Consider the following 1,153,433-nt stretch of genomic DNA (forward strand, 5'->3'; position numbering starts at 1 on the left):
TTTGTGGTACTTCATTACAGCAACCCCAACAAAGTAATTTCACTGTGGCTTAGATGGTAAAGAATCTGCCTGCCATGCAGGAGACCTGGGTTCCAGAAGATCCCCTGGAGAAGGAAATGGCAACCCACTCCAGTTGTCTTGCCTGAAAAATCCCATGGACAGAGGACCCTGGTGGTCTACAGTCCATGGGGTTGCAAAAGAGTTGGACACGACTAACACTTTCACCTTATACATGTATATTCAATGTTATAGCATTCACATTACATTCTAAAATTTGAAGTATACCTTATGTTCTATTGCCCTCAGATGTCTGCTGATTCATTCACATTTATTTATTTTATTTTTTTGGCCACATGGCACATAGGATCTTAGTTGCCCAATCAGGGGTTGAACCTGTGACCCCTGCACTGGAAGTGTGGAGTCTTAACCACTGGACCATTAGGGATGTCTCTATTCATATTTAAAATGAGGCAATAGACTTCTGCTTCCACTCATGATGGGGTTACTGGTATGGGATTTGCCATCTGCTATAAATAACTAGAAAACTGGACAAAACATTTGAAATAAATATCGAAAGCCATTTATTTTCAGCCTTTCTTTCAGAAAGAAAACCAATAAGGTATACCTTTTGATTGTGGCAGCATTCTCTTTGGGGGCAACTCCTGGACAATAATATCAGGAGGAGAAATCGATACATCACTGGGAGATTTCACTGTGTTGATGAGCCAGGAATCCAGAAATAAGGACTTGGAAGACTGAGGTGGCTGCCATCTGGGGTGAAACACAAAAGAGAAGGGAGATATGTAAAGAAGGAGATCAGAAACTCTGCCTAGGGATTTCCTTGATTATTTGGCAGAATAATCATCTAAACGTATGTAAAATGAAACTATACGAGGCTGGGTAAAGAACAAAAACTAGGAGCTGTGAGCTAAACAAATCTTAGAGTTCACACAGCGCTAAGAGACAATTGATCTCCTACTAACTAGAGTGAAGAAAACATATTAAAAAAAAAAAACCTGGGGCATTCAATAGAGAACCAAAAGTGTTATGCCTTATTACTTGGGTTTAAATAAGCATTACAATAAAAGTTACTTTAAATCTACCTTAACAAAGCTTACAAGTAGGTCTTGACATGATCAAGCTGATTCCCAAGTAACTTAATTGCCTGACAAGCAAATTTAATACTCATTAAATGAGACAAAAATTCCAAATATTCAAGGGACTTCCCTGGTGGTCTTGCGGCTAAGACTCTGTGCTCCCAATGCAATGAGCCCCAGCTTGATACCTGGCCAGGGAACTAGATCCCCCATGCTGCAACTAAGATCCAGTATAGCCACATAAATAAATAAATTAAAAAAATAATAACATTCAAAAACTCAACTTCTAGTCAAAATTACTAGACAAGAGAAGGTGAAAATACAACCTCACTAGCCAGGAGAAAAACTCAGTATGACAAAAAAGAGTGGGGGTTAAACTCATCAGGAAGATATAATTTCTCAGTGTGTATGCAATTAAAAACAGCATTTCAAAATACATGAAGCAAAAGTTGGTAGAATTAAAAAAGAAATGAAAAACCCACAATTGCAGTAGATTTCACTCAGCTCAGTAACTGATAGATTAAGTAGCAGATATGTAAGAATGTAGAACTATAAGAAAATTTAACTGACCTGTTGTCACTCATAGAACACTTTTTTCTTATTAAAGAACACTATCCTCAACAACAGAAGAATACATATTTTTTAAGCTTAGGCTGTGGTTTTTCCAGTAGTCATGTATTGATGTGAAAGTTGGACTGTGAAGAAAGCTGAGCGCTGAAGAATTGATGCTTTTGAACTGTGGTGTTGGAGAAGACTCTTGAGAGTCCCTTGGACTGCAAGGAGATCCAACCAGTCCATTCTGAAGGAGATCAGCCCTGGGATTTCTTTGGAAGGAATGATGCTAAAGCTGAAACTCCAGTCCTTTGGCCACCTCATGCGAAGAGTTGACTCATTGGAAAAGACTGATGCCGGGAGGGATTGGGGGCAGGAGGAGAAGGGGGTGACAGAGGATGAGATGGCTGGAAGGCATCACCGACTCGATGTACGTGAGTTTGAGTGAACTCTGGGAGTTGGTGATGGACAGGGAGGCCTGGCGTGCTGCAATTCATGGGGTTGCAGAGAGTCGGACACAACTGAGCAACTGAACTGAACTCAACAGAAGCTGACTAATCAGTAGAATAGGCCATATATTGAACCACAAGATAAGATTGGATAAATTTATATGGAAATCATAGTGAGCATGTTATTTGACCACAATGGAATTAAATCAGAAGCTAGTAATCAAAACATACATATTGTTGTTTAGTCGCTAAGTCATGTCTGACCTTTTGCGACTCCATGGACTGTAGACCTGCCAGGCTCCTCGGTCCATGGGATTTCCCAGGCAAGAATACTAAAGTGGGTTGCTGTTTCCTTCTCCAGGGGATCTTCCCAACCCAGGGATCAAACCCAGGTCTCCTGCTTCTCAAGTGGATTCTTTACCCCTGCACCAGCTGGGAAGCCCAAAAGATATATGATCAGAGCCTAATTACCTGCATAATCTGTACATTTTTTTAAAAAAAGATAGTGAATAACTGAACCGCTTTGTTGTACACCTGAAACTAACACAACATTGTATACCAACTATTCTTCAATTTTTAAAATTCTGTGAAGAAAAAAAATAAGATCTAAAATCAATAATCTTGCTTTGTCTTTAAGAAGCTAGTAAAGAGTAAATTAAACTCAAAGTAAGCTGGAGGAAAGACCTAGTAAAGATAAAAGTAGAAGTCAGTGAAATAGAAAGTGGAGAAACATAAATGAAAAGCTAAAAGTTAACTCTGTAAAAGATGAAAAAAAAATGACAAGCTACTAGCTAAACAGATACAAAAGTGAAAAGAGATAGCATAAATTTAAAATAACAGGAACAGATATAAAAAGAAGACATCAAAGAAGATACACACATATCAAATAAGCATATGAAAAATGCTCCATAGCATTTGTCATTAGGGAACTTCAAATTAAAACCTCAATGAGGGCTTCCTTAGTGGCTCAGCAGTAAAGAATCTGTCAGTGCAGGAGACATGGGTTTGAAAATCCCTGATCCGGGAAGATCCCACATGCCACAGAACAGCTAGGCCCGTGCGCCACAACTATTGAGCCTGAACTCTGGAGCCCTGGAGCCATAACTCCTGAGCCCCTGTGCTGCTGAGCACCTGGAACCCATGCTGTACAACAAGGTATCCACTGCAACGTGAAGCCTGAGCACCGCAACTAGAGAGTAAGCCCCTGCTTGTCACGACAAGAGAAAAGCCCGCACAGCAATGAAGACCCAGCATAGCCAAAGATAAATAGATACATAAATAAAACAATGAGATACCACTACATATCTATTGTCGGATGTGTTGCTGGAGAGGATGCAGAGAATAGGAACTCTCATTTATTACCAATGGGAATGGAAGATGGTACACTGTGGCAGTTTCTTACAAAGTTAAAAATAGTCTAAACATAATCTTAGCATATGATTCAGCAGTTGCACTCCCAAGTATTTACCCAACTGAACTGAAATTTTATGTCTACATAGAAACCTGCACACAAATGACTGTATCATCAGCTTTGTTCATAATCAACCCAAACTGGGAACAACCAAGATATCCTTCAATAGGTGAAAGGACAACGAAACTGTGGTACATCTGTGCAGTGGGATACTTTTCAGTGAAAAACAGAAAAGAGCTATTGAGCCATGAAAAGACGCAGATCAATTTTAAATACACATTGCTAAGTGAGAAATGCCTGTCTGAAAAGACTAAATACTGTATAATTTCAATTATAATCTGGAAAAGTAAAACTGTAGCAGTTGCCAGAAGTTTAAGGGGAGCAAGAAATTGTTGAATAGAGTGAAGCAGAGGGGATCTTTTTAGGACAGCAACACTATTTTGTATGATACTTTAGTGGTGGCCACATGAACCTTATATGTGTGTGTGTTAGTTGCTCAGTCATGTCCGACTCTTTGAGACACCATGGACTGTAGCTTGCCAGGCTCCTCCGTCCATGGAATTCTCCAGGCAACAATACTGGAGTGGGTTGCTGTTTCCTTCTCCAGGGGATCTTCCCAACCCAGGGGTTGAACCCAGATCTCCCACACTGCAGGCAGACTATTTACAGTTTGAGTCACCAGGAAAGACTTGTTCAAGAGCCTTATAGCAGTCTTATTCATCAAGTGAGTGAAGTTGCTCAATTGTGTCCGACTCTTTGTGACCCCCTGGACTGTAGCCCACCAGGCCCCTCTGTCCATGGGATTCTCCAGACAAGAATACTGGAGTGGGTTGCCATTTCCTTCTCCAAGGGATCTTCCCAATCCAGAGATCAAACCCAGGTCTCCTGCATTTCAGGCAGACGCTTTAACCTCTGAGCCATCAAGGAAGCCCAAGTCTTATTCACAGTAGTCCCAAACTGCAAACAACTGGAATGTCCAACCACAGGTGGCATGTTGTATATCCATACAATGGAGTACTGCTCAGCAAGAAAAGGAAATGAATTACTGATACGAGCTACAACTTGATGAATCTCAAAAACATTATGCTAAGCAAGAGAAAACCACATACCCTAAGTATGATTCAATTCATCAGAAATTCTACAACATGAAAATTAATTTATAGCTAGTTGCCTGGGCTGGTGAAGGTAGAGACTGATTTCAAAGAGGTAGGAGGTAACTTGTGTTTTTGCAAAAAAGTTGTTTTTGTTTTATTTTGTATGGTGCTTAATATATGTTATACATTTGTTACTATATGTAATATAAATATACGATATACTATTTTTTACAATATACTATTATATAATATACTTATATATTATATGTAGTATAATATATAATATACTATATATGTGTTATATATATATATATATATTACACACCACCACCCACCCAGCTAGCTGCCAACATTTATGTGTTTTGTGTTTCAGGGAGTGGGCAGGAGTGGTTGATTCCCTATAGACCTTGAAATCATTACAGAACGATTCCTCCCTTCTGTAAACTTCCTATACCTAAGTCAAAACCTCTCCAAAGTCCTGTAAATCCAAAGTTGTTCATTTATCCTCAAGACTTTTACTTCTTGATGTGCATCCATTGATTGAATCCTCATTGAAAGTCAGTGTATCCATTGTCTATTACTGCATAAAGAATACTACGAAATTTACGGGCTTAAAACAACAATAAAAGGAGATGAAGATCATTGGGGATCATCTTGGAGGCTGGCTAATGTATAGTCAGTGAATAGTTACTTGTGTATTTATGTCCATCTACTTCATTTTATTCCTTAGTGAGTATTTCACCTACCACTTGTGAAGAAAATACCAGTCTTTATTAATTTGGTAGATACTATGATAAATGCCCTCTTGTAACACCTATCGTCTTACTTGGGTTTCTCTTACCTTGGGCGTGGGGTATCTCTCCACGGCTGCTCCAGCAAAGCGCAGCCGCTGCTCCTTACCTTGGACGAGGGGTATCTTCTCACCGCCGCCCTTCCTGACCTTCAATGTGGGATAGCTCCTCTAGGCCCTCCTGTGCCCGCGAAGCCACCGCTCCTTGGACGTAGGCTATGGTTTTTCCTGTGGTCATGTATGGATGTGAGAGTTGGACTGTGAAGAAGGCTGAGCGCCGAAGAATTGATGTTTTTGAACTGTGGTGTTGGAGAAGACTCTTGAGAGTACCTTGGACTGCAAGGAGATCCAACCAGTCCATCCTAAAGGAGATCAGCCCTGGGTGTTCATTGGAAGGACTGATGCTAAAGCTGAAACTCTAGTACTTTGGCCACCTCATGTGAAGAGTTGACTTATTGGAAAAGACTGATGCTGGGAGGGATTGGGGGCAGGAGGAGAAGGGGATGACAGAGGATGAGATGGCTGGATGGCATCACTGACTTGATGGACGTGAGTCTGAGTGAACTCCGGGAGTTGGTGATGGACAGGGAGACCTGGCATGCTGCGAATCGTGGGGTCGCAAAGAGTCGGACACGACTGAGCAACTGAACTGAACTGAATTGATGATAAATCCAGCTAAGAAGTTTATAGTATTTCAAAATTATAATTGTACATGCATCAGTCTTGAAAAAATTAATATACTTTTAAAAAATAAATAAAAAGCAGTTGTAGGAAACTTGAGCTTAAAGTTCTCATATATACCTCATGCCCAGTTTCTTCTATTAACATCTTATATTAGTGCAGTACATGTTACAATTAATGAGCCAATATGGATACATTTTTATGAACTAAAATCCAACTAAAGTTTATATTAGGGTTTACTCTTCTTGTTATACATATATATTATATATACATATATATATATATATTATATGGATTTTGACCAATGTATAATGATAGGTATCTACCTTTACAATATCATATAAAACAAATTTCACTGCCTTAAAAATATCTTTTTGCTCCACTTATGAATCCCTCCCTTGCTCTGAACCCCTAATCTTTTTACTCTTTCTGGTTTTGCCTTTTCCAGAATGTCATACAGTTGAAATAAGTATTGTGAGCCTTTTCAAATTGACTTATTTCACTTTGCAATACATACCTAAGTTTCCTCCATGTTTGTGTGTGTGTGTGACTTGGTAATTCAATTCCTTTTTATTGCTGAGTAATAGTCCATTGTCAGTATGTATCACTGTTAATCCACTTACTTACTGAAAAGCATCTTGGTTGCTTCCAAATTTTGAGAATTATGAATAAAGCTGTATAAACATTGATGTGCAGGATTTTCTGTGGATGCATATTTCTTTTTCACTCCTGTTTTTTGAGGTTTTACACTGGACATTTTTTTTCTTCGATGGTTTATTTCTTCTGTATCTGAGAAAAACCCTTCATCTTGTCTCTATGACCCAGAATTCCTGTTGCATTCTTGACAAACATTAATTACCACAAGGTTTCCCCAAGACTCCTACAGACATTTAAAAATTTATTGATTGATTTTCAAAGCCTTTTGGATTTCTAGGTCGATTGCTATTTTCACAGAAAGGCAGAATTCTGTGCTGTAATTGAGATGGGAGCCCTGTATAACTTTTGCCTGGTGCAACTGAAAGTACTTTAAGTGCTTTTCAGTTGATGTTTTAAATGTTTATTTTGTAATTTCTTTTTCTATCCTTAACTGAGCACTTCATTAAGTAAAACTTCTCACATAACCATATCTGAATTACTGAATATTCCACTTGACTACAGGATAAAGATTATGTTTCTCTAAAAACATCACACTCAATTCATGTGTTTTTATTACTTTCTAAGCCACTCTAGAGGCCCTAAATACACACATGGCACCAAAACAAACTATTCTGTGTGGAAACACATATTTTGCTTTAGTTCTAGACAGCTGTAGCAGACAGCTGTACTTTCTTGGCTTCACTGTATCCAACCCTTCTTCCTGTGTGAGGGAATTCCCTACTGTCCTAGTGAAAGGCATGCCCTCATTCCCTCTCTGGACGTGTGACAGGCCCTGACCTGATATTCCTCATCTTCAGCAGCCAGGGCATGGCACATGATCATTAGCCAATGATCGCTTTTCCAGAAATGTAAATATTGATCAAGTGACACAGAGATGAAGGGCCAATTCCCAGCAGTGGGGAAATTATCTCCAAGAGAATTTGAGATGGAATCCTAAAGAGGCAGCAACAGGGTCGTATTAAATAAGGTGACTCTGTCCCTTTCAGTTACTGGGCTATTCATTGCTAACATTTTCCACCTTCTTGGCTGCTGGAGTTACCCAGCTCTTTACCCATTTTTCAAGACTGGTATTACAACTTCTTGTCAATTCATGAGCCCTTTTTACCCTTCCAATAAATTCCTTTAAGATTGTTATAGTAGCTGTTACTTTCAACAGAAGTATTTTAATTGATGAATCAGCAAAATCAATCCATTCTTTAGGGATTTCTGTGGTGGTCCAGGGGTTAAGACTTCATCTTCCAATGACAGGAGGTGTGGGTGTGATCCCTGATCCAGGGAGCTAAGATCCTACATGCCTCAGGGGCCAAAAAAAAAAAAAACCAAAAACCAACAAACAAACATAAAAGAGAAGCAATGTTGTAACAAATTCAATAAAGAGTTTAAAATGGTCCACATCAAAAGATCTTTAAAAAAAAAAATCTATTCATTAATTTTCCCACTATCCATTAAGAAATTTGCAGGTACCAAATATTGTGGGAGGCTTGATATGATGATGAGACATTGTTTCTATTGTGCTCCAACCTACAGTCTATTGAAGGATACAGGCCAAGAAAGAGAAGACTGTAGTACATGCTTGATGAAGAAGGACATTATTCATTGGGAATATAAAAAAGGAAAATTTATTCCAACTTTAGTGATGGTAGTGGTGGGGGGTGTCAGAGGAAAGTTCAAATGATATTTGACTATGTAAATTTAGGTTTGAAAATGTAAAAATTAGACCTAGTTGAGAGGTAGGAATTGGGGGGGCGGGGGTAAGTGCTTCATATAGTGCGACCAGCCCGTGTGAAGGCCCAGCATTGAGAGATGAACAGGACTTTCAAAGAACTGAAAAGAAGCTCCAGATGACTAAAGTGCAGAGTCTGAGCGGATAAGTCTGGAACTATAAGTGGGACTCGAATCATTCAGAGTAATGTGAACCTCTGATGGTGTTAGCACTTTTTCCTAGACGCAGTTGGGATGCAGTTGCAAGCAACTGAAGAGTTTTAAGCAGAAGTCTCAGTATATTGCAGTCTGGTGCTGTTTTCCAAAACTTGTCTATTGATTATAGCCACCCTGTTTTGTTTTCTTCATAGTATATTTTCCATTTTATTGTCTTTTCAGAGAACAGTATTTCTTCAGTCTTTAAGGACTTGCCTCTTTACAAGGGTTTTGGTGGAGGGCATGGGGCAGCACCCGCAGGTCTAAATTGAGGTGGAGGTGTGCAGTCCTTTCTGGCTTCCCCAGAAGGATTCCTAACTACCTTACTGTGAATGGCACAACTCACACAGTAATGTAGTTTCACATACAACTTGGAAAGCACATAGGCATTGAAAACACTCGCTTCAGAAGTGTCCCTGACAGTAGTGGCCTCTAAGATGTTCTGAATGGCTAACTTCTTACTGGCCTATCTTCAGGCACACATCGGGCACAGTTAGTGCAGTGAAAGGCTGCTTGTAGCCTCGGCCCTTTCTGGCACGACCATTGTTCCTTCTTTTCTTGGAAGCAGGGAGGAAAGAGTGCCCATCCTGGTGTTTTAAAGCGGTATCTCATTGTGTTTTTTAATATAAATTTCCTTAATTTTTGTTGTTGTTGTTTAGATGCTAAGTTGTGTCCAACTCTTTGTGACCCCACAAACTGTAGCCCGCCAGTCTTCTCTGTTCATGGGATTTCCCAGGCAAGAATACTGGATTGGGTTGCCATGTTCTTCTCCGGGGGATCTTCCTGACCCAGGGATAGAACCCTCATCGCCTTCCTAGCAGGCAGATTCTTTACCACTGAGCCACCTGGAAAAGCCCAAATCTCCTTAATGGCTAAATGTTATTGAGCATTATTTCAACTTTCTTTTGTGGCCATTTGTATGTCTTCTTTTGAGAAATATCTATTCAGATCCTTTAACCATTTTAAAATTGGGCTATTTATCTTTCCATTATTGAGTTGCAGAAGTTCTTTATATATCCTACATACAAATCCCTTACTGTATAAATAATTTGTGAAGATATATGTGCTGTCTTTTTTATTTTCTTGATGGTGCCATTCGAAACAACACAAGCTTTTTAATTTTGATGAGTCCAATTCATCTATTTTTCCTTTTGTCAATTGTGCTTTTGATGTCTCATCTGAGGTTTTGTGTAACCCAAGGTTGCAAATATTTATTCCTATGTTTACTTCCCTGGTGGCTCAGACGGTAAAGCGTCTGCCTACAGTGCGGGAGACCCGGGTTCAATTCCTGGGTTGGAAAGATCTCCTGGAGAAGGGAATGGCAACCCACTCCAGTAGTCTTGCCCCCCTCCAAAAAAAGGGGCTCAAAGAAATATAGGGGCGTCCCTTGTAGCTCACTCGGTAAAGAATCTGCCTGCAGTGCAGGTGACCTGGGTTCGATCCCCGGGTTGGGAAGATCCCCTGGAGAAGGAAATGGAAACCCACTCCAGTATCCTTGCCTGGAAAATCTCATGGACAGAGGAGCCTGGTGGGCTGCAGTCCATGAGGTCGCAAAGAGTCTGGCATGACTGAGTGACTAACACTATGACTAACACTATGTTTACTTCTCAGAGTTTTTTATTTTAGCTCTTATATTAGGCCCCTGATCCATTCTGAGCTAATTTCTGTACATTGCATGAGGTTGGGGTCAGCTTCATTCTTTTGCATGTGGCTATCAAGTTGTTCAAGCACCATTTTTTTTCTTTGCTATTATTTATATTCTGATAATGGGGAAAAGGGAAATGGGGAGGGGGCTGAACGGTTGTTTTCATCAATCAACAATAATCTCCTTCATCATAACCATTTGTTGAATGGACTATTCTTCCCCATCAAATTGTCTTGGCACCCTTGTTGAAAATCATCTGATCATAAATAAAAGGATGAATCAATTGATCCTAATAATTTTACTAGATTCTAATAATTTTATTGCAGTAGTATGAACACAAAATAAGATTCATGTGGTCAGTTAAAAAGTTCTAGTAGAAGTTATTTCCTTTGATCTGTATCACCAATAGCGTATTTTAAGGCTATAATGACCTTACTAATGAGAACTTTGAACACTACATAAATGGTTTACTTGTTTATGCTTTCTCTGTCAAGTCTTAGTAGATGTAATTAGAAATTTAAAGTATTGTTCTGTAGTCATACTTCCAATTATTCCTGAATATCTATCTCCTAAAGAAAGGCAATGCCAAAGAATGCTCAAACTACTGCACAATTGCACTCATCTCACACGCTAGTAAAGTAATGCTCAAAATTCTCTAAGCCAGACTTCAGCAATACGTGAACTGTGAACTTTCAGATGTTCAAGCTGGTTTTAGAAAAGGCAGAGGAACCAGAGACCAAATTGCCAACATCCACTGGATCATCGAAAAAGCAAGAGAGTTCCAGAAAAACCTCTATTTCTGCTTTATTGACTATGCCAAAGCTTTTGACTGTGTGGATCACAATAAACTGTGGAAAATTCTGAAAGAGATGGGAATACCAGACCACCTCACCTGCCTCTTGAGAAACCTATATGCAGGTCAGGAAGCAACAGTTAGAGCTGGACATGGAACAACAGACAGGTTCCAAATAGGAAAAGGAGTATGTCAAGGCTGTATATTGTCACCCTGCTTATTTAACTTCTATGCAGAGTACATCATGAGAAACGCCGGGCTGGAAGCACAAGCTGGAATCAAGATTGCCGGGAGAAATATCAATAACCTCAGATATGCAGATGACACCACCCTTATGGCAGAAAGTGAAGAGGAACTAAAAAGCTTCTTGATGAAAGTGAAAGTGGAGAGTGAAAAAGTTGGCTTCAAGTTCAGCATTCAGAAAACGAAGATCATGGCATCTGGTCCCATCACTTTATGGGAAATAGATGGGGAAACCGTGGAAACAGTGTCAGACAGGCTCCAAAATCACTGCAGACGGTGACTGCAGCCATGAAATTAAAAGACGCTTACTCCTTGGAAGGAAAGTTATGACCAACCTAGATAGCATATTCAAAAGCAGAGACATTACTTTGCCAAAAAGGTCCATCTAGTCAAGGCTATGGTTTTTCCTGTGGTCATGTATGGATGTGAGAGTTGGACTATAAAGAAAGCTGAGCGCTGAAGAATTGATGCTTTTGAACTGTGGTGTTGGAGAAGACTCTTGAGAGTCCCTTGGACTGCAAGGAGATGCAACCAGTCCATTCTAAAGAAGATCAGTCCTGGGTGTTCTTTGGAAGGACTGATGCTGAAGTTGAAACTCCAATACTTTGGCCACCTCATGCAAAGAGTTGACTCACTGGAAAAGACTCTGATGCTTGGAGGGATTGGGGGCAGGAGGAGAAGGGGACGACAGAGGATGAGATGGTTGGATGGGATCACCGACTCGATGGACGGGAGTTTGAGTGAACTCCGGGAGTTGGTGATGGACAGGGAGGCCTGGAGTGCTGCAATTCATGGGGTCACAAAGAGTTGGACATGACTTAGCAACTGAACTGAACTGAACTGAAGAGTACATAAGTATTCTTGTGAAATTAAACATTAACAAAATATTGATTTCAGTAAATTATATATACTCTAAATCTCGACATAATTCAACGTATTCATCTGTCTCTATAACTAAGGCATAACTAATACACCATAACTAACATGTGTAGTTTTGTGTCAGGTTGTGAATCCTGAATTTTTTGACCAAGCAATGCTACAAATAGGAAAAATTGCCTCAGAACAAGCATGAAAAATAATTTCATTACTGGTATCATTTCTGATTCAGAGGTTATAGGCTTCCGAAACTGTCAGAAAGATGAGCTCAGGAGTGACACATTGCATCAGTTTCACTAGTGAAATTGACCTTAAGTTTTATTGCAAATTTCGTGTTGTATTTTCTTTTCTTTCTTTTGTAGAATTTTTTTGGCTTTGCCACACAGCATGCAGCAGGATCTTAGTTCCCGACCATGGATGAAACCTGTGCCCCCTGCAGTAGAAGCAGGAGGTCTTAACCACTGGACCACAAGGGAAGTCCTGTGGTTAAGGACTAATATTTTCATTTATTCTGGTATATATTGCTTTGTGTATGTCTATGTCCCATGCTTTATTTAAAAACAAAGTGATGAATGATGTGGGGATTATAATCAGGAGCATCACTGACCTTCACCTTCCCTCCAGTTCCCCCAAACTCCCTGTCCCCACACCCTCTGTGTTGCCAGTTCCTTTCAGAGTGAATGAGAACTTAATCCCCAAAACCCTGGTAGAGACTCCAAAGTGTCCCCCTAACTCTTTCTTTTCCTTTGACTTCCATTCCTGGGAAGGCACCTCAATTTGAAGGTATGGGAAAGCCCAGAATGGTGATAGACATGAAGGAAAAGCTTTACCCTCACAGAAAGAGACTGAAGGGTTCAGCATAGTCAAGTGAGGGTCCCCATAGTCTGGGGTGCCAAAAATCTGGCACTGGGACCAGAGAAAAGGATGCTGGCCTCTCAAAGAAAGGAGACACGGTAGCCTCAAAATCCTCTCATTTGGAATAAGCAGTGCATGATTATTTGGCTTTCTGGTGAACCACACTTGGTTGCAGAAGCACACTTGGCCCATATGTTTCTCAAGCCTGAGCTGCTGGTGATGTGGGTTTTAGACACTTATGTTGAGATGGATTCTGAGGCTATGTTTAGGATTAGCAGGAAAGAATGCTGTCATTAATGATACTCATCATTGAAGTGGAATGGGAGCATGGGGTACATTGTAATATTTATGTGTGTGTGCTCAGTTGTGTCTGACTCTGTGTGACCCCATGGACTGTAGCCTACCAGGCTCCTCTGTCCATGGAATTCTCCAGGCAAGAATACTGGAGTGGCTTGCCATTACCTTCTCAAGGGCATCGTTGTGACCCAGGGATCAAACTGGGGTCTCCTGCACTGCAGCCAGATTCCTTATGATCTGAGCCACCAGAGAAGCCCTTGTAATATTTAGGAATTTAGTTTATCTGTAATGAAACTGGAAAAAATAGTGGCATAATCATAATACCAGTTTTATGTCTTTATTGGTCCAGGGTTTACTTGGCAGATCCAAAAGTAGGAAGTCAAGAGATACCTGGAGAACAGGCAACTTTGGCCTTGCAGTACAAAATGAAGCAGGTGAAAGGCTAATAGAATTTTGCCAAGAGAATGCACTGGTCATAGTAAACACTCTCTTTCAACAACACAGGAGAAGACTCTACACATGGACATCACCAGATGGTCAATACCAAAATCAGATTGATTATATTCTTTGCATCCAAAGATGGAGAAACTATACACAGTCAGCAAAAACAAGACCAGGAGCTGATGGTGACTCAGATCATGAACTCCTTATTGCCAAATTCAGACTTAAATTGAATAAAGTAGGGAAAACCACTAGACCATTCAGTATGACCTAAATCAAATCTCTTACGATTATACAGTGGAAGTGACAAACAGATTCAAGGGATTAGATCTGATAGAGTGCCTGAAGAACTATGGATGGAGGTTCATGACATTGTACTGTAGGCAGTGATCAAGACCATCCCCAAGAAAAAGAAATGCAAAAGGGCAAAATGGTTGTCTGCGGAGGCCTTAAAAATACCTGAGAAAAGAAGAGACACTAAAGGCAAAGGAAAAAAAGATATACCCATTTGAACGCAGAGTTCCAAAGACTAGCAAGGAGAGATAAGAAAGTCTTCCTCAGTGACCAATGCAAAGAAATAAGGAAAACAATAGAATGGGAAAGACCAGAGATCTCTTCAAGAAAATTAGAGATACCAAGGAACATTTCATGCAAAGACAGGCTCAGTTAAAGACAGAAATGGTATGGACCTAAGAGAAGCAGAAGATACTAAGAGGTGGCAAAAATACACAGAATTATACAAAAAAGATCTTCCTGATCCAGATAAGCACCATGGTGTGATCATTCACTTAGAGCCAGACATCCTGGAATGTGAACTCAAGTGGGTCTTAGGAAGCATCACTATGAAGAAAGTTAGTGTAGGTGATGGAATTCCAGTGGAGCTATTTCAAATCCTAAAAGATGATGCTGTGAAAGTGCCGCACTCACTATGTCAGCAAATTTGGAAAACTCAGCAGTGGCCACAGGACTGGAAAAGGTCAGTTTTCATTCCAATCCCAAAGAAAGGCAAAGACAAAGAATGCTCAAACTACTGCACAATTGCACTCATCTCAGACGCTAGCAAAATAATGCTCAAAATTCTCTAAGCCAGGTTTCAACAGTATGTGAACTGTGAATTTCCAGATGTTCAAGCTGGATTTAGAAAAGGCAGAGGAACCAGAGATCAAATTGCCAACATCTGTTGGATCATTGAAAAAGCAAGAGAGTTCCATAAAAACCATCTACTTCTGCTTTATTGACTATGCCAAAGCCTTTGACTGTGTGGATCACAACAAACTACGCCAAATTTTTCGAGATGGGAATACCAGACCACCTGACCTGCCTCCTGAGAAATCTGTATGCAGGTCAAGAAGCAACAGTTAGAACTGGACATGGAACAACAGACTGGTTCCAAATAGGAAAAGGAATACGTCAAGGCTGAATATTGTCACCCTGCTTATTTAACTTATATGCAGAGTACATCATGTGAAATGCCAGGCTGGATGAAGCACAACCTGGAATCAAGATTGCCAGGACAAATATCAATAACCTCAGATATGCAGATGACACCACCCTTATGGCAGAAAGCAAAGAGGAACAAGAGCCTCTTGACGAAAGTGAAAGAGGAGAGTGAAAAAGTTGGCTTAAAACTCAACATTCCGAAAACTAAGATCACGGCATCCAGTCCCATCACTTCACGGCAAATAGATGGGGAAACAGTGGAAACGGTGAGACTTTATTTTCTTGGGCTCCAAAATCACTGCAGATGGTGACTGCAGCCATAAAATTAAAAGACACTTGCTCCTTGGAAGAAAAGCTATGACAAACCTAGACAGCATATTAAAAAGCAGAGATATTACTTTGCCAACAAAGGTCCATTTAGTCAAAGCTATGTTTTTCCAGTAGTCATGTATGGATGTAAGAATTGGACCATAAGGAAAAATGAGCACCAAAGAAGTGATGCTTTTGAATTGTGGTGTTGGAGACTCTTGAGAGTCCCTGGACTGCAAGGAGATCAAACCAGTCAATCATAAGGAAATCAATTCTCAATATTCATTGGAAGGACTGATGCTGAAGCTGCAATATTGTGGCCACCTCATGCAAAGAACTAACTCATTGAAAAAAACCCTGATGCTGGCAAAAATTGAGGGCAGGAGGAGAAGGGGACGACAGAGGATGAGATGGTTGGATGGCATCACCGACTCAATGGACGTGAGTTAGAGTAAGCTCTGAGAGCTGGTGATGGACAGGGAAGCCTGTTGTATTGTAGTCCATAGGGTTGCAATGAGTTGGACACAATTGAGCAACTGAACTGAAATGACAATGTCCTCAGAGAGGCAGGTCTTTCTCTCTTTCCTTAGCCCAGCCATCCTTAACATGTGCTTGTTCCTTTGTAGTTACAAGATGGTTGCTCAAGCTCTAGAATTGCATTTGAGATCCAGTTGTAAAGCAAAATAAAAGGCAAGATCAGCTAAATCGGCTTTCCATTTTAAGAAAGTATTCTCAGAAATCTCATCCAACAACTTCCACTTAGATTTCATCGGCCAAGACTGTATAGTATGGTCACGTCCTTCATCTGCAAGAAGTGCTGGGAGATGTAGTTTTAAGCCAGGCACACTTATACAGCCATCAAAACTAGTGTTCTTTCCTTATGATCAGGGAGAATCCCTATCAGGAAGGCCTCTTAGTTTCACCCACCATTCCTGTTTTATAAATAGGTATCCTTCAGCTTTATTGAATCAGCAAGAACTGCTCCCCTACCACCTCCAACACACACGCGCACACACACACACACAAAAGCAGCACTGCTTTTCTGCAAAGTGTGGGCCTGTGAACTGTGTAAAAGATGAGGGTGGGAAGAACACATGTATCACATTAGTGTTTTACTACTGAAACTGAACTTAAAATTTTATCATAAGATTTTATGTGTTATTTTCTTTTATTCTCGAATATATTACTATAGTTGGGATCAACAAAAATCTCAGGAGCACTGATACCATTGTGGAACAGCTCATTATTCTTTAGGATCCCAGATCCACATTAACTAGCAGTATACTTTGGGCAAGACACTCAATCTCTCTATGCCTTGTTTTCCTAATTTGTAAACTGTTGATAGTACTTTTTATGGGAAAGGTGATCAGATAATTTATGTTCAAACTTGAAAAATTTATATTCTGGAGTGAGTGAAGTTGACTGTAGCCTACCAGGCTCCTCCATCCATGGAATTTTCCAGACAAGAGTACTGGAGTGGGTTGCCATTTCCTTCTCCAGAGGATCTTCCTGACCCAGGGACTGAACCCTGTTCTCCCACATTGCAGGCAGACGCTTTACCATCTGAGCCACCAGGGCAGCCCCATAATGGAAGGGCGATAGTATTAATAATTATGCTTGTACAAGTGGCACAAACAAGGACCACACCAGGCGGGCTGAGGACTATGGTCATCCTATTTTTAAATGCAGGTGTGAGCGTGCATGCTCAGTTGCTTAGTTGTGTCGGATTCTTTGAGACCCCATGGACTGTAGCCTGCCAATCTTCTCTGTCCACGCAATTTTCCAGGCAAGAATACTGGAGCTGACTGCCATTTCCTACTGCATGGGATCTTCCCTGCCAAGGGACTGAACCCAAGTCTCTTGCATTGGCAGGTGGATTCTTTACCACTTTGCCACTTGGGAAGCCCTTTAGACGCAGTTGAGAGAATTAAATGAGAAAATAAACATAAAGCACTTAGCACAAAGCCTGACACACAGTAAGTATTCAGGAGATACTAGCCAATATTTGATTTTACTATTGAATTGAAAAGTTTTATTGTTTTGGCTTTGCTTTTCTCTAACAATACTAAGCTTGATATTCTTCTTTTATGATAAAGGATAGTGGGCTGAAATAAAGAGAGGTTAAGTTTTCAAGACTTAGAAAAACCCAATTGAAAATTAAACATCCAACCTCTCTAAAGGAGGAGCAATGTTGAAAGACACTGCAGAAATTCTTAGTTATAAGGAAGATTCTGGAATTACAGTGCATGACCTGTCTGTGAACTGTTTGTACCACAGAAGCATGAATGGAAGAACTGGAATTTTAATGATTTTGTGTAACATTTCTCAAAGGTTTTGATCTGAAGATCCCTTTACACTTAAAAAATTTTTTGAGCACCACAAAAAAGCTTTGATTCATATGAGTTATATCTATTGATATTAGAAATAAAAATGGAGGCAATTTAAAAATATTCATTTAGGGAATTCCCTGGCAGTACAGTGCTTAGGACTCCACACTTTCACTGTCAAGGGCCTGGACTGGATCCTTGATCAAAGAACTAGAATCCCTCAAGCCACTCCACGTGGCCAAAAATTATTTTTTTCATTTAAGATAATTTCATCATATATTAAAACAACTAACATATTTAAATGAAAGAAACTATCTTTATAAAAGAAAAACTGGTAGAGGGTTCATGTTTTACCTTTCTACAGATCTCTTTTTTGACTGGTTTAATAGAGTTGAATTTGTTGCATTATGTTATGGTAGACCATTCCCATAGAAAAGAAATGCAAAAAAGCAAAATGGCTGTCTGGGGAGGCCTTACAAATAGCTGTGAAAAGAAGAGAAGCGAAAAGCAAAGGAGAAAAGGAAAGATATAAACATCTGAATGCAGAGTTCCAAAGATTAGCAAGAAGAGATAAGAAAGCCTTCTTCAGCGATCAATGCAAAGAAATAGAGGAAAACAACAGAATGGGAAAGACTAGGGATCTTTTCAAGAAAATCAGAGATACGAAAGGAACATTTCATGCAAAGATGAGCTCGATAAAGGACAGAAATGGTATGGACCTAACAGAAGCAGAAGATATTAAGAAGAGATGGCAAGAATACACAGAAGAATTGTACAAAAAAGATCTTCACGACCCAGATAATCACGATGGTGTGATCACTGACCTAGAGCCAGACATCCTGGAATGTGAAGTCAAGCGGGCCTTAGAAAGCATCACTAAGAACAAAGCTAGTGGAGGTGATGGAATTCCAGTTGAGCTATTTCAAATCCTAAAAGATGATGCTGTGAAAGTGCTGCACTCAATATGCCAGCAAATTTGGAAAAGTCAGCAGTGGCCACAGGACTGGAAGAGGTCAGTTTTCATTCCAATCCCAAAGAAAGGCAATGCCAAAGAATGCTCAAACTACCCCACAATTGCACTCATCTCACACGCTAGTAATGCTCAAAATTCTCCAAGCCAGGCTTCAGCAATACGTGAACCGTGAACTTCCTGATGTTCAAGCTGGTTTTAGAAAAGGCAGAGGAACCAGAGATCAAATTGCCAACATCTGCTGGATCATGGAAAAAGCAAGAGAGTTCCAGAAAAACATCTATTTCTGCTTTATTGACTATGCCAAAGCCTTTGACTGTGTGGATCACAATAAACTGTGGAAAATTCTGAAAGAGATAGGAATATCAGACCACCTGATCTGCCTCTTGAGAAATTTGTATGCAGGTCAGGAAGCAACACTTAGAACTGGACATGGAACAACAGACTGGTTCCAAATTGGAAAAGGAGTTTGTCAAGGCTGTATATTGTCACCCTGTTTATTTAACTTCTATGCAGAGTACATCATGAGAAACGCTGGGCTGGAAGAAACACAAGCTGGAATCAAGATTGCTGGGAGAAATATCAATAACCTCAGATATGCAGATGACACCACCCTTATGGCAGAAAGTGAAGAGGAACTAAAAAGCCTCTTGATGAAAGTGAAAGTGGAGAGTGAAAAAGTTGGCTTCAAGCTCAACATTCAGAAAACGAAGATCATGGCATCCGGTCCCATCACTTCATGGGAAATAGATGGGGAAACAGTGGAAACAGTGTCAGACTTTATTTTTCTGGGCTCCAAAATTACTACAGATGGTGACTGCAGCCATGAAATTAAAAGACGCTTACTCCTTGGAAGGAAAGTTATGACCAACCTAGATAGCACATTCAAAAGCAGAGACATTACTTTGCCAACAAAGGTTCATCCAGTCAAAGCTATGGTTTTTCCTGTGGTCATGTATGGATGTGAGAGTTGGACTGTGAAGAAGGCTGAGCGCCGAAGAATTGATGCTTTTGAACTGTGGTGTTGGAGAAGACTCTTGAGAGTCCCTTGGACTGCAAGGAGATGCAACGAGCCCATTCTGAAGGAGATCAGCCCTGGGATTTCTTTGGAAGGAATGATGCTAAAGCTGAAACTCCAGTACTTTGGCCACCTCATGCGAGGAGTTGACTCATTGGAAAAGACTCTGATGCTGGGGGGTAGGAGGAGAAGGGGACGACAGAGGATGGGATGGCTGGATGGCATCACTGACTCGATGGACGTGAGTCTGAGTGAACTCCGGGAGTTGGTGATGGACAGGGAGGCCTGGCGTGCTGCACTTCATGGGGTTGCAAAGAGTCGGACACAACTGAGCGACTGATCTGATCTGATGGTAGAAGAGTATGAATAAGATACACTGTTGGAAAAGTGAGGGCGTATTTTAATAGTTTTTCTAGATAATTATGGTTATTCTTTGATACTACACCAAAACTCCACAGTAGTTCCTTAAAGGTTTATTATAAATTGAGATCTGAAATCATATCAATTAACTTTTTATACCTTTACATTAAAGCTCATCAGTCTGTTCTGCACTTTGAATGAATCTTTAACTCGTGATTTTGTAACATCATCCATTATTCATTTGGAAAATATTGTTTCACTGAGTTGGGCAGATATTTCAAATGTTCACACCTTTCAGAAACCTAATACTTAAGGACATTCTAGAAAATATATGACACACATTCCATTAGCCATCAGAATGATGGTATCATCACATGTCACGTTGCCTCTGGAAAACTCCATGGTGGATTTGTGAAAAAACGAGAATAATAAAGACAAACCATGTCTTATTATGAACATAGTTTTGATTGCATGATTCACTGAAAAAGTTTTAGCTTCAGGCCACACTTTAAGAACAGTTGATATGGTATGATATGAGCTATTAGGTAAACAAAGAAAACACACAAAAAAACTTACCACCTCCTTTTCTCTTTTAAAAACCATAACATAACTGACATAACACACAAACAGTAAAAGGCTAAAATATAGTCTCAGGTGGCAATTGCAAGTCTCTTCACAATGAAGGTCATTAGAAAAGACTGTAGAAACATATGACTTGTAATTTAAAGGTCTTTCTCATTTTTTGGGAGTTTGAACCCTGTTAATCATTAGCATTTCAAAGCATGAGAGTAACTCTCTTTGGGGAGCCCAAAGTGCTTCACTTCTTAGTCTTCTCCCCATTTCCCCTCACCCCCACCCCTGCCCAAGATGGAATCTTCGCAGAAACATACAGGGTGGCAGAATACTACTAAAAATATTTTAGTACATGTTTTCTGTTTGCAACCTAGATTGGAAGCTAGTCATTTTCTATGGAACAAGTTTTCTTTGCAAGTATAGAATAGAAGATGATATTCTTACATGAAATTTGTTGCATATGAGGAACTGCTAGATAAACCTGTTTTGCTCTCCTATTTCTATTATTCCAGGGTTTTCAAAGTAGGATGATAGTGCAGGCTGGTCCTAGTTTTTGGAAAAAGCTGCTTGCTAACTAGTTTAGGCTTCAGGAAATTCATTCAGCAATACTGCCACAGAGAAATGTTTTTAGGCGCCTTGCTCCTTACTATTCAGTTGCCCAATGTACTTACCACATCCTTCTGGCTGCATGGTAGGTCCTACTGTGTGGTCTCTTGGGAAATGAACCGATTTCAAGATTACCTACCCTTCAGCAAACACCTTTTGTACTTTCTTTTAGGTTAAGTCTGATTTTATCTTAGATCAGTCTAGACTCAGATACAGTGTTGCTGCTTCTGCTGCTGCTGCTGCTGCTAAGTCGATTCAGTCGTGTCCGACTCTGTGCGACCCCATAGACGGCAGCCCACCAGGCTCCACCGTCCCTGGGATTCTCCAGGCAAGAACACTGGAGTGGGTTGCCATTTCCTTCTCCAATGCATCAAAGTGAAAAGTGAAAGTGAAGTCGCTCAGTCGTGTCTGACTCTTAGCGATCCCATGGACTGCAGCCCACCAGGTTCCTCCGTCCACGGGATTTTCCAGGCAAGAGTACTGGAGTGGGGTGCCATTGCCTTCTCCGCAGATACAGTGTTAGGAGATGTCAAATCAATTAAAATTATTTACACTAAAGCATGAATGAAAGCCGGATATCAAGTGTTCAAGAACCAAGAACAAACTGAAGGACTGAACAAATAAACTTGAGAAGGGGTGACTACATGTGGCCACAACGCAGTACTCAGCTTTTCTTTGCAACCATAATAAAAGCCAGTAAGATACAGCACAGGGAACTCTACTCAATACTCTGTAAACACCTGTGAGGAAAAAGAATTCTTAAAAATGGATATATGTATACAGGATTCACTTTGCTATACACCAGAAACTATCACAACAGTGTGAATCAACTGTATACTCCAATTAAAAAAAAACCCCAAACAGTAAGTCATTTAAGTTTTAATCTCATTATCTTAAGTGCCCAGGCCGTAACTGAAGAACAAGGCTGGTAATGCAATGAGACCTGAGATCACTAAATAGTTATGTTTTGCAGACCCACAGATTTAGATAGTTAAGATGAAACAGGGTGTAGAGACAAGATGACAACTCTCATTTGAGCAGTTGAGTGTTTTGACTTCAAGGCCGTTGGTAATAATTCTGAGACCCTCTTGACATTTCGTTATTCCTCGTATTTGTTTTTTTATCTTCAGCACTATTAAAATTCCACACTCTGATTTACAACTGTTTTTAGGTTAAGACGGGGCCTGGAACTTGGGCGTACATGACATAGTTTAAGCTAATGCCACCTCCACCCTCTTTTGCAGGGCGCCCTCTCTTCCCTTGTCGCAGCGTTCCAACTCCCGAGCTTGTCTGAGGGTAGACTACGGGGTGACTACCCTGCCCAAAAAGCCATTAAAGGCGTATTCCTGAATCTTCAGATTCTCGCTCTCGCCATGACCTTTCAACAAGCAGGCGGTACGGCGCCTGCGGTGATCCGGAGCCGGCAGTACGCGCTGGATGCAAGCAACAGGCACGACCGACGTGCCATTACTGCGCTTCTCCAGCGACAGCAGTAGGCGGCACAGGAATCTTCTTTCTTTAACCCTTCTCCACACACACTCCCACCCTCACCGGAAGTGAAGCTGTCTCTCTACGTTACGCCACTTCCGGCCCGGAGCCAGCCTCTTGGCGGAAGCGAGCACGTCCGTGCGCGGTAACTTTGTTCCCGCCTCCTTTGCCCCTGACACCACTCACCTTCGGCTTTCTCGAGCGCGACGTACGTGCGCGCTCCCGGCCTTGCGTCAGGGCCGAGGGGAAAGGCCGAAAGAGCGAGGCTAGAAGGAGGGGTTGCGGAGGTTAGGGCCCAACCAGCAAGTCCCGTCGTCCTCCCTCCTCCTGACGAAGAGCGGAGAGGGAAGGGGAGGAGCGAGCCGGGCCGGCCGCGCACTCCAGGAGCCTCCTCGTGGAGGGGGGGAGCGGAGGAAAAGGGCAGCACCGCCACCTCTGCTCGCGGCGGCGGAGGAAGAAGAAAGTCAGGGCCCCTACCCACCGGCACAGACTCAGAAACGCCCCCCCCCGCCCCCATCTCCCCGGAAACAGCCCCCCGCCCAACCCCGCACACTCGCTGCCCCAACCGTGAGCCGCAGCCGGGTCGCCCCCGCCTCGCCCCGCCCCGCCCCGCCGCCCGTCCCTGCGGGCAGCAGAGTGCGCGAGGCCTTAGGCCGGGAGTTGTTGTCAGGCCCAGGCCACTTCCGAGGCGCCCGCCGTGTGTCGCCGCCACTACAGGAGGACGACGTCGACGCTGAGAAGGAGGAGGAGGCGGCGGAGGCGTGTTGTTGTCTCGCCCACTCCCCTCCCCTGAACTCGCACCCAACGTCAGGGCGCGATGAAGTGAAGCGGCGACGAAGGTGGTACTTCCGCGTTGCGCTGCCGGAGCCGAGAGCGCAGCCGAGGCCGCTCCCCCACCCCTGGGGGGCACTTGGAGGACTCCGGACTCCCCCGCAGGTCAGCGCCCGGCGCATCTGGTGTTTTTGCGGCTGAAGCTAGGACGACGAGAGCGATCGGGAGCTCCTCCGCCCGGATTCCTGCTGCCCTCGGGCCCGGAGGCCGCTACGTACCCCACTGTGACCTGGAACCCAGGGACCCAAGTCCCGATCCGGATTATCGTGGCGCTTCTCCCGGACGGCCCTGGTGCTCGGTGTCCCTCCGCCGCCGCCGCTGCAGCCGTTCCCGTTTCCGGCGGGGGAGATGGCCAGGATCTGACCCGGAGGAGGCCGCACCCGCGCCGCGCTCTGCGGCGGGCTCTAGGCGATGCCGAGCAGCTCGGACACGGCGCTGGGGGGAGGCGGGGGCTTGAGCTGGGCGGAGAAGAAGTTGGAGGAACGCCGCAAACGGAGGCGATTCCTGTCCCCTCAGCAGCCGCCGCTGCTGTTGCCGCTCCTGCAGCCGCAGCTCCTGCAACCGCCGCCGCCCCCGCCGCCTCTGCTCTTCCTGGCTGCTCCCGGCACGGCCGCCGCCGCAGCCGCCGCCGCCGCGGCCTCCTCCTCTTGCTTCAGCCCGGGTCCCCCTCTGGAGGTCAAGCGGCTGGCGAGAGGCAAGAGGCGCGCAGGAGGGCGGCAGAAGCGGCGCCGCGGGCCCCGCGCCGGGCAGGAGGCGGAGAAGCGTCGGGTCTTCTCGCTGCCCCAGCCGCAGCAGGACGGCGGTGGCGGTGCTAGTAGCGGCGGGGGTGTGACCCCGCTGGTGGAGTACGAGGATGTAAGCTCCCAGTCCGAGCAGGGGCTGCTGCTGGGGGGGGCCAGCGCGGCAACGGCGGCGACGGCTGCCGGGGGAACGGGGGGCAGCGGCGGGAGTCCGGCCTCCTCCTCCGGCACCCAGCGTCGCGGGGAAGGGTCGGAGCGCAGGCCCCGCCGGGACCGCCGCAGCAGCAGCGGCCGCAGCAAGGATCGCCACCGCGAGCACCGGCGGCGGGACGGGCAGCGCGGTGGCGGCGAGGCCTCCAAGTCCCGCAGCCGCCACGGCCACGGCGGCGAGGAGCGGGCCGAGGCCGGCAAGAGCGGTAGCAGCAGCAGCAGCGGCGGCCGGCGGAAAAGCGCCTCGGCCACGTCCAGCAGCAGCAGCAGCCGCAAGGACCGAGACCCGAAGGCCCATCGAAGCCGGACTAAATCGTCCAAAGAACCGCCTTCGGCCTATAAGGAGCCGCCCAAGGCCTACCGGGAGGACAAGACCGAGCCCAAGGCCTACAGGCGGCGGCAGCGGTCCCTGAGTCCGCTGGGAGGCCGGGACGACAGCCCGGTGTCTCACCGGGCCTCGCAGAGCCTGCGGAACCGCAAGTCTCCCAGTCCGGCGGGAGGTGGCAGCAGCCCCTACTCGCGGCGGCTGGCCCGCTCCCCGAGCCCCTACAGCCGCCGCCGCTCCCCCAGCTACAGCCGCCACAGCTCCTACGAGCGCGGCGGCGACGTGTCCCCTAGCCCCTACAGCAGCAGCAGCTGGCGCCGCTCCCGGAGCCCCTACAGCCCCGTAATCAGGTGAGTTCCGCGTCCCGAGCGTCCGTCATGGGCTGGGCCGGCCGGAGCCTGGAGGCTGGGCTGGAGGTGATGAGACTCCGCAAAATTCGGGTCCGCGGGCGGGGCGAAAAACCCCACCTCGATCGGGGCTTCCGGTGGGGAGGGGCGCTTTCGCGCGCCCGGGACCCCTGGTGGGGGGATTTGGAGGGGACAAAGCGACAGGTCCAGCAGACTCTCTCCTCGCTCTGGAAAGGAAGGGTGGGGAAGAGTTCAAAGTTTTAAACTTGTTGCATTAATATATTAACAGATTTCTCTAAACTGCTCTTAGGTTTTTCCAGCCCAATTGCTTTGGGTAAACTGAAAGGTGGTTGGATTTGTCATAATTTGAAAGCTCTCAGAAGAGGTTTCATTGCTGGAGACGTAGGACTGGGTCACGGCTTAGGGAGTAAATATTGTAAAGGAGAGTCGGCACCAGGTGCTGATGTCAAAGTTAGGTGTGGATTGCATATGTTGCATATGAGGAGTACAGCGATGGGAGAAGCAGCCTTTCTGTAAAGATCGTTGTTTCAGTATGTGAAACAGCTGAAGTGAAAGCTCATGGTTATAAATTCGAAGATACTTATTTTATATTCTTGTGTGGAATAGTTTTTTCACCTGACCTTCCAGTCCTGGTTTTAGAAAAAAATGGCGAGATTGTGGTTTCATTGTTTGTGTGACACTCAGTTGCTGATAACGTCATTTAAATACAGTGTAGTTGCTGTGGTCCAGTATAGCGACCGAGTGAATGACTTAGTACTGAACGTTTCTTACACTATTACGCTATCTGCTATTTAAATTATTTACGTTACAGTTAACTGGACCTTTAAGTATCAGGATTTTTGTTTAAGTATCTTTGAAAAGTATAATTTGATCTAGTGAAATTGAAGTAATTTTTTTATGCAGCTGTTATGCCTTACCTGTTATATAATACTATTCTCCAAAAAAAGTGTGTGCCTTGATATAAATTTATATCTGTTAAGCAAAATAAATTGGAAGTAACTTTTGAGGATATTTCATGTTCTTAAATACCCTTTAGATGTGTAGGAATTCTAGGCTTTATAGTTTAGGGTATCGGAAAATGTCGGTTTTTTTTTTTTTTCTATTGGTCTTTTCAGTAATGCCAAGCAGCTGCTGAGCGTGGTTATGTTGACTACAATATGTGTACCTGTAAAATTAGATCTTCTTGAAGCGTCAGCCTAGTGTTTGTAAAGATGTGATTCCAGTAGAGATGTGTTTGCCTTTAAACCAAAACAGCTGTATAAATCTCTTCATTCTTGCAGGGTTGCGGCACACTTATAGTGCTAGTTGATGTGTTAAGCAGAGAATATCAAGATTGAACACTCAATTTCACCATATCTAGCTTCTATATCTTGTAAGAGTTTATATTTTACTTTAAATGAAATATGTTAGGTTTGCCAAAATGTTTATATTTTTTGCAGGTAAATTTGTTTTTGACTGATTAGGTCTAAGTTTCAGTGCTTTAGATAGATATTAAGTGTATGATGCAGGTTTAAGAATGAATTTTGTGTTTATCAGACTTTTTAGTTGCTAGGTACTTCAGTAAGGTTCTTTATTATCTAATAGTGCTGTGTATTTTGTATTTATTACAGAGCAGCGTTATGTGTGGTTAGGGGTGTTATTTTATATTTAGCAAGTATTTATTGAGCATGTATTATATGCCAGATAACTGTTTTAGGGACTGAAATATAGCAGTGAAGAAAGACAAGGTCCTTCCCCTTATGAGCCTGGCATTCTAGAGGATCATTCATACAGAATCTTTGCATGGTGTCTGTACTGATCACCCATGTTTATAAATGGTTGGATTTGGAAGAAGCTTTAGAATATATTGGCCAACATTCCTGACAGCCAGCCTTTTGACTGTGTGCATGTATACATCTAGAGGTGGGAAGATGTTATATTACTTTGCGATAGCCTGGAGCTTCTACTCCTGGTTTGCCCAGTTTCTTAGCAAGTCCCTGGGAGATTCCATTTCCTAAACTTTAACAGGGAAATACTTGTTTTTTTGGGTTATTTCAAGGATTAAATGAAAAATTTGTGTTTTGTGTATGTGTATTTAAAATTGGTAAATTTTACTGTATTTAAATTACATCTCAATAAAACTGATATTTTTAAATGGAAAAAATTTGTAAAGTATAGAAATATTATAGACTATTACAGAAATATAACATTGTAGAATATTTATAGAATAGCTTGAATTGCTGGAATTTTTCATATTGAAACCAGAAATCTGCCTCCACAAAACTTCTGCTCACTGCTTTGAGTTTAGCTTTTTGGAATGGTTCAGAGCAAACATGTATGCTGCCTCTTCAAAATATAGACATTTGTGTTTTCTGAGTCTTTTTTTTTCTGGGTCAAAAACCTAATTTTTCATACAGTTTTTAGATTTCACGTTGTATTATGCCTAGTTTGTCAAATGTCCTACTTGAAAATAGGACTCAATATATAGTTAAAATAGTTAATTGAAAAGCTTGATTTTTAAATATAGCAAATGTGTTATTACTGTTTTGGAACAACTAATTGATCTCTCTTGTCCACGTTAATGCAGAAAGTTTTAAGTAATTATGGTAGATGGCCCACATTGTTTAATGAATAGACTGTTGGATTGTGAGCTCCATGAAGGCGATTAGCCCGTCTTGCCTACCGTTGTGTTCCTAGTGCTCAGCGTAATATCTGGCACCAGTAGACTTATTAATTGTTGAATGGGGACAGGAAGGGATGATGGAGTTTACTGAGCATATGAAATGCTGTGGGCCTGGGTACTTAAGAGAGTTTAATAGCAACTGTGTATTTTGCTATAGGAAATAGCAGAGTGATATTTTGTAGCACTCTTGGAGCTTATGTATTAATGAATTCTCAGTGTAGATATTTTAAGGAAATGCATGCGCCTTTAAAATGATATGGAAACCATGGAATGAAAGTTTTTCTCTGTATTCCTAGAATAAATCCTCTATTCCATTGACTTCTACTTTATGACTTCTACTTCCATCGACAACCTGCTCTTTGCCTCCGTCTGAATCTTTAGCCCCCTGCTGCTCATGCTTTTCATAAAGTCCTTTCTTTTTCTCCTTTATAACCAGGTTACCATATTTTCTTTGCTAGTTGACTCTTGGGGTGTGAGAAGTCACATAATTCTGCTGATTGGCCTTACAATAAATGTGCAAGTGAACTGAAGAGAGGGGCTGTGTAGAATGAGAGAGTGGTACTGATATTTAGGTTTTACTGAGTGCCAGGCATTGACAGATATTTAACATACATTTACCTCCAAAACCCATGCTGTGGTTGGAACATTCTTGTTGATAGACTGGGAAATGGAACCTCTAAAAAGTTAAGTGATTTGTTCCAAGGTCAGCTTGGATTCAAATGCTGAGCTGATCCTTAAGTATAAACTCTTAACAGTTTATACGGGGCTCAGGGGAGCTGACCATCTACCTCACTTGGTGATCTGTTTTGCTAAAATTTACCCTGTTTGGTTACTTGTGTGTTAATTTCTGTTTTCTGACCATCTCCGCAGCATTTTGAGGATTTAAAAAAAAATTTCAAAAAAACCCAGATTCTTCTAAAGGTCCTTTCAGGTCATTTTGTCTTTTAAATTGTAGGTTTTATGAATAGGAGGCTAAAAACATTTCTTGGAGGCACTAGTAATACTTAGTTATTGACGGTTGTTTTGCAATGGCATGTCTTGGTCTGAAGTCACTCAAGTCAGACCAGTTTGAATCAGTACAATAAATTGCTATATGTAATTGATACCTTTTCTGAACCTGTGGAAGTTCTCTTCCACCAAGCAGCAGCAGAAGCCCCGATTGTGGAATAATGAGACCCTGAGGATCTAAAGACAGGCATACATTTAAATGAATTTACTGGTATTCACTTGCATATGTTGTAGGGTACCTCTGTTGTGGATTATTTAGTGTTTTGTCCTAAAAACTAGTGCTCAAAAATAAATGAAGACATTCCAGAATTTTTAAAACACTATTACTCATAAAATACTGATTTGATATGTACTTATTAGAAATGTCATGAATATCCATAGATGAATTGAGTTCTTAAAATGCTTTTCAAAAGTGTTAAAAAGATAGGCTAGTTGAATAAATACAGAAACACTCAGAAGGGATGGAAATTTAGGTGAACTGTCTTAAATCTCTAAACCTGTAATCACTCCTTTCATTCCCAAGATGGCCTTGTGTTTTGCTACTTCTCTGGCCAGACCTTACCTGACATTTCTGTCTACTCATTCTGTATCACATTTTTGTTTTAACACTGATATTATTGCCTTAGTTCAGGCCTTCATTTGTGATCAGACTTCCTTTTATTCTTTTCTTCCCTGTTCATCCATTCTTTTCTTCCCAGTTCATTCTTTATCCAGGAGAGTTTTCTGAAAATTTTCGTTAGGTTGTGTCACTTCCATTAATTTAAGTCCACATTTTCTAGTGCATTGTCAGTTAAGGCCTTTTATTATCTAGCCCTGTTCTATCAGAGTTCTACTTTTAGAGGCATTTCTATTTCTCTACATTTTTACTTTTGCTGTTCCTTTAGCTTGAAATCCCTTTCTCTTCTCTGCCTCCACTTCTGCAGCTCAAAATCCAGCTCAAATTCCACCATCCTGAGACCTTTCTCCATTCATCCAGAAAAAGTTAATTCCTTTTTTTAATATCCTTATAGCACTTTGCTGTAGCTTTAATGTAGAGCTCTTAAAAATTTAATTGTTTGTCTGACTACATTTCCCTACTAGATTGCAAGCTCTTAGAAGACAAATTCCAAAGTGTATTTATTAGTGGTTGAATTAATTTAAATATTTTTCTCCACAGATTAATGCAAATCAACTTTTGCACAGATGCCATTTGTATCTCTAAACTTACCTACTGTTTTGGTTCACATATACTCCAGGATGGGGGAAGTAATTGTTTTGATTTTCAAGTGAAGAATATAAGAACCTCCCTCTTTTAGCTTCTACTTTATTGGAATGAGTCAAGGATACTGGGAGTCACTTTTAATGTGAATAGAATGAATTCAGGGACTTCCCTGGCAGTTCAGTGTATAGGATTCTGTGCTTGGGGCCAGTGTTCAGATCCCTGGTTGGGGAACTAAGATTTTACATGCCAGGGTGTATGTGGGCCCTCCCCTAACCATCGCCCCCCCCACCCCCCCCGCCCGACCCCGACAAAAGAATAAGTTCAGACTTAGTGTTTATATTTGCACTCTGTTGTGTGATCCAATAATGATCTGTTTTTCTTGGTGAACATTTTCTAAATAGACTTGATGTCAAATTTTCATTACCTAACTCTGAAAAATTAATAGCTATTTCTGAAAAACAGTTGAAAATTAATGTTGCTAAATATTAATATTTAAGGTCATTTACATTTTTTATTCTGTATGCTTTCTATGAATATCACTTAAGTTTTTGCTGTGATTTTTGTTTTTGGTTGACTTTGTTTCATATGTAGATATTTGTAAACTTTAAACTGGATGTTGGAAGCAAAAGTATTTGCTAGAAAAATCAGCTCTTGTTTAGTTGCTCAGTCATGTCCATTTCTTTGCTACCTCCCATGGACTGCAGCACACCATGCTTACCTGTCCTTCACCATGTACTGGAGTTTGCTCAAACTCATATCCATTGAATCTGTGATGTCATCCAGCCATCTCATCCTCTGTCGTTCCCGTCTCCACCTGCCTTCAATCTTTCCCAGCAACAGGGTCTTTTCCAATGCGTTGGCTCTTCACATCAGGTGGTCAAGTATTGGAGCTTCAGCATCAGTCCTTCCAATGAATATTCAGGACTGATTTCCTTTAGGATTGACTGGTTTGATCTCCTTGCAGTCCAAAGGACTCTCAATAGTCTTCTCCAGCATCACAGTTCAAAGGCATCAGTTCTTCAGCATTCAGTCTTTTTTATTGTCCATCTCTCACATCTGTACATGATTACTGGACAAACCATAGCTTTGACTAGATGGACCTTTGTTGGCAAAGTAATGTCTCTGCTTTTTAATATGCTGTCTAGGTTTGTCACTATTCTTCTTTTAAGGAGCAAGTGTCTTAATTTCATGGCTGCAGTCACTGTCCATAGTGATTTTGGAGCCCAAGAAAATAAAGTCTGTCACTGTTTCCATTGTTTCCCCTATCTGTTTGCCACGAAGTGATGGGACCAGATGCCATGATCTTCATTTTTTGAATGTTGAGTTTTAAGCCAGCTTTATCACTCTCTTCTTTCACCTTCATCCAGAAGCTCTTTAATATAACCTCTTCTGGAAAAGGTCAGTTTTCATTCCAGTCCGAAAGAAGGCAGTGCCAAAGAATGTTCAAACTAGTGCACAGTTGCACTCATGTCACACGCTAGCAAAGTATTGCTCAAAATCCTTCAAGGTAGGCTTCAACAGTATATGAACTGAGCAAGAACTTCCAGATGTAGAAGCTGGATTTAGAAAAGGCAGAGGAATCAGAAATCAAATTGCCAACATCTGTTGGATCATAGAAAAAGCTAGAAAAATCAGAGGTATTATTCACAGTGATTTTTGTTCCATGAATTTCCACACATGCAAATTATGGAATCTAGTGTTCTTAATGTATTTGGAAAATAAATGTAAGTTAGAGGATCAAAGTCTAGGCTAAAAATTGGAATTTACATAAATGGAAATGAAAAAGGTAGTGAGAGGAACTGAAAACTGAAAGTAGTTAACGGGCCACATGCCTCCCCTTTTCTGTTTCTGCATTTTCATTGCATAGGGAAACTTTCACTGAGGTATTTTATTTGACACTTCAAACTTTGTCCACCTTTTAATTAATTATTTCACTTCTCTTGGAGTCATTTCTTTTTCTGATATTGCTCTTCATTATTTTTTATGTATCCTCAAAGAATAATAGAGGCTTATGTAGACATTTTGGTAGTACAGAGAAGTATAAGAGATTAAAAGTCCCTTTGAATCCACTTACCTGAGATCACCCTATGACATTTTGATGAACATGCTACTAGACTTCTGTGCATATATTTGCAAGGACATAAGATTTTACATAACATACTATAATTCTATTTTGTAACCTGTACTCCATATGTATTTTTTATATTGACTTCTAGTATTGTTATATGAATATATTGTAACTTGTTTGTCCAAGTCCATTTTGCTAGATTCTTAGTTTTTTGTTTTTTTCCCTATGATCATGGATGCATCACAAAATTTTTGTGTACATTTGTTCATAATCTCTCCTAGATTGGATTTCCTAGAATAAAATTGCTGGGGTCAATTTATAGGCTTATAAGCTTGATACACTATCATATTGACCTTTAGAAGACTTATCAATTTATATTTCCCAATGATGTGAGAGTGCCTGTTTCTTTGGTATCACCATCACTTGGAATTGTCAGATGTCCCACTATTTTTTTTTTTTTTTTATTTGTGTTTCTTTAATATCTAGTAAGGATGCCTTTATTTTCATTCATATATTGAATGTTCTAATTTCTTGATTCATTATTTTGTTGTTCTTCTAATTTATAAGAGCTCTTTGTATTAGATTCTAAGTGTTTTTTATGGTACTAATATTTTTGTGAGTCTTTTAACCTTCTTTATATAGCTTTTAGTTTTAACAAGTTTTGGATTTGTGTGTGCATACATGTTTTAAGTGGCATTAGTTTCTCTCAAACATCCAGTGGGAAAACCTTAATAATACTTAACTCCTCTCCTTCCCGAGTTCTGATGAATTGCTTGTTCTAATTGGTTCTTCTGTAATGGTCTTTGTGTCGTGTGCTCAGTCACCTCAGTTGTGTCTACCTCTTTGACCCTATGGGCTGTCCCCTGCCAGTCTCCTCTGTCCATGGGATTCTCTAGGCAACAATACTGGAGTGGGTTGCTATGTCCTTCTCCAGGGGATCTTACCGACCTGGGGATTGAACCTGAATCTGCCCGTGTCTCCTGCATTGCAGATGAATTCTTTACCCATTGAGCTACCTGGGAAGCCACTTGAGAAGTAATGATCTTTAGTGTGCTCTTACTTAGTTTGGAACTCTTTAGCTCATGTCCCTATTGTTGATTCTGCTTGCTTTTGGGCTTTACATTTTTGAGTCCCTCCTGTTTTCTGCATTCAAATTAATCTTAAAATGCTACTTTGAATCTGTCATTTATCTGTAAAACATGTTTACAGAGTCAAATCCTTGAATTGGGTATTTAAGATTCTCCATTGTAGACAGATCCAAAATAGCCTTATTTCTCACTGTATATGCTGATGACAATACAAACTGGACTCCTTACTATTTTAAAAATATGGAGTTGTAAGCTCCTATACCTTGGTTTATGTCATAACTTTCATTGGCCAGTCCTGCTTGTCCATTCTTTCAACCACAGTTTGGGTGTCATCTTCTCTATGAAGCCTTCGTTAATCTCATCCCAAAGTGCTTTGTCTTAATGCTTTTTTCTCTGAGATCACTTTTATGTGTACAACCAGGCTTACATTAAATAGAATTCTCCCACCTAACCCCAGGTATATTGGACATGTTTTATTTATTCATTTTTTAAAATTCAGTTTTATTGAAGTATAACTTTACATGTAGTATAATTCACCAGTTTTAAGTGTATAGTTAAATGGATTTTGGCAAATATATATATATACACACACCTGTGTAACAGTCATCACAATCATGATAACTGGAACATTCCTGTTGCCTCAGAAAATTCCCTATGCCTCTTTGCGGTCCATTGTCTGCTTCTACCTGTGGTCCTTGGCAACCACTAATTTACTTTCTGTCACATCAGTTTTACCTTTCTTGATGTCATATAAATGGAATTATATGGTATGTAATTTTTGATGTCTGTCTTTTACTTAGCATGCTTTTGAGATTCACTGATGTTATTGTATATTCTAGTGGTCTGTTCCTTTTTATTGCTGAGTAATATTCCACTTAGGAATATACCATAGTTTGCTTATCCTGCTACCCAGTTGATAAACCATTGAATTGTTTCCAGTTTGGGGCTGTTGTGAACAAAGCTGCTGTGAACATTTGAATATACTTTTTTTTTTTTTTTTTGGATGAACAAATTAGGGGTGGGATTGTTGTGTTGTATGGTTAAATGAATGTTTGACTTTATAAGAAAATGCCAGTCTGTTTTCCAGAATGGCTGTACCATTTTGCATTCTAGTTGGCCATGTTTGAGCATTCCAGGTACTTTGCATTCTTACTGAGACTTCAGCTTTTGTCTTTGATTTTAGCTGTTCTAGTTGATACATAGTGGTATATCATTGTGGTTTTATTTACAGTTTCCATAATGACTAGTAATGTTGAGCTTCTTTCTAGTTGCTCTTCCTGTCTTCTGTGAAGTATCTTAAAATGTTTTGTCCATATTCTTTGTGAATTGAATTGCTTATCTTATTGAGTTCTATGAGTTCTGTGCATATCCTGGGTACAAACTCTTTATCAGATAACGTATCTTGTAAAGATGAGCCAGTCTGTGGCTCACCTTTTCTTAACAGTAATTTCAAAGAGCAGAAGTTCTTAATTTTCATGGAATCCCACTTGACAGTTTTTTTCTTTTATGATTTCTGTTCTTTGTCTTCCTATCCTGCACTCAAACTGCCTAACTCATGTTCACAGGTTTTCTCCTCGAGTTTTTCTTTTTTAATTGAAATATAGTTGATTTACCGTGTTGTGTTAGTTTCTAGTGTATAGCAAAGTGATTCAGTTATTTATATATATATATATATATAAATCCTTTTTCATTATAGATCATTATGAGATTGAATATATATACCCTTGGCTTTGTAATATATATTTTTAATTTGTCACAGTCTACTTTCATGTATAGTATAACATTACAGGAGCATATCTCCATTTTCTTCTTGTCTTTTGCACTGTTCTTGTCATGTTTTATTTCTACATGTGTATAACTTATGTTATAAGTAGACATGAAATGTAAAATGAGAAAAGATACTTAGCTACTTTATATATACCTTTCTTTTTAAAAAATTTCTCGTTTATTTTATCTTTGGCTGTGCTACGTCTTCATTGCTGTGTAGGTTTTTCTCTAGTTGAGATGAACAGGGGCTTCTCTCTAGTTGTGGTGTGTGGGCTTCTCATTGCGGTGGCCTCTCTTCTTGTGGCTCCCAGGCTCTAGAGCATAGGCTCAGTAGTTGTAGCACATGGGCTTATTAGCTGCTCTGTGGCATGTGGGATCCTCCCAGATTAGAGATTGGACCTGTGTTCAATGCATTCTCATGCCTTGGCAGGCAGAGTCTTTACCACTGAGCCACCAGAGAAGCCCTTATATAGACCTTTTCAAACATTTCTCTTTCCTTTGTATAGACCCAAATTTTAATATGATATTTTTCTGTAGCCAGAGAGATGGTTTTGAACATTTCTTTTAATGTAGGTCTGCTGTTTTATCTGTTTGAAAAAGTCTCCATTGCAAAAGGTATTTTTGCTAGGTATAGAATTCCGTATATACTTTTCTCCCCCCAGGTACCTATTTCATTTCTAGCTCATGTAGTTTGATGAGAATTTTCATAATTGTTTTTACTTCAGCCACTGGATTTTAAGTTCCATGAACTTCTTTTTTAATCTTAGTGTCTCTTAAGCATTTGTCACCTGTGTGTATCTATAGGTGATAGATACTTGACAAATAATTTTAGATTGATTTGAATTATAAAATATCTAGCATTTCAGAATTGAATAAAATTTCATAGGGATTGCATTGAATCCAGAGATTAATTTGGGAGTATTCCTGTCTTTATCCATTGCTTGTATTGTTGGTGTTCAGTTGCTCAGTTGTGTCTGACTTTGAGACCCCATGGGCTGCAGCATGCCAGACTTGCCTGTCCTTCACCTTCTCACAGAGTTTGCTGAAACTCATCACCAAACTTGAGTTGATGATGCCATCCAACCATCTCATCCTCATTGAGACCTGATGCTGGGAAAAACTGAGGGCAGAAGGAGAAGGGGTTGACAAGAGGATGAAATTGCTTGTATATAAAACTGTTAATACATTTTGCTATTAACAGGGTCTAATATTGGCCTTGAAATAAATTCTTCATGACTAGAGCTAGACTTGGAGAAGGCAATGGCACCCCACTCCAGTACTTTTGCTTGGAAAATCCCATGGATGGAGGAGCCTGGTGGGCGGCAGTCCATGGGGTCGCTAGAGTCGGAGACGACTGAGCAACTTCACTTTCACTTTTCACTTTCCTGCATTGGAGAAGGAAATGGCAACCCACTCCAGTGTTCTTGCCTGGAGAATCCCAGGGATGGTGGAGCCTGGTGGGCTGCCGTCTATGGGGTCGCAAAGAGTCGGACACGACTGAAGCGACTTAGCAGCAGCAGCAGCAGCAGCAGCAGAGCTAGACTAATCAAAATTATGTGCCTTTGTGCAAGTCAAGTATCAAGCCTGTTGTATGCTGTTCTCCTGTCTTTCTTTTTTCTTTCTTCAAAAATATATTTGAAGACATGATTCAGTGAAACATGAAGACAGGGTTATGCTCAGTGGATGAGAACTTGTTTGCCTGAACAAATCAGCAAGTCAGCCATGTGTTTTCTACCTTTTTTTTTTTTTTTTAAACTTTTAGTATTGTGTTAGGAACATAAGGAAAGAAGATATACTTTTAAAATATGAAGCATTTCAGTATTACTTATTTTTTCTAATTTTTCTAGTTTTAAAGTAATTGTACAGTTTATGCTGGTTTTAAATGGTGCAGTCAGTGGTCTTTAGTATATTCACAAAACAAATAATTCCTGCATAATAAAAACTGGAACAACCTAAGTACTCTGAGTAGGGGAGCAGTTAAATAATTTATGGCACAGATATGTGATTTGCAAATATTTTCTCCCTTTGTATCACTTTGCTGATGTCTATTTGTATCACTTTGCTGATGTCTGTTAAACACAAAAAGTTTTAAATTTTGATGAAGTCTAGTTAATTTTTCCTTTTGTTGCTTGTGCTTTGGTGTCATATCTAAGAAGGCATTTCCTAATTGAAAGTCACAAAATTTTCTCCTATATTTTCTTCAAAGGGTTTTTATACTTTCAGTTCTTATATGTTGGTCTTTGATCTAATTTGAGTTACTTTTCTGGAATCTCAGTTCCATTCCATTGATTTACATGTCCATCCTTGTGCCAGTACAGCACACTCTGGATTATTCTGCTACTGCTGCTAAGTCGCCTCAGTCATGTCCGACTCTGTGCAGCCCCATAGACGGCAGCCCACCAGGCTCCCCCGTCCCTGGGATTCTCCAGGCAAGAACACTGGAGTGGGTTGCCATTTCCTTCTCCAATGCAGGACAGTGAAAAGTGAAAGTGAAGTTGCTCAGTCGTGTCTGACTCTTAATGACCCCATGGACCGCAGCCCACCAGGCTCCTCCATCCATGGGATTTTCCAGGCAAGAGTACTGGAGCGGGGTGCTATTGCCTTCTCTGGATTATCCTAACTTTGCAGTAATTTTTGAAATCAGAAAGTATGATTGTGTTTTTTGGGGAGTGGGGGAGGGTGGTGGAGAGATCCTTTGCATTTCCACATGGATTTTAGAATCGATCAGCTTGTCAATCTGTACAAAAAAGAAAGTTAAGGATTTTCATAGGAATTGCATTGAATTTGAAGATTAGTTTGGGAATATTACCAATATTCTTAATAATGTTAAGTCAGCTAATAATGTTAAGTCAGCTAATAATGTTAAGTCAACTAATACCTGAACATGGAATGTCCTTCCATTTATTTAGATTTTCCTTAATATTTTCAATGGTGTTTTAAGTTTTTAGGTACAATCCTTGCACCTTTTTTTTGCCAAATTTATTCCTAGATTTTTCTTTTAAAGCTGTTGTAATGGGAATTGATTTTGTAAGTTAATTTTTTTTGTAAATGTAAATAACTTTTACTGAAGTATAGTTGATTTGCAATGCCATGTTAATTTTTGCTGTACAGCAGAGTGACTTGATTTATATGTATATATGCTTTTTCATATTTTCATTATGATTTATCATAGAGTATTGAGTGTAGTTCCCTTTGCTATACATTCAGTTCAGTTCAATTCAGTCGCTCAGTCATGTCCGACTCTTTGTGACCCCATGAATCGCAGCACGCCAGGTCTCCCTGTCCATCACAAACTCCCGGAGTCTACCCAAACCCATGTCCATCGAGTCGGTGATGTCATCCAGCCATCTCATCCTCTGTCGTCCCTTTCTCCTCCTGCCCCCAATCCCTCCCAGCATCAGAGTCTTTTCCAATGAGTCAACCCTTCGCATGAGGTGGCCAAAGGACTGGAGTTTCAGCTTTAGCATCATTCCTTCCCAAGAAATCCCAGGGCTGATCTCCTTCAGAATGGACTGATTGGATCTCCTTGCAGTCCAAGGGACTCTCGAGAGTCTTCTCCAACACCACAGTTCAAAAGCATCAATTCTTCAGCGCTCAGCTTTCTTTATAGTCCAACTCTCACATCCATACATGACCACTGGAAAAACCATAGCCTTGACTAGATGGACCTTTGTTGGCAAAGTAATGTCTCTGCTTTTGAATGTGCTATCTAGGTTGGTCATAACTTTCCTTCCAAGGAGTAAGTGTCTTTTAATTTCATGGCTGCAATCACCATCTACAGTGATTTTGGAGTGCCGCCCCCGCCCCCCCCCCCCCCAAAAAAAAAAAAAACTCAGCCACTATTTCCACTGTTCCTCCATCTATTTCCCATGAAGTGATGGGACCAGATACTATGATCTTAGTTTTCTGAATGTTGAGCTTTAAGCCAACTTTTTCACTCTTCTCTTTCACTTTCATCAAGAGGCTTTTTAAGTTCCTCTTCACTTTCTGCCATAATGGTGGTGTCATCTGCATATCTGAGGTTATTGATATTTCTCCCGGCAATCTTGATTCCAGCTTGTGCTTCTTCCAGCCCAGCATTTCTCATGATGTACTGTGCATATAAGTTAAATAAGCAGGGTGACAATATACAGCCTTGATGTACTCCTTTTCCTGTTTGGAGCCAGTCTGTTGTTCCATGTCCAGTTCTAACTGTTGCTTAAGCACACATAATTTTCTGAATTTCAGTCTGTAAAGTTAAGCAGTTGGTGTACTGGAGTAAATGGTACAGCTTCTTTCGTTTTTATTGAGGAAAGTGACAATGTAAAAAACAATGTAAAACACATTTTGGTTGGTAGTAATTACTGGTAGTGTTCATCTTTAAACTTTTCTGTTGGTGTTTATCCTTAAATTTTTCTGTAATTTTCAGTTTTCTACAGTGAAGTGGTGTGACTTTTTTTAACCTACACTCTTTTTGGTATTTGCATATGTAATACTTGAAAATTGTACGGAGGTATAGCAAGATGTGAAAGCTACCCTTTATGTCCTTTTCATTTCCATTTCCTTCCAAATATATAACAATGTAAATAGATTGGTGTACATCCTTTCTTTGCATATATGCTTCCATATAAACATAAGTATTCATAAACATTGAAGATGTTTTTAAGCCATAAATGTTCTTTACTGGTTTTTAAACAGTATTATGTGAAGATGTTTCCAAAACTACATAGAATTCTACAATGAAATTTATCAGCTTTATTTAACCATCAACTGTTGGACACTAAGCTATTTTTTTCGTTATTTTTGATTTATGAATAATCCTTTAAAGTATATGCTAGGGATAACTTTTGACACATTTGGAAATGTTTTTGTAGCATATGTTCTTAAAAGTGGAATTACACTTCCAAAGCATTTGATAGATACTACCAAATTGCCTTTAAAAAAAAGTTTTAGTTAGCAATTTTGTATTTTCTCTGATAATTTATGTGAGTGACTGTTTCTTTGTATTCTTGTGACTACTTGATATTTTCAGAATTTCTCTTTTTGCCATCCTGATGGATGTAAATTTATTACCAACGTTTTATTTTGCTTTTTTCTGGTTACCAGAGAGGAGAGAGCATTTAAATTTTTTAAGGGACCATTTGTATTTCTTCTGTGACTGAATTAATTTTCTAATTAAGAAGACCATCTAGTTATTAAAAAGAAGGAACAAACAGTTTTTACATTAAAAAAAGTAGTTTTGTTCACTAAATCCCCATGGGGTAATTAATGCAAAATATTTGGTTGTTAATAAAGAATAAATTCATCTGAGTGTTTACCTGAATAAAGTAAGTAACTAAATGTGATTCTGTCTCCTAAATCTTAAAGTAGAATTTTATCAGTGGACCAATGCCCATTAGTTGACTAGCTGGATATCTGTTAACCAAAGCATTCTTTAGTATTAATATTTGCAGACAGAGAAGTAGATGACTTGTTCTTAACTTTTATTCATTAATTCAGTAAATATCTTTTGATCTCTTACTATATGCCAGACATAGATTTGGGCATTGGGGCTATAGTAGTAAACGAGACATTGGTTGAGGAGAGGGCTGTATATGTACTAATTTATCTTTCTGATGAGGGAAAGCCTCACTATGAAGTTGACAGTTAAATGGAGACCTAAGCAATGGCACCCCACTCCAGTACTCTTGCCTGGAACATCCTGTGGATGGAGGAGCCTGGTGGGCTGCAGTCCATGGGGTCTCGAAGAGTCAGACACGACTGAGCAACTTCACTTTTCATTTTCATGCATCGGAGAAGGAAATGGCAGCCCACTCCAGTGTTCTTACCAGGAGAATCCCAGGGACGGAGGAGCCTTGAAGGCTGCCGTCTATGGGGTTGCACAGAGTCGGACACGACTGAAGTGGCTTAGCAGCAGCAGCAGATGACAAGAGTCAGTTATGTGATGATCTAAGCATCCAAGGAAGATAAAAAATAATATTTTAAGGTATCAAGTCAAGAAGCATGGCCTTTCTTTCTTCATATTAGAAAAAAATTAAGTACAGTTTATTTACCATATGTTAATTTCAGGTGTGCAGTAAAATGACTCATACATCTGTATCACATATAACTATTCTTTTTCAGATTCTTTTCCATTATAGCTTATTATAAGATATTGAAGATAGTTCCCTGTGATATGCACTAGGTCCCTACTGTTTATCTGTTTTAAATATAGTAGTGTGTATCTGTTAATCCTGAACTCCCAATTTATCCCCTCCCCTCCTTTTTTCCTTTGGTAATCATAAGTTTGTTTTTAGTGTCTGTGGGTCTGTTTTGTAAATAAGTTAATTTGTATCGTTTCTTTTTAGATTCCACATATAAGTGATATCATATGGTATTTGTCTTTCTCTTTCTGACTTATTAGTATGATCATCTCTAGGTCCATCCATGTTGCTGCAGATGACATTTCATTCTTTTTTATGGCTGAGTAATCTGTTGTAGATATCTTATCTACTTCATCAGTTCATCTGTTGATGGACATTAGGTTGCAAAGTGTGACCTTTTGAAGGCTTGGGAAAGAGGCTTGTGTGGCTGGACCCATAAAGACATATACACAATAAATGGAGGAGAAAGATGTAGTATGGTGTCGTAGCAGTAAATAATGCCTGCCTTTGAACTGGAAGACTTACTCTTGAGTATTGACTCTACCTTTTTATAGATCCTGGCCTCTAAACTTCTGAACCCTCTTCATCTTCCATCTGCTTTCTCTGTGCCTTGGTTAATATAAAGAGCAAGTCAAACGAAAAATGCCTATAAAGGTATGGTGTGCTTGTTTATTTAATAAAAGGCCACTACCTGTGTGTTTTGCTGAGGGCTATGGAGGGACACTGAAATGAATTACATTTGGTGTTTGCTCCTTAAAAGAGGATGTAGTCTAGTAGTAATATAGTAATATCTGAAATACAATGTTGAGAATGATGGAGATCTTAAGGATGCAAATAAGGTGGTATAGGGACTCAAAGAAGGGAGAGCTTTCTGTTTTCTTGGAGTTGGCTTTATGATGAACAAAGGACTCTTGAACTAGCCCTGGAAAGATGGGTATGGTTTCAGTAGAAGATGGAGGGGAAGAGAATAATCTCAGTAGGTCAACCTGTGGGAGTAAAGGCATGGAGCCTTAGGCAAATTCAGAAGGAAAGGTTAGGACCAGACAGATTATGCAACATTTTAATACTAGGTTAAGGAAAGTGAATTCCATTCAGTAGGAACACTACCAGTAAATATTTATTGAGCATCTGCCTTTGCCAGGTCTGTGCTGGTTAGGGCTATGAAAATTCAGTGATCTCAGTTTAGTTGGAGAAGACAGATTAATTATTATAATTTTAATGAAATGTGAATAAAGTGTTGCAGAATCATATTTCAAGGAACTATGCCAACTTCCTGGCATAATAAGGGAAGGCTTCATAGAGGTAGATATTAGTGCTTGGACATAAAGTATCCCTTTTTGTAGCAGATAAAATTGATAGAGAGGTATATGAAGAAACATTCTAGACCTGGCACTTTATGTGTTTTGGGATGGCTGGATGAGGTTTTGTGTGCAGTACAAGGCTGTGAAGAGTTTTGTCAGAGAGAAACTGAAAGATTCAGGTGGCAGCGTGAACAGTACATTAGAAAAGGTAGAGATGTGAGGTAGGGAACCTGTAAGACTATTATGCTGGACCAAGTAAAAGATGATGTAGGACCTCTTCATGTGAAATAGTAGCTAAGGGAATAGACAGCCTGGAAAATTGGAGACCTGCTTAAGATGTAGAATTGGCAGGACTTGAAAATCAGTTGGCTGTGGGAGAAGGGAGGAAAGGATCAGGTGGAATATGGAATGACTTCCAGATTTCTGCTACTTCAGTGGAAAGCATTGCATGAGGATAGAGTATATTTAAGGGGAAAGGGGGTGGATTTGGAGAGGTAGGCTAATAGTTTCAGCTGTATTGTGTCAGAGGTGCATATAGGATAATTGGGAGGGGCAAAGGATGACTTGGGGAGTGATCAACATTTAGATGATGATATAAGCCTTACATAGTGAATAGGGAAAATCATGCAGTTTGTCCGACTCTTTGCAACCCCATGGACTAAATTCTCCAGGCCAGAATACTGGAGTGGGTAGCCGTTCCCTTCTCCCGGGGATCTTCTCAATCCAGGGATCAAACCCAGGTCTCCCACATTGCAGGTGGATTCTTTATCAGCTAAGCCACAAGGGAAGCCATATATAAATATAAATTAAATAATCATCGGAGAATAGGTAACTGAAGAGGAACCTTAAGGAGCATCGAGAGACAACCATAGAAGCCAAAAAACAATCAGGAAAAAAAAAAGTTATTAAAAGTGGTTGGAAGTTTTTTTTAAAGGGTGTAGTCAGTGTTGTCATCATAGATGTTGACATTTTTCTTTCTTTTTCCCTTTATTTTTCCTCCAGAAGTAGGTCATTGGTCACCTCAGTAGTTTCAATGAGGATATATAGGTCAGATTATAGTGACTTGAGTATATGGGGCAGATTAGAATTTGGCTATAATTGGAAGGAGAGATAAAGATACAATATCAAGGTACTATTGTTTGGTTATTTTTTCTTGTCTGTTTTTAAAGATCAGAGAGTCATGAGTTTTTTATTTCCTGAGAGGAGATAGTGAATAGACAGCAAAGGGTTGAAGTCACAAGTAATGGAGGAGCCTAGCGTAGTGCATCTCAAACTGTAATGGGAATTTTGTTGAAATGTAGATTCTGAATTGGAAGGTCTGGGTTGGAGTCTGAGATACAGCATTTCTGATAAGCTCCCCGGATCAGGATGCTGCTGCTTTTGGTTATGGGCCATACTCTTTGAAGTAATATTTAGAGAATATGGGATTGGTAGTATTATAGTGAGTTAGCCTTAATAGATGGAGAAGGCAATGGCACCCCACTCCAGTCCTCTTGCCTGGAAAATCCCCTGGGCGGAGGAGCCTGGTAGGCTGCATGCAGTCCATGGGGTCACTAAGAGTCGGACACGACTGAGCGACTTCACTTTCACTTTTCACTTTCCTGCATTGGAGAAGGAAATGGCAACCCACTCCAGTGTTCTTGCCTGGAGAATCCCAGGGACGGGGGAGCCTGGTGGGCTGCCGTCTATGGGGTCGCACAGAGTCGGACACAACTGAAGCGACTTAGCAGCAGCAGCAGCAGCCTTAATAGAAAGAGGAACACCTGCTCTGAAATCAGGTGGAATATAAGGTGGATGGGATTCAAATTAGGTTTACAGGTAGGAAACATGCTTGGTAACCTTAATTTGTTTTTTCTGTGCAATAGAAGTAAAGTAGCTTAAAAAAAAAGAGTTCGAGAATGGTTGTGAGCTTAAAAAAGGTGTGAAGGTTTGGAATAGTTACTAAAAAGAGAAGGGAAGTGAGTGAGTCTGAGACCTGTTATAATCACTGAAAAGTGAATATTATTAATAGTTTGGTTATGGTATCTGTACAAATAGTTGGGACAAGGAGAGACTAGATTTGAGGAAGTCAGGAGAGGTAATGAGTTCTGAAATAGAACAGTGGCTTTCAGAGTAGAAAAGGAAGATGTCCTGGGAGCTCAGACTTCCCTGGTGGCTCAGATGGTAAAGAATCTGCCTGCAATGCAGGAGACCCAGGTTCCATCCCTGGGTTGGGAAGATCCCCTGGAGAAGGGGATGGCAACCCACTCCAGTATTGCCTGGGGAATTCCATGGACAGAGGAGACTGGTGAGCTACAGTCCATGGGGTCACAAAGAGTCGGACACGACTGAGCAACTAACACAAACACAGACAAAAGATGTCCATGTGAATTTGTGGTACATTACTTTATGTGACAAAAGGAATTTTGTAGATTAAAGTAGGAATTTTGAGATAGATTATTCTGGTAATAGATCCTGGGTAAACACAAGGATCTTTGTAAAAGGAAGCAGGAAAGTCAGAGTCAGAAAAGACCATGTGATGATAGAAACAGAAAGAGAGAGGAAATGTGATGATGAAAGCAGAGGTCAGGTGATGTGGGACCATGAACCAAGGAATGGGCGGCCGTTAGAAGCTGGAAAAGGCAAGGAAACAGATATTCCGAAGAGACTGTAGAAAGAGCAAAGCCCTGGTGACATGTTGATTTTAGCCCAATGAGACATTTTGGACTTCCGGAAACTGTAAGATAAATCATTTGTGTTGTTTAAGCCACTAAATTTGTGGATTAATTTGTTACAGCAGCAGTAGGCAACATGCAGGGAATTGTGAATGTGTGGGAATGTTGAGTTAGAATCATAAAATCAGGCAACTAATGGCATGTGAAATGGGCAACAGAAAACTGGGAAGGCTTTTAAGCTGGGTAAGTGGGTGGAGGAGTGTGGTGAAATTAAAAATAGAGAACGACAGCAGATTTTATAGAATGGTGTTCATTTTGCATGTAAGTATGGGTTAGATATGGATTAGTTTTGAAACAAGGAGATAAATTTAAGCAGCTGCTATTTTATAGTACTATTTAATGGTACTATTAAAGTTAATAGCGCTGTTACAATAAAATGCATGGCAAATTTTATAGGAATATTTAGAGTTTAGAGTTTTGACTGAGTGACCAAAGGGGTGAGTGAGAGAGACTGGTTTTTTAAAAAATAATGCCACATTATGTTTATATAGTGCTTTTCTTCATTTTGGGAAGTGTCCTCCCCCACCCCCGCCCCGTTTTATTGAGGTATAATTGACAAATAAACATAAAATTATATTCAAGGTATCAACAGTGATGGTTTTGATATATGTATGCGTAGTGAGAGGCTTTCCACACATTCATGACTTCGCATATTTACCTTTTTTTACCTTTTTAATTTTTACTTGTTGTTTAGTCGCTAAGTCATGTCCAACTCCTTGTGATAAGTAATATCATGCAGTATTTGTCTTTCTCTGGCTTACTTCCTCCAGAAGTAGCATAACATCCTCCAGATTCATCAGTGTTGTCACAAATGGCAGAATTTATGTCTTTTTTTTTTTTAAGGCTACATCATATTAAACACATGCCCCCATTTTCCTTATCTGTTCATTTGCTCATGAACACTTAGGTTGTTTCACTTAGTATCTTGGCTGCTATGAATAGCACTGCAGTGAACCCGGGCGTATAGGAGTATTTTGTTTTATTGTGCTTTGTAGGCTCTTTGTGTTTTTTTTGTATACAAACTGAACTGAAAGTTTGTGGCACCCCTGTATTGAGTAAGTCTATTGGTGCCGTTTTCCCAGCAGCATTCTTTTTAAAAATATTATTTATTTTTAACTGGAGGATAATTGCCATCTTTTCCCTCTTGAACTTTACCTCTGCCCCCGTCCCACCCCGCTAGGTCATCACGGAGCTGTGGGCTGAGCTCCCTGTGTTACGCAGCAGCTTCCCACCAGCTGTCTGTTTCGTGTGTGGTAGTGCATATATGTCAGTGCTTCAGTGCCTTTCTCTCAGTTCATCTCCCCCTCTCCTTCCCTTGCTGTGTCCACACGTCTATTTTCTATGTCTGTGTCTCTATTCCTACCCTGCGAATAGGTTCATCAATACCATTTTTCCAGATTCCATATGTATCTGTTAATATACAATATTTGTTTTTCTCTTTCTGTCTTAACTTCACTCTGTATAACAGGCTTTAGGTTCATCCACCTCAGTTCAGCTGACTCACAGTTGTTCCTTGTCATGGCCCAGTAACATTCCATTGTAGATATGTACCACAGCTTTGTCCATTTACCCGTCAGCGGACATCTAGGTTGCTTCCGTGTCCTGGCTCTTGTAAGTAGTGCTGCAGTAAACATTGGGGGTGCATGTGTCTTTTTGAATTGTGTTTTTTTCAGGGTACATGCCCAGTAGTGGGATTGCTGGGTCACATAGTAGTTTCATAATTTTAAGGAATCTCCATGCTCTTCTCCATGGTGGCTGTATCATTTTACTTTTCCACCAGCAGTGCAGGAGGGTTCCCTTTTCTCCACATCCTCTCCAGAATATATTGTTTGTAGATTTGTGAGGTGACTCCTCATTGTAGTTTTGATTTACATTTCTCTAATAATTAGCAATGTTGAGGATTTTTTCTTGTGTTTATTGGCCACTTGTATGTTGTCTTGGAGAAATGTCTGTTGAGGTCTTCTCCTCGTTTCTTCATTGGGTTGTTTTCCTGATACTGAGTTGCATGAGTCACATGCATAATTTGGAGATTAATCCTTTGTTAATTGTTTCATTTGCAGTTTTTCTCCCATTCTGAGAGTTGTCTTTTCATCGTGTTTAGTTTCCTTTGCTGTGCAAAAAGCTCCGAAGTTTAGTTAGGCCTTGTTTGTTTTTGTTTCTGTTTCCATTTCTATAGAAGGTGGGTCAGAGGACCTTGCTGTGATTTATGCCAAAGAGTGTTCTGCCTATGTTTTCCTCTTCGAGTTTTATAGTTTCTGGCCTTACATTTAGGTCTTTAATCCATTTTGAATTTATTTTTGTGTATGGTGTTAGGAAGTGTTCTAATTTCATGTTTTTACACATAGCTGTCCAGTTTTCCTAGCACCACTTACTGAAGAGCTCCATTGTTTTTTTCTCCATTGTATATTCCTGCCTCCTTTGTCAAGGATAAGGTGCCCATAGATATGTTGGTTTATCTCTGGGCTTGCTTTCTTGTTACATTGATCTGTATTTCTGTTTTTGTGCCAGTACCATACTGTCTTGATGACTGTAGCTTTGTAGTATGGTGTGAAGTCAGGACGGTTGTTTTTCTTTGTCAAAACTGCTTTGGCTATTCAGGGTCTTTTGTGTTTCCATACAAATTGTAAAAATCTTTTGTTCTATTTCTATGGAAATGCCATTGGTAATTTTATAGGGATTGCATTGAATTTGTAGATTGGTTTGGGTAGTCATTTTCACAATGTTGATTCTTCCAATTCAAGAACATGGTATGTCCCTCCGTTTGTTTTTGTCATCTTTGATTTCTTTTATCATCAGTGTCTTACCGTTTTTTGCATACAGGTCTTTTGTCTCCTTACATAGGTTTATTCTTAGGTATTTTATCCTTTTTGTTTGCAGTAGTGAATGGGATTGTTTCCTTAATTTCTCTTTTTGCTTTTTCGTTGTTAGCATATAGGAATGCAAGGGATTTCTGTGTATTAGTTTTGTGTCCTCTACCTTTACTAAATTCATTGATTAGCTCTTAGTAATTTTCTGGTGGTATCTTTAGGGCTTTCTATGTATAGTATCGTGTTATCTGCAGACAGTGAGAGTTTTACTTCTTTTCCAACCTGGATGCCTTTTATTTCTTTTTCTCCTGTAATTGCTTGGGTAGTCCTTCCAAAACTGTTGAATAATAGTGGAGAGAGTGGCCACCCTTGTGTTGTTCCTCATCTTAGAGGGAATGGTTTCAGTTTTTCACCATTGAGAAGAATGTTTGCTTGGGTTTGTTGTACGTGGCCTTTATTATGTTGAGGTACCAACAACAGTAGTTTTTAAAATTGAGGTATGTATTTGTTTTAGAAATAATGCTATTGCACACTTAATAGACAACAGTATAGTATAACATAGCTTTTATATGCACTGGGAAACCAAAACATTTGTGTGACTTGCTTTATTGTAAATTTGCTTTTTGTGGTGCTTTGGGTATGTCTGTACAGATACCTCTTGAGGTAGTAATTTCATTTCCTTTGAATATACACAGAAGTGGATTGCTGGTAGTTGTATTTTTGACTTCTAGATGTGCTTCCATATGATTTCTGTGGTGGTTGTATCAGTTTGCATTCCTACCGTCAGTGTACTGAGGTTCCCTTTTCTCTACATTCTCACCAGCATTCAGTGTTTTGCACCTTTCTGATTGTAGACATTCAAGCAGATGTGTGATACCTTCTCATTGTGGTTTTGAATTGTGTTTTCTTGATGATTAGTGATACTAAGCACCTTTTCAGGTACCTGTTAGCCATTTGGATGTGTTGCAAAATCTCTTCAAGTCCTTTGCCCACATTTTTTTAAATAAATGCTTTTTATAATTAATTATTCGGCTGCACAGAGTGGCATGTGGGATCTTAGTTCCCTGACCAGGGATCAAGTCTGCACTCCCTGCTATGGAAGCATGGAGACTTAACCACTGGACTGCCAGGAAGTCTGTTTTGCCCACTTTTAAATTGGGTTATTTGATTTTTTTTGCTCTCTGAGTTGTATGAGTTCCTTATGTATTTTGTATATAAACCCCTTATCAAGAACATTTTTTCCCATGCTGTATAGGTTGACTTTTTGTTTTTTGGTGGTTTCCTTTGCTATGCATAACTTTTGTTGTGCATAAGAAATGTAAGATTGTTATACATAAGTTACGCTATGCATAATTTTGATGTAGTCCCATGTGTTTGTTTTTGCTTTTGATAAACCATTGCCAAGACCAATATCAAGGAGTTTACCCTCTATTTTTCTTCTAGGAATTTTATGGTTTCAGATCTTATCTTCAAGTCTCTATCCGTTTTGAGTTGATTTTTGTGTGTGGTATAAAATAAAGGTCCAGTGTTATTTTTTTGCATATGGTCATTTAGTTTTCCCACACCATTTATTGAAGAGATCATTCTTTCTTTGTTGTGTATTCTTGACTCCTTTGTAGAAAATCAATTGGCCATATATATGCAAGGGTTTATTTCTGGACTCTCCATTTTGTACTGTTAGTCTGAATCTCTGTTCTTATGTCAATACAATTACCAATACAGTAATCAATTATTTTGATTACTGTAACTTTGTAATATAGTTTGAAATCAGAAAGTTGATGTCTCCAGCTCTGTTCTTCTTTTTCAAGAATGTTTGTGCTATTCAGGGTCTTTTGTGGTTCCATATGAATTTTAGTATTTTTTTCCCAATTTTTGTGAAAAATGCCATTGGAATTTTAATGGGGGTTGCATTGAATTTGTAGACTACTTTGAGGAGTATGGATGATTTAATAATTCTTCCAGTCCATGAGCACAGATGTTTCCATTTATTTCTTTTTCAATTTCTTTCATCTCCTTGGTTAAATTTATTCCTGATTGGTTCATTCTTTTTGATGCTATTTAAAAGGGATTGTTTTCTTACTTAGTTTTTCTAATAGTTCATTGTTAGTGTGTAGAAGGACAACTGATTTTTTTTTTTTAATACTGATTTTGTATCCTGCAACTTCGTTGTTGCTGTTTAGTCACTAAGTCGTGTCCAACTCTTTGCAACCCCATGGACTGCAGCACATTAGGGCTCCCTGTCCCTCACTATTTCCTGGAGTTTGCCCAAGTTCATCTCCATTGAATTGGTGATGGTATATCAGTGTTTATTCTCGCCATTTCCTGCTTGACCACGTCCAATTTATCTTGATTCATCGACCTAACCTTCAAGGTTCCTATGCAGTATTGTTCTTTACAGCATCGGATTTTACTTTCACCACCAGACACATTCACAACTGAGGATCATTTGTACTTTCACCCAGCCGCTTCATTCTTTCTGGAGCAATTAGTAATTGTCCTCCACTCTTCCCCAGTAGCATGTTGGACACCTTCCAACCTGGGTGGGGGGCATGGTTCATCTTTTGGTGTCATACCTTTGTGCCTTTTTATACTGTTTATGGAGTTCTCATGGCAAGAATACTGGAGTGGTTTGCCATTCCCTTCTACAGTGGATCAAGTTTTGTTAGGTCTCTCACTGTGACCTGTCTACCTTGCATGGCATGGCTCATTGCTTCATTGAGTTATGCAAGCCCCTTCACCACCACAAGGCAGTGATCCATGATGGGATCCTGCACCTTTCCTGAACTGAATATTCTGACAGGTTTTTGGTGGGGTCTTTAAAGGTTTTTCTGTCTATAAGATCACGTTTTCTGCAAACAAGACAGTTTTTCCTTTCTTATTTTGATGCCTTTTATTTCTTTTTCTTGCCCAGTTGCTCGGACTAGGACTTCCAATACTATGTTGGTTGAAAGTGGTACGAATGGGTATCTTTATTTTGTTCCTGATCTTAGAGGAAAAGTTTTCAGCTTTTCACTGTTGAGTATAATGTTATTTGTGGGTTGTCATGTATGGCCTTTATTGTGTTGAGGTATGTCCCTCTGTGTCCAGTCTGTTTAGTTTTTATTTTTAAAAGTTTTTACTGGAGTATAGTTGATTTACACTGCTGTGTTACTCTCTGCTGTACAACAAAATCAGTTAGTTATACATATATGTGTATCTACTCTTTTTCCATTCTTTTCTCATGTAGGTTATTGTAGAATATTAAGTAGAGTTTTCTGTGCTATATAGTCCTTATTTGTTATGTATTTTATATATAATAGCATGTATGTGTGAATCCCAGTCTCCCAATTTATCTGTCTCTCCTCCCTTTCACCCAGTAACCATAATGTTTAATTTTTATAATAAAGGGATGTTGAGTTTTATCAAACACATGATTTTTATCCTTTATTTTATTAATGTGATGTATCACATTTATTCACGTATATGTTGAACCATTCTTGCATGGGAAGCATTTCATACCTTTTTAGGGGGCTTAGAGACAAGTTTTTGAATGGACATAGCTACTAGCATGTAAAATAAGCTACTAGCATGTAAAATTAGGCCAAAATAATATTGTGAATGGGTTCTTCCCTGGTAGCTTAGCTGGTAAAGAATCTGCCTGTAATTCAGGAGATGCCGGTTCAATTCCTGGGTCAGAAAGATCTGCTGGAGAAGGGGTGGGCTACCCACTCCAGTATTCTTGGGCTTCCCTGGTGGCTCAGCCAGCTGGGAAAGAATCCCCCTGCAATGCGGGAGACCTGGGTTTGATCCCTGGGTTGGGAAGATCCCTGGGAGAAGGGAACAACCCACTCCAGTATTCTGGCTTGGAGAAGTCCATGAACTATTCCATGGGGTCACAAAGAATCCGACACGACTGAGTGACTTTCACTTTCAATATTGTGAATAGTTACTACTCTAATAGACATCAAATGTCTAGACCATTTCCACCATCCCAGAAAGTTCTTTTGGATACTGCTGTTCTGTATTATATGTAATGAGGGATTTCATATTATTACGGTAAAAGTTTTTAAGAATCATTCTTTGCTAATTACATACAATTTCAGAAGACCTAGAGTCTTGGAAAGATTGGGTGACATAGTGAAGTGAGCAGTACACCATGCTCTTTAAGAAACTCTAATCTAGTTAACAGTGAGCACTAACCAGTTCGTTTTTTTTTTTTTAATCCTAGTTCTGCTTTGTGTTGTATGAATTTGGGAAGCCTAAAGAGATTCTGTAAGCTCTTATAAAACATTAAAAGCAAACAAGAAACAGGTAATATGTGTTCACTGTAAATTTTACAGTGCAAAAAATTAGAAAAACCATTTTTAAAAAGAAAAACCATATTTGTAAAACATGGAATTGCTATCATCCATTTAAGTTCTTTTTGTAACATGATATAATTCATTATATCATCTTACTTCTCTAATTCGATCCACTTTATATTGAGCCACTTCTCTCTCAGCCTCTTTACTTTGACTGAAGTATTAGATCATCAGTAAAAAAAAAAAAAAGACCTAAACTTGAGTTTTGTGTTTTTATTTAATTTTAGATTCCCCAAATGTGTTGTTATAAACGGTGAGGATTTCCCTCGGTGGTTCAGTGATAAAGAATTTGCCTGCAGTGCAGGAGACGAAGGTTCCATCCCTGGGTCAGGAAATCCCCTGGAGGAGGGCATGGCAACCCACTCCAGTATTCTTGTCTGGAGAATCCCATGGACAGAGGTGCCTGGTGGGCTATAGTCCATGGGATTGCAAAAGGTCAGACACAATTGAAGAGACTTAGCATGCATGCACATAAACAGTAAATACATAATTGATACTTATTACCAAATATGAAACATCTTAGAGGATACAAATTTACTAGGATAGAAAATTGCAAAAGTTAAGAAAACTTTGAAGCAATATAGAATTGGATAAGAAAGGAGAGTGTGTCTAGAAGAACTTCATTTGGTACAGAGATCCAATACCATAAAAACGTCTTTTCTGAAATACGATTTTTATAAATCAAACATTTTTTGTCTTTCCGATAATTTCATTATACAGATTCTTGGCAGAAGAGACTAATCGATATGCTAGAGGAGTTACTTGTGTTGGGGTTTTATCTTTGTTTTCTTAAGTAAAGTTTCAGTTCCGTTCATTTCAGTTCAGTTGCTCAGTCATGTCCGACTCTTTGTGACCCCATGAGTTGCAGCACGCCAGGCCTCCATGTCCATCACCAGCTCCGGAGTTCACTCAGACTCATGTCCATAGAGTCAGTGATGGCCATCCAGCCATCTCATCCTCTGTCGTCCCCTTCTCCTCCTGCCCCCAACTCCTCCCAGCATCAGGGTCTTTCCAATGAGTCAACTCTTTGCATGCGGTGGCCAAAGTATTGGAGTTTCAGCTTCAACATCAGCCCTTCCAATGAACACCCAGGACTGATCTCCTTTAGGATGGACTGGTTGGATCTCCTTGCAGTCCAAGGGACTCTCAAGAGTCTTTTCCAACACCACAGTTCAAAAGCATCAATTCTTCGGTGCTCAGCTTTCTTTATAGTCCAACTCTCACATCCATACATGACCACTGGAAAAATCTTAACCTTGACTAGACGGACCTTTGTTGACAAAGTAATGTCTCTGCTTTTTAATATGCATTCTAGGTTGGTCATAACTTTCCTTCCAAGGAGTAAGCGTCTTTTAATTTCATGGCTGCAGTCACCATCTGCAGTGATTTTGGAGCCCCCCAAAATAAAAGTCTGACACTGTTTCCACTGTTTCCCCATCTATTTCCCATGAAGTGATGGGACCGGATGCCATGATCTTCGTTTTCTGAATGTTGAGCTTTAAGCCAACTTTTTCAGTCTCCTCTTTGACTTTCATCACGAGGCTGTTTAGTTCCTCTTCACTTTCTGCCATAAGGGTGGTGTCATCTGCATATCTGAGGTTATGATATTTCTCCCGGCAGTCTTGATTCCAGCTTGTGTTTCTTCTAGTCCAGCATTTCTCATGATGTACTCTGCATATAAGTTAAATAAGCAGGGTGACAATATACAGCCTTGACATACTCCTTTTCTGATTTGGAACCAGTCTGTTGTTCCATGTCCAGTTCTAAGTGTTGCTTCCTGACCTGCATATAGGTTTCTCAAGAGGCAGGTCAGGTGGTCTGGTATTCCCATCTGTTTCAGAATTTTCAATAGTTTATTATGATCCACACAGTCAAAGGCTTTGTCATAGTCAATAAAGTAGAAATAGATGTTTTCTGGAACTCTCTTGCTTTTTCCATGATCCAGCGGATGTTGGCAATTAGATCTTTGGTTCCTCTGCCTTTTCTGAAACCAGCTTGAACATCTGGAAGTTCACAGTTCATATATTGCTGAAGCCTGGCTTGGAGAATTTTGAGCATTACTTTACTAGCCTGTGAGATGAGTGCAATTGTGTGGTAGTTTGAGGGTTCTTTGGCATTGCCTTTTTTTGGGATTGGAATGAAAAGTGATCTTTTCCAGTCCTGTGGCCACTGCTGAGTTTTCCAAATTTGCTGGCATATTGAGTGCAGCACTTTCACAGCATCATCTTTTAGGATTTGAAATAGCTCAACTGGAATTCCATCACCTCCATTAGCTTTGTTTGTAGTGATGCTTTCTAAGGCCCACCTGACTTCACATTCCAGGATGTCTGGCTCTAGGTCAGTGATCACACTATCGTGATTATCTGGGTCGTGAAGATCTGTTTTGTACAGTTCTTCTGAGTATTCTTGCCACTTCTTCTTAATATCTTCTGCTTCTGTTAGGTCCATACCATTTCTGTCCTTTATCGAGCCCATCTTTGCATGAAATGTTCCCTTGGTATCTCTAATTTTGTGAAGAGATCTCTAGTCTTTCCATTGTGTTGTTTTCCTCTATTTCTTTGCATTGATCGCTGAGGAAGGCTTTCTTATCTCTCCTTGCTGTTCTTTGGAACTCTGCATTCAGATGCATATATCTTTCCTTTTCTCCTTTGCTTTTCGCTTCTCTTCTTTTCACAGCTATTTGTGAGGCCTTCTCAGACAGCCATTTTGCTTTTTTGCATTTGTTTTCCATGGGGATGATCTTGACCTGTCCCCTGTACAATGTCACGAACCTCCGTCCTACGTATAATTTCTATCTATATGGAACTGACAACAAGTATAGGAAAGTTAATTTAAGAAAAGTTCTGTGCTATTACCTCTGATGAGATGACAGTTTCTCTGCTGTCTCCTGCTGTGTGCCTTTCTTCTTCTGCTCAGTATCTGATGAGGGCATAGAATCATGGCATAGCAGACTTACTTTGAGGTCCAAGATTCTGAAGGCAGAGGAAATTAAAAGTGTGGCTGCATGTTTCATAATATGACACTTTTGGCTCTTATATTAAAGTTATCTGAGATAGTTTATAACCAGCTTATTAGTTTATATTTAACCAAACATTTCCCTCATTTCCATAAATAGTTATAAGCTCATTTATGATTTTAATGATTGATGTATATGAGTATTTAACCATAACTGTTAAAGTGTTTTCTAAACCAATATTCCCTTTTACCTCAAAGTATAGAGTTTGAAACACTAGCTCAGCACTGAACACTAATTGGCCCTCTGTACATTTTAAAATGTTTCTGAAAGAACGAGGGAGAAGTTGAATTTGTATTGAGTTTATCCTAAATCTAACCATTATTTGTCTTCATACTAGAATTGTAAAATGTATTCATAATATATATTATATATTATATAATAACATGAATGCCAGTTATAAACAAAAATTTCCAGTTCTTCCTTTTCTCTTCCCATTTTAATTATAGGTTCTTAGGAGTTTCTTTGCCTTTTTTTACTGAATCCCAATATTTTGATTTCAGTAAGAACTGTCTCCATCAGTTCAGTTCAGTCACTCAGTCATGTCCGACTCTTTGCAACCCCATGAACTGCAGCACGCCAGGCCTCCCTGTCCATCACCAACTCCCAGAGTCCACCCAAACCCATGTCCATTGAGTCAGTGATGCCAACCAACCATCTCATCCTCTGTCGTCCCCTTCTCCTCCCGCCCTCAATCTTTCCCAGCATCAGGGTCTTTTCAAATGAGTCAGCTCTTCGCATCAGGTGGCCAAAGTATTGGAGTTTCAGCTTCAACATCAGCCCTTCCAATGAACACCCAGGACTGATCTCCTTTAGGATGGACTGGTTGGATCTCCTTGCAGTCCAAGGGACTCTCAAGAGTCTTTTCCAGCACCACAGTTCAAAAGCATCAATTCTTCGGTGCTCAGCTTTCTTTATGGTCCAACTCTCACATCCATACATGACTAGTGGAAAAAGCATAGCTTTGACTATATGGACCTTTGTTGACAAAGTAATGTCTCTGCTTTTTAATATGCATTCTAGGTTAGTCATAACTTTCCTTCCAAGGAGTAAGCGTCTTTTAATTTCATGGCTGTAATCACCATCCGCAGTGATTTTGGAGCCCCCCAAAATAAAGTCAGCCACTGTTTCCACATCTATTTGCCCTGAAGTTATGGGACCGGATGCCATGATCTTAGTTTTCTGAATGTTGAGCAGTAGTGTGTTAATGTGTTGAATGTGACTTTACCTAGTTCAGAATCAAAAGGTCTGGTTTTAATACCTGGCATGCAGTTGGGTTCTAGAAGATGACTGAATCCAGCTCAGATGGTTCAGGAGGAGAACAGGGATAGGGATGGAGTACGAAAATGACAAAGGATGTGTTTTCACTGGTTACAGAGGGAAGCTTGAAAGGGCAAGGAAGGCATAGAGTCATTAGAGCCTAGTGAGAGCTGTGAAGAAGTGGGTACCTGACAGGAGCCATGGGTGATAAAGGGACACAGCGTCTGTCAGAAAATATGACCAGTAAGAAGGAGGGAATTGGAAAGAAGTAATCCAGCTTTTCTCTGCCAGTGATGGACAGCACTGGAACTGAGGAGGTGCTGTTCAGGTCTGCTTCCTTTCGGCGCAGAGTGGGGCAGAGGAATATTGGAGGGATGGGGTAATGGCAGTAAGATAATAACCAGGACAACTACTAATCAGAGGGGGACTGACTTAAGGTAAACTTTTAGATTCAATTTCTTATCTCTAAACTGCAGATACTTTACTGGGGTTGATGTGGTCATTAAGTGAGCCGTAACAAGGTACTGCAGTAGTGCCTTGGTCTTGTATTTTTTAGAAGTTTTGATAAGGTGTGAATTTGAAAAGCTCAGCTTTATTTCTCTCGTTGCCGTGCTGCATTTGTTTCATAAGAAGTTTGATTGCCACCATACTTTTGAATACACATTAGTATTTGTGTTTCCCAGTGATTTTGGGGGCTTCCCTGTTAGCTCAGTTTTAAAGAATCCACCTGCAATGCAGGAGACCCCTGGTTCGATTCCTGGGTTGGGAAGATCTGCTGGAGAAGGGATATGCTACTCACTCCAGTTTCTTGGGCTTCCCTGTGGTTCAGTTGGTAAAGAATCCGACTGCAATGTGGAAGACCTGGGTTTGATCCCTAGGTTGGGAAGAACCCCTGGAGAAGGGAAAGGCTACCTATTCCAGTGTTGTGGCCTGCAGAATTCCATGGTCCGTATAGTCCATGGTGTCGCAAAGAGTTGGATACGATGGAGCGACTTTTTCTTTACTTCAATGATTTATGAGAAGTGAACAGTCATTGTTCAGTAGTTCCCAGGATTTAGACTTTTTTTACTTACTGTCAAATGAGAGGTTTCACTCTTTTCATTCTTGGTGTAGACAGAGCACTGCTTGCTTCTGAACTTATGGATGAACTGCTTTTGAGATGCAGAAATTATCTCCCTGGTGAAAGACTGGTCAGACTTCACTCTCCCACGTCTACCATTGATGTATCCTTAGTGACTGCTTCTATTTTCTTGAGACAGCAGTGATTGTATTTTCATATTTTTTGCTCCTAATTCTTACTGTATTTCTTCTCATCCAGCTTTCATCCAGCTTTACCTTTGAGCATTAGTAGATCAGACCAGAATCAAGCATTCACTCTGTTTTCAGGAAATGTATAGCCACTAGATGATATTTTACTTAAAAGCACTTTTTATTTTTTTAAAAATTCTCTCACAAAAACTGTATTGTGATTTTGAAATTAAATACTTTCTATTTAATTTACAGGCTCAAGTTAGCAGTTTTGTATATTGCAAATTGAACTTTTCTGAATTACTGACTAAATCTTAATTATTTTCCACCAGACGGTCTGCCAAATCACGAAGCAGAAGCCCATATTCATCTAGGCATTCAAGATCCCGTAGCAGGCATAGATTGTCTAGATCCAGAAGTCGTCATTCTAGCATTTCTCCTAGCACACTAACTCTGAAGAGTAGCCTGGCAGCTGAATTGAACAAGAATAAGAAAGCACGAGCTGCAGAGGCAGCACGCGCTGCAGAGGCCGCTAAGGCCGCAGAAGCAGCCAAGGCTGCTGAGGCTGCTGCCAAAGCTACCAAAGCTGCCAGCACTTCTACACCTACCAAGGGGAACACAGAAACTGGTGCCAGTGCATCACAAACCAACCATGTGAAGGATGTGAAGAAACTTAAAACTGAGCATGCACCTTCTCCCTCAAGCGGTGGAACTTTAAAAAATGACAAGGCAAAAACAAAGCCACCTCTTCAGGTAACAAAAGTGGATAATAATTTGATTGTAGATAAAGCCACCAAGAAAGCAGTTGTAGTTGGAAAGGAGAGTAAATCTGCTGCTACAAAGGAGGAACCAGTATCTCTTAAAGAGAAAACGAAACCACTTACACCAAGCATAGGAGCCAAGGAGAAGGAGCAACATGTGGCTTTAGTGACCTCTACCTTACCACCCTTACCTTTGCCTCCCATGCTGCCTGAAGATAAAGATGCCGATAGGTAAGTGCAAAAAAGTTTGTTGTGACTGGTTAAAGAAACAGAAATCTCAGTTTGAAATGACAGATTATTTGACCCCTCCCTCAAGAAACTTTATGAAAGACTGTTTAGTAAGTGAATTAATTTTCTTTATGGTATACAACTTAAAATGAAGCACATTGCTTATAGGATGAAAAAATTATAGCTTATGCTAAGAATTCCAGGTAAAAATTGCCATTGTCATGGGATATAATATATGTTTCAGCTTGAGTTTGGAAATTAGAAATGTCAGTATTTTCTTTGGCTGATATTCTTTGATGTTATCAGAGACAGGACATTTTATAATAGAATCTGTCCTGGGTGATAATATCATATTATCTTGTTTATTTCTAAGTGTTTTCACTGACCTTATAAAGGTCCCTTTATGAATATATGATTTTTTAGTTTTTTATTGACTTAATTTTTTGCAACTAGAGATTAATTACATGTTACAGAAATGTCATAATGTATTAATGCTTTCCTTTAAATTATTTATAAATTTCTGTTGTTGGGGGTGTAGCTAGTACTTTATTTTGAAACAGTTTAAAGAGGATGAAGGTAAGAATGACTAAATGTAAACGCAGTTCTAGGAATGTTTCTCAACTTGTGCTCGGATGGAAACTTGATGCTGCTTGTGATTTGCCTATTGACTTGACCTTTTTCATTTTTATTTTTATGAAGAAATTATAACTCCTACTCCCCTTTTTGTTAAAAAAACAACTCTATGGGCAATTTTTCTAGCTGGCATCTATAGGGAATTTGAAAACAAGTTGATAAAAATGCCATGTGGGCAGGTCTTTCAAGCACTCACTTTGGCTAGCTTTATGAAAATTTTGTAATTTAAACAAAAATAAATTATAATTTCATGCCCTTTTGTATTTTTAGTACAATCAGAAATGTTGCTGAAGGGACCCCATCCAGTTTAATCAGGTGTTATCTAGTTATACTATTTCTAACTGTGATATTTGCAGGTTTGACTGTTTTTGTTAGGAACACTGAAGGGACATAACAGTAATGATTTATAGTTTTGATGAGTCCTGGAATAAGTTGCCCAGCACAGAGGGGCATGAGTCCAGAACTGAGTCACTTCATCAGTAAGAAAATAAGCCTGTTGCTGAGAATCTAGTGATTCTGGACCAGTGAGACTAGGTATTCTCTACTTTACTCTTCATATGTGCTATAGGGGTAAATTTTACTGGTAAGAATTCAGGATATGTGCCCAGGTGGTGACTGCTTATTAAGAAGGGTATTCTTTGTGCATCTGTTTTTAATAAGATGGTGGCACATTCCATACTTGGTCATTAAAATTTTTTTTGACTCTCCTTCTTTGCTGTCTTCTTTTTTTATTGTGTCTCTGCTCTTTTTTGCTTTGAATGTTTTTGTATGTTTCAAGGATATAGAACTTTTTTAAGACTCTTGAGTACTACTACTGACATATGTGGCCAAAGATTGATTTAACACCAGTTACAGCCACTCTTCTTTTTGTTGTTCCAAATATGATTGTCTGAAATTTGGCGAGTGGGAGCTCCTTTAAGCCAACTTCTTTGTCCTTTTGATATGACCCCTTTTATTTTGGAGTGCAGTCTTGCTTCCCATCCAAAAAAAACTCACTTTGAACTTTCTCTCCCAGCCCTGGAATCTATTTCTCTCTGAAATCATAAGATGGACTGTTAACTATATGTATACATCTAATCATCTTTTTTAAAAAATGAGGATCATACCAGTTATAATAATATTCTTCCTCTCTTCTTTTGAAATTTAATGTATTGGAGATCTTTCTATGTTGGTAGAGGTAGATTCAGTATTCCAACACATGGAAGTGGATGCATGACTTTCTTATTAATTATTCTGCTGTTGATTAATGGATATTTAGATTTATAATTGTTTTCTATTAAACACTCCTTATACATTAATATTTTATGTACACATGAGTAATTTATGTGGATAGTTATGTGGTCAAATATCCACATTTAAAGATTTGATAGAAACTACCAAATTGTGTCTTAGTAGGATTGTGTGTCAATTTATGTAGCCAAATATATAAAATGTTTTCAGTATCACTAAATATTGCCAATTTTGAAATATTGAAAATCTTTAAAATATGTGATTAATTTTGCCTTTTTCTGATTATTGAGATATAGCATCTTTCTGAACATTTGTTGGCTATTTATTTTTTCCAGTGAATTGCTTGTTCAGGTCTTATGCTGACTTTTCCTTAAGATTATTATTATTTTTTTAATTGATTTATAGGTACCCCTTATGTTAGGATCTTGATCTGTGCCTGTCAGAGTGTGTTGCTTGTCTTTGAGACTTAACTTGTTTTGGCTGTGTGAATGTTTTCCATTTTGAATGTATTTGGATCTGTCGTTTTTCCATTAAAACTTACAGGTTTAAAAAGTTTTTAAAGGTTGATTCACATCTCACAGATATTTGTTTCTGTTTATTATACGTGGGAGAAAGACATGGTCTGATTGTCCACTCTCGTCCACCACCTTGTGGACTAATAGATCAGTTGTTGCTAACATCATTTATTGAATACTCTATCTCACTGATTTCTGGTGCCATATATAAAAATTAGACATGGGCAGGTAATGTAAAAGTGAAGGGATGGAGTAAATGACTGCTTAGTGAAAAACCCAACCCTTCAGCCTCAACTTCAATGCTGCTGTGAATGAATTTGGGCCCAGTGTTGGTATTTTTTCCTTTATTCTTAGATAAATTTTAAATCATTTGATTTCTCTTGCTTGATTTTTTGTTTGGGACTTGATTAAATGCAGTGATTAATTTGGAGATTGACAGCTGTACAGAATTGGAACTTCCCATATGAAAACATCATTGCTTTCTTCATTCTTGTCTAGTTTTATGTTTATCAATCATGTTTTAATTTTCTTCTCTTGATCTTATACATTTCTTGTTAAGGCATTTTATTGTTTTTTGTTACTGTAGTATATGGAAACAAAAAAAAAATCATTACATATCCTATTTGGTTATTGCAAGTATTCAGTGCTAATATATTTTAAATTATATAGTGTTATTCTTGGGAAGTAATATTTCATTTCTCTTAAGTCTTGGAGCCTTGCTGAATTTAATAGTTCATATAATGATGTATTTGAATATAGGCAGTCTTTTACATGCTAAATTGTAAGTAAAATAAGACTTCTACTCTCCTCCCTCATGTTGTTTTTGTACAAGCGAATTTTTGACTAAAGTCTAATTATGAGTTAGAGACTACAGTTCTCTAAATAAATTATTTTAAATAGATTTATTTTCAGACAGTTCAAGTGATACTTTTTCTAGAAAAAAGCTTTTACTGTCTTTCAGTCTTGAGTTGGCTACCCTTTCCTATATTACTCTGGAAATCAGTGTGTGTAGTACTGTATCCTGCTGCTTACTGATGTCTTCCAAAAGACTGAAAGCTGCTTTCTGAGAAGAACTGAATCTTAATGTTTTTGTGAATTTTTTTCTCTTGTTAAACTGTAGTGTTTTATGTAACACCTAGCACATGGACATGTACAGTGAATATTTGTTAAATGGTGGGACATTAAAATTGAAAAGTAGGTTGCATGACACCATTACTATAGAAATAAAACTGCAATCCAATTTCCTTTTGAGCTTTTTTTCCCTATTAGAGATTACCTTCTAGTAAGTAACTTGGTGTTGTGAAGAAAAGTCATAATTTTATTGATAGTTTTTATCAGATGGTATTAAAAGATCCATATACTTATTGTACAATAATATTAATGTTCAACGTAAGTAGGAGAAGTGATAATTAAGTAAAATGACAAGTTGTTAACATCAGTAGTCATTTCTGACTACAGCAGTTTAGTTTCACTAGATTTTTTAAATTCTGGGACTTATAACTGTCATGAAAGTATATGAAGTAAGGCTTCTCTACTGGCTCGGTGGTAAAGAATCCACCTGCCAGTGCAGGAGACAGTGTTCAATCGCTGATAGGGAAACTCCTGCATGCTACAGAGCCGCTGAGCCTGCGTGCCACAACATGGAGCCTGTGCTCTATGCCTGGGAGCTGCAGCTACCGAGCCTGAGCACCTTAGAGTCTGTGCTCTGCAATCAGAGAAGCCACTGCAATGAGAAGCCTGTGGACCGCAACAACAGGGTAGCCTCCGCTTGCCGCAAGTAGAGAAAACTGCATGCAGCAACAAAGACCCAGCACAACCAAAAATAAATAAATAAAATTCTATATATAAAATGGAAGTATGTGAAGTCCAAATTTTATTATCATTTTAAGATTCTATTCCAATGTGTTATATTTGTAATGTCTGGGAGGTTTAAAATAATTACCAGGTTAACATATACTTAAAAAAATCAGAGCCCTTAATATATTCATAAAAAGTATAAAACTGAGCTTAATTTTCAACTGTAATTCTGATAAACTAGAATCTTAAAAAAACTTTAAAAAAAAGAATCGTTGTCCAATTCAAGAAAAATTTATTCGGAAAAGGAATGAAGCTAAATCAGTTCTTCGTGTGCGTGCTCAGGCCTGTGTGACTCTTTGCCACCCTGTGGGCTGTAGCCCTCCAGGTTCCTTTGTGTATGGAATTTTCCAGGCAGGAATACTGGAGTGGGTTGCCATTTACTATTCCAGGGGATCTTCCTGACCCATGGATCAAACCTAGGTCTCTTGCATCTTCTGCATTGGCAGGTGGATTCTTTTCTACTGACCTACCTGGGAAGCCCTAAATTAGTTCCCTGGGGTTATTTAAATAGGCAAGATAAATAATAGCATGTGGTTTATTTCTTACAACAAAATGGCTTTTTCTCTCTCTACCAGAATCAAACCAAATGCTTTAAAACTAATGAATTTTCCTGTAAAGCATGACTGCTTGGCTTTAAGTTTTATAGTTTTATAGTAATTCTGTATCATTAAAAAAGAAACATTTTTAAAGAACAGTTTTAGTATTTACAAAAATTTACAGTGATATTACAGAGGGTTACCATATACCTTGCACTCGGTTTCATTATTAACAACTAACAGTGTTTTTAGTATGGTACATTTGTTACAATTAATGAACCAATATTCATACATTATTAGTAACTGAATTCCATATTTTTCTTAGTTTTCCATTTTTTTAAAATATAATTCTGTATCATTTTTATTCCTAAATTTTGTATTTTGCAGTTGAATATAGCTGGAAAGTAAACTAGTCTTTTGCCATTGCATATTTCATAAATGTATTTTTATTTCTCAGTGAAATAAACTCTGTGTTTATTCATGATTCCTTTTTAGCTTGCGAGGAAATATTTCAGTAAAAGCGGTTAAAAAAGAAGTAGAAAAGAAACTGCGATGTCTACTTGCTGATTTACCACTGCCCCCTGAGCTACCAGGAGGAGATGATCTCTCAAAGAGTCCAGAGGAAAAGAAAACAGCAACACAGTTACATAATAAAAGGAGGCCTAAGTATGTGCTTGCTTTCTACCTGCTCTTAAATTGGCCAGAGATGATTATCATCAGAAAAAAAATTATAAAATATAAAATTAAGACTTTAAAAAAGTGTATTTTTTCAGCTTAAGTATATGAATAAATTTTATTGGAGCTTTGGAAATTTTTTTCATAATTGCCTGAGTTCTTACTTAAAGTGACTAATAAAACCACAATTTTTTCTCAGTTTGTAATGTATTGATTTCTTGGGATATTATATGTGTTGAAGAAAACTTCTATAATTAATATATTTAAATGACAGAAATATTGAAATTGGGCAAGGTGGAAGTCAGCATTCAGTGAGCCCAAACAAAATTAGAAATGGGCGAGCTGCTATGTTTTCCTTTCCTTTTAGCTCCATTTGCTCCCATAACTAATATATTCTTCATTTTGCAAGAGGTGGAGTGGAAGAAGGTTTGAAATCTGTATCCTAAATTAGCTTCAAGTAAGTGCCTAGAGATAACTCTTTCCCTTGTAACCTGTTCATCAGTTAAGGAGAAGAGAACGATTCCTTTTTTTTTTTTTTTAACTTAACCAAAGAAAAGTGTGAGTAAGCCTTTGAGTTAGATCTGATTTTAGAATTGCTGTTTCAGGTAGTGTCTAGTATAAGAATATGAAGTGATTTTCTAGTGTAGAGTAGAAAGCTAGAAAACTTTTAAAATAGTCTGTCCTTGAGTATTGTAGCTTAATTACTTAAATACTATTACCTGCCAGAATATTAAAATACTACAGAGTTACATATCTTCTTGGTGAGCGTCAAATATTTGTTGTATACATAATGCACACTTTTTAAAAAGTGTGGATTCCTAAGGGATGATTATATTAATATTTCTATATTCTCTTGACTGAAGTCTTTCTGGTGCTTCTGTTTTTAAGATAGTTTTATTGAGCCATAAGTCTCAATATGCTTTATATGTTAATATGCTTTATAGTTAGATCTGTGGTAATTTTCGGATTTTTAAACTTGACTTTTGAAAGCAAGTACGTATAGATTTGTTGTCAGTGAAGGAAAAAGAAAACACTCTGGTGGTTGATTAGAGAGCTTTGACTCTTTGGACTGGTGTTGCTTTGGTCCACTCACTGAAAAATTACATTGTATTTCTGAAAGTCCTTCATAAACACTTTACTTCTCTTTCCTATTCTGTTAGTCTACAGAAGGAAAGTCAGTATGCAGAAATAATAACTTGACTTTCATGAAGATTTATAGTACCAACTCATAGTGTTACTTGTCTTAGATGATCACTAATATACAAAGGTGAGGGGAAATAAAAGATTTAAAATTGGGTGGAGGGTGGATACTGCGTATTAAATAGTTTATTCAGTTTGCTTGATTGTATATAAAAACTTCAGAACTATATTTGATAGAATATGTGGGCCTCGCTTTGGTGAAATCAAAGAGAAAGATATTGACTGGGGAAAACGCTGCGTGGATAAATTTGATATCATCGGAATTATTGGAGAAGGCACCTATGGACAAGTTTACAAGGCCAGGGATAAAGACACTGGTAAGAATGCCAAGTATTTTGGATCTTTGGGTCTATGGAATGTACTTAATTCATGTTTCTCTTCTAATGTATAACTTGAGGAAGTTTCAGGAAAAAGTTAAACTTGAATTTATCATGCTCTTGTTTCATCTTGTTTTTGGTTTCATTTTATATATAGACTAACGTTAAGATATGAGTTCAGGTAACAAGGTGTACACATATATATGTTAAAAAATTTTTTTTTTTAGTATTTATGTTGTGTAATATGGGGGGATTTAGATTTTTTTGTTCAGTAAAATTTTATGTTGTTAATAATCAGATGGAAAGTACCTTGACCTTAATTAGTAAATTTTGTTCTATTAAGACTTATGTGACACCTATATTTTGGCCCCCCCCCCAAGTTATTTTTCTGTAGAAATTATCCTTTATTTGGGGCCAGATTTAGCAGTGTAGTCTTTCAGATTGTAATGAGTCACCTGAGAGAAAGTTTTAAAAGTCTTGGAGCAGAGGAAAAAGTAATTATATTAGAGGTCATCATATATTTTACTAATAAATAGTGCTTAGAACCAGTATTTAATTTTTATAGTTCCTTGTTGATATAAACCAATATATAAAATAGTATAGATGTTTGAGGCCACTTAGTATAAGGGAGACTACCTTATGCATAGAAACTTTGAAGTCAGTTATAGCATGCAGCAATAAAGTAATGTTTATAAAGATGATTCTGCATTATCAAAAGAAATTGAATTATAAAGCAAGGAATCATACTGTATTTTAGAGTTCTGTTTAAAAGAATCAACTAAGTTTTAATGATTAAAAGTAAAAATGTCCTTCCTTTGGAAAATTTATAAGTACTGAATTCTTCTTTTTTCCTACAAAGAAGTGGAATGAACAAACTTGTTATAGTGAATTTTCTCTTAAAATAGGATTTCTGTGTGTGTGTTTCAGTACACACACCAGGCTTTTTTGGTAGCTCAGATAGTAAAGAATCCACTTGCAAGTGGGAGACCTGGGATTCAGTCCTTATTGGGAAGATCCCCTGGCAAAAGAAATGGCTGCCCACTCTGGTATTCTTGCCTGGAGAATCCCATGGACAGAGGAGCCTGGCGGGCTACAGTCTGTGTGGTTGCAAAGAGTCGGACATGACTGAGTGACTAACACTTCAATACTTAGATTATCTGTTACAAAACTTAGTTGTATGTAAATTATGAAATCATTTAGTGTTGAGGGAAGAGCACATAGTTTGGAGACAGCTAAACCAGATTTTGAGTCCCAGTTTCAGTACTAGATAACTGTGCATCTTTGGACAAGTTAATATATATGAGCATATCTTCTTATCTGTTTAATGTCCAGAGTTTTTGCATCTGTTTAGAGAGATTTTATATATGTATAAGCAAATTAGGTGTATATTTAGTGTTCCCTCTTCATTAAAAAAAAAAAAATGGCAGTATAATGTATCAACCCTCATTATCTTGCTTTTTTTCATTTATGCATCTTATCATAAAATAACAATACATTTGGACCTACTGTATCCTTTTTAACAGTTATATAGTATTCTGTAGTTTGATAAATACCCCATAATTTATTTAACCAGAGACTTTTTGAACCATAAATTTATAATTTGGTATATTGGAAACCAAAATATATTTTGTGGGTTGTAATTTCAAGAGGTAGGAACTGAAATTATGAATTAAAAATAGGGGGATTCCCTGGTGGTCCAGTGGTTAAGACTCCAAGCTTCCTCTGCAGGGGCATAGGTTTGATACTTGGTTGGGGAACTAAGATTCCCATGAACTGCCCGGCGCAGCCAAAAAGAAAAAAATAAAAGTTTAAAATGTTATTTGGTTTTGTTAGTTGGTAACCTGATTTTATTTACTTTTCTAATAGGAGAAATGGTAGCCTTAAAAAAAGTGCGCCTGGATAATGAAAAGGAAGGGTTTCCTATTACAGCAATTCGAGAAATTAAAATTCTCCGGCAGCTTACCCACCAGAGTATTATCAATATGAAGGAAATAGTGACCGATAAAGAAGATGCTTTGGACTTTAAGAAGGATAAAGGTATGTGTGCATATTTATATAATCAGCTCTGTATTCATGATGTTGCTAATTTATATATTTTGGTATTGATTATTTAAGTATTTATTAGGTACAGTAAAACCATTGCCTTAATATCAAACTTATTAAATTTTTTTCTAAAAATTTATTTCATTGAATTATAGTTGATTTACAGTGTTGTAATAATTTGTGCTGTATAGACAAGTGATTCAGTTTTACATTTATATATGTTCTTTTCCATATTCTGATATGAATTTCATGTGATGATAAACAGAATATTGACTATAGTTCCTTGTGATATATAGTAGGACCTTGTTGTTTATCCATTGTATTTATAATAGTTTGCATCTGATAATCCCAAATTCCCAATCTTTCTGTCCCCCATCTCCCCTCCTTCTTGGCAACCACAAGTCTGTTTTCTATGTCTGTGAGTCTGTTTTGTTCTGTAGGTAAGTTCACTGTGTCACATTTTAGATCTACATGTAAATGATAGCATATGATATTTGTCTTTGTATGACTTCACTTAGTATGATCATCTCTAGGTCCATCCATGTTGCTGTAAATGGCATTATTTCATTCTTTTCTGTGTCTGAGTGGTATGTATATATACCACATCTTCTTTTCTGTTCATCTGTCAGTGGACATTTGTGTTGTTTCCATGTCTTGGCTGTTGTAAATAGTGCTGCTGTAAACATTGGGGTGCACGTATCTTTCTGAATTGTAGTTTTGTCTGGATATATACCCAGGAATCAGATTGCTGGATCATAGGGTAACTCTATTTTACTTTTCTGAGGAACCTCCATACTATCTTCCATAGTGTCTGCACCAACTTATATTCCCACCAACAGTGCAGGACAACCTTTTCCTCCACACCCTCTCTAGCAGGTTATTTGTAGACTTTTTAATGCTGGTCAATTTGAACTGGTATGAGGTAGGTACCTCACGGTAGTTTTGGTTTGCTCTTCTCTAGTAATTAGTGATGTTGAGCATCTTTTCATGTGACTGTTGGCCACCTATATGTCTTCTTTGGAGAAATGTCTATTTATGTCTTCTGCCATTTTTCAGTTTGGTTGTCAAACTCTATTTTAAAAATAGCTGTGTTGAATTATTTTACATGTATTACCTTACTGGTTTTTGAGTCACCTAAGTAAATGTCAAAGCATACTTAGTACCAGTATTACACGTAAAGCATTCACTAGTAATATTTGCTTTGGAGGGGGCTCAATATATAATTTTTAGTTAGTTCAGTCACTTAGTCGTGTCCGACTCTTTGCGACCCCATGAATTGCAGCACGCCAGGCCTCCCTGTCCATCACCAACTCCCGGAGTTCACCCAAACTCAAGTGAATCGAGTCAGTGATGCCATCCAGCCATCTCATCCTCTGTCATCCACTTCTCCTCCTGCCCCCAATCCCTCCCGGCATCAGGGTCTTTTCCAATGAGTCAACTCTTTGCATGAGGTGGCCAAAGTACTGGAGTTTCAGCCTCAGCATCAGTCCTTCCAATGAACACCCAGGACTGATCTCCTTTAGGACGGACTGGTTGGATCTCCTTGCAGTCCAGGGGGCTCTCAAGAGTCTTCTCCAACACCATAGTTCAAAAGCATCTGTTCTTTGGCGCTCAGCTTTCTTCACAGTCCAGCTCTCACAACCATACATGACCACTGGAAAAACCATAGCCTTGACTAGATGGACCTTTGTTGGCGAAGTAATATCTCTGCTTTTTAATATGCTATCTAGCATATCTATATCTATGCTATATAATTTTTAGTCTTTATTTTTTAGTGATTGAGAAGCAGTTTATAGTAGCAGTGTTAGACTATATTTACCTTACAATTTTAATGTTAAAATGCCTCAACTTACAAGTAAAGTTTATGGCAGGCATATATATTATTTCTAAAAGTGTGGAGGCAAAAATTTTAACCTGAAATTGCTTTTTGATAAACTATAGTAGTATATGGTTGACTTTTAGCAAAAAGAGCTGAAAAGACACTAGCGTGCTTTTTGAAGTAGTTAAAAAGTAGTTATTACAGGATATATGATGGGTAAAAGAAATGCTCTCCCTCCAATAGGTTTTAGATCTTCAGAGTAAGATTTTGAAACCAAGATTGACACCCTGATAAATGGTTTTCAAAGAGTAGAATTCGTTTTCAAAAAAATAGGTTAAAGTAGGTATGTTCTGATTGAGCATGATTCTTAGCCTCCTCCCGTCCACAGCTATACACATCCACTATCTTATTCTTCTAGGGACCAAAGTATAAAAATGATTGATGTTATATATAGTAACCATTTCTTAGGAAGGAACCTATGTTTGAAAGTAGTCTGTATTTCTTATGGAGATCATCAGAATCATCTTTTTAATTGACATCACTTTCATTAGTTTTTTCCCCATAATAAAGCTAATTTCTTAGCCTGACTTTCAACCCAGATTGCCTTTTTCATGTTAGTTTTCATTATTTCTTACAGTGTAGTAGAAAGGAGACCTGTTTGACTTTGGTTGGAATGTCTGAGATTAGAGACTTAGCTTTTTAATAAGGTCTTTAGCCCTTCTGAGCCTGTTATTTCTTCACCCTTTAAAGGGAAATATTTCTCTTACTATGTAGTGAGAATTAAGATTTTATGAGTGAGGGTGTTGACAAATTTTGTTTTTTATTAATCTTGTACTATAGCCAAGTTAATATAGTACTTTTCCTGTAACGTATCCTGGACTTCATATTTTTTCTGATCTGTGGATCACATCCTTGTTTATTTTCCCAAACCCAGCCCAAATCAGTTTTTCTGATTGCTCACCAAACTCAAGTCACATTGCTTGTTTGGTCAGATAGGCCAGTGTACTTCTTTGCCCTGCAGCCTTTCTTTACACTGGCAAATACCTCTCCGACCCCAACACACACACACGGTTTGAAGGCTAGTTTCTCATTCTCTAGGTCTCTACCTGAGTGTTGTTTAGTGAGGCCTTACCTGGCCTTATGATAGAAAGCAAAGAGTAGCTAAAGAGCCTCTTGATGAAAATGAAAGGGGAGCATGAAAAAGCTGGCTTAAAGCTCAACATTCAAAAAATTAAAGATTCTGACATCCAGTCCCATCACTTCATGGCAGATACTTGGGGAAACAATGGAAACAGCGACATTTTCTTGGGCTCCAAAATCATTGCAGATGGTGACTGCAGCCATGAAATTAAAAGATGCTGGTTCCTTGGAAGAAAAGCTATGACCAACCTAGACGTCATATTTAAAAGCAGAGACATTATTTTGCAGACAAAGGTCCATTTAGTCAAAGCTATGATTTTTCCAGTAGCCATGTATGGATGTTGAGAGTTGGACCATAAAGAAAGCTGAGTGCGGAAGAATTGATGCTTTTAAACTGTGATATTGAACTCTTGAGAGTCCTTTGGACTGCAAGAAGATCAAACCAGTGCATCCTAAAGGAAATCAGTCCAGGTATTCTTTGGAAGGACTGATGTTGAAACTGAAGCTCTAGTGCTTTGGCCACCTGATGCAAAGAGCTGACTCATTAGAAAAGACCCTGATGCTGGGAAAGATTGAAGGCGGGAGGAGAAGGGGATGACAGAGGATGAGATGGTTGGATGGCATCACCGACTCAATGGACATGAGTTTGAGAAGGCTCCAGGAGTTGGTGATGGACAGGGAAGCCTGGCGTGCTACAATCCATTGGGTTGCAAAATGTTGGACACAGCTGAACGACTGAACTATACATGGCTGGTCTTCCCACTTTCCACCACAGTGTCCTTAAGAAAACAACATTAAGTGGTTTCACTGTATATTTTTGTGCAGGATCACAGAGAGGCTAAAGGAGCTTTTTCTGAATTAACTGAAGGAATGCAGGAGAGACTAATTCTGAATTTTTTTCCTAATTCTTTTTTCATCTTTAAGCAATTCCGTTTCTTTTTAATTATTTTTGAGGGAATCTTTGAACTTTTTGTCCTTTATAGTCTTTTTATTTTTAATGTGAGGTATAAGAAAACATTTCCTGTACCTCTAGATCTTTAGTTTCTGTGGTGGGATGCAATTACTTGTTTCAATTTTAGTACTCTTGTGTGCATGCTTCCCTGTTCATAACGTCAACTAAGCTATGAATTATGTTGCAGCAAAAGCTTTGCTTTGTTATTTTCTTCTTTCAACTGAGGATTATGAATTTACAGAATACTTTCTGAATGAATTTAATAATGTTCAATTAAAATTTTTAATGCAGTTTATAATTCTCTGATTAGAGGAGACTTTTTGTTTTACAGTTATATGAAGTATAAAGTAAAAACTTCAGTTATTGATCTCCACGTGCTGTGCTTGGTCGTTCAGTTGTGTCTGATTCTCTGCGACCCATGGACTGTAGCCCGACAGGCTACTCTGTCCATGGAGATTCTCCAGGCAAGAATACTGGTTTGGGTTGCCATGCCTTCCTCCTGGGGATCGTCCCAACCCAGGGGTCGAACCCAGGTCTCCCACATTGCAGGCAGATTCTTTACCGTCTGAGCCACCGAAGGGAAGCCCAAGATTTGCTCTCCATATCAAAATGTAAATATTTAGTATTCAGGTTAAAAACAAAGACTGAAATAATAGTATCAATATAGCAAAATAGTATTTTCATGTTTAAAATTAACATAATATCCTGGATAAACAAACCAGTATTAAAATTACTTTGTGTAAATTGTTAGCTATATTACAGTTAATACTAGTATTTGTTTAATGAGAGAATTGAGTAATTTTTTAATTTGGAGTTTTCCTGAAGATCAAGAAAACAGTTTAGTAATGCTTATGGCAAAATGTCACCTGGAGTGTGAAGTCAAGTGGGCCTTAGGAAGCATTGCTATGAACAAAGCTAGTGGAGGTGATGGAATTCCAGCTGAGCTGTTTCAAATCCTAAAAGATGATACTGTCAAAGTCCTGCACTCAATATGCCAGCAAATTTGGAAGATTCAGCAATGGCCACAGGACTGGAGAGATCATTGTCATTCAAGTACCAAAGAATGGTAATGCCAAAGAACATTCAAATTACCGACTGTGCAGTTACACTCATTTCACATGTCAGTAAGGTAATGCTCAAAATCCTTCAAGTTAGGCTTTAATAGTACATGAATGGAGAACTTAACATATTTACAAGCTCCATTTAGAAAAGGCAGAGGAACCAGAGATCAAATTGCGAATGTCCTTTGGATCACAGGAAAAGCAAGAGAATTCCAGAAAAACATCTGTTTCTACTTCATTGACTACACTAAAACCTTTGACTGTGTGGATCATAATCTATGGACAGAGGAGCCTGCTGGGTTACAGTCCATAGGGTCACAAAGAGTCAGACAGAACTGAAATGACTGAGCATGCACACATGCTGATATTTCATTGGTTTTGTGATGAGAGAATTATTGATTATTGATTGATTTGGTCATTTTTTTCATTCCACACACTGTGCCAGTTCAAGACTTGGGCTGACCAATACAGGATCCATTAGGCAATGTGGTTATTTGAATTTAAACTAATTAAAGTTAAATAAAATTAAAAGTTGAGTTCCTTGGTTACATTAGCGACATTTCAAGTGCTCTATAGTTGTATGTGACTACTGGCTGCAATTTGGATGGTGAAGCTATAGGTTGAAAGAAAGTGAAAGTCACTCAGTCGTGTCTGACTCTTTGTGACCCCATGGACTCACAGTCCATGGAATTCTCCAGGCCAGAATATTGGAGTGGGTAGCCTTTCCCTTCTCCAGGGGATCTTCCCAACCCAGGGATCGAACTGAGGTCTCCCACATTGCAGGCAGATTATTTACCAGCTGAGCCACAAGGGAAGCCCAAGAATACTGGAGTGGATAGCCTATCCCTTCTCCAGTGCATCTTCCTGACTATAGAATATTTCCATCAAATCAGTAAGTTCTAATGAACAGTGCTTGAGATATACAAGGGAAAGAAAAACATCTGGTCTGTGAATCAACTGAGCTTCTGGGAACCAGACAGATCAGTGCTTGCTAGAACTAGATCAAACTGATACATGAATGACAAGCTTATTTCTGCCTAGAAATTTTCCTCTGTTAATTTGTAATCGTTAAAATTTCAGTTGTAGGTGGTGAGTTTTCAAGAGAAGTGAAAGAATTTAAATACAGGCTGTGGAATCTTATCTAATAAGCAGGAGAAACTTTGTTAAAGAGTCTGCACGTACCATCTCTATACTATGTCTTCTTTTTTCCCAACTTAAAAAAGTAATAAACTGGTTGTTGTATTAAAAATACAATTTTCATGTGATGGTGCAGTGTCTAGCAGGTTATTGATGCAGGATTGAAAGTCATTTGTAAGTTTAAATTTTTTATATGCTGCTGTGTATGTGCTCAGTAGTGTCTGACTCTTTGTGACCCTGTAGAGTTTAGCGCACCAGGCCATTCTGTCCATGGGATTTTCCAGGCAAGCATACTGGAGTGGGTTGCTATTTCCTACTCCAGGCAATCTTTGCAACCCAAGAGATTGAACCTGCATCTCCTGTGTCTCTTACATTGGAGGACTGCCTGTAGTATGGTATTAATTTTGTCATATAAAAGATAAAACTTGTCTCAGATGTTTATCTGTATCTGATATTTTATGTGAAATTTCCAATTAAGGTATCTAGACCAGGGATGCAGAGTTTTAAGATCTTATACCCTCTTTTTGTGTAGCACTACTACTGTTTAGAATTAGTAACTTTTTTTGAGTGAGGCAGAGTATATCATGAGAAATGCTGAGCTGGATAACTCAAGCTGGAATCAAGATTGTCAGAAGAAATAACAATCTCAGATATGCAGATGATGCCACTCTAATGACAGAAAGTAAAGAGGAACTAAAGAGTTTCTGGATGAAGGTGAAAGAGGAGAGTGAACAAGCTGGCTTAAAACTCAGCATTCAAAAAACTAAGATCATGGCATCTAGCCCCATCACTTCATGGCAAATAGATGTGGAAAAAATGGAAACTGTGACAGACTTTATTTTTTGGGTTCCCAAAATCACTATGGAGGGTGACTGCAGCCACGAAATTAAAAGATTCTTGCTACTTAGAAGAAAAGCTATGACAAACCTAAATAGCATATTAAAAAGCAGAGATAACAGTTTGCTGACAAAGGTCTGTATAGTGAAAGCTATGGTTTTTCCAGTAGCTGTGTATGGATGTGAGTTGGACCATAAAGAAGGCTGGGTGCTGAAGAATTGATGCTTTTGAACTGTGATGCTGGAGTATACTTTTGAGAATCCCTTGGACTGCAAGGAGATCAAACCAGTCAGTCCTAAAGGAAATCAACCTTGAATACTCATTGGAAGGCCTGATGCTGCAGCTCTAATACTTTGGCCACCTCATGCAAAGGGTTGACTCATTGGAGAAGACCCTGATGCTGGGAGAGGTTGAAGGCACAAGGAAAAGGGGACGACAGAGGATGAGAAGATTGGATGGCATCATCGACTTAATGGGCATGAGTTTGAGCAAACTCCAGGAGTAGTGGACAGGGAAGAATGGGGTGCTGCATGCAATCCATGGTGTTGCAAAGTTGGACACAACTTAGGGACTGAACAACAACAGCAACTTTTTAAAGTGAGGCAGAGGAGGAGAAAGAAAAATACTAGACTTTATTTGATTAAAAAAGTGGTGTTTACTGGTTTAAATTTGGGAAATAACACATAAAGAATAAAATGACCCAGATATTATCACTAATGAAATTTTCTGTAATTTTCTTAATATCTCTTTTCTCTATACATGTGATTATTTATTCCCAAACTGAAGTTCTGCTTCTGTCATTAATAACTTGCTTTTTTATTGGAATAGTGTCACTTGGATAGACCATATTTCATTCCTCCATTGTTCCACATTTTATTTCTTGCAGGCATTTCAACTACAGTTTCCTATACTGAAGAGTTATATTGGATAATTCTAGTAGTTATTGTAGCTTTTCATATACCTTTAACCAAACAGAAATTTATCTGCTAGAAAAAGTCCTAACAAGTTCTGAATTATAGATTTGATGAGAAATGAAGTAATGAGTGATAAAAGATTCTGTATAATAAGCACGTATAATTCTAGCAGTCAGTGAGTCCATATGCCTTTTTGAATAAAACTTATTTGCATCTGATTATTCCCTTAACTTCATTATAGAAATGGGATTACTAGGTCAAAGGATTTGAACTTTTGAAATTTCTTGACACATAACCACATTGTTTTCCAGACAGTTTGTGTCCATATACGCTGTGAAAAGTAGGGCAGCAATAGAACAGAATAGGAAAAAAAGGGAACTGCCTCCACTTGTTAAAGGGCATCTGTGAAAGATAAGGAGGTCTGCTCTTGCCACTTCTATTCAACATTACCAAGGCAATTAGGTAAAAAAATGAAACACAAAGTAACCATTTGGAAAGGAGGAAGTAAAACCAACTCTAATCAGTTTGTGTGTGTGTGTGTGTTTGCATGTATACACAGTACAGAATATTCTGTGTAATCCACTAAAAATCTGTTAGAACTAATAAATGCAGTCAGCAAGGTGGCAGAAGATCAATATACAGAAATCTGTTTTTCTTTACACTAGTAGTGAACTGTCTAAAGTGAAATTAAGAAAACTTACATTAGCATTAAAAAGAATGAAATATCTAGGAGTAAATTGACTAAAAAATTGTAAGCCTTTGTACCCTGAAACTTTCTGCCATAAGGGTGGTGTCATCTGCATATCTGAGGTTATTGGTATTTCTCCTGGCAATCTTGATTCCGGCTTGTGCTTCTTCCAGTCCAGCGTTTCTCATGATGTACTCTGCATAGAAGTTAAATAGGCAGGGTGACGATATACAGCCTTGATGTACTCCTTTTCCTATTTGGAACCAGTCTGTTGTTCCATGTCCAGTTCTAACTGTTGCTTCCTGACCTGCATACAGATTTCTCAAGAGACAGGTCAGGTGGTCTGGTATTCCCATCTCTTTCAGAATTTTCCACAGTTTATTGTGATCCACACAGTCAAAGACTTTGGCATAGTCAATAAAGCAGAAATAGATGTTTTTCTGGAACTCTCTTGCTTTTTCCATGATCCAGTGGATGTTGGCAATTTGGTCTCTGGTTCCTCTGCCTTTTCTAAAACCAGCTTGAACATCTGGAAGTTCACAGTTCACGTATTGCTGAAGCCTGCCTTGGAGAATTTTGAGCATTACTTTACTAGCGTGTGAGATGAGTGCAATTGTGCGGTAGTTTGAGCATTCTTTGGCATTGCCTTTCTTTGGGATTGGAATGAAAACTGACCTTTTCCAGTCCTGTGGCCACTGCTGAGTTTTCCAAATTTGCTGGCATATTGAGTGTAGCACTTTCACAGCATCATCTTTTAGGATTTGAAATAGCTCAACTGGAATTCCATCACCTCCACTAGCTTTGTTCGTAGTGATGCTTTCTAAGACCCGCTTGACTTCACATTCCAGGATGTCTGGCTCTAGGTGAGTGATCACAAGAGGAGAGTGAAAAAGTTGGCTTAAAACTCAGCATTCAGAAAATGAAGATCATGGCATCTGGTCCCATCACTTCATGGGAAATAGATGGGGAAACAGTGGAAATAGTGTCAGACTATTTTTTTGGGCTCCAGAATCACTGCAGATGGTGACTGCAGCCATGAAATTAAAAGACGCTTACTCCTTGGAAGAAAAGTTATGACCAACCTAGACAGCATATTGAAAAGCAGAGACATTACTTTGCCAACAAAGCTTCGTCTAGTCAAGGCTATGGTTTTTCCAGTGGTCATGTATGGATGTGAGAGTTGGACTGTGAAGAAGGTTGAGTGCCGAAGAATTGATGCTTTTGAACTGTGGTGTTGGAAAAGACTCTTGAGAGTCCTTTGGACTGCAGGGAGATCCAACCAGTCCATTCTGAAGGAGATCAGCCCTGGGTGTTCTTTGGAAGGAGTGATGCTAAAGCTGAAACTCCAGTACTTTGGCCACCTCATGAGAAGAGTTGACTCATTGGAAAAGACTCTGATGCTGGGAGGGATTGGGGTAGCCGGAGAAAGGGACGACAGAGGATGAGATGGCTGGATGGCATCACTGACTCTATGGACATGAGTCTGAGTGAACTCCAGGAGTTGGTGATGGACAGGGAGGCCTGGCGTGCTGCGATTCATGGGTCGCAAAGAGTCGGACACGACTGAGTGACTGAACTGAACCCTGAAACGGATAAGGCAATGGCACCCCACTCCAGTACTCTTGCCTGGAAAATCCCATGGATGGAGGAGCCTGGTAGGCTGCAGTCCATGCGGTTGCTAAGAGTCAGATATGGCTGAGCAACTTCACTTTCACTTTTCACTTTCATGCATTGGAGAAGGAAATGGCAACCCACTCCAGTGTTCTTGCCTGGAGAATCCCAGGCTCAGGGGAGCCTGGTGGGCTGCCATCTATGGGGTTGCACAGAGTCGGATACGACTGAAGTGACTTAGCAGCAGCAGCAGTACCCTGAAAACTGCAAAATATCATTGAAAAAATATTAAGACCTAAATCAATGCAAGACATTGGATCAGATTCATAATACTCCCCAGTTTGATGTACGTATTCTATTCAGTCTCTTTCAGAATCCCAGCTGGCTTCCTTACAGAAACTGACATGTTGATCATAAGATTCATATGAAAATTCAAAATGTGAACTAGTAAAGCAAAAAAAAAAATTAGAAAAACAAAATTGGAGGGCTCCTACAAAGTGATCTCAAATATTACTACAAAACTAGAATGATCAGGACTGTGTGGTACTGGCTTTAAGATAAATATAGAGATCAGTGAAATACAATTGAGAGTCTAGAAACAGACCCTCTTAGTTATGGTCAGTTGATTTTTTTTATGAAGATACCAGGACAAGTCTATGGAAAAAAATAAGTTTTTTTAGCAATTAGTGCTGGGTCAAGTGGGTGTCTATCCACATGTAAAAGAATGAAATTGGACCCCTTTCTCACAGTATACACAGTAATTAACGGAAAATGGATCAGGAACCTAAATATAAGAACTAAAACCATATAAAACTGTTCGAAGGAAATCTAGGAGTAAACTTCATGGCCTTGGATTGGCCAAAGCCACCTTAGTTCCGGCACTAAAAGGAGAAACCAAAGGAAAAAAATAATTTATTGGACTCGATGAAAATTTAAAACTTTTTTCCTTTGGTGGACCCATTGGAAAAGTGAAAAGAGAACTCACAATGGGAGAAATATATAAATCATATATCTGATAAGAGGCTTGTATCTAGACTATATAAAGAACTCTTAGAACTAAATGCAAAGGATTTCGGTGGACATTTCTCTGAAGAAGATATGCAAATAGCCTATAAGCACATGAAGAGATGTTCCAGATCATAGTCATTAGGGAAATACTGATCAGAACCACAATGAGATACCACCTTATTCACACTATCAGTTGACCATAATTAAAAGGATAAGTAATAACAAGTGTAGGGGGAGATGTGGAAAAATCAGAAGACTCGTACATTATTGGTGGACTCTAAATAGTACAGTGGACTCCTTTGAGAAGCAGCCTGGAATTTCCTCAGATTATTATATGTGACCCAGAACAGCTTCTACTCCTAAGGATATATCCAGTAGAAATAAAAACAGGGTCTACACAAAAACTTGTATACCGATGTTCATAGCAGGATAATTCACAGTAGCTCCGAAGTGTAAAGAACCCAAATGTGAATCAGTTGATGATAAGCAAAGTCTGTTATATTTATACAGTTGAGTATTACTCTGCCATTAAAAGGATTGAAGTACTTACACTAACAAATTGGGTAACTTAGATGAAATGCACTCATTCATAAAAGCTCAGAACCTACCAAGAATCATGAGGAAATAGAAAATCTAAATAGACATATAACTATTAAAGAGATGCATCTGTACTAAAAAAAAAATCTCTAGACTTCCGGTTCAGTGACAACTAGGTGTTGAACAGCCATCAACAGGAGGACACTGGAACCCAGCAAGAAAAGATACCCCGGGTCCAGAGACAAAGAAGAAGCTACAATAAGATGGTAGGAGGGGCACAATAATGATAAAATCAAATCCCATACCTGCTGGATGAGCAAGCTACAAACTGGAGAACAGTAATACCAAAGAACTTATCTCATTGTTGTGAAGGTTCAGAGCCCCATGTCAAGCTTCCCAGCCTGGGGATCCAGCTGGGAATCTGAGCTTGAAGACCAGTGGGATTTGATTACAGATAGATCTTCCACAGGATGGGGGAAACAGAAGCTCCACTCTTGGAAGGCACAGACAAAATCTTGTGTACACCAAGACCCAGGGGAAAGGAGCAGTGACCCTTCAGGAGACTGAACCCAGACCTACCTGCTAGTGTTGGAGGGTCTCATGTAGAGGTGTGGTTCAGCAGTGGCTTGCTGTGGGGATGGGGGCACTGGAAGCAGCAGTCCTGGAAGGTGCCCTGTGAAGTAATTCCTCTTGGAGTTTGCCATTAACCCTACCATAGAGCCCAGGGCTGGGTCACCTCAGGCCAAACAACTAACAGAGAAGGAGGGAAACCCCACCCATATGCAGATAATTGGATTAAAGCTTTATTGATCAAGGCTCTGCCGACCAGAGCAAGACCCAGTTTTTCCCATTTAGTCTCTCCTATCAGGAAGCTTACACAAGCCTGTTAGCCTCATCTCCTGTTAAACAGAAGCAAGAGGAACCACGTTCCCATAACTGCTAGTACGAAAACCACATTACAGAAAGTTAATTAGGATGAAAAAGCAGAGAGTTATGTCCCAGATGAAGGGACAAGGTAAAACTCCAGAAAAACAACTAAATGAAGTGGAGATAGGCAGCATTGTAGAAAAAGAATTCAGAATAATGGTAGTGAAGATGACCCAGAATGGAGAACATGCAAGATATGTTTACCAAAGACCTAGAAGAACTAAAGAACAAACAAACAGAGATGAACGTTACACTAGAAGGAATCAATAGCCGAATAACTGAGGCAGAAGAACACATAAGCAACCTGGAAGAAGAATGATGGAAATCACTACCACAGAACAGAATTTAGAAAAAATGAAAAAAAATGAAGATAGCTTAAGAGACCTTTGGGACAACATTTGCATTATTGGGGTGCCAGAAGGAGAAGAGAGAGAGAGGACCCAAGAAAATATTTTAAGAGATAATAGCTGAAAACTACCCTATCATGGGAAAGGAAATAGACAATCATGTCCAGGAAGTGCTGAGTGTCCCAGGCAGGATAAATCCAAGGAGGAGCACAATGAGACAGATTGTAATCAAACTGACAAAAATTAAAGACAAAGATAAAATATTAAAACCAACAAGGGAAAAACAAAAAGTAACATACAAGGGACCTTCCATACTGTTACCAACTGATTTCTCACCGGAAACTCTACAGACCAGAAGGGAATGGCATGATGTGTTTAAGGTGATGAAAGGGAAGAACCTACAACAAGAATACTCTACCTAGCAAGGCTGTAGTTCAGATTTGATGGAGAAATCAAAAGCTTTCCAGACAAGCAAAAGTTAGGAGAGCAACACTACCGAACCAGCTATATACAACAAATGCTAAAGGAACTCCTCTAGCCAAGAAACACAAGAGAAGGAGAAGACCTACAGAAAATAACCCCAAAACAATTAAGAAAATGGTAATAGGATGATAAATATTGATCATTACCTTAAATGTAAATGGATTCAGTGTACCAATCAAAAGACCTAGATTGGCTGTGTGGATGAAAACGTGCATGTATGCACTTCCACTTACCACATCACTCTACATAACCCCTTAAATTGTATGTAATTATTTTCTCTTGTTAGGTTAGTCATGTTTCCATTATGGCTTGCAATTATAATTATCTTTTGATTTTTGCCTGGCTATTGATTGTGAAAATTGATAAAATCTTTTCTTTGATTATGTAACTATTCGCTTAGTACCATTGTGTTATGATTGGTCAACAGAAAATCATTGAATTCTTTATCACTGAAACTAGCATTTAATAGAAAAACCTGTAATCACTTCTAAAAATCCAGATGCATATCAGGATTATCTTGGAAAATTTTGGAAAATACAAATGCCCAAGTATTGCTTCTTTCTCCAAGGTTCCAGATGTGTTTCTAATGAGCAGCCATGTTTAAGAAGAATTGGACTGTATGACTTTACTTTTATCTAGTTTGTTTCACTTTTTGTATTTCATATTCAGTGTTCCCATTTCATTTAGTTTTTGTTTTCCAGGTTCTCTGTCTCTCTTTTTTTTGATGTTCTTTCTCAACCCTTTATCAAGAAAGTATAAAAGATTTTGCATAAATATATATGTATATAAATAGTATGTATAATATATGTTTCAGAAAACTGAGGAATTTTTGCCTAGCCAAAATATTTATGACATTTTGATACCACTTGTTTGAGTTAGTATGAATAGTTTGCTAGATTTATAATTTATATTCACTCGAACTTTGATACAATTCCATATATTTCGGCATTTAATATTGCTGTTAAAAATCTAGGAAGTTTATTATGTTAGTTATCTTTAAATAAAAAATTTGAATAAGGCTTGAAACTTCTAACCCAATTCTGAGAATATAAAGAGATACCATGTTGCTGAAAAAAAAAAAAAAAAAACCCAGGAAATTAACATGTGATACAGTATTATTAACTAAGTACAGATTTTGTTCATATTTCACAACACATAAAAAAATTTTCAACAAAAAATGCCCAGGTCCAGATGGTCTTGCTGATGATTTCTGTCAAAAATTTAATGACAAATTAACACTAATCCTATCCAGACTCTTCCAAAAAATTTAACAGGAGAAATACTTCAAACTCATTCTCTAAGCCTAGCATTACTCTATTACCAAAGCTCGGCAAAGACTACAAGAAAACTGTAGAATAATACTTCTGATGAATATTCAACAGACTAAATTCAGCAATGTTTTGGAAGGATTATACACTATGATCAAGTGAGATTTATTCTTGGGTTGCAAAAATGATTCAGTGTATTAAAATCAATGTAATATATTATTACAATAAAGGGGAAAAAAAATCATCATAATCGAGACTAAAAATTTGTCTTAGTCTCTTAGTCTCTATTTCTCAAAAAGAGAAAAAACATTTGGCCATTTAATGCACTTTTATATAATAGAAACAGTCAACAAACTAGGAATAGAAGGAAACTGTGTCAACATATTAAAGAGCATATATGAAAATTCCACAGCTAACATGATGCTTAGTGATGAAAGACTGAAAGCTTTTCTAAAATCACGTAGAAGACAAGACTATAGTTTCCCCATGCTATCTGAAAACTGAGGGATCTTGTGAAGCCTTCTGTAAGTGAATGGTGTAAAGGGAAGAAACAATTACTTTAGGACACATCTTGCTAATAAAATCAAAAAATAAATTGAGATAAAGTACAGCTATGGCAGCCTGATGCTAAGACTGTGAGTATAGTTGCGAGGGAAGGAGCTTGGTAGTGCCACTCTCATTGCTCAGAGTGCATTCTGCCTCTGTAATGGATCAGTGTAAAATCAATACTGAATGCTATTTTTGCTTTTTACCTTTTTTGGTAACAGTAAAACTCCTCTTACAGTTAGTGAAAACAGATACTAATGTAGGTCTTCTATAAAAAGCAAAGTGGTGTAAAATGAACTTTCTAAAAATGGGATATACCTGTACCTGCTTTTGATGCTTCTGTTCAGCATGGTGATAGAATTTCCAGAGCAAGAAAAAGAATAGATGCCCAAATAGGAAAATAAGAAATAAAATTATGTCTTTTTATAGATAACATGATTTTATGTGTAGAAAACTCTGTTTCACACACACATGCACACAGTTAGAATTAATGAATGCAGCAAAGTAGCAGGGAACAAAATCAACATCCAAAAATCAGTTGCATTTCTATACTCTTAACAGTGAAAAATATGAATTAAAAAATGTAGAAAACAATTCTATTTACAATAGCATCATAAAGAATAACAGGAATAAATTAGTCAAGGAAATGAAAATGTTTTACACTCAAAATTACAAGGCAGGAGGTTAAGGACACCAATAAATTACAGATATTTGTGTTTATGGATTAGAAGACTTAATAGTTGTAAGGTAGTAATACTACCCAAGGTAGTCTGCAAATTCAGGGCAACTCTAATGAAAATTCCAACATTGATTTTTTTTCAGAAAAAGGTTTATTTGTTTTATTTAAAAAGTATAATGTAAAATATCAAATCTATGCATAAATTTAAAAATAGTATAATGAAATAACACTCCATGTACCCATGGCCCACCTTTACCAATTATCAACTCATGGCCAGTCTTGTTTGTATATGATCCATATCACAGTGATCTAAACTGCAATCTTAGGAATCTAGAAAAAGAACAAATTAATCTCCAAGTAAATAAAAACAAGAAAATCAAGAGTGGAAATCAGTGAAATAGAAAACAAATATGGTAATAGATTGAAAGTGAAAGTGAAAGTGAAAGTGAAGTCGCTCAGTCGTGCCTGACTCTTTGTGACCCCATGGATAGTAGCCTGGACCAAGCTCCTCCGTCCATGGGATTTTCAAGGCAAGAGTACTGGAATGGGTTGCCATTTCCTTCTCCAGGGAATCTTCCCAACCCAGGGATTGAACCCAGGTCTCTCACATTGTAGAATAAAACCAATATGTGATTGTTCGAAAGTGGGAATATCACTTCAAAAGTGGGAATATCACTTCCAACCCTACAGATGTTAAAATGATACAGGAATTATGACAACTTTATATTCATAATTTCAACAACTTAGAGGAAATGGACACATTCCTCAAAGGGGAGAAAAAAGCAGGGCAGTGATAAATCTGAGTAACCTTTGTGAAAGGGTTGTGGGACCCAGTGTGTGTGTGTGTGTGTGTGTGTGTGTGTGTGTGTGTGTGTAGGGTCTTAAAGCACCCTGCTGGTGTGGTGTCTCAATTCTGACACTGTCTACTAGAAGTTAGAAGCAGATTCCAAAGGTGTAGGGCTCAGTCCCGCAAAACTGCACTCTACTTCAGATGCTGGTCACAATCCCAGGTTGTTACCAGCACTTCTGACCAACCAGCTATAAATCAGAAGTTTCCACAACCCCCTCCTTGGGTTCATTTAACTTGGTATAACAGCTCAAAGAACTCAGGAAACTTCATTTATTCATTGGATTACAAATTTATTACAACTTGACAGTAAGCGATACGAATCAACAATCAGATGAACAGATACATATGGTGAGGGTCCAAAAGGGGGAGTTTCTGTCTTTGTGAAGCTTAGGGTCTGGCATGGTACACAGGGAGGCATATTGCTTCCCTAAAGGGGAAAACTCTTGAAAACCCTTGGCCCCCGTTTTTTTGGTTGTTGTTGTTGTTTTGTTTTTATGCAGGCTTCATTACATAGCCAAAATTGATTATTAACTTACTGGCCATTGATGATCAATACTACCTCTGGCCCCTTCCTCCAGAGTGGTTGCATCAGTTTCATTCCCAGCAACAGTGGAGAAGGGTTTGCTTTTCTCCGCACCTTCTCCAGCATTTATTATTTGTAAACTTTTTAATGATGGCCATCTTGACTGTTCATCTTTTTAGTGATTTATACGGAAAGTATCCTGCGATCTGGTTTTGTTGTTCACGGTGTTTTTCTTATGTTATTGCTTAGTATTTGTTGAGTTGAATTGAGAAAAATATTTATGAAACAAATACTGTATTGTTTTCTGTTTCAGAATAACTAAATGAACCTTTCAGGATTGTGAATTTTGCATGATCAGTAAAAGTTATAGGAAGATGCTTTTAGTTATTACATCAATAAAACACAAATAGTGCTTTTAAAGGAAAGAAATCGAAATCTTAACTAGTAATGACTTCCTTCTTTGAGTTACAGGAAATAAAGAGTTAGCCTCATGTGTTGAAATTTAGAGGTAACGTACATAGATTAGAATGTGTAGGTGCCCATTAGGAGGTGATGTATGGCAAGAGGATTGTCAGTAGTTTAAAAGGAATCTGTAGGAAAGTAGGTAAAGGGTAAGGTGGACGTGGAAGGGGTGTGGGGATTCCGTTTCCCTGCTGGTATTTCCTGAATAGCTGAACAAGAAATAGGTTATTTTGATGCAGATGTTATAAGGTAATAGTAATGGGAACTATGTGTAATGGTTGAGAGCATAGTTGGAATCTGTGCTTCTTGCACTATTATGTCCTCTCTGTTTTCCTCACCTGGAAAATGATATAACAATACCTAACTCATAGGTTTGTTGTATCAAATGAGACAAACTGTGTGAAGGGCTAAACCTAGACATTTGCACATAGTAAGCACACAGTAAAGTTTGCTGTTATCATAGCTTGGTGGTTGATTGTGAGGGCAGAAATAGATTAATAATACAATAATTGTTTATAACCAAGCACAGAGGGTAGGTGTTTGGGAGAAATGAATATTTTAGTGTTAGTCTTTAGTGAAATTTGACTATGTGGAGATCAGATATCAGGAATGGTGCTGACCCAGAAGTTGAAGTAAAGAAACTTTCCTGAAAGCTTAAAAACAGTCTCTATTAACAGCAAAAGTTGTTAAGAAGAGTAAAAAATTTGTCACATCTGATCAGCTGTGATTGACTGGTTAACCACCAGAAGTTAAAAAATGAATTTTTTGTGCGAAGTCACTTCATTCGTGTCTGACTTTTTGCGATTCCATGGACGGTAGCTCACCAGGCTCCTCTGCCCATGAGATTCTCCAGGCAAGATTACTGAAGTGGGTTACCATTTCCTTTTCCAGGGAATCTTCCTGACCCAGGGATCGAACCTGTGTCTCTTAAGTCTCCTGCACTGGCAAATGGGTTCTTTACCACTAGCACCACCTGGGAAGCGAGCCCCAGAGTTCTTTGGTTGGATCAAACCCAAGCAGCCAAAAGGAAGTCGAAAGGGTAAAACTCAGTAGCAGGCAGTAGGACAGATGCCAGTTGCAGAAGCCATAGACTGCTATGGGTGTCAGTAAGCTGAAAGAAGTCTGCAGTTAAATTCTGTGGTGGGGAAAGGGAAAGGGAGTGAACTAAAAGACAGCTGTTAGATTGCTCTGTGGTTTTTGAGCCCTCTCTGAGAAAGCAAATAACCCATTTTGCTTCATGATGAAAAGGGGATGGGACACTCAGGCTGAGGGATTGTTTTACTCTTGCCATTAGTAGGTGTGTGATAATGGGCAAATTATTTAGTGTCTCTTGAGCCTCTGTGTTACAAGGAGATAATACTTGTTGAGTAATTGTGAAGCTTAAATGAGATAATATGTGAAGTATTTTCACCTCTGTAGTAGTTTACCATTTTTTATGCTTACTGTAGTGTCATCCTCCATACTAGTATGTCACTCTTAAAGTGAATGTTATAGAAGAGACTTAATATAATAGTTGCTAATCATGCAATTACTACTTAAGACTTTCAGATTTCTTATTTCTTTTCATTTGTGTGCAGAATTTTGTTGAAAGTCATTTGTTAGAATTTGGAAGGTACTATGCCGTATGTCATATCTTTAGAGATGTATCTTGTGTTTAAAAGAAATATCTGCAGCATCAATGTTCTTTTTAACATATAGGCAGTTTTCCTTTATAACTCAAAAAAAGGTTTACTAGAAGAAGACATAAACCAGGAACAAAACCCCAATAATTTCTAGTAAGTATTAGCAAAAATATTTAGCTGCCAATGTAGGAGACATGGGTTTGATCCCAGGGTTGGGAAGATCCCCTGGAATAGGAAATGGCAACTCTCTCCAGTATTGTTGCCTGTAAAAGCCCATGGACAGAGAGTCTTGGCAGACTACACTCCATGGGGTTGACGAGTCAGATATGACTGAGCCACTGAGCACACACATACATAAAGGAAACATAATTTAAGTACAACATATTTTTTACCTGTCAAAAACTGGTGAACTTCTCTCACCTGATTCTATATAGAATTATAAAAAAATAACATATCTGGTGAATTAAAGCCCTGGAAATGTAGAAATAAAGAACATAAATGAGTAGAATAGAGACATAGACATAGATGCTCTGACATCTGGCCAACAATAAAGGCTTTCCTGGTGGCTCAGACGGTAAAGAATCCACCTGCGATACGTGGGAAACCTGGGTTTGATCGCCTGGTTGGGAAAATACCATGGAGGAGGGCATGGCAACCCACTACAGTGTTCTTGCTTGGAGAATCCCATGGACAGAGGAGCCTGGTGGGCTACAGTCCGTGGAGTTAGAGTCAGACATAATTGAGTGGCTAGCACAGGACAGCACAGCAAAGAGACGCCAACTGGCTCCCTCATTTTAGTTTCTTGGCAGGCATTTTTGTCTGTGTGAATAAGTATACACCTTATTTAATCATTAAGTTGACATAATCAATATTCTGTGAAATAGACATTTTTTTCTATATCATAAGCCATTTTTTCCCTGTAGTTTTGTAATTTGGATATATTTTATTAGACTTTCCTCTGTAAATAGGCATTGAGACTATTGGTTTTTAGCTTCTTTTAGTAATGCTTTATCAAACACCGTTAAATGTAAATCTATGTATAATTCTTGAGTCTTTTTATAGATACATTCTTAAAAGTGGAATTGTTAGGTTAAATGATACAGCTTTTTAATGTTACTAATTACAGCCAAATTAACATATAAGAAAGCTTATACCAATTTACATATTCATTATAATTTTGTGTGAATGCCTTGTTTAATGAGTCACAGTTCATTATTGATTTTACATTTTTTGTCCAACTCACAAGAGAAAATAATAGTTTTTTGTTACTCGTGAGGTTAAATATTTTTTTCATGTTTTTTTTGCCATTTCTTCTGTGAATTGCTTGTTCCTTTGACATTTTCTTACCATCTGGGGAGATTTATTAAAATATAGATGTTGATGCTTCACATGTTTCATATATCATAGTTAATTTTTCCCATTCTGTTGTTTGCCTTTAACTTTTTCTATATTCTTTGTTAATTTATATTTTATATATGGTCATTCTGTCAGTTTGGGGCTTTTTGAGGGAAAGTGATTTGTCTTATGCATAGTCTTCTAGAAAATTATGAGAATGTTTTTCTGAAGTTTTTTTCAACTTCTGTTTTAGTTTCAAATTTTTAGATATTTAAATCATTTTTATTTTATTTTGTTCTGCTATCTTTAACCAAGTTCCCTTATGTTCTGTGCTCTCCTTATTTATTGACCCTTTTGCATGTTCTGCTACCATACCACATTGTTGCAATTATTGCAACCTTATATTACCTTTTAATTTCTGTAAATAAAGGTTTCTTCTCCTTTCCCCCTTACAAGAAGGTCTTATGTATTTTTATGCATTTAGGTGGAGATGAGGTGTGAAAACTTACCAGTATAGAGATTTGACTGGAATTACATTGGGCTTCATTTGGGGAAGGGCAGGGATTTTTAAAAACTTATTGATAGAATCATAGATGGGTATGTTTATGTGATGCTTGAGAGTGAAAATTGGTATAACTTTCAGAGCGTAGTTAAGGGTAGAGTGTATGACACATACTAAATGATGTGTAAATATTGGATGTTGATATTATAATAATTATTTCTTAAAAGATAATGTGTCCTATAAATCAGCTATTCTAGTTTTAGAACCATATAAGGGGACTTGCCTGGTGGTACAGTGGATAGGAATCTGCCTACCAGTGCAGGGGCCCCAGGTTCAGTCCCTGGTCTGTGAGGATTCCACACGCCTCGGAACAACTAGGCCCCTGTGCCACAACTACCAAGCCAGCCCTCTTGCGCCTATGAGCCACAACTACTTTAGTCCATGTGCTGCACCTACTGAAGTCCGTGTGCATTAGAGCCTGTGCTCCGCAACAAGAGAAGCCACCACAATGAGAAGCCCATGCAACGCACGAAGAGTAGACCCCGCTCAGTGCAGCTAGAGAAAGCCTGTGTACAGCAAGGAAGACCCAGTGTAACCAATAAATGAATTATTTTTTCAAAAGAAGCATATAAGGAAGTAATCATGACTTTATATAGATAAAGCTGTGAAACTGTTCTTCGTGGCATTGCTTATAGTAGCAAAATGTTAGAAACAGTTATCTAACAATGAAGGATTCTTAAACAGAACTAGGGTGTATTATTACTGTGAAATACCGTATAGCTCTTTAAATTATGTAAAAATTAAATGATAATGAGGAAAATTGTTTGCCCTCTATATTATGAACTGGAGAAAGTTCACAAAGGAAGTTTAATCCAATTTTTGTTTTAAAAATGTATTCTGGGAGTACTGGGAAACCTGTGGGAGTGATAGATATATTCATTATCTTAATTGTAGCCAAAGTTTCACAAGTGTATAATACCTGTGTGAAAACTACTTAAATTTTACCTTCTGAATATATGCAGTTTATTATTATTAACTAATAATATCAAATCTATTTAAAAAAACAACTTTGTTCTTTAAATGTAATAAATATAAGGAAAACTGTTGAGCTTATTGCTTCAAGAAATAAAACCTTTAGTACATATATATAGAGAGAGAGAGAGAGAGAGAAAGAAAGATTGATTTTAAGGAATTGGGTCACATGATTGTAGAGGCCAGCAGGTCTGTCATTTGTAAGGCCTTTTGGCAAGCTGGAAATTCTGGCAGGAGTTGTTGTTGCAGTCTTGAGTTCAAAGGTGGTCTGGAACAGAATTCTTTCTTCTTTAAGGGACTGCAGTCCGTTCTCTTAAGATTTCATATGAAGTCTGTCCTCAAAGTCTACTGATAGAAAAGTTAATTAAATCTAAAATACCTGTACACAATGACATCTAAACTGGTTTTGAGCAAGCATACTGGGTATGGGTCTGGGTACTATAGTATAGCTGAGTTTACACGTAGAATTAGCCATCTCACTTGTGTTAGAGTGATTTCAGCAGAGTAACAGAAAATGCAGTTGGAATGCCTTAAACTGTGTGGAAATCTCTTAACTTTCATAAGAAGAGGTCCAGAGGTTGAGCAGGGTTTAGGGTAAGTTGATTCAGTGGCTTCAGGATGTCATCAAAGACCCTGGTTTCACTACCCATACTGTCTGTTTCATTTTCACTGTAGTGTGGCTTGGAGAGGCAGTTGTTCGTAGCTGGAGAGGCATCCTGGTTTCCCATGGCTCTTTGGAGATGTACTTGTGCCTGCACATCTGTAAACCAGTCACCAGCAGGAGGTTTGCCAAGAAACTACTTAACATAAAATATGCCCAAACTTAGAATATCATAAAAAGGAAAGAAACTAAGAAAAGTACCACTTTCAGAACTCAGGAGCTTACTTGGAGAGGAGATAGCGAAGTTATACAGAGTCAGTTCATTGGCTTTATGTGAAATCCAAAGATACACACTAGAGTGTAACATAAGAAGATTGAGAAATAATCTGTTCTGGTAAGCAATGTAAAGGTTACGCACTGGTTTTGTCCTTTTGTCCTTTTTTTCCATTTAAATTAGTAGTCTGTCTAGGACAGGTGGGAACTGGCAGCCAAACATACTGAGTAATAAAGATAATGGAGTTATAGACCATTTTTAATATAGAATGTGGCAAGTTGCATTGATATCCTTTTTTTTTAAAATTTTTTGATTGTGCTGAGTCTGCTGCGTGCAGGCTTTTTATAGTTGTAGTGAGAGGGCTCTGTTGTGCGCGGGCTTCTCATTGCAGTGTCTTCTCTTATTGCATAGCACAGGCTCTAGGCACGTGGGCTCCAGTGGTTGTGGTGTACAGGCTTAGTTGCCCTGTGCCTTGTGAAATCTTCTCAGACCAGGGATTGAACCCATGTCCCCCTGTATTGGTGGGCGGATTCTTATCCAACGGGCAGAACTTACCACTAGGAAATTCCAGTATCCTCTTTTTTTAATGCTGTGACTTTAATGTTTTATTTTAGTGAATGTAATAATTGTTTACTGACTCATCTTCCGTCACTGGGCTTGTTTATAAGGCTTAAGTTCATTTCACTCTGGGGTTCTCAGTTACCAAATTTCCGATTTGGGGATTTTAGGTCATTTTAGTGTATAATGGGATTTTCTAACAACTGTTATATACTCATAAGATTTGTCTATTTTTACAGATAACTTGGGGTAACAGGAATTGAATAAATTTTGTACTTTACAAATTTTTTTTGTTATTTGTTTATGGCTTTACATGAGTTTCTTGAAAGTGAATTGGATTTGTACATTATTTTCTAGATTTAATATAGGTTGATAAGCTCTCAACTTTCATGAATGTAGCTTGATACTGGCCCTTCTTTGGAGTAGGTTATTACTGTATTGGACATATTTTGGCATCTCCTACCAATTTACCCTCAGATCAGATCAGTCGCTCAGTTGTGTCCGACTCTTTGCGACCCCATGAATCACAGCATGCCAGGCCTCCCTGTCCATCACCAACCCCCGGAGTTCACTGAGACTCACGTCCATCGAGTCAGCGATGCCATCCAGCCATCTCATCCTTTGTCGTCCCCTTTTCCTCCTGCCTCCAATCCCAACCAATTTACCCTACTTCCTACTTAATTTACTTCCTATAGTAGCCTTGAGCTTTTTTGTTTGTTTTTGAGGTTCCAGCTTTTATCTCTTCTTTGTCCATGAAACTGTGGAGCTGACTTCACTTCTGGCTCCCTAGATACATGTCACTCAGGTTTGGCTAGCTTTGGGCCTTACAGTCTTTCTGTCCATGGATTTGAGACTTTTCCTAAGGTTCCATGTTGTAAAGAATCCGCCTGCAATGCAGGACACCCTGGTTCGATTCCTGGGTTGGGAAGATCCACTGGAGAAGGGATAGACTATTCACTGCAGTATTCTTGGGCTTCCCTTGTGGCTCAGCTGGTAAAGAATCTGCCTGCAATGTGGGAGACCAGGGTTTGATCCCTGGGTTGGGAAGATCTCCTGGAGAAAGGAACAGCTACCCTCTCCAGTCTCCTGGCCTAGAGAATGCCCTGGACTGTATAATCCATAAGAGTTGGACGTGACTGAGCAACTTTCACTGCAACACCTGCATGTACGTTGAGTGAGGTCTCTTACCTGTAACCTGTGCACCTGAGAGCAGGAAGGGGCTATTACTGTAGCAATCACCTTGAGATAGTATGTGGTCTGAGGATAGAGCCAGCACAGAGAAGTGGAGAGGGGGAACCTTGCCATAGGATTTTGAAAGCCGTTTTGCTCCATACCCAAAACAAAATAGAATGTTTAGGAGATTGACAAATTACCTTTTTTGATCAAATCATTGTACTTTGAATTGTAGAAGTAGTCCAAGTTTGACTGAAACTTGGATGAGAGGTTTGGATTAAGGAGGTCCCTCTTCAATAACTTGTGGTCCTAGAATGCCCCAGTAGCACAGGGCTGTTCTGAGGTTGATGGAGGTTGATGGGAGGGCTTCCACTGGTTTTCCAGTTGTGATTCCCAGGCCTCACATGCTTGAGTTGTCTTCTGTCAAGTGTTGTTCTGGACCTTTTGGAGAAGTAGACATTTAAGGGATTCAATCTAATTACAGTGAAAAATGATGACTCTACTTTTTACTCAATGAAGGTGATCAGAACTGCAAGTAACACTATAATTTATTCCCCCTAGGGTGCTTTCATTGCATTTTATTGCTTTAACTATAATTGTAGAATGCCATCAACTTTTACTAAATTTAGAAATTTTGTATTTTAAGGACTGTTAACTGTAAATTCTTTAATATTTTTCTTTTGAAAATGAAGTTCTTCTGTAAGAAGTAGAAACATGAGTTTTTTTACAATCATTGAAATAATATATATAAAGAAAAAACTAATTTCCCTTCTCTTGCTACTTTGCCCAGCTCAGAGTTAATAGCCTGTTATATATCTTCAAGACCTCTGTCTATGCATAGAAATGGAAATAGAAATAATAAGAAAAACTATATTTAAATAATAAAAAACTATATTTAAGTATATAAACTGAAAGAGAGCCAGGCAGACAGTCAAGCAGAGACACAGAATTCAACAAAAACAGTTTGATAGAGCCACAGAAAGGGACACAAAGAGGTAAAGACAAAGGCATAGAAAGCCCCACAGAGAATCTAACAGGCGCACATGCGCGCGCGCGCACACACACACACACACACACACACACACACAATACTTTCACTGTCTTAAAAATCCCAGTGCCCACCTTTCATTGCCCACCTCCACCACTATCCCTAGCAAACACTTGGTTTTTATTTTTTTTAATGTCTGCATTTTTTTTTTTACCTCTTTCAGAATATCATCAAGGTTGGAAATACATAGTATGTAGCCTTTACAGATTAGCTTCTTTCACTTAGTAATAGAGATTTAAGTTTGCTGCATGAATTTTCATAGCTTTATACCTCATTTGTTTTTAGTGCTGATCAGTGTTCTGTTGTGTGGATGTATTTATTTACCCATTCACCTACTAAGAGACATCTTGGTTGCTTCCAAGTTTTTACAATTAGGAATAAAGCAGCTATAAACATTCATGTGAAAGTTTCTATGTAAATAACAATTTTAAACCTCTTTGGGTGGATATCACGGAGTGAAGTTACTGGATTGTATGTAAGAGTATGTTTGCTTTTGTAAGAAATTTCCAAATTGTCTTCAAAAATGGATGTGTTTGCATTTCCACAAGCAGTGAGTGAGTTTGTTGCTCCATGTCCTCACCAGCATTTGGCATTGTCAGTGTTACAGATTTTTGTCATTCTAAGTATGTATGACATTGTTGTTTTAATTTGCCTTTCTCTGTTGAAACATGATGATATTCGTGTACTTATTTGCAATCTGTGTCTTTTCTTTGGTGAAGTATCTTCAGATCTTTCACTCATTTTTAAATTAGGCTTTTTGTTTTCTTGTTGTTCAGTCCCTAAGTTGTGTCTGATTTTTTGTGATGCCATGAACTTCAGCACCCCAGGCTTCCCTGTCTTTCATTGTCTCCTGGAGTTTGTTAAAATTCATGTCCATTGAATTGGTGATGCTATCTAACCATCTCATCCTCGGTCATCCTCTTCTCCTGCGCTCAGTCTTTCCCAGCATCAGGGTCTTTTCCAGTGAGTCAGCTCTTTACATCAGGTGGCCAAATTATTGGAGCTTCAGCATCACTCCTTCCAATGAATATTCAGGATTGAATTCCTTTAGGATCAACTGGTTTGATTTCCTTGCTGTCCAAGGGACTCTCAAGGGTCTTCTCTAGCACCACAGTTGTAAAGCATCAGTTCTTCGGCGCTCAGCCTTCTTTATGATCCAACTCTCACATCCATACGTGACTACTAGAAAAACCATAGCTTTCACTATCCGACCTTTTTCAGCAAACTGATGTCTCTTTTTAATATACTGTTTAAGTTTGTCATAGCTTTTCTTGCAAAGAGCAAGCGTCTTTTAATTTCCTGGCTGTAGTCCCCATCCACAGTGATTGTGGAGCAAGAAAATCTAGTCTGTGACTGTTCCCGCTTTTCTCCATCTATTTGCCATGAAGTGATGGGATTGGATACCATGATCTTTGTTTTTTGAATGTTGAGTTTTAAGCCAGTTTTTTCATTCTCCTCTTTGATCCGCATCAAGAGACTTCTTTAGTTCCTCTTTGCTTTCTGCCGTTAGATTCTAACTCTTGCTTCTTGTCTTGCATACAGCTTTCTCAGGAGACAGGTAAGATGGTCTGGTATTCCCCTCTCTAAAAATTTTCCGTAGTTTGTTGTGATCCACACAGTCAAAGGCTTTTTCGTAGTTATTGAGGCATAAGTAGACGTTTTTCTGGAGTTCCCTTGCTTTCTCTGTGATCCAACTGATTATGGCAATTTGATCTTTGGTTCCTCTGGCTTTTCTAAACCCAGCTTGTACATTTAGAAGTTATTGATTCAGGTACTTCTGAAGCCTAACTTGTTGAAGCCTAACTTGAAGGATTTTGAGCATCACCTTGCTAGCATGTGAAATGAGTACAACTGTATAGTAGTTTGTACATTCTTTGGCATTGCCATTCTTTGGGAGTGAAATGAAAACTGACCTTTTCCAAACCTGTGGCTGCGCTGAGTTTTCCAAATTTGCTGACACATTGAGTGCGGCACTTTAACAGCCTCGTCTTTTAGGCTTTGAAATACTTCCGCTGGAATTCCATCACCTCCACTAGCTTTGTTTTGCTTCCTAAGGCCCATTTGACTTCACACTTCAAGATGTCTGGCTCTAGGTGAGTAACCACACCTTTGTGGTTAACTCCGGGTCATTAAGACCTTTTTTGTATAGTTCTTCTATGTATTCTTGCCACCTGTTTTTAGCATCTTCTGCTTCTGTTAGGTCTTTGCCGTTTCTGTGCTTCATTGTGTTTATCTTTGCATGAAATTTTCCCTTGTTACCTCTGATTTTCTTGAAGAGGTCTCTTTCCCATTCTGTTGTTTTCCTCTATTTCTTTGTGTTGTTCACTTAAGAAGGGCTTCTTGTCTCTCATTGCTACTGTTATTTTCTTATTATTGAGTTTTTATGCTTCTTTGTATATGTCATATGTGTTGTGCTGTGCTGTGCTTAGTCACTTGGTTGTGTCAGACTCTTTGCAACCCCATGAACTGTATAGCCCACCAGGCTCCTCTGTCCATGAGGATTCTCTAGGCAAGTGTTGCCATACCCTCCTCTAGGGGATTTTTCCTAGCCCAGGGGTGGAACCTAGGTCTCCCACATTGCAGGCAGATTCTTTACCGTTTGAGCCACCAGGAAAGCACATGTGTTGTATACCAGACCTTATCAGATACATTTTAAAAAGATCTTCCCCAGTCTGGCTTGTCTTTTTATTCTCCTGATTGTCTTTTGCAGAGCTGAAGTTTTCAATTTTAATCAAGTCCAGCTTCCTTCACAAGAACCCCATTTCTTTTTCCCTGGTTGCAATTTTGGTGTCATTGTCAGGGGTTTTCTGTTTTGTTATCTTCCAGGAGTTTTTTGTGAGAAGGAAATGGCAACCCACTCCAGTATTCTTGCCTAGAGAATCCTGTGGACAGAGGAGCCTGGTGGGCTGTTGTCTTTGGGGTTTCAGAGTCAGACACGACTGAAGTGACTTAGCAGCAGCAGGAGTTTTTTAGTTTTGCATTTTGCCCTTAGGTCTATGATGTGTCTTGAGTTAATTTTTGTGAAGTGTTTAAGGTCTGTATCTAGATTCTTTTTTTCTTTTTTGTTCTTGCCATGTCTATGTCCACTTGTTAAGCAGCCTTTGTTGAAGACTCTGTTTTTCCACCAAAATGCCTTTGCTCTGTTGTTGAAGATCACGTGTCTAGTTTTGGTATTAGAGTAATGCTGGCCTTTTGGAATAAGTTTGGAAGTAGTATTTCTTAGTTCTTCTTGTATTTTCTGGAAGAGATTTTAGAGAACTGATACAATGTCTTTCTTAAATGTTTGGTGAAATTCCCAGTCAAGCTGTTTGGGTCTATGCTTTCTGTTTTGAAAGGCTATTAATTATTGATTCATTTTCTGTAATAGATTTGAGCCTATTAAGATGATCTGTTTCTCACTGTGTAAGTTTTGGTAGGTTGTGTCTTCCTAGTTGGTTCATGTCATCTAGAATATACAATTTGTGGTCATAGAGTTGTTCATATATTCCTTTGCTATGCTTTTAATGTTTGAGGGAGCAATAGTGATGTGTCTCTTCTTTCATTTCTAATATTAATAATTTGTACTTTTTCTCTTTTTTCCCTTAGTTAACCTGGTTAGAGCCTTACCAATTATATTGTTCTTTTCAGAGGATCAGTTTTCAGTTTCACTGATTTTTCTTTTTGTATTGATTTCCTATTTTCAATATCATTGATTTCTGTTCCAATTTTTATTATTTCTCTTCTGCTTACTTAGCTCTTTTTCTAGTTCCTTGGGTGGATGCAGAGGTAATTGATTTTAGAAAAGAACATCTAAAATCAATAAAAAATATACATATATTCCATGCTATAATTTTGCCCTAAGCGATAGCTTTGCTGTATCCCAAGTGTTTTGGTAAAGTGTGTTTTATTTACTTCAAAATATTTAAAAATTAATTTTTAGATTTCTGCTTTAACCCACCTGTTATTTAGAAAAAAATTTTTTTAATGTATTTTGCAGTTTTCCAGCTATCTTTCTGTTACTGATTTCTAGTTTAATTCCATTGTGGTCTGATAGCATACTTTGTATGATTTCTGTTCTTTTAAATTTGCTTAAGTGTATTTTATGTGTGTGACTGGGTCTGTCTTGGTGAATGTTTCATGGGGAATTGAGAAGATGTATTTATTCTGCTGTTTTTGAAGTATTATACAGACATAAATTAGATCCAGCTGACTGATAGTGGTGTTCAAATATGTTCTTACTAATTTCTTTCTATTGAATTTGCCAGTTAATCTTAGAGGGGTCTTGAAGTGTCCAACTGCATTGGAGAGTTTTGACACTGTTTTAGGATTATACACATTATACACATGTTTTGGAGAATTGATTCCTTTATGTAATGAGCATTCCTTATGTAATTCTCCACTTTATTCCTCTTGACTTCTTTTGCTCTTAACTCAGCTCTATCTGAAGTTTAATATAGTTTCTCCTGCTTTCTTTTGCTTAGTATTACTCTGTCGGTCTTTATATTTAAAGTGGATTTTTTTTTGTAGACAACATACAATTGGGTTGGGCCTTTTTAAAAATTCAGTACAACATTCTGCTCTGCTAATTGGTATATTTTAGACCATTGGCATTTAAAGTACTTGTTGATGTATCTGAATTATTATCGACTGTAATTTGTTTTGTTTTCCATTAGTTACCCTTGCTTGTTTTTCTTCTTTTCTTTTTCTGCCTTCTCTTGTCTTTGTCTTTTTATATGACTCTGTTTCTTCTCTTTTCTGAGCATATAAATCCTTAAAAAATTTTTTTTTAGTTGAGCTTGTGTTTGCAATGTACATTTACAATTGGTCCAAGTTCTCTTTAAAATAACATTATACTACTTTAGGTTGTATGCATGAGTTCGTGCTTCAATTGTGTCCGACAGTCTTTGTGACCCTGTGGACCTAGTCCACTAGGTTCCTCTGTCCATGAGATGTTCCGGGCATGAATACTGGATTGGGTTGCCATGCCCTCTTCCAGAGGATCTTTAGGTACCTCCTAACAGAGGATTCCCATTTCCTCCCTCCTATCCCTTATAACATTATTGTTATTCATTTTACTTATCTACAAGCTGTAATCACTCAACTCATTTTTGCTATTATTGCTTTAAACAGAAAGACTGTTTGGTCAGTGAATAATAAGGAAAATATTTTATTCTACCTTCATTTAAGTTGGTCAGTTTTTTTCATTCAACACTTTATAAATAGTTCATTTCACTGTCTTCTTGCTTGTATAGCTTCTGAGGAGAAATCCAATATGCATTTTATCTTTCCTACTGTATAGGTAAGTTTTTTTTTTTTTTTAACCTGGCTTCTGTCAAGGTTTTCTTTTTGTCTTTGATTCTCCGCAGGTTGCATGTGATAGACCTAGGTGTAGATGTTTTGTTATCTATCCTCCTTTATATTTAAGTTTCCTGGATTTGTGGTTGGATATTTATCATTTGAGGAAATTTCAATCATTATTAGTTTTAGGTTTTTTTCTGTCCTTCCCCCATCCCCTTCCTCCTTCCTTTTTTCCTCATTCTCTTATTTGTTTCTGGCATTCCTATTTACATCTATGTTGTTATTGTTCCACGTTTTTTTGGACTTTCTTTTTCACTTTCTTGTTTTCCTTGGCATTTCAGCCTTTGGAAGTTCCTTTTGACATATCTTCAAGCTCACTGATTCTTTGCTTGTTTAAATCTGGTTTACTGATGAACCCAACAAAGCCATTCTTTGTTTCTCTTACAGTATTTTTTATTTCCATCATTTCATTTTGGTTGTTTCTTAGAAATTTCCATTTTTCTGCTTACAGTACCCATCTTGCATGTTGTTTATTTTTTCCGTAAGAGCCCTTAGAATATTAATCACTGTTACTTAAAAATTCTTGGTGTGATAATTCAATTATGCTTGGTTTTCCATATTCAGACTGTGTTTTAGCATGCCTTGTAATTTTCTGTTGAAAGGCATATATAATATATTTAGTAAAAGAAAATGAGATAAATTTACTTTCAGTGTAAGGTTTTATATTTATCTGGCTAGCAGTTAGGTTGTGTTTGGTGTTTGCTGTTTGCTGAAGCTGTATCAGAGGCTAAAATTTCCTTCCCTGTTGTCTTTTGGTTTCCTTGGAGACTTCTTCTTAAATAAGGTCTGAGATGCATAGTTATTTTGTAGTACCCTGTTCTTACATATGATGGTAAGTTATAGGGGGAAGGGAAGTGTTCTGTAGTCCTATGATTTGGCCTTAGTTTTTTAGAGAGTCTCTATCCTCAAGACATGTTTACCTGTTTTCTTGTTTCTGTTCCCTCTTAAGTGAGACAGGAATGCTAAAAGGAACTGGAGTGTAGTGTTTCTTTACCCTAAGTCAAAGACTAGAGTGTTCTGGAATTGGATATTTCCTTTTTGCTAGGCTGATGAGGCTCTTACTGAAGCCCAGTTGGTTAGACTCTGGTAAAACAGTTTCTCTTGAGGACAGACCTTGTTCAAGAACAGAATGCTTTAGGGCTATTTCATCATGACTGTTTTCCCCCTCACTTTCCTGGAAGAACAACTTGCTTTTCAGTGTGATAGATAACCTGGTAGGGTTCCTGGTGATGAAATTCACAAAAGTGGTGGGAGGCTTCCCTAAGACTGGAACCCCTGGAGTTTTAACTTAAATTTGTTCATGCTGAGTCTTCAGCAATTTTTCAATCACAATTTAGGCTTTCCTATGCTGGTAATGGTTGTTGTGGTGTTTTCTACTTCTGAGCTTTGCTGAATTGATGATTCTCTGTATCTGCCTATCTCTGTCACCAATTTTGGGGGCAGTGGTTTGCTCTGTGACCCCAATTCTCTGATAATCTAACAACTGTTCATTTTTAGTTTGTTTTTCTATTTGCTATGAGGATGGGTGTGGGAACTTCCGAACTCCTGACTGCTGGATTGGAAACCATAAGCCCCCTGTGATGATTGCTTTTATTTATTCTATATTTTACTTATCTTACTAAAGAATATAACATATCTCAAGGTGATAAAGCTTTCTTTTTCTAGCTGCATAATATGGCATGGTATACATAAACTGGGCTGATTTAACCATTCTTCTTGATGGGCACTCAGTTTACCCCTCTTTTCCCATTACTAACAGTACTGCTAGAAATGTGTTTATGCATGTATCCTTGCATGCTGTTTATGTCATTTCCTTAGTTTACTTCCAAAAGTGTGATATCCAGGTCAAATGATATTTTCTTTCGTTAGCCTACTTTGTCAAAAAATTGTAGCAGTGTATGAATTTCCTTTCATTTGGATATCACTAAATATTGTCAGCCTGATAGGTAAAAATGGTTTCTTGTTGTTTTTTTGATTAGTACTTTCCCAATTAGAGTGAGGTCTGAAGCATCTTTGTCTGCCATTTCAGATTCCTGAGTGCATCTTTATTTGTGATATTGCCATTTCTTTCATTTGGGTTATTTGCTTATTCCTTATAAATTTGTATTCTAGGCCCAGTTGTTAATAATATTTAAAACTTATTATTTGTATTCCTTATAGAAAAGTCAGAAAATGGCAGCATAAGAAGAAAGTAAAAATCACCCATCTGCTCACAGAGATAAACTGCTCTTAGAATTTTGATATTGGACATTTTTCTAAGCATATGTATGTATATAAATTCCTACCAAAATGAAATTTTACTTGGCATGCTATATAAAAATATTATTACATGCGATTTTATGTTTAAATACAAAATAAGAAAAAATATCAAGCAAGAGAAAAAAGCTTTTTGAAATGTAGGTCATGACCTACTAAATTGATTTCATGACACACAGTTTGAAAACATTGCCTAAAACTATGTAAATATGCAACCTTGATAAAAGAAAAATAAAAATATGAGAACAACAAATATATCCCTTAATTCAAGATAACTTGAATGTCTCCTATGTTTTTCATTTATTTAGTTTTTTTCAGACATTTAAAAAATTCAGTATTACTGAAATGCTCAAACATAATTAAAAGTAGACAAAGTAGTATGATGAATCCCACTGTCTCCATGCCTTACATTTAGCAGTTATCACATTTTGCTAATCTTGTTTTATTGAGCAATCCATATTTAAATTTACCTAGTTGTCTCAAAAAATATTTTTCATAATTGGCTTTCATTGAATCTGGATGCAAGCAAGAGATCTGCACACTGTGTGGTTAATATTATCATAAGTCTCTTGTGATCTATAGTATCTACTCTTGCCTTTTAAAATTTTTGCTCTACTTATTGCTTCCCTGGTGACTCAGACAGTAAAGAATCTGCCCACAATGCAGGAGATTGCAGTTCGATCCCTGGGTTGGGAAGATCCCCTGGAGGAGGAAATGATAACACACACCAGTATTCTTGCCTGGAGAATTCCATGGACAGAGGAACCTGTGGGCTATAGTCCATGGGGTCACAAAGAGTTGGACATGACTGAGCATCGAACATTGATTGAAGAATAGACCATGTTTTGGGTTTGACAGATGCTGTCTTTCATGGTAGTAAAGGACAGAAATGGTATGGACCTAACAGAAGCAGAAGAGATTAAGAAGAGGTGGTAAGAATATACAGAAGAACTATACGAAAAAGATCTACATGACCCAGATATCAACAATGGTTTGCTCACTCACCAGAGCCAGACATGCTGGAATGTGAAGTCAAGTGGGCCTTAAGAAGCATCACTACAAACAGAGCTAGTGGAGGTGATGGAATTCCAGCTGAGTCATTGAAGATCCTAAAAGATGATGCTGTGAAAGTGCTGCACGCAATATGCCAGCAAATTTGGAAAACTCAGCAGTGGCCACAGGACTGGAAAAGGTCTGTTTTTGTTCCAGTCCCAAAGAAGGGAGTGCCAAAGAATGTTCAAACTACCACACAATTGCACTCATCTCACATGCCAACAAAGTAATGCTCAAAATTCTCTAGGCCAGGCTTCAACAATAAGTGAACCAAGAACTTTCAGATGCTCAAGCTGGATTTAGAAAAGGCAGGGGAACCAGAGATCAAATTGCCAACGTCCGCTGGATCATCGAAAAAGCAAGAGAGTTCCAGAATAAAAATCTACTTTACTGACTACACCAAAGGCTTTGACTGTGGATCACAACATACTGTGGAAAATTCTTAAAGAGATGGGAACTCCAGGCCACCTTACCTACCTCCTGAGAAATCTGTATGCAGGTCAAGTAGCACCAGTTATAACCAGACATGCAACAAAAGACTGGTTGCAAATTGGGAAAGGAGTAGGTCAATGCTGTATACTGTCACAAGTTTATTTAACTTACACGTAGAGTCCATCATGCGAAATGCCTGGCTGGATGAAGCAAAAAGGTAGAATCAAGATTGCCATGAGAAACATCAGTAACCTCAGATAGGCAGATGACACCACCCTTATGGCAGAAAGCGAAGAAGAACTATAGAGCCTCTTGATGAAAATAAAAGAGGAGAGTGAAAAAGCTGGCTTAAAACTCCACATTCAAAAAACTAAGATCATGGCTTCCGGTCCCATGACTTCATGGCAAATAGATGGAGAAACAATGGAAACAATGAGAGACTTTATTTTCTTGGGCTGCAAAATCACTGCAGATGGGGACTGTAGCCATGAAATTAAAAGACGCTTGCTCCTTGGAAGAAAATATATGACCAACCTAGACAGCATATTAAAAAGCAGAGATATTACCTTGCCAACAAAGGTCTGTCTAGTCAAGGCTGTAGTTTTTCCAGTGGTCATGTGTGGATGTGAGTTGGACCATAAAGACAAGCTGAGCACTGAAGAATTGATGCCTTTGAACTGTGGTGTTGGAGAAGACTCTTGAGAGTCCCTTGGACTGCAAGGAGATCTAACCAGTTAATCATAAGGAAATCAATTCTGAATATTCATTGGAAGGACTGATGCTGAAGCTCCAATACTTGGGTCACTTGATATGAAGAACTGACTCATTGGAGAAGACCCATATGCTGGGAAAGATTGAAGGCAGAAGAAGAAGGGGATGACAGAGGTTGAGATGGTTGGATGGCATCTCCAACTCGATGGACATGAGTTTGAGCAAGCTCCAGGAGTTGGTGAGAGACAGGGAAGCCCGGCGTGCTGCAGTCCATGCAATCGCAAAGGGTTAGACATGAGTGAGTGACTGAACTGACTGAGCTTATTCTTCTAATCCTGTAAATGGAAGTTAGCTATAGATGATAGATGATTAGATGTAAGTTCACATCTTTGGCATCTGTACTTCAAAAGTGATGCTGGAAACTTTTTTTTTGCAGTTTCTGTGGGCAGGAATTTGGGAACCATAGCTAGTCAGTTTTGACTTGAATTCTTTCATAAAATTGCAGTGAAATGTTGACTGGGGCATCATCACTAGAAGGTGTAACCAAGGTTGGAGAATCTATTCCAGGTTGGCTCTCTCACGTGGCTGGCAAATTGTAATTCACTGTTGAGGGAAGGTCTCAGTTGTTAGTGTGGACCTTTCACAAGTGTTAGTTGATTATTTGACAGCCTGGAGGCTGGCTTCATAGGGCAAATGATCCAAAAAGTTTTTAATAATTTTTTTATATTGAATGTGTATGTCTTTTCAGAGAACAAAAGTTCATGTCATCTACATGTGGGGATAGTTTTAGCGCTCATGTTTCAGTTCTTACTCTAATTCAGTACGGGCTTCCCTGGTGTCTGAGACGGTAAAGAATCTGCCTGCAATGCAGGAGACCTGGGTTCAATCCCTGGGTTGGGAAGATCCCCTGGAGGAGGACATGGCAACCCACTCTAGTGTTCTTGCCTGCAGAATTCCCATGGACAGAGGAGCCTGGCAGCCAACAGTCCAGGGGGTCACAAAGAGTTGGACAAGTATAAATAGAACGCAAGACATTATGTTTTAACTTAACACAATCTGTTAGACTTATTTTTTAAAACTGTTAGTTTTAATAATATTTTTATTTAACTTAGTATATCAATAAATTATTTCATTTGGAAACAATTTAACAAATTATCAACATATTAATTTTTTTACTTGTAGTGAGTTTTTGAAATCAGTGTATGTTTTACATTTCAGGGACATTTAGAACATCCACATTTCAAGTAAGCAGTAGCCATATGTAGCTAGTAGTCACTGTATTGGGCTGTTCAACTGTGGATACTCTTTGTATAATTAACTGTGTTACTTAATACCATCAAAGATAGTGAGATAGAGGTATCAGCTGCGTAATCTTTGATAATCTACTTTAACTCAGTATCATCAGTATATTTCCATATCAGCAACATACTTCTGCAATATTTTTCAGAGTGCATGGTATGGTATAGATATACCATGTTTTTCTTTTTTGCTTAGTGTTTTTAGGTATTATTACTTTTAGTGAACATGCTTATAGAAAAATCTTTTATGTCTTTATTTCTTTGTGCTAAATATCTATAAAAGCCCTTGCTATGTTAAAGGGTACAGGATTTTTAAAGCTTTGGGTGCCTTTGTCAAGTTATATTTTGTAAATATGCCAGTTTACTACTGGCAGCATATAACAGTGTATGTTTACGTCATACCTTTGTTAATACTGTGTTGATTTCCTTTGGAAATATTTTCCTCTTAGTTAAAAGTGGTATATGATTTGTGTATTTTTATTAATAGATTAAATACATAGGCATCTGCATATTGACAGTTCATTAATTTTTCATTTTCTATTGTTGTCCTGGTCTTTTGTTGGTTCAGTTCAGTTCAGTCGCTCGTTCGTGTCTGACTCTCTGTGACCCCATGGACTGTCCATCACCAATGCCTGGAGTTTACTCATACTCATATCCATTGAGTCAGTGATGCCATCCAACCATCTCATCCTCTGTTGTCCCATTCTCCTCCCGCCTTCAATCTTTCCCAGCATCAGGGTCTTTTCAAATGAGTCAGCTCTTGGCATCAAGTGGCCAAAGTATTGTAGTTTCAGCTTCAACATCAGTCCTTCCAGTGAATATTCAGGACTGATTTCCTTGCAGTCCAAGGGACTCTCAAGAGTCTTCTCCAGCACCACAGTTCAAAAGCATCAATTCTTCTGTGCTCAGCCTTCTTCACAGTCCAACGCTCACATCCATACATGACTACTGGAAAAACCATAGGTTTGACTAGATGGACCTTTGTTGGCAAAGTAGTGTCTCTGCTTTCTAATATGCTGTCTTGGTTGGTCATAACTTTCCTTCCAAGGAGCAAGCGTCTTTTAATTTCATGGCTGCGGTCCCCATCTGCAGGAGCCCCCCAAAATAAAGCGTGTCACTGTTTCCACTGTTTCCCCATCTATTTGTCATGAAGTGATGAGACCAGATGCCATGATCTTAGTTTTCTGAATGTTGAATTTTAGGTCAACTTTTTCACTTTCCTCTTTCACTTTCATCAAGAGGCTCTTTAGTTTTTCTTCACTTTCTCCCATAAGGGTGGTGTCATCTGCATATCTGAGTTTATTGATGTTTCCCCCAGCAATCTTTTGATTCCAGCTTGTGCTTCATCCAGCCCAGCATTTCCCATGATGTACTTGGCATTAAGTTAAATAAGCAGGGTGACAGTATACAGCCTTGACGTACCCCTTTCCCTATTGGGAATCAGTCCATTTGTTGTTCCATGTCCAGTTCTAACTGTTCCTTCCTAACCTGCATACAGATTTCTCAAGAGCTCAGGCGGACTGGTATTCCCATCTCTTTAAGAATTTTCCTCAGTTTGTTGTGATCCACACAGTCAAAGGCTTTGGCATAGTCAATAAAACAGAAGTAGATGTTTTTCTGGAACTCTTTTGCTTTTTCGATGATGCAACGGATGTTGGCAATTTGATCTCTGGTTCCTCTGCCTTTTCAAAAACCAGCTTGAACATCTGGAAGTTCATGGTTCACATACTGTTAAAGCTTGGCTTGGAGAATATTGAGCATTACTTTATTAGCATGTGAGATAAGTGCAATTGTGTGGTAGTTTGAACATTCTTTGGCATTAACCTTCTTTGGGATTGGAATGAAAACTGACCTTTTCCAGTCCTGTGGCCACTGCTGAGTTTTCCAAATTTGCTGACATAGTGAGTGCAACACTTGTACAGCATCACCTTTTAGGATTTGAAATAGCTCAACTGGAATTCTATCACCTCCAGTAGCTTTGTTCGTAGTAATGCTTCCGAAGGCCCACTTGACTTCACATTCCAGGATGTCTGGCTCTAGGTGGGTGATCACACCATCATGATCATCTGTGTCATGAAGATCTTTTTTGTACAGTTCTTCTGTGTATTCTTGCCATCTAAATATCTTCTGCTTCTGTTAGGTACATACAATTTCTGTCCTTCATTGTGCCCATCTTTGCAATAAATGTTCCCTTGGTATCTCTAATTTTCTTGAAGAGATCTCTAGTCCTTCCCATTCTATTGTTTTCTTCTATTTCTTTGCATTGATTGCTGAGGATGGTTTTCTTATCTCTCCTTGCTATTCTTTGGAACTCTGCATTCAGATGCTTATATCTTTCCTTTTCTCTTTTGCTTTTTGCTTCTCTCCTTTTCACAGCTATTTGTAAGGCCTCAGACAGCCATTTTGCTTTTTTGCATTTCTTTTTCTTGGGGATGGTCTTGATTCTTGTCTCCTGTACGGTGTCATAAATCTCCATCTGTAGTTCATCAGGCACTGTGTCTATCAGATCTAGTCCCTTAAATCCATTTCTCACTTCACTGTATAGTCATAAGGGATTTGATTTATATCATACCTGAATGGTCTAGTGGTTTTCCCTGATTTCATCAATTTTAGTCTGAATTTGGCAATAAAGACTTCATGATCTGAGCCACAGCCAGCTCCTGGTCTTTCTTTTGCTGACTGTATAGAGCTTCTCCATCTTTGGCTGCAAAGAAGATAATTTTTTTTTGGTGTTGACCATCTGGTGATGTCCATGTGTCAATTTTAGTATTTGTTCTTCTGTTGTGGAGTCATTTTAATTTTATTTTCTAATTGTTTCTAATTTTAAGTTCTAATTGTTGCTGGCATGTAAGAAGTCTTTTTTTGTGTGAAAGTCATTCAGTCCTGTCCGACTCTCTGCAACCTCATAGACTATATATAGTCCATGGAATTCTCCAGGGCAGAATACTGGAGTGGGTAGGCTTTCCCTTCTCCATGGGATCTTCCCAACCCAGGGATCGCACCCAGGTCTCCTGCATTGCAGGCAGATTCTTTAGCAGGTGAGCCGCAAGGGAAGCCCCTGGCCTAACCTTTTTTGTACACTGTTTCTAATGTATCTTTTTCTTTTTTAAAAATTCTTTTGAATCTGTGGAGATTGTCATCTCTCCTACCAGTAATCTTGTTTTTTTCACTTTCAATATTTGTTTTTAATTTTACTTAGTAAGTTGTAGAACAGTTAGTAATAATGAACATTCTAGTCTTGTGTGGAACACTTGCATTTTACTGTTAAATATGACAGTAATTGTTTGTTTCAGGGAAATACCATTATAAACTTTTAAGAAAATATCCTAATGGAAGGTTACTATGAAGTCTTTGCTCTAGTTGTTTTTTTATTTTTGTTTTTTTGCCTTGCCACCTGACTTGCAGGATCCCCAGAGCACGGATTAAACCTAGGCCCTGCTGTGAAATTGCTTTGTTCTGACCACTGGACTGCCAGGCAATCCCCTTTGCTCTGTTTTTCATCAGGAACTGATTGTGAACTTTCTTCCGATGTCTTTTTGGTGTATTGATAGCTTTTTTACTTTGAAAGATAGATGTATGGAATTTTATTAGCTTTTTCAGTCTTGAATTGGTAAATTAAACTGCTTGAGTTAGATATGTATAGACAATAGCTTTGGACTCAGTTTCCGCAAGTTGCGTTTAAGAATTTTGAATTTATCATTTGTATCGTGTGTGTGTGCTATGTGCTGTTGTATGTTTTAGCAGTAGGATTAATACGTTGATTTTATAAAATTAAGCTGTAATTTGTATGCTTTCACATACTCTGGAGCTGCATAAAAGAATTAAATTTTGCATTTATTGAAGACTTACTAGAAGACATATAAAGCCCAACTGGACCCAGACTAATTTTTTAATTAAAAGTAACCCTTGTAACATCTTTAAATTTTCTTTGATGAACTATACTAATTTTTTTCAGCTTTTGCCAAGAAACGGTTTGTTCAGTAAGTAAAACAGCTAAGAATTTATTTTATATTAATCATACCCAGAAACTATGCAGTGTGAAAATTAGCCGTGTTGATTTTATATCATAGCAATTTTCTTTAGGGGAAGAAAGTTGGTTAGATATTTCCTTTGGATGTTATTGATACTAGATTCAGAGAGAAGAGAGTAAACATTATTAAATGACAAAAGTATCAGTTCTTTTAAAGGATTAGTTTTCTCCCCAGCACTTTTTTTTTTTTAAATTTTGAACCTGTAGTAAAGTTATAAGAATAAAATCTTCAATGTATTAATTATTCTTGTTCTTAGGTGCATTTTATTTGGTGTTTGAATATATGGACCATGATCTGATGGGACTGTTGGAATCAGGCTTGGTTCATTTTAATGAAAATCACATAAAGTCATTTATGAGACAGCTCATGGAAGGTCTGGATTATTGTCATAAGAAGAACTTTTTGCATCGAGATATTAAATGTTCAAATATTCTTCTAAACAATAGGTATGATAAAAGTTTGACATATATTTTTAAAATGAATCTTATATATTATCTACCTTGATGAAATTTAAAAATTAGTTTTTTATTGCTTAAAATATTTTTAACATAATCAGTATTACAGTTTGGACTACATCTGAAGTTGTGTTAAATATACTTCAATTAATTAACTTCCAGTAATAGTTTGTAATGTATGTAGGATAAACTTTGTTGACTTGTTGAAATTCCATCTCCTCAATCTAAGCAATTTAATAGAATTAAAGTGGATCAAACCTCTGAAGAACTTTAGACTCTTTTTAACCTTATAGGGATTTAGGAGTCATAAAGGCCTGAGTTTGAATCCACAGAGTAGTTTGAATCTATATACTAGTATCCATAAACGATATACTAGTTAAAGTGAACTGGGGAAAACTATTTAACCCCTCCTTTTGTTGTTGTTGCTGAAGAACAACTGTCATACCTCAGTGGAGGAGAGAAAGGGAAGGAAAGACTACTGAGCATTATAAGCACCTCCCAGCTCCCAATACTTAGTTGACCTTCTTGTGTGATAGTCTTCCAAATGATATGAATGGTTCTTCTAACAATATGATTTTAGTTCTAGATTAAAAATGGATTTTAGAATCTTTCTTAATTTGGATTTTTTTAAAAAGTCATCACAGTTTTTAAGTGAACTATTTTTGAAGTGTTTATATACATGTATGTATGTACCTACATATATAGTCAAAGTTTATGTTAAATATTTTACTGGTAGCATAAGCTGAACTCTGATAATTCTATTGTAATTGCTAATGTTTGTTAAAGTGAGGCATGCCTGATCCTGATTTTAGTTAATAGGAAGTATTCTGTAGAGCACCTAGTCACTCTTAAGAATTGGAAAATTGAACATAAATTTAAAATGATATGATTTGGTTTTGTGCATTTTTGGCTGGAATTTAACAGGTAATCTGTATTATTACTAAAGTAATACAAGTTGCTTCACTTTGTTAATTTTCATTGAAGTGTACTTTTCTAAATAGGAACTGGATAATACTGAGAAACTTCTTATATTAGTACTTTTATGTGTAATAATATATATAATAATAGTACTGATATAATAGTAGCTGAAATTATTCAAAGAAAAGTACTGATTTTTTTTGCCTTATATTGTTGTGAGCTTATCTGTTTGCTTTTTCCTATAGAGCCTTGGGTACTGCAATGTAATCAAAGTTACTAAGTAGTTTTAGAAATAGAAGAGAATGTGTACCATCAATTCAGAATAAACTAATACTTTTTGTTGATTTTATCTTACTTCCATCAGAGGACAGATAAAGCTTGCAGATTTTGGACTTGCTCGATTGTATAGCTCAGAAGAAAGGTAAGAATGTTTTCAAATGAATATTGTAGACATTAGTGAACAGTTTAGAAGCTATATTAAGAATACCTTATTGATATTTTTTTAACAAAAGGGGAATTTTCTTTTCATGGTTAAATACATAAAATAATGAAGTTTTATATCATGTTGGGTTGACTATTTATAAGAATTTGTACATTAAATCAATGTAAAAATAAAAGATTTTTAATATCTCGAGGTAAATATAATTTTCTTTTAAAAGTTTCTTAAATGAGCTTAGGAATTTTTTAAAAAGAATTAATGCTTAAATTTCTAATGTGTATCTAGACATTAAGATGTTTGTAATTTTGTGTTTAATGAAAAACCTTAGTAAATGCTGTTTATGCTACATGTTTAAGCTTATTTTTTGTTTTAGTTATTATTTTGAATTTCCTTAAACATTTTTTTAACAATAGTTATATCTCTAGTTGTGTCTGTTAAATTCCTTAGAACCTTTTACTTAAACAACCTACTTCTTTGTGTGGAGTCTCTGGCTAAGGTTGGGATTTGTATCCCATTTAGCTCCAAGGGATGATGGTACTGAAATATGACTTGTCTTACAAGGATTATTCTCAGAAGAATAATACGGAATTTCAAAATAAAATATTTTTCTGAAATAGTGCAGCTTATGTAGATAAACTATGCATTTAACTGGGTTTATTATCTCCAGTTTAGCCCATTCCTTTCTTGTCAGACAGTGTTGTTTCTTTATATTGATATATGTTATATATATGTAAATTGTTTATGACAATTCTGTAATTTACTTAGTGTAATCATAATTAGATATAGTAAAGTGTCAGTTAATTTGGAATTCCTAACAATAAGTATTTATGTTCACTGAATGTTTGCCAGTTTCTACTTACTTGAAAAACAAATTCTTTTTAAAAGTACTTTTTTAGAATTAAAAATTGGTTTATATTTTAATCTTGTAGTGCCTGTGACATAACTCTGAAAATTATTTTTAGAATTTAGAGGTTTTTAAATGGTATGTTTGGGATACATTAGAGTTCTTTTTAACCTCAGACCATGGTATGGACAGGTTGTAAAAGACAGTGTTCCAGTCCCCTATATGTACTTTAGCCCTAGCTTTTCTGCCTTTATTTGTTTTACCTAATTAATATTTAAAGGAAAGGTTGTATGCTTTTGCTTGTTTGCTTCAGTTGTTCTAGAGCTTAACAGCTTCATTTCCATTTGAGAAAACAGACCCAGAAAGGATTGAGTGACTTGAAATATTCAAAAGTATTTGTTAATATCATCTAGAGTATGTAGCTTGAAGTTTCCAACTTCCACTTATTTATTCTTTCCATCATATATAATAATGCCTCTTGATAGAATTTGAAGAAAAAAAATATATAGGTTCATAAGTGTACTTAATCCAAAACTTCACTTGCATAGCTGGTTCACTGAGATTTCATAGTAGTTTTGTTATCCTTTCTTAATAAAAGTATATGTCTCATACTTTGACTATAAATCCTATTCCTCTTGTTTTCATATTAGGTTTCAGTGGAGATGGAGAACAGCTAAATTACCATTTTCCATCTGATGATTCTTTTTATGCAGATATTTGTCTACATTGGAATAAGTATGTTTCAGAAAACCTGTAGAGCCAAATTTTATGTCTGAATCCACTCTCCCACTGAATTTTTTTTTTAATGGAATGTAGGGTTTCAGTGAAGTGTCAGGGGTTTGGCGTGTTAACTGAGGCTTGGTCCTCATTGTCTTGCTGAATTGAGAATTTAAAATCCCATAACTTTGCATTTTCAGGTAATGTATACTGAAATTTTCTGCCTATTCAAATTTGCAAGTTAAAAACTTGGTGTATCATTTTGTTTTACAAGCAGATATCCTATCCTTCAGGGTTATATAGTTTTAAAAAATTACTTTTTTCAGATTCAAATAATTCTGATTTCTTTAAAATCAGTAAAGAAGTAGGCTTAACTTAATGGGATGACTTTAAACATATTATTCTAGTAAATTTTAATAATACTGAATTTCACTGCCTTTAGCAGATTCACTGTATTATCCCAAATTCTCTAGATATTTCTTGAAATACACAGCAAATGATTTTCATCCATATTTCTTTGTTATTAGAACCAGAAAGAAACCATAATATCCCGATCTAAATATTAAGATAACTTTGAAAAACTTTCTGAGTATAATTAGCTATTACAGATAGAATGAAGTATTCAAGAAATTATCCTAGGTTTTTTTTGCTTTAAAATAGAGCAAATTTCAGCTTATCACTGTAATTTGATTTGGTATGTCTTTTTTTGAGTGAGAAAAACTGGACAGAGCTACAGCTAGTGTGTAGGAATTGAACATGAAGTAGAGGGTGACCAATATGAATCTCTAATGTCCTATGTGCTACAATAGAAAAAAGGTGAACCACTGGGGGGAAAACAATTCCTTTAAAGTTGAAGAATCATTTTCTCATTTTGAACATCAGTATTAATGCTTTGCCTTATTTGGCCTTGGGGGGGAAAAAAGAACTTGAGAATGGGAGCTTTTGCCCCATTTTCTCATATCCGTTCAGTTTTTTAGTAGCTTGTTTAGGTCCAACTTTTCCCAGGACTTTCAGCCACAATGATAAACCCTCTTTCTGAGTGTTTATTTTACTAGGTCTTGGCCCCAGTGCTTTTCTAAGTAGTGGGGTTTCTTTTTCTCTTTATGTGATTGACTCATATGAAGAAAAAAATACAGTTTGTATAGAAGTTGAAATTAATTTCACTTTTAGAGAAGAAACTATAGCTTAGAACATTTACTTCTTTAATGCTAAGAACTCAAAATCCTTAGGCCTAAATTAGGAAACTTTGGCTCTAGGCCTGGCATTGCTGTTTTACCAGTTGTGGAATATTGAACAAGTCAGTTAATCTCTCTGTATTTCATTATTCTCAACTTTTAAGATAAAGGATTTCAAATATCTAAGATATTTATAGTTTATTGAAAAACATGTATTATTTCTTGGTTCTGAAAGTTAACATGAATAAAAGATTTTTAAACATTTGAAGGCAATATTGCCATCTAGAGGCTTTTCATAAGATTGCCGTTAAAGCCAAAACTAAATTTTCCCAAACCTATGTAGGGTATGAATGGGAGAGCCACCTGTTACTGCTTGTCCAGGTTCTAGATGAAATTATGTTCAGAATTAATTGCCTCCTTAGGGCTGGTCATTTTCTGTTCTTGTCTTTTCACTAGAGCTAAAGTTGTAATTATTTAAAGATACGTATCATTATTTTAAACTTTTGTGTTTTATATGCCTTAAAACATAAAACATATTCATGGTAACTGCTTGATTAATTCTGATCCTTGAATATGTTGTATTAATTATATTAAGATTAGTTGTTGGCCCTTCAAATATTATATTTTATTTTTGCCAAATAAAATATACTCATTTAGTCTTCCAGCAAGTTGTGTGATACTTCCATTTCTGAATCTCCCTTAAATCACCTTGTCTATCTAACAATATTTTGATAGCATCAGATATTTAAAATTACCTGCAATTTACCATGAAAATTATTTATAAGTCTGATGACTTTACAATTTATTATCTAATTAGCCACATTAAAGTAGAAGCTTTGAAAAATAACTGGTGGTGGTGTCACTTCCCTAGTGGACTAAAGAAATAGTGTCTGCTTTTTTTCCCCAAAAACTGTTAATGAGACTTATTTGCAGAAGATACTCAGTAGAAGTTGAAAATCAGAATATTCAATGTTGAGACCATTATTTCTGGATTTTTACAAAGTTAGTTTCTAGCCATCTGAGAGTAACAGCTTGTTAGAGTTACTGTTCTTTGTTTTCTAATTTAATGTCTGAGGGGTTTTATGTGTGTCTGTCTGCTAGGATATGGAATTTATTGCTTGGAATTTAATTGTGGGAATAAATTGTAATGAAAAAATTCTTTTTTTTATTTTTAGGATTGTTTTAAGTATTAGTTTATTCTGTAATACTAAGAACCTCACTGTATATTTTTCAATGTTGTTTCTTTTTTAGTAGGGGTGAATTTGTTTTTTTCTGTGTGTGTGTGAAAAGACTGGGTAGACATGTCAATACCACAATTTTTTTAGTCCATGAAGCAAAAAAAAATCGTCAGATGTATGGTGTCACTTCAGTTTGTGTTTTCTCTTTGTGATCTAAACAAAACCATCTTTAGGATGTTGACTGTGAGTAGCCAAACCAGTAGACCAAGTTCTAAATGTTTAGTTTTGAGGACTCTGGATTTTCATTTATTTGTCTAACTTTGGATGATCTATTTTCATTATTACCTCAGTATTTTAGCTTTCTTGGAATTTAAATGTCCTAGTTTCAAAACAGTTTCAGTGTCTTATACTTTTGTTTTTACATTTGTAAACACAGTATCCTAATCATATAATGAAATATTCTCTTGATAACACTATAAATGATTATTACATTGGGTAATTCAAGATTGGTCTTATTCACTGCTAATTCCATCTACCTTTGAGTTTTCTTTTATATTAGAGTCCTGTCTGCATACTTTCTCTGTGTTTGCTTTTTCCTCATTAAGCACTAAGATAAAACTGAGGCATGACACAATTTTGTGAAAGTTTTGTGTAAATTATCATAAGTTTTTCTTTGACTTTAATAAAAAGTCATTTTTGTTGTCTCTGGTCAGTATTAACTTTATTTATTTTTTTTTTAATTTTATTTTATTTTTAAACTTTACAATATTGTATTAGTTTTGCCAAATATTGAAATGAATCCGCCACAGGTATACCCGCGTTCCCCATCCTGAACCCTCCTCCCTCCTCCCTCCCCTACCCATTGAAACATGTATAATATCATGTATGAAACGAGTCGCCAGTCCAGGTTTGATGCACGGATGCTTGGGGCTGGTGCACTGGGACGACCCAGAGGGAGGGAGAGTATTAACTTTAAAAATATATTTAAAAACTTACTTCAATGTTTATTAAAACATTTAAAACATAATTAAAACATCCCTGTCTTTTTTAAAGTTCTTTTGCCAGTTCTCTTCTCTCCCTGGCTCTGTCTCCTAGTTCTAGAAATAAGCATTTGCTCAGCCTTCTCAGGGAAATGATAGTCAAGTGTAGTCAGAGCAAGAACCAAGTAATTTTATAGGTCTCATGTGGATATTCTCCTGGAGACAGCAGTGGGTATTGAAGGTGTAAACATCAGCATTTTATTTTATATTATCACTTTGGCTGTACTTTGGAAAGTAAATTGACCTTGTAAGCCTGTAAGCAAGGGCAATCAGTTATAAAGCTATTGAATAAACCTCGGTAGGATAATCATAGCTAAACTAGGCAATGGGCATAGCTGTTGTAAAGATGGAGATGAATTTCATCATAAGATACAGAATTGTTAGAATTTGATGGTTGACATGTTGGTAGACATATTCCTGCCTTTACCCCTATGGTAAGATTTCTGCTTAAGGAACTGAATAAATGACTTATTAATTAGGGTAAACTAAATTTATAACAAAGAGAACCTCAGAATTCAGTGGCTTAAAGAATAAAAAGTTTGTATTTCTCACTCAATAATCTGGAATAGTTGTTACTTTACCTTGATGCAAAATTGAGAATAATTTACCATATTATTAGAGGAAATGTTGACTCTGCTTCACACAGTCATTTAAGGATCCAGATTGGAAGATTTGCTGTCTTTCTTCACATGCCTTCCAAGTCGGTCACCATGTCTGTCAGCTTGAAGCTAGAAAAGAGAAAGGAGTGGTGTTGTGAGCCAAGCTAGAAATGGTACCTGTGTTCACTTTCCTTTGGCAAGAACTTGGGCACAAGGCCATACTTAACTGCAGTGAGGATGAGAGATGTAGTGTAGGTGGGCGGCTCCCGTCAAAGAAAGGAAGAACAGATTTTAGGAAACAGCTTTGTAGTCTCTGCCATAAACTGTGATGCTGTTTGCTGAGACAGGAAATGGGAAGCAGGTTTACAAGATAATAAATTTCCTTTTATGTTAAGACATAGGTATTTATAGGACTTCTAAATTTGCATGTGTTATAATGTGCAAGTGATCCTAAGATGACAGCAATTGGAAAAAAAATTACTTATATTTTTCTGTAGCAATCTTATGATACAGAAATTTATTTTTCTAAGAAAATATCAAAAGGAGGAAAGTGGGATAAAATTAGAAGGGAATGGGAAAAGGGCATGAAGAAAAGATTGTGTTTATTGTTATATATTGATAGTTATGGCATAAGTCAGTTGATTAAGAATATTAATAAGTACTTACTATATGCCAAACACTGACCCAGGTAATACCTGTTGGCTGCGTATTAAGAGATATAAAAGATTGACCAAGTCCCTGGTCTCATTTACACGATCATGAAAGAAGGTAGACCACGAACCTATTGGGTAGAAGAAAGAATTTAAAGTACTAAATACTAAAAAGCAAATAAAATAGTTTCTGAAGGGTCATTGTGAGCATGGCGGGTGGCGGTGGGTGGGGGGTGCTAGGGTAATTTTAGCTAAAATAGTAGGATAGAAGTCTTTGTGAAGTAAAAATGAGCTAAGACCAGAGGGATGAGAAGAGAATAACGTAATGAAGATCTAGGCAGATAACATTCCAAATAGAAGGAACTCAGCACCTGCAAGGCCTGGAAACAGACTTGCAAAGTTAAGGGGCCAAGATGTTTCCCAGTGTAACAGGTACTCCAGGTTACAGTCTTATCACTGGAGATAAAGTTTAAATTTTATTTAATTACCGTGGAAAATCACTGGACAGTTTAAGCAGCTGACTGATATGACCTGGTTTTATGCTTAAAAACCATAAAAATGGGGGAAGAAGGCTAGAAATGGAGGCAGGGAAACTAGTTAAGAGACTGTTGTAGGAGTACCAGAGAAAAGATAATAGTGGCTCATACTCAAAGTGAGCAGTGACTGAGATTTCCTTGAAATTGTGGGAAATGGTTGGATTTAGGATCTATTCGGTTGTAGAGTTGACAGAGTTGTTGATACATTAGATATGAGATTTGACGGAAAAGAGAATCAAAGAGGACTCCTGGGTTTTTGACTTTAGAAGCAGGGTTAGTATTAGAAATAGGTCCCAGATTTCTTTTGTAATTTTGGTAAGTGTTTATGTAGTAGATTCTGAAGGATACATGACATTTGGTCATACAGTGAATTTACTTAGCTGAACTCTTTCCATGTTTTCCTCATATAAGTTATGCTCTAAAAGAATTAAGTGTAGACTTTATTGTTGGAAAAGTGAAGTATTTTAGAGCTTATTTAGTTATTTCCCTTTATGCGATTTCTTTTTTCATTTTTTAAGAGTATCTTTAACAAAGTTATCAACTATGGTTTGTGAAATTTACTTGGATTATCCAGGATCTCTAAACACATCAAGGGCCTAAAATCTTGCTCTGATCATCTGCCTTAGCTTTTACCTGTTTAGACCAGACAGAAGACCGAGCTGCCTGCCAGCCTGGGGATACACCGTTAGAGCAGTACTTGGCTCTGTTAGAAGTACAGTGACGCTTGTGGGGCAGTAGGGTCGGGAAGACCATAACCACATCAAAAGGCCCCTGAGGTCCCCAGTCTTAAGGGCAGTGTTGGAATCTACTACTGATAACCTTTGATCTCTGTTCTGTTGATACTTAATTGAATGTAAAGAGAAATGCGGATGGTACTTTGTTTTATAAAATGTATACATCAGTTTCAATATTTACTTCATGAAGAAAGAATTTTCACAATATAGATTATACTAGTGTTTTAAAATTGAACTTTCTATGTCAGATATTACAGTTAAATGTTTCCAGTATTTACATAGTTGTAATTTTTCTTTTGACAGCAACTAAATATTTGGATATATTTGGAAAAGCTGCTAATTAGTATACATTAAATTCTTTTGCTATGTACCTGGAAGTATATTCCACTAGTCTCTGTTAATCATTTTTGAGTATGTAAATATTTTTCAAGTGAAAATAAATATTTTCACTTCTGATTTTGATGAGTTAATAAAAAAGTGAACTACTCTAATTTTAACTGCTAAAGATGACTGTTTCTGAATGTTGCCTAGAACTTGTTATATAGTATTGTTAAAAAGCAAAATTCAACTGAGTAAATTTGAAGATCTAGTTGGCTTATTAAGCACTTGATGAATCAGGCAGCATCCCATCTAGCAAGTAGAAAGGAGCTCCAAAGATCTATACAAAATGGAAGATTTTTAAAGGCAGAGGGGGTAGGGACAAGGAAGTTATACTAGCAGAAAGCAGATTGGTTGTAGCAAGGTTGTTTTCCTTTAAGGGATGGTGGGGTTGTCTATGTGACAGATTACCTCACTAGTGCTGACCAGGAAATTCCAGACTGATTGATTAAGATGAAGTTTCTGGGATGGCTTGAACCTGCAATTAGGTTAGATATTAAGTCTTGGTTTGCTGGTGTGGGGTTTACACAAGTAACAGACCCATTTTGGATCTATTGTTTCTTTTTAAACTATGTAAAATAATCTTTCATTTAAATATGAACTTTACTAACCTTAATTTGTATAATCTTTCCACATATTTCACCCTTTTATTTTTTTAAATATAAAAACATTTCTAAACATGAAAAGATTAAAGGTTAACTATTTACTTGGCCATTTTAATTAAACATTTTTCTTGAGACTAGTTGTACCTTAATAACAAGACCACAGGTTTCATATGCTCACAGACCCTTGAAATGTTTTAGAAAACTACTTATCATATTTTTCTAATACTTTGCCTCCCCTCTGCCACCAGCTAATTCTTGTATGTCACCTAAAGTTGGGGCCATATACATTAAAAGGTCTTCCCTATGTCCAGCACCGTTCTGGGCTTAGTTTGTGGGGTTCATAATAAAGAATGCTCTCTGAGGCCTTTCGACTTTCTTGGAACATAGAGAAAACAAAATAGTTCAATACAATGGTAAGTATGGTGTAAGTTTAAGAATATGAAAATGAATCTCTCTTTAAGAATAAGTCTCTTGTTAAAACGAGATTAGACCTTATGGAGACGGATCTTTCACTGTGTTTTAAAGGAGGTATAGGTTTGAGTGCGAGTAAAATGGGAAGGCACTTCAAATTTAAAAGGAGGTAGGACATCAAGAGGTGAACATATTTTTAAATGGTTAAATCCAGCTTAATTAGAATATCTAGAGTTTAAGAGACTTCCTTATTATACGAAGTGATGCTAGTAAAAACAAGCAAAAATCACTAAGGAAGATAATTTAGTAATGTTAGAAAAATCTAATGCTTGTTGGCTGTTGAAAACAGACTATCTTCTCTGTTTTCACAAGGTCAAGTATTCTGTTTTCCTGGCTTTATAGTCCTAACTGTGGTAATGCTGTGATGTCTAGATCAATGCCTTATAGTATAAATGTTTAAATTATTTGGAGAAATTTGGCTGTGTGGAAGCAGGCTGCTTGGAACTTCAGACCTACAAGATGGCAAGAGGGAATTGCTTTGTAAATTATATGCTCCTTTTTATCCTTTCCCAAACTGGTCCAAGTTTAAGCCAACCTCAGGTGGCCTGGCTTGGAATACAGCCGTTCTGGGGAATTTCCTGATATAGCTTTTGTGTTCTTGTGATTTGGAGGCTATCTGGAAAGAAAGAGAAGTTTAGAATTGATCTAAAGATGTATATGATATATGTGTATGTGTATGAAGACACATATATATGTGTTCATTGTTAGAAGATGATAAAGTCTCTCACCTATTGCCAGTGGTTCTTTACAGAATAAACCTGATTTGGAGAGAGAACACAGCCCCGCCTATCAACAGAAAATTGGATTAAATATTTACTGAGTATGGTCCCAGGCATCAGAACAAGACTCAGTTTCCCCTGCAGTCAGTCTCTCCCATCAGGAAGCTTCCATAAGCCTCTTATCCTTATCCATCAGAGGGCAGACAATGAAAATCAAAATCACAGAAAACTGACCAAACTGATCTTATGGACCATAGCCTTGTCTAACTCAATGAAACTATGTGCCATGCTGTGTAGGGCCACCCAAGACGGATGGGTCATAGCAAGAGACTTCTCACAAAATGTGGTTCACTGGTGAAGGCAATAGCAAACCACTTCAGTATTCTTGCCTTGAGAACCCCATGAACAGTATGAAAAGGCAAAAAGATATTACACTGAAAGATGAAGAGCCCCAGGTCAGTAGGTGCCCAGTAAGCTACGGGAGAAGAGTAGAGAAATGACTCTAGAAAGAATGAAGAAGTAGAGCCAAAGCAAAAACAACACCCATTTGTGGATGTGACTGGTGATGGAAGTAAAGTCCGATGCTGTAAAGAGCAATATTGCATAGGAACCCTGGAACATTAGGTCCATGAATCAAGGTAAATTGGGAAGTGGTCAAACAGGAGATGGCAAGAGTGAACATCTACATTTTAGGAATCATGAACTAAAATGGACTGGAGTGGGCAAATTTAATTCAGATAACCATTATATCTACTACTGTGGTCAAGCATCCCTTAGAATAAATGGAGTAGCCCTCATAGTCAACAAGAGTCTGAAATGCAGTACTTGGGTGCAGTCTCAAAAATGACAGAATGATGTCTCTTCATTTCCAAAGCAAGCCATTCAGTGTCACAGTAATCCAAGTGTATGCTCCAACCACTAATGCCGAATAAGCTGAAGTTGAACAGTTTTTGAAGACCTACAAGACCTTCTAGAACTAACACCCAAAAAAGATGTTTTTTTCATCATAGGGGACTGGAATGCAAAAGTAGGAAGTCAAGAGATACCTGGAGTTAACAGGCAGGTTTAGCCTTGGAGTACAAAATGAAACAGAGCAAAGGCTAACAGAGTTTTGCCAAGAGAACACACTGGTCATAGGAGAACACCCCTTACCAACAATACAAGAGACGACTCTACACATGGACATCAGCAGATTGTCAATACTGAAATCAGATTGATTATATTCTTTGCAGCTGAAGATGGAGAAGCTCTGTACAGTCAGCAAAAACAAGACGAGGAGCTGACTGTAGCTGAGATCATGAACTCCTTATTGCCAAATTCATACATAAATTGAAGAAAGTAGGGAAAACCATTAGACCATTCAGGTATAATCTAAATCAAATCCCTTACCATTATACAGTGGAAGTGACAGATAGATTCAAGGGATTAGATTTGATAGACAGAGAGCCTGAAGAACTGGAGGTTCATGACATTGTACAGGAGAACAGTGATCAAGATCATCCCCCCAAAAAAGAAATGCAAAATGGCAAAACGGTTGTCTGAAGAGGCCTTACAAATAGCTGTGAAAAGAAGAGATGCTAAAGGCAAAAGAGAAAAGGAAAGATATACCCATCTGAATGCAGAGTTCCAAAGAATAGCAAGGACAGATAAGAAAGCCTTCCTCAGTGATCAGTGCAAAGAAATAAAGGAAAACAATAGAATGGGAAAGACTAGATATCTCTTCAAGAAAATTAGAGATCCCAAGGGAACATTTCTTGCAAAGATGAGCACAGTAGAGGACAGAAATTGTATGGACCTAACAGAAGCAGAAGAGATTAAGAACAGGTGGCAGGAATACACAGAAATGACCCAGATAACCACGATGGTGTGATCACTCACCTAGAACCAGATATCCTGGAATGTGAAGTCAAGTGGGCCTTAGGAAGCATCACTACGAACAAAGCTAGTGGGGGTGATGGAATTCCAGTTGAGCTATTTCAAATACTAAAAGATGATGCCATGAAAGTGCTGCACTCAATATGCCAGCAAATTTGGAAAACTCAGCAGTGGCTGCAGGACTGGAAAAGGTCAGTTTTCATTCCAATCCCAAAGAAGGGCAGTGCCAAAGAATGTTCAAACTACTGCACAATGACGCTCATTTCACACACTAGTGAAGTAATGCTCAAAATTCTCCAAGCCAGGCTTCAACAGTACATGAACCGTAACTTCCAGATGTTCAAACTGGATTTAGAAAAGGCAGAGGAACCAGAGATCAAATTGCCAATATCCATTGGATCATAGAAAAAGCAAGAGAGTTCCAGAAAAACATCTACTACTGCTTTATTTGACTATGCCAAAGCCTTTGACTGTGTGGATCCAACAAACTATGGAAAATTCTTAAAGAGGTGGGAATACCAGACCACCTGACCTACCTCCTGAGAAATCTGTATGCAGGTCAAGAAGCACCAGTTAGAACCGGACATGGAACAACAGACTGGTTGTGAACTGAGAAAGAATTACATCAAGGATGTATATGTCCCCTGTTTTATTTAAATTATATGCAGAGTACATCATGTGAAATGCTGGCCTGGATGAAGCAACAAGCTGGAATCAAGATTGCTGGGAGAAATATCAATAACCTCAGATACGTAGATGACACTGCTCTTATGGCAGAAAGCGAAGATGAACTAAAGAGCCTCTTGATGAAAGCGAAAGAGTGAAAAAGTTGGCTTTAAACTCCATATTCAAAAAACTAAGATCATGGTATCTGGTGCCATCACTTCATGGCAAATAGATGGGGAAACAATGGATGCAGTGAGAGACTTTGTTTTCTTGGGCTCCAAAATCACTGCAGATGGTGACTGCAGCCATGAAATTTTAAAAGACACTTGTTCCTTGGTAGAAAATCTGAGAAACCTAGACAGCATATTATAAATGCTTTGCCAATAATGGTCCACCCAGTCAAAGCTATGGTTTTTCTAGTAGTCATGTATGGATGTATGAGTTGGATCATAAACAAAGCTGAGTGCTGAAGAATTGATGCTTTTGAATTGTGGTGTTGGAGAATGGCTCTTGAGAGTCACTTGGACTGCAAGGAGATCCAACCAGTCTATCCTAAAGGAAATCAGTCCTGAATATTCATTGCAAGGACTGATGCCGAAGCTGAAACTCCAGTACTCTGGCCACTTGATGTAAAGTACTGACTTATTGGAAAAGACCCTGATGCTGGGAAAGATTGAAGGCAGGAGGAGAAGGGGACGACAGAGGATGAAATGGTTGGATGGCATCACCGACTCAATGGACATGGGTTTGAGCAAACTCCAGGAGTTGGTGATGGACAGGGAAGCTTGGTGTGCTGTAGTCGGTGTGATCATAAAGAGTTGGACACGACTGACCGACTGAACTGAACTCAACTACAGTTTACCTGTCTGTACTTTCTATTCACATACCAAAATGGGTTAAAATAAATAAAATATTGTCAATGGAAAGTATGCCCAGTTGAAAACTTTTGTTAGGTGGTTACAGTTTGAACTGTATCTTGCCACACATTAGTAATTTGCCAGATTTGATGAAGATCAATCTGCCAACAGTTATGTTGATATATAGATCTTTCTTTGACCATATTACAGTTAAAACAAGGTGCCTTTTTTTTTTAATACTTGACTGAATTTTTCAGTTAATTACATTGCTTTTGGATCTATTTTATGATCCTATGTTAGATGTCATAGCATGTATGCAGGCAGATGAAAATGGTTTTAGTTAGGATTGTAGGATGGTTTTGATTGGCCAAATAATATTTCTTAAGAGAATTTCAGGGGCTTCCCTGGTGGTCCAGTGGTAAAGAATCCACCTGTTAATGTAGGAATTGCAGGCTCGATCCTTGGGAAGAGACTGAGAAGATTCCCTGGAGAAGGAAATGGCAACTCCAGTATTCTTGCTTGGAGAATTCCATGGACAGAGGAGCCTGGCCGTCTCCAGTCCATGGGGTTGCAAGAGCTGGACACAACTTAATGAGTAAACAGCAGCACCAACAAAGAGAATTTCTCTTATTCTAACACATATTAAGTCTAAAGAGTGCTTTCTCTGTTTTTTAGTCGGCCATATACAAACAAAGTCATCACTTTGTGGTACCGTCCACCTGAACTGCTGCTGGGAGAAGAAAGGTATACACCAGCTATCGATGTGTGGAGCTGTGGGTAAGATAGATTTCCTGAATAATTAATTTGAAACTTTTGATAATTAAGTGAAATCATACCTTTTGATAATCATGGTTGTTTTTTCCTGTTAGATGTATCCTTGGTGAACTCTTCACTAAAAAACCTATATTTCAAGCAAATCAGGAGCTTGCACAACTAGAATTAATAAGGTAAGCTTGTGATTGTAATATCTGTAGGAAATTAAAAAATTTTCAGGCTTATGTTTCTAGGCAAACATCACGTTTCTATTTAAAGATAAGTGAGTGCTGAAAGGAGGAGAGACTATGTTACAGGCACTCTGATGATTGTTCTAGTAAAATTAAGGATCTTAAAGTCCATAAATGTTTTGTGATTAAATTAACATGTTCGAGGCCCTAAAAATAAGACTGGGAAGGAGGAGTAAATATGAAGGAGGAGAGAATGAATGGTAGATTCTGTTTTTCAGAGTGTGGCATATGGAAGAGTTAATGTTTGGGGATATTAGAAAGAAATACTCTTTTATATACGTATATGCATACATGTTTATATGTATCTGTATATGTATGCACACACTGAAATACATTCATGTACTCACTAGCATATGTCTTCATTATTTGAAGCCTATTGTAGGACCTTGGTCATAGGGTAGTCATCTTTCTCTTCATCTAATATTTTAAATAAATTAAAAAAAAAACAGCTTTGGTTTTCTTATTTATAGTAATATTAATTCGCAACTTGTAAGATTTGGATGAGTGTTTGAAAATATGGCTGAGAATTTTTAGGAAAGATTAGTATGAGACACAAAAATACCCATATACTATCAGTTTTCCCTTTAGCAGACTTAGTGGACTCATTAGTGCTCTCCATTCCATCTGTAAATACTACTAGCTTGATAACATAGCGCACTGAATATTTGCAGTTAGTAGCTTAACACTCTCTTCTTAAGACTATGTATTTATTCCAGCAGTTGAAGAGTACAATGATCAAGAGGGAGTTGTTTCCAGTTTTGTATACAAATATTCTATTATTGTACATATGTTGTTCAATTATGGACAGATGTGCTTTGCAAAGACTTAACAACATTGCTATTAAATTATTTAGGTATGTGCAGGGTACTGTAAGAAAGAAAAGTCTTACAAATTTAGAATAATTCAATAATCAGATGGCTTAGAATTCTTGATGATATGTTATGGCTGTGGTTTGTGCAAGAAAGCTAATGTAGAACCCCATTCAGTGAATCCTTTCTTAAAAGAGAAGGCCATGGCTCTGTGTCAGAACATTGGGAAATATACATTTATATGTTTTTAGTTAAAATAAAATCTTTAAATCATGTATCTGTGTACCTTTCTTTTTCTTTTGGTAGTGATTTCTTCTAACCCATTTTTTTCTATTAGCCAAATATTGTTCCTAATTGGATTGCATACTAGGCTTCTATCAATGATGTTGCTATTTATTTAGTTTATACATGATGCAAATATTGTTCTAAGAATTCACCTGAATTACTTCAGTTGTGTCTTGTCTTTATAATTAAGAAAACTGAACTTTATAGAGGTGAAGAATTTGTTCAAAGTCATACAACTAAACTAGCAAGTGGCAAAATTGAGATTTGAATCTAAGTAGTTTTGTCTTAGAAGCTATTCATTCTCTATACTATGTGGGAAATAAAACTTCCTGGAGCTTTTAGTTACTATGACACAAACACCAAAAATTAATGAAGAAAGTCTGAGTAATTTCTACAGGACATTAATATAAAAATTCTAAAAGAACTGATTAGCCTGTGGTATCTAATGTTTTATTAAAAATTACAGAGTCAAGTAGGGTCATCCTAAAAATACAAGAATGTTTTATCTTTAGGTATTCCTTTATTATAATTCATCATTTTAACAGACAAAAAATAGTGTGTTTATCTTAATAGCTGTTGAATAGACATTTGCTGAAATTATAAACTCCTAATTAAGTATAGAGGCATATTTCTTTACTGTGATAAAAGTATGTATCACAAATTGAATAAATCATGTTTAGTGGTAAAATACTAGAAGCAAAGATAAGATTTAGAAAAAGTTAACTTGTGGTATTATTATTTTAAGAGTGTTTTAGAGGCACTGATAAGTTAACTGGTAGTATTAGAAAAGTGAACTCAGTAGAGGTATATATACTAATACATATATTCTGAAAGAAATAGCTTAAAAGAAATAGCTTTTAAAGATTATTTACAAATATTAACCAGTTTCACCTACAATGTTAAAGAAGATTTGAGTAAGTGTTGGAGAGGGATATCTTATTTTTGGCTAGGAAGCTTTCCTTTTTTTTTTTTTAAGATGGCGGTTCATCCTCTAGTAGTCATTATAGTCCTAATGAGAATTTCAGAGGATGTTTTTTGAATACTGATTGATTTTATCTGGAGGGATGAACCTGAAAGTAACCAGGAAAATTTTTTTAAAAAGAGGGACAATTTGGCATATCATATGTTAAAACCAAATTTTAGTAACTAAAAGTATTTTGTGCTGGCACAAGATACCATAGATGAATCAGTGGAATTATATGGTAAATTCAGAAGTAAAGAAAGTTCATATGGACCTTAAAATATAATACAGAGGACATTTCAAATCAAGGAGTTAATTCAACAGTATTTATTGAGTGCTGATTATGTACCAGTTACTAGGTACTGAGGATACAGCAGAGGTGGGGATTGTATCTCCAGTGCCTAGTAACTGGCACACATCCTTTTCTGCTTTCTTGTTGGGGGAGACAGAAAGAAAACAAAGAATAAAATGTATCAGGTGGTGATAAGTGTAAGGGGGTAGAAAGCAATAGAAGGTAGTGTATATGGTACCAGAGAAAATTTCATGAGGTATCATTTGAGTAGAGATCTGAGTCAACAGAAAAGTCATGATCTTCAGACACGAGTGTGTTTGGATTATCTTGTGAACATGTTAGGTCAATTAATGGGAAACAGAAAGTTCATTCCGTTAGTGGCATACTTTACAGTTATTAAAAAGGAGGTAGTAGATCTGGAGATCCTGACATGGAGATGCAACATTGTCACATGAGAAGATAAATTTTACAGAAACTGTGATTGGTTTGATCCCATATACAGGAGACAAATTAAACATATCAGAAGAGTCTGGATCTGTTAATCTGAACATGGGCTTGTGAGGGGGTTAGGGAGGGGACTATTTTCTACTTTATGTATTTCAAAATGTCTTTAGGTTTTGGTAAGATATCAAATATTTATATTATGAAAAAGAATGCTTCAAGTTTGATTTTATAGCATTAATTATTTTTAAAACATGAAGAAAAGGGGGCATTTCTGGTAAAAGAGACATGTCTCCTTGATTTGAAGAAGGCAGCAGAATATATTGAAAGGGGTGGGCTTTGGAATGATGCAATCCTTGGTGCTAATGCCATCTCAGCTACTTCCTGCTCTTGTGACTTAGGGTAAGTTCCATAATCTGTAAGTTTCTTTCTTCACAAGTAAAACAGGACAAATATGCTTAGGATTATAAAAATTAAATAAATGTAAGTTTGCTAATACATACTCGTCCCCTTATCTTACTTGCAGTAATGTTGGAATGTTTCCCCAGTCTGAAGCCTCAGGAATGATGAGTTCTGGGGTCTGCATTGAACAAATACATATAAATGTATTAAGGATAGTAATACTAATCAGAATCTGTCTTAAAAAGCTTTACACTGTAGTGGTCAAGTTATTTGTACTTCACCTGATTCCAGAAAATGTTTTAGGCAGATTACAAAAATTCTGTGATAAGTGGCTTGAATTGAAAAGTAATGGCAAAGAGAGTGAAAAACATAGGTGGGGACAAAAAAGGGATAAACGAGGGCAAAAATGTTTCTACATGAGAGTCACACTTTTAACTCTTAGGTGTTCTGGCAGCCAGTGAAAGAACCTTATATCACACAATGTATATTGCTTAGGGAATAAAAAACTAATCATGGAAGAAAGTAGATTTGGAATGAAAAGGATCTACCCTCTCTCCTGCCCTACACATACACAAAGCCTCAGGTCACACAGGTAAAATTTTTAAAACTTTAAAGGCATAGGCTTTGGTTGTTCCAGAATATTGGAAATGAGGGAACATTTGCATATTTTAAAAAGTGAAGCATGTGTACTTTTATAAATCAGTAGCATAAAGAATTCTGTAGACTTGTACTTCTTAATCTTTTTGGTCTCAGAACTTCTTTACACTGTTAGACATTGTGAAAAATCCCAGGAGCTTGTTTATGTTGATGGAATGTATTGAAATTTAAAACTGAGAATTAAAAATATTTATTAATTCTTTTTAAAACAATATGTTAGCATAATATTTTAATTGTAAAAAGTTTATATTTTTCCAAACTAAGATAAATGGTGAAATGAATAAGATTGTTTTTACATTTTTATAAATTTTGCATGTTTGGCTTAATAAACATATGGATAAACATCTGTGATATGATGTTTTCAGTAGTCTTTTCAAATAAGTGTGCATATTCATTCTTCCTTGAAATTGCAGTGAGTGGCAGTTTTTTTTTTAAGCAGGTTATTTGCAATATTCAGTCTGTAACCACAGATTGGTGTATCTTACACTCTGAATAGGTCTTTTACCCGTGATGATTTTGTAACATTATGTGTGGGTCACTTAATCTATATTGGATCACTGAATTGAGCAGATCTTCTAAATGTAACATTTCATTTTATAGTTCTTGTTATGACACTAACCTCATTAGAAAAGCCTTTAGGTATTTATTTTGAAGCTTTTAAGTTTACAGTGCAGACGTAAGTCTTTCAGTATTCTTGACTTTTCTCCTGAAAACTTGAATTTTATAATTGACAACACTGCAGTTGTCTTCCTTGAAGTAACAAGCTGACTTCATTCCTGTATAAGAAAATGTCTGGCAGATACCCAAGTCAGTGACCATAGTTTGATAGTTCTTTTTGTAGGTAAAAATGGTGGCTCATGAGAAAAGCAGCAGGTTGCAACTCAAATTATTGTACAAGTGCTTCTTAAGAGATCGTCACTTTTTTGTGCAGCAGAAGTGCTTTATGAGTATCTTCTCTTTCATTACTAAGAATATTAATAAGATACATACTCACGTGTAAGGATTTAATAACAATAATTTTTCCTGCTTCAACAAGTGCATTCTTGAGTGACAACCCTCCCCACCCCATCAAGTGGTATTGATGAGTATGTACTTCTAATAGTCTGGCATCTCTGGCTCAAGTCATGCTAAAGTGCCAGTGTTTTATACCATTGGCTTAATACTATCAGTGCAAAGTCAGCACATTGAAAAGTGTAAATAATGTTTTAAAAGTATCTTTGATCTACCAGACACCTGAAGGGTCTAGGGAACCCCATTTTTGCAAACTGCTGGTGTAGACCAATTAAAAAGTAGAATACAGCATTACGCTAAAAACTTGTACTTTGATTGAAAGTGAAAGTGAAGTTGCTCAGTCGTGTCTGACTCTTTGCGACCCATGGACTGCAGCCTGCCAGGCTCCTCTGTCCACGGGATTTTCCAGGCGACAATACTGGAATAGGCTGCCATTTCCTTCTCCAGGGGATCTTCCCAACCCAGTGATCAAACCCAAGTCTCCCGCATTGTAGGCAGATGCTTTTACCATCTGAGCCACCAGGGAAGTTCCTTTGAATGTATGGATGACTAGGTATTAGAAGATCTCTTAATATAATTCATGGTATTAGTAACCCAAGTCAAAAAATGCAGATGATGGCTACAGTAGAGTTTCTAAAAATCAAACTGATAGAACTAAAGAAGCATTCTTTTGAAATTTGAAAGTCACAACAATTAAACCCAAAGTAAAAAGGAATAAATTAATGCTTAGCAGGAGGTATGTGTGAATTTGTATCTGTCTGTTACTATCTTTACCATGTGTTGTATTTCTCAAACCAGAAGTTCTCATTCTTCCCACTGGTAAACAATAACGTACTCTCATTAAAATTAGAAACCAAAAAATTACCAAATATTGTGTAGCATCATTAGCATTTTAACATTTTTTGGAAATTACCACATAATGTAGCATATCATAATGATAAAGAAGAATACATATTTGAAAAAATAACAGATGTATTCAGATTATAGGTGATGATAATAGACCTGGAAAGCCTCAAATAAACAACTATTTAAAAAAACTATTAGGAACCGTAGGATCTCAGATGGCATTCTAAAAAAATTTTTGCCACATTTTGACCATTTCCTTTAACAAAACTCTTCTAATTATTGCTTAGGAAATATAATAGGGATAGGAACAAATTCAAAAAATGACACTAAACCCCATAAAAAGAAACACAAGATCTAATTGAAAAACTTTATACAAGTAAACTTTGGAGCTATTGCAGGTTTGGTTATAGACTATCACGATAAAGTGAGTATCAAAATAAAGTGACTCACAGATTATTTGGTTTCCCAAGGCATATGAAGTTATATTTGCACTATAGTCTGTTAGATATGCAATAGTATTATGTATATATGCCCTAATTTTAAAATACTATATTGCTAAAAGTGCCTACCATCGTTTGAGCCTTGAGCAAGTTGTGAACTTCTTGTGAAGGAGGATTTGAGATACTGTGAGAATTACCAGAATGTGATTGCAGAGACATGAAGTGAGTAAATGCTGTTGGAAAAATGGTGTCAGTAGACTTGCTGACACAAGCTTATCACAAACTTGAAATTTGTTTAAATAAAAAAATGTAAAGTGTAATAAAATGAGATATGCATGTATAAAACCAAAGGAAATATAAAAATTGAAACATTAAGCTTTGTAAACATCACAGTTCTTTAATCCAGAGCAGCTGTGTTGAATCCCAACAGGATTCTCTTTTGAAATGTGACGGTATTGATTCTACAATTCATCTGTATGGAAATCCTGAAAAGGATAATTAGAGGAATGAGTACATAGGGGGGTTTGTCTTAAGAAAAATGTAAAGCTTTCATGTGATATTGACATCAGAATAGATAAATCAGATCAAAATAGATTCCCATAACAGATCTCAGATATTTAGGGATTTAGCATATGATGAATTTCAGAATGTCTTCAGAAATGATTTAGGGATAGCTAATTGATTATCAGACACTGATTTTGCTAAAATGCAGTTATCAGTTGCTGTCATGTCTACTTTCCTAATTTCTAAAATTTTTCCCTATCTTAGAATGTGTATTCCATCCTGTATGCTGCTCCCAGTTAGATAACTTTCCCAGTCAACTATCTTCCCAGAATATATAAAATAGAAGTCTTTAGGTATGAGATAATGAAGCTGATTTCTATTATAAGGCTATTAATGAGCCAGATACTAGATCATTTACTTTCACAGCTCTGAAATAAAATGAATCTCCATTTTACAAAAGAGCAACAGATTCTAAGCAGCACAGTTTCACCAATATCACACAGATAGCGTTTAGGTCTAAAGTTTGTTTTCAAAGTCTGTCTTCATTGTAGTTAGGCAGGCTGCCTCATAAGACTGTTGTGTGACCCCTGTCTGTGTTTCCAAATAAACCTCTGTAGCCCCAAACTCCACCTATACCACTTTCGTTGATCTGCCTCCCGAATGTTATACTTTGCTATTGTCATGACTTTGCCTGTGCATTAACCTTTGCCAGTAACATATTTCTCTTATTCCCTTTCCTGTTTATTGTTTACTTATCCTTTGAGTTGTAGGCAAAAGTCTGTATCTCTTCTCTAACTCAAGTACATTTTCTTATATTTCTGTAGTTTAAAGTATCTTTCATTTTCTTTATTCCAGTGTACTTTATAATTCTATTACGGTGCAGATCAATCTGCAAGGGATTGATTATTTATATTTATGTAATATATGAAAGTGCAAGAGTGATTCTCTTACCATAATTTAGTAAGATAAAGTCATGTAAACAACTAACATGTAAAGCAGGATGAAATAGGGTCAAAAGAAATCAGGAGCATGTAGAAAGTGACTATTCTGGACAGCGAGGATACAGAAAATAAACAGATTACTTTTAAAATAAATAGAAATAAAAAGATATCAGGAGCATGTAGAAAGTGACTATTCTGGGCAGCGAGGATACAGAAAACATTGTAAATAGATTACTTTTGATGTGCATCTTCAGGAATGAAAAGGATTCAGCTAGGTAGAATCTAGGAAGAAGGAGTATGAACAAAGACATGGAGGAGTGGTTGGCCTGTGGAGAGATGAGTTGAAAGATGAGAATGAGGAAGACAGTTTGGGACCCGATCATAGAGAACCATGCTCCTGAGTTTGGCCTTCTCTCCTTTTGAGGAGGTTGTGAGAATGAGGTTGAAAGGAAGAAGAGATAGGCATATTGACGAGTAAGATCTTAAAAGCTTGGATTTACAAAAATCATAAACTGTATTGAAACAAAATGCAGTTTCAGTGACACAGCTTTAAAAATGCTCTCATCATCTGGTATAAATGTTTCTAATGTAGTATCTTAAGGTCTGCTGAAGAATGGCAACTTTAGTTGTCACTTGCTTCTGTACCTTAGTACATGTATTTATGTGTAGAATATTTTTACTTTTAAGTCAGTGATGCATGGACCTTTTCTTTTTGTATATGAAGGTCAGCTGGTAATTTTATATAAGATACACATTTATTCTTGAGATTCAGTATACTTGAGTTAAGCACATAACTACCAAAGCATTTTAAAATGTTTACCAGCTAGAGTTATCTGTTAACAGCATTTCTTTAGTTTATGAAGGACTTACTATAAGAATAGTGAGGGATTTCAAGATACAGAGAGTAAAGCAGTTAAAAGTTCTAAATACCTTGAAATCAGAGGTGCTACTGAAATTGAAGAACATGTTTCAGGAATGTGACTTTTAGTGTTCTCTAGTTGATCAAATTCAGCAGCAGTCTATACAGTTTAGTTAGTGTCTTCAGTGTAGGAAATCTTTTCTGCGGTTATTGCAAGCTTCATTATATTAATGAGAAGTGGTAATGATAGGTACCTGCAAAACCAGAGGATACATATACTAAACTCTAGTTCCTCAGTTGGTATAAAAATTTAAAATTTTGGTTAAAAATATGCTCAACATATTTTGAATATTACCTGTGTCTTTAAGATTTGATTTTGCAAATATGAAGGTTTTCTTTCTAGAAATTGGAATGTTTATAGAGTGTTAAAAGCATTCACTGAAAAGAAATTCTTTAAACAGTTTATTTGGGATGACGAAAATATTTAATGAAACTTTTATACATTATATCAGAACTTCAGCTTTTGTATATTTAAAAAGGAGTTGTTTTGTATAGCATTTGTATGTATTATTTTCTCGATGTAGTTTATATTGATGTACTTCTTTTTATGTGTTGTTTAGCCGTATATGTGGGAGTCCATGTCCTGCAGTGTGGCCTGATGTAATCAAACTACCGTATTTCAACACCATGAAACCAAAGAAGCAATATCGTCGAAAGTTAAGAGAAGAATTTGTTTTGTAAGAAGGGGATGCTTAAACATCCATATTGCATTGATTTTTTTACAAAGTTACTTCTTTAGAATTCTAAATGTAATTCTAGCCTCTGTTGACCTAAGGTAGACCTATCACAATTCTACTATATCATTTAATTTTGAATGTCCCTTTGCTACATGCAAGTAAGCATTTCACCATCTTTATGAAATCAGTTATTTGGGTTGTGTGTTTGATTTAGTGTTTACCTGAGAGAAGTTTAACAATATCATTTAAAATTTTAATGAAACCATTTTCAAGATACTTGAATTCAGCTTTTTATTTTGTTGTAGGAAACTATTCTGTTCAGTTTTTAGTTAATGTTAAAACAGCAAATTGCCCATAGGGTAATAAATATGCTCTTGTTTGCCAGTTTTCAAATTATTTAGGATAATACTTACAAAATTATGTAAAAAATAAGCATTACTTCAAAGGAAGATTTGTAACTTATTGGAATAAACTGTTGCAAATGTGTTACAAAATGCTAGTGTTTTAAGCTCCTACAGAAACATTAAACTTGAGTCAAAAGAACTCGCATGACTTTTGTAATCCTCTCATGCCAGTATTCCTGCAGCCGCACTAGACTTATTTGATTACATGCTCGCCTTGGATCCTAGTAAGCGCTGCACTGCAGAGCAGGCTCTTCAGTGTGAGTTCCTACGGGATGTGGAACCCTCAAAAATGCCTCCACCAGAGTAAGTAACTTTTTACCATATGCAAAATGTGGACAATTTTAATAATATCTGTATGGAACTATCAAGCTATTATGTGGTTAGTTAAGTCAAAAGAAAAAGAATAAATAGGATAGCAGTAGTACATATAATTTGCACATCAAATGTTCAGGTAAACATCAGACCAGCAAAAGCAGCTTTCCTGTAGCTATTTTTATTAATATAGTTCAACTCTTAAAAAAAAGTCACTGCTGCTGCTATTGTAGTACTGCTTCTATCAATATTACTTGCTGTAGCTAAAATCCTGAGTGCTATGCTAAGCATTTCTCATGTAGTACATTAATCTTTATAATCTTAGGAAGTGGGTATTATTATCACCATTTTACAGAGATGCAAACAGGTTCAGAGAGGTTAAGAAACTTGCCCAAGAATACAAATCTAGTAAAGGGTGAAGCCAGCTATCAAATTTGAGTTAGTTCTGTAACAAAAAGAGGTTCTGAAATACTCCTTAGCGGACTATACAATAGAAAATTCTTACCACTGAGTGAAAGAATATTAGTATCAAAAGCCTGTATAGAATGAGTTCACTGTCTGTGGTGGGGTTGGGAGGCAGGAAATGCATAGAGTTTGGGAGTCAGAGTGGCTGAGTTCTTGACTCTTTCACTCCTTTGTGGTTCCTGTAATTTCTCTAGGATTGATTTGGGGAAGGGGATAAAGCAGTCCATTTCATTCTCCTTGATAGAACATGGGAAGTTTGTAGAGATTTTGTTAGTAATTTTGAAAATGATGATGAGTGTCATAAAAGCAAACCTGTTCCTATAATAACAAAGTGTGTCCATGTAATAACAGTTAGCATATTGTGAGTGAACAAACATGGGCTTTGGAGTTCAAATCCTGACTCTTCCACTTAATTAATGAAACTGGTCTTACTACAGTTCTGTGAGATCCATCATACTTGGCTTTGTTTTTTATTGAACTGTATATAAATAGCCTTTGTGAGATGTTTTGAAAGGCAGAAAGGATCCATCATCTGACACGCTGAGGAACCTGAATCACTCACTGTTGAATTGTTTCATGGATTTTTTTTTTTTTTGCTTATAGTATATGTCAGCTGTCTTGAAATTTTGGCTTTAGTACCCCTTTTAACTTCTGATTTTGAAAATTTTCAACTCTATACAGAAAAATAGAATAATACAATGAGCATTCATATATCCTTCATCTAGATTCAACACAACTGATATTTGGACATATTTATCACTATCTTTTTTCCTGAACTATTTGATTATTGTGGAAATGACATTTCACATTCACCATGTTATGTATAAGAATTAGGACTTTATTCTGTATAACTACAATATCATTATGAAACAGAGGAAATTTAACATTTAAATATCTAATAGATTTTATATTCAAATTTCTCTAGTTGGCCCAATAATTGCCTTTATACTCTGTTTTTTGTTTGTTTTGTTTTGGTTTGGTTATTTGGGTGAAGAATTTATTCCAAGCTCACACATTTCATTTAGTTGTCATGTCTCTTCAGTCTCCAGGGAAGACTTTTATGACATTGACATTTTTGATAAGCTAGCTATTTTGTAAAGCATTCTACAGTCTGGATTTAATTACTTCCTCATGATCAGAACTAGTGTAACCAGTAATTGGAGTATATTTTTGGTTTTTTTTTTAGCAAGAATACTACTTAGGGTGATGATATGTATTTCCTGCTGTATCACATCAAGAGGAATGTAATGTAATTTTTCTCCCATTATTGGTAGTACTAAATTGATATCTTGGTTTAAGTGGTCCACACAAAAAAATTCTGGTAAAACTGGATTGAGCACATTTTAAACTGCCATCTAAACTTTTAAAATCAAGGTACAAAAGATACAACTTTCAGTGTGTAATTGTAGACACTTTTAAATACAGTAGTTATCTTGTAAATGTATCTAGTGGAATCAAAATACCTTACATTTGATATTAATCAATATTCACTTAGAAATGTATGAACAGACTTTTCAACAATTGGACATCATTGGGTTTTTGTGTGTATGAACTTACATTGCTTCTGCAGGTTTTTAATGTAGCATATATTTATGCTTGAAAATATTTTATTGATGACCCTGTTGTACTTCTTTAAAACAAGTATATATATATGAGTGGGAATTTTTAAAAATTTCCTCTGACTACGAAGCACTTTCTTCTTAATCAGCAGTGCATATTTTAGTTAAAAGAAAATAAACTAACAGTACATTTTATCAGAGATGCAACCTTAATGAAATAGAGTTGAGATTTTTTTCAAGTGATTTGCGTATCTATTTATTAATGTTACATATTCTAGAATGAGATGTAGTTGCACATTAATGGTAATTTTAAAAATTTTGTAAGTACCCTTTTAAAATAAGCATTTGAGACCGGATGGAGTTTTGTCATAGTTAAATCACTGAGTTTTTTGAACTTCTTACATATTACGTCCCCAAGATCACAGTGCTCTGTCATCAACAATTATTTTAATGATCTTTCAGATGTCAATTCAAGATTCTTTCTCTAATTTTCTTGACAGCAAAGAATTAGAAACCACATGACTTGCAAAAGATTGCTTAACCAGTCATTAATCATTTATTTTTTTCAAATTTTGAAAGAATAAGCCAAAGAACTTTACCAATATTTATTACATGACTTCTTATACTTTTTACTTTTTATTTGCACTTAGGAAGTCAACATGTAATTTTAGTGCTACTTAACCAATTAATACTTTTGTTAAATTGTATTTCTTATTACATATTAAAAATATATGCTTTTGTCAGAATTGTTGAAACTGTAGGTGCATCCCATTTGATTTATGGAAAATATTTGCCACATAACCTAATAGGAAACTGTTCATACTATCAAACACATAACCTAAATTGATTTGATTTTTATCAGAACACACTGGACTATATTTTTCCATTAAAAATAAACATGTTAGTACACATTTTGGTGAACATTCTATTCAACCAGTAATAAATTATGGGATTTATCTTTGTTAGGTACATCAATCACTAAAGCAGTCAGGTTGAAATTATGATATTGATCTAATATTTAAATAAAAGGCTATATAAATAGTATAACGTATCTCTTTATTATTTTCTTATGGTAATGGTAGTTAAAATTGTAAAATGTGAAGGTGAGAACTATAAAGAAAGGCATTGGTATTCCTTTGGGAAATAGCGTATGTATTAAACTCTTGTTAACAGCTTTTTAGGAATAATCAAATGAGTATGGTATTAAAAATAAATGTCATTAATTTTACTAGATATCCTGTCAAACTTTTTTAATGTATTTAATGAAATAGTGCACTTTGCTAAAAAGTGGATTAGGCTAGCAGCTAGTCTATAATTTTATTTTTCCTTAAAAGCAAGTAAAAGGCTTTAAACAATTCATAAGATAAATATGATCAACTGTAAATGGAATAAATATTTTGTGATATAATTAAATACAAAATACTTTGAAACTACCTTTCTGAATGATGAAACATGAATATAATGCTTGCTGTGTGAAAGGCACTGTCTAGGTGCTCACATATGTTAACATACATTTACTTCTACTCCACAAGGTAGATTGTTTTGTTAACTCCGTTTTTAAAGATAAGGAAAGTGAGGCACAGAGGTCAAGTTACTTGCCTATGAGACACAGTAAGTAAGTACCTGAACCTGTATTTGAACATTCAGAAAAGAGCACATTAAAAATTAGGTTGTCCGGGAAACATTCCCAGTACATGTAATAGCATCACTAACCTATTACTATTTGTTGGGTAATGTTTATCTTTCCGAGTGTTGAGATCATCCATAACAAATCTCTTACCGTTAAATTGTGGAAGGGAACAAAATCCCTTTTTAGTGGGTTTCTTTGCTTTATTCTTATGGGACTCTCCCACAAGAGCAATGCATTCTCTGAACATCAGCATGGAAAAAATAAAATCACTCTAGCCTCCTTAGGACAGTACTGCAGTATGTCTGAATTCAGAATAACCCCAACAGTGGCTAAGGTTACATACCTTACAATACACATACATACAGACACACACACACACACACAAATACAGAAAGCAAAGTCTTTGGCAGGTTTATGATGCCTTAAAGCTTCCCAATATCAATATTTCAAATTGTCCCTTTGTTTGTTACTCCAGGAGGTTTTTACACGCTGAGGCAATGCATCATAGTAAGATGACTGAGAGGTATGCCTTTGTTTTGTTTTTGGACCTCAGGTGCATAGATTTGGTTTAATCATAATTCTTGTGTCACTCATCATTGGTCCATGCATGGCTCTCTTTTATTCTTTTAGTCACTTAGTTATTTTAAATGATGTTAATAAGCAGCCATGAACTTACTGAATAAAAGCTCGAACCTTGACAATAACTTACTTTACTCATATCGTATCCTCTCCGCCCATGACCTATCCCCCTTGCCTTCCTCCACTGGAGGTAACCATCATCCCTGTTTTCTTTTGTATATACTTTTTGTTGCCATCTAAATGTACTCATAAAAAGTTATATTTTACAATTTTAGTTGCTTTTAATTTTATGAAAGTGTCATGCTGTTTGTAATCTTTTGGGAATGACTTTTTTTTAAACAATATTATATTGCTAAGATTCGACAATATTGTTGCATATGCCTTTATTTTATAACATGAGATAAAACTGTGAAAGAGGACGTGTGAAAGAACTTTCTGAACATGCAGGCCCTTCTCAAAGATCAGTTTTAGGAAAGCGGACACATGAATATGGAACTTTTAGAACAATTTCAGGTATACTCCATCAGAAAATATTATTGTATCCCTAGAGGTTAACATATCCAGGTTGAAGACTAGGTTGGGGCTGCTTAAGGGAATTTATAGATATTCTGGGCAAGTTTATTAACCTTTCCAAGCCTCAATTTTCTTATCTTTAAAACAGATATCATAGTAACTTCCCATTGGATTTTTTATTAGGGTAAGAAGAAAATATTTATAAATCAAATATTTATGTCTTTTTTAAGCAAAAGTTATTCTTCAGTGTTGTGAATTCTGTGAAATTACACAAAAAAATTGTTTCAGAATTGTGGATAACTTTGATAATTGCTAGTTATTCAAAACTCTCAATGATAAGTATAAGTGATAAGCCTGGATTACAATCTGTTTTTGAAACTCCTCTTTAGCATCAGTTTAATTCTAGAGCATTTGATTATAGAAGCAAATAAGAGGATATCAAAAAGTAAAAAGCTTGTACTAGAAAGTTTTTCACAAACGTTATGTCCTAGCCTCTGCTACTTTTTAATTCTGTGTCTATTTTCTGCAAGTGGCATATTTTTCACCTTTTTTTCATGTCCTATTCAGTGTATGATGTACAGTGTGAGAATTGGCTTTAAAAGATTGCACCAAAGATAATAGTAACCTACTTTTATGAACATTTACTCTTCATTCATAGTTTTAATAAGTTATTATTCATTGATTGTACAGAAGCCACAGAAAAACAGTTTGTCTGTATAGGTGAAACCTATACAGACACGTGAATGATTTGTGTTGGAGGAGTTTATAAGACCTGTGTGAGAAATCTTCCAAGAAAACTTGGAGGGGAGTGGGGGTGGCAGCTTTGGTGATGTATATTGGCATTTCACTATATATTTGCTGTATATTAGCAAACGCTAAGTATTAGCATTTTGTTGTTGTTAAGAGATGCCATTGACAAACAATTTAATACTTTTTCCCCCCAGCCTTCCATTATGGCAAGACTGTCATGAGTTATGGAGTAAAAAGCGAAGACGACAGAAGCAGATGGGCATGACTGATGATGTTTCCACAGTTAAAGCCCCCAGAAAGGACTTGTCTCTGGGCATGGATGACAGCAGAACTAGCACGCCTCAGAGTGTGCTGCCGTCTTCACAGCTGAAACCTCAGGGCAACTCGAATGCAGCACCTGGTCAGTAGTACTTCATGGGTTGGTTCGCTTCACATTGTTTTGTGGTTGCCGTTAACTGTATTGCTGTAGTGTTAAAGCTCTTGTGGCTAAAAGTTGAGCACTGAATTTGACATTCCTTATTATTTGATTGTGCTAGTACAGATGTTTCACTGCTATAGCAACATAATATTAAGCACTCTCAGGGTAAGATTAATTTATAAACTGTATCAAATTACATATAATTAGTGATTGGTCAGATTTCTCTGCTTTTTCCCTTGACGCGAGAGTCAGTAGATCTTTTACTAACACTGCTTTTTGAGGCTCCGCATTCAGTGTCTGTGGATGCGTCTAAGGAGGAGGACGAAAGATACAAGAAAACAGCCAGAAATCATACTCAAAGCTCTTTCATACTATTTATAATGTTCTCAGGTCACTTTTAAAATATTTCCCACTCTATTACAGAATCTCAAACACTGGAATCTGACATTGTGTCCAAAATGATTTGAAGTATGATAAAGAAGGGTATTTTGAGGAAACTTAAATTTTTTCCTCTGATTCAATCTGTTACAAGAGTAAGCTTTTTTATGAGAAACCAATCTCTTCAGTGTTGTTAGAAGTGTTTTTTCTCTCTCTTAGTTAACAATTAAAAAAAAATAGAATCCACTCCCTCATTTTGCCTCAAGCATCCAGAAAACTTTCACTTTAACTTTTTTTATGAAGACAGATATAAGAAATAAATGTGTTGTGTGTGGTGTTTTATTAAACATGAAAAATAGCCCTAAACTTATTAAGATATGAGTAAATATTGACCTATGAGTTAGTTGATTAAAACAGATCTGTGGATCAGATTGAACTTTTGGTGGTTAAGTATAAATATAGAGTAGACTAGCTGAGAAAGCTTGAGGAAGATTACCTTTAATACTTTCTCATGTAATCCACAAGCTAGACTTGACCTTGGTCAGATTACATATAAAGTGTTGATGTTACTTTAAAAATGAAAAATAATTAGTTGTTTTTCAGAAGTATTCTTCAGAGTTTCTTGAAATAGTGAATTCCCCTTGTACATGGAAATACTTGATATTCGTAGCTTAGGAGAAAACACCTTTGTTATACAAAGTGAGGGCTATCTATATCAAGTTCAATATCATTTCTCTTCATGTTTAAAATAGTAAAACTTGGAGAAAGACAAAAGAGAAGCAACAGAAGTTTTCTTGGTTTGTGTTTGTGTCACTTGTTTTATATACCATCTACTTCTAAAAAAAGCTTTGAGATGATTATAAGTAATTTGGATGGTGGTCACTTGTCCCAGGTAACAGTTGTTATATTCCTTAAGAAAAATACCAGGTCTGTATTTCTACTTCTCTTCATGGAACTCATGTCCTTATTCCACTGGCAGCCTAGTGGAATAGAAGAGAGTTACTGCACTCTATTTTAGCTGATTAAAAATGAAATTTGGGCTCATTTTGTATTATTTCTTAGCTCTACATGTTTACAACTCTGTTAATGGTAGAATTTCATTTTTCTTTCTTCTCTATTCAAACTGTCACTGTTATTCTATTTTTTTTTGAAATATGAATGAATCTTCTTAGCTCCATTTTTTTACATCATCAGTAAGTGTCATGAACTAAAAATGTCCCTTCTGTAGATGAGACACCATAGTTAAAGGGTACTCTGAGCTCACATGGAGACTAAAATATGTAAAGAGAATATATTAAAAATAGAATTAATCATCACATTTTCATCTTAGAATTCTATTAGTCTGTCATCTGTGGTTATAGAAATTGCTTATCAGTATCTGTATTATCACTTAATGTATATAGTATTATGTACAGGGCCTTCGTGTTATTATGACTCAGGTAAGTTTGCATAAGAGCCTGTATAAACCATCACAAGTCTAAATAGAAAATTAGAAAAAGAAAGACAACCTGTTTTATAGGTGATGAATTAATGCCATGGTATATGTAAATGGGCTTCCCCGATGTCTCAGTGGGTAAAGAATCTGCCTGCAATGCAGGAGACACAGGAGATACGGGTTTGATCCCTAGGTAGGGAACATCCCCTGGAGTCAGAAGTGGCAACTCACTCCAGTATTCTTGCCTGAAAAATCCTATGGACAGAGGAACCCAGTGGGCAACAGTCCAAAGGGTTGCAAAAAGTTGGACACGACTGAGTGACTAAGCACACACATATATATGTACATGATACGCATGCTTCTGTAGAAGTTCCTAATTTACCCAGAGGGCTTAACTTTAAATAAAGGCAATTTGAATAAAAGACATTATATCAGACAGTCTATAAAATCCAGTTTGAATTTACTGCAAAGATAAGGTTAGGTTCTTAAAAAAGAAGCATTATTTTAGATGAGCAGTATAGAAAATGGTTAAAAGTTCAGACTCTGGAATCATAATATCTGGGTTCAAATCTCATTTCTGCCACTTACAGAGTTTGTGACCTTAAGCAAGTTATTCAGTCTCTCTGGATGCCAGTTTCTTCTTCAGTTTTGCTTTTTGTTTTTTTTTTTAAAAGTGGGGCCAGTAATTAAGCATGCCTTATACGGTTGTTGTGAGGAATAAAGGATATGCTCAGAGAGTAACCTGAAATTGTAGCTGTCATCATCACCAGTGCCCATCCACAGGTGCGATTTCCTGGTCATGTCTATAGTATGGGCTTCTAATGCTGGTCTTGATTTTCCGTTTGAAGTATTTACCCTTAAAGATAATTTATTCAAAATGGGCTGCAGTTCTTTTTCTTTTTTGTTTTAACTTATGTGCACTGAACATCTTAAATGTACATGAAATTGAACTAGAATAAGATTCCCTTTTCACAGTATTTCTTAAACACTGTCCCACACATGTACATTTTAAAATGGTGATACAGAGGCATTTTGTTGGGAGGGGGAGCTGTGAATTATGGCAATTCTAACCAATACAAATTTTGTTTTAGTAAAAACAGGCCCTGGACAGCAGTTAAACCACAGTGAATTGGCAATTCTGCTAAACCTACTACAGTCTAAAACAAGTGTTAATATGGCTGATTTTGTCCAAGTGTTGAACATTAAGGTAAACTCTGAGACTCAGCAGCAGCTAAATAAAATAAACCTTCCTGCTGGAATTTTGGCAACAGGTGAAAAACAGACAGATCCATCAACACCACAACAGGAGTCTTCGAAACCATTGGGAGGAATTCAGCCTTCTCAGAACATGCAGCCTAAAGTGGAGCCTGATGCGGCCCAGGCGGCTGTGCAGAGCGCATTTGCGGTTCTGTTGACTCAGTTAATAAAGGCTCAGCAGTCAAAGCAGAAAGACGTGCTGCTGGAAGAGAGGGAAAATGGGTCGGGTCATGAAGCACCATTACAGCTCCGGCCGCCTCCAGAGCCTGCCACGCCGGCGTCGGGTGAGTGTGCAGATAGCAGACCGCGGACCCGGCTGCTCTCACGCTCTTTTCTTGCTGCTGCTGATTATCTGTAATGTGTATTGTTTAGCTTTGCTAGCTGATGTCCTGAAAACACTCAGGTTACTGGTTATAGCTTGGTTTCTTAGTCTGTATACTCCTAGGAATTGATTCTTTAATTGTCTGTGGGCAGTAAGTAGAACTCATAATAATGCTGTAGATGTTTCTCATGTAATCTATGCTAAAAAAGTAATCTTTTACTCCATTTATAACTGGATGATTGACCAAAGCAGAAACTTTACATATATAGTAGCTTTTGTTTAAGCCATAGATAGGTACATTTGAGATGACTTTAAAAAATCAAATACAATAAAATTTTTCTGTCACCATAAACTCAAATGAATATTAGTACTTACATATACCTTTTAATTTTTCATTTGACTTTTGGGTGGTTTTTGTTTGAGTTTTTGGTTGGTTGGTTGTTTTTTTTGCTACGGATGGAACTTCTTATGCCATTTAGGGAACACTGAGTATTTTGAAAATTTTGTTTTCCATGGTAACTTCCAACTCTCTTTTTTGCTTTGTTTCACTTAGGGCAAGATGACCTGATTCAGCACCAAGATATGAGGCTATTGGAGCTCACACCAGAACCGGACCGGCCTCGTATTCTGCCTCCTGATCAGCGACCTCCTGAACCTCCGGAACCACCACCAGTCACTGAAGAAGATCTAGATTACCGGACAGAAAACCAGCATGTACCCACCACTAGTTCTTCGTTAACTGACCCTCATGCCGGAGTGAAAGCAGCCCTGTTACAGCTCCTTGCTCAGCATCAGCCCCAGGATGACCCCAAAAGAGAAAGTGGTATTGATTACCAAGCAGGAGATACTTATGTACCTTCTTCAGACTACAAGGACAATTTTGGATCCTCTTCTTTCTCTTCTGCTCCTTATGTTAGCAATGACGGTCTCGGAAGCGCCTCTGCTCCACCATTGGAACGACGTAGCTTCATGGGAAACTCAGATATTCAGTCCTTGGATAACTACAGTACTACTTCATCTCATTCTGGTGGTCCACCTCAGCCTTCTGCCTTTTCCGAGTCATTTCCCAGTTCGGTAGCTGGATACGGAGACATTTACCTCAATACAGGTCCCATGTTGTTTAGTGGAGACAAGGACCATAGATTTGAATATAGCCATGGCCCCATTGCAGTGCTGGCAAACAGCAGTGACCCTTCCACAGGGCCAGAGAGTACTCATCCTTTGCCAGCAAAGATGCACAACTATAACTATGGTGGTACCTTACAGGAAACCCCAGGTGGCCATGGCCTCATGCATGGACAGACCTGGACTTCTCCTGCCCAAGGACCTGGGTATTCACAAGGATACAGGGGACACATTAGCACATCAGCTGGCAGAGGTCGAGGCAGAGGGTTACCATACTGAGTATCTGTTTTTCCTCAGGCACATCATTTTTATCTGGAAAGACTTTTCTAGCTGCAATTTAAAGCAGCAATCCAAGAGACTTGAATAATATTAATTCAACAACAGCTTTATTTTTATGTGGAAAAGGGTCTTGCATACAATAGTTAAAAAAAAGACAAAAAAAAAAACCTTTGCTTAAATTCATGCTGTTCTAAAACCTAGATCTATTGATTGTACATCTTCACAAATTCTAGTTAACAATTTTATTTTGTATTCTTGCAGTTTTAAGTGGATGCTAATCTTAGGGACATAAAAGTCTTTTATGGCCCTCTTGCAGATCTTCTGAACTATGCACATTTGTGCTTTTTTGTAAGTTTGGACCAACTTTTATGTAACAACCACCCGGCCCCTCCCCCCTCCAGTTTTACAACAATCAGAAAGGGCACTGATTTATTTGGTATTTTTCTTTTTACAAAGCTACCTTTAGTCAAAGGTCACTGTCAGTCTTTGCACCTGCTTTCAGTGTTATTGTGAAAGGTGTACTTTGTGCTCATTTCAGAAAATAAAACACAACCTTTCTCTTGATGCAACAGTTTTATATAAAAAAAATGGTCAATGTTATTTTTGTTTTATTTTGCAGATTATCATAGCCTAGCAAAATGCATTCAAACGAAATAGTGGGTTTTATATGAAAAATATGGGTGGGGTGGGGAGGGTAAGTAAGTGCCTTAACAGGTAAGCTTAAGGTCTGAAAAAGTAGTTAACCTTTACACCCATTTGTCTTCTAAAGGGAATCAATGTATTGAAGAGGCAGAGGGCTCTCAAGTGTCCAGGGGCTGCCTGTTCAGTTCCTGTTAGGTCCATTCCCTCTCCCTGTCACACTTTCTCCTTTTCTTTGGGCTCTGTTACCTTCCAACACCACCTTCTCTTGACAGGGGAGTGAGAGCAGAGAATAAAAGTCCAGCTCCCATCAGCACCTTCTGTTAACTTCTGAGAAAAAGTTCTAAAAAGTTTTGTCATTTAAATGGTGGAGAGTAATAGCTAAATGAGCATTTTAGAGTATCGTTTTCTTTCAGGCTGCCACATTGTCCCTATTTCCTTTTGTCATGGGTAATTGGAGGGCAATAGCAAAGAAACAAGGCTTAATAACAGAATTTGCATAATTCAGTTAAAGTTCATGGGGGGAGGGGTGGCAAACACCACTTTTTAAATTATATAATTGCCATCTAACACAAAGTTAACTCTGTTCACTTTACCGGCTAACTAGAAACATTGCCTAGATTGAATTTATTAAAGTGAAAAGAAAAAGTAGTGCAAAAAACCCTCTTATTCTCTCTCTCACTTTCTGTAAGGTTTACTACAACATCTGCCATACCTAGAGTAACTGTATTTTAGTTCATTTTAGAATGATGGACTAACCCTTATTTAAACTGTAATGGTGTCAAGTTCTTTTGTGCACACTCAAACACATGTACCATTATAGTAATCCTAGAAAGGAACCAAAGGTAAATAACCAGTGTTTCCATTAGCACTAAATGCCAATTAACCATTTTGTTTTTTAATCATTCTCCTGGTAACTTATTTTTTGATTGGAATCTTAAATTGGAACAACTGTTATTGAATGAATATTGCTCCAGTTCTAAAGTCAGTCTTTTAATCTTGTGCCCTCTATCTGACTTGTGAACGTTCATTGCAAACAGTATATGGAAAGCATTATAGTTTGTAAAGTGAATAATTTACCATTTTACTGCTATAAAATGAGTTCATGTCAGTTGACCATTTTATCTTTTGATGGAATTTTTTTGTTGTTGAGAAAGAAATGAATGAAAGAAAATAATTATGCTTTTATTTGAATATTGAATACTAACAACTTATACTAAAACTACATTGCAGGAAGTGAAGAAATATTTTGAAATTTAGCAAAATAGCTACAGTATTCAAGTATCTGAAATTTTAATATGGTGAGTCTTAGAGCTTTAGACTTTCCTATAAGTGACAGTATCTAAGTTATTCTTAATAGTCACACTTGATAATTCTGCTGACCATAGCAGCTAACCTAAAATTGAAGATATTTATGTGACATGAATAGCCTGTGTTTTAAAAATTAAATATTTTATATAAAATTGAATTGTGTTTGGATAGTTTTTCCTAACATTTCAGTTATATATTTATATTGGGAAAGTGGCTGGGAGGACAAGGAAATTGTTGCTTGAGGTTGAAAATTTGAACTACAGCTCCTGATACTACCCTAAGACAGCACTGATTGTGAGATACACTACTTAGGAAAAATGTTGCCAATTAAACACAACTCAAGGCTAAGATACTTCCCAAGTTCAGAGATGTTGTTATATGGAAGAAGGCTTCTTAAAATTGATGAAATATGGTAGTAAAACTCTTAATGCCTTCTTCAGTATCATCTAATACTTCAGTAAATTTGGATTAATGAAAAGAACAGGGCTATGAAATCAATAATTCTGTGTGTTATAACTGCAGTAATCAGTATTCTTGAGTGAAATTGAAGGAGCATAAAATATTTTTGGGAAGAAACAGGTAAGTCAGATTGCAAATGAAATAAAAATACAAAAAATTGACCTACTAAAAGAAAATATTATTTCCCATGTGAAATTCCCTTATGTATTTCTTGATACAGCAGCTTTTTCTGCATGTAACTCAGTATGTTTCCCAAGTCTTCAATCCATTTTTTTTTTTTGGAGAGTCCCAGTCATCCATGAACTTTTAAAAGACTCATGTTTTAAGGGTTTATTGATTAATAGTTTGTGGAATGTGAATTAGGATAGGGCTTTAGCTATGATTCAGAGCTCAACTCTGGGTAATATTCAGTGCCTACCAAGTGCCAGGTACTATTCTAGTACTTGGGGTACATCAATCAACATCAAAGGCTTTAAATAATACTTCCAGTGCACTGATAGTGAGCAGGAATATTTAAAAAGCGAAGTAGTATTTGCAGCTCTTCAGCTGTATCTAAATTACACATAAGTGATAGTAAGAAAAATGTGTCTGTCAAATTTTGAAGTCAAATTTAAATAGATACAAAGTTCTGGCAAAATAGAACAATTGGAAATTCAGTGATAAAAGCAAAATTTAAATCGGATCTGACTAGTTTGCAGCTCAGTTGGTAAGAAGTATCAAGATTTCTTAAGAAAAGTAGAAGATAAATGGCCTAAATGCTTCCAAACTAATCTGGTATTTCTGAGTTAAGGTTTTTTTGTATTTGGTATGAACTTAATCCAATTTTAGATTATTTTTCTCCCTAGGCTCCCTTACCTGGCCCCTGCCTTTCTTTTTAGGTAAAGCTGAAATACGAGATTTGAATAAAGATTCAGTGATTCCCTGGGTTAATGATTTTGATATTTTAAAAGTCTGAATAGGATGTCCCCAAAGTCTAAAATCTGGTCCATCTCTTTACAGCTAAGAAAAATGAGACTTAGATGGATTACCAGGGTTGTTCTTAGCTATATCTAAATTCTGTAGTAAATGCTTCTTAATGAGAAAATTAACTGTTAAAATACTTTTGATAAAATAATTTAAAATACTGAATAACTAGTTTAACAGATGACTTTAAAAAGTCAACTTAAAAAAAGCCTCAAAAAATAGGCAAATAAAATTTTAGAAAACTTAGGAGCTTCTAGAGACAGTTTTTTTCATATATCGATAGTCTTTAGAAGGGAGGTTCCTCATTTTCTTTTTTAAGACAATAGTTACCTAACAATTAGATAGTAAGACTGAATCTTTAAACTTATTTTCTGTTTGTAGGAGGAAGATTGGTATCAGCAGGCCTGCAAACATTGCTTTTAAATTCTTTCAAGTTTGTAATTCTTAAACTGTTTCTAGTGTAATTAAAAATAAGAGCTATTAAGAAAAAAGCTGTCAGGGGATCCAGTTGAAGGTGGGGAAAACAAAATTTTGATCATATTGGAAAGAACTTGTTCTTTGAATTATGTAGAAGAACATTTTGTGGGTTTTATTCCTTTTACCATATCAAATATCCCATTAAAAAAGAATTTTCTAATTGAAAACGCCACATTGAAAATGAGGCTCTGTAGTGAATCACTTTATATTTTTTTCACAATTAATTTGTTGTCAAGGTGTGGTTTTTTTGCAAGTCTCGTAACTCCTAAATCCAATGTGTTTAATATAAGCCATTTGTTTAACAAAAGAAAAAAGACTGTATTTGATAGTCTGTAAATAAACTGCCCTAAAAATCCAGGCTACTTTTATCCTTGTTTTCTTGCCTCATATACAGAATAGACTCAGAAATAAGCTTATCTGATGTGAGGAATATACCATTTGTTATAACCGTTGTGTAATGTTTTACAGACAACACTTTAAACCTGGAACCCTTATTTTTTTTCCTTATATATTTACATATTCAAAAATGTAGGAACATATACAGAGATAACCACTATTAATATTTTGCCTTTGATGGATATCTTTTAAAACAATGGGATTATACTTTCCATAGCTTTGTAATTAGTTTTCATTTAATATTTCGTGAAAATCCATCTTTGTCAGTAATTCAAGTCTACTCTCTTTTTAGTGATTATATATTACTCCTTTATAGAATAACCATAACTTAACAATTCCTCATTGCTAGACACAAAATATTTCTAACTTTTCTGTTACAAATAACAGTGTGAGGGAAAATCTACCTAAGTAGAAGGATACAAATATACGTAATTTCCTTGGAGTTGCTGGTGTGAATTGTACACATCTGAACTTCTGCTAGGTCCACATTGCCCTCAGGAAAGGTTCGCAAGTTTTACATTCCTATTACTTTCCTTTTTCACTTAGCTATGCTGGGTACTTAAAAATTTTGAATCATTACCAGTTTGACAGGTAAGAAGTCATTTTCATTTGTATTTCTTTGATTACTAGTGAAATTCAAATTCATGCTAGCCAGGTGTCTCTTATTAACTATTTATATGTTTAGTTATTAGGCATTTCTCCCTGTAGCTTGGAAGAGCTTTTTATATAAAGAGGGTAGCCTTTTGTAAACTGTAACCTTAAAAATACTGTGTGGTGTATTTTGATAAAGAAAAATTTATTAATTATATGTAGTCAAGTCTATTCATCTTTTCCTTTTGGTTTCTTAGAAAAGTTTATCCTAGTCCAAGGTTATTTTACTTTTTACACAATTTTATTTTACTCTCTGGCTTTCTGCTTTTACACTTAATTCTAAACTGTTCTTGTTAAATTGTTATATCTTGTGAGGTAAAGGGTCCAACTTTATCTGAATGGCTGTACTAATTATGCCAACAGCATTTGTTAAACAGTTTCATCCTATCCCTAGTTTTAAAATATCATGTGTCTTATTTGGGTCTGTTTCTGAGCTTTCAGTTATGTTCCACCCCTGATCTCTCTTTTCTGGTAGAAGTACCTTTGTATTTTTTCTTCATAAACTGTGTGTAGCACCTATATAGCAGGAAATAGTACTTGTTTTGAGACAGAAGATCATTGAATTGTCCCTTTTCCCAAAGCTTTCTTGTCTATTTCTGCCGAATTTTTTCTTACTTTTGGAATCACTTGACTCCCTTTTATCAGGCATCCTTTTAGGATTTTAACTAGAAACGTATCAGTTGTTTAAACGAGGGTTTTTGTTTGTTTGCTTTTCGCATGTTCCTCAAATTTCTGAAAGTTTACTATGGTTCTGACATGTTGGTTTTCTGAGTTTCCAAAATTTGTTATTGCTTCTAGAAATGGGCTCTTCATATTGTTATGAATAATGTATTTTAAGCTAGTCTGCTTGTATGTGCTCTGCTCAGTCATGTCTGACTCTTTGCAGCCCCATGGACTGTTAGCCTGCAAGGCTTCTCCATCCATGAAATTTTCCAGGCAGGGATACTGAAGGAAGTTGCCATTTCCTGCTCCAGGAGCTCTTCCCAGCCGAGGAATCAAACCTGCATCTCTTGCGTTGGCAGGCAGATTCTTTACCATTAGCGCTACCTGGGAAGCCACCTGCTTATACAGGAAAGCTGTCATTAAAAAAAGAAAACAACTGTCCACATTAATTTTTTCTAGTTGACTGAATGTTAATGGGCATTCTTATTTCTGATTTTATGAATGTATAATTTTTAGTATTTTACTCATGTATAAACTATAGATTAGAAATAAAATGTTAATATTTATGAAACCCATTTATCAGGATCAGATGTTCATTTTTTTCCCCAATGCTTTTTCATTGTAAAGTATTTTCTCCTATGACAGGCACCACTTAGTAAAATCTAATACTGAGCCATTCATTAGAAATACTGCTGTTTTCTGTTGACTTCTGCTGCTACAGCAGAAGTCGCTTCAGTCGTGTACGACTCTGTGCGACCCCATAGACAGCAACCCACGAGGCTCCCCCGTCCCTGGGATTTTCCAGGCAAGAGTACTAGAGTGGGGTGCCGTTGCCTTCTGTTGACTAACCCTGTACTTTTGAGAGGCAGGTCTGGTTTTAATTAACAGGTTTTGATAGTGTTACAGAATAAAATAGAAACTCATGTTTTTTGATTTAGAATGGTTTATGTATCCTGAAACTGATTTTTTTTTTAAGTTGATGCTATTTTATATCCAGAAACACCTGACTTTTTTCTTGAAGGCAATTCTTTCACTGTATCTCTATTTCCTCATGTGTCCTTCATCTTTTCAGGGTTCTATTTCTTGGGTAAACGTTGGTAATTTTCTTTTTTCTGGAATTCATCATATAGTCCATCTTATATTTAAAATTCTTTTAGCATATAGTTGCACTTAATAATCTCAGTGTTTTAAAAACATTGTCTATTATTCCATTTCCTTTGTTTTTTCTCTTTCTTTTTTAGACTAGTTAGGATTTGCCCCATTCCACTTCTGTCCTCTCAGCACCAGGGAATAAAAATCTAATCATTTACCTTCTCATTTATTTTAGCATTGTGACTTTGATTCCTTTCTAATTCCCTTATTTATTACTCTCTTCAGTTGAATAATTGACCATTTGTCTTCCTTCCAATTCTCAAAAAAAAAAAAAAAACCACATTTTAATTGTACAAATTCCCTGATTATTTCTTTACTTCCATCCCATAGGTTAAGAATATTGTGTTTTCATTGTTTTCTTAATATTTGATGGCTGCAAATGTGATTGCTTTTTTGATCCAAGGATTATTCTGAATAGTGCATTTCAATTTCCAGGTCATTGGATATGTTTTTTTTTGTTAACATATTTTCTAATATTAGTCAGTATATGTAGTCTGCATTGGGGAGTTTATTAAGGATATCTTTTTAGCCTGCTAAGTAAGCAAATATTGTAAATATTTCTTTAGAAAGTATGTCATTTGGTACAGTTTGTCACATAAGAATATCATTAAACACTGGTGAGATTCTTAACATCTTATTTCTCAAAGATTGAGAAATGTAAAATAAATTCTTATACTGCTATAATGTATTTTCCTTATATGTCTAATGCTTTTTGCTTTATATGTTCAGTGCTATATTCAGCACTGTATATTCAACACATACATGTTCATAACTACTTAAACTTTATTCCATTTATTCAAGCTTTTAAAACATTTTGAATGCTACTAGGTCTAGTTAATTGGTCTGCTTGACCTTTTTTTTTTTTTTAATGCTACCTTGCTGTCATTGTTTTTAATCTTTTGCTGAAACTGTTTTTTTCCCTTTGTTAGAAATTTGTATTTTGAAGCTTCTGTTGATTTGTAGTGTATACAGACTTTTCTTCTCAGCTTAAAGCATTTAAAAGACATAAACCTATTCCTTGAATGGAGAACTTCAGGAGTTTTTAACAGTTGTTATAGACTGTCTCTTATCAAAAGATTGCTCAAAAGATGAATTACCATGACTACCTTAGACCAGGATTGAAGCAGTGTTGGAGAGTCACCTGTATTTAATTGTTTTTTAAAAAGGCTGACAAAAATAAGAATCAGTGTTCTTGGATGTTAAAAACATGATCATAAACAAAATGTATGGGCTGTAAAATAGAGTATCCACAGCTGAAGATCAAATTAGTGAGCTGGAATATCAACTGAGTGAGTTGAAAATAACCTACTTTAAAATTCTCTACCAAAGTTTAAAAGGAAAATTGAGAAATGGAGACTAAATCTAGATATCCCACTATTCATCTGGTAGCAGTTCCAAAAGTAGAGAATAGGGAAAATGGAGAGAAATAGAAAAAAATATTCCAGAGTTAAAAAAGACATGAATCTTCAATTAAAAGTCCACGGAATGCAAAGCACAGTGTATGATGAGTCATACTTGAAATACATCAAAGTAATATCTCAGAATTTTAAATTTTATTAGAACTTCACATTTACTTATATTGAGAAAATAGGTTTGCAAAAGCAGCAGAATCAGACTGGGCCCTCACCACCAACACTGGATGCTGAAAGGCAAACACCTTTGAGCCTGGAATCCCATCCTCAGTGGAGTGGGTTCCCTCAGCCTTCTTGCTTGATTGAAATCCAGCTCTTCCCTGGGGGGACTGATTGCCCTGTAGCCTTCTCAAGTGATGGCTGTTTTTTCTCCCTTGAACTACTGGGCTTCAAGTTTAATTAAGTGTCCTTTTTGATGCTCATTTTTCATTTTCACTTTGCTTCTTAAAACTATGGAGCTTTGATGCTCGTGTCATCAGACTGCTCCACTCTTGCCTCCTAGCTGCAGTTACTGACCTCTGAGTTGTTCTTCCCCTTCCACCCTCCCCACCATACCCTACCTACCCTTGTTACCTCACCCATTCTTTGAAGATTTTAATGTTTTATTGTCACTCATTTCTATCTTGATTTCGATATCCATGTGGATGATCCTTCAAATCTTAGCCTTCTCTGCCATTTCTCTGTTGATCTTAACTTCCCCCTCATCTCAGCTACTCCTGTCCTAGTCATTCTCTCGACCTTATGGCTACCAGTAATGTTACCCCTACAAGTCTCAATTCAAGCACTCTATTCATACTACTCTTCGAACGAACCCCTCCCACAAGTTTGCAGCCCACTTCCTCTACTACTCTGCCTCCAACTGCCTTTCTTACTAAAATCACTCACTCACTAATACACATCTTCAACTGCCTTGTCACCCTCTTGCTTTCCTGTATTCACATGAAAAAGCCAAAACTCTGTTCAAACTCAGTCTCCACAAACAATGTTTAAATCCATTCTATGTCTGCACCTATGCAGCTGGACACTGCTAGAAAAAGCCTCAACCATGATGAGTAGTTTCACTTTACTTCATACTAACCTCATGTGGGCCCTTAAGGCTACCCAGCAATTACACTGCAATTAAATGGTTCACCAGTTCTAAAAACATAACATTTTCATAATATCTGTGAAATGAGGATATCTTATATATGCCACTAGGGTATGTCATACTTTAATTGGTAGGTTTTCCCTTTTTTAGTGTTACTGAAAATAATGGGGTATCTTAAAATCAAGGGTATCTTTGATAAAGTACAGCATAATTCTCTAGTTCTTCTCATTCTCTTGTTTCTTCACATGATCATGTAATACTTTTTCTCTGCTCTACTCAAATTTTCAGTATTTCATTCCTTTATTTGCTAGAGCTGCCAAGATAGCATTCTTGCTTTGTTCTCACATAGTCTTTCCTCTGTGTGCCAAGGTCTGAGGAGAAATCTGTCACTGCTTTAAATTCAAGATTTGTAATACAAGCATATCCTTCTACAGGAATCTCATCCCTTATTCTATAGGCTGATGTCATGGTGTTAATAAAAAAAAAATTCACAATCACTCATTCCCAATAAACTGTTGAATTTCAAAATGGCCCTAATATGTAGAATGTTAACCAACAATGAGAATTCCTTTATATCTACATATTATGGGAATATTTATGACAGTTACTCAATTGATTATAATCCCAATTTAAAAAATAACTCTTCCCTCCCCTCCCCCCTCCCCCCACAAAGATCCCTGGTCTAACAAGTATATAAAAAGCATTACTGAAAATGTGTACATTTTCCTGTTAATCACTCAGAACGAAGGTTCGAATGAACTGGCGATCCAGGGTTGGAATTCAGCTTATAGGTAGTTTTGTTTGACTCAGTGCTTAAACATTAAAAAAATTAGTTTAAAACTGAGAGGGTTTGTGTAAAAAAGTCCAGATTTCTGCCAGTTACAAGTTGTTTAAAAAATGGGAAAATCTGGCAACACTGCACTTCTCTACTGGGCATTAAGTTAGTACACCCTTAAAAAGTGACTGATTTCTCAGCTGCTTTCACATGTAACAAGAGCTAGGAAAAAGATGGCAAGAGCAGTGTTTCCTCCTCTTGCCCCTTCTCTCTGGTAGCTGAATCTTGAGGGATTAGGGATTATGACTTTCAAAGGATTAATAACAATTTTAAAGACTAAAGGGAAAGGTAATATGCAATATTTATCTCAGTGCTGCTTCTGCATTATCAAATTACATATATGTGTAAGAGTCACCTGGTAAAACCAAAAACATGTTGATACTTTATGATGAAAGTTAACCCTAATTATAAAGTTTAAAAAAAGGAAATGAAATTTGAAGGCTGGAGTCATAAAACCCAACAAAATGCATTTATCCCAGACAATGTGCTCACCTAAAAAAAAGAAAAAAAAATAGAACTCTTAACAGTTTCCTTGAAGTCTTCTATTATTCTAGCCTCATAAGCTAGAGGCTTTGATGTTAGTTATTTTGTTATTTATTTATATTACTCTATTTCTTAAGTGTCGCAAAGTTAGTGACCTAGCAGCATTTGGTTAGTGTATGTGGCCCAAACATTCACTAATGTTGTACAGTGATGTAATGAAGTGTGTGAAAGTTGCTGAGTCGTGTCCAACTCTTTGTGACCCCAAGGACTACATAGTCCATGGAATTCTCCAGGCCACAATACTGGAGTGGGTAGCCTATCCCTTCTCCAGGGGATCTTCCTGACCCAGGATTCGAACTGGGGTCCCCTGCATTGCAGGTGGATTCTTTACCAACTGAGCTATCAAAGTCAAAGTGAAAGTCGCTCAGTCGTGTCCGACTCTTTGTGACCCCATCGACCATACAGTTCATGAAATTCTCCAGGCCAGAATACTGGAGTGGATAGCCTTTCCCTTCTCCAGCAGATCTTCCCAACCCAGGGATCAAACCCAGGTCTCACGCGTAGCAAGTAGATTCTTTACCAGCTGAGCCACAAGGGAAGCCCTAACAACCTAACAACCTCACCCTCGTAGGACATCCCTCTGTTTTTTTCTTCCTATTTCTCATTCCAAAAACAGAGGCATTTCCAGGTAACAGCTAAATTATACTTTTAAAATCTCCATGGATTATACATTTAACCAATCAGGATTAAAGGCATAAAACAAAATTCACTGTAATTATAAGTGCGAAGGGTTTAATACACTTAAGTTTTTATAAAACCATCAGGGGACTTCCCTACTGGTTCAGAAGACTGTACTTCCATTGCAGGGGGTGCAGGCTTAATCCCTGGGAAGTTCTGCATGCCCTGCAATGTGGCCAAAACAAAAACAAACCCAGGGGAAAAAAAAAAAAAAAAAAACATTGGACAACCTGAAGGAGCAGGATCTAAGTTGGGCCTCCTGGAATGCTCTCTGAAAATACAGTAAGTAGTCCACTAGGAAGGATACATTATCTAAGGCCAGGCTAGAACTCGTGAGACACCACCAACAGCAACAGCAACTAGACAACAGGAAGACAAGGGAAGCTGCACCTAGGAACCAGGGAGATTAGAACAAGGAGCTGAGGATCCTTAGGAACCTGGCAAATGAAAACTGGAATCTCAGGAAAACTGCAGCCTTCCTTAACCCCTGGTGACAACCAGAGCCAACTGAAGATGGCCTCTGATTCACTTTTGTTTCCTAAATCTTAAGCAAGTGCCTCTAACTCGCAACCCTTAATTTATATTCAGAACTCTGTGGGTGCAAGGGAGTCAGGGCATTGAAAAATTTTTTTCTAACCTTTCCAAATGGAAGGTGATGTGTAAAGTTGAGGACCAATTTATTTACTATTTTAAAATGACTTGTATTGAAGAATTTTTATAAATGTATACTTAAAAGTAAATAGAAAGGATTATAGTGACAGTTCAATTTGTGGCACTGGCATACATTGATACAAATATTTAACACAGATCATACACATAAGGAACTAGAGAAAAATAATTACATTTCCCTTTACACAGAGACAAAAGAATCTGCCTGTGATGCAGGAGACCAGGGCTCAATTCCTGGGTTGGGAAGTTCCTCTGGAGAAGGGAATGGCAATCCACTCCAGTATTCTTGCCTGGAGAATTCCATGGACAGAGAAGCCTGGCGGGCTACAGTCTGTGGAGTCACAAAGAGTCGGACATGACTGAGCGACTAACACACATTACACAGTGACAAATGGTGAGATTAATAATCTCAGTTCTTACGCCCGGAACCGTGCATTTCCATCCAGCTCTGCTATCAGGGCTATCTCTAGCCCCGACTATTTCAGGAGTTTACTAAATGCTTGTTGGGAATCATTTCAGTCTGTCAGTCTTCTAGTCTGTTTTCCACACAGAAGCCGGAGTAAAACATCTTTAAAAATCAACAGATTTTATTGAGTTTGTGTTTACAGAAAAATGAGCAGGAAATACAGAGTTCCCCCACACCCTCTCATCTCCCTCCCACTTCCAGTTTCCTCTATTATTGAAATCTTGCATTACTGGTACATTTATTACAATTGATGAACCATTACTAACTCATTATTAACTAAAATCAGAGTAGATTCTTTGCGTTATCCATTCTATGGGTCTGGGCATATGTATAACATGTAACCACCATTACAGTAACAGGATAGTTTCAGGGTAACAGGATAGTTTCAAGGGCCTAAAAATCCCATGCTCCACATGTTCATTCCTCCTTCCACTTAATCCACCTCTCCCAACTCCTGGCCATCTGTTCTTTTTACTGTCTCCCTAGTTTTGCCTTTTCCAGACTGTCACATGTTGGCATTATATAGTATGCAGCCTTTTCAGATTGGCTTCTTTCACTGTTATACTTTCAAGGGCCTTCCATGACTTTTTGTGACTTGGTAAGTTTCATTTTATTGCCAAATAACAATCCATTGTGTGGATGTACCCGTGTGTTTATCCGTTTACCTACTGAAGGACTTTGTGAATAAAGCTGTTGTAAACATTGGTGTGCTAGTTTTTGTGTGGACATGTTTTCGACTCATTGAATTGCTGGACTGTTTGCTAAGGGTATGTTTAGTTTTCTCAATTGCCAACTGTCTTCCAACTTGGCTCTACCATCTTGCATTCCCACTAGCAATGACAGTTCATGTTGCTCCACATCCAGCCAGCATTTGGTGTCGTCAGTGTTTTGGATTTTGCCATTGGATTTAATTATTTTAACAGCAGTATTTCATTGTTTTGCAAATATTTACTCCCCACTTGTGGCTTATCTTTTCATTCAACATCTTTTGGATAGCAGACATTTTCAGTTTTAATGAAGTCCAACTTTTTTTTCTTTTATGGATCATGTGTTTAGCTATGTATCTAAAAAAGTCATGGCTAAACTGAAGATCACCTAAATTTTCTATGTATCTTCTTTATAGGTTTGTGTTTTACATTTAGTTTATTATTCATTTTGAGTTTAGTTTGTGAAAGGTGTAAGGTCTATGTCCAGATTCACTTTTTTTAAATGTGGATTCCCAGTTGTCCCGTTCCAACACCATTTGTTGAAGACTATCCTTTCTCCATCGAATTGCCTTGATCCTTTGTCAAAGATCAATTGACTATATTTGTGGGGTCTATTTCTGGTCTCTGTTTTCTGTTCCATTGACTAGCTGCTTATTCCTTCACCATTACCACATCATCTTGGTTACTGAAGCTTTATAATAAGTCAAGGGCTGGCTGTGTCAGTCATGCCACTATGTTCTTCTCGATGCTATATCAGCTATTTTGGGTCTTCTGTCTTTACAATTAAACTTTAGAATAAATTTGTCAATATCCATAAAATAACTTTCTGCAGTTTTAATTGAAATTGTGTTGAATCTACAAAGCAAGTAGGGAGGAACTGATATGTTGACAATATTGAGTCTTCTATCCATGTACATGGAATATTTCCATTTATTTTTTAAAAAATTGCTTTCACCAGTTTATTAGTTGTCCTTGTATACATGTTGTGGATGTTTTAAGATTTATACCTAAGGTTTTTTTTTTTTATTGTTTTTGTTTGGTATTGGGTTTTAAGTTTCAAATTTAAATTGTTCATCACTGGCATATAAGAAAGCAATTGACTTTGTATATTAACTTTGTATACTGAAACTGCTATAACTGTAACTGCTTAATCCTGCTTCTGGGTTTTTTGTTTTGTTTTTGGTGATTTTCTATGTAGATACGCATGTCATCTGAAAATATTTCTTCCTTCTCAATCTATAATCATTATCCCTCCCCCGCTTTATATATGTGAAAGATGTCTTAAGATGTGAAAAGCAGTGCTAAGAGGGGACATCCTTGCCTTGTTCCTGATCTTGGTGGAAATGCATTTAGTTTCTCACCATTTAGTATGATATTAGCTGTAGGTTTTTGTAGATGTTACCAAGTTAAAGAAGGTCTGTTCCTAGTTTGCTGAGAGTTTTAATCATAAACGGGTGCTGGATTTTGTCAAATTCTTTTCCTACATTTATTGATAATATAATTTTTTCTTTCTTTTTTAGTCTGTTGATATGATGGACTATCTTAATTGATTTTTCAATATTGACCTAGCCTTGCACACCTGAAGTCCCACTTGTTCATGGTATATAATTCTTTTAATACATTGTTGGATTTAAGTATAAAAACGAGGTCATGGCCAGCAGGTTATTATACAAAGTTCATGAGCAAATCCAATCTACTATCACAATGCTAAGTAAATAAACATAAGTTTTATGCACAAATTAGAGTTTTCTTTTCTATACTCTAATGTTGATAGTTAACAATACTTGGAGAACAATATTAAATACAAATCTAAGAATGTTATAGGAATAGTCTTTGTCCTTCTGAGTAAACACTTAAAGTATATTTAACCTAGATTTTTTGGTAACTGCTATGTATTCTCTGACCTTAAAAAAAACAACAACTCTATAAACATATTTGCATTTCTCAAGTACTTCTGACAGTCTTACAGCGAGCTTTCTCATTATATTATCTTCTGACTTAGACAAGTTTCAGCTACATTAATTGGGGTTTGTAATTTTCATAATCACAAAAAATTGACCTATTACTACTTATTATCTGTCCTTTCCCCCACTGATTTGTGTCAACCAAGTATCAAGTTTTTATATGTGTGTGGATTTGTTTCTGAGTTCTCTATTTTTGTTTCTTTGGTTTCTTTACTCTCAGAGTACACCTATCAGTCATTAGTTTTACAAGTTTCTTTATCTGGTAGAGCAAGCCTGCTTACATTTTTCAACATTTTTATGACGAACCTCAACATTTTCCTCTTCCATTTAAACACTGGAATCATTTTGCAGGGTACAACAAAATTATTTTGAGATTCGACTGGAGGTGAATTTATAGATTAATTTAGGGAGAATGACATATGTACAATACTGTATCCTTCCATGCATGAGTATCTACCTCTCCATTTAGTCATGCTTTTAAAGGAATTCTTCCCAAATGTTTTGTAATCTTCTGTGGTCTTCTTCTCTTCCAACCTAGATTGACGGCAGCTTGCTGTATGGAGTGTGGGGCATATTATTGCATTTTCTGATTTGTAGGAATGCTGTAATTGTATATTGTTCTTGGGTCCAGAAAAATAGTTTCAAAAAATTTGCCTCCCTTGGAGTATGGCAACCCAGTCCAGTATTCTTGCCTGAAGAATCCCATGGACAGGACAGTCCATGGGGTCCCAAGAGTTGGAAGACTTACTGACTAAACCATGGAGTTATACACAGACAGTAACATTATCTGCAAATAAGATCAGTGTCATCTCTTTTGTTCTTTCATACTTGATACAAATTTTCTTGGGGGGGCTGTGCTGGATCTTAATTGCTGCGCTCTCGTGGTGAGTGGGCTTCTCATTTCGATGACTTCTCTTGTTGTAGAGCAGGGCTTTAGTAGTTGCAGCTCATGGACTCTAAAGTGTGGTCTCAGTAGTTGTGGGTGTACAGGCTTAGTTGCCCCAAGGCATGTGGAAACTTCCTGGACCAAGGATTGAACCTGTGTCCCCTGCGCTGGCAGGCAAATTCTTAACCATTGGACTACCAGGGAAGGCCTAAACAATGCATTTTCTTTTTCCACTGAGTTACTAGTATAGATTTTTTCCTTTAAGCAATTAATAAGGTATATTATAGAAACAAATTTTTAGATGTTGAGCCATCACTGCAACCCTGAGATACACCCTATTAGTTGTTTTTTGGTTTGTGAGCAACTGTTGAATTGAGCAGCAATGTCCATTAAGTGAAATGATCTATAATTTCCATTTATATTGTCCTTGGCCTGGTTTGAGATCAGTTAATACTATACGTGTATTGGATACTTTTTTTAACTAAAGTTTTTATAGTATAGGAGTTAAGTATTCTCTGAAGGCTCAGTAAGTCTGATATCATTTGTGGGGAGAATACTCATGATTATCAGCTTGGTATCTCTAATGGTTATTGGTTTATTCTGAGTTTCTATTCCTTTTCGAGTCAATATTAATGATGTATCCTTGTAAAATATACATTTCACCTATGCTTTCAAATACTTTGGTGTAAAGTTAGTCATCTTTGGGTGACTTTTAATGCCTTTATTGGTTCTGAAGAAGTATGATTTCTTCAGTTAATCATCAGTATACCAGAAAAAACTGGTCATCATTTGTTATCTGGGTCCAATGATCCTTTTCATTTTTAAAAACATTTTTAAGTTATTTGGCAAAAATGTAGAGAATAAGGAGTTACTAACAATGTTATTAGACATCTTAATAATAATGTAAACATAGGAAACCCAAAATTTTATTATTTTTGTGGTTTTGAGACTATTTAATTTTCAAGATGGGTAGCATCAATCACATGAACATAAATATGTGTTCATCCACTGTCATGAACCTAGACTATATTCATTTTATGAACCCTGACTCCAGAGTTTAAATACATCTCTAATGTATTTCACACTAGTGTTTATTAACACTTCTTGTTCTTTTCACATTTGCGTCTTCATAATGCAATACATTTAAGAACTTTAATGTCATGTTTCTGTAAAGAAAAGGATCATCTTTTTTTTTGCCTCATAATTGCAAAACACTTTCACTTTCAGATTTATAAACAGCAATTAGAATAGTGACTCCAACTGATTTTTCACTTTTACATCATTTATTGCCTTTCAATAAATTATGAATATACATCTGCCTTCAGTATTTGTCTACCTACAATTTTGAGTAATAAGCATAAAAGATGTTCTTGTCACAAAGTACAGTGATGACGACGTCTTTCCTTCTGGATAACTGAGTAAATGAGAGCATCTTATTTCTTTTGTCCTTAGAAGTATTGTTCATTCATTGATTCTTGAGCGTGAGAAAAATTTTCTAGGATATTGTCATATGAAAATTTATAGTCTGAGTTTGCTTTTAAGAGTCCAGAGTGCTGATTCATTTAATAATCATGAAAAACCAGTTTTTTTTCCCTTGCCATTATGGATGAAAAAAGAAAAATGCTAAGTTCCTGCTGCTGTGGCTAAGTCGCTTCAGTTGTGTCTGACTCTTTGTGACCCCATGGACTGTCCATGGGATTTTCCAGGCAACATTACTGGAGTGGGTTGCCATTTCCTTCTCCAGAGGATCTTCCCAACCCAGGGATCAAACCTGCATCCCTTGTGTCTCCTGCACTGGCAGGCAGGTTCGTTACCACTAGCACTACCTGGGAAGCCCTTAATTTTCTTTTCCTTACCATTATGGATGAAAAATGAAAAATGCCAAGTTCCTAATTGTCCCCAAGTAAAAGCTTAGTAAACGCTGACAGAGATTGTGTCTCTAGACCTCTTTTACCCTCTTGACAGGTGATGTAGGATTTAGTAAGGCAATGCAAAGAAATCAGAAGGATGATGCAACTGATGATTCATTTCACTATTCTTCTAGGTGATTCCATCACTATTGTTTCCCTACTGTAGTCCTTTTTCAAGCATAATTCCTGATGTTACAGCAAAGCTTAATATTTATATGTTTGCTTTTTTTCATCAATACTATTTTTTTTTTTTTTTGGTGCACAATGCAGCTTGAAGGTTCTCAGTTCCCCAACCAGGAATTGAGCCCAGGCCATGGCAGTGAAAGCCTAGAATTCTAGCCAACAGGCCACCAGGGAAATTCCTTTTCATCAATTTCTATAGACTTCAGTTAATCCAATGAATAGGTTTGTTTTTGCTGACATTCTCCATAATTTTGTCTTCTGTTTTACTAATTTTTTGAGGGAGGATATTTTTGTTTTTAAATTTACTGAACACTTTCGGTCAGGAAATATAATCCATCAAATCCTTGAAATGTGCAAAGACTCTGTGATTTGGAACATTTATAAAAAATTTGTTAAGTACTTGAAAAAACATGTATATATTACATATAATTTCTATTTTATATACCAGGTTTTTTTCTCCCTGCAAATCCTATATCTGCTTGTTATATCCATGTCCGGTGCGTGCTTAGTTGGTTCAGTTGTGTCCGACTCTCTGCAACCCTATGGACCATGTAGAGGTGTGCTAAAATCCCCTCTGTGATTTGAATCTTTTTATAGTTTTTTTAGATGTATCTTTCCTTAACCAGCAAATAGATTACATTATCTCTAATCTTATCTGAAAATATGCCTTTGAAAAGATTTTACTTTTTTAAGATTCAGTGTTATTATTGGAACAGCTGGATTTACTCTTGTCATTTACTTCTTTTCCTCCTTCCCTGACATCTCTTAGATTTATGGTTTACCATATTCCTCTTTCTCCCTCTTCTGATGATTTGAGAGCTTTAAATTTTTTAGTCATATATTTTCTAAAGTAATTTTGAGAAGTGATGTACCCTTTTATACTTTAACATAAAAACAACATTTTTAAGTTTCAAAATCTTGCAAAGAAAGTCAATTCAGTAACACTGACTTTTTAAGCTAATTGTCATAGTAATTTGCTATCTAAAAACACTCCTTAACATAGTAGGAAATTTTACACTACCTTATTCCCAATTCATGTTTCTATTTTATTTCCCCACGTAACTTTTATCTCATTGTAATGAAAGTGTAATGTTTAGAAGTCCTTTACTGATATCCTGTCATACACCTGTTTCTCAAAAATGTGTGAAAAATATATTGAAATTTAAAAAATCTATTTCAAACGGCTATAAACCTTCAAGTTTGAAGACTGTTATCTGGATTATCATTACTATTCAAACAATAAATAAAGACACCATAAATATTACTAATGCTAGAATGAGACAATTATATTACTATTTTTAAACTATAGATAAAAATGCTGAAAGTGAAAAGGGACAAAATTTTGTTATAGTGATGTCACTTTTTCAGTTATATGCCAGAAATAATAAATTGATCATCAGATTATTTTTAATTATCTTTAATTGATAATCTGATTAAGCTTTTTTCAATTTTGTTGAAAACAACTGAAGAACCACCCTCACTGAAGTCTTTTGCTGCTCAGGCCATTTTCTTTCTCAATTCCTTGGAAACTTAAGACATCAAGATGTCTTTACCAAGACATCACTTATTCACTGAGCATCATCTTGCTTATGGAGCTTAAAATTAAGACAATCTAGAGCATAAATATCCCCATAAAACTGGAAATTGCAAATATTTATTGAGGATAACTCTACATAGGTTAGAAGCATGATTTTACATTTGAAAAGTATGCCTTTTACAGAATTAGAACAGAATATAAATATCTGAGAAGAATTAATCCTAATTAAGTAAAGCTGGATTTCTAATGTTACATGAACTTTTTTTTTTTTTTTTACATGAACTTTCCTAGACTGTTTTGTAAAACATTTACACCTATACATGAATAGATGTTCTGCTTTTTAAAGTATTGTTTAAGGTGTTTTATCAAACTAAGATGCACATTTTAACATCTCTGAAATTGAGATGCAACCTATAATCAATAGCATATTATAGTTTAGTTGGCAGTATTTTTACTAAGTGGTACATAAGGGATTATATATAATCATGTAATAACAGTTTCTTAGATGAATGTTAGAATAAAAATTAAGAGCAAATCAGCAAAGATGTTGGGTCACTACTAAGTTCAGGGTTTATACAACACATACTTATGACTACAATGTTTTAGTTAGGGTAAAATCCACAATATGTTTCAGTTAATTTAAATGTAAACACAAAGTAGAAATGAAAAAAAAAAAGAGAGAAATGTCTCAAAGACAGTAAGTAGCTGGCTTGGGCCACATAAGAAATTAATATGGATTTACAGAATCTAATAATGAACTGGCAAAGGATAATAATGTTTTTTGAAAGAATCTGAAAAATGCTCTAGTAAATATAAAAACCACAAACTTACCTCTGAAACAAGATGTTTTAACTTGAAGATCTAAGGTTAATATATCAGAAATAAACATGGAAATTTTAACTTCTCCTTGAAATCATGCAAATTATATTATTAAGACAGGTCTGAGACATATTCATCAGGCTCTTTATCATTATTGAAAGTGGGGAAAAGACAGTTTGCCTGACAGCAGATTCACCAAAACACATCATGCTTTTATACCAATATTGAATAGATTAGACAGATAGATAAGGCAAGCAACTTTATCATTTGTTTCCTAAAAATAAGGTGCCTTTCTCTTCATGTTATGTTCATGCTCTCTTTGTTTTACTTTCACATGATTCACACCAAGGAAAAATCCTTTTTTGAATAGTCAGTAGACAAAAAAGGAAAGGCAAGGTCATTAAACCAAAACTGTCATAGCTCTATCTTTGTATCCCCACATCGGCCAATATAACTGATTTCTAAGACCACACTTCACCCATAATGAAAGTAAATTAACTTTCACTATATTTCCTTGGGCAGTCAGAACAGTCTGCTCAAGTTGAAAGGCCAGGGACATAACTTTACATCTTGATGAGGTACAGAAAGGTTCTAGGAGTCTCAGGGACCTGAAATATTGTTGGTATCATTTTTGAAAAACAAAAGCTGCCATAGGTATCTTTTGTCAAGTGGGAGAAGGGTAATTATGAAAAGGCAGAAGGGAAAATAGAGAACTAGCATCATCCACTGATGACAGAAATGTTTTTAAACACATCATTTTAACAAAGAGTACATTTGGGATCTGAGGATCTGGATCTGAATCCCTTAAAGGTATCTCTGTCTTTAAGACCCAGCTATAGATTATACTTCTGTTCTTCAACTATATGAATATTTAAGAAGCATGCTTAACTATAAATTTCCCTAAAAAAGTTATTTAACATTTCTACAGAGGTAAAAATGTGCATTCTGAAACGATTAAAAGTCATTTTTCATTTAAAAGAATGATCAATTTCTTCACTCAGCTAAACAAAATAGGCTAGTAACATAAACAAATCAATATCAATGTTTAAAGACCTTTGGTAACTATGTACACTAATAACCAGAGCAAAAAAGCAATTTACATTTACCGAGGACAACAATGTTTCTTTTAAAATCAGAAAGGTCAGATATCTGGAAGCAGATGTTGGTAACTTGGCAAAAAATAAATTCTACATTTAGTTGTTTAAGATCACACTTATAAGCTAGTAAAAATGTACATAAGCCATTAGAAAATTATAATTTGAATGTCTTACAAATATGCTAATATATATTAACATAAAACATCGGACTTTTTTTGGGTCAATAATCCAGTGATCTCTAAGCAATGGCCTAATAATTATTTCTAAATCCCATTTCTTAGAGATTTTCTTACCTACAAAGTTCAATAAAAGTATTCTACTTGCTCTAATTTTCATCACACATCATGACCTCAAATCATCTAGAAAGACGTTAAGAAAAGTAGGACATTCCCTTTAGAATATTGGGGGGAAAATTACTATCTTCTTTGTATACAGCAGATAAAGGCAGAGCAATATAGTAGTTGTAATCAGAATGTCAGCATCCATTCGCCAAATATTTATTAAGCAGCTACTATCTTCCAGGCATCATCCTCAGAGCTGAGGATATAGGGGTGAGTGAGAAAGTCACAGCTGCCATTTAGAGTGCTTACTATGTGCCAGGCTCTGGCCTAAGTCTTCACGCATATAAACCCACTTAATCCTCAAACACAACACCTCTATGACATGGGTACTGTTAATTTTTTCATTTTACACATAAGAAAATTGAGGCACAGAGAAGTTAAATAACTCACCTAACTAGCCTGCCTCTGAATTTCTCTATTCTTCATCTTTCAGTATAGTAATAGTATTAGAATATAGTAACAGTAGTAGTCCTGAGTCTCATGAAGCTTTTATTAATCTAAATCCTTCCCTTATTTTCTGTTTTGCCTTTGTCAAAGACCTAACATACAAATAGAACTGGTTATGGCTCAAATAACTGGTGTGACCATTTCCCTTTTAGAAGTTTCTTTCTGGGAATGTTTAAACAAAATTTTAATGAGCTATACTTTCATCTTATATTGACCCCAAAATACCTAAAAAGCTTGAATGTTCTAAGACTTAGTTTTGTTTAAATAGTTGGGGAAAATGAAAATCCCTTTATATTTTTCTCATTACCACAGGCATAGGTACACAGCATTCCGTCCTTTGGAAAACCTTTCTTTAGTCCCGGTAGGCCTAGTGGGTCTAAGATCATGGGACCCTGCCTCATTCTAGGGATGGGTCCATGTTCAAATTTATTATGCTACGCTGCCTTGATCATAGTTATTGGATCAAGACTACAAAAAAAGACCAAGCATGACCAATCTGTCTTCACTGGGATTGACGAGAGTTGGGAAATATTCTCTTCACAATGGAAGTGATTTGAGACTGCTGATAGCCATCTTCCTAGACTCAAGAGAAAATAATTCCACAATACTGGGAGATATGGAGTAGAGAAATTCAGACGCAGAATTCTTTAGCTATGCAAGAAATAGGTCCATCCTTGCCTTTTTCAGTTAAATGAGTATAAAGGCTAGAAATAGTTTTAAATTTAAGAGTAAGTGGGTTTCTCTAACTTTCTACCAAGTTTCAATGCATTTTTACAAAAGCATTTCATAAAATATGGACACAGAACAATGGTTATAATATGAATAGAAATTTTTTTTATTCTCTTCCTTTACCCCCTTTTCCCTATGAACAAATATATAGACCTGTCTACAGCACAAAGTATGGTCTATCTATTTTCAAAAGCAGTATCCAAAATATATTCTTATGAATTCTAACTATGTGATTACAAAGCATTATTTTAATAATTCTTTTTTAGCATATGACAAAAGCACAATATAGCTAGAAAGACAAACTGCTTTATTTTAAAACACTGGAAAAAACATTAAAAGGCAAATGTCCATTATATAACCAAGAATGTTAAGCATTTGGAAAATGTTAATCTTCTAAATTGTGGTAGGCACTTCCAGAGAGCTAAATATTGCAAATTATCCTACCAGATGTCTTCTGTAATACCAAAAATACTTGATATGATGAAACACACAACTAATTACCCAAAGTCACCATGTTAGGTTTCAATTTAATTACAAGTAAAAGTTTTGTCCAAGATGTTCCTGACACATGAAGCGTCCAGTTGAATTTCAGAAATGTTAACAAAAGTATCTTCCTTTTTTGCCTGCGAATGTTTGGGTATTGCTGTATTGTTGGCTTATATCCACTACAGATACTGGTTCTAGGCCAGCCCAAGGGTCTTCAAGCATTGAAGGCTTGAAATAACTCTCCAACTCATTAGACATTCTCTTTTCTCTACCACGCCCTGATCCAAATGGTGTAGATGTCCTTGGAGAACCCTTTAGGAAAAAAATCATTAGTTAAAGACATTTAGCAGAGGTAAGAGTGGAACTTTTTCTTTAGCGGCTAGTGGGGGTCACACTGCTAGTTAAAAATTATGTCTTGAACCCAGTTATGTTCAATTTCAAAGTCCATGCTTCTTTTAATCTAGTGTTTTTAAAAAGTAAACCAATTTGGTATACTTAATAATTTTATGCCCACTGTCAGTTCAAATTCTTTTGGATTTCTAATGTGTTAACTTTGCCAAATGAAAAGCTGATGATGAAATAAGAATTGTAGTTTTCTCTCAGTTATTTCTCTATTTTTTCTGGAGGCAAATTTCTGGAGGTGAAATTCTTTTACCCTACAGCTTCAAAATTTCTAAACCTTCCCATCTCATTAGCTCCACACTCAAAGAGGTGTTTTGGTTTAGCATAAAGTTGGAAAACTACTAAGCACATTTAAGTTGTAAACCACAGAATCCTAGAAACACTACAAAGACTTGGAGCAGAAGCCAGTTGTATTCGGAAAACCAAGGTAAAAAAAAGTGGAAAAAGAAAAGAAAAAGGTGCCAACAGTAGGGATATGGCACTAGCCTATAACTCAAGACAGATGAGCTCTACGCTAGGGATTCATTCGCTGTTTTTCCCCCTCGGAGAGCGGGGACTCGGCATAGTCTACTGCTACCAACAGGCCATGCCCCTGACAAAGGAGAGGGAATTAGGGAAACCTCCTGTGCACAAGCGGCACGGTACTGGTGAAAAAGCAGGAGGGATCCAGAAACAAGTCGGGCTCTGCCACTTTGTAGAGCATTCCAAAGAAAGCTACACTTCTCTGAGCCTCAGTTTATTCATCGGCAACACAGGGCTAACGACAGTATCCCACCTCATAGAGGAGTCAAAATAATCCACGTAAAGGGAGTACCATGCCTGCCATACAGTAAGAGCTCGGCAAACGCTGGCTATTATTACCTGGGGGTGGGTCTGCTGCTGCCCTGGGGAGTAGCCGAATTGCTGCTGGGACCCCGCGGGGGACTTGGAGTAGTTGCCAGGGTAGCCGCCAGGGGACGGAGACCCGAACCGGCCCCCAGGGAAGTTGCCGCCGTGTCGCGGAGAAAGGCCGCTTCCGTAGGGCCTAGATCGGGGCCCGTACGGCGGCGTGTGGTGTGGACTCCCGTACCCGTCCCGCGGGGATGGCGGCCGCGGTCCGCCTCCGCTCGGGGTACCCCGGAAGCTGCTCCCGTTCCCCCAACCTCCTACACCCGGGCCGGGGTAAGGAGGAGTCGGGGGTCGAAAATTCTGTCGCTGCATCTCAGCGGACGACGACAAGGATCTCACTGGCGCGTTCTCCTGCCGGAACTGTCGCGAGCAACCCTTCTCTTATACTTGGCGGTCCTTCACCAAAACACTCCTCCGTCCTCCAGCATTATATAGCACATTGGTTCCGGGCTCACAAAGGTTCCTCTAGGGCGGCAGGATAAGTACGTTATCGAATTGGGTACAGATTGAGTTAAGTGAAGGAAGGAGGCGGAAAATGGATAAAGGAAAGGCCAAACACCGGGGAAGCCCCAGCAATGGCCTTTGAAGTCTCGCGGGCTTTGGTTGGGACTGACCCACCGACTAGACGCCTGCCCAGAGCTGGGTGGGTGGTTAAGGGAGCTCAGCCGGGCCGAGCCCGGCCCCTCCCACCTGGTGCCGGGAGAGGGCTGAGTTGTCCGCGGGCGCCCCCAGTGGCCGCGCGAGCGCGGAGTTCTCCACTCGGGGAGCCAGGATTTGCGAGCGGCGCGCAATGCTGGCGTCGCTGGCGAGGGTCGCCGCTCTGCGGAGAACCGGCCTTTTCTCCCGCCGGAGCGGCGGGACGGGGCTGTGGACCGGCCGCCCGCAGTCAGGTACCCTCCGAAACTCGGTCCAGGTGGCGAAAGAGACCCCAGTCCCAGCCTTCCCACTCAGGCGGCAATCTGAGCAGAGCGGTGCGCTTCCTGTAGTATCCGCTGACCCGGTCGCCCGCCCTCTGACCTTTCGCGTCTCCCCAGCGCCCTGGCTCCGCGGTCGCCGGGTGGTCACCCTGCCCGACGTCCGGGTTCCGGTCCGGGCCCCGCGCGGGCCTACCGGGCGGACTCGTCTTTCTCCCTTACTCATCCCTCCTCGTCTCCCATGTTTAAATAACTTGAAAAATGTACCCCCTACCCCCCACCCCTGCAACCAGCTGCATTTCAGAAAGGATTTCAGACTGCATCTTTAAATAACTCGGGGGTGAGACTGTTCGCAGATGCCGGACTTTATTCCCTTCCTTGTTCTTGTTAAATGAAGTCGGGTAAGGGAGGTGATTAGGAAGCAGAGATCCTGATTTTCAAAACGAACGTTTGTCCAGAGCTCTTAAAATAATGGCCATTTCACAGACCTTTGGTTATAAAGAAAAATGTGATCATTCAAGAAATGACCCCTAAGGTATAAACACACCTTTGAACCGAAGACCTGGCTCGAATTTTATTTAGAAGATGAAATTTGGATTTATTGCAGTTTTCTGAAACTATCTTGACTCCCTTCGAATTTGGGGATGAAAGTCTACGGTGAGCCTTGAAATCAGCTTGTAGGAAAAAGAATCTTAGAGAATTTTAGGACTCATTTAATCATAGCCTAATGGGTAGCGTGGATCTGTGCCTTTCAGCCTATGAACATTCTTGCAGCTTCCACTCCTCACCTTCCGTTTGACATATTCTGTGGCATGTGGCAAGCTGAAGAATGTGTTGTTTTCTTAGCTTCTATCCTTGATGAATGGAGAAACACGCAGTTTTTTTGCCATTGTTTGAGAGAATTTGGTTCTTCAGATTTCTCCTTTAGACACAAGTTGTAGAATCAATCAAGGCAGGGTAATCACGTTGAGGCTTTGTGATGCAATTAAGGCCTGAGGATCCTCCCAGAGTACCCTCTTTAAACATACCTCTATTCTAGTGACTTCCCTGGTGGCTCAGATGGTAAAGCGTCTGCCTATAATGCCGAGACCCGGGTTCGATCCCTGGGTCAGGAAGACTCCGTGGAGAAGGAAATAGCAACCCATTCCAGTACTCTTGTCTGGAAAATCCCATGGACGGAGGAGCCTGGTAGGCTACAGTTCATGGGGTTGCAAAGAGTCGGACACGACTGAGCGACTTCTTTCTTTCACTGTCCTGTCCGGAAATTCACCTTCCTGGACATAGTTTAATACCTGGTAATTGGGCTCTCAGATATTTATTGAATGAATGAGTGGGTCACATCATAACCCACATGAGTGGGTTAGTGAGTCTCACTTGTAATGACCTTTAATGTCATCAAGAGGTAGGTCACCAGTCTACCTCTTGGTGGGAGGGCGCAGAGAAATGAGGGTGGCAGGGACTAAATTACCTTTGTTAATAGTTAAATAATTAGCAAATGATTTGTTGAATTGAGTGAAGTACTGTAAGTTGTCTTTTTACTTGGCTTGTACTTCTGGAATGTTCTTCCCTGTAGCGATATCTTGTTATCTTCCACACATATGAACTTGTATTAGAAACAAGAAATAAAGTGTGAAATTTTTGACGAGTAGATTATGTATGACATTGTGCTCTCCGTTATGTTTTCAGGTATTAATATATAGGAGGAGTGAGGGAGAGCACATTCTTAATTGTATGAAAACTGAAGATTCCACTTGAATCACTTCTGAGTATAGGCAATTTGCCTTTTTACAGATGAGAAAGATTGTCCAAGAGAAATTAAGTGACTGAAACGGGAATCTAACTTCTTGTTCACGGAGTCGAAGAATGGAATCCACGAACATGCAGACTCTCATGGTAGCAAGCAAATAGGATTTATCAGAAAGGAGGAAAGTACAAAGCTCTCAGCATAGACACTGGGGGTGGGGGGTATTAAAGAGTCCCTAAAAAGATGGGGATTACAGCAGTCTTATATCTTTACCAGTATTAATCTGTACATTTTTGGTTGGCTCCTGTCCTTAAAGTACATCATTTTTGACCAATCAATTTAAAGGTCAAAGTGTTTAACTTAACATCTTTATGGCTTCATAATATGTACTTCATGGCATATCTTTTTTAGACATTTAGAGATTAGTAGATATAACTTTAATTGTGAACATTTGTAAATGTAGCTAGAGTCTTCACAGGTGTTAACCTGGGGATTGCAATCTGACAGCCTGAGCTGATGGGTCTGAGGTCCCAAGACGCATATTTCAATTTGTTTATGTGGTGGTGAGTTCCGGGGAAGAGAAATGTAGGAAGTTTTATGTTGTATTACCTGGAAATAGAAAAGTGAAGTGGGATGATGTATGTGAGAGTATGGTGGCTGCTCCATGAATGAAGTCGGAATCCTGTGAGGAGAAAAGGGCACTTTAACATTTGTGTGAGTAACACGAGTATTGTTCTGACAAAAAGAGAATTGTAGAACTGTTTAGGGAGGATCACCTTTAGAAAACAGGATCCCAAATAGGATAGTGCATTTATTGAAGACACTATTAATGGCTAGGTGATGTCTTCAAGGGACATTGTACTCAGAGGACATCAACAAGCAAAGCGTTAAGGAACTTTCTCAGTACCTATGAAGTATATGGGGATCTCCAAAATAATTGGCTAACTTTCTGATGATGCATGTTTTACACGTTTTATATTAATGCAAGTAAGAGTATCACAGATTTAAGTGTAAATTTAAGTGTAAGTGAAAATGGGAACTTGTCCGTTTCTATAAGACGAGTGGGTTGCCATTGCCTTCTCCTTCTATAAGACAGAAAATCTTTATTGGGGTTACCAAAGTTTTTTTTAGTGTTTCTTTTTTTCAGTAGATTAAAAACAATTTTTTTTTGGTAGAGCCTTTTTGAGAGCATATGGCTTCGTGTTTGAAGGAGGAATTGGGATTCCCAGAGCTGCTCACTCTGTTTCCTCCTTTATCTGCCTCCTTGAAAAGACACTTCTGGCACCTCTGAGGAATTTCTAGGGCTCTCCAGAAAGGATTTGAAACCCAATATGTTTGGTAGGCATCAGGTATTAATGAGTGCTGAAAACGTAAATACTTTGGTTAGTTTTTACTACTTATTACCAAGGAGTGAATATTTTCATGTTTCTGCATGGTCAGGGCTTTCTACGCTAAGAAAACTACAACTTGGGTTAAAGGCCAAGCCTTGGAAGTTAAAAGATGACTGAAATGGTAGAGAGCTTCCAGGAAATTTATGTTTATATTTCATAGGGGTATAAAACTCAGAGCCTTGGATACTTTCCCAAGATTCAGATTGTTAACCCAGTGAAGTTTATCTTTCCCCCTGGAGACATTTATTTACATTCCAGAGAGTCAGCCCAGGGACCATCCCCCTTTCTTCCTGAGGAGAATTTGCTTACTTTAGGGCCATTAGCTGTCTCTGCTTTTTTGCGGGAAGGTGCAGTGCCAGCAGCTGTCTCATACAAACTGATTGGTTTATAATTTGGGGGACCTTTCCTTGGGTTCAGTCCTTGGACGTGCAGGTGAAGTCCACCAGCTCTCATTATGACTCCTGCAACTTATTAATTGGGGAGAAAATGGTGCATTTCTTGATGTAAGAAATAATAACTCTGATCTCTGCTTCAGAAACCACGGTTTTGAATAAGTATGGGTATTAAAGACCATGTATTTTTAATGAAAGCACTTCTTAGGACAGGAGAGTGTATTTAATAGTTTCTATGTTAGAAATGTTTGTTCCAATTTTAGTATATGTGCTCCTGAAGCTAGTCCTGGAAATGTTTGTTCTGGTATCTCTCGGGATCTGCAGAGGATTGATTCCAGGATTCCACCCCCTTGGATACCAAAATCCAAGGACGCTCAAGTTCCTTACTATATAAAATGGTTTGGTATTTGCATATAACCACATGTTCTGTGTGTACTTTATAATACCGAATACAATGTAAATAATATGTAAATAGTTATAAATACAATGTAACTGCTCTGTAAATAGTCGTGGGAGGCATATTCAAGCTTTGCTCTTGGGAATTTTTTTCTCCCCAATATTTTCAATCCACCATTGGTTGAATCTGTAGTTGAGGAACCCATGGATGGGGGGTGGAGTGGAGCTACTGTGATATACTTAGAGCATAAGCTACCATAGTATTCCCTGAGGCCTTTCAGATTATCTCTGTTTTCCTCTTCTCTTGTTAGCTGTTTAGCTGTTGCATGTTAAAGACTGTCAAGAGTAGAAAAGTAAATGCATCTCTAGGATATGATTAGCTCATTCATTAATAGGATGAGGTCTGCATTGAACACAGTAGATCACTTAACTATCACTTATGTAATGTTCTCATTGATTAAGCAGGTGTTGGAAGCAACTTGTTCTTGTCTCTGAGAGCCAAACTACTGTTAATGATCTTCTTTTCAGTTCTAAGCATGTTTCCATTGTCCATAGTAGTCAAGCACAGGTGAAATGTTTTATACATGTGTATTTCTTTTTGATTAATATTCACCCATGTGTAATACGTGTTAATGCATTAAGTCACTTATGAAAGTTTTTATTGAATATAATAAAATTGTTGACAGAATACTTTGACATGAAGAAAAATGTTAAAGAATGTAATTATTCTTTTCCAGATACAATTTTTTGTTTTAAAAGAGTGAATAAAATTTTAATGTCACTAGAATTTGTATCTTTGTGTTTTGTACTCATAAAAGGTTAATATTCTTACTACACGAAGAACCCATACAGATCAATAAGGAAAAGATAAATGTGCCCGTAGACATATGGGCCAACAAGAAGAAAACATTATTTACAGGAGAAGATAAAAAAAAAAGAGAAAGTATGAAAAGCAGTGTAATTTCTTGTCACTAAGTAAATGAAAATTAAAATGGTAGTAATGTGCAAATTTTTAACTGTTGAATTTACAACAAACAAGTAAACAAAAAGCTCCCAAAACTAAGCCGTTGTGGGTTATGGGAGCTAGTGGAGAACATTGTTTTCCACGGCTGATGCTGGTATATATTGGTGCTGCTTTTCTGGTGGACAGTTTGATAGTATGTATGAAAAGTTTGAATGAATTTACAACAAGAACATAGCTAGGCCACCTTAAGACCTGCCTCTGTCCTTGGAAACATGCTCCTCATTGTGCCTTCTTAACCCCCCCAATTTCCATTCCATGGGGATAGTCTTGATCCCTGTCTCCTGTACAATGTCACGAACCTCATTCCATAGCTCATCAGGCACTATCTATCAGATCTAGGCCCTTAAATCTATTTCTCACTTCCACTGTATAATCATAAGGGATTTGATTTAGGTCATACCTGAATGGTCTAGTGATTTTCCCTACTTTCTTCAATTTAAGTCTGAATTTGGCAATAAGGAGTTCATGGTCTGAGCCACAGTCAGCTCCTGGTCTTGTTTTTGCTGACTGTATAGAGCTTCTCCATCTTTGGCTGCAAAGAATATAATCAATATGATTTCGGTGTTGACCATCTGGTGATGTCCACGTATAGAGTCTTCTCTTGTGTTGTTGGAAGAGGGTGTTTGTTATGACCAGTGCATTTTCTTGGCAAACTCTATTAGTCTTTGCCCTGCTTCATTCCGTATTCCAAGGCCAAATTTGCCTGTTATGCCAGGTGTTTCTTGACTTCCTACTTTTGCATTCTGGTCCCCTATAATGAAAAGGACATTTTTTTGGGTGTTAGTTCTAAAAGGTCTTGTAGGTCTTCATAGAACCGTTCAACTTCAGCTTCTTCAGCGTTACTGGTTGGGGTATAGACGTGGATTCCTGTGATATTGAATGGTTTGCCTTGGAAACAAACAGAGATCATTCTGTCATTTTTGAGATTGCATCCAAGTACTGCATTTCGGACTCTTTTGTTGACCATGATTGCTACTCCATTTCTTCTGAGGGATTCCTGTCCGCAGTAGTAGATATAATGGTCATCTGAGTTAAATTCACCCATTCCAGTCCATTTCAGTTCGCTGATTCCTAGAATGTCGACATTCACTCTTGCTGTCTCTTGTTTGACCACTTCCAATTTGCCTTGATTCATGGACCTGACATTCCAGTTTCCTATGCAATATTGCTCTTTACAGCATCGGACCTTGCTTCTATCACCAGTCATATCCACAGCTGGGTATTGCTTTTGCTTTGCCTCCATCCCTTCATTCTTTCTGGAGTTATTTCTCCACTTATCTCCAGTAGCATATTGGGCACCTACTGACCTGGGGAGTTTCTCTTTCAGTATCCTATCATTTTGCCTTTTCATACTGTTTATGGGGTTCTCAAGGCAAGAATACTGAAGTGGTTTGCCATTCCCTTCTCCAGTGGACCACATTTTGTCAGATCTCTCCATCAACCCATCTTGGGTTGCCCCATGGGCATGGCTTAGTTTCATTGAGTTAGACAAGGCTGTGGACAAAGCGCCCTTACAAATAGCTGTGAAAAGAAGAGAAGCGAAAAGCAAAGGAGAAAAGGAAAGATATAAACATCTGAATGCAGAGTTCCAAAGAATAGCAAGAAGAGATAAGAAAGCCGTCTTCAGCAATCAATGCAAAGAAATAGAGGAAAACAACAGAATGGGAAAGACTAGAGATCTCTTCAAGAAAATCAGAGATACCAAAGGAACATTTCATGCAAACATGGGCTCGATAAAGGACAGAAATGGTATGGACCTAACAGAAGCAGAAGATATTAAGAAGAGGTGGCAAGAATACTCAGAAGAACTGTACAAAAAAGATCTTCATGACCCAGATAATCCCGATGGTGTGATCACTGACCTAGAGCCAGACATCCTGGAATGTGAAGTCAAGTGGGCCTTAGAAAGCATCACTACGAACAAAGCTAGTGGAGGTGATAGAATTCCAGTTGAGCTATTCCAAATCCTGAAAGATGATGCTGTGAAAGTGCTGCACTCAATATGCCAGCAAATTTGGAAAACTCATCAGTGGCCACAGGACTGGAAAAGGTCAGTTTTCATTCCAATCCCAAAGAAAGGCAATGCCAAAGAATGCTCAAACTACCGCACAATTGCACTCATCTCACACACTAGTAAAGTAATGCTCAAAATTCTCCAAGCCAGGCTTCAGCAATATGTGAATCATGAACTTCCTGATGTTCAAGCTGGTTTTAGAAAAGGCAGAGGAAACAGAGATCAAATTGCCAACATCCGCTGGATCATGGAAAAAGCAAGAGAGTTCCAGAAAAACATCTATTTCTGCTTTATTGACTATGCCAAAGCCTTTGACTGTGTGGATCACAATAAACTGTGGACAATTCTTCAAGAGATGGGAATACCAGACCACCTGATCTGCCTCTTGAGAAATCTGTATGCAGGTCAGGAAGCAACAGTTAGAACTGGACATGGAACAGCAGACTGGTTCCAAATAGAAAAGGAGTATGTCGAGGCTGTATATTGTCACCCTGTTTATTTAACTTCTACGCAGAGTACATCATGAGAAACGCTGGACTGGAAGAAACACAAGCTGGAATCAAGATTGCCGGGAGAAATATCAATAACCTCAGATATGCAGATGACACCACCCTTATGGCAGAAAGTGAAGAGGAACTAAAAAGCCTCTTGATGAAAGTGAAAGTGGAGAGTGAAAAAGTTGGCTTAAAGCTCAACATTCAGAAAACGAAGATCATGGCATCTGGTCCCATCACTTCATGGGAAATAGATGGGGAAACAGTGGAAACAGTGTCAGACTTTATTTTTCTGGGCTCCAAAATCACTGCAGATGGTGACTGCAGCCATGAAATTAAAAGATGATTACTCCTTGGAAGGAAAGTTATGACCAACCTAGATAGCATATTCAAAAGCAGAGACATTACTTTGCCAACAAAGGTTTGTCTAGTCAAGGCTATGGTTTTCCCTGTGGTCATGTATGGATGTGAGAGTTGGACTGTGAAGAAGGCTGAGCACTGAAGAATTGATGCTTTTAACTGTGGTGTTGGAGAAGACTCTTGAGAGTCCCTCGGACTGCAAGGAGATCCAACCAGTCCATTCTGAAGGAGATCAGCCCTGGGATTTCTTTGGAAGGAATGATGCTAAAGCTGAAACTCCAGTGCTTTGGCCACCTCATGCGAAGAGTTGACTCATTGGAAAAGACTTTGATGCTGGGAGGGTTTGGGGGCAAGAGGAGAAGGGGACGACAGAGGATGAGATGGCTGGATGGCATCACTGACTTGATGGACATGAGTCTGAGTGAACTCCAGGAGTTGGTGATGGACAGGGAGGCCTGGCGTGCTGCGCTTCATGGGGTTGCAAAGAGTCGGACACGACTGAGCAACTGATCTGATCTGATCTGATCTGAACCCCGCCAAACTCTAAAAGGCTTAGAGAATCATTTTTATCTTTACTACTTAAAGAGACATCCCTGGGAGGGTTCCCTAGCACTTCACAGCAAGTATCCTAAGTTCTTCTAGACATCTCCTTCTCTTCAGAATGACCTATTGGAAGCTGTTGAAAACAAATCAAATCATAAACATTTTTTTCTGACATATGTATCTGTCTACTCACTTCTCCCAGGCTGTCCCTTCCCTTTCCATCTGTTCCTCCTGTTTTATTTGCAGTTGGTCTGTAAAATAGGGTTCCGTTCCCTTTTTGTGTTTAAAATAGGCTCATCACATTCACCATCTAACACTGCCCCCGGTTCCCACCCTCCCACATCTCGCACTCGCACGTTTTCTTCTTTTCTGTGATAATTAGAATGCCCTTCAAGTACCTATGATGGTGTTTTGCTGGTTGTCCCCTGGAATGGATGACTTTCCCTGATTCGCACGAAGGGCTTCCCTTTGGTCGGTCTTCTTCTGGAAGAAAGCCTCATCACCTACATGGTGAAGTTTCAGGGGTCTCATGGGTTTGTGGGCATTCATATTCTGTAGTTTACAACTGTCATTTGCTCCATGAGTTCCTGGTTCAGCCACTTGTTATCCCTGAGTTATTCTCTTCAGGCTCATTAAAGAGGCCTCAACCCTGAAGCTTTTTTCTCTGGCTTCCTGACTTTTGGTTGTGAATCCTATAACTATAAATTGATTACTTATAAAGTCTCTAAGTTGGTACTGTTTTCTACCCTTCAATGTTCCAGTCTACACTAGTGGTCTTTCTCCTAAATGACTTTTGATTAGCAACACATTGCATATACTAAGTTCATATTAAAAAATTTGTTTATCACAAATAAATTTTATAGTAAGAACTAAGGTGAGGGTAAGATCTGTAATGTGTGAGGAATATGCTTTCCTTTTACCCAGTGTAAGAAGCCTTGTCATGAAAGAAGGCTTATTTGTAGGTCTTCTTTGATCAGTTTTGGGGAAAAATATGTATGGAAGCTTAAGATCTGGAAATTGATTTCTTTAAAATGATTCATTGATTTCTTACGAAAGTCTTAACGTATCTCCGTTTGATGACTGCTGCTAGCAGTGAAGCAACTTACCCCTGAAATGGAACTCTAACTGGTTGGCTTGGACGCTCTACATTCGCTTAGAGGAGACTACCATTTTTCTTCTGCCCATGCCTCATTTCTTCATTGGTCAGGAAAGGCTAGATGGGGCTGTGGTACAAATTAGCTCACAGTCACTGCAGTAGGACCATAGAAGCCTGGAGGACCTAATGGGATGTTTTTAAGGATTAGGGCTGGAATTAAGCTTATATTGCTTCTGTTTATGTGTGATTGGCCAGACCCCAGGCATTTGGCCCCAATCTAATTGCAAGAGAAACTGGGAAGTGAGAAGAGCAGAGGGATTAGGGATTAGCACCCATTGGTACTTTGGTTGTGTAATGCTTTACCTATCATTTGGTAGCCCTTTATTTCTAGTCTTTTTGCATTTTTTCTTCAAGTTTTCATTAAAATAGTAGCATCCAGCCATTTTAAAACCTCTTTGATTGCAAATCCCACAGTAATAGCCAAGTCCTTGCAAGGGAAGGGCAGTTCTGAAGAAACTGAGTGTCAATGAAGCATGAATTATAAACGATTATACGTTCTTACCCATCTTTCTATTGTTTTCTGTGTGCTTAGTCACTTAGTTGTGTCTGACTCTTTGTGACCCCATGGATGGTAGCCTGCCAGGCTCCTCTGTCCATAGCATTTTCCAAGCAAAAATACTGGAGTGGGTTGCCATTTCCTCCTCCAGGGAGTCTTCCCAACCCAGGAATCGAACCCATGTCTCCTGCGGCTCCTGCACTGCAGGTGTAGACTTTACCGCTGAACCGAATTGTCTCTAAATGTCTCATAACTTGAGTGTCACTTCCACACTATCTTTTTACCACTCAAAAATTTTAGTTTCCCTGGAATGTTTTCCAGTGGATTCTGATTTTCCAAGTACTCTGAACCCCTAAAATTTCCTGCCAAATTATACTATTAGGAACAGAGAATTCCTTCAAGACTCAACCTGTGCTAGAAAGAAAATATCCTGCTAACTTTTCTAAATAAAGCTTGGAAGAGATATCCATCTACTGGCTCACTCCTAAGTTCTGGTAATTAAGTTCTCTGTAAAAATATCAAATCAAGAAAGCCTTCTGATGTATATCACATGTTGTATTTGATAGTGATATTCGATCAGTTTGTTTTAGGACTTGACTTTTTTGTTTAATGTCTCAGTAGTTGGCTAGTACAGTGGGAGAGGGATGTCATGGTTGCTGCCACACAAATGAGCCACTTGTGTGGGCATCTGTCAATTATATCCACACTGGTGTTCAAATTTATTTGTGTCATGGAAACCTAGGGCCAAATACCAGAGGAGTCCTAGAAGCAACTCTGGCAAGCATAAATTTGATGGCAGCTTCACTATAATTATATTTCTTTGCATGGTTACTCAGCTATATCAACATAATAGCTTTCCATCCTAGAGGCCAAATAAGATAGAGCGATATACAAGCTGCTCACTATATCTCAACAAATTACGTTATAAAGGATGCTCTTTTCAACTGTTTTTCACCCTGAAATCAGTCTATTCTGGTCTTTCATAAGGAAACAAAATATGGCTGTAGATATCTTTTTAAAGTATAGAATATTGAGAATAATATTATTTTCTGTTCCTTAATCATGAGTCATGTGATTGCTTTCAAATCTGGATTATTTACTTAATAGGTATTGGGACTGTATATTACATTGGTGATGATGATGATAACAACAATTGTTGGTATTAGTGAGCATTTACTATATGCCAGGAGAAGGAAATGGCAACCCACTCCAGTATTCTTGCTTGGAGAATCCCAGGGACAGAGGGGCCTAGTGGGCTGCTGTCTATGGGGTCGCACAGAGTCGGACTGAAGCGACTTAGCAGCAGCAGCAGCAGCAGGAAGTGTACTTTGTGTGTGCCTGTGTGCTAAGTCGGTTCAGTCATATCTGACTCTTTGCGTCCCCATGGACTATAGCCTGCCAGGCCCTTCTGTCCATGAGATTCTCCAGGCAAGAATACCGCAAGGTTGCCATGCCCTCCTCCAGGAGATCTTCCCAACCCAGATATCAAACCCAAGTCTCTTATGTCTCCTGCATTGGCAGGCGGGTTCTTCACCACTGACACCACTGGGAAGCCCCCATATAACATTTCACTTAATCTTTGCAAACTCTATGATGTAGGTGTTTCAAATGAGGAAATTGAAACAGAGAAATGTTTACCTTGGTCAAGGTCATTAGGATAGTAAATAGTGAAGCAGAGAATTAAATTCAGTCTCTAAGGTTTATGCTCTTACCTGTTTAAAACTCATTAATTGATTATGACTTAAATATGCTTTAGGGGATTCCCTGGTGGCTCAGACGGTAAAGCGTCTGCCTGCAATGCGGGAGACCCGGGTTCAATCCCCGAGTCGGGAATATCCCCTGGAGAAGGAAATGGCAACCCATTCTAGTACTCTTGCCTAGAAAATTCCATGGATGGAGGAGCTTGGTGGGCTACAGTCCATGGGGTCGCAAAGAATCGGACATGACTGAGCGACTTCACTTTCACTTTAAATATGCTTTAGAAGTTCTTTTTGGTTATCTTCGCAGATCATAAAAGTAAAATGCTATTGGCTGATGTTAAATGAATTCATTTAAAAGTTTTTGCATCATTAAATAAAATTTTACTAATTTATTACGGTTGTGAGTTGACCTTGGTAGTGAAATATAGACTTCTCTTTATAGATTTATGATGAGAAGAGATTTATGAATTGAAGAGATCTCTAAATATATTTCCTGTATCATTTGAAGTAAAACAGGGGCTCCCAAAGAGATGAGTACAGAAGACTCATATTTTTGGAGTCTTATGGACAATAATTGCTTGTCAGTTCATTCCTAATGATATCAAAATATCTTCTCATATTTAAGATCTTTTTCTATGTTTTACTTTCTCTAAAATATCTTGTTTCTCTCTCAATTTGTTCTTCATGTTTTCACTTTTTCTTTTTTCCCCCTGATTTAAGGATTAAGCAAAATTACAGAAATAAGTAACTTAGCTAGTGAAAGTGTTCCATAAATTCTTACCCCAAGACTTAGCCAAGAGTAGAACATTATGAATGCTCCAGGTACCAACATTATTATTAATATTATTATGTATGTTTACAAACATAGGCTCATATTACACATTCTATTCTACAGCTTGAATTTTTAAAATTATTTATTTATTTGGCTGTGGCACTGGGAGTGTCTAGTTGTGGCACAGTTGCTTTGCAGCATGTAGGATCTTAGTTCCCTGATCAGGAATTGAACCTGGTTCCCCTGCATTGCAAGGTGAATTCTCAACCACTGGACCACCAGGCAAGTCCCTGATTTATTTTTTAACTTAGGAATATATCTTGGTCGACTGTATATGTCAGGGTATGTTGATCTGTCTCATTTTTTCTTAACATCGGCATGGTATTTTTTTATATGGATGTGCCAGTGCTTATTTAACATTTCACATGTTGGTGGATTTTTGCATTGTTTTGAATATTTTGCTTCAGTATTTAAAAAACAGTGAGACAATTCACAGTAGAAGATACATAAATGGCCTATTGTTACATGAAGAGATTTTGAATAGCATTAATCATCAAAGGAATGCAAATTGAAGCCTCAGAGAAACATCATATACCCATTAGAATGGGTAACATTAAAAAGATTAACAAGGGACTTCTCTGGTAGTCCAGTGGGTAAGACTCAGGTCCCAATGCAAGAGACTGGTTTGATTCCTGGTCAGGGAACTAGATCCTGCATGCTGCAAGGAAGATTGAAGAGCCTATGTGCTGCAACTGAGACCCAATGCAGCCAAATAAATAAATTTAAAAAAGGTTAACAATACTTAGTGTTTCGAGGATGTGGAGCTTCTAGAACTCACATGTACTGCTGTACAGTCACTTTGGAAATCTGGCAGTTTCTTAGAACGTTAAGCATAACCTTACCATATTACCCAGCCATTCCACTAGGTATTTCGTCAAATGAAAACATGTCCAACAAAGACTTGTACATGCATGTTCATAGCAGCTTGATCCACTGGAACCTAAAACGAGCCTACTCAGTAGGTTAGAAAGAATAAAGAAAAACGTATATCCATGAACAGGATAGTACTTATACAAATTCAACAACATGGATGAGTCTCAATATCATTATGCTGAATGGAAGAAGCCACACAAAAAAGGGTGTATGCTATATTATTTTAGTTAATATTTTAGAAAATGCTGATTAAACTGTAGTGATAGAAAGCAGATCAGTGGTTGCCTGAGGTTGGGAATGGAGGGAAAGGTAGTTTGCAAAGGGCAGGTGGAAACTTTCAGGTGATGGAAAGTTCTATTTGTGAGTTTGGAAAATGTGTAATGACATGTATCCATCATTATGGTATCATACAGAGTATTTTCAGTGTCCTAAAAATCCTGTGCTCAGCCTCTCTGACCCTCTCTCCTCCAACTTTTTATTTTTCATTAGGCAAATGATTTTACGTGTAGCTTTGGACTTTATTAAATGGGGAATAATCTGGTGTTAGAGGCTTTAAAATTTTTACAGATTCATAAATTGGATTGGTCAAGGGTTCTGTGTTATACACAGTTCCCTTTAGTAATCTGAAGGAAAATATATTTATTTATTTGGTAGTAATAGAGAGTACTTTCAGAATATGAAGAATTCTGCATTCAGTTCAGTTCAGTCGCTCAGTCGTGTCTGACCCTTTGTGACCCTGTGAGCTGGAGCACGCCAGGCCTCCCTGTCCAACACCAACACCCGGAGCCCACCCAAACTTATGTCCGTTGAATCGGTGATGCCATCCAACCATCTCATCCTCTGTCATTCCCTTCTCCTCCTGCCCTCAATCTTTCCCAGCATCAGGGTCTTTTCAAATGAGTCAGCTCTTTGCATCAGGTAGCCAAATTATGCATTATTCCTTCCTAAAATTAGTAATCAATTATCTTCAAGTATTTTCTCTGTTTTGCCAGATACTGACAATGTGAAACCACTGGAGGGTGTAAAGATTCTGGATCTAACGAGGTGTGTATTGGTTTATCTATGTTTTGGTGATTGAGTTTTCCCCTTCTCTAAAAAAGCATTTGTTTCTTGGATTATAAGAAGGTGCTTGTAAGCTTATCATTGACATTTTGGAAAGACAAATTTCCTATAATTTCATTATTCTAAGGACAATCCACATAATATTTACACATTTCTTTCTAATCTGCGTATCTATGTATACTTTAAAAAAATGAAACCATATTGAAATTATAGGTTTATTCACATTTTACGCATTATGTTATATTTTGGCTGTTTTTCCCATGTCATTCAAAATTCAACAAAAATATACGATAATATTTTATTATATAGTTGTCACATAATTACTTAGTCATCCCCCAGTGTTTTTCTAGTATAAAGTAGACTCCTTGTATGTAAATCTTGGCCTTAGAAAATCTTTCAGTTTCTTCTTTAGGGTAGAATTATGGAAGTAGAATTATTGCATCAAAGGGAATATACTTTTTAAAGCTCTTGATACATATGGCCAATTCACTTTTATAACAGTTTTAATTCTTACTAGTATATATGAGCTTGTCTGTGTTGATGGACCATTAAGAAACAAATAAATATAAAAATCTTAAAGATGGTAATGAATTTATTTATCACTGTTAACATTGTAGAGTACTGGCGGGACCTTTTGCTACTATGAATTTAGGAGATCTTGGAGCAGAAGTTATAAAAGTGGAAAGACCAGGTAAAACTGTTCTCTTTAAAACATAGAAACAAGCTAATAAACAACCTATTTTTACAGATCATACTTTATGTTGATTAGCAAAATTAGTGTCAAGTAATAACATGCTTCTTCCTGTGTTTCTTGTGAATCTTTGGAGGGCAGGTATTGATGTCTGGTATTTATGATACAGTATGTAAGTGGGTGGACAGTAACTGACAGTATTGTGGTACTTGCTGTACATGTCTGATCTTTTGAAACAGATTTTTAGTAAGCATTTTCCAGAGGTAAAACTAGGTTCATATCCTAATTTTATTTCTAGGGCAAAATAGACAGGGATGATCTCCTTGAATCTATTCCCAAATTAATATTTTTATCTTTGGTGTTTCTACACTTTAAGGCCACTTTGTGCAATTTAAAAAGTATTGGCCTCTCTTCCCCTAGTCACCTTCAAAATTAACTTCTAAAACCTCAGGAACAGTACAGAGATTGAAGCCCTCAGTATGGCAGCACAATTGGCTGTAGTATGTATTAGGGTACAACTGAATCAGGTATTCCTGGTGGTCTTATGCACTTTAATTTCTGTTATATTGAGACTTAAGAGGATGAAGAAGAGATCTACTTAATAACACTTAGGGCAGGAATATCTGCATTTTTCCGTTTGTTTTCTCACTGTTTTACCTCTGCAGACATCTTCCTGTGCAGATCACTACTTCAAAGTTGCCAAATGTTAATTAAAATATTGACTTCTGAAATTCATTATCAGCAAAGTTATGAATGTTGTTCTGTTTCTAATTAACCTTAGCAAGTGTACATAATGTCATAATCTGATAGTATTTGACAGTACTTATGTATACGATGTTTCATAAGCATTTTTAATAAGATTTGTATTTTTAAATTTAGTATATAATAAAAAGATGTGTTTGAGTGTCAAAAAAAAAAAAAAGAAACAAGCTAATAAATATTTTTAATAGTTCTTTAAATATCCATGTACCTGTATGTGGGACGAGGAAAGAATAGAAATGAAATGATTATTTTTCTTCTCCATTCTTTATTTTCCTCTGAACCTATACTAAAGTTAGATCTCTTTCTTCTCTTTACATGCCAAGGGTTGAGCCCTAAGCTAGTTTCTGTAAGCCTCTATTAGAAACACTGGGGCTTCCCTGCTGGCTCAGACGGTTAAGAATCCGTTTGCAATGTGGGAGACCTGGGTTTGATCCCTGGGTTGCAAAGATCCGCAGGAGGAGGACATGGCAACCCACCCCAGTATTCTTGCCTGGAGCATCCCCATGGACAGAGGAGCCTGGTGGGTTACAGCACATGGGGTCACAAAGAGTTGGACATGACTGAGTGACTAAGCACACTGGTAAACTGACATGCAATATGATAACAGCGATGCTAATGACATTTAGTGCCGGGCACTGTTCTAAGCACTTTGCCTATATTAATTTATTCAATCTTTCCAACAACCTGTCACCTGCTATTATTCCTAGATTATAAATAAGGACACAGAGACCCAGAGAGATGAAGGGATTTGTCCACGGTCACACAGCTAGTAAGGAGTGTTGGGACATTCATCTCTGATCCTGGTCCTCTTGAGCCCACACAAGAATTGCTGCTGACACTGAGGTTAGAGTGAGCCTGGCCACTTCCCTCACTGCGGGATGAAAGGGAGCCAGGGACCAGGGGAAGGGAAGAGGGGAGAAATAGGTTGTAGAAGAAGGAGGAAGAAAAGGAATCAAAGTCCTTCCAAAAGAAACCCAAATACCCCAACCTAAGTCATTATTTTCTATTTCTAATAAAAGAAACATTTTCCTATTTCATACTTTTAAATATTTTGAAGAAAAAACACTGAAGCTAAGATGAATTCTTTACTTTTATGTTTTTCATCTGACAACTATCCTTTCTTCTCTTCCCTTTGTCCACCAAGTAAACCTATACTGGGTGCATAATTCTCACTCTTATTTGGTGCCTTCTCAACTCTTTGATGTTTAATTCATGTTGCTGTTGATGAAGCTACTTAGAAAAGTGTCGTATCATGTTCCCTTTCTCTCTAATAAGCACTTAAACCAGGAGTCCACGTTCTCTGCATCGTCTCATAAACAGCTTGTTTTGGAAGGTTTCAAAAATCAGCATTATTATTTATCTTTCAAGATCTGATGCTGGAACTTCCCTCGTGGTCTGATAGTCAGAATTCTGTGCTTCTACTGAAGGGGGCACTGGTTTGATCCCTGATCCAGGAACTAAGATTCCACATCCCATATGCCATGTACCATGGCAAAAAAAAAAAAAAAAATAAAAAAAAAAATTCTGATGCTCATGGATTTGGAACAGAATTCCCAAATCAATGAAAATGGTCCAGCCTTCTTGAATACTGTGCATGTTTCTATCAGACCCATAAGAGACTAGATTGCAATTACGTCAACATATGAATTCACTGTAAGTGATTAAATATTATAAAGTTGAATACCTGATCTGGAAGATTCAACTTTCTGCTAAATCTTCTTAGGAGGCCCAAGCAGTTAGCAGAAGATTCTGTGATCAGCATGAGGAATATTACATATTTTATATTACATTTTTCTGACCCTGCCTTTGTCAGGCTCCAGGTGATAGAAGAGCCTGGTAAATCCTGCTTTCCAGAAATAGTGCTTCGTTTATCCAGTCCGTGATATTTATTGCTTTTGGTCATTGCTGGATACATGCTGAATAACGTTCACTTTCTAGCTGAACATGTTTTTTTCTTTCTTTGTTTAACAGTTACCACAAAACTTCTAATTACCGCATTGCTGCCCAGTTTCAATGCCACATACTTTCTAATTTCAGCCATGGGGTCTTCCATTTACAGGCAGAACAGTCAATCTAATTTCTCTTGCTATTTCCCTTGGTCTCTAGGTTAAATATTTGTACAGTTGGCCCTTTGTGTCTTGTTGGTTGAGTCTGTGGACTTGTGAACTTTAATGATCTGTGTTTGGTAGAATTGGGGGTACTGTACCTGTGGGTATAGAGGGCCAGTTGTAGGACTTGAGCATCCGCCAATTTTGGAGTCCTCGTTGGTGCTGGAACCCTCGAGGATAATGAAGGAATGACTGTATTTTTATGAATTTTAGAAATCACTCTTCCCTATTTGCTTAGACCTGTTTCTCCTTTGTTATTTTTTCCCTTTCCACCCCAGGGGACCCTTTCCTTATTTAGAACTTTATTAAGTCCCATAGCTACACACTAGGCATCAAACTTTTTTCCTAGCAGGTGTTCATTGCTCTTTTCCTAACTAATTTCTCTCTTTCCTTTAACCCTTCTGCTCAGCACATTTTAATGTTCATATATTTTGTTTTTCTGAGATAATTATTCAACAGACATGAGGGTAAAGTGATTTGGCAGTATTTTCAAATTTTAGTAGAGAGTTAGTCTTTTTTAGTGTCCACTTCTCCACTTAAATTAAATTTGGTTGGTGGCTTAGACAGTAAAGAATCTGCCTGCAGTGCAGATCTGGGTTCGATCCCTGAGTTGGGAAGATCCCCTGGATGAGGGAATGGCTACCCACTCCAGTGTTCTTGCATGGAGAATTCCATGGACAGAGGAACCAGGCAGGCTACAGTCCATGGGGTCACAAAGAGTCAGACACAACTGAGCAACTAGCATTTTCACACTTCCACTTTCTCTAGTTTCTGAATTAAATTTGGCTGTAGTTTTCTGACTTGGGACTTAGATTGTTCTTACTTGAGTAATCAAAGAACATATCAAGCTTAAGTATGTTTTTTTCTCCTTTTTTTTGAGTTTGTTGGTGAGTGTAAACTGTGTGCTGACAGGGCCAGGCAGGTAACCTAAATGAATGAAGTAGGATGATGCCCTGTGTCTGCTCTGCAGACAGTGGTGCTTGTGACCTAGTAGGCACCCAATAAATCTTTTCTGAATGAATGAATATTTTCAAATATCATTTAAAAAAAGAAGTCTGAATTTTTATATACTGCTTCTGGATTTTGAAATCATGGCAGATAGTTAAAAACTTTAAATAGTGTGTGGGTCAAATAAAACATGTTTCTCAAATTGCTAGTTTTACAAGCTTGTGACCTTTAACCTTTCATGTGCCATTAGCACTCACTTTCTGCTTCTCTTAAACCCTGGTTTGTATACTAGAGATTATATACTAGGGATGGGCTTCCCTGGTGTCTCAGTGGTAAAGAGTCTACCACATGCAGGAGATGTGGGTTTGATCCCTGGGTTGGGAAGATCCCCTGGAGAAGGAAATGGTAACTTACTTCAGTATTCTTGCCTGGGAAATCCCATGAACAGAGGATCCTGATGGGCTGGAGTCCATGGGCTTGCAAAAGAGTTGGATAAGACTTAGCAACTAAACACCACCACCACCACCACCACCAACAGCATAAACTAGGGACAGGTCCGGTAGGGAAACCATGTGTACGTGCATGCTTGATTGCTTCAGTTGTATTTGACTCTGTGCAACCCCTTGGACTATATAGACCGCCAGACTCCTCTATCCATGAGATTGTCCAGACAGAAATACTGGAGTGGGTTGCTGTGCCCTCCTACAGGGTATCTTCCTGACTTAGGGATCAAACCTGCATCTCCTCCATTGCAGGCAGATTTTTTTAACTGATGAGCCACTGGGGAAGCCCCCCAGGAAAGCCATGTGGGCCTCCAATTTAGATTTCTGACATTATCTCCACCCGAGAGATGAATGTGATCAGAGATGAATGTGATCATTTAAAATAAGCTAATTTAAACCTTATCTTGATGTTGCTTCCTTAAAAATTTTTTTTTTTAATGTATTGAGACCTTCAGAAAAATAGAAGTGGCTGGACTGTCTCCTGACTCTGGGAGGTCCTGGCTGGTCTTGGAGATTCATATTCACACATACATTTTCCATGAAGACTCTAACTGGTCTATTCCTGGGAGGTTGTTTTTGTGGATTCTTGCACTTTGTTTTTCCCCCTGATGTTTTGAACATGTGTTCAGTTTGATACTTAGCATTTATTGCTTTGTGTTGTTTCCAGTTCATCCCCCGTTAGAACTAATGCTTCTTACTTCCTCTTGTTCTCTCCCCTTCTCTTGTGAGGTTTTTTTCCTTTTTGTTTTTCTTTTTAAATCAAGGAGTCTATTGTTTAGCATCTGTTTTGTTTTCTAAAAGGCTGTGTCTGTTTTTCTTTATCAGTTTCAGTGGGTAAAGTTTAATGGCCCAATAAATTAACAATATCATTTAAATGAGATTAGAATTTAAACTTTAGCCCATACTCACAAATTATCTCTTATTGGAGGGGCTAGTAATACTTAGGTAGTGATTAGTTTCTAGTATCTATATTTAATTGAACTTATACATTTTTAAATTTAAGTGATACAATTTGTGCCTATTAATTGTTAATTCACCTTCTCTGTTCCATCTACATTGTTTGCTTTTTGTGCAAAGAAAACTTTTTTCTGTAACTCTATAGTGTTGTCTTTGAATCAAACATAAGTACTTTTCAGGTCATTTGACGTAGATGTCTCAAAGAAAATACCCTATTTTTGATGGTTTTAAACATTTTACTTTGAAGCAAGACCTTGAAATTTTATTCTAAGCTAGTATTTTAAATTATTTACATTTGCTACTCAGTTGCTTATTTTGCTTTTTCTGATTTATTACTGCAGGATTTTAAAAAATAGATTTATTTATCATTATTTTATACCTAGCCTCAAATACCACTTTATAAAGACTTACTTATCATTTTTCTGATTTAAATTATATATAACAAAAATCCTTTACAGACCTAACACTTTGTTTGCACATTTAATGCCAAAAACACTGAAAGAGCTGACTTGTTTGTTGAATCAAACAAGGAGAGTAATTTTTTCCCTTCAAACTTGCTGTTTATGTATCTTAAGGCATTTGGATATTCTGTTCTGGATTTTTACTTTCAGGGTTGGGTTTTAGTGAAAGAAATTATGGGAGTGATTTACATGAACAGGGAAAGAATTTGGGCAGTTCTAACAAGCTCCCATGGCTCCTTTAGGTTGCTAATTCCACTGAACTAAGCTGATCTTAGTAGTCATCTGTGAACGTGTGAATGAGTAAATTTGTTGGTTTGAAATGTCTCGTGATGTTCCAAGGTTAAAATAGCTCATGCTGTTATTTTCAGGAGCTGGTGATGATACACGAACTTGGGGTCCACCTTTTGTGGGGACAGAAAGTACTTATTTTCTCAGTGTTAACCGAAATAAAAAAGTAAGAATATTACCCCCTTTTTGCTTTCTTTCTATAATCGTCTTGTAGTAACAAAACTTTTGATAGCATTGTGGCTCGTTTATTTCTACCCTTTTTTTTTTGTGGATATAAGTAATATTTTCAAGAAGTGAGGTTTTATTCTATTCATTTGCCAGTTACCAAATAGAAACAGTAGACCTCTTTATTTTCCTTTTCTACTAACTTAAAACATATTGTGAGAATTTATAATGATTTTGAATGGAAATAATTTTATTAAGGAGAGAAATCACTTGATTCTTTTATGTTTGTTATTCTTTTGGAGATTGCTTATTATTTATATTTGGGATCATTATTTGAAATTATTTTACTGTAATCCTTGCTATCATTTTAACATCCAAATTGCAAATAAAATCAGTAAAAATGATTTAAATGTTTCTTTCTGAGGAAAATACATTTACTTTAAGAAGAGAATTGATGATATGAATGGCTCTCTTAGTGAACTGTCAGTAATTTTTCTTTATCATAAAGAAACATCTTTATGATATTATTTTAATATGCTTATTTTTAATTTTTAGAGTATAGCTGTTAATATCAAGGATCCAAAAGGGGTGAAAATCGTCAAAGAGGTACAGTATGCTCTGTAGAAGGCATCTTACCCCCTGGGTTGTAATTAGGGATTTGAATATCAGAGTAAAAGTGTTTAAAACATGATTTTGTTGGCAGTCTGAAATTTTGCTCTAGATGTCTTTGAAGAGTTTGTTGCTGTTCAGTCACTCAGTTGTGTTGGACTCTTTGCAAACCCATGGACAGCAGCATGCCAGGCTTCCCTGTCCTTCATCTCCTGGAGCTTGCTCAAACTCATATACATTGAGTCGGTGATGCCATCCAACCATCTCATCCTCTGTCGTCTCCTTCTCCTCCTGCCTTCTTAGCCAACTTTCTAACTAGTTGGCTTTTCCCATCAGGTAGCTAAAGTATTGAAGTTTCAGCTTCAGCCTCAGTCCTTCCAATGAATATTCAGGACTGATTTCCTTTAGGATTGATTGGTTTGATCTCCTTGCAGTTCAACAGTTTAACTGCTTTTACAGTAAGTATGACTTGCTTTATACTTTCTGGTATATTGTGTATGACATCTCCATGGTGTCAGAGTGTTTAGTTATGGTGCTGTTGTCTATTGACTGAGTGCCTCCTTTGCATCAGATTTTAGGCCTGGGCACTTTGCTAATATTATTTTCTTAAATCTTCATAATTTGCTTTGAAAATGACATATTATAGCCTCATTTTCACAAGAGGCAAAATGGGTCTCAAGGGGCTTGAATGATTGTCTAAAGATCACAGAACTGATAAAGGGAAGAGCTGAAATTTGAACCCTGGGTCTACATCACTGTAGAGCCCAGTCTTTTTCTAACATTTATTCAGATGGTTAATGTGTCCAGACCTGATCTTGGCATCTTTCCTTGAGGGGACAGGGAAGCACAGTGGTTAGGGGCATATCTTAGTGTTCTCTTCTAGAATTTAAATCCTGCCTTCTTTGATTTCTAGCCATGTGACTTCAACAGGTTACTTAACTTCTTTATGTATCAGTTGCCTTATTTGTAAAATGAGGGCAATAATAATAACTACTTTTTAAAAGGTTTTTATTTTATATATATAGGGATGAGTGCCATGTGGGGTCTTAGTTCCCTGACCATGGATCAAACCTGTGACCCAAGCAGTGGAAGCTCAGAGTCTTAATCACTGGTCCGCCAGAGAAGTCCAATAATACCCACTTCTTGCTGCTAAGTCGCTTCAGTAGTGTCCGACTCTGTGCAACCCCATAGACGGTGGCCCACCAGGCTCCCCTGTCCCTGGGATTCTCCAGGCAAGAACACTGGAGTGGGTTGCCATTTCCTTCTCCAATGCATGAAAGGAAAAAGTGAAAGTGAAGTCTCTCAGTCGTGTCCGACTCTTCGCGACCCCATGGTCTTCAGCCTACCAGGCTCCTCCGTCCATGGGATTTTCCAGGCAAGAGTACTGGAGTGGGGTGCCATTGCCTTCTCCAACCCACTTCTTAGGGTTGTTAGAATTGAATGAATATGTATAAAATGTATAGAAGGGTGCCTGCATAGTTAGCTCTCATTAAGCATTAGCTTTTCATTGCGATCACAAAAAAGGGCAATGCCAAAGAATGCTCAAACTATCTCACAATTGCACTCATCTCACACGCTAGTAAAGTAATGCTCAAAATTCTCCAAGTCAGGCTTTAACAGTACTTGAATTGTGAACTTCCGGGTGTTCAAGCTGGATTTAGAAAAGGCAGAGGAACCAGAGATCAAATTGCCAACATCCATTGGATCATCAAAAAAGCAAGAGAGTTCCAGAAAAACATCTACTTCTGTTTTATTGACTATGCCAAAGCCTTTGACTGTGTGGATTCCAATAAACTGTGGAAAATTCTTAAAGATATGGAAATATCAGCTCACCCTACCTGCCTCCTGAGATCTGTATGCAGGTCAATAAGCAACAGTTAGAACTGGACATAGAACAACAGACTGGTTACAAACTGGGAAAGGAGTCTGTTAAGGCTGTATATCGTCACCCTGCTTACTTAACTTATATTCCGAGTACATCCTGTGAAATTGCGGGCTGGATGATGCACAAGCTGGAATCAAGATTGCCGGGAGAAATATCAATAACCTCAGATACACAGATGACACCACCCTATGGCAGAGAGTGAAGGAGAACTAAAGAGCCTCTTGATGAAAGTGAAAGAGGAGAGTGAAAATATTGGGTTAAAACTCAACATTCAGAAAACTAAGATCATGGCATCTGGTCCCATCACATCTTGGCAAATAGATGGGGAAACAATGGAAACAGTGAAAGACTTTATTTTGGGGGCTCCAAAATCACTGCAGATGGTGACTGTAGCCATGAAATTAAAAGATGCTCTTTGGAAGAAAAGCTACGACCAACCTAGACAGCATATTAAAAAGCAGAGACATTACTTTGCCAACAAAGGTCCGTCTAGTCAAAGCTATGGTGTTTTGAGTAGTCATGTATGGATGTGAGAGTTGGACTATGAAGAAAGCATGGAAGAATTGATGGTTTTGAACTGAGGTGTTGGAGAAGTCTCTTGAGAGTCCCTTAGACTGCAGGGAGATCAAACCTGTCAATCCTAAAGGAAATCAGTCCTGAATATTCATTGGAAGGACTGATGCTGAAGCTGAAACTCCAAAACTTTGGGCACCTGATGCAAAGAGCAGACTCATTGGGAAAGATCCTGATGCTGAGAAAGATCGAAGGCAGGAGGGGAAGTGGACGACAGAGGATGAGATGGTTGGATGGCATCACTGTCTCAGTGGGCATGAGTTTGAGCAAACTCCAGGAGATTCTAATGGACATGGAAGCCTGGTGTGCTGCAGTCCATCAGGTTGCAAAGAGTTGGACACGACTGAGTGACTGAAGTGACTTACTGAGAGAATGTTCTGATATTTTATCCTGAATTGTGAATATTTCAGACTTGATTTAAAAAATACTTTACAAGTTCATTAAAGTTATTCATCTAAAGTGTTAGATGTGCTTTTTCCATCTAAAGTGTTAGATGGAATTCATAGCTCTTGCTCTCAAGACATCAGTGTACATTAGAGTATTTTAGGCCTACATGTATGATTCTAACCAAAAGAAAAGAATTTGCTGAGGTGTCTTTCTTACTCTCTTTGGATACTGCCTATGTCTTCCAGCATACTGTGATAGGTTTAAATTGTAACTTTATGGGCAGGGTTTCTCTTCAGATCTGATTGATAACAATGAAGTACATTTCAAGTAATTAAACTTAAATAGATTTTCTTGGGTCTTAAATCTATTGCTTTCAGCTAGTTATACCATTCATAAGTTTTATATCTGTGTTGTGAGTATGAATCATGGCCAGTAGAGCAGTGTCATGGGTCTTATTTTCCCCCAAAATCTTATCAGGAAAAATTCAAACATACAGAAAAGTTGCAGGAATAGTACAATGAATTCTTAAAATTTGTTTTCCATCGGTGAATGACAGCTTTTATTATTTTTCTCTCCTCTTTAATCCAAATTCCTTTTAAAATTATTTATTTTTAATTGGAGGATAATTGAGGAAGAGATGGTTGGATAGCATCACCAGCTCAATGGACATGAACTTGTGCAAACTCTGGGGGATAGTGAGGGACAGGGAGGCCTGGTGTGGTCTAGTCCATGGGGTTGCAAAGGGTCAGATATGTCTTATGGACTGAACAAACACCACAAGCAATTGCTTTATAATGTTGTGTTGGTTTCTGCCATGCAGCAACATGAATCAGCTGAGTATACATATGTCTCCTCCCTCTCGAACCTCCCTCCCACCTCCATCCCACCTCTCTAAGTTGTCATAGAGCACCGAGTTGAGTTCCCTGTGTTATACAGCAACTTCCCACTAGCTCTCATATGTAAAACATTACCATATGTTTTACATATGGTAATGTATATGTTTTACATATGGTAATGTATGTGTTTCAGCACTACTCTTTCAAGTCATCCCATCCTCTCCTTCTCCTTGTGGACTCTGTCCACAAGTCTACTCTCCATCTCTGTCTCTACTCCTGCCCTGCAAACAGGTTCATCAGTACCATTTTTCTAGATTCCATATATATTCATTATGGAATTTTTATTCAGTATTTGTTTTTCTCTTTCTGACTTATTTCACTCTGCATAACAGGCTTTAGGTTCATCCACCTCACTAGAACTGATATATTCATTCATCAATTCATTCCTTTTTATGGCTGAGTAATATACCATTGTATATATGTACCAAACTTCTTTTTTCATTCATCTGTTGATGGACATCTAGGTTGCTCCCAAGTCTTGTCTATGTAAATAATGCTGCAGTGAACATTGGGGTACATGTGTCTTTCTCAATTATGATTTTCTCAGGGTATATGCCCAGTAGTGGGATTGCTGGGTCATATGGTAGTTTTATTCTTAGTTTTTTAAAGGAATCTCCATACTATATCAGGTTACATTTTCACCAACAGTGTGAGAGGGTTCTCTTTTCTCCACATCCTTTCCAGCATTTATTGTTTGTAGCTTTTTTTGGTGATGGCCATTCTGACTGGTGTGAGGTGATACCTCACTGTAGTTTTGATTTACATTTCAAAGTAAGTAGAAGACATCATGAAACTTTGCCTTTAAATCCTTCAGAAGATATCTCCTGGGGGTAGAGCTCAGGGATAGAGTGTGTGTTTGTAGAATACATCTCGTATGAGTAAGAACATCCTTGGACGTACATTTAAAATTTATGGTTTTTTTAAACAGATAAATGTAGTTAAATTATTATCATTATTCCCCTTTATTCCTTGTCTTGTTCCTCCAATGTGTTCCTAAATGATATCTAATGAAAACAACTCAGAATTAAGTATCTGGTATTTCAATTGATTTTAATTTTTTTTAATGTGAGTGGAAAGAAGATTTTTTTTTTCCCAGAAGAAATGAAAAGGATGATGGCTTCTCCAACATGCAAAATTGTGCTTTTTTTTTTTTTTATTGTGGGCAAAATCTAGAATAGATTATTAGTTGATTTGTGAACACCTCAGTGAGGAAGAGGTGATCACCAGTAAAACTAGGACTAAGTTGTTTTTCCCTCTCACTTTATTTTGTAATAAATTCTTACATCAGGGAAATGTGATAAATGTTTGGTCTCCACTGAAGCAGTTGACTTGTATAAACCTTGTAGACAGTGTGGAGATCCATAAAACTCAGGGTGATTTCTGATGTGTCTAATTTCAGCACTGCACTGTTTAGAATTTTAACAAATGCCTTAGCTAATACTTTAGGGAACATACCTGTTCTTGAAATGAGTTCTCTCAAAACAGAGAGAGAAGGAGAATATGTCATATGGCAGACTCACCAAGAATCAGTATCTAGAAAATAGCTAGTATGCTGCTGCTGCTGCTAAGTCGCTTCAGTTGTGACCGACTCTGTGCGACCCCATAGACGGCAGCCCACCAGGCTCCCCCATCCCTGGGATTCTCCAGGCAAGAACACTGGAGTGGGTTGCCATTTCCTTCTCCAATGCATGAAAGTGAAAAGTGAAAGTAAAGTCGCTCAGTTGTATCCGACTCCTAGCGACCCCATGGGCTGCAGCCCACCAGGCTCCTCCATCCATGGGATTTTCCAGGCAAGAGTACTGGATTGGGGTGCCATTGCCTTCTCTGAATAGCTAGTATACATTTATTTAAAAGAAATGTTTATAAAATGGAGAAAAGAATAACTTATGTGCTATGTACTTTTCCAGGGATATTTTACCATTAAATATCAAATGCATACGTATTGAAATCTTGCGTAATAATAAAAGCTACTGGGGGACTCCCCTGGTGGCCCAGTGGCTAAGATTCTCCACTCCCAGTGCAGGGGGGCCTACTTAGGGAACGAGATCCCACATGCCACAACTAAGAGTTTGGATGCCACAACTCAAAAAGCCCACAGGTTGCAGACAGAAGTTCCCATGTGCTGTAACTAAGATCTGGCACAACCAAATAAATAAATAAACATTTTTTAAAAAGTTACTGGGCATCTTTATCAGTAGAACTCTTTAGCTCCTAAACTCAACTTTTCTGTATTTTTCTTATAACTTTATAGAGTCAGACTACTGACTCTTTTTAGAGCACAGCTCTTTTTAGCTTAATTTTTTTTTCTATTGTTACACAAGTAATGTCTGTTCATGGGCAAAAGATCACTATTTTAGCATATAATATAAAATCTCTTTATGTCCTTGTATGCTCATTTCTCCCGATAAACATAATATTATGTATATTGGTTTTTAAAATGTTTTTTGTTTACTTTATCCATTCTGAATACTTTTCTATTAGCATAGCTTATTCATTACATTTATTTTCTTGTCTTATTGAAAATTGATCAAATCAAGTTGAAAGTTGATGAATCATCTGAATTCACCAAATTCAGATGAATTTGTGATTCATCTGACTATTTTATGTGATTTGAAATATAACTTATGATCCTATAGAAATCTAAAAATACAAATACCTTACAAAACTTTAAATCTAAAAATACAAATGCCCTACAAAAATAATTTTTATTGTGGTATAACATATATAACATAAAAATGTGGTTTAACCATTTGTACCACACAATTCAGTAGCACTGATTACATTCATAATGTAGTATAACCGTCACTGTTATGTATTTCCCATATGTTTCATTACCCCAAACAAACTCTGTATCCATTAAACAATAATTTTTCACTCCCGTCTCCCTCAGCTTCTGATAACCTCTAATTTACTTTCTGTCTTTATGAACTTGCCTATTTTAGATATTTCATGTAAGTGAAATCATACAATATGTGTACTTTTGTGTCTGGTTAATTTTACTTAGCATAATGTTTTCAAGTTTCATCCATGTTGTAACATGTATTAGAACTTTGTTCCTCTGTATGACTGAAAAATATTCAACTTTATGGATGGGAACATTTGTCTATTGATAACTACTTAGGTTGTTTCCACCTTTTGGCTATTGTGAATAATGCTGCAATGGACATTTGGATATAAGTACCTGTTCAAGTCCCTGCTTTCAAATATTTGTGGTATTTACCTAGGAATGGCATCTTTGGGTCATATGGTAATTCAGTGTTTAACTTTTTGAGGAACACACAGAGTTTTTAAAATTAAAAATAATTTATCAAATGTAATTTGCATAAGGTACTGTACGGCTAAGGCTAAGTCACTTCAGTTGTGTTTGACTCTGTGTGACCCCATAGACAGCAGCCCACCAGGCTCCCCCATCCCTGGGATTCTCCAGGCAAGAACATGGAGTGGGTTGCCATTTCCTTCTCCAATGCATGAAAGTGAAAAGTCAAAGTGAAGTTGCTCAGTCGTGTCCGACTCTTAGTGACCCCATGGACTGCAGCCTACCAGGCTCCTCCATCCATGGGATTTTCCAGGCAAGAGTACTGGAGTGGGGTGCCATCGCCTACTATACTGTTAATATGTGCCATTCAAGTTCTGCAGCCAGGAGATGACTGGTATAGAAGCCTAGGTGTATTTGATGTCATTTGTTTTCTTTAGCGCCCACAGGAGAGCTTTGTAAGTAGTAGACAGAAACTCAGAACAGTATGTGGAACAAATTGAAGTGTAACTGTAGCCTTGTGTTTTATTTACACTAACACCCACTCTCCCCCCACATTTCCCAAGCAATACTTGGTAGAATTGTTAGAATCATTAACAGTAAATAAACACATCTCAACTTGGGCTGTCTCTGGAACATACTGCCCATGTGAGAAGCATCTCAAAAGTTAATTGGCACCTGAAATTTGGAAAGGATGTCTGTATGGCTTGAGATTTGGAGTGCATACCTGGAATCTGTTCTTCTCTGTCCTGTATCTTAATGTATTTATCATTCCTTTTCTGACAGGTGGTCACTTGGATCTCCAGTACCTCTGTTTCAGGAGATCTGGAGGATGACAGCTTATTTCCCTGAGATGCCTCCTAAGATCCCCTCTCCCTAAGTTTTGTTAAGTCAAATAGTTCCATGTATCCACTCCAAATTTGTTGACAACATAACAAATAGGCACTCCATTTATTTACGTTTCCATCTAAAGTTTATGTAAATTCAGTTATTTTCCATCTAGAGCAGAGGTTGGCAGACTGTGGACCAAGTCCGACTTGTTTTGCATAGCCCATGGACTAAGCATGAATTTTACATTGTTAAAGATCATTAAAGAAAAATAAATATGTGACAGGGAATGTATGTGGCCTGGAAAGGCTAAAGTATTTGTTGTTTGATATTTTATGGAAAAAAGTTTGTCTACCCTGGCCCAGACTTATTCTATTTCATTAGTTTGTGTGTGTGAGAATGTATCTATGTTACATGGCAATTAAAAAATTGTTGAATAGTTATTAGGCACTTGGATATGGTTAAGAATTATGTCATGAATTTTTCTATATGACCTCGTACAATTTTTTGTGATATTTTCAGAAGATACGTAGTCACAATTGAGATTTTGAAAAGAAGTTTAAGGTTTCAGTGGTTTGTTTTCCTCTATTTCATATATTAGTAATCTGGGATTCAAAATTGGGGTCTTGTTTCTGACAGTTATTGATTTACTGAGTTATAGTTTAGCATTTTTTTTTTTAGTCATTCATTAAATACATTTAAAACTCTTTGGGAAGGAAGCATCTGGAAAGTGTGAAAGCAATTGACAAGAGTTTACAAGTGTTAGGTGCCAATATGTACATGTTGTAATGATGTAATGTATCATGTAATATAAGGATAAGTAAGGATAAGAATAAGGATAGGGTTGTAAAGACGTGTTTAGTTTTAAAGGAGTTAAAAGATATTTTTCATGTATTTTATGTCCTTATAGTCTAATTTTTTAAATTTCTGAGAATATACTTGGACAGACCACACAGCCTAGATATTTCTTACATTTAATGTAAGCAGAATCCACTTAACACTATGGTATTAACTGAACATTTTAATAGCCATTGTTTAATTGACAGTCATACCTCAAGTAGTTGATTAGAGCCTTCACGTCTATCTAATTACACCTTGTAATTCTACTTTTCCTGTGATTTTTCTGAGCTTTTAGAAAGTGAGGATAATTGTGTTTACTGAAATCAGAATTCATGTGGGGATTTGTTGAAAGTTAGGGAGTCCCTTAAGTCTGACTTGTCTTCATTTCTTCCTTCAGCTTGCGGCTGTTTGTGATGTATTTGTAGAGAACTATGTCCCTGGCAAACTGTCTGCGATGGGGCTGGGCTATGAAGATATAGACAAGATTGCACCTCACATTGTCTACTGTTCCATCACAGGTATTTCCACCCCACACCCTTGTCAGTGAGGAGCTTTTCCAGGTTCTGTGTCTTTCTGTACATAAGAAACCTCTCACTAGCACTGGTTTTCTCAAAGTGGTTCTGCTCTCCTTCCCTGCCAAGCCATTTTAGGTTGTTGAAAATTAATCATTAAAGAACATTAATGCAAATGAACAATTTTCATATATTTACTGGCTGTTTGTATTTCTTCTGTGAATTTGTCTGCCTGTGAAAGTGTTAGTTGCTCAGTTGTGTCTGACTCTTTGCAACCCCATGGACAACCCACCAGGCCCCTCTGTCCATGGGGTTTTCTAAGCAAGAATACTGGAGTGGGTTGCCATTCCCTTCTCCAGGGAATCTTCTAGACCCAGGGATCGAACCCTGGTCTCCTGCATTGCAGGCAGATTCTTTACAGGAAATTTTTCTATAGAAATTTGGCAAATACCAACAGAGTACTATTATTAACTCATATGTAGAATTACAGGTGAAATATTCATTGGCTCTAAGATAGCATAGGAACTCAACATATCATTTCAATATATTCAAAGGTACTAAGCCAAGTAAAGGAAAAGAGTGCTATAAAGTATTCTACATTGTTCAGCTCTTGGTGGTGAACTGTGTGTGTGTGTTTATGTCTTTAGGCTAAAGGGAAAAATATTGAATTAGTTATCTTTACATAGTTTATAAGCACTTAACTATTAATTAGGGATATAGTATTAAAAATTATTCTTAAAATATAAAGTTATAGTGATAGCATTTATGAGAATAATTGATAATATTTTCAGCTTTTATTAATTCATCCACCAAATATATTTACTGCAAGTCTGTGATCCCCCAGGCAGTATTCTAAGGTTCCGAGATACAGCAGTGAGTAACACATATTCATGCTCTACAGCAGATTTACATTCTAGGTTAGGGAGATATTAAATAAGTAAACAGATTCTCTTTTGTGTTTTGTTTTTTTTGTAGTTGAGTCTAGAGACAAATAGGACAAGGGAGATGAGGGAAGGATAGTCTGTTTTATACTGGGAGGTGAGACAAGGCTTCATTGATAATGGGAACATTTAAGCAGAGACTTGAATGAAATAAAGGAGTGAATCATATAGATGTTGGCAGTGAGGGTTTCAGGCAAAGGGACCAGCAAGTGCAAAGGACCTGAGCTGAGACTGCATTGGGCATATTTGAGGGCCTGCAAGGAGGGCCGAAACAGTAAATGAAGGAAAATGTAACAGAAAGAAAATAAGAGACACGGTGGCTAGTAAAGACTTGTGGACTGCTCTTAAAGAATTAGGCTTTTACTTTGAGTGAGTTTGTAAGATAATAGAGAGTTTTAAGCAGAGGAATGGTACAATCTGATGTATTTTTAAAAGGATCACTCTAGCTACTATGTTGAGAATAGATTGTTGAGTGCAGGGTAGAAGTGGAAGAATAGTTATGAAACTATTGAAATAGTCCAGACTAAAGATGATGGGGACTTGAATTAGGAATTAGGGTGATAGCGAGCTAGTTGAAAAGTGATAGAATTCTGAAGGTTTTTGAGAAAAGTAGATAAGGTTCTCAGATGGATGGGATGCATCAGAGAAAGACTGGAGTTAAAGATGACTCTAAGGTTTTGGCCTGAGCAATCAGAAAAATTGCTGTTTACAGAGTTGAATGAGACTGCGGAAAGATGTTTTGGTGGGGAGAATGTCAAGAGTTTGGATTTGGAATGTCAAGAGTCTAGCTTGAGATCGCTATAGGTATCTAAGAGGAGATGTAGGGTAATTGCTTGGATCGAATTGTCAGGAGATGTAAAATTTTATAGTTATGAACAAATACATCGTATTTGAAACCTGTGTTTGATCATTTATAGAGTGAGTGTAGACAGAAAAAGGAGAGTGTGAGTGTGTGAGCCTGATGCATTCCAAGTAGTAGATGTTTAGGAGATAATGATGAGACAGTGAAGGAGGTTGTGAAGGAATTTTCAATGAGGTAGGAGGAGAACCTCCAGAGGTAAAGGGAGGAAAGCATTTATTTTCATAGATGGTTTAGGCAGAAAAACATAAAACATAAAGCATAAAGAATATATGAACCTGAATTACTTGCATCTTCTAGATTCACCATGCTCGCCCTCATGGCAAAACATTTACATACGATGTTTCCATTGCTTGAAACCCTGATCCTCTGCCACACCCAGTGACTCTCTCTTTGCCCTTTAGATCTCACCTTGGTTGTCCTTGCTTCTGTGCAGACATTTTTTCTTGATCCCTGAAGGTTGGGTTGACTGTTGTTGATCATATTTTGTATTTGCCACTTTTCTTGTCTGTCTCATCCACTATCCTGCAGGCTTTTGTTCTTTTCTTTTATTAAAAAAAATATTTATTTATTTGACTACACCAGGTCTTACTTGTGGCTTGCAGGGTCTTCGATCTCTGTTGTGGCATGCAGGATCATAGCTGAGATATGTGGGATCTAGTTCCATGACCAGAGATCCAGCCTGGGCCCCCTACACTGGGAGCGCAGAGTCTTAGCCATTGGACCATCAGGGAAGTCCCTGTCGGCTCTTGTTCTATTCTCAGTTCCACACACAGTGCAGAGCACATGGTGGGGAGTTTCTTAAATCAATGAATGAATAATCGTAACTTGACTGAAGAGTTTTTAATAGTTGCAATTTTTTTAGAGTACCACTTTTCAGGGTAAGTGGTAAAAGTTATGTTTACATTTTCCAAGGACACTTTCAGAGGATAGCCTGGGCTTAGGGCATTGTTGGCCTAGTCTGTTATTTCTTATATAATTTGTCCATAGCACTATATAATGATCATTAATTTAAAGTACCTAAAGAGTCTAACCCCGGAGGAGGAAATGGCAACCCACTCCAGTATTCTTGCCTGGAAAATCCCATGGACAGAGGAGCCTGGTGGGCTACAGACTGTAGTGTTGCAAAGAGTCAGACAAGACTGAGTGACTGAGCACACACATACAGGGTCTACACCATGAAGTAAATATTCAGTTGCTGTTAGGTCACTATGCCTTAGATTATTTCCTAAGACAGAAAAGTGAAAGTGAAAGTCTCTCAGTTGTGGCCGACTCTTTGTGACACTGGAGACTATACAGTCCGTGGAATTTTCCAGGCCAGAATACTGGAATGGGTAGCCTTTCCTTTCTCCAGGGGATCTTCCCAACCCAGGGATTGAACCCAGGTCTCCTGCATTGCAGGCAGATGCTTTACCAGCTGAGCCACAAGAGAAACCCCAAAATACTGAAATGGCTAGCCTATCCCGTCTCCAGCGGATCTTCCCAACCCAGGAATCGAACTGGGGTCTTCTGCATTGCAGGCGGATTTTTTACCAACTGAGCTATCAAAGGAAACTAGTATATTAAAAACATATTTAAAAAAAGAACCAAGCAAACTTTACTTCTTATATTTCAGTAAATTTATCTTAAAATTAATACCTATCTGAAAATCTTGTTTCACTGTAAAAGCTGCAAAAATGTTATTTTAAAAATATTTATTACTTGTAAAATTATAATAACCGAAATACCCCTATTTCTCTTCATTCGGTTAATTGATATAATACTTTGACTAGGACATATTACTTCAGTATGAAGTGTGCTTTTCATGGTAAATTATCTTATGTGGTGGTATTTTTATATAAAATAAACATAATTGCAACATTTGGCTGATTGTTATTTTAGATAGGATGAACAGCCCGGTGCCATTAACTTCTCTTCTGACTCAGCACTAGGGATAGGTTCTGTTCATAGCAGATCTTTGCCACTACATCTGACTCTTTTTCAGATGTACTATTATATAGATGTACTATTATATAGACGTGTAATCACACTTTTGTTTTTTGTATATCAATACTTATATGAGTGACAGGGTGAGATTTTTCCTTAGACTCTCACAATACAATGGACAGGTTGAGGTCTAAAATATTAAATAGGTGAACTATTATCCGAATTACCCTACTGCTGTAAAAATTCTGCATAACTACCAAATGCAAAATCTCACATGACAGTAAGTGTTTATTTCTCCTTCTTGTGAATGTGGGTTGGCTGGAATTCAGTTCATCTAGACTTGTTAGGTTGGGTTCCAAGTTGCAGGTCTGCTCCGCACATGTCTTAGACTCCTTACACGAGTGGCTACCAAGTGCAAGTTCTCCTCATGGGGAAAGAGCACAAGAGAACAAAATCTCACAAGCACATTTAAGGCCTCTCTCTGCTCATGTCACTCCTGCTAATATTCCTTTGATCAAGGCAAGTCATCTGGCCAAACCTAACACCAACAGGTGGTTCAGTGTACTATTCCAGTGACAGGAACTACAAAGTCACATTGAAAAGGGCCTGGAATCTGGGAAGGGTGAAGATTGAGAATAATAAAATATTTCATCACATCACCCAGCTAAATAAAATGTTAATCCCTTTGGAAAGCCTCACACCTCCCCAAAGTTTCACAGCTGTATCTAACTATGGTTAGAATCAAAAGTTCTTCTGGGCTTGGTTTTGTGACTGGGGAATTTCTCGATTTTCTTCCAGTTCTCAGATCCTGTATTAACATTTTAGTGTGGTAAAGGGCCTTGGAGATAGATGATATAATCCAGTGCGTGCTAAGTCACTTCAGTCATGTCTGACTCTTTGCGACCCCATGTGCTGTATAGCCCACCAAGTTCCTCTGTCCATGGGATTTTCCAGGCAAGAATACTGGAGTGGGTTGCCATTTCCTCCTTCAGGGGTCTTCCCAACCCAGGGATTGAACCGTGTCTCCTGTGGCTCCTGCACTACAGACGGGTTCTTTATTGTTGAGCCACTGGGAAGCCTGATACAGTTTAGTGGTTCTCAGCTAAGGGGAGAATGGGAGTATCATGCTTTTTGCTAACAGGGATGGGGTGTGAAGGGGTGGTGTGGAGAGGCAGGTGTGGTCTGAAAAAGCAGCTCTCCTGATTCTATAATCCTCTCCCCATCTCCTGACAGTCAGTAGAAAAACATTCACATAGCTCATTCTCTTTTATTTCCTGATAAGGAAACAGATCCAGAATACCTAAGGGACCTAAGGTCACACAGCTATTTAACGGAAAATGGGTTTAAAACTCAGGCTCCTTGACTTAGGGTTAAGTGCTTCTATGCTTTTTCTGTTTAGACACACATCATTGTTAAGTGATGACATGGACTTTGTGACTACAAGACACTGAGCAGCTCTACTTGAGATTATATATTTTTGTTATTCTCTTTCATGTGTTGTTGATCATATTTGCACTGGTGGAAGTCATGAACAAATCTGCTCATCAGGGAGTTGAAATTTCAACAGATTCTTTTGGAAGCAACCCTCCTTTGTGAGTCATGAGTTTGTGTGTATATAAAGCAAGGGCCATTTCTCTCTCTTTTTTTTAGAAGTTTGATATTCTTGGTAATAAATGTTTGTTTTTTATTTTTTAATAAGACTGATTAGATCAGTCTAAAGTTGCACATGTTATTATTGGGATCCTGGACTTGCCTGATGTTTCCCAGCAGTATTGATGTCTTGTCAGTGCTTTCCAAGCACAAATAATCTGTTCTCACTCACATGTTGGCCTTCTTACTGATGAGAGTAATCTTAGAATGGCCGGGAGATTTACTGTAATGCATTCTGACAGTTGTGTGGTTGAGACTGCCTCAGTCTGTGAAATCTGGTCTGCAGGACAAAAATGCTGGACTGATCACAGGGGAGGAAGGACCTGATTATTTTTATTAGCATGGTCCTCTTAACATTTCAGAAGAAGCTGCATGTGAACATTAGGGGGCAGTGTTTAAAAAGCTATAATTCAGCAGAAATCCCTTTTTGAGAAAACTGTAGTGTTGCCTGTGTACAACTGGGTAGAGAATCACTGAAAGGACATATCTGTATATTTTCAGAAGTATTTTTTTCCAAGGTGACCGTTCTCCACTTCTCTATACGTTTATAAGTATAATGATATTTTCCTTTGCAATTTATTTTTTTTTAGTATTGTGAAAATATATTTTTCTTTTAATTTTTAAATTGAAATGTAGCTGACATACAGTTTATATTACTTCCAAGTGTGCAACATAGTGGTTTTGTATTTTTACATTATGAAATTGATCACCACAATAAGTCTAGTAACCATCTGACATCATATAAAGTTATTGCAAGATTATTGCAATATTCTGATTTTATTCAATAGAACCTTCTATTCTTCTTAGTGAGTCAGCTAACAGTTTGCAAATTTTGTTTATCTTTTCAAAGAACCAGCTTTTAGTTTCACTGATCTTTTTTAATTGTCTTTTTGGTCTTTATTTCATTTATCCTCTCTGATCTTCCTTCTATGAACTTTGGGATTCATTTGTTCTTTTTCTAATTTTTTTAGGTGTAAGTTTAAATTGCTTGAGACTTTTCTGTTTCTTTTTTTTTTGAAGTGTATTTTTTTAATATAAATTTATTTATTTTAATTGGAGGCTAATTACTTTACAATATTGTATTGGTTTTGCCATACATCAACATGAATCTGCCATGTGTGTACACGTGTTCCTCATCCTGAACCCCCTCCCACCTCCCTCCCATCCCTCTGGGTCATCCCAGTGCACCAGCCCCGAGCATCCTGTATCATGCATTGAACCTGGACTGGCGATTTGTTTCACATATGATATTATACATGTTTCAATGCCATTCTCCCAAATCATCCCACCCTCGCCCTCTCCCACAGAGTCCAAAAGACTGTTCTATACATCTGTGTCTCTTTTCCTGTCTTGCATACAGGGTTATCGTTACCATCTTTCTAAATTCCATATATATGTGATAGTATACTGTATTGGTGTTTTTCTTTCTGGCTTACATCACTCTATATAATAGGCTCTAGTTTCATCCACCTCATTAGAACTGATTCAAATGTATTCTTTTTAATGGCTGACTAATACTCCATTGTGTATATGTACCACAGCTTTCTTATCCATTCATCTGCTGATGGACATCTAGGTTGCTTCCATATCCTGGCTATTATAAACAGTGCTGCGATGAACACTGGGGTACATGTGTCTCTTTCAATTCTGGTTTCCTCAGTGTGTATGCCCAGCAGTGGGATTGCTGGGTCATATGGCAGTTCTATTTCCAGTTTTTTAAGGAATCTCCACACTGTTCTCCATAGTGGGTGTACTAGTTTGCATTCTTACCAACAGTGTAAGAGGGTTCCCTTTTCTCCACACCCTCTCCATTGTTTATTGCTTGTAGACTTTTGGATCGCAGCCATTCTGACTGGCGTGAAATGGTACCTCATTGTGGTTTTGATTTGCATTTCTCTGATAATGAGTGATGTTGTGCATCTTTTCATGTGTTTGTTAGCCATCTGTATGTCTTCTTTGGAGAAATGTCTGTTTAGTTCTTTGGCCCATTTTTTGATTGGGTCGTTTATTTTTCTGGAATTGAGCCACAGGAGTTGCTTGTATATTTTTGAGATTAATTCTTTGTCAATTGCTTCATTTGCTATTATTTTCTCCCATTCTGAAGGCTGGGCAATTTAATCTTGAGTTTACCTTCTTTCCTTTGTATCTTCTGAGCATTAGTTACACAAATTTAGCAATAAGAATGCTCTCTACCACATTTTAAAGTATTTATTTTTTCTTCATGTTAACTTCACTGCTGTTTCTTTCTAAAAGGATAAACATTACATTATGTTATTGACTAGACTAATTTTGTAGTAGTAACATTGTATATACCCTTTAAATAAAATTTTCAATTTTCTTTTAAGAAAAGTTTTTTGCAAGGTACTTTTTTGATTTTTGAAAACAAGTTGCAACTCATGATATACAGAATAATGTTATTCATATACAGTTAAAATCATATAAAATATATCTTTCTTGGTACTTTACTCATATGTGATTAGAAGTATAAAGATATGCATGGTAATGAAAATTGTTTAAGAGAATGATTACCCCTGGGGGAGGGAGAGATGGGGCACAGGGAAGGGATGCGCATAGGACTTCAACCATATTTGTCAAATAAACCAACTGGCAGTGCATAAGTACTTATTATGTTATTTTATACCTTTTTATATTTGAAATAGCAATACCCAATGATTCAGAAATGCCCAAATAATTCCCTCCCTCCCTTCCTTTCTCATTCATTTCCTTTGTCTCCTCCCCACCCCCACCGCTTCATATATATTTCTTGAGTTTCCATGGATTTCTGTAGAGTGTACAGGGCAAACAATGCAGGTGTGGTTCATGCCTTTAAGGAGCTTACAGCCTCGTGTCAGAGACACTTCATAAACAAGTGAAAAAGGCAGTATATGTACCATCCAATTATGCTATTATGAAAGACTCAAACAGGGTACTGTGGTGGAAATTAATAGAGTAGGGGGTGCATAAGTAAATGAGAAGGTCAAGGAAAGCCTCTTTGGGGAGGTAACATTTAATAGACTTAAAGTATGAGAAGGAGCCAGCTATGCAAAGAGCCAGGGGATGAACGATTCAGGCAGAGAGAATACCATGTGCAGAGATAGAAAAGATCTAGCTATCTTTAAAGGCCTGAGAGAAAGCCAATGTGCCTAGAATACAAATAATGGGGAACAGCATGCTTGAGAAGGTACTGCATAGAGGTGTGCAAGTGCCAAGCAGACTGGAAGGGGTTTCCACAGTAGAGGGATATGATTCAAATTCCATCAAAAATCATCTTCAAAAGAGGTAGGAATCAAATACTGATGGACTCATGGAAGAACTTTATTATAAACATTGGTCTTGAAATAATGTTTATGTTTGAGAGAGTAACGATTAAGATAAAATTTTCTTTAGATTACTAAAGGCTCCCATGGTGTTTCAGAATCAATAACAGAGAATGATGAGCCCAAATGGATATGGCAAATCATCTAGCAACTGCATCCAACATTCATATCATGGCAACGATAATACAAAACAAAACACTGCTGCTCTTAGAGTCTTATGGAGTGAATTAGTCTGTGTGTCTATGTATATTCTCCTCTTTTTCTACATATTCACCACATAGCCATGTCTTTAAAAAAAGAATAATTAGAAGTCTGCCTGCACTCTAAACCCATAAAGGTTTTGAAGGGGAGAAAAACAAGAAGGAAAGGGAGGAAAACAGGGATGGAGGACAAAAATAGAGAAGGAGAAAAGATGAGAAGGAAGAAGGAAAGGAAGGAGGTAGGGAGGAAGAAATGAAATAAGGAAAGAAGAGACAAAATCAGAACTAAGTTTGATGGAGTAACAGTGGGCAAGTTTTTTTAACCTCTAAAAATAATAGTCCAGTTGAGTTCATGAAGCATCTTTCTAGATTGAAGAAACAATACAGAGATGACATTAAAAGGAGTCCTCATAGTCAAAGTAATTGGAAACTACTGGTCTAAATTATGAGTGTCTCTGCTGTTCCCCTTCTAACAGGACATATTTTTTCCCCCAGAATTTAGAGTGTTGTGATCATCTGTCCAACTTTATAGTCAGTGATCCCTAGCAAAAGTGTGGTTTAAGATATTTACCATTTCATACCAAACTCATTGTTTAAACAAACAATGACACCATCTCTGCAGGGGAAGAGAAACTTAGCACATAAATACAAGATTTCAAAATACAGCCTATAAAGTTAGGGACTGAGATAATATTTTGTCTGTAGACATGGACAGACTCCAGAAAGTGACTTTATGCCTTCACTGTATCCTCTAAGGGCGTAACCTTTTTATCTTTAAATACTTCTTTCTAGCCTTACACATGTAACAGATGTGTCATACAAGTTGGACTCAGTGGCATGTAAGCGGAAACTTTATTCTTTCCCTCCCTACCTCTGTAAACCTGCACTTCTAACTCATTTTCCTTGCTCATGGCCAAAATCCAGGAAAGTCCTACAGATTTTTTTCTGGTTATTTTACTTCAAGTATTAAAAGGTCCAGTCCAATCTAAAATCAAAACTTCAGACTTATGACTTTTCCCTTTCCCCAAGTTGGGCCTGACTTCCTGGAAACCTGAAGTGTGTGTGTGTGTGTGTGTATGTGTGTGTGTTGTGCATGCGCGTGTGTTTGTTGGAAGAGCATAGTCAGTTTCTTCATTCATCCATAATTCTTCTTTTCCCTGTTTCTAGCTGCTGTTTGTGATTCTTTCATTGTCAAGCTTCCGTAGGGAAGAGTAGGTTAATGGGTACGAAAGAACTGGTGCTTGGTGGGGGTAGTTGAACCCTGCATTGGGGGCCTACTGTGAACCTGAAGCTCAGTTGGTGGCTCTTTGTTCTGTGGGGAGCTTTGTAGGCTTCTCTTCAGTCCTTGACTTCTTGTGGTCTTCTGTATATAGAGTCTACCTGTTCAGGTCACTTTTTCCTATAGGCAGCCCTCATGGTAGAATTCCTTTTTTAATTTTTAAATTGAAGTATAATTGGTTTATGATGTTGTTAGTTTTAGGTGTACAGCAGAGTGATTTGATTAAATATATATGATTGGTATACATATTCAGATTCTTCTCCATTATAAGTTAGTACAAGATTTTGAGTATAGTTCCCAGTGTTGTATGGTAGGACTTTGTTGTTTATCCATTCTGTATATGAGTTTGCATCTGCTAATCCCAAACTCCCAATCCTTTTCTCCCTTACTCTCTCTGCCGTAGCAACCACAGTCTATTCTCATGTGAGTCTGTTTTTCAGATATGTGCATTTGTGTCATATTTTAGATTCCACATATAAGTGATATCATATGGTATTTGTCTCTCTCTTTCTGGCTTACTTCATTTAGTATGATAATCTCTAGGTCCACCTACTACTGCCGCTAAGTCACTTCAGTCGTGTCCGACTCTGTGCAACCCCATAGACGGAAGCCCACCAGGCTTCCCCGTTCCCTGGGATTCTCCAGGCAAGAACACTGGAGTGGGTTGCCATTTCCTTCTCCAGTGCATGAAAGTGAAAAGTGAAAGTGGAGTCGCTCAGTCATGTCCAACTCTTAGTGACCCCATGGACTGCAGCCTACCAGGCTCCTCACATGGCAATTCTATTTTTAGTTTTTTTGAGGACTCTCCATACTGTTCTCCTAATTGACTGTACCAATTTACATTTCCATCAACAGCATAGAAGGGTTCCCTTTTCTCCACACCCTTTCTAGCATTTGTTATTTGCAGGTTTTTTAGTGATGGCCATTCTGACTGGTGAGGTGATACCTCATTGTAGTTTTGATTTGCATTTTTAAAATAATTAGTGATGTTGAGCATCTTTTCATGTGCCTGTTGGTCATATGTATGACTGACAACTCTTTCTAAGGAAATTCTTGCTAAAGGTCTTATTACCTTTTCACCTTTTCCTCACATACCCTAAAGTGGATGATAAACTAAGAATGGCAAAACTGGTTTCATAGTCTTTTAGCTTGACCTGTGTTGGTGTTCTGGAACTTATGGCATTCTTTTTGGATTTGAAGCCTTAACTAAACTGAAGCAAGAGAGTTCTGTTTGAACATTCTTTAACTCAAAGTTTGTTGAATAAATATGTTTTTCAAGTAGTAAAAATAACACTAAGTAGGAAAAAACCCTAGATATCTGTCTTCAAAATTTTTAAGTATGAAAAGATACTATTCAGTAAGCTAAGAGTGTTTGGACTAATTTTATATGTATTTTAAATTATTTAGACCCAAATGAAAAAGTCAATCATTCCCATATTCGTTAGGTCTAAATAAATATCTTTTCCCAATAGCAAATACCAACTTAAAGCTGATACTGAATTGTTACTGGGTATAGGGAACATTATGATAATTTTCCTTGAGAATTCTTTGTGAAACCTTGGGATTAAGAAAATCTACTGAACTAGAACATAGATAAAATGATACCCCATTATGCTAAAGAGACAAAATCACTCTTCTTAAAAGTTTTCTGCTGGGTGTAATTAGGGATGTGCAGTGAGCACCATCTCATGACAGTTTTATATATATAAATATGTGTTTGAGCTTCTCCAGTTCTCAGACACTTCCATTTTCCTTGAACAGTTGATTGATAAAAGAGAAATCCATGATTTGAAAAGGAACTTGAACTTTTTTCTCAATGGTTTAAAATTCCAAAAGCAAAGAGATAGCCTGGACCTAGAAATATGGTATAAATCTAGGATCACTTAGTTTTACCTTTGCTCTCTGATTTCTAATGCATGGATCTATTGCTTCCCAGTTTAAAGAACCACTTGAGGCCAAAGACCAACAGAAAGAAGGGAAGACGATGACACTGTTAGTATCAAAGCAGCAGTTATTAAAAAAAAAAAACTTCATAGATCAAATGCTTCATAGATCATGCCAGATAAACATGCCAAGACTTAGCCACAATCTCGAAATCCTGTCATCAGAACTAAATTGTTTCCCTTTATGGTAATAGGTCTGGGATATAAACCCACAAATTAAACAAGCAATGCTAGATAGGAAGAAATGTTATACTTAAAAGGATGAAAAAAATGAATGTTAGATAAAATTTAGAGAGCATTTATTTCATGAATGCTAATGATTTTTTTTCATTCTTTGCACGGCCTTCTGAGCCAGCATTAGTGCAATACTACAACTTTCAGCCCTTATTTGAACCAGATTAACTTCACAAAAGTCAAAGTATATTGATTAAGTAACAGTCATGTACCCTGAAAGATAAGGGATGTTGATATTAATAGAATATCAGATTGTGGAATCAGTGAATCTGTTTTACAAATGACATAAAATTCATAAAAATACCAAAGTTTAAAAAAAAATTTGTAAATATTTGGTTATAAGAAAGACCGTCTGACAGTCTGATTAAAAAATGAGTCAAGGATGTGAATAGACATTTCTACAGAGAGAATATACACATTGCCAATGAGCACACGAAAAGATACTCAGCATTGCTAATTATTAGGGAAATACAAATCAAAACCACAATGAGACACCATCTCACACCCACTGGGAGGACTACTGTCACTACTAACACTGTTGGTAAGGATGTGGAGAAAGGGGAACCCTTGTGCACTGTTAGTGGTGATGTAAAATGGTGTAAGCCACGTTGGATGTTTCTCAAAAAATTAAACATAGAATTACTGTGTAATCTAGTGATTCCATTTTTGGTTATGTATCCAAAAGAATATAAAGCAGGTACTTGAACAGATATTTGCATCATGTTCTTAGTGGCATTATTCAAAAATAGTCAAAAGTGTCAAAAGGACACAACCTGTGTCCCTCAGTGGATGAATGGATAAATAAAATGTGGTATATATTCATTGGGATATTACTTAGCCTTAAAAAGCAAGGACATTTTGACAAATGCTACAACATAGAAGAACCTTGAAGATGTTATGCTAAGTGAAATAAGCCAGTCAGAAGAGGACAAATACTGTCCACTTACATGAGGTTCCTAGAGTAGTCAAATTCATAGAGAAAGAAAGTAGATGATGATTGTTAGGGGCTTGGCAGAAGGGAAAATGGGGACTTACTGTTTAATGGATGCAGATCATCAGTTTAGGAAGATGAAAAAGTTTTAGAAATGAATAGTAGTGATAGTTACACAACAATGTGGATGCCACTGTACCACACACTGAAAAATGGTTAAACTGGTAACTTTTATGTTATGTGTACTTTATCATGATTAAAAAACTTAAATGAAATAATGCATAGAAATAATGCATAAAATAATGCAAAGAAACAGAGGGAAAAAATTGAATGGAAAAGACTAGAGATCTTTCAAGAAAATTGGAACACCAAGGGAACATTTCATGCAAAGCTGGGCACAATAAAGGACAGAAACGATATGGACCTAACATGCTGCTGCTGCTGCTAAATCACTTTAGTCACGTCCGACTCTGTTCAGTTCAGTTCAGTTCAGTCGCTCAGTTCTGTCTGACTCTTTGCGACCCCATGAATAGCAGCATGCCAGGCCTCCCTGTCCATCACCAACTTCCGGAGTTCACTCAAACACACGTCCATCAAGTCGGTGATGCCATCCAGCCATCTCATCCTCTGTCGTCCCCTTTTCCTCCTGCCCCCAATCCCTCCCAGCATCAGCGTCTTTTCCAATGAATCAACTCTTCGCATGAGGTGGCCAAAGTACTGGAGTTTCAGCTTTAGCATCATTCTTTCGAAAGAAACCCCAGGGCTGATCTCCTTCAGAATGGACTGGTTGGATCTCCTTGAAGTCCAAGAGACTCTCAAGAATCTTCTCCAACACCACAGTTCAAAAGCATCAATTCTTCGGCGTTCAGCTTTCTTCACAGTCCAACTCTCACATCCATACATGACCACTGGAAAAACCATAGCCTGGACTAGATGGACCTTTGTTGGCAAAGTAATGTCTCTACTTTTGAATATGCTGTCTAGGTTGGTCATAACTTTCCTTCCAAGGAGTAAGCGTCTTTTAATTTCATGGCTGCAATCACCATCTGCAGTGATTTTGGAGACCCCAAAAATAAAGTCTGACACTGTTTCCACATTTCCCCATCTATTTGCTATAAAGTGATGGGACCAGATGTCTGACTCTGTGCGACCCCCTAAACGGCCGCCCACCAGGCTCCCCCATCCCTGGGATTCTCCAGGCAAGAACACTGGAGTGGGTTGCCATTTCCTTCTCCAATGCAGCAAAGTGAAAAGTGAAAGTGAAGTCACTCAGTCGTGTCCGACTCTTAGTGACCCCATGGACTGCAGCCTACCAGGCTCCTCCACCCATGGGATTTTCTAGGCAAGAGTACTGGAGTGGGTTGCCATTGCCTTCTCCAGGACCTAACATAAGCAGAAGAGATTAAGAAGAGGAGGCTAGAATACGTCTGTTGGATCATAGAGAAAGCAAGGGAATTCCAGAAAAACATCTGCTTCTGCTTCATTGACTGTGTTAAAGCTTTTCACTGTGTGGATCACAACTGACGGAAAGATTCAAGAGATGGGAGTACAGACCATCTCACCTGCCTCCTGAAAACCTGTAAGCAGGTCAAGAAGCAACAGTTAGAACTGGGCATGGAACAACACACTGGTTCAAAACTTGGAAAAACAGTACATCATGACTGTATATTATCACCCTGCTTACTTACTTATGCAGAGTACAAGGTAAATGCTGGGCTGGATGAATCCCAAGCTGGAATCAAGATTGCCAGGAGAAATATCAACAACCTCAGATAAGCAGATGATGTTACCCTAATGGCAGAAAGCGAAGAGGAAAACTAAAGAGCCTCTTGAGGAGAATGAAAAAGGAGAGCTGAAAAAACTGACTTAAACTCAGCATTCAAAAAAAGAAGATCATAGCGTCTGGTCCCATCACTTCATGGCAAATAGATGGGGAAACAATGGAAACAGTGGCAGATTTTATTTTCTTGGGCTCCAAAATCACTGTGGATAGTGACTAGCCATGAAATTAGAAGACACTTACACCTTGGAAGAAAAGCTATGACAAAACTAGTTCAGTTCAGTTCAGTTGCTCAGTCGTGTCGGACTCTTTGTGACCCCATGAACCACAGCACGCCTGGCCTCCCTGTCCATCACCAACTCCCAGAGTCCACCCAAACCCATGTCCATTGGTTGGTGATGCCATCTGACCATCTTATCCTCTGTCATCCCCTTCTCCTCCTGCCCTCAATCTCTTCCAGCATCACGGTCTTTTCCAATAAGTCAGCTCTTTGCATCAGGTGGCCAAAGTATTGGAGTTTCAGGTTCAACATCAGTCCTTCCAATGAATACCCAGGACTGATCTCCTTTACGGTGGACTGGTTGGATCTCCTTGAAGTCCAAGGGACTCTCAAGAGTCTTCTCCAACACCACAGTTCAAAAGCATCAATTCTTCGGCGCTCAGCTTTCTTTATAGTCCAACTCTCACATCTATACATGGCCACTGGAAAAACCATAGCCTTGACTAGACAGACCTTTGTTGACAAAGTAATGTCTCTGCTTTTGAATATGCTATCTGGATTGGTCATAACTTTCCTTCCAAGGAGTAAGCGTCTTTTAATTTCATGGCTACAATCACCATCTGCAGTGATTTTGGAGCCCAGAAAAATAAAGTCAGCCACTGTTTCCCCATCTATTTGCCATGAAGTGATGGGACCAGATGCCATGATCTTTGTTTTCTGAATGTTGAGGTTTAAGCCAACTTTTTCACTCTCCTTTTTCACTTTCATCAAGAGTCTCTTTAGTTCTTTTTCACTTTCTGCCATAAGGGTGGTGTCATCTGCGTATCTGAGGTTATTGATATTTCTCATGGCAATCTTGATTCCTGCTTGTGCTTACTCTAGCCTAGCATTTCTCATGATGTACTCTGCATACAAGTTAAATAAGCAGGGTGACAATATAGAGCCTTGATGTGCTCTTTTTCCTATTTGGAACCAGTCTGTTGTTCCATGTCCAGTTCCAATTGTTGCTTCCTGACCTACATACAGGTTTCTCAAGAGGCAAGTCAGGTGGTCTGGTATTCCCATCACATATGGCCTCACCAGATGGTCGACACAGATTGATTATGAAATCAGATTGATTATCTTCTTTACAGCCAAAGGTGGAGAAGCTCTATACAGTCAGCAAAAACAAGACTGGGAGCTGACTGTGGCACAGATCATGAATTCCTTATTGCCAAATTCAGACTGAAATTGAAGAAAGTGGAGAACACCACTAGGCCATTCAGATATGACCTAAGTCAAATCCCTTATGACTATACAGTGAAAGTGAGAAATAGATTTAAGGGACTAGATCTGATAGACAGAGTGCCTGATGAACTATGGATGGAGGTTAGTAACACTGTACAGGAGACAGGAATAAAGACCACCCCCAAGAAAAAGAAATGCAAAAAAGCAAAATGGCTGTCTGAGGAAGCCTTACAAATAGCTGTGAAAATAAGGGAAGTGAAAAGCAAAGGAGAAAAGGAAAGGTATACCCATTTGAATGCAGAGTTCCAAAGAATAGCAAGGAGAGATAATAAAGCCTTCCTCAGCAATTAATGCAAATAAATAGAGGAAAACAACAGAATGGGAAAGACTAGAGATCTCTTCAAGAAAATTAGAGATACCAAGGGAACATCTCATGCAAGGATGGGCTCAATAAAGGACAAAAATTGTATGGACTTAACAGAAGCCGAAGATATTAAGAAGAGGTGGCAAGAATACACAGAAGAACTGTAAAAAGATCTTCACGACCCAGATAATCATAATGGTGTGATCACTCACCTAGAGCCAGACATCCTGGAATGTGAAGTCAGGTGGGCCTTAGGAAGCATCACTATGAACAAAGCTAGTAGAGGTGATGGAATTCCAGTTGAGCTATTTCAAATCCTAAGAGATGATGCTGTGAAAGTGCTGCATTCAATATGCTAGCAAATTTGGAAAACTCGGCAGTGGCCACAGGACTGGAAAAGGTCAGTTTTCATTCCAATCCCAAAGAAAGGCAATGCCAAAAAATGTTCAAACTACCGCATAATTGCACTCATCTCTCATGCTAGTAAAGTCATTCTTAAAATTCTCCAAGCCAGGCTTCAGCGATATGTGAACTATCAACTTCCAGATGTTCAAGCTGGTTTCAGAAAAGGCAGAGGAACCAAAGGTCAAATTGCCAACATCCACTGGATCATGGAAAAAGCAAGAGAGTTCCAGAAAAACATCTATTTCTACTTTATTGACTATGCCAAAGCCTTTGACTGTGTGGATCACAATAAACTGTGGAAAATTCTGACAAACCTAGACATCATATTAAAAAGCAGAGATGTCACTTTGCTGACAAAGGTCCGTATAGGCAAAGCTATGGTTTTTCTGGTAGTCATGTACAGTTGTGAGAGTTGGAACATAAAGAAGGCTGAGCTCTGAAAAATTGATGCTTTCAAATTGTGGTCCTGGAGAAGACTCATGAGAGTCTTTTGGACAGCATGGAGATTAAACCAGTCAATCCTAAAGGAAATCAACCCTGAATATTCACTGGAAGGGCTGATGCTGAAACTGAGGCTCCAGTACTTTGGCCATGTGATGTGAAGAGCTGACTCGTTGGATAAGACACTGATTCTGGGAAAGATTGAGGGCATGAGGAGACAGGGGCCACTGAGAATGGTTAGATGGCATCACCAACTCAATAGACATAAGTCTGAACAAACTCTGGGAGATCATGAAGGACAGGAAAGCCTGGTGTGCTTCATTCCATGAGGTTGCAATGAGTGGGACACAACTTAGCGACTGAAAAATGGAATATATGGAAAAAAACAAACCCTTTTTTTCTTATACATTTGAAGTTGGCCTGTATGATTCTGGTTTAGAAGAGGGACACATATGATTTGTTATTCAGGAATGTGCTTCTAAACCCTATGCATCAATGATGCTTTTAGTGGAAATTCTCCACTAAAGAAGGTATGTGATGTTATCTTCCCTTTAAAGGTCCCCCCTTCCCATTTTTCCCTCCAGTTTTGATATTTATTTTATCTCTTCATAGGTATTTTGATGGAATATTGAGAGAAAGCATACTGCCATGGCTGTCTGCTCTCATGTTAACACAGAAGTTAGAAGAACCACTTTTGATATATTCCCTGCTATTTCATCTGGCTCTAATGATATCTCCAGAGTGTTCCAGATATTTATTTACATCTGGTGTGAAGTTAGTGTTAATTAAAAACATATAGTTGGCTTTGGAACTTGAGTATATCAGGAGGAAACTTAGTGTTGGTTCATGACTTTGTGGTAAGTCTGTTACCAAGTACTTTCAGGCTATCAGATCATCAGGCCAAGTGATAGTCCCTGAGTGATGATGGAGGAGCATGCTGCTTAATCTAAGTTGCATGTGGAGATGACAAAATCTCAGTCTTTAATCACTTCTGAGTCAAATCACTTTAAGCCCATTTAATATAGGGCTGCAACAGTTACTATTTCTGCAATAGCATCTCATGTTATTTCGTTCAGTCGCTCAGTCATGTCCTATTCTTTTCAACCCCATGGACTGCAGCATGCCAGGCTTCCCTGTCCTTCACCATCTCCTGGAGCTTGCTTAAACTCATGTCCATTGAGTCGGTGATGCCATCCAACCATCTCAACCTCTGTCATCCCCTTCCCCTCCTGCCTTCAATCTTTCCCCAAATCAGGGTATTTTCTAATGAGTCAAATCTTTACATCAGGTGGCCAAAGTATTGGAGCTTCAGCTTTAGCATCAGTCCTTCCAATGAATATTCAGGACTGATTTCTTTTAGTATTGATTGGTTGGATCTCCTTGCAGTGCCAGGGACTCTCAAGAGTCTTCTCCAACACCACAATTCAAAAGCATCAATTCTTTGGAGCTCAGTCTTCTTTATGGTCCAGCCCTCACATCCATCCATGACTACTGGAAAAACCATAGCTTTGACTAGACAGACCTTTGTTGACAAAGTAATGTCTCTGCTTTTTAATATGCTGTCTGGGTTTGTCATAGCTTTTCTTCCAAGGAGTAAGTGTCTTTTAATTTCATGGCTACAGTCACCATCTGCAGTGATTTTAGAGCCCAACAAAATAAAGTCTGTTACTGTTTCCTTTGTTTCCCTATCTATTTGCCATGAAATGATGGGACCAGATGCCATGTTCTTCGTTTTTTGAATGTTGAGCTTTATGTCAACTTTTTCACTCTCTTCTTTCACTTTCATCAAGAGGCTCTTTAGTTCCTTTTCACTTTCTGCCATAAGGGTGGTGTCATCTGCATATTTGAGGTTATTGATATTTCTCCCGGCAATCTTGATTCCGGCTTATGCTTCATCCAGCCCTGCATTTTGCGTGATGTACTCTGTATGTAAGTTAAATAAACACGGGACAATATACAGCCTTGACGTACTCCTTTCCCAATTTTGAATCAGTCCGTTGTTCCATGTCTGGTTCTAATTGTTGCTTCTTGACCTGCATACAGATTTCTCAAGAGGCAGGTAAGCTGGTCTCGTATTCCCATCTCTTTCAGAATTTTCCACAGTTTGCTGTGATCCACACAGTCAAAGGCTTTGGTGTAGTCAATAAAGTAGAAGTAGATGTTTTTCTGGAATTCTTTTGCTTTTTCTATGATCTAACGGATGTTGGCCATTTGATCTCTGGATGCTAGCAATTTGACAACATCAAGATCAGCCATAAATATATATATATCCCCTTCCTCTTGAACCTAGACCCCCACTCCCCATTCCATCCCCCACTCTAGGTTGTCACAGAGTTCTGCGTTGAGCCCCTTGTGCTAGACAGCAACTTCCAATTATCTATCCATTTTACATATGGTAATATGTATGTTTCATTGCTACTCTCTCAATTCTTCCCACCCTCACCTTTCCCTGCTGTGTCCAAAGTCTATTTTGTATATCTGCATCTCTATTCCTGACCTGCAAATAGTTTCATCAGTACCATTTTTCTAGATTCCATATATATGTGTTAATTTATGATATTTATTTTTCTCTTTTTGACTTACTTTGAATTTGTTATAATATCACTTCTGTTTTTATGTTTTGTTTTTTGGTTGCAAGGCATGTGAAATCTTAGCTCCCTGACCAGGGATCAAACCCGCACCTCCCTGCATCAGAAGGCAAACCACTGGACCACTGGGGAAGTCCTTCCATAGTCATTTTTAAATTAATAATTTTTATCAGACATTTATAGTTTCAAAAGAAATAGTTCTATACAATTTATAATCTCAAGTCAGAGAATTTGTTCCCAAGAGCTTGGTAGATAAGTGGATTTATATGTGATTCATGCCTGAGATATTTAGAGAGCCAGTGGATGTGTGGAGGACTGTAGTTTGGAAAGTCACTGCTGTCCTGTGGAACAGGGTAAGCAAGAGGAAAACAGTGTTTGGTTGTTTAAGATCCTGTCCAGGAGGCAGAAGGAAGCTGATGGTGCTGACGACACCTGGGGCAGAGGAAGGACTCACAAGTGATCACCTGGAAAAAAGATAGATTCAAATGTAAAGCAATCCCCACTGATCGGATAGGGGAGGTCTTTGAAGAACCCAGTAAAGTCCCCCATGTGACAAGAAGAGTTTCAACCTCTGCCAGGCCCAGAGAGGGACAAAAATAGCTCACCATGATGGGACCAATTAAGTGAGAGCTTTCTTGCTGAACAGACCTCTTCTCCTCACACCCCTCTAATTCTGGCCAACCATGGAGGCATTAGAAACTGTGCTGAGCAAATGGAGAAGCTACAGAGATTTGGATTCTGTTCCTATTGGACATTGATGATTTTTCCCAAGTGCTACTGATTTTCTTGAAAGTACTGTTGCCACATAGTAGATATTTATCACATCAGTATTAGTGGAATACTGTGTTATACTTCTTTACTTTTAGTTACAAAAATTATTAAAAATGAAATGACTCTCCAGGTTCCTACTTTGGATTTGAGCACAGTGGTGAGTGTTCTTTTCATTCCTCAAGTTGAATGTTAAGGCACTAGTTGGTAAGCAACTTTAATTAGCTTTCCTGACCTCTTTATAACCTTAGTCTTGTGTCTTAAGTGCTGCTGTCAGTGTGGCCAGGAACATGGTGAAGGATAATAGTGTAATCTAGTGTTCAAAGATTATCAAGCCTTTTCTTCAAATATCTTACCTAGTGGCCCAACACAGATAAAGGTGGAACTGCTGAGATTCAGACAGGGCAGAGAGGAGGAAGGAGCATTTTCCCCTATAGACCAGCTGAAATACCGGCCCTGCCATTTGCAACTTAGACGACTTTGGATAAGTTACTGAGCCTCCCAGGTGCAGCCACCTCATCTGCAAATTCCAGTGTCTATTGTAAGGATTAAATGAGATAATGTATGTGAATCGATTGGCATTTATGAAATATTGAGGAAGGGTTGGCTGTCCTTCTTTGCTGCTGCTGCTTCTTCCTCCTCCTCTTCCTCTTCTTTTCTCAAATATGGGGGCAAGCCGAATGGTTTTCAGCTTCCTCTTAGAACTTATTACTATAGTCAATTATTCTATGGTTGTGGATATACAATTTTGCTTCATCCTTCTTTCTGCCTCTGTGTATCTATCTGTGTTTCTATGTATCCATCCACCTACCTTCCTGTCATCTTTCTATAATCTGTATCATCTGTCTAATCTACTTACATTTTTTATGAACCATATAAAAATAAGACAGGCAGGTGATGTCTCTTTACCCCCGCATTTTTCAATTTGCATTTTACAAACACGTAATTCTATTATGTAACCAGAGTACAATTAACCCAAATCAGGAAATTAACATTGAAGCAATATTATTATATAATTCACAGACCTTATTGATAATTTGTCAGTTGTTTCAATAATGTCCTTAATAGCAAAAGAAAACCGAAACTACTCTGCATTGTATCTGATTGTCTTGTCACGAAAACCCAAACTACTCTGCTTTGTATCCGATTGTCATGTCACAAAAAAGGAATATGTTGTTGGTGAGGGGTGGTGGTGGTGGGGTGCTATACTTTGAGACTGTGTAAATATTCTCATTTGCCTAGCCTATCATCCACTGTTTTTATCACACATTGATGATTCTTGCCTGAGCTTACTATTGTTAGGATGTTGTTAAATAGTGATTTTCTAATTCCATCATTTCTTTATATTTATGAATTTCTTTACATTTATTATTTACATTTATGGCTTTTTACTATGAAGGTAGCTCTCCATTTCCTTTACTGATTTGTATCAATGTGGACTCTTAAATTCATATTTTATTCAATCAGTTACAGTCCTTTATTATCATGATTTATTTTTTTATGTTCAAATTACTAGACCATACAGGTATGACCTAAATCAAATCCCTTATGATTATACAGTGGAAGTGAGAAATAGATTTAAGGGCCTAGATCTGATAGATAGAGTGCCTGATGAACTGTGGAATGAGGTTCGTGACATTGTACAGGAGACAGGGATCAAGACCATCCCCATGGAAAAGAAATGCAAAAAAGCAAAATGGCTGTCTGGGGAGGCCTTACAAATAGCTGTGAAAAGAAGAGAGGCGAAAAGCAAAGGAGAAAAGGAAAGATATAAGCATCTGAATGCAGAGTTCCAAAGAATAGCAAGAAGACGTAAGAAAGCCTTCTTCAGTGATCAATGCAAGGAAATAGAGGAAAACAACAGAATGAGAAAGACTAGAGATCTCTTCAAGAAAATTAGAGCTACCAAGGGAACATTTCGTGCAAAGATAAAGGACAGAAATTGTATGGACTTAACAGAAGCCGAAGATATTTAGAAGAGATGGCAAGAATACACAGAAGAACTGTACAAAAAAGATCTTCACGACCCAGATAATCCCGATGGTGTGATCACTGACCTAGAGCCAGACATCCTGGAATGTGAAGTCAAGTGGACCTTAGAAAGCCTCACTATGAACAAAGCTAGTGGAGGTGATGAAATTCCAGTTGAGCTATTTCAAATCCTAAAAGATGATGCTGTGAAAGTGCTGCACTCAATATGCCAGCAAATTTGGAAAACTCAGCAGTGGCCACAGGACTGGAAAAGGTCAGTTTTCATTCCAATCCCAAAGAAAGGCAATGCCAAAGAATGTTCACACTACCGCACAATTGCACTCATCTCACATGCTAGTAAAGTAATGCTCAAAATTCTCCAAGCCAGGCTTCAGCAATATGTGAATCGTGAACTTCCTGATGTTCAAGCTGGTTTTAGAAAAGGCAGAGGAACCAGAGATCAAATTGCCAACATCCGCTGGATCATGGAAAAAGCAAGAGAGTTCCAGAAAAACATCTATTTCTGCTTTATTGACTATGCCAAAGCCTTTGACTGTGTGGATCACAATAAACTGTGGAAAATTCTTCAAGAGATGGGAATACCAGACCACCTGATCTGCCTCTTGAGAAATTTGTATGCAGGTCAGGAAGCAACAGTTAGAACTGGACATGGAACAACAGGCTGGTTCCAAATAGGAAAAGGAGTACGTCGAGCCTGTATATTGTCACCCTGCTTATTTAACTTATATGCAGAGTACATCATGAGAAACACTGGACTGGAAGAAACACAAACTGGAATCAAGATTGCTGGGAGAAATATCAATAACCTCAGATATGCAGATGACACCACCCTTATGGCAGAAAGTGAAGAGGAACTAAAAAGCCTCTTAATGAAAGTGAAAGTGGAGAGTGAAAAAGTTGGCTTAAAGCTCAACATTCAGAAAACAAAGATCATGGCATCCGGTCCCATCACTTCATGGGGAATAGATGGGGAAACAGTGGAAACAGTGTCAGACTTTATTTTTCTGGGCTCCAAAATCACTGCAGATGGTGACTTCAGCCATGAAATTAAAAGACGCTTACTCCTTGGAAGGAAAGTTATGACCAACCTAGATAGCATATTCAAAAGCAGAGACATTACTTTGCCAAGAAAGGTTTGTCTAGTCAAGGCTATGGTTTTTCCTGTGGTCATGTATGGATGTGAGAGTTGGACTGTGAAGAAGGCTGAGTGCCGAAGAATTGATGCTTTTGAACTGTGGTGTTGGAGAAGACTCTTGAGAGTCCCTTGGACTGCAAGGAGATCCAGCCAGTCCATTCTGAAGGAGATCGGCCCTGGGATTTCTTTGGAAGGAATGTGGCTAAAGCTGAAACTCCAGTGCTTTGGCCACCTCATGCGAAGAGTTGACTCATTGGAAAAGACTCTGATGCTGGGAGGGATTAGGGGCAGGAGGAGAAGGGGACGACAGAGGATGAGATGGCTGGATGGTATCACTGACTCGATGGACGTGAGTCTGGGTGAACTCCGGGAGTTGGTGATGGACAGGGAGGCCTGGCGTGCTGTGCTTCATGGGGTTGCAAACAGTCGGACATGACTGAGCAACTGAACTGAACTATCCATATTTGGCTGGTGGGAACAGTTTCAAAATATCTCCTGTATATTTTTTTATATGTCCTCGTCACCCTTTGAGCACTTTCTTAATTTTTAGCACAAGATAATCAACATTTGTTCACGTTCTCCCCCTGCCATCAACCCCCCCAACCCTCCTCCGCGCCCCCACGGCACCTGCACTACCCGTGCCCACAGGCCGATTTTAACTGTTTTTCCAAGGAGCCCTGGTTCCATTGAGTGGAGAATGATATTTAAGAACCAAGATCTGAGCACTGGATTTTGGTCATAATTGCAAACTTTTAAAACCCATTAGTTTATTCTGCAAGTGATTATTTTAACTAGCGTCGTTACATGTTATACTATTTTTTCCTGACTTCATGTTATTTATTTCTTTGCTTTTGGCCTTGGTGTTAACTATGTGTATTTGCTCACTCAGGAAGCATTGCTTAATCACAAGTCTGCCTTTTTGGGAAGACTTTAATTGTTCCCAACTTTGGGGAGTTCAAAGATAACTGGGTTTTGTTTGATATCTTTTTTACTTGGATTCCTTTTATTTTTTTGTTTGTTTCATTGATCTCTATGAAATAAAGATGTGGACTGTATTTAACTGAGTACTTTTCTCTTGGCAGTGGAACAAGGCTAAAGGTGATTCTTGTTAATTTGTTACTCACTTGAGTTATCCGTTTATCTGGGTTTGATTTGAGTTGATGTTTAGTCTCTGTAAAGAGGTCAGTACTGGACGTTTTTGTGTTCTTTGCCTAAAATGTCCCTTCTCAGGCTGACGTAGTGCTGCTATTTGGAGTGTGGGAATCTAGCTATAGGGAATTGGTTTATATGAGAGCCTGGCTGGGCTTTTATTTTCTTTTCTCCTCATGTTTTATATACTCATGTTTTATGTTTCAGTCATTTAAAATTTGATTTTTCTCCTAAAAATGAAAAGTATATAAAAACGATAATTCTCTTTATTCTTTAGTAATTTTATGGGGCATCTGTCAGAACGTGAGCTGCCTTCCTCTTATACAAATATTGAGTCTTGGGATATAGATATAACTCTTGGTAGTTTCTTTTGAATAGATTCCATGAAAATATATTCGAATTCTTAATCTGAGGACAGATTCTGCAATTTATTTTCATTATATCAGTGATTCTTAATAGTTTTTTCCCCTCCCTATTTGAATAAGTCTTCTGAGATTTAGGATAATCTGTGTGTGTGTGTGTGTGTGTGTGTGTGTTTATGACTTACATGATTGTGGGTGTAGTTAAAGTCACTTTTAACAGATTGTATTTGCATGATCATCAAAGCTTTTGCAGTTGTAGACTTTATTTGGATGATGAAAGTTTGAAGACCTTTTACTTCTTTTCCATTAAAAACATACTCTATATTGTAGGCAATATAGTATCTTGACACCCAGTTACCCCTAACCCTTGTCTGTCTTATAAAAAACATTGGTTTTGATGGTTTATGTGAAGAATATCATAGGCATGCATGAAATAATATAAAATACAAAAATATGTATCAGTCAAGTGAGTGTTTATTAAGTTTCTACTGTCTGCTTAGTGTTATATTAACTAGTTGGGGAAAATGAAATCTATGTATAAGAAGCAATCATCAAAATATATTTATATATATGAGTATCATCAAATTGACTATCATAAAAGTGGTAATTCTGTAGTAAAGACGGCTATCACTATCATCAGTAAAAACTTTTTTGCTTAGTGTGCTTTTTTTCCTGCATTATAGTAATGCTGCTTAATTTACAAATTTATTTGCCTTTTCTGACTAGGAACATATACTTATTAGTATTTCAGATGTTTTAGTTGCTATACAATTAATCAACCAATTTTGCTGCCTCTCAGTGGTAGACATTAAGGGATCTAAATTTCATAGGTTATCTGAAATTGAGGTAACAAACTGTATTAATCGAATTTTTGGTCTTTGAAAATGTATGAGCTGTTAATACTCATGGAAATATTTTGTAAAAGTGGTTACATAGTAACAAGTGTCAAGATTTCAATACCTATAAAATCATAGCGAGTACCTCTGTGACCTTGGGTAAGGTACTTAATCTCTCAAAACCTCATTTTTCTAGGTAGTAATTCAAATAGGATAATACAATTTACCTCATGTAATTCTTCAAAGACTTAAATCAGATGACACATACAAAGTACCAGCACAATTCCTGGAACATAGCAAGTATTCTATACATGTTAACTATTATTATTATTATTGTCACCACCCTAAATTACCACTGTTGCTTTATGGAGTCCTTGGTTAAGTATTAGTCTTGATTGGTTGGCGTATTTGCAGGGAAGTCTCTTGCTCTATTGAGATTTACAGGAATCTCAGTAGAATCCAGCTGAGGTTAGTTTTGTAATCTTGCATGTAGAAAGGTACATATCTTATAGTCAAAAATTCTGTATCATAACCTAAGGGAAAAAGAAAAAAAATCCACCAAAATGGTGTAACCGTGGAGAATCTAAATTGTTATGCATGTGACAGAAGGACAAACTCTATTAAGTGGAAGGTATAATAATGGGAAATCTTTCAAATTAATAGGAAGATTTTTTTTTTTTAAATGCCAGTAGGCATCACTGACTCGATGGACGTGAGTCTGAGTGAACTCCGGGAGTTGGTGATGGACAGGGAGGCCTGGCGTGCTTCGATTCATGGGGTTGCAAAGAGTCAGACATGACTGAGCGACTGACCTGAACTGAGAAAAGTTGAGTGAAATCCATAAGAATATAAAACTTTGGCCCATTTACTAAATGCCTCATTTAATTCTCACAGTGGAGGAAAAATGTATGACAAGGAAGATGTCCAAAAAGCAAAGCACAGAAACTAATAAACAAAAACAAAAACATTGAGACTGGCTCTGGAGTTTTTTCTGAATCAATCCTATGAAGTTGAATTTAGAAAGTGGCTAACTAGAGTCTTCAGACATCTTGTTTAGATGAAAGAAAACCCAATGGGGCAGGTGTGGAGGTGGTGCAGCTGCTTGGGTCATAGCGAGAACATGGAAACAAACTAGGTGTCCATCGACAGATGAAGGGATAAAAAAGTTGTGGTACACATGCACAATGGAATATTACTCAGTCATAAAAAGGAATGCATTTGAATCAGATCTAATGAGGGGAATGAACCTAAGGCTATTATACAGAGTGAGGTAGGTCAGAGAGAAAAGATAAATATCATATCAGTTCAGTTCAGTCAGTCGCTCTTTCGTGTCTGAATCTCTGTGACCCCATGGACTGTAGCACGCCAGGCCTCCCTGTCCATTGCCAACTCCTGGAGTTTACTTGAACTCATGTCCATTGAGTCGGTGATGCCATCCAACCATCTTATCCTTTGTCATCGCCTTTTCCTCCTGCATTCAATCTTTCCCAGCATCATGGTCTTTTCTAATGAGTCAGCTCTTTGCATCAGGTGGCCAAAGTATTGGAGTTTCAGCTTCAACATCAGTCCTTCCAATGAATACTCAGGACTGATCTCCTTTAGGATGGACTGGTTGGATATCCGTGCAGTCCAAGGGACTCTCAAGAGTCTTCAACAAACAGTTCAAAAGCATCAACTTTTTGGTGCTCAGCTTTCTTTGTAGTCCGACTCTTACATCCATACATGACTACTGGGAAAACCATAGGTTTGACTAGACGGACCTTTGTTGGCAAAGTAATGTCTCTCCTTTGTAATATGCTGTCTAGGTTGGTCATAACTTTTCTTCCAAGGAGCCAGCGTCTTTTAATTTCTTGGCTGTAGTCACCATCTGTGCTGATTTTGGAGCCCCCCCAAAATAAAGCCTGTCAATGTTTCCCCATCTATTTACCATGAAGTGATGGGACTGGATGCAATGATGTTAGTTTTCTGAATGCTGAGTTTTAAGTCAACTTTTCACTCTCCTCTTTCACTTTCATCAAGAAACTCTTCAGTTCTTCTTTGCATTCTGCCATAACGGTGGTGTCATCTGCATATCTGAGGTTATTAATATTTCTCCCAGCAATCTTGATTCCAGCTTGTGCTTCCTCCAGCCCTGCATTTCTCATGATGTACTCTGCATATAAGTTAAATAAGCGGGGTGACAATATACAGCCTTGATGTACTCCTTTCCCGATTAGGAACCAGTCTGTTGTTCCATGTCCAGTTCTAACTGTTGCTTCCTGACCTGCATACAGATTTCTCAAGTGGCAGGTCAGGTGGTCTGATATTCCCATCTCTTTAAGAATTTTCCAGAGTTTGTTGTGGTCTACACAGTGAAAGTCTTTGGCATAGTCAATAAAGCAGAAGTAGATGTTTTTCTGGAACTCTCTTCCTTTTTCGATGATCCAGCGGATGTTGGCAATTTGATCTCTAGTTCTTCTGCCTGTTCTAAATCCAGCTTGGACATCTGGAAGTTCACGGTTCAGGTACTGTTGAAGCCTGGCTTGTAGAATTTTGAGCATTACTTTACTAGGATGAAAGATGAGTGCAATTGTGCAGTACTTTGAGCATTCTTTGGCATTGCCTTTCTTTGGGATTGAAATGAAAACTGACCTTTTCCAGTCCTGTGGCCACTGCTGAGCTTTCCAAATTTTCTGGCATATTGAGTGCAGCACTTTCACAGCATCATCTTTTAGGATTTGATAGTTCAACTGGAATTCCATCACCTTTACTAGCTTTGTTCATAGTGATGCTTCCTAAGGCCCATTTGACTTCACATTCGAGGATGTCTGGCTCTAGGTGAGGATCACACCATCGTGATTATCTGGGTTGTGAAGATCTTTTTGTATAGTTCTGTGTATTCTTGCCACCTCTTCTTAATATCTTCTGCTTCTCTTAGGTCCATACCATTTCTGTCCTTTAATGTGCTCATCTTTGCATGAAATGTTCCCTTGGTATCTCTAATTTTCCTGGAGAAATCTACTCTTTCCCATTCTATTATTTCCCTCTATTACTTTGCATTAATTGCTGAGGAAGGCGTTCTTAACTCTCCTTGCTATTCTTTGGAACTCTGCATTCAAATGGATATATCTTTCCTTTTCTCCTTTGCCTTTCACTTCTCTTTTCACAGCTATTTGTAAGGCGTCCTCAGACAACCATTTTGCCTTTTTTGCATTTCTTTTTCTTGGGGTGGTCTTGATCCCTGTCTCCTGTACAATGTCAGAAACTTCTGTGCATAGTTCTTCAGACACTCTGTCTATCAGATCTTATCCCTTGAATCTATTTCTCACTTCTACTGTATAATGGTAAGGGATTTGATTTAGGTCATACCTGAATGGTCTGGTGGTTTTCCCTACTTTCTTCAAGTTAATTCTGAATTTGGCAATAGGGAGTTTATGATCTGTGTCACAGTCAGCTCCCGGTCTAGTTTTTGCTGACTGTATAGAGCTTCTCCATCTTTGGCTGCAAAGAATATAATCAATCTGATTTTGGTGTTGACCATCTGGTGATGTCCATGTGTAGAGTCTTCTCTTGTATTGTTGGAAGAGGGTGTTTGCTATGACCAGTGCGTTCTCTTGGTAAAACTGTATTAGCCTTTACCCTGCTTCATTCTGTGGTCCAAGGCCAAAGTTACCTGTTACTCCAGGTATTTCTTGACTTCCTACTCTTGCATTTCTGTCCCCTATAATGAAGAGAATATCTTTTGTTGGGTGTTAGTTCTAGAAGGTCTTGTAGGTCTTCATAGAATCGTTCAACTTCAGTTTCTTCATCATTACTGGTCGGGGCATAGACTTGGATTGCTGTGATACTGAATGGTTTGCCTTGGAAACGAACAGAGATCATTCTGTTGTTTTTGAGATTGCATCCAAGTACTGCAGTTCGGACTCTTGTTGACTATGATGGCTACTCCAGTTCTTCTAAGGTATTCTTGCCCACAGTAGTAGATATAATGGCATCTGAGTTAAATTCACCCATTCCAGTCCATTTTAGTTTGTGGATTCCTAAAATGTTGATGTTCACTCTTGCCATCTCCTGTTTGACCATTTCCTCTTTGCCTTGATTCATGGACCTAACATTCCAGGTTCCTATGCAATCTTGTTCTTTACAGTATCAGATTTGACTTCTATCACCCATCACATCCACAACTGGGTGTTTTTTTTGCTTTGGTTTCGTCTCTTCATTCTTTCTGGAGTTATTTCTCCACTAATCTCCAATAGCATATTAGGCACCTACCAACCTGGGGAGTTCATCTTTCAGTGTCATATCTTTTCACCTTTTCATACTGTTCTTGGAGTTCTTAAGGCAATAATAGTGAAGTGGTTTGCCGTTCCCTTTCCAGATAGTAAATATTGCATACTAACACATATATACGGAATCTGGAAAAATGGTACTGAAGAATTTATTTGCAGAGCAGCAATGGAGAAACAGACATAGAGAATAAACTTATGGACATGCGGAGAGGGGAGGAGAGGGTGAGATGTATGGAGAGAGTAACATGGAAACTTACATTACCATATATAAAATGGATAGGCTGTGGGAATTTGCTGTGTGGCTCAGGAAACTCAAACAGGGGCTCTATCAACCTAGAGGGGTGGGATGGGAAGGGAGATGGGACGGAGTTCAAAAGGGAGAGGATATATGTATACCTATGGCTGATTCATGTTGAGGTTTGACAGAAAGCAACAAAATTCTGTAAAGCATTTATCCTTCAATTAAAAAGTTAATAAAATTAAAAAAAAAAAACAACCTGATGGGGAAACTGAAAATCTGAGTGTTAATTCTTGTGTGCCGTTGGTTGGCTTTATGACTTTAGATAAGTCACTTAACCTCTCAGAACTTCAGTTTTCTTATCTATAAAGCAAGAGTTTTTGCCCGTTTCATTCAACTCTAATATACCTTGGTGTACTTTTATGAAATGAAATTTGCATGTAATTCTTAAACTTATTTCTTTTTGGCATTTTATTGTGGAAAATCTTAAAGTTACGTAAAAGTAGAGAAACTATTATAATGGCTCTTGAAGTGCATATTAACCGGGTTAATAGTGATCAAGTCACAGCCAATCTTATTTTGTCTACAATCCTACCTATTCTCTCTTCCCCTGATCACTTAAAAGCAAATCTCAGATGTTAAATTATTTTATTTCTAAATATTTCAAAACATGCCTAAAATAAAAGGACTGCTTTTAAAGCATAAACACCCAATGTCATCACATGTAAATTAAACCAACCCTATAATTACTTAATGGGCTTCCCTGGTGGTTCAGACAGTAAAGAATCTGCCTACAGTGTGGGAGACCTGGGTTCAATCCCTGGGTTGGAAAGATCCCCTAGAGAAAGGAATGGCAACCTACTCCAGTATACTTGCCTGGATAATCCCACAAACAGAGGGGCCTGGTGACTACAGTCCATGGGGTCACAAAGAGTCGGACATGACTGAGTGACTAATGCTAACTAACTATAATTACTTAATGACACCAAGATATTCAACTGGTGTTCAGGTTTTCCCAGTTCTGTCTCTCTGTTTTACTGTTTGTTAATTTGAATTGGGATACAAATAAAAGTCTAACCATTGCGGTTCATTGATATGTCCCCTACATCTCCTTTAATTTATAGTTCTTTCTCAGTCTCTTGTTTCTTACCGTTTGTTTGTTTTAAAAAATCCAGTTTATTTTTTTCTGTTGGTAGATTGAATTTTGCTGATTGCACTCCTATGTTGTTTAATTTTTCTTGTTATTTCCAAATTGACATATCTATAGGTTTGCTCACATTTTGGGTTTTTTTTTTTGGATTGCAATATGTCGTAGAAGGTGATGTGTAGTTCCACTCGGAGGCACATATGGGTTGGCCCTGGCTCTTTTTTGTGGTATCAGCAGCCACTGGTGATGATTGCCTAGGTCTATTGTGTGTGTGTCTGACTCTTTGTGACTCCATGGACTGTAGCCCACCAGGCTTGTCTGTCCATGGAATTTCCCAGGCAAGAATACTGGAGTAGGTTGCCATTTCCTACACCAGGGGATCTTCCCAACCCAAGGATGGAACCTGCGTCTCTTGAGTCTCCTATAGGCAGATTCTTTACCATTTTGCCACAGGGAAAGCCCCTTGGGAGTTACAAAAGGATGATATCCTAATCCTGCTGTTCCTTCTTTGTATATTGATTGGAGTACTTTCATAAAAATAATGTTCCCCTCATCAACTGTTTGATTATCCTGAGATAGAGATCACTAAGTAAAGGCAGGATGGCTGTAAATTCTATTTACCAATTATCATAATAATGAATTTATGCCTTAGAATCTTCCAAGGGTGACTGATGATTAAAAAAATATCATTATGAACTCACAGAATTTAACATATTTGATGCGTTTCAGTCCACTGCAGCTCTTATCCTTATTGATTCTCAAAATGATCTCATCTTTGGTCAGTGGGGGCCTTTTTAAGTTGGCTTGTGCATACTTTTGACATGAGTAGTAGTCTGATAACTTCTTTGATTTCTAATATAATAAGATATGGGCTTCCCTGGTGGCACAGACTGCCAGTGCAGAAGATACAGGTTCAATCCCTGGATTGGGAAGATCCCCTGAAGGAGGAAATGGTAGGCTACTCCAGTATTCTTGCCTGGGAAATCCCATGGATAGAGGAGCCAGGTGGGCTACAGTCCACGTGGTCTCAGAAGAGTTAGACATGAGTTAGTGACTAAACAACAACATAATAAGATATTATAGGTGAACTTTGTACTTTTCCTGCCCTGTCTTGGAATCAACCATTTCCCCGAGAATCTTAATTTCTTTTAGTGGAAAATGGCATTTAGAGACCACAGTCTAGATACTAGGGATGCTCTTTGCTACTGGGTTAGTCTTTGCTTCTAGGCCTTTTCAGTGTTTCAGTGCACAGATAAGAAAATAAATATTTTTTTAAAAATAAAATACATCGAGTGTATAATCTTTTAATTCAGAAATAATTTACACACCAGAAAATGGGCAAAGAAAGGAAGTCTAGACATTTGTACACATTTTAAAGGATTCCCTTATTTATTGTAGAATATTTTATTGCTTCTGTTTTTTCAAGTAAGCAACCTGTTTTTGGAGTTTTTATAGCTGCTGGAATGATACTGACTTTAAACATACTCCTATTTTGGTTAAGGAGAAGAAGGAAACAAAAAGTTAAGGCACGACTAAGAAGAAAAATGAGTATTCAGGGCAAACATTAAAAGATAGGAAGGAAATCTTTTCCCTCTAGTTCCCTTCCCTTGCAATTTTACTCATGTCTGAAAGTTCATTTTGCTTTATAGTCAGTGTTCGTAAGAGCCACAAGATGGCGCCATTGCTCCATAAAATGAAGGTAAGTGAGTAAGGGCTCTGGGGAGTAAACAGCAGAGGAAAAGATGTTCCTCTCTGATTTTTCGTAATTGCCTTAGTTTTCCTTACCTCCTGTACTTGAATATAAAATATAAGTAACATGCTTAAATTTGTCCTCTTTATTTTGGATTTGATCAGGATCGTTTTTGGAATTGTAGAGCTAAAAATAAAATTTAAAAAGAACTATCTGGATCCCATGCTTACCATTTTTTCAGCTTTGTTAAATTATTAATTAATAATTCAATCTTCACATTGCCCACAGAGTAATCTTTGCAAAATGCCATTTTGATAATATCAGTTTCCTGTGGTAAAATTTTTTATTTATTGTCATAAGTATTTGTTGATGTTACTAGTTGTCAGTATTTAAGTACTTAAGGCAAGTATAAGGTGAAAGGTAGAATAAGTTTTGACTCATTACAACAAAAATATATTTTGTTATTGTCAAGTTTCTTTTCTAAAATGGCCACGTGCTAGTTTCCAAGTACATAAACTTTCGAGTTTAATGGGTTCTTAAACAACAAAATTGCAATGCCTAGAATATTTATTCTCATCATTTCAACATACCTCAAGGCAGTTCTTGTTATTCTGAATATCTTGTGGAAAGGGAAAACTACTATATTATTACTATATTAATCAATGCATATTTATTAACTAAATACATTTAGCTATCAATGTAAAATGTACTTTGCTTCTGATGTTTTATCAAATTGAACCCTCATAATTATATCTTTGGGGGCTTCCCAGGGGCGCTAGTGGTAAAGAACCTGCCTGCCAATGCAGGAGATGTAAGAAATGTGGGTTCGATCCCTGAGTTGGGAAGATTCCCAGGAGGAGAGCATGGCAGCCCACTCTAGTATTCTTACCTGGAGAATCCCATGGACAGGGGCGCCTGGTGGGCTACAGTCCATGGGGTCACAGAGAGTCAGATATGACTGAAGCGACTTAGCATGTACACTTGCACAATATTTCTATGAGATAAGTGCGAATACTGTGGAAACTGAAACTCAGGGGGATTACATGAATTGTTGAGGATTCAGTACTTCGCAGAGCCTTGGTTGGAATCCAGACTTTTTTCAGTCCTGGAACTCATCCTCTTATTCACTATGCCATGCTGCTTCTGTGAGAGTAACTATTTATATTTCTCTTTAATAGAAATGTCTGGAAGTTGTAATTTAAAGTAATTAGGATATTTGTGCCTCCTCCTTGTTGTAAGCTGAACAAGAGAATTTGTATCACAAGGCAAGTATTATGGTGCCTTTTACTTAGCAAACTGTTTCTCTGAGCATGTTTTCCTGCAGGCCTTATTTAGAAGACTTCATTTAGAGTTGTGCTGATGATGAGAGCCTTCTTTTTGTCCCATTTGAGGCACTGGGGTTCCTGGCTGCTGATACTCCCTACCCAGAGTGGACTGAAATCAATTCCTTCTCTTGACTTCCTGCTGAGAGAACAGGTGGTTCACCAGCACAGAGTGTTCCTGCCTTACGTGGAGCTTCTCTCTGCTCCTGGAGGCCTGCTTTATGCTGGGGATGCTGGTGGTTGGAAAACCACTGTGTCCAGGTCTGGTTTAGGATGCCCTTTACAGCTGTCAACTAGCTGCCCTGGACTATCAGTTCTTTAAACGTTTGGTAGAATTCACCATTGAAACCTCTGGTCTTGGATATTTGTTTGTTGGGAGGGTTTGGTTTACTGATTTCATCTCCTTACCAGTAATTGGTCTATTCAGATTTTCTGTTTCTTCATGATTCAGTCCTGAAGTTTCTAGAAATCTATCCTTTTCTCCTAGGTTGTCCAATTTGTTGGTATACACCTTTCCATAGTAGTCTCTTATGACTCTTTGCATTTCTGTGGTGTCAGCTGTGACATCTCCTCTCTCCTTTCTGATTTTATTTATTTGAATTCTTACTCTATTTTTTTTGGTGAGTCTAAAAGTTTGTCAATTTTATTTATCTTTTCAAAGAACCAGCTCTTAGTTTTACTGATCTTTTCTATTGTCTCTTTTAGTCCCTCTTAGATTTATTTCTTCACTGTTCGTTGATATTTTCTTCCATCTTCTAACTTAGAGCTTCATTTGATACTGTTTTTCTGGTTACTTGATGTTTGAAGTTAGGTTGTTTATTTGAGATCATTCTTGTTTCTCTTTGAGACCATTCTTGTTTCTTTATGTAGGAATTTACCAGGTGAACTTTACCTTTAGAACTGTGTTTGCTGCATCCCAAAATTTTGGTAGGTTGTATTTCCATTATTTTTTTTGTCTCAGAGAATTTTTTGATTTATGTTTTGATTTATTCTTTGACACATTGTGTGGTAATAGGTTTGCTGCTGCTGCTGCTGAGTCGCTTCAGTTGTGTCCGACTCTGTGTGACCCCATAGACGGCAGCCTACCAGGCTCCCCAGTCCCTGGGATTCTCCAGGCAAGAACACTGGAGTGGGTTGCCATTTCCTTCTCCAATGCATGAAAGTGAAGTCTCTCAGTCTTGTCCGACTCTTAGCGACCCCACAGACTGCAGCCTTCCAGGCTCCTCTGTCCATGGGATTTTCCAGGCAAGAGTACTGGAGTGGGGTGCCATTGCCTTCTCCGGGTAATAGGTTTAATCTATATCTATTTGTGAATTTTCTATTTTTCTTCTTGTAATTGATTTCTAGTTTTCTGTCACTGTGGTCAGAAAATATGTTTTATATGACTTCTGTCTTCTTAAAGTTTAAGCCTTGTTTTGTTGCCTACATATGATTTATTCTGAGAAATTTCCCTGTGTGCTTGAGAAAAATGTGTATTTTACTGCTGATGGATGAAAATGATGTAAATGTCTGTAAATTCCATTAGGTTTAATATGTAGTTTAAGTTGAGTATTTTCTGTTTAGATGATTAAGCTACTGTTGAAAGTGGTGCAGTAAAGTACCCCACTGTTACTGTGGGGCTTCCCGGGTGGTGCTAGTGGCAAAGAACCTGCTTGCCAATGCAGGAGACCTGAGACACCAGTTCTCTCCCTGGGTCAGGAAGATCCCCTGGAAGAGGACATAGCAACCCATTCCAGTATTCTTGGCTTGAGAATCCCATGGACAGAGGAGCCTGGTGGGCGACAGTCCTTGGGGTTGCAAAGAGTCAGACACGACTGAAGCGACTTAGCACGCGTCACGCACTGTTACTGTTGTTGTTCAATGGCTCAGTCATGTCCAACTCTGCGATCCCAGGGATTGCAGCACATCAGGCTTCCCTGTCGTTCACCATCTCTCAGAGTTTGCTCAAACTCATGTGCACTGAGTCTGTGATGCTGTCCACCATCTTGTCCTCTGTCATCGCCTTCTCCTTCTGCCTTCAGTCTTTCCCAGCATCCGGGTCTTTTCCAACGAGTCACTCTTCACATCAGGTGGCCAAAGTATTGGAACTTCAGTTTCAGCATGAGTCCTTCCAGTGAATATTTGGGACTGATTTCCTTTTGGATTTACTTGTTTGATCTCCTTGCCGTCCAAGGGACTCTCAAGCGTCTTCTCCAGCACCACAGTTTGAAGGCATCAGTTCTTTGGCACTCAGCCTTTTTTGTTGTCCAGCTCTCACCTCCATACGTGACTACTGGAAAAACCACAGCTTTGACTAGATGGACTTTTGTAGGCAAAGTAATGTCTCTGCTTTTTAATATGCTGTCTAGGTTTGTCATTGCTTTTTTTCCAAGCAGCAAGTGTCTTTTAATTTCATGGCTGGAGTCACTGTCCACAGTGATTTTGGAGCACAAGAAAATAAAGTCTGTCCCTGTTTCCATTTTTTCCTCATCTATTTGCCATGAAGTGATGGGACCAGATATCATGATATTCGTTTTTTGAATATTGAGTTTTAAGCCAGGTTTTCACTCTCCTTTTTCACCCTCATCAAGAGGCTCTTCAGTTCCTCCTCACTTACTGTCATAAGGGTGGTATCATCCGCATGTCTGATGTTGTAGATATTTCCCCCCACAATCTTGATTCCAGCTTGTACTTCATCAGCCTGGCGTTTTTCATGATGTACTCTGCGTATAAATTAAATAAGAAGGGTGACAGTGTACAGCCTTGATGTACTTCTTTCCCAATTTGGAACCAGTCCGTTGTTCCGTGTCTGGTTCTAATTGTTGCTTCTTGACCTGCATACAGATTTCTCAAGAGGCAGGTAAGTTGGTCTGGTATTCCCATCTCTTTCAGAATTTTCCACAGTTTGTTGTGATCTACACAGTTAAAAGCTTTAGTGTAGTCAATGGAGCAGTAGATGTTTTTTGGAATTCTCTAGCTTGTTCTATGACCCAACAGATGTTGACAATTTAATTTCTGGTTTCTCTGTCTTTTCTAAATCCAGCTTGTACATCTGGAATTTCTCAGTTCATATACTATTGAAGCCTAGCTTGAAGGATTTTGAGCATCACCTTGCTAGCATGTGAAATGAATGCAATTGTGCAGTAGTTTGAACATTCTTTGGCATTGCCTTTCTTTGGGATTGAAATGAAAACTGACTTTTCAGTCCTGTGGCCACTGCTGAGTTTTCCAAATTTGCTGGCATATTGAGTGCAGTACTTTCGCAGCATCATATTTTAGGATTTTCAATAGCTCAACTGGAATTCCATCACCTCCACTAGCTTTGTTTGTAGTGATGCTTCCTAAGGCCCACTTGACTTCACATTCCAGGATGTCTGGCTCTATGTGAGTGATCATACTATCATGATTATCTGGGTCTTTAAGATCTTTTTTGTATAGTTCTGTGTATTCTTTCCACCTCTTCTTAATATCTTTTGCTTCTGTTAAGTCCATACCATTTCTGTCCTTTATTGTGCCTATCTTTGCATGAAAAGTTCCCTTGATATCTCTAATTTTCTTGAAGAGATATCTGATCTTTCCCATTGTACTGTTTTCCTCTATTTCTTTGCATTGTTCACTTAAAAAAGCTTTCTTGTCTCTTCTTGCTATTCTCTGGAACTCTGCGTTCAGATGGGTATATCTTTCCTTTTCTCCTTTGCTTTTTGCTTCTCTTCTTTTCTCAGCTATTTGTAAGGCCTCCTCAGACAACCATTTTATCTTTTTGCATTTCTTTGCTGTCTATTTCTCCCTTCAGGTCTATTAATATTTGCTTTAAATGTCTAGGTGCTTGTATGTTGGGTGCATAAATATTTACATATATTATATCCTCTTGTTGGACTGACCCTCTGTCACTATAAAATAACCTTTTTTTCTCTTGTCTTTGTCCTTTAGCCTACCTTAGCTGATAACTGTAGATACGTTACTTTCTTCTGATTTTTATTTGCATAGAGTGCCTTTTCCCATGCCTTCACTTTCAGTCTGTGTAAAGCTGTATTGTAAGCAGCATATAGTTGAGTTTTGTTCATTTTATCCATTCAGCCACTCTTGTGTTTTTTGACTGCAAAATTTATCCCATGTACATTTAAAGTAATTTTTGATAGTTATAGCTTCCATTGGGAAGCCCTGGTGGCTCAGAGGTAAAGAATCTGCCTTCAATGCAGGAAATGCAGGTTTGATCTCTGGGTTGCAAAGATTCCTTGGAGAAGGAAATGGCAATCCACTCCAGTATTCTTGCCTGGGAAATACCAGAGACAGAGGAGCCAGGCAGGCTATAGTCCATGGGGTTGCAAAAGAGTCAGACACAGTTTAGCGACTAACCAACAACAATGGCCTTACCATTACCATTTTGTTAATTGTTTTCTGGTTGTTTTATAATTTCTTTGTTCCTTTCTTTCACTCTTGTTTCCTTCCTTTGTGATTTGATGATTTTCTGTAGTTATATGCTTAGATTACTCTTTTGTGTACCTACAATGGAATTTTGCATTGTGTTACCATGAGGCTTACATAAAACATCTGAAAGCTATAATAATCTATTTTAAGCTGATAGCAACTTGACTTCAAATGTATAAAAAGGTTTTACATTTTCACTCTTCTCCAGCACTTAATGTTTTGATGTCACGATTTACATCTTTTTAAATCTTATGTATCATTAACAAATTCTTGTAGTTATAGGTGGGCTTAATACTTTTAGTTTTAATCTTTATACCAGTTATAAGTGATTTACTCACCATTATTATAATATTACAGCATTCTGAATTTAACCATATATTTACTTTTATCAGTGAGTTTTAGACTTTCATGTTTTAATGTTGCTACTTAGCATCCTTTTGTTTCAAATTGAAGAAATCCCTTTAACATACCTTGTAAGAACAGTCTAGTGGTGATAAATTCCTTCAGCTTTTATTTATCTGGAAATTCTTTATCTCTCTTCATGTCTGAAGGACTTTTATTGAGTATTCTTGTTTGGCAATCCTTTTTTTTTCTTTCAGTACTTTGAATATCTCATCCCACTGCCTTCTGACCTGCAAGGTAGAATCCACTGATAATCTTATGAGGGTTCCCTTGTAAGTACCAGGTTGCTTTTCTGTTGTTGTTTTTATGGTTCTTTGTCTTCAACTTTTGACAATTTAGTTATACTTGGTACTCCCTGGACTGCCTAGATTTGGATGTTTTGTGCCCCCCCACCCCCCGCAAAGGTTAGGGAAGTGTTCAGTCATTGTTGCTGAGTTGCTAAGTCGTGTCCGACTCTTTGTGACCCCATGAACTGCAGCACTCAGGCTTCCGTGTCCTTCACTATCTCCCACAGTTTGCTCAAACTCATGTCCATTGAGTTAGTGATGCCATCCAACCATCTCATCCTCTGTCTCCGCCTTCTCGTCTTACCCTCAATCTTTCCTATTATTTCTTTGAATAAAGCCCTCCCTTTCTACATTTTTCTTTGAATAAAGCCCTCCTCTTCTTCTAAGGGACGACAGAGGATGAGATGGTTGGATAGCATCACCGACTTGATGGACAGGAGTTTGAGCAAGCTCTGGGAGTTGGTGATGGACAGGGAGGCCTGGCGTGCTGCAGTCTGTGGGGTCAAAAAGAGTCAGACATGACTGCATGACTGAACTGACTCCCCTTCTAGGATTTTTATAATGTGTATATTGACCCATTTTCAGTGCCTTATAAATCTCTTAAGCTATCTTCACTTCTTTTTTAGTCTTTTTTTTTTTTTTCTTTTTGCTTCATTGCTTGGTTGTATTCCACTGCTCTGTCTCCTAATTCACTGATATTATCATTTGATCTGGTCTGCTGTTGGTCCTTTCTATCGAATTTTTCAGTATAGTTATTTTATTCTTTATCTCTATACTATCTGTTTGGTACTTTATAATATCATTAATCTCTGTTGAAAAATCTTTCTTTGCTTATGCACTGCTTTCCTGACCTCTGTGAGCATCCTTCTGAGCATTATGTTGAACTCTTTGTGAGATAAATGACTTTTGTCTGTTTCATTAAGATTGGTTTTTGGAGACTTTACTTGTTCTCTTGTTTGGAACATATTCCCATGTTTCTTCATTTTCCTTGAATGCTTGTATTGGTTTTCATGCATTAGCTAAAACAGCACCTCTCTCAGTCTTGGCAGATTAGTCTTGCATAGGAGATAAATCCTGTGTATTAACCCAGCCTGGATTCGTGGTTGCCTCACAAACCTTTGTGATTATCCAAGCCACTGTCTTTTTATTTCATGCCTTTTAGTAGTTTAGGGTATGTGAAGACCCGTCAATGTTCCAAAGGGAAAGACTGTTGTGAGGCCTAGATACAGGCAGATTAGAAGCCAGACCCTCAGGCAACAGCTGGGAATGTATGCTGTCAAGCAGTTTCTGGGGAGAAACTGGGAGATTGGTATATTTGTCTTCTTGCTTTGCACTGAATCTGGGTAGATAGCTGTGTGTGTGTGTTGGGGGGAGGGTATTCCTGAGCCCATTAAAAATCTGCTTATTTCTTTGCCATAATCCAGTTTGACTTATTAACTGCAGGCACTGTTGGTAGTCGGAACCAGGTGATATGGGGGCCCATCTCCCAGGCAGTATCTGCAAAAGTTGGGGCACAAGACATGTGCCCCATCTCTCTAAAAACTCCTTCTAGAGAGATGATGGTGACCTGATTTTATTGTGGGAGTGAGCTGCATAGAGAAGGTGGGCAAGTGCCCACTGATTCCTTCAGGTTTCAGTTAGATGTCAATTAGGTAGGGTCATTTAGATTTCAATTAGTGTCAGGATCCTTAGGCAGCAGCTTGTAGAGTATCCAGTTAAAGCCTTTCTGGGGGAGGACTGGGAGATGGCCATTTTTGCTGCTCCTCCAGTCTTGAGACCTGTGGGGGATAGCTGTGGTTAATGTTCATGAGCCTGTAATTAGCTTCTTTGTTTGCCATAGTCCCGTAGGACTCATGAATTCTGGCTGTCAGAGATAGGAGTTTTAGGGGACCGTTCCTCAGGGAGGAGCCTTAAAAGCCGGGACACTTGCTGTGCCGCCTGTACTGTTTGTTCCTTAGGGAGACGCTGGGAGTTTGGAGTTTCTGCCTAATCGTATGGTGCTGCGCCTGGAGCAAGGTTAATGGTGAGACTGTCTCAGCCTTTATGGATCTTTTCTGTGTTACCCAATGTGTAGGAGTCATTCTAGTCAATTTCTCTAGTTTCTCAATTCCCAAATTCCTCTCAGAGGGAAGTGCTCTGTGTGGAGCTGTACATCCACTCTGTGCACGGAAGGAGGAAAATGCCTTCTACGTCATCATTTTAGTCCAAAACAAAACAGAGGAAAAAGCCTCTTTAGTTTCTGTAGTAATTAATTTGTTTCTTTCTTAAAAGATAACTTTTTTTTGTAACCAATATTCATTCATTTATTCATTTGGTAACCATTACTGAATTCTATTCTAGATGTTGGCAATACTGCAGTGAATTAAATTGAAAAAAAAATCTCTTGAGCTTACCTTTGAGTAGGGAGGATACAGAAAATAAATAAACTTTATTATGTATCTTGTGGTGATGAGAGGTATAAAGTCAAATACATTCATGAAAGGGGGATTAAGAGTGAGAAGTAAGAGTGATCTCTCATAAAAGTTCTCCAGAGAAGACCTCTCTGGTAAGGACACATTCCAGTTTAGGGTTGGAGGATGTGAGGTATGTAGATATATAGAATGAAATAGAGGGAGAGTGTTCCAGGTTGCTGGAGGAGCAAGCAAAATATATGGAATTTGGAGACAGATTCATGTAGCTCCTCATATTATCCAACGGTAAGCCTAGGACGGAGGAGAGCAGGATAAAACATGTTTCTGTTCTTCTAATTTTTGCTGATGGCAAAGAAAAGGTGATAGCTTTCCCTTCTGTTTGTAATCCTAAAAAGCACTGTCAGGAGATATATTAATTCTCTTTTTGTTCAAATTTCAGGGCATGGAAACCCACCTCCAGGGGATCTTCCTAATCCAGGGATAGAACCCAGGTCTCCCACATTACAAGCAGTGGCTCAGACAGTAAAGAATCTGCCTGCAGTGTGAGAGACCTGGGTTCGATCCCTGTGTCGGGAAGATCCCCTGGAGAAGGGAAAGGCTACCCACTTTAGTATTCTTGCAGAAGGCGGTGGCACCCCACTCCAGTACTCCTGCCTGGAAAATCCCATGGATGGAGGAGCCTGGTAGGCTGCAGTCCATGGAATCGCTGAGGGTCGGACACGACTGAGTGACTTCACTTTCACTTTTTACTATCGTGCATCGGAGAAGGAAATGGCAACCTACTCCAGTGTTCTTGCCTGGAGAATCCCGGGGATGGGGGAGCCTAGTGGGCTGCCGTCTATGGGGTTGCACAGAGTCGGACACGACTGAAGTGACTTAGCAGCAGCAGCAGCAAATACCTATTGGTTAATGACTGAATCAGACTAAACCATAAAGGATTAAGGAGGGGTGGAAATTGGGGCAAATTGGAGAATTTATGCCCTATGCAAAGGGAAGAACGTGGCTTATTGGTTATTGCCATGTGAGGATGTGAGCCTAGGTTTGAGCGTATGTTCTGTTTTTTTTTTTTTTTCAGGTAAAGCCTATTTTATGTGCTATTTCCTGATCTTTAAACGTTGGAAACTAAGTAAAAACTTTTCAAAACACTCTTAAGTCCAGATAAAACATTCATACATGGAGAATCTGGCCCACAAGTTACAAGTTTGCAACGTTTGTGGTGTAACACCATAATTAAATTTTTACTGCCTCCTTCAAAGGAACTTCCCTGGTGGCTCAGACGGTAAAGCGTCTGTCTACAGTGCAGGAGACCCGGGTTCAATCCCTGGGTCAGGAAGATCTGGAGAAGGAAATGGCAATCCACTCCAGTATTCTTGCCTGGAAAATCCCATAGACGGAGGAGCCTGGTAGGCTATAGTCCATGGGGTTACAAAGAGTCAGACATGACTGAGTGACTTCACTTTCACTTTCAAAGGATGGTGTAGGTTTAATACAACAAAATGCTGCAGAATTTCTGGATACAAATGCTTTTAACACGCTGTTATACTATTGGACTTCCAGGTGGCGCTAGTGGTAAACAACTTGCCTGCCAATGCAGGGGACATAAGAGATGCGTGTTTGATCCCTGGTTTGGCAAGGTCCCCTGGAGGAGGGCATTGCAACCCACTCCAGTATTCTTGCCTGGAGAATCCCATGAACAGAGGACCCTGGCGGGCTACAGTCCATAGGATCGTACAGAGTTGGACACGACTGAAGTGACAGCACAGCACACATTATAGTATTGCTCTCCCTGGGTGGTGCTGAATATATATCTATTCTTGTTGTCTTAGGGTATGGTCAGACAGGTCCACTGTCTCAGCGAGCTGGTTACGATGCTGTTGCCTCTGCTGTTTCTGGTCTAATGCATATCACAGGACCTGAGGTAAGTATCTTTCTTTAGAATAGTCATAATTTCCCCCCATTTATTCCAAAGAATTTTTCCTCTTCGCTGACCCCATAGGCTTAAACATGAGTCAATTTTAGAAAGAAACCATGGAAAGTGAATGCCTTTAAAAATGGAAGTGTTGAATGTGCTTGATGCTAAATGTCAATATGGCCCCATGGGAAATAACAGTCTTATTAGCAAGAAGCAATAGATCAAGTGGTGAACACATTTTCCATATGCATTATATTACTCAAGCTTAGTAAAGGCACTTTTGTGTGACCTTGGAATATTCCTGTGTGAAATAGAATGGCTGACTAGACTAGTCTGCGGATGTCCAAGGGGACAGAGGAGCCTGGTGTGCTATACTCCCTGGGGTCACAAAGAGTTGGACATAACTGGAGAAGGCAATGGCACCCTACTCCAGTACTTTTGCCTAGAAAATTCCATGGACGGAGGAGCCTGGTAGGCTGCAGTCCATGTGGTCGCTAAAGTCTGACACGACTGAGCGACTTCACTTTCACTTTTCACTTTCATGCATTGGAGAAGGAAATGGCAACCCACTCCAGCGTTCTTGCCTGGAGAATCCCAGGGATGGCAGAGCCTGGTGGGCTGCCGTCTCTGGGGTCGCACAGAGTCGGACACGACTGAAGCGACTTAGCAGCACCAGCAGCAGAGCGACTGAAAAACAACGACTTTGCTTTGACCTATATACATAGTGGAGGGTTTCTTCTTCCCTCTGGAATATTGTAAATGGTTGTTTATTTTCAACTATGTTACTTAACGCCTTGGGTGTAGTTGTGTCTGATTGTTATATGCATTGATTCTGATGTGAAAGAATTATTTGACTGTATAACACTCTTCTCCGTGATGATGGGTTGGGAAGTTCCTCTAAAGTATATAGATGACCAAAATGTGGATAGTTCGATCAAAGAAAATGGACTCCTGGGGAAAACTAAACATGCCATTAAATAAAGTAAAAAAAAGGAAAAAGTGTGAACACACTGAGTAAAAATACTAAAGACATAGGTAGTACATGTTCCCTGGTGGCTTAGACGGTAAAGAATCCGCCTGCAGGAGACATGGGTTTGATCCCTGGGTTGGAAAGATGCCCTGGAGAAGGGAATGGCTACCCACTCCAGTATTCTGGCCTGGAGAATTCCATGGACAGAGGACCCCTGGCAGTCCATGGGGTCACAAAGAGTCGAACATGACTGAGTAACTTTCACACAATACATTTTCTAAGTAATAATTCACCTATATATTATGATACATTTAAACATCAAGAATTATATCAATCAATGAAAAAGATGTATTGACCATCTGTTTGTAGTGTTGTTTTAGATACCAGAAATAATTTAATGTTACCCTATAAGTAACAGTTTGGTTGACCAGATTAGACATATACTCATGGAAAAGTTAAAAAATGAAAGAAAATTACATAAAATTAAGCTGGGAGGATCCCCTGGAGAAGGTATGTCTACCCACTCCAGTATTGTTGCCTAGAGAATTCCATGGACAGAGGAGCCTGGCAGGCTACAGTCCATGGGGTCGCAAACAGTCGGGCATGACTGTGTTACTAACACCTTCACTTTCAAGTGGAACATTATGTAGCACTGTGACTTGTCTTTGTCACCCTGTATCTGAGTCTACAATGTAAATCTCCTTCCCTCTGTCCTTAATTCCCCTGCTTCTCCTTGGAGAGAATCAATGCTATCACTTTTCTTTTGCACGCTTTCAGAGGTGTTCCATTCAAAAACAAACACAGTAGTCTCCCATCTTTTAAAATACACAGTTGATAGTGTACTTTCTCAAATTTTCTCCCAGGTTTTGCAGATATAATTGACATACTGCTGCTACTGCTACTGCTAAGTCACTTTAGTCGTGTACGACTCTGCGTGACCCCATAGACGGCAGCCCACCAGGCTCCCCCGTCCCTGGGATTCTCCAGGCAAGAACACTGGAGTGGGTTGCCATTTCCTTCTCCAATGCATGAAAGTAAAAAGTGAAAGTGAAGTCCCTCAGTTGTGTCCGACTCTTAGTGACCCCATGGACTGCAGCCTACCAGGCTCCTCCGTCCATGGTATTCTCCAAGAAAGAGTACTGGAGTGGGGTGCCATTGCCTTCTCCGAATTAACATATAGCAGTGTTTAACTCTAAGGTGTACAGCATAATGATTTGACTTAAATATATGATGAAATGATGACCACAATAGATTTAGTGAACTATTGTCTCATACAGATACAGCATTAAAGAAATAGAAAATTTTTTTTTCCTGTGGTATGAGTACTCTTAGGATTTATTGTCTTAACAACATTCGTATATATGGTACAACAGTGTTAATTATCTCTATCATGTTGTATGTTACATCCCTAGTACATATGTATCTTATAACTGAAAGTTTCTACCTTTAGACTGCCTTCATCCAGCTCCCACTATTCACACCCGCTGTCTCTGGTGTCTACAATGTGATCTCTTTTTCTATGACTTTGTTTTTGAAGTATGATTGACTTACAACACTATGTTAGTTTCTGGGGCGCACCATAAAGAATCAGTATTTGTATACATTTCAAAATAATCCCCTTGTTAAATCTAGTTGTTATCTGTTACAAAACAGCAGTATTATATAATTATTAACTATATTCCCCACATGGTACACTTCATACCTATGACTCATTTATTTTGTAACTCGAAGTTTGTACCTCTTAATCTTCCTCATCTATTTCTCTCCTCTACCCAGCCTCCTTCTCTCTGGCAATCAACTTGTTTGTTCCTTATAACTCTTGTTTCTGTTTAACTATGTTCCTTCATTTGTTTTGTTTTTTAGTTTTCACAATTGAGTGAAGTCCTACAGTATTTGTCTTTCTCTATCTGACTTTTTTCATTTAGAATAATACTCTCTAGGTGTAAAAGCACTTGCTCAGTCGTTTAAAATTTTACCATTTTAAAAATTGAAGTATAGTTAATTTACAATGTTGTGTTAATTTCAGCTGTATAGTAAAGTGACAAATGAAAGAAAGTGTTAGTCACTCAGTCATGTCCGACTCTTTTTGACCCCATGGATTGTAGCCCACCAGGGTTCTCTGCCATGAAATTCTCCAGGCAAGACTACTGGAATGGGTTGCTATTTCCTTCTCCAGGGGATCTTCCCAACCCAGGGATTGGACCTGGGTCTCCTGCCTTGCAGGTGAATTCTTTACTGTCTGAGCTGTATATATATATATATAATTTTTTGGATTCTTTTCCATTATAGGTTATTACAAGATATTGAATATAGTTCCCTGTACTATAATAGTAACTTGTTTACCTATTATATATATATTAGTGTGTGTATGTTTATTCCAATCTCCTAATTTATCTTCCCCCAGTTATCTTCTTTCATAACCATAAGTTTGTTTTCTATGTCTTTGAGTCTATTTCTGTTTTGTAAATAAGTTCATTTGTATCATTTTTTTTAAGATTCCATATATAGGTGATATCATATGACATTTGTCTTCCTCTGTCTTAATACAATAATCTCTGGGTCCATCCATATTGCTGCAAATGGCTTTTCATTCTTTTTGTGGCCAAGTAGTAGCCCATCTTTAATGGTTTTTAAATCTCATAAAAAGTGAAGTATACCTTACATATAACAAAATGAAAAATCTTAAAGGTATGGTTCAGTGATGTTTTACAAATATATACACCAGGATAAATACCACCCAGTTCAAGATACAGCATATTTCTATCACTCCAGAGAGTTCCCTCATACCTCTTCCCAAACAATACCACCTCCTCCTAGAGGTAAACACTATTTTGACTTCTACTGGTGTAGACTAGTTTTACCTATTTTGGACTTGTGCAGATAGAATCCTGTAGTATATGCGTTTTAGTGTCTGGCTTATCTTGTCCAACACAGATTTTTTGAGGTTCGTTAGATTGTTGTGTGTATCAGTGATGGTGTAACATTCTGTTGTATGACTATACCACAGTGTATCCATTGTTCTGAAAATGAATATTTGAGCTGTTTCCAGTTTTTGTCTATTTTGAATACACACTTATTTCCCTTGGGTATATATACCTCATAGTGGAACAGATGGGTTACAGGTTAGGTGTATATTTAACTTTATTAATACTGCCTATTTTCCAAAAATGTACCAGTTTTCCAAAATGGAAAAGAAACTCAATTCCAGTGACTGATATTAATACTGCTGATAGTTATTATTGAAGCTTATTTGAATGTTCAGCTATTATTCCATAGAACTTATATCACAGTGTAATTCTACTTTGCTTTTCTCACATTTGGCCCCCAAATGGAAGGAAATCCAGAGAAAGAAATTTCTCTGTGAAATTTATATAAGAATGCAAAAATCCTCAAATTTCTCTAAAACTTTTTTTTTCTAAAGCAGTGTTCTAGTAAGAGATTTCACACACATGTCTTTCTGCCCCCATACTAACAATACCAATTTTTCAAGAAATAACCTATATTTCTTGTGAGAGGCGAAACCTCCCCTATTTAAAAAAATTTTTTTTCTTTTAGAGAAAGCATTCATTTTAGAAGTATTATATCTTATTCTGAATTATCTAGTGTTTGCTAAAAATTTCTTTATTCTGTAAGGGGTCATGTAATCTCATATTATTTAAGATGTCAGTTTTATTCTCTATCTCTGTCTGTGTTTTTGTAATTCAGATGACCTGGAAAAATTTATCTTCTCTTTTTTTCTAGAAAGTTCTTCAGAAATTTAACACATTTATGTTTAGTGATTGATGAGCTTTCATATGATAAAAATCAACTGTTACTTTAAAGTCTGAAACAGAATAGCAATAGACATGTCCTTCAGTTTGAATTCATCTACAAATTGAAAAGAACAATAGAGGGAGGATTAGGTAAGAAGCAATTTATTTTTGCTTGACTCCATGAAACAGTTAAAAAATACCAGGCTGAATTATCTGTTTACAATCTATAGGTTTGTGCATTTTTTCTTTTTTGCAGTCTCATTTTCCTCTGATGTTTTCTTTTGATCATGACAGTCTGAGAAGATTTTCTCATCTAGAAGATTTCTTGTTGGGATTACAGGGACTAAGGAATGAGGAGGCAGGTGTCTTCCCTTTATCAGGGTAAGGAAGCTCAGCACTTATGTCTGGTTGGGAGTAAGGATTCTTAATGGTCAATAGTCCTTGTTATAGAGGCTGTTATTATTCCTATCTTTTAAAACTGTCCAGTAAATGCAATCAAAATAGGAGTAAATTATTTTTGTTTAACATTTTATTTAATCAACTTGTTTCTTTCTGTCAATTCTCTTGATATTGTCAGTATCGTGTTGAACTGGGACCCTTCTTGTTTCACATGGCAGAGCAAGAAGATTATTATAGCTCATCTATATATAGCACTGGTATGCTTGGAACTATAATACTGAGTTGGTTTATAAGCACCAAAGATGCCATAGAAATGTCAACAAATTGGAAACATTCCAGAGAAATGTGAAAAAAAACTTTATTTTTAAAAAACTAGAAAGAGAAAAATAAATATAAACAGTTTATTTAAATGTTGTAGGACAAAAAGGACATTTATGTATGTGTGAATACCAACACAGAAAGGGAGTATAGATTGGGATCATTGTTTTGAAATATTGTCCATGCATATTTGCTTCTTTCAGATTTTCTCAGCTGGAAGATACTTACTCTTAGCCTCTTTCTTGATGGTCCTATGTAATTTTCATTCTGTTGCTAATTGTATATCTGTCTGTCTGTCTGACTTTAGAATGTAAGTGCCTTAATTCAGGGAGAGTGTCTTTGAGATGCTTACTTTTGTATCCCTGGAGTATAACACAGATAATACAGACTTGGTACTTATTGATTTATTCTTTTGGTTTGATTTGGTTTGGTTGCTGCTTATTGATATTTTTTTGTATTCCTAGGGTATAACACAGATCACTACAGAGTTGGTGCTTATTGATTATTTGTTATATATGAATTTGGAATCTTTAAAGATTCAACTTCAGTTTGATAGTAAGAGGTTGATACGTGTAGCAACAACCATGGCATTCTGGTTGGAGTCCTTTAAGGGATATTGTCACCCTGCTTATTTAACTTATATGCAGAGTACATCATGAGAAATGCTGGGCTGGATGAGGCACAAGCTGGAATCAAGATTGCCAGGAGAAATATCAATAACCTCAGATATGCAGATGACACCACCCTTATGGCAGAAAGTGAAGAAGAACTAAAGAGCCTCTTGATGAAAGTGAAAGTGGAGAGTGAAAAAGTTGGCTTAAAGCTCAACATTCAGAAAACTAAGATCATGGCATCATGGCATCTGGTCCCATCACTCCATGGGAAATAGATGGGGAAACCGTGGAAACAGTGTCAGACTTTATTTTTGGGGGCTCCAAAATCACTGCAGATGGTGATTGCAGCCATGAAATTAAAAGACGCTTACTCCTTGGAAGGAAACTTATGACCAAGCTAGATAGCATATTAAAAAGCAGAGACATTACTTTGTCAACAAAAGTCCATCTAGTCAAGGCTATGGTTTTTCCAGTGGCCACATATGGATGTGAGAGTTGGATTATAAAGGAAGCTGAGCACCGAAGAATTGATGCTTTTGAACTGTGGTGTTGGAGAAGACTCTTGAGAGTCCCTTGGACTGCAAGGAGATCCAACCAGTCCATCCTAAAGGAGATCAGTCCTGGGTGTTCATTGGAAGGACTGATGTTGAAGCTGAAACTCCAGTACTTTGGCCACCTGATGTAAAGAGCTGACTCATTTGAAAAGACCCTGGTGTTGGGAAAGATTAAAGGCAGGAGGAGAAGGGGACGACAGAGGATGAGATGGTTAGATGGCATTACTGACTCAACGGACATGAGTTTGGGTAAACTCTGGGAGTTGGTGATGGACAGGGAGGCCTGGTGTGCTGCGGTTCATGGGGTCACAAAGAGTCGGACACGACTGAGCGACTGAACTGAACTGAAGGGATATACTTGAATGAAAAAGGAGTCTTTTCTATCAAGTAGAGCACTTCATACAAGCCTCATACTCAAAAAATATGAATAGAGAACTTTTGGGTTGTGACTGGAAAAATGTGGTGAAAATACTTGGAAAACCCCTCTACTTGACATGATTAAAAAGCATATAAAACAAGTTTCTTCCTAATGTTTTTGCTTTCTGAATCTTAAGAAAGATTTTTAAATCTTTGTAAGTGGTTACTTTTGAGAGCATTGTGTTCATTTTGAGTCATCATGCTTTGAAAAAGTTTTATAATCAGAGAAAATCCTAAAAAGAATGGCCAAAATTATCTCAGGAGTGAAAAATAATTGTTCAGGGAGAATGTGTGGAGAGCTGGATTTGTTTGCCATAGATAAGGCAAATAAATGATTTGAGTACTGTTTTCAGCTATTGATATTTTGGAGGATGTGGAATAATTATTATTTACAGAACAAGGAATAAGAGAAAATGAGCTCATATCAGAGAAGACATTTTAGTTAGCTGAATGAAGAGCTTTATGACCATTAGGGTATTGAACATTGTCATGTGTAAGCAAACTGGTTATGCAGTTTCTATTAGCATGGTGGAATGGAAAGATCTTCTCCTGGCTTGAAATCCTAGTTCCATTTAACACTTCTGAGCCTATTTTTTTTCATTTGTAAAAATGAGAGTACTAACACACATCCTGGAAAAGGTACTCAGATTCAATGAGATAATATGTAGGCAAACACCTGGGAAATAATGCTACCTCCTTTTCCCTGTCTGGTGCATGCCTGGCATGTATCAGATACTCAACAACTGCTCTGTTTCCTCTGGAGATTTTTAAGGAGAGAGGGATAAGCATCTTCCTGGATGACTTAGTAATTTTCCTGCCTAAAGGCAGGAAGTTGGACCAAATGATCCTTTGAGAATTTTTCAGCTTTTGGGGTCTTTATGTACTGTTTACTTTGGAAACTAATACAGTAGAATTTTTTTCTTTCTTTTTCTAAAGTTCTTTTGTAGGAAAGATTGGGTAGTCAAGGATATAGTGTTTGATTCATACTGTAATATTTACATAGTAAAAAGAAAGATGCAAAGTGTCTTGAATGACTATTTGTATTATAGAGAATTTTGATGGCAAGTTATTGGGAGCTTAAATTCTGAGTTAGTATCTTTCCTAGGAGATTGGACTGCATGACAAATCACAGTGAATACTCTGCACTCAAGCATTTTTATCTAAGTAAAATTAGGGTAAAGTGACTATGAGCTGACTGTGGCTCAGATCATGAACTTCTTTTTGCCAAATTCAGACTTAAAGAAAGTAGGGAAAACCGCTAGACCATTCAGGTATGACCTAAATCAAATCCCTTACCATTATACAGTGGAAGTGAGAAATAGATTAAAGGGATTAGATCTGATAGACCGAGTGCCTGAAGAACTATGGATGGAGGTTCATGACATTGTACAGGAGGCAGGGATCAAGACCATCCCCAAGAAAAAGAAATGCAAAAAGGCAAAGTGGTTGTCTGCAGAGGCCTTACAAATAGCTGTGAAAAGAAGAGAAGTGAAAGGCAAAAGAGAAAAGGAAAGATAGAAGCATCTGAATGCAGAGTTCCAAAGAATAGCAAGGAGAGATAAGAAAGCCTTCCTCAGTGATCAATGCAAAGAAATAGAGGAAAACAATAGAATAGGAAAGACTAGAGATCTCTTCAAGAAAATTAGAGATACCAAGGAACATTTCATGCAAAGATGGGCTCGATAAAGGGCAGAGATAGTATGGACCTAACAGAAGCAGAAGATATTAAGAAGAGGTGGCAAGAATACACAGAAGAACCGTACAAAAAAGATCTTCACGACCCAGATAATCATGATGATCTGATCACTCACTTAGAGCCAGACATCATGGAATGCGAAGTCAAGTGGGCCTTAGGAAACATCACTATGAACAAAGCTAGTGGAGGTGATGGAATTCCAGTTGAGCTATTTCAAATCCTGAAAGATGATGCTGTGAAAGTGCTGCACTCAATATGCCAGCAAATTTGGAAAACTCAGCAGTGGCCACAGGACTGGAAAAGGTCAGTTTTCATTCCAATCCCAAAGAAAGGCAATGCCAAAGAATGTTCAAACTACTGCACAATTACACTCATCTCACACACTAGTAAAGTAATGCTCAAAATTCTCCAAGCCAAGCTTCAATAGTATGTGAACCGTGAACTTCCAGATGTCCAAGCTGGTTTTAGAAAAGGCAGAGGAACCAGAGGTCAAAGTGCAAACATCCATTGGATCATCGAAAAAGCAAGAGAGTTCCAGAAAAACATCTACTTCTGCTTTATTGACTATGCCAAAGCCTTTGACTGTGTGGATCACAAGAGACTGTGGAAAATTCTTCAAGAAACAGGAATACCAGACCACTTGACCTGCCTCCTGAGAAATTTGTATACAGGTCAGGAAGAAACAGTTAGAGTTGGACATGGAACAACAGAATGTTTCCAAATCGGAAATGGAATGTGTCAAGGCTGTATATTGTAACCCTGGTTATTTAATTTATATGCAGAGTACATCATGAGAAATGCAGGGCTGGAGGAAGCACAAGCTGGAATCAAGATTGCCATGAGAAATATCAATAACCTCAGATATGCAGATGACACCACCCTTATGGCAGAAAGTGAAGAACTAAAAAGCCTCTTGATGAAAGTGAAAGAGGAGAGTGAAAAAGATGGCTTAAAACTCAACATTCAAAAAACTAAGAGTGTGGCATCTGGTCTTATCACTTCATGGGAAATAGATGGGGAAACAATAGAAACAGTGAGACACTATTTTTTTGGGCTCCAAAATCACTGCAGATGGTGACTGCAGCCATGAAAGTAAAAGACGCTTGCTCCTTGGAAGAATAATTATGACCAACCTAGACAGCATATTAAAAAGCAGAGACATTATTTTGGCAACAAATGTCCATTTAGTCACAGCTATGGTGTTTCCAGTGGTCATGTATGAATGTGAGAGTTGGACTGTAAAGAATGCTGAGTACTGAAGAATTGATGCTTTTGAACTGAGGTGTTGGAGAAGACTCTTGAGAGTCCCTTGGACTGCAAGGACATTCAACCATACCATCGTAAAGGAATCAGTCCTGAGTGTTCATTGGAAGGATTGATGCTGAAGCTGAAACTCCAGTATTTTGGCCACCTGATGTGAAGAACTGACCGATTTGAGAAGAGTCTGATGCTGGGAAAGATTGAGGGAGGGAGGAGAAGGTGACAACAGAGGATGAGATGGTTGGATGACATCACTGGCTCAATGGACATGAGGTTGAGTAATCTCTTGGAGTTGGTGATGGACAGGGAGGCCTGGAGTGCTGCAGTCCATGGGGTCACAAAGAGTCGGAAATGACTGAGCAACTGAACTGAACTGAACTGCCTATAAAGGAGGAACATAAAGAGATCCCTAAATGGCAACATGCAGCTTTGAGGAAATAAAGGAAAATAAGCTTAGCTCAGTCAGTTTTTGTTCTGAAGCACCTTCTTCTCACTCATGTTACCCCCTGGACTGGCAGTGTAGAACCATAACCCTGTTTAGTTGTAACTGAAGAATAGTTTCCACATTGACTTTTGAGAAAAAAAAAGTTTAATTTCTGTCTTTAACTGCATAGTCAAAGAGAAGACATCTGAACATTAAGCATGAAGAGCTCTGAAATATTACAAGGATTAATAAGTCTGTGTAAAAGAATGCCTTTAAGTAGAGTCAAATGTACTTTTAGTCATCTTTAGACATTCCTTTTATATATTGAGAATTTGAAAGTGAAAAGTGTTAGTTGCTCAGTCGTGTCCAACTCTTTGCAAACCCATGGACTGTAGCCCTCCAGACTACTCTGTCCATGGAATTTTCCAGGCAAGAATACTAAAGTGGGTAGCCTTTCCCCTCTCCAGAGGATCTTCCTGACTCAGGGATTGAATCCACATCTCCTGCATTGCAGGCAGATTCTTTTCCATCTGAGCCACCGGGGAAACCCATATATTGAGGATAAGCAAGTGCAAAAATAATAAATACTACAGTCTATGGCCTACAGTCATAGTCACGGGAAAAGAACTTTGAACTTGTAATAAAGCTTATATTTATGCTAGTAGGTCATAATTCCTGTCCTGAGGGGTAAGAAATGTTGAGAAACTTTTCATTACAGTTCTATGAGATGCAATTCTACAAGATTTACACAGCCTGATTGAATTAAGGATTTTCAGATTTGGGTCTACTGATTCTTATTTTTCTGTATACTTGAAATCTTTAGAATTGCTTGGAGAACTCTAATACATATATTCCCATGTCTTAGACCCAATGAAACAGAAACCTGAGGTGGTGTTACTTGTATATTTTTATTCTTAGAAAGCCTTCTGAGTGGTTCTGATGATCCACTACGTTTCGGAATCACTCGTTTAAGTAACGAGAGATACTATTTCTGTTTCTTTCCTCAATCTGTTGAATTCTGGCCTCCATAGGCACCTCACCAATGAAATTGTACTTGGGAAGATTACCAGTGACCTCTTTTTTTAAAAAAATTAATTGATTTATTTTAATTGGAGGCTAATTACTTTATAATATTGTTGTGGCTTTTGCCATACATTGACATGAATCAGCCACAGGTGTACATGTGTCCCCCATCCTGAACCCCCCTCCTACCTCCCTCCCTACCCCATCCCTCTGGGTATTCCCAGTGCACCAGCTTTGAGTGCCCCGCTTCATGCATCAAACTTGCATTGGCCATCTATTTCACATATGGTAATATACATGTTTCAATGCTATTCTCTCAAATCATCCCACCCTCACCTTCTCCCACAGAGTCCAAAAGTCTGTTCTTTATATCTGTGTCTCTTTTGCTGTGTCACATGTAGGGTCGTCATCCCCATCTTTCTAAATTCCATATATATGTGTTAATATACTGTATTGGTGTTTTTCTTTCTGACTTACTTCACTTTGTATAATAGGCTCCAGTTTCATCCACCTCATTAGAACTGATTCAAATGCGTTCTTTTTAATAGGTGAATAATATTCCACTGTATATATGTACCACAACTTTCTAATCCATTCTTCTGCTGATAGACACCTAGGTTGCTTCCATGTCCTAGCTGTTGTAAACAGTGCTGCGTTGTTTGGGGTACATGGGATACACATGTCTGTTTCATGTCTGGTTTCCTTGGTGTGAATGCCCAGCAGTGCGATTGCTAGGTCATATGGCAGTTTGATTTTCATTTTTTTTTAAGAAATCTCCACACTGTTCTCCATAGTGGCTGTCCTAGTATGCATTCCCACCAATAGTATAAGAGGGTTCCCCTTATCCAGTGACCTCTTAATTCAAAACTACAGTGGATACTTTTATTTTTTTGTGTATGTGTATATCTATCTATCTATCTATATAGAGAGAGAGTCTTCCCACGTGGCACTAGTGGTAAAGAACCTGCCTGCCAGTGCGGGAGACATAAGAGTGTTGGTTCAATCCCTGGGTCGGGAAGATCCCCTGTAGGAAGGCATGGCAACCCCCTCCAGTATTCTTGCCTGGTGAATCCCATGGACAGAGGAGCCTGGCAGGCTACAGTACATAGGGTCATAAAGAGTTGGACACAACTGAAGTGGCACAGCATGCATATATATGTGTGTGTGTGTGTGTGTGTATATATATATATATATATATATATATATATATATAATATGAATTTACAGTTAGTTTTTCTTGGTTATCTATTTTTAAAGAATATTTAACTATTTATTTATTTATCTGGTTGTACTGGGTCTTAGTTGCAGCATGTGAAGACTTAGTTGCAGCATGTGGGATCTAGTTCCTTGCCCAGGAATCAAACCTGGGCCCCCTGCACTGGGAGTGTGGAGTCTTAGCCACTCGACCATCAGGGAAGTCCCTGTCTATTATATTTAATTTATTTTTTTAAAGATTTTTTGTTTTTTGATGTGGACCATTTTAAAAGTCTCTATTGAATTTGCTGCAACATTGCCTGTGTTTTATGTTTTGTTTTTTTTTGGCTATGAGGCTTGTGGGATCCCAGCTTCCCAACCAGGGATTGAACCTGCACCCCCTGAGTTCAGTTCAGTTCAGTTGCTCAGTCGTGTCCGACTCTTTGTGACCCCATGGACTGCAGCACGCCAGGCCTCCCTGTCTATTACCAACACCTGGAGTTTATTCAAACTCCTGTCCATTGAGTCGGTGATGCCATCCAATCATTTCATCCTCTGTCGTCCCCTTCTCCCACCTTCAGTCTTTGACAGCATCAGGGTCTTTTCAAATGAGTCAACGCTTTGCATCAAGTGGCCAAAGTATTGGAGTTTCAGCTTCAACATCAGTCCTTCCAATGAGCACCCAGGACTGATCTCCTTTAGGATGGACTGGTTGGATCTCCTTGCAGCCCAAGGGACTCTCAAGAGTCTTCTCCAACACCACAGTTCAAAACCATCAATTCTTTGGTGCTCAGCTTTCCTTATAGTCCAACTCTCACATCCATACATGACTAATGGAAAAACTATAGCCTTGACTATACAGACCTTTGTTGACAAAGTAATGTCTCTGCTTTTTAATATGCTGCCTATGTTGATCATAACTTTTCTTCCAAGGAGTAAGCATATTTTAATTTCATGACTGCAATCACCATCTGCAGTGATTTTGGAGCCCAAAAGAATAAAGTCTGCCACTGTTTCCACGGTTTTCCCATCTATTTCTCATGAAGTGATGGGATCAGATGCCATGATCTTGATTTTCTGAATGTTGAGCTTTAAGCCAACTTTTTCACTCTCCTCTTTCACTTTCATCAAGAGGCTCTTTAGTTCTTCTTCACTTTCTGCCATAAGGGTGGTGTCATCTGCATATCTGAGGTTATTGATATTTTCTCGTGGCAGTCTTGATTGCAGCTTGTGCTTTATCCAGCCCGGCGTTTCTCATGATGTACTCTGCATATAAGTTAAATAAGCAGTGTTACAATGCAACCCCTGAATTGGAAGGCAAAGTCCCAACCACTGGATCACAAGGAAAGTCCCAGTTATCTATTTTAAATATAGTAGTGTGTACATGTCAATCCCAAGCTCCCAGTCTATTCTCCCTCTCCTCCCTGCTGGTAACCATAAATTCATTCTCTAAATCTGTGAGTCTTCTTTCAGATTCCACATGTAAGCAATATCATTTATTTGTCTTCCTGCGTCTGACTTACTTCACTTTTCTTATTTCACGTTAGTGACAGAAGACAGGTGTTGGCTACCTACCCCTCCTTAATGTTCTTTTTCCTCCTTGTCTCCCATGATATCAATCTTTCCTGGTTTTCCTCCCACATGTCTGTTCTCTCCTCAATTTTCTTCACGGCCTCCTCTTCCTCAGCCTCCTTTTGAAATGATTGCACCCAGAATTCTGTACTTTGGCCTCATCTATTCTTTTCACTCTTTTATACTCTCTAATACTGCAGTCATCAGCCACATGGGACTGTTAAGCATTTGAAATGTGGTGAGTTTGAATTGAGATGTGCTATTAAGTGTAAAAAGTACATTTCAAAGACATATCAACAAAACCTTGTAAAATTTCTCATTAGTAATTTAAAAAATGGATTGCATTTGGAAATGATAGTATTTCAGATATATTCAGTTAAATGAAATACATTATTAAAGTTAATTATACTGATTTCCTTTTATTTCTTTAGTGTGGCTAATAAAATTTTGAAAATTACATATGTAATTTTTATTTGCTCACATTATGTTTCTATTAGTGTTCAATATGTTCTTCCTAGATAATGTCTCAAACCTACCATGGTTTCAACTACCATATATAATGTTTGGGTGTCAAATTTGTATCTTCCACCCAGATCTTTTTCCTTTGGGTTTTAGGTTTGCATATTCAACTCTTGATTGAATATATTACTTAAACTGAATAAGCAAACAATTCATCAAACTTCTCTTTCCCTTTATTTTATCTTAATTGAAGTACTAACCCAAACCCAGAAGCTTAAACTTCTGTCCAAACATGTACTAAGTCTGATTGGTTGTGTGTTTTAACTCTGTGACTATTTGTTCTGTCATTTTATTCCTACTGCTGTTGACTTAGTTTGGTCCCTGATCTTTTTCATGAAGAATTGCAGTAATTTCCAGCTTGATTCCCTGCTTTAGATCTCAAACTTTATGATTATTACTCCCGTTTAATCTACACAGTGATGCCAGTGATTATTTTAATTTGTATTCACTACAACTGAGCTTGGCGTTTTTTTCTGGAAAGCTTTAAATTACTCCCTATCCTAGTAAGGGAAACAAATAAATAAACCTAACCTTGCTACATGTGTGATATCAGGCCTCCATAATTTGTCTTTGGTTGTGGTCCAGCTTCATTTCTTATCATGCCCTCACATTCATTCTTTGCTTCAGTCATCCAAACTACTTGCAAACTCTTCTCCAAAATTATAAATAAATTTTAAATATGTTTTAAAAGGTTCATAGATTTCTCTGAGAATGTGATGAAGGTTATTGAACCTTTTCTAGAAAATTAACATACAGAATTTTTGCATATAGTTTCAGAGGGATCTTGGAACACTTAAAACTGGGACAAGAACTATTAACCCAAATATGGAAACTCAAACTTCTGTTTATGTCCTTTTGTTTCCCAGGCATTCTTTCTACATTGTATGCCAATTTTCTTGATTGTTTGGTAGCCTTGATCTCTGTTCTGCTAACAATTATTATGTAACAAGTCACCTTGAAACTTAATGACTTAAAACAAGGGCAATCATTTTATTAACTTTCACAGCTTCCATGGGTCAGGAGTTTGGGGAGGGCTCAGCTGGGTGGTTCTTGGAGTTTTGCAAGCAACGGCTCTGGGGCAGCTTGGGGCTGCCAGTCATCTCTCCATGTAATCTCAGGGCTTTTCCATGTGGTCTCTGTGCTTGGGTTACTTTGGGTTTCCTAACAGTAGGTGACCTCAGAGCAGTCAGACTGTTTATATTGGGCTTAAGGCTCTACCAACACAAGTGTTCTGGTAAAAAAGGCAAAGTCACTGATATACATGTTCTATGACACAGTTGTGAAAGTCATACTGTAACCCTTATGCAAAATTTTATTGATTACAAGCATGTCACAAGACCACCCAGATTCAAGGAGAAAGAAATTAGACTCCTTCTGTTGCTGGAGTAGGCAGTTTCAAGATACTAAAAGGGACGTGTGGAATGGGAGATATTACAGCCATCTCTGGAAAATGCAATCTGTCACAGTCTCTCAACATGCTACAAAGAGCAGGTAGGATTTAGGAATAATCCTTCCACTTTGTGGAGAAATCAGTGGACTTTTGTAGCTTTAATCACTCTTTTCTTGACTTTGCAAAAATTGGTTATGGATTAAATTTTATGATCTCAGTATGGACATAATTTTAGTGTCTGAAACTAATTATCAAAGATAGAACCAGAGTGAATGAAACAGAACAGCTATCTCTTGATACATTAGATAGCAATTCAGAGCAAATAAAAAAGGATGCTTTCACTATTTATTCCCACCTTTTTTTTAATTTTATTTTTATTTTTTAACTTTATAATATTGTATTGGTTTTGCCATATATTGAAATGAATCCACCACAGGTATACATGTGTTCCCCATCCTGAACCCTCCTCCCTCCTACCTCCCCATACCATCCGTCTGGGTCGTCCCAGTGCACTAACCCACCTTTTTTTAAAAGATTTTTTTTTGATGTGAATCATTTTGAAAATCTTTATATAATTTGTTACAATAATGCTTCTGCTTTATGTTTTGGTTTTTTGTCCACAAGGCATGTGAGATCTTAACTTCCAGATCAGGGATCGAACTTGCACGCCCTGCACTGGAAGGTGAAGTTTTAAACACCAGGGGAGCACCCTATTCCTACCTTTTCAAATGTGTATTTTAATGACTTGATAATCCATGTAGATTAAATGAATACACTGCCATAGACAGCAGAATGTTAAGTGTTCTGCATGCTGATGGTTTGTTATCATGTTCAAAGGCTGGTCTTAATAAGCCACTGGTTCTATCTAATTTTTGTCATAACTCAATAAGGCTAAAATAATTTTTTAAACCAGATTATCTGTTGGGTTTATGTGGCTTATTCTGGCAACTCCATGCATGTGGTTATCACAACTGCATAAAATATTTGTAACCAGTTTATCTTGGAGGGTTCAGGAAGAATTGTATTGGATAACCTATAGTTCTCGTGTGGACAGATTTTTCATCACAAATAATTTCATTCAAAGTCCATAGTAATGGGGGAGGGAGGAGGGAGGAGGGTACAGAATGGGGAACACGTGTATACCTGTGGCAGATTCATGTTAATATGTGGCAAAACCAATACAATATTGTAAGGTTAAAAAAATATATATAACACACTAAAAAAAAAAAAAAAACAAAGTCCATAGTGTAGTTCTTTGAGACATCATTTATTGATAAGAAATGAAAATTAAATGAAATAGGTAAACTTATAGGGTAGAGAAAGTCCTCACGAGTTCCTCTGTTTTGTTTCTTCTAGGTATGACTTACCTAAATCATTCCAGATATAGATAACTCTTGACTGAGTTATATAAGATTGACTTCAGAGGGGGCCTGTTAAATATAGGATTGTTTATATGCTGATCTTAGTGGATGTGAAAGATGTTTCATCTCAGAAATTAGAGTCATTGATGTTTCGTTTAGATTTGTTTCTCTGATCCATTAGCTCAGAAGCTATAGTGCAGAAACTATAACTGGGAAACTTTTTCTTGAAGAACAACATGAAGCAAAATTACTTTTCAAATTGTTTCTTAGGCCATTCCTTAAAATATCCCAATTCCCCAACCATCCATTCCATTTTCTCTCAGTCTAACCCTGTTTAAACTCAAGAGGACAGCCAGGCCGGATGATATTTTGGGCATCTCACTGTGGGAGCCAACTCAGAATGATTTAGATGGTATTTAATCACTAGACAAAAAAATAGGGTGTTTTGTGTGTTAACGTATCTTTGAAAATTTGTAGTTTTGTCTACTTTTTAATTTAGCAGGCTCTCAGTGAATGGATTCTTCTAGTTATTCTTTGAAGAAGTTTTGGTTTACATTTTCCAGAGTGGTTAAAGTATGTTTCTCTGTAGATGCATTCAATTACTTGCCACTCACTTACATTTTGTAGAACAAACTCTCCTACATCAGAACTGATTATTTCTTACTAACAATGTAGTACAAATGACAAACCAACTCACGCATTTAAAAATTTTGCTTTTGGACTTTCCTGGTGGTCTAGTGGTTGAGACTCTGCATTTCCAATGCAAGGGGTGCAGATTTGATCCCTGGTTAGGGAACTAAGATCCCCCCATGCTGTGCAGAATGGACAAGAAATATAAACAAATAAAAAATTTTGCTTTCTAGGGATTGTCTGAAGAGGAGTGATGATGAACATTGGAATTAGGATAATATATGGAGGCAAGATGGTAGTGAAAAGAACAGAAGCTTTGGGGTCAGGATTCCTGAGTTCTAGTTCTAGTTGTATCTTTTGGTCTCTATGACTTTGACAAGTTAATTTATCCACTAAAATGGGGATACTGTTGGTTCTTGTGAAAGTAAAAGTCACTCATTCACACCCAAGTCTTTGCGACCCCATGGACTATACGGTCCATGGAATTCTCCAGGTCAGAATACTGGAGTGGGTAGCCTGTCCCTTCTCCAGGGGATCTTCCCAACCCAGGGATCGAACCCAGGTCTCCTGCATTGCAGGCAGATTCTTTACTAGCTGAGCCACAAAGGAAGCCCAAGAATACTGAAGTGGGTAGCCTATCCATTCTCCAGCGGACCTTCCTGACCCAAGAATCAAACTGGCGTCTCCTGCATTGCAGGCGGATTCTTTACCAACTGAGCTATCAGGGAAGCACTGATAGCACTGATCGGTACTTACAGAATTATCACTGAGAGTTAAATGTAACCACATATGTTCAGGCACTTTGAAAAGTTGTACGTACATGACATTATGAACATACAGGAGACCTGAAGGTAGTTTATTACTGGCTTACTAAATACAAAATAGTTAAGAATCCAAACCTGGTCATGAAGGCTTAAGAAAAGGCAGTTGAATCCAGTAATGTGCTGGAGGCAGTGGATTGAGGGTCAGCTGATTTGGAGTCTCCTCCCAATGTAGCTTCTAAATGCTTATTACATCTTATACTATTTACTTAACCTAGCTGTTCCTTAGTTTCTCATCTGTAACAAGGATTGCTTCCTCCTAAGGGTTGTGCAAAAAGTTAGTTAGACACTGATTTTAAAGTGTAGTATAGGATGTTGCATTCTGTAAGGCTGATATCTCTAAGTTGTTACCTTTAAAATTTGGAAGGGCAGAAAGCTTTATTATTAGGAAGAAATTCTTAGTGTTAGGTAAGCAAGCATCCACATGGAATCCAGAGAATGGCACAAGTCAGTTTGTTACATTTTCCCATAAGTTGCCTGATGTGCAAGTGAATCAGGAGAATGGACTCTTAGAAAAGAGTCTTAAATCTTTCTTTACTTCCCTCCTCCTGGCATCCCACTTTATTATGTTTTTGGCTTCTGACCTGTGCTTTGTTGGTGTTGAGAAGGAAGTGTGAGTGAGAGATAGATTAGAACTTTGAACCTTTTAGGATGTGATTAATAAAAATGTTCCAGGCTCTAGGTGGAACATCTAAAAACTTGCTCTTGTTGCTGTAGTGCATTACAATGCTAACTCTCTTTTCTTTGTCTCGCCAGGGATCTCTTTGCCAATAAGTAGCAGAGGCTGATCTTTTAACACCTGTATGCTTTGCTGCTTCTCTGCCTCCACTGATAAGAGGAATTAACTATAGAATCTTTTCAAATTCTAAGAAGAGGTGATTTTGGTTGGAGGACTCAGTCACTAAGTCACACAGGTGATAGATTTTTTTAATGCCCATTTATAGGTGAAAAAGTGAAGGTGCTTACAGGTAAATCTACAGCTTTGAGTTTCATGTTTCAGCCATTAAACAGAATTTTCTTCATGTAGAGGAAGTGTTACTCTGTGAAGACTTGCGATTGTCATTATAAGCATTTTTTTTTTTTTTTTAGCATCGATGAATGGTTCGAGTAGATTACTTATTTGGAACAGGAGGTTCAGACACTGTAGTTCCAGACTCTGTACTCATGAAGTGTGAAGGCAGGGACCGTGGTGACCGTGTTCTTCCTATTCATTAAAACCCTTGTGTGACCTGAATATACCATTTTATGTTCTCTGTACTGCTCTATTTCTACTTAAAGATTCTTTTCCTAACTAGGGCTGCAAGTCATACTTACAGTTGCTTTCATAATCAAAATATTACCATCATATTAAGAAACTTAATTTCCTGTTGATTTTTCCCCAAATTGACTTAATTTTAATCCCTCCTTTACCAGTCAGTAATCAAAGTCTGTGAATTCAAATTTCTAAGGATCTTTTGAATACATACATTCCCTCTTTCCTCTATCTTGATTGAGGTTCCCATATTGTCTCTCTCCCCTGAGCCATTTCAAATCTTTCTGGAGGGTCTTCTATCACCACCCCAAGTTTCTTTAAAAAGTCACATTTATACAGTCTTTTATACTCATAAAGTGCTTTTTTATACAACTTTTCTTTAATTTTCATGCCAATTGATGAAGTATATTTTATTACCAACATTTTATAATTGAGAAAAAACTAACAAAGGCTCAGAACTTCCCAAAGCTTATGCAGTTAGTAAATGGTCAAATTCATATTTCAGAAAATAGATCATTGAAAAAACTCATGTGCCCCAGAGTAACAACAAAATTTTCTGTAGGTTGCATTTGTATAATGAATGACTCATTGTGAAATAAAAAATATGACATAGAGACATGGATGTATTTAAGAATAACTTTTTATTTTGGAAATGAAACCAACTTCTTTTAAGAAGTTTTAATGTTTTTGTTTTATGAAGTAATTAGGTTGAGTAATAGACTAAGGAGAAAAATGCTTGGTGACCTTTCAAATTTATGCCTGTTTATTAACTATCTGCCAGCACTGATTTAGAGTTTCTTATGCACTTTTTAACCAAAGTTTTAACAAGTAACTTAGAAAAACATCATTTTTCCTTTTCCCTTCTCTCCTTTCTTTCCTTTAAAAAATCTATTTCATTTGGCAAACTCTGAAAGTAGTGAGGATAGATATGGGGAAATACAAAATGTTCAACACTCTTAAATTGTATCTGGGAAATAATCTTTTTTATATTCTTAATTTTTTAATTAAAGAGATTGTGCTGTAAAGGAAACAAATGAACACCTTTACAGGTGAATAGTTTTTTTTACTGCCTTCTTCTCTAGACTGAATAATTTTCTAAAATTTTATCAGTAAAAACCACAAACATTTCTGCCATTTTGAAACTGTCAAATTTTATTTTTTAAAGAAATAATTCAGATTTTATGTTTCAAGTTTAAAATTTAAAGGCAATTTTATACTTAGAGAAAAGTTGCAAGCATAGTACAGAAAGTTCCTATACCCTTCATCTGGTTTCCTCTAATGTTAATGCTTTACAAAATCATAGTATTGGGTTGGCCAAAAAAGTTTGTTCAGGTTTTCTGTACCGTTTTATGGAAAAATCTGAACAAACATTTTTGCCAACCCAATACAATGATCAAAACTAAAAATTAACAGTGGTATGATACTATTAGGGTTTCCCTGGTGGCTCAGCAGTAAAGAATGCACCTGCTAATATAGTAGATGTTGTTCAGTTGCTCAGTTGTGTCCAACTCTTTGCAGCCCCATGAACTGCGGCATGCTAGGCTTCCCTTTCCTTCACTATCTCCCTGAGCTTGCTCAAATTCATGTTCACTGAGTCACTGGTGCCATCTAACCAACTCATCCTCTGTTGCCCCCCATCTCCCCTGGCCCTGAATCTTTCCCAGCATCAAAGTCTTTTCCAGTGAGTTGGCTGTTTGCATCAGGTGGCCAAAGTACTGAAGCTTCAGCTTCAGCATCAGTCCTTCTAATGAATATTCAGGGTTGATTTCATTAAGGATCGACTGGTTTGATCTCCTTGCTGTCCAAGGGACTCTCAAGAGTCTTCTCCAGCACCACAGTTCGAAACATCAGTTCTTTGGTGCTCAGCTTTCTTTATGGTCCAGCTGTCACATCCATACATGACTACTAGAGCTTTGACTGATGGAAAAACTAGAGCTTTGACTAAAAGAACCTTTATTGGCAAAGTGATATCTCTGGATTTTAATACACTATGTAGGTTTGTCATTGCTTTCTTCCAAGGAGCAAGCCTGTTAATTTTCTGTCTGCAGTCAACATCCGCAGTAATTTTGGAGCCCAAGAAAATGAAATCTGTCACTTTCTATAGTTTCCCCATCTATTTGCTGTGAAGTGATAGGACTAGATGCCATGATCTTTGTTTTTTGAATGTTGATTTTTAAGCCAGCATTTTCACTCTCCTCTTCCACCCTCATCAAGAGACTCTTTAGTTCCTCTTCACTTTCTGCCATTAAAGTCGTATCATCTGCATATCTGAGGTTGTTGATATTTCTCCTGGCAATCTTGATTCTAGTTTGTGAGTCTTCCAGCCCAGCATTTCACATGATGTACTCTGCATATAGAGGCTTCCCAGGTGGCACTAGTGATAAAGAACGCACCTGCCAATACTGGAGACATAGAGATGCAAGTTCAATCCCTGGGTCAGAAAGATCCCCTGGAAGAGGGCATGGCAACTCACTCCAGTATTCTTGCCTGGAGAATCCCGTGGGCAGAGGAGACCGGTGGCCTACAGCCCATGGGGTTGCATAAAGTTGAACACGACTGAAATGACTGAGCACACATGCATTCATTCTGCATGTAAATTAAATAAGCAGGGTGACAGCCTTGACGGACTCCTCACAGTTCAATCCCTGGGTGGGGAAAATCTCTTTGGGAGGGAAATGGCAACCCACTCCAGTGTTCTTGCTGGGAAATCCCATGGACAGAGGAGCCTGGCAGAGTTCAATCTGTGGGGTGGCAAAAGAGTTGGCCACAACTTAGTGACCAAATAACAACAATAACAATGATACTATTAACTGCACATTTCATTCAGATCTACCTAATTTTTCCACTAATGTTCAGGTTTTACTTATAATGAGTTTTTAATACATGTGGTATGAGTTGGCAAAAGAAAATAACATTGAAACAGTGAGAATGGAGAAATACACAAATGAATATGTAAAGTGAGTAACTGGGAGGACTCTTAATATTTTTTATATTGTACTTTGTCCTCTAACTATAACTGTATGTCTTAACTCTTAAGTAGAATCTTCTTCTTGTACCTTTGTTGATGATAGGCATACTCGTTTTAGCTATTTAGGAAAATCATCACAAATTGTTCTTACAAAGGCTACATTAACTTAATATACAAAGCAGTTCCTAAGTGACCATGAAAAAAATCATTCTACTGTTGATTATTAGAGTTAAAATTTAGTAAAATAAAAATATTGCTTGATTTCCAGAAGTCTACATATCAGTTTAAACCCACTTCTTCCAACAAATTATAATGAGATTCTAGGACATATTGCTTAACAAGGTCAGTGATGACCCATTTTTTTATGTTGTATTTCTACTTTTTATATTAAAAAGCACACAAGTTAAATAGACTTGTGTCTATAGATACAAGACAAAATATATAGACAAAATATTTTGATGCATATACAACCCATGTAGTAACTGGCTGTGCCTGAATTACCCATTTATCCTCAAATACATTTATTAAGGATTGTGAGGGATGAATTCCTATACCCATTGACATAAAAAATTGTTCAATCACTAAATCGTGTCTGACTCTTTGTGACCCCAGGAACTGCAGCACTATAGGCTTCCTGTCCTTCATATCTCTCAGAGTTTGCTCAAATTCATAGTTTATTGAGTCAGTGATGCCATACAAACATCTCATTCTCTGTTGCCCCCTTCTCCTCCTGTCCTCAATCTTCCCCAGCATAGGGTGTTTTCCAGTGAGTCAGCTCTTTGCATCAGGTGGCCAAAGTACCACTCCATTTTTCTTAGACTTGAGGAGAAGAGATGCACTGGCTTGCACTGTCACAGCATTAGGGTTTCAATGGGGCTCCAGATATAGAGCTCCATTTCAAGCGTATACACAGCCCCTTCTCTGATTCTGCCTGATTGCACCTGGGAATACTTAGTCATTTGACAGCCGCAGTGTGGTTCTCTGTGGGGTTTCCTGCCTGCTAAATGGTGATTTATTTTTACTTCCTTATTCCTCTGGCATGCTGACAATTCTTAGATGACAGGAATGTGATTATGAAGGATTTCCAGTGTATGAGCATAGTCATCTCTGAATTATACTAGAATACGAACAGGTATGTCCTCTTTAATTATTGTTACCAAATCAGATATGCAAATGACACCACCCTTATGGCAGAAAGTGAAGAGGAACTCAAAAGCCTCTTGATGAAAGTGAAAGTGGAGAGTGAAAAAGTTGGCTTAAAGCTCAACATTCAGAAAACAAAGATCATGGCATCCAGTCCCATCACTTCATGGGAAATAGATGGGGAAACAGTGGAAACAGTGGCTGACTTTATTTTTCTGGGCTCCAAAATCACTGCAGATGGTGACTGCAGCCGTGAAATTAAGACGGTTGCTCCTTGGAAGAAAGGTTATGACCAACCTAGATAGCATATTGAAAAGCAGAGACATTACTTTGCCAACAAAGGCCCGTCTAGTCAAGGCTATGGTTTTTCCAGTGGTCATGTATGGATGAGAGAGTTGGACTGTGAAGAAAGCTGAGCACTGAAGAATTGATGCATTTGAACTGTGGTGTTGGAGAAGACTCTTGAGAGTCCCTTGGACTGCAAGGAGATCCAACCAGTCCATTCTAAAGGAGATCAGTCCTGGGTGTTCTTTGGAAGGAATGATGCTGAAGCTGAAACTCCAGTACTTTGGCCACCTCATGAGAAGAGTTGACTCATTGGAAAAGACTCTGATGCTGGGAGGGATTGGGGGCAGGAGGAGAAGGGGACGACAGAGGATGAGATGGCTGGATGGCATCACCGACTCGATGGACGTGAGTTTGAGTGAACTCTGGGAGATGGTGATGGACAGGGAGGCCTGGCGTGCTGCGATTCATGGGGTCGCAAAGAGTCGGACATGACTGAGCGACTGAAATGAATTGAAACAGCCTTGCATGAAATATAACTTCTAGAGTTCCACTAAATATATGTTCTTTTGTTGTTGTTGTTCAGTTGCCCAGTCGTGTCTGACTTCTTGTGACCCCATGGACTGTAGCACACCAGGGCTCCCTGTCCCTCACCATCTCCCGATGTTTGTCCAAGTTCATGTCCATTGCATCGGTGATGCCATGCAGCCGTCTCATCCTCTGATGCCCTCTTTTTCTTCAATACAAGAGACTAGTTCTTTAGCAGGCCTTTAAAAAGATTTTTAAAATTAATTTTATTTTTGTTTATGTTTATTTTTCTGTTTTAATTACCAGCATCATGATGGTATTAATATTTAAACAATGAAACAGCTTTATGGAGACATAATTCATGTACCATACAATTTATCCATTTAAAGTGTGCAATCCAATGTTTTCTAGTATATTCACAGAGTTGTGCAATCAATTTTAGGACATTTTTATCATCCCCAGAAGAAACTCTAGGCCCATTAACAGTACTCCCTATTCCGTCTTGCTCTCAGCCCCAGGTTCTACTTTTTCTCTCTATGGATTTGCCTATTATGGATGTTTCATAAAAATGATATATAATGTGTGACATTTTGTGACTGTTTTCTTTTTCTTAGCTTAATGTTTTCAAAATTCTTCCATGTTGTAGTATGTATTAGTTCTTCATTTCTTTTTATTGCCTAAAATATCCTATCATATAGCTATACCACACTTTATTTATACATTTTTCAGTTGATGGATATTTGGGTTATTCCCACTCTTAGGTTACTGTGAATAATGCTGCTATGAAAATTTGTGCACGTTTCTTGGGGGAACATATGTCTTTTTGTGTGTGTGTTAGTCGCTCAGTCGTGTCTAACTCTTTGCGACCCCGTGGACTGTAGCCCGCCAAGATTCTCTGTCCATGGGATTTTCCAGGCAAGAATACTGGAGTGGGTTGCCATTTCCTTCTCCAGGGGATCTTCCAACCCAGCGATCAAACCCAGGTCTCCCGCATTGCAGGCGGATTCTTTACCAGTGGAACCAAATATATCTAAAAAATCAGTGCCAAATTGAAGATCGTGAGGATTTACTCCTATATTCTTTTTTAAAAAATAGTTTTAGCCTATATGTTTAAGTCTATTGTCCATTTAGAATTAATTTTATATATAGTGGGGCTTTCCTAATAGCTCAGTTGGTAAAGAATCCGCCTGCACTGCAGGAGACCTGGGTTCGATCCCTGGGTTGGCAAGATCCCCTGGAGAAGGGAAAGGCTACCCACTCTAGTATTCTGGCCTGGAGAATTCCATGGGCTGTATAGTTCATGGGGTCGCAAAGAGCTGGACACGACTGAGCAGCTTTCACTTTATATGTAGTGTGAGGAGGGAGTCCAACTTCATTCTTTTAAGCACTTTTTGAGGACCGTTTCTGAATTATACTTGGTATGCTTGTCAAAACTGAAGGTGAGAATTTCCATTGTCTGTGTTTCTACCTGGGCTATCCACGCGGTCTTGTTTACAATAGCTTTGTAGTAAGTTTTAAAATGGGAAGTATGTGTCCTCCAACTTTGTTCTTTTTCTAGATTGTTTTGGCTATTCTTTGTCCCTGAAATTTCCATATTAATTACTTTCTAAGACACCTAGGATTTTGATAGGTGAAATTGCACTAAATCTGTAGATCAATTTGAGAAGTATTGCAATATTAAAAAATTTGAATCTTTTGAAACATGACAGTGAGGTGTCTTTCCATTTATTTAGATCTTCTTTAATTTCTTTCAACCATATTTTGTAGCTTTCAGAATATGTTTGTATTTTTTTTGTTAAATGTATTCATATTTTAGTTTTCTTGATGCTATTGTAAATGAAATTGCTTATTAATTTCATTTTTGGTTTATTTATTCTTTACTGTGTAGAAAAAATATTAATTTCTCTATGGTGCCTTATATCTTGCAAACTTTCTAAACTCACTTATTTGTTCTAAGAATTTTCTTAGTGGCTTCCTTTGTATTTTCTGTATAAATAAGTATGTCACCTGCAAATAAAGTTAGTTTCATTTCTTTATTTCCAGTCTTTTTTTTCTTCCCTAACTGCACTGGTTAAAACCTACAGCATAATGTTTAATTGAAGTGATGAGAGCAGACATCCTTGTCTTGTTCCTAATGAGGAAAAACATTCGGTCTTTCACCTTTAACTATGATTTTAACTTTTCTTCACATTTACCCTTTAAGGGCTTGAAGAATCTTCTTCTATTCCTAGTGTGTTGGTGTTGAATATTTTATCATGAAGGGTTTTATCTTATGTTTATCTTGACTGTTGTAGTTCAGTCGCTAAGTTGTGTCCACCTCTTTGCGACCCTGTTGACTGCAAACATCCCAGGCTTCCCTGTCCTTCACCATATCCCTGAGTTTGCTCAGATTCATGTCCATTGAGTCAGTGATACTATCTAACCATCTCATCCACTGCTGCCTCATTCTCCTTTTGCCTTCAGTTTTTCCCAGCATCAGGATCTTTTCCTATGAGTTGGCTCTTCACATCAGGTGGCCAAAGTATTGGGGCTGCAGCTTCAGCATCAGTCCTTCCAGTGAATATTCAGGATTGATTTCCTTTTTTTCTATTTATTCTTTAGTCAGTTTCAGTAGTTTGTATCTTTTTAGGAGTTTGTCCATTTCATCTAGGTTATCAAAATTGTCAGTGTATAATTCTTCATTTTATTTCCATATAATACTTTTTATTTATGCAAGTTGTTAGTGATGTCCAACTTTCATTCCTGATGTTAGTAATTTGAATAGTCTCCTTTTTTCTTGGATGATTCAGCTAAAAGTTCATCAGTCTTACTGATCTTTTCAAAGAGCCAACTGTTCATTTTGTTGATTTTCTCTGTTGGGATTCTATTCTGCATTTCATTAGTTTTGTTCTAATGTGTATTATTTCCTTCCTTTTGCTTGCTTTAGTTCAGTTTGCTCTTCTTTTTCTGATATCTTAAAGTAGAAAACTAGGTAACTGATTTGAGATCTTTCTTCTTTTTTAAGTTGGTATTTACAATTCTTCTTCTTTTTTAAATTGGTATTTACAATTCTAAATTACCTTCAAATACTGCTTTAGCTGCATCCATAAATACTGGTATGTTGTGCCTTTATTTTTATTATCTTGAAGTATTTTCTAATTATATGATTCCCTCTGTTACTGGTGTTTTGGGAGTACACTGTTTACTGTCCACATAGTTTTGAGTTTCTCCAATATGCATGTTATTTACTCGAAATTCATTTCATTGTGATCTGAGAACATATTTTGTATGAAGTCACTCACTTAAAATTTATTTCAGCTTGTCTGATGGTCTAGGATATGGTCTGTCCTAGAGAATGTTCCATGTGCACTTGGGAATGTGCATTTTATATCTGTTAGATATACTTGGTTTATAGTGTTGTTTAAACTTTTTATTTCTCTTTCTAATCCTCTGTCTAGTTGCATTGTCCACTATTCACGTTTCAGGTTTGACATCCCTACTAGTGTTCCTGCAGGGTTTATTTCTCTCTTCCGACCTGTCACTTTTGCTTTTGGTATTTTGGTGGTTCAATTTTTGGGTGCCTGTATGCTTTTGTTATACTTCCTCGTGCATTGATTCTTTTTTTGTTATAAAATCTCTCTGTTTTTCTCTGGTAGCTTTCTTTTTGTTTCTTTTAAGCCTATTTAGTCTGATATTCATATAGTCACTCCAACATTCTTATGTGTGCTGTTTGCATGATATATTCATTCCCATGCTTTTATTTTCAGCCTATTCATATCTTTGAATCTAAAAAGTGTCAGCAAGTTTCTTTACCTGAAAACAAAACTCTTTTAAAAAAAATTGGATTATAATTGCTTTACAATGTTGTTTTAGTTTCTGCTGGACAACAATGTGAATCAGCTGTATGTATACATATATCCCCTCCTACTTGAACCTCCCTCCCCTCCATCCCACCACCCTAGGTCTTCTTCACAGAGAGCAAGCCTCTTTAAATTAGTATTTCACGTGGCAGAAATTGTCGTTTTTCAGCAGTGGCAATTTTGTTTCTAATATATGGATGACAATGTTTATTTAATAGTCAAACATCTCACTATTATGCTGGATAATGTAATGATGTTTTTAGAATATTAGGTATAGTCTCTGCTTTTCAGGAAATTTAAAATATAATATAAAGGATTTATTATCTTATTTGTCCCTATTTGTCTGAAAAGTATGGCAGAGAAAATGTGATTATATTAATATTATAGTGAGAAAGCAGGTGATGTCTATAAACTTAAGTTTGAACTCGCCTCTCACTTTTAATATATTAAAGTCTTAAATCCAAATGATGGTATTAATTTTAAATTTATGGATTCATGCCATTAAAAGTTTTGCCAGTAATAATAGAAGATTCCCAGAAATTTCCAGTTTTTGTAGCACTATCTTCCTTGAAATTGTGTTGACAAGCAGGGGGAAAAAATTGTTTATTCACTAAGTTGTGTCTGACTCTTGCAACCCCATACACTGTAGTCCATCAGGCTCCTCTGTCCATGGGATTTCCCAAGCAAGAATACTGGAGTGGGTCTCACTTACTTGCTTTTGACCTATTCAGCTGTATTGTAAGATGATTAGCATAGTTTGTGTATAGATTTCAGAAAAGGAAAAATTAGCTTCTGAAAATGACTGAACAACAGCTGGAATTAATGAATAAGGAGGTGAATGAATTAATATGTCAACCAGGTGAACTGTGAAATGTAGGTTTTATAGGCATTATGTGCAATGAAAGACTTAGCATAATTCAAGGTAGTAAAAAATAGAAACTGACTCAATAATGATTAATAATAATGTTGATAAAAAATTTGATAGCTAATTTTTATGGATACTTTTTGTTTGCCTTGTTCAGTCACTCAGTCATGTCCAACTCTTTGCGAACCCATGGACTGCAGCATGCTAGGCTTCCCTGTCCTTCACCATCTCCCGGTGTTTGCTCAAACTCCTGTCCATTGAGTCAGTGATGCCATCCAACCATCTCATCCTCTGTCATCCCCTTCTCCTCCTGCCTTCAATCTTTCCCAGCATCAGGGTCCTTTCTGATGGGTCAGGTCTTTGCATCAGGTGGTCAAAGTACTGGAGATTCAGCATCAGTCCTTCCAATGAATAGTCAGGGTTGATTTCCTTTAGGATTGACTGGTTGGATCTCCTTGCAGTCCAAGGGACTTTCAAGGGTCTTCTCCAACACCACAGCTCAAGAGCATTAATTTTTTGGCGTTCAGTCTTCTTTATTGTTCAGCACTTACATCCGTGGACTGAATAGTCCATAGGGTAGCAAAGGGTCGGATACGACTGAGCCATTTTTACTTTCACTTTTCTCACACCCATACATGACTACTGGAAAAGCCATAGCTTTGACTAGATGGACCTTTGTTGTCAAAGTAGTGTCTGCTTTTTAATGTGCTCCCTAGGGCTTCCCTGTTGGCTCAGCTGGTAAAGAATCCACCTGCAATTCAGGAGACCTGGGTTTGATCCCTGTGTTGGGAAGATCCCCTGGAGAGGGGAATAACTATCCACTCCAGTATTCTGGCCTGGCGAATTCCCTGGACTGTATAAACCATGGGGTAGCAAAGAGTCGGACACAGCTGAGCGACTTTCACTTTCATGATTATCATAGCTTTTCTTCTACAGAGCAAGTGTCTTTTGCCTGGTACTATTCTGATATCTTTACATATCAGAATTCAAGGATTCTGATTCAAGGTCAAGGATTGGATTGTCAACTAAGACTGACATAAATTGAAGATGTTAATTAGTATTAAAACTTTACTTAAATATTTTGTCATTGTGAGGGCTTCTCTCAATGTCTAGAAGCTGCTTCTGCTTCTCCTGTGCCTTTTGATTGCTTGACTCTTTGAAATTATAAGTAATATATTTACAGTATATTTATCATATTTCTGAACCCACCCTCTACCAACCAAACTAAACAAAACCAAATGCAATAAAATATTTTCAAAAACATGTCTGAAGTTCCCTCTTAATATATTTTACAGTGGGAAGCTTTTATTTCATTTGGTTTTGTTTAGTTTGGTTGGTAGGGGGTGGGTGGGTTGAGAAATATGATAAATATATAGTAAATATAAATACATTCTTGCCACCAACAGATATCCACAATAGCAGTTTGTTGTATTTCTTTTGTGTGTATGTGCACATGATATACAATTCTTTCTTTTATTTGACCTTAGAATATTTGTGAATTTATATGATGGTTTTAATTTTCAATTTGTGTTTTCCTTCACCCAACCCTCAAATCAGGATGGAGATCCAGTTCGTCCAGGAGTGGCCATGACTGATCTTGCCACTGGCCTTTATGCCTACGGAGCCATTATGACTGGATTGATACAAAGATATAAAACCGGAAAAGGACTGTTCATTGATTGTAACCTACTGTCATCCCAGGTACCAATCCAAATAACATTTCAGATAATGGAGGAAAAACCTATATCTGTGTTATATGTTTTCATATTAAATCCTGTGGTCATGTGCAAAAACAAAAAACAAAACAAGAGGAACTGCTCCTCCTCCCCAAAAAAAAACCCAACAACAGCAAAAGCTGTTCTGTTTTTGTGTCCTTGATGTTGTAATATTAAAATCAGTGGACCACAAAAATTTTGTTTTAATGTGAATATTGCTGTGGAACCAGAATTCTAAAGACTGTTTTTATTAGGTCTGTTACTATTTTTGAGACAGAAATGCAGTTGTCATCTTTTTTGTGCCATAGACCATTTGGGTAGTCTGGTGAAGTCTATAGACCTTTCCTCAGAATTATGTTTTTGAATGCATAGAATGAGATATTTAGAATTACAAAGGAAGCCAATTATATTGAACTGCAGTTCTTTCAATGTAAAAGCCAAATTGTGTTATAATAGTACGTATGATTTTTCATTAATACATTAAAATAGAATTATCTATTAGAGGATTCAATAACCATTGCAATTTTAAAGTAGTGACTGAAGTAACTATAATATGATAAGAAAATGTGCTTAGTATTTACTGGTAATCAAGTCATACTTAGGCACTGCTCATACTCCTGTGGTTTGTTGCCCGTGTTCATAATGGAACAAAATGCTAAATTTACCAACAAAGGTTCATATATTCAAAGCTGTGGTTTTTCCAGTTGTCATGTATGGATGTGAAAGTTGGACCCTAAAGAAGGTTGAGCGCCAAAGAATTGATGCTTTTGAATTGTGGTGTTGGAAAAGACCCCTGAGAGTCCCTTGCATTGCAAGGAGATCAAACTAGTTAATCCTAAAGGAAATCAATCCTGACTATTCATTGGAAGGACTGATGCTGAAGCTGAAGCTCCAACACTTTGGCCACCGGATATGAAGACCTGACCCATTAGAAAACACCCTGATGCTGGGAAAGAGTGAAGGCAGGAGGAGAAAGGGATGACAGAGGATAAGTTGGTTGGATGGCATCACTGACTCAATGGACATGAGTTGGAGCAAGCTCTGGGAGATGGTGAAGGACAGGAAAGCCTGGCGTGCTGCAGTCCATGGGGTCACGAAGAGTTGGACATGACTGAGCAATTGAACAACAACAACATACTCCTGTGGTTTGTTGCTTACGTTCATAATGGAATAAAATGCTAAATTTAATTTAGAGGTTAATGAAAATAAAGGTATATATTTTTTTCCATTCAAGTTAATTACTTCCCAAAATTCTTTCCATAAGCTCCAGATTAAAAACACTTGGTCTGTATTGCTGTCAGTTATGTTATGCCAAGCGCTAAGCGCTAAGCAGGTAGAATAAAAGGATTATTGAACTCACTCTCAAATTGACATTTTGCCTACTTTTCACTGGATGAGACCTAGATGTTGTACTGTATGTGAAGGTTGCTTCTGAATAATTTTTCAGGGAGAGGAAAAAAAGAAAATATCTAATTTGTTCAAGGAGACATTTTAGTAAGGGAAAAAATACTTCATAGAAACCTCAGTTGGGAATTTCAGATTTAAATGGCATTCATGGGAAAATAGTAAACTTGGAACTCTCCTTTGGAGACTTTTTGTTTTCTTTTAGACAAAATTAAGGTGGTATATAGAGGCAAGAAACATTAGTATGGTTGAAGATAAATACTATTAATGGGTTTTCATTACTAGCTTTGAGTTACAGTCAGAGTTTTAATGGTTATATAAAAGAGTGAAAGAACTCTCTCCAAATGAATGATCTATCTCCTTAGCAGAGAGGCAGAGGTTAGGTATGGAGTGAAGTTGAAAGTCTTTTCTTCCCTCCCTTAATTTTATAGCTGCAAGGAACCTGAAATAGGTTAAGTCACTACATAAAAATTGCACACCCAGTAAATATGGAATCCATGAAGGTTTCATGGGTTTGTGACTTATGCAGTCACAGAAGGCACTGGGCTTAGTTTAAATGCTCTGCTGTCACTGCCTTGAAATTCTTAATAATTTTAAAAATTGGAATATAATTGCTTCATAATGTTGTGTTAGTTTCTGCTATACAATGAATCAGCTATATATGTGTGTATATATATATACACACACATATCCTCTCCCTCTTGAGCCTCCCACCAGCCCCCAACTTAGGTCATCACAGAACACTGAGCTGAGCTCCCTGTGCTATACAGCAGCTTCCCACTAGCTATCTGTAATAGTTTTTGTTTTTTTTATTTTTTTTAATTTTATTTTATTTTTAAACTTTACATAATTGTATTAGTTTTGCCAAATATCAAAATGAATCCGCCACAGGTATACATGTGTTCCCCATCCTGAACCCTCCTCCCTCCTCACACCCCATACCATCCCTCTGGGTCATCCCAGTGCACTAGCCCCAAGCATCCAGTATCATGCATCGAACCTGGACTGGCAGCTCGTTTCATACATGATATTTTACATGTTTCAATGCCATTCTCCCAAATCTTCCCACCCTCTCCCTCTCCCACAGAGTCCATAAGACTGTTCTATCTGTAATAGTTTTTGAATGAGAGGCCCTACATTTTTCATTTTGCCTCAGTACTCACAAATTAAGCAGCTCGTTCTGTATTTGAGGTTCTACTTAGGTCTCCTGATCTCTACCTGGACTGCTTTTCTTATAGTATATCAATTCTTAACCTGGGAAAAAAATTTCTTGTAGAGTATTATAGAGTTTAATTCTCTTCTGACACCTAACACAGTGATTCACAATCTGGAGGTGTGTGCTTCCCTGGGGGTGGGAATGAAGGTGGGTGAAGTCACAGGTGGGGCTGTTTCAAAGCGAGAGTACACTAAGTACAGACTCACGCATACTTAGAGTGTGTGTCTAAATCTGTTGTTTGCGTTGCTCCCTGAGGCTGTAAGTTCCATGTGTGCAGGAATAATGTTCATTTTTATTTATGTCTGTAGCCTTTTCAAAGCCCAAGTATTTGTCAAATAGCAGGTCTACCAATCTTTGGAGATAAGTCAGAGAACCACTGTTACCAGTGGATATGCCTTATATCCCTTAGATTTGCTAGGGAAAATTTGAAAAAAGTAGTGAACGATTGACTTAGGATAAGAACTTGATAAACAACTAATGATGAAATGATTTGCTTTTGGTGAACACAGTAGCAGTGATTTAGCCTATTATGTTACAGGTAACCCAGTCAAAGGTTGCTAAAATCACTAGTGTATTTAAGACTCATTAGATCTCTTTTAATAATTGACATAGAACATTATATTAGTTGCAGTGTAAACATGATGATCTGGTATTTGTATATATTGTGAAAAGGTCGTCATAATAAGCCTAGTTAGCTTCCATCACTATATAAAGTTACAAATATATTTTTCTTGTGATAGCTTTTAAGATATACTCTTTTAGCAACTTTCAAATGTGCAATATAGAGTCACCATGATGTACTTTATGTCTCCTTAACTTTTAAATTTTATTATTGCAAGTTTATGCCTTTTGACTGCCTTCACCCATTTTGCACACCCCCCGTCCCTCACTTCAACCATCTATATATATATTTATATATATATATATGAACTTGATTTTTTTTTAATAAAAATAAAAAAAAATTTAGATTCCAGATATAAGTGAGATTCATTGATGGACACTTATTTTGTTTTCATAACTTGGCCAATGTCATTGACTACCCTTTAATGATAAAAATCTATTATGCCTTATTCTAGGGCTTTGCACTTGCACACATACTATTTTATTTAACCCTCATAATCATCATTTGAGGGAGAGAGGTAGATGAGGAATTTCTATTTTCATTTCACTTACAAGAAAACTGAGGCTAAGAGAGGTTGACCTGTTTGAGCAGCTGAGTCACAGCAAGACCTCTGGTTTCTGACATCCTGACTGGTTCTCTTGTCCCTGCTTAATGAAGGAAAAGCTTTGGCCTTGAGAGACAGGCAAGCTTCAGTTTTCCTTTGGTGAAGCTAAAGAGAAGGCAAATTGAGTAAGAGGCAGGGGAAGCAGAAGAACACTCAGTAGTAAGGAAACAAATAGTGAGACTGCCCCTACTTCCCCAAAGCCTGCCAAGAGCTGCAGTAAGACAGTGCAACCAAGTAGGCCCTTCTGGATCAATATCTAATCATGTTTAGATCTGTGAGTGAAAACTGTCATGGAATTTAATGTTACAGATAAGTGCTTTTGTTGAGATATGAGAATCTTGAGAAAAATAGCATTTAGAGTCATGGGATGATGGGATTTTTTTGTTTCAGCTGTAGTTCACTGAACAGTCACTGTGTCCCAGGCTCTGTGCTCCAAAGGTTGGAGTGGAAGGCAATGCTGCTGTTCAGGGTTTACTAGAAGAGGCAACCAAGTTGGATGGAAAAGTTGGAGGTATAGATAGTTTGCTGTGGTGCCCTGACAGGGTTATAGAATGTGGCTGGACCTTATATGTCATGCTTCAGAATTTGGATTTTAACTTTTAAGACTTCTGTTTATCTCTCTGTAAATTCTGTTAGGTCTTTTCAACCAATGACCATGTTTGCTTGAATCCTTGCTGCTGTTGCCACTTCAGAATAACCTCTGAGCTGTGAGCAGTATCAGAGAGTTTCTGAAGGTGGTGACATGCAGGTAATAATTTATGCGGAAGCCTTCCTGAAGTGTTGTGCAGTGGGTGATAAGAGCCTGTTCATTCTCTGAACCCACTACAGCCTAAGCTCTCTTTTTTTGGATGCTGTGCCTCTACCCTAATTCTTTGGCTCTGGACTCTCTCTTTTCTTCTGATAAGGGCTTCTTCTGACTTAGGGATCTCTTTTCTCTGTTTTTTTCTTGTCTTTCTTCACTTTCCTGCTTTCATTCTGTGCTCTCAGCCTTTCTCCTTTTCCCTCCCTTTTTCTCCATCTTTCATTGTGTGGCACTTAAGTTGTTAGCAGTTGTCAGGACTTCCCTGGTGGTTCAGTGGTTAAGACCTTGCCTTAGCATGTAGGGGGTGCAGGTTGACCTTGTTCAGGGAGCTAAGATTCCACGTGTCTCATGGCCAAAAAAGCAAAACATAAAACAGAAGCACCATTGTAACAAGTTCAATAAAAACTTTAAAAATGGTCCATATCTTTTAAAAAAAAGTTGTTAGCAGTTCTGTTTCCAGATCTTACATCCTTCCACTGTACTACTCAGGAAAGTTTCAGAATCTTTCATTAGTTCCCATGGAACAAAAAAGAAGTGCCCTTGCCTAGAAGTCCTAGAACACAAGACAGTGACCATTAAGTGACTGAGTTAAGTGACTATTCCTGAACCAATTAATGAGACCGAAAGATAAAGAATACTAATTGGCTTAAGCCATTTCTGGTACAATGGATGGGGTTAACTCCACCCAAACTATACTGCTGTGACTGGAGAGAGGTGATTTCCTTAAAGAATAGTGGGGTTATTTTTTGGCCAGAGGAAGAGGAAAAGGATGACTGGCAGTTCAGTTCAGTCGCTCAGTCATGTCCGACTCTTTGTGACGCCATGAATCGCAGCACGCCAGGCCTCCCTGTCCATCATCAACTCCCGGAGTTCACCCAAACTCATGTGCATCGAGTCGGTGATGCCATCCAGCCATCTCATCCTATGTTGTCCCCTTCTCCTGTCCCCAATCCCTCCCAGCATCAGAGTCTTTTCCAATGAGTCGACTCTTCGCATGAGGTGGCCAAAGTACTGCAGTTTCAGCCACAGCATCATTCCTTCCAAAGAAATCCCAGGGCTGATCTCCTTCAGAATGGACTGGTTGGATTTCCTTGCAGTCCAAGGGACTCTCAAGAGTCTTCTCCAACACCACAGTTCAAAAGCATCAATTCTTCGGCACTCAGCTTTCTTCACAGTCCAACTCTTACATCCATACATGACCACTGGAAAAACCATAGCCTTGACTAGACAGACCTTTGTTGGCAAAGTAATGTCTCTACTTTTGAATATGCTATCTAGGTTGGTCATAACTTTCCTTCCAAAGAGTAAGCATCTTTTAATTTCATGGCTGTAGTCACCATCTGCAGTGATTTTGGAGCCCCCCAAAATAAGGTCTGACACTGTTTCCACTGCTTCCCCATCTATTTGCCATGAAGTGATGGGACCAGATGCCATGATCTTAGTTTTCTAACCCCGTGAACAGTATGTAAAGGCAAAATGATAGGATACTGAAAGAGAAACTCCCCAGGTTGGTAGGTGCTCAGTATGCTACCGGAGATCAGTGGAGAAATAACTCCAGAAAGAATGAAGGGATGGAGCCAAAGCAAAAACAATACCCAGTTGTGGATGTGACCGGTGATAGAAGTAAGGTCCGATGCTGTAAAAGCAATATTGCATAGAAACCTGGAATGTTAGGTCCATGAATCAAGGCAAATTGGAAGTGATCAAACAGGAGATGGCAAGAGTGAATGTCGATATTCCAGGAATCAGCGAACTAAAATGGACTGGAATTGATGAATTTAACTCAGATGATCATTATATCTACTACTGTGGACAGGAATCCTATAAAAGAAATGAAGTAGCCATCATGGTCAACAAAAGAGTTCAAAATGCAGTACTTGGATGCAATTTCAAAAATGACAGAATGATCTCTATTCATTTCCAAGGCAAACCATTCAATATCACGGTGATCCAAGCCTATGCCCAACCAGTAAAGCTGAAGAAGTTGAAGCTGAACAGTTCTATGAAGACCTACAAGACCTTTTAGAACTAACATCCAAAAAAGATGTCCTTTTCATTATAGGGGACTGGAATGCAAGAGTAGGATGATGGGCAGCTCATCAAAAACTATTCACCATGCTAACATACTGGGTTGTTTTGAGGTTCTAGTGCAAAAAAGAATATGAAAAATTCTTTGTATATACGAAAGTATTCTGCTGATGAGTAATATTAATTTTATTAGGCTATTGAAAAAGTATTTCCAGTGTTAAAAATATGCTGAGATTAAAAAGATGGCTATTGACATTATTTTATCATAATTATTATATCTTTTCATAATAGAGAAATCTTGACTAACTTCACTTAGTCTTTCAATTTAAGATAACATTGATTTGTTTTAGATCCCCAAACCAAACCACAAAATGATTAAAATCTGCTTTATGTAAATGGGAAGTGCTAGTTCTAGATACTTTTCAAAATAACATAGCAGGAAAGTACATTTTAAAAAAAGTATTCATTTTCTCTTTTTATATAAATGTTCACTGTCATTAAGCAGATAACATTTGAACTTAATTTCAGCTGCCTGAAAAATGACTGCCATTTCATGCAGTCATAAAAAACATAGTTTTCTACTCATTTTGATTGCATTACATAGGATGACAAATGAATGATTATAACATTCAATATCAGTTGCTAAAAATGAAATTTTGTACCCTTCTCTTAAAAGTGATCTAATGTACAATAGACAAATTACACTTGATTTGAATAGTAGCTAATAATTAACTCAGAGATGATTGCCTCAACCACAACAAAACCATTTCACTGCAGAGACATGACAGTTGCCGGGATGTGGTTTGTAGTGGGCACAAATTTTTTTGTAGTTTCAAGGCTATAAACTTTTAACCCATGTCATAAAATTCTTTGATTTTTTTTTTTTAGTTTTAATGTGATTTAAAGTTGTCAACTGAAGATTGTCTAATGCCAGCATCTAGACAGTATTCTTTAGATGATATTGGTAAATAACAAGGAAGTGGGTTTGGATGTGGTTCCAATTATTCTGTTGCTCTTATTCTTCTGTTGTGGCTTAGAGAAATATCTTTTGGAAGTTTTAATATCCTTCCTGTACTTAATTGCAACCAGGCTCCCCTAATTACTACTACAATGAGTTTTTTTTTATCACCAAACTTCTGTAATTATTTTCACATATAGAATGTTGTGGCATTTTTGATTCACTTTTTCATCCTTGTTTGTATATTGTTCATATTCTGTTGTTCATTCACTAAGTCGTGTCCGACTCTTTGTGACCCCATGGACCACAGCACTCCAGCCTTCCTTGTCCTTCACTATCTCCCAGAGTTTGCTCAAACTCATGTCCATTGAATCAGTGATGCCATCTAACCATCTCATTCCTGTTGCCCCCTTCTCCTCTTGCCTTCAATCTTTCCCAGTATCAGGGTCTTTTCCAATGAGTTAGCTCCTCGATCAGATGGCCACAGTGTTGGAGGTTCAGTTCCAGCATCAGCCCTTCCAATGAATATTCAGGGTTGATTTCCTTTAGGATTGACTAGTTTAATCTCCTTGCTGTCAAAGAGACTCTCAAGACTTTTCCAGCACCATAATTTGAAATTATCAGTTCTTCAGTGCTCAGCTTTCTTCTTGGTCCAGCTCTCACATCCGTACATGGTGACTGGAAAAACTGTAGCTTTGACTATATGGACCTTTGTTGGAAAAGTGATGTCTCTGCCTTTGAATACACTGTCTAGGCTTATCATAGCTTTTCTTCCAAGGAGCAAGAATCTTTTAATCTCGTGGCTGCCGTCACCATTCGCAGTGATTTTGGAGCCCAAGAAAATAAAACCTTCCACTATTCCCACTTTTTCCTGATCTATTTGCCATAAAGAGATGGGACAAGATGCCATGGTCTTAGTTTTTTGAATGTTGAGTTTTAAGCCAGCTGTTTCACTCTCCTGTTTTACCCTCATCAAGAGGCTCTTTATTTCCTCTTCATTTCTGCCATTAGAGTGCTATCATCTGCATATATGAGATTGTTGATATTTTTTCTGGCAGCTTGTGATTTATCCAGCTTGTGATTTATCCAGCTCGGCATTTCAACTGATGTACTCTACATATAAGTTAAATAAGCAGGGTGACAACATACAGCCTTGACGTACTCCTTTCCCAATGTGGAACCAGTCCATTGTTCGATGTCTGATTCTAACTGTTGCTTGTTGTCCTGCATACAAGTTTTTCAGGAGGCAGATAAGGTGGTATGGTATTCCCATCTCTGAAAAATTTCCATGGTTTGTTTTGAACCACACAGTCAAAGGCTATAGTTTAGTCAATGAAGCAGAAATAGATGCTTTTTGAAATTCCCTTGCTTTTTCTGTGATCCAACAGATGTTGGCAATTTGATCTCTAGTTCCTCTGCCTTTTCTAAATCTAGCTTGTACATCTGGAAATTCTTGGTTCATGTTCTGCTGAAGCCTGACTTGGAGACTTTTGAGCATTACTTTGTTAGCATGTGAAATGAGCGCAATTATGTGGTAGTTTGAACATGCTTTGGCATTACCTTTCTTTGGTACTGGAATAAAAACTGGCCTTTTCCAGTCCTGTGGTCACTGCTGAGTTTTCCAAATTTGCTGACATACTGAGTGCAGTACTTTAACAGCATCATCTTTTAAGATGTTCATATTTAAGATAGATAAAATTTTAACTCTCCTTATTGCAGCACATTTTTATGGATAAACTTTTGAATTCAAGCAAGCATAATAATCTGAAATTCATCTTTTTGTACCTCTAGATACACTTGTATTTCTACTTTTCCTATTTAATCTATATCTTTAAATTTTTTTATTGAGGTATATTTTACATATCATAAAATTCATCCTATATTAAGGGTGACCATTTAATAGTTTTTAGTAGATTTAGTGAGTTATGCAACTATCACCATAAATCATGTTTGGAATAAATAATCTATAGTCACCTCTGGTCTGGGTATTACCTATCCAGGTAGAATGGACCAGTTCTTTTTTTTTTTTTTTTTAAACTTTACAATATTGTATTAGTTTTGCCAAATATCGAAATGAATCCACCACAGGTATACCTGTGTTCCCCATCCTGAACCCTCCTCCCTCCTCCCTCCCCATACCCTCCCTCTGGGTCGTCCCAGTGCACCAGCCCCAAGCATCCAGTATCGTGCATCGAACCTGGACCGGCATCTCATTTCATACATGATATTATACATGTTTCACTGCCATTCTCCGAAATCTCCCCACCCTCTCCCTCTCCCACAGAGTCCATAAGACTGATCTATACATCAGTGTCTCTTTTGCTGGAATGGACAAGTTCTGATGGAGGAGGATGTAGGGTTGTGCTGACGCAGAAGAATTCAAGGACTATTATGACTTCTGTGGGCCCAAGAAAATTTTGCCTTTATGCATCCTTTCTTCCATAAACATATTTGAATTATATATTTATAATTGCACTGGTGTAAGTTCAGTTCAGTTCAGTTCAGTCGCTCAGTCATGTCCAACTCTTTGCGACCCCATGAATTGCAGCACGCCAGGCCTCCCTGTCCATCACCATCTCCCAGAGTTCACTCAAACTCACATCCATCGAGTCGGTGATGCCATCCAGCCATCTCATCATCCTCTGTCGTCCCCTTCTCCTCCTGTCCCCTCCCAGCATCAGAGTCTTTTCCAATGAGTCAACTCTTTGCATGAGGTGGCCAAAGTACTGGAGTTTCAGCCTTAGCATCATTCCTTCCAAAGAACACCCAGGGCTGATCTCCTTTAGAATGGACTGGTTGGATGTCCTTGCAGTCCAAGGGACTCTCAAGAGTCTTCTCCAACACCACAGTTCAAAAGCATCAATTCTTTGGCGCTCAGCTTTCTTCACAGTCCAACTCTCACATCCATACATGACCACTGGAAAAACCATAGCCTTGACTAGATGGACTTTTGTTGACAAAGTAATGTCTCTGCTTTTGAATATGCTATCTAGGTTGGTCATAACTTTTCTTCCAAGGAGTAAGCGTCTTTTAATTTCATGGCTGCAATCACCATCTGCAGTGATTTTGGAGCCCCCCAAAATAAGGTCTGACACTGTTTCCACTGTTTCCCCATCTATTTGCCATGAAGTGATGGGACCAGATGCCATGATCTTAGTTTTCTGAATGTTGAGCTTTAAGCCACCTTTTTCACTCTCCTCTTTCACTTTCATCAAGAAGCTTTTTAGTTCCTCTTCACTTTCTGCCATAAGGGTGGTGTCATCTGCATATCTGAGGTTATTGATATTTCTCCCGGCAATCTTGATTCCAGCTTGTGCTTCTTCCAGCCCAGCGTTTCTCATGATGTACTCTGCATAGAAGTGAAATAAGCAGGGTGACAATATACATCCTTGACGTACTCCTTTTCCTTTTTGGAACCAGTCTGTTTTTCCATGTCCAGTTGAATGTAATTAGTTATTATGTCCATTTTTTCTTCTGATTTAAAAAAAAATTAAAATTAAAGCATTTATGTGTACCCCTAAAGCATTGTTGGTCTTAGGCACTATCAGTTTAGTTCCGTTCAGTTGCTCAGTCGTGTCTGACTCTTTGTGACCCCATGGACTGCAGCATGCCAGGCTTCCCTGTCCATCGCCAACCCCTGGAATTTACTCAAAGTCATGTCCGTTGAGTCAGTGATGCCATCCAACCATCTCATCGTCTGTCATCCCCTTTTCCTCCTGCCTTCAATCTTTCCCAGCATCAGGGTCTTTTCAAATGAGTCAGTTCTTTGCATCAAGTGGCCGAAGTATTGGAGTTTCAGCTTCAACATAAGTCCTTCCAATGAACACCCAGGACTCATTTCCTTTAGGATGGACTGGTTGGATCTCCTTGCAGTCTAAGGGACTCTCAAGAGTCTTCTCCAACACCACAGTTCAAAAGTATCAATTCTTCAGCACTCAGCTTTCTTTATAGTCCAACTCTTACTTTCATACATGGCTTCTGGAAAAACCATAGCTTTGACTAGATGGACCTTTGTTGGCAAAGTAATGTCTCTGCTTTTTAATACGCTGTCTAGGTTGGTCATAGCTTTTCTTCCAAGGAGCAAGGGTCTTTTAATTTCATGGCTGCAGTCACCATCTGCAGTGATTTTGGAGCCCCCCAAAATAAAGTCTCTCTCTGTTTCCACTGTTTCCCTGTCTATTTCCCATGAAGTGATGGGACCAGATGCCATGATCTTAGTTTTCTGAATGTTGACTTTTAAGTCAGCTTTTTGACTCTCCTCTTTCACTTTCATCAAGAGGCTCTTTAGTCTTCGCTTTCTGCCATAAAGGTCATGAAGTCGCTCAATCATGTCTTACTCTTTGTGACTGCATGGACTATAGCCCACCAGGCTCCTCCATCCTTGAAATTTTCTAGGCAAGAGTACTGGAGTGGGTTGCCATCTATGTATCTGAGGTTACTGATATTTTTCCCGGTGATCTTGATTCCATCTTGTACTTCATCCAGTCCAGCGTTTCTCTTAATGTACTCTGCATATTAGTTAAACAAACAGGGTGATAATGTACAGCCTTGACGTACTCTTTTCCCGATTTGGAACCAGTCTGTTGTTCCATGTCCAGTTCTAACTGTTGTTTCTTGACCTGCATACAGATTTCTCAGGAGGCAGGTAAAGTGATCTGATATTCCTATCTCTTTAAGAATTTTCCAGTTTGTTGTGATCCACACAGTCAAAGGCTTTGGCATAGTCAGTAAAGCAGAAATAGACGTTTTTCTGAAACTCCTGTGTTTTTTCTATGATCCAACAGATGTTGGCAATTTGTACCTAATTAATAAGTCAGCTCTGGAAGAATTTCCTTGAGAACAGCCTAAAATGTGCCAAATCTGTGAAGAGAGACTATCCTGCATCCAGGAAGGAAGTGGAAGCTGAAAGTTGAGATTATGCTGAAGGGTGAATAGAGGATGGAAAGATGGAGAAGCAGCAGTCTGTGACCAAAGAATTTGAGAGACTGGAGTCGGGAGAGAGAGAGAGAGAAAAAAAAAAGTATATTATCACAAAGTTCAAGTGTTTGGGCACTACAGGTTTGCGCTTGAATCTCCCCAAGAAGCCTAATGCATTCCTGCCTTGAAGGCTTTTGCCAGCTTGCCAATCCTTGGCTGTTCATGTGTGTGCACTCAGTCACTTCAGTCGTGTCTGACTCTTTGCAACCCCATGGACCATAGCCTGCCATGCTCCTCTGTCCATGGGATTCTGCAGGCAAGAATACTGGAGTGGGTTGCCATGCCCTCCTCCATGGGATCTTCCCAACCCAGGGATGAAACTGCATCTCTTGTGTCTCCTTGATTCTTGTGGCCAATTTTTAATCCCCATCTAATTTCTGTTCTGTAACTTGCTAAGAGTTCCCATTTCTCTCTGAGTTTATATTTAGGGGATAAATGAATATGAACATTTAACTAATATTAGGATGAGTAAGTAAGAAGGTAAAGACACACCAAAAAATGAGAAATCAGATGACTTCCAAAGGAAACTACGAAGAATTTTATATAATTATTTTATGTTATTATTTTTTACTATTGGTTCAATTAAATGCAAGTTGACTGCATTAAAGAACATCGTTCACTATTTTTTTTTAAAAGAAGTTTAGGCAAGATGCAAGTGTATAGTTGAGGATGCTCTGATTTTGTACAGATGAAATTTACTTATATTCATGGACATGTCATATTTTTATATGACGTGGGCCATAGTGAGGGAAACCAGGGCTTTTAACTTGTGCTGATTGGTAATTGGGAGAATGTCTCAAAGGAGAAAAGAATAAAACAGGAAGACAGATTTCATTGTGATGTAATTTAATTCTCCCATTAGATACTTTAAAACAATTTGGTGCTTTCAAAATGTTCTGAAAATTAGCAAGATAGTTAAGATAAAAATATAAAAGAAATAGGAGAAAGAGTCATTGGTCTTGACAAATATTCCCTGAATTTAAATTTTGTCTTTGCAGGATCTTGTAGAATAGTGAACCTAATCGATTGTTCCTAAATGTAAGCTTCCCAATCTTAGAATCAGTTCTATTCTCTTACTAGAGTTAGAACAATTTGTTTTTGTTGTGAAGTTAATCAATTCCACCTTCATCTTTGTGGTTTCTAGGGTCAGAAAATTTTATACTGGTAGACTAAAATATAGTATTACATCCTTCTGTATTGTCTCATTGATGGTGGCTCTTTACCTGCTCTGAGTTATGGTCCAACTGGTTCCTGGTGGAACATAGCTATTTGATCCCAAGTCTTATGTCATCATTGCAGCTAATAGATAAAACATTTAATTTCTAGGAAAATCACTTTGGTTCTTCACAGAATATGTATATGAGGTATAAGGACAAATGCTTTTTTCAATTTTTTTTTGTAGCCTAGAGTTGTTATATACCAGCAATTACCAGCAGCTGATTAGCTAAAGTGCTTAGAAATTTTGATTTTCTGGTTATTTTTATTTTCTAGATAACTGAGAGCAAAAAGAAAACTGTTTTGATTTCAACCATTTTTATAGAAAAATCTTCTAAAATGCTTAGTTTACTTTTCTATTATGGTAAATACTGTATACTAAATATATTTTCACTTTAAACGTTATAATTTTGGTCTTTACTCATTTTAGGTACTAAGAAATTAAGTTGAATCTGAAGTAACAAATTCATCCATCCATTATTCATCTTTCCATTTATCCACACTTTTTTCTTATGCCAAATTATATAAGTGATAAATAAACCAGCCAGTTTCCTGCCCCCATGAAATTTACATTGTAGTTGGATATATAGACAATAAACAAGTGATAAGTCATAAATTTGCATGAGGAAATAAACAGTTTGATAAAGATAACAGGGACAGTTCTGTTAGCCAGGGCAAGGTTATTCCAGATGGAGGGAACAATTAATACAAAAGCCTGAAACAGGACAAAACTTGGCACGTCCTCAGTTCAGTTCAGTCACTCAGTCATGTCTCACTCTTTGCGACCCCATGAATTGCAGCTCGCCAGGCCTCCCTGTCCATCACCAACTCCCGGAGTTCACTCAGACTCACGTCCATTGAGTCAGTGATGCCATCCAGCCATCTCATCCTCTATCGTCCCCTTTTCCTCCTGCCCCTAATCCCTCCCAGCATCAGAATCTTTTCCATTGAGTCAACTCTTCTCATGAGGTGGCCAAAGTACTGGAGTTTCAGCTTTAGCATCATTCCTTCCAAAGAAATCCCAGGGCTGATCTCCTTCAGAATGGACTGGTTGGATCTCCTTGCAGTCCAAGGGACTCTCGAGTCTTCTCCAATACCACAGTTCAAAAGCATCAGTTCTTCAGCGACAAATCGCCCAATGAAAGACATCCCTTAGAAGTTGACATTAACACTAAATCTGGCTAAATAGTCATCTAAATAAATGGGAGGTGACATCTAATCTAAATAATAATCCAATATTCTGTGGTTAGTAGGCCCATTAGAAGTTGGAAGTCAGTAACAGACTGTTCATTCTTGTGGGGAGAGAATTTATTGGCAGGATACTAGATCAAGCCTGTAGAGCAAATGTTGCGTTCTGGTGCTGTTTTTGTAGAATGACAGTGAAATCAACACAGCATTGCAAACAGTGTTAAATTTTTTCTCCTATTTGGGCTTACTGGAGACTGGTATTGAGAAGGTCAAGACAGGTTCTGGAAAAGGAGTGCTGTGATTCTTAACATAATAATATAAGGTGCAACATTGTGAGAAGTGCTATACACTTGCTGACTTTGGAGTAGACGGTGTATTGTATAGACTGTTTATGTTTTCCAAAGTTGAATTAAAAACATAATAAAACTTATATTTACTTTATGCTAAATGTTGTTCTAAGTACATTGTATATATTAACTAATTTATTTCCCCAATAGTTCTGTTATCCCTATTTTACTGAAGAGATAGCAGAAACATAGAAGAGCATTGTAACTTGCCTTGTGTCACACAGACAAATAAATAGCAGAGTTGGGACCTGAACTCAATCTGCACAGAGACTGTGCTATACTTCTACTCTCCTTAAGAGTATAAGGCCCACCCAGTATTCATTCATTCATTTATTTATTTACTTAAATGTTTATTGAGTTCTTAGTGCCAAGCATGCTATTATTCCTGGAAATGTTACGATGAATAAGTTGACTGGGGAATATATTTTAGCTTTTAAGAGAGGTATACAAATATAAGAAATCTTGGCCTATCTTTTGGGAGAGCAATTTTGGTAAGTAATATGGTTAGCACTGAGCAGTAGAACTTACCATAAGGATTGTACATTGATCTTGTATCTTGCAATGTTGCTGTGTGTTAGTCCCTAAGTCATATCTGACTCTTTGTAACCCCATGAACTGTATAGCTCGCCAAGCTCCTTAGTCCATGAAATTCTTTAGGCAAGAATACTGGAGTGGGTTGCCATTTCCTCCTCAAGGGGATTATCCCAACTCAGGGATCAAACCCGTATCTCCTGCATTGTAGGTGGATTCTTTACCATCTGAGCCACCAGGGAAGTCTTGCTGGGCTTGTGTTTTTAGTTCTAACAGTTATTTTAGTGGATAATAAGATTTTCTGTATATAAAGTCATGTCATCTATTAATACAGGTAGTTTTACTTCTTCTGATATAGATGCCTTTTATTTCCTTTTCTTGCTTATTGCCCTAAGTAGAAAGAACACCAGTACAATGTTGAATAGAAGTGCCAAGAATAGACATTCTTTTCTTTTCATGATTTCAGGGCCAAAAATCCAGTTTTTCACCAGTATGCTATTAGTTGTGGCTTTTTACACTGATGCTCTTTATCAGATTGAGGAAATTTCTTTTATTTTTTGTTTGCTGAATATTTTTATCATGAAAGAGTGTTGGATTTTGGCAAATGCTATTTCTGTGACTATTGAGATCATTAACTGGTTTGTATCACCTATCCTGTTAATATGTTATTTGATTATTGATTGATTAGCAACTGACATTGATTTTTATTTATTGAATCAATTTTGCATTCCTGGGGGAAAATCTCAGTTGATCTTGTTGTGTGAATCTTGGTATAGTTGCTATATTTAGTTTGCTAGTATGTTGCTAAGGATTTTAAGGTCTATATTCAAAAAGGAGAATTGCCCTGTAGTTTTCTTTTTACTGTGATTTTTTTTTTGTTTTGTTTTTTACCAGTTTTAAGTATCAGGGTGATATTTCATAGAATGAGTTGTTTTCTCCTCTTCTAGGTTTTGGAAGAATTTGTGAAGAATTGGTACTTTTTATTTAATTGTTTGTTAGAACTCATCAGTGAAGGTAAAAAAGCCTGAACTGCTTCTTTTTTGGGATAAATTTTATGACTGTTAATCTGGGTATTGTATGTCTATTCAGTTTTTCTATTTATTATTTAGTCAGTGTCAATAATTTGATTCATTGTAGAATTTTTCTATTTCATTTAGCTTATTTAATTTATTGGCAAATAATTATTAATAGTAGTCTTATATAATACTTTTTTCCTATAAATTAAGTACAAATATTCCCTCTTTTATTCATGATTTTAATAACTTGAGTCTTCTTTCTTTTTTCTTGGTCAGTCTAGTTTAAGGTTTGTTAATTTTGTTGATCTTTTCAGTAAACCAACTTTGGATTTCATTGGTTTTCTCTACTGGTTTCCTATATTCTATATTTCATTAATTTTACTTTTATCTTTAGTAGTTTCTTCCTTTCACTACTTTTGGGTTTAGTTTGCTTTTCTTTTTGAGGTGTCTTAAGGCAGAATGTTAGGTTATTGATTTGAAGTCTTTCTCTTTTTTAATATAGGTGTTTTCAGTTATAAATTTCCCTCTAAGAACTGTTTTAGCTTCATATCATAAGTTATGGTGTGTCGTGTTTTGCTTTTAGTCATCTCAAGTTACTTTCTAATTTCCTTTGAGATTTCTTCTTTGATTTGTTAGTTTTTAAGAATGTTTTGTTTAATTTCCACCTGTTTGTAAGTTTCCCAAATACCTTTCTGTTACCGATTTCTTGCTTCATTCCATTGTAGTTGGAGAACATTCATTATGGAGTTTTAAGCCTTTTAAATTTGCTGAGGCTTGTTTTTTGGTTTATCTTGGAAGATGTTCTGTGGCTCAGTGGCAAAAAATCCGCCTGCCAATGCAGGAGACACAAGAGACATACGTTCAATCCTTGGGTCAGGAAGATCTCCTGGAGGAGGAAATGGCAACCCACTCCAGTATTCTTGCCTGGGAAACCCTAGGGACAGAGGAAACTGGCAGGTTATAGTTCATAGGGTTGGAAAGCCGGACACGACTGAGCCTACATGCATGCACAGAACACGTTTCATGTGTGTTTGAGAAGAATGTGTATTCTGCTGTTGTTATGGAGTGTTGTATAGATGTTTGTCAGGTCTAATTGGTATACATGGGAAAGTTTCGTGTAACACTTGAGGGGCTATTAAGTTTTTTTTTTTTTTCCGAAACAGCTGTATTATTTTTGTATTCTCACCAGCAATTTATGAGGTTTATAGTTTTTCCACATTCCTGTCAACACTCACCATTCTCCATAATTTTTACTTTAGCTTTTGAGATGGGTGTGAAGTGGTTTTGATCTGCATTTTTGCATTTCAGGTCTTCTATTTCTGTGTTGATTTTCTGCCTAGTTGTTATATTAATATCTATTATTGAAAGTGGTATTTTTAAGTCTCTGTTACTGTCTGATTGTCTTTTGCTTCCTTCAGTTTTATCAGTTTTTGCTTCATGTTTTGGAGGCTCTCATTAATAAATGTATGTTTATAATTGTTATGTCTTATTGCTAAATTGAGCATTTTATCATTCTACAATGCAGTTTGTTTTGCCTCTAGTAACAATTTTTGTCTCAAAGTCTATTTGTCTGATGTTCTTATATACTCAGTCTGTTTTTGGTTACCCTTTTCATGATGTATTATTTGCTAGGGCTGCCGTAACAAAGTGCCATAGACTGGTGTCTTAAGCAACCAAGTATTTGTTTTCTCACAGTTCTGGAGGATTGAACTCTATGGTCAAGGTGTTGTCAGGATTAATTTCTTCTGAGGGCCGTGAGGGGAGGATCTATTCCAGGCCTTTCTCCTTAGCTTGTCGATGGCTATCATTCCCTGTGTTTTCACATCATTTTCCTTCTGCACATGTATGTCTGTGTCCAGATTTTCTCTTCTTATAAAGACATCAGTCATTTTGGATTAGGATACATCCAAGTGACCTCATTTAAACTTAGTTACATCTTAAAAAACCTTATGTCCAAATCTGGCCACTTTCTGAGGTGCTAGGGTTAGGACTTCAGCCCAGAGAAGTTGACACATAAAATTAACAGTCTCAAGTGCTACCTCCCTACATATGTAATTTAAGTTTTTCTAATGGCCACATTATGTGTGTGTATGTGTGTGTGTGATCGAACACACACGTGCACGCATGCTCAGTCGCTGTCATGTCTAACTCTTTGTGACTCTTTGTAGCCTGTCAGCCTCCTCTATCCATGGGATTTCCCAGGCAAGAATACTGGAGTGGGTTGCCATTTCTTACTCAGGGATCTTCCTGACCCAGAAATCAAACCCAAATCTTCTGCGTCTCCTGCAGTGGCAAGTGGATTCTTTACCACTGTGCCACCTGGGAAGCCAATGACCACATAAAAGAAAGTAAAAACAAATGTAATTAATTTAAATTACATATTTCATTTAATAGGCCCCCAATTTTTTATTTCAAAATGGAAAATTGATATAAAACTAATGAGAAGATAGTTTACATTTTTTTCTGTACTGTCTTTCACATTTGAAATGTACTTTATACTTATGGCTCATCTTAATTTGAAATATCCTCATCAAAGGCTTAATAGCCACATATAGTTAGTTAATGGCTATTGCAATGGCCAGAACAGTCTCAGAATGCAGAAGAATGGGAACATGCATAGAGAGTCCAGTATTTCCTTTATTCCTTTCCCACTTGTTTGACAGTAAAAAGTGGTATTTAACCATAACCTTTGTCCACTTTCTACTCTTTCCCTATTATTACCTGTGGTAGACCAAACGATGGCCAAGAAAGATGCCCATGTCCTTATCCCTGGGACCTGTGATTATGTTACCTTACATGGTTAAAGGAACATCATAGATATGATTAAGTTAAGACTTTTGAGGCACTTCCTTGGTGTTCCAGTGGTTAAGACTTTGCCTTCCAATGCAGGGGGTGGTTTGGGAACTAAGATCCCATATGCCTTGAGGCCAAAAAACCAAAACATAAAGCAGAAACAATATTGTAACAAATTTAATCAAGACTTTAAGAATGGTCCACATTAAAAAAAAAAAATCTTAAAAAAATGAGTTTTGAGATGGGGAGATTATCTTGGATTATCTCCCTTGGCCCAATGTAATTACAAGGTTTTTTTAATAAGAGGGAGGCAGAAAGATCAGAGTTAGTAGTTTAAGATCTGACAATGGCAGTAAGTGGTGGAATGTTGCTTGGGGTCATTTGTAACAGTAGCAATAGGAAACCAGTTCACCGCTTTAGCAGGTAGATGTGGCTACAGAAAGTTATGGTTTTATATATAAATTTTAGTTAATATTAAAAAAATCTTGAGTTCTATATGAATGAGGGGCTATATTAATTCTGATTCAAGTTTTACATCAATGATTAATTCAGCAATTTTAGTTTTTTGGTGGATTTTCATAGGGGCAGAGGATTAAACATTGCTGAGGGACAACTGCCAGAAATTTTGGTGTTGCTCTAGAATCCATATATTTATCTCTAAAATTACAAGAATACTCTTCTTCTTGGTGGGATAGTTTGTTTTTGGTTCAATCCATTCCTCCTGAAGCTGAACCACACTTACAGGGTGGGTGATCAAACAGATACATTCTGAGGTTTTATCTCAAGGAAGCTGCAGAAACAAAGCATGGTTTGAAAACATGTAAACCATTGACTCTTTTCTGAAATGATGACTTCCTTTCCACTAAATTGCTCTGTAATTCTTTTATATTTTTGATTCTATTGACCTCAAGCCAGGCTGCAATAGTTAAATGAGTACATTCTCCTTTGGCCTTTTGTTCACTCTATAAGTGCAGTTTGAGTCTGAAATTTGTAATTCTTTGAGTAAATACATGCTTTTAAAATTCTGTAACTGTAGTTTCAAGTCCACTGTACTAAGATATGTTACTCTCTTATAAGCCACTGAGGGAAAACAAAGTGCATCGTTCAGTCTTTTAACTACAGAAGGCCTTGACTTGAGAAAGTAGCTTGCTGAATCATTTTATTTCTCTGACATTGATACCTTATTGAAAATCTCCTTCATATCTTCTAAATATCCTTAAATTGTTGCAGATTGATTTGTAATAGTATGAAATAGTTGCACAATATTGGTCACTGCCTCCATCATATTATGTAATAAAACTGATTTGTAATATTTAGAGCATAAGTTTTCTGTCAATGAAGCCTGGACTTAATAAGCATCCTTGTTTGACTCACATTAATTATTGAAAAACTTCCTCCTCTTTTTCATCTGTTTCATATTGGTAATGAGGACTTTTCTGTGTTTAACTCATACTTAACATTATTTTTTATGGCAGCATATGAAGTCTTTTTTGTTGCCACAATAACTAACAGGGTATTAAACATTTTTGGTGTTGTTGTTCTTATTCTTGTTAAAAATTTCAACTTGAGTAGTGTTTGACACTCATAAAGACTGAATTTGAAAATGCCACAGACAGAGAAGCCTGGCAAGCTACAGTCCATGGGGTCACAAGAGTCAGACACAACTCAGTGACTAAACCACCACCAGCACCAAGCTGCATGTTGAGGCTTTAGTTTATAACACTGATGCTTCGACTTGGCTGTACATTGGAATCATCTGGAAAGTTTCAAAAACTACTGCCTTTGTCCACCCTAAGAGATTCTGGTTTAATTAGTATGAGGCATGGCCTGGGCACTGGGATTTTAAAAAGCTCTCCAGGTCATGCTAGTGTGCAGATGAGTCTGAGAATTGCTGTTCCATAAAATGAAATCCAAACTTACGGTATAGGAAAGTCACCAGGCAGCTTTTTTTTAAACATATTTTTTAGAGCAGTTTTAGGTTTACAACAGCATTGAGAGGAATGTACAGAGATTTGTCATATATCCCCTGCCCCACACGTGAAGAGCCTACATCCACCAGAGTGTATCAACATCATTCACCAGAATGGTACTTATTTTAAACCAAGAGTTAACCTACACTGACACATCTTAATCCCCCATAGTTTACCTTAGGGTAAAGCCCGTAGTTTACCTTAGGGTTCACTCCTTGTGTAGTGCCTTCTATGGGTTTGCATAAAAATGTAATGACATATACCCATCATTATAGAATCATGCAGAATATTTTCAATGCCCTAAAAATTCTCTGTGCTTATCAGTTAATTTCCTGTCTCCCCACTCTGGCAATCAGTGATCTTTTTATTGTCTCCAAAGTTTTGCCTTTTCCAGAATGTCACATAATTAGAATCATACAATATGTAGCCTTTTAAAATTGGCTTCTTTCACTTATTGATATGCATTTAAATTTCCTCCATGTCTTTTCATGACTTGATAATGCTTTGCTTTTTAGTGCTGTATAATATTCCATTGCCTGTATGTACCAAGTTTTCACAACTATGAAAAAAAAGCTACTATAAATATCCATGTGTAGGTTTTTGAATGGCCTAGTTTTCAACTTCTTTTGGGTAAATACCAGTAGTGCAATTGCCAGATCATGTGGTAAGATTCTATTTAGTATTGTAAGAAACCACTGAACTGTCTTCCAAATGACTGTACCGTTTTATATTCCAGCCAGCAATGAATGAGAGTTCCTGTTGTTCCACATGATCACCAGCAATTGGAATTGTCTGTGTTCTGTTTTTTGGCAATTCTAATAGGTGTGTAAGTGTCCAGGGAGCTTTGTAAAAGAACAGATTTCTGGATCTCACATTCAGTTGTTCAGATCCAGCGATCTGGGGCAGGATTCAAGAGCCTGACAGTTTGAAGCAGCATCCCAGGTGACTCTGATGTAGTAGAACCCGTGGGTCACATTTGAAAAGAAGGTGTGTTTTAGAGTAAACCTGTATCTCTGTCACATATCATCTTGATACTCTTAAAGTTAAATGGCATTAAAGTTCCCCCCAAGTTTTTTTTCAAGACTCAAGTCATATTTGAAGCAACTTTCCTGGCTGGTTCCTGTGGGTTTGGTTATGGATGTCACTGTACTTGAAGTTTTAGTTCTGTGAACTCTCAAGGGGCCTTTAGCTTGTCAGGAAACCAACAGAGCAAAGAATGGTTTAGAAAGAACCTTATAGCTTTAAATGACTTTATGGCCCATTGAGCACAGCTTTAACAATGATGATATGGACTAACTGCAGATCAGCAGCTGGTTTGACGGTGGACTTGCAGTCCCTAAGACTGTGTGAACTCCCCATCCTGAACCTTTGAAGGGAAACAGCTGCAGAAGAGGGATGTTTCAAAGGGCCACAGACGTGAACCTCAAGACTCCATTTCTCACATACTGGTGATCAGAGTTAACATATTTGTCTTTTTAATCATGCTTACTCCCACAGACATGTTGTTAATCATGGCATTTTAAAAATGAAAGAATTTAAAAGTTGGCTTAGCTGCTAATTGGAAAATATACTTTACAAAACAATTAGATTTTAAGTAGTTCTGTGAAGGTATTTATTAATTTAAGCAAAAGCTGTGTTTTCTTTGTGTAAAAATATCAATCACACGATTGAAATATATAAATAGAGACAAACATCTTATTGTTCATTGTTTCTTCCTGATGATTATAGTTGAGTGGAGCACAGGACTTTTCTATACTTTTAACAAAAGAAATGCATGTCTGGGGGAGAAAATGCCAAAGATACACAAATGTATAACTTTGAACTAAAACTTTTTTGGTCATTCCACTCCTTAGCAATAACTATGATTCAATGTTTGGTGAATATTTCAGAAAAAAATAGAAGAACTTATTTGATGTGTCAGTGTAGGTTCATCAGTTGTAACAAATGCACTACTCTGGTAGGGGAATCTTTAGTTGGGGAGGCTGTGTATAATGTGGGGTAGGACATACATGGGAAATCTCTGTACCCTCTGCTCAATATTCCTGTGAACCCAAGACTACTCCAAAAAATAGAGTCTGGTAAAAACAAAAAACAACACCCCCCATACAAACAGCAGCGACAACAAACAACTCACTGATGAGACTTTTTTTATATATAATTATTTTGTCTTAATGGTATAATCAACATAATATGGTTTGGGATGAAAACTAGACTTAAGAAATCAGTTTTCATAATGTAGACATTGTGCTTGCTTGGCTTCCCTCCTCTCACGCCCACTTTCCTTCTCCACCTGTGCCTCATTGCTGCATCTGTCTCTTTTTGGAGGTTCCATAGTGCAGGTACTGCTGGTCAGGGATCTGCCTGCAATTTCCTTTGCTATTTGGAGCAGGTGTTTTCAGACCTCCTCTCTGGCTACCCACTGAACAGAATTGAGAGTCCAGAAATAAATCCTTATATTTATAGTCAACAAAAAGTAGCGAGGCAATTCATTAAGGGAAGAATTGTTCAATAAATGGTGTTGGGAAAGTGATGTCCATGTGTAAAAGGGTGAACTGAGGTGCTTACCTCCCATCATACACAAAAATTCAGTAAAAATGTATCAAACAACTTTAAGAAGAAAACACAGAACTCCTTTGAGACTGTGGGTTAGGTCAAGATTTTGTAAATAATACCAGAAGAATGGTACATCAAATTTTTAAGTTGACAAACTGGACCTCATTAGAATTCAAAGCTTTCGTGCTTCAAAGGACAGAATTAAATGAAAAAAGATAGACTAGAAGATTGCATCACATATCTAATAAGGGACTTGTATCCAGATTTTAAAAGAACTCTAATCATTCAGTAAGATAACCCAGTTAGAACATGGGCAGAAGATGTGAATAGACATTTCACTAAAGAAGATACACAAATAGCTAATAAGTACGTGAAAAGATCAACATCATTAGTCATTAGGGATAAAAACAATTGAGATATCACTTCACACTCATCAGAAAAAGTGTAATTAAGACTTCCTAATTTATTCACAAATAACAAATATTGGTGAGAATATGGAGAAATTGGAGCCCTCATACATTGATATCAATTAATGTACAAAGGTGCAGACACTTTAGAAAACTTGACAACTTTGTAAAAGTAAATTAACTATGCCCCAGCAACTCCATCCGTTCATTTCTTCCCAAGAGAAAAATACATGTTCACACCAAAACATGCACGCAAATGTTCATTAATTATAGCCCCAAACTAGAAACATTCTAAATGTCTTTTAACTGCTCAGTGGATAGACAAAAATGTTATAGAGTGGTAAACCACCACTAATAAAAAAGAAGTGAACTGAAACATACAACATGGATGAACTTCAAAACATGTTAATGAAAGAAGCCAGACTTGAGACACTTCACATATTTCATTTCTGCTGCTGCTGCTGCTACTGCTAAGTCGCTTCAGTCGTGTCCGACTCTGTGCGACCCCATAGATGGCAGCCCACCAGGCTCCCCCATCCCTGGGATTCTCCAGGCAAGAACACTGGAGTGGGTTGCCATTTCCTTCTCTAATGCATGAAAGTGAAAAGTGAAAGTGAAGTCGCTCAGTCGTGTCTGACTCTTAGCAACCCCATGGACTGCAGCCTACCAAGCTCCTCCATCCATGGGATTTTCCAGGCAAGAGTACTGGAATGGGGTGCCATTGCCTTCTAGGAGATGCCTAAAAAAGGCAAATTTATGAAGACAGAAGTAGATTAATGATTGCCTGGCCAGTGGGAATGCAAATTAACTGTAAATGATCACAAAGGTACCTGTTAGAATGAAGAAAATATTCTAAAACTGGTCATAATGGCTCATTTTGGTACATTTACCAAAAATCTTTACCCTTGAAATGGGAAAATTCCGTATGTAAAATATACCTCAATGAAGCTATTTACAGAAATAAAACTTGTGCAATGCAACCAAACCAGGCTTTACAGGAAAATTTATAACTAAATTCTTGTAATAGAGGAACAGCTAAAAATTAATTGAGCTGTGTTTACTATTCCATAAAAGAAGAGAAAGAGCAAATATCAAAAGACTCAAAATATCAACAGAATGAAAGTCAGTATTTCAAAAGATAAATATAATGAAGGAAAGCATTCAGGGAGCACACACACAAAAAAGCATCAATTTGCAAAAAGAAGTAATTAAAACGTTTAGACAGTAGTATGAGTCAGTTCAGTTCAGTTCAGTCTCTCAGTCGTGTCCGACTCTTTGCGACCCCATGAATCACAGCACATCAGGCCTCCCTGTCCATCACCAACTCCTGGAGTTCACTCAAACTCAGGTCCATCGAGTCGGCGATGCCATCCAGCTATCTCATCCTCTGTCGTCCCCTTTTCCTCCTGTCCCCAATCCCTCCCAGCATCAGAGTCTTTTCCAATGAGTCAACTCTTCGCATGAGGTGGCCAAAGTACTGGAGTTTCAGCTTTAGCATCATTCCTTCCAAAGAAATCCCAGGGCTGATCTCCTTCAGAATGGACTGGTTGGATGTCCTTGCAGTCCAAGGGACTCTCAAGAGTCTTCTCCAACACCACAGTTCAAAAGCATCAGTTCTTTGGTGCTCAGCCTTCTTCACAGTCCAACTCTCACATCCATACATGACCACAGGAAAAACCATAGCCTTGACTGGACGGACCTTTGTTGTCAAAGTAATGTCTCTGCTTTTCAGTATGCTATCTAGGTTGGTCATAACTTTCCTTCCAAGGAGCAACCATCTTTTAATTTCATGGCTGCAGTCACCATCTGCAGTGATTTTGGAGCTCCAAAAAATAAAGTTTGACACTGTTTCCACTGTTTCCCATCTACTTCCCATGAAGTGATGGGACCAGATGCCATGATCTTCATTTTCTGAATGTTGAGCTTTAAGCCAACTTTTTCACTCTTCTCTCACTTTCATCAAGAGGCTCTTTAGTTCCTCTTCACTTTCTGCCATAACCGTGGTGTCATCTGCATATCTGAGGTTATTGATATTTCTCCTGGCAATCTTGATTCCAGCTTGTGCTTCTTCCAGCCCAGTATTTCTCATGATGTACTCTGCATATAAGTTAAATAAGCAGAGTGCAATATACAGCCTTGACGTACTCCTTTTCCTATTTGGAACCAGTCTGTTGTTCCATGTCCAGTTCTAACTGTTGCCTCCTGACCTGCATATAGGTTTCTCAATAGGCAGGTCAGGTGGTCTGGTATGCCCATCTCTTTCAGAATTTTCCAGTTTATTTTGGTATTATGAATAATACTTGCCAATAACTTGGGTGGATGGCATCACTGACTCAATGGACATGAATTTGAGGAAACTTGGAGATAGTGATGGACAGAGAAGCCTGGCATGTTGCAATTCATGGGGTTGCAAAGAGTCGGACACAACTGAGCGACTGAACAACAATACTGGCTACTTCTGAACTCCAAGCTCCACTAACTGAAAGATTATATTAGGAAACACTGAAGTACCCTATATGGCGCCAATGTTATGTCCTCACTGGGTGATTTAAATGGTATTCACGAAACATTTTGAATGATTGTTTGGGGAAAATGAAATACTAAATTTTCAGCAAGCAAGCTTTCTTACCCTCAAGTTAATAGTTTGGGATTATCTTTTCTAAGTCATATGTTTCATTAAGAAATAATGGAGAGGACATTTAAATGTAAGGGTAATTTGGGAAAAGTTATAGTAAAAATTAAAGATTATTACTAATCTAAGTTTGCTTTTTTATGTGAAAATTCTGTATTTGTTATAGAAAAGATAATGAAAACTTGCAGAAGAGGATACACACGTGGTTCACCTCTCCTGTCACTGGATGGCACTATGGGCTCGTGAGATGCACTAAAAGCAGGACGTCTTGGGTGGTTCAAATATTGTCCTCATGTCTTTCTGAAGAAGGCTTTTTATATTCATCCTAATGTTTGTAATTGTATTTGTTATCTGTTGCCAAGTACACATTAAAATTTATATTGTGTTTATTAGGTAGGACATTTTAATCTGCATGCAAAATATATATGTTTCTCTATAAGATAGAACCTCAATTTTTTTAAAACTTAATTTTAACCTTATTGTTGAATTAATTTCTTTCCATTTGGTAACCTTCCTTTTCAGGCCTCTGGAGTGGTGGTTAGGAACATAGGCTTGAGCCAGACTCCTGGGTTTAAGTCCTCAGTATGCCACTAAGTAGCTGAGGTCTTTGAGCAAGTCTTAAAACAGGGTCTCGCCTTAGTTCCCTTCTTCATTAAATGGGGACAACAGCAATGTTTGCCTCCTGAATTGCTATGGAGATTAAAATGTGTTTATATATATACAGTGTTGACAGCAGTCCTCACTACATAGTCAGCACTAATAAGTGTTAGCTTTTATTATTATTATTACCATTGTCTCCGTGCATGCTAAGTCACTTCAGTCATGTCTGACCCTGGGTGACCCTATGGACTGTAGCCCTCCAGGCTTCTCTGTCCATGGGGTTCTTCAGGCAAGAATACTGGAGTGGATTGCCATGCCCTCCTCCAGGGGATCTTCCCGACCCAGGGATTGAATCCGAGTCTCTTACATCTCCTGCATTGGCAGGTGGGTTCAGTACCACAAGAGCCACCTGGGAAGTCCAGTCTCTTCAGTACACTCTTACTTTTTATCAATACTACATCCCTTAACCCTTTATATACTGACAGAGAAGTGTATTGGTTGCCTCAGGAATGATTTTTTTTTTGCCCAAAGTCTTTACTTTTGATGACCTCTTGCAGTTATTTAGAACGTAAACATTAAAAAATAAAGGTCTTACTTAGCTACTGCTTTTCTTGATGTTTTTAATTTAATTTTTATTTTACATTACAATACAGTTGATTTACAATGTTGTGTTAGTTTCAGGTGTACAGCAAGTGATTCAGTCATACCTATGCACATATTCATTCTTTTTCAGATTCTAAGTGGAAGGAATGTGCATGTTAAAGTGCTTCAACCAAAATTAAGATAAAAGTACTGATGACATTGTGAGTGCACGTTCAGTCGCTTCAGTTGGTGTTTAACTCTTTGTGATTCCTTGGACTGTGTAGCCTGTTGGGCTCCTCTGTCCATGGGATTCTTCTAGCAAGAATACTGGAGTGGGTTGCCATGCCCTCCTCTAGGGAATCTTCCTGACCCAGGGATCGAAACTGCATCTCCTGTGTCTCCTGCATTGTTGGCAGATTCTTTACCCACTGAGCCACCTAGGAAGCCCCACCGATGACATTATATTGTGTTTTCAGTCACTCAGTTGTGTCCAACTCTTTGCAACCCTATGGATTGTGGGCTGCCAGTCTTCTCTGTTCGTGAGATTTTCCAGGCAAGAATACTGCAGTGGGTTGCTATTTCCTCCTTCAGGGGATTTTCCCAACCCAAGGATCGAACCTGCATCTCCCGCATCTCCTGCATTGCAGGATGGATTCTTTTACCATTGAGCCTAAATGTGGGAGTAAGGCTCTAGGATGCTGGCTGCTGCTTTAGACTAGGAGAAGAACTGATATAGCTTGTTATAAGTCCGGGAAATTTACTTCTTTGCTAGTCAACTGTATTACAAACCTGAAAATTTCAGTTCTCACAAAAGAACTCAGTTTTTTGTGAGGTAAATGAAGTAGAGGCTTTTAGCTTTAAATTGGTAAAAATTAATACACTGAAACAAAGCTCGACATAAGTCAATGCAGCTGGTGCTTTACTAAATGAAGGTAAAACTCTTGTTCTTTTTGCTGTTGTTTTCCTTTGTTTTTTTTTTTTTTTGGTACTACCACAAACTCTTCTTGACTTTATTTGGATCATTTCCTTAACTTTCCTGTGTTCACTCTTGAATGTCTCATGTGTATCAGAGTGTATGGAGGCAAATTTTTATCAAGAGGATCAATAGTAACAGTATTTGGATTCTACCCCAAAATTTATATGAAGAGCAATCTAAAAGGACTTGGGACAGTTGCTTTCCTCGTTCTCTTTTTTAGAAACTTCATTCCTTTCTCTGATGTTGCCTCGAAACATGCTTTATGTCCTTTTAGTTTTTCTTTTCTTTCCTTTCTCCCTCTCTCCCATCCTTCTTTCTGTTTTTTCTATTTATTTAATTTCCTTGTTTTCTTGCTGCTATAAAAATGATCTTATTATAATTTGGGGGCTAGCATAGAAGGCCAAACACTTGTTCATTTTGAGCATTTTGAAAAAAAGGCAAAATCAGTAAGCAAGCTAAAGTAGGTCTGGGTCTGAGACTGAAAACAAATTTAGTGGTAGATAGGAGAGGAAAGAGAATTTTAGAGGCAGTGTGTTGAGACAGAGACTCCTGACAAATGCTCACATTGCCCCTTTCTCCTGGTGGTGATTACTGTTAGGAGACCGTCCAGAAATACAAAAGCTGTTGATGGGAACTGTTTCAGGAACTTCCATTGGTCTGTGTTCTTTCCCTAATTTTGTCTTTTATTTTTGTTTTTGAGACCTTGGAAAGTGGTTTTGAGAAAATGCTTTTCTTCGAGCGGGTAGGACTGTCATACTTATGCCCCAAGGGAAGGGAGTGATAATGAAAGCAATTATTGTCTTTGGAAGCACAGACCTACATATTAGGGCAGGCTAAGCAACAGTCATCTGTGTATGAACCCACGTAATGTGACATGAAAGGGAATTTTCTTGACCGCTATTATATCTGGTTTCGTGTTCAGACATTCTTATTGATAGAGTCATTTAATCAGTGGTTTGTCTTGTGTAAGATTTTTTCTGCCCAGGTTTTCAAGATTTCCGTCAAATATCCATATAAGGTCTTCAGACAGATCAAAAAGCCTTCATACTTTTGACAATGATGATTTTTACCTCTAGAAATAAAAATTCTCAGTTTTTCATATTTTGTTTCTTGAGAATATGCAATTAAATAATATTCTTATCTTTTAAAAATATTCATTTTGCTAACTGCTCAATTTATGACTTGAAATCTGTTAGTGTTCTTTTTTACTTAAATAACACAATGATTAGAAAAGGGAATAAAAGGAACCTAAAGACGGTATTTCAGTTTGTTCAACAGTGTTCAATTTATGCCTGCTCTTTGTTTTTAATTATCAAGCGAGCACAGTGGCTTGGCTTTTTTTCTTTGCTATCCTAAGAGTTTTTTTTGTTTTTTTTTTTGAGAAGAGTATGACTGTAAACCAAGAGTTGCAAAATCAAATGCTGAAATATGCCAGCAAGATAATTAAAATAAGTGAACTAAGCCAAACAAAAGACAATAAGGAATAGTGGTAGATATGGACTAAAGAGCCCACCTCCTATCTGAGGGCATAATCACTACTCAGTCCAGCCAGTTGCTGTCATGTGAGATTGTGGTCCCAAGTATAGAGTGTGCTTGTAATGTTTAACCGGATTTCTCAGCTCTGTGATGACCTAGAGGGATGGGATTTTAGCGGGGGGAGGTGGGGGGTGTGTGGCACGTGGGTGGTGGGTAGCAGGGCCTTAAGAGAGAAGATATATGTATACTTATACCTGATTCACATTGTTGTACAGCAGAAACACAACACTGTAAAGCAGTTATACTCCAACTAGAAAAATTAAAAAAAAAGCTGTGATCTATAGAATTTGCCAATTTTAATAGTGTAAATATTCCTACATAGCTCATTTGAAGTCTCTAATGTGATCATTACTGAGCAGGTTTGAAAGATGGCTCTCATGAGCCAGGATAAGCCTTCTCTATCACACAGCTAGCCCAGAGTAGCCAAATTTGCATTTTTTTGAAGTAAGAAATCTGAATTTTTATATACAACTTTCAATTTTTGAAATATTGGGTTGGCCTAAAAGTTCCCAAATGAACTTTTCAGCCAACCCAATACTATGTAAACCAAGCAAAACACATTAATGCAATGAATCATGCTCATTGAACTGCCAACCTACAAACTCTGGAGGTAAACTGATAATACTTGTCTTAGAAATCTTATTAGAAATGATGAGACAAAAACCGAGGAGCATACACTGGCGTGACATCTACATTAAAGCCCCCTCAGCGTGTCAGAAATTTTGCTACTCTAGAGTCAAACCACAGATGCTTTTTTGGTGTTCTAAACCAATAGAGTTTTCATGTGTGTTTAAAATTTGTAGAAAGGTAAAAAATTTGCAGTTTAGAAATTCTTCTTTGATTAATAAAAACAATAAATATACTTGGAATTTCTAAAGCTGACTGACCTGGTTTGCCATTTGTGGGAGAAGCTTTTCCTAGATATATTATTTATATCAGTAAACTATGAAAAACATTAATTAATTGAAATTACTAAATTGTCATAAAACCCCAAGTTTGCTGTTTAGCCTATATTTTCATGGATAATATGTTTCTTTAAATAATTTTCATTATTCCTGCCTTTGAGTGTATTCAAAGCACTCTCACAATATTGTTCTGCAGTCACAAACAGGGCTACGAGGAGGTTAGTGATGTCTCGCAAACTTGACTGAGAGCTTTGCAGTAAGGGGCTAAGCTGAGACTGAGACTCAGGCCTGTTGACTCAAGATCCAAATTTCTTTCTACCAGACTGCTGAGGATGTCAAAAAGATCCAAGAGTATGCCCTCTTCACAACTGTCTAGCCCTCCAATTGTGGTTAAGGAGTAGGTGGAGGATGTGGCTAGTAGAATGATCACTGTCTGATGAATATGAGAATTGACACAACAAAGCAGAGTGACTCCTTAAGGGCTCTATCATATTACAGTCTTCTAGCATATAAAAACATATTTGTGGATATGTTAGAATGCAGATCATATGCAAATGTGCTGAATTAGGGACATATGAGAATATGGATACATGATACAGTATGTCATCAAAGGCTGCTTCTGTCGGTATATCTTTGAGGTCTTTTAGAGGTGATGTTGAAAAGCCCAAACTCGTCTACAATTTGCAGCTTAGATCTTAAAAGCCATCCAGCCTGTGCCATGTGGCGCATCGTTGATAAGTTCTGACTGTGACATAAACTAGTGAGGTTCTGAAATCAGTTGACTTGATTTTACTCTCTGGTGAGATGTATTAGAACAGTGGAGAAATTGGCCAAGTGTTTGTGTAAATATAGTGAAATATTCTCATTGTTTCTGTTCCTGTGAAGTGACTCCCAAATTAGTAAAGATGACTGTTATATTTGCCAAAACATTTGTGTGTGTTGGTGGGAGGAGGGGGCGAGAAAGTGTGAAAAGTATGTGCTTGTCATGCAAACTCCACTTTGAGCTAAGTCCCCTAGGCCTGTTTCCAATCACATTGCCGCCCCTAAACGCCTCGCATCACTGGAAAGTGTGTTCACCGTGTGTCTTCTCACTAGACCCTGTTCCATGAAGGCAGAGAATCCATCTCTTTTCACCAGTATATTCCCAGCACCTTGCACACTGCCTAAACAAAGTAATCACTCAATAAATATTTGCTGGATGAAAAAATACAATATAAATACAACCTTTCAAATAAAACAGAATTAGTATATAAAGCCTAGAATGTGTTTTCTTTATTTGGCTATTCTTAGAGTTGTTTTTTCATCACTGAGTTGGTTTTGTTAATGAACATGGCAGTCTTTGGCACTGTGTACCTGTATTCATTGCCTGAATTTTTTGCTTGAAGTGCAGTGACATAATACATATTTTACCTGCTGAGTCATCTGATCACTGACATGATTTCTTGTCCTAATCCACACCTGGCTTTGCGCCTTTCCCCAGAACTCCCATGAGGTCACTTTCAGACGAGTCACCAGTAAAGAACTTAATTATGTACTGCATTCTAGAGAGTACCCCCCTCCCCTGTTATTCTGGGAACCATTCCACAGGAGCTCAGGAAAGCAATGTAATATGACATGGCCAGACAGAAATCATCACCACATTCACCTTTACAGGCTTGGATTTTAGTCACTTAGAATGATCAGATGTAGGCAGAGTTTATAAGTTAGTTAATTTTGTTCTCATGCCGGCACTTGGTTTATAAGCTGTTGTTATATTCAGGGTTGTTTTATGTAGTTCTGTGACTTAAAGTTTCTAGGAAAATGCCTCCCTTGATTATAAAATCTTTCTCCCATGAACTTTGGAAAATGCCTGAAATTCCACCAAGAGAGATTCATTCTTTAGTGCCAAGGCTTTTGATCCTTGATTAATTTTCTATAAAAGTCAATATACCCCAGAAAAGGTGGCATCATAAACAGTCTTCATTTGACACCATTTTTGGTGATTTGGCTATGCGTTCCAGCTATTGTTCATCTCTTTCCTTTTTTTCACTGCCAAACAACGTATTATTTGTATTTGAGGTTTTGCTTCCTATCCTAATTTTCTTAACCCTTTGCATTTCACTGTCTTCTCCCCTTCCTCTACTGATACTGCCTTTAATGGCTCATTTCCTTTTTTTGTTTACTTTTAAAATTAAGTTCTAGGGAGTATATAAAAATATGAGAAAATTCTTGTTAAGTGTAAAAATCAGGATATAAAAGTAAGTATAGTCCCAAGGGTATGTAGTCCTTTGCATTTGCTGGATATGAGAAAAATCTCTATTTAGAAGAAAATGCAAAAGGTTTGTCTTTTAAAATTGAGATGAGGAAGGCTTTTAAAAAAATTGAGGTGTAGTTTATTTACAATATTAGTTTCAGGTGTATAGCTTAGTGATTCAAAATTTTTATAGATTATATTCCATTTATAGTTATCATAAAATATTGCTGTATACTATATCCTGTAGCTTATTTATTTTGTATTTAGTAGTTTGTTCTTCTTTATCTCCACACTTATCTTGCCTGTCACCCTTTCCCTCTCCTCATTCAGTTCAGTTCAGTCACTCAGTCGTGTTCTACTCTTAGCGACCCCATGAACTGCAGCACTGCCAGGCTTCCCTGTCCATCACCAACTCCGGGAGTCCACCCAAACCCACGTCCATCGAGTCGGCGATGCCATCCAACTGTCTCATCCTCTGTCGTCCCCTTCTCCTCCTGCCCTCAATCTTTCCCAGCATCAGGGGCTTTTAAAATGAGTCAGCTATTTGCATCAGGTGGCCAAGGTATTGGAGTTTCAGCTTCAACATCAGTCCTTCCAATGAACACCCAGGACTGATCTCCATTAGGATGGACTAGTTGGGTCTCCTTGCAGTCCAAGGGACTCTCAAGAGTCTTCTCCAACACCACAGTTCAAAAGCATCAATTCCTCAGTGCTCAGCTTTCTTCACAGTCCAACTCTACATCCATCCATGACCACTGGAAAAACCATAGCCTTGACTAGACGGACCTTTGTCGGCAAAGTAATGTCTCTGCTTTTGAATATGCTATCTAGGTTGGTCATAACTTTCCTTCCAAGGAGTAAGCGTCTTTTAATTTCATGGCTGCAGTCACCATCTGCAGTGATTTTGGAGCCCAGAAAGATGAAGTCTAACACTGTTTCCACTGTTTCCCATCTATTTCCCATGAAGTGAATTGACCTAGGAATGGGTATAGGGTGAGTTTGTAATGGGGGGGGAGGGGGAGTTTGTATTGGGGGGGAGCCAATAAGTTCTAAGAGGAACTTATTTTTTTTACAAAAAAGCAAAATGGCTGTCTGGGGAGGCCTTACAAATAGCTGTGAAAAGAAGAGAAGCGAAAAGCAAAGGAGAAAAGAAAAGATATAAGCATCTGAATGCAGAGTTCCAAAGAATAGCAAGAAGAGATAAGAAAGCCTTCCTTAGCGATCAATGCAAAGAAATGGAGGGTATTAGGCTTAGTGAAATAAGTCAGACAGAGAAAGGAAACACTATATGTTATTACTTATATGTGGAATCTAAGAAAAAACTAGTGCATTTAACAAAAAAGAAACATACAGATATGTAGAGAACAAATTAGTGGTTACCAGTGGAAACAGTGGCTGACTTTATTTTTCTGGGCTCCAAAATCACTGCAGATAGTGATTGCAGCCATGAAATTAAAAGATTCTTACTCCTTGGAAGGAAAGTTATGACCAACCTAGATAGCATATTCAAAAGCAGAGACATTACTTTGACAACAAAGGTCCGTCTAGTCAAGGCTATGCTTTTTCCAGTGGCCATGGATGGATGTGAGAGTTGGACTGTGAAGAAAGCTGAGCACTGAGGAATTGATGCTTTTGAACTGTGGTGTTGGAGAAGACTCGTGAGAGACCCTTGGACTGCAAGGAGATCCAACCAGTCCATTCTAAAGGAGATCAGTCCTGGGTGTTCTTTGGAAGGAATGATGCTAAAGCTGAAACTCCAGTATTTTGGCCACCTCATGAGAAGAGTTGACTCAATGGAAAAGACTCTGATGCTGGGAGGGATTGGGGGCAGGAGGAAAAGGGGACGACAGAGGATGAGATGGCTGGATGGCATCACCTACTCGATGGATGTGAGTTTGAGTGAACTCCGGGAGTTGGTGGTGGACAGGGAGGCCTGGCATGCTGTGCTTCATAGGGTCGCAAAGAGTCGGACATGACTGAGCGACTGAACTGAACTGAATACCCTCCAGGTTCCAGGGACAAAAGATTATTAGGACATAAAAGCAGAGGTTATCAGAACTAGAGGAAAAAAGTGACAAAATAGAAAATTGGAGAAGGGGAGTATGTGTGCTCAGTCATGTCTGACTCTTTGAGATCCCATGGATTGTAGCCTGCCAGGCCCCTCTATCCATGGAAGTTTTCTGGCAAGAATACTGGAGTGGGTTGCCATTTCTTCCTTCAGGGGATCTTCCCAACCCAAGAATTGAACCTGTTTCTCTTGCATCTCCTGCATTGGCAGGCAGATTCTTTACCACTGTGCCACCTGGGAGGCCCAGCTGGAGAAGGTACCCTGAACTAACACAACTAAATAAAGTGTGTGGAGCTCTTCCCAAAATAAGACACCACATTCTGTAGAGGAAAGCTCTTGGGCTCCAGGGAACAATGAAGGATATGTCCAGGGTCAGTAGGAGTCAACCTTTCTTCAACATTTTAACCTCTGAACTGAACTGCCTAGAGGAGCCTGGTAGGCTGCAGTCCATGGGGTCACTAAGGGTCGGACACGACTGAGCGACTTCACTTTCACTTTTCACTTCCACGCATTGGAGGAGGAAATGGCAACCCGCTCCAGTGTTCTTGCCTGGAGAATCCCAGGGACGGGGGAGCCTGGTGGGCTGCCGTCTCTGGGGTCGCACAGAGTCGGACACGACTGATGCGACTTAGCAGCAGCAGCAGCAGCAGCGTTCCTCTTAGAACTTACTGGCTCCACCCCCATCCCCTTATTACAAACTCACCCTATACCCATTCCTAGGTCGATTCTGACTTAAGGGAGAAGTTATTTTGTGTCTCTACTCATCCATGGATCTTTTGCATAATCATATACTCATTTTTAGCTCAATAAGGTCTTGACCTCTGAAGCCTCCATTGTTGTTACTATGCCACCTTTGTGGCTTTCCTCACCCTGAACATGAGGCCTCAGGCCTTGAGATTGCTATCTAACAGCCTCTGTGTTTATCCACTTGATGAATGGTAAATAGGGTTGCAAAGAGTCAGAATGACTGAAAGTTCTGAGCAGGCACGCATGCACGCATGCATGTGTGCTCTGTGTGACTTTAGTATGCAGAGGCAGGATTTAGGTGAAGCAGCAAACATCAGCCTGTTCTCCTCATCCTAAGAAGATGCCTGCTATTGTCCTGCTTCTCTGGGGAGGTTGCATCCAACTTTCTTCTTTTTCACTTAAAGATTTCTTCTTCTTCATTAAGATTCTCCTCCCAAATTAGAGGAAAACTTCCTTTATTTCCCGATTTAACTATTAATGACTGAGTGTCTATAGTATGTCTCAGATGATGTTCCTGCTCCTAGGGAGAGAGCACTGAACAAATTGGACAAGTTCTTTCCTTCCACAACCTTCCATGCTACTAATGGACAGAGATAGAGGGGAAATGACCTCTTCTGAATGAGTTAGGGAAGACTTCACTGAGAGATGGGATTTTTAAACCATAATCCCTTAACTTGTATTTTCTTTCTTGTCCTCTTACATCTTGCTTAAGACTTCACACCTCCAATTATTTTTTTCTTGCATATTTGAATGAATTGCAGGGTTTTCCCCCATCTTCAAAAATAAAACCTCTGTCTTCCTGCTCACCTGCTTGAGCTACGATTGAGTCTCCTTCACCCTTTATGCAAGCTTCGAAAATATTCTTTCACCTTCCACATTCTTTTCGTTCATTCCTTAACCCTTTTTAATCTGGCTTCCCCCCCCACCCACTGCTTTATTGATACTGCGTCTTAATAAGCATTTGTGATTTCCTGGTAATCAAATTTAATACCTTGTTTCATTTTTTATTTCCATTAATTAATTAATTAAAAAATCCCAGTACTTTTCTATCTAGGCTGTGACTTTGCTCACAGTATTTCTTTCATATGGAAGGTCCTTTTCCTCATGTTTGCATAGCTAAATTGTTGAAGGGTCAGCTCAAACATCACCTTTTATCCCTACTTGATATTTTAAAAATAAAGTCTCCTGTAGAACAGATTATTTCTCTTGTGAATTATAGTTTTTAACCTTCTTGAGAGATGAAACTTTTTAATTGACTTTGGGGTCTTCCACTGAACCTGAAAGTGGTTTGCATGTAGTAAGTGCTTGTTAGATATTTGCTACAAGCCTGAAGGAAGCAAAAATCAAAAGTAATTTCATTCTTAGAACTTCTTTCAAAAACTAGTGTTTCAGAATAATGTATTATTTTATTCTAAAGACAGACATATTTTAAAGAACTAAGTCATTTAAAATGTCGACTCATGTTTGAAGAAGATGTTTGAAACTGAAGACGTGCCATCACAGGGATAAATACGTAAATCATGTCACTAAATGTTACTTTTCTACATTTTCACTTACTCTTCACATTTTTTTAGAGGTTCATAACCACTTTTTGAGTCAAATGATTGACTGGGTCAGTGGTTCATGGTAAGAAATATGTTTGATGTATTATCCTAAACAGGCTTTTGAAATTCTGCCTCTCTTTGCTGTCTGGTCTTACCTTCTGGCACTCAATATCCAGTTTCCTCATATGTCTGATTTTCATTCAGATGGATTGGCAAAATTATTCTGAGTATAATGCAAATATGTTTTTCTTTTGAGTTCAGAATATAAAGTAAACATCAATATGATTTAACTATCGTTAGTGATAATTCAGAGAAATGTGAAATGTGTGTGTTCCTTTCATTAAGTTAAATAGTTGCCATAAGAGAAGGATATGATAATATGTTTTTCTTTGCTAAGTAAATAAAAGTAGAGATTTAAAATTTATATAACAGCTCCACTGGTTTTTGGTGTTTACAGGTAAAATGTTTATAGGTTGAAGTTTATTTCTAATTACATTGGAATAGAAGTCAAGACATAGTTTCAGCAGGGCAGAAAACTTAGAATGAGTACTACTTCAAGTATTCTATAATAAAATTTAGACTTAGCTGTAGATGTTTACTTAATTGAAAAGGATGTTTAATCACTGTTTTGTTTTTTTTTTTTTTAGACAGGTAAAACAGTAAGATAAAACTTTTTAAGATCAAGGCCTCTCAGAAATCTTAAGGAGCCTGATTCTGTATGTAATTTAGTATAGAATGCCAGAATCCAGAGCAGTTGAGTTCAGGTCCTGGCTTATGTGTTTATTAAGTACACAACCTAGGGAAGATTATTAACCTACTCCATGCTTCAGTTTTCTCATTCGTAAAATGGGTTCATCAGAACATCTCACACGTAAGAGTTCCCTGGTGGCCTAATGGTTAGGATTCCAGGCTTTCATCTTCATGACTTGGGTTCAATCCTTGGTCGGGGAAATGAGATCCTGTAAGCCACTTGGCGTGGCCAAAAATAAATAAAAAACCAAACAAAACATCTCACTTATATCGTTGCTGTGAGGATTAAAAGAAGTATTTCATATAAAATGATTAGAACAGTGCACAATTAGTGTTCAATAAGTATTAGCTTTTATCATGAATAAATACTAGAAATGTAAAATGATAAATGTAGCATGAATAAGTAGAATTCTTTTTCTTCTTTCAACCTGAGATAGTCAAAATACTTTCTCTACTTCCAAATGTTTTTCCTCCTTGGTCCTTAGTGGTCCTGAAGAAATTAGTCTTCTTTAAAATATGAGGGACAAAGCAAAGCGGGTTAAATTGTGTAGAAAGTTTGTCATATAAGAGAACGGCATTAGGATGAAAAAGAGCGATGTCAGGATCTCTTTCTGATGAGGGCTTTTTTGGAAGAAGTTTTCTTCCTGAATAATGTGTTCTCCATGAATGTTAGCTTCTTAATTTCTCTTTTAACATATTTCTCCCATTAACTAACTTTTACAGTTAGTTAATGAGTAAGGCTGAGCAGAAGAACATGAAGAGAATTAATCGATTCAGTTAAGGATGTGCAACCTTAGCAAATGCAGAGGACAGCAGAGTGATTGTGGGGCTTCTAGTCTACTCCAGCGATTTGGGGGGCTTTGCAGGGAATATTGGAGAAGGCGATGGCACCCCACTCCAGTACTCTTGCCTGGAAAATTCCATGGACAGAGGAGCTTGGTAGGCTGCAGTCCATGGGGTCTCGAAGAGTCGGACGCGACTGAGTGACTTCACTTTCACTTTTCACTTTCATGCCTTGGAGAAGGAAATGGCAACCCACTCCAGTGTTCTTGCCTGGAGAATCCCATGGACGGGGGAGCCTGGTGGGCTGCCGTCTATGGGGTCGCACAGAGTCGGACACGACTGAAGTGACTTAGCAGCAGCAGAGAATATTAAATGTGAAACCAAGGATATATATGCAGGACAGAGCTGTAACACTAAGGCCTGCTAGAGTGGGAGGGGCTGGGAGCAGAGAGGTTAAACAGAGAGGAGGCGGTGGTATAGGGATGGCTTAGAGACTAGGGAATTTGAGTGTGAGTTGTAGTTTTGCTCTTCACCAGCTGTGACATCTAGACAACATATTTAAGCTCCCTAGGCTTAGTTTTCTGAGCTGTAAAAATGGACATTGTGATACCTACCTCATGTGAGATCATTTGGTTTCACTGATTGCCTCTGTATACTCCATGTAAGAACCAGATTATCTAATTCTATAAATCAATGGCTTCCCATAACCCTTAGAATACTACTGCAGATCCTTACCAGGCCTGTAAGGACCCTTATGATCTGACCCTGGCATACCTCCCTGACCTCACCTTCCACTATTGCCTCTTTTACTTACCATGTTCCAGCTCCAGAGACGTTAATAACAGGGGAGCTGAGTGTGTTGTATATCGAAACTCTTCTGCTATCTTGGTATTTTTTCTATAAATCTAAAACTCTTCTAAAATAGGTTAAAAATTTTGTGAACATTTTCTTACATGGTGCTGTATCCTTCTGTTTCATCATTTTAAGTTCCTACTTTGTGTTCCATCACATATGGATGTCATAGTTTATTAAACCTATCTCTGATTTGGTGGTGTTTCAACTGTAGCTAGTAGTTTATACCCACATCTTTGACTATACCTGTGATTAGAGGAAGGGTTCTTTTGATATGGAGGCTTGTCTTCTTTTGTTTTATTTTATTTATGATTTCTTCTCTAAGTTTTTCTCTATATTTTATACTCTTGGGGGATGACTTTAATTTACTTTTATTAATTTTTATTAAAGTATTTGTTGTTTTAGCCACTCAGTCATATCCAACTCTATATGACCCGGTGGATTGTAGCCTGTCAGGCTCCTCTATCCATGGGATTCCACAGGCAAGAAAACTGTCGTGGGTTGCCATTGCAATGTTGTATCGGTTTCTACTGTACAGCAAAGTGAATCAGTTAAACGTTTACATATATGGGGGGTATGACTTTAAATACTATCTATGTGCTGGTGATTCCAGCCCGAGTGATTGTCTCACAGGAATCTCCAATTAAACATATTTAAAGACAGACTCTTATTTTCTTTGCCTTCAATTTGTTCATCTGTCCAACTTCCTTATTTCTGTGAACGCCTTCAGAGCCTACCCAGATATTCAGCCAGAAATCTGGGAGTTACAGCTGGCTCCTACCTTACCATTCTATCTGCTATCCCCTTCCCATATACTTTTTCACATGTTCTGTCCCTTCAGATCCTAAAACATGTCTTAAATTCACTGTTTTCATTTCCATTGCTACCAACCTGGTCTGAACTATCAGCAACTCATGTTAGACCCCTGCATTAACCGGTCCCCTTTCTTTCCTTTTTTTCATGTCATTCTTTGGGTTTAATTACAAATGTAGTGGGAAGCCTGATGAGTTTTAAGAAGAGGAATGGCATGATATGATTTGTGATTTTAAAATGATCGTCTGAAAGATGTGGAAATAACAACTCCTTACCCTGATCTGCAAGGACTGGCATTGTCTGGCTTCTCTAAACCTCTTCAATTTCATTCCTTTTCTCTTTCTTTTCATGCTTTGGTTATAGTGGTCACCTTCAGTTTTTGTTTTCTTCCTGTATGCCAGTCTCTTTCCTACCTTAGGGCTTTCTCATGTTATTTTATTTGTTTTTAAAGTTCTCCTCCATTTTCTCTCCCCACGGCAGTTCCTATGACTGTTTGTTTAGTTGTCTTCTTCATTATTCTTAAGTCCAAAGAGGGCAGGACAAGGTCTTTTTCATTTCCTTATGTATAACCAGTACCTAGCATAATGACTCACACAAACCAACACTCAGTATGTATTGAATAAATAAACAGTAATTATTGTTTTCATTCATGCTTTAAAAATATTAGTGTTCAAGTTCTATTTTAGGTGCTATGAGTACATACAAAAGGTTTATAATACATAATTCTTACTCTGAAATAGTTTCCAATTTAAAAGAAGTGATTAATAATGTTGTAGTATGGAGAAGGATGTTATCATTGGAGAAAAGTTCTACCACTTACCTACGTGACCTCCGATAAATTATTTACCTTCTCTGTTCCTTTATCTATCTATAATATACAGAGGTTTGATTAGAGTTTCTTAAAGCTTTGGATCTCAGATATGTGTACAGTTAATGATATGTTGGTTGAATCTTTTCTTCCAGGCTCCATTTTGGTTCTTTAAGTCTGGCTGGAGTTGTGGAATTCCCCAGGTGATTGTGATGCACCGCTAGGTTTAGGGACTACTGATTTAGGAATATCTAGCTTTATCATCTCATAGTTTTAATTGTAATATGTGGCAGACTATGAAAGCACATCAGGAGTCAGGCAAATTAAGGTGTTGTATTTGCTCAGAGGCTTTCTTTTTTGGCTTGGGTGATGTGGGAGCTTAGGGCTTTCCAGGTGGCACTTGGGTGATGTGGGAACTTAGGACTTTCCAGGTGGCACTAGTGGTAAAGAACTCGCCTGCCGACGCAGGGGATGTAAGAGATCTCCTGAATTCCTGAGTCAGAAAGAGCCCGTGGAAGAGGGCATGGCAACCCACTCCAGTATCCTTGCCCAGAGAATCCCACGGACTGAGGAGCCTGGCGGGCTATAGTCCATAGGGTTAAAAAGAATCAGACATGACTGAAGCGTCTTAGCATGCATGCAGCACGTGGGAACTTAATGAAATGGTGTTGTTGAAATGGACTTTGAAGAGTGAATGCAGATTTCGGTAGATGCAGAAGTGGTGCATGATTGGTTTGTAGTCTAGCTTAGTCAGAGGCCAGAATATATGCAAGGAAGCAGTGTAACAGGGAAGAGTCAATTTTGACTCCATATTGGATCTGTTTCTTTGACTTTAACCATTGCTTTTCATTGCTTTTGTTATTATCATCCCACGTAATTGCCTGCCTCAGGGGACCCTGCACCTCTGCCTGAATGTTAAACTAAAATGGCTTTGTTCAGCTCACAGGGAGGCAATCTCTTTGTTGTTGTTTAGTTGCTGGGTCATGTCCCACACTTTTGCGACCCCATGGACTGTAGATCGCCAGGCTCCTTCTGTCCATGGAATTTTCCAGGCAAGAATACTGAAGTGGGTTGCCATTTCCTTCTCCCTGCCTACCTATGAATGGCTGCAGAAAAGAAGAAATGAACACATTTCCTCCTATTTTGCAAGATAAATGACCTTTTAACTTTATTTCCTCACCCTCTTATATAAAAGAAATGGGCATCCAGACCTCAATAAGGTGCTTATTTTGAGAAATTAGTCTGCCATGTTCTCAATTCTCCGGCTTTCCTAATAGAGTTTGAGTTCCTTGTCTCAACACATCATCTGTAGACTTATTGGCCTGCCATGCAATTAACAGAGTGAGCTTGGTACCAGCAGAAAGGAAAAAATTATCCCTTTTGATGCAGTGGGGGTACGATTCTAATCTTGTTTTTCCTCTTTTACTTGTGATGTTTGGTTGTCCTTTTGGAGATGAAAGATTATATTGTTGCATTTTATCTTCATTTTGGTAGAAGTAAAACGAAGTGATGGACATCATGGGGCTGCTTTGGGGAATGGACATATTCTTTCTCAAACCTTCTGGGGCTGTGTCCTTTGAAATCCACATTGACCACCCCATTAGTTTTCTGGTTAAATGCAAAGAATATCAGGACCCATTATTTTATCTAAAATAATAATTTTATTGTCAGAATGATTATTATTAAGCCAAAGTTGGCTGTTTTGTTTAGATGAAACCATATAAAGGCAACATTCTGAGTAAATTATATGGCATCCACATGATGAAATAATGAGCCTAAGTTTAGGGGATGAAAATAATGATCTAATGCAATATTTAGAATGGGTATACAGTATGTAGTTATTAACCTAAAAGTCACATCCTGTATTCTTTTGATCTGTGGAAAATTTGTCATTAATTGCCAGGAAGCCTCTGATTTTTTCATACATAATCACGTCATAGCTGTTGACTCTCTCCCCTTTCTCCTGCTTTAAAATATGTCTTTGTAAATAGTAGATTACTTTCAGATCTGGAATGCCCCTTTTAAACATTGGGTTGCTAAGTTTAGCCCTGTTGCTCTGTTTTTAAAATAGAATTCCACCCCCCCACCCAGACTTCACCTCTGAGTTGTCACTGACAAATCATACTTTGTTTTTTGATGGCAGCTTGTGTAAAATCTTATTTAACCTTCCTCCCTGGTGGGAACCTGCTAGTTTTGAAATTGCTTCTTGTTTTTATGAGCTATCGTTGTGTGGAGAAAATGGATATGATCTTCCACTTGGAAACAGTCTGTGAGATGAAGTCTGACCCTTCATTCAAGCTCACTCTACAGTTGTCAAAAACAAACACAGAAGTCAAAATTGAGAAGAAAGAATGAGGTAGTAAGGCAAGAAATGAGGAAGCTAGGCTGACCTCTAGCCTGGCATCCAGCCCATGGTTATCCCTGGCAACTGTCTCAGAACAATCTAAGAGCTTCACATTAACCTGTGACCAACAGTACTGATGAACCTATTTTCTGATCAGGAATAGAGAGGCAGACGTAGAGAGTGGACTTGTGCACACAGCAGGGGAAGGAGAGGGTGGGATGAATTGGGAAAGTAGCACTAACATTTGTACACTGTCATGTACAAATGGGAGATGCTGTGTAGCACGGGGAGCTCAGCTGGGTGCTCTGTGATGACCTAAATGAGTGGGATGGGGGTGGATGGGAGGGAGGCTCAAGAGGAAGGGGATATGCGTATACTTACAGCTGATTCGCGTGGTTGAATAGCAGAACCTAACACAACATTGTAAAGCAATTATCCTCCAATTAAAAATAACAACAACAGCAATAACAAACAAAAACCTGTGACCATCCAGTAAGCCCACAAGTTGATGCAGTCCTCTCTGTTGTTGGTCTATTGATTATCACTTGACTTTGAATTAGAAAAGTGAAACTAGCAAGCCCCATGGGACTTTTTGCTTGCAGGGCATCACCTTTATTAATGTGCATTCTTGACCTTCAGTAGCACCTGAGCTCCTTAGAGAGTGACTTTCACTAGACGTTTTGAAAGGAACAGCACCTCCACTCCCCAACATAGCTATTATCAAAGAGGCACCTTTCTTACGGTAAAACTTCAAACTTGAGAAACTGTCCCCAGTTTCAGGAAGAGCCTTCATGGGAAAATGACTTCTGTTGCATCCCTGCTATCTTTTCTTCTGCTACATTGTTAAGAAATATAATATAGCCAGAGGTATAGACCTTGAGAACAAATTTAGACCATTTACTAATTTGCAAATTGTGTTCTATGTTCACATTTCCTAGGGTGGCATTGTAAGGTCGCCTGTATTACAGCCAGTCCATGGCAGGGTATTAGCTGCTTATGTATTATTTATACATTATTTAGTTTGATACAGGAATTATACCCTTTTTTTAAATAAAAAAAGTTTTGAAACTAATTAGTTTAGGTCAAATGCCCAATATTTTATAGAGAAAGTGTCTAAAGGTCAATGAGGTTAAATTATATACCTAGAGTTGACAGAAATTAGGAACCATGAATCTGGACTTCCCATCCAGTACATTTTTTACTACAAAATGTTGATTTGATTTTCCATTTTGAAAGACACAGAAGTGATCTGTGAAATGGTGATTAGCACCAGGCAGCCCCAGGCAGCTCTGGAATGCTCCATGGTTCAAATGCCCAAGACCAGATGGAGGTCCAGAAGTGGATGACTCAAAGTTTATTAGTTTTGCCACCTGGGCAGTACAGCCAAACCAGCTGCCACAAGGCAGTTCCAATTTCAGCAGAGCAGTAAATGAACATAAAAGTGAGTGTAAATCCCAAGAAAAAAGTAAAGTAAAGGAGAATGACTGCTGCTGTTGCAAGGAGATTCATCCAGGCTGAGCTCCATTTATAACTCTTGTAGGACACACAGCTCCCAAGCCAGGTAGAGGGCAAGGACAGGTTGTAGAACCAAGCCCTGAAAAAAACCACCCCTTGAGTTGCTCCACAAGCCAGTCTCAATTTGGGTTGTCTCTTTCGTTGGCTTGGTAGATTCCTTATCACATCTGATGATAATAGAATAAGAAAAGCCAGCCTATGCAAATCATGATGGTGCTATTAGGCCAGAAGCTTTTTGTCCTGCAAACTATGGAAAGTTGTTATTTGGTCACCTCCTTTCCATAGTTCTGGGCCCTTGAAGCCATGGATAATCATTGGAACATAAGCCCTGTGTGGCAGATCACTGAATCAAGTCATTATCCTCATATGGAATTCAATAATTCAGTTCAGTTCAGTTCAGTTGCTCAGTCGTGTCCGACTCTTTGCAACCCCATGAATTGCAGCACACCAGGCCTCCCTGTCCATCACCAACTCCCGGAGTTCACCCAGACAGACTCACGTCCATGGAGTCAGTGATGCCATCCAGCCATCTCATCCTCTGTTGTCCCTTTCTCCTCCTGCCCCCAATCCCTCCCAGCATCAGAGTCTTTTCCAATGAGTCAACTCTTCGCATGAGGTGGCCAAAGTACTGGAGTTTCAGCTTTAGCATCATTCCTGCCAAAGAACACCCAGGACTGATCTCCTTTAGAATGGATGGGTTGGATCTCCTTGCAGTCCAAGGGACTCTCAAGAGTCTTCTCCAACACCACAGTTCAAAAGCATCAATTCTTTGGCACTCAGCTTTCTTCACAGTCCAACTCTAACATCCATACATGACCACAGGAAAAACCATAGCCTTGACTAGACGGACCTTTGATGGCAAAGTAATGCCTCTGTTTTTTAATATGCTATATAGGTTGGTCATAACTTTCCTTCCAAGGAGTAAGTGTCTTTTAATTTCATGGCTTCAGTCACTATCTGCAGTGATTTTGGAGCCCCCCAAAATAAAGTCTGACACTGTTTCCACTGTTTCCCCATATATTTCCCATGAAGTGATGGGACCAGATGCCATGATCTTCGTTTTCTGAATGTTGAGCTTTAAGTCAACTTTTTCACCATCCTCTTTCACTTTCATCAAGAGGCTTTTTAGTTCCTCTTCACTTTTTGCCATAAGGATGGTGTCATCTGCATATCTGAAGTTATTGGTATTTCTCTCAGTGATCTTGATTCCAGCTTGTGCTTCTTCCAGCCCAGCATTTCTCATGATGTACTCTGCATAGAAGTTAAATAAGTGAGGTGACAATATTCAGCCTTGACGTACTCCTTTTCCTATTTGGAACCAGTCTGTTGTTCCACGTCCAGTTCTAATGTTGCTTCCTGACCTGCATATAGGTTTCTTAAGAGGCTGGTCAGGTGGTCTGGTATTCCCATCTCTTTCAGAATTTTCCAGAGTTTATTGTGATCCACACAGTCAAAGGCTTTGGCATAGTCAACAAAGCAGAAATAGATGTTTTTCTGGAAGTCTCTTGCTTTTTCGATGACCCAGCGGATGTTGGCAATTTGATCTCAGGTTCCTCTGCCTTTTCTAAAACCAGCTTGAACATCAGGAAGTTCACGGTTCACGTATTGCTGAAGCGTGGCTTGGAGAATTTTGAGCATTACTTTACTAGCGTGTGAGATGAATGCAATTGTGTGGTAGTTTGAACATTCTTTGCATTGCTGTTCTTTGGGATTGGAATGAAAACTGACCTTTCCCAGTCCTGTGGCCACTGCTGAGTTTTCCAAATTTGCTGACTTATTGAGTGCAGCACTTTCACAGCATCATCTTTCAGGATTTGAAATAGCTCCACTGGAATTCCATCACCTCCACCAGCTTTGTTCGTAGTGATGCTCTCTAAGGCCCACTTAACTTCACATTCCAGGATGTCTGGCTCTAGGTCAGTGATCACACCATGGTGATTATCTTTGTCATGAAGATCTTTTTTGTACAGTTTTTCTGTGTATTCTTGTCACCTCTTCTTAGTATCTTCTGCTTCTGTTAGGTCCATACCGTTTCTGTCCTTTATCAAGCCCATCTTTGCATGAAATGTTCCCTTGGTATCTCTAATTTTCTCGAAGAGATCTCTAGTCTTTTCCATTCTGTTGTTTTCCTCTATTTCTTTGCATTGATCGCTGAGGAAGGCTTTCTTATCTCTTCTTGCTATTCTTTGGAACTCTGCATTCAGATGTTTATATCTTTCCTTTTCTCCTTTGCTTTTTGCTTCTCTTCTTTTCTCAGCTATTTGTAAGGCCTCCCCAGACAACCATTTTGCTTTTTTGCATTTTTTTTTCCATGGGGATGGTTTTGATCCCTGTCTCCTGTACAATGTCATGAACCTCCATCCATAGTTCATCAGGCAGTCTATCAGATCTGCTGCTGCTGCTGCTAAGTCGCTTTAGTCGTGTCCAACTCTGTGCGACCCCATAGACGGCAGCCCACCAGGCTCTGCCATCCCTGGGATTCTCCAGGCAAGAACATGGAGTGGGTGGCCATTTCCTTCTCCAATGCGTGAAAGTGAAAAGTGAAAGTGAAGTCTCTCATTCATGTCCGACTATTCACGATCCCATGGACTGCAGCCTACCAGGCTCCTCCGCCCATGGGATTTTCCAGGCAAGAGTACTGGAGTGGGGTGCCACTGCTATCTAGTCCCTTAAATCTATTTCTCACTTCCACTGTATAATCATAAGGGATTTGATTTAGGTCATACCTGAATGGTCTAATGGTTTTCCCTACTTTCTTCAATTTAAGTCTGAATCTGGCAATAAGGAGTTCATGATCTGAGCCACAGTCAGCTCCTGGTCTTCAATAATTACAGGTTTTCATTTTCTGTATATGAAATACTGCAAGAGTCAGAGGTTGACCCTACAGTTTTGATGACCCTTTAATAGATCTGTAGTTCTTGAAAGCTGAAACAAGTATTATAATGAGGATATGGGCTTAGGGTCATTTTGAAAGAAGTCTAGTAATTTTTATTTGAGAACGATTAGTTAATTAATTTAAAAAGTTAAATAATCTTGATCCTCTGTGCCAGGAACAATGCTTTGGGCAAAAGGAACAGAAAGCTTGACCGAACTGACTTAACAAAGTAGAGGTTGTTTATTATTTTTTCATGTTATGAGAAGTTTAGAGGAATGTGGCACCTGATCAGTTCATTTGCTCAATGACGATATAGGCTCTTTGTGTGTCATCTTGATGGAAAGAAAAAGGGTAAAGTAATATACTAGTTGCTGATGTATTTTGCAATGACTTTGATGCTAAAGGCTGGACCAGGGTTCCATCCACTGGGTCAACTTCTACCTTCAGATGATCTTTTCAGGAGCGGGTGTTTCTGTATTTATATTTCTCAATTGACCGTTACTCAGGACTTAGTCTCACGCAGTAATGTAATACTGCTCTGTTTTTCTTTGTGTGATGAAAGTGTGGTTGCCTGCATATTTTCTAACCAAGCAGAACAGTTTTCTCTTTCTCTTTTTTTCCTTTTACAATGACATGAAGTGAAATCAATTGAGAATCTTCCTATTATGACCTTTTATTTATGAGTGGAAATAAACAAGCGTCTTCTTCTTCTTTTTTTCTTTCTGGTAGGTGGCATGTTTGACCCAGGTAGCTGCTAATTATCTTATTGGCCAAAAGGAAGCACAAAGGTGGGGCACAGCTCATGGCAGTATTGTTCCTTACCAGGTAAGAAGACAACAATATAGGATCAGGCTACTGGAATCTGCAGTTTTGTATGACATGAGTTTGAGAAATGATTCCCTCTTAAAAAAAAAAAAAACAAACTTCCAGTGTATTCTGTCATATATCTTTGACTCTAATAAGGTTCTGTTGTTCACTTCAAATTCTGTGTTTTGCACATTTCTTCATCAGCAGATTAGTAACAGGACACTTAAATGGATCAAAAGAACTTGCTGAAAGTGAGTGACTTTTGGATTCATATGATGGTTTGCTTTTGTTTTTCACCAAAAAGAGGCACTGATTATAGCCATTTTATAAAGCCTGGCCTGTTTGTCATGTCAATTAAAAACCAAATGTTACCTACCCCAGCTGACAGTAATATTCTCACAGGCATGGAGAAAGACGAATATTTGCGGGTGACAGATCTTCAGTTTTTGAGCAAAGCAGATGGTTCAGGAACTGCTGTTCTTTATTAAGTGTCTAAACTTGTCCTCAGAAATTCTTGACTTTGGCTAGTGTGAATGAATATGTGAAGAAACCATGATCTTTCAAAAATAAAAACAAAAACTCGTCTTCAGCCTCTTAACAGAGGACAGTGTTGGAAACCAGGGTAATTCATTTCAAATGATGGGCATTCAGGCTGCAGTTTTTGATACATATGGAAAAAGTATCTTTGAGTTGCAAGGTTTTCCAGTAAAATTTCATATCAGAGGATATAAGGAGGTGTTCACCATATTCAAGTTTAAGGTGTATAGTCTATTTTTTGCTTATTTTAAAAGTTAGAATGTCTTTAACAAATGCTTAATGTACACCTCAGTATCCCTCCTGGGTGTTTATATTCAGAGCTCTGGTTCTTTGGTGTGCTTCTCAATTATTTCACTTTGAGGTGAAAAAAAAATTTAGAATTCTTGGCTTTTATTATTATAGGTAAGAGATATGGGAGACTGTGTGTGTGTGTGTGTGTGTATTTCTATTCTTGGAAGACAGAACATGTACTTTTCCTTCTTGAATTGTCCCAGTCACATAAAATGGGATACTGTGCTTATTTGATCAGTTGATTGCAGCTTTATAATCTATAAGAAATAAGAGAAGATTGACTAGTCTTTCCTCAGAAGCCCAGAATTAATTTGTTTCCTCTTGGTGGAGAATGAGTTCAACACTGTGATTAAGGAATAAATGCAAATTTAGCTTGAATGAAACTAGCCTACCAAGATGGATCCTTGATATGCTTGTAGAAACTGGTCTGTTTTCAATTTTTAAAATAGATTTGGGAAATATTTTTATGGGTGAATTACAGGGTAATTATGATTCAGTTTTCTATAATAATTGCAGCTTTGTATCTCATTTGTGTTGTCTGAGTTTTGAGCTGAAAGTCTATAATGGAAGATGCTGATGGTCTCAGGAATAGTTTACGCATCCACTTCATTCCCCTCACTTTTGATTGAACCCCATCTGTGGCATCAGGGACCTCAAATGAGCGAAATAGAAATTTTTGAGAAGTAATGCTCTTTGATTTGTGTATTATTTTGTATACATGTAGTTCTTGATGCCTTAGATTGATCATCCACTTGAGCTCTTTCCTCCCTGTTTTTTGTCTGCCACCTTGTAGAAAATGGGGCTTCCTTGGTAGCTCACTTGGTAAAGAATCTGCCTGCAATGTGGGAGACCTGGGTTTGGTCCCTGGGTTGGCAAGATCCCCTGGAGAAGGCAAAGGCCTCCCACTCCAGTATTCTGGCCTGGATAATTCCATGGACTGGATAGTCCATGGGGTCATGAAGAGTAGGACACAACTGAGCGACTTTCACTTTTTGTTGACTATGAGTAGATTAAACAAAGTTTCCCAGGTGGCTCAGTGGTAAAGAATCCACCTGCCAATGCGGGAGACACAGGTTCAGTCCCTGGGCGGGGAAGATCCTCTGGAGAAGGAGATGGCAACCTTCTCTAATATTGTTACCTGGAAATTACATGGACAGAGCCTGGCGGGCTACAGTCCATGCGGTCACAAAGAGTCACACACTCAGCGACTAAACAACAACACAGTTATCAATGGGTCCACTCCTCTTTTGATATATGACTACCATGATTGTTGTTGTTGTTCAGTCACTAAGTTGTGTCGGACTCTTTGTGACCTGATGGACTGCAGCACGCCAGACTTCCTTGTCCTTCACCATCTCCCAGAGCTTGCTCAGACTCATGTCCGTTGAATCACTATGCCATCCAACCATCTAATCCTCTCTCGTTCCCTTCGTCTCCTGCCTTCAGTCTTTCCCAACATCAGGGTCTTTTCTAATGAATCGGCTCTACATGTCAGGTGGCTAAAGTTTTGGAGCCTCAGCTTCAGCATCAGTCCTTCCAATGAACATTCAGGACTGATTTCCTTTAGGACTGACTGGTTTTATCTGCTTTCAGTCCAAGGGACTACCATGATAATCCCTTAATTTAATAGCACATATATATCCCAAACTGTCTCCCAGAGCTCTTCAATATCCTGGGAGCCTCTGTTTGCACGTTCTCCTCTATTTTCTGGGCTCATGATCCATACTGATCTCCACTAACTATAATTATCCTCTCCAGTATTATAGAAGATCCATTCACAAGTACACTAAAAGCCTAGGAGATTATACTGAATATTTTGAAAAAAAATGGAGTTCTTTTATGGATGAAAGTTATACAATCTCCATTAGGACTCTCACCTCTAATAGAAGTATACTGAGCCATCTCTGTATTCCCGAGAAGACTCCCTCTCCCCCAGTCCATATTACCTGCTGCAGGACTTGAGGGAGCTCACCGAATTACATGTGTTCTTTCAGCTACACTGTTGCCTCCACGATCAGTATAAACTGCCCAAGAAACCAACCTGGAGAATGAGACCACAGCCACAAGATCCTTCTCTTACAAGACTGCCAGAATGATTCTGTTGTTCCTTACACATTTGCCTCCGTCATTACCAGGACTCTGAGCCTTCCAGGCCATCTGTTATCACCTGGACAATGACTCTGAAATGGCTCTGTTCACCTTTGACCCAGTCATTTCTTCTGTCATCGGTCTTGGTGGTCTAGGATCCACGTAGCAAACCAAAGCAACAGCCTGGCTTCTCATAGCCTCCTGTTGCTCTTAATGATCTTTACCTGTTGATTTGCATGGATCCCAGACATTTATTTCTCTTAAAGGTGAACACGAATCATTTGGAAGTTCTGTTAAGATGGTGATTCAGTATCCAAGCAATGTTGATGTTGCCCATCACAATGATAAGATTGTAGATCTAGACTTGGCTATTATTGATGACTACACCATCTCATTTATATTCTGCTGGCAAATCCCAATGCTAATTGGATATAATAGTCCATCTATTCTGGGCCTGTGCTGAAGTGGTGAATATGGCTGGAAAAAACATAACTACCATGTTATGTTCTCACTCTTAATTCATGGCTATCTCTCTTACTTAGCAATCTAGCTATATTCACCTACATATTTATCGTCTCTCTCGGAGGTGACTATTTCACACCTCTCTCTTGACATTTTCCTCTTCTCTCCTCATCCTTAGCCAAAGACTTTGTCTCATATGACACTAAAAATTGATGTGACCAGAAGAGAATTGCCTCCTTTTTGTTCTCAAGACATCATTGCCTCCTATCACGGTGGATGAACCCCCTTTTCATGTTTTAGTTCCCTAAAGGCATTGGGAGGCATCTCCCAAAAAAGATGTCCTTTTCATTTTAGGGGACTGGAATGCAAAAGTAGGAAGTCAAGAAACACCTGGAGTAACAGGCAAATTTGGCCTTGGAGTACGGAATGAAGCATAGCAAAGGCTAATAGAGTTTTGCCAAGAGAACTCACTGGTCATAGAAAACACCCTCTTCTGACAACACAAGAAAGACTCTACACATGGACATCCCCAGGTGGTCAACACCAAAATCAGATTGATTATATTCTTTGTAGCCAAAGATGGAGAAGCTCTAAACAGTCAGCAAAAACAAGACCGGGAGCTGACTGTGGCTCAGATCATGAACTCCCTATTGCTAAATTCACACTTACCTTGAAGAAAGTAGGGAAAACCACTAGACCATTCAGGTATGACCTAAACCAAATCCCTTATGATTATACAGTGGGAGTGGGAAATAGATTTAAGGGACTAGATCTGATAGACAGAGTGCCTGATGAACTATGGATGGAGGTTTGTGACATTGTACAGCAGGTAGGGATCAAGACCATCCCCATGGAAAAGAAATGCAAAAAAGCAAAATGGCTGTCTGAGGAGGCCTCACAAATTGTGAAAAGAAGAGAAGCGAAAAGCAAAGGAGAAAAGGAAAGATATAAACATCTGAATGCAGAGTTCCAAAGAATAGCAAGGAGAGATAAGAAAACCTTCCTCAGTGATCAATGCAAAGAAAGAGAGGAAAACAACAGAATGGGAAAGACTAGAGATCTCTTTGAGAAAATTAGAGATACCAAAGGAACATTTCATGCAAAGATGGGCTCGATAAAGGACAGAAATGGTATGGACCTAAGAGAAGCAGAAGATATTAAGAAGAGGTGGCAAGAATACACAGAAGAACTGTACAAAAAAGATCTTCATGACAAAGATAATCACGATGGTGTGATCACTGACCTAGAGCCAGACATCCTGGAATGTGAAGTCAAGTGGGCCTTAGAAAGCATCACTATGAACAAAGCTGGTGGAGGTGATGGAATTCCAGTTGAGCTATTTCAAATCCTGAAAGATGATGCTGTGAAAGTGCTGCACTCAATAAGTCAGCAAATTTGGAAAACTCAGCAGTGGCGACAGGACTGAAAAAGGTCAGTTTTCATTCCAATCCCAAAGAAAGGCAATGCAAAGAATGCTCAAACCACCTTACAATTGTACTCATCTCACACGCTAGTAAAGTAATGCTCAAAATTCTCCAAGCCAGGCTTCAGCAATAAGTGAACCATGAGCTTCCTGATGTTCAAGCTGGTTTTAGAAAAGGCAGAGGAACCAGAGATCCAATTGCCAACATCTGCTGGGTCATCAAAAAAGCAAGAGAGTTCCAGAAAAACATCTATTTCTGCTTTGTTGACTATGCCAAAGCCTTTGACTATGTGGATCACAATAAACTCTGGAAAATTCTGAAAGAGATAGGAATATCAGACCACCTGACCAGCCTCTTGAGAAACCTGTATGCAGGTCAGGAAGCAACAGTTAGAAGTGGACATGGAACAATAGACTGGTTCCAAATAGGAAAAGGAGTACATCAAGGCTGGATATTTTCACCCTGCTTATTTAACTTCTGTGCAGAGTACATCATGAGAAATGCTGGGCTGGAAGAAGCAAAAGCTGAAATTAAGATCACTGGGAGAAATATCAATAACCTCATATATGCAGATGACACCACCCTTATGGCAGAAAGTGAAGAGGATCTAAAAAGCCTCTTGATGAAAGTGAAAGAGGAGAGTGAAAAAGGTAAACATTCAGAAAATGAAGATCATGGCATCTGGTCCCATCACTTCATGGGAAATAGATGGGAAAAAGTGGAAATAGTGTCAGACTTTATTTTTTTGGGCTCCAAAGTCACTGCAGCTGATGATTGCAGCCATGAAATTAAAACATGCTTACTTCTTGGAAGGAAAGTTATGATCAGTGTAGACAGCATATTAAAAAACAGAGGCATTACTTTGCCAACAAATGTCTGTCTAGTCAAGGCTATAGTTTTTCCAGTGGTCATGTATGGATGTGATAGTTGAACTGTGAAGAAAGCTGAGCACCGAAGAATTGATGCTTTTGAACTGTGGTGTTGGAGAAGACTCTTGAAAGTCCCTTGGACTGCAAGGAGATCCAACCAGTCCATCCTAAAGGAGATCAGTCCTGGGTGTTCATTGGAAGGAGTGATGCTAAAGCTGAATCTCAATTCTTTGGCCACCTCATGTGCAGAGTTGACTTATTGGAAAAGACCCTGATGCTGGAAGGGATGGGGGGCAGGAGGAGAAGCGGACGACAGAGGATGAGACGGCTTGAAGGCATCACTGACTCGACGGACATGAGTTTGAGTTAACTCAGGGAGTTGGTGATAGACAGGGAGGCCTGGTGTGCTGCCATTCATGGGTCACAAAGAGTCAGACATGACTGAGTGACTGAACGGAATTGAACTGAAAGGCATTGCTTGTGCACTTGAAATCTTCCATTCCCTGTGTTATCCATCAGTAGATAAATATATGATTACATCCTTTACCTTAAAAAAAAACCTGGCCTTGGACACCACCTTCCCCTAAACCCTAATCCTCGAACTCCAGGGCATGTCTTACTCCCTTTACCTCCATATTTCTTCTTTCTCTTAATTATATCACACTGCTCTTCAACAGTGTTGGGTGGTTTCCACTGGAAGGAAGCACTGCAGCTTGTGTTCTGTAGTGCTATTTGTGCCTCACAGGTAAAGAGCTCTTACAGCACCCTCAAACCTCAGGAGTCTGGGTGCTGTGGACTAGCTAGGGGAAGCTGACTTTCTGGATAGTTCATTCATAAGAAGAGTCTTACTCTTTATCCTGAACGTTTCAAATGTAGGGCCTTCAAAGAGAATTTTTCCTGTTAAATGACCTGTTAATTCACATAGTGATTTCTTTTAAATATAGCCCCCCAAAACTTCCAATTCATGAGAGTGAAGAAAACAGTTATTCAGATAATTAAATAAAATCATGTCTCCCTTTCTTCAGTATGAGCTCACTCAACCAAGGAGTAGAGCAAGAAGCAGTGCTGTGTTATTTCTGGTAGGGACATTATACTGTATATTTAATTTGACATAAGCAGAAACTTAGGCAGTAAATTCCAAGTTTGAAGAGATGCAGCACTTTACTATCATTCCTTAGAAAAATGTCAAAATGATGTTAAATCATAGCAGATTAGATAACCTTGGGAATCTTTTTTTTTTTAACCCATGTTTAAGAGTTTTTAAAAAGCCAAAATGTGAATGACACATATCTGTTTCTTCTTGTATGATTTTTTTTGTACCATAGTTGCACTAAAACATTCATTCACTGAAGTTTGAAAGTACAATTGAAGCAAGCATATGATTGTAATGTGTATCTTATTTAATTGATAGATTGATAATGACAGTAATAATAATCATGCTGGCTTTCACTGAACACATACCATGTAACTGGGATATATATATATGCATTTTTTTCTTTCTCATTTTACATGGATGAAATGGACATTTAGAGAGATAAAGCTGTAGCTGGGAAAGTCAAAGGGCCTGGGTTGGAACTATGATTTTCAGTTTTCAAAACTTGTTTCCTTTCTCACTGTATCCAAACTGTGGTTCTTTTGATGCTCCTCACAGTGTGGCTACCTGTCTTAGGTTCTTCTGCAGATAGAATTCTTCTGAGCTGTTTCTATCGTTTCTGTGACAAGGTGCATGTGAGCATGCTCAGTCGTGTTTGACTCTTTGTGACCCCATGGACTATAGTCCACCAGGCTCCTCTGTCCATGGAATTCTCCAGGCAAGAATACTGGAGTGGGTTGCCATTTCCTTCTCTAGGGGATCTTCCCAACTGACCCAGGGGTTGAACCCACATCTCAGGTTCAGCCTCAGTCGCAGGCAGATTCTTTACCACTTCAGCCATCTGTGAAGCCCCTCTTTGACAAACACCCTGTTTATTATGAGTTTAGAGGGTCTCAAATCTAATTAGTGACCTGGCTATAGAAGGATATTTGAATTCTTAGCCATGTGCCTCTGAGCTATGTGCCAGTTGTAGGCTGGGCATCTCTGAATATGTGCCAGTTGTAGGCTCCCATCTACTGTGTTTTCATTCATACTTTCAAATGACTCCTGATAAATAAACCGTAGTTTCTTGAGCCCCCTATGGAATACTGTTTTATTAATAGTTCAGGAAGCCTTCCAAATAAGGAAGAACCAGGCACTTGATTTCAGAGAACTCAGAGGCAATATAGCAAGTGCAGATGAGAGGATTTGAGCTTTGGAGTCAGATAGACATGGGCTCCTAATTTGACTTTGCCACTTAATGTCTGTGAAATCTTGGACAAGTCTTTTATATCCCTGGTGTTAGCAGCTCCTATGCAAAAAAGGTGAGGGTGATAGTTGTTTCCATTTTCACTGATGTGTTTAAATGAGATATACTGCATGCTCAGAGTTTTGTGTGGTACTTGACTCTAATAAGTATTTGATGAAAGGATGGCCTGTTACTATTTCTGTTGGTGAAATGATAATTATACCTTTGTAAAACAGTTTCTAGGAAACTATGAAATAGTTCCCTATGAATATGACCCATGACAGCTTAGGGGCAGAGTAAATAAACATACATAGCTTATTTACTTTCTTAATGGAATTTCCACTTTAATTTCTTCTTCTTCTTTTTTTTTTCTTTTGAAAATAAAAAGGAGGACGATGTTCTGTGGTACTTTTCTGTTAAAAAAAAGCTATCCTCAGGTCTTTTTTAGAAACTGTGGTATCGAGCCATTGCCCAAATATAGCATTATTGAAAGAAAGGAAGTTTGAAGAGAATCATATATAGCACCACCACTCAAATGTCAAAGGGAATAGGGCTTCTAGCTTACTGAAGTGTTTAGTTAATTAAGATTTAGTATAAATTCATACTGAATGATGGAGAAGGCAATGGCACCCACTCCAGTACTCTTGCCTGGAAAATCCCATGGACAGAGGAGCCTGGTGGGCTGCAGTCCATGGGGTCACCAAGAGTTGGACACAACTGAGCGACTTCACTCTCACTTTTCACTTTCAAGCATTGGAGAAGGAAATGGCAACCCACTCCAGTGTTCCTGCCTGGAGAATCTCAGGGACGGGGGAGCCTGGTGGGCTGCCGTCTGTGGGGTTGCACAGAGTCGGACACGAGTGAAGTGACTTAGCAGCAGCAGCAGCATACTTAATGAAATGAAACATGACAAAAATGATTTTCAAAAGTAATCTCTGAGGAGCCCACAAGGGAGCCTATTTCTATAAAAGATACATACCTACCTCTTTGAGAAGCAAAAATTGTGGAGATTTCTCCTGTTTTAAAAAGTGAGAGAATGACAGAATATTCTGAATATTTGTTCTTGTAACCTTAAGATTACAGTGAACTTTGATAATCTCTACCCAGTAAAAAATGCTGTAAGATTTTTTATTGGGAACAGAGGTGCAAGTGATAGCAAATAGGTTATGTTTCAGAGGTTTCTGCAAACTTTTGGAACTTAGCACTGACAAGTTAGAATATTCAAAAGTGTTTTTTTTTTTTTTTCTTTTTAATTTAAGGTACGAATTGTCTGAATTTCCCCTATCCCTTTTGTTCTAAAGGTTTTCTCCAGGTAACTTTTGATTATTTGCCTTAAATTTTATTTTTGTATTAATCCTTATGAATCTGGGATTCTTTTTAAAACAAAACAAAATCATTTATTTGAAGATCTTAGTTACTTTGAAACCACTTGGCTAGGATTCTGCCACAGTCTTAAGAACATTAGTAACTGGGCAGTCCAACAGGAAGATAAAATTAGGGCAGACATTTCAGCTACCAGCAATATGGCTGCCACCCTTTCAGGTTCTCCTTAGAAAATCTTCACCTTTCTCTAATTTAAAATAAAATCCCTAAATTTAAAACATTAATAAATTAGGCAATATGATGTTTAAGGAGAGCATGTTGCACAAATAATAAACATGTATATGACTGTTCAAAAACTATTGTCATTTTTAAAAATCAGTATTGCCTTTAACTGATAAATATGGTCTCTTTAATACATTTCACTAAGAGGTAAAATAGAAAGTTGGACCATAAAGAAGGCTGAGCACTGAAGAGTTAATGCGTTTGAATTGTGGTGCTGGAGAAGACTCTTGAGAGTCCCTTGGATTGCAAGAAGATCAAACCAGTCAATCCTAAAGGAAATCAACCCTGAATATTCATTGGAAGGACTGATGCTGAAGCTGAAGCTCTGATACTTTGGCTACCTGATGTGAAGAGCTGACTCATCGGAAAAGACCCTGATGTTGGGAAAGATTGAAGACAAAAGAAGAAGGGGGCAGCAGAGGATGAGATAGTTAGATAGCATTACTGACTTGATGGACATGAATTTGAGCAAACCACAGGAGACAGTGGAGTACAGAGGAACCTGGCATGCTGCAGTCCATGCGGTCCCAAAGAGTCGGACACAACTTAATGGCTGAACAACAACAATAAAAGTAAAAAGAGGCACAAGGAAAGGCATTGTTTCACATGGAATAAATCTGAAATTCATTTAGAATCTTACCAGTTTCTGTTGCAATCTCAATATTCTTCTCAATATACGTGCAGAATTAATGGGACTGTATGTTGCCTTATGCTTATCAAATTTGGCTAAAATGATTGGCTAAATAATCAAATGCCATTTTGAATATTCAGCTAAGTAATAATATTATTGACTAAATAATATTGTATTATAATAATCAGTGTCATCACCATCAGTAACATTTATTAAATGATTGCTGTGTCTGTTATTAAGTATCAGTACTTTACGTATATTAATTCTATCCTCACAGCAGCACTGTGGATTAGATATAGCTACCATCCTCACTGTCAGATGAAGAAACTGAGGCCTGAGAGGTTAGGTAACTTGCTCAAGGTAACACGTAAGTGTGTAGCTGGGATTCAAACCAAGGTAGGTGGTTAGTCACTAAGTCGTGTCCGACTTTTGTGACCCTGTGGACTGTAGCCTGCCAAGTCCCTCTGTCCATGGGATTCTCCAGGCAAGCACACTGGAGTGGGTTGCCATTTCCTTCTCTAGCTGATATATAGGCAGATGATGTGATGCTACTTACTTCAACTGATATGTGTAGTTTCATTGTCTATCTTCATCCCACTTTTAAGGAAGAATTATGTGACATTTTCTTCTACGTAATTTCCCCTTTAGGACTGCCAAGAGCAATTGAAGAGGTATCAATAATTCTGTTGTTTACTCCTTACCAGAATCCTTAATTATGCCTTAATAGCAAATTTCATTTGGGAAATCAGGTTGTACATCTTTAAAAGAAATCCTCTGATTGCCTATGCTAAATTTGTAGTAGATTTAAAATCAAGTTATAGTGGAACAGCCATCTCCTGCTCCATCTATGTCATGGGAACAGTACTGTCCTTGAGCAGTAGAGGAGCTTGAGAGGGCCTTAGCTATTGTGAGGCTTATGGTTTCTGGTTTTCAAGTGGTATTTCTGTGAGTTTTGGAGGCTTTGGCAGGAATTGGGGTGGGAAGAAGTGAACGTGGGGAGGAGAGAAGGGGCAAGGGGTAGGGCAGAAGCCAGGTAGGCAGATCTCCAAGTGCTCCAACCCCATTTCAATCAGAGCAGCTCCACTTTTTGTTTATTTGAAAAACAGGGTCCATCACTTAACAATGATTATTTGTCATGGAACAGTCGACCTGTACTGAAGGTCCCACAGGACCAAAAAGTGGGTTTTTTACACATCTCTGTGTGTGTTTCCTTCTTGTTGGTGGTTCCTAGAATCAGTAAAGGGTCTAATCCAGCTGAGATGGAGGTTTTGGCAGGAGTTTGTATGAGGCCTCGCAGAGCCCCTCTGTGGAGGACCACACACGTTACCTCCCAGCTGAGAGTCTAGCCCGGTGTCTCTGTGCAGAGGTCAAGGCTCTTTGCTTTCAAGTTGTGGTGCTGGAGAAGACTCTTGAGATTCCCTTGGACAGTAAGGAGATCAAACCAGTCAGTCCTAAAGGAAATCAACCCTGAATTTTCATTGGAAGGACTGATGCTGAAGCTCCAATAATTTGGCCGCCTGATGCAAACAGCTGATTCATTGGAAAAGAACCTGGTGCTGGGAAGGAATGAGGGCAAGAGGAGATTGGGGCAGCAGAGGATGAGATGGTTAGATAGCATCACTGATTCAATGGACATGAGTTTGAGCAAGGGCAAACTCATGTCCATGAAGGGCAGGGAAGCTTGGTGGGCTGCAGTCCATGGGGTCACAAGGAGTCGGATATGAGTTAGTGGTTGAAAAGCAAGGCTCTTTGGCTCGGGTAAATCATGTGAAACTGGATTCCAGAAACAGCTGGACCGGGGGATGTCCAGGGCAAATGCTGTTGAAATCCTGAGTAGGTGTGCTTAGCACTGATACAATACTCTGATGGCTCCCTGCTCAAGTGCAGTTTACTTGGGGGGAAAGAACTGTGTTCTGATGTGGTACAAATTACTCTTATAATATAACTCAGTATTGGGCCCAAAAGCATACAGTGAAAGAAAAGCTATATGATATTAAGTTCTGAAGTGAGCGTATGTTGGAGACTCGAGCATATCATGTCCACATATATAAATGTGGCTGTGAAGTATGCTCTTTCCCCTCCTAGTTCTGTTTCTGGCATTTAGGGGAAGGGGTTCTGCTGCAGGGACTCTGCTCACAGAGGAGTTGTTATGTGTGCAAGCTGAGTGAGGCTCAGTTCAGTTCAGTTCAGTCGCTCAGTCATATTCCTACTCTTTGCAACCTCATGAATCGCAGCACGCCAGGCCTCCCTGTCCATCACTAACTCCCGGAGTTCACTCAAACTCATGCCCATTGAGTCGGTGATGCCGTCCAGCCATCTCATCCCCTGTTGTCCCCTTCTCCTCCTGCCCCCAATCCCTCCCAGCATCAGGGTCTTTTCCAATGAGTCAACTCTTCACATGAGGTGGCCAAAGTATTGGAGTTTCAGCTTTAGCATCAGTCCTTCCAATGGACACCCAGGACTGATTTCCTTTAGAATGGACTGGTTGGATCTCCTTGCAGTCCAAGGGACTCTCAAGAGTCTTCTCCAACACCACAGTTCAAAAGCATCAATTCTTCGGTGCTCAGCTTTCTTCACAGTCCAACTCTCACATCCATACATGACCACTGGAAAAACCATAGTCTTGAGTAGACGGACCTTTGTTGGCAAAGTAATGTCTCTGCTTTTGAATATGCTATCTAGGTTGGTCATAGCTTTTCTTCCAAGGAGCAAGTGTCTTTTAATTTCATGGCTGCAGTCATCATCTGCAGTGATTTTGGAGCCCCAAAAATAAAGTCTGCCACTGTTTCCACTGTTTCCCCATCTATTTCCCATGAAGTGATGGGATCAGATGCCATGATCTTAGGTTTTTCAAAAATTATGTTAATAATTTATTTGACCTAATTTTATTTTATTATTATTAAAGGTTTTTTTTTTACCGGGTTATGGTTGATTTATGTTGTGTTAGTTTTAGGTATATAGTAAAGTGAATCAGTTATACATATACACACATGCACTCTTTTTTAGATTCTTTTCCCATATAGGCCATTACAGAGCGCTGAGTAAAGTCCCCTGTGCTATACAGCAGGTCCTTATTGGTTATTTTATACATGCTCGTGCTCAGTCACTTCAGTTGTGTCTGACTCTTTGCGACCCTGTGCACGGCAGCATGCCAATTTCCTCTACCCATGAGATTCTCCAGGCAAGAATACTGGAGTGGGTTGCCATGCCCTCCTCCAGGGAATCTTCCCAACCCAGGGATTGAACCTGCATTTCCTATGTATCCTGCACTGTAGGTGGATTCTTTATCCATTGATTCACTTGGGAAGTCCACTTTATACATCAGATCAGATCAGATGAGATCATCAGATCAGATCAGATGAGATCAGTCACTCGGTTGTGTCCGACTCTTTGCAATCCCATGAGTCGAAGCACGCCAGGCCTCCCTGTCCATCACCAACTCCTGGAGTTCACTGAGACTCACGTCCATCGAGTCAGTGATGCCATCCAGCCATCTCATCCTCTGTCGTCCCCTTCTCCTCTTGCCCCCAATCCCTCCCAGGATCAGTTTTTTCCAATGAGTCAACTCTTTGCATGAGGTGGCCAAAGTACTGGAGTTTCAGCTTTAGCATCATTCCTTCCAAAGAAATCCCAGGGCTGATCTCCTTCAGAATGGACTGGTTGGATGTCCTTGCAGTCCAAGGGACTCTCAAGAGTCTTCTCCAACACCACAGTTCAAAAGCATCAATTCGTTGGCGCTCAGCCTTCTTCACAGTCCAACTCTCACATCCATACATGACCACTGGAAAAACAATAGCCTTGACTAGACGGACCTTTGTTGGCAAAGTAATGTCTCTGCTTTTGAATATGCTATCTAGGTTGGTCATAACTTTCCTTCCAAGGAGTAAACGTCTTTTAATTTCATGGCTGCAGTCACCATCTGCAGTGATTTTGGAGCCCAGAAAAATAAAGTCTGGCACTGTTTCCACTGTTTCCCCATCCATTTCCCATGAAGTGATATTAGTGTGTATATGTCAATCCTAGTCTTCATTCTCCTAATTTTAACTGGGAAAGTATTTTCGGTGTGACTTGCCTCTTCTCTTTCTTACGTTTGAAAGCAGGTGTGAAATGCCAGGTCTTTGTCACTTCATGGAGCAGTGGCATCGGAATTACCTGGAAGCTTGTTAGAAATGTTAGATTCTTGTTTATTCTACTGAACTAGAATCTGAGCTTTAAGAAGATCTCCAGGTGATGTATTTTCATGTTAGATTTTAAGAAGTCAGCTCTCAAGTGTATGAGAAATTCTTTTGGTCATTGCACTATGAGTCCACTAGATGTCATTCTTGTAACCTGGTAATGGGAAGGCCCCCCCCTCCACCCTCCCTGCAAAGTGGGAACTTGGAAGAATCTGTGAATATGAACATGTTATTAGGTGATTTCCTCCCCATCCATAGAGCTACTGATACACATGTTGATTATGTAAGGTAAAACGACTCTTCTTGCTGGTTCACAGTCCTGGAGAGAGATTCCTAGGAATGATTTTCATTTTGTGGAATTAGCACTCATGCCTTCCATTTTTCCTTCCTTTAAGCCTCCTGTTGCTTGGGTGAGTGCTGTCATTATATAACCTTAGCATAGCCTATTCTGCCAGCTGCTCTGACTGACTGGTTCACTTAGAGAACAGCATCTTGGCCTGCTCAACACAGTGACACAGACTAAATGGACAGGTTTGATCTCTGTAGAAATGATTGAGAGCAGAAAGAAAGCAAGGCTGTATTCTGAAATTATCATCCACCTCTGTGTGATTGTTGGAGGAAGGGCAGACCTTTTCGAATTCTTGGGAGTATCTCAGCGGTGGTTTTACAAAGAAATCTACTTCTGCTTAGAAAGAAGTGTCCCAAGTATAATCTTGGAGGGTGTTAGTTTCAGTCATGAAGATGAATATAAAGGACATTTACAGGTATAGTAAGATCTAGAGGGAGAACCTGTATTTCAGAGACATATGAGGCCCCTGGGACAGGTCCTGTTAACAGCTGGTTAGGTCCGAATATTAGGAATGAGGGGTGAAAGGGCTAAGGACTACGCTTTAGAGGATCCAATTTTTTGCTGGATGCCCAGTTTGAGAAAAGTTACTTCTTGAAATAAATCAACCCTTGCAAAATTCTTCTCCCTTTGAGTCTGATGTGTGTGTGTTTTATCTGTTTCAGTTAACAAGGGTAGCAGACAAGTAGTAGAGTAGCAGGTGTGTGTGTGTGTGTGTGTGTGTGTGTGTGTGTGTTTGTGTGGACTTCGGTGTGTTTTGTGTTTTTGTGTGTACTTCCTCTTCTTGGTGTGTGGGAGGGGCATTTATAATCTATAATATCACTAAATGAGTAAAAAAAATGTTTAATTTGATTTCAGCCGAGCAAATATTGATGTGAAAACAACATGGTTATAGCTTAAATATAACTTCCTTTTGTTCAAAATAATTAAGGTGGCCATAGTATTTACTTTGACTCTTAGAGTCCTTTTGCAATGTTTTGTTATTATGTGATTCCTGATGACCCAGTGCAGAATTAACTTTTTTAAGAATGTTACCAAGAATCAGTTTCATTTTTAAAAATGATATCTAAATTATGGAAAACAAGCCTAAAAGGCTCATTTTCCATCCCTAGCCAGGGTCTAAATTTCTACTTCTGCAGTTGATGGGATTTTACACCACCATCCCCATCACTGTTAAATTTCCTTTTTAACTGTTGCTGCTGAAGTTGCAGATGCTACCAGAGATAGCAGCATATTTTTGATGTATTATTTGAAAGCATGGGCCTTGGATTCAGACAGACCTTGGGCAAATTGCTTCATTTCACCAAGCCTCAGTTTCTTCATTTGTAATCTTCCCTGTCTCATGAGTGGTGGTGATGATTTAAGCAGACAGTACAGATAAAGTATGTAGCCTAGAATCAGACACATGCTGTGTGTTCAGCAGATCATACACCATGCTGCTAAGTCACTTCAGTCGTGTCCGACTCTGTGCGACCCCACAGATGGCAGCCCACCAGGCTCCCCTGTCCCTGGGGTTCTCCAGGCAAGAACACTGGAGTGGGTTGCCATTTCCTTCTCCAATGCATGAAAGTGAAAAGTGAAAGTGAAGTCGCTCAGTTGTGTCCGACTCTTGGCGACCCCATGGACTGCAGCCCACCAGGCTCCTCCATCCAGGGGATTTTCCAGGCAAGAGTACTGGAGTGGGGTGCCATTGCACATACACCATAGGTATATATTATCCCAGTTATTATTCCTACTCCTCTAGCTCTTGTCCTTATCTTTCAGTTGTTAAAATACAGTCCACCAACTGTGGCAGGAGCCCTTGTTCCTACACTTTTCCTCCACCAGATGACAGCTCCAAGTCAAAGAGCTGTCATTTCCCTCTACCTGGCAAGTGTGTGTGTGTGTGTTTGTGTGTGTGTGTAGATGGGTGGCCAGTGAGCAGATCAGTTCAATGCCCAGTGGTAGGGAGGCTATTGATCCTAGCATTGCAGCAAGGAGAGAAGTTCTCTTTACAACCCACACTGAAATCCTCAGGGAAAATTCCCCAGAGTGTCATACAGTGGTGGTCAAGTTCAGCAGAATGGAGACTAGTTAGCATGGTTAGTATGTTTGGTACAGCCATATCACAGGCTGGCCCAGGGTCTTATTCACCTATTTCTCAAGAGAAACAAACTTGGAGATGCAAAACTGAAATCTCAAATGAATTTTTGCAGTATAAGTTCTGGATCGCTTGTTCTTTATAATCTTTACTGCTTTGGAATGACCTTTTTGATTCGGAGAGGACCCCTAGGCTTTGAGTAGCAGCAACTTCTATCTCAGGGGTCCCTGGAACATCACCTAGTTAGCAGCAGCATCAGAAAGCTACTGTGAAGAAGTTTCAAGAGATCTTTTATCCTGAAAGCACCCTTGTAGGAATCTTTGCAGTTTCAATATAAGTTACCTTATGATTTGACATGACGATATTCTGTTGATGAAGAACAATGGAGATTTTGGTGTAATAGCAATTGTATTAGTGTGCTGCCTCACATAGAAGAGGATATAACATATTAAACAATTAATTAAGGGTTTTTTGCTAGACTTTTGGAGTCTGCATTGGAATTATTTTTTGTTTTTACACTATATATATATATATATATATATATATATATATATATATATTTGATAATTGTTTGAAAGGCTCTCCAAAAAAACCTTAAAAGGGGTATGGATTGTTCTTTTTTCCTTACCATGTAATTCTTGTTTCAATTGCAAGGAGTCAAATCAGTAAGGTCAGTCCCAGTTCAAAGAAGCTGGCGAAGGGGAGGGTGGTTAGGGAACAAAACTTATAATGGTGTTACTGTGTAGATTGCCAAATAATCTGAGGTTTGTTCAGCAAATATAATGGTGCATTGAGGTGTTGTGTTAATGTGGGGGGCCAGAAAATGAGCTCTGTGTATAGTGAATCTGTTAAGCGGCAGTTTACGGTTTAACCGAAAAATTGGGAGAAAGTTGATAAGTGCCGAGGAAGCATGAGACCCAATCTGACACAGACTGGGAGGGCGACCGTGGTGGTGGGTGGAAGGAGGAGGAAAGTGAGAAGGGGATTCTGTGGAGTACTGGGTGAAGGTGTGGATGGCAAAATTCTCCATGTGTATACACAGAAAATTAACAGTCTTTATAAAAAAGCAAAGCCCCAAGTATTTAAATGCATGTAGACTCTAGGGCTTCACAGGTGGCACTAGTGGTAAAGAACCCACCTGCCCCTGGGTTGGGAAGATCCCCTGGAGGAGGGCACGGCAACCCACTTCAGTAGTTTGCCTGTAGAATCCCATGGACAGAGGAGCCTGGCAGGTTACAGTCCATAGGGTCACGAAGAGTTGGACATGACTGAAGCAACTTAGCATGCATGCATGCAAGGATCCCAATTCCATTTTCTTTTCATAGGCTTAATAGAAAGATAAAATGTAGACACTAGTGAAAACTGGTACCACAACTTTAGGAAGCTTCCCTGGTAGCTCAGACAGTAAAGAATCTGCCTGCAACGTGGGAGACTTGGATTCGATCCCTGGGTTGGGAGGATCCCCTGGGGGAGGGCATGGCAACTCATTCCAGTATTCTTGCCTGGAGAATCCCATGGACAGAGAAGCCTGGCGGGCTACAGTCCACAGCATCGCAAAAAGTCAGACATGACTGAGCGACTGTGCACACACATGGAAATCTTAAGGATGGATGAGCTGTTGAGATTATTACATTTTACATATAAAATGATGAAAACAGAATGAGTATAATAAAAACAGTAAACAAAAATGTATAAACGGATTCTGGACAAATAAATTCTCTGTGGATGAGAAATTCATGCTCACTAATAAGATTAAATTTAGGGACGCTATGGACTAGTGGCTCTGAAGTATTTTATTTTTTCTTTCTTTCTTTTGGCTCATAATTACTTTGAGAGGCTGACGAAAGCTTGGAATCCTTTCTTAGAAAAGTCCATGTACCCATATACATGCATGATTTTGCCTATAATTTTGGGAGCTTCTCAGACCTCTTGAGATTCATCCCTGTTTTCCCACTGAAGACCAGCTGAATAGGGTTAGGCTATTGAAATTCTATCAATAACACAAAAAATCTAGACCAAATAGTAATTAGGAGGGAAATCACATCCTGAGGCTGGCAGATCTCACACAAATGTCTGCTTCACAGGGTTTGAAGTTTTTAGAATTAAGGATAGAATGGACTTATACTGAATTTGGGCCTAGGACTAGACAGGGATTGGTGCAGGAAGTTATCTGTGACTATTGTAATAATGCTCACAACTCAGTTACACTCAATCTTCTAAAGGGAGTGAAAGAAACAAAATTCCATCACATTGTTATTCAGTTTTAGAAAATGGAACTCTGATCAGATCAATGTGTGCATGAAGTTAAAACTGAAAGTAATATTTTAAAAAGTTTGTAACTTGTAGGAACCCTGGAACTGCTTTAAACACGTTCATGGAAAGGCAGGAAAATATGTCACATAACAGAGATTAGGAACTCCTACAAAAACTTTGGCATCCGTCTCATAAAGTAAAAGAAGCAAATATAAGGGGAAAAAGTAGGCAAAAGATTATTCAAGTGAGAATAGGGAAAGCCTCAAAGTGTGACAGGTCAGGTGTAAATAAGAAGTCAGTCAGACTATAAAGGAATTAAAGAAACAGCACAAAAGGACTGCAATCCAGAAATAAAAGCTTTTTATACATGAAAGGCAGAATGTCACTTGGAAACTCAACGGGACTGCTTGATGATCAGGGTGCAAAAGACGTGCTCACAAGGAAGAAAGGAGATCTAGAGGCTCAATGAACTCTTTGCTTTGCTCTTTGTTGAAACATAGATATTTCCTCTGTCATCATGTCTTTTGAAGCAAAGAGGTGAGAGATGTAGTATTAGATCAAATAGTGGTTGGGGAACATGATGTTCTACTTGATTGACATGCTGGATATAAGTAAATTGCTGAAACATTCTGTCATCCATTAGAAGAGTCTAAAGAAACTCAAGGGAATAAATTGACCAAAACGCAAAACAACTCACTGCACTTACTCTTTAGTGTGAGTGAATTCCATTCTGGCTTCCATTCTAACGAGGGCACCCTACAATCTATCAGTGAGTCTCAATTCATATGGGTGGACTTCAAAAGTGGTAGGATGGTTGATTACTTAGTATAGTGAATGGAGGAAAATAGCCTGTTTTCTTCTGGGACAGGGTGGATTGTCTAAAGAGGTAAATAAGCACCAGGAAAAAAAAAAGAAAGCAAATGTAATTTGTCTAGACTTTTAAGGAATCAGTGACAAAGTTTCACAAGAAAGCTATTCTGAATTGTGTTACCATGGTATTAGGAGGAACATTTTATCACACATAGGTATTAATAAAGGAAACAAAAAGTAGGGTGTATGAGCCTGCTGTTGATGAAGATGTGTAAACAGCGAGGCCGTTCCAGAAATTTCTACTGGTCCTTTTTATTCAACATAGATAACCTAAAAGAGTAAGTACACTATGAAGTTTCCTAAGGTGCGGGACTAAGCTTTTTTGGCTAGTGAAATTAGGAATCAACAGGAATAAGCTTTTGAAAGATAGTTTAAGTGGATGGGAAAGTAGCAGGAAGGCTCAGTACTGCAAGAAGTACTACCCATTTAGGGAAAAAGAAATCAGACCAAGTGTGTAAAATTGTGGGCTCTGAATTATTTAGAAACCTGCTTTCATTTAGGGACCAGGAAAGGAATTTAGAGGCATTGTAGTTGCATCCTTCTGAATAGACCATTGAATTTCAAAAAGTTCAGAAACCAAAGGCCCACGTGAAGCAAAACCATTGTGCCTGTGCATTCTTTCAGGTTTTTTTTTTTTTATATCTCGAAGAGAGGTATGAGAAAGACCTGGTGTTAAATCCTGACTTAGTCTTCAAAGGATTGTTATGAGGACCAAATTAAATGTATGTGAAATTGCCTAGTAAGGTGGTCCATGGCAATCTTTGAAAGTAGTATCAGAGGGACGTGATGAAATTAGGCTCTCCTGACTGGAACAAATTATTCAAGCTCTTACCAGGTGTAGGAAGATGCTGATCTAATTTCTTTCTAACTCAGCAACGAGTAGCTTACTTCTTACAAGGGAGACAATTTCATTTTTGCACAGCTCTGATTGTCACTAAGACTTTATTCTTAGCTGAAAGCTACCTTTCTTGTGATTTATAGGCAACAGAGTAACAGAGAAGAAAGGGGACTTGAGAGATCATGCAGACAAAACCTTTTATTTTATGGAGGAATATAAGGTGAAATCATTTCTCAGGAAAGCAAATGGGGGTGAATTGCTGATTTGTGAACTCTGAGCTTCTGTTAGCAGGGTACTCAGTCATAAAGTTCTGTACACATGAAAGTACACACCTCTGTTTAGTTCATAGTTACTAGATGTTTAACTTAAGGGTAGGCTCTTTACAGAGTGTGGGGAGTACTTGTATTCCATTTTTTCCATTTTTGAGAGTCTTTAAAAAAATTCCTGAGAGACTTGTCACCCATATCAACACTTTCCAATCCAAGCATACTGGAAGTCAATAGAAGGTTCCAAGATTTTAATACTCTTCCTAAACCTTGAAAGAATCTAGTCTTAAATATCTTGTTTTTGTTTTATTTTTCTCACATTTGTATTTTATTGACATGTAGGGACTTCCTGGGTGGCTCAGATGATAAAGAATCTGCCCACAATGCAGGAGACCCGGGTTCTATCCCTGGGTTGGAAAGATCCCCTGGAGAAGGGAATGATAACCCATTCCAGTATTCTTGCCTGGAGAATCCCTATGGACAGAGGAGCCTGGTAGGCTACAGTCCATGCGGTCACGAAGAATTCGACATGACTGAGTGACCACCACTTTCACTTTAATTGACATAAAACACTGTATTAGTTTCCAGTGTAAAACATAATTTTGATATATGTATATATTGTGAAATGGTCACCACATTAAGTTTAGTTAGTATCGATCACCTCATATAGTTACAAAAATTTTTTTCCTGTGATGAGAACTTTTAAGGTCTACTCTCCTAGCAAATTTCAAATATTGAAATATGTGTGACATATAGGAAACTTTCTATGTGAAGTAAGTACTGTTGATAAACATCTTTGCTTTCTTGATTATTTATAAATAAGTAAATAATATTTATTTACTTATATATGTATTTGATAAGTCTCAAGGCTAAGTTAAGAAGTAAGATCCATGGTTATACTCCAGTGTATTTATCTACATCCACTGTCACTCTCAGATTTATCTCAAAATTTGATCCTAATTCATCTGTTCAGTCCCTAAGATGATTATTGTTATAGCTGTTAGAAATGAATATTGTCTCATTAACTTACAGCTACTATAATTACTTGCATGATGTACATTACTATTAATTCATGTTATTTTATTCATCTATACTAATTACCAGCATGCCATATCACAGAATGTGCCAACCCCACTCACAGAGTAAATTAGACAGACTTAGGACTTGAATCCAGAACTTTACAAAGCCAGGGAATCAGAAACCAACCCTTTTGAAGCTATGCCAGGGTTTCAGACATGGACTCTGTCTGAAAAAAGGAAAAGGGAACATAGACACCTATGTAGTTGACATTTCACAAACTTTATCAAAAGAGTGGAATCTGTTGGACTGATCCTCCAACTTGAAATTTTTTTTTTTTTTCCTCCCCACCACCTCTGGCCCCTTCCTTCCCTAAACATTTCTATTAGTAGGAAGTCTTATCTCCTTTTCCTTCCCACCTTCCATGCAAATCCCAGGGCCAGGTGACCAAGTGGTGGATACCCAGTGTATTAGCCCCATGGCAGCTATGGTAGCTCCTTGGGTGAGGTACACTCTGGTTCAATGATGGCATTTTATTTTCTTTCTTCCTAAAACTTGGGAAATTATAAATTTAAATTGCCAGCTTGGGATGTGTTTCCATGCATATGAATTCATAAAACTTTGTCTCATTGATATTTCTGTTTGCATTACTTATTAGTGTGTTTATTTTACATGGATATTTAGAAGGCCCTTACTATGCAGACCTATCTTGAGCTCCCCTTGTTTAGCATTCATTACCAGTTTTTAATATGTATCCCACTCTCAGGCTGATTTATTTCATTTTCTGTATTGTAGCTGCTAGGGCAAATCACGTACTATGGGCCAAATCCCTTAGGTGTCTGATTCTTTTGTGGCATGTGAGGTGAGAATAGCTTTTACATTTTGAAAAGGGGTAAGAGAAATCAAATGAAGAATAATATTTTGTAATGCATGAAAATTATATGAAGCTTAAATTTTAGTGTTCATAAGTGAAGTTTTATTGAATCTTAGTCATGCTCATTTGGTTATGTATTCTTTGCATCTGCTATTGACAACAGAAGAGTCTGGGCAGAGACTATGGCCCACAAAGCTGAAAATATTTACAATGAGCCCTTTACAGAAAAAGTTGGCTGACCCTTGTTGTAAAGTGTCTGCAAAGACCCAGTCAGCATCACTCCATGTTCCCCATGGATCTTTTCCTTTCTTAGAGTTCCAGCTTGGATTCCACTTCCTTCATGACCCAATTAAGCATTTGACTGATTGCATAGTTCTCTCATATCAATAGTTTTATATATATTGTTTTGTCTTTTTTCTCCTTCTTTTTTGTAAATGTAATATTTTTGAAGACAGGAACCATATACTGTGTTTAGCAACATAGCATTAAGCCAAGGATTAGACATGAGGTACTTGGCTCCAATGAGGTATTTGCTGACTTTAATTGAAATTCTTTAAGTTGGGTCTTTTAGATTTCATTTAAGGAGCCACAGTGGGGAAGACAAGATTTTGATATACAAATAATTATGTGATCAGTGTTTTAATTGTAGTTTGTATACAGAACTGTGGAAGCCCAGAAGAGCAAGTAACCAGAGGAGTCAGAAAAGGCTCCCCATAGGAAGTGGAATTTGATCTAAATCTTGTGTACGAGGCATGGATGGAAGAGTGCAGCCAAGCGACCTTTCATTCTGTTTCATTTGCTGGGAGAGGGATGAAAACCATCCTAAATCTGGTGTTATCAATTTCATGAATACTTTTATCCTTGCATTACATTATATCCTTGTATATATCTTTTGTGATTGTGTGCTAAGTTGCTTAGTCATGTCTATCTCTGTACAACAGATTCATTTTGATATTTGGCAAAACTAATACAATTATGTAAAGTTTAAAAATAAAATAAAATTAGGAAAAAAAAAAAAAAACAGATAATTGACTGTAGCCCGCCAGGCTCCTCTGTCCATGAGATTCTCCAGATAAGAATACTGGAGTGGTTGCCATGCCCTCCTCCAGGGGATCTTTCCAACCCAAGGATTGAACCCCCATCTCTTAAGTCTTCTGCATTGTCAGGCACATTCTTTACCACTAGCACCACCTGGGAAATCCCATATATCTTTTAAAATATTTATTTATTTGGCTCCACCAGGTCTTAGTTGCAGCCCTTGGGGTCTATCTTTGTTGCGGCATGCAGGATTTTTTTTTTCAGTTGTGGCCCGTGGGATCTTTAGTCACATCATGTAGGATCTAGTTCCCTGACCAGGGATGGATCCCCACACCCTGTATTGGGAGCACGGAGTCTCAGCCACTGGACCACCAGGGAAGTCCCCTGCACATGACCCATTCTGTTAGTGGTTGGGAATAGGGTCAGCTCAGTTCAGTCGCTCAGTCGTGTCCGACTCTTCGCAACCCCATGAATCGCAGCACGCCAGGCCTCCCTGTCCATCACCAACTCCCGGAGTTCACCCAGACAGACTCACGTCCATCGAGTCAGTGATGCCATCCAGCCATCTCATACTCTGTCGTCCCCTTCTCCTCCTGCCCCCAATCCCTCGCAGCATCAGAGTATTTTCCAATGAGTCAACTCTTCCCATGAGGTGGCCAAAGTACTGGAGTTTCAGCCTCAGCATCATTCCCTCCAAAGAAATCCCAGGGCCGATCTCCTTCAGAATGGACTGGTTGGATCTCCTTGCAGTCCAAGGGACTCTCAAAAGTCTTCTCCAACACCACAGTTCAAAAGCATCAATTCTTCGGCGCTCAGCCTTCTTCACAGTCCAACTCTCACATCCATACATGACCACTGGAAAAACCATAGCCTTGACTAGACGGACTTTTGTTGGCAAAGTAATGTCTCTGCTTTTGAATATGCTATCTAGGTTGGTCATAACTTTCCTTCCAAGGAGTAAGTGTCTTTTAATTTCATGGCTTCAGTCACCATCTGCAGTGATTTTGGAGCCCCCCAAAATAAAGTCTGACACTGTTTCCACTGTTTCCACATCTATTTCCCATGGAGTGATAGGACCAGATGCCATGATCTTCGTTTTCTGAATGTTGAGCTTTAAGCCAACTTTTTCACTCTCCACTTTCACTTTTATCAAGAGGCTTTTTAGTTCCTCTTCACTTTCTGCCATAAGGGTGGTGTCATCTGCATATCTGAGGTTATTGATATTTCTCCCGGCAATCTTGATTCCAGCTTGTGCTTCTTCCAGCCCAGCATTTCTCGTGATGTACTCTGCATAGAAGTTAAATAAGCGAGGTGACAATATTCAGCCTTGACGTACTCCTTTTCCTATTTGGAACCAGTCTGTTGTTCCACGTCCAGTTCTAACTGTTGCTTCCTGACCTGCATATAGGTTTCTCAAGAGGCCGGTCAGGTGGTCTCGTATTCCCATCTCTTTCAGAATTTTCCAGAGTTTATTGTGATCCACACAGTCAAAGGCTTTGGCATAGTCAACAAAGCAGAAATAGATGTTTTTCTGGAACTCTCTTGCTTTTTCGAAGACCCAGCGGATGTTGGCAATTTGATCTCAGGTTCCTCTGCCTTTTCTAAAACCAGCTTGAACATCAGGAAGTTCACGGTTCACGTATTGCTGAAGCGTGGCTTGGAGAATTTTGAGCATTACTTTACTAGCACTTGAGATGAGTGCAATTATGCGGTAGTTTGAGCATTCTTTGGCATTGCCTTTCTTTGGGATTGGAATGAAAACTGTCCTTTTCCAGTCCTGTGGCCACTGCTGGGTTTTCCAAATTTGCTGGCATATTGAGTGCAGCACTTTCACAGCATCATCTTTCAGGATTTGAAATAGCTCAACAGGAATTCCATCATTTCCACTAGCTTTGTTCGTAGTGATGCTTTCTAAGGCCCACTTGACTTCACATTCCAGGACGTCTGACTCTAGATGAGTGATCACACTGTCATGATTATCTGACAGTGAAGGGTCAGTGAAGGGTCGTGAAGATGTTTTTGTATAGTTTTTCTGTGTATTCTTGCCACAGTGAAGGGACAGTGAAGGGTCGTGAAGATGTTTTTGTATAGTTTTTCTGTGTATTCTTGCCACCTCTTCTTAATATCTTCTGCTTCTGTTAGGTCCATACCACTTCTGTCCTTTATTGAGCCCATCTTTGCATGAAATGTCCCCTTGGTATCTCTAATTTTCTTGAAGAGATCTCTAGTCTTTCCCGTTCTGTTGTGTTCCTCTATTTCTTTGCATTGATTGCTGAGGAAGGCTTTCTTATCTCTCCTTGCTATTCTTTGGAACTCTGCATTCAGATGTTTATATCTTTCCTTTTCTCCTTTGTTTTTTGCTTCTCTTCTTTTCACAGCTATTTGTAAGGCTTCCCCAAATAGCCATTTTGCTTTTTTGCATTTCTTTTCCATGGGGATGGTCTTGATCCCTGTCTCCTGTACAATGTCACGAACCTCATTCCATAGTTCATCAGGCAGTCTATCTATCAGATCTAGGGCCTTAAATCTATTTCTCACTTCCACTGTATAATCATAAGGGATTTGATTTAGGTCATACCTGAATGGTCTAGTGGTTTTCTCTACTTTCTTCAATTTAAGTCTGAATTTGGTAATAAGGAGTCCATGATCTGAGCCACAGTCAGCTCCTGGTCTTGTTTTTGTTGACTGTATAGAGCTCCTCCATCTTTGTCTGCAAAGAATATAATCATTCTGATTTTGGTGTTGACCATCTGGTGATGTCCATGTGTAGAGTCTTCTCTTGTGTTGCTGGCAGAGGGTGTTTGCTATGACCAGTGCATTTTCTTGGCAAAACTCTATTAGTCTTTGCCCTGCTTCATTCCGTATTCCAAGGCCAAAGTTGCCTGTTACTCCAGGTGTTTCTTGACTTCCTACTTTTGCATTCCAGTCCCCTATAATGAAAAGGACATCTTTTCTGGGTGTTAGTTCTAAAAGATAGGGTAGAGCTGGTATAAAGCTTTGGCCTCAGAGGTCTCATCTTAATTTTGTCTAGTCAATTTTTGCCAAAATATACCCAAAACCTGAAAACCTGAATAATAGTTTTTCCTCCAGCTAACTCCTGGAATCACTTTTCTAGTTTGGTGGGTATTTTTTACAGAGCAATGAAGTTTCCTAAAATGGAGTCTTTGGGCTGTTTGGCTCTCAGTAAGGCAGGCCCATATCTTTTCCCTTCTTCTGTACAAAGGGCAGTATGAATTAAGCTGAAACGAGAAAGTGAGAAAGGGATCAGAAATCAGAAGTGAGAAAAAGATTAGACTTCTGCTTCAGAACTATAGAGTTATCTGGAATATTTTGCAAATGGTTGCTATATCATCAACAGCAAAAGAGATAATTACGAAATATATACATCACAACGTGCTTTTGTAGACACTTTGCATTGTGCTCTACTCAATTCAGTTCAGTTGCTCAGTCATGTCCGACTTTTTGCGACCCCATGGACTGCAGCATGCCAGGCTTCCCTGTCCATCACCAACTCCTGGAGCTTGCTCAACTCATGTCTGTCAAGTCGGTGATGGGTGATGGGTGCTTGGTTAAATACTTTACATAATTTATTCCATTCAATCATCATATAGTTATGAAATTGGCCATATCAGGTAGCAGATATAACTCTTGTCCAAAAATATGTATGTAATTTTTTTTATGTTAACCCAGATTTGACTGTGAACCTTTACTGCATTTGGTAAATTGTATTTCACTCACTATTTTGGTGCCTGCCCTCTCCATGGAGTTGCATATAAATCCAGGAGATTAAGCATGGTGCCATGTAAATGGGGAGGACCCTAATTTCCAGGCCTCTAGATTCTGCTTACCTTCTCTTTGTTTCTTGGAATCCCTGGATTTTCAGCTTTGAGTGGGATCCTGGTCTTTGTGGAGGCTGTCAGCCCTGTTGAACTCTCTTAATGGGGTCTTTCTTTATCTTTCCTAGAGTCATAATCTATGTCAGAATGGAAGCTTTTGGTGAGACTCATAGGAGGTATATTGTCTCTTGTTCCCCTTTTAGACAAGGTTATACTTAAGAGTTTTTCATTTTTATTGGAGTATAGTCACTTTTCAATGTTGTGTTAGTTTCTGTTGTACAGCAAAGTGTATCAGGTATATATATATATATATAGACACACACACACACACACACACACACCCTCTCTTTTTGGATTTCCTTCCCATTTAGGTCACCGTAGAGCACTGAGTAGAATTCCCTGTGCTACACAGTCTGTTATCATTAGTTGTCTGTTTTATAAATAGCAGTGTATATATGTCAATCCCAATCTCCCAATTCATCCCACTCCCCTTTTCTCCTTTGGTGTCTGTATGTTTGTTCTCTGTGTCTTTATTTTTGCTTTGCAAATAGGTTCATCTGTATCATTTTTATAGATTTTCCATATATATGCATTGATATGAGATATTTGTTTTTCTCTTTCTGACTTACTGCACTATATGACAGTCTCTGGGCCCATCTACATCTCTGCATGACACAGTGTCTTTCATTTTTATGGCTAAGTAATATTCCATTGTATATATATGCCACATCTTCCTTATTCATTCCTCTGTTGATGGACATTTAGATTGCTTGCATGTCCTGGCTATTATAATCTGTGACAATTTTTTTTTTTTTTTTGGGGAAGGAGAGAAATCAAACTTCTGTTGTCTTATCGTACAAGACTTATTTTTTCTGCCTGGAAGCTTTTTATGATATTCTTTAATTCTTATTGTTTAAAAAAGCACAGACAGATTTAAGCTTTTTTAAAAATCTCACTGATGCTTGCTAAGCAATTTAATTTAAAAGCTTTTATTTATCATTATCACTGGAAATGTTTACTTCTATTTTTAAGTTTCCTCCCTTCTGGTATCTCTGTTCTATCCTTCTAGACCTCCTACTTAAAGGATATCAAACATCATAGATAAGTTCTCTAAGATTTTAAAGTTTTTTCTCATATTTCCTTTTATTTCTAAAGTTTTTAATTTTGAGATTTTCCTAACTTTACCCTCCCAATTGCTCTGTTAATTTTATCACTTATAACTTCCCAGAGCTCGTATTTTCCTTATATTCATTTATCACAAAATAACTCTTGTTCTACGGTCATCAAATCTTACATTTCTCCAGGCATCCTAAATAGAGTTTTATATCTTAACTTTCCCCCTATATCTTAAATTATCTTTGTGTCACATTCAGAATTTTTTAAAAATCTTGACTTTTTCTTTCAAATTACAGGTGATTTAATCCAATGTGTGGTGAGCTTTCACTGCCTGTTTATATTTTCTTTTTTTTTTTTATTTATTTATTTATTTATTTTTTTTATTAAGTTTATTAAATATTTTTAAAAAAAATCACATGCTCCCCATCCTGAACCCTCCTCCCTCCCAACCTCCCCATACCATCCCCCTGGGCCTTCCCAGCGCACCAGCCCCAAGCATCCAGCATCGTGCACTGAACCTGGACTGGCATCTCGTTTCATACATGACATTTCACATGTTTCAATGACATTCTCCCAAATCTTCCCACCCTCTCCCACAGAGTCCATAAGACTGTTCTATACATCAGTGTCTCTTTTGCTGTCTCGTACACAGGGTTATCGTTACCATCTTTCTAAATTCCATATACATGCATTAGTATACTGTATTTATGTTTTTCCTTCTGGCTTACTTCACTCTGTATAATAGGCTCCAGTTTCATCCACCTCATTAGAACTGATTCAAATGTATTCTTTTTAATGGCTGAGTAATACTCCATTGTGTATATGTACCACAGCTTTCTTATCCATTCATCTGCTGATGGACATCTAGGTTGCTTCCATGTCCTGGCTATTATAAACAGTGCTGCGATGAACATTGGGGTACACGTGTCTCTTTCCCTTCTGGTTTCCTCAGTGTGTATGCCCAGCAGTGGGATTGCTGGATCATAAGGCAGTTCTATTTCCAGTTTTTTAAGGAATCTCCACACTGTTCTCCATAGTGGCTGCACTAATTTGCATTCCCACCAACAGTGTGGAATAATAAATGCTGGAGAGGGTGTGACAATTTTTTAATTTACATTTTTGTAACCTATTTTCCCTTGGAAAACATAAACCATTCCTACTTCTTAGAGATTGTGAGATGCCCCATTTTACCATCAACTCTTTCGAGCAAGGGTTGTTTCCCTTTTTTTGAGAAGGGGAAAATTTAGGCTTTGGAGGTCAGAAGGCAAAGTTGAAGATACTATATAAGTACTTATTTGATAAGAGAAAAAACACATTTCCACAAAATTTTGATTGATTAAATTAAAATAAAAATAATTGCAAAGCAATTTTTTGGTAATATAGATTTGCTAATGAGAAGAATGGAAGTATTTTGAAGGAGGATAAAATTTCACTTAATTGGGGTGCAAAGTTATGGTTTCCCATCATCAGAATTGACTGCAAATATTTATCTCTTAATGCTGATCTGTAATAAGAATTTATATATTTCATCTTTGAAAATGTCTTTTCATCCAATAGTTCAGTTCAGTTGCTCAGTCATGTCCGATTCTTTGCAAACCCATGGACTGCAGCACACCAGGCTTCCCTGTCCATCGCCAACTCCCGGAACTTGCTCAGACTCATGTTCATTGAGTCGGTGATGCCATCCAACCATCTCATCCTCTGTTGTCCCCTTCTCCTGCCTTCAGTCTTTCCTGGTATGATACTGCCAAATAGTAGCATCAGTCCAAAAGTATCTGATTTTAATTGAGCATGTTCATAGCCTAGAAGGCATTTATAGAATTTACTAGATTTTTATCCTGATTATTTTCCTTTTACATGTCATTATATTTCAGATTAATTACTTATAATAGAAAGTTAGGTGGGAAGCTCCTTAATTGCACCCAGTTAAAAGAATTTTGAAATTTGGAAATTTCCTTTTCACTTGCATTGAATTTTGAAAAACATTGCTATAGTTTGAGCTCACAAAATATATATTCTCTCCATCTATGTGGGAATGAAATCCTACTTTTTATTTTAACCTTTGTGAGCATGGGAAGTATGTAAAATAGCCTGACATCATTTGTGATTCAGACATTAGTTGTTGTTGAAATGACTTTATTGTTATAAAATTTTGGCATGTATGTGCTGTTTTGTCATGGAAATTTAAGTAGAATTCATTGAAAAACATTCTCAAATTCATAAGAAAAGCTGATTTCCAAAGCTATTCAGTGTTCAGTGTTAGTGATTGGGGGTGGGGTTTTTTTTTTTTTTTTCAGAAAAGACTTGTTTTGGACTCTGAGTTAAAAAAAAAAATCATAGTAAAACTTTACACTGTTAATCCATAAAACTTTTGTGTGGTGGAATGAGTCAGGATATTCAGCTTATATTTTCTGAGAAAACTTCATGGGACTAACAATGGTTAAGCCACTAGAGCAAATGAAGATCACTATTAACTACTACTATTAACATCCACATGATAAAATTCAAATATTTTCCTCAGTGTTCCTCCTGATAAATAATAAAATGAATAATCTTGCATTTTTACAAGCTCTTTATTTTTTTTCAACCAAGTCTCTTTGCTCCGCATGTAATTTTTAACCACCCTAAGTAGTTACATATTTTAGCAGATTCCACTTAAGTTGTATTGGATTATTACTTTTTCCTACTCATGTGGATATTCTTGTTTGTAGTGGTTTCACGCAGCCTCTACAGGCTAATTCTTCAGTCACTTCAAAATCGACATTGACTCTTGGTATGCTGAGCAACTGGGTAGTATCCATGACATCTGTCAACTCATTAAAACCAAGGAAAACCACTCAAAATAATTAGCCTCATTTTTGAATTGACTATATTGATACTGTTCCCAATGTCTTTATTGTTCTTACCAAGACTAATACATAGTCCTACACAAGTTTATTTTCTCTGGACACATTGCTTCAGTTGCTGCAATCAAACACAACTTAATTAAGTTAGCATTGGTAAATGACTTTCCTTGCTTAGCTAACAAATGAACCACTTACAACCTCACTTTGGTTGCAGGCTCATTTTCATTTTTTTTTTTTTTTTATATCTGTGAAGAAATTCTGTGATGAGATAGTCTGTTTTCATTTTGTAATATTTTCTGACCATTGAATTTCCTGTGAGTTGGGAATACTGTGATGAGTGCTTAATCTGGAATTAAGTATATTCTTTTAGCCCAGATATAGTATCATTGATATACAAAGTGCTTTGTCATCTAATTCAGTAACAACAAGGTCCATCTTCCAGTGTGTTCTGAAAGTTTGGCACACTTCTCTTCTTATTTTAGCATGATGGGTATCCACTGGTAATAAAAAAGATCATGGTAAGGTAATTCACATGACATTTGAAATGCCATTATGACTGAGCCACTGTGATTCATAGTACACCAAACAGGTGTGCAAAGCAGTGAGAGTGTGGCCTCTATCACACCAATAAACTTTTTTAAAATTTTTTATATTTTTATTGAAGTATAGTTGATTTACAACGTTGTGTTAGTTTCTGGGGAACAGCAAAGTGATTCAGATATATGTATATATCCAAATATCAGCAATATCAATATAGTCTTTATATATATATGTATATATATAAATTCTTTTCCATTATGGCTTATTACAAGTTATCAAATATATTTCCCTCTGCTATACAGTAGGACCATATCATTTATTTTTAGACATAGTAGTTTGCATCTATAATCCCAGACTCCTAATTTATCCTTCTTCACACCCTTTCCTCTTTGGTAACCGTAAGTTTGTTTCCTATGATTGTGAATCTATTTCTGTTTTGTAAATAAGTAGATTTGTATCATATTTTAGATTCCACATATAAGTGATATCACATGGTATTTGTCTTTGACTGACTTCACTTAGTATGACAATTTCTAGGTCCATCCATTTGCTGCAAATGGCATTGTTTCATTCTTTTTCATGGGTGAATAGCATTCCATTATATACATTTTATATATATATATACACACATACCACATCTTCTTTATCCATTCATCTGTTGATGGACACTTAGAAAACCACCAAACTTTTGTAGTGCAAAAGCAGACATAGATGTAATCAGATGAGCTTGTCTGTGTTCTAAAAAAACTTCATGTATATATACTGAAATTTGAATTTCATATAATTTTCATCTATTATGAAATGTTATTTTTCTTTTGATGTTAAAAACTGTTTAATATGTAAAGATAATGCTTCTTTGTGGTCATATGATAATGGGCAGCAGTTGGATTTGGCTTTCAGGCTATTGTGTATGATCTATGGTAATTAGTATGATTCTCAGTTGCTCAGTCATGTCCAACTCTTTGCAACCCCATGGAGTGTAGCCTGCCAGGCTCCTTTATCCATGGGATTCTCCAGGCAAGAATACAAGAGTGAGTTGCCATTCCCATCTCCAGGGAATCTTTCTGACCAAGGGATCTAACCTGCATCTCCTACGTCTCCTGTATTGGGTGGTAATTAGTATTGCATTGGCCAAAAAGTTCCATAACAGCTTATGGAAAAACTCAAATGAACTTTTTGGCCAACCCAGTAGTATCTCAGAGACACTGAAAAATACAGACATTTAGGTCCTGCCTTAAGAATGGGCAAATAAAGTTCAGAAACCCTGGTTATATTGTTTACCATCAAATCCCCAGCACGTAGTTGCTCAGTAAGTATTTTTTTTTAGTAAGTACATGATAGACAATTTCTGGCCTATAATAAGCCTATGAAGGTCTATTAGATGAGTGAAATTAATCAGTGATTACTGTATATCTTATCTAAAGATAGTGAGATTAAAATGAATTGTTTAATCTTAGAGATGTTAAAATAGAGAGGCCAGCCCCGAGGAGCATGAAGTGTTTAGTAGCTGGGGATCATTTTGGTTAGGTTACTAATTTATGTAATAATAACTGAAGAGCATATTATTTTGGTTAATTCAGGCGTGAGGGAGGAATTAAATTCTTTAAAAAAGTTGTGCAGAAAAAAATGAAAAAGTTTTTGATAAGGCAAGATTTTTAAGCCAAGAAGCTAGTAGCTATTGCATTTTTCAGAAGGGTGAACTCAGTGCATTTTAGTTATTTTAATATGCTAGACTATTTAACTAAAGTTCCCCCTCCCCAATGAATATATACTTCCAAGAATCTGGTTTGTATCTGCGTGCGTGCATGCTAAGTTGCTTCAGTTGTGTCTGACTCTTTGTGACCCTGTGGACTGTAGCCCGCCAGGCTCCTTTGTCGATGGGATTTTCCAGGCAAAAATCCTGAAGAGGGTTGCCATTTCCTCCTCCAGGGGATCTTCCTGGCCCAGTGATTGAACACCCATCTCCTGTGTGTCTTTGACATTGCAGACTGATTCTTTACTGGTGAGCCACCTGACAAGATCCCTGGTTTGCTCCAGGGACAGTGGGACATACGATTGTTAAGCAGAGGTACATTTTGTAGTACATTTTCGAACTCATTTAGGCTGCACTCAGATAAAGAACTTGGTAAGATTTTAAGTATCCTCTTTGGCATGGGCTGTGTTCCATGAATATGCACCATTTTATTGACTTGAAGGCATTTCTCAGTCCAGCAGCCTTAACCTTGTATTCTGTCACTTATTAGGGCAAGATTGGATGTGACATGGCAATATTAAGTATAAGTTTTGTGTTCGGTTTATTTTTCTGCTGTAAAGGTGGGATACTGGCTTTTTCACATCCTAACTGTACTATTGTAGTCTGTGCTTACCCTTCCCTAGCCTTGGTTTCTTCCTCTGAGCAGTTGTAATATGATCTGTTTGAGAGCTTGATTGTGGAGATTAAATGAGACAATACGTGTCAACTGCTGAGCGCAGTGCTTGGAGGATGGTAATAGTGGCTGCTATTTATATTAAGAGACAAATTTCATACTTTAATATTTCTTAATTTAAGATGACTAGGTGACTGTTGACACTGCATAATCCAAGTTCATTATGGACAGAGTGAACAGTAACTACTTACAAATGTTGGCTGAAATGAACTCCAGCCCTTTCATATCCACAGGGTAGACCATGGGTCTGCTGTGCATGTGTGTGCAAGATTTCTTTTTAACAACTATTTTTCTTGTATCCTAACTTTGCTTAAAGAGGGTTAAAGCAAGTTTCGTTAATGAGATTTGTGAGGACTACAAGGGCTATTATTCATTCATCATTCATTGTTTATTTCAACAAATACTGAACACTTACATGTGGCAAGCATGGGCAATCATGAAGAATTGTCTCTGCTCCTGAGGCACTCAGTCGTAGCGGGGAATAGTCAAGTTAGTGATTGATGCACTAAGTAGAGTAAGTGCGTGGTGATATGGCCATGAACGGAAGGGACACCTGGTTTGGGAGACTAGAGAATATTTTTCCAAAGAAAGAAATTTCTGTTAAAGTGAGATAAAGGGATGATGAGGGGATTGGACCAGCCACAGAGGGAGCAGTGAAAGCATCTGGAGCGGCTTGTAAGGGCCTTGTAAACCAAATGCAAACACTATCCTCAGGGCAGGAAGGAGCCTCTGAAAGATTTTAAGTACACACAAAACATTTGTGTTTAGAAATATAGTTTTGGTAGTGCAGACCAAGTAAGGATTTGTGGGCAAGGAGACCAGTTAAGAGGCTGCCATGGTACTCCAGGCAAGAGAACATGGTGGCCATGGGGATGAAGAGCAAGTAAACAGATTTATGATCTCTTTAACGGTTAGAATTGATGTTACTTAGCCAATCATGAGGATGAGGATGTGAAAGATGGAAAATTAAATCATAATTCCCCAGTTTTTTTAATTTAGCCACTGGGTGGGTGTTAGGGCCATTTAGTGAGAGGAAGAGCAGATTTAGTCTGGGTACATGGGGAAATGATGAATTCTTTAGCAGGCATATATATATATATATTTTTTTTTTTTTTCTTTAGTGCTTTTGAGACCTTTAAATTGAGGCCCCCCCACCGCAACACCCAGTGTCTGTAGTTTAGAAAAGACGTGCTTACATATGTTCCATTTCTCAGGAGGCAGTATTATCAGTTTTTTGCGATATGAACAAAGCACAGGTTCTTCACTCCTCAAAAAAGAGAAAGAAAATTAGAAAAATCTAGGAAGAAATGATTTAAACTTTAACATATTTTAAAATTTTGTGTCAGTTAAATAAAAGTTTATCTTGTGGTTTAGTGGTTGTTTTATCTCTGGCTCCTGAAGGTGGTGGGAACTAGAGATACAGATTTGTGAGTTATTGGAATAAGGATGATAATTAAAATAACTAAGTGAATGAGATTATTGAGGGGGTGGTGGGATGAAGAGCATAATTTTATTTCCCAACTGCACATTAGAATTTGGAGACATTAAAAAAAAATCCTAATGCTTAAGAACCACCACCAGAAATTCTGACTGAATTGCTATAGGTTGACATTGGCTTAGAGAGAGAAGAGATCCTAGTAAAGAATATGGAAGACCACAACATTTAAGGATCAGGCCAAAGAGGAAAGTTAAGACAGCTGGGCTGCCATGGAGTTCAAGGAAACTGCTCTCCAGGCACGTCAGATCTACCTGCATCATGTATGCTTGTTTCAGATAACAGAAGTTCAGGAACCAACCAACCAACCAATCATCATAGATCTCCAAAGTCTCCATCGCTACCAACTAAAGTGCTCCTCCTGGGATGTATAAGGATGAAAATGACTGCTATGGTTAAAGATTCTGGTACTAAATTTGCATGCCAGAGAAGGTAGCTTGGGAAAGGTATTGATATATGTATCTGCTCTCTCTCTCCATCCATAAATATATTTATCTTTATTATAGTATAGTGGCTGTAGTAGAGTGTATAGCATATAGCCATTAGTATTAACAGTGATCATATTAAACATAGGAGAAATGCTGAAAGTAGAAACTTGAGCCTGGAAGCAACAATGTAGTTTAAAAAAATTTATATAAAATTCATATGCCATAAAATCCATTCTTTAAAAATGTATAATTCAGTAGTTTTTAGTGTATTCACAAGGTTATATAATTATCAGTACTACCTAATTCCAGAAAAAATTGTAATTTTGACTTGTGTGGTAGGATGAGAATTTGCTTTTAGTCATTCTATTTGTAAAATATAATTTAGTCTAATAGTATATGAAAACAGTTTCAGTTTTAAAAAATACGAAGCAAAAATGTAAAAAAACCCTAGTCTATTAAAACAACTCTGGCACTAAGATATTTACTAATAGTAACTGCTACTGCTGCTGCTAAGTCGCTTCAGTCGTGTCCGACTCTGTGCAACCCCATAGACGGCAGCCCCCTAGGCTTCCCCGTCCCTGGGATTCTCCAGGCAAGAACACTGGAGTGGGTTGCCATTTCCTTCTCCAATGCATGAAAGGGAAAAGTGAAAGTGAAGTTGCTCAGTCGTGTCTGACTCTTAGCGCCCCCATGGACTGCAGCCTACCAGGCTCCTCCGTCCATGGGATTTTCCAGGCAAGAGTACTGGAGTGGGGTGCCATTGCCTTCTCCATTACTAATAGTAAATAAACCCACTAAATAACATAAAAAAACTCACCACTCTTTTTAAAAATTTTATTTTGTTCTCTAGTGCTAAGACCTTGCTCCTAGTGCAGGGGGCTTGATCCCTGTTCGGGGAACTGAGATCCCACACGTGGCAACTAAGACCTGGTGCAGCCAAATAAATAAATTAATTAAATATTTAAAGAATTACATTTAAAAATGTTATTTTACTTCCATACAGTGAGAACCAGCATCATTTGCCGTTAATAGTAGGTAAGAATCAAAATAAATATAATGGAAATTAATAATGTAAATTTAAGTAAGGCAAAGATATTTCTCCTTCAGTTCAGTTCAGTTCAGTTCAGTTGCTCAGTCGTGTCCGACTCTTTGCGACCCCGTGAACTGCAGCACGCCAGGCCTCCCTGTCCATCACCAACTCCCAGAGTTCACTCAGACTCATGTCCATTGAGTCAGTGATGCCATCCAGCCATCTCATCCTCTGTCGTCCCCTTCTCCTCCTGCCCTCAATCCCTCCCAGCATCAGAGTCTTTTCCAATGAGTCAACTCTTCGCATGAGGTGGCCAAAGTATTGGAGTTTCAGCTTTAGCATCATTCCTTCCAAAGAACACCCAGGGCTGATCTCCTTTAGAATGGACTGGTTGGGTCTCCTTGCAGTCCAAGGGACTCTTAAGAGTCTTCTCCAACACCACAGTTCAAAAGCATCAATTCTTCGGCACTCAGCTTTCTTCATAGTCCAACTCTCACATCCATACATGATCACTGGAAAAACCATAGCCTTGACTAGACAGACCTTTGTTGGCAAAGTAATGTCTCTGCTTTTGAATATGCTATCTAGGTTGGTCATAACTTTCCTTCCAAGGAGTAATCATCTTTTAATTTCATGGCTGCAGTCACCATCTGCAGTGATTTTGGAGCCCAGAAAAATAAAGTCTGACACTGTTTCTACTGTTTCCTCATCTATTTCTCATGAAGTGATGGGACCAGATGCCATGATCTTCGTTTTCTGAATGTTGAGCTTTAAGCCAACTTTTTCACTCTCCTCTTTCACTTTAATACCTCTCAAATCTCCCCTCTTATGTTCACTTACCTCCATCACTGCTGCTGCCCTCTGGTCCATTACCTCTCAGAATACTGCAGGTTCTCATCTCCCTTCTTCCTTTCGTGCATCCCAAGCATCAAAGACCTGTTCTTGAACTTGGCTTTCCTGTCTTGCATGACCTATCTTTGCTTCCTTGCCCATCTTTATCTCCCATTATTCTCTTCCTCCTTATTGCACTTTAGATAAATTTCTTTCAGCCTCTAAGCCTTTGTTCCTGCCTTTTTCTCACCTCCCTGGAACACACTCTGCTGCCTCTCTTCATCCAGTAAACTCCTACTTGCCCTTCAGACTGTACTGTCACCTCCTCAGGAAGTCTTCCCTGACCTCAATTCCATGCTTCCTGCCCTTCCCTACTGAGTCAAATCTTCCATTGTACAAGTTCAGTCTATATTTATGTGTTTATTTTTGAGATTATTTGTTTCATGTTCACGATCTGTGTCAATAGATTATAAATTAACAAGAACAAGAGCTGGACCTGTTTTGTTTATTCTTGTATCCCCCACATATAGTAGAGTCTGGTATACAGTGGGTTCTTAGCACATATTTTCTTGAAAAAAATAAATGAATGAGTAAGCAAATGGACCCACTGTCCTTGATTGGTTGTGTTCTGAATTCCATATTCTTTCTTGTTCTATCTGATTGGAATGTTTATCTTATACTGGGACCAATATGATGATTATCTGCAGTTGCCTCAAGTTCAGACCTTCTCTTCACTGGCCACGTATCAATAGCTGAAGCTAGTATCGATTACCACTACTCAAAACTAGGCAACCACAGAATTGAAGTCTATTTTTCCAATTTGGCTGATTTTCAAAATCATCTGGAGACCTTTTCAAAATGAAAATTCCTGGGTTTTAGGCTTACTGAATTAGAACTTTTGGTTGGGGCCTGAGTGTCTGTATTCTTAATGAGTTCTCCAGGTAGTTCATATTCAGTAATATTAACACTGCACTGCAGAGTGGTATTTGGGAACCAATTCTTTGGAAAACTTGGCAAAATGCTTTTTGTAACTGTTTTCCCTCTTTGTTTTGGAGATGGGGTGGAGGGTGAGGAGAGAGTGTGTAACAGAGCATGGTTGAGTGCAGACCTTGGTGAGGATGCTGTTGCTGTGACCCATTAAACCCCACTCCACACCTCTGTTACCAGGCAGTGTTTACTACAGGACCGTTACTGGTCCTCCTCGACCATTTGTTGGCACTTCAGTGAGCCCCTCCCCCAAGCAACCAACTGTCAATGAACAGCGGTTAATGGTCCTGCTTAGCCATTGGTCAGAGCTGCAGTGGGCCCCGCCTACAAGCAGCCAACTGTCAGTGAGCAACCGTTAGTAGGGAGATTCAACCGATGGTTGGTGGAATGGCGGTTGTCAGGCTGAGAGTAAGGTAAGAGTTGGATCCCGGCCTTCTACCTGGGGTCCTCCAGTTTATCTGGCCTTGGACCAGTGGGTGAGCTGAGGGAGGGGCCCAGGGAATAGGCTGGGGGCTGTGTCCTGCAGAGCTCCAGAGCCCTCAACAAGGCTGTCCACTGACTGGGCCCAGGCCTTGAGGTGATGGTGAAACTCTACCCTATCCCTACCCCTGCAACCTAATGGAAGGGACAACCAGGCTAAGTCACAGTCTAAAGGACTTGGCCCCAGCTGTTTGGGCAGCCTGAGGAGACTGAGGGCTAGATGGGTCCTGGGCAATTGGCTCCCTCAGTGATGACAGCTGGGCAGGGTCTGGAAACCTGGCTCTGAAGGAGCCACCAACTGAGATCTGTCTCCTCTTAGCCAGAACCTGGATCTCAGAGGGTGGAAGTGAGCTTGGGGACCTTGCCCTTTCTTGTCAGAACAGAGAGTAGCATTTGTTTGGTGGAGATTTATATGAACATCATTACCTGACCGTGACCTGACATCAAGTACGAAGAAGTGTGCAACAACTCACCATGCCCGTCCCTCACCTTTTCTAGAAAAGGGCTTTGCCTAAAACTTTCAAGGAGTTCGAGGTTTTTAAGGCATGAGTCACCTGTCTCCTTGCATGACCCTCAATAAACCTTTCTCTGCTCCAAACTCTGACACTTTGGTATTATTTGGCCTCACTCTGTGTCAGGCACACGAACTTGCATTTCGGTAACAAACAGACTATTATATTTCTTTGGCTTTTGTGGAAAGAAAACAGCTTCTCAGTTGAGTGCTTCCTGAAGAAACTAACTCCCATTTACACATGTAACAATCTCTCTATCACTTCTTCCCTATTTTACACTGTCAGTCTATTCTAGTCCTGACTTCATATGTCCATACTGCAACAGTTTGGCCTGAACTGTCTTACTATTTTATATACATTTTCATCTGGCCACTCATGGAATGCTACAATCAGCCACAGAGAGAAGGAAGTTGAGATGAGGTAGGGCTGTTCCAAGAAATGATTCTGCAGCAGTTCTGGTTTCTAAGAAGGGGGATGGACAGACATCAGCTTCCATCATATTATTTAAGAGAGATAGAAAAGTTAAATCCAATCTGAGTTTAATATCTGTCCAATTATAGTGGGCAGGAAGTGGCAGTAGATGGAGGAGGAGTATTGGATGGAGGTCAGCAGGGATTCAAGTGGCCCTAAGGATTATGACTTCAAGGATCAGTTGCAATAGACCCTTGTTATTGTTCAATTACTCAGTTGTGTCTGACTCTTTGTGACCTCATGGGCTGCAGCATGCCAGGCTTCCCTGTCCATCACTATCTCCCGGAGTTTGCTCAAACTCATGTCCATTGAGTTGATGCTATCCAACTATCTCATCCTTTGTCGCCGCCTCCTTCTCCAGCCCTCAGTATTTCCCAGCACGAGGGACTTTTCTAATGAGTCAGTTCTTTGCAATAGACCCCTAGGCTCCTGTGAATTGTGTGAGTTATTCATGTTGGGAACTGGTGAAGTTTGTTGAAAGGACAAAAGAAACTGGAGATATCTAGTAGTATTTCAGCTTGATGGCTGCTTTAAGATGGTTCATGGCCAGGCTATATGTCCCAGTGGGGCGCTGGACTGTGATATTTTGGACAGGTGACAGAAATTCAGTTCAGGGACACGTGGTTCCTGCAACACATGACATTATTCAAACACAGGATACTGCAGCTAAACTGGGAGCAGGGAAGGTAACACACCCTGGGCACCTTGCATCCTGAATTTAGAGCAGTCTGCAAATATCCAACTCTGCCCATTAGTGGGAATGGAGCTTCTGATCTTTTGATCAACTGATCTTCTGATCAACTTCTGGGGTTGATTCTCACAGGCACAGCAGAGCTGAATAGTAGAAAGCTGTCCCATCACACTTGCCTTCTTTCCCTTCAGCTTAATTAGAAAAGGGTACCTAGAAGAGGTAGGTAGAAAGGGAAGAAGAAAATAATAATAGTTTTTGCAAAAGTCAGGGAAGGATCAGTTTTAAAGACCCAGTTTCCTTTTGGTTCTTTCTCTGAATTTTTTTTGCTTTGTTTACTGAGTTGCCCCAACCAGAAACATTGTGGTCAGTCTTGAATTCTCTTCCTCCACTTCCCCTATCCTTACCAGGTATTGATTGTACCACTGAAATTCTGTGAAATCTCTCTCTTCTCTCCTGCCCTTAGCTGTTCTCTGCCTCCTCTGGTTCCTCAAAGTTTTCCTTCTATACCAAAAATATGAGTGTCACTATCCAGCTCAGAAGGCTTCAGCATTTCCTTCTGACAAATAAGATAAATATTTATGGAATATTTCTTAGTGTTTCTGTATGCAGCCAACCCTCATTATTCATGGACTCTATACTGTGAATTTGCCTACTTGCTAAAATGTGTTTGTAATTCCTCAGTCAACACTTTCTTGCTTTCATGGTCACTTGTGCACAGAGCAGAAGAAGACTTGCCACCTGTCAGGCACGTTCCCAGCTGAGGACAAACCCAGTGATGCTCTCCCTTCTTGTGTTAGCTCTCATATGTAACCTAGTGTTCGTCCAGTGGTCTATTTATTATTGTGGTTTTCACATTTGTGTTCTTTCTCGTGACTTTGCTGTTTAAAAACAAGGACCCCAAGTATAGTGCTAAAGTGCTGTGTGGTGTTACTGTGTTCCAAAGTACAAGAAGCTTGTGACTTACAGAGAAAATACATGTGTTAGATAAGCTTCGTTCATGCATGACTGATAGTGCTGTTGACTGTGAGTTCAATACTAATGAATTGGTAATGCATTTTAAATAAGGTGTCTTTAAACAGAAATGCACATAAAACAAGGCTATGTATCACTGTAGTGATAAAAATATTGTGACCAGAAGCTCTTAGGAATCTAGCCCTGTATTTCACCCAGGAGAACAGTTATTTTGTAATTTAGTGCTCGCTGCAACTTTATAGAATATAACTTACTGCAAATAAGAATTGACTGTACAGTGATGAAATTCTTTTACACATGCTATCATCCCTGTTTTACAAATATGGTAAACCAAAACTTAAGGAAGTTAAGTGATTTTCCCAAAGTCCAGTTAGTGATGTACCTGGAACTAGAACTCAGCTCAATTTGGTGCCAGAGTTCATGCCCCTAACCAACAGGTTATGAGATCTAAAAGCCTCAGCATGGCAGATGAGTTCTTCTACTACCTGTCCTTTCCTCCTTTCTAGGCTCCCTTTTTCCGTAACCCCTTCTCTGTAGCAGAGGAGCCATATAGGACAAATTTAATGTCTTGAAAATACCATCTTCCCTCCGGCCTCTCTGCTTTCGGGAATGCTATTTTCTTTGCATATCTTGCTTTCTTATTTAATGTAAATTCATGCTTAATTCTTTTTGCATTTCAGTGCTAACTTTAAAAAGCATGTCCATATTGAAACACATAAAGCAAGTTGCAAAACTGTGTACAGTGATGCCCCTGGAATCTGTAGTGCTGATAATTGTGAGAAATCCCTGAGGGCGGAATGAGTCTTCAGGGGAGATTTGCGGGATCATGAGAGGTGCTCCTCTCTGTGCACATATTCCCCAAACTTTACTCAACCTGGAGGATCAGAAGTGTTTCCCTCCATGAGAGATAATTGCTGGGTCTCTGTATATGAAAGTGATTGCTTTATGTATAGCAGAGGCTGCAGGAAGAGCGACACCAAGGGATCATCACCTGCAGAGGTTCTTTTCACTATGCTTAGGGTGGGAGTGAAGGGAACACTGAGAAAGAAAGAAAAAAGAAATGAAGGAAGAAAGAAAAAGGAGGAGGAGGAGGAGGAGCGAGGAGAAAGGGGAGAAGGAGAAGAAGGAGGTGGGAGAGGAGTGGAAAAAATGGAAACAGTGTGATAGAGATGGAGAGGGCCAGAGAAGTACACAGTGTAGAGGCACCTAGGTGTTAACTGTGCTCAGCTCAGTTTTAAGATTTAGGATAATTTTCATTTCTCTTCTTTTAGCTTCTTGAGATTTTCTAAATATTTCAATAATTTAAGTATATTAGTTTTTAATAAGAAAAATATTTTTATACAGTACCTCAGCTACAATTTGCACTCATGTAAAAAATGTGAGCTCTACATGCTTTAAACTAACAATAACAAGCTTAGTGTTAATTTACTGCACATAGTGTGTTAAACATTCATCTTAATGAACTCTCAGTCACATTGTGCAAGATGTATTATTGTTACTTTACAGGGTGAGAAACTGATGTTCAGAGAAGTTCCATGACTTGCTCAGGGACTAGTGGAACAAATGGCCCGAAACTAAACAGTCCCAACTCAAAAGACCATGGACTTTTATTTTCTGCTAATTATTTCCATTATTAAGAACATCTAGAAAAAATTAACCAGAAAAGAAGATTCCATTTGACCAGTTCTCAGCTGTGACTTATTCAATTTGCATTCTCTCCATGTCTTCCTGACTGTCACTTTCTTTTTATTACTTGAACAGGGTTTATTGCTGCAAATCATAACTGCTCAGTAAATGTTGATTGGTTACTTTCATTGACTACAGAAGTTAAATACATAGGAAGAGACAGGAACTCTCTCTCTTTCTGTATTAAAGCTTTGCATTCAGTGCTTTATTTGATTTGTTATTTTGATTTCTCCTGCAGCTGGTTAGCACATAGATAGTGGTGAAGCCAGGTGAGGGGAGAGTTGGAAAGGTTACTGCACAAAAGAAAATCAGTAATGGATTTTAAGGAATGCAGCTGTGAAGTCAGATAAGGCAAAGCATGATTTCCCCTATACTTTAACTTTCTAAGAGTTATTTAAAATATAGAGAAGACAAATTTGTTACATTTTGTTTTCTCTACTCCAGCTAAATGAATGGCTTTGGGAACTTGCCATTTTAAACATTGTTTAAAAATGTTATAGAGAAATCTCAGCTATGTACCAGAGATTCATTAAATTTAATATTTTTAAAAAGATGTTTTCAGTCATTAAAGGCTGTTGGTATTGTTTCCTTAGCATTTTACTTGTCACTGCTTAGAGAGAGCATTCAATATTGTGCTGATATTTGAAAAGATTATTTTAAAAAGTCCATTTTATTTCCTGAGGTATAAGAAGAAAATCTTCTGATCTTCTCCTCCCTAATTTAAAAATCATGTTCACAGGAAATTCTTCATAACTCTTTTAAGTAAACAGGAAACAATTATTTGCTTGAGGATGTGTATATATGTATGTTAAAATTAGTATAATTAAGAAGTACAATGTGCTTTTTTTAAAAAAATCAAGATTATGCAACATATCCTTCAAATAAGACCTGAGGCTGTGTGTATATTTTTGACGTGGTCTTACTGACTTGAGGTTTTTATTTACAGTTTTATTTTGGGGTTTTGTTTTTCTGATGCTCTTCCTGTTTTCTTACAAGTCCCATAATGAAATAAGAGTTAAAGCGCTGACAAATTCACGTGGAGACATTCTTTGTAACATCATCTGTCAGGTGTCTCCCTTAGTCATCTGAAATTTTGAAGACAATCGAGGCCATTACAAAACATCCTGCACATTTTAGACACTACATCTTTAATTAATTAATGTTCAGAAAGCACTTTGCAATTGATGAGTAAAACTGGCTGTTGAAACATGCTGAATGATGAACTCTTTTTGTATTTTTCTCTTATTTCCACACTAAGTGCATTAATCTGACTTTTAAAATTCTGCCATGGCTTGTCTTAAGCACTTTTTTCTTGTGAGCTCTTTTTTAAAAAACATTTTTGTTGGAGTATAGTTGCTTTACAATGTTGTGTTAGTTTCTGCTGTACAGTAATATGAATAAGCTATACATGCACATGTATCTTTGTGCATTATTTAACTTTTGTATAGGGATATCCTCCATAGTTTTACTTCTTCTGTTTTCCTGGTACATATATATTTCTCATCTGGAAAACACCATTTTAGTGTTATTTTAGTTCTTAATAGAATTAATTTTTTAATATTTGGAAAAATCTGTAATATTATTTGGACAAATAAACCATACATCTATATAAACCTTTAAAGAAATACCTAAAGGTCACAGAGAATGCTGTCTAAGAGAAGGGACTATTCTATGAAAAACTCTTATTTACAAGAAAAGTTAATATTTGGCTAAAACCCAGGAACAAATGTGATGGTGAGAAACAGATATGTACTTGATCAAATAACCTTAACATTTTCAATGCAAGTAATCTAGATATACTGTGCTCTAAGAATTCATAATCTCAAATCCACATCGATTGTCACAAAAGAAGTCGTAGCATAAATATGTACACACAGAGGATTATTAGTTTGCAGGAGCAAAATCTAGGAATCAAGGTTTATACTGCATGTAAACAACATATCATGTGACTTGACTGTGTATCATAGTAATAATTACTGCTATTAATAAATAATTTCAGATAATTCATAAATGAAAATTAGTAACAGTCAAATCCAAAGGAATAAAACTGTGATACTATAAATTCCTAGATGATGTGATTTAAAATTAGAAAGATTTTTTTCTTCTTTTACTTTGTGTGGAGAAATTGAAGATTCTAGAAATACAGATATTTAATTCTATAGTTTTCCACTTTGTTATAATAGAATAAAATTTATAGTAAATTTAGATCTGTGAAAAATAATCCTAAAGCTTTATAGATTTTATCCTGAAGAGAATTATGAGATTTAAAAATTACTTTTAAGTTAATAATGCCCTCATAATTTGAGGATACTCATTTTGATATATGAGAATTTTCAGCAGGAGAGTGTATTCCTAAAGAAGGGATATAATACAAGAAAGTCCTTCAATTCAAATTTGGAAGATACTGAGGACTTACTTTTGTCTATATGTGCGTATTTCTGATTGTCCTTGATTTTGGAAGTTGAGTGCCAGTTTATTTTTGTAAATAAGAGCAGAGATAAGCAGGTGATTTGTCTTTGACTCATTCTGTTTGTGGCACGTTACTTTTGGAAAGTATATTTTCAGGGGTTTTGACAACTCAGTTTTTAATAGAAATGACTCAATGACAGGAGTAATAGAAATCTATGAGGATGTTTCACACATTCTGTAGATAAAAAGTATTTCCAAGTTCAATTAATTATCATAAGGAGTTCATACAAGTAGGTGAAAGATACTTATATAAATCGTTTTATGTCTGCAGTTTATTGGCATATATAACTAGGACCTCTTCTCTATCTTGTCAAATATAAAGATTTTTTGACTCTTATATATATATATATATTTTTTTTTTTTTTTTTTTTTTGCTGTGAAGTAAGACTTGGAATTCTTAGTGAAGCAACCAAGTTACACTGCACCATACTTAGGGATATATAAACTCATAAGGCAAAATATTAATAAAGTGTTGTTAGGCAATTTGCTGGGCAAGTGCTCATACAAAGGACTGAGATAAGAGGAATATTAATTTAGCTCATGAGCAAGAGCCACTTTCTGGAATGAGGATTAGGAAAATCAACACTTACAGTCTGAATTAATATTCATATAATTCTTTTTAGTTGTATTTTCTGAGTCAACATTCAAAATGACCTTGTGAAGTAGGTGTTATCTTCATTTTATAGATGACACTAAGGTCCAGATATATTAATTTCCTTAAATCATAGATGAACAAATGGACTTATCCCAGAGCTTCTGGTTCCATATTCTTATCTTTCCATCAAGTGGAGACAGAGGCAAAGTATTATTAATCCACATTGAGGAGATCATCACAATTTTAATGGGAGAAGTAGTACTTGAAAGCCTTAAAGGAAAGGCAAAATCTAGATGTGCAGAACCAGGGATATCTCAAACCGAATGAGTGGTCTGTGAACTGAATTCAGCCTGCAGATGAGTATGGCATGATAAGTACAGTATTTTTTTAAAAGTCTGAATTTGAACAATTAGGTTGAAGAGTATTTTCTAAACATATGGCTTTTATTAAATAAGTATTTTCTAGTGTGCCATTTTAATTCCTTAAAAAAAAGTTATATTCTTTTGAGTTATTTTTTAGGTGGTTATCCTGGGGACTGCAATTAATATTTTAACTTATAAAAATCTAGTTCATATTACTCTGTTTAATGCACTGTAGTGACCTGAATGGGAAGGAAATTCGAAAGGGAGGGGATATATGTATTAATACACATATGAGATTCATTTTGCTGTACAGTAGAAGCTAACACAATATTGTAAAGCAACTATATACTCCAATAAAAATTAATTTAAAAATCTACTTCATGTTAATACTAACTTAATTTCAATATTGGGGTTCCCAGGTGACACAGAGGTAAAGAATCCACCTGGCAATGCAGGAGACACAGGAGACGTGGGTTCAGTCCCTGGGTGGGGTAGATTCCCTGGAAAAGGAAATGGCAACCCACTGCAGTATTTTTGCCTGGAAAATTCATGGACAGAGGAGCCTGATAGGCAACAGTCCATGGGGTTGCAAAGAGTCAAACATGACTGAGTGACTGAGCACACAATTTCAATATTATACAAAACTTTGTGTCTACAACTTCATTTTCTCCCTCTTTTTTAACTCTTTCCTTTTTGTATTTATTTTATTAGGTTTGGAAGGGTAGAGGTTTTATGACCTCACATCTTTCTTTTTACTGTTTTCTCCTAAAATGACATAGAATTATTTACTTTAAAATAAATAGTAAATGTCCATAAAATGAGAATTTTGGCTTTGGGGAAATCAGTATGTAGCCTTTCTTTTCTGGCTTGCAATAGTAAGGCCAGTTGTTTACTGTGATCACACTTAGTTTGTGCTAATGAAACAATGCTATCTGCAAAAAGATGTATTAATATCTATTCACAATAGGTAGAGTATGGTAGAATGCATTGAGAAGAATGAGAGATAGAATCCACTTTCTTTTACTTCTTTTAGTTCATTGAATCTTTGGTTCTAAAAGAGTCAATTTGATTTTTATGATAGTTTTAAGCTATAGGTCTCTGTGCACCTGAATGTGGCTGGCTAGAATAGTAGTAGTGATAGTAGTGGTAATAGTAGAAACTTTTGATAATACAGAATGGGAAAGACTAGAGAGCACTTCAGGAAAATGAGAGATACCAAGGGGACATTTCATGAAAAGATGGGCTCGATAAAGGACAGAAATGGTATGGACCGAACAGAAGCAGAAGATATTAAGAAGAGGTGGCAAAAATACACAGAAGAACTGTACAAAAAAGATCTTCACGACCCAGATAATCATGATGGTGTGATCACTGACCTAGAGCCAGACATCCTGGAATGTGAAGTCAAGTGGGCCTTAGAAAGCATCACTACGAACAAAGCTAGTGGAGGTGATGGAATTCCAGTTGAGCTATTCAAATCCTGAAAGATGATGCTGTGAAAGTGCTGCACTCAATAAGTCAGCAAATTTGGGAAACTCAGCAGTGGTCACAGGACTGGAAAAGGACAGTTTTCATTCCAGTCCCAAAGAAAGGCAATGCCAAAGAATGCTCAAACTACCGCATAATTGCACTCATCTCACACGCTAGTAAAGTCATGCTCAAAATTCTCCAAGCCAGGCTTCAGCAATACATGAACCGTGAACTTCCTGATGTTCAAGCTGGTTTTAGAAAAGGCAGAGGAACCTGAGATCAAATTGCCAACATCTGCTGGATCATGGAAAAAGCAAGAGAGTTCCAGAAAAACATCTATTTCTGCTTTATTGACTATGCCAAAGCCTTTGACTGTGTGGATCACAATAAACTGTGGAAAATTCTGAAAGAGATGGGAATATCAGACCACCTGACCTGCCTGTTGAGAAACCTGTATGCAGGTCAGGAAGCAACACTTAGAACTGGACATGGAACAATAGACTGGTTCCAAATAGGAAAAGGATTACATCAAGACTGTATATTATCACCCTGGTTATTTAACTTCTATGCAGAGTACATCATGAGAAACGCTGGACTGGAAGAAACACAAGCTGGAATCAAGATTGCCGGGAGAAATATCAATAACCTCAGATATGCAGATGACACCACCTTTATGGCAGAGAGTGAACAGGAACTAAAAAGCCTCTTGATGAAAGTGAAAGTGGAGAGTGAAAAAGTTGGCTTAAAGCTCAACATTCAGAAAACAAAGATCATGGCGTCTGGTCCCATCACTTCATGGGAAATAGATGGGGAAACAGTGGAAACAGTGTCAGACTTTATTTTGGGGGGCTCCAAAATCACTGCAGATGGTGACTGCAGCCATGAAATTAAAAGATGCTTAGTCCTTGGAAGGAAAGTTATGACCAACCTAGATAGCATATTGAAAAGCAGAGACATTACTTTGCCAACAAAGGTCCATCTAGTCAAGGCTATGGTTTTTCCTGTGGTCATGTATGGATGTGAGAGTTGGACCGTGAAGAAGACTGAGCACTGAAGAATTGATGCTTTTGAACTGTGGTGTTGGAGAAGACTCTTGAGAGTCCCTTGGACTGCAAGGAGATCCAACCAGTCCATTCTGAAGGAGATCAGCTCTGGGATTTCTTTGGAGGGAATGATGCTGAAGCTGAAACTCCAGTACTTTGGCCACCTCATGCGAAGAGTTGACTCATTAGAAAAGACTCTGATGCTGGGAGGGATTGGGGGCAGGAGGAGAAGGGGACAACAGAGTATGAGATGGCTGGATGGCATCACTGACTCGATGGACATGAGTCTGAGTGAACTCCGGGAGTTTGTGATGGACAGGTAGGCCTGGCGTGCTGCGATTCACGGGGTCTCGAAGAGTCGGACACGACTGAGCGACTGAACTGAACTGAACTGAACTGAATTGCATTTTTAGCTCATTTACGCAGGGATAAGAGAGTTGTATTATTTAGACTTTTTCCCCCAGGTCTTATAATACTTTGATCTTTTGTTCACATTGGTAAAATATTAAAATATGATTATGAAACCTTTAAAGCTTTTTCAAAGCTCCAATTGTTTTAAAAATGGTCTATAAAACTTTGCCATTTTTGCTTTTGTAAAAAAAGTAAGAAAACCTACGTTTGTTGACTGGTTGTTCAGAAAAAATACAAAATTCAGTAATTTCCAAATCAATGTGGATGAGATTGTTTCTATGTCTCAGGAGACATTCTAGACCCATCCTAGCTAGTATGGATGTAGTAAAATTTAATACTTTGATAAGGAATATATTGAAAAGTACATGTCATATCGTCCACCCCCATCTCTCCCACTATACTAAAAATTCTAATCATTAAAAGTCAGAAGCAAGTGGACACACAACAATCCTATCAAACCAAATAACTACATCTGGAAAAATGTCAGGTTTAGTTACGTAACCAAATAATGAGTAGTCTTTTTTCATGTCAATCATTTGTGCTCTATATGTATTTTATATTTGTTTCATTGGACAGTTATTTTAGAAGGAGTTTATGAACTTATAATACATTATGCCAAGTGTTGCTGATTACACAGAACTGGTATAATTACAGTTCCTACTATCAAGGTGGGAAGGATGTCTATATATAACTTGAAAAATTTCTTGAGTGTGATAATTATTTAATAGTGCATCTATTCTTATGTAATATTGCTATTTTTATTTTTCAGAAAACACCTAAGATATTTGAAAAAGTAAGCACTGATCTTTAGTGTTTTTTTGTTTTTTTTTTTTCCTTATGTCTCTATGTATCCTGTTTCAGGATGAGGTGGCTTTTTGGATAGAATGAATATGTTTTTTTCAGAATCCTGCAGGATCTAGTGGCTTTCAGAATTATGTTGTCAGAAGTTGAATTTTATTGCCTGTAGGTTTACCCTTCACATGTTTATACATGTGATTAAAAAAGTGAAAAGCTATTTTAAGGTGGAAGTGAGCTTAGCTTATACTGTGTCATCCCGTGAGAGACCATCACTTTCAAGGATTTGGCACTCTCCTTTATTGGATTGGAAGAGGTCATGGGTCACCAGCTTCAGTCAGTTTCTCCTTTTTATGGAAAGGAATACTCCCCAAGTGTACAGAAAGGAGCACATGAAAGAAGATAGAGAGCTTTGGCTTTGCATCTAAGATCATACCTTTAACTCATAATTATAGTGCTAACTATAATGGTTTATGTGGACTTAGACAGTTATAAAAAGTTTTAGCTTATTAAATCAAACATATTTGTATAAATTTAAGAGTATTCATAAGACAAAGAAAAAGAAACCAGTAAGTTTGAAAACTTTATGTCAAATGAAGCATTTCAGATTTTATTTCCTACTGCTTGGATTAGTTCTATCATTAAGATAACTTTTAGACTTTTTTTATTATTCACATTGAATATTTGCAATAATAAAAGATGACATATGTCATTGATATTAATTATTAAACCTTTTAAATTTGTTTGTTAATTAAAAAAATCAAATACTAAATTATGTCTGTTTACAAAGAAACATTCTTGTTTTTCCTGCTCATACTAAGATGTTTACTTTCTACATCATAGAAAGAATCTCTAAATAGATATTTTTACCTAACTAATGATCCAAGAAAACACATGTGATGAGTTGTTTAATAGATAAATTTCTTTAGAATGGAGAAAAAAAGTACAAATAAAAATAAGAATGAGCTTAAATAAAAGAGATTTCATATTTAGAAATAAGTCTGTCAGAGGAATTTCCCTCGTGGTTCAGTGGTTAAGACTGAACTCCCAATGCAGGGGATGTGGGTTCAATCCCTGGTCAGGAAACTAAGAATTCCACGTGCTGCTTGGCATGGCCAAAAAATAAGTCTATCAGAGACAATATTCTTTGAACATATAAACTGATTGAAATGACACCTAGGTTCTTGAGAACTGTTTTACCTCTTTGAAGTTGTGATCACCCAGCTTTGTCCATCATCTTTAGAAAATATTTAAATGCTGAAACATATGTGATTACTTAACTACAAAGAGAGCTGCTGAAAAAAAATAGTTTTGCTTTGTAAAGCCATATATTCTAAGATTACACGCATTCATTCATTTTATTGAATATACATGGGATAAGTAGGAATAGACTTTAAATAAACAAAGAAACAAAAATAAGTACGGTAAATCCTGCAAAGTGGAGGTTTATGGTGCCGTAAGAACATTATGTGGAGGGATTTGATGTAGCCCTGGTCATCAGGGAAATTTTGCTGTGAAAGTGATGATGAGTTGAGCTCTGAAGAAAGACTGAAAGTTACTAGACATAGGTAAGGGGAATTGTGTTTCCTCTTTCTGGAATTACCCACATATTTTATACTATGTCATGTTTTTACATTTCTGTAATGACCTGAGAGATCAGCTGTAGTTCATCTTTTTTTCAGATGAGGAAACTTGAACCCATGGAGTAACTTGCCTGAATTTCATAGCTAGCTTATGAGAAAAACTGAATCAGGATTTATGATGTATGGATGAGTAATGCAATTTTCATTAAGCCAGATTCAAGAATAAGAATAATCAAATAAAAAATTCTTTTCACTTTTTTATTCATTCATTCATTCACTTAACTTATAAAGCAGACACTATGTAGAAGGCCCTGCACTGTCTGATGTAGAAGATAAAGAAGTAAATGATGTGTGGGCTTTGCCTTTAGGGAGCTTATCGTCTAGTTGGGAATATAAAACAACTGAATTTACAGAGTCAAGTTGTGTCTGTCAAAAAACTATAGATCAAATGAGGGAATTGAGACGAGGAAAGGGTTATGTCCATTTCCAATGAATTTGTGAAGACTTCCTGGTAGACAAGATAATTGAACTGAACTCAAGTGTGAAAATGAAGGGCATCTGGTGCAAAATGTACTGTGTGAGCAAAGGCAAGAAAGTTGTCAGGGCATCAGCAGGTTGTTCTCTTTACATGACACCAAAATGGGTGGAGAGAGGGATAGTGGGAAATAAGTTTGGAATAAGAGTTGCAGCTTGATTGTGGATAAATACTATGGATACAGGAAAGCCATTATAAAAAGGAGCATAAACTCATAGTGGCCATAGGTCAATGCTAAGTGCATTGGGTAGAAGATAGAGAGAGGTTGAATGTGTAGGTGCTTTATGGTGTGCTGGTGACACAAAGATAAATATGTGCATCCTAGAGATGGGAGTAAGTGTGGTGTTCAAAACATGGAGAAAGTCAAGTGTGAGAATTTCGTGCCTTGGTTGGGGGGATAACCATTGGGGAAGAATTTGCAAAGGCTTTGTAGGGCAGTGGGGCTTTACCTACTATTGCTCTCTGCTCCTGCTTGATTTCCTTTGACCGTAGGTTCTCTACAAGTAATCATGATCCAGCAGTTGACCATGAAGTGTTACTTAGCCAGGTGCCACCTGTTTGCCGTTCTTCCCGTAGCTCATAAGGCTGCCATGGCCCCTTCAATCGTTCCTTCAACCAAGTTTTATTGAGAGCCTACTACGTGCCAGCAGAGAAGGCAATGGCAACCCACTCCAGTACTCTTGCCTGGAAAATTCCATGGGCGGAGGAGCCTGGTAGGCTGCAATCCACGGGGTCGCTAAGAGTTGGACACGACTGAGAGACTTCACTTTCACTTTTCACTTTCATGCATTGGAGAAGGAAATGGCAACCCACTCCAGTGTTATTGCCTGGAGAATCCCGGGGACAGCGGGGCCTGGTGGGCTGCTGTCTATGGGGTCGCACAGAGTCCGACACGACTGAAGCAACTTAGCAGCAGCAGCACTATGTGCCAGGCATTGTGCTGAGGTGTTGAGATTAGTGGTAAATGAAGATAGACCCTTTTTCTGTTCTCAAGAGTCTTATAGTCTGGCAGGAAAGACATGTTAAAAAAGTAATACCTTAAAATAAGGTAAGATTAATGTTAATATTAATGATAGGGGAGGAGTATGAGTAGCATGGAAGATAAAGCCAGGATTCCTTTCCATGATCATAACATTTCAAGTGAATTGGAAATAGTCCTATCAGTTCATACTTTGTCACTGCCAGAGTCCTTGATGGCTACCAGGAATGATCCATATTAATTCTGAAATGCATACCATCTCTTCACTGTGTGTAAGGGGATACAGAGAAAAAGAGGTCTCATGACTGGAAGCATGGGCTTTGAGTCCAACAGCAGTCCTTGTTGGAATTCAGTCAGTACTTATTTGCTGGGTGCTCTTATATAAGCTTCTTGATACCACTGCTCTTAGTTTCTTCAATTGTACAATGAGGAAAATTACATCCACCTCATTGGGTTGTAGCAAGATTTAAGTAAGAAGAGTATTTAAAGCATAGTGCCTTGTACATACTTTTCAATGAGTGATAGCTTTTAAAATGGCATAGTGCTTGTAAGAGACTAGGATATAACAGGTGTCTTAGTCTTCATGTAGGACTTTAACCCCATCTCCACCAATCACTGCCTGAGGCAAGTGATCTGAATTTGTGCTGCTTCTCCCAAAAGGGATCATGTTGCCGCTTCTTTCTTTTTAACAAACAGGTGTCAAGATTAATTACATCCTGTAAAGGTTTACTTCACTTTCAGAGTAGGTGCTACGTAAGTGATGTTTTATTCCTTTCCTCCAACTAATTTTTCTACAAAAATTGAAAATGCTTCACATCTCTTTCTATTTTTTAAAAGATGCATGTGGCTGTTTACTTCACTTTTAAGGTGATGTGTGGACATTTCTCCTGAAGTAATATTTTGTGTCACTTTATATAGCATTGCCAAAGTCCTTTCTTGCAAATCTTCTCCTGACATGTAACAATTATGAGGTGGGACGGATGTGTATACAGATGCTTAACCATATTTTCTTGATTATAAATAAAATAGTTTAAAAATAAAAAATTAAAAATATAATTACTGCTGCCATTTTCATAAAAAATTCAGAATAAAGAAATATGGGTGTTCTCTTAGGGACAGAAGGATGGCTTGGATATTTCTTCACTGCACTAGGACACAGATGCAGTCTGGAGAGTCACGTTCAGAGCCGTTAACAGTACAAAACGCAATGCGTCTTCAGGAGTGCACATTCCTGCAGGAGACAGGATGAGCGGGATCCTATTATGCTTTCAGAAAGCCCCTGACACTGTATTCTTAAAAACGAAACATACATAGGACATATCCATCTACTGAATAAGCCCCAGTGTGTAAAAAGGCCATGTTACTTCTTTTTTTCTTTTTTCAATCAACCTAAATCCATCTCTGAACTTCCATCCCATCTCTTGAAGGGAGTTCAGCCTCGGTCTTAAAGGGAGTCCCTCTCTTATTCACAAAGTTGTAGGGGCAAGATCATGGGGGTGTTACACAGAACAGTGTTTGAGGGCAATCCTTGCTTTTTTATTTTATGCTTTAAGTTAATTAATTTATTTTTTATCTGCACCTTGTGGAATGTGGGATCTTAGTTCCCTAACCAGGAATTGAACCTGCACACCCTACATGGGAGTATAGAGTCTTAATCACTGAACTGCCAGGGAAGTCCCTTTAAAAAAATATAGCCACTCCTTGGTATTGTGTTCTGCTTTCAGTCCAATTAGGTTCCTCTCTGATGCCCGTCATGTACTGGTTTTTGCTGACAGGATGTGGGGCATCTGAGTAGAACAGTTTTTGTGGTGCAGGACTGTCCTCTACATTGCAGTGTTTTTAGCATCCATGATTCTCACGCATTATGACACTGAAGGAAGCTTCTCCTGACTTTCCAAAGCCCCTTTAGTTAGCCCCATAATAGATCTACTTTTATCTTCCCAGCCAGCCCCTTGAAATCTGACTGTGTTGGGCGGATCATGTTACCTAGTATGTGGGGGCCTAGGTTGGCTCAAGTGCCCTGAACAGTGCCTTGCTTGTAGGACCACTTGGCTGTTGTTTTCTGTGGAGACAAAACCTCCTGAAGTCTGCAAGAGGGAAGCTGTGGGTCTCTTTTTCTGGAGGTTCCACAGAGCTCAATGCTCCCTTAAGCTGGGGGCAATCATTTTCTTCCTCTGGCAGCTCTGTACACCTGTCTGCACCTTCATCCTCTAGTCTCACACCAAACTCAGTGACTTCTCTTATGTTTCCTCCATAGCCTAAGACTTGGAAAACTCTGGTCAGGAAGAGAGGTTCTCTTCTGGCCACTTCTGGTTTAGCCTTGCAGCCTTCCCTGTGGCAAGGGAGTGAAGGAGCCCTGGCCATCTTCTTAGAAGGTAGGGGTGGAGTGCAAGGAGAAACAGAAAATACAAACCACTCAGTGTTGTTTCCCTCTTGGGTTAGCAGCAAAATCAAAAAAGCTAATTAACATCTCAACCTTACCTGCCCCCTGAGAAACCTGTATGAAGTTCAAGAAGCAACAGTTAGAACCAGACATGAAACAATAGACTGGTTCCAAATTGGGAAAGGAGTACATCAAGGCTGTATATTGTCACTCTCCTTCTTTAATTGATATGCAGAGTAAATCATGCAAAATGCCAGGCTAGATGAAGCATAGCTGGAATCAAGATTGCTGGGAGAAATATCAATAACCTCAGATATGCAGATGACACCACCCTTATGGCAGAAGGCACAGAGGAACTAAAGAGCCTCTTGATGAAAGTGAAAGAGGAGAGTGAAAAAGTTGGCTTAAAACTCAATATTCAGAAAACTAAGATCATGGCATCCAGTCTCATTACTTTATGGCAAATAGATGGGGAAACAATGAAAACAGTGACAGACTTAATTTTCTTGAGCTCCAAAATCACTGCAGATGATGACTGCAGCCATGAAATTAAGACGCTTCCTCCTTGGAAGAAAAGCTGTGACCAACCTAGACAGCATATTAAAAAGCAGAGACGTTACTTTGCTGACAAATGTCCGTCTGGTCAAAGCTATGGTTTTTCCAGTAGTCATACATGGATGTGAAAGCTGGACCATAAAGAAGGCTGAGTGCCAAAGAATTGATGCTTTTGAACTGTGATTCGAAAGCCCCTTTGGACAACAAGAAGATCCAACCAGTCAATCCTAAAGAAAATCAACCCTGAATATTCACTGGAAGGACTGATGATGAAGCTGAACCTCAAATACTTTGGCCACCTGATGCAAAGAGCTAACTCAGTAGAAAAGACCCTGATGCTGGGAAAGATTGAAGGCAGGAGAAGAAGGGAAGGACAGAGAACAGATGGTTGGATGGCATTACCGACTCAATGGGCATGAATTTGAGCAGGCTCCAGGAATTGTGAAGGCCAGGGAATCCTGGCATGCTGCAGTCCATGGGGTTGCAAAGAGTCGAATACAGCTGAGTGACTGAACAACAACAACACATCAACAAAATATCTTACCATGACCCTAAACAGATTTTTCATCACATTTCATCACATTTCCTTCAAAATAAATGTTCCCACCCTACTTCTGAGGTTCTGATTTCTTTTCCCACAGGAAATCAGAGGTCTTTAATTTGGGCAAATAGGATACATGGCTAGTGGTAACACTGAGGCAAAGGCAGGGAATAATTTGACAGGGTAAAGGGTTGTACTGCTTTTTTTCTTAGTTCCTCAACTAAGCAACAGAACACAAAAAACTATTTGAGCTACTACTTTTCTCAATTCTCCCATGGATAGTATTTTCCAGTTTGATAGAAATGTGAAAATCACTCAGTCGTGTCCGACTCTTCATGACTTCATGGACTATACAGTTCATGGAACTCTCCAGGCCAGAATACTGGGGTGGGTAGCCTTTCCCTTCTCCAGGGGATCTTCCCGACCCAGGGATCGAACCCAGGTCTCCCGTATTGCAGGTAGATTCTTTACCAGCTGAGCCACAAGGGAAGTTCAGTTTGATAGAAGGGAAGTTAATTCATTCCATGCAGTGGATGTTGTAGGGCATTAGGTTTTATTTTCCTAACTGAACCCCCGGGAGTGGTTTGTGCTAATCCCTGTTTATTTGGTCCTGTTGTCTTGTGAAATCATCAGAACTATGATTTACAGATGGCTTCTTCTCTTCTCCAGGAGCATGATAATAGGACTATATCACATGGGGCTGTTAAAGGATTAGAGGAATTAATGTATGCACAGTGCCTAGAACGCTGCTTGCAAAAGTGCTTTGTAAGGGGATCATGATAATGTGTCCAGGCACTATCGATACATCTTTGTGCATTCTCATTTATGCTCTCCTAAACCTTTCTGTGATAGATATTATCATCCCCATTTCAAAGCAGAGAAATATGAGACTTAAAGAGTGTTGTTGTTTTAATTGCCTAAGGAAATACAGCATGTCAGTTGATGAATTGGAATTGGTAGCAGGTACAGAAAGAAGAGGGCTTCCCCAGGTGGTGCTAGTGGTAAAGAACCTGCCTGTCAATGCAGGAGATGTAAGAGTTGCAGGTTCAATTCCTGAGTCAGGACAATCCTCTCGAGAAGGGCATGGCAATCCACTCCAGGATTCTTGCCTGGAGAATCCCATGGACAGAAGAATTGGGCGTGCTACAGTCCATGGGGTCACAAAAAATCAGATAGGCTGAAGCGACTTCACACATGCACACATAGTAAGAGATTCCTCTTCCCAAATGTAGAGCAGAGAGGGGTTTGGGCTCATCTTATTGTAAAAGTCTCAGTCAGTATTGTGCTGAATTTTGTGCCCTCCATGCCTGCACACTGCTTTTGATTGAAAGTAGAAAAATGAAGTAGAAATCTAATCAAAATTACAGAAAGACTGAAATAAAAATGAATCTGGTTGCTTGTTGAATACAGAGTCCACACCTGGAATACATTTGTTGGGTTCACCTTACACAAACTCCTGTAAAATATATGGTAATTACAGGCATTATTTAGTGAAGCAGGCAGGTGGGCACTTTGGTAATAGATTGCATTTTATTTTCCTTAGGGTAATGAACAGGCTTATGATATAATGAAAAAATTTGGTTTTGCAATTGAACTCTGTTTTAACACAAATCACTGGAAAAACAAAATTCAGAACATTTTAACATTTTTAAAATTAACAGATGTTTTTCTAGAACTTCACATTTTATATTTTCACAGTATCATGCTCCGAAGTAAATTAAAAGCAGAATCTCCTATTTCATGTGTGGATAACTCATAATAATTTAGTAAGAGGAGTCATTTTTTCCCCAGAAAAAAGGCATCCATAGTTCCTAATATTTGTGTTTTTACCAAGTAAGAATTTTACAATGTTTAGAGTTCATTTATTGTGAGAAATACTACTCCCCTATCTTTTCACTGGCGAGTCATTGCCAGACTTACCTTGTTTTTATTGTTTTAATATGTGTCAGGATTATTTCCTTTTATAAGGAAGAGATATTTGTAAGGAATAAGACTAACTTAAATTAACAAAATATCAAAATATTTTGCAAATATTCTTTTGCAAAAGTAAGACTTTGGTAGAATTACTGAACACATACATCATAGTTTCATATTCTGACTTTAAAATCAACAAAGAACATTGATAAAACAACTAAAATTCTAGTTTATTGGGTTCTTACTTTGTGCAAGTTTATATCCTAAGGATTTTATCTCACTAATTCTTAATGACAAAGCAGTAAGGTGAATATTTTACACATGACGAAATAAGGTGTTAAAGAAGTTATATGATTTTCTCAGGTACGAATGTTGGCAAATGATGGAGCAGTGGTTTGAATCCAGATCACTGTCACTACCCAGTTCTCATAGCTACTGCATTATGCTATGAAAAATATAGACACGCACAGGTTATTGTGGCCACTTAGTCAAACCTGGAAGACTTGAGTATTTAAGTGTATGAATCAGCTAAAAGTGTTTGTGAAGGGGGTAAGGAGTGTAGGAGAGAAGAGAAATGAATTCCAGGTAGTTCAGTTCAGTTCAGTGGTTCAGTCATGTCCGAATCTTCGCGACCCCATGAACCGCAGCTCGCCAGGCCTCCCTGTCCATCACCAACCCATGTCCATTGAGGTGGTGATGCCATCCAACCATCTCATCCTCTGTTGTTCCCTTCTACTCCTGCCCTCAATCTTTCCCACCATCAGGGTCTTTTCAAATGAGTCAACTCTTCGCATCCGGTGGCCAAAGTTTGGAGTTTCAGCTTCAGCATCAGTCCTTCCAATGAACACCCAGGACTGATCTCCTTCAGAATGGACTGGTTGGATCTCCTTGCAGTCCAAAGGACTTTCAAGAGTCTTCTTCAACACCACAGTTCAAAAGCATCAATTCTTTGGCACTCAGATTTCTTTATAGTCCAACTCTCATATCCTTACATGACTACTGGGAAAACCATAGCCTTGACTAGATGGACCTTTGTTGACAAAGTAATATCTCTGCTTTTTAATATGCTGTCTAGGTTGCTCATAACTTTCCTTCCAAGGAGTAAGCGTCTTTTAATTTCATGGCTGCAATCACCATCTGCAGTGATTTTGGAGCCCAAGAAAATAAAGTCAGCCACGGTTTCCACTATTTCCCCATCTAGTTGCCATGAAGTGATGGGACCTGATGCCATGATTTTAGTTTTCTGAATGTTGAGCTTTAAGCCAACTTTTTTCCTCTCCTCTTTCACTTTCATCAAGAGGCTCTTTGGTTCTTCTTTACTTTCTGCCATAAAGGTGGTGTCATCTGCATATCTAAGGTTATTGATATTTGTCCTGGCAATCTTGATTCCAGCTTGTGCTTCATCCAGCCCAGCATTTCTCATGATATACTCTGGATATAAGTTAAATAAGCAGAGTGACAATATTCAGTCTTGACGTATTCCTTTTCCTATTTGGAACCAATCTGTTGTTCTATGTCCAGTTCTAAGTGTTGCTTCCTGATCTGCATACAGGTTTCTCAAGAGGTAGATCAGGTGGTCTGGTATTCCCATCTCTTTCAGAATTTTCCACAGTTTATTGTGATCCACACAGTCAAAGATTTGGCATAGTCAATAAAGCAGAAATAGGTGTTTTTCTGGAACCCTCTGCTTTTTCAATGATCCAGCGGATGTTGGCAATTTGATCTCTGGTTCTTTGCCTTTTCTAAAACGAGCATGAACATCTAGAACTTCACAATTCACATATTGCTGAAACTTGGCTTGGACAATTTTGAGCATTACTTTACTAGCGTGTGAGATGATCACAATTGTGCAGTAGTTTGAGCATTCTTTGGCACTGCCTTTCTTAGGGATTGGGATGAAAACTGACCTTTCCAGTCCTGTGGCCACTGCTGAGTTTTCCAAATTTGGTGACATATTGAGTGCAGCACTTTCACAGCATCATCTTTTAGGATTTGAAATAGCTCAGCTAGAATTCCATTACCTCCACTAGCTTTGTTTGTAGTGATGCTTCCTAAGGCCCACTTGACTTCACATTCTAGGATGTCTGGCTCTAGGTGAGTGATCACCCCATCGTGATTATCTGGGTCATGAAGATCTTTTTTGTATAGTTCTTCTGTATTTTCTTTCCACCTCTTCTTAATATCTTCTTCTGTTAAGTCCCTAACATTTCTGTCCTTTATTGAGCCCATCTTTGCATGAAATATTCCCTTGGTATCTCTAATTTTCATTAAGATATCTCTAGTCTTGTTTTCCTCTATTTCTTTGCATTGATTGCTGAGGAAGGTTTCTATCTCTCCTTGCTATTCTTTGGAACTCTGCATTCAGATGCTTATATCTTTCCTTTTCTCCTTTGCTTTGCACTTCTCTTCTTTTCACAGCTATTGTAAGGCCTCCTCAGACAGCCATTTTGCCTTTTTGCATTTCTTTTTCTTGGAGATGGTTTTGATCCCTGTCTCTTGTACAATGTCCATCCATAGTTCATTAGGCACTCTATCTGTCAGATCTAGTCCCTTAAATCCATTTCTCACTTCCACTGTATAATCATAATGGATTTGATTTAGGTCATATCTGAATGGTCTGAATGAGTGGTTTTCTCCACTTTCTTCAATTTCATTCTGAATTTGGCAATAAGGAGTTCGTGATCTGAGCCACAGTCAGCTCCTGGTCTTGTTTTTGCTGACTGTATAGAGCTTCTCCATCTTTGGCTGCAAAGAATATCATCAATCTGATTTTGGTGTTGGCCATCTGGTGATGTCCATGTGTAGAGTCTTCTCTTGTGTTGTTGGAAGAGGGTGTTTTGTCTGAACAGTGCATTCTCCTGGCAAAACTCTATTAGCCTTTGCCCTGCTTCATTCTGTCCTCCAAGACCAAATTTGCCTGTTACTCCCGGTTGTTTCTTGACTTCCTGCTTTTGCATTCCAGTCCCCTATGAAGAAAAGGATATCTTTTTTGGGTGTTAGTTCTAAAAAGTCTTGTAGGTCTTCATAGAACCATTCAACTTCAGCTTCTTCAGCATTATTGGTTGGGGCATAGACTTTGATTACCGTGATATTGAATGGTTTGCCTTGGAAATGAACAGAGATTCTGTCACTTTTGAGATTGCATCCAAGTACTATATTTCAGACTCTTGTTGACTATGATGGCTACTCCATTTCTTCTAAGGGATTCCCGCACACAGTAGTAGATATAATGGTCATCTGAGTTAAATTCACCCATTCCAGTCCATTTTAGTTTGCTGATTCCTAGAATGTCGAGTCTATGGGGTTGCACAGACACGACTGAAGCGACTTAGCAGCCCAGCAGCAGAATGTCGACATTTACCCTTACCATCTCCTGTTTGACCACTTCCAATTTTCCTTGATTCATGGATCTAACATTCCAGTTTCCTATGCAATATTGTTCTTATAGCATTGGACCTTGCTTTTATCACCAGTCACATCCACAACTGGGTGTTGTTTTTGCTTTGGCTCCATCCCTTCATTCTTTCTGGAGTTATTTCTCCAGTGATCTCCAGTAGCTTATTGGGCACCTACCAACCTGGTGAGTTCATCTTTCAGTGTCCTATCTTTTTGCCTTTTCATATTGTTCATGGGGTTCTCAGAGAAGGCAATGGCAACCCACTCCAGTACTCTTTCCTGGAAAATCCCATGGACAGAGGAGCCTTGTGGGCTGCCATGTATGGGGTCACACAGAGTCGGAAACAACTGACATGACTTAGCAGCAGCAGCAGCAGCATGGGGTTCTCAAGGCAAGAATACTGATGTGGTTTGCCATTCCCTTCTCCAGTGGACTGCATTCTGTCAGACCTCTCCACCATGACCCATGCATTTTGGGTGAGCCCACACGGCATGGCTTAGTTTCATTGAGTTAGATAAGGCTGTGGTCCATGTGATCAGACTGGCTTGTTGTCTGTGATTGTGGTTTCAGTCTCTCTGCTCTCTGATGCCCTCTCTATGTGTCTACCATCTTACTTGGGTTTCTCTTACCTTGAATGTGGGGTATCTCTTCATAGCTGCTCCAGCAAAGTGCAACCGCTGCTCCTTATCTTGGATGTGGGATATATCCTCACAGCTTCTGCTCCTGACGTTGGACGTGGGGGAATGCCTCTTGGCCACCGCTTCTGACCTTGGACGTGGGGTAGCTCCTCTCAGCTGCTCCTGCACCACACAGCCGCCGCTCCTGTGCGGCATAGAGGGTTCTGCAAATAGGGGATTCTATTGCTGTTATTTGCAGTGTACTAAGAGTACTAAGTGTGATGGGCATGATGCCATAGTGTTAAGATCCAGATTTTGGAGACTCTATGTTGAAGAGCTTAAGCATGGTTTTATATGATAGAGACAGTATCATATAGGTTTCAGCCATATAACTTACATAATTATATTCGTGCTGAAGATAAATCCCTTTTGAATAAGTAAGGAGATGGTTTTTGGAGACAAAACTGGTGGTAAGGGGGCCAGTTTCAGTCTTCCATGTGAAAGATGAAGACTTTAGGTCCATGATAGTAGGGAACCCATCTAAGTGTAGTTAAATAAATTTGCAGGATCTAATGATGCTTAGCTCTGGGTGATGAGGAGATGGAGGGGTAGGCAGTAAGTATCAGATTTTCAGCCTATATAACTGAGTAGATTGTAGAGTCAGCAGCTAAGAGAAATACAGAAAGAGGGGCAGGCGGAGAATAAAATGAGTTTAGTTTGGGGGCACATTGGGTTTAGTACAGTCAGTGGTGATGGTGAGCTGTGCTTAGTCACTCAGTTATATCCAACTCTTTGTGACCCCATGGACTGTAGCCTGCCAGGTTCCTCTGTCCATGGGGATTCTCCAGGCAAGAATACTGGAGTAGGTTGCCATGCCCTCCTCCAGGGGATCTTCCCAACCCAGGATTCAAACCCAGGTCTCTCGAATTGCAGGCGGATTCTTTACCAGCTGAGCCACAAGGGAAGCCCAAGAATGCTGGAGTGGGTACTATATCCTTTCTCCAGGGGATCTTCCTGACCCAGTAATTGAACTGGAGTCTTCTGCATTGCAGGTGAATTCTTTACCAGCTGAGCTACCAGGGAAGCCCAAAGTGGTGATTATCAGTAGAAACTGATGATATGAATCTGATATTCTTTCTGCAGGGATTTGAGGTGGAGTCAGGCTTAGGAATCATAAGCCTTTTGTGGTAGGTGCAACTTTCAGAGTGACTGAAATCATGGTGCAAGTGAGCATAGTGGGCTATATATGGACCACTGGGCTCCCTGGGTTGGGTGAAGAAAGGGAGCCTACTAAGGAGATAGAACAAAGGTAATCAGAGACAGAGTGAACCAACAGTATGTAGTATCAGAGACACAGAGCATTTCGGGAAAATGATAAACGAGTTGTGGTGCTGTTGTTGTTCAGTTGCTCAAATGTGTCCAACTTTTTGTGACCCCATGAGATAAGGGTCAAAAAATGTCCACTAAATTAAGCCACATGGATAACTTGATTTTTGCAAGAATAGATCTAGTAGAATGCTGTTGACAGAAACCATGATCCATTGGGTTTGAAAGTAAATGTTAGGCTTGGAATTGAGATGGCAGGTAAGGAATTCTCTTTCAAGTATTTTGGTTGATAAAGGGAAAAGATTGAGTAGTAGCTAAAGGTGAGTATTTGTGTGTTTGTGTGTGTGTTGAGGGGGTGGCCTGTCAAAGGACATGGGTTTGCGTAGACTCCAGCAAATGGTGATGGACAGGGAGGCCTGGTGTGCCTGTCCGTGGTTCATGGGTTCACAAAGAGCTGGACATGACTGAGTGACTTAACTGACTGAACTGAGGGGGTGGCAATAGAATTATCATTCTTCTAGGATGTGGGACAGAGAAGGCAATGGCACCCCACTCCAGTACTCTTCCTTGGAAAATCCTATGGACAGAGGAGCCTGGAAGGCTGCAGTCCATGGGGTCGCCGAGGGTCGGACACGACTGAGTGACTTCACTTTCACTTTTCACTTTCATGCATTGGAGAAGAAAATGGCAACTCTAGTGTTCTTGCCTGGAGAATCCCAGGGACGGTGGAGCCTGGTGGGCTGCTGTCTATGGTGTCGCACAGAGTCAGACACGACTGAAGCGACTTAGCAGCAGCAGAAGGATGTGGGAAAAGAGGCCACTGAGAGGGGAGGTTGAAGATATAGGAGAAGTTATGGCCACTGTGCAGGTCCCAGAGAGGCCTTAGGCCCCAAAGAGACATGGACATACATGAATTTACAGAGTCATTCCTTTACAGAAAGAAAGGAATCATGATGAGTATACTTGTAATAGATCACTTGTATTACACAGTGTAGGTCACTTGTATTAAACAGTCCAGTGATAACACTGCTGCTGGTTTCAGCCATGCAGAGGAGGAAGGAGGCAAATAAATGTGATGAGCAATGAAGAGAGTAGTCAAGGTTCTTACTAGCTTTGAAGTGCTGAAGTTAAGAGTAATTAAAAATCCCTGAAGAGTCCATCAACAGAGGGATGGATAAAGAAGATGTGGTCCATATACACAATGGAAATTAGTCATAAAAAGGAATGAAATTGTGCCATTTGCAGAGATGTGGATGGACTGTCATACAGAGTGCAATCAGAAAAAGAAGAACAAATATCATATATTAATGCATACATGTGGAATCTAAAAATATGATATAGATGATCTTATTTGCAAAACAGAAATAGGGACATAGACGTAGACAAGAAACCAATTGACTCTCGGGGCAGGGAGTCTAGGGGATGGGTGGGATGAACTGGTAGATTGGGATTGACATATATACTCTATTGACACTATGTATAAACTAGATAACTAATGAGAACCTACTGTATAATTCAGGGAAGTCTACTCAATGCACTATGGTGACCTAAATGGGGAGGAAATCCAAAAAAGAGGGATTTGTATCCACCTCACAAAGTGAGGTGACTCACTTTGCTGTACAGTAGAAACTAACAACATTGTAAGGCAACTATGCTCGAATAAAAATTAATTTTAAAAATCTCCAAGGAATTGTGCTAGGGACTGTATCTTAGTTCATAGGGATTGGGCAGGAAGAAGCTGGGACTAGTTGAGGATTTAGACTTTAAACTTCGACTTTGGTGACTTTTTCTATAGGTGCTGAGAGGCAGGTAGACAGGATATTTCCTTCAGACTGGTGGTTTTCAAACATGACTGCTTATAGGAGACACTTGGAGAGCTTTTAAAAAATGATGCCAAGGTTACCCTGTGAGCTTTTAAATTGCTGATTTCATGTGGTAGAAAGTCATAAATATTTTTTAAAGCTCTTGGGTGATTTGACTGTACAGCCAGAGTTAAGAACCACTTCTCTAGACCAATGGTCAGATAATGTTTTCATAAAGGGTGACATGGGAAATATTTTAGGCTTTGTGGGCTATACTGTCTCTATTAGAATGACTCATCTCTGTCATAAGTCAAAAACAGGAGCCTAGATAATACATAATTAGAGCATGGGTATGTACCAATAAAACTTTATTTGTGGATGCTGAAATGTGAACTCCACATCTTTTTCACATGTCATGGAAGATTATTTTTCTTTTTATTTTTTCCCCCAAAATTAAAAAAAATGTGAAGAACATTAGCTCTTGGGTCATATAGGTGTAGGTTGCAGTTTGCAGATCCCCACGTTAGACCTTTGCTGCTGAGAGTGTAGGTCCTGAACCAACCAATTCCTCAAAGGGAGTTAGAAATGCAGAATTCTGAGCCTGGAGTGAGTTCTGCTGAGGCAGAATCCACATTTTAATAAGATTCTAAAGTAAATGATTTGCAGCTTCAAGTTTGAAAATCATTAATCTGCTCTAGCCTGTACTGTCTCATTCCCACTCAGCTCAGGAAACAGGGCAGCCTCTTCATCCCTCTAGTTGTTTCAGTGACCTTTTAATGGAGGTTAGAGAGCATTTAAGGAGAACTCTGTGCTAAGAAGCTGTCATCCAGGTGTTCTGAATTGTTTAACAATTCAGATAGAATGGTTTTAGGTCTTATAGACACAAGTGGAAAGTTGACATTCTGTTATTAAAAGGAAGGGTTTAATTTATATTCTAGCACATATACAGAGAATCTGTCTTCATACAGAACAGCAAAATTGTGGTTCTTAGAGGCAGGACCAAACTTTTCTAAGAAACATCTTGAATTTATTCAACAGCCTCTAATGAGGACTTTTTTGAGACATTAGAGAATTACAACCAAGACTGTCTAAGAGGTCATCTTAGCTTAGCTTTGTGGGAGAAAAGTCATGGAAACCATGAAAGAATAGTAAACAACTAAAAACTAGCTCATACATTCACAATGAGCCCATTACTAAAAGAAGTGACCCCTACCATTTTTACATTGCACAGATTAGAAAAATGAATTACTTAGCAAATACTTGCTTCTAAAACTCAGGTAAGTTGGAAAGAATATTAAAGTGGGACTCAACCCACCATATTACAACTTGGATGTGAGGAAACCAATTAACTTTTTTTAAACCTTGCTTTTTTAATCAAAATGAGCATCACGTTTTTGAGACCAATTTTCTTCCCAGAATTATTCTAAAGATTAAATATATGGTAGTGTGCTATGACGACTGAGCGACTTCACTTTCACTTTTCACTTTCATTGCATTGAAGAAGGAAATGGCAACCCACTCCAGTGTTCTTGCCTGGGGAATCCCAGAGACAGGGGAGCCTGGTGGGCTTCCGTCTATGGGGTCGCACAGAGTCGGACACGACTGAAGTGACTTCGCAGCAGCAGCAGCAGCAGCAGTGTGCTATGAAAAGTACGAATTGTTATTGTGATGTAGATTAACCTAGGCTATTGTGTGTTCATAAAGAGCTAGACTTAGACGTGTGTTTATGGGTTGACAAAGCAACTGTTAGGACTGTTTACAAGAATTCTCAAGCTGAACCAAAGTATTCATTATGTAAGAAAGAAATAATTTCCCTTTAGCTTCAGTTATTGTACTTAAACAGATTTACTTCCCATTTGACTCTGGTAAGAATAAGATTAATAATGGAACTGTAGCAACTCTGAAACATTAATTCCCTCAGGATGTGGAGAAAAACCACATGCATATAAATGTGTTTAACATTGATTTCCCACGTTATTTACTTTGGCTAATTTCCTTTTAAACTCATGTATATGTGTAGATTTAGGCACCTGTTGAGGAGAACATTAAACACTGACTTATTTTATTCATCTTTTTTTTATTACCTCATTTCACCACTTTTGTAAAATACAAGCTATATCACTTTGTCCTTTAAGCAGTATTTGGACAAAGATGAAAAAGATCATAGTCTCTTAAACTTTAGTGCTATCCTTATATGACCATAAGGGAATGATCCTTTTGTGACTTCCTACATTCCCTTTCAACAAGTTTGACCTTGTAGAAATTTTAAAATAGGAACTGTAACCTGGTATGAAAAGACACTATGCAGCTGATAGACCTTACCACCAGAAGTATTAATGTCATGCCACTTTTAGGAGTTAAAAGCTCTGATGATAGATTCCTGAAAGGGTTAAAAATACATGCAGAGTAGACTTTTCCAGCCATATCTCTCGGTACACTTCTGTGATGTATACATTATGTTTCAGCCAAAACCAGACTGTTTCTCAAAGGAGCATGCATTTTTCTGTGGTTGGAACTTTGCTTATAATGTTCTCTATATTTAGAAAGCCCCATAGCCACCTTTCACTGACAAAATCCCATCCATCCTTCAGAGCTCAGCTCACAAGCCCCCTCATTCACATATCCTTCCTGATCCTGCCAACTGAATATGATATTTATCTCCGCTGAGCCCTCAAAGCACTTTGTATGTACCTCTCTTATGGCACTTAGCTCATTCTGCCTTATGTTTTAGTTATTTGTGACCTTGACTTCTTTCCTTTGCAAGGCAGCTGGAGAGCAGGGACTATGTCTTCTTTATTCTTGAAACTCTTGAAAGCTAGAGCTCCTATTTCCTCAAGAAGATTTCTTGCAAGGACTAAAGGTAGACAGGTTAAAAAAGGGACAGCTTAGACCAAGTAGTTTCTTTTAATTTTGGAGAATATTGATCAAAGGGGAATATATCCTATTTAATAAGGAAATTGTATGTGAGTTAGCAGTAGAAATATAATATGTTAAGTAGGTGAATGAAGAGATGTGTAGAGACTATAGAGAAGTCGACAAGATAAAAGGAGGAGGAGATAGAGTATGTTGGATTTTTGTGGTCACAAGGATGAAGTCTCTTAAAAGCCCACTTGGACTGTTAACTGATGCTGTTGACATCCCATTCTTCCATCTACTCCTGAGTTCTGTGTCATCACTGACAGCTTCCCACATCAAGCATCTGTGTGTCTGAATTTTTGCCTCAGGCGTTACTTCCATGACATAGACGTTTGCTCAACTTACACAAGGCAACTTAAGATGTTTGCTTAACTTACAAGAAATAGCAGGGAGTTTAGGAGCCTGTGGGCAGCCCTCAACAGTGAGGGATGACAGTCAGTGGTTAAATATTCCACCTTCTTGGTTCCTCAGTACGGTAATGCTGAGGTATACTGTATGTGATTTGTCAGAAAGTCCCTGGTGGGATTGAGTCTCAGTTGGCCACAGCAATAACCTGTTCAGTGACATATTATTTATTTGCTTTTCTCCCTTCCCAGTCTTACTTTTATTTCTCCCTCATTTGTGCTTTCTCAGATCATGTAACAAATAGGGTCTTCCTTTGAACTAGTCCATCCTAAGACAGTCTGATCAAGTAGAGTTAAGGTCTTAGCAAAGAATACATTACCTCAATTATGAAGTTCAGTCTTCACATTTGTAGTTTTATAATGAGAGTCATTGTTCAGTCACTAAGCCTTGTCTGACTCTGCAACCCCATAGACTATGGCACACTCCTCTGTCCTCCCCTATCTCTTGGAGTTTGCTCAAATTCGTGTCCATTGAGTTGGTGATGTTATCTAACCATCTTATTCTCTGCTGCCCCCCTTCTCTTTTTGCCTTCAATCATAGATAAAATAAGCATAGTGTAATCACAGTGGGAAAAATGTAGTTTAGTTAGTATCATTTTGGAGAAGGATTTTTGGAGGGGTCCAGGAAGAATTTGTGCAATGAACAAGGAATGGACTTATAAAGAGATAACCTTGAGTTGTAGATAAAAGTAATTATTTTGAGCTTGCATGCTTGAAATGTAATATGTACTGTTCTGCATGCTTCTCATATTTCTTGATGAATTTGACCATAATCAGTGTAAATAAAACACATGTTTTATATGTCTACATTGCACAAGTTGCCATGTCCAGTTGTCATTCCACTGCTATTGCAATATGGAAAGTGAAGCTAGAAGCAGTATAACTGATGAATCTACACTGTCACTCTTTTACATTGGTGAAGAAGTTTACAGAGGACTGGTTGTGATCTAATTTTTTTTTTACCAATTACATTTATTTATCACACAAGTGTCAGGATAATATTTATATATACTATTTTCTTAGATTTACAGTCAACTTTCAGGAAAGAAAAAACAAAGCAGAAAGAGAATTCAAAAGTCCACCCCCTGAAGGGATTTAAGGTATGAAAGAAGATACGAGAAAAATTAGGGCTCTTAGGTGATAACTCACATTGGCTTAAGCCAAAAAGAGAATTTATTATTTCACATAACAGAATAGCCCAGTGATAGAGCTGCTCTCAGACCAGCTTGATTCATGGCTTCAACATCCCTAGGATCCTTTTTAGGCCTTGCACTTCATGGGGTAGTTCTATTCTTATACTGTATTGTGGGCTTCAGAAGTTTCAGGGTCTCTTCACCTCAGTAAAAGACAGCACAGCTGAAAGAGAGGTACGCGCAAAATCAGTTGGACCTCATTGACCTGGTATGGCTCACATGTCCATTTCCAAACATAAGTAAGCACATTAACTTATTTTACTTTCTGCATTCCGGTCTGTATGTGAGTAGTTTCTTTTTCTTGACTTGCTGCACTGACAAGGTCCTCTAGGACAATGCTGAATAGAAAGAGCAGGTATCCCAGCATTTTCCTGATGACTGAGAAAAACAGTTTAATGTCTCACCATAAAGTATGGTGTTAGCTGTAAGTTTTTTTGTAGATTTCCTCTATCAGATTGAGGATGTCCCCTTCTATTGCTGAGAATTTTTTCGAAAATCATGATTTGGTGTTGAATTTTTGTAAATGATTTTTTTGTGCATTAGTGAAGATATTATGTGGATTTTGTTCTTTATTCTATTCATATGGTGAATTACATTAGTGAACTTTACTTTCATTCCTGGCATAAACACTATAAGGTCATGATGTATTGGATATGTTTTATAAGTTTCTGAATTTAATGTGTGTGATTAATTTTGATGTCCATGTTCTTGAGTGATATTGGTTGTTTACATATTTCACATAATATATTTATCTGGTTTTGGTATCAGGGTAAAGTTGACCTCATAAAATTAGTTGGGAAATAGTGCCTCTTCCTCTATTTTTTTGAAAAGAGTTTGTGTAGGAAGGTAAACTTATTTTAATTCATGATCTTGCTTTAATTCTCAAGGAATAGAATCAGTTTTACCCAAGTGCATGAATTGACATTGGGAAAAGATTGGTTCCCCTGAAAAAATTGAGGTACTGTTGCTGCAAAAAGAAGAATGGAAGCTAGAACAAGATTTCTCATCACTAAGAGTAGATAAGATTCCCTGAGTTGGTGGGAGAAATGGAGACGGGTGGAATGAGGAGATAGAGCTCTAAATGAGGGGTCAAAAACAGGAGCAGAGTTTGTATCTAGAGGCTGGCCAGCACCCATTCTCATGGAAATCTGTTGGGAGCCAATTTGAGTATCTGAACAGAATTTATTAATGTGTTGGCTGTGACAAGGACTTTGCATGAATTGCTCTTCAAATTGGCATTTGATGAGGACTTAACCTCCTGCCAGCATGCTGACTTTCAGCTGGTGTCATGTGATGCATTTTTTATTGTTGTTTTTTTAATAGACTTTTGGCCACACTGCATGACATGAGGGATTGTAGTCCTCTGACCAGAGATGGAATCCATGCTTCTTGTATTGGAAGGTCAGAGTCTTAACCAATGGAGCACCAGCGAAGTCCCCATATGATACATTTCTGTGCCTCCATATTTTGCTTACTTCCTACTCTACTTGCCTAAGTGGCAACTCACTTTTCAGTGTCCTTTGCTCTCATACCACATACCAACTCAATCCCCAGAGATGAAAGGTATGAACCTGTACCCCAGGGCAGTGCTGGGGTGAAGAGGTAGTTGGATGGGTTTGAACAGAGCCAAATGGAACTCTCCAATTCAGAGACGCATCAGAAAAGCAGCCCAGGGAATTCCCTGGCAGTCCTTTACCTGACTCAGGTAAAGAATCCGCCTGTAGTGCAGGAGACCTGGGCCCGATCCCTGGGTCAGGAAGATCCCCTGGAGAAGGGAATAGCAAACCACTCCAGTATTTTTGCCTGGAGAATTCCATGGACAGAGGAGTCTGGCAGGCTACAATCCATGGGATCACAAAGATCAGACACAACTGAGTGACTGACACACATACACACCAGTAGTTAGGATTTGGCACTGTCAACTCTAGGGCCTGGGTTCCATCCCTCATTGGGGAACTAGATCCCACAAGCTGTGTGGCATGGCAAAAAAAAAAAAAAAAAAAGAAAACAACAGCCTAATTCATCCATTTGAAGTTGCTAAAGTATTCTTGTTCTACACCCTTCATCTTAATGTTAATCTTTAACCATGATTTGCTCTTGTCAATCTTGAATTATTTTTCTTAAATTCTGAAATTAAGGGAAGATAACTGGCTGATTTTTTTCCCTTCTGGACTAGCCAGTATCCTTAGAAAGATTTTATAAAATTACAATGTCTGATCATAAAAAGGAGATTTTTTTGTTTCCTCATTACCAGCTGGTCAAAAAACCTACTTGGACTTTTATTGCTCTTAATCTAAGAAATCATTATATATCAGTATAGGATACACTAGTATCTTGCTCAATTTACTTCAACATTTTTAGAGTCTGCTATGCACTACGTAGCAAGAGGGCTAGACCATGAGATGATCTAGATGAGGGTTCTCCTTTCTGGGAGCTCTGCTGCTGCTGCTGCGTTACTTCAGTCGTGTCCGACTCTTTGCGACCCCATAGACGGCAGCCCACCAGGCTCCCCCGTCCCTGGGATTCTCCAGGCAAGAACACTGGAGTGGGTTGCCATTTCCTTCTCCAATGCATGAAAGTGAAAAGTGAAAGTGAAGTCGCTCAGTCGTGTCTGACTCTTAGCGACCCCATGGACTGCAGCCTACCAGGCTCCTCCATCCATGGGATTTTCCAGGCAAGAGTACTGGAGTGGGGTGCCATTGCCTTCTCCGTCTGGGAGCTCTACAACTCTGTAAAATGGAAGTGGTGGGCAGTGAGGACCAGACAAGGAAACATTGAAGTGTAATGGAATGTGAGAAGCTGTTAACTTAAGCAGGATATGGTTAGGGCCCGAGCAAAGAATGAATGGTCAATTAAACTTGTTCTGGAAAGGTAGGTTAAGGATTCTTTATTCTCTGGGGTTTGTTCTCCCAATCTTGCAGTCTGGGAGTTGGCCATTCAGTTAATCTAAGGAGTGATTAAGCCCTTGGGAAAGTGGACTGACGGTGACTCAATTCTGATTTTAGCTAGAAACTAGTTTAATATCCTAAAATAGCAAATCCTTCTTCCTAGAAGGGAAGTTTACTTAAGACAAGAAATAACAAGAGCTATAAATCAAGACCAGAAAGCAACTTGGTGAATATATAGTATTTGGATAGAATAGTATCCCTAGGGACAAGCCTACCCCAACTGTTAGAGTACTCTAATTTAGTGAGGGTGCCTCACTCCTTAACCATGAACCTGTTCTTTCTGCTGCTTTTTCAAAAATGTTCCAAGTTGCTCCCTTTAACATTTTTGGTTGCAACAGCTTTTTTTTTTTTTTTTAATCAAATATTCCAAATTGCTTCATAAAAATACATTTTAGTAAGCACTCATAACAATAATAGCTAATATTAATTGAGCATTTTCTATGTACTAAGTACTATTTTAAATGTTTCATGTGGATTATCCTCTTTGCTCCTTACACTCATGGTATGAAAAAAATTTTATTATCCCACCCTTTTTTTTCTTCAAATAAAGAAGCTGAAGCATGTGGAAATTAACATCTTACCCAAGGTCTCGTGGTTAGGAAGGCTGGGTCTAGAGCCTGTGCTATGAAGCTTTCTGTGATTCTGCCTCAGTCTTTCTTTTGAGCTGGTTGAGCCATTAGAGATGATTTGGTATAATCTGTTTTTTGTTTTTAGGATAAGTGAAGAGAGAGCTCAGTTCAGGACTGACCTAGTAAATCAAGAAGCTAGCTCTTATTGTGCTTTCTGACTCACTATGGCCTGGAAACCAACTGCTTCAATTAAGGCCAGCAACTTTTGTTATGAGAAGCAGACTTTTCTTTATTCTTCTTTATTGGAATATAATTGCTTTACCATGTTGTGTTAGTCTCTGCAGTACAATGAAGTGAATCAGCCGTATGTATACATATAACCCCCCCTCTTAGACGCCTCCTTCCATCCTACCCATCTAGGTCATCACAGAGCACTGAGCTGATCTCCCTGTGACCTTCAGCAGGTTTCCACTATTTTACACATGGCAGTGTATATATGTCAATCCCAGTCTCCCAATTCATCCCACTCCCCTCTCCCTCCACCTGTGTCTACACATCTGTTCTCTGTGTCTGCATCTCTGTTCCTGTCCTGAAAAAAGTCCATCTGTACCGTTCTTCTAGATTCCACATATACAACTTAACATATATTTGTTTTTCTCTTTCTGACTTACTTTTTTCTTTTAATAAACTTCCCTGGAGTAAAACTGATGATAAGGTAGAAAAATAAGGCCAGTGAGAATATACTAATACAAAGACAGTGAAATTTTTCTGTGTTTTCTAGATATTAACATCTACTTTCTTTCTGTTTTCTCCTAAAAATCCTCTTTTGCAAATGTATCTAGCTTTTCTATATTTGGCATGAATTCATTGCATTGGGAATCCATATACACATTTCATGAAGAGCTACTTTAAATGGTTCTGGATGTAAAATGTCTATTTGTCTCTGTCTTCTAAGCTTTTTGGTTTTTTTGCTTATTAATTTTTATTGAAGTATAGTTGATTTACAATGTTGTGTTAGTTTCTGCTGTACAGGAAAGCGAGTCAATTATACATATACATATATCTGCTGTTTTAAAAATTCTGTTACCATATAGGTCATTACAGAATACTGAGTAGAGTTCCCTATGCTGTACACTAGGTTCTTATTAGTTATCCATTTTATATATAGTAGTGTGTATATGTCAATCCTAATCTCCCAATTTATCCCTTACCCCCTGTTTCTCCCTGGTACATCCCTGTTGTCTAAGCTTTTAAAAAGTTTTATTTTATTGCTTCATCCTGATCTGGTGGGATCCACCCTCCTTAGGGTGAGAGGGAGTTCAGTCTCCAAACAGCCTAAGCCTCATCGTCTCCAGACTGAATACTGCCAACTTGCCGATTTATGTGTGGTTTTAGTGAAGCCGTCCATGGATTTAGGTGGGAACACCGAGACTTTTCACCGGAAAATTCACTTTGCATTTCACTTCAATTCCTAGACGTTAGAGGTATGACTGTATGTATAGAGATATTATCTGGTCTCTATATCTGTTTGCTTTTTACATTTTAAACTGTAACCTAATTCCTCTTAACCTACGTTCATTCTTACATGTATTTTTCCACTTTCTTTTTTTTTTCCTTTGGGAAGTAGATGACTGTAAACTGTATGTTAAACAGAACAGTTGTCTTTTTACTGTTATTTTCCATATTTTATTAGGTTTTACACAAAAATGCAAGTGCATTTGCTGCTGAACTGGCATCAAAATAAGGAAGTAAATAAGCCAAATAACATAAAAATCCTTCTGTGAATAAATAGAGTCCCACACAAGTCTCATTCACTAATGAATAAGACAAGACTTGTCATACTGAATGAAACTGAATAGTGTTTTATCCACCACGTATTTGGATATGGTACAATTTATTTATCTCATTGTATTAAAAACAGTGATAACACTTTCAAGAACATTGACTTTTGCCAGAGGTACTGCAAACCTAAAGGGACAGAGTAACAGCATTTGCAAAAAGGGAACATTAACTGTATTTCAAACTGTTAGTATGTTGGGCAAAAAGGGAAAAGTTACACAGTCATAAAAATGGAGGAGCCATTCTAAAATTCAGGATCAATGTATAAACAAACCAAACAGATCATTATGTCCTGAACACAGCTCAAAGTGGCTAAAATGTTTAATCTCTATTTGAGTCTTGCTCTGGCCTCTGGTTTTGATGTGCTTAGATGATTCATAAGTTATTTCTACTCAGTTTCTTCATAGGGGAATGGAACTCATTTGACGCAGTTTGACGTGAAGCATGTTTTCATGTTTTCTTTGTCTATATGGCAAACAGGTTGAGTTTGCAGTGTAAGCATGCCCTTTTAATCTGTTTAAAGATTAATTTTGGAAGCAGCATCTGCTCCTGGAGATTATTTTTGACTAGCTTTCTGACTGATGAAGGGTAATCAATCTAGATGGGAATTATGCATACTGGTCTTGGCTACTTATTTCTCTTTTGTGAGTTGTCTTTTTCAGGTTTTAGCAACACATGAAAAGGAGATAAGGCAGGGATCAGGAGAGGAGCTGCACTGGCTTCATTCATGCCCAATGCCAAGTGCATGACTCCAGGTCACTTCGGAGCTGAGACTGACAAAGGATCACTGCTCTGTGCGGCCGGTGAGCCCCTGCCTGAGTCCCAGGAAGCTCTACCTCTGACTCAATAACCTTGGTCAAGTTGCTGAACTTCACCAGAATTGAGTTTTCTTATCCAAGAAAGGAAGAATTAGAGTCAATGAAGTTACTTACAGAGCTCTTATTCAGTGAGTCTAAGTAAAAGAGGGAAAGTCACGTTGGTCTGACTCTTTAGGAGCCAGGCACGGCTCTTGGCACCTTGTACAGGAGTGGATACCTAGGTAGTGACCTTTGTTGTTGTTTGTCCTCCTTGGTCTAAAGAAGACATTCCTTTGGGAGAGGCCTCTAGTTGCATTTGCAGCTCTATCTTTGCATGTAAAGGAGATTCTAATGTGCTGGTGTCTTGATAATATAGCTTCTTGGGGAGAAAAATACTTTCTACACAGAGGCTCTTCAGCTTATCCCATGCTCTGCCAGATCTGTCCTGCTGACAGATGAATGTTCCTGAGCAGTGTGGGGACTAAGTGGAACCTATTCCTAATTCTGGTATCTTTATAGATTGGCTGGGCTTGAGTCTAAAACATCACAGCAAAGCTCTCTGATGTGCTGAGCTGGGCTATGTAGTTTAATTTCTAAGCCTCTTTATCTCCTAAAACCCCAAACTAAACCTCATTCCCTTCCTATAATCTGTGTAGGAAGTCAAAGAGATTAGAGCTGTCCCCAGGAGATCAGAACCCCTCACTCCCCGTCCCCAGCAACAGAAGATCTGAAATAGAAGGGTCTCCTCCTGGGCTGTTTAGACAAGGCTATGGCATCAGTCTGTGATACCTAGTCACAGAGTGGTAAGGAGTAAGAGAGTCCCAACTGTGAAGATGCAGTGACTGCATCCCTAGGTACACACAGCACTTTCAGGGTCTTACACTGGTTCTAAAATGATATAAGGATGATAGGAGATGTGTTATATGAATTTGGACCTCAGGGTTTCTCCATTTCTATAAAGAAGAAATATCTTTTCCTTTTTCATTGCCATTAAGATAATATGTTTCCTGCTTTAAAATTAGGATTTGGATACGTAATGTTTTAAGTATTACAGAGCACTTTTACTTCTCCTCTTATAATACTGATGTGTCAGGTTCTAGGAAATATTTTATAAAATTTTATAAAATTTATAAAATTTTAACAATCAGAAACTATCTGTTGTGATGGCATTAGTAAAGTAAAGTGGTTTATTTAGGTTCACTAGAGCACTAATCTGATTAGGGTATGTTCAATTCTGAGTTAATTTATACAAATATCTTTTATTCAGAATATTGTAACTTGGTCATAAAAATGTAACTCAGAGGTAAATATGCCAAAAATATGTCCTAGTCTTTTGAAAACTTTTTTAAACAGTAAATAATATAGCAAAATGTACTGATTTTTAGGTACTCATTCATATTCAATGACAGAGAATTCTGAATTTTTACAATGATCATTTGGCTGGAGAGTAGAAACAAAGGATCCCTCTCTTTTTCATTTGCTATTTTTGCTGAGCTTTAAATTATACATATGGACAGAAAACTTGGAAATGTAGTGATAGTCTAGGTTCTTGGTTTAAAACAAATGTTGAAATAAAGTCTACCTCACAAAAATAAAAACTTAAATTTTTTTGAAAAACGGAAAGAACAAAAGGAGCTTTAACAGCTTCTTTTAAAAGATGACAAGAAGACAGAAAATATGAATGAAAATGAGGATTCAAATGCAAAAGCTTATAGAAAAGTACTTACAATTTACCTTATTGTCATAAAATAACATTTTGTTGTCAACATCTCTTTGTTGATTCAAGTCAAATTTTTTCCTGACTTACTTGGCTCTGAGTAAAAATATAATAAATGTAGCTATTTCAAGAGCTGGATGAAGTGGCTTTTAAAGTTTAAAAAGTATTCCAGTTATTTTGTTTTATTAAAACAATAAAAGTCAGAAACTATTTGTCAGTGTAATATCTGCAATTAAGGTAAACGATTCTTTTAATCATATGTCTTTTAAGTTGATGAAGATATAAAATTTTGTGTGTCCTGAAACCATGGCAAAAATTAAAAAACAAAATAAATGTCATTATTTATTTTCTGATATGTATTTTAAAAGTGGTTCAATTTAAGTCATAAAAGGATAGAAACAACTTCAGAACTTAAGAAGATCATGCCAAAAAAAAAAAAAAAGAATTAAAAAGTTATATTGATCTCAGTCTCTAAGTATTAAAAAATGAAAAACATTGACATATTTTGATCTTTCCTCATTCAATTTTGGCAGTCTTTAGCAAAAGAATTTGGTAGGTCTGAGCTTTTAGAAGGCTTTTAAAGGAATACAGATAAATAAGAATACTCTTTTTTTTCACTCCTCCTCCTCCCCCATCCCCAGTTTATTTCTCAGTGCACACAGAAGAATTGGCAACAGAGACTAGAAGAACATTTTCATTTATAATTTCTTCCGAACTAGTCTGTATTACCTTGAAAGAGGGCACTTTCTCTGAAATAAGAGTCATCTGATTAATTCCCTAGTGAGACTGGGATAGTTTTCTATTACCATTAACTTACTAACATACCCCTGAGTTCAGATGTTTTCTTTAGTCCTGTTTTACCTATTTTCCTTGGAAGGATACCAATGGTTTGTTGATTTCGATGCCAGGAAGCTTTTTAAAGTCATTCATGCCAAATGTACTTTTCTGTCATATTTTGGTGGTCATTATGTAAAAAAAAATTTAAGAGGTAAATTAAAGGTAATGTCTTTCTTTTTTAAAACAATATTTCTAGAGCAGTCCTGTGATTTGAAAGTAACTTTCCCTTTACAATTTCTTTTAAATACAGTTCAGTTCAGTCACTCAGTCATGTATGACTATTTGTAATCCCGTGGACTGAAGCATGCCAGGCTTCCATGTCCATCACCAACTCCTGGAGCCTGCTCAAACTCATGTCCATCGAGTCGGTGATGCCATCCAACCGTCTCATCCTCTGTTGTCCCCTTCTCCTCCTGCCTTCAATCTTTCCCAGCATCAGTATTTTTTCTAATGAATCAGTTCTTTGCATCAGGTGGCCAAAGTACTGAAACTTCAGCATCAGTCCTTCCAGTGAATATTCAGGACTGATTTCCTTTAGGATTGTCTGGTTTCATCTCTTGCAGTCCAAAGGACTCTCAGGAGTCTTCTCCAATACCACAGTTCAAAAGCATCAATTCTTTGGTGCTTAGCCTTCCTTATGGTCCAATTCTTACATCCATACATGACTGTGGGAAAAAACATAGCTTTGACCATACGGACCTTTGTTGGCAAAGTAATGTCTCTGCTTTTTAATATGTTGTCTAGGTTGGTCATAGCTTTTCTTCCAAGGAACAAGCATCTTTTAATTTCATGGCTGCACCATCTGCAGTGATTTTGGAGCCCAAGAAAATAAAGTCTGTCACTGTTTCCATTGTTTCTCCATCTATTTGCCATGAAGCGATGGGACCAGATGCCATGATCTTAGTTTTCTGAATGTTGAGTTTTAAGCCAGCTTTTTCACTCTCCTCTTTCACTTTAACATCAAGAGGCTCTTTAGTTCCTCTTCACTTTCTGCCATAAGGGTGGTATCATCTGCATATCTGAGGTTCTTGATATTTCTTCCAGCAATCTTGATTCCAGCTTATGCTTCATCCAGCCCAGCATTTCATATGATGTACTCTGCATATAAGTTAAATAAGCATGGTTATAATATACAGACTAGACATACTCCTTTCCCAATTTGGAACCAGTCCATTGTTCCATGTCGGGTTCTAACTGTTGCTTCTTGACCTTCATACAGTTTTCTCAGGAGGAAGGTAAGGTGGTCTCATATTCCTTTCTCTTTAAGAATTTTCCACTGTTTGTTGTGATCCATACAGTCAAAGACTTTGGAGTAGTCAATGAGGCAAAAGTAGCTGTTTTTCTGGAATTCTCTTGCTTTTGCTATGATCCAGTAGATGTTGGCAACTTGATCTCTGGTTCCTCTGTCTTTTCTAAGTCCAGCTTGAACATCTGGAAGTTCATGGTTCACATACTGTTGAAGCCTAATTTGGAGAATTTTGAGCATTACTTGCTAGTGTGTGAGATGAGTGCAATTGTGTGATAGTTTGAACGTTCTTTGGCATTGCCTTTCTTTGGGACTGGAATGAAAACTGACACTTTCCAGTCCTGTGGTCACTGCTGAGTTTTCCCAATTTGCTGGCATATTGAGTGCAGCACTTTCACAGCATCATAGAATTTTGAAATACCTCAACTGGGATTCCATCACCTCCACTAGCTTTGTTCATAGTGATGCTTCCTAAGGCTCGCTTGACTTCACACTCCAGGATGTCTGGCTCTAGGTGAGTGATCACACCATTGTGGTTATCTGGGTCATGAAGATCTTTTTTGTATAGTTCTTCTGTGTATTCTTGCCACCTCTTCTTATTATCTTCTACTTCTGTTAGGTAGGTCCATACCATTTCTGTCCTTTATCGAGCCCATCTTTGCATGAAATGTACCCTTGGTATCTCTAATTTTCTTGAAGAGATCTCTAGTCTTTCCTATTCTATTGTTTTCCTCTATTTCTTTGCATTGATCACTGAGGAAGGCTTTCTTATCTCTCCTTGCTCGTCTTTCTTTTTGTCCTTTGCCTTTAGCGTCTCTTCTTTTCTCAGCTATTTGTAAGGCTTCCTCAGACAACCATTTTGCCTTTTTCAATTTCTTTTAAATACAGTTATTTTTAAATAATTTTACTACTCACTTCTTTTAAGTGACATATGCTCCTGTTTATCAGTGTATAATGCATGTACTTGCAAATTCTGTATATCATAGATGTTGGAGCTATTATTGACAGTATTTTCTCTAGTGATTTTTCTAGAGATGATCATCTAAATTAGTAGTCATTTAGAAAACTAGTCACTTTTATTTGAATATTTTTGCTCTAGAAACCATACTAGAAACAGGCTTATATAAACAGAGAAGGCTGAATTTCTATGATTAGTCCTGTCCCTCTTAGGATGCCTTCCTTTGCTACCTGTGAAAGGTAACTTTGAATAACATCTTTCTGACTGATTTCCCCACTGTATACTTTTACCAAGTTCTCTTCTTGCAAGGCAGAACCCAAATCTTTAATATGATTTTTTCACCCTCTTTTCTTTCACCTCTATAGTTTACTAGGTTATAGTTTGTTACAAAAGCAATTTTTTTCTCAGTTTCCTTTTGCTGTAAAAGGAATCTCAAGTTTGTAGAATTGAAATGAGATATCGTTTTTTTTTTCTAATTACAACTTTAATTGAACCCACATCATTAAAATAACATTTTTGAACTTTTTCTAATTATAACAATAAAACATTCTCAGTGTTGGGCATTTGGAGATCAGGAAAATACCACAGTTCAGTTCAGTTCAGTTCAGTCACTCAGTCCTGTCCGACTCTTTGCGACCCCACAAATCGCAGCACGCCAGGCCTCCCTGTCCATCACCAACTCCCGGAGTTCACTCAAACTCACATCCATCGAGTCGGTGATGCCATCCAGCCATCTCATCCTCTGTTGTCCCTTTTTCCTCCTGCCCCCAATCCCTCCCATCATCAGAGTCTTTTCCAATGAGTCAACTCTTCGCGTGAGGTGGCCAAAGTACTGGAGTTTCAGCTTTAGCATCATTCCTTCCAAAGAAATCCCAGGGCTGATCTCCTTTAGAATGGACTGGTTGGCTCCCCTTGCAGTCCAAGGGACTCACAAGAGTCTTCTCCAACACCACAGTTCAAAAGTATCAATTCTTCAGCGCTCAGCTTTCTTCACAGTCCAACTCTCACATCCATACATGACCACAGGAAAAACCATAGCCTTGACTAGATGGACCTTTGTTGGCAAAGTAATGTTTCTGCTTTTCAATATGCTATCTAGGTTGGTCATAACTTTCCTTCCAAGGAGTAAGCATCTTTTAATTTCATGGCTTCAGTCACCATCTGCAGTGATTTTGGAGCCCCCAAAAATAAAGTCTGCCACTGTTTCCACTGTTTCCCCATCTGTTTCCCATGAAGTGATGGGACCGGATGCCATGATCTTCGTTTTCTGAATGTTGAGTTTTAGTAACAATAAAACATCCTTAGTGTTGGGCATTTGGAGATCAGGAAAATACCACAAGCCTGAGGAAAGACAAAAGAAACTGAAAGGAAATAAAATAAAAATTATTTGAAGTTTTACTATATAAGTACCCTATTTTGGGTAGGTCCTTCAAATAATTATACCATTAAATTATAACTACTTATTAATATTCCCTCAATGATATGAACTTATTTTATAAATATATACACACAGGTTCAGATGGCTTTGGATTTTATATTCTGTTCTGTTGTCTCTTGTCCCCTCAGCTACATTCTGTTACCATTATTTTAGCTATGAAACAAGTTTGGTGCTCAATTGCTTCAGTTGTGTCCAACTCTTGTGGCACTGTGAACTGTAGCCTGCCAGGGTCCTCAGTCCATAGGATTCTCCAGACCAGAATATTGAGTGGGTTGCCATGGCCTCCTTTGGGGCAGCTACCTGACACAGGGGTCGAACCCCTGTCTCCTCTGCTAAGCTACGTGGGAAGCCTGTATAACAAGTTTTGACTTCGATTTTTATAAGCTCTCTAACATTCTTCTCTTTCAATATTTTCTTGTCTATTATCTGTGTTATGTAAGAGAAATTTTTGATTCAAAAATATCAAGTTAAATATGTATGACTGAGTTCACCTGTTCAAACTATCACAATGTTGTTAATCGGCTATGCTGCTGCTAAGTTGCTTCAGTCGTGTCCGACTCTGTGCGACCCCAAAGATGGCAGCCCACCAGGCTCCCCTGTCCCTGGGATTCTCCAGGCAAGAACACTGGAGTGGGTTGCCATTTCCTTCTCCAAGGCATGAAAGTGAAAAGTGAAAAGTGAAAGTGAAGTCGCTCAGTCGTGTCCGACTCTTAGCGACCCCATGGACTGCAGCCTACCAGGCTCCTCCGTCCATGAGATTTTCCAGGCAAGAGTACTGGAGTGGGGTGCCATTGCCTTCTCCGTAATCGGCTATATCCCAATACAAAATAAAAAGTTAAAAACAATTGTCTACAAAAAAAACACCTCAAGTTAAAAATATCCTTTCAGATTTTGATTGGCATTGCTTTAAATATAAAAATTAATTGGTTAGCATTTACCTGTTAACCATAATTGAGTCTTTTTATCCAGGTAAATGACACCAAATAGATAAATGATACTAGTCAAATCTTATATCCCTGAGCTAAGTTTTGTGGATTTCTTCATAGAGATCATACACTTTATTTCTCATCTATTTCTAGATGTTTAACATGTTTTGGGAGCTGTGGTATATGGGATCATTTCCCATTATGTTTCCCCAATGGTAACTCCTTATGTTATATATGGCTCATAAGTGGCAATGTCACCAAAATGCTTCATTATTTCTAGTTAATTCTAATTCATTTCTTGGGCTATATAATGATATTCTCCAATTTTTTCTTTTTCTTTTTTAAATTATTCTTTTTAACTCAATTTAATATTTTTTTTCCTGAATTCTTTAATATTTTTTGTTTCCCTGACATTATTTTATTTGTCTGGTGCATCTTTGTCCAAAAATGAAGACAACAGATAAACATGATAGATCTTCAAGTGCTAAGAGAGTGTATCACCCCTGTCTGAGAGGCAGCCTAATCAAACTTACATGTTCAGATACCATGTATGGGCTGGGCTTGATCATGATGGTGGCACTTAATACACTTTTATAGGCAAGTTGATTAACTGATTTATGCCTCAGTTTTGTAATCTATAAAATGGGGATGTTTTGAGGATTTAAATGAATAACAATATAAAATGCCTTTGGTAGTGCCTAGAGCATACTAGGCTTCCCTGATAGCTCAGTTGGTAAAGAGTCCACCTGCAATGCAGGACACTTGGGTTTGATTCCGGGGTCGGGAAAATCTGATGGAGAAGGGATCAGGCTACCCACTTCAGTATTCTTGGGCTTCCCTTGTGGCTCAGCTGGTAAAGAATCTGCCTGCAATGCCAGAGACTGGGGTTCAATCACTGGGTTGGGACGATCCCCTGGAGAAGGGAAAGGCTACCCACTCCAGTATTCTGGCCTAGAGAATTCCATGGACTGTATAGTCCATGGGGTTGCAAAGAGCTGGACATGACTGAGCTACTTTCACTTCAGAGCGTACTAAGCACTATACAAGTATTTGCTGGTATTGTTATTATTCTTATTTCAAAATTTTGGGAATAATTTCAATTTTAGTTAGTTCAGTTCAGTCGCTCAGTTGTGTCCGACTCTTTGTGACCCCATGGGCTGCAGCACGCCAGGCCTCCCTGTCCATCACCAACTCTCGGAGTTCACTCAAACTCATGTCCATTGTGTCGGTGATGACATCCAACCATTTCATCCTCTGTCATCCCCTTCTCCTCCTGCCTTCAATCTTCCCCAGCATCAGGGTCTTTTAAAAATGAGTCAGTTCTTTACATTATTATCTAAATTTTAATTTAGATTTGTCTTTTAAAATGTATTTTTTCCCTTTGAACACTTATTTGCATATTTTGATATATTTTGTACTAACAAACGTGATTTGATTTATGAAAATCTTTTCTTCTGTTCCTTTTCCTTTTTGTATTTTGAAACCTTGTCTTTTTCTAATATGATATAAATGATTTCTTGTGCAAAAGTGGAAGACAGAGGGCATCAGAAGGGTTTCATGTCTGGTCATTCCTTTATAGTGTTCTCAGCCCACAAAATCTTGTCCATTAGACCAGAGACTTTGCTAGGTGTCCAGAGTCCTCACGGCTGTCACATCAGAAACCACCCCTTTCCTACTGACATTTTTTCCTCCTAAGTTTGATTAGTAATAAAGTGCTTAATTCTTATTTGTTGTCTGTTTTATCTTGTTAAGAAGACAAAGTTTAAGTAGGAACTAAAATCATTTAGCGGCCTAATGTGCTGATCAAGGCAAAATTCTTGTTACTGATCAGAGTATTATTTTGTAAAATTAGCTGATGCTTGTTCTTTCATCATTCTTCCAACATAAGATTAAAAAATAAAAATAACTTATTTTAAGGGAAGCTTTTCATACAGTATTAGATAATTTCATATCATTTGTTTAGATTTCTTCTTTAATAAAATATATTATCTGTATATTATATATTCCATACTTGTATCATTTTGACCATTTTAATACTTTTATCCTTTTCTTCTTTGATCTTGGCTAGGTTTATAAGTTTGTCTTTTGCATGACTTACTAGATTTTCTGCAGTTTAGGGTCTGACAGTTATAAATTTTAGTGCAATTTTAAATTCTATTGTCATTCTTTATTTCCTCCCTACATTATTTTAGTGAGTCCATCAATTATCTTTTTTTTAGTGTAATTTTTTTATCTTAGTTCATCTTTACCCATTTTGTTCAGAGAGTGCAAAGTGTTTTATTTAATTTCTTAGAGAACATAGATTAATGTTGTCTAAAATTTACTTATGTTTCTTGCCATAGTAACATTAAAATATTCTCTTTACCTCTTACATGCTGTATTTATTTCCCTATGTAGGATATAATATCTTTATGGGTATCATTTCATCTTTATTATTGTATATTCTTTTTTATAATTATACATTCTTAAATGAAAAAAATTTATTCTGATCTTGTATTTGGCAGTAAATAGCTTTTTGTTTTTTTTTAATATTCTTTTAAGATGTTAGGATCCTTTTCTAAAAGCTGTGGTTGAATGGTGGGTAGGGTAAATTTATATCAGTGACCCAGCAGTTTGGAAGAAGTTGGAGGAATGGGACACCTAAAGCCAGAAAGTTTCCTCTGCATGGTTTATTCTCTGTTCATGGGGAAACTGCTCTGCTGTGGATGAGCTTACTGTAACCAGTTTCTTTACCCCCTGGCTTCCCCTCAGAAATACTGTTTGGCTCTGTCAGACCTCCTTCCTGTAGCTCCTGCCTGCTGTTTCAGGCAAATCCCCTACTTCAATGGGAGAGTCAGGTTCCTAACTCATTTCATCTACCAAAATAAACTCCAGATGGATTAAAGATTTACATGTAAAAAATTATAAAACTATTATTACTTGAAAAAATATGGTAAAATATTTATGTACACTTTGGGTAGCAGTGTACATTTTAAGTCCAATACAGGGGCAAATTAAATTACTGATAGATTTAACTATTTAAAAATGTATAACATCAGTATATGAGGAAGCTCGCTCCATATACACTATTTATGGCAAATAAAAATATTTATAACATGATTTGATTGTCAAAGCACGAATCCTTATGTATGAAGAATATTTGCAAATTAATAAGAAAAATGTGAAAATTCTAATAGAAAACCGCACAACATTAAAAGACAGTTTTGGGCTTCCCTTGTGGCTCAGCTGGTAAAGAATCTGCCTGTAATGCCGGAAACCTGGGTTCGATCCCTTTGTTGGGAAAATCCCCTGGAGAAGGGAAAGGATACCTACTCCAGTATTCTGGTCTAGAGAATTCCATGGACCGTTTAGCCCATGGGATCACAAAGAGTCAGACACGACTGAGTGGCTTTCACTTTCACTTCAAAGTTGAGTTCAATTCAGTCGCTCAGTCTTGTCTGACTCTTTGCGACCCCATGGACTGGGGCATGACAGGCCTCCCTGTCCATCACCAACTGCCAGAGTTTACTCAAACTCATGTCCATTGAGTTGGTGATGCCATCCAACCATTTCATTCTCTGTCGTCCCCTTCTCCTCCTGCCCTCAATCTTTCCCAGCATCAGGGTCTTCTCAAATGAGTCAGTTCTTTGCATCAGGTGGCCAAAGTATTGGAGTTTCAGCTCCAACATCAGTCCTTCCAATGAGTATTCAGGACTGATTTCCTTTAGGATGGACTGGTTGGATCTCGCTGCAGTCCAAGGGACTCTCAAGAGTCTTCTCCAACACCACAGTTCAAAAGCATCAATTCTTTGGCACTGAGCTTTCGTTATAGTCCAACTCTCACATCCATACATGACCACTGGAAAAACCATAGCCTTGAGTAGACAGACTTTTGTTGGCAAAGTAATATCTCTGCTTTTTAATATCCTGTCTATGTTGTTCATAACTTTTCTTCCAAGGAATAAGCGTCTTTTTATATCATGGCTGAAGTCACCATCTGCAGTGATTTGGAGCCCCCCCAAAAATAAAGTCTGCGACTGTTTCCCCTGTTTCTCCATCTATTTGCCATGAATTGATGGGATTTAGTTTTCTGAATGTTGAGCTTTAAGCCAACATTTTCACTCTTCTCTTTCACTTTCATCAAGAGGCTCTTAGGTTCTTCTTCACTTTCTGCCATAAGGATGGTGTCATCTGCATATCTGAGGTTATTATTTCTCCTGGCAGTCTTGATTCCAGCTTGTGCTTCATCCAGCTCAGGATTTCTCATGATGTACTCTGCATATAAGTTAAATAAGCAGGGTGACAATATTCAGCCTTGACGTACTCCTTTTCCTGTTTGGAACCAGTCTGTTGTTCCATATCCAGTTCTAACTGTTGCTTCCTGACTTGCATACAGATTTCTCAAGAAGCAGGTCAGGTGGTCTGGCATTCCCATCTTTTAAAGAATTTTCCACAGTTTATTGTGATCCACATAGTCAAAGGCTTTGGCATAGTCAATAAAGCAGAAATAGATGTTTTTCTGGAACTCTCTTGCTTTTTCCATGATCCACCGGATGTTGGCAATTTGATCTCTGGTTCCTCTGCCTTTTCTAAAACCAGCTTGAACATCTGGAAGTTCACAGTTTACGAATTGTTGAAGCCCGGCTTGTAGAATTTTGAGAAGTAGTTTGCTAGTGTGTGAGATATGTGCAATTGTGCAGTAGTTTGAGAATTTTTTGGCATTGCCTTTCTTAGGGATTGGAATGAAAACTGACCATTTCCAGTCCTGTGGCCACTGCTGAGTTTTCCAAATTTGCTGACATATTGAGTGCAGCACTTTCACAGCATCATGTTTTAGGATTTGAAATAGCTCAACTGGAATTCCATCACCTCCACTAGCTTTGTTTGTAGTGATGCTTCCTAAGGTCCACCTGACTTCACATTCCAGGATGTCTGGCTCTAGGTGAGTGATCACACCATCATGATTATCTGGGTTGTCAAGATCTTTTTTATACAGTTCTTCTGTATATTCTTGCCACCTCTTCTTAATATCTTCAAAAGACAGTTCTTAAAGAAGAAAGTACAAATAGCTAAGAACATGAAAGAGACATTCAATGTCATTAATAATCAAATAGATGTAAATCACAGCAACAAATTTAATTTTCTTTATTATATTGATAAATGTAATAAAATATATTTATACTGATTTGGTACATTATGGAAATTTCTCTTTCAAATACATTCTTTTTAATCATTGAATAATAATTCATGGTTTGGATGTAACCTGATTTATCTCCCTGTCCATGGATAGTATATTGTTTCATTTTTTGCCACTATAATAAATGCTGCCATAAACATTCTTTTATATGTGAATAAACTGTAGCTATTATATCTACAGGATGTGAAAATGAAATGTGAACGTGAGAGTCACTGAGTCGTGTATGACTCTTTGTGACCCCGTGGACTATACAGTCCATGAATTCTCCAGGCTGGAAAACTGGAGTGGGTAGCCTTTCCCTTCTCTGTGGGATTGTTCCTAGACCAGGGACTGAACCCAGTCTTCTGGCATTGCAGGCAGATTCTTTACCAGCTGAGCCAGAAGGGAATTTCAAGAATACTGGAGTGGGTAGCTTATCCCTTCTCCAGGGGATCTTCCTGACTGAGGAATTGAACTGGGGTCTCCTGGATTGCAGGTGGATTCTTTACCAAGTGAACTATGAGGGAAGCTTCAGAATTGCCATAACTAACAGAAGATCAGCCCTGGAATTTCTTTGGAGGGAATGATGCTGAAGCTGAAACTCCAGTACTTTGGCCACCTCATGCGAAGAGCTGACTTATTAGAAAAGACTCTGATGCTGGGAGGGATTGGGGGCAGGAGGAGAAGGGGACCGCAGAGGATGAGATGGCTGGATGGCATCACTGACTCGATGGACGTGAGTCTGAGTGAACTCCGGGAGTTGGTGATGGACAGGGAGGCCTGGCGTGCTGCGATTCACGGGGTCGCAAAGAGTCGGACACGATTGAGCGACTGAACTGAACTCAACTGAATTGAACAGTGTTGTAACTATTCCAGGTGAACAGCCATGGGATTTAGTCATATGTATACATGTATCCATTCTCTCCCAAACTCGCCTCCAACTAGGCTTCCACATTGAGCAGAGTTTCTTGTGGTATACAGTTGGTTATCCTTGTTGGTTATCCATTAAAAAAAATTTTTTTTTAACTGCAAATAATTGGTTTACAACTGTGTTGGTTTCTGCCATACATCAACATAAATCAACTATAAATATACATATGTCCTCTGCCTCTTGAACGTCCCAGCTACCCCATCCCATGGCTGATTCCCATCCCACCTCTCTAGGTTGTCACAGAGCACTGTGTTTAAGCTTCCTATGTCCTATGTACAGCAAATTCCCACTATATCCATTTTAAATTTATCAGTGTGTACATGTCCATTCCAAATTCCCCAACTATCCCTTTCCCCCATTCTTCCCCCTAGCAACCATAAGTTTGTTGTCTAAGTCTTTGAATCTCTTTCTGTTTTGTAAGTAAGCTCATTTGTATGATTTCTTTTTAGATTTCACATTTAAGGGATGTCATACAATATTTCTCCTTCTCTGTCTGACTTACTTCACTCAGTATGACAATCTCTGGTTCCACCCATATTGCTGCAAATTGCATTATTTCATTCTTTTTAAAGGCTGAGTAATATTCCAAGAAATGCTATTTTAATAGCCCTCTCACACTTGCTGAGTTTGACTCTCTTTTTATATGTTTCTTGGATATTTTCTTTTACTATGCATATACTTTTTATTAGCCCCTATATTTTCTTTATCAATATGTAAAACCTCTTCAGTGAATAATATTTTTCCAATCCATTTTTCATCTTTAACTATGTTTTTATTTTTTATACAGTCAAGTGTGTCTGATTTTTCTTCTAGACTTTTTGAGTTTTCTACCTTTGATTAAAAAGGCCCTGATTAAAAGGTCTCCCTAACATTTATTTTCCTAAATTTTATTCTATTTTTATTTCTACAATTCTACCTTTAGTCCATATGAAATATGTTTCTCTATATGATGAGAACTAATGTCCAACTTAATTTGCTTACAAATAGATAGTTTGACAACATTTTGAATAGGTTTTTTTTTAAACTGAATAAAATTCTGTGTTAATCAGCTTCTTATATATATTGGAAACTACTACTGACTCTCTTTCATTACACTAAATTATTTGTGTATTTTTTGTTTAATTAAGATGATGTTTTAGTAAGTTTGAATAGATGGTTAAGTAAGTCCTGAGCATATAACTATTTTCATATTTTTTCTCTTCTTATACATTTATTTTCCATATGAATATCAAAACATTCAACCTAATTTAAAATTATTTTAATTCAAACAGATTGTTTTCAAAGTGTATACTTTTATAGTATTTGGATTTTATAGATTTTATTATAGTATAATAAAATCTTTCTAAGGATATCATTTGCCTACCTATTAGTTCAAATCTTTTGTACTTAAGAGTAAAATTTGTAACTACATAGGTTTTTTTCCTTTTGTGAATAGAAGTTTTTTTTTTGTTTTAATATCTGAATGGTGCTTGTTTGGTATAAAATGTTGGTTCTGTGTGTAGCATATCTAGTCACCTTATCAAATTAACCTGAGTTGTAGTAGCTTTATTTTTAGGGTCTTTTGAATTTTCTGGGTATAAAATATATGACTAAATATCATTTTGACTAAATGATACTTTGAATAGATATTTGACTAAATATCTATTATGATACTTACTTTTTAATCTTCATTTTGTCATTTCAATAATTTTATTTAAAAAAATTTTTGCTTTTGTGTGGAATATTATTGCTTTACAATGCTGTGTTATAAGAATTTTATGTAAATAGAATCATATAGTATGTAGCTTCCAGAATTGCCTTTTTCATTATACATAATATCTTAGTGATTGATTCAAGTTCCTGTACCTATCTATACTTTATTCCTTTTTATTTCTGAGTAGTATTCCATGGAGTGAGTACACCACAATTCTTTTTAAACCATTCACCCATTGAAGGACATTTGTGTTGCTTCTAGTTTTTGGCTATTATCAGTAAAGCTGATAAGAAGCATTTGTACAGATTTCTTTGTGAACTTGAGTGTTGTTTCTTAGGGGTAAATATCCAGAAGTTCAGTTGTTAGGTTGTTTTGTAATGGTATGCCTGGTTTTGTAAGAAATGGCCAAACTATTTTCCAGAGTGACTGTATCATTTTACTTTCCTACAAACAATAGTATGAGTGACCTAGAATCCCTGCCTTCTTCCCAGCGTTTGGTGTTAGCATCAATTTAAAAATTTTAGCTTTTCTGATAGATAACTCATTGTGGTTTTAATTATCACTTCTGTAGTCACTAATGATGTTGGTCATCTTTTCATATGTTTGTTTGCCATATGTAGATCTCCTGTAATGTCCTTTGCTCATTTTCTTGTTGGATTGTGTGAATTAACTTTTTTTTTTCTTTTTTATTGTTGACTTTTGAGAGTTCTTTATATATGCTGCATACTAAGCCTTTGCTAGATATGTAGTTTGCAAATGTTTTCTCATACTTTTTAGTTTGCCTTTTTATTCTTTTTTTTTTTCCAATATGCCTTTTTATTCTTTAAGCAGGGTCTTTCTTAAAGCAAAAGCTTTTAATTTTGAGGTAATTTTATCAATATTTTATAGATTCTAATTTTGGTGCCAAGTCCTAGATCTGAAAGGTTTATGTTCTGCTATTTTTTATAAGTTTTGTTTTTATATTTTAGTCTGTGATCCATTTTGAGTTAATTTTTATATAAAGTGTGAGTTTCTTTCTTTCTATTTTTTGACCTATGGATATCTAGTTGTACCTTTGCTAAATGAGCTACTATTATTCCACCATTGAATTGCTCTTGTACTTTTCCCCAAAAGTCATTTGAATGTTACCAGCCACTCAATATTGTTTTAGCTCCAGTCTTATTTTGGAGTGCATGTATTATTGCCTTGCCATGTTCCTGACTCACTTTTATTGCATATTTTTACTACTAGCTTCTTAAGTGGTCCATTCTCTTCTTTTCCTAATATGATGTGTTTGGAAGACTAATGAGATTGGAACAGTTGAAAGTTTTGGTCAGGCATAGGCCACTGGCTGGCCTCTGGATGATCTGTTCTGGTCAAGTGTCACTTTCTAACTCCCCCCAACTATGGTTAAGAGGGGGACCATGTCCTAGAGGACTAGGACACTTAAGGGACAGGGGTTATAAGCAAGCAGATTGTAGTAAGTGAGCTGTGATCTGGTTAGGCAGTGACAGCATTATTAAATATTATCTGTCAATAACCAAGAAGTTCTTTAAATGAAAAGCATCATCTTTTTTCATTTTCTCATTTGTGAAACAGAGGAAGGGACATTTTTACATTTGCTCTCTGAGTGTTGGATAACTTAACCCTGAGGTAGTGAAAAGAAATTACAATGCCTTATTATGCATTGGAACCCATAAAGTGTAATACTTTTCTAACCAGAATTTTAATATTCACCAGGGTCTTGAAATAATGCTTTATTCTTTGTCTTGCTCCCTGCCTACAGTAGAGTGCTAGAAACATATTTGGAAGTTATTATGACGAGAGATGTAATTTTAAAGAAGAATATCAGTGTAAAGTATGTTAACTAAGTTTTTTGGTGTAATAAGATGCAGCAGAATCATAAAGGAATGTGTTCATTTATGGAGCAGTGAGTTCCTGTTACATGGAACAGAAGGCAAAGTTCATGTTTACTATTGCAAATGGATATCATAAATGGATAGTTCTTCATGGATTTTGTTGATTGAATTTCTTTGGCTGATGACAAAGGTACTAAAAACTAATGCAAAGAGAGATCTGATAGCAGGAATTTAATTTTTTTTTTGTTTACCTAATTATCCACTTTTGTATATTGCTAGCCAACTCTAAGCCTATAGACAGAATCCCCAATATACTCATGAATCCCCTGATTTATTACAGAAAGGGAAAATATAATTTTGGCCTGAATTTAAAGAGAAGTGAGGAGAGTTATAATTTTTAGTCAGTAAAGATCTACTTTCCCCTAATTTTTTTCTGGCCTCAAAGATATACTAAGTTCAGTTTGTATTTTGGGTAGCTCTCACTTCACATTTTTCCTTTTCTGATATCTGTAGGAGGAAAGGAGGAATTGATTCAAGAGCTTGGATGTCTCCTTGTCAATTTACAGTCTGGAGCCACTGTTGAGGTCTGCTGCCAAGAGGCATATGGGGAAGGAGAGGAGTTGAGGGACTGAGATCTTAGATCTGTCTACTCATTGTCTTTGGTGGTCATCTCGGACGAGTAGCCTGGTCTGCTTCATTGTTTAATCTGCAGTGTGCAAAAAGAGTTAATGAAAGAGCTGTATTATTTAATACCATTTCCATGCCAGTGGCTTCATTAATCAGTTTCCAGTTATTGTTCCATATACTTCTTGCAGCATGGGCTTCCCTGGTGGCTCAGAAGGTAAAGAATCAGCCTGCAACGCAGGAGACCACAGTTTGATTCCTGGGTAGGGACATTCCCCTGGAGAAGGGATAGGCTACCTGTTCCAGTATTCCTGGGCTTTTCTGGTGGCTCAGAAGGTAAAGAATCTTCCTATAATGCAGGAGACCCCAGTTTGATTCTTGGGTTGGGAAGGTCCCCTAGAGGAGGGCATGGCAACCCACTCCAGTATTTTTGCCTGGAGAATCCCCATGGACAGAGGAGCCTGGAGGGCTACAGTCCGTAGGGTCTCAATGAATTGGACATATTCAGCGGCTCAGCACAGCACAGGTACCATGATAAAGTTGTAGAAGGCTGCTATGGGCATATATGGTCTGCAGGGAGATCAAAGAACTTTAGGGAAATCAGATGCTGAGATGAATTTTGAAACATGAGAAAGAGTTAATAAATCAAGAGGGTAGGGAAAGGGTATTCTGTTGACAAATAATAGTGTTCTGTGAAGTTGTGTGGGTGGGTAACTGCTGCTGCTGCTAAGTCGCTTCAGTCGTGTCTGACTCTGTGTGACCCCAGAGACAGCAGCCCACCAGGCTCCCTTGTCCCTGGGATTCTCCAGGCAAGAACACTGGAGTGGGTTGCCATTTCCTTCTCCAATGCATGAAAGTGAAAAGTGAAAGTGAAGTCGTTCAGTCATGTCCAACTCCTAGCGACCCCATGGACTGCAGCCTACCAGGCTCCTCTATCCATGGGATTTTCCAGGCAAGAGTACTGGAGTGGGGTGCCATTGCTTTCTCCAGGGTAGGTAACTAGATGGGGTGAATTGCTGCTCCTAACTGTGATGAAGGTTTCTTGAGACCTTTCTTGAGGTTTCTTGAGATGAAAAATGAAGGAATAAAAGTCAACAGATTATGTCAACTGCTTTTTCCAAAGATTACATCTTACATACATTGCTATGTATAAAATAGATAAATAGTGAAAACCTACTGTAGAGCACAGGGAAAGAAAAGAAGGTGCACTCTGTAGGACATCCATTACGTTAACCTTAAAAGTACAATCCAATATATACTTTAGGTGCATAAAAATACTGTTTGATCCCACTTATGCAAGTCTACTAGAGTAAACAAATTCATAGATTTATAAAGTTCATTGGTGGATGCCAGGGGTCAGGCGGGAGTGGGAGAGGGAGGAATGGGACTTAGTGTTTAATGGGGACAGAGTTTCAGTTTAGGAAGGTGAGAAATTCAGGAGATAGATGATGGTGAGTGTTGTACAGTAATGTGAATGTACTTAATGCACAGTTAAATATTGTTAAAATAGTATGTTTTATATTATGTGACTTTTACCACAATTCAGTTCAGTTCAGTTCAGTTCAGTCGCTCAGTCTTGTCCGACTCTGCGACCCCATGAATCGCAGCACACCAGGCCTCCCTGTCCATTACCATCTCCCGGGGTTCACACAAACTCACGTCCATTGAGTCGGTGATGCCATCCAGCCATCTCATCCTCTGTCGTCCCCTTTTCCTCCTGCCCCCAATCCCTCCCAACATCAAAGTCTTTTCCAATGAGTCAACTCTTTGCATGAGGTGGCCAAAGTACTGGAGTTTCAGCTTTAGCATCATTCCTTCCAAAGAACACCCAGGGCTGATCTCCTTCAGAATGGACTGATTGGATCTCCTTGCAGTCCAAGGGACTCTCAAGAGTCTTCTCCAACACCATAGTTCAAAAGCATCAATTCTTCGGTGCTTAGCTTTCTTCACAGTCCAACTCTTACATCCATACATGACCACAGGAAAAACCATAGCCTTGACTAGATGGATAAAAACATTAAAAAAAAAAAAAAGGCAATTAAGACAGACAGATGCCCAGAGTAACTGATTTTGAATCTAAGGTCAGTGTTTCACTTTCCCAGTTGAGAACAGATAAGTCAATTGAAATGCATTCTAGGAGAGGGATAAATTAGCTTGGGATTAGTATACACACATACACATGTGCGTGTGCACACACACACACACACACACACACACACACTACCATATATAAAATAGATAACCAAGAGGGACCTACTGTATAGCACAGGGAGCTCTACTCACTATCCTGTAATAACATATATGGGAAAATAATCTGAAAAATAATGAATTCATGTACTTATATAACTGAATCACTATGCTGTATACCTGAAACACACAACATTGGAAATCAGCTATACTCCAGTTAAATTGAAAAAAAAAAAAAAAGGATCATGTCTGTATGTTTCATCTGAATTCTCTAAGTACAGTCGGGGAAATTCTTTTACTGGCTGTTTGTGCTGCTGTGATTTGCATCACCACTTTCATGGACACAACCCTACTTTGTTATCTTATTTTCACTTGCCTGGACCATTATACAAGCACACCCTTTCCTCTTTCCAGTTACCCCACTCCAGTATATACTCTCTTGAACCTCAAAGAAGAGGTTTGATCAGGTCTCTCTCCTGCTCATGAGTTATACAAGCTCTGTAAAGTTTATTCATTAAAACCCAGCTTCCTGAACCTGGAAGCTGTTAAAGGATCAAAGCCATTTTTTTTTTTTTCTGACTGTAGCTTCAGTATTTCCTTTATCGATCTTGACCAGATCAGCTGCTTGGACACTTTACCGGAATTCAGGCTCACCATTCCTCTGCCTCCAGTCTGGAAGGATGATTGACCCTAATGCCTTGTGCCTGCTGATATGCTTTGTCATCTGTCCTTCAACAAATATTTACTGATTACCTACTGTCTGCTGGGCACTGGAGACTTAGTGCTGGGCCAAACAGTAGATATGACTCTGCTTTCTAAGGAGGTCAGGAAATGCTTCTTTGAGAATTCCCCAAGGCATGCCGCCATCCCTAAGACTGTGTACTAGCTCTGAATTGCAACTAATTCACAGAATATGGCAGGTCTTTCTGAATAGTTGTTAGAAAAGGGCTTTTTCTTCTAGGCTTGGGCCTTTAGTCTTGCCCCGGGTCTTTTCCTTAGATATTAAAATCTCGACCAGGTTTTGGTGATCTAGTGTCTAATATTTGAATTCTAATACCTACCACTTGTGTTATTTGTTCCTTTATCAAGACCAAGTCTAGGTGATCTGAGGAACTAAGAACTCTTTGTATGTTTTCGTTTGATTCCTAGATGTCAGTGAATACAGTTAAAATGTATTCAAAAGCATCTAACTTAGTCTTAAATATACAATATACACACAATATGATAAGGGCAAGTAGGAGCAGTAGAAATATGTTGTGTGGTTCATGTGACAGTGTTTTGTTAGTATTAAGAATGGTGTGTAATTAAAATTTTAATAAATAAATTATTTATTTGCTGGTATTTTTTTAGTAGTTAGTATGTGGCAGGCCCCATGCTAAAAGTTACCATATGTATTACCTCATGTAACAATTTAAACCTTGGGAAAAACTGTCAACACACCTTTCATTGATCACATATAACACTTCCTTGGGCTTTTCACAGTTTGGACTTTGGTTTCTTATTCAGACTTACTTTCCACGCTCTTTGAACCCTTGTGACAAACATATTCCTGGCCATCTTGTGTATTGTATTAGCATATTTTTTTCCTTTCTCTAGAATTCATTCTTTTCAAAATCCCATACTTGTGATTGTTATCTCTTCAAGATACTCCAGTCAGTCTATACTGAATATGATTTTTGGCCCTGTTCTTAAATAAAGTAGATGTTCAGCAAATATTAAACATCAGATGCTTTGGGTAGATTTGCTAACATCTCATTTATGCTAGGAAGACATTCTGTAACAGCCAAATAATCAATGAGATTTAAGATGGTTCATTGCTCTTCATCCTGCCATCTTAAAGAACTAACCAGAGTGAAACAAACATCCTCTCTAAATCATATAATCATTAAGAATCACTAGTACTTATTTTGAGAACTTCCCATGATTTAAGAAGATTTTAAATTGTGTTTGAATAAAGCAGGTTCTATGAAGTCTAGTATATAGCTGTTTGCACCACTAGGTACTCAATTTTTTTAATGAATGGATCCTATGAGATAGATACTATTATTATCATTTTAAAAATGGGATGCCTGAGACACCAAGAAGTTAGATACCTTGCCTGGGTGGTACAAAATAGCAAGCAACAGAGCTGACACCTTAACTGATATGTCTTTGAGGCTTGGCAATATTTCCAACTCTGTCAATAGTTAATCCAGATAAAATCGTAAATGGAGTATCATTTTATATTCAATTTCATTATTACTCGTTTTCATGTTACCCATCTAGGAATACTTAGACTCCCAAATATTGTGATTAGTGACTGTAGAAAAATATTAATGTCACTGCTGATGCATGTCATATCTGGTAAAAAAGTACATGTTAAAGTGCCTAAAATCACAGGTTATTTTGTAGAAAAAATAGGACTAAATTTATTTAAAAACAAACTTTCAAAATATGTTTATAAATCTGCTAAAAGCTTTGCTTGAACTTTACAGTGCCTTCTCCTCAGAATAATTGAAAAAAAATATTAAAAACTTCTTCTAAATGGTCAACAGTTGCTGTTTTTTTCACTTTTTAAAATGTTACTAAGAACACATATGCCAGATTTCATTTAACTGCATTTTTATAGTTCAGTCATTAACCTACTGAAAAAAAGTAGCTTAAATGGAAACACTGACATAAACCTTATTACACTGGCTCCAATGTGTTGCTATCATAAAGTATCCATCTTCTATATGTGTATGTTTTCATAGGATACTATTGAAAAGGTAATGGAAAATTAATGTTGCAATGGAGAATTTGATTCTTTGTATATATATTTAAACACTCTAGCACAGTGTATGTTTACAACATCAAGCAGTTTATTTGGAATTAAGGTTTATCATAAATTTTATGATATTTAAAACATATTTTACAACTGGCCATATATTATTTCTGCTCCCTATTTTGAAGTTTATCTCATTTCTTTGACAAAATATTTGTTATGCGTCTCTCCTTGGACTGGTACCATACTATTTATAATGTCTTCAATAAGAAAAATAAGTCTTAGGTGATCAATAACACTATCCCTTACAGATCATTTTTCTGATTAAATTTGAAAATGTACTCTGCCATGGTGGGATAGTGTGTCAAATGGTAGAAATAACTGAGCATGAAATAATTTAAAAGATATCATCATTGAAAGGTAGCCTTACTGCTTATGGAAATGTAAATTGATGCTGAAGCTGAAGCTCCAATACTTTGGCCGTCTGATGTGAAGAGCTGACTCACTGGAAAAGACCCTGATGCTGGGAAAGATTGAAGGCAGGAGGAGAAGGTGACGGCAGAGGACCAGATGGTTGGATGGCATCACCAACTCAATGGACATGCGTTTGAGCAAACTCTGGGATATGGTGAAGGACAGGGAAGCCTGGCGTGCTGCAGTCCATGGGGTCACAAACAGTTGGACAAGACTGAGCAACTGAACAAATAACAGCAGACGCTATGGAGAATAGTATGGAAATTTCTTAAAAAGCTAAAATAGAGTTACCATATGATCCAGCAACCCTACTCCTGGGTATGTGGCTCTAATTTGAAAAGATATATGCACCCCAATGTTCATAGCACCACTGTTTATAATAGCCAAGACATGAAAGTAACCTAAATGTCCATCAATAGACGAATGAATAAAGATGTTGTGTACATATACAATGGAATATTACTAAGCCATAAAAAAGAATGAAATAATGTTATTTGAAGCAAGACAGATGGACCTAGAAGTTATTATTACTTACTAAGTGAAGTAAGTCAGATAGAGAAAAATATCATGATATCACTTATATATACATATATATATATGTATATGTTCTTTTTCATGTTCTTTTCCATTAAGTTTATTACAAGATATTGAATAAAGTTCTCTGTGTTATATAGTAAGTCCTTGTTGTTCATATATTTTATATATAGTAGTGTGAAATGTTAATCCCAAATCCAAATTTAACCCTCTCACCCTTTCCCCTTTTGTAACTATAAATTTATTCTTTATGTCTATTTCTGTTTTGTAAAAACATTCATTTGTATCATTATTTTAGAGAACAGTGAAAAAGCCAGCTTAAAACTCAACATTCAAAAAACGAAGATCATGGCATCTGGTCCCATCATTTCATGGCAAATGGAGCAACAATGGAAACAGTGACAGACTTTATTTTCTTGGGCTCCAAAATCACTGTGGATGGTGACTGCAGCTATGAAATTAAAAGATGCTTGCTCCTTGGAAGAAAAGCTATAACAAACCTAGACAGTGTATTAAAAAACAGAGACAGTACTTTGCCAACAAAAGTCTGTATAGTCAAATCTATGGTTTTTCCAGTAGTCATGTACAGATGTGAGAGTTGGATCATAAAGAATGCTGAGTGCTGAAGAATTAATGCTTTTGAACTGTGGTGTTGGAGAAGACTCTTGAGAGTCCCTTGAACTGCAAGGAGATCAAACCAGTCAAACCTAAAGGAAATCAACCCTGAATATTCATTGGAAGGACTGATGCTGAAGCTGAAGCTCTAGTACTTTGGCCACCTGATGCAAAAACCGACTCATTGGAAAAGACCCTGATCCTGGGAAAAATTGAAGGCTGGAGGAGAAGGGGACAACAGAGGACAAGATGGTTGGATGGCATCACCGACTCAATGGACATGAGTTCGAGCAAACTCTGGAAGATGGAGAAGAACAAGGAACCTGCGATGCTGCAGTCCATGGGGTCACAAAGAGTCGGACATGACTGAATGATTGAACAACAAAACAATATATATGTGTGTGTATCCCTTGTGGCTCAGCTGGTAAAGAATCTACCTGCAACGTGGGAGACCTGAGTTTGATTCCTGGGTTGGGAAGATCCCCTGGAGAAGGGAAAGGCTACCCACTCCAGTATTCTGGCCCAGAGAATTCCATGGACTGTATAGTCCACGGGGTATAAAGAGTCAGACATGACTGAGTGACTTTCACTTTCATATATGTATGAATCACTTTATTGTATACCTGAAACATTGTATATCAACTATACGTCAATAAAAAGTCAAACACACATTAAAAATAGTTATCATCCATCTCTTCCTCCTTGTCCTCATGGCATAGTCAGAGAAACTTGCCTATGTAGTTTTCATAGAGAAGGGAATCAAGGCGATAGGAGTGTGGGAACATCTGCAAGCCTGTAAGGTAATTTCTTTTTATACACACTTGATAGAGGTGTAGATGTGTGGAACAGTAGTAAATATGGAAGAATTTTGTGATTTGAGACTATAATAAATGTCTTGTCGATCTAATCATCTTACCTATCAATTTGTGAATCTTGAGAAGAAATGAGTACTTTTCCTCTAGACCTAGAGCTTCTACCACATTGTAGGCAATTTTCAAGAAGGGGGTTGAGAGCATTGATGTTTTGAAGCTGTGTACCTGTTGACAGATTACCTATCTATGCTTCAGCTTTCATCCTGGTAAAATGGAGATAATATAATAGTAGTATCTAGCTAAAAAGGTTGCTGGGAGGCTTACAAGAGTCATTACATAATAAGAATTCAATAAATTTTACTATTATTATTATTTAAATAGCAAGAAGATTTAAGTTAGTTTGAGAAGAGTGGCAAAGCAGAGCCAAATAATCTTGGGTTCTTGTCTTGGTTTCTTATTTGTGTTCAGCAAAGCTGTTTACTCTCTGAGACTTGATTTTTCTTATAAGTAAAGTGGGAATAGTCATACATATTTTGCAGGCTTGTTGAAAGAATATTATGAATGTAAATTACCATGCAAAGAGTCAGACCCAATACTGAGTGCCTGATGAATGAGGCCATTATAATTATTTACCAAAAAAAAAAAAAAACCCACACATAATCAGATTGAGTGCCTAAGGACACTATGTCTTAACAAAGTAGCATTACTTTACTCAGGAACATAAAGAACAAAGGTTAGTGTTCTCCAGAATTCATGTAGTTGACATTACCTCTCAGCCAAAAGAAATATATTGCAGAGAAAGTGGTTGTAAATGCTATGTTCTATTTATACATGATGAGGGTGTTGTGAACTCTGGAGCCACATTTTAAATATCTTGTGTGTGAGGGCTTTCTTGTTTCTTACCTTATAAAATTTTCTTGTTTTAAATGTCTCGAAGTGCATGTAAACATATATAAGCTAGTCCCAAACACTCATAATAAAATAAGCAAAATCTTCTCGACCAGACCATTTTCTTTATTTTTCACTGTTTTATTGTAATCCTCCTATCAGGATTTCGTGTTTGATCTTAAAATCACAGAATTTAATAGCTGGAAGGGATCAGTCTAACACCCTAAATTTGTTTGTCAGGGATCTATGACCTGACAAGTTGAAGTGATTGCCTAAGGCCATATAGTAAGTTAGTAGCAGAATTCTGGTCTCTTGTATCAAAGACAACATTCAGGGGTGAGAAATGACACTGGATCAGGACAGAATTTAAGCTTTTATTATTTAGGAGTGGTGGTACTGGGGCCCTACAAAGTGTAGTCCGCATATGTGTATGACATTCAGCATATAGCTGAAAGAAAAGATTGGATAAGGCTGGTGCTGGGGACCCTTATCTGGTGGCAGAGGCTGACCCATACATTCTAAGGCATCTTATGATCTCAGTTATGGTCAGGTAATATTATCTGGAGAAGGCAATGGCACCCCACTCCAGTACTCTTGCCTGGAAAATCCCATGGATGGAGGAGCCTGGTAGGCTGCAGTCCATGGGGTCGCTAAGAGTCGGACACAACTGAGCGACTTCACTTTCACTTTTCACTTTAATGCATTGGAGAAAGAAGTGGCAACCCACTCCAGTGTTCTTGCCTGGAGAGTCCCAGGGACGGGGTAGCCTGGTGGGCTGCCGTCTATGGGGTCACGCAGAGTCGGACACGACTGAAGCAACTTAGCAAACAAACAAATATTATCTAAGGGCTTTCCATGTGGTACTAGTGGTAAAGAAAACACCTGCCAATGCAGGAAACATAAGATAGATGGGTTTGATCCTGGAGTTGGGAGGATCCCCTGGAGGAGGGCATGGCAACCCACTCCAGCATTCTTGCCTGGAAAATTCCATGGTCAGAGAAGCCTGGCGGGCTATATCCATGAGGTCACAAAGACTCGGACACTGCTCAAGTGACTTAGCACACATGTAGCATGCAGTATTATCTAAGGATGTCAGGTTGAACCACAAAGGTAAGCATCAGGTAAATATCTCAGCAGTGGGCTGTGAAAAGAAGAGAAGCGAAAAGCAAAGGAGAAAAGGAAAGATATACCCATTTGAATGTAGAGTTATAAAGAATAGCAAGGAGAGATAAGAAAGCCTTCCTCAGCAATCAGTGCAAAGAAATAGAGGAAAACAATAGAATGGGAAAGACTAGAGATTTCTTCAAGAAAATTAGAGAAACCAAGGGAACATTTCATGCAAAGATGGGCTTAATAAAGGACAGAAATGGTATGGACCTAAGAGAAGCAGAAGACATTAAGAAGAGGTGACAAGAATACACAGAAGAACTGTACAAAAAAGATCTTCATGACCCAGATAATCACAGTGATGTGATCACTCAGACTCACCTAGAGCCAGACATCCTGGAATGTGAAGTTAAGTGGGCCTTAGGAAGCATCACTACGAACAAAGTTAGTGGAGGTGATGGAATTCCAGTTGAGCTATTTCAAATCCTAAAACATGATGCTGTGAAAGTGCTGCACTCAATATGTCAGCAAATTTGGAAAATTCAGCAGTGGGCCACAGGACTGGAAAAGGGCAGTTTTCATTCCAGTCCCAAGAAAGGCAATGCCAAAGAATGCTCAAACTACCACACAACTGCACTCATCTCACAGGCTAGTAAAGTAATGCTCAAAATTCTCCAAGCCAGGCTTCAGCAATACATGAACTGTGAAATTCCAGATGTTCAAGCTGGTTTTAGAAAAGGCAGAGGAACCAGAGATCAAATTGCCAACATCCGCTGGATCATTGACAAAGCAAAAGAGTTTCAGAAAAACATCTATTTCTGCTTTATTGACTATGCCAAAGCCTTTGACTATGTGGATCACAATAAACTGTGTAAAATTCTGAAGGAGATGGGAATACCAAGCCACCTGACCTCCCTCTTGAGAATCCTATATGCAGGTCAGGAAGCAACAGTTAGAACTGGACATGGAACAACAGACTGGTTCCAAATAAGAAAAGGAGTACATCAAGGCTGAATATTGTCACCCTGCTTATTTAACTAATATGCAGAGTGCATCATGAGAAATGCTGGGCTGGAATAAGCACAAGCTGGAATCAAGATTGCTGGGAGAAATATTAATAACCTCAGATATGCAGATGACAACACCCTTATGGCAGAAAGTGAAGAAGAACTAAAGAGCCTCTTGATGAAAGTGAGTAGTAAACAGTAAAGAGTAGTCTTCACTAAAATCCCAAGTGATCAGGCTCTTTGAAGCGTGATATCTGTTACAGGGAGAAAATTCTATCCCTTGCAAAAGTGCTTAGAAAACTTACTAGGTTAGTAGGTTCTCAGAGTCCTATCAAAGTCACTCTCAATTTAGGATAATATTCTAGTCTGAAAGATAAAATGGATACTTAGTAGAGAAATTGAGGCAGAAACAGATTCCCCGAGCAGGACAACAAGGTGGGTATTTAGTATTTTTAAGGAATGCAGCATAGGGAATATTGTGCTTTCCTGTGTTTGCAAGTGAGCCGGGTACATCTCAGACGCAGGATATTCAGAGTATAAGACAAATTTCACTGACTGTCCTGACTAGATTCAAAGATCATTGGTGGCCTTCCCTCCTGGTTAGTATCTATTGTTATTAGCTACTTTAAAACTTACTCATGGTTAGTAAACATCTTCTTTTAGCTATGGCATTTTCTAAAGACTTTTTTTTATTGTTGTTGTTTTTGTCTTTGCTGTTCCAAAATCAATTTTTAATTGATACGATGAGTGCCTATGGCTTTATTCACATTTTGGTTTTAGAATGCTGCTCCACGTGTCAATAAGACCATTTAATAATTTGAACTCCCGAAAGACAGAAGACGTTTCAGTTCTATTAGCCCTCTCGTTTCTCCCTTTATCCACAAGATCATAAGCTTTTATGTTGGACTTTTGAGAGTATATTATTCATATTTGTCTCCCCATGCCTAATATAGTATTCAGAAGTTATGATAGGTGAATGTTAGACAGGTACTGAATGAATGAATGTTGGTGGCTTGAATAAATATTCTGGGACAAACAATAACTTATTAACTTTTGGATGTTTTGTGGCATGTGCTGAATGTTCTTTTGATTTTCTTCATAAGAGTACCTATTTGAAAAAATAAAATCTATGAAATTCTTTATAAATTATAATATGGTCTGCTAAAAGCGGCCTTGTCACTGATTTTATTATTGTCTTGGGAACCTGGAAAAAGCACACCCTCTGAATAAGGACCCAAGTCTAGGAGTAAGGACAGTACTGAAATAGACCAACCTTAACAAAGCCGATTCTTGATGAGATCAAGGCGAGCTTTCAAGTAATTCAGCGTGCCTGTCAAAACTCAACAGAAACATTGCAGAATTTTATAGGAAATTAACATAATCCAGAGCTTTTGAAATGTAAGCTTTATAATGTTTAGTGGATACATTTGTAGATATGTGAAAAAGCTGGAAAAAATAACTGATAAGAAAGATAAAAAATAATCAACTGAATCAGACACAGAGATGATCCAAAAACTGGAATGAATAGACAGGGACTTCTGCTTGCTGTCCTGTGGATCTTGTGGAATAGTATTGGGTTAACCAAAAAGTTCATTCAGGTTTTTCTGTAACATCTTGTTGAAAAACCAGAACAAACTTTTTGGCTAACCCAAATAGCACATCACCCAGCTTTCTCTCTCTCTCTCTTTTTTTCCCTCAGCGTCCCTCAGAGTATACTGTATCCTGATACTGTATACTGTATCTCTGAGACAAGTGAGATGGAAACCTTGTCCCTTAGGCAGCCTCTTGAAAATCCTACACATTGGATGTACATTTTGGTCTTCTTTTTTGCTCTCTGGCAGGAAGGCAATGGCACCCCACTCTAATACTTTTGCCTGGAAAATCCCATGGATGGAGGAGGCTGGTAGGCTGCAGTCCATGAGGTCGCTAAGAGTCGGACATGACTGAGTGACTTCACTTTCACTTTTCACTTTCATGCATTGGAGAAGGAAATGGCAACCCACTCCAGTGTTCTTGCCTGGAGAATCCCAGGGACGGGGGAGCCTGGTGGGCTGCCGTCTATGGGGTCGCACAGAGTCGAACATGACTGAAGCGACTTAGCAGCAGCAGCAGCAGCAGCAGGAAGCCAGCAGCTGGGAGATTTTTCCCAATAATGATGCAATGGGGGGAGGGGTGTAGAAAATGAGTGGCACAAATTTTCTTATTGGCTTTGATGTGGCTGGTTTCACACTCACCTGGGGACCTGGGATTCAGGAGCCTCTTAACCATTTTCTGGATTTCTTACAAGGGGAATTGGTCTATACATTGTTGTTGGGGGAAGAGGGTCTGGGGCTTCCTATTCTGCCATCTTGTTGATGTCATCTGACATCCCACCTAATGAGATCTTAGTGATTCATCCCTAACACTGCTTTATTAATTATTATTATTAATAATAGTGCTTTATAATTAATAAATAACAGTGTGTCAGACTCACTCATATATATTAATAGTGTTTTATAATAGTGTTTTAGATTCATGCATATATATTTTTTTGTCTCACTATTCCCTTTTGTATCTCATTCTTTCTAGGTTTTAGTTTTCTTCTTTATAAAGCATATTTTTAAATAAATTGCTTTGGTGAGGATCTGGTGGTGATAAACTGTCTGAGTTTATTAGTCTAAAAATGACATTATTTCAAGATTATTCTTTAAGAATATTTCAGTTAGGTATGAAATCCTATGTTGACATAGTTTCTGTATCTTAGCACTATCCCCTGACTTCTATTATTGCTCTAGAGGTTTCTGCTACCAGCATAAATGACATTGTTAAAAATGACAGATAACCTCTTGGATGATTTTAATATCCTTACTTTTTTTTTTTTTGATATCCTTCAGTTTTATTCTGGTTTATTTAGATGTAAATTTCTTCTTATTTATCACATTTGTGATCCATTGAGCTTACAGAATTAATTCTGGATATTTCTCAGACATTATTTTTTCATATATAGCTTTTCCCACATTTTCTCTATTCTTTGTACCTATAACTCCATTTGGATGTTTTAATTTTAACCTCCTTGTCTCTTGCTATCACTTTTATATTTTTGATCTCTTCTCTATACGCTTAATTCTAACTAGTTTTTAAAAACCTCTATTCCAGGCAACAATTCTCCTTTCAGATTTCAGATAAGCTCTGTAACCTGCCTGTGCATACAAAGTTGCCTTAGTTGTGTCTGACTCTTTGTAACCATATGGACTATAGCCTTTGTCCCTGAGATTCTCTGGCAAGAAAACCGGAGTAGGTTGCCATCTCCTCCTCCAGGAGATCTTTCTGACCCAGGGATTGAACCCATGTCTCTTACTTTTCCAGCATTGGCAAGTAGATTCTTTACCACTAGCACCAGCCGGGGAGCCCATAATCTGTTCATTGAGTTTTGAATTTTAATAACATTTTTACTTTTAAAAACTATACCTTGGTCTTTAAAAGGTGTACCCTTTTTTGAGAGTAAGTTATACTTTTTTTCACGTTTGAATCTATCCCTCATTCAAAACTTATTTTAGCCATGGTTATTTTATATTTTTTATCTAGAAACACCATTAGTTGAATATTTTGTGATTCTGATTCTGGTCTTTATTGTTTCTGCCAACTTCTGCTCATGGAAACTTTTTTTCTTGTATATTGTGTATGTTGGATTGTAGACTCAAAGATAATTGGACTAGCTCAGTGTAAATCCCTTATTTTCTTGTATATTGTGTATGTTGGATTGTAGACTCAAAGATAATTGGACTAGTTCAGTGTAAATCCCTTTCAATTTAACTTGAGGAAGTCCTTCTAAGTTGGGTTTGTATTTACTTCTTGCATAGCATCCTAAGGGACCTAATGGAAAGCAGGGGTGATTTTTTGGCTTTTGCTATTCAGACCCTACCCATAGATTTGAACTGCTTTAGGGAAAAACTGGGAGAAGTAAATGGCAACCCACTCCAGTATTCTTGCCTGGAGAATTCCATGGATGGAGGGGCCCAGTAGATCCATGGGGTCACTAAGAGTCGGACATGACTGAGCAACTTCACTTTCACTTTTTACTTTCATGCATTGGAGAAGAAAATGGCAACCCACTCCAGTGTTCTTGCCTGGAGAATCCCAGGGACAGAGGAGCCTGGTGGGCTGCCATCTATGTGGTTGCACAGAGTCGGACATGACTGAGGTGACTTAGCAGCAGCAGCAGGGAAAAACCATGGTTCACATTATTCAGAAAAGTCTTTTTTTCTCCTATCTTTTCTCATGAAATAGATCTTTCTTATTTACACTTTAACTGATAGAGTAGCCTTTTATGTTTTCCAACTTTATGATGGTGTTACCAACTTTGAAAAATTTAGGACGAGTTTTGGAGAAGGCAATGGCACCCCATTCCAGTACTCTTGCCTGGAAAATCCCTTGGATGGAGGAGCCTGGTAGGCTGCAGTCCATGGGGTCGCTAGGAGTCGGACATGACTGAGCGACTTCACTTTCACTTTTCACTTTCATGCATTGGAGAAGGAAATGGCAACCCACTCCAGTGTTCTTGCCTGGAGAATCCCAAGAACATGGGAGCCTGGTGGGCTGCCGTCTCTGGGGTCGCACAGAGTCGGACATGACTGAAGCGACTTAGCAGCAGCAGGACAAGTTTGGAAGTGGGTCAGTGTTACAGAGAGGATTCCTGTAGAAGTCATGGTTGAATATCTGGGAGTGAGTTAGGTCACAGAGTTGAAGGAGAAGAAGGAGAGGGTGACTGAGGAGAAAGGCACAGGAATCCCACAGAGTAAGAGGAATTGGGATTGGAAGGAAATAAGACTGTATAATTTCTCTCCAGGGTAAAACAGGAGTATGTGGTTGGGGGCGAGGCAAGGAGATCAAACAAAAGTGAGGACTTTGAGGGGACTTCCGTAGGGTCCAGTGGTTAAGACTCTGTGCTTCCACTCCAGGGGACTCTGGTTCCATTCCTGGTTGGGGAACATTTTGTGCAACTAGGATCCTGCATGCTGAACAGTATGGCAAAAATGTAAAAATTTTTTAAAAAGTAAAGACTTTGAGAAAAAAATATTGTGATTAAGATGTCATTTGAGAGTAGTTTTCATGAAGTGCTGAATGGGAGTCATCCAGGCATAAAAGGGAGAAATGAATGAATGGTAGGGAATGGAAACAGAGAGGGACAACTATCTGAGAGCAAAATAGTTTGTCATATACAGTTAGGTAATTAAAAACTGATTATTAATTTAACAGTGTGTAGAGAGAAGTTCCTGAAGAACTTAAATTATTTGGTCTTTGCAAATGTCATTCTTTGCTCAGAGCAACTGATAAATAAGATTTCTTGATCTTTTTTTTTTAAAAAAAACACCCTATCTAAAGATTCAGTTCAGTTCAGTCACTCAATTGTGTCCGACTCTTTGCAACCCCACGGACTGCAGCACGCCAGGCTTCCCTGTCCATCACCAACTCCTGGAGTTTACTCAAACTCATGTCCATTGAGTCGGTGATGCCATCCAACCATCTCATACTCTGCCATCCCCTTCTCCTCCTGCCTTCAATCTTTCCCAGCATCAGGATCTTTTCTAGTGAGTCAATTCTTCGCATCAGGTGGCCAAAGTATTGGAGTTTCAGCTTCAGCATCAGTCCTTCCAATGAATATTCAGGACTGATTTCCTTTAGGATGGACTGGTTTGATTAGCTATCATATTTAAAAAAAATAGAGCTTTGTTAGATGGAAAATATAGATTAAGGTAAAATAAATTGGCATTCTCTTGGTGTTTAGTCAAAACTTTAATTTAGAGCCTTGTATAAAATTGCAAAACATAGTTTATTTTTGAGGGGATAATATTAAATCAGGTTTCAAATAAAGCAGTTAATAAAGCAGTGTTAGTGATACTAACACTGAAGAAAATGAAAGATCACACTCTATAGATTCTTCTGGATGTCAGCAGGGTTCTTGCTCCTATATAGGTCAATCAGTTTGCCCTGCTTTCTTCAAACTTTTCTGTGGAACAGTCTTCTGTGAGGAATTAATTGGTATTCTTACCAAAAAATATTTCATCATCAAACTAATTTGGGAAACTTTTTTTTTTTTTTAATTCCAGGTCCCTTTTGGAGTTTCATAAATATTCTAGTACTTTAAGGATTTTGAAAAGTAGGATAAAAAAGCTGTTGAACTTTCATTTCCCAAACTTATTTGAATGCAGAGAAGTTTTGTGTGTGTCGTGCAGAGAGAGAAAAAGAGAGGGAAGATTGTTATTAACATACTCCATAGTATGGAGGGTTTTGTGAAACTAATTTGGGAAATGCTGGCTTAAAATCTTCAGTTTTAAGAAAAAATTTTTTTCAAATAAGTATCAGTTCAGTTCAGTTGCTCAGTCATGTCCGACTCTTAAGGTCCTCCTAATATGTCAGGCCCTGTGCAAAGCAAATAGATTATAAGTCTACAAGATATAGACCCAGCCTTCATTTTTTTTTTTAAAGTCTTTATTGAATTTGTTACAATATTGCTTCTGTTTTATGTTTTGATTTTTTGGCCTCCAGGGCATGTGGAATCTTAGGTCCCTAATCAGGGATTGAACCTGAACCCCCTGCATTGGAAGGTGAACTCCCAACCACTGGACCTCCAGGGAAATCCCTGGACTGGGCATTCTTGTTCACTGTTTCCCTCAAACTCCACTATGCAAGAAAACTCTAGTCATATACTGACCCTGAACTTGCATCATATAGCACAGTTTAAAAGATCTAGGATTAAATCTTTTTGGTTCTATAGAGTAGAAATGCAGTCAAACTAACTGATAAACAGGGATGGTGTTTTGATGATGGTTATTCTAACTGGTGTGAGGTGATATATCTCATTGTAGTTTTGATTTGCATTTCTCTAATAATGAGCGATGTTGAGCATCTTTTCATGTGTTTATTAGCTGCCTGTATGTCTTTTTTGGAAAAATGCCTGTTTAGGTCTTCTGCCCATTTATTGATTGGGTTTTTTGTTTTTCTGGTATTGAGTTGTATGAGCTGTTTTTATATTTTGGAAATTAATCTTTTGTCAGTTGTTTCATTTGCTATAATCTTTTCCCATCTTGAGGGTTGTTTTTTCACCTTGCTTATAGTTTCCTTGGCTATGCAAAAGCTTTTAAGTTTAATTAGCTTGTACTTGTTTATTTCTGTTTTTATATCCAATATAAAATATTGGATATATAAAATAGAAAATATTGTATATATCCAATACTCTAGGAGGTGGGTCATAAAGGATCTTGCTGTGATTTATGTTATAGCATGTTCTGCCTTTGTTTTCCTCTAAGAGTTTTATTTAGTTTCTGGTCTTACATATGACCCAACAATTCCACTATTGGGCATATACCCTGAGAGAACCGTAATTGAAAAACACACATGTACTCCACTGTTCATTGCAGCAGTATTTACAATACCTAGGACATGAAAGCAACCTGTATGTCCATGGAGAGGTAATGGATAAAGAAGCTGTGGTACATATATAAAAGGAATATCACTGAGCCATAAAAAGGAGTGCATTTGAATCAGTTCTAATGATGTGGATGTCCCTAGAGCCTATTATACAGATTGAAGTAAGTCATAAAGAGAAAAACATATTATTTATTAATGTATATCAGATCAGATCAGTCGCTCAGTCGTGTCTGAAATCTGGAAAGATAATACTGAAGAACCTATTTGCAGGGCAGAAATGGAGATGCAGACACAGAGAACAGACTTGTGGACATGGGGGTGGGGTGAAGGAGTGGGTGGGATGAATGGAGAGAGTAGCATGGAAACATATACACTTTCATACAAAAAATTGATAGCCAGTGAGAATTTGCTGTATGACTCAGGGAGCTCAAACCAGGGCTCTGTGACAACCTAGAGGGGTGGGAGATTCAAGAGGGAGGGCACGTATGTATACCCATGGCTGATTCATGTTGATGTATGGCAGCAACCAGCACAATATTGTAAAACAATTATCCTTCAATTAAAAATAAAGGAAAAAAAAAGAAAAAAAAAAGGATGGGGGTGGTAAGAGGAGGCTGTTCTAAAGCTACAGAAATTTTGCAGAAACACAAGTGTAGTGTCATTTTATGAGAATCAAGATGCATGCCATCAGGCACATGGCAGTTACTTGGGCCCTGTCTGTTTCTTTTGTATCAGTTCAGTCACTCAGTTAGGTCTGACTCTTTGCGATCGCATGGACGGCAGCACGCCAGGCTTCCCTGTCCATCACCAACTCCTGGAGTTTACTCAAACTCATGTCCATCGAGTCAGTGATGCCATCCAACCATCTCATCCTCTATTGTCCATTTGTCCTCTTGCCTTCAATCTTTTTCAGCATCAGGGTCTTTTCTAGTGAGTCAGTTCTGGAGTTTCAGCTTCAGCATCAGTCCTTCCAGTGAATGTTCAGGACTGATTTCCTTCAGGATGCACTGGTTGGATCTCCTTGCAGTCCAAGGGACTCTCAAGAGTCTTCTCCAACACCACAGTTCAAAAGCATCAATTCTTCAGTGCTCAGCCTTCTTTATAGTCCAACTCTCATATCCGTACACGACTACTGGAAAAACCATAGCTTTGACTAGACAAACCTTTGTTGGGAAAGTAATGACTAGTCTAGTCTTTTGTCTACGTTTTAGTCTTTCTGAGGCTTTCTTACTTAACTTAAGCCTGATATGGTTATTCCAGCTGCACTTCCACGTGGCTTTTGAATTTTTAAGCTGATGTAATTGATTCCTGCTTGGTGAATCTATTGGCTGGCTTGTGAGTGATATCTGCATAATTCTAGTCAACTAGGGACGAGGAACAGTCAGTCACACCATGTATGGTGCTACTTCTTCAGGAGGGTTTGAGGTGGAGTGGAAATTAAACATATTTAATGTCACTGGGATGAAGAATTTTAGTGTTTGAGAACATAGGCAGTAATAAATTATTTACAGCATATTCAATTATGCCTAGAAATTCTTAACTAGCTCCCACCTTTATTTGCAGAGTATGAATCCCAGAGGAACTAAAATAAATTAATTATTCAAACAGAGAAATAAACTCTAAAATAAAATAGAATCTCCTGTTACCCTTGACCTTCTAGCTAATATGACCTGTTGGCAGAGGTCATAGAAATATCAAGTATCTTTTCTTATGTGGTTATGGAGTTGAGAAAAGAATTATTGCTTTCTTCATCTGTTGACCTACGGGAAGGGCTACTGAGATTTTTTTCAGGTTGTTTTGGAAGAATGTTCCTAATGGCTCTTGTGTTAGATTACTTTGGAAGGGACAACTTCCTCATTGGTTTAAATTCTGATGCAAAAGAACCTTGCATAATGCTCCCGTGATCTCAGTTGTGGTGTATGTGCCCATGTGAGTGAACCCAACTCTTTTGGGTCACCAATGACTGAAACAAGAATGTGCAGAATAATATTCGGAGTGCATTTTTTTTTTTCTTCTGAGTATGTTATGCAATGGAAATAGTTGAAGTATTGAGACTTCAATTCTCTTGCAATTCAGCATGACTCTCTCTGCTGAAGGCTAAGGCTCATTTCCCCTGCTTCTTATATCCACATGCAGACAGTGTCTACTGACCTTTCCATCTGTCGATGGAAAGATGAAAGATTCAGGCTTCACTTTATTTCCAGATTCATGAGGACTTGAGATAAGAAGCAATTAATCCATGCTCAGTTCTGATTTTTGCCTTCTGATTTTTAGTTTCCCAGGGAGAGAATTCATTGATCATTTATTCTTCAAGGATTCCAGCCTCTGATATAGTTATTTCTTACTGTATAGTAGCAATTCATCATTCTGGTCTCTACCTTAATCTCACAGGCATGATAGATGCCCGAGTTAGGCTCCTAGGTCCTGATCATCCAGGAGAAGGAAGGAGTCCTTTAAAGAATGGGTTCAGACCCTGGAAGGTAATCAGCTCACCAGGGTCTTACCAGCCCCTTGCAGCCTACCACCTTTTCCATCACTTGCCTTAGAGAAGTCTGTAAATACATAAGATGGAACCTTCCCTAAAACTTTTTCTGGCCCTGCAGTTGACTTGTTTTAGATACTTGCTTATCCCATGAGAACTACATATCACTTGCTCCTGTGAGTCAGCTGGGCCTTATCATAAGTGCTTACTCTTCACTGAATAAATTGAGTAGCCATTAGTTCTTCCCATAATCTTTGAGCCAAGCCCAAAGATGTTTTGAGAATCTGTATTCTTTAGATTCTAGAACTCATTTTATACTTGGATGGAAAATAAATGTTACTTGCAGTTAATGTTCAACTATTAGGTAGTAGCTATCTGGGGTATTTGCTGAAAAGAATAATAAGGCTGATCCTATATGTTTAAAGACAGAGTGCCAGAGTTACATAGCAACATCTGCCATAGGTACCAGATTAGGGTGATGACGATAATTTGATGGTTGGAGAAAGTAGAAGTGTGAGTAAATCCTGAATGGTCCTGCCCTATGGAGAGATGCTGGGAGATTTCTCTGCATCATCCTACAGGACAACAACTTCCTTGCCTCCAAATACCACAGTGGGTTAAGAAACCCTTGGCTTTGAGCATTAAGGAGATAAAGGAAGACATCTTTCAGACAAATAAATGGACCTGGCAATGGAAGGACTGTCTTGTGAATAGGCTAAATTTTGACCATAGTAAAATGAGTAAGTAATTAATTAGTAGGACTAAACCTTTCATTGTTCCAACTACAGGATATATATGTAATTATTGGAGTTATATTCTCCATCTCTCCTTAAACTTATCTTCACCCATAAATTTAGGCAGTAAACTGTGAAGAAGGAAGTTTGTTTTGGGAATCAATTCTTAGTATGTTTGCCATTCTCAGTGAGTTCTCATCCCCCCCCCCCCCACTTTATTTATTTATTTATTTTTTTGGAGGCTAATTACTTTACAATATTGTATTGGTTTTGTCATACATTGACATGAATCCACCACGGGTGTACATGTGTTCCCCATCCTGAACCCCCCTCCCACCTCCCGCCCCATCCCATCCCTCTGGGTCATCCCAGTGCACCAGCCCCGAGAACCCTGTATCATGCATTGAACCTGGACTGGCGATCTGTTTCACATATGATAATATACATGTTTCAATGCCATTTTCCCAAACCATCACACCCTCGCCCTCTCCCACAGAGTCCAAAAGACTGTTCTATACATCTGTGTCTCTTTTGCTGTCTCGCATACAGGGTTATCGTTACCATCTTTCTAAATTCCAAAAACATGCGTTAGTATACTGTATTGGTGTTTTCCTTTCTGGCTTACTTCACTCTGTATAATAGGCTCCAGTTTCATCCTCCTCATTAGAACTGATTCAAATGTATTCTTTTTAATGGATGAGTAATATTCCATTGTGTATATGTACCACAGCTTTCTTATCCATTCATCTGCTGATGGACATCTAGGTTGCTTCCATGTCCTAGCTATTGTAAACAGTGCTGCAATGAACATTGGGGTACATGTGTCTCTTTCAACTCTGGTTTCCTCAGTGTGTATGCCCAGTAGTGGGATTGCTGGGTCATATGGCAGTTCTATTTCCAGTTTTTTAAGGAATCTCCACACTGTTCTCCATAGTGGCTGTACTAGTTTGTATTCCCAGTAACAGTGTAAGAGGGTTCCCTTTTATCCACACCCTCTCCAGCATTTGTTGCTTGTAGACTTTTGGATCGCAGTCATTCTGACTGGTGTGAAATGGTACCTCATTGTGGTTTTGATTTGCATTTCTCTGATAATGAGTGATGTTGAGCATCTTTTCATGTGTTTGTTAGCCATCTGTACGTCTTCTTTGGAGAAATGTCTGTTTAGTTCTTTGGCCCATTTTTTTATTGGGTCGTTTATTTTTCTGGAATTGAGCTGCAGGAGTTGCTTGTATATTTTTGAGATTAATTCTTTGTCAGTTGCTGCGTTTGCTATTATTTTCTCCCATTCTGGAGGCTGTCTTTTCACCTTGCTTATAGTTTCCTTTGTTGTGCAAAAGGTTTTAAGTTTAATTAGGTCCCATTTGTTTATTTTTGCTTTTATTTCCAATATTCTGAGAGATGGGTCATAGAGGATCCTGCTGTGATTGATGTCAGAGAGTGTTTTGCCTATTGTTTCCTCTAGGAGTTTTATAGTTTCTAGCCTTATGTTTAGATCTTTAATCCATTTTGAATTTACTTTTGTGTATGGTGTTAGAAAGTCTTCTAGTTTCATTTTTTTTACAAGTCATTGACCAGTTTTCCCAGCATGACTTGTTAAAAAGATTGTCTTTTCTCCATTGTATATTCTTGCCTCCTTTGTCGAAGATAAGATGTCCATAGGTGCATGGATTTATCTCTGGGGTTTCTATTTTGCTCCATTGATCTACATTTCTGTCTTTGTGCCAGTACCATACTGTCTTGATGACTGTGGCTTTGTAGTAGAGGCTGAAGTCAGGCAGGTTGATTCCTCCAGTTCCATTCTTCTTTGTCAAGACTGCTTTGGCTATTTGAGGTTTTTGTATTTCCATACAAATTGTGAAATTGTTTGTTCTAGTTCTGTGAAAAATACCTTTGGTAGCTTGATAGGGATTGCATTGAATCTATATATTGCTTTGGGTAGAAAATTCTCACTGTTTGCAGATGACATGGTCTTATACATAGAAAACCCTAAAGACTCCACCAGAAAATTACTAGAGCTAATTAATGAATATAGTAAAGTTGCAGGATATAAAATCAACACAGAGAAATCCGTTGCATTCCTATACACTAACAATGAGGAAACAGAAAGAGAAATTAAGGAAATAATTCCGTTCACCATTGCAACAAAAAGAATAAAATACTTAGGAATATATCTACCTAAAGAAACAAAAGACCTATATATACAGAACTATAAAACACTGGTGAAAGAAATCAAAGAGGACACAAATAGATGGAGAAATATACTGTGTTTATGATCAGAAGAATCAATATAGTGAAAAAGAGTTCTCATTTTTGGGTCACTGACACTTTCTCATCTTTCTTACCTCATGCTTCCCAGTTTTGCCAGAAAGCCTTCTGTGTAGCTTCTAGTATTTGTTGAATTGCTTACTTTCCTCTGATCCAACATAATACATCAGCCTTTTTTAGAAACTTTGTTTTTTATCAGAGTATAGTTGATTAACAATGTTGTTATAGTTTCAGGTGGGCAGTAAAGTGATTTAATTATACATATACATATATCTATTCTTTTCAAATTCTTTTCCCATTTAAGTTGTTACATAACATTGAGCTGAGTTCCCCATGCAATACAGTAGGTCTTTGTTGGTTATCCATTTTAAATATTGCACTGGGTACATGTCAGTCACAAACTCTCTTAACTATCCACTCCTCCTAACTCCTCTCTTCCAGTAACATGTTTGTTCTAAGTCCTTGAGTCTGTTTCTGTTTCATTAGTACATTCATTTGTATCATTTCTTTTTAGATTCCACATATAAGCGATATCATACAGTATTTCTTACATCACTCATTATGACAATCAGTGCATCAGCCTTGATTTGACAAAATGTGTTTAGCTCTTGTTATGCCAGATGTTGTCCTTGGTGTGTGGGGTAACTGCAGCAGGTTCTAAGTTCTTATCTGCCAGCCAGACTCCTATGCTCACTTAGAGGTCACGGTCATTGCTTCATGTGTCTTTGTTCAAAGGCTTGGGCTTCTGCTTTTGCCTGTATTCTCTGAGGATTTTATCTAGTTAACTAACAGGGTGCTATCCTTCTACCCTGTGACTTGCTTTCACAACTTGTCATGTGGGAATTTGGAGGCAAGTCTCTGAGCCTCATTCCCATAAATGCAGCCTCTGCCTATAAATCTTAGGAACTGACTACCTACTGAAGGACTTCCAAGAATTCAGTTCAGTTCAGTTTCTAGTAGTGTCCGACTCTTTGCAACCCCATGGACTGCAGCACACCAGCTTTCCTGTCCATCATCAACTCCTGGAGCTTCCTCAAACTCAGGTCCATCAAGTTGTGATGCCATCCAACCACCTCATCCTCTGTTTCAAGAATTTGTCCAAATGTCTTACTCCATTTCCTACCTATACCCCCATACTTCATCTGGCTGAATGTTTCCCTCAGCCATGCTTATCCAAACTTTCTATATCCTAGGCTGAAATTCCACTGTTAACTAGATCTATACCCTAGTGTCTCTTCAGGTCTAGTGGGCAGGTCTAATATCGGTCTTTCCAGTAATGCCAACCTTCTGTGTGCCCTGTTTTGTCATTGATAAATCTTGAGATATGATGAAATTAAAGTATGTTTGGAAAACCTTTTTGATAATCTACTGTTATCTACTTTACAATAATATTCTTATTGAGGTTTAGTTAATATTCTGCTCTAGTTTATTTTTTTGCTTGAAGGTGAAATGTCATAATGACAGCCTGAATAAAGTTCTAGTCTATGATAAGACTTTTAACATGTCTTAGATAAGTGTAGGCTCATTGATAGATACGGTATTTTCATGGATGGTACATAACTAGTACAAAACTTTATTTGTTGTAACATGTTTGGGGTAAAACAAAGAGTACTTGAAAAAGGCTCAACATAGTCAAGGAATTTTTTACCTTGAAGTGTTCCTGAAAAATCAATATGGATTCTTGTCCAGAATTTTTTGCCACTTTCCATTAAATAGGAGGTGCTTTTGGCAGCTTAGTCCAAACAATCTAGCTTGAGATTCTTTATAACACAGGTGATTCAGAATCATCAGTTTCTCATGCATAGCTTCCAGGAAAAATAACACCATGTCATTGTACATTATGTCCAGGATACATGATGGGTGCCTTCCTGAAGAACAGCAAGCTTTCCCTATAAAGGACTTCTAAGAAAAATAATATCTACCGATAATTTGTGAAGATAAAAATCATGACAGTTTCCATTTCCTTTCTTGCCCCTGACTCCATATCTAGTATCAGAAACTGAGTGAAAATCCTAAATTTATTTTATTTAAAATAGGATTTAATTGATTTGAAGGACCTCAAGGAACATTCAGACTTCCTATGGAATTGGAAAATCCTGACCTGGATCTGGGGTTGCAGGAAATCAGTATGTAGTATTGCTTTCAAAGTGGTTCTAGAATTCAAGACAATGTAGAAATGAGTGTGTTCAAAATGGCTTATTTCCCATGAAAAAAATGTGTAGACAAATAGGTAATAGGTGAAATTAGGGGCTTCTGGCCTCCTTTATCACTTGTTGCAGAGTTCCATCCCATAGGACATTGTTCTTGAGCTGTAAGCATTTGAGGCCTCCTTGCATCTGGCTCAGCCAGCTCCAGTGCCATAAGGTGAGCTGAACTGTTAGCGGTAGGAAATAGTGCTCTATATTTGTCACAGTGTACTAGCACAGACCCAAAGTCAGTAACTGCTTGACATTCCAGAAAACATTCTCATGGCAATGAGTTCAACTCCATGGAATGTCTTTTTCCAGTGGACGATGAAGTCATTTTGCAATGGTTACCTTTTCGGGAAGAAAAGCTTGTGAAAACTTAAGTAGCTCCAGGAGGGTTTGAAGTTTGTGTTCTTGTTTTTGAAGTAGACACACCACTAACTGTATGTACCTTTTTTAGATTGGAGAGAATACTGACACATCAATACGGTAGTTTGAGGCTTCAATTCTTTACAAGAGAAACATCCCAGCCATGAATGTTTGCAGCGCAGTCTGCTGCTCTTATTTAGTTCCTGTGGTGGAAAATCTGCTGGAGGTGTGTGTACATAGTATGTGGTCATTTATCTTGCCTGGTATAGGGAGTGAGGCAACCAAGGGGATGAAGAGAGAGTTTGCAAAGTAGATAAGAGTCCAGAAATCAAGATCCAAAGGCTTAGAATGTACAGGGGGTTCTTTTTATATGCCAACCAGCATTATTAGTAGCTATTTAATAATAATGATATTTATTGAGTCCTTACCTTTTATCAGAGATTATTTTATGCACCTCACACTGTGACTCTAACCTCACACTGAAACTTCTTTGCTCCAGTAATCACTGACTGAAGCATTTTATATTTTGATTATCCGTAGTCTCCTGTCTTCCACCTTGCATTCAACTACTCACCACATTATGGCCAGTCCTTGACTTAATCAGGATTTCTTATCCACTGACACCTCTCATATGCCCTATTCATAACTTCCCCCCATCGTCACCATTTTTAGATATTTGTTACAGCAGTATCCCACTTCTCAGTACCAATTTCTTAGTCCATTTGGGATACTATAACAGAATACCATAGACAGGGTGGCTGAAACAGCAGGCATTTCTTAACTATAATTCTCAAGGCTAGGAAATCCAAGATCAAGATGCTGGCATATTAGATGTCTTGTGAGGGCCTGCTTCCTGTTTCAGAAATGGCTGTGTTCTTATTACTAATACCAACATTGGGGAGTTAGGATTTCAACAACTAAATTTGAGGAGGATACTGGATTGGGTTGCCATTTCCTTCTCCAGAAAACATTCATTTTACAGCAAAAGATATTCTTCTGAAAGTTCTTATTTAAAATATATTTATTAAATACTGTAGCAATAATAACATGGGACAAATAATTATTTAAAGAATTGATAATCTTCTTGCTGTTGTTGTTCAGTCACTAAGTCATGTCCTACTTCTTTGCAACCCCATAGACTGCAGCATGCCAGACTTCCCTGTCCTTTACTATCCCCCAGAGTTTGCTCAAACTCATGTGCATTGAGTTGGTGATGCCATCCAACCATCTCATCCTCTGTTGCTCTCTTCTTCTCCTACCTTCAATCTTCCCAGCATCAGGATCTTTTCCAATGAGTCAGCTGTTTGCATTAGGTGACCAAAGTGTTGTAGCCTTAGCTTCAGCATCAGTCCTTCCAATGAATATTCAGGACTGATTTCTTTTAGGACTGACTGGTTTGATCTCCTTGCTGTCCAAAGGACTCTCAAGAGTCTTCACCAGCCCCACAATTTGAAAGCAATAATTCTTCAGTGCTCAGCCTTCTTTATGGTCCAACTCTCACATCTGTATAGTCAAAGCTATGCTTTTGAGTGTATGGATCTTTGTAGGCAAAGTGATGTCCCTGCTTTTTATTAAGCTGTCTACTTTTGTCATAACTTTTCTTCCAAGGAGCAAGCGTTTTTTAAAATTTCATGACTGCAGTCACCATATGTGGTGGTTTTGGGGCCCAAGAAAATAAAAAATTTCACTGCTTCCACTTTACCCCATCTATTTGCCATAAAGTGATGGACTGGATGCCATGATCTTAGGATTTTGAATGTTGAGTTATAAGCCAGCTTTTTTACTCTCTTTTTTAATCCTCATCAAAAGGCTCTTTGGTTCTTCTTACCTTTTCATCTTTAGAGTGGTATCATTTGCATATCTGAGGTTGTTGATGTTTCTCCTGGCAGTCTTGATTCCAGCTTGTGATTCATCCAGCCTGGGATTTCACATGATGCTCGAAGTTAAATAAGCAAGTTGCCAATATACAGCCTTGATGTACTCATTTCCCAATCTTCATCCTAATAAATCTACTTGGTGAGCCTTAGTCTAATTATATCCTGGTGACTGAGCTGCTAGGGCTTCCCAGGTGGCATTAGTGCTAAAGAACCCACCTGCCAATGAGGGAGACATGAGACATGGGTTTGATCCCTGGGTTGGGAAGATCCCCTGGAGGAGAGCATGGCAACCTTCTCCAGTATTCTTGTCTGGAGAATCCCATGGACAGAGGAGCCTGGCAGGCTACAGTCCGTGGTGTTGCAAAGAGTTGGACATGACTGAAGAGACTTAGCAGGCAAGCATGCATACACAGCTGAGCTGTTACTTGGTATTTACTTTCCAGTGATTATTAACTAGTTATCACTGCTTAAAATTAAAAATATATGTATTGGTAAAAATATATTTCATGTTATGGTTCAGAATTAATGAAGAAACAGCCATTTCTTTATTAACTGAAAGAAAATGAACCCTCTCCTATAATATGTAAACTTGAACATGTCACTGATCCAAAATTTTGGAAACCTTACTTCCCATTATACTTGTTAATACACATTGTTACTTCATATTACTTATCTACTTCCCAACTCACTTTTCCCTCATAAAAAAAGCAGGCAAACAAACAACCTGTATAACTTCATAATTATGAACGGTTTGTTGAGACATCTCTGCTCAAAATCCTTGTCCTCCACTCATAGCTCTGTTGCAGACTTCTTTCTGTAATTTAAGAAACACTAATGCATTAGGTATGGCACTAATTTTGCTTTTGCCTGGTGGATAAGGGAATATAAACATTTAAAATAGTTCATGTAATATCTTGGTGGCATTGATTTACAAATCAAGCAAAAATGTAAACAGAAAAAAACTCGATTATAGTGTTCCGAGATCCCTTTTAGCCACAACCCTATTATATGGAAGCAATCATCTGAGTGATTTATTAACATTTTATAACCATTTATTAATTGCCTCATATTCTTCAGATACCATGAAGTAGGAAGAATAAAAGAAAAAAAAATACAGTCTACTAACTCCAATCTACTTATACTGTGCAACAGAACTTTCTGTTATGATAGAAACGTTCTCTATCTGGACTGTCTCCTGTGGTAGCCACTAGCCACACGTGGCTATTGAATGCTTGATGTTTAGCTAGAATGTTGGTAGAAGTAAACTATTAATTTTTATTAAAAACAGCTTTATTGACATATAATACACATACACTAAAATTCACTCACTGAAACTGCACAACTCACTGGTTTTTAGTACATTCATAGAGTTGTACAGCCTTTACCATAATCAATTTTAGAATATTTTCATTGCCCAAATAAGAAAGCTGTTACTTGTGTAGTCACTTTCCACATTTCCCAAACTTCTTCAGCCCCAGACATCCACTAATCTTTCTAGTCTCCATGGATTTGCTGATTTTGGTCATTTCCTGTAAGTGGAATCACAATTTGTATTCTTTTGTGACTGGCTGATTTAATTTTAGTTTATTTAAATTTAATACTTACGTGTGGCTAGTGGCTACTGTAAGAAACAAGTAATACAGATACTTAAGTAATGATGATGTTTAAGTAATGTTGAGTATAGAAGGTAATCCTGTAAAGGGGGCATGTGAAAAACATCAGAGAGATTAGAGATAATGCAGACAGAGCCTAGAGATGAGACTGTTTCCTGAAGGAGGGGATGGTACCAACTAATACAGTGGTATAAGAAAGAATTGTTTCAGTGATAGGATAGGAATCCTGATGACAAAGGGCATTGGAATGTGGTGGTTGGTGAAGAAGTGGCATTTTTATATTATTTAGAGATGGAGGAAGGGAACAATTTCAAGAAAGCTTGAGAGGTATGTCAAGACTGGTACAAATTTTATATTGTTTCTAATATTTTTAGTATTAGCATGAGCTTCTATGTAGGCAGAAGAAAAAGATACAGTGGAAATGAAGACATAAAAGATGACTGAGCAGGGTTCTGAAGGATGTGAGTGAGTACAGGTAGTACTCAGGTCATTAGCCTAGGAATAAGCCCTGACAGGAAAGACAGATGTTATCTTTCCCAGAGGTGGGCATAAGTGAAGAAAAAGTAGGTGAAGATGCAGAGCAATTTTTACATAGAAAGAAAGGAAACTAAAGAAACTCATTTACTCAAAGAAAATGGGAATAAGGCCTTCTGAGGGTAAAGTTCGGTTCCCCTGATCATCACTGTGATCAGGTGTGTAGAAGTGAGTTCTGATAAGTACTTAACAGGGGCTTGAACTATGAGAAGTATCAATTATTTACATATATCTGGCTTCCCAAATGAACATGTCTCTTAAAAGGAAAAGACTTTCTCAGGTACATAAAGCCACATGGGGTCCAGTGATCTAAATGTGTCATTTTTCACTTACTAGGAAGTGAAAATTACCCAAAAGTTTGTATCTCAGATTTTCGAAGACAAACTATAGCTCCATTACTCGTCTTCCTTCCACCCCATTCTCCTTTCTTTTCTCCTCCTTTCCCTCATTTCCTTCCTTTTTACCATCTATTCTTCTTAGACTTTGTAGAAAACAATGTGCTATATCATTTTCTTTGCCCTACACGAAAAATTGGAAATAAAACACAAAACTGGGAATATCCAACATTAATCCAAACTATAATGAATATAGAATTTAATATTATGAATTATAATAAACCTCCAGTATTTTCTTTACTATTCTAAGTTACTCATTTTTCCTCCCTCCTCCAATGTTATAACAATTGGTGGATGAGACAGGAATTGCTTTGAGAACCTCAAATAACAGCTATACAAATATAATAGAAAAATATACTAATTAGTTGATATTGATTTAATTAATATTACTTTAGAACAAGGTTTATATATACATTTTGAGTAATTAAAGCTATTTTTGTGGTATTCTCAATATGTAAAATTATATATTTATGTATGTATTTATTTATTTTAGGCTTTTAAAACCAAGGATGGATATCTTGTAGTTGGAGCAGGAAATAACCAACAGTTTGCAGCTGTGTGCAAGGTAATCTGTAATATTTGGACTATTTGGAATGGGTAGATAATATATACAACAATTCATTTTGCGCAAAGCCAGAAAATTCAATTTTGCCTAGAGGAGTGTTGCTAAATCTGTACTGAACTCAAGACTCCCTGTGTTAGCACCTTAAAGCATGCCCTTTTTATGTTTACAATGTTATGAACAGAGTCCAACTTAACACTCTGTTTTTTTTTTTTTTTTTTGTAAAATTGAGGTATATGACTATTTTTAAGTGAAGAATCATAGTAGCTTAAATTATGTTAAAACCTGACCTACCAGTGCAAACAAAAAGGGAAAAAAAGACTTTTAAAAGGGTTTTTTAACACCAGGATTTTTTTTTTTTTCCTGAGAAGAAGAAAGGAACAGAAGAACTAGGAAACAACCAGAAAACAATTAACAAAATGGCAATAAGTACATACCTATCAATAATTACTTTAAATGTAAATGGACTAAGTTTACCATCAAAAGACATGGACTAAATAAGTTGATTAAAAATAAAGGCCTGCAAGAGTCTCACTTCAGGTATAAGGACATACACAGACTGAAAGTGGAGGGATGTAAAAAAGATATTTAGCGCAAATAGAAGCCAGAACAAAGCTTTGGTAGCAATACTTATATCCAACAAAAGAGACTTTGAAACAAAAACTGTGATGAGAGACAAAGAAGGGCATTGCATACTGATAAAGGGATCAATCCAACAAGAGTATGTAATATTTGTATACTTATGCACCCAACATGAAAAAAGTGAAGGTGGAAGTTGCTCAGTTGTGTCCAGCTCTTTGCAACCCCTATACAGTCCATGGAATTCTCCAGGCCACATGGGAACACCTAAATATATAAAGCAAATATTTACAGACCTAAAGGGAGAACCAGACAGCAATACAGTAGTAATAGGGGACTTTACTACTCTGCTTACCTCAAAGGACAGATCATCCAGACAGATAATCAGTAAGGAAACACTGGTCTTAAATTAGACCAGATTGACTAAACAGATTTATAGAGAACAGTCTATCCAAAAGCAATAGAATACACATTCTTTCTCAAGTGCCCATGGAACATACTTCAGAATAAATCATATGTTAGGTTACAAAACAAGTCTTAATACATTTAAAAATATTCAAATCATACTAGGTATCTTTTCTGACCACAGTACTATGAAACTAGAAACCAATTATAAGAAGACAAGTGGAAAATCACAGATATGTGGAGATTAAACAACATGCTACTATAAAAATGACTGGTATCAATGAAGAAATAAAAAGAGAAAAAAAAACCAAAAAAACAAAAAACCCTTGAGGGCTTCCTTGGTGGCTCAGTGGTAAAGAATCTGCCTTCCAATGCAGGAGACACAGTTCAATCCCTGATTCAGGAAGATCCCACATGCTGTGGAGCAACTAAGCCTGTGTGTCATAACTATTGAGCCTGTGTTTTAGGGCCCAGGAGCCACAACTACTGAGCTCATGTGCAGCAGCTGCTGAAGGCTGCATGCCCTAGAGCCCATGCTCTGCAACAGGAGAAGCCACTGCAATGAGAAGCCTGCACTCTGCAACTGGAGAGTAGCCCCCAGTCATCACAACTAGAGAAAAGCTCATGCAGCAACAAAGACCCAGCACAGCCAAAAATAAATACATGCTAATACACTTCAGTCATGTCCAACCCTTTGTGACCCTATGGACTGTATGTAGCCTGCCAGGCTCCTCTGTTCATGGGATTCTCCAAGAATACTGGAGCGGGTTGCCATTTCCTCCTGCAGGGAATCTTCCCCACCCAGGGATTGAATGCGTGTCTCTTGCGTCTCCTACGTTGGCAGGCAGGTTCTTTACCACTAGCGCCACCTGAAAGCCCAAAATAAATACCTCAAGTTATAAAAAATACCGTGAGACAAATGAAAATGGAAATACAACATACCAAAACTTATAGAGTGCAGCGAAAGCAGTTCTAAGAGGGAAGTTCATGGTGATAAATGGCTACCTCAAGAAATAAGAAAAAACTTGAAGAAATAACCTATATTTACAACTCAAGGAACTAGAAGAAGAATAAGCAAAGCCCAAAATTTGTAGAAGGAAGGGAAGAACAAAAGCAGAGCAGAAATAGAGTAAGAAGACAATAGAAAAGATCAGTGAAACCCAGCAAAGGCAACAAAACACAAATAAAAAAGTGGAACTATATCAACATAAAGAGATTCTGTACAGCAAGGGAAATCATTAATGAAATGAAAATGCAACCTACTGAATGGGAGAAAATATTTGTAAATCATATATCTGATAAGAGGTTAATATCCAAAATAGGTAAGAATTTATATAACTCAATAGGAAAAAATATCACATAATCTAATTAAAAAATGGGCAGAAGTTCTTAATAGACCGTTTTCCAAAGAAGGCATATAGATGGCTAATAGGTGCATATACAGATGCTCAGTGGGAGAGAGACAATAAATAAAACTCCAAAATGATCCATGGTTAAGTGCCATGCAGAGAATTAAAATAGACTACTGTGTTAAAATAGTGACTGGATTGTCAGGGGAAAGTCTCTTTTGAAGAAATAACCTCAAAATGAGATCTGAGTGATACTCATAATGCAATAGTGATAAGGTTTTTCAATATAAATATTAACATAAAATGTTTGCAATACTAATATAAACATAGTACTCAAAATTCACAAAAAGCCTGTAATTATTCCATAGTGCTAATACAGACTATATGGCTTAGTGGTAAAGGATTTACCTGCCAGTGCAGGAGACAGGGTTTGATCCCTGGGTTGGAAAGATCCTCTGGAGTAGGAAATGGCAACCACTCTAGTATTCTTGCCTGGAAAATTCCATGGACATAGCAGCCTGGCGGGCTACAGTCCATGGGGCCACAAAGAGTGGGACACAACCGAGCATGCTTGCATGTATGCCAGGATAAAAGTGGGTTTTTCTTTTTTATTTCTACTTCTATGAAGTGGTAAAACACAAAAATGTTTATCTGTTGTCCCTAATTCCTTACACAGAATTTCTAAAAAATTCCTGAGTTTTGAAAGTGTCCCTTGTTTTTCATAATAAGCCCCATTCAGTCACATCTGAGTTTATTCTGTTGAGGTAACTTAGGATGGGGCCCCTAGATAGTCTCAGGATAGGTTGGTCACCAGAAAGACCAACTGATCAGAGGGTTGGAACTTTCAGCCCCACCTACCAACCTCCAGTAAGAGGAGAGAGGACTGGAGATTGAGCTGTGTGTAAACCCTTGAACTATAAGATTCAGAGAGCTTCTGGTGAAGACAGCAAGGTGGCGGGAGGGTGGGAGAGCATGGAAGCTCTGCACTCTCCTACCTCTGTGCATCTCTTCTGCTTGGCCTTTGTAATAAACCAGTAGCAGTAAGTTAAAAAAAAAAAAAAAAAAGATGTTCAGTATCTTGACTCATCAGGGAAATGCCAATTAAAACCACGAGATCTTACCTCACACTTGTCCAGAATGGCTATTATAAAAAAAAAAAAAAAAAAAAACCAAAAAAAAACAAAACAAGAAAAAACAAATGTTGGTAAGGATGTGGAGAGAAGGGAACCCTTGTGCACTGTGGATGGGATTGTAAATTGGTATTGCCCCTATGGAAAATATTTAAAAATAGAATTACCATATGATGCAGCAATTTCACTTATAGGTATATATCTGAAGAAAATGACAACACTAACTTGAAAAGATACATGCATTCCTATGTTCATTGCAGCATTATTTATGATAGCTAGGATATGGAAGGAAAAAGGACTTTTTAATACCAGGATTTTTTTCTCTTCTTTCTTTTTCTGTTTTAATCTCCACAAGATATAATTAGCCCCGAATATAATTGGTCTACAAATGTATTTACCACTAGAAAATTTGTTCTTCAAAGTAGCCTTTGTTTAATAAGTACCTGTCTACAAAATTCATGTTTTAACTTTTTAGCAATTGTCATGTTAAAAATGTTGCTCCTACATAAGATCTAAATAAAGGTCTTGGAATCAGTAAAGTTGAAAATATTCTCAATTTTTAGTATTGCTTAATGTTTTTATTTGATGTTTTTACTATTTATCCAATCTCTGGTTTTTTGTTTTTATTTAAGGCTTTAGTTTTCAGTTCATTTTTTAGAGTTCTAATCCCAGGCAATAATCTAGTTAAAAAAAAATATATGTAAATTTTAATTTTTCTTACATGTAGGGAAAGGCCTTACCTATTGAGGATTTTTTTTCTGGTTGGCAAAGTTTTGTTTTGTTTTGTTTTGTTTTTGTACTAACCATACTACTGTGAGCTTTTAGTTTTATTAAGGATGGCTGTGAATTCCTTAGAGGAGTCTTATTTATTGCAGTTAACTTATTATGTATAAAATTATTTATTGCTGTGCCTCTTTCATATGAGGGGTTAATGAGCACAGCTAAAAACCACAGCAAAGGGGTGGGAAGTATCACAGAGAAGGTGACAAATGGATAGTTCCTATTGCAGGAAGGGTTGGAGGTGGGAAAGAGGAGAGCTTTTATAATGGTGACTCTGAGTAAGTGTAGAGAAAATTGATTCAAACATTTGATCTGGGATCAAAGAACCTTTGTTATGAACGGTCAATGTTAAAAATATAAAACATACGGAAGCTGTTGCCTGTGAAGTCATTTGCGTACTCTGGCTGCAGAGATGTAAAAGCCAGTTCATCACTATAAACGAGGACAGATTTTTTTCCTGGGCCATATGTTTTGGAGTTTTCTCTCTCCAGAATCAGGATGGGGAGGGGGTAGAAATTACTGGTTGACATATTCTTCACTGTTGAAAATAACTGCACTGAATTCTTTTTATTTTTGATTCATTACTGCTGATCAGTTTGAAACTTTTGAACTTCCTCATAAATATCCATAAGAACTTTTTTTTTGGAAGAAGATTTTTATTTCAAAGCAGAATATTTACCATAAGTTTTAGTACTAAAATATGACTTATTGTTATGGTGTGTTATGACACATTTTTTAAAAAAGAGAATAGCAGAGAGGGCCTTGGAGAATGGCATACTTGACCTTGTTTTTACCATATGTGAGTAGGAATGGTAATCCCTGTTATGAGCCATTAAGGCAGCGTCTATAAAACTCTTTGAGATCCTCAGAAGAAAAGTTTTATGTGTACAGCATTTTTATGTTATCTACATCATTTACTAGGGATCTTGAGCAAACATTGAAATCTGATTGACTTTTTCACCTTCATAATTATATCCTTACATGTAAACTTGTCCTAAAAACCTTTTCTGTTAAGGGAAACAAAAAATCACCTTTCTTTGTTTGATTCAAGATTCTCCCCCATCGCATTTATACTAAGTGAGTTTTTCTAAGTTTTTTTTTTTTTTTTAATTCAACTCTTTTTATTACTGAGGGTGTTAAAATTCAGTCTGGCCTTATAGAATATGAGGATACAATGTGATGACAATTTTGATCCCTATCAAAATTATTCTTTTACCAAGTAAGGTTCACCATGAAAGATAGGGCAGCTCTACCTCCTGGGGAGAAATGTGGCAATATTGTTTGCAACAAATGAGAATTTACTTATGCCAGATCTCTTTTGAAAAGAGAATTTGATATACTGGTTGGTTAATACTTCTTGGGGAGGGTCCTATTAGAATGCTGTTATTGTCAGGGATTAGAGGGGAGTAAGAGCCTTGGGTTCAGGGGATTGGGGTTCAGAAAATTTCCTGTATATAAAGTGAACCTTGGCTTATAACAAATCCTATTTTATGTCCCTTAACGTGATACAGAAGAGCAGGGAATGTGAGCATATGTAAGCTATTTTAAGCTGATTGATGCCAACACTAATGGGTATTCCTATTTGAAATACACTGACATCCCTTTAAAAGTCACATAGACTGAAGGTTTCTTTTGTTGGAGGCAATAATCATTGGTTTTCATCTTTTGCATGCATAGGAAATCTCCTTGAGCCCCTTCCCCAGAGATTTTGACAAAGTATGTGAGGTGGGGTGCAGGAAACTTGAATTTTAATAAGCACTATAGTTGATTTTTTAGCAGGTGGTCTGAGGATATTATAATTCTAGGGCATTCTGTGAGTCTTGAAACCAGTCAGGTGATGTCTGGCAAGGTCATTTTTGCTAAGCATCTGTGTCCTCATGATTCAATGAAGATTATTACATGTAACTGTACTAGTATATAACTTTTGGGGTTCTAGAAGAGATTAGGTAAGTAAGACAGTACAGTCCCTTGCTCAAAGTATAAACTTAATAAATGACCTTTCTAGTATGACGTAATTAGTATGCAGATTCTGGTTGCGGGTGAAATGGAGTTAGCACATTTCTCCCTGTCTCATTCACTTGACACAGTGATAAAACCTGTACAGAATGCATGGAATATCTATACGAGGACTTTGAAAAGTAATCAGTAGCAGGAAAATTAGTAAAGAACACCAGAATTTTGAAATAGCTCTAAACTGGCAGTAGGTTTTACCAGTTTTCCCTCTGATTATTCGTTTACATGAACACAGCCTGAAATCTGGATGTGGGAACGGGGGAACAGAGCTGACTTCCAGGAGATGCCCTTATTCCTGGTGCAACAAGCATGAAAGTGAGCTCTAATGTCAGGGAGACATTTTTTCCCTCTTCCTCATTTCCTCACACCCCAGCCTCCAAGCAGTCCTGTAGTGGCAGCAACAGATGAGCAGGAGCCAGAACTCTGAGGAAGGGGACCTTTCCTATTTATTGCTGGGCTGTGATTCCAAAAGACAGAGGTGAATCCTTGATGCATTTTTCCTCTGTCCTCCCACTGATTGGCCTCTGCCCTGGAACTATGCTGAGGAGTAGGGTAACTAGAGGGAAGCCCTGGGGAACTGAAAAAAGGTTGCCAAGGTGGAAAAGCTTTAGAAAGTGATCTGTGAAGTTGTGAACTCCTGTGCTCACCGCTGAGTTGCATATGTATTGATCTGATCTTAATCAGGACACCAGAGATGTTGAGAACTGTGTTAACAAATAGACAGCTTCTCAGGTGGCAGCATGAGCATTTAGTGGGTCACAGGTGGAACTGATTCAAAAGCACTGCAAAGGCTTTGAAAACTGAACTAACACTAAAACCAAAGCAAGTAGAAGGTAAGTTGGGACTTGTGGTCTGGATCTGACCAGGAGAACTTCTTGCTAAAAACAACAAAACAAATGTTTTCTTTAGGATTTAAACAAGACCCAGAGGCTTATAACATAATATTCAAAATATCCAGGATTAAACTCCAGATTACTCAGATTATGAAGAACCAGAACCTGCATGAGAAAAGACAATGGCATTTCCAAGATGACACAGATGTGGGGATGCAGTCATGAAAATTTTAAAGCAGCATTTATAAAAATACTCCAATAAGCATTACAGACACTATTGAAATAAATATTTAGAAAAGTAGAAATGTCTGGCACAGAAATAGAAGATAAGAAGAAGAACCAAGTGGACATCTTAGAACTGAAAAATAAAACCACCAAACACAAGAACAAACACTTCACTAAATGAGCGCAGTAGCACAATGGAGGGAACAGAGGAGACAGTCAGGGACTTAAAGAAGGATAAATATTAGGTTGACCAAAAAGTTCATTCAGGTTTTTCCATACCCGAAACCTGAACAAACTTCCTGGTCAACCCAAAAGAAATTATTCAGTCTGAACAACAGAGAGGAAAAAAGTTCCTTCCCCAAAATGCAAGAAAGAACACATTTCCAGGACCTGTGGGACAATAACAAAAAAGTCTAACATTTATGTCATTGTAGTCCCAGGAGGAGAGAAGAAAAAAACATATTGAAAAAATAGTTGAAAAAACAATTAATGGAAACTTCCAAAATTTAGTGATTGATAGAAACCTACAGATTTAATAATTTCAGCAAGTTCCAAATAAGAGAAATCCACATAAATCCATGCCCAAGCACATAAAAATATTACTGCTGAAAACTAAAGAAGAAACATTTGAAAGCACCTAGAGAAACTGACCTATTACCTTTGGGGGAACGCGACTAGATTGATTGCAGATTTCTTGTCAGAAACTCTTGTCAGATTTCTTGTCTTGACAAATTTCTTGTCAGAACCTAGAGAGAAGTTGCACAGCATGTTTAAAGAGCTGAAAGGAAAGAGCTGTCAATACAGAATTCTATATCTAATGGGGATATCTTTGAGAAACGAAAGTTAAGTAGATAACCTCCCCTACCTTCCCCCATTTTTCCCATCCTTCTTTTCAAAAAAATTTTTTTAAATTGTATTTAAAAAAATTTATTTTTGCTCATACATGTGGCATGTGGAATGTTAGTTCCCCAAACAGGGATTGAACCCACAGCCCCTGCCTTGGAAGCACAGAACTTTCACCACTGGACCACCAGAAAAGCCCTCATCCTTCTTTTTTGAACAAACACATGGTTTATTATTTCTTTGGGGAGAAACAGTACCTACTTGGAGTAGTTCACATTTATTTAATGCTTACTGTGTCAAGTACTTTCACTTGCATTATTTCATTTTGTCGTAGGCAGCATTCTATTTCAAGTTCCTAAAGCACAGTTATGACTACAGCACTTGAAGCAGTCTCTAGAAAGTTCTGAATGCTAGCAAAGTGGGACAGAAGGATCATTACTTTACCCACTATTTACCATCAACTATCAAAGAGAAAGGAAGTCTAATAAGTCAAATTTTAAGAAGGATACATGAATGCATCCCAGTTACCATTGAGGGCAAACACTGAATAGTTTTTTATGACACTTACAGTATATTCTGAGTGAGACCACATTTATAAATTTAACATGAGGGCTAGTGAAGACACTTGCTTTTTCTTGAAATGACTTATTCACTCTTAGCAGAAGAGCTGCTGCTGCTAAGTTGCTTCAGTCATGTCCAACTCTGTGCAACCCCATAGACGGCAGCCCACCAGGCTCCCATGTCCCTGGGATTCTCCAGGCAAGAACACTGGAGTGGGTTGCCATTTCCTTCTCCAATGCGTGAAAGTGAAGTCGCTCAGTCATGCCTGACTCTTCGCAACCCCATGGACTGCAGCCTACCAGGCTCCTCCATCCATGGGACTTTCCAGGCAAGAGTACTGGAGTGGGTCGCCACTGCCTTCTCCATAGCAGAAGAGGGTGGGTCTCAATTCCTGGATAAGCCTTGAGGCCAATTCTGGGATCAGGTGTGGTGACAGGGAGATTTTTAGAAAGGGCACTGTATGTAGCGTCACTTTTTAAAATCCAGGAGAGTAATGCTGTCTTTATTATTCCTCAAGGAAATAAATAAGTGGAACATGTGAAAGAGAAATTGTACTGTTGAGATGTTCTCTTTCCTTCAGGGAATCTTCTTCACTTCTCTCTCCTTTGTTAAGATGATTAATGGCTTGATTTTATTTAAACTGTGGGAAACAAATGAAACCATTAAGTGTTTATATTTAAACCAAATACATTAATAGAGGTAGTGAAACTTTCTGTAGGCCACATGGCCTGCCCCAGCCCGTAAATGCTCCTTCTGACTTTCCAACACAATTGCCAAACACTGCCTCCACACATTCTTTTTAAAACTTCTTTTCCATTCCAAATCCACTTGGTACTTTCATTACGGTCTTGTTAAAATTGCAAGATGTCCACTGAGACTTACAAGATAGATTTTCTCTTTATTGAGGAGGAGCAAAAGAGGAAGTATATGAAAGCATTTCTATTTGTTATTCCTTCAGGGAGTCATATTAAAGAAAAATAGTGACAATTCTATAGGAAGAATATCTTTTAATTTGACATTGTTTTAATGGTGAGCATTTGAGGTCAGTGTGTTTGCCTCCCCTTGATTTTAGCACCTTGTACAACATCCTGGATAGGACTACTGGGACAGATAATATTATTTTATTTACATGTGGAACAAATAAGGGGATGTACCTACAAGATATATGTTGATTATGGGCTTGATGTAAGTGTAGACATGCACTTATGATATTTGTTCTTAGAATTAGGTCTGTTTTACCCAATTTTGTACCCATAGCCCAGTTTCCTCTAGACAAGACTTACTGTGAGAATCTAATAACTCCTTTCCTATCTTCTCATAAATAGGTACAAGATATTATGAAGGTCTGAGAACTTTTCCTGTGTTCCTATATGTAGATACCTGCTTAAATGTAGTTAAAAACTTCTTAAAGATGACAAACCCAATCACCAGTATGACCCATCCTAATTGCATAATCCTTCTGTATATATATATCCATGTTAAGAGGTATAAAGCCTAGCAAGGAATGGTCTTGGGGGTGGAGTGGTAGGCCCTGAACTCTAGTACCCAGAGGCAGGTACACAAAAATTTTGTGAGTTACACTTTAAAATTATTTTTCCCTTTTAGATCTTGAATTTGCCTGAACTGATCAATGATTCCAAGTATAGAACTAACCACCTTCGGGTACAGAATAGGAAAGAACTTATTAAAATATTATCAACACGGTAAGCTTGGCTCTACTCTGTACATTTAAGAATTAATATGTTATTAGCGTTTATCCGGTATTTTTTGGTGTTCTCTTCAGCTTACTTAGATTAACTTAAAAGTATCTTTCATTTCACAGAATTGGTTAGTGGAAATATGTTTTAAAGCTATGTTTTACTTTGTCTGAAAGCATTTTACATGTCTTATAAAGTACTGTATCATAACAATGATATGAATAAGAAAGTCACAATAACTTGAATTAAGTTGCTTCTTTATGGTATGTGTTTGGCTTTAGTTGATCATAAATAGGAACAATAATAATTCAACATCATTTTTTACATTTACTATATGAAATGCTCTCTCTATATAAGCTAATTTAAACCTTATAATAATCCTGTGAGAGAAGTTCTATCATTCTTACTTTACAGATAAGGAAACTGAGACAAGGGAGGTTAGGTCAAGAGTTTGTTGGCTTTTCTGAGCCTCTCCTGTGTAGTTTGTCATGATGATGTTTTTAAAATGGCAAATCAAGTTATGGATCATAAAGGATTAGTGCTAATCAGTTAGAGTATTTGATTTCTAAATTATTTCATTCATGTCAGGTTATGCTTTTGTTTGCCCCAGAAGAAGTTAATAATTCATACTCTTTCCTATCAGTTTCACTTTTGTTTACATCTAAACTTCTGAATCTAAAGGAACAGAATGTGGTTTTTGTGGATCTAAATACCCGTATGTACTGTTCTTCAGTGTGGAATGTTTGCTCTCATCACACCAGTAAGCTAAGAACTTTTGTTCAGATACCATGTCTTGTCTTTTAAAAAAGGCCCTTGTGTTTCCATGTAGCATAGATATATCAAACCTCTTAGGCTCACAGATATATAGAACAAACTAATGATTACCAGTGAGGATGTGGGGGAGGGGCAGTATAGGAGTTGGGGACTGGGAGGTATAGCCTATTGAGTGCAAGATAGGCTACACGGATGTATTGAACAACATGGGGAATATAGCCAATACTTTGTAATAATCAACCAGGACCTACTTAAAAAATAGAAAGACAAACAAGGGGACTTGCCTGGCAATCCAGTGATTAAGACTTCACCTTCCAATGCAGGGACTGCAGGTTTGATTCCTGTTCAGGGAGCTAAGATCCCAAATGCCTTGTGATCAAAAACTAAAACATAAAATAGAAGCAATACTGTAACAAATTCAGTAAAGACTTTAAAAATAGTCCACATCAAAAAATATTAAAATAAACACACAAACAAACAAAACTTCTTAGAAAAACACTTCTAATTTATTTATTTATTTATTTCTGTTCCCTTATTTAGGGATTTCTACACGAGTCAGCATTACTTACTTGGTCTTTCCTGGATTTTAAGCACTTCTCTACACTGCCTGTATCTCCTTCTTCAATCAATGGGGCCTCTGTGTGTGGGACTGATATGCATAGAAGAGGGGAATGAGAATTGGGCTCCCCTTCTTTGGTCATTAGTTAAATAAAACTCAGATTCTACTGCAAAGTCAGAGAGCCCTCAGTCATTAACCTTTCACCCAATAAGAATCGGCCATTTAGCTCTGCTTTTTGCCTCTTTGCCTGTCATGCAGTTTTTAATTCATTAATACGACGACTTTTTCCTTTCACACAACGGTTACCAAGTTTCAATAATAGACACTTGTGAGAACCTTATCAAAAGCTCTTTGATAGTCTAAACAAATCATATCCATGCTGTGAGAAGAGTGGACCCAAGAAAAATACAAAACCTAGGCAGATGCAAGTGTCCTCTTGTTTCTGAATTGTCAGCACTTTTATAACTTCAAGAACCACAAAATTATTGGTTTCCTATGTCCTAAAACTTGTATTCTTTGCTAAATTCTGTTATAGAATTCTGCTTTGTACAGACTTTTAACATCATCTGTAACAGTTTAATTTCTAATTTCTCTCTTTGGGGTGAATTAAATAACCTGACACCTTCTTCTTTCTACTCTTATATACCCAGAAGTGGGAGTTTCAGCATTTTAGATCCCATAGGTTCTTGTGTCTTTATTCAGACTTTAGGAATCACACTTGTAAAGAACAGGCTAAAGGGTAGTCTTAAGAGAGGAAACTTGATCGAGGCGGGTCCCATCATCATACAGCCTGCAGTTAAAACACAGACTACCACTGCAAGGCCCTTGGTTGCCTGGGGGCCAGAGTCCCTGCCCTCTTCATTTGCTGTATGGATGTATTTTGGTGGTACTTTGTGGGATGCAGTTCTTCACTTTCTTCTCAAGTATCGTCTTCTCCATGGTGGATCAAATAGTAATGACCAGGGAAGATTAGCATATTGGTTTAGTCCCTTTGATAACTTTTTCATTTGTTTTTCTGAACAAATATCCATGGGTTCATTAGTACCATTAATTACTGGGCTTTCATAAGTATGTGTTAGTTGCTCAGTCATGTCCAACTCTTTGAAACTCCAGGGACTCTAGCCTGACAGGCTTCTCTGTCCATGGAATTCTCCAGGTGAGAATACTGGAGTGGATTGCCATTTTTTCCTCCATGGGATCTTCCTGACCCAGGGCTTGAATCTACTGTGCTACAGTCAGATTCTTTACCAGCTGAGCCACCAGGGAAGCCCTGGCTTTCAGAAGTCTCTGTGAACGTTAAAAATATCTCATTTTCATGATTTTATGTTTTTCTAATATTCAAAATATTAGTGGCTGTATATTAATTAGAGGATTAAATCTGGCTGTTTTGGTCTGACATTATGGCCTTCCACAATCTGACATGACCTTTCCTTTCTACTTTTTCTCAGTATAAAGAATAGTATAGAGAAGTGAGTTCAGAGAGAGAGTGGGGGTGGGGGATGGCAGGAACATCATGCTGTAAAAGTTCCAATAGACTTTATGATGAAGGAGTTCCTTAAACTTGAGAAACAAAGGAAAGTATTTGACCATAAAATGAGTTAGCTTATCAACAACTTCTATTTTCTGTCTAAACTAATGGTAGATCTTTTTCTGTCCAATTTTATTGAGATATAATTGATATATAATGTTGTATTAGTTTAAGGCATACTGATAATGGTTTGATATGTGTATATATTCTGAAATGATGACGATAATAAGTTTTAGTTAACATCTATCATATCAGAGTTACAAATCTTTTTTTTCCCTTGTGATGAGAACTTTTAAGATCTGCTCTCTTAGCAACCATCACATACAATACAGTATTATTACCTATAGTCACCATTGTTGTTTAGTAGCTAAGTCACGTCTGACTCTTTGTGGTCTGTCCATGGGATTTCCCTGGCAAGAATACTGGAGTGGGTTGGCATTTCCTTCCCCAGGGAATCTTCCTGATCCAGGGATAGAACCCAGGTCTCCTGCATTGCAGGCAGATTCTTTACTGCTGAGCCACCAGGGAAGCCCAGAGTCACCATGCTGTATATTATATCCTCAGGAGCTATTCATCTTGTAACTGGAAGTTTGTACCTTTTGACCACCTTCACCTATTTTCACGACTCTGAAGAGATGTCCTGAAGAGAATACTCTAGCTGGTAGAGTTCAAAGTTTTCGAGCAACTTAGAGTCAGCAAAACATTCTTCATCACATTAAGAGACTTGAGGGGCTCAAGAGTTTCAGTGGAACATGCTTCCTCATTGTTCATTCTCTTACTCATCTATTTAGCCCATTTATTGACTACCTACTATATGCCAGTGACTGTTTTGAGCCCTAGGAAAGTGGCATTAAAAAACCAACATAAAAATTCCTATATTCCTGGATTTTCATTAGAATAAACCTTGCAGACTTTCTATAAGACTTGTAGGGCCTCTTCCATAAAAACATTTGTTTTGGTATGCCTCAGAAGTTAGTTGTTCATATTTCTCATGTAAGCTTTTTGTAAATTTTGCTTCATAAAAGTATTACAGCTACAGCCTGTTAATTATTAATTATTTATTGTCCTTTTTTTTGAGTATGTTATAGTACACATGCTACAAGTTTTATATGTGTGGTTTTCCTATCATTTCTATAGAAGAGCATTTTTTTTTTTTTTGGTAACATTAGCTACGTTGCCATGTGAAATGCCACGCTTTTTCTTGTCTGCTATTAAATATTGAATCATAAAACTTTCCCTTGATGCTCATAGACACTTTTTTCTGCCTGTGTTTCTGTTTTAGAAAATCTCCAAAACATATAAAAATGTAGAGGGATTTGTTAGAGTGAATTTGCATTTTGCCGCTGCTACTGCTGCTAAGTCGCTTCAGTCGTGTCTGACTCTGTGCGACCCCATAGATGGAAGCCCACCAGGCTTCCCCGTCCCTGGGATTTTCCAGGCAAGAACACTGGAGTGGGTTGCCATTTCCTTCTCCAATGCATGAAAGTGAAAAGTGAAAGTGAAGTCACTCAGTCGTGTCCGACTCTTAGCGACCCCATGGACTGCAGCCTACCATGCTCCTCTGTCCATGGGATTTGCCAGGCAAGAGTACTGAAGTGGGTTGCCATTGCCTTCTCCAGAATTTGCACTTTAGGCAACTTAAAAAACTCTACTATGATGGACTCACAGTGTTTATTAAAAAAAGAAAAAAACAAAAAACTTCTTACCCCTTTCATCTGACTTGATATCTAAAAGTGGAAACAGAAGCACCTGCTCTCCTAAATACACATGAAGTTCCCCTCATGGGTTTCAAAATCTTCCGTCCAAAGCATTTTTACCAAGTTTCTATTAATTTCCTGAGTAATTTCCCAAATTAACTTTCCTGCCTATGGCAAACGTTCATTTAAATGTTTTAGAATCTGGTGATTCTCTTTGAGTTCTCTGAAATTCATAAATTCTTTAGAAAGTGCCTACCAGAAATGTCAGTCACTTACCTCACTTTTCTGTTATTCTTGCTAAATTCAGTTTGATGTTACTCTCTGAGCACGGTCCGGCCCGTTCAGGAAGGCAGCTGCATGTTTTTGTCATCAGCTGGGTTTTCCACAGCCAGCACACACACAATCCCCCTCAAGTGCTCTCAGGTGTTACTATTCCTCAACTGTCGCCACTAGCACTTTTTTTTTTTTTAATTTGAAGGTGGAAGGCTTTCCCCTTGAGCTTGCCATTTTATCCAGGGTGTTGCAGAAAGTCTGTTTACCCAGCTGCTAAGACCAAAAACGAGATGCTGCTGCTGCTGCTAAGTTGCTTCAGTCGTGTCCAATTCTATGTGACCCCATAGACTGGACTATGCAGTCCACCAGGCTCCGCCGTCCCTGGGATTCTCCAGGCAAGAACACTGGAGTGGGTTGCCATTAAGCATGTTAAAAGTCAGTCCCCAGCTAAAATACAAAAGAAGAGATATAATGGAGACTCATCCAGGGCCTGTTACAACAAACCCCTTCTTTGCAAAGCTAAAGAGCAACAGACTCCTCGTCCTGGGCCACCCACATGCAGGACCAGAATTTTTGCAATAGTTCAGACCTTGCAGGAGAGACTGAAAATCACGATGTGTATTGATGCTAAGAAGAGAAGGATAAAGATGATGTATTAGTAGTTGGGGAGAAACAGTAGGAAGACATGAAATGAAGACGAAGGGAAGGAGAAACGAAGGGGAAAATAGAAATACAATTCCCTTTATTCCTCCCCCTTCCTCTCTTCATTTCTAGCGGCCACCGACTATATGCCCTTGTCCTGTAGATGCAGAGATGATAGAAGTGGTGGGCCCTTGGTCTAAGTAGGAAAACAAACAAATAAAGCAATGAACTAAGTAGTGCGAGTGAAGTGCCACTGTGCACATACACCCAGGGTGCTAGGGGCTCAGAGAAGGGGCCGTTCCCTCAATTTGGGCAAGTCAGGGAAGGCTTCCTGTAGGCAGTGTCACCTGAAATGAGTCTTAAAGGACAAACAGAAATAGGCAGGTAAAGAAAAAAGATAGTTCAAAAGAGGAAATATCAAACTGAATGTAATTTTATACAGAGAAAAAAATTAATCATAGGAGAAGAAAAGAAAGTAGCTTGGAGAAAAACTGATAACAACTTTTAAATTGCTTTTTGAAAAATGCCACAAATATTAAGGAAGTGTATATCAGTACAGTCCTGGTGAAGGCAGTCCTAAAATGTTGGTTGTCCTAGGTTGTCATAAATAAAAGGACAGTGTCAGATAAATTACCTTTTATTTTTAAAGTACTGTGGCAATTCCTTCAGTAAAATAAATCATTATTTTCGGTTTAGAATGATCTGAGTTTTAAGTCAAGTAATTGAATATCTACTTATTTTTAGACTTTTATATATTAATATATCATGAAATTAAATGCCTTCTTTCAGAGCCTTCTAAACAGAGGTACTAAACAAATATTTGTTGTACTGAATCCAGAACTTATCAAAGAGCTTCATCTCTTTAAATTTGATGTCAGGTCATTTTTAATAGACTTGTTCAGAATATTGGAGAGTTGGACCTGGAACATTTTGGGGGCTGTTGATGGAGGGCTTGTGACTTCAAAGATGCCTAAATATAATGTTAATTTTTAAAACCTGACATCTTGGCTCCTTTAGGCAAATTTGGTCATTTCACTGCCCTGACTAGATCTTTCATGGAGTCCCCACAGCTTTGAGGATAGTTTAAACTATTTATCTTAACATATGTAATTGCAACTCCCACTTTTGCCTAGACCATCTTATAATTTAGCCTGGTCTTTTAATCTGCTGTGTCTTCACATATGCTCGTCGCTTTTCACTAAAATGATGAAGTTCCTTTGTCCTTTAAAATGAGCACAAATTTTGGGAGCTTTTTCTGTCATTTGTCTGTTTTAAGTGGCTCCTCCTATGTTGCTATGTGAAAGCATCTATTACACTCAACTGTCATTCATCGTCCTCCTTGACAAAACAGTAAATTTCTTAAGGCAGAGACTAGCTTTTGATTTTCAAAGATTTTTTTTTTTTTTAAGAGCAGCTTTGTTGCTGCTGCTGCTGCTAAGTCGCTTCAGTCGTGTCCGACTCTGCGCAACCCCATAGGCGGCAGCCCACCAGGCTCCCCCGTCCCTGGGATTCCCCAGGCAAGAACACTGGAGTGGGTTGCCATTTCCTTCTCCAATGCATGAAGTGAAAAGTGAAAGTGAAGTCGCTGCATCGTGTCCAGCTCTTAGCGACCCCATGGACTGCAGCCTACCAGGCTCCTCTGTCCATGGGATTTTCCAGGCAAGAGTACTAGAGTGGGGTGCCACTGGCTTCTCTGTTAGAGCAGCTTTCAGATCAGATCAGAACAGATCAGTCGCTCAGTTGTATCCGACTCTTTGTGACCCCATGAATCGCAGCACGCCAGGCCTCCCTGTCCATCACCAACTCCCAGAGTTCACTGAGACTCACGTCCATCGAGTCAGTGATGCCATCGAGCCATCTCATCCTCTGTCGTCCCCTTCTCCTTTTGCCCCCAATCCCTCCCAGCATCAGAGTCTTTTCCAATGAGTCATCTCTTTGCATGACATGGCCAAAGTACTGGAGTTTCAGCTTTAGCATCATTCCTTCCAAAGAAATCCCAGGGCTGATCTCCTTCAGAATGGACTGGTTGGATCTCCTTGCAGTCCAAGGGACTCTCAAGAGTCTTCTCCAACTCCACAGTTCAAAAGCATCAATTCGTTGGCGCTCAGCCTTCTTCACAGTCCAACTCTCACATCCATACATGACCACTGGAAAAACCATAGCCTTGACTAGACGAACCTTTGTTGGCAAAGTAATGTCTCTGCTTTTGAATATGCTATCTAGGTTGGTCATAACTTTCCCTTCCAACGAGTAAGCATCTTTTAATTTCATGGCTGCAATCACCATCTACAGTGATTGTGGAGCCCAGAAAAATAAAGTTTGACACTGTTTCCACTGTTTCCCCATCTATTTCCCATGAAGTGATGGGACCGGCTGCCATGATCTTCGTTTTCTGAATGTTGAGCTTTAAGCCAACTTTTTCACTCTCCACTTTCACTTTCATCAAGAGGCTTTTTAGTTCCTCTTCACTTTCTGCCATAAGGGTGGTGTCATCTGCATATCTGAGGTTATTGATATTTCTCCCAGCAATCTTGATTCCAGCTTGTGTTTCTTCCAGTCCAGCGTTTCTTATGATGTACTCTGCATAGAAGTTAAATAAACAGGGTGACAATATACAGCCTTGACGAACTCCTTTTCCTATTTGGAACCAGTCTGTTGTTCCATGTCCAGTTCTAACTGTTGCTTTCTGACCTGCATACAAATTTCTCAAGAGGCAAATCAGGTGGTCTGGTATTCCCATCTCTTTCAGAATTTTCCACAGTTTATTGTGATCCACACAGTCAAAGGCTTTGGCATAGCCAATAAAGCAGAAATAGATGCTTTTCTGGAACTCTCTTTGCTTTTTCCATGATCCAGTGGATGTTGGCAATTTGATCTCTGGTTCCTGTGCCTTTCCTAAAACCAACTTGAACATCAGCAAGTTCATGGTTCACATATTGCTGAAGCCTGGCTTGGAGAATTTTGAGCATTACTTTACTAGCATGTGAGATGAGTGCAATTGTGCAGTAGTTTGAGCATTCTTTGGCATTGCCTTTCTTTGGGATTGGAATGAAAACTGACCTTTTCCAGTCCTGTGGCCACTGCTGAGTTTTCCAAATTTGCTGGCATATTGAGTGCAGCACTTTCACAGCATCATCTTTCAGGATTTGGAATAGCTCAACTGGAATTCCATCACTTCCACTAGCTTTGTTCGTAGTGATGCTTTCTAAGGCCCACTTGACTTCTTCACATTCCAGGATGTCTGGCTCTAGGTCGGTGATCACACCATCGTGATTATCTGGGTCGTGAAGATCTTTTTTGTACAGTTCTTCTGTGTATTCTTGCCATCTCTTCTTAATATCTTCTGCTTCTATTGGTTATAGCAAAACTGAGAGGGAGGCCCAAAGAGTTCCCATATACCCTCTGCTATCCTGTTTCCTGCCTCCCCCCAGCCTCTCCACTATTAACATTCCTCACCAGAATGGTACAGTTGTTATAACTGATTCACCTACATTGATACATCATAAGAGACTATGTCATTTTAAAAATTTTTATTTCTAGTGCATATTTAGGTTCCTGACACTAGGTGTTCTTTGAGTTAGTGAACACATGAATTAATAAGGGGCAGGCAAAGCCATCCAAATTTGGCAAAGCAGCTAAAGGAAAAAGACCCAATGTCAGGTAAAGTAAAAAGAGGAGAGCAGTGGTAGCTAGAAATGACAACTTTTTCTAAACGCATCTAGGAGGACTGTGTTATGATCACAGAATGTCAAAAGACCTGAAAACCAGAGTCTTCCACTGACTGTGGACTTGAGCAAATCCTCGGATTGCTCTGAGCATCAGGTTCTCTTGTGTACAGTGTGTCTAACAATACCTACATCATGGTGAGAATTAAAAAACAGAACAGGCATGAAAGCTGCCAGCACGACCCTCGGCATATGACAGTGTTCAGTGTATTGTAGGAGAATCTCAATCCTTAAGAATCATAAGATCCTAATTTTTTGCCATCAGAGTTCTCCTATATCTTTTTTTTAATTCATAGATGCCATGTTTTGAGAGATTTTTCCCTTCCAAACTATAATTATTATATGAATTACCTTTCACAATTTTCATTTAATAAAGTTTCTTTTAACTGCCAATCAGATTCTGATTAGTATAACTAGTGTTATTGTACTGATTTGATTTAATTTTAACAGAAATAAAGCATGACAGTCTACTTGGCCTGTATGACCCTGTTGCAGCTAAATAAATTATTTCTGTTCAACTTAAAAAAATTAAAAATAGCTCACAAGATTCAGGAATACATTTAATTTTGTACAATGATCTTAATAACAGTTTCTTTTTTCTTTTTTTCAAACCCAAGGTGGGCCTTAATAGCTCATATACTATTCCCTTTCAAGAAATACTATGTTTCAGTGTAGGCAGTGAATTTGGAACTTGTGAACATTCCACTTAAATTATTCCACACATTTGTGGTTGTACCTTCATAAATAATGAAACACTTTAGTGTGTTTCTCAGTTGCTATGCTGTGTTAACAGCCTCTATGAAGAGCTTCAGTCAGGGGCTTTGAACTCTGAAATAAAATGTATCCATGAGTTTTCCTGTGTCATTTTTATGGTTAAGTTTTTCAAAGTTTTAATGGGTATCTCTGGCTTTCCTGAAAGCTGTTGACTTTACCTTCTGTTAAATAACGTATTGTTCTTGTGCTTAGTTGCTCAGTCATGTCTGACTCTTTGCTACCCCATGGTCTGTAGCCCTCCAGGCTCCTCTATCCATGGGAATCCTCCAGGCCAGAATACTGGAGTGAGTTGCCATGCCCTTCTCCAGGGGATCTTCCCAACCCAGGGATTGAACCCAGGTCTCCCGCATTGCAGGTAGATTCTTTACTGCCTGCAATAAAGAATTTCCTGGTGCCTGGTCTGAGCCATCAGGAAAGCTCAAGTATCCTTAATTTTAATTTCTAGTAAAAAAAATAAAACCACCACATATTTTTATCTCTTGCCTCTTCCCCTACCCCTGTCTTAAATCCTTATTTCAGTCCTCCCTTCTACCTGCCTTCCATGGCCCTATCTTCCTGTCCTTATCCTGTCTTTCACAATTTGGATTCTTTTTTTTTTCTTTCTTTCTTCTTTTTTTTAAAATTTTACTTTATTTTTAAACTTTACATAATTGTATTAGTTTTGCCAAATATAAAAATGAATCCATCACAGGTATACATGTGCTCCCCATCCTGAACCCTCCTCCCTCCTCCCTCCACATACCATCCCTCTGGGTCGTCCCAGTGCACCAGCCCCAAGCATCCAGTATCGTGCATCGAACCTGGACTGGCATCTTGTTTCATACATGATATTTTACGTTTCAATACCATTCTCCAAAATCTTCCTACCCTCTCCCTCTCCCACAGAGTCCATAAGACTGTTCCATACATCAGTGTCTCTTTTGCTGTCTCATACACAGGGTTATTGTTATCATCTTTCTAAATTCCATATATATGCGTTAGTATACTGTATTGGTGTTTTTCTTTCTGGCTTACTTCACTCTGTATAATAGGCTCCAGTTTCATCCACCTCATTAGAACTGATTCAAATGAATTCTTTTTAATGGCTGAGTAATACTCCATTGTGTATATGTACCACTGCTTTCTTATCCATTCATCTGCTGATGGACATCTAGGTTGCTTCCATGTCCTGGCTATTATAAACAGTGCTGCGATGAACATTGGGGTACACATGTCTCTTTCCCTTCTGGTTTCCTCAGTGTGTATGCCCAGCAGTGGGATTGCTGGATCATAAGGCAGTTCTATTTCCAATTTTTTAAGGAATCTCCACACTGTTCTCCATAGTGGCTGTACTAGTTTGCATTCCCACCAACAGTGTAAGAGGGTTCCCTTTTCTCCACACCCTCTCCAACATTTATTATTTGTAGACTTTTGGATCGCAGCCATTCTGACTGTTGTGAAATGGTACCTCATAGTGGTCTTGATTTGCATTTCTCTGATAATGAGTGATGTTGAGCATCTTTTCATGTGTTTGTTAGCCATCTGTATGTCTTCTTTGGAGAAATGTCTATTTAGTTCTTTGGCCCATTTTTTGATTGGGTCATTTATTTTTCTGGAGTTGAGCTGTAGGAGTTGCTTGTATATTTTTGAGATGAGTTGTTTGTCAGTTGCTTCATTTGCTATTATTTTCTCCCATTCTGAAGGCTGTCTTTTCACCTTGCTGATAGTTTCCTTTGATGTGCAGAAGCTTTTAAGGTTAATTAGGTCCCATTTGTTTATTTTTGCTTTTATTTCCAATATTCTGGGAGGTGGGTCATAGAGGATCCTGCTGTGATGAATGTCAGAGAGTGTTTTGCCTATGTTCTCCTCTAGGAGTTTTATAGTTTCTGGTCTTATGTTTAGATCTTTAATCAATTTTGAGTTTATTTTTGTGTATGGTGTTAGAAAGTGTTCTAGTTTCATTCTTTTACAAGTGGTTGACCAGATTTCCCAGCACCACTTGTTAAAGAGATTGTCTTTAATCCATTGTATATTCTTGCCTCCTTTGTCAAAGATAAGGTGTCCATATGTGCGTGGATTTATCTCTGGGCTTTCTATTTTGTTCCATTCATCTATATTTCTGTCTTTGTGCCAGTACCATACTGTCTTGATAACTGTGGCTTTGTAGTAGAGCCTGAAGTCAGGTAGGTTGATTCCTCCAGTTCCATTCTTCTTTCTCAAGATTGCTTTGGCTATTCGAGGTTTTTTGTATTTCCATACGAATTGTGAAATTATTTGTTCTAGCTCTGTGAAGAATACTGTTGGTAGCTTGATAGGGATTGCATTGAATCTGTAAATTGCTTTGGGTAGTATACTCATTTTCACTGTATTGATTCTTCCAATCCATGAACATGGTATATTTCTCCATCTATTAGTGTCCTCTTTGATTTCTTTCACCAGTATTTTATAGTTTTCTATATATAGGTCTTTAGTTTCTTTAGGTAGATATATTCCTAAGTATTTTATTCTTTCCTTCGCAATGGTGAATGGAATTGTTTCCTTAATTTCTCTTTCTGTTTTCTCATTATTAGTGTATAGGAATGCAAGGGATTTCTGTGTGTTGATTTTATATCCTGCAACTTTACTATAGTCATTGATTACTTCTAGTAATTTTCTGGTGGAGTCTTTAGGGTTTTCTATGTAGAGGATCATGTCATCTGCAAACAGTGAGAGTTTTACTTCTTCTTTTCCAATTTGGATTCCTTTTATTTCTTTTTCTGCTCTGATTGCTGTGGCCAAAACTTCCAAAACTATGTTGAATAGTAATGGTGAAAGTGGGCACCCTTGTCTTGTTCCTGACTTTAGAGGAAATGCTTTCAATTTTTCACCACTGAGGATAATGTTTGCTGTGGGTTTGTCATATATAGCTTTATTATGTTGAGGTATGTTCCTTCTATTCCTGCTTTCTGGAGAGTTTTTATCATAAATGGGTGTTGAATTTTGTCAAAGGCTTTCTCTGCATCTATTGAGATAATCATATGGTTTTTATTTTTCAATTTGTTAATGTGGTGTATTACATTGATTGATTTGCGGATATTGAAGAATCCTTGCATCCCTGGGATAAAGACCACTTGGTTATGGTGTATGATCTTTTTAATGTGTTGTTGGATTCTGATTGCTAGAATTTTGTTAAGGATTTTTGCATCTATGTTCATCAGTGATATTGGCCTGTAGTTTTCTTTTTTTGTGGGATCTTTGTCAGGTTTTGGTATTAGGGTGATGGTGGCCTCATAGAATGAGTTTGGAAGTTTACCTTCCTCTGCAATTTTCTGGAAGAGTTTGAGCAGGATAGGTGTTAGCTCTTCTCTAAATTTTTGGTAGAATTCAGCTGTGAAGCCGTCTGGACCTGGGCTTTTGTTTGCTGGAAGATTTTTGATTACAGTTTCAATTTCCGTGCTTGTGAAGGGTCTGTTAAGATTTTCTCTTTCTTCCTGGTCCAGTTTTGGAAAGTTGTACTTTTCTAAGAATTTATCCATTTCTTCCACGTTGTCCATTTTATTGGCATATAATTGTTGATAGTAGTCTCTTATGATCCTTTGTATTTGTGTGTTGTCTGTTGTGATCTCTCCATTTTCATTTCTAATTTTATTGATTTGATTTTTCTCCCTTTGTTTCTTGATGAGTCTGTCTAATGGTTTGTCAATTTTATTTATCCTTTCAAAGAACCAGCTTTTGGTTTTGTTGATTTTTGCTATGGTCTCTTTTGTTTCTTTTGCATTTATTTCTGCTCTAATTTTTAAGATTTCTTTCCTTCTACTAACCTGGGGGTTCTTCATTTCTTCCTTTTCTAGTTGCTTTAGGTGTAGAGTTAGGTTATTTATTTGACTTTTTTCTTGTTTCTTGAGGTGTGCCTGTATTGCTATGAATTTTCCCCTTAGGACTGCTTTTACCGTGTCCCATAGGTTTTGGGTTGTTGTGTTTTCATTTTCATTCGTTTCTATACAAATTTTGATTTCTTCTGTGATTTGTTGGTTATTCAGCAGCGTGTTGTTCAGCCTCCATATGTTGGAATTTTTAATAGTTTTTCTCTTGTAATTGAGATCTAATCTTACTGCATTGTGGTCAGAAAAGATGCTTGGAATGATTTCTATTTTTTTGAATTTACCAAGGCTAGCTTTATGGCCCAGGATGTGATCTATCCTGGAGAAGGTTCCATGTGCGCTTGAGAAAAAGGTGAAATTCATTGTTTTGGGATGAAATGTCCTATAGATATCAATTAGGTCTAACTATTGTATCATTTAAAGTTTGTGTTTCCTTGTTAACTTTCTGTTTAGTTGATCTATCCATAGGTGTGAGTGGGGTATTAAAGTCTCCCACTATTATTGTGTTACTGTTAATTTCTCCTTTCATACTTGTTAGCATTTGTCTTACATACTGCGGTGCTCCCGTGTTGGGTGCATATATATTTATAATTGTTATATCTTCTTCTTGGATTGATCCTTTGATCATTATGTAGTGACCTTCTTTGTCTCTTTTCACAGCCTTTGTTTTAAAGTCTATTTTATCTGATATGAGTATTGCTACTCCTGCTTTCTTTTGGTCCCTATTTGCATGGAAAATCTTTTTCCAGCCCTTCACTTTCAGTCTGTATGTGTCCCCTGTTTTGAGGTGGGTCTCTTGTAGACAACATATGTAGGGGTCTTGTTTTTGTATCCATTCAGCCAATCTTTGTCTTTTGGTTGGGGCATTCAACCCATTTATGTTTAAGGTAATTACTGATAAGTATGATCCCGTTGCCATTTACTTTATTGTTTTGGGTTCGAACTTATACACCGTTTTTGTGTTTCCTGTCTAGAGAATATCCTTTAGTATTTGTTGGAGAGCTGGTTTGGTGGTGCAGAATTCTCTCAGCTTTTGCTTGTCTGAAAAGCTTTTGATTTCTCCTTCATACTTGAATGAAATCCTTGCTGGGTACAATAATCTGGGCTGTAGGTTATTTTCTTTCATCATTTTAAGTATGTCTTGCCATTCCCTCCTGGCTTGAAGAGTTTCTATTGAAAGATCAGCTGTTATCCTTATGGGAATTCCCTTGTGTGTTATTTGTTGTTTTTCCCTTGCTGCTTTTAATATTTGTTCTTTGTGTTTGATCTTTGTTAATTTGATTAATATGTGTCTTGGGGTGTTTCTCCTTGGGTTTATCCTGTTTGGGACTCTCTGGTTTTCTTGGACTTGGGTGATTATTTCCTTCCCCAGTTTAGGGAAGTTTTCAACTATTATCTAATCAAGTATTTTCTCATGGTCTTTCTTTTTGTCTTCTTCTTCTGGAACCCCTATGATTCGAATGTTGTAGCGTTTAATATTGTCCTGGAGGTCTCTGAGATTGTCCTCATTTCTTTTAATTCGTTTTTCTTTTATCCTCTGATTCATTTATTTCTACCATTCTATCTTCTAATTCACTAATCCTATCTTCTGCCTCTGTTATTCTACTATTTGTTGCCTCCAGAGTGTTTTTAATTTCATTTATTGCATTATTCAATATATATTGACTCTTTTTTATTTCTTCTAGGTCCTTGTTAAACCTTTCTTGCATCTTCTCAATCCTTGTCTCCAGGCTATTTATCTGTGATTCTATTTTAATTTCAAGATTTTGGATCAATTTCACTATCATTATTCGGAATTCTTTATCAGGTAGATTCCCTATCTCTTCCTCTTTTGTTTGGTTTGGTGGGCATTTATCCTGTTCCTTTATCTTCTGGGTATTCCTCTGTCTCTTCATCTTGTTTAAATTGCTGAGTTTGGGGTGTCCTTTCTGTATTCTGGCAGTTTGTGGAGTTCTCTTTATTGTGGCGTTTCCTCGCTGTGTGTGGGTTTGTACAGGTGGCTTGTCAAGGTTTCCTGGTTAGGGAAGCTTGTGTCGGTGTTCTGGTGGGTGGAGCTGTATTTCTTCTCTCTGGAGTGCAATGAAATGTCCAGTAATGAGTTATGAGATGTCTGTGGTTTGGGGGTGACTTTGGGCAGCTTGTATCTTGAAGCTCAGGGCTGTGCTCCTTTGTTTCTGGAGAATTTGCTTGGAATGTCTTGCCCTGGAACTTGTTGGCCCTTGTGTGGTGCTTGGTTTCAGTGTCGGTATGGAGGCGTTTGATGAGCTCCTGTCAATTAATGTTCCTTGGAGTCAGGAGTTCCCTGGAGTCAGGGTTTGGACTTAAGCCTCCTGCTTCCAGTTATTGGTCTTATTTTTACAGTAGTTTCAAAACTTCTCCTTCTATACAGCACCATTGATAAAACATCTGCGTTAAAGATGAAAAGTTTCTCTACTGTGAGGGTCACTCAGAGAAGTTCACAGCTTTACATGGAGAAGAGAAGAGGGAGGAGGGAGTTAGAGGTGACCCAAATGAGATGAGGTGGAATCAATAGTGGAGAGAGTGGGGTAGCCAGTAGTCACTTCCTTATGTGCACTCCACAACTGGACCACTCAGAGATGTTCACGGAGTTATACAGAGAAGAGAAGAAGGAGGAAGGAGACAGAGGTGGCCAGAGGGATAAAAGGGGGGAATGAAAAGGAGGGAGACAGATCCAGCCAGTAATCAGTTCCCTAAGTGTTCTCCACCGTCTGGAATACACATAATCTCACAGAGTTGGGTAGAGTAGAGAGGGGTTAGGGAGGAGACACAGGCGACCTGGTGGAGAAAAAGGAGAGTCCACAGGGAGAGAGAGCAGTCAAGCCAGTAATCTCACTCCCTAGTGAAAAATGGGTCCTGAAGATTGGGTTCTTAAAGGTACAAAATTGGTAACAAATACATAAAAGCAAAAATTAAAAATCTAGAGTAGAGTTTGGAATTTCAAAAATACGATGTTAAAGAAAAGAAGAAGAAGAAAAAAAAAAAGGTCAAAAAATTATAAAATATATATATATATGAAGTTTGCTGAAGAAGAAAAAAATAGGGTCTTTTTTTTTGCAAAGTAATAGGTAATAAAAGTGAAAATTAAAGGAACAATAGAGGACTTAAAAAATTTTTTTTTTTTTTTAAAAAAAAAGAAAGAATGATCTTAAAAATAGTAAAACTATATCTAGGACTTTCTCTGGTTTTGTTGTATTGTGGGTTCAGTTCATTTTTGGCTAGTTCCTTGGTCCGACTTATATTTCTCAAGATCTATAGGCCCCTTCCTACGTAATCCATAGTAACCATGGGGTTTTAATCTATTGCCTGTAGCTTCCAAGGCGTTTCCCTCTGTTATAACTTCTTCTGTTTGCTGGTCTCTTCAGTGTCTGGCTTCCGCGCTGACACAAAGGGGACGGTGTGGGAAACTTTTTTTTTTTTGCGGGGGGGGGGCTCACTTGTTCAGTCGCGCTGTGGGGAGGGAGGGAGGGAGTGATGCTGCAAACAAATAACACTGGCGTGCGCTCGCAGTGCCTCAGCCACACTGGGTCTGACCCCGCTCACGGCGCATGTAGCCTCCCTGCCCACACTGCTCGGGCTCTAGGTTGTTCAGCCGGGAACAATCCGAGGCCGGCCCTGGGCTGCATGCACCTCCCAGGTCCAAGCCGCTCAGGTTCAGGCACTAGGGTAGTCCTCAGAGGCGCAGACTCAGTTGGGCCTGCATTTTGTGCTCTTCCCAGGTTCGAGCAGCTCAGGTGATGAGGTGTTTGGTGAACGCCAATGCTGCGACTTATCGCCTCCCTGCCACTTGGTTATCTGGGTGTAAAACCGGCGCACCTTGTCAGGCAGATGTTGACCGTCCAGACCCCCAAGAAGTTTTAGTTAGCAAAGAAGCCTGCTTACAGTTTTATAGATAATGTCTCTCTGGGGCTGCGATTGCCCCCGTCCGGCTCTGGCTGCCTGTCACCGGAGGGGGAAGGTCTGCCGCCGGCTATCTCTGTTCAGTCCTTTGTTCCATGCGCGGGCCTGGCGGTGTCTTAGGTTGGGGCTGGCTTTTCGCGTGGTAGATATCCCACAGTCTGGTTTGCTAGCCCAAATTATTTCGCTCAGATAGCGCTCAGGGTATTCAGGCCAGATTTTTACTCTAAGCGATGCAGCCGGCGCCGCGCCTCCCCGCCCAGCCCCCGCTTGCTAATGGCGGATGCAGGCGTCTGCGCTGCTTCTCTGCTGGGGGAGTTACTGTAGGGCTCGCAATCTGCGAGTTTTAATTGTTTATTTTTTCTCCCTGTTATGTTGCCCTCTGTGCTTCCAAAGCTCAGCACAGATTCGGCAGTGAGAAGGTTTCCTGGTGTTTGGAAATTTCTCTCTTTTTAAGACTCCCTTCCCGGGACGGAACTCCATCCCTCCCTCTTTTGTCTCTTTTTTTTTGTCTTTTATATTTTTTCCTACCTCCTTTCGAAGAGTTGGGTTGCTTTTCTGGGTGCCTGATGTCCTCTGCCGGCATTCAGAAGTTGTTTTGTGGAATTTACTCGACGTTTAAATGCTCTTTTGATGAATTTGTGGGGGAGAAAGTGTTCTCCCCGTCCTACTCCTCCGCCATCTTGGCTCCTCCTCCAATTTGGACTCTTTTACCATTAAATAATAGGGAGATATCATGTATCACCTTCCTAGGTGGGTTTTACCTTTTTGCAGGAAGGCTTCATTGAACAGTGGTTTGCTTAAAGAACAGGAAGGGTTTTATCAGTGGCTGCCTACATGATATAATTTAGAAGAGCTAGAAGGAACCTTTATTCCATGGAATATAACTGTTCCTTATACATAGTTTGCTGGTTTCAGAAATTCTACAATTATAGATTTGAGGGACTTAAAATTTGGTTCACTCTGAAGCTTCAAACAGCACAGGAGGAGTTAAAGCATAAAGTCTTATTCCTTAGAGTTAATAAAATTTCCCAGGCCTTTTCTTCAGACTAGATTTTAATATGGGAAAAGTGGAGAATTCACCAAAGCCCTGGATGCCTAAGGTGGGTGAAAAGCAGAATGAAGGCTGAGAGCAGTCGGGGACCTCAGAGATTAAGTTTCCTCACTGACACTTTTGCCAGGGCTGGGAGGTTCTGAAGTCTCTTTTAACCCTGATTAATTCCTCCCCTTTCTAAACCTGGCAATCTTTGACTCTCCCATGTCTACATGTTTTTAATACAACATAGAGAAACTTATTGTTTTCTCCCACGGAAACTTTTATGTTGGTTTAATATTCTCTTTCCCATGTGATCCCACTTTAAAATCTCTTCTGCCAGCCTTTTCCCCACTCCCTGACTTCTAATAGTATCTTATGATGCTGAATTTTATGTGATTTATATATATCCTCAACCTACATTTTTAGTTTATTGTAACCTCCCCCGCAACCTTGCATAAAGCTTCAAATTGTATCATTGAAGGTTTATCTGGCTTGCACTGCAGAGGGCTGATTTGGATAAATGGATCTGACGTTTGCTGAGGGTCACATTTGTTTTCTTATGCATTCCATGGCAGCTCTGCCATTATCAGCTAATAGATGGTCTCTTGTAAAATGTCTATATTTTATGTGGTACATTTTCTGAATGTTGGTTATTTGGAAATAGATTTAAGTGGCTATGTGTTGTTACTATAAAATCAGCCTGGAGGGAGAAAGAATGAAAGAAACCCAGTCCTGGAATGCATCCTTTTGGCTTACAGAATGCAAAAGGACCCACTGCAACTCCAAACAAGCTCCTCGTGACCGGGGCTCTTTCCACCCTGTTAAGAGAATTCTTTGTGACTGAGAATCAAATGATGTCTTTAAGTGAGTCAGGGTGGAATGGAATGTCATCCCACTCCTACTTTCCTCCTCCTTTTTTCCAGGAGGGCTATAAACCATTCCACACTGCATTTTAGTAGAAAGAATTAGGTGGTAGGGGTGGGATATTTATATGTATGTGCAGGGCGGGTGGATGATGGTGGAGGGAGAGTATCCAGTAAACTCTGTTTCCCTGGATAAAACATTTAATACCCTCATCTCTCCATTGGAACTTAATGTATATTTTTAGATTTATAGAATGTTAGAATCCTAAACACTTGGAGAGCTGGATAGAACTTGGGATAGCATAGAACTTAACCCCTTCCTATGTGTAAGAACTTGGAATTTAACAGCATCATGACCAGAGACCCCTTGAAATCTGGTGGGAGATTCCACAAAGCTTGAAAGGCTTTCCTTTTAGAAGGATGTAGGCACAGCTCTCCAGACTTTGTTGGCTGACCTTCTTTTGCTCTTGACTTTTGAATTGGATGGAGAATCTGGAGTTTGACTCGGTCTCCTGACACTCAGACTCCCAGACTCATTCCTTCCCTGCCCAATTTCCTGCCTGCCTTTGGCTCAGACTGAGTTCTGTTCTGCAATAACTTTGCCCCCCAACTTGGGTCCTATGCTTATCTCTTCTTACCTTCAGCTTTGCAGCATAGGCCTTCCTCGGTCCTTTGATCTTACACCAACTGATGTTTCTAGGAAGAGCTGACTCCACCTCCTTCCCAGTGCTGACAGCTGACATGCCTGCTGAGCTCTGATTTCCACCAGCTGTTCAGCATCCTGGAACATTCCCTAGTGACCAGCTGCTCCTGGCCGTCTTCACCTGGACATCCACGGTAGTTTTGGCAAGCTGCTCACTTCTTCCAAAGCCAGACTAGACCTACCTTAGTTCTAGTTTAATATGTTTTTCCCAATATCACACGGCTCACTGGTGAGGCTCAAATTGGAATATATTGATTATCAATGCCTTTTCCATAGTACTCACAGGGCAATCGTTTCTATTTTTTTATAACTAGGAATTTTGTGTTTAGAATAATCTTGGCTAGGAAAAGAAACTCAGTGAACATTCTGCACCCCCCAACCAGGCGCACGCGTGCACACATACAAACACACACACACACAACTTTTAATCTTTCAGTTTATATAAATTTGTGTTTTTCTTAATGATTTTTCTTCCCTCTATTGTGAATTGTTTTTCTTTTCTCATTTGCTAACTTTGGAAAAGGAAAAATCCAGACATTGGAATGTCTGAGTTTATTTAAGTCTCAGTACTCTGTTCAATTTAATGAAGGGAAACAAAAAAGGAAAATCAGAATGCTGGCCTGGATCTTTGTGGCTCTGGGATTGGCCCTTTTTGGTGGTCACTGATAATATACTGTATTTGGAAAATAAGAGTAATTGGTGGTTCCAAGCTATTTTTAAACACATTAAAATATAGAAATATGTTCTAAAATATAGACATTTAGAACTATTAAAAACAGAAATTGTGAGAAACATAATCATTTTGTAATAATTTAAAGTACATTTTATAAAATAGAAAAATAAAAAGATTTATTTAGTATATTCATGAGGTGGAATAGTAGACATAGGTCACATTGCACAGCCTGCTAACAGAGAACATATATTCGTTTTTAGTGTCTATCTATGCAGCATTTATAAACACTGATTACAGACTAGGTTACAAAGAAGACATTATTAATAGTAAACTTCAAGAAAGTTAGTTCAAAAACTAACCATAATGAAATATTCTAAAAATTAATACCAAATTTCAATAGGTAAAACACAGCATGTAAGCAAAAAGATTTAACATGGGATGAAAATTTTAAAATCATATTTAACTATTATGGTAGAGCAAACCATCCTAAAATTTGCTGTTTTAAAATGTATCTGAAAACTTTTTCTATGGAGTTAGATAGAAAATACTTTAGACTCTGTGGACTTTGTCGTCTATATCATAGTTACTTTACTATTGCAGTGAGATGGCAACCGTAGAGAATACTTTAATGAATGAATGTGACTGTATTCCAAAACAACTTTATCTATGGACATTGAAAATTGAATTTCATACGTTTTTCATGCATTATGAGATATTATTCTTTTGATTCTTTTCAATCATTTTAAATGTATCCATTTTTTATTGAGAACAAAGAATTTACTCTCAACAATTTTCCTCCATATCATATAGCAGCATTAGCTATAGTCAACATGTAACATATTACATCCCTAGTATTTATTTATTTTATAGCTGGAAGTTTATACCTTTTGAACACCTTCTTCTAGTTTCCCTTCCTTTTACTCTTTGCTTCTGTTTACCACAAGTCTGGTCTTTTTTTCTGAGTTTTTTTTTTTTTAAGTACTACATCCAAGTGAGATCATACAGTATTTGTCTTTCTCTGTCCAACTTATTTCACTTAGCATAAGACTTGCTCACTTTTTATGTTTGAATAATATTCCATTGTCTATATTTACTACAATTTCTTTATCCATTTATCTATTTGTGGACGTTTGTTTCCATGCATTGGCTATAGCAGATAATGCTGCTGTGCACATTGGGATGTAAATATCTTCTCAAGTTAGTGTGTTCATTTCCTTTGGATGAATCCCCAGACATGGAATTGCTGGATTATGTGATAGTTCTATTTTTAACTTCTTGAGGATCCTCCATAGCATTTTCCATAGTGCTTACCAATTTACAAGCCCACCAACAGTCCAAAAGAGTTCCCTTTTCTTCACAGCTATGACAGCATTTGTCATTTCTTTGTTTTTGATGATGCCATTCTAACAAGCATAAGTTAATGTCTTATTGTGGCTTTAATTTGCATTTTCTTGGTGACTAGTGATGTTAAGTATCTTTTCATGTGTCTTTTGGCCATCTGTATGAATTCTTTAGAGACATATCTACTCAGGCCCTTTGCCTATTTTTTTAAATTGGGTTATTTGGATTTTGCTATTTAATGAATTATTTATATATTTTGAATATTAACCCATTTTCATGTATATAGTTTGCAAATTTTTTTCCCATTCCACAGGTTGTCTTTTCATTTTGTTGATGGTTTCTTTCATTGTGCAGAAGCACTTCGATACAGTCCCACTTGTTTATTTCAGTATTGTTTCTTGTAGTTTAGGTGTCATATCCAAAAAATCATTGCCAGCACCAATGTCAAGGAGCTTTATTTCTCTGTGTTTTCATCTTGAACTTTCATGGTTTCAGATCTTACATTTAAGTATTTAATTCATTTAAACTAATATTTGTGAGTGGTGTAAGATACAGGCACACTTTCATTCCTTTACATGTGAATATCCAGTTACATTTATTTAAAACTCTCTTTTTCATTGAGTATTCTTAGCTCGGCTTTGAAGTATTAATTGACCATATACACTCGGGTGTATTTCTGGGCTCTCCATTCTGTTCCACTGGTCTGTTTTTAATGCCAGTACCAAATTGTTTTGATGACTACAGCTTTATAGCATTGCTTGAAATCAAGAAGTGTGATACCTCCTGTTTTGCTGTTTCTCGGGGTTTCTTTGGCTACTCAGGGTCTTTTGTGGTTTCATATAAATTTCAGTGTTTTTCTACTTCTGTAACAACATGTCATTGGGGTGTTGATAGAATTTGAGTTGAATTTATAGATGGCTTTTGATGGTATTGACATTTTAACAATATTAATTCTTCTAATCCATGAACATGAAATACTTTTTTATTTGTGTTTTTATTATTTTCTTTCATCAGTACCTTGTAATTTTCATAGTGGAGATCTTTCTCCTCTTCATGCCAATTTATTCCTAAATATTTTATTGTTTTTGATTCTATTATATGTGAGATTAATTTCCTTATTTCTATTCTCCTTCATTTATTTCTGTTCAAACCTTTATTGTTTTCTTTCTTCTTCTAACTTTGGGCTCAGTTTGTCCTTCTTTTCCTAGTTCTGTAAGGTATTCATTTTTAGCTCAAGGGTTGTACAAGAAGAGGTGGACTAAATGTGCTCCGTTGGTCATCGTTTTCAAGCCCTTGTTTTGAAACATCAGTGATTTATTATTATTATTATTGCAATTCTGAGAGTTGACTGGGTGGTGCTGCTGGACTTGGAGGAGCCCATTTATGTGGTTGTTTTCAGTTAGATGGTTATCTGGGCTAGAAAGACTAGGATGGCCTCACTCATTTGACTGATTGGGGTTGGCTGCTGGCTGGAAGGAGGGACTTGGATCTCGTCCTCATCTTTTTAACCTGTCAAGCTAGAGAGGCTTTCTTTCCTACATGGTGATCTTTAAACACTAGTTAAAAAGGCAAAAGCAGAAGCAACAAGGCCTCTTGAGGTGTTGGCTCTAGAACTTGTACAGTGTCTCTTCCATCACATTTAATTATTCAAAAATGAGTCATGAGGCCAGTTCACATTCAAGCTGAAGACAAATAATTTATTAATGTGTATTATGAATCTCTTTGGAGAAATGTAGCAAGCAGTGATTTCCAAACTTATGTGGCCAAGAAAAGTTTCTTTCACCTTCTTACTCCACTAATTCCAATTCCTATTAACACATCAAGTGATCCTAGTGTACCTTGCAATACAGCTTGGGAAATCAGATAATCTAATCTAATTTAGAGAAATAGGTACTAAAATGGTATCAGATATAATTTTATGTTGAAAGAATACACACTACATTACACTACCCTACAATTAAGTAGAGCTTATCTTGGGTATTAAAGTTAGAAAATTTAGGACTTGAACTTGTGTAGGAGTTCTAAATTTTACTATTGTATTACACTAGAGTGGAAAGTACGTATTTCTTGGGCTGGATGGTTTATTTTAATACTGGAACAAAAGAATTATGTGTTAATTACCTAAGACAGATTGGAAAGGCTGTGGGACCTTTCCAGATTTTATCCAGGGTTTGGTAAATACTAAATTTAGACAAAGAGTTGGAAATTGGGAGAAAATTAAAGCTGGTCTCTGAATATGTACTACTAACTATAGGTTGTTTACTAAAAGGATTTATGAAGAAAGTATTAAAAATAGTACTGCATATTATATTAAATGAATAATTTTTAAATTAATTAATTTATTTTAATTGGAGGTTAATTACTTTATAATATCGTGGTGATTTTTATCATACACTGACATGAATCAGCCACAGGTGTACATGTGTTCCCCATCCCAAACCCCCCTCCCACCTTCCTCCCCATCCCATCCCTCTGGGCTGTCCCAGTGAATCGGCTTTGAGTGCCCTGTTTCAGGCATCGAACTTGGACTGGTCATCTATTTCACACATGGTAATATATATGTTTCAATGCCATTGTCTCAAATCATCCCACCCTCGCCTTCTCCCACAGAGTCCAAAAGTCTGTTCATTATATCTGTGTCTCTTTTACTGTCTTGCATATAGGGTTGTCGCTACCATCTTTCTAAATTCCATATATATGCATTAATATACTGTATTGATGTTTTTCTTTCTGACTTACTTTACTCTGTATAATAGGCTCCAGTTTCATCCTCCTCATTAGAACTGATTCAAATGCATTCTTTTTAATAGCTGAGTAATATTCCATTGTGTATATGTACCACAGCTTTCTTATCCATTTGTCTGCTGATGGACATCTAGGTTGTTTCCATGTCCTGGCTATTGTAAACAGTGCTGCGATGAACATTGGGGTACACACATCTCTTTCAATTCTGGTTTCCTCAGTGTGTATGCCCAGCAGTGGGATTGCCGAGTCGTATGGCAGTTCTATTTCCAGTTTTTTAAGGAATCACCACACTGTTCTCCATAGTGGCTGTACTAGTTTGCATTCCCACCAACAGTGTAAGAGGGTTCCCTTTTCTCCACACCCTCTCCAACATTTATTGCTTGTAGACTTTTGGATAGCAGCCATTCTGACCGGCATGAGATGGTACCTCACTGTGGTTTTGATTTGCATTTCTCTGATAATGAGTGAAGTTGAGCATGTTTTCATATCTTTGTTAGCCATCTGTATGTTTTCTTTGGAGAAATGTCTGTTTAGTTCTTTGGCCCATTTTTGGATTGGGTCGTTTATTTTTCTGGTATTGAGCTGCATGAGCTGCTTTTATATTTTTGAGATTAATTCTTGGTCAGTTGCTTCATTTCCTATTATTTTCTCCCATTCTGAAGACTGTCTTTTCACCTTGCTTACAGTTCCCTTTGTTGTGCAAAAGCTTTTAAGTATAATTAGGTCCCATTTGTTTATTTTTGCTTTTATTTCCATTACTCTAGGAGGTGGGTCATAGAGGATCTTGCTGTGGTTTATGTCAGAGAGTGTTTTGCCTATGTTTTTCTCTAGGAATTTTATAGTTTCTGGTCTTACATTTAGATCTTTAATCCATTTTGAGTTTATCTTTGTGAATGGTGTTATGAAGTGTTCTAGTTTCGTTCTTTTACAGGTGGTTGACCAATTTTCCCAGCACCACTTGTTAAAGAGATTGTCTTTTTTCCGTTATATATTTTTGCCTCCTTTGTCAAAGATAGGGTTTCCATAGGTGCGTGAATTTATCTCTGGGCTTTCTATTTGGTTCCATTGATCTATATTTCTGTTGTATTGAAGGAATAATATTTTTAAGGAAAATTTACAACTAGCAGAGTTAACCATGTAATGAAAAACAAAGTCAATGTATAGAAAATAGTACTTTCCTATTTAATCCAAAGATGTAATGAAGGAGAGATTCCTTATATGGTCAACAGCAGCAACATAAAATACAAAACACCTGGAAAAAATAGTAATGAGATATATGAGATTTACCTGAAAAAAAAATTTTCTTGCCTAGGAAGACTAAATATTGTAAATTTATCAGTTTTCCCCATTACTAATAGTTGAACAAAATTCCAAATACCATTTCAAGAGGGTTAGTTTTGGAATTTAATACAGTCTAAAATTTATGTTGAGAATAGGTTTATTAGATAGATTATTAAAAAGTTACTGGAGAGGATAATCACTAATATATATTAGAACAACTCTAAGTGTTAAAACACTATAAATAAATTAAAAAAAAAAACAAAGTAGGGGAAAAGTTTCCAATAATAACTGCAGATAATGGTAGTTATTTTACAAGGAATATAGACAGATCAGTAAAAAGCCTACAATAGTTTAACTTGAAGAAATAATTCATAAAAGCTGAAATCCTCATGTGAAATTAATATATAAAAAGTATTTGGCCCTACTCTAGTATTCTTGCCTGGAAAATCCCATGGATGGAGGAGCCTGGTAGGCTGCAGTCCATGCGAAGAGTCAGACACGGCTGAGCAACTTCACTTTCACATTTCACTTTCATACATTGGAGAAGGAAATGGCAACCCACTCCAATGTTCTTGCCTGGAGAATCCAGGGACGGGGGAGCCTGGTGGGCTGCCGTCTATGGGGTTGCACAGAGTCGGACATGACTGATGCGACTTAGCAGCAGCAGCAGCAGCAATTAAATATATACAAATAAGGATTTCTCTGATGGTCCAGTGGTTAAGACTTCACCTTCCAATTCAGGGAGTACAGGTTCAATGCCTGGTCAGGGAGCTAAGATCCCACATGTCTTGTGGTCAAAACACTAAAACATAAAATAGAAGCAATATTGTAACAAATTGACCTAGTTGGTAGACATACCAGTGATTTTATTATAAGCTTTAAGTCATTAAGGACCAAGAATAGCACAGACCTGTAGAGGTCAAATGAAATGTAAGAAGTTTATGCTATTTAATGAAATTCTTCCTGTCAATCAGTTTCTGTTCTTAATTTCATTTTGTGTGATATCAAAATTAAAGGTATTTCTGATACTTTTTCAGCTTTTATGTTATTGTGGATAAATTAATAAATTTTTATAATGTCTTATACATTTTACTTTTTTCAGTTGTAGGTTTCTCCTTTATACATTCTTTGAAAAAGTTGTATATTTTCCTTGCTTTTACTTATGGAGATGGAAAGTATAAACTTGGTAAGAAGAAAAAGGACCATGTATTTTGTTTGTGTGCTACAAAACTTTTCATTTTTCAGTGGGAAAGAGAATGTTTTGATAAAGCACAGTCTACCAATGACTTCTGCCTTAAGTAGCAGAATCTACTAACAATTTACGCATGCCTTTTGAAGTTGTTTACTGTATTGTTCAAGAAAACTTACATACTTATTTTAATTGTAACCATATAAAGCGTCTTAAAGCAACATGTACATACAAGGGCTGTGCATTTGAGAAATGTCAATAATATGATAATTGGTATGGGGAGAGAGCAAATTAGCCAAGATGATGTGTTTAGGTTCTTTTGCCCCACATTTGGTAAATAATGACTTTGTAACAGCTGAGATCATTTATAGCACTGCACATGCCTATCTTGAGGTTTATGTAACAGCTGAGATCACTTATAGCACTGTGCATGTGCTACACAAGGTACTTCCTTGGTCATGGGTTGTGTGCAGTATGCCTGTATGAGCTCCATCCATAAAGCGGCAGGAATTACTGCTGCCGCAGGGCAGTGTCCTTTGGGTCAGCCACGAGAAGGGAGAATATAGCGTGAATATTGCTATGGCTGCTGTGTGAGCCAGGAGAGAAGCTGTGTGTGGTTGCGTTGTGCTATGTTATGTCTACTGCTACAGCTGCTGTGCCAGCCTGAAAAGAACAAATGTGTCTGCATTTCCTATGGCTCCTTGCATCTTCTGGCCTCTAAGCTTGCACCTTGCCTACCCTGGGTTCAACGAACAGTGTGGACAGTGTGAACAGCAATACAGCTGGTGCTATGAACAGGATGAAGAGCAGTACAATTGGTTACCTCATTTTTCTCATGCAATACAAGCAGTTGAATGTGACATTTGCTTATCAAAATACTATTTTCCAGTGTAATAAGACTGCTAAAAAGATTGCATTTAGGATACCTCCTTAAGTAGCCTTTGTTTTTCCCATTTTCAAAGAGTTTCTAAGTCTAAATTGTTCATTCTCTAAGATAGCAGCACCCTAGCATTACTGACTTATCAATGGCACTTTTCATCACCTCCTGAAAACACTCTTCATATTAGAAGACTACGAGTATGATATCCAAATTTAGTAACAAAAGCCTTACAGATAGCTGTGAAAAGAACAGAAGCGGAAAGCAAAGGAGAAAAGGAAAGATATACCCATTTGAATGCAGAGTTCCAAAGACTAGCAAGGAGAGATAAGAAAGCCTTCCTCAGCGATCAATGCAAAGAAATAGAGGAAAACAAGAGAATGGGAAAGACTAGAGATCTCTTCAAGAAAATTAGAGATACCAAGGGAACATTTCATACATTTCTAGCTGTCAATAACTTTCTGTGAGTATATCGAAAAACAAAATAAATTAAAGAATTTCCCTCTCAGAAACATTCTTGAGAATGAGCCAGATTTATAACTTGGCATTGGGAAGTCTATGCGTGAGTGATGGGGTGAATAAGACCTAAATTTTACTTGAGTTATAATGGTTAAATTCAAAATTCCTCTCCTTCATATTCCTCTTCCAATATTTTGTTATTTTCCCTTTCTTTTCTTTCTCATCTACATTTAGGTTTGGTTTGTGGCCTAGAGGAAAGTCATGCCAGCACCTTTTCTTTTCCTTCATGTCATGCTCCAGTATAGCTCATAACATAGAACAAGGAATATATTATTAATGCCAGAGATATCTATGGTATGCTTTAAAATAAAATACAAACCGTTTAAATTTGTAAAGCAATTAAATTAATACTTAAAGTTAGAGGATTCACTAACCACTTATTCAACCTAAGTTGTATCTTAGGTTCAGATTCAGTTCAGTTCAGTGGCTCAGTCATGTCCAACTCTTTGTGGCCCCATGGACTATAGCACGCCAGGCATTCCTGTCCATCACCAACTCCTGGAGCTTGCTCAAACTCATGTCCATTGAGTTGGTGATGCCATCCAACCATCTCATCCTCTGTCATCCCCTTCGCCTCCCGCCTTCCATCTTTCCCAGGATCAGGATCTTTCCAATGAGTCAGTTCTTCTCATCAGGTGGCCAAAGTATTGGAGATTCAGCTTCAGCATCAGTCCTTTCAATGAATATTCAGAACTGATTTCCTTTAGGATAGACTGGTTTGATCTTCTTGCAGTCCAAGGGACTCTCAAGAGTCTTCAGTACCACAGTTCAAAAGCATCAGTTCTTCGGTGCTCAGCTTTCTTTATAGTCCAACTGTCACTTCCATACACTACTACTGGAAAAACCACAGCTTTGACTAGCTGTACCTTTGTTGGCAAAGTAATGCCTCTACTTTTTAATATGCTGTCTAGGTTGGTCATAGCTTTTCTTCCAAGGAGCAAGCATCTTTTAATTTCATGGCTGCCCTCACCATCTGCAGTGATTTTGGAATCTGAAAAATAAAATCTGTCACTGTTTCCTTTGTTTCCCCATCTATTTGCCATGAAACAATGGGACTGGATGCCGTAATCTTAGTTTTCTGAATATTGAGCTTTAAGCCAACTTTTTCACTCTCCTCTTTCACTTTCTTCAAGAGGTTCTTTAGTTCTTCTTCAAATTCTGCCATAAGGGTGGTGTCATCTGCATATGTGAAGTTATTGATATTTCTCCCAGGAATCTTCATTCCAGTTTGTGCTTCATCCAGCTGACATTTCACATGGTATACTCCGCATAGAAGTTAAATAAGCAGAGTGACAATATACAGCCTCGACGTACTCCTTTTCCTATTTGGAACCAGTCTGTTGTTCCATGTCTAGTTCTAACTGTTGCTTCCTGACCTGCATAAGATTTCTCAAGAGGCAGGTCAGGTGGTCTGGTATTCCCATCTCTTGAAGAATTTTCCACAGTTGTGATCTATACAGTAAGGGCATTGGCGTAGTCAATAAAGCAGAAATAGTTGTTTTTCTGAAACTCTCTTTCTTTTTCGATGATCCAGTGAATGTCGGCAATTTGATCTCTGGTTTGTCTGTCTTTTCTAAATCCAGCTTGGACATCTGGAAGTTCACAGTTCATGTCCTGTTGAAGCCTGTCTTGGAGAATATTGAGCATTACTTTACTAGAGTGTGAGATGAGTGCAATTGTGCAGTAGTTTGAACATTCTTTGGCATCACCTTTCTTTGGGATTGGAATGAAAACTGACCTTTTCCAGTCCTGTGGCCATTGCTGAGTTTTCCAAATTTGCTGACATATTGAGTGCAGCACTTTCACGGCATCATCTTTAGGATTTGTAGTAGCTCAACTGAAATTTCATCATGTCCACTAGCTTTGTTCTTGATGGTATTTCCTAAGGCCCACTTGATTTCCAGGATGTTTGGCTCTAGGTGAGTGTCACACCATCGTGCTTATGTGGATCATGAAGATCTTTTTTGTATAGTTCTTCTGTGTATTCTTACCACCTCTTCTTAATATCTTCTGCTTCTGTTAGGTCCTTCCATTTCTGTCCTTTATTGTGCCCATCTTTGCATGAAATATCCCCTTGGTATCACTGATTTTCTTGAAGAGATCTCTAGTCTTTCCCATTCTGTTGTTTTCCTTTATTTCTTTGCATTGATCACTGAGGAAGGCTTTCTTATCTCTCCTTGCTAGTCTTTGGAACTCTGCATTGAAATTTTTCTTTTGCCTTTCACTTCTCTTCTTTTCACAGCTATTTCTAAGGCCTCCTCAGACAACCACTTTGCCTTTTTGCATTTCTTTTTCTTGGGAATGGTCTTGATCACTGCCTCCTGTACAGTGAGTGTCAGGAACCTCCATTCATAGTTTTCAAGCACTCTGTCTATCAGATCTAATCCCTTGAATCTATTTGTCACTTCTACTGTATAATTGTAAGGGATTTGATTTAAGTCATACCTGAATGGTCTAGTGATTTTCCCTACTTTCTTCAATTTAAGTCTGAATTTGGCAATAAGGAGTTCATGATCTGAGCCATAGTCAACTCCCAGTTTTGTTTTTGCTGACTGTATAGAGCTTCTCCATCTCTGGCTACAAAGAATATCATCAGTCTGATTTTGGTATTGACCATCTGGTGATGTCCATGTGTAGAGTCTTCTCTTGTGTTGTTGGAAGAGGGTGTTTGTTAAGACCAGTACATTCTCTTGGCAAAACTGTTAGCTTTTGCCCTGCTTCATTTTGTACTACAAGGCCAAAGTTTCCTGTTACTCCGGGTATCTCTTGACTTACTACTTTTGCATTCCAGTCCCCTATAATTAAAAGGACATCTTTTTTTGGCATTAGTTCTAGAAGATCTTGTAGATCTTCACAGAACTGTTCAACTTCAGTTTCTTTTGCTTTATTGGTTGTGGCATAAACTTGGATTACTGTGATATTGAATGGTTTGCCTTGGAAATGAACAGAGAACATTGTGTGTTTTTTTTGAGGTTGCACCCAAGTACTGCATTTTGGACTCTTGTTGACTATGAGGGTTACTCCATCTCTTCTAAGGGATTCTTGCCCACAGTAGTACATATAATGCTCATCTGAGTTAAATTTACCCATTCCAGTCCATTTTATCTCGCTGGTTCCTAAAATGTTGATTTTCACTCTTTCCCTAAAATCAGACCGTAATCCAGGGACTTGGGTACAAGTAATTTGTTAGGGAAATGATCTCAAGAAACACAATCACTAAGGAGGAAAGTGAGGCAGAGGACAGTGCAGCCCAGCAAACTCACATGGTGGTGGTGGTGGTGGTGGTGTTCACTTGCTCAGTTATGTCCAACTCTGTGACCTCATAAACTGTAGCATGCCAGGCTTCCCTGTGCTTCACCATATCCAGAGTTTGCTCAAATTTATGTCCATTGCATTGGTGATGCCATCCAACCATCTCATCCTCTGTTGTCCCCTTCTCCTCCTGCCTTCAGTCTTTTCCAGCATCAGGGTCTTTTCCAATGAGTTGGCTCTTTGCATCAGGTGGCCAAAGCATTGGAGCTTCAGCTTCAGCATCAGTTCTTCTGGTGAATATTCAGTGTTGATTTCTTTTAGGATTGACTGGTTTAATCTCCTTGCTGTCCAAGGGACTCTAAAGAGCCTTTTCCAGTACGACAGTTTGAAGACATCAGTTCTTTGGCACTCAGCCTTTTTTACTGTCCAGCTTCCACATCCATTGGTGACTAGTGGAAAAACCATAGCTTTGACTATATGGACCTCTGTTGGCAAAGTAGTGTCTCTGCTTTTTAATACACTGTCTAGGTTGGTCATAGCTTTTCTTCCAAGGAACAAATATCTCTTAATTTCATGGCTGCAGTCACCATCCACGGTGATTTTGGAGCCCAAGAAAATAAAGGCTGTCACTGTTTCCATTGTTTCCCCATGTATTTGTCATGAAGTGATGGGACCAGATGCCATGATCTTCATTTTTGGAATGTTGAGTTTTAAGCCAGCTTTTTCACTCTCCTCTTACACCTTCATCAGGAGACTTTACTACACCTTCATCAAGAGACTCTTAATTCCTCTTTGCTTTCTTCCATGGTGTTGGAAAAGCCCACATGTGAAGAAGAGGTACAAGCATTTGGGGTAGGCAGCTATCAGCAGGCTGGAACTGTCCTTAGCTGCTTTAGAACTCATGTTGGTTAAGGGCATGTTGAGTGGGTGTCTACAGCCTCTGCAAATGTTGTTGTCAGAGGGTAAGAAAGACTGAATAGAATCATGGTTAAGATAAGTTGATGCACCAATTAGACTTCTTATCTTTCAGTACCTGCTCCATCCTATTAGTTGTGAGATATTAGGCAAATTTGTGGCTTTCATGTTTCTTTTTTTTTTTTCATTTGTAAATTGGGGTTAATAATAATCCTTACCTCTGTAATTGTTGAGAGACTTAAATGAGCAAATGTAGGTAGGGCCCGCAGCAGTTGCCTGGCATATGGCAAACACTTGTTAAATATTCAGTTCAGTTCAGTCACTCAGTCATGTCCAACTCTTTGTGACCCCATGGACTGCAGCACGCCAAGCTTCCCTATCTATCATCAACTCCCGGAGACTACTCAAACTCATGTCCATTGCATCAGTGATGCCATCCAGCCATCTCCTCCTCTGTCATCCCCTTCTCCTCCTGCCTTCAGGCTTTCCCAGTATCAGGATCTTTTCCAATGTGTCCGTTCTTCGCATTAGGAGGCGAAGAACTCCAAACGTTTTGGAGTTTCAGCTTTAGCATCAGTCCTTTCAATGAAGATTCAGGACTGATTTCCTTCAGGATTAACTGGTTGGATCTCCTTGCAGTCCAAGGGATTCTCAAGAGTCTTCTCCAACACCACAGTTCAAAAGCATCAATTCGTTGACGCTCAGCCTTCTTCACAGTCCAACTCTCACATCCATACGTGACTACTAGAAAAACCATAGCTTTGACTAGATGGACTTTTGTTGGCAAAGTAATGTCTCTGCTTTTTAATATGCTGTCTAGGTTGGTCATAACTCTTCTTCCAAGGAGCAAGCGTCTTTTAATTTCATGGCTGCTATCACCTGCTGCAGTGATTTTGGAGCCCCTAAAAAAAAAATCTCTCAGTGTTTCCATTGATTCCCCATCTATTTGTCATGAAGTGATAGGACTGGATGCCATGATTTTAGTTTACTGAATGTTGAGTTTTACATCAACTTTTTCACTTACCTCTTTCAATTTCATCAAGAGGACCTTTAGTTCTTCTTCACTTTCTGCCATAAGGGTGGTGTCTGCATATCTGAGATTATTGATATTTCTCCTGGCAATCTTGATTCCAGCTTGTGTTTCATCTTAGTAATCTGTCCAGGTAGCAGTTAGTGAGATGGTAGTTAATTTTTTTGAGTAATAGAGTTCTATTGATGAAGTCTAAGTGTTCAGTCTTATTTGGCAGCGTGTCCTATTGACCTATATTAAGTAACCACAGAAAAACCTTTAAAAAATCTTGGTTGCTACTAAACCTTGTTTCTCTTTGTGCATTTATTATTTTAGGACTTTTATAAATTTTTAAGAATTTTGTTTAAAATAAAATTGGCTCCATTTAAACCAACTTGATTACTGTCATTACAAGTTTCCACAAATCTGATAATGATAGTATCTAATTATCCACAAATCTGATCAATGACATCCTCTGGGCCCTCATTTAAATTCAACAAGAGTAACTACATTTACTCCCCATGATTGAAACTGAACTTTTTTGTCATATCTTTACTGGCTTCCAATTCACACAATTATTTCATTATGTGATCTGCTATTTTCTCCATCTTATCCAGAAAGATATTTTGAATGACATTGTTGGAAGCTTTTTTGAAATCCAGGAATACTTTGCCCATTTTATTTCCCTCACAACACTGTTTAGAACCCAATCAAAAAAGAAAATGAGCTTGGCTTGGGATGATTTTCCTCTAGGAAAACTATACTGGTTATCTAATACTCATAACTTCCTCCTGTAAGTATTAAAAAAAAATGTACTTTAAAGTCCTTCATTCAACAAATATATATGGAGCTCCCATTCTTCCAAGCAACATTTTGAGTCCCAGGGTTACTTTTCCAAGATTCAACATCAAATGAACCAAATCCAGTTTCCTCATATTAAAAAATGGGCAACAATCATGCATCCTTACAAAGTCATTACTATGATTTAGTGAGTTAAGTTACGGAAGCACCTAGCACATGCCAAAGTGAAGAAGGTACTCAATATATAAGTTTCCTTTCTCAGGTTCCAAAAGAGTCATTTAACTCTCTGTTTTAAATGGGTTGAAAATAACTCATTTACCCATTGATGTATCAATCCATCCATCCATTCATCCAGATAGGTGTACATTCAGTCACCTTTCATTACTCACTTCCTTATTTATTAAGGTGATAGAGTGTTGGAGGAAGATGGGAAGAGCTTGGATTTTGGAGTTCATAGTATTTGTGTTCTAATCCTGGCTCTAATTCTTACTAATGGTATGATCTTGGCAAGTCACTAAAACCTCTCTGTGCTTCAGGCTCCTCATCTATCAGATGGGAACAATGATAGTATTTATGGTGTAGGATTGTTGTATTAAATGTGTAATCTATGTTAAGTGCTTAAAACAGTGTCTGGCACAAAATATATGTCATATAAATGTCAACTATCAAATGTCAGACTCTGTTCTGGTAAAAAGCTACAACAGAGAGTAAGGCAGACTCACTTCCTGTCCTATAGTACTTAAAGTTAGTGGAGATCACCATATGCTCTATGAAGCCATGAAAAGGCTTTAATCAAATCTGCTTGTTTCTTTTTGTTGTTGTTATTGTTGGTAAGGGTTTGAAAATCTTGAAAAAGAATATGATGAACATTTAGTTCTATTTATATCTTGCCAAATTGTTTCAGCAGTTTTGTTAATGTATATACACAATTAGATATAATTATATGCACATATAATTGTGAGTTCTGTTTTTGCATTTGCTTAAGTTTTTTTGTGTATATTGTATAAAGTGCTTAGTGTGTATTGGCTATATATTTACTTTAAATTGCTCATGTGCTAATCTGTTATATAAATATTCTGCAGTATATGAAGGTATTTTGCAATTCTCTAGACATTTAAGATATATAAAATGTTTTGCTGCTTTGGAAGTCTTTGATTTGGTTATTACTGTACAAATGGAGTCATTCAAACTGAATGAACAGATTTATAGTTTTTATTATTTCTTAACCAGTTGTTTTCAAGAAAATTTGAATTAATTTATAATACCACAGTAGTGTATAACCATTAATTTTTGCTGCTTCTTAGAGTAGCTAATGATACCTAAAATATTTTAGCTTATATTTCTTAAATTTTAAGGGGATTGAGCATGCTTCCCTCTGTTTACTTATTTTCATCTTTCCCCTTTGAATGAAATAGTTCTCTTGTTGATGTGTGGACTATGGATTGCTTAAGTTCTTTACATATACCATACTGAGGATAGGTAAAGGATGTAGATGTATATAGCTTATATAAGAAGACTTTCTGGAAAAGCATATCTGTTCTTTTAAAATATTGAAGGACTGTTATTGGGAAGAACATTGCATGAGGCTCCCCAGGATTTGCCAAGGATCAATAGGTAGAAGTTTCCAGGGGCAAATTCTAGGATGTATCTGGACATTTGCTTTAAAATTTATGGGACTAGTTCTCACCTGGAAAGAATCTTAGAATCAGGGAAAGTAGATTAGTGTGAGTGGAACTAGGAAGAATGAGAAATAACAGAAAGATTGGAACACTGGAATTCTTATTAAGAGATTTCCAAATGTGAGGTGAGTTGCTTCTGAAAATACTGTCCTCCCTGGCTAACCATCTTCTCTACTGTATACCTGCCAAATCAGGTTAAATGACCACTTTTCTGGGTTTTAAGAGTTGGAGGAAATTGCCAGTAAAACTCATCCCACCTCTGAGATCCATTTTATAGCCGATAACTTTTTCTTTATGTCATTGTCATGTTAGTGTATTATGTATAGTAAAAATAATGTTCCTTTTCCTAAGGCTATTCATGGAAGAAACCAGATGAGAAAATGGGTAGATTTTTGAAGCAATAGATTTTCATACTTCATTTGAAAATTTCCTTTGTTTAATAAGTTTAAATTAAATTCAGTGTAGACGTATTAAAAACAGGGTTTTGAAACAGGAAAATGAGCAGGATATGGATAAGAGAGGGGCTTCCCTGGTGGCTCAGACTGTAAAGAAACCACCTGCAATGCAGGAGTCACAGGTTTGATCCCTTGGTCAAGAAGACCCCCTGAAGAAAGGAATTGCAACCAGCTCCAGTATTCTTGCCTGGAGAATTCCATGGACAGAGGAGCCTGGTGGGCTACAGAGTTGGACATGACTGAGTGACTCACACTAACTATGGATAAGAGAGATGAAGACAAAGAAGACAGAAGTAAAAGTGACAGAGGAGAATAGAGCGAGGAAATTTGGGAAAGCAAACTACCACATATTTCTTTCACACACACACGAACACATACAAACCTAGGAGAGAGTTCTATGACATTAGAAGCTATTTGAGCTAAGTCGCCTTCTCAAAGTTCAGAAAAACTTATTTTACCTTAAAAAAAAGTTGAGAAAAGTACTGAGATCAGATTCTATGCAATGTTATTATAAGATTAAAAAATGGAATAAGAAGAAAAATATTTCTATAGGCAGTGAAAACATGCCATAGAGATATGCCTATAAAACAGATAAAAATGAAAAAAAAAAAACATTAAAATTGGCTATTTAGGGTCTCTTGAGATTGCATATGAATTTTATGCTGGGTTTTCTATTTCTGCAAAAAACATTGCTGGGATTTTACTAGGGATTGCATTGAATCTGTAGGTTACTTTGAGTAATTGACATTTTAACAATATTAAGTCTTTGAATCCATGAACATGGGATGTTTCCATTTATTTGTGTCTAATTTCTTTCAGCAATGTTTTGTAATTTTTATACAGTCTTGAAAAGGAAGGAAATATGCTACAATGTGAATGAATCCTGAAGACATTATAAGGCAAATACTGTATGATTCCACTTATAAGAGGTACATAGCCCAGTCAAAATGGTAGAGACCAAAAGTATAGTAATTGTTGCCAGGAGATTAGGAGAGCGGGAGGAATGGGGATTCATAATTTAATAGGTATAGAGTTTCAGTTTTTCAAGACGAAAAGAATTTTGGGGACAGATGGCTGTGATGGCCCCACAAAAATGTGAACGTATTTAATGTCACTGAACTGTACACTTAATATGGTTAAGATGGTAAATTTTATGTTATGTGTAGTTTAAAAAAGTAAAAAGGGGAAAAATTGTGATCCCTTAAAATTTTTTAAAATATATTCATATAAAATGCTAAATGATATGCATAAATCAACATTCAGTTCAGTTCAGTTCAGTTCAGTCGTTCAGTCATGTCCGACTCTTTGTGACCCCATGAATCACAGCATGCCAGGCCTCCCTGTCCATCACCAATTCCCAGAGTTTACTCAAACTCATGTCCATCGAGTCAGTGATGCCATCCAGCTATCTCATCCTTTGTTGTCCCCTTCTCCTCCTGCCCCCAGTCCCTCCCAGCATCAGAGTCTTTTCCAATGAGTCAATTCTTTGTATGAGATGGCCAAAGTATTGGAGTTTCAGCTTCAGCATAAGTCCTTCCAATGAACACCCAGGAGTGATCTCCTTTAGAATGGACTGGTTAGATCTCCTTGCATTCCAAGGGACTCTCAAGAGTCTTCTCCAACACCACAGTTCAAAAGCGTCAATTCTTCGGTGCTCAGCTTTCTTCACAGTCCAACTCTCACATCCATACATGACTACTGGAAAAACCATAGCCTTGACCAGACGGACCTTTGTTGGCAAAGTAATGTCTCTGCTTTTGAATATGCTATCTAGGTTGGTCGTAACTTTTCTTCCAAGGAGTAAGCGTCTTTTAATTTCATGGCTGCAGTCACCATCTGCAGTGATTTTGGAGCCCCCAAAAATAAAGTCTGCCACTGTTTCCACTGTTTCCCCATCTATTTGCCATGAAGTGATGGGACCAGATGCCATGATCTTAGTTTTCTGGATGTTGAGCTTTAAGCCAACTTTTTCACTCTCCTCTTTCACTTTCATTAAGAGGCTTTTTAGTTCTTCTTCACTTTCTGCCATAAGGGTGGTGTCATCTGCATATCTGAGGTTATTGATACTTCTCCTGGCAATCTTGATTCCAGCTTGTGCTTCTTCCAGCCCAGCGTTTCTCATCATGTACTCTGCATATAAGTTAAATAAGCAAGGTGACAATATACAGCCTTGACATACTCCTTTTCACATTATTTCTGTATAATAAGGTTATAGTTGATTTTGTTTCTTCTTTTGTGCCTATTAACATTTATATATTTTCTACAACAATTATATATTGCTTTATTAGTAGCTTTTTACAAAGAGATCTTGATTTAAGAGGCTTATTTTTTGATATCAGCCACCCTGGTGTGAACAACTGGACACTGGCAACGTGGGCAGCTTTCCCATATCATGTTTGCAATGATGCTGCTGAGGCTGTAGGGACAGTCACAGCAATGCTTGTCTGTCCAAACCATTATAATATATGACTTCAGTTCAGTTCAGTCACTCAGTCGTGTCCGACTCTTTTCGACCCCACGAATTGTAGCACGCCAGGCCTCCGGTCCATCACCAACTCCCAGAGTTCACTCAGACTCACGTCCATCGAGTCAGTGATACCATCCAGCCATCTCATCCTCTGTCGTCCCCTTCTACTCCTGCCCCCAACCCCTCCCAGCATCAGAGTCTTTTCCAATGAGTCAACTCTTCGCATGAGGTGGCCAAAGTACTGGAGTTTCAGCTTTAGCATCATTCCTTCCAAAGAAATCCCAGGGCTGATCTCCTTCAGAATGGACTGGTTGGATCTCCTTTCAGTCCAAGGGACTCTCAAGAGTCTTCTCCAACACCACAGTTCAAAAGCATCAATTCTTTGGTGCTCAGCTTCTTCACAGTCCAACTCTCACATCCATACATGACCACAGGAAAAACAATAGCCTTGACTAGACTGACCTTTGTTGGCAAAGTAATGTCTCTGCTTTTCAATATATGACTTACTCTTTACTTAAAATTTGTGTGAAGCAGAACATATTTTGGAACTGTGATCATTAGTATGGATAGGAATTATTAATGAGGCAATAATTAATCTGACTTGTAAGACGTAGTGCCTGAGCAGCTTAGTAAGTGACCTGATGTATTTAGGAGCAAGGTCTATGAAAATTCCATCATGACCCTCCACTAGAAGGCAGTAATAGGAGTCCCTGGATGGATGCTTTCCCCATCTTTTGTGTGGCTTGTGGATTGACATGCAGACAGAGAGTTAGTGAATGCTAGCAGGACAAAAAAAAAAAAGATCTTAAACCATAATTTATCAGTAATATGTAGAGATAAATTCCTAAGAGGAAATAAGGTCTAAGGAAATTACAGGAAATATTAAATCTGTGATTCTGTTTACGGTAGAAACGCAACCAACAAATTCCAGCTGTTTCTCTGTGGGTTATAGAAGTGTCACAGGCCTGTTTATAGTTACTGCATTGCAGACTCCAGCCTGGTTCTTATGGAATCCCACTGGTTTGGTTTGGGTTTACTCAGATCTGTCCAAAGAGGTATTTCCTATAGGCAATACATTTATGGACTGTAGCCCTGTACCACATTTTTGTTCCTATAATATCTATTCTAGTTTCCTCTTCTTCCTGCCAACAGTTTGCCTCCCAGAAATGTTAGTATAGTTTTATTTATTTAACAATTATGTAGCACTTGTACCATTACAGTGTTCTGAATACCTTCAAAGTATTAATTCTTCTAATTCCTTATGACAAATTTATGAGCTAAATAGTACTTCTTAAACCAACATAGAAAGCAAAAACCTTGAATGACAAGAATTATGATTTGTCCATGTTAAAGTTAATAGTTTCTATGTGAAAAAATAAATACTGAGAAGCCAAAAGACAAGCTACAGTTTAGGAGAAGAAATTTGCAATGAGTGTAACTAGTAAAAGATTCGTATGTAGACTATGCAAATATTCATGTAAGTCAATAAGGAAAGAAAAGCAGTTCGACTGAAAAAGGACAAAGGATATGAAGAGGAAAGAACCAAAAGAAAAAAAAAAGTCTATGAAAAGATGCTTAGTTTCTCCAGTTGGGAAAAAATACAACTTAAAGTAACCGTGAGATTCCATTCTACCTCTATGTGATTGGCAAAAGTTGCATCTGACAGTAACAAAAATTGGTGAGAATATGGTAGAAGCAGAAATTGACATCAACCACATTGAAGAGCAATTCAGTAAAATCTCAGGCAGCTGACAATGTGCCTACTTTATGACTCAGCATTTCTTGTGCCTACTTTATGACTCAGCAGTTCTATCTCTGTGTATACATTGTAGGTAATCCATCCCATAAGAACAGAGAAATGTGTAAGGTTCTATTGAAGCATTGTGTACAATAGTGATAAACTGGATACAATGGATCATTAATATGAAAAAAGATAAATTGTGGAATATTTGTATAGGCAGGTGCCCAGTGGATAAAATGAATGAGCCAAGTCTATATGCACACACATGTATAGATCTTGAAATTAAAATGTTCAATCAAGTTGCAGTATACAGGTTAAAAATACACAACATGATAGTTTATAATGCCTGTGGTGGATTTGTTCAAATATACACACACATATGTAATATGAGTGCAGTAACATGAACAGAGAGATGCACAAGATCTAGGATGGTGGTTACTTCTGATGTGAATAAAAAGGGGAATAAAGTCAAGGAGAGGTACAAAAGGGGCTTTGTGTTTGTAAGATTTTGTTTCTTAAAAATATGAAGCAAATATGCTAAGATGTTATTAAAAATGTGAGTGGGTAAGGGCACATAAATATTTATGTTATTTTATTTTCTATTCTTTTTTTTGTGGTTATTTTCTATACTTTTCTACTCCTGTACTTTTGGGCATATTTGAAATATTTCACAATAGTAAAATACAAAAACTAAATTTAATAATTTAAAAACTAACTCTAGTCGATAATACTCCTAAATTTCCTTTTAAAAATGTTTGGTGATGTTGTGGGGTATTCCTTGGTGGTCCAGTGGTTAGGACTCTGTGTTTCCACTGCAGGGAGCCTGAGTTTGATTCCTGGTTGGGAACTAAGATCCTGTATGCCACACGGTGTGGCACCTCCTTCCCCCCAAAAAAGGACATTGAGGAAAATAGTACTTGGAGAAGAATACTTCAGAAACAACCATAATTTAAAAACATGTTTGGGAAGCTTTGCTATAATATTCAGATAAACTCATTCAAAAACTTTTATGTTATATGGATGCTTGGTGCATGCATGCTGGGTCTCTTCAGTCGTGTCTGACTCTCTGTGACCCTATGGTCCTCCAGGCTCCTCTGCACGTGGCACCAGGCACATGCACCAGATAAGAATACTGGAGTGGGTTGCCATGTCCTCCTCCAGGGAATCTTCCCGACCCAGGGATCCAAACCCTTGTCTCTTATGTCTGTTGCATTGGCAGGTGGGTTCTTTACCAGCAGTGCCACCGGGGAAGCTCTTTGTAAAGTTTTGTATTCAGTTTTCACCGGCTTACAAAATAACGCATTTTGTAATTCTCCGATGTTTTTGTTGTCTCTGCAAGATATTTATTTAGCTTTTTAGGTTTTCCCCCAAACTATTTTGAATTTAAAAGCACAGTTTTCTGGGTCTAGTCATCTGTGTATCAAGAAGGTGGTGTGCTAAGAGAGCTTTCCACTATTCTGGAGAGCCACCTTCATGGTCTAAGAGGAAAATCCACCAATTTTGTGTGTGTGTATGTGTGTGTGTGTGTAAGGGGATGGAACTAATATGTGAAAATGTAAAAGATTAATGGATTTTAGGTTTCATATGTATAAATATCTAAATTTATTTTCAGAAGTCTGTAGTTGGTAAGTCCATGATTCTATCATAGAGATAGTATAGCAAAAAGACAGGTATACATTTCTACTTATGCATAAAGATACAAAATTTTTAGTAAGTTGATTCATATTTCCAATTATATGAAGAAATCATTGTGTGAATTAAAGAATGCTTTTGTAACATAAAGCCATATTCTAATATGTTCATATCTTACATTTGAATCTTGTGGTTCTCTGGATAACATAGAAAGTCCCTAAATCGAAACATTACAAGCTAATGTGACTGAGGTGAAACCTTGGGTAGTTGTCAGTTAACCCTAGATAAATGGTGAATTGTGACCTGCCCTTACTGGTTAGCCTTGCTTTGATTGTTTTTTATAAAAGTTTCCATGTCCTCCAAGAGTCACATAACCGGAGCAATAGGATGTTTGCCCGAGTTGTTTTTTAGGAACTTGGAGTCGGCTGTGTCCACTTCCAGCTTGAGATCACTGAGATGAGTTAAGACCTCTGATCCTCTCTCTGGGTATGTGCAGATATCGGCTCTGTGACCTTTTGATGTCTGAGGGCCAGAATCTCCACCCTCATAGCAGGCTAGTGCTGCTATTCTCTGAGCACGTCTCTGACAAAGAAGCCTGTGGCTTGGTTGCATCTGCTCAGAACAACAACCACCTTCCTTTTTTCGTATCTGCAATTACCTTTCCCCATGCTCTCCCCAGAGAAGGCAAAATGGCACCCCACTCCAGTACACTTGCCTGGAAAATCCCATGGACGGAGGAGCCTGGTGGGCTGCAGTCCATGGGGTCACTAAGAGTCGGACATGACTGAGCGACTTCACTTTCACTTTTCACTTTCATGCATTGGAGAAGGCAATGGCAACCCACTCCAGTGTTCTTGCCTGGAGAATCCAGGGACAGGGGAGCCTGGTGGGCTGCCGTCTATGGGGTCGCACAGAGTCGGACACGACTGAAGTGACTTAGCAGCAGCAGCATGCTGCTCCCCATGCCTCAGTTTTTATCCCTTAAATATCCCCAGCCCCTTGGCCTTCAGGGAGACAGATCTGAGACTTTTCCCCTGTCTCCTGTCTTGGGTACTTTCGGAAGAAGCCCTTTCTCTGCTGCAAACCTCATTGTCTCAGTGTTTGGCTTGCTGTGCACTAGGCAAATAAACAAACTCTTATTATTCCCAAAGAGTCATATATTCATTCATTCAGCAAATGTTGAGTGCCAACTATATTTTAAGTGATGGGGCTATAACAGTCAAGAAGCAGTCTGGTTTTCTGGTATGCAAGGAGGTAATGATCTTGGGGAAGAAAGCAGTTGGATGGATTTGAGACATCTAAAATTTGTGATTTATGGAAAGGAGGAAATTGGAGGCAGTAAGTTTTATTGTTTAATTAATTAATTAATTGGCTGTATTGCCTCTTCCTTGAGGTACATGAGCTTTTCACTGTGGCACATGGGATCTTCTCTCTAGTTGCAATGTGCAGGCTTCTCATTGCAGTGCTTAGGCTTCTCTAGTTGTGGTGCACAGACTCTTTAGTTGTGGTGCGTAGGCTCAGTAGCCCTGCGGCATTTAGGATCTTAGTTCCCCTACCAAGGATTGAACCTGTGTCTCCTGCACTGGAAGGCAGATTCTTAACTACTAAACCACCAGGGAAGTCCCTGGAGGCAGTAAGTTTTTAATCAATTATTGCCATAGACCATGTGTTATGAATCAAAGGCCTGGATAGTGATAGTAATAGTGGGAATAGAGGAAAAAGGTCAACTTTTGAAAAGTTGATTCTTCAGTATAACTATATATAAATTATAAGAAATGATGAGAAGACAAAGTTCCAGATTTAGCCAAGGGTTTGAGTTCAGGCAAAGTGGAATATTAGGTTTATGGGGAAAATGGAGGTTGAATCATCCATGGGCAAGTTGTGTTTATAGGGGTAATACTGCAGCTGAGTGGAAATATTCTGTGGTAACCAGAAAAGGAGAACTGAAGCAAGATCAGGACTAGAAATATGAATTTGGATATCATCTGCATAGCAATAACAAGATTCCTTAAGTGCATAAAAGAAAATGAAGACTATTGGGACTAGAAGGAAAAAGTGAAAGAATTAATAAAAGAAACAGAAATGGCCAAAGAGCTATTAATAATCCAAAAAGGTATTGTATCATAGGAGTTAAATACAGGATAGATCCACAGCATCAGATACTGCACAGAAAGCAAGCAGGATGAGGACTGTGGAAAGAATATTGGGTCTGTCAAGTGGTCACTGTCGACCCTTGGAGACTGGGTAACAAAAGGTGTTGATGACCAAGTCAGACTTCAGAGGCTCAAGCAGTGATGATAGATTGGAAGCAGATAAATAGCATAGTAACAAAAAGGTGTAAGAATGTCTGGAAAACTTATTCTTCCAATTGAAAACTTGCTTCTGGTTGACAATAATATGGAGGATACTGATGAGGAGGTAGATTTAAGGAGCATCAGGGGTAGACAGCATGGGGCCTCCGTCAAGTTTCTTTTTCTCTAAACTCATCGGTCTCCTTCTGTTCTCAGTATCAATGTTGATTTTGTCAGTCCCCTAATGAAAGACCTCTCTGGGTTCCTCTTTGCCCGTGTAAATGCAATATCCTTAGCAGAGCTCATGACGTGCCTCATACTTTGGTTCTAACCTCCCTTTTCCATTTCATCTTCAGCTACTCAAGATACAGGAGATTTCAGATTCTTTCCAGACTGGGTCTTTGTACACCTTGATCTTTCTGCCTGAAGATTCTTATTCCCATCTTTCACATGGAAAATTCTAACTCATCCTTCAACACCTGGCTCAAGTGTCACCTCATTTTTGAACCCTTTGTGACTCCCCCAGGCCCTGTGCAGGTCTCCCTCTTTGGTGCTTCAGCTGGAAGTTATTCATTCATATTTTTGTCTCAGCATCCTGCACTGTAATTCATAAATTTTTATAACTGTGTTCTCCATTAGACAATGTGGTCTCTGGATACAATGACTTTCTATTTTATTGTTGTAATCCCCATGACTGGCACACAACAAACCTGTGAAAAGCATAGGAATGAATGAGTATTCATGTAAAGAGATTTGCCTTGAGGCATATTGGATGAAAGTGAAGAAGCATCTTAGTGCTAAGTGAAATAAGCCAGACACAGGAATACAGATACTATGTGATCTCACTCACTTATATGTGGAATCTAAAAAAAGTTGAACCCATAGAACCAGAGTGTAGAATGCTGGTTGCCAGGGGATATGGTGTGGGGGAAATGAGGAGATACTGGTCAAAGGGAATAAACTGTCAGCTAAAAGGTGAAAAATTCTGAGCTCTAATATACAATATGGTTATTATAGGTAATAATACTATATCAAATGCTCAAAACAAATAAGTGTTCTAACCACATACATAGAAATGATAACTGTGAGGTGATGGATCCATTGATTGACTTGATTTTGGTAATCATTTCGTAATGTATACGTATTTTAAAATCATCACATTGTTCTCCTTAAAAAATCCTATTATACAAACTATTATACAAATCAAATATATGTGATTTTTATTTGTTAGTTATATCTCCAAAACATTGGGAGGGGGGAAGCTATATGAATTTGAACAGGTTAATTTTTCTGAATCTGAGTTTCCTTTTGATCAAAGGAGAGTAATACTTACCTTATAATGTGCTTGTGAGGATAAAATCGATAAGATATAGATCAAACAATTAATGACCAGCATTTATTAATAATTTCCTTAATGAGTAATAATTAAATATTAATTAATGAAATAATCACCATTTGTTATAACAATTATTAATAATAATTTATTGATTATTTCCAAATCTTACCTTCGTGGCATGGATCTCTTACTAGTTGCTCTGTGGTCTTGAATTTGGCTGCAACTTTAGTCCAGTCTCTAAAGAGAAGAATTCGGGTTTGTTTTATAGGTTAAATTTTGATGTTAAGAAATTTAAACTCAAGTCTTCTTAAATGGTGTAATCTGATTAACAGTAACCATTTGGCGTCAAGTGAATTCAACAGAAATGTAGAATTAAATATATGGGTTGGTTTATTAAGTTCACAATTAAGTCTGAATTGTTTTATGAGTCTCCAGATAACTTCCCAGAGGAGGCCCCTAGCTTCAGGGCCAGATCCAAGGACACCCTTCTTGTCTTAGCTCGGGATTGTGTTGCCCTGAGTGATTTAAATCAGCTCTTTCCATTTTTTTTTAGCAAAATTTTTGTGGTTCAAAAAAACATGTGTTTACAGGTTTTTTTTTTTTTTTTTGCATAGATAAAGGAAAGGATTCTACATCAGATTTAGATCAAGAGATAGATTTTCAGAAGAAAATGATGGGTATGTCCTCTGGGAGCAGTGGAATGCAGTGATGTTTGGTCTCTGACTGATTGAGTTTAAGGCTTTTGTGAACACGTCCACGCCCACACCCACGCAAATACACAAACAGTGGTCACACTTCAGCTCCAGACGCTGCATTTCTCTCCAACCTCACATCCAGAGTGCATCCGATGTTTTCCATAACATGAAATAAATCCCTCTCTTTTGCTCAGTGGTGAAAAGCTTATATAAATACTAAAACTTCAAATATTCCCCTGAGTTTTTGTTGGCAAGTCTGCAGCTACGGGTTTGTTTAGATATTGACATGCATTTTCTGTGCATATCTTTCAGGCCACTTGGGTGAGTTCAATGGTGATAAATTCATTTGTCTTGAAAATGTACCATACTAACCATTGTAACACTCTGTTTATTAACACTTAAATAATTGATACCCTGATTGGAAAGGTTCCAGGTTCAAAGTACCACTTCTATTCTTTCAACATATATCATTTTGGTGATGTCTATCTATCTATCTATCTTAGGAAATCTTGGCCAGGAGATGACTTTAACAGTCATTGAGCAGAAAACACGGATGTGAAGAATCCACTAATTCAAGACATTTAATCTTGCGTTGTAGTGTTCCCGTGACAGGATATCTTTCAGTACTTAGAAGTGAGAAATTTTATTATATATTAAATAGGGATAGTTAACATTATTGGGCCATAATTAATGTGTGTAGTGAAACGTCTTTATCATAATGGAGAAGAAAAGGAAGGCAATATTTTTGGAGGCAGTAATAAATGCCTGGGCTTTCCATGTGGCTCAGTGGTAAGAATCTGCCTGCAAGTGCAGGAGACAAGTGCAGGTTTGATACCTAGGTCAGAAGATCCCCTGGAGAAGAAAATGGCAGCCCACTCCAGTATTCTTGCCTGGGAAAACCCATGGACAGAGGAGCCTGGTGGGCTACAGTCCACGGGGTCACAAAAGTCCAACAAAGAGTCAGATTTAGTGACTAAAACAACAACAACAACAATCAATGCCTGGCGTATAGTAGGAACTCCTTAGATGGTTGTAAAACAAGTGGATATATAAATAGGATTAATTACATTCCTAGTGAAATGTACTCCTACCTTCATTAAAAAATTTTATTAGATCCTTATATAAAAATTTATGATTGAACACAATTGTTCATATTTTGTCTTTCAGAGACTACATTAATTCCATCTTTTTCTTTTTATCTGTTAGATGGCAATAAAAGACGTATGGTTAAAATATTGATACTGTATTTATCCTTTTTTTAAATAGTGGAAGAAATCAATTTCTTTGACAAATTCCCATAGAATCTACTGCTCTGAGATTAACTCTAGCTATGTCTAAAAGAGCTCAATAGAAGCCCATTAATATTAAATATTTCCACATTTCCAGTAGTTCTTCCATATTGATGAAGCATTAATACTTTAATACTTCAATATGTGCTGCTAATAATTCACTACAGCTAACTCTTTAAAAAAATCCCTTTTAACCTATATTATTACTTAACTAAAAAAAGTTTACTATTTTAACAGCTAACAGTTCTAAAATTCTTCATATATTATGAACTATGAGTGTTGAGTTGTCTTTGAGGATCCAAGTTTTTTTCCCATATTCACTGTCTTAACAGAAAACCAAAAGACAATATATTTCATTAATGAAGTAGGTCCCCTTCCCTTAAGACCTATTAGAGGAAAAAGGACATCAGATAAGTTTTTGTGTCTGAGAAGTCCAATTCTAAGTTATAGTAGAAACAAACAGAGGTAAAGGGCTTGGATGAATTTAGATACTAGTCTTTGCATGTCTCCATTTGTTCTGATCAGTAAGCCACAGTGCAAGTAACTAAATAGTTAAGGTTTTTTTTTGTTTTTTTTTTTAGGCCAGTGGTTGTGCCTATTAATTCTGATGTGCCTTAACTATAAGGTAGATAAAACATATAGCTTTCTTTTAAAACAGATTCACTGGTTTATTTTTTGTTTTGAGGAATAATTTAGCATATCTGTGTCTATCTTAACTTCATATACTATTCCTGAGATCTAAAAAACCACTTTGTAAATGACATTATGCTCAAAACTGTAGTAACATTATATTATCATTATTAAATTCATCAAGTGCTCAATACCACATTTGAAGCTCGGCTAATACAAAAGCTCATTTTATACCTAATCTTTCTTCTCTGAGGGACTCTCTGTCAAAAAGTTCATAGAGGAAGAAGTAGGAGGAATTTCAACTCTATGGTGGGTTTTTAAACAAGGGGACCTGAGTGACTGTTCTTATAGCTTGCAGGGCAACTCAAGTTGTTTCATGTTGGCAACATTCTGTCAAAACTAGGCACAAGGAAAGTTAAAGAAACATATTTTTGTCATTATCAGTTGCTTTCAAAGAGGGCTATATGAGAAAAAAGGTTGTGTTCTTTAAGTATAAAGGTGCATCTGTTTTTCAATCTGTTCCTAGGTTTAAAGAAGAAATGACCAGCAAGTGGTTACAGCTCTTTGAAGGAAGTGGCGTCCCGTATGGCCCGATTAACAACATGAGGAATGTGTTTGCAGAACCCCAGGTTTGTTTTTTGAAATTTTTAGTATGTTTTGGTTAAAAACACAAGAATTTACCTCTTTTTTTTCTATCCAGACTGATTCATATAAATGTACATTAGCCATTGGTCTTGAAAAGTCATATCACATGATTTTTTACTCTAGGTTAAATTATGCATCTGAAATAAAAAATAATCAGAATTTGGAACTGGCTGTCTACAATTATACCTTTATATCAATTGGATCTAACATATTTCTCCAGCAGTCACTACATGACATTTTCAAGGTCAGGGCATTTGTTTTTTCCTGAAAAATGGAATAAAAACAATTGAGAGTTGGGATCAGGCACTCAGAGATCATTCTCTGCAGGAAGAAGTAAGAGTAAGAAATGCGTAATTTTCAGAGTCACAGTCCCCCTCTCACCATATGGCTATTTTAAAATGGACAGAGAAGTCATCATTAATTTTGCTGATTAGAGACATCTATATGCTTTGAATAATGTGCAATATTCATGAAGAAGAAATAAAATTGAATAGAGATTCATGCTGTACATTGTTTACAGACTCCTTGAGTTTCAGAAATTGGGATCATCTGAAAAAATATTTCTTCTATAACACTGTTCAAATGATTATTTTGAGATAAGGTCAGAATAATAAGTTTTGATGTTATTCAATCAGCCTCACTGCAAGCAATTTACCATTGCTCAAAGTCACATATTAATCCCATAATGTAGAGGAGCTCCCTTTTTCTGGAAACTTTCACTGTGATTATTCATGTATCTTGTCAGCTTGCAACATTTCAAAATTATAGTATTTCTCTTCATTTTTTTCATTCTTATAATGGTAGATTTTTCTTTGAAATAAGTTGCTGAAAATGGAATACACCTTTTAAGGGAAAAAACTGACCTAACTAACTTTGGTACCTTTGTCTTACACAAATATCTGTTTAAAGGAAAATTGAAATGTATTCAAATCAATGATTTCAGTATTTACTGGAGGAAAAAAAAACAAAGATGATTAATGCAGGAATTCTGCTGTGCTATTTTTTTGGCCAAGATGGTGATTATGGAAAGGCTTTTTTCCTAGTGAAAGAATGGTCAATAAGAATTGGAGGAAAGGGAGTCCTCCTGATACGGACTGAGTCTTTGTTAAGGGGTCCCCACTACACTACATTGGTGGTGAATGCCAGTGATTCCTTGTGATGAGGTAGCAGTGTATATGCCCTGAATATAACAGACCAGAGGGGCAGTTATCTCACTTCATAAGTTTGAATGAGGCCAAGCTTTGGCTTTAAGCTGTTGTAGAGGAATGGGTGGGTTTTACCATTATTCCCCTGCTTACAAGTAGAACTGAGGTGTGTAGGGCTTCCTGTGTAACTCAATTTAAGGGTACATTTCTGTAGAGATGATTCCTGAGAGTTCTTCCATCAGCATTTCTGTTGGCTCCCCCTGTGTTTCATTAGGAATAAAGGCTCCAAAGCAGGAATGTTATTTTAAAAATTGTTAGATATATTCAATGACTACTTATTTTTTAGGCTTTGATAAACAAGGATCTAAGGTCCCACACTTAAAACTGTTCACTTTGTGGGCTGGCTCAAATTGAATTTTGGGTAAATAGGATTTTCATTCTCAATTTTCCCTTGTAGATCAGTTTAATTACTTTCAATTTTGGATCGGAACTCCTTTGGACCTACAGGAAATTTGTAACATTGGTCTGTGGCTTATTTTTAGCACTGAAACAAAATTTCAAATGGAGAATATAATATATCCTAAGCCAGGATACCAATTTTTTCTGCTCCCTCAAAAGTCTCTGAAAAATACCTTCTTATCCACCAAAACCAAATTCTAATTGTTACAGTCCTAGCATGAAAAGTTCTTAATCATACAGTTATGGTTATTGACAGTCATACTCTAGTTGCAAGAATAGAGTTGGTTTCTTTTATACATGATTTCATTCTTCTTTGGAATTTAAATACCAAAATCTGTGTATAAAAGTATCTGGAGTTTTAGAAAGACAAGAGAACAGTGTAGTATTAATACATTTTAAATATGAGCGAAGATTACTATGACAATTGTATGTAGGACTGCTTGGCACAAGAAATAAAGGTATCTCTTTTCCCATGCCTGGAAGTGTTCGGCTATTTTAGAAGGATTCTCTATCATTAGGTATTTTGATAGGACTGTAGAAGATGAAAAAAACAGGGAGTTAAAAAATTTTTGTATATCCAGTTTTTTAAGGAATCTCCATACTGTTCTCCGTAGTGGCTGTACTAGTTTGAATCCCCACCAACAGTGTAAGTTTTGTCCGTACCCTCTCCAGCATTTATTGCTTGTAGACTTTGGATTGCAGCCATTCTGACTGGCATGAGATGGTACCTCATTGTGGTTTTGATTTGCATTTCTCTGATAATGAGTGACTGATGGTAGGAATGCAAACTAGGATAGCCACTATGGAGAACAGTGTGGAGATTCCTTAAAAAACTGGAAATAGAACTGCCATATGACCCAGCAATCCCAATGCTGGGCATACACACTGAGGAAACCAGAATGGAAAGAGACACATGTACCGCAATGTTCATCGCAGTACTGTTTACAATAGCCAGGACATGGAAGCAACTTAGATGTCCGTCAGCAGACAAATGGATAGGAAAGCTGTGGTACATATACACAATGGACTATTACTCAGCTATTAAAAAGAATGCATTTGAATCAGTTCTAATGAGGTGGAGGAAACTGGAGCCTATTATACAGAGTGAAGTAAGTCAGAAAGAAAAATACCAAGACAGTACATTAATGCATATATATGGAATTTAGAAAGATGGTAATGATGACCCAATATGGGAGACAGCAAAAGAGACACAGATATAAAGAACAGACTTTTGGACTCTGTCGAAGAAGGTGAGGGTGGGATGATTTGAGAGAATAGCGTTGAAACATGTTTATTACCATATGTGAAATGGATCGCCAGTCCAGGTTCAATGCATGAGACAGGGTGCTCAGGGCTAGTGCACTGGAATGATCCTGAGGGATGGGATGGGGAGGAAGGTGGGAGGGAGGCGTTCAGGATGGGGAACACATGTACACCCATGGCTGATTCATATCAATGTATGGCAAAAACCGCTACAATATTGTAAAGTAATTAGTCTCTAATTAAAATAAATAAATAAATTTTAAAAATTTTGATAAAATAAATTATTAAAGAAAACATGCCTTAAGATAATATCTAAAAGAGAAATACTCTGAAAGTTCATTTAACAAACCTTTTTATTGTATTCAACATTTACTATGTACCAGATGCTAGGGATTTAGCATGAATTTAGTAATTCTTTTGCTTTCTGAAAAATAAATTATAAGTTGACTTAAGCAGCAAATACCCAGTAAAATTTCACTGATGCATGAATCAGGGGATGAGTGAGTTGGTTAACTTTGTAAAGTATAGGTTTCCAAATAATCAAGTGGCTACTATCCCCGCTGTGTGGCACTGACTGACTCTTATATGTGGAGCTGGCTGAGAAGCCTTTGAAACTCCAGGGACTAAGCATAATACAATAGCCAAGACCATGGAATCAGAAGTGTTGAGAAGTTTTATAAGATTTCTAGGCTTCAGTTTCCTCAACGCTAAAGTAATGAAATAGAACCTTTTCTCTATACTGTAAAGTTAAATGGGATAATGTTTATCAAAGTCACATAGTAGGGATTGTTAAATGGTAAATGTTCAGTAAAAAGTAATAGCTCTGGTTATGGTGCCCTTCACAGTTATATTTTACTAAAAGATATCTTTTACTTATCATCATGTAGTGGATAAAGGCAAATCCAGTGTAGCTGTGAGGATGGGGATCATCAGCTTGACATCAAGCTCTAACTAATATCCTTTTAAGGAAATGCATCCGCAAACTTTGTGCCAAGAAGTGCTCAGCCCATCATTTTTCTGATTACTGAAAATCTTTTTGTTTTCCATTTTCTATAAAAGTATGATTTCCGTTCAAGGTGTCCTCCCTTGTTTTTCCCCTGATGAGTTGTGGAGTTTCTTGGCCCCCGGTACATGGAACTGGCCACTTCTGTTCGGATGTGGGACTGCGCCACTGGCGCCCGGGGCCCAGCTCTCCATGTGCGCCTGGCCAGCACAGCTGCTAGTACAACTGAAAATTGATTTGGGTGAAGTACAAGGCCTGGAACATGGCGCAGGAAGTGAAACTTTGATGAAGTGAAAAGGGGTATGTCTAACCAAAAACAAAAAAAAATAGAAGCATCAAAGAGCAGGAGAGAATTTTTTGTGAACCTACTTATCAAGTGGACCATTTATATTTCATCTCTGGTTTGAACATGGTAGACAAGTTTACTTGATGGTTGAAATTATTCCTAACCAAAATAATGTCTTCATAGTCTCATGCTCTAAGAAAACTTGCCATTTGACTCAATTGAAACTACAAATGATTTTTTCCTTGGATAGATGCAAGGTTGTCTACCTTTTATCCTCTGATTATATGCTGCAGTCCTTTGCACAGTTAAAATGATCCTGCAGGCATCCACTGTTAAGTCAATCAAGAATACTACAGGGGGTTTTGGTCTGCATTTACTGATAGCTCTGAGAAGTTTTGATCCAAAACCCTTTTAGTGGGAGTTTTATTGTTTTTTTCTCCCTCAGAGATACATTATCTGAGGAAAACTATGCATTATAGAAGTATAATATAGATTAACTGCATATAGATTTTAATAGTCATGTTTCCAAGTGCTTTCTTAAAATACCTTCTTTTACTCAGGCCAAAATTGTGCAGTACATTAAAAGAATTCTTAAAAAGCTTAAAAATCTTACTAGATGGCCTCAGTATGGTCCTATTTAACATGCCCTTGGGTTACTAGATGGCCTCAGTATGGTCCTATTTAACATGCCCTTGGGGACATGTGCATGAACTACATTGTGGTTTGAGGTTTTCCAACCCAAATAAACTTAAAAGAAAATGTAGCTTTTAATAGAGACTATTCAAATTCCTGCAAAAACAGGTATGGATCTCGCCACTGAGAGGATTTAAAAGCATTATTATCTACTATGAGAATCAAAGGAGAATTTGTTATCCTGCTGTTTCTATTTTGCTCAAGACCGTATATTTGGTGATTCTAGTATATGGCCATTTTTGAATGAACTGCTCAATTAAAATATATATATTATGAATAATTGAACCTCTGATGAATATTTTTATTTCTCCTTGATGCCATGACCTGTGAGTGGGAAAGAAAGGGCAAAGGGTGTCGCAAAACTGGTGTTATTTAAAAGAGTCTTCATATTTGTACCACACAAGTTGAAGACATCAGGTGTAAGACATCACCCTAAAGCATCACTTCTGAGAACTATTGGGAGGGAATATCAGAACTGAAATATCACAGCTGGCCCTGATTTTAACTGGTGCCAAACACCTGCAGGCCCTAAAAGGATACCAAAACAAAACCCCACCCTGTGGCAGCAAGCCAGCCCTTAACAACCCTTCCTTAACTTTGCATCACCATCAAAATTAATTTAACATTTTCTACAGAAACCTTATTCTTCCTGTCCCAGAAGGCCATTACAACTCCTTTAGCCAATCTTTCATATGGGATAAATATGTCATAGAAACAAACAGAGTGAAGTCTTGAAATATTTGATCACTTAAAAATTATCTGTTGTTTTCATATCATTATTTGTGGAAGCCTGTGAAGTTGGAGGCTTTATTAATCTCTAGGTTAGCTCATAGTCTCTAAGTGATTTTGTTTTAGCACATTTTGGCAAAATATCTGAGCATCTGGGGGAAAAATCCTTCAATATTCGTATAGTAAGTGTCAGAAGCTCCCCAAAATACAGAGCTATTCTTCAAGCCCTTTCTACCTTACACACACAGGCATGCATGAGCACACATGAACACACATACACACATGCACCGCTGATGTATTCCAAAGATTGCTTTTTGAATGACATTCATTAGTTGCATAGCCCTGAGAGGGTTATACAAATCAAGCAAAACTATATCCTTGTTTCTAATACTGCTGGGAAATATGTACATACAATGCTCCCTGTAACTGGAAAGCAGTTGATGAAGATCTGAGGTAAAACAGTTTGTCTGGATATAATTCTTAGTAGACAAGAGATGAAAAAGTAGAATTTATGTTCATCTTTGAGTGTATATGACACATTTCAGATGATGAACAAATTCAGACATATTATTTGTATTGTGTGTGTGAATATTCAGTCCTGAATATTCATTGGAAGGACTGATACTGAAGCTGAAACTCCAATACTTTGGCCACCTGATGTGAAGAACTGACTCATTGGAAAAGGCCCTGGTGCTGGGAAAGATTGAAGGCAGGAGAAGAAGGGGAAGACAGAGGATGAGATGGTTAGAAGTTAGATTACATCACTGACTCAATGGACATGAGTTTGAGTAAACTCCGAGAATTGGTGATGGATGGGGGAGACTGGCGTGCTGCAGTTTATGGGGTCACAAAGAGTTGGACACGACTGAGTGACTGAACTGAACTGAACCACTCTAATGGCAGGAAGTGAAGAGGCACTAAAGAGCCTCTTGATGAGCGTGAAGGAGGAGAGTGAAAGAGCTGGCTTAAAACTAAATGTTAAAAATACCAAGATCATGACTGTGTGTGTGCTTAGTCAATCAGTCGTGTCTAACTCTTTGCAACCCATGACTGTAGCCCTCCAGGCTCCTCTGTCATGGGGATTCTCCAGGCAAGAATACTGTGTGGGTTGCCATGCCCTCCTCCAGGAGATAGTCTGGGGATAGATAGATAGATAGATAGATAGATAGAAATAGGGATTGAACCTAGGTCTTCTGAATTGCAGGCGAATTCTTTACCGTCTGAGCCAGGGAAGCACCAAATCATGGCATCTGGCCCCATTACTTCATGGCAAATAGAAGGGGAAAATGTGGAAGTAGTGACAGATTTCCTCTTCTTGGGCTCTAAAATCACTGTGGATGGTGACTGTAGCCATGAAATCAGAAGACATTTGCTTCTTGGCAGGAAGGCTATGACAAACTTAAACAGTGTCTTGAAAAGCAGTCCGTATAGTCAAGTCTATGGTCTTCCCAATGGTCACGTATGGTTGTGAGCGCTGGACTGTATAAAGAAGTGGAGTGCTGAAGAATTGATGCCTTCAGACTGTGGTGCTGGAGAAGACTCCTGAGAGTCCCATGGATAGCAAGGAGATCAAACCAGTCAATTTTAAGGGAAAATCACCTGTGAATACTTGTTGGAAGGACTGATGCTGAACCTGAAGCTCCAGTATTTTGGTCGTCTGATGTAAACAGCTGACTCAGTGGAACAGTCCCTCATGCTGAGAAAAATTGAGGGCAGAAGGAGAAGAAGGATGTAAAAGGATGAGATGGCTGGATGGCATCACCGATGCAATGGACATGAACTTGGGCTAACTTTGGGAGATGATGAGGGACAGAGAAGCATGGCAGGCTGCAGTCCATGGGGTCCAAAGAGTCAGACACAACTGGGTGACTGAACAGACAATCAGACAACAATAGTCTATATTTATAGAATTTTTATTTTTATTTATTTATTTTTTGCATGATTACATTTTATTTTTTCATTGTTCTGAAATGGGAGAGAATTTCTTTAATAGACTTCTCTGTATCAAGGACAGTAATCATGTCTTCTTAATAAAATCAGATCTCCAGAGCCCAGGATATTGCCTAGTAGGTGCTTAATAAGTTTTTCTTGAATCAAAGAATTAATTTTTCTCAATTACTGTTACTGGGGCCTAATAAAAGAACAAATAGAGTAGTTCCATTAGTTTCTGAATAACATAAAACCCTTTGCTGTTCTTAGATGATAGTTAATGCTTCCTTACAGCTTGAAAAAAAGAAAGAAGTACTTTAATCTTTGTCTTTTGGGCCAACAAAGTAGACATTGTCATTTTTCTTTACAAGGTGTTTTTCACATAACACACATACACATACACACACATCATGGAAAAACATGTAAAAAGAAATTGGACTTCAGTATTTTCAGTGCCATATAAGCATTAGTCCCATTCACTGTCATCAGTTCAGTTCAGTTCAGTTGCTCAGTCGTGTCGGACTCTTTGCGACCCCATAAATCGCAGCACGCCAGGCCTCCCTGTCCATCACCAACTCCCGGAGTTCACTCAAACTCATGTCCATCGAGTCGGTGATGCCATCCAACCATCTCATCCTCTGTCGTCCCCTTCTCCTCCTGTCCCCAATCCCTCCCAGCATCAGAGTCTTTTCCAATGAGTCAACCCTTCGCATGAGGTGGCCAAAGTATTGGATAACACCCCTATAAAATAAGTATTTTTATCTTCTGCATGCTGCTGCTGCTGCTAAGTCGCTTCAGTCGTGTCCAACTCTGTGCGACCCCAGAGACGGCAGCCCACTAGGCTCCCCTGTCCCTGGGATTCTCCAGGCAAGAACACTGGAGTGGGTTGCCATTTCCTTCTCCAATGCAGGAAAGTGAAAAGTGAAAGTGAAGTCGCTCAGTCGTGTCCGACTCTTAGCGACCCCATGGACTGCAGCCTACCAGGCTCCTCCGTCTATGGGATTTTCCAGGCAAGAGTTCTGGAGTGGGAATTTTTAATATTAATATTAATTTTATTTATGCTATTTTGTTTTCTTCTTACGGATTTGAGTTATAGACTTGAGTTGGATTTGATGTCCTTTCCTTATTCCAACAGAGATTTTTTCTTTGCCCTTATTCACCTCCTTTGTACTATTTTGTCAAATATATTTCTGTATCCTATAGGTCAACAATATACTTATTTACATATAGTTTATTGCAATATCATTTTAAATATGTCAAAAGATTAAAGGAGGAGAAATATGCAGTTATACTGCTTTTTATAAATGGCTAAGTGATTATCTTACTGGTATTCTCTATGTGTGTCTGTGTGTGAGTTCATAGTGCTGTATAGTATCATGTAGTTTCAGCCTAAAGAATTTTCTTTGGTATTCATTATAGTGTATTATGTACCAAGATATTCTCTTAGCTTTTGTTTACCTGAGTTTATCTTTAGTTTGCCTTCATTTGTGAAAGGTAGTTTTGCTGGATACAATATTCTTGTTTGACAGTCTTTACTTTCAGCACTTTGAGTATGTTGTTTCACTGCCTTCTGATTCCCATGGTGTCTGATGAGATGCTATGTGTTAATCTTCTTGGGATTGCTTTATGTGATGTCATTTTTCTTTTGCTCTTTTCAGAATTTTCTCCTTGTCTTTGAACTTTATGAGTATGCTGTGTCTGGGTGTGTATCGATCTCTTTACATTTATCCCAGTTAGAATTCATTGAGCTTCTTGGATGTGTAGATTAATGTTTTCCATAAAATTTGTAAAGTTTTAAGCCATTATTTCTTTGATATTCTTCATCTTTTTCTTCTTCTGGTACTCCAGTTATGTGTATGTTCATCATTAAATAGTGTTTCACATTTGTCTGAGATTTTGTTCAGTTTTCTTAATTTGTTTTTCTTTCTGAAATTCAGATTGAATAATTCCTATTAGTCTATCTCTAAGTTTGTTGATTCTTTCTTCTGAAAATTCAAATATATAATTGAGTCCCTTGAGTGAATTTTTCATTTCAGTTATTGCACTTTTCAACTTAAGAATTTCCATTTGGTTCCTTTTAATAATTTGAATATTTCTCTTTATTGATATTGTCTCTTTGATGAGTCATCATCCTCACATCTTCCTATAATTCTTTAAGCATGCTTTCCTTTTGTACTTCAAACATATTTATAATAGCTGCTTTGAAGTTTTTTTCTGCTAAGTCCACTGTCTGGGCCTCTTCAAAGGCAGTTTCTATTGCCAGCTCTTTCTTTCTGTGTATGGGATGCACTTTACTGTTTATTTGCATGTTTTGTAATTTAGATCCCCCTACCCCAGTTGTTGCTTTGTTTGTTGCTTACTGGGTCAAACAACATCATGTGAAACGTTGGACTGGATGAAGCACAAGCTGGAATCAAGATTGCCAAGAAATATCAATAACCTCAGATATACAGATGACACCACCCTTATGGCAGAAAGTGAATAGGAACTAAAGAATCTCTTGATAAAAGTGAAAGAGGAGAGTGAGAAAACTTGCTTAAAACTCAGTATTCAAAAAGCAAAGATCGTGGCATCTGCTCCTATCACTTCATGGAAAATAGATGAGGAAACAATGGAAACAGTGACAAGACTTTATGTTCTTGGGCTCCAAAATCACTGCAGATGGTGACTGCAGCCATGAAATTACAAGACACTTGCTTATTGGAAGAAAAGCTCTGACCAACTTAGAGCATATTAAAAAGCAGAGAGATTGCTTTGCCATCAAGGGTCCATCTAGTCAAAGCTCTGGTGTTTCTAGTAGTCATGTATGATGTGAGAACTGGACCATAAGGAAAAACCAACACCGTATTGTAAAGTTAAAAAATAAAAAATAAAAATAAAAAAAAGAATATTAAAAAAAAAGAAAGCTGAGTGCCAAAGAATTGATGCTTTTGAACTGTGGTGTGGAGAAGACTCTTGAGAGTCCCTTGGACTGCAAGAAGATCCAATCAGTCTATCCTAAAGGAAATTAATCCTGAATGTCATTGGAAGGACTGATGCTGAAGCTGAAGCTCCAATATTTTGGCCACCTGATGTGAAGAACTGACTCATTTGAAAAGATTCTGATGCTGGGAAAGATTGAAGGCAGGAGAAGGGGATGACAGGATGAGATCATTGGCTGGCATCATCAACTCAATGGAATGAGTTTGAGAAAGCTCTGGGAGATGGTGAAGGACAGGGAAGCCTGGCGTGCTGCCGTCTATGGGGTCACAAAGAGTCGGACGTGACTGAGTGACTGAACTGAGGTCAAACAACATGATTTGACTGCATTGATATTGTGAAGTCTTTTTTGCACAGCTCCTAACGTTCCAGCTCGGATTGGTTCTACTTGTTTTGTCTTTTACCTAGTGCTCGCTCTTGGGTAGACATAATCCAGTTAGTGGTCAAAGATTGTTCTCAGCCAGTTAGGTTTTTATCCTTTACACTTGTTTGTGTGTATGGCTTAGAGGCTGTTATGAGTTCAGAGAGTTTACATTATTTTGCCCTACTTTTAGCCAGGGACTAGTCACTTGGGGACTCTCTCTGGGACTGGTTTTGCTTTCTCAGAAGCAATTGCTCAGGCTTCTAGGGACGAGTGTGATAGCTTCCTAGACATTGCCCCTGGGTCAGAGTAGCTTAATACCCAGTCAGTGTTTGGTCAAAAGTTGTTTGAACTCTCATGCCAGTGAGACTTCTGCTGTTCTGTGTTAATGGATCAGACTGCACTGTGGTGAATGGTTGGGTTTGTTTAATTTGTTTGGGTGTCTCACAGAACTCAAGAAATTTGTTTACACACTACATTACTGTTGTATTACAAAGGATATTAAAGGATATAAATCAACAATGAGATGAAAGATGCATAGAATAAAGTCCTAAATGAAGGATCTTCTGTCCTGGTAGAGTTTGAGGACTGGTGTGGTGTCACATGGAAGCATTCTGGTTACCCAACCTGGAAGCTATCTGAACCCCTTTCCTTTGGGGTTTTATGGTGATTTCATTACAAAGCATGATTGATAAAATAATTGACTGTTGGTAATTGAGTCAACCTCCAGCCCTTCTCCCCTCCTCGGAAATCAGGAAGTAGAGCAAAAGTTCCAGCCTTCTATTTAATGTTTGGTTCCCCTGGCACTTAGAACTCATCTTTAGGTGTTTCCTAAAAGTCACCTCATTAACATAAACTCAGATGTGGTGAAAAGGGGCTTGTTATGAATAACAAGATACCTATTTCACCTTCATAACTCTTTCAGGAACTGAGGATGAGAGACCAAATATGGCAAAAGATTCTCCCATTGCTTTTATTGCTCAGGAAATTCCAAAGGTTTGGGGAACTGTGAGAGAGAAATATATATAACTAAATATGTATTTCAGATGACCAAATATATATTAATATGTCTTATTAGTCAAAATATCACACTTGGTGGTTTCAAGGTGATGGGACTCAGGCTACAAGTTCTGCCTAACTTTCTGTGGGTTGTGGTTCTAATGTCACTTTAGTTTTCCAGACTTTTGCAGAGGTATCCAAATCTGTGCTGTGTATGCACCACCTAGATCTGGGTGGTGTTGTATCTGTTAGTTCAGTTCTCAAAATGTGGTTTGTTGAATTTGACGCATGCATATGTATGCCCAAGATTTCATAAACAACCTTATGCAGTCATATTCCCAAGTTTCTCTCTTATGATCTCCTTGGTAACTTCCAGTAGGGAACCTCTTTCTGGTCTTGTGGCCAGAATGCTGTGACTGTAGTTACCGTGTTCTCCTGCGTACTTCCGTAACTGCACTTGTCTTTGGGACCAGGTAGCAGCAGGACAGAGAGAGAAAAAGAGCAGTGGATTTGACTCCACTTTTTTTGAAACTTTAGTTTCATCAGACTTAAAGGAATGTTCCCCTTTCTTCAAATTTTGGCTTTAGCTGGCTGCCATCATTGCCTCTTCTAGTCAAAGTTGCTGCTACCACTTGTCACCTAAGCCTTGGCTGAAAGCTGGGACAGAGGAATGGATAAAAGAAAGCAGAAACCAGATTTCCATACTCTCTGAGTTATACGTTCTCTTTTCCTATTATTCCTTGAACTAAAACAATAGGCTTCTCCTGGAGCTTTCTTTCTTTGCACCTGTGTTCGTTTGAGCTGCTATAACAAAAACATCATTGATGGGGTTATAAATAAACAACAGAAATTTATTTGTCCCATTTCTGTGAGCTGGGGAGTCCAAGATCAAGGCACCAGCATAGTCAGTATCTGATTGTGCTTAGCCGTTCAGTTGTGTCCGACTCCTTGTGACCCCATGGACTATAGCCCTCCAGGCGCCTCTGTCCATGGGGATTCTACAGGCAAGAATACTGGAGTGAGTTGAAATGCCCTCCTCCAGGGAGTCTTCCCAACCCAGGGATTGAACCCAGGTCTTCCTCATTGCAGGAGGTTTCTTTACCATCTGAGACACTAGGGAAGCTCAAACTGTATGTGATTAGAACCCACTTTTTGTTTCATAGTCATTTTTTTCACTTGATCTTCTCGTGGTGGAAGGGGTGACAAGGGAGCTCCCTGAAGTCTCTTTTATCATTTGTTATTATTTTTAATAAGAATTGATGATCTTTCACTATAGGTGACAATATGTGCAAACACCATGAAGAAATAATTACCAGCACCCCAGCAGCCTCCCTGAGGTCTCTTTGATATGGATGTTAATCCCACTCCTGAGGGCTCCATTCTCTTGACTTAATCTCCTCCCCAGGACTCCCTCTCCAAATACTGTCCCACTGAGGGACTAGAGTTCAAAGTATGAATTTGGTAGGGAGTGCACAAACATTTATCTATAGCAGCATCTAAGTGCTCATTTTGTTTCTGGGGGATGCAACACTAAAAAACTGAGAAATTTACCACTTGTATGATGGTATTTGAATTCTATTCTTCCCTATCCATCTGCTGCTGTTGACTTTGGGTCCTCTAAGAGCTCCTCCACTCATTCTGTCCAGGTTTTATAGCTACATTCAAGAGGAGGCAGTGTAGCGTATACTTACTGCTTCATAGTATCTGAAACCTAAATATTTCACTTTAAAAGCAAGTATTTCTTAATATTTTAAAAAACAGTTTCCAGATCATTTTTCTTTGAAAGAATCTTAACATAGTTGTTAATTTGTAGTACTCAAAAAGTTCATATACTTTGCAGCTACTTTTTCATGCAAATTAGAATTTTCAGGAAATGTCTAATCAAACCAAAATATAGAAATGAATGAAGAGATTAATAAATAAATGGAACTACAATATACTCCAACTTCTATACTGATTGTCAGGCAAGTAAATGTTGTAGGTTCAAACATTTATATGAATGTATTTAGACTAATACAATGTTAGGGATTTGTTTACTTTTTTTTTTTTTCTAATTAAAGAAAGGGTTTCCTGTTAAAAGGAAAGAAAGAAAGTCTTCTGACCTATGGGAACGAGTGGTTAGGTTGTCCTTAAACGACTTTCCTTAAATGTCAGTTTTCTATGTTGGTCATTTGACAATTACCTAGCACTTATCTAGCATTCTCTGGCAAATGCAGTGTTTTGGAATATGAAGGAAAACAAAATTCTCAGAAAGAGGAGAAAGATATCAGAGCCTGCAATGGTCAGGGGGACTGAACAAAAATAAATAAATAAAAAGAGTCTATTTTCTTGTTTCTGAGCAGTACTAAATCATTCATCTAATTTTTCTTGGCAAATACAATATAAGACTGCAACATCTTGTGTAGTGCCAGGAAGTGAAGAAGTGCCCACAAAATGATGGGAACATGGCAAAAGTACAAAGGTGGCAACTTCAAAGAGTTCCCAATAGCCACATTAGGGCAATTTGAGTAACAAAATAAATATAATTATAGTAATGGATTATAATCCATAGGATAAAGTCAGTATCCATGACTCCATACTAATATAAATAAATAGTTGAATCAATCAGTGAGTGTAGAGGAATGGAAAGAGCTCTTTCGATTGTAGAATTTCAATGAATAAACGTAAAGGAATGAAGGAAATTGAAAATTATCTTTAGGTAAACATACTAAAATTATGACAAAAAAGAGGATATCTGTATAATCACAATGTATCTCTTTACCCTCTCTGTTACAAAGGCAAAACTTTTGACTTCACAGTGGGGAACTCTTACTGACATCAGCTTAACCAAGTGATTCAAGTTAGTATCACCAGTAATAAGATCTGACAGCATTGTGAATCTTTTGTTATGAGGCATAATCACTTTCTTGCCCCAAATGTATAACTTGAATCTAATCATGGGAAAATATATGACCAACTCAAATTGAGAAATTCTATAAATTGCCTGACCAGTGTTTTTCAAAAATGTCAAGATTATGCAAGACAAAGACTAAGATTGGAGATTATGACAGTTATTTGCAATGTGGAATCCTAGACAGGATCCTGTTCTGGAGAAAAGCACATTAGCATGACACTTGTCAAATTTCCAAGTCTCTAGTTAAGTTAGTGACATTGTATCAATTTTAATTTTTTGGTTTTGATAATCTTATTCTGGGTAGATAAGATGTTAATAGCAAAAGCTGGGTGATGAATATTTGAAAACTGTGCTTTGCAACTGTTTTGTCCTTCAAAATAAAAAGTAAGAAACCCAGAAATTTTATTTCAAATACCTCACATTACATAAATACAAAGGCAAAGAGCCTTGCATTAAGGTAACTAAAGCATGAAGTGGCAAAAGTGCTCTGTGCGTGTATGCATGCTCTGTTGCTTCAGGTGTGCCCTATAGAACCTGCATAATAAAATTTCAAATGTTATTGGTTCTCAGGTTTCCATCACTTAAAAACACTTAGCAAAATATCAGAGGACTCTTACATGCCATTTCATTTGTTTTCTCATATTTCAAATTGATTATGTCTTTCTTTGCTGTTCCAGGGACATGAGATCCTGAGTAGTATGAAGCCTGAACTATTATTGATATTTCTGCATTTTAGTTGAGATTTTATTTCTGATGCCTGAGGACTCTGAGACAGCCACACACTCAATCAAATTTTCAGATCTTTTCCACACAACTGTAGTTGATCCCTTGTCAAGAATTTAAATGAAAGCTAATTTAAATTCATTTTTCTTTAGAAAACAGATTTTTGCTAATTTATAAAATGTAATTAAAATGTTACCAGAATGCAGTTACTCTTGGAAATACTTCTCCACAGATTCTCATTTTTGCAAAATAGATATGTCTCATTTAACTTTTATGAAAAATGGTTAAATTTTCAAAATTCATTTCAGAAGCTATCCAATTTCTTAGTAGTACACTAAGTGTCAATAGTTGTTGTAAGCCCTTTTATGTCATCAGACAGTGGTTCTCAAACAGGTTGTATATTAGAGTCACACAGAGAATTCTTCCAAAATCTAGATCCAGGAGCTCTAGAAACATGATATCTGATAATAGAGGTCAGTATGGAGTTAAGGATATCTGAATATTTAGAAAATTCATCAAAGATTCTACTATAGAATCACAAAATGGTTTGGAGAGGAGATAATTTTGTAGTTATGAACACGGTCTTTCTAATTGGGACAAACCTGACTTTTATCTGGGCTCTGCCACTTACTCACTGGATGACTCTGAGCATTTCTTGACCTTCATATGCCTTTGTTTCCTCTTCTGTAAAATAGAGGTTTTAATGATTTTGACCTCATTAATTTAAAAAAATCAATGAGATAAGATAGTGCCTATAAAGTATTTAAAATGAGGGCACTTTTTTATTGATTAGTTTCTTAAGATGATCAGGTGTTTTCTGGAAAATGCCATAGTGGAAGGGAAGGAACGTCAGGCAAAAGTAGCAACCAAGCCAAGAAAGTGATGCTTTTAAACTGTGGTGTTGGAGAAGACTCTTGAGAGTTCCTTGGACTGCAAGGACATCAAACCAGTCAATCCTAAAGGAAATCAACCTTGAATATTCATTGGAAGGATTGATGCTGAAGCTGAAACTCCAATACTTTGGCCACCTGATGCAAAGTGCCAACTCACTGAAAAAGACCTGATGCTGGGAAAGATTGAAGGCAGGAGGAGAAGGGGACAGCAGAGGACAGGCATCACTGACTCAATGCACATGAGTTTGAGCAAACTCTGAGAGTTGATGAAGGACAGGGAAGCCTGGCATGTTGAAGTCTATGGGGTCCCAGAGTTGAATGTGACTGACTGACCAAATAACAACAACAACAACAAGCAAAGAAATGGGAGGCATGAAAATGCCTGGGGAGATGTGAGAAGGTCAGGTGGTGTGTAATGGCTGGACTATAGATTGTGGATGAGATACAGTAGGAGGTGAAGATGGAGAACCCAAGAGTCATTTCATGGAATATGGTATGCCATGCTGATAAGTTTGATCTGTATCCAAATTTTTTGTCAGAACTTGTGGTCTGATGCCAGCTACTGGAAGTGCAGTAGATGTACTCATACCAACAGCAATGTATTCTGATGATCTCGGGTAGCTATGAAGCCTAGGAGAACGCAGGATGCAAGTATGCCTGTGTACACCTGTATATGGCTTAAAGCTCAACATCCAGAAAACTAAGATCATGGCATCTGGTCCCATCACTTCATGGCAAATAGATGGGGAAACAGTGGAAACAGTGGCAGACTTTTTTTTTCTGGGCTCCAAAATCACTGCAGATGGTGACTGCAGCCATGAAATTAAAAGACGCTTACTCCTTGGAAGGAAAGTTATGACCAACCTAGATAGCATATTCAAAAGCAGAGACATTACTTTGTCAACAAAGGTTCATCTAGTCAAGGCTATGGTTTTTCCAGTAGTCATGTATGGATGTGAGAGTTGGACTGTGAAGAAGGCTGAGCGCTGAAGAATTGATGCTTTTGAACTGTGGTGTTGGAGAAGACTCTTGAGAGTCCCTTGGACTGCAAGGAGATCCAACCAGTCCTTTCTGAAGGAGATCAGCCCTGGGATTTCTTTGGAAGGAATGATGCTAAAGCTGAAACTCCAGTACTTTGGCCACCTCATGCGAAGAGTTGACTCATTGGAAAAGACTCTGACGCTGGGAGGGATTGGGGGCAAGAGGAGAAGGGGATGACAGAGGATGAGATGGCTGGATGACATCACTGACTCGATGGACATAAGTTTGGGTGAACTCTGGGAGGTGATGATGGATAGGGAGGCCTGGCATGCTGCGATTCATGGGGTCGCAAAGAGTCGGACACGACTGACCGACTGAACTGAACTGAACTGAGTGTCTATTAGTCCCATGGTAAAGATTCATTGTAGGAAATACAAGTCCTAAGGTCCAAGCTGTATTTGACCCATCCTATCAAAAAACATGCATTGTAAGAGTTATCGAGAACTTAATCATTATACCTATTCATTCTTTGCTTTATACTTTGTCAGCCAGAAATCTGAGAGTGAACCTCTCATAAACTCAAATTCTGGTATTAATCAAGCTATATATGGCATGTGATGACTTGCTATGGTTTTTACAGCAGTCACATATGGATGTTAGAGTTGGACTATAAAGAAAGCCGAGCGCCAAAGAATTGATGCTTTGAACTGTGGTTTAGAGAAGACTCTTGAGAGTATCTTGGAGTGCAAGGAGATCAAACCATTCAATCCTAAAGGAAATCAGTCCTGAATAGTCATTGGAAAAACTGGTGCTGAAGCTGAAACTCCAATACTGATGTGAAGAACTGACTCACTGGAAAAGACCCTGATGCTGGGAAAGATTGAAGGCAGGAGGAGAAGGGGACGACAGAGGATGAGATGGTTGGCTGGCATCACTGACTCAATGGATGTGAGTTTTAGCAACCTCTGGATGTTGGTGATGGACAGGGAAGCCTGGCATGCTGCAGTCCATGGGGTTGCAAAGAATCAGACATGACTGAGTGACTGAACTGAACTGATGGCACATGAATGAGCACTGTGAATAACTACAGGAAATCAGATACTTTAATGTATAGATATGTGTCGGCATGTTGGGGAATAGTGTTTATTGAACTGCAGCCGAACTCACATGTGCCATTGTAAACCCTACTCCTGGCCATCTTGGATTGTGAAACCAGTTTTAAAGAGCTTTCTCCAGGATAAAATTCAAGTCCTAATCCCGTGGAGGTCCATATTACTTATCCTTAAATTATAACTAAAGTAGGGAAAGCCAGGATCTGACTCTGTGGGGACACCCATATGAGTGGGCAGACACAAGCTAAGCATGATGCTGTTCTGAACTCTGGGGTCTTCTGACACAACACATACAATGGCATCATGTCATTGAAAAAGTTGCTTTTATCCCCCAAAGGTTTATGAGTACAACTGTTTATTTAAACTAGAAATAGTGGTGATTGCATAGCATAGAGCTCAAAGAAGTATCTTTATGCAAACTGTAGTAGAAGTACAATTAGATAAGAAATATTTTTTCAGAGTCTGAGAAACTTGGACTTTGGACAGGAAGATGACTTAGGTAAGACGTTGATGTGTCATTGTCACTTCTTCAGTTGTAGCAGTGTGACTCTGGTGGCAAATGTTGCTAAAGGGGAAGAGAATGCATGTGTGAGGGCTGGGGTATATGGGAACTCTATTTTCCTCTCAATTTTACTATAAGCCTAAAACTACTCTAAGAAATGCAATCTTTAAATATGAAAAAAAGATTCCCTAAACGGTATTGATACTACCTTAGACTAGACTTTTCAGTATTGAAATGGAGCTCAGTTTGTTGTCTGAGACCTAAAGATTCAGAATTCATTCATAATCAGATATTTCATGAGTACCCACTGTGTACAAAGCGGTATGCTAAACACTGAAGAGAATGAATAGCAGTATTTGGTTGATTCCAAACAAATACAAAACTAATAAACATGAGTACCTTGTTATTTGTTTGCTGTGAAAAACATATTTGCCTCAAAGTCTGTAATATGTTATATCTATTTGTTAGGGTATAATTTTAGGGTATTAAGAAACTCATAGGGAGCTGTGTTAATAATTAGGATATTGTTGATTAAGATGAGATTTAAAGATAATTGGAGTTAAATTTTTTTCTCACTTTTTATTTTTAAATAGTTAGATTCATAGGGAGCTGCAAAGAAGTTTCAGAGAAGTTCTATGGACCTCTAACTTAGTTTCTCCCAAGATTGCATTTTGCATAATTATAGTACAATGACAAGGTCAGGAGTCTGACTTTAGTACAGTGTATGTGTATAGTTCTATGCCATTTTAATACACAAATGTGTAGAGTTATGTAACCACAAACACATTCAAGACATTGAACTGTTCCATAACCACCAAGATCTCTGTTAAGCTGCCCCTTTATAGTCACATCTACCGCTGCCTCATTCCTAATTTGTCTTCTGTCACTATGATTTTTTCATTTCAATAGTGTTATATAAATGGAATCATACTACAGTATGTGACTTTGAAAAAATGACAGCTTTATTGAGATATTGTTCACATACTATAAAATTACTCTTTTAAAGTATATACTCCTTCATTTTTTAGCCCATTCACAGAATTGTGCAACCATCACCACTAATTTGAGAGCATTGTTGTAATCCTTAGCAGAAACATTAGTGTTCACTCCCTGTTTTTCCCTCCCCTAGCCCCTAGTAACCACTAATTTATTTTATTTTCTGTTTCTATGGATTGTTATATTCTGTATGTTTCATGTAAATGGAATCACTTGCTGTGTCCTTTTGTGAGTGGTGTTTTTACTCAGCATGAAGTTTTCAGGGTTCCTCCATGTTGTACTGTGTTTCAGTGTTTCATTGCTTTATATGGCTGAATAGTATTCCGTTGAATAGATATACTACATTTTACTTATCCATTCATCAATTGAAGGTCATTTGGATTATATCCACATTTGGCTATTATGAATAGTGCTTTTATTGCAAATTCATATATAAGTTTGTGAAGGTATATATTTTTATATCTATTGGATAATGGAACTTCTGGATCATATGGTAATTCTATGTTTGGCTTTTCGAAGAATGGGTAAGCTTTTTTCCAAAGTGACTGCCCTTTTTCATAATCCCACAAGCGATGTATGAACATTCCAATTTCTCCACATCCTTGACAACACTTATTATCTATCTTTCCTTATTTATTTCTACTTTCTTTTCTTGCCCCTCTCCCTGCTTCCCAAGCTCTCTTCTTTTTTCCCTTCCCCCTTCCTGTCTTCCTTCCTTCCTCTCTTCCGTTCTTTCTTTTTTCTATTTATAGCCATATTACTGGGTATAAAGTAGTATCTCATTGTAGTTTTGATTTGTATCTCATTAAAGATTATGATACTGAAAATATTCTAAAATGATTATTGGCCATTTGTATATCTACTTTGGATAAATGTCTATCCAAATATTTTGCCCATTTTGGGAATTGGTTAATCTGTCTATTATTATTGAGTTCTAAGAGTTCTTTAGATCTAAGTTCTTAATCAAATATATGAATTAAAAATATTTTCTTCCATTCTGTCAATTGTCTTTTTACTTTCTTAATGGTGTTCTTTGAAGGACAAATACTTTTAATTTGGGTGAAGTTTCATTTATCTATTTTTGGTGTCGTATCCAAGAAACTGTTGCCTAATTCAAGGACCTAAAAGTATATGATTATATTTTCTTCTAACAGTTTTATATGTACCTTTTATATTTAATTCTCTGATCTATTTTGAGTTGAATTTTGTATATAGGGTGAGATAGGAGTCTAACTCTTTTCCTATGCATATGGATAACCAGTGGTAAAGCACAAATTGTTGAAAGATTATTCTTTCTCTCATTGAATTTTCTCGCATCTTTATTGAAAATTATTTCACAGTAAATATGAGGGTTTGTTTCTGTTCCATTGGTCTATATATCTATCCTTTTGCCATTACCATACTGTATTGAACTGTAGTTTTGTCATTGTTTTGAAATGAAGAAGTGTGAGTACTCCAACTATCTTTTTATTTTTCAAAAATTTTTTGTCTTTCCAGGTCTTTTGCATTTTCATATGAATTTTAGGAATAACTTGCCAGTTTCTGCTAAGTCAGTTGGGATTGAGAAAGTAATTGTATTGAATTTGCAGATCAGTTTGGCAGTATTGCCATTTACTAATATTAAATCTTCTGATTCATGACAATATGTCTTTACATTTAGTCTTCTTTATTTCAAAAATACTTTTTAGTTTTTATTGTACAAGTTTTGTATTTTTTGTTAAATTTTACCTGAGTATTTTATTCTTATTGATGATGTGGAATGGAATTGGTAAATGGAAATTAGTTTGTTAATTTTTCTTTATATTATTAATTACTATCCCATTGAAATAAAATGCACTTTTTATACATTAATTTGTATCCTTCAGTCTTACTGAACTCATTTATCAGTTTTAATAGCATTTCTATTTGGAAGGATGGTGGGGGGGTCTTTGGGATTTTTATATACGCAAGATCATGCCATCTTCCTATCTAATGTGAGTGGCTTCCTTCTCAATTTTTGCCAGAATTCCATAGATGGAACATCCAGTACAGTGTTGGATAGAGTAGCAAGAGCGGACATCCTTGTCTGCTGATCTGATCTGAGGGACAAAGCATTCAGTGTTTCACCGTTAGTATGACATTTGCTGTGGTCTCATAGATGCCTTTTTATCAGGATGAGGCAGTTACTTTGAATTTGTTGTTGAATACTTTTATCATAAGGAGGTATTGGTTTTCTGTGTCTGTTCAGTTGATCATTTTTTATTGATATATTGTATCACATAAATTGATTTTTCAGCTTTCAAGCCAAACTTATACTTAGTCATGGTATATAATCCTTTTTATGTGTTGCTGTGTGTTTGGTTTGCTAGTATTTTGTTGAGAATTTGTTTTGTCTATATTCTTAAGAGTTATTTGTGTGTAGTTTTCCTGTTATGTCTTGCCTGGTGTTAGTTTCACAGTAATATTGGCCTCATGTAATGAGCTAAAAATTCATGAGTTGCCTTCACATATGTATGGGTATAATGTTTTGAATTAGTTAAGAGAAGAAATAAGTATATATTTGTTATGTCTTTTATATTTTCACATTTGTCTTTACTGGTGCTCTTTGTTTTTTTCATATGGGCTTAAAGAACTTTTAATATGTATTATAAAGCAGGCGTGTTAGCAAGACATTCTCTCAGTTTTTGTTTATCTGAGAATATCTTCAATTCATATGCACTTCTTAAAGATAATTTTTCTGTATGCAAAATTCTTGAGTCATGGTTTTTTTCTTTAAAAATTTTTTAAAACTTTCAGTATAGCATCCACTGCCTTCTAGCATATGGTTGTTTCTGGTGATAAGTCAGCTGCCAGTCTTATTGGTATTTCCTTTGTGTTTCAGTTTGTTTTCTCCCAGTTTCAACAGTTTTTGTTTATTTTTGGCTTTCAATATTTTGTTTAGGATGTGTCTGGGGTGGATCTCTTTACATTTATTCTACATAGAACTCTTTGAGCTTCCTGGGTGTGTAGACTAATGCTTTTGTCAAATTTGGGGAATTTTAGCCATTATTTGGAGAAGGCAATGGCACCCCACTCCAGTACTCTTGCCTGGAAAATCCCATGGACGGAGGAGCCTGGTAGGCAGCAGTCTGGGGGTCCCACAGAGTCAGACACGACTGAGCAACTTCACTTTCACTTTTCACTTTCATGCATTGGAGAAGGAAATGGCAACCCACTCCAGTGTTCTTGCCTGGAGAATCCCAGGGACGGGGAAGCCTGGTGGGCTGCTGTCTATGGGGTAGCAGAGTCGGACACAACTGAAGTGACTTAGCAGCAGCAGCCATTATTTAAATATTTTTGTGCTTGTTATTTTCTCTTCTCTCTGCTGATACTCTCATTATGCCTAAGTTGGTGAACTTAATAGTATCACACTTTTTGCTTTTAAAAAAATTATTTTTAAACTTTGTTTCTCAGATTGCATAATTTCTAACAATCTATCTTCAAGTTTGCTGATTCTTTTTTTCCCAGTTCAAATTTACTTTTTTTAGCCCCTCTAGTGAATATTTTATTTTAATCCTTTTAAAATAATTTTTCTCTTTATTGATATTCCCTATTTTCCAAGACATTTTCATCATTTTTTCCTGTAATTCATTAAGGACGGTTTCCTTTAGTTTTCTCAATATCCTTATGAGGCTATTTTGAAGTCTTTATCTATTAAGTCTGACAATTGGATACCCTCACAAGCAGATTCTGTTACCTGGTCATTTTCTTGTGTATGAATCACATTTTCATGTTTCTTAGTATGTCTCATCATTTTTGTTAAAAACTAGACATTTTCGTTTTCAATGCTTCTTGTTATTTTGTGTATTTGTTTAATGCCTTTTGTGGACTGATTTATTGAGATCTTTCTCAATATTGAGATCTTTCTCGCCCCCAGAAGGTATAGCCTCAGATATGTGTAGAGTCACCGTGAGATTACAGTGGTTTTAGCAGAGCTGTCTTTGTCTCTGCTTGTGTGTGTGTGTTAGTCACTCAGTTGTGTTCAACTCTTAGCGACTCCATGGACTGTAATTCATCAGACTCCTCTGTCCATGGAATTCTCCAGGCAAGAATACTGGAGTGGGTTGCCATTCCCTTTTTCCAGTGGATCTTCCCAACCCAGGGATCAAGCCTGGGTCTCTTGCATTGTAGGCAGATTCTTTACCATCTGAGCCACTCAGGAAGTTCTTGTCTTTCCTTTAGCTCTTCAAAATTGTCCGCCTCTGTTGATATCACATCCCTATTCTGCTGTTGCTGCTGCTACTGCTGCTAAGTCACTTCAGTCGTGTCCGACTCTGTGAAACCCCATAGACGGCAGCCCACCAGGCTCCTCTGTCCCTGGGATTCTCCAGGCAAGAACACTGGAGTGGGTTGCCATTTCCTTCTCCAATGCATGAAAGTGAAAAGTGAAAGTGAAGTCTCTCAGTCATGTCCGACCCTTAGCTACCCCATGGACTGCAGCCTACCAGGCTCCTCTGTCCATGGGATTTTCCAGGCAAGAGTACTGGAGTGGGTGCCATTGCCTTCTCCTGTTAAGCTCCATTAATTTCTAGCTTGTTTCTGTTTTGTTTTTAGCAGTGCCCTTGAGCATAAATAGCTCCAAGGTCTGATAGAACTAAACTGATCCCCTTTTTCTGGGATAGTTTTTGAGTCCAGTCTTTGTGTGTTGTTCTGATCCTGGGGGTGGGTCTACTTAGCTTTCTTTTTTCCTGGTCCTCACTGGTAAGTAAACTGTGAGTTTACTTTTTTTTTTTCTTTTCTTTTTAGCCTTGTGTTAGCCTACCAGCAAATCTCTATTGATTTGAGAGCATCCTTAGTCATGAACTTCCCCATGCTCTTTCCAAATATAGTCAGTTCCTTTGGGAGAGCCCTGAACTTTCTTTTATTATTGTCTTCTCTCTTTGGATGAAATCTCTGAGGCACTGCTCTGAAGTTGGAGGCAGAGACAGTGGCCACTTCTCTCAGAGTGATACCCTGCTTTGTGAACAGGATCCTGGGAGGGGAGTAATGTCAACTAAAAAAAGATATACAGCTTGAGAGGTGTGGGTTAAATTTTATCTGGGGCAAAATGAGGATTGCTGCCTAGGGTGCAGCATCTCAGATAGCTCTGAGAGACTGCTCCAAAGCAGCAGTGGGGGAAAGTCAATATATAAGGTTTTGGTTAAGGGGGAGTTCAATACCATGAAGCACTCATTTTACAAAAAGGTTTTTGTCAGTCTTGAGGATCTGATGTCTCCATGAAGGGATTTAGTGCTTCTCTAGATATGAGGAGATGCAAGGATTGAGATCATAAAATCTGTTCCTAAAAACATCCAACTATCTAAAAACCTGTCCCACCAGATTCCCTGGAGCACAGAGTGCCTCACTCCACCCTGAACTCCCTCAGGGGTTGCTGAAGGTCAACAGCTATAGCAGGATGGGGTTCAATCTCTGTAGAGGCAGGTGGCAAATGCCTTTGTTGTTCAGTCGTTGGCAATGCTCTTGGTAAGTGCCAATTTGTAGTTGACAGTGGTAACTTCTGTTCTTCTTTGTTTGCCTTTCCCAGTATGGAAACTCTGTCCTATGATCAAGCTGTGAAAAGAGTAACTAGGATCTAAATATCCTTGGCTTGTGATACTTGGGATAGAGTCTCTGTTCTATGGATCTTTGCTGAGTGAAAGAAGACAGTGCTGGACCTCTATAAAGTTCTTGTCTGAACTAGAGACTCTGTACTACTGAACGAGGGGGTGGAGTAGGGGGTGAGAAATGCTGTGGGCATGCATTTTCTAATTTTTTTTTAAACTGGCTATGGCCTGTGGGATGTCAGTTCTGTGACCAGGGATTGAGCTGTGCCCCCTGTATTGGGAGCATGGAATCTTAACTACTGGCCCACCAACAAAGTCTCAGCATGCATTTTCTGAAGAGACACCTTAGCCCTTGGTTGGGAGCTGGGTGTGTGGGTAAGGAACCCCATGGTCTTGGATGCAACCATGAAGATTAGAACTTCTCCTGATCTCAGGAGCCACTAAGAGATGGGAGTTGCTGGAGCTGTGGTTCAAGTGCCAAAGAACTTGTCTGTTCTTACTGAGATTTCTTCAGTATTCTTGCCTTGAAACCCCCATGAACAGTATAAAAGGGAGAATGATGGGACACTGAAAGAGGAACTCCCCAGGTCAGCAGGTGCCCAATATGCTACTGGAGATCAGTGGAGAAATAACTTCAGAAAGAATGAAGGGATGGAGCCAAAGCAAAAACAATACCCAGTTGTGGATGTGACTGGTGATAGAAGCAAGGTCCGATGCTGAAAGAGGAATATCGCATAGGAACCTGGAATGTTAGGTGCATGAATCAAGGCAAATTGGAAGTGGTCAAACAGGAGATGGCAAGAGTGCATGTCAACATTCTAGGAATCGGCGAACTAAAATGGACTGGAATGGGTGAATTTAACTCAGATGACCATTATATCTACTAATGCAGGCAGGAATCCCTTAGAAGAAATGGAGTAGCCATGATGGTCAACAGAAGAGTTTGAAATGCAGTACTTGGATGCAATCTCAAAAATGACAGAATGATCTCTGTTCGTTTCCAAGGCAAATCATTCAATATCACAGGAATCCACGTCTATGCCCCAACCAGTAACGCTGAAGAAGCTAAAGTTGAACAGTTCTATGAAGACCTAAAAGACCTTTTAGAACTAACACACAAAAAAGATGTTCTTTTCATTATAGGGGACTGGAATGCAAAAGTAGGAAGTCAAGAAACACCTGGAGTAACAGGCAAATTTGGCCTTCGAATATGGAATGAAGCAGGGCAAAAGGCTAATAGAGTTTTGCCAAGAGAACACACTAGTCATAGCAAACACCCTCTTCCAACAACACAAGAGAAGACTCTACACATGGACATGACCAGCTGGTCAACACCGAAATCAGACTGATTATATTCTTTGCAGCCAAAGATGGAGAAGCCCTATACAGTCAACAAAAACAAGACCAGGAGCTGACTGTGGCTCAGATCATGAGCTGCTTATTGCCAAATTCAGACTTAAATTGAAGAAAGTAGGGAAAACCACTAGACCATTCAGGTATGACCTAAATCAAATCCCTTATGATTATACAGTGGAAGTGAGAAATAGATTTAAGGGACTAGATCTGATAGAGTGCCTGATGACTATGGATGGAGGTTCGTGACATTGTACAGGAGACAGGGATCAAGACCATCCCCATGGAAAAGATGTGTAAAAAAGCAAAATGGCTGTCTGGGGAGGCCTTACAAATAGCTGTGAAAAGAAGAGAAGCGAAAAGCAAAGGAGAAAAGGAAAGATATAAGCATCTGAATGCAGAGTTCCAAAGAATAGCAAGAAGAGATAAGAAAGCCTTCCTCAAAAATCATGCAAAGAAATAGAGGAAAACAACAGAATGGGAAAGACTAGAGACCTTTTCAAGAAAATTAGAGATTCCAAGGGAACATTTCATGCAAAGATGGGCTTGATAAGGGACAGAAATGGTATGGACCTAACAGAAGCAGGAGATATTAAGAAGAGGTGGCAAGAATACACAGAAGAACTGTACAAAAAAGACCTTCATGAACAAGATAATCATGATGGTGTGATCACTCACCTAAAGCCAGACATCCTGGAATGTGAAGTCAAGTGAGCCCTAGAAAGCATCACTACGAACAAAGCTAGTGGAAGTGATGGAATTCCAGTTGAGCTATTTCAAATCCTAAAACATAATGCTGTGAAAGTGCTGCACTCAATATGTCAGCAAATTTGGAAATTCATCAGCGGCCACAGGACTGGAAAAGGTCAGTTTTCATTCCAATCCCAAAGAAAGGCAATGCCAAAGAATGTTCAAACTACCGCACAATTGCACTCATCTCACACGCTAGTAAAGCAATGCTCAAAATTCTCCAAGCCAGGCTTCAGCAATACATGAACTGTGAACTTCCAGATGTTCAAGCTGGTTTTAGAAAAGGCAGAGGAACCTGAGATCAAATTGCCAACATCCGCTGGATCATCGAGAAAGCAAGAGAGATCCAGAAAAATATCTATTTCTGCTTTATTGACTATGCCAAAGCCTTTGACTGTGTGGATCACAATAAACTGTGGAAAATCCTGAAAGAGATGGGAATACCAGACCACCTGACCTGCCTCTTGAGAAACTTGTATACAGGTCAGGAAGCAAGAGTTAAAACTGGACATGGAACAACAGACTGGTTCCAAATAGGAAAAGGAGTTCGTCAAGGCTGTATATTGTCACCCTGCTTATTTAACTTCTATGCAGAGTACATCATGAGAAACCCTGGGCTGGAAGAAGCACAAGCTGGAATCAAGATTGCCGGGAGAAATATCAATAACCTCAGATATGCAGATGACACCACCCTTATGGCAGACAGTGAAGAGGAACTGAAAAGCCTGTTGATGAAAGTGAAAGAGGAGAGTGAAAAAGTTGGCTTAAAGCTCAACTTTCAGAAAACGAAGATCATGGCATCCGGTCCCATCACTTCATGGGAAATAGATGGGAAAACAGTGGAAACAGTGGCAGACTTTTTTTTTCTGGGCTCCAAAATCACTGCAGATGGTGACTGCAGCCATGAAATTAAAAGACGCTTACTCCTTGGAAGGAAAGTTATGACCAACCTAGATAGCATATTCAAAAGCAGAGACATTATTTTGCCAACAAAGGTCCGTCTAGTCAAGGCTATGGTTTTTCCTGTGGTCATGTATGGATGTGAGAGTTGAACTGTGAAGAAGGCTGAGGGCCAACGAATTGATGCTTTTGAACTGTGGTGTTGGAGAAGACTCTTGAGAGTCCCTTGGACTGCAAGGAGATCCAACCAGTCCATTCTGAAGGAGATCAGCCCTGGGATTTCTTTGGAAGGAATGATGCTAAAGCTGAAACTCCAGTACTTTGGCCACCTCATGCAAAGAGTTGACTCACTGGAAAAGACTCCGATGCTTGGAGGGATTACGGGCAAGAGGAGTAGGGGACGACAGAGGATGAGATGGCTGGATGGCATCACTGACTCAATTGACGTGAGTCTCAGTGAACTCCGGGAGTTGGTGATGGATAGGGAAGCCTGGCGTGCTGTGATTCATGGGGTCACAAAGAGTCAGACTCGACTGAGCAACTGATCTGATCTGTGGTGGTCAATATAGGACTTTATGCTTCAAAATCCATGCAACTCTATACTGTAAAGAGTATGTGTGTCCCCAAAAAGTCAACCAGCATGTCAAGAAAACCCAAGGTGCAATCTAGAGTATGACAAATGAATGACATAACTACCCCGAAAGAGACAGGGAGGAAAGGAGCTGAGCTAAGCAACTTTGGGAAACAATGTTTTGACTTGCTACTGTAAAGATAGAGACAAAAATTACAACATGCCTACAAATGTACGCTATGTAACTGATAGATTTATTTTTCAAATGGGCATAGGTTAGAAATTCTGCAACTACTTTACATGTATATTAGGGTTGAAAACATATGTGAATATATCGTAGATAATGAAAGCCATCTTTTTATTTTCTATGTTGTAAAAGAATTTATCACCTATCATAGAAAGAATAATAGAATGAACTGTGTGATGCTAGATTGAAAATACCACTATTAACCCTTGTGTTCTCAATATAAACAGAGACACAGAAGTACATATATATATATGTATGTATGTTTGTGTGTGTGTGTGTATATATATATATATATATGTATATATATATATACATGACTTGGTTCATATGTATACACATGATGTCCGAGAAGCAGTGAATCCCCAGTAGTCATGAACATATTTTGCCTCCAGGTCTTGCTTTTTAAATATCATTGTCCATTAAAAAGTATCAGAGCTTATTGGAGTAGTAGTTGATTCCAAGGTTGAGTAGAAAAATCCAAGATAAACTTGGACATTTGGTGATGCCAGAAAATAAGGAAATACTAAACAATAAAAGAAAAAAAAGTATGGGGACATTGAAAAGATGTAGGAACTAAGCTGAAAGAATTCCCAGTGGCCAAATTTAGAACAAATTAAAAAACAAATGATTTAAATGACAATAAAAAAAAACCGTCAGAATTATTTGAATTACAACTAAAATAATAAAATAAATATCTTTTTTTTCATATTGGCATAATAGGTGATAAAATAAATAAATGGAAGTTAAAGGACAAGTCTTCTTTACAGATGTATTTTTGTTAATAAATGTAGAAAGAATGAAGGAAATAGAAAGAACCATTAGAACATCACTGTAAGATTGCTGTAAGAAAAATCCACCAGTGAGTGTTTAAGTTAGTGGGTAAATGTTATGGAAAAGCATAATATGTGCAATATATCACCATTCTCCCCCCCAAAAATATTCGCTAATGTGTGTGTGTTCATTTTTAGCTTCCCCAAGGCTCAGATGGTAAAGCATCTGCCTGCAATGTAGGAGATCTGGGTTCATTTGCTTCAGTCATGTCCTATTGTTTGTGACCACATGGACTGTGGCCCACCAGGCCCCTCTGTCCATGGGATTCTCCAGGCAAGAAATACTGGAATGGATTGCAATTTCCTTCTGCAAGGGATCTTCCCAACCCAGGGATTGAACCTATGTCTCCTGTGGCTCCTGCATTGGCAGGTGGATTCTTTACCTCTTGTTCCACCTGGGAAACAACTACAATAGAAGGAGTAATAACCTTAAAGCAGAGAAAACTCAAAGACATACTTCAACTCCGTAGTCTGAGCAACATCAGATCACTAATACTAAAGAATAAGTAGTAGTGATTAATAGTAAGTCAGTCATTTGGAATTGGATTCTAGCATAGGAAAGGACATTGGTGGAAAAGCTAGTGAAATCTGAATAAAGTCTATAGTTCATTTCATTTTGTTATTTAGTCACTAAGCTGTGTCTGACTCTTTTATGACCCCATGGGTTGTAGCCTATCAGACTCCTCTGTCCATGGAATTTCCCAGGCTAGAATATTGGAGTGGGTTGTCATTTCCTTCTCCAGGGGATCTTAATATTATTTTCTTAGGTTTGATAGTTGTACCATGGGTGTGTAAAGTGTTGGTATTAGAAGAGCTAATTATTTCAGAGTAGATAATTTAAATAAACAAAAAAATGAATAAAATAAATACTTAAAATAAATAATTTAAGCAAACAAATAAATAGAATAAACAAAGACAAAAATAAAATGACACTGTGTAGGAGATGTCATAAGATGCATATGTACAGCAGATACAAAAAAATTCTTTGAGCTGAAAGTAAGAAAATGTTGCAAAAATCCTGACAGCATATGTCTGAATTAAGTCTCTGAAATAAATTGTTAGAAAAGCAGAATTTATAATAAAAAGTGTTGTAATGGGGGTGATAATCATAAATGATAAGACAAGCTATTGGTAAGTTTCATTAGCTTATAATAACAAACAAAGTTTATTTTTGCTTAATAATACAAATGAATTTTCCTTCAGTAGGGGAGCCTTCCATTGCCAAGACAAAGGCAGTGTGAATTTGATGAAACTCTAGTGCAGAACTATGATGATTTGCAAAGATGTCCAACAAAGTTCAACTTTGTTGAAAAACTCATTCAACTGCTCATTCATTCCACGTGCTAAATAAATGACAGAGTTACCGATAGTATGTGAATATGATGCTTTAGAATTAGACTAATTTTTTGAAAAGCCTTTTGATTTTAAAGTTTGGAAATAAACAATAGACATAAAGAATAATTAAAAGGAGGTACTGTGGAAGTTTTTATTGTGGTAGAAGAAACAGAAAAGTCCTAATAAAGATTGTCACTCAATTCCTATTTAGAGGATACTAATAGCAAGTTTCCTAGATGTGTGGAATAAAGACAATTCTAAAAAGACCCACAATATTCTTACAACACTAAAATGCCTATAATTGTCAGTATATAGTGTTGAATATAATTAGAAGGACTAGAAATGAGACAGGTTGAAGAAATTCTGGTGTCAATTAAAGTTAAACTTTTTAGGAGCTTTCATGGTTTGAAAGAAATTTGGGTGAGAAAATCTGGGTTTCTGTCCTACAATCTTGAGTAGCTTTAACCCTGTAAACCTCAGCTTTGTTATACGTGTGTGAAATGACAATAATATTGATCTCCCAAGGTTATCATGAGATCAAGTGAAATAATGGTTAGGAAAGGAATTTGATAAAATATAGACCATTATATTTTTAAGAAAAGGCTACAAAATTTAAGCAACTAGCACTCTTTCAAGTCATTTGGTCAGTAGGGAGGAGAACAGAACAAATTCTTGGTCTGGACAAACCAGATTCGAGATGAGGGACTTGCCACCCTGTCTGTGCTCTCACTTCTGTGTTAATTCTTGTGTGTGAACAAAAGCAGCCCAGGTAAAACAAATTGAATCAAGGGTCTTGTTTTGCCCTTAGAAGTTGGCAGTTCACTCCTGTGCCACTGCAGAGTCACTGAAGGAGGTGTTACTGCTACAATTCAGGTGGCAGGAGAAAGGATGGAAAAGTATAAAATTGAACAACAAGGGGGAAAGGACAGGGGTGGGATGAATTAGGAGATTGAGATTGACATATATACACTATGGGTACTATGTACAAAACAGATAACTAATGAGAATCTACTGTGTAGCACAGGGACCTCTACTCAGTGCTCTGTGGTGACCTAAATGGGAAAGAAATCCACAACACAGGAGATATATGTATACATATGGCTGATTCACTTTGCTCTACAACAGAAACTAACACAACATTATAAAGCAATTATATTACAATAAAAATTAATTAAAATTTTAAAAAAAGTATAAAAGGGACACATTTGCTTATAGTTATCCTTCAGATTGGCAGGTATAATTGCCACTATTTTGGTTTTATAGCAAGATTTCAACCCAGAGGTAGTAAACAATTTTGTTGCAAAAATAGCTGAAGGATTTTTTTTTCTGATTTCTCAATTTTAATTTTAATTGTAACATACACATAACATGAAATCTAACACCTTAACCATTTTTAAGTTTACAGTTCAGTGGTGTTAAGTCATCATGTCCTGAAGAATACTAGTGAAAATTAGTACTAGATTATGAAAAATAAAAGTAAAACTGGGAGTGGTCAAAATAGAAGCAGTGATGTCTTTTCACTTGTCTACAATTAAATGGGAGGGGATCCACATGAATTTATTGTTACAGAGTCTTTAAGTTCTAAAGTATTGCATTATTAACTGAGCAATTAAACAATTTAATTTCAAGGACTTCCTTCCCTTGTTTTCACCCTCCTTTCCTCCCTTTCACCCTCCCTCCCTTTCTCCTTTCTCTTTCCTTACTAATCAAGCACATGGCTTTTGGAATCGGAGCCATTTCGGTTGTCTCTGTCACTAGTTACGTCATCTTGAACAAGTCACTCTTCTCTAAACCTTGGTTTCCTCCTTTGTAAAATGGTGACTATAATATTGGCAATTGAAAGGTTGTTGTGATGATTAAATGAGATAACGTAAATATTGCTGAGTCCAGTATTTGGTACATACTTTGTCCACCTGATGCAAAGAGCTGACTCATTTGAAAAGACCCTGATGCTGGGAAAGATTGAGGGCAGTAGGAGAAGGGGACGACAGAGGATGAGATGGTTGGCTGGCATCACCAACTCAATGGACATGGGTTTGGGTGGACTCCGCGAGTTGGTGATGGACAAGTAGGCCTGGCGTGCTGCAGTTCATGGGGTTGCAAAGAGTCGGACATGATTGAGTGACTGACTGAAGGCCCAATAAATGTAAGTTCTTATTAAAGTTGCCACTATTGTCATTCCTTCCCATGTGGCTCAGATGGTAAAGAATCCTCCTGCAATGTGGGAGACCTGGTTCAATCCCTGGGTTGGGAAGATCCCCGGAGAAGGGAAAGGCTACCTAGTCCAGTATTCTGGCCTAGAGAATGCCATGGACTGTATATACATGGGGTTGCAAAGAATTGGACATGACTGAGTGACTTTCACTTTCACTATTGTCATTACTAGTCCTCCCTAGTGCTCAGTGGTGTCCAACTCTTTGTGACCCCGTGGACTATAGCCCGCTAGGCTCCTTTGTCCATAGAATTTCCCAGGCAAAAATACTGGAGCAGGTTGTCATTTGCTGCTCCAGGGGATCTTCCCGACCCAGGGATCAAACTTGCATCTCTCGTGTCTCCTGAACTGGCAGACACATTCTTTACCACTAGTGCCAGCTGGGAGTTTGTTGAGGGCCTCCTGTGTACTACTCACTGTTGCTGAGTGAGTTCACATATCTTTTAATAATCCATGCAGTTCTGTAAGTAGATATCACTATAAATTACTATAATATCTAATAATCTACATTATCAGAATATTTTCTTCTTTCTCTCCAACTGTAAGCTCTGCTAGTTTGGTGGTCTTGTTTCCTAAGGAAAGAATACCTCTACCAGGTGATGCATAATAATTCATTGACTGGAAGATGAGATTGCCGCTTGACTATATGGGGATTCTCTGAATGCCACTGAAACAACAGGCTTCACTGAACCAAGGCTGTTACTGCTGGCTGGTAATTGACCCTGATTACCAAGGGGAAATAGGGTTAATATTACACAACAGGCTCCCCTGGTGGCTCAATGGTAAAGAATCCATCTGCCAATGCAGGAGACCTAGGAGACGCTGGTTTGATCCTTGACTCTGGAAGATCCCTGGAAGAAAGAAATGTCAACCCCCTCCATTATTCTTGCCTGGGAAATCTCATGGACAGAGGAGCCTGGAGGGCTACAGTCCAGAGGGTCACAAAAGAGTCAGACACGACTTAGCGACAAAATAATAACTACGTAATGGGGGCAGGAAAACCATGTCTGAAACTCGGGGCATGCTTTTGCGAGTCTGTTAGTAGTCCCAGGTCCAATAGATAGTGACAGAAGGAAGTTAGATCCATCAGTGACAGGCTTGTGACCAGTCACATAAAGACTGTAGCAGCTATATATATTTTTCCTCTTGTTCATGTTTGTATGAATATACATATATATTTGTATATGTTAACTTTCTTATATCTCCTCTTTCTTAATTTACAGCTTTTGAGAGATTATTTTCCGTTTACTGCTAGGTAACAGAAAATTCAATGGGACTGACTAAATTTGGGAAATAATGCAGCACAGGGATGCATACCATGACTTTGGAGATTTTTGTCTCTACTGTTTGGTGAGACGATGTCTTTATTTGCACTAAGAATAGTTGCAGCTTGTTAAGTGGAAATACTGAGTTGTGTTGTTGTTGTTTTTTATGGAAGGGTACACATGGATGGGAGCTGCCAAACAGGTAGACAAGTTACTAAGTTGTTTCTCAGCTGAATATCCTCCCTTCTATATTATACTTGGTGAGGCTGGGGTTGGGATGCTAAACCATATTTCTACTTTGCCACCTGACTTCTTGTTTCAATCTGAGAGGAGACATGAGAGGGAGTCAGCAAGGTAGGAAGTGGAGGGAAAGTGTTTCTCTTTCATGTTTTTCTCTGCTTTCTTCCCATGGACTCCAATTCATTTGTGGTTTCCATGATCATCACCCCAACAGCACTCCTTTCACTGTGACAATGGCAGTTCTTCTTATGTGGCAGCAGCGGAATCAAGCTTGCAGTTTTCCCAACATTTGAAGAACTAACTTCAAAATTAATTGTCTAGTCTCAGGTAAATCAGCTGTATTTCACCAACACTTCTCAGAAATCTGAGTTTTAGCTTCAGGGCCCCTTCCTCTAGGGTTCTAAGTTTGATAATTCTAACTGTCTCTAACTATTGCTTCCCCTGCTCCTAGGAGTGGTAACTGCTTCCTGTAGTTGCTACCTTTGAAACACCTTTGAGTTCCCTTTTTATCTCCTCAGTTACCCAGCTAACAACTTCATTGGAGAATTGTTGTAATTAGATTGTCCCTGAAAAGAGAAATGGTATGGTTTCTGTCCCCCAATTCCACCCTGATTGATACTAAAAGTTTTCTAAAAACAATTTAACTTGGAAAAAACTTTGTATATATATTAAATGTACCATGAAGCAAAACATCTCATAAATACTTGACATTTTCCATCAAGGGAATATCTAGACTAGCTGTCCTATTCTCTCTTAGTTTTGGTTGATTACTTAGGCCAACATATAGGCATTGTGGGTTTTCCTGGTAGCTCAGCCAGTAAAGAATCTGCCTGCAATGCAGGAGACCAGGGTTCGATCCCTGGGTCAGGAAGAGCCCTTGGCGAAGGGAATGGTTACCCACGCCAGTATTCTTGCTGTAGAATTCCATGGACAGAGGAGCCTGGCGGACGACAGTCCATGGGGTCACTTAGAGTCAGACAAGACTGAGAAACTAACACTTTCACTTTTACTATAGGCAATGTAGGAATAACCTCCAAATTACAAGCCAACGTTCTTCTTATTTGCATATTTACAAGTCATTTTCTGTCTCTGCTGCCTAGGGGTTCACACTACTATTGTAAGGTTCTACAATGCCAGCAATTCTCTTCCTTCATAGTAAATTCCCATGTTGTTTATTTATTAAATCCCAGTAAGAAACTTCAACTGACACAAACATTTCAGTTAATTTCTAAAAAATTCAGGATTCAAAATCTTTTACATAAACCATTTTATGCATAAATACTCAATAATGTGTCATAATTAATGTCTGCCAAACTGTTAAGTGACGCTGACAATGAAATATTGAAGTAAATGTCCCTTTTATCCTTCTTTTAATAATAAGTCATTTATAACATTATCTATAGAATTCAGAAAGACATGAAGAATGTTCTAATAGCAATGACTGAGATACTGAGAACAAAGTTGCGATTTTTATTTCTTTCAGTCAATAATATCAAACCTCCAAAATCAATTTTATTTAACACACAGACATCTGGAACATCTACAGATTTCTAACATGAGACTATCAGCAGATATAATGAAATTTAACATAATTTAAAGGAAGCAGAAAATCTTACACCTTGACATTTAATGTCTATCTTAAGAATTATAATTTGTGTCTATTTCCTCCACTGGAAGAACTGTGATTTCAAAGACAAAAAGATATCTTAGATTTTTTTTTTAGCCTAATACAGTGTCTGATTGTATTAGTTTTCTATTATTGCTAAAACAAATTTTCACATAATGGGTTAAAATAATACAAATATATTTTCTTATAATCCTGGAGGTGTGAAGTCTGAAATAGGTCTTACTGGGCTAAAATCAGTTGGGGGCTCTAGAGGAGAATTCATTTCCTTCCTTTTTCCAGTTTCTATAACTGCCCATACTTCTCATGACTTCCTTATATCTTTAAAGCTAGAAATGGTCAGTTGGGTTTCCTCATACTATATCACTTTGATTCTTGCCTCCCTTTTTCCTCTTATAAGGACCCTTGTGATCATACCCAGATTATCCAGGTTAATCTCCTTGACCTTATCTCACTTGGAAAGTCCTTTGCTGTGTGAAATAACACATTCACAGGTTCTGGGGATTAGGATGCAGACATCTTTGAGGGTTTATTATTCTGCCTGCTGTGCTGGTCTATTTGAAGTCTCTCAGTCGTGCCCAACTCTTTGCGACCCCATGGATAGTAGCCTGCACCAAGCTCCTCCGTCCATGGGATTTTCAAGGCAAGAGTACTGGAGTGGGTTGCCATAGTACAGAACAAATATTATTGACTCAGTGGACACAGTACGTTGTATTTTGGACCTAAAAGTAGGGACAAAAATTTTCCATGTAAATATTTATTATGCAGTGGCTAAGGGTCTTGTGCAGTTGTAGGCAATGCTGTGGTCAGCAATTCTTATTTTTAGAGAATGGCTTTTAATTGTTGTATAATCATTAATTAATTATTACTTATATATTATGATAATGTTTTATTAATTATTTAAATATCTATTATTTTCAAAGATTGCACATTGGGATATGGGAATGCAGATTTATTTAGATGGTATTTGTCTGACTTGAAATATTGACTGATAACACATAGTAAGACAATGAATATGTTCATATTTATCTTGGCTTACTTGGGTATTTCTTGAATAAATTCTTTGAAGCATTATTTCTGGCTGAGTTGATAAGCTTGATTTAAATTTTAGTAGAACCACCAAAATGTTTCTCAAAAGGCTGTGCTTATTTACACACCAATCAAAACTGAATTGTGGTACTTGTTTTCCCTTAGCATCACCAGTACTAGATATTATCAGCCTTTGCAGCTTTCACTAATCTGCTCGGCAAAAAGAGGTGGCATTTGCATTTTATAAACACTGGCACTAACACTTTCATTTTCTAGAGTGAAAATAAGAAGGAGAATTATTTAATGTGTGTTTGTTTTAACTGCTAAAATCTTTGCCTATTTTTTGATTGGATTTTAATTTTAATGCTTGTATATTATGGATTTGAGGGCCTCCCTGATAGCTCAGCTGGTAAAGAATCCACCTGCAATGAGGAGACCCCAGTTGGATTCCTGGGTCAGGAAGATCCCCTGGAGAAGGGATAGGCTACCCATTCCAGTGTTCTTGGTCTTCTCTGCTGGTAACGAATCTGCCTACAATGCGGGAGACCTGGGTTTGATCCCAGGGTGGGAAGATCCCCTGGAGAAGGGAACAGCTACCCACTCCAGTTTTCTGGCCTAGAGGATTCCATGGACCATATAGTCCATGGGATCACAAAGAGTCAGACATGACTGAACGACTTACTGAACAACTTTCATTTCACTTCACTTCATTATGGATTTTAACCCATTTTCTATTTATAAACAGTAAAATTTTCCACTAGTGTTGCTTGCCTTATAATTTTATTTATACTTTTTTTTGTTGATTGGCAAACAGAACATTTTGGTTTTTAATGTACTCATATAAGTCAGTTTTTTCTTGTCTTTGTTTAAGAAGATCTTTCGTCTCAAAGTTATTAAAATAGTCATATTTGTTTTTTCTTTGACATTTTTATAGCTTCATCTCTAGCTCTTTATTACATTAAGAATTTTTGTCTACATTGTGAGATCAAAATATAACTTAGTTTTTTTGTTTTGTTTTTCATTCAAGTGAAAAACCAAATATCCCAGTGCCATTTATAGTTGTAGTCTTCCTTTTCTTGCTGGTTTGAAATATTACCCTTATTATGACAAATTTCACATAGACATAGATATTTTTCTGGGTTTTTAATTCTGTTTACTGTTCAGTATATACATATCTGGATTAGTTTCTTGCTGGCTTTTAATTACCATACTTGCATAGTATTTAGGTCAATTTTTCTTTTTAAAAAATGTTCTTTCTTATCTCAATCTATTTTATGTAGAATTTAGAATGACATGAGAGACTTTCTTTAATTTATAGATTAATTTGGGGACAAATTTACACTTTTACAATATTAAATCTTCCCATCCAGCAGCATGGTGCAGCATGGTGTTTCTCTCAGATTTAAGCCTTATTATATTCCTTAGGAATATAATAGGAAAAGGAGTACGTCAAGGCTGTATATTGTCATCTTGCTTATTTAACTTATATGCAGAGTACATCATGAGAAATGCTGGGCTGGAAGAAACACAAGCTGGAATCAAGATTTCTGGGAGAAATATCAATAACCTCAGATATGCAGATGACACCAGCCCTATGGCAGAAAGTGAAGAGGAACTAAAGAGCCTCTTGATGAAAGTGAAAGAGGAGACTGAGAAAGTTGGCTTCAAGCTCAACATTCAGAAAACTAAGATCATGGCATCCGGTCCCATCACTTCATGGGAAATAGATGGGGAAACAGTGGAAACAGTGTCAGACTTAATTTTTTGGGGCTCCAAAATCACTGCAGATGGTGACTGCAGCCATGAAATTAAAAGATGCTTACTCATTGGAAGAAAAGTTATGACCAACCTAGATAGCATGTTTAAAAGCAGAGACATTACTTTGCCAACAAAGGTCCGTCTGGTCAAGGCTATGGTTTTTCCAGTGGTCATCTATGGATGTGAGAGTTGGACTGTGAAGAAGGCTGAGCACCAAAGAATTGATGCTTTTGAACTGTGGTGTTGGAGAAGACTCTTGAGAGTCCCTTGGACTGCAAGGAGATCCAACCAGTCCTTTCTGAAGGAGATCAGCCCTGGGATTTCTTTGGAGGGAATGATGCTAAAGCTAAAACTCCAGTACTTTGGCCACCTGATGTGAAGAGTTGACTCATTGGAAAAGACTCTGATGCTGGGAGGGATTGGGGGCAGGAGGAGAAGGGGATGACAGAGGATGAGATGGCTGGATGGCATCACTGACTCGATGGACATGAGTTTGGGTAAACTCCAGGATTGGTGATGGACAGGGAGGCCTGGCATGCTGCGATTCATGGGGTCGCAAAGAGTCGGACACGACTGAGCGACTGAACTGAACTGAACTGATATTCCTTAGTAAGACTGACAGTTTCCCTACATGTATGTTTTATTTATTTACTTTATCATTACTTTTAGTTATCATATGAGTATTTGAATTCTGAATGGAATCTTTATGGGTTTCATCTTCTAATTTGTGCTAGCATATAAGATAGCTGCTGATTTTATATATTGTCTCCATCTAGATTACTAAACTCATTAATTTTAATAATTTTCTAAATATTTCACTGGACATTAGATTGTTGGTGAAGAATGCTAATATTGTTTCTTACACTATATGCTGATTCCTTATATCTTGTTCTTATATTTAATATATTTGCTAAAACCTACTTTTTGTCCTTTTTACTATGCTCTGGAAGAATTCTTATGATATTCCAGATCACTAACTGAATCTTTATCCCTATCCATATCTATCTTACTTTTACTCATCTATCAATTTGTTTTATTTCGGTCACAATGCTTTTAATTTCTAAAAATTCTCATTATTTCCTTTGGTCCTTTTCTTCCTCTTCTTTCTATTCCTGCTTCTGAAGAGTTTTTTTTTTTTTTTTTTTTAAGAATGCAATGTTTCCTTTAGTGTCATTGCTTGTAATTATAGTACTTTTAAAAGTTCTTTCTATTTCAGAAATTCTTTTTTTTAAATTTTATTTTCTTTTTAAACTTTACATAATTGTATTAAAAACAAGTATCACCTTCTTCATTATTTTTTTTAATTTAAATTTATTTATTTTAATTGGAGGCTAATTACTTTTCAATATTGTATTGGTTTTGCCATACAGCAACATGAATCCGCCATGTGTGTACACGTGTTCCCAATCCTGAACCCCCCTCCCACCTCCCTCCCTGTACCATCCCTCTGGGTCATCCCAGTGCACCAGCCCCGAGCATCCTATATCATACATTGAACCTGGACTGGTGATTCATTTCTTATATGATATTATACATGTTTCAATACCATTCTCCCAAATCATCCCACCCTCTCCCTCTCCCACAGAGTTCAAAAGACTGTTCTATACATCTGTGTCTCTTTTGCTATCTCACATACAGGGTTATCGTTACCATCTTTCTAAATTCCATATATATGCGTTAGTATACTGTATTGGATTGGAGAAGGAAATGGCAACCCACTCCAGTGTTCTTGCCTGGAGAATCCCAGGGACGGGGGAGCTTGGTGGGCTGCCGTCTATGGGGTCGCACAGAGTCAGACACGACTGAAGTGACTTAGCAGCAGCAGCATACTGTATTGGTGTTTTTCTTTCTGGCTTACTTCACTCTGTTTAATAGGCTCCAGTTCCATCCAACTCATTAGAACTGATTCAAATGTATTCTTTTTAATGGCTGAGTAATACTCCATTGTGTATATGTACCACAGCTTTCTTATCCATTCATCTGCTGATGGACATCTAGGTTGCTTCCATGTCCTGGCTATTATAAACAGTGCTACGATGAACATTGGGGTACACGTGTCTCTTTCAATTCTGGTTTCCTCAGTGTGTATGCCCAGCAGTGGGATTGCTGGATCATAAGGCACTTCTATTTCCAGTTTTTTAAGGAATCTCCACACTGTTCTCCATAGTGGCTGTACTAGTTTGCATTCCCACCAACAGTGTAAGAGGGTTCCCTTTTCTCCACACCCTCTCCAGCATTTATTGCTTGTAGACTTTTGGATCGCAGTCATTCTGACTGGCGTGAAATGGTACCTCATTGTGGTTTTGACTTGCATTTCTCTGATAATGAGTGATGTTGAGCATCTTTTCATGTGTTTGTTAGCCATCTGTATGTCTTCTTTGGAGAAATGTCTATTTAGCTCTTTGGACCATTTTTTGATTGGGTCATTTATTTTTCTGGAATTGAGCTGTAGGAGTTGCTTGTATATTTTTGAGATTAATTCTTTGTCAGTTGCTACGTTTGCTATTATTTTCTCCCATTCTGAAGGCTGTCTTTTCACCTTGCTTAGAGTTTCCTTTGTTGTGCAGAAGCTTTTAATTTTAATTAGGTCCCATTTGTTTATTTTTGCTTTTATTTTCAATATTCTGGGAGGTGGGTCATAGAGGATCCTGCCATGATTTATGTCCAACAGTGTTTTTCCTATGTTCTCCTCTAGGGGTTTTATAGTTTCTGGTCTTAACGTTTAGATCTTTAATCCATTTTGAGTTTATTTTTGTGTATGGTGTTAGAAAGTGTTCTAGTTTCATTCTTTTACAAGTGGTTGACCGGTTTTCCCAGCACCACTTGTTAAAGAGATTTATTTTTTAGAGATTAGATCTGTTTGAAACATTTTTATCACTCTGTTGGTTTTCTTTAAATGTTTGGGATTCTAGTTAGTGTTTTAGTAGTTGTATTTGAAGGACTCAGTTGAATGTTTTTGGTAGTTGGAGAATTATTTTTCAAGGACAAAAGGAATTTCTATTCCTTCAGCAGTGAATTTGGTCAAATCTTAGGATCTGTGGCTCTAGCAGTTTTATGGAGAAAGAAAGGCGAGTGCTTCTAGGAGCTCAGGATCTGAAGCTCTCTTCCTTTATAAAGGTGTTTATCTTTGGCATCTGGAATAGCACTTGCTTAATATTTAATCCAAATGCTATTATATAGATTAACCAAAGACCTATGTTAAAGTTTTGTGCTTCTAGGAGCTCAGGATCTGAAGCTCTCTTCCTTTATAAAGGTGTTTATCTTTGGCATCTGGAATAGCACTTGCTTAATATTTAATCCAAATGCTATTATATAGATTAACCAAAGACCTATGTTAAAGTTTTATTTTTTATATTGAAGTCTTAGACACATGCATTTTCTCCTAGTATTTCTTTTTTTTTTTTTTTTTTGAGCTTTCAAGTAAGATTTATTTTTTTTCAAAAGTTTTAAATTTTATTTTATTTTTAAACTTTACAATATTGTATTAGTTTTGCCAAATATCGAAATGAATCCACCACAGGTATACCTGTGTTCCCCATCCTGAACCCTCCTCCCTCCTCCCTCCCCATACCCTCCCTCTGGGTCGTCTCAGTGCACCAGCCCCAAGCATCTAGTATAGTGCATCGAACCTGGATTGGCGACTCGTTTCATACATGATATTATACATGTTTCAGTGCCATTCTCCCAAATCTCCCCACCCTCTCCCTCTCCCACAGAGTCCATAAGACTGATCTATACATCCGTGTCTCTTTTGCTGTCTCGTACACAGGGTTATTGTTACCATCTTTCTAAATTCCATATATATGCGTTAGTATACTGTATTGGTGTTTTTCTTTCTGGCTTACTTCACTCTGTATAATAGGTTCCAGTTTCATCCATCTCATTAGAACTGATTCAAATGTATTCTTTTTAATGACTGAGTAATACTCCATTGTGTGTATGTACCACAGCTTTCTTATCCATTCATCTGCTGATGGCATCTAGGTTGCTTCCATGTCCTGGCTATTATAAACAGTGCTGCGATGAACATTGGGGTACACGTGTCTCTTTCCCTTCTGGTTTCCTCAGTGTGTATGCCCCAATCTCAAAAATATACAAGCAACTCCTACAGCTCAACTCCAGAAAAATAAAAGACCCAATCAAAAAATGGGCCAAAGGACTAAATAGACATTTCTCCAAAGAAGACATACAGATGGCTAACAAACACATGAAAAGATGTTCAACATCACTCATTATCAGAGAAATGCAAATCAAAACCACTATGAGGTACCATTTCACGCCAGTCTCCTAGTATTTCTAAATATCATATAACAGAATAATCAAATTGGAAGCATTGATCTAAATTAAATCCTGCCTAGTAAATAGACTATATTCTCTGCTTTAATGCCTGTTTTCACTTTGGCATTTTCTATCTTTTATCTTTTGTCCAAAGCTGGGGCTGGAGAAGAGTTGCTGGAATACTCATGACGTATTTTCGAGACAGGGACCATACAACTGTGATTTGAGTTTAGGATTCACATAAGGAAACAGTTGGAGATAAAGCTGGAGTCAGGCTGTGAAGATGTTTATATTTATGTTTAAAGAGTTTAGACTTTATTCTGTTAGCAGTGGAGTATTTCTTATGTGTTCTGAGCAAGGAAGCATCATGATAAAAGCAGCTTTATTTGACAGTGGTCTCCATAATAAATATAAGGGAGAAAGATTATGAGAACATTGTGGTAATCTAGGATGAGATGATGAGGGTCTGAGATAAAGTTGGGGAAGCTGGAATGGAAAGACAGTGACATATAGAAGAGTCTGAACAAAATAACGTTACGTTTTAGTGATTTCTTGGATGAGACAGTGAAGAAAGAGGAGTGCTCAAAGGCGACATGCAAAGTTTCAAGCCTGGGTTGCTGGAAGAGGTAATATAGAAGTAAATAAGGAAATAAAAAAGAGGCAGCTGTTTACTTCCTGACTTTAGCTGTCATTTTAACACTTAGACACAATTGTTTTATATCTTGAGCTCCTTTATATATTTCCTGTCCACTGAAACTGAGAATATCCATTGATTAGATAAGGCTGAGAGGATGAGAGGAGGGATGTAAAAGATGGTGTTTGAACTTTGTGCTGGTCAGACCTGAGGACAATCTGGTTGCAATATCTTCCATTTTACTTGTGACCAAACTATTCAGTGCATCTGGCTAGCTGGACTCAGTCCAGTTCCCATTCTGGACCATAATGAAGGATATCAGACTGGAATCTTTTCAAGGAGTTGATTCATGAAAAAATTAGACCTCGACCTGTTCATCTATCAAGAGAAATTGCAAAATTTTATGAAGATTGTTACCAGTAAAAGTTGCTTTAAAGGTACATTAAAATTTTCTTTTCAGGCCTCCTAGTGTTTATACTTCTGTTGCTGTTGGTGAATGTACATTCAAGAAATTCATTCTTCTCATAATAGCCCTGTCTTTTCTCAGTAACTTAATTTCACTGTGCCTGTCTATCTAATGAGTTGCATGGGCATAGTAATTACAGGGTTGCATAAAGATTAAATGAGTAAATACAAGTAATGTGTCATGAAGAGTACTTTGCTCATAGTAAGCTCCCAATAATTATTCTTTTTTTTTTTTTTTTTTTACTCTTAGGAGTCGCAGACCAAAGAAGGGCATCTCTCCTTTTTACTGATCAAGTTGTGATGTTTAAGGCAGTGGTCTCAAACTTTAGTGTACTTTAAGATAATCGCCACAGTTTATTAAAACACAGGTTACTGGGCCTCCTCCCCAGAGTTTTTGATTTGGTTAGTCTAAGGTGGGGCCTGACATGTTCCCAGATGATGTTGATGGTGCTGGCTGGGGACTGAATTTTTGAGAACCAGTGGTTTTGGGGGCTGGAATGGGGAATGAGGTGTGGATTTGTAATGGCGTCAGTTTCTTTGCAGTTAGGAATTCCATACTCTTCTGGCTGTACATCCTGAACTCCAGTCTGCTGTGCTTTTTGTTTTCTGAGCAGCAGAAACCAGTCAGCAGGTGACAAATTTCATTACTCCACTTTCTTTGAATTTTCCCAGGGATTACTAAGTATACAACTGTTAGTGCTGGCACTTTTCTGTTATTTTAAGGATTTGTTGGTTTTTCCAAGGTGGTTTTTCCCTTGATGCCAGAAGATGTGAATAAGAACATGCTGAGGATGTTCGGTCTGTGAAATATTGTAGAATTTATTTTTTTCATTTAATATTAATTTTAATCTGTGCTTTTTTTCTCATCCCTTTTAATTCTCATTTAATTAGTCAGAGTTACAAATGGCATCACTTATAAACATACTTGTAAGCCCAGCAATGTGGCTTTCAGCATTTCTGTAATGAAAGTTTAAACTACTTGGAACTCTAGCTTACATTCTTTTAAGTCTTTATGATCTAAATATTCTTTTCCATGATGCCAAAAAGGTTCTGTGTGATCATCTAAAGTTTGAAATTCTTTTCAAATCAAAGGCACTGCCAAATGCAGAAGCAACTGTGTGTGAAGAAAATGTGTGGAAACACCAGTCATTACAGGTTGGTTTATAAAAAGAGTTGCAGATTGATAGGTCTTTGAAAAATGTTTGGTGACACAAAACTCTTTCAATCAGTTCCAAATCTGGCAACTCTCTTGTTTCGTTAGATTTTCTTCCCTTCACTTTTCTCCTCTCTCTAACAGAGACAGACACATCCCTTTTCCTGCGTCCCATTTTAGATGACTGATGGAAAAGTAAACACCAAATATGAGCATGTGGGGATGGTTTATTTCTTTTTACATTGACTAGAAGGCAGTGTTGAAAGGGAGACACTGCTGTCATTTCACAATGTAGGAAATTTAGAAAAGGTGTTAGAGCTGTTTTAAATAATTTCTTTTTTTGGATTATGCCATTCATGAGGGTATGTAGTCTTTCCTTTATAGCAGGAATTTGTTTAAAGTGTATCTGAGATCTCTTGGTGACAAATAAACAATGTGTTCAAAAGAAAGCCCTGTAATTTTTTCATTAGATGATTCATGCTTAAAAATGTCAAATGATCAGGAATGAAAGAGCCAATGATTGGGTCATTTGAAACATATGGTTTAGGGGTTATTTTGCATGGAAACTCTAAATATGGAATCTCAGTCCCTTCTTTTACCCTTGCAAAAAGAGCAGAGTCTGTTGTGCCTAGTTCTTTCAGTTTTACATCTTAAATTCAGTACCGTCTTGACCTGTGAAGCAGCACAGAATAGTGGTTAGATGTAAAGACTAGAGGTGAGTATTTATTCATTTAGCAAAGTTGAGAAAACTATGAAGCCTTTTATGCATCTATTTCTTCATTTGTAAAATAAGATAATTAGTATACTTACCTTGAAAGAGATGAAATAATACACATAAGGCCCTTAAAACAGTTTCTGGCATATAATAGGCACAATCAGTCTTAGCTTTTATTACTGACCTTAAGTGGACTTCTTTAGTTTGATCAACTATTTCCCCCAAAGAGAGAAGATTATGACAACTTCAGTGTAAATTGCTACTTGGAATATCATCTAGGAATGGTTCAGACTTAAAGTGACTTAAATATTATAAAATCAGGCCCACGTTTATGAAAAGTAAATTAGTGATATTTTGGTCATGGGTTATATTTCTACATATGAGAAAATGCATTCCATTACAGTAATTTCTCCATATTTTAACAACAGGAAATTCTTTTAGGCCAGTAGATTTTGGATTCTTTTGCTTAGTGAGAAAGGACCTGTGATTTTTACTCTTGTACTCTTTTCTCTGATGAATGAAAACTTTGTACAAAAAAGGATGATTTTTAAATTATATTGAAACTTAAGACTGGCTCAAGTTAAATATAACTTCACCTAAAGTAATTCCTCTGAACTGGATATTTAGACTTGAGATGCACATTGAAGATATTTTGGAGATATTAAAATAATGTATCTAGATTACCTATAATACCAAATTTCTCTTTGTTCTTTGAATCTTCTGACTCATTAAGTCAATAATATCCATTACTTTTGGGGGAAGAGATTGACCTGGCTGAAAGCAAGAGAGTCATCATTTGCCTTTGGACTTTCAAATAGAATTGATCATGTCTATAATAAGATGCTGAAACTCCAGTACTTTGGCCACCTGATGCGAAGAGTTGACTCATTGGAAAAGACTCTGATGCTGGGAGGGATTGGGGGCAGGAGGAGAAGGGGACGACAGAGGATGAGATGGGTGGATGGCGTCACTGACTCGATGGACGTGAGTCTGAGTGAACTCTAGGAGTTTGTGATGGACAGGGAGGCCTGGCGTGTTGCGACTCATGGGGTCGCAAAGAGTCAGACACGACTGAGCGACTGAACTGAACTGAACTGATAGTAAGATGATAATCTTGAAGTAAGTACTTTTTGTTTGAAAAGGCATTCTTTTTTGAGAAAGAAATAAAAGATGTATGTTATGATTTTCTTATAAATAAAAATTGGAGTGGATATCATTGAACAGAGCCTGGGTCAGAACACAACACAGCTCAGAACATATGGGAAGTTCCCACAACATGGTTGGGGGTGGGAGGAGAGAGTCATTGAAAGGGAATAAGGTCCAGAAAGCTGATGGAATATCTTCCCTTCTTCATCCTACCCCCTTCAGGTGAGATCTTGAAAGTGAGAGGGAGAAGCAAAATATTAATAGATTTGTCTGAATTGAAGAACATTGAAAGTTGATGCTCCCAGTCACTTGGGAAAACCCTGGAGATTGCAGGATCTCTGTCATAGCAAAATGTACAACATGATGTTGGAATGGTAGAGGATCAATGGCTGATAGGAAGGGCTGAAGGTATGTGGGGTGGGGTCCTGCATCTGCTTAGTGCAGCAGAGAGAAAACTGAAGGCTTCTTCGTCCCTGTTCCTACTCCATTATCCCACTTCCAGGAGGATCAGTGGACCAAAAAGCACAGTGCAGAATGTGGAGACCTCACCACCAGGCACAATGGCAAACTCCATGGTCATCAACAGTGGGTGCCAAACTGATACCACAATAGTGGGCCAGAGAAATCTGTGTCAATAGCAGACAATTCCCCGTGGACTAGGCAGAATGCAGGACATCTCAACAGAAGCCAGAAAGAACTGGTTGCTCCTCTTCATACAGACAATATCATCTTGGGAAGAAGGAAGAGGAAAGTTTTTCTTTTGTCAAGTTATTAAAAAAAAACCTTTTGTTTGTTTTGCCATCAGTAAAAATGAGGCTTATAAAGAAAATACAATCAGAGATAGAAATTAAAGTGAGTTGAAGAATGTAAATTTCATCCCTACTACAGAAAGTATTAATTAAAATAATCTTTCTGTGTTCTAAAGTACATGAAAAGTTGGGTTTTCCAACTAGAAATGGGGCAAAATATACGCAGTTTGTTCAGCTTCAGTGTGGACCACATGCCCCTAGAGTTCTAGTGTCTGGAGATTTTTAACCTAATTGCTCACCTGACTTCAATTTCTTTCCTTTAAATCCTATCCTGCATATTTCTGCCCACATAATCATCTGCCTGTAGTCTGCCTCTTTGGTCAACTATTTCCTTAATTCAAGAACCTCAATGATATATTTGTTTATGCCTCGAAGTACTGTGATTCACTCTAAAGGTTTATTTGTTTCTTGCTTTCTTGCTATATTTCATTCCTTTTGAACAGTTCTAATTATAGCATAGCAAGTTGGGAGTAGTTCTGTAACTTTTAGCTGCAGAAGATGACTATTTGGAATCAGTTTTCTTCCTATGCCTTTATTGGTGTTCAAAATATAGTATATATTTTTTGGCATGAAGATACAATTGTTTTAATAAAGAATCAAGCTGACCAAGGCAGGAAGTATATATAACCCTTCAAACACTACTGCTAAGCAATCGAATTCAGTGACCACACTGAAACTTGATAAAAGCATGCTTACAATTTAACTTTGTGGTATATTGAACTCTTATATATCAATTTGCCTGTTTCATAGGTTTGTAAGCTGAAAGTCCTTAATGCTAACTTAATACAAACAAGATAAAATATTCTTAACAGAGTGTGCTAACCATATGCAGGATTCATTTGATGATATTTTTCATTTTCTTTATAAAATATATCTTAGAACCACTGGTGATTTTTGTTCAGAAGTTTAAATCACAAAAATGAAGTGATATCATGGTGAACCATGGGATCCATCATCTCTAAGGGTTTAAATATCAAATTCAGCTAACATAAACTGAATTCCTACTATATCACAAATAGCTTAAGTTCAATGCTTTTGTATTATGTCATGCATTCATTTAATCAACATCCAGTATTTTTTTTTTTTTTCCACCATGGGTTACATGTGCTAGGTTAGGTACACATGATGAGATGGAAGGCATAGTTTAGCAATTCAAGCAGGGTATAGTGTAGTCAGTCAATTGGACCAATAAACAGGTAACCGTTAGGATAAAGATTTGTATAGGTTGTTCTTGGAGACTAGAGAAGGAGCTGATTTCACTTGGAGGTATTCAGGGAAGGATTTCCTGAGTGTTAGTCTGTATTATCCAAATAGACAAAGAAGGCATTCAAAACAAAGGGGAAGGGTGAATGTGACACCATTCAGTTCAGTTCAGTTCAGTCGCTCAGTTGTGTCTGACTCTTTGCGACCCCATGAATCGCAGCACACCAGGCCTCCCTGTCCATCACCAACTCCTGGAGTTCACTCAGACTCACATCCATCGAGTCAGTGATGCCATCCACCCATCTCATCCTCTGTCGTCCCCTTCTCCTCCTGTCCCCAATCTCTCCCAGCATCAGAGTCTTTTCCAATGAGTCAACTCTTCGCATCAGGTGGCCAAAGTACTGGAGTTTCAGCTTCAGCATCATTCCTTCCAATGAAATCCCAGGGCTGATCTCCTTCAGAATGGACTGGTTGGATCTCCTTGCAGTCCAAGGGACTCTCAAGAGTCTTCTCCAACACCACAGTTCAAAGGCATCAATTCTTCGGTGCTCAGCTTTCTTCACCATTATAGAACCTCAAAGACTTTGATGTGACCAGAACATGAGACTCATGTTGAGAAAGTGGTGAGATACAAGTATTGAAAAGTGGGGTGGCAGCCAGATTGTAAGCTATCTGATTTTAACCTCACAAGAACTCTGTTGGGTGGGTGGTGTCATGCCTGTTTTAAAGATGAGGAAACAGACTTGGGGAGCTTAAACATCTTGCTTATGGCCACACAGTAAGCAGCAGAGTTATATCTCCTGACTGCAAATCTAGTGTTTTTCTCACTACCGCCGTAGAGGAGTTATTGGACTTGTTTCTTAGTGGCCACTTTTGTTTTAATAATACAATTAGTCATAAAATATGATCAGTCAGAAAATGTGAGCAAATATTGAATTGAGGCTTTCCTGGTAGTTCAGCTAGTAAAGAATCCACCTGCAACACGGGAGACCTAGTTCGATTCCTGGGTCAGGAAGATCCCTTGGAGAAGGGATAGGCTACCCACTCCAGTATTCTTGGGCTTCCCTGGTGGCTCAGACCATACGGCAAAGAATCCGCCTGCAATGTGGGAGACCTGGGTCAGGAAGATCCCCTGGAGGATGACATGGCAATCCACTCCAGTATTCTTGCCTGGAGAATCCCCATGGACAGAGGAGCCTGGTGGGCTAAGGTCATGCCAGGGGTCACCGAGAGTTGGACACAACTGAACAATTAAGCACACACAACTATTGAATTAGAATTACATTGTGGTTGTGAACAATGTTATTTAGGTAACTACTCAAAAATGTTTTAATAATAGTAATAGTTCTTGCTCTTATAACAGGTGGGAAGTCCCTATCCGCCTCTACATTTATATCCTTATAGTTTGTATTGAACATGAGATATTTTATTTATTTATTTGAACATTAGATATTTTAAAAATGTGTTTCTACCACAAGCATGGAACAGTATTTAGTTTAGTCTTTCTGAATGCCCACTTGTCCAGAAGCCTGGGAGGAGAGACCAAATAGATGAGGGAACAGGCCTAAGGAGTGGGTCAGACTGGAAGGGTGGCCTCGTGTGGATTTTTATATGAGATTGGTCAAAATCATTGCTTAATTTGTTCAGTAATAAGGATCCAACACTACTGGATGATTTAATGCCTTAGAGTAACTTTACAACAGCAGAAGCATAAAAGAATTTATTTTAGAACTCTTAAAACAAAATTTAGCCATGTCTTATGTTCCTTTGGGAACCACAGATGGAAAAAATGTCTTTTTTTTAAGGGAAAATTGGTTAACTGAGGGCTTTCTCTCCTTAGGAGAGGTCCATGTTAGACTTTAGCCAGGTGTATGGGTCTGTGTACTTTATCTGGAATGGAGGAAGGGAACCTGTAGGATTTCTTATATTCTTTTCTGTTTTTTAAAAATTTGTTGGCTGTGCCATGTGACTTGTCAAATCTTGGTTCCCTGACCAGGGATGGAACCCGGACCATTGGCTGTGAAAGTATGGACCCCTACCCATTGGACCACCAGGGAATTCCCTCCTTATATTCTTAAAGAGATCCAATAAAGCATGAAAAAAAATAAATATTTTAAGTGTGGCACCACAAACTGAATGTGAGAGTCTGTGTGTATATTTATGTGTTTGTGGGTGGCCTCAGATTACTTTTAATCTGTAGTGTTGAATTATCCAAAGTTCATCTTAAGTAAGCGTGCAAGAGATTTTAAAAGACATTTCATATTAACATTTGACAATTTTTTTTTTTAATGTTAAGGTGACCTACTGATTCCGTCAAGTCATCCAAACAATAGTATCAGCATTAAGTTCCAGAACAGTAAAGCTTTCATGTGAATGTTTAACATGTGAATTTTAAACATGTATTTTAATTATAATGAAATTAAATCAATACTACGTCATTAGTCTATCTGCTCATGTAAATGAGAAAATTGTGGTCTTTAAGTGCAGTTTGGTTGGTTAAGGTTAACAATTTCTGCTTTTTAAAATTCATGATAGGCTACTAAGCCTCCTGATAAACCCTTCCTTCCATTCCAAAAATGTTTTGGGGTAATTCAAAATAGAATGTGAGTTACTAAATAACTGTAGGTGCTGAAGTAATATAGTTTAATAGTTATGAAATGCAAGGAGCATCATTATGAAGTCTGTATTAAATGAAGAGCCAGAGTGTAGAAAGTGATTCAACCATAAAAAAATTGATTAATAGTACATTGAACAATAAAATTCAAATCTGGGAATCATGTTTGCATAATCTAAAAGTTTTCTACATCCTCAGTTGTTCTTTTAAGTATTTATTCTTTTTAAAGAGTGCCTCTGAAGCTTCTTTCACTTTGCACAAATTATTGGCCTCAAAATGTAAATTTAATAGTATTGCATCTAATCTAAGTTTTTTAGAACAGTAATTAAATATCAATATTCTTCTTTGAAAACTTATCTATGAAAGCTACAGAAAAAATATATAAATGAAAAATCCAGAATTTTATCCTCTCTGAGATAGTTTTATTGATTTTTATGCATTCAGAAAATATTCTTTGATATATTTTATACTCTTTTAAAAAATTTGTTTTGAAATTTAGCTGAAGAATCACTTCTACTGTTTGAGGGTAAGAAAATTCTATGATTCTATGTTCAATCTCTTTAGAAAGAGTTCTTATAACTTTGTTGTTGTTGTTGTTGTTCAGTCACTAAGTCATGTCTGACTCTTTGTGACCCCATGGACTGCAGCACACCAGGCTCCTTTGTCTTTCACTATCTCCCAGAGTTTCCTCAAACTCATGTTTGTTGAATTGATGATGCTTTCTAACCATCTAATCCTCTGCTGCCCCTTTTTCCTTTTGCCGTCAATCTTTCCCAGCATCAGGGGCTTTTCTAATGAATCGGCTCTTCACATCATGTGGCCAGAGTATTGGAGCTTTAGCTTCAGCATCAGTTCTTCCAATGAATATTCAGGGTTGATTTCCTTTAGGATTGACTGGTTTGATCTTCTTGCAGCCCAAAGGACTCTCCAGAGTGTTCTCCAGCACCACAATTTGAAAGCATCAATTCTTTGGTGCTCAGTCTTCTTTATGATCCAACTCTCACATCAGTATGTGACTGCTGTAAAAACCGTATGCTATGCTTAGCCTCTCAGTCATGTCCAACTCTGTGTGACACTATGGACGGTAGCCTGCCAGGCTCCCCTGTCCTTGGGATTTTCCAGGAAAAGCCGTAGCTTTGAGTATACGGACCTTTGTCAACAGTGATGTCTTTGCTTTTAAATATGCTCTCTAGATTTGTCATAGCTTTCCTTCCAAGGGATTCCCTCATAGCTCAGTTGGTAAAAATCCGCTTGCAATGCAGGAGACCCTGATTCGATTCCTGGACCAGGAAGAGTCAGTGGAGAAATGGATAGGCTACCCACTCCAGTATTCTTGGGCTTCCCTTGTGGCTCAGCTGGTAAAGAATCTGCCTGCAATGCGGGAGACCTGGGTTCGATCCCTGGGTTGGGAAGATCCCCTGGAGAAGGGAAAGGCTACCCACTCCAGTATTCTGGCCTGGAGAATTCCATGGACTATACAGTCCATGGGGTCGCAAAGAGTCGGACACGACTGAGCGACTTTCACTCATGCTTTCCTTCCGAGGAGCAAGCATCTTTGAATTTCACAGCTGAAGTCACTATCCACAGTGATTTTTGAGCTCAAGAAAATAAAATCTGTCACTGTTGCCACTTTTTGGAAAGTGGCTTCTATTTGCCATGAAGTGATGGGACTAGATGCCATGATCTTAGTTTTTTTTTGAATGTTGAATTTCCCACCAGCTTTTTCACTCTCCTTTTTCACCCACTTTAGTTCCTCTGAGCGACTGAACTGAACTGAACTAACTATGAGGAAGAAGAGGTTTCATAGTCTAGAAAAAGGAGTATAACAAATCGAGTAAGAGCTTGAACATGACAGAAATGGGAAAAACCTATAAGAAAGGGTATCTCATGCTCTGAGACTGTCAGGAAGAAGTGGGAGAGGAGCATGGTGGATTAAAGGTGAAGGGACAGAAAGTAGAGGGAATTCCTTCTTTGTTCATTTTCTCAATAAAGTAGTAGGCAAAATTATTTGTGAATGATCAGCTTAGAAGCAAGGCAATCATGAGGGATGTGAGGATGGGAAGTTTTGGAATGGCTACTCTTAGAATTGGATGGGAGCTCACTAACTAAGGCCAAGCAAGTAGTTAGCTGTGTGATACTGAGATCCATTACTTTAATAAGCATTTCCTAAAGCCATGCTACATGTTAAATATCTGGTTAGGCTGTGGGGATACAGATATGAAAGACCTGGTCCTGGTCCCCTGGGTCAGGAAGATCCCCTGGAGAAGGAAATGGCAACCCACATCAGTATTCTTGCCTGGAAAATCCCATGGACAGGGAAGCCTGGTGGGCTGTAATCAATGGGGTTGCAGAGTTGGACATGACTTAGTCACTGAGCACACAAATTACTAGTTACTATGTGGATGCTGCTCTGGGAGCTGAGAGTAGAGACATTTTTCTCAGCCTGGGGAAAAGAGAGAAGTTGATAATTTTTCTTAAAGGAGAGTTTCTTAGACCCTTTTATGTACCTGGTTAGCTTTACTATCATCAACACAATGGCCATGAATTTGAGCAAACTCCGGGAGAGAGTGAAGGAGAGGAAAGCCTGGCATGCTGTAGTTCTTGGGGTCACAGAGAGTTGGACATGACTTAGCAACTGAACAAGCTTTACTTTATGCATTTAAGATGATACAGTTTTCAAGTAAAGTCAGAAGATTCTAAAAAGGTAAGTTATTCACTAAATGATATCTGACAGAACAATATAAAATAAACCACAAAAATCTAAAAAAAAAAAAAAAAAGCATTCACACTCTTTCAGTTGTTAGTGACCAAAACCCAATTTAAAGTCAAGACAAAAAAAAAATGAAGCTATAGATTCATACTATTGCAATATGTTGGAGTCACTCCTGGTTTCAAGAATGGCTGCATTAAGGGGTTCAAATAATATCGTCAGGGTCTTTGTTTTACTACATGTTTGAGAAAGGAGCCTCCTTTTAAAATTTTTAATATTTTCAGCCTCACCCTGCAGCATGTGGGATCTTAGTTCTCCCACCAGGGATTGAACCCACACCCCCTGCAGTGGAAGGTGAAGTCTTAACCACTGGACCACCAGAGAAGTCTGAGGAAGGAACCTCTTTACTCCAGCAGTACCTATGAGCCTGTATTCCCTTTGAGAATAAAAATGTTCTTTTGCCAAAGTAGTGTGGCAGACTCCTGAGCCCCAGGTGCAGCAAAACTACATTCCCTATCAAATCTAGCCACTGAATATGATGAGAAATATTTGCCTTATCATTATAAAACAAAACATCCTATTCTGTATATTTTTATTAAAATTTGGGATAAAACTATAAAGTCTATAATGCTAATCAGCTGAGTACTTTTAAGGCTTTAATTAATAGATTAATTATGAAAGCTTTACCTTTATTAAACCAAGTAGTCACCAATTATTTCATTATAATTCTGAATATACACCATGTGCAACTCTGGTGTTTAGAATGAGTAAACAATAGAAAACAAATGTACATTAGATCTTAGATGTGGATGTAGCCTAAATTTATGTGTTTGAGAAATAATTTTTATGGTTATACAGCCCTGAATAGATAAAGCATTATAAATCCTTCATTATGGGTTCTCCTTAACATTCAAATGTACTGGCCTCTTAACAGAGATTTTGAAGATTCTGAATTTAGTACAATCCATAGGACCATTAAACACTTTTTATAATAATGTTTAATATAAATAGGAAACTATTAGATAGTGCAAATTTAATTTTCTTGAGACTTTTTAAAAAGTCAGAACACAGTAGCATAAGGGTAATTTTAGACTAACTCCACTATGAGCAAGGAGATTTATATTTGGGGAAGCTTAGAAAACAATTTATATATTTTATGGGATTAATCATTATGAGTCATTTAATGTGGCCTATTGCATATGTTTGAATTTCTTTTTTTCTGTTTTTAGACTAATGACTGAGATACCTACAAAACATACTGTTTCCTTTACTTTATTTAACTTTACAACCTTAGTGGCATTCATCTGTAGTCGGTCAATTTAATTTTATTATTGATGTTGCTCTTATATTAAGTCAAGTAAGAAAATACCTCCAAGGTGAAGCACATCATGTTGTATTTTGGTAGTTCAAATTTATTACTATGATTAATGGCAGTGATAACTATTATTATTTTTGCATCATTAAGCATTGACATTTTTGACATAGGAAACCATCACCACAGTCAAGGTAATGAACATATTCATCCATTTAGTATTAATTTTTAATGCTTGGATTTTGAAACTATGTTTGAAAACAGTTTGAAGGATGAAAGTATTAGGGTTATTACTGATTACCAGATAAATGGTCTGGTATGAAAGATATAAAACAATATAAAAAGTTTAAAGTTTGTGCATAGCCTACTATAGAAAATGAAGGCTTATGACTCGATTTTCACCATCAAAATATTCTCTTTCCACCCTCTTAAAATAACCAGATAAGGTTACAGTTATGGTCACCAAGTTTTTTTGTTTGCTTTTTTCTTTTATTTTTTTCCCCTTTCTTTCTTTTTTTGACAGCAGGGCATTCTGCCCTTTAAGTTTCTAGTCAGAGTTTGATGCTCTGTAAAACAGAATAAGAACCATTGTTATATAAGCACCACATGTAGGCAAGGTATGTTTGGCTTTAGTTCAGAATTTTAAAGATTAGAATACAAAAGCTAATAAGCTGGGTAATGTTTTCAAGAAATACTTCTCAACACAAACCAAAGCAAAGATTAAGTCTGGGTGCTGATGACACAAAGGAATGGTAAAAAGTAAGCATTCAGATTTCACCAGGGACATTTTCTTGAGCAAAGTCTAAATACATAAGAGCCCTGTCTCTGTATTAGTGGGTATACAGATGAAGAAAGATTGATTGAGATGCTTTGGTGCTGTCCAAGGACAGGAGCAAGATGCACAGATAAAAGATGGCTCTTCTTTAGAAGGCTCTAAAGTGAAGTTCAGACTAACTTCTCCCTAGGCATTGAGATTATTCTGTTTATTTATTTTCGACTTTCTCGCTCAAGAAGATAAAGCAGCCAGTAGGACAATCTGGGCAAAGAAGAATATGTGTTAGAATAGTAAAATAGGTCTGAGAAGAGGTAAAACACAAAATATGAAATGCTGCGTAGTCTAGCACATTCAGAAGTGACCTCCGGTTTCATTCTGAGATTTCTAGCAGGCAGCACAAAGAAGGAAACTAAATTGCTTATATAAGTATTAGGATTTTCATAGGATTAAAATAAACAGTTGTTCTAGAGAAGCAAAATTCTTCTACTAAAGAGACACATTTCTCTTGTTAATGCTTATAGAGTTAGGGAAATGATGGTTTCTTTCATTTCGTCTCAAATGTTGTATAGAATCTTCTGATTTCCAAAATACTAAATGAAAGTTGGGCATATAAAGTGAAATAAAAATTTCTTACCAACATTACTTAATCCCTAGAAAAATGCTTCTGACATTTTGAATCATGGAGTAGATTATTGTTTTGAGCACCAACTAAATGCCAGTAATAACTAAGGTGCTGTCAGACTTTGGAAACCAGTGATATTGAACATATTTTATGCATGCTCTTTTGCAGGTTCCAAAGTACTCTCCCATTTATTATCATGTCACATTTTTACAGTGTGTCTGAGGATTACATAGTATTATCCCTATTGACAGCAGTCTGCATACTGGTTTGAGGCCAAGGTACTTGCTTAAGCTCACACAGCATTGAAGTGGTATAGCTGGAACTCAAAATAAAACCAAATCTTTCTTTCTTAAAATAATGTATTTTCCCCACTATAGCAAATAAAATTCAATTTTGCAAGGAAAACCTCTCACTTAATCATATATCATTTCTTTCTAAGACTTAATTCACATTTTAGTAGCATACTTCTATCTATTGTTTCACCTTGATAATGTGGAATAGGTTGGGGAAAGGACAGGCATAATAAAATCGCTACCATTTATCAAGTACCATACCATTGTTTCATTTGGTTATTAGTGATACAATAGTCCTATAAAGCCAGTCTCATTGTTCATATTTTGCAGATGCGAAAACTGATGGCAGAAGAAATAAAAAGTAACAGAGCTGTATGTGACAGAGTCAGAATTCTAACCATGTCAGTTTGACTCCAAAGACCTTGTTCTTGATCATCACACTGTGTGACTTGGCAACTTTCATGATATTAATCAAGCAAGTGTTCATGATGTTCTCACACATAATTAAGTGTGAGACCACTGTTGCTCTGCCTTTATCAGGAAAGTTACAGAAAGTATAGCTATTTGCATAGGCTACTAGGTAAATACCCATCTACCCTCTAGGGAAAATTAATGTTGGCAAGAAGTAGAATTTTCTTTACCACTTTTTGTATCTGTGTATAAGAGCAGGGCTTTGGGGTTTCCCAAGATGAAGCTGCCAGCATAATGCCCATTAGGTCCTTAAAGTGAGTAGTGAAGAAATTTACTTGTGCATCTGATCAAGGGGGACTGTTTGTAGATGTCACAGTAAAATCTCTACTTTAGAATCAGCACATTAGCAACTTCTTCCTAACCTTCAATGTGGAGTTTGAGGTAGTGAATGGTGCTGTCATTTTTAGTTCAGCTGGCCAAGGGAAATCGTGGTTTTAGAAATCAGAGGATGAACCTTATCTCACTTATTTTAGATTTCAAAGCAATCATTTTTCTCTGTCACTGTCCACACATACTCTCATGCTTTTAGTTTATTTTTATTTATATATTAATATTTTATGTCTTTCTTCAGGTACTATAGTAGGCTTTGTAGTGAGTGCAAAAATGAGAAAAATAAATATGCCTCTACCTTAGAGTAATTTGTAATTCTGCAGAGGGTGAAGAGAAAAGAGAAGCATTTCAGATGAAAAATTTTGGGGCTATATAAGCCAAAGGCCAAAGTAAAACAGAACCATGAAGAGTCAGTGCATTAGTAAGTAGAGAGATGCAAGTGAAACAATGATGAGATATCAGTTTACACTGAGTAAAGTAGCAAGACTTGGCTGGATAGAGCCATGTGTTGACACAGATGTGGAATATAGAGGCCAACATGCACCTCTGTTGAGATTCCTGCCAGTGAAGACCTTTTGGAGAATGATTTGCCATTATTTGGTCAATAGGCTTACTTATTCCTGTGATCCTGTGATTCTGCTCTTTATTCCTGTGATCCTGTGATTCTGCTCTTTGGCATATATCCCAAGAAGAATTCCCAAACAGGTCCATGAGGGGGAATGTATGAAGATACTCATTTCTGGTGGCCAGGAATTCAATGTTAAATGTGTAGGTAAGGGACTTATGCATTGGTCCAATGGTTAAGAATCCACCTTCCAATGCAGGGGATGTGGATTTAATTCCTTGTCAGGGAACTAATATCCCTGTGAGCCTCAAGGAAGAGCCTGTGGGCCATGATGAAAGATCCAACATGTCACCACTGAGACTTGATGCAGCCAAGAAAACCAAACCAAAACTTTAGGTAAAATGTAAGCAATGCACAGAAGGATCACAAAAGACCATGGAGAAATAAAAGAAGCAGACTGACATCTATCACAGTGTTCATTTAAGTAAATTAATGTGTGTGCATAAAACTAATACATATTTTCCAAGAATAATTATGAATAAAAGGATATAAATGCATATTAGAAAGTTTTCCTATGGGAGAAGGAGTCTAGGAATGAGGATTGGGAATAAAAGGGAAAATAAATATAACACAAGTACTATCCACGAACCAATGAGGATAGTCTGTGAGAGTAAACAAGTAGAATGTTCAACTCTCTACAGTAGGAAAAATAAAAACCTTGGGGATTCAAGGAAGTAAAAGTTCACAACTTGAAGAGTTCAGGAAATATTTCATGAGGAAATGGCATTTGATCTGTGTCTCAAAGGTTGGGTAAATTTGGACAGAGAACACAAAGGATGGCATGCTGGTATAGGTGGTACATACAGAGATATATGAAGAGGGCCTTCCAAAGAAAAGGATCAGGATCTGCAAATGCTTGGTAATACAGCGGCAGGGGTAAGGGTTCAGTGAGGAGAGAGGTATTCACTTCAGTTGGAATATATGGTATAGATGCTGCAATAAAATAATAGCTAACATTTAGTACTGTCAGGCTGTTGGCTGAGTCATTTATGTACCTTTCCTATTAATCCTCACAATAATTCTATCACATCTGTAATCTACTCATAACCATCATTATCATCATCCTCTTTACAGACAGGAAACCATGGCCTAAAGAGTAACTTTCTAGCCACACATCCTCTAAGTGCTGGTCATGATGAAAAGCCAGGTATATTTGACTCCAAAATCTGTGCTCTTAACCTCCATGCTAGATTCCCTTTCAAGGCCATGCTCTGTATTTTTCTGTCAGTGTATATGCAGAGGGGTTGGGTAGTGAAGTGGTTAAAGTAGTCAAAGCTTGGCCCTGTGTTATGTATGGCTTTAATTATCCCTTACTACTGATTAGTATGATAGCAAAAGGATATTCGAGAAGGAAGCTGCCCATATTATAAAGCCCTGCCTATGTTATAAAGGCCTTTCTGCTCATGTGTCTCTCATTGAAATGATGGAGGGGCGCTGCCAACATCAAACTAAATAAGGAGAAAACATTTATAAGCACCCTTTTAACCCTGTTAGAGCTATACATTCTGAAATCCCTTCAAGTAACAAGTGGGTAAGAACAAAAGGGGCAAAACTGGCCTTTCAACTACAAAGACTGAGGTTTAAGCTCCAGAGAACCCCATTTATCATGCTGCCTTGTTACTGTTAAACTCCAAACTTCAATCTGGTTTAAGATCGGAGAAATGGCCACATCTATAAGATAGGCTTCTGTGCCTTAGCTTATTGAGCTGGAATGTAGCACATCTCATTCTGGTCAATATGGGGATAGAATTTGGTTCCTTGGAAATGAATAGCCAGGTTCATGACTATGCCTATTCCCACATTTTGGAAAGTAATATTTGCAACATGAGAAACCATTAAGTATAGAAGCCCACCAATGGAAAACAAAAGTTGAAATGTTTAGAAAGGACTTTTAGTGATAGGCCATATGACCTGAGGTTTCAAAAATGTCTGTTTTTTATTTATGCCTTCCTCTTTCTCGCATCTCTACCCATTTCTCAAATTCTTCAGTGGCTATTTACACATCACAACATCTGGGATTGGGCTTACAGCACCTGCTATAAGAAGCAGAGATTTTTCCTGCTAACACATGCCTTTAAATAGCAAAATTTAAATGAATATTTCTTATTTAGTTCAAAAAGAGTATGGTTTAAAATCTGGTTCTAAACAAATATGCAGCTTAAGACACTGTAACAGCAACATAATTTTAAGAGAAGAAATACCCAAACATGAAGATCTTGATAAAGGAATAAAACAAATGAAGGACTCAACACACAGACTGAAAACAGACCCTTCATAGTTTGGACCTGGAAGACTCTGCAGTACATCTGTTTAACATCTTGCAGTTTGAAGAACTCTGCCTTGAAAAACCTTCTGTACCAATGACACACAGAATAAAAGGTTATGTTATGACTTTCAGATGGAAACCTGCAAAAGTTTATCTGCTGGACTAAACCATTAACTCTTACTATTTCTGATTCTGTTAGAAATATTTCTCATGTGTGAATTATAATTAATATTTTACATTTACATCAGAAAAGCAGAAAGAATTTTTAGTTGGAGAGAGAGAACATGCTGTGGAATGAATAGAATGTTTGAGTTGTGATGTATAAATGGAACTAAAATCCCCCCAGTCGGGATTTTATAGAGTGAATTGTAATAATAAGCATATATGCTTATATATTGGGTTGGGACCAAAAGCACTCTATTTGAAATGTAAGGATGTTACAAAACCTCCGTCACTGGCAACATTCATTGAAAGTTTTGCTGAGACAACAGGATTCTATTTGCTTCCAAGTATGGGTGCAGAAAAATGCCTTTACTCTGGTGTGGCAAAAATCATACTGGGTAAGGAAGTAGTGTCATTTGGCATAAAGTTGTAAAAAAAAAAATGTAAATCCCTTTTGTGATTGGTTTGCTACCAGAATTACATTGTGTTTGCTTGCAATTTACTTGGCTCTCAGGGGTAAAAATAGAGAGAGCAGTTCTTACATACACTGGGTTCTCCAGTGTTTAGGTGTCATGTGGATGTGCGTTTCCTTGATCTGCAGGAAGGAGATAGTTGCTTTTTCTCTAATCACAGAGGAGGCTCACTACCAGCCTCTTGCCTCTGTGTGCTCAGCATCCAGCAGACATCTCCGAAATGCTATTTGAAGCTTATTGTGCAGCAAGTGTGTGTGTGTGTGAGTGAGCAAAGGAGAAATATCATTTTCTTCGGAGACATACACACCCTTGAACCCAGATGAAGCAAGAATCTGCTATGCAAGGGGCTTGCTGTGAGGAATTTTTCCATGTGCATTTTATTATGCTGAGGCTGACCATGGTGACAAGTTATGCATTAAATAGCTATCTGTCTTTTGTGAAATTTCACATTCTCTTCTCTTTGTAGGGAAAGTGATGTAATACTCTATTGCTTTTATAAACAATATCATTTCATTAGAGGGTGTCGTTTCCCCTCACATACCATAAGCAGCATGCATCGCTGAGATGCATCATGGACGTGGTTGCAGAATGATTACCTGTGCTCTTGGGGACAGTGAGGTGCATATACTGACACTGTTAGTAGCCAGAAGTTTTCACTGGGGAAATAAGTTTAGTATACTGTTATTAATTTGGTTTAGAAAATTGCTGCAGAGTGCTCAGACAAATAAGATGTAGCAGAACACATGGTCTTCGTTATTCAATAACTATCCCTCTGCAAAGGAAACATGGTCTATTTCCCATTTGAGAAGGAGCTTACAACAAACTAGTAAATATGGAGAGAGGGCTACATATGTACTATAATTTTATGGAATTGTTCTCCTCATGCACTTATAAAGCCCTGCCCCACTTCACAGACTCACACAGCAGGTCCACATCGATGTATTCCCAGCTGGAATTAGCATAATCATTACCACATTATAAACAAGCCGGTGGAAAAATAGCCTGAGAGATTTAGATGGCTTGTTTTATAAATGAAGGCAGGTGGGGATGGAGAACCAGATAGTTTTGGAAGGAATCCTCCTTTTTTCCCTCTTTAGAAATAATAGGTTGGAGCTCATAAACCTCAATTAATAGCATGGAATGAGGAGGCAGAGTTGAAAGGAGTCATGACATATTCAGTATTCCTGGAGAAAAGTCAGGGAAAGGTTCACCACAGAGCCCCTCCACTGGAAGAAGTTCTCATTCGATGATGGAAATGTTGAGCCTTTCTTTTTTCTTTTCTATTGGATCACAAGTGGAAAACCTTTCTTCTGGTTTAATATAGTTCCTGTTGGTCAGGGTCTCTGGCTCTTTCTCCTTTCTCTATTGTACTTTTTCCTGGAGTTGACTAGATGAGAAATCCGGATTTAATAGCTAATTCCACATTTACTGCCAAGACCAGAAATAAAATATGATGTAAAATATGGCCTTACCTGAAAGCTTCAGGACATTAAATGCTGTTAGATCCAGGTTGAGTTGAAAAAAAAAAAGAACCCAAGGCAAAGGAAGGAAAAGGATTTTATGAAAGTAAGAGATGGTACATGTGTCCAGGTTCTAAGAGATCAGACAACAGGATGAAAAGAGATTTAGTGTGCTGTCCTTTTTTTCTTCTTTCTTTTTTTTCTGTTGATTTTCCAGGCAGACAGAGAATAACTAAGTAATATGCTAGTCACTGGAGAATCATGGGTGTGTGCATTTAAACTTCTGACTCAGGAATTACCCAGAGAACTGTATTATTCTCAGGAAGATGGTGTTGGTGAATGTGGGTGAGGCAGTGCACTCTCTATGTGTTTATTACATCTTTTGTGGCCTTGTGATTTGTTTGTAAGATGGTTGAATTTGATCAGATGGGCTTAACCATGAAGATCTATAAAAGAGATCCACATTCATATATAATGTGGATCACATGGATTTGAACATCTGAGGGAGTTAATCTTTAGATATAGTATTCAAGTGCTTCTCAGCTTTGATGGGAGATTTCTATTTGGAGTAAAGGTAAGGTTTTTTCTTCCTAGACTTAGACTCAGATCTGGAAGACCATTAAGTCTAGTATACCTGTGGGAAGGGAATGCACATATATCAAACTGGTATCGCTGTCTGGTCTGCTGGAAGCCCTGCACGATAACTTCAAATTTCATCAAGTCCTGAAGTGACTTAATGTTTCATTATAAATAAATTATCAGATATGGAATGTTTTATTCTTATAAATTGGCTTTTTCCATGATTAAGAAAGAGGATTGGATTAAAACAGGCCTATTTCAAAGTAATGTGCCTATTTTTCCATTATATGTTTGCAAAGTTAATAAAGTAATTGATATTGCAAAGACTTTGCCAAAAGGCAGGGCATTTCTAGGCCTTTCCATTAAACCATGATGTCCAAAAGAGCTTGCTTAATGTATTATTTATTGAGCACCAATGGAATATTCAATATAGTATAAGAACAAAATTAAGCCAGTGTATTCATGGTTTGAATAAAAGCATCTAAATATTGTTTCCTATCATAATAGAATCTTAGATTTATAGAACAGAAAAGGACCCTGGAGGATTTCTGGTCTAAACAAATCATTTTATACATGAAGAGTCAGAGGCTTAGAGAAGGGAAGTGATTGACTTACTCTAGGGCCAGCTAGAATTAGAACTCAGTCCTATTGGTTCTCTGAACACCAGAAGCTTCCCTTTTCCATTGGCTTCATTCCCAGCCATCTTTCATCCTCTCATCATTTTTGCCCACTTTCTACAGCATCTTTTCAGCTGAATTCTTAGCCTCTGGACTTTCCCAACTCTAGTCCATCTTGCACACAACTGTAAGATTAACTTCTTTAAAGATATTTTAGAAGTAAGGATTCCTTCTCTGCTTTATTCAGGATTCTCCAGAAAAATAGAAACGGTAGGAGATAGGTAAATAGATATAAATAAACACATCAATAAAATAAGAAATTGGTTCACATGATTATGGAGGCTGAGACATCCCAAGAGCTGCAGTTGGCCAGCTGGAGATCAAGGAAAGCCAATCATGTAGTTCCAGCCTGAGTCTGAAGGACTGAGAATCAGGAGAGACAACAGTTTAAGTCTAATCTGAGGGCAAGAGAAGACCAGTGTCTCAGCTCAGACTGTCAGGCAGAAGAACTTCCCACCTACTTATCCTTTTTGTTTTATTCAGGTCTCAGCTGATTGGATGAGGCTCACCTACATTTTGGAGAGCAATCTGTTTTATTCACTCTTTGGATTCAAATGTTAGTATCATCCAAAAACCTCCTCACAGGCATGTTCAGATTAATGTTTGAACAAATATTTGAGCACTACGTGGTCCAGTCGCATCAATACATAAAGTAAACTAAAATACCTTCCTTAAGAAGTTAAAAAGTTATATCTTCTTCTTTTTTTTTCTTTTTAGTAGAGCACTTTATTCATTTCAAAACTCTTTCATGGGCTTAATCTTACTAGATCTTCTCTTGGACACAGAAAGAGGAGGGAATGCTTACTTTGAATGCCAGATTGCTCCAAGGTACTAGGAAACCCCATTACTGTTTGTTTTTCTTATTATAAAAGAAATACATGTTTACCATAAACATGCAGATAATAAAGATAAATAAAAGGAGGAAATAAATATTTTCCTTAGCTCAGGGATCAGAGGAAACCTCTTTTATAGCTTTTTAGGCTTTGATGTATATAATTAATTTTACAAAATATTATACATAATGCTCCTTCTGATATATTATCATTTTCCATTCACATATATGGCTTCCCTGGTGGCTCAGATGGTAAAAGCATCTGCCTACAATGCGGGAGACCCGGGTTCGATCCCTGGGTGGGGAAGATCCCTGGAGAAGGAAATGGCAACCCACTCCAGTATTCTTGCCTGGCATACTGAAAAGGATTATTTAAAATCCTTTCATAATACAGTTGGCTCTTGAATAACAGGTTTGAACTACACAAGTCAACATGTGTAAAGTTTTTTTTAATAAATATGTACTGTGGTACTACACAATCCATAGCTGGTTGAACCTGTGGATGTGGAACCCCAAGTATGGAGGGCCGATTATAATGTTGTTATATGTGGAGTTCCCACTATGGGTGGGTAGCAGCCCAACGCTGAGTTGCTTAAGAGTTTATTCTATATGTTTTATGGATGTCTGATAATTTGTTAGCTAATTCAGTCCTGGATGTCAAGATTATTTCCATTTTATGCTGAGATAAAACTTTGAACATGCAGCTTTGCAAACGTGGGTAGTAATTCTTTTAGGAAAAATAACTCTTACAGGTGAATTTTTATTTTCTTTATCACATTAACTCTAAACTATTTTGCCTTATTTTCATCTTCTGATCCTAGTTATGATTTCTGCACCTTTCTAAAACAAATATAATTTAGTGATCTCAGTTTTGTGTTGTATTGAATTCTTTTCTTTTTCACATATGTGAATTTTAATTCTCCGAGTTAGCTGTCAGCAACTTGAGGGGAAGGATTACATTTTATATTTTTGTGTAAATCAGTTCAGTTCAGTTCAGTTCAGCTGCTCAGTCATGTCTGACTCTTTGCGACCCCGTGAATCGCAGCATGCCAGGCCTCCCTGTCCATCACCAACAATTTCACTCAGATGACCATTGTATCTACTATTGCGGGAAGGAATCCCTCAGAAGAAATGGAGTAGCCATCATGGTCAATAAAAGAGTACTAAATGCAGTACTTGGATGGAATCTCAAAAACGACAGAATGATCTCTGTTCGTTTCCAAGGCAAACCATTCAATATCATAGGAATCCAAGTCTATGCCCCAACCAGTAATGCTGAAGAAGCTGAAGTTGGATGGTTCTATGAAGACCTACAAAACCTTTTAGAACTAACACCCAAAAAAGATGTCCTTTTCATTATAGGGGACTGGAATGCAAAAGTAGGAAGTCAAGAAACACCTGGAGTAACAGGCAAATTTGGCCTTGGAGTACAGAATGAAGCAGGGCAAAGGCTAATAGAGTTTTGCCAAGAGAATGCACTGGTCATAGAAAACACCCTCTTCCAACAACACAAGGGAAGACTCTACACATGGACATCACCAGATGGTCAACACCGAAATCAGATTGATACATTCTTTGCAGCCAAAGATGGAGAAGCTCTATACAGTCAGCAAAAACAAGACCAGGAGCTGACTGTGGCTCAGATCATAAACTCCTTATTGCTAAATTCAGACTTAAATTGAAGAAAGTAAGGAAAACCACTAGACCATTCAGGTATGACCTAAATCAAATCCCTTATGATTATACAGTGGAAGTGAGAAATAGATTTAAGGGCCTAGATCTGATAGAGTGCCTGATGAACTATGGACTGAGGTTTGTGTACATATGTATAAGCAAATATATAGTAGTTGATTTGAGTTGTTAGTAAATTTATTGTGGGTTGTTGACTACTTTCAGTTCAATAGTCTAAAACCTAAAGAAATTATCTTGTATAGTTTCTATTAGCTTTGAAAATTTGATGATCACCAGACAATTTAAATAGTAGATCCTCAATCTTTCTATCAGTTGACACATGTTTTTGAACACTTCCTTTGTGTAGATTATTGCAATGGTTATGTTGGAAAGTGGCATGAAACATAAGAGACACTATTTCTGTCATGTAAACATATAGCTACAATCCAGATCATATATGATAGATATAAAATTTGGGAGGCACTCTTTTGTTTGGCCTGGTATGACATTCTGTGAGGAAATTATTCCTTTTAATTAATGACATAAATTCTGCCCTTTGTAAATATGATATTCCCTGTCTCTCTATTGTTTTGGCTTTTACTTGATACTGGCCTGTTCTAGACTTTCTGCAGGCTTGATTAATTAATTGTGGAAAGAAAACATTGCACTCTAAGTAACTCTTTTTTTGCAACAACTAAGGATGCAGCCTAATAAGACTTGGAATGATTGCTAAATTTAAATTGAGTATGAAAGTAGAGCAAACATTAAAGAAATGTAAGCATCTGGCTGAAACTAATTTAGGAGAAAAATGTAAAGGTTATCATCAGTGTATTTCTGCCTAAAGAGTTTATAATCCAGTTGGAAATTTAGACACACACAACTTTCTAGTAAGTCAGTTTCCTATGGTGATGTAATTAAATATTAACATAATGTGATTCAAAGATATCAGTTCAGTTCAGTCACTCAGTCATGTTCGACTCTTTGCAATCTCATGGACAGCAGGATGCCAGGCTTCCTTATCCATCACCAACTCCCGGAGCTTGCTCAAACTCATGTCCATCGAGTCGGTGATGCCATCTAACCATTTCATTCTCTGTCAGAGAATTCAAAGATATAGGCAAGAACAATTATTGTGACTAAGAAAACTGAGTAAAAGACATTTAAGCAGGCCCTTGAAAGGTAGGGTTTTGGTGTGTGAGCTGTCTCAGTTCAGTTCGGTTCAGTTTCTCAGTCATGTCCGACTCTTTGGACCCCATGAATTGCAGCACACCAGGCCTCTCTGTCCATCACCAACTCCCAGAGTCCACCCAAACCCATGTCCATCGAGTCAGTGATGCCATCCAACCATCTTATCCTCTGTCATCCTCTTCTCCTCCTGCCCTCAATCTTTCCCAGCATCAGGGTCTTTTCCATTGAGTCAGCTCTTAGCATCAGGTGGCCAAAGTATTGGAGTTTCAGCTTCAACATCAGTCCTACCAATGAACACGCAGGACTGATCTCCTTTAGGATGGACTTGTTGGATCTCCTTGCAGTCCAAGGGACTCTCAAGAGTCTTCTCCAACACCATAGTTAAAAAGCATCAATTCTTTGACACTCAGCTTTCTTTATAGTCCAACTCTCATATCCATACATGACCACTGGAGAAACCATAGCCTTGACTAGACGAACCTTTGTTGACAAAGTAATGTCTCTGCTTTTTAATATGCTGTCTAGGTTGGTCATAACTTCCCTTCCAAGGAGTAAGCGTCTTTTTAATTTCATGGCTGCAATCACCATCTGCAGTGATTTTGGAGCCCAGGAAAATAAAGTCAGCCACTGTTTCCCATCTATTTGCCAAGAAGTGATGGGATCGGAAGCCGTGATCTTAGTTTTCTGAATGTTGAGCTTTAAGCCAACTTTTTCACTATCCTCTTTCACTTTCATCAAGAGGCTCTTTAGTTCTTCTCCACTTTCTGCCATAAGGGTGGTGTCATCTGCATGATATTTCTCCCAGTAATCTTGATTCCAGCTTGTGCTTCATCCAGCCCAGCATTTCTCATGATGTATTCTGCAGCATTATAACTGTGGGGATAGGATGAAGGGGCAGTATGAATATCTGAAAATACCTATTTATTCCTGGAATGTTGAAAAGTCTACTTTGGTGTAAAAAGAAATGGATGAGGGAGGAAGAAAGCGGTAGAAGATAAAACTGAAAAAGTAGCTTGCAGTCTGATTTTGAGAAATGTTCTGTGCCATCCTGAATAGCTCAGAATTCATTCTATTGGGTATTGGCAGGGAGTGAGGAGAGGGTTTTAAGTAGAGGATGGCACAATTGGTTTTATCTCTTAGGATAATTACTCTGAATTTGTCACAGAAGATAGATCGCAAGAACTAGACACTTGAGGTGAGAGAACAATTGAGAGTCTTTCCAAGTAATCGTTTAGGATGGCTACCCATAATCATAAGTTGAAAAGACAACCTACAGAATGGGAAAAATATTTGCCAACATATTTGGTAAGGGGAAATTCCCTTGGACAGAGAAGCCTGATGGTCTACAGTCCATAAAGTCACAAAGAGTCAGTCACAACTGAAGTGACTTAGCACGCACTATCCAAAATAAAGAACTCATGCAACTCAATAGCAAAAAATAATCTAATTAAATAGGACCTGAATAGACATTTTTTCAGAGAATACATATGAATGGCCAACAGGTACATGAAAAGATGCTCAGAATCACTACTCATTAGGGAAATGCAGCTTAAAACCACAATGAGATATGAATTCACACCTGTTAGAATGGTCATCCTCAAAAACACAAGAGATAACAAATGCTGGTGTGAATGTGGAGAAAAAGGAACCCTTGTCCACTATTGGTAGGATTGTAAATTGGTACAGCCACTTTGAGAAACAGCATGGGGTTTCCTTAAAAAATTAAAAATAGAACTACCATATGATGTGGCAGTTCCACTTATGGGAATATATACATAGGAAGCAAAAATACAAACTTAAGTGTATATATGCACCCCCATGTTCATAGAAGCATTATTTACAATAGCCAAAGCATGGAGACAACCTAAGTGTCCATTGATGGTTAAATGGATAAAGGAGTTCAGATTATCTGTCTCTCCATCTATACTCAGCCATAGAAATAAAGAACTCCTACCATTTGTGACATGGATGGATCTTGAAGGCATTATGATAAATGAAGTAAGTCAAACAGAGATAAATACTATATGATCTTATTTATATGTGGAACCTAGAAGAAAACAGTGACACCAAACTCACTTAAAAACAGATCAGATTTGCAGTTACCAGAGGCAAAGCAAGAGGGAGGGAGCATTGGTTAAAGGTACAAACTTAACAGTTATAAGATAAATAAGTACTAGAGATGTAATGTACAACTTGATGACTATAGTTAGCATTTCTTAATGATATATAAGAAAGTTGTGAAGAGAGTATATCCTAAAAGTTCTTGTCACAAGGAAGAATTTTTTCTTCTTACTGTACCTATATGAGATGGTGGATGTTTACTAAATCTATTGTGGCAATCATTTCACAATAGATGTAAATCATGTAAATAGATGTAAATATAAACCATGTTGTATATCTTAATTATGCAGTAATATATGTCTATTATTTCTCAGTAAAACTGGAAAAAATTTGTATTTATAACAGTAGCTCTATTGTCTGATGAAGAGACACTTTAATTGAATTTAAACTGTCCTGGATTGTGTCTGTGACTTTGGGTCATCCAGTACTTTTATGGAATATCAGTGTCTTATATCTTCTCTCCTGATGTTGGTTGCATCTCTTTCTATAAGATGGGAGGATTTGTACTGTAGGTATATCTGTTCTGTGCTTAGTCACTCAGTCATGTCTGACTCATGCAACCCTGTAGCCTGCCAGTCTCCTCTGTCCATGGGGATTCTCCAGGCAAGAATGCTGGAGTCGGTTGCCATACCCTGTGCCAGGGGATCTAGTTATAGCTAGTGATACTAAGTTTTCCTGATCTGTAACAGCCTGGATTTCATCTTCTGTTCAATCACTAGTCTTTTATGAGGTTGCATTTGCTTTGGGGAACAAACTGCTCCATTCCACGCTATGGAAGGAGGAGGAGGCAGATCCAGTCAAGAACTATTTCTTCCTGCCTGAGTGGAGGATGGCTATTGTTGCCCTCACAGTGAGGCATTTGTTATAACAATATCCCGAGACTTACAACCAATAAAGATTCATCCGAGAACCACGTAACCTTTCCCTCTGGAGAAAACATTAAATTTGCGAAAGTGACTATTTGAACATTAAAAAAAAATACATATATACTAACATACTTCTCTTTGGTCCCCAGTTTCATTTCACTCAGCAAGTTCTCTCTGTTAAAGAACTACTGCCACCAGAGTTACAGCTCTTTTCCCTTTTCCTGTTACCCTCATGGGCTCTTCTGCTATCCTGTCAAATGGCTAGACATTTTGCCAGGTTCCCATACATTTCACCTTTTTTCCTCAGGACCTATTTACTATGTGACTAGAGTTCTCCTGATCTGCCTAGGATGTCTCACTGAAGCATTTCCCTGCCTCCGGCTTTCTCTTTTACTCATTTGGCCTGTTTCCTTTTATTGCCTCTCGTGCACTTTTTTCCTTCCATGGCAGCCTGCTCTATTCTTTCAGGCTGCAGCGTCCTTGTCTTTGCAGTGACTAGTTCCCTGAAGGCCCCCACTCTGCTGTCTCGGGCCCTCTGCCTTCAAATGGGCATGCTCTCTGGTTGATATGCACTCCTGGGACCCCTCCTGATTATCTGCTTGGGCCACTTTTGTTTTTATAGGTTACATCTTTCTTGCTCTCCCATTCCCCACAGTTTCTGCTGAATTTCCTATTTATTTTTTCTCTAAATATCCCTTCTCTTGGGAGGGAAAGAATTGACTTCCAGGCTGAATGCTACCAGGAATCCTATCATCTCTATAAACATATGTAACCAATACTCACGTATAACTTTAAAACATATTTAAGCTCTCTCTCACAAGGTTTGTAAATAGAAAAAATGGTTTAGTTAAATCACAAGGAAGGATACAATCTAATACAGACAGAAAGAGAAATAAATGTATGTTGTGCCAGGTCATAATAAATACTGACAATTCAGACTGATATATGTTCATTCATTCACTGAACATTCATGAATGGGATACTGTATGTGCTAGGTTCTGTGGATTTGAGGCAGTAGAAGACATACTTTCTATCCACAAGAAATAACAGTCTGGGGATTTCCCTGGCAAAATAGTGGTGAAAATTCCATGCTTCCACTGCAGCAGGTGTGGGTTTGATACCTGGTCCAGGAGCTAAGATCCCATCCCATATGCCATGTGGCATGGCCCCCCCCCCCAAAAAAAATATATATATATATATATATATAATAAAAGAGGTAATCGTCTACTTGGAAGCACAAACATAAATACGGGTGATTACAATAGAACAGGATGAATGCCATAATATAGGCACATACAGATAATCTTGAGAACACACATAAGAGAGAGAATAATTATGAGCCAGCCCAGGAAGATGCTGCACTGTGGTGGTGCTCAGTTAGCCGGTCTGAGAATGATAGAAAGACTGCTATTTAGTAGGTCAGCGTCACCTCCTGGTCTGCCAGCTGTGAGAGGCCACTTTCAGCTCAGATAAATACTTTATTGGAATCATTAAACTTGAGCTTCAGGCTCTTGGAGAGCTTTATCAAACTTTTAGAGTGCAGATTATCCAGAGGACAAAGGCATCTTTGAGGTGCTTGAGAATTGTTCTGGAGAGGTCATAGATTGGCTTTTCCCCATGTCTCAGCTACACTTTCCCTTCACAGCATGAGAGCAAAGCAGTAACATCTGTTTCTGTGTGACTATCCTGTGAGTCCATTGAAGGGGACAGGCCGTGGTTTAGTGGAGCATGTGACTTGTAAGGAATTTCATATGGAGAGAATTCTACTGTGTGGTTCTGAAATGAGGGAAGAGAGGAAGTTACTTTTATTACTGTGGCATATGAGGCCCCTCTGTCCTGAATTCCTCTTTCTTTTTCTAATTTGTAACCATTTCCTGACTGACATTCAGGTTGTATGCTTTCTCATAAGTTCCCTGATGCTTACATCGGTTCACAGCTAGGGCTGCGCTAGGCTAGCCTGGAGCCTGGTCCCCACACCTGGGCTTATACTAGATTGATCACATGGTGGGGCCTGGCGCTGTCCTGCCAGGGCAGATGAAACAGTTCAACGCCGTGTTCATCTGGCACAATTACCAGGCATTGAAGGGTTTGTCTGACTTGCTCCACTCATTTTCTTTGTCAGCATAACTGAGATCAAAGTCCAAGCAGGATTCATAAATGATAACCTAGAACTTTGCCCAAACACAGAGGCTACTATCTGGGTAATGTCTTCCATTATGCTTTTCCCATAGGCAGGGAAGGAAAAGGGCAAATTATGCTTAAGTACAGCCTTTATTATGCTGAACCGTTCCCATCCCCCACCACCACATTGTCATATTAATCAATTAGTTCAGGGATTTGAGATTTCCTGACCTAATCACAGGACTTGGGAAAGACTGATTTCTGTTTATATGAAGCTGTGGCTGTGATTACAGACTTGGTACCTGCCTGAGCTCATGTCTGTCATTCTGTACATATTCAGGGTTTGAGAGGGTTCTGGCTTTTCTGGGAGTAAGGATGAATGATCTCTGTGTTGGCAAGCAGAGATAATTTACTTCCAGAATGCATTTTGTTCAAAATAATATTGACAAACAATGTTCAGAATGGCAACATAGTTTATGGAAGTAATTGGATGGGTAATAACTTTGGACTTGCATTCCAGACTTTAAAGAATACGTTGTGGTGTTCTGAGTTTACTTTGGTCATATTATACTCTCTTCAGAAATGAGTATTAGTGCCTTAAAGAAAGAAAGGGAAATATGAATTTGTCGGTATGGCCTCGAGTTAGGGAATAACTAGGAATTCACTACGGAAAAGGCAATGGCACCCCACTCCAGTACTCTTGCCTGGAAAATCCCATGGATGGAGGAGCTTGGTAGGCTGCAGTCCATTGGGCCGCTAGGAGTCGGACACGACTAAGCGACTTCACTTTCACTTTTCACTTTCATGCATTGGAGAAGGAAATGGCAACCCACTCCAGTGTTCTTGCCTGGAGAATCCCAGGGACGGGGGAGCCTTGTGGGCTGCTGTCTCTGGAGTCGCACAGAGTCGGATATGACTGAAGCGACTTAGCAGCAGCAGCAGCAGCAGCAGGAATTCACTAAGAGCAATGATTCTCTTAGAGAATAACATTCAGATAACACAAAAGATTTTTATTTAGTTAGAAAAATTTATATGATTGTTCTCTATATTGGTGTTTTCTTTTAGAGAAAAAGACCAGGAAAGTCAAAGTCAAATGTTACAGCCCTTGGTGAATGCCATTGTATATGCTTAATGTTTTCTTTATCAAGATAATTGTTTTATGATAATAAATGATAATCCCTCAATGGATTTTCAGAAATCACAGCTTGTCCGTGTGACTTCTCATTGTTTTCTGAAAATAGGTATCTATATATTTACCTTTGTATGTGTAGACATATAGCTATTTATATTTACACAGACTGCTATGCACCATTCATGGTGGTGGAGCGCTAAAGTGTAGATTCCTCCCCCACCCCCATTACCTTTATTCAGTTGCCGTGTTATCTGAGTGTGTGCACATCCATCTTCAGGGCTCTCAGCTATGCTGTTTCAAATGTTCTACTTTCTTTCTCAGAAAATGTTGATATGTTTTAGAAATACTGAATATGCCTCCAATCAGAGTAATTCCCATCCCAGGAAGGTGCTTGGAGTAGATAACTCTGGCTAGACCTTCCTGGTGGACTCTTGTTGAACTTGACACTTGACTTCTTTGGGTCTCACCTTCCTAACCTGTAAAATGGTGATAATAATGACTATCGTAAAGGGTCTTTTAGAAAGATTAAAATAAAAGAGATCATGTATAAAGGATGTAATGTTTTGAACTCTGGCTCTGGTGTCAAGCAGATGTGGGTTTGAATCCTGACTCTTCTATGTAAGAGCTGTGTGTGTATGTGTGTGTGTGTGTGTGTGTGTGTTCGGTCGCTCAGTTGTGTCTGACCCTTTGTAACCCCATGAACTGTAGCCTGCCAGGTTCCTCTGTCTATGAGATTTCCCAGGTAAGAATACTAGAGTTGGTTGCCATTTCCTCCTCCAGGGGATCTTCCTGACCCAGGGATCAAAACTGCATTTCCTGCATCTTCTTTTATTGGCAGGAGGACTCTTTACCACTGCGCCACCTGGGAAGCCCAAAAGCCGTGTAACCTTGGGCGATGCATTCAATTTTCTGTGCTTCAGCAATAAATTAGGTAAGGCGTGTAAAGAGCATAGAGCCTGGCACATAGTAAGTACTCAGTAAATACTCACTGTTATTATTAAAGGCTAAAACTATGCAGTTGTTAACTTTTTTATGATGAACCAACAAGAAAACCATGTCTAAGTCTGCTGCTGTGCTGTGCTTAGTCCTGTCTGGCTCTTTGTGACCCCATGGACTGTAGCCTGCAAGGCTCTTCTGTTCATGGAGATTCTCCAGGCAAGAATACCAGAGTGGGTTGCCATGTTCTCCTCTAGGAGATCTTTCCAACCCAGGGATTGAACCCAGGTCTTCTGCACTGCAGGCAGATTCTTTATGATCTGAGCTACCAGGGAAATCCAAGAATTTTGGAATGGGTAGCCTATCCTTCTGCAGGGGATCTTCCTGACCCAGGAATTAAACCGGGTCAAGAACCAGGGTCTGCCACATTGCAAGCAGATTCTTTACCAGCTGAGCTACAAAGGAAGCCCATGGCTAACTCTGAGGGTGAATGATTTCTCTAAACTTACTCTAACAACAGATCTGAAGAGTCTGGTGGCATATCAAATAGCATTTTCATTCATTTATAACATGCCAACTTTGTGAGGGAATGAGTGTATTTGTAGGTTTGAGCTAGAAGTGTGATTACATGTATTTATCTTAAAGACACCTGGAATCATTTAGCTTGTCCATGTTTCGGAACTCTTCTATGATAAATATGAGAATTAATCAGCATTTGTAGGGTTACAACCTCTCTATTACTGTGTTTTGCTGTGTGGATGATTTTAATGACCATTGTTTTAAGAGTAAAACTGAATTTTCTATTTCAGATAAAAAAAATCAGACTTTTGTAGAAGAGATGTATCACATTTATTGATAACTGCAGTCTGCAGAAAACTGTGTCCTTTCCTTTGCCAAATGTTTTTCAGTTTCTCACATACTTTCCCACCTTCCCATAGTTCTGCTTCTGAGCCTCCTAAGGGATTTTCCTTCTTCCAGGATTTCTTTAATTCATTTTGCCTGCCTTCCAGATACACTTAGCTAAAAGCTTAGTGTTTGTTCATTTCACTCTCAGGCCTAATGGTTCCTCATCTTGACCACCCCCCCGCCCAAATTATATTTCCATGACTTCTTTCTGTATGTCCTATCCCACTAGACTGTGCTCTTCTTTCATAAAGCATATATTTTTATATATTACATAATTATGGTCACTTCAAATGAATCACTTCCTCATGTCTATAGGAATGACCTGGTCTCCTAAATGATATTTGATAGATGACTTCAAATTTTGGTGGTGCTGCCTATACTCCTCCCTTTGGCATAAGCTATTAGCGTATCATTTTCTGAAGTAGAATGGATATTCATGAGCCCCTGGAGCTGGCCTAGTCCTAATATCCCACATACTTCATGGCCAAAAAACAAAGCATAAAACAGAAGCAATATTGTAACAAATTCAATAAAAAATTTTAAAAAAATGGTCCACATGAAAAAGATCATTAAATAAAAAGACCGATGGACTTCATCCCTTTCTGATAAAATATTTCTGGGGTAGGACCGGAGATTTTGCATTTCTAACATTGTTTTGAGAATGGATTATATTTGAAAGTACATGATTTCTGAGCACTATCTGATTGTTAAAGTGCTCTGTACCTTCATATCTCTGTGTGGCTTTACATGTATTGTGATTGATCTTGTAGGATTTTCCCAAATCTTGTAATTCTTGTAATTCTCTTCTCAGATTCCCAGGTCAAATGCAACCTCTTCAGTGATCTTTTATGATTGCCTTAGTCAGGGCATGCCCATGGAACAGTTGTTTTACGGTCTGTTCTCTCCAATTTCTTAGCAATTTATTTTCCCTCTTATAGTACTTACCACTGCCAATTCTATATAAAGGGTGCATGTCTTGGCTTTGCTACCAACATATAAACTCTTTGAAGGCCAAGGTTTTGTTGGTACCCTACCCAGATTCCCTTGGAATTCACTTTATTACTTCTGTGTATCCATCCTCCAGTACACTTTGATCCTACCAATGTGAACTTGTAACTTTCTTCAGAGGACCAAACTTGAACTACTAGGGCCATTTCGCTCAGACATGTGGAGAGCTGGAATTGTCTGAAGTTTACATCCTCAGCAGAGTGACCTGCAGTTAAGTGACTGATGGAACAATATGACAGCCCAGCTCCCCTTCCTTGGGTGCTCCACAGCACTCACAAGATTGGGCTGAGGCAGGGGCCTCATTTGAAATCAAACCTGTGTTTGACTTCTTCTTCTTCCCTGTCCTGCTTTTCTTACTCCCTTAGTGGATTTCTCCTGAGAGCACTTTCTTAATAAATCACTTGGAAGGTGTTGTGTAACTGCTTGTTGAATGAATGAGTGCTAGAAAAGATGTAGATTGTCATAGTTAGAAGCATGAACCCTGGAGCCAGACTGCCAGGTTTAAGTCAGAGTTCTACCACTTACTGGCTCTGAGAGCTTGGGCAAGTTATTTGGCCTCTTTGTACTTCAGTTTCTTTATCCATAAAGTGGAATTAAAATGGTACATCAGGTTGTTATGAGGATTAAATAAATGAATGTTTGTAAAGCACTTAGAGTGTTTCCCAGCTTAGAGTAAATGTTAATTAAGTGTTTGTAAAAGACAAATTACGGAGAAGGCAATGGCACCCCACTCCAGTACTCTTGCCTGGAAAATCCCATGGACCGAGGAGCCTGGTAGGCTGCAGTCCATGGGGTTACTAAGAGCCGGACACGACCGAGCGACTTCACTTTCACTTTTCACTTACCTGCATTGGAGAAGGAAATGGCAACCCACTTCAGTGTTCTTGCCTGGAGAATCCCAGGGACAGGGGAGCCTGATAGGCTGCCGTCTATGGGGTCACACAGAGTCGGACACGACTGAAGCAACTTAGCAGCAGCAGCAGCAAAAAAACAAATTAAATAAAGAATATTTTGAAAGAAAGTAAAGAAAACATAAATAAGTGGAAAGACATACTGTGTTCATTGACAGGAAGACAATATTGTTAAGATAACAATACTACCCAAAGTGATCTACAGATTCAATGTTATCCCTATCAAAATCCTATTGGCAATTTTTTTTTTCCAGAAATAGAAAACCCATCCTAAAGTGACTTTGAATATCCATACTAATCTTAAAAAGAACAAATTTGGAGAATTCACACTTCCCAATCTCAAAATTCACTACCAAACTATAGTAATCAAAACAGTGTGGTATTGGCACCAATGGAATAGAATAGAGAGCCAAGAAATAAACCCTCACATATGTGATCAGGTGACAAGTGTGCCAAGACCATTCAACAGAGAAAGGACAATCTTTTCAACAGAAGTTCTGGATATCCACATGCAAAAGCATTAAGTTGGGCCCTTACCTAATGCCTTATAAAATTAACTCAAAATGGATCAAAAAATTAATGTTATGACAGAGTATAAAACTCTTAGAAGAAAACATAGGGGGAAACCTTCATGACTTTGAATTTGACAGCAATACCTTGGTTATGATACCAACAGCATAGGCAACAGAAGAAAAAATAGATAAAATGGATTTCATTGAAATGAAAAACTTATACATCAAAAAGTACTATCAAGTGACAGACAACCTGTAGAACTGGAGAATATATTTGAAAATCATATATCTGATAAAGGATTAATATCCCAAATACATAAAGAACTCCTACAATTCAACCACAGAAAAACAACTGAATTAAAAAAATGGATGAAGGACTTGAATACACATTTCTCTGAAGAAGATAATACAAATCATCAAAAAACAGATGAAAAAATACTCCACATTATTATACATTAGAGAAAAGTAAATCAAACCTGTATATTGTCACCCTGCTTATTTAACTTATATGCAGAGTATGTCATGAGAAACTCTGGGCTGGATGAAGCACAAGCTGGAATCAAGATTGCCAGGAGGAATATCAATAAACTTAGATATGCAGATGACACCACCCTTATGGCAGAAAGTGAAGAGGAACTAAAGACCTTCTTGATGCAAGTGAAAGAGGAGAGTGAAAAATTTGGCTTAAAGCTCAACATTCAGAAAACTAAGATCATGGCATCCGGTCCCATCAATTCATGGCAAATAGATGGGGAAACAGTGGAAACAGTGGCTGACTTTATTTTAGGGGGCTCCAAAATCACTGCAGATGGTGATTGCAGTCATGAAATTAAAAGACACTTACTCCTTGGAAAGAGTTATGACCAACCTAGATAGCATATTCAAAAGCAGAGACATTACTTTGTCAACAGAGGTCTGTCTAGTCAAGGCTATGGTTTTTCCGGTCGTCATGTATGGATGTGAGAGTTGGACTATAAAGAAAGCTGAGCACTGAAGAATTGATGCTTTTGAAATGTGGTCTCAAGAAGACTCTTGAGAGTCCCTTGGACTTCAAGGAGATCCAACCAGTCCATCCTAAAGGAAATCAGTCCTGAATACTCATTAGAAGGACTGATGTTGAAGCTGAAACTCCAATACTTTGGCCACCTGATGTGAAGAACTGACTCATTTGAAAATACCCTGGTGCTGGGAAAGATTGAGGGCAGGAGGAGAAGGGGACGACAGAGGATGAGATGGTTGGATGGCATCATCGTCTCAAAAGACATAAGTCTGAGTAAACTTTGGGAGTTGGTGATGGACAGGGAGGCCTGGTGTGCTGCAGTTCATGGGGTTGCAGAGTCTGACATGACTGAGCAACTGAACTGAACCGAACTGAAATCAAACCCACTATGAAATGCCACTTCATATCCATCAGGATGGCTATTATTAACAAAGAAATAAACAAATAAAATAGAAAATAACAACTTGGTGAACATGTGAAGAAATTGGAACTCTCATGCTAAGTGGTGAAATATAAAATGGTACAGCTACTGAAGAAAACATAGCAGTTTTTTCAAAAAGCCAAACATAGAATTATCATCTGCTCCAATAATCCCTCTCCTAATTATATATCCCAAGGAATTGAAAACACTCAGACAGATATTTGCACACCAATGAGGATAGCAGCATTATTCACAATAACCACAAAGTGGAAACAACCAAGGGTCCATGAACAGATGAAGGTATGAACAAAAGGTTGTATATGATAGATTATTCAGCCATAAAAGGGAATGAAATTGTAATACACGCTACAGCATGAATGAACTTTGGAAACACTATGCTCAATGAAATGTCAGACACCAAAGGGCAAATATTGTATCATTCCACTTATGAGGTACCTAGGATAGGCAAATTCAGAGACAGAAAGTAGAATAGAGGTTAGGAGGGGAAGGGGAGGTGGGGAATAGTGTTTAATGGATATAAAGTTTCTGTTTAGAGTATTAGAAAAAAAACTTTTAGAAATATATAGTGGTGATGTTTATACAACATTGTGCATCTATTTAATGCAGCTGTATACTTAGAAGTGGCTAAAATGGTAAATCTCATGTTCTATCTATTTTACCAGAGTGAAAAAAAAATGCATTAACTCTTGCCTTCCAGTTTGCTGTTCCTGTTCTGTCTCTGGGACTTTGATATCTGTCACACTAATGTTTCTTTCCTTTCTCATGAAAGAAGTCCGTGTAAGTTGTCTATGAGCCTTTAAACAAAGTTTCTGAAGAGCTGTAAAGTTTTAAACATTCAATTAAAAGCAGACAAACAAAAGATCACTGTGGATAAACATGAATAAATAAGGGAATAATTAGATTATTGGAAAATTCTTTAGGTTTAGTCAGAATTTGCAATAACCCCATGAGTGCAGTGAGTCCGGTTTAATTATTGATGCCATAAAGCAGTCCGCGCCTAGAGTTTTTTTCAGCTTTACCGTTTATGATTTTATAAAAGCTATCCATATGGGTCCAGTTGGTTTGGGCTCATAGGCAAATTGGTCTCCAGCCAGATACTCCATCTTCTTATGTATCACACACCTCTCCACAGAGCTGAAATGTTCCCCTGAAGAGAAACTTTAAAAAAGCCCACAAACTCTAATTTAGATTTGGCAATCACTAGGCTGTGGTGTTTGAGTGTTTTAGACTTAGCAATAAATAGTGTTTTAAAACTTCCAATGTCTGTGTCTTAGTTGCTGTGCTTTCTGTATCTACAGTCAAAAGCCCTAGATGTAAGAATAATTAAATCGCACAAGAATAAATTAAATTACTCATTGGTTAAGATGGTCCTTCCCACCCCATAGCCTGGAGGAGGACATGGCAACCCACTCCAGTATTCTTGCCTGGAGAATCTCCATCGACAGAGGAGCCTGGCAGACTTCAGTCCTTGGGGTCAAAGAGTCGGACATGACTGAGCAACTAAGCACAGTGAAGTGAAATGAAAGAAAGGAAGGAGAGAAGGTGCATTTGTGTGTGAGATAGTGTTCCTCAAGAAAACCAGTTTACATTTGACAAGTCTCCATAACGTTTATTCTGACCTATTTTTGCCTTTGCCTCTCATTCATTTGAGCGGTGCAGTGTTGAGGGATCTGGGGGACAGAGGACTGACTCATTCAAACATACGACATTTTACATCAAATTTCTTTAAAAAGAATATGATGGGGGTAAAAGAACAAATTCCATATAGCAGCTTTCCAAACTTCAGCCAGTCTCACATTTATTTCACACAAAACTCCTTTAATTCCTTTCTGGAACAAGATAAGGTATGAAAGAGACAGAACAATAATCTGTCAAATTGTTTAATACAAAACATTTTAGGCCTTGGACATGTCATATTATATTTGCTACTTAGATTCACACCACCTTTTCTACTGTTGTTGGTCTAGGGTTCTTAGGTGAAAGGGCAGTTTGGTATAAATTACACTGTTAAAAACATGTTGATGTTACTGGTGGATCTGTTCTTGTAGTGTGTGAATATAATATATCTGCCCATCCCTTGTATATGGAGTCAACAGTGGCAAGACATGAGTGGTAGGTATAGCTAGACTGACCATGTGAACACTTAGTCAATACCCACTGGCTAAAATGTGAGCATTTGGAGAGGGTACACGCACACACACACACACACAGGCTGTGTGTATTTATGTATACATTTCCCCCACTTTTTGGGTGGAGGACCTTACAAACAATGACATGGCCACTGAACAGAGAGACAGGAAAAAGAATGGCCACATGGGAAAGGGCAGCATCTAAGTATAAGTTGTAAAACTGGTTTCTTAGGTTTTCTTGGTCTTTTCACAGGAGGCAGAGAATCATTCTCACAAAGAGTTAACAGTATCAGAGCATCCTCCCTTCTGGCAGGCACAGAACTCCTGGAAAGTCTCTTAGGAGTGATATATCTTAAGTTAAGTGGAAATCCTATACCCCAAGGATCTTAGATTCCTGATTAGAGATTATACTGAGAGAGACAAATTAGTTATTTCCACCCAGCTCTCCAAAGCTCACTTTGTATTGACAATTCGAAGTAAACCTTATATTTATTCACCTTCATTGAAGAGCTTGCACAGTGGAAGTTTGTTGATGTGCAGTGAAATCCCTAGTGGGAAATTACTAGAACTCACAAGATGAGGAATATTTGTTTTCAAATGGAGTTTTAAATTGACCTTGATAGTTTTCAATGTTTCTTAATTAGTGTTTGCAAATCTGCTGATTTTACGAAAAATCTGTTTCTTGCTGTATTAGAGTATAGCATCACAACAAAATTAGCATTCCATATGTTGTTTTGTTAAACATACTTGGTGACTTTCTTTAAAATCCCTTGGGAAATGTTTTGAAATTTGTTGAAACAAACATGCAACACTTGAAATTAAATGGTGATTATCACCACATTGTCCTTTCTTTAAAGCATTGCCACTATTTGGACTCAGTGAGGAATGCTATCATTGAACACATTTTCTGCAGAAATTACTCTCAAATGGGTAAGACCTAGTTACAAGCCTTTTTGCCTAAGTAAGTGTAGCTTGCTACAGAATTCTAGTAATGCCATGACACCATGATGAAGCACATTTATTTTGCCAAAGGCTGGAGTGGCAAAAAGCATCTATAAAAGCCTTTATGAGGGTATTCTCTTCTCTAAATGCAAAGAGAAAGTTCAGTTCCCTTTTCCTAAAATCTTCTTCAGAACATCTGAGTAGAAACAGAAGAATATATTTCATCTGATATTAGAGAACTGAATTTCCTCTCATTGATAGTACTAATCATTAACAGTTACTCATTTATTGAAAGTGAGATGTGGAAAGAGTTGTCGTGTGTCTGTCTTCACTTTAGGCTTACTGTTCAGTCAACTTAGATTTGGTAGTGAACAGTGAACATCTACTATATGCCAGTAATTGTGCAAGGAGCTAAAGTTACTGACAGAAATAAGACACGATGGCATGAAAGGTTCTGCTCTGTGAACATCATAGCTTAGCTGAGGAGATAACGGTTACCACACTATAGTTGGGGGGAGGGGTTCAGGGAAGAGTTCAAAGAGGAATAGGTGCTTAAACTTAAAAGGTGAATGTAAGGTTATCAGGTTGGAAAAGCAGGAAAGAACATTCCAGGATGAGCGACTGACCCATATAAGGCACTGAGGTTTAAAGGCTGCAGGATGTCAGTGTGATGGTAATTCATTCTGTGTGGCTAGGCAGGGTGCTTAGGATGGGCGCTGAGGAAAATGTATTTGGTAAAGTAGATGGATGTTTTCTGCCCTGCTGAGGACCTTGAACTTCATCTTGTAGGATACAGAAGGCTAAAAAAATTTCAAGAAGGGACAGAAATTAAGCAGTGTTGTGTGAGCAGAATGTGAGGACACTGAAGACACCAGTATTAGTTAAGCTATTTTTAATCTCAACTTTTATTATTTTTTAATTTCTTATTTGTTGGCCATATGGCATATGGGATCTTAGTTCCTTGACCAGGGATCAAACCTGTGCCCCCTGCATTAGAAGTGCAGAGTCATAACCATTGGACTGCCAGGGAAGTCCCAAGGAGCTATTTTAACAGTCTTGAAAAGGATCCTGAAATCTGTGTCTCTTGCATCTCCTGCATTGGCAGGCAGATTCTTTACCAACTATGCCACCTGGGAAGCAGAATCATAACAGTGGGAATTAACAGGCTGTCCTTTTTAGGTCTGAGAGAGACTTAGGAAGAAGAACCAATTTAACTGTAAAGAATGAAGGCCGAGAGAGTCCCAGTGAATCCCAAAGTCTGTGGTGTGCTAATTGAATGGGTAGTAGCATCATTTGTTGTTAGGGAACATAGTAGAGATTTGAGAGAAAGTAAATGAGGTCTGGCTTGGACACGATGAATTGAAGGTTATAGTGGATTGTATTGGAAGTGTGTTTTTTCCTTGGTTCTGATAGATAAACCAAGCATTTCCTCCCCTTTTCTTGATGGGTTAAGGCTTTTATTGGATTGGCCAAAACTTTCTTTCGAGTTTTCTAATATTACAGAAAAGCCCAAAAGAAATTTTTGGCCAACCCAATACTTTCTATGAGAGATGGGTCCAGGAAAGTGGGTGGGATTTAATGCTTGCCGCCACTTGCATTATCCACATGGCACTGAAGGAGCTCTTGTCCTTATCTGTGGCTTCCATCCTGTGCTCACATAAAGATTTGTTAAAATTTTAGCTGTTTTCTTCCTAACTGCTGTCACTCACCTCATCTTCCTCTGCTTTGCCAAAGGAAAAATAGTTTCTTTGACTCATTTCTCCTCAGAAGGGCTTTTCAATTCTTTGGAAATTGGTTCTGGTTGTCTTGATACTTCAGCTCTAAGATGTGCTCAAGAAAAATCATTGTAAACTTTTTTGGCTTTTTCTCCTTATGAGGGTAAGGACCTCTTGTGCTTTTTTATATCCTAAGTGGAATCATGAAATCAATTCTGACAACTAAAACATTGAAAATTATTTTAGAACATGAAAAACAGAGTTGTGGACAGCTGCTGGCAGGTAATTAGATCAAATAAAAAGTAGTCTTTCTACGACGCTAAAGAGATAAACTTGGTGGTATCAGTACTCAAAAATTCATAATAGAAATCTGGCTACACTTAATAGGCTTTTCTCAATTATTCCTCAGATCAGGACTATTTCCATTAAGCTGTAGTTACCTACTGTTTCTCATACCTATAATACCTTGAAGACACCTTGCAACTAAGGGTAAATAAAGCAAAATGCAAAACAAAACAAAACTGTGGTGTGTTCCTAAACCATTAATAATTTAACGTGGACTCATTGGTTTGGAAACTCGTATTATGACAATTCAAAACCAATTTGAGCCAACAGAAAAGTAGAAGAGGTAGTTTGACACATACATGTTTTTCTCTGCAAATTAGATTGGAAGGGGGATATGGTCAGCAAATTTTTTCTGTAAAGAGTCAGCCAGATTATAAATATTTTAGGCTTTGCAGGCAGTACGGTCTCTATTTCAGTTATTCTGTTGCAAATTAACTTTGCTGTAGTAGAACGTAGCATCTATAGACAGTAAAAATGAATGGATATGATGGATTCCAATAAAATTTTCTTAACAAAAGCAGGCAGTAGCTGGATTTGATGTAAGGACTGCAGTTTGTTGGCCACTGACCTAGAGAATTGATACAGATAATAGGGTGTACCACATTTCCACTCTGGCAATGGCAGTCAATCTATATCACAGATTTTTACAAAGAAACTCATTGAACCCAAGGCTAATCTATGTAATGAATCAGAATATTTGCCTATGAGACATAGATCCTATTCTTTGCTATGAATGACACTTAAAAGCAGTAACAAATGTCTACTGCATGGTCACTCCTTTATGAAACAAGCCAAGGAATCAATTATTACATAAGTAGGGTGAGTGGTTAAGTAGTGTAAGTGTATACACAGTATGTATATATAAATATGCCACTTTAAAAATATGTATGGTAGGAGAAGGGATCATACTTGAAATTGTTTTATATGAGAATTCATTTCAATTTATTTCATTTACTCATCTTAAGTTATGAATCAAAATCTCAGTATCTTTTCTTGTTAGAGTTATGTCCTTTTCCTTAGACTACCAGTTGGCATCTTGAGAATGAAGATAATTGCATGATGTGAAAAAGGCTTAATATTTCTAAGCCCTGGGCTCCTATAGGATGGCCTCCTATAGGAGGGACTGGGGCTAACTTTCTGTACCCAAGGATCGATTGACTCAGATATCCCTAAAGGTTAATTTTCCTTTCTGCTAGTGAACCAGACACTCCAAGAGACATATTTATTAATTCAGACAAGACTTTTCATCTACTGACAAGGAAGATAATTTTCCAACTTCCAAAAGGCCCAATTTTATTCTGGTCTAGATAAAAAGCACTTGCTGACTGTGTTCTCTTAGAAGTTAAGCCATGCCTAATTTCCTGTTCCCTAGGAAGAATGGTGACCCAGAATGGATGACCAAGCCCTTCAACTAGAAAAAACTGGATTTTGCAGAAGTAGAATGAACACTGGATATATGTTGTAGATGTAAGCAGGGAATATTTTCAGGGCTGCTTTGAAAGCGGTTGAAGAACAGTCATAGTTCATTGTTATCATCTTCCCACATCCCCTTTTAGCAGTATTCTCCCAAATCTTTATTTTAGTCATCCACTCTTAAAATTCTAATACACAGTTCTTGTCCCTCAGATCTTTTTTATCCAGACACTTTCAATACCTAGTCTCTGCTCATAGTCACATTGGGCGGAATCTGTTAGTGAATTAGTTCACAAAACACATTGATGACTCAAAGTGACTAAATTGTGATGTTGTTTAGGTGGATGCTGCAATGTAAAAAGGGAATGTGGTTTTGATTAAAGGAATAAAGGTCTAATGGTGGAAAAGTTTTTATTGGGGCATAGGCCATCACCATCATATCTTATATTGGTTCATATCTTATGTTGGTTCATTTTTTCTTTCATTCAGCAGATCTTTATTGAACATCTGTTATATTTGAGGCACTCTTTGAGTCCTGTACTGGCTTTGCTTTAGGTGGAAGCTGAGGTGACTTGCCCTAGTCTTTGCGAGGATCATCACACCCCTGCTCTGCTCAGATCCTCCCCCACTGCAATCAGCAGAGTTTCCAAGGTTGAACATGAACTCCCCCAGGTTACTTCTCTCATCTTATTTCATGCCTCTGTCCAGCATCTGCTCCAGCCCCATTGACCTGCTTGATGTTCTTCAAGCCAACTAAGCAAGCTCATGTTTAGGAATCTTGCGTTTGCTGTTCTTTCTGTTTAGAATGCTCTTTCTGGAGATATCCATGGGGCTTATTCCCTTATTTTATTCAGGACTCTGCTTAAATGTCACCTCAACAGAAAGGCTTTATTTGATGTGGTGTTACTCCTTAATTCTCTGTTCCCTTTTCTTGCTTCATTATTTTCATAGCACTCATCATCAGCTGGCATTATACATATTTATACTGAGTGTGGCTTTTCTCTTTGCTAGCATATAAATGTAAACTCCATAAAGTCAGGCATTTTATTTTGTTCCCTGTATTATTAGCACCTAAAAGAGCCTGGGGATAATATATATTCGATCAATTTTTAGATTGTTCAATGACTCTGCTTCCCTTGGATCATTTACAATCCAGTCTTCTTAATCTTCAGTTTGTATCTTTTGTCCAAATAAACAAGGAATAGCATTACTATACCATAAGTTATCTGTTCAGGGAATTTAATCATAAGAAGTCTCTGTTACTTACCGAAGACACAACTAATATTAGATCCGTGAAGTTCCTTTCCTGGAGCCCTGTTTTTAAGATATTTGGCCATTGTGACTTTGGTTCAGCTCTGTTGTTATTTTTACATGGTGCTAATGTGTTCCTGACATATTTCAGAGACCAGGCTTGTCATTTACTTTGAGGGGTCCCATGAATTTCTCTCTTACACTTTTGAAATGAAATTTCAGAATCGAATCAAATTTATTGTTTCAATCAAACTGGATTTGATTTACAGATGTCTGATCCCTTAAAAACAGATCTAAAAAAAGAAAGCTTCCATCAACTTCAGTTCCTGTTTTCTTGTCTCCTCCAAACAAGAACTAAGGACTTTCTACAAGACATTTTCCATAAGACTTTATTGTGTTAAAAACATCGGTGCATGTTAAACTTAGCACGTTGTACTTGCCTGTGTTTCAAGGTTTGTTTCATCAGGGAAGTAGTATAATCCACAAGTAAGTTGTGTATGCCTTTCAGAATGTGATTATTGCTCATAAAAATGGTTTTAATTGAAAATTTTATGTCATGGATAGCCTATAGCAATCTTAGATGCACATACCTATATTTATGTGTCTATAATTTATTTTTTAAGATTCCCTATACAACACTATTTTGAAATTACTAAAGGGGTTTTCTTTCTTTTTTTGTTATTCATCTGGGTAACTTAAAAAAATATTGCTGTTATATTCAACTATTGGCATGGTTGCAGGCAACTAAAAGCTTAAGAAAATTATTCCCCATCTGTCCCCCCCAAAAGCCACATCTTAAAAGGTCACAAAAGGAAACACACAATTCAAATAATCTCCATGCTGTATCTGAGATTAACTTGGACACAGATGTTTTAACTTACAGTTTGATCTGGCGTAATATATACATTTAACAAAATCCTGTTTTGTATTGCTTCTATAAACACTGAAGTCTGATAAAAGTGTATTGATTTTTCTGCTATTTAAGAGCTTTTGAACCAGTGCTTAAAGCAAGTTGTCTCCAAGGCCTAAATTAACTCTTTCAGCTTTTGACGATGGTTTCCGTGTAGGGGTATGTGTGTATACATGCAAGTATGTGTTTGTTTATGCTTGAAATGGATTAGAATGGCAAACCGTTTTGTGGTCTGCAATATTTTACTTGCTGGGGATAATCATTAGACTTTGTTCTTGATTTCTTTCTTAGAAGATGAAATGATTCAACACTGTTCATTACTGCTCATTTCCTAACCACACTGTAATCATTACAGGCCTAGATATTATCTGAACAGTTACTGAAAATATTAATGCAACATGAATAGGGTTTTCCTCTCTCACTCTGAGCATTTAAATATGGATATCATACTTCCTCCTCTTAGTCCTTCTGCCTTTTGTCCAACTGATCTTAATATGAGAACCTTGAAGGAAGCAACTCAGGGAACATGAATCCAGTTTATCTGTCTTGCTTTCAAAGTTATTGTTGCACTGTCTTCCTTCTTGGCCAACATTCTAATACAGTAAAGCCTTCCTGCATATGAGTGAGTTCCATTCTGAGAGCAAGTTCGTAAGTCCAGTTTATTCCTAAATCCAACAAAGTTAGCCTAGGTACCCAACTTTTACAGAAAACTCCAGACGCATGAAGTGACTTACATGATTGGACATACAACGCATGCTCACATCTTTGACAGTTCTCAACTTGAAGGTTCCTACGTAGCAGATTTACTGTATATCACAAGGTAGCTTCTCACCCTTGAGCAGTAGCGTGGAAGCCACCACAACTGCAAGTAGGCTTCTCCAGATTATGCATCTTCAAATTAGAATTGTGATAACTCCTGGGGAAAAAGATATCCCCAAATTGAAAATATTAAAAGAAATATAAAATTCAGCAGCAATACAACCTTTTGAAGGTACAGAGACTTTTGCTAAGAGGAATCTCTTAGGATAGTTTCAAAAGATAGGTTTTGAACTAGATAAGACACTTTCTCATATGAGGGCCTATTGGACTTTGTCATTTACCAAAAGTCTTCACACAAATGATTTCATCTGAGCCTGAATATAACCTTCTGAAGTAGATGTTTTAGAGATTCCCACATCGCAAATGATGATGACGCAGTCTCTGAGAGCGGCTACGTGGTGAGGCAGGACCTTAAAATCTGCATTTATTCTTTTTCACTAGGCAGAAAGCTCACATCTCTCTGGATATAATGGACAAACAAGCATTTAATTTAGTGGAAAGTTAATGAAATGACTATTTTGTGATGTTGGACCACATTTCTTCATTTTTAAATTAGTCATCTGGGTACAAAGTAAGCATACAGGTAATAAGACTACTTATCTATCAGTAAATAATATTTATCTTATCAGTCTTATACACACATACACACATGCACAAATACCTCTAGACCAGGGGCAAAAGCAAATGCAAAACCCCAAACTAGAAATCTATAAAGTTTCTTAGAAAGTATTCTCTCTACCTTAAAAATCTCTTGGGACTTCCTGGTGGGCCAGTGGCTAAGACTCTGTGCTCCTAATGCAGGGGGCTCAGGTTCCATGCCTGGTCAGGGAACTAGATCCTAAATTCCACAACTAAAGGTCCTGCATATAGCAACTAAAGACCTGACACAGCCAAGTAAATAAATAAATATTAAAAAGAAAAGGATTACAAAAGTGTTTTATATACATATATTGAGATTTTCTTTCGTTTACATTTTCTAAAATGAAAGTGTCTTCGTTTGGCAGAAAACTCTTAAATTCCTCAGTGAGGGAATTCTATCAGCAACAGTAGAAGGGAAGATAGTAGTCTAATTCTGAAGGATGTGGGTTTAAATCCTGGCTCTGTGACTTACTAGCTGTGTGATCTTGAGTAAGTTAACTTTTCTCTATGATCCTTAGTTCTTATCTGCACAACATAAATAATAGCAACTATTTTGAAGGATGTTTAAAAGATTGAAGGGAATATACGTATTGGCCAAGATGATTTTAAAAAATCGAGTGTTTAATGTATGGAAGGAATAGGACTTTGGATCCTGAAAATCATCGTGGAACATTTATAGTACCAGGGACATGTAACTCCATTACCTGAAATGCCAAGTAAGGGAGATGACACATAGAGGGCAGGAAGTTTACACTGAAAGGAGCTGCAGAATCCTAAAGTGAAAGTGAAAGTGAAGTCGCTCAGTCATGTCTGACTCTATGTGACCCCATGGACTAACCTACTAGGCTCCTCCATCCATGGGATTTTCCAGGCAAGAATACTGGAGTCGGTTGCCATTTCCTTCTCCAGAGGATCTTCCCGACTCAGGGATCGGACCCAGGTCTCCTGCATTGTAGGCAGATGCTTTACCATCTGAGCCACCAGGAAGTCAATAGAATCCTAAAGGGATACCTATCCCTCATTTTCCTCCAGTGGTTGAAGAACCTTTGGCAAAGTCACCATTCGCCTGATCAGTTACGTGTGAAAAATCAGCCTTTGGCTCAATATCTCTTCCCATGTGTCTTTGACTTACACTTGTTCATTTTACCCACTAAACTTGCTTTTATTATCTCTGGCTCCTTAGAGCCAGCACATCTCTGCAGGAATGAGCTGGATCTGATTTGGATTCTCACATCTCTGACAGAACTGTCAGCTTCATTTCCATCACAAAATCTTGGTTGCCTGTAAGGGTGTCAGAACTTGATGTTTCCCATTCTGGGTTGAATTGGCACAGCTGGGGCAGGGAAGAATCTTCCTTACACTTTTGAACTGAGCAACTTGGACTGACAGGTCACTGAGAAGATACAAATGTGGGTTTGAATCTCTTGTAAGACCTCAATTATCTGAATGTGAAAGGATCATTGAAAAGTAAACCTTGAATTAATTCATTGATAGTTTAGAGTTATATTATTAAAAACAATCAGACCATCTGATCCTTTTGACCTGTGATCTATTCCGAACAGAAAGTGGCATTAAAAAGTTTTTCACTTCGCTTTTAATCTTAGTAAACTTTTAATCACAACCTAAATGATAAGGTTAATATTGTTTTTCATTGAATTATTTGGAAAAATTAATAGGCAGAAATGTATGTAGTTATTCTCCAACTGAAATGTGAAGTATGATATCCAGAGTTGATGACATGTAGCTTGCTCTCATAAAGATGAAAGCTTCATCACTACACTGTTACCAAACCTGGCTTGTATAGTAAGGAAAGTGTAGGTCTTAAGAGAAATGGCTCCACTGGAATACAGTAAGTCTTCTACATACAAATATCCAAGTTGCAATTGCAAACTTTCAAAGATGCGAATGTACATGCCATCAACATCATATTTGAGTGAAATTGCAGCTTGCTCTCCATCTCCAGTTGTTGATGATCCTTCAGCTGTATCATTTCCCACCTCGTCTTCCTCCAGTCAGTAACTCTTCTTGCCTCTTCACTCAATTCCAGCCCCTGTATGCCAGCTGTTGTACTGTACTACTGTACTTTTCAAGGTACTATATTGTAAGGTTAATTAAAAAAATTTTTGTTTGTGTGTTCTTTATGTATTATTTGTGTGTAAACTATTATAAACCTGTTATAGTATAGTACTATATAGCTGATTGTGTTATTTGGATACCTCGGCTAACTTTGAGACTTATAAACAAATTGGACTTGAACCCACTCTCAGAGTAGAGCTCATTTGTATGTAGGGGGCTTACTATAGTGGCTCAGTGGTAATTATATTACATTTCATAAAATAAGAATTTTCCTAGTTACCCAGAGTTGCTACTGCTTTTATTTGTAAGACTGATTCATTGCAAACATTTTTGGTGGACATAGTGTATTTAGTTCACTGTTTTTTAAGTGGAACATATGAAAGATAGTTTTTTTCTGAAAAACACGGGGTTAAGAAGATTGATACTTATTTTTTCATCTATTTATTCAACAAATATTTTCTGTGACAGTTCTTGTATAAATTTAGGCTTTAGGAAAAAAGATGTAACCATGTGAATAATGGGGCAAAAGATTTCTAAGCAGAGAGAACAGCATGAGTGAAGCCCTTGGGTGGGAAAGACCTTGGCAAGTTTGCAAAATGATTGGAACTTAGTGAAGGACGGGGAGAATGAAACAAGAGACTGAAAGTGATAAAGTAATAAACATGAGGGGCTCTTAATGTGCGTGTAGCTATTGTCCTTAATTTGATGTCACGAGCCTGCTGTACATTTTGTGATGTGTGTGATGTCTTTATTTTGTGATGTTCTGACGTCATTTCCTTGTCTTTCTTCAATTGTTGTTCCTTCTTTGACTTGGCAGCAGTTATTGCTCTGATTCTGTAACTTGATCTTCTTTTCTTTCTAATATGCTTTCTGTTGGTTGAAGAATCAGATAACCAGACTAATTAGAATTATGTTGAATTTAAGGGTAAAAAAACAAACAAACTATGAATTTGGAGTATAAACTGTCTCCTCTGGGCAAACTCTATACATTTTTATACACAGACCCATTTCCTTCTGGACCTCAGTTTCCTCCTGTATAAAAGCTGGCTAGTGACCAAAACATCACATCAGTGCCCTTTTAGTCAGTAATTTGATTTACAGTGGTTTTCTAAATGATCTTTAAAAATTAATTACATTTGTTGTGCTTTCCATAGTTAAGCATGCCACGTCTTAACTATCTTGAAGTGTTAACTATGTCTTTAAATAATTGTACTCTCAATGCATTAATATTTACTAAAAGAAACTAAAAAAGTGTTGAGGATCCTTGTCTAAAAGAGGATCAATATTTAATTATAAATCATCTATTACATTTTTCTTCTGCTGAGTATAAAATACATTGTATGAAAATGTGAATTCAAGTGAAAATTACATTTTTGAGCTCCATGCCTAATGATTTCTGCATTTTCTAAATGCATGTATGTATTTTTCTATTCCAAAAATCTGTACTCTAAACTTGCTGCACACAGGAGTGTCCAGTTGTACATGGACACACAGCTATTAACTGAGGGGAGAAGCTGTTTCTTCTATTCTGATATCAACTGCTGCACGTGCCACAGTACTTTGGGCAAATCAGATGATCAGAAAGATGTTTATTGAATGAATGCGTAAGTGAATAAAATCCACTGGCTTGAATCTGGATTTGAGCCTTTGCTAACCGCCCCAGAAGTCATCATCTAGCTGCTTTTCTGTCTTCAGAAAAGCTGTTGTCAGGCCCATTTCTTAAAAATAAAGTGTGAATTTGTGGTACTCTAGAATGCTCTGGGATTATATAGGAATGTGTAAGATGGTCTTCAACTGTCTTAGGAGAAAAGAGTTAGTAAGCAACACTCAGGTAGAAATAAAATAGTCAGACGGTGGTCAACCTCAGCAAGGTATTTGCAAAACAGCCATCAAGTGACATTCTTTCTTATTTGGGGATTAGAAGTTGTCCACTTACCTCCAAACCTCCCTCCTGGCTAATTGCAGGGGAGAGATGAGTGGAAGGCCAGGTGCTGGACAAGTGCTGACAGCTGTCCTGAATGTGGCATCTTATTTCCTGCAGGCCCAGGTCTGCTTAGCATTACACAGTACTTAGCTTTGGTTAGGATGTGGTCAGTGTTTGTTACAAGGTGTATGAGAAATTGGCTTTTCAGGAGGAAAGCTTCCGAAAATTTACACTGTGTGTGTAAATTTTAGTTTAGAAGATTGCCTCTAAAAATTCAGGTGTGTGTCAGGGGTACAGAAAATTTATTGGTTGGACAGCAGCAAAAATATTTCTTTTGTCAACCCAAGGGAAAAATCCATAAGGTTTATAGTCTATATTTGAAAATAAGTAAATTCATTCCTAGAAATATTTGGAGATCTCTGGCTCTCAGATGGTTTGGGGTCCATTCATCCATCAGTGGTCAGATGATTCTGAAGAGTTTTGTAGGGGTCAGTGAAGGGAAGATGAGGATTTGGGGTGAAGGGCTTGTAAGGATCACAGATACATTTGTGTTACTACAATCCTTGAAGATCACAAGGAAGTAGTGGAAATTATTTATTGAATGAATCTGTGCTTAAACTTAATGGGGATTATCTTTAAAGAGTAGCAGTGGAAAAAAGGCATCTGGGAAAAAAAAACCTTAACACTTCTGGAAGAAATTTATGATTTTATTCTCATTATATTACTGTAGTGTTTAAACTATTAACTCTTTCTTAAGAATATTGATGATGTGTGAGGTCCCTAACGGCTTTAGATTTCAGTGATGCTGTGATTAATGAAGAACAAAGGGTATGTCTGAGAAAGACCTGGCATGTCCCCTTATTTCTAAATCAAAGGTGTCATTAGCAGCATCCGTTGTGGCATCAGACTTCTGTGAAACAAGAGGAGACAGAATTTAAACCATGTGGATAAGTGATTCATCTTGAGATATGCATTGTTTGGAGAATTGGCTGAGAAACCCCTGGACTGAGGGAGATTACACTCACAAAAATGCATCTCAATGTGTGAGCACAAATGTTCACTTTCTTTATTTTAACTTGAGCTGTGACCTCTCAAAACTGCTTGCTCAGCCTTTCTTAATACCAGAGCAACTTAAAAACAAATCATATCTTTTACCAAAATTGCATAAAAGCAGGTCCTCTGGGCCCAGGGCTTTGACAGGATTCATTCTGAAATGATCCTGTGTCATGCAACCTACACAGCAAATTTGTTACTTTTATTACAGAAAAATCATACAAGTTTTTCCAGAGTCCAGCTGTGGATCTTTAGATTGTCTTCATGTTACTCGGAACAGAACAACTGTTTGAATCAAAGCCAAAGATGTCCTTGAATCATTTGGTATCAGGGCACTAATGAGCTCTGCAGACATTTCAAATTCCTTTCCTTCCCTCTCTCACCCACCCCTTCCACCCCTTCCACCTTAACCAGGTGTGACTTAATCCAGTCTATTTCCCCCCTAAGTAATAAGCTGTAACACACACACATAAAATTTATGTATATATAATTTTTCTGTACTGTAAAGTGAGTTTTCAAAATAGTGTTTTTTCTTTTTAAATAAGAGCTAAATGTTTTACTGATCTGCTTTTATTAATAGGTATGTAAAAACGGAGCTTCAATTTTCATTGTATCCTAGGGTTTATAGAGATGACAGATAACTTTCATGATCTGTTAAGCCAACCCTTGGTTTTCAGAGATGAGAGCCCTGAGGCTCAGAATTTGAAGAGATTTACTCCAGATCACACAGGTAATAGCTGGTAGGGCTTGACTAGAACCAGGCCATTGAATTCCTGGTGCTTTTTTCCCTGGAGAGTGTGATCTGAGAGGTTTATAATTCTAATTTTTCTTACTTTTCTCCACTTAAAATTGCATGTTATAAATGGGCATGTGTTATCCACATATGAGACTTCCTTCTTGTTTTTCATGGTGAATTTATGAAATTATATAATTCTGAAATCATGTTATGTGAACATATGATTTCTATGTGGTATACTCACTGCTCCCCACCACCACCCCCCCCCACCCCCCGCCCCCCCACTCCTCTTACCCCATCTGTCTGATGAACTCACACTGAAAACCAAGGCTCAAATCCTCTGTGAGTCTCTGTGCCAAGTAAACCCTTCTCTAGACAGGTGAACCTCCCCTCTCCCCCAGCAGCTTGTCCTCTATCTACACCCTAGCAACTCTTTGTACATTTGTGGCTATGAGCACTCTTTACATTGTGTTATGTTTATTTATTCATTCATTAATTTTTCTTTATCCTTAGTTCTGTAATATAGAAAATAAAATTATTGGATGAACTTCTGAATAATTTAAAACCCCTTTAACTTTTATTCCTAATTATGTTTCTGAACAAGTATGGCACCTTGAAAGAGATTCTATTAGTTCAATCTCCCCACAGATTATGGGTGAATCAGTTTTTACTTTCAATTAACTGGCACTTATTGAGCTTGATGGACGTGAGTCTGAGTGAACTCCGGGAGCTGGTGATGGATAGGAGGCCTGGCGTGCTGCGATTCATGGGGTCACAAAGAGTTGGACATGATTGAGCGACTGAACTGAACTGAACTGATTGAGCACCTAGTATTACAAATAACTCCTAGAATTGCTCTTGTAGACACCTTGCCACTGAATCCTCACAACAGTCTTGGGGAATTAGGTTGTCCTACTCTATGGACAGACAAAGAAACTGAAACACAGAGTCCATGTCTTGCCCGAGGTTTATTAAGTGGCTGAATCTGAAATTGAAACCAAATCACTGGAATCAATATTCAAGATCCCCCAACCCCCATTATATTCATCCTTATCTCATTAAGCATTTTTGTTTTCGGTATGTCTTATACTTCAACAATATAGGGAAGTGGTTGGTAGTTGTGGTGGGGGGAGGAGCTGGGAGAAATTTCAGAAGTTTAAGAATAATTCTTTGGATTGTGTGCCTCACATGTTTTGTTCAAATTCACGGCCACCGATGTAAAAAATGTTTAAACTGTTATACTGTTGAAAGAATTGGACTAAGTCTCCTTCAGTTTTTGTTATTGTTGCCTTTTATTTCTGTTTATAACTTATCTTAGTTAACTTCTTACCATCATTATTTTTAAAATGGGGATGAGTTCCATATTCTAACCCCTGGAAGATAGCTCTTAATTATCCAAGAATCACAGAGAAAAGAGGATGGATGACATTTGAGTTACTAGCTAGTTCAAAACAAGAAGTTGTCTAGTTGCTTCTTTCCACGAAATTATTTGTCAGAATTTCTAATTAATATCAAACATATACTTCAACTCCATTTATCCCCTTCTTTTAATCTCAGACATCCTATCAGTTCTTTAAGTGGGCCTATATAGAATGGTAAAGCGGAAGAGAAATAAAAAATCTCTTTATCTGTTTTCAAACCAATAAAATTCTATAAAGCAATTATCTTTCAATTAAAAAAATAAATTGATTAAAAAAAAAGATTTAGCACCCAGGAAGCTACTCCTTTTTAAATAAAGTTTTTCAAAAAAATAAAAATCTCTTAGGTTTCTTCAGATTGAATCATGTGTACCTGAATAGTTATGTCATGTGTAATGCTTGTCTTTGGTTGTGAAAATTAGACAGTATTGCTGAATAATCAGCTTTTATAATTCGCTGTTGCTTGGATTGGGCATTTTGTGTTAGTACTGAACAGTAAGAGATGGGCCCTTTTATTTGCAAAAAGATAAAAAATAAGGATCATGAAGTTCATCTAGCTTTTTGAGCAATTCAGCTCTAATGGCAGAAAAGGAATGTGTTTTTAAGAAAGTGAAATTAATGAAAAGTGTTCATCTGTTGGTAGAGCAGTAGTTTGAAGATTGAATGTTAGCAGCTTTGCAGCTTTTGGTTATTAACTCTATTTTGTCTTCTGTCTTGCAGCTGTCAAATAAGAGTGGCAGGTTTTGAAAAGGCAAGAGAGAAAGAAGTTAGAAAAAGGGGTATGCCCTCACCAGAGGAAAATGCTTCTCAGATATGATTAAAAGCTTTTGAGATAGCTACTTCCAATCCATTGAGAGCAGAAAACATGCGGATCAGGAAACTCAGAAGGCTCTTAGAGGTCTGAGTATTATTGCAGACCTAGAATGCTAATGTTGGAATGAGGTTATCAGTTCAGTTTGTTGCTCAGTCTTGTCCGACTCTTTGCAACCCCATGGACTGCAGCATGCCAGGCCTCCCTGTCCATCAACAACTCCTGGAGTCTGCTCAAACTCATATTCATTGAGTCAGTGATACCATCCAACCGTCTCATCCTCTGTTGTCCTCTTCTTCTCCTGCCCTTAATCTTTCCCAGCATCAGGTTCTTTTCCAAAGAGTCAGTTCTTTGCAGCAGGTGCCCAAAGTATTGGAGCTTCAGCTTCAGCATCAGTCCTTCCAATAAATATTCAGGACTCTCCTTTAAGATTGACTGGTTTGATCTCCTTGCAGTCCAAGAGACTCTCAAAAGTCTTTTGCAACACCACAGTTTGAAAGCATCAATTCTTCGATGCTCAGCTTTCTTTATAGTCCAACTCTCACATCCATACATGACTAATGGAAAAACCATAGCTTTGACTAGACGGACCTTTGTTGGCAAAGTAATGTCTCTGCTTTTTAATATGCTGTCTAGGTTGGTCATAGCTTTTCTTCCAAAGAGCAAGCTTCTTTTAATTTCATGGCTCCAGTCACCATCTGCAGTGATTTTGAAGCTCCCCAAAATAAAGTCTCTGTTTCCATTGTTTCCCCATCTATTTGCCATGAAGTGATGGGGCTGGATGCCATGATCTTAGTTTTTTGAATGCTGAGGTTTAAGCCAACTTTTTCACTCTCCTCTTTCATTTTCATCAAGAGGCCCTTTAGTTCTTCTTCACTTTCTGCCATAAGGGTGGTGTCATCTGCATGTCTGAGGTTATTGATATTTCTCCTGGCAATCTTGATTCTAGCTTGTGCTTTGTAGGAGGAAGCTGTTCAAAATAGCTACTGGGGAGTGTTGTCCAGGTAGTCAGCTAGACCAGGAGGAGGGAGATGTCAGTGTTTTCATCATTTTAAATGCAAAGGCTAGGCTGAGTTTACTTAGAGCCATTGTTTTCAAATATATTTCTCATCCTTTTACTCTTTTGTTAAATGAAATATCAATACAGAAAACTGATTTTAAGAGCTGGTTTGGTTGATGCAGGGGAGAAGGTAGACCCTGCCCTCCTAAGCTTCATCTTTCCTTTTATAGCAGATTCTGAAACATCAGATTTCTTCCAGACCTAGTTTGGAAACCATACAATCACATTTGGAAATATGGTTGGTGAGCTCCCTGATCATCTCATTGCCCTGGGGCCAAGGAGAGTGAAACTCAGTCTAGTGATTCTCAAAGTGTGACCCCAGTAGGATCAAGATCACTGGGAAACTTATTGGACAGACAAATTCAATGTCAAAATGTCTTGGGTGGGGCCTAGCAGTCTACATTCTGTTTATAACTACAGTTGTCAAGACCATCAAATTTTGAGAATCATTACTAGGGCATTGGTTCAGATGTTTATATTTCTCAGACCAGTTGTATTGCTGGGTCCCCAGAGAAGCAGACACCAAAATAAGATTGAATTTACGAGGTTTCTAGCAGAGGAAACACCTGTGAGAGAATAAAGCTGGGAGGGCTTTCCAAACTCATGCACATCTACTCTGAATGAAGGAGAGAGGAAAGAAGATTGAGTAGAAACATTTCAGAATGTTAGTTCTAATATCTGGGACATTTTCATTGCTTGTTTTTCTCTTAAAAATGTTATATTTTCCTGAGGGGGGAAAAATTTGTAGGAGGAGGAAGTGTATATCGAGTAAATTTGGATTGTTTTCTGGTCAACCGATCTATTGAGACACTATTTTGATATACTCCTCTGAAGAGTTCAGTTCAGTCCAGTTGATTCTCTCAGTCATGTTCGACTCTTTGTGACTCCGTGGACTGCAGCACGCCAGGCCTCTCTGTCCATTACCAACTCCCAGAGATTACTCAAACTCATATCCATTGAGTCGGTGATCTCATCCAACCATCTCATCTTGTGTCATCCCCTTCTGCTTCTGCCTTCAATCTTTCCTAGCATCAGGGTCTTTTCAAATGAGTAAGTACTTCGCATCAGGTGGCCAAAATATTGGAGTTTCAGTTCAATATCAGTCCTTCCAATGAACACCGAGGACTGATCTCGTTTAGGAAGGACTTGTTGGATCTCCTTGCAGTCCAATGGACTCTCAAAAGTCTTCTCAACACCACAGTTCAAAAACACCAATTCTTTAGTGCTCAGCTTTCTTTATAGTCTGACTCTCACATCCATACATGACTACTGGAAAAACCATAGCCTTGACTAGACGGACCTTTGTTGGCAAAGTAATGTCTCTGCTTTTTAATATACTGTCTAGGTTGGTCATAACTTTCCTTCCAAGAAGTAAATGTCTTAATTTCATGGCTGCAGTCACCATCAGCAGTGTTTTCAGAGCCTCTCCAAAATAAAGTCTGCCACTGTTTCCACTGTTTCTCCATCTATTTGCCATGAAGTGAAGAGACCAGAGGCCATGATCTTAGTTTTCTGAATGTTGAGCTTTAAGACAACTTTTTCACTCTCCTCTTTCACTGTCATCAAGAGGCTCTTTAGTTTCTTCACTTTCTGCCATAAGGGTGGTGTCATCTGCATATCTAAGATTACTGATAACTCTCCCGGCAATCTTGATTCCAGCTTGTGCTTCTTCCAGCCCAGTATTTCTCATGATGTACTCTGCATATAAGTTAAATAAGCAGGATGACAATTTACAGCCTTGACATACTCCTTTCCCTATTTGGAACCAGTCTGTTGTTCCATGTCCAGTTCTAACTGTTGCTTCCTGACCTGCATACAGCTTTCTGAAGAGGCAGGTCAGGTGGTCTGGTATTCCCATGTCTTGAAGAATTTTCCACAGTTTACTGTGATCCACACAGTCAAAGGCTTTGGCATAGTCAATAAAGCAGAAATAGATGTTTTTCTGGAACTCTCTTCCTTTTTCCATGATCCAGTGGATGTTGGCAATTTGATCTCTGATTCCTCTGCCTTTTCTAAAACTAGCTTGAACATCTGAAAGTTCACGGTTCACATACTGCTGAAGCCTGGCTTGGAGAATTTTGAGCATTACTTTACTAGTGCGTGAGATGAGTGCTATTATGTGGTAGTTTGAGCATTCTTTGGCATTTCCTTTCTTTGGGATTGGAATGAAAACTGACCTTTTCCAGTCCTGTGGCCACTGCTGAGTTTTCCAAATTTGCTGACATATTGAGTGCAGCACTTTCACAGCATCATGTTTTAGGATTTGAAATAGCTGTACTGGAATTCCATCACCTGCACTAGCTTTGTTTGTAGTGATGCTTTCTAAGGCCCACCTGACTTCACATTCTAGGATGTCTGGCTCTAGGTGAGCGATCACACCATCGTGATTATCTGAGCTGTGAAGCTCTTTTTTTTTTTTTTTTTTAGCCAGTCTTTGTCTTTTGGTTGGGGCATTCAACCCATTTATGTTTAAGGTAATTACTAATAAGTATGATCCCGTTGCCATTTACTTTATTGTTTTGGGTTCGAGTTTATACACCATTTTTGTGTTTCCTGTCTAGAGAATATCCTTTAGTATTTGTTGGAGAGCTGGTTTGGTGGTGCAGAATTCTCTCAGCTTTTGCTTGTCTGAAAAGCTTTTGATTTCTCCTTCATACTTGAATGAGATCCTTGCTGGGTACAATAATCTGGGCTGTAGGTTATTTTCTTTCATCATTTTAAGTATGTCTTGCCATTCCCTCCTGGCTTGAAGAGTTTCTATTGAAAGATCAGCTGTTATCCTTATGGGAATTCCCTTGTGTGTTATTTGTTGTTTTTCCCTTGCTGCTTTTAATATTTGTTCTTTGTGTTTGATCTTTGTTAATTTGATTAATATGTGTCTTGGGGTGTTTCTCCTTGGGTTTATCCTGTTTGGGACTCTCTGGGTTTCTTGGACTTGCGTGATTATTTCCTTCCCCATTTTAGGGAAGTTTTCCACTATTATCTCCTCAAGTATTTTCTCATGGTCTTTCTTTTTGTCTTCTTCTTCTGGAACCCCTATGATTCGAATGTTGTAGCGTTTAATATTGTCCTGGAGGTCTCTGAGATTGTCCTCATTTCTTTTAATTCGTTTTTCTTTTATCCTCTCTGATTCATTTATTTCTACCATTCTATCTTCTAATTCACTAATCCTATCTTCTGCCTCTGTTATTCTACTATTTGTTGCCTCCAGAGTGTTTTTAATTTCATTTATTGCATTATTCATTATATATTGACTCTTTTTTATTTCTTCTAGGTCCTTGTTAAACCTTTCTTGCATCTTCTCAATCCTTGTCTCCAGGCTATTTATCTGTGATTCCATTTTAATTTCAAGATTTTGGATCAATTTCACTATCATTATTTGGAATTCTTTATCAGGTAGATTCCCTATCTCTTCCTCTTTTGTTTGGTTTGGTGGGCATTTATCCTGTTCCTTTATCTGCTGGGTATTCCTCTGTCTCTTCATCTTGTTTAAATTGCTGAGTTTGGGAGTCCTTTCTGTATTCTGGCAGTTTGTGGAGTTCTCTTTATTGTGGCGTTTCCTCGCTGTGTGTGGGTATGTAGAGGTGGCTTGTCAAGGTTTCCTGGTTAGGGAAGCTTGTGTCGGTGTTCTGGTGGGTGGAGCTGTATTTCTTCTCTTTGTTCAGTCGCGCTATGGGGAGGGAGGGAGGGATGCTGCAAACAAATAACACTGGCGTGCGCTCGCAGTGCCTCAGCCACACTGGGTCTGCCCCCGCTCACGGCGCGTGTAGCCTCCCTGCCCACACTGCTCAGGCTGTAGGTTGTTCCGCCGGGAACAATCCGAGGCTGGCCCTGGGTTGCATGCACCTCCCAGGTCCAAGCCGCTCAGGTTCAGGCACTCAGGTAGTCCTCAGAGGCGCAGACTCAGTTGGGGCTGCGTTTTGTGCTCTTCCCAGGTCCGAGCAGCTCAGGTGATGAGGTGTTTGGCGAGCGCCAATGCTGCGACTTATCGCCTCCCCGCCACTTGGTTATCTGGGTGTAAAACCGGCGCACCTTCTCAGGCAGATGTTGACCGTCCAGACCCCCAATAAGTTTTAGTTAGCAAAGAAGCCAGTTTTATAGATAATGTCTCTCTGGGGCTGCAATTGCCCCCTTCCGGCTCTGGCTGCCTGTCACCGGAGGGGGAAGGTTTGCAGCCGGCTACCTCTGTTTAGTCCTTTGTTCCGTGCGCGGGCTGGCGGTGTCTTAGGTTAGGGCTGGCTTTTCGCATGGTAGATACCCCACAGTCTGGTTTGCTAGCCCAAATTATTTCGCTCAGATAGTGCTCAGGGTATTCAGGCCAGATTCTTACTCTCAGCGATGCAGCCCGCGCCGCGCCTCCCTGCCCAGCCCCCGCTTGCTAATGGCGGATGCAGGCGTCTGCGCTGCTTCTCCGCTGGAGGAGTTACCGTAGGGCTCGCAATCTGTGAGTTTTAATTGTTTATTTATTTTTTCTCCCTGTTATGTTGCCCTCTGTGCTTCCAAAGCTCGGCACGGATTCGGCAGTGAGAAGGTTTCCTGGTGTTTGGAAACCTCTCTCTTTTTAAGACTCCCTTCCTGGGACGGAACTCCGTCCCTCCCTCTTTTGTCTCTTTTATTGTCTTTAATATTTTTTCCTACCTCCTTTCGAGGAGTTGGGTTGCTTTTCTGGGTGCCTGATGTCCTCTGCCGGCATTCAGAAGTTGTTTTGTGGAATTTACTCGACGTTTAAATGCTCTTTTGATGAATTTGTGGGGGAGAAAGTGTTTTCCCCGTCCTACTCCTCCGCCATCTTGGCGCCTTCCCTCTGTGAAGCTCTTTTTTGTACAGTTCTTCTGTGCATTCTTGCCACCTCTTCTTAATATCTTCTGCTTTTTTTAGGTCCATATCATTTCTGTCCTTTATCAAGTCCATCTTTGCATGAAATATTCCCTTGGTGTCTCTAGTTTTCTTTTTTCTTTTCTTTTATTTTCTTTTTTAACTTTACAATATTGTATTGGTTTTGCCATATATCAAAATGAATCTGCCACAGGTATACATGTGTTCCCCATCCTGAACCCTCCTCCCTCCCCATACCATCCCTCTGGGTCGTCCCAGTGAATCAGCCGCAAGCATCCAGTATTGTGCATCGAACCTGGACTGGCGACTCGTTTCATATATGAGATTATACATGTTTCAATGCCATTCTCCCAAATCATCCCACCCTCGCCCTCTCCCTCTCCCATAAAGTCCAAAAGACTGTTCTATACATCAGTGTCTCTTTTGCTGTCTTGTATACAGGGTTATTGTTACCATCTTTCTAAATTCCATATATATGCGTTAGTATACTGTATTGGTGTTTTTCTTTCTGGCTTACTTCACTCTACATAATAGGCTCCAGTTTCATCCACCTCATTAGAACTGATTCAAATGTATTCTTTTTAATGGCTGAGTAATACTCCATTGTGTATATGTACCACAGCTTTCTTATCCATTCATCTGCTGATGGACATCTAGGTTGCTTCCATGTCCTGGCTATTATAAACAGTGCTGCAATGAACATTGGGGGTACACGTGTCTCTTTCCCTTCTGGTTTCCTCAGTGTGTATGCCCAGCAGTGGGATTGCTGGGTCATATGGCAGTTCTATTTCCAGTTTTTTAAGGAATCTCCACACTGTTCTCCATAGTGGCTGTACTAGTTTGCATTCCCACCAACAGTGTAAGAGAGTTTCCTTTTCTCCACACCCTCTCCAGCATTTATTGCTTGTAGACGTTTGGATCGCAGTCATTCTGACTGGTGTGAAATGGTACCTCATTGTGGTTTTGATTTGCATTTCTCTGATAATGAGTGTTGTTGAGCATCTTTTCATGTGTTTGTTAGCCATCTGTATGTCTTCTTTGGAGAAATGTCTATTTAGCTCTTTGGCCCATTTTTTTATTGGGTCGTTTATTTTTCTGGAATTGAGCTGTAGGAGTTGCTTGTATATTTTTGAGATTAGTTGTTTGTCAGTTGCATCATTTGCCATTATTTTCTCCCATTCTGAAGGATGACATGATCCTCTACATAGAAAGCCCTAAAGACTCCACCAGAAAATTACTAGAACTAATCAATGAATATAGTAAAGTTGCAGGATATAAAATCAACACACAGAAAAATCTTGCATTCCTATACACTAATAATGAGAAAATAGAAAGAGAAATTAAGGAAACAATTCCATTCACCATTGCAATGAAAAGAATAAAATACTTAGGAATATATCTACATAAAGAAACTAAAGACCTATATATAGAAAACTATAAAACACTGGTGAAAGAAATCAAAGAGGACACTAATAGATGGAGAAATATACCATGTTCATGGATTGGAAAAATCAATATAGTGAAAATGAGTGTACTACCCAAAGCAATTTATAGATTCAATGCAATCCCTATCAAGCTACCAACAGTATTCTTCACAGAGCTAGAATAAATAATTTCACAATTTGTATGGAAATACAGAAAACCTCTAATAGCCAAAGCAATCTTGAGAAAGAAGAATGGAACTGGAGGAATCAACCTGCCTGACTTCAGGCTCTACTACAAAGCCACAGTCATCAAGACAGTATGGTACTGGCACAAAGACAGAAATATAGATCAATGAAACAAAATAGAAAGCCCAGAGATAAATCCACGCACATATGGACACCTTATCTTTGACAAAGGAGGCAAGAATATACAATGGATTAAAGACAGTCTTTTTAACAAGTGGTGCTGGGAAATTGGTCAACCACTTGTAAAGAATGAAACTAGAACACTTTCTAACACCATACACAAAAATAAACTCAAAATGGATTAAAGATCTAAACGTTTAAGACCAGAAACTATAAAACTCCTAGAGGAGAACATAGGCAAAACACTCTCTGACATACATCACAGCAGGATTCTCTATGACCCACCTCCCAGGATATTGGAAATAAAAGCAAAAATAAACAAATGAGACATAATTAAACTTAAAAGCTTCTAATTTTCTTGAAGAGATCTCTAGTCTTTCCCATTCTGTTGTTTTCCTCTATTTTTTTGCATTGATCGCTGAGGAAGGCTTTCTTATCTCTCCTTGCTGTTCTTTGGAACTCTGCATTCAGATGTTTATATCTTTCCTTTTCTCCTTTGCTTTTCACTTCTTTTCTTTTCACAGCTATTTGTAAGGCCTCCTCAGACAGCCATTTTGCTTTTCTGCATTTCTTTTCCATGGGGATGGTCTTGATCCCTGTCTCCTGTACAATGTCACGAACCTCTGTCCATAGTTCATCAGGCACTCTATCAGATCTAGTTGCTTAAATCTATTTCTCACTTCCACTGTATAATCATAAGGGATTTGATTTAGGTCATACCTGAATGGTCTAGTGGTTTTCCCTACTTTCTTCAATTTAAGTTCAATCTGGCAATAAGGAGTTCATGATCTGAGCCACAGTCCACTCCTGGTCTTGTTTTTGTTGACTGTATAGAGCCTCTCCATCTTTGGCTGCAAAGAATATAATCAATCTGATTTTGATGTTGACCATCTGGTGATGTCCATGTGTAGAGTCTTCTCTTGTGTTGTTGGAAGAGAGTGTTTGTTATGACCAATGTGTTCTCTTGGCAAAACTATTAACCTTTGCCCTGCTTCATTCCATATTCCAAGGCCAAATTTGCCTGTTACTCCAGGTGTTTCTTGACTTCCTACTTATGCATTCCAGTCCCGTATAATGAAAAGGACATCCATCTTTTTTGGGTGTTAGTTCTAAAAGGTCTTATAGGCCTTCATAGAACCGTTCAACTTCAGCTTCTTCAGCATTACTAGTTGGGTCATAGGCTTGGATTACCATGATATTGAATGGTTTGCCTTGGAAATGAACAGAGATCATTCTGTCGTTTTTGAGATTGCATCCAAATACTGCATTTCGGACTCTTTTGTTGACCATGATGGCTACTCCATTTCTTCTAAGGGATTCCTTCCCACAGTAGTAGATATAATGGTCATCTGAGTTAAATTCACCCATTCCAGTCCATTTTAGTTTGCTGATTCCTAGAATATCGACGTTCACTCTTGCCATCTCCTGTTTGACCACTTCCAATTTGCCTTGATTCATAGACCTGACATTCCAGGTTCCTATGCAATATTTCTCTTTACAGCATCTGACCTTGCTTCTATCACCAGTCACATCCACAACTGGGTATTGTTTTTGCTTTGGCTCCATCGCTTCATTCTTTCTGGAGTTATTTCTCCATTGATCTCCAGTAGCGTATTGGGCACCTACAGAGCCAGGGAGTTCCTTTTTCAGTATCCTATCATTTTGCCTTTTCATACTGTCCATGGGGTTCTCAAGGCAAGAATACTGAAGTGGTTTGCTATTCCCTTCTCCAGTGGACCACATTGTGTCAGACCTCTCCACCATGACCCGTCCGTCTTGGGTGGCCCCACATGTCATGGCTTAGTTTCATTGAGTTAGACAAGGCTGTCACCTGTGTGATCAGATCACGGGTTTATTAATCATTGCTCTGACCACAAGTCTAACTCCTATGGGAAAGCTTTTGTACTAGCTATTTCTTTGCTGGAATGTACTTCCCTCTTCAGTGCTTCTCCTTTGTGGCTAACCATTAAGAGTCGGCTTACTGTGTGTTAGTTGCTCAGTTGTGTCCGACTTTGTGACTCCAAGGACTCCAAGGACTCTGTAGTCCACCAGAGTCCTCTGTCCATAGGATTTCCCAGGCAAGAATATCTGAGTGGTTTGCCCTTTCCTCCTCCAGGGAATCTTCCTGACCCAGAAATCGAACATGGGTCTCCCACATTACAAGCAGATTCTTTACCATCTGATCCACCAGGCAAGCATTGAGTTGGTTGGGAACATTTAAGCAATCCCAGCGCCCAGGCTCCACCACCTAAGCCCAGTGAAATCAGTCTCTGATTCCTTAACTACTCAAATGATTTTCATGGGTGGAAAAGTTGAGAAGTACTGTGATGTTTTCTCATGGGTGTTATTTAGGAGAAAAGATCCGTCCTATCCATTCAAACTAAATTAGCTGCTCTAACACTTTCTAATAGGACATATTACTTTCTGATAGTTTATTCTTGATTTATTTCTCTGTTTGTTTTGTGCTTTTTACCACCAAACAGAATATAAGCTTAATGAAAGCAAAGTTTTGTCTTGTTTATCACTTTGCCCGAGATCTCAGAATGGATTCTAGAGCTTGTAAGCACTTGATCAATATTAATTTATACTTTTCATGTGCCAAGCACTGTGTTAGGACCCAGGGATTGTATAATAATGAATAACTGTAGAATAGCAACAGATACCCTTCCCTCTGCCAAAAGTAGTGTTCTCTGTCTTCATTAAGCTCACAGTCTAGTGAACTACTTTTTTCCCCCCTAACATTTTATTCTATTCTGTTAAAACCTCAGAAAAGTAAAGTAGTTAAAAAGGAAAATTTTTATGACATAAAGATGTCAGTGGCATCTCTTCATTGTAGTTATCTGGCATCTCTTCTTTTCATTGTAGTTATCAGCGACACATTTACATGGTTAAATAGACTCAGTGATTTATAGAAACTGAAATGACATTTCAACCCTGCCTTATAACAGTCTGAGCTGTGGTTTCAGGGCTCTGCAATTTCTTCAGTCTTCCCTTGCTGCATAGTGCTACCAAGGAACCCTGAGACAGTGCGGCGTCCTCCCCCACACAGCAGGTCCTCGGTGGGATCCTCCTGGTGGTCCAAGACCAGAGCTGAATCTTCCTGCTGTGGTTGGCCTGCAGGAAGTACTCTGTAGTCCCTCAATTCAGCCAGACAGACATATGAAAGAGCCCAAGAACACACACAGAGTAGACACATAAACAAGTGTACACTCATCCATTTTTATGGAAACAGACATAAATGGTGTGGGGGTGCCTTGGCACATGGAGTGTCTAGATTCTAGAGGGTTTAGTCAAGAGACAGTGGCTAAATCTTGACAGCAGAAATTACAATGAAGGAAAAGCTCAGCTGGGAGATCCAGACTAGGGCATTGCAGGCCAAATGATGATCCGTGTGCAGAGTCTAACAGGCTTTAGCAAACACAAGGCCAAGGCAAGTAGGCACTTTCTGCTGATCTTGATTCTGCCTGTACTGGAACAAGATGGCTTGGGGATTAGGTGAAGTCAGTGTTTCTTCACCCTATCTTTCCTCCTCAGAGAATTCACTATCTGGGTCAAGATAAGAGGGTAACTTTTATATATAACTTAAATAGAGCAGTAACTTACTCTGTCATAGTTATTGTTTCCATAATCTCAACTTTGACTAGCTTATGTGGATTTATTTCTTTAATCATTAAGCTATTAGAAAATCTTCGTCTAGAGCTTTGGTTTTGTAATATAAACTTATAGAGAGAAATTTGTTAGTTGATTGAAACCTGAGTGTGAACAAGATATATTTTTCAATATTTAGTGTATATAGTCTGTTGGTTTGTCTGTATAAATGAGATGACAAACTCTTGGTTTGCCAGAGGTAGTGCCTTTCTACTTAAAAATATAGTCCTCTAGCGACTTCCCTGGGGTCCAGTAGTTAAGACTCTGCACTTCCACTACAGGGGCCATGGATTAAATCCCTGGTCAGGGAGCTAAGATCCCAACATGGTGTAGCCAAAAAAAAAAAAAAAAACACCAAAAAAAAGCATTTAAAATATTAATGCTTTAGTGAAAATACTGTAACACTTGTAGTTTCTCCAGGTATAACATCTACCTCATTATATTGTCTTTTAAATTGTTGTGTAAATACCCAAGTCACTGTTAAAGGCCAGGCTGGAATCCCAAAACATCCTAGGTGGTATATCCACACCTGCCTTGCACTTAGTTTAGAGCTTAAGTAAGAAATCAGCTCACTGTGATTCCACAAAGCAAAAAAGCAAGGCATTCAAATGTGACGGGTCAGGAGGAAGGCACATTTCTTAATGAATTTATAATTGTAGATTTGTGTGAAAATGTACTTGCACTAGCATAGAATAGTGCAATTAGTTTGGTTCTCTTTTCTTTAACTAGCTTCATTAAAACAAAAAACACCTGTTGTTAATTTTGCTGTTTATTTAATCATGAATTTAATATATGTTTATTATGTGCCAAGTACTATGATGGGCACTGAGTATATAATGGTTAAACTTTTTTTTTTTAAGTTTACAATTAGTGGAGGAGACAGGGCATTAAAAACTTCATAATTACAGGTATGGCCTTACTTGATTGATAAAGGTAGTAGGAGAGACTGATGTGGGGATATAATTTAAATGGGGGATGGGACAGCTAAGTGACATTTTAGCCTAGAGAGTTAGCCATCTGCAGGATACTTTATATTTCAGAGTCCAGAAAATCTGCAAAACTCTTATACTTCATGTTTTACTTTCGAATCTAGGAGAGGAAAATGGACAGTAACTTGTTTCAGTTTTATTGGATTCTTGGAGAAAGTATATAGAAATTAACTTTTCTGGGACTTCCCTGGTGGTCCAGTGGTCAAGACTCCATGCTTCCAAGGCAGGCAGTGTGGGCTCCATCCCTGTTTGGGGAACTAGGATCCCACATTTTCTCCTAAAATATGGTGATTGTGGAGGAAGCCTAAATAAAGGGGAATACTTTATTTTTGTTTCAAAATTGTGATTTTATCCCACATTGTAATACCCTGCCTCCCAAATGAAGTATGTATATGTGTGTGTATAATCTTTTTCCTGATGAATATCGGGTAAAGACTGTATGTGCACAGGAAATAAGAAACAAGAACTCCCACAGGCTAGAATATTTGAATGATTTCTGCAAGATGTAATAAAAATAGGACCTGATTTAGAGAGGTTCTGCTCAGTCTGCCATTTACAGCAGGGAAAGGAAATATCCACCTGGAAAGTAAGCAGAGAGAATCTTGAAGTGCCCTAGATCACCTCTGTGTTTGTAAAGACCAGTCCATGAAACTAAAGACAAGAAATCGTAAGGCACAGAAGTGAATGTTCCTCCTCCTGCATGTCTAATCTGGGAAAATTTCAGGAAACATAATCTTTCCTCTTTATATTTTGGTACTGAAAGTATTAAACAAGAACACACATGCACTCTCTCATGGAACTTACTGTAAATTCCAATCATGGACAAACATACACTGTTCTTTATAAGCATAAAAGGGAAAAGTCACTCTTCACTGACTTTATTGAGATTGCTTACAGAACCAATAAGCAAACATAAAAACATCCCTATCTTCCTTACATGGAAAATAGATCATCACAGACTATAAACTTTCACCTATAATCTGGTCTGAAAACGGAATCATCCTTGTCAAAACAGCCACAACTGGCAGGATCATGAAATATATACTTCACTGATAGAATCTAAAAGTTATTTCTTGATTGAGCACATATTAACAAAGTGTGTAATGGTTTTAGTCTCTCTCAACACATTGTATTTGAATTCCATTATTACAGTTCATAACTAGAACTAAAATTGAGTTACTATCTGCCACTAAACAATATAATCAAGTCACAGGGTCTTAAGAGTGTTTTTCATTAATAAAGGTGCTGCAAACATAATTCATAGTTTGAGTATTTGATAGTCCTCTTTTTGGGGGATACCAGTTTTTCATCTGTCCTAAAGATCCTCCTGAGAAATCTATATGCAGGTCAAGAAGCAACAGTTAGAACTGGACATGGAACAGCAGACTGGTTCCAAATTGTGAAAGGAGTACATCAAGGCTGTACATTGTTACCCAGATTATTTTACTTATATGCAGAGTACATCATGCAAAATGCTAGGCTGGATGAAGCACAAGCTGGAATCAAGATTGCCAGGAGAAATATCAATAACCTCAGATATGCAGATGACACCACCCTTATAGCAGAAAGTGAAGAAGAACTAAAGAGCCTCTTGATGAAAGTGAAAGAGGAGAGTGAAAAACTTGGTTTAAAATTCAATATTCAAAAAACAAAGATCATGGCATCTGGTCTCATCACTTCATGGCAAGAAGATGGGGAAACAATGGAAACAGTGACAGACTTTATTTGGGGGGGCTCCCAAATCACTGCAGATAGTGACTGCAGCCATGAATTAAAAGACACTTACTCCTTGAAGAAAAGCTATGACCAACCTAGACAGCATATTAAAAAGCAGAGACATTACTCTGCCAACAAAAGCCTGTCTAGTCAAAGCTATGGTTTTTCCAGTAGTCAAGTATGGATGTGAGAGTTGGACTATAAAGAAAGCTGAGCACTGAAGAATTGATGCTTTTAAACTGTGGTGTTGGAGAGGATTTTTGAGAGTCCCTTGGACTGCAAGGAGATCCAACCAGTCCATCCTAAACGAGATCAGTCCTGAATATTTATTGGAAGGGCTGATGCTGAAGCTGAAATTCCAATACTTTGGCCACCTTATGTGAAGAACTGACTCATTTGAAAAGACCCTGTTGCTGGGAAAGTTTGAAGGTGGGAAGAGAAAGGGACGACAGTGGATGAGATGGTTGGACGGCATCACCGACTCAATGGACATGAATTTGAGTAAGCTCCGGGAGTTGGTGATGGACAGGGAGGCCTGGTGCACTGCAGTCCATGGGGCTTCAAAGAATCAGACACAACTGAGTGGCTGAATTGAACTGAAAGATCCACTCTGGCCAAATGTTGGTATAGAATTCATTTGTACTGCTTACAGCAAAGCCTTTTATTGAAGGCCTGTTCTTCTCCTGCCAGTTATTGCTTCACACACAAAATTAGGTGACTGGGTAAGACCAAATGCTCTGGAGTTAGGTTACTCCAACTTTCTCTAACCCTTTTGCCTGAGTTTCCACATCTCTATATTGAGAGACTGATAGTAAATAGCTCTTGAGTTGGGCACACTGTTAGTCCTATGCCTGTCACATAGCACATGCACAGTATATATTAGCTCTCTATCCAGAAAGGTTAGGAGAACAGTGATTTAATGTTGCCAATATGTGGCATTTTCTGTAACAGTAATTATTCTGACATTATTAATCTTTCCTAGATGTTGTCATTTTTCCCCCATAAAGAACCTTAGGTTAGCTCTATCTTATTTTTTATTGAAGTGTAGTTTATTTACAATGTGTTAAATTCTGCTGTAAAGCAAAGTGACTCAATTATACACACATATAGGTACTTTTTCATATTCTTCTCCATTATGGTTTATTCTAGGATATTGAATCTAGTTCTCTGAGCTATACAGTAGTACCTTGCTGTTTATCCAGTCTATATGTAATGTGTGTGTGCTTAGTCATTAAATCCTGTCTGACTCTTTGTGACCCAGGGACTGTAGCCTGCCAGACTCCTCTGTCCATGGGATTCCCTGGCAAGAATACTAGAGTGGATTGCCATGTCCTCCTCCAGGGGATCTTCCTGATCTTGCTTCCTCCAGGGAGCAAACCTGAGTCTCCTGCATTGCAGGCAGATTCTTTACAGTCTGAGCTACTAGGGAAGCCCTCTATATGTAATAGTTTGCATCTGGTAACCCCAAACTCCCAATCCTTCCTTTGCCTGTGCCCTTCCCCCTTGGCAGCCGCAAGTCTGTTCTCTATGTCTGTGAATCTGTTTTAGTTTTGTAGATAGATTCATTTGTATCATATTTTAGGTTCCATATACAAGTGATATCATGGAGAAGCAAATGGCAACCCACTCCAGTATTTTTGCCTGGGAAATCCTATGGACAGAGGAGCCTTGTGGCTATGGTCCATGGGATTGCAAGAGTTGGACACAACTAACTTAGTGACTAAACTACCACCACCATAAGTGATATTACAAGGTATTTGTCTTTCTCTTTCTGACTTATTTCACTGAGTATGATCATTTCGAGTTGCCTCCATATTGGTGCAAATGGCGTTATTTCATTCTTTTTTATGGTTGAGTCGTATTCCATTGTGTATACATATGTACCACATGTTCATTATCCATTCATTGTCGGTGGACATTTAGGTTGTTTCCATGTCTTGACTATTGTGAATTGTGTTGCTATGAGCATAGGGGTGCATGTATCTTTTTGAATTATGGTTTTGTCCAGATATATGCTCAGGAGTGGGATTGCTGAATGATATGGTAATTCTATTTTTAGTTTTCTGAGGAACCTCCATACTGTTTTCCATAGTACCTGGACCAACTTACAGCTCTATTTCATATATAGATATGACTTACTGAAAAACTAAACCAGTAAAAAAAAAACAAACACTAACTTATTAGGAAAATACCATTTTTTGAATACAAAAATTGGCAGCCTGATAATTTGCTTTATAACATATTATCCTCAAATAATGGTTAATGGTTATCTGAAACTTTTGAAAACAGATTCATTAAATGAGAAGGTATGTCAGTGAAGAAAGATATACTTTGAAATACTCAGCCAAGTCAAGAAAAAAAAAGGTGAAAAAAATAGCCTGAAAATTTCTGTCTTAAGACAATATAAAAGTTTGAACTTTTATAGTTAATTTCAAGTAAAAGAATATGTAAAATAGCCAGTGGGAATTTGCTGTATTATCAGGGAGCTCAAACTGGTGCCTTGTGACAACCTAGAGGGGTGGGCTGAGGTGGGAAGTGGGAGGGAGGTTCTTGAGGGAGGGGACATATGTGTACCTATGGCTGATTCATGTTGATGTATGGCAGAAACCAACCCAAAATTGTAAAGCAATTATCCTTCAATTAAAAATAAATAAATTTTAAAAAAATTAAAAGAATTTTTTTTCTTGACAACAGAAGGAGATAGATTTTTCTTGGGCTCTAAAACTATTCTGTCCTACATGAGTAGATCTTTCTCTAATTCTTATAATAAATACATTTTAGTATTGTATATTTATCTTAAAGTAATCATTTAAAAACCAAACTTCCTTGCCATTGATAATTCAAAATATATCATCTCTGGAATTGTCTAATGACCTTTAGTGATACTGAATCAATGATTTTACTTAAACTTTCAGACAATTAAGCTTAAAATCAGTTCTTAAATATACAAAATCAAAAAGAATGTTTCTAAATTAAACCAATGGCTCTTTTTGTATCTGCAGCATGCTTTAATTTCTACCACATATGTGTAAATTGGCAAAGTACCTAAAAGGCTATAATAATCCTGATGGCTTGGAACCAATGTTTTACCATCATTGAACAAGCCCATCTACTCCGAATCTTTGGATTAAGACAAAAACTCCATCCTGCCATGCACCTGGTCAGTTGTGCAATCCTGACCAATGAACAGCTGCTAACAATAAGGGTATTGTGCTTATGTAACACAGTTCAGGGCCTGATGGTTAGTCTCTTGATAAATGGTGAAACACTAGGGAATATTCTCTTGCCAGGATGCCTGCTTCATGGAAAATACTATGTCTATGTTGACCTGCACCCTTAAATCTTCTCTCTATATGACTTGGTGGACTTGGGTTCTGGAAGATCACATTAGCCTTCCCACTTGGCTTTGAGGGAGTTAAGGATATTTCAGCCAAGAAATGGCCATACAGTGTTGCAGCAAATGTAATTTTAGGAACCGTTTTCTGTAGACTTGTTTCACCACGTTAACAAAAATCTGTATTATGTTTCTTCCCATCGATGTGGGTGTGTCCTTGTGTGTGTATTCAAGAGAGGCTTCCGTTTGTTGAGTGATCTTCATGCAAACATCTTGGAGTGCTTTACAAAAGAATTTTAAAAATTAAACCAAACAGGATATGAAACTGTGCTGCCAAACAAGTAAGTCTTTAGGCATGATTTAAATTTAGTTAATGACATAAAGAGCTAAATCTGTGAAAGGAAGCAAGTTCCTTGGATCAGAGAAAAAAGAAGCAGAAAACAGATACTCATATTTTGTAAGTCTTCATTTGAGTAGCTCCAAAAATATTCTTTTAGAAGTGTAGTTGGAAAACCCCAGGCTAAGTGAGTTCCAAGGAACAGTATTTTAGGGAAAAAGACCAGATAATGGCTCCCGTGTGCATAGCAATCTACAGATTACAAAGTGTTTTCCCAGCTTTGATGACAATCTTACTTGTCACAAAACCCACCAAAGCTAAGGAATATGTTACTCCATTTTACAGATGAATAAACTGATGACAGGAGAAATTAAGGGATTATACTAAGGTCATTCAGCTAAGAAGTGATTGATATAGGATCTGAATATGGATTTTGATCTAAATCTGGTGGTCTACTTACAGTACCATGAGTCGAGTCTGTGGCATGTCCTTTATGCTGGATACATTTCTCATGCCACTATAGATCTCTGTCTGATATAACAGCAGTGACTCTGGCTTCCTTGGATAACGTAGTATTCTTCTCTCTCTTAGGAAGGACTGCTGGTATTCCTAAGTGAGAAATTTGAAAACCAGGGTCTTCTAATGCCAAGTACATAGCAAATGATAATACTGTGGCTTAATCCTCTCAAAACATTTAAGCTGACTTTGATGGTTTGCCTTTCAAATTAGCCTCTAAGCAGTTGCCAGAATCCTCCCTGAATCAATGTGATTGGATTCAGGCAAGTCTCAATGTTGCAGGTAGCTTCTCTTAGCTGTAGATTAAGAATTGGGGAATTCTTAATGAGCTTCCTGTCCTCTGCTGACTTGGACCAAGTATGGTTATTCTAGAACTTCTTAAGATTCCACAAGCATTGTGGTTTCAGACAGGGAGTCATGGCCTTGTGCCTGAGGAGTGGGTGATACAGTATGTGGATTGATTCTCAAGACATACAGTGTTCAGGGTCATTCAGAACTGACTGTGCTCGCTGCCTAGTTTTGTTGTTGTGTTTTATTGCCTTTTCCTTTAAAAACACATTTAATTTCTTATCCAAGTTTTAGACATTTAAAAGTTTACATTTCCTCTGGTACTCCTTTAACTTTAGACAAAGCCAGGAAGAACTCCACTTTGTGACTCTCAATTGTTTGGCAAAACACATGTGATAGAATCCGACAGCCAGCAATTGAAACCTTGTCTCTGTAATCAACTCCTTGAGCAGGTCACTCAAGCCAAATATAAGCCCAACTAAGGCCTTACAAATAGCTGTGAAAAGAAAAGAAGTGAAAAGCAAAGGAGAAAAGGAAAGATATAAGCATCTGAATGCAGAGTTCCAAAGAATAACAAGGAGAGATAAGAAATCCTTCCTCAGCGATCATTGCAAAGAAATAGAGGAAAACAACAGAATGGGAAAGACTAGAGATCTCTTCAAGAAAATTAGAGATACCAAGGGAACATTTCATGCAAAGATGGACTCGATAAAAGACAGAAATGGTATGGACCTAACAGAAGCAGAAGATATTAAGAAGAGGTGGCAAGAATATACAGAAGAACTGTACAAAAAACAGCTTCACGACCCAGATAATCACGATGGCACGATTGCTCACCTAGAGCCAGACATCCTGGAATGGGAAGTTAAGTGGGCCTTAGAAAGCATCACTACGAACAAAGCTAGTGGAGGTGATGAAATTCCAGTTGAGCTATTTCAAGTCCTGAAAGATGATGCTGTGAAAGTGCTGCACTCAATATGCCAGCAAATTTGGGAAACTTAGCAGTGGCCACAGGACTAGAAAAGTCAGTTTTCATTCCAATCCCAAAGAAAGGCAATGCCAAAGAAGTCTCAAACTACCGCACAATTTCACTCATCTCACACACTAGTAAAGTAATGCTCAAAATTCTCCAAGCCAGGCTTCAGCAATATGTGAACCGTGAACTTCCTGATGTTCAAGCTGGTTTTAGAAAAGGCAGAGGAACCAGAGATCAAATTGCCAACATCCACTGGATCATGGAAAAAGGAAGAGAGTTCCAGAAAAGCATCTATTTCTGCTTTATTGACTATGCCAAAGCCTTTGACTATGTGGATCACAATAAACTGTGGAAAATTCTGAAAGAGATGGGAATACCAGACCACCTGACCTGCCTCTTGAGAAACCTGTATGCAGATCAGGAAGCAACAGTTAGAACTGGACATGGAACAACAGGCTGGTTCCAAATAGGAAAAGGAGTTCGTCAAGGCTGTAAATTGTCACCCTGCTTATTTAACTTTTATGCACAGTACATCATGAGAAACACTGGGCTGGAAGAAGCACAAGCTGGAATCAAGATTGCCGGGAGAAATATCAATAACCTCAGATATGCAGATGACACCACCCTTATGGCAGAAAGTAAAGAGGATCTCAAAAGCCTCTTGATGAAAGTGAAAGAGGATGATGAAAAAGTTGGCTTAAAGCTCAAAATTCATACAACGAAGATCATGGCATCCGGTCCCATCACTTCATGGGAAGTAGATGGGGAAACAGTGGAAACGGTGTCAAACTTTATTTTTCGGGGGCTCCAAAATCACTGCAGATGGTGATTGCAGCTATGAAATTAAAAGACACTTACTCCTTGGAAGGAAATTTATGACCAACCTAGATAGCATATTGAAAAGCAGAGACATTACTTTGCCAACAAAAGTCCGTCTAGTCAAGGCTATGGTTTTTCCTGTGGTCATGTATGGATGTGAGAATTGGACTGTGAAGAAAGCTGAGTGCTGAAGAATCAATGCTTTTGAACTGTGGTGTTGGAGAAGACTCTTGAGATTCCCTTGGACTGCAAAGAGATCCAACCAGTCCATTCTAAAGGAGATCAGTCCTGCGTATTCTTTGGAAGGACTGATGCTAAAGCTGAAACTCCAGTACTTTGGCCACCTCATGCGAAGAGTTGACTCATTTGAAAAGACTCTGATGCTGGGAGGGATTGGGGGCAGGAGGAGAAGGGGACGACAGAGGATGAGATGGCTGGATGGAATCACCAACTTGATGAACATGAGTTTGAGTGAACTCTGGGAGTTGGTGATGGACAAGGCAGCCTGGCGTGCTGCAATTCATGGTGTCACAAAGAGTCGGACACGACTGAGCGACTGATATGAACTGAACTGAACTGAAGGAAATGGAAAAGTGGAGGAACACTATTAAGGCAGTCAGGGCCTTGCAGTAAGCCAATTAACCTAAGCATGTTACTTTTTACCTTACGTTTCAGTACACTTTTTGCAGATTTTTACCTTTATGCTTATTTTTAAAACATTAATGTAGACTTCAGCTATCTTGCCTTCAGCCAATAAGCACAGCCTATCCAAAAGATTTATATGACTTCCATATATCATTTAAGCATTTGAGACAGGAAGACAATCCATCCCATGTGGAACCATCAGAGATAAAAGATAGTTGGAACTGCATTTCCAAATTGGCTGCATTTCCCAGTCTGGCCTCTTATATGGCACCTTCTCTGTCATCCTTTCTTCTTTCTGGTGATAAGTTATCTCTGGCTGCATTGTGCTAACCTTTGGGCATGGCCTTCCTCCTTGAGCCTGAGTTTGTCTCAGTATCACTTTTCTTGCCTATTCTCTATTCATTTCTTTCAACTCGACTTGACTTTAGCTCCTTAGCCCCTGCCTCTGGATTTGCTTTTTACCTACCTTTGCCAATCTGCCCTTAGTTTGATCTGCTCTGAGCCTCTATTTTTTGAATCCTTATCACATGACTGTCCATCATGTGTTACCCTCAGTAACTTGACTAGCTGAATATATTCCTGCTCCTAATCATTTGAGTCTTCCTCATTTCAATGTGTTAGTTGTGTTTCTCTATATCTAGCACTGTGCTTCATGCTCTGGAAAGAATATGAAATAATACAAGATAGGGCTCTGCTCACTCTTCTATCTTCCTGGACTATTCCTTTTCATGTATGTCCTGAACTTTCAATGGTCCACATCTCTACCAGCCAGCCAGACCTTGGTAATCATTTCTTCTTTTAAATTCCTTTAGCATTTGTTGTCCAGGTGGCTCAGGATCACCTGAAAGATGACTCATTGTTGCCTAATGTTAGTATTATGGTAAGCTCTTGCAAGGCAGGTCTTCAGATCCTCAGTCCTTGGCAGTGTCTTGCATAGGCTAGATGCTCAATGACTGCTAACTAGTTTTCTGTGGAATATGTGCACAGAAAAACTGAGAATACAACTGTATCATATAAGCTAGTTCTAAATGGAACCATATAGTTTTAAATGTTGAGTAGTGTTGTCCAATAGAAATTTATGTGAGGATTGAAATATTCCTTTTCCTCATTGTCCAGTATAGCAGGCATTTACTGCATTTTTCTGTTAAGCACTTGAAATATGGCTACTGTGACTAAGGAGCTGGATTTAAATATAAAAAACTAGAGAAATATCATGTGACATCCCTGATATGTGGAATTTAAAAAGAAATGATACAAATGAACTTACAAAACAGAGAGAGACTCACAGACTTAGAGAATGAACATATGGTTGCCAGAGGAAGGATGGGGGGAAGAGATAGGGAGTTTGGGAAGGACATGTACACACTGCTATGTTTAAAATGGATAACCAGCAAGGACCTACTGTATAGCACATGGAACTCTGCTCAATGTTATGTGGAAAAGAGGGGAGTTTGGAAAGGAGGGGAGTTTGGGGGAGGATGCATACATGTATGTGTATGGCTGAATTCCTTCTCTGTTCACCTAAGATTATCTCAGCATTGTTAATCGACTATACCCCAATATAAAATAAAAAGTAAAAAAAAAAAATTTAACCATAATTTAAGATTTAAAAAAAGCTGTAGTGTGTGGAGTGGCTACCAGACTGAATAATGCATGCTACAGGAATGTGGAGAATGGAATGGTAAGTGTGAACTGTGAATTGGGAAAGTTCTCATGAAGGAAGATGCACTTGGATCATACAGATGGGAAACAGAGAGAAGGAGAGGTATATTTTAAGTGAAGTGATACAGCAGGAGCTCTGAGGTGATTAAAGATGTTATGTTTGGGATGTGAAATAAAGTTTGAAGACCTGAAATAAAGCAGAGTTTGAGAACCAGAGATCATAGTAGCAATAATAGCTACCACTTATTATACTACAGTGAAAGTGAAAGTTGCTCAGTTGTGTCTGACTCTTTGTGACCCCATAGACTATACAGTCCATGGAATTCTCCAGGCTAGAATACTAGGGTAGGTAGCCTATCCCTTCTCTAGGAGATCTTCCTAACCCATGGATTGAACCCAAGTCTTCTGCATTGCAGGCAGATTCTTTACCAACTGAGCTATCAGAGAAGCCCAACAAGTCACCTTTTAATTTAATCTTCACAATATTATGACTCAGAAAATATAATTTGACCAAGGATACAAATTAATATATGGCAGACATGAGATTTGTACTAAAGTCTGTCTAGGTTAAAAACTTAGGCTCTTAACATACTATATTGTCTCATTCTCTGACATGTTAAGAAAAACTTAAAAGTAGAAAATTGCCCAAATGTCCCTTCATCTGCTTAATGGGTAAACGATGGAATACATGCAATCAATGGGATACTGCTAAGCAATATAACAAGTAACAGAACTCGAAATAAATGTAACAGTATGAATGAATCTCAAATGAATAATACTAAGCAAAAGAAACCAGATGTAAAGGCTGCATACTGTATGATTCTATTTATATGACGTTCTAAAAAGGTAAATTTTATAGGGACAGAAGGCAGATCAGTGGCTGTCATGAGCTGGTGGTGAAGGGCAGGAAATGACTACAGCTAAACAAGAGAATTTGGGGGCAGGTGATGAAAATATTCTATACTTTGATTGCAGTGTTGATTACATGATTCTGCATTTGTCAAAACTCACAGAATTGTGACTTGTACATGGTAAATTTTCCTATATGTAAAAACACTTCAGTAAAGTTGACTGAAAAAGAAAGGCTTACAAGTAGTTCCAAGTTTATTTTCACAAAGGCAGGTGGGAATATGGTTGGTTATTCTCAGGCTATTTTGAAAAAATAAATAATTCTAAATTTTTTGTGTCTAAACATATCTTCATATTTATGATATGTATATATACACATACAACCGCATATAACAGAAAAATGATGTAGGAATTGAAGACTCTTAAATGTGTGTGTGTGTGTGTGTGTCTGTTTGTCTAAAGCAGTTAAATTTGTATTTGACATGAGTTGACATAGTACATGTTTATTCAACTTGGTGTTTATTTGCCATCAGCATGGGAAAGAGGGTGGAGGTGAAAGAGGAAGATATATTTTAATTAGACCCGAATGGTAAGATGTCATATAATTTACGCCATTTTCCTTTTAAGTGAAAAATAACTACCATATGAAGTCATGGGCCCTTTTGAAAACTTACTTTAAAATTTCCCAATGCATAATGTAATTCTTGTTTGTATAATAAAACCATTTGTATAAGACAGTAATACAATGGATATCTTTTTGCATATACTAATGTTCTTCTTTAATATTTCCAAGAAAACTGTCACACAATTAATCATCTAAAAGGCTTACGTGACTTTGTCTTCACTCGTTTTGTTGTGTGTTCATAAAATCCTAGATACATCTAATTTTTAGGCAGAGTGGATGTCAAAATATTTTACATGCTGCTCTGTTGTCTATGAGTAGATAAGGGGTTATCTCTGTTTTACAACTGAAGAGGCAACATACAGAGTAGTTTTATAACTTTCCCATGGTCACGTTTGTAATGCTCAGTGATTAATCTTAATAAAGAGCTATAAACAAGATTAATGAATGATTATGATTTAAGCATTTATCTTGGTGTTCTGCCTTTAGCATTTCTCCAGGTTCAAGCCTTATTAGCATCATGTATAATCATACATAAATAATCCTAGTTAATCTTAAAATAGTCTTATTAGGGAAAACATAAATTACAGGATGTATAATTTTTTTTAATAGACTGCATTTACTTTTTTGGATAAATACTTTTTAAATTTAATTTATTTTTGTTAACATATAAATAGTTTAAATTTTTTTTTTACTTTATACTGGAGTATAATTGATTAGCTGTGCTGTGTTAGTTTCAGGTGTATAGCAAAGTGATTCCGTTTACATATACCTATATCTATTCTTTTTCAACTTCTTTTCCCATTTAGGGTGTTACAGAATATTGAGCCAAGTTCCCTGTGTTATACAGTAGACCCTTGTTGGTTATTTATTTTAAATATAGTACTGTGTATATGCCAGTCCCAAACCCCCAATTTGTCCTTTTCTCCACCTTTCTCTTTTGGCGACCATAAGTTTGTTTCTCAAGAGTAGACTGCGTTTACTAATGTGGAATCTGAAGTGATGAATATGAATATGTTCAGTGCTGGCCTTAAAGCACTGAACAAATGTTACTATATTCTACTTGATTTTATCTTTCTGTCATTTATTTGCCACTTTTTCCTAGAATCCTGAGTAGTACAATGCATACATTTGCAGAGAAAATTGATGTCTGACATTTTTGCTATTTAGGAAATAATTCTCTTGCACTACAAATAAATATATAATTTAATATCAACATCTACATATAACAAAGTTTCAGAGAGTGATCTAATTAAAATGATAGAAATGAAATTGCTTTTGAACTGATACCAAATCAGTATTTGGTGTCATTGTGACTTGTCACTCTGTTCAGTAATCTTGGAGCATTATTTAAATGTGTGTGTTTGTGTGTGTGTATCCTCAAGACTGTTTCTCAGCAACATTTTTTATTTATCCCCTTTAGTTTTCTCTTTGTCTAGCTCAGACTTTTCAAGTCACCAAATGGTTGCCTCGGGAGAACATGCTGGCTAGATGTCTTCTCCCAGTGATAATGACTACTCCATGCTTTAGTTTTCAAAGAAGTTCATTGTACTGCTTTTCTCCAAATGTAGTCACAAATCCTTAACTAAATCACCCCAGATCATCAGCGCTTACGCTGTCACTTGTACGAGACATATGAAAGATTTGGAGATGACAAAGGGAGAACACAGCACAGGAAAATAACTCTCAGTAGTAACACAAATCCATATACAGCACAGACGCTTTTCAGACCGGCTGCCGACCTCTCTCAGCCTCCCCCACATAGCACAGGTAGCTTGCTCTTCACCACCAAAACCACTCAGGCCTCCAGGCTGGGAATCTGGGCCAAAACTTTGGCCCCAGATTTACTTGTCCTACTCTGAAACTTTTCCAGGCTTATTCATACTGAGAACAACTGTCCCCTTCTGGGAAACCCCTTCTCTCTTCACAGGATTATGGTCAGGTCCTCTGTGGTACCAACAAGAAAATCTTACGTTGGCCATCATTGGTGCATCTCCTAAATCCAATGTTTACACATGACCAGTATAAAATAGAATGAAGTACAGCTGTGTTGGTTAAAGTAGGATCAGGAACCCAAAGTCTCATGGGCTTGGGCTTCCCCAAGTTCACCTCAACCACTCCCCAGGTTACCCTGCTAGGTTTAGAATGAAGATCACATATTTAAAAAAAAATTTTATTGGAGTATAGTTGCTTTACAATGTTGTGTTAATTTCTACTGTACGGCAAGGTATACAGATATCCACCCCGCTTTTTTTGGACTTATTTTCCATTTAGGTCACCACAGAGCATTGAATAGAGTTCCCTATGCTAGATTCCATTAGTTATTTATTTTATACATGGTATCATCAATAGTGTATATATGTGAGTCCCAATTTCTCAATTCATCCCACCCAAGATCACATTTTTAAAGTATCTTTTCTCCTAGGAGTAGTTTATTGACAGCCTTCTTTTTCTGTCTCATTATGGAATCATTTTTGCTTTAGAGAAACCATTGGCACTGGCACTGATAATGAAATAAAGGAAGGAATTTTTTTTTATCAGATATAAGGGAAAAAAACTGTTCTCATATACTTACTATTCTGAGAAAGAAACCCATAATTTTAAGACTTACAATGAACTAGACAGGTGCTTTTAAACATATATTATCTGCCTCAACTCTCTGATGAAACTGTTAGTTTCCATATTATAGTTGATGCAAATGGGTGCCTAAAAAAGGTGAAGTTATTTGGCTTAGGTCATGTTTTGAGGTAATGAACCATGTGATGCTAAAAGCTGCATTCTTTCCATTCCTATTTTCCATCCGTGGAAGCTTCAGGAAATGTATTATGCTTCTTTAATTTCTGCTAGAATGTATTATTGTGCTGTGCATGCTAAGTCACTTCACTTGTATCTGACTCTTTGTGACCCGGTGGACCCTAGCCCACTAGGTTCCATTGTCCATGGGTTCTACAGTCCATAGAGTCACAAAAAATATAGTATTATGATCTATTAATGCCTTGAGCAGAGAAGTAAGTGGAGTAGAGGCTGTGAGCCTTGAAAAGCACTTTGTACAAAGAGGGGAGTAGTTAATGAGCAAGTTGAGACTGGTAAGATCGACAATGTTTAAGAGGCAGAAGACATACACAGACTGTATTGTCCTGCGCTGTGCTATGCTAAGTCGCTTCAGCCATGTCCAATTCTTTGCGACCCTATGGACTATAGCCCACCAGGCTCCTCTGTCCATGGGATTCTCCAGGCAAGAATACTGGAGTGGATTGCCATGCCCTCCTGTAGGGGATCTTCCTGACAGGGAAGATCCTGAGTCTCTTAAGTTTCCTGCATTGGCAGGCAGGTTCTTTACTACTAGCACCACCTGGGAAGCCCTCCATATGCACCCTACTATGTGTAAAATAGATAACTGATAAGGACTTACTGTATAGCACAGAGAACTCTTGCTGCTGCTGCTGCTGCTAAGTCGCTTCAGTCGTGTCCGACTCTGTGCGGCCCCATAGATGGCAGCCCACCAGGCTCCCCCATCCCTGGGACCCTCTAGGCAAGAACACTGGAGTGGGTTGCCATTTCCTTCTCCAATGCATGAAAGTGGAAAGTGAAAGTTAAGTCGCTCAGTCGTGTCTGACTCTTAGCGACCCCATGGACTGTAGCCCACCAGGCTCCTCCACCCATGGGGTTTTCCAGGCAAGAGGACTGGAGTGGGGTGCCATTGAACTGTTAGTACTCTGTAATGACCTACATGGGGAAAGAATCTTAAAAAGAGTGGATATATGTATATGCCTAACTGATTCACTTTGCTGTACACCTGAAACTAACACAACATTGTAAGCCAACTATAGTCCAATAGAAATTAAGGGAAAAAAAAAAAAAAAGAGGCAGAGGACAAGTCCTCACAGAACTTCCCAGACAGGGACATGGAAAAAGAGAAACTTTGGAAACTTTCAGCAACTCCATGCTGTGTAGCTCAGTGGGCTGCTAGATACACCCTCTACTTTTTCTTTTTGCCATAAAAAGAAGAATACAATAAAATTTCAACTTAATGTTGAAAATGTTGAACGAGCTACAGCTGTATCACCACTCTCTTCTGAATCACTCAGCTACCACAACTTATTAAGCATGAAATGTGGAAGCCAAGATATAGAGACAGTCTTTACTAACACAAGTGAGTGAGTGAAGTTGCTCAGTCATGTCCAATTCTTTGCAACCCCATGGACTGTAGCCTATCAGGCTCTTCCATCCATGGAATTTTCCAGGCAAGAATACTAACAAAGTTTGAAACATTTTAATATTTATACCTACTTATACCTGTGACTGTTTATACTTGTGGGCTGGGTAGGATCTGACTTTGTTTCAATGGTTGATAACCTATGATCTTAAATTTACTAGATTAAACAATTTATATTCAACAAAAGCAGTTACTGGTACCTTTCCTCTGCCTAAAGTTGATGGGAAAATATCCTTAATAGGACACATACTTGGAAGAAAAAACAGCTTAAAATAACACTAAATCCTGGACATGTTTCAGGGCTAATAGTCACATTCACATGTAGTGTGAAATCTTCCTTTTATTCACAACATGGCTGACATGTTTATAAGGTGGAGTTCTTTTTCAGACCAGAGAATCCCACAGATGTCTCATCTGGGAGGACTTACGAACTATGTGACTTACTTGTTATTGTTAATAAAACAAACTGTTCAATTTAGAAATCATTTCTTATCCTTTTCATGGGTTTTTGCACATTTCCTTCATAGCTTTAAAGGGATCCTTTGTATTTTTAATAGTTTAATCACACTTTCCAATAAAAATAGCTAAAAAATAAAACTACCATAGGCATTGTGAGTCTACCACATCCTTGGAAGCCACATTGATATCTTACTGATGTTAAAAGGGCCACAGAGGCACAGACAAAGATCTCCAACTGCTTTTGTGAATGTATAGAGAGCATTTTGGTCATGTTGCATGTTGTAGCTGCCAATGTAAGTTTTCATAGTTGTTTAAGAAATTGGATTATTTAAATATGTACAAAGTATTCTAAGTCAAATACTTAGGAAGTCAAAGGAGAATGGTTTAAGGTCCTATCAGCTAGTTAAGAAAACATAAGTCTTCACTTCTGTGAATGGACTCTATGCTGACAGCTTCAATTTTACCTGTTTTTTAATACTTGAACATATATTTCATTGCCTGATTGAGGTCCAGTATTCAAGGATGGGTGAGATCTTTTCTCAGTCTATTATATTTAGGTATTAAAGTGTTCATTTAGTTCTCCTCTTCCTTGCCTTCTCTATCAGTTACCTTCTCCATTGCCTCCCTAATTTAGGGGCTCATATACCAGTGCATTGAACAGATTAGTGAAAGTCTTAGTAATTTTCACATGATGTTTATCCATACCTATATTACCATGTTCCATTATTCAGAATCCCTTTTTTATCGCTAGTGATAAATATGTTATAAAATTCATGAGGTCAAGGATCATGCAGTTTTTCCTTTTAATTTCTATATTACCACTGTGGCCAAGTGCCTATATCTAATGGATGTTAAATGAATATTTGATAATTGGATGAATTAATGCCACCCATTTCTGGATAGAAAAACTGAAGCACATGACCTTTGAGACTGTTTTAAGTTAAACAGCAGGTAGGTAGAATGTGAGGAAATATCTCATATCTTTTTGTGATTCTAATCAACCTTTATCAGACTTGTTTCAGTAAAAAACTGTTTTTCATCAGATCTGTTTCAGTCAGATATAATTCAATTTATTATAACAAGTGTGATCTACTTTATAAGCTTGGTGTGCAAATAAGGTCATGTGGTAGTCAGCAGTGCTGTTTACCAAATATTCTCAGCTTCCTGCCTCCTGGTAACATGATAGAACTGTACTTCCTGGCTTTCTTATAGTGGGAATGGGACCATGTGACTTGATCTGGGCAAAATGTGAACAGAGGGTATGTCATTCTTAGGACAAAGCATTTAATATCCAGTCAGAGACCCTACAGAGTACTCATTCTCTTTGGCACAGTGGACTGGTAAATGCTTGAGATGATGCTTCTCTGTCAACTTGAGTTCCTGAGTGATTAAACAGAGCAGAGTCCACTATGGACCCAAAGTTGTCATTTGGCTTGGGGAAGAAATGAATCTTGGTTGTTTTAAGCCATTGTTTCTGTTCCCTGATGATGGGAAAGATTGAAGGCAGGAGGAGAAGGGGAAAACAGAGGATAAAATGTTTGGATGGCATCACCGACTCGATGGACTTAGTTTCAGTAAGCTCTGAGAGTTGGTGATGGACAGGGAAGCCTGGCATGCTGCAGTCCATGGGGTTGCAAAGAGTCAGGCATGACTGAGTGACTGAACTGACTGTAGCATAATCTAGCTTATCCTAACTGATGAAAATACTTTCCTTATTTTTCCAATTAATCTTTGGGATAAGAATAATCATCTCTCTTCTCCATCAATTAGTCCTCCAAAATTCTGTTCTTTATTTTATCCAAAAAGCTTAGAAAAAAATACTGAAGTCTTACCAGTCCACGACTGCCTTTTCTCTCTCTCTGCCATGGTTTCTCACAGACAGGTGGTTTTTTGTCCACTAGAGTGAAACTACCCTTGCTGGTCCAGATCTCTGCATAGGTCTAAATAGTGCTAAATGTCAAGATATCAGCTATTTAAATTCATACTTATATCCTTAGCTGTTTCTCAAAGTGTAGCAATGTGACAGGGTAGTTGAACCACAGAACTCACAGTTGACCTTGAACTACATGAGTGTTAGGGGTGTCAATATCCCATGAGGTCCAAAATCTACCTGTAACTTTTGATCCCGCCACCCAAAATTTAACTACTAATGGCCTTTTGTTGAATGGAAGCCTTACTAATAACAAACTAGCTGATTAACATATATTTTTTATATTATACCTATTATATACTGTATTTTAAAATAAAGTAAGCTAGAGAAAATAAAATACATGAGGAAGAGCAAATACATTTACACTACTTAACTGTATTGATACCGTAGATTTATGTCATCTAAGATGAGTTTTTTGAGTTTGGAGCAGAGAAATGTTCATTATTGCAGGACCATGAAAGGAGAAAAGGTGGCTCATGCCCTGAAAAGCCTCTTGCTCATCGAAGGGTTTCTGGAATGCCTTTTTAAAGGGCAGGTGAGGGAAGATGATTTGCAGGATGTGTTATGGGCTTGTGTGCAATTCTCTGGCTGATGGTGAGGCAGCAGGGTGGTGTCACAGGTTAACAGGCATCAGGGTCCTGTCCCTGTACTAACATTATCAGTCCTTGGGCTCCAGGAGGCCTGGGGCTGTGTGCTCTTGGTCATCAGGTAGTACTTCCATTCGTTTCAGGGTTTGCACGTCTGCAAAATGATAGGAAAATTTACATTGAATACTAGTATCTAGGTACTTCAAAGAGGAGCTAAAGCAGATATGAGGGATGGCCTGTCCTGGAAAGGCCTCACAAGGTCCTGCTTGGTTACAATTCCTCTCATTTTTTGGTACTCCTCCATCCTGAGGAGAACAAGTTTTGAGCAAGAGAAGGAATAACGGTTAAAACAGAGAAGTTAATCATTATCTTGGTGGAGGTCTCCACAGGATCCGGCTTGGTTACAATTACTCTGGCAGACACTGCTCCGAGAATGGCTTCTGAGTCTGACAAGCTGCTCCACTTTTACTCCCAGGTACATTTCTCTCCTCAGTGGCCAAAGCAGACGTCACCATTAGTGGCTCTGATGCTTTTCAACGTGTATTTTAAGCCTGAGACACATCTCAGTTTGGACTAGCTGTACTTCAGGTACTAATACCTTATGCACAGTGTGGCTTTAGGCTTTCGGTTCTTCACTTACTGAATGACAGGATTTGTAAAGAATATTTTAGTCCTCAGTTTTAAAATTCTAATTCTGGTTAAAGCTCACCAATGATGATATACAAAGTTCTTCCTCATCTCATAAATATGCACAAACAAAAGAAATCATTATTAAATATCATCCAACAAGTAAAATGGCAGATTAACTAAAGGGAAATTTTACTTACATTTATTAAATTATATCATAATTATGTTTATATTATGACAAAGTTAATAAAAATTTTAAAAAGTTAGAAACAAAATGCTCAATACAATTGTATATAGGAAAAAATGATAAATCTCATGAATAAATCTCTGATCAGTGTTTTGGGGCTGTCCTTATAGACATGAAAGTGTTAGGGAAATAGCGAACCCAGAGTGGCCAGAGCAAGTGGGAATCTGATGAGACATCTATTTGGAAAGGAGCTTATTGGGATGTGCAGAAAGTAAGAAATACATATGGATATTATTTGGAAAAGAAGATGGTAAAAAAAAAAAGTGAGGTAACATGGTAACTTTGTCCAGTAGATGTCAACCACCATGCCAAACCCAGCATCACTGCATATAGGGTACCAGTTTCCAAACCTTTCACATGTGATCCATGACTTCCATTGGGTTGGCCAAAAAATTTGTTTGAGTTTTTCCACTCCATAAGATAGTTGCAGAAAAGCCTAAATGAACTTTTTGGCCAACCCAATAGAACTGAAACTATTTCCTTTAAGCTGAGATGGAGGGAGGGAGCATATTGGACTTTCAAAATATTAGCAAAGGAGTGGTGATTTCTAAAGAGATCATCATCTCTATTATCTCTAAGATTGTATCCTTTCCCAACCACAATTCTAAACATGATGGTGGCTATAGAGATGGAATCGTAAGAGACACCTAACTGGCTCACCTTCCTCCTCACTTCCTTCTGGACGAAATGCTCTCTCTGTTTCCTGCTCCCCATTTCAGATGCCACAGGAAGCTGCCCTGGTTTGTGGTCAGATGCAAGAAAAGGAGGTTGAAACCAGTACTTTCAGGGAAGCCTCAGAAGCTGGTGCTTAAGATTTGCCTGCCACCCCTTGTTATTCTTGTTACAGGATGCCACAGCGTCAGGGGAATTTTCTGAGAAGTTTGTGGGTAGCTTGTGCATTCTCATTAATTAGGAAATTAGATTGTTGACTATAAATTGGAGATTTAGGAATGTCTTTATTTAAAGTTGAGGAAATGAAGCGTGGGAGGTTAGATGATAGCTATGCTGTTTACACCAAATTGCAGTGGTTTACTTGCTTTTGCTTTGGGGGTCATATTAACTTCAGCACCAAAGCTAGTCCCCTCAGAAGGCTCAGTTCCCTGCCAGATGGGTTTGTTTTACAAGATTTCCTGTATAAGCATGATTCTAAGTAATACATGTAATCTTATTGATTGCAAGTCTTCTTTCTCTTCCCCCAAACTCTCCATCTGATTTTTTATTTCAAGATTGTCTTGTCCCTTCTAGAAACAAACTTAAAACCCAATTGTTTTTCATTTCTAAAGTCAAGTTTCCCTAAGCTTACCAGCTTGTATATAATACATAATAGATTAAAATATCTCTGTTCACTAGTATAATTCCAGATTTCTAGAGTCCCACTCTTAAGCAGTCCTTTTTGTTTCTTTCTTTTCTTTTAAACTGAAGTATAGTTGATTTATAATGTTGTTTTAGTTTCTGATATACAGCAAAGTGATTCTTATATATATATATATATTCTTTTTTGTATTCTTTTCCATTATGGTTTATTCAGTTCAGTTCAGTTGCTCAGTCGTGTCCGACTCTTTGCAACTCCCTGAATCGCGGCACGCCAGGCCTCCCTGTCCATCACCAATCCCCGGAGTTCACTCAAACTCATGTCCATTGAATCGGTGATGCCATCCAGCCATCTCATCCTCCGTCGTCCCCTTCTCCTCCTGCCCCCAATCCCTTCTAGCATCAGAGTCTTTTCCAATGAGTCAACTCTTTGCATGAGGTGGCCAAAGTATTGGAGTTTCAGCTTTAGCCTCAGTCCTTCCAATGAACACTCAGAGATCAAATTGCCAACATCTGCTGGATCATGGAAAAAGCAAGAGAGTTTCAGAAAAACATCTATTTCTGCTTTATTGACTATGCCAAAGCCTTTGACTGTGTGGATCACAATAAACTGTGGAAACTTCTTTAAGAGACGGGAATACCAGACCACCTGACCTGCCTGTTGAGAACCAATATGCAGGTCAGGAAGCAACAGTTAGAAGTGGACATGGAACAACAGACTGGTTCCAAATAGGAAAAGGAGTACATCAAGGCTGTATATTATCACCCTGCTTATTTAACTTCTATGCAGAGTACATCATGAGAAACGCTGGGCTGGAAGAAGTACAAGCTGGAATCAAGTTTGCCAAGAGAAATATCAATAACCTCACATATGCAGACGACACCACCCTTATGGCAGAAAGTGAAGAGGAACTAAAAAGCCTCTTGATGAAAGTGAAAGAGGAGAGTGAAAAAGTTGGCTTAAAGCTCAACATTCAGAAAACCAAGATCATGGCATCTGGTCCCATCACTTCATGGGAAATAGATGGGGAAACAGTGGAAACAGTGTCAGACTTTATTTTTGGGGGCTCCAAAATCACTGCATATGATGATTGCAGCCATGAAATTAAAAGACGCTTACTCCTTGGAAGGAAAGTTATGACCAACCTAGATAGCATATTGAAAAGCAGAGACATTACTTTGCCAACAAAAGTCCATCTAGTCAAGGCTATGGTTTTTCCTGTGGTCATGTATGGATGTGAGAGTTGGACTGTGAAGAAAGCTGAGTGCTGAAGAATTGATGCTTTTGAACTGTGGTGTTGGAGAAGACTCTTGAGAGTCCCTTGGACTGCAAGGAGATCCAACCAGTCCATCCTAAAGGAGATCAGTCCTGGGTGTTCATTGGAAGGACTTATGCTAAAGCTGAAACTCCAGTACAGGATATTAAATATAGTCCCCTGTGCTATTAGGACTTTGTTGTTTATCTATTTTATATACAGTAGTTTGTATCTGCTATCGTCAAACTCCTAATTTATTCTTCCCTCACACTCCCCTTCCCTTTCACTTTTCACTTTCATGCATTGGAGAAGGAAATGGCAACCCACTCCAGTGTTCTTGCCTGGAGAATCCCAGGGACGGCGGAGCCTGGTGGGCTGCCGTCTATGGGGTCGCGCAGAGTCGGACACGACTGAGGCGACTCAGCAGCAGCCGCAGCACTTTTCCTTTGGTAATTTTGTTTTCTACGTCTCTGAGTCTGTTTCTGTTTTGTAAATACGTTCACTTTTCTTTTCTTTGTCAAGAGACATACACATTCAAAATTTCTAAAGAATCAAGGTAGAGATGTTTTTCTTCCTAAGTTTTGTGGATTAGGTTCAATTAAATAAGTGTTCATGTGTTTAAAGCTATGCCCATGGAATGAGGATGGAGCTCAAAATTCTCTGATTAAAGACAGTTTAAAAGGTTGAATAAAGTGCTGTCTTGACCTGAAAAAAAGAAATCCATCTTTAGTTTGGTATTCATAGTATTTAAGTACATTTTTTAGGACTTATGTTCAATACTCTGTTCCAGTATTTCTTGGTTGAAGCAGCATGTATCACTGTCATTTTAGTATAGCAACATACATGACATTCTATGAATCTGAAGCCAATTCTAGTATAGAAGAGGAGAAAGGGGCTGTGTTTTTTAGGTGACATATTTACATGAAATTCAGAACTACTCATGATAGTAGAGAAACAAACAAATCCAAGCCCATATGAAGGATCCTGACCTTGGATGATATGAAAAGAACCAAATAGCTTTCCGGGTAATAATTGCAGAAACTGGAAATATGTAGTGTGTTACTACTGGAGGTACACTCTAAAATTTCCTTGTTATTCAAGTTTATCTTCTATGTTGTGCTGACTGAAGCTCCTAACTCATTAGATCAGGAACCACAGGGAGAAACTGTGGACCTGTGGACACCAGGCTGCCCTTGTGGACTGTAACCACCGAGTATGTATGTCTTCACCACAAATCTCTGTGGTGTTAGTGCAGTGGATTTCTGAGTGACAAAATTATACTGCTTCGAAGCATTTTTCTGCAGGGTTTGAGTCTGTTATGGAAATAATGATGTTAACCACACAAAACCTTGGCTTCACATTGTGGTTCATTAACACAAAATTCCATGATGTGGAGGATCACAGTAACCTCACTCTTTTCCCTTCCAGTATTGAATGGCAGCCCCTCTGCTGAAGAAAGCCCAAGTCTGTAAAATATTCTGCAAAATAAGATCTAAACATTCAAATGTCCAAATTCAAAGTGTATTTAAAAATCCAGAATTGCCCTTTGCCCAAAAGTTTTCATTTAAAACATCTAGCATATTAAATTAGAAATACTTCCTTCAGCCTTTTATAAACAAACTATTTCAATTTTGCACTGGAACTAAAAATGTTTATTTATTTCATAGACCTCTTCATACCACAATACTGAGGATTTTAAGCATGGGTTCACCTTTAGATAATCGCAGGTCAACTTATAGGTCTACCCTTAAGCTATGGGTATATATTTACTCAGAAAGTGTAAAAGTATTAGTCACTCAGTTGTGTCCACCTCTCAGTTGTGACTCTGTCCACGGAATTTCCCAGGCAAGAATACTGGAGTGGGTTGCCATTTTCTCCTTTAGGGGATCTTCCCACCCCAGGGATAGAACCCACATCACTTAGGTCTCCTGCATTGGCAAGCAGATTCTTTACCACTCCACCACCCAAATACATAATTAAAAAAGTAATTTTCTTAGTATTTTTATTTGCCCAAGATAACTCATTAGAAAAAAAGTGTTTTCTTTTTTACTTGATTTGAAATAGTCTATGAGTTTCTAGAAGACAGAGATTGCATTTTATTCATCTCAGAATTCCTAGCAGAATCTTGTGTGATGGTTTCAACAATGAGCAAAGCCAAAAATATTTGTGAGATTAAAATTAAGCTCCTGTATAACAAATGATATTTCTATATTGAAAAGTAGGATTGCAAGTCAGTTCCCTTGAGATTTTATTCTGAGTTTAGATGGTTCTAGGACTTGCAGTCTGTATAAATGATGGCCCTTAGGCCTGTGCAAGGCAGGGGAACTTGGGTCTAGGGCAAGATAAGTAGGCTAGAAATGGAAGAAACATCCCAGTCTCGTTTAGTATGTCCTGTTTTTCAAAATTCAACTCATGGTCTTGCTATGCCTTGTGCTAATTAATAAGCATGACATCTGATTTAACATTTCATATTTGATATATATAAGCTTGCTCCATTGTCTGCTGTTTCTAGCGTGATCATCCCAATGTGCAAACCTAATCATGTCACTTCCTGTTTGAAATTCTTCAATGGCTTAAGACATCAAGATAAAATCACACTGCTTAGCATGATTTACAGTGAGTTACACTAGGCTTTTATACTGAAAAGTAGGATTGCAAGCTGGTTCACTTGAGGTTTTCTTCTGAGTTTAGACGGTTCTAGGACTTTCAGTCTGTACAAATGGTGGTCCTTCACCACTCCCCAGCTCTCTACTCTCTTCTCCAGGCAGCTGGAAGCACCCACAGCCTTCTGTCAGTCAGTCCCCATTCTGCTTCCTAGACCCTTGCACAGGAGAGAACAGGGCCTCCTCAATGCAGGGACGAGATTCCACGAAGATGTCTCCTCTCTGCCTGAGGTGTATTTTGAAGGGATAAGACAATACTCTGTGTGCCTTTTCTGGGTGTTAACAAGTAGCTTTTTCTATCTGCCTCCTCTCAACAGGTATTGGGGTAAATAGCAGACAAACAAGCTCCCCATAAGGACTGTGATGTTACTCTGTTCTCCTCAAACAAAGCACAGTGGGGATGGTTGTGGGTTCCTTGAGAGTGACTTGAATCTGGTTTATTATTAATTTTCAGTTTGTCTTCCCAGATCACTGGCCCTTACTCTGAAGTTGGACACTAGAAGCATCTGTCTTTAGAATGTGAGAGGATGGCATATTGTTCCCCTCCTCTTCTACTAGTTATCCCTCATAAAATGTAAATATATATTCAAGGGAAGGAGTTTACCCCCATTCATCCTTTTAATAGCTTGATGACCTTAGTGTAACCCTTTTGAAGCCTAAAATATCTATGCTAAATCATTAAGGGCAGAAAATCATTTTCCTTCCAGTTGAGGGAGGGGCATTCTGAATCCCCTATGCACTTTCAAAGGAAAGGAATCAGATTGTAAGACAGAACCAGTTTGGGATGCTTTCTGTAAGCCATGATGCTCAGTAGGAGGGAGTTAAACTTTCCTTTTCCAAGAAATTATCACACCCCTCAGTGAACAGCCTCCCCTTTGCCCTCTTCCCATTTGCTGCAAAACTGGTGTGCTTGAGATCTGGAAGTTCACTAACACCTCATTGTGAGTGGGAAGAATAGAACAGAGTGCCGGGGAGCAGGCGAGGACAGGAGGTCAGTGCGTTGACCTGGATTTGGAGGCTATGGTTCCTTGAACAACTTCACCCCCGCCCCGCGGGCTTCCTTGACCCGCCTTACTCGGTGTTGGGGGCTATGCGCCCTCTGCTGGGCCGAGCAACACCTGCAGCCACCACATTAACGCATTTCAAGCTTTTGAAATGCGTTTTCAGGGGCAGATTTTCTTCTCAGGAGCGACACTATGCTGGTGCAAGATGATGGTCATGAATACAGAGAGTTAGGTTGTTGAGCATAATTTCATGTCTGATCTGAAAAAACGAACAAGAACTCATTTTACGTTCCACCCGAGTCAACTCCATACCCACCTGTTTCCTTTCTCTGCCTTAGAAGATTTTTGACGTATTTGAACACTTTCCCTATGTGTAGCCTAGTTTTTTTTTAATATTAATATTTCAATTTCAGGGCTTAAAACTTCTTTTGAATTTTACGTGCTTACTCATTTTTTTGTGTGATTCAACAAACATTATATATACCAGGCACCGTGCAGGGTTGTCAGGGCACTAGGCGATGGAGGATGAAAGAGACGTTTGGATAATTGAGCAGCTCAGTCCAGAGAGAGACATTATATAAAAGGACATTAATGGGACTTCCCTGGCAGTCCAGCGGATAGGACTGAACCCCCACTGTAGGTGGCACAGGGTTCAATCCCTGATCAGGGTAAAACCCTGCATGCCATGCAGCACAGTCAAAAATCGAGGAAAAAGAGCATTAATATTAATAAGAAAAGGGACAAGTTCTTTGGAAAGCACTGAGGTTGGGATAACAACACTATAAAGGTAGAGAAGCTAAGATATACTTCATAGGATAGAAAAGTAAATACTGAGAGATGTTTGTGTGTTTGCCTGTCGGGCAAAGTGGTCAACAGCAGATAGTAGGGGGTAGAGTGAAGGAGGAAAGACTAATAGAGTTTTGCCAAGAAAATGCACTGGTCATAGCAAACACCCTCTTCCAACAACACAAGAGAAGACTCTACACATGAACATCACCAGATGGTCAACACCGAAATCAGATTGATTATATTCTTTGCAGCCAAAGATGGAGAGGCTCTATACAGTCAACAAAAACAAGATCAGGAGCTGGTTGTGGCTCAGATCATGAACTCCTTATTGCCAAATTCAGACTTAAATTGAAGAAAGTAGGGAAAACCACTAGACCATTGAGGTATGACCTAAATCAAATCCCTTATGATTATACAGTGGAAGTGAGAAATAGACTTAAGGGACTAGATCTGATAGATAGAGTGCCTGATGAACTATGGATGGAGGTTCGTGACATTGTACAGGAGACAGGGATCAAGACCATCCCCATGGAAAAGAAATGCAAAAAAGCAAAATGGCTGTCTGGGGAGGCCTTACAAATAGCTGTGAAAAGAAGAGAAGCAAAAAGCAAAGGAGAAAAGGAAAGATATAAGCATCTGAATGCAGAGTTCCAAAGAATAGCAAGAAGAGATAAGAAAGCCTTCTTCAGCAATGAATGCAAAGAAATAGAGGAAAACAACAGAATGGGAAAGACTAGAGACCTTTTCAAGAAAATTAGAGATACCAAGGGAATATTTCATGCAAAGATGAGCTCGATAAAGGACAGAAATGGTATGGACCTAACAGAAGCAGAAGATATTAAGAAGAGGTGGCAAGAATACTCAGAAGAATTGTACAAAAAAGATCTTCACGACCCAGATAATCATGATGGTGTAATCACTGATCTAGAGCCAGACATCCTGGAATGTGAAGTCAAGTGGGCCTTAGAAACCATCACTACAAACAAAGCTAGTGGAGGTGATGGAATTCCAGTTGAGCTATTCCATATCCTGAAAGATGATGCTGTGAAAGTGTTGCACTCAATATGCCAGCAAATTTGGAAAACTCAGCAGTGGCTACAGGACTGGAAAAGGGCAGTTTTCATTCCAATCCCAAAGAAAGGCAATGCCAAAGAATGCTCAAACTACCACACAATTGCACTCATCTCACATGCTAGTAAAGTAATGCTCAAAATTCTCCAAGACAGGTTTCAGCAATATGTGAACTGTGAACTTCCTGATGTTCAAGCTGCTTTTAGAAAAGGCAGAGGAACCAGAGATCAAATTGCCAACATCCGCTGGATCATGGAAAAAGGAAGAGAATTCCAGAAAAACATCTATTTCTGCTTTATTGACTATGCCAAAGCCCTTGACTATGTGGATCACAATAAACTGTGGAAAATTCTGAAAGAGATGGGAATACCACCTGATCTTCCTCTTGACAAATTTGTATGCAGGTCAGGAAGCAACAGTTAGAACTGGACATGGAACAACGGACTTCTTCCAAATAGGAAAAGGAGTATGTCAAGGCTGTATATTGTCACCCTGCTTATTTAACTTTTATGCACAGTACATCATGAGAAATGCTGGACTGGAAGAAGCACAAGCTGGAATCAAGATTGCCAGGAGAAATATCAATAACCTCAGATATGCAGATGACACCACCCTTATGGGAGAAAGTGAAGAGGAACTAAAAAGCCTCTTGATGAAAGTGAAAGTGGAGAGTGAAAAAGTTGGCTTAAAGCTCAACATTCAGAAAACGAAGATCATGGCATCTGTCCCATCACTTCATGGGAAATAGATGGGGAAACAGTGGAAACAGTGTCAGACTTTATTTTTGCAGATGGCGACTGCAGCCATGAAATTAAAAGACGCTTACTCCTTGGAAGGAAAGTTATGACCAACCTAGATAGCATATTGAAAAGCAGAGACATTACTTTGCCAACAAAGGTCCGTCTAGTTAAGGCTATGGTTTTTCCTGTGGTCATGTATGGATGTGAGAGTTGGACTGTGAAGAAGGCTGAGCGACAAAGAATTGATGCTTTTGAACTATGGTGTTGGAGAAGACTCTTGAGAGTCCTTTGGACTGCAAGGAGATCCAACCAGTCCATTTTGAAGGAGATCAGCCCTGGGATTTCTTTGGAGGGAATGATGCTGAAGCTGAAACTCCAGTCCTTTGGCCACCTCATACGAAGAGTTGACTCATTGGAAAAGACTCTGATGCTGGGAGGGATTGGGGACAGGAGGAGAAGGGGACGACAGAGGATGAGATGGCTGGATGGCATCACTGACTCGATGGACGAGAGTCTCAGTGAACTCCAGGAGTTGGTGTTGGACAGGGAGGCCTGGCGTGCTGCGATTTATGGGGTCATAGAGTCGGACACGACTGAGTGACTGAATTGAACTGAGAGTGAAGGAGTGTTCCTGTGTGTGACTCAAGAAAGCAGAGCCTGTTGAGAGGCTGAAGTCCATTAAGTGTAGAGTGGAGCAAGCCTAGAGTGGTAGTTTTGAGCCAGCTTATGAAGGGCCTTCACCAACATGCTAAGCAGATTGGATTTTATTCAGCTGGAGGTGGGAAGTCATGGGAGCACTGTAACCGGGAGATTATAATGACTGCTCTCCATTTAAAATTTTTATTCATTTTTGGCTGCACTGGGTCTTATTTGCATCACATAGGATATTTCTTTGGGGAGTGTGGGCTTAGTTGCCCCAAAACATGTGGGATCTTAGTTTCCCTGTCAGAGACTGAAGCTGTGTCCCCTGCATTGGCAGGAGAATTATTATTATTATTATTTTTAATTGTATTGGTTTTGCCATACATCAACATGAATCTGCCATGGGTATACAATGTGTTCCCCATCCTGAACCCCCCTTCCCACATACCTCCCTGTACCATCCCTCTGGGTCATCCCAGTGCACCAGCCCTGAGCATCCTGTATCCTGCATTGAACCTGGACTGGCGATTTGTTTCATATATGATATTTACATGTTTCAATGCCATTCTCCCAAACCATCCCACCCTCTCCCTCTCCCACAGAGTCCAAAATTCTGTTCTATGTATCTGTGTCTCTTTTGCTGTCTCAGACACAGGGTTATCGTTACCATCTTTCTAAATTCCATATATGTGCATTAGTACACTGTACTGGTGTTTTTCTTCCTGGCTTACTTCACTCTATATAATAGGCTCCAGTTTCATCCACCTCATTAGAACTGATTCAAATGTATTCTTTTTAATGGCTGAGTAATACTCCTTTGTGTATATGTACCACAGCTTTCTTATCCATTCATCTGCTGATGGACATCTAGCTTGCTTCCATGTCCTGGCTATTATAAACAATGCTGCGATGAAGATTGGGGTACACGTGTCTCTTTCAATTCTGGTTTCCTCGGTGTGTATGCCCAGCAATGGGATTGCTGGGTCGTATAGCAGTTCTATTTCCAGTTTTTTAAGGAATCTCCACACTGTTCTCCATAGTGGCTATACTAGTTTGCATTCCCACCAACAGTGTAAAAGGGTACCCTTTTCTCCACATCTTCTCCAGCATTTATTGCTTGTAGACTTTTGGATCGCAGCCATTCTGCCTGCTGTGAAATGGTACCTCATTGTGGTTTTGATTTGCATTTCTCTGGTAATGAGTGATGTTGAGCATCTTTTCATGTGTTTGTTAGTCATCTGTACGTCTTCTTTGGAGAAATGTCTGTTTAGTTCTTTGGCCCATTTGTTGATTGGGTCATTTATTTTTCTGGAATTGAGCTGTAGGAGTTGCTTGTATATTTTTGAGACTAGTTCTTTGTCAGTTGCTTCATTTGCCATTATTTTCTCCCATTCTGAAGGCTGTATTTTCACCTTGCTTAGAAATTTCCTTTGTTGTGCAGAAGCTTTTAATTTTAATTAGGTCCCATTTGCTTATTTTTGCTTTTATTTCCAATATTCTGGGAGGTGGGTCATAGAGGATCCTGCTGTGATTTATGTCGGACAGTGTTTTTCCTATGTTCTCCTCTAGGAGTTTTATAGTTTCTGGTCGTATGTTTAGATCATTAATCCATTTTGAGTTTATTTTTGTGTATGGTGTTAGAAAGTGTTCTAGTTTCATTCTTTTACAAGTGGTTAACCAGTTTTCCCAGCACCACTTGTTAAAGAGACTGTCTTTTCTCCATTGTATATCCATGCCTCCTTTGTCAAAGATAAGGTGTCCATAGGTGTGTGGGTTTATCTCTGGGCTTTGTATTTTGTTACATTGATCTATATTTCTGTCTTTGTGGCAGGAGAACTCTTAACCCCTGAACCAGGGAAGTCCTTACCCTTCAGTTTAGAAATATCTCCAGACAGTAGAAAATGGATAAGGGGTAAAGGAATGTCAAAATACCAACATGAGGCTATTTAACAAATTGTTGCAGTAGAAAAGAGAAAGGAATGAGGGTGGAGATCCAGGGGAAGGGATTAATTGGAAAACTGATGGTGGAAACCCATTGGCTATAGAGAATGAAAAAGATGGATGAAAGGAAAAAGGCTTGACTAGTAGATTCAATAGTGATACCAGGGTGAGCAGAAAATGACTCACAGCCATGAATTTCACTTTGAATTTGAGATGACTGTATGTAAGGATACCCACTGTATATGGGTATGGAAAGATGGGTTTTGAGCTCAAAGAGAGGCAATGTCTAATGGGGAAGATTTGGCACGCACCAGCTTGAGTCTGAGGTACCAGTGAGAATGCCATGAAGAGTCTTTATAGAGACAGGGGGATAGAAGCAAACTTGGAACATTTCATATTCCATTTTACTTAGTAGAGTAAGGTGACTATTTTAATACCTCCTTTTAAAATATCAAATGTTGTCAAGGATGTGGGTTTTGGCTCTTAATGAGAAACCTATTCAGAAATAAGTTTTTATTTTAGTTTTTTAATGTACTTCTACATGATAGAGTCTTGAGTCTTCTTTGTGGAGTTCATTAGCTTTAGCATCTTGGATTTATGTCAATGTATGTTTTCAAAAAATCATTAAATCAGAAATGACTTAAAAATGAACTCTGCATGAACGTGGTCTATACAGGTTAAGCCTTGATTAAGCTATAAATGTGATAAAGTGTCAAAGATTGGGTTCACATTGTGCATTTCCATTTAAAAGAAGATTGGGTTCATTTTGGGTGGCCTTTGGGATGGGAAAATGGAAAAAGATCTAATTTCTTATGATCTTGAGGGAATCAACATTTATTTTCTAAAAATCAATGGATTTATTTTTTATTTAATAAATATTTATTTATTTTTATTTATTTGCCTGAACCAGGTCTTAGTTGTGTCATGTGGTGTTCAGTTCCCTGACCAGGGATTGAACCCGGGCCCCCTGCGTGAGGAATGTGGAATCTTAGCCACTGGACCACCAGGGAAGTCCCTTCATTTTATTTTATTTTATTTTTTTTTTAATTTTTGTGATTTTTTTTTTTTAATATTGTATTTTTATTTTTTTTTAATTTATTTTTTTATTCTTCCAATTTTATTTTATTTTTAAACTTTACATAATTGTATTAGTTTTGCCAAATATCAAAATGAATCCGCCACAGGTATACATGTGTTCCCCATCCCGAACCCTCCTCCCTCCTCCCTCCCCATACCATCCCTCTGGGCCGTCCCAGTGCACCAGCCCCAAGCATCCAGCATCATGCATCGAACCTGGACTGGCAACTCGTTTCCTACATGATATTTTACATGTTTCATTGCCATTCTCCCAAATCTTCCCACCCTCTCCCTCTCCCACAGAGTCCATAAGACTGTTCTATACATCAGTGTCTCTTTTGCTGTCTCGTACACCGGGTTATTGTTACCATCTTTCTAAATTCCATATATGTGCGTTAGTATACTGTATTTATGTTTTTCCTTCTGGCTTACTTCACTCTGTATAATAGGCTCCAGTTTCATCCACCTCATTAGAACTGATTCAAATGTATTCTTTTTAATGGCTGAGTAATACTCCATTGTGTATATGTACCACAGCTTTCTTATCCATTCATCTGCTGATGGACATCTAGGTTGCTTCCATGTCCTGGCTATTATAAACAGTGCTGCGATGAACATTGGGGTACACGTGTCTCTTTCCCTTCTGGCTTCCTCAGTGTGTATGCCCAGCAGTGGGGTTGCTGGATCATAAGGCAGTTCTATTTCCAGTTTTTTAAGGAATCTCCACACTGTTCTCCATAGTGGCTGTACTAGTTTGCATTCCCACCAACAGTGTAAGAGGGTTCCCTTTTCTCCACACCCTCTCCAGCATTTATTATTTGTAGACTTTTGGATCGCAGCCATTCTGACTGGTGTGAAATGGTACCTCATAGTGGTTTTGATTTGCATTTCTCTGATAATGAGTGATGTTGAGCATCTTTTCATGTGTTTGTTAGCCATCTGTATGTCTTTTTTGGAGAAATGTCTATTTAGTTCTTTGGCCCATTTTTTGATTGGGTCGTTTATTTTTCTGGAGTTGAGCTGTAGGAGTTGCTTGTATATTTTTGAGATGAGTTGTTTGTCAGTTGCTTCATTTGCTATTATTTTCTCCCATTCTGAAGGCTGTCTTTTCACCTTGCTAATAGTTTCCTTTGATGTGCAGAATCTTTTAAGGTTAATTAGGTCCCATTTGTTTATTTTTGCTTTTATTTCCAATATTCTGGGAGGTGGGTCATAGAGGATCCTGCTGTGATGTATGTCAGAGAGTGTTTTGCCTATGTTCTCCTCTAGGAGTTTTATAGTTTCTGGTCTTACGTTTAGATCTTTAATCCATTTTGAGTTTATTTTTGTGTATGGTGTTAGAAAGTGGTCCAGTTTCATTCTTTTACAAGTGGTTGACCAGATTTCCCAGCACCACTTGTTAAAGAGATTGTCTTTAATCCACTGTATATTCTTGCCTCCTTTGTCGAAGATAAGGTGTCCATATGTGCGTGGATTTATCTCTGGGCTTTCTATTTTATTCCATTGATCAATATTTCTGTCTTTGTGCCAGTACCATACTGTCTTGATAACTGTGGCTTTGTAGTAGAGCCTGAAGTCAGGCAGGTTGATTCCTCCAGTTCCATTCTTCTTTCTCAAGATCGCTTTGGCTATTCGAGGTTTTTTGTATTTCCATACAAATTGTGAAATTATTTGTTCTAGCTCTGTGAAGAATACTGTTGGTAGCTTGATAGGGATTGCGTTGAATCTATAAATTGCTTTGGGTAGTATACTCATTTTCACTATATTGATTCTTCCAATCCATGAACATGGTATATTTCTCCATCTATTAGTGTCCTCTTTGATTTCTTTCACCAGTGTTTTATAGTTTTCTATATATAGGTCTTTAGTTTCTTTAGGTAGATATATTCCTAAGTATTTTATTCTTTCCGTTGCAATGGTGAATGGAATTGTTTCCTTAATTTCTCTTTCTGTTTTCTCATTATTAGTGTATAGGAATGCCAGGGATTTCTGTGTGTTGATTTTATATCCTGCAACTTTACTGTAGTCATTGATTATTTCTAGTAATTTTCTGGTGGACTCTTTAGGGTTTTCTATGTAGAGGATCATGTCATCTGCAAATAGTGAGAGTTTTACTTCTTCTTTTCCAATTTGGATTCCTTTTATTTCTTTTTCTGCTCTGATTGCTGTGGCCAAAACTTCCAAAACTATGTTGAATAGTAATGGTGAAAGTGGGCACCCTTGTCTTGTTCCTGACTTTAGAGGAAATGCTTTCAATTTTTCACCATTGAGGATAATGTTTGCAGTGGGTTTGTCATATATAGCTTTTATTATGTTGAGGTATGTTCCTTCTATTCCTGCTTTCTGGAGAGTTTTTATCATAAATGGATGTTGAATTTTGTCAAAGGCTTTCTCTGCATCTATTGAGATAATCATATGGTTTTTATTTTTCAATTTGTTAATGTGGTGTATTACATTGATTGATTTGCGGATATTGAAGAATCCTTGCATCCCTGGGATAAAGCCCACTTGGTCATGGTGTATGATCTTTTTAATGTGTTGTTGGATTCTGATTGCTAGAATTTTGTTAAGGATTTTTGCATCTATGTTCATCAGTGATATTGGCCTGTAGTTTTCTTTTTTTGTGGGATCTTTGTCAGGTTTTGGTATTAGGGTGATGGTGGCCTCATAGAATGAGTTTGGAAGTTTACCTTCCTCTGCAATTTTCTGGAAGAGTTTGAGCAGGATAGGTGTTAGCTCTTCTCTAAATTTTTGGTAGAATTCAGCTGTGAAGCCGTCTGGACCGGGGCTTTTGTTTGCTGGAAGATTTTTGATTACAGTTTCAATTTCCATGCTTGTGATGGGTCTGTTAAGATTTTCTATTTCTTCCTGGTCCAGTTTTGGAAAGTTGTACTTTTCTAAGAATTTGTCCATTTCTTCCACGTTGTCCATTTTATTGGCATATAATTGTTGATAGTAGTCTCTTATGATCCTTTGTATTTCTGTGTTGTCTGTTGTGATCTCTCCATTTTCGTTTCTAATTTTGTTGATTTGATTTTTCTCCCTTTGTTTCTTGATGAGTCTGGATAATGGTTTGTCAATTTTATTTATCCTTTCAAAGAACCAGCTTTTGGTTTTGTTGATTTTTGCTATGGTCTCTTTTGTTTCTTTTGCATTTATTTCTGCTCTAATTTTTAAGATTTCTTTCCTTCTACTAACCCTGGGGTTCTTCATTTCTTCCTTTTCTAGTTGCTTTAGGTGTAGAGTTAGGTTATTTATTTGACTTTTTTCTTGTTTCTTGAGGTGTGCCTGTATTGCTATGAACTTTCCCCTTAGGACTGCTTTTACTGTGTCCCACAGGTTTTGGGTTGTTGTGTTTTCATTTTCATTCGTTTCTATGCAAATTTTGATTTCTTTTTTGATTTCTTCTGTGATTTGTTGGTTATTCAGCAGCGTGTTGTTCAGCCTCCATATGTTGGAATTTTTAATAGTTTTTCTCCTGTAATTGAGATCTAATCTTATTGCATTGTGGTCAGAAAAGATGCTTGGAATGATTTCTATTTTTTTGAATTTACCAAGGCTAGCTTTATGGCCCAGGATGTGATCTATCCTGGAGAAGGTTCCATGTGCGCTTGAGAAAAAGGTGAAATTCATTGTTTTGGGATGAAATGTCCTGTAGATATCAATTAGGTCTAACTGGTCTATTGTATCGTTTAAAGTTTGTGTTTCCTTGTTAATTTTCTGTTTAGTTGATCTAGTTTGTAAGTGGGGTATTAAAGTCTCCCACTATTATTGTGTTATTGTTAATTTCTCCTTTCATACTTGTTAGCATTTGTCTTATGTACTGTGGTGCTCCTGTGTTGGGTGCATATATATTTATAATTGTTATATCTTCTTCTTGGATTGATCCTTTGATCATTATGTAGTGACCTTCTTTGTCTCTTTTCACAGCCTTTGTTTTAAAGTCTATTTTATCTGATATGAGTATTGCTACTCCTGCTTTCTTTTGGTCCCTATTTGCATGGAAAATCTTTTTCCAGCCCTTCACTTTCAGTCTGTATGTGTCCCCTGTTTTGAGGTGGGTCTCTTGTAGACAACATATGTAGGGGTCTTGTTTTTGTATCCATTCAGCCAGTCTTTGTCTTTTGGTTGGGGCATTCAACCCATTTACATTTAAGGTAATTACTGATAAGTATGTTCCCGTTGCCATTTACTTTATTGTTTTGGGTTCGAGTTTATACACCATTTTTGTGTTTCCTGTCTAGAGAATATCCTTTAGTATTTGTTGGAGAGCTGGTTTGGTGGTGCAGAATTCTCTCAGCTTTTGCTTGTCTGAAAAGCTTTTGATTTCTCCTTCATACTTGAATGAGATCCTTGCTGGGTACAATAATCTGGGCTGTAGGTTATTTTCTTTCATCATTTTAAGTATGTCTTGCCATTCCCTCCTGGCTTGAAGAGTTTCTATTGAAAGATCAGCTGTTATCCTTATGGGAATTCCCTTGTGTGTTATTTGTTGTTTTTCCCTTGCTGCTTTTAATATTTGTTCTTTTTGTTTGATCTTTGTTAATTTGATTAATATGTGTCTTGGGGTGTTTCTCCTTGGGTTTATCCTGTTTGGTACTCTCTGGGTTTCTTGGACTTGGGTGATTATTTCCTTCCCCATTTTAGGGAAGTTTTCCACTATTATCTCCTCAAGTATTTTCTCATGGTCTTTCTTTTTGTCTTCTTCTTCTGGAACCCCTATGATTCGAATGTTGTAGCGTTTAATATTGTCCTGGAGGTCTCTGAGATTGTCCTCATTTCTTTTAATTCGTTTTTCTTTTATCCTCTCTGATTCATTTATTTCTACCATTCTATCTTCTAATTCACTAATCCTGTCTTCTGCCTCTGTTATTCTACTATTTGTTGCCTCCAGAGTGTTTTTAATTTCACTTATTGCATTATTCATTATATATTGACTCTTTTTTATTTCTTCTAGGTCCTTGTTAAACCTTTCTTGCATCTTCTCAATCCTTGTCTCCAGGCTATTTATCTGTGATTCCATTTTAGTTTCAAGATTTTGGATCAATTTCACTATCATTATTCGGAATTCTTTATCAGGTAGATTCCCTATCTCTTCCTCTTTTGTTTGGTTTGGTGGGCATTTATCCTGTTCCTTTATCTGCTGAGTATTCCTCTGTCTCTTCATCTTGTTTAAATTGCTGAGTTTGGGGTGTCCTTTCTGTATTCTGGCAGTTTGTGGAGTTCTCTTTATTATGGCGTTTCCTCACTGTGTGTGGGTTTGTACAGGTGGCTTGTCAAGGTTTCCTGGTTAGGGAAGCTTGTGTCGGTGTTCTGGTGGGTGGAGCTGTATTTCTTCTCTCTGGAGTGCAATGAAATGTCCAGTAATGAGTTATGAGATGTCTATAGTTTTGGGGTGACTTTGGGCAGCCTGTATCTTGAAGCTCAGGGCTGTGTTCCTTTGTTGCTGGAGAATTTGCTTGGTATGTCTTGCCCTGGAACTTATTGGCCCTTGTGTGGTGCTTGGTTTCAGTGTCGGTATGGAGGCATTTGATGAGCTCCTGTCAATGAATGTTCCTTGGAGTCAGGAGTTCCCTGGAGTCAGGGTTTGGACTTAAGTCTCCTGCTTCCGATTATCGGTCTTATTTTTACAGTAGTTTCAAAACTTCTCCTTCTATACAGCACCATTGATAAAACATCTACATTAAAGATGATAAGTTTCTCTACAGTGAGGGTCACTCAGAGAGGTTCACAGGGTTACATGGAGAAGAGAAGAGGGAGGAGGGAGTTAGAGGTGACCCAAATGAGATGAGGTGAATCAATAGTGGAGAGAGTGGGCTAGCCAGTAGTCACTTCCTTATGTGCACTCCGCAACTGGACCACTCAGAGATGTTCACGGGGTTATACAGAGAAGAGAAGGAGGAGGAAGGTAACAGAGGTGGCCAGAAGGATAAAAGGGGGGAATGAAAAGGAGGGAGACAGATCCAGCCAGTAATCAGTTCCCTAAGTGTTCTCCACCATCTGGAACACACAGAAATTCACAGAGTTGGGTAGAGTAGAGAGGGGTTAGGGAGGAGACACAGGCGACCTGGTGGAGAAAAAGGAGGGTCCAAAGGGAGAGAGAGCAGTCAAGCCAGTAATCTCACTCCCTAGTGAAAAATGGGTCCTGAAGATTGGGTCCTTAAAGGTACAAAATTGGTAACAAATACATAAAAGCAAAAATTAAAAATCTAGAGTAGAGTTTGGAATTTCAAAAATACGATGTTAAAGAAAAGAAGAAGGAAAAGAAAGAGAGAAAGAACGAACAAACCAAAACAAACAAGGTCGTGAAAATTATAAAGAAAGTACAGGTACAAAATTGATAACTAATACCAGAAAGCGAAAATTAAAAATCTAGAGTAGAGTTTGGAATTTCAAAAATACGATGTTAAAGAAAAGAAGAAGGAAAAGAAAGAGAGAAAAAACGAACAAACAAAAACAAACAAGGTCGGGAAAATTATAAAGAAAGTACAGGTACAAAATTGATAACTAATACCAGAAAGCAAAAATTAAAAATCTAGAGTAGAGTTTGGAATTTCAAAAATACAATGTTGAAAAAAAAAAAAAAGAAGAAAAATAAAGAGAGAAAACAAACAAACAAATATGAACAATGTCACAAAAATTATAAAGAAAATACAGGTACAAAATTGATATCAAATACCAAAAAGCATAAATTAAAAATCTAGAGTAAAGTTTGGAATTTCAGATATACAATGTTATATAAAAGAAGAAGAGAAAGAAACAGAGAAGAAAAAAAAAGAAAAAAAAAAAAAAAGTCACAGAAATTATATAAAAAAATCTATAGGTACAAAATTGATAACATATACCAAAAAGCGAAAATTAAAAATCTAGAGTAGAGTTTGGAATTTCAAAAATACAATGTTAAAGAAAAGAAGAAAAAAACAAAAAAACAAACAAAAAAAAAACAAGGTCAAAAAATTATAAAATATATATATATGAAGTTTGCTGAAGAAGAAAAAAATAGGGTCTTTTTTTTTTTTTTTTTTTGCAAAGTAATAGGTTATAAAAGTGAAAATTAAAGGAACAATAGAGGACTTAAAAATTTTTTTTTTTTTTTTTAGTTAAAAAAAAAAAAGAAAGAATGATCGTAAAAATAATAAAAATATATCTAGGACTTTTTTGGGTTTTTTTTGTGGGTGTTGTGGGTTCAGTTCATTTTTGGCTAGTTCCTTGGTCAGATTTATATTTCTCAAGATCTATAGGCCCCTTCCTATGTAGTCCGTAGTAACCACAGGGTTTTGATCTATTGCCTGTAGCTTCCAAGGCGTTTCCCTCTGTTATATCTTCTTCCGTTTGCTAGTCTCTTCAGTATCTGGTTTCCGCCCTGACTCAAAGGGCACGGTGGAGGACACTTTTTTTTTTTTTTTTTTTAGGCTTACTTGTTCAGTCGCGCTGTGGGGATGGAGGGAGGGATGCTGCAAACAAATAACACTGGCGTGGGCTCGCAGTGCCTCAGCCACCCTGGGTCTGCCCCCGCTCACGGCGCATGTAGCCTCCCTGTCCACACTGCTCGGACTCTAGGTTGTTCCGCCGGGAACAATCCGAGGCTGGCCCTGGGCTGCATGCACCTCCCAGGTCCAAGCCGCTCAGGTTCAGGCACTCGGGTAGTCCTCAGAGGCGCAGACTCAGTTGGGCCTGCGTTTTGTGCTCTTCCCAGGTCCGAGCGCCAATTTGCTCTTCCCAGGCGAGCGCCAATGCTGCGACTTATCGCCTCCCCGCCACTCGGTTATCTGGATGTAAAACCGGCGCACCTTCTCAGGCAGATGTTGACCGTCCAGACCCCCAAGAAGTTTTAGTTAGCAAAGAAGCCTGCTTACAATTTTATAGATAATGTCTCTCTGGGGCTGCGATTGCCCCCTTCCGGCTCTGGCTGCCTGTCACCGGAGGGGGAAGGTCTGCAGCCGGCTATCTCTGTTCAGTCCTTTGTTCCGTGCGCGGGCCTGGCGGTCTTAGGTTAGGGCTGGCTTTTCGCGTGGTAGGTATCCCACAGTCTGGTTTGCTAGCCCAAATTATTTCGCTCAGATAGCGCTCAGGGTATTCAGGCCAGATTCTTACTCTCAGCGATGCAGCCCACGCCGCGCCTCCCCGCCCAGCCCCGGTTTGCTAATGGCGGATGCAGGCGTCTGCGCTGCTTCTCTGCTGGGGGAGTTACCGTAGGGCTTGCAATCTGCGAGTTTTAAATTGTTTATTTATTTTTTCTCCCTGTTATGTTGCCCTCTGTGCTTCCAAAGCTCGGCACAGATTCGGCAGTGAGAAGGTTTCCTGATGTTTGGAAACTTCTCTCTTTTTAAGATTCCCTTCCCGGGACGGAACTCCGTCCCTCCCTCTTTTGTCTCTTTTTTTTGTTTGTTTTTAATATTTTTTCCTACCTCCTTTCGAAGAGTTGGGTTGCTTTTCTGGGTGCCTGATGTCCTCTGCCGGCATTCAGAAGTTGTTTTGTGGAATTTACTCGACGTTTAAATGCTCTTTTGATGAATTTGTGGGGGAGAAAGTGTTCTCCCCGTCCTACTCCTCCGCCATCTTGGCTCCTCCCCCATCCCTTCATTTTAAAATCTGTATTCATAGGCATAACTAGTTCTAAAAAAATGCCTAAAATTTTAATCTCTTAATGAGGAGGGAGGAATTTAGGGATTATGCTGTAAAATCTTCTGTTTTATAGATGAGGAAACTGTCCAGTAAATTTAAGAAGCACTGCAGGCTGTATCTTATGCCTCTTTAGGGGATTCATAACTCACATTGTCACATTAAAGGGTCAGAGGAGTTCTGCAGGAAAGAAAGTACTGATTTTGTTTAACTTAGATTTCCCAGTCTTATATGATGACTAACCCAGTATTTCTGAGTTTGAATAATGGTGTTTTAAAAGTTTGCTTTGTAATTACGTGGAGTAGTGTAAAATTTCAAACTGTTAGCCATAAAACTAAGTTTAGTTAGTGAACACTATCGATTCCTTTATATTTTGGGGCATTGTGATAGGTACCTAAGAACATAAGGATTACTCACTGCTGCTGCTAAGTCGCTTCAGTCATGTCCGACTCTGTGCGACCCCATAGACAGAAGCCCACCAGGCTACCCATCCCTGGGATTCTCCAGGCAAGAACACTGGAGTGGGTTGCCATTTCCTTCTCCAATGCATGAAAGTGAAAAGTGAAAGTGAAGTTGCTCAGTCATGCCCAACTCTTAGCAACCCCATGGACTGCAGCCTACCAGGCTCCTCCATCCATGGGATTTTCCAAGCAAGAGTACTGTAGTGGGGTGCCATTGCCTTCTCCGAAGAACATAGGGAACATAAGGATTACTCACTAGATATCAATAATAATCATAGTAGTAGTAGTAGCTAAAACTTGCTGCTCACTCGCTGCTAAGAAATTTGCTAAGTATTTTACATATGGCATCTCTTTTAATCCTCCCAATCCTGCCAAGAAAGTGAGTAGTATTTGAGTACTGCATATGTAAGAAATGAGAAAATTAAGGCTCAGAGGGCTGAAGTTATTTTCTTAAGGTCATAGACCTTGTGAATTACAGAACTGGGATTCAAATATATCATGAAATGTTACGGAAAAAGTAATGAATTTGAGTCAGTTCTACTGAGGTGAGCCAACCAAGAGCCTGTTATAGAGAGTGAAGTAAGTCAGAAAGAGAAGAACAAATATCATATACTAAGCACATATATTTGGAAACTAAAAAAATGGTACCAATGAACCTGTTTTCAGGGTAAGAATAGAGAGACATAGAGAACAGACTTGTGGACACAGTGGGGGAAGGAGAAGGTGGGAGGAATTGAGAGTAGCATTGACACATATACATTATCATATGTAAAATAAATGGCTATTGAGAAGTTGTTGTATAATGCAGGGAGCTCAGCTCAGTACTCTGTGACAACGTAGAGGCGTGGGATGTGATGGGGTGGGGGATGGGAAGGAGGTCCAAGAGGGAGGGGACATATGTATACTTATGGCTGATTATGCTGTTGTATGGCAGAAACCATACATTGTAGGAAACCAACAAACCAACACAACATTGTAAGACAATTATCCTCGAATTAAAAATAAATTAAAGATGTTATGGAAACATACCTGAATGAAATTTTTGGCCAACCCAATAGTTTCTGTCTGATCCCATCATTCACATTCTTAACACAACAGCACTGTTCTTAGAGAATATACAGCCTAAATAATATCCACAAACATTCTCAAGATGGGCTTCAGGTATCTTGACTTCAGAATCTCAAACTGTCATGTCTAATGTTAATTCTTGATATTGCCTTGACAAGTCTTCCATATTTAGCAGACAGCATGACCCCTTTCTCTCTAAATCTGAAGCTCTTGGTCTCAAGCTGTTCTTTGTTGGGATATAGTATCTCGTTTCTTCCATATTACATAATGCAACATATATGAAGTAGATGAGGATATAGCTAATTTACAACTTTCCTGTATGGTTTCTGAATATTCCTTTAAAATCTTTTTTTTAAGTGGGGAAATTGAGCACTGTATTTTAAGTCTTCTTTATACACTCTAGGCAATACTTAAACATTTAACTCTTAGCAATTTGTGTTTTTAATGGAATAGGGTTTTCCTTTTGGGTCATTTTCATAGAGTAACTTGGGCTGTCCAAACATATTCTGAAATACGTTGGGGATTATGGTTTCAACACATGTAAGCCTAAGGCCAAAGTATGAGTAACACATGATATTTTGTTACATTTCATGAACAAACCACTGTTTTGTGGTATAATGCAAAACATAGCTAAGTAGTTTAGATCACTATCAGGCATTACAGGGTTAGGTTTTCAATTTGTGTGATTACTGAAAGCTCATTAGAAGTATATTCTCTAGCTCTAGGGAATGCAGCCTAGAAAACTGTGGTTTCCCTTGTGAAAATGATATATTTTTAGTTCATTTATTGTGTTTTTAGTTTATCTCAATTATATCCCTTTGTACTTTTAGGACAATAGTTGAATTTACAAATAAAATAAACTTACAAAATCCATTTACCAATGAGCCAAAAAGGTTAAAAAAAAAGAAAGAAAAGGAAGAAAACATATTATTTTTATTAACTTAAGCTCGGTCTCTGGAATATCACAGATTTTCTATCAGTGGAAACACTATTACAAATTTTTCTTTTTAGGTAGTATCAACTGTAATGTGGTAGAAAACTCTAAATTCAAGTTCTGGCTCTAGTATACACTAGAAAAGCATTTTGACTCTTTGATTTTTGGTTTCCTCCCTTAGAAAATTGGCCTACCATCATGTGCTCTGCTATATGAGAGCTCTTCTGAGAACGCTAGGAATAAGATGAGCTTTACAATTACTCATACATGGGGTCATTTTCTCTTTCTGACTCTGTGATCTTGATTAAGTTATCTCTGAGCGTTGGTTTCCTTATTTGTTAAAAAATTATGATGATAGTGTCTACATGATTGACTTATAGGCACATCTCCTTTCATTGCACTAGACTCTGTTGTGCTTCAGGATATTGTGTTCTTCACAAATTGAAGACTTATGGCAACTTGTGCATGCTAAGTCACTTCAGTCATGTCCAACTCTTTGCGACCCTATGGACTGTAGCCCGCCAGGCTCCTCTGCCCATGGGATTCTCCAGGCAAGAATACTGAAGTGGGTTGCCATGCCCTTCTCCAGGGGATCTTCCTGACCCGTGGATTAAAACTGCATCTCTTATGTCTCCTGCATTGCAGGCGAGTTTGAAGCAACTGTATATTGAACAATTCTACTGGCACCAATTTTCCAACAGCATTTGTTCTCTTAGTGTTGCTGTGTCACATTTTGATGATTCTCACAATATTTCAAACCTTTATAGTATTATTATATTTGCTGTGGTGGTCCTTGATCAGTGATCTTTGTTGTTACTGTTATAACTGTTCCTGTGTGCCAGGAACAGCACCCATATAGGATGGTGAACTTAATTGATAAATGTGTGTGTTTTGGCTACTTCACCAAATTGGCCAGTACTCTGTCACTCTCCCTCTTCTCTGGTCTCTCTGTTCCCAAGAACACAAAAATGTTGAAATTAGGTCAGTTAACCTACAGTGACCACTAGGTGTTCAGATGTTCAATAGAAGAGTTTCATGTCTCTCATTTTAAATCAACAACTAGAAATGATTAAGCTTAGTGAGGAAGGCACATTGAAAGCTTAGATAGGCTGAAAGTTGTGACCCCATGGACTGTAACCTGTCAGGCTCCTCTGTCCATGGGGGTTCTCAAGACAAGAATACTGGAGTGGGTTGCTGTGCTCTTCTCCAGGGGATCTTCCCAACCCAGGGATGGAACCCAGGTCTCCACCCATTGCAGGCAGATTCTTTACTGTCTGACTGAGCCACCAGGGAAACTCAAGAATACTGGAGTGGGTAGCTATCCCTTCTCCAGCAGATCTTCCTGACTCAGGAATCAAACCAGGGTCTCCTGCATTGCAGGTGAATTCTTTACCCCCTGAGCTACAAGGGAAGCCCAATTAAGCACAGATAGTTGATCAAAACAGCCACAACATTCCCTTAACCCAAAGTCTAATCCAGAGCAAGGTCCAACTCCCCTCAACTTTGTGAAAGCTAAGAGAGGTGAGGAAGCTGCAGTAGAAAAGTTTGAAGCTGCAGAGGTTGGTTCATTAGGTTGAAGGAAAGCAACTGTGTCCATAACATAAAAATGCAAGGTGAAGCAGCAAGTACAGATGTAGAAACTATAGCAAGTTATCCAGAAGATCTACCTGAGATAACCAATGAAAGTGGCCACACTAAACAACGGATTTTCAATGTAGAAAAAAATGTTTTATCATTGGAAGAAGATGCCATCTAGGACTTTCATGGCTAGATCGGAGAAGTCAATGACTGGCTTCAAAGCTTCAAAGGACAGGCTGACTCTATTAAGGGCTAATGCAGCTAGTGACTTTAATTTGAAGCCAATGCTTATTTACCATCTGAAAATCCTAAGGTCCTTAAGAATTATGCTAAATCTACACTCTGCTGTATAAATGGAACAGTAAACCCTGGATGACAGCTCATTTGTTTATGACATGTTTTATTGAATATTTTAAGCCCTCTGTTGAGACCTATGGTTTAGAAAAAGAAGATTCATTTCAAAATATTACTGCTTACTGATAACGTGTCTGGTCACTCAAGAGCTGTGATGGAGATGGACAATGAGATTATTGTTGTTTTCATGCCTACTTTAACACACAATAACCAAACTATGAACCATAGAGTAATTTCAACTTTCAAGTCTTATTATTATTATTTAAGGAATACATTTCATTAGGCAGTAGCTTCCATAGAGAGTGATTCCTCTGATGGATCCAGGCAAAGTCAATTGAAAACATGCTGAAAAGGATTCACCGTTCTACCTGCCATTAAGAACATTGATGACTCATGGAAAAGGTCAAAATATTAACATTAACAGGTTTGGAAGAAGTTGATTCCAACCCTCATGGACGACTTTGAGGAGTTCAGGACTTTACTGGAGGATGTAACTGCAAATGTGGTGGAAATAGCAAAAGAACTAGAATTAGAAGTGAAGCCTGAAAATGCATATGAATTCCTGTGATCTCATGATAAAATTTCAGTGGATGAAGAGTTGCTTCTTATGGATGAGCAAAGAAAGCAGTTTCTTGAGATGGAATCTACGCCAGATGAGCATGTTGTGAAGATGGTTTAAATGATAATTGTGTGTATGCACTCAGTCATGTATGACTCTTTGCAGCCCCACAGACTGTAGCCCTCCAGGCTCCCCTGTCCATGGAATTTTCCAGGCAAGAATACTGGAGCAGGTCACCATTTCCTACTCTAGGGGATCTTTCTTACACAGGGATTGAACCTGCATCTTTTGTGTGTCCTGCCTTGGCCACGTGGGAAGCTGAAATGACAATTAGGGATTTAGAATATTGTATCAACTTAGTTGATAAGGCAGAGGCAGGGTTTTAGAGGATTGGTTCCAATTTTGAAAGTAGTTCTCTGTGAGTAAGCTAGTATCAAACAGCATTGCATGTACAGAGAAATCTTTCATGAAATGAAGAGTCAGCTGATGGGCCCAACTTCACTGTTCTGTCATTTTAAGAAGTTGCCACAGGCACCCCAACCACCTCTTTCAACAACCACCTCTTCCATCTGCCATCAACATCGAAGCAAGACCCTCCACCAGCAAAAAGATTATGACTCATTAAAGGCTCAGATGATGGTTAGCTTTTTTTTTTATCAATAAAGTATTTTAAAATTAAGCTATGCACATTTTAAAAGACACAATACTATTGCATATTGAATAGACTACATGAATGTGCGTGCATGCTCAGTTGCTAAGTTGCGTCCTACTCTTTGTGACCCTAAGGACTGTTGCCTGCCAGGCTCCTCTATCTGTGGGATTTCTCAGGTAAGAATTCTGGAGTGGGCTGCCATTTCCTTCTCCAGGGATCAAACTCCCATCTCCTGCTTGGCAGGGGGATTCTTTACCACTGAGCCACCAGGAAAACAAATAGACTACAGTATAGTGAAAACATAATTTTTTGTGCATTGAGAAACAAAAAGATTTGTAAATCACTTTATTGCAATATTCACTTTATTGTAGTGTTCTGGAATTGAACCCATAAAGTCTCCAAGGTATGCCTGTATTGTGGAGGTTAAATTAGATAATGTATATAAGTATCATAGACCAGAATGGGATGCAGGGTAGTTTCGCACTCCATGTTAAATTCTTTTCCTTCTTCCTTACAAAATATGTGTTATAATGATTTTGTTCTTTTATATACTTTATATAAATATGAATACTTTTAAAATTGCACTTAAAACTATTAATAAATAACATGAAAGCAACAGATGTGGCTTATATAATAATATACCTGATACCTGAAGAACTGGACCTAGTTTGATTCAACAAATTTGCTGAATTTTTGCTATGCAAATACATTGGGCTAACGAGAATTGATCTCTTTCTGAAATCTTGATAAGTCTGCTTTTACAGAATAGGGAGTTTTTGGTTTTGTTTGTTTTTTGTTTCATTTTTCGCAAAGTAAGAGTTCATCATTGGCAATATAGTAGCCATTACTTGGTAATAATCTATGTCCTCAGTTTAAAATAAGAACACTGACCTATTTTAAGAACTGAAATATTGTCTGCAGAGACCATCCTTCTGTGTAATCTAGAGGTCTTTCTATATGAGGGCAGCAGGATGATGCTCTGAAAAAGATGTGTGTGAAGGAAACAATGTAGCATCCATCTGGGAGTCTTAAGTAGATGCTCATTTGCTGAAATAGTCTGACTTGTGATTTTGGAATAATCATTTAAATTGGGCTGTTTATCTGCAGTGCCTTTAACTTAATTCTCAGAGACTTTTTCTCTCCTTGCATTGACCATCAGGAAGCTTAAAACTGAATCTATCATCCAGCTATAGTCTCACCTTGTGATATTTTAGCTGGTCTCTCATTTTTCTTGGCCCTGATTTTTAAATGTGTCTTTTATTAGTGATTTCATAAAGTTTATTGAGTAAGGGGGAGTATTCATATAATAAATAAATAATTCTAGTTAAACTTTTTGTTAGAAGAGACCAAGTTCCCAAATGAGCCAGACATTTGACTATTAATGGGTAAGAAAAACCTGGGTCAATATACATTTCATCTGCTCTCTCTTGGAAAATGCAATTTTTTAGGCAATCCCCAAAGTGAGTGTTTGTAAATGGGGTATTCTTAGGAGAGACCAGCAGATCCCCACAATTTCTGAACTGCCCTTAGAATCAAGTGCTAGTTTGGACAACAGTCCTGTAACAGTGTATTATGTGTGGCTCCACCTGTGCCAAGGGAATTTATTCGTGCTTATGGCTTCAAATTCCATCATGAGCCTCTGTGTTGCTCCATGTCAGTTTAAGATTAATTATGGTAATTCTCAAAGCAACTGAGTACCTGTCAGAGTTTCCGTCTGGATCGACACTCCTGCCCGATCCAGAAGTGGGAAGGGTGTGGAAAGAAGTAGATTTAGGGGAAGGACATGCCTTTTTGACATTTCCCCTGAGCAAGATTGGTTCTCCACAAGGCTTTGATGTCCCACTGTTAACTGCACACAGACACCTTCATGTATACTTGCTGTGCATTTTCTCTCTCTCCTACTTTTATATTTAATCAAGATATATCAGATTTAGTAATGAAACTCTAGAATAACCATATGCTTTGAGGTATAATTCCTTTTCCAACATTAAAAATGTAAAAGCTATTAGACTGTGAATCTGTAAATAGTTATTCTCTCATTCAAGTTACCATAATTTATCAGTAGATTCAATTGTCTTTAGTATGCCACTTATATCCTTTTGCTGTCTCATGGTAGTTAGTAATGACTTATTAAGGATAATACTCTAGGAAGTTTTCCATTTTAGATCACTGATGGTGAGATGTGATTGAAAGATGTCTTTGTCTTTGATGTCTTTTTCAAACTTCAGGAAATAGAGTTATTGGATCTTCATGCAGAGTGTTGGTTTTATTTTAAATCAAATGCTATCCCTATGTCATATGTGCTCCATTGAGTCTCTTGGGGCAATAATCCTGTGAGGAAAACAGTCACAAGATATACTGAGTTACGCAGTAGCACTACTATTATTACTGCTCGGTAACTGTATTTTCAGTATCTGCCAAACTTTTTAATAAAGATGTTATATATATTATCTTATGTATTATTATTATTATATATTATCTTATTTGAACTTCATAATCCTAGAAAGCAAATATTATTATTATCCTCATTTTGTAACTCTTTAAGGGCAGTCTTCACTTTACAGGTGAATAAACAGACACAGCAGAGAAGGCAATGGCACCCCACTCCAGTACTCTTGCCTGGAAAATCCCATGGATGGAGGGGCCTGGTGAGCTGCAGTCCATGGGGTCGCTAGGAGTCAGACACAACTGAGTGACTTCACTTTATTTTTTCACTTTCGTGTATTGGAGAAGGAAATGGCAACCCACTCCAGTGTTCTTGCCTGGAAAATCTCAGGGACAGGGGAGCCTGGTGGGCTGCCGTCTATGGGGTTGCACAGAGTTGGACATGACTGAAACGCCTTAGCAGCAGCAGCAGCAGCAAACAGACACAGATAGGTTAAGCCATTCGTCCAAGATTACAGCCACTGAGCAACAAAGCTGATCTTCCGCCCTGGGCAGCTTGTATGCACAGCTGTTCTTTAACCACTGTCATAGAGCCACCTTCTTAGTCATTTTTTATTGTCATTATTTTATAAATTTCTACTGTACTAAAGCATTGTTGGAAGCTAGATTACCCCCTGATTTGGTGCAGCCTCCCAATGAGACTGTTATGATGATGGTTATGATTATAAAAATGTGTTATGAAGTTTCAGTGTATGTGGTGATATATCTGATGACTAACATTTATTGATTATGGCCTGTCAGTCATCATTCAGAGTTCTTTACATGTGTTAAGCACTTCTCCAATGGCCTGACAACTGGACCCTCCCCTAGTCTCAAATCATATAAGGAGCTGGCTTCCCCACCCCATGGAGCAAACAAGGGAATCTGTTACTTGTTTCACTGCCTAGTGCTGTACCACAAGCTCCAGTAAAGCCTTATCTGGAAAAAAGAAAAGGACCCCCCCCCCAAAAAAAAAGAACACACACACATGTTTTACATGCATTAAAACATTTAGTTCTACTATTACTTAAGTATCATTAAGGATAACAACTTCATGGCAAATAAATGGGGAAAAAGTGGAAAGAGTGACAGATTTTATTTTCTTGGGCTCCAAAATCACTGTGGAGGATGCCTGCAGCCATAAAATTAAAAGACACTTACTCTTTGGAAGAAAAGCTGTGACAAACTTAGTGTATTAAAAAGCAGAGACATCACTTGGCCACCAAGGTCCATTTAGTCAACGCTATGATTTTTCCAGTAGTCATATACAGATGAGAGAGTTGGACCATAAAGAAGACTGAGTGCTGAAGAATTGATGCTTTTGAATTGTGGTGCTGGAGAAGACTCTTGAGAGTTCCTTGGACTGCAAGGAGATTAAACATTGTTGTTGTTCAGTCACTCAGTTGTGTCCGACTCTTCACCACTCCTTGGACTGCAGCACTCCAGGCTTCCATGTCCTTCACCATCTCCCAGAGCTTGCTCAAATTCTTGTCCATTGAGTTGGTGATGCTATCTAAACATCTCGTCCTCTGTCACCCACTTCTCCTTCTGCCTTCAATCTTTCCCAGGGTCTTTTGTAATCTATCAGGTCTTTTCATTAAGTGGCCAAAGTATTGGACTTCAGCTTCAGCATCAGTCCTTCCAATGAATATTCAGGTTTGATTTCCTTTAGGATTGAAGCTGAAGCTCCAACACTTTGGCCACTGAGATGAAGAGCTGACTCACTGGAAAAGAACCTAATGCTGGGAAAAATTGAGGGCAGGAGGAGAAGGGGGTGACAGAGGATGAGATGGTTGGATGGCATCACTGACTCAATGAACATAAGTTTGAGCAAACTCAGGGAGATGGTAAAGGATAGAGAAGCCTGGCATGCTGCAGTCCATGGGGTCACAAAGAGTCAGACACAACTTAGCGACTCAACAACAACAATTACAACAACAACAAGGATAATAACAGTTACTTTGTTGTTGTTCAGTCACTCAGTTACTAATTCATAGAATTAAATATATCCATATATGGTGTTGGAGAAGACTCTTGAGAGTCCCTTGGACTTCAAGGAGATCCATCCAGTCCATCCTAAAGCAGATCAGTCCTGGGTGTTCATTGGAAGGACTGATGTTGAAGCTGAAACTCCAATACTTTGGCCACCTGATGTGAAGAGATGACTCATTTGAAAAGACCCTGATGCTGGGAAGGATTGAGGGCAGGAGGAGAAGGGGACGACAGAGGATGAGATGGTTGGATGGCATCACTGATTCAATGGACATGGGTTTGGGTAGATTCTGGCAGTTGGTGATGGACAGGGAGGCCTGGCGTGCTGTGGTTCATGCGGTCACAAAGAGTCAGACATGACTGAGTGACTGAACTGAACAGATACATGCAAAGTACATGGAAGGCATAGTGTTCTGTAAAGGCTAGTTATCATCCATATGTTACAGGCGAGGAGACTGAGACTTTACTGCGGTTAAATGCTTGCTCACAGGCACATAACTGTTTAGAGGCAGAGCAGGGCTTTGAACTGAGACAGTCATGTTCCAGAGCACATATTCATGTACCACACAAGCAAGAAAAATCAGGACCTTTATGAATTATTTCTTTGCTTTTACTTGCTCCATTTCCCAATAATTGAGGTTTTTGGTTTACTCATGAGAAGAAGTTTAGTATCAGGGTTTAGAGGAAACGATTTGGAGTTAGCCTGCCTAGATTGGCACACCATCCCTGTCCCTTGATAGCTGTGCAATCTTGGAAAATTTACCTAAATTCTCTCTGCTTTGGGTTTCTCTTCATACAATGGAGATGATTATCTATTATATATTGGGTTGTTATGAAGATTAAAGGGGAAAAACCTATATAAAGCTATTTGTATAGTGCTGGGCATATGGTAGCATTCAAATAAGATTAACTTATATTATTATGAATATTATAAATAAAATTATGTTTATAATTCACAAGTATACTTTGAAATTTAGAGTCACAGATTAAATCTTGGGGGCCAAATTCAGTGAATACTTCTAGAAGCTATACCAGATTCTCTGAAAGTCTATGAGTATGATTGTCTTACATTGAAAGTCAGAGTGTGGGCTATTATCACAGGGGTTTAGGGGGAACACTAGCTGGAGTAGAGACTAGGGGCATCAGTTGAAAATGCCAGAATGTTTGCTATGTTTATTTGGGGCCCTTATAAATAGTGTTTAGGCAGTTTATTCCTATCAAGAGTTCGCTTAGCTTCATCATGACTATTTTCTAGACCTGGGGTAGATGGAGAAGAGAGAGAGTGACAAAGAGCACACAGAGTGACAAAGAGCACACCCAATGACGATTAACACAGTGACAAAGAGCACACCTAGATACTGGATTACTGAGTGAAATGGTCATAGTGAGTAAAGTAAGTTAGACAGAGAAAGACAAATATATGATATCAATTATATGTGAAATCTAAAAAAAAAAAAAAAAAGATACAAATGGACTTATTTACCAAAAAAAGAAATAGACTTGCAGACGTAGAAAACAAACTTATAGTTAAAAGAGGATAAGGAGGGAGCAGTAAATTGGGAGATTGGGATTAACATATACACATTACTATGTATAAAATAGATAACTAATAAGGACCTGCTGTATAACACAGGGAACTCAGTAGTTTGTAATGAACTATATAGAAAAAGAATCTCAAAAAGCATGGATATGTGTGAAACTGATTAACTTTGTTGTACAGCAGAACCAACACAACATTGTAAATAGTTATACTCCTATAAAAATCAATTTAAAAAAGAGCCTGCACACATAATGACATCTTGGCATTATCTCTTTCTCATTTCTGGCTCTTTTTTTTTTAAAATTCATTTTTATTGGAGCATTTATAATGCTGTGTAAGTTTTTAGTGTACAGCAAAGGGAATTAGCTATATGTATACATATATCCCTTCTTTTTAAAAATTTATTTATTTTTTATTGAAGGATAATTGCTTTATAGAATTTTTCTGTTTTATGTCAAACCTCAACATGAATCAGCCATAGGTATACCTTAATCCCCTCCCTTTTGAAACTCCCTCCTATATCCCTCCCCATCCCACCCCTCTAGGTTGATACAGAGCCCCTGTTTGAGTTTCCTGAGCCGTACAGCAAATTTCCATTGGCTATCTATTTTACATGTGGTAATGTAAGTTTCCATGTTACTCTTTTCATACATCTCACCCTCTCCTCCCCTCTCCCCATGTCCATAAGTCTATTCTCTATGTCTGTTTCTCCATTGTTGCCCTGTAAATAAATTCTTCATTACTATTTTTCTAGATTCCGTATATGTGCATTAGAATATGGTATTTATCTTTCTCTTTCTGACTCACTTCACTCTGTACAATATGTTCTAGGTTTATCCTCCTCATTAGAACTGACTCAAATGTGTTCCTTTTTATGGCTGAGTAATATTCCATTGTGGATATGTACCACAATTTCTTTATCCATTCATCTGTTGATGGACATCTAGGTTGCTTCCATGTTCTAGCTATTGTAAATAGTGATGCAATGAACAACAGGATACACGAGTCTCTTTCAATTTTGGTTTCCTCAGAGTATATGCCTAGGAGTGGGATTCCTGGGTCATACGGTGGTTTTATTCCTAGCTTTTTAAGGAATCTCCATACCGTCTTCCATAGTGGCTGTATCGATTTACATTCCCACCAACAATGCAGGAGCATTCCCTTTTCTCCACCATTTATTATTTGTAGACTTTTTCATGAGGGTCATTCTGACTGGTGTGAGGTGATATCTCATTGTAGTTTGATTTGCATTTCTCTAATAATGAGTGATGTTGAGCATCTTTTCATGTGTTTGTTAGCCATCTATATGTCTTCTTTGGAGAAATGTCTGTTCAAGTCTTTTTCTCACTTTTTGATTGGGTTGTTTGTTTTTCTGGCATTGAGTTATATAAGCTGCTTGTATATTTTGGAAATTAATCCTTTGTCAGTTGTTTCACTTACTATCATTTTCTTCCATTCTGAAGGTTGTCTTTTTACCTTGTTTATAGTTTCCTTTGCTGTGCAAAAGCTTTTAAGTTTAATCAGGTCCCACTTGTTTACTTCTGTTTTTATTTCCATTACTCTAGGAGGTGGGTCATAGAGGATCTTGCTTTGATTTATGTCATCGAGTGTTCTGCCTGTGTTTTCCTTGAAGAGTTTTATAGTTTCTGATGTTACATTTATGTCTTTAATCCATTTTATCTTTGTGTATGGTGTTAGGAAGTGTTCTAATTTCATTCTTTTACATGTAGTTGTCCAGTTTTCCCAGCACCATTTATTGAAGAGGCTGTCTTTGCCACATTGTATATTCTTGCCTCCTTTGTAAAAAATAAGGTACCCATAGGTGCATGGGTTTATTTATGGGCTTTCTCTCTTGTTTCATTGGTCTATATTTCTGTTTTTGTGCCAGTACCATTCTGTCTTGCTGACTATAGCTTTGTAGTATAATCTGAAGTCAGGAAGGTTGATTCCTCCAGCTCCATTTTTCTTTCTCAAGACTGGTTTGGTTATTTGGGGTCTTTTGTGTTTCCATATGAATTGTGAAATGTTTTGTTCTAGTTCTGTGAAAAATGCCATTGGTAATTTGATAGGGATTGCATTAAATATGTAGATTGCATTTGGTACTATAGTCATTTTCATAATATTGGTTCTTCCTACCCAGGAACATGGAATATCTCTCCATCTGTTTATGTCGTCTTTGATTTATTTCATTAGTGTCTTACACTTTTCTCTGTACAGTTCTTTGTCTCCTTAGGTAGATTTATTCCTAGATATTTAATTATTTTTGTTGGAATGGTGAATGGGATTGATTCCTTAATTTCTCTTTCTGATTTTTCATTGTTAGTATATAGAAATGCAAGTGATTTCTGTGTATTGATTTTGTATCCTGAAACTTTCCTTAATTAGGAAACTGACTAGCTCTAGTAATTTTCTGATACTATCTTTAGGGTTTTTCTATGTACAGTATCATGTCATCTGCAAACACTGAGAGTCTTACTTCTTTTCCAATCTAGATTCCTTTTCTTTCTCTTTCTTCTCTGATTGCTGTAGCTAGGACTTCCAGAACTCTGTTGAATAATAGTGGTGAAAGTGGACACTCTTGTCTTGTTCCTGATCTTAGGGGCAATGCTTTCAGTTTTTCACCATTGAGAATGGTTTGCTGTAGGCTTATCATATATGGCATTTACTATATTGAGGAAGGTTTCTTCTATGCCCATTTTTTGAAGAGTTTTAATCATAAGTGCATGCTGAATTTTGTCAAAGGCTTTTTCTTCATCTATTGAAATTATCATATGATTTTTATCTTTCAATTTATTAATAAGGTGTGTCACATTGATTGATTTGCATATATTGAAAAATCCTGCATTCCTGGAATAAGCCCAACTTGATCATGGTGTATGAGCTTTTTGATGTGTTGCTGAATTCTGTTAGCTAAAATTTTGTTGAGGAGTTTTGCATCTATGTCCATCAGTGATATTGGCCTGTAGTTTTCTGTTTTGTGTTGTCTTTGTCTTGTTTTGGTATTAGGGTGATGGTGGCCTCATAGAATGTGTTTGGAAGTATTCTTTCCTCTGCAATTTTTTTTGAAAGAGTTTTAGAAAAATAGGCATTATCTCTTCTCTAAATGTTTGATAGAATTCTCCTGTGAAGCCATCTGGTCCTGGGCTTTTGTTTTTTGGGAGATTTTTTATCATAGCTTCAATTCAGATCAGATCAGTCGCTCAGTCGTGTCTGACTCTTTGCGACCCCATGAATTGCAGCACGCCAGGCCTCCCTGTCTATCTCCAACTCCTGGAGTTCACTCAGACTCACGTCCATTGAGTCAGTGATGCCATCCAGCCATCTCATCCTCTGTCGTCCCCTTCTCCTCCTGCCCCCAATCCCTCCCAGCATCAGAGTCTTTGCCAATGAGTCAACTCTTCGCATGAGGTGGCCAAAGGACTGGAGTTTCAGCTTTAGCATCATTCCTTCCAAAGAAATCCCAGGGCTGATCTCCTTCAGAATAGACTGGTTGGATCTCCTTGCAGTCCAAGGGACTCTCAAGAGTCTTCTCCAACACCACAGGTCAAAAGCATCAATTCTTCGGCACTCAGCCTTCTTCACAGTCCAACTCTCACATCCATACATGACCACAGGAAAAACCGTAGCCTTGACTAGACGAACCTTTGTTGGCAAAGTAATGTCTCTGCTTTTGAATATGCTATCTAGGTTGGTCATAACTTTCCTTCCAAGGAGTAAGCGTCTTTTAATTTCATGGCTGCAGTCACCATCTGCAGTGATTTTGGAGCCCAGAAAAAAAATGTCTGCCACTGTTTCCACTGTTTCCCCATCTATTTCCCATGAAGTGGTGGGACTGGATGCCGTGATCTTTGTTTTCTGAATGTTGAGCTTTAAGCCAACTTTTTCACTCTCCACTTTCACTTTCATCAAGAGGCTTTTGAGTTTCTCTTCACTTTCTGCCATAAGAGTGGTGTCATCTACATATCTGAGGTTATTGATATTTCTCCCAGCAATCTTGATTCCAGTTTGTGTTTCTTCCAGTCCAGCGTTTCTCATGATGTACTCTGCATATAAGTTAAATAAACAGGGTGACAATATACAGCCTTGATGAACTCCTTTTCCTATTTGGAACCAGTCTGTTGTTCCATGTCCAGTTCTAACTGTTGCTTCCTGACCTGCATACGAATTTCTCAAGAGGCAGATCAGGTGGTCTGGTATTCCCATCTCTTTCAGAATTTTCCACAGTTTATTGTGATCCATATAGTCAAAGGCTTTGGCATAGTCAATAAAGCAGAAATAGATGTTTTTCCGGAACTCTCTTGCTTTTTCTAAGATCCAGCGGATGTTGGCAATTTGATCTCTGGTTCCTCTGCCTTTTCTAAAACCAGCTTGAACATCAAGAAGTTCACGGTTCACGTACTGCTGAAACCTGGCTTGGAGAATTTTGAGCATTACTTTACTAGCGTGTGAGATGAGTGCAATTGTGCGGTAGTTTGAGCATTCTTTGGCAGTGCCTTTCTTTGGGATTGGAATGAAAACTGCCCTTTTCCAGTCCTGTGGCCACTGCTGAGTTTTCCAAAATTGCTGGCATATTGAGTGCAGCACTTTCACAGCATCATCTTTCAGGATAATAGTCTCTTGTAATCCTTTGTATTTCTGCATTATCTGTTGTAAACTCTCCTTTTTCATTTCTAATTTGTTGATTTGATTCTTCTCTCTTTTTCCCTTGATGAGTCTGGCTAAACATTTGTCTATTTTGTTTATTTTCTCAAAGAACCAGCTTTTAGTTTGATTAATCTTTACTATTCTTTTTTTTTTTTCTTATTCATTTATTTCTGCTTGGATCTTTATGATTTCTTTCCATCTACTAATTTTGGGTTTTGTTTTTTGTTGTTATTGTTCTTCTTCTTTTTCCAATTACTCTACATGTAAAGTTAGGTTGTCTATTTGATGTTTTTCTTGTTCTTGAGATAGGATTGTATTGCTATAAACTTCCCTCTTAGAACTGCTTTTGCTGCAACCCATAGGTTTTGAGTTGTCGTGTTTTCATTGTCATTTGTTTCTAGAATTTTTTCGATTTCCCTTTTAATTTCTTGAATAACCTGTTGGTTATTTAGAAATGTGTTGTTTAATCTCCATGTGTTTGTGTTTTTTACACCTTTTTTCTTGTAATTGATATCTAGTCTCATAGCATTGTGGTCAGAGAAGATGCTTGACACAATTTAAATTTCCTTAAATTTACTGAGGTTTGATTTGTGACCCAAGATGTGGTCCATTCTGGAGAATGTTCCATGTGCACTTGAGAAGAAGGTGTATTCTTCTGCACTTGGATGGAATGTCCTAACAATATCAATGAGATCCATCTCATCTAATGTATTATTTAAGACTTGAATTTCCTTATTAATTTTTTGTTTTGATGCTGTGTCCATTGGTGTAAGTAAGGTGTTAAAGTCTCCTACTATTATTGTGTTACTGCCAATTTCTCCTTTTATGTCTGTTAGTGTTTGTCTCATGTATTGAGGTGCTCCTATGTTGGATGCATAGGTATTTACAATTGTTACGTTTTCTTCTCGGGTTAATCCCTTGATCATTATGTAGTGTCCTTCCTTGTCTCTTGTAATCTTCTTTATTTTAAGGTCTGTTTTGTCTGATATGAGGATTGCTACTCCAGCTTTCTTTTGCTTCCCATTTGCATGGGATATATTTTTCGATCCTCTCACTTTCAGTCTATATGTTTTTTGAGGTCTGAAGTGGGTTTCTTGTAGACAGCATATATATGGGTCTTGTTTTTGTATCCATTCAGCCAGTCTGTGTCTTTTGGTTGGAGCATTTAATCCATTTATATTTAAAGTGATTATTGATATATGTTTCTATTGCCATTTTCTTAATTGTTTGGGGTTGATTTTTATGGATATTTTTTTCTTCTGTTGTATTTCTTGACTATATAAGTCCCTTTAACATTTGTTGTAAAGCTGGTTTGGTGGTTGTGAATTCTCTTAACTTTTGCTTGTCTGAAAAGCTTTTTATTTCTCCATCAATTTGAATGAGATCCTTTCTGGGTACAGTAATCTTGGTTTTAGATTTTTCCTTTTCAGTATTTTAAATATATCCTGCCATTCCCTTTTGACATGCAGAGTTTCTGCTGAAAGATCAGCTGTTAAGCATATGGGGTCTCCCTTGTATGGTACTTGTTGCTTCTCCCTTGCTGCTTTTAATATTCTTTCTTTGTGTTTAGTCTTTCTTAGTTTGATTAGTATGTGTCTTGGTGTGTTTCTTCTTGGATTTATCTTGTATGGGACTCATTGTGCCTCTTGGACTTCAATGCCTATTTCCTTTTCCATGTTGGGGAAATTTTCAACTATAATCTCTTCAAAAATTTTCTCATACCCTTTCTTTTCCTCTTCTTCTTCTGGGACCCCTATAATTCTAATGTTGGTGCATTTGATATGGTCTCAGAAGTCTCTGAGACTGTCCTCAGCTCTTTTCATTTTTTTACTTTATACTGCTTTTCAGAAGTTATTTCCACCATTTTATCTTCCAGCTCACTGATTCGTTCTTCTGCTTCAGATATTCTGCTATTGATTCCTTCTAGAGTATTTTTAATTTCAGTAATTGTGTTGTTTGTCTATGTGTGTTTATTCTTTAATTCTTCTAGATCTTTGTTAATTGATTCTTACATTTTCTCCATTTTGTTTTCAAGGTTTCTGCCATCTTTACTATCATTATTCTGAATTATTTTTCAGATAGTTTGCCTATTTCCTCTTCATTTATTTATACTTCTGTGTTTCTAGCTTGTTCCTTCATTTGTGCAGTTTTTCTCTGCCTTGTCATTATTTTTTTTTAAGTTATTATGTTTGAGGTCTCCTTTTTCCAGGTTTCAAGGAAAATTGAATTCTTTCCTTGAAGAAGATTGAGTTCTTCCCTCCTTTTGGTTTCTTCCCTCCTAAGATTGGTCCAGTGGTTTGTGTGAGCTTCATATAGGGTGAGATTTGTGCTGAGTATTTGTTTGTTTTTCCTCTTATGGGGAAGGATGAGTGAGGTGGTAATCCTGTCTGCTGATGATACAGTTTGTATTTTTGTTTTGTTTGTTGTTTAGGTGAGGCGTCCTGCACAGGGTGCTACTGGTGGTTGGGTGATGCTGGGTCTTGTATTCAAGTTGTTTCCTGTGTGTGTGTTCTCACTATTTGATACTGCTTAGGGTTAGTTCTCTGGTAGTCTAGGGTGTTGGAGTCAGTGCTCCTACTCCAAAGGCTCAGGGCTTGATCTCTGGTCAGGAACAAAAGTTTCCACAAGTGGTTTGTTATGGCATTAAGTGAGATTAAAACAGATATCCAAAAATGAGAAACCAAAGATGAACCCCAGACAAATGGCAGTCACAAAATCAGGCAAATAATAATTAAAATAATGGAATACACACACACACACATATATATATACACCATTGAACAAAGTGAAAACAGTTCAACAAAAATAAAGTACAGTAGATTGATCCAGTGGACAAAGGAAATAAAAAATTGTATTTACCAGTTAAGAACAAAAGTAACTTAAGCACAAACTGGAAAACAAAACTAAAGCAAGGTGCCAAGTGGGGAATAAAGCAATGAAAACAAAACTAACAAATATGTTGAAAGGAAAGGAAAGAAATAAAAGAAAGAATAGATATGCAAAGTTAAATAGAGGTAGATGAAGAAAATTTATATACATTAAAGATTAACTGCATGGGGAAAAGAACAGTAGGAAAGGTAAACAAAGGAATAAATGTATAAAAAAACAATAGGTTTAAAAAATATAAAAAAGAGAAAAAAAAAATGGAAGAAGAAAGAAAAAATAAAAAGGAAAACTCCACAGAACTGCAAAAGCCCAACGTAGAGTCAGAGGTTTATAAGAACAATAGAAAGTGTGACTGCATATACACATATACATATACACCCATAATCAAAATCAAAACAGTCCAACAAAAATAAAGTACAATAGACTGACCAGGCAAACAAAGGAAACCAAAAATTATATCTACCAGAAGAAAACTAATTAAAGCGCAAATTGGAAAACAAAACTAAACCAAGGTGCCAAGTGGGGAATAAAGCAATGAAAATAAAACTAACAAATATGTTGAGAGGAAAGGAGAGAAAGGAAAGAGAGAAAGAATAGATATGCAAAGTTAAACAGAGGTAGATAAAGAAAATTTCTATACGTTGAAGATTAACTACAAGGGGAAAAGAATGGTAGGAAAGGCAAACAAAGGAATAAATGTAGAAAAAAGAATAATAGGTTTAAAAAATTAAAAATAAAGAAAAAGAGGAAAAAAAAAAAGAAACTCCACAGGACTGCAAAAGCCCAACGTAGAGACAGAGGTTTAAGACAACAATAAAAAATGTGAATGAGAGAAAAAAAGAAAGCTCAAAGCTTAATTAGATTTCTTAGTGCCAATAAAATTGACAACTACAACTGAGGGGGAAAAGAGGAAGAAAAAAAAAGAAAAAAGTTCAAAAGAATCTATAGAACAAGTCAAAAAATAAGAATAATACATGTTTTTCTTGAGTCACTACTGTCAGAGTCCTTTCTCTTGCTGAGAGTCACAGTCCACAGTCCACCTCACCTCCCTAGGATGCCCTCCAACACTGTGCTGACCTCTGGACCTGCTGTGGGGGCAGCTCAGATTCTAATCTGGTTCTATTCCTGTGTGTTCTTGCCTCCAATGTCCACAGCTATCAGAGCTAGTGTGCTTTCTTTTGTGGGAGCTTTCAATGGTCTATTATATATTCCATAAACACGGATCTGTGTAGTTGATTATGTGGATTTAATCTACAGCTTGTACAGCTGGTGGGAAGGTTTTGGGTCTTCTTCCTTAGCCACACTGCCCCTGGGTTTCAATTGTGGTTCTATTTCCACCTCTACATGTGGTTCGTCCACTGGGGTTTAGCTACTGAGGCTGCCCTGGAGGGTTTGGGTTTGCCCCTGTGAGGGCCAGGTGTGGAGGTGGTACGGCTGCTTGCTTGGGTTGCAGGGGTTCTAGCAACACCAGATACTCAGAGGGGTTGGTGGCTAAGACAGCAGGAAATATAGTTCTCTAGAAGGGTATGGCAACCAGTATTGGCCAATATGCTTCAGTATTCTTGCCTGGAGAACCCCGTCTCTGACAGAGAAGCCTGGCAGGCCACAGTCTACAGGGTCGGAAAGAGTTGAACACCACCAAAGCAACCCTACATGCCTAGATGCAAGACTTTTTTTTGCCCGTGGCAGCTCTGCCTGAGTGAGAGTTGAGCGTGAAGGTGGCACAGCTGCTTGGCTTGCAGGGACCCTGGTGGTGCCAAGTGTGGAGGGACAGGGACTGCCTCGGCTGCAGGAGTTATGGTCCTATCAGAGTCTTTTTTCTGGCCTCTTGTAGCTGGTAATCAGAAGGCCTCTGGCCAGTCTTTCTCCATAGCTCCACCAGTTCAGTCAATTAGAGGGCTCCCTTGTCTGGGGTCCTTCTCTGTTGCTCCATGCATCAGACCCATAAAAGGACCCCGCTGGTTGGGGTCCTACTCTGTAGATCGGCGGTCAGGCACTTAAAGGGGCACCCTGGGTAGGGTCCTGCTCTGTAGTTCAGTGCCTTAGTCGTTTGATGGGCCAGCCTCTCTATTGCTCAGCTGCCGATGCTGGTGTGTTGGGAGAGAGAGGCTATGGTGATGGCCCCACCCCCTGCACGTTACTCAGCAGTATCACCTTGCTTCTGTGGCTGCCTGGCTTTCCTCCACTGGCATTTCTCAACATGATCTCCTCCTTCACATCCCCTCAGTCCATCTTTCTGCAGTCAACAGCAGCCCTTGCCTTAGGATTGCTGCACAATTCCTAAGCTCCAGCTCCCACCCGCTGTGCCTTCCAGGAAACCAGCGTTCCTGACTGGGATACGTATGGCTGTGGCAAGGACTGTTTGATTCTCATTCCATTTAGGTTGTCACAGATCAGCTATTTCACTCTCAGCCTTAAATGTTTCTCTGACTCAGACAGTTGCCCCTGTGTGGTGATCAGACCCCTGCTTCAGTTCCCCGACCTGGTGAAGGCAGGTCCAGTCCTACTAACACTTCTGTTTTTCCCCCTAGTTCCTTCATCCTACCGAATTTTACATGGTTCTATATATTCTTTTCCATTGGTCAGGTACCCCTGTCCAGTCTCACTGGTGTTTTGCATGCACTTCTGTGTCTGAAGGTGTATTCCTGATGTATCTGTGGAGAGAGATGTAGCCCACATCCACCTACTCCTCCTCCATCTTGTTCTCCTCCATTCCTTCTTTTGTGATTCTTTTGTTCTTGGAAGATAAGCCAAGTGATGTAGGCTTCTTGCAACAGCTGACATGCACAGTTGCTGTTCTCTCCCAGTATTATCATGTACCCAGTATTTCTAAATAGCACATAGTGAATGCTATGGATTATAGTCTTGATTTAATTAATTTTGACTTATTTCTCTTGGGTTTTGAATATCTTATCTATGCTTATTCATATGCCTAGGATTTTTACAGTCGATGCTCTCTGAAAGCCTATAGTTTCCTTCAGGGAATAACCCTGGGAAGGAAGGAAAGAGATAAACAAAACCATAAGTAAAAACAAGGCAGTGTTTGTTTCAAAACCCATTCCATTATCCAGTTGACTTTAAGGGACATTGCTTTATTTTTCTTGTTTTCCCTTCATTTTGTTGAGTTCAACATTCAAGAAGACAAGTTTCCACGTGACTACAGCCTACTTCCTCAGTCCGTTTTGTATGATGGCAGTTTAGAGGATATTAATATTTGCTCTGTTAAAAACCTTCACTGTTTTATATTAGTTTAGGAAACACTGACATATGCAACATAACCACAATTGCTCTTTTGCTGGACTTTGGAGAGCCATTAGTAACCCAAATGAACATGTCAGTGTCCAAGAGGAGATGATCATAAGCTGTGTTTATTGGACTGGCATCCTTCTTTCTTGCAGCATCTTAAGTTACTGTTTGAAGGCATGCTTTGAGACACAATTTATACAGTAGTCATTTTCATAGAGGAAAATAAGAAAAAAGTGCCACAACTTCATGGTAATTGTGCTGTTATTTTTCAAAGATTAAATAAATATCATCCCACATCTTATTAAAAAGAAAATCTTAAATTCAAAACTTATTAGACTGTTTTTCCTCTGTATTGAACTTAAGAAAAAGAGGAAAATGACAAAAAGAGAAAAAAATAGAATTAATTTAAAAAAAACATGCTCTAATTCTATACTGAATTCTGCATCTATCACAAATCTAATCTAACAGTTGATATCCCTATCTTCAGTCAGGTTGCTGAAGGTGCTATAAACTTCTCAAGCCTCAAAGATGTTCCCTTCCTCCCTTCCCCACCCATGCTTCCTCCTCTTCTGTCTCTTCCTTCTCCTTCTTTTTACACATGCAAGGCAGAACAATATAGATTAATAAATTACTGATAATTTTTTTCTAATAGAGATTAAGACAAGATATTTCTGGACATCTTTATCTACCCAGAGAATCATTTTCCTAGAATCTTTCAATCCTAGCATAGTAAGCAGAATGATTTATTGTGGTGTTTGAATTTGTGTCCTTTAATTCTAAGGTGAGAATAAATTTATCTTTGCTGTCAAGATATGAGTATGCTAGAAAAATACTGGACATGAAATCAGAAGGTCTCAGTGACCTTGTTAAGTTCAGACCTAGATGGGCACCCTGCCTGAAACAGAGCATGTACTCAGCACATATTTGTGGAATGAACTTCATCTGCTTGTGCTTTGACTTCTGATGAGAAGATGTTCAAAGAAGATGTTGGACAGAATTTGTGACCTCTTAGGTTTCTTAGAGCATGAAAATGGGGTTCTATGGTGTTTTATAGTTCCTTTTAAAAAAATATTTAAGTTGATATATTTTCACTTTTATTTGGCTCAAGAAATTTTCTTTCTTTCTTTTTTTTTTTTTTTTTGTTTGTTTTGTTTGCATGGCACGTGGGATCTTAGTTCCCCAACCAGGGATCAAATCCGTGTCCCTTGCAGTGGAAGCTGAGTCTTAACGACTGGACTGCCAGGGAAGTTCCAGTTTTCTGTAGCTCTTTGTTTTAGATAACAAGTAAAGATCATTTGGGAGAAAATATAACTTTTAGATGGCTGTGTATAATAATAAGGCCTAATACAAATTTTATTATAAAAAGTCAAGCCTTCCTCCCCACTTATGCTTTGTTCTATTGATTGTATGTGACACGCTTTTACATTTAAAGAGTAAGGCCCTTCTCTGCACAGACAGTGAAGCAAATAATTGTTGTTGGAGAATTTGCTCTGTTGAAAGTCATCCAGACCATTTAAACTGTTTAATATCATTAGAGTTTAATTGATGCCCTTAATTAACTCTTGGAAACCAGAGCAATTTCTTGTACTGTTAATGTATTTTGTATACTTTTGATTTCAGGATTACAGTCTAAAATGTCAAAAATATATGATTTCAGAATGCAATTGATGTTTATTAAATGCCTACATTTATATAGTTACATATGCTATCTTCTTTATTCTTTAAAGAAATCTAAAAATTAGATATGATAAACTAGTTTTGAGAAAATCAAGACTAAAATTCAAGTGACATGGGCAAGATCTAAAAGCTGATAAATAATGGAATAGGAATACAAACTTAGTCATCCTCAGAAAAGAAGAAAAATATTTCAGGAATAAAATAATCCATTTCAAACATGTGGTAGACTGTCACTGTGCAATTAATAGAAAGAGCTAAGGCCACGAAGGTAGTAATGAGCTGAGGGCTCTTATGCTCCTTGAGCATAGGTTTTCAGTAGAAGTGGGGCGTGCCCCTCCCCCTTTCCACCTTTCACCTTGGAGGAGCTGAAAGCTTCAGGTGACATTCCATTCTGAATGGTGTGGACTTGGGAACAACACATTTTTATTTGATTAATGTTGGTTATCATGGCAAAATTTTTCCATTTTTATATAAGTGAACCCAGATAGTAAAGTATGAAAAGCCTATCTTTAGGTGGACTAAAGGTCAGGAATAGTTATGACTTTTTTCATACCATACTACAAGGCAAATGATTATTATGTCTTTTTTTTTTTTTAAACTCAGACTTTATTTTTCAACTTTTTAAAAACTTCTTGCTTAATATTTGAAAAAAAATTCCAAAGGCATTACCTCTGCTTCTTACTATTTTGAAGGAATCATTCCTAAAGACTGGATTTCTGTCTTTAAAAGATGGATGAACAGCATTTTAAGGTCTAGAACACCTTTGTCATGTAGGTAGTAATGAAAACTCTTAGATGATCAAGGTTAGATGAAAGCTCTGAGAGGTCATCTCGTCCTGGGCTTTGAATAAGATCTCGTCCAAGGTTTCTATCAAGCTTGAAGCTTTATACCTTTGTACTATCTGAAGTTTGCCCCTGAAAATGTATGCTTTTGACATATTTTTTAAAGAAGTTTTGATTCTCTTGGCAAAAGAGCTCAGATGTCCAGTAAAATTCAGATATAAATTTAACTGCTTAGATTTCTTTTTTTTTTTTTAAGAAATTATTAACTGACTAGCTCTTCAAGGAAAAAAAGAAATGACTACTTAAAAAATTAATTGTAGATCCTTCCTAAGAATACCATGTATAAAAAAACTTAGTGGTACTATATTAAAGAGTTAAGCTTTAAAATCTCAGAAGACTTTAAGTCAAAACATCTCAGAAATTTCATAACTTTTAGATCTTTGCCTGTAAATTGATTCTAAATATTGAAAATCAATTACTACATATTTTTCAGTGGAGAACTATGATTGTATGTGTGTTCTTGTTGGTTTCACTGACATCCCCTCTGTGCCATTCAAAAATGCCAAATAAATGATTATTTCTTACATTATACCATTTGTTCAAAATCATGTCTTACTTCAGGTTTTTCATATTGACTCCATCAGACTATTTCAGATCATATTTTTCTTCCCGGTTTTAGTTGCCTTTTATATACTTGAGAGAAAAAAAAATTTCTACATTTTATAATGCTGCTCCTTACTTTAAATGTGTATTTCTTGTAACCTGTTTAATTCTTTTTTTCTAGAAGGCATTGTTCTTGGAGATTTCCACTGATTTCCTGTTTTAATTTTGACCAGTTTTTTGCTAGAGCTGTTGCCAAGCTAACATCTCAAGAATTATTTTCAAGGAACACTTGAACTGGCTTCGACATTATATACCATTTTCTCTTCCTTTCGTGGTCTTTTCATTCCTATTTTGTTGGAGTACTACTTAGCATCACTTTGTTGTTGTCTAACTTCTCAAAGTTAAAGACTAGACTTGCTCTATTCAGTCTTTCTTCCTCATCTTTGTTAAGTGACAACTCTGTGTTCCCAGTTGCTCAGGTCAGAAATCTTAAAACCATACCTGACTCTTTCTCTCACACTCCACTCTACCCAACAGAAAACGCTTTAACTGCCAAAATATATCAGGATGTAACCAGACCTCCATTGTAACCATGTGTATCACTCAAATGGTAGGCATACTTCTGTCTTAGAATTGTACAAGACCAAATAAATGACTTTGTCATCATTAACAAACTGGAACACTCAAGAGGTGGCAGCTAGGCTGGTAGCATATTTTGATACATTCTGATTTGTATATGAAATTGTTTTCCATTGCATATCCTTGGTGGTATTTGGTAGTTATTTTCAAATAATTTAGGGACTGTCAAATAGATGGAAATAGTAAGAAGTAATGTTGGAATTCACATGATCTATCATTTACACAGCAACTTACAGTTGATAAAGTAGTTTTCATAACTATCTCATTTGATTGTCATCATCTTTCTAGGTAGCTATTTTTATCACTGTGAGGAAACCAAGGCGCAGCATCTAAATGGTTTGACCTAACCTTGCTGATGGTGATGACATCAGAATTTGAATCTGATTTTTCTGTTTCTGAATCTTATACTCTTTTCATTGCTTTTCTTCTGTCCTCTATGGGGCATAATTAAGACTAGCATTCTGAACTGATAGATTCTCACTAAACAGAGATGGACACTCCCATAATTTGTGCTTGATGTTAGAATGTGTTCCAGAGATGACAGGTTTTTTATCAGGGCTGCTGTTGGGGTAGACACAAGTCTCCTCCCACTTCCCCCAAGTCCCTGCCCCCTCTCATCCTGGCCAGGGATACTGTGGAAATTCCACATTGATGAGGTCACTCTTTGGGATGCCTTCCACCTATCCCTTCAGAGATGAAATTGTGTCATTTATAAAGGCCCATGGGCACGTTTGCTTCTATAAGAACCCATATGTCAAAGATCCTGCTGGGTCTTCTTGCATTCTCATTTCAATAGAACTACTACTAATTAAATTATTGTAATGGCTAAATTATTAGTCATAACCCCTTCTGTCTTGTCTATTAATTCTTTAATATTTAATATTTGTATTGATTTCTTTCATCTTATAGTAGGCCAATATATTTCAAAGGAAAGAACTTTCCTGACAGTTAACAAAGTAAATTCTGTTTTTCACATTTCCAACTTAATTTTCCTTATTTTTCTTCACTCAGAGTACTTAAACATTTTATGTTCAAATCTCAACAGAAATAATTTCTGACAATTTTATGATTTATTGTTTCTGTGTTTGCCAATCTTTATACATTCATAAGTGGTCTTTCTATCAGGTTTATGATTTTTGTTTTGAAATTTTTAACATATAATAAGAGTACATATTTTCATAATATGGTTTTTAGAATCTAATATAGAATGAAAATTTTAGTTTTATAATCAAAGTAATTCTTACCTTTTATCTCATAGATTTTGTCAGCCAAGCAAAGCCTTTTAAAAATTCCCTTTTCTCAAATTCATTTATGATGTATCACCAGGGTAATGATTAGTTTTAAAGTACACTGCATCCCCTGAATACGAACCTTCAGGTTTCGAGCTTTTCAAAGATGGGAACATTCATTCCATTAACATCAGGTGTGAGTGAAATTGCAGCATGCCCTCCATCTCCTATTGCTGATGATCCTTCAGCTCTACCATCTTCCACCTCCTATTTTTCCTCCAGTCAGTAACTCTTCTTGTCTGTACACTTCATGCCAGCCCCTGTATGCCAGCTGTTGTACTGTACTACTATATTTTTCAAGATACTGTACTATAAGATTAAAAAATTGCCCTTTTTTTGTTTTTTTTTTTTATGTATTTGTGTGTTTTTTAATGTGTTTGTTTTTTGTGTATTATTTGTGTGAAAAGCATTATAAATATGTTACAATACAGTACTATGTAGTCGATTGTGTTGGTTGGATACCTAGGCCAACTTTGTTGAACTTAGAAACAAGTTGGACTTACAAACATGCTCTTGGAATGGAACTCATTCATATGTAGGGAACTTACTGTACATGTTGGAGATTTGCCTTTTCATCTATCTCTCTTTTCACTTGAGTAAAGTCACTTCATGATGACTCAGACTCATTTTTCAAAATGTAGATATACTTTTTCCTTTCTCTTAGTTAGTATTAATTGTTGTGAGTTAGGCAGAGATTGGGCTCCCCAGTGACTCAGCAGGTAAAGAATCTGTGTGCAATGAAGGAAATATAAGATACTCAGGTTCGATTCCTGGGTGGGGAAGATCCCCTGGAGAAGGGAATGGCAGCCCACTCCAGTATTCTTGCCTGGAGAATCCATGGACAGAGGAGCCTGGTGGGCTTCAATCTGTGGGGTCGCAAAGAGTCGGACACAACTGAGTGACTAACACTTTCACTTTCAGACAAAGACTGTAGACACTGACTGGATTTATTTTAACTTTTGCCCTAGAAGATGAATCTTAGGGTATTTTCGAAAGTAACCAGTAAAAGCCATGTGAATGATTTTAGGACAATATGGTAAAAAACAAAAACAAACAAAAAACCCCTGGGTGTTACAGTTGAGGACTGCGTAGTATGATTTTTCTCTATTGGATTATAACATTTGATTTAGAAAAAAATACAAAGAATGCTGATATTTCCCATTAGGAGACTTATCATACTTTATATGATGTTTGTTTGCTATACTGCTTTCCTTGTGGCTCAGATGGTAAAGAATCCACCTGTAGTGCAGAACCCAGGGAGACCTGGGTTTGATTCCTGGTTTGGGAAGATTCCCCTGGAGAAGGGAATGGCTACCCACTCCAGTATTCTGGCTTGGAGAATTTCATGGACTGTATAGTCCATGGAGTTGCAAAGAGTTGAACATGACTGAGTGACTTTCACTTAACTTCACTTCTTTGCTCTACTACTTCCAGTTCAGCTTTCAAATCTGTCCACAGAGTTTTCACTTTTGATTCTGACTTTCTGCAGTAACAATGGATAATTTGGTGGCTTTCTTCTATATTTTACCTTTTCAATGAATGAAATCTTCTACACATTGTTTAATACTGCCAGGATAGAGACATGGCCAGTGTCCAATTTCCAAAATCATGTATGATCACAGGAGTGAGGCAATGGATGACTCTAGCACTTTTTGAACGAGGCTGGTCTGGATTTAAGCCATAGTGTGATGAGGTGAAGTTGTAGCTGACAAGATGGAACCCACATGCATCTTTTCCCAACTCTGGGCTCAGTGACATCACCTTGGCAGCTTGAAATACCTTGATGGGAATATTTATACCATGGGAATCAGCAAAATTTTCAAACCAGATTCTTCCCTTGACCCCAAAGAGCTGGTTGGTTAACATTTACCAACACAACACTGGTTTGAGCACACTTAATTTGTGTGACTTTGCTCAACATACTTAACCTATCTGGGTCTCATTTTCTGTTTCTGTAAAATGTGGGAAGCTTGACAAACTACCTACTTGACAAACTTTTTGAAAAAAAAAATTACATGAGATAGCTTAGATTACAATATTTAGCATAGTATTGAGTTGGCCAAAAAGTTCATTTGGGTATTTTGGTAACATCTTATGGAAAAACTGGAATGAATATTTTGGCCAACCAATAAATGGCTATAATAATGGTAAAATAATCACTTCAAACTCAAATAGATTGTTTATGTTAATTTACAGAACTCCTTTGCTCACTGTTAGCTAAGTAGCAAGAGGAATAAGGTTATAAAACACTGGCAGAAACGTCCATTTTAAGTGAGCATAATCATAGTGAGCGCTTTCTCTTATTAGTCTTTAAACTTCTTTGGTTTAAGTCAGCATCTATTTTCAGTATATACCATATGGCAAACCACCATAATGAGTATAGTGAGGAGTATGTTTTGTATTTTTCAGTCCATTTCCTTTTGCTGCTTCTGAAACAGGGAGAAAAACAATTCTATAACTATGCCCAGTGGTAAAGAAAACACCTGCCAATGTGGGAGATGTGGGTTTGATCCCTGGGTTGGAAATATCCCCTGAAGAAGGAAACGGCAGCCCAATCTTCCAGCATTCTTGTCTGGGAGATCCCATGGACAGAAGAACCTGGTGGGCTACAGTCCATGGGGTCGCAAAAGAGTCGGACATGACTTAGTGACTAAACAACAATAGCAAAGTATGCACTGACAATTTATCTTGTGTTTTTATGTATTCTATCTTCTAAGATATTTTTATTATATTTATTTATATAAGATATTATATATTACATAATTATAATATTTATTATTATGGCAGGTTGAGAAATAAATGGGAAGCAAGAAATTGAAGATACACAAAGAAGTCAGCAATTAGAGCCCGGTGAATACAATAGGAAGATAACTGTAAACTAGGGAGTTTTCCATGTTTGTGCTTTTCACTTTTCCTGACTTCCTCCTTGTAACAATCAGTGATTAAAATGAACTGATGTGAGGCACAGAGTTAACTGTTATTTACTCTTTTGCTCCTCTCTTGAGAGGACAGGGCGTCAAGGGATGATTGGGTGGAAGTACCTACCTAAGGAGAAGGAACTAGGTTAAATCTCTGAGGCTTTTGCTTATACAGCAAAGGAGGTCACCACGGGAGGCTGGTCTTGACCTGTGAGTCAGCCCTGAGGCTGATCAGATGGGGCTAGAGTAAGGTTTCCTGACACATGGAGCAGTTGGAGAAATCTGGTGATAAAAGTAAGACGGTGCTTCACTAGCTTGAGAAGAAGGTAACAGGCAAGGGAAAATCAGAGATGCAGGATATGAAATCAAATGACGGAACTTTCTGTCTTAATGTAGACCATCTGGTCATCTTATCTTTAAAGCAGTGATTTCTCAGACATTTTTCATCTTATATCATGATGACCATATGTCTCAGATTTCCTAGGATGGGCCGGGTTTCAAATATTTTTGCCATTGTTAGACCATAGGTCCTAAATTAGGATTGGAAAATATGATTACTATTCTTACACCCTCCTCTTCCAACTTTTGTTACCTTTATTTCATTCAGTTTCCAAGTCATTAGCAGCATCATTTAGCAGCTGTCCAAAGCGTGGTTCTCAGGTCTGTGTATCAGAATCACCTGGAACATTTGTTAGAGTACTGGTTCCTGGGCACCTGCTCCACCCCTGTAACCGCCCCCCCACCCCAAAACCAGATTCAGGAGGCTCTGGAAGATATTCAGATATCTGTATTTTTCACAGGTGACCCAAGTGATCACGAGGCAGCTGGCTTACAGACAGGTTTTTGGAAACCAGTGGGCCAGTCAATGCCATGCACATCTTCCTTTGAGCACTGCAAAGCCTCTTACAACAGGGTTTCTCATATGGGGGCTCTTTGACTTGTGGAATCTTTGAACTCCTGAAATTTTTTCTTAAACTTTTTATCTTTGTTGGGCTATAGCCGATTAATAATGCTGTGATAGTTTAACGTGAACTGCAAAGGGACTCAGCCACGCATACCTATGTATCCATTCTCCCTCCAACTCCCCTCCCATCCAGGCTGCCACATCAGTTCCGTTCAATTCAGCTCAGTTGCTCATTCGTGTCCAGCTCTTTGTGACCCCATGGCCTGCTGCCACATAGCATTGCACAGAGTTCCCTGTGCTATACAGTAGGTTCTTGTTGGCTGGTTATTGATATTAAACTTATGAGTATGGATCCAAAAATGATTCCCTGGGAGAGGACCATAACTTTAATCAAATTCCCAGTGGAGTTAATGGCTGAGAAAGGATGCAAACCCAAGACTTTGCATCTAGAGGCCAAGGATACAAGGAAATCATCCAGATGGTGAAAAGTACTTTTTTCCAATGGTTTTAGACTTTATTATTCTCATATTTTATTTCGATTTGTTTGTTTTCATCTTCTAAAATCAGAACTAATTATTGATTAAATAGGCTCTTTTCTGGGTTTAAGGAAAACACACACACACATACACACACACACACACTCCTACAGACACACCAATGACTTATTCTGAAGCAGTGATTCTTCTCTCAGATAAGTATTTTCAATTTTGTCAACCGGTGATGTGTGTGTGTTTGAAGGGTGATGGTTTGCTGATGTGGGATGATCTGATCATCTTCTTTCAGTCAGTCAGTCAGTTCAGTCACTCAGTCATGTCCGACTCTTTGTGACCCCATGGACTGTAGCACGCCAGGCCTCTCTGTCCATCACCAACTCCCGAGTTTACTCAAATTCATGTCCATTGAGTCGGTGATGCCATCCAACCATCTCATCCTCTGTCGTTCACTTCTTCTCCCGCTTCCTTGTTTTCTCAGCCGTACCCCGCCTCCCCCCACCACCACCCATCCCCTTGCCCTCTAGCTTCCCCCGTGTATCCACCAAAGGAGGTTATGGATCTGTGATCCAGTGAAATCCTGTCTGTTTTAAACTTTGGGGTTAATATTTTCCAGCTGTGTTGCCTCAACTCTAGGGAGACTTTTTTCCTTGACAAACATTTGTGGTTGAGAGAGCCAAGCAATAGATTGGAAACTTGAGGGCTGTGAGTTCTAACTCTGGGTCTGCCCTGACACAGTGTGTGACCTTGGGCAATTCATTTGATCTCTGTCCAAAGTCTCTGATGCTTGATAACAGGATTTTCTAGAAATCCCCCTGCCAATAAAGACATATGGAACCACTCCTTGGTTCCACAAGGGAAGGCTACACTTCATTATCCTTCAGGCTTTTAACTCTCTTTCTCCACTTGCCCACCTCCCCACGCCAGGGACAGCACAAGTCTTTTTTCCCAAGTCTTGGTAGTACTTTCTTGCTTTTCTTTCCAAAAACACAGCAGTTCTATTCTATCTTAGCCCTCCCCAGCATTCAAAACTTTGTCCCCAAACACATACTCAATAGAATCAAATTGCCCAGGCAGTATGAATTGTTCAGACATGGATTCTGCCCTGGACTTCACATGGCTACTGTAAATAGAAGAGAGTTAAATTTCTCTCTCATTTTTTGCATTCTACAAAGTACAATTTATTGTTTTATGAGCCAGCACAAATCATTTTTATACTCCCTCTACTTTTTAACATCTCCTTTTATAGAAAATGATTAAGTTAATAAATTTTATTAAAAGCAATACAATTCCAAGAATTTTTTTTTTGGTAGAAAATATGCACTATTTCAGCTTTTGGACTTTGTTAGATTATTTACTCAGATAATATGTGTCTTTTAAGTTTTGGGAGTGCATACACACACACACACACACACACACACACACACACATCCCAGTACATAATCAAAAATTTGGTGGGGTGGCATAGAAGAAAATTATGTTTGGTAAGGAACTTTTAAATTCCTGATAATTGCCATTTCCTAATTTTAGAAGAGGCTGGAGCAGTAGAGCCATAAATATTTTTTCTTACTGATATTTTGTTCTGCCTTCAGTCTCAAGGTACCATGTCCCACTGAACACTGGGTTTTTAAATTTTAGTCAGTTTGTTTCTGCTAATGGTAATTAAAAGTCCTTTGACATGCTCAGAAGAGTCAGCCTATGGTTCATAGTAAACCAATCCAATAGACTTAAATTGGCCAGTTTGTGGAGTAACTTAGGTTGTGTGTTGTAAGTCAGACACCCTCTGGCTTGGAGTGGTGTTGGTGGCAACTCTTCTGGGATGGAGAACCTTCCTTCCCCTTGGAACCTCCCTCACTCTCCCCTTGGTCTGAGCCTGCCTCAGAACTCTGCACTCCTGTAATGTCTCCCAAGTAGCTTCCTTTTGCTGTGGAGCATCCTCCCCTCTCTCCACCAAGATCTCTTTTGGGTAATTGCCAACCTGGAAATTGCTTAATAAACTATCTGCTTATTATTCCTATGCAAAGGAATACTATTACAGTACCAGTAATGGGCTAAGCACTTTTTAGAATACTTTATGTATAATTATGCATTTAATTATCATCCTGGGAGGTCTTTTACATACCCAGTCTTGAGATGAAGAACAAGACTGGTAAGGTTATTTGTGTAGACCCACACAGGGAGTCAAGGCAATGAGTTGAGACCTATGTGCTTACCTAATGTGCTTCTTCTTTTAAAAATAGCCAGATGTACCTTTATATTATATGTGGTTTTAAAACCATGATGGTTAGACCCCAACCACAAGAAGAACTGCTGTATATGTGAGCATGAAGTAGAGAGAGGAGGAAGCAAGTGGAGATGGCTCTGTCTCTCCACACTTTCTTCTCTGTCTTTTTCACACACACACACCACATGCATGCACACACACACACCATCAAGGTGAACAGATCATTTTTTCTTTGTTTTCACACTGGACTTCCAAATAATATTTCATCTGAAGGAAAAGTGTCTCCGTAAAATACAAACAAGCTGTGAAAATCACTGCTGTCTAGAATCCCACTTATCATTGTGCTTTCTTATCTCTTCCTCCTCCTGATCTGGAAATGCTAATGTGACTCAGATGTTAGCTGAGGTCACCCTTGTCTCTGAGGTCACCCTGTCCTTTGAGATTTAACTAAAATGGTCTCAATCCCCCGTTTCATATCTCCTGGAAGGTTCCAATGCCATCCCCCAGATTTCTGCCAAACCTCGACCTGATTCTCATGGATGGTTTTTCCTGGTAAACTCTTGACCTCCCTCATCTTATCTCCCCCAGCTGTCTTGTTCTGTCTTCTCCATGCTGACACTGAAGGAGAACTCAATCCTTTTTTCTTAACTAGCATCCCCAAGTCATTCCTGTTCATTCCCACATGGCACCATTCCTATGGAATGGTGCTTCCTGTAGGAAGCAGGAGAGTTTTTATATCCCAGTAAAATGCTTAAGAAGAATAGGAGGCCTCCTTGTTCTTAAACATTATTAAGCCACTTCGCCACCAGGAAGTTCCTCTTGACTGCATTCCTTTACCACCACAGATCTCTCTCGCTCTCAGCTCCTTCTCCTCTCCCATCTCCCCTCCTCCCTTCCTTCTCATCATCCCTCCATTCAGAATCCCTCAGCTGTTCATCTAAGGCTGTGTTTGCTGCCTGCTTCTTAACTATGTCTCCCAGGATCTCACCTTTTCTACCCAAATAACTTATTAGGGTATTCTTCTAAACAGAGACAGTTTTCTCTCCAGGAGGAACTCTGCTACAAGCTCTTGCAACGAATTCCCTCCAGTTAGTGGAGTAGGTTAGGTTCTGTGTTGTAAGTCAGACACACCTGAACACAGTATAGCTCTACTGGACAGAACCAGGCTGAATAGCAGGTCCAAACCAGAGGCTAACTTTTATCCATGTTGAAGAAGTGTCAGGGGCATATGTAAAGCATAGGTAAACAATTTGTCTTTTTTTATGAACATTTACTGTTAAGAGTGATGAAACACCTTTTACTGAGTACTTCACTTTTTTTTTTTGAATTGAACTTATTTCCAAAACAGGAGAAGAGTCATAGGTATAAAAAACAAACTTACAGTTTCCAAGGGGGAAAGAAGTGAGGGATAAATTGGGAGCTCGGGACTGACATATACGTGCTGAGTCACTTCGGGTGTGTCCAACACTTTCTCACCCTATGGATGGCAGCTCACCAAGCTCCTCTGTCCATGGGATTCTCCAGGCAAGAATACTGGAGTAGGTTGCCATGTCTTCCTGACCCAGGAATCAACCCCACATCTTCTATGGCTCCTGTATTGCAGGCAGATTCTTTACCACTGACTCATCGGGGAAGCCCCAAGGACCTACTCTATAGCACAGGGAATTCTACTCTGTATTCTTTAATGGCCTATATGGGAAAAGAATCTAAAAGGTAGTGGATATTAGGTGTATGTATAACTGATTCACTCTGCTGTACAGCAGAAGCTAATGTGACACTGTAAACCAACTATGCTCCTATAAAAAATAATTATAAAAGAAAGTCCACATTCTGTAATGTACATGTTGATATCTTCTTTTTTTTAAATAATAAAAGAAGTAAAGCAACTTGTCCAAAGGGCACAGAATTAAAAGCATGGGGGCCTACTTGGACCCAGCTCTGACACTTTCAGACTCTTCTCTGCAACCCTGTGTCACTCAACATAGTGGTCAAAAGAATACTTCTCTTCCTAAATGTTCCGGTCCATTTTCTGGCATCCTTACTCCATTGGGGTAGTTCTTTAGGTTCTGTGTCATTTTCTTGCCTCCCAAGACACTCATAAAATTTGAGGGATGCAACTATTTTCAGCTCCCTTCTGGGAATATGTTCTTTTCCCCCAGTATTCAGTAAAGAACAGATACTGATGAACCTATTTGCAAGGCAGAAATGAAGACATTGGAGACAATGGAGGCAGCAATGGAGACATTTAAGGCAGCAATGGAGACATTTAAGACAGCAATGGAGCTGGCTTAAAACTCAACTTTCAAAACACTATGATCATGGCATCTAGTTAGGTCCAGTCCCATCACTTCATGGCAAATAGATGGGGAAACAATGGAAATAGTGATAGGCTTTATTTTCTTGGGCTCCAAAATCTCTGCAGATGGTGACTGCAGCCATGAAATGAAAAGACACTTGCTCCTTGGAAGAAAAGCTACAACCAACCTAGACAACGTTTTAAAAAGCAGAGATATTACTTTGCCAACAAAGGTCCATCTATGGTTTTTCCAGAAGTCATGTACAGATGTGAGAGTTGGACCATTAAGAAGCCTGAGCACTGAAGAATTGATGCTTTTGAACTGTGGTGTTGGAGAAGACTCTTGAGAGTCCCTTGGGCTGCAAGGAGATCAAACCAGTCAATCCTCAAGGAAATCAGTCCTGAATATTCATTGGAAGGACTGATGCTGAAGCTGAAGCTCCAATACTTTGGGCACCTGATGCGAAGAACTGACTCATTGGAAAAGACTCTGATGCTGGTAAAGATTGAAGGCAGGAGAACGGGACGACAGAGGATGAGATGAGATGAGATGATTGGATGGCATCACTAACTTGATGGACATGAGTTTGAGCAAGTTCCAGAAGCTGGTGATGTACAAGAAAGCCTGGCATGCTGCAGTCCATGGAGTCACAGAGAATTGGACATGACTGAGTGACTAAACTGAACTGAATGGAGACACAGACGTAGAGAACAGGCTTGTGGACACAGTGGGGGAAGGAGAGGGTGAGATTAATTGAGAGGGTGGCATGGAAACATATACACTACCGTATGTAAAATAGATAGCCAGTGGGAATTTGCTGTATGACTCAGGAGTTCAAACTGGTGCTCTGTGACAACCTAGAGGGGTGGGATGGGGTGAGGAGGGGTGGGATGAGGTGAGGAGGGGTGGGATGGGGTGAGGAGGGGTGGGATGGGGTGAGACGGGGTGGGAGGTTGGGAGGGAGGTTTAAGAGGAAGGAAACATATGTATATCTGTGGCTGATTCGTGTTGATGTATGGGAGAAACCAATACAATATTATAAAGCAATTATCCTCCAATTAAAAATAAGTAAATTAAAAAAAAAGAACAGAGCTAATTTGCAAGTCATGTTAACTGTGTATTTGGATATCTGTATTCTTTTTTCTTGTATTTTTAAAATTAATTTTTGTTGCAGTATAGTTGTTTAACAATGTTGTGTTAGTTTCTACTATACAACAAAGTTAATCAGCTATATATATATTCCCTCTGTCTTGGATTTTCTTCCCATTGAGGTCATCACAGAAAACCAAGTAGTTTCCTAATACAGTAGGAAACCTAATATAGTAGGTTCTCATTAATTATTTATCTTATACATAGTAGTGTATATATGTCAATCCCAATCTCCCAATTTATCCCACCCTCCTTTGCCCCCTGGTGTCCATATGTTTATTCTCTGTGTCTGTGTCTCCAATTCTGCTTTGCAAATAAGATCATCAATACCATCTTCCCCGGAGAAGTCAATGGCACCCCACTCCAGTACTCTTGCCTGGAAAATCCCATGGATGGACGAGCCTGGTAGGCTGCAGTCCATGGGGTCACACAGAGTCGGACACGACTGAAGCAACTTAGCAGCAGCAGCAGCAGCATACAATCTTCCCAGGTCTCACATATATACATTAATATACAATATTTATTTTTCTCTTGTGGACTTACTTCACTCTGTATGACAGTCTCTGGGTGCATAATTCAAAAAGATACATGCACCCCAATATTCATTGCAGCACTATTTATAGTAGTCAGGACATAGAAGCAACCTAAATATCCATCAACAGAGGAATGGATAAAGAAGGTTGGTATATATTTTCAGTGGAATATTACTTAGCTATAAAAAGGAACGAAATTGAGTCATTTATAGATATGTGGATGAACCTGGATATCTGTATTTCTAAATGAAGTGTGCTAAGTAAACATTCTTTTCTTTTTTCTTTAAACAATAATCAGCAAGTTTGTGGGAAAAGGGTCCAGAGAGGCATGGCCCTAATCCTGATTTGACATCTCGTGTGTCCCCTGGCAAGTTGTTGGTCTTCCCTTAGATTCTGTTCTGTGTGATATGTACAATTCCCTACCATAGTGCATGGCATTCAGAAAAAGCTCAAAACATATCAGTTTCTTTCCCTTTATATTACTAGTTGAAATTATCCCATCAGCCTATTTTCTTAGTATTTGTTCAAAATAGCAAATGGTTTCAACACTGGAAATGGGAGGAAGGTAATATGATGAGTATTTCTACTTTTCCAGTTTTCCTTAGATTTGACATACGTTTTTCTTATAAGAAGAAAAGATATGATCATATGGTTTTTATTCTTCAGTTTGTTAATATAGTGTATCACATTGTTTGATATATGTATATTGAAGAATCTTTGCATCCCTGGAATAAGTCCCATTTGATCATGGTATATTTTCATGTGTTGTTGGATTTTGTTTGCTAGTATTTTGTTGAGGATTTTAGTGTCTGTGTTCATCAGTGATACTGGCTTGTAATTTTCTTTTTTCTGTGATATTTTTGTGAGGTTTTGGTATCAGGGTGATAGCAGCCTTGCATAATGAACTTGAGAATGTTCCTTCCTCTGCAATTTTTTTGGAATAGTTTAGGAAGGATAGGTGTTAGCTCTTCTCTAAGTATTTGATAGAATTTGCCTGTGAAACCATCTAATCCTGGACTTCTGTTTTTTGGAAGTTCTTAAATCACAGCTTCAGTTTCAATACTTGTGATTGATCTGTTCATATTTTCTATTTCTTCCTAGTTCAGTCTTAGAACTTTGTAACGTTCTAGGAATTTGTTCACTTCTTCTAGCTTGTCCAGTTTTTGGTGTATTGTTGCTTGGACCTACTGGATAGCACAGGGAATTCTACTCAACACTCTGTAGTGACCTACAGGGGAAAATAATATCAGAAAGACTGGATTCAGGTATATGTATAACTGAGTCACTTTATTATACACCTGAAACTAACACAACATTGTAAATCAATTATACTCCAATAAATTTAAAAAAAATCATACTTAGGAAGGCCCATTTCGAGTTGGAAAAAAATTGGGGAGTACTTTAATGAAATAAATATTTATTTATATATTTTAAAAAGGAAATGGAAACAGAGGTCTTTCTAAATGCCAAGAGGAAGAAGCCTGTTATCCAGCTCCTGCTTTTAATGATGATTGAAAAGCATATAGACAAGAAAGTGGAGATGACTTCAAGCTCCAGGTGGTGAAGTCCTCTGTGGGGTTTGGTGGCAGGTCAGCTCTTGAAATGTTTGAAGGATTGAGCATAGTTCTAACATCCACAAAGGGAAAACATGTAGCTTGTATTCATTTGAATATAGCAGTTTGCTGACTTTTAGATTTTGGATTTTTATGTTATCAGTGTTGACTATATTGAGTGATTATATATCCACATTTACTATGCTTTGTTGTTTAAATGGGCCAATTCAAAGTCAGTGCTCAGCAGAGTGAAGCTAGGTGGTTAGCACCAATTCAACGACTTGGAAAATATCTTACCTCAATAACCATAAATGCAAAACATTACCATGGTGCTTAGAACCACTGACCAGGCAGAGAGGATTGAATCATCAGAGGATGCTGTTTAATTTCTCCTTAAGTCAGTGATTCCTATCAGGTGAGACATCCACAGCCCTCAGGCTGTCCAGCACACACTAGGGTTCCTGTCACCTTGAATGGGGAGATGTCACCTGACAGCCAGTCCTACTCCTTCTAACATCAGTAACTCTAAGCTAAAATGAAATATGTGTCTGAGATAAAGTGATCTTTCTCCTTCCAGGTTCTCAATTATTTCTGAAAGTGAATATTGCAAAAACTTTGACTCTGTTTAAGCATGCTTGTGATATGGTATTGATTCTTAAACCTCACTCATCACTGTTGCCAGGTTCCTAGATGTCACCTCACATAGGTTCTGATTGAGTTAATTTGGGGTAGAATCCAAAAAGCTTGGCTTTTCCAAAGTGGCTTCTTGAATATTTCCATTACAGGTAGTATCTATCTTTCAAATAGCTACATTACAGGCAACCAGTACATACAACTGAGCTTCTTTGGTGGCTCAGACAGTAAAGAATATGTTTGCAGTGTGGGAAACCTGTGTTCAGTTCTTGGGTTGGGAAGATCCCCTGGAGGAGGAAACGGCAACCCACTCCAGTGTTCTTACCAGGAAAATCCTATGGACAGAGGACCCTGGCAGGCTACAGTCCATGGGGCTGCAGAGAGTCAGACATGACTGAGAAACTAACACACAATGCACACAACTACCTCTTTTTCTATCTCTGGAATATCTCTGTTCTTCCACCTTTTCCTCCATTCCTTCACCCCAACCCCATGTGTGTTTTTTTATGCAAATATCCTTGATTTCTATTGGTTCTTAAGTGAAGAGGGTTCAGCAATGGGAATCAGCACAGGTAATTCTAATGCAGGGATCTCAGCAAGTCTGATTTGCATGAACAGTGCCTGAACCCTGGTCCAAAGCTGTATTTGCGTTGCTCATCTCTCTTGTTCAAGGAGGGTTCCATTGAAGACAGAAACATCTAGTTTAAGTAGATGAAGAACTTTTTAAAAAATTGGGCTGTAGTTGCTTTATAATGTGTCAGTTTCTGCTGTACAATGAAGTGAATCAGCTATGTGTATACATATATCCCCTCCCTCTTGGGCCTCTCTCCCACCTCCTCCCCCTGCCCATCCCACTCACCTAGGTCACCACGGACCACTGAGCTGAACTCCCTGCAGTATACAGCAGGTTCCCACTAGCTAGCTGTTTTACACATGGCACTGCACATATGTCAGCTCCCTTCTCCCAATTCGCCACCCTCCCATGTCTACCTGTCCATTCTCTACATCTGCCTCTCTATTCCTGCCCTGCAATAGGTTCATCTGTACCATTTTTCTAGATTCTACATCTGTGGATACAGATTTCATTTAGGGGTCTAGGTGCTTCAAAACTGTTGGAAGAGCTTGACTAGAAGGCTGACCTAGACACAAGCTTCCAGAGCCCGTCTGCTGTACTCAGTCAAAGAAGCCACCATCCCTCTGTCAGAAGCCAATAAAAAGGAAGCCATTGCTCCCAGAAGGCTGTTTCTGCTGCTGCCCTCAGCCCTCAGGAAAGCAACAGTGAGCCAGGAAGAACCAAAGGAAAGCACACGGAGCCAGGAACAACCAAATTCAGGAGCCACATAGAAAGTGGGATGCTCTGGATTCTGCTTCTCTCCCCATTGTATTCAAAATAAAATTTTTCTGTTAAGTTCATCTTATTGGTGGAAACTAAGAACTAAGTCTTGCCTGGAACCCGAATTACAAGAGTGTCTTGGGTTACCCCTCCCCCTCATAAGTTTCAACTCTCCAGCCTCTAGCTAAATAGGAGGGAGCTAGAATAGATCTTGGACCAGTATATTCTCAGCATCCACTCATTCCCCTGAAGCATCACTTCACTATATTAAATTTTCCTAAGTATCATCATTTATAAAGTTAATTTGGGTCCTAGAATTCTGTGAATATTTTTATTATAGTCCATGTTTCTGTGAGGAGGAAAACATTTCTAGGATCAAAGAACATTCTTATCAATATATTTTTAGATTGAGGCTCTTTATAATGTGGAGACTGCCTTTTTGGAGGCACATATGTATATGCATATGTATAGGTGTTTATGTTATATGTGTTCTGTGAATGCGAATGATCTTGAATAGTACATATTCTATAATTAGTATGGAGGTCCATAATGATCCACTGGAGGCCCAGCCAGATTCTGAAGTTCCATAATAATTAGTGTGTGCACGCTCAGTCGCTTCAGTAGTACCTGACTCTTTGCAACCCTGTGGCCTATAACCCACCAGGCTCCTCTGTCCATGGGATTCTCCAGGCAAGAATACTAGAGTAGGGTGCCATGCCCTCCTTCAGGGGATCTTCCCAACCCAGGGATCACACCTGCATCTCCTGCATTGCGGATGGTTTCTTTGCCCACTGAGCCACCTGGGAAGCCCATAGTAATTACAGTAGATAACATTTATTGAGCCTTTACTTTGCACCAGGAGTCATACTATGTGTATATGTTCTTATACTGAATTCTTACAATTCTATGAGTTAGGTGTCATTATTATCAGCCCATTTCAACAAAAAGGAAGCTGAAACTAAGAGAGTAAGTGACTTGCCCAAGATCTGTAGCTGGTCAGTGGCACAGCTGGGACTTGAATCAAGGACTCCAATCATTCAACAAAATTAATACTAGTATAACTTTAGTGTAGGTATTTTATTTTAATCTAATACCAGATGGTGTAATTTGTTCTTTCTCTGTCTCTTTCTGTCTCTTTGCTGGTGCATGTGTGTGCATGTTCAGTTTTGAATATGTTGAGTTTGGTGTCCCATAAAGCCTTCTTTTATCTTCTCATCTTTGTTTAGAAGGAAGCTTAGGATAAAAAAGTTTATTCATCTACAGCTCTGAAAGAAACACTAACCCACATTTGTCCAAATGGTGAGCAGGAAAGGAGAACGTCTAGGTTCACAGCTCATCAAAAACTAGAACACTCTTGTGATACTTCACCATCTGGTGGTCAGAAACTCAAGTGAGCCATCTGGGCACTAACTAAGCAAAGACTCTGTTATCGAGGTACCCTCTAACTTAGCTGAGAATTCCGTTATAACTTGGCCATTAGCCAGTTCCAAGGACTGGTGGCTAGCTGTCATGTAAAATTGAAATTCTCAGTTCAGGCTCTAACCCATGCAGGTTTTGCGTATATAAGAATCATGTGCCTTCCTACATGCCACTGTCAGAGGTTTCTGGTCCTTTACTCCACTGAAAACCATTGTCACTGAGGCCACTTATGATCCCCCGGTTGTCATGTACAATTGCATTTTACACTCTTAACTGCTTGTCCTTTCTAAATTCTACCCTTTGATCATTTCTAGAAATGTGCTCTCTCTTCTACCTTTCCTTCTTTTTCAGACACCTCCTTAAAAGTTCCTTTGTTTTGTCCCTAAAATTTAGATATTTATCAAGGTCCTTTGTTTGGCCTTTTGGGTTCAATGGGAGCTCTTGGAAAGTCTTAGTAACTTCTGACTCCTAACTTCATCCCCATGGAAGAGGGATGATTAAGTGGGATCAAGGGCAGTGACATTTATTAGAACCAGGTGCAGGGGATTCTCTCACTCTCTATCTATAATCTCCTGATTATTACTCTGAGTCAATCCCTCTCTTCCTCCCATGAAACTGGGAACAATATGGGTTTGGAGTCATTATTGCTGGGGAAGTACCTTAGTCCTGTGACTACCTTGGTGTCTGGATTAAACAGTCTCTATTTTGCTGCTGCTGCTAAGTCGCTTCAGTCGTGTCCAACTCTGTGCGACCCCATAGACAGAAGCCCACCAGGCTCCCTGTCCCTGGGATTCTCCAGGCAAGAACACTGGAGTGGGTTGCCATTTCCTTCTCCAACGCATGAAAGTGAAAAGTGAAAATGAAGTCGCTCAGTCGTGTCCGACTCTTAGCAACCCCATGGACTGCAGCCCACCAGGCTCCTCCATCCATGGGATTTTCCAGGCAAGAGTGCTGGAGTGGGGTGCCATTGCTTCCTCTGAAGTCTCTATTCTAGGCCATTGCAAAACCCCTTGCTTTGTCCTCTTGTTGGCCTCAGTCTGCCTTTCCTTTGACACAGTTTTCCTTGTTACCAGAGTGGTCAGATGACCTGTGTTTCAGTGTAGGGCAAATGGCCTGAGCAGCCTACTAGCTTACTGTATGTGTTGTACATCCTTTGCATCTGCCTCTGATTTTAGAGCATGGATGGTCCAGTCTTGCTCACCCAAGGGCTTTCTACATTGGTGAAGGCACAGTGGTAGAGGGTTACAGTGAGAAAAAGTACACGTTAGCCTGGTTCTTGATCCTTAAGCTTGCCTTTCCTTGAGGAATTCATACTAGGAGTTTAAAGGTAAAGAGTAGAGCTTGGGAAAAAGGCAGCAAGTCAAAGTTTAGGATTCCTGCTTCTGATTATCTTGTAATAGATTTCCATCATAGTCATAATGTATACTACCTACTTCTTATTCTATGTATCCTTCTTTTGCTTCTAAACAACACTCAGCAGCCACATACATGCCAACATTTCCAGTCTTCTAGTCTTTAGTCCAATAGTCCCTACTACATGCCAGATATGTATAGTCATGTGTCATCAGGAAATTCTTCCTTGGTTGCTCCACAAGACCTCAAACATGTCCCAAACTAAACTCATCATCTTTCCCTCTCTCATCCCCTGAATCTGCCCTTCTTTCTCTAGCTCAATAGTAACAAGTATTTAGGTCAAAAACAAAGAGTCCCCCTTAACTTGGCCCCGTGTTCAACCTGTCGTTAAGTTATGCAGAGAGGAGACTTCCCTGGTGGTCCAGTGATTAAGGTTCTGTACTTCTACTATAAGAGGCACAGGTTCAATTCCTGGCCAGGGAACTAGAATCCCACATGCTGTGCATCCAAAAAAAAAAAAAAAGAGAGAGAGAAAGAGAGAACTATTATGACCTTTTTGTTGTTGTTGTTGTTGTTCTTTGGCCACACTGCGTGGCTTACATGATCTTAGTTACCTGACCAGGAACCAGGGATTGAACCCAGAACCATGTCAGTGAAAGCACTGAGTCCTAACTACTGGACTGCAGGGAAATCCCCAGAGGAAACTTTAAAAACAGTTTCCTTGAATCCACCCTCCTTTCCTCACTGTCACTGCTTCATTCAGGCTTTCCTCATTTCTCACATGTTTTATAACAACAGCATCCTAAGAGGTCTCTCCACTTCTAACAACCCCCGATAATCTCCAGTTCTACATGGAATGGAGTTCAGTTTTTCAGAACAAAACTGAAAACCCTCATCTTGCTCCTTTTACCACCTGTACTATGTTCTCATGGAAAAACATCTGGTCTCAGAGCACGTGTTCTCATCTGTGCCCCAGGCGTTGCCACCCCCTGCTCCTTCTGCCCCAGGGGTCCTCACCCTGAAGATACTGCTCCAGAGCCAATCCCCCCTTTCCTCCTGACCTCTGTGCTCGGGGCTTGTTCCTTCCCTGTCATTTCTCAGCACCCTTGGCTTTTCTCTACCATAGTACTTGCCCCCATTTGCTCCTCTGTTTTCTCATCTTCAGCTAAATGATGATCTCAGTAAGATCAGGAATTAGGTCTTCTTTATCTCTGTGTGAGTCCAGTCAAGTACAACCTAATGCTTACTGAGCACAGTTTATGTGGTTTAAATCAGTGAACTATGTATTTATCCAGAAAGAAGGAACCTGTGGGCCACACTTCAGGACGTGTGAGATTGAAATAATTCACCCAATCATTTGTAATCAGAGAGTCCCTCCTATAGAGGGTAAGTGATAAACCAAGGCAGAGAGAAGGTTCTCTGTTCTTGCCTTCCTGAGGGTTCTTAGGGTGCTCAGAGGAAGACCTTTGAGGATAGCCTTGCAGGTAGACTCAATTTGTCCAGAGGTATAGGGACTCTGAAACTACAGCTATGAATATGATTTGGGGGACCTCCAGGAATCGTGTGTTGCTGGACTAAGGGATGGGAGTGTGGCAGGAGAAGGGGGTAAGTTTTGAAGGACCTTCAGAGGGTTGTCATTGACCTTGACCTTGACTGTGTTGTCCGCAGTCACATAGTCTGTAGTAAACTGAGTGGGGAATCAACTTTATTTGAAAATAAACTGGAAATTGTTTAGCATTGGTGATCAGAGTTAAAGACTGCCTCATCTATCAGATTATGTACATATCATGAGATATCAACCTTGTGAATCTGGATTATATATTTTATGCAAATATAATGTGACATTACATGCAAAATATCAAGAGGAAAATATTTATGACCCTTTAAAAGATGTCAATCCATAAGTGGAGCTCCATTTTGTGAACTACAGAGTTAGAATGAGAAGCTACAGAGTTGAGACAAACCATCTCTAAATATTTGAGGCACATTTCAGTGAGGGAAATAAAATCCCAGCACTTCAGAGGAGACAGATGTCAGGGGTAGCCTTCCTATACCCCCCTGACTTCTGGCTTCCGGTTCTCCATTTAAACCTACACTTAGGCACAGATCGGCCCTTACCTCCCCCTCAGTTAGTTAGTTCAGTCTACTTCCTAGTACTACTTCTACCCCTTCTCTGTGCTGTAAGGAAAACTGCTCTGCCTGCACCCCTTCACTTCACCCGTTCTTCCCCTTTGCTCCTCCAGTGGCCTTAGCCCAAACCTGGAGTTCTCTGATGCCAGCTATGTGTCAGGTCATGCTGAAGAAGGAAACCCCTTGTCTTGCTCCATGCTGGATCTCAGGAAATGGGGGAGGAGAATTTTTTCCTCATTATCTCTTGTTTCTTCAGTTCACATGATAGAACACCTATTCTCTGTTCACAGTGGCTCACTCAGTATCTGAGAACCAGGATGCTATTTCTTAGGAAGGAAGGCATAACCACAAAACAAGGATAAGTAGAAACTAGAAATAGCAGATCTCTTATTGTAACATCATTTGTGGTGAAAGGATCTTGCATGTGCACAATTGCACAATGTTGGGGCTTAGTTGATGTCTTTCTCTTGTTCTCATTTCCTATCTTAAATGGAGGAGAGGGCTCTTGTGACATGAACACAGGGAATGTAAGAAAATCAAAGTCAAAAACAAATTTTATTTTTTGACTGCCTACTCTATGCTAAAACTTTTCTGAAACCTCTTGACAGAAAGATAATGAGATATATGCTCTGTCCCCAAAGAACCCTCAGTTTAGTAGAGAAGGTAAATATGTAAAAAATATTTAAGAATTTACATAATACAGTACACATAAGATTCTGAGCTAACAAAATGGGAGTTGATTAACTGTTTGGGGTGTGTGTGTGTGGATATGTGGGTGCATGTGGGTGTGTGTGTCAGAGAGAGAGGGAAAATCTCATTTGTTTCATATGAAATACCTATGAGACAGTCATTAATATCTCTCTTTTATAGATTAGAAAACTGAGGTTCAGAGTGGTTGTGTAATTTGACCTAGGTTATCTAGTAAGTGGTTAACTTGACATTCATACCCAAATCTGTCTGACTGCAGAGTCCAGAGTTATTTTATTTCACTCCACTGCCTCTGATCTTCATAACCCCATGGTCCAGGATGGTAGAAAAGAACCACAGTATGAAAACAGGAAACAGTATTTGCTATCATGAGCACTGTATGGGAACATAGGTATATCGTGTAGCTTTTCTCTGGTTGATTCTCTGTTTCTCTCAGCACTATTTATATGTAACAGGAAACCATATAGCCTTCAACAGGCACTCCTGATTTATATTTAATAACACCTTTTCTTTCTAACTTTATCTGTTTATTCACGTTATGGATTTTGAACATAATTTGCATTCTGGAAGAAAGTTCAGATTACCATGGGACATTTGTCCTTGTCACCAGCTGTTGTGATTTAATTTTACAGACTGAACATTCAGACTGAACATTCAAGAGGTTGTTTTTACTCATCAAAGAACCAGATCAGCAGTTGGCCTACATGTGGGCAAAAGAGCCCTTTTTGTGATAGGATCCATGGCCTGAATTGGATCTGCGTAACTGTGTGAAGGATGAAGTGATTCGGTTTTACTCTTTTTGTAATTAGGAAGGTAATACCATGGATTTCTTGGATGAGATGCTTCCTATAGCTTTTCGTCATTTCTAAGACCTAAGTCCTGTCCCATCTCAAAACCCTGGATAGAGTGTGACCAGAGAGTTGAGATCCCCTTGCTCATGGACAGGGCTCTCTTTTTTTATAGGTAAATAGAGGTCTGCCTTATTGCCACATGGATTTGAACTTTTTTTCCTTGAGTTTTCCCCAGTTTATATAGTGAAATGATTGCCACAAGTTTAGTTAACATCTATCACCTCACATAAATATAATTTTTTCTTTGTGATAAGAACAATTAATATCTTGTGCTATGCTTAGTCACTCAGTCATGTCAGACTCTTTGTGACACCATAGACTGTAGCCCGCCAGGCTCCTTTGTCCATGGGGATTCGCCAGGCAAGAATACTGGGGTGGGTTGCCATGTCCTCCTCCATGGGATCTTCCCAACCCAGCTATCGAAACCAGGTCTCCCGCATTGCAGGCGGATTCTTTACCATCTGAGCCACCAGGGAAGACTAAGATCTTAGCAACATTCAAACATGTACTCTTTTCGATGGACATTTGTACCTTTGGCCACCTTCACCCTATTCACCCACCCACCACCTTCCGCTTAATGACAGCCACAACTCTGATCTCTTTTGTTTTTTAAATTCCACATATAAGTGGGATCACAGTGTTTATCTTTCTCTGTCTGATTTATTTCACTTAGCATAATGTTCTCAAGGTCCATCTACGTTGTCACAAATGGTAGAACTTCTTACTTTTTGTGAATGGATAGTATTCACAGTTTCTTTATTCATTGTTTCATTGGTGGGCTCAGGTGGTGTCCATGTCTTGGCTGTCGTAAATAATACTGCAATGAATGTGGAGATGCAGATATCTTTGGGATAGTGATTTTGTTACTTTTGGATATACACCCAAAGTGGAATTGCCAGATGATATGGTAGTTATAGTTTTAATTTTCTGTGGAAACTCCATACTGTTTTTGATAGTGGCTGTACCAATTTACGTTCCCACTAGCAGTGCACAAGGGTTCTCTTTTCTCCACATTTTTGCCAGCATTTATTTTTCTCTTGTTTTAGTCTTTGTTTGCTTTCTCTGATAGTGGCCATTCTGACCGGCGTGGGGTGATATCTCATTGTGGTTGATTTGCATCTCCCTTGTGCCTGGCAAATCCCATGGACAGAGGGGCCTGGTGGGCTGCAGTCCATGGGGTCGCTAGGAGTCGGACACAACTGAGCGACTTCATTTTCACTTTTCACTTTTATGCATTGTAGAAGGAAATGGCAACCCACGCCAGCGTTCTTGCCTGGAGAATCCCAGGGACTGCGGAGCCTGGTGGGCTGCCATCTATGGGGTCGCACAGAGTTGGACACGACTGAAGCGACTTAGCAGCAGCAGCAGTGATTAACGATGCTGAGTTCATTTCATGTACTTCTTGGCCATTTGAATGTCTTCTTTAGTAAAATGTCTGTTAGTGAAGCATTGATACACTCCTTTGCTTGCCTTTTGCTAGAGAAGAATTATGTTCTTTTTTCTTGGGGTGCAGGGAGATGGCATAAAGCTTCCGGTGAGTAGGTGCCAAACTTTCTCTGCTGAGTCTTCTACCTCTGAGTGCTCTGCTAACTGTCCTGTGATTGCCACTGGTGTTGCTGTTCAATCATTTGTCCTTTGCAGTTCACTTCTCACTTCCTAGTCTTCCTCCCTCAGCATGAAAGAAACTGGACAGAAATGAAAAAGAAATGTGGAGCCATGCCACCAATTCCTTTCTTCTGACTTTCTTACCCTCCTCTGCCTAAGCAAGAAGAAAAATATTAAGTTATATAGGTTCTTGCACACAGTTTCTGTAAAATCATATTAATTAATTCAAAAAACATTTAGTGTTAACTTTATGTCACATACAAATTTTTGAAAAAATAACTTGTTTCTTTGCCTCTTCATAAAAGAGGTTTAGAATCTCTCACTTAAAAATATTTAACAACAATGACTATTTTATGAGTTCTCTTGGAATTTAAGAGCAATAGTATTTCTAAATTTCACTAAAGTAACTGTTAGTAACCTGTATATTTTGTAAGTCTGGATACAGACTGCATTGTCATGGGAACTTTCTTCAGTCAAGGGAATTTTTTAAAGTATCTCTAGGAGAATATCTTCAAAAACCATGAAAGAGAGACGGAAAGAGAATCAGAGAGAGACAGATTTACACAGGTTTCTTCACATATTATAAAACAACTATATTAAAAATATTATAAAATTAGCTAGAGGAAGAATTATGAGTGCCTTACACATTCTTTGAATTACCTGGAAAAGGTACTCAGTAACTTTGTCTCTGTAAAGTTCCTGTAAAGACGTATTTTAAAAAAATCGAAATTTGCATCCTTTTGAAAAGTTTTACTTTTTCTATCAAATCTATTTAATCTTAATATTAAGGATTAAAAGAGAATCTCTCCTTTTTAAAAATAATAAACTTTCTATACATGATACATCCGATTTGCAGAATCTGACATCTTTGCAGAAAGGCAGGCCTACGCTGAAATAGACAGACTCAGCTCAATGTTTTTGAACATGTTAAAGTTTGCTCTGAATGAACTGACAGGCATACAAGTGTTTATTTGGAGTCTGTTGTCAGTGTATATGTTGAGGTCATCTGCACCTCCAGCCAGGATAATGATACCTTTTTAAAATTAATTTTTATTGGGATATAGTTGCTTTTCAACGTTGCATTAGTTTCTATTGTACAGCAAAGTGAATCAGTTACACATATACATATATACCCTCACTTTTGGATTTCCTTCCCGTTTTTATCACCACAGAGCATTGAGCAGAGTCCCCTGTGCTATATAGTAGGTTCTCATTAGGTATCTATTTTATGTGTGTGTGTGTGTGTGTGCGCGTACTTACTCAGTCATGTCTGACTGTTTGCAACCTCATGGACTGTAGCCCACCAGGCCCCTTTGTTCATGGGATTCTCCAGGCAAGAATATTAGAGAGGGTAGCTACTCCCTTTTCCAGGGAATCTTCCCGACCCAGGGATCAAACCTGTGTCTCCAGCACTGCAGGGAGATTCTTTACCATATGAGCCTCCAGGGAAGCCCATCTATTTTATACTTAATATTGGTAGTGTATATATGTCAATCCCAATATCCCAATTTATCCCACTTCCCCTTTCCTCCTTGGTATCCATGCATTTGTTCTCTATGTCTGTGTCTCTGTTTCTGCTTTGTAAATAAGATCATTTATACTAGTTTCTCAGAGGTGGCAATGGCAACCCACTCCAGTACTCTTGCCTGGAAAAATCCCATGGACGGAGGAGCCTGGTAGGCTGCAGTCCATGGGGTCGCTAAGAGTCAAACACGACTGAGCGACTTCACTTTCACTTTTCACTTTCATGCATTGGAGGAGGAAATGGCAACCCACTCCAGAGTTCTTGCCTGGAGAATCCCAGGGACGGCGGGGCCTGGTGGGCTGCCGTCTATGGGGTCGCACAGAGTCGGACACTACTGAAGCGACTTAGCAGTAGCAGCATACCAGTTTCTTCAGATTCCACATATATATGTTAATATGCAATTTTTTTTTTTCTCTTTCTGACTTGAGTCTGTATAACAGTCTCTAGGTCCATCCAGGTCTCTACAAATGACCCAGTTTTGTTCCTTTTTAATGGCTGAGTAGCATTCAATTGTATGTATGTACCACATCTTCTTTATCCATTCCTCTGTCACTGGACTTTTAGGTTGCTTCTATGTCCTGGCTATTGTACATAGAGCTGCTGTGAACAGTTGGGTGCTTGAATCTTTTTGAATTATAGTTTTCTCAAGGCCATTTTAAACTCATTTTATTATTTGGAAGTGAGTCACTAAGACAGACTCATATTCAAGAGAAGAGAAATTAGACTCACCTTTTGATGAGTAGGAGTATGGAATAATTACAGATGTTAAAACCCTATAGTCCTTATATGAAGTAAATAGAGTAGGCAAATTCATAGAGGCATAAAATAAAGTAGACATTACTAGGGGTTGGGGTGGGGGAGAAAGAGGAGTTTTTGTTTAATGGCTACAGAGTTTCTTTGGGAGGTGCTGAAAAAGTTCTGGAATTGATAATAGTGATGGTTACACAAAACTGTGACTGTACTTAATGCCACTGAATTATACACTTAAAATGGTTAAAAGGGTCAATCTTACATTATATATATTTTACCACCACAATAATATAGTCTGCACTCATTCTAATTAATCAGTGCCTGACTTTTGGTCCTAATGTATTCTAAATATCCATATTTTATGGCTACATGCTTGCCTCCAAAGTATTCATGAAGGATGTGCACTTCTAACTCCTCCTTGTCCTGTCAGGGATTTCACAAAGGCAGATATTGATAATGAAAGGAGTGCTGACTTGTTAGCACTGGCCTATAAGATCCAGCAAAGTTTGAAACAAGCTATTTCCAATTTTATTTGGTGAGCAACCCAACAGGGGAGCTACTTATTACATGTAAGGATGCCTGATGAAGCACACATTTCCATTTATATTTGATGAATGAAATTTTGTTTCACTCCAGAGAAAAGTCACTAAAAGGGAAGTTATAATGGATATTTTTAACTTCTAAACCCGGTTTCCTCTTTCTATTCATCAAGAGCAGGAAAAGCCAAATAGCCTCCATGACTCACACAGTTGCACTGGGACTCAGTGAGAACTGTGTTAAGACTGACCACCTATTGAGCGGCAGGCCCAGAACCTTTATAGTCTTGTCACATCTGGCACCTTCAGTGAAACATTTGAATTTAGTATCTGGTATGAAAAAGTGTGGCTGAGCCATAGGAACCAGCATCTCTGAAAGGTAATAGAAAAATAAGTGTTTAATAGTGAATGGGGGATACTCAGCCCTGGGATAATTTTATGTGGTTCCAGACTCTGGGCCATTCCCAGAAATAGAAATTTTGGTATATTTGTTGTTAAATCTTTAATGTCAGACCTTAGTTAGTAAACTACTGTAGCCCGTGGCTCACTAACCTTAGAAAAGTGGTTGTCCCCATTTCAGTGTGATGGTCCTTTATTAGGAATGCCAGAGCTTGGTTTCTTCCTGTTTTGCCACTGTTTGAGGACCCCAACAAATGTTCTAATCCATTTACCCCTGTGATTTCTTAGTTTTACAACAGTGGTAACATTTCCCTGCTAACTTATGCTAACAGCATGAAAGATACTTCCTACTTGGGGCTTAGTATCATGGTGTTTCTCCTTCTGACTTTTTGGGAATGTTTGGAAGTATTTGATAACATTGTTACCTGTGGTGATTCTGCTTGAATTTTTCAGAAAATGATGTGGAGTAAATACTTGCACATATCCATTACATATTATCAAACCTACTCATACTTTCAAATAATGTGCCACAGTATCGTGCATTGAACCTGGACTGGCATCTCGTTTCATACATGATACTGGATGCTTGGGGCTAGTGCACTGGGACGACCCAGAGGGATGGTATGAGGAGGGAGGAGGGAGGAGGGTTCAGGATGGGGAACACATGTATACCTGGAGTGGATTCATTTTGATATTTGGCAAAACTAATACAATTATGTAAAGTTTAAAAATAAAATAAAATTAAAAAAAATAATAATGTGCCACAGCAAAAGCTCAAGTTGGTCCCTATTTCAGTAATTTACCTCTATCAAATAGTAAATTTCATTAAAAATAAGAGTCAGTTGCCTTTAGGAGGCAAGGTAAGTAGCCCTTGTCTTCAAACATCTTGCAGTAGTTTTTGGTAGCAGGTTTGTAAACACGATGCGTTAGATGTAAGGTGGTTTATAAGCATAGATAATTGTTAACTACTAGTTAGGTAAAAAATATAATCAACCTACTTTTGGTATTGATCATCTGGTGATGTCCATGTGTAGAGTCATCTCTTGTATTGCTGAAAGAGGATGTTTGCTATGACCAATGTGTTCTCTTAACAAAACTCTGTTAGCCTTTCCCCTGCTTCATTTTGTACTCTAAGGCCAAACTTACCTGTTACTCCAAGTATCTCTTGATTTCCTTGTTTGCATTCCAATCCCCTATGATGAAAAGGATGCTTTTTTTTGGTGTAAATTCTAGAAGATCTTCTAGAATTGGTCAACTTCAGCTTCTTCAGCATCAGTGGTTGGGCCATAGACTTTACTGTGATGTTGAATGGTTTGCCTTGAAAACGGACTGAGAACATTCTGTCGTTTTTGAGACTGCATCCAAGTACTGCATATTGGACTCTCTTGTTGAGTATGAGGGCTACTCCATTTCTTCCAAGGGATTCTTGCCCACAGTAGTTGATAATATAGTCATCTGAATTAAATTTACCCATTCCCAGCCATTTTTATTCACTGATTGCTAAGATGTAGATGTTCATTCTTGCCATCACATGGACCTGACGTTCCAGATTCCTATGCAATGTTTTTCTTTACAGCATTGGACTTTACTTTCACAACCAGACATATCCACAACTGAGCATTGTTTCCACTTTGGTCCAGCTGCTTCATTCTTTCTGGAGATATTAGTAATTGCCTTCTGCTCTTCCAAGGAGAAGTACTATACAGCAAAAACAGGACCTGGAGATGACTGTGGCCTAGCCCATCAGTTCCTTATTGCAAAAATCAGACTTAAATTGAAGATACTAGGGAAAACCACTAGGCCATTTATATATGACCTAAATCAAATCCCTTATGATTATACATTGGAGGTGACAAATAGATTCAAGGGATTAGATCTGGTAGACAGAGTGCCTGAAAAACTATGGGCAAAGGTTCATAACGTTGCATAGGAGGCAATGACCAAAACAATCCCAAAGAAAATGAAATGCAAGAAGGCAAAGTGGTTTTCTGAGGAGGCTTTGCAAATAGCTGAGGAAAGAAGAGAAGCTAAAAGCAAGAGGGAAAGGGAAAGACATACCCAAGTAAATGCAGAGTTCCAGAGAATAGCAAGGAGAGATAAGAAGGCCTTTTTCAATGAACAGTGCAAATAAGAGGAGGAAAACAATAAAATGGGAAAGAGTAAGATATCTTTCAGAAAACTGAGATATCAAGGGAACATTTCATGCAGGGATTGGCACAATAAGGGACAGAAATGGTAAGGATCTAACAGAGGCAGACGATATTAAGTGGTGGCAAGAATATAGAGAACTATACATAAAAGATCTTAATGACCCAGATAACCACAATGGTGTGGTCATTCACCTAGAGCCAGACATTCTGAAGTATGAATTCAAGTGGGCCTTAGGAAGCATGACTACAAACAAAGCTAGTGGAGGTGATGGAATTCCAGCTGAACTATTTCAAATCCTAAAAGATGATGCTGTGAAAGTGCTGCACCCAATATGTCAACAAATTTGGAAAACTCAGCACTAGCCACAGAACTGGAAAAAGTCAGTTTTAATTTCAATCCCAAAGAAGGGCAGTGCCAAAGAATGTTCAAACTCCCAGACAGTTGTGCTCATTTCACATGCTAGTAAAGTAATGCTCAAAATCCTTCACGCTAGACTTCAGCAGTATGTGAACTGAGAACTTACAGATATATAAGCTGAGTTTAGAAAAGACAGAGGAACCAGAGATCAAATCTCCGTCCTTCTTTGGATCGTAGAGAAATCAAAGGAATTCCAGAAAAATATCTACTTCTGCTTTATTGACTACATGGAAGCCTTTGACTCTGTAGATTACAACTGTGAATTGTTCGTAAAGAGATGGTGATACCAGACCATCTTGCCTGTCTCCTGAGAAACTTGTATGGGAGTCAAGAAGCAACAGTTAAAACTGTACATGGAACAACTAATTGGTTGAAAATAGGAAAAGAAGTACGACCCTGTATATTGTCACCCTGTTTGTTTAATTTAGATGCAGTGTACATGATGTGAATCACAAGCTGGAATCAAGACTTCTGGGAGAAATATCAAAAACCTCAGATGATACCACTCTAATGGCAGAAAGCAAAGAGATAATAAAGAGCCTTTCGATGAGGGTGAAAGAGGAAAGTGAAAAAGTTGACTTAAAAATTAACATTAAAAAAGCCTTCAAAAAACTAAGATCATGGCATCCAGTCCCATCAGTTCATGGCAAATGGAAGGGGACAGAGTAGAAGCCGTGATAAGATTTTATTTTATTTTCTTAAGCTCCAAAATCACTATGGATGATGACTGGAGCCACGAAGTTAAAAGACACTTGCTCCTTGGAAGGAAAGCTATGACAAACCTAGACAGCATTTAAAAAGCAGAGACATCACTTTGCCAACAAAGGTCCATCTAGTCAAAGCTATGGTTTTCCCAGTAGTCATGTAAGAATTTGAGAGTTGGAACGTAAAGAAGGTTGAGCACTGAAGAACTGATGCTTTTGAATTGTGTTGCTGGAGAAGACTCTTGCAAGTCTCTTGGATACCAAGGAGACCGATCCTAAAGGAAATCACCCTGAATATTCACTGAAAGGACTGATGCTGAAGCTCCAATGCTTTGGCCATGTGATGGAAAGAGCTGACTCATTGGAAAAGACCCCAATGCTGGGAAAGATTGATGGCAAAAGGAGAAGAGGGTGACAGAAGTTGAGATGGTTAGATAGCATCACCAACTCAATGAACATAAATTTGAGCAAACTCTGGGAGATAATGAAGGACAGGAAAGGTTGGCATGCTCAGTCTACGGTGTTGCAAAGAGTTGGACAGAACTTAGTGATTGAACAACAAAAAGTTAAATGAAATTGTAGAGTGATTTATTTTAAAAATTAAAGCAGATTCAAGGTTTTCCCTTGAGCAATATGACTCACACTTGGATTCTGAAATACCGTTGGTGGAAGAGAGTAAGAGAAGCTATGACCGAATCACTCTTATTTGATCATCAGTCATGTGTGTATCAGAAAATTCTGGTTAATTTGGCACTTTGTGTTAATTTTGGCACTTTGCTGGTGCCTGCTTTTGAAAAACCTCAAGACCAAAATACGTAAGCACATACATGTCCCAATGTGATGAAAGCTTCACTTGACTGCTTCCAGAAAAGCAGTTCTTTTCTGCTTCGAGTGAGAAAAGGACCTAGTGTCAGAGAATTATGTGAATTTGACCTTTCTGCCTTGAGGAGTTGTTCAATCCTACTGTGCAAAGGTCTTCTAGAGATCAGTAAAGGAGAAGGGGAAATGGGGCACACATTAGGAAGAGGATGGAGTAGGGATGCAGTGCCTGGGGTGTAAAAGAACATTGGGGAACGTGATGGAGATAAACATGTCAAACATGGAGATAAACATGGGTGAAGGAAAAGGGAGTAATGACTTGCTTTTGAGATAAAGATAGGACATGTGCACCACAACTAGCCCTCAATTGCCACTACTAGGGAATAAACCAAAAATAAAATTTAAAAAATATTTTAAAAATAAATATCAAGATATAAAGATTAAATTGAGTGAACAGTGGGCTGACTTAAAGTTTTGGGGATGAATGTGATTACTCAGAAACTATTTTTTCTGCATCTTCTGATGCCATCTTCAGAATTTGTACCATTTGTCTGAATCTAGCTTGCATTCCCTAGCATACTCAGTTGCTCAGTAATAACCCCAATTTCACTTGATAGTACTTGTCAACTTAAAAAATATTTGCAACCTTAAAGTTGAGAGTTATCTCTTATTCGGCAGAAATTTTTAGTACTTCAAACACAGGACACAATGTCTCAAGTAACCCTGAGAAAACTGCTCTGAGGAGGTGAGGAGAGGGCCATTTTGCAACAAATGGCAGGTAGTCTGAACATCAAAATATTGTTAATTAAAGAGAATCATATATCCCAAGTTAAGGAATTTAGTTCTTTTCTATGTGTGGGAAGATGCAGGAGTCTGAGCTCACTGGAATCATTCCTTTGATATGAACCTCCATTATCTGGGGCCAGAATTCTGTGTTTTCAAATTCTGAATTTCCTTAGGGCTCACCATAGTGGGTGGCTGCAGTCCGACACCTTTTTTTTTTCACTTCCTTAGTTTATTAAAGGTGACAATGATATGTTAGGCTGTGTATGATGTTAGCTGTGTATGATGTGTATGATGTTAGGCTGCTAGATGGCAGGTATTCTTTCCTTCCTGAGTGCCCTCAGGGCTCACCAGTTCACCATTAGTGGTGCCTGCAATTGCTGATGACTGTAACTGTCTTTGTTTACTGATATGGCAAGAAATATTCCATTTCTCATACTCTTTTTATATGTATCTTCCTGACTAGATTGTACACTGTGAGGTCAGGACCACATCTATTCTCCTAACTGCACCATCTCCAGTGCAATACCTGGCAAAATGTCAGTGCTAACTGTTGACAAAAGAAGTTGCCTGATATAGATGCTGTAAGAATTAAAGACAAGGGTTATAAAGGACTTTATTCCATTTCTGGCTCTTAGTAGGTATTTTTATTATTTGTAATAATAATATGAAAATCCTCTTTCTCTGATTCTTGCTTGATTGGTTATAAGGGACCACTGCAGTGAAAAAGCTATAACGATTCAACACTGTGTTTAAACAAGTATGTGAGAATGTATAAACTCTCCTTAAGATGCTTGCTAAAAAGACTTCAATTCAGGAGAATTTAAAGCAATGCTTGGACCTTCTTAATGAATCCTTCCTTCCAACTTCCGGTGGATGTCTTTTTCCATTAAACCTAGTAAGTCAGAAAATCAAACAGTGAGACCAGAAGAGCTAAAGCTAACCATGGGAAGTGAAATAAATATTTACACATGGCTTCCATAAGCATGATATATGTTTATACCTTTAGTATGTTTTGATTTGTGTATCCTACCACCTCAAGATGTAAGCTTCTAGCAGCTGGGATCCTTATCCCGGACGTATTTTGTATGTTCTTTATTGTATTTAATGACTATCAGAGTTCACCAATAAATATACCAGACTTAGTGGAGATGCGTACATGGTTAATTCAGCAAGCATTCTTATCTACAGTTTTGTGTTTTTGCTTGGCTGCTGTATCAGTAGACCCAAAGACTCAGCTACAGCTGTCCTGAGAGGCTAGGTATAAAAATGCAGGTGTTCAGCATTAGCAAATAGTCCTTATTATATGGATCGACTTTTGGCAGCTAGTAACGATGTTTCCTGAGATTGAAAAATGATTTTCTACCTTAAACAGTGGTTTCACATTACTGGAATGCTGAACTAAAAAAAAAAAAAAACCCACACAAAATTCCTCTCATCAAGTAGTACTGAGAATGTTTTTGTTAGTTGTATACATTTCATGATTTGTATATTTTATAGTAGAATGTAAGCCTTTATTTTTAACTGTTGTGGTTAGGTTTAGGTCCTTTGCCAAATGAAGCAGACTATGAAGAAGTAGGAAGAGTAATGCGACCTGGAGTTCTGTTCCTGGTAAAGGGGACCAGGGCCTGGCTGGAAGCCAAGGAAGGACCTGGGGCTGGAGATGTTTTCAAAGTTTTAAACATATTTGGGCGTTTTTGTGTTTTGCTGTTGTTTTGCATCATCATGTATTAGCCGATCCCCTTTCATCCTTGTTTACAAGGAGTTCAAATGCTTTTTGTGATATAATTCTTAACTCTTCATATACCTTAATCTGAAGGTCATGACTGGGCAGAATTTAAGATCTTGTTTAAAATGATTTATGGGAAGTTAAGATATTCTCTGTTTGTAGTTCCTCTGTTTCCTATATATCTACCTATGCAGATGACACTACCCTTACGGCAGAAAGTGAAGAGGAACTAAAAAGCCTCTTGATGAAAGTGAAAGTGGAGAGTGAAAAAGTTGGCGTAAAGCTCAACATTCCGAAAACGAAGATCATGGCATCCGGTCCCATCACTTCATGGGAAATAGATGGGGAAACAGTGTCAGACTTTATTTTTCTAGGCTCCAAAATCACTACAGATGGTGACTGCAGCCATGAAATTAAAAGATGCTTACTCCTTGGAAGGAAAGTTATGACCAACCTAGATAGCATTTTCAAAAGCAGAGACATTACTTTGCCAACAAAGGTTCGTCTAGTCAAGGCTATGGTTTTTCCTGTGGTCATGTATGGATGTGAGAGTTGGACTGTGAAGAAGGCTGAGCACCGAAGAATTGATGCTTTTGAACTGTGGTGTTGGAAAGACTCTTGAGAGTCCCTTGGACTGCAAGGAGATCCAACCAGTCCATTCTGAAGGAGATCAGCCCTGGGATTTCTTTGGAAGGAATGATGCTAAAGCTGAAACTCCAGTACTTTGGCCACCTCATGCGAAGAGTTGACTCATTGGAAAAGACTCTGATGCTGGGAGGGATTGGGGGCAAGAGAAGGGGACGACAGAGGATGAGATGGCTGGATGGCATCACTGACTCGATGGATGTGAGTCTGAGTGAACTCCGGGAGTTGGTGATGGACAGGGAGGCCTGGCGTGCTTCGATTCATAGGGTCGCAAAGAATCGGACACGACTGAGTGACTGATCTGATCTGATTGATTAGACCAGAGTATGAGCTATATAGCTTGATATCTGTTAGCCTCTAGGTTAAAAAATACAATACTACTAAAAACTTTTAAGTACAAGGCAAAGACGTTTTCCTTTTGGAATATTGTAGAAAAAATTACAGAAATCACTGGCAGAGGGTTAGTGAAGCTCGTATCTAATATATGAGCCCTTCACTGCTTGCTTGGGTGTTTGTTGAGGCAATAGAGAAACCAGGCTAGCTAAAAAGTAATTGCTTGGGTGTTTGTTGAGGCAATAGAGAAACCAGGCTAGCTAAAAAGTAAATGACAAGATTGTACTATTGCATGGGGTGGCACTTGGGGCTATCACTGAATTGATCTTAAGGAGGGCTGATTCTGTTAAATAATTTTCCCTACTTTGGCAACACATCACTGACTTTTTAGAATCTTTACAAGGCAGGTAAGCCTTGATATCAAGGAAAACCAAACAAACCAATGTCAATTATCCGAACTAAGCTCCACATTAGCAGACCTGATACGGCCCATGGCAGGAGAATTCAGAAAAGTTTCATGTGTAAAGGTTTCCGCTTTATCATCTTACCTTCTCCCTTCTTCAGGTCTTTGCAGCAAAGTGCATTTCAGGTTTTTGTTAGACATATGAAAGGCTCAGTTTCAAAGGCTTGGGTTTTCACATCCATGTCAATATCACAAATTGAAATGTGACCTGGGTACCTGGCTGCATACTTTCTTTAAACCTGAGCCAATAATACTGCAAAATGTGAGGGGAGGCCCTCTTTCATCTCACACTTTAAAGTGAAAGGTTTGTTGATGTAACCCAATTTCCAGTCTGCAGAGGTCACCCTGTAATATAGTGCAACAATGATAAGCCCATCAATTCTGTTTGATGTTCAAATTTTCCTTCCCCTGGATTTCACTCCCACTTTGTTTTGTAAAGTGAGTTTAGTAATAGTGATATTCTGGCTTGCCAACATGTGATGATATGATTTCCCATGACGTTCACTGAGTGGCTTTTTAAACTGCAGGTACTTTGCAGGGATTATATCCTGGATATAATTAAGAGGGGATGATAGAAATAGACATGTTTTTACGTACTTTAGACAATGTTCTTGGGAAGGGTAAGTGATCAAATGCAGAGATACCAACTCTGGCTTTCCTGTGACCTCTGACAGTAGTGAAAGTTGTTCTGTATTGTAAGCATTTAGTGGTCAGTATGAAATCAGTTGGTGGTCTCTGTATGATGTAGCTGTGTGGGTTTGAACTGAGGGTTGGGGGAAGGAGGAGAATGAACAGGAACCATTGTTGGGGAGCAGGAGGGCATGAGATAATGCCTCTGGCACACAGGTGTCCTTGGTGAAACGCACGCAGCTTAACATCAAAGGCCACACTGTTGTTTCTGGTCTGGCCCTAAGTTAAGAAGTATTAATAGAACCAGGGATGAACACGGGCCAGAGTCCACTACCTGGAATACTGGAAGGTCCAAGTTGCTTGGGGATCAGGCCAGTGAAATAGAGTTTGAAATACATAGAAGAGCCAATGTTTAGCCATTTATGATTTATAAAAACATATGATTCAGTGTTTTCATTTCACTTTATTTTATGATTCAACTAATTCTACCTTTGTTAGCCATACAGTTTTTATCCTTCTGAATTAGAAATACCCCCACACCACCCCTTTCTCATGGAAGTCCAAGGTTATAGTGGGGACCAGCAGCTCCCTATTGTGACAAACATCTGTTTTCTTTGTTGAATGCTCCCTTCTGGAAAGGAGAGACAGACAGAAAGACACATTCAAACTATAGGGTTGGAGGTCACCTCGGAAGCTCTATTTGTGCTTTTTTCCTCCCGTTGAATCATCCTATTGATAATTATTTACCCTTTGATAAGGATCTCTGTCAGCAGCAATGGCAGCATTCATTGTGAACCCTCTGCTAAGTACAGCTTCTGCTAAGACCAATGGACATTACTAGATGGGGTGCCTGGTAGTAGAACAAGAAGTGAGACCAGAACTCAGAAAGATACCTTTCAGGCGAGTCATAAGTCTCTGTGTTGTTTTCAAGCCCTTATGGTGATGAAGGATGCCATAGTGGATTCTACTAGCCCCATCTCCACCATTGACTCAACTGCACAATTTTGGGCAGTCACATAACTTCTCTAGTTAGCATTTCCCACACAGTAGACCATTTCAGAGGTTTAGAAACTATAGTATGAAGTCCTAGGGTTCCTCTGAGTTATCTTGGAGTGGCTGCTGAGGAGGGATGGAATGTCCTCATGGGTTCAGCCTGTGCTTTCCACACCTCTTACTTTTCAGCCGAAGTAGCTCTATTTTTTGTGTTTTATATTTGAAAAAAGCATTCCGCAACTGAAATAAAAAAAAAAAAAAACGAAGACTCCTGGGCCAAATGACCTTTAGGCCTACTGCTAACTCATTGAGGAATTAGAATTTTTCCTCTAAATATCACAATGTACAACCTGACAGTAAATGCCGTATAATACAAGGAGAATAATTTTCTTCCTTTTCCAAGCATATCTACTGAGAGCCATAAAATAGAAACATCTGTCCTGCTGGAAATACTGGGAGAGGAGGGAACTTTCAGCCTTCCTTCCAGGCCCCTCCCAGAGGAAAGGGGGGCTTATTTGGCTGCCTAATTGGGGCGGGGGGAGAGTCACTGACTTTGTGTGGCTCAGGCCCCCTGGGTTTTCTTGCTGTCAGCCCAGTCTGCTATTAGCTAGGTTTGTTCTTTGTCACTTGGGGCAACTGAAAAGGGCAGGCTGTGCCTCTGCCTTGGGGTGAAACCTGCAGTTTGGGATGGGTGTGGGGAAGTCGGGTGCCTGGTTGTGACCTTAGGTACCAGCCACAGTTTCCGATCCAGCTTTACTGGTAATGAGGTTGATGGATTGATCCTGATGTGCCCCTGTATCCATTTCTCTGAAACTGCTGGGGTGACAGAGAGGGAGGAGTTTTCTTGCAGAAAATGTAACAAACTCAGTCCTTATGCATGTATGTATGTGCTCAGTTGTATCCAACACTTTGGGACCGCACGGACTGTAGCCCTTCAGGCTCCTCCGTCCAATTTTCCAGGCAAGAATACTGGAGTGGGTTATCATTTCCTTCTCCAGGGGATCTTCCTAACCCAGGGATTGAACCCGTGACTCCTGCATCTCCTGCACTGTCAGGTAGATTCTTTACCACTGCGCCACCTGGGAAGCCCAACTCAGTCTTTATTCCTTGGCTACTGATTCTAGATTTCCCCAGTATAGGGGACATCTTCCCCCGCCCCAGTCTCTTGACCTGTATAGCAGTGGCTTCCGTGACTAGATTAAGAACCTGCTCTACTATATGCCTCTTCCCTTCTTACCACCTCTCTTATTCTGGGCTGTGCCTGCAGTTGGTGCACAATGATTACACACTGGCTTTATGAGCCGATCTCATTGCTGATTGCACTCTTCTGTCCTGGTACCTGGCTTTTCCTCACGTTGCCTCACAGTTCAGTTTAATTCCCAGCCTGGTGAACTGCTGTAGGTGGATCATGGTCTCCACCAGAAAGCAGGGATTTAGTCCTGGTTGACCAGAGCAATTGGCTGAACTACAGTGTTCCATGCTCAGACATGCCTGACACTTTCATCTCAGGATCCCTTTCTCTGTTCCATCATGAGCAGATGTGCCTGCCAGTTGCAAGCTGTCAGAGAACTGTGCTGTCTGGTGTGAAATTTGCAGCTCCAGGATGAAGCCTCTGCCATTCCTTTGCCTCGTTTCATTTCTAGTATTTGAACTTGTCTGTTCCTTTCCCATTCAGAACCCTAACCCAGTATCCACTCATCTCTCCCCCAACACACTTCACCTGGCCTCTTCCTTTTATCACTGAGTTTTTAAAAACACATTGTCACTTCTTCCAAGAGGCCTTCCATCTTCCCAAATCTAACTGGGTCACCTTTTTCTGTTTTTCTCCTTCTTTGCACCCTATTATTCCTTCCTGCTGTTAAATCACAAAGCATGACTCTGTATTCGTTTAGCGCTTTCATTCACTAAGCTCCAGGTGGGCAGGTGCTATTGTGTTCAATATCTGGTACAGGTCCTTGAAGTTGAAGAATATTTGTTACATGACTGAGTTATTTAACCCGCTGTGGGTCAGGGTGAGGAAGAAGGTGATGCTGACTCAGAAACTGAATATCTCTGAAAGGAAAGCTAGTGCAGTAGGCAATCGCCAGTCTGACCTGCCCTTGGGGTGGGGGGAGGGGAGTGCTCTGCACACACTGCTCAAGGATCAGAGGACAGGTGGGGCTGAGTGCACCTGAAGGCCACGGGCCTTCAGTACCTGCCATGTGACAGGGCAAGGCAGGAACAGATGGAACGGGTAATATCAGGGCTTCCAAGCACCTTCTGTGGCCCATTTCACTAGGGGCTGGACAAGAAGCCAAAAGTCTTAACCTTAAATCATAAGATCAAGGCGCTTGAAGAATATTAAATAATACTGGGAAATGTATATGACTTAATCTGTGTGTTTGGCAGGAGAGGGGCAGGAGGAACTATCCAGTCACTGTAGGACCTCTGTGCCTTGGGTATCAGTGAAGTCATCCTACTGCATTTTAGGGAAACACACTCAATGAGAATCCACATGTAGAATTATAAGATGGTACAATATGACTACCCCCACTTTTATTCCTACTAATACTATCAGATACACCTGACAAAACTGTTGACCAAACTGTAGATAGAAAGCAACTGACCTGTCATTTTCGTTGAATACACTAGCAAAACCTTTGCTAAAATGATGTTCTGATGTCCCAAATAATGTCATATTATATTTTCAGTTTACAGATTAGAACTCTGAAACACAGAGGTTAGTTTATTTGACCAAGTTCATACTTCCCCAAAGTACCATTTTCTACTGTAACTCTAGGTTATTTGGTGTGTGATCTTAACATTCCATGTAAATATACAAGCACCTCACATCCCATACAATCCTGGGAGTTAATTAAATTCCTTCAAAAAATACACAAGATTATCCACAACTATCTGAAGAGGGGTATGAAAAATATACTTTACTTTTCCTGTTAAAAAGAAAAACATTATGAAAGTCTGAAAAAATTACTCTTAACTATAAGAAAATATTGAAAATATAGCAAATTATGAAGATAAAATTTCCCTGCCATCCTACCAACCAGTGTTAATTACTGTTAATATTTTTGTGTATTTCCTCTAAGATCTTTTTATGTGTATATATAATAACTTTTGAAGTTATTATATCTTTTTACTTAACTCCTTATTTGTATTTTAGTATCCTTTATATCACTAACATTTTCTCACACATTATTCTTCCATAATCTGATTTTTAGTACATTTCTAAATTTTATATTGGAGTACAGTTGATGTTTTATTTTATATTGGAGTATGGTGGCTTGGTGGTAAAGAATCCATCTGCCAGTGCAGGAGATGCGGGTTGAATCCCTGGGTTGGGATGATCCCCTGGAGAAGGGAATGGCAACCCACTCCAGAATTCTTGCTTAGGAAATCCCATACACAGAAGAATCTGGTGGGCTACAGTCCATAGCGTCACAAAGAGTCAGACACGACTTAGCAACTGAACAACATGGTTGATTCAGTCAAGAACCAACATGTTGTGTTGGTTTGGGATGTACAACAAAGTGATTCAGTTATACATATAACATTATGTCACACAGAGTCGGACACGACTGAAGCGACTTAGCAGTGGCAGCTGCAGCATCTATTCTTTTTAAATTCTTTTTCCAATTTTGGTTTTTACATAAAATTCAGCAGAATTCCCCATGCTACACAGTAAGTCCTTGCTGGTTATCCATTTTAAATATAACAGTGTGTGTATGTGTTGGAGAAGGCAATGGCAACCCACTCCAGTACTCTTGCCTGGAAAATCCCATGGACGGAGGAGCCTGGTGGGCTGCAGTCCATGGGGTCGAGAACAGTTGGACATGACTAAGCAACTTCACTTTCACTTTTCACTTTCATGCATTGGAGAAGGAAATGGCAACCCACTCCAGTGTTCTTGCCTGGAGAATCCCAGGGACGGAGGAGCCTGGTGGGCTGCCGTCTATGGGGCCGCACAGAGTTGGACACGACTGAAGTGACTTAGCAGCAGCAGTGTATATGTGTATCTCAAACTCCCTAACTATCCCTCCCCCTCCCCCATACCCCCTTGTATTCACAAGTTCATTCTCTAAGTCTCTGGTCTGTTTCTGTTTTGCAAATAAAACGACCCACAGAATGGGAGAAAACATTTGCATGTTTAGTAGGTTTTATACATTTCATTATGTGGATATATTCTCATTTGACTGTCCCCTTATTGTCACATGTTTTAATTGTTTCTAATTGATTTTAGATGTGCCTTTTGTAAATAGTATATAGCTTCTTGGGGTTGCACAGTGTCCCCTAAAAGGTATCTTGAAGTCCTATCCCCCAGTAACTGTGAATGTGACCTCTTTTGGAAATAAGATCTTTAGAGACAGACTAGAGTTAAGATAGGGCTTCCCAGATGGCTCAGTGGTAAAGAATCTGCCTGCTGATGCAGAAGACACAGGAGATGCAGGTTCAATCCCTAGGTTGGGAAGATATCCTGGAGGGGAAAATGGCAACCCACTCAAGTATTCTTGCCTAGAAAATCTCATAGACAGAGGAGCCTGGTGGGCTGGCAGTACATGGGGATGCAAAGAAATATTCATTGGAAAGACCTATGCTGAAGTTGAAACTTTAATACTTTGGCCACCTGATGCAAAGAGCCATCTCAATGGAAAAGACCCTGATGTTGGGAAATATTGAAGGCAAGAGGAGAAGGGGGCGACAAAGGATGAAATGGTCAGATAGCATCACTGACTCAATGGACACAAATCTGAGCAAACTCTGGGAGATAGTGCAGGACAGGGAAGCCTGGAGTGCTGCAGTCCCTTGGGTCACAGAGTCAGACACAACTTAACAACTGAACAGCAACAAATGCTTGAGATTAGGAGTTGAGCAAATTTACTTTTTCTCTCTTTTCCATTGTTAGCCCTTAAAATATTGATAATATCTCACATTTATTGGTTAAGTACCGTACTATAGTACTAGTATTTACATGTAATAGCATCTCTGTTCTTTACAGGTGATGAGACTGAAGAGTTGAGAGAGTATGGCATTTCCCAAGGTTACTAGGTATCCTTCCTGGAGCCATCACTCCAGAGTCTTCTATTCCTAGAGCCATGTTCTCTACCACAGTACTATCAGACCTTCCAATAAATTCTGGGGTTTTAGACCTAATTAGGTTTAGACCTAGATTAGACATCAGAGAAGGCGATGGCACCCCACTCCAGTACTCTTGCCTAGAAAATCCCATGGACGGAGGAACCTGGTAGGCTGCAGTCCATGGGGTCGCGAAGAGTCGGACGTGACTGAATGACTTCACTTTCACTTTTCACTTTCATGCATTGGAGAAGGAAATGGCAACCCACTCCAGTGTTCTTGCCTGGAGAATCCCAGGGACGGGGGAGCCTGGTGGGCTGCCGTCTATGGGGTCGCACAGAGTTAGACACGACTGAAGCGACTTAGCAGCAGCAGCAGCAGCAGATTAGACTTAGATTGTGAAGTTCTACATTAATTATATCTTCTATTTTAAGATCTTATTGTACATTTTATTTTAGTATCAAAGATAGGTTGATCGATGTGTTCATCAATGTTGATTGATTAGCTGATTTCTAAGTCCGTGTAGCCCATGATCAGAGACCTGATGGGCTTATATTAAATGTTTGCTCAGATCAGAGGTGACTCATGTCTCAAGAGCAAGACTAATTTTCAGTTACTTAAAACTAAGGAATTTCGGGGAACCAAGTGATCAGTCACACATTTACTTTCTATCTCCTTGTTCTTTTCTCAGTACTAATGTTATATATTGGTTATCTACTGCTGCATAGCAAATTACCCCAACACTATATGAATTAAAACTAAAAACATTTCTTATTTCAGTTCTTGTGTCAGGAATCTGAGCAAGGTTTGACTGGTGTCTCTAGCTCAAGGACCTCCACAAGTCTATAGGCAATGTCAGGGCTGCATTCTAAACTGAAGACTACTGGAGGGCAAGATTTGTGGTTACATTTGCTTTACTCATAAACTGTTGGATTGAGAGTCTCAGTTTCTTGTGGACTCTTGGCTGGTGACCTCTCTCAGTTCCTTGCCAGTGGTCCTCTCAAGTGGAAAGGTCACAAAATGAAAGCAGGAGTCCTTGGGGAAGGAGAAAACATGAGTGCCCAAGGAAGAAGTCAAATCTTTTTGTAATCTAACCTTGGAGGTATTATTCTGTTACCTCTGCCATTACTTTTCTTCTATTTCACCCTTTTTTTTAGGAATGCCTTTCAGCCTCAACTTGGCTTTATAATTTTAATAATCTGTAGCTTCCCCTTTCTTCTTTCTGCTTGCTTTTTTAATTGTTGTTCTAAGAAAACTTTAATGCCCACTGCCACATAATTGATTTGAGTTTTTGTGTCATTGCTTCTGCCCTACTACCTTCAATGGAAATTTAATTTTAATAATGTGATTTTAGTGTCATTGTAATTTTTTTTTCATTTTTATTGTTACCCTTTTAAGTTTGTCCTTTTGTCTTTTCACTTCAGCCAGTTGTTTCCGTAAGATTATTTCTGCCCATTCATGGTTGTCTTCTTATCTTTCATTGAGGAAATCAAACATCTTCTTGAAATTTCTTCTAAGTCCTGAAATAGATGTTACAAAGCATTTTATCCTTCTTTATCTCCTGGATACTATTTTTTTCTGCAAACTATTTTCTCCATATTGGTTTTCCTCTTACTTATTTTCAAACAAGTGTCCTGACTCAGTATTTTTTCAGTCAACAAGACACTAGAATTTCCTTTATATACTGTGAGACTGAATTGCTTTCTTAGTTGTGCACATAAAGGGTAAGTTTATGTATTTGTCTACCATTTGATAACAGGCTTAAAAATTATAATGTACCCTCTATTCTATGGAACAATTGGCTTGTTCTCTGCCTTCTTCCCGGCAATCTTGATTCCAGCTTGTGCTTCGTCCAGCCTGGGATTTCGTATGATGCACTCTGCAAAAAAGTTAAATAAGCAGGGTGACAATGTATAGCCTTGATGTACTCCTTTCCCGATTTGGAACCAGTCTATTGTTCCATGTCCAGTTCTAACTGTTGCTTCTTGACCTGCATACAGATTTCTCAGAAAGCAGGTTAGGTCATCTGGTATTCCCATCTCTTGAAGAATTTTCCACAATTTGTTGTGATCCACACAGTCAATTTGAGAGAAATATCAATAACCTCAGATATGCAGATGACACCACCCTTATGGCAGAAAGTGAGGAAGAACTAAAAAGCCTCTTGATGAAAATGGAAGAGGAGAGTGAAAAAGTTGGCTTAAAACTCAACATTCAGAAAACTAAGATCATGGCATCTGGTCCCATCACTTCATGGCAAATAGATGGGGAAACAATGGAAACTGTGAGATATTTTATTTTTGGGGGGCTCCAAAATCACTGCAGATGATGACTGCAGCCATAAAATTAAAAGACACTTCTTTGAAGAAAAGCTATGACCAACCTAGACAGCATATTAAAAAGCAGAGACATTACTTTGCCAACAAAGGTCCATGTAGACAAAGCTATGGTTTTTCCAGTAGTGTAGATGTGAGAGTTGGACTATAAAGAAATCTTGGTGCTGAAGAATTGATGCTTTGAAACCGTGGTGTTAGATAAGGCTCTTGAGAGTCCCTTGGACTGCAAGGAGTCAAATCAGTCCATCCTAAAGGAAATCAGACCTGAATATTTATTGGAAGGACTGATGTTGAAGCTGAAACTCCAATACTTTGGCCACCTGACTAATTTGAAAAGACCCTGATGCGGGGAAAGATTGAAGGCAGGAGGAGAAGGGGACGACAGACAATGAGATGGTTGGATGACATCACCGACTCGATGGACTTGAGTTTGAGCAGGCTCTGGGAGTTGGTGATAGGGAAGCCTGGCTTGTTGCAGTCCTCAGGGTCACAGAGTCAGACACAACTGAGCAACTGAATTGAACTGAACTGCCTTCTTCCTCTGGTTTTAAGAATTGATTAAATACAGGAAATTCTGTAGCATTTGTGATCCCGGAGTTGTGTCTATACCCATGTTCTGAAATTTACTGTTCTACCTCTAGACCTTCTCCTACTATGTTTACTACCATGGCTTTCTGATTTTCAGTCTCTGGCTGTGATAAAATTTGGGGGAGATGTTAGGGATATATATGTATCTCACTCTAGCTCGACTATCATTTAATTATTGCCAATTTTCTTAGATTTAGATTGTCTCTTAATATTGATTTTAGTTGTATTTTTACTTTTTTTGTGTGTTTCCATGGAAAGAAGTTAGGGAGATTGCACTAGTGGCTGTTACCAAACATTGTTTTGAAAGAAAAGTATGTATTGATATAATGCTAGCCTTTTCAATCTGTTTGCTACTGTGCTGCCTAAAGCTCTTTACAAAAGGCATAGATCATGTCATCTCCTTCTTAAAGTTCCTCAGTGTTCTTTCTATCCAAACTCCTTAATATGGAACATTTGATCTGCTTCAGAATCTCATGTCTGCCCAAGTCTCCAGCCTCACTCCTCACACTACTCCAACCCTGTATGCCTTGATTGGTGGTATTCCCTTGCTTATTATTTCCTTTCATTCAAGTCTGTCTTAAAAATGCTTGTTCAAGACTCAGCTCCAGCTGCCTAAAGAGGAGACTTGATAATTTCATCTTTGTGCATGAGTTGGTTTCAGTACCCCATGGCTGGGCAGAGGAGGTTTCTAGGTACCTCTGTAATCCCAGAAATTGGTACAGTGTCCAGTACATATTAAAAGCTTTAAAAAATAATTGCTGATTCAAAAAACTCTTGGATATGTAAGTAAATTTCCTCTTGCTCTCCCTGGTGATGCAGATCCACCTCCAGTGTGGGAGACCTGGGTTTAATCCCTGGGTTGGGAAGATCCCCTGGAGAAGGGAATGGCTACCGACTCCAGTATTCTGGCCTGGAGAATTACATGGACTGTACAGTCTATGGGGTTGCAAAGAGTTGGATGCAACTGACTTTCACCTTCACTTTCCTAGTAAAATGAAAGGAGTGATACATATGGGGGCTAGTTCTCTAGTTCTTCCTATCTCTTAAGGATTCATAATCCAATTCTTGAGGTTTTGTTATTGTTGTTTAAATGGATGGATGGTATTTACTTATTTATTTTTAAGGTGTATTTATATTTATTTGACCACACCACATAGTACCTGGGATCTTAGTTCCCTGAGCAGGGATCAAACCCATGCCCCCTGCACTGGAAGCACAGAGTTTTAACCACTGGCCCACCAGGGAAGTCCCTTATTTTTGACTAAAACGGAAACCTCTTATGATGTAAAAACAACTCATAAACTGCATTGTGACTTTATTGCCCACTACCTCCTCTCTATGACAGTTGGCTACTATCAGCCTTCCTATTGGCATCAATGGCTTCAGATGGTAACTAACTCCTGAATGGACATTCCTTGAGTGTATGTAAGAGGCTAGATTCAATCCCTTATCTCCTTCCCCACTCCTTCAGTCCATATTCCACTCCCTTCCTGGATTGTTTATGGTTTCAACAACCAGAATAACCTGGGACTCACCTGATCAGTTGTATGGATTTCTAACATTTGCCCAGATAGGCTGTAAATCTTTGAGCAAACTCTTCACCTCTTTGGGTGTCTCACTTTTAACCTCTAAAAAAAAGTTGACCTGGTTCACTTGGTTATTTCATATGAAATCCGACTATTAAGTGGCAGGAAAGTAATGTTATTTTTCCCTTTCAGAATGCTATAATTAGTTTCTGTGGAAATGATTTTGTTGTCACCAACAGTATTATGGACTCCTGTGTGACACAGTAGCAAGTACACATCAGCTGTTAAGAAACAAAGATCTTGCTTTCCTACTGGAGACATATGGTTAAAACCACAACAACAACAATTACAAAAAGTACCAAAAGGATATTTTGCACCCACAGAAAAAAAAATTCAAGGAAATTACTTTTAAGTCATATATCCCTGACTTTTCCTTGAAGTAGCTACATCTCATAAACACCAAAGAGCCCTGATTTAATTTTTTAAAATTTGATGTTAAGCTACCAGTCACTTCAGCCACAGGGAAATGGATAGAGTTCATTAAGGAGTGAGAAGTAGTCTTTTGCTGTTGTCACTTATGAGGATGAAAAGTATATGAAGAGCTCAGGCAAAGAAAAAAATTCATTTCTAATTGCAGTACAGCCCACAAGCTTGCACGTCCTATAACGAGAAACCTCCTTGTTAGCTGCCAAAATCTGCCGTCCAATCTGTCTGGTAGTTGATTTCGTTATTACATTTTGATGTGCCCTTGACAAGCTTTCGCACACAAAAACTCAACACCTCCTCCGGAGCTCCTTCAGTACCAGAAAGATCATGGAGGGATGACAAAGGCTTGGGCTTGGCTCTTTATTATTCACATAGCTGGAATGTTTATAAACAGAACAGAGTGTAACGAGAGCAAATGCTCAACCACATCAAGCAGCTCCCTTCTCTCGCATGTCATTTAAGTATCGACTCCATCTCATCCTGCACTCTGCGCATCACACACACAAAGACCTTATCTAAGTGCCTGAGAACTGTCCTTAGGAGTTTAAAAATGTGGACACACAACTCTCTTGTCTTTTGGTAATTCAGATGCATTCTTCTGCCCCTTTGGGTCTGTAGTATTTGGTGTTTTGAAATCATCTTGACACGATGCCCTGATCTCGGTCCCAGCGATAGCACTGGGCCACTCTCTCTCCCCAGCTCATCCTCATGGCTCCTACACCTGGACTGCACTCAGGAAAAATAGAAGGGATTCACATTACTATTAGTCTCATGAAATGTATTTACTATCAACCTCAGTAAAACTTAAGAGAAAGGCAAGAAAAAAGGCCCGTGCCACAATGCCTTCGCCAATCTGATTTTATCCTCACCCCTTCTCTTTTCCATTCACTGGTGTTAATGTGATATAAGTGTTCTGGCTGAGCTTCAGTGGAAAGGTCATAACCCACTCCTCAGGAGTTAAACATTCCACTTCAGCATCACTCTTAGATACACTTCTTCATTGCAAAGCAGAATTCTGTCCTACACACTGAGCAAAGTATTCCTTTGCAGACTTGTCCATTGCTAAAACCCCAAATGTTAGAAAGAAAGAGATGGATTACAAAGGCAGTTCCAAGATGTACTTTAACCCCAGGACCCTGTGATTGTCTTGATTTTGGTGAATCAAAATGATTATGGTGAATCAAAATGATTATGATATGCCAATCTTGACAGTTTTTGGCAGGGTTGGGGAGAGGCAGTGGAGAAAGTGTAACGGTATGATTTACTACAGTAATAAAAACACATGTCAGGAGATACATTTCATGAAATGCCTTTAACTAGAGTGATCAACTTTTCTGAGATATCCAAAGGAAAATATTTTTCAATCCATGCATATGTTTCATTTCTTGTATACTCTTGTGCTATGCTACTGACGGTTTAAGTTGTAGGGTACATGGAGCCTCCTGTCTCATTGTGTTTGCCAAAACTGTATTGCTTTTAGAAAAATAGTTAATGAAGGATAGAAGGAAGAGAGAAAGGGAGAGCCAAGAAAGGTATATTTGTGGAATAACTTTTATAGCCATGTAGTCTCATAATCATTAGGTGTTTTACATATGTTATATGATTTAATATAATAACCAGAACACAGATCTCTTCAAGATAGGAATTATTCCCATTTCCCAGATAAGGAAAAGATAAAGAAAGATTAAGTAACATTCCCAAAGTCACACAACTAGTAAATTAAAATCTAGGTCAGTCTGATGCCAAAACCATGCTTCTTCTTACAGCAGCTTTTCTTTTCTAAAAGAGAAACGATGTTGATATTTGAGCACCTAAATTTGACCTTAATACACAAAAACTCCCAAACAAAATATGCACCTCAAAGGGACATTTGAAAATTTACCGTAGTCAATCAACAACTGGTAGCAGCCTCATGGATAGAGTACTAATGATTCTAGTTGAAATGAGAAACAAATATCTTCACTAGCTCGAGGGGATTTGTTTGCATGTGAGATGAGCTGGGATTCCTAGGTTATTATTCTTTCTTGTTTTAAAAATATAATTGAACTCACTGTCCTAAGAAAACTCTTCCTTCTGTTCCACATATAACCTATTCCAGATGTGAGACCACTTTCCTCCAATAATTGGTGTTTCACTTTGACTGGTTTGACCTTTCTTAAAACCCTCTCCTCTCTCAGACTATTTAGATGCTCATTTCCAGACTGAAATAAAATTTGGACCCTAAAGTGAGGAATGTCTACAAACTGAAAATTCCATTTCAATTCACACACTGCCCTCGAAACATTAGAACCCAAAGGGAAGGAAGGACTGATGATCTCCCAAAGACCAAAGATCCAGTCCCACTCTGGTGTGTTCCCATGGCTTAGCCCCTCTTCCAGGCCAGACCCTCGGCTGGGGCTTTCTTGGCTTGGAGTCATTTTGCTGCAGTTAACATTTAGTTCACACATCATTAGGTGAAGCCCCGGTTACAAAGATACACTGCTCTTGTCATTGCAGAAGTATGCTGAATGCACCTGCAGTTTGAAGTTTTTGTTGAGGGAATAGACTCAAATGAATGAAAAGATTTGAAACCACTTACTTTTTTGTGACTCCACCTGCTGTGGTATATTTTTGTTGGACGGGATAACCAGAGGTGTGTTTATGGCTTTAGGGAAAGGATACATTAGGGGTTACATGGTTTTAAGGCTATTTTTTTTTTCTTTAAAGCTATAAATCAAATTTCCATGAAGATAGTTATATACATATAACTATTATAGACTCTGTGTGTGTGTGTGTGATACTATTTTTCCCCTTTGATGAGTCAGGAAGGGATCATTTCTTTTATTGTTGTCAGTGCAGGAACAATTTGGTCATGGCAGTAATATGTCAGTATCATATCTGTGCTATATTTGACAATAACAACAAGATCAGAATCAAAACTAGCTTTCCATTTATATTGGGTTCCCAGGTGGCACAGTGGTAAAGAAAAGGATCTGCCTGCCCAGGCAGGAGACATAAGAGATGCAGGTTCAATCCCTGGGTTGGAAAGATCCCCTGGAGAGGGCATGGCAACCCACTCCAGTATTCTTGCCTGAAGAAGTCAATGAACAGAGGAGCCTGGTAAGTTACAGTCCATGGGGTCACAAAGAGTCAGACATGACTGAACACACACACACACACGTACACACCATTTACATAAAATTCTAGTTATCAGATTCTGCTTTAAATGTCTTTCAGGAGAGCATATTCTATATCAAGTGTTCAGTGATACATTTTGATTAGTAATTAGTAATCTCATCTAATAATCTCATGAAGTAAATTTTTTAATCCCCATTTTACAGAGGAAGGACCTAAGATTAAAAAAGATATGTGACTTGTGAAGCTCCTGTGGCTCTTAAGTGATAGAGCTGAGATCCTTGGTCTGTTGACACCAAATCTAATGACCTACTACACAAACACTATTAAAAACTTCAAAGCCCCAAATGGCAATCAAACACATTGTCCCTCTGTTAGTATGTATCAAGTTTTCAGTTAACCTGTTCATTTCTACGTATTCCTTCTACATGGCATTTCTGTTATTAACCCCTGCAGAGTTACAAGTCAGAATGATTATATGATGGGATCACCTCTATACTGAAGAGTTTCAACTCATTGAGATGGAAAAAGAAAATTGTTTTGATTTTTACCAACTGTTATATTGGACTGCTCTCCTGGTTTTCCATCTCTTAACATCCTGTTGGAATGACTCCAAACATTTCCAGTTTTTTAAAATGTTGGTCTAACCCCATACTCAATTTAAAGCCTTCTCTTTCTCCCACCAAAGCCTAGATGTCTCCTTTAGAGTGGAGAGGGATGTGCTTTACCTGGCTCAGACTTACTTTCTTCCCGTCCTCTCCTAGACTTAGATCCTTATCTATTGGGGTCAGGAAGGAGGAAGAGCAGAGACAGATTTCTTTTCTTTATTTTCAGCTTTAATGAGGTATAAGTGACAAAAAATTTTAATATATTTAAAGTGTACAATGTGATGATTTACTATATGCATGCATTGTGGAAGGATTCCCACCACTGAATTAATTCACACGTCCGTCCCCTCCCATATTTATCATTTTCTCTCTTGGCTTTGGGTGAGGTGGACACCTCTCTCTCCTCCCTAGATACCCCGTGCTACTCATGAAGCCAACACTCACCTCTCACGTCTTCTTAGTCCTCTCCTCCCATGAGCTTGGGAAGGGACGTAGGGTCATTGTTGGTGCACAGTAAGGACTCTACATCTTAGTAAGATTTTGAAGAGGTCTCTGTGTTCAGTTATAAGACCCGTGATAGATATATAGTGGTTAAAGTACCATTGTGCGTTAGTCGCTCAGTAGTGTCCAACTCTTGGTGACCCCGTGGACTGTAGCCCACCAGGCTCCTCTGTCCATGGGAATTTCCAGGCAGGGATACTGGCATGGGTTGCCATTTCCTTCTCCAGGGGATCTTCCTGACCCAGGGATTGAACCCTGGTCTCCTGCATTGCAGGCAGATGCTTTACCGTCTGAGCTACTAGGAAAGCCCAAAAGTATCATTAGCTGCTGTAATAAATAAACCCTCCAATAATGATATATAGTTTTCACATAAAGTCTCCTGACTGGAAGTGTTGCTGTGTATAGTCCTTCAGGCTGAGAAAGGCTCTGCCACATTTAACATGAGTCTGCAGGGTCACCCTCACCTTTCTATCCATCCAGTGGAAGGGATGAGACTGAAGGCATGGGAAAGAAGGATTTTGGGGTCCGGCCCAGAGTGACATACATCATTCCTGTTACATTTCATTGGCAAAAACTTAGTCATACCTAATTTATGCTTTCATGAATTCCACAGGCTGGGTGTGAGGGGAGGTGGATGGGAAACATAGTCCCAGGTTGGGAAGCTGTTTCTCATTTTGCAATAAGAAAGGAGAGTATGAACCTTGGCTAGACAGCTAATCAGTTTTGTCACAGGACAGCATTCACAAATTGAAGATGGCACAGGAGTGGGACACACATGAGTAGACACAGCCAAGTACTCTCGGAGTGAGCGCCTCCCTGCAGATATTGGATGATATTTCCTGGGCTTTAGTTTCTAGCAACCACAGGGCCTCCTCAGCTTGCCTATCACTGAGTGCACACATCCAGGTCTGAGCCCATCAGCCCTCAAGTCCTCAGTCTCCTTGAGAACTCCCCACTTCCCACTGCACCTGCTGCTCTGTAACTGTCTCCATCATGTCCCACTTGCCATACCCTGCTCCCTCACTCTCCAGACTCCTCATCATGATCTCTCATCCTTAACTTCCCTACAGCCTCCACCTTTTCTTGGAAAAGTTCCTTCACTTTCTTGCTCTAACTATAATCCAACATGGATGTCCCCTGAGCACACTGAGCTCTCTAATGAGAACTCTGATTTCTGCCTCCTCCACATATATCAGGGCTAGAAGTCCAGGTAGGTTTCACTTTTATCTCTTTTCTGCTTCTGACTTTTCTTTCCTTGTTCTGTCTTTGACACGCCTGTTATCAGTCTTTGATACCCTCGTTGTTTCCTGTTGTCATTTGTTGGCCTCCTTATCTACTGAATTATCTACCACTCTTATCTACTGAAGAAGTCAGAATTTGGCTCACTGTCTCAGTCATGACCACTTTCCCTTTTACTTCTAGCAATTTCTACATCCAAGCAGATAATTCAAACAACACCCAAGGTTCTGTGTTCTGTGACCTCTTTGACTTCCATGATCTCTACAACTGCCTGTTGGCAACAGTGACATCCTAGAGGTTGTGCCATTTCAGAAAACTCGATTTCCTGAAACAACCCAGCATGACCATCATCTCCTGTGTTTCTAACTCACTCACTCAATTCTGCCTTTATAAGAACTCTTCCATTAAGCAGACACACCTCTGCTGGGTATCTTTCCAGCTGCTCATCATGTTACCATGTTCCTTGTACCTGCACTTCTCTGCCTGCTGTCTGGGGGTCCTTTGCCCAGCAGTATGACATTTCCTGTGACCTTATGTTCTTAGTCCTCTCTCATTTTTTTGTAGTCAACTGGTAAAAATCCCAAATGTCTACCTATGTCCCACCTGAAACTGAATATTGCTAGAAAAAAAAACATACATCACTGACTGGAATCACTTCAAATTTATGACCAAAAGTCTCAAATGAGCTGTAGTCTTGGTTTCCATATATAGGTAACAGGAAGATCCTAGTACTTTAAGTGACAAAATTAAAATCTCATCATCATGTCCCCAAACTGGCAAATCGTTAGTGTACCAGTGTATCTCCAGTACTATAGCAAAGAATCGGGGCCCTATGTCATAAAGACATGGAACTGGTCACTGTTACTGCTTTTGTTTGTTTAATTTTTAATTAAGGATAATTATTTTTAAAATAGCATCTTTTTACTTATTTATGTGATATATAAATATTTTTAAAATTTCTAAAAAAAAGTAATATAAAAGTATTGTTTTTAAAACCATCAACAGAAAATTATTTCTCTCCTCTTGGTGTAATGAATTTATAAGTGTTTGGTTACTTACACACTTGGTTACTCCCTCCAACTAGTCTGTCCTAGGGAAGGTCCTCTGTGAGTGGGGTGGTTTCTTGTACATGTGTTCTGAAATTGATCCATACCACAACTGTGACCAGTAATCCCTTTTTAGCATTCTGTCCACCAGCTGGTTGTACCTCAGGTAGGTGCAAGGCCATTCATCTTGGAACAGGAGGGCTTCAATTCTGCTCAGTCTTCAGCAGAAGAAACATACCAGAAAAGTTCAGATATTCAAAGAAAATATTCAAAGTGTAATCCATGGGCCAGCAGGACGGATATCACTTGGAGGTTTGTTAGAAATGCAAATTATCAATCCCTACCCATTTTGGATTACCGTTGTGTCTCACCAAAATTCATGCATGAAGTCCTAACCCCCAGAACTTTGGACTGTGACCTTATTTGGAATAGGGTCTTTACAGAAGTAATCAAGTCCAAATGATACCTCATTTGGTAGATTGAGGTAGATCCTAATTTAACTGGTGTCCTAATAAGGGGAGAGATTTGCATCTGGAGAGACACGCATAGAGGGATGATGCCAACTACAAGCCTCAAGTAGAGCAATCTGGAACAGATCTTTCCCTCAGAGACCTTAGAAGGAACCATCCTTGCCAACACTTTGATTTTTAACTTCTAGATACCAGAATTTGAATACATTTTTTTAAAGCCACTCAACTTGCTGTCCTTTGTTATAGTAGCCCTAGCAAACTCGTACTCACTGTAGAGCCATGAATCAGAATCTGCATTTTAACAAAATCATCAAGTGACTTTTTATGCATTTAAACTTTGGAAAGATGGAGTTAGAATGCTTTTAAGAGTAAGTAAGGGAAAACCTAACTCAGTCAACAATAAAGAGGATTGATTGCAGTGGTTCTCAGCCTTGAAGGAGTGTTAGAGTCATCTGGGGAGCTTTTAAAAAATACAAACGCCAGGGGCTTAGCTCAGAACACTTAAATGGGATGGGTCCCAGGTATCAGTATGCTTCCCGGAGGAATATGATGGAAAGCCAAGGATGAGAACTACTGATTTATTGACTCAAGTAACTGAAAATCCTGCATAGTGTGGACCCTGGGTGTGGTGAATCAGAGCTTGGACTTTGAATCTATGTTCTCCATATGTTTGTTTTGTCCTCTGATGACTTTCTTCAAGGTCACAGAGCTGCTGCTGGCAGCAATTGTGACTGCACTCTTCCTTAGTTACCTTCAGAGAAGAGGGAGGGTGCTTTGCTTTAGTGACTGGGCCAACATATAACATTGCTAGTGAACTGTAGTTAAGGACTGAGGGTCACTATGCACTGAAGAGTTTAAGCCTGGCTTATGTGCCCATCCTCAAATCATTAATGCTGATGATGGCGAAAGGCAACTGAAAATGGCTTAGGCTAAAGGAGGCTAATCTCAGAAGCTAAAGGTGAGTCTATACCCCTCCAAACTGCTGGGCTTTTACAGAATGGGAGAGGATTATGTGAAATTCATGGACTTAATTCAGTCCATTTTAATATTCCATGTGGCACTAAATACAGTAAATAGAAAAGAAGAAAGGAAGGAATGAAAGAAGGAAGAAAGGGCAGAAGGAAGGAAGGGAGAAAGAGAGGGAGGGAGGGAGGAAGGGGCTCTGCTAAAACAAAGTAAATAAAGCCAGTTAACACAGAAGGTTTAAATAAGATCCAGAATTTCATAACATAATACTCAAATTGTGCAGGTTTCAATTGCTCATCATACCAAGAACTAGGGATATATCAAATCAGTAGATGCCAAAACTGAGATGACAGAGATGCTGGAATTATCTGACAAATATTTTAAAGCAGCCGTAATTAAAATGCTTGAACTAGCTATTATTAGGAAGTGCTTGAAACAAATGAAAACAATAGAAAGTCTAAGCAAAGAAATGGAAACTCTGAGTAAAGACAGAGAAGATATAAAAAAGAATCCAATGGACATTTTGGAACCAAAAATAATTTTAAAAAATTTATAAAAACTCAATAGTTGGATTCAACAACAGAGTGGAGGGGAGAGAGAAAAAAAAAATCAATAAATATTAAGGTAGAATGATAGAAATCACCTCATATGGACAACAAAGAAAGTAGGCTGGGGAAAAAAGGAACAGAGCCTCAGGGACCTGTGGGATTTAATACTCCTGTTATTGGCATCCTGAAAGGACAGAGTAAAAAGGGTGGGGCTGAAAAAGTACTGGAAGAATTAATAACTAAAAACTTCCCAAATTTGACAAGAGACATAAATATAAGGATTTAAGAAGTTGAGCAGATCTAAAAAAAAAACAAACCAAAAAAACCCCAAAGAATTCCATGCCAAAACACATCATAATTCTGAAAACTTTTGGAAAACTAAAGACATAAAAAAAATCTTTAAAGCAACCATTAAAAATGACACCTTACCTACAGAGAAAAAAACAATTCAAATGTCAGAATATTTCTCGTCAGTTATCATAGAAGTCAAGAAAGAATTGGCATAATAATTTTCAGTTGCTGAAATAAAAGAATTGTCTTCCCAGAACTGCCTATAAATCCTTCTGGAATGAAGGAAAAGAAAGACAGACAGATGAAAAAAATCTAAGAGAATTTGTCACTGACAGACCTACCCTCAAATAATGGCTAAAGGAAATTCTGTAAATAAAAATGAAAGTTGGGGTAGAGGAGGGATCTTGGAACATAAGGAAGGAAGACAGAACATGGTAAGTAAAAATATGGGTAAATATACTAGACATCTCTTGAATTTTCTAAATTATGTTTGAATGTTAAAGTAAAAATTCAGACTGTCTGATGTAGTTCTAAATGCATGTAGAGAACTATTTAAAGCAATGATAAACAAGAATGGATAAAGAGATGCAAAGGGTAGTTAGGTTTTAAACTGGCAAAATGACAATACCTATGGACAGTTAAAAACACATATAAATAATGTCTAGTGGAACCACTGAAAAGCCTGTATAAGGAGATGCAGTTCAGAAACACTACAACTAAGCTATACAAAGAGATACAATAAAAAGCACTATATCTAAACTAAAATAGAATTTTTAAAAATATATACAAGTAACACACAAAGGCAGGAAAAAAGAGAAAAACAGGAAACACAAATAAAATGGTAGACTCAAGTCCTAAAATTAAAAAAAAAAACAAAAACCTACATTATAGGTAAATGGTTGATAATGAAGTGTTAGTTGCTCAGTTGTGTCCGACTCTTTGCAACTCCATGGACTGTATCTGCCAGGCTTCTCTGTCCATGGAATTCTCCAGGCCAAAATACTGGAGTGGGTTTCTATTTCCTACTCCAGGGGATCTTCCTGACCCAGGGATTGAACCTGGGTCTCCTGCATTGCAGTCAAATTCTTTACCAACTGAGTCACCAGAGCAGCCAAGGTAAATGGTTAAAATAAACCAATTAAAAAATAAAGATTAGCAGAGTGGATTAAAAATATGACTATAAGAAACTCACTTCAAATATAATAAAAGTGGTAGATTGAAATTTAAAAGATGGAAAAAGGTATTTTGAAAACATTAATCAAAAGATGGCAAGAGTGACTATATTAACATACAAATAAAGTCAACTTCAGAGCAAAACTTCAGATAGGGTATTATATAATGAGAAAAGGGTATATACATTAAGAAGAGAGAGAAAATTTTAAGTGGGTAATTTAAAATTACCCTACAGTTGGAGATCCCAACACTCCTTTCTTAGTAACCAGTAAAACAACTGGACAGAAAATCTGCAAGGAAATAGAAAACTCAATAGCACCATCACCAGTAGGATGTTACTGACTTCCAACAATAGCAGAATACCTATTTTTTCCAAGTGCTCACAGAACATATACCAAAATAAACTATTCCCTGGACCACAAGGGAAACCTTAACAAATTTAAAAGAATTGAAGTCATAGAGTGTACCCTCTGACCACAATGGAGTTAAAGTAGAAATCAATAGCAGGAAAAAAATAAACTCTCCCAAGTCTGGAAGGCTAAACAGCACACTTGTAAATAAGTAAATAATCCATGGATAAATGAGGAAATCTCAAGAAAGGTAAAAAGCAAAAAACTGAATACAATGAAAATTAAAATGCAATGTGTCAAGATTTGCAGGATGAAGCTAAAGCATCACCGAGAGGGAAATTTTTAGCACCAAATGCAAACATCAGAAAGCATGAAAGTCTTTCAACAATAAGCTAAGCTCCCAACTCAAGCAGCTAGGAAAAAGCAAAATAAAAGAGATACAAAAGAAAGGAATTAATAAAGATAAGAACAGAAATCAATGAAATTAAAAATAGAAAAGTCAATAGAGAAAAATCATTGAAACAAAGAGCTGGCTCTTTTTTTTTTAAAGGACTGCATTTTTATTATTTATTTATTTGTTATTTGGCTGTCCTGGGTCTTCAGTGCTTGTTTGGCTTTTCTCTAGTTGCAGTGGGTGGGGCTATTCTCTAGCTGTGGTGTGCAGTCTTCTCATTGCTGTGGCTTCTCTCGTTGTGGAGCACAGGCTCTAGGGTGCACAGGCTTCAGAAGCTGTGGTGCGTGGGTTCAGCCGTTGCAGTTACCAAGCTCTAGAGTATGGGCTTGATTGCTCCACAGCATACAGGATCCTCCTGGTCCAAGGATGGAATCCATGTCTCCTGCATTGGCAGGCAGATTCTTTACCAGTGAACCACCACGGAAGCCCAAGAACTGGTTCTTTAAGAGATTAATAAAATTGGCAAACCTCTCAAAACAAAGATGAAAGAAGTCATAAATGAGAAATAAAAATTGGCAGGCATAAGAGCTCATGAAACATATTTCACTTTTTGTTCTATAATAAAATAAGAAATATTAGAAATATAATAGTAACCATTTATCAATCCTATACTAAGTTTTAAAGCACATTGTATGTGTTATTTTATTCAATCTTCAGAGCTCTTTAACAGTCCTTTTGCCAAATGAGAAAGCTGAGGATGCTGACAAAATAAGCCCAGCATCGTGTGGCTGCAGACTTTGCTCACATCATTGTGCCCTAATGCCTTCTAATGTTTCCGTTACAGTTAAGTCTATAGTATGAATATTTCTCACTGTTGTCTCCTTCTCTGATATGACTGGACTCCACCTCCTCACCGGTCTCTCTGGCTCTCCTCCAATCTGACTGCAGCCACAGATGTCTTTCTCAAGTCTATACTTGTTCATGTTTACACATTGTCACTTCAAGAAATTAAGTCAAAATTCTTTGACAGGACAAGCCTGCATTCCTGAATTCACTCACCTTTTCCTTGCACCCTGGCCTCTACTCTCAGCATTGCTCCCTATTTTGACACCTCTTTTTTTTAAATCTCCTTTTACTGTGCATTCAATATCCTATCCATATTGGATTTCTCCCACTTACCTATGCTTTGTCAGGCCCAGACTTTTGCAGCCAGTGCCCTCCTCTGCCTGGAGCACTTTTTCTGACTCTTCTGGTCTGAACTCTCGCTGACTTTTCATCTTAGACATCACTTCTGAAACACTTTGTGCTTCTACAAATTTCAGTCCTCATTGGTTTGTGTCTCTCTTGGCTTGAACGTATTATATAAATCATGTTCACCACTGTGCTTCCAGTTGTTCAGGAAAAGTTGAAGTCATTCATTCCTAAAAAAAAAAAAAAAAGGCTTGTGTACTCCTACATTACTATGTATAAAATAGAATACTAATGAGAACCTACTGTGTAGCACATGAAACTCTACTCAGTGGTCTGTGGTGACCTAAATGGGAAGGAAACTGAAAAAAGAGGGGACATGTTTATACATGCAGCTAATTCACTTTGCTATACAGTAGACACGCATACCATTGTAAATCAACTCTGTGCTGCACTAAGTGGTTTCAGTCATGCTGACTCTTTGAGACACTATGGACTATAGCCCACCAGACAGCTCTATCCATGAGATTCTCCAGGCAAGAATACTGGAATGGGTTGCCATGTCCTCCTCCAGGGGATCTTCCCAAATCAAGTGGTCGAAACCATGTCTCTTGCGTCTTGTGCCTTATCAGGCAGATTCTTTACCCCTGTGCCACCTGGGGAGCCCACACTGTGTGCTACCCACACGTATAATTACAGACAACACTCTACTAGCGTCACAGATACAGCAAAGAACCCAGGGGCCTGGCCTAACTAAACCTGTATGTTTAACTACTCATTCTCCATGAAAATACACCAACTTTGCAACACATGAGAATGTATGTGTATGTAGTCAATGTGTATTTTATACATATGTTATGAAACATTGTCATGATACAAGAGAATATTCTATATATAAATATATAATTAAATATAATTATTGAACAGAATAGATTCCCTTTCAACTTTATAGTTATGCCAGCCTAATTCATGTCCTCTATCACCTTCCTTAACTCTCTGAGTAGACCAGATTCAATCAAAATTTATTTTCTTAATATTTAGCACCCCATTCCTATTCTCTACTCTGTGGGTGAGAGACCATCTCTTCATTGTCTAATAAGTCATTGATATGATTTTCTATTTGTCTTACTATCACCAATACGGATTCTAATACTGTTTGGTATTTTGAAGACCATCCCTATATCAACTGCCTTTCCCCCCAAAAAAATTAACCTGGATCTCCCTTAATCTGTTTTTAAACTAGTCATGTAAACAAAATTTTTCCTTGTTTATTTTTAAACTTGATTTTTAATTTCCCATTGGAAAAAGCTATTCTCTTTCAGAAGTTAAAGCATGTCCACAGAGGCCACAATTTTGGGTCTCCATCCAGCTTCTTCTGTGGTTGATGGACATTTCTGTGGCTGTTCAGTGGTTCACTGTTATTTTTGATTTTCATAACTGCTTGTCTTTTCTTATATCCTCATGAGTATTTGAGTTAGGAAGGTCACATCATGAAATGTGAATATGACACTATTTTGAACCAAAAGGCCCTGTCTGTCCTTCAAAGCACGTCTCCTTCTGCCTTAGTTCACACTGTGCTGTGTGTGGCTTAATCACTCAGTTGAGTCTGGCTTTTTGTGAGTCCATGGACTAGAGCCTGTCAGGCTCCTCTGTCCCTGGGGATTCTCCAGGCAAGAATACTGGAGTGGGTTGCCATGCCCTCCTCCAGGGGAATCTTCCCAACCCAGGGATCAAACCCAGGTCTCCCGCATTGCGCGCAGATTCTTTAGCATCTGAGCCACGAGTGAAGTCCGGGAATACTGCAGTGGGCAGCCTATCCCTTCTCGAGGGGAACTTCCGGGCCCAGGAATTGAACCGGGGTCTCTTGCTTTGCAGGCAGATTCTTTACCAGGGGAGCTACTCAGGAAGCCCTAAGTGGCACTGCTGCTGCTGCTAAGTCACTTCAGTCGTGTCCGACTCTGTGCGACCCCATAGACGGCAGCCCACCAGGCTCCCCTGTCCCTGGGATTCTCCAGGCAAGAACACTGGAGTGGGTTGCCATTTCCTTCTCCGATGCATGAAAGTGAAAAGTGAAAGTGAAGTCACTCAGTCGTGTCGGACTCTAGCGACCCCATGGACTGCAGCCTACCAGGCTCCTCCATCCATGGGATTTTCTAGGCAAGAGTACTGGAGTGGGGTGCCATTGCCTTCTCCGCTAAGTGGCACCAAGCCGCTGTAATTCTTGGAAGAGAAGTGACAGATTAAGCAACAGGGAGCTTGCTGGACAAGGTAAATGAAGTTTTCACAGATTATCTCTTGTGGTCAGAGTTTCCATTTCACACATTCACTCCTAATAGAAAATATACTCCTAGGAAGAAATAGCATTTAGTACTTTAGTAACAAATTGGTTCTTTCAAAAAGAGAAAGAACAGACTCAAATTTTAGCCTTTTACATCTCTTCCCTTGATAGTATAGTTTAACTTTAAACTACACTTCCTTTCCAAACTGATTTTGGTAGAACTTCTGAATGTTTAAAATCTGTGACTGATTTTCATTGTTGTTACTGTTGTGGTTGTTTATTGTTTTAAGTAACCTTGGCAGGAAATGAGTTTGGGAAGCAGAAGAGATACCTAGAAAGATATGTATAGTATCGTCTAAGGTAGCAAAAACTCCTTGCAAAATTGAACGTGAGCATGAAGTCGCTCAGTCGTGTCTGACTCTTTGCGATCCCATGAACGGTAGCCTACCAGACTCTGCCGTCCATGGGATTTTCCAGGCAAGAATACTGGAGTGGGCTGCCATTTCTTTCTCCAGGGGATCTTCCCAAACAAGGGATCGAACCCGGGTTGCCTGCATTGCAGAAAAACGCTTTACCGTCTGAGCCACTCAGGGAAGCCCTGCAAAATTGAAAGAGGAATTATTTATCTCCAATAGGATTAATAAAATCACAATTCATACAATTTTTGGCATTGAAACATAAAATTTGCTCCAAATCACAGGTAATTTTGTTTCAAAGACTATTGTTACTAATACTGCAATGAATCTGTGTTTTTAAATATCTGATTGAAATAACTGTTTTCAGTTATTTTGAATATATACCCAGAAGTGGGATTGCTGGATAATATTCTATTTTTAATATTTTAAGGCACTTCCATACTCTTTTCCATAACTGTTACACCATTTTACATTCCCACCAACAGTGCATGAGGGATCTAATTTCTTCAGATTCTTACTAAAACTAGCTATTTAATTTTTTAAAAAATAATAGCCATTCTACTGGATATGAGGTGATACCTGATTGTGGGTTTGATTTGCATTTCCCAACTTATTAGTTGGCAAATTAATGTCTCTGCTTTTGAATATGCTATCTAGGTTGGTCATAACTTTCCTTCCAAGGAGTAAGCATCTTTTAATTTCATGGCTGCAATCACCATCTGCAGTGATTTTGGAGCCCCAAAAAGTAAAGTCTGACACTGTTTCCACTGTTTCCCCATCTATTTCCCATGAAGTGATGGGACCAGATGCCATGATCTTAGTTTTCTTAATGTTGAGCTTGAAGACAACTTTTTCACTCTCCTCTTTCAACAAAGGTCTGTCTAGTCAAGGCTATGGTTTTTCCAGTGGTCATATATGGATGTGAAAGTTGGACTTTGTGATGTGAAGAAAGCTGAGCGCTGAAGAATTGATGCTTTTGAACTGTGGTGTTGGAGAAGACTCCTGAGAATCCCTTGGATTGCAAGGAGATCCAACCAGTCCATTCTAAAGGAGATCAGTCCTGGGTGTTCTTTGGAAGGACTGATGCTAAAACTGAAACTCCAATATTTTGGCCACCTCATGTGAAGAGTTGACTCATTGGAAAAGACTCTAATGTTGGGAGGGATTGGAGGCAGGAGGAAAAGGGGATGACAGAGGATGAGATGGCTGGATGGCATCACCAACTCCATGGACGTGAGTTTGGGTGAACTCCAAGAGTTGGTGCCAGACAGGGAGGCCTGGCATGCTGCAATTCATGGGGTCGCCAAGAGTCGGACACAACTGAGCGACTGAACTGAGCTGAACTTATTAGTGACGTTGAGCATCTTTCATATGAGTGTTGACATCTGTGTGTCTTCTTTGGAGAAATGTCTTTTCAAGTCTCTTGCCTATTATTTGGTTATTGAGCTATTCAAATTTTGGTTTTTGAGTTGTAGGAGCTAAATTTTTCCATGTTATTTGCATATCATCTTAGATGAAATATTTGTTCATGTCTTTTGCCCATATTCTAATAAGATTTCTTTTACTACGGTATTTAGGTTTTGTTGTTGTTGTTTGCTTGTTAGTAGGAATACTAGTCCTTTGTCAGTTATGTGGATTTCAAACATTTTCTCCCATCCTATAGCCTATTTTTTACCCTTTTTAACATGGGTACTTTGCAAAGTTCTTAATTTTGATGCTTTGTAAAAGTCTTATAGTTTTATATTTTACATTTAAATCTATGAAACATTCTGAGTTAAATTGCTGTATAAGGTAGGTATATTTTTGTTTGCTTTGTGTCTTTGCCTGTGGATGTCCAATTTCTCCAGAACCATTTGCTGAAAAGGCCCATCTTCCTTCTATGAAGTGATTTTGTACCTTCATCAAAAATTAATTGGGCATATTTGTGGGGGTCTATTTCTGGATTCTTTCTTCTGTTCCATCGGTGTATGTTGTCCCCCTTCCAATCTCACATGCCTTGATTACTGTAAGCCACATAAGTCTTGAAATTGAGTAGACTAATTCCCCTCACTGTATTATTCTTTTTCAAAACTGCTTTAGCTAGTCTATACCTTTCAACTTAAAATTTAGGAGACGTTTGTCTCTATCTTGCTGGGATTTTGATAAGAATTGCATTAAGCCTATTCAGTCATCCTCAATATCTGTGAGGGATTTGTTTTAGGACCCCTTGCAGACATCAGAATCCAAGGATGTTTGAATCCCTTTTACAAGATGGCACAGTACAACTGGCCCTGCAAACCCACAAATACAAATTGTTGACTTTATATCAATTTTGAGATAAGTGGCATCTTTTCTATGTTGCGTCTTCCAATCCATGGACATGATGTGTCTCTCCATCTAGTTAAATCTTCTTTGAATTCCTTCATCAGTGATTTGTAGTTTTAGCATACAAGTCCTATCCATGCTTTGTTAGATTTACACTTAAGTATTGCATTTTTATCTTTGAGAAGTTGTAAATGGTACCATATTTTAAATCTTGGTATCAAAATGTTCATTGTCAGTATATAGACATACAATTGATTTTGGTATAGTTAACTGCCCTTATTTGGGTGACTGAAGCCAGAGAACACTTTGGCATAGGAAGTAGAAGATAACCAGCTAATATAATAATAATAGCATTGAAAAATTTATGATAAAACCCCCAGATGTCAAGATAGAGTCCTGAGTCCAAGCTCAAACTCATCATGAATTAAAATTTAATTTTTCCCTCCTTTTTGCAAATCTCATTTGCTACCCTGTGATTGATTCCTTCTTACGCATGACAGTATTCTCCCATGTTGGGGATTTCATAGCAGTCTAGACAATGCCTTAACTTAAAGCCACTTAGCATTTTGTGCCATTATAGAAAGATATATTATTTCATTTTTAAGCCAGTATCACTAATATGTGCCCCTCCATCCTAAATTAAAAGGTTAGTAAAATGAAAATGTAATGTCACATTTTGGACCTTTCGGCTTTTTAAGGAGTAAGTCCACATGAGCTCGTGTCTTAATCTTCATGGAAAGTTTATTTTTACAGAGAAATGCAATCGTTTTCTTAGGTCAAAATAGAGAGGAAGGATTTACTGTTAAAATAACCTAAGTAAATAGAGATAATTTTTTTAGGTTTGATAGTAGATGGATTTGGTTCTTTAAAAAATTAGAGTCAGCTGTTTAACACCTGCAAAAGATTCAGGATGTATTATGTTCAAAAAGTGTTAACTTTTTAAAAGGGAGAAAGATCAGCAAACAGAAAAAAAAAAAATTCTTAGTACAGTAAATGTTAGCATCTGAGTCTCTCTCTTTGGCTCATTCATGAGTGTTACTTAAAGGTCTGTCTGAGGCTCATTAGGCCATTTAAAAGCACAAGCCTATCCATATGTAGACCAAATGTTTAAGAAAGGATTGCACATTCACAGAAAAAGTAAAAGAAAAAAAAAAAAAAACACGCATAACAATATTGCTTTGAAAGTTCCAGGCTACATACTATTGTCAAAGGTAATTATATTCCCCACCTCCAACAAAGGATGTTGTTTCATGAGATTTTATAGGGAAAAAATTCCATATTTAACATAGGTAAACTCCTGATCTGGAGGGTGTTTTGATATCTGATATGCGGTCTTTGGTTATGGTGGCCATCGTTCCCAGATCCAAATCTGGGATACATGGCAGGGTAGCCAAGGTCATTTTAGTTGGGAATGACGGTCTTGTACTCAAGTCGTATTCCAGTAAGTGAGGCTCTAGAGATAGTCATGACTAATGGGATGAAGTACTACATCCAGTTTACTACTATGATCCATTCAAAATGAGGTAACATTCATATTTACATTAGGAAAGTTCTTGCATCTTTTTAAAGCAAAACTTTGTGTGTTCATCTTTCTACTAACAAAGATAACTGAAGACTTCTGAGACGTGAACCTCAAAACACCCTCATCCCTCTCTATAGTACACCCTACGTACTGGAGACCTTGAAGAAGTTACATAGAAAACTGAGGGGGAAAAATCCCTTTACTCTCCCTGGGAGGAGGAAGGGAAAAGTTAAGCATTTTTGTTTGTTTTTATCTAGCTTGAAATATTTTTATTCCTTGTTAATTTTGTGAAATGTAGACCTAAATTATATTAATATTATTTCATTCTAGTTTTTTGATGTTTCTAAAAGGAAAGGATTTGGAAATTAAAAGTCAATATGTAGTGTGAAAATCAAAAGGATCAGTTCTATTTCTATTATTGCTATTGTTTCAATAGATCTTAAGAGTTTGTAATATGTCAGGAATGGAAACAGGATTCTTTTTCATTTTGTAGTTTTTCAGTTTACCTTCCTTGCTTTATAGTTTATTATTCAAAAATATACTCTAGATGACTTTTCTGCTTGATAAAAATCCTGGACTTTTTCAGTTATTGGCAATTTTAATAAAAGCTATTTCCCTGTTATTCTCTGTAAATTCCAAAGGTTTTGATGTTCTGGTTAGGAAAGTGAAAGTGAAAGTCGCTCAGTTGTGTCCGACTCTTTGTGACCCCATGGACTGTATAGTCCATGGAATTCTCCAGGCAACAATACTGGAGTGGGTAGTCTTTCCCTTTTCCAGGGGATCTTCCCAACCCAGGGATCGAACCCAGGTCTCCCTCACTGCAGGCGGATTCTTTACCAGCTGAGTCACAAGGTAAGCCCAAGAACACTGGAGTGGGCAGCCTATCCCTTCTCTAGTGGATATTCCTGACCTAGCAATTGAACCGGAGTCTCCTGGATTCCGGGCGGATTCTTTACCATCTGAGCTATGAGGGAATGAAAAGATGCTCAATATCACTAATCATCAGGGAACTGTAAATCAAACCATGATGAAATATCACTCCCCCACCAACCCCTTAGAATGCCTATCATCAAGAATACAAGAGATAACTAGTGTTGGCAAGGATGTGGAGAAAAGGAAACCCTTGTACGCTGTTGTTGGAATGTAAATAGGTGAAGCTACTATGGAAAACAGTATTGAAGCTCCTTTAAAAATAGCACTACTATATGATCCAACAATTTTACTTCTGGGTATATATTTAAAGAAAATGAAAGAAGATATAAAAAGATATATGCATTCCTATGTTTTTTTCAATGCTTTAATCATTTATTTATTTTAGTTGACGTATAGTTGATTTACAATATTATATTAGTTTCAGGTATATAGCACAGTGATTCAGAATTTTTATAAATTATATTCCACTTAACATTATTATAAAACAATGGCTGTATTTCCCCATGTTATGCAATAGAGCCCTGTTTCTTATCTATTTTATACATAGTAATTTGTATCTCTTCATCCCACACCCCTATCTGCCCCTCTGTTCATCCCTCTTTTACTAGTTTGTTCTCTATATCTGTAAGTCTGTTTCTGTTTTGTTAAATATGTATATTCGTTTGTTTCACTTTTTAAGTTCCACAAAAATGGATAACAGAGTATTTTCTCTCTCCGACTTAATTCACTAACTCTCCATGTCCATCCACATTGTTGCCAAAGGCAGAATTTCATATTTTTTTATGACTGAGTAATATTCCATTGTATATGTACCACATCTTCTTAATCCAGTTACTTGTTGATGGACACTTAGGTTGCTTCTGTATTTTGGCTATTATAAATAATGCTGCAGTGATATATGGAAACAGTAGAAACAGTGGCAGACTTTTTTTGGGGCTCCAAAATTACTGCAGATGGTGACTCCAGCCATGAAATTAAAAGATGCTTACTCCTTGGAAGGGAAGTTACGACCAACCTAGATAGCATATTAAAAAGCAGAGACATTACTTTACCAAAAAAGGTCCATCTAGTCAAAGCTATGGTTTTTCCAATAGTCATGTATGGATGTGAGAGTTGGACTATAAAGAAAGCTGAGCACCAAAGAATTGATGCTTTTGAACTGTGGTGTTGGAGAAGACTCTTGAGAGTCCCTTGGACTGCAAGGAGATCCAATCAGTCCATCCTAAAGGAAATCAGTCCTGAATATTCATTGAAAGGACTGATGTTGAAGTTGAAACTAATACTTTAGCCACCTGATGTGAAGAGCTGACTCATTTGAAAAGACCCTGATGCTGGGAAAGATTGAAGGTGGGAAGAGAAGGGGACGATAGAGGATGAGATGGTTGGATGGCATCACCAATTCAATGGAGATGAATTTGAGTAAACTCTTGGAGTTGGTGATGGACAGGGAGGCCTGCCTTGCTGCAGTCCATGGGGTCGCAAAGAATCAGACATGACTGAGCGACAGAACTGAACTGATACATGCGTTCCAGCTTGAATGAGTTCATGAATATCTAAGTAGCATAATGAATGATAAAGGATACATATATGTTTTTGAGTTAATGTTTTTATCTTCTTCAGCTATATACTCAGAAGTGGAATTGCTAGATCATATGATCATTGTCTTTAGTTTTCTGAGGAAACTCTAAACTGTTTTCCATAGTGGCTACACCAGTTTACATTCCCAACTATAGTGTACTAGAGTCCCCTTTTCTCCACATCCTCTCCAACATTTGTTATTTGCTGACATTTGGATAATAGCCATTCTGACAACAGAGAAGGCAATGGCACCCCAATCCAGTACTTTTGCCTAGAAAATCCCATGGATGGAGAAGCCTGGTAGGCTGCAGTTCCTGGGGTCGCTAGGAGTCGGACACGACTGAGCAACTTCACTTTCACTTTTCACTTTCATGCAATGGAGAAGAAAATGGCAACCCACTCCAGTGTTCTTGCCTAGAGAATCCCAGGGACAGAGGAGCCTAGTGGGCTGCCGTCTATGGGGTCGCACAGAGTCGGACATGACTAAAGTGACGCAGCAGCAGCATTCTGACAAGTATGAGGTATATCTCATTGTGGTTTTGATTTGCATTTCTTTGATGATTAGCAATGTTGAGTATCTTTTCATGTGCCTGTTGGCCACTTGTATATCTTCTTTGGAAAAATGTCTATTCGTGTCTTCGGCTCATTTTTAAATCAAGTTATTTTTTTCTTTGATAATGAATTAAAGGAGCTGTTTATATATTTTGTATATTAACCCCTTATAAATCGCAAGGAGACCAGTCCATTTTAAAGGAGATCAGTCCTGGGTGTTCTTTGGAAGGACTGATGCTAAAGCTGAAACTCCAATACTTTGCCCACCTCATGTGAAGAGCTGACTCATTGGAAAAGACTCTGATGCTGGGAGGAATTGGGGGAAGGAGGAGAAGGGGACGACAGAGGATCAGATGGCTGGAGGGCATCACCGACTCAATGCACATGAGTTTGGGTGAACTCTTGGAGTTGGTGATGGACAGGGAGGCCTGGTGTGCTGCAGTTCATGGGGTCGCAAAGATTCGGACATGATTGAGCCACTGAACTGAACTGAACTGAATTGTATCATTTGCAAGTGTTTTCTCCTGTTCAGTAGGTTGTCTTGTTAGTGATACTTTATCATTCATTATGCTAGTTGAATATTCATGAACTAATTCAATTTAGAAGCTTTCTTATAGTATTCCTTTGATAGTTTCATCATCACGGTTCTTCTTTTCTAGATAGATTGTTTTAGCTTCCCCGCCTGCTTTCCATCTTTGTCTTTTAGCTTTACAATTCATTTTTATACCTCATCAATTGAATCTATTGAGCCCATATTTTCTTCTTCATTGAATGAGAGAGTACATGTTTTTTGGGGGGTATGTTTTCTTTTCTTTTGTTTTTTAATGGATGCAATGAGTAAACTGAGTAAATGTGTTATAGTTGATTTACACTTTTTCTTCTGCTCTCTTGTTTCCTGTTTCCGTTTTTTCCGTTTTCTTTTTTGCTTGATTTTGTCTTTACTTTCATTTTGCGACAGTATGTTGTAGAGATTTAGAAGTATGGGCCTTGGATCTGAATTGAAAATTTGTGAAACTGGCCTTACAACCTTGTAGCTTGTGACATTGGGCAAGTTACTTTAGTTTTTTTTTTTTTTTAATTTTATTTTATTTTTAAACTTTACATAATTGTATTAGTTTTGCCAAATATCAAAATGAATCCGCCACAGGTATACATGTGTTCCCCATCCTGAACCCTCCTCCCTAGTCTTTTATTTTTTTTAACCAAAATTTTAGCTGGATCTGCTTGTCATCTAAAGTGAAATGCTCTAAGGCCTACTGACCATTTTACTTCTGAGTTCTGATTTGTCCCAATAAATAAAAAAACACATATTGTTCCCAATCACTAGAATAGTTGCTATGGTGCTTTTGTCTTGAAATTATTTTTGTCTCCAAGATATCATTAATAATAAAAAAAATTTAAATAGCTTCCAGCTCCCTCAGAAATTGTATTAAATAATAAGATGATTATCAAACTATTAAATTATACAATATTTAAGAAGAGATAATAAGATACAAAATTGCTAGCACATTTTGACCACAATTATAGTAAAATCAATATGCAAAAAAAAAAAATGTGTGTAAGGAAAAATACTCAAATGTTAACATTCTTTGTGTTTGGGAAAGAGATTACTAGTAATTTTTCCTCTTTTTAAAAAATTTATGTATTTTCCAAATCTCCTATAAAGAAATTTTATTATTTTTGAGTTAAAAACAATTTATATATAAATAATTAACATATATAATATATATTATATTGTATAATGATCTATAAGATAGAAATAAAATAGCATATTTGTGGATGAGATTAAGTATTTTAATTCTCTATTAATATTTTAAAGAAACTTTGGAGGGAGTAAACATTCTGAAGTTTCACTATGAAATTCTGAAATGGAATAGATTTATTTAAAGGCTAGCTTGTAGGACTGTTAGGCCTGAGTGCATAGTTTGCCAAATGAATAAAGAAAAGGAAGAAACTTACATAATTCCATAAGATAAAGACCCAATTTGGTATTTCTTTGAAAACTTATCATAAGCAGGACTTGTTCAGAAAGCCACAGATCAATATTTGTTCCAATTTCTACTGCTCTGCATTTTTCCATCTATGTTTACTCATTTTAAGCCTATTAAGTAATTAAAAAGAAGCCTTTGTTGGAGCAGATATCTCATTTGTTCTAGAGAAGATTGAACTATCCAATTAATGGCGATTGATGAGTCCAAGTTCTGGGGAAAATGAAAATAATGCAAAGGCAGTATTTTATTTTTTACATTTGATTTTTTTAAAAATCATATATTTCCAAGCAAAGAGAGAGCAGCATAGTTTGTTTAGAATGTAACTCTCAAAGGATAAAGAATATTATTATGCGTGATTGCCTAATGAGATACTTTAACAAACTTAAGTGGAATAGCTGTCTTCTCAGATTTCAGATGGAGCCTTTCTGCTACTGACCTGCTGACTTTCATAAAGACAAACATTTCCCTTGATCCATAGCTCCTTCCTTCTCACCATGTGAAGGGCATCATATAGCAAAGGCAGGGAACTTTCTTTGAATCCTGGTATGAATGAGGTGAGATCTTGGCAGACGGCTCATTTCTTACAAATAGGAGTCTGTTTGTGCAACTCACATTCTTGTGGCAGACTTCACTGGGCATTTCTTATTTAATCGAGTAGTTGGGAAGTTGGATGGATAGATTGGAAGGTGAAGAAGTAGGTGGGGAATTGGATGGGGGAGAATGGTAAAGAATGAATAATGAGGATTAGCTGTGCATATTATTTTACTCTGGGTATTCTCTTCCTTAATTCCCGTGATTTACCCTGTGGATTTTCCACATTTAGGCAATAAGTAGCCACTGTAAATTACCACTTAATAGGATCAGTTCCTCATGTCAGAAACCTCAAGTGTTCCAACAGAAAGGGAAATTAATATTTGGCTTTTTATTTTCTAAGGATTGGTGCATATGGGCACCATACTCCAAAGAGTTTCAAATTTGTGTTTAGGTAAATGAATTTGTTCTCTTATGCATTTGGAATAGCAACAAAAGCTTCATATTTGAACTTTTATTGTTAAGTCAAAAAAAAATGCAAAAAACATGTGGAGCTTGGGCCTTAGGCCAACATGGTAAATATAATGGTTACAACTTGGTTGTCTGCGACTGTTGCCTTAAAGCTCTTTTTAAAACTTGTATTTACAGTATCGTTATGTGTATGAACAAGAACATTTTTGTGACATGAGTTGACTTCTGTTCAAAAAAGGGTTTAGAACAAGGAAATGTTTTAGACTTTCTACTCAGTCACCTTTATATATCCTCTATAAATCAAAAATTATCTTTCTTAAGTGTGACTTATCCTCATGGTCATTAGGTTTTATATATTAATTGTTGAAAAGCTACATTTTCATAGGTCTTGCATAAGTCACATTAATGAACTAGTAAGAGAGATTCATTCATATAAACATTTAAGCTGGAATCTTTAGGAGGACCTAAAAATTGTGACCTACAGTCACTGATAAGGTCTATTTCTCCTTCAATGGCAGAGTCCATAAAGACCAAATATACTTGGGTCTTTTGAATTTGGCTTTCCAACTTTTCTTCTTGAGGGCAGAATATGACGATCTAGGAAAAACAGAGATTCAGGCTGTCTACTGTTGGAGAACTAAGGATGTCAAAGAATACAGATGGAGTTCATAAGAACAGGGGAAATAAAACAAAGCTTAATGTAGTCCTAGAGTGATCTGTACTCTCCTTGAACATGCAAGAAGTCATTTTTGTGTTTAAGGTCAATCAGTATTGTCTCATGCTAAGATATATTGTGTGTGAGACTGTGGTAGATTCCAGAAAAGTGATTAATTTATGTGAAAGACTTTTTTTTTGTCTCTAGGATTGACATAGGACCAGAGGTTTCCTCCTCACAGCCATATCATAATCAGAAGCCATGCTGTTTTCTGATTGTGAAATATAGCCACAGGGTCTGGAAAGAGTCAAGGTCAGCATGATCCATAATTCTCCCCAGAAGGCAGGTCCAGATTTCTGGTGAATGTGGAGTCAGAAAAACCATGTTGGATGCATTAAACATTCAATGGAGTGCCAAACCAAGATATCTTGCTATGTCTACTCCATAAGATGATGACTTTGATTTTGTCAATGGGGCCAGAAATCATTAAAGTCCATTGGCTTAAGAATACTACATTCATCTTCATACTAGGGCCATCCTAAGATACCAGGCTTGTGGTATGGTATCCATGTCAAACGGATCTTTCCATCTTTTAGACTCTGCTTAGAGGGACTCTTCTATAATATGCTATTATAATTCCCCTTTCTCCAAACTTTCAACAAGCACATTCCTCTTTTCTATGAAGAAATGGTGTAGGGCAGGGAATGGGAGTGGGAATATGAAAAGAAGAAAATGTGTGTAAAAGTCAAGAGAGGCACAAAAATTTGTTAAGTGTGCACCATGCAGCAAAAATGTTTATATCTTTTTCTTTTCTAATTCTCAAAACAATACTCTGTTTCATAGATGAAGAAACAGAGGTTCATAGTTGTCTTGCCATTACATAGCCAGGAAATGGGAGAACCTACATCTCTCTGGTGTCAAAAAATTATACTGTTTCCACTATGTCACTCTATTTCAATCTACCTTAGTCACACTTTAATGGTCTTTTTCAATAAACCCTTTTGAGTGTATATTATATCTCAAGACTACACGAGGTGCCAAACATTGGAAGGTTATGAAATGGTGTGTTAAATGGCTATAGAATTAAGAGAAATTGAAGAACACAAAGAAGGTAGCGATTTTCCTTGCAGTTGACACAGATGATCATGTGGTCTAAGAAAACTATAGTGAAGGCACAACATTTGTCTTCCTCTTAGAGCAGGGGTAGAAGCTTGCCAGGTTAAGAAAGCAAACAGGTGGAAGATGAAGTAGTAAAAAGATGGTATTTCAGGTCTAGGAAGTAAGAACTGCAAAAACAAAAAATTTGAAAACTTGAAGCTCCTAATTTATGAACTTCCATGATGCAGTCTCTGAAAATGAACAAAGTCTCTTTTAATGTGTACTGAGAATGGAAGCCTTCACTGAGGGGAAACTGGAAGAGAGATATGGAGCTGAACAGTTTGTTAATGATGTGAATGTGCCACCACAATGGACATTTTCCTTAACCCAAGAAAAACTCACAGAGCTGTACTGGGGGTGGTGTCAGGGCAGAGAGTGGAGGTGGGGAAGGGACAGTGGTATAGGAGAGAAGGTTGCAGAAGTAGGGCAGGTACAAACAGAACTCACTCACCAACACAAACCTTCATTTAAAAATTCTGCTAGAGGGGGGCTTTTCTGGTGGTCCCATGGTTAAGAATTAAAAAAAAAAATCTGCTAGAGCATGGTAGGTCTTGTAGCCTTCACCCAGAAGTCAGCCAAAATTGAATCAGTTGGCAGAATTCTACCAACAACAGACTTAATTGTGGTGAGGGATGTTTGTTGGGGAAGGGGCGGAGGATGGTGTTCAGATATTCATGCTATATGCTAAGTGTTAAGAAATGACCTCGTTAAACTGAGGGAAAAGGAGTTTTGAGATGGTTCATCTTTATAAGCACACCTTTTCACTCTTATTATTAGGGCTTTGGAGAGAGGAAAGGTGTAGATACTCCTGGAGGATTATGGAGAGCTCCTTCCTGAACTAAGAACGATCCTAATCTCTACCCTCAGTTCAGTTCAGTTGCTTAGTCGTGTCTGACTCTTTGTGACCCCATGGACTGCAGCATGCCAGGCTTCCCTGTCCATCACCAACTCCTGGAGCCTACTCAAACTCATGTCCATCGAGTTGGTGATGCCATCCAACCATCTCATCTTCTGTCGTCCCTTTCTCCTCCCACCTTCAATCTTTCCCAGCATCAGGGTCTTTTCCAATGAGTCAGTTCTTTGCATCAGGTGCCCAGAGTATTGGAGTTTCAGCTGCAGCATCAGTCCTTCCAATGTTTATTCAGGACAGATTTCCTTTAGGATGGACAGGTTGGATCTCCTTACAGTCCAAGGGATTCTCAAGAGTCTTCTCCAGCACTACAGTTCAAAAGCATCAATTCTTCAGTGTTCAACTTCCTTTATAGTGCAACTCTCACATCCATACATGACTACTGGAAAAAGCATAGTTTTGACTAGACAGACCTTTGTTGGTAAAGTAATGTCTCTGCTTTTTAATATGCTGTCTAGGTAGGTCATTGATTGATATTTCTCCTGGCATCATGGGGTTCTTAAGGCAAGAATACTGAAGTGGTTTGCCATTCCCTTTTCCAGTGGACCACATTCTGTCAGACCTCTATATCAATAACCTCAGATATGCAGATGACACCACCCTTATGGCAGAAAGTGAAGAGGAACTAAAAAGCCTCTTGATGAAAGTGAAAGAGGAGAGTGAAAAAGTTGGCTTAAAGCTCAACATTCAGAAAATGAAGATCATGGCATCTGGTCCCATCACTTCATGGCAAATAGATGGGGAAACAGTGGAAACAGTGGTAGACTATTTTTCTGGGCTCCAAAATCACTGCAGATGGTGAGTGAAGCCATGAAATTAAAAGATGTTTACTCCTTGGAAGGAAAGTTATGACGAATCTAGATAGCATATTCAAAAGCAGAGACATTACTTTGCCAACAAAGGTCCATCTAGTCAAGGCTATGGTGTTTCCAGTGGTCATGTATGGATGTGAGAGTTGGACTGTGAAGAAAGCTGAGCACCGAAGAATTGATGCTTTTGAACTGTGGTGTTGGAGAAGACTCTTGAGAGTCCCTTGGACTGCAAGGAGATCCAACCAGTTCATTCTAAAGGAGATCAGTCCTGGATGTTCTTTGGAAGGACTGATGCTAAAGCTGAAACTCCAATACTTTGGCCACTTCATGTGCAGAGTTGACTCATTGGAAAAGACTCTGATGCTGGGAAGGATTAGGGACAGGAGGAGAAGGGGACGACAGAGGATGAGATGGCTGGATGGCATCACCGACTTGATGGACATGAGTTTGAGTGAACTCCGGGGTTGGTGATGGACAGGGAGGCCTGAGGTGCTGCAATTCATGGGGTCACAAAGAGTCGGACATGACTGAGTGACTGAACTGAAGTTGGTCATAGCTTTTCTTCCAAGAAAAGCTTTAATTTCATCTTTAATTTCATGGCTGCAGTCACCATCTGCAGTGGTTTTGGAGTCCCACAAAATAAAACTTCTCACTGTTTCCATTGTTTCCCCATCTATTTGCCATGAAGTGATGGGACCAGATGCCATGATCTTAGTTTTCTGGATGTTGGGTTTTAAGCCAACTTTTTCACTCTCTTCTTCCATTTTCATCAAGAGGCTCTTTAGTTCTTTGATTTCTGCCATAAGGGTGGTATCATCTGCATATCTGAAGTTACTGATGTTTCTCCTGGCAAACTTGATTCCAGCTTGTGCTTCATCCAGCCTGGCATTTCGCATGATGTACTCTGCATAAAAGTTAAATAAGCAACGTGACAATATACAGCCTTGATGTATTCCTTTCCTGATTTATAGCCTTGACGTACTCTTTTCCCAATCTCTACCCTAGCAAATATTATTTCCTTTAGTAGGCAAGACCAACCCTTTTCTTCATATTTGTTTTCCCAAATACATTATAGAGTGACTACTTATGAGCTTGAGCTTTGGGAGAAAATTTTCAAGAACTGACTCTACTACTTATGAGCTGTCTGATCTTGAGCAGCTTAATTTACTTATCAAATCCTCACCTTCCTCATCTGTGAGATGAGAGTGATGGATACTACTCATGAGGTCTATGTGAAGATGAAATTAGATAATAAGGACTAGAATTGATGTAACTCTTGAAATATATCAGGTGTTGCTCTTTCAAAATGCTTGGCATGCATTCTGCCATTTAATTTTTTTTTCATTTTTTAAATTTTATTTTATTTTTAAACTTTACAATATTGTATTGGTTTTGCCAAATATCAAAATGAATCCACCACAGGTATACATGTGTTCCCCATCCTGAACCCTCCTCCCTCCTCCCTCCCCATACCATCCCTCTGGGTCGTCCCAGTACACCAGCCCCAAGCATCCAGGTGCCGTTTAATTTTTTAAAATCATGGCCATATTAGGGAGCTATCATTAAGAGGTGAAATAAGTTTCGCAGAGTTGCACAAGTATCAGAGCTTGGATTTTGGACTATAGCGGTCATACTCATTGGTTATCAGGGAGGTTAGAGCATTTGGGGACATTTGCTAGAAGATATAATCTTGAAATAAAGTTTAGCTAGCTAGAGACTTCCTGGTGGGCTAGTGGTTGAGAGTTGGCCTTCCAAAGCAGGTGTTCTGGGTTCCATCCCTGGTCAGGGAGCCAAGAGCCCATATGCTTCATGGCCAAAAAAACAAAACAAACAAACAAAACATAAAGGGAGCAATATTGTAACAAATTCAGTAAAGACTTTCAAAATGATCCACACAAAAACAAAACAAAAAATATTAGCCACTTAGAGAAGCCTAGTTTTTTTTTTTTTAATTCAAATCCGATGTTCAGCGTATTCCTCAATATTCGACTTTTGAAGCCTTCATCTTCCTTTAACTTTACAGCCACTTTAACTGATTTTCAGTTCTTCACAAATCTCGTTTACATGAAGACAGTTAAAATATTTGCTCTTTTCATGACCTGGCAAATTGAAGAGTTGTACTTCTTTCAGTTACTGTTTTAAAATGATTTCATTTCAACCTGTGGAAAATAGAAGTCAGCGTATCAAACCCTCACAAAAACATCATCCCTCCATGTTCTTACCATACTTTTGGGAAACATTCCCTTAGAGGTGTAAATATCCATTGTATAATCAACACATCTGGATTTTTTTGGGGGTGCATATTCATATAAGTTCAATTCCATTCTGGTTGTATTAGCCTTTGCCCTCAAAAGGGATCCCCAGATGTTGTAAGCATTAAGATCTAGAATTTAACAGGCTGCCTTTTTTTTTTTTTTTTTTGAAAGTTTCTGTCAGAGACCTTGAGTGTGAATGAAGAAGACTGCCTTTCGTCCAAAACCTACCAACTTGTTTCCATGCTATAAAGAGCTGACATGGGGAAAGTTCAGTGAGGGTGTCAGGGCTGCTCTGACATATCTATCATGGTTTGCAAAGTGTGCGATCAGGCTCTTGGCAAAACCCTGAGGAGGGGAACTTCTCCAGCTCTGGCTCTAACCTGCCATCCCTCTTTTGAGCTTGGCACTTAATGAATCGGTCTTTGGCTTGCTTGCATCTCAGAGTCAGGCTGGAATAAGCTTCATTCTCAATGTAGGGCTTTTCAGTTTTGTCTCTAGTATTTCCTTTGCAATAGAAATTTTATTAACATTCATAAATAAAGTTTTCCACATACTGTCATCTATCTCTTTTTCACCTAACTTATCCCAGATTTTCTGGGAATTGTCTGAAAATGATTCACATTGTAAGTGAACAATTTCCACATTGTTCTTGCTGGTCCCTAACTAGAACTTTTTCCTTGGTTAAGTCAGTGAGAAATATGTGAATTTCTTCTCTTTGGTCTTGTTAAACAAACAAACCAAAGAATACATAAAACAATTCTTGGCATCAGTGGCAAGATTTCTTCTCTTTAGAAGATATCACTGTGTGGGAAATGGTGCTGCACTTCCCAAGATAAAATTAACACCATATCTCAAGAAAAAGCAGGAAGAATCTGGATCTTATGCCTAGAGAAATTTTGGGGGGTTAGAGAGTCCACCACTAGTGAGCCACCTGGTCATGCTGATGACCTTTGTGTTTTCTGATCTAAGTCTTGGTTTCAGTAAAGATTATGATCAACACTGATCTTAAGATGAGTACCTACAAGGTATTACTGAAGAGGGTTGAAGTTGCCATTTGTCCTCAAATGACCCCCACAGAATTGCCCCCAGAGACGGTTAGATAGCATCACTGACTCAATGGACATGAATTTTAGCAATCTCTGGGAGACAATGAAGGACAGGGAAGCCTAGCGTGCTGCAGTCCTTAGGGTCTCAAAGAGTCAGATATGACCTAATGACTGTACAACAACAGCAAGCACTGCATTAAGGAGCTGATGAAACTAAGGCCTGGAGAGGTTGAGTAGATTTCCCAAGGTCACCTCGCTAGTAAGTGGCAGATTTAGGACTAGAAATCTTTTCTGAGTACAAAATATTTATCTACTACGCTATTCTACTGCTATTCCATCAAACAATATTATTTTTTTTCTAATATCATATGTCTAATGCACTTCTACTTAGTACACTATGTGTGCACACCTGCATGTACCACATTCAACACATATCTGTTAATATTTCAAAACACTCTTTTAAAAAAAACTCAATATTTTTTATTGGCGTGTAATTGCTTTACCATGTTGTGTTAGTTTCTGCTGTATAACAGCATGGATCAGCTGTATATACACATATATCCCCTCCTTCTTAGGCCTCCCTCCCACACACCCCCCATCCCGCCCTCTAGGTCATCACAGAGCTTCCTGTGTTATACGGCAGATTCTCACTAGTTATCTATTTTACACATGGTAGTGTATATATATATATATATCCGGAGAAGACAATGGCACCCCACTCCAGTGCTCTTGCCTGGAAAATCCCGTGGACAGGGAGCCTGGTAGACTGCAGTCCATGGGGTCGCTAAGAGTTGGACGTGACTGAGCATCTTCACTTTCACTTTTCACTTTTCATGCATTGGAGAAGGAAATGGCAACCCACTCCAGTGTTCTTGCCTGGAGAATCCCAGAGGTGGGGGAACCTCGTGGGCTACTGTCTATGGGGTCGCACAGAGTCAGACATGACTGAAGCGACTTAGCAGCAGAAGCAGCAGCAGCAGCAGCAGTAGTGTATATATCAGTGTTACTCTCTCAATTTGTCCCACCCTCCCCTTCCCTCACCATGTCGGCATGTCCATTTTCTATGTCTGTGTCTATTTCTGCCCTGAAAATAGGTTCATCTATACCATTTTTCTAGATTCCACATATAAGTGTTAATATATGATATTAGCTTTTTTCTTTCTGGCTTACTTTACTCTGTATAATAGACTCTAGGTTCATCCACATCACTGCAGTATTTCCAAGTACTCATAAATGCATTCTGCATTAATCGTCACATACCATCAGACAGGAATCACAGAAACAGAAACTTACACTTGTGTCATCATAGTCTCTGAGCCAGTAGGTACCTTTGAGTGAAGGTCTGAAGTCAGAGGTATGGGTCTGAGTTCAAACTAGGGGGCCCCATTGCAGACAACCCCTCATTTCCTAGGAAGACTCAGGTTATCCCTGCTCAGACTATATCTTATGTTTGGAGTAAGTGGACCATCCCAGTCTCTAAAGGATAATTAATGTGGGAAGGCTTCTTACCCATGTGCTATTGTGAAGTAGAAATGACATACAAAGTCAATTATAGCTCTTATTTTTCTTCCCATCCTGTAGTCTTTATCAGAACCTCCAAACTCCATGTTTTAACCTCTTCTCTGAAGCAGTTGAGCCTCTAAGAAGGTGTGAGAATGCTAATCAATCTAATGTCATGTTTCATTTGCTCCTGACAACATTAACTCTTCATTTTCTTTATACTTTGTAAATATGTGAATATTTATTACTATGGGAGAAAACACTGCTGTCTACAATGACTGCAGCTGAAAAAATGATAATAAACATGAGAGATTAACAGGGCTCATGAGAGGAAGCAGATCAGGGATGGTGAACCAGGGTCTGTGGAATGTAAAACAACTGTCATCCCAAGAACAGCTAAAATGTTAGACATGCTGAAGGACGTTGTGTTGGCGGAAAGTAATGAAAGGGAGTTTCAGATTGTAGCGTGTAATTAACATTTGCATAAATATTCATACCAGGGTACTTTGTGGATAGTAGCAGATATTCAGAATATATACACTCAGACACACACATGCACAGCTAAGAGGCACAGAAAAATGTATATTTATGAACTCATCATTTAAGATCTGCTTCAAAACTCATTTCTGGAGCTAAATCTGCCTTTATTTCCCCTACAAAGAGCACTTGCATTTCATTTCCAACTCTATAACTTCTCTGTTTATGAATCTATTATTCCTCTAGAACCTTGGCTTACCTGGCTGTTGCTTCCATAGCACCTAGCAGGTAGGTAGTAAATGATCAACTCTTGTTGTTCAGTCACTAAGTTATGTCCAACTCTTTGAGACCCCATGGACTGCAGCATGCCAGGCTTCCCTGTCCTTCACTATCTCCCAAAGCTTGCTCAGATTCATGTACATTGATTTGGTGATGCCATCCAACCATCTCATCCTCTTGCCCCCTTTTCCTCCTGCCCTCAATGTTTCCCAGCATTGGGGTCTTTTCCAGTGAGTTGGCCCTTCACATCAGGTGGCCAAAGTATTGGAGCTTCAGTTTCAGCATCAGTCCTTCCAATGAATACTCAGGGTTGATTTTCTTTAGGATTGACTGGTTTGACCTCCTTGATGTTTAAGGGATGCCTAAGATTCTTCTCCAGCACCACAGTTTGAAAGCATCAGTTCTTCGGTGCTCAGCCTTCTTAATGGTCCAACTCTCACATCTGTACATGACTACTGGAAAAACTATAGCTTTGACTAGATGGACCTTTGTCAGCATATGATCAATAATGATGGTCAAATGAATAAGATTGGTCAAGGCGAGAATTATGTGGTTCAGTTTCATTTAACTAACAGATACTGTGCACCAGACACTGTGTTAGTCACTGAGGAACAGGAATATCTCAAAGACCTTTCAGCCATTTCTTGTCAGTGGTCCCAGGTGGTGGCTTGACTGCACCTTGTTGCTGTCAATTCATTTGATGAATCAGCCAATGAGTTTTTTCCTTGGTTCTTACAACATGTCTGACGCTTTCAGGATTTCTGAGAACACAAGGTAGAGAAGTTTGAAGCAAGTACTAGTCTGTGTCATAAATGCTGTGCTTGGCGCATGTCCAGAATTTCTGGAAAACAGAGAGGGAGAGATTCCAGCTCAGCCTGGAAGACTCATAAAGACTTCCAGGTTGTGTGAACTGAGTCTTGAAGGAGTAGGAGTTACTGGGGTGGGTATTGGAGGCAAGGTGAGCCTGAGCACATTCTGAGATGGAGAGAGAGATGTGAGAAGCCTGCCAGCAGTCAGCATGGCTGTGTCTGGGGTTCCTGTGCTTAGCAGCCTTTGGGGAGGGAAAGGTGGTCCTCTCAGGTGAGAGTGGCAGGCTCAGAAGGCCAGAACCGAAACTATTAGAGGGGCCAGGGAGAAGGAGGCAAGAGGAGATGAACAGACCAGATCTCTTTTAAGTGGAGAACAGATCAAAGAGCGGAAGAGATCAACTCAAAGTGTAAACTGAAAAGGCTGAGGCTAGAGGCTGGGCTTGCCTTGATCCAAGTCTTGGGAATCTTCTGAGATGGAATACAGATGCCTTGGCATGCCCATCTCTAACTGTCCCAAGTTCAGGACTAGGGAGGAGCTGAGGATGCTGCCTCCTTCAGGGCTAGGCCTGCTCACATGGTCCGCATCAAAGAGGAAGAAGCAATTACACCCTGTGATTTGCGTGAAACATTCACAGATGCTTTAAGTTAAACATTTCAGGGTATCAACTCTTAAATAGCCCTTTGTTGCTTGGACTTGTACTTTGATTTCAAAGTCAGTTTTATCTAATTGGTGGCTAAGATCAGCCTTAGCATTCAGTGTTGAAACATTACATTTTACTATCCAAATAATTGGTGAGTTAAAAATGCTTCCAACAGTTTATGACTCATAGTTTTCAACTAATAGATGAAGAAAACCAAGGTGGGTGACTGTAGATGCCTGATTTAGGGACAGGCTAAAGTGCCACTGTATTCTCAATGTGATTTTTGGCCTGATACTCTCAAGTTATCCCAGGCTTTCAGCCTATGCCTGAAGTTAAGAGAGCCATTTAGATTCAAGTTCATTATCTATATGATGTACAGCATTTTAAGTTCTCAATCGTACAGTATTTTTATGTGTTGGAAAGATCTGAGAGTAGGTTTTGATGGACATGAGTGAAGGTTGAAAGCAAGAGGTTACTGGATAGGGAATACACAAAATTTACTTCTTTTGAAGTTTTATCAGATTGGTTAAATTTGGTTCAATTTGTCAAATATTTACGGAGTACATTGCTACATACAAAATGTGGTACCATAGCCTCTGACCATCCAAGATGGGCCTCACAGGCCCCTTGTCCAACCGTTAACAACACAAGGGAAGTACACAGATAACTGAGATGGCCATGCATGGTGTAGTGAGACCAGCTTCTGCGGGGGGAGGGTGTTGAGTGAGTAGGTTTGTGTGTGCTGGTGAGAGAAATAGTGACCTGGGGAGACAGGGAGCTCAGGTCACACAGGAAGGACACCAAACAAGAAGGCTACGTGTGAAAATAGCTCGCCTATCTAGAAAAAGGACCTTAGGTAAGTTATCCAGACCCCAGAGGTGGCTTGCTCATCTCTCAGATAGGGATGACAAAGACTTCCCTTCTCACTCGGAGGTTTGTTATGAAATCCAAATATGTCGCTTAATCTTATAGAACTAAAAATATCAATATATTGAGTGCTTACACGCTCTTCTTGATGCAAAGAACTGACTCATTTGAAAAGACCCTGATGCTGGGAAAGACTGAAGGTGGGAGGAAAAGGGGACAAAAGAGGATGAGATGGTTGGATGGCATCACCAACTCAATGGATATGAGTTTGAGTAACCATCAGGAGTTGGTGATGGTCAAGGAGGCCTGGCGTGCTGCAGTCCATGGGGTAGCAAAGAGTTGGACACAACTGAGCAACTGGATTGAATTTAACTGAATTACCTGCTCTTCATTGTTTAGCAGAATCAGAATTGGAACCCAGGCTATTTGATTTATCCCATGAACCACTAAATTCTGAGAGCCTTCCTGAGTTTTTTCCTTTCTTTTTTGCTGGGATTTGCTTTATTAGAAAAATCTCTGTGATTGCTGTAGACAGCTGCATGTATCTCTTGATTTACAGGGAAGGGTGGAATAAGGACGAGGAAGAAGGTGACACTGTGGGTGGATGATTCTAAATTCTGTGAGTCAAATACAATTCCTGGGATTCTGAAGGTGCTTGGAACCTCTTGAAAGATTGCCTTTCACACTACATTTTAACTTACACAGTGTACGTATATAAGTTGGCCTGCACTCACGTATCCAGTCCCATCTGAGGGCTGGAGCCTCTTAAAGCATTCAAGAGAATTTGACTTTTTCTTAACCAATGGGTTTTTTCCAGCCTTACTTGAATGGAATCTTGTAGGAGTTAAGTGATCTTAAAATGGGAAACTAAGCTTTGAATCTAATCAGGGTATTCATCACAGGAAACCTTCCCAACAGACTAGTGTTTGAGTAAGTTGCAGTGTTGAAGGAAATAAGCAGATCACTCTCAGTATTCTGGACAGTTTTCCAGTTGTTCTGCTTCAAATCAATTATTCATATTTTTGTTGTGACTGAAAATGGACAGATCTCAGAGGAAATGCTCCAGGACTTCCCCTGGTCCTAGAAATCAAATGAAAGAAATGTATTCATTGCCTATATTTATGGTTTTATGTCTAAGTTATAGCCCCTGTTTGAATCAATTCTTTTCCTCAATTCTTCCCTTTTTTGGCCATGTGACATGTGGGATCTTCGTTCCCTGACAGGGACTGGACTCATACCCCCTGCATTGAAAGTGAAGAATCTTAACCACTGGACTGGCAGGGAAGTCACCTTTTCCTCAATTCAGATAGCAAAGGAGACTTGCTGAGCAGGCAGGACATTTCGTTAGAGTCTCTAGGAGGTGTGTGATGCAAAAAGAAGTCGTTGATTCTTACGGAGCTTCTTAAATGGATCTGTAGTGGGAGCCTAAGACCAGATATCACTCTAGTCACTTATTAAGGAAAAGAAGCATCCCAGATACCAAACCGAACCTCACATTCCTTCTAAAGAGCTTCCGGTAGCAGACCCAGTCTGAAAATTATAAGTAAGGGTTGGGATTTGGGGGAAACCTCTTCCTCCTCTTTGGTTTGATTGGTAGCAGTCCTGCTAAAAGCATGGTTGTTTTTATCATTCTTTTCTTTTATAGTTTCTTCAGGAAAGCCCCAGGCTTCTGAGGCCAGATTCTGCTTCCCTTGGAGATTTTCTTTTTTTTTTTTTAATATGAGGACAGGAAACATTCGTTTGGCTTCTTCACTTTTGTGACACAGTTGCCCACTCCCCAACCCACACACCCTCATTTGATACCTCCTGAGAAGTCCTGCCAACATTAAACAACCACCTTTTAATGTGGCTTTGGCTGAATTTGTCCTAGGAAGTAAGTGTGGCAGAGCACCCCTATCTCAACGATTCCAGCCACTTCTAAAAGCTGAGCTCACCCACTGCTCACTGCAGGGTTCAAAGGTGTGGGCGACTGTGCACAGTGCCGGGCAGCCTGAGGGCACAAGCTGCTTCAGCCAGGCAGGCAGGCTGCTCCGAAGACGAACACTGCACTTTTCAGAAAGGAGCTGCTACCTGCTGTTTTTGATGATCATCTGGAAAAATTACAGAATTTATTTAGGGAAATAGAGAAATACATAGCAATCAAGGGAACTGTTCAAAGTCCACAAGCCATGACAGCACTGGTAGAAGGTGAATTTCCAGATTTCTTTTCTAACACATTTAATGTCATAAACTGCATTTAGTGGCTGTTTATTTTCAACTGTTGTGAGGCTTTAGAGCAATTCTAAACATGTAACATGCTCTGCCACCTCGATTTGTTAAATCTCCACTGAGAAGCTCTGTGGAGTAAGGAAGCTTACTCTGAAGGAAGTAAGTGGGGGCATCCCCCTACCTTGCAGCAGAGAAAATTGACTTGTAAAAGAGTTTATGTGTAGCCTGAAGCCAAACAGTGAGTTAGTGGGAGACGTGTTCTAGAAAGTCAGCCTCAGGCTCAGAGCCCCTTGTGTACCTCTGGGCCATGGTTCTGACCATTAACTGACACAGCTTGCCAAGGTAAAGCAGTAGACATGCAGAAGAAAAGCAAAAATTATCATGAGATCCACTTAGGTTACCTTATCACAGAATGCCACTCTCTCTGTCATCAGCACTTTCTATAAACACAGCCAAGGACTAATCTCCCCAGATAACCCTCAGTTCAGTTCAGTTCAGCCGCTCAGTTGTATCTGATGCTTTGTGACCCCATGGACTGCAGCAGGCCAGGCCTTCCTGTCCATCACCAACTCCCGGAGTTTACTCAAACTCATGTCCATTGAGTCGGTGATGCCATCCAACCATCTCCTCCTCTGTCATCCCCTTCTCCTCCCGCTTTCAATCTTTCCCAACATCAGGGTCTTTTCAAATGAGTCAGTTCTTCGCATCAGGTGGCCAAAGTATTACCACCTCCAAAAGCCTGGGGACTCTGCAGGACTCAGGGCAGCCAGGTCTTCCTCTGATTACCTAGGTGGCAATAAAGAGATACTTGTCAGTGACTGCATAAGTCTCTTTTTCATCTTACTGTGTACTGGATGGCAGGCAGACTGTTAGAACAAGTTAGGAGAAATTTAAAATCAAATTTCTAACCTTTAATTCTGTTGAGATATTTTTTTCTAATGTGAAAGAAACTTGGCACTGTTTCAGAGAAGGAAAATAATCCAGTGGAAAATACATTTTCCTGCAACATTTTCTGTAAAAACATCAAAGTCAAGAAAACCAAGTGAAATCATTATTCATTACCTCTAAGAGCCTCAAATTACCTTTTCTCAGCTTCTTGGTCACTGGGCATTCATCTACCTTTTCCTCCCCTGTGTGAGCAGCAGTGTTGTCTGGAGCATGTGGTATTGGTACAGTAGATTTATGTGTATTTTAAAGGCACTGAGTCCACCTCACTTTAACCTTCTACTTTAAGGGTCAACCTACTGTAAAGCTACTTTCAGTTTCATAGTAATTTATCAAATTGAGTCTGCTCCATGCTTTCAGGATTGAGAGAACTGTGGGGTAAGGTGTTCTTATTAATACCCTGTGAGTGCCAGTGAGGGATTTCCAGCTGGATGAAAGATCCCTGAAGTGCATTTTTCTGGGCTGCTTTCTCATCCTGTGGAGCACTCACCTATAAACCAGAGCCAAACATGGAATCCTTTTACAGTCAAAAACCATGCTACTCTTAAATCAGCCCACATGCTGTGCAAGAAGATTTTGACTAAGATTGGTTCTGTTCTGTGCACATAACCATTCTACCATTCCTGTCCCCACTATTTTAATACCAAGTGTCAACAACAACAACAAAAAATATACACAATCTACAAGTTGAGAGTAGGTTTTATTCGGTGGCAATGTTAGGACTCGAGCTGGGAGACAGTATCTCAGGTGACCCCGAGAGAGCTGACTCAAAGAATGTAGGGGAGGAACCAGGCTATATACAAGTCTGTAGCAAGGGGCAGGTAATCTGAATATGAAAAGATTATTGTTAATTAAGAAAAAACTAAATCTATTTCACATGAAGAGATTTAGCAATCTTCTATATGGGAAGATGCAAGTGTCTGAGCTTGCTGAAACCGTTTCTTTCATATGCATCCAGCTGTCTGGGGCCAATCCTGCCTTTATCGTTCACACTGTTGTTGCTCAGTTGAGTCCGACCCTTTGCAACCCCATGGACTGCAGCACGCCAGGCTTCCCTGTCCTTCATCATTTCCCAGGGTTTGCTCAAACTATGTCCATTGAATCCGACATGTTGACATACCAATTCCTTGTTTACTGTAAGAGATGGCTGATTTGGTAGATGGCCACCTCTCACATCCCCCCAGCTCCTCAGAACTAGGGAGGAAGTAGCTGATGCTTTCCAAATAGCTGGCTTTGTTTCACCTGGGCTTAGAAATTTACATTTGGAAAAGGCTTGTTTACTGGTAGAATGTAGAGCAGAAAGTATATCTGCCTCTAACTGATATCCACTTCAAGTTTTATAACAAGAGAAATATATATACTCTGTGTACGTGTGTGTGTGTGAGAGAGAGAGAGAGAGAAAAAGTAGGTGGGGTGGTGGGGAAGGAGGGAGCAGGAGAGAGAAAGACAGGATATGTATATGTATACCTGTGTTGGCCTGTCTTCTCTATGATTGGTGGTTGTTTCCTGGATCCAATTGAAATGGCTTTTCAAATAATTTTGCCCTGGAGAGCTCAGCACAGGTGAAGTTCTCCATTGGTCCATAGCATTCCCTCAGAAGGTGTTTTTTGAGCCCTCTTCTCCCTTTCTACAGATACTCAAATTTCTTTGGCGATTGGAAGGAATGGCAGTACCATTTTATAGATTTCCTAAAAATTGATAGATTCATTTTATGTTATAGAAAAAGAGAGCCAGTAAAGTTTATCCACTTGCTCAAGATCACACTAATGAGTGATTTTATGAAACTTTTGTTCTTGACTCCAAGAGCTGGCAATAAAGCAAATACTCTTCCTCTTTCTTCGTATGAGGCTCATACTCAGACTTGTATAATCATAATCTCAGGTGGTCATTCATATATTCAAGAGCTTCTCAAACAAAAACATCGATCATCTTTTTCAAGCATTGTACCAGATTTGGGGGCCAATGATCTGAAGTTATAGGTGATGGTACTAATGGTTTTGAGGGGGTATCAGATAATGTCAACACCTGGTCCCTGTATTCTCTGAACCTCCAGTCTATCTGGGGAGACAGAACTCTAAAACATCTTGCTGCTGCTGCTGCTAAGTCGCTTCAGTCATGTTCGACTCTGTGAGACCCATAGATGGCAGCCCACCAGGCTCTGCCATCCCTGGGATTCTCCAGGCAAGAACACTAGAGTGGGTTGCCATTTCCTTCTCCAATCATGAAAGTGAAAAGTGAAAGTGAAGTCTCTCAGTCGTGTCTGACTCTTCGTGACCCCCTGGACTGCAGCCTACCAGGCTCCTCCGTCCATGGGATTTTCCAGGCGAGAGTACTGGAGTGGGGTGCCAATGCCTTTTTAAGAGCATAGAAAACAACATGTGTTCCCACATAGAGTGTGACCCAAGTATAGGAGCAGCTGACTTGTCCAGGCAAGACTTATATAGCATGTACTACTTTCTGAAGCACTGATAAGAACCAAGAAGAAAAAAGTAAAACCTATCATAAGTCAACAGGTTGTCTAAAAGCCCATGCTAGAAAAGCGTGGGCCCTGTAGATCCTTATGAATCATCTTTGTTTAGATACAGTGTTTACAAAGTGGACTAGAGGGTTTTCCACCAATTCTGGACATTTTCAGGCTTTTGATGCAGAAGAACTGGTTTATGTTTGTTTGCTTGCTTGCTTGTTTTGTTTTTGGCCATGCTTCATGGCTTAGTTCTCCCACCAGGGATTGAACCATGGCCCTTGGCAGTTAAAGTGCAGAATCCTAACCACCAGACCACCATGGAATTCCCAAGAACAACTGGTTTTGAGATTAAGTGTTACTACTTGCTGGCTGTGTGATCTTGGGCAAGTCAGTGACTTCTCTGAGTACCATCTTTTCTCTAAATGGTGATAGCAGTATCTATTGACAGGGACACTGTGAGGGTTAACAGAGGTAATGTTTGGGGATATGGAGTTGATAACACTGCTTACTGATACAAGGGGCCTCTTACAATTATCCTCTTGTGATACTTAATTACAGTGGACTAGAAGCACAGCACTGGAAGAGAAATGGATGTATAACCATGCAGGAAGACACACTGAAGTGAAAAAGGTTCCAGCTCTCAGGCGACCAAAGGGGACAGGTCACTTAACAGATCATAAGCTCTCATGATAAATGTCCAGGTCTGACTCAGCATGAAGATATCATTATATTAGGACAATACTTCCGGGCCTATTCAGAATGCGTTTACCCAGCCAGATCCTAACTAGCAATAGCTTGAAAGGATTTATCTAAAAAAAGGATTTGTCTTTTTTTTTTCTCTCTTTCTCTTTTGTTTTGAATTGTAACCATTATAGCAACAACTAAATCAGCTAGTACTTCATGTGTTACTGTGTTCCAGATACTATCCTGAGGACTTTATATTGTATTAATTCATTTAACCCTCAGCAACATCTCATGGAGGATAACAGTAGGATTATATCTATTTCACAAATGGTGAAGTTAAAGTTCAGTGGAAGTAACTTTCCTGAAGTCACACAGCTATCAAGTGATAGAGTAATGATTTTAACCAAAGCAGTCTGGCTTCAAAGCCCACACTTTTAGCCACTGTATAATTGATATTAAGTTGATACTTTTAAACCCTCATTTGTCAGTTATGGAGAAAATATCTGAATATTTGCCTTTCAAGTTTGAGTTTTTGGACATTCAGAAATTACCAATTTTTACATGGTAAAATTTATGAATTCAAAATGAATTCATCCTTGCCCACATGAAGTTTAGCTACTCAAGTTTACCTTATTCTGTATCTTTTATGTTTACTTTTAATTTTTATTTTGAGATAATTAAAGTTTCACAGGAAGTTTCAAAAATAGTATAGAGCACTCCTGTTCACCATTTATCTAGCTTCCCCTAATGGTTACATTTTACAAAATTATAGCTCACTATCAGAATCAGGAAGTGGAACAGTGTGTGTGCATAATTCGATGCCATTTATCACATATGTACATTCATGTAGCAATCTCTGCAATCAAGATACAGAACTATTCCATCATCACAAAGCTTTTTACGCTTTCATTTTTATTCAAAATGTTTTGCTTCATCTGGAATGTATTTTGGTGTTATTGAGAAGTAGGGAATCTATTTTCTAATTTCTAATTTTCTCAGAATGATTTATTTTAACCAAATCATCATTTGACACTAATTAGAAATTTCACCCTTACATTCTAGTATGCACGATGACAAACGCCAGATCTTTCAGAGGTTAGGGCAGTTGTTCTTCCAATTTACTGCCTTACCTTCTAAAATTTGGGTCATGGCAAAAGTGGGATTTGATTTTTATGCCATCAGAAATAACAGAGCTTACATCAGGGTCTTGGACGATCTAACTGTACTGTTGTGAAATTAGTGCCTTCTATTTCATTGAATTTACTTGTAAGTCTCTTTGAAGCAGCCTGGACGGCTCGGACCACCTGCTGCACTTACTAGTACCTCCTTTTCAGGGCAGCACATCTCAGAAACTCAGAAGGGAGTGGTCATGAGTTAAGAGTCACAAAACTCAAAGTTTCATCACTTTAAAAATTTCCTTAATTTTTCTTCAGCTTTCTCATCTGTAAAATGAGAAAAATAGTCTCTGCTTCAGGGTTATAATTTTTATAAGATTAATTGAGGCAATATATTTTATTTATTTACATGTAATTAATTTTATTCTTTTTTATTGAATACAAATGGTATAAAACATTGTATTAGTTTTAGGTATACACCACAATGATTTGATAATTGTATATATTGTGAGATGATCACCATCGTAAGTCTTGTTAACATCTGCCCTGGTGGCTCAGATGCTAAAGAATCTGCCTGCAATGTTGAAGACTCAGTTTCAACTCTGGGTCAGGAAGATCCCCTCGAGAAGGTAATGGCAACCCATTCCAGTAGTCTTGCCTGGAGAATCCCATGGACAGAGAAGCCTGACAGGCTATAGTCCATGGGAATGCAAAAAGTTGGACATGACTGAGCGACTAACATTCACTATGATGAAAGCTTTTCAGATTTACTCTCTTAGAAACTGCCAAATACGCAGTACAGTTAGCTATAGTCACCATGCTGTATATTACATCCCCATGATTTATTTACTTTATAACTTTCGACTCCCTTTAGCCATTCTTCCCAGCCCACCACCACCTCTAGCAACCACCAGTCTGTTCTCTGTACCTATGAGCTTGTTTTTGTTTGGTTTTTAAGATTCCACACGTAAGAGAGGTCTTATGGTATTTGTCTTGTCTGACTTCTTACACTTAGCATAGTATACTCAAAGTCCACTCATTTTGTCACAAATAGCAGAATTTCCTTTTTTATAGCCAAATAATATTCCAGTCCCAGAAAAACATCTATTTCTGCTTTATTGACTATGCCAAAGCCTTTGACTATGTGGATCACAATAAACTGTGGAAAATTCTTCAAGAGATGGGAATACCAGACCACCTGACCTGCCTCTTGAGAAACCTATATGCAGGTCAGGAAGCAACAGTTAGAACTGGATATGGAACAACAGACTGGTTCCAAATAGGAAAAGGAGTACGTCAAGGCTGTACATTGTCACCCTGCTTATTTAACTTCTATGCAGAGTACATCATGAGAAATGCTGGACTGGAAGAAGCACCAGCTGGAATCAAGATTTCCAGGAGAAATATCAATAACCTCAGATATGCAGATGACATCACCCTATGGCAGAAAGTGAAGGGAAACTAAAGAGCCTCTTGATGAAAGTGAAAGAGGAGAGTGAAAACGTTGGCTTAAAGCTCAACATTCAGAAAACGAAGATCATGGCATCCGGTCCCATCACTTCATGGCAAATAGACGGGGAAACAGTGTCAGACTTTATTTTTCTGGGCTCCAAAATCACTGCATATGATGATTGCAGCCATGAAATTAGAAGACGCTTACTCCTTGGAAGGAAAGTTATGACCAACCTAGACAGCATATTAAAAAGCAGAGACATTACTTTGCCAACAAAGGTCCATCTAGTAAAGGCTATGGTTTTCCCAGTAGTAATGTATGGATGTGAGAGTTGGACTCTGAAGAAAGCTGAGCGCTGAAGAATTGATGCTTTTGAACTGTGGTGTTGGAGAGGACTCTTGAGAGTCCCTTGGATTGCAAGGAAATCCATCCAGTCCATTCTAAAGGAGATTGGTCCTGGGTGTTCTTTGGAAGGAATGATGCTAAAGCTGAAACTCCAATACTTTGGCCACCTCATGCGAAGAGTTGACTCATTGGAAAAGACTCTGATGCTGGGAGGAATTGGGGGCAGGAGGAGAAGGGGACGACAGAGAATGAGATGGCTGGATGGCATCACCAACTCGATGGATGTGAATTTGAGTGAACTCCGGGAGTTGGTGATGGACAGGGAGGCCTGGCGTGCTGCAATTCATGGGGTTGCAAAGAATCGGACACGACTGAGCGACTGAACTGAACTGAATATTCTATTGGTGCTTCCCTAGTGGCTCAGATGGTAATGAATCTGACTGCAATGCAGGAGACCCAGGTTCAATCCTTGGGTTGGGAAGATTCCCTTGAGGAGGAAATGGCAACCCACTCCAGTATTCTTGCCTGGAGAATTCCATGGACAGAGGAGCCTGGTAGGCTACTGTCCATCGGGTTGCAAGCAGTCAGACACAACTGAGTGATTAACACAGTGTTCCATGTATTCCATTGTACATATATACCACAATTTCTTTATCCATTTATCCATCAATGGACACTTAAGTTGTTTCCATGTCTTGGCTATTGTAAATAATACTACAACAAACTTGGGGGTGCACATATCCTTTCAAGTTAGTTTTCATTTTCTTTGGATAAATGCCCAGAAATGAAATTGCTGGATCATATGGTAGTTCTATTTTTAAAATTTTAAGGAACTTTCATACTGTTTTCCATAGTGGCTGCACCAATTTACATTCTCACCAACAGTGTACAAGGGTTCCCTTTTCTACACATCCTTGCCAACACTCGTTATTTCTTATCTTTTTTGATAATAGCTATTTTAAGAGGTATGAAGTGATATCTTACTGTGGTTTTGATTTGCATTTCCCTGGTGACTAGTGATGTTGAGTGTCTTTTCAAGTACCTGTTGGCCATCTGTATGTCTTCTTTGAAAAATTATCTATTCAGATCTTGTGCTTATCTTTTAATTAAATTCTGTTTTGCTATTGAGTTGTATGGGCTCTTTATATACTTTTGGATGTTAACCTCTTATCAGATACACGATTTGCAAATACTTTCTCCCATTGTATAGATTGCCTTTTCATTTTGTTGATGGTTCCCTTTACGTGCAGAAGCTTTTTAGTTTGATGTAGTCCTATTTGTTTATTTGTTCTTTCATTGACTTTAAATATATAGCCTAGGAGGGCCTCAACATAGTCTAGTGTTTTTGTGATCATTATCATTTCTAATAATATAACATTTCCTTTATTTATGACATATATTTTTATTTATATATGTATCAGTATTGTCTTTAATCATGATGGTGTTTCCTATTGCTTCTTAAAAGGTCAGTATAATAGAGTCCTAGAATTGAGGGAAATATGGTCATTGTAAGATTTGAGCTTGAAGTTGATGATCAATGTCTTAGTTCATTTAGGCTGTTGTAACAAAAATATGAACTGGGTATCTTATAAATAACAGAAATTTTTTCTCATAGTTCTGGAAGCTAGAAAGTCCAAGATCAAGGTACCAAGAGATTCAGTGTGTGGTGAGGGTCCACTTCTTGGTTCATAGATTACCATGATTCCACCATGTCCTCAAAGAGCAAAAGGGGAGAGGGAACTCTATAGGCCCTCTTTTTTAAGGACACTAATTCCATTCCTAAGGGCTCTGCCCTCATGAGCTAATCATCTTCCAAAGGCCCCACCTTTAAATACCATTCCCTTGGGAATTAGGTTTTGACATATGAATCTAGAAGAACACAAGCATTCAGTCTATGGAAGTTAAAAGCAGAAACATGTTCTTTCCTCCCTGGATGATGTTCTCATGGCAGTAGCTTCTTCTATTAGTAGCAGTATCCATTCAGCAGCTTTCCAGGTGGCACAGTGGTAAAGAATCCACCTGCTAATGCAGAAGGTGATGCAAGAGATATGGATTCCATCCCTGGGTCAGGAAGATCCCCTGCAGTAGAAAAAGGCAACCCACTGCAGTATTCTTGCCTGGAAAATTCCATCGACAGAGGAGCCTTGTGGTCTACAGACCATGGGGTCACAAAGAGTCAGACATGACTAAGCAATAGAGACTACTCTGGCTTACGAAAAAATTAGCCTTGCTGTAAGCTGCCTACCTCCAGTGGGCAGCTGTCTCTTGGGACCTTGATAAGCTTAATTTGGAGGAAACCACAATATTGTCAAGGGTATACGAGATAGCTTTGTATGAAAGCTTTGTGTTCAGAAAGCTAAGCTGTGTGACCCTCCTGCCCCCTCTTCTCCCTTTTGTGTTTACAGCCCCACTTGGGTCAGATGAGAAGTCCTATTCCTTAAAGAAGTCCTTACAAAGACTGTGGGTTTTCACACAACTCTGGCAACTAGAAAACTACTCACCCTCATCGTCCACCTTCATCTTGGAAAACACCAGCATTTGTCCCAGGAGTAGCCCTAAGTATTCTATAATTGCCCAAGTAGAGCTTCTTGCCTAGAAAATCCCGTGGACAGAGGAGCCTGGTAGGCTGCAGTCCGTGGGGTCACTACGAGTTGAACACGACTGAGCGACTTCACTTTCATTTTCACTTTCACACATTGGAGAAGGAAATGGCAACCCACTCCAGTGTTCTTGCCTGGAGAATTATAGGGAAGGGGGAGCCTGGTGGGCTGCTGTCTATGGGGTCGCACAGAGTCGGACACAACTGAAGCGACGCAGCAGCAGCAGCGGCAGAGCTTCTTTAAACCTCTAATACTAACTCAGATTACATGAATCTATCTCACACTAAAGAAAAAAATCTGCCTTAAATGATTAGTATACAGTGAAGTAAGTCAGAAAGAGAAAGATATCATATATTAACACATTTATATAGAATCTAGAAAAAAGGTACAGGTGAACCTATTTCCAGGGCAGAAATAAAGAAAGAGACCTAGAGAATGGGCATATAGACACAGCAAGGGAAGGGGAGGGTGGGCTGAACTGAGAGAGCAGCACTGACATTTATACAATACCATGTGGAAACTAGATAGCTAGTGGGAACCTGCTGTATAGCACAGGGAGCTCAGTTTGGTGCTCTGTGATGACCTAGAGGGCTGGAATGGGGGTGGGCGTGGGAGGGAGGCTCAAGAAGGAGCGTATATAGGCATACATGTAGCTGACTCACACTGTTGTACAGCAGAAACTAGCACAGTATTGTAAAGCAATTATACTCCAATTTTTAAAAGTGGCTGTAATAAAAAAGACTTGCAGTTGAAAAAAATAAATGAAGATCTGAAACCCCAGCATGAGCTATGAAACTACTGCAATAGATCCTCTTTATTAAAAAAAAATAAAATAAAAGAGAGGCAATTTGGGAAAAGAAGAGAATTTCTTTCCTTTCTTCTCTGCTTCATTCTCATTTTGTTTTGGGAGGTGTTTTGTTTATGTGCATAGGAGTGTTTTGCTTCTGAGTTGTGACTATAAAATCCAGGAATGATGCTGTGATGTTCATTTCCTAAAGAGGCACTCCTACAGGAAATTGGGCTTCAAGAAAGGAAAAGTGTGTGTTTTCCTGAAGGAAGTGCTTGTAGAAAGCTAAATCTGGGAAACAAATCATGGAGAAGGTATAAATAAGCTTCTGGCGCTTTGCATTTGAATGTGAGATAGTACCTTTGGTCCCAAGGAAAGCAATTTCTTTTTGGACACGATCCTTAAGGCATGTGAGAGATTCAGGTTTAATTTTAAAACCAGCGCCTTTATTCTTCTCATTTTCCCTAAACCACCTGACCACAGGCACATACTCTGCAACCACCAACACCAGGATACTTACAAATGGGAAAATTGAATTCCACTTAGAAAAGAAGTATTAGAAATCTCCACGGATGTAAGCCTTAAATATTGTTTCTAAGTAAGCTCTGGTGGGTTTTTGTTCCTTTCGAAAGAATTGACTTCCTATGTTAAAACTTGCTGGGTTATAAATTGTAAGTGAAATCTTTTTTCCATGCCCTTAAAAACTTACTGACAGCAGAATTTTAGCAAAGAGTAGATTTTATTAGAAGCAAAAACTGAAGTAGAAATTTTGAATTTTTAGCACAGATGATATCAAATGTCTTTTTTCATGAAATTGCTTACTAATATTTATGTACTTTGAATAAAATGAGATGGAAATAAATTATTCCTTACATTGTGGGTTTAGAGAATAGGACTTGGCCTTGGTAAATCTTCCCGGATCTTCACAATATCCACACAAGAAGAAGAAGCAGGGAGTTGTTTCATGAAATATAACAGAGCTGACCTCAACGTGGGGTGGGGTGGAGGTTGGTGGGTGGATGGTTTTCCAGCTATCTCTCCTTATTCTGTCAGTCACTAATAGGTCCCTGGAAAAGGTCATGGGGGTAAACCCTCAGCTTTATTACTGAAAGGAGTCAAAGGATGGGTGCCCTGGCTGGCCGAGCAGCTCTGTTCAATGGACACCAACAGCTTCTACTACAGATGGTTCCTCCGTAATGGCGAAGTGCTACAGGTTACAGTAGTAGTTTTCAATGTCAGCATACATCGAAATCACTTGAAAGACTACTTAACATACATATTGCTGGACTTCATTCCCAGAATTTCTTACAGATCTGAGGTGGAGCTCAAAGCTTTATTTTTAGAAGTTCCCAGGTTTTGCTGATACAAGTCAGGGATGAGGGAACAGCTTTGAGAATGTATCATATTGAAGATTTCCTTGAAATCATCACAGATGAAAGAAACACAAATCATACTTCAAAAGGCACTGGAAGTCATAGGATCATTACTGAAATTTTCTGGAAGAAGGGGCAGGGGTATGGGGTATACATCCACTATACCATGTTCAGCAAACTTATAAAAGAATTTTTAGATATTTGTTCCTGCCTTCAAAAGTTTTACTTCTCACTAAAACTCCCAACGTTCCCTGGGTTATAAAACACTCTCTAAATGGTAGCTGTATGGTGGGCCACCTATTTCTCATTCGGCAAAGTGTGGTAGAATGGCAAATGGAAATATGTTGCTACATAGATAATCTTAAATTTGCTTTTGTTTATTTACATAGAAATAAGTTATTCGAAAATTTTTCTTCTACAGATCTTAAGAACAAATTACTTGTGATCCATTTCACAGTTTATACAGAGAGTAAGATACAGTCCCATACTCTATTTTATATTAATAGATTAGTAAGAGGCACTGAAGGGGATAAGGCTTTAATGTTTTATTCCAGAGTCCTTATCTTTGGAGGTTTCCTTCTACCCCATCCCTCCTCCATCCTCCTTTCTATAGATCTCCATAAGAAGGATGGTTTTAAGGATGTGCCTCTGTGTGTGTGAGAGAAAGAGACAGAGACATGGAGAGAGAGATGGAGAGAGAGATTAGGAAAGATTTCTAAAATCATGCTTGAAGACAAAGAGGTAACAAAAACTTTCTAGTCATAGTTAGACCTAGTCCAGGGGGAAAAAGATGCTAAAGCCAGATCCTTTTATTTGAGTAGAGAAACTAGACAATCATCATCAATTTATTGAAAATTCAGCCCTCGTCCTTATCAGAGGTTTTATCATCATTTGATTCTCTTTTCCCCTGAGACCTTAATTTAAGAACATTTCCCTTAAGAATTTTTATTGGCAAAGATGCCACCTAAAATAAATTTAAGCTTTGCCTATAGCTTCTCTATATTTGGAGGGCAGAATGCAGCCCTCAAAGTTTTAGATGAGTTCCTGCTAGTGAAAGGGAGTTCAGAAGTAGCTTGTGGTTGCATGGGTTAGTTGATGCTCACTCAAGTTAGGATCACCATTTAACAAGTTTGGTGACACTTCTAACTCAGAGTACAGCAGTATCAAGCACCGAGGAGGGCCAGTCAGGGGCCACTGGTCAGGGAAGGTGGAAGGGTGGAGGAAGCTCACACTGGAGCCCTCTGTGGTGAACAAGGGTGGGTGGGTGAACCTCCTCTTCTAGGGGTAACTCAAACTCAGGCTGTGTGCGTTTACAATACAATCTCAAAATCAGGATTTTTGTTGTGAAATCTTATAATTGAGCCATGAGTTTGCAAGTCTGTATTGAACATCTCCATGCCCATTCCTCTTTGTCTATTCAACCCCCTCACCAAGCTGTGTCTCCATCATTTGGAAACCTGAGCACTGCTGGTCATGTCTTTCACTGAATCAGAATTTCAACATTCACCCTCCAAATGTGCCTCATTCACAAGATGGAGTGACCAACCTGAGGAGGCAGATCCCCAGTGGAGCGGTTGGCATTTGCAGGCTTCACATTTCCCTAGAGTTAAACTTAAGAGCAGACATCACATCTTTTTCTTTAAATCCTTGGGTTTTCCTGCCATTGGATCTTGGGAAGATCCCATCACCTTTTTCCAGTGATATGACAACAAAAGTCTCTCATATCACTTTCAGTCACAAGATTCATCTAAAATGTAATTTCTATGTCAATTACAGTGGAATCATAAAATCTCTGAACTTATTTTAAAATGATAGCTCCTATATTTCCCAAGCCCTGGCTTGGGATTCAGAAGTCTGCTGGTAGGACTTCCCTGGTGGTCCAGCTGAGGATGCCACACTACCAGTGCAGGGATTTAGGGAATGCTGTTTTGATCCGTGGTGGGGGAACTAAGATCCCACATTCTGTGTGGCCAAAAAAAAAAAAATCATTGAAAAAAAAATCCAGAAGTCTGCTGCAGTGGAGGACAGAAGAGGGGTACATGACTGGCTTCAGTTGCAATTTGTCACCTGTCTTTTATGCCTTGACCCTTATTCCTGCCAGGACAAGAACCCAAGGAGAGAGTAGGACAGAAAAAGCCTCACTTGACTGGTGTTGGGTGATCTGGTGTAGACCTTCTGGACTTGGAGACAGCTCAAAGCTACACTCTTTTATAATGAATTTTTCATTCATTTATTTAAAAAATAAATCTCCCATGTGCTTAATGCCACTGTGTACACATTATCTCCTTTACCTCTCATAATAGCACTATGAGAAGAGAGGATATTATAAGGCTTGATTACACAGCTAGTAAGAGGCAGGAAAGCCCATGTGCTAGCCACTCTAACCCATTATACTCAAAGCTATCCTCTCCTGATGTGCTTTTATGAATTAACTCTGAGTGTCTCCCACCCAGCAAATCAGACCTCAGGTCCCTCAGCTCAGACAGTGCCTCCCCTGCACCTGGCCTAATGTTAGTATTTCCTTAGTCCCAGCCTCTGAACCCAAGAGGTATGATAAACCTTTCCTCTTTTCTCAGTTGTCTTATTTAAGCTTCTTGTATTAAGCTTGAGTGAAGGAAGATTTTTACATGATCAGACAGTGTTACTATAATAAATGTGATCATTTGCCATTTCATAGGTGGATACTGAGTTAAGAGTTGCAAAGCCAGTTTTTGCTACCTCCCTGCAAGTTCTGCAAAGGTAGTCTAGAACCACAGCAACCTGTTATTTTGTGTTTAACCTTTGTTTGGCCTAACCAGGACAGAGGTGGAAGACATTTTGTTTTAATATCCTGTAGCACGTGTGACTCCTGCTCTGGAGCTTGGTATCCAGAGGTGGTCAGTTTGAGTCTTTTCTTGGGAAGTATCAGTTGAGTACAGAACTATTTGAATTATCCTTTCAATCACTTATTCTTTCAAATTCCAGTGGCTCACCTTCTCCAACCCCTGGCTCTCTCAGCCCTCTCATGTCAAGTTTTGTATTTTCCTTCATAGTCTCTTTCCTTTTTTGGGAGGGAGGCATTTTGACCACATAAGGGGGTGTAATTTGGCATCTACCTCCCTTTTGCCAGTAGAAAACTAGCCAAAGTTATTAAACTAAAAACTATTTTAAACTTTATTTCACTTCCCATAGTGATGCTATTTAGCTAACATTGAAAACAAAACAAAAAAGAAATACAACTACTCACTCTCCTCCTACTCCAAAGAGTCAAATGATTTCCTGAGATTCGTCATAGAGCAAGTTAAGTGTCTCTAAAAACCAAGCACCATAGTTCTGCTGTAGTTTCTGTTTAATCTCCCAGTTTTGCCCAAAGCCATGAAGTCGACCTCAGAGCTGAGCCTCTCTCCAGCCCTGACTCCCCAAATGAAAACCATGTGCCTGTGTGGCTTTCTTTTGTTTTTCTTTTTAAAGTTCTTCTCCATTATTTAATGAAACTATTTAATAATTCATAGGTCGTAAATAATAGGGTTCACATTGGCTGTTATCAATTAAGTGATATTAACACAACACTTGTTCTCAGAAGCAAATTTAAGTCTGGACCTGTTTAAAGCTGATGGTTGCACCCTGGAGGAAGCTAGGAACTCTTTGAATTTTTACAAGTCAGACTACACAGGATAATCTATAAAAATAATATATATGTGAAATACTTAATACTTGCACAGCTCCCATCCATCCTTTCCTCCTTTCATGAAGGCAATTTATCAATCGAAACTCCCACCCTGGATAGTGTTACTTCTGACTCTGGTTTAATGGGAGAAAAGATCAAATTCACAGAGGAGTTATATCATATTCCAGAAATCGGGTCACAAATCAAAGTCTCTACACCTACTGAGCTGTGAAGATGGCTCCTCCTTCCACCTGTCAGGAGCTGAGTTTGTCTCAAAAAAGAATTGCAGGGATATGACTTGGATTATGAAAGTCACACTTTTAATACTATTGAATCAGTATTTTTTTAAAAGCTCTCTTTTGTTTTTCAAACAGACTAACCTAGTACAAATAGGTCATTCTTGAGCATTTATTCATTTCAGTTGTACAGCAGAGAATGAGTAGTTTATGGCCACCGCAGCAAACACAACAGAGGTGATGATATGAGGGGTGAGATGGGGAAATTTTGCATCTATGACCTAATTTGCACAGTTGCAAAGAACACTTGAGCGACTTTTGCTGCCTTCTTAAAGCCCCTTCTCGTATTTTCTGACTTCCCCACTCCTGCCTTTTGGGAACCCAATGTCAACTCCACCCTTGAACTCTCCTTATTTCTCACAAAACAAAGACACAAAAAAGCTCAATTCATGCAACTTCCTTGGCAGCCCAGTGGTGAAGACTCTATGCTTTTAATGTAGGGAGTTCATGTTCTAATCCTGGTTGGGGAGTTAAGATCCCACATGTCACGTGATGTGGCAATAAATAAATAAATAAACTCTCACTGTAGTCCTATAAAGACTTCCCTGGTGGCTCAGACGGTAAAGTGTCTGCCTACCATGCGGAAGACCTGGGTTCAATCCCTGGGTTGGGAAGATCTTCTGGAGAAGGAAATGGTGACCCACTCCAGTATTCTTGCCTGGAAAATCTCATGGATGGAGGAACCCGGTAGGCTACAGTCCATGGGGTCACAAAGAGTCGGACACGACTAAGTGACCTCTGGTTCCTGCTTGGTAGTCCTATAGAGTAGGTCATTTTTTGTTTTGAAAGTTCAATTCTTATTTCTTGAAGATGGTCTCACTAGGAAAGCAGGTGAGATAAAGTAATTTACAGCTGAATGTGATTGACTCTGTCCTGAGCTCTAGATACCCAACTGTGAGCTGGACATAGATACTAGGATATATCCACTTACAGCAGCTTAAACTCAACATGTCTAAAACCAAGTTTATCTTTGCTCCTCCTCCTGTGTTTTCTATCTCAGTGGATAGGTACAAGCATGTTCTCAAACGTACAAGGTACTAAATGGATAATCTGCCCAGACTTCTCCATGTCCCTACCTCTCGGTATTCAATCAGTTGTCAAGTCGTCACTTTACCTCTTCACTATATCTTCTTTATGATTCTTTCTCAGTTTCACCAGACAACCCTAACTCTAACCCTCACTGTCATTTCAGTGCCCAAGCCCACAGGTCTGCTTGCAGTTCCCCCAACCAAACAGCCCGTTGATACATATCTACATATCAAGCTATTCCCAGCTCTCATATCCCCACCTCTATATCTTCAGATTTCTCTGAATCTTCTGATACTTCTTCATGCCCTCCTGCCTCCATTCTGGAGCTGCTTATCAAGGGCAACTGCTCATTGAGTGCCCTGCTTGGATACAGGCATTATAAAAGATGAATTTGTGAATGTGCCTGCTGAGTGGGCTGAGGGGTGTGTTCTGACTTCAGCATGTCGCCCTGGTGGGTGCTCAATACATTGATGTGGACTTTTGTTGAGGACTGAAAGTTAGAGACTTTCCAGCCTGGCACAGTAAGCCCCTCTCCCTGATTCCAATGGGCCAGAAGAATGGACACCAACAAGGAGGAACACTAGTTCTCAGTTTTCTGGGTCCTATTATATATTATGTAATGTAATATTCAGTTCAGTTCAGTTCAGTCTCTCAGTCGTGTCCGACTCTTTGCGAACCCGTGATTTGCAGCACGCCAGGCCTCCCTGTCCATCACCATCACCTGGAGTTCACTAAAACTCTTGTCCATCGAGTCGGTGATGCCATCCAGCCATCTCATCCTCTGTCGTCCCCTTCTCCTCCTACCCGCAATCGCTCCCAGCATCAGAGTCTTTTCCAATGAGTCAACTCTTTGCATGAGGTGGCCAAAGTATTGGAGTTTCAGCTTTAGCATCAGTCCTTCTAAAGAACATCCAGGACCGATCTCCTTTAGAATGGACTGGTTGGTTCTCCTTTCAGTCCAAGGGACTCTCAAGAGTCTTCTCCAACACCACAGTTCAAAAGCATCAATTCTTCGGTGCTCAGCTTTCTTCACAGTCCAACTCTCACATCCATACATGACCATTGGAAAAACCATAGCCTTGACTAGACGGACCTTTGTTGGCAAAGTAATGTCTCTGCTTTTGAATATGCTATCTAGGTTGGTCATAACTTTCCTCCCAAGGAGTAAGCATCTTTTAATTTCATGGCTGCAATCACCATCTGCAGTGATTTTGGAGCCCAGAAAAATAAAGTCTGACACTGTTTCCACTGTTTCCCCATCTAGTTGTCATGAAGTGATTGGACCAGATGCCATGGTCTTAGTTTTCTGAATGTTGAGCTTTAAGCCAACTTTTTCACTCTCCTCTTTCACTTTCATCAAGAGGCTTTTTAGTTCCTCTTCACTTTCTGCCAGAAGGGTGGTGTCATCTGCATATCTGAGGTTATTGATATTTCTCCCAGCAATCTTGATTCCAGCTTGTGCTTCTTCCAGGCCAGCGTTTCTCATGATGTACTCTGCATAGAAGTTAAATAAATAAGCAGGGTGACAATATACAGCCTTGACATACTCCTTTTCCTATTTGGAAGCAGTCTGTTGTTCCATGTCCTGTTCTAACTGTTGCTTCCTGACCTGCATATAGGTTTCTCAAGAGGCAGGTCAAGTGGTCTGGTATTCCCATCTCTTTCAGAATTTTCCACAGTTTATTGTGATCCACACAGTCAAAGGCTTTGGCATAGTCAATAAAGTAGAAATAGATGTTTTTCTGGAACTTTTTCCATGATCCAGCAGATGTTGGCAATTTGATCTCTGGTTCCTCTGCCTTTTCTAAAACCAGCTTGAATATCTGGAAGTTTACGGTTCACGTATTGCTGAAGCCTGGCTTGGAGAATTTTGAGCATTATTTTACTAGCTTGTGAGATGAGTACAATTGTGTGGTAGTTTGAGCATTCTTTGGCATTGCGTTTCTTTGGGATTGGAGTGAAAACTGACCTTTTCCAGTCCTGTGGCCACTGCTGAGTTTTCCAAATTTGCTGGCATATTGAGTGCAGCATTTTCACAGCATCATCTTTCAGGATTTGAAATAGCTCAACTGGAATTCCATCACCTCTACTAGCTTTGTTCATAGTGATGCTTTCTAAGGCCTACTTGACTTCACATTCCAGGATGTCTGGCTCTAGGTGAGTGATTACACCATTGTGATGATCTGGGTCGTGAAGATCTTTTTTTTACAGTTCTTCTGTGTATTCTTGCCATCTCTTCTTAATATCTTCTGCTTCTGTTAGGTCCATACCATTTCTGTCCTTTATTGTGCCTATCTTTGTATGAAATGTTCCCTTGGCATCTCTAATTTTCTTGAAGAAATCTCTAGTCTTTCTCATTCTGTTGTTTTCCTCTATTTCTTTGCATTGATCACTGAGGAAGGCTTTATCTCTTCTTGCTGTTCTTTGGGACTCTGCATTCAGATGCTTATATCTTTCCTTTTCTCCTTTGCTTTTCGCTTCTCTTCTTTTCACGGCTATTTGTAAGGCCTCCTGAGACAACCATTTTGTCTTTTTGCATTTCTTTTCCATGGGGATGGTCTTAATCCCTGTCTCCTCTACAATGTCACGAACCTCCATTCATAGTTCATCAGGCACTCTATCAGATCTAGTCCCTTAAATCTATTTCTCACTTCCACTGTATAATCATAAGGGATTTGATTTAGGTCATTCCTGAATAGTCTAGTGGTTTTCCCTACTATCTTCAATTTAAGTCTGAATTTGGCAATAAGGAGTTCATGATCTGAGCCACAGTCAGCTCCCAGTCTTGTTTTTGCTGACTGTATAGAGCATCTCCAGTTTTGGCTGCAAGGAATATAATCAACCTGATTTCGTTGTTGACCATCTGGTGATGTCCATGTGTAGAGTCTTCTCTTCTCTTTTTGGAAGAGGGTGTTTGCTATGACCAGTGCATTCTCCTGGCAAAACTCTATTAGCCTTTGCCCTGCTTCATTCCGTATTCCAAGGTCAAATTTGCCTGTTACCCCAGGCTTTTCTTGACTTCCTACTTTTGCATTACAGTCCCCTATAATGAAAAGGACATCTTTTTGGGGTGTTAGTTCTAAAAGGTCTTGTAGGTCTTCATAGAAACGTTCAACTTCAGCTTCTTCAGCGTTACTGGTTGGGGCATGGACTTGGATTACTGTGATGTTGAATGGTTTGCCTTGGAAACGAACAGAGATCATTCTGTCGTTTTTGAGATTGCATCAAAAGTACTGCATTTCAGACTCTTGTTGACCAGGACGTCTACTCCATTTCTTCTAGGGTGTTCCTGCCCACAGTAGTAGATATAATGGTCATCTGAATTAAATTCACCCATTCCAGTCCATTTTAGGTCGTTGATTCCTAGAATGTCGATGTTCACTCTTGCCATCTCCTGTTTGACCACTTCTAATTTGCCTTGATTCATGGACCTAATATTCCAGATTCCCATGCAATATTGCTCTTTACAGCATTGGACCTTGCTTCTATCGCCAGTCACATCCACAACTGGGTATTGTTTTTGCTTTGGCTCCATCCCTTCATTCTTTCTGGAATTATTTCTCCAGTGATCTCCAGTAGCATATTGGGCACCTACCAACCTGAGGAGTTCCTCTTTCAGTGGACCAGATTCTGTCAGACTTCTCCACCATGACCCACCCGTCTTGGGTGGCCTCACAGGGCATGGCTTAGTTTCATCGAGTTAGACAAGCTGTGGTCCTAGTGTGATGAGATTGACTAGTTTTCTGTGATTATGGTTTCAGTGTGCCTGCCCTCTGATGCCCTCTTGCAACACCTACCGTCTTACTTGGGTTTCTCTTACCTTGGGCTTGGGGTATCTCTTCACGGCTGCTCCAGCAAAGCGCAGCCGCTGCTCCTTACCTTGGATGAGCAGTATCTCCTCACCGCCGCCCCTCCTGATCTAATATTAATGACTGAAGCAGTGGAAAATCAGGGAGGCAAGATGGTAGATTGGTTTTTCACCAGTCAAGGCAGAATCCCTCCAGAAGCCCTAACCTGTGACTTTAAAACCTTAACCTAGAGCAACTTCTACATATTATTTCTATAAATTTCATTAATCAACCAATGACAGTCTATTAAGTGGTTCTTGTGTTTGAAACACTGAAATAATAGAATTATTAACAGTCAGAATAAGCTCAGTGATATATGAGCAAAAATGATTTAGTTAATAAATATTAGCAAAATTGGCTAATTCATTTCTGAAAAAGTAATTTGCAAGTTTATTAAAGATTTAAATGCAAAATATAATAATAGGAAACACAGGAGACTGCTACATAAATTGGAGAAAGCATGAGCATGGCAGCTAAAGTAGACACTATTAGATTATATAAAAACTGTGTATCTATTAATCATGAAGTGAAGTGAAGTCGCTCAGTCGTGTCCGACTCTTTGCGACCCCATGGACTGTAGCCCATCAGGCTCTTCCATCCATGGGATTCTCCAGGCAAGAGTACTGGAGTAGGTTGCCATTTCCTTCTCCAGGGGATCTTCCCAACCCAGGGATTGAACCCAGGTCTCCCGTATTGTAGGCAGATGCTTTACTGTCTGAGCCACCAGGGAATCATAGTCACACATATAAAGGCAAATACTAAATTTTGTGGCACTTAAGACATTGATAATATGATGCAACACTATAAGTATCTCTAGAAAGGAAAAATTAAAAACAAAAATAACAAGTGTGGTATGCAATCAGCTGTAAAAAGTGACTTATTTTTAAGGATGTAAAAATGTACCTCTTTGAATCAACAAGTATGACAGAAAGCTAGATGAAAACAACATGACAGAAAAATGTCATCTACTCACCTCTAGTGGGAAGATAACTTAGTACAATCTTTCTGGCTGCAATATTGTACTTATGTACCAAAGATTTTAAAACATGCATCCTTTTGACCCACAGATTTTACTTCTTGAAATTTATGCTGAGGAAATAATCAAGAATGTGTAAAAGATTAAGCTACATATTTGTTCGTTGCCATAATATTTATAAAACCAAAACCTTGAAATGATTTGTGTTCAGAAATCAGTGATTAGTTAAACAAACTATAGTGTATCTACACCAGAGCACTGTTGTAGTCATTAAAAATGATGCTAAAGATGAAGATTAATCGGCATAGAAAGATCTTCAACTTTTTTATTCCATTTCTCCAAGAAAAAAAGTGTATATATATATATACACACACATATATATATACATACACACACATATATATATATACACACAGAGAAAAAAACCTAAAACTAGAGTGATATTTGAGGGAGTTACTGAGTTTGGTACCATAATGACAACTCTATTTTTCTCTTTTTTATTTATATATTTTAATTAAAAAACATATAATCTGTACAATAATGAAAAATTATTTTGTATTTCAAATGAGAGTCATGTCTTTAATAGATTTTAAAAATTATTTGAAATATTAGGGAAGAATACAAATGAAAATTATCAAAATAAAAATATAAGCTATGTCCTTGACTGTGGTCATTTGTATAAAATTGTATTGTGTGCAAAGTAGTGAGTATTCTAGCATAAAAACTAGTTTCTCCCTGTTTTATTGCTACTTTGATTAATAGCAAGTCAAGTTCCTATTTCTGTCTTATGGATGTTTAAGACTCTAACCTCTGCAACCAAATCCAACAAAATCTTGTGAAAAATTTGAGAAAACAAAAATTCTTGGGAAGTAACCAGGCACTTAAAAATTAACAAGTATTCAGTGTAACCTGACCTCAAGTGTCACATTTTAACATCTGTTTTTTATGTTACGATACTTATTTGTGATCTGGTATTATTAAGTAACGAGGAAAATATCTAACTGTTACCATAGGTAACAGAGCAGTAACTTGAGGCCGATGGGTCGGCATGCTTTTGTCTATATAATGTAATTCAAAAAAAGTCATAACATTATGGCTATAGCCTTCATCTGTCAAGCATTTATACACTTTTTTTCTCTGATAAATGAACTGCTAGGCTTTCTGGCTGGTTAATAATATTATAGCTTTTGGTCTTCCATTTAAAATTGCTATCAGCCATTTGGAGATTTAGGTATATACATAAACATTTTTAAGTGATTCTGCAGTGGCTTTTTTTTTTTGGTGAAAGAATTTGGAATATTTTAAATAATACTTATTGAAATGGATTCCACATACTTGTATTTGAGCCAGTGTCCACACTATTGCCACAAACTCTGGGAACAAGTTCTTATAATATTAGAGACTACAAAAATATTTATTTATAACCTTCTTCTCAAAGACTATATAATATAAAAATTTAAGAAACAGATTTCAAAGAGACCACTTTGAAAAGGTGATTGAATATGATTCCTTCAGCTTTTAAGGTTGATTTGGAGAATTTCTAGGCAGCATTCCTAAAATGCAAATTTCATTATGCTACTGCATGTTTAATTTAAAACTTTCAATATCTTTCATCACCCTTAGGATAAAGTCCAATTTCCCTAACACAACTTACAAAGCCATTCATGATCTGGCACTTGCCAGTCTTCTAAGCTCACCTTCCCTCACCAGCCCATCCCATTCTACCTTCTACCACACAGAGTTTCCATCAGGGCACTGGCTATACTCTGCTCTCTGGCATGTGGGCCTTTGCTCATGCTGTTTTTCCTGAAGTTGTCTGGTCATTCTTTCCCTTTTCTGTTCTCCATCATCTATATCCCAGTCTATTCCATGCTGTTTGCCCATCATCATGATCATGATTGTGAAAGTTGCTCAGTCTTGTCTGACTCTTTGTGACCCCATGGACTAAACAGTCCATGGAATTCTCTAGGCCAGAATATTAGAATGGGTAGCCTCTCCCATCTGCAGGGGCTCTTCCCAACCCAGGGATCGAACCCAGGTCTCCCTCATTGCAGATGGATTCTTTACCAGCTGAGCCATAAGAGAAACCCAAGAATACTAGAGTATGTAGGCTATCCCTTCTCGTGGATCTTCCCTACCCAGGAATTGAACTGGGGCCTCCTGCATTGAAGACAGATTCTTTACCAACTGAGCTACCAGGGATGATGATCATCACAATGGCCATCATGAACTCTCCTGCGCTCTAGCTGTCTGGTGTTGACATCCAGTCAGTTTCTGCATTTGTAATCTCCCTTGGGAGATTTTGGTTCCCCTTGTTCTTCCCTCTTTGGACCCTTTGGTAACATACCAACTGGAGTCAGCCCTGGAGAGCCATACATCAAGGGGTCTTGAGATGTTTGGGACCTCTACCAGCCACTAACTTGAGAACAGCAGAGTGAAAACCCAGGTCAGGCAGAGTTACCAAAGTCTACAATAGAAAACTCAAAAGCAGAATGAGGTTGAAAATTGGGTGAACACAGAAGAAGGACTGGGATGAATAAGAAAACCTGATGAGCAGGATAAGGCAAGAGATAGTCAACTGCTGAAATAGGGAGGCAGGGAGTTTTAGTGCAAGGACATGCAAGCTCAGGTGAAACGTCTGAGGCAGCCTTCAGTTACCATGCAAGGCACATGCAGTGCTGGTGTGCTGGTCATGAATCCAGATTCCAGTCTCTCTCCTACTGTATGTGACCTTAGGCAAGTCACTTAATTGCATGTGGTTTTGGTCATATGATTTGGTTAAGTCACAAATTCTTGGGGACTGTGTATTCTCTCCTAACTGAGCAACTTGGATTGGATTGTAATTGCCCGAGTCTGGCACAAAAAAATCCAGAGGGTCAAGGGGATATGGCAGGGGTTCACAAAGATATAGGATAAAAATATCACAACTGCTCCAAGTATTGATTTTATATACTGGGGTAATGTTAAATATTATTTTTTTAATCCATAGAGAAATGGATATACTGCAGAGTCAGATGCAAAACTTGAATACAGTTTTAGGGTACAGTGTGAGACTACAAAGAAATTTTATCCACAGTCAGGCCTCTGTAGGCTTTTCATCCAAATCTTTGAGGGGTCCCTGTTTATTCCTGTCTAGTATTTGGGACCTTTCAGTGGACACGTGTGAAAAGCAGAGACTACAGTATTTATTACTCAGGCTCCTTCCAGCTAAACAAGATTCTTTTTAAGATAAAAATTAGGGTAATGAGTTAAATATGAACTTTGTTAATAGTAGTGTTTACTTTCTTTGAAACAAGTAAAACATAGCCTTAATGTAACCAAATACACTTACCTATATTACATTTTTGCTTGCTGACTGCATATATCTTATATTAAAGCTCATCTTTTACCTATCACTTTTGAAATAGAACAAATACATAGTGTTTGACAACACAAAAGAAGCTCAATGACATGTTACATGAAAGATCTTAAAACAGACCCATATCTTCTTTATGTCTTCTTAGGTTCTACCTGGATTTATAACAATAGAATCCCCCTCCCCTAGTCTTTATGAATTCAAGCTACCAAAAGCACAGATAAGGTTCATTTTTCCAAATACTCCAACAATGAGTCTGGTGACAGTAACTGGGGCTTTTGATGTACCCACTTGAGTGACTGTTCCTGCAAGAATCCTAAATAGACAGGTTCTGGAGCCAGTCTGCAACAGCTTTCTTCACTCTAAGGATGTGTTGATGGGTTAAAGCAGGACCTAAGCAGTCACTACCTGTCAGTTGCTGTGTAAATGAGAACCTCTTGATTTAAAAAAAAAAGAAAATTGAGGAGTAAATCTCAGTGTTTGGGGCTAACAAACCAGATTAGCACAGAGCTGTGCTTTCATTTAATCTATGCCTCACTCAAGTGGCACTCATTCAAGCTGCATTTTTTCCTTCCCTCTCTTGAGAGGTATTATGGACTTTCTTTACTGAGTGTTACATGGAGGCCATTTGAATAGTTTGCTGTCTGCACCAGGGATGGCAGATAAAGGATGCTATCAGTGCATCTCACTGTGAGACATAATGGTGAAATGCTACAATGCAGGGAATTTTATTTGGGACTGCAATTTAATAAATGATAGACTATCTCTAGGTCAGACCTAGTCCAGATCAGTCACTACCATCTGTCACCAAGCTACAGCCAACTGGCAGCTGGTTGGTGGCCATTATGAAGTCCATTAGTAATTTCAGTTCATTCCTTAATTAATGGACATACTTACGCACAGAACATTCCATAATTGACCATTTTCTTCAGCGGCTTCATTCCGTTCCTATAACCTGGACATTCTTTGCCTTGGAGGAGTGTCTTCTGGTTTTCAGTTGCTACAGTGGGGATCAAGTTTCTTCTATGACTGTTTCTGCATATATGTACAATCTGTGAAGGGGTGGAAGGTTTGGAAAATTTTGCTTTGTGTAGCTTGAAGTAGAAAATATGATTCCCAATGAGACTTCTGGAGTTGGAAGCATGTCAAGACTGCCCTTTCATGAGAGAAGGACTGTATATATAATTCTGTTCCAGGATGAAAGCATGCCTTGTAGAAGCCTATGACCAAGAAACCATCCATTTAAATACGAAGAAAGCTGGCCTGTGTTTGGGGCCATTTTCCCAGTCAGTTTTTATTTTATCTGAACGATTCCATCCATCACAGATCGACAGAGTAGAGGACTTCCTCTTTTTGGGTTACCAACAAGCACATTTTGCTACCAGTAAATTCTCCTAAATATTAACCATGATGAATAACACCAATTGGAGGAAAAAATTAAACAAAGAAGGCTGAGAGCTGTGAAAACAAAACAAGAATGCAGCTTTTCAACTTAAAGAAATTCTAGCTCACTTTCATACTATAATGTAGGAGAGTCTCTTGGCAGAATCATATTTTTGCTCTATTTTTGTATAATAAATACACATATAATCAAGTGAAAACAGACCTTGGTGCATTGCTCAGCCATTCCCATGCTGTGATGACACAGCTCATGTAAATGCTCCTTGGGAATTTTGGCTCATTCAATGAGAAAGCAGTCAGCTTTAGACCAAATATAGTCAATTCCAACAAACAGTCAAACCAGTTGCATGAAAATAAAATTTTCACTTCTCTACTGGTTGTTTTGGAATCATATTGACAGAGATAGGACTGATCATTCTAAAACCACATGTTTCTCCACTCCAGATATAGTGGCCCTGAGGATCCTGATGAATCTGCATTTTCTTACGATGCCTGTAGTCCTCTAAACAGGACCTTCTGGAGGCAGGATCAGAGAGGGTGCTCCCTTGAATCTGATCAGTTGGAATATGGATGCTGAGGAGGTCCTGGGCTGGAGTGGTGGCAAAGGACCAGAGAGTTTTCTGTTCCCCACAACCCTGTACACACAGCTTTCACCCCTTCTTTATCTGATGAGTCTGGAATGCAGGCTATGTGCAAGTGTCCTACCAAGGCAAGAGTTTCTACTTATAAGGAATTAACTACACGGTGAAAGTAAATTATATTTAGATGGATCTAACCCTTTATTTTGTACATAAACCCTGATGATGGCTTCATTTCAGCAAGTGGCATTAGAGGAAAGATACCTCGGCTCACGATATCACATTTAATATCTAACCATCTAGAATTGCTTCTTCCTGAATTGACAGTCAATGAATGATGATTCATGATTTATCCATTCATTCCTTCATCCAATGAATGAGACAAATGGAAGTTAAGGAAAAATCGAATCCAAGCCTTCATGAGGTTTTCGTTCCACTAGAATTCATGGGCTGGGCATGAGGACAAGGTACCGGAGAACAAGTGGGAATCAAATGTGTAAGATTTATGGCAGATGAGTGCAGACACAGAGAGCTAGTGTCTGTTCCTGAGGGACTTTTGTTAACTTTACTTAAACCAGTGGTGATTAGGTTAGCCTTGTTAAACCAGCTGTGATTAGGTTGGCACTCAACATACAAAGCAAAACAAAACAACCTCAAATCCTCTTAGCATTTTAAAACCCTCCTCAAGCTGACCTAAAACAAATCACAAATCCCCGAAAGGTACTTTACATCTATCACTTGGGAAACTCAGTGCAAACAGACCAAACAGATAATTTAATCCTCTTTCCTAGAAAGTCAACATTTTTAAATTTCTTGGCTCAGAAAAGAAACTACAAAAATCATAAGAATATGCATTTTAATAGTTTTGTACACTTTATAAAACTGGTGCCCTCTGATCTACCATTCTAATGAAGACAGAGAAAAGTAGGTGTTTCTAAAAGATGCTTGGCCTAAAAGCTCACATGTGAAAGTCTATATTTGTTTGATTGTGTTCCTTTGGACCAATAATATAGTAACTGATTTTCTTTTTATGGACGATAATTTTGATTTTTACCAAAATTGAAGTCTGCTGAGTTCCTGGTATTTGAGTATAGCCTGACATTAGAGAGGTTATAGACAATAAGAGAAGAAGTACCACTAAATTATCTTATAATGTAAATCTTGTCCAAGGGTAGATTTTGAAGGGGGGATAGCCAAATTTTATCTTTTACAAGTTGTGCTCTTAAGGGTTTGAACATCCTAGAAGGATATGGGATATAAATAAACAAATCGGTAGGTTTAGAAACACATTACTAGGAAATATGAGTTGGTAAAGACACATCAGGGGCACATACGTAAGAGATGGCTGATACATTGTTAAACATCATGCATGTGTAAGAGAGATTTTCTTTTGGTTTGAACATGGAAGGAATCAATACATTTCTATAAAGTTTTAAGGACTATTGAAACTAATAGCTAACTAACATAATAAAATGCTCCTGAAGTACTATGAGAAAAATGGGGGTCACACCACTTCATAAGCCTATCAGGTATATTTCCATGAATCTGGATGTTGAGTGCTCAGGTAGCACTTGGGTACAAGAGCTCCAAATTTAGCAGGAGATAGATGGGCTGGAATCTTGCGGTCTCTCCTTTCCCCAGGTGGCATGGGAGCTGCTGTTTCTTTTACTTTTGCTTCTAGCAATATTTGCAGAAGCATACAAAAAACACAGCTATCTCAACTGATCATTGGGCAGATGATCATTTGCCCTCTGGAATGTCTTGTTTCCTTGAAGTCACAGTTCTCTGAAAGAGGATGAGGTTGGCTTTGATTTGACAGAGACAGTTTCTGATACTAATTCCTGGTCATAGACTCCTACTTCTGATTTTGACTTTCATTTGTGTGTGTGTTTGTGTTTATTTTTGGCTTCACTGGGTCTTTGTTGCTGCACAGAGGCTTTCTCTAGTAGCAGTGCATGGGATTTTCATTGAAGTGGTTTCTCTTGGGTGGCATGTGCTCTAGAGTGCAGGCTCAGTAGTTGAGGTACATGGGCTTAGTTGCCTCATGGCATGTGGCATCCTAGTTCCTGGACCCAGGATCAAACTTGTGTCCACTCCAGGTGGATTCTTAACCAATGAACCATTAGGGGAGTCTCTGATTTTTATTTTCAGTTAAATTAGAAAACCACAGGAAATCTCTACCTAGCTTAGTTTTTTAGAAATAACTTTTTTTGGGGGAAAAAAACAAAACAAAACAAAACCTGACTTTCCAGGAAACAGAGTTGCTAACCTTATATACTACACCCCGTTACTTAAGGCACAGATTGAAGATATTGAGCCCTTAACCACTACACATTGCAATTGTCTATTTGCTCTTTGCATTTTCAAGATAGAAAACCGTCACCTGCTTCATTCTCAGTACTATCTCTTTATAGACACTTGGCAGCTGTTGGTGAATCAACAAATGCATCCATATTTATGTATTTCCTGTCTATTTCCTTAGAGGATTCAAGGCAGTTTGTAACAAAACACATGGGATACAGAACAAAATTAAGATAAGAAAAAGACCGGACACCATGTGAAGAAAATGTAAATGTATTTATTCCAAGGGCAAGGGCCTAGGATGAGATCTCTTGAGTACTAGACTAAACTCTCAGTTGAGGCAAAAAAATGAACACATGATTTCCTATGTTACTTTCTTAACCTGAGGAAACAAAACATACAAAGAGGATTTGTTCATGTAGGAGTGCTAGCAAGTGGGAGGGCCTAACACAATTGACTGTTGCCACATCTGATCCTATTTGTACCTATCTGGTGTACTTGTCACCTGGAGAACCTACTCCAGTATTCTTGCCTAGAGAATCCCATGGACAGAGGAACCTGGTGGGCTACAGTCCATAGGGTTGCAAAGAGTGAGACAAAGCTGAAGCAACTTAGCATACACATGTGGTATACTTGGTCCTCCCTTTATCCTATTAAGAAGAAGAACTGATACTACGTATAAAATAGGTAACTAATGAAAACCCTCTGCATGGCTCAGGGAACTCCACTCAGTCTCTGCAGTGACCTAAATAGGAAGGAAATCCAAAAGAGAGGGTGTATATGTATACATATAGCTGATTCACTTTACTGTACAGTGGAAACTAATAGAACATTGTAAAGCAAATACACCCTATTAAAAATTAATTTAAAAAAAAGTGTAAAAAAATAAGATCTGGAGTTGGCTGAATGCAAGGGCCTGGACTCTGAAATCCAAGTACAGCAAATGGTTTATTAATCTCTCCTCTGAAGTCAGTACAGTGCAATTTGAATATGTATTATATGTGTAATATTTATGTTTATTGTGCATTTGACATGTTATACAGCATATATATATGTATATGTTTATATATATATATAAATTTATACATATCAAACATATGTATGTTTCTTTCATATGCATGAAAGCCAAACTTCTATTGGAATCAACTCTATATCTTTATTTACAAAAAACACAAATTGGAAACAGATAAAACATGAATAAACTAATTTTATTTAAGGTTTGAGGAAACCAAAGGAAAATCCTTTTAAACATCTATTTTGCCATCATAAACGGGGCCTTTGACTGCATTTGCCAGGAGCCCATTTTTATAGCCCTGTTAAAACTCTAGAAGGACACAAAGTGGTTGAGAGAAATGGTTGACCAGAGCAGGGCCTTCTCAGGTGGGAGCTATTCTGGGCTCCTTCCAGGTCCAGTTTCCCACTGGTCACTGCAGCTTGGTCTTGTTTCCCCTCCCAGGATGCGTGCATCCGGTGGTCTTCTCATGCAGTTGTATAGAGTCTTGCTACTCAAGGTGTATTCTGGCAGCATCAGCACCACCTGGGAGCTTGTTAAGAGGGCAGTCTTGGAAATAAGAATTTTCTAACCCAGCTCTCCAGGGGATTTTATGCATGCTAGGTTTTGAAGCATTGACCAAGAGAACACGTCAGCTTAAATAAATGAAGGAGTGAATGGATGAGTGAATGAATGGGTAATCTAAAGAATAAAGAGTATTCTTTTACAGATATGTATTATCTAAAACTCTCTTTTTAGAATCCTAATATCTAAATGTTACAGTGCGTTTTCTGCCCTGGTAGAAAGGGACAGCTTAGAATTCTTACCTATTATTAATTGTTTAATTATAAACAATTGAGTTTTGAATTCCTGACTGCTCACTTTTTTCTTTCCTTTTTTAAAAAATGATCTTATTTTTAAATTTAATTTTAATTCTTAATTGAAATATACTTGACATATAACTTTTATGTAAGGTGTGCAACATGTGGATTTGATGCTTTTATATATTATGCTCTGATTTCCATTGTAGATAACATCTCTAAAAATCACATAATTACCATTTCATTTTTTGTGATGAGAATAATTAAGAGTGAATCTCTTAGATGTTTTGTTGTAAAAGTATTCTCTTCTAGACAAAACCCTACCTATTAAGTACATGGCCCCCGTGATACACTAAGAATCATGGAAAATGCTGGACAGTAGAGACCTGTCCTTTCCCACAGCCTTTCCAAACCTTTCCATTTGTTTCTTTCTCTCTTTTAACTCTTGGAATTTATCAGAACTTTGTCTCCTTGCACTTGGCTTATATGTCCTCCTAGAGATAACCTCTTGAATTCTGTAATTAATTGTTTATACCTACCTACAATCCAGTTTCTCAGCAGACTTAATCCAGGTCTCCAGTTCTCAGAATTGTTGTGCTCATGATGGAAGTTCCAGACTTCTTCCACGGAGAAATTGGATTTTCTCCCATTTCTACTGCCTCAAACCCTTTGACAGCCTTGATTTGTGAGGATAAGTTTTCTTAGACAAGGAACTTGCCAGAGGGAGTAAGGGGAGTTTAGGACTTCATAGCGAGGCAACTCTTGGTAAAAAATGATAGGTAACTCTATAGTAATACAGGGTCCCTGGTGACTTAGTGGTAAAGAATCTGCCTGCCAGTGTAGGAGATTCTGGTTCGATCCCTGGGTCAGGAAGATCCCCTGGTGAAGGGAATGGCAACCCACTCCAGTATTCTTCCCTAGAGAATTCCATGGACAGAGGACCATGGTGGGCTACAGTCAGTCCATCGGGTCACAAAGAGTCAGACACGACTTAGTGACTGAGCATGCATGCACATACACGTAATAGATATAAGTATAATGGGTAACCTTATGGTCAGGAAGGCAACAGGTAGAAGATAATGTTGAACTGTTGGCAGCTTTGGCTGCTTTGGCTCTGGCACTCTGGTCTCAATTCATATCCTAGCTCCTCCATTTAAAATGACTGGGTGGCTTCACATATTACATAGACTCTGCATCTCAGTTTCTTTGTTTGTAAAATGGGGCTAATCAACAGTGAAAGGAAATAATCCATATGGTACACAATAAGCAGTCATTAAATACTGGCAATTGTTACCTAATATGTACTAAGCTTCATGCCTCAGTTGCTAAACTTTTTCTTAGATGTCTTAAAGGTCAACATCTTATACCAGCATAATATGTTCATGGAGTGAGACTACCTTGAGAACAGGATAAAAGAGAAGCTGAGGCTCCATGACACTTTCCTTATGGTCGAGTGATGTGGGGTTGCAGGTTCGATACCTGATCAGGGAACTGAGATCCCATGTGCTGCATGGTATGGCAAAAAAAAATTAAAATTAAAATTAAAAAAATGCATAGAAAGAAGCTTAGGCTCTGTGTTCTGGAGGATCTTGTCATTGGGTTGGTTCCTCACCTCTGTGATGGTGCACACTATAATGGGATACACAGGTGCTGCTTGGAATAGGCATTTCCATGCAAGAAACAAGTTTGATCATCAGGGGAGGGGTTTGTGCTTGCAGCCAAAAGCCTGTGCACTAAGAAAACAAAGAATGATATATAAACAAGGTGCAACACTTGCATGGCAGGTGAAAGATGAATGAGGCACTTAAGCAAGGCTCTTGAGACAGAGCACTGTGTGTGATTGAAAGGCTGCACTGACTGCGTATATTGTGTTTGGAGAAACAGGTGAGGACCCTGTGGGCTGTCAAATACTGAATAATATATTAGTAGGATGGTATCATGTTATTGTTAGTGACTCCTTCACTCACTGTTAGCTAAGGCAGTAACTTTCTCTCCATATAAGGACTTCATGACCTTTGAGATTTTCTATTTTGCCTTTTTCAAGTATACTTTTCCATGCTATCTACAAAGATGTGTCATGATTTCTTTAGTAGGAAATTTATTATTGTTGTCCCCTGGAAGTTATTCTTTAGCTTATCCAAGAGATATGAATTCATTTGTGAATCCAAAAGCTAGTTCCCAGAATGCAAAGTCTCAGTGGATATAAAGCTGCAACATTTTGGAAACTACTTTGCAGACAACCTTCTTCATCTTCAGGAACAGAATCTGGCCCACTGGACCATTCTCTTTCATAAGCATTTTTCATTTAGTTGAGTCCCCATGGCCTTTAGAGGTCTTTTTCATCCTGCACTTATACTTTGACAAATGTAGACTGTTCCATTGAAAACATTCAGTTATGCCCTTCATGTCTGATAGCTGTGCTGGGGTTCAGTAAGAAAAACCATATTCTTCCATGCAGGGGTGTGTGTGTGTGTGTGTGTGTGTGTATTAGTAACTCAGTTGTATCTGACTCTTTGCAACCCCGTGGACCATAGCCTGCCAGACTCCTCCTTCTATGAGATTCTCCAGGCAAGTATACTAGAGTGGGTTGCCATATCCTTCTCCAGGAGATCTTCCCAACCCAGGGACTGAACCTGGGTCTCCTGCATTGCAGGCAGATTCATTTTCATCTGAGCCACCAGGGAAGCACTAATGTCACTATAAATTTAATCTAATCTTTTTCTCTAGCTCTGCATGAATCATAAGGGTGAAATATTTATTTACAATAGTCAGAGGATTTTGCATACCCTAGGAATGTTGTGGTTCTAGACACTTATGTACAAAATCAGTCAAGTGTAATTCCTTTCATTGTTTATTTTCCTTTAATATTCAGGGCTCTCTTATTCATAGAAATTTGTATCCTGCAGTTTTAACTTTCCTGTTACATTAAATAATTTTGTTAACATAATTTTAACAGCTCCGCATATATTTGTATTATTATTTATTATTCTATATTTGAAGATTTAGATTATTACCAATTTGATAATACTACAAATGTGGTGAGGTGAACATTTTTGTATGTGGATAAGGCTTTTTCCTTTTTTTAAAAAAACTGTTTCTTGGGCTTTCCTTGTGGCTTGGTGGTAAAGACTGTCTACCAATGCAGGAGACATGAGTTTTAATCCTGGTCCAAGAAAATCCCACATGCTATGGAGCAACTAAGCTTGTGCACCACAACTGTTGCGCCTCTGCTCTAGAGCTTGGGAGCTGCAGCTAGTGAAGTCTGCATGCCACTGAGCCCATGTTCCACAAAAAGAGAAACCAATGCAATGAGAGCCTGAGTACCACAGCTAGAGTAGCCCCACTTGCCACAACTAGAGAAAAGCCCATGCAGCAGTGAAGACCCAGCACAGCCAAAAATAAATAAATAAATAAAGTGAAACTGTTTCTTTAGAACAGAAGCACAGAACTAGGATTATTTGGTCAAATGGTACATTTTTGTCTTCAAAAAGTATATATATAAATACTGACTAAATCCTTCTCAAAAAAATATACATTTAGATCTTTACCTTCCAGGTGAAAATTGTGTGTCTTCTTTCACCCTTGAAAGGTACCTCCTTGTTTAAGACTGTAGTGAAGTGAAAATTGCTCAGTTGTGTCTGACTCTTTGCAACCCCGTAGACTATGGAGTCCATGGATTTCTCCAGGCCAGAATCCTGCAGTGGGTGGCCTTTCCCTTCTCTAGGGGATCTTCCCAACCCAGGGATCAGACTCAGGTCTCCCACATTGCAGTCAGATTCTTCACCAGCTGAGCCACAAGGGAAACCCAAGAATACTGGAGTGGGTAGCCTATCTCTTCTCCAGTGGATCTTCCCAACCCAGGAATTGAACTGGGGTCTCCTGCATTGCAGGCAGATTCTTTACCAACTGAGCTATCAGGGAAGCTGTTTAAGAATATACATATTTACAAAGGTTGCAAATAAAATATGGTTTTTCATTGTTGCTTTGGGCACATAGTGTCTTACTGCTTGACTATGTTTAACTGCCATGGCTTTTCTCAATTAAGTATATTTGTTTAGGGCTAAATGGTGCTTAAAGAAAAGAGGAGTTCCCTTAAGTTCTCACCTATGGGGAGAAAAGGGGGCTTTACAACTTCTTTGAATATATATATATATATATATATATATATATATATATATAACCTTATGTAAGTAAAATCTAACACCTCAGAATATAGCTGCCTCACTAGAATGCTGTTCTATAGATGCAATTCATGGGTTTGTTACACAAGAGAGACATCTTCATTAAGAAAGCTTTGCTTTGTAGTTAGCCGAGCAGCTCCCTCTCTGCGATCTATTGAACGCTCGACACAAGGGTTTGTAAAAAAAAAAAAAGAAGAAGAAGACTTTACATAACAAAATGATAACAATAATAATAATTACAGCCAAATATATTTAATGCTTGCTGCTGCTGCTGCTAAGTTGCTTCAGTCATGTCCGACTCTGTGCGACCCCATAGATGGCAGCCCACCAGGCTCCCCCATCCCTGGGATATTTAATGCTTACTGTGTCCATTCTGAAGGAGATCAGCCCTGGGATTTCTTTGGAAGGAATGATGGTAAAGCTGAAACTCAGGTACTTTGGCCACCTCATGCAAAGAGTTGACTCATTGGAAAAGACTCTGATGCTGGGAGGGATTGGGGGCAGGAGGAGAAGGGGACGACAGAGGATGAGACGGCTGGATGGCATCACTGACTCAATGGACATGAGTCTGAGTGAACTCTGGGAGTTGGTGAGGGACAGGGAGGCCTGGCGTGCTGCGATTCATGGGGTCACAAAGAGTCGGACACAACTGAGTGACTGAACTGAACTGAACTGAACTGTGTACCAAAAGCTGTCTAAGACTTCATGAAAGTGAAAGTGTTAGTCCCTTAGTCGTGTCCAACTCTTTGCGACCCCATTAACTGTAGCTCACCAGGCTACTCTGTCCATAGAATTCTCCAGGCGCAAATACTGGAGTGGTTAGCCATCCCTTCTACAGGGGATCTTCCTGACTCAGGGATCAAACCTATGTGTCCCACATTGCAGACAGATTCTTTATCATTTGAACCACCAGGGATAAATATCTTATATAATCATCTCAAATCATGCCTTCATCCATTAAGGAAAAACTTGAGAAAGTCAATATTTAGGAGTTACCAGCAAATAATTGAATCCTACAAATGAACCCAAATAGTGAGGATAACATGCATCTTTGTTTATATGGTGCACATCACCCATAAAGTATCAGCCTGTACCTGTGCGAAGTCACTTCAGTCGTGTTCGACTCTGCGATCCTATGGACCATAGAGCACTGGACTCCTCTGCTCATTGGATTCTCCAGGAAAGATTACTGGAGTGGGTTGCCATTTCCTTCTCCAGGAGATTTTCCCCATCCAGGGATCAAACCTGTATGTCTTAAGTCTCCTACATTGGCAGGCAGGTTCTTTACCAGTAGCACCATCTAGGAAGCCAATTGGAGCAAACAAATCACTGAAATAGAAGAAAGAAAAAATTGATGTGGAAAAAGGATTTGGTTTTAACTTTCTACCAGATTATTGAAAATGGCAAAGCTTGGTGCTCTGTGATGACCTAGAGAGGTGGAATTGGGAGGAGGTGGGAGGAAGCTCAAGAGGGAAGGGGTATATGCATATACATAGCTGATTTGCATTATTGTGCAGCAGAAACTAACACAACATTGTAAAGCAATTATACTCCAGTGGTAATCAACTAAGTTAAGCAAACCAGAGACAAGAACTACGTTTCTTGCTGCTCCATTGAGATACGACAGTGCTATGAATATCTAGGCTGAAAAATGTGCCTGTAAGGCATTTTGATAACATGTGATTGAAATTATGAGTCACTGGATGCAGAAAGTCAGCTGGGAAAACAAATGTATCTGAAAGGGGCTTAGGCCTAACTCTCAAACAAGTCCATGTCTCTTCTGTTTTAGTTTCTGTGTCTGACCATCCCTATTGGTCATACCCCATGCTCTAGCTAATTCAAGCCAAAATTATATGTATGTATATATGACTCAGCCCTTTATGACCAATAAAATCTTAGTGTATCCAAAAGATCAGTTAACTACAAAGTTATCAGTGACCCTGCTCACACTGATCCATATCATCTCCCCAACCCCTCATCATCCAGGCTCCTTCCTAAAATAGTTTTCCTTATCGCTTGCCCTGGAGCACACACATCTGCCTGCAAGCAAGATATTTCCCCACCAATACAAGTTCCTGTGGAAACCAAACCAAAATGTAAAATGCAAGCACAAAATTTAATGAATTTTACAATGGCCACCTTAGTGCTTCCTTTTTTAGAAATATCCCAGTTATCGTAATGGTCGTTTTCTGAACCTGAGTGGATTGTGTGAGTGATGAGCCATGTGGAAGGAAGAGGTGATATTGCAATGTCCCTGATCTCTCTGGGGCAAGGACTGTCACTTGCTTGCCACTTGGGTGGCTCTGGTTCTCTGGAATGGCTGCCATAAAGTAAACATATGCTCTTGCTTTCTCATTCAGGCAGAGGACTGAATAATTACATTTATCAATGGGTGTTCTGCTTTGCAGCTGTTTAGATATCGTGTGTGCCCACATCATTTCCTCTGTGGTTTCCGGATGCTGAAAATCTTTCCTGGTTAAACGTCTATCATACTGTGTCAAGAGCGATAACCAGTCTTAAACATATTTGGCATGCATGACTTTATTAAAGAAGACATGGTTAGGGAAGCAGATGCTGGTGCTTTGTTATAACCTGCTGGCCTTCATATTCCTGTGGATGTATGAAGGGAAAGCTTTACAACTCCAAATAAGGAGATGTCTTACTGTTGTTTGCTCCCAAGTTGAGTTTACAGCACATTGCCATCAAGGAGGGAGAAACAAAGCCCTCAATAAACTATTACTTGCATCTTGCCATACCCAAGCTTCTAGGCAGCACTCAAGCCAACAGAAGAAATGACAAATTTCTGAATCATTTGGACTATGTGGTGTCCCCAGTGCTCTCCCCGTGTGTCTGTGCTGAACTCAGGTCAGGAACACTAGAATAAAGAGACAGCATACTGTGATAGAGTGTAGGCTCTGTCATCCGAGAGAAGGATCTGCCACTTTTTCCCTCTATTTGTGATCTTAGTCAAGTGATTTTAGCTCCCTAAGTCTGCTTCTTCATCTATGAGATATTTATGAGATAATAACACCTATGGCACTCGACTTTTGTATGGATAAAATGAGACAGGGCATGCAAATTGCCCCATGTGTGGTGGGCAGTGCTCACCTCACACTCATCTCCCTCCTTTCTTTACATTTGTGCTGGTTAGACTGTCTAATTTTGACACATCACTTAGAAAACTCTGCCCTCTCACAGAGCCCACATGATTTTTTATGGTCATGCTCTATTTTCATCCAACTGACTTTTTTCTTTCTCACTGCTTTTGTTCGATTGTTCCCTGAAAGAGGAGACTGGTTGGCAGTGATTCACACTGAAGTGATGATTTCTTGAACAACAAATGTACGTGAGTAAGAAAAGTGTTTACTTCCATGACACTGAATAGGATCAAGAATTATTTCATTAAATAAAGTAGATGGCGTTATACATCTTCGATTGGACACCTGGGCTTTGCCTTAGAATCTCCAGAGCATCAGGGGAGCAGACAACTAAATCCAGTAAGAAAGATGAGACAATCACAACCTCCTGACCTGTTCTTAGACTAATCAAAACTCAGTTTCCCCAGGGGACAGTTGGATAATTCCTAAAAATGAGGGAATGATTTGGTTCTTTCTAAGTGAAGACAGCAAACACAAGCATCCTACCGACCACTTCTTGGAATGGTTCCTTCCACATGGCTTTGCAAGCTGCTGTGCTGGAGAGAAAAGAATACTGTCTCAGCTTTCACCAAAGTTTGTAGCAACTGATTCTGGAATAATTTCAATAATGGTCCCAATGCCAAGGATGATTGAATTAAAGATATTAAGTCTGGACTTCTAATATTCTGACTTTAAAATTCATAAATCACCTTTATATTTCACTGGATTCTATTATATTTTCTCCTTGTTGTTCAGTCACTAAGTTGTGTCTATCTCTTTGCAACCCCATAGATTGCAGCACATCAGGTTTCCCTGTCCATCACTATCTCCTGAAGTTTGCTCAAATTCATGTCCACTGAGTTGGTGATGCCATCCAAACATCTCATCTTCTGTCACCCCATCTCCTCTTTCCCTCAATCTTTTCTGGCATCAGAGTCTCTTCCAACAAGTTGGCTCTTCGTATCAGGTGGCCAAAGTATTAGAGCTTAAGCTTCAGCATCATTCCTTCCAATGAATATTCAGGGTTGATTTCCTTAAGGATTGACTGGTTGGATCTCCTTGCAGTCCAAGGGACTCTAAAGAGTCTTCTCCAGCACCACAATTCAAAAGCATCTATTCTTCATTGCTCAGCCTTCTTTATGGCCCAACTCACATCCGTACACAACTACTGGAAAAATCATAGTTTTGACTACGTGGACCTTTGTTGGCAAAGCAATGTCTCTGCTTCTTAATATGCTGTCTAGGTTTGTCATAACCTTTTTTCAAAGGGGCAAGCATCTTTTAATTTCATTGCTGCAGTCACTGTCTGCAGTCATTTTTGAAGCCCAAGAAAATAAAATCTTGCCTTTAGTAGTAGTTGCTAATTTTCTTATTCCTTGGGATAATTAATATTGGGAAAGTTTGGAGTACCAAATTAAGCCTGAAAAGTATAGCTTAGAAGAGGACATGATAATACTGTAAGGACCTTTGTTTCCGTCAATGTGGGGGACCATGTGAGCAGAGAAAGCCTACTGGTACAGAAGTTGCTAGAAAACATGGATGCATGAAACTGTACTCTGGCTAATACCTAGGGGCTTAGAACTTTAACTCCTTGGGCCAAGAGAAATGGGGATGGGACAGAAATCCTGAATCACACACTAGGTGGAAGGTTCAACTTCAGAATAAAACTTGAACATCTAAAGGCTAGCATTTTCCATGGGTGAACTAGGTAAAAAGCAAAACATACAAAAAGTAAATTTGAAATCTGTACTGAAGACTGAAACAGTAGGGATTTTGGCTTTGACTTTGGCTTCTGAAGGAGAGAAAGAAAAAAATTCTCTCATGAGATATCTTAGCCACATACCTACCATCATGCAGATAAGGCAGAAATTAATTCCATTATAAGACTTCTAAATCAATAAGAATGCCAAAGACTGTTCAAACTACCGCACAATTGCACTCATCACACGCTAGCAATGTAATGCTCAAAATTCTCCAAGCCAGGCTTCAGTGGTACGTGAACCGAGAACTTCCAGATGTTCAAGCTGGATTTAGAAAAGGCAGAGGAAGCAGAGATCAAATTGCCAGCATCTGCCGGATCATCGAGAAAGCAAGAGAGTTCCAGAGAAACATCTATTTCTGCTTTATTGACTATGCCTAAGCCTTTGATTGTGTGGATCACAACAAACTATGGAAAATTCTGAAAGACATGAGAGTACCAGACCACCTGACCTGCCTCCTGAGAAATCTGTATGCAGGTCAAGAAGCAACATTAGAACCGAATATGGAACAACAGACCAGTTCCAAATCGGGAAAGGAGTACATCAAGGCTGCATATTGTCACCCTGCTTATTTGGCTTATATTCAGAGTACATCATGTGAAATGCTGGGTTGGATGAAGCACAAGCTGGAATCAAGATGCTGCGAGAAATATCAGTAACCTCAGATACCCAGATGGCACCACCCTTATGGCAGAAAGCAAAGAGGAACTGAAGAGCCTCTTGATGAAAGTGAAGAGGAGAGTTAAAAAGATGGCTTAAAACTCAGCATTCAAAAAACGAAGATCATGGCATCTGGTCCCATCACTTCATGGGAAATAGATGGGGAAACAATGGAAACAGTGAGAGATTTTATTTTCTTGGGCTCCAAAATGACTGCAGATGGTGACTGCAGCCATGAAATTAAAAGACACTTGCTCCTTGAAAGAAAAGCCATGACCAACCTATACAGCATATTAAAAAGCAGAGACATTACTTTGCCAACAAAGGTCCATTTAGTCAAAGTTGTGGTTTTTCCATTAGTCACGTATGGATGTGAAAGTTGGACTATAAAGAAAGCTGAGCACTGAAGAATTGATGCTTTTGAACTGTGGTGTTGGAGAAGATGCTTGAGAGTTCCTTGGACTGCAAAGAGATCAAACCAGTCAAACCTAAAGGAAATCAGTCCTGAATATTCATTGGAAGGACTGATGCTGAAGCTGAAGCTACAATACTTTGGCCACCCTGATGCGAAGAACTGACTCATTTGAAAAGACTCTGATGCTGGGAAAGATTGAAGGCAGTAGGAGAACGGGATGACAGAGGATGAGATGGCATCACCACCTCGATGGACATGAGTTTGAGCAAGCTCCGGGAGTTGGTGATGGACAGGGAAGCCTGGCATGCTGCAGTCCATGGGGTAGCAAAGAGTCAGACACGACTGAGCAACTGAACTAAACTGAAATCTACAAGCATGAAGGTTAATGTAATGTAGTCCTGTTTTGCTGGTGTGTCACTTGGATGAAGCAAATGCAAATCATCTCTGGATAAAGTACAACTGTACAACAGACAAATTTAACAGTTGATTAGACATAGAATAAGAGAGAATTCATGATCTGGTACACTACATATGAATGAGATAATTAGAACTCCAGCCCAGAGAGACAAAGAGAGCAAGTGTAAGAGAGGCAGAGAGGTGTAGAATGATCACATCTGATATCTAGCTAATATATATCTACTTGGTCTTCCAGGGAAAGACAGAGAATATATAGCTAGAGGCAGTATTTGATTATGGTTGAGGATTTTCCAGGGCTTTTGAAGACCTAATTCCTCAGATTCATGAAGTTAATATAAAATTGGTTACATAAAAATGAGATTAAATAAAAAATCAGTTGAGACCTAGAATGATGATAGAAAAGCAAAAACATAGAGAAGATTTTTCAATCAGCCAGAGAGAGGGAATAAAACCAGACTTGTGCTCAGCTTATTATGGTTTGACTTAATATTTTTCAGTATATGGTGATGTGAAAGTAATAGGTTTTCAATGGAAAACATACTTCGAATTGTTCCTGGACCAGCAATATGCAGTAGACTCTCTCATGATGCTAGGGCAGCATCAGCAAATGCAGCTCCCAGTCAGCCACATGGTCATGAGGGTAAGCAATAGATACATTTATAACCTCTCTGTACATAGACAGTCACTTTCGGAGTTCAATAATTTACATGACATATTCAACACTGTATTATAAAATAGGCATCACATTAGATGATTTTGCCCAACTGTAGGCTGACGTAAGTGTTCTGAGCAAGTTTAAAGTAGGTTAGGTTCAGCTATGATGATTGGCAGGTTAGGTGTATTAAATGCATTTTCAACTTATGATGACTTTATCAGGACGTAACCATGTCATAAGTGGAGGAAAATCTGTACATATAAAGGAATGGCAATTAGACCAATTGACGACTTCCTAAAACAACAGTGAAAAGCACATGGCTGTGAAATAATATCATCAACGTGCCAACAGAAAGTAACTGTCAGCTTAGAAATGTGTAACCAGTACCATACAGCTATCCTTCAGAATGAGGGCAAAATAAGATAACTTATATGAAGATAAAAACCAAGGGAATTTACTATGAATAGATAACTATGGAAATTCTAATAAATATCCTACATGAAGAGGAAATGCAACCATGGAAGGAAGTCCTATGATTTAAAAAAAAAAAAAAAGCAAAATTCTGGTAGGCATGAAGTAATCTAAAAACACTGACTTTGAAAACAATGTTAATAATGTCTAATTTTTAATGAAAAAAGAGATAGAACCAAAATATTGAATAACAATAGCACATAGTTATTATTCCCAGTCTGTATACTGAGACACCCATGGCATCTAGGGAATGCACTGAGGCACCAGAAGATGTTGACATTTTCTAAGGGATACAGCAGCATCTATTGGACACAGCATGGACTGCTAGCTCAGAGCAGTTCATGGTTTCAGCTTTGAATTGTACTGTTCCTTTTGATTACATTATTATTATTTTTTTGAAACTCGATTTTGAATAAATGTTTCTGTGAAAAAAAAATAACCCAAGATAAAAATCAATATGAAACAAGAAAATGATAATACTCAGTTTTATTCTGAGATCTGAGAAGTTGTGCCATGCCTAACAAGTACATGATATGCTATAAGAAAGTAATTGAGTTATTGGAGAAGGAAATAAAATCATTTTTCCTTTCCACACTAGTAAAGTAATGCTCAAAATTCTCCAAGCCAGGCTTCAGCAATATGTGAACTGTGAACTTCCTGATGTTCAAGCTGGTTTTAGAAAAGGCAGAGGAACCAGAGATCAAATTGCCAACATCCGCTGGATCATAGAAAAAGCAAGAGAGTTCCAGAAAAACATCTGTTTCTGATTTATTGACTATGCCAAAGCCTTTGACTGTGTGGATCACAATAAACTGTGGAAAATTCTGAAAGAGATGGGAATACCAGACCACCTGACCTGCCTCTTGAGAAATCTGTATGCAGGTCAGGAAGCAACAGTTAGAACTGGACATGGAATAACAGACTGGTTCCAAATAGGAAAAGGAGTTCGTCAAGGCTGTATATTGTCACCCTGTTTATTTAACTTACATGCAGAGTACATCATGAGAAATGCTGGACTAGAAGAAACACAAACTGGAATCAAGATTGCCGGGAGAAATATCAATAACCTCAGATATGCAGATGACACCACCCTTATGGCAGAAAGTGAAGAGGAACTAAAAAGCCTCTTGATGAAAGTGAAAGTGGAGAGTGAAAAAGTTGGCTTAAAGCTCAACATTCAGAAAACGATCATGGCATCCGGTCCCACCACTTCATGGGAAATAGATGGGGAAACAGTGGAAACAGTGCCAGACTTTATTTTTTTGGGCTCCAAAATCACTGCAGATGGTGACTGCAGCCATGAAATTAAAAGATGCTTACTCCTTGGAAGGAAGGTTATGACCAACCTAGATAGCATATTAAAAAGCAGAGACATTACTTTGCCAACAAAGGTTCATCTAGTCAAGGCTATGGTTTTTCCTGTGGTCATGTATGGATGTGAGAGTTGGACTGTGAAGAAGGCTGAGCACCGAAGAATTGATGCTTTTGAACTGTGGTGTTGGAGAAGACTCTTGAGAGTCCCTTGGACTGCAAGGAGATCCAACCAGTCCATTCTGAAGGAGATCAGCCCTGGGATTTCTTTGGAAGGAATGATGCTAAAGCTGAAACTCCAGTCCTTTGGCCACCTCATGTGAAGAGTTGACTCATTGGCAAAGACTCTGATGCTGGGAGGGATTGGGGGCAGGAGGAGAAGGGGACGACAGAGGATGAGATGGCTGGATGGCATCACTGACTCGATGGACGTGAGTCTGAGTGAACTCCGGGAGTTGGTGATGGACAGGGAGGCCTGGCGTGCTGCGCTTCATGGGGTTGCAAAGAGTCGGACACGACTGAGCGACTGATCTCATCTGATTGTCAAATGGCTACTAAGTTTTTTGGATACAAATGTGTGTTAAGTTGTTTTGACATAATCATTTAAGCAAATTATTCTTTATTTTTTGCCTAAAAGCACTGTGAAAAAAGTAGTGAGACACATAATATGAACTGAGAAAGTTTGAGAACATCTGGCCTGTAAATGGGCATGAGGATAAATGGATAGATATTGATTAAATTTCTATTTTGTTCAATTAAATATGAATGTTAAAATTTCTAAAGGAAAAGAATAGTGAAAGTATAGATGTATATCTGCCAAACAAGTAAATGTGGGGGAAAATTGAATGTGGGGAATCAGTCTCAATCTCAAAAAAAGCAAAATGGGATTTTTGTTTGCAATATAAGAAAGCCAAACCAAAGTTTTAAGAATTAGAAAGGAAAATGCACCTATAATTACTCAGAAATGATATGACTTGAGTTACTAATAAAAGTATTTTTCAGTTATAAAATAAAAATTTTTAAGTTAATTTCATTTTTATATGCTAGAAATAGAAAAGTTTTAATGAAAAAGAAGATTCATTCTACCATATTAAGTAAAATGGACTGTTTTTGTTAGGGATAAATCTAATGAAAATGTGCAAATCTTGTATAAAAAATGCTTACACTTTATAAACAGTTTTATAAAAATACTAAAAAATGACTTCATAAAGTGGAAATTATTAAAGTAAATGTTTAATGGGAACTAAGGTAATATTGGGGAGAAGGCAATGGCACCCCACTCCAGTATTGTTGCCTGGAAAATCCCAGGGATGGAGGAGCCTGGTAGGCTGCAGTTCATGGGGTCGCGAAGAGTCGGACATGACTGAGCGACTTCACTTTCACTTTCCACTTTCATGCAATGGAGAAGCAAATGGCAACCCACTCCAGTGTTCGTGCCTGGAGAATCCCACGGACAGAGAAGCCTGGTAGGCTGCAGGCTACCATGGGGTCGCACAGAGTCGGACACAACTGAAGCGACTTAGCAGCAGCAGCAGCAAGGTAATATTGTAAGAATATTATTTCTGCCTAATAGGGTTTTCCTGAAATTCAATAGGCTAACTTTCAAATTTATAAAGAAGACTAAAAGGCTAGGAAACCCTGAAGACAAATCATGAGGCAAGGTGGGGCAAGGACATTAACAACTGAGATGTTATGCAGTCAGTGTGGGATAGGCAGTAGGGTAAACAGACAGACCCTTAGGAAAGAACCAAGAGCCCAACATGCATAGAAATGATCTACAACAGGGTTAGTATTTCAGAGTCATGAGGAAAAGGACTGTTTAAACATTGTTCTAAGGGAAAAATGATATCGAATTCCCTTTCACATTATACAGGAAATTAAATTCCAGTTTTTCCAAAGAAGTCAAACTAAGGAAAATCCAAATTTAAAACATCTGAAAACAAAACTTTTTATTTTGTGATAATTGTAGGTTCTCATGCAGTTGTAAAAAGTACTACAGAGAGATCTTATGAACATTTTACCCTAGTTCCAGAAGAGTAACATCTTGCAAAGCTATCTTAGAACGTCCCAACCAGGATATTAACATTGACACAGTCAAGATACAGAACAGTTCCATCACAAGAATCCCTCTTGTTTTCATTTTAAAGCCACACCACCTTCCTCTCCTCCACTCCCATCTTTCCTCCTCCACTAATCTGTTCTCTATTTCTAGAATTTTATCATTTCAAGAATGCCATGTAACATATTGTGCTTCCAAGGTGTCTCAGTGGTAAAGAATAAACCTGACAAGCAGGAGACACAAGAGACGTGTGTTCGATCCCTGGGTCGTAGAGATCCCCCTGGAGGAAGAAATGGCAACCCACTGCAATCTAGCTTGAGAAATTCCATGGACAAAGGAACTTGGTGGGCTTTGAGTGACTGAGCACATGTAACATATTCTATAGGTTACATATATAAACATAACCTTTGGGGGCTTGCCTTTTTCACTGAGCCTAATTCCCTGATGATTCATACAGGTTGTTGTATGAATCAATTGTCAGTTCCTTTTAATTGCCTAGGAGTATTTTCTAATATAGATGTAGCACAGTTGGCTTAATAATTCACTGTTTGAAGGATATCTGTGGTGTTTCCAGTTTGGGGCTACAAATAAAGCTCTATGAACATTGAGGTGCAGGCTTTTGTATGAACATAACTTTTACTTTATCAAGAATAAATGCTCAGGCATGCAACTACTGGGTCATATGCAGCTGCACATTTACTTCTTTAAAAACTCCCAAGCTGTTTTCTGCAATCACTGTACCATTTTACTTTCTCATCAGAAATCTATGAGTGATCCAATTTCTCTTTACCAATATTTGAGTCCATGTGTTCTCAGTCACTCAGTCATGTCCAACTGTTTGTGATCCCATGGACTGTAGCCCGCCAAGTTTCTCTGTCCATGGGATTTTCCAGACAAAAATACTGTAGTGAGTTAGCTGCTACTTCCTCCTCTGGGGGATCTTCCCCACCCGGGGACTGAACCCACGTCTCATGCATCTCTGTCATTGGCAGGTGGATTCTTTACCACTGTGCCACCTGGGAAGCCCTTGCTAATATTTGATGTCACTTTAAGAGTTGTAGCCATTCTGGTAGATACTTAGTAATGTTTCCTTGTGCTTTTAATTTGCATCTCCCTAATGGCTAATGATGTAACAACTTTTCATGTGCTTTGCCATCAGTATATCTTTTTCAATGAAATGTCTGTGCATGTCTTTTGCCTATCTTCTAATTAGATTTTTTTTTTTACTGTTAAGTTGCAAGAGTTCTTTTTATATAAATGAGATACTAGTTTCTTTGTCAGATACATTGCTTGCAAGTATTTCTCCTAGTCTTAGCTTTTTCATCCCTTTAAGGTGATCCTTTTTAGAGCAATGTCAAATATTTATTTCTAAGATTTTATAGTTTTAAATTATGTATTGAAGTCCATGATCCATTTTGAGTTAATTTGTGTTTGAGTTATGAGATGAGACTTAGGTTGTGATTCTTTTTTTTCCCCTTTTTCCCAATTGCTCCAATATAATTTGTTGAGTCTAGCCTTCTTCCACTGCATTTACACCTTTGCCAGATATTATTTGGGAACATCTGTATGGATATATGTCTTGAGCTCTCTATTTTGTCAATTTATGTATTTATCCCTCTGCCAATACCATACTCTCTTAGCAGTGATGTACTATAGAGCAATTATATGGTATAACTTTATGTCATATAGACTGATTCCCTTTCACTTAATTCTTATTTAAGTCCTTCTGGGGCTTTTGTCTTTCTAAATAAATTTTAGAATAAGCTTTTTATAGATTCAAACAACTTTGCTAGGATTTTAGTAAGAGTTACATTGAACCTCCTCAAAGATAAATTTGAGAACTGACATCTTTACAATGTTGATTCTTCCTATCCAAGAACATAATATGCTTCCCCATTCATATAAGTCCCCTTTTATTTCTTTATTAGCAAGTGAGTGAAAAAATAAAACCATAATATTTTCAATTTATGTTCCAATGAAGGACTTAAAGCCAGAATATATAAATAACTCTATGAATCAATGAGAAAAAATAATTAAGCCAATAGAAAACATGCAGATCACTTGAACAAGCATTTCACTGAAGACATATAAATACCTACTGAGCAGAGGAAGTATACTCAACCTTATTGGTAATAGGACACATCACTAGGAACACAGCTAGTGGAGGTGATGGAATTCCAGTTGAGCTATTTCAAATCTGAGAAGATGATGCTGTGAAAGTGCTGCACTCAATATGCCTGCACATTTGAAAGACTCAGCAGTGGCCATAGGACTGAAAAAGGTCAGTTTTCATTCCAATCCCAAAGAAAGGCAATGCCAAAGAATGCTCAAACTACCGCACAATTGCACTCATCTCACACGCTAGTAAAGTAATGCTCAAAATTCTCTAAGCCATACTTCAACAATACGTAAACTGTGAACTTCCAGATGTTCAAGCTGGTTTTAAAAAAGGCAGAGGAACCAGAGATCAAATTGCCAACATCTGGCGGATTTTCGAAAAAGCCAGAGTTCCAGAAAAACATCTACTTCTGCTTTATTGACTACACCAAAGCCTTTGACTGTGTGGATCACCACAAACTGGAAAATTCTGAAAGAGATGTGAATACAAGACCACCTGACCTGCCTCCTGAGAAATCTGTATGCAGGTCAAGAAGCAAGTCCAGAAGCAAGTATGCAGATCCAGTTAGAACTGGACATGGAACAACAGACTAGTTCCAAACCGGGAAAGGAGTATGTCAAGGCTACATATTGTCACCCTGCTTATTTAACTTATATTCAGAGTATATCATATGAAATGCTGGGTTGGATGAAGCACAAGCTGGAATCAAGATGCTGGGAGAATATCAGTAACCTCAGATACCCAGAGGACACCACCCTTATGGCAGAAAGCAAAGAGGAATTGAACAGCCTCTTGTTGAAAGTGAAAGAGGAGAGTGAAAAAGATATCTTTAAACTCAGCATTCAAAAAACGAAGATCATGGCATCTGGTTCCATCACTTCATGGGAAATAGATGGGGAAACAATGGAAACAGTGAAATATTTTATTTTCTTGGGCTGCAAAATCACTGCAGATGGTGACTGCAGCCTGAAATTAAAAGACGCTTGCTCCTTGGAAAGAAAGCTATGGTCAATCTTGGCAGCATATTAAAAAGCAGAGACATTACTTTACCAACAAAGATCCATCTAGTCCAAGCTATGATTTTTTTCAGTAATCTTGTATGGATGTGAAAGTTGGACTATAAAGAGAGCTGAGCACTGAAGAATTAATATGTTTGAACTGTGGTGCTGGAAAAGACTCTTGAGAGTTCCTTGGACTGCAAGGAGATCAAACCAGTCCATCCTAAAGGAAATGAGTCCTGAATATTCATTGGAAAAACTGATGCTGAAGCTGAAACTCCAATACTTTGGCCACCTGATGTGAAGAACTGATTCAGTTTGAAAAGACCCTAATACTGGGAAAGATTGAAGCTGGAAGGAGAAGGGGCGACAGAGGATGAGATGGTTGGATGGCATCACCGACTCAATGAACATGAGTTTGAGTAGGCTCTGGGAGTTGGTGATGGACAGGGAGGCCTGGCGTGCTGCAGTCCATGGGTCACAAAGAGTTGGACAGGACTGAGAGACTAAACTGAACTGAACTGATTGATAACGCAATCAAGGAAATAAAATCTAAAGCCTCAACAAGATAACTTCACACAGGGATTAGATTGGGAAAATCTAAAAACTCTGAGGACATCAAGTTTTGCTAAGGATATAAAGCAACTGAAAATAATATTCACTGCTGGTGAGAATGGTTGATAAATCATTTAGAAAAATAAGCTGAAATGTATGTTGCATGAAGAGATGGGTTAAGAGCAGCATTACTTATCATGGTGAAATAACTGGAAACAACAAAAGAGTAGAATGAATTAATAAATTATGATAAGTTTATGTAATGGCATACTTTACATGAATCATCACAATTGGGCCATGGCCACAAGCTTCAAAATTAGATGAATATCACTAATAATGCTGAGAGGAAAAGCAAGTCAGGAAGGATGCAGACTCATGACTTCATTGATATAAATAGGTGAAAGCAAAGACTAAATTATTAAGAGATATGTGAATATGGAGTACAGATTTTTTAAAAAAAGGAAATGATAAAAAAATTCAGGGAAATGATTATTTGGGGATGGAGAAGGGAGGGATTGGGGCAAACTTAGGACTTTAAACATTTTGTTAATGTTTTGTTTCTTAAGCTGGGTGCATGGGTGGTCATTTGATTAGAACTCAAACTATGATATATATTATAATACCTCTTTGGATGATTAATATTAATATTTTTAATTAGAGAAAAGAGGGGAAGGTCTGTGTCACATGCATTGTTAGCACCAGAAAAAAGTTAGGTTACAGTAATTGTTTCAAAGGAAATAAGAAAAACAATGTCAGCATTTAAATCTGATTTCCGTTGTGCAAGTAAAGTTAGGCAATTACATGTCAAGTTTTTATGAATTTATATGTTATCTTTGCTCTTTTTTGTGGTCATGGTTTTCAGGAACAGTTGAATTAACTTTTGGCTTGTTAATTTTAAGTTATGCTTTCAGTTATGTAACTTTTCAAATATTTTTTATTGAGCCAGAGTAAAGACTACACTGATAAAATGTACAGTACAATAAATGAGATTATTCCAGTGCTTTTTTTAAACTTCCTATGTGAATATTAAAAATATTCAATATTAAAAATATTGGAAATGGTTTTCTAAGGTTTTCTCAAGAATGTTATGATTATTTTCTTCAAGTGTGGCTAGATTCACTTTACATGTAAATGTGATGCCTATTGTTTTGCTGAATTCCTAGAGTTACCCTTTTCGGGTTTTTTCCATGGTTAATGGCTATGATCCTTGCAGAGCTTCTCAGCATGGCCTCTGGAATGTGCAATATCTAGGAAAGTTTCAAGATCACCTGGAAAACTTCAGGAAACTGAGGGAATTACAACAGAACAATGGAACTTGATAATTACATTCTTAAAAATGAGTATATTTTGGTCAAGAGAACTTTAGGGATTTATTAAAAGCTTCAAACAAGAGTACTCCCTCCATCTCCCCTACCCATACAAAAATGAAACCAAAAGGAGCCACTTACTACTTAAATAAGCAAATATTAATAACTAATATATTTAACTCAACGAAGCCTATAAATACTGTTGAACATCTACCAGATAGTGCCAGATAATGTTCAAAGTACTGAAAATGTAGCAGAAAAATGAACAGATATTGTGTAATAATAAGAGACCAGTGCAACTCACTCCAGTATTCTTGCCTGGAAAATTCCATGGACACAGGAGCCTGGTGGGCTACGGTCCATGAAGTCGCAGAGTTGGACAGGACTGAGCACATATACACATGCTTCTTGAGGGCAAGGACTTTACTTTTTTCCTGTGACCCAGTTTTCCCTTAGCACTTAACAAATCACAGAACATTAGTAGGCACTTAATACTTATTATTACTCATTACCATTAATACATTTAACATTTGTTGCATGAACAAATGTGCCTCAGAGCCACATCAGTCAGTTCAGTTCAGTCGCTCAGTCGTGTCCGACTCTTTGTGACCCCACCAATTGCAGCACGCCAGGCCTCCCTGTCCATCACCAACTCCCGGAGTTCACTCAGACTCACGTCCATCGAGTCAGTGATGCCATCCAGCCGTCTCATCCTCTGTCGTCCCCTTCTCCTCCTGCCCCCAATCCCTCCCAGCATCAGAGTCTTTGCCAATGAGTCAACTCTTCACATGAGGTGGCCAAAGGACTGGAGTTTCAGCTTTAGCATCATTCCTTCCAAAGAAATCCCAGGGCTGATCTTCAGAATGGACTGGTTGGATCTCCTTGCAGTCCAAGGGACTCTCAAGAGTCTTCTCCAACACCACAGTTCAAAAGCATCAATTCTTCAGTGCTCAGCCTTCTTCACAGTCCAACTCTCACATCCATACATGACCACAGGAAAAACCATAGCCTTGACTAGACGGACTTTTGTTGGCAAAGTAATGTCTCTGCTTTTTAATATGGTATCTAGGTTGGTCATAACTTTCCTTCCAAGGAGTAAGTGTCTTTTAATTTCATGGCTGCAGTCACCATCTGCAGTGAGCTGGTCCTTAATGGAACTAGAGTTTGAACCTAGTCTATTGATAATGAAAAACAGATGCCATTTATTCTGAGCTTGGGCTTCCCTTGTGGCTTAGCTGGTAAAGAATCTGCCTGCAATGTGAGAGACCTTGGTTCAATCCCTGGGTTGGGAAAATCCCCTGGAGAAGGGAAAGGCTAGCAGTATTCTGGCCTGGAGAATTCCATGGACTGTATAGTCCATGGAGTCACAAACAGTTGGACATGTCTAAGCGATTTTCACTTCACTTCACTTCATTCTGAGCTTACTCTGTCCAAGACAACATGCTCACTGCTTTGCATTTTTTAACTCACTTAATCCTCACAAACTCCTGAGAAACAAATGTCGTTGTCCTGTTTTGACTGCTGAGGGTTCTGAGCTTCAGAGTACTTAAGTGCCTTGCCCAAGATCACCCTCTAGATCAGTTAAGTTCAGTCGCTCAATCGTGTCTGACTCTTTGTGACCCCATGGACTTTAACACACCAGGCTTCCTGTCCATCACCAACTCCTGAAGCCTACTCAAACTCATGTCCTTCGAGGTGGTGATGCCATCTAACCATCTCATCCTCTGTCATCCCTTTCTCCTCCTACCTTCAATCTTTCTCAGCATCAGGATCTTTCCAATCAGTTGGTTCTTTGCATCAGGTGGAAAAATACTGAAGTTTCAGCTTCAGCATCAGTCCTTCTAATGAATATTCAGAACTGATTTCCTTTAGGAATGACAGGTTGGATCTCCTTGCAGTCCAAGGGACTCTCAAGAGTCTTTTCCAACACCACAGTTCAAAAGCATCAATTCTTCAGCTCTAGCTTTGTGGGTAAAGTAATGTCTCTGCTTTTTAATATACTGTATATGTTGGTCATAGCTTTTCTTCCAAGGAGCAAGAGCCTTTTAATGTCATGGCTGCAGTTGCCATCTGCAGTGATTTTGGAGCTCCCCCTCCAAAAAAAAAAAAAAATCAAAAATCTCTGACTGTTCCTTTGTTTCCCCATCTATTTGAAAGAAGTGATGGAACCGGGTGCCATGATCTTAGTTTTCTGAATGTTGACTTTTAAGCCAACTTTTTCACTCTCCTCTTTCACTTTCATCAAGAGGCTCTTTAGTTCTTCTTCGCTTTCTGCCATAAGGATGGTGTCATCTGAACATCTGAGGTTATTGATATTTTTCCCAGCAATCTGGATTCCAGCTTGTGCTTCATCTAGCCCGGCATTTCACATGATGTACTCTGCATATAAGTTAAATAAACAGGGTGACAATATGCAGCCTTGGCATACTCCTTTTCCTATTTGGAACCAGTCTGTTGTTCCATGTCCAGTTCTAACTGTTGCTTCTTGACCTGCATACAGATTTCTTAGGAGGTAGGTCAGGTGGTCTGGTATTCACATCTCTTTCAGAATTTTCCACAGTTTGTTGTGATCCACACAGTCAAAGGCTTTGGTGTAGTCAATAAAGCAGAAGTAGATGTTTTTCTGGAACTCTCTGGCTTTTTTGAGGATCTGGTGGATTTTGGCAATTTAATCTCTGGTTCCTCTGCTTTTTCTAAATCCAGCTCCAATATCTGGAAGTTCACGGTTCACATACTGTTGAAGCCTGGCTTGGAGAATTTTGAGAATTACATTGCTAGCGTGTGAGATGAGTGTAATTTGTGGTAGTTTGAACATTCTTTGGCATTGTCTTTCTTTGGGATTGGAATGAAAACTGACCTTTTCCAGTCCTGTGGCCACTACTGAGTTTTCCAAATTTGCTGGCATATTGAGTGCATCACTTTCACAGCATTCTTTTAGGATTTGAAATAGCTCAACTGCAATTCCATCACCTCCACTAGCTTTGTTCATAGTGATACTTTTTAAGGCGCACTTGACTTCGCATTCCAGGATGTCTGGCTCTAGGTGAGTGATCACAGCATCGTGGTTATCTGGGTCATGAAAATCTTTTTTGTATAGTTCTTCTGTGTATTCTTGACACCTCTTCTTAATATCTTCTGCTTCTGTTAGCTCCATACCATTTCTGTCCTTTATCGAGCCCATCTTTGCATGAAATGTTCTCTTGCTATCTCTGATTTTCTTGAAGAGATCTCTAGTTTTTCCCATTCTATTGTTTTCCTCTGTTTCTTTGCACAGATAGCTGAGGAAGGCTTTCTCGTCTCCCCTTGCTATTCTTTGGAACTCTGCATTGAAATGGGTATATCTTTCCTTTTCTCCTTTGCCTTTAGCTTATCTTCTTTTCTCAGCTATTTTTAAGGCCTACTCAGACAACCATTTTGTCTTTTTGCATTTCTTTTTCTTGCAGATGGTCTTGATCACTGCCTTCTGTACAATGTCTCTAACCTCCATCCATAGTTCTTCAGGCACTCTGTCTGTCATATCTAATCCCTTGTATCTATTTGTCACTTTCACTGTATAATTGTAAGGGATTTGATATTGGTCATACCTGAATAGTCTAGGGGTCTTCCCTACTTTCTTCAATTTAAGTCTGAATTTGGAAATAAGGAGTTCATGATCTGAGCCACAGTCAGCTCCTGGTCTTGTTTTTGCTGACTGTATAGAACTTCTCCATCTTTGGCTGCAAAGAATATAATCCATCCGATTTCAGTATTGACCATCTGGTGATGTCCATATGTAGAGTCTTCTCTTATGTTTTTGGAAGAGGGTGTTTGCTATGACCAGTGCATTCTCTTGGCAAAACTCTGCTAACCTTTGACCAGCTTTGTTTTGTACTCCAAGGCCAAATTTGCCCGTTACTCCAGATAGCTCTTGACTTCCTACTTTTGCATTCCTGTCCCCTATAATGAAAAGGACATCTTTTGGGGTGTTAGTTCTAGAAGGTCTTGTAGGTCTTCATAGAACCATTCAACTTCAGCTTCTTCAGCATTACTGGTCAGGGCATAGACTTAGATTACTGTGATATTGAATGGTTTGTCTTGGAAATGAACAGAGATAATTCTGTCACTTTTGAGATTGCATCCAAATACTGCATTTCAGAGTCTTTTGTTGACTATTATGGCTACTCTATTTCTTCTAAGGGATTCTTGCCTGCAGTAGTAGATATAATGGTCATCTGAGTTAAATTCACTCATTCCAGTCCATTTTAGTTCACTGATTCCTAAAATGTTGGTGTTCATTCACTCTTGGCATCTCCTGTTTGATCACTTCCAATTTGCCTTGATTCATGGACCTAACATTCCTGGTTCCTATGCAATATTGCTCTCACAGCATCAGAGTTTACTTCTATCACCTGTCACATCCACAATGGGGTGTGTTTTTGCTTTGATTCCATCTCTTCATTCTTTATGGAGTTATTTCTCCAGTCTTCTCCAGTAGCATATTGAGCACCTACCAACCTGGGGAGGAAGTTCATCTTTCAGTGTCATACCTTTTTGCCTTTTCACACTGTTCATGGGGTTCTCAAGGCAAGAATACTGAAGTGGTTCGCCATTTGCTTCTCCAGTGGACCACATTTTGTCAGAACTCTCTGCCATGACCCGTCTGTCTTGGGGGGCCCTACACGGTATGGCTCATAGTTTCATTGAGCTAGACAAGGCTGTGGTTTGTGTCATCAGTTTGGTTAGTGATCTCCCTCAAAATCTCAGCCAGGCCCAGACCACAATGCTTCCTCTTTCCACAACCTTTGTCTCTATGGGAGCCAGAATATCCTTGGATACCTAGAAGGGAGCAATTCAGTGTATTCATTAATTGGGCTGCATGGTGTCAGGCAATCCATTTGAATGATTCCCCCTCACCCAATAAATTGACTAATTTATTTTACAGAATTGACCACATCAGCTAGTTATTTTAATGATAAATCAAATGATGCTTTTCTACTTTTTCTTTTAGTAAGTCTCCAACTGATGGAGTCAGTTTAGGGTCAGACATACCTACATTATAATCCAAAGTCAGATACTTATTAATTTATAAAATCTTGGGAGTGTTTTGTTTAACCACTTTAGGCTTTCATCATGGTATTAGTAGAAATGCAGGCAATAGCAATTCTTATCTAGTTAATTAATCCTCTCACTAGGAGGATTAAATGGAGGTAACTCTTTAGTTCCTGACACAATGTCTGACCCTTGAGTTTTGTTGAGCAAAAGCTGCTGTTGTTATATGTATCATTGTAATTAACCTTATGCTTTATTTCAATATCATCTTTGTTCTGTGACTTTCACTGACCTCCTTGACCTACATCTTTTCCTTTCCTTCCAAGATATACACAGTTACTTACTTTTGCTCATTGGATATTACTCCTTCATTATGGAATGGAAACTGTGTTGTAAAAAATTGGCTTAGGTCTCTTTTTGCCTACCTTCTAAATATAGGCACTTTGAATGCCAGTTCATTAATCCTTTTACTCTCAGCTCTTTCATGAATGGATAGATTGTTTCTCTTTTGGGCATCTTTGTTAATGTCATTGATGGTATTACATTGATTTTTGATAAGGTCTTTTACACATATCCTTTGTGTCCATCCTTTGATGCTTTTGAACTGTGGTGTTGAAGAAGACTCTTGAGAGTCCCTTGAACTGCAAAGAGATCCAACCACTCCATCCTAAAGGAAATCAGTCTTGAATATTCATTGGAAGGGCTAATGCTGAAGCTGAAACTCCAATACTTTGGCCACCTGATGTGAAGAATGGACTCATTTGAAAAGACCCTGATGCTGGGAAAGATTGAAGGTGGGAAGAGAAGGGGATGATAGAGGATGAGATGGTTGGATGGCATCACCAACTCAATGGACATAAGTTTGGGTAAACTCCGGGAGTTGGTGATGGACAGGGAGGCCTGCCATACTGCAGTCCATGGGGTTGCAAAGAGTCGGACACGACAGAGCAACTGAACTGAACTTTGTGTTCATCAGTTAATAACAATACTCTATCTCTCTCTTTTTATTTGTATATGGCTTGCTAATTCTACTCTTGACTCAGATCCCTTGCTTTTCCTAGAGATTTTCACTGCTTATATGTGTGTGTGTCAGGGTCACTCATTCGTGTCCGGCTGTTGTGATTCCATGGACTGTAGCCTTCTAGGCTCCTCTTTTCATGGCATTCTCTAGGCAAGAATACCAGAGTGAGTTGCCATTCCCTTCTCCACACTGCTTATATAGTGGATATTGATTTTTGTGTTATGGTTTTTTCCCCCTATTTTTTCCTTGCTAGTACTATATTATAGACTTTTTTCTGCCCTTCCTACTATAGGACTTTATTAAAAGACTTTATTACTTAAACTTTTATTTCCCACATGGCTTTAAGGTATACATTTTACTCTTTCCCCCCATCATTAATACATTACCATTTGACTCTATCATTAGGCTGTCAATCTGTAAAACTCTTGAGGAAGAATGAGAGACCTTATTTTAAATAGGCCTGATACTTTGCGAGAGAGATTGGTGCACTGTCTACAATTCTATTCTTATCAAGAAGAGGCTTTTGAAATTTCAAAGAAGAAATTCAATTTTGAAGAGCTACCAAACCATGAAGGATTGAAGGAAGATAAAATAAGTTAAAGGAAGGACAAAGTACACATCAGAATTCTCAGGAAGGTCCTTCACCTTAGTTTAAAATAACTCATTATGCAACAAAGAATATCCTGAGTGGCCAGACTGAGGTTCCAGGCATGAAATTTCCTTCAAGGAAAATGACAGTTGAAGTTCCCTAAGGCTGAGGCTCCCATTACGTTGTTAGTGGTCAGAAAAGAAAACACTTTACATTTGAATTTCTTGGTTAAGATAATAGAGATCAGGGTGCTGCCTTTGGATGAGAGAAGGAAAAGGAGATATTTAGTAAGGATTACAAAAGAAATGTTATACAAATGGTAGCAAGTGGCAGTTCCTGCATTTCTGGTGAAGTTTACTGGGACCTAAGTCTAAAGTGCAGCAGCAGAGAGTTCTGTTAAAATCCAGACAGGCTGCCTGGATCCTGAGGTTCTCAAATATGTTATTGAACAGAGCAGGACTCGCCTCACAAACAAGGCTGGAGAGTTTCCTAACATTCAGAGTCAGCAGGCAGAGTTTCTAGGGATGGCACTGCCAGTCTCAGTTGTTCTGAGATTACCTGACCTGATTCACAAAGCAAGTCGATGGAATTCGCTGGACCTCTGATTTCACATTTTATAGGTAGGTGGCCACCAAGCAGGGGAATAAGTCAATTCTTTCTGAAAATGGGGGCTTGGAGTAGCCCATTTACCTCATAATTGTACAAACACTCCAGCAAATTAGAAATGGAATTATCTTGCTTTGCAAACGTAAGAAGAATTTGTATTTCTGCTTTAAATCGAACAATTTTCAATGCAAAGGAATTGATCCAGTTCGATAAGAAATTTTCATATTGGGAATGTCACATATAGGCATCAGTGGGGGAAGAACTAAAAGGAGTAGACTCCCTAAGCTGCTTTCATGCAAAACTTCAGTCAGCTGCTAGCTTCTGCTTTGCAAAACTTTGACATCTGTCCCTTGACCTTTACCAGCTACCCTTTCACGTTTGATACTTCACGTTTGCTACATGATTAAAATTCAGCGTTAATTAATTTTAACACTATCAGTTAAGTTATATTTAGCTAAGAACACTCACTTTTGTCTTTTGTGAGTAGCACTGCAGTATTATTACAAAGAGGTAGTCAGGAGGGCAACAGAGATACGAGAAGAGAAGAATGATTCAGTGTGCAGATAATTGTTTCAAGTGAAATTTAGCATGGTATTTTTGTTCCTGTCCTCAGTAGAACTGAGATTTAGCACCTCGAGTTGGCATTTAGCCCCCACCCCCACAAAGGAGGAGGCTGTGCTGGGCGGGTGCTGAGAATGAGCCTCACCAGAATGAAATTATAGCACAGTTCTAACACTGGCAAGAATTTTCTCTGGCCAGCTCTCGGCTGCAAAGCTGGTGATGCCAAAAGAAAGGCAAGGCATTCCTAGAAAGGATCTCCTTCTGGCATTGGCTTCACCCTTAATGAGGAGGTTTGACATGGTCATTTAAAAAGCATCATTACCAAAGTGGCAACCATTCCCAAAGAAAACACTGGAAGCCAGAATATTTAGCCACAGAAGGGTTATAGTTCTCACCTTAAAAAGTCACCCAGGAGGTTGTCTTCTTGATAGCTTATTCCATAATGCAACCAGTAAGCTCACTGAAAACGGATAAAACTAAGGAAATTTGTCCTCTCTCCCTGAGTTTTCCAAGTGAGAAAACTCTTTTTTGGCTTTGTTGGGGCTTTGTTGCATTACAGGGCTTTCTCTAGTCCCAGGGCGTGGGGGCTTCTCTCCAGTTGCAGCGCGCAGCTTCTCTAGTTGAAGTGTGTAGCGCAAGGGCTTATTGCAGTGAGTGGGCTTCTCTAGTTGTGGCACTCAGGCTTGGTTGCCTCTAAGTATGTGGGATCTTAGTTCCCCAACCAGGGATTGAACCTGAGTCTCCTGCATTGGAAGGTGGATTCTTAACCACTGGACCACCAGGGGAGTCCCAGAAAACATTTTTATTAGTTTATTTATTTCATGCTTTTTTGCTCTGTGGAAAGATAGTCCATAATAAAGATAGGGATATGCAAATCTTGCTTTAACCTGAAGCTCAAAATGCTGTAGAACTATTACAACTACTACTCTTTAGGATATTAGTGTGAAATTGTGGTCCATAAGTTCACTGGGCCACTGCAATACTTCTGCCCTTTTTGTTGTTGTCATTCAGTTGCCGAGTCGTGTCTGACTCTGCGATCCCAGGGACTGCAGCATGCCAGGCTTCCCTATCCTTCACCATCTCCTGGAGCTTGCTCAGACTCAATGTCCATTGAGTCAGTGATGCCATCCAACCATCTTGTCCTCTGTCGTCCCTTTCTCCTCCCTGACCTCAATCTTCCCCAGCATCAGGGTCTTTTCTAATGAGTTGGCTCTTTGCATCAGGTGGCCAAAGTATTGGAGCTTCAGCATCAGTCCTTATAATGAATAGTCATGATTGATTTCTTTTAGGATTGACTAGTTTGATCTACTTGCAGTCCAAGGGGCTCTCGAGAGTCTTCTCCAGCACCACAGTTCAAAGCATCTGCCCTTTAGATCCAAGTACAGAATAGCACAAGAGAAGCTCTGCTCCTGGTAGACAGTGCAGGTGAAGACAGCACTCCGTATGTAATTCACCCATATGTGTCTCAATAAGATGCAGTGATAGCAATAATAAACTGAATTTGGGGGTTCTTTGATGCAGTATACACAGGCTGCCGCCAACTGGTAAAGACCTAACTTACAAAAACAACTTCGTAGCATTTTCATTTGTGTATGACACAATATGTTTCCTCAACAAGAGTTAATTAATTATATAATTCAACTTTTGTGTTCTAGAATCTAGTTCCATGCCCTCATCACATCTTCTACCCACAACTGGAGGACACTTGATCTCTGGCAGCTTTTGTTTTCCTGCCCACTCAGGGGGAAAAATGACAGCCTCTCTGTGCCAAGGATTTAAGTAGCTCTGTTTTAGTAGCCAAGTGTGATTGTTTTTGTTCAGTCGCTAAGTTGTGTCTGACTCTTTGCAATTCCATGGACTGCAGCATGACAGGCTCCTCTGTACTCCACTGTCTCCCAGAGCTCACTCAAATTCATGTCCATTGAATTGGTTATCTAACCATCTCATTGGCTATCTAACCATCTCATCTTCTGTTGTTCCCTTCTCCTCCTGACTTCAATCTTTCCCAGCATCAGGGCCTTTTCAAGTGAGTTGGCTCTTCACATCAGGTGGCCAAAGTATTGGAAATTTAGCTTCAGCATCAGTCCTTCCAATGAATATTCAGAGTTCATTTCCTTTAGGATTGACTGGTTTGATCTCCATGCTATCCAAGGGACTCTCAAAAGTCTTCTTTAGCACCACAATTTGAAAGCATCAATTCTTCAGCACTCAGTCTTCTTTATGGTCCAACTCTCACATCTATATATGTACTGGAAAAATGATAGCTTTGACTGTATGGTCCTTTGTCATCAAAGTAATGTCTCTGAATTTTAATACACTGTAAAGTTTTGTCATAGCTTTTCTGCCAAGGAGCAAGTGTCAGTTAAATTCATGCCTGCAGTCACCATCTACAGTAATTTTGGAGCCCAAGAAAATAAAATTTGTCACTGCTTCCACTTTTCCCCCTTCTAATTGCCATCAAATGATGTGAGTGGATGCCTTGACATTAGGTTTTTCTAATTTTAAGTTTAAAGCCAGTTTTTTCACTCTTCTCTTTCACACTGATTGAGATTCTCTTTAGTTCCTCTTCATTTTCTGCCGTTAGAGTAATATCATCTGCATATCTGAGGTTGTTGATATTTCTCCTGGCAATCTTGATTCCAGTTTGTGATTCATCCAGCCCAGTGTTTCACATGCTGTACTCTGCCTGTAAGTTAAGTAAGCAGGGTGGCAATATACAGACTTCTCTTCCTCCTTTCCCACTTTTGAAACAGTCCATTGTTCCATGTAAAGTTCTAACTGTTGCTTCTTGACCTGCATACAGGTTTCTTAGGAGACAGGTGAGGTAGTCTGGCATTCTATCTCTTTAAGAATTTTCCGTGTTTGTTGTGATCCACAGAGTCAAAGGCTTTCAGTTCAGTTCAGTTGCTCAGTCATGTCCGACTCTTTGCAACCCCATGAATCGCAGCACGCCAGGCCTCCCTGTCCATCACCATCTCCCGGAGTTCACTCAAACTCATGTCCATAGAGTCAGTGATGCCATCTAGCCATCTCATCCTCTGTCATCCCCTTTTCCTCCTGCCCCCGATCCCTCCCAGCATCAGAGTCTTTTCCAATGAGTCAGTTCTTCGCATGAGGTGGCCAAGCATTGGAGTTTCAGCTTTAGCATCATTCCTTCCAAAGAACACCCAGGGCAGATCTCCTTTAGAATGGACTGGGTGGATCTCCTTGCAGTCCAAGGGACTCTCAAGAGTCTTCTCCAACACCACAGTTCAAAAGCATCAATTCTTCGGTGCTCAGCCTTCTTCACAGTCCAACTCTTACATCCATAGATGACCACTGGAAAAACCATAGCCTTGACTAGACGGACCTTTGTTGGCAAAGTAATGTCTCTGCTTTTGAATATTCTATCTAGGTTGGTCATAACTTTCCTTCCAAGGAGTAAGCATCTTTTAATTTCATGGCTGCAGTCACCATCTGTAGTGATTTTGGAACGCAAAAAGATAAAGTCTGACACTGTTTCCACTGTTTCCCCATCTATTTCCCATGAAGTGATGGGACCAGATGCCATGATCCTCGTTTTCTGAATGTTGAGCTTTAAGCCAACGTTTTCACTCTCCACTTTCACTTTCATCAAGAGGGTCTTTAGTTCCTCTTCACTTTCTGCCATAAGGGTGATGTCATCTGCATATCTGAGGTTATTGATATTTCTCCCGGCAATCTTGATTTCAGCTGGTGCTTCTTCCAGCCCAGCGTTTCTCATGAGGTACTCTGCATAGAAGTTAAATAAGCAGGGTGACAATATACAGCCTTGACGTACTCCTTTTCCTATTTGATACTAGTCTGTTGTTCCATATCCAGTTCTAACTGTTGCTTCCTGACCTGCATATAGGTTTCTCAAGAGGCAGGTCAGGTGGTCTGGTATTCCCATCTCTTTCAGAATTTTCCACAGTTTATTGTGATCCACACAGTCAAATGCTTTGGCATAGTCAATAAAACAGAAATAGATGTTTTTTCTGGAACTCTCTTGCTTTTTTGATAATCCAGCGGATGTTGGCAATTTGATCTCTGGTTCCTCTGCCTTTTCTAAAACCAGCTTGAACATCTGGAAGATCGTAGTCAATGAAGCAGAATTAGATGTTTTTCTGGAATTCCCTTGCTTTCTCCATGATCCAGTGAATATTGGCAATTTGATTTCTGGTTCCTCTGCCTTTCTAAACTCAACTTGCACATCTGGAATTTTTGGTTCAAGTACTGCTGAAGCCAAGCTTGAAGGATTTTGAGCAGAATCTTGCTAGAATGCGAAATGAATTTAATTACCTGGTAGTCTGAACGTTCTTTGGCATTGCCCTTCTTTGAGATTGGAAAACTGACCTTTTCCAGTCCTGTAGCCACTGATGTTTTTCAAAATTTGCTGCCATATTGAATGTAGTGCTTTTATAGCATCTTTTAGGGTTTGAAATAGCTCAACTGGAATTCTGTCACCTTCACTAGCTTTGTTTGTAGTAATGCTTCCTAAGACCCAGTTTACTTTACCCTCCAGAATGGCTCTGAGTTGACCACACCATCGTTGTTATTTGGGTCATTGAGACTTTTTGGTATATTTCTTTTGTGTTTTCTTGCCACCTCTTCTTTATCTCTTCTCTTCTGCCAGGTCCTTTCCATTCCTGTCCTTTATCATGCCCATCCTTGCATGAAATGTTCCCTTGATAGCTCCACTTTTCTTGAAGAGCTCTCTAGTCTTTTCCATTCTGTTTTTTCCACATTCTTCATTCAAGAAGGCTTTGTCTCTCTTTGCTATTCCCTTGAACTCTACTTTGAGTATATCTTGCCCTTTCTCCTTTACCTTTCACTTTCTTCATCCCTCAGCTATTTGTGAAGACTCTTCAGAAAACCACTTTGTCTTCTTGCATTCTTTCTTCTTTGGGATGGTTTTGGTCACTGCCTCTTGTACAATGTTATGAACTTCTGTCCATAGTTCTTCAGACACTGTCTAGCAGATCTAATCCCTTGAATCTATTTGTCTCCTTCACTGTATAATCATAATAGATTTGATCTAGGTTATACCTGAATGGCTTAGTGGTTTTCCCTATTTCCTTAAATTTAAACCTGAATTTTCCAATAAGGAGCTGATGATCTGAGTCATGGTCAGCTCCAGCTCTTGTTTTTGCTAACTGTTTAGAGCTTTTCCATCTTTGGTTGTAAAGGACATAATCAACCTGATTTTGGTTTTGACCATCTGGTGATATCCATGTGTAGAGTCATTTCTTGGATTGTTGGGAAAGGGTGTTTGCTAAAACTGTGAGCCTTTGCCCTGCTTCATTTTGTACTCCAAAGCCAAACTTGCATATTATTCAGGGTATCTCTTGACTTCCTTCTTCTGCATTCCAATCCCCTATGATGAAAAAGATATCTTTTTTTTTTTTTTAATTTTGCTGTTAGTTCTAGAAGGTGTTGTAGGCCTTCATGAAACCAGTCAACTTCAGCTTCTTTGGCATCAGTGGTTGGGGTATAAACTTGGATTACTGTGATGCTGAATGGTTTGCCTTGGAAACAAACTGAGATCATTCTGTCATTTTTGAGACTGTGCCTGAGTACTGCATTTCAGACTTTTGTTGACTATGAGGGCTACTCCATTTCTTCTAAGTAATTCTTGACCACAGTAGTAGATATAACTGTCATCTGAATTAAAGTAGCCCATTTATGTCCATTTTAGTTCACTGATTCCTAAGTTGCTGGTGTTCAATCTTGCCATCTCCTACTTGACTATGTCCAATTTACCTTGATTTGTGGACCTAACATTCCAGGTTCCTATGCAATACTGCTCTTTACAGCACTGAACCTTACTTTCACCACAGACACTTCCACAACTGAGTGTTATTTCCACTTTGGTCCAGCTGCTTCATTCTTTCTGGAACTATATGTAATTGCCTTTTGCTATTCCCCAGTAGCATATTGGATACCTTCCAACCCAGGGGAGTCATCTTCTGGTGTCATATCTTTCTGCCTTTTCATACTGTTCATAGGGTTCTTGTGGCAAGAATACTTGCAATTTCCTCCTCCAGTGGACCAGGTTTTGTCAGAACTCTTCGCTATGATCTGACCTGTCTGTCTTGGATGATCCTGCAGGGCATGGCTCATAGCTTCATTGAATTATGCAAGTCCCTTCGCCACAATAGGCTGTGATCCATGAAGGGGAGTAGCCAAATGATTCAGCATCAAGCCACCTTTCTGCTGGTTGGGCTCTGATAGAACACCCCTGTCCTAGTAACTGCCTTGACTCTTAACCCTGAGGTCAAGTCTACTTTGTTTCCTGGATGTGTGCTGTGCTAAGTCGCTTCAGTCATGTCTGACTCTTTGCAACCCTATGAACTGTAGTCCACCAGGCTCTGTCCTTGGGATTCTCTAGTTAAGAATACTGGAGTTGATTGCCATGCCCTCCTCCAGGGGATTTTCCCTACCCAGGGGTTGACCCTGCTTCTCTTATGTCTCCTGCATTGACAGATGGGTGCTTTACTACTAGTGCCATCTGGGAAGACCCACTTTCTTGATGAGACACCAAATACCTATCTTGGTCCAGTGCATGAGAATGAATCAGTCCTCCAGGATGGGGTTTCTGGCTTTTTTTCTCAGTTGCCCTAGTTTTCTCAGTTTGTCCTAGTTATAAAACCTGGTCTTATCAGTAAGGTCTTGTGACCACTGAGAACATCTTTGGTTTCAGTCTCCTGCTCAGGCCTCTGACTAGGGTCTACTCTAACCTGGGCTCCCTATCAGCTGGCTCTGCTCATGGCTTGTCACAGTGGCTTTGATTTGTCCACTTTATGTAGTCCCTGGGCCTCCTGGATATTCTGGTTCACCTTTCAAACTGGACTGACTGCCCACACCTTCCACTGAAGAAATTTCTAGGAGCACATATGTACTACAGTAGGCTCCTCTGTTTCAGGTCCTGGGTCCTCTCATATTCTGTCTTTCTGCAGTTGACCTTGGTCCAATCCTGCTTGAGGTCATGGAGGAATAGGCTGAGCTTTAATATATAGAGGATCAAAAATAGATGAAAGGGGGGAATCACACCCTGTATTTAAGAGCAAATAACATTTTTAAGACTAAGAAGACTATAAAAATGAAGTTGGCTAGCCCTTGAGTCTTCTAATTCTTTTTGGCTTCACTTGGTTTAATATAAAACGAAAACATTTTAACCTCAAATACTTTCAAATTAATATTTCAAAAATCTCTGTTTTGTAATCATTTTTCCAATGGATTGAATAGGTATCTTTCCACATCCCTTGAGATTGAAGATAAATTTACTTTGTAAGTTATTTTTCTCTCTTTTTTTACATTTTAGGTGTTACACAATGACCTCATTATGGAGATGAAGCATCCAACTGTGGGGAAAATATCAGTCCCAGGTTTGAAAATCTTTATTTTTCTTAACTCCTTTCTTCATAAATTTATTCCGTGTGCTGATATCTGTATGTAACTTATAAGCCTCCAAACAGCTTGTAAAGACATTATCCAGATTTTTTATTTTTGATAAAAGGGGAATCCTAGAATCATACCCACAAGCATGTTTGCTAAGGCTATAGGCTTGTGTCTTCACTCTGATTGTCTGGGTGACAAAAAGTGCTTGTGTTACGTAACTCCATTCTGTGGAATCATGGACTCACGTAAGTGTCGTATATCACTGCCAACAAATAGATGGCGATAGATGTGGAAAATATTATCAAATTGTACTTGGCTCATATGAGAATGAGAAAGCAAGCCAGTCACCATAGAGGCGGTGTCCAAGCAAGGCCAGGGCATTTTTTTTTTTTTTTTCCCATACTATGGTTTAGTGTATGGATCTTAGCTTTGTTGAGATCAAAAAACCAAATGCTTTCAGTAAGTCCAGAATATATTGAATTTGTAGAAGTTGACTTATACCCAACAGACTCACTGAAGACATTTTGGCCTTAAGGTAAATGGACAAGTTTTTCAGGTCCAGGGAGTGTTTTTCCAGTAGCCGGAAGCCTCAGGCCTAACTCTCAGAGTATTCAAATTGTAGCAACAGCTTGCAATCAACTCATCAGCCCCCACAGACCATACTTCTCTAGTAATCATGAAATTACTACTCCTCAGATCTGCTGTATCTGTTCTGGCCACTGCTGGAAAGCCCCTCCATGTACTTGTCCACTGAGTCCCTTTCTTTCCAAACTATGCACAAATCATTCCTTATTTTTTCTTTAATTCTAACAGAGAATGATAAAATTAGTTAGAATATAACTTTGGTTATTGTTTTCCTGAAACTATATCCTGTTTGCCTTACTTGAAATTTGAGTATTTCTCAAGTCCCTCAGTCACCTCAGTCAAATGGCCTAAGTGTTTACTTCTATAGGTATCAGATCTCATTTGTTGAATAACTGCTATTATTAAGTTGTTTTGGGGTATAATCTAATTATAAGATTTGGGAGCAGCTGGATAAAAATGTCTCAGAACAGATTAGACATGGCCATTGGCCAAACGAAAAGAATGAGAGGAGGGAAGTATGATGAATAAAGCATATTGGAGGAAATTCTGATATTCAAGAGTATACAGAACATTATATTGAATTAAGGGAGGTAAGTAAGATAGAGAGTAGGTATAAGTATATCAGAGATTGAGATCACATATTAACAGGGAAATGCTATTGGGTATGGGACTTCCCTGGTGGCTCAGTGGTAAAGAATACGCCTGCAATGCAGGGGATGTGGGTTAGATTGCTGGGTCAGGAAGATTCTCTGGAGATGGAAATGGCAACCCACTACAGTATTCTTGCCTGGGAAATCCCATGGACAGAGGAGCCTGGCAGGCTACTGTCTGTGGGGTCGCAAGAGTCAGACATGACTTAGCAACTAAACCACCAACACGAGGACTAAATCAGACACAACTTCGAAAAATTATAGCCTACTCATCAATCGCTCACATGGGCTGGATAACAGCAGTACTACCATATAACCCCACTATAACACTATTAAACTTAACCATCTACATTATTATAACTTCCACTATATTCACTATATTCATAGCCAACTCCACCACCACCACCTATCACACACAAGCTATGGGCTATAGAAAAGTAGTGAAAAAAACAGCATGTTGATAAAAGCTAAGAAAATTACTTATTCATTTATATAATTGAGCGTATATTATGTGCTGATAAAATTCTCAGATGTACAGCAATCTCTTTTAAATCTCCTTTTGGAGAATTTTATTTTTCTTTAATTTTGATAGGACCTAGGCATCTTTTTGCTATGTCTATCTTATTGACTAACCTTATATTCTCTCTGTAGAATTATCAACAAAAGAGGTCCCAGATTTGAGGTGGAATGCATGTGTTTAGACTATTTTTGGAATTAGTATCTGAGTGTCTTTTGAGAGAAGCACATCTGGACCCCCATGAAGGGAAGAGGCAATTCCACTCACAGACATCAGATAAAAAGTTACTATTCAGTGTGTCTCAGTGGGAGGCTACTCAGATAGGACAAGAGATATTAAATGCAAAGAGAATGTATCAGTAAACAATTAAATTTTTTTCTATGGGTTGTTATTTTCATTGATTTTATTTATCAATGATAGTTCTGCATTTCTTTGTAAGGGATGTCCTCATTGGAGACCTCATGAATGCCATAGAAATAGCTCAGATTTTCCCATAATGCCTCAATGCCACATTACCAAAACAGGTAATGTGAGTAGAGTTAAAAATGATTTTATGCTCCACTGTTTTCTAGTTAGCCAGTGGAGACACATTTTTTAATTCATTAAATGTAGCTCTACAGTTTCACATATATATCTGCATCTTTATACTTACAGTGACAATCATAATTAAAACTATTTATTTATATGTCCTTTGTTATTAGTGAACCTCTTGTGAACAGTACTGAATTTTCTATACGTTGCACTTATTTGCTTGAAGGATTGTCTGTCTTAGTCATTACTAGAAACTTGTTTCTTGGAGAATAATATTTATGGCACCTTTTAAAGAGAGGTATAATCCACAACATTCCCTCAGATTCTCATATTAGAATCTGTAGGTCTAATATAGGTCTCCTATAGGTCCTCTATAGGAGACGCTAATTGAGTAAAACCTTAAAACTACTAGTCCGCCAATGTTGGGAACTTACAGGGATGGGAAATTATTTACCTCTTCAAAATTTCTTTTTGCTGCTTAAATAATTATTGTCGGCACTGAATACATTGTTCCAATATTTGTAAGCATTATCCATATTAAAATAAACCAAGTAGTATAGTCCAAACTGTCTCCTTTATTAATTTATATCTATTGTAACATGCTATCTTTTCATATCATTTCCCACTACCTCCAATCTCTAGTAAACAATTAGGAAATTTAATTTGTGTATATGCATGTCAGAGTTAAAGCTTGCTAACTAGTTAATGCTCATGAACTATCAGTAAATGTGAGTTGTAGTTTTGCTAATACTTGTGTTCTTTTTCCATACATTGTTTGTTAAACTACTATCTCATTTGACCTTTATAGTCTATTTTACAGATAAAAGTAGAGGAAAAAACTGATTATTAATTGGAGTAGAGATGAGAAAATGCATCATGTCTCTCTTTGCCCAACGTGAGTCATCCAGTGTTCTGCGAGTCCCCAGTGAGTGGAGTGTCGTTAGTTTTAGCTCACCATTAGTTTAGTGACAGACATGTCATCACATTGGGCACAAGTTACTAATTTGCTCACAATTAACTAAGGTACCCTGGTTGAGTGATAAAACCTTAAACACACCCACATTCACACACATAGCTCAAGTCACTAAGCCTACCACGTTCCACACACTCTATGATATTCTGGTAGTAAGGTTGTACCCAGGACAGGCCCAGTCACTCATGGAACTTACAGTTTGCCAGGGATTCTTTGTTTTTTAATAATAAATTGAGAAAAATGAGACAGGCATTTCCACGGAGAACCAGAGGCAACAGCAGAATAATCTGAAAGCTCAGATGAGAGGGACCTCGCCTAGAGTGCAGGTGAGGAAAGCTGTCCCTGAGAGTGGAATGTAGACAGACATCTGACTGATGACCAGTTGCCAGCTGGGCCAAACTGCTGTGGGCTGAGGGAGGGGTGTGGAGATGCTGAGCGAGGTGCTGGAGGAACTGAAACAGGGCTGGAATAGAGGGGACCCTGGAGAGGTAGCCAGAGGCCAGGACAATAAGACCTCAAGAGGAGGTAATGATCACATTAGAGACAAGTCAAAATGTAAAGGAGATCTAGGCTGAGGTCTCAGATCTCAACCACCTGAGCCGTGCGTGGAGGCAGGGTGGGGGTGGGGTAGTGGCGGCGGCAGGGTGGGAGAGACCTGGAGGAAAAGCTTGGGAAGAATCTCAAACCTATTTTTGGCAGATGCTCTCATTGACTGCTTTTAGGTGTGATTTCTAAAATGGTTCTAACTTCATGGAAATTTTTTTTTCTTTTTTTAAAAGTTTTGACCACACTGCGTGGTATCTGGGATCTTAGTTCCCTGACCAAAGATTGAACCTGTGCCCCATGCAGTGGAAGCAAGGAGTCTCAACCACTAGACCACCAAAATTTTTTGTAAAACTTCTAATATCCTGAATTTTAAGCTTTGAAATTGAAAAAAATTTCATTTGTTAATTAGTGAAATGAAAAAAAGGACATTAAATTTCATACCACATTTCCTCAGTAAAAGGCCATCATATAAACATCATCTTATTTGTGACTTTAGTGGGAAGATCTTACATTAGTTATCACATATGGAAGGAGTGCCACTTTCCACTGAGCACATTCTCCATTTTCATCTTGTGATTACCACTGGCTACTGGCCTTTTAGCCAAAAAGGAACACATTGTCCTTCCATGTACTGTGTAGGTGCCAAAACAGCCTTGGCGCTGAGTTCCAAACTTCAAAGGATGTCACTGAAATACAATTTGACGCGTAACTCTAAAGTTTCTCACCATAACTTGTTCCTGATACCTCCTGGTGAATGTACGTGGTCGTTATTTGATTCTAATAGCACTTCTGGGAAGTATTTGAGTGGTGAGTGTGTCAAGGTTGTGAGAAGGCACCAGTGTTCTATCCTACAAAATGATTTTAAATTGATTTACCTTTGTCTGCTGGTCCCCTGATCTGTTTTCAGAAAGCAGCTTCAAGTTCTTTTAAATAAAATTTTCTTAACTTTTTTTCCCTCATAGTATTTTAATATTCATATTTGGAAACTGCAACAGTTTTTAGCTCGTGGGCGTTGGGTGCAAGAAGAACAGTCATTGCTATGAATTAATGTTGTTGTTGTTTAGTCACTAAGTCGTGTCGACTCTCTGTGACTCCATGGACTGCAGAACCCCAGACTTCCCTGTCCTTCACCATCTCTTGGAGTTATGAATTAATGTAGCTCAAACCAAATTATCGGAGTATTGACATTTGGATTTTATGGCTACTTTTTTAGAATGTGAATGTACTTCTTTATTTGATGATCTAATATACTGTATTTCTGAATGTTTTGCAAGACTTTTTTTTTTAATAAGTGATGATCTGAAACATCTTTATTTTGTAAGCTCCTGAAGGGCAAAGACACTGTTTTAACTCTAACCAACACCCTTTATACCAAGGTAGTACTTAACAGATGTTTTCTGGATGATGATTAGGATAAACAACTGTTAGATGAAAAATAACTGAAATGACTTTTGACAATTTAAAGCAGTATGCGTTTTTTACGAACTGATTGGCTACCTATGCCAGCTACCTGAAAGAGATTTATTTTACGTCTTTAGTTTGTTTCCAGTTTGAAGTACATATATTAATTGGAGTGACCACCTAGTATCTTGCCAGTTACAAATCTTCCTCTTCTGTGCTATACAAGGCTTCAGCTTGCTTTTTAAAAACTTACTTCTAGCTTTCTATCTTCCCTTTACATAGAAAATTAGATGATGTTTCAGAAATCACAAATCCTCAAAGTTTAGTTAAATTACTATAATGGATAACAGCCGTGGGGAAAAGTTGTCACAAATCTTACTAGGGAAAAAGACAAAGAGGAACAAAAGTTTCAGCTTATATTCCTCCATAAAGTTTAAATATGTTGGTCCTTATAAGGAATCCTAAGTAAAACCAATCTGAGAGTGAAAGGTGAGGTAAGTTATTTCTTCCAGGTAGGAAAATCTTTTAGATGACAACAGGAAGAGTATGTAAAGTTTTCACATTGTGTATAGTGTATAATCTATCTTCTAGAAAGAACATACTCCTTCGGGGACCAGGGCTAAGCTGTAAAAAAGAGGACAAAGATGAGAAGAAGGTTCTACAGTGTGTTAACAGAATGAGAGAAAGCTGGCAGGGAAGTGGGTTTTCAAATAGACTAGCCATGGTACTTCCCAAAGCCCTCAATTAGTTTTAACTTGATTAAACTCTTAACCCATGGCAATGCCCTGAGAGCTAAATAAATCAGCGTATTCTCAGATGATTTGACGTTGAGTGCCTGCAGCCTTCTCTGGAAGGCCTGATACAGTGAGGCAAGGTCTTAGACATTATTACCATTCAGTGAAAAATGAATAGCTAGAGTGACTTTCCTTCCTACGAGAGCAGGGAGGAAACAGGAGGAGGAAATAGCATCCCCAGGAATGTCTTTCCATCAGGAACTGGAGAAGCCCTAAGAGCCAAGTTACTGTCGCTGATATAACTTAGGGATCTCCATCAACGATGCTTATCTATGCTGTGAGGAAGAAATATTTCGTGAGAGCTGGACTTTCATGCTCAGGGAATTTACGTTCCTGTTATTCAGAACCGGGAAAGTGGCCAAGATCTCAGTTGTTACTCTCCAACCATCCTCATCAACCCCGACACTAAGATAAGTGAATCTGTCTAAAGGACCAGAAATTCATGTTACAAATTAGTCCTAAGTTATCAATGAAGTTCTGGGGTGCACAGTTATTTTCACTATTAGAAATTCATATTTCCAAATATGGCTAAAGAATTTTCCCAGATACCTACTTAATTGGACTTCTACATTGGGGTGTTTTCTCAAGTGTCACTGTATGGAATGATCCTTGAGGTTAGAGGTGTATTTGACATCACCTGAGTCGACCACTGAATGTTGAAACAAATCTAGAAATTAAAGCAAAATAAAGGCATAAATCAAAAACCACAGGGAAAGTGGAAGTTTCACTGATAGTACAGCAAGTTTTGGTATCTTTGTCTTGAAAGTTGGAACAGACATTTTCAGGGGTCAATTCTTGAGTCCTTGCTGTAATTGCTACTTTCAACTTTCATTGGGTACTCAGAGAAGTCTTTTTCTGGATCAAATTTAAATACTGAATTTATGATAGATCTTTCAAGAATAAATTAATTAAATATAATTAGTCATGAGTCTCAAAGAGTCAGCCAGGACTGAGCAACTCAACTGAACTGAATTGAGGCATGCGAATTGGGCTTCCCTGGTGACTGAGATGGTAAAGAATCCACCTGCAATGCAGGAGACCTGGCTTCCGTCCATGGATTGGGAAGATACCCTGGAGAAGGGAATGGCTACCCACCCCAGTATTCTTGCATGGGAAGTCCCATGGACAGAGGACCCTTGTGGGCTGCAGTCCATGGAGTCGCTAAGAGTCAGGCACAACTGAACGACTAAGCACAGGACATGTATGTGACGCGTGTACATTGGTTGGAGGAGTAAAATCAGACACTAAGTAATAACTAAATGCACAAGGCTTGAAATTATCTTTCAGTTTGGACTTCCATGTTGTGGAGTTAACTTGGATAATTAAGAAGTGACATTAACTTTGCCTCCAAGTGGGCTTCAGGGTAGAGAAGTTGCTTGACCTCATTGCCAGGTTTATTCCCGACTGAAGAAGGTGACTTTAGTCTTCTCTGAAAGAGGAAAGGCTTGGTGCTCCTGCAGCATTGCCAGGTAGAAACTCTATGGTCCATGAAAAGATGGCAGTTGGGCTGAATGCCATGGGAAAATTGTTCTCCTTAAATCCATTTCCTTAAGATGTCAAGATTAATTCTGTTAAGAAGACTTAAACATAAAAAATAAATATCAGTAGAGTAAACCACCTTTTGATTTAAAAAGATTATAGTTGAATTTTGACTAGGCATACACTGTACTGTAAATACTAATAAGAAGTGTTGGTGGAGGCAAAGAAATGGTAGTGAAAGGGTTAAATAAGAACTTTCAGGGGACTTGCCTGGAGGTCCTGGTGGTTAAGACTTTTGCCTCCCAATGGAGGGGATGCAAATTCAATTCCTGGTCCAGAGCTAAGATCCCACTTGCCTTGTGCCCAAAAAAACAAAACATAGAAGCAATATTGTAACAAATTCAATAAACACTTTAAAAGTGGTCCACATCAAAATAAAAAACAAACACCTTAGATAAACCCTTCAGATAATTAAACCTAACCAATGGGTCATTTGCAATATCCCACTTACGCCATCACCTTCCAACTTTATGGATTTATTTGGCATTGAACTGGGTCTGTGAGGTTCATTGCTTGTCTCCTTTTCAGCAGAAGTGAAGGCTGTCTTCTGTGTTAACTGTGTACTGACTTTTATGGAACCCTATCTCCCAGCAGTCATATCTTTATCTGGCATGGCATGGCCATCACTGTGTCCCTGGGCTCATCCTTTGACTGAGATTAGGGCACTGCCTAGAGGAGGAAGCATGAGGGACCTTGAAGTGCTTTCCAACTTGTCCTTCATCAGAACATCATGTAAGTCACGGTGGCTGTATAACGCTCTGAGTGGCTGACCTGTTAGACCTCCTCAGAACCCTGTGTCTGTTGAAACTGTTCGTATGAACTCTATATTCCAGCTTATTGCTAGAAATCATGTTTTTCAAACAATGAAGCAAAAAAAAAAAAAAAACCCTAGTTTTAATTAACTTAAAAATTAAGAAAAAGTACAAGACATCTGGGGATATTTCAGAAGAGTATATGGTAAAATAAAAGCACCAAGATGCTTTAGCCACAGAAAGAGAAATACAACCCTACATAGATTTAAAAAATATCCTCAACAGTTTACATCCCATAAACTTGTAATGAACTGCTTTCTCTTTGTTGATGGGCCTTCAAGTTAATATGTGACCTTAAGTAACTGACTTCACCTTTTAGTGCCTTTTCTTACTTTCATGGGATTGATCTTTGCATTCTTTTAGTTTAAAAGAAAAATATAATTTACATTGGTGCATATAAATGCCTTTTGTGAATAGATTTTAATAACATCATTGCATGTGGACCATTCAAATTTGAAACAGAGGAATGTATGCCTTGTCTATATGTACTATATAGATGAGTTGTTTATGCATATGATTTATTTAAGCTCTAGAAAAATTCTGTGAGCCATACATTATTATGTCCATTTTATGGGATGAGAAAATTGAGATTTACTAAGTGTTACAGCACCAATTGGAATCCAGGTCTGAATATGTCTGAAATCTGTCCTCTTTTTTCCCATTTCCTACTGTCTCCTAAAGTTGAGCCAAAAAAGAAAGTTGAACCAGTTATTGAATTTTTTTATCTTACAACTTTAGTCTCTAGTCTAAAGACTGATTAATATATTTTACAAGTTTCATTTAAAGATGAGCTTGGAAATGTATTTAAGAATGTTTAAATTTCAGTAATTTAAATTTAGATTGAGCTTCCCTCCTTTAGGGATTAAGTTTGTTTTTTAGTCTATTATTATGTTTCTATGAAAAAAGGTCCACTAGCAAATACATTGTTAGGCCATTTCAGTATTCTCAAGAGCATATAAGTGTAAATGCACCAAAACATGTGGATTACATTTCCCTCAAGTTGTGCTATTTTCACACATTAACAGAAAAGCAGTTTGAAAGGGGGAGAAAAAGAGAAATGTTTGGGAAATATATGCACATTTCAGTTATCAAAAGACCCACGGTGCTAAGCTGCCACCTTGACTTACCCAGATTTCTCATCTTTGCAGTGATCTGTCCTTGCTACATGGGCAAATTTCTTCTTGCTGACTGGCAGCTGGTTTTGTTTCCAAGTTCAAGCCAATTCCCTTTGAGCAACTTTAATTAACCTGCAAACAGTGTTGTGTTGATATAAGAATGTTACCATGATTTGTTTTCAAGTGAGTGGTTGATACTATGGCCAGAGCAAGAATTTAAAAATTAGGGACTTCCCTGGTGGTTCTGCCTGCAATGCAGGAAACTGGGGTTCAATCCCTGGGTCAGGAAGATCCACTGGAGAAGGAAATGGCAACCTACTCCAGTATGGACAGAGGAGCCTGGCAGGCAACAGTCCGCAGGGTCTCAAGAGTCAGACACAACTTAGTGACTACCCCCGCACCACCACCTGATGGTCCAGTGGATAAGACTCCATGCTTCCACTGCATGGAGCACAGGTTCAATCCCTGCTTGGGGAACCAAGATCCCCCATGCCACACGGTGAGGCCAAAAAAAAAAAATAGTGACAAATTCTGTATGATTCCACTTATATGAGGGACTTAGAGTAGTTAAGTTCATAGAGACAGAAAGGAGAAAGGTGGTTGCCCAGGACTAGGTGGGGAGGAATGGAAAATTAGGGTTTAATGGATAAAGAGTCTTGGTTGGTGAAGATGGGAAAGTTCTGGGGATGGATGGTGGTGATGGTTACAACAGTGTAAATGTACTTAATGCCACAGAATTGCACACATATGAAAAAAGGTGGAAATGATACACTTTATGTTACATATATTATTGCAATAAAATACAGGATTGCTAGAAAAAATTAGCTAACTTCTAGGCTGTTTTCCCATTTGCATGTGTTGTACATGTGTGGTATAGAGTGGAGTGTGTTTGGGCTTCATCAGGGGAATCTGAGTACAAACCCAGCTCTACAAGAAATGGTTGGAGATACTAGACACTTCCTAATCTGTCTCAATAACATCTGTCTTCTCTGTAATATGAAGATCAAGCACTTCTTCACTTACGATAATTAAATAATAACACATGCCAAGGGCTCAGTGAGTGGGAGTAAGTGGAGCAGTATCTACAGTAGCCATGACTCTTGGGGGAAAATAAAACAAGCCACACGATTAGTTATTTTTCAAACATGGAACATTGGAAGAATCATGCATATTCTCTAAAGAGAGAGTAAAACAAATCATTTTTTTGATTTGTTTTTTGATTTGTTCAACTTTTGCTGAACAAACATTTCTCTACCATCTACTCTGTGCCAAGTGCTGACTGACAAGGAGCTTGTCTAATGAGGCATTTGGCAGTGAGCAATCAGGTGAGTCACAGTGGCAATACGGAAATCTTGGGACTCTCACTGCCAGTTGTGTGTTGGGCCAAACCAGCCCCTTTATCTTCCAGCTTTGGAGCTCTTGGATAAATATGTTGTCTGCAGAGTCAGTAGATACCACAGCCATGTGAGCGCATCCTCCAAAAACAGCATTGTGCTAGACAGATCACTCAGGTGAAAACAGTGATTCAGAGATCATAGACAAGAACGTAACAGCTTGTTTAGGGAAAATGAGAGAAAAACCACAATATGGTGCAGCATTTCCAAAATACACTCTGCAGAAACTACTTTCTTGAAGTCTTCATAGATGTCTCACCAAGAAATGACTTTTGTCCCAACAAGTTTGGGAAGCTGCCTTAAAAAAAGGTCTGTGGATTTTCTTTACTTAGACATTTCTCGGATGCATTAACATTCTAAGATAGCTTTGAGTCTTTAAGAGGGAGATGTCAAGTTTCCCTAACTTATTTGACAATGGAGCCCTTTTCTTTCCAGAACTCTTATTAAGATCCCATGGAAAAGCATGTTGTGGGTCACCACACTGAGAACATGTGTACCTTGGAGCCACATGAAACAAATTGTAATGGTCATTCACTAGAAAAATTAGCTAGTTGACACTAACAAAGGGTGAGACAGCCAAAATAGAAAGCTGCCCATCTTCTGAGGATACGAATTTTTCTTGTTTCTTAGCTCAAGGGACCAAGGAAGGCGTGAGGAATATCGGGAGGGGTTTCTTTTCCCTGTGAGATCTGAACACCTATGAACACTGGGCAGGAGAGAATCCACCAGGAGTGTGGGTGTCTGGGTGGGCCAGTGGCTGTATTTGGGGAGGGAGTGCTTTACTCCAAGTTGGCTCAGCTCCCACTCATGAGCACCTCTTTCCAAGGCATTAATAATGGAAATGGATTGAGGGCAACACCAAAGTGCAGATCAAGAACAGCTCCCACGGTGATGCTCTTGCACTAGAAGCAGAAACTATCCTGGGATCTAAGGAAATTGCTTAAGAAGAAAATACTTTCTCTTCATTGAGCCTCAGGAAAGCTACATTAGTAGAATCCTGCACAATGGTTCATACTCTCACTTAGAAAATGGAGTTGATTAAGTGGAAGGAAAATTTTAAAATGTGACAAAGATGATGAGGTGATTAAGGGTAGGGTTTAAGTACAAGATGTGGAGAATTTAAGATGTATGACTGAGTAGCGATGACAGCGGGGTATATGATAGCTGCCTATAAATACCCAATTAATTGCCTAATGTGGCAAATGAGAAGAAACAGGCTTTAAGCACCAAAAGGAAAGCTGGATTTGAAGTCTATTAGGGAAACAGTATTTACCACTAAGGATGATTTGACTGCCATCAAAGGGAAGTCAGTGGAGTTATTTGGGTAAAGATTCAGGATGAAACTTTTCTTTCCTATATCCTGGTGTCAACCAAACTTTTTTTTTTCCTTTAAAAAGGATGCACACATTTTCATGTTTCTTAGAAGCAGAAATCGAAGAATAGAGCACAATATTTAATTTGCTCCAGGATGTTGTGAACTGGTCACAACATTTAGGATTGCTTCAAGACTCTACACGTGTTTTCCCTTAAACTGAATTATAGCACTATCCTTGCTGGTTAGAATCACAGAAAATCTATGCATTATGTTACACTGTGTGTGGAGATACACTTTGTGATGTAAAATGTAATAAGGATTGTTGTTCTGTTGCTAAGTCATGTCCAACTCACTTCAACCCCATGGAGTGCAGCATGCCAGGCTTCCCTGTCCTTCACTATCCCCTGGAGTTTGCTCAAACTCATGTCCATTGAGTCAGTGATGCCATGCAACCATTTCCTCCTCTGTCGTCTTCTTCTGCCGTCAATCTTTCCCAGCATCAGGGTCTTTTCCAGTGAGTAATAAGGATAGTTACCATCAAGAGCAGGTGATGAAACTTGCTAACACTTTTGACTCTGCATTTAAGTGCTTTTCATATAACAGATTCTAATCTTTCTATTGCCACTCAGAGAGATGTTGGTATCCCCATTTTACAGATGAGCAAACTGAGCCTCAGAGAAATTAAATAACATGACCGAGGTCACACAACCAGTAAGTGGCAGTGAGTTTGCATTCAATTGTGAGTGACTCAAAAATCCATGCCCTCTTATTGCGATGCTATGCTGCCTCCTGAAGGCATTTTTCATCATCACTTTTATAAACTTAAGACCAATGGCTTAGTATATAGGAAGCACCTCTGAGAATGAGACAGTTTGCTTCTGTTTGAGAGCAGGTAGTCACAGGAGCATTATCCATGCTTAACCCAGGCAGGGCCGTGGCTCAGCTTCAGCAAGCAGCTTGGCCGGGGCTATGCAGGGAATGGAGCAGACAGGGCTGGAAGGTAGTTGGTCCTAGCTCCCACACATGCAGAGCTGGTGTATGGAGGAGCTCCGTCAGATCTCAGAAACAGCATCCAGATTTGATTATAACTTCTCTGTGTTGTCTTTGAAGCTTTTTTGTTATTTCTTCCCTTGCCTTGCAGAGTTTAGATCTATTTTCACATAAACAGAAATGATTCCTCCTTTCTGAGCACTTCATTGTTGGTGGCATTGTGGAATGTCCCAGGAAAGGGGAAACGGGGCCAATTAGAAAGGAGAAATTTCTCTTCGGCTTGCATGTTTATATGAAAATGCCAAAGCCACCAGCTGTTACAATAGCAGGCCTCGTGTAAGCCCTCTTCCAACTGTCCTGCAGCACACATACAGCAGGGGGAGATAAATCCAGTAGATTTATCTGCTCCCCCCACCAAAGAGTCATTCTGCACTCAGGAGTTTTACAGGAAATATGCACCTTGGTATCCTGTTTGTTTCAGTTAAGAAGTTCCGAAATTACAAGCATGGAAATGACAATTCAGATGTTATTTTTTCTCTATTAAACACCTCACCTCAGCTTACTACAAGAGTATTTTCCTTCAATAGAATGTAGGCTGAAAAAAAAATTAATTTCACATTCCTATTTATAGGACATTTGAGACAAACAGCCATCAGTGTTACTGTTACCTCATTCTCCTTTTTTAGCCATCAGGACTGACTGCTTATGTCTTTTGCATTCATGGAACGCATTTCAAACCTAAGGAATTCAGTTCCATAGCAGGACCTTAGCAGAGATGATATATATCATCTTGTTTGGCTATCTTTATAATGCTTTCTTCTTTTCTTAAAAAAATATAAATGGTGTATTAGGCCTGATGGAAAAACCAGGTCTGACAGGAAGGTTTTAAAAAAGTAAGTTACCTAAACAATTCTTCTGGAATCATTCAAGAGAGTAGGGTGGAGTAGGCTTTAAAAGCAAAACAATATAATCCTGAAGATTGTATTTTTAAATGAAATTTAATTGGAGGCGTTTCACTGAATTGAATCTGTTAAGGCATCTACCCTGTGAGTGCTTCCCGTGGAGGCAACCCCAGGCCTATTTCCTTCCCCTGTGGCCTGGAGTCCAAGGCGAGCTGCCAGTTTCATGGACAGGAGCATGGCTACTGCCCGGACTCTTGCCCACCTCTCCAGAGCAGACTGCAGGCTGTGGCAGCATGCTCTTTGAGAGGAGAGAACTTCTCCTTGGTGGTGCTGCAGGCTCATCTTTCTCTATTGTTCCAATTTTATTTGTTTTTAAGTTACTATTGGAGTGTAGTTAATTTACAATGCTGTTAGTTTCAGGTGTACAGCGTGCTGTGTGCTAAGTTGTGTCAGTCATGTCTGACTCTTTGTGACCCCCTGGACTGTAGCCCACCAGACTCCTGTCCTTGGGATTTTCCAGGCAAGAACACTGGAGTGGGTTGTCATTCCCTTCTCCAGGGGATCTTTCCAACCCAGAGATCAAACCGCATCTTTTGCCTCTCTTGCTTTGACAGGCAGGCTCTTTATCACTAGTGCCAGCTGTACAGTAAAGTGAATCAATTATACATATACTTATGTGCAGTCCTATTAAGATTCTTTTCCCATGTAGATCATTACAGAACATTGAGAAGAGTTCCCTGTGCTATACATTAGGTCCTTATTCAGTTCAGTTCAGTTCAGTTGCTCAGTCGTGTCCGACTCTTTGCGACCCCATGAATCACAGCACGCCAGGCCTCCCTGTGCATCACCATCTCCCCAAGTTCACTCAAACTCATGTCCATCGAGTCGGTGATGCCATCCAGCCATCTCATCCCCTTTTCCTCCTGCCCTCAATCCCTCCCAGCATCAGAGTCTTTTCCAATGAGTCAACTCTTCTCATGAGGTGGCCAAAGTACTGGAGTTTCAGCTTTAGCATCATTCCTTCCAAAGAACACCCAGGGCTGATCTCCTTCAGAATGGACTGGTTGGATCTCCTTGCAGTCCAAGGGACTCTCAAGAGTCTTCTCCAACACCACAGTTCAAAAGCATCAATTCTTTGGCGCTCAGCCTTCTTCTCAGTCCAACTCTCACATCCATACATGACCACAGGAAAAACCATAGCCTTGACTAGATGGAGCTTTGTTGGCAAAGTAATGTCTCTGCTTTTGAATATGCTGTCTAGGTTGGTCATAACTTTCCTTCCAAGGAGTAAGCGTCTTTTAATTTCATGGCTGCAGTCACCGTCTGCAGTGATTTTGGAGCCCCCCCAAAATAAAGTCTGACACTGTTTCCACTGTTTCTCCATCTATTTCCCATGAAGTGATGGGACCGGATGCCATGATCTTCGTTTTCTGAATGCTGAGCTTTAAGCCAACTTTTTCACTCTCCACTTTCACTTTCATCAAGAGGCTTTTTAGTTCCTCTTCACTTTCTGCCATAAGGGTGGTGTCATCTGCATATCTGAGGTTATTGATATTTCTCCCAGCAATCTTGATTCCAGCTTGTGGTTCTTCTAGCCCAGCGTTTCTCATGAGGTACTCTACATAGAAGTTAAATAAACAGGGTGACAATATACAGCCGTGACGCACTCCTTTTCCTATTTGGAACCAGTCTGTTGTTCCATGTCCAGTTCTAACTGTTGCTTCCTGACCTGCATACAGATTTCTCAAGAGGCAGGTCAGGTGGTCTGGTATTCCCATCTCTTTCAGAATTTTCCACAGTTTATTGTGATCCACACAGTCAAAGGCTTTGGCATAGTCAATAAAGCAGAAATGGATGTTTTTCTGGAACTCTTGCTTTTTTGATAATCCAGCGGATGTTGGCAATTTGATCTCTGGTTCCTCTGCCTTTTCTAAAACCAGCTTGAACATCAGGAAGTTCATGGTTCACGTATTGCTGAAGCCTGGCTTGGAGAATTTTGAGCATTACTTTACTAGCACGTGAGATGAGTGCAATTGTGCAGTAGTTTGAGCATTCTTTGGCATTGCCTTTCTTTGGGATTGGAATGGAAACTGACCTTTTCCAGTCCTGTGGCCACTGCTGAGTTTTCCAAATTTGCTGGCATATTGAGTACAGCACTTTCACAGCATCATCTTTCAGGATTTGAAAGAGCTCAACTGGAATTCTATCACTTCCACTAGCTTTGTTCGTAGTGATGCTTTCTAAGGCCCACTTGACTTCACATTCCAGGATGTCTGGCTCTAGGTCAGTGATCACACCATCGTGATTATCTGGGTCATGAAGATCTTTTTTGTATAGTTCTTCTGTGTATTCTTGCCACCTCTTCTTAATATCTTCTGCTTCCGTTAGGTCCATACCATTTCTGTCCTTCATTGAGCCCATCTTTGCATGAAGTGTTCCCTTGGTATCTCTAATTTTCTTGAAGAGATCTCTAGTCTTTCCCATTCTGTTCTTTTCCTCTATTTCTTTGCATTGATCGCTGAAGAAGGCTTTCTTATCTCTTATTTCTATTTTTTCTGACTCTGCATTCAGATGCTTATATCTTTCCTTTTCTCCTTTGCTTTTAGCTTCTCTTCTTTTCCCAGCTATTTGTAAGGCCTCCCCAGAGAGCCATTTTGCTTTCTTGCATTTCTTTTCCATGGAGATGGTTTTGATCCCTGTCAGGTGTACAATGTCAGGAACCTCATTCCTTATTAGTTATCTATATATTTTATATACAGTAGTGTGTTTATATGTCATTCTCACAATTATTCTCACAATTTATCCCTTTTCCCATTCCCCCTTGGTAAACATAAATGTGTTTTCTATGTGTATGACTCCATTTCTGTTTTGTAAATATATCATTTGAATTTTAGAAGTTCTTTGTTCTCATGGTAGCTCAAATTATAATCAAAATGGCACCAAGGTGTTTCTCAGTCTTTTTTTGCCTGCAGATAGCAGTAGGATCTCTGAGTCTTCAGAAAGTATGACAGCTTACTCCATATTTGGCATTGGAGATCCAACCAGTTTTAATAATGAATGCCTCTTCATTTGCACTGAATGACAAGCAATATTCTTCCTGGTCTATTTTCCTACATCTTGAATTGTGAAATTATCTAGTAAGGCCAAAAAAAAAAAAAAGGTGTTATTTAAAACACATTAGTCTTAAAGCTATAAGAACTCCAAACCAAAGGTAGTTATTCTAGTTGAAATAACAAGATATTTTCTATGACACTGGATTCTTTTCACTAAAACAACAACAACAAAACACTGAACCAAACATTCTTGAAGATAATTCTTGGGCTCTTTGCATTCAGTCATTCCCCAAACCCTCTGCCTGGGATCCAGATGCTTTTGAGGGCAGGATGTTTTTGTAAAAAAAAGAAACCCCAAAACTGTGTGTTTCCCTTGAAATAAAAAGTAACCAACTTACTTTTAGGCCTTCACATCATTCATTTAAACACTTGAGACTAAAGAAAAAATGAACTTTAGAATCAGAAGCTTCTGAATTGATAGAAAAAGCAAATTTGACTTCTCTTTATCATTAGCTTCCACTGTCTTTATTTAAAGGAATATGGGGATAATAACAAAGAAAACTAAAGGAAGGCAAATAAAGAGGGAACAACTGGAATTTTTGGTGAAAAAATAGAATAAGTGCATATATTTGAACAGTTTCTGATAAGATTTAAATCTTCCACTTCTGTCAACCAACGCAGCTTCTCTTGTACACAGGGAAATGCTCTGACAACTCAGCTTCTTCCGGTGCTTTTCTTGAATATCAAGCATCACCCTCTAAGTTTTCAGCCATGTATTTTCTTTGGACCACTCTTCTTTGCGCTTATTAAATACTTCACATATATGAAAGGAAATGTCAACATTTAAACTTTCCCATGAGGTGGGAGAAAGAAAAAAGTTTATTTCAATGCTCTTCTACTTAAACATGTGGAACTCTGTTATAACACCATTTTTTATTTTTGCAATGGAATATATGGTTGACATCTAAAATGTGGTTGAAACCATGACCTGCTCCCCTCCCCTCAAAAAAAGTCTAAAAAGCAATCTATACTGTCCATAGACAAATCCTGGTGCCAATCCTGGTGTTACAACAAAATTCACTTGTGTGTTTTTATATCATAGGTATTACGCCTGTTGCTTCCCCCACCCAAATCTACGTTCCTGCAAATTCTAATGTCAATTTATTTTTGTTTTCTAATAAGAATGTCAGTCTCAGTATGTTAGTGAGAATTAAGCCTTTGAAATATACTTTTTTATTCTACAACACTCTGTTAAGACTGCTGGATTATTTGAAAGTATGTCAGCTTTTTTATATCTTGAAAAATTTTTTTTTAATTTTTTAAATTTTATATTGGAGTATATTTGATTTATAATGTTGTGTTAGTTTCAGGTATACAGCAGAGTGAGTTCGTTATACATATACATATGTATAACTTTTCCCATATAGGTTATTGCAGAATATTGAATAAAGTTTCCCAAACTATACAATAGGTCCTTGCTGATTATATTACGTATATAGCAGTGTATATGTTAATCCCAACCTCCTAGCTTTTTCTTCCTTCCACATTTTCCGTTTGGTAGCCATAGTTAGTTTCAAAGTCTGTGAGTCTGTTTCTATTTTGTAAATAAATTCTTTTGTATCATTTTCTTAGACTCCATATATAAGTAATATCATATGATATTTTTCTTTCTCTGCCTGGAAAATCTGTCAGTTTTAGACTTTAGCAGATACATATATTTTGAGCGGATGTACAAAAATACATATACATATTTTTATTAACATAAGTAGTCCAATCCTATATTTATGGCTTATATATCCAATTTGAAGTGTGTGAGCATTTATGCGACCCATTTTAAAATGTTTTGTAAAATATTTTAAGTATTACACAAATGTCAGTTATTATTTTTATATATGTGAGGTCTACTTTGTGCTGGGGGAAATTCAGTGATATTGGCTGGAGGCAAGAGACTGAATAAAGTAGTATAGGCTGAGAACTGGATTCCATACTTAAGGGAAACATTATTTTAGTTATGATGATTCTATAATACAATTAGCAATATCTCTACTTCTAAGTGAGAATTGTTTGAATATGTTTTATCTGCCTTATTTACTTATTAAATGCTTTTGAAAATGTTTCAGTGACTTAAGACTTCAAGTCTGTATTTCACAAAGAGAAAAATTTACCTAAACTGTAAGACTAAAAACAGTTTAGTAGAGATTAACCTAACTTTTTTCTTTTTAATAACATAGATGGTCTCTTCATAGAACTCATAATAAAAAGTATAGTATTAATTGTACTTGGAAAAAAAGCCCTCCTTATATACTTCCATACACACAAGCTATATCTATAGAATGTAAATTGTATGATAAGAAAAAGAAAACTATGCTATTCATAAACCTTAGCACCCCCAAAACTATCTTAATGGTGTATTTTAAAAATGCCATTAGTCCAAAAGATCTTTCATTGATCCCTGGATCTTACATCAAACTACTGAGCAGACTAGCAGGATTGGTTGCCTTAGCGGAATGGGGCATCCCAATGACGTAAGAACCTGGACTTGACCCGTCACACATGGGTGTGGATCAGAGGAATGGCAGGGCACAGCCTGTGCATGGGCTATGGAGAGGATGCCAACCCATCAAGAGGGGCATGATGACTGGTAAATACAGTGTGACTCAGTGGTTAAGAATCTGCCTGCCAATGCAGGAGACGCGGGGTCAGTCCCTGGGTTGGGAAGATCCCGTGGAGGAGGAAATGGCAGTCCACTTCAGTGTTCTTGCCTGGGAAATCCTATGGACAGAGGAACCTGGTGGACTACGGTCTGTGTTTGTGTTAGTTGATCAGTCATATCCTTCTCTTTGCGACCCCATGGACTGCAACCCACCAGGCTCCTCTGTCCATGGAATTCTCTCAGCAAGAGTATCAGAGCGGGTAGCCATTCCCTTCTCCAGGGGATCTTCTTGACCCAGGAATCGAACCCAGGTCTCCTGCACTGAGGGCAGATTCTTTACCATCTGAGCCACCAGGGAATTCTTTACCATCTGAGCCCTCAGGGAAGCCATATCTTGAGAGCCCCAAATCCTGCGGCAGAGGAACCTGGTGGGCTATAGCATTGCAAAAGAGTAGGATATGACTTAGTGACTAAACAACAACAACATTTACCTAGAGATGGCAAGGGGACCTGACGGAAAATGCAAATAGAAATGGTAGGTTCAAGGAACATCACAGAACCCTAACAACGAGTATGCAGTGGATCCCATGTACATCCTTCTGCTTGGCAAGGCCTCAGTCACAGGGTTGGTATTCAGAAACAGAACTCAGATCCTGGCATAAGAAAGAAGAAGGCAAGAACAAGATGGAATCATTGATTTTTCCCATATTCTGTGAAGACAAGTTTGTCAAAATGGTTTTAAGGACAGAACAAAGCCCCCAGGGAGAAGACAGAAACTACTCTTCGTAACTTGAGCAAAAGCTGAAACTTGGCTTCAGTAAAGAGTCAGCTTTATTCTGGTGAGGCTCATTTCAGACTTCTGACCTCCAGAAATGTAATAGAATAAATTTGGGTTGTTTTAAGTCACTAACTTTGAGATCATTTGTTACAGTGGCAACAGGAAACTAAACCTTTCTCTGGACTTTGTCTGGAATTTTGTTTGAAGCCTAAACAAGCTAGGCAAGGCCCAAAATGAATAAGTCAATGAAAGAAATATAGTTGTCCACTCCCTTCCCCCAATACCAGTTGTAGATTCTTGGATTGAGCCTTATATAAAGTTGCTCCTTTATAATGGAATTTTTCCTTTTTAATTTACATATGTTTTGGAATGATTTTTATGTATGCATGTCTGCATGCTAAGTCCCTTCAGTCATGCCTGACTCTTTGTGACCCTTATGGACTGTAGCCCACCAGGCTCCTCTGTCCATGGGGTTCTCTAAGCAAGAATACTGGAGTGAGTAGCCATTCCCTCCTCCAGGGATCTTCCCGACCCTGGGATCAAACCTGCGTCTCCAGCATTGCCAGTGGATTCTTTACTGCTGAGCCACCAAGGAAGCCCTTCTGCTTGTGTAATTAAATCCAAACTTCTTAGCATGCTGATCAAGCCTGCTACTTGCCCATCTACTTCCTTCCTGAACCCCTGTCATGCTGAACTTAGCAAGTTTCCTTAAAGCACCGTTCTACTTTGCCTCTATTATTTTGCATGTGTTGTTTCCTCTGGAGTGAACAGCCTTTATTTTCTGTCTTTCCTGGATAACTTCTACTCAACTGAATCAGGATTATGTTTAGCTGTATCAGAGACCCCAAATAACAAAGTTCTTAAATAGAAGTTTAATTCTCTTTCCTGTGACAATTCAGAAGTCGACAGTTTGGCACTGGTGTGGTATATCATCTCTGGGATGTCCACAGGAAATCAGGTTTCTTCCAGCTCATTGCTCTGCCTCCCCTGGAGTATGTCTTTGTCTTCATAGTACAAGATAGTGTTTAGAGCTCCAGCCATCACATCTGTGTTCCAGACAGAAAAATGGAGGGAAGCACAAACAGGAAAAGGAACACATCTCAGTTTATCTTCTAGGGGAAGGTTCCTGAAATGTATCAAATTATACCTCTGCTCACATATATTAACAAGTACTTAGTCACTTGGAAAGAGGCTGGGTTATGTAGTTTTCATCTTGCAGTGAGGGGTGGCATTGGCTTTACTAAATATCAGATGTTATTAATTCTGTGGAAGAATTAATGGACAATGAGCCATATCCATCACACTATCACTTGAAATTCAAATTATAATGTTTCTGTTCTGGGAAGACATTCCTAACCTCGACTGTGATAGCTGTCCCTGCTTTGTGCTCCCAGACATCCTGTGAATACCTTACCTAACTCTGTCAAATGCCTTTATTACCCTGGCTCTCTCTCACTCGGGAATGTGAACCGTTTGAGGCAGGAACTCTGTTTTTATCACTGTATTGCCTAGCAAAGTAGCTGTAAAAATTTATTTATATTGAATGAATAGATAAGTTAACTCAAAAGTTTTCAGAAATTTTGAGATTTGAGGAGATATTTTAATGTCAGCTGTACTGTATTTTGTGCTGTTAAAATAGTTTCGTTTCTAGGCAATTCCTAGGCAATTAATACAGTATACATCCAAATATATAGCCTGTGTAGTTGTGTGTGTATGTGCATGTTTTATGGTTCTAAAAGTTAAAATTCTGTGTATGAAAAGACATACAAGAATCCTCCTTTATCTGTGGTTTCATTTTGCACAGTTTTAGTTACCGGCAGTCAACTGAAGTACGAAAATGCTAAATACGAAAGTCTAGAAATAAACAATTCATAAATTTTAAATTGTGTGCTATTTTGAGTGGCATGATGAAATCTCGTTCCATCCTGCTCCATCCCACCTGGAATGTGACTTGCCCCTTTGTCCAGCGTATCCTGCCCTATACTTGGAAGCCGTCTTTGTGATCGGATCCACTGTCTTGCATGATAGTGCTTGTGCTCAGGTGATCCTTGTTTTGACTTAATAATGGCCCCAAAACACAAAAGTAGTGCTGCTGACAATTAGGATATGCCAAAGATAAGCTCTAACGTGCTTCTGTTAATTAAAAAGTTGAAAGTTCTGGCATTAATAAGAAAAGTTTGTTGAGGTTGCTGAGATCTACAGTAAGAATGAATGTTTTATCCATGAAATTGTGAAGGTAGAAGAATAAATTTGTGCTAGTTTTCCTGTCGTCTCTCAGACTGCAAAAGTCATGGCTGCAGTGGATGGTAAGTGCTTAGTTAAGGTGGAAAAGTTACTAAATTGGCACAATAAAATATTTTGAGAGAGAAAACATTCACATAACTTTTATTACAGTATATCATAATACTCTATTTTATTATTGTTGGTAATCTCTTATTGTGCCCAGTTTATAAATTAAACTTTATCATAGGTATGTATGCATAGAAAAAACCTAGTATACACAGGATTTGGTACTATCCAAGGTTTCAGGCATCCACTGGGTTCTTAGAACTCATCCCCCACGGATAAAGGAATGCTACTGTACTTAGATTTCCTTCACATTCTCACTTCAATTTTCCCTGTAAAGATAGAAAATTTAGAAATTTAGAAAAAACTGTGACCAAGGGATGTTTATGTCAGTTTAATCCATTAAAATGCAGCAGATTGCATGTGGACACTAATCTGTATTAATGCGACTGAAGTATGTAAGTAATTATAACACTATACAGTTAAGAAGTAAACTAATAAATTTACTGAGTAATAAAAAATACATAGTTTTGTTTCTAGCCATTTTTGTTCTGATATGCCTCTTTTATGAAATGTGTTTTAACAGTGCCATGGTACTACAAATATTAGAAAAATAAGTACTATAGTGTGGAAAATCCAGACTCCTATAGCATTCTTTTAGTTTAAGCAACTAGTTTGACCCTAGTAAGATTAATTTAAGATTGGATGGGACAATAAAAATGTCATTATTGTTTTCAATGTGTAGGTCTTTTTTTCTTAAGGACACTGTGGTGGTCATTAACAGATATTTATCATCTACTAAAGGAATAAAATACACAAGACTTGAAAATTAATGTAACAACAATAATAATAAAAATACTTGATACTTCCTCTTAAAAACTTATAATCAAGGGGGGCAGAATTTGTCTTTTATTAAAAATGGTAATGTGTTACAGGAGCTGTCACCTGAGGTTAACTAAGGAAATGAATTACTGACAATAAGAATCAGGGAAACCATTTCTGGAGGATATTCTATGGGATTCTTTCCTGAATTAGCTGGTGGCATCCTCTACCTCAAGAATTGTTAAAGAAAAATTAATTAGCAGAGTATTTTTCAACTTGCTCCTTAAAAGTAGTGTGACTGTATGTTCTAGTTCACCCAGGACTGTCTCAGTCTATGCCTGTTGTCCCAGTATAATTATTAGTAGTGTTCGACTACTTCCCTGAAGTCTGCCGTATACAGCATGCTCCTTCATCCTCAGCAGGATGCATTCACTTCTCCCTTCTTCCCCACTTTGCACACCAAATGCATATAAGTCTACGAAAGAGGGCACCTTAGTCTTCTTGAAAGCTTGGTTTCTGGCTGTGGTTCCAATTTTCCTGTTACCACCTGCTGAATATCAGCCCATTCTCAAACCTTGCAGATTGTTTCAAGTTCCTATGGTTTATAGATAAAAGCCTTTATCTATAAGGCTTTATCTATAAGGAAAATGTACTTCTTTTCTTTTTTTTTTAAGATTCCCATGTTTGAGTTCACAAAAATAATTTCTTTAAATTACTGTTAGATCATCCAGCACTGGATAGATATGCTTTCTCAAATTCAGTCATTCAATCTACTGTAATTAATTTAGCTTTTGGCCTTTAAAAATCTTTTCTCCCCCCCGAAGGAATGAGTTATTCTACAGAAGTGAATATTTTGTGTATATTTTTGAGTCAATCTATAGATATAGGTGAATCACCAGAGCTTATCATTTTTGATAATCCTTTTGAAGTGTTTGTCTTATTTGATGAAATTTTATAAATTGACTTAAATGCTTTTTGGCTTTCTTAATTAATATGGTTGGAATGAAACAAAACCTTTTCTGTTTTTATAATCATTAAGAATGCTAATTCTCTTTTTTAAGTTAGTGATGTCTTCATGGACTTATGAGACATAGGAGATTGTGTGTCCTTTTTATGTAATCTTTGAATTAGTGTCTTTTTTTTATAGCATATTGTTCTTACTTTATTGCTTCAAATGCTCCCTCTTTTGCCCTTGTGCATGCATGCATACATGCTAAGTCGCTTCAGTCATGTCCAATTCTGTGCAGTGCTATGGACTGTAGCCTGCCAGGCTCCTCTGTCCATAGAATTCTCCAGGTAAGAACACTGGAATGGGGTGCCATTTCCTCCTGCAGGTAATCTCCCCAACCCAGGGATAGAACCCTCATCTTTTACATCTCCTACATTGGCAGGCAGGTTCTTTACCACTAGAGCCACCTGGGAAACCCCCTTTGCCCTTATGAACTATTTATTTTTATCTGCTAGAGGTTCAAAAACAACATCAGTATAATGATCAGAATTGTTAATAAAATTAAGGTAAACTTGCTCTAAATGATCAGCATCTCTGATGGGGAAAATCGATGGGTTTTTATGAACATCACTTTTGGCTGCACAGATAATTTTTTGCTTGCTTTTTGCATGTTTTCCAAGTAGTTGGGTTTGTAGAATAGTTGACCTCTAGATAAGTAAAGTGTTTTTGTAATTCCATTTGAAAATGAGTGTAGAAAATTGAGGTGTGCACCCCTATGGAGAAAGTTGAGGTCAAGTAATTCATTCCTGAAGCTGTGTGGTCATAAAGCTTCACATACCGGGCTCAGAACTAGTATTAACCAATCAAACTACTCCCCAAGGGGTGCTCACTTCCTAGGTCAACTCTTAAAACACTCCACATAGCCATTGAGGCTTTCACATACTTGCTTAGTGAATGGACAGAGAAACAGGAAATCAGAGTGAAAATGGATGCTATAAATCTGTTTTGTACAGAAATGTGTTGAACAACTTTTAGTGAGGGCAAATGCACTGCATTAGATTTTAGGATTTCCCAATACTGCCTAATTCATCTGGGAAACTGACTCTTTCTTTTGTTACACTTCTTTTTTTTCCCCCTAATTTAAGACTCACCAAAATTGTTAATGCTTGTAATTATTCCAGAGTTTTGGAAATCAGTTTTCCTTCTGTTTTATCAAAGGTTACAAAACAATCCTTCTACAAGTCACAGGGAAGATAAGCAATTCTACAAAGTAATTTTAAGAACTTATCTACTGAAAGACCAAGCATTCTTATTGCCAAAATAATGCCTTCAAAATAATAGGCGAAATAAAAACTGAAAGATTTGCTCTAATTTATTTAAAAGAGAGCTCAATAAGTTATAGCAACCTATTATTATTGTATATTTTATATATTAAAGTATTATATGAAGTTAGGTAAAATGATTCACAAATATTATGTAGATTATTATACTATATACATATATATAGTATAATAATATATGTACACATATATTTGTTGTTCTTTAGGAATAGATGTTAAACATTAATCCTAAAAGGTTCCCAGTTATCAATGTTTCAGGGAGTTGTCATTTTCTCATCTTAGAGATCGAGAGACAGCCACTGATCATGTGGATGTTTGCTGTATTTTGGATTTTTAGATGCTCACATAGAACCTGTAGGTTAAGACACTCTGTCTTGCCCAAATGCAATTACATTTCCTGACAAAATTACTTCTGCTGCTGATGGAATTTAAATACAGATTGTAAAACCTTGAATAGACTTCTGGGTTTTCATTTTATGTTGGTTTTTCCCACAAATTTCATACTTTCAAGCTACCCCAAATACTGCAACTGTGAAATATAATGACTAAAGTACTTTGGCAAAAAAAAAAAAAAAGAATACCATAGGTTTATCCTGATCTTCAAGATCTAAAGTATCTTGAATTTTCATGGTCATTAAGTGTTTTCCCACTAGTAATATTCAAGAAAGAAGGGAGGAAAAAGTTAAATGAAATGGGTCACTTCTTTTTAATTGCAAATCAACAGTAAAACCCTTTAAACGGATAAAATGCTTGTTTTTGGAAAATGCATATTTCACAGTAATATTTGATACTTATTTTTGGTAACTGCTTACCATACCATGCAATTTCAACTGTGGTATTACTGGGGTTTGTTTCTGCACAGAAGAGATAGCAAAAACAAACAAATTAAAAAAAAAAAAAAAAACCAGATTTATTTGAGAGCCATTAGAGTTACCTCAATACCTCTGAAGGTTTTGAAAACAGCCCTACTTTACCATCTGTAACCATTAATGTAACTTGTAGCGAAAGGAGGTGGTCTTAAGGGCCAGCACATTCTAATGAGCTCTGCTCTTAGTGAGTGTCCTTGGTCCAGTTACATACGCTGACCCACAATAGATGTATTTTATTTCTGGACTCAGCCACTGACTATACCTGAGGTCTTTGGCAGGACATGATGTCTCCAGTTTGTCTTCCAGAAAAGCAAACATCCAGAGCATTCTCAGTTAACTAAGAGGTATACATGCTAAGTCACTTCAGTCGTGTCCGACTCTTTGCAACCCTATGGACTGTAGCCTACCAGGCTCCTCTGTCCATTGGATTCTCTAGGCAAGAATACTGGAGCGGGTTGCCATGCCCCGCTCCAGGGGATCTTCCTGACCCAGGGATCAAACCTGTGTCTCTTACATCTCCTGCATTGCTAGGCAGGTTCTTTACTACTAGTGTGCCTGGGAAGCCCACTAGAAGGTAAACTATATGCTAATAGTTACTATGCATTGAGTTATCTCTGTCAGACCCTGGATCAGGTGCCTAACATACACCATTTAAAAATACTCTTCCATCTCGCAAGGTGGATACTCATTTCTTTGCTTTAGGGATTTGGAAACCAGGATTCAGATTAAGGATGTCTTTAAGGTCACAAAGCAGGTGAGATGCAGGTCCCGTGTTCCAAGTGATGTGAGTCTGATTCTACAGTCACTGCACTGTATCCCCTTTTTGCTTTCCTTCTCCAGTGGAGAGAATCTGGTCTGATTTTAGATGGATGCACTTTATTCTTTTAGAGAGCAAGCCCAAAATATTAAACTGTCTAGCTTAAGTGTAAAGTGAGTGGATTATTTCTGTACTTCATCCCTTCTCATGAAAATATAAATAAATCAATATAGGTACAGTCTTCCCAATTCTTTTAAAGAAGTAGCATCATAGAAGCAAGTCATCATATAATGTCGGGGGGGTGCAGGATACATATTTTTAAAACTTTTGTGTATTTATTAATTCTTTGGCCATGGGAAATGTGGGATTTTAGCTCCCCGACCAGGGATAGAAACTGCGCCTCCTGCATTGGAAGCACGGAGTCTTAACCACTGGACCGCCAGGGAAGTCCTTGATACATGCTTTGAACACAGATGAGACTTTCAGAAATGGTTCAGGTTGTGGAACTGTTATTGCGCTTTTTTTCCTGTTTGTAAAGTTTCTGTTTAAAAGACTATTCGGTTGAGATATATTGTCCTTCAGTGTCAGCTAATCTCCTGACCTCTCACCTGCGGTCTGCCCATCGTGAACCTTTGCCAGTCTCCTGCCGAGCCACACTGCAGTTTGCAAGGAGGTGCCCAGCGGTAGCCTTCATCCTGTGCTGTGAGAGTCATCCAGGTGTCTGTGAGCTAGAACAAGTCAGCTCCAAATCGAGTCATATTCTGTGCTTAGAATCTGCTACTGATTCACAATGGGGCCTTTGAATTGGTTTTTCTTTTTCACTATGCCTCAGTTTCTCAATTATCAAAATAAGGAAAAAAGACGGGGGGAGCACACATATTTTGAAGGGAGAGCTTCACCTTAGTGTGAAAGAATTTTTGTGTTTTTTTAGGACTTAAGCCCAAGTTTATTACATCATTACTTTTTATTTTTCTCATTTTTATGATTATTTCTCTTTAACTGGCATGTGGACCTTCCAAATCATGCGAAAAACCTTACTACCTGGGTTTGAGTTTTAATATTCTTCTGGAATTTTCAGTTGTTAACTAGTTACTGTTACTTTTTTAGAACTTAGAGGCAACATTTTATATCAGTGTTATTTTCTGTGTATTATTTTAATTTCGAATGTTAGCACTTCTCTCTGGAAGGGATATTTGAAGCAGAAAAGTTTTGCACTTAGCTCAAAAATGCAATGTGCTAAATCAAACACTTGCCGATATACTAAAGGTGTAAACTAAAGCTGACCAGTCCCTAGTCGGCTGTCTCTTTTTCATCCCATGCCTGTGCCAGACATTGCTGATCGACCCTGGGTTCTTTCTTACCAAGCATACGGGTCATTTGACTTTAAAGAACCTTTCTTGATAAAAAGTTCAAACCTTCATTTGGAAGGGGCATGCAGGATAAAATCAATTTGTCATTCATGAAACAACGCCCTGTGTAATAAACACCAAACAAACATAAATTATTTATCCTCAGGGAGCACTCTGCAACCCTAATGAAAAGACACTTTGTAGTATAGTGTAGTAGAGTGGAACCTATAGAGAAGATCCTAAAATTCTTACAGATTCTGTAATGAGGATCTCATCTATGGAAACTACTTTGTAAAGAAATGAAGTTTTGTGTTAAAAAAAAAAAATCTCACTAGCAGAGGCAAGGATGAGAGAATTCGCTTTTCCACTGTAGGTGGCTTTTTGTAACACTTCATCTGGAGAGGTTGCCTGGATTCATGTTCACCAAACACTGGCAGAGCTCATATCCTTGTGCCTGGACCCAGATATTAGTCTCTTAGGATAGCTCCTACATTTTTTTTTTCTCCTTAGCTTGAACACAAAGGCACATAGGCACATATGGAGGTAGCCTCAGATGGGACACTGTTATCTTTTTCCATGAACCTCAGGATAACTCTTTAGGAAGTGGTAAGGTAATATTTTGTTAAGGGTTAGAGTAAAAAGACATCAGATCCAAACTGAAAAGCTATATCCCTATTGGTGTTCCCTGTGTTCCCTTGGTGGGGTTTCTTTTTGTATTGGTTGGTTTTGTTTTTGTCATCTTTTTTTTCTGTTTAATTTTGTTTTTGTCATCTTTTAATCTAAATATGAGTGACATATTTTAGTGATGTGTGCTGTGCTGTGCCTAGTTGCTCAGTTGTATCCGACTCTGCGAACCCATGGACTGTAGCCCACTAGGCTAAAATCCTCGGGGATTCTCCAGGCAAGAATACTAGAGTGGATTGCCATGCCCTCCTCTAAGGGATCTTCCCAACCCAGGGGTCAAACCCAGATCTTCCACATTGCGGGCAGATCCGTTACCAGCTGACCTAACAGGGAAGCCCAGTTTTAGTGATGCTTGATGTTAACTTGAGAGGAAGAATCAAGTGGCTTGCAGTATGCTAAGTGACCAGAAGCTGCACTAGGGGGTGCCCTCCTCCAGGAGTCCTGACATTGCCAGGGGTCTGGAGAGAGTTGTGTGTGTGCATGGTGCTGGATGCACTAGTTGGACTATCCCAGAAGGTCTTTAATCATTTCCTTGGGGGCCTTTGTTCTTCTCAAGGCTCTTTGGGTTACAAGAAACAGACGTGCACTTAAGTTGCCTCACGGGAAGCAGGATTTATTGAAAGTTCGTGCGTGGGAGAAGCTGAATGACCAGCTTCAGCACGGACAGAAGCTCAGCGTCACTGCCCTGGCATCTCGGTCTCTCTGAACTATCCCGCACTGCCTCACTCTCCTCTCCCTTCCCACCTGGCTTCCTCTGTGGATCTGTAGTCACTCCCTGCTCATAAATCCAGCAGGTGTTTGACTTACTCTGGGTACCCCAGCTCTGCCTACCACTCCTTGTTAGCTGCAAGCCCCCGCTAACTAGCTCAGTGGCTTAACTCCCCACTTCTTGAGTCCACAGAGAGGATTTAGGCGCTGCTTATCTTTCCAAGTCAATCCATTAATCATAATGTCAGACAGACGGAGACCCAGAGGTTAGGTGCCCTTGAGTCAGGGCTTTCTTGGTTTAATCAGCTATGGCCAGAGGTTGCAGAATCAGATTGTATACATCGTGGCTGCCTTGGCAGTCTCTTCTTTAGACCTGTTTTCCCACCGCCCTTATAGGTATGAGGATACAGTGATCAAGCCTGGAATTAGAATTGTAAGAATAAGCTGGATTTGCCTGGGAAAGAGTGTAGCAGTGCAGGATCCACTTCCAAAATTGGCTCCAGAGAGTTTCAAGTTGTGTGTAGAAATTGAGACCATGGGAAATTTGCATCCATCTTCACTATTTTTTCCTCTGAGATAGAATGATTTCAGAAGCACTCATTTTTCCTCTAAGTATCACCATTGGCTTATATCATAACTTAATGATCTAGGATTTCTCTCTGTCACCCAAAGGGAAGCAAAGACCACAAAGAAAGGACTCTACAGAATCAGAGTGGATCGTAGACATGGAGGCTGTGCATGGAGGCAAGGAATATTAGTTAAGATTGTACACCTGCTTGGTACCAAGCTTATGTTTTTCTTACCCTGACCTTTGAAATTAATGACATATGATGTTAATAGTAGCTAGGGATCAGACCTAAGAGCTGTGAAGTAATTTTTTGTGTAGAAATGTACTTCTGTGGTAGGTAATGTGGGGCTGAGAGTCTTGGATAAGGAGGAGATTTTCCACTCCATTGTTATTTTCTGGATGGCTTTTACCAAGTACAAGTCAAGCCATGATTAGAGACCATTTATCCAGCCCCTTTGGCCTCCTTCCAGCCTCCTAAGAAATGTTAACATGTACATTGACCAACACTCCCACCCCCATCTTGAGAAGAAGAGGTTAAGTATCACTGTGAACAGCACCCTTGGAGAAACAGATCAGGCAGGATGGCTCAGGGGTCTGAGATCCTGTCGGGTGTTCCTGCTTGTCTGTCTCTGTTTCTATCCTTGCCTTTGAAAAAAGTTGCCCAACCTCTTTCCGCGTCTCAATTTTCTCATCTGCAAAATGGAAATCCATTCCTCTCAATGACCTCTAAGGACCTTTGTGAAGTTTGCTTATTCATGATGCTAAGAATGCTTGGAACTTGTAAATACTTCCTGAGAAGAGCTGGTATCTTTCCTCTCCCTGTAAGAGGGGAGGAAGCATGCAGCATCTTTTCTGTTCATCTGTAATTTAGTCAGCTTGTGTACAGACTGCATTGAATCAAACGCTGAACTCCAATCCTAGTGTTTAAACATATTAAATACAAAATATGAGTAGTATAAATTGTGTGAAACACTTTGGTCTCCTACTTGGAGGCCTAACAAGATTTTGATGCAGGGTCACCGCAAACATTATACAGATGCTGCTGAGAGTAAGTGGAAGTCTTTTAGTTGGTGGCTGGAAAATAGTCTAACAGCAAAAGTACTGGAAGCCCATCACTGGGGGATTTATAAGTGGGCCAGGGAAAACTGAGGGGAACCAGTCTGCACTGCTCATGGGTGGGCAAGGCCTGGAGGTATTTGTTTATTTTATTTGCACATTAACTTTTATAATGCTATTTCTCTAAAGAGCACACAAAAGTTTTACAGATAACAGACTCCAAACTTTAAACTCTTCATCTTCCAGCAGCTTTGTAGGGGTTTGCTGCCACAATTAATCAAAAAGAACATCCACCTATTTCTCCGTTTAGAAAAATAAAACTTTAAGACAAGGGGGTTTTCCATCAGTGTTTAGGGATAGAGGAAACCACTGCATGTCTCTTTTTCCTGAGCTCTCAGTTCAGGATTTTCATTAATAAAAATACAATAGGTTTCACATGATGGAGGAGTAAAGAGAAGCATACTTCTGTGGGGGAATTATGGACAAACTACGAGGATGAGTGTCATCTTCCACGTGGAATTGTAACTTTTGTGGTTCTTGTTATCCACAGGATCTTTAAATTATGCATTTTTCTTTCTTCTTTTTTTCCAGAAGTGGTCCTTTTTGGCCCTTCTTTGCTCTGATGTTTGAGTAGTGACTTGTAATCTCTACATCACCATGATTGTATTTCTCCAAAGTTACATGGGATATGAACAGGGCACCTAGTGAACCTTTATAGCCTAAAAGAAATGTGGGGGCAGAGTGAGTACATGTGCATGTATGGCTGAGTCTGTCTGCTGTCTACCTGAAACTATCACAACATTGTCGATCGATTATCAGATCAGATCAGATCAGATCAGTCGCTCAGTCGTGTCCGACTCTTTGCGACCCCATGAATCGCAGCACGCCACGATCAACTATACTCCAATGTAAAATAAAATGTTTAAAAAAATAAAAGGAAGGAAATATGAAACTCTGACCTTTTCCTTTTCACATCATGCTGTTTTCTGTTTCATCCTGGCCTGTATTTTTAATTTTACTATAAAAACCTAAAGTTTCTCATATTTTTCTCTGGGGCAAAGCTCAAGAAGAAAAGAAACTCTGAAGTGTGGTAGAAACTGTTGACCAGGAAAGTTTGAAAATGATCATGTTTTGTTTCAGTTTTCAGAAACCATAAGCTGACACAGAGAAACCTCGGCAATTACACATATCAGCGAACTCCTCTGTCTGAGAAGAAGGGAGAGATTTATGGAATCCACAAAGGCTGGGGCCACATAACCCAGTTTGAGCTTAGAAGGCTCTAGCTCCTTAATGCCAAGTCAATTTTGGAAATGATTCTCTTTTGCTGACAGTACCCTCATTACTGATTGTGTAGAGTAATTTATCAGGCATTTCTTAAAATAAACCCTTCATTTATACTAATAGGACTTGGCAGGAAGGAAAAATTGGCAGGACTTGGAGTTCCTAGGGTGGGTTTTTTCTTTTCTTTTTAAAATTTTTTCTGTCTTTAAAAAAATTAAAAACACCAATGTGGAAGAGTTTTAAACATTTTGAGGAAACAGTTTTAGGGGCCAGCTTGAAGTTCATTAAAGCATAAAGAATTACATTATAAATCTTCAAAATGGAAGAAGGGATATATTTCCAAGGATGAAGTGCACCAAAAGAAGAAAATAAGTACAATGTCACTGATTTTATCTTTCTGCATTCTTGGGGCATTGAGTTCCTCATGTTGAAGACTTTGTTACTTATTTTTGGTGTCACATGGGGTTTTGAAGGAGCTCATGTCAGTTTCCTTCTCTGTGTATAGTTATAGTCTCCTCCTTGAAGTTCCTATCAGCTAGCTGTTTCTCTTTAGTTATGCACATAATGTAGCAGTGTTGTTTATATATACCAAGATATTCTCAAGGCTTTCTGATTATCTGCATATTCTTAGCCTTGGGCTTCCAACAATACATTTCCATTTTACATTCCCTTGGAATTAAATGGACGTCACCAGAATTGATAACCTTGCCTCCAGAATAAAATGATAGCCATGTTATCATAATAATACTTACGTAACAACTGAAATTTCAGGCTAAGAAAAAAATGCTTCTGCCCTTCTTCAGCATTAGGGATGATTAAGGACTAAGAAACAAACTCTGGCAAATGTTCTAGTACAAGGTATACACACACACATACACCGCCGTATACCTAGACATGTATACCTACTACATGTACATAGATGTATTACATGTACATATAACACACATACTCATACACACATTGGTACACACATATTTGTGTGTGGATATATACAAATATATATTATAATGGAGTGTAAAGTTACAGCATGCGTTGAGGCTTTGGCATACCAGTAGTTACTTACGTTCAGACTGAAACAAAAAAATAAATGTTTTCTGAGAATGAATGGAATTCTTTAAAATTTCAGGAGTAATGTGGGTCAAGTGAAACTTACAATAATGGGTTAACAATTGTTTTCCTACCATTGAATTAGCAACTCCACCAGCTTCTCAGGCAAGACAGCTTCCTTAGCTGACTTTTCAAAATTGGATGGAAGTTTATCACTTTATTTTTATCCTCTTTCCTATGAAGACATTAGAGCTTATTTGTCAAAAACTCAATTTTTAGATTGTTATGTAATGTTCAAGCTTTTGCACAATTGATATAGGTTTATGCATGCCTCCTCCCCAAAAATGTCCAGAAGAAAATACATCAAAATATTAATAATAATAATGTTATGATGTTAAGGATAACAATTCTTTATTGGTAGCAAGATTATGGATAATTTTTAACTTCTCAATTTTATTTAGCATTTTTTCTAAATATTATCAATATTATAATATTTTTCATATTTATAAAAATATTTCCATGAAAACAAGATAAAAAGGCATATACCTTATCTTTTAGAAGTACAGTATAGATAAATAGAACATTGTTTTTCCTAGAAAGTTTAAAATATTATTTTTTCTCAATAAACATTATCAGGGTTTTACATAGTTCTAGTGTATCCTTGATATCCTTATTTTAATTTTTTTATATCCATGTTTTTTAAATGTGCTTCACTGATTGATCAATAACTGCTACTTCTTTACTTTTCTCCTACTTTTATTGCCGATGTAAATATTTTTACTTTGTTTCCTTTCTTTTCACTTTCAGACTGTCCAGTGTGATAAGAATATGCAAAATTTCCAGGTATCATCACTAGCTTATTTGGTTATTGTCTGTGGTCTGTGAAGAAGACAGGTAGTAAATACATGAGATTTTGAGGTTTCCTTATTTTCCTAATCAAAGGTTTCAAACAAAATCTTTATCAGCACTGCTTCTAGAGCCTCCAAATTTTGATCATTGCCTTTAATTTCAAGCTAAGGGACTAGAAAAGGTCTAGAAAAGTTCAAGGGAAACATGTATGTGGATTGGCACACAAATTCATTGTTCCTGAAAATAAGAAGGAGGATCCAGAAAGAAATTTCATTGTTGTTAAGGTTTAAAGCAGTGCGGTGGGTCTCATGCTTTGACCCTTTCCTGATTAAATCCATCTCATGAAATTGCCATGTTCTTGTTGAGCAAAAGCAACAGGAGACTGGAAGAATACAGTTATTTCATGATGAAGATTCTGTTTATCCTAGTAGCCTGAAGTGAAGTGAAGTGAAGTGAAGTGAAGTGAAGTCGTTCAGTCGTGTCTGACTCTTTGCGACCCCATGGACTGTAGCCTACAAGGCTCCTCTGTCCATGGGATTTTCCAAGCAAGAGTACTGGAGTGGATTGCCATTTCCTTCTCCAGGGGATCTTCCCGACCCAGGGATCGATCCCGGGTCTCCCGCATTGTAGACAGATGCTTTACTGTAGGATACCCAAAACCTCAGGAATGTTCACTATACTCCTTTAATCTTTCTGACACCCAATTGCCTTTTCCTTCCCTATCATGCCTTTGTGGGAAAGGGAAACGGTGAATAGGAATGCGTGAGGGGACAACTTCCCACGTGTAGTTCTTCCTGTATGAGTGCTATGTGGTTACAGGGTTGTGGTAGGATATTGGGGTTTGGTTGATTCTGCCCTAAGGATATTTCATCTTGATCATGGTATCACTGATTAGTTAGACTTCCAGCCAGAAACTGAAGTGGAAATTGGGACTTTTATTAAAACTCTGCATAGTGACAACATTCTGAAGCTCGTCTTGTGGAGGCCAGCTGGTGCTAGGAAGGGGACATGTTTTACTCCTTGTGGTCTTGCAGTCTCCACTTTTTGGGGAATCCCACATAGAAGGAGACAGAACTTTCAGGCCCTATAGGCCAGCTGGCTTTAACAGGGTCAGAAAGCTTTTCCTAATTAGCTTGCCTGCGTATATCAACTGTACTTCAGTTTAAAAAAAGAAAGAGAGAAAGCTGAAAATAAATAAAAACAAAAAAATGAAAAATAAAATATTTTCCAAGGAACTTGGTAAGAATAAAAGTTTTGGATGTTTAATATTCTTATTTCTCCTTTGTTTTTCTTTAATATTGAGGAAGGAAACTTTTCAGACAGGTTCAGTCAATTTCCTCTGAAACTAATGAGCAAAACTAATTGGTCCATGTTAACTTTAAGGCAGGAAAGAGGCAGTAGGGGTTGCCCAGGATGGGGAGTAAGACTCCAGCTCTGTGTGGGAGAGTCTCAGTCCAGTGCTAATCTCTGAAGGCCTCTAGCAGAAATGGCCCTCGCTCAATTATTGAGAAAATGTACTGATGTTGAGGTAGATATGACTGAATGTTGGTATATTTAGACTGGGATGCTAGATTTGCTTGTACCTCTGAACTTCTCAGTTTTCTCAATTATCTTACCTGGATCACTATGATTTACTCACCCAGGAGGTTTTGGGTCCTGAGAAAATTAAGTCATGCCTTTTAAAATCATATAAAACTAATTTGCACCAAAAAGCCAGTTAGAGTCTAAGCTTGTAAAGGGCAGTGTTATCTGAATTATTTTTGATGCCTCAGTGCTGAGCCATGGGAGTGTGACTCAATCTGTGGTCACTAAATGAATATGTATTAAATTGTTGAGTGGGAAAGGCCTTTGACAATGCCTAGATATATCTATCCATTTCTTTAGAACCTTCTTAGTCTAAAAACCTAGCACGACAAGGGACTTCCCTGGTGGTCCTCTGGTTACGATTCTGCACTTCTGCTGGAGGGAGGGCAAGTTCAGTCCCTGGTCAGGGAACTAAGATCCCTTAATGCCACTGTGGCACAAAACAATGAAGTAAATAAATAAAGCCTAGTATGCAAGTTGATATTGGCAGGATGGCTTGAGCCTTATTTTCAAACAAATAGAATCAGGTGGTTTAGAGCACAGAGAAGGCAATGGCACCCCACTCCAGTACTCTTGCCTGGAAAATCCCATGGACAGAGGAGCCTGGTGGGAGCTAAGAGTCGGACACAACTGAGTGACTTCACTTTCACTTTTCACTTTCATGCATTGGAGAAGGAAATGGCAACCCACTCCAGTGTTCTTGCCTGGAGAATCCCAGGGACGGGAAGCCTGGTAGGCTGCCGTCTATGGGGTCGCAGAGAGTCCGACACGACTGAAGCGACTTAGCAGCAGCAGCAGCAGCAGTGTAGAGCAGTCGTGGGAGATGAGTGATCTCAGAAGCTTGTGAAAGATTATTTCTGTTCCACTCATCGGCATATCTTTGTAGTTATCTGAGACTTAAGCTCCTCTGCTGATCCCCCTGAGACAGAGCTAAGAGCATTCTTGTCATTCTCATTTTCAGTGTTTCAAGTGGACCATTCAGAGCTGCTTAGGTCATCCTCTTGTCACAGCTATTTTCTAACACTTTTATATCATTAAAATCCTACAATACTGAAGATTAAATTCAGAGGACCAGATTCACTTGCTTTGGGGAGGAACTCTCATAGACTAATCCCTTATTAATACCCTGGGAATTCCTGATCGCTTGGGCCAGAGGGTGCCCCTTCTTTGACCTCTGTCTAGTTCACCTTTTCTGTAAAAAGGACTGAGGAAAAAAAAGTTTAAACCCGTTATGAATATAATGCTAACATGACTTAAAATTTCCTTGTTAATTATTTGTCATGGCATTATTGGACTTGATTAGAATATATGCAGGTCTTAAACTATGGTCAGATAGAAAGGGCACTGAACTAGGAGTTAGAATCTGGCTTTCCTACTTATGCGTTTGATTCCCTTGAGCCAGTCACTAATTATGCTGAGCCTCCATTTCCTCAAATAAACTTCCAATTCATCCCACCCACCCTTTCCCCTGTGGTGTCCATACATTTGTTCTCTACATCTGTGTCTCTATTTCTGTTTTGCAAATAAGATCATTTATACCATTTTTCCAGATTCCATATATATGAGTTAATATACGATATTTGTTTTTCTCTTTCTGTTTTACTTCACTCTATATAAGTCTCTACTGTAAAGCAAAAACAAAAAATTAGTTAAAAAACAAAAATAAAATGAGACTTTACTTACTGTCAGAAATCAATAATATTAACATATGTCTATCTATATGACCTATAAAGGCAAGGTAATATTGCATATTACATCTTGGTAGCAAAGTATTCTTGCAGAGACCAATTAGAAGAGAACATTCACATTCTAATCAAGGCCAACAGCTAGATGGTTTTAGTCTGGTGACCTTGCCATCACCATACTGATAACTGATAAATTTTTCATTTTTCTACATACATTTTATCAACTGAAAACTGCCTCTCAAAGTGAGCCAGAATGTGTACAGAATTGATATGAACTGTTTTGTCTGTAAGGAAATGTAAACTGCTGCTTTGTCCATGGACAAGAGGGCTGTCCTCGGATTAACTTAGTCTGACTACCTATTTTTCACTAGTTCTTTAAAGATAGGAAGCATGACTAAGTTAGCTCAATGATATGAATTCTGACAAGGTAGTAGTCCTCCTATAGCTAGTAACCCAGTCCTTACACTAGCTTCAGATTGTCAGTTGCAAAGAAGTTTAGTTCTAGTTAGGATAAATTTGATATTGAGATTTCTTTGCACCCAATTAGTAACCAGGAACTTGAGGTAGATGCAAGAAGAGCCTCCAAGACTTTTTACACAATAGCTGGGCACTAGTGGTACACTTATAAACATTTTGTGTCTTACTTAAAGTGCACAGCACCATTTCCAAAGTCACATATGAAGAAAAATAAAAAGTTGCACTAGATTCTACTGTACAACAAAGCAAATCAGCTATATGTTTACATAAATCCCCTCTTTTTTGGATTCCCTTTCCATTTAGGTCACCCCAGAGCACTGAGTAGAGTTCCCCAGTGCTATACAGGTGGTTCTCATTAGTTATCTGTTTTATATTTAGTATCGATAGTGTCATATGTCAATCCCAGTCCATCCTACACCCTCCTTTTCTCCTTGGTATCCATACGTTTGTTCTCTACATCTGTGTCTCTATCTCTGCTTTGCAAATTAGACCATCAACATTGTAAAGGAAGTATACTCCAATAAAAATTAATTTTTAAAAAGTTAAGGCATTAAAAAATTGCATGTAATAGCCTCCTAAATTGGTCAATTTCAGTGAGAAAAATAAGAGGGAGCAGAGATTTTGCCATTGCGTTACAATTTAGCAAAATCATTACTTAGGCTTCTGCTTGCATTTTAGTTAAAAGAAAAACAATTTAGCATAATGAATGGCTTGATTTGCCCTATAGAAAGTTAATAAGTGGAATATTGATTAAGGCTAGTAGGAAACACAATACAGAATTCTCATACGTTCTTGTGAAACTTGAGCGCATTATCTCAGAAGCATAATGACAATAATGTGCCGAGAGCACAGTTCGAGAAGTAAGTAATTACAGTGAATTACAGAAACATAAAGATGGCAGCTATTCATGAATTTGCAATGATTATTGTCTGAAAGACATGTTATAGAGTATTCTTATTTTCATGTGTTAAGCATAACATTTTTGATTAACAAGAAAAAAAATATTGTCTCAGCTGTGAGGTTGGCCTTATCAGAAGTTATTTGGCTTAATCTGGCAATTATATTGGTTATTAAAATATATTCATAGACTAGAAATAAAAAGAGTTCATTTTCAGAAACAATTCTGAATATTTTGGCAATTATATTGTTGCATATTATTCAAATAAATGAAAAAGCCATGCCAAACAATTCTGTGTGAAAATAACCAAGAGGAAAATAGAATTAATTCCTATAATAAGAGAAAAAAACAATCTGAAATATACATGGCTCGTGGACACAGGAATGGTATTTAAGATACTTAACAACAGCTAAGCCTGGACCCTCACCAAAAATGGTGGGATGCTGGTCCTTGACATTGGAGCAGTAGTGTTGAAGGTACATCCTGACCTGGATCATTAGAAATTTCAGTGGGATCTCAAGGATGGCATAGAGTATAGAGAGTGGCAATTATTAAGTAATTAATATATTGAGATTTTAGTAGCCAGTATGGGTGTACCAGTGCACACAAGCTGAATGTCAGCCATAAGAAATACCTACTAACCCAATAGTAAACATCTTATTAATTTCTCAGTAAATTTTCCAAATAGAATCTGTCCTGATCGTGGCCTTCACCATCAGTAATAATCTATAAGCCCAGGACAGGTGTGAACAAAGAAAGAAAATATCAGGTACATTGCTATATATACCCTTTGGAGATACCTGAGTTCCGTTTCTGGTAATGAGAAGACTAGCTTGTAGCTTCCCAGCCCTACATTGAATAATTAAAAACAATGAAAAATCTTTTGTTAATTAAAAAAAATCTATCTGAAGTACCGAGGAACTACGAAGAAAACTAGGATTTCAAGGGTCAGCATCCCAAAGGGAAGGAGAACGTATTAAACTGAGAGCTCTATGTACTCCTTCACTTTCCTCACCTAAGAACAATAGTATTTTTAATGCACAGAATAGGGCATTGATGCTTTTGAACTGTGGTGTTGGAGAAGACTTTTGAGAGTCCCTTGGACTGCAAGGAGATCCAACCAGTCAATCCTAAAGGAAATCAACCCTGAATATTCATTAGAAGGACTAATGCTGAAGCTGATACTGCAATACTTTGACCACCTGATTCGAAGAGCCAACTTGCTGTAAAAGACCCTGATGCTGGGAAGGAGTGGAGGTGAAAGGAGAAGGGAGCAACAGAGGATAAGATGATTAGATGACATCACTGACTCAATGGACATGAGTTTGAGCAGACTCTGGGAGATAGTGCAGGAAAGGGAAGCCTGGCTTGCTGTAATCCATGGGGTCAGGAAGAGTCAGACACAGTTTAGCAATTGAACAACATTGAGGTCCACCAGCAAGTGATGGCTTAGAGCTTTCACCAGCTTTACTGGGTTTGAGTTTAGAGATACTTAAGGTGATCTGGATTGAGGGGCCACAATCTCAGAGAAAAGTGAATATTAGAGATAACATAAGCAGACTCAAGGGCGGAAAGTAGCTAGGGATCTAGGGACCCAAGGATGGACACAGCAGTGAGTTTCCTGGGATTTCAGTTTGCCTCATATATCCTCAACTGGGTGTTGAAGAAGCTGGCAACCTAAAACTTCTGAGACTTAAAAAAAAAAAAGCCCCAAGAAATACCTATTTTCTCATACCGAAGAACTGAAAAGTTGCAGATTAGAATGACAGAAGATATTTTAGACTTTTCGATAATAATCTCTGTACTTCATTCAAACACTGTGCGTGCACACACACACACACACACACACCCTGTAGTCCCACCCTCACCGGTCAGCAAAGACAGAGGAGGGCTCTAAAGTTCTGCCTTACCCAACTGAAATGAGACCCTTTCCAAAGCCCACACCCATAATAGGGTGGTGTCAGAAAAGCCCAGATTGGAAGTTGAGTTAGGTTTTGTGTTTAGTAATTGTGTCTTAAAGTGAGTGAAATGAAAGTTGCTCAGTCGTGTCCAACTCTTTGCAACTCCATAGACTAGTCCATGGAGTTCTCAAGGCCAGAATACTGGAATGGGTAGCTTTTCCCTTCTCCAGGGGATCTTCCCAACCCAGGGATCGAACCCAGGTCTCCCACATTGCAGATGGATTCTTTACCAGTTGAGCCACCAGGGAAGCCCAGTGTCTTAAGAAGCTGCCCAAAATAGAGAATTCTAAAGAGAAAAAAAGTCTATTTTATATTATAATTCTATTGATTAAAATATATAAATAGAAACTAATTTTTATCGTGTACCTTTTCTTTCAAAGCACTGCACTAGGTTTTATACTGATCAGCTCATCTAATCACCATAAAACTCAATGTGGTAAATGTAGTTTCCAAATTTAACGAATGAGTCAAGAACAAGGCTGGGCTTCCCTGGTGGCTCAGTGGTAAAGAATCTGCCTGCTAATGCAGGAGATGCAGGTTCAATCCCTGGGTCAAGAAGATCCTCTGAAGAAGGAAATGGCAACCCTCCCAGTATTCTTGCCTGGGAATTCCCATGGAGAGAAGAGCCTGGCAGGCTATATAGTCCATGGGGTCACAAAAGAGTTGGACATGACTTGGTAACAAAACAACAACAAAGAACAAGGCTCAGAAAGGTTAGGCAAGTGTTCAAGTTCCTTTGATTACTAAATGCCAGAGGTAAAATTCAAGATCAGAAATGGTTGATCCCACAGACTGTCTTCGAATAGGATTTATCTGTATGTATATATGTATTAATGTACTACGAATGGCTTCTCCATCACTGAATTTTCATTACTGTTGGGTGATTTTTAGGTATATACTAGTATAAAAAACCAAATGCTTAATAGAAAGCCAACATATAGAGTGGAGAATTTTATTAAAATATCTTTTCTCTGAAGTTCTGATTCAGATTTAAAGAACAATTCCAGTGGATAATAAAATATAAGAACAGATAGTCTAAATTATTTTCAGACAAAGAAAATTATAAATAAATTCAATGCAATAATGAAAGAATTGAAGAATATTATGTCATTGCGTCTTTACTTATGTGCACGACTCTGATCGCTTTACCTTGGAAAAATATAAATTTGAGATGTTATTGGTGATTTTTTTAGGAACACTCTTTAACTTATAGGGTGCTGAATAAATATTTGAATGTGATCTATTTTAGATAGAGTATTCTATTCTGTCCTTAGACAATGACTGATGGTCATGACATCCATCTGTAAGCAATGAGTTAAACTGCTTATTTGATGCTGTCCTTTTATTTGCTAGTCAAAGGATATTACAAATGATTGAAAGGATTTATAAAATGAGGTGGCTAAGATTTGTTCTTATTTGTTTCCAGCTGAAAGCCTAATATACTTAATGCTTCCAGGATATGGAGGAGCTAACAGATGTCAAAAGAGCAGAGAAAGCTATTTTGCAAAGATCATTCAAAAGCCAAACAAAAATCTTTTCTCTTACAAAATTCATAAACTTTATTTATAAGACATTAATTATATTTGACAGAAAATGCATTTGCTGTTTACATAAAATGTATCCTTTTCCTTTTCAATTAAGAAAATAAAAGTTGTTATGATAAAGGTAAGACCACTGGATTAAAATCAGTGTAGCATAAGTTTGTCTTCATCAAATAACCATTACTGTAAACTATTTGTGTAACTCTTTACTGTCTATAAGTAAAGTATTTTGCTTAAAGATGGAAACAAAATAATTACAAATCAAAGAATGTTTTTACTCACTAGTTTGCTTAACCATATTCTAACTGATCTGAGCTTCCAAGAACTAACATTTCGTGCTAGATGTTTCATGTCATAAATATAGAGACTGGATTTACTTTAGTGATCAGCGGTCTGTAAGGCTTGCTAACTGGGTCAACTTGGTACGCTCGAAAGAATAACCATAATGTTGCACGTTAGAATTTTAAGAACAAGATGGTGGTTTGAAGGAATAAATTTCTTAATACTGTTTCCATAGGTCCCATATAAACAAACAGTAGAATGTTGGCAATTTTTTGCAGTCAAGGCCAATGTTTAATAAAGGCAGGAAAGCATAAAAAATGGAAATATTATTCCTGGATTTACATTTTATCTTACCTCTATCCAAATTCTTACTGTTAAAACAATCTAAAAATACATTTAAGATCTCACCTAGCTGCCACCCTGCTCTTATAAACATGCTACTTTAATAAATTGGTTTGTTTCTGACAGCTACTCCCTTTGAAATTAATAAGAAATACTATGAATACAGCACCTAATTGGCCTTACATTCTTCTATATTACTTACCTCTTTTGTTGTTCTAATCTCTCGTTTTTCTGGGAAAATTCCTCCCACACACTTGGAGATTGAAAAAAACCAATCTGATCCTGCCCCTCTGGCCACACTTGATTGGCTAAGTGTTGACCTAAGATGGGTAAATATGAGGTATTACCACAGAAATTTTGCAAATATAATGGAAGAAAGAGTTCCTATCAGGTGGCCAAAATGGTATTGATTTAATTTTTTAAGTCATATTAAATCTATATATCTATCTTAAGACACATCACGACTAGAAATATGAACATGTGCTCGTGCCTTAGAATAGAAAGGAGTAATGTATGGATGTGAGAGTTGGACTGTGAAGAAAGCTGAGCACCAAACAATTGATGCTTTTGAACTCTGGTGTTGGAGAAGACTCTTGAGAGTCCCTTGGACTGCAAGGAGATCCAACCAGTCCATCCTAAAGGAGATCAGTCCTGGGTGTTCATTGGAAGGACTGATGCTAAAGCTGAAACTCCAATACTTTGGCCACCTCATGCGAAGAGTTGACTCACTGGGAATGACCCTGATGCTGGGAGGGATTGGGGGCAGGAGGAGAAGGGGACAACAGAGGATGAGATGGCTGGATGGCATCACTGACTCGATGGACGTGAGTCTGAGTGAACTCCGGGAGTTGGTGATGGACGGGGAGTCCTGGTGTGCTGTGATTCATGGGGTCGCAAAGAGTCATACAAGACTGAGCGACTGAACTGAACCAAACTGAATGTATATTAAAGAAGTTTTCATCTGAAACAGGGCAAGAGTGGTTAGCTAAAGAATTTTACAGAGGCAGTATCATCTGTGCCTGTTCCAATCCTGTCCACATCTGTCAACCTCATTGTCAGGAGGCTCTGAGGCCAATGACCTTGTGCTCAACACTGGTCATTGTCACTAGACTTGTATATTATGAGTTTATATTGAAAACCATCCCTTCAGTGAGAAGAATGCTCCAAGAAGAATCTTCAACTGACCCAACTCCTCTTGTTCCAATTCCATATTTACTGGCAACCTGTCAATTCACCGGCAACCTGTCAATTCACCCAAAGAAAGTATGCTGATAGAATGTACTGGATTTAAGGCAGCCATTTGGTCAGTACTCTTGCCTGATAAATCCCATGGACAGAGGAGCCTGGAAGGCTGCAGTCCATGGGGTCGCTGAGGGTCGGACATGACTGAGCGACTTCACTTTCACTTTTCACTTTCATGCATTGGAGAAGGAAATGGCAACCCACTCCAGTGTTCTTGCCTGGAGAATCCCAGGGACGGGGAAGCCTGGTGGGCTGCAGTCTATGGGGTCACACACAGTCGGACACGACTGAAGTGACTTAGCAATAGCAATTTGGTCAGTGTGACTGTGGTTACTGATGCAAATTGATAAATCCTCTTCTTGTAATTATGTTTCCATGTAGTTGGCTATAGGCTTCCTCACTAGCTGGGTGGTAAAGAAATCTGCCTGCAATGAGAGGAGCCTGGTAGGCTATATATAGTCCATAGGGTTGCAAAGAGTTGGACACCATGAAGCAACTGAGCATGCACACATAGTTTTCAATTATGAAAACATGAATATCTGTGCTCTGTGTGACAGCTATATACATTAAGGAGTGGCAGCCTGGGGTCTCTTTCAGTATAGGAAGTTTTATTTTGAGTGTATCTGCTTTCTTGGGATGGAGAGATAAGAACCAGGTGGATGGAATCTGGGTCTTTTTCTGGGTCTTTGAAGCACAAGGCTGGGTCTAGATGGAATTCCCTTAGACCAGCGATTTTCAAACCTGTCTGTATAAAGATCATGTAGAGAGTTTGTTGAAAGTATGCTTCCTGTACATGGGATTCGGATTCAGCATCTCAGGTACAGTACAGCTAGCCACATTTTAAAAAACACTTCCTGGATGGTTTTGCTGTATAGCCATGTTTGGGAATGACCACCTTAAACTCTATCTTTGTATGATATTCAAATGTGCTTCTTTTTACTGATTTTTAAAAAACAATAATCAGATTTACTGAGTTACCACAACTGTAGGTCAGTAAGCATTGGTAAATGTTCTTGGGGCAGCAGCTGGCTTCCGAATTTACTTTTTATGATTTTCCCTGTTTGTTGGGTCCCCCTCCCCTGCCAAAGGATTTCTTTTACTTTCTTGTAAACTCAACCATGGGCTTCCCTGGTGGCTCAGGCAGTAAAGAATCTGCCTGCAATGCAGTGAGACCCAGGTTTGATCTCTGATTCAGGAAGATATCCTGGAGAAGGGAATGGCTACCCACTCCAGTAGTCTTACCTGGGAAATCCCATGGACAGAAGACCTTGGTGGGCTACAGTCCATGGGGTTGCAAGGAGTTGGACATGAATGATCACACACACACACACAAACTCAGCCACACGTGTAAACTATTTTTAAAAGACAGCCAAAAATATCTTTTATCGAGATGGTTTTACATGATAGTTAATCCATCTTGTTTCCATAAACAGAAGTTCCATGTTCTTCTTAAAATTTAATTAAAACCTTTTTTTTCATTCTCCAACTGTATGCTACAGACATTCAAGAAATACAGAAGTTTACAGCAATCTTAATATATGGGCATACATTGGAGATACTGCAGGTTCAGTTCCAGACCCCTCCAATAAAGCAAATCTCACAGTAAATTAAGTCATATGGATTTTTTTGTTTATTAGTATGTGTTAAAATTATGTTTACACTGTACAGTAGCCTATTAAAAGTGCAAAAGCATTATATTTAAAAAACTATAAATAGTTTAATTAAAAATACTTTATTGCTAAAAATTGCAACCCATTATCTGACAATGCAGGGTTACCATAAACTTCCATTTCTGAAAAATGCATTATCTTCAAAGTGCAGCAGAGCAGAGAGCAATAAAAAGAGGTATGTCTGTATATCTTTTCCAGTACCCTTATTATTGTTGTTATTTTTTTTACTGACGAGTAAATATATACCTTGTTATTTAGTCACTAAGTTGTGCTTGACTCTTTTGTGACTCAATGGACTGTAGCCTGTCAACCTTCTCTGTCCATGGGATTTCCCAAGCGAGAATACTGAAGTGGATTGCCATTTCCTTTTCCAGGGAATCTTCCTAACCCAGAGACTGAACCCACAATCCTGCATTGGCAGGCGTATTCTTTACCACTGAGCCTGCAGGGAAGCCCAAATATATACCTACAATAATACTTTCCAAAGTGAGTTCTATAGAACATGAATTTGTAGTTATATGGTCAAATAAGCTTGAGAAACACTGAATTAAGCAGAATCACAGATTTCCTTGGTGTAGAAATTGTGTGGCATGTAATATGCTTGTGCCTCTTTGAGAATAGGGTAATTCATAGAATGGATGTACTTCCTGAGCCACTTGAGGAAAGCTGGCCTGAAGTGAAAATGACCTCCATAGGACCCAAGAAGTAGTTGATAGCAGAACCAAGATCAGAACCCAGTTTTTCTAACTCTCCCTTCCTCTTTCTTATGACAGTGGAACATTCTGTAAGTAGCTACTTGTGAAACAATTTCCAGTAGTGCCCCATCCTCAAACTGAAATGCTTTTAGAGCCTGTCTTCTTTCACTAAGTGAAAGAAACATTGGCTTGTCTCCCAAAACCAGCTCAACAGTCATGCTCCAGAAGTTCTTTAAGGAAAATAAAATCTGAAGTAGAAAAGCGGGGTTCAAGATCTTGATCTGAAGTAGAAAATCGTTATTTCCGTAGTATTTCCATTCAAATCAGTGAGGAGACATTGTCATCTTGTCTGATTTTTAAGAGAGTTTCTGCTTTCTGAAAAATCATAGTTTTTAGTTGGCAGGAAACAAACTCCCAAGAACAAGTTGTGACAGAAAACTTTTTTAAAAACTGCTTTTGGATTTCAACCAGTAGAATGTGCACAGTTTCTTTCTTGACTGTTAGTATAGCCTTCCTTCTATTACCCAGAAAATGGACTGTGGGAACTAGGGAAGGTGAAGTGCAATATTATTTACATTTTTGTGCCAAAACATTATGAAATGAAATGGTCGAGCATTCTGAGTGAGTGCAGCCTATGAAAATTAATAGGAACACTTTGAATATGTGATCTTTTACTTGAAGCAGTAGAGATGAAAAGAGTCTTGTCGAGGTAATTTTTCGTCCTCTTTTAAATGTTTCTTCTTCTTCTTTTTTTTTTTTTTTTTTTTAACACTCTCAGTTGTTTATAATAACCTCTTTGGATTTTAGACCTCAAAGTTCTTTCCTTTCAGAATTTCCTTTTCTCTGTTTGTCTGTGTACCAAAAATACCTTTCAGGGAAAAAAAAGACGATGACTTGAGTCCAGTAAATACTAAATGATGTCTAATGGCATTGAAATAGGACAATGAGGGTTGAGTATTGGGTTTGGAATCCATTGGTTAGTGTCCCAGTTAGTCACAAACCCATGAAAACAAGGGGATATATAAAAGATATTCCAATGGAATGAGAGCATTCTAGATATTTTAAGGAGAGAACTTCTAACTGAAAGGTAAGGATGACATCAGTATTTCTGAGAAGGCATTTTGTAATGTGGAAACTTGGTAGATTTCTGCATTAACAGGAAGCATATTCTGGATATGCTTCCATAATAATAATTCATAATAATGAGAAAACAAAAGAAGAAGACAGAAAGAAATATTGAACTTTTATTCTCTGTTAGGTTCCAAGTTAAGCACTGGGCATGTATCATTCATTGTATTATTGTATTTTTCCTCAAAAGCTGAGAGACGGATTCTGTCCTATTTCATAAATGATGCTGAGAGAGCTAACAAGCTAGAGTAACATGTTCAAAATTTTATACCATAAATGCAGATTGAAGATTTGAATGCAATCGTTTTTCTGACACCACAGCCCTGGTCTTCATCACAAAGCTGTATTGACCTCCTACATCAGGTGTGACTACACGTTATATGTTTTTTTATATCTTTGCCATCTGGGAGAAAGGGTTTGACTTTATACAGTGAAACAAAACCAGTGAACCAATGAAAGTCTGGAGCCAACTAGAAACTCTCTGGAGTTTGAGCATGAAGTAGGTACTAAGATAAAGGATGGCAGCAATGGATGAGCCTGTGACCAGTCCCTGGGGATGAGCTCAGGCCTTCCTGGAAGCTGAACCTCCAAAGAGCAAGTCAGGATAGATCCAGGGTGGACTGAGATAGGAGCAAAATCATAAGTGAATCAGGACATTTCTGAAAAAGCATTTTCTACTGGTCATAACTAAGTTTCTTCAATTTGTAGGTCAAACTGAGGGGGTCTCCCTTAAGTCCTATCATAACTTTTCCTATGTCTGATAGGATAGAGAACAGAGTAGGTGATACACAATTTAATTTTATGCATTTTAGGTTAGTTTTATGAAATAACACAACATGAACTGATTTTGTAAACTATAAAGCTGACCTTTGCTTATCAGTATTTAAAATACACAGCAGTGGGTTATCATAAGAGCCCAAGTTGAAATGTGTACCTATTTTCTCATCACAAAAAAAAAGCCCTGACTCCTGGGCAAGTTCTAATAAACCAATTTTTCATTTGGAAAATATGACCACTCTCTTCATAATACACAACTCAGTTATTTCAGTTTCCTAACTCAGGATCTCTCAGATTACGCTGGTTATCTATCCTCTGAAGTCTTTTCCTCTTTTTATATTTATTCTCTGAATTACTGGCTGCATCAATCACTAAGCTGCTTCTTCACCCTCATGCCCTACATCCATCTGGTCAACAGGATCCTCAGTTCCAAGTCCTATACACCTCTCAAATTTATCCCTTCAACTGTATCCCTAAATTTCCCATCCTATCTACCTGGTAAGCTAATAGACTTTCTCATGTCCACTGCTTGGGTTAGGTGCTGATTCCCAGCCCAGTTTATTGTTTTTAAGCTTCCAGCATTGCGTGATAAAAAGCATGGATCCCAGAAGAAATGGCCAGGGGTTGCTTTGCTTAGAAGAGGTGATGCAAGTAAATGGGAAGTACTTTTAGGATCCTCCACCTCTCAGTATTAGACTGGTCCTCTGTATACCCTTTACCTACTGATCAGAATTCAAATCCTATAGCCTGGAATGCAAAGATTTCATAAGCGAGACCCCACCCATTCTCCCTGCCTGTCTTGCCCCACTCTCAAACTCTTGCTGCACGCATTAGCCCTTCAGACATATTTGCTATTATTGTACAGATGTCTGATTTCATGTTATTTCATCTGCTCAGAGTCCCTACTTCAAAATACAAGCATCAGCAACTTTGGTGGAATCCCCAGGCACACAGATTCTCCATGCTGCCTTATACCCATTATACTTCCTCGTGCTTATCAAATTGTGTTGTAATAATAACATGCTATTATGTCTTCCTCTCTATCCAGTGACTTTCTTGAGTCAGTGGACAAGAATCCCATGTTTTATTTATCTTTTATCCCAAGTTCTTTGCATAAAGCTTGGATCAATAAATGCATATGTTGAATGAAAGATTTGCTGATATTAATGAATTACAGGGAATGACTCTGGCTCCTTTGATACAAATTCTGTTGTTTTTATGTGGTGTCCTCCTTTAGCGAAATATTTTGAGATCTCTACAAATGAATAAATAAAAGAAAACAATCTATTTAGGAATGCTAAGGTGGAATATTAAGATACTGAGAAGATATAGGAAAAAAAATTAAGTTAACCATAATAAAAGGTAAAGGCAGAATTCACTGCTTGCTGACAAAGCTTTAATCAAAATAAGAAATGAATCTTAATCCGTGTTAGCAAATATTATCTCCTAGTACTAAGGGGTAACTTTTCAAAGTGTTTTGGTGTCTTGGATTTTAGACAAAAATACATTATTTCCTCTAATGCTATAAGGTTATAATCTCATCATTTATTTTCTCTTTATCCTACATGCCTTGTGAATGCTACTTAATCTCTCTGGGCACCCTAATTCTTACCTTAAAGTGAGAGAAATGAAAACTATCTCACAGAATTATCATAATTATCACGTGTAGATCCAAGGAGGTAAAATGTCTGAGTTCCTCAAATCCTGCCTGCCGTAGTTAGCACTTACTAGTAAATGATGCTACTTTCTTTTGTTTAAAAAAAAAAAAATTGTTAAATGAAATCTACCCCCACGCTATTAGGTTCATATATGGGTAATAGCTTATCATTCTTTATTACAAAGTACCTAGCAAATCTTGCAAATCTCTGCAGATCTTTGCTGTAGGAAGATGACCGTTAACTCTGTGGATGTCAGAGTGTCCACTCTAGTGGAGTGGCTTTGCTCCACTAGAGGCCAAGACTGTGGGCTGAAGAAACCCATAGCCACCTTGGACAAAGGGACTCCTATGAGCATATAGTGGATCCTAGACCCAAACAAATCTTCAATCATATCTCCAAAATCCTAAAAGATTGCCAGAGCTGCCTCTCCCATGCAGGGAGTAAGGAGAACTCCGACCTTCTCTTTGTGCACCATAAGGCCCTCTGGATCTCCTAGAACTGGTCCTCTGACTTATCCTCACACTCACACCAAAATGTTTTCATCTTAACTAGCATCAAGGCTATTGCCATATTTTGATAGATATGCTTAGGAATAGCACACTACTTTTGAAAACTTCTAAAAAAAGGGTATGAAAAATATCCTGTGAGCTTTGTTTGAAATATTGACAGAAGCATGTTTTCTTAAAGAAAATTATCCAAACAACCAGAAGAAAAGATAGGGGAAAGGGATAGACAAGGGTGGGTTGGCTGATGGTTGACATGTGAAACCCTTTACCATTCATAAAATATTTAGGTTATTTGAGCTAAGGAGGAAATTGCAAAGGATTAGGTTTATAGCACTTGACCACATCTCAGAAGTGCTACTCTGTAAAACTTGTCAAAAACCAAAAAAGAAAAAAAAAGGAAAGCAATCCCATTAGGAAACCTGGGCTTTGTATCCTGTCGTTTATTACATTTGTCAGTTGAAGCAGTAAGGATTATGGCAGTAGATTTATTAATTTTTCAGAAAACCTGGCATGGAGAAGCTTTACCCTTGGCACTAGCCTGGGAAATGTGGTAAAGGTAGTTTGTGAAACAAGCAGAATACTGAGTACCCGCCGCGAAAAAGTCATTACCACCGCAAACCTGTCAGAGACAAAGCCAGGTGACAAATTTAGAAAGGGCTCTCTTCCTGAAAATCAGCAAGATTTTATTCAGAATCTTTTTGTCTCAAGGAACATTCTTTCTTAGCACATGTGTGAAGGTGGCTGTAGTCACTGTGGCCCCAGAAAATGACATGGTGCTCCAGGAAAATATTGGTTTTAATTTCTAACATTCAAGAATCACTGTCATGAGTGATTCATTCTTGCCTATCCAGCCAAAAAGCAGGACTTGCTCCTTTCCTTTACATAATGGTGGGGCTGAGTTCCCTGACAACCTCTTGCTAATGTCCCCTGTCCTGATCAGTAGGGGTGGCTTTGTCTGAGGGTGTCTGTGGTCTGGGGACATTACACTCATGGCTTTGTAAGATCTTTGCTGTTCCTGCTGGATTCCACAGAGACCAAGGTTTCTCCTTTTTCTGCCTCTGCTCACCCTAGGTCTAATTTTCTCTATTTCTTTATTTCCTACCCAAGAATGTGTACAAGGTATACAGAGGGTGCCATACTATGTACAGAAGTTGAGACTATAGTGTCCTAAATTTGCAGAATCTGCAGTTATAGAATATTCTTTACTGTATTTAAGACATGATTTTAAGCCCTTTACAAATATTGATTAAGTGAATCATATAGTCTCTACACTAGCCCTGAGGTAGATGCCATTATTACTACAACCTAAGAGATGAGGAAACCGAGACAGAGGTAGTTAGACAGCTTGGCTAAGGTAACATAGCCTGTAAGTAGAAGCTGGCTTCAGGTTCAATGAGAGGCAGCTGGCTTTGTGTTCTGGACTCCCCTGCTACCTTATCTAGAGCAGTCCCAAGGTGCTGGTCATATGCATTTCAGATGAACCAGACCTCTGTCCGCATGGAGGATGTTTATGTTGTGAGTATAAACAGGTGAAAAGGGGAAGACAACACATCTAAGGAAGTGCACAAATATCAAAAATTTCTAAACACTCTCCTTGATGGAGTCAAAAAGATTTAAACATTTGGTCCTCATACTTGGGCATGCATACACATCAGTCCTTGTACTTGGACATGCATAAACAAATTTATTAATTTTGCCCCCACTTGCAGAAGTTTCTTATTCAGCATGTCTTGGATCCTGGAGTCATCTGCATTAATGTAAGCACTCTCAAACAATTCAGAGCATCTTGAGGGTGTTTGAGATATATTTCGTTTGAGACCTGTGCCTTGTACTCACAGGCTTGGTTTAATTCAAGGAGGATGGAAAGAAATTAAATTTCATCCTAAACATCTCCCATGACTTGTTGGAGTGTCCTAGATAAGAAACTCTATAGAACACAGATTCATCTTCCTAGGCAGGTTTTTCTTGGACAGTGAAGAAGGGGTTTGGAGAAGTTGACAATAGTAAGATAGTCTAAGATCTTAACCATGAGAATGAAGACTTTTTTCTGCAGAGATTGCCCCTTCTTCTGGGAGGGACAGCAGAGGGCAGTGTGCTCCTCTCAGGAAGTAAGTTTAGAAATGAAAGCTTATGGACATTTCAAATTGGGCTGAACTTTAAAATCTTTTTTATTGTATATGCTCTGGACATGGGAATGTTCTAAGGCACTTCAGTCGTGTCCGACTCTTTGCAACCCCATGGATTGTAAGCCCACCAGGCTTCTCTGTCCATGGAATTCTCCAGGCAAGAATACAGGACTGGGTTGCCATTCCTTTTCAGGACATAGGAATTGGGGGGAAAAAAATAACTCCAAGGATGTTATGTACCATATAGTTTATCAGATTTCTTTAAGCCCCTGTGATCCAGGATAGATGTAATGAAAAATGCCCTCACAGTTGAACTTGATAAGGACTTGACCTCGCTAAGGACTTGACCTCACACATGAGCCAATACAGCTCATTTGAACAAGCAAAAGTCTTGTATCCCTTCTAGCAAATATAGGCACAGTCTCAGAGAAACCCAATCATTAAAGTGAAAAGAAAACAGAAACTATTTCCTACAACATGAATGTAAAGAACAAGCTTACTCCTGCCACTCTGCCTGACCCCTTGAATAGAAACAAAGAATTGAAGTGGAGAAAAATTAAGCTAAATAAGAGGAAACAGTGAAATTTTGTAGACTGTGGAATAGTCTCTCTGGGAACATTTTGGAAGCCCCATCACTTAGTCATTTCAAACTAGACCAGACAAATGACTTGAAGATACGCTATGAGAGGCAGTGTTGTAGGGAATAGATGAATGAATTTTTTTCTGTCCCCTGTGGAAATTTCCTCAGTGGTGTCAGCACTCATTCTCTCTCTCTCCCATATACACACACACACCCCATTACTCGCTTTCAGATTGTCTCCTTTCTGCCTTTTCAATTTGATCATCACCAAAATAGCATTTTAAAACCCCAAAAGCTCTTTCTATTTCTGACTCTATGTTTACTGTCTATTCAAGTCCCCCTTTTCTTCATCAAGGATCAGGTTTTCTGTTCAGACTATAAAATCCTTCCAAGTTTCCTACTGTCATCTTTAAAGTGGTGTAAAACCTTCCCCCAATATGTCCTAGTGATTCCAAGGAGCAAGCAGTAGCGCTTCCTTTCTGAGACCCATTGGGGAATCAAGAGGATGACCCAAGTCCTGTCAAGTGTGGATATACATAAGCTGTACATTTCATCAGACTCATTTAAAATAGCCACCAAAAAAATCACTGAGCCTCCCTGGCATCCCTTGAGTAGCACATGCTTTCATGGCTAGGTGGTCTAGGAGGCACAGTATTGAAGAGCCAGCTTCTTGCAAATTTGGAGCTCAAAGTAGGGTATTCAGTGTAATCATTTCCCCTATTTCTTATTCAGAGTTTAGCCCATTTTGTACCAAAAATTATATAAATGACTGGATTTTATTTACTTTTTTGTTCCATTTTGTGTTTGCTACAATAAGAAATTTGAATGAACATAAAAGATTACTAATGGCTTTCCATTTAAACACGTGAACTTGCACTCCCTGATTCTGGGAAAGTAGAAATTGGTTCATGTTTCTTTAAAAAGTATGTTTAGTCCAGGCTGTTGATCACAATGAAATAGAATTAAAAATGTCAGTTTTATATTTTCAATGGTAATTTTTTTTTTTTTTTTGGAAGGCAAAACTTTTCTGTTACACTTCATTCTTTTCCTTTCTCTTCTTGCTGCTTGTGGTCAAGGTTAAGCAAGATTCTCTACTCGGTCTTCTGACATATAATAGGAAAATGAAACAATTATAATTATAATCACGGTAGTAGTAACAAAAAGCAAGTACATATAAAGTAGTTATAGACATGCCAAATATTGCTGTAAGTCCTTCCTTGGTATTGTTCCATTTTATCCTCACAATGATTCTATAACAGAAAATATTCTCATTTTATCCATTGGAAGATTGGTCTTAGAGACTTTCAACTGCTTAAAATTATGCAACTAGTATAGCAGGAATCAAGCCAATTTTTTCTGACTCCAAAGCCTGTGTCTTTAACTACCTGCCATATGCCTCAGAAAGACACATTTTCACTTAAATCTTAATGAAATCATTATATTTCCTGTGGTCCCCTCTTCCTTAATGTTGTATCTTCCTATTCCATCCTCAAGCAGGAAATAAGAATATCTTCCAAAATAATATTTTTGAACTTTTAAAAATAGTAGACACTTATTATGAATTTTTGCCAAGATGTTAAGATTGTCACATACATAATATAATCATGCAAATAGAGATGGATTTTAGGTGGCCTAAAGAAATCAAGCAGTGGTTCTAAAGAAAATCATGTGGTATATTGAAAGCCATTTTTAGTATATTCATGCTATTGCATTTGATATTTAAAAAAATTATTAAAGCATAGTTGATTTACAGTGTTGTGTTAGTTTCAGGTGTACAGCAAAGCATTTGATGTTTGTTAAATACTAATTTTATTCGAGAGTATAAAGCATACTATTACAATCCATAGAGAGAAGGGTCATACGCTGATTACATTTGTTTTTGGAAGATGAAGAAAAGAGTGATTTCTATGACTTTTTATACCTAGTCATTTAGAAAGATCAACTTCACTGTGTGAAATATATTCACTTTCCATGTGAAAAATCCATGTAGTAGAGTGATTAAATGGTATATGAGATTTTGAGACAGTAGTATTTTATTCATTGTTTCAAATTTGCTGATGATAATCATTTAGGAATTGATGATTGTCTGGGAAAGAAAGGCACCTTAGACCTCATCTTGCTTCAAAAAGGTTACACATTTTGGCAGCAGTACACACCTTGTGCAGAAATATAACATTGGACTTAAGATTAGAAAAGAGGTGCTGAGCAAAAATTTAAGCAAATGTTGAATTGAACAATCAAGTATTGATGTATTTGTTTTTTTCTCCATGCCAAATATAATGCAGACTCCATGAGAGCAGACACTTGATGATTTTTAATTACTTGCTATCTTTCTCTGGAGAAGAAAATGGCAACCCACTCCAGTACTCTTGCCTAGAGAATCCCGTGGACAAAGTCCATGGGGTTTCACAGAGTCGGACATGACTGAAGTGACTTAGCAGCAGCAGCTATCTTTCTAGCATCTAGAAAAGTACATGGAACATAAAAGACCCTTAATAAGTATTTCTTAGATAATGTGAACTTTAAGAGAAGGAATTCAGGTGATTCTGCACCTTTCCTTGTATCTATTTCTTATTTATGAGGGGTAAGAGCAGGATTGTCTACCTTATTCATCTTAAGAATATCACTGTCTGGGCAGTTGCCCTTCTCAGACAAAAAAAAAAAACACACTTTGTGAAATCAACATTGTGGATGATTCAAGGACTGAATATCTTAAGTGAAAGCATCTGTTAGAAAACATGATAAGGTATTCAGGAACAAAGTCCTTGTCATTTATATGTTCTGAATGATGCCCAGCTTCCCATGGGTAAACACCAAGTCCTAAATTGCCATAATAAAAGATCAGTGCCTTTGTCATGCAAGTGCAGTGTTTCTCCCAGCTTGAGTGCAGAAAACAAATGTTGGCAGCAAGGAACTGATTCTGCACCCATGTGGAATAATTTAATTCCATTAATAATGCTAGAAATGTTAAGAAAACTGTTTTAGGGGGAAAAAGGCAAAATATGGGGGCATACCAAATGAATTTTTTTATCTGAACTCCAGGATTCATTTGTTTTCCATTGTTTGCTGTACTTATTCTGGATCTGTTTTCACTTTTATTTGTGGTCAGCTTCAATATGTCTACACGAAAGCACACATCAGAAGTAAAATGACTCTGTCTTTTTATAGTATGACTTCAGACAGTTGGACAGTTTTAGGGTTCACTGGCTCCTGGATCAGTTTTCCCATGCCTGCATGAAGCATGCTAGTTAATAGACAGCAAAGAAAAATGACATTTTCTTTAAAGGTACATGCATCCAACCCATTGTGCTAAGTTCTGGGCTCAAACCCTGTCAGTCTGTGGATCCTCGTGTATAGCTTCCCAGCTGGACTCTGCCCCTCAGAAATTCTCTTGTACTTTTCACTGGCCACAGTGGAACTCATCCTGGTGTGTCAATGGGTAGAATACAGCTGGCTGCATGTAATATATTGTTTGGGTAGGCGCACAAAGCCAAAAAGGCATTGATTACTATTTATATGGGCCTTCACCAATTTCTGGACGTCAGAAGACATGAACTCACTGCTTCTAAATAACTCATTCATCAAAACAGACATGAACATTTTTCTTTCTTGGGTTTAGTTGGGGGGGAAAAAAAAAACATTTTCTGGTTTCCTCTCTGGAAGCCAAAGTATGTTTGGGATTCTCCACTTCGACCCAAGCTGACCACACCTTAAAGCAATGTGACTTGTTTTTACGCAGAGAGGGGGTATATGCAAGTTCCTGTGACCATGAGGGTATGACAAAGACACTGAAACTGGTTTGAGCCTTCTCGAAGATTTTCTTACAAACTTCAAGTTCTTGGAAACCATTTGGCGTGCAATCACTTTGGTATCCTGCAAATGTGAATCCAGTCTAGGAAACTGTTAATGCCTCCACTATCAGGAGTCAATAGTTTTTCTGTGCAGTTGACTTAATGGCAGTTGTCATTTGTTTTATGGCCTTGTGAAAAGAGCACATATTCCTTTGGGGTTGTTTTTAATATAAAAGTGCTAGTGCTTTGCTTTTGAACATATTAAATGGTTCCATGTGTATTATCAAGCTGTTGTAGTAGTGTAAAATGAGGGTGTTGGTCTGACTTCGTCTGAAATCATAGTGTATGTGTGTGTGTGTGTGTCTGTGTGAAATGTCATCTAAGGAGACTCAGAGACGAATTCCAGAAGTGTAGAGCAGTGAGCGAAGGCTCCTTGAGACAGTGCATGCATCATGGAAAGCACCTGGGGAACCTTCTGAGAAACAATGGGTATATATACCTCCAAATCCTCAAAAATATCAAGTATCCTAGCAAAAACCGTTAGGTTTAATGAGATCTTTTATCTATAAAATAAAACTAAAAGCTTAAAGTAACTTCAAGTTTACAAGTACCTAGGGCTAGAGATTTTGGGCTCAATTTCAGCTTTTAAGAAGAAGGATGTCTAAACCCTACAGTATCGACAGGGTTTTGTTCTCAGAGGATTCCAGGTGGTCCTGAAGAGTCGGTTTCAGGGTTTCATCAGACTTGTGGTCAAGACTTACTGATATTCACCCCAAAGTCTACCCTGTTTTAAATCTATTTTACTCTGTCCATGCTTCTGTGAATGTTGAAAATAATTTCCTCTGAGAAACTCTTTGAGCACTGAGATTCTATTCATGACAGGTTTAGCCTTCTCTTTTCAACCATTATCATCGTAACCTCCCTCTCCAACCTCATTTTCCTGTCTTTTCTGGCCTTTGTCAGTCTTTTCTTTCAATTTTACAGAATTATTGAAACTATGGTGATTATGATTAATCTTGCTTTCTTATATCCATCCCAGGGGTATTATATACTCCTGGTTTTGTTAATCTGCCTTCTTTTGTTTGTTTTGCTAGGACTAAATTATGAATGTTGGTCTTGAGCTCATGTTCTAACTCCCACAGATTTGAATTCAGATTGGCTCTACCACTTAACCAGGTTGCTTAAGCTAGGACTTCACAACATTTTTAATGTCATGGAATACATTTTAAAATGATACTATTTGTACAAATGCTGGGATAAAAACACTGGAGTAAATGAATGGGGCTGCTTGAGGCAGAGGCCTGAGAATCTGGCCCAGCTGCCTTAAGGGATAAGATGATGAATAGCTCAGAAAAATCCTAACCTATTCTCTGTGAAGACCCACTTGAACTTTCTATATGTCAGTTTCCTGGTCTATCAAATGGAAATAAGAGGGACATCTACTACCAACCTCTTAAAGTTATAAAGGTTAAGTGAGATCATGCCTATAAAGCACTTAGCACAATGCCCATCGCCCAAAGAATGCTAATTAGTAATGGGAGTAGTAGAAGTCATGGGAGTTTAGTTGCAGTAACTCAGTTTAGAATCTCACAAATTAGAGAGAATCATTGACAACCCATAGGCCATTCTGTTTGCATTTTCAAAGAACAAAAGTATATTATTTGATGCTTAATGTTGTAAATAGGAAATCTTAATGTGAGGCCTAACATGGTAGATTTTCAATAAATTAAGACCACTGTAAAGGAGGACTCTGGAAAGAATGATGTCAAGGCAGGTAGAGTCTGGAGGAAATTATTCATTTTCTCAGCAGAAATAAGCAGACTACCCAAGGACTAGGTCATGAAACTAAAACTTAGTCAGTGAGCTGAGATTTAGGAAAGGATGATAGCCATTGAGAAGGGGTCTATAGAAGGAAGCTGGTCAGCCAGACAGAAGCTCAGTATCATGAAGAGGCTAACTTAAGGGGCAGCTTGAGTTTTGATAGAAGGGCCATAATACCTATATGGAACATGTCCTTGGGTCACCTTGTCCTTACCCTGTTTGCCAGCAAGGGGAAGCACTGGAGTACGCTTAGCAGTGGATTTCAAACCCAGGAGAACCACTTAATTCCTGGTAGCATTTGAAGGACTCTTTTCTTAAAGAGGGTGAGGTGGTTGGATGGCATCATTAACTCAATGGATATGAGTTTGAGCAAACTCTGGGTGATAGTGAAGGACAGGGAATCCTGGCATGCTGCAGTCCATGCAGTCACAAAGAGTCGGGCATGACTGAGTGACTGGACAACAACAACCATTTCTTAAAGACTGGCCTCCAGCCTCATCTGCAGATGGAGGGCATCAGATAGCCAGTGACAGAAGCCTGGGCCTCTTGACAAGTGGGAGGGGCCATCTGAAAAGCTAGGAAGCCTTAGATGTGCAAGGATTGTATTCAGCCACATCTGAATACAGATGCATCCACATGCTTGGGCACTGTCTCCTCCCTCACTGCCCAAACTGTCTACTTCCAGCCATGCTCCCTGGGGACATTGCCTCCATTCCCCAAGTCTTACTCTTCTGCAGTTTCACAAAGCCTAGTTGGTTTAAATTTTTTGCCCTTCCATTGTCCAAGCCTAATAAGGAAGTCAGTCAGCTGTGTTTGGGGATAAGAAGTTGGTGGTGAGGAAGAACATTTTTGTAAGGGCCTTTTGATCTTTAAGAGGCTGTAAGTGGCCCAATTTCCTGCTTTTATGTAAAAATTTCTCTTGTATGTGTCATTCAAACAGACTGTTTTCCTTTACGAATATAATTGTTGTCTCTTGGAGATTTTATAGGAAACAGAATGCAAGCCATCCCTAAGTTAGGCAGAAGAGGAAAGCATATGACTGTATTTTGCTCACCTCCCAGATTTTTCTTTCTTATTCACTGATATCTGTCTTCAGGAATTGCATATCTCAGTGGGAAGGCAAGCTGCTCCTAGGTAGTTCATGCCTAATCCTGACTCTGTTCCTGACCAACTATATGACCTTGGGCAAGCTGCTTCACACCTTTGGACCTCAGTTTTGTTATTTGGGAACTTAGAAAGTTGGACTTGATAAGGTAAATTTGATCAGCAGTACATTGTAGATGGTGAAACATGATTTGAAGATGATGAATCCACTTTATTTTAAATCTCATACTTTGCTAAGTGACTCCATTACATCAAAGCCTAGGTATTCTTATCTTTAAGCAAGGATCTTATACAGATTTTTAAAAATAATCCTTGTAAAGTTCTTAACAGTGCCTGAGTATTGCAAGGGCTAAATAAATTTCAGCTCATATTATTTTTCCCACCTATAGTTTTCCATATATAATTTTATATAAACCTATTATTCTCTACCATATATGCTAATAACCTATTGCATTAGGGTGGGCAAATCAAAAGGGCTGTAGTGACACTATATTTTATTCTACACATACAAGTACATTTATGTGTATACAGGTGTTCTCTCTCTCTCTCCATTCTTTTCATCATTTCTTTCTCTCTTTCTTTTTTTTTTCTTTTCCTCTCTCTTTTGGTGTCTCTCTCACACATACACATAGACATACACACAGATGCATACACACAGACACACACACACTCTAAAAAAGGTAGCTGAATTTCCCACCATCAACAGAATCTAGTTTTAACTCAGGTAAAGAGACATTATACCAATATTTGGTTTCATGAGCTCTTTCACAAATCCTTCCTTTTGAACTAATGGCCCATGAAAACAACAGGTCAAATTTTAAGGCTAAGGAGGTTGTTAAGGCCATTCCTCAGCAAATCCACTGAGTGCAAAAGTAAAGGTCCTCCCTGCATATGGAAGGAACAGAACCTTGATGAGCGAGGGCATCACAGCTCTACTTACTGCATTAGCTATGGCCATTGCTCTCACAGCCAGGCCTTGTTTGGTTGTTTTTGTTGTTGTTCAGTCACCAAGTTGTGTCTGACTTTCCGTGACCCCATGGACCACAGCATGCCAGACCTCTCTGTCCCTCACCATCTCCCGGAGTTAGCCCAAGTTCATATCCATTGAATCAGTGATGCCATCCAACCATCTCATTCTCTGTTGCCCTCTTCTCCTTCTGCCTTCAATCTTTCCCAGCATCAGGGTCTTTTCCAATGAATTGGTAGGGGTTTCCAAACAAGTCAAAGAAGGAGTCTGAGAAAAGGTGAGACTGGAGTCAGAGAGAAATGTTTGGCTGTATCATCTTTTGTGAAGAGAGGCTCTTTTGAAAGAGGTTTGGAGATTATGAACTGCAGATGAAATGTGTTATCTACCATACAAGCCCTCAGTCACTAAGCCACCCACAGCGATGGCTCTGAGGGGACACAGAATGGGAAGGGACAGAATACTGGCTCTAGATAGTTAAGGTTAACGTCAAAGGAATGATTTCAGTGATCCCAGACTTGCATCTTCCCATACATAGAAAAGCACTAAATTCCTTGAGATACCTGTTTATCTGTAATAGTAATTGTGTGATGTTCTGACTACCTGGCCTTTGTTTCAAAACCTCCCATATATCCTGGGTCCTCCAGAGTAACCCCTCAGAGCAGTCCTGGAGGCTGCCTCACAGGCTCAAAGTCCTCAGGAAGCCCACCAAATAAAACAGAATTCTCAACTTTTAGGCTGTGCTTTTTTTTTTTTCAGTCAACAGACCAACTCCTCTGTTCAATATTACACTTCCCAGGTGTACTTGAGTGAGCTGTTTTTATTTTTGTTGAGTGGATTTTGATGCAATTAGAAGTTGGGAAGTTTTTGTGCAGAATGCAGGCAACTCCGACTTTTCATTTGTTTATTCATTTGTTTATTATCTACTCAAAAACCATTAATATGTACCAACAAACTGTGGAAAATTCTTAAAGAGATGGGAATACCAGACCACCTGACCTGTCTCCTGAGAAATCTGTATGCAGGTCAAGAAGCAACAGTTAGAACTGGACATGGAACAACAGATTAGTTCCAAATCGGGAAAGGAATATATCAAGGCTGCATATCGTCACCCTGCTTATTTAACTTATATTCAGAGTACATCATGTGAAATGCCAGGTTGGATGAAGCATAAGCTAGAATCAAGATTGCCGGGAGAAATATCAGTAACCTCAGATACCCAGATGACACCACCCTTATGGCAGAAAGAGAAGAAGAACTGAGGAGCCTCTTTATGAAAGTGAAAGAGGAGAGTGAAAAAGATGGCTTAAAACTTAGTGTTCAAAAAACAAAGATCATGGCATCTGGTCACATCACTTCATGGCAAATAGATGGGGAAACAATGGAAACTGAGAGATTTTATTTTCTTGGGCTCCAAAATCACTGCAAATGGTCACTGTAGCCATAAAATTAAAAGACAGTTGCTCCATGCAAGGAAAGCTATGGTCAATCTAGACAGCATATTAAAAAGTAGAGACATTACTTTGCCAACAAAGATCCGTCTAGTCCAAGTTATGATTTTTTTTTTCAGTAGTCTTGTATGGATGTGAGAGTTGGACTATAAAGAAATCTAAGTGCCGAAGAATTGATACTTTTGAACTGTGGTGTTGGAGAAGACTCTTGAGAGTCCCTTGGACTGCAAGGAGATCCAACCAGTCTATTCTAAAGGAAATCAATTCTGAATATTCGTTGGAAGGACTGATACTGAAGCTAAAACTCCAATACTTTGGCCACCTGATTCAAAGAACTGACTCATTTGAAAAGACCCTGATGCTGGGGAAGATTGAAGGTGAGAGGAGAAGGGGATGACAGAGGATGAGATGGTTGGATGGCATCTCTGATTCAATGGACATGAGTTTGAGTAACCTCTGGGATTTGGTGATAGACAGGGAGGCCTGGCATGCTGCAGTCCATGGCGTTGCAAAGAGTGGGACAGGACTGAGTGACTGTACTGAACTGAACTGAACTGTAGTTTATTGGCATTGTGCTAGGTGAAAGTGAAGGTTGCTCAGTCATGTCCAGTTCTTTGTGGCCCCATGGACTATACAGTGTATGGAATTCTCCAGGTCAGAATACTGAAGTGGGTAACTTTTTCCTTCTCCAGGGGATCTTCCCAACCCAGGGATTGAACCCATGTCTCCCTTATTACAGGCAGATTCTTTACCAGCTGAGCCATAAGGGAAGCCCAAAAATACTGGTGTGGGTAGCCTATCCCTTCTCCAGTGAATCTTCCTGACCCAGGAATCAAACTGGGGTCTCCTGTGTTATAGGCAGATTCTTTACCAACTGAGCTATGAGGGAAGCCCTCATTGTATTAGATGGTAGACATACAAATGTAACTAAACCTAGATTTCTACCTACAAGGAACTTGCATTCTTAATAGAGGCAGATGAGAAAGCCAGCAACTGTCAGGGTTGCAGTTAGATGCTGTGGAAGGTATCTTTTAAAGAAGGCACAATGGGAACACAAAAGAGAAACCTTGATCCCAGGGGGTTCAGGGGAGGAGAACTGGAATAAGGTAGCAATGGAGGAGGGCAAGGGTAAAGATCTATGAAAAGAAATTAACACACCGAGTAACTGAATGTAAAGAGCCTGTATTTGGAATTGTGTTAGTGGCTAGGGCTCTTAGGATAACAATGATATCATTTGTTAATGGAAGGAATACAAGACAACTAGCTATTTTGTGCAAAATCATCGTGGGTTTGGTTTTCTCCATGCAAAATTTGAAGATCTGTGTGATATGCCATGAAAATAAGTTGTCCAGCAAACCACTGTCATTTGGGTTTAAATGGAGGCTGAAGCCATGAGTGTGTATGTATGCCCTCTTTTTTTCAAGTTTTACTTAATCTTTTTTAATTGAACTATAATTTACATTGTTGTGCTAGTTTCAAGTGTACAGCAAAGTGATTTAGTTATACATACACACATATGTGTGTGAATATATATACATATATATTTGTTTTTCAGGTTCATTTCCATTATAGATCATTACAAGTAATTAAATATAGTTCCCTGTGCTGTACAGTAGGTCCTTGTTGTTTATCTATTTTGTATATAGTAGTGTGTGTATGATAATCCCAAACATCTAATTTATCTCCTCTCCTTCAGCTAACCCTTTGGTAAGCATAAATTTGTTTTCTACTTGAGTTTATTTCTGTCTTGTAAATAAGTTCATTTGTGTCGTATTTTCAATCCCACATATAAGTGACATCATATGGTATTTGTCTTTCTCTATCTGACTTACTTCATTTAGTATGATTATCTCTAGGTCCATCCATACAAATGGCATTATGTCCTCCTTTTTTAAGGCTGAATGATGTGTGTACTTCTTTAGAGAGATAGTCTATAGATTTGATAAAAGTAGATCACAACATGTGTGAGGAATAACCATTTTTAAGGGTTGAAATGAAAGAAGTAGAGATAGTGAAGAAAGAAAAAACAGAACTATATAATTCGAATACCAAGAAGAATTGTATCATATAAGCTAAGAGAAAAAGAACTTCTAGAATGAGGTAGTGATCAACAGAGTCAAATACCACAGATATAAGATAATGTCTGCTGGGTGTCTCCATTTACTTATTTGGGCTTTTTGCTACCAAAGACTATGTCTGTTCATGTTTCATGAAGTAATAATGGCTTTGTTGTAACTACATACTCAGAAAATAAAGTAGATAAGAACCCTAGTTATGTAATCAGGTTTGTGGAGAATAGAAACTATAGCAAAATCAGGCTTTATAGAGTATGAATACAGTTCAGAAACTAGAAGTTCATTCAAGATACAACAAAATTCATGCATTTGGGATATCTTGTGGCCTCCTGAAGGAACTATGGGAACAGAGAGGCTGTCCCATGACCCCTCTGTATAGGAGGCGCTCTGTGATCTCTCTTTAGTCTGCCAAATCCTTGGTTCTCTATAGAGATCTGTATGCTTTTGCTTCACTGCCATATTGCCATTTCTAGACCATGCTTTCAAGGACAGAATCCAATTGGGCTGGTTAACCCCATGTTTCTATTTAGAGAGGGACCTCCTAGTCTATAAATTGGTAGTCTTTGGGTCATTTGTATACCCCGACCCTCTGAGGTCGTCTGTAGCCAGTAGGCAAGGTAATATGTATGTGCCTACATCTTCATAAAGAGCCACTAAGAATTGCTTTCTTCCACAAAAGTTAGCGGATCTGAAAGATACTTCCTGTTTTAAGTCCTCTTCTTTAGTATCATGGACATTGGTAATGTGAAAATATTAGTCTACCATGAGCCCAATGGAATGGTCTGTCATTCCATTTCAATAGAATTGTGGAGACAGAAGCCAGATTTTGGATTTTAGTAGATTGAGGAGTTAATATGGACCAGTATTTGTGGGAAGGAAGGTACGAAGATACAGCACCAGAGCTAACAGACCATTTGCTTCCACGACAAGATTGTCTTTTAAGATAAAAATACTTGTAATAGGAAAAATAGAGAGAAGTAAAGGGTCCACACGTAGAGGAGGAAATGATTGATAGACTGGGTCCCTAAAGAGCTGGAAGGGAATCTGACAAAGCACCATTGTTCACTTGATCCATATTTACAGGCCCCAGTGGGCAGCCAGATATTACTGGGTGTGGAGAAATTCTAAGAGCGATATGGAGAAGGACTGAAATAAAAGTGAGAGAATGGAGAAATACCATGCCAGTGGGCAGCCAGAAAGACTAAAGGGAATAGGAAAAGAAGAGAAATAGGAAACTGAAGAATCTGTAGGCAGGAATTTGACCAAATATCCCCAAGGGACACCTTATGAATCCCTGAGGATGTTCTGACGACTCTCAGGGTTGTGCTTATTACTCTGGCTGCAAGAAGAAAAACAAAAGCAGGCCTTGGTTGTGATATCTCTCATAACTCATTACTACAGCAGGCAAGTCCCCAGGTAGTCCAGAGCTTCTTATTTTGCATCAATAAGTATTTACTGTTGTTGTATCACCTTAGTGATGATTTTTTACCATACATCCTGTCTGAATTTCTTGGAACCATCTCTTTTTAAAAATTTTAATACCAGAAATAGTCCCTGTGGATAAGTCAATTAGGTCTTAAAAATAGAACCTTTGTTAAAAAGCCATTACAGTTTCTCTTCTGGTGTTGGGCTCTGTCATTGATAAATTGCCCCCAGGCTCCTCTCTTAATGTCTTAGGTTAAGACTGTCTGTAGTACATACATATACCAGAAGCACTAAGATTTTTTTCATTTAAAAATAGATTCAAAGGCAAACATATTTCAAGTGGATTTCCTACTACGGGGATTTCAAAAGCATAACACTGGAGAATGAAGGTGGAAACTGGACTTTTGCATTTGTACTCAGCAAACGCAGTTTCTACTGCCGTAGTTTTTCATTTCCTCCACCTAGCTCTATTGCAGTGCTGACTATAAATGTGAGTTGAAAGTGGTAGATTTTGTGAGCGTTTGAGACCTCCATTTTCTGCTTGGAGAAGAATATGAGCTTCTTAGAAGTTTCCTCCTTTTCTTTCTTTTCCTCCTCTTCTTCCTTCTTCTCTTTGTCTTTCTCCTTATCTTCTTCCTCCTCCTTCTCTTTCTTTTGAAAGGAGAGGAAAAGAAAGAGAGTTATTTGAAGGTGAATTAAAAAATGATATTGAGGGACTTCCCTGACAGTCCAGTGGTTAGGACTCCATGCATCCACCGCAGAGGGTATGGGTTTAATCCCTGGTCAGGGAACTAACATCCTGCATGCCATGCAGCCAAAAAAAGTGGTATTTATATTTAAATTTTCATTTCCTTTAAGTTTCAGATCTGGGATTCAAATAACTCTGAAGTATGAGAAGAGCCAGACAGCTGTCCTAGTCCCATGAAGTTGTCTCAGTTCCTCCTGATAGACTTCAAACTGATTTGTTTCTTTATAATCTGATCACTAAATAATAACCATCATTTACTGAGCATATAGTAGGTGGCTCAGAGAGTAAAGAATCTGCTTCCAATGCAGGAAATCTGGCTTCCTTCCCTGGGTCAGGAAGATCTGCTGGAGAAGGAAATGGCTACCCACTCCAGAATTTTTGTCTGGAGAATTCCATAGACAGAGGAGCCTGGTGGGCTATAGTCCATGCGGTTGCAAAGAGTTGGACATGACTGAGCAACTAACACTTTCACTTTTCACATTTTCACTGAGGATAAAAGGGGAATAAACATTGATTCCTTTCCTAAAAGACTTCACTATCCAGTAGTGACCATTGGATAATTGTGAAATTAATCAACAGTTCTGGGGAAGTGGAAACTAGAAAGAGCAAATGACAGTGAGCTGTAGATAGAACATTTCTCCCGTATTCAGGGTCATAACAAGTTGTTAACTACATCTTTAACTTTGCTCTGACTGAAGAAAGCAAAATATATTCCTTGCTTTAAAACAATATTCCCTAAGGAAAGAACTTTGCCTATAGCTATGAAGCTGATTGATGTTCTTAAAGCCCAAGGAGTCTTTGCTGACAAACCTGATTGCCAATTCAAAACTGAAAAGTGTGTGTGTGTGTGTGTGTGTGTGTTTAGAGGTAAGGACTAAGGAAAAGGAAAGAGGAAAACCTTCAGGTAGGGAGAAGCACTTGTGTGGATGAAGTAATTTTACTATTTTTTTTTTAATCTTAAAATGACGACTATGGGAGAGGATGGAATAAGCAACACAGAGAACATAGATGATGGAATATGGTATGCATCAGTTGGGTAATGATGCTAGCCACGATAACAAACAACTCCTCATCTTGAATTATTTCTTGTTTGCCCCTGTTAAGGTCCAGTGTAATCATGAGGGAAAAGGACATCATCATATGCAGTCTTTCAGGAATCCAGGCTCTTCGTACCTTGTAATGCCTCCATCTTCAATAGGTAGTCTCCAGGTTACTGCAAAATGAGCAGAGAGGAGGAAGGGTGGTAGCCAAGTCTGGAAATGGGCGTACAAAACCCTCAGCTGTGTCCCATTGGATAGAATTCAGACTCATGGCCCAAAGTTAAATGCAAAAGAAACTGAGGAATGTAGTCTTCTTTATGTCCAGGAGGAAAATACATTATTTTGGTGAACATACGGCATTGTCTCTAACTTGTGAACCTATTTGTGTGTGTGTGTGCACATGCTCATGCATGTGTGTGCATGTTCAGTCGTGTCTGACTCTTTGTGACCCCATGGATTGTAGCCCACCAGGCTCCTCTATCCATGGAATTCTCCAGGCAAGAATACTGGAGTGGGTTGCCATTTCCTTCTTAATCAAGCTAAAATGGGTAGTGATAAGAGTCATGGACTGACTGCTTTGTTTTTAGGATTACTTAGAAGAGTTTGGGGAGAAGGCAATGGTACCCCACTCCAGTACTCTTGCCTGGACAATCCCATGGATGGAGGAGCCTGGTGGGCTGCAGTCCATGGGGTCGCTGAGAGTTGGACACGACTGAGCGACTTCACTTTCACTTTTCACTTTCATGCACTGGAGAAGGAAATGGCAACCCACTCCAGTGTTCTTGCCTGGAGAGTCCCAGTGACGGGGGAGCCTGGTGGGCTGCCATTTATGGGGTCGCACAGAGTCAGACAGGACTGAAGTGACTTAGCAGGAGCAGCAGAAGAGTTTGAATCTATATACTTATTATTTAAATATCTCTACACCTTGAGTGAAAAAAATATTTTTAAAGTTTCAGATTTGAGGAAACCTAATTTGAAGTGAATAACATAAGCTGAAGATTCCTTCTTCTTTTCTTTCTTGCCTCCTCCCATCTTTCTTTCTCTTCCCTCCTTTCCTCCCTCCCTCTTTGTTTCTTTCATGTTACATATATTCATCATGCCAATTACATCCCATGAATAAAGGAAAATGGGGTGTGAAATTTAATGTGTGTTCACTTTGAAGGAGATATCTCCTCCCAGCTCTGACTGTCAGCGTTGACTCAGCTCATTGAGTAAGCTAGGATGGTACCCCAGATAGTCCTTCAGTCCTATCAGATTGTCCTTCCTAGCTATCTGATGGTCAGAACAGATACTCTTCCAGTCTGAAGGAGCTGTCTCCTTGGATTAGGACTACAGGGGTACTTATGTTGCCAGTTAGTTCTTACAGCAAACTCCCATGGCAGAGAGACCAGCCTTTCAATTTAAGCATTGCTGTAGAGATAAATCATTGAGTGTGGTAGAAATAATAAGGAAAAATAAACTACTCACAAGTTCCAATATTTTGTATATGTATTTCCTTCTTTTCCATAAAAGTTCATTTATTAAGTGCTCTGAACCACATAATTAAGAAGGAAACTTGTGCTCAAAATGTAAAACCATAGTAAGTAATCCAAATGCTGTGTATTCGCAAATCCTCAGATTGCTCAACTAACTGTCTCTAAGTTTGAAATGGTAGTTGCTAAAGCATACCACCAAAGATTACTTTTAGCAACAATAGCAGCTGGCTTTGAAATTAATTTGAAAATGAATATAATTTATAACAGGTCCACGACACAAGGTGAAGTCATTCCTGGCATCCTTCAACTGATACACTTTTTTACAGTTTAGGGCAAAGCACTTAGTAGTCAGGAAAATTACACATAAGATTGTATTTTATGATTTTTTTTTCCCTAGGAGTGTATGAACAAGCATTACAAACACGCTCTACACCTGTAAGACCTAGTATTACGCGTAGGTAACTAGGGAATATCCACTACACCAGGAAGAAATCTGCACAATGAATCAGGCAGAGAACAGCTGGCGGAGAAATCAGACGGAGAATCAGAGTAATCTATGGAAGGTATTTGAGTTTGCTATAAACATTTTGCAAGCCTTGGGTGAAGAAGTTAGACCTCTGGGCCTCACAACCAAAGCCTGGGCCTGCTGTGGGCCAGAGAAACGGTTTTCAGAAATCACACAGCTCAAGAAAGAATTATCCTTTGAACAGTATGTGGGGAATGCAGTTGGTTCAACTTGGGTTGTTTTTGAATCACTCACAGGGCGTCCATCTTCAGAAGAATCATCCCCAGGTTTCTAGAGAGTTTGCCTCTTGGGTGCCCTGACTTTGCACTGCTGGCAACAAGTGTATCACCAGACAAGGGAAGGGTATTTCTTTTAAGTCTGAAGTACGTGCTGAGCAGGAAGGAGTCTTTCTTTGCCTATCCCTTAAGGCACATCTCAGTGGTGAGGGACTGAGAATGTGGCCAAGAAAAGAAATATGTTTTAGGTTTGGAAAAGTGGGATGGAAGTTTGCTTTCCTTCACACCCCAACCCAAATCCACTAGACTGTCCTATCTTAGTTTTCTTATTTTTCTTTTGGACACATCTTTGTGTCATACATAATTATAAAACACAACAAGTGGCTTAAAGGAACTCCCGCTTCATACAAAGGAAGAAGCTCCATGAGCTTGGGCCACAGTAAACAGGAGCACTGGGGAGGGAAAGAAAAGCATAGGAAAGAAAAACACAAAGACACAGATTCTGGAACTAAGTCAGCGCAAGGTCAGATGAAACCCACAAGAGCGAATGGAAGAGGACCGAAGGTGATAAGGTGCGTAGGAGGAAGGTGCTTCTCAGCTCTGAGACACTCTGCTGTGGGAAGATCCCACTGGAGACAGGCACCTGTTGTTTTAAGACTGGAGCCTCAAGAAAGCAAACCAATATTGTCAAGCAATTATCCTTCAATTAAAAATAAATAAATTTTTAAAATTAAAACAGTAAGATTGGAACCTCAGGAAACACGTAGAAGTCTTAAGTGGCTTGGGGAAGAGGGAGGGAGCAAAGAGGCTGAGACAATCAGAAGCAAGGGGCCCATGGAGCTGCCCACATTTAGAGGTCAAAGTGCTGATTCTCTGCTCACCAGCTTCAACCTGATTCTGATTGGTGGCCCCCAGCTTCTTGTCTAGTCAACTGTAATGTGAAAAACTCTCACTTCTAATAAGTTTGGACAGAGGGAGCTTGGGCCTGATACTGACCCAAGGGTCAGTCCTCCACCAGGGTGTTTCCAAGCCTGAAACTTCAGGCCTGACCCTTCCTCCTCACTGTGCCCAGTAGACTTGAACTGCAAGGCCCTTGACCACCCTCAAGGGAGTCTTTACCATCGAACTCTCCTTGGGTTCTAAGCTGAGATCACCAAAGGGAAAAAGCCACAAGAGCTTCAACTTCGCAAGAGCAACAGCAACAGAACTCCCTGACACCATCAGTACCATCCAGCCACAGAGGGGCCTACTGTCTCTCAGTGTGGCTTTGATCCCCCCAACACGGAGATTGCCATTTCAACACACGCTGACAGCAAGGTCTTGGAAACCTGTCCTGTCCTCCAGCTTAAACTCCATGATGACAGGGGTCAAATGGCCGCTTGGAAATTCATGCCTGGATCCTTAGGTGGAATGTGGCCTCTGTCTCATCCACGCATCTCTTTGGAGCTGAAATCCAAACATTCCTTGTTTCTGTTAGAATTCTGAAATCAAAAATAAAACAGATAATTGGAATATGAGAGAACAGGAAAATAGCGGTAACCACAAAGGAGAGCATCTATGTTCAGGTTTACTTTGCTGGTAAAAGTGAGTGTGTTCATCAATTCATGAATAAAATGAAGCTGCCCAAGAGCTAGAAACTGCTTGGGGTGAAGACTCCTTCATCCACTGTATGTCTCGTTGTTGGGGCTCAAGCAGTGGAGTGGGGTGAGGATTATGGACCATGTGGTCTTTAATGTTCCTTGCTGGCTTGAGTGCCTGTGAAACTAGCATTTAATATGTTTTCAGCATTGAGTGAGATCCCCTTCCCCTGAAATAATTGCACAGTTGAGGAGAGACGAAAAGGATGAAGAGATGGACAGAGGTGCCAGGAGCAGGTGCATACATCAGGATTTCCAAACCTCCCTCACGTTGCTCTCTGCAGTTTGTTTCTTCCTCTTCTTGCTCTTATTTCCTGTGTCTGACTCAGATTTAATGTGTATTTAATGTGTGTGACTTAGTAGACTGCTACTCAGATTTAGTAGTCTTGGGACTTTCCTGTGGCCCAGTGGTTAAGATTCTGTGCTTCCATTGCAACAGGCATGGGTTTGACTCCTAGTCTGGGAACTAAGATCTGTCATGCTGTAATGCACAAACAAAAAAGACATTTCAAGAACACAATATTAAGTGAAAAAATCCAGGGACCAAAGAATACAGTGCAAAAATCCACCACTTATGTTCATTTCAAAACCTACACCAAACTGTACTGTACCTTGTCATGAAGATATATTTAGGTAATAAAAGCTAGAAAACACATGAGAAGGATACACATCAGTATCATTATAAGGGTAACAACCAAGTCACCCTCCACCAGCATCACTGTACCTAACCTTCATTGCTGAGAACTTTTCATCTGCCAAACTCATTGGCTCACTGAAGCCTCTGGAAAGGAAAGGAAGGGGTTGGGCTGGAGGGAACCCTGAATTTTGCTGTATGTGAAATGAATATAGCAATGGGCTTCCCAGATGGCACAGTGGTAAACCACCTGCCAATGCAGGAGACTTGAGAGATAAGAGTTCAATCCCTAGGTTGGGAAGATCCCCTGAGGAGGAAATGGCAGCCCACTCCAGTATTCTTGCCTGGAGAATCCAATGGACAGAGGACCCTGGGGGGCTACAGTCCATGGGGTTGCAGAGTTGGACACAACTGAGCAGACACACACACAAAGAGCAAAGTGGCACAACGTTGACAAATTACAAATTGGGGTGTAGTGTCAGTCATTGTATTTTTGGTATTCAGTGTGTTTGAAATGCTTCATAATTTTTTTTTCTTGGTTGAAATAAGAAAACAAAAGCAATAACCAAAATAAACATGCAGACCTTTAGTTATAAAGGGTCCCTTCTGCTGATATCCACTGATGAAGTGTGTTCTCCCCAGACCTTTAATGGTGCCCCTGGGTGGCTCAGTCCTCTTCCCTTTTCTCTATTTCCAATCCTGACAACCTTATCTGATCCCTGCCTGTCAGACCACCAACCAGCTGAGGCCTCCACAGCCTCTATTCCAGACTTGGGCTATTCCCCACACTCCAGGGCCTGCGTTAGCTCCCCACAGAGATCCCCAAAGGGTACATCAAACCCAACCTGCTTAAAATAGGACACCAATCTCCCAAACTACGTCTCCCCATCACAGTAAATAGCATCACCTTTAGAGTGAAAACAACTATTTAATTCTGTCTTCTTTCTGTCACTCTCAAAATCAACTCATTAGCAAGTCTTACTGGCTCTAATTTTAAAATCCACATTCAACCCAGAGCACATCTGGGGCTGCTGCTTCCACCCTGCTCCAGCACCGCAATCTCTGACCTTGTCCATTGACGGTCATCACCTTCCAGTTCTAGGCCACACCATCTTGTCTTCAGATGGCTTCTTTGAAACCTTCCCAGGGCTCCCTTGTGATGAGAACTAAGTAGAGTCATTTCTGTGTCTGCAGAGTATACATCCCTGGGCCACCAGGGCCTCCAATGCCCATCTTTTCCCTCTCCCTCCTCCACAGTCACCATGACCTTCTGAGCCCTTCTAGCTGTTTCTCTCTCTATTTTTTTTTTTGGATTTTTTTTGTTAACTTTTAATTTTGTATTGGGGTATAGCCAATTAACAATGTTGTGATAATTTCAAGTGAACAACGAAGGGACTCAGCCATACATATACATGTATCCATTCTCCACTAAACCCTTCTCCCATCTAGGCTGCCACATAACATTGAGCAGAGTTCCATGTGTTATACGGTAAGTCCTTGCTGGTTATCCACTTCGAATATAGTAGAGTGTACATGACCATCCCAAACTCCTTAAGTATCCTGTCCTCCCAGCAACCATAAGTTCATTTTCTGTCTGAGTCTCTGTTTTTTAAGTAAGCTCATTTGTATAATTTCTTTATAGATTCCACATAAAAGGGATGTCATTTGGTATTTCTCATTCTCTGTCTGTTTAATTCATTCAGTATGACATTCTCTAGGTCCATCTGCTGCTGCTAAGTCACTTCAGTCGTGTCTGACTCTGTGTTCCATCTATATTGCTCCAAATGGCATTATTTCATCATTTTTAATGGCTGAGTAGTATTCCAGTGTATATATGTACCACATTTCATTTACCCATTCCTTGGACTTTCCAGGTGACACTATTGGTAAAGAATCCACCTGCCAAGGCAGGAGATGCATGAGACACAGATTCAGTCCCTGGGTAGAGAAGATCCCCTGGAGGAGGGAATGGTAATCTTCTTGCTGTTTCTCAAACAGGCCCATGCATGTCCAAGGGGCTATAGCTTGCTGGATACCTCTGCCTGGATACCTCTTTACCTAGAGTTTTAAAAAATCTAATTTTTTCCTTTTTTTTCTTTCTTGACTGCATCGCATGGCATGTAGGATCTTAGTTCCTCAACAAGGGATTGAACCCTTGTCCCCAGAATTGGAAGCATGGAGTCTTAACCACTGGGGCCTCAGGGAAGTCCCTTTACCTAGATATTTTTATGGCTCTCTCTCCTTCTTTTTATCTCTCTCTCACTCTCCACTCAGGTCTCTGCTCAAATCTTATCTATTCAAAGAAACTTACCAAACCACCCATCCAACATAACACGTTGTGGCTTTCTTTCCCCTTGCCTGGAGTCATTTTTCTAGAGCACTGTCTGGCCCATAGTTCAACACACAGTTCTTGTAATATTGAATTAATACTACTGCTCAAGCACAAGCTGGTGGCAGTCGTCCACATGTTCATTAACTCACTTCCTAGCCACCATAGCTCTATCTAAGCAAGTCCTACCCAAGCAGGACAAAGGACTGATGCTCAGAGGGTGTCCATGGGCTTTCATGGTGCCAATGCCACAATCAGAATTCAAACCCTTTCCTTTTCACTCTAATCTTCCCCCATATCACACTGCCTCTCTCAAAAGAGGAAAGTGAGAAGAAGCAACATGTCTGCTGTCTGCTGCCAGGGTTTGCACTGGTCACATTTACAAAGTTGTTATGATCTTCACGAGTATTCTGAGAAACAAACATTATCTCCATTTTAGAGATGAGAAAACTGAACCTCCTGAGAGGTTAAATATTTAGCTTCAAGTGACCATTCTCAGTGACAGAATATACCCAGGGCCTGCCTCATCCACAGCCTGTGCTTTCTTAATGACATCCATCCTACTTGCCGAAAAGTTCCCTTTGAATTCCCATAAAAGGCCCTCCCCGCATCCTGTCGACATCCCAGGCTGGCCAGTCGATGGTCGCTGTCTTGTGAAAGCGTCCAGCTCTCTCTTCTCCCCTTTCCTCAACCCCTCCGCCTGCCACTGAGATCTCTCCCCAGAACTTTCACCTTCTACTCATTGCTTACGCCTGCTGTGGCCTCAAAGGAGCAATAGTTTCCGTGGGCCACCCAGGAGTTGGACATGAGAACAGGTTAGGTCGAGGGGAACAAGTAGGAGAACAGCCAGTGCTGGAAGACAGACGGTGCCCGACTTGCAAATGGGTTTATTTGCTAGAACTTCTTTGGAGGAGTAGTCATGTGAAACTCGAAACACATTTCCCCATGGAAACAATGTTATCAATGATGGATAGGGTCTTGGGGTCATCCATGAACTCTGTGTAATGTAAACGTCCAATCATTTATTGGAATTATTGAAGCTCGTTAGCCTGTTAGCATCCGTCACGTCAGTTCTGTGGGGAAATAGGCTTTTGAGTTCCAAATGGGGACACCAAGCATGCTTCTCTGCATATCATTCAGCTCGTGCTCCTGTCTCTGGGTGAGATTCTCCTTACCGCTGCCCCCTAGCCCAGCTGGAATTCAACAATGGCTGCTTGTCTGTTGGCTTCGGGGGGTGGAAGGTCTGGGCATTTGAAGTGGCCAGGGGGAAGTAAAGGGCTCCGAGAGCAAAGGAAGCTTCCCAGAGCAGGCTCCTCTGGTGGGTTGGTAGGCTGCGCTTAGCACCTGTGTAGAGTAGTGGCTCCAATTTCGGGGCCAGGGCACGTTGAGTGCTTTTCTGTGAGGTGGTATGGTGACCTGAGGCAGAATGTGAACAGTGAGTAGGGAGGTGCCCACCACATGGGCAGCACATATTGATGTGGGGCTGTTCCCTGTGTGTGCCCTAACATCTCTGGAGAATTCTGATGAGATGGGTGGTGATGCAGAGTCATAAAAAGTCCTCAGAACAGTAATCCGAAGATCCTGGTCATTGCTCTGCTTCCTTAATTGAGGACTCTAGGCAACACATAGCCTCTCAGACCCTTACTTTCCTTTTATGTTAAGTGGGAAAACGAATCATCCCTTTCTACAGGGTCATTGTGAGCATCTTTTCTTTTGATATGTATGTGAAAACACTTTCTATCCCATTCAATACTATCTTAGTGTCACATCTGGTATGACACAACAGGCCACATGGTCTCCAATACAGTAAGTCCTCCACTTACAAACAAGTTCCATTCCAAGAGCACGTTCATAAGTCCGACTTGTTTGTAAGTCTGACAAAGTTAGCCTAGGTACCCAACGAACACAATAGGCTAAACAGTGTGCTTAGCTGCTCAGTTGTGTCTGACTCTTTGAGGCCCATGAACTGTAGCCTGGCAGGCTCCTCTGTCCGTGGAATTTTCTAGGCAAGAATACTGGCATGGATAGCCATTTCCTCCTCCAGGGGATCTTTCTGATCGAGCGATCAATCCCATGTCTCTTACATCTACTGCATTGGCAGGTAGGTTATTTACCATTAGCACCACGTGGGAAGCCCCCGTTATATAGTACTATATTATAATAGGTTTATATAATACATTAAAAAAACACACAAAAATAAAGAAAACATTTTTAATATTACAGTACAGTACCTTGAAGTGTAACGTTCTAGTTACATCACCACTGCTTTTACACTTGTTTCTGGACACCGTGGGCTTGAAATAAAAGCCCTGCAGTTCTGTTCTGCAGTGCTGAAATGCATGCTATGCGTACTATGCAGTGAAGTACACAAAGGCACAGCCACTTGTAGAGGATGCGTGCATGTGAACTAGCATGTGACTCGACAGGTGAGCACACGTTTGCATCTTTGAAAGTTTGCAACTTGAAGGTTTATATGTAGGGGACTTACTGTACTCCGATATTCTTAGGTGTTCTGTCATGAAACATCTAAGGGAGGGACATTTGCAAACTTGCATCCATTCACTATTTTTTTTAGCACTCCTAGTAATAGAGAATTATCTGATGAGGAAGGTTTTGGCCGTGACACACATTTTGTTTCAGACCATCTCCATTTCCAGCCGCTCCTGCCCCTGGTCCTCCATATCTGTTTGCAGCTGCTTCAGATCATGCAACACTGTGCTCTGTTGGCTGCCTGGTCTCCTTTTATCAGAATCCACGTTTCCAGCAGTGCATTTTCCCTCTTTTTTCCTGCTAGAGGAGAATCTAACACATAGTCCTTTTTGTTTTTAATTCTCCAAATAATTATCAAATAGATCATATTTTAGTTGCAGATTCTTGGAGGAAGAACAAATCTTTATTCAAACTCCAAATATAGAAATGTTAAATTGAAATAGTTTGTATTTCAAGACTCTGGACATATAGCAAGACACACAATTCAAGGAAGTTTCCTATTTGGAAAGCATTTTTTTTCCTACCTGTGGAATTATTTCTCTCCTAGTTTGTGATGCGAAGTTCTGTGTGGAAAGTGAACGTTGACCTGATTGACTTCTTTTAAAAATGACTATTCTCTGTATGAGAAGTCAACCTAGTTAGAGCTTTGCCCTTTCAACATGTGTTCATAAACTTATTAGTTACTTAGCCTTCTGTTTTAAAGTCCCACACTGCATTATGCTCTTTTGAAATTGAAGTTGTGGACACAAACCATTTTCACATTGAAGAGATGTTAAAAATAACAGTGTCCTGCAATGTTTCTCTAGAACCTTGCCTTTCAAGAGCTTGGTACAGGCTCCATCATTACTGTACAGTCACCGACTTTGAGATCAGCTGCTACAAGTTTTCCCCTATTTGTTTCTAGATCGAATGAGTCCATAAGAGGGTTGATTCTAAAACGTCCCAGCTGGACACTGGTGAAGGTAGAATTTAAAATACTAAATTCTCTGCCAAAGCCAATTCAGATAGTTTTCTCCAAGAGATGAGTTTGTGGAGAACTGTGGCAAATATTGAACTCCTTAGAATTCAGTTAAGCAGGACCTCACCTTTATTAATGTTTGAAAATCAGTAGAAATTGATAGAAATTATTCTCGAAATTTTTGGAACATAAAATGCCCACCATGAAGTGCCAAGACTCTGAGTGCATCCTTTGTTACCCAGGGTTGATCAGGTGTCTTTTGGGCTGTAAAAGCCTCCCTATTCATCTTACATTAAGCTTCACTTGTGGCTCAGCTGGTAAGGAATCTGCCTGCAACACGGGAGACTTGGGTTCGATTCCTGGGTTGGGAAAATTGCCTGGAGAAGGGAAAGGCTACCCACTCCAGTATTCTGGCTTGGGGGTGGGTGATGGTGACAGTTTTCCAAGGATGTATCTATCATTGGTACCTGTTGTCAACATTTTTATCAGTCATGCCAGGAAAGATGTAGGAGGCCATACATTTGCATCTGTTACAAAACCAATGACATTAATTGATTAGCTACCTTAAGTATTAAAAGCATGCATGTGGTCCACTTCATGGGGATGTTATTAGAATTAGAATACCAAAAAGTTTCAGTTAGCTAAAGCAGTGGCCATATTAACCCTATTGCAGGGTTTTCTTTGACTAAAAACTCATTGCAAATAAACTGATGATGTGTGTGTGTGTGAAAGTCACTCAGTCTTGCCTGACTCTTTGCGAACTCATGGACTATACAGTCCATGGAATTCTCCAGGCCAGAATACTGGTTCAGTTCAGTTCAGCCACTCAGTTGTGTCAAACTCTTTGTGACCCCATGAATCGCAGCACGCTAGGCATCCCTGTACATCACCAACTCCCGGAGTTCACTCAGACTCACGTCCATCAAGTCAGTGATGCTATCCAGCCATCTCATCCTCTGTAGTCCCTTTCTCCTCCTGCCCCCAATCCCTCCCAGCATCAAAGTCTTTTCCAATGAGTCAACTTTTCTCATGAGGTGGCCAAAGTACTGGAGTTTCAGCTTTAGCATCATTTCTTCCAAAGAAATCCCAGGGCTGATCTCCTTCAGAATGGACTGGTTGGATCTCCTTGAAGTCCAAGGGACTCTCAAGAGTCTTCTCCAACACCACAGTTCAAAAGCATCAATTCTTCAGCACTCAGCTTTCTTCACAGTCCAACTCTCACATCCATACATGACCACAGGAAAAACCATAGCCTTGACTAGACGGACCTTCATTGGCAAAGTAATGTCTCTGCTTTTGAATATGCTATCTAGGTTGTCATAACTTTCCTTCCAAGGAGTAAGCGTCTTTTAATTTCACGGCTGCAATCATCATATGCAGTGATTTTGGAGCCCCCAAAAATGGTCTGACACTGTTTCCACTGTTTCCCCATCTATTTCCCATGAAGTGATGGGACCGGATGCCATGATCTTTGTTTTCTGAATGTTCAGCTTTAAGCCAACTTTTTCACTCTCCACTTTCACTTTCATCAAGAGGCTTTTGAGTTCCTCTTCACTTTCTGCCATAAGGGTGGTGTCATCTGCGTATCTGAGGTTATTGTTATTTCTCCCGGCAATCTTGATTCCAGCTTGTGCTTCATCCAGCCCAGCGTTTCTCATGATGTACTCTGCGTAGAAGTTAAATAAGCAGAGTGACAATATACAGCCTTGACATACTCCTTTTCCTATTTGGAACCAGTCTGTTGTTCCATGTCCAGTTCTAACTGTTGCTTCCTGACCTGAAAACAGATTTCTCAAGAGGCAGGTCAGGTGGTCTGGTATTCTCATCTCTTCCAGAATTTTCCACAGTTGATTGTGATCCACACAGTCAAATGCTTTGGCATAGTCAATAAAGCAGAAATGGATGTTTTTCTGGAACTCTTGCTTTTTCCATGATCCAGCGGATGTTGGCAATTTGATCTCTGGTTCCTCTGCCTTTTCTAAAACCAGCTTGAACATCAGGAAGTTCACGGTTCACGTATTGCTGAAGCCTGGTCTGGAGAATTTTGAGCATTACTTTACTAGCATGTGAGAAGAGTGCAATTGTGTGGTAGTTTGAGCATTCTTTGGCATTGCCTTTCTTTGAGATTGGAATGAAAATTGATCTTTTCCAGTCCTGTGGCCACTGCTGAGTTTTCCAAATTTGCCGGCATATTGAGTGCAGCGCTTTCACAGCATCATCTTTCAGGATTTGAAATAGCTCAACTGGAATGCCATCACCTCTACTAGCTTTGTTTGTAGTGATGCTTTCTAAGGCCCACTTGACTTCACATTCCAGGATGTGTGGCTGTAGGTCAGTGATCACACCATTGTGATTATCTGGATCATGAAGATCTTTTTTGTACAGTTCTGTGTATTCTTGCCACCTCTTCTTAATATCTTCTGCTTCTGTTAGGTCCATACCATTTCTGTCCTTTATCGAGCCCACCTTTGCATGAAATGTTCCCTTGGTTTCTCTAATTTTCTTGAAGAGATCTCTAGTCTTTCCCATTCTGTTGTTTTCCTCTGTTTCTTTGCATTGATTGCTGGTAGCCAATCCCTTCTCCAGGCGATCTTCCCAACCCAGGGATTGAACCCACGTCTTCTGCATTGCAGGCAGATGCTTTACCAGCTGAGCCATCAGGGAAGCCCAAACTGATTGATGGTAAAAGGTGCCATATGATTTTCATCTGTAAAAATAAAGGTATAGTATCTAGAATAAGGAAAAAGACAGGTCTTTTATATTCTGAGCATCTAAAACATGTATTTGATTTTGATATAAAGTATCTGATTCGTGGTGATGGTTTAGTTGCTAGGTTGTATCTGAATCTTGGGATCCCCATGGACTGTAGCCCGCCAGGTTTCTTTGTCCATGGATTTTCCCAGGCAAGAATACTGGAGAAGGTTGCCACTTCCTTCTCCAGGTGATCTTCCCAACCCAGAGCTGGAACCCCAGTCTTCTGCATTGCAGGCAGATTCTTTACCAACTGAGCCACCAGAAGATTCAGCCGAATGAATTCAGGTTGGAATCCGGCAGTGAAGAGCCAGGATGATGAAAGATTTAAAGCCCTAGAATAATTTTAAAGGATACGAATGTTTCTTTTAATTTAAAGAAGAAAGAATAAAATAATAATTATTTACTATAGAAAAACATGTTGGAATATAAACTGAACAACCAGAAAGATTTAAGTATATGACAGGTGTTTTGACATGGTATTGTATTAGGGTCCTTTCTAATCTTTCTCTTCTAGGAAGTTATGTATATGCTTTTGGGGGTGTAATTTTATAAAATGGTGTCTTTTTTAAAAATTGGAACTTTGTAGTATTTTCTTTAATAGTCTAAATTGTGACTGCCTGGTAATTTATTGAGAAGATGAAAATGTTTAGTGTACTGCCCAGTGTGTTAGCCACCAGCCACATGTAACCACTGAGCCCTAGAAATTTGCCATTCCAATAGGCAACTGGAGTTTAATTTTATTTTATTTTAAATTTAATTTAAATACCCACATGGAGCTGCTGGTTATGATTCTGGGCAGTATTTGTTAAAATATTGTCCTTTTCTTCCATTTCTCCTTGCTAACAGCTTTAGGATTTGGTCCTTTGTCTCTTCCAGATTCACTGAGAAATTTAAAAGCAAATGTGTAATATAATTAATATCTAATTTTCAGACTACTAAATGTGGAATATTATTTTGTAGATTACTTCTGGATATTTCCTAAGTTCCTCAAGTTTCGTTTTATCTTCTGCTTCAAAACACATTCCCCCATTTCTTGCATGTTGAAATATTGATTGTAGAAATTAAGTTCTTTTAGTACTTTCCTTCTGACAGCACCCACATTCTCCTGCCAGAGCTCTAGAAACAGTGTTTCCAAAAAAGGACCTGCATTAATTGCCCCCAACCGGGAGTGAACAGATTTGTATGACATGGTAGGCAGTCCCCCAAGGCTTGCCAATGACTTGGCGGAAGAGCATATTTGATAGTTGTATTGTATATTCTCATTTGGTTTCAAAATTTTCAAAAAGATAAACATCTTTTTGGGTTCAAAGCAAAGTTTATTCTTGGTTTGATGTAAATCTTCATTAATCTATTATTAGCCTTCTAGTCCAGAAAAATTATTTCTCTATGCCCCAATTTCATGATTCATCCAGTTAAGTTAGAGAAATGTTAAATATCTTTTATTGGGAAAAAAAATCACTTGTATTTTCCTTTTCTTCAGATGAGATGTTATTAGGAAATGATTAGTTAAAAAAAATGAAAATCACTAATCAAATGTAAGTTATTGCTTTTTTTTGGCTTCCCTTTTATTTTTATTTTATTTATTTATTTATTTTGGTCATGTCAAATCTTAGTTGTGGCACATGGGGTCTTTTGCTGCAGTGTACAGACTCTTTTTTTGGTCATGACACTCGGGCTTAGTTGCTCTGTGGGATGTAGGATTTTCATTTCCTAACCAGGAATCAAATCCGTGCATTGCACTGCAAGGAGGACTCCCTGGACCACCAGGGAGGTCTCTTTATAGCTTTTAAAAAAGTTTTTATTTTGAGATAATATTCTATTTATATGAAATTGCAAGAAATAATTTCTTCACCCAGTTTCCCTCAATAGTAACACCTTACATAACTATAGTGCAAAATCATAGACAGGAAACTAACACTGGTAGAATTCACTGATCTTATTCAGATTTCACTAGTTTACACGACTCGTTAGTGTGTGCATGTATTCAATTCTATGCAGATTTATCACACATGTAGATTCGTGCTAGCACAACCATGCCCCAAAGAACAGCTTCATCACCAGGATCCCTCATGCTACTCCTTACAGGTATTACTACTCTCCACCCTCTTCACTTCTATAATCCTTCTCAACCACTAATAGTTCTCCATCTATATAAGTTTGTCTTTTCAAGAATGTTCTATAAATGGAGGTATACAGTATGTAACTTTTGGATTTTCACTTTTTTTTTTTTTTTTTGCTCAGCATAAATTCCTTGAGATCCATCCAAGTTGATTTTATTGCTGAATAGTAATCCATGATATGAATGTGACAAAGTTTAACTCTTCACCTGTTGAAGGATATTTGGGTTGTTTCCAGCTTTTGCTATTGCAAATAAAGCTGTGTTGAACATTTGCAAACAGATTCCTGGGTGAACATCAATTGTAATTTTTCTGGGATAAACGTACAGGAGTATGATAGTACAATAGCTAGATCATATGGTAAAGTGTATATAGTTTTGAAAGAAACTGTCATACTTTTTTCCAGAGTGATTGTAACACTTTACATTTCAGCCAGCAGTGTATGAATGATTCAATTTTTTTTGTTGTTGCATCATCACCAGGATTTGGTGCTATCACTGTTCTTTCTTTTAGTCATTGAGATGCAGTTTTAATTTACATCTCCATGATAGCTGGTTATATTGAACATCTTTGCATGTGCTTATTAGCCACCTGTGTGTTTTGTTCTGTGAAATGTCTGTTTCAGTTTTGCTCATTTTCTGATTGAATTGTTTGATATTTCTTGTTTTTGACTTTGTCAATATTTGAGTCTTGACTATGTTCTTCAAGTCCATCATTTGTCTCTTCATCCTCTTAACATAGTCTTTTACAGAAAAAAAAATGATGAGGTCCAATTTATTTGTTTTTCCTTTTATGGATTTTGCTTTTGATGTCAAGTTGAAGAACTATTCACCTAGTCTTAGCTTCAAGCAATTTTTTTACAAGTGTTTATTTTGAGCTTTGTAGTTATTTACATTATTTACATTTATTTCTGTGATGTGTCTTAATTTTTTTATAGAGTGTGGGACTTAGGTTGAGGTTAGGCTGCCTAAAATGGCCAGTTACTCTAGAATTATTTGTTGAAAAGGTTTTCTTTTTCCTATTTAATTGATTTTTCACCCTTTTCAAACATCGATTGGTCATATTTATATGGATCTATTTCTGGATTCTCTTTTTCCATTGACTTGTGTTTCTATCTGTCCACTAACACCACACTGTCTTCATTATTACAGCTATTTGTAGTACTTAAGAATAGATAGGTTCTTCTCACTTCATTCTTTTTCATAATTATTTTAGCTATTCTAGATATTTTACTTTTCCTTATAAAAGTTGACTGTGTTTATAAAAAAGATGTCTTTCTTGGATTTTGATAGCAATTGCGTAAGACATGTATCAGTTTAAGGAGAGTTGACACATCTTTACTGTTGATTTAAAAAAATGCACAACATAAGAATTGCAAGTTAAGTTTTATCTGGGGCAAAATGAAGACTGCAGCCTGGGAGACAGCTCCTCAAATAGTTCTGAGAAAATGCTCCAAAGAGGCAGAGGAGAAGATCAGTAAGTACATGATTTTGGTAAGGAGTATTTGCATGCTATATATTTTTACAAATTTTTACTTTCAACTTCTGCTATTAAATTTGAAATGAGTTTCTAATAGTCAACTACTTTTAATGCTTTCTGCCAATCTCTGTCTTTTAATTGGCAAGTTCAGATCATCTACATTTCAGTAATTGGGAAGTGATATCGCTTAAGAATTTTTCCTGTTTTTGCTGTTTGTCTTCTCTTGCCTTTCTGTGAGTTATTGAAACATTTTCAGAATTCCACTTTCATTGATTTAGAGTGTATATTTTTTTTTAGAATTTTTAAACTGGTTGCTTTGGTTATTATGTTATGTATATATATGTGTGTGTGTGTGTGTGTGTGTGTGTGTGTATACACATGCATAACTTATGACAGTCTACTGGTATTGACATTTGTCCAGTTCAAGTGAAATATAGAGACCTTAACTCCACTTAGGTTCTTTTACTGATCCATGCGTATAATTTTCCCTACATACCTTGAGCACCACATCAGATGCTTAGGTGTTATAATTTTGCTTCAATCATCAAATACAATTTTTAGAACTCATGACAAGTATGATAGTCCATTACAGATCTTCCTTGACTTATGACAGGGTTACTTCTCAATAAACTCATCATAAACTGAAAATATCATAACTTGAAAATATGTTTAATACACTTAACCTACCTTAAACACACCCAGAACACTTAAATTAGCCTATAGTTGGGCAGAGTCATTTATCATAATACTTACTTTATACTGAAGGTTGAATATTTCATATAATTTATGAAATACTGTACTGAAAGTGAAAAACAGAATGGTTGTATGGCTACAGAATGATTGTATGTATCTTGATTGCTCACCTTCACGATTGTGTGATTGACTGGGAGCTGTGACTTGCTGCCACTACCCAGCGTCACAAATGAGTGTTGTATCATGTATTTCTAGCCATGAAAAAGATCAAAATTCACAGTACAGTTTAACTTAATATGTTTCACTTTAACACCATTGTAAAGTTGAAAAATCATAAGTTACTCCATAATAAGTTGGTGACTATGAATTTATCCCTATTTTTACTCATTCTGATAGTTTTCCTTTTTGAAGCTTGAAATCCTCTTTCATTATTATTTCCTTTCTGTTAAAGTAATTTCCTTTAATCATTTTTAAAGAATAGGTTTGTTATTAACATTTTTTTTAAGCTTTCCTTCATTTGAGAGTGTCTTGATTTTCCCTTCATTTCTTTTTTTTTTTTTTCTTTTTCTTTTTTTTTTTTTAATTTTATTTTTAAAAAAAAAATCACATGCTCCCCATCCTGAACCCTCCTCCCTCCCAACCTCCCCATACCATCCCCCTGGGCCTTCCCAGCGCACCAGCCCCAAGCATCCAGCATCGTGCACTGAACCTGGACTGGCATCTCGTTTCATACATGACATTTCACATGTTTCAATGACATTCTCCCAAATCTTCCCACCCTCTCCCACAGAGTCCATAAGACTGTTCTATACATCAGTGTCTCTTTTGCTGTCTCGTACACAGGGTTATCGTTACCATCTTTCTAAATTCCATATACATGCGTTAGTATACTGTATTTATGTTTTTCCGTCTGGCTTACTTCACTCTGTATAATAGTCTCCAGTTTCATCCACCTCATTAGAACTGATTCAAATGTATTCTTTTTAATGGCTGAGTAATACTCCATTGTGTATATGTACCACAGCTTTCTTATCCATTCATCTGCTGATGGACATCTAGGTTGCTTCCATGTCCTGGCTATTATAAACAGTGCTGCGATGAACATTGGGGTACACGTGTCTCTTTCCCTTCTGGTTTCCTCAGTGTGTATGCCCAGCAGTGGGATTGCTGGATCATAAGGCAGTTCTATTTCCAGTTTTTTAAGGAATCTCCACACTGTTCTCCATAGTGGCTGTACTAATTTGCATTCCCACCAACAGTGTAAGAGAGTTCCCTTTTCTCCACACCCTCTCCAGCATTTATTATTTGTAGACTTTTGGATCGCAGCCATTCTGACTGGTGTGAAATGGTACCTCATAGTGGTTTTGATTTGCATTTCTCTGATAAAGAGTGATGTTGAACATCTTTTCAAGTGTTTGTTAGCCATCTGTATGTCTTCTTTGGAGAAATGTCTATTTAGATCTTTGGCCCATTTTTTAATTGGGTCATTTATTTTTCTGGAGTTGAGCTGTAGGAGTTGCTTGTATATTTTTGAGATTAGTTGTTTGTCGGTTGCTTCATTTGCTATTATTTTCTCCCATTCTGAAGGCTGTCTTTTCACCTTGCTAATAGTTTCCTTTGATGTGCAGAAACTTTTAAGTTTAATTAGGTCCCATTTGTTTATTTTTGCTTTTATTTCCAATATTCTGGGAGGTGGGTCATAGAGGATCCTGCTGTGATGTATGTCAGAGAGTGTTTTGCCTATGTTCTCCTCTAGGAGTTTTATAGTTTCTGGTCTTATGTTGAGATCTTTAATCCATTTTGAGTTTATTTTTGTATATGGTGTTAGAAAGTGTTCTAGTTTCATTCTTTTACAAGTGGTTAACCAGATTTCCCAGCACCACTTGTTAAAGAGATTGTCTTTAATCCACTGTATATTCTTGCCTCCTTTGTCAAAGATAAGGTGTCCATATGTGCGTGGATTTATCTCTGGGCTTTCTATTTTGTTCCATTGATCTATATTTCTGTCTTTGTGCCAGTACCATACTGTCTTGATAACTGTGGCTTTGTAGTAGAGCCTGAAGTCAGGTAGGTTGATTCCTCCAGTGAAATTACAAATAATTTCACAATTTGTATGGAAATACAAAAAACCTCGAATAGCCAAAGCGATCTTGAGAAAGAAAAATGGAACTGGAGGAATCCCTTCATTTCTAAAGGCTATTTTTTTTTTTTTTTTGGGCCAGATATAGAATCCCCAGTTGACAGTTCTTTTCTTTCAGTAATTTTTAAAAGCACCACTTTCTCCTGTCCTCCATGGTTTCTGATGATACATCCCCTGTCTTTCTAATTGTTTTCCCCTTGTAGGTAATCTGCTTTTTTTTTTTTTTTTTTTTCTGATTGCTTTCAAGATTTTTCCTTTGCCTTTTGTTTTCAGAAGTTTAATTATGATTTGTCTTGGCATGAGTTTCTATGAGTTTGTCCTATTTGGAGTTTGTTCAAATTCTTACAGCTATAAATTTGTATCTTTCACCAAATTTGGAAAGTTTTGTCCATTATTTGTTCAAATACTTTTTCAAAAAGTTCCACACTTTCCCTCTCTTCTGAGACTTCAGTGATAGAAATGTTAACTCTTTTATTATTGTCTTTATTGTCTCTTCATTTTTTTTTTGTCAAATACATTCTCTGTCTGTTGTTAGATTGATAAATTCTATTGATCTGGTTTCCAGTTCACTGACTCCGTCCTCTGAACTCCACTCTGCTGTTGAGCCCATCAGTAAGTTTTTATTTTGATTATTATATCTTCCAGTTCTACAATCGGCATTGGGTTCTCTTCAAAGATTTCTACTTGTGCTGAGTTTTGTATTTTTCATTTGTTTTAAGAGAATCCATGACTATTCATAAAGCACTTTTATGATGTCTATTTTATGATCCTTGTCTGATAATTTCAACAGCTAGTTTATCTTGTCATTAGCAGCTGGTGGTTACCTTCTTTCATTCAAGTTATGATTTCACTGGTTGTCATTATAATGCAAGGTTTTTTATTGTATCCAGGACATTTTGAACATTATATCATGAGATTTTTGCTTCCTATTCAATCTTCTCTTTCTTAAGCAGGCTATCCTTCTGTTGAGGTGTAGCATGAAGGCCAAGTTAGTGTGTATGGTCAGGCTCCCACTGGGTTCTCTGACCCCACTCAGCTTACTTCCAGATTTCCATGACACTATCCTGGCAGAGAAATTAGATTGTCATCTGTCCCACTGAGTGAGGAATAATAGATCTGTTCACCCTTGATCTTGGAGACATTACACAGCTGGAAAATCAGAGAGCCACTGCCTGCTTCTGTGGCATTGGGGTGAAGGTGGTAGGAGAGATCAGTTCTCAGCCTGGCCCCAAGCATGGCGGTACCACAAGACAGGGTAACAGAAGGGTCTCTGTCATTGCTGTTGGCCAGAATACTTCTGATATTGACAACAATATTTAGGTTTTATTAGGCCACACTTTCAGAGAAGGCAATGGCAAACCACTCCAGTACTCCTGCCTGGATAATCCCATGGACGGAGGAGCCTGGTAGGCTGCAGTCCATGGGGTTGCTAAGAGTCAGGCATGACTGAGCGACTTCACTTTCACTTTTCACTTTCATGCATTGGAGAAGGAAATGGCAACACACTCCAGTATTCTTGCTTGGAGAATCCCAGGGACAGAGGAGCCTAGTGGGCTGCTGTCTATGGGGTTGCGCAGAGTCGGACACGACTGAAGCAACTTAGCAGGAACAGCAGCAGCAGGCCACCCTTTTCCTAGTCTTTTGGCTAGGAGGAATAGACTTTTTCTTGGCTTTTCTTTTGTCTGTGTTTGTTAGTGGTTTGGGACTGATGGCATCTGTAGTGTCCTGTCCAGAATGCATAGGAGGCTATAAGGGAAACCAGAAGAATCTCCTTGGTGTTGTTCTTCAAGTCTCAAGGTCTTGGCAGTCATCTGCTTGTTTCCACTGATCAGAATTTCTCTGTACTTTTTGTTGCCTTATGTCCAGAGATTTTAGTTGCCAGAGGAAAGACTTGGGAGGAAAGTGATAGAAATGGAAATCTAAGGTATTGTTTTTTATGTAATGAGTTTCTAAGATTTCACTGTCCATTTCCTTAAGGGTAAAATAAACAATCTCCCTTCAGAAAGTTTTTTTGTACTAGATTTCAGACTAGATCCTAAACATGAGTTTGAATCCCTGTTGGCCATCATGAAGCAGAAGCTCAATTCTCATTGCCCCTGCACCTCAGACCCTGCAATGTTAATTACAAGACAAATTAGAAGAACTAACACTTTGCAAGGGTTAATTATTGCCAGGTCTTGTGTTAAATGCTTGGCAAACATTTTCTCATTTAATTTTCCAAACTAACTTTTGAACTAGATACTATTATCATTCTCAATGTTATGGATGAGGGCACTGATGCTAAAAGTGGTTAAGTAATTTGCCCAAATCCAGGCAAGTAGCCAGGAAGTAGTAAGACTTTTCCAATTTAGTGATTCAAGTTTAATGCTTATTCAAATTTAGATAGCAAGCCCTATTTCCAAAGATTCTGATGTAGTAGGTATAAGGCCAGGCCCAGCAATATGCACTGTGACTTGTCAAGCTGGAAAATTGACATAGGAAGACCTTTATGTCAGGAGGCATCTGTCTTGTCTTTGACAAAATGGCTCTGACCAACAAGGATGGAGTAAACAAGCATACCTCTTCTTTCTAAAGAAAACAGGGATTTGGAGATGTTTCTTTCTCCTGGATTTTGCCCAAAAGGATGCCCAGAACTTTCTCAAACATGGTCTGTGGGGTTTGCTGCACGTTCACTGTCATACCACTGGGCTGGGCAATCAGACTCACTTTATTCATTTATTTTTAAAAAATTTGTTTATTTATTTGGCTGCATCAGATCTTAGTTGTGATGTGTGGGATCTAGTTCCCTGACCAGGAATCAAACCCAGGCCTCTTGCATTGGGCACATAGAGTCTTAAGCCATTTACCACCAGGGAAGTCTTAGGGTGGCCACTTCAATGTTTCCTGAATGTTCTGTTTCATAGAAAACAGAATTATGGTTATCTTTAAAATATGTATTATGTATTTGCATGTTTTCAACTCTGTAACATTCCTTACGTAGAGTGTCAACCACTCGATCCTTTTCTAGTGAAGAAAAGGAGTCTCTCCTTACATAAACAGTTTTATACCTCTTAGTGTAATTTTAAAGTATAAAAATGTTCAGAGAAATTTTAATCCAGGAAGGACTCTTATACTTATTATTCCTTAGACTTTTTCTTTCATGGGAGTCAAGGGTCATGTATAGGAACCTTTTCATTGGAGTATTTCTTACTTTTTTAAAGGATACAGAAGATAAATTATCTCTATATCCCCACTCAGCAAGGACTTTCTTACTCATAATAATCTACAACTCATTATCTGGGACCGGGTCTGGTTTTATGGACCTTGTGAACTTAGAGACTTAAGAACAGTAATGTTTTAAATCTGTTTCTCATTAATTGGGATCTATGGCCACTGAGATATTTAGATGATCATTTTGAGGTTTATCTTTGTGCTTTCTTAAAAAAATAAAATCCATGAATGAATTGTTGGCTTAATTATGATTACACAGGAAATGTTTTCAACTGCTCCTAAAAATAAAAACACTGACACACAGAAGAAGTTCTTTTTGTGGCGAAGAATCGATTTACTAATTATAATCCACTTGTGTGTATTATTAAGGTACTTTTACTATAGATTTACAAGACATCTCTGGCCTAGTTTAATTTATTTGTAAGAACTGATATGTTTCATATTTTTCATTTACTTAAGGTGGATTGTTACTCAGGCAAAATTAATGAAGTTCCAATGTGATAAGAACGTCTTCTCATTCAGCATCTACTGAGGATCAGTTTAGTTGAGTTCAGTTCAGTCGCTCAGTCGTGTCCGACTCTTTGCGACCCCATGAATCGCAGCACACCAGGCCTCCCTGTCCATCACCAACTCCCAGAGTTCGCTCAGACTCACTTCCATCGAATCAATGATGCCATCCAGCCATCTCATCCTCTGTCGTCCCCTTCTCCTCCTGCCCCCAATTCCTCCCAGCATCAGAGTCTTTTCCAATGAGAAACACTGGGCTGGAAGAAGCACAAGCTGGAATCAAGATTGCCGGGAGAAATATCAATAACCTCAGATATGCAGATGACACCACCCTTATGGCAGAAAGTGAAGAGGAACTCAAAAGCCTCTTAATGAAAGTGAAAGTGGAGAATGAAAAAGTTGGCTTAAAGCTCAACATTCAGAAGACGAAGATCATGGCATCCGGTCCCATCACTTCATGGGAAATAGATGGGAAAACAGTGGAAACAATATCAGACTTTATTTTTTTGGGCTCCAAAATCACTGCAGATGGTGACTACAGCCATGAAATTAAAAGACGCTTACTCCTTGGAAGGAAAGTTATGACCAACCTAGATAGCATATTCAAAAGCAGAGACATTACTTTGCCAACAAAGGTCCATCTAGTCAAGGCTATGGTTTTTCCTGTGGTCATGTATGGATGTGAGAGTTGGACTGTGAAGAAGGCTGAGCGCCGAAGAATTGATGCTTTTGAACTGTGGTGTTGGAGAAGACTCTTGAGAGTCCCTTGGACTTCAAGGAGATCCAACCAGTCCATTCTGAAGCAGATCAGCCCTGGGATTTCTTTGGAAGGAATGATGCTAAAGCTACTGAGGATATCCTAACATATTTCACAGACATTAGCCAATCCCACCCTTAGTGGAAGAAGAGAACCAAGTTTGTGTTCTTGGAAATTGCAAAGAGTTCCAGGAGGGGAAAGAATATTACTTGTGTATTTAATTAATATATAAAATAGTATGGGACTTGCCTGGTGGTCCAGTAGTTAAGAATCCACCTTGCAATGCAGGGGACATAGGTTCTATCCCTGGTCCAGGAAATAAAATCCCTCATGCCATGGAGCAACTAGAGAGCCTTCATGCCACCACTAGGGAGTCAGTGCATTGCAATGAAAGATCCTACATGCTGTAACTAAGGCCTGACACAGCCAAATAAATAAATAAATATTTAAAAAGGTAAAATAACTGTCTTCACATTTACAATGACACTATAAAAAGCCAAAACAACATTTCAGATATTCAGTAGTTATTCCTTTTTTCTATGTGTATTAAATACTTTTAAGTAATTCAGAAGATTCTAGGAAAACATAACCAGAGATTTCATTTCTGAGAGTCAGCATGACATTTTGTAAGTAGAAATCTAAAGAGCTAATAAGGAGAATGTGGGAAAGGGGAAACAATCAATAGGAAAGTCTTTGTACACCACAATAGAGCTGTGCTATTATTATGTGAAATTCGCAACACCCACTAGCAAAGAGAAACATGGAAAACAAAATTAAATTAATGTGCCTTTGTAAAAATTATAGTCTCATATAAATAACCAAGACTTGTTTTCCAAATAGAAAAGTAGTCATTAAAAATCCAAAAGACGTCCTTCCAAAGAGGAACAAGAAACAATTTTTTAACATCTGACCATGTTTTCTGAACTATTTTACACTGTTCATAGAGTCCCACATAATATTGTCATAATGAAAAATTAACTTCTAAACAAATTAAAGTAAGGTAAAATTTGGCATCATGGTACCAATATCCAGGTAGTAAAACCTTCCTTTGTGTGAACAACAAAATTACTTTTTATTGCTTTATTTATTTCTGAAAATAATAGAAATCCTTTCTCTTCCATCCTATTTTCATGTAACAAATATATTTTGAGCATTAAGGGGCTTCCCTGGTGGCTCAGTGGTAAAGAAACTGCCTGCTGATGAAGGAGATGTAGGTTTAGTCCCCGGATTGGGAAGATCCCCTGGAGAAGGAAATGGTAACCCACTCCAGGATTCTTGCCTAGGAAATCCCATGGACAGAGGAGCTTGGTGGGCTACAGTCCAAGGGGTTCATGGACCCCAACACAACTGAAGCAACTAAACAAGGAAGTGCAAACAAAACAGATATGATTCCTGCCCTCATTGAGCTTAAAAATACTCCTGAACACCTGTTTTCACGTGCTCTATGAGTCTCTGTACTAAAAACTGACACACAGCTCCTGGAATTTTTCATCTGCAGAACATTGCAGGTGTTTGTCCTCATGAGGAGCATAAGTGCAAGTTGGTTTCATAGTCAACAATACTGCTTCAACTTGCTTTTGGCTCCATTTGACAAGATTTATTTTTCTAGAGTGTTGAGGTCTGAGTGTATGAACACTTTGAGTTTCGTTCTTTTAGAAACTTGAGAACTGAGTTCAAAGCCTTGTTACACTATATCACTGATTTATACACACATTCATATTCAACAAATATTTGTTGAGGAAAACAGACGCAGCTCCCTGCCTCTGTGAAGCTTACATTCTAGCAGAGGGAGTGAAAGAATGGTAGACATATTTGATAAGTACAACGGAAGAAAGAGAAAGTTGAACAGAGTAAGAGGAACTGGAAGTGGCAAGGTCAGAATGGCAGGTTAAGATGTTAAAGGTGCTTAGGGTGGACTTCACTGAGAAAGACTTGAAGGATTTGAGGAAATGATCTCTGTAAATATCAGAAAGAAGAATGTTCCAGGCGGAAGGAAGAGCTGGCGTGAAGTCCCCTAAGGATGAGCCTGCCTGGGTAAGAAAACCAGTGCAGTGGAGCAGAGTAAATAAGGGGAGGAGGGCAGGAGGAGATGTCACAGGGGTAACCTCATAGTGCGAAGGTTAGTGGATTATTAGGAATCTAACAGCCCATTGTCAATAGTCAAAGAGGGGAAGTTTTGCAGAGTGTAGAGTTTTTCTTTCTTTCTTTTTTTTTATGTTTGTACACCAAAGTTCCCTTGAAATGGTACACAAGTAGACAAGTCCTAAAGTCTGATGTGTATCCAAAGTGCTTACAAGGAAATAGGTGATGCAGAAATGAAAAAGTCAATTGGATTCATTATTCCTTTTGAGATTAAAAAGCAGTATGAAAATATTTTTTTTTGCTATTAGGGAGCTGGAGGTGGCTATCCTTCAACAAAATTCTGAGCCATCAAAAATTACAAAGGTATAGCTTTGAAGAATTTTGAGCAGAGAAGTGGCCTGATCTGAATCATGTTTTTAAAGGGTGACTCCAGCTGCCTTGTTTGAGAATATATTGCAGGGAAGCTATGCAGGCAGGGAGAGCTGATAGGAGCCCTCACAGAAATCCAAGCAAGATGTGATGGTAGCCAAGGTTAAGCTGGTTGTAAAAAGTGTTGGATTCTGTATGTATTTTGAGGGTAGAACCAAAAGGATTTGTTGATGGGTTGGACATGGGATGTCAGTGGAAGAGGAGCATCAAGATGACTCCATTTGGATATCTATGGCAAAATATATTAATTTGCATGTCTCCTTCATTCTGTATTTCATGTTTCTAGTATTCTTGTTTTCTAATCTAAGAATATATTAGGTCTTTTTTTTGTTGTCTAATACTTCCTGCTGTATCGTATTCTTTTATACTTGCAACTTGAGTTGTTGTATTAGTCATTCAGTTGTGTCTGACTCTTTGCAACCCCATGGACTATATAGCCCATCAGGCTCCTCAGTCTATGGAATTCTCCAGGCAAGAATACTGGAATGGGTTGCCACTCCCTTCTCCAGGGGATCTTTCTGACCCAGGGATCGAACCCAGGTCTCCTGCTTTGCAGGCAGATTCTTTACCATCTAAGCCATATTAGGTTGTTGGTTGTTGTTTGGTTTTTTTTTTTTTTGTCTAATACTTCTAGTAGCTATTTATTGAACAATTAGTGTGGTAGGTGCAGTGTGGAGTTGAAGTTGAGCAAAATATTGATTCTGGTCTCAAAAAGGATCCCAAGAGGCAACACTATTAGACACGGAGATAAACTATAAAGGAGAAATAAATCAAATGTTATAGAGAGTCAGAGAATAGAGATGTTCCTTTGCACTGTGAAAAACAGAAGGAAAGCTCAGCATCAAGTTACCCTGAACAGAATTTTCAGAATAATGTGGGTTTCAGGGTCACCAAACCGATATGCATTCTAGGTGGGCACAAGGACCCACACAGCATCCAGTCCAGGGCAGAATGAGTGCAGGGTGCCTAGAGGGAACATCTAGGGGGAAAGATTGGACAAGTGGTCCTTCTATTTCAGAATGCTTTGGACCAAGGAGGTGGCAGAAAAGATCAAAAGTGTGGAGAGGTGTGAGGGATAGTTCAGAGACAAGATCGCTGGTGTAGCAATGTCTCAAAGGTAAGACTGAGGATTGGGATGTTGTTATTGGGTGGCTGTTGTTAGTCACTAAGTTGTGTCCCATTCTTTGTGACCTCATAGGCTGTAGCCCACCAGGCTCCTCTGTCCAGGGGACTTCTCAGGCAAGAACACATTCCCTTCTCCAGGGCATCTTCCCGACCCAGGGTATGAACCCATGTCTCCTGCATTGGCAGGCGGGATCTTTACCACTGAGCCACCTGAGAGGCTGGTGATACCAAAATGGAAATAGGGACACTGAGGGAAAGGACCTTCGCCTAAAATCTTCCCATCTGGACTACAGAGGGAAAGTGAATCAGAAAAGCTCAGATCAAGTCTTGCAATGAATCCTGAGCAACCTGTTTTCTCAGCAGCAGATTTGAGGACGTAATTTTCTTGATCCACTATTTGCTTGGACTGTGATTGTGATTTGTGTGCTCTCAGAGACTTGGATAAGACAAGAATATTGTTGATATGACTGATTCCTTTAAGATAAAAGGTTAAAAAGCGCAAGCAATTTTTATTAAATTACAAGACTTTCCAAGGTTTACAGAAGAACTTTTCAAAGCTCATTTGAGGGAAGAGCCACAAATAACCACCTGCTTGAGCTCTGTTCAGTTCCTCCTCTCAAAATTGAACCGAAATGCAATCTGGCTGCTCTGCCTGGAAACTTCTTCCGGTATTTTCCTTAATGGAGCGCAGAAGCAGGGGAGGTGAGGAGAAGGTCACCACTTTGAAGGTCTATGAAGCTTAAAATGTTCTGGCTACAGACTTCAGCTGAACCAATTTTGTTTTCCATGGTGAAGTCGAACCAAACAAAATCTTGGGCATGTGCCCAAAAAGCTTGTATTGAATATTAGAATTTTAGAAGGCGAGAGAAGCTGGAGGATTGATTATTTTGGCAAAGAGCACATTGTCAGCAAGGTGTTTCTTCACCCTTCCTAGCGTTTTCAGAAGTGTTGAAAATAATTAGAAGCAAACACAAATGTTGGAAAAAATCATTCCGGGGGGAGTTTCTTCAAGCCTGATGTTTTTCTGAGACCTTAGCTTAAAGTTTGGGTAGCTCACTTTGAGGGGAGATGGCGTGTTTGCTAATGAATATGAATAGCATTTCCTTATGGGCCATATATTTTTTCCAGCAGGAAATGGATAATCTACTATGACATTTCAGTGGGTTGGAACAAGACAGATAAATCAAATACAAGTTACCCTGTTTCTTTTTCAAATGAAAGATAAATGCCTTAATGGATTAGCAATCATGAAATATATAAGTATTTATAATACAGTACTGCTTTATAACACCATCTGCCAAAGAATGGTATTTATTCAGCCACTGATATGAGAACAGATTTTCTCCCACATTATGCAGAGAGGAAATATATCCTAGTGTTAACGAGCATGCACTTTGTATTTAGCCAGCCTAAATTCTAACAGAATTCTTTAGTTGACTGGCTGTGTCATTTTGATAACGTTACTTAACCCCACTTTCCTTTGTTGATAAAATGGTATAATAAGCATCCTACTTTTTAAAGTCATTCAGTCTATCAAACAAGGTAATATATGAAAAGCATTCCACCAAATGCCTAACACATGTGAGTACTCAATAAATAATAGCTGTTCTCATCATTTCACTGGTCAAAATTGACTGCACACAAAATGAGAATTTAGAAGTATTTGGAAAATCTGAACTGAATACTTTTGAAAGGAGTGCTGACGGACTAGATGTATGAATCTCTGCTCTGGTCCAGGCAAATAAGTCTCTGTATTAGAATTGAGACATAGAATCAGTCTCCATAGGCTATGTCATATATAACTGTCATATAGTGTAGTGACAATTCCTGAATAACACCAGTTTAAAGTAATTCAAGTGGATTCCCTGCTAATACACCATGTTCATCATGGTTCGCAAGGGCTGGCGGGCAGTCATTATCTCACATATTGCCGAGCTGTTATACCAGAGAGACCCGGGTGGTCTTATGTCAGCAACTGAGTGTTCTGACCTGGAGGTGGGGCATACATATCCCTCCTATTCACAGTTTGTTGGCCAACACATGACCTCACTCAGCATCAAAGAGATCAGGACATCTCACACTATCATGGTCCTAGAACAAGGAAGCTGGACATCTGAACATTGATGACAACCACAGAACCACAGACAGTTGAAAACATAATCTTACTTCATAGGTAGCGGGACTTTAGTTATCTTTATAGAGTCCCAAAATAAATTCTGTTACAGCAGTAGTGATCCATGGTGCCTCTGATCTCTGGGTAAGACGGGTGACTCGTCCAGCTGGTGGTACACACCACGTGTTGCCTGGAGTTTCTGGGATGCCTGACCGCATAAGCAGTGTCATCGATTGAGTCCTTCTGTTCAAGATATCCAGAGCCATTTTTATTCTCCATGGCCTTTTTCCACCATTCCATGCTAGTTGAAATGGCTTTATCTGTTTTTATCTCACATCTAATGGGTTTAATGTGTTCTAACTGTATGGTTCCATTTGGCGCCTTGGATGCTATGCTGAGAGGCGCCATATAAAAAATATTGTTATTGTTATGATGATGAGTTCAAGCAGTGGAGGGGAAATTGTGAAATAACTTGGTACTGGAGCTATCATTATTTTCAGAAAAATGAAATTTGGCTTCTTATTGCACTAGTAAGCCTTGAAGATTAAATGATATCTACAGCATGTATCTTAGCAATGGGCCAAAGAAGTCAAAATAAAAACTTTTGATATAGCATTTCATATATTATAAAACAGATGTTTGCTTTTAAGTATTCTTGATTTTTTAAAAAAGTTGACACCCATATCAGACATTTAAAAAGCACAGCAGATGAAAAGACCTACACATTTAGTTTTAATTGTATTCATTCTTGCTTCCATCATGATTGGACTGGCCAGCTTTGTTAATGAATTTAACCCTTAGTGTTGATCCTTGGCCAGTTTGCTGTGAAGTTGAGCAATATGTTGTTTCATTGCTTTAGAAATACATCATGGAGATGTGAGGTGCATTGAGTTCTGGAAAAAAAAAAAAAAAGGAATGTTGAAGTCCCTTCCCTCATGATGATGTGATATTATGTTCCCATTACTTGAATATTCATTATGGTTTCCCACATGTTTTTGGCTACCTCTGTTTCCTGCAACTGTTTACATTATTAAGTTGGTCTGGATTGTAGAAATGTAGCTCGAATGCTGTGTGTAGTTAAAGTAGCTTGTGATGTTTGCATGGAATGGGTAGATTCCGTTTTTAGCCTCAGAGTCGTGGATGGTTTCTAAGAGGAGATGAGATGAAATAGTCAGGGTCTTATTACTGAAGGGCCTCAAACCACAGATGGAAAACACGACACAGGGCTAGCTGGAGGAATTTTCTGGCACACCAGGAACTGGGCCTTCCCTGTGCCTTCAACCAGATAACTTTCCGCAGAGAACACAGTGAAGGCTTCATTCCTTTCTGGCCGGGTAGGGAAGAAAGATTTGGAGAGCACTGCCTGGCTCAGAAACATGAGGAATCAGAATATATTCATGGGGCTATGTTTCCAGGACCTCCTACAAGGAAATAGGCGGTCTATGACAAATTCGTGTGAAAAGATGAGGTAGTAAGGAGTGCATATTGCATAAGAAATCTGATAGCACTGTGATCTAGAAAGACAGAGGGCATAGACTGTCAGAAGATGAAATCTGAAACTGTCCTTGGCATGTTCCACTCCAAGACCCGTGAGTTTATTTTTCAACTTAGATAATTCTCTTTTTTGCTTTTTTCTTTTTACTGGGAAACAGCATGGCCCGTTGGCAAAGGTTCAGAATTTGGAGCAAGTCTCTCTGGCTTTAAATCCTGGCTCCTTTTAGCTCTGCGACCCATTTAGCTCAGTGACTTCCCTGCTGTGTCGCTCGGTTTTCCCCATTTTACAAATGGGGACCATGACCTTCTGACCGTATCCTAAGGACTGAATGAATCAAATGTGCAAAGCACATATGACAGTGTTTGGCAATAGGAAGTGTTTGTTGAGTAAGTAAATAAGTCTCATGTTTCCAAAGTTCCTTTTAACATATCTAGTAAAAAGTTAGTTTCTGGTGTACATTATGATGCTGTCGGATATAGTGAGTATGTACTTATCTGGTGACTTGGTAATCGTTCAGACTCCCTTAGCCTCCCTTTTGCTATCTGTAGGAAAAGGAAAACATATTTGTCTCCCTACCTATTTATTTGAAAAGTGCTTATTATGTCCCATGTGCTTAAAAAAAGTTTCCTTCCGTATAGCACAGGGAACTCTGCTCAGTGTTCTATAATAACCTAAATGGGAAATGAATTTGAAAAAGAATAGCTACGTGTACATGTGTGACTAATTCACTTTGTTGTACACCTGAACCTAACATAACATTGTTAATCAACTATACTCCAATATAAAATAAAAATTACAAAAAGAATTAGTATTTGAAAACAAAACTCTCCTTAATTAAAATGAAGAATAGAACTTTTTTTTTTAAAAAAAAAAAAGAGTTCCTCCCTTTTCCTTTAAATAATCTTATCCTTGATTGTTAAAGAGTTTTAGAAGTTAAAACTTTTGTCCCCAGCTTGCTGTCATGAATCTGAAATGAAGTTCACCTGTTCATGTCCTGGGACATTTGGGACTGAAATGAACTGGAGACAAGGCCCCTAGCTGAGGAATCTGGGGTGCTGAGGTCAGCACTGCAGCATAGAAGGAGAGGTAACAGCAGCAGGTGGTGTGTGCTGAGGGCTTACTGTGTGCCTGATCCTGTTCTAAGAAGCTTTAAAATCCTCACAACTGTAGATGGTAGGGACCATTATCACCCCCATTTCACAGAGAAGCATTGAGGCACAGATGATGAATTACCCAAGGAGACTAACTCAGTTCATGACAGAACAAGGATGTCAACCTAGACCCTCTGGCTCCCTAGCCTCACTCTTAACCTCCCTACTGTGTCACTCCTCGAAAACAATGATTATGAAGTCAGCACAGCTGTAAGTGTGTCTGCTGTGTGCCCTTTACACATTTCATAACCTCTCTGAGCTCCATGTGCCTTTTCTGTGATATAAGGATAAAAGGCAGTAATAAATGCAAAAAAAAAAAAAAAAACACAACCAAAAAACCCTATCTAAGGTTATTGTGAGGATACCATGTAGATAACAAATATAGCCCCAGGCCTGGCATACAGAAAGTTCTCACTGAGTAGAGGCTGTGGATGTCAGATGTCATCATGTATGACTAGAACCTGGGGCAGATTCCTCCTCTTCTAACTCTGCATTTTCTCAGCCTCTGGCTGGTTTATCGGTTCAGCCTCCCAGGAAGGGGCAGAAGTTGAGGTCAAAGGCATTGTCACTTTCCTAGAATCAGATATACTGTCCATGAGGACCAAGGGCGGTTCACACACAGTCCTCATGGAGAGGTGGGTCTAACCCATAAGCTGTGCCATCCAGTCCCCTTCCTGGTAAGGGCTTTGACCTCCAATTATTAGAGTAAGTAGGCTCCTCACAAGGACAGCACTTGGGGTTCCAGGTTTGGTACCACTGATGTTCTGGAGACTGCTGCAGTGTGCATTTTTCCTGAGCATTTTTTCAGTTTGATTGCCTTTATAAATGCAGAGGAAAAACATCCACACCTTCATTAATCCCTACATGGCTTTGACCCAGTCTCAGAGAGCTCTGCATTTCATTCTCTGCCTCTTTCTGTGGGGCACAGAGTCCACATTTCTTTTAAAAGTACAACTGCCCTAATTCCTACTCTCAGGTCAATGGAGATGTGACTGTTTAAGGCCAAGAATTCCTCATTGCAAGAAATGCATTTATCTCCAAACTTATGAACTATACAGGTTAATTTTTCATTCATTTTATTTGTTTCCTTTGGACATAAAACATTTTGATGCAATAGATTTTTGATATAGAACTTAGATAGTAGAAAAGCCTGCCTAAACAACTGATTGAAACTCTCAGCATCAGAGAGGTTGGAATGAATACAACTGCCTTGGAAATATATTGCTTTGAAATGAAGACACTTAGAAGGAAATGACCTCTAAATTTACATATCCTGGCCCAAATTATTCCCTGAATTCCAGACTTGCATAGCTAAAGGCTTCTCTCCTTGGATACCTCATTGGCATCTCAAACAGCATTTTCAATGCACTTCCCTCCTGGCTAAGTGAGTAAAGAACCCTCCTGTAATGCAGGAGATGCAGGCAAAGCAGGTTCTATCCCTGGTCAGGAAGATTCCCCTGGAGTAGGAAATGGACTTGTATAGCTAAAGGCTTCTCTCCTTGGATATCTCATTGGCATCTCAAACAGCATTTTCAAAAACAAATTTGACTTCTGAGACTTCCCTGGCTGCCTGGTCCAGTGGTTAAGACTCTGCCTTCCAATGCAGCAGGTGCAGGTTCAATCCCTGCTCAGGGAACTAAGATCACACATGCCTCAGTGGGCAGCCAAAAAAAAAAGGGGGGGGGGTGGTGGGAAGGAATGAAAAAATGAATTTGACTTCTGCTTCTAACCAGCTTTGTCCATGAATCCATTCAGCCTTTCTCATCAGGTAAATGGCCCACCAGTTATTCAATTCAGAAACAGAAGTTTTCCTTTGATCTTTCTCCCTCCCCAGCTACCTTGGGTCTTGCACTTCATCAGCAAGCCCTCTCATTCTATCAGGAGAAAAGCTCTCAAATACATTCACTTTTTTCAAATTCTGTAGGCACCACCCTAGTGTAGGCCACCGCCATCTCCTCCAATATCCCCAGAACAGCCTCCAAGCTCATTTTAGTGCTTTCTCTGCCCAGCTACGGGAATACTGAAGTCTTGTCACTGCTCTGCTTAAAGCCCCAGTGGCTTCCCAGTGAACTCAGAATAAGATTCACTTTACTACCATAGCCTGTAAATCCCTGTGCCTCTTTTTCCAATTTCATCTAGAAATTACCAGATAATATTCTAACCACACTGCAACTTTTTTCAGTTCTTAGACATCAAGCCTGTTCTCACTGCCTGGAGTCTTCTTTCTTTTAATGTTAATAGCTTTTGTTTTAATATTAATAGCTCAGCTTTGGGACTTCCCTGGTGATCCAGTGGTTAAAACTTTGCCTTCCAATGCAGGGGATGTGGGTTCAATCTCTGGTCTGGAAACTAAGGGCAACATGCCACGGAACAACTAAGCCCATGTGCTGCAAGTAAGACTCAGCACAGCCAAATAGATAAATAAAATAAATATTTAAAAAGAAGAAGAAGAAGAAACATAGATAGTAAACTTAATCTTTGGCAGTTTGAAAATACCTTCATATTTGATTAACCATTTGACTAGGTATACAATTCTAGGTTTGGGGCTTCCCAAGTGGCTCTCATGGTAGAGAACCCGCCTGCCAATCCAGGAGACTAAGAGACACTGGTTTAATCCCTGGGTCAGGAAGATCCCCTGGAGGAGGGCATGGCAACCCACTCCAGTATTCTCTCCTGGAGAATCTCATTGGCAGAGGAGCCTGGCGGGCTACAGTTCGCAAAGAGGTAGACATAACTGAAGTAGCTTAGCATGCACACACACACAATTCTAGGTTTAACATCATTCCCATTTAGAAATTTGAAAGCGAACTTTACCTTCTTCTAGTTTTTAGTAGAAATTAGTGAGAGCAGTATATATTGCAACATTTGATCTTTCAGCTTTTTTCCTACTTCTATTCTAAGATCTGTCTCTCTGTTAACCATTGATTTTTAAGAAAAGAGGCTTGGAAATTCGATGGCTGTCAAGTGGTTAAGACTTGGCGCTTTCACTGCCAAGAGTTTCGGTTTGGTCCCTGATTGAGGAACTAAGATCCCACAGCTGCCTATAGTGTGGTCAAAAATTTAAAAAAATAAATAAATTAAAAAAAATTTAAAGAGTCTAAAAAGACTCTTGGGAAGGTGAAATGGACCAGTTGGCATCCACTTCCTGTCAGTGTCCTTGTAGAATATCCTGTGCTTCAGCTTTCTTGACCTCTTTGCCCATCGACATGATCCCATTGGTGTCATTCTTAAATTTGTTGAAATATCTCATACAATAGTGATGCTCCCTCCCATCCTTTTCACTCATATAAAATTTTATGTTTGTTTGCTTAACTTCTATACCTTTACTTCAGTGGTTTATCAGGGGAGAGTGAAGGCAATATATATATTCAAAGTCCCAAAATACACCACTTGAAATTATGGTCATTTACCATCATTTAGATGTACTGTAATTTATTTGACCAGCGCAAAAGGAAATGGCAACCTACTTACTCCAGTATTCTTGCCTGGAGAATCCCATGGACAGAGGAGCCTGGCAGGCTGAAGTTCATAGGGTCACACAGAGTCAGACACTACTGAAGTGACTTAGCATGCACACGTGCCCAAGTTTGGAGCATATTTTCCTAATTTTATCAATATTACAACTATTTGACCTCTTTATCTGGAAGGAAGGAGTTTGGGATAGACCTATGAGGATAGTACATGAGAGAATGATTGCTAAACACCTGCTCCTAATAAGGTACACTTTGGAAGCTAAGAACAGATGAAAAAGTTTCTTTCTTTCTTTTCTTTTAAATACAAAATCCCACACAAAAAGGGGTATTGAATATTAGATTTAGAAATTTGTATAGACCCTTGCCTATCACATTTGTCGACGTTCTTGATTACATCCATAGAGGAAAAAATTTTTTTATTAAAGCAGGATTTCTCCATTCAAGTATGTGAATACTTAAAACTCTTGATATCAAGTTGAAAATTTTCCATCCAGAAGGATTGTACCATTTTCCACTCCCTCTGGTCACAGACTTCTTAAACATATACTGTGATAGCTATAAGATTCACTAGTTTTGTAAACAAAGTTGTATCTCATCCTCTCCATACTCTGATTATTACTGATGTTGAGTATTACCCACATTATATTCCCCAAATGTTCAAACCAATCCTGCATAGGTATTGCCAACCTCATTTTAGAAATCTATGGACTGAGACTCAGGAACTTTTAAGAATTCTCAGGATCACACAGCTTTCAAGTGTTTGAAAGCATATGCGAATGTAGACGTTGCTTTGCCAAAAAGTAATTTAAGAACATGTGACTTATCTGCTCATCTTTTTTTTAAACAGAAAATCAGATTATTCATTCTTTCTGGACCTTAGATATAAATAATTATGTCAAACATGTTCTACTTCTTGAAACAAATACATTTGAAGAATATATTTTGTGCAGAGCCTAGACTGAGGAATGTCCCAGGTATATAGGATCATTGCACAGGGTTGAAAGAACAGATTTCAATTGACTCAGGGAAATTTCGCTTTCTTTGGGATCTGAATATATCACTTTATTTGTCCTGTTTCACATAGAGATGTATATTTTAAGGGGCTGTAAATTTTTGTTTTTTCATAAACTACATGGCCAAGCAAAACAGCAGCCCCCCGTCCCCCTTATCCATGGGTTCACTTTCCAAGGTTTCAGTTACATGTGGTCAACCATGGTCTGAAAATATTAGAAAATTCTAGAAATAAATAATTTATACATTTTCAGTTGTGTGCTGTTCTGAGAAGAGTGATGAAATCTCCTGTCATCCCCTCTGTCTCTTGGATTGCCTCTTTGTCCAGCGTATTCATTCGTTAGGCACTTAGTAGCCATCTAGTTTATCAGATGGATTGTCCGTCAGTGTCAAAGTGACTCTTCTTTTACCTTGTAATGACACCAAAGCACAAGAGTAGTGATGCTGGCCATGTAGGTATGCCAGAGAGAAGTTGTAAAGACGTCTTTTGAGTGAGAAGGTGAAAGTTCTCAGCTTATTAAGGAAAGAAGAATTAACTGTGTGCTGAGGCTGCTGAAACCTATAGTAAGAGCAAATCTTCTATCTGTGAAACTGTGAAGGAAAAAGAAATTCTTAATAGTTTTGCTGTGACACTTCAGTCCACAAAAGTTAAGACCACAGTGCATCATAGATGCTTAGTTAAGTTGGAAAAGACATCAAATATTCATAGTAAGATATTTTGGAAGAGACCTTATTACAGTATATTGTTGTCATGTCATGTTCTGTGTTAGTAGTAGTTATAGTGGTTCACTTACTGTGCTTCATTTATGAAATAAACTTTGTCATAGGGATATATGGATAAGAAAAAACACTATACATAGGGTTCAGCATCATCTGTGGTTTTAAGGATCCAAGTGGGGTCTTGGAAAGTATCCTCCGCAGATAAAGGGGTGCTACTGTGTTTAAGGAATTTTTAAGAAATTGCAATTTGAAAACTGCCAGTACAATTCAGGTAACTATACCACACTTTGATATTATTACATGGACAAATCTCAGCTTCAGAATCTTTCTAAAATCAATCATATGCAAAATACCTGGTTTCTGAAGGGGCATATGGAAAAGTATATACAATTTCGTCAACTGCGATATGGCTTACTTAGTAACATATATTTGTTTAAAGAAGCCTAAGCTTTCCAAATATATCATATCCTCCAGGTGTCTTTATCCTAGCAAGTCTAAAAATTACCAAGTAATACCATCCCACCAACCTAAATTCTTTAAGATATTTTTGTGCAAGGTGTTACATGCCCTTCATCCTAAACTGGCAGCATAGTGTTCAGTGTGGATCTGGAAGCTCCCAGGGAAGGATAGGAGTGACACAAGTAATGGACACAAGTTGATCTGCCATTTCCTATGGCTGGACCTGAAAAATTCCCTCATAGCATCCTTGCTGGGAGGTAAAAATCCAAGTTCTAGGTGCCAATAGCACAATACTCCAAAGTAGATGAGTCTCAAAAACATAATAAGTGAAAGATGCAGACAGTAAAGGCCACATATTATAGGTTTCATTGATATGGAATATCCAGAATAATCCATAGAGACAGAAAGAAGTTAGAGGTTGCCAGGGGATGTGGAAAGGGGAGAACTGAGAGAAACTGCTTAAAGGATGAGGGTTTTAGTGGGAGCGATGGAAATATTTTGGAATTAGATAGAGGTGGTGGTTGCACAGCATTACAAATGTCATGGAACAGTTCACTTGAAAATAGTGGATCTTATGTGAATGTCACCTCAATTAATTCTTTTTTTTAAAACTAAGTCCAAGTTCCTGAACCTAACATACCTGGACTTGGAAATGGATACTTCCTAGCTGTGTGATGTTTGGCAAGTTTTCTCATGTCCTAACCTGGATCCTACCTTTAACCCTTTTACCTTAAATCTCCATCAGTATCCATACAGGATTGCCATGAGGGTTTATAGGAAGTGATGTGTGGCCTTTGGCACAGTGGCCAGCACAGCCCAGGTTCTTAGGAAACGGTAGTTACCACTGCTAATGCTCCTGCCACGGGGAGCAGTAGTGATAAATGGTAACCCTGCTTTATCCCAGATTCTTCAAGAGTCAAATGACTATTTCTCAGTTGATTGTTTTACTTCAGGTCATTTGCTGCTGCTGCTGCTAAGTAGCTTCAGCCGTGTCCGACTCTGTGCGACCCCATAGACGGCAGCCCACCAGGCTCCCCCGTCCCTGGGATTCTCCAGGCAAGAACACTGGAGTGGGTTGCCATTTCCTTCTCCAATGCATGAAAGTGAAAAGTGAAAGTGAAGTCGCTCAGTCGTATCCAACTCTTCGAGACCCCATAGACTGAAGCCTATCAGGCTCCTCCGCCCATGGGATTTTCCAGGTAGGAGTACTGGAGTGGGGTGCCATTGCCTTCTCCTGGTTAGGAAAAAAGCCACGTGACTTTGACTTCAGCCTGTATTTTTTGGCAGAGTCCTTTTGAAAGACAAATTTTAGATGAAAACTATTGTTAATGTCAAAATCGCACACATCCCTAAAACACTGGATTATCAGCTTTCTCAGAAGCATAGGTGACACCACCTCCCAATGTGTATGGTTCTTTCTTGAAAAGGGACCAACCCATGAAAGAAAACAGTTATGCACTGGAGCATTTGAAAGTAACCTGCCTCTTGAGAAATTTGTATGCAGATCAGGAAGAACAGTTAGAACTGGACATGGAACAACAGATTGGTTCCAAATAGGAAAAGGAGTCCATCAAGGCTGTATATTGTCACCCTGTTTATTTAACTTATATGCAGAGTACATCATGAGAAACGCTGGACTGGAAGAAACACAAGCTGGAATCAAGATTGCCGGGAGAAATATCAATAACCTCAGATACGCAGATGACACTACCCTTATGGCAGAAAGTGAAGAGGAACTCAAAAGCCTCTTGATGAAAGTGAAAGTGGAGAGTGAAAAAGTTGGCTTAAAGCTCAACATTCAGAAAACGAAGATCATGGCATCCGGTCCCATCACTTCATGGGAAATAGATGGGGAAACAGTGGAAACAGTGTCAGACTTTATTTTTCTGGGCTCCAAAATCACTGCAGATGGTGACTGCAGCCATGAAATTAAAAGACGCTTACTCCTTGGAAGGAAAGTTATGACCAACCTAGATAGCATATTCAAAAGCAGAGACATTACTTTGCCAACAAAGGTTTGTCTAGTCAAGGCTATGGTTTTTCCTGTGGTCATGTATGGATGTGAGAGTTGGACTGTGAAGAAGGCTGAGCACCGAAGAATTGATGCTTTTGAACTGTGGTGTTGGAGAAGACTCTTGAGAGTCCCTTGGACTGCACGGAGATCCAACCAGTCCATTCTGAAGGAGATCAGCCCTGGGATTTCTTTGGAAGGAATGATGCTCAAGCTGAAACTCCAGTACTTTGGCCACCTCATGCGAAGAGTTGACTCATTGGAAAAGACTCTGATGCTGGGAGGGATTGAGGGCAGGAGGAGAAGGGGATGACAGAGGATGAGACGGCTGGATGGCATCACTGACTCAATGGACATGAGTCTCAGTGAACTCTGGGAGTTGGTGTTGGACAGGGAGGCCTGGTATGGGGTCGCAAAGAGTTGGGACACGACTGAGCAACTGATCTGATCTGATCTGATGAGGAGAAAAAAAGAAAAAAGAATTTCCCTGAGCTTCAGAGAAGGAAAGCTTTGGACATCAGTTGGAAATTGCCGTTTATCTGGTGTGGATGGTATGTGTGACCCAAATGTGCCACTTGACAGTTTTAGGAGGTCTGTGTCCTCTCTCCATCAACAAATGGCTTCCTCGCCATTATCTTTTCTGAATGGAATTCTCCTAGATCCTAAGGCACATTTCTGCTTTATGGACTGACATTATGTTACCCACATGTACTTGGGTTTTATCTGTTCTTCCTATGGGCTCCCAAATCCAGAGGAGACTGGGAAAATCTTTATGAGATGGAAACGTACTGTTCTGTAGTCTTCCTGTGACTCTCTAATTTGTTTTCCTGAAGGCTCATCAAGTGAGATGTAAAGGACAGCCAACATAAATATCATTTATTGAATGAGGCAGCAAAGGTAAAATCTGTTGAAACAGTATGTTCCTCAGTGTCCATCAAGCCTGTGCATGAAAGAGTGAGAAGATGAGGCTGCTAAGGTTCTGGAAAGTACATGGCCTTCAGTGTGAGATGGTTCAGGTGGATGAGGATTTGCATCTTGTTGCTCTTAGTTATTAGTTATGTGTGCATGTGTGCATGCTGTGATCAGTTGTGTCCACTTCTTTGTGATGTCATGAACTGTAGTCCATGAGGCTCCTCTGTCCATGGAATTTTCCAGGCAAGAATATTGGAGCAGGTTGCCATTTCCTTCTCCAGGGGATCTTCTTGACCCAGGGATCAAACACCATCTCTTGCATTTCCTGTATTGGCAAGCTGGTTCTTTACCAGCTGAGCCACTGGTGAAGTATATGACCTTGAACAAAACCTTAGCATTTTGGACTTTAGTGTCATTATGTGAAGAGTTAGGATGAAGGCCTTCCCTGGTAGTCCAGTGGTTAAGTCTCTAAGCTCCCACTGCAGAGGGCATGAGTTCGATCCCTGGTCAGGGAACTAAGATCCCACATGCTGCATGGTGGAGCCAAAAAGTTTGGGGAAAAAAATGAATGAGGATGATAAAATCCATTCCCAGCAGTTGTTGAAATCCTTGCTTTAGTTATCCTGTTTGTGGTGGCTCAGTGCTCAGCAAAGAGCTGAGAGTACATATCCATTTCCCACTGCACTGCAACTGTCAGACAAGGTGATGGGGTGGCTTTTGTCATCATAGTGGCTGGAAGGTTTTGTGCATTATGTGGATTTGGGGATGCTTACTTTGTGCTTTCTGTTCATTACATCATGTAAACCCTTTCATCAAGAATGTATGGTAAACATCATACCCGGTTTAGTTGTGGAACACGAAGCTCAGAGAAGTTATATAATTTGTCCAAGATAGCTCTTCTTGAAAGTGAAAGAGCTGATACCCAAACAGAAGTCTCTCTGACAAAGAAGCTTGCACCCGTAACCTCTTCTACCACCTAAATGCTTCACCCAGACTCTGGGTGAGGTCTAGTTGATCTGCAGTCTGTCGAACTAAATCTTGGAACGTTACACTGGATGCTGAGTGGTAAACACTTGGGTTACCTTCACCTGGGGTCAGATTTCCAGAGAGACACTATGTACCTGTGTCACTGTTCTCTGGGACCCAGAAAGTCAGTTCAGCTGAGTGACTTACCCCTGCAAGTCTTTGCAACGGGCCTGGCACACACCAGGCACATCCATGCAGCCCCCAGCATGGTGGATGACCACTGCACAGTTGTCTAAAGCAAAGTCAAGGGAAGCCACATGTGCAAATACATTTCTTTCCGAAACGATGGTCCATCTGCAAGGGTGTAACGGGCAGTGATATTCTTGGCATTCATTGCAAACACCCCAGGCTGCTTGGGTAATGAATTTCCGAGGGTTAGTCATTAACAGGCTTCCTGCTTTCCTCCCGCTCTGACAGGCCCAGCTGTGAGATACAGTAAGTTCAAGATGTCAGAGGCCAGGCCGCCTCCCCTTCTCGGGCAGCACACGACGCACATCCTGAAGGAGGTCCTCCGATACGATGACAGGGCCATCAGGGAGCTGCTCAGCACTGGAGTGGTGACCCAACATGAGGTTGAGTGACAAAGGAAAAATGCTTTTCTGCAAAACCACATCTGAATACATTTTGCTAGCGAAGACAAAACAGCCTTTCTGGACCCTTCTCCCCAAATCTGGTGCCTGCCACTGAAGAGTTAGAGGAATTCCAGATTTCCTGCCTGGCGTCTCCAGAATGGCTCTGGTATCAGTGAATCTAGTGCTTTCTAAATGTACCCCACCTTTCATTCCTCACTGTTTTCCCCCAGATAATAGATTAATTGCAGATTTTTTTTTTTTTGGGTGAAGATTTTTTTTTTCTGGAAAAATGCATTCCTCATTCTAATTACATTAATAGCCTAAACGTTTGCCCCTCCAGCCCACGCAGGTCTGAAAAAGAGCAGATCTCTTGATGTTCTTTACTTGCACATAAAGTCCTCATTTAAACCTGTTAGGAAGTCAAAGCAATAAGCAGAATGACAGTCTCGGTGATTGATTTTAAACAGAATAACTTAATTTGAGCTCATGAACCCTTTGTTAATCTGTAATTTAAACCATGGAATTTGTTAATGTCCCTTATAAAACTGAACTTCATTCTCCCCTGTGGGGGTAAATATTTGCTTTATGTTGTGTTTCTTTGACTATTTCCTGAGACATGCAGAAAATCACCCCCATCAATGAATTTTGGGATGTGTAGGTATCTGCATGATACCTGAGTGAAGAGTGGTTCTTTTATTAGTACCTTATTTTGAGCCAAGTGCAAATGCAACACATTTTTAAATGAATGTCAGATGAGTATCTAGGTATTAAATAATGTCTGTGTGTGTATGCTCAGTCATATCCTACTCTTTGCAACCCCGTGGACAGTAGCCCACCAGGCTCCTCTGTCCATGGGATTTTCCAGGCAAGAAAACTGGAGTGGATTCTCCAGGGGATCTTTCTGACATAGGGATTGAATTAACATCCCTTATGTATCCCGCATTGGCAAGCAGATTCTTTACCAACTGTACCACCTGGGAAGCCCCAAATAATGTCGAAATAATGACAAATAGGAAAATGAAAGGAAAATATTTCTTTATATTCTGAGTATCCACTGAGTAGAAGAATATAGCATGTCTTAGTATTAAGTATTTGCATTTAAGTATTTGTCAGTGAATTAGAAGTATAGAAACATTTGTGTCCAGAAGGTGGTAACTGATTTGCATCTATGTTCCAAGATGAATTGTCACTCAGATTGCCAGTCACTCAAGCCTGGGTACAGACCAAGGAATTAGATGACGTGTGATCTATATCCTGATATGATGACAATTCTCTCTGTTAGGCACATATATCTTAAAGCCATGTCATTACATGCCAAATGGTCACTGAAAGTTAAATTACAGATGTTCATTTTTCAAATTGTGATTTAGAGCTAGTTTTCTTATTGTGTTCTTTTTCATTGGAAGGATTTGAGCCATTTATCCATGCTGTAAGCCTCAGTGTGTTTCTAGAATTAAGAATTCCAGATAACTAGGACATTTGTCTGCTTACAAACCCTTATGGGATTTTATAGAATAATGCCTACTAATTCTAGAAACAGTTATTGTCTTCTCTGCTTTCCTCTTTGTGGACATCTTGTTCTGAAGAACTCCTGCTGTTATCCTACTAGTTAGAATTCCATCATGCAAGGGTAATTTGATACCTTCTGCAGTACTTTTCCCCCAATGGCTAATTCGTAGATAGATATTTGGAGACGTTCACTTCAGGCCAGACATCTAAATGAAATTCCTCCATGTATATACAATTAGTAATGAAAATGGTAAAAGGCTGGATGACAGAGATTTGGCAAAACCACATATCCTGAAAGATGTTTCTCCACCATTATTCCCCCAGTGATCCAAGTTGATGTCTTGAAATGCAAATTACTTGGTTCCTAAGCAGTAATCCTAAAGATCTGGGTCATCATATGTAGCAGGACATTGATCATTCAGAGAGGGTCACAAAATGCCTCAGAAACCTTAAAATCAAACAAAAATGTAGTCTTGGTCCACAGCAGAGTCACCATTGGAGACTATCTCCAGTGTAAATGTGTATGTAGCTGTTCAGATTTCTGCCTACACAACTCAAAATGATCCAGAAGAACTTTGAACCTGTTCATCACTCAACAGATATTATTTACTCTACTGATTTAGTGAGAGAAATAATTTAGAATATATCTCAAATTTAGGTAGAGAATTAGTCCTGGAAGAAACATTGTGTTTGCTGAAATTTGTAACATGTCCCAGATCAAGTTATGCCTATAGACAATGTGTTGTTTTAACTATCAGGATGTATTGTACATCTCCAAAGCTGTACATATTGATACATTACCATATTCTCCCAGTTCTCTTTGTGTCAAGGCCTGGCTTCTGACAGGCTGATGTCTGAAGTTGTTCTTCAAATTTCTTAGCAACTCCCAGGTTTAATCATTATGGAATTGAGAGAGTATCCACGAGCAACTAAATTTCCTTTCCTTGATTTTTTTGCTTAAACTTCCTGCTGCCATGGTTTTCTGGTTAATAGAGCTTATTTTCCAACTTGCAGTCTCATATGCTGAAGGTTTCCCCAGAAGAAGAGAAATGAGCATTGTTTTGTGGGACTCCTCTGGTTACTTGGTGTTCTTTCCATGTTCAATCCATCTACTAGGAGTTAGAAGCACAATCAAGATTAAAAAAAAAAAAAAAAAAACTACGGCAAAGGAGGTTTCACACAGGCTATTTCATACTACTAGTTCCTAGCTCGTTAGGCTATAACCTAGGTAACCCCACAGAGGGGGTGCTTTTGCATAAGACTTCAACACCCCTGTTTTCTGCCTTTTTCAGGGAAATTCACACCCACTAGTCTCTATTTCACCTGAATTTGATGTCTTACCACCAACTCTTTGGTCCCATGATATTGGTGTGTTGTCTACTTTTATGGGTGTGAGTGTTGCTTGTTACTCTCCCGACTGGCTCAAGGCTACCTTCACGAACAGGAAACGTTCTCCAGGTCCTGGACCAACAGGCACTGAGAAAGAACATCACCAGAACTGAGCAGATTGGTCAGATCATCTGCGTCTGCTCTGATGGCTCATATGGCAAAGGAGACAGGTGGGAAAAAAGGCACGTTCCTCAACCTCCATTCCCTGACCCCGGGCTATTTGTTTTCAAACACATCCTCCAAGATTAAGAGATTCTTCTTGCATTCACTTCTCTTTGGGGGAGAATATCCACTGCCATGAGTCCCTAAATTCTTGAGTTTCTTCAGACACAATGTGCCGGGAAAAGTGGCTATTCATTTTGAGAGTAGTATCAATGAGCCTTAGAAGGAGAGACTGTCAAGCTCATTTCTTCTCCCTCTCCATTTTGGAGTACGATCATTATTTTGCTAAAGAGGATGAGAAAGTTTGGGGGGAAAAGGTTCATAATTCTATTTCAAACATCTGTTGGAGAAAACAACAACAACAAAACATTTATTTATTTTTATAGCAATGACTTTTTATTGTATATTTGGGAGTGATACTGAGCTGAAAAGAATGAAGCTGGTTCTGAACTGCTTCTGAGAACCTAGCTTTTGCTAGTCTTACTAGTTTTTTATTGGAATATAACTGCTTTACAAAGTTGTGTTAGTTTCTGCTGTACAACAACATGAAGCACCATATGTATATATATATGCCCTCCCTCTTGAGTGTCCCTCCCACCCCTACTCCCATTCCATCCCTCTAGGTCTTCACAGAACACTGAGCTGAGCTCTCTGTGTTATACAGCGGCTTCCTGCCTGCTATCTGTTTTACACACGGTAGTGGATATATGTCAATGCTACTCTTTCAGTTCATTGCCTCCTATGCGTCCGTAAGTATCTATTTTAAATATAGCAGTGTGCACATGTCAATCCCAAACTCCCAATCTATCCCTCCCAGCCACTCTCCACTCCTGGTAACCATAAATTTGTTCTCTAAGACTGTGTGTCTGTTTCTGTTTAGTAAATAAGTTAATTTGTATCTTTTTTTTTCTTTTTTTTTTAATAAGAGGCTGTGGTGGGCAGGATAATGGCTCATCAAAGAAGCCCATGTCCTAATCCACAGAACCCGTGGATATGTTACATTCCATGGCAAAAGGGAATTATGATTGCTGATCAGCTGACCTTAGAATAAGGAGTTTATCCTGGATTGCCCTGGGGGGCCCAACATAATCACCAGGCCTTTAAGTGTGGAAGAGACAGTGTCAGAGTGATGGGATGTGAGAAAGACTTTCCCGATTATTGCGGGATTTGAAAATGAAAATGAATGAGGGCTGTAGGCATTTTCTAGAAGATGAAGAATGCAGGAAAATTGGACTCTCCCTTAGAGCCCCTGGAAAGAATGTAGTCTTGCTTGACTTTAGCCCAGTGAGACCCATTTTGGACTCATTTTGGACTTCCGATCTCCAGAACTGTAAGGTAATGAATTTGTTTTGTTTTAAGCCACGGCATTTGTGATATATTGTTATAGCACCAATAGAACACAAATACAGAGGCTGTTCTTCCTTAGTTTAAAAGTCTAAAGCAACAGGAAAATCACTGTCTTGCAAAGTGACTAATTGACACCTCCCTGTAGTTCCATTTTTTTCTTCTTTCTCTTTTTTATCCCTACTTCCTTTTTGACTTTTCATTTTCTCCCCCATCCTTTCTCTGTGGCCATGTTTATTTCCTCCCTCTCCTTTTATCTCCTTTCCTTTCTTCCTCCTCTTTTTGTCCATGTTGTGTAGGTGTGGACTCCAAAAGCTGCCACTGACCTCAAGAAAAATACGACTTGCTCAGTGATCTGGAAGCTAACTAGTAGTAATTCCGGCCATGACTTCAGCTTCACATGCAATTTTGGCTTAATCTCTGGGTGGGGTGAGCCCTAAATAACTGGCTGCCTCTTTTTCTCCCTCAAAACTCAGGGAAAGAAATGAAGGGGTGTTCCAGGTGTCATCCCAGGCTGGAGCAGAGCCTTCAGGCTTACCTGTCACACGCCCTCACTGCTAAGAAAAGGCACCAATAAAGTGGAATAGAGAGCAGAGACTAGACTCTGTGACAGTGAGGTCTTGGTGTTGTGATGGACCTTCCATCAGAGAAAGGGGAGGGAGGGCTTGACGGTCGATAGTTTTGTTCCAGCACTTGGCCTGGCCCTGTGTTTCTTGCTTTTTCTTGGAGAAGTCAAGGCTACCAGCCTTCATAGGAGATTAGTATTTTGCTCTTAGTAACTGCAGTCAAATGGCCTCCAGAAGAGTGGTACATTGGGACATCCCTGATGGTCCAGTGGCTGAGATTTTGTGCTCCCAATATAGGGGGCCCAGGTTCAATCCCTGGCCAGAGAGCTAGATCCCAAAGACTGTGACTAAAGATCTTGCATGCAACGAAGTCCACGGGAAGCCAAATAAATAAGTAACAGAGTAAAAAGAAGAGTAGTGCCTTCTCCTCTGCCTTGGTTTTGCCATCTGTCAACAGAACACAAAGACCCTCACAACTCCCTTTGCTTTCTCCTTTCAAGAAGATGAAAAACATTCAGACACATCAGGTCTTTTCTCTCCCCATCCCTTTCTTTGCAAATGAACCCCATGTCAGTCTGTTCAGTTCACACTGGTTTCTTTGTCTCCTGACCACAGAGGTTGGAGGAGTACTTCCTGCTGCTCGTCTACATCTGCATCCTTTCCTCTGGCCCAGAACTTACGCACAAATGCTCCACCCGTGAAGCAAGACACTCAGCTTCAGAACACACAGCCGAGATGCTGAGAGGAGAGAAACTAATGTTAAATGACCACAGGGAAATATCTTTCTTTCTACCCCTTTACCTCTTGGAGAACGCTAAAGAAAAATTTGGAATTCCAAAGCATCTCTTGGTAGGAGACATGGCAACACATATTCGTCCCAATAGATTTGGATTTATGCTTTTAGATTTTACAAAGAATTTCCTAGCTGTTCTTGACTGAAGCTTTGAAATATACTACAAATGAACATCCGTATGTTCTTTCTTTGCAGAGGGTCAAGAAAATCATAGCACCCATTTTAGAAGGACTGTTAAAGATTTACTATTTCAGGGGATAGAAAATAAACTATTTCCAGTATTGTTATAGATAGCCAAACACGCTTGCAAATGGCATTGACACAGATGAGGAGGCAGAACAGAAATACAATGATCTACAGGTCACCTCTGGAAGAAGTGTCCAGTGAACAGGACCCTGAATCTTCTCAGCCTGATTTGCTCAACTGTGCAGATGGAAAAATACGACAGAGTTAGAAATATCCAGTTAGTAGAATTTCCTTTTCTGGGCCCATGTTTCCCATCTTTTTTTTTTTTTTAATTCACTGGAGTACAGTTGCTTTACAATGTTGTGTTAGTTTCTGCTGTACAGCTGAGTGAACCAGCTTTATGTATACATATATCCCCTCTTTGTCGAATTTCCTTCCCATTTAGGTCACCACAGAGCACTGAGTAGAGTTCCCTGTGCTATACAGTAGGTTTTCATTAGTTATCTATTTTAGACATAGTATCAATAGTGTATATATGTCAATCCTAATCTCCCAATTCATCCCACCACTGCTTCCCCTTTGTTTTCTATGTCTGTGCCTCTGTTTCCCATCTTCTGAATCCCGAACATGTGTTTGGTTCTCCAACGTTGCTTTGAGTGAAAACCTAAGTGGAAGGGTATGGGCCCAGCACGCGAGCAGAGGCGGTGCTCAGGCCCTGGTAAGTGACTCACTTAGCTGAAGTCACCGACAAAAGCCCGCAGAGATGACGTGATCGAAACTCTTCCTTTTTGTGTAGCTATACTCGTATGACCCGGGTGACATGAGGTGGAATGAGTAGCTTGGTGAGCCTCTGTGTGGGTACATCTCTGGGGGAAGGTTTTTTGAACTTGGGAGAATGAACAGTCAGAGCTAGAACAGGCCTGGCTGGGGGAGGAAGAAGATTCTGCTGGTAGTCAGACTTAGTATCTTTCATTTCCTGAGCACAGTGGAAGTAGATTTTCTCTACTCATCCCATGAAATAAGAGCTCTTATTATATTCCCTCTCCCTTCCTTTCAGGATGCATAATAGATATAGTTCAACAATGGTGGCAGATCTTCTCATGAGTTTTATGACTGGGGTTAGATTTGATGCTTTATAATAATAATAACACCAGCAACAGTGTCTGTTAAAGTCTTATGTATAAAGCGCTGTCCTGGGACTTCCCTGGTCGTCCAGTGGTTTAGACTCCATGCTTCCACTGTAGGGAGCACAGGTTCGATCCACGATTAGGAGACTAAGTAAAATCCCGCATACCTCACAGCATGATCAAAAGGGAAAAATAAATTAATAAATAAAGCACTGTCCTAATCAATATGTGTGTACTAACACGATGTGCCTAGGAAAGCCTTAAGGCTACTTGCCTAACGAGAGTAGCAATGGATACACACACACTTCATGTCACAATGGACACACTCACACCGTGTGTCACTGAGCGTGTCACAGTGGACACACTCAGGTCCTCTGCTCCACCAGTGTGAGTGACACCCCCACCTTCATCATCACAGACACTACCTTCAGATCATGTCCCTAGAACTCATGCACCCTAGGACACTTTGGGATGTTCAGAAGGATAAAGGGCAAGACATGTCAGGAGCAGAAAGACCGTAATCCATTCATTTCAACCTTTGCAAATGCTCTAGAAACAACAGGATTTATAAGAGGATCAGCTTAACTCAAACACTGTCAGCAAAACCCTCAGGAAAGTCTCTTCAGGCTGCCACCTCAGGGAAATAGCACAGTTTTTCAACTGTTAAATGTCCTAAGAACATATACTTCTACCAAAGAGGACCTTAAAATGCTCACCCCACTCCAAAAGATTTTTCTGTGTATGAATTTATAGATACAGCTTACCATTTGTAATTCTTTTTAAAGGTTGAATGGGGCCATAAGATTGCTGATGAAATAGGTTAAAAGTAGCTCTCCCAAAGACCACAGCTGGGAAAAATGAGAGAGGCTGAACACTTGGGCTTAACCACTTAGGGAGGCACCGTTTAGTGTCCTAGAGAACAACCAGCACACTGCTGAAATCGAGACATGGAGAGAGAAAGACATCCAGTGGAAACAAATGCTGGCTTATCAGAGATACTGAACAACGTCAGGAAATGAGGGACACTCATTTCCAGGGAAATTTCAGCTACTCCTTGGAGAGAGAAAAGAAGTATAACAGATATCTAGGGTAATATATATGACTCTAGCAGGAGTTGCAATTTTTATTAGTAGGAAAATAGTCGTGTAAAAATCTACTCTATAGGTAAATTCAATGAAACATGAAAGCCCCTCAAATAGAAAATACAGTAGTAAACCATACAGAACACTTTTTTCAATTTGTGGGAGCAATTTCAAAGTATTGGAGTGGAAGGGAGAAGGAAATACTTGGTGTTTGTCTGTTAACCCATGGACAATGCATTTTCTGATCTCCACAATTGGAAGTGATCTCTACATCTCATTTGCTATCTCAGTCCTCTGTATTTATCTGGCCATAACACTTATCACACCCTGAGTTGTAATTACTGGTCACCCATTGCTGTCTCCCATTAAACTATAATATTGTGGGTATCTTAGTCACGCTTGCATCTCCTGTGATTACCATGATGCCTACTCAGTAGGAGACACCGTAAATATTAGTCCAATAGACATTCTCTCACTCACCAGATTACATGTTCGATGAGAGATGAACTGATTACATTCATTTTTTTAAACTCATAGAGCCTGTGATAAATGGTTTTCAAAGATGGCCACCATCAGTACCTCCCACCCATTATACACATGCCTCTCTCTCCATCAAGAGATGCACTTTGTTTTCCTTCTCCTGGAACCTGTACTGGTCTGGTATCTTGCTTTTTTTTTTTTTTTTTTTAAGCTTTTTATTTTAAATAATTTTATATTTACAAACATCATTAAAATAATACTTTAGAATTCCCATATACTAGTTTCCATGAATGTTGACATTTTGCATAACCAATGTACAATTACCTAAGCCAGAAAATTAACATTGATACAATATTATCAGTTAATATACAAAAAATTCTACCAGTTGTCTCACATTGGTAGGCAGAATTCTGTAGTCCCCAAGATTTCCAGCCCTTCATGTACCACTCACTTTCTCCTAGTTATTCAATCAAACACTAATCTAAGTACTGCTATGGAAGGATTTTGCAGCTGTAATTAAGGTCCAAAATCAGGTGACTTTAAGACAGGAAGAAATTCCTTGATGGCTCAGGTGGTAAAGAATCTGCAATGCAGGAGACCTAGGTTCAATCCCTGGGTCAGGAAAATTCCCTGGAGAAGGAAATGGCAACCCACTCCAGTATTCTTGCCTGGAGAATCTCATTGACAGAGAAGCCTGGAGAGCTACAGTCCACAGGGTTGCAAAGAGTCCAAAAGACTGAGCAACTCACTTTCACTTTTCCCTTTCAATCTTAAGATAGGAAAATTAACACTTAAAATAGGAAGATTAGTATTTGGGTGGGGCTGACCTGATCACATGAGTCCTTTAAGGCTGAGTCTAGAGGTCAAAGACATTAGGCCAAAGATTTTAAGCACAAAGAGGGTTTGACATGAGATAGCTTTTCAAAAGTGACTCACTTGAACCAACAGAAAGGGGTAGATGTGATACAGTGCCAATTCAATGCCAAGCCTTGAAGAAGCTTAGCATCTTCTTTTGCTTTTGGAAATTAACCATCGTGGAAGACATCTGACTGGTATCCATGGAGGAATCCTGTGATATTTCATGCCTACTATCTTCAGAGAGAGAGAGAGGAGCCAGTTGGAGAAGCACAAAAACACTAGACATGTGAGTGAATCTTCCTGAGTCTCTAACCCACCCCTGCAACCTTGTGAGTATGACTAAGTGACACCAGCCCCTGCGCAGTGGAGCAGAATGACCCAGCTGAGACTTACCCCTATTTCTTACCCACATAAACTAAGATTGTTTTATTCCACTGTTGTAAGATGGTTCATTATCAACAAAGGTCTAACTTTAAAAAGAAGTTCAATATTAAATATAGTTTGATAAAGAGCTCACAGCATCTTGGCTGACTGAAATAGTGAATGATATGTGCTGTGGCTTATTATTTTTTCCAATTGAAAAATGCCAGTCAAAAATCTGCTTTTGTTGAAAATTCTTCTGTAATGACCTGGCCTCCTATTGTCACCTAAGAAATGGAACAGGTTCCACTGGACAACTTAGTGCCCAGGGACAGCACTGACCAGATGCAAATTCCTTCCCACTGTAATGAAATTGAGGACACTAGGAATCAGAAATTATCATGTTCTCAATCTGGAAAGAGATTAAGTTCAGGAAAAGTTTGCGTTATTGAGGGGTTTCCAGGGTAGGCAGCCTCTAAACTGGCACCCCCATGAGCCTCACCCCTGCCTAACACCTTTATGGTCTTCCTTCCCAAAGTTGGTCTGTGGACACAACAGCATAGAGCAGAGTGGCTGGTACATCACTTCCCACATTAAGTTATAAAAAAACTAAAGAGTCTGTTTTCTCTGTCTCTGTCTCTCTGCCACTCACTCTGGGGAAAGCCAATTGCCATGGAATGAGACACTGCTACATAGGAGCCCACATGACAAAGAACTAAAGCTCTGGCCAACAACCAATGAGGATGTGAATCTAAGAATCACACAAGTGACTTCAGAAGCAGATTCTCCAGCCTCAGGACTGCCTGGCAATGACTGTAGCCCTAGCCAACAGCTTATTGACCTCTCAGAACTGTGCAGCTTACCCAGACTCCTGACCCTCGGAAACTGTGTGAAATAATACATTTTTGATATTTTAGCTTTATGTTTAATGGATTAAGTTAGCTTTATTTTGAAGCAATTCATGACACAGCAATAGATCACAAATATATTTCCCCATTATATTATGGCAAAAAGTCATTTTCAATAGGTGACTTTCAACCTCAACATTGTGATTTTCATCAGTCACACCCACTGTTAAGTGTGATGCAGCCCTGCGTGGAGGCATTATGAAGAGAAAGGAATGGAGTTGCTTGCTGTGTGTTGGCCTCTGTGTAGGAGTCTAGGGTGGAAATGATGGCAGTGATGTCAGAGTTGGTGGGTGGGAGCCTGTGGAACAAAAATACTGATAAGAAACTTCTCAAAGATCTCCTCAGAGTAATCTCTGCATTCACAGGATGTTCTAGACCCAGTGGTTCTCAAGAAGGATGGGAGAAGTCTTTCCCAAAAGGGACATTTGGCAACATCCAGAGACATATTAGCAAAGGTTAATAGAGTTTTGCCAAGAGAACGCACTGGTCATAATAAACATCCTTTTCCAACAACACAAGAGAAGACTCTACACGTGGACATCACCAGATGGTCAATACGGAAATCAGATTGATTTTATTTTTTGCAGCCAAAGATGGGAAAGCTCTATACAGTCAGCAAAAACAAGCCAGGGTACTGATTGTTGCTCAAATCATCAACTCCTTATTGCCAAATTCAGACTTAAATTGAAGAAAGTGCAGAAAACCACTAGGCCATTCAGGTATGACCTAAATCAAATCCCTTCTGATTATACGGTAGAAGTGAGAAATAGATTCAATGGATTAGATCTGATAAACAGACTACCTGAACAACTATGGACAGAGGTTCCTGACATTGTATGGAAGACAGGGATCAAGACCATCTGCAAGAAAAAGAAATGCAAAATGGTTGTCTGAGGAGGCCTTACAAATAGCTGTGAAAATAAGAGAAATGAAAGGCAAAGGAGAAAAGGAAAGATATATCCACTTGAATGCAGAGTTCCAAAGAATAGCAAGGAGAGATAAGAAAGCCTTCCTCAGTGATCAATGCAAAGAAATAGAGGAAAACAATAGAATGGGAAAGACTAGAGATCTCTTCAAGAAAATTAGAGAAACCAAGGGAAGACTTCATGCAAAGATGGGCACAATAAAGGACAGAAATGGTATGGACCTAACAGAAGCAGAAGTTAAAAGAAGAGGTGGCAAGAATACACAGAAGAACTATACAAAAAAGATCATCATAACCCAGATAATCATGATGGTATGATCACTCACCTAGAGCCACACATCCTGGAATGCAAAGTCAAGTGGGCATTAGGAAGCATCACTATGAACAAAGCTAGTGGAGGTGATGGAATTCTAGTGGAGCTATTTCAGATCCTAAAAGATGATGCTAAAAGTGCTACACTCAATATGCCCACAAATGTGGAAAACTCAGCAGTGGCCACAGGACTGGAAAATGTCAGTTTTCATTCTAATCCCAAAGAAAGGCAATACCAAAGAATGGTCAAACTACTGCACAATTGCACTCATCTCACAAGCTCACAAAGTAATGCTCAAAAATTTTCAAGCCAGGCTTCAACAGTGAACCTTGAACTTGCAGATGTTCAAGCTGGTTTTAGAAAAGGCAGAGGAACCAGAGATCAAATTGCCAACATCTGTTGGATCATTGAAAAAGCAAGAGAGTTCCAGAAAAACATCTATTTCTGTTTCATTGACTATTCCAAAGCCTTTGACTGTGTGCATCACAAAAAGCTGTGAAAAATTCTGAAAAAGACAGGAATACCAGAGCACCTGACCTGCCTCTTGAGAAATCTGTATGCAGATCAGGAAGCAAAAGTTATATCTGGACATGGAACAACAGACTGGTTCCAGACAGGAAAATGAGTATGTCAAGGCTGTATATTGTCACCCTACTTATTTAACTTATATGCAGAGTACATCATGAGAAATGCTGGACTGGATGAAGCACAAGCTGGAATCAAGATTGCCAGGAGAAATATAAATAACCTCAGATATGCAGATGACACCACCCTTATGGGAGAAAGTGAAGAAGAACTAAAGAACCTCTTGATGAAAGTGAAGGAGGAGAGTGGAAAAATTGGCTTAAAATTCAACATTCAGAAAACTAAGATGATGTCATCTGGTCCCATCACTTCATGGCAAATAGATGGGGAAACAGTGGAAATAGTGGCTGGCTTTATTTTTCTGGGCTCCAAAATCACTGAAGATGGTGATTGCAGCCATGAAATTAAAAGATGCTTATTCCTTAGAAGGAAATTTATGACCAACCTAGACAGCATATTAAAAAGCAGATACATTGCTTTGTCAACCAAGGTTTATCTAGTCAAGGCTATGGTTTTTCCAGTAATCATGTATGGATGTGAGAGATGGACTATAAAGAAAGCTGAGCACAGAAGAATTGATGCTTTTGAACTGTGGTGTTGGAGAAGACTCTTGAGAGTCCCTTGGACTGCAAGGAGATCCAACCAGTCCATTCTGAAGGAGATCAGTCCTGGGTGTTCATTGGAAAGACTGATGTTGAAGCTGAAACTCCAATCCTTTGGTGACCTTATGCGAAGAGCTGACTCATTGGAAAAGACCCTTATGCTGGGAAAGAAAGATTGAAGGCAGGAGAAGGGGAGGACAGAGGAGGAGAAGGGGATGACAGAGGATGAGATGGTTGAATGGCATCACTGACTCAATGGACATGGGTTTGGGTGGACTCTGGGAGTTGGTGATGGACAGGGAGGCCTGGTGTGCTGCAGTTCATGGGGTCACAAAGAGTCAGACATGACTGAGCGACTGAACTGAACTGAGACAGCATATTAAAAAGCAGAGACGTTACTTGCCGACAAAGGTCCATCTAGTCAAAGCTATGGTTTTTCCAGTAGTCACATATGGATATGAGAGTTGGACTATAAAGAAAGCTGAGCACAGAAGAATTGATGCTTTTGAACTGTGGTGTTGGAGAAGACTCTTGAGAGTCCCTTGGACTGCAAGGAGATCCAGCCAGTCCATCCTCAAGGAAATCAGTCCTGAATATTCATTGGAAGGACTGATACTGAAGCTGAATTCCAATCCTTTGGCCACCTGATGTGACAAACTGACTCATTTAAAAAGACCCTGATCTGGGAAAGATTGAGGGCAGGAGGAGAAGGAGATGACAGAGTATGAGATGATTTGATGGCTTCACCAACTCAATGGACACGAGTCTGAGTAAACTCTGGGAGTTGGTGATGGACAGGGAGGCCTGGCATGCGACAGAACATGAGGTCACAAAGAGTTGGACACTACTGAGGGAGTGAACTGAACTGAACAGGGGCAGCAAGGGGGACCATGTGCTTCTGGTGAGGGAAAGAGTAGAGGCCAGGGTGGCGATAAACATGAGCACAGGACAGTTCCCAACAAAGAACAGTCTAAAATACCCATAGCAATGCTGTTGAGAAAAGTTCTAGAGGAAGCTGATCCTTGACAGATGAGCAGGTACCTGACTCATCACCTCTGTGTCCTTTTAAAAAGTTTTATTTTTTTTTTTTTTACATTATGTAATTTTTAGGGAGGAGGGAAGTGGGTTCACCGAGCTATAATATGATCTGCAGGTAAAACCTACACGTGTAGTCTTTATCTTTTTTTTTTTTTTTTATAATGGAAATGTGAAATCCTTATTTTGACTTCTTGCACTAAGTGTGTTTCTAAAGTAGAGGGAGCTAGAAGTTTCCTAACAGCCCAGTGGTTAAGAATCTACCTTCCAATGCAGGGTACACGGGTTTGATCCATGGTCTGGGAACTAAGATCCCACATGCCACAGGGCAGCTGAGCCTGCTCACCACAACTAGAGAAAGCCTGTATACCACAACGAAGACTCAGTGAAGCCAAAAATAAAAATAAAGTGGAGGGATACAAAACATTTTCATTAATGGAGAGAGCTCAGTTGTTCTTCACAATAGCAGCTACATTAAGGAGACAAATCAAATTGCAGGGAAAAAAATCTTAGTTCTTAATAGTATCAGAGAACTATAACACATTCAGATACCAATTGCCAGGCCACATTCCCCTCCTGGGCCATAGTTAACTCGGAAGAGTATGGGGCTTTGATGAAATGATTTCTGAGATCCTTATGAGATTTCAGGTTCTTTAATTCAATGATTCTTTTATTTAGGGTCATACTATGGATGCTCAGAGAATGCCATATATATAGACAAAACTAATGGACAGGTTTGAACAATAATGTTTAAAGAAGAGAAGACACTTTAAATGAGGAATTAAGAGTAGCCCCTTTGGGTATCTGGTGATCCAGAACTGTAGAGAAGTAGAAGTCAGCAAAGTTAACAAATAAAAAATGGGATAATCCACACATCACTTGGCACATCTTCCTAATTCTTTGCTGGATGGACCCAGTAGATGGTTTACTCTGGGAAGAGTTGAGGTGTGATTGAGGCTGAAGTGTCCAGCATGGGAAGGGTCTAAGGTCAGAGCTAGGAGATTGGATCTCAATTGCAGCCTCAGCAGAACCCAGCTGATCTCTTAATCAGCACACACCCCAGTATCCCTGAAAACCTACAGATATGAATATCATAGAATCTTTGCTATAATGTGGAGTTTTTGAAGGGGACCTGAGGACATGAAAACCAGGGTAAGTACTTGTTTAAAACATTAATCTACATTTGCAATTCTGCCCAATTGTTCTGACAAGGTAAAAATGAGGGCCAAACAACTCACCAATGAGCTTCCCATTGGAAAAAAGTTACCTCACCCAAGGAAATAATATTTCAAAGAATTAAATGGAAGAAGCACATTTAAAGGTCATAAGATAGAATTTAAGTCTAGATGATGACTTTTCCTTGGCCCTAATTGTCAACTCCATGGACCTAAACAAGTTACACCTAGAAGATATGCAAAGGGAAGGGCATTTAGCCACCAGACTTCCGTACCAATCTGTTGATTTTATTCAACTATCAGAACATGGTCAGGTTCCAGATCCACCCATTACTTCTCATGTCTACCGTCTCCATTTTAACCCACACCCTTCTTGCTAGCCCTTCTGCCATTCCTGTACTTTCCTCCAAACCCAGTTTAAAAAGTCACCTGCCTAGTAAGCCTTTTTAAAATTCATTCTAGTCCATTCTGATTGTATCTGATTACTCCTTTGCTCCATAGTCAATGACTGGCTTTATTTTTCCATCAACTGCATTGCTGAAGATCATTTTAGATGCGTTTGTTAAGTTTTAGACAGATAGAATTGGAATAAGGTGCTCAACATCCAGGAACTGGAAATCGAGATGGGAAGACAAGGGACTTCCCACGTGGTCCAGTGGTTAAGACTTCACCTTCCAATGCAGGGGGTGCAGGTTCGATCCCCAGTCAGGGAGCTAAGAACTGACATGCCTCATGGCCAAAAAAAAACATAAAACAGAAACAATATAGTAACAAATTCAATAAAGACTCTAAGAAAATGATGGGGAGGCAAGACCTTTATATAAAATTTATGCAGATTTACTCACTGTGCTACGTAAGAAATGCCAGTGGTATTGGAGTTCAGGGGAGGGAATGATCTCTGTAATCTGGTGTGTTTAGGAAAGTAATTATGTAGGAAACACACATTCCTCTTCAAAGAAGAATGAGATTTAAATAAGCAGAGGCAGGAAGAGTATTACAGGCACAGGTGAGCAAGCTGGGGAGGCAGGACAGCCATGACCAATTTGGAAACAGAGCTCTTGAGTAAACAGATTTAGTGAAAGAGGGCTGCTCTATTGGAAACAGATGGGAAGACTAGAGAGGGACAGATTTTAGAGGGTACTTGAAGGTAAAGAGGGTAATTTTTTGGTGGGCACTGGGTGCCACATAAATATTTCAGCAAGGAAGTGACTGACTTACTGCTGTACTTTGGAAAGATGGCCCTGATGGATGCAATAGAACACATGGAATTATAGAAGGAGTGGTTCCAGTGCAGCTGTGAGTCAATGAGGGGCTGGACCAGAGATGGTCATCTTATACATTACTTCATACATATTGTGCCATACATCTAAGTCCTATCAGCTTTACTAGATTATGAATTCTTTGTAAATCAGAAATGCATTTCCCTTATTTTAGAGCATGTCCCTTGTCTATCTCGTGCTCAGAATCCATTGTCTGTTGATGTGTCAATGTTGGGGCTTCCCAGGTGGGGCTAGTGGTAAAGAACGCACCTGTCAATGCAGGATACATCAGAGTCCTGGGTTTGATCCCTGGGTCAAGAAGATTCCCTGGAGGAGAGCACGGCAACCCAGTCCAGTATTCTTGCCTGGAGAATCCCATGGACAGAAGAGCCTGACAGGTTACAGTCCATAGGGCTGCACAAGAGTCAGACACGACTGAAGCGACTTAGGGCGTATGCATGAATCAATGTTATTGTTATAATTATTCTGTACATTTTTATCAGACTTACCTGCTCCAAATAGGTTATAAACACACAGCATTGGAATGGGCAATTGTAAGAATTTGGAATCTTCAATATATTCTCTATATAATATATTCTCTAGGGCCAAGGGTACAGAGCCATTAAATTAGATCAATCATATTCAAGCTGTCAATCCTGAGGGCTTGTTGGAAGATGGAGCCTTGAAAAACCACAGCCACACTTTCAGAGCTCTAGAAACTTACTACCTCCTCAAGCTTCAAGATTCAACCTTCTCGGGAAGAAGATGTATTTATACAAAGTCATGGTTGTGGTTACAGTTAGTGCATGGGAGACATTGACACAAAGTCTGAAAAACTCTGAGGCCATCTGTCTGCCTGCTCTGTGGAAAGTACCAGTCCCTATTACAGACTGAGGCTGAGCCCGTATGCCAATTTGCAAAATGGCACTGCAGTTAATTATGGGACTCTCCCTGGTCAGTTTAGTCATGGCCAATTAAAATGGCTCTAGCAGTCTCCTGGGACCCTAAATTCTAGGCTGCCTTCTTCTACTGTTTAACACTTGACTGTCCGCATGCTTTCTTTCCCAAGAGAGACTGGACGTTTCTTAAGGACAGAGTTTGTGTCTTGTACCTCTTTTGGATTCTGGTGCAAAATAGCAAGATGAATTAGTGTTCAGTAAGTAGTAGTTGAATTGGTCTGTAGAGAAAGCTCGCGCTCTCAGAAATCTGGAAGACCAGCTATTCTGTCAAACTCATTCTTCAGTGGTACAGATGCACTCCTGGTTTTAGTCTGAAAGGCTTGAAAACATAGTTCTATGTGTTCTAAAGGCTAAAAAGTGGCACAGAGGAAGAGTGCAAACGGACATGCCCAGCTGTTCAGTTCTACCCTTGGCATTGATGAAGCCATAGCTTGCACCCTTGGCTGATTCCTATAACTGACTTTTACTTCCCTTTCCTGGCATAGGTGAAGTCCCAGAATCTTTCTGAAGCACTGCTTTAGACAACCACTGGAAATAAACCTGAAGTGACACAAAAAATAAAATCCATTTGCCACTTCAAGACCACTGATGTAACAACCAGTTGCATCTTTGGAAAAATTTCCTATAGGGGCAACATAATGTGGACAATAATGCTAGCAGGAGGTACACTTTACTGGGTATTTAAATGATCTTTCCCTACATCCATTTCCCCTCCAAAGATCACTTTATTCCATTCATGGTGACCCTATTCTTACAAGGATAATTTTAGGGTGGACTTGTGATGCAGTTCTCATTAATGGGATGAGAGAAATCTACTGGAAGCTTCTGGAAGGTTAACCTCATCCTTTCTTACTGAATATGAACAAGAAATAATGTAGTCCTGGTTGCCATAGGAAGCCAAAATGTGACCAGGAGAGGAAGCAGCTTTGGGATGAACCAATGCCAAGAATAGCATACGGCAGAGGGAAAGAACCTAGGTTTTTGACAATCCATCAAGTTGTCAATCATTCTGTGCTGGAAGCCTGCTCTTCTGGATTCCAGCCTATATGAAACACACATTTAGTTATTGTTTTAGCCAGTTTGAGTTACTATTTCCGTTGTTTGCAGCCATAATACCTCTGGGCAGGGGAATTTTTAAACTTGATGAAGTTTTTCTCAGTTAATCCTCATAGTAATTCTTTAAGGTTGGTACGACCTTCATCCCCATTTCTCGGGGGAGGAAACTGAGAATTAGATTCCTGAAGCAAATTTCCAAAAGTCATGGAGCATTTTTGCATTGGAGCTGTCATTCGTACTCAGGAACCCACTCTCTTAAACATTATGCTAGAGTCAAGCTGTCTGTCAATTTATTCCACAGGGGAAAAAGAAAAAAAAGGAAAAATGTAAAGACTGGGCATGTTTGAATTTCTAGGAAGTCTTTTTTAACACATTAAAGGGAAAGAGATCATGTGTCTGTACCAAGTTGAAGACATAACGAAGCACCCAATGCCACCTGTGACTTAGAAGTCTGCATACAGAAAGTGTTTTATTTGGCTTCTTTCCTCCCAGCAGCCTGGAGCTCTATTTGAGAAGGAAGGAAAGCTTCACCACCATAAATCAGAGGTTCCTCTGCAAACTCCACATAGCGTGTCTCAGGCCTGCAGAAGGTGGAGTTCGTTTGCTGGGACAGTCAAGTCCTTTGGGTTGGGTTATTGAATCATTGGGAGGGATGAATTTGTGAACATGCATCCCTCCCAAGGCTGCCACTCTTGACAAATGCTGCACTCAGCACTCAGGTCCCCACTGTGAATAGACACTGTCTGTGCCACTCCTGGAGGGGCCTGTGCAGCCTGGAGCTGTTCCAATATTCCACATCATCAGCCTTCTAACTTCCCCGGGGTCAGCCATTCCTTTTTGGACAGTACCCTTTCCCAGAATTCAAACATACAAAACCTTTCTCTTCTTCAATATATTACATGTTCTTCCCCCCTCCCCACCCCACCCACTCCTTTTAATTAGACCCTGGATGGAGTTCCAAAACATTTAAAATCAAGGGCTACTTGTGATTTTTTTTCAAAGAATATCTTTCTTTTGTGTTATTAATCACTTTAACCATCTTGAAGCCTCTTTTGGCCAGAGGATGGTCTCAGATGAACGAAGTTTCTCTTGTGTTATGGCTTGTCATCAAAACTTGAAAGAATCTTTAGATAAAATGTTTTTTTTTTTTAATTTTATTTTATTTTTAAACTTTACATAATTGTATTAGTTTTGCCAAATATCAAAATGAATCCACCACAGGTATACATGTGTTCCCCATCCTGAACCCTCCTCCGTCCCCCCTCCTCATACCATCCCTCTTGGTCGTCCCAGTGCACTAGCCCCTTAAATAAACATTGTTTAAATTGTTTATTGTTTAAATAAAAATTGTTTAAATAAACAATTAAACAAAACTTCCGGAAAATATCTTTTGTGTCATATCCATGTGTGCAAATGTTGACTGGAAATCACATGCAGTCTCAAGGTTCATTATCGGATGTTATCTCTCCAAACATTACCAAAAGGGTTCTAACATTTTGATAAGCATTTTTAGACAAAGCCTGTGTGGACGCAATTTTTACATGTTCTGTGGATTTTCAATAATATACTGCAGGCACGAATGTGTACTCCATGGTGGGGGGTGGTGGTGTGAGTAAAGTTTTCCTCAATATATAACCTTTTTCTTTTTACAAAAATTTCAAGCATAACTCTCATCCAAAAATGGCAAACTTTAAAAACTAAGATCGTAGAAAATTTTCTAGGGAATTGGCTTCACTGTAAGAGAATTTTACGGTTTTTTTTTGAAACTTAACCTTTCTACACCAAGTGCTGACAGTTAACATAGAGGCTAGACTTGGAGATTTTGGAGTCTGGAAATAAAAGCCTGGTTGAGTTATTAGATACTCGAGGATTCACTTTTTATGATACTGACTTTTGTTTGATTTAACATTTCTACAGTATGCTCATCATGTTAAATTGTTTCTACACATGTGTATGCCGTATATTCTGAAAATGCATGGTGACAAACCAGATGTGATGGAAACGCCGAAGATCTAAACAAAGCTCTGGTGTCCTTCGTTCTCCCAGATAAATGGCTATTCCACCCCTCTCTATTTGTTTAGTTTTATTCCTCTTTTTCTGTGTGTCCCTATACTTCCTTCACCTTCCCAGTGAGGGAGAGTATCCTATTTCTCTCTCTTTCTCTTTTTTTTTTTTTTCTGGTAAAGCCTGCATTATCTTCCTTTATCTTTTCTTCTTTGCTTGGATTGGACAGAGTGAGGGTTAGAATGGAATTTTAATTTCTAACAGTACTTTCTATGTCTCTGATTTTCCCTTTTTCATTGAAACCTCTTCTTGTTTTCTGGATGTCATTTTGTTTCAAATCTCTAAGACTGTTCACCAAAAGTTTTTCCTTCATTTAAAATGATTGTCTTCTGTTTCCTAATTTACATACCTACTTCCTGTCACACTACCTCTGAAGCCACAATACAGTTAATAACCACTTGTACTAAGGGTTAATTTGACCAATGGCTCAGTTGGTGTCAGCCTGATCCTTCTGTTGAAAAGTTCCCCATCAACCTTCCCTCTTACATTTTCAGCATCCATTTCCAATTATTGCCAAATTCATTGCTTCATTGGTGACTGTAAAATGGTGATTTTTTCCCCTTAATTAAATCCATTGTTATTAGATAAGAATTTTTAAAAAGTTATGATCAAGCTTCCATTTTGAATTATAGCTTCTATATTTATTTTATATTTCCAAGTGTAAGTAGAATTTCATCTGATTTTTTTTTTTTTTTTACTGAAAGCAATTTAGAAATCATTGAGCCAGGATCTCTAGGGTACCTTCTAGCTCTAAAGGCTTATGATTCTTCGACCTGTGCTGAACCAATGTTTCATGACAAAACAAAGAAGTCCAGCTGATAGAGGTTCTGTTGTGATGGCACAAAGGTAGCCGGCTAGATTCTCCTGCTCTGGAGGAGACTGGATTTTGATGAAGCCATGGACAGTACCTTTGGGCAACAGCCTCATGTTGACTCAAGGGAGAATGACCTTCAAGCCTTCAGTTCTTAGAAGTCATGCAGAATGATTTTTATGTCAAGTTGTACAAGTATGTAAGATATAAAACTGGGATTAAAAAGCATAACAAATATAACTTATCCATTTTTCTTCCCCTCATCATTCACTATGGGATCTTTAGTTTCTTCTAAAGGGTCCTGCAACTACTCCTGTGGTTTATGGAATAACAGGCTCTCCAGTGTTCTTAGAAACATGGCAGCATCCATCATTAACCTCTTCTCATGACCTATCACCCAACGGCTTGGCTGTTCTGAAACCATAACCTACAAGAATCACTCCTGAAGAACACAGTTCTGCTATATTCTCTGAACTCCCTGATGGGCTGCTCTGATCTCCTTCAAAGTGGGAAGAATTCCCTTCCTCCACACTGATGCTCCATTTCATTACCTGAATAGAAAGGCTATTCTCTTGTGCACACAATGATTTACGGAGAGTTGAGTGAACAGCCCTCTCCAGCTGAAGCCACTGCCTCCTCTCTGGTGACTCAGGCACCTGTTTATGGTGCTTAGGAGACTGGCTCACCTGAATGACAGCCGACTTTATTGCCTTCAAATGCTCCTTCTCTTGCTTGGACGTGCAGGTGGCCCTGTGTCCTAACATGAAAGAGGATACTGTTGGACCCTTTTTCAACATGAGAGTTGCAATGACTCCAGTCATGCCAAGTAAAGCAACAGGCTGGAAGATAACCTCAGACGTCTTTTCCAGACATCCTTTTCCATGTGGAAGTTGACACTGGCTTCTCCCACATAGGGTGGTTCTGGAGAAAACTGAGATGAAACCTTGTTGTTTAAAGGATTGTGTTTATTCTGAGGTCCTTGCTGTCACTTCAGGGAAAACTGACTGCAGAAGGAGCAGCAGGAAAAACCGAATCGGCAAGCCTTGGGAAGTGTCCTAATCTAAGACAACATTTAAGAGCTAATATAGAAAAAATGTACATGCAAAAGCCAACAGAGAAAGTGAATCACTTGATTTGCCAAGTAAACCAATGTTGGCTCTTAATTATTGTGTAAATCTCTGAGAAAAGTTATTTTTCTCACACCTTTGCTTGATTCCAAGCTTTCTTTTGGACAACATCTTGGAGCTATGAAACATCCTTGTAGAGATTAAAGCAGCTGACTAGACCTGCCACCAATAGGAAGTTCTCCTGTTACCCTCCAGGCATCAGGGGATGATCCATCAGGTTGAAATTGTGGGGAAGTAGAACTCATTAATTTATGAAGATTATGAAATGGCAAACACTAAACTTTAAGTTCTTAAAGTCTGGTTAATAGAAACAATTTTACATAAAATTCTGTTTACTCCTAATCCAAAGTAGTCAAAAAGACCCACTTGTTCTGTGGAGTAGGGGACCCTGTATCTATCATCAGTGGATGGGATTTCTTTATGGTTGTGTTATAGAGAGGACCATCTTAACTCCAAGGCACTTCCTCCAGTTCAAATTGATCCTCTTTTTTCCTATGGAAGGCAATACCCAATGATCAATGTAGAATATCTATTATTTGTAGCACACATCAAGGGGGTGTGTGTGTGTGTGTGTGAGCTCTCAAGATCTCCAGTGCCATTAACAGAAGAAGAACATAGATGTGCTCAGTATTAGAACAAACAATAAGGCTTTTAGAGGGATGGTCACACCAAAATCTACTTCCCAATGAATTTGAGTTAACATTAATTTAAAGGTAATAAAGATGTTACAAGGGAACATTGACCTTTTTGAAAGTTGTATCCATTTAGCTGCATAAACAGAACAATAAAGTCACTGATTTCTTGGTCTAATTTTAACGAGGAGAAAAAGGAGTTATCAGAATTAGTACTTTAGCAAGTAAAACCAGTTTCATCTTATTTCATTTATACTAGAAGCACTCATTTGCCCTCATCTATTTCTTAGAAAGATTCCCCACAGTTTAGGGCCACGTGTCCCTGGCTGTTTTCCACTCTCCTAGGTTATGTGGATCATTTGATTTTCTCCGCTTAGCAGAGATTTTTTACTGCCTAGCCCTCAGCTCTGACAACAGAGTGCCCAGTGAAAATATCTTCACGGTTCACTCTCCAAGTCTCTTCTCATGGCTCAGCTGTCCTGTCTAACTGCAAGCAAGCAAGAGATTACACCAAGGCAATCAGAACTTGGCGTCCCCAACTGGAGTTTTATGTTTGCTTGTTAATAGCACAGGCTTGTTAATTATGTATCCATCCAGCTCATGAGATGCAAGAGGTGAAGACCTTTCCCATGTGTATTTGGAATCAAAGCAGTGTGCCTTGGTGGTTTGGGACTTTGGACCCAATCACTCAGCTGCTTTTTATTCCTCGAATCAACCCCATGTGTGACTTGAGGACCTTGAGGATGTGGGAGCAGCAGTTCCACTGAATCAGTTTCTTTTATTTGATCCATAGGTAACATTGTTTGTTGTTTATTTGTTTGTTTATTCATTTGTTTATTGTTGTTTATTCTGACTCCTTGCGGCCCCATGGACTGTAGCCCACCAGCCTCCTCTACCCATGGAATTTTTCAGGTAAGAATACTGGAATGGGTAGCCATTTCCTTTTCCAGGGGATCTTTCCAACCCAAGGATTGACCCTGTGTCCCCTGCTTTGGCAAACAGATTCTTTACCACTGAGCTACCTAAGAAGCCCGTAGGTAACATTCACATGGAAGTTAATCACATAAGCCCTGAAGTTCCAGCTGCCTTAAGGGCACATCTTTGTTCTGACATATATTCTGTGTGATCTTAGAAAAGTTTCTTAACCTCTCTGTGTCAGTTTTGTCTATAAAAGAGAAATAATATGTATGTTTACCTCATAGGATTGTCATGAGGTTTAAGTGAGATGATGGTATAAATACTTAGGACAGAGTAAGGTATTCTTAAAAGTTAATTGCAATAATTATGATGAACAGTCTAAGACTGACCTTCTAGAAGTTAAGGATGGGGCTTCCCAGATGTACTTTACTTGTTTCAGTGTTTCAAAATGCTTGAAGAGTGAAAGTGTTAGTTGCAGAGTTGTGTCCAACTGCGAGACCCCATGGACTGTAGCCTCCCAGGCTCCTCTTTCCATGGGATTCTCCAGGCAAGAATACTGGAGTGGGTAGCCATTCCCTTCTCCAGAGGATCTTCCTGACTCAGTGATTGAACCTAGGTCTCCTGCATTGCGGGCAGATGCTTTACCATCTGATCCACAAGGGGATCGTAATACAAAGTACTGCTTAATTTCCTGTATGTTTTCCTATAAAGCAGTTGATATGTCAATAGCTCATCCTCAGTCTGAAGGTACAGACAAACCTCACTTGCCTACGCCAGGGAGGGTCCTACTGATCCGGCACCCTACTTGGGAAGCAGGACACGCACACAACCACAGACACAGTCTCCGATCTGTTCAGTTTCCAGGAACTTCCGTCACAGAAAAGTTCTGTGTACCAGAAAGAGGAATATTATGATTATGGCTCATCAAATCAGACTGAGTTTTCTTTCACTTCACCTCTCTTGTAACCTTAGTGAAAAAAATAAAAAGTAAAAACAAAAACAGGTGACACACAGCCAACCTGCGGGGTAGTAAGTCAGAAGGGCAAGTGGAGGGACACGATGTTTGTCCAAGTCACACGAGGAAATCAACCTGAGTGTCCAGCAGCCAAATCATTCAGTTGCATTATAGGGTAGCTGGGCTTCCCTGGTGGCTCAGTGGTAAAGAATCCTCCTGCAGTGTAGGAGACTCGGGTTCAATCCCTGGGCCAGGAAGATCTCCTAGAGGAGGGCTTGGCAACCCACTCCAATGTTCTTGCCTAGAAAATCCCATAGACAGAGGAGCCTGGTGGACTATAGTCCATGGGATCACAGAGAGTCAGACACAACTGAAGGGACTGAATGCACAACACACCACAACACGGGGTAGCTAGTGGTAACGATGGTTGTACTGGTGGGGTTGGAGGTGGTGATGATGGTGTTGAGGTGGTGGTGATGGTGATAGTGGAAGAAGAGGCAGTAATATGAGTAAGCTCTAGATTTTTTACCACATGATTCAATGGTACTTCAAGGGTGCCATAGCAGATATACTGGCTTGGAGAAGAACCGAAGTTTGTTGGACTCACTCCTCTACAGTCTTCTCCAAAATATGCTTTTCCACCACTTCTGCCTGCTTTTTTTCATGGAACCATACCTACACATGGCAAAAAAATAAGGATCAATATTCCCACACCTGTCTCACCTGAGCTCCTTGGAGACCTGGCAGTGAAGGTTTCCTAAGAACCCTGTCTAAACACTTGTATTTGAGTCTTCCTCTCTGGGGATTCCTATTTCCCTTCCTGGATCCCCAGCCAGACAAGGCCAGGTGGTTTTCCATGCCATCACACTGAGGTCAGATTCAACCTCAGTCCTCCAAGGGAAAGGTACCATTTCCTTTCTTCAATCCCCTGGAGCCAGGCTTCCTCCTGTGATGATTGGCCTTCTCCCAGGGTGACTCATCAGCCCAGAGCCTGGCCTGGTGCTGACCCCTGACGTCTTCCTGAGACAGGGTGAGAGCTTCTGGGAGGGAAGGCAATCATTATATCATTCCCGCGACGAGGCTACATAAACACTTCCCTTCTCTAATGAATGGGCTCCAAAGGGCAGGCTGACTAGTCTTGGTGTGGCCCACCTCAGCCAAGGGTGTGGATGAGAACTTAAACTAATGTCGGTGTTGGGAACATTTAGATATCAATTTCCCAACTTTTCCTCATTACCACAAAATGTTAATACTGGTGTGGAAGGACCATCACCTTTTCTTTTTTTCCTTTTAAAAGACTTTACGGAAGCACAATAAGAAACCACCCTATTAACAGTGCAGTGTCCAAAAAATGTCAGTGTATCATATGCCTTGGAGCCTAGGATATGTGAAGATGAGTCTTAAAGGACATGGGAGAGATAGGCATGCTTGTAAATGAGGCAAAATAATGCAACAGCTAAGACAGTATGTGATAGCTTTGAGCAGAGGTAGGCTTGAATTGTGACCTTGAGGTAGGAAAAAGGACCAAGGGAGGTCAGGCATAATCAGTGGTGGGAAGAGTGGTTTAGGGGTGAAGTTCAAGGGCAAAGAAAAGGTTGGATGCTATGGAGTATCACGAGTCCTGGAGAGTATTTTGAAATGAATTCCATGCAAAATGAGGAAGTGATCAGCGGACTGAATGATATGATCTGACTTTTGTGTTGGAAAGACCCCATGTATTTGGAAGATGACTGGGGTGGAAACAGAACCAGAAGCTAGAAACCTGCTGGGAAGGTAATACGATGGTTGGAACTAGAGGTGGTGATCAGCCCAATTGCTGGGAGGGGTGCTGGGGCGGGGTTATGGGGGCAGGATGTGGAGTCTAGATTCAAATTTATTTTAGGTATAGAACCACAGAGTTCAGTAATGGATTAGAAGAGCAGCGAAAACAGCGAGTCAAGACAATCTGTGAAGTTTCCAGCTGTAGCCATTAGGCTGTGAGGATTATAACTGACTGAAGTGGAATATACAGGCGTGAGGATCTGCTTTGGCAGGAGAATCATGAGTTCTGCTTTTGAGACATTCCAACAGAGTTTCAAGGCGGCATTTGTTTATCCACGACCTTTTGGTGTCTCGTGAGCCTGTGTGCTGGAGACACAAAAGTAGGAAGGCTGAGCTTCCACAGGGAGAGAAAAGTGACAGGACTAACTCCTAGGACCTCCAACATTTTGTGTTTCAGAGGAGGAGGCAAAGGACACTGGAAAGAAGTAGCCAGAGAGTTTTGATGAAAAGCAGCAGAGTGTGGTACCCAGAAGTGGGAGGGGCCGCATGCTAGGTCAGCTCCCTGGGCCAGGTGCCCTAAAGGCTCAGTGTGGCAAGCATGGCACAAGCATTTGGTGCCAAACATCTTATTTGATCCCTAACGTGGCAGAGCTGGACTTGACCGGGGCTTCCCCTCTCCTAAACCCGTGTGTACTGGCCCACAGCAGCCATCTTCCCCTACTCTGCCCCCAGTGTGGACTGAGAGACTCCAGGAAGAGACGGACGTGGCTTTCCATGAAGACTGAACTGCAAAGCAGAGAGAGGCCCCATGCGAGGGTTGCAGCAGTGTTTTTGGACAATCCAGAAAAGCTTGATTTTCATAGGAAGCAATAATGAATGGCATTCTCAGCCTTGTGCTTTAAAGCAGGGACAGGTTTTCTGAAAAGCCAATCACAGAATGTTGAAGGCCAGGTCCCCTTTGAGGATGGCAGCCAGGGGCATCCAAGCAGGGACCCGATGGATGGATGGATGGGGTGACCTGTGCATTCTCAGACCTCGGAGGGGAGAAGGTACTGCCAGCACCACCGGGCCTGCTCACTGCCAGGGTTGGGGAGGTTGAAATGGGGAAAGGTACCTGGAGGAAGCTGGAGCAGAGCCTGGGTAGCCAGCCTGTGTGTGTGTCCAGCTGGGGCAGGGTGGTGGCCCTCTGCTCCTAGACCCCGAGCCTCGGCGCTGCTCTAAGGGACGCTCTGCTGCTTTCCTCCCAGAGCTGTCAGAGTCAGTTAGGCTGAGACAAACAGCCTGTGGCCTGATGCTGCATGATTGTGTTGTATTTGACTGATTTTATTTTGGCACAAAGGCTCCAGGAAAACGCAGACGCGCTGGAGCTTGACTGTGACGGATGGAGCCGGAGGGAATCGGGAGTTAAGCTGTGCCCTGAGGCAGGTCCACAGGCCTGGCTGCCAGTACAGAGCCCCGCGGGCGAGGATGTGGGCCCTGCCTGACCTATAGGTGGGTTGACCGGCTGCCATGGCTCCCAGGGGGACTTCTGGAAAGCAGGGGACATTGACCTGTGGCTTCTGGCTGGGCTTGGTGGTTTGGAAGCACATGGTCTGCAGGGCTCCCTAGGAGGACAGCTAGTTTCAGACTTGAGGTCTGTGTCCTCTGTGGGGCCACTGAGGGGAGAGGGCTGGGAAATGGGCCGTGGAGTGTTCATGCCTCATGTCTCATCTCTAAACACCCTCATCCCAACAAAGGGGTCCCTCAGAGGTCCTCACGCTATCTGACTATGAGCCTTCACTGTCCACAGAAGCAGAAACAGAGTGATGGCCAGGCCTCACATCCCCCTCCTCACACTCCCTGGGGGTGGGAAGTGAACTCTGCTCATAGATTCAGACCCCTTGCTGTGGAAGCCCGCATTTCACATGGTTAATCCCACCATCACCAACATCTCCTGCAACCATGAAATAAGTGAATGGACCTCCTTTGACTCTGTGTTTGCCTGCTGGCCATTGTTTTAGTTCACTGGGCTTTTTCTCAGCAAAACTTCAGAAAAGGTCTGTCTTCTCATTCTTACTTCCCATTCATTTCTGAGCCCAAGCTCCTCTCTTCCAAAATCACCAGTGGGCAGAGGTAGGAAGAAAGGTGGGCTCTGAAGGACCTTCCCATGTCACCTCCTGGGAGATGGCAGTTCCTTCCCCTGGGTATACAGACCTGGGACTGGGACTAGAGAGCCCCTCCCCCATCCTCCTCTATCACCACAATCCACACAGCATCTGGGTGCGGGGAGGAGGGTATCCCTAAAAAATGACAATTAGGTCATACTCTCCACTTGTTTCCAAAGCTTCCGTTGTTGTTCAGTCACTAAGTTGTGTCTGACTTTTTGCAACCCCATGGTCTGTGGCATACCAGGCTTCCCTGTCCTTCACTATCTCCCAGTTTGCTCAAATTAATGTTCATTGAGTCGATGATGCCATCCAACCATCTCATCCTCTGCTGCCCCCTTCTCCTCTTGCCCTTAGTCTTTCCCAGAGTCAGGGTCTTTCCCAATGAGTCGGCTCTTTGCATCAGGTGGCCAAAGTATTGGAGCTCCAGCTTCAGCATCAGTCCTTCCAATGAATATTCAGGGTTGATTTCCTTTAAGATTGACTGGATTGATCTCCTTGCTATCCAAGGGATTCTCAAGCATCTTCTCCAGCACCACAGATCGAACGCAAAATCTCCCATAGTTTCCTTTTACAATCAGACAAAATCCTAACTGTCACCCTGGCTCTGACCCTACCTACCTCTCTGGCTTCATCTCCTGCTTCTAGGCCCCCAGAACACCACTCCTCAGACCCTGTCCTAGCTGCTCACCTGTCAGGTCTCTGCTCCCTGTCAGGTTACCTGCCCAGAGTCCTAATCTTACAACCTGTACAAAGTGGCCCCGCTTTTCTCCCTGAGCTTGCCTTCTGTGAAATACCTGCCAACTGTAAAATTTGTGTGGTTGCATTTCTACCCCTTCTCTCCTGTGGAAGCCCAGTTCCATGAGGGCAGGCATTTTTTCATTTCTCATTAAGCACAGACAGCATGCTTGGCATGTCATGAGAATTGTTCAGTATATAGTTATCAATCACTGAGTCAATAAAGGTTGCCATATGAGGGGTGATGGGGAGGCAGGAGAGTTGCTGGAGAGGTGAGCAACTCAGAGAGTGCAGGCCTTTGGGTCTGTTTTGAATCTGATTGGTCTTGACCTTCTAGGAAGTGAGTGAGCCACGGATATGCTTTACCCAGTTTAGATCAAAGTCAGGTTGTCCAATGATCACTCTAGTCACTGGTGAGAGTGTCTTGTGTCTCCTAGAAACAGAAATCCCATGTGAAACATTGCAGTGGGTCACCAAGAGCCTTCACTAAGGGACAAAGCCTGGAGGAGTTCAAGTATGGGAAGGGCCAGAGAGCAAACTTGGCCCTAAGAGACCCCGAGATGGTTCATGTGTTATGAGAGGAGAGCTCCCATAGATTAGGGACAAACCTTTTAGGTAAGTGAAGAAGAGGTATGTGTACTGCCATGCTACATGTGTAAAATAGATAGCTAACGGGAAGCTTCTATATAGCACAGGAAGCTCAGCTTGGTGCTCTGTGATGACTTAGATGGGTGCGATGGGAGGGAGGGACAAGAGGGAGGAGACATATGTATACATATGGCTGATCCACACTGTTGCACAGCAGAAGCTAAGACAACATTGAAAAGCTACTATACCCCAATTTAAAAGGAAAAAAAAAAAAAAGCTTTCTTCAAACTCATATTCAGAACTCCCACAAAGAATCAGTAAAAGTGGGGTGGCTTTCCTGGGCCCTGCCCCTCCACTTGGTCCCCCTTCTGCTCCTCCCCAGCAGTGACGTCCTAGTTACTCTGACACCACCCCAGGCCCCGAGGGGCTGGGCAGGAGAACTGGATATTGTATCACGTTGCCCTTCCCTCTGCAGACAGACTGGTGCCCTCCCAGCCTGATGGACAGGATAAGGGTTCTGTGCGGGGCCCTCCCTACCAGTCCTGGAGGCAGGCCCTCCAGCCCCTCCACCCCTGTTTTGGCACCTTGGCTGCTATAAATACACCCTGTGAAGGTAATGACGTGATGGAACAGAAGTGGCTCCAAAGCCTGCTGGCTTGGGGCTATTGTGTCACAGCACACCTCGGAGAAGCACATAAAAAGACAATCGACTCGGGAGGTAACTCACGCACAGACCGAAAAGGAGAGAAAAAAATGAAGGCAGAAAATGCAACAACAAACAAAACTCTTTAAGACTCCATTCTGAGTGTTCCCGAGAGAATGAACAGGCTCCAAAGAGGTAACCTCAGTCCCTGGAGCACAGAACATGGTTTTTATAAACTTCCACAATTCCCTGCTCCTTTTTTTTTTTTTTTTAACATTTCACCCCCACAATACACTTTTTTCTTAAGGAAATTAAACACAAAACACCTACTGTACATTTAATTTAAAGAGGGAGGGGAAAAAAAAAAACAAAACAGAAACCCTCTCAATGTTGAAATGTCATTAAACAGGGTGACGCAAAGTGGAGAAGCCAGGAAATTGAGTCTTTAACCTGCCACCCCGTCCCTGAGCCTGGCTGTGTGCACCTTCATTATACATTGTTCTGCCCCAAAGCAGAAATGAAGCTTGATTCTGAAAACAAAGAGCAGAGAGTCAAAGAGGAACTTCCACTACAGAGGGGCAGGGCCTGAAGCTGCCCTCCAGGGCTGGGGATACAGGAAGCCTGAGGACCACAGCCTCTGTCACATGGGAGCTGCTGCTGGGCCTCCACGAGGAGGAAAGAGCCCACACAGGACAGTCTGTGCTTTCTAGGTCTACAAACTTGGCTTGTGCATCTCCTTAAATTTCTTCCGCTTTTTCTGCTCATCTCAAATCTTTCTGTCCTACAAGGCCCAGGGCATGTACCATGGTATCTGTGAAGCCATCTCCAAGCTCCCAGACTTTTTCTTTTTTTCAGGCCCCTCTCTGCCCATGTGCAAATCAGTAGTTCACACTTTGAATTCTGAGTTCACGGCCACGATCCACCAGGTTGGACAAATTACTAGGCTTCTTTATGTGTCCTTGTCTGTGTAGACTTAAAAAATATTCACAATGAAAAAGTTGAGAATTATGTAATTTTTAGGACTTCAAGCCTAGGAGGCAATATCTCAAGTAACACTGAGAGAACTGCTCTAAGGAGATGAGGGGAGTAGGAGGTTATTTAGAAATTTAGTAGGGGATGTAGTCTGAACTTCCAAAGATTATTGTTAATTAAAGAAAAGTATCCCAAGTAAAGTATCCCAAGTAAAGGAATTTAGCACTTTTCTGTGTATGGGAATATAACCAGAATCTGGGCTCACTGAAATCATTCCTTTGATATGTATTTTGGTTAGCTGCGGCTAGCATCCTGTGTTCTCACATCCTGAGTTTCCTCAGGGCTCACCATGGGGAGTGGCTGCAGTCTGATGGCTGCTAGATGGCAGGTATTTTTTCCCTCCTGAGTGCCCTCAGGGCTCACCAGCTCAGTGGCTACAATTGCTGATGACTGTGATAGCCTTGTTTACTGATATGGCAGGACATATTTCACTTCTCATCTGTACGGTGAGCTAGTTGTGTGATGAGTGAGATTGTGCCCATGAAACACTGAGCCTGGGGTGTGGCCCATGGGAGGTTCTAAGCCAGTGTCATCTGCCTGAGTCCCTTCCTTGCCAGGCATCCGTTCAAGCACCTGAGGACAGAAATACACACAATAGTCAGGGGGCCGGACTTCACGGCCCCGAGCCCATGGGAAAGCTCATCACATATTTGCATTTCTTTCTTGGTACCCATCACCTTTCTTTCTTATACTGGGGTTGTATCTCCTGTCTCCTGCCAAGAGGGTTGCCTTTATTTTTACCATTTGGCAGGTGAGAAAATCAAGGCTCCTGAGAGGTGAACTTGTCAAGATTCCTGAAGTAAGAACAAGGGTAGTCTGTGTTAATATGGGGATGACCCATATCCATCAGTCACCAAAGCCTCAGCCTCTGCTACCCACTCTTAGCGATTTGCAGACGGAATTTGGATCCTGCAAACATCAGGTGTACAAGGCTATTGAGCGTGCATTTGGTTAGTATCCTATCTGAAATTAGAGCAAGTAATGCTAGTTTGTATTTTCATCTTTCCCAGGTTTCAGTAATGTGTTTTCACAGTAAAGGAAAGATTGGGGGTTTCATGAAGAAATTATTCAGTAAATTGTTCTCCATGTCTGGTTATATGTGTGCCCTGCTGGGGATGAATGTGGACAGCTGCTTTGTTCATCTAAAAACTGTGAAGAGGAATTGAGGGACCCAAGCTCATCTGGGTAATGGTCATAGAGTTGGTTAGAGCACCTGCCTCCTACTCAGCTCTGAGGGCATCAGGCTTGGGGTGGAGATGTCATCTTCCTGGGAGGGTAGGATGTTCCAGGCTTCTCTTTATCCTTCACCAGTGTTGCTGGGAAAACCTGGCTTAGAATCAGGCAGGTGGCTTGCAAACTCTGCAGACTGCTGAACCCAGCAAGGGCCTTCTGCATCAGGCCCTGAGGGAAGCTGGGAATTCCCATACTTAATGAGTCCCTTGGTGGCCCAGGACCTTGCAAAGAACACTGTTTTCTCTGGGGAGAATGTGGCCTTTGTGAAGCAGGCTCCCTAAACTGGTGCTAGTGTCTGTCACTCAGCACCACCTTCTTCAAAGACACTCACTTAGTCACTCAATGACTATTACTTAAACCATGACCATGAGCCTAGTAGATGTGAAAAAAATCTAATCTTTGCTGCTATTAATCTCCAGAGGTCAGTCTACAAAGCTAGGTGGCTAAAACAACAGCCCTTGTTTGGTATCAAAGGAATATTCCTGGCCCAGGCCTGGGCTGGATGTGTGCCAATGGACACTGAGAAAAATGGAATAAATGCATACAAGAGGTTTCACCCAGGAAAATCAGGGAGTCCTCTCAGGAAACTACCTGTGTGCTTGAAACGATGGGCAACAGAGAAGCTGTGCTTCTAGAGGGAGCTGAAAGAACTCAGAACAGGGTCAGAAACACTGAGAGGGGTGAGGGTGGGCTTCATCATAAAAATGGCACCTCATTGATTTTCATTTCTGAAGTGATTGATCTGTGCATGATTTTTTCTCAAAGAATTTTAGGTGGTTTACAAAAGCATATGCAATTCAACATATAAGATAAATGAGAGCAAATATACATATAATAACAAGTCCAGAGATTATATTTGGCCCATTGGGCATAAAGAAATAAATACATTTGGCAGGGTGTGTGTATGTGTTGTGTGTGTGTGTGTTGGAGTGAAGAGGGTGTCTAACTCTGACCTTCCTGTATTAGGTGTTTCATCTTGTGATTCATACTCTATTTAGCTTTGGGAAGCTTGCAGTACATTGTAGAGTAGGTATTACAAATGACTTCCAGCTCTGACTTGAATTGTAAGCAAAACTAGGCTACAAAGAATTGGGAAAGTCACCCAGAGACCTTAGTGACCAATGACTGGGAAGGTCACTAGTGAGAAATGGCTAGTGAGGGAGAAGGTGATGGCTTGGCTCATTCTGAGTCTCCTGCATCCTCACCAAGATCCTCTGGTCCCCTCTGGCCAGCAAAGCTCCCCTTTCTGTTTGTTTCATCTTATTGGTAGTTCTACACAAGCCTGGCCCCTGAATCTCTGTCTCAAGTTGGTGTAACCCTTTAATTCCGTGAATCTCCACAAGCCACACTGTTTAGAATTAAAATTGCTTTAGAATCCTAGACAGAACAGTTGGTGTGCATCCGTTTAGAAGTCATCCCTGACGTGTCCTGGAAGTTAAGGGCTTGCTGAATGGAGCTTCCCATTCCTGTGTCCTATTCTTCTTTGGCCTCATCTTCCTGAAAGGGTAGCAAACCAGGGGCTCCAAGAGATCTTCTCTGGCTCAAAAATCAACTATAAGAGCTAGAAAAGACCTCAGAAAAATGCATATAATCCCCTCATATTACCAAGGGAGAGCCAAGCCCAGACAGGTAAAATTATTTTCCAAAGTTCAGAGCTCCTGACTCTAAATCAAGGTCCTTTCTGTCATCCTGGGGCCTGGACCACTCCCTGGCAAAGCCAAGGTGAGGCGGCTTCTTTCTCTGGTCAAACTCTCCTCCTCTGAAGTGCTGTGCAGCTGTATTTGGGTTGAGAAGTAAGTCTATCTGGGCCTCAGTCAGAACGAGGTCACCTGAAGAACAGCTCCCCATGCAGGGGACCCCAAATCCACACTGTCCCCTGGATAAAGACTCACAGAATGTGAGAGAGAGATAGTTCTCAGGGAAGGAAGAGAGGTGGGTAGTCTTGGTGAGACTGTAGCTCTGATCAGACTCTGGTCTGTTGAGCCAGATGTTCCATGTGAGAACTTTCTTGGACATCAGTTCCCCATGGCAGATACAGGCCCACTGTGACCAGGTCACTCTGGTCCTCAAGTCTCTTCTGACACAACCCATACTTTGGTTGTATGCCTCACCCCCCACCTCAGAATGAGTATAAATAACCTCCTTTCTTGGCTAAACCTTCCTTTATCAATCCCTGGAGAAAGGAAAAGTGCTCTTTCATCACACACAAAGTGAAGGATATCTAGACTTCCAACCCGAGCTGTTTGGGGGCATGAAACGGCCTCCATCTCCATTTCCAGATGTTGCTCCTCATCCCTTTGTCAAAAAGAGAAAGATCAGCATTGTTCAAAGGACTTGAGGGTCTTGGAGGGAGCCTCTGTCCATCCAATAGGGCTGGTGATGTTGACCCATCTGGCCAATGACCATCAACTCTTGGGCACTTGATGTGTTTGGACATTGAAGATCACCGGAAAGGTGAACCTCTCTAAGGGCAATACTGGGTGTCTGTCACCCACGATTCACCCAGCTTCCAGCAGGCATACCATGCTTCTTGGCCAGCCAACCATCCAGGGCCTCTCTGATGGTGCTTGCACCAGCAATCATTATGACTTTATTATAGCTCCTTTCAGCAAGTCGTGAATTTTTACAGCCAAATTACAAGTCTGTTTACAGTTAAGTGGCAGCAAGTACTTTTAAAGCAAGTACTGTAGATATTTTTTACGACTGAGTTTGCACATCAGAAACATAAAGTATATAGGCAGAACCCAGAATGCCAGTCAGACTGCTTAGGGTTCAACTAAATAGGGTAAATAAAGGGGCTTTGTGTTTGCCTGATGAAGGCAGGTCCCCATCAGACCAAGGCTTAGAATCCATTGCCAAACCGTGAGGTCTTTGTATATACACCAAAGATGGGTTGATCCTATAGTTTAAAACAAAGAATTTGCTTGATTAACTGCACTAAAATTAAGATAATCACACTGCATCTTAAAACACTGCTATTGTATGATTCCACTTGAACAAGGTACATACAATAGTCAAATTCATAGAAACAGGAAGTAGATGGTATTTGCCAGGATAAAGAGGAAGGATGAATGGGGAGTTACTGTTTAAAGTGTACAATGTTTCAGTTTGAAAAGATAAAAAAAGTTTGGATATTGTGGTGATGATTGCACGACAATGTGAATACCGCTAAACTTAAAAATGGTTAAAATGATGGGATTTCCCTAGTAGTTCAGTGGTTAAGACTGTGCTTCCAACACAAGAGGCATGTGTTTGATTCCTGGTTCAGTTCAGTTCAGTCACTCAGTCGTGTCCAACTCTTTGTGACCCCATGGACTACACATGCCAGACTTCTCTGTCCATCACCAACTCCTGGAGCTTACTCAAACTCATGCCCATTAGGTCAGTGATGCCATCCAACCATCTCATCCTCTGTCATCCCCTTCTCCCGCTTTCAATCTTTCCCAGCATCAGGGTCTTTTCCAATGAGTCAGTGCTTCGCATGAAGTGGGCATAGTATTGGAGTTTCAGTATTCAGGATTGATTTCCTTTTTTTTTTTATTGTAATCCACACAGTCAAAGGCTTTGGCATAGTTAATAAAGCAGAAATAGATGTTTTTCTGGAACTCTCTTGCTTTTTCGATGACCCAGTGAATGTTGGGAATTTGATCTCTGGTTCCTCTGCCTTTTCTAAAACCAGCTTGAACATCTGGAAGTTCACGGTTCACGTATTGCTAAAGCCTGGCTTGGAAAATTTTGACCATTACTTTACTAGTGTGTGAGATGAGTGCAATTGTGTGGTACTTTGAGCATTCTTTGGCATTGCCTTTCTTTGGGACTGGAATGAAAACTGACCTTTTCCAGTCCTGTGGCCACTGTTGAGTTTTCCCAATTTTCTGGCATATTGAGTGCAACACTTTCACAGCATCATCTTTCAGGATTTGAAAGAGCTCAACTGGAATTCCATCACCTCCCTTAGCTAGCTTTGTTTGTAGTGATGCTTCCTAAGGCCCACTTGACTTCACATTCCAGGATGTCTGGCTCTAGGTGAGTGATCACACCATCATGATTATCTGGGTCGTGAAGATCTTTTTCGTACAGTTCTTCTGTGTGTTCTTGCCACCTCTTCTTAATATCTTCTGCTTCTGTTAGGTCTATGCCAGTTCTGTCCTTTATCGAGCCCATCTTTGCATGAAATGTTCCCTTGGTATCTCTAATTTTCTTGACGAGATCTCTAGTTTTTCCCATTCTATTGTTTTCCTCTATTTCTTCGCATTGATCACTGAGGAAGGCTTTCTCTCCTTGCTATTCTTTGGAACTCTGCATTCAAATGGTTATATCTTTCCTTTTCTTCTTTGCCTTTCACTTCTCTTCTTTTCTCATCTATTTGTAAGGCCTCCTCAGACAATCATTTTGCCCTCTTGCATTTCTTTTTCTTGGGGATGATCTTGATCACTGCCTCCTGTACAATGTCACAAACCTCTGTCCATAGTTCCTCAGGCACTCTGTCAGATCTAATCCCTTGAATCTATTTGTTAATCCTACTGTTTAATCATAAAGGATTTGATTTAGGTCATACCTGAATGATCTAGTGGTGTTCCCCACTTTCTTCAATTTAAGTCTGAATTTGGCAATAAGGAGTTCATGATTTGAGCCACAGTCAGCTCCCAGTCTAGTTTTTGCTGACTGTATAGAGCATCTCCATCTTTGGCTGCAAAAAATATAATCAATCTGATTTTGGTATTGACCATCTGGTGATGTCCATGTATAGAGTCTTCTTTTGTGTAGTTGGAAGAGGGTGTTTGCTATGACCAGTGTGTTCTCTATTAGCCTTTTTCCTGCTTCATTTTATAGCCCACGGTCAAATTTGCCTGTTACTCCAGATATCTCTTGACTTCCTACTTTTGCATTCCAGTCCCCTATAATGAAAAAAACATCTTTTTTTGGGTGTTAGTTCTGAAAGGTCTTGTAGGTCTTCATAGAAGCCTTCAGTTTCAGTTTCTTCAGCTTTCCTGGCCATGGCAGAGACTTGGGTTACTGTGGCATTGAATGATTTGCCTTGGAAACAAACAGAGAGCATTCTGTCATTTTTGCGATTGCATCCAAGTACTGCATTGTGGACTCTTTTGTTGACTATCAGGGCTACTCCATTTCTTCTAAAGGATTCTTGCTCACAGTAATAGATATAATGGTCATCTGAGTTAAATTCACCCATTTCAGTCCACTTTAGTTCACTGATTCCTAAAACGTTGATGTTCACTCTTGCCATCTCCTGTTTGACCACTTCCAATTTGCCTTGATTCATGGACCTGACATTCCAGGTTCCTATGCAATATTGTTCTTTACAGTATTGGACTTTACTTCTATCACCCGTCACATTCACAACTGGGTGTTGCTTTTGCTTTGGTTCTGTCTCTATTCTTTCTAGAGTTATTTCTCCACTGATCTCCAGTAGCATATTGGGGACCTGCCGACTTGGGGAGTTCATCTTTCAGTGTCCTATCTTTTTGCCTTTTCATACTGTTCATTGGGTTCTCAAGGCAGGAATACTGAAGTGGTTTGCCATTCCCTTCTCCAGTGGACCACGTTTTGTCAGAACTCTCCACCATGACCCGTCCGTCTTGGGTGGCCCTACATGACATAGCTCATGGTTTCATTGAGTTAGACAAGGTTGTGGTCCATGTGATCAGTTTGATTTGTTTTCTGTGATTGTGGTTTTCATTCTGTCTGCCCTCTGATGGATAAGGATAAAAGGCTTATGAAAGATTCCTTATTGGGGAACTATTAATAAGATCCCACATGCTGTATGGCATGGCCAAGAAAGAAAAAAGTGAAAATGATCAATTTCATGTTACATGTATTCTACCACAATAAAAAATTCTTTGGAAGCTGAAGACATATATTATTGTCTTCAGGTACAGGATAGGTATTTCAGATTGGAAGAAAAAATGTATATAGCAATCCCTTTCTTAAAACAAATATTTAGCTTCCTATTCTAGTCTTGGATAACACTGATATCCAGGTTTAGTATTGTTATTCCATCGCTCAGTCATGTCTGACTCTTTGCGAACCCGTGGACTGTAGCATGCCTGTCTTACCTATCCTTCACCATCTCCCAGAGTTTGCTCACACTCTTGTCCATTGAGTCAGGGATGCCATCCAACCATTTCATCTTCTGTCATCCCCTTTTCCTCCTGCTTTTAATCTTTCCCAGCATCAGGGTCTTTTCTAGTGAGTCTGCTCTTTGTATCAGGTGGCCAAAGTATTGGAGCTTCAGCTTCAGCATTAGTCTTTCCAATGAATATTCAAGGTTGATTTCAAAAATTTAGTTATGATTATTATTTTTGTTTAGTAATAAGCATTATTAAATGCTTATTATTTAATATACTGTTTTGATTAATATATTAAAATATTTTAGGTTTATCATTTCAGCCAGATTTGCCTGAGTAACAATGGAAGATGGTATTTTTATTTTATATTTCAACCTTTAATAATTCTTGAAAGTGAAAGTTGCTCAGTTGTGTCCAACTCTTTGCAACCCCATGGACCATACAGTCCATGGAATTCTCCAGACCAGAGTAGCCTTTCCTTTCTCCAGGGGATCTTCCCAACCCAGGGATCGAACCCAGATCTCCCACATTGCAGGCGGTTTCTTTACCAGCTGAGCCACTGGTATTAACGGAAGCCCATAATAATGGTTATTATTAAACTAACAAACAAAAAACTCCATAACTAAATTTTAACTTTGTTTTAAAATTTATAATGAAATAAATGTAATTAAGTAGAATTGAGCAATGTTAAATGATATAGGTAGATAGATAATTGTTTAATATAAAATGGAATAAAAATAGAATCACTAAACTTAATTTTTAAGTTTAGTTTTTAAGATTTTATTTTTTCCAGTGATCTTATTCAAAAAAGAAAGACAAAAACAAAATTATACATATTTAGAAGTACTAAACATTTTGACCATAAATAAAAACAATTTTACATGCTGTATTCCAAAGCCAGATAAGTGCTCAGATATTTCCTCTTAGGAACTTGGCCAGATATTTAGATACTATGGTTTGTTGGCTTTTTTTTTTTTTTTTTTTTGGCTTCTAGCAAGAAAGGGGTAAGTTTCAGTCTAAGTTTATTCATTTGAAAGCAAAAATGAGACTTTGCTTTTTTTATTTTTTAAAAGAGTCCTTTCTGCCCATGGATTGCTATCTAAGAACAAAAATTTCAAAATAAAATTAATTAAACATAACTTCCTACCATGTGTTAGAAATAAAGCTCAACATAACAGAAAGGAAGAAAAAGGGTAGAAATAAGTTTTAGATCTGTATGAGTTAGCTTTATTTTGGTGTTTTCCAGCTTTATTAAGATATAATGGACATATAAGTTTAAGGTGTACAACTTGACTTGTTGCATGTATAAATTGTGAAATGATTGCCATATTAAGTTTAGTTAGCACATCCATCCATTCATGTAATTACAATTTTTTTTTGTGTGGTGAGAACATTTAAGATCTACTCTCTTAGAAACTTCCAAGCATATGATACAAATATTATTAACTGTAGTCACCTTGCTAGATATCAGATCCCCAAAACTTACTTGTCCTATAACTGGAAGTTTTTGTCCTTTGACCAACCTCTCCCCATTCTCCCTATGCCCCAGCCCCTGACAATCTACTAATTTTCTATGAGCTTTTTTTTTTTTTTAATATTCCACATAGAAATGAGATCACACAGTATTTGTTTTTCTATGCCTAACTTATTTCACTGAGCATTCTGTGCTTCAAATCATAGATCAGAGTCCTTTTCTGTGTGATAATTTCATCATTTTCAACTTCAGTCCTTTAAAATGGTAAATTCGGAAGTTCAGTTATAAAAAGAACTTCTAACAGGAATACAATTATTAAATATTCTCTTTGTTGGAAGTAAGGATTTATTCATCAGGAGAAATATTTGACCTAAGTGTGAGTGTGAGTGTGTGTGTGTGCATGTGTGAGTGTAGACTTGTGGCAGGGGGACTCTGTTTTCTGATGTGTGATCGTGAACTTTCCTGGCTTCTGCGCTCCTTCCTGAGAACCCTGATGATTAGATTCTTTCTCAGCTCAGAACTGCAATCTCTGCACCCTGAGCTGGTCTCCTTCCAGGGTGTTCTGTGTTGTACTCCCAGAGAGAAATCAACATCACTGAGGCAAAGTTCTATAGCAGGTGGTGCTTAAAATCTCTCTCTTACCTCCCTGGGCTCAGAATTTCTCATTCTAATTGTTCCAGCCTGTGAAGAACAGGTGTAATAATCTTAATGTAATATAGCCACCACTTATTAAGTTGTCATTCCATGTCAGGAGTTATGCCTGTAAAAGAGTGCCTAAATGAAGCTGTCATGTAGCTTTTATTATTTTTATGTGTGTTGCCTCATCTAATGCTTGCAAAAGACCCTGTGAAGTTGGCGTTATTACTCTTCCCATTTCACAGCTGAAACAACTGAAACTGAGATGAAGCACATTATATTGCCAATGTCACAATTGTTTGCCCAAAGAGCTTGAATCCAGATTTGTTTAACATCACAGCCCATTCACTTCACCACAGTGTTATTTCTGGATGGGATCTTTGACTCTGAATTATGTAGAGATGAGAGGGTGTGTGGACAATACCTGAGACACTCTGCATTTTACAGCTATAATCTGAGACAAAAGTCTAGCATTATCCTCACCACAAGTGAGAGTAAAGCAAGGAAAGTTTGCTAATTGATTTATCTTAGGAGGGAGAGTCAATTCTTACTTTTAATTCCTAACACTAGTAAAGAGAAGTCTAGTTTCATTACTTTATATTTTCAAAATGCTCAAAAGTAACTTTTTTTTTTGGTAAGGTACATATATAAATCAATAAGAAAAAAAAAATCACACTCAGCCTCAATCTAATAGAAAAATGGGAAAGTCATTTAAAAAATATGGACCAGAAGTTGGTTAGGTAAATGTTGGAAGATCCTTACAATTAAATACCAAGTGACTGTTAAAACCCAGTGAATTCTTTGTAGCTGCAGAAACCACAATGAATTACTAAAGAAGGGAGAATTTACAAGATAAATAGTGATTTTATTGAGGAGTACACTTTTCTGTAGATATGTTCTATTTCAGTTCAGTCCCTCAATCATGTCTGACTCTTTGCGGCCCCATGAACTGCAGCACGCCAGGCCTCCCTGTTCATCACCAACTCCCAGAGTCCACCCAAACCCGTGTCCATTGAGTCAGTGATGCCATTCAACCATCTCATCCTCTGTTGTCCCCTTCTCCTCCTGCCCTCAATCTTTCCCAGCATCAGGGTCTTTTCAAATGAGTCAGCTCTTCTCATCAAGTGGCCAAAGTATTGGAGTTTCAGCTTCAACATCAGTCCTGCCAATGAACACCCAGTATTAATTTCCTTTAAAAAAATGACCCTGGATAGTATGGTTCCACTTTTGGAGAATATACACTGGTATATCATACGCAGAAGAAAATCTTTGGAATGAGATAGCCTAAAATACCCAAAAACTATCTCCAGGTGGTCACTTATTTTTTAATTTTTCTTTATTCTCGCTGCTTTTTCTAAAATGAACATATACTGCAAGCAGAGTAATAAAATTTTTATTAAGTAAAAGAGAGTGGAGACCCAATCTTTTGTTGTGGCAGAAATATAGCCTCAGCCTTTTCCAAAATCAACAGTTCCCCCTCGGGTCACCTGGGCCAGAGCTCTGCCAAGGGTGGGCTGAGGTCTGGAAAGCCATAGATCACTTGGGAGAAAGGCCACTGGACACTCGGCTTGGTTTCCAAGTGTGACTTGGACAAACAGGGTGTCCCTCCACCTGCCTGTCTGACTTACTACCCCATAGGGCAGCTGCGTGTCACCCCAGGTTCACTCAGCTTCTGCTCATGGGCGGTGGGCCAATGTGCACTTGCTGAGTGTTGTTCTATTTTATGACAGTCAGAGCCGGTCACTGGGTGCAATGAAACATGAAGACAGCAAAGGTGTGAGCTGCTGATCTCTCCCACCAGATCCCAGGGAGGGGAGTGCAGCGGGGAGAGTTATCCTGAGCATCCAGTCTTCTGGCACACGGTTGCCTTTGCCTGGCTTGACTTTCTGCATAACCTCATCTGGAATTCTGTTTTCTCCTTTTTACCTGCTTCCAGATAGTTCATGAAAGATTTTGATGAGCCCACTTGTCTGGTTATTTTGGCACCTTCCAGACAGGCTGGCTCCAAGGTTATGAGGTAGTTTGGACTCATCTAGTACCTTTATCAGGGAGGTTTTCAGAAGAGCGACTTCGTCTGTATGAAATTCCAATGGAGTGGAGTGGCGGCTTTTAGAGCCAATGTGTCTGAGTCTAAAAACAGCAACCTGGTTAGACGGGGTCCACCCCAGGATGTCTTCCGGCGACATGCTCACTTTACCAACTGCCTCTTTAAGTCAGGTTTCAAGGGCCTAACTCACTTTTCAGTTTCCCTGTTGGAAATTGGTGACAAGAGGCGGAGCCTCCAGAGCTGGAAAGTTTCAACCTATTCTGTCTGGTCCTGTATTAGCCTGGATTTAAGGTGTTTTGATTTTTGTTGGTTGTTGTTTCCGGGTTTTTGTGTATAGTCAACATGGAATATGCTCTTCCAAGGCCTGTGCAGGGCCCATTGAGTAGATGAAGTGTCTGAGACAGGAAGTAATCATAGGCTTAACCAGAACTATATCTCAAGCTGTAGACAGAAGATTAAGACCAAGGATGATGGATGTTAGGTCAAAATATGAGAAAGATGGCAAAACGCCCAGTCTGAGAAGAATGAACTTTAACGGGAGGATAGCAAGAATTGTAAACTTAGGTTGGTATTTTCTATCTACGGAAAAAGAGTTAACTTATCATGTGTTGGGTTTAACATTGAGTTGCCTGCCTATAGATGCCTGTAAAAATATGGACCATTTTTATAATGAGATATGAACTTGACAGTTGATTCATGTTTTTAATGTGTTGTTGGAATGCAAACTAAGAGGGGATATAAGGGCATTTAGAAGGGATGGGAAGTAAGAATGCCTATCTGTGTGCCTAATGTTGATCAAGAGTTTTAGTGTTCTGTTTGATGAATGGCATTCTTCTGATGAATTTGACCAATCTGATCAGCCTGTGCTATATCTGTCACCTTGTAATTTTGCTCATTTGCTCTTCCAACTGTGGATCAGTGCTTCATTATTTATGGTAATCCATGTTTCCCTTCACAAGAAGGATCCTTTGTCTTTCCGGGTCCAGTACCCAGTACAGCAGATGGCACACAAAATGCATTCACTACTTTAGCCTTTATTTTATGATTGGCTTTTACACATGGAAACTATGGTAGACCCCAAACAAAGTTAAAATGCCTTTACAGAGAAACTTATAGGCTTTTGTTTATTAGCCTTTGGTTGTTTTCTTGTAACAGAGACCGCGCTAACACAGGATTTTGATTTAGGGAAAGAAGAAAGAAAAAATTATTATAGGTGTTAAAATAAGCCCAAGCTTTATTAATATATATCATTGTGCCTTCCTGCCCTTTCCAGCCCCTTCCCTGTGACCATGGCTGGCAGGCATAACTTTCCATTTTTCCTGTAGACATCCAGCAAAATAGCCAGAGTAATGTTTTTGCCCTAAGATATTGCTTAGGGCTGGGGAGAGACCAGAAGACCAAAGAAGATAACTAACAAACAAAGGAAAACAATGCAGAGCAACTTGCTATGAACTTGAACAAAGTCCTAGGTTTTTTATTGCTCTTTTGAAAATAATCTAAATTTTGAATACTGTTGAAAGTCAATGTAATATTTAAAAATCCGATTTGTGAGTTGCTACAAGAACCAGTGCGTTCGTGGTGGCTCAGTGGTAAAGAATCCACCTGCCAGTGCTGGACATGGATTCGATCCCTGGGTCAGGAAGATCCCCTGGAGAAGGAAATGGCAATCCACTCTAGTATTCTTGCCTGAGAAATCCCATGCACAGAGGGGACTGGCAGGCTACAGTCCATGGGATCTCAAAGAGTCAGACATGACTTAACAACTAAACAACAACAATAAAAACCAGTGTATAGTGATTGTCAATAACAGATATTTTATGACTAATAACAATCAGTTAAATATGATAAGCCAATAATGGCAGTAATTAGTAAACAATAAATATTAGATTAACCTGTGCCTACTGATTTTTTGGAAGATAGTAAAGGAAAAGGAAGCAAGTTCACCCAAATCAAGCCAACTTTGGCCCTAACACCATCCACTTCCTTTTTTTCCCATTCTTCCTTTCTTCTCTATCCATTTACTCCTTTACTTAACAAATATTCATTAAACCACCTTAATGTGCTAAGCTGAGATCACTAAGATGAACAAGATAAGTTTCCTGCTTTCTTTGCAGGTTTACTGTGAGAAGGCTACTGATGAGTGGCACTTTCTGCTGAACAATAAGATAGAAGGTCATGAATTATCCAAGTAAGCTGACTGGCTGAATCTACCTGTTTTCTACAGTATGAATATTTGTAAAGCAGGGTCTTTCAATGTTGGCTACACTGACACACTGACATTTAGAGCCAGATAAGTCCTTGTTGTAGGGGACTGCCCTTATGTGGTGGGATATTTGGCAGTGTCCCTGGTCTCTACCAACTGGACACCCATAGAACCATCCAGTTTTGCCAACCAAAAATGTGTCCAGATACAGTCAACATCAAGAGAATTCATGTTAACTAAGAACTGCTAGTGTAAAGGAGCCATGAAAATGAGCTTTCTTGATGTTGTTTCTCATATTGCAGTGTTTAGAGACGGATGCTAAAGGAATTATGAAGGAGGGAGGGTGTGTGTACGTGTTTGTGTGATGGTGTGGGGAGGGTACACATGCATATGCACACACTCATGCACCCCAGGAGTCAGCTAATTTTATATGGAGATAGATGGACATATCAACAATTTAAATTTAAGATCTGCTGGTGTTTTGTCCTAAACAGTCTTCTACAAGGTCTTGCATTTCAAGAAACAATATTGGCTTTTATTTGACATATTTACAGCAGCAGAATTTACTGAGGAATAAAGAATGCATCAGTTAAACTTGCTGTGACAGATTGCTTTTGTTTCCTAGAAGACCCAGGCCATATACATTATCCTACAAAAGTCTTAATTCCATGTTTACAATAGCTATCTTTCTATTAGTTTCAGATTGGCCAAATTTATGACACATTAGGCCTGTATTTTATGTTATTTGTAAATTCCTGCCCATTTTATGTGTCTGAGATCATAATTTTACTAATTCAAATGATTCTGAAGGTTTCTGGTTGTTGTATCTTGCTCGTATGACATATTGTTGGTCATATCTATGATTTATTTGCTGATGAGTCCTTGGTCAGGAACACAACTTCCAATTATCCAACTAATTATAACATTATTCTGTGGGAAAACTTCAGCAGCTGAAACTGTTGACTTAGCTAGAATCAAAAAGAGCAGCTTAATAGCAGATAAACTAAAATGAAAATTGTGTTTCGGTTGACAATCTCCAATGTTCAAGAGACAAGAACTAAGTAACTCTATCTATCATGGATGATACAGTGCAGTTTCCCATGCTGGATGGGGCCACACTTGTAGCTTTTACTGTCAAGATGGCTAATTGGGAGAATTGTTCTGAAAAATTTCCAAATTGAAAATATAATTGCTTTGTTACTACATGACGCAGTAACCCGGGTTCTGAAAGACTACACACTCAGGCCATTAAGCATATACAAAAACAGCTGACTTCACCATGCTTCAGCGTGGGCTTTCGTTCTCACAACAGAAGGCTCCTTGGCTTTCAGGTAACTTGTACTCTATGCAAGGTCCTACTGTATTGGGAGCTTGGCCCAATATGGGAAAGAACTTGAAAAAGAATAAACACATGTATATGTATAACTGAATCACCTTGCTGTCCACCTGAAACTAACACAACATTGTTAATCAACTATACTCCAGGACATAAAATAAATGTTAAAAGAAGTTGAGAACTGGGTAGTCTGGATCTTTGTGGGGTTAGTAAAGTTTATTCTCTGCCTGGATCAAAAGGTAGTGCAAAGTAAATCAGAAAGGTAGAAAAGCCATATCAGGAATTATTAGAATATGGGGCAAAGTGGTTTTCATATCATTGCCAAGCTCTTCCTGTTATATGCTTCCCACACAACAAAGAGGATGATTACTCATATTGTGTGGTTGCTATCTGGTGCCAGAGGAACCTTCTTCCCTTGTCATTCTTTCGAACTGTTCTGGGACAGTGCAAAGATGATCACTAAAGGAGGACTTCAGCGGTAGAAAGCATACCTGTCCTATTTCCTGAGAGATAGAAATTCTCTAGCAGGGAGCTTCCCTGGTGATCCAGTGATTAAGACTCCACGCTTCCAAGGCAGACGTCTTGGGTTCGATCTCTGATTGGAGAACTAAGGTCCCACATGCTGCATCACCGGTGTGGCCACAAAAAAAGAAAGAAAGAGAAAGAAATTCTTCTACAGGATTCCAATTTAAAGGAATGACCCAATAAGATTGCTGACTTTGAATACTAGCCTACACAGTTCTATTTGTATAAAACATAAAACATTTCTAAAGGAGGAGCTAGAACCATTGTTTATGAATATTTAGTTTCTAAGAAAGCCCTCAGACCTGAGAAATATCAACAAAAAAGTGGGCTAATATGGGGGCACTTTCATTAATGGCATTCCAAAATACGGCCACAGAGGACAATAGATCAGGAAGATTCTATCAAAGAGCAGAGAATTGGCCACAAAAGCAAAGGGTCAGAATGATTCTCAGAAAGAACAGGGGCAGCTTGACTAGCTGAGCAAGTCCTCCTTCTACTACTTGCTGTTTCTGTTCAGCTGCACATTCATTCATTTATTTAATCATTCATTCAGCAAACACTGTTACTTATAGTGTCCCAATGTTACAAAATTACATGAGTGAATAAAACCAAAGTTTATATGTGCAATGATGTAGTGACTACAAGTGTTTCCCACCCACTCTGCTTTTCTGTTCTTTCTCCCCTATCAGATTGTGTATGTTGGGTGTGTGGCTGTGAGGCATGCCCATCACCTCATAACCCCAAACCTGAAGTGGACTTCAACCCTCAAATAAGATTTTAGTTTCTCTTGCTGGGGACTGAGTGAGTATGTTCATGGAGACATCAAAGAAGGAAAAAACATATGCACATAGTAGTACTAAGGCCCCATCTTCAGGGTGGGGTCTGAGTGGCATCCATGCCCAGGCTCTACCTGTAGGGGGAAGGGGAAGGGCAGAAGAAGTCTGTCCCCAGCCTAGATGGTCTGCATGCAGGAGTGGCAGGCACTCTTCACTGGAGAGAAACTAGTCAGATGATCATTGCCCAGTGAAGTCGAAAGTGTTGCTTAACCATGAGCCTAAAGAGAAGAGAATGAAATTGGATGAAAAATAATAGCATCCGCCACATAACCCCACTCTCCTGAAATATTTAGTAAGAAGGAGAAAAATATAGAAACTGTATTAGCTTATTTTAACAACAAGGCTGTGCTTACCAGAGGAGACCCAAATTAGCACAGGAATAATTTGCTTGTGTTAGAGACACTTCCCACTGATAGACCTTGCTGCCATTCTTCACGGTGAAATGGGTAGCACCCACTGAATGAGACCAGAATCCTGGAAGAAGATGGTTGGAATAAAAGGATGGGGCAAGAATGGAGAGGAGAGGGAATGTACCCCTTGCTGCCCATCTTGGCTTCAATAATCTCTGTTTAAACCTGACATTTTATTCTTGGTGGTTCATTCCATGGTGTTAAAATACTCGACAATCTATAGTCCCTTAGAGTCTAAATGTCACAAGGAAGGTTAGTGCTTTTAATCTCTTACACCATTGATGCAAAAATATGTTTGCATTGTCAGAAAGATCTGGTGCTTGGGGAGTTCTGAACAGATGAAAAATTCCCACTAAAACTGATGATGGGAGAAAAGTGGCCCTGAACATTCTGTTTGATGCCAGGGGAATGGAGAGCCATCTACTTCATTGAGGAGGCTTTCCAGAGATTTTTCTTTCCCCTTCTCCTCCTCATTCCTGTGTGAGTCATCGAATTGCATGCCCTTATTTATCCCCCTCTTAGGTATAGATGACTCACACATTTATTTTTGTAACTATGACTTCCCTTCAAGCCCCACACTCATATCCCTGTGTTACCAGTCATGTCCACTGGGATGTTCCCTGGGAAATTCCAACACAACCTTATTTCCCTCAAAATCAGCTTCCATCTACCTTCTCTATGTTATTTCTTGGGCCATCATACACTCAGTCACTCACCCAGGAGTTCCTTTTGTGTCCTCCGTCTCTTCCATTTTCCATTTAAACACTTAAAAAGTCCTATTCATTTTACCTCATAAATAACCCCACCCTTAGGGGTTCTTAAATCACTTTTCATTCCCTCTTAGCCATAAATACTGTAATAACTGATTGGCAGGTCTCCTTGTCCCAGTGTTCTTGACCACCAGCTGAACCCCCAGATTTATTTTCCAGATTCCTGCTATAAGGATCTAGTTGACCATCTCACTTCCTCATGCAAAACCTCTCAGTGACTCCTTGTGACCAAACTCACAAAATTCTATCCTTCCAGAATCCTCTCCACAGTCTGGCTTTCCTTGAGTCTTTGAATTCATCGCCCTCAGTTCCTCTGCCAGCCCCTCTACGCCTTCTGTTCACCTCTAATTCCCTTGAACACACCTTGCTGGCCGATTGCTTTCGTTCCTGCTTTTCTCTTCTCCCATAGTTTTTCTTACCATGTCCCTTACTTGTGCTATACAGCTCAGCCTAGGAGCCCCTTCTCTGGTGCTTGGTTTTCAATTGCCTTCTCTTGACTCTTTTTCTGGGTTAAAGGTCCTTGTATGTGACACTACAGTATCCTAGGCATTCCAGAGTTCAGCAACTTAAAACGGTTTGGCATTGAAATGATGTATGTGTCCTGCTCACCTGGTAGACTATTTTTTTCAGGGGAAGGAACTATGTCTTGGTCACTCTTCATTCATAAGTGTCTGGACCTGGCACATTCCCTGCTGTGACAAATGCTTCTTTCTTTGATGTGGCCTCACATGTGAGGAAAGCATGCTGTGGGCAGGACAAAGGGTGACTGAATGAGACAAGAAGATCATGAGAATCCTTAGAAAGTTCAACAATGGATGCTGCTTGCCTTCAACCTGCTGATGTTGTCCAAAGAAAAGGGCCGAGGAACTTCCCTGGTGGCCCAGTGGTTAAAACTTCACTTTCCAATGCAGGGGTTGTGGGTTTGATCCCTGGTTGGGGAAATAAGAGTCCATGGCCTTGCGGCCAAAAAATAAAAAAGAGAAGCAATATTATAACAAATTCAATGAAGACTTTAAATGTGGTCTAAATTAAAATAAAAAAAAATCTTAAGAAAGAGAGAGCAACTTTTTGATAACCATGGGTAGTTTACTTTGCAGCAAAATGAACACGGGCATGCTCAGTTTGGTCTGACTCTCTGCTACGCCATGGGCTGTAGCCCACCAGGCTCCTCTCACCATGGAATCTTCCAGGCAAGAAATACTGGAGTGGGTTGCCATTTCCTTCTCCAGGGATCTTCTCGACTTAGGGTTCAAACCCACATGTCTTGGGTCTCCTGCACTGCCAGGCAGATTCTTTACCACTTGCACTTAATCAAAAGAGGAAGAAAATATTTGTGATAATTTCTAGCTTGAGGAAGAAAGTCCAAAGGCTCCTCAGTCTGCCCTTTTCCTAGACGTGAGCACTGACCAGTCAAGATTCTTCTTTGGGACCATAAATGTCTTCTGTCAATCCACAATTTTCTCTGACCCAACATGGTTGCCTACATCCTTGACAACTTTTGCATTTTTGTTTTCATTTATCTCAGAAGTATTTTCTAATTTCCCAGGTGATGTCTTCTTTGCCCCATTGAATGTTTAAGATGCTGCTATTTTATGTCCACATATTTATATATTTTTCAAATGTATTTCTATTACTGATTTCTAATTTCATTTCATTGCATGGGATGTTATGTTTTATTTGATTTCAATCCTTTTAAATTTTCTGTGACTCCTTTTATTGCCTATCATGATCTATCCTACAGAATTTTCTATGCACTCTTGAGTATAATATGTGTTCTGCTCATGTTGAGTGACATCTAGAGTTGTGTATTAGATCTAGTCACTTTCTAGTGCTTTTGAAATCTTCTATATCCTCATTATTCTTTGCAGTTGTTTTAACCATTATTGAAAGTGTTGTATCAAAGTCTCCAACCATTATTGATGAGTGGTATGTTCTTCCCTTTCATTATGTTAGTTTTTGTTTTATGTATTCTAAGGCTCTGATTGTATGTGCACATGTGTTTATAACTGCTGTGTCTTCTTGCTTATGTAGAGCAACATGTTCTACAGCAGATTTTTGCTGGAATAAAGAACAGCAGCAGGAATGTGAACTTTTATCCTAACCAGTATACAGCAGGACAGACTCTTGTCCTTTAGCCAGTGAAGCCTCCATTGTCATTTTGAAGACCTCAAAGAAATGACTAATGTTCTGCTATTCTGTGTTTGGCAAACTGCAGACATACCCTTAGGATGGTTTGCTTCTACAAAGCAACCCCCTGGATGTCTTGGAGGTCCTGTGACATTGCACAAGTCTGAATGCCAAACAGAAAATAATTTTTATAGTTTATCTATTTGTTATAGTCATGCCATTCCTTCTACATAGGAAATTACCCATGTGGCTATATCTTTAAAAAAATTGCCACCCATGATCGCCTTCCAAAGTAGTTGCAAGATGGGTCACTAATGCAACATTTAGCAGATAACTTTCTCCCTCAGTCTATGATTCATGTCACTCACACTGGAATGTACCCCACAAACAGATTTGGTGTCAAATCTGGCAGTCACTCTGCTCCCCCAGAGACCTTTGATGCTTCATTGCCCAATCACTAGTGATGACCACTAGGTTCTAAGCTGTTAGATTCATGAGGTAGAAAAAACAACTACCCACAAAAGGGCATAGCACCTCATCTGCACTCCTTGCTTCAAAGGTTGCTTCTCATAGTGATCTTGGCCATTTCTTTGGAAGCTGAGACTTGAGGTATGTAGATTTTGTGTTCATGTCAGTCTTTTGTTCCTGTATGAATTTACTCTTGCAGCAGTCATTGTACATAACGGCATCAGTATTTGGAAGGAGGATCCCATTAGTGCCATCAAAAGGATGCTCCATTTTGCTTCCAGGTCCAGACAATGTTTGAAACCAGAGAAAGTCTTGCACAATACACAAGCATTCCAGATACTGCAAATACTTTTCAAGTGTCCATGAATCTAAGAGATGTTGGAAATTCAGAGGACTGAACTTTAATGGCACTAAACATTTTTTTTAAGAGAAATATTGCAAATATATGGTGCATCAACTTGAAATTTGGAGTGTCTTTTCCCACTTGTTCTTCTTCTAATCTTCCTCATGGCTCTAGATATTTTCTCTTTTTTTATTTTATTTTAATTTGGTGGGTGGGGGGTGGCAATGCTTCATGGCCTGTGGGATCTTAGTTCCAAGTCTAGGGATCAAACCTGTACCCTCTGCAGTGGAAGCATGGAGTCCTAACCACTGGACCACCAAGGAATTTCCTTATTTTTTCTTAAATGAAATTTTCAGTATTACATTTCATTCTGTATGTATATATATATTTGTCCTTCCATACTAGCACATTGTTTCTCCTCCAGAGCTTTAATGCATCAGTTCACAAACACATATATGTATTTGAGTGAGTATTCACAAGTCATATACATATCAACGGCAATATGACAAGTCATCTGAGCTGGCAGATCTAAAAAGTACTAACCTACCCTAAGGATTTTTGAAGTTGAATGTTTATTCTTGGAAGATTGGGACATTTTCTTAAGAAGGGAAAAATACTATGTAGTCAGATGGTACGAGGAAATAGCAACCTCATGGTTTACTGTAACTGAATATGAATTCTCCTCACACCCCCCATACTCAGGTCACTTTCAATTACCTAGTGAAAAAACATTTAGAAATTCTTGAAAAATCTGGAATTGCAGAAGTTCCCTGGTGGACTAGTGGTTGGGATTTCAGAATTTTACTGCTGTGGCCTGTGTTCAATCCCTGGGGTGAAGTGAGATCCGACAAGCCATGTGGAATGCCCTCCCCAACCCCCACAAAAGAAAAGTTTCAAATGGCTTCAAACCAGAGTAAAGGTTACCAAGTCTGAGGTGACTTTTTTCAAAGGCTAAACTTTTTTGTCTACAAATTTCCCATGGACTCCCTCACTGAGGACTCCATTATTCCTACAGAACCTTGTCATCTGTCCCTTGCTTTTCTCCCTTGTTATGTCATCCCATTTCTTGGCCTTGTCTTCTGCTATGGTAATCTTCATTTCCTCATTTTATTGCTGAAGAGGCACTGGGGGCCTCAGAAAGCCCTGGCTCTTCTACATTTGCTTCAAATGCCATCAAACCTAAGATGGAACTGAGCTGGGGGCTTGCTGTCCCCTTTCCTCCAGTGGACAGTTGGTGTCTCCAGATCTTTCAAGTTGAATGACACCCAGTTCAATAGCTTCCTCCTCAAGAATTCCCAGCCTGTACTTCGTGGACCCCTTCAAAGACATATCACACACGTGCACACATACAGATATACACAGACACACCGCAACACAAACAAACTCAAGAAAACAGCAAGTTTTGCCTGGGTGGCAGCAACTTGCATGGCTGCTGAGGAGTTCCAAGTTGAAAAGTCCATCGTCGGTGTCATGAAAACAGAATGCTCTTCAATGGGAAATAGGTGGGTGACTTGGCCCTTCCTGGGCAAATCACACAATGGCTCCAGGTTGACTTTTGATAAGGAACATGGCAGAGTTCAGTGTGCTTGTTAGATAGAAATGCCACAGATCAGCTCCTGGAAAGTTTTCTACCCTAATCAGCCTCAGTCTGTTTATTTTCAAATCTACGTGTCGCTCTTTTAGGCAGGTTTCCAGAGGGATCATCTGGAGGTAAGTGTATTTCCAGCTTCCTCCCCTCCTAATAATGGCCAGGAAGAAACTGACCCAACCAAAGAAGTTGTACTTTAAGCCTCCACGGCACCTTTGCTGGAATTTTCCACAAGTTCCTTATTCTAAGTTGTATCATTTCAAATTGTACCTAATTCTTAATTATTTGAATGATTTCCACATGTATGATCACACTCGTTTCATTTTCAAGTATTTTGGTTTGTGCACCCAGAAGTAAGAGATGTTTTTAGCAGATATACATAAATATATTGTTGGCTGCCCAAGTACAGGCTGTCACCAGGCTGCTCAGCCCACTGAGCACAAATGTGTCCTTTCACAAATCAGCTTCTGATTTATGAGACGGAGATGTTCCTCATTGATTTTTACTTTTCCAAATGCAAGTAATGCATGGTCTACTCCAATATTAGGCTCTAATTAGATAGCTTTTTGACGTCAATTTTTTTTCTCCACTTTTAGGGATATGTCTCTGGAATATGTCTCCAGAAACCTGAACAGCAGGATATACTTTCATGCCTACCTGGAGCCAATTTGTGCTGGGGAAAATTGTTTGTGTTGTTCTCCTTAAGGAGGGCTGTGTTAAATTAAATGGAACACTCCTTTCCAAATGTATTTACATACAAAATTTAATAATGTTAAATGGCACTCTACAGGATAAATATGGGGAGGTATTACTTGCATATACTGATAGCTTAGTTCAGCTCCTCTGGTTCTTTGTGATCCTTGGTGTATACTGGTTCTTTTCATTCTGGTAGGATATGTGCATCCAGGTGATCTAGAAGGTGTTCCAAATTATCAAGTTAGCAGTTTAAAATAAGTGAGGTCAAACCCAACAGCATTTTATGGTGTTCAATATTTTGACCCTTTGAGGAGATGTCAAGTATAAATTTAGTTCACAGTTACATGAAACTGACATACTCACCTAAGGGTAGCACCAGGAGAGATTTACTGGACTTGCTGAGAGCAACCTTGAAGTGATGTCTCCCAGCTCATTGAATGACAAATTGAACAAGGAGTATTAGGAATTCTGAGCAAGGTTTTCATATTCTATGTAGTATTTCTCATTGTGAAGATATGAAAAGTCTTTTTAACTTTCCTATTTGCTTCCTATCACTGAACCATCAAGAAATTGAAAAAGATTTGACTCACTATATTTGAATGAATATGGATTATTCTTGGTTGGGAAGGTCTTTGAGGGTGAAAAGAAAGTTCCATTTAGGTCAAAAGAATAGTGAATGAAGGGAAACAGAAAGAAACTTGCTAAAATTTAAACTTAATTTTAAACATTATATTATATCCTAAAATCAGATATATAGCCAATCTTTGTAGGGACTTCTAGGTTGACTGTGCTGACCAGTGAGAGGGCAGGCTCTGAGACACAGATTCTGGAGAGGGGTTGAGAAAGTCACCCTTTATCATAGGCACTAGTCTTCGTCTGCTTGGGACCCAGCCACCCCACATGACAAAGCTCACATTGTAAAATATTATCAACAGTGAGCAGCACTGGGTGAGCATGCTTTGTCCCCCAGAGATACCCCAATCTCAGTCTCTACAAACCCACAGAGATGATCCCAAATCATAGGCCCCAAGAATATACTCTTCTGTGATTGCAGAAGGTGCATACTTAATCCTCTATATACTGGAAATAACTTCCAGTGAGAAGTTGTGTACATATTTACCCCTAGGGCCTAACTCCACGGGGAGTGGGAGAGTCCATGGCTGAGGAGTGGAACAGCTGCCCACCTGCAGCTTGGCTGAGGCGGTTAAATTTTTGTGGCCTAGAACAGGATTCTGCTTTCAACTACTTCATCACACTCCTGGTCCTCCACGGCCCCCACTGAAAAGGCTCCTGCAAACTACCTGTGACCTAGTCTCAGCAAGAGTGTCTAAAGGGTAAGCATTCCATTTGTGCTTCCACTAAAGTTGGGAAGACGGAAAGCTTCACACTTGAGTTTAAACAATGTCCTAAATTGGATTGTGTTTTAATGCTGTGCCCTTGATTTTTAAGGGGACTCTGTGTGGCATCTTTCCCTGTAGCTCCCATCACTCAGTGTTCCCCAGAAAGACCCTACCAGTGGGATTGCCTTGAGAAACTAATACAAGAAAAATACATTTGCTTCCCTGTAGAACTAGTACATTTTTTCTTTGTTGTTCAGCCTCTCAGTCATGTTCAACCTTTGCAACCCCATGGACTGCAGCATGCCAGGCTTCTCTGTCCTTCACCATCTTCTAGAGCTTGCTTAAACTCATGCTCATTGAGTCAGTGATGCCATCCAACCATCTTGTCCTCTGTCGTCCCCTTCTCCTCCTGCCTTCAATCTTTCCCAGCATCAGGGTCTTTTCTAATGAGTCAGTTCTTTGCATCAGGTGGGCAAAGTATGGGAGTTTCAGCTTCAGCATCAGTCCTTCCAATGAATATTCAGGACTGATTTTCTTTAGGATGGACTGGTTTGATCTCCTTGCAGTCCAAGGGACTCTCAAGAGTCTTCTCCAACACCACAGTTCAAAAGCATTAAGTCTTTGGCACTCAGCCTTCTTAATGGTCCAACTCTCACATCCATGCATGACTACTGGAAAAATCATAGCTTTGACTAGACAGACCTTTGTTGGCAAAGTACTGTCTCTGCTTTTTAATAAGCTGTCTAGGTTGGTTATAGCTTTTCTTCCAAGGAGCAAGTGTCTTTTAATTTCATGGCTGCAGTCACCATCTGCAGTGATTCTGGAGCCCAAGAAAATAAAGTCTCTTACTGTTTCCTTTGTTTCCCCATATATTTACCATGAACTGATGGGACTGGATGCCATGATCTTAGCTTTCTGAATGTTGAGTTTTAAGCCAGCTTTTTCACTCTCCTCTTTAACTTTCATCATGAGGCTCTTTAGTTCCTCTTCACTTTCTGCCATAAGGGTGGTGTCATCTGCATATCTGAGGTTATTGATATTTCAACTGGCAATCTTGATCCAGCTTGTGCTTCATCCAGCCCGGCATTTCACATGATGTACTCTGCATATAAGTTAAATAAGCAGGGTGACAATATACAGCCTTAATGTACTACTTTCCCAACTTGGAACCAGTCTGTTGTTCCATGTCTGGTTCTAACTGTTGCTTCTTGACCTGCATACAGATTTTTCAGGAGGCAGGTAAGGTGGTCTGGTATTTCCATCTCTTTTAAGAATTTTCCACACTTTGTTGTGATCTACACAGTCAAAGGCTTTGGTGTAATCAGTAAAGCATAAGTTGATTATCTGCATATCTAAGGTTATTGATATTTATTCTGGCAATCTTGATTCCAGCTTGTGATTCATCCAGCCTTTCTTCTTATGGAATGATAAAGCTGTACCTCCCATTTTTGGCTTTGGCAACCTTGGGACTTAAAGCCTAATTTTTATGTGTGTAGCTGTATGAGTACATAAAGCCTGTGTATTTACATTCTTTTGTCATCTTTCCTTTTTTTCTTTCTCTTTTTCCTTCATGAATTTTAGTCCTACTGTCATCAATTACTCTGAGAAAGAGATGGAGGTACATCAAATAATGATTAAAAAGTAGAACAGTGTTCAGCAATTTTCAAAGTAAAGATTGTTTCACCTCAGCATGACTATTGGCCAATTTCTAATGACAACACTGTAAATCATATTTATTGGTTATTGAATTAATTATGAATTGAGTTGTATATGGTGTATCTTTTAAAGTATTATATATACATATATACATTAAAACACAGAAAACAAATTCAAAAATACTTTTGTGATTTGATTTGTTTCAGGAATTTGTCAATTCTACTTCTTAAAGATAGATTAGACCCTTTAAAAAGAACTGATGTTGGAAAGAGATCCATGGTTTGGTGAAAGAGTTTCTGAAAGAAACAATGGAGAGAAAACATATGAAACCATTCTAGAAACTGTTTCAGTCTGTCTAGAGACGTTTAATGTAGCTGCTTATCTATAATCCAGAAAGATGAACTTGTGCATCCAGCAGATTTGGTAGTTCTTCCCTTCTGCCATCTTTTGGAAAGTTTGATGTTTACCATCCCATGATCCTGGACACGACCAAAAACTTGCTTCTCCAAGCTCAGTGTCTATAGAGCACAACTTAGGAGTTACTCAGACAATCTACATGTTACCCAGTTGGGGTAAGAATGGACATGCCTTGGGCAATCTCTCCTGTTACTGCCAAGTCCTGTGCTCTTTTTTCCTGTAACCACTGCTTCTGTACAGGTCAGAGCACAGTCTCATTGGCAGGGAAAATGTGCTGCCAGGCCTCCCAGGGGTGGGGATGTTATCCTTGTCACAGCTGGAAAACAGCAAGTTGAGCTTGGATCACAAAGTGTTATTGTAAGCCACCAAGTTCATGTGTAAGAAATGAGAGAATTGCAGAATCTCCACTGAATGACTAAGACAAGCACAGAACCCCTGAGTGCAGAGTGCATCTCATAAGAAACTGATAACCAGATCTGCTCACACCCACGTAATTAAAATAAAATCACCTCTTCCCCACTTCCCAATCTCATATTAATACAATCCCACCCTCAATCAAAATGAAGTCAATGATATACATGTATAAATTCCGGCTTTGCAGCTTTGACTATCCTTTCCCAAATGATGAGAATTGCTTGAAATAACAGTGATTTCTCAACTAGAAATACACTAAGTAACTATAAAATGTCACTCCCCAACTATTTCTTCCCTAATATAGAGGCTAAGACTGAAATCAAATGAAGAAAAAGAAATATGATCCTTATTTCTAATTTGTGGGGTGCAGTTTAAATAATTTCAGTAGATTTCTATATAGCCTACCCATTTTTTTTTTCCCTCTCTCATGACCTAATGAAATTTCCAAACACACACTATTCTGTGAACAATGGACATGATAAGGGCTGGAACAAATTCTTCTTTCTGTCTATATCTTTGAGTCTTATTTACCTATTTCTGTGCAACTAGAATGAATGAAATAGGATAAGATAGATATCTCTGCCATTTATGAAATAAATCCTTCTACAACAAACCATTTATAATACTCATAGACTAGGTCACAAACTGATCCATCCTCTTTATCTGCTCATAACTTGGGATCAAACAGTGAAACTGAGTTTGCCGAGTCAGTGGTGAGAAGTGCTTCAAGATCAGTCTCCTGCTGTTGCCATGGCTGGGCTCAAACCAGGATGGCAGTTAGTTACCGTGAGTTAACCATGCTACTTCCATATGTGTGATCCGGCTGGTGGTTCTGGCTCAGGGTAGCTGAGGAACTGACCCAGTGTGGAGTCAAGACTTATTAGTTTCCAACCTTGACGAGACCATCTCAGAGGTGACGGGCAGATCCTGAGGCCAAAAGAGACATCAAGTAACAGAACAAAGTCCTCCAGGGCTTGTGAAGAAGAAAAGTAGTGCTGATCATAAGACAAAAGGCTGGGCTGGCTAAATGTAGCAAGAGGATGCATGATTCAGTGTTTGATAAATCAGGATGAAGGAATACAAAGCAAGGTGAGCAAAAGTGTTCTCAGAAGCAAAACCTCAAGTAACAAGAAGGCTGCTGCTGTTCCATCTTGGAGGGCTGTCTGCCATAGACCCGCTGCAGTACATGGGAAGATTCCCACTTTGAGAGCCGCCAATACCTGAAAAGCCTAAGGGAGTTTAAAGCCCTCCTCGTGAGCCTCTCCAGTGGCCTGCTTTTGGTCCTGTGGGTCCTGAGTGACCCCTAGAGACCCAGCCCCTTCCAGCAGCACCCCGTTATGTCTTCCTTCCTGCTCTAACCAGCTGAGAGGCCAGCTAAGGGTAATGCCAGTGTCAAGATGGCTTGTTCTGCTCCTGACTTAACAGAAAGCCCTGTAAATACCACTGGTACTAGGCTGTTGCAGAGCCTTTCTTGGCAAAAACCCTTGTGCTAGAAATGGTTCATCAAGTCTTATCACAGGATCTGTCTCAATGTTTTAACATATGTATACCGATGGCTGATTCATGTCGATATTTTGCGGAAAATAACAAAATTCTATAAAGCAATTATTCTTCAATTAAAAAATTTAAAAAATACATAGCAACAAAAAAACTTAAAAAGCAGAAAACAACCTATTGTGAAACACTGTAATGCAATGCCCTGCTTCAGATAAGGGATCATCCCAAAGAAATAAATAAAAGTGCAAAGTGTTAGTCACTCAGTCATGTCCAACTCTTTGGGACTCCATGGACAGTAGCCCACCAGGCTCCTCTGTCCATAGAATTTTCCATGCAAAAATACAGGAGTAGGTTGCCATTAGAAGATTCCATTCTCCAGGGGATCTTCCCTACTTAGGAATCGAACCTGGGTCTCCTGCATTGCAGATAGATTCTTTACCACCTGAGCCACCAGGGAAGCCCCTTTAGAATCCAATCCCAAGTAATAAATCTTCAGTAGAATCTAAACCTGTTGCTTAGTTTCAGGTCCACATCTTATTGGATCAGTCATTCTGTTTAAAGGTTTTTGTTTGCTTTATTTTCTGCATCTGCTTTGATTTGCCTGAGTTAACACTGATTTTTGTCTTTGATTGTTTTCATTAATAAATTACTGAAAAGGCTTAAAGCACTTTAGTATGCCCAGTTCCTAAGATAATATTATAAAGCATAGTTATGCTGTTTCAGGGTTAGTTATTCCCGATGGCTTTTGTCCCAGGGATATGGACTTAAAGGCTTTCTCTCTCCAATGGTGGCAGAGGGGTGCTGCTCTGTGTCAGACAGAAACAAGTATTTCTGGAGCATGATCCTTTGTAGGTAAGAATCAACTGATTCATTCCTTTCTGGGCAACAAAATATTGATGGCAACACACTGAGTCTGTCAGGTGGGTTCTTAATTTAGAACTTTTCAGAATTAAGATTTGATAGTGGGATCTTCCCTGGTGGCTCAGTGGTAAAGAATCCACTTGCCAATGCAGGAGACACAGGTTCAATCCCTGATCCGGGAAGATCCCCCATGCTGCTGAGCAACTAAGCCCATGGGCCACAATGATTGAGCCTGTGTTCCAGAGCCTGGGTGTTGCAATTACTGAAGATCCTGTGCCCTAGAGCCCATGCTCTGCCACAAGAGAAGTCACCTCAGTGAGAAGGCATAACACTGCGACTAGAGAAAAGCCCACTCAGCAATGACAATCCAGCATAGCCCCAAATAACTAAATTTTAAAAATTTATTTTTAAAAAAAGATTTGATAGTATGAGTGAACTCAGGCACTGAAGTTTTAACTGTATTTTTTTTTTTTCCTTTTCGTGTAGGTACTCTTTTTGTGCCCAGTGTAGACTAGATGTGGATGATACAAATATAAAATGTGGTTTCTGCCCTCAGAGAACTCACAAGCTACTAGGGGAGAAAGTCTCAGATAAAAGCACAGGATGGTAAGTATTTTGATGAATTTGCCTACGATGGCATTGGACTCTGAGGAAGCAGTTCTGACACACTTCCTGGAGAGCTGAATCTTGAAATAAGCATTTGCCTGATGGGTTTAGGGTAATGGATTCCATAAAGAAGGGCAAGGAATCAAAAGGAACAAATCAGGAGGGCTGGTTGAGGGGGACAACATCAAAGAAGCTTGGTGACACTGCAGGAGCTGGTGGTGCTTCCTTTTGCTGGTATTTGAGAGGCTCTAAAGTATTTGCAGCAGAAGAGTGACATGTTCTGATTTGTGGGCTTTTTTTTTTTTTTTTTAAGAAAAAATAATGTGGCAGCAGAGTTATATATGGGTTCAGAGATGTGGAAAGAAGACAGAGACCAGTTTAAAGATGAGTGCAATCTCCAGAAAGATGCTGGGGAGGGCCAAGATCAGGCCAAAGCAGGGAGACAAGCTGGAAGGGGGGCATCCGAGAGATTTAAAAAGGATTCATGTAGACATGAGTTGGCGAGACTGAAGGCTAACTCTCAGACTTTGTGGATGAATTCTGATACAACTCATAGTAGTGGCAGATCATCTTTTTAAATTACAGCTTTATTGAGGTATAACTGACATATAAAATTATAAGATATTTAATGTGTACGTTGTGATTTGAATCATGTGTACATTGTGCAAGGGCTCCCCTCATCTAGTTAATGTACATACCCATCACTTCCTTCTTTGTGTGAGAACATGATACAGTGATATCCACCAGATATCCTCAGACCTTATTCATCTATAGCTCAAGTCTTACCAGCCTCTCTCTATTTCTTGCAAACTCCTAGCCCCTGCAACCACTTTTCTACTGTCTGTTTCTATGAGTTTGACTTTTAAAAAAACCCACATACAGGTGATATCATGCAGCATTTGCTTTTCCCTGTCTGGATTATTTCACTTAGCATAATGTGCTGAGGAATTGATGCTTTCAAATTGTGGTGCTGGAGAAGACTCTTGAGAGTCCCTAGAACTGCAAGGAGATCAAACCTGTCAATCCTAAAGGAAATCAACCCTAAATGCTCATTGGAAGGACTGATGCTGAAGCTGAAGCTCCAATACTTTGGCCATTTGATGCAAAGAGCCGACTCATTGGAAAAGAATCCAGTGCTGGGAAAGATTGAAGGCAAAAGGAGAAGGGGGCAGCAGAGGATAAGATGGTTGGATGGCATCACTGATTCAATTGATATGAATCTGAGCAAACCCTGGGAGACAGTGAAGGACAGGGGAACCTGGCGTGCTGCAGTCCATGGCGTCACAAAGAGATGGACACGACTTAGTGACTGAACAACAACAACAACAACAACAACAAATGCCCTCAAGTGCTCTTTTCACTCAAAAATATACTGTTTTATTATTTTCATGTCAATCAATATGCACCCTGAAGTCATTTAAAATGCCTGCACCATTCTTTGGGTACATGTATACCATAATTACTCTAATCATTTTCTACTTGGAGATCATTTAGCTTCATAGCTTTTACTAAACAATGCTGTCTTAAGTGTCAGGTTTGGAACTTGATTTTACTCACTTACCAGCTCAGAAGTAAACCCGTTGCTGTGTTGTGGATGCTGGCAGAAGACACAAGACACCTGGATCAGAGACAAGGGACTTTATTACCTATATCACCAGAGACAGCAGAAGCATCAGCATGCCACTGCTTCTACTGGCCCTCTGGAATGCTAAGAAAAGAAGTAATTCCATGGACCCAGATGGATGCTGTGAATGCAGTAGGTTGGCATTGCGGCTGACGAATATTGGGCTTTGGGAATCTACTTCTGCTGTGTAAGCAGTAGGCAAGCCCTCTCTGTCCCAAGAGAAGACATTACCTCATCCTTCAAGGTCACTTGCTTTAAGCACTATTCTGAGACATGGCCTGAGTAAAGAAATAGGATGCTGCATTCTTGGCATATCCAGCAAGGTGTGTAGGAATACAAGAGAACCATGAAGGACTACCTCTGAACAATAACCATCCTTTCCTATACATTTGAAAATATCTTTAGGAGGGAATTCCCTGGAGCAAAGTGTTTTTAACTCATTGCTTTCACTGCTGAAGGCCCCGGGCTCAATCCTTCGATGGAGAACTAAAATCCCACAAACCATATGGCCAAAAAGAAAAAAAAAATGTAAAAATATCTTTAGGATAAATGGAAAGGACTGGAGTTACCCAACCAAAGAGTTTATACTGCTGTAGACATTCTGTACCTGTTACTAGATGACTGTCTAGAAAGTTCCTCTTGCAGGTTTGCTTTCTCAGTTATGTTCTAGAAAATGACCATTGTTGTTCCTTTGCTGGCTCAGGAATGACATTTCTCATGTGAGCTTGCAGGCCCATGGTGGTGTTCTCTGCTTTTCTGGGGATATGTCTCATTTGAGCCAACAGGGTATTTTAGCGGAGCCATTTCCTGATTGGTGTCAAGCTGAAAACAGATCGCTTGCCTCAGGTTGGTGGGAACAGGAATGCTAAGATAAGCAACAGCCTGGCCTCCGCTTCCCGCTGGCCTCCCCACCCACCCTCCCAACCTACAGCAGGTCATGTCTCTTCCTTTTCTGGAGGCCCAGGTCCTTGTTTTCTCATTTGATCTCACACTACAGACAGGTGGTACTTTGTGTCTGTGCTTGTAGGTGAATTTTAATGACATTTCAAGGTATCCTGAAAAAACAAAATACTTCTTTGGATTGCTTTTGTCAAATAATAAAATTATTTGACATAAGTCTCATTGAAACCAGATGTGGAAATATGTAATTCTTACTTTTTTACTATCCTTCCCTGGGGCTCTTGGCTTATGCCAATCTGAATTTTGATGTTGAAAGCCTCAGGGCTCTCTTTTTTTTTTCCAGGTGTGTTGTCTTTCATATATTGGAAAACTCTGGGAGAGGACCCTTGAGCAGTAGCTCACACTGTTAAGCGCAAGAATGAACCATCAGAGATTTAAATCAGGAGGGGAGATTGGTTCTTGGATCAAGTCCTCTCCTGGACTAGGACTTGGGCAGGCATCCTGGTAGTGGCAGGAGTCAGTGGTTTGGGGCTTGGGAAGCTCTTTTTAATTTTTTTAATAGATTTATTCATTTATTCATGGCTGTGCTAAGTCTTCATTGCCATGTGAGGGCTTTCTCAAGTTGCAGCAAGTAGGGGCTGCTTTTGGTTGAGGCGCAGAGGCTCTTACTGCAGCGGCTTCTCTTGTGGAGCACGGGTGCTAAGGCATGTGGGCCTCAGTACCTGTGGCCCATGGACTCAGTGATTGTGGGACACGGGCTTAGTTGCCCTGCAGCATGTGGGATCCTAGTTCCCAGGCCAAGGATTGAAACTGTGTCCCCTGCACTGGCAGTCCAAAACTTAGCCACTGGACCACCAGAGAAGTCCCTGAAACTCTGCTTTGATCACAGACTTTTTGGTGTATTTACTTCTTTTGGGTTTCCTCTTCTGTTAAACAATGCCCCGACGGCTCAGCAGTAAAGAATCCACCTGCAGTGCAAGAGACACGGGTTCAATGCCTAGGTCAGGAAGATCCCCTGGAGGAGGAAATGGCAAACCCCTCCAGTATTCTTGCCTGGAAAATCCCATGGACAGAGGAGTCTGGTGGTTTACATTTGATGGTGTCGCAGAGTAGGACACGACTGAGCACTCACACCCTTCTGTTAAATGAGAATGCAAATCTCTGATGCTGACCTCAGTTAGAGAACCACCTGGAAAGCCCTGGATTTTACTTACATGTGTAAGACCCAAGTAGATCCCCAGGCATATTTTCTATCCCACGGGAGCCTCTCTCCTTTATCCACACCCCTTACCCCAACCAGTGGCTCGCCATTTTTTCCACGTGCATCCTGGTGTTGGGAGCACATCCTTTGAAATACCCATTGGCCAGATGTGGGATCTGCTTGATATGGATAAGCTGGGTGCTCTGCAGGGGGAGACCCTGAGTGCTGTGCCCTCCAGGTGGTTTAATTTTGCCGCCTACCAGGGAAGCACATCCTTTTCTACTAGGATGTTTGAAGGAAAAGTCTGTAGTACCTAAAGAGCCATGTTTGAAGAAGACTGGCCCTAATTTTCTTCTGATTTTGTGATGTCTGTAAGGAGTGTCCTGCAGGCAGGAAGATTCAGTCATTGTTATGGTCTCAATGTTCATGTTTCCCAGCCCCACAATATTCATACATGAAAGCCCCAACTCCCAGTGTGACTGGATTTGGAAACAGGGCCTGAGAAGAGGTGACAAAGGTTAAATGAGTTCAAACAGCAGGGCCCTAATCTGACAAGGTTGGCGCCTTCATAAGAAGAAGAGGATATACCAGTCTTTTCTCTCTCCGCCATGTGAGGCCACGGCAGAAAAGCATCTGTCACAAAGTTCTCAGCAGTACTCTAACCTGCCGGACCTTGATCTTGGACTTCTAGCATTCAGAACTGTGAGAAAAGACATTTCCGTTATTGAAGCCACACAGGCTGTGGAATTTTGTTATGGCAACTGAAGCAGATAGACAAAGCTGTGTAAGCACTCCAGAAGCAGCCACCATGACTGGGCAGGAGGGAATCCAGTCACTTTCCAAGACTGGCATTTCACTCTGACTGATTTAAAACCCGTCTTTTCAGATTGCTTTTTGGGAGAACACAAATGCTAGGAGAACCAAAAAAAAAAAAAAAAGCTGAGGATGTGGGCTTGGATTTTTTATTCTTAGCTGTGCTGAGGTATTTTTCCATCTTTCTATGAAATGTGTGCAGATCCCAACAATCCAAATGCTCATCACATTTTATAGGCAGCACTTGCTGAATCATCTGCCTTGAGATCTCTACATCAAAGTTTTCTGAAAGCAGATAAATCACATTTACCATGAATCCATGCACCTGGCATGACTATCTGCGGCCAGTAAGAAGATTAGCTGCAAGATGAATAAATCCACAAATGAATGAATGAGTAGTAAATGGAATGTTGCTGTTCAGTTGCTCGGTCATGTCTGACTCTTTGTGACCCCATGGATGGTACCACACCAGGCTTACCTTTCCTTCACTATTTCCCAGAGTTTGCTCAAACTCACATCTGTTGAGTCTGTGATGTCATCTTGCCATCTTATCCTGCTACTCCTTTCTCCTCTTGCTCTCAGTCTTTCCCAGCATCAGGGTCTTTTCCAATGACTCTTGACTATAACGTCTGGTCAGTTTTCCAGATCATTCCATGTTTCTTCTATGCTTGCAGTAACCTTCTTCACCCAAGGTTTTCTATATGTTTATTTTCAAATAACCTAAAGAAGCTGATTGGGATACTTTTATCGAGTTCCAGTCTGTAAGGGGATGAAAATTTAGAAGTAGCAACTCAAGGACCATCCTTCTTAAATATAAAGTATGTTCCTTCTTAAATATAAAGTATATAGATGGCTTCCTTGGGCTCCATGCCAAAGTTGAGATGTTCAGATCATTTAAGTCTGTTTCACAGGCTTAAAAGAAGTCAAGTTCCCATTAGTTCTAAGCTCAAGAAGCTGCTTCTTCTGTCTGCCAATATCAGAATGCCCAACTCACAGGGTAGTGAACCAGTAGTTGTATTTTCCTTTCTCTATGTTACAAAGTCTAAGGTGGGATGTCCAGGGCTGATATCCTAATTTAGTGATCTTTTAGCTCTGTAGCCTTTTTAAAAAATGTTTTCCAGATGGTTTTAGCCCTTCCATGCATAACATCTGCTTTCCAGTCAGCGAGGAATTGGAAGAGCACATCTTTGCCTCTTTATTTTGGATCCCATAATCCAGCCCAGGGAGTGGTGCGTTCACCCCCTTGGCCAGAACTCCAGTGTACAGCTCCCCTTAGACACCAGGCTGAGAGGAAGGCGAGGAAGGACTTGGTGGAGGAAGTGTGTTGACTGAACCAACCTCCCCTGTATTCTACACCATCTCGAGGAAGAAGAGGGAGCTTTCAGAGAATCCCAGACAAGACTGAGAGATAGGGAAATAGGAGTGGCTTCTGAGAGTCATCAACCAAAGATTCTGGGCATTCCCTTCTCAGCCTTAAATAAACTCCACGGAGGCCCAAGTCTGTGTCACCTTGTTCCAGTCTAAATAGCCAATCCAGGATGAGGCCTTCTTCCCAATGTAGGTCAATCGGCTGAGGGTCAGGTTGGAACAGTTCATTGGTGGGGGTGAGGAGTTATGCAATGAACTGATGGCTATTTTCAGAGAAGGAAGGTCATGTTGAATCAGGAAGCCAGGAGGTCTACCTAACCTTGAGGGGCTGAATGGGAACGGCAAGCAGACTCTTCTAAGATTTCCTCTTGTCAGCCCTCATTAGCCTCCTGAGATGGTTTTAGGGACCTTGAAGAACAGAGCTCTAGTCTTAGCACCCCAAAACACATGCACATCCTAGCTCTGGCCAATGACTTTGGGCAAATTATTCCTTAGATCTCTGTTACCTCCCCTGTGAAGTAAGTTATATCCTGGAAATAACGATGGAGCATAATCACACTCTAACAAGCCTAAAGCTTTGTGGACAGAGAAGGTGTTCTGATTTCTAGAACAGTACACTCCTCACCAGCCATGTCCTCTTTCAGGAATGGTTGGGGAGAGATAAGTGTGTGTACAGAACAGGCGTCTGCTGGAACCAAGAGCCAGGTCTCATTGTTTGTAACATATGTGAATAGAGAAGGTAAAACCTCATGTCTCCCGGCTCACTGGAGCTCACACAGAACCCAAAGGGTTAAAGCAACTTTCCAAGGAGCTACACACAAAAGTCTCTAAGAGGCTGTCCAGTAAGATAGTCAGTCGAGCAAACTACATTCAATGAGGTCATGGTCCCACGTGCATCCTCTTCTCCTTGGGAGAAGGTATATAAAATATAAATAAATGATCAGGTTACAGAATGAACTCTGAATGACCAATTTTGGTTCAAGTAAAGGCCTTCTCCTGCCTCACCATTCTCCAACGATAAATCTTTCAGCAGCAGGTTGATCCCTCTCAGAAACAGACCGTCTAGCAATGTTTCCACCTTCTGCCCCTGTTAGGATGGAGTGAGTGCGAGATGGGGGCCTGGACACACACACAACCCGCCGCAGACTCACGCCTGGAACAGCTTTCCTCTTTCAAGGGCTGACTGGTTGATACTCTGGCTGCTGCTGGGAGCGAGAGAAGGGAGAACAGGTTACAACATCACTGGTAACAACAATTGCAAGAACCATCTGCAGAAGGGAACCATGGATCTGACTTCCAGGGGATAAAGCTCTGAGGTTGGAGGGACCAGGCCGAGCTCTACTATCAGAAAGACTGGCAATGTCCCTGCTAAGGCTTCCATCCTCTTAGTTTTCCCTGGGGGTAGATGATTTAAAGGTTGTTCTGAGTCTTTGCAAATTCATAACACAAGGTGAATGTGTTCATTTCCCCCAGGTCTTTCTGTGCCCACAGGAAAAGTAATATGAGGGAAGGAGGGCATCAGTGTTTCTCAAGGGATGCTGTGGTGACAAGATGCTCAGGGTTGAAGGGGAGGGCAGAGGAGGACCCAAATTTATGAAAGTGCTACTCTGACCAGACATAGAGGCCACTCCTCCCCATGGGGATGCTGTTTTTGATCAACAACTAGGAAAAGGTTATTCTCCTTTGTCGTGTCTCTCTGGTTCCCTTGGTGTATGCTTTCCCTCCAAGTTACATAGGGCCAGATCACGTTAAAGTGACCAGTGCATCTCGACAAAGCGCCACTGACTCCCGCCTTTGTGGGAGGCTTCAGGGTTGGCTGATGCGCTTCTGTGATACAGAGGCTGCCTCTGTGGCCTAATGAGCTGGCCACTTAACCTTTAAACCTCAGCCATCCATGTCCTCAATTTCTTTCATATCCTTGCGCCTGTCCCTTGGCTTGCTGGTCTGCACTCCTTTGCATTATTGACAAGGTCCTGGATGGCCCCTACTGTGTCTTTGTATGAATTACCAAAGGCTCCCAGCTCTTGGCAGACAAACTAGACAGCATCCCTCTTCAGACTGAGGCAGTTGAGCCAGGGCACGTGGCGGCACATGGCATGCAGACTGGTCCTCAGCCCCAGGTGCACCCCTCCACTGCACGTGGATGCAGGCGTGACTCTGATTGGCAGCAACACCTTTCTGTTTGCCTCCAGCCAGAGTGTCACAGAGGGGTTGGCCACGGGGCAAGCCAGGCCGCGCTCACTCTCCAGGCTCCTTTGACTCTGGCATCAGGGGACTGCTGGATCCTGGCATGAACAGGGGCAGCTCAGCTCTTGCCACAGAGATTTTCATCTCATTTATTCACTTAACAAATACTCAATGAACATCTTCTAAGAGCCAGACATGTGTAAGGTGCTGCAGGCATCAGGGGGACACCAGAAAAAATGTGATCCTCATGGACCTCAGAGTCTAGGTGGGTGACACGTAGTGTGATCTTACCATGCACCCATGCAGAGGAATTTATGGCTGCAGTGCTGAGAGAAGCAAGAAGTGAGAGTTGGGTTGCGGTATTTGTAGTAAGACCAGAAGGATATGACTAAACCAAGGTCAAGAGGAGGAGCAGTCCAGCCTGGAAGAAAGAAAATTATATATATGTCAAGGCTGCGAGGCAGGGTAGACACCCTCCAGGAACCAACGGGAGAGGGTGTGGAAGGAACGAAGCTAGAGAAGGAGAGAAGTCATGGGATGAGGGTCTTGAAACGCACACAAGACAGGTGTGGCTGGCAGGCAGAGGCTTTGCAGTCACAGTCTTCAAGTAGAGGCAAGACTGAGAGGCTTTAAGCAGGAAACTGAGGCGACTCAGTTTGGGATTCATGAAGATGGTGTGACAGACATCTCTTGTTGCCAGAAGCCGTGCTACCTGCCTGATTTGGCCCCATGATAAACACCTGCCCCTTGACTGGTGGCACACACCTTTCCTTCATTACCCCTCACCCTGCCACACATTTTCCATAATGGTCCTTCACCCCTGTCTCCACAAAATGCTAAACTCCACATCTGCATGGGCACCTTCTTGACTCGGTTTCCCCCTCAGCACTTCCCATGTTCATTCTTGGGACCCTTTTTTCCTTGGGACCCTTTTTTCCTGTTGTAAGAAGTGTGGCTCCAGTCACACCATCTTATAACCATATGCCAACTCCTTACCAAGATTCAAATCTGGCTGCCACATACCTGTGAACCTGGTCTATTGTACCTGTTAATCTAAAGACCAGGAATGCTGTTGCAGATCCTTTACCTTACACATAAATATGTGTTTGTGTTTTCTCCAAGTGCTCCATACTTAGCAGACCACAGAAGGTCAGAGTACGGTGGTCTGATGAGCTGCTTGGAGTGTGCGTCATCAGTGGACCCTACTGGATTCGCAGCAGCCATGTGGTCCCCTTGGGGGCCAGGCTGCATCTGGTGAAACCTCATTTCAGCATAGGTGTTGGTGACATGGTCGAGTCCTGTAGTGAGAGATTCAGTTGCTCCTTCCCTTGGTGTCTGGTCTACACTGCCTCATGCGGGGAAAGGTGGGGGATTTCTGTCTAGCCACTTAGAGACAGAAGGAAGAATAAATTCCAGCACCTGGAACCTTCAATCAAGTCACACTTATCTCTATCCCTTGGTATAAGTGAAAAGTTGGAGACAGAAACATACTTTAAGAAAGGAACAGGTGTGCTTCCTGGAGATCTTTTGGCAAAAAGGGCTATTGAAGGTGTAGTGTAGTTGGTCAAGGGAAAAATCCTCCAATCAGACTTTTTGGTTCAAATTCCAACCTTATCATTTCCTAGGTATGTGTCTTAGTCTGCTGGGGCAGCCTTATCAAAAATAGCTGATTCACTTTGCTGTACAGTAGAAACTAACACAACATTGTAAAGCAACTATACCCCAATAAAAAATTTTTTAAAAAGAAAAAATATATAAAAAGAAGAAAATGGATAGTAATGTATGGTAAACAGCAACAGTGTATTTCTCACAGTTCTGAGATCAGGGTGTCAGTGTGGACAGGTTTGGTGAAGGTTTTCTTCCTGGCTTATAGGTGGCTGCATTCTCTTTGTGTGCTCACAAGAAAGAGAGAGAGAGAGAGAACACGTGCTGTAACATGTCTTCTTGCAAGGGCACTAATTCCATCACAAGGGCCTTATCCTCATGACCTCATATAACCCTAATTGCCTACGAAAGACCTTATCTCCAAACACCATCGCATTGGGGTAAAGGCTTTAACATGTGAATTTTAAGGGGACACAAACATTCAGTCTGTGATATTCTGTCCCAGCCCCTCAAAATAGCCCCTTTCACCTGCAAAATACATTGTTTCCACCTCAATAGCCCCCTTAACTTGTTCCAGTGTCAACTTCAAAGTCTTATATCCAAAGTCTCATCTAAATGTCAGTTAAACCAGATACAGGTGAGATGCCAGGCATGATTCATATTGACACAAAATTCTGCCGTCTGAACCTGTGAAACCAGACAAATTCTGTGCATCCACAGTACAGGGTGGGACAGGAAAAAGCTAGACATTCCCATTTCAAAAGGAAGAAATCAGAATGAAGAAAGGGGTGACAGGTCCCAAACAAGTTCAAAACCCAGCAAGGCCAATCCATCAGATCTTAAATCTCAAGACCTCTTTGGTTTGGTGCTTCACTCCCCAGCCCACTGGAGAAGCAGCATCTACGTGGATCAGGAGGGTAACCCCATTCACGTGGCAGTCTGTGAGGGCATGGGTGGGTGGCCATCCTGATCTTTGAGACTGACACAGAGCCAGCCTTCCCCCCGCAGGACAATATGGCGTGACATTGTACCTATTGAAATTAAGCAACCTCATTGGGCTCATCTGCAATGGAGCAAGTAATGCTACCTGCATTAGAAGCACATTTGCAAACAGAAATAAAGAATTGGGATTGACATACATACACTGTTAAAACTATGTATAAAAGACATAACTAATGAGAACCTACTGTATAGCTTAGGGAACCCAACGCAATGCTCTGTGATGACCTAAATGGAAAGGAAATCCAAAAAAGAGGGGATTTTTATATATGTGGACTTCCCAGGTGGCTCAGTGGTAAAGAATCCACTGGTCAGGGGAGGAGACAGGAGACACAAGTTCAATCCCTGGGTCAGGAAGATCCCCTGGAGAAGGAAATGGCAACCCACTCCAGTATTCTTGCCTGGAAAATCAGGTGGGCAGAGGAGCCTGGAGGGCTACAGTCCATTGGATTGCAAAGCCTATCTTGATTGAGCACATGCACACACACACACACACACGTATATATATGTATACGTGTGGCTGATTCATTTTGCTGTACAGTAGAAACTAACACAACATTGTAAAGCAACTATACCCCAATAAACTTTTTTTTTAAGAAAAAAAATGCATATTCCAGGCCCCCGCAAAAAGCACCAGAGCAGCTCCAATTGGGCAAGAGGCCCAGGGATCTGCATTTTTAACTAGAGCTTCAGATCATTCTGATGTACCCTGGATGCTGAGAATCACTGCCACCAGGGAACTCAGCACAGGATACTGAGTCATTATTTCCCTGCCTTTGTTTCATTACATTTATTTGTATGCGCTTTAATGTTATTACCCATTTGAGTTTCTGTTAGCATTTTATCCCTCCTGAGTTCCTCTAGTTGTATATCTTTTTCCTTCAGGGTGGGGTTCAGGGCAGTTTTTTGCTTTGGCTGATGCTTGTGGTCCAAGACTTCTTTGCCCCCTCTAGCTTGTTTACTGCTACTGACCACATCATCCCCTCGCTACCCTCAATCATAACAGACAGTCCTGCCCACTCCCTCCTGATTTATCCTGTATTATGTTACCTTCTTACCCTCCCCCACCTCAACCCCCCCTGCTTTTTGGCGATTTAAGGAGCTGTTTTTATTGTTTCTAGAGCCAACACATCTGTCATATATTTCCCTCACACTTAAAAACATCGGAAAATCACTGGTTACTTAGCACCAAGTGAAGCCTGCGCTAGATGACCATCTCTTCTGTAACTGGCTGTCCCTGTGCTACAGTAGGTCCTTATTAGTTATCTAGTTTGTATATAGTAGTGTGTATATGTCAATCCCAGTCTCTCATTTTTGTAGACTAAGCTTTCTCCACAAACACAGAAAATTAAACTGTGATTATAATTGAGGAAACGAGGTAACACAAAGCGTGTTAAGGGTGGACGGTGAATAGATTGGAAAGAATTGGTCTGCTATTATTGGAATTATAGGGATAATGAAAGTCTTACTATTTAGAAATAGAAATCAAGTTGATTTAACCTAAACAAATGAAGGATTTGCTGGAAAAGTTCAGAGAGCTCCCAGAAACATCAAACACAGAGCACATGCAGGAACCAAAGGGGCCTGGGCAGCCGATCCTCCTGCAGAAAGTGGGCAGGGCAGGAACCTGGTTGGGTGCTGGGTGGTGTCCCTGTAGCTGGTCACTTCTAGATTCAGAGCCTCAGGCAGAGGTTCTGATTGATTGAGTTCTATCATGTGTCCTGTGTCCACTCCTCCCTTCCCCCAGCAGGGAGGGACCTTCCCTTAGAACCTCCTTCCTCCTCTCCCCCATGGTTCCTCCAAAATACTAAGAAGATTTGGATGTTATGTAGCTTTATGACAAAAGTCCACTCCAAATATGATTCATATTCCCCTTTTCCACTGCAACAGTCCATCAGTTATTGAGGACATCTGTTTTTTTCAGGCACTGAGCTAGAGGCTTCAGTTGTAGAATCTCTAGTCCTTACCACAACCCTCTAAAGTATCTAGCAAGATGTACTTTTTCCCAGGTGGTGCAGTTGGAAAGACTCTGCCTGCCAATGCAGGAGACGCCAGAGAGGCGGGTTCAATCCCTAGGTTCCGGAAGATCCCCTGGAATAGGAAATGGCAACCCACTCAGTATTCTTGCCTGGAAAATTCCACTGGGCAGAGGAGCCTGGCAGGCTACAGTCCATGAGCTCAGAAAGAGCTGGACATGACTGAGCACGCATGCACTTTATACAGTTGAAAAAACCGAGCCTTGAAGAGGCTAAGTAAGTTTCTTATGGCCAGACGGGTGACAAGGGATGAACCTAGAATGGTCTGACCGCAGAACTGGTGGCCTGTCCACTCCAACACACTGCTGCCTCTGTGTACTATTTTCACCTGAAATTTTTCTTTGTTTTCCAAGTTGGTTATGCAAATAGAACTTGTTCTGTAAGAGCTAGTACATCCTCATTTGGCTAATAAAGGGTATTAACAAGGTTCCTTCCATCCATGCCCTTCTATGTTTCTATAACTGTATTCTGATGGCTGCCATTTTGAAATGGCATGGAGTGTTTAACTGAAGAACAGATTAGGATGATGTTGGTGAAACCAGCATCAAGTATGACACCATGTTCTTTGGCCTCATGTAGCCGTCCCTGGATGATTGTACCTCCCCTCCCAAATCAGATCCCTGGAATCTGTTTGGAAATTAACCACAGGCCTGAATCCTTGTGGAAGTGGCTGCAGAAAATACAATCTCTGCCGTAGGGTTAGAGATATGCCAATCACCTTTTATTCTTCTGAATGAATATATCTCAGAAGAGAATCAAAAGGGCTTTTTCAAAGGAGAAAGTGTCCACATCACTTTCATGTGGACAAAGTGAGGGGGGAGTTCTTATTTACGTAACCACTCCTGAAGCTATCTCAGGCATATGTGGTTTTATCTAGACACTAAAGCTCCTTGGACACTGTTCAGAGCCATATTCCTGATTTCATTTGGAACTCCCATTTGAAATTACAACTAGCACCAGGGCATTAAAAGGCATCCACTTTGGGTGTATTCTTCCTTTATGAGGGGTTGTTTCTGATTCATTCAATTGTGCTGTAAATGGACATTTATGAAGCACCTGCTTGGGGCTAGGAATTGTATCTGTATTGAGCCCTTACTTACAAAACAGAAAAACTCCTTAGCAAGGGGTGTGGAGGTGTGAGTGAGAGCAGGTAGACATTAAAACATAATGAAGATGCCTGCTTGCTAAGTTGCTTCAGCCATGTCTGATGCTTTGCAACCCTATGGACCATAGCCCGCCAGGCTCCTCTGTCCATGGGGATTCTCCAGGCAAGAATACTGGAGTGGGTTGCCATGTCCTCCTCCAGGGGATCTTCCTAACCCAGGGGTTGAACCTATGTCTCTTGTGTCTCCTGCATTGGCAGGCAGGTTCTTTAACACTGGAGCCACCAGGGAAGCCCAGGCTGATATAAATGTCATGTTTTGAATGCCTAGAGAGTATAGTAGAGGAACACAGAGAAGGGAATCACTAGATGTTTGGGGGTAAATTAAAAAAAAAACAAATCATAGAAGTTGCACTTGAGTGCGGTTGTAATTAAAACAATTTAACCCTGAACTTATATGCAGAGTACATCATGAGAAATGCTGGGCTGGAAGAAGCACAAGCTGGAATCAAGATTGCCGGGAGAAATATCAATAACCTCAGATATGCAGATGACACCACCCTTATGGCAGAAAGTGAAGAGGAACTTAAAAGCTTCTTGATGAAAGTGAAAGAAGAGAGTGAAAAAGTTGGCTTCAAGCTCAACATTCAGAAAACTAAGATCATGGCATCTGGTCCCATCACTTCATGGGAAATAGATGGGGAAACAGTGGAAACAGTGTCAGACTTTATCTTTTTGGGCTCCAAAATCACTGCAGATGGTGATTGCAGACATGAAATTAAAAGACGCTTACTCCTTGGAAGGAAAGTTATGACCAACCTAGATAGCATATTCAAAAGCAGAGACATTACTTTGCCAACAAAGGTCCATTTAGTCAAGGCTATGGTTTTTCCAGTGGTCATGTATGGATGCGAGAGTTGGACTGTGAAGAAAGCTGAGTGCCGAAGAATTGATGCTTCTGAACTGTGGTGTTGGAGACGACTCTTGGACTGCAAGGAGATCCAACCCATCCATTCTGAAGAAGATCAGCCCTGGGTGTTCTTTGGAAGGAATGATGCTAAAGCTGAAACTCCAGTACTTTGGCCACCTCATGCGAAGAGTTGACTCATTGGAAAAGACTCTGATGCTGGGAGGGATTGGGCGCAAAAGGAGAAGGGGACGACAGAGGATGAGATGACTGGATGGCATCACTGACTCGATGGACGTGAGTCTGGTGAACTCCGGGAGTTGGTGATGGACAAGGAGGCCTGGCGTGCTGCGATTCATGGGGTCGCAAAGAGTCGGACATGACTGAGTAACTGAACTGAACTGAACTGAACCCTGAACGTTAAGTGAGAGGTTATTTGTAGGCTGAAGGGCAAAAGTCTGCAAGTTTTAGAACATACAAAGTACAGGATGACTGTGAATTATATAGGAGGGGAGTAATAACAGAATGAAAGGAGAATTTTAAAAGGAGCTAAAAGAGGCCATGACATGAATAGTTGTATATGTCCTGCAAAGGGGCTTGCATTATGTTAATAGGAAACCATTGAATGTTTTCACCCAGAGAGGGATATGATTAGATTGTGTTTGTGTTTTATTGGAGTGTAATTGCTTTACAATGCTGTATTAGTTTTTACTGTACAATGGAGTGAATCAGTTATGTCATTGTTCAGTCGCTCAGTCATGTCTGACTCTTTGCGACTCCATGGACTGCAGCATGCCAGGCTTCTCTGTCCTTCACCATCTTCCAGAGCTTGCTCAAACTCATGTCTATTGAGTTGGTGATGCCACATAACCATCTGGTCCTCTGCCAGTCCCTTCTCCTCCTGCCTTCAATCTTTACCAGCATCAGGGTCTTTTCCAGTGAGTCTGTTCTTAGCATCATGTGGCCAAAGTATTGGAGCTTCAGCTTCAGCATCAGTCCTTCAGATGAATATTCAGGACTGATTTTCTTTAAGATTGACTAGTTTGATCTCTTTGCTGTCCAAGGGACTCTCAAGAGTCTTCCCCAATAACACAGTTCAAAAGCATCAATTCTTTGACACTCAGCCTTCTTTATGGTCCAACTCTCACATCCATACATGACTACTGGAAAAACCATAGCTTTGACCATATGGACCTTTGTTGGCAAAGTAATCTCTCTGCTTTTTAATATGCTGTCTAATTTTGTCATAGCTTTTATTCTAAGGAGCAAGCATCTTTTAATTTCATGACTATACGTATACATATATCCAGTCCCTTGGACCTCCCTTCTCCCCGACCCCACTGCTGATTGTATTTTAGAAAGACCATTCTGTTGACAGAATCAAATAGAAAAAGATGGGGATTAGGAGACTTTATAAGCCAGATTACAGGTATGATTTTACCATTTGGTAAGGGTTTATGGAAGAATGAGAAGACTCATTGTCTTTCATAGTTTCTCTTAAAGTATAACAGCCAAAAGGATCTGATAAGAAAATGTGTAGCATTTTCAGTAGGAAATAAGTGTGCTTATTTTCTTCTACAGGTCTGAAATCTTAAAAAAAAAAAAAAAAAAGACAGTAGGTCAGTATAGTATATCTTGACTTTTTAGAACATAAATTGTATATAACATGTGTCAAATTTTATCCTCTGATCCATAAAATGGTTAGCAACAGAATACTCAGTTATGGATAATTAATAAGATATGAAAGAATGCTATTTGTTAATTGAAACTTTTACATTAGCTGTTCACCCCCTGGAAGTACTTATTTCCCATTCATTGCTATACTTAAGGACCACTTTGAAACATCTATCATGTAGCATTGAATGAGATGGGAAGATGTGGACTGCTTTAAGACACGTCAAAATGAATAAGTGTTTTAGAAAGCTGTTCTATTTCTAACAGAAGCCAGTGAAAAAAACAATGAGCTAGTCTCCAGTGTTAAGATGGGAAAATATGAAAACCATCCCAGCTTACTCCACTCATCACCATGGTTTCATCATCTATTACACAGTAAAACAAACATAGCCACTGACTATAACCCTTAATGAGCATATGTGACTCTGATAATATTTATCAGGTTTATTTGTTTGAGGCTGACTGAAATGAAAAGAAAACAGTACAGCGTTGGGTCATTAGTCTCGTCTGACGTGTGCTGTAACTCTAAGGAAAACATTAGTAACCTATTTTTAGCAAGTACCTTCATCCACTGAAACGATAATGGCCCACGGAATAATCCTTGGGATGGAAAACAGAAATTCCCAGAATTAAACGTTCTTGCTCATCTGTTCTATGGTCACAGGAAATCTATCAGCACCGTCATTTCTCATCAACATTGAGAAGTGTTTTACATCAGACTGTTATGCAATCTTCTCCAACTAGACTGCCTTTCACCTTCATCTATGCTAAACCAAGGTCTTCCCAGCCAAAAGAAATGAAAAACATCACCTCCTCCAGGAAGACTTTCTTTCCTTGGTAAACGTTATCACTTGTACTTTACATTATTTTCACTTACGTAATCTGTTTATTCTATGTTCTTTCCCTAACTCAAAAATGTTATTCAAAAAACTCATACAGAAATAATAGGAATGAGACATTATTCTAGACGCCACAGGGGTGTGTATGTGGGAGGTGGCAGACAGATGAAAAAGTTTCTTTCCTGCAGGGGTATAGACCCAGCAGGAGGGATGAAGCAGATGAATAGGATCAAAAAGTAGTTTTCAGTGTTGTTTCAGCTCAGTGCCTAAGAAGGAGGTAGCCCCCTGCCACCAAGCCCTGGTACTCACTGGTTGACAAGATTGTGTGAACATGGTGTGGTGGCCACAGTCCAGGCTCATGGGGTGGAAGCAGAGGAGGCCTGGGAGGGGTTTGGAAACTAGCCAGAGGCATTGGTGATTCAAAGCAGGGCCTTTGGAATAAATCAAACAGATATGAGTTAAAACATAGTTAAAACAGAGGGGATGTTCTCTCTGCATGATTTTGATAAGTTACATAATCACTTTGAAGCATAGAAGATGTTATAACTAAATAAGATACTGCGAAAAGACTTATTATATTACCCATGCTATAAGTTCTCAATAAAGGGCATTTATTATCCTCATTGCTATAATTTTATGCTCCTCAGAGAGTGTGTTTCCCTTATTCTTCACCCAGTGAGGAATCACAGCAATAAATTATGAAATGTCTCCCAAGACAAATGCTGTATATGAAACAGGGGTGGGGGAGTTGGTGGGATTCAGAAGAAAAGAAACTCTATGATTTGTGAGGAAGAGATCAGAGAAGGCTTCGTGGAAGAAAGGCCATTTCAGCTGGTTTGTAAGAGTCAGGTATGATTTGAGGAAGCAGTGATCTAGGAGATAGACCATCCAACTGTGACCCCAGTGACAAATGGAGAACATTTCTGCACCTTTTCCTTGGGACTCCAATATGAATTCCAGGCATTTGTTGGATATTCTACCGGAAATGGTAAGCTTCTTAGAGCAGGAACAATGATATTTACTTATCCCCACAGAGAAGCCAATAAAAATAGAATGAAAACTTTTGTTGATCACCTGGGCTTATGTGGAAGCCATTCCTATAACTGAAAGCTTAATCATACACTTAAAAAACAGAAAAGGAAGCTTGGTGAAAGCTGGGGTGGATCCAGGGAGCAGGATACAGCCGTTTTTCTAGATGGTTTAATTTGTGTGAGCTCCATCTCTACTCCCTGAAGAGCCTGGTATGTGTAATAGAATCACGGTGCTTTGGGTTTGTTCATTTTTTTGTAATTTCTCATTCATTGGTAAATTATTTTATTTGTAAAATTTCCAACATGTTTTCAGCTATGCAAAGAGGCAACCTTATGAAGTTGTTTAGTTTGAACATGATCAGAAGTATTAAAAGCCCAAGAGCACCATGGATCACATGGTTGGGCTTAGAGTGAGAGCAAGTCCCAGGGAAGGGAAGGGGAACTTACTGCCTCATTACCCTTTCCCCTGAGGAGATTCTCCTTTTAGGGCTACCAGGTTTAGGGGTTCATTTTGCTAAAAGAAGTTGTGCTTTCCTTGACGGGATCTTCTGTAGAAGGGAATAAGCTACTGAGATAATAATATCACAAAACGGTGTTTCAACAAAACTGATTTTATTTGTGCAGCACCCTGTTTTTCACATTCCACGTGTAAGTGATATGATATTTGTCTTTGTCTAACATACTTCACTCAGATGGACTCTCTAGGTCCATCCACGTTGCTGCAAATGGACCTAGCAGCAATAATTTTGTTCTTTTTTATGACTGTGTAAGATTCCATTATATATATGTACTGCATCTTCTTTATTCATTCCTCTGTTGATGGACCTTTAGGTTGCTTCCATGTCCTGGCCACGGTAAATTGTGCTGCAATGAACATTGCGGTGCATGTATCCTTTTGAATTATGATTTTCTCTGAATGTATGTCTCAAAACAGACATAGAGTCACAGATGTAGAAAACAAACTTACAGTAACCGTGGGAGGGATAAATTGGGAGATTAGGATTGACATATACACACTGCTATATACAAAGTAGATAACTACTAAGGACCTACTGTATAGCACAGGGAACTCTACTCTGCAATGGTCTATATCACAAAAGAATCTAAAAAAGGGTGCATGTATGTGTATGTATAACTGATTCACTTTACTATACTTTGTAAGTATAGCAACTTTGTAAGTCAACTATATTCCAATAAATATTTTTTTAAAAACTCAAAATAATAAATAAAATTATGCAACCCCCCAAACTAATTTTATACTATGCTATATAACTGCCAGACCACCTGACCTGCCTCTTGAGAAACTTGTATGCAGGTCAGGAAGCAACAGTTAGAATTGGACATGGAACAACAGACTGGTTCCAAATAGGTAAAGGAGTACGTCAAGGCTGTATATTGTCCCCCTGCTTATTTAACTTATATGCAGAGTACATCATGAGAAATGCTGGGCTGGAAGAAGCACAAGCTGGAATCAAGATTGCCGGGAGAAATATCAATAACCTCAGATACGCATATGACACCACCCTTATGGCAGAAAGAGAAAAAGAGTCTCTTGATGAAAGTGAAAGAAGGGAGTGAAAAAGTTGGCTTCAAGCTCAACATTCAGAAAACTAAGATCATGGCATCTGGTCCCATCAGTCAGTCAGTCAGTTCAGTTGCTCAGTCGTGTCCCATCACTTCATGGGAAACAGATGGGGAAACAGTGGAAACAGTGGCTGACTTTATTTTTCTGGGCTTCAAAATCACTGCAGATGATGATTGCAGCCATGAAATTAAAAGACGCTTCCTCCTTGGAAGGAAAGTTATGACCAACCTAGACAGCATATTAAAAAGCAGAGACATTACTTTGTCAACAAAGGTCTGTCTAGTCAAGCCTATGGTTTTTCCAGTAGTCATGTGTGGATGTGAGAGTTGGACTATAAAGAAAGCTGAGCCCTGAAGAATTGATGCTTTTGAACCGTGGTGTTGGAGAAGACTCTTGAGAGTCCCTTGGACTACAAGGAGATTCAACCAGTCCATCCTAAAGGAGATCAGTCTTGGGTGTTTATTGGAAGGACTGATGTTGAAGCTGAAACTCCAATACTTTGGCCACCTGATGCAAAGAGCTGACTCATTTGAAAAGACCCTGATGATGGGAAAGACTGAGGGCAGGAAGAGAAGGGGACAACAGAGGATGAGATGGTTGGATAGCATCACCGACTCAACGGACATGGGTTTAGGTGGACTCCAGGAGTTGGTGATGGACAGGGAGGCCTGGTGTGCTGCGGTTCATGGGGTTTCAAAGAGTTGGATACGACTGAGTGACTGAACTGAACTGAACTGATATAACTAAATAGGCCCAAAAATATAGATACTGATATTGAGGATAATAATGATACTAAAGAAATAAATATATATTTAAAAATATGCTTTAAATATTCATTCCACATGCTTTTTATAGAGAAAAGTGAAAGACTGAGCTTTTCTCTATAAAAGAATTTCTCTATTTCTCAAGAATAAAATAAAAATCTCCCGTAAGTCTATCATTCTTAGCATTATTTTATATGCCCTTATTTTATAGATAGATAGTTTTAAAAAGCAGAAGAATGTGAATATCCTGTTTTACAACTGAATTTTTTTTTCCAGTTGATATGTGACCTTGTCCATAAAACTGTTTAGCACAGTTTTAATTTTTTAGATTTTAAGTTTCCTCCTCAATATACATTCTCACTTCACCTTCAGTGTCTGGTTTGAAGTGTGGACTGAGGTTGGAGGGTTTCCTTCCACTTCTTGAGTCCTGAGATTGGGTGGAAAGAGCCACTTACCCTTAATTGGTTTAAATCTGTCTGTGTTTCTACCTTCAGCCACATGATCAGTATAATAATGGGAATGAAACAATTTGGGCCGATAAGCAATAATGGATACCAAGACAAGCAGATATCAAAAGGGCTTTGCTTTCTTTGGATGGGGAGTAAAATGGTGAAGCATGAAGCTCCCTCAGTCATTCTGTGACCATAGCGGAAAAGCCCTGACCTGCTGGAGAAAGGCTTCCTCCTATGGGCTTTATGGGATGGGCAACAGCGGCTTTTCATCTGTTCTAAAGAGGCATCCCAGGAAAGAGTGGACCAGAGAGGCCTTGTATGGAAGAGTTCCGGTTATCGTGGGAAGGGCTTTGGCTCTGGAGCCAGCCGCACAGGCATAGTCACACTTATTGGCAGTTTTACTTAGCAAAGTGCTGTCTACCTATAAGAGGGGGAAGACAGTACCCACAAGTTGCAAGAATTCCACAAGTGCATTCCAAAGCAAGAGTGTTGTGAGATGCGGGTGTTGTGAGACAACCAGACAGCAAGAATAAAGAGGAGTCAGGGGGACAGAGAGAAAGTGAGGGATACAGGGGACAGAAAGAGGAGTCAGAGTTTGGGGATATTGTTAAAATGCAGATTCTAATTCCAGGGGTCTCAGATGAGGCCTGTGTTTTGGCCTTCCTAGCCCCTACCTCCTGATGATGTTGATCTGCTGGTTTGTGGGCCACTTGGATAGCTAGGTTTTAGGTCACAGATGAAGCTGGATCTCATCACCCTTACTTTCACTGCCTAGAAGCCCTCCCTACCACCCATGACATGGCACTCCTGGATGTGTTCAGTATTCTATGTGCTCTGCTTGCTCACAGCATAGAGAACAAAGCTGATCCATGATAGACCAAGGAGATGGCCCGTCACCTCTGCTTATCCTTTGTAGCTTAATTGGAAACTCCCTTGCCACTGGGGCTGAGCTCCTGGATCAGAGAGCACTGGCGGAATCAGGACCAAGGCCTGGGTGGAGGGCTTCTGGCGAGGGGAGGTGGGGAGTGAAAGGCTCTTGGTGTCACCACTTCTCATCGTTATTGGATGTTCACGTCTCACTGCACGGGAAACAGCTTCATCTGCAGTTTCCCTCACGAGTTCAGGGAGATCAAATCACTCCTCAGTAGAAGGCAGATAAGAAGGGGACTTGTTTCCCATTGGCAAGAATTTCACCTGTGGCCCGAATCCAATCGCAGGATTCCGCACATTTGAGATGCAATTGAAGAGCAACAGATTTGGAGTCAGAAGAGCTAAATGTCACACAGAGTTTCCAAATGACCTGTTCATGTCCTTGAACTAGCAACCTAGCCTTCCTGAGACCAGAGTTTTCATCTATAAAAAAGAGATTATCAAATAGCACAAGCTTTCTAACAACCTCACTATGAAGAAGAAATGAAAAAAATATAAGGGAGAACTTAGAAAAACAAAACATTATGAAATTATAAAGGATTATAGAGACAAGGGTTCTAAGGCAGCTTAGCTACCCAATTGCTGGACTATAGAATTATGTCCTGGACTCTAAAATCCTATTAGGTGGGACCTAAGTAAACCCAAGGAAGGACAAAGCAGAGAGAAAGATGCATAAGCGCTCATCTGTCCTGTGCCTACATCTTTCACATGGTGTAGTCACTCCTGCTGCCAAGGTTGGGTTGCTAGTCAGGGACAGCCAAGGCCGGACTCCAAATGGTATGAGTATGCATTTAGCTTAAAGGTAAAGACATCTACCTGCTTTAACAAGGCACATTCGAATAAGAGAATGGAGTCCTATTTCCTCCATATCATTGATACTAAAATGAAAACAGCCCCTCCTCCCAAATCCGATGTAAGGAGGGAAAAGAACAAAGAAAGTATTCACGGCCCAATTCTCCTGAAGAGTTACACCCACTCTGGAAACCTGCCAGCTTCCTACCATTATTCTTTTCAGCTCCTTGACTTGAATGAACAAACCCCATGCCCTTGTTTAGAAGAGATTGGTGCACAAGCCCTGTATAGGTTTCTTGATGTATTAGGAAGAAGCAGAAATAGCTCAGAAACTGTGGACCATACAGAGCAGATGAGGGAGGTGCCCAGAGGAGGGTGCAGAAGTAGGCACTGGTTGTAAATGTTCCCCGTGCTTCAGTCCACCAGGTCCCTCCATCAGAAGATGTTCCTATGAAACTGAGTATCGTGAAAGTGAAGGGTACACCCAATCAGCTGGGAAAAGAAACGATGAGAAAGTCAAATAATTAGCTCTCTTTGCTCAAAGAAAGGCTCTTCCCTTTAGCCATTAGAATCTGCCAAAATGTTATCTTTTGGTGTTTCTTTCGTCAACATCCAATAAGAAAATTAACATCCTAGACACATATTGCCTTTCTCTTACCTCCTCCTCCATCACAGCACTCGGCATTCTACATTTTATTTTGTTTTCTTCAGTTTTCTCTTTTTCATCATCATAGTGAAAGTTTCATGAAAGTCTGCTTTCTTTGTTTCCTATTATATTCCCTCCACCTAGCATGGCCTGAAAATAATAGATACCCAATAAATATACCCAATAAATATCCCTGGTACCAATGTCCATGAACACTGCCTTCACTTTATCGTTTTAGTCTTGTGCTTTTTCCTCATTCTTCTTGCCTCCTTCAATATTTTCTTTAGCCTGTTCAATCATCATCATCATCACCATCACAGTAAGCATCACTTACAATTGTATTTCTGTTTGTGGAAAATTTGAAGACCTGTGGCTCTCCATGGCTAAGCCTCCTGGGAATTATTTACTGGGCACAGGGAGTTGAACTTACACTTCAAGTTGTAAATTTCCCAACCTCCTTCAGTCAGGCTGCTTCCTTTGAGACACCCACTTTTCAGGGCATGTTTCTCTCCAGGGCATTTAGGAGAAGTGACTAGGTTAGTTAGGTACAAGAAAAAGTCATAAAATCACTTTCCTGGTGATGGCATAAATCAGAAGCAAATGGTATGCTGATCTTCTAACTCCCTGAATTACATAGTGATTTCTAAGTGGCAAGAAACAAATTTCTCTAGTATAAGCAATTTCGTCACAGGCAGGAAAGTATCTTTGGAAAATGTCTGACATATAGTAAACACTGCACATTTTTGGAATGAATGTGTGGATGAAATCCCCTGCCTGCTTCTTTTTTCCCTCCTATGTTGGTGGCTCGAACATGTGGATTTGTGGTAGAGTTAACTACATGTCCATACTTTTTTTCTCCAAAGCCCAGCTGTCCCCATATAGCCTCTGTCTTCCTGTACATAAAGCATTCCTTGTGCATCTGGAGACTCAAAAAAAGGACCCCGCCGGTCTGCACATGAAATTTGCAGTGCTACATGGCTGCACCTGTGGGCTGTGTGATCTGGAATATATTTGCGTTTCCCGGTCACACTTGGAGCAGTGAGATTTGACCTTTAGAAAGCAGTGGTTTGTTGAGAGCCTGTCCTTCGTTCTTTTTAAATCATGTACACATTGCAAGAGTCAGACACCTCTGCCTACTGAAAGCTGAAGGAATGTGCCTTGAAGCCAAGTCTAGACAGAATTCCAAGGCAGGGGAGTCAGTGGACAAGGAAATCACCACAGGGTCCATGCCAACTTTCTGTCCTGAAACTTTATACCATTTTTGTATTTCTGGATTTGAGCCAAAAGGGAGGCCTCTGGTGCCAAGAATGACCATAACAAGTGGGTTGGGGTTTCCACTGGAGGTTAATTTAAATGTTCTACCTTCCTCCAGCTCCTCTTTTAAAGTGCGTTATGTTTCCTGAGGCAACCCCAAGATTTTCCAGGCCTCTGGTTTGCTGAGGGAAGGAGCAAAGGGAGGCTAAGCGATGCTCCATCATTTCTTAGTTTACAGCCACCTGTAATCAATCATCAGATGAATGGGGATTTACAAAAACAATTGAATTAGGAAAAGACTAATCCCAACTGTCAGGGCGATGAGTAAACTACAAACCAAAGTGAAGGAGACAAGCGCAATCTTTCCGCCTTTCTCAGTGCAGATGCCCGATTCAGCGGAACCACTCACGGCTGCGCCAGCCTGAGCCGCAAGGCTGGTACCCCACTAAAATCTGGCACCCCTAACCCTCATGTGGTTCAGAGCCTTTATCTTAGATTGCCCATCTCCACCCATTTCAAAATCCATGTCCTCAAGGCAACGTTCTCCCAGTGTCTGACTCTTGTTATTTACTCTCTCCCACTTTTCCCCTCAGCCCACACATCCGACCAGTCCTGCTGATTGGACTTAACTGTTCATTCACACCAACCTTCACTGCTAAAGCCCTGGTCCAGTCCTGCTCTCACCATCTCTTACCTGGCCCATCACATGGTCTTGTGCTCATCCGCTTATGACCATGTTCTCAACCCCAGCCCCACTCAACCCCATTCTCCATGTTGCACTGTGGATCTACCATGTGCATCTGGCCTTGCCCTTTTGAGCCTAACTTTCTAATTTTTGATCACACCAGAGAGTATACGGTTTATTGACTCTGCTGGATCATGATCTGCCTTGATCCTTGCTTTGTCCACTTCCTGAACATCCCTAACTTGCTTCACCATCATTTACTTCTCAATGGTTACACAAGGTTGCATGTTCTAGAAGTCTACCCACAGGCATCACCTTGGGCCAAATATCCTTTCTCACTCTGCTCATAACTTCCCGCGTAATTTTGAAATTGTTTGATGACATCTCCTCCTTACACTCTCAGCTCCTAGACAGTAGGATGGTACCTACAATGCCTGGCCCAGTATCTAAAATACAGCAGGTCCTCGAGAATTCTTTATTGGGCTCAAATGATCATCCTCACTTTCTGCTCAGGCCCATTTTCTTGGCACTGATCCCACGACTTATTTTATTTCCTGCCCTGGCAAGGGTGCAGACTGTCTTCTGGTGATGCTGTCACTGGTGTTTGGTGTGTGACCCCTTCAATTCAGACTCCAAGGGGACTTCTAGTTGCCCTGAGATCCAGCCCTGACCTCACAGTTGCCTTTCTGCAGTTCTAAGAAAGATTTTCATTGAGGAATTAATTCCCAAAAGACTTTGAAACTAGGACTATTGAGCTGAGTATATAATCATCTTAAATTAAAAAATCATACCAGAATAAAGATGGAGAAATGTAGGGCTACATGGAAGAGGTCACAGCTCCATAGATTCAAAGGGCTGGGACTCTAATCTGGAAATGTTAGTAGTCCTAGTACTCACTTGGTATGAAACCCGTGGGTTTTTTATTCTTGCCTGTTTTTTTCCCCTGTGTTATACCATTACCATTACCATTGACCGCTCAGTCGTGTCCGACTCTTTGCGACCCCATGGACTGTAGCCTGCCAGGCTCCTCTGTCCATGGGATTCTCTAGGCAAGAATACTGGAGTGGGTTGCCATTTCCTTCTCCAGGGGATCTTCCCAACCCAGGGATTGAACCCGGGTCTCCTGCATTGCAGGCAGATGCTTTATCCTCTGAGTCACCAGGGAAGCCCCTACAGTAGGTCCTTATTAGCTATCTGTTTTGTATATAGCAGTGTATGTCAATGCTACCTCCAAATTTATTTCTTCCCCCTTTTCCCCCTTGGTAACCATAGGTTTGTTTTCTATGTCTATGACTCTATTTCTGTTTGGGGGCATATACCTGGAAAAAGTCATAATTCAAAAATATACATGTACCCCAATATTCATTGCAACACTGTTTACAAAAGCAAGGACATGGAAGCAACCTAAATGCCCACTGACAGATGAATGGACAGAGAAGATGTGGTACACACGCACACACATACACAAGGGAATATTAGTTAGCCACAAAAAATTAAATAATGCCATTTGCAGCAATATGGTTGGACTTAGAGATCACCATACTGAGTGAAGCAAATCAGAGGAAGAAAGACAAGTATCATATGATATCACTTATATATGGAATACAAAAAAAAAAAGTACAAATGAACTTATTTACAAAATAGGAATCAGTGCTTTATTTTTCTAAATTCTGGCTGCGTATCAGCACAACCTATGGAACTTTTAAAAAAACGGATACCCAGGTACAATTCCGAAGATTTAGTTCATCTGGGTAGAATCTTCTAGAAAGCCCCCTGGGTTTTTGAGTACCCACAGTTGAGATGGGATGGTTTACAGAGAGTTTCTTCCCATCAGATTCTTTAGCCAGAGCAAAACTGGTCTATTGCAGATTTCACAAAAGTCCAGGTGATCTCTCTTTAGCACAACTTCAACTGATGCTTCAACTTGAAATTTCACTATGTGAGGAATTCATTGAGAGAAAAACACTGCGAAAGGATCACATTTATGTTTTTGTAACAGTTAATTTAAGCACTGATGGGCACTGGCACATGTAAATATAGACCCAAAGCAACTATAACACATTATGTGCATACCTCCACAGAATGCAGGGTGATAGGCTTTATTGCCTGTGACCTGCTGAAGCAACATCCCTTTAACTGGATTGCATATTTGGGGAAAGCCTGGAGACTGGCCTTCATTAAGTTAGGTTGGAAGACATCTTCAAGGGTGAGGGGGCTGTCTGAAAGACACAGGACACTCTGTCATTGCTCACAGCTCACACTTCTTTCTCCCTCTGCCCCTCCCTCCTTTCTCCTTTCTTTCTTTCTCTTTCTCCTTCTTTCTCTCTTTCTCCCTTTCTTTCTTTCATTTATGTTAAGCAAGATGAACATCATGTATATCAACCCCTGGCACTATAACTTAAACTTAAAATTTTTTTTTCCTTGTTGTTTTTCAGCTATTTCAAGTCTGCTAAATTGCAGTTACAAGTTCAGAATTCTGTGCTGCATTCCTTTGGGTCCTAGAAGAACATCCACCCTGAGAAGGAAGTAACCTAGCAGAGGTTAAGTGAAGGTGTTTGATACTCACTTGGTATTCACGTAGGAGACAGTAGATTACATGACTTAGCGCTTGCAAAGCAATTAGAATACTGCCTTGAGTCCAGTGAGCTTTAGATAAGTGTCTGTTAAACAGAAACAAAATAAATGTAGTGGAAAGCTGCTATTTTTGCTTCCCTATGTCACTCCATTTGGGTTTCATTTGGCCTTCCTTCCCCAATCAGTGAAATTCAAGTGGGACCAGAAATCCCAAAGCCTCCTTCTCCAGTCTTTCCTGCAGAGAGCAAGGCTTCCAGGAACAGGGCTGTAGTAAAACCTTTATGGGGGCCTTTTCAGCATTTTTGTTTTCAGTGACCCCTTCCTCCACAGAAAATGATAAAAATTGCAGTTTATGACTGCTTTCGTACAAGTGAAGTGAAAGTTGCTCAGTTGTGTCTGACTCTCTGTGACCCCATCAACTATACAGTCCATGGAGTTTTCCAGGCCAGAATACTGGAGTGGGTAGCCATTCCCTTCTCCAGGGGAATCTTCTCAATCCAGGGATCGAACTCAGGTCCCCCACATTGCAGGTGGGTTCTTTACCAGCTGAGCCACCAGGGAAGCCATCAGGGAAGCCGTCAGGGAAGCTTTCGTATAAAGTTGGACATAATACAAGTTGTATTCATTATCATTATATTATGCTTTTCTTCTGATTAAAAAAAAAAATGTAAAATACTTTTGTGGCTCCTTAAAGTATCAAGAGCCCTAAGCACTGTGCCTTGTAGATAAGTTGAACTTGTCCTCTGATCTCATAGTAAAGGCCTTTACTTTGGCAGTTCTTTTCCTCTCTAGGACAATATGGGAGTGTTTTGTTTTTGAATTTTGGGAGAAGTCAGATTTCATGGAGAAATTATAAGTCAAAGTCAAAGCAGCTCAAATTCTTAACTATCATTATGTCTGTGTGTGCCTATGAATTTCTCATTATACTTCACACATACACACACGATTGGTCTCTGATGGAAGGAGTTTGCAATCTGGTTGATAGGTCCTTAATTTATCCACATCCCAAACATTTTCCTATGAAGATCCAGACAGTAAATGCCATTCTAGCCCTATGCTATATAATTATGGTCCTTTGACTGTAAGCAGCTACCTTAAACTCTGCTTGACTTAGGCTTTTAAAAAAACGAGTTTATTGGAAAGTTACTGGAGAACTCTCAGAATTAAGGAAAAACTTCATATCATTTTTCTTAAAGATGTTATGCTATGTGGTGTTTCAAAAGCCAGGGTGAGCAAACTGGGCTAAAATGTGAAAGGATGCCATTGGATGGATTTGAGGAGGGAAGTGGTGAAAGTGCTCTGAGTTACATTTTCATGCACGCCTGCAGCTGCTGTGCGGCCAGTGGATTGTAGACGTGTGGTGTGAGATTAGGAAAGTTTAGGAGACACATTTTGGTGGCCACATAAGGAATGATGGGGTTGTGCAATCATCAGTGGGAAATGTCCATGCAGAGAGCTAAGCATGGAGGCAGAGCAGATTTTCAAGACTGAGAAAGGAGAAGAGGTATCCAAATTCCTCCTAGAGGTTCCTATGCTTTTGACATGACAAACTGGTCAACAGTTATGCTACCTACCAATAAAAAAGACCAAAAAACAGATTAAAACAACAACAACAACTGGACAAGAACCATGTTTGAGAATGGTATCAAAATTATTGTGGTGGCAATTTGAGGTACCAGTATATTCCCATATGGGAGTGACAAGTCAAGAGGAGATATCTGAATCTGGAGTTTCAGGAGAAGTCCAGGGAGGTCTCTTTTCAACTTTTATGCAGATGATATTTAAGGTGATGGATCTGAATGAATTTTCTAAGTTAAAGATATAGATAGTAGTAGGCCAAGAAGGCACTCTCAGGTGAGCCCATTCACATGTAAAGTTTCCTCAAGAGAGGCGGGTAGAGGGAAAGTTGAAACAAGATAGCAGGCTTGGTGTCCCAGCAACTCAGGGAAAATGCATCAAACCTGTAGAGAAGTAAAGCCAGGAGAGAGCAAGGCCGCCCACAGCCTCATTTGGGTGACCTTGACCAAGGCAGACTGAAGAGTATGGTGGAAATAGAGATCTTACTAGAATGAGTTATTTCTTTCTTCATTCTACCTAGAACAATGGGGAGCAGAGAATGGGTGTTAACTGGAGGGGTGTTTGTATGCTGATGGCAGTGATCCAGGACAAAGGGAAATTGTGACGATTTAGCAAGACTGGAACCAAGTCTTTGAAGAGACTAGAGGGCAGGAGATTCAAATGTGTTATCCAAACAATTAACATTTAATGGGAAAGGGAACTTCACCCTTATCAGAGACAGAGGGTGGAGAATAGGTAGGTCAGCATATACAGTTGGGAAGGGATGAAAAAGCTCCTGGCTAATTGTTTTCTCAATAATGAGGCAAGCTCATCAACCAAGGGTGGGCGTGATCATGATGTCAACGTATGAGGGATAGGAAGGAGTTGTTTGGGCAAATCTAAAAGTGAACATGAAAAAGAAATACATGTAGGGTGGCCTGGTACTACTGAGTGTCCATCTGATTTATCGACGTGAAATATATGAGATTAGTCATGATGCTGGAGTTTTGTCCAGCAATATTTAGTTGCACTGAGAGTAGCTGTGGCTGCTATTATTAATAATAGTACTAGTTAATATATATTGAGTGCTTAATATGTGTCAGACACTTTTAAAAACACTTTACAAGTGCTTCCTTTATGATGTATGTACTATTACTATAGGCACAGAGAGGTTAAGTAAATTGTTCAAAGTCACACAGCAAGTAGGGGCTGGAGTCCATTACAGAGCCAAGGAATTAGACTCAAAAGACCACATAATTCACACATCATGAAGTTGTTACTAGGAAAAACAAGGCATGGTGTATAAAGCATCCAGCACAGTCCCCTGCGCATAGGAAAAACAGCATTTAGAGAATATGATCTATTCCATAGAATTTTGGTAGGTTTAAAAAAGCTGAAATATGTGAATTCTGAGCCTAGCACCTGAAGTATATAAATGCTGGTGCCCATCTGCTCCGCCCCCTCCCACCCCGGCTAATCGGACTCTAAATTCTGTCATTTGATTGCTGAGACTGTGTCTCCATAGGAGGTCACCAGGTGGCGCCACCAAAGAACAAGTCTTGGACTTACCTTCAGATGCAGGTGGGCCCAGATGCACCTTGATAACCAAAAGAAGTGTTGTTGTAAGTAAGGGAATAGATAGAGAGAGGGATGGAGTTGCATATATTTGGGCCAGCAAATAAAACAGAGTGTGTGTATCCACAGAGACTGTTATGGGATAGACAGGCAACAGGGCCAATGCAAATTTCTTGGGCTTGCAAGCTAAATAATGAGACAGAAATCTTGCCTATTCTTTCAAAGCCAAGCTACACTCCAAAACTGTTTAATCCACAGGTCAGACAAAATTTCAAACAGTGGCATGGATGTGTCCTTATTTCCTTCACGTGCCGCCAGCACAGGTAACTGACCCGCAGAGTTGTAACTCAGAAGTCCTGCACTCCTGCCCCCACCTTCAGTCCCGCCCAGCCTCTCATTTGATAGCCATCTCTGGAGCTGCCAATTCCATCCAAGGTCAACAAATGAAAACATCTAGTGTTCCAAGGAGTGTTGCCTCATCAGGAGATTATTCTGGGCATCTTCCTTTGTGCAGTACCTGCATTCCAGTCATTTCTCTCTGAATGGCGACAGCCAGCCACAGAAACAGCCCTGCATGCTTTTCTTATCTCTGTTTCCCTCCAAACAGTGATGTAATGAGATTAAAATCTCTGCCTGTTTACTGTATCATCACCAATAGCTCAATGACTCTATGATGTTCTGGAAAAGGTATACATACAATTAAAATATAAGTAGAAAAAAAAATTTTTTAAACCCCAAAACTCCCACCTTGCCACATTATCATGGTCTGTGGGTACATTTTCCAAGTTCACCCTCCCCCCAGCCCTGGCCATCTTCATGCCTTTCTATTGTTTCCTGGATCACCCCACTAGGGCCATATGTATCTGCTTGTAGCCAGTGCAACTGAACTCCCCAAACACAGATTCCCATGAAAACTGAACAAAAGAGGAGGGAGAGGCAGAGCATGTTAAATGTCTCATTAGGCCTTCTGTCTGATTCTCATTAGATTCGCTGACTGCTTCTCATTAGGCCCATTGCCTCAACTTCTTTCAGGCTCTGAATATGTAGGCCAGTGCTTATTGTCATGGTTGGTCGAGAAGATCCATTTCATTTATTCATAAATTGAATGTGGCTTCTGAAAAGTCCCAGACAATGTCTTTTGGCAAATTTAAGACAGGCTTACTGTTCTTTGCTATTTTTTTTTTCTTTTTTTTTTTTTTGAGCAATCTGAAGCAGGGTGCGCAGAAGAAATAATTTAAAAGACCCAGCACGAAAACTTCAAACCCTGCTGCAGAACTGGGGCACAGGGAGGTAATTGTTGCAGCCAAGAGGCTGGCCTGATGTGCAGACATCAGTAACGGGTGACATCATGGGCAAAGTCACAAATACCACTAGGTTCAGAAAGTAACCATTGCGGATATAACGAGATGCCCAGCGGACAGGCCATGGAAGAGGGTAGCTGTCAGAGCACATCAGTGAGCTGCAAGTTCGTCTTCCCTGCCCTCTGGGGATGTTTGCCCATTGTATTGAATTAAGAGCCAGATAATAACACAGAAAGTCACTACGAAGTTGAGTATTTCACAAGTTATGTGTGTAGTGCATTGCCCTTGTGAAAAGAAATCACTTGCATCTCAATGCGCTTCTGAGTATAAATCAAGTGCTTGATCTTGAAACTGAGCAGGACCCAGTAGGGGCTCCTGGACTTGGGGAACCTTTCTGCTTAGCCTCCATGACCTTCCCTGAGTTGCTAATCCAGGAAGGGAAGACCATGCAGCGTCCTGGGAGGAGCAGCAAAGAAACAATCGTACAGCCCAGGGGCAGGGTCCTGGTTCCACCTCAAGGGTTACTCATAACAAGACCTTTAAGCCCTTTTACAGAATTAAAAACCCAACAAATGGGACTTCCCCAGTGGCACAGTGGTTAAGAATCCGCCTGCCAAGGCAGGCGATATGGGTTCAATTCCTGGTCCAGGAAGATTCCACATGCTGTGGGGTAACTAAGGCTGAGAGCTGCAACTCCTGATGCCTGTGCGGGTGCCTAGAGCCTGTGCACCACCACAAAGCGTAGCCCCTGCTCACCTTAACTAGAGAAAGCTCTTGAAAAAGCAATGAAGACTCAGCCAAAAAAAAAAAAAAAAGAATCTGTCTTCCAGTGCAGGGGACACGGGTTCAATCCCTAGTTAGGGAACTAAGGAAAAAAATCAAACAAATGGAGGATGTCAGCATTCTCCACACCAGAGAAGAACTCCTGAGGCCAGACTAAAGGAACTAGAGAAGCTCACTAGGAAGATTACAGAAGGTGAGATTAAAGGAGGGCAGGCCCTGCATATACTCTAGTCTCATCAGCAACCCCACCTTGAACCTTGCCATAAAACTCCTCCCCAGACTCCACTGGGTTGGGACGCAGAGTTTTTGGGAGTGGGAGACCACTGTGTCCCTCTTTGCCTGGCAAAGCAATAATAATAATTCTTTTATAAAAAATAATATTAACTAATAATAAAATAGAGTTAATATTATTGGAGTTCCCTGGTGGCTCAGATGGTAAAGAATCTGCCTGCAATTCAAGAGACCTGGGTTCAATCCCTGGGTCTGGAAGATTCCCTGGAGGAGGAAATGGCAACCTGCTCTAGTATTCTTGCCTGGAAAAATTCCACTGACAGAGGAGCCTGGAATTCTACAGTCCATGGAGCCGCAGAGTCTGACACGAATGAGTGACTTTCACTTCACTTCAATAATAAAATGAATAATAATTCGTTTCTACTTCACCCAAAACTCTGTCTCCAAGATTCGATTTGGCAACAGGGTACAGAGGCTGAGCTATCTTCCACTGGAAAGAAAGCTCCAAGATATGGCAGGCTGGGAATAGGACTTACACATGACAAGATGTGTGTGACATCAGCAGACTTGGCCTTGATGGTCCCATAAAACACATATCTCCAGTGGGAGAAACAGAAATTGATGAACATTTTCTCCAAAAGTGGTAAACAAATGCGTTTGTTCTCTGTGTTCTCTCTGATCTTGTTTTCTGCCTTGATGTTTGAATTTCTCATTTGGTGAGCATGATATGGTCCCAAGATGGTTTTGAGTCATCTGGCGCCTCAAATCAGAGAAATGATATTCCTAAGGAATTTTTTTTTTTCTATTGGAGTATAGTTGATTTACAATGTTGTGTTAGTTTCTGCTGTACAGCAAAGTAAATCAGTTACACGTATACATATCCACTCTTTTTTAGATTCTTTTCCCATACAGGTCATTACAGAGTATTGAGTAGAGTTCCTTGTGACATACAGTAGTTTTTTTTTTTTTTTTTTTATCTATTTTATATACTGAAGGGTGTATATGTCAGTCCTATCTCCCAACTTATTCCTCCCACTCTATATCCCCTGGTAACTATAAGTTTATTTCTACATCTGTAACTCTATTGACTCTACTTCTTTTCAAAGTTCATTTGTACCTTTTTTTTTTTCAGTCCAGGAATTATCTTTTATCCCCTAGACAGTCAAGTTCAAAGGAGGTAACCTTTAGAAAGTAAACACTTCCCCCTTAAGTGAATGTGTAATGTGAACGTTAGCTAGAGGCCTCTAGAGGAAAGTCAGATTGCCCAAGAGAGACATTAATGAAATTAATTATCACCCTAAAACTGGACACCTTTTCCCTGCCCCATACCTCCATGTAGAGGGCAGACCAGAGGGCAGAGAAGAGGTGCCTCTGTATGAAACCTTCTCCCGGTCAGGAAGTGAAGTGGGTATTCCCTAAGGAGGGAGGCGGGCGATGACTCAGTGAGGAGGCAGCGGGTGTGGTTCCTTCCAGACAAGCTCCAGCTGCTCCATAAGCCGGAAAGACATGGTCACTTCTCCTTTGTGGGTTTTGCCCGAATTTGCAATGTCCCATTTTTGAGATAAAACTGGAATCCTGTTTTTATCCTATGCCATATGAAGAATTTCCATCTCAGGACATGGCCATATCAATGAAGTTACATAGTTTTAAGGTTATTTATTGCTTTTGTATCAAAGTATGTGGTCAGTTGTAGAGGACCTACATGGAGTTTAGAGAATAGAAATTTCTGCTATGAAAGGGCATGGTCATTCCAAAGATGCTTCTTTGAAAGTTTTTTTTTTTCTTTTTTCCTCTTCCTCCAACATTGACTTCTAAACGAGTATCAGCATCCTCAATGAGCCGCTCTCATCTTGCTGTAAGCACTCTTGCTTTGGAGGATTTGACTTCTGAGCATTTTAGGGAATCTGTATCCCAGACTGCTCATTCACAACATTCCCAAACAAAAAATTGTTTTTCTCTCAACTGGCTCAATGTTTCATGAAGTCCTTCTAAGATGGCAGGTCTCTGTGCATTAATGTCTGAAAGAGAGATTCTTATTGGTATCATGATTGTGGGGATGACATAAAAATTTTGGCTGCAAAGCTCTTTAGCAAAAATCCCAGTTCAGAGACAGGCTAGAACAATGGGCTGAAAATGATCTTGGCCTTTCAAAGTGCTTTATCCTATCCAAAGTTCCAGTGTGAGAACTTGATCTCCCAGAAAGTATTTCTTTTATTGCCAACCACAGAGAATCACTGACAAAACTAATTAAAGAATTTGAACCTCATTCTGTCTTTCGTTAGCTGACCCTCAACCAGGGGCTGGACTCGAAACAAAGATGCTCTGAACCAACAAGATATAGAATGTGAGGCTCTCACCGGGGTAAAGAGGGCTGCACGCTCTCATTCTCTGCTTAGAAAGAGCTACTTGAGCGCAAAATACTCTTTCCACCCTGCCCACTTTTTTTTTACAATGGAAAATGCATTGGGTTGCCATTAGAAACAATAAAGTTTGAAGTTCCTAAAAGTCATTCACTTATTGGACTGGACTTTCCACCGTTTTCTTGAATTCCAGGAGCCAGGTCAAGGCAGTGAGTTCTCATGGAAAATTAAGCACTTTTGCAAAGGTACTTAAAGAAATAGGCCTGTTTCAGGTTTCAGATTCTCAAGGGGATGATGGTAGGTCTTTGATTCTAGGCTTAAGTCAATGAAATAGACTTCCAGATATGAATGGACTTAGACTGATGCTGAAGCTGAAACTAGTACTTTGGCCACCTCATGCGAAGAGTTGACTCATTGGAAAAGACCCTGATGCTGGGAGGGATTGGGGGCAGGAGGAGAAGGGGACGACAGAGGATGAGATGGCTGGATGGCATCACCGACTCGATGGACATGAGTTTGAGTGAACTCCGGGAGTCGGTGATGGACAGGGAGGCCTGGAGTGCTGTGATTCATGGGATTGCAAAGAGTCGGACACGACTGAGAGACTGAACTGAACTGACTGATGTACAATCTGACCAGCCTACTGAAAATCTCCTGCTTCCAAATTTCTGGTCTTATCCTGGGTATTTACGTTTCTTCCTCTTTAATTTTTTTCCCCCCTAGATTTTAAGATTTCATAGTTTGGCAGTCATAGGAATGATCACATGGAATGGCATTTATTGATTATCTTGGCTGTTTGAAGAATGACTATTTTAAGATTGTGGAATGATTTCTGAAAGTTACATAGTCATCCACTGGAGTGAAGGGATCCATTCTAACATGAATCTTTATTAATTTGTTAGACTGTTGCCATAAATTTAAAGAAGAAGGGCCTTAGGAAGGCTCCTGGAAAAAAAAATTATTTTACTGATCTGGAAAAATATTAGGCTTAGAGATTCATAATTTAGGCTTAAAGAGCAGAAAAACAAATACTATTTCATTTTCAAACGTATTTACTTTTCCATTTTAACTTTGGTGACAAAAAAATAGATTTTGGTGCAAGAGCCATCACATAAAAATAAAGGCGGGGAGGCTCCTGTCTCGAGTTGTGCACTAACCAGACTTACTGTTATTCTACCGATTGGTCTGTGCAATCTGGTCTGATCACTAGAGATTGCCCTCATTGAAAAAGGGTTTTCTAAAAGTATTTTACATCAAGTGAAGGCCCCCTTAATCCAGAATAAAGCTGCGTATATACAAGAGTGACTAAATATAAACAGAGGTCAACTCAAGCATGTGCTCAGAATGGAGGCTCATGCGCTGCTTTAAGTCTGGCTGAAGCATCCTTCCTGCTATGTGCACGCCTTAGGCTGTCACCCCGGGAACCAGATGCAATGCTTTGGCATGTCATCTAATCTCTTCACTCTGGAGACCTAGCCTTCATTGCCAGATAGATTCTCTTGCAAATGACCAAATACTTGACTTTGAACTTTTAAGGAAAGATTTAATATGGGGTGATCAATGAGTGAAACTACATTATGCAATCCCAGAACTATGCAAAAAGTAAGGAAAAGAAAAGGGAAATTAACATTCTTGGATTATTTGACCAAGAGAGCATGAAAATTCCTTTCAGTAAAAACCTCTATGACAATGGGGTCTTGAAGGAACTACAACTGAAAAGCCAAAGAAAACTGAAATAGCTGTATGTATTTTTTTTTTTAAATCTCTATGTTCAATTGTGCTATGTAGAAGCCACTATTTTCTCCTCCCTTAACAAAATCTTGGGTGTATTCCATAACTTCCTGGTCACATTTGGTAATTAAAACTTAGTGTGGCTTAATTTAAACCCTTAATTGCATATCCAATTTACAGCTAGTGCTGTGACTCTGACTGTTTAGAAAGAGGATTGGGGCCAAGATCTGGCTCTGGATCAATGCTGTCCTGTTCCTCCTCTAGACCTCACTACTTGGGAGCCTGGAGGAGAGCTAGGGGACTTTAGAAGCCTTCCTTAACTGTCTACTTGCTTCTGGAAGGGAGGTACCTCTGGACTTTTTTCTGATTTTTCCTGATTCCACCTACTACTTGGTGTTTCCCCATAGGTGTTCTATGGGGATTTTTAAGTTTCCCCACCCTCCCCAATTCAGCCTCATCTGCCATTAGTTCTCTGTGCACATCCCAGACCCTGACTTGGTGGCTCCTGAAGGAATCCCCTGGCTCCAGCATCCAGCTCCTCCACTAATATCTGGCTCCCATAGGTGGAGCCAGTGAAAGGCTGGGGTCCTCTTTCACATCATTCAAGCATGGAAGAAAACTAGGTAGGCTAGAGATCGTCCTGCCCTTCCCAGATATTTCTATCATAGTCCCTCCAAGTTCTGATACTCATACCTTCAGAAATTTCTAGACTGAATGAAGGTCACAGGTTGCGTATTCCTACAAGCTTTGCCACACCTCAGGGCATCAAGCTGTTCTAAGAACTCTGGCATTCACCCCTCTAGGGAAACATCCTAGGGAGGGTCTGACAACTTTGGGAGTTCAGAAGACCTCCAATTAAAGAATGAGATGCCAACTTCCCTTTAATGCAAGTATTCCACTCATTACAAATGATTCTTCTGGAGCCCCCTCACTGTGTTTTGGAAGAGAAAACACATTCTTCTTGGCTCCTTGAGAGTAGACTGGTACCAGGGTACTGAATTTCCCACATGGCCCTGACTAAGCTCTCTTCTCTAGCAGGGGAGGGAGGGCCTGGTAGGATAGTGCTTGATGGCAGTGGGACCATCCTGCTGCTTTTCAGACACCCTAAAGGGTAGTGTCTGGTCCTCATGTATGATGACGTCTTATGGGTCTTGTCAGAATAGAAAGATACCTCTGATTCCAATAGTATTAAATATCTTGTTATACTGGCAAAATTGGACATGACTTAAAAGTGACTTTTATGAGAGGAAATGCGGTTCCAAAAAATGCAAGTTCTGTGGTAAGTGAGGGACAATTGAATGAAAGATTATATTTCATACAGCCTGTTTTCACCAGTCTTGAAATAACTTTTATATGTAGGGCTTAAAGAATGAGCTTTTTCTTCATGAACATTAGAGGAAGGAGACCGAGTTGAGCTCAGTTTCCCAGATCACAGGCAATGAGCCACAGGACAGATCAAGATTGAGTCATGGAGTATACATTGTATCACATACCACTTGTTTAGAATTCTCTTGTGAAAGTGTAAGTGAAGTCGTTCAGTTGTGTCCGACTCTTTGCGGCCTCATAGACTGTAGCCTACTAGGCTCCTCTGTCTATGGGATTTTCCAGGTAATAGTACTAGAGTGGATTGCCATTTCCTTCTCCAGGGGATCTTCCCCACCCAGGGATCGAACCCAGGTCTCCCGCATTGTAGACAGATGCTTTACCATCTGAGCCACCAGGGAAGTCGGTGAATTCAGCTACTAACTTAGAGCCTAAAGACCTCTGGGCCATCTGTGTATCCATTCTTCCTCCATCCTTCTGCCCATCCATCGGTCCATCTCAGGTGTCTTGATGCTGCTGCTGCCAAGTCGCTTCAGTCGTGTCCAACTCTGTGCGACCTCAGAGATGGCAGCCCACCAGGCTCCCCATCCCTGGGATTCTCCAGGCAAGACAGTGTCTTGATAGTTATCAATTAAACTGTTATAGCACAGTGTTTAATTATGTGGTCCTAAAAAGTCAGTTGCAGCAGAATCATCTGGAGTATTAACAAGTACCACAGATAAATCCAGTTAAAGTTTGGGAAACTAATGAGAAATTCAAGTTTGTGAAACTCTGGGCTACACTGAAAACTATGGTATGCTTACCAATGAAATCAGTGGTTAGTCTTCTTAGTGACATTCCCCAGGCCTGAATAACCTCATGAAGAACCTTCCCTTGAGACCTAGTCCAACATGTTTTATTCACATACAAATTTTAACGTGTATATCTAAATAAAGTGTGTCTGCCAGTGTTTGCTCAGTATGTGAAAGGCTTTTTTTTTTTTTTTTTAAGTTTAGAGAGTTCAAATCAAAAGTAAGCTGACTTCCTGTCTGATCTCCTTATAGCGCCTAATAGCAAGGACTTTTCACCTTCTGAAATTATTGTTTACTTATTTGTTTTCAGTTCATTCTCCATCTTTGCAAATTTGAAGGTAAATTCCTTGATATTAAGAATCTTGCCTGTTCGTTCACTATGATCCCAGTACCTGGATTAGAACCCAGCATATAAGAAGCCTGCAGTTAGCTTTTGTTACTGACTCAACAAGCTACATAAATATACATGAGTAAAAGTGGAAACAGTGGATGACTTTATTTTGGGGGGCTCCAAAATCACTGCAGATGGTGATTGCAGCCATGAAATTAAAAGACGCTAACTCCTTGGAAGGAAAGTTATGACCAACCTAGACAACATATTAAAAACCAGAGACATTGCTTTGTCAACAAAGGTTTATCTAGTCAAGGCTATGGTTTTTCCAGTAGTCATGTATGGATGTGAGAGTTGGACTATAAAGAAAGCTGAGCACCAAAGAATTGATGCTTTTTAACTGTGGTGTTGGAAAAGACTCTTGAGAGTCCCTTGAACTGCATGGAGATTCAACAAGTCCATCCTAAAGGAGATCAGTCCTGGGTGTTCATTGTTAGGACTGATGCTGAAGCTGAAACTCCAATACTTGTGGCTGACTCATTTGAAAAGACCCTGATGCTGGGAAAGATTGAGGGCAGGAGGAGAAGGGGATGACCGAGGATGAGATGGTTGGATGGTATCACTGACTCAATGGACATGAGTTTGGGTGAACTACAGGAGTTGGTGATGGACAGGGAGGCCTGGCATGCTGCAGTTTATGGGGTCGCAGAGAGTCGGACACAACTGAGTGACTGACCTGACTGAAAACACAAATTTTGCTAAAACAATCAGAATACACTGAAGTGGACTAGGAGATCACAGAGGACTAATGAGTGGATGGGGTTAATTTTGGAAATATTTCTAGAGGTACCAACCTTGAGCTGAAATCTGAAAACACTTCTGAAAAGTGTCAAGAATGGAAAGTAGAAACTATCTCCTCATCTGTGTTCAGGCAGAGGCCTTGAGGCAGAAATTGAGAAATGGGTTCTGAAAAATCAGAAGCCCAGCTTCACTGGAGCAGAGAAACCCTGGAGAGAAAGAACACGTGAGAGGGGCACTGAGGTGGGGCAGGTGGAGGGGAGTTGGAATCAATGGTCAGAAGTTTCTCTTTAGTCCAGATGGTAATAGAAGGCCACTGGAGGGCCATGTTTACACATTTTCAAAATCCAATTAGGATACCACATGTTTTTATGGTCTAATCACCCATTTTGGACCCATTAAATAAATTAGTTGAAAGAGAAAAACAAAGGGAAAAATAAAACGATGTGTCATTCATGAGCATTAGGAAATCATGGGACAAAAGTGCGAAGTTGGAGTGTTTGACCTGGAACCAAATTAATCCAAATGTGATCTTGATGACTGAGTCTCCAACTGAACCAGGTGCATGCTGATGTTTGAAAATATGAATGGATATGAAGAAGAGGAAAAAGAAAGAAAGATGGTGGTTTGGGGGTGAAAAATAGGCATCTCTCTCTCTTTGGATGGTTTAGACATCCCCCAGCTGAGGGTGGAAGGTTGGGCTCAGCTGATTTCTCATGCTCCATTCCAAGCTCTAGAATCTAACTGTTCTGTAAGAGCACTGGTTGAGATGCAGGAGGAGGAAGCAGCTGTTGGGGAGGAATTCCCTCTGGAGATTAAGGAAAGCCAGCCATCCAGATGGGCTCAGACAGAGAGAGAAGAATAGAGAGAAAGCAGCCTCGGGAAGAGCCTAGGACTGTGGTACCTACTGTCCATCCTTTCTTCTGCCTTCACCACAAATTAGAACCTACAGAAAACAGTGTGTAATGACCCAGCAAGAGTGGGAAGACAGAGAGAAGGCTGTTTTCTTGAGACAGTTACCATCCTCGTTTTCCTGTGCTAAGACAACTTTATGGTTTAGAACCCCATGACTCAAAGTGTGGTCCCCCCGTGGGGGCTGCCACAACCCCCAGGGTCTTGTGAGAAATACGGAGACTTAGACCTCACCCTGGGGTTACTAAAGAAGAATCTGCACTTTCACAATCTTCCCCATGTGATTCATAAGCATGTTAAAGTTTGAAAAGCACTGTGTTAGAGGATCTGGAGCAAACTAGATAAGATAAAATGAGAGGTGAGGAAAGTGAGTGAATTGTAACCCCGTGGGACAGGAAGCAGAGTAAGTGGTCCCACCCCCCGGTCCCAATTAAACTTGGACAGGTTACGGGAACTGCTCCAGACCCACCCACATATATCCAACCACAGAGACTCAGACTCACAGACGTACACTTGTGTACACAAATGCGAGTCGCTGGGAATTGCATCGGTGGGAGAATTTCTGCTCTTTCCAACCTCAGATCAGCCAGTTTTGTTCTTTACAACGTGACTTCAGAGCTACTGTCTCTTCCCTGCATTACACCCAGTTCCTTTCATCAATTATGTTTTATGTTCTTTCCCTGTTTTCCTTCATACTTCACTCTGGTCTCTTTCTTGAGTGCAGCCCCAGGTCAACCAATAACCGGCGAGGCCAAATCAAGACAGTTAGAACCGTAGTTATTTGCCATTCAGCTGGAAAAATAATGATTCCCCAGCTTCTCAAGTGTGGAAATTTCCCGGAACCAGCCTCTTTCCAGGGCCTAGGGACCCTCCTGCATTAGCTCCAGTGAACTTTCCCTCACTCGTAAGTGTTTACTTACACTCCTCTTGAGGGTCCAGACTTGCTGAGCTCACACTCCACCGTGTTTCTTCCCATCACCTCAAAAGTTCCTTATTACCTTTCTGTGTTGTTTTTTAGTCTCTGTAAAGGGGAGGGCATTAGCCTGACTTAGGGCAGCGGTTTGACCCTGTTCCTTGACTCTGTGGCCCTGGTCAAGCTCTTCAGTCTTCAGGAGCTGCGAATTCCTTACCTGTAGAATGGGAATAATAATATATGCACAGCTGCTATTATTATTTGAAATTTATCATCATCAAAGAGGCAGTGTAACCTAACGTTCTCAGCATGGCACCTGCATGTAGCAAGTACTTAAAAAATGATAAATGACATCAATCCAGGGACTTTGATGATAAATTCATTAGATAATCATGACTTGTAAGAAGCATGAGTCTATCCAAATGCCTCATTTACATTGTGATTACTTCAATTCTCTCTAGGCAGGGTTATGCTAAGATTTATACAGGTTTTAGGTAAGAAGATTGTCTATTCAATTACACTAATCTTATACCCAGAGAAATTAAAATAAAAATGAAATAAGGCAAAAGTATTAAAAATCAGGAAATGTATCCTGATCAAGCTATAGGTGTACTTTTGGACTCTCAGGATCTATGACAAAAATTCTAAATAAAAGGCAAAAGAACTTGACCTTGTTTAAGTATTTCCACATTCAGAAAGCTTCTACATATCTGTGTGAATTATGTGGCTGCCAGCACACTAAGGCCATCTGCAAGCTACCATCGGTAGTCCAAGTAAAGAATGTCTGATAACATCTTATACTGGGATTTTTTTTTTTTTAACTAAAAAGTCACTTCTGTGATTGCAGAAAGTTTTGTCCCACGCAATTGACTGTGCTGTTTTAGAACAATGATAAACACAAATGGCATTTCACTTCAAACTACGGAAATACTGCATGATTTCTGCTCCTTTGGCTGACCAGCCATTTATCACAGGTCATTTACATAGGGCCGGACGGCTTGGTAAACTAATCACTCAGCTCCTTCATGTGGTACTGTGTTCTTCTTAGTACATGATGTGAAATTAGTTTGATGATTTCAGTTCCTCCTCTTGGGATCCACAATCCCATTCATAGACAAAACCAAAAACAATTTGGCTGAACCTACCAGTCTGGGCTTCCATCAGGGGATGATAGTGTCTCGATGCTGGATTCATGGACAGTCAGTTACTCAACTTTGACTTCTGAGAGGATGCTTTGGGTGAGGACAGAAATAAAAAACAGTAATTTATAAAGAAAAAAGTGATGTCTATGGGTGCATAGGTGTACATATGCATGTATTATTTTAGAACTTTGAGACAAGTTTTTATTTTTTTAATTTATTTTTAATTGTAGTATAATTGCTTTACAATATTGTGTTTGTTTCTGTTGTACAACAGCATGAATCAGCTGTGAGTATACATGTCTCCTCCCTCTTGAACCTCCCTCCCACCTCCCCCATCTCAAACCTCTAGGTGATCAAAGTTTTTATTTTTGCTGTATATCTATCACAGTGTTTGAAACTTAAAGAAATGAATTTTCTCTTCAAATTTGGATGTGTATATAAATATCATTTGTCTGGACTGAGCACACTCAATGCTGTGGCTTCTTGGTCTCCATCTGCTCTGAAATCATCGAACTTTGTCTGTCTGTACACATGTGCAGATGTGTGACTTCACGAGTGTATGTGTGTGTGGCTGTGGTGGTGTGCTAATGTAGGAGTGCAAATATTCTGACAGAATTTCAAAGGGCTGCTTACTAAAATTTTCATCATGATGTATTTTAGCAGCTTTGAAAAAAAAGAGAACCATTCCTTCAGTTTTTTTCCACTGGTTTATCTTCCTAATCTCTCACAGCAATATTTCTCGTCTCACACACTCTTCCCAAACTTTGCAACCTTTCCACAAAAGGTGGGGTTTAAATCCACTGTCTTTGAAACTGTGCCTTTCGGTAACTACCCCGATAAATAAAATATTGTGGACTTGAGGCTACGTGCCTTCTGAGGCTGGGCCATAAAGAGCTTGTAGTGTCTGTTTCTCTCTCTCTTAGTCTCTCCCACATGTGTTGGGAGCTCTGAGCTGATAGGTAAGAAGTATACGCTCCTTGAAGCAGCCATGATGGAGGCAACCTAAGGAGACAGCACATCACAGAGGGAGTTGTGCCTGAGAAGCTCAGGGGTCCAACTCCCAGTTCTCTGAGTCTTCTTGGTTGAGGCAGTGAACTTGCGTGGGGCCAAGGGAGCTTTCAGAAGACCCCACACCCTACCCTCATGCTGCCCTCGCCTGAGCCAAGTACAGCCAGGTTTGAGCCCCCACAGCTGAGATGGAGTGATCCAGATGGGCAGTGATAAACTGCCCCCTCAAACCATATCCAAATCGCTGATCTGTAAAATTTGTGGAACCAAATTTTAAATAATTCAACTCAAAGACAAACCAAAACATTTGACTGAATCTACTAACCTGGGCTCACACAGGAGGGCTGTTGTTACTTGATGTTGATTTGGTGAAAGTCAGTGGCTTCTGAGAAGGAGGCTTTGCCTAGAGAAGCAGATTTTTTTTTTAAGTGTACATAATAACATTGTGCTAATGCAGTTTCCTGGTTTTAATACTGAAATATAGTTACATAAAATGAAGACATTGAGGCAAACTGGATGAAGAGTACATGGGATCATTCTGTGAATTTTTCCAACTACATGTGAACCTAATTATTTTTTAAAAAATTGTAAGTGGTAAATATGAGTACATTTGTGTGTGTGTGTTGGGGTGGGGTGGAGGATGTGGTGAATGGATTGATTTGGAATGGTAAACATTCTGGTAGAACTTCTGGTGACTCAATAAAAGTTCGATCATCATGTATAGTAGCTACTTGAAAACAAAAAACAAACATCAAATTTAGATATTTTTATTAATTCATTCATCACCATCCCCTCAGTCTCATGTCAAATTTAAGAAGTGAGAAAGGGCATTTTACTTTTCAGTCAACTCACGTGATGTCCACACTGGAAAACCATTAAATGCGTTAATAAAATGGATCTGAAGACCGTAAAAGAGGCCCCACCTCTCTCGGTGGGTTCCAGGTTCTTCCAGGCTACTGAGAGGACTTGGAGATGTGACTGCCAGGCTGCAGGTGATGATCTCTGAAGAGAAAAGCTACCGAAGTTGGCCTTCATCCCAGGAATCAGTTTGAACGGATGACTAAGGAGATGATTTTTTCAACAAGGGAAAAGGAAATAAGGCAGAGTTACACAGCTTCCCTAAGAAAATTGTTCCTCAACTTTCTGAATTCCCTTTCTGGTTTAATTATTAGGTTGATTTTACTGGCAGTTGGAGGAAGGTGGCAGACATAAGGTATTAGAGGTCTAACACAGAATTCACAGGACCCGTAGAGCAGGTGGGAGAAATTGGGAAAGACCAAATGAAAGTGTAAAACATACAATTAGTCACTGTATGGAGTGTCCTGAAAATCTACTCATTTCCCAATAACATACCTAAGAATTGTGCTTTTATAAAACTAAAAAAATTTGTTTTCATTTTTGGCCTCACCGTTCGCAGGATCTTTGTTGCCCCACCAGGGATTGAACCAGTGCCTGATGCAGTACAAGCATGGAGTCCTAACCACTGGCCTGTCAGGGAATTCCCAGAATTGTTGCTTTAAAAAACACAAAAACAAAAAGGTATCATTGTAGGCAGAGCCTTTTAAATGAAGGAGAGAGAATTACAGGCAGGAGATACTGCTGTGGATCCTAAACATTGAGAAGACTTTTTCTCCGCAACAGTCTGATGGTCATTGAAGGAGTCAGGAGTGAAAAGATGGACTATAAATTCAAGATGAAGCTCAAATAATAGGCTCTTGTCTCAGAAAGAAGACCGATTAATTGATAGTGGCGTGAATGGAGGTTTTTTAGTTTGCATGGGTTGATGGCGTGTGCACGCTTGTGTGTGTGTGTGGATGGGTGTGTGCGTGTGCGGGTGTACATGCTGGTTTTAAGCAATTGACGCAGTAAAATAAATTAGTGCAGATTGCTGGAAATGGCTGTGACCAGACACTTTCAAACTTGGCTGACCATTAGAGCCTGTAGTGTTTTTAAAGTGTAGATTCCCAGGCCTGACTCCAGACCTCATGAGTTAGAATCTTTGAAAGCAGAGCCCTAAATTCTAGATTTTTAAGTTATCCCCAGGTGATTCTTTATATCACTCAGCTTTGGAGAACTAGGTAGGAATGAATGGATGTTTCAGTTTCCCATCCTTCAGGTGACACTGGCATTTAGCCATTTCTATTCAACCACGCTGAGCTAACAAGACTGTCCATGGGCAGATCCTGATGGAGCCTTCCAGACAATCAACTCCGGAGACAACAGCAGACCCGGTGTGAACTCTCCACCGTGTGGGAAACATAGTCACAGAGACTTTATTACCAGATTTGTCTATTTTAACCCAAGAATCCACTTACACATATCCCCCTAAATCTCTTTCCTGCTTCCTCCCTTGACACAAAAGGTCCCCAGGCTCTGTGTAGCAGTAGGAGTTGGGGTGTGCCAGGAGGGACGCCCTCAGGAAAGACCCCCTTCTCAGCTGTATGTCTGCATTCAGTTAGATTGGCTTCAAAGATCTGGTATTTTAGGGATTCCTCCAGACTGTGAGCACTTGTTGTTAAAAGGAATGGGTGCTCATAAAATTGGTTCTTTATGAAAACAGCCTGTCTGGCCAGATTGACAAAGGGAAAAGGGCTTTACTCAAAAATGGATTCTTCTCAGTCTTGTGATCAGCAGAGTTTTATCTTGATTGTCTCCATCTCATTCAGGGAGGGTTAATTTATATTCCTTATAAGCCCCAAACCTGAATGGCTTGACAAGGTTAAATTTTTCTTCCCATCTCAATGCACTGGAGGCCACTTGGGTTTGTGTTCTACAGGGTTACTCAGAGACCCAGCATCCTTTCTTCTTGTTTTGCCACTTTCCAGGGTCTCAGACTATCCACTCAAGTCTTTGCATTAGGCCAGCATGCGAGGAATGAGGAAATAATATGGAAAATCCAAGGGAGGTTTGTTGTGGTTACAGAATAGGGATTTTGGGAACTAGAACTCAGGTTAATGGCCTCACTAACTGCAAGGGAGACTACAACATGTAGGCTAGCTATATTCTTAGAAACAGGCTTTGATGAACATACAGTCTTTGCCACCATCTCTTTGACAGCTTTGAAAATATGATGTGATGAGAATATATTTATCTGTGTGGCTTCCCTCCCCCACACCCATAACCCACAGCTACTCATGAGAAAAACATCACACCAGTCCCCACTGAGGAATAGTCTACAGAATGCCTGAGTACACTCCTCAAAGCTGCCAGAGTCAGTCATCAGACACAAAGTCTGAGGAACTGTCATGACCAAGAAGAGCCCAAAGAAACCTGTAAGTAAATATAATGTGGTGTCCTGGGAAAGGAAAAAGGGTTTTAAATAGAAAGGAAGGGAATTTGAGTACACTAGGGACTCTGATTAATAACAAGGTATCAATACTTGTTCATTAGTTGTGAAAAGTGTGTCATAGTAGTGCAAGATGATAATAATAGTGGAATCTGGGCTTGGGGCACGTGGGGACTCTCTGTACCACTTCCACAACTTTTCTATAAAACTAAAACTGTTTCAAACTTTTTGAAAGGTTAAAAATTTTTTTAAAGTGAAGTGCCCTGAAACCCTACTATAGCTGTTTTCCTGCCAGAGCCATGAAAAACCACTTTGTCTACTAAGAAATGATTACTCTGGTCTCCCCATTAAACTAATTTATTTAACTTACACCTGTTCCTTTTGCCTTTCCTTACCTCCACATGGTCATTTCTCAAGAACAATTCTTAATACCATGCTTCATGCTCCTCTAAGACCATGGACTGAAACAATAAATAATGTAAAAAATTAAAAGCTCTTATATTTCTGTTTTAAAACACACAGATATGTCCTTAGACACACGTGTACACACACACATACACACACACGATTCAGGAAACCTCTCACCTGGTTTTCACTGGGATCACTACTTTTAGACTTTTCCAATCACAAACTCTGTTATTAACAATAACTTACACAGAAACTTATTTTCATCATATTTTGCCCCTTTTCCATGTCATCTCAAAATGTTTTGTACAGAGTTTATCAAATATATTTAAAAATTTCACCAAAAGTTAGTAGAGTAGAACTTCAGAATAATATTAATACAAAAATATTTCTCATTAAAAAAAGATTTCTTATTTAAAAGTTCTCCCAGATTAATTTGGAAAATACAGTAGTCTGTAATACAATCCTGGATATCTACACAGGCATGTAGAAAAGTCTGAGAATTCCCACGATAAATAGATTTATCTCGTTTGGTTTAATCCAACATTTCTCAAACTGTTTTGACCTGGAAATTTGTTTTGTTTTCATTTTTCTTTTTCCCTATGTTATCTATTATGCACTAACCTCTTACGGAACTAGTGATTCTTTAATTGCATTTGGATAATATTACATTCGAAAGTGATGTTAAATAATCTTTGACTTCTTTCACACATTCAGAAAGAAGGGAAAAGAAGCTGTCTTTTTTCAGTCATAGGCTAATACTAAACCATGTTTTGCGAGCTTATTGGGTGGATTAAAGGACAAACTTAGCCTACATAATTATCCTTCTTCTTGGCTGGTGAAGACCAGTGCAAAGTGTCTGGGTGATCTGGCAGCTTAGTGTTGATGAAACAGGCAAAATCTGATGACTTTCATTAAACCAAGAACTCCAATCTCAGACAAGAAGTAGGAAGACTGGTGCCTGGTTGTTAACAAGGGGGGGCCTAGGAAGGAAAGTCAGTTAGGAAGGGGGATAAAGGAGTGGGGGCCTTGACAGCCCAGCCACAAGCCTTAATACATGTCCTTAGAGCTGACATCTATCAATCATTTATTGTGTGGTAAGCACTTTACCCAAGAAAGCTTATTTAATGTTCACAATAACCTCTGAGACAGGCTCCCAATGATCCTTACTTTACATATAAGGATGGTTGGATTTCTTTGGAAGGAATGATGCTAAAGCTGAAACTCCAATACTTTGGCCACCTCATGCGAAGAGTTGACTCATTGGAAAAGACTCTGATGCTGGGAGGGATTGGGGGCAGGAGGAGAAGGGGACGACAGAGGATGAGATGGCTGGATGGCTTCACTGACTCGATGGACATGAGTCTGAGTGAACTCCAAGAGTTGGTGATGGACAGGGAGGCCTGGCGTGCTGCGATTCATGGGGTTGCAAAGAGTCGGACACAACTGAGTGACTGAACTGAACTGAACTGAAGAAACGTGTTCTTGGTCAGTAAGTCGTGAGGTCATGACTCAGATTCAAACAATCAGGCTGTAGAGCCCAAGCTTGTACCACTGTGTTATCTGGTGTCACGTCTATCAACTTTTTTTTTTTTTTTAATTATTAGACTGAACTGGTGACAGCTCTTCACTATTCTCCTCCTGCCCTCTCTCTCTCTTCCCTTTCTTTTGCTCTCCATGTTAGTGTGCCCTACTTGTCCGACCCACAACCCTTTTCTGGAAGGAGTCAGGGCACTGGTATGTCCCCTCCAAAGTCTATATTTCTGATAGAGGTGGAAGGTATGGCATTTCCTCACACTGGGCAAGATGTACCTCTTCTCTCCAAGTGTGGTTACTTGGTAATCACTCTTGTTGACAAGCGACACTAGCTTTGCAAACAACTCCATCCACTAGCACCTACAGCCTTGGCTATCAGCTGCCATGATCATTGGAAGACCCACCCTCTAAGCAACGACCCTCCCCCACTGCCACTTACCACTGAGGAAATGCTAGACATTTGAGGAAGATTCTGTGAAAATCAAAGAACAGTTGACAGGATGGAACCTGAGGATAAGCCCCATCATGATGCCTAGTGTTGTTCTTAGGGGCCAAAATATTCCCAACACCCACCAAGATATGTCTTAGGAAAGGTGGTGTTTTGCTATCCAATGGCCCCATAAGGGAACATTTGCCTTATTGCAGTCACTACAGTTTGATGTTTATTCCTTGGCTTTCTTGGCTCTTAAGGGAAATACATTTTTGAAAATTATTGTTTTCATTTTTTATTATTTGATCAGGGTGGATGCCTGTTACCTAATCTCAGAGAGCAATGCATGTATCAAACAAAATGGAAATATACTGTTTTCCATTTAAAAGTGTAATGGCCTATAGGTCATTACACTGAGGTTGGACTTGCCGACGTAGAGCCCATGGATTCCTGTCACCTTGACTCACCTGGTTCTGATTCTTATTTTTTCTTTTCTTTTCTTTGCCCTTTAAACTCCAATTTGCTTTTTTTCTAATTACAAAAACATGGTAGAAGAATCTAAAAAACATATATTAGTGGGGGAAAATGAAGAAGAAAATAATGATCTTTTATAATCCCACCATTCTGCAATAACCACGGTTAACATCTTCCAGACATTTTAATATGTATACTTGCATGCGTAAGCCAGATGTCAACTGGGTCTCTCTGCTCTTTATTATCTAGATAAGATGCCTTGGTCCTTCATTTCATTGCTTTTCTTGGGATTTTGGCAACTTCCCAGGATCTCACATTCTAATGATCACCTGTGACTCTAACTTCCTGCTTCTTCTGAATTCCATTCGCTACTCTTCAGCTTACAGCTGTTACTTTATTTTGCTTTGGCCATAGACCCAAATGTGGAAATAAGGCTCTTTCCTTGATTGGATAGTAACAACAAATCATCCAAACAAGGAGTTTTTGATGTGTAGCCGACTTCAAGTTCAGGATGTGAAGGCCATTACACTTGAATATTAGACATATTTTTCCTTAGAGATCTTGGTCTTTAAGCTATGTTAGTCAGCCATGCACTTTCGCCCCTACTTCCAATCTGTGTTTGCTTTCTCCCTCTCGCAAGCAGAAATCATATTCTTCGCTCCCCCCCACCCCCCACCCCCTGACAAAGCATTCAGTTGTCTAAAGATCTTGCTCACAAACTTAACTTCAGGAATTCCTTTTCTATACACAAAAGTCTTCCCCAAAACTTCTATACCAACATTATCAAGAGGGCTGGAGTTATTGGATAAGGACCACTCACATCCCCAGGTGTGGCGTGAAGTTTCCACTGAGATACAGAGATGCAGTGCATGGCGAAGTCAAGGGAAGGGAAACTAAGGCATTCCACATGGTGGGGATTTCAAAGGAAATGCTACAAAACTGAGTTTCATAGTCCTGAGGCCCCTCCCTCACATCATAAAAAGACAAGAATTAAGACTGAGAAAAACTTGAGAAAAACTTCACTGGAACTTCCCTGGGGGTCCAGTGGTTAAGAATCCACCTTCCAATGCAGGGGACCACGATTCGATCCCTGGTCAGGGAACTAAGAGGCCACATACTGCAGGGCAACTAAGCCTGAGAGTCATAACTAGAATCCTGAGTCCACATGCCTCAGCTAGAGAAGCCCATGTGCCACAGTGAAAGATCCCACACGCTGCAATGAAGATCACATGTGCTACAACTAAGACTGATGCAGCCAAAGAAATAAGTAAAGATTAAAAAAAAGAGAAAGAAAGACTTTACTGAATAGAGCAGTTAGTGAGCTGTGAGAATTCCCATCTCAGTATGGGACTGGATGCTTTCCATTCCACATCAAGTGCTTGGTTACAAGAGCAAAGCTTCAAGGACCACTCAGAACTGATCTGATATGTGTTCTCCTCCATCAGGGAGATACAATAGGCTGATGTCTGACTTGTGCTTATAAAACTTCAAAGTGGAGCTGGGCTAGACGCACTAGGCTGAGACTACCGGCCCTCAGAGCAAAAGAAGGTGCATATTTCTTATGGACCAGAGGTGACCTTACAGTTAGGGAGAGCTGGTCAGACCATCTTAAATGCAGACTGAGAGGATTTCCTGGGGGCCCAGGGACTTACAGAGTTCCTGTCCGATGGGCTGCTGTGAGGAGGGTGACTGGTTGGCAGGAACACATGACAAAGTCCTGGGAGATGGATTCAAATAAGTCCAGTGGAGTAGGGGGCTTGGGAGAGGTTAGCAGAGGGCTAACCAGAGAAAGAGAGCTTCGGCCTCCAAACAAACTTCAAGATCAAGACTCCTCTCATTACAGAACCAGTCAAAACTTTTCCTGCCCCCGTCCCTTCTACCTCACCCCCAAGAACCCTGATCAGGTCAGAAACCACAGTTCACAAAGCAAGACAATGGGGGAACAGTGAGGGAACAGAGTAGAGAATGAGGAGGAATCAGTAACCCTTCCAGACATTGTGCCTGCAAAGGGTCTGACTTAGAGAAGTTTTATCTTAAAACCAGGTTCTAAAATTTGAGAATTAACTGCTAAAATGAATGTTTGCATGTGTGCTAAGTTGCTTCAGTCATGTCTGACTCTTTGCAACCCCATGGACTATAGCCTGCCAAGCTCCTCTGTCCATGAGATTCTCTAGGCAAGAATACTGGAGAGGGTTACCACACTCTCCTCCGGGGGATTTGCTCAACTCAGGGACTGAACTCACATCCCTTATATGCCTCCTGCCTTTGCAGGTGGGTTCTTTACCGTTAGTGCCGCCTGCAAAGCCTGCTGAAATGGTTAAAGCAAAGCAAAACATGGGGCTCCCTAAGTTTCCATCTGGAGAAATCACCCTGCCTAATGAAGTTGGAAGAAGTGGTCAAAAACAAAGATGTTAACTGATGAATTTCCCTGGATTGTGTGAACTATATCATAACATGATTTTGAAATTATTAACAATTACAAATAATTGTAAGCAAGTATTAACAATTCTGTAACTGAAGAATTTTGGTTGTTTGGGGGAACTTCCCTGGTTATTCAGTGGTTAAGGCTCTATGCTTCCAAATGCAGGGGTTGTGGGTTCAATGCCTGGTCAAGGAACTAAAATCCTACATGCTTCGCTGCATGGCGCCCCCCCCCCGCCCCACCCCCCAAATCTCAAAACATTGGTTATTTCTTACTTTTCTCTATCAGCAGCAATAATATGATCCCTTTGTGTAAGTTAAGAATCTATTTAGAACAACTTGTAAGGTTGCTGGATCAAGGCTTAGATTATGATGAAAACAGTCAATAAATTGTCAAATCACAACAATTTACATTTCATTCATGCATACACTTGTCACAGAACATTAGAACCTTCAAGTTTTTCCATCTTTAAAAAAATTTTTATTTATTAGTTAGTTGTAGCATGCAGGATTGTTAGTCGTGGCATGTGGGATCTATTTCCTTGACCAGGGATTGAACTTAGACCCTGTGTACTGGGAGCACAGAGTCTTAGCTTTGGGCCACCAGGGAAGTTCCAAGTTCTGCCATCTTAAGGTGACTTTGCTCTGCTGACTCTGATCCCTTGTGGGTTGATTTATCATGTGACTGTCAAAGGACTAAATTGTTGCCTAGTTTTTGAGCTGGTGTTTTCCTTCATTCTCGCTTCTATATTTATGAACGCATTTTAGAAATACAACCTGTTCATATATTAGAAGCTGCCTTAATGTTGTTTTTGCAGTTCTTAGGATTACAATAGAGAACCAAAAATGCACCGTTATTTGTATGTCTTGGATAAATCACCTATACTTAGGGTGGGGAAACAAATTAAGCAGATCAAAATTTCTAGCCTCATAGTTTCCTTTCTTTATATTTTTAAAAGGTGAATTTATTTATTTTAATTGGAGGATAATTACTTTACAATATTGTGTTGGTTTTTGCCATACATCAACATGAATTGGCCACAGGAATATATGTGTCCCCCCATCCTGAACCCACCTCCCTTGTCCCAGCACACTGGCTTTGGATACCCTGCTTTGTGCATCAGTCTTGCACTGGTCATCTATTTTATGTACGGTAATGTACACCTTTCAATGCTATTCTGTCATATTTTTCTTCTGAGAAAGATGTGACTGCTTCTCTTGACCTCACAGCCTCTAATGCTGTAATTAGGGTTGATTCAGTAAATACAGCTTCCGGCTGAGGGGGTATTGTTGGGAAATGTTCTGGTCTTGAACTGTGCAAGGAATACAAGTACTATGGGGTTTTGGGGGCCTTTGGCTATAGGAAAACAAACATATTTCTTAATCATCTTAAGAAATATTTGAAAATAGGATTTCAATGAGCAGCAATCCCCTCTGTCTATATTTGGCTATAAAGTACCTTCCCATGAAATATAATTCCTAGCTGGCTGTCACTTGTCATTCTCCCTGTGTTCAATATTCACCAACATAAAGGTCCTATTTTGCCAACTCCCAGCACTTAATTTTCATTCTCATTCATTTTACGTTTCTCGTAGAGGGAAAATAACACTCAATTGTCAAGGGGATTGAATGAATTGTAAATAACAAATGTTATCTTACTCCCTGGAACTTATCTCAGGCTATGTTATGGATTTACCAGGTCCCACAAGATATCAAAGATATGAGTCTTAAAGGGGAAAAGTCTCCATACTAGTATATGAAAAAATTCCTAAATTCCAGAAGGGTGAATGAACAGATGGATACTTTGGGGACATGTGTGTGTGTCATTTTTGTTTTACATTTCTTTGGCTCTGCAAGAGAACGCGTTTTCTACAAAGTATGGTAGCTGAAGTGAAGGATAATATTCAACTAAACCTGGAAACAAGAAATGAGAAGTAAATAGTTTAGCGAAAGTGTGGTTCCATATGTTAATTTTGAAGAGTTTCGTTATCGAAACACAGATTTAAAACAATGTGGCCATGGACTAAGACACACAAAAAAGTAAATAGTGATTGATGTGATGGAGAACACTTCTCTTACCTAGAGGTGTAGATGCCATCTGACGCACTCACATATGTATTTCCAGGTTTTACTCATTACAAAAATCTAATGTTTTAATAAACTTCTATAAATGTAATGATAGGATGATTTTTTTTTTTTTTTCCTGAATGGTGATTTCTTACACAGAAAATAGAACACCAAGTGGTTCTAGCAATGTGGAGCACTTAACTATTGCACATTTTGCCGCAACATAAGAATTAAGAATTCCAGATAATCCTGGTGGCTCAGAAGATAAAGAATCCGCCTGCAATGCAGGAGACTCAGTTTGGATCCCTGGGTCAGAAAGATCCCCTGGAGAAGGGAATGGCAACCCATTCCAGTATTCTTGCCTGGAGAATTCCATGGATGGAGGAGCCTGGTGGGCTACAGTCCATGGGGTTGCAAAGAATCAGACACAACTGAGCGACTAACACTATTACTGTTTATAACAACACAGCAGTTTCTAAAACCTGCTGCTAGTGCTGCTAAGTCACTTCAGTCGTGTCCGACTCTGTGCGACCCCATAGACGGCAGCCAATAAGGCTCCCCGGTCCCTGGGATTCTCCAGGCAAGAACACTGGAGTGGGTTGCCATTTCCTTTTCCAATGCATGAAAGTGAAAAGTGAAAGTGAAGTCGTTCAGTCGTGTCCGACTCTTAGAGGAAATGTGGACTTTGACCCCATGAGGCATGGTGCTTGAATTGAGACTAGCATTGAACCCTAGAAGGTTACTCACTCTGTGAAAGACCTTCATAGATAAGCCACCAGGAGCAACTTGAAAAGCGGCACCACGCTTTCTCTGCCCAGGGCTCAGGGAAGAGCAGAAAAAGAAACAAGTTTCCAGCCTGCCACATGGGCAGTGACAGTCAAATTGTCAAATTAACACTTCTAGCTGGTACAGAATCTCAGCTCAGAAATTAAGACGAACACAGCTTTCACACAGGTGAAATGCTTGGGTATTTTGGAAAAACAAAACCATTAAGGATTCAGAGCTAAAGGGACTTACAGAGAATAAAAGAGAGACCCTTTATTCTTTCCTTTCAGATAGGTTTTTAAAACTGTGATGTTGTTATAGTTTATCCAACATATTCATTTGTTTGTAGTTGACAATGAATCTGTGATAGTTTTGGTCTACATACAGCTAGAATTGAACAATGAGTAATCTTCTATGTGAGAAATCACCATTTGGCAAAAAAAAAAAGCCTATCTGAAAAAAGTTAAGATGTACTTGCAAGAAAAGCATTGCACATATGATAAATAATTATTCACCACAGGAAAGTCAACAGGCACAGTTAATAATGCACCCTCAATCTCTCCACTCCCTCCAAGAACTAGAAGTTATAGAGCAATCTGAAAGATGCTAGAAAGCAAGATTATCCATGATTATTAGGTATTTTATTTAAAAGAAATGTAAAACATGATGGAAGACATGATGCTGTGTAATAGAATAATCTAATTAAACAAAATAACTAAACTTAGTTTATTTTTACAAATGAAAAAATTGAAATTAAAAATTCAAAGGATAAAGATCACACTAGACAACTCATGCGAAGAGTTGACTCATTGGAAAACACTTTGATGCTGGGAGGGATTGAGGACAGGAGGAGAAGGGGACGACAGAGGGTGAGATGGCTGGATGGCATCACTGACTCGATGGACGTGAGTCTGAGTGAACTCCAGGAGTTGGTGATGGACAGGGAGGCCTGGCGTGCTGCGATTCATGGGGTCGCAAAGAGTCAGACACAACTGAGCGACTGAACTGAACTGAACTGAAACATGGTAGAAGGGAGAATCAATAAACAAAAATACAACATCTGGGGAATTACCTGCAGTGTAGCACCTGGAATTACCTGAAAGGTAAAAGAGAATTTAATCAAGAAGCATAATAGATTTAGGCAGTCTAAAATGCATCAAAGTAAAATTTCAGAAAGGAAAAGTAGAGTGAAAAGAGGCAATATTAAAAGGATAACAGCAGAGGATTTTCCAGAATTGGTTATGCATGTCAGTTCTCAGATGTAGGACTCCCAGTGAGCCTACGTATATGTTAGTCACTTAGTCATGTTCAACTCTTTGAGACTCCATGGACATGGTAAGACCCCATGACATGGTAGCCTGCTGGGCTCCTCTGTGCATGGGATTCTCCAGGCAAGAATAGTGGAATGGGTTGCAATTCCCTTCTCCAGGGGATCTTGCCTACCCAGGGATTGAACCCAGGTCTCCCTCACTGCAGGCTGGTTCTTTACCATCTGAGCTAACAGGGAAGCCCATAGATTAAAACAGAATCCTCACTTAGAGACATGACAGTGGAGTTATGGGACACCAAAAACAAGGAGAAGGTATTATTAATATTAGCTAGGAAATAAAAAAAAGATATTTTAAATAAAAGAATGATAATTTGACTGAAAATGAACTTCTTCTTACCAAAAATAAAGATCTGAAGACCATGGGATAATATCTTCAAAGTGCTGGATCCCTTTTTGTTGCAAACAGCTATCAGGGTGGGATTCTACAAGTAGCTAAACTTCTGTTCAAGAGAAAAGGCAAAGCAAAGATATTCTTATTTTTCTAATAGCTAGTGATGTTGAGCATCTTTTAATGTCCCTCTTGGCTATCTGTATGCCTTCCTTAGAGAAATGGCTGTTTAGGTCTTCCACCCATTTTTTCTTTTTTTGATTGGGTTTTAATTTTTTTTTATATATTGTACTACATGAGCTATTAGCATATTTTGGAGGTTAATCCCTTGCCAGTTGCTTCATTCCCAAATATTTTCTCCCATTCTGAGGGTTGTCTTTTGTCTTGTTTATGGTTTCTTTGAAACTAAAACAGTATTGTAAGGCAACTATACCCTAATAAACAAAAATGACATTTTCAGACAAATAATGAGTGGGAGTTATTTCTTTAAAGTGTCTGATGAGGTAACTACCTAAGTGTGTGGTCAAATTAGAAGAAATTAACCTTGGAGGGAGGAGTAGATACAAAAAGCTGTGGCGAGCAATGATTGTTAATACAAGAGGAAAATCGAAAGAGTATTGACTATTAAAAATATTTTTTAAACTATTTTGAGAGAGATTTAAAAGGCAGATAGAACTAAAATGCTAGAAAATGACACCATAGAGGATGGGAGATGCTCCATACAACTACTGTATTTTGAGTTCCTTATAATGTTTGGGACAAAAGTAAAAATATGAATTTGCTGCATTAAATATACTTACTAAAATTTTAAGATAAATTTGTGAAAATGAAATAGAATATGTAGTTTTTTTTATTCCAATAGATGAGAGGAAAGGAAATGTACAAGAAAAAAATAAAGGCAAGGGAAATAAATAGAAAACATAAATTAGCCCATATACTAGCATTCATAGTATCCATATAAATAAACTTATCAATGCATACAGCCTCTCACACTGAATTTTATTTTAATGATTCTAATACTAGTTATGATAGTTATTAATGCTATTCACTAAATATTTATTTTTTATTTTTTATTGATTTACATTGGATTGGCCATAAAATTCATTCTAATTTTTCCATAACATCTTATGGAAAAACCCAAATGAACTTTTTGGCCAACCCAATAGAAACATATACATTATGTACATACATATGTAAATATAGAGAGATTGATTCCAGAATTCCAGATATAATATAAATCTAAAAGTGGATTTCACCTGCCTGCCCCCTAGGAATGAGAGGTAGCAGTTGGTTATGACTGGTAACTCATAAGCTGGAGTCATGTGTGCCACACAGGGTTGGAAACCTTCACATTCAGGGCAAGATGTATCAACTTTCCCCCTTCTGCTGCAGAGAGTGATTGCTCTAAACCACAGGGTAGAGACAAACTGGAACAGAGCTCCCCATGCTGCCTTGAGAGACTTGCAGCTTGAAAGAGAGAGAGAAATCTTCCTTGTTTTAAGCTATTGAAATGTTAGAACTATTTATTATCACAGCATGACATAGCTCATCCTCTCTGATATATATGAGAGAAATATATGAAATGTAAAGTAAAAGAGATGAAAGTAGAGAGATGAGAAAAGAGATATAGGAAAACATTAATCAAAAGAAACCAGCATATTAATATTAATGTTAGGTAAAATATTCTTTAAGACAACAATGAATTATTAAGGGAAAATAAATAAAGAGAAAGTATAAAATACATTGTTGTATCAGAATAAAAGGAAAAATCTGCCAGGAAGATAACCATCCTGAATCTTTAAACATCTAATGCCATAGCCTCAAGATATATGAAGTCAAAAGGGCGACAGAATTACAAGGAGAGATGGATAAGTCCACAGTAATATGCCAATTCTTGCAGTCCTGTTTCCCTTTGCCAGGCAATGGTGGATGGCTCCCAACATCACCAAGAGCTGAGCAATGGCATGTAAAAAGCAATCCTTATTAGGGCTCTGGGGAAAGGATAATTTTTTTCTAATGAAAATCAAGGGATGCCTTTTAAGCCTCCACCCCCTATTCTGTCTTTGAACAGGACTACATGAGAAAGTCATGGTTGGAAGTAGCACTAGCCTTCAGGCTCATTAATTATATTTGTTGCTCTTGTTTAGTCACTAAGTCGTTTCTGACTCTTTGTGATCCCATGGACTCTAGTCCACTAGGCTCCTCTGTCCATGGGATTTCCCAGGCAAGAATACTGGAATGAGTTGCCATTTCCTTCTCCAGGGGATCTTCCTGACTCAGGGGTTGGACCCGCATTTTCTTGTTGGCAGGCGGATTCTTTACCACTGAGCCACCTGAGAAACCTCCTCAAATGAAACTTGCTCAGTGGTGTCTGATTCTTTGTGACCCCATGGACTAAACAGTCCATGGAATTCTCCAGGCCAGAATACCGGAGTGGGTAGCTGTTCCCTTCTCCAGGGGATCGTCCCAACCCAGGGATGGAATCCAGGTTTCCCACATTGCAGGTGGATTCTTTACCAGCTGAGCTGCAAGGGAAGCCCAAGAGTACTGGTGGGTAGCCTATCCCTTCTCCAGTGGATCTTCCTGACTCAGGAATTGAACTGGGGTCTCCTGCATTGCAGGCAGATTCTTTATTAACTGAGCTATCAGGGAAGCCCCATTATTATATGGTATTTTATAAAACTCCATTTCTTTGGCCAGTGTCGGTGCAGCCCAAAGCATCCTAACAATACAAAGATGAGCTTGCCTTATTTGCTATCAATAATTATGATCAAGTTATGACAATTAAAACAACAAGGTATTACTGAAGAAACACAAGTTGACCAATGAAAGACAACATACAGATGTGTGCACTTGATATATGACAGAAGTAGCCTTACAAGTAAGTGAAGACAGAATGGCTGTTAAACAGATAATCCTGAGATAACTCCATTTTGAAAAATACATGTTAAAAATACTACCTCGGAAATATTACATTTTACCTAGTAGAAACATTATCTATTTCTGCAATACAGAAAATTACATCCCAGAAGGATTTTTAAAGATATAAATATGGAGAGCAAAATTTTTAAATATTTCAAAGAATATATTGGAGAGATGTTAAATTTTCTATTGTGTGAACTTTACCACAAGTTTTGAAAAAATACATGCTTATAGATAAAGACTTAATAATCAATATAAAATTATAAAGTTAAATTTTAAAAGGGAATACATTAATTTCTTTATAAATATTCTTTATCTTTATAAATTTGAATTAGAAAAGAATTCCTTAAACAAGACACATAAACCACAAATGGTAAAAACAAAGAACGATAAATTTAGTGACATTAAAATTAAAATCTTTTGTATAACACAAGGCAATTCAAAGTGAAAAAGCAAACCACAGACCAGGAAAAGATATTTGCTTATACTTGCAACCAACAAAGAATCCATATTCAGAATATATAAAGAACTTCCTCACAGTAATATAAAAAAAAAAACAATGTACTTTAAAAAAAAATGACAAAGGATATAAATAAGTGGTGAACAGAAGAGAAAACCCTAGTGACCAATAAACATATGGAAATACACATTGATCCCAGCAGTGACAGGGAAATGGAGATTCAGTCAGCAATGAAAAGTTTCTTCACACACACCAGTTGGGCAAAAATAGTCTCATCATAATAAGCGCAGATGAGGATGTGGGGTTTGGGGACTCTCAGATCTACTGTGGGGTGTAAATTGAAACAGCCCCGGGTTGGATATCACCAAGCTGATCCCAACTTGCACAAGCTCAGACTCTACAACCAGGTACAGATCCTTGAGAAATGTACTTGCTTCCACAGGACCCAGAGAGCAAGACCTTCACTTCACCCTGTTTACAACAACAAAAGATCAGAAAGAAACAGAAAGACTCATACATGAGGCATGAACAAATTATCCGTCTTATAGGGGCTTGTGCGCTTGCCGGCTTAGTTGCTCAGTCTTGTCTGATTCTTGTAACCTCATGAACTGTAGCTGGCCGGGCTCTTCTGTCCATGGGATTTTCCTCGCAAGAATACTGGAGTGGGTTGCCTTTGCCTCCAGGGATCCAGGGATCCAGAGATCAAACCTGTATCTCCTGCGTCTCCTGCATTGCAGGCAGAACCACTGGGGAAGCTGCTAACTAAACTTAAGATAGTAGCTTATTAAACAGCAGTTAAAGTGAATATTCCTTGGTCAATGATATCAACATAGATCTATGTTGAGGGAATAAAAAAACAAGTTGCAAGTGTATTATATAATTTTGGTAAATTTAAAAGAAAAAACAAATAATACTACATATTTACTTAAGTGTCACAACATAAAATAATGGATGAGGAGATTATGAAAACTTTAAGACCGGTGAATTCTGTGTAAAAGAGAAAGAAGTATATGCAGCATTTCAAACATATCTGCCACATTTCTTTCTGTAAATGAATAAATGGATCTGAAAGAAATATGTTAAATACTGCATGTGTGCTTGCTAAATTGCTTCAGTCATGTCTGACTCTTTTTGACCCTAAGGACCGTAACCCACCAGGCTCCTCTGTCCATGGGATTCTCCAGGTAAGAATACTGGAATGGGTTGCCATGCCCTGCTCCAGGGGATCAAAACCATGTCTCCTGTGGCTCCTGCATTGCAGGTGGATTCTTCACTGCTGAGCCACTGGGGAAGCCAATGTTAAATGCTAACATTCATTAAATCTTAGGTATACTTGGATGTCTGTACAATCTACTTGAAATGTAATTAATTACTTTGCATGTTTAAAATAGAATCAGGGTACAAAAAGTTAAAAATGAAAAACAAGTAACAAATTATAACATAAAGAAAAAATTAAATAAAATTAGTTATTAAAGAAGGTGACAAAATTTAATAATATAGTTGGAAGGAAGACATCCATTCTGTTTCTTGTAAAGTAATTAGCCTCCAATTAAAATAAAAAAAATTATAAAAAAAAAAAAAGAATGCAAGGGTGAGAAAGGAAGATGTGTTAGGTGTCTACCCTGAGTCGACCCGTGTGCTTGCAGCTTTTGGAAAAGCTCTGGGCCAGGTTATCAGGGACTCAGGTGCAGCTGAGCTCAGGAGCTCTGAACAGGTTTGAATCTGTAAGTCTGGAAGCAGGTGGAGGTGGTGGAGGGGTGGACCCCAGGAAAGGAAGCAGAAAGTAGGGTCCTTGAACCTTGACCCCTCATCAGGACAGGCCACCTCCCACAACACCCCTGCTGGGCCTTGCTCTCGTTTAAAGGCCTCAAGAAGTGAGCACGCTCAGGTCTCTGTGCTGCTGTTGTCAACTTGGCCTGACATCCTCTCCTGCCCGGGGCTGGTTTCATGGGCCCCTGACCTACATGGCCATACACCTTTGCACACTCAGAAGAGCCCCGTGCTTGGTTCCGTGCTCCATTGGCGCTTTCTTGACAAAGGCCCTGCCTTTCCATCAGCCCCTGGGCCCTTCATATCATGTAGCTGGTCCTGCTCGTGGCACCGACACATCAGCCCTTGTTGAAAGACCTTCGTATCTCTCCTTGTCAGCACTGCTCACGATGTGCACGTGGCGTCCACATTTATATTACTTGCCAGGCCTCTGCAGGGTTCTGCCCTGGCTGCCTCTGGTTTACAGCTTTGGTCTTGTGGATCCATCTCTGCAGCACTAAAGAATGTCCAAAGTGGGATTGCCCTTCAGCCAAGGAGCTCTGGGAAACTTTGGTATCTGAGGCCAAAGGTCACATTCAACTTGATTTTGACATGCAAATTCTATTTATTGTCAGTGAAACTAATGACAAGAATGTAAAGGACAAGTGGAATAAGAAATGAAGTTATGTTATTTCAGAAGTGATCATTTGGGTTGTGTTTAGGTAAACACGGAGAAGGCGATGGCACCCCACTCCAGTACTCTTGCCTGGAAAATCCCATGGATGGAGGAGCCTGGTAGCCTGTAGTCCATGGGGTCGCTAAGAGTCGGACACGACTGAGCGACGTCACTTTCACTTTTCACTTTCATGCATTGGAGAAGGAAATGGCAACCCACTCCAGTGTTCTTGCCTGGAGAATCCCAGGGACGGGGGAGCCTGGTGGGTTGCCATCTATGGGGTCGCACAGAGTCGGACACGACTGAAGTGACTTAGCAGTAGCAGTTAGCAGTAGGTAAACACAGTCTGATTGTACACAGCAGAGAGTCTTACATAGTCCGTATCCACGTCAGTCACCTGCCTAATGCTGGCTTTCACAGATACTGATTATCTGACTCTTAGGTTGTATACTTCAAAAATGTGTTTAAAAATAAAAGATCAATAGTATTTCCAAAATTAAGACAGAGATAATTAACTGAGACATCTACTTTTGGAATGGCAATTCTGGAAAAAGAAGTTCAGGCCCTCCACCTAGGACCTTAAAGGCTGGATCCTAAAATCTCCAGGCCTCATACTGAGCTGTTACCTAAGTTCCATAGACTTCTCAGGGAGTTTTAAGGCAAGAATCCCAGGGAAAGGAGGAAAGGATAGCTTTGAGCTCCATGAGTGGAGGAACCAGTTCTGGAAGGAAGACCTCTCCCAGGGCAGGGCTGAGGATGGGCCCAGCGCTGTGGTGCTCCTGTTCCTGGTGGCTCCGTCATGTTTGTGAGCAGAAAAATGTTAACCGTGCCTTGTGGTTGATTAGGTTTTAAGCTTATATTATATTGGGGGAGGGGGAATTCCCTTCTGTAGACTCATTAATTCCTGGATATGCATAACATTCTGTGGTAAAAATAAGAAGCATGCCTGGAATGGAGGGGACAAATATACAGGAAGTTTGTCCCTGCATTTTATACATACTGTGCTCTGTGGTTAGGAGGCAAGAGCACCCTCACTCATGACATGTCACTAGGCTCCTGGGGAATATAAACCAGTTGTCTCCAGTGGCGAAGACTCAAGCTCCCACTGGGAAAACAGTAGAAGGAAATAGACATAACAGGGACATATTTGATTTTTTTAATGTCATGTGAAGACCACAGGGGCTTCCCTGGGAGCTCATTTGATAAACAATCCACCTGCAATGTGGGAGACCTGGGTTCAGTCCCTGGGTTGGGAAGATCCCCTGGAGGAGGGCATGGCCACCCACTCCAGTATTCTGGCCTGGAGCACCCCCATGGACAGAGGAGCCTGGTGGGCTGCAGTCCATAGGGTAATAAAGAGTCAGACATGACTGAAGTGACTTAGCATGCATACATGAAGATGGCAGAGAGTCTGTGATATGAAAGACTGAAATTCCTCCTTGGTCTGCTTATGCTGAGTAGATAGATAGCATCATATCAAGCGGGGCTCAAGAGTCTGGAACAGAGCAGCTGTCATCTCAATGCTGCCACAACTCCTGCCCCATGCAAGGCAATTCACCTCTGTAAGCTTCACTTTGCAGACCTGCAAAATGGGGGTAATGTTGGGCTCTTCATCTTAAGGCTTTGGGGATTAGACAGGATCCTGTATGAAAAATGCTTAGTGTAGAATCCCACACTCGGGAAGCCTTTGGTGGATGATTACAAGCACAGGCTGCGAGGTGGTCAGGTGGGGCCTCCAGTGCTCGAACCCTATCTCCTGTCCTTAGATTCATTGTGGGGGTGCCCATGTTACAGCAGTGGATCTAGAAGCCAAGAGAAAGGAGATATGCTTTAGTTCTTCTGAGGCTGAGAGTCTGGTTGTGTGGTGGGAACTAGCAGGGAATGAAGGAGGCAGAGGAGGTATGAGAAAGGCCTCTGAGAAAAGCATTAGGATTTCCTGTTTCCATTGAACACTAAATGATCCCTTGGAGAATTAGTCATCCCTAGCCACTCTGGGTTACTAATTTGAAAATCAATGTATCTAATCCACTCAGTTCTCCAACTCTGGAGACAAGCACCTACAGCAGGCTCTGGCTGGTGCTGGAGACTGTCCCTTCACTTCTGGGGGTCCAGGTGGGCACCTCAGATCTGTCCCTTCACTTCTCTGAGCCCAGGTTGGAAACTTGGACATGTTCTTCACCTTTCTGAGCCCAGGTAGGTGTTTTAGGAATATCGCTTCACCTCTTATAAGCCCAGGTCTCCTCACCTATAAAATTGGGTTATCACTCATGCCTTTAGGGTTAGCCTGTATTCTGTTTAATATGTCCCCAGAGAAGAGCTATGTTTAGAGGATGCAGTGACATCACAAATAACATTTTTTGGCATGTCTCTCAGATGATGGATCAAAGAGTTAGCTTTTCTGACTGTTTGCAGCCTGGTTCCATCAGCTTTTCCTCCTCCTCTCCTCCCCCAGCGTCCCCAGAGACATGGGAGCCCTCGTGAGGACTCCTCAGCCAGCCAGCCAGCCTCCATGCTGTGTGATGACCTGAAAATCCAGTCATCTGAAGACTCTGACGTGAGCATGAGTCACCTCACTCAAAATGTTATACTTAGGAGGATAGTGCTACGTGTTTGCACAGACAATGGGATCATGTCTCCTTGAGACTTTCCAGTCACATGTTAGTCAGAAGAGCCCCAAGTCAGAGGGGAGAGCTCACCTCCAGATTCTGCAGGGGACTTATTGATGCTCCCGAGAAGGAGTGTTAGTAGCGTATATATGTTAATCCCAATGTCCCAGTTCGTCCTGCCATCCCTTCCCCCCGTAGTGTCCATACGTTTGTCTCTATGTCTGTGTCTATTTCCTTTTTGCACATAGGTTCACCTGTACCATCTTGTACAGATTCCACATATAAGTGTTAATATATAATATTTGTTTTTCTCTCCCTTCATTTTTTCTCCTGCTGAGAAATTCAGAAAAGTAGGTTTCCAGATGCTCTTCTGCTTGAATTTTCATTCAGTATCTGAGGGTTTTCAATGCCACCCCAATTTCTACCCTAGATCAACTACACATTATAACTTCTGAGTATCACACAGCGTTTCTGTTAGGGCCCTGCATTTATGATGAAAAGAGAAGCTGGGTTAATTCCAAGGTAAGTCTTCACTGGGCTGAAGTAGCTAGTTGCCTATTGAATTGAGGGAGGGGCTTGGGAGTTTGGGGTGAGGGGACAGGAAGGAGGAGTGGGAGAGTGCTGCAGTGATGTCTTCCAGGAGAGGATGCTTAGTGCAACAGTAGGTTCTATGCCAACAGTTTATGCTAAGTCTTGATGGCTCAGTGACGTGGCCTTAGATGTCACAGGCCAGTGGGCACACTAGCAGTGTGATCTGGTCTATCTGATTCACAAATTTTAGAAGCTGTGTCTACATGGACCTACCATAAAAGACTGAAAAATAAAGTAGCCTGTTCTCTACCCAGTTGCTTTACCAAATAAGAGGAAAACCATTTAGAATGGAGTTATCTGAACTTACTGATTAAAGGCAATGATAGCAGTCCTCCCCAGACTGGCTATCAGAATTGAGAGTGATTTCAGTGTGACCTTCTGTGACCATCTGTGACTTCTGCTTCAAGCCCTTCATCAGATCCCTGGGCTGCCCTGACAAGGTCATCATGATCTGATCCTTGCCTACCTCTCCTCTGATTGCCTGCCCTTGTTTTTACAGGCTCTATTTCAAATGTTCTGATCTTGAAAAGTCCCAGAAGGCCAATATTCATCCCCCACATTCTTTAGAAGATGCTGGCTAGCCCACCTAGAATAATCCACCCTCTTGTCTCCATCACCCTCTTTACTACCCTCTGAGCAGCTCCCTCACCTCCCATGGGCTGGATGCCCCGAGATATAGTGTGTACTCACTGCATCATTTACTGCCCTTGCCATGGTACTACTCTCTCCATGTTGTTCTCATCTGACCTTATGTCTCCCTCCCTCCGTTGCAATGTAAGCTCCATGAGAACAGAAGTCAGCTTCAGTCCATCATGCCCACAGGGTGAGGCCTTAAGCTGACACCAAGTAGGTTTTCAACAAAAGAACAAACTGAATGAACCTAAGATTAGACTAGAGAAGACTGAGGCACATGTTAAAAGATGGAAGACTATGTAAAGAGGAAAGGAGTTTAATACCCCTGCCACTCAGGTCACAGCCATGAGGACAAGTAAGCACACATCCCAGGAGAATCATCTTCCCTAGATAAGCCAAGTCTCTAGGCCCGAGGCACACACTGCTGCTTACCTACCCAGTATCCCGGGGTCTCTTCTTCCTTATGAAAGCATCCCAATGTTGTTCAAGGAGACAGCATTCCAGATTTTAAAAATAAAAGCTACCTTTATCACATTCCCTTGCAACCGAGACAGCCATTGCAGGCAGTTCTCATCAGTAAGAAGCAGAAATTCCTAGGGATTCAGGGAAAACGCAGTTTTTCTGATGCAAGTGTCACCTTTCCTCCTTAAGGCATCCATTTTCCTCTTTCTGCCTGGAAAACAGAGGGGAGGTGAGGGTGTAATCACCGTAGAGAAGATGCTGCAGTCTAAGGAAGGCAGGTCAGAAAGACAAGGAGCCTTGGACTTTGAAAATGTGGCAGTGCCTACCTGCAGCTGTATCATTGAACAACGAAAAGAATCTGGTTAAGCCACAGCAGACTGATTTGTTTCATGAAGAACCTAATTTCTAAATGACTCAGGCCTTCATCTCCAGGCTCCTGGAGTGAATGCATCTGAATGGAGGTGGGAGAAGGAGGAAGCCCTAGATTTGAGCTTCTATTTTACGTGGCTTATTGCTTATTGCACAAAGAAAAGTAGGAGAGTCCAAAGGTTTGGACATTCAATGCTCAACCCTCAGGCCCCATTAGTCCCACCACTGTGGGGACATCTTATTAATACGTGTTCAGGAATCATAGGAAATCAGATCAACAAGTACAAACCTTTCCCCCACCCCACCCTTCCTGTGACATCTCCCTTGCCAGCGTCCCTTCCGCCTCCCACTCTTACCACACAAGCTGCCTTTTTTGGCCTTTGTGTGATGACGTATGGCCACTTGAACTTCTTCACTCCTCTGTTGGTCTTTTGTGGAGAACCGGACGTGAGAAGCTCACGTACATAGCAGGATCTCTATTATCCAGGCATGTTTATATTACCCAGACATGTCTCCCAGCTGAGATCAACTCTCAGAGTGTTGTCCTTGAACATCCACGTCTTCAATGGTTTACAAACTTCTCCTATAGCCCGGGGAGGCCAAATACTGTATCTTAGTGATTGTGAGTGTGTGTGTGTGTCTATGTGTATATGCTATAGAAATAACCTGGGGAACATTTAAAACACTTATTTCAATCTCCCCCTCCTGGAAATTACGGTTCAGTGGGTGGAACCCAGGATTTGAACTGTTAAGAAGCACAGCATGTTTCAGTGGCAGATGGTCCTGGATCAGACCTGAGGAAATGTGACCCATGGTGGGCCTAAGGTGGGTCTGTGTGGGTGAGCTGCTCCCCACCTGAGAACAAGATTTGAGGAAGATAAAACTGAGATTGGGTAGGGGTGAAAGTGGAGGTTGGCGATAAGGGATAAGGGAATAGAAAACTGGCAGGAGGACAGGGAATGACACCAAATGAAAGGATGAAGTTGTCATAAGACGAGTCCACCTCCACAGAGGTCTGGACCTGTCAGCGCCAGGATGTTAGTACTGAATTGTTTGCTTGGCTTAATGACTGCCAACTTCTTATTGTAGGTGTTAAACTAATAGAACACAGGAGGCGTAGGCAATTTAGTGATACTATTCATTTTGCTTAAAGCATTTAAATTCAGCTATGTTGACTTGGTCAAACTTTTCACTCAGAATTAGATTATTTGTACTCAGGAGACTGAGTGTGTAAACGTGTGCAAGGGAGAGGGGAGTGAGGCGTGTCTCAATTCATGTCACATCTGTGCAGTTGAGAGAATTCTTATTTTAGAGAGAAATGAGACAGATTTAGAAAGAAAAGTTCATTACCTCTGGGCTATGGGCTCTTTTTTTTGTGGTGGGGGGGTGGGGTGGCGGTCAAACCAGCAAGAGTTTTAAAGCCAAATGTGAACTTTGTGAGAAAACAAGGTTCACAGTGGGGCGTTTGGACCGAGGACTGCAACCCGAGGTGGAGCTGGCCAGCCGGAGTGCTTAGAGCCACGCCGAATTTGAGCTAATGAGGATTAATTGGGCCTTCCTGTGCACCAGGCGGAGGGTAATTGGGCCCCTGGACTCGTTGACCTTTTTCATTCACTCCACATGTAGCAGGGGCTCTTGGTTACCATGTTTGGAACTTCAAGAGTGCCACATTTAAAGCAGCAGCCACATTCTTCTGCCTGTCCGTCCATGCTTCTTTGCTGCTTTTCTTTCTTCCTTCCATCTGTTCTTCTTCCCGCTTTTTAAGGGGGGCAGAGTGGCCCGTGAGTGGGCTTGTTCTGCCAGTGGAAGACAAACATCACTTGTTGTCTGGCTCTCTCTCTGGGGGTGCTGAGGGCATCACTTAATGAGGCTCTAGGCTCAGCAGTGGAGCTGAGAGTCTGAATAGCAGGGCTCTGCTCCTGGTTGGTAGTGGCAGCAGCCCCCTCCCAACCTCTCAGCTCCGGCCAGCTAAGTCCCTACTTCCTGGCTTCTGCCTAGGGGCAGTGGCCCTGTCTCTGCACCTTGATGACTTGCTTTCTTTTTTTGCCACTAGCTGCCTGCTGGGTTGGCTCAGTCTTTGCTTCAGCCAGCAGAGGGCTGAAGTCCCCATAGACACAGGCCAAGGCTGATTTTGCATTTGGCCTGGACCTCTATGGCTGCTGTTTTCCTGTAGCTAAGATGACAAGATTTCTGAAATGATACCTCTGAGTGCAACCATCCTGGGATCCAAATAAGACGAATAGCAGGTGGATTCACCTTTATTCTTTTAGGATTTAACAAGATCATTCACGTTGCATCCTGACTACACCTACAGCAGGGTACCCTGTCCTCTCATCCAGGACACTCTGCCTCTGTCCTCTCTGCCCACTCCTTTCTTTTTTTTTTTTTAAGATTTTTTTTTTTTGATGTGGACCATTTTTTAAATTCTCTACTGAATTTGTTACAATATTGCTTCTGTTTTATGTGTTGGTTTCTTGGCTGTAAGGCACGTGCGATCTTAGTTCCCCCATCAGGGATTGAACCAGCACTCCCTGCATTGGAAGGCAGTCTTAACCACTGAAAGGCCAGGGAAGTGCCCCCGACCCCTGCCTTTTTCTTAGATAACACATAAAATACCACAAGTGAGGATGTTACCTAGAGAAGTTCCCTAGTTCCCATTATTCTCCAAATGCTGTCTGAGCCCTGAAAGTTTAAGACACCCCAATCTGGACTTTCACTTCTATGCTCTCAAAGGAGGTTCACACTTTGTTATGCATATGACAGATGATTTGTAAGATACACCAATGGATATTTTTTATTTTCATGTCTCAGGAAAAAATAACCACTGATCAAAACAGCAATTTTGTGGATTTTTAAATTGGAAGCTAGATGATTTTTAAATAGTTGGTATAGATAAATATATCCCTCAAATAATTGCACAGGTGCATCCTGGTATATTAAAAATCAGGAAGGAGGCAACCTCTTGATACTCCAGAACTCACTCTAGCCACCTGGGCTTTTTGTAGTTCCACACGCTGCACTGTTCATGGCCTTGAGCCTTGCCTCCAGGACTGCCCCACCTGCCCTGCTCTCGGCCCCAGCCCCATGGGGAACCCACACAATTCCCATTCACCTCCTAGATCCAGCTACTTCCTCTTCGAATCTTTTATGACCATCAGGAAGAGCAAACCTTTGCCCTTGCTGCCTCTGGGTGTCTGCATGGTGTTCCCTTGCACTGCCTGGCACAGAGTAGTACAGGTCTTGTCAGTGCCTATTTGTTCCGGGGCTAAAAGATCCTTTAGGGAGGAGTCGGGTCTCCTTCACACGGGAATCTTTGCTGACTTGTCTGCTGCCAGGCTCATTATAATGCTCAAAAAAATACAGGTCTATGGAATAAGTGAATGAATGAGTGAGTGGATGAATGAACAAGTGATGGAGGAAGAGCTCCTGTCCATCTCATCAGAAGGGTAATCATAGTAAGGCCTCTTTCTAGAAAGTTTTTATAAATATCAAAGCTTTCGGGACAATTTATGTCAGAAATCTGTCTACACCAGGAAAAACATATTTGAGAGGATGCTGTAATAAGACAGACAGACCTGCATTCTAAATCTGGTTCTGACAAACTAGTTTGATGGTCTTAGACAAGTTTCTTAACTAATTCTCAGTTTCCTCATTTGTAAACTGGAGGTAATACCAACAACAATTCATATTGAGAAAATGAAAATAGCCCATATATACATAGATGGGCTTCCCTGAGGGCTCGGCAGGTAAAAATTTGCCTGCAGTGCAGGAGATGTAGGAGATGAGGGGTCAGTCCCTAGGTTGGGAAGATACCCTGGAGTAGGGCATGGCAACTGACTCCAGTATTCTTGCCTGGAGAATTCTCATGGACAGAGAAGCCTGGTGGGCTACAGTCCTTAGGGTCTCAGAGTTAGACATGACTGTGCTCACGACTGAGTACACATATATACATATATAACTATTAGCATGGTATGGGGCACATAGAAAGTGCTTGAAAAAATTATCTACTTAAATGTTTTCTTTTCTTAGCATGTACAGTCCTGTCTTCAGCCACAGAGGACACTGGGTATAATGTAAAATATACTTAATTACTTGATATTTTCACTGGGAGCATCCCATACTGACTGGCACATCCCATGCTGAACTGACTTCTCTGTGTTGGCGTTCACTGTCTTCCCCACTGCTATCAGGACACCAGATGTTATTCTTCCTAGGTCCCTTCTACCTCTGACAGCCTCCTAGCACATTTCTTCACTCCTGTAAGTCCCCTTCTGCTGGTTTTCCATCTTCTTCTGTAGCTTCATGCCTCATGGATCCTATAAGACTCTTTACAGACTCCCAACATCTACTTCACAGAGGAAGTGAAGGACAAAAAGCAGGGCTGCTCCCATGCCCCTGAGTGCCCCTTTGCATTTGCTTGCCTCATCTCATATCTAAGACTGACTTCTATGGCATTCCCTTTGGGGTTCTGTTACGTCTTAAACCTTCTGCCTCTACCTTATCCAGAATCTTTTCTTTACTGATATCCTCCCTTCTTCATGCCAACTTTCTTAAAAATCCTCCCCCTTGAAACAGACTCACAAATAAAGCAGAGCCTTCCTTTCTTGGATCCCTTAAAAGTTCAAGGACCATTAACTCTCTCCCTGCTTTCACAGTTAACTTTCTGGACGAGCGCTGCTTTCTTGTCCCCACTTTCCTTCTTGCCAGGCCCTCACCTGTCATCTTCCCTCCCTTGGTAATCTACTGAAAGTCCTGCCTCTAAAGTCTTCAGGATTTCCCTGGTCGTCCAGTGAAGACGCCACACTCCCTGTGCAGGGGACGCAGGTTCAATCCCTGGTCGGAGAACTAGATCACACATGCCACAACGAAGACCTGACACAGTCAAACAAACAAATAAATAATAAATAAATATTTTTTAAAACTTATTTAAAAAATTAAGTAGCTGACAAACTTGCAATTGCCAGGTTGAATGGCTGCTCTTCTCTGGTGTAAGCTCTCGGCAGCATTTATGGCATTTACTGGCCCTGCTCATTCCTTAAGACTCTCCTTTGTCTTGGTGTCCATGGCTTTGCCTTTCTTTTGACCATTTCAGCTGCTCCCCCACTTTCTTTGTTTATCCTCTGACTCTTCCTGTTACCCTAGGGTTCTATCTTCAGTGCTTTTCTCACCACATGCCTGTCCTGGACAATTTCCCTACTCTTGCACATACCCCAACTGTCACCAATTTTCCCAGGCCCCCAGCTTTTATCCCTACCTCTCTTCTAATCCCAGACCTTATTTCCGGCGAATCTACTCCCACATGTACCTAGAGCTTGACATATTCAGAGCATAAATCATTACTCTCAGTTCAGTTCAAAAGCTCAGTCGTGTCTGACTCTTTGCAACCCTGTGGACTGCAGCACGCCAGGCCTCCCTGTCCATCGCCAACTCCCGGAGGTTGCTCAAACTCATGTCCATCGAGTCAGTGATGCCATCCAACCATCTCATCCTCTGTCATCCCCTTATCCTGCCACCTTCAATCTTTCCCAGCATCAGGGTCTTTTCAAATGAGTCAGCTCTTCACATCAGGTGGCCAAAGTATTGGAGTTTCAGCTTCAGCATCAGTCGTTCCAATGAATATTCAGAACTGGTTTCCTTTAGGATTGACTGATTTGATCTCCTTGCAGTCCAAGGGACTCCCAAGAGTCTTCTCCAACACCACAGTTCAAAAGCATCAATTCTTTGGCAGTCATTACTCTCAACCCTGAACAAAGCCCATTGGCCTCCATTTGGAGCACACTTTGATCTAACTCACAGACTGTGACTTGGATGCCTGACCAAGCCATGGTTTACCATTTTGTCATACTGGACAAGTAACTTTGACTCTTGTTGTCTCAGTTTCCTCACTTGTAATATAGAGAGACTAATTCTGTAAGACCTGAAGCCCACCAGTAAGTATATGGATGAATTGAGGTGAAGTATGTAAAACTGGGAGCATAAATGAAGTCTTTTTGCTAAGACTTGCCTTCTTCCTCCTGCCAGCCATGGGCTTTCATCTTCATCCTTCTTCTCCAGTCGGTCCTGACTCTCTGAAGCAGACTCATTTTTTTCCCACATAGATGCCCCCTTCCCTGAAGCATGAATTTCATACCTCCACAGATCTCTATTTGCAGCCTGTTTTCCCCTCTCAATTGCAAGCTCCTGAATCTGCACTGAATTTCTGAATTTTCACATTAGGCAGCCAACAAACCAGAAACACTTTGACCTTCAACAAACATTAGGTGAATTGCATTGAGTCGAACAAAGCTTTTTAAAAATGACACTATACAGGGACTGCCCTGGTGGTCCAGTGGTTAAGAATCTGAAGTGGATGAAACTGGAGCCCATTATACAGAGTGAAGTAAGCCAGAAAGAAAAACACCGATACAGTATACTAATGCATATATATGCAATTTAGAAAGATGGTAACGATAACCCTGTATGCGAGACAGCAAAAGAGACACAGATGTATAGAACAGTCTTTTGGACTCTGTGGGAGAGGGCAAGGGTAGGATGATATGGGAGAATGGCATTGAAACATGTAAATTATCACATGTGAAACGAATCACCAGTCCAGGTTTGATGCATGATACAGGGTGCTTGGGGCTGGTGCACTGGGACGACCCAGAGGGATGGGATGGGGAGGGAGGTGGGAGGGGGGTTTAGGATGGGGAACACGTGTACACCCGTGGCGTATTCATGTCAATGTATGGCAGAACCAATACAATATTATAAAGTAAAAAAAAATAAATAAATAAACAAATTAAAAAGAAAAAAAAGAATCTGCCTCCCAATCCGCAGGGCAAGTGGGTTCAAACCCTGCTCGGGGAACTGAAATACCACATGCCTTGGGGTGACTAAGCCCACGTGCCACAACTAGAGGAAGCTATGCTGCAGTGGACATCCAGCACAGCCAAAAAAAAAAAAAGTAAGTAAATAAAAATTACACAGTACAGTACACATTTTCAATAAGATTCTAGAAAGAAGAAAATAAAGTCCACAACTTTAGGTCTTTTTTTGCTTCAAAATGTTGAAGTCCAGAAAATTGAGTTTACTGACAGGAGGACTGCAAACTCCTTAACCAACCTGGAAAAGTTCACTAATCAAAATGGCTATTTCTACTGCAACCCCAGGAAACTTTCTGGAGTCGACTTCGGTGTTCTTGGCAAATCCCTAGTCAAGCCCTCCCATCCAACGCGTAATTGGTGGAAATGCCTTCGTTATCAGTTCACTGCTGTGCGTGCACTTTTTTTTTTGGAAAGGTAGGTTGGAATCTCTCTCCAACTTTTCTTGAGAAAAGCTGAAAATATGGAAACTTCTTAAGTAATTGATTTAGCTTCCCTGAAGCTGCTGGTTCTTGGCAGGTCAAATATTGGAAACTGCAGTAAGATTCCTTTTTCTGTTGTGTTTTCAACATTTAATTCTTAATCCACATAAAAGTGCAGTTGCTATGAAAGAATGTTGTTGGGTCACTCAGAACACAGGAAAAGAAAAGGATGGTCTTCTAAGACACACACACTCTGCAAAGGAGGTAGACAGTTCTCCTTATCCTTGCATTTTTCTTCCGGAGAAATCCTGAACTAGGGGTCCAGGGAAAGGCTGGAAGAAGACTTTGGGAATTACACAGCCCAGGTCACCAGGATGCCTGCCTGTTGCTGGGACAAGAGGAAAGAGAGGCGTCTCTATTCCGTCCCTGCCTCTTCTGTTGGTCTGGGGTGCAAGCAGAGGGATGCTGCAGGATTGTATGTGGTGTGTGTGTGTGTGTATGTGTGTGTGTGTTGGAGGGAGACTCTCTGCAGACTTCCCTTTGATGCCTCCTGAATGTTGCTTTTCCCTTTCTCTTCCTTTCTCTCTACCATGCTTCAGGGTCTCAGCAAACCGTGAGAAGTTAGCTTTCAAAAATGACACCTTGGCCAAAAGCCTGGGTGAGGCTTTTTTCTTGGACCCCTCAGGATACACCCTCACGCCTATTCAAACCTGGGATATGAATGACACCACTCTGAATAGACCAGGCTGGCACATTTTACTCACTCGATGTGGACCCACCCCTTCTGTGATCAGTGAAGGTTTCAGAAAGAGGAGGGTGAGGAGTCGCCTCTCTCAACAGTGGCAGAGCACTGTGCAATGTGACTGCATGTCATTAACCAGACTGAGCGCTGGCAAAGCTGGTTCTTCCCACAGAAGAAGAACAGATTAATCAGGGGAGGTCAGATCTCCACTGCTGAGACCCAACCTCAGAGTTTCCATAAAAGAGAGTGTATGGGACTCTCTCCTCTCTCTTCTCTTCAGTTTCATCATCAACAAACTGAAGATGGTAGCATTTGCCTTGCAGTGCAGATATCAGAATTAACCAACATAGCACATGGGGCCCATGTGAGGAAGAGCCAGGGAATACAAAGCATGCTTTCTTTTGCATATGTTTTTTTTTGTTTGTTTGTTTTACCTCTATTGTTTTGCTCACTTCTCTGTTGGCAACTCTTTCTCTGCCAAAGACTCCTATTCTAATTCAAAGCCTCCTGCACCTCTCAGGCTTGTCCAAGTGAAGGCATCATGAGGCCACCTCTCTACCAAGGGGTTTGCCATTGACAGCCAGTCTCTCAGCACGCTCTGAGTGAGGGACAGCTGGGGAGCAGGTGCTTGTGAGACCCAGTCTCAAGGCAGTCCTGTGTGTGTGTGGTGTGTGTTTTTATATGTTGTTTTGCACACACTCTAGGGTTTGTTAAGGGTTGAGGTACAGGGCTTCCCAGCTGGTGCTAGTGGTAAAGAACCAGTTTGCCAACACAGGAGACATAAGAGACATGAGACTCCGGTTCGATCCCTGGGTCAGGAGAAGATTCCCCTGGAGGAGGAAATGGTGACCTGCTCCAGTGTTTTTGCCAGCAGAATCCCATGGACAGAGGAACTTGGTGGGCTACAGTCCATGAGGTTGCAAGAGTCAAAGAGTCAGACATGACCGAAGCGACTTAGCATATACAAATGAGATATGGGGAGTTGGGGTTGGACAGAGAAGGCTCATTTAGAAAACAAGTATATTTTGGAAGGAGAGACCACAGTGATGATGACCAGGAAATACTAGAGAAGAAGAGAGCTTCACGGGGTATGTGAGCTACAGAGAGGAGTGAGGGGAGAAGGACTGTGTTCCTTCCCCCACAATTCTCCTCAGACTGCCTTCAGAAGCCTGCTGGTGCCTCACGACAATCCTTAGGGCTAGCTTTGGGACCCTGAAAACATCTCTGTAGTCACCACCTGGGTTTCTTTTATTCTCATCACTGGTGTTCTTGTCTTTTTGCTCATGTTTCCTCAGCTCTGGCATTACGACTGGTCTCCAGACTCCCATGGACCTCTCATCACTCTCTTCCAATACACTAACAATATTGTCTTTTCTCATATTTCTTGTTGACTGTATTTTTCTTTTCAAGGAAGGGAAAAAGGTTTCCATCTCCTCTCCACATATCCAGCCACAATGCCTTGGACAGAAAGAGCTATTTCCTACAGAATTTGGTGTTTTTGTTCTGCCAGACTTTAACTCTTTGCCACTAAACTGAAAACTTGAGAGGGAACTCATTTTTTTGCATGACTTCAATCATCTTCAGAGCTTCCATAAATCTCATTGTGTTTACTACTGTTCTCCTTTGCTACTACTGCTCTTGGACTCTTGATTTTGAGGCTGGGAATATAGTACAACTTTTTATCTAGAGAAGCTCAACTAACAGGAGATTCAGTCAGGACCCTTAATGGCTAGGAGGGTGGGGATAAGACAGGGCACAATACAGGGCAAATTCCACAATCAGTTGATCTGACTTATGAAGGAGGACTCAAACCCATGCCCTCTGCAAGGGAAGCTTGGAGTCCTAACTCTGAGGAATTCCCCAAATTTTTAATTCTTATAAAGCTTGGAAAACTGTTCCAGCATCTATATTCATTGCTCCTAAGCAACCCCAAAAGTTTATATGTTTAAGAACTCCATTTCTTTTCTGTCCTTTTAACAGTCATTATTATTATCTCTCGGAGAAGGCAGTGGCACCCCACTCCAGTACTCTTGCCTGGAAAATCCCATGGACGGAGGAGCCTGGTAGGCTGCAGTCCATGGGGTCGCTAAGAGTCAGACACGACTGAGCGACTTCACTTTCACTTTTCACTTTCATACATTGGAAAAGGAAATGGCAACCCACTCCAGTGTTCTTGCCTGGAGAATCCCAGGGACGGGGGAGCCTGGTGGGCTGCTGTCTATGGGGTCGCACAGAGTCGGACACGACTGAAACGACTTAGCAGCAGCAGCATTATTATCTCTTCAAAACAGGTCTTTCGATAGACAAAGCAATCTTCACTTCAGACAAAATTGGAAGTCTCACACTTCCTGACTTCAAAACTCATTACAAAGTTACAGTGATAAAAATAGTGTGGTACTGGAATAAAGACAGATATGTTGACCAGTGGAATAGAATAGAGACCCAGAAATAAACCTTTGCATATATGTCAAATAATTTTCTATATTAATGCCAAGATCATCCAATAAGGAAAGGACAGGCATTTCAACAACTTGTGCTGGGAAAATTGGATGGGTACACGAAAAAGAATGAAGCTGGACCCTTTATACCATATGTAAAAACTAACTGAAAGATGGATCAAAGACTTAAACATAAGACTTAAAGCAATAAAATATAGGGGAAGAGCTGTATGACATTGGATTTGACAATGATTTCTTGGATACAAACCTGCGGCGGATTCATTTCGATATTTGGCAAAACTAATACAATATTGTAAAGTTTAAAAATAAAATAAAATTAAAAAATGTAAATAGAAGGCAAAAAAAGCACAATAGGAACAAAAAAATAGGTAAAATGGACTACATAGGTAAAAACATCAAAATTAAACATTTCTGTGCACCAAAGGACACAATCACCAGAGTGAAAATAGCCTATGGAATGAGAGAAAATATTTCCAAATCGTATGTTTGATAAGGGATTGATATCCAGAATATATTAATATAAATAACTTCTACAATGAAACAACAACAACAACAAAAAACACATAACTTGATTTATAAAATGGATAATGGATTTGAATAGACATTTATCCAAAGAATAGGAAAAGATGTTTAGCATCACTACTTATTAGGGAAATGCAAATCAAAACCACTAGAAGACAACACCTCATACCATTAGAAATAGCAAGCATTGTCAAAGACATGGATACATTGGAGACTTCGGCACTGTCTGTGAGAATGTGAAATGTTGTAGCCTCTATGAGAAACAGTACTTTAGTTCCTTAAAAAATTTAAAGATAGAATCATCAAATGATCCAGAAATTCCACTTTTGGATATATATCCCCAAAACATTTAGATCTGGATCTCTGGAAGAGCGTTTTGCTTTTAAATGTCTACAGCAGCTTTATTCATGATAGTCAAAAGAAGGAAGAAACATGAATGCCCATTGATAGATGAATTGATAAATGCAATGTAATATGTACATATGCTAGAACATCATTCAGCATTAAGAAGGAAAGAAATCCTGATACATGTTAACATGTGGATGAAATTTGTGGACATTATACTAAGTGGAATAAGCCTGTCACAAAAGACAATGATTATGTGATTTCACTTATAAAAAGTTCCTAGAGTAGTCAAAAGTCACAGAGACAAAGAGTAGAATGGTGGATGCCAGGGGGTCAGGGAGAGAGAATGGGGAGTTGTTTATGAGAGGAAAGTTTCAGTTTTGCAAGTTGGAAGAGTTCTGGAGGTTGATTGCCAACCACGTGAATGTATTTAATACCACTGGACACTTAAACATGGTAGAGATGGTAAATTTTATGTTATGTGTATTTTAATCACAATTTTAAAAAACAAATGGAAAATCGGGGCTTTGGCTGAAAGCAATGGTTGGATGCCATTCTTCTATAGCAGGTCCGGGACTGAATCCTATCTATCACATCATTAATGTTAAGCAGGTGGCTGGACCTTGGTTAAGCCTCTGTTTCTTCATCTATGAACATTGGACACACATTTCCTCACAAGGCTGGAGTGAGAATTAAATAAGAAATCACTATGTGTAAGGTACCTAACACAAAGTTTAGTACATAGAATGTGCTCAATAAATACTGGTTCCTTTACCTAATATTCATAAACACACATCAGTGAGGACCCATTGGAAATGAGATCTATGAGCACAGGTCAGGATCCATTGGAAATGAGGATGATGGAGGAAATATGGACAGTCTCTTGCTAGCAAGCAATGACATACATGTACCTTGCAGACAGTTCCTCACAACTGTTCTACTTGAGATAAAGGATTGGTGCCTATGTCACTCCAGATGCTAAAACCAGTGATGTGTTGAAGCTGTGTTTCTAGTGTTTCTGTGGGGCTCTCCTAACTGCCTTGGCTCCTGACCAGTGTTCACAAGGAGACACTGCCACACACAGATATACATATTTTCCACTGGAGATGAAGGTTGGGTGAAGAAGTGAAGTGAAGTCGCTCAGTCGTGTCCGACTCTTTGCAATCCTGTGGACTATAGTCCCCTCAGGCTCCTCTGTCCATGGAGATTCTCCAGGCAAGGATACTGGAATGGGTTGCCATACCCTCCTCCAGGGGATTTTCCAAATCTAGGAATTGAACTCAGGTATCCCGCATTGCAGGCAGATTCTTTACCAACTGAGCCACCAGGGAAGCCCAAGAATACTGAGTAGGTAGCCTGTCCCTTCTCCAGGAGATTTTCCCCATCCAGGAATAGAACTGGGGTCTGCTGCATCGCAGCCAGCTTCTTTACCAACTAAGCTACAAGATTAATGAAGGTGGGGTGGGGGCAGGAAATTACTTACATATGTGGTCAGCATGCATGGGCTTCCCTGGTGGCTCCACTGGTAAAGAATCCGCCTGCAGTGTTGGAGACCTGGATTCAATCCCTGGGATGGGAAGATCTCCTGGAGAAGGGAATCGCTACCCACTCTGCTATTCTGGCCTGGAGAATTCCATGGACTGTATAGTCCATGGGGTCACAAAGAGTTGGACACGACTGAGCAGCTTTCAGTTTCACTTTTCATGGTCAACATACTGTCATTTTTCTTTCCATAACTGGTATTTCCCAGTTTTACTCAGAAATGCTCACTATGCTGTGGCTTTTGCTGGAATACTAGTGGTTTCCCAGAAAAATCTCTGCTTCTTTTTTAAACCTCCACTAGACAATCTCACGATCCTCGAGTGGCAGACTGGGGTTAGGGTTTTCTGTTCTTGAACCTTAATATGTAGACATTCAAGGGAAGCCTCAGAGTTTGAGGAATGTGTTCGACCTATCATGAGTGACAGCTTGTCCATCCTGGGTTGAATGTCATAATAACTGATACTTTGTCTATTGCAAAAATGTCAGTCGAAGCTGTTTCTGGGTGCTCAGGGAAGCACTCTCTTAGGTAATAGGGTGGGGAGGGAGAAAGGAGGACAGATGAAAAAAGAACTTGAATTCTGCACTGTTCATGGCCCAATTGACGGCAGTGACCTTTTTGCTATGTAGGAGTCTAACTTTATCTTATTAGTCAAGAAATCCTCAGACGTCGAAAGTCACCACCTATAGGAGGGGTATAATTTCAAAAGCATTATCAACCCTTTCTTCCTCCAAATCTTTCCCTCTCATGATCTAAAGTGTCTGAAATAATTTCTAAATTCCATTTGATTTTTCTCATTTATAGTAAGGAAAGAAAGTGTGAAAGTGTCCAACTCTGGTGGTGGTTGCTTAGTCACTAAGTCATGTCCTACTGTTGTGATTCCAAGGTCTGTAGCCTGCTAAGCTCCTCTGTCCATGGGATTTTCCAGGTGAGAATACTGGAGTGAGTTGCCATTTCCTTCTCCAGGGGATATTCCCAACCCAGGAATGGAACTTGGGTCTCTTGCACTGCAGGCAGATTCTCTACCATCTGAGCCACCAGGGAAGCTCATATATTAAGGAACGGGTAGTAAATTAATGGCTTGTCTAAAACTTTTCCCTGGATGAGTTTATCAAGTCTGTTACTCTGAGTCTGAAGTTGCTGAGAGGTCCCTGGAAGGAGGAAAAGAAGGCTCAGAATGTGTGTGTCATGTGACATAACATAGAAAGGCAGATTGGTCCACTGAGGGTCCTTGAACCGGCAGCATCACCCAAGGATGCCAATGCCCTGGCCCTCTTCAGACCTATAGAATCAGAAACTCTGGATGTTGGTCTTCAACCTGTTTTAAGAAGCCTCCAGGTGAACCAGATGCACCAACAAAGTTCAAAACACTCCTTTATTGTCCACTGGAGAAAGAAGTGGCAATCCACTCCAGTATTCTTGCCTGGAGAAATCCATGGACAGAAAAGCTTGTCAGGCTACAGTTTATGGGGTCACAAAGAGTCGGATATGACAGGGTGACTAACACTTACTATCCACAATCCACAATTCCTGTGCTCTGAGTACAGACTGGGCTCCTAGGTTTTGCACTTAATTTTATCATATATTTTACTCTATTAATCACAGCAGTCCTTTGAGGTTGGGAGGTCTGGTCTGTACTCTTCCTGTCCAGGGATGGAAGGACAGCCTTGTGATGAACCAGTGGTTCAGGCTTTTCACCTAGGACCAAATAGATGTGTAATGAGGAAACTCTTTTGGGCCATGACTCTCATAACCTCTGTTTCCTAAAAATGTCATTTATTTTTCCTTAAGGTCTTAAAGTATGAAGATAGGAGCATACTGTCTGCTGAGTCTTCTACTGATTGACACCACATGTGATTAAGAGACCATTCAGTGAATAAATGCCCAGAATGCACTCAGCATAGAGCATATTCTGGACACTCTAAAATCTTCCTTGTAATATCTCTCCCTTCAAATTTTTATTTCTAGCCCTTTTTTATCAGGTTGCTTTTTCCTCTGTCATTTCTCTACCAATTCCTTCCTGTGTAAGCATATCCCATGTTTTCAAGCACAGCTCAATTTTACACCCTCTGGAGCTGTCTTCCATGCTCATGTCAGAAGCCTCACATCCTTCTCTCTGCATTCCTATTGTCCTTCATCCTCACAACTCCGTCAATCTCCCCTCACCCTCAGAGAGCCCAACACCTTATAGACAATCCAAATCATTTGTTCAATGGGGAAACGAACACACACTGAAAAAAGTACAGTCATTCTAGAACTATATGTCTCTTATTTCTGTCATCATATACAAGATGTGACTGACATGGAGACATTCTATCTCATATTCTTTCTCCAGGTACATTCAAAGATGCTGTATGGAGAAAATATTCTCATCTCTAATATCTATTTGTTTATTCATTTTACTCTTCACTATCAAGTCTCTGATTTTTTAATAGCTTTTTAAGCTAGTTAATTTATTTATTCATTTTTGACTCCACTGGGTCTTTGTTGCTGTGTGCAGGCTTTCTCTTGTGGTTAAGAGAGTGGAGCAGTATGTGGGCTTCTCATTGGGGTGGTTTCTCTTGTTTCAAAGCACACACTCTAGGGTGCATGGCCTCAGTAGTTTTGGTTCATGGGTTTAGATGCCCCATGGCATGTGGGATCTTCCTGGATGAGGGATGGAACCCATGTCCCCTGCATTGGAAGGCAGATTCTTAACCACTGGATCACCAGGGAAGTCCCCACTGTCAAGTTTCCCGTATAAATAATCCACAAAGATAAATGGCAAATAGGTTCAGTTTGAGTGCCCATCAAGCACTCTGCTGTGCAGAACTGAGTCTTTTGCCATCTAAACACAACTAGAAAACTTCTGTACTCCTTGATGATGTCCATCATAGACAAGGACTCAGGGACAGTGAACACCATATGTTCACTGAGCTTATCTTTAGTTGCCTCCACTTTCTTTGATTTACTGCATCTTTACCAGCTTCTTTCCTTTAACTACTCGTTTTCATTAATTTATTCATAACTTCCTCAGTGGGCCTATAGTAGCTGCCTACTCTGTGCCAGAAGTTTCCTTAATGCTGGGTTCGGGGATTCTAGGCAGAAAAAAACCCAGGAGTAAAGGCAGGGGCGCAAGACAGCTCCAAGGGCTCCTGCTGCCTGCTTTGCCTTTGCTCACACAGGTGCCCAGAAACACCTGCTCATCCAGTCTTGGGAACCTCCCTGATGCCTGCAGGTGGCACTGACCATCTGCACTATGTCTCTGCCCTGTGTTTCAGAAGACCCAGATCATGGTGCCAACATATCTGTGCATGTTTGCTTGCCCATCTCTCTCTACCACCCATCAGCGACTGGGACTGTCTTCTTCATGTCTGTGCCCTGGGTCTTACCATGTCCCCCAGATCCTGCGCTTAACGTATCTTCAAATGAATGGACAGATTGTTGGAGAGAGGAGTAAAGACATCTTAGTTCTGGCCAATAAAGGCTAATATTCAGTTCAGTTCAGTTCAGTCGCTCAGTCGTGTCCGACTGTTTGCGACCCCATGAATCGCAGCATGCCAGGACTCCCTGTCCATCACCATCTCTCAGAGTTCACTCAGACTCACGTCCATTGAGTCAGTGATGCCATCCAGCCATCTCATCCTCTGTCGTCCCCTTTTCCTCCTGCCCCCAATCCCTCCCAGCATCAGAGTATTTTCCATCTATACAATTTCAACTTAATCTGCCCACTTACTTGAAAACAATAGAGCTGAAGCATTATGTGTTGGGGAAAATACATGCTTTTCATTTGCTATAGATTTACTAATACTAAATCTATCTTATTTCAACAACAGACATTCTAAGGGTTATCAGGAACCATGAGTGGCTGGGGAAGCTATTTCTGTCCACTGGTCATACAGTCCAAGAATGGCCCAGAGTAGGGCCTTCCTGTGCCAGGTGGTGGGCACGGATGCAGCTAGAGGCAGGATTTGATTTCAAGTAGCAGCCAAACCTCAGCAATGGCCTCTGGCTTTCTGTGCTGGGAGGGAGTCTAAGGGCTTACAGAGAGCCATGGGCTCAGAGAGTGAGTCATTTCCTCCTTCTGGCCCTCTGTGGGGTTGGCCTGCAAGACTGATTTGGAATGGATTTGGAGTGACCCCCTGATGCATTCTTACCCCCCACCAAGTAGCCTTAAAAAATATCTTTGTGCCTAACCGGATGTGAGTGAAATTAAAACATGACTCTGCGCTCGCCAGTATCGTAGGTCATCTAGCGGAGGGGTGGGGGTGCAGCTGGTGAGAGATGTTTGTGTTGTCTCACCAGAAGTGTCTCCTGGGGCGGAGGGGGATGTCGGGGGCGGCGGGGGGAGGGACATCCTCGGAAGAGGGACAAGCTTAGCCTTTGGCCGGAGTTTCATAGAACAGCTACTGCACAAGGCCACGTCACTTCAACTCCTGCCCTAGCAGGACCCACGGGAAACAGTGGAATCTTGCAGGAGAGTGGGACACACAGGCACAAGCACATACACTCACACACTCGGACACCGTGGGGTGGGTGCATTCTGTGAAGGGATTCCTTCGCTGTCAGCACCTGACAAGTGCTGAACCTGAAGATTAGCAGGTCAGCAGGGCTGGAGCTGAAGGGAGGGGGGGGGCGGTGATGGGTAGAAAGCACCTGCCCCAACACATTTCCTTGGTGACAACAGGCCTTGGTGACAAGGCACAGGCTTCCTAATCAGCTGAGCGTATCAATAGACGCTGAGAGCGCCCTGGGGAGAAAAAGCCAGAGGAAGTGAGGGAGTCAGCTCCAGTTTGCTAAAAGAGAGATTAAATTTCAGCCCCTGGAGGAAAACAAAAAGTGAAAATGAAAAGTGAGAAATACTAAATGCCGGGTTGATTTTTCGTGCATATATTGTCTTCTTAAATACATCCCCATCTTCTGATTGCTCGTGAATGACAGGCATGCTATTTCGACCAGTGCTGCCAAGATGCTGCCTGGTGTGGTGGGCATCTCCCTGACTTCTCTTTGTGGTGAAGGGAGAAGGAAGCCTGACCCTGCACCTTCTGTCTGATCCAGCGCAGCTGCATTTTCTCATTCCTGAGAACCGGACGAGCTCGCTGAGCCCTGGGCTGATATTCTGTACCATCTTTGGTGCAGCTGTGATTTTAACTGGGGGAGCCGACTTGAACCTCTCTAATCCTTACTCCAGACACCTCGAACCCCTGAGACTGGTGTGCATGCGTGCATGAGTTTTTAAGGGTTTTTCAGCTGTGCTGCTGAGAAAGTAGTTCCAACCAAACTTTAAAAAAAAAGAAAAGAAAAAGTCGGGTGGGGGTTAGTGACACAACTGCCTGATTCTGGTCACAAACTATTTCTGTCACTTTAACATTTACAACAGCAAAATAATATTATCCTATGCTCACCTACATACGTCTTTGAATTCCTCTTTCCTTTTCGGTGCTTGAATGATGGATACCATGTGTCTCTGTCTTCTATGAACTGTGGAACAATTAACCCAGAATTAAAAGTATAAGATACTTGCAGGGTCAGGGGTAAGGCGGGGGTGAGGTTTGGAAATCAATTGCAACTAGTCTTAGAAATACACATCCAACTTTGAATTTTTTTCTTCTCAAGACTTGAATTTGGGGAATGGAGGGAGCTGTTTTATGAATGGATATAGGCCTGGCACATGAAACTCGTGGGATCTGTCTGAGGGCCTCCTCTGGGTCAGCTGTGACATCTGGCTCTGATGAATCTGGCATATCGTGACTCATCGATACGCAAATAGTAATCCTTGATAGTGACCACTTGTGATGCCGACGAACAATGTCAAATGCCAGGGAATCGCTGTGGCCGCCCCAGCTGCTGGCAGAGTCACCAGGCTCCAGGGCTTGTGTCCCACTAGGACCTCAACCCCCACGTCATTGGCTAGACAGTTCACAAACTGGCAGACTCCGAGCTCTCCTCTCAGGAGAGCCGAGTTGAGGGCATGTGACTCTGATGGCAGATGGTCTGAATTTGAACCTGGCTCAGCCACACCTCAGCTGAGAATGTGACAAGTTATTTAACTTCTCTGGGTCTCAGTTTCTTAATCTATTTAAAAAATAGATACAATTAAGGTAAAACTTCTGGTTATTAAAGTAGTTAAGGTGTATTGAAACTTCCTATGGGGCAGGCACCGTTCTAAGCATGACAACAGAAATTACTGCAGTAAATTTTAAAACACATGATGTGGTGGGTACATTTGCCCATGAGGAAACTAGCACACAGCCATAGCAATTGTAAGAGTTGGATCTAGAATTCTCTGTGCTTTTCCCGAAACTCTAGAGCAGTGATTCTCCACCAGTGGTAAATTTACTCCCCAGGGGACCTTGGACAATGTGTAGAGACATTTTTGTTTGTCACGACTGGGACAGGGGAGGGTTGTTACTGGTATTTACAGAGTTGAGTAAGGGATATTGCTTAACATCCTACAATGTGCAGGATCCCCACCCCCAACCCCCTCAACCAAGAATTACCCAGCTCTAAATGTCAACAGTGTTGAGGTTGAGAAATCCCGCCCTAGAACCTGTCTTCTTAGCCATCACTCTAACTCGCTGGATAACATCTGCCAGGAGGAGTTTAGGAGGATAAAGTGGAATGATGCATATAAAGCACTAAATGTAATGCCTGGCACATAGTAGGTGTTTAATAAATCAAGAGTTTCATTGAAGAATGGGTAATGCCAGTCATTGGAGGGGTTAGGAAACTGGTTTCATAAATGAAGAAAGTTTCATAAATGAAGAAAGTTTCATAAATGAAGGACATTGTCTTCTTGCTATGTGTCTTACTCTTGCTCAGTTCTAGAACATCTCTGAATTTTTTTCCTCTGGAAGTTGAGTGGGTCAGGAGATGGTAATTTAAAAACTCACAGGTCAGCAAACACTGTACAGTAAAAGGTAATTTGAGGGAAAGAATGATTTGAGTTTTCTCTTCATTGTACCTCCTTTCAGTCAGGAGAGCCATTCTGAGCCCCAAGCAAACATTTGTCTTTACTGAAAGTTGCCCGAGAACCTGTGGCTAAAAGGGTGTGTTGTCCTGTCAGGGATGTCAGAGAGGCCAGCTAATGCTCAGTCCCAGGCTCCTCAGAGCTCCTCCGCTGGCCACTCCATGGGGTCAGAAACAGGGAACGGAAGACGCTTAAGCCAGTAGGTAATAGCAATCATAACTCTGTAACTAGTGCATCTCGTTACTGTCTGCCACACACTTGACACTCTTCCAGCCTCATGACAAGTATTAACTAATTTCATCTTCATAATAATTAGATGAAAGGTTCTATTTTTAGCCCCACTTTATATCTGGGGAAATCAAGGCACAGAGAGGTTATACAAATTGCCAGAAGCACTAAGACAGAAAGTGGCAGAGCTCAGAAGCTAACCCATGCAGTGCGGTGCCAGAGGCTACATTCTTGTCCACTAGGATGAGCGGCCTCTGCCTAGAAGGGTTCAGAGGTCATCTTGCAAAGGTAGGCAAAGTTTCCGAAGCTCAACAAATCAAGGTCAAGAGACAACATTAGTAACTGAAATACACAATTAAGTCACCTGTAGCTTTATCAGCTTTTAAATATTTCCTGTGAGGGGCAGAAATTGGTGACTACTGCTAGTCATCGGTGGGCTTCCCTGGTGGCTCAGATGGCAAAGAGTCTGCCTGCAGTGCAGGAGACCCGGGTTTGATCCCTGGGTTGGGAAGATCTCCTGGAGAAGGAAATGGCAACCCACTCCAGTATTCTTGCCTGGGAAATTCCATGGACGGAGGAGCCTGGCAGGCTACGGTCCATGGGGTCACAAACAGTCAGACACAACTGAGCGACTTCACTTTCTTCTTTCTTCTAGTCATCGGTGGAGGAGACTTACACAGGCGTGGTTTCAGGTGGGAGGAGAACTAATCAGAAGCTGTCATCCTGACCAGGGTATAGAGAGAGAATCTGGGGTTACAGAGAAAGTCTGAAGTATCGATCTACAGCTGTGTAGATCTATCCCTCACCCTAGCCAGGGATTCACAAATGCACACCTTCCATGAACCACTAGACACATTTTCTCAGTGTCTGCCACGTGTCCAGGGAACCGGCCAGGGCACGTGGGTATATCAACACAGAGACATCACCACTGTTACAGGAAGAACTAACCATACACTCTCTGAATATAAAGGTCAGCCTATTCAGAGAGATGCATTTAAATACAGAGTTGCTCTATGATTCTGTCATATGTCAGAACTGTTAGTCTACATTTTAAAGGATTCAAGGATCCAGAGGAAATGAGTTTGGTAGAGAAACTGAGTTGAATCCCTGAAAAGTCCCTTGCACACACATGAGGCTCTGGAGTTTTGCCATCTATGAACATCACTTGTGATGCCTCTTAACTGTAAATAACAGATATCTGACCAGTTACATCATCTGTCAGCTGAAAATGCTGGCATTAGTTATCTACCCACCTGCTACCCAATAGGCAGGAATGGTGGTAAGAAAGGTTTGTAAATGCATTGATGTTTGTAGGATCATTAATGTATATTGATCTTTAAAGTTCTCACCTTTTTATGTTGAAAAGAATCTGAGTTCTTTCATGTTCTTGGGGCAGCGCACGTATCTGGCCATGTACATGTGGCTTGGACTGAGACTTAGGATGAGACCGGAGGCTAGAATGATGCTCTGTACTCTGTGCACCTCCGAGGAATTCATATGGATTTGTCCCTACACAACCTCCCAAGCTTTTCTAATCCCCTTGTAACTAAAGGCCATGCAGTTGCAGAACAAATACCAGGATTACTGTGACAATCTGTGTGGCTACAGTCACTGCCGTTTGCTTAATAGCCTTCTACCAACCCTCAAGCCCTCCTCTGCTGCCCGCTTCCCCAAAGGGTTGCAGCGCCTACCTGGTGAGAACCACCATTTTGCCAAATCTAGTGGCTGTGTACCAATCCCTGTCTTTACAGGCACCCACACTGGTCTGCATAGTTGTCCACTCACTCCCTCCTTACGCACTCTGAATTTGACTGGCATGATTTTAGCCACTTCTCTAACTGGTCATTCTTTTGCTTTCCAGCAGTGATTCCTTCTTTCAGTTTCAGACTCCTCTACATATACCAGGACTAGCTGGATCTGTATACTTGGAATTCTCAAAGTAATCTCAAATGTAATTTGTCCCACATTTCTTTCATTCTATTTCCATACTATACCTGTTCCATTCCATGAGTTCTGTATTTCCATGAACATCAATACCATCTTCCTAACAATTCTGTCAATTAAAAGAGAGTGAATGGAGACTCAAAATTATCCTTATTCTCCCCAGTCCAGGGAACTACCAAGTCCCACAAATTTACCTTTGAGTATATCTTGACTCCATTTCCTTCCCACTGTCATTTTCTTGTTTAGCTCATTGTCATTTCACCCTTGCACAACTGCAAGTGTCCTTTGCTGCTCTTCCTGCCTCCAGTATCTCTCCCTTTGGAAACTATCTGTGCCATGGTCAGTTACATCTGGGCTACATATGGTCTTTAGGTCAAAGGCTCTTTCATTTTAGATTCCAAAAAATGTTATTGTTGAAAGTAAGCATGATTACAACATAGACTGGTATTAGCATAGATGCCACACCAGTAGACACATAGATTAATGCAACAGAACAAGAGCCCAGAAATAAACCCATGAATATATGGCCAATGAATTTACAGCAAAAGAGCCAAGTAATAATGGGAAAAAGAAATTCTTTTCAATGAATGGTCTTTGAGAAACTGGACAGTCACATGCAAAAAAATAAAATGGGACCACTATCTTACACCATACTCCAAAATTAACTCAAAATGTATTAAAGACTTGAATATAAGACTTAAAATAATAGAATTCCTAGAAAAAAAAGACAATAAGCACCCTGACATAGATCTTGGCTATGACACCAGAAGCGAAAGCAACAAAAGCAAAAATAAATAAGTGGGCCACATCATACTAAAAAGTTTCTGCACAGCAAAGGTAACCATCAACAAAATGAAAATGCAGCATAATGAGTGGGAGAAAATGTTTTCAAATCATTTATATGTTAAGGGGCTAATATCCAATATACAAAGAATTCGTACAACTCAGTAGCAAAAAGATGAAAAAAAAATCCGATAAAAAACAGAAGATATGAATATATATTTTCTCCAAAGAAGACATACACAAGGCTAACAGGTACATGAAAAGATGCTCGACAAAAATCACAATGAGATGCTACCTTATACTGTCTAGAATGGGTATTATAAAAAAGACAAGAATTAACTAATGTTGGTTAGGAGGTAGAGAAAAGGAAACCATTATGTACTGTTGGTGAGAATGTAAAACAGGACAGTCATTATCAAAAACAGTATGAAGGTGCCTCCAAAAATTGAAAATAGGTCTATTATATGGTCTAGCAATTCCACTTTTGGGTATTTATCCAAAGAAAATGAAAACACTAAGTTGAAATGGTAATATACACTCCCATGTTTATTGCAGCGTTATTTACAATAGCTAAGATATAGAAACAACCTAAGTATCCACTGATGAACAAAATATGGTGTGTGTGTATGTATACACATATACATATATTGATGTTTTTCAATCATTAAGTTGTCTCTGACTCTCTGCGAGTCCCTGGACTGCAGCATGCCAGGTACCTCTGTCTTCTACTTTCTTCCACCGAGAGAAGTCGCTCAGCTGTGTTTGACTTTTTTGCGATCCCTTGGACTGTAGCCTACCAGGCTCCTCTGTCCATGGAATTTTCCAGGCAAGAGTACTGGAGTGAGTTGCCATTTCCTTCTCCAGGGAATCTTTCCAATCCAGGGATCAGACCCGGGTCTCCCACATTGTAGGCAGATGCTTTACCATCTGAGCCACCAGAGAAGCCTATCTTCCAGACTTTGCTCAAATTCATGTCCATTGAATCAGTGATGCTATCTAACCATCTCGATTCTCTGCTGCACCCTTTTCCGTGCGTGCATGCTAAGTTGCTTCAGTTGGGCTTTCTGATTCTTTTCAACCCCATGGAATGTAGCCTGCTAGGTTCCTCCATCCATTGGGATTTTCCAGGCAAGAATACTGGAGTGGGTTGCCCTGCCTTCTTCCAGGGGATCTTCCCAATCCAGGGATAGAACCCATGTCTCTTATGTCTCCTGCTTTGGCAGGTGGGTTCTTTACCAGTAGTGCCACTTGGGAAACCCCAGGAGTCTTCTCTAGCACCACAGTTTGAAAGCACCAATTCTTATCACTCAGCCTTCTTTATGGTCCAACTCACACATCCGTATATGACTACTACTGGGATTTGATTATATGGACTTTTGTTGGCAAAGTGATGTCTCTGCTTTTTGATACTCAGTCTAGGTTTGTCATAGCTTTCCTTCAAAGGAGCAAACATCTTATAATTTCAGGGCTGCAGTCACTGTCCATAGTAATATATATATATATATATATATATATATATATATACACACACACACACACACACATACATATACGATAGAATATTATTCAGCCATAAAAAAGAAAAAAATCTTGCCATTTGTGATAATGTGGATGGACTTGGTGTACATTATGCTAAGTGAAATAAGTCAGACAGAGAAAGACAAATATCATTTGATCTCTGTTATTTCTGGAATCTTAAAAAAAAAAAAAAAACAAGCAAACCTTAAAAAACATAGACACAAAAAATGCACACACACAAAACTCAAGCTCATAGGTACAGAAAACAGTGGTTAGGGGTTTGCTTGGTGTGTGTTCAGAGAAATAGGAGAAGGGAGTATTAGAAAAAAAAAGATACAACCTATTCATTCACTCAGTTAACTGAAAAGTACTATTTCAAGGAAAGTGCTGCTCAGCATTCCGTAGCGAAAAATTTTATGATTACAACATAAAATCTGAGGCTATTTTAGATGTCTTAGTATCTTTGTGTGTGTGTTTGTGTGCGCACATAGACACATGTATTCCCCACATCAACTTCACAAGAGCTAAAGTGTCAGTTTGCAAGTTTCTAGAAGCATTTGGGTTTTTTTTTTTTTTTTTTTGAGTGGGTAATCTACAGTAGAAATTGAGAAAATCAGACAGGCAGTTACATGGAAATTAAATTAAAGTTAATTACATTAAATTAAAATGTAAGCTCCTTTAAGACAGCTGTTCATGATCCCCTGTTACGCCTCAAAACACTTAGCAAAGTACCCTGTATAATGTGATTGGGTTCAAACCCAGGAAAGAGGGAACTTGCATTAATCAAAAGCAGAGGAGGGCAGTTGAACCTCTACAGGTTAACATATGCCAGTTGTTGAGAAGAAAATGGAATGGATGTCAGAAGCAAAATATTTGCGTGTGATGAGTTGGAGTTTGAGAATTTTTATTTTCTTATTTTTTTTTTTTTTACTGGAAGGAAAGGAAGCTCAAAGAAGCCAAGAAGATACTCATGGATGAAATGCTTTGCACATATGGGATGGAAAATTGTGCTGTATTAAGTCAAAAAGCAGCTTCTGAAGAATGTATTATGGCTGCAGCTTCACAGGTGCCTGACCCACTGGCCCCTCTGTATCACTGCACCATGTGTGTGACCCTGGTCCTCCACTCCAGCCACCATGTGGGCAGATCGTATTCAGGGAGGCAGAAGCTTCTAGAACTGCTGGAGCCACTGCTCAGGCCAAAGACAGTCCCCTCCTTCTCACCCTTTTATCCACACACAGGAGCATTAAAGAACTAAACAGCTCTCATCTCAACTTCCTCCCAACCTCATTCTTTTGGCTCATCCTCCTCTGAGAAGCAGCTGTTTTTCAGCTGATGTCTAAGCTCACACACTCTGAGTGAAATAACTGGATTTCTTTATAAAGGAAAGCACTCCTTTGCTCTGGTTTGTTTTAATTTCTCCCAAATATCATTCCTACAGGGTTACCTCACTTTACACATTTTTAATTCTCCTCAGGAACATATGGTTTACTCAGAGTTATATAAATTCAATATTTGCAAATTGAAGCAGGGTTGAAATTCACCAAGAAAGGATGCCATTTAAACAGACCATGTGGAGAATCCTTTTAAATTTTTTTAACATGTTTTTTTTTTTCTTTTTCTTTGTGGTTTCTTTTCCCCCTGAAGCAAAGGATCCTTTGATAATGCCAATGATTGATTCTCTTCACTCCTTTCCCAGAAATCTACGCTCTGTTTTTTACAGGCTTACTAGGTTTTGATTGATTTGCACTGGGATTTCTCAGAATGGGACACCCCTTGTTCGCAGGTGGGCAGTGACTCTTAGGTCTGGGGCTAGCTTCATGGGTCTCTCCTCATTTTCTCAGCTTGTTCTTAACCCTTCAAAAAGTGGTGGCTGGGTAGGAATGTAGTATTTAATAAAGATATAAGAGGGCTTCCCTGGTAGCTCAGACGATAAAGAACCCACCTCCAAGGCAGGAGACCCACATTCGAGCCCTGAGTCTGGAAGATCCTTTGGAGAGGGACATGGCAACCCACTCCAGTATTCTTGCCTGGGAAATCCCATGGACAGAGGAGCCTGGCAGGCTATAGTCCATGAGGTCGCAAAGAGTCAGGCATGACTAAGTGACTAAAACACACATATACAAACAAGTGCCACCTCCTTAAAGTCATCACTTTGAGATAGCCTAGAATTTCTGGCACAGTACTATGGAAGTTGTTCTTAGTTCAGGTTTTGAAATGCCACTAGAAGGACAGCCTACCAAACCTATAGTCATAGCTTGCCAGTTCCAGGGATAGCTGTGGTCCTGCTGTGTTCTCAGGCCTGGTCATCAGAAAAGCTGGTCTTCAATGACAGGACCAGAGATGCATTCCCTCCCTAGTCTCTGCCTTTCCTCTACTGTAGAAGTATCAGCAGCTAAACTGTCATGGTACCTATTAGATGCCAAGCATGATTATCACCACTTTACACGTACGAGCTCATTTCATCTGCACAGTAACTCGGTTCAGAAGGTGCATGATCAGCATCGGTCTTCGTTTTGCACGAAGGGAAGCTCAGGCTCAGAGGGGTACAGGTCACACACTGGGGGAACTGGGACTCCAAGGCTACACCAGCATACAGCATGGACTAGGCTAGGAAGGTGCCAGGTCTGACTCCACCCCTGACTGTGAGCAGTATCAGTTTGTCAGCATTGTGCCACAGTGACAGTTGACTTTGCACTCAGTAGGTGGGAGGCTTTGCTGTCTTGTATTATTTAATCCTTACAATACTTCTACAATCCTTGCAATTATCCTTACTAACAAGTGAGGAAGCCCGGTATATAACCCACACAAGGTCACAGAACCGTCTAGTTGAGGGGCAAGTCCATCCACTGACTTTTCCCACTGTGGTGTGTATGGTTCAGTTTTCTTTCTAGGAAGAGTCAGGTCACCATGAAAGAGATTTTAGAGTAGCAAGATGGGTGAGGGGTGTTTGCAAACAGAGTTAGATTTCTGAGACACCTTATCTTGCAAATTTGACTCTTCTTACTGGTACACTGCCTCCCCAAACTTAAAGGCACAAATACATGCATATGAGCTGATGCCCATACGTACACACATATTCTAGCTCGTGCATGTCATGTGTGGGCCCAGGCACACACACACAGATGTATACACATGTGCACATACGCCATAATTATCTGCTTCATGAAATAAGACTTTCCATTATAAAATGCAGAACTTTTACAGTGAGATAGAATAAGCTGAGCAAACTTCTCGCCCACAAAGTGCCTCCTGGGATCCCCTCCCTCTAGAGATCCCCTCCCTCCAGGAGGCAGGGCTTGATTGGCTCCATGGTTGTTGTTCAGTTGCTCAGTTATGTCCGAAAATTTGTAAACCCAAGGACTGCAGCACGCCAGGCTTCCCTGTCCTTCACCATCTCCAGGAGCTTGTTCAAACTCATGTCCATCGAGTTGGTGATGCCATCCAACCATCTTATCCTTGGTCATCCATTTCTACTCCTGCCTTCAGTCTTTCCCAGCATCAGGGTCTTTTCCAGTGAGTCAGTTCTTCACATTAAGTGGCCAAAGTATTGGAGCTTCAGCTTCAGCATCAGTCCTTCCAATGAATAATCAGGACAGATTTCCTTTAGGATGGACTGGTTGGATCTCCTTGCAGTCCAAGGGACTCTCAAGAGTCTTCTCCAACACCACAGTTCAAAAGCATCAATTCTTTGGTGCTCAGCTGTCTCTGTAGTCCAACTCGCACATCCATACATGACTACTCGAAAAACCAAAGCTTTGACTAGACGGACCTTTGTTGGCAAAGTAATATCTCTGCTTTTTTTATATGCTGTCTAGGTCTTCCAAGGAGCAAGCATCTTTTAATTTCATGGCTTCAGTCATCATCTGCAGTGATTTTGGAGCCCAAAGAATAAAGTCTGTCACTGTTTCCATTGTTTCCCCATCTATTTGTCATGAAGTGATAGGACCAGATGCCATGATCTTCATTTTCTGAATGTTGAGCTTTAAGCCAACTTTTTCACTCTCCTCTTTCACCTTCATCAAGAGGCTCTTTTGTACCTCTTCACTTTCTGCCATAACGGTGGTGTCATCTGCATATCTGAGGTTATTGATATTTCTTTCAGCAATCTTGATTCCAACTTGTGCTTCATCCAACCTGACATTTGCCATGATGTACTCTGCATATAAGTTAAATAAGCAGGGTGACAATATACAGCCTTGATGTACTCCTTTCCTGATTTGGAACCAGTCCATTGTTTGATGTCTGGTTCTAACTGTTTCTTCTTGACCTGCATACATGTTTCTCAGGAGGCAGATCAGGTGGTCTGGTATTCCCATCATGGTAGGTGAATGGAATCTCAGGACTCATCCCTGTTGCTGGTGGGAGACATGGCTTGTTCAAGTACAGATAAAGGAAAGGCCCTGCTCCCTGTCTTTGAGCTCCTCAGGAGTCCCTTACAGGGGTCAGCTCCCAGGGAAGTCCCACTGCTCCTCATCCTGCTGTGTCCCCTAAGCAAGCAGAGGGGTCTCCCTCCTCCCACGTGCCTGGACCCTGAGCCTCACTTCCACTTCCCTTTGAACTTCTCGCTGACCCCTGCAGCCCTCTGATAATGGCCCAGTTCACTCATCTGCACTCTGTTGCCATGGGTCAAAACTTTGCCTCGACTTACTGACAGGAGTCTCCCTATGCTTTTTGCCATTTCAATCTTCCAAACTGCCTGCTCCTAAGGTTTTTAAAAATATGAATGTATTTAGGTTATTTTTTTTAGAAACTTACCAAGGCTTCCCACTCCTTATAGAAACACATCCTCAATTCTCAGTTTATCAGTTCAGTTCACTGAGTCACTCATTGTGTTGACTCTTCGTGATCCCATGGACTGCAGCATGCCAGGCTTCCCTGTCCATCACCAATTCCTGGAGCTTACTCAAGCTAATGTCCATTGAGTTGGTGATACCATCCAACCATCTCATCCTTTGTCTTCCCCTTCTCCTCCTGCCTTCAATCTTTCCCAGCATCATGGTCTTTTCCAAGGAGTCAGTTCATCAGGTAGCCAAAGTATTAGAGTTTCAACTTCAACATCAGTCCTTGCAATGAATATTCAGGACTGATTTCCTTTAGGATTGCCTGGTTTGATCTCCTTGCTGTCCAAGGGATTCTCAAGAGTCTTCTCCAACCCCACAGTTCAAAAGCATCAATTCTTCAGTGCTCAGCTGTCTTTATAGAACAACTCTCACATCCATACATAACTACTGAAAAAACCATTGCCCTTTTTTTGTTTTGTTTTGTTTTTTTTAAACCATCGCTTTGACTAGAAGGATCTTTGTTGGCAAAGTAATGTCTCTTGCTTTTTAATATGCTGCCTAGGTTGGTCATTAGTTTTTCTTCTAAGGAGCAAGTATCTTTTCATGGCTGTAGTCACCATCTGCAGTGATTTTGGAGCCCAAAACAATAAAGTCTGACATTGTTTCTATTGTTTCCCCATCTATTTGCCATGAAGTGATGGGGCTGGATGCCATGATCATAGTTTTCTTAATGTTGAATTTTAAGCCAGCTCTTTCACTCTCCTGTTTTACTTTCACCAAGAGGCTCTTTAGCTCTTCTTCGCTTTCTGCCATAAGGGTGATGTCATCTGCATTTCTAAGGTTGTTGATATTTTGTCTTACTCTCTATGCCTCAGTTTATCATTCAGGGCCTTTTCTAATCTGTTTCAAATGTAACTCCCCTGCTCACTCTAACCCCTTTCCTGCCATCATGCACACCACCTTCTGTTCCCTGGGTGACTTTATTAACTTGGAACACATTGAGAACTCTTATTCCTTCATTACTTTTTCCTTGAGCTTTCTGTGGCCTCCAGCCTCTCTCCAACTCTTGAATTCCTGTGTCCGAGGCATAGCGTACCTGTAAATCTTAGGGGCTTTCCTTCCCTGGTATTCTACCCAGACCTCATCACATGGAATCCCTTTCAGATAGAGGAGTAGAAAAATAGCAACATCAATATTTCACTTAGCATGGCCAGGGCCTGTTTTAAGCACGTCACGCCCATCAGCTCCTTTAATTCTCTCATAAGTGCTATCCTCCTTTCATAAATGAGGAAACTGAGGCACAAACAAGTCATGGACCTTGAGATCACGTGCACTGAAAGTGACAGAGCCAGGAGCTGAAGCCAGGCAGACCGATTCTGATTCAATCTCTGTTTTAAAGTGCTTCCCCCAGGATCAGGCAGCATGCAGTCTGAGGAGGGCAGGAAATGGTCCACATTAAATTTTGTGTCTCAGAGTACCTCAGATGAGGTGCTTTGGTGCCTTTTTACAACTGAGGGAGCATGTGCTGATGCCTAATACAAATTTAGGGGAAAAATGAAGAAAGCTTTCTTGATGAGTCAGATCATTCCAGCTCCTGCTGTCTCAGGATGGTAATGAAAATCCAGAGAGGGGAACATATTCTCAATGATAGCTTTTGTCTGACATTCACTTTAAACCAAAGAATGCTGATGGAAGAAATGATGCCTCTTAGAGTCTCTATCGAGGCAGACCTACGAGTCATCTGGAGCTACATGGGGCATCTTTAAGCCTCATGACCTAACTTTAATGTAGACTTCGCTCTCAAAGCCCTGCAGGACCCAAGTGACTTCTCAATTTTCCCTTACATACCATGTTCACCTTGGCATTTCCAGGTGGCCAGGGTCACAGCCGAAGCTCTGAGGTTCCCCTGGGCCTTCCTGGGAGGTTATGCACTGGGCTGCACTGCAGAGGTGAGCACCATGGGGAGCTGAAGTGATGGTGGGCCCCGAGGGGATTTCATCAGTCCTCAGCTCACTGCATGGATATAATCAGGCCAGAATATTAATATTGTGGTAATTGCTTTCCCCTTCGTGTTTACAGGGAGAGAGAAACAGCTGGGGCGGTTGACATCTGAAACAGGAGTGGCTGATCGTTCCTTGCGCAGCAGATGGGCTTGGGTTATGAATAAGCAGCAAATGTGAAAAAGAGATTCTCAGGGTTGAGCCAGGCTTGCTTCGTGCAAAGCCAGTTAACCCTTGATGCTTGCCATGGGTCCAAGGTCTGGGTTGTCAGGCTGTTTCTCACCATCAGAGATCTTATAGCACCAATGGTGATGAGTCCTCAAGCAAAACTGCCCTGGGGGAAATGCACGAGAAGAGCCGATGCACATCTGAAGAGTTAAGTGTGCATTCAAGACACTTTCCCTGTGAGGGACATGGGTTTTGGTCCCTGGTTGAAGAACTAAGATCCCGCATGCCTCGCAGCCAAATACACACACAAATGTGTTATCTTATAGTTCTATAAGTCATATCTGCAGACTTACTGAGTTAAAATCAAGGTGTTGGTAATGCTGAGTTTCTTTCCAGAAATTCTAGGGGCGGGCTCATTTCCTTGTTCATCCAGTTATTGGCAGAGTTCAGTTTTATGTGATCCTCCCATGCATGGCTGGAAATGTAGCCCACAGCCTGTATTCCAGCTCCTAGCAGCTGTGTAAACCAACACCTTTCAGGTGAGGTGACATCCTGAGGAATAGGGAGTTCATCAAATTCCTGGACATGATGTGATTTGACGGGTGTCAGAATGCTCCCATTTTCTACCAATACCTCCTCCCTGGCCAAATTCTCACTGATGTCTCCAATTTTATATTTGGGAAAATATTCCTTCATGTTATATAACTGAATGAAGCTCATTAAAATTATGTCCTTGAGAGGGGTGACATGTTGAAACTGATCAGCATTGAATATTAGCATATGTAAATTAGTTTTTCAGATGCTCTCCAAGCTGCATCATTCCCAGCTTTCAGAGAGCAGCTCCCTCTGGAGCTGGACACATGCTGGGGAAGAGGAGGGCCCTTGAGCGTTATGAACACCTTGAGGATCTGCTTTTCCTCGGCTCTGCCTCTTACTAGCCCTGTGCCCTTGGGCCAAGTCGTGACCTTGGGATGACATGTAACCTTCAAAATCTTCCTTTGAAGAAAGAGTAATAACAGGTACTATGAATAGGTCATAGGAGGTCATGCAGATTAAACAGGGTAAAGATCGTGAAAGTCCTTGAAAACTGTGAAGTAGTATACAAGTGTAAGGTGTTAGGATGATGGTTGGAGTGAGGTCCGTGGCCATAGCCCTAATCATGGGAAGTATGGAACGTTTCACTAACTACATATAGTATTGGGGGGATGGGTGGGTAGAAGAGCTTGGACCTCTTTATGGCTCAAATAACCAACACGTTCACCAAAGGTGACATGAAGCCGCTCAACAGAAACAATTCCTGAGTGGCAGTTATAGAGTGGATTCCTGCCAGCATTACACAGAAAGGTACATCAAGTTCCTGTTTCTGTGTAGTATCAAGGGATGATCTAACCTAACCCAAGGTGGAGAATTTAACTTCTTCCATGGCCACCAGGGCAGAGAATACAAAGCAGGAAACCCAGATTTGGAACCACACAGAATGAGGAAGAGCTAGAGGGGAAATGGAGTGAATGCTAATCCTTGGGCCCCAGGCAGAATAGATTGTCAATATTTCCAGATGGGATTGGCAGGAAGCAAAAAATTATTAGCCATGCCTGATGAAGACTCTTCTAACATTAACTTAGGGCAACTTCATCAACAGGAACTGTGAGAAAAAGCCATGACAAAATAAAACGGGGTCTTGAGAAAAGATCTGCTTGTTCAGAGAAGCACCACATAGGTGGAAGAAAGTCAGCAGAGCTTGACAGCAGACCATCCCCAGCCTGAGCTCCCAACAGCTCCTAAATGAAGAAAAATGGCACATTTATAATAGTGCCATTAAAGAAACTTATTTGTAATATATATTAATTGCATTGGCTTGTATATCAAAATATGTTTTTCCACTTTCAATGAATCTCTTCTTTTATTGTCAGAAGACCTAAAGTTAAGGACTCTTGCAGGTATATTTACAAGTAAACACATGGCCCGGTAGATAGGTTGGCTTGGTGATTATAATCAAGATGTTAATGTCTACAGTGTACCATTGCAGGCCAGCTGCTTGTGAAATAGAATATGATTTCAGCTGGGCTGGCAACTTGGTTTGCTTGACAAGACACAAAATTTTAATCTGAGTTCTCTGCCAATTTCAACTCTAAAACTCTCACCATTTTTAACCCCAAGCCTTCACTTGATAGCACCTTCTTATAACTTCATGTACATTGTCTCCCCACTTGGCATGATATATATATGACCACTTGGGCCTCTTCACTGTTCTAAAAGTGACAGTAATTCCTCTTGGTGGGGGGCTTTATTTTGGATCTCTTCCTAAACTCCTGACTGAATGAAATCTCAGAATTGCCTGCTGATTCTTACACAGTACAAAGCTGAGGTTCTGACCCTTAATTCGATTAATTTTTCTTTCTTTACTCCTTTCCTCAGGACTTTTCCTGGTCCTTTTCTTTATCATAGCACATGGTCTAGTTGTTCCTGTCACACCTGCCAGTTTAGGGCTGCAGCCTTTTCCAAAATGCCCCAGTCAAGTCTTAGGATCATTACAGGGATTCCATTGTGTTCTCACAGTCCATTCACATGGAATCCCTGTGATGACCCTAAGACTTGACTGGGGCCTTTTGGAAAAGGCTGCAGCCCTAAACTGGCAGGTGTGGCATGAACCACTAAACCATGTCCATGTATTCTCAGTCCATTTGGGCTTCCCCTGTGGCTCAGCTGGTAAAGAATCCAGCTGCAATGCGGGAGACCTGGGTCTGATCCCTGGGTTGGGAAGATGCCCTGGAGAAGGGAAAGGCTACCCACTCCAGTATTCTGGCCTGGAGAATTCCATGGACTGTGCAGTCTCTGGGGTTGCAAAGAGTTGGACACGACTGAGTGACTTTCACTTTCACAGTCCATTCTCTTTGAGTTTCAACCATTCAGTATCCTAGTCATCTCCTGCTTTGGCTCCTCTAGGGTTCCAATTTTCACTCCATCTGATCCCTCATATGGGCCACATTCTTCTTGAGGTGCTGACATTCCTGAAGTTGTAAAGCACAGCTCTCAGGTAAATTCCCCATATGCCAAAAATGCTAAGAGTCTCTCCCTGGAATTGGAAAAAATGCTCCTCATCTTACTTTTGAGTGAACATAAGAGAACCAAAATCAAACTTTTGGTGCCACAAATTATTCAGTGTTTAGAATCAACCACCTTCACTCATAACTCTTACGCTAACTTCCCACCTCAAAAGCTGCCCCTGCAGAACTGGGCAAAATATGATATGAATGGCCACACCCATGGCTCCCATCCAAGGCCATGAGCCATGACAATCCTTCATGTACAAATGAAGCATACCATGTGGTCCCATTAGCTGGTCACAGCTGTGGGCCAGGGATGGGCACTGCGGCCAAAGGCAGCCATCTAGAAAGAGGTCAGCAAACTGGCAGATTGAGGAGAAGCCCTGGTCAACAAGGCACTCTATGTTAGAAGATGACTAACCAGATCATTCTTTGGGGAGTTTGAACCCAAGCTACACAGTAACTTGAGGACTTGACCACAGAGACAATGAGGCAACAGAGCACCCCAGTGGCTGAGCCCTGGGGTAGAGAAAATCACAGGCAACAAGGTCTGTGTTTTGTCCTATACGGCATTTCAATCCTGATAAAGAAAGGTCCCTTTCCACATCTTCTTTACTCATTTATCTGTTGATAGACATTTATACAGTGGGACATTACTCAGTCATGAAAAAGAATGAAGTAATGCCATTTGCAGCAACACGATGGACTTAGAGATTATCATACTAAGTGAAGTCAGTCAGAGAAAGATTAATATCCTGTTATCCCTTACATGTAGAAGCTAAAAAATAGATACAAGTGAATTTGTTTACAAAGCAGAAACAGATTCACAGACATAGAAAACAAACTTATGGTTACCAAACAGGAAGGGGGTGGGGAGGGATAAATTGGGAGTTTGGGATTAGCAGATACATACTTCTATATATAAATTAGACAACCAGCAAGGACCTACTGTTTAGTATAAGAAACTCTGCTCAATACTCTGTGATAACCTATAAAGGAAAAGAACCGAGGTCTTCCCAGGTGGCACTAGCGGTAAAGAACCTGCCTGCCAATGCAGGAGACATAAGAGATGTAGGTTCGATTCCTGGTTTGGGAAGATCCCCTTGAGGAGGGCATGGCAATCCACTCCAGTATTCTTGTCTGGAGAATCCTGTAGACAGAGGAGCTTGATGGGCTACAGTCCATAGGGTCACAAAGAGTCAGAAACAACTGAAGCAACTTAGCATGTAGGTACAAATATATAACTGAATCACTTTGCTGTACACTTGAGACTAACACAACGTTGTGAGTCAACTATGATCTAATATAAATATAAATTCTTTAAAAAAATTAAAAAAGAAAAGAATGGTCCCTTCCCTCTGCATCCTTATAAGAAGTAGCTTCCAACCAAAAGAACTGGAGTACCTCTGTCCTCATCTGAAAGATTCAAAAGGCCTGCCTCTTATTCCATTATCAATGCTGATCAGTATCCTCTTCCCCACCCTGATGCTTGAGCAACGTAGGATTTATGTGTCCTCAACTAGGCCACTCCTGGAAAAGAGAGGTTGCTTCCTTAATCCCTTTGATGCCAGAAATCAGTACTCATAGAGGAAAGAGAGCCTCAGACACACCTACCACAAAGCCAGTCCCTGCCAAGGTTCTGTCCCGATCCTCTATGTCTCTATGTGGGCAAACTCCCCACCAAAGCCAGGGAACCAGGAACTTTGGGTTTAAGTAGTGACAGCAGAATTGGGCCTGAGCTGAGTCAGCCTCAGCCCTTGGCAGGGCCCCAAGAGAAAGGAACAGCAAGTTGAGGGTTACTTAAGATAGGGACTTTTTAAAGTCTCCCACTGGGGATGCTTTGACAAGCTGGCCAAGGTGCCTCCTTTCCCTTGCCCCGCCTCATCCCCAAAAACGACAAAGTGCAGGCTGTTGCCTCCAGGTGAGCGCAGTCTGGGGAAACAAGCAAAGCAAACAAACACTCAGTGTGGTTGATGGGTTCCCAGGCTCTGTTTCAAAGGCAGTCCCTTATGGCTTTGTTTGCTCCTGTTTTTCCCAGCATAGGTGTTTGATATCACACAGATCTATTCTGAGGTTTCCAAGGAGAGAAGTATTTAGTTTACAGCAGGTAGCCAAGAGTTTCCCAGTTTGAAAAAGGGGATAAGTTACCCATCCAACAGGTATACTTGACAGCCCCTAACTGTGCTGGTATCAAGACGCTCATGGCACATGAGAAAGTTCAAATCAGGTATCTTGCAAAAAAGCACCGATTGCAATGGCCTTTTCCTGGACAGCTTACCAGCATTATCTGACCTTGGCTGAAGGGCAGCCTCCTCTCTGGGAAGTCACTGCCCTTTCCCAGCCTCCCATATGGTGGCAGAAGGTCAAGCCATGAGGTGATTGCCTAGGCAGGTAAGTTTGGAAAAGATTAAATAAATTTTAGAGAAAATAGAAAGTGAGATGCCTATAATAATGGGACTTGCCAATATTTGGAACTCATTAAACTCTTCTCTACTTTGCCTCTAACCCAGATGTGATGAAAGGGTCAGGGGAGCTTTTATTTTGTTTCCTTAACTCTATCTTGGGCAGGCACCAAAAGTGTTAGCTTTTACGAAGGAAATAAAAAAATGTCTTCAGTCATGAGGAGGAACATACAAACATCCCTAGGGCTTGCTGTGGGTCATGAAGAGACAGAGATGAAAAGGGTGGAGCCCCAGAGAGGGGGTGCAGGCAGAGGGGGCTACACCTGTGTTGCAAGATGCAGCCTGTGGCAGCCACAGGGAATGAAAGGCAAGGTCTGCAGTCTTCTCCCCATGTCCCTCACCAGTGGTGGGCTATATTCCTCTTGTCCAGAGACCAGCACTCCTCACCCTAGTAAGCCTGCCCTCAGAAATCATCTTTTGGAAGACACGAACAATAGACAAGGTATAGTACGTCTTTTGATCCCCCCTTGTGTATTTGCATTTTAACAGCAGAAATGGTTTTATTTCTGACTTCTTGAAAACAGTGCCTCTTTTGGAGATCTTAAAAAGGAACCTGAAGGAAAATTAACACAACATGGGCAATGACACCTGCCTAAAAGTTAGCTTAATACTGGCACTTCATTTCTGGAATATAAGGTAACATTGTTGGCAAAAACTTTCTTTAAAATCTAATCAGTTGTGTGGAATCTAGAAAAAATATATAGGTGATATTTGAAAAGCAGAAATAGAGACATAGATGCAGAGAACAAAAGTAAGGATACCAAGGGGGAAAGGAGGGAGGGATCAGTTGGGAAATTGTGATTGATATATACACTCTGTTCTGTTCTGTTTAGTCACTAGGTCGTGTCCAACAACTCTATGGACTGTAGCCCACCAGGCTACTCTGTCTATTGGGATTTCCCAGGCAAGAACACTGGAGTGGTTGCCATTTCCATCTCCAGGGGTCTTCCCAACCCAGGGATTGAACTGATGTCTCCTGCTTGGCAGGCAAATTCTTTACCACTGAGTCACCTGGGAAGTCCCGGATATAGATTATTATGTATAAAATAGATAACTAATGAAAACCTACTGTATAGCACAAGAACTTTACTCAGTACTCTGTGGTCACCTAAATGGGAAGGAAATCCAAAAAAGAGAGGATATTTGTAAATATATAGTTGATTCACTTTGCTGTATAGCAGAAATTAACCCAACATGGTAAGGCAACTATACTCCAATAAAAAGTAGTATTTTTATCACTTTAATGATAATTTAATATTAATAAAAAAGAGAAAAGAGATCTAAGATAACAACAACAAAAGAAAAAGGAAAATAAATCTAAACTTAGTTTAGATTTTTCTAAACTTCAGGGATATTAAGAAAGACTGACAAAGGCAAGCAGGGTGTGAGTTGTCCTCACATGCACTAGCCTTGTGTATGAGTGACAGACAATACCTGAGCATCAAGTGTGGGAATTCCTTTCCTACTCCTGCTATCAGTGAATGGTTCACAAGGCCTACAAAAGAATACATTTCTAACCATAAGAGCCACTTGGACAGATGCCTCTGCCCTGGGTGTGTCCAGGTCATGTTCTCCTGAAATGAAATGCAGCCTGGGCAGAAGGAGAAGATCTGGGACAAGGGCCCAGCCACAGAGTTGGCACCATGCTCCTCTATTCCTTTGACCTGTAGTGTGGCATTGCTGCTGGCCAGGGATGCCAGTGAGAGTCAACAGAGCTTACATCCACAGTGCTTGCTGTGAGCAGGCACTCTCTTAGATAGTATCACATAATCCCCATCATACAGATGGTGAAACTGAGGCTTAGAAGAGTTAAAACGTTAGCATAGCATACACCCACAGATTGACTGAATGAACACCCAATAGGGTACTGCTTATTCTGAGAGAATTAAAAATTGAGTGACATTTAATTTCAACGTTTTGAATCTTTCATTTCCCTCCCCTGTAAGATATTGTCTATGCATGGTTATCAGGAGACATATGGCAGAAGAGTGATTCCTTCCCTCCCTCCTTCATAGTTCAGGTGGCAGGAATAATCCACACAGACAATTCATGAATAACTGACCTTGGTGATCCTACCTCAAATTATGTCTCTAAAAAAGATGCTTTTGATTTGAGGTTAACATTAAGTAAAATATATAAAAATACAACTGTCTATATGTTTAATAAATCCCATTTATTAAAAGCAAAAAGGTATTCCATAAAAATTCACACATTTTATGTATATTCAAAGTATGACTTGATTAAGGAAATGAAAAATTCTGACACTTTTAGGTTGTTCTATTAATAGGAGACAATCTAAAATGACCAACTATAATTTTACATTTTATTTTCCTTCCTGACCTTCTTTTAACAAAAAAAAAATCAAACTAAACTATTTTTAACTGAGCTATGATCAACATACAATATTACATTAATTTCAGGTGTATGAAATAGTGATTTGATACTTTTATACATTATGAAATGATCACTCTAATAAAAACAGTTATGATTGAAACTGAGTAGGACCCTGTGAGGTTCCTGGGCACAGAAGGGAATGGAGGGGATTCAGAAATAATGGAGAAGCAATCAGGAAACAGTGGTGCAGTTTTGGGTTCTGTCTCGAGTAATACATAGAACAATATCTTTGAGCTTTTTACAGAACTAAAATCCCCCCAAAATGGAAGATATCAGTATCCTTTATTCCAGATTAGAGGAACCAAAGTGCCCAAAGAACTATGGATGGAGGTTCGTGACATTGTACAGGAGACAGTGTTCAAGACTATCCCTAAGAAAAAGAAATGAAAAAGGCAAAATGGTTGTCTGAGGCCTTACAAATAGCTGAGGAAAGAAGAGAAGCTAAAGGCAAAGGAGAAAAGGAAAGATATACTCATTTGAATGCAGAGTTCCAAAGAATAGCAAGGAGAGATAAGAAAGCCTTCCTCAGCAATCAGTGCAAAGAAATAGAGGAAAACAATAGAATGGGAAAGACTAGAGATCTCTTCAAGAAAATTAGAAATACCAAGGGAACATTTCATGCAAAGATGGGCACAATAAAGGACAGAAATGGTATGGACCTAACGGAAGCAGAAGATATTAAGAAGAGGAGGCAAGAACACACAGAAGAACTATACAAAAAAGATCTTCATGATGCAGATAACCATGATGGTGGTGTGATCACTCATCTGGAGCCAGACATCCTGGAATGTGAAGTCAAGTGGGCCCTAGGAAGCTTTACTACGAACAAAACTAGTGGAGGTGATGGAATTCCAGTTGAGCTATTTCAAATCTAAAAGATGATGCTGTTAAAATGCTGTACTCAGTATGCCAGTAAATTTGTAAAACTCAACAGTGGCCACAGGACTGGAAAAGGTCAGTTTTCATTCCAATCCCAAAGAAGGGCAATGCCAAAAATGTTCAAAGTACTGCACAATTGCACTCATCTCATACAGTAGCAAAGTAATGCTCAAAATTCTCCAAGCCAGGCTTAAATACTACCTGAACTGAGAACTTCTAGCTGTTCAAGCTGGATTTAGAAAGGGCAGAGGAACCAGAGATCAAATTACTAACATCTGCTGGGTCATATAAAAAGCAAGAGAATACCAGAAAAACATCTACTTCTGCTTTATTGATTATCACAAAGCCTTTGACTGTGTGGATCACAATAAACTGGGGAAAATTCTCTAGAGATTGGAATATCAGACCACCTGACCTGCCTCCTGAGAAGTCTGGAAGCAGGTCAAGAAGCAACAGTTAGAACTGAACATGGAACAACAGACTGGTTCCAAATTGGGAAAGGAATACATCAAGGCTGTATATCGTCATCCTGCTTATTTAACTTCTATGCAGAGTACATCATGTGAAATGTTGGGCTGGTTGAAGCACAACCTGGAATCAAGATTGCTGGGAGAAATATCAATAACCTTAAATATGCAAATGAAATCATCCTTATGGCAGAAAGTGAAGAACTAAAGAGCCTTTGATGAAAGTAAAACAAGAGAGTGAAAAAGCTGGTTTAAAACTCAACATTCAGAAAACTAAGATCATGGCATCCGGTCCTATCATTTCATGGCAAATAGATGGGGAAACAATTACAACAGTGAGAAACTTACTGTAGATGGTGACTGCAGCCATGAAATTAAAAGACGCTTGCTCTTTGGAAGAAAAGATATGACCAACCTAGACAGCAAATTAAAAAGCAGAGATTACTTTGCTGACAAAGATCCATCTAGTCCAAGCTATGGTTTTTCCACTAGCCATGTATGGATGTGAGAGTTGGACTATAAAGACAGCTGAGCACCGATGAATTGATGCTTTTGAACTGTGGTGTTGGAGAAGACTCTTGAGAGTCCCTTGGACTGCAAAGAGATCTAACCAGTCCATTCTAAAGGAAATCTGTCCTGAATATTCATTGGAAGGACTAATGCTGAAGCTGAAACTCCAATACTTTGGCTATCTGATGCGAAGAACCAACTCCCTGGAAAAGACCCTGATGCTAGGAAAGATTGAAAGCAGGAGGAGAAGGGATGACAGAGGATGAGATGGTTGGATGGCATCACCAACTTGATGGATGTGAGTTTGAGCAAGCTCTGAGAGTTGGTGATGGACAGGGATGCCTGGCATGCTACAGTCCATGGGTTCACAAACAGTTGGACATGACTGAGTGACTGAACTGACTGACTGAACTGAAAGGAACCAGAGAAACTCTTCAAAAGACCACCTGATACTAGATTAAAGGAATTCAGGCTCCTTGCACAACCCAATCCTTTTCAGCACCCTCATCCTTGAACCATTGCTATAAAAATCCTCACCAAATCCTCCTGAGTTCCAAAATACACTTTTTTTTTTTTTTTGGAGGCAGGAGCCTGCAGTGTACCCCTTTGCCTGGCAAAGCAATAAAGCTATTATTTTCTGCTTCACCTAAAACTCTGTCTCCAAGTTTCCATTTGGTACTGATGCACAGAGGTCGAGTTTTGGGCAACACTATCCATCATCATACAAAGTTTTTATCAACTATATTTCCTGTGTGTACATTACATCCCTGTGACTTATTTATTTTATAACTGGGGGTTTGTACCTCTTAATCCTCTTCACCTATTTTGTCCATCCTCCCACCACCCCTCTCCTCTAACAAACATCTTTGTTCCCTGTATCCATGTGTCTCTTTCTGTCTTGTTTGTTCATTTGCACAGCAAAGAAAACCACCAACAAAATGAAAAGACATCCTATTGAATAGAAGAGGATATTTGCAAATATCTGATAAGAGATTGATATCCAAAATATATAAGGAACTCATACAACTCAATTACATTGCAAAAAAAAGCTCCTAAAAACACATTTTAAAAATGGGCAGAGAAGATGAGTAGACATTTTTTTTTCAATGAAGACATATAAATGGCCAACTGTTACTTGAAAAGGCATCCAGCATCATCAATAATCAGTGAAATGCAAATCAAAGCCACAATGAGATATCACTTCACACATGTTAGGATGGATATTATAAAAAAGACAGGAGAGAAAAAGTGTTGGAAAGGATATTGAGAAAAGGAAACCCTGTGCTCTATTGGTGGAAATGTAAATTGGGGCATTCATTAGGGAAAACAGTATGGAGATTCCTCAAAAGATTAAAAGTAGAATTACTATATAATCCCTCAATCTTACATCTGAGTATATATCCAAAGGAAGTGAAAAAAGGATATTGAATAGATATCTACATCCCCATGTTATTGCAGTAATATTCACAGTATAAAACAACCTAATGAATGGATAAAGAAATGTTTGTGTGAGAGAGAATATACATTAAGTGGAATATTATTCAGCCATGCTGCTGCTGCTGCTGCTAAGTTGCTTCAGTCGTGTCCAACTCTATGTGACCCCGTAGACAGCAGCCCACCAGGCTCCCCCGTCCCTGGGATTCTCCAGGCAAGAACATTGGAGTGGGTTGCCATTTCCTTCTCCAATGCATGAAAGTGAAAAGTGAAAGTGAAGTCACTCATCGTGTCTGACTCTTCATGACCCCATGGACGGCAGCCTACCAGGGTCCTCCATCCATGGGATTTTCCAGGCAAAAGTACTGGAGTGGATTCAGCCATGAGAAGGGAGGAAATCCTGCCATTTGCCATACAGATAGAACTTGAGGGCGTTATGCTAAGTGAAATAAGCCAAACAGAAAAAGACAAATACTGCACGCCATGACTTATATGTGAATTCTAAAAACAAATAGCAAAGAATTCAAACTTAGAAATAGAGAGTAGAAAAATAGTTACCAGGGATGGGAGGTTGTAGAAATACAGAAAGGTTGGTAAAAAGGTACAAATTTTCAGCTATAAAATGAATAAAGTCAGAGGATCAAGTGTTGGTGAAGATGTAGAGAAAAGGAAAGCCTCATGTACTGTTGGTAGGAATGTAAATTGTTGCAGCCACTGTGGAAAACAGTATGGAGATTCTTTGAAAAATTAAAAATAGAACTAACAAGATCTAGCAATTCCACTCCTGGGTTTTTATCCAAAGAAAAGGAAAACACTAATTAGAAAAGAGATAGGCACCCTTATGTTTGCTGCAGCATTATTTTCAATAGCCAAGATAAGGAAACAACCTAAGTGCCCATCAACAAATGAATGGATAAAGAAGATGTGATATGTATATATAATTGAATATTCTGTGCCGTGCTTAATCCATCAGTCATGTATGACTCTTTGTGACCCTATGGACTGTAGCCCACCTAGCTCCTCTATCCATGGGGATTCTCCAGGCAAGAATACTGGAATGGCTGCCACGCCCTCCTCCAAAGGAACTTCCCAACCCAGGGATAGAACCCAGGTCTCTCGCTTTGCAGGTGGATTCTTTGCTTTCTGAGCCACCAGGGAAGTCCATGAATATTGAAGTGGGTAGCCTATCCCTTCTCCAGGGGATCTTCCTGACCCAGGAGTTGAACAGGGGTCTCCCACTTTGTAGGCGAATTCTTTACCAGCTGAGCTACCAGGGAAACCCACGATGGAATATTACTCAGCCATAAAAAGAATGAAACAATGCTATTTGCAGCAATACTTATGGACCTTAAGGGCACTATGCTAAGTAAATAAGACAGAGAAAAACAAATACCATATGATCCCACTTATGTGTGGAATCTGAAGAAAACTTTCATAAGTAATAAAAATTATGCCATTCATATTGAATAAATAATAATCTTTATAATATTCAAAATTATATAACTTTCAATAATTGTTAGAAAACATCCTTGTGATTTTTTAAAAAAAAATTTAGATATATGTATTAAAAATTGATTCAGTTGGGTCTACTTTGGCTGTTTTACATGAAGGCACCCTGAACTATTTTGTTCTTACTGGTGTGTATAGACTTTTGATTGCATCCTCAGTATGTATCCTCGAGCAGAATCGTTGGGTCAAAAAGGCTGAACTCTTTATAGTTCTTAACATTCAGGACCTAACTGTTTTTCAGAAAGGTTTAAACAGTTTTCTTTCCCATTAGCAGATTGCAGGAGTCCCTGTTTCCAGTGTTGATCATTTGCAATTTATCTCTTGCCCTGAGAATGATCAACTTATCTCCTTTAGTTAAGGTTCTGTTAATAAATAAGTATTTTCTTTACTGAATTAGGGGAAAATGTTTATATGTGAAAAATATGAAGCTTCAGATATTTGCCAATTTCTTTTCCTGAGTTTGATGTTTATGTTTTCCTGCTGCTGCTGCTGCTGCTAAGTCGCTTCATTCGTGTCCGACTGTGCAACCCCATAGATGGCAGCCCATCAGGCTTCCCCATCCCTGGGATTCTCCAGGCAAGAACACTGGAGTGGGCTGCCATTTCCTTCTCCAATGCATGAAAGTGAAAAGTGAAAGTGAAGTCGCTCAGTCGTGTCCGACTCTAGCGACCCCATGGACTGCAGCCTACCAGGCTCCTCCATCCATGGGATTTTCTAGGCAAAAGTACTGGAGTGGGGTGCCATTGCCTTCTCCTATGTTTTCCATATGTTAAATATATACCAGGTAACTTAATAATCACTTCCTTTGCAATATCTTTCTATACCTTCTCATCTTTTCTATTTTTCTATTTCTTTTAACTACAGAAAGCTTGTACTCATTCCAAGCTCAGTTAAATATTAAATATTTAATAAATAAAAATCAATTTCCTGCCAAATCATCAATTTCATAAACCACATTTATTGAACAATTCCATTGATTCATTGGTCAATTTTTATATGAGTAATATACCATTTGTATTGTTGTTGCACTAAAATATATTTTAATATCTTTTAGAGCAAGTCTTAGCTATTCTCATCTGCTTTTTCTTCCATGAACTTTAAAACCATTTGGTCAAGTTCCAAGGACAAAAGAAGAAAAATAATTATTTCAGGAATTTGTGAAGATATCAAATCTATAAATTGTTGGTCTATCTATCTACCTCATTTTGTGGCAAATTTTAATTAGATGACTTTGCTGTTTCATCACGAAGTATGATGTTTAAAATAGATGTTCCTGATTATGATAAGGAAGTAGCCATCCATTTCTACTTGTCTTTTGTTTTAAAAAAATCACATATGGTGTTGGAGTCTGTCCAAGTCATTTTCAACATCTATTGAGATGATCATATGGTTTTCTCATTATTCTCCAATATGGACTCTCACTCTAGTTAAATTAATCTGCTTGCTCATTTTTTAATTTTATGCTTTTGTACTAGTCCCCCTCCCCCCCTTTTTTAAACTTGATGCTATTCTGTATTAGTTAGCATCTCTAGGTACAAGTAATGGAAAACCAAAGTGCACGCAGCTGAAACAGAAAAGGAACTATTTCTGATTACCTAACTGGAAAGTCCGGGAGTAGAGTCAATTCAGGAACCCTAAGGATGTCAGGAGGCTTCTGTTTTGCCTTGCTCTAGTCTCTGAAACTTCAGACTTTCAGCCTCACAAGGTAGAAGTCCAAGGGGAACAGAGTTTTTCTTTGCCAACAGCTGACACAGTCTAAAGCAATTCTCTCTTTGATCACAAACTGCTCACATGCTCAAGCATGTACCAATCACGGTGGCCAAGTAGCATTAACTGACTGAAGCTTAGGGTATCTGTCTCCATTGAGACTGTGAGTAGGGTGGGCTGAGAATAGGGGATAGGTTCTACAGGGAAAATAAAGGTGCTATTACCATAAGAACAAGGATGGATTCCAGATGGACATACCCATCAAGTGTCTGCCATAAACCTTAAATGGCTTGAACCCTCCCAGGACTGTCGAACTGAAATGATTTGTTTTTTCTGACCATGGTGTTTCTCCATGTTCCCCATCCCACTGGGCTTTTACCTCCTTTTGGTGTGATAGCAACTCTGCACCAGCCACGCTGTAAAACTAAGGGTTCTAGAACCCCATAGCTCAGTCTGCTTTTAGCCTGAGTTGCTTCTCTGGCTCAGAGCTGACTTAGCATTCCCCTTAGAAGTTGTCCAGTTTGAGGAGAACCTTGGTGTGCTATTGCTCACCAAAGGGCTGTGGGCTGGGGTATGGTCTCCCCATCTTCCCAACTTGGTGACGGGGTCTTCTGCAGGACAAAGACTCAACCGATGATCCTAATACAAACACAAGGGACTGAAAACCGAAGAAGTTACACTGGTTCCCAGGTTTTATAAAATCTTTCCCACTGTGCTTTCTGATTGACAGTGCTATTTCCTTGTTGAGAGAGGAGGGTGCAGCTTCCCTGTGTTTTCTGAGCTAAGAACTCCTCAGACCTTTCTCCTTCTGCCACTCCTTCCCCACCTCCACCATTCTCCACAAAGGTCCCTCTTCTTTGGTAAGCCTCAAAAAAGAAGTAGAGCTGACATCAAATGTGGTGCCTCCATCAAATGTGGTGCCTCCCAGTTTAGAATGGTAATTGGCCTTAGCAGGAGCCTCTCTCCAGGGACATTCAGTCTCAGTGGAGCAGGAGATATTCCATCCCTCTCATTACTACTGGGGCATTTCAGAGGATTAAAAAGGGAAACCCATGCAAGGTTGAGGGGAAACCACTTCTAATCACCTTTAACATGTGAAAAATTCAACTAGAGGGAAATACTTTCAATCTCCCCACCTCACAGAAATGTTGCAAAAATGAGAAAATTAAATTTTGGAAGCTGAAACTGCCCTTTGAAAGACACAGGTGTGTGATTGCCAACTGTGATAATACTGACGCAGTATCAAGGGCTTACCAGGGACATGGTGATGCGGAGAAGGCTGCTTTGTGCGGCTTCAGGTGGGGCTGAGGTTAGCTGCTCAGAGGCAGTTTAGTACCTCGAGGCTGTGGGTGGAGAAGGTGCTGGATAGGGCTGGTGAAGTAACCCAGGTAAGTTTGCCAAGATTCTGAACAGGGTTTGACGGCACAGGCTAAGACTGCCTTAGTCCACTGCTCAGTACAATTCCTTCCTTGTGAATCTGTTTGTGTTGCATTGAAACCACGAGAGGGATTTGGTGGCTCTCACCAGCTAAGAAACCAGTTAACATTCTTTATTTACTTGGTTTCCCTTCTCCTTTTCATCTTTTGTCTCTGCTTTAATTTTCCTAAAAGCTTTCTGCACGTGTGCCTGCTGAGTCATTTCAGTCATGTCCCACTCTTTGTGACCCTATGGACCATAGCCCAGCAGGCTCCTCTGTCCATGAGGTTCTCCAGGCAAGAACACTGGAATGGGTTGCAATGTCCTCCTCCAGGGAATCTTCCTCACCCAGGGATTGAACCCATGTCTCTGGTGTCTCCTTCATTGGCAGGTGGGTTCTTTACCACTAGCTTGTTATACTTCAGCAAATTCCCACACCTACCAGGATGAATTGAGGATTGTAGGCAAAGCGTAATTTCCATGAAGGCTCATTCAAGGTTCACTACTAGATTCACAGCTGGAAAAGTACACAGTGTGGGAAAATGAGCAGCATCTAATCAAAGCCCTGCCTGCAGAAAATGATCCTATGTTGTTTAGAAACCTGTGAGTCTTGCTCCATCTTGAATATAAAAAGATGTATAGAGTCCTTTCCTGTGAAAGGGGAATAACACACTGTTCTTTATAAGTCAAGAATCTTTGGACATTTGGCCTAAGATGCTACGCATTTAAAAAGACAGTTACATAATATTTACATTAATATCTGACTGCCCAATAGGATTATTATTCATCTATATCATCAGATTTTCTAATCAACAGACATCATAATTGTTGGTGCACTCTCGAAATGCTAGGGTATGTGGCCTATGATAACATTAATCTGGGCCCACTTGTCTGGGCACTGCTGGGCTTTGTCCTTCATGGCACGACTGTCCATCCTCACTGAAAACTGAGAATTCAGAATTCATCTGTGAATCTGGGAATCCCGTCTGACATATCACCCTGCGCTATTCTTTTCCCTTTCAGTTTCTATAATATGAAAATATGAAGATAACAACCTTGCTGAGGCTTCTCTAATACCTGAAATGTATTTGGTTATTAGATGCCCTGGGATCCTTCAAGGTATTAGGTGCTATTGGTACAAGACATTTGAATGTATTTGTAAATAGGCCATGAATTCCCTTTCTTTATTTTTAAAAACTCCAGATGTTAAAACACAGAGAATATTAAAATCACATATTGCCCTGAAATATGGTTTTTGTTTAAAAGTACATAGAAGCTGGTCATCTTGAATCTATAACATTTTAATATTTAAGAAAAATGAAAGGGGAGGGACTATCATATTATTCTCATATAATATTCTTCTCATTGAGCATCTCTCCTCTGCAATATTCCAAGCAGTGAACACAGGAGGATTCTTAACCTGTAGGGCACAGCCCCCTAGGAAGGCATAAATCATCTCAGAGAAAGGGAGAGGTTTGGAAAAAATCATATTCAAGAATATAATATCGGGCTTCCCCAGTAGTCCACTGGTTGACTCCATGCTGCCAATGCTGGGGCCACAGTTTCAATCTGTAGTCAGGGAAGTTCTGCATGTGACATGACTCTCTCTCAAAAAACTATTAAAAATTAATATAATTTCACTTTATAATGGGGAAAATGTTTCATAATACAAAGAAAAACTGATCAAAATTATGTGACCAAATAGAATTACACAGAAGGTAAAAGGATTCTCGGCCTGTGGCCTGGTGGAGTCCCAGTATTATGCAATGGCAGAGAAAGAGACAGAAAGGAGAAGACAGAAGAGTCTGCAAGGACTGAAAAAGCTGCTAAAATAGGTGGAACCCTCTATTTCCTTCTTAGAGTTGTTAACTTATCTGGAACTTATGATCAGAAAGACAAGACCAGATGTTGTGATATTTCTCTGGGAAAGGGCATATATTTATTGTATGTATTCTTGTACGTGTCCCATACAGTCTTAAGTAGTTTCTTTTACCATGACAGTGTTAGAGGGTAAATTACTCCTCTAAGATTATTTATAGATAGTGGTCTGAACCAGAGGGTTTCTTTCCCTTGTTTGGGTGATGGACCCTTGGATATCAAATTTCCTCCGTCTGCACTGTTGTCCCATGAAACTACTTGATTCTGGTGAACATGGAGCTTGGCAGAACTTGATGAAGCATATTTATGAGTTAAGTCCAAATGAATCCAAAACATATGGATTAAATTTCCCTTGAAATATCTAAATTAAAGGTGGAAAGCACTTCGAAGAATGCACTGGGGATCTGCTGTTCCTCAGGCCAATTTTAAAGTTGGAGTTATTTTTCCCCAATCAAGAGAGTTGCAGTTTTGCCCATGTAGCCCAGTACTTGAAGGCCTCCATTTTGGCTCTCCCATGCTACTGCTATCCCAGGGCACAGGGACCTTGATATTCTAACAGTGACCCCACCAAGATCCAGAGGGCCATGCATCAGGCTGAACAGAGAACACTTTATTGAGTGACACAGCTTAATGTCCCTTCTGGGTTCCTGCCTGATCCAAATCCTTAAGCACAATTAATGCCAAATGTATAGGAGTAAAGAGGGAGTTAGGAAGTCATCCAAAAAGCATTTCGAGGCAGAACAAGGATCACATTGGCTCTCCGTTCCACAAGCCAAAGTTATGGTGCATATAGCTCAGTAATGTTTTAAAAGAAAAATAAAACAAAACAAAACAAGAAAAGCTATACAGTCCTCACGTTTCTTCGTTTAGAGAGAAGCCAATTTCTCTTAATATTTGGGACAATTCTATAATCGATGAACTTTATGTTGAACTTATGTCTTTTGGCATTTGACATCTTGAATTGTAATAGTAATAACTTCAAATAAAGTTGCTTCAATCAGCTCCTGTAGTTTTATTTCCTCTCTGTTTTTCCTTTGTACATACTAAGGATCATCCAAGGACCTCAAACCAACATGAGTCTGAATAAGGTTACTTCTAAACTCACCACACTTCTGCGTATCTGTTTGCTTAGGCTTGGGGAAAAAAAAAAGTTTGTTGTATATTTTCTTATCATTACAAAGACTGTATTAATTTGTTTGTTATTTGCTGTTTGTTTTCAGAAGATTTCCCTCTGGGCTTCAGCCTTAAAAGAATATTCTAATGAAGTTCAGGCCTGTCCACAAATAAGTTGAAATCTGGAAATCAATATCTGGTTATTTGCTCTGTCAATGATCAAAGAGATTGATTATATTTTCACTGGAAAGATAATGACTTTCTTCAGGTTAATGCCTCCTTCACTGAGGCTAGTGAATTGTCAGAATTCAATATTCTTAAAACCTGACCATTGTGCACATTTTATTAGAGCCTTGGGTTGTAATAGTCTTTGGAATCAAGTAGAATTAGGCATTTAGGGAACCAGAAATGTTTTTCTGATCAGTGATTGGTCTATGAGATTGCAACTGGGTCAAAGCAAGTGGCGATTATTTTACCTAAAGGAAAATAGTTCTCTCCTTCTCACCTAAAGGAAATGAGAGAAAATGCCTGTATTTAACGACATTTTAAAACCCAAGTGAGTCTGAATTTTTTATTCTTTTATAGTTAGCACTCATTACAAGTAAATATCCTCATCAAAATAAACTTGTGCTGAATAAGTTCCTGTTGTCAAGAACTATAAAGTTGTCATTGTTCTACTCTTTTTCAAAATTCAACGGTCTTATAAATCTACGTAGATGAACTTGGAGGTGAATTTTTCATAAACTGACATTGTGGGGAAAACAAATTTAGAAAATTTCAATCAGAAGGCATGTTTGTGGAGAGAAATAACTGATACAGTTGTTTATATCCAACAAATGAGCAAGGGAATAGCTAACTTGTTCCCTTAACTACAGGGTCATTACCTTTCCGTCTAGATTTTATCCTGGTCAGTCTTCCATAGGGGGGAAATTATGAAAACATTGCAACAGATGACACCCTTGTATGGGCAATGACCCTCAAGTAAGAGTTCAGGCTTGGTCTAGAACAAAGTAATACCACTCCTGAGTCTATGAGCTTCCCCTGAGAGCCTGAGTATTTTAATGAGAGATCATCTCAAATAGAGATGCTAAATGTGTGATGACTGCTTTAGGGTGTATCTGTTCTGTGCAGATACTTCCTCCATCCTGTCATCATCCTCCAGGCTCCTTGGGCCAGACCTCCCTATGCCTTGACCCCCTGGTTCTCTCCCACAGGCTTTAAATCTGGCTCAAACTTGCTCTCTGACTAGAGGGAGCAGTGGAATTCTCCATTAAGTATTCAAGACTCCACATCTGGCTTTTCTTCCATGTTTCTCTAATCAAGTTATTGGAAACCAACTTTTCATGGCAACCCACTCTCAAAGAGAGTACTGATATTTCTGTTTCTCCTTGTCACAGACTGAGCATTCTCCTTTGAGAGAGGAGGCAAGATAAACGTCAATTCACTTCCAACAAATTAAAGAACTTTTTACATGTAGAGGTGATCCTGAAGAACAGTGAAACTTCATTTTTACCTTGTGCCCTTTGTTTCAAGCACAATGGTAGGTGTACGTATATTTGTTATGGACACAACTTTTATTTTTGCACCAATAGACCAAAATTACCTTAACTTGATTAACATTTGAATAATTCAGTTTTTTAAAGTAGTGATATTATGAATAAGATCAATTATATCTAATGAAGAGAGTTCAGTTCAGTTCAGTTGCTCCGTCATGTCCGATTCTTTGCGACCCCATGGACTGCAGCACCCCAGGCTTCCCTGTCAATCACCAACTCCTGGAGTTTGCTCAGACTCATGTCCATTGAGTTGGTGATGCCATCCAACCATCTCATCCTCTGTTTTCCCCTTCTCCTCCTGCCTTCAATCTTTCCCTGAATCAGAGTCTTTTCCAATGAGTCAGTTCTTGGCATCAGGTGGCCAAAGTATGGGAGTTTCAGCTTCAGCATCAGTCCTTCCAATGCATATTCAGGATTGATTTCCTTTAGGATTGAGTGGTCTGATGTTCTTGAGTCCCAGGGACTCTCAAGAGTCTTCTCCAATACCACAGTTCAAAAGCATCAATTCTTTGGCACTCAGCTTTCTTTATGGTCCAACTCTCACATCCATACAAGACTAGTGGAAAAACCATTGCTTTGATTAGACAGACCTTTGTGGGCAAAGTAATGTCTCTGCTTTTTAATATGCTGTCTAGGTTGGTCATAGCTTTTCTTTCAAGGAGCAAGTGTCTTTTAATTTCATGGCTGCAGTCACCATCAGCAGTGATTTTGGAGCCCAAGGAATAAAGTCTGTCACTGTTTCCATTGTTTCCCCATCTATTTGCCATGAAATGATGGGACCAGATGCCATGATCTTAGTTTTCTGAATGTTGAGTTTTAAACCAGCTTTTTCACTCTCTTGTTTTACTTTCATCAAAGGCTCTTTAGTTCTTCTTCACTTTCTGCCATAAGGGTGATGTCATTTGCATATCTGAGGTTATTGATATTTTTCCCAGCAATCTTGATTCTAGCTTGTGCTTCATCTAGCCTGGCATTTTGCATGATGTACTCTGCATAGAAGTTAAATAAGCAGGATGACAATATACAGCCTTGATGTACTCCTTTCCCAAATTGGAACCAGTCTGTTGTTCCATGTCCATTTCTAACTGTTGCTTCTTGACCTGCATACAGATTTCTCAGGAGTCAGGTCAGGTGGTCTGGTATTCCCATCTCTTGAAGAATTTTCCATAGTTTGTTGTGATCTACACAGTGAAAGGTTTTGGTATAGTCAATAAACAGAAGTAGATGTTTTTTAGGAACTCTCTTGCTTTTTCTATGTTCCAGCCATGTTGGCAATAAAATAACGCAAGAAAGGATTTTAAAATTTTGTTTCTTTTCTTTTTACACTCACTTCTTCAGACTGGCACTTGACCTAAATAGTCACATAGGATTCTTCTGGGAACTTCCATAACATTAAGTGCATGGCAGAGAAGTAGGCATGTTTTGGCATTGACAAATGATACAAAGTTTCTCTTTTGGTTAGTTCTGCTGCTGCTGCTAAGTCGCGACCCCATAGACGGCAGCCCACCAGGCTCCCCCATCCCTGGGGATTCTCCAGGCAAGAACACTGGAGTGGGTTGCCATTTCCTTCTCCAATGCATGAAAGTGAAAAGTAAAAGGGAAGTCGCTCAGTCGTATCTGATTCCTAGCAACCTACCAGGCTCCTCTGTCCATAGGATTTTCCAGGCAAGAGTACTGAAGTGGGGTGCCATTGTCTTCTGAGGCCTTTGTAAAGATTCTGTGAGTCTAGGAAAACAAGATTATGAGGTCAATCATCCTTGTCCTTTGTCATTAAAATGGACAACTGCTAACTGCTTTTAATCCTCCTGATAGCTTCCAGATAGCATCTAAAGAACATGTTCCAACTATAGTGGCCTTAGGTCTGGCTCTCTATGGCCACATGGACAAGAACTAAGTAATTCACTCTCCTTTTTAAAATAATCTTCACTCTTTATTTACTTATTTATTTTTGGCCACGCAGCATGCAGAATCTTAGTCCCACAACCAGGGACTGAATCCATGCCCTCTGCAGTAGAAGCTCAGAGTATTAACCACTAGACCATCAGGGAAGCCCCAAGTAATTCATTCTTTTTTTTCCCCTTAATTTGACTGCGCTGGGTCTTTGTAGCTGAGTGGGCTTTTTTTTAGATGCCACAAACAGGGGCTACTCTGTAGTTGCAGTGCACAGGCTTCTCATTGCGGTGGCTTCTCTGTGGAGTGCAAGCTCTAGAGCATTCAGGCTTCAGGAGTTGCGGCACGTGGGCTCAGGAGTTGTGGCTCTTGGGCTCTAGAGCACAGGCTCAGTAGTTGCGGTGCACAGGCTTAGTTGTCCTGTGGCATGTAAGATCTTCCCAGATCAAGGATCAAACCAGTGACTCCTACTTTGGCAGGCAGATTCTTTAATACTGAGCCAACAGGGAAGCCCTCAAGTAATTCATTCTTGACAGTAATTGCAGTTTCCAAGGATGGAGTATTCTTGACTGCTTGGGGAAGCATTAAGCAACAACTGAAAGTATTCAGATTTAGACCATCTGAATTTAGCCTCCATCCCTTGTTAGCCTCTGTGATCTATAGTAAGTTGCACCACTTCTCTGAGCCTCCAATTCCATACTTGTCAAATGGAGATCATAAAATCTACATCTCAAAGTTTTCATGATAATTAAACCAGATAAGGTATGTAGAAGGTCACAACACATCTTGACCACACTTCTCAGCATTGGAGGACTAATTTCAAATCTGTTTGCTTATTGTTTTATTCTCTTCCAGTGTAAGAGTTCAGTACAAAATTTCTGTTGTTGTACAATTTGTTTGATCTGCCCAATTTCACTAGGTACCAAGGATTATTCAGGGCAATGCTTGCAGGTCTTGCTTGCCTTGATAGTAACAGAAACTAGCATCTTTAGGTTTTCTGTTCCTCAAAGAATTTGCAAATTGCTCAAGAGAAACAGAATGGGGAAACTGTCGCAAGTGTTTACTTACATCGTGTAAACACATAATTGTGCTTTTGTCATATCAATAACCTCAGATAGGCAGGTAATTTTTTTTTTTTTTTTGCCACTCTAATGGCAAAAAGCTAAGAGGAACTAAAAAGCCTCTTCCTGAGGGTGAAAGAGAAGAGTGTAAAAGCTGACTTAAAACTCAATATTCAAAAACTAAGATCGTGACATCCGGTCTCATCACTTCATGGCAAATAGAAGGGGGAAAAGTGGAAAGAGTGACAGATTTTCTTTTATAGCACTCCAAAATCACTGTGAATGATTTAATTCACAGTTAATGATGTTAATGATTTCATCACTGCAGTCATGAAATTAAAAGATACTTGCTCCTTGGAAAGAAAGCTGTGACAAACCTAGACAGCGTATTAAAAAGCAGAGACATCATTTTGCTGACAAATCTGCATAGACAAAGCTATTGTTTTTCCAGTAGTCATGTATGAATGTGAGAGTTGGACCATTAAGAAGGCTGAGCACTGAAGAACCGATGCTTTTGCATTCTAGTGCTGGGGAAGACTGAAGAGTACACTGGATAGCAAGGAGATAAAATTAGTCAGTTTTAAAGGAAATCAACCCTGAGTACTCATTGAAAGGACTGATGCTGAAGCTCCAATACTTCGGCCACATGTTGTGAAGATCTGACTCATTGGAAAAGACCCTGATGGTAGGAACGATTGAAGGCAAGAGGAGAAAGCGGTGACAGGGGTGAGGTGGTTGGATAGCGGCACCAACTCAATGGACGAGTTTGAGTAAACTCCTGGAGATAGTGAAGGGCAGCCTGCCGTGCTGCAGTCCATGTGGTCACAAAGAGTCAGACAGGATTTAGGGAATGAACAACAATAAAAACAACTTTTGACAAAAAATCACTTGATGTATATATGTGCATTTCAAAGGTAGTAGATACCAGATTGGTAGTTTTTCATGTTATATAAAATAACTGAATGCAATTCCTAATATCCTATCATACACTGTTAATGAACTCTTGTTTCCTCCACAGAAAAATCCCAATCCAACTTGAATTTCATAGTCACTTGAAAGGCTTTTTTGAACTAAAGCCAGTCAGTATGCATTTAGTCAGAAGCCACATTTCTTCTTTCACTCAGATCAGTCCTATTTGAGTCAATAGAGAATAGTAAGAAAATACTCATCCACTTCTATATTATATACCCAATAACATTTTTAATACCATATCTTATTTTTCTTGACAAGTGTAATAAAAAATGGGGCCAGAAGGAGGAGATTTCAGAAAATATGGAAAAGAGAAAAAAGATCATATGATATGTATTTTCTGAAATGTAATACAATGAACTCTAAGTGGGTATACAGCATCAAACATACACAAAACCTTACAGAAAAAAAGGCACAACTTTAGATCATAACCCTTGCAAAGTTACGGATGAGGAAAGAGAAAAACAGACAATCAATTTTGGAAATTGATGTAACTCTTAATCATGATGCTCAGAGTCAGTCTGGGAAAAAGGATTGGAAAAATCCAGAATAAAACTTCATGAATATCTCCCAGTTGAGGGAGACTTAAACAAAAGAGATTGTGAAGGATCTTGGGCAGGAGATGATAAGAAATAGGGAAAGCTCTGAAATATTAGAAAACCCTTGTTAGCAGTCCAAAAACTCACATGAGATCCAAAAGCAAAAGGCTGGGCAAGACAATTTGCTCAGAGTGGGAAGGGGACAGCTGCTTTAGAGTTGTGGATAAAGCTGGGGAAGGGAACACAGGGAGTAGATTACATAACTTCCTAAGGATCTGTCCTGAATGGGTGTGGAAGAAGAGATTTCTGTACTGCAAGGTAGCCAAACAGGATGAAGAAATGCCCCGGGCCAGGTGACGTGAACCCCTTAACCAAGTTGTTGGAGGCAGAACCATCGGGCCACCAGGCACAATGCCTCTTTGAGACAGAAAAGCACTGCTTTCCCTTATTCTGTCCAAGCTCTTGGAGAAAAGAAGTAAGGTTCAAGAAAACATACACTATCCCATCTCCAAACTGAAGCTCTAAAGATAAAGCCAAGAAAAGGCGGCAGAATGTCCAGAAGAATTCATCTGCCTGTTATCAGAACAAAGATCTAATAGACGTTATAGACTTACTCATAGTAAATGAGGTGAAAAGAAATATGATGCTAACTGGTTACATGGAATTAATGTCTATCTTATGATAACTAAGATAATGTTGGTAAATGTTTCAACAATAGGCTTTCTGGGGGAAAAAAATAAGCAATTTGTAACTTTTGCCAACTGCCATGATGTAAATATTCCAACTACTGTCAATTCAACCTGCCAAAGTGATATCACTGAATGTGGAGTTGAGAAGAGATGTAAAGATTTGGCACTCATGAATCAGCTTCACATACCACTGATGTAAAATTCCATTGCAGTAAGTGTGGAGGAAAGGAAAAGCAAGCATAAAACAGATACTGCTGTGCTTTCTGTAAAGAGATACCAGCCAGGAAATAGATGGAAATTCCCTTCAGTGAGTATATTTCTTTCAAGAACTTAAACAGAAAAAAAAATTTTTTAAAAGAAAGACATCAAGAACAAAACATTAGGGAATTCCCTGGTGGTCCAGTGGGTAAAGTTTTGCCTTCCAAAGAAGGGGCTGTGGGTTTGATCCCTGGTTGGGGACCTAACATCCCACATGCCTGGCTACCAAAAAACCAAAACATAAAACAGAAGCAATATTTTAACAAATTTAATAAATACTTTACAAATGGTCCACATCAAAAATAAATAAATAAAAGAACAAAGCATTAAAACAATAGAATACAATTTCAAAGCTAAGGAAACAAATTCAGGATCAGAATCAAATAATTACAGAGCAACTGAAAAAATCAGAAATATCAAGACCCCAGTTGACACCACTGAAAACTAGTGAACAAGGAAAAAGTCTTTTTATATCAATGAAAGAATGCAGAAAAAAATGAAATTAAAACAACTTTAGAAATCAATACTATCTAATATAAAGATAAGTGATATGTTTGAAATCAAACACTCAGCAAATGGTAGAGAAAATATATTCTCTGGATCAATTTCATTTATAAATGTAAATTTAAGAATCTTAAAAAATTGGCAAAAAGAAACAGCAACTTGAAAGAAAAATACTGCATAATCAAATATGTTTTTCTTAAGAATAAATCATATACTTTTCTATATAAATAAGTTAAAAGGTAAAAGCATATTTATTTCAAATACGTCAAAATATAATTAAATAAAATTCAACATTAATTGCTAGCAAAAAAAGGAGTCTTGATGTAGAACTCAATGGATATTCATGTGACATTCTGTGTGTGTACATGTATATGTGTATTTTTATATGTATATGTGTAAATACATGCAATGAAAAGCCATCACCAAGTTAAGAATGAAATACGAGAAGCATTCTCATTAACAATGAAGACAGGAATGCCCTCTATAACTACTGTATTAAACATTTTATGTAAATAATAGAGCAATTAAGGAACATGTATAAATCAGATATAATAATTGCAATGCAGATGCAAAACTTATCATTATTTACATAATATACTATTGATATCTAGAAAACAAGAGAATGAATTGAAAATAATTAGAAAGAATGATATCATTTAATAAGGAGCTAGTTACAAAATTAAAACTTAAAAGGCCAGTAGTCTTTCTATGTGCAAAAACTATCCAATTAAAAATAGATTGGAAAAAGCATTTCCTTTACAATAGAAAAGTAGAAATTATATATTTTATGTAAATTATGTGTATGTGAGGGACTTGAAAGAAAACTCAAGTGTTAAACCATATCATGGCTTGGATAGGGATGTTGAATTTTGAAAAGATTCATTCTTTATTCATTCACTCACTTAAAAAATATTTGTTGAGAACCTGGTGCATAGCAAGCACTGTTCTAGGGCTAGGGGAGTAACAAACAAAATAGACGAAAGTCCCTGACCTCATGGAGGGGGATATAGTGAGGGGAGACAGGCAATATAACATAAGTGATATCTTATGAGTGCTGTAAAAGAAATGTAAAGCAGGGCAAAGAGATAGAGTGCTAAGATTTGCCTAAAAGTGTGTTCTTTCAAACAGCATGGCCGGAAGATTAGGGAGGGCCTCACTAACCGATGGCATATTTAAAGCCGTGACCAAAGGAAGCAAGGATGCAAGTCATGTGCAAAGTCCTTAAAGTGAGAGAGGATTCAGGTGTTTAAATACAGCAAGCAGGCCCATGTGATTGGTGTGGAGTAAGAGAGAAAGTAACCAGAGATGAGTTGAGAGAGAAAGCCAGGACTGAGCCACATCAGGTCCCTTGGTCCCTTGGTACAACTCTGGCTTGCACTGAGTGAGATGGGGGTCCTAGAAAGTTTCTGATCAGAGACATGCTCAGGCTATATTTTATAACTATCAGACGTGTCAGTAATCTTAATTCCAAACCTATACAATCTGACTTGTTTAAATGACTCACAGTTTGATGTGTGTTTCTTTTTCTGCTAGGAAAATTAAGAAAATGATATTAAGCTTCATCTGGAAAAATCCAGTGTGTAAGAACAGTTACTAAAATTATGACGGAAAAGAGAAAGAAGGTAATATGCATCAAACCAGGTATGAATTATATCATGAAGCTGTCATAATTAATATATTTTGATACTGAAGATCTTATAAACATGTGGATTTCAGTATTTGATAATTCTGAAATCCTAAACCAGTATTAAAAAAGTAGTCAATGAATAATGTGAAGAACAGGCTGGACATATCAAACAAACAAAATACTTGTGAAGTAGGTTTGTGAGGTTTTATGTAGTTGTTGTTTAGTCACTGAGTTGAGTCCAACTCTGTGACCCCATGGACTGCTGTGCACCCGTCTTCTTGTCCTTCACCAGCTCCTGGAGTTTACTCAAACTCTATTTAACCATCTCGTCCTCTGTTGCTCACGTCTCCTTTGACCTTCAATCTTTCTGAGCATCAGGGTCTTTTCCAATGACTTAGCTCTTCACAATAGGTGGCCAAAGTATTGGAGCTTCATTTTCAGCATCAATACTTCCAATGAATTTTCAGAGTTGATTTCCTTTAGGACTGACTGGTTTGATCTCCTTGCAATTCAAGGGACTCTCAAGAGTCTTCCCCAGACCACAATTTTAAAGCATCACTTCTTCAGGGCTCAGCCTTCTTTATGGGCCAACTCCCACATCCACACATGACTACAGGAAGAACCTTAGCTTTGACTATATGGACTCTTGTTGGAAACGTGATGTCTCTGCTTTTTAATACATTGTCTAGGTTTGTCATCGGAGAAGGCAATGGCACCCCACTCCAGTACTCTTGCCTAGAAAATCCCATGGATGGAGGAGCTTGGTAGGCTGCAGTCCATGGGGTCGCTAGGAGTTGGACACAACTGAGTGACTTCACTTTCACTTTTCACTTTCATGCATTGGAGAAGGAAATGGCAACCCACTCCAGTGTTCTTGCCTGGAGAATCCCAGGGACAGGGAGAGCATGGTGGGCTGCTGTCTCTGGGGTCGCACAGAGTCGGACACGACTGAAGCAACTTAGCAGCAGCAGCAGAAGGTTTGTCATAGCTTTCATTCCAAGGAGCAAGCATCTTAATTTCATGGCTGCTGTCAATGTCTGCAGTGATCTTGGAGCCCAAGAAAAGAAAATCTGTCACTCTTTCCATTTTCCCCCCTTCTATTTGCCATGAAGTAATGGGACCAGATGCCATGATCTTCGTTTTCTGAATATTGAGTTTTAAGCCCTCTTTTTCACTCTTCTCTTTCACCCTCATCAAGAGATTCTTTCATTCCTCTTCGCTTTCTGCCATTGGAGTGGTATCATTTGCATATCTGAGGTTGTTGATAGTTCTCCTGGAAATCTTGATTCCAGCTGTGAGTCATCCAGCCTGGCATTTCACATGATGTACTCTGGATAGAAGTTAAATAAGCAGGGTGACAATATAGTTTTGACATACTCCTTTCCCAATTTTGAACCAGTCAGTTATTCCATGTCTGGTTCTAACTGTTGCTTCTTAACTTATATACAAGTTTCTCAGGAGACAGGAAAGGTGGTCTGGTATTCCCATTTCTTTAAGAATTTTCCACAGTTTGTTGTGATCCACAGAGCCAAAGGCTTTGGCATAGTCAATGAAGGAGAAGTAGATTTTTTTTTTTTTTAATTCCCTTGCTTTCTTTATGATGCAATACATGTTGCCAACTTGATCTCTGGTTCCCCTGCCTTTCCTAAATCCAGCTTGAACATCTGGAAGTTTTTGGTTCACATACTGCTGAAGCCTAACTTGAAGGATATTGAGCATTACCTTGCTAGTATGAGAAATAAGCACAGTTGTGTGGTAGTTTGGGATTGCCTTTCTTTGGGATTGGAATGAAAACTGACCTTTTCTAGTCCTGTGGCCACTGCTGAGTTTTCCAAATTTGCTGGCATATTGAGTGCAGCACTTTAACAGAATCTTCTTTTAGGATGTGAAATATCTCAGCTGGAATTCCATCACCTCCACTAGCTTTGTTTGTAGTAATACATCCTAAGGCCAATTTGACTTCACACTTCTGGATGTCTGGCTGTAGGTGAGTGACCACACCATTCTGGTTATCTAGGTCATTAAGATCTTTTATATATTTATTTATTTGTATTGTTCTTCTGTATATTTTTGCCATGCCTTCTTAATCTCTTCTGCTTCTGTTATGTCTTTGCCATTTCTGTCCTTTATCATGCCCATCTTGCATGAAATTTTCCCTTGATATCTTCAGTTTTCTTGAACCATCTCTAGTCTTTCCTATTCTATTGATTTCCTCTATTTCTTTGCATTGTTCACTTAAGAAGGCTTTCTTATCTCTCCTTGCTGTTCTCCAGAACTCTGCATTCAGTTGAGTTTATCTTTCCTTTTCTCCCCTGCCTTTTGCTTCTCTTTTCTCAATTGTAAATTCTCCTCAGACAACCACTTAATCTTCTTGGATTTCTTTTTCTTGGGGATTTCTTTTTGATTTCTTTTCTTGGGAGAAGGCTTTTGCTTCTCCTCTTTCCTCAATTGTAAAATATCCTCAGACAACCACTTTATCTTCTTGGATTTCTTTTTCTTGGGGAGGTTTTGGTCACCTCCTCCTCTACAATATTATGAACCCCTGTCCATAGTTCTTCAGGCACTCTGTCTACCAGATCTAAGCCCTTGAATCTATTCATCACCTCAACTGTATAATCATAAGGGATTTGGTTTAGGTCATACCTGAATGGTCTGGTGGTTTTCCCTCCTTTATTCAATTTAATCCTGGATTTTGCAATAAGGAGCTCATGATCTGAGCCAGAGTCAGCTCCAGGTCTTGTTTTTGCTGACTATACAGAGCTTCTCCATCTTCAGCTGCAAAGAATATAATCAATCTGATTTCAGTATTGACCATCTGGTGATGTCCATGTGTAAAGTCATCTCTTGTGTAGTTGGAAGAGGTTGCTTCCTACGACCAGAGCGTTCTCTTGACAAAACTCTGTTAGCCTTTTCCCTGCTTCGTTTTGTTCTCCAAAACCAAACTTGACTGTTATGCCAGGTATCTTTTTACATTAAAACTGTCTATGATAAAAAGAATACCAGAATAAATTTCAGTTATTTAAAAATATGTGCATACAACAATAAATTCACAAAAAGTTGAAAAGGTAGTTTGGGGAGATATATATGTCCAAACATATGTCATTTTGCCAACAAAGGTCCATGTAGTCAAAGCTGTGATTTTTTCAATAGTCATTGGACTATTAGTCATCATCAAACAGCCACTGGAAAAGACCCAAATTCTGGGAAAGATTGAAGCCAATAGGAGAAGGGGGCAGCAGAGTATGAGATGCTTAGATAGCATCACCAACTCAATGGACATGAATCTTAGCAAGTTTCCAGGAGATAGTGAAGGACAAGGGAGCCTGGTGTACTATAGTCCATGGGGACAGAAAGGGTCAGACACAACTTAGGGACTGAACAGCAACAATAATATGTGTCTATAATGTGTGTGTGTGTGTATTGGAGTGCCATTAATCTTTAGAAGCAGAAATCCAAATACTGACCTTATCAAGGAAAATAGTAAACAATATATAAAATACTAGTATAATACAGATATGAAAATTCAAATAAAAATAAAAATATAGAAAAGATAATTTAAAAAAAACAATATTAAAACACATATTACTGAATAAAGGCTAACTTACTGAAATATAAAAAACACCTTAAAGTAAATCTGAAAAATAGCAACCTGATAGAAACAAAGACACAAATATAAAATATGTAAAAATTTGTTCAGGCTACTTTTGAGTTATTCAAATAAAGAAACAAGATAATATTTTCCTACTACTATATTCACAAAAATAATTAAAATTTGATTGATAATGTCCAGACCTGGTCATGTATGTCAAAATGAAAGTTGTGCATTGATCCAGCATTTCCATAAGATATATCAGCATAACTTATAAACATTTTAAATATAGCTACCATCTGATGAGAATCGTGTATAAGAATAACAATACAGATCATTGAGAACAATATAGATTTATATTGTTCAGGAATAAAGATTAAAAATAGACCTATATATTCATCATCACTAATTTTTAAGGAAATGTAAACCAGAACCACAATGATTTGCATCATCAGGAGGAGAAGGGGACAACAGAGGATGAGATGGCTGGATGGCATCACTGACTCGATGGACGTGAGTCTAAGTGAACTCGGAGTTGGTGATGGACAGGGAGGCCTGGCGTGCTGCAATTCATGGGGTCACAAAGAGTCTAACTTTTTTTCACTGAACTGAACTGAATTGAATACTTGTTGGGATGGCTATTATTGAAAAGACACAAAAATGTTGAAGAGGTTGTACAGAAAAGGGAACACTCATTCACTGTTGGTGGGAGTGCAAATTGGTAAAACCACTATGAAAAACAGTATGGAAATTCCCCAGAAAGTTCTTTGTATGACATTGCTATTAATATTTCACTTCTGCAAATTTATCTGAAGAACACAACACTGATTTGAAAAAGATACCTGCATCCATATACTCATTGCAGCATTACATACAATAGTTAAACTATGGAATCATCCTAAGTGTCCACGGATGGATGAATGGGTAAAGAAGATGCGGTATATATACAATAATGGAATACAACTCAACCATAAAAAATAATGAGATGATGCCTTTTGCAACTACATGGATAGACCTTGAAGGTATCATGCTAAGTGAAATAAGTTAGAAGGGAAAAGACAAATAAATACTCTATGATTCCACTCGTATATGGAATTTGAAGCTCAAAACAAACAAAATAAAATAAAAATAAACTTTACAGAAAATCAGATTAGGGAGGGAAAATGTTGGGGGTGTGGGTGAAACAGGTGAAGGGGTTAATTGTATGGTGATAGATGGTAAGTAGATTTGTGATGAGATTTGTAGTGTATACAGATGTCAAATTATAATGCTATATAATGGTGAAACATATAGCTTTTAAACATAATACAGAATTTAATACATAACAAAGACACTTTCAATTCAGTGAGAAAGGGATGCTTTCTGTAATACAATTTGCATAATTGGTCATCAATCTGGAAGTAAATAAGACTGAATCCCTACCTCACAGTTTATCAAAAATAAATTCCAAATAGATTAAAGTTTCAAATGCCAAAAATGAGTAAGTCATTTAAAAAGTGCATTTATTCTCTGACCATATGATCCCCCTCATAGAAATTTACCAAGATACGTTAATAATTTTCCAAACATTGTCTGTAAAAAAAAAAACAAAAAACACACACACAACCTGGAAACAGCATGTCAGTCAATAGAACTCTAATTAAATTTTTAAAATGTGCATTCATACAATAAAATGCCATGTAGCTATTTAAAAAGAATAAAGCAGATCTTTGTTTACACGGAAAGATCTTGTAGCTATTTCACTTGAGGAAAAAATAAAGCAAAGTTAAAAATTACTGTGTTTAGTATGTTTGTGTAAATTTTTAAAAGAAGTTCTACATAAATAATAATTATATTCATTACATCAATAATAAAAAATAATAATGCCCAGCACTTATTTAATTATGACTATGTGCCAGGTGCTATTTTAAGCACTTTACATGCTTAAACAACTCTAAAGGATATGCCATCTGTGAGTCAGAAAGCAAAGTCAATTACCCATGGTCTTAGCAAGTGATGGAAACGGTATTCAAAACTAGGCTGTACAAGCCCTAACTGCACTGTTGGCTGTTAATCACAGTGTTGTAGACACACACACGTACACACATGCGTGCTTGTGCACATACACACACAGTTATTTTCTAGATACAAAGAATTATTAGTTTTAGCTACCAGGGGGTAGAACAATAAAATCTGGGTATTGGAATATAGAATATTTTCAGTCACTTTATAACTTTCTGTACTTGTTTGATTTCTTTAAAACCGTAAGCAGATTTTAATTTTTCTTGCTGAAAAGAAAACTTAAGAGAAAAAGAAAAGAAAAAAAAAAAAAGGAGGGATCCCAAGCGTCCTCAGGAACTCAAGGGAAAATCAAGCCCAGCTGGCTTAAATCTCTCTCTATGGCACAGAGCAATGAAACTTGAAGTTACTGACCCCACGAGCAGCGGGTCCTTTGCTTTACACCCCCATTCCTGAGCCTGGACTGACTTGCTGGAGCAGAACGTGGGCGCCGCTGTGTTGCACTTCCTATCAGCAGAGAGATCAGAGAAGGATGCTGCCCTCTCTATCATGTCTCTCCTATCGATTGATCGAATTCTCTCCTTTTGTGTGTGCCTGACACAGTGATACCCGGGAACCTAGAGAGGTTCGGCTGCTGGACGCCGAACAAACGACGGTGCCGGCGGGTGCTCACTTATCCTCCCCCGGGAAAGCAGGCCCGAGGAGCCAGCACTGGTCGGCTAAGTTCCTGGCACAGGGGCTTGGTTTCTTTGGCAGCGGAGAAGTCACCATATGTCTCCGGGCACCAGCTAGTTGGCCACCTCCAAAGGAGGAGTCACTGTATCCATCACTAGAGGACTCAGGTGTCAAGCATGCTGGCAAGCTCCTAGCTGCCACCCGACACCACCAGAATGCTATATTGTTTTCTCCCTGGTTCTGGGAGAGGGCAAGAGAAGCGACCAGGCCATTATTGTTGGGCCACAAAGAAAACCAGCCCTCCTGCAAATCCCCAGTTGGTGTGAACAGACAAACGGGAGAAAATGGCAAAAATGAAAGGACTTTGTAGTGTTCCAGATCTCTTCCTCCGTGCGCTGTTTTTATTTTCACCCCTTCAAATCTTGTCTTCTTTTCTCCAGTGGTATGTGGAAAGGGTGCCCATCAAGTCCTAACAATGAACGCTTGACTCACAGAGCTGAGTGGTCAGAACACTAATAGGAGGAAAACACAGAATTATATTTATAAGGGTGTGGGTATATGTGCAAAGAAATTTCTTTCTTTCAACAGTGAGGAATCACTTCCAGCAGTGAGGAATGTGTATATTTACAAGGGTGGAGTTTAGGAAAGTGTGAAACAGTTTGCAGAATCTCAAGAGGAAGTATTTGGAAGGTGGGGGTGGGGACAGGAGTAGGTTTTCCAGATATCATTGTTCTGGCTGCTTCATGAATACGATTTCTTTAAAAAAGAAAAAAAAAGGTTAATCAGACTCATATCAGGTTTTTGTCTTCTTCCTTAAAAAGAACCTATTTACCTTGGTCTAAATCAGTGGTTCTCAAACTCTTTGGTCTCAGTTTGCACTCTTTAGAAGAGTTTTTGTTTTGTTTATTATGTTTATTTGTAGTTAACATATTCTTAAAAAAAAAATAAATAAATAAAACTAATGCTAGACAAAACAGGTACAATTTATGTTAACTCATATAAAAAAAGATTTAATAAATTAAAATGTCAAGATTGTTTACTGAATTATTTAAAAAATAAATAAATGAAACAAAAATAGAGATGTCAAAAAATAAGCTATTTTGATATAACAATGAAGTTCTATTACATAAATTTTGTATCTGCCAAACAAAAAAAAAAAAAAAAAAAAGAAATTAAAGCTAAAGAAATTAAAAAATTTTTCTAATTTGTTAAAATGATAATAATAAACTTCTATCATGTTAATGTAAATAACATCCTATTTTTAAAAATTGACATTCCAAAATAAAAACAGAATTATTTTACATTTTTCTGATCTCTTTAATGTCTTCCTTAATAGAAAACTGCTAGATTCTTGCATCTGCTTCCATATTCAGTCTGTGTTGTTATTGGTGTTATAGGAGTCTGTAGAAAACTCCACTGTACACTCTTCAGAAAATAAGAATTTAAAGACAGATAATGCCTTAATACTACTAGTGTTATGAAAATAGTTTTAATAGAATCTCAGTGACCCACAGGTAACCCTGGGTCACACTTGGAGAACTACTAGTATGATTATCAAGCAGGCAATTGAGTAACTTGTGGAAGTATGGAAAAATCACTGAGATGATTGGAGTGAATGAAGTATTACCAGCACTATTATTTCCACTGCTAAAAAGCTACACATCAGAAGATGAGTGCTCTGGGTTTCAGTTCACTTCAGTTCAGTCACTCAGTCATGTCTGACTCTTTGCAACCCCATGAACCGCAGCACACCAGGCCTCCCTGTCCATCACCAACTCCCGGACTTTACCCAAACTCATGTCCATGGAGTCCGTGATGCCATTCAACCATCTCATCCTGTTGTCCCCTTCTCCTCCTGCCCTCAACCTTTCCCAGCATCAGGGTCTTTTCAAATGAGTCAGCTCTTCGCATCAGGTGGCCAAAATATTGGAGTTTCAACCTCAACATCAGTCCTTCTAATGAACACCCAGGACTGATTTCCTTTAGGATGAACTGGTTGGATCTCCTTGCAGTCCAAGGGACTCTGTAGAGTCTTCTCCAACACCAGAGTTCAAAAGCATCAATTCCTCTGCTCAGCTTTCTTTATAATCCAACTCTCACATCTATACATGACCACTGGAAAAACTGTAGCCTTGACTAGATGGACCTTTGAGGAAGGCCAATTATGATTTTGAAAATCAAGCCATGTCAAGTTTTGATTTGAGAAAAGCATGTAGAAAAGACACATTCAGTTAAACAACAGTCCAGCTTCTCTCATGCCAATGCCATGATTTCATGACTGGGTGATCTGGGATTTCTGATGAATTCAGTAATTGAGAGTTTGGGAACTTTTAGAAATTAGAAACCCAGGGCTTTTTCCCCCTTAAAATACGTGTTTAGAACTCTGTGCCAAGTTTGTTTTGCATAAATGGCAACCTAACTGTAATTCAACTGCAGCTTAAAATGGACAGGGCAGGTTTTTGTCTTTTGGTTGGGAGCTCCTATTTATCTCTCAAGAATTTGTAGGGCGCCCATGAAAAAACAGATGGAAAAGCCTGCTGAGAAGTTAGTGCAATAAAATATAAGATTTATTTGTTTGTTTCTATGTTTGTTTGATTTTTGGAAAGGTCTATGTGGGATAGCTGCCATGTTAAAGTCCAAAGTCTGACCATTGGGGAATACATGGACCACACAGAAATTTGACCTTCAGGGAATATATATTCACCACACAGACAGTTAAAAATGGGAATACACAGTAAGATGTTTAATACAGTCAAATTCAATAATAATTACTCACAAGGTCATGAATCCTGAAAAACACAAATTGGCTCATGGCAAATAAACTCAAATAAGCTTTCTGAAATACTAGATTACATGTAAAAGAAATTTCTTCCCCCAGTAACTAGATAGACTAGTATATATTTAGAGAACTGTGGGTTTGCAGCCTAGAATCCCAAAGAACAAGAACACACACCACACTTCTTGGGTTTGGATGTTCTTGCTTTGTGGGTTTGTTCAACCCTAGCCTTGCTTCTAGATTCAGAATCCTGAGATAACATCATAAATATTTAACATTTACTGATAAGCATGTTCTCTCTAGCTGTAAAATCTTTGGCAAGTGAAATAACTTATAAAGGAATCATTTTATCATAAAATAGATATAATGATAGATTCTTTGCACAATTGTGAGGATTCAATG

The 1,153,433-nt window shown here is 39.1% G+C and overlaps 3 protein-coding genes, 2 long non-coding RNA genes and 1 pseudogene across 44 annotated transcripts; 3 read left to right on the plus strand and 3 right to left on the minus strand.

Annotated features, from left to right (window-relative positions):
• Nucleotides 1-8,738: 8,738 nt before the first annotated feature.
• LOC147373963 (small ribosomal subunit protein eS26 pseudogene) lies at nucleotides 8,739-20,456 on the minus strand (annotated as a pseudogene).
• A 3,675-nt stretch (nucleotides 20,457-24,131) lies between these two features.
• Nucleotides 24,132-149,686, plus strand: CDK13 (cyclin dependent kinase 13). Of its 8 annotated transcripts, XR_015162291.1 has the most exons (16): nucleotides 24,132-25,345; nucleotides 58,295-58,954; nucleotides 64,218-64,388; nucleotides 65,775-65,914; nucleotides 67,781-67,951; nucleotides 109,266-109,455; nucleotides 110,747-110,803; nucleotides 124,541-124,642; nucleotides 124,735-124,812; nucleotides 133,938-134,054; nucleotides 134,630-134,761; nucleotides 138,900-138,947; nucleotides 140,461-140,666; nucleotides 143,172-143,280; nucleotides 143,589-144,038; nucleotides 144,630-146,117. XR_015162291.1 is itself a non-coding variant. In XM_086395992.1 (15 exons), the coding sequence occupies exons 1-15, from the start codon at nucleotides 24,132-24,134 to the stop codon at nucleotides 145,478-145,480; spliced, it is 4,407 nt and encodes a 1,468-aa protein (XP_086252118.1). In that variant the 3' UTR covers nucleotides 145,481-149,686. The 8 variants fall into 8 exon arrangements, 6 of the variants coding, with proteins under 6 accessions (XP_086252118.1, XP_086252116.1, XP_086252117.1 ...); XR_015162292.1 differs by lacking the exon at nucleotides 138,900-138,947; XM_086395992.1 differs by lacking the exon at nucleotides 143,172-143,280 and having other exon boundaries at nucleotides 143,769-144,038; nucleotides 144,630-149,686.
• On the minus strand, nucleotides 90,082-170,630 carry MPLKIP (M-phase specific PLK1 interacting protein). 3 transcript variants are annotated; one of them, XM_086396026.1, is made up of 3 exons: nucleotides 170,251-170,630; nucleotides 116,384-116,503; nucleotides 90,082-93,284 (listed from the first exon to the last, which is right to left on the minus strand). In XM_086396026.1, the coding sequence occupies exons 1-2, from the start codon at nucleotides 170,587-170,589 to the stop codon at nucleotides 116,426-116,428; spliced, it is 417 nt and encodes a 138-aa protein (XP_086252152.1). In that variant the 5' UTR covers nucleotides 170,590-170,630; the 3' UTR covers nucleotides 90,082-93,284; nucleotides 116,384-116,425. The 3 variants fall into 3 exon arrangements, 2 of the variants coding, with proteins under 2 accessions (XP_086252152.1, XP_086252151.1); XR_015162298.1 differs by having other exon boundaries at nucleotides 93,023-93,284; nucleotides 116,357-116,503; XM_086396025.1 differs by lacking the exons at nucleotides 90,082-93,284; nucleotides 116,384-116,503 and adding an exon at nucleotides 168,584-169,299.
• A 222-nt stretch (nucleotides 170,631-170,852) lies between these two features.
• Nucleotides 170,853-955,503, plus strand: SUGCT (succinyl-CoA:glutarate-CoA transferase). Of its 31 annotated transcripts, XM_086396001.1 has the most exons (15): nucleotides 171,015-171,167; nucleotides 185,599-185,650; nucleotides 186,286-186,359; nucleotides 192,467-192,552; nucleotides 193,107-193,157; nucleotides 202,220-202,340; nucleotides 246,880-246,971; nucleotides 278,317-278,460; nucleotides 328,398-328,493; nucleotides 454,336-454,407; nucleotides 464,728-464,825; nucleotides 514,491-514,593; nucleotides 843,668-843,731; nucleotides 932,441-932,487; nucleotides 954,774-955,503. In XM_086396001.1, exons 1-14 carry the CDS (start codon nucleotides 171,068-171,070, stop codon nucleotides 932,446-932,448), a joined length of 1,161 nt encoding a protein of 386 aa, XP_086252127.1. In that variant the 5' UTR covers nucleotides 171,015-171,067; the 3' UTR covers nucleotides 932,449-932,487; nucleotides 954,774-955,503. The 31 variants fall into 31 exon arrangements, 26 of the variants coding, with proteins under 26 accessions (XP_086252124.1, XP_086252141.1, XP_086252127.1 ...); XM_086395997.1 differs by lacking the exon at nucleotides 932,441-932,487; XM_086396000.1 differs by lacking the exons at nucleotides 932,441-932,487; nucleotides 954,774-955,503 and adding an exon at nucleotides 935,545-936,809.
• Nucleotides 172,231-175,901, plus strand: LOC147373967 (uncharacterized). Its single transcript, XR_015162299.1, has 2 exons — nucleotides 172,231-172,379; nucleotides 172,878-175,901. It is a non-coding gene; the product is annotated as an uncharacterized LOC147373967 (long non-coding RNA).
• Nucleotides 455,118-463,765, minus strand: LOC147373968 (uncharacterized). Its single transcript, XR_015162300.1, has 3 exons — nucleotides 463,678-463,765; nucleotides 462,377-462,464; nucleotides 455,118-455,250 (listed from the first exon to the last, which is right to left on the minus strand). It is a non-coding gene; the product is annotated as an uncharacterized LOC147373968 (long non-coding RNA).
• Nucleotides 955,504-1,153,433: the final 197,930 nt, after the last annotated feature.

This window comes from Bos grunniens, chromosome 4, assembly GCF_055505025.1.
Source record: "Bos grunniens cultivar Pamir isolate PY7600 chromosome 4, Bosgru_T2T1.0, whole genome shotgun sequence".
Classification (NCBI taxonomy): Eukaryota; Metazoa; Chordata; class Mammalia; order Artiodactyla; family Bovidae; genus Bos; species Bos grunniens.

Excerpts from the sequence above, each read along its gene's own strand:
- CDK13 (XM_086395990.1), top strand. The coding sequence starts at position 24,132 with ATGCCGAGCAGCTCGGACACGGCGCTGGGGGGAGGCGGGGGCTTGAGC. Across the intron at positions 109,456-110,746 it reads AATATTCTTCTAAACAATAG|AGGACAGATAAAGCTTGCAG; the intron begins GTATGATAAAAG and ends TACTTCCATCAG. Across the intron at positions 124,813-133,937 it reads GCACAACTAGAATTAATAAG|CCGTATATGTGGGAGTCCAT; the intron begins GTAAGCTTGTGA and ends TGTGTTGTTTAG.
- MPLKIP (XM_086396025.1), bottom strand. The coding sequence starts at position 170,589 with ATGCAGCGACAGAATTTTCGACCCCCGACTCCTCCTTACCCCGGCCCG. Across the intron at positions 169,300-170,250 it reads AGCAGCAGACCCACCCCCAG|GGTTCTCCAAGGACATCTAC; the intron begins GTAATAATAGCC and ends TTTTTCCTAAAG.
- SUGCT (XM_086395997.1), top strand. The coding sequence starts at position 171,068 with ATGCTGGCGTCGCTGGCGAGGGTCGCCGCTCTGCGGAGAACCGGCCTT. Across the intron at positions 193,158-202,219 it reads GGGTGAAAATCGTCAAAGAG|CTTGCGGCTGTTTGTGATGT; the intron begins GTACAGTATGCT and ends TTCTTCCTTCAG. Across the intron at positions 454,408-464,727 it reads AGTTTGCAGCTGTGTGCAAG|ATCTTGAATTTGCCTGAACT; the intron begins GTAATCTGTAAT and ends TTTCCCTTTTAG.